Source organism: Lycorma delicatula, chromosome 11 (genome assembly GCF_047948215.1).
Source record: "Lycorma delicatula isolate Av1 chromosome 11, ASM4794821v1, whole genome shotgun sequence".
NCBI lineage: Eukaryota > Metazoa > Arthropoda > Insecta > Hemiptera > Fulgoridae > Lycorma > Lycorma delicatula.
The window spans coordinates 44,077,603-45,076,827 of NC_134465.1; the positions used below are offsets into that span (position 1 = coordinate 44,077,603).

General features: G+C 31.6%; 3 protein-coding genes across 5 annotated transcripts; 1 reads left to right on the top strand and 2 right to left on the bottom strand.

Annotated features, from left to right (window-relative positions):
• Window positions 1–9,784: 9,784 nt before the first annotated feature.
• LOC142332611 (uncharacterized) lies at window positions 9,785–653,078 on the bottom strand. 3 transcript variants are annotated; one of them, XM_075379149.1, is made up of 23 exons: window positions 652,650–653,078; window positions 484,881–484,940; window positions 361,031–361,097; window positions 295,140–295,317; window positions 280,591–280,801; window positions 272,879–274,463; window positions 265,506–265,932; window positions 238,340–243,670; window positions 92,452–92,615; window positions 79,602–79,757; window positions 62,621–62,713; window positions 52,969–53,202; window positions 51,104–51,184; window positions 47,873–48,022; window positions 46,225–46,489; window positions 42,986–43,192; window positions 39,700–39,804; window positions 35,378–35,562; window positions 27,249–27,365; window positions 24,536–24,787; window positions 23,204–23,489; window positions 20,090–20,227; window positions 9,785–11,721 (listed from the first exon to the last, which is right to left on the bottom strand). In XM_075379149.1, the coding sequence occupies exons 3-23, from the start codon at window positions 361,046–361,048 to the stop codon at window positions 11,594–11,596; spliced, it is 10,311 nt and encodes a 3,436-aa protein (XP_075235264.1). In that variant the 5' UTR covers window positions 361,049–361,097; window positions 484,881–484,940; window positions 652,650–653,078; the 3' UTR covers window positions 9,785–11,593. The 3 variants fall into 3 exon arrangements, 2 of the variants coding, with proteins under 2 accessions (XP_075235264.1, XP_075235263.1); XR_012758351.1 differs by lacking the exons at window positions 484,881–484,940; window positions 652,650–653,078 and adding exons at window positions 14,151–14,376; window positions 426,268–426,316 and having other exon boundaries at window positions 11,588–11,721; XM_075379148.1 differs by lacking the exons at window positions 484,881–484,940; window positions 652,650–653,078 and adding an exon at window positions 426,268–426,316.
• Window positions 653,079–715,945: 62,867 nt separating this feature from the next.
• betaCOP (coatomer subunit beta) lies at window positions 715,946–760,795 on the top strand. Its single transcript, XM_075378095.1, has 18 exons — window positions 715,946–716,091; window positions 717,003–717,099; window positions 720,470–720,699; window positions 725,905–726,074; window positions 726,209–726,416; window positions 726,621–726,758; window positions 728,448–728,640; window positions 728,808–728,956; window positions 733,531–733,671; window positions 737,210–737,344; window positions 739,721–739,863; window positions 742,791–742,993; window positions 745,558–745,727; window positions 748,043–748,337; window positions 751,492–751,653; window positions 751,790–751,935; window positions 755,864–756,106; window positions 760,269–760,795. Exons 2-18 carry the CDS (start codon window positions 717,009–717,011, stop codon window positions 760,338–760,340), a joined length of 2,889 nt encoding a protein of 962 aa, XP_075234210.1. The 5' UTR covers window positions 715,946–716,091; window positions 717,003–717,008; the 3' UTR covers window positions 760,341–760,795.
• A 21,849-nt stretch (window positions 760,796–782,644) lies between these two features.
• Window positions 782,645–873,376, bottom strand: LOC142332347 (uncharacterized). The gene is made up of 5 exons (XM_075378752.1): window positions 873,116–873,376; window positions 818,104–818,308; window positions 795,195–795,327; window positions 790,533–791,193; window positions 782,645–783,295 (listed from the first exon to the last, which is right to left on the bottom strand). Exons 2-5 carry the CDS (start codon window positions 818,267–818,269, stop codon window positions 783,125–783,127), a joined length of 1,131 nt encoding a protein of 376 aa, XP_075234867.1. The 5' UTR covers window positions 818,270–818,308; window positions 873,116–873,376; the 3' UTR covers window positions 782,645–783,124.
• Window positions 873,377–999,225: the final 125,849 nt, after the last annotated feature.

Genomic DNA, 999,225 nt, shown 5'->3' on the forward strand with positions numbered 1-999,225 from the left:
TCACATATTAAGGCATCCTGGAATAGTCGCTTTAATTTTGGAGGGACAGGTAGATGAGAATGATTGTACAGGTAGCCAACATTTAGAATATGTAAAACAAATTGTTAGGTATGCAATACGTACGGAGTACACCGAAATGAAATGATTGGCACTAGATAGGGAATCTTGGAGAGCTGCATCAAACCAGTCAAATTACTGAAGACAAAAAAATAGAGAAAAAATAAGTTTTCTAAGGCAGTTCAAGAACAAAATGTGTTGAACAGAGTCTTTTGCTAGATCATTGCTGGTTGCCAGGAGGCTCTGTGAATTCATAAACTTAGGCTAGAATAAGTGGAGTCAGCCATATTTTCAAGATATTCTCATAAAATTAGTGTTAAGAGAAATACTGCTAGTTAGAAAATGACGACAGACTGATATTAAATTACTTTTACTACATAACAAACCCCTCTTTTTTCACTGGATTCATCGTCTACTTCAGGTCAAAACACTTTGACCAATCACTTAATTCATTTTGAATATATTTTGTTTTCTCTAGCTACAGACAAATTTCACTACACTGTACATAAATCCCACTGAACTAGCATTGGTATTAATTTTTTTCTAAACAAAAATGTTTTTTGTTAAAAATATTAAATAATAACAATCTCAGTTTGTTTAGGTAAATACACATTTTGAAAATATTTTTAAATTTCTTTTTAAGGAGTATATACTGCATTTATGCTTGAGGGTTGATTGTGATACAGTTACTACTGCCATAGTTCTACAATAAATAATAAATACATTTACCAGTAAAATCATTGCACCAACTTGTTTTTGATGATTAATTCTCCACATAAACTCAAAGTTTTTGTGTGGGATTATTGAAAATTTTGTGTTATATGGAAAATACCAACCTGACCAGGATTTGAACCTGACACCTTCTGAAATGTTACTACTCTGCCACATTAGTATGTATTATAAGGTAAATTTGTTTAATTTAACAAAACAGCCAGAAAATACAATTTTATTTCTATATCAGGAATTACAATACGATTATTTTTCTTAAAGTTGTTTCACTGTAAGATTAATTGTCCCATCCTTCATTCTCATTCTTGACAAGATACTTACATGTACTGTAGGAAGTTGTACTGCAGAGTAATTACACGAATTGAAGGAGATGCATCAGTTATTGTACCAGTTCAATCTGTGGATCCGTGGTGTTACAATCTTATAATAATCAGAGAAGCTGCTACTTAAAAATTTCAATGGAAATGATAGTTTTGTGTTCACAGATTTTCCTGAGTATTCCATAAAACTTATAGTTGTTACACATAGTGGGTAAATTCAGCCAATTACTACTCAGACAACCAAGTACAATGCCATTATATATTGGTAACAAAATGCTTATTAAAGTTCTCATTTTGTTACTCATTTACAAGATTTCAAACTTAATTCACTGGTTGAATTCATTTGTAAATTTTTATACCAGTTCTTCATTGATTTTCCTTTATTTACTAAAGTTTAGAAACTTCAGTTGAATACAGGGTTGGGATAGATTGTTGGGTTTATGGGGAGGCATGAAGATTATCAAAACTAATACATCCAATAAAGTGATTGGCTTTTTGCCACTTCAATATCCTGAAACAGTACACTATCCCTTCTACTGTCTATTATACTACTAGCAATAGTTAACACTACTTCAGATACCTCAGGTAGAACTACAGCGTACCTATGTGGTGTACTGTTTCTTAACTTGAAAAGTAATAAATTATAAAATTTAGATAGAAAATTAGACATGTTTTTAAACTAAACAACTACATGTTGATTTTTTTTGTTTTTTTATATTATAAATCTTTAATTCATACTTTAGAAACCGTATTTCCCTCTCTATGAATCATGAGACCTTGCCGATGGTGAGTGATCAGAGATACAGGGTAGCTGGACCAAAGGTACAATCATATCAGAATGGTATCTGTTAAAAGCAGACTAAGGAATATTCCTGAAAGAGGGTAGAAGCTCTTTCGATAGCTCTTAAAGGCGTAAGTCAGGAAGACTTAAATGGTCACGTCAACATTCACTCAAACTTCTGAGTACCTTGCAGCTAAAAGCAATGAAAAACTACAGGGTTTTTTTTTCATAAAAATGTAGCTCCCTGCATTTTCATGTAACAAAGATGAAGGCATCTTCCTCGGTAAAATATTCTGCAGGTAAACTAGTCCCCTGTTCAGATCTCTGGGTGGGGATGGCTAAGGAAAGGGATACCAGAAAATTAAAAAAAATAACATTCTATGAGTCGGAGCGTGGAATGTTAGAAGTCTAAAAAAAGATTGTTAGGTTAGAAAATGTAAAGAAGAAAATGGGAAGGTTAAATTTAGATATAGTAGGAATTAGCGGAGTTCAATGGGAAGAGGAAAATGACTTTTGGTCAGGTGATTTTAGAATAATTAATTCAGCAAAAAATAAACGGCAAGCAGGAGTAGGTTTCATAATGAACAAGAAGATAGGGAAGAGAGTAGAGTACTTCAAAAAGCTTAGTGATAGAATTACTGTAATAAGAAAAAAATCAAAACCTAAGCTGACAACAATCATTAACATCTATATGCCTACAAGTGCCCATAATGATGATGAGGTAATGTGTATATGAAGAAATTGATGAGGCAATTAAACACATAAAAGGGGATGAAAATTTAATAATAGTTGAAGATTGAAATGCAAGCATCGGAAAAAAATAAGGACGGAAATATTTTGAGTGAATACAGCCTGGGAAAAAGAAATGAAAGAGGGAACCATCTCAGGAATTGAGTTTTGCACAAAGTATAATTTAGTAATTGCAACACCCAGTTTAAAAATCATAATAGAAATCATATATATATGGAAAAAGCCGGGCGATACTGCAAGGTATACGATAGATTATATCACAGTTAAGCAAAGATTTAGAAATCAACTCATCGACTGCAATGCATATATTCAGGTGCAGACATTGATAGCGACCATAATTTAGTGATGACGAAATGTAGATTGGGGTTTAAAAATGTGAAGAAAAGGTGTCAGATGAATTGGTGAAATTTAGAGAAGCTTGAGGAAAAGGAGGTAAAGAAAATTTTTAAGAAGGACATTACAAAAGGTCTGAGTAAAAAAGATAAGGTACAAAATATTGAAGAAGAATGGGAGAATCTTAAAAAGAAAATTCTGAAATCAACCAGAAGCGAGCTTAGGCGGAACAAAGAGAACTTGTAGAAAACCTTGGATATCAGAGGATATATTGCAGCAGATTGATGAGCATAGAAAGCATACGAATGCTAGTGATGAAAAAGGTAAAAGAACCTATCGACAATTACGAAGTACTAAAACAGGAAATGTAAATTAGCGAAAGAAGAGTGGATTAAAGAAAAGTGTTCAAAAGTGGAAAGAGAAATGATCATTGACAAAATAGATTGAGCATACAAGAAATTTAAGAAGAATTTTGTGGTACATAAGTTAAAATCTAATGTTATGTTAAATAAAGATGGTACACTGATTTATAACACTGATAAACATAATTTTTGTTTCCTAACATGCAGTACATGATTTTAATCTGTTTTTTGATGCTGAAAACAAATATGAACTCAGAATCTTTCAATATCCACCATTTTTGAGAAATTGTTAAATTCCAATTAAAGGATTTTTGCATTTTTCAACGTATAGTTAGCATTTCAAGCTCCTACATTGTGTTTTGTTAGCTCATTTTTTGTTTAACTTTGTTAACATAATTTGTAAGCTATAAATAAACAATACTAGACAAAGAATTAAATCATATCATAGTCACATATTATGAAATCATATCTAATACTGAAGAGTGAACCTTCAAGACAAGATTAATCATTAATCATGTCTGTGCAGGTCAAAACATGTAGCTAAAAACACAGCTGTGTTGTTTATATTAAGCACTGGATTTAGGAATGAATTAATTTTGTTCGTCTTATTGCTGTCTTAAGTTTGTTAACAGTGCAGTGTCATAATGCCTTGAAATTGTATAACTGATGTGGATACCTTTTATTATGTATGTGGTGAGTTTACTGTAAAATCAAATAGAACAAACATTACACCTTTAATAAAAAAAAGCATGTCATTTGTACTTTCAGTGTAAAATTGGTGATCAGTATAAGAGGTGGGATCCTCATATAGTATGCAGTAATTGTTTTGTATATTTAAGAAGATGGCTGACAGGTACAGGGAAGGCTTTGCCATTTGGTGTACCTATGGTTTGGCATGAACCAAAGGATCATGTAACCAACTGTTACTTTTAACAAGTGTGTCTGGAATTTCTAAAAAATCTAAACATACTGTAAAATATCCTTCTCTGCAATCTGCAGTCAGGCCTATACCTCACAGAGAAATTATTACAGTTACTGAGCCACCTGTGAATGTATGTTTCGAAAGCAGCGATGAAGAATCAGGCAGTATTGAAGAAGACAACAATAATTTTGATTTTGAATTATCTTCCAATAAGCCACATCTTATATCACAAGGCAAATTAAATGACTTGGTTAAAGATTTAAATATATAAAAAAATCAAGCTGACTGTTATGATCAAGACTGCAACGTTGAATTTACTTAAAACAAAAATTTCAGGCTTTCAAAGCCGACAAAAAGAACTTTCTTAGTACTTTATTGATGAAAATAATTTGGTTTATTCCAAAAATATTGATGAGCTTATGTTGCACTTAGGACAATTTCATAAACCTGAGGACTGGCACCTTTTCATAGATTCGTCTCAAGTATAGTTAAAAGTGGTTCTACTACATAACAGTAACAAATATCCTTCGATACCAATCGCTTGTGGTATTAATTTAAAAGAGACATACGATGTGATGAATGACATTCTTGAAAAAATAAATTATAAAAAACATAGTTGGAACATATGTGGTGATTTAAAAGTTATAGCTATTTTGTTTGGCTTGCAGTTAGGCTATACTAAGTACATGTGTTTTCTTTGTGAATGGGACAGTTGAGCTAGGGATAAACATTATGTTACCAAAGAGTGGAAGAAAGCCCTTAGTTGAAATCAAAAAAATATATTTACCCTCTCTCCACATCAAGCTAGGACTAATGAAAAATTCTGTAAAAACAATGAAGAAGGAAACGGGACTTTGTCAGTCCCGGATTTTTGTACATCAGGCAGAAATTTCCAAACGTAAGTGAAGGAAAAATTAAAGAAGGAATATTTGTTGGTCCTCAAATAAGAGAGTTGGTCAAAGATGGTATATTTACCTCGATGTTAAATAATGTAGAAAATGCATCATGGGCTTCATTTAAAGACATTTGCAAAACTTTTCTTGGCAAATAAAAATTTGAAAATTACCATGATATGGTTAATCAACTTCTTACTTCATACAGAGAGCTATGGGATGTAATATCTCTGAAATTACATTTCCTCCACTCACATCTGGATTTTTTCCCAGACAACCTTGGAGACGTGACAAACACGAGAACATTTCCACCGAGACATTTCGGTGATGGAAAGCCGCTATAAAGGGAAATGGAACACTAACAAGCTTACCGATTACTGTTGGACATTAATTTGGGATGTGCCTAAGGCTATTTATAAAAGAAAAGAATCAGCGGAATTATTCTAACACAGATACAGCCGTGTAAAATTGTAAATTTTACAGATTTTAACTATATTTTCCCTTAATTTTTTTTTTGAAGCGTAATTTATTTAAAACTAAGGGTGATAGAAAAATTGTATTTATATTTCTGTAATTATTCAAAAAAGCAATTCAAAATATTGACTCACACTTAAGAGAAACATTAAAAAATTTTTTTTGTCTATCAGTGTAATACGAAAGAAAAGGTTGATAGATGGGTGGAATATACAAGGAGGAAATGAATTAGAAACTGGTGTTATAGAAGAAGAGGATGAAAAGGGAGATACAATAGTGAGATTTGAATTTAATAGAGCATTAAAGGATTTGAATGGGAGAAAGACTCCTGCGATAGCCGGAATACCTGCAGAATTACTGTGCAGTACAAGTGAGGAAGTGATAAGATAGATTATACAAACTGGTGTGTAATATTTATAAATGAGGGGAAATTCTGTCAGACTTCAAAAAGAGTGTTATTGTCATGATACAAAAGAAAGCAGGAGTGGATAAATGTAAAGAATACAGAACAATTAGCTTAACTTCTTGTACATCAAACATTTTAACTAGAATTCTGTACAGAAAAATTCAGAGAGGAGTGCAAGAAGTGTTACAAAGATCAATTTGGTTTCAGGAAAACTATAGGGACAAGGAAAACAATTTTAGTGCTCAAATTAATAGTAGAAGAAAGATTAAAGGAAAACAAACTGACATACATGGCATTTATAGACTTAGAAAAGGCATTTGATAATATTCATTGGAATAAAATGTTCAGCATCTTAAAAAATGTAGGGTTCAAGTACAGAGATAGAAGAACAATTGCTAACATTTACTGGAACCAAACTGCTACAGTAATAATTGAAGAGCATAAAAAAGAAACAGAAATAAAAAAGGAGCCGGACAAGGATGTTCCCTATCCCTGTTACTTTTTAATCTTTATATAGAACTAGCAATTAATGATGTTAAAGAACTACTGCAAGAGTAACAGTACAAGATGAAAAGATAAAGAAGCTACAATTTGCTGATGATATAGCAATTTTAGCCGAGAGTAAAAAAGATTTGTAAGAAACAATGAATGGCTCGGTTGAAGTCCTATGCAAGAACTACCACATGAAAATAAACAACAAAATGAAAGTAATGAAATGTTGTAGAAACAAAATAGATGAACTGCTGAATATAAAAATAGGACAAGAAAAGATTATGGAGGTAAAGAATTTTGCTATTTAGTAAGTAGAATACCTAAAGATCAGGAATCAGGAATAATATAAAATATAAAATGCTGAATAGCACAGGCAAAATGAGCTTTCAGACAGAAATATAATTTGCTTACATCAAAAATTGATTTAAACGTCAGAAAAACATTTTTAAAAGTATATGTTTGGAGTGCAGCTTTATATGGAAGTGAAACTTGGACAATTGGAGTACCTGAGAAGAAAAGATTAGAAGCTTTTGAAATGCGATGCTATAGAAGAATGTTAAAAATCAGATGGTTAGATAAAGCAACACATGAAGAAGTGTTTTGGTAAATCGATGAAGAAGGAAGTATTTGGAAAAATATAGCTTAAAGAAGAGACAGACTTATAGGCCATATCTTAAGGCATCCTGGAATAATTCGCTTTGATATTAAGAGAGCCAGGTAAATGGGAAAAATTATGCAGGCAGGTAATGTTTGGAATATGTAAAACAAATTGTTAGGTATGTACAATGTAGGGGATATACCAGAATGAAACGACTGGCGCTAGTTAGGGAATTTTCGAGAGGTGCATCAAACCAGTCAAATCACTGAACAGAAAAAAATAATCATATTTCAGGGCAAAATCTACTTTAATGTTAAACTCATGGACAGATATGCATATTATGTATGTGTTTATAATGTATATTTTCTTATAAACAGTATATTTGTATATTTTATGTCAATTTGTACCATAGATATGCATATTATGTATGTGTTTATAATGTATATTTTCTTATAAACAGTATATTTGTATATTTTATGTCAATTTGTACCATGATAGATGAAGCTTGACAATCTCAGTCTAAACACAGCATGCAAAATTAAAAAAATCATTTTTTTATAACATCTCATCAATTCTACTACATTAAGACTGAACATAATTTTTATTAGATTACTTAATGAGATATAAAAACACTAATGCTTCAAAAATAGCAATAATTTGACAAAACTGCAGAAAGTGTATATGGTAATAAATAAGTAAAATTAAACATTTAGACCTGTGTTTGGTATGTTTAAATTCAAAATTCAAAAGAATTGCTTAAAAATTATGCCTTTTTTCTTTTCATACTAATGTTAACAAAAAAAAGTTAACGTGAAAAAAGTTAAAGTGATGTTTGTAAAAACAATTTAGTTTAACTTAATGTGTTTTATGCATTAATAACTGCAGATTCAGACACTCTCATTTTTAACACATAATTTTTTTGAGCAAGATACAATAGGGTGTTCAATTAAAAAGAGGCCCCATTATTCAGTAATTTATACTAAATGCATATATTGGTGTGAGATGAGTAAAATAATGTAGAAGATGTTGATCTGACTGGAGCTGGAGTAGAGATTGTTTATTGCCTGCACATTTAAGTACTGCCAGTCTTTGTCAAGCATTAGTTTTTGAACAAAACTGTGTAATCATGTGTTGTTGTTTGTTAAAATGCAGTTAACTGTTGAAGAACAAGTATTTGTGATGCTAAAAGGGTTTACTAGTCTAATGGTTCAATAACTTCATTAGAGGCAACATTGGCCTTTTTATCAAGTGTTCGATGAAGTGTTATATCTTAGTGTGAATGTTAATAGTCAGAACTACCAGACCTGGCCGCTGAAAATCTACACATTTTCTTTGAATCTACCCTCACAAAAAATAGGTTATGGTGTGCACAGTTTCAAGGGGACAATAATAGGACCCTTGTTTTTGAAAAAAAAAACTGGGGATACTGCCATCTATCAAGAAATTATCCAACAGTTCATAGCCTAACTGCACGAGGATGATCGTGAGACTGCTGATTGCAACAGGACAATGCCACTTGGCATACAGCACACTCTACTATGGAGATACTAGAGGATTTTTTCAGTGGAAGAATCATTTCTAAAGGATTGTGGACACCAAGATCCCCTGTTCTGACTAGTTCAGACTTCTTTCTGTGGGGTCACTTAAAAGACATTGTTTGTAGGAGAAATTCACACAACTTACAGGAATTGAAAACAAATGTTACAAATACCATCCACAAACAGACAGGATACAGCTAACAACAGTAGCCAGGAACATGATCAAATGTGTTGACAAGTCCATAGAGGTGGATGGACATAATTTTCAACACCTTCTGTAAATTATTATACGTTTGCCAATAAATTATTATTCATAGACAAAATTACATGATGGGCCCTCTTTGATGTTGAACACCCTTCAAAAAAACTTTCTTCAGAAAACACATACATCACCTCAAATGAAATGTTTGAACCACCTTCAATACTAAAGTTGTCTACTAAAGTTAGGTGTTTTTACACTACTTTTGAATTTGATACGGACACAATTTTAATTTTTTTGTAACCTTATGAACAACACCGACCAAAAGTCCAGACTGTCAAGAAAGCTTCCTGAATGATTTTCCTTGAGAACAAACAAGTAACTGATGAATATCAAGTAAATTGTTTATCATATAACATTGATGGATGACCACAAAATTTACGGTATGCTAAATTTTCTGTTACACAAAATCTAGGCACTAAATCAGAAGTAATCGATTTAGTAATACATTATTGTAAAAATTAGTAATAAAGGCATTCTAGAATTAGAAATAAGACTGAGTATTTTACAAGATAATATTTTAAAATGATATTGAAAAACGAATATGTTAGGATGTTTTAAGTTATTAAGCTTATTTAAAAAAAAATTAAGGATGCCTCTAACTTCTAATGAAATGTTCCACAATAAATATACTAAACTTGTGATGCTCATAATGCTGCAAAACAAAAGACATAGATGGAGAGACAAGTCACACGATCTAGGCACACTGATCTTGTCTAAAAGTCTGAGAAAAAAATATCTGGCTCGCCAGCAATGAATTTAGGTAAAAGTAAGTAACAGGGGTATTAATTAACTTGGGAAGTATTAGGATAAACATGACAATATATCTTAAACTAAACAACTAAATATAAGTAAAATAATTCATTTTCATAACAGAATTAATAAAATTTTATTAATAATACTGTAATTACAATAAAATACACTTAATATAATTATATAAACAAAGTAATAAAAATTAATATAATACAATAAATTCTTTTAAAGTAATGAGCAGTTTTGTATAATACTTCTTTTTTTTTATTATAATTTTAGTTAAAAAGAATTTGGAAGCCACCTTTAAAATCTACATCACTATTTATAAATTTCACTTGAAAATATATAATTGACCAAATCAAAGAAATTTATACGTTCATTTCACTAAATGGCATTTTGGTTATGCATATGTCTTTTTTGCTTTACAATTATTTTAAATATTTAAAAAAAAAACTTTCACAGGATAATACTTAAAACGATGTTGAAAAACAAATAGGTTACAATATTTTAAATTATTAATCTTATTAAAAAAAAATTAAGAATGCCTCTAACTTCTAAAACTTTTCCAGAATTTTTTCATGACTCTTAGGAATTTGCATGAATGATTTTGATCTTGGCTTTTTGCTGCTTTATAGTACAGCCTTAGCTGATCATTTATTCTAGCGTTTGAATAATCAAAACAAATAAATTTATTAAGAAAGAATAATAATATAATAAACATTACATATTACTTAACAACTAGCTCCTAAAAAAACTAAACTTTTAATGAAGACTGCAAATACAATTAAATGTAATATAACCTAAACAATAAACAGAGAACTATAATTTTTTTTATTTGACATGACTGTCAAATAGTTACTGTTACCATTTTTCTTCAAAAAAAAAGTTTCTGTTCTAAAAATTTGTCTTGGTCAAAATAGATGTGTTTAAATTCAATTGCAATTTATAATGACCGGCTAACATAATTGTAAAGATTTTCCAATAATTAAAAACATTTCTATTATCTGAGCTTATACTAAATAAAAATAAAACAAACAGAAAACTTTTTGTGATATTTTAATGAAGAATATGAAACAGATGAAAAGATAAATGAAAAAATGTTATAAATTTGAACCAGGAGGAATTGAATCCGAGAGTAGACCAACCGACAAGCTAACATGCTAACCACTAAATTAATCTTAACCAACTACCTCAGACAGATTATATCATATTGTTTAGGCAAACCCAATACATATATATAGATACATTGTACAAACTTTTTTAAAAAGATTAGAAACAGAATCTAGTTTTCTTGTAATTTTTTTCAAACGATCTTTCTTTGGACAGATCTAGAAAAAAATAATCTGTAAGTATTAATGAACAAAGAATCCTTCAATTGTCATTTTGTCACTTTTCATTGTCAATTTTCTTTTGTCATGCTTTCATAAATATTAAAATATAGTGAGGTTTATGACTAACAGTAAGTAATAATAGTTAAATATATTTAAAAAAGGGAAAAATAACAGTGGCGTCCAAAACATTTCATAATTAAAGATTTTACTTACAAAGTTTCCTAAAAGCTATAATTTTTAATGATAATAATTAATATTAGTAAAAAATGTAATGAGCAGAAATGTTACAAGTAAAACAAAAATTATAATGTATAAATAAATAAATACTAAACTAAAAATAAGAAAATAAACTAAATTATAAAAATAAAATAGCAATATCATAACTAGTTAGGCTCTAACTTATAATTAAGAAAGAGAAAAAAAAAATACAAACAAAAATAAACCAGAATTATCCATAAACAGATACAATACAGTTAGTTAATTAATTAGTTATTAACATATATATAAACATAATATTATAATTAACTATAGATAACGAGTATTTGGTGGCACTTATTGTTATATTATAATATAAATAATATATTGGTATCACTGGTTATGAATAAAATTGATCACGTTGTTGATATAACGGTAACGGATCTGCAGGTGATAGATCTTCATCGTTTTCTGCATCTTCTTCTTCTTTCTTTTTCAATTCTAGTGGCAAATTTTCTAATGCCTTCACTGTTAAAAAACAATAAAACAAATATACAGTAAGTAAAAAAATAATAATATAGTGGTGTTTAAAATAAATTAAATGTTTTAAATATTTTATATCGATAAAAGGAGCGGGTGAAATGAAATGCACATTGGAACATAATAGAACAAAATATCATAACATTCATAAGTATATTAATGTGTGTACGTAAGTAGGTTAAACAGGTTTTGAAACAGTCAGGCTTAATCTTACAACTATTATTAATAATAACTTTAATTTTATATGAGTTATTAAATTATGTTTCTGTATTTTGTGTTTGTGGTGTTCCGATATTGGTGTTTTGTGTTTTAGACAATGATTTATGTTGCATTGAATTAATAAAAAGTCCCTTTTACGAGTTTTATGTATAAGTAACCTTATACATAGGTTACATAGGTTGCCTAGGTTTCTTAGTTACTAAGTGAATTTGGCGGGCATTTTGTTACTTACTGCATTAATGAAGGAAGAATTGTTCCTTAAGAGTTAAATATTTCATGTTAAGTATTCGGTTGCTATGGTCTTGATCTGGTACTGATATTTATTAAGGCAATTATTTTAATTTTAATTATTTAATGTACCTTTATGTTTAATGGATATTTTTATGCTATACTTGAACACCTAAAATATTTTTATATTTATTTAACTGATGTTTTGGAAACATTTTGTGGTTGCTAGGGTTTATTTACGCTAATGTTGTTTACACTTGGTAATGACTTTTTGATGTTTATTCTATATTTAATTCGACTTATTATAGACTGATTTACATTGGAAGGATTATTTTATGTTATATTTTAGCACTGAGTGAGTTTTGTTTTGTGATTAATATTTGGAATATTGTAAGTCCAGGATCCTGGTGAAAACTAGGAAGGGAGGAAGGTTGGTCTGCTACTGATAGGCCATAAAACGTAGGCATGAACCTAATGGAAAATGAGTCAAATGTACAAGATAATGCTACCACATCTTGGATTATAGCTGATGCACCAGCACTGTAGAATAATTGAAATCAGGGTGATTTTGAACTAAAGTCATTAACTTTAGTTCAATGTACATATGAAAAGCAGCCACTACCTGAAAACAATTTACGACACCGATTCAATCGGTTCAAAGAAAAGGAATCTGTTCTCAAACAAAATATCACCCAGAAAGCAATCTGTATCAGAAAAAAAATGTCAAATGAACTAGATGATCTGCAATCAGAAGTACTATTAAATCCATGGTTCATAAAAGCCTCAAGTTACAATTTCCAAACAAAACCATTCTTAAAGTATCATGTAAAAGATTTCGTTTTATTGCATACAAAATTAGTTACTGCAAGAAACAGAACCATCTGATATAAATAGAACCATTAGAAAATAATTTCAATTCACAATTGAAATTTTAAGATAAAATTAATTTAAAAAGAAAAATCATTTTTAAATCATGTAATTTTTATGGCTGAAGCTATCTTCACCTTAATGGATAAGCTAATAAACATGATTCATGAATATGGAGATCTGAAACAGATATGTAATATTTGAGAAAGCATGCGATGCTACACTTGCAGTTAATGTTTAATTGTGATTTAATAAAAAAACCATGTAAATGGGTGTTTTTTCTTTGCTGAAAAAAAAATCTATTAATGAAATAAAAAGACTATTTATCTTGATATGTTAAATGACTATCGCTTTCCTCGACGGGATGAACTCAAAAATTGTATTAAATTTATTTTCAAGATGGTGTATCTAACACTTTAATTTATTTTTTGAGTAGGTTTTAATGAAAAATTTGCAGATAAGAGGTTAGGCCAAGAAGGCCTAACCCGTTATGATTTTTTTTTTGAGGTGATACATTAAAAATAATGTTTACTTGCAAAATTATGTAATCTGAATCACTTAATGGAAATTAACAAAGCAGTTGCAACCACAAGAGAACATATGTTACATCATGTAAAGGTAAAAACTGAATATCAATTGAACATTTGGCGAGTGATGAAGGGCATACATATTAAAATTATTGATTATGTGATTAAAAAATTTAAGGTGGAGAATTTGATAAATGAAATAATATAACTGTAAGTATTTTTATTTTCTTTTAATATGTGTTTTAAATCCCGCAATTCTCTCATGAGAACCCTGTATATGTTTGATGAAGGAGGTAAGTGATAAACTCATAAAATGCCCAGGTTAGAAGGATGATTTCAATGTTTTTTCTGGTACAGAATCATTAAGCATCTTTTTTATTTTTAAACCAATTAATATATTTCTTTTATTAAAAAAATAACAATATAAATATTAAAATGAGAATAAACTAATCAAATTTAAGAATTTTTTTTAATCAATGTACCATTACTTTTACACTAATACCAAATTTAAAAAAAACTAAGAAGACTAGATAAAAAATAAAAATAAAATAAGTAGAAAAAAATAAATGTACAAACCTTTTATAGTACAGGCAATGAAAATATATCATAATATTAAAATATACTGCATTTTTTATGATGGAGCAAGTAAAATTTTTAAAATATACAAATAAATATATATATATATATATATCTATGAAGTAAGTAAAATCAAACTCATGTACATATAATTACAAGAAGCACCAATATAAAATTCACTCAGCAGGACTGGTCACAGATACTGATGATGAAGTACATGGTGTGCCTACATTAAAAACAAACAAGCAAAAAAAAGCCATGCGGTAAAAACAAAACCAAACAAAAACAAACATAAAAAAAACAAATAATAATAAAAAAACAAATAGAAAAACTAAAATTAAAAACCTACCAAATAACTCTTATCAACAAACTCATCCTGACTGCAACTAACTAAAACTTGAATATCTGATATAACTGATAGAGAAATTAAAAGTAATCTTTGTTAAATAGCCATCTGGATATTTAAAATGATTATACTGCAGTAAGCAATTGTCATTCTTCATTTAAATACACAAATTCATTGGGAGAGAAATAAAATTTTACAACTCTTCATAATTGAAATTAAGTTATTAATATGAATGACACCATTTTTCCCATGCTTGAAAATGGTACTGTAAAATTTATTACAAATGTATGGCAGTGATATGGGAAAGAAATTATACATTCGGCTGATTTTTCTAGTTAAAAAAAATTTGTTAGAAAAATTTTATAAAAACGAGTTTAGTAACAGAATATTTTATAAAATATCTCCCTCCAAATTTTTAATTTTGATAAACATAACATACAAAGTTTAAAAAATATAAAATTGTTTTGTAAACTGTTAAAAATATATTTAAATTTAAGATGAAAATTATAAATCTTTAGACTTTGTTAACTACAGAATTTTTTGTAAATCAAGCACTTTATAGAGATAGCCAATAGAGACACTGAATACTTTCAAATAACTGGATATGATGTATAGTCCTATTCTGAATTGCTTAAGTAAATATCTATTTTTTTTTTACTTTTAAGGCCGCAAAGGACCACTTTAATCAGAATAATTCAAGTCTTTTTTGCCGATCTTTTGGCCTTTAAGTTCTTAGCTTTTACTTTCTCCCAATATTTAGTCATTCTTAATGATCTTGCAATATGATTCTCTTCTGAATAAACCCTTTTTGTATAATTAAAAGTTCTTACTTTAAAGTTGGTATTCATATTGTAAATAACAAATTTTAATTTTTCGGATTTATTATTAAGTAAATCTTCGTAAGTCAAATTTAATTCTTGCACGTCTTCTTTGATCCATAATGGCGAATTTTTAAAGACCAAAATCGATCGATAATTCTCTTAGTAATTCTATCCTTTGGTAATCTTAACAAGTGTACACAGAAAGAAATTAGCTTCTTTTTCATAGTATTAATTAAGGATTCCAAGTTTTCATACAGAAATCTATTAGGCGATAATCTGTACTGATTTTCGTGTTTATATTTTTTGTTTATGCAGGTTCTAAGAATCCTGCATTCAAGTTTAAGCAAAGGGTCAGTCCTATTTTTCTGATTTAATCTAAATAAAGTCTCGCTCGCGTAAGTAATTACTGGTTTAACCACAGTTTTTTAATGTCTAATTTTAGTGTTAATCGAGAGCGATTTTTTGTTGCAAGTATTTTTGGTTACTTGTAGCACTTTAAATAATTTATTACGTCTTTCAGTCCAATTTTGTTTTTTGTTACAATTACAAATAATGATCTCTCCAAGATATTTAAATTTTTCTACAAGTTCTACTTTGTTTCCATTAATATTCACAGAATTAAAAACTAAAGGATCTATAGCCATTATTTTAGTCTTTTCGTAAGAAATTTTAAGTCCAATTTTATTCGCAAGTTCTTCTATACTTGTTATTTGTATTCTGGTTTTTGCGATACTATTAGCTAATAAAGCTAAGTCGTCGCCAAATCCTAGGCGATTTAAATTTAAGTTATCTCTTTTGTATCCTATGTGAATATTTTTTAGATTAATTTTAAACCGTTCGCGCATCAGAAATTCTAGTGCACAATTAAATAATAAAGGTGAAAGTCCGTCACCTTGTGTCAGTCCGAATTTTATGTAAAAAGGTTTGGAAAATTTGCCACAAAACTTCACATATAAATATCTATTTATATGTAAGATTCTGATGTTTTTATTAATAAAAGACATGTTTAGAAAGTAAGTGTTACTACACAAACGCTGTGATCATCACTTAGCGCATGCATACTGTTTATTAGCTTTCTTTTTCTGTTTAGCCTCTGGAAGCACCATAAAGTATTACGTCAGAGAATGAACAGGATGATATGTATGAATGTAAACGAAGTGCAGTCTTGTACAGTCTTAGGTTGACTGATTCTGAGATGTGTGATTAATTGAAATCTGACCGCCAAAGAACACTGGTATCCATGATCTAATATTCAAATCCATATAAAAGTAGCTACCTTTATTAGGATTTGAACCTTAGAACTCTCGAGTTTGAAATAAGCTGATTTAAGATGACAAGTTCACCACTAGACCAACCCGGTAGTGCTGTTCAAGAGCTTTCCACATACGCCATTATGGACAATGAGGTGTGTGTTTAAAATCCATTTTAAGCATTTAAAGTTGTTGAAAATAATAAAAGGATCTAGTGATTGTGAGGTATAGTCTATTATCCTATTTTTAAACGCAAGAAATTAGACACTATTTGAAGTTCAGAGCCAGGTTAATGAGGTTTATAGTGAAAATGTAATGAGTGATGGAATGGTAAAAAAGCAAGTTAGTCAATTTCATCATCGCCATCATCATTAATGACAGAAAGCCATCCCATGCCGAGCCATATCACACACATTATTTGTCCTCTTTCACTGTTTCATCACTTATATTTTCAACATAAACCTCATTAATATCAGCTGATGAGTTTCAGCAGATATCATTATTTGCTTATAAAAACTGGATACCAAATCATATTTCACAATTGTCAGCTCCTTCAATTGTTTTCAACATTTCACAAGCTCATAACAAATTGCAAACACACATGTTGCTTTACAGGCAACATGTGTGTAAAGGAAGTACGTATTATTTCTTATGTGGAAGCAATGATCGCAGTGCTTTGACAATTGTACTTACTTCCCAAACACGTATTGTGTGTATGTATATCTCTATAATTTCAATCAGCTTGTTTGAATAAATTGTAGTAAAGTATTTTATATCATTTTGAAACGCTGTGTCACCTTGATTCTCAAACGTAACATAATTTGTTTATCTTTTATCATCACAAAGGATCACTTTAGTCATTCTTGTCTCTTCAATGGGACTGTTGAGCCTTGCTATCCTCCCAGTACTTTTTCATACGTTCTGATCTTTGTGGCCTTTGTAGTGTTGAAAATGTTCATGTTGTGAGTTTTTCTTATGAGTATGAAGCTAATGTTTTTGTTCTAGATTTTCTTGTTTAATCTTATCTTATCTGTTGTCTTCTGGTATAAGGCCGATTTCCTTCAGATCCTCTCATATCTCTGATACAGGATGCAGATGTATCTCTGATACATCTGCATCCTGTCTTGGTGTTAAGATCGTACTGTACTAGTTGATTCAGAAGTCTTAAATCTTGCATCCTCTTGATATGCCTAAGAATCCTAGTCTCCTCTTTTGTATGGTGATGGGTTCTAACTCTTTGTACACAACTCTGGTGGACACAATCCACCATTTCCTGCCTTTCCGGTACTTTTTATTGATGCAGGTTCTTCCAGTTCTTCTTTTGATTTTCTGGAGTCTGTCTGGCTTTGATTGTTTGTTCAGGTGAAAGAGTGTTTCTGCCGCATAAGTGGCTTCTGGTTTTATAACTGTGTTGTAGTGCTTTATTTCTGCACTTATTGATAGACATTTTTTATTATAAGTGTACCAGGTTAATTTTTGAGCTTTAGCTAGTTTGTTTCTTCCTATTTGGATCGAGGTTTTTTTTGTTTAGGTTGTTTGCTATTATTTCTCTGAAGTATTTATATCAGGTTATTTTGATTTTATTACTATTTATGTTTACTTCTTATAATAGTGTTGATTTTTGGGGCATAATTTCTGTCTTTTCGTAAGATATTTTGAGGCAAACTTTATTTGCAATGTTTTAAAGTTCTAATATCTGTGATTAGCTTTGTTGATGTCATTTGCTAGCTGTGCCAAGTTGTTGGTGAAACCAAAACAGTTTGTTTTGATTTTTCAGCCTATTTATACTTTTGAGAAGCATTTTTTTAAGTCATTCCCTTGTTATCATTTCTAGAGTGCAGTTGAATAATAGCAGTGAGAGGCCATCACCTTGGCACAGTCCTGTTTTTATCTCAAATTGTTCAAGATGTCTTTTGTTCAAGAATAATAATTTACAATTATTGATATATTATTATTAAACAAATAAGTATAATTATATTAAACAATAATTTGTTTAATATGTGTAGAAATAATTACTATTGTGTTTTATTATTTTGATTTGTTTATTGGGTCTTCACAGATAATGTTACAGGTACATGGGATGCGTTTACAATTAGTTTTGAGCTTGTAAATGCTGTGACCTTGACTACTCTAAATGGAAATAAATTCTATTTAGGACAAGTAACATGAAACTTTGCATAGTTTTAAGAAAAAACACAAAAAAGAACTTCACTCTATTGTTGAATCAATTTTTACAAATAATTTGATTGAAAAACAAGTTACATAAGAGCAAATATAATGTACAACATAAAAATGTTATAAATTCAAACCAAAAAATGTAAAAACTAGATACATTTGAAGAAATCAAAATGTATAAGCAGAAAAACAGCATTATAAATGAACAAATACAATTTAAATCACACACTTCTCTAAGCACTCAGAAATTGCAGTCTTTAATGTTTTCACAAATAAGTCTTATTTAGAAAGAAGGTTAGCATAGACTCAAGTTAAGTTCTTATAAATCTCATGTTAAATTAAAGTTTATTACTGTTTGTCTAAAAAATTTATTTATTTTTTATTTTCTGAAAATATTTTAATATACTTTTTGTCATAATGAGAGTGACATTTCATTATGAGGATGGATAATTTAATCTATCTGATGCTATATTTGATTATAAATGCAGAAGTAATAAAATAATAAAATTTTATTGCATCAATTTTTTTTTCTTTTCTAACATATGAAGTTAAAGTTTATTTATCTATAAGTATGCTTCTTTCACATATAGGATAAAATTTCTTACAGTATAGGTTCCTTTAATTTACCATATCTACCTCTAGCAAAGGACATGGAAAGAAAAAGGCAGAAATGATATATTAATTAAAAGAGCGATGACTGTAACCTAACAGATTAAAAATTATTACCACTGTACAATGGCAAAACCTAAAACATCTCTTAGCATACTGATATGACAGATTCATATGTAAAATTATGTCTATTACTCCTTCATACAGCATCACATGTCATCATCTGAGCCATATAGCTTCTGTAGAAATTGAGGATGTTTATAAGAACAGATAACTCCTGGCAGTGAATAATTTTTAATTTTATTTTTTAAAAATGCATTTTTAAAAAAAAAGATGTTCTTACTTTTGTTTTTAATATTTTCATTACTTCCTTAATTCATTTTAACAGATCAAAACTGTTTTACACATCCATAAAATTCAATATGAAATCTTTTGATCAAATCACGCAAGGCATGTTTATAAATAGATCAAACATTTATAATTTTATTGAAATATGTATACCATATAGTACTAGAAAAAATATAACTACTAAAAAAAACCACCAAATACAAACAAAAACTAACAGCAAACAAACAGTAAGATTAATTACAAAAAAAAACAAAAGCATAAAATTAAAAAAAAAAAAATTACGCAAATTTTGAAAAAAGTAAACAATTTAAATTAAAAAACCACATCAAATCAACAATAATTTCCCCCGCTTTATTTTTAATATATAAATATTAAAATGTGCTAACTTACCAGCCACAATTTTACTTTTTTCCATAACTTGTTGAGCTATTATTTGACTTAATTGTAATAAATGTTCTCTTTGACGCTTTTCTTCCGCAACTTTTTTCTTTAATGTTGAACTTTTCTCATCTTCTGTATCGTCATTTTCTAATAAAATATAAATTAGATTAACTAAAACACACCTTTATATGTACAAAAATATTTCTCAAATATTTTAAAATAAGAATATTAATATTACAAAAAGATAATATATTTTCCTCACTGATTCACTAATAATGCAATGTTACCCATTTTTCTATAGTTAAATTTTCACAATCCACAAATTATTTTACACAAAAGTTCAATAATTAATGAAACAAATGACTAAAGAAAAATTATTATTTATTTAATGAAAATGAAACTAATGCTACTTTTTAACATAATCCGCAGCAACGTTTGAGCACTTGTGCCATCTTTCTGTGAGCTTTCTTATCCCAGTACTAAAAAAATTGTCCACTTCTGTGTCTGAGCCATTTTTGTACGGCATTCTTCACCACTCATTGTTGTTGAACTCAATGCAATGTAAAAACTCTTTGAAAGGACAAAAAAATAATAATCTGAAAGTGCAAGGTTAGGACTGTAAGACAGATGTGGCAAAACCATACAACCTGACTTTTGAACAACAACCCATGTTTTTTGTGTGTTATGGTGGGAAGGTAATATCACACAAAAAAATTATAACTACTTTTGAGAGAAAATAGAGTGGTTCCTCCTTATTGTGGGTTTCATTTTTCATTTTCTACCATGTGACAATAGTACTCACTGTTGTTTATACATTATTCTTTAAAAAAATCACAATATACTGGGCTTTTATAGTACCAAAATATCATTAGCATCTCTTTATCTCCTAATTTTTTTAGGATTTGAAATTTTCCTGGCGGGTGAACTCTGATATTTATATTCCTTATGATGACATTTAAATTCCAAATCAAAATGATAAATCTTAGTTTCATTATGAAATATTATGCCACCTAAAAAAGTATTACTCTCCTTTAAAAACAGCTGTTTACAGATGTGAATTTGAGTGTTTTTATAATTTTGAATTGCGTGACTCGAGAACCACCATGAACATATTTTGCCATAAATTCAGCTTATCTGGATAATAAAATAGATATGCCGATGCTCATTTCAGCAATTTCCCAAATTTCAAGCATCTTCCTTACAGCTATGATAATTAACAAGATTTTGCAAAGCACCAATCATAACTTCCACCAGTGTTTCGCTACAATGAAAATCTGTCACACTTGTTCTATCCATTTAAACTGTTTGATCAACTTATAAAAATTTGCACACTTGATACACTTTTTAAAATACTGTTTTACATCTGTAAGTAAATTTTAAGTTGGCTTTACAACTTTAGAGAATAAAATCTTATCATAGCATAATGTTCTATCACAGTACACATTTCAAGTGCAGCTGTCATTTTGAAATAAATAAAAGAGGTTATAATATTGGAAATTCTTTTCAAACAACTGGCACTTTCTACTTCAGGGATGCCAACAAGTAAATCAAGAGGACTTTGAGTAAACTGAATTGTAGGACAAAATTGTCATTGTTGTGATCAATACTTATTTTTTCAGTATGAGGATAACATTTTTAGTGTTTAAAGACTCAATCAAGTAATGAACTGAGTGCATAGTCTAACTGAAGTTAGATATAGAAAGAGTTTTTGCATGACACCTTCGGTGTTTGAGGAAGGCGCAGGGATGGCACTTCTGCAAATTGGTTAATTTGATAGTTAAGGATGGTAAGTTATAGTAGTTGATTGTGGTTGGAAGACGGCATACGAAGGCGAATACATTGATAGAAATGTCTGCCAAGGCATCTGCATCAGTGGCATCCTGAAAGAGGCCAAACTGATGACAGTATTATGTTATCAAGTTTAGAGGGTCTGATGACCTTTAGTAAAGCCCATCAGGGCTAGAAACGAGGAGGTGATGTGGCGACCAGGATCGTCACAAGGCAGAAAGTGTTAGTGCTTAATCTGTTGAATAGTTTTCCGCTTTTGCCATCTGTCTCTTTAATTATTGAATGATCCTTGTATTATTTATAAACAACTGGATGGACATAATAATTAATGTGCTCTTTTTGATTTTATGGTTTAACTACATTAAATCACAAACACAGATAGTCAAAACCTATTATTAATCTTTAAAAGATTAATACTCCTTAATTAATCATTAAAAGATTAATAATCTTCAATTAATCTTTAAAAGTGAAATGATCTTTAAAAAAACGTTTATTTTATTCTTCTTTAAATTCTGACTTTCAGCTATTAGTACAAAATAAACAAAACCTACTACCAAACTCTTAACCTGGAGCAGTTAATTTGATGCAAACTTAAAAAGTTGAAATTTAAAGAACTGAATTTAAACATCCTTTTTTACTGCATTTATTGTAGTGCCACGCTCCATGACTTCTACAAATATGATCCCTTTTCTGCATCAGAAAACTGGTGTTCTAAAAGTAATTTTGGAATGCATCAAACATAAAACTAACAGCAACCCAACTTTTTGTCACAACTTTATGAAAAATGTTTTATGAAATTTTCAGAAATTAAAATGAAAGCTCTAATGGTAAGGTGCCGAATAGCATGAATGTTTTCATCAACTTTCACCACCAGCTCATTAGGCAGAACACTAGGTCAGCCACATTGTTTTTTTCATTTTGAACATTTGAGCAGCCATTTTTAAACGTAATACACCATTCCCTGCAAATCAAGTCCCTGCAAATTCACATCTTTCCCATAACATCAAATAGTTGCTGATAAATCTTAATCGGTTTATAGTTTTTTGCCAAAATAAATCTAATAACCGATCTATCTCACTTCACAACTGATTGTAAAAATCAATAGGAATGGCAGGGCAAGGCATTTTTCATACGCTACAAAAAATTCCATTTCCATGTGGCACGCACAAGCTTCTAGCTTATGTGGCGATATCATCGCAAAAAAAATTTACCTTCATTAGTTTGGAATGAAAATCTTGTATCAGTAAAAGAATAAATGAAATGGGCTCGCCAAATGAAATATACTACACTCTCTAAGAACAATATGTATAAATATTAAAACTATTACACACTAACCTTCTCCAGTAGCATCAGATGCAGTAACTGTTGTCTCAGAAAGCATTTTTCTAATTGCATCAGCTTTTTTTAATCTTCGTTCTTGTTCTTCCATTGATAATTCAGGAGTTGATTCAGGTATATATCTTTCAGGTATTAATATTTTACCAGGTGTACCTAATAAATTATCAATAGTCTCTGAAGAAAATTTTGTATCAACTCTACTTAATGTTGATCTAACAACATCTGGTGCATTTAAACGTGGTCTTAACGCTCTTTCCATGTCTAAATCATCACGCGAGCCTCCCTGAAAATAATATTATTATATTTATATTAAAAATAAAAAAATAACTATACGGTAAGTAAAAAATGAATAAAATCTGATTATAATCATATATATATATATATATATATTTATTAGAGAAGGTAGTCAGATTGTGCCGGAGGAGCTGTGTAATAAGTTCAAATGATTTTTGACTGGAAGTAGTAAAACTTAATTCCTGAAATTAGAACTGAATAAATAGTTTATTATACTAGATCTTACAAATACCAGGAGGTCTAACTATACCCAGTAGGGACCTTGCTACAATTTTCACTATTTATGCAACCCCAAGACAAAAAGAATGTTTAGGCAAAAAAAAATATATACCACCACCTCACTGAACTACTTCATTAAAGAAGTGATTGTCTTGGAAACTATTAGGAGAATAATATTATGGATTAATAAGAGTGTTTATTAACCCAATTCCCACACACTACCCAAAGGAAAACGAGAAAAAACAGAGGGGAAGACCTCTGCTTATGGTAGTTTATTATATTGTCCAGGACCAAGAATATATACCAAAAATGAATATATATTGACTAATATCATTATATGTAACTATGTATAAAAAACTAAGTAAGAACCAGGCAAAATGCACAATTTGATACACAAAATTCAATTGAACATAAGTCTGAAATAAAATTATATATTAAGAAGACCTAGATATTTATTGGCAGATGAGGTAAAAAATTAAGAAAAGCAGAAACAGAAAATGAGTAGGGTGGAAACTCAAAAAATTAGTAAGAGCAGTGGTAAGAACAGATAGACAGAATTCAGTTTAAGAAATAAGTGTTTAGCGGCACGTATATTAAATAAATATGATAAAAAAAATCAATACAAAAGCTGACATTAAAGACTAAAAATAAAGTATGAAGAAATAATCAAAGTACTGAACAAAAGTTAACAAAGTTATTGTTATGAAATAATTTATATTGTAACAAAAAAAAAAAAAAAAATGGTAATTACTTTTGCCATCTTAATGAGATATTAAGTTTAACAGAAATTAATATAAATAATAAAAAAAAACTTACAGCAGAATATGAAGTATCAATTCTAAGTACTGGACGACCACTAGAAACAGTATGGTGGCGACGTTTTTCTCTTGGCACTAATCTCCGCCCACCAACTTTACTAGCAGCAGCCATTTCTTCAACAATCTGTCTAGCGGCTTCACTCTGGTAAACAGGTGACAACTGAGGTGAACCTCCTTCACTGCTGACTAGGCTGGCAACACTGCCGAACAACTGTTCATGAGCTGATAACGATGATTTATCACCATCCATCTAAACGAAAAACAATTAATAAAGAAATAAATCTTTAACTCCGATTGGTAAATTAAAACATTAATAATATGTTAAACAGATCATGTCACAAATAACGGATATGCAACTCCATGAATAAAAATAAAAAACAACTGCCCCTGCATTTCCCAAGATGGGTGAAAGGAAACCGTGGTGAAGAAATGTTCAAAATAACATCACAAAATACAGAATTGATAATAAAACAAAAACTAAATTAAATGTGATTAGTCAGTATTTGTTTAAAATATAAAAAAAAATGAAATAAAATTACGTTAAATACATGAAAATGATGTTAAATATAAAAAATAACAAAATAATTCCTAATTTAGAAGGCACTGTGAAAATTATTCAAGCACAAATCATGTGATAAATTCACTGTTCAATGTGGATTGAACAGGAAGAAGAAAATTTGTCATTGTATTTTAAATAGATTGATGGAAAGATAATTTAGTAATTTATTAAAAACGGCAATAGAAGAGAAGGAAAATAAGATACTTTCTCATAACCAAAGTCTGGTAATTTTTTTCTAAGAAAGGGAAATTTTGTTTTGTGACACGAAGTTGGTAGCACTACTCAACCGGTATAGATACGACAGTGTGAGTTGATTCTCCTTGAGCTGTGTAGACTTTTGTGCCATTTCCAGTAGTGTTACAAACAGAATGTCTTTTACCATACAACAACGAGTTTTCATTCTTGAACAATATTTTGCTACGAAATCATACGCGATTGTAAAAGAATCATTTCAAATTAAATTTGTTGGTGTTTCTCTACCAGAAAAAATGTCAATTTCTAGGCTAGCAAACCGATTTCGAGAGATAGGTAGTGTTTGCGACAGAAAACGTAGCGGTCGACCAAGTCGCCTGACAAATGACATTTTAGAAAATGTGAAAACAAGATTGCTCAATTCTCCACGGAAAAGTTTATGAAAACTTTCCACGCAAGTCGGTTTGTCATATTCGAGTGTTCATAAAGCTGCTAAAAAATTGAAATTATATCCATATCGCGTACGATTAGTCCAAGAGCTTCAGCCTCCAGATTTAAACAAGCGATTGCAATATTGTCGTTGGTTTAGGTCTCTCGTAAACGATATCGGAATTGAATTTTTAAACACAATGTTCTTTAGTGATGAAGCTTGGTTCCATCTCAATGGTTATGTGAACAGTCAAAACTGTCAAATTTGGGCAGTTGAAAATCCTAACACTTTACAAGACAAATCTTTGCATCCTGAAAAAATTGGTGTTTGGTGTGCGATATCTCGTCATTGTATAGTCAGACCCATATTCTTCAAACAGACAGTAAATGGTGAAATATACAGGAATAATGTAGCCAATTTGTGTCCGTATTGGAACCTCAAGAACGGTATGCTGGTTTCAGCAAGACGGTGCTACATGCCACACGTCTAGAAACCGTGGATTTTCTGCAAGAGTTCTTTGATGAACGAATAATAAGCAAGGGCTTATGGCCTCCAAGCCAAACAATAAAATGTTAAACAGATCATGTCACGAATAACGAGATATGCAACTCCATGAATAAAAAAAAACCACTGCCCCTGCATTTCGCTAGATGGGTGAAAGGAAACCGTGGTAAAGCCACGGCTCACATTCCTGACTACTTTTTGTGGAGCTATATTAAGTCCGAGGCCTTCAAAAACAATCCTCACACTATTGATGAACTTAAGTCAATATTACAGACTTAATCACAAATATTTCCAATGTAACTCTTAAAAAGGTTTCTATTAATATGCTGAAAAGTCTGTGCGTGTATAACCGCAAGGGGTGGGCATTTTGAGCATATTCTTTAACAATTATGTAAGTAATAGCTTTTTATTAAATCTCTTTTGTAAGTAACAAATACATTTTTTTATTCCACCTAAATTTCCCTTTTTTAAATTACATTTAAAATTGGGTAACAGGACTAAAAATCACTCTGTACTTACTGATATAAAAGAACTGATATTATACAGACAGGAGGGTATTATACGCAGAATAAATTTAGTTATGATGATAAGCTTAACACTTTAATAATACATGGCTTCAAAGAAAAAACAATACATTTGATTTGTTGCAAATGAAATTAAAATTTGATTATATTAGGAGAATTTGTCATCTAATTAATAAAATACACAGAAATTTCAGTTTATGAATAACAGGCATACTATCATTATCATTAATATGAATTCAATCCATACAATCAGCAATTTTACATTGACCTAAGAAGCACAACACAATAGTTTATGGGTGATGATAACGCCCAGGCGTTTTTCGCCCATAAACAACAAAAAAGAAAAAAAACTATAGTTTTATCTATTTAAAATTAGATGGTCGTAATCCATCCAGTTCAATCAAAATTAAATTAATGAACTTGTTTATTTAATTATATCAAAACATTTTAATTGCTTTCAAAATGCTTAAATAATACTAATTAATATATTATTCAGATTCACCTTCATTTTTGCTTGTCTTGATACAATGTTTTTTATAACATTTACAGAGTCAGATCGTCCTGGTGCAGGAGGAGGGCTTTCACTAGGTTCTTCCATTACACGACTTAACATTGATCTCTATTAAAAAAAAAACAATAAATAACAATTGCAAACCATAAAAATCAGAATATCTATTTGTAGGTAAAAAATTTTAAAACTCAAAAATTAAATTTGAATGATTCATTTGCTCATGATTTTATTTGCACTTATGGTTCATTTAAGGCATAAATTTAGCCAGATAACTCCATTATCAGATGGGCAGAAACAGAGAATGAATATCTTAATTTTAATATTGTTATTATTATTTTTTTTTATATTTGATGTCTCTAACCAGTTCACATTCTGCAATAGGTAGCTAAAATGATTCCTGCAAGTTATATTTAGGAAGAAAAAAATTCATTTTTTTATCTCATTAACAAAAATCCAGTAAACTATTCATGAGATATCAGTTATTTAACAGAAAATCTTTTGTAACATAATTTTTATAGATAAATGTACAATGTAATTTTGGGTACCAAGCACAATATTCAAAATATGAAGCAACCTTATGGGAAAATGAGTAAGTTACAATAGTTGAAAGTGGCATCCATAATGAAATTCACACAACTGAATACGATGTTTCATGCTTACACATGTTTAATGTTTGTTGAGGAATTGCAGCGACACATCATTAAATTTTGCTCTATAATTCAAGAACAGTGCGAGGATGAGTTTTGTAAGCAGCATCCTTAAGGTATCCCCACAAGGAAAAGTCAGGACAGAATAAATCAGGAGATCGAGGGGTCCACAACCCCTTTGAAATCATTTATCTATGAAAACACTGATCCAAGAAAGTCATAATGTTGTTGGCTGTATGAACCATAGAATTGTCCTGTTGAAACCGCATGTACTCTAGCTAGTCTGCAAGTATAATGTTTTCAAATTGTTACACTATCTGTATATAGTGCTCACTGTTCATTGTCTCATGAAAGAATGTCATGATGTTTGCCCACATGACAATGCACACCAAACACCCACCTTTTGTCTGTGCAGCTGATTTGGATTTTCCATACATCAAATGTGTGAATTCTGTGCATTTATGTATCCATCAAGATGGAACCGTGACTTGTCAGAACTAGTCATCGAGTTCTTCCCCTTATGACATTACAGATGACATAAACCAATATAGAAAGGTACACATTTTCCAGTGACTGCAAGTAACAACTCATGAACAACATAAATTCTGTATGGATGCATATTCAATCACTTGCATGATGCTGTGTGGGCACTACTAACGATGAGATGAGACTGGCTAGACAGGTGTCAGACAAACTTCTTAGGAGGAACAGAATATGCAGCTTGCATGTCCATCAACTTTTTTGACATTAGCAATTTCAATCGACCACTTTTGGGTGCACATGCCACATTCTCTGACTCTTAGAACTTGTCATACAGGCACTTGATGGAAGATTTGTTTGGTGTATCCACATCATACTTTTCTGTGAAGGCACTTTGGGTGTGCGTATAACTATCATATCTAATGAACTAGGACACAATAAATATTCTCTGCTGCACTGAGTAACTCATTTTTCCTCAATTAAAACATGCAAAAAATAAATGAAACATTCTTCCATAGGCTGCATCATTTTTTGAACACTCTACTATTTATGTAATGAACTAATAGTTCAGTCTTTAGCAATTGTTTTTATTTTCATGTTATATAAAATTAAATAAGGTCTTTTGCTTTAATGACTTATTTGTCTTAATGCTGAATGACATAACTTGTTAAACACTTAATGACTTAACACTTGTTTTTAAACTAAGTGAATGAACTTATTTTAACTAGACAAAGCAATTTATACAATTGTTTTCTTTTAGATGTGTATAAATTCACTTCATAAATTTACAGAATCCTCCTCTTGATGAGAAAATTTTTTTGGCATTTACTCACTCAGGATATGTTAAAAAGAAAAAGAAAAAATAATTTATAAAATTGTAATGAACAAAGTTGAAAATACTTTGAAATAATTTGAACTTATAAGTATATGTTGAATTTAAAAAAGGAAGGTACTGTTTAGAACAAATCTTCAATTTCACAATAAATTTAAGTATCTTAAATCGATTTTAAGAAATCTAGTGATTCTGCTGACAAATCTTGATAAATGTGTTAGAAGAATTTGGAATATATGCAAACTGAAACTAAAAAAAAACAATTAATTGAAAGTGGATTATCAAAACCTTTAAAAATCAAAACCAGACATGTAGAGATGGCCTGTTACTAATACTCTTAAAATATAAGTTGAAAAAATAAATTAGATAATAGTATAAATAAAAATTGTCCATCAACAGCTTATCAACATCTGTGTCAAAGAACTTTCAGAGCACTGGGCAACAGCCTTCATCCATCTGCTACACAAAAAAGGAACAAGACAAACCCTAACAATTACACGGGAATGTAATTTTTCCTTTTCCTAGACATAACATACTAAATTCTTTAAGAATCATCCTCAACAGGATCAGTTCACAACTTGAGGACGAACTAGGAGAATACCAGGAGGTTTCAGACCCTGGTCAGATTATGAGTCTCACTCTAATAATGGAAAAGAAACAGACATGGTGATAGCATTTGTAGATTTCAAGAAAGCTTATGTCTGCATCCACAGAGAATCTCTACTAAAAATTCTAAGATACCTCAGGCTACATGCCAAATTAATAAACATGAGAAAACTGACCCTCACAAACACTAAGTTGAAGGTAATATTGACTGGTGAGCTCTCAAAACCATTTGAGATCAAAACAGAACTGTGCCAAGACAATAGGCTCTATAGCTATTAATCAACTGTGCACTAGAAATGGTAATGAGAGAATGGCTCAAAAATGTCCCCCAAAAGTAAAAAGAAGAAGTAAAATGGGGCAGAAATTATGCCCCAAAAAACCAACACAATTAAAGGAAGTACGTAAATAGTAATAAAATCAAAATAGCAACCCAATTTAAATACCTTTGAGAGATAATAACTAACAACCTAAATGAAAAAAACCTCAATCCAAATAAGAAGAAACAAAACTAGCTAAAGCTCAAAAATTAACCTGGTACAATTAAAATAAAAAATACCTATATTAATAAACGCAAAAATAAGGCAGTACAACACAGTTATAAAACCAACAGCCACTTATGCAGCAGAAACACACCTGAATGGACCAATCAAATACCAAGAAAAAAAAGTAGTGGTGAATCGTGTCTGACAAAGTTGTGAATAAAGAGTTAGAACCCACCGATGATATCATATGAAAGAGGAGTCTAAAATTCTTTGAACATATCATGAGGATGCAAGATTCAAGATTTCTGTAACAGCTAGTACAATATAATCTTGACTTGAAAAATACCAAGATAGGACACATACGGATCAGAGACATATGAAAGGATCTGAAGGAAATCAGCCTTACTTACACCAGAAGACACCACCGATAAGATAAAATTAAACAAGAAAATCAAGAACAAAAACACTCACTTTACACACACAAGAAAAAAACTTGCAACATTAACATTTTCAACACTAAAAAGGACACAAAGATCGGAACATACGAAAAAGTACTGGGAGGACCACAAGGTCTTAACACTCCCATTGAAGAGACTTGGATAATGGACTGACTAAAGTGATCCTATATGGCATAAAAGATAATAATAACAAAAAATAGAAAATTAGAATATCAGGCCAATAATCTTAAAGAAAAAAAATAAAATTAAAATCAATTGTTTAGCTTTCGCAGATGAACTTGCACTTGAAATCATATCAGAAAATTGGGAATCGGCAAGAATACAATTCAGCATTTTAGATGCAATAGGTAGTAAAACAGGATTAAAAGTATCATCAAGAAGACAAAAATAATAATAAACATTAAAAATACATACAAACAGGAATAGGAAAAGCTGAAATGGACAATGAATTCAGATATCTGGTTAAACATATAAAGAAAAATGGATTAGAAAAATCAGCAAAATATGATAGTTTCACGAACAGGAAAAGCAAGAAAAAAAATACTTATCAAAAAACCTGAAAATCACATATTATAAAATAGCAATAAAAACAGAGTTTATACACAAGGGAATAATTAAATAATTAAATTTAGGGACCACAATGAAATATAATAAAATAAGAAAAAATTCTGCACACAATGAAAAAGCAGGTTAAATAAGGAAATCTTTGATTTCTTCTGTAATAAGAAAACAGAAACAAAATGGATTAATGAAGTTAAAAGAATGTACATTTAAAAGTACAACAGACAAAAATATTAAAAAAAAAAAAAAAAAAAAAAAAAAAAAACACTTTTTCCAAAATTATGATTTTAGGGGATTCCCGGAACAACAGCACAGGAAAGAAAATCTGAAAATGAAGTGGTCAGAAGAATGCAAAGGACAACATGCAGAGAAAATGAAGAGAATTTACTCTCTTGAAAAGAGAGAACTGAAGAAGACTAATGGTGGTTCTAATTGGCCAAAATCATAAAGGAAAAATAATAATAGAACAAAAAATTAAATCCTTTTGATAAATATTTTTTAATTTAGATGTTTAGAATACATTTTAGAAAAATAAATTAATTGAAGCTATGAAAATAAAAGCAAATACTTTTTTAAATAGCTTTCAAGAAACCATTTAGAAGTTTCAAATGAATTCTTCCTTCACTTTGCGGCAACTGTTTTTTTGTGATTAACATACTGCAGATGAATTTTAATAAAATATATTAAAGGTCAAGAATTAAATAAGATAAGATTTGAAAAAATTTTATAAAAATTTAAAATACAATTTTAAAAAAATACATATGTACAATCTCTGCTACAAAACAGTTTGTAACAGAAAAATCAGTTTGTGTTGGAAAATCAGACTAAGAAAGTAAATACAGACTAAGAGGTAGATATTATTGGATCAAGTTACAAAAAATTTAAAGCAACTGACTGCAGATGTAGAGAAGTGGAAAACAAATTTGTTAAAAAAATAGCTAAGACAGAGTATAAAAAACTTTCCATCAAAGTAATATTACACAATTTCATAGTGATGTTTAAAGTATATTTTATATTTGAATCAAGTTTTTATTTTAGATAAAACATCAACAGTAAAATCCAGTTAAAAGAATAATTGCTGTACTTGATATCAACATACTCTTGAGTGCTGATATTCAATAAGTACTAATATTCACTAACTATACACTCACCGCCATGTAAAGGCGAACTTGGAGGAGCAATGATTACTACCCAACATACCATGCATCATGTTTATGCTACTAGAATCATTGTAATAAGGATAAAATCAAAACCTAAACCGACAACGATTGTTAACGTCTATATGCCTACAAGCGCCCATGATGATGATGAGGTAGAGTGTGTATACGAAGAGATTGATAAAGCAATTAAACACGTAAAAGGAGATGAAAATTTAATAATAGTTGGAGATTGGAATGCAAGCATTGGAAAAGGCAGGGAAGGAAATATAGTGGGTGAATACGGGCTGGGCAAAAGGAATGAAAGAGGGGACCGACTTATAGAGTTTTGCACGAAGTACAATTTAGTAATTGCCAACACCCAATTTAAAAATCATAATAGAAGAATATACACTTGGAAAAAGTAAGCCGATACTGCAAGGTATCAGATAGATTATATCATGGTTAAGCAAAGATTTAGAAATCAACTCGTTGACTGCAAAACTTACCCTGGAGCAGACATTGATGGCAACCATAATTTGGTGATAATGAAATGTAGATTGGGGTTTAAAAACCTGAAGAAAAGGTGTCAGATGAATCGGTGGAATTTAGAGAAACTTGAGGAAGAGGAGGTAAAGAAGATTTTTGAAGAGGACATCGCAAGAGGTCCGAGAAAAAAAGATAAGGTAGAAAATATGGAAGAAGAATGGGAGAATGTTAAAAAGGAAATTCTTAAATCAGCAGAAGCAAACTTAGGCGGAATAAAGAGAACTGGTAGAAAACCTTGGGTTTCAGACGATATATTGCAGCTGATGGATGAACGTAGAAAATATAAGAATGATAGTGATGAAGAAAGTAAAAGGAACTATCGGCAATTAAGAAATGCTATAAACAGGAAGTGCAAACTGGCAAAAGAAGAGTGGATTAAAGAAAAGTGTTCAGAAGTGGAAAGAGAAATGAACATTAGTAAAATAGACGGAGCATACAGGAAAGTTAAGGAAAATTTTGGGGTACATAAATTAAAATCTAATAATGTGTTAAACAAAGATGGTACACCAATATATAATACGAAAGGTAAAGTCGATAGATGGGTGAAATATATTGAACAGTTATACGGAGGAAATGAATTAGAAAATGGTGTTATAGAGGAAGAAGAGGAAGTTGAGGAGGATGAAATGGAGGAAACAATACTGAGATCTGAATTTAAGAGAGCATTAAAAGTTTTAAATTGCGGAATAGACGGAATACCTGTAGAATTACTGCGCAGTGCAGGTGAGGAAGCGATTGATAGATTATACAAACTGGTGTGTAATATTTATGAAAAAGGGGAATTTCCGACTTCAAAAAAAGTGTTATAGTCATGATACCAAAGAAAGCAGGGGCAGATAAATGTGAAGAATATAGAACAATTAGTTTAACTAGTCATGCATCAAAAATCTTAACTAGAATTCTATACAGAAGAATTGAGAGGAAAGTGGAAGAACTGTTAGGAAAAGACCAATTTGGTTTCAGGAAAAGTATAGGGACAAGGGAAGCAATTTTAGGCTTCAGATTAATAGTAGAAGGAAGATTAAAGAAAAACAAACCAACATACTTGGTGTTTATAGACCTAGAAAAGGCGTTCGACAACGTAGACTGGAATAAAATGTTCAGCATTTTAAAAAAAAATTAGGGTTCAAATACAGAGATAGAAGAACAATTGCTAACATGTACAGGAACCAAACAGCAACAGTAACAATTGAAGAACATAAGAAAGAAGCCGTAATAAGAAAGGGAGTCCAACAAGGATGTTCCTTATCTCCGTTCCTTTTTAATCTTTACATGGAACTAGCAGTTAATGATGTTAAAGAACAATTTAGATTCGGAGTAACAGTACAAGGTGAAAAGATAAAGATGCTACAATTTGCTGATGATATAGTAATTCTAGCCGAGAGTAAAAAGGATTTAGAAGAAACAATGAACGGCATAGATGAAGTCCTACGCAAGAACTATCGCATGAAAATAAACAAGAACAAAACAAAAGTAATGAAATGTAGTAGAAATAACAAAGATGGACCACTGAATGTGAAAATAGGAGGAGAAAAGATTATGGAGGTAGAAGAATTTTGTTATTTGGGAAGTAGAATTACTAAAGATGGACGAAGCAGGAGCGATATAAAATGCCGAATAGCACAAGCTAAACGAGCCTTCAGTAAGAAATATAATTTGTTTACATCAAAAATTAATTTAAATGTCAGGAAAAGATTTTTGAAAGTGTATGTTTGGAGTGTCGATTTATATGTAAGTGAAACTTGGACGATCGGAGTATCTGAGAAGAAAAGATTAGAAGCTTTTGAAATGTGGTGCTATAGGAGAATGTTAAAAATCAGATGGGTGGATAAAGTGACAAATGAAGAGGTATTGCGGCAAATAGATGAAGAAAGAAGCATTTGGAAAAATATAGTTAAAAGAAGAGACAGACTTATTAGGCCACATAAGGCATCCTGGTATAGTCGCTTTAATATTGGAAGGACAGGTAGAAGGAAAGAATTGTGTAGGCAGGCCATGTTTGGAATATGTAAAACAAATTGTTAGGGATGTAGGATGTAGAGGGTATACTGAAATGAAACGACTAGCACTAGATAGGGAATCTTGGAGAGCTGCATCAAACCAGTCAAATGACTGAAGACAAAAAAAAAAAAAAGTTTATGCTACTAAGAAATGACTAATCATGGTGTGCCAATGTTTCAGAGAACAATAGTATAGCAGTGACATGTAGACTGATCATCCGTGCTTGCCATTATGTGATGGTTCTTGTAACTGAGATAATAGCCTTAATTGATGATGAACAATAACAATTAATTCTAATATACGATTACTCCCGATTAAAAAAGAAAAATATTTAAATAAAAAAAGAAAGTATTTTTATTAATTAATACCTCATTTGAATCGCTTGAAGTTCCAGAATCATCATTAACATTAATTCTCTTAGGGTTAGTAGCTGAATTAGTAATCGGTATACCAATATTTCCACTACGATCTCTATCACGTTGTCTTCTCTCCGATTCTCTTTTAACTATCCTTACAGTCTTGATTTCTTGTGGTTTATCCTTTGGAATTATTCCTTAAAAGTAAAATAAATAGATAAATATATAAATTAAAACATTTAACAAACAAATCATGTATAAATCTTTTACAAGGAAATAATTTTAATTTACGTTCTATATTTTTTCTTCTTCAGTTGCTAATATGCAGTGAGGCATGCATTTTTATACAGAAAATATTAATTAACATTCACGCTATGGATGTAAAATTTTTAAAGGAAGCAAAATTATGTATCACACACAATTCGATAAAAAACATTGATTTTAGAATGTATCTCAAGTAATGGAACAAAATGATAGATAATAATTAAAAAAAAGACAAATTTTGGTTCCCAAAAATTCCTTTATATGAGGGTTACTTTTTTCAAGGTCTGATCAGTCACGAAATCAAAAACCACAATGAAAATAAAAAATTTTTTTTGTAACAAATACTTACATAGTTAAGCTATTTCTCTACAAAGTAGCCACTCCGATTTAGACATCTGTCGTAGCGTGGTACCAACTTACCAATACCCTCGTCATAGAATGGAGCCGCCTGTGTTTTCAGCCATGTTTCTACGCTGCTCTGCAGCTCGATGTCTATGCCAAAATGTTGTCCTCCTAGCCAGCGTTTCATGTGAGCAAAGAGGTGAAAATCAGATGGAGCTAAGTCCGGGCTGTGTGGTGGGTGATCAAACGCTTCCCAACAAAAACGCTGCTGGTGCTTCTTCGTTACAGCTGCAGTGTGCGGCTGAGCATTGTAATGGAGAAAGACAGTGTCTGGTGGCAACATTCCTCTCCGCTTATTCTTATTCACCCACCATACAGCCCGGACTTGGTTCCATCCAATTTTCATCTCTTTGCTCACATGAAATGCTGGCTAGGAGGACAACATTTTGCCACAGACATCAAGCTGCAGATCGGCATAAAAACATGGCTGAAAACACAGGTGGCTCCGTTCTATGAAGAGGTATTGGAAAGTTAGTAACACCCTACGGCAAATGTCTAAATCGGACTGGCGACTATATAGAGAAATAGTGTAACTGTGTAAGTACTTGTTACAAATAAAAAAAATTTTATTTTCACTGTGGTTTTAATTTCGTGACCGATCGGACCTTGAAAAAAAATTAACCCTCATATACAAACGGTATGATATTTACAAAACTCTACAGGGGCTTAACTACTTTATTACTTAACCTTCGGTCGAGTAATAAAAATTAACAAAATAAATTGAAAAAAATCACTATATACAAAAGTTACAACATATATACTTATAATTACTTCTCAACAAAGTCACCTCCCAAATTCAAGCAATGTCATATTGTAACAAATGCTTATCTACTCCGTCTTGAAAGTATAGTGCCGGCAAAGTATCCTTTTATTGACTCCACTGCGAATTCATCATTGCTTTTCCATTATTAAGTAGCCACCCTATTCTTCAATTTTGTGAACGAATGAAATCAGATGGTGCCAAATCAGGCCTGTAGTGGGGGGTAGTAAAAAATCTGCCATCTCAACTTACACTCTTAATGCTACTAGCAGTGTGAGGCTGTGCATTGCATGCAAAAACTATTCCCTTCATTATCATCCATTATTTTGTATCATTCTCCTAGGCTCTGACAACATTTCAGAATAAATGTCTGCAGTTATTTTTGTGCTTTGCTTAAGGAATATTATTCCAAAACACAGTAGCTGTAATTTTTTTGTTAGAATAGGTTAGTTTAAATTTTCTGGGTTTGCTTGGAAAGTGTGTGTACATCCATTGTTTGAACTGTTTTTCTGTCTCAATATTGATGAACTGAATCCATATCTTGTCCCTAGTAACAATACTATCAAGAAATTCCACAGTAATGTTATTAACAGCACTAAAGAAAAGTCATTGTCGCTCTCATTCTTACTGTTTTGTGGGCATTTGTAAGTTTGTTTTGATACCCAACATGCATAGTGCTTATGTAAACCCAATCTTTGTTCAACAATTATTTGAAAAGTTATTAATAGATTAGAATATATAATATAACAATTCATAAAAAACCAAATCACCCTTGGTCTCATAAAATTAATATTTATATAAACATGATGATTAATAAAGCAATTAAACACACACATAATAATAAAGAAAAGTTAATAAAATAAAACATCATAAAAAATTATGGGTTGAAAATGCATATGATACTACTTTAATTAATAAGATTTATAAAAAAACCACTATCAAAACAAAATAACTATCTTACTACCAACACATAATAAGACACAAAAGAATAAAAAAATATACGTAAAGTATTTATACACCAATAATATATCATTGAAAACATTACTAAAACTTATAATAAAGAAATATTTAAATCGGCATATAAACCTAATAACCACATAATAAAAAATTTAAATAACAAAAAATAATAATAAAATAAGCAATCTGTGTGGAATTTGTAAAATTAAATGTAATGATTGTGATGTTATTTATGTAGGAAAAACAAATAAGATTCTTTAAAAGTAGATTTCCTGAACATTGCAGAAATACTAAAATAATAAACTAGGTTTACCTAACATGACAGACCATGTAATTAAAAAAAAAAAAAAACATTGTATTTCTAGTATTATCGTAAATTTAGAAATATTATAAATTAATAAAGATGACATAAAATTAAACACATTAGAAAAATATTAATATAAAAATACAAACAAAATTTCAATTTGATAAACCATCAGACCATGTTTGATGGAGATGGTCTTATAAAAATGCAACAGAGCAGCATTTCTGACAAATGTAGTAATGTACTGCTTCTAAATAAAATTTGAATTTTTCTAAGTTTTCTTTGTTTATTTATCTTACACCATTTTGTTCAGAATTAAATTCTCTACAAATTTTGTTTAGAAGTTTAATGTCTTTATTACCCATTTAACAAAGTTATTGTATGTCAAACATAAAAATTAAGGTTTTTTACCTCAATTTATTGGTTTTCACCCCAGATTTCTCAAAAACTACTACAGATACTGTTCTGGGACCTATTTTATTAAATTTTTTAGGTCAGTTAGGTCAAAAACCATAAGAAATCATTCATTCTTCCACTTAATTAATGTCCAAAAAAGATTAGTACGACCCTCATTTCACCAGGGTAGCTGAAATCCGACGAGCAAAATCTTTCCTAGTGATAACTCACAAATGAAGCATTTTAGAAGACATGTTTGTATAAATTTTTTCCATTATTTTCATTAGAAGAATAGGTTACAAAAGTTACAAAAGAACTTCATGATACACTCTGTATAGACACAACCACTTGTTCATAAATTATGCCAACTCTTAAATTTTCCAGCAGTTAAACCAAAAACAATGAAATTCAGTATGTATTTCTATTTTGGAAAGATTTAGTTTTCAGTATTAGATGAACAACTAAGCACCCAATGGGAACATCTCAAAAATTTTGAATAAAAATGATGCAACAGTAACACATCTTTTTAAAAAGTATTGAAAAACAAGAATTTTAACATAAAACATTGGACTACAAATAACCAAAGTAATCGCTATTTAATGTTTTTCAGAACCTAGTTTTAAAAGTGATCTATAGTACCTCTTAAATAACCGCTCAACTGAGAAACACTAAAAAAACAAAATTCTTCTACCTCAAAACAATCTATCAATCATTATAATACAATGCTATACTCTTTCTATTTAAAATTTTTCAGTTATCTCTTCCATGGGGCCTTGTGGGTATGGTGGTCCCATACTGATAAATAGATTTTGAGATAGGAGCACTGAAAAAAATTTCATTTTTTTAATGTTTAACTATTGATCAATCATTTAAGAGGTAGTGGAGAACACCTTTGAAACTATCTCTGAAAAACCTTAAATGACCACCCATTTCGGTTAGAGTTGTCATAACATATTTTTGTTTTTTAATAACTTTTAAAATGGTATATCACAATCTTACATACATTTTCTATTTCAAATTTCTGAGTTTCTTTCATGGATGGTTTTATAAAATAGATAATTTCAAGAGAGCTGTATATGCTACACTTCATTTTTCTATAATTAACAATTGAGACATTATTTAAGTGTTACCATACTTTAATGAACATCTTTATGAATAAATTATACACATTTCATTGTAAGACTATCATTCATAAGAGAAAATATGTTTAAATAAAATACAAACTATGGTTTAAATAATGAATCGGCTTACCATAAAACCGCTTAACTCTGTCATCAGCTTCATTGATATTAATTGGTCGGCAGTATTGCGGCTGAGGAGGAGGTGGAGGTGGTACATCTTCTCTACTTGGCGTTTCTGAAAATTTATAAATATGAAGTAATATTTGAAAAGGCAGTAATATTTATAATTTCAATTTGATAGAGTGTTCTATAATTTTATGAAATGCTATGGCAAATTTCATGTTCTCCGAGACAATATCAATACAAAATATTAATTAAACAATAAATATATGGAAAAAAGGAATAAAATTTATCTATTCATGGAGAGTTGAGAATATGATGCTTTGACTGACACTTTATTCCATCACAAAAGAAATACATCACATAAAGGCAAATCATAAATCATGTATCATTAATTCTGCTTAACACGTACAACAAATGCATTAAATGTGTTTGACTATGTGTTGATATTGTGTTATATCAAATACAATACGATTAACGTTCAATAATTAATGTGAAAAACTGATGTAAAGAAAAAAATTCAAAACTCATGCATCATCCAGTAAAGTGATGTTGACGGTCCTCTGGGACTCTGAAGGTCCAATTTTTAGTGACTATTTAGAAGAACAACATAGCCATCAGCAGTGAGTACTATTCTAGCAAATAGTGAGACCTGCGATAAGGCGAAAACGTGAGGGTGCTCTCTCAAAAGATGTGATTCTCTTGTATGACGACCCCCACATCACTCAGAGAATGAGAGAAATACTCGAGAAGTTGGGTTGGGAGCTATAACCACATTCTCCTTACAGCCAAGACCTCATCCCACCCAATTTTCATTTGTGTGATCTACCGAAAGACTTTTTACATGACAGAATGTTTGATGACAACAACATGGTCAATAAAGCGATACACGAATGGTTCAAATAACAAGATAAAGAATTCTATGCTGTGGGAATCAGAAAACTCACAGAACGGTGAGACAAGTGTCTAAATTTTGCTGGAGACTATGTTGAAAAGTAGTGTAAGTTTCATTGTCATTGAATAAATTGTTATTTCTCTACATCAATTTGTCTTGTTAATTATTAAACGTTCCATCTAAAATGTTTTGTTACATATTTCTCATCAGAAAACAATCAATTGTTAGGAATTTGAAGTTCAATGCCTGTGCCCTCATTATTACTAAAGTTAAAACATATTTCAATGACTGGTGATGAATTTCTCTTGATGGTTGCTATGGCAACAAGATTATACACAGCATTACCTAACTTTTTTGCAATCCCTACTAAACATAATATTTTTTAAAAAATATTTATCATCTATTTCTTCTACAATCTTCACTGAGGATCGTGAAGACTGATCTACAATTACATTGAATAATTTCACAAAGTATACAATTTCAGAAACGTGCAAGAATGTTTCTTTAGAAAGTCTGTACCTGTTCTTTGCTAACTTTTAATTTCAAGAGGATTGCTATTTTATAGCAATTACACAAAGAAACACTGTATTTTATCAGTTATTATAATTTTTTTTCAACTTTATCGCTCTCCACATTAATTCCTATAAATACACTGCTTCTTCTTTAAATACCATGAATGATTACTTTTTTAAGTTTATAAAAAATCTACTAAATTATTATTATTACTATTAATTATATATTTGCTGTATATTCTATCATATAATTTTTAGGCATAAAAAATATCAAAAACTTTCAAATTTTGTAAAATACATTAAACCTTTAAACCTAAATAATCTGATGCAATTAAAGAAATTCTTATAACTGCACGCACGCGTACACACAAACACAATAAAACAGTCTTTATTTTACACACTCTACTTCTTAGTGCCTTACAGCTATCTGATTGATATTGATATTTGATTGAAAACTGCTTAGTAGATTGATATTTTTCAGTTAATAATTACAAAAGAATTTATTTATATATAATATATATTGAAGTAAAATCTATTTTACAGATAATTTAATAGGTATTTATTTTTAAGTCTATTTTATAAATTTTTTAAAGAGATTAAAATTAAAAAACTTTACACCTGAGTTAAAAAACATACTGTTCTTTAAATCACTGATTGGGTTTACGATAGAATAAAACTCAAATTTTACATATTTTACATATGCACAGTCATTGAACTCATCTGATAACTTAAGTAAAATGGTTCCCAATCACGTTGTATGAGGAATTCCCATCTCAAAATGACTGAAAGAACATCTCCTACCATTTCTTGGAATTTATATGTAACAACGTGAAGACAAATAGCCAGTCACATTCAGAGACCCTGAATGGGGGTTTCCACCCTCCAGTGTTAGTACAGGTAGCCCATAGATGGGTATCCGTCCACAAAGGGTTAAAATAAATTTTATTTATTTAATATTCATTGACTTTATGGTAAACACAAACAACTGTTATGTATAAAGTTACAATTTGGGAACTTCTCTAGAAAAAGTTGGCAACTGATTTTACTGACCTCATTAGTTATGCTTTTACTGTACTTTCAAGATGATTATTTTTTTATGAACCCCACACAAGCTTGAAACTTGAAGCGTGAGAATATGAAATGGGAATTTTGTATGTTTGTACAAGATTCAAACTATGAACTTCTGGATGAGAGGTTGAGATGTACAACTCGGCTAATGAAGATGGGCTCATTTTCATATAAGTTAACTATATTTTAAAATAGTGAAATTAGGTTTTTTACAAAATATTTTTAATAATTTATTTATGCGTATAATAAATTGTATTTTTTAATCCCAAAAGTAAAAATCAGGAAACCTAGATAATTAGTTGCTGTGTAATATGTTAATATAATGAATGAAATATGTACAAAATGTTAACCAATTTAATAATGTAGTAGAAAAAACCATACCAGCTACAGCAAAAATCTGTAATGTGTTTTACAGTTATATAGGATGGCCAAAGTAATGTTGGCATCAAACTGATTGCATGCAGAAATCTTTTAGTGTTAAATATACCTAAGTGATTCGGAAAAAATTCTTTAAAATATTTATACGGAGTGTTAATGCTTTATGTTAGTGAAATATGGATGATAGGTAAAACAGATCGAAAAAGAATTGGTGCATTTGAAGTAAGATGATACAAATAAGGTCATACATTCATGTTTTTGGTTAGTTTGGCTACAGAGTGGCATGTTGAAGATAAAAAATGTGAAGTAAAATGAAAAGATGTATTAATTAAGTTGAGATCAAAAGAAAAATTAACGAAGAAATGCATCAAACCAGTCAATTAAAGGAAAAAAAACACAAAATAAAAAAAAACCAATAAACTATATATTAAAAAGGTACATACCAGAATTAGTTGAGCTAATATTTGTAGGACTAACAGATTTACTATCTTCTGTATTAACATATAACGGTATAGGGGAAGCTGAATGTCTACCACATGGTGTCGTGGTAGGAGGTGATTCTAAACCGAGATCGCGAGTCACCTGAGAATCGAGATCAGTCTCTAGCCAACTACTAGCTGCTCTTTTCTTACCCAGTATTGGGCCAGCACCTGATTTAAAAAGATATTCATACCATAACTGATCATCAAAATGAAATGTAGTTTATTGATTATGCTAAAATTAAAAGTAATAATTCTTTAAAAAAAACAGCAAGTATATAAGTGGCGTATAACAAAAAAAAGTCCTATAAAAAAATTTTAATTTCCCCTTTATTTTCCATCAGTCTGTTATTCATTGTATTTTAAAGAAAATTTGTCTTTAGACTAGATTGAGAAATCATTATAATAATTGGTATACATATTACAGTTTCTTTTATAAATAAAAAAATTACAATATAATCATTTAAAAATTTCAAAGTAATGATCACATTTTAATTTTTTATACATTTTAATTTCAATAATCATTAGTTTTATAAAGATACTCTTTATTAGCTTCATAAGCCTTTCATTGTAAACAAAATGAGATTTACTTTTTGTAAATGGGTCAACAAATAATCAGCTTATTATAAAAGATAAAAAAAAATTATGTTGCCACCACTTAGATATTAGTAAAAATGTATAACCGTAACATTTTTTATTTACAGATACACATGTGTATCAAATGTAATGATTTCTCATTCCAATATTTCTAAAGAATAATATAAATTTTACTTTAAAAAATACAAAATGGCAAACAGAAGAGAAATGAAGGGGAAATTGCCATTTAATGGATAATATTTTGTTAATTTTGATATACGTAGAATCCAAAAATGAACAACCATGTACAATTTTTTTACACTTACATATATAAAATGATTAAACATGTTGTCCACTGTATAGCAATCAACAACTACCAACAAAAAGCATCCATAAATATATAAAATTATTAGCAAACTCAATACAAACTTACTGATTTTAAAAGAAAAAAAAAAGTTTTTGTCCAAATCAGTAGGTGCATTGAATTTGTTATTAATTTTATATATATATAAATTAAATACTGAAAATAATGGACGATATGTACCTGATGTTTCCAAAATGACAGCTTGAAAATAAAAAAAGATCAATTAACAGAATATAAAATAAATTAATACAATAATTACAAATAAGTATAGTAAGTACTAATTTTGCAAAAAATTAACTGCAGTTATATTTAATCAGGTCACAATTAATGCAATAATAAAATACAATATGTGAAATAAAGTATTCTTCTGAGTAATGAAGTTAAGTGTTTTAGATTATTCTCTTTAGATTAACTTACTGTAAGGTAGTTCTTACTGCAGAATTTAATATGCAGAATTTTGAAAAAGTATGAGAACCCTTAAAAACCGATTTTTACAATTAAACTTAAAAAAATAAAATTTAGCTAATCCTATCAAAAAACTACTGTACTTTTTGGTATGAGATCAACACATCCCCAAGCACCCAGGGAGCCCTATAGGGAGCAACTCAAAAATTCTAAACAGAAAAAATGTTGTTTTAGAGATTACAAAAATTCTGGCATAAAAAATTCAGGCTATATCAACCCCAATCAAACTGGTGATCATTTAATGTTTTCAGTAGTTTCAAAAGTGGTTTACAGAACCTCTAAAATAACTGCTCATCAAAAAAAATAAAATTTAGCAAATGCATCTTTTTAAAACAATCTATTTTTCAGTAAGAGATCACCCACACATTTTTTCAAGGGAGTAATAAAAATTGAATGGCTACCATTTCGGTTAGGATTGTCGTGGCCAGAAATGTTTTATGAAAACTTTCTGTTTTTTAATACTGTTTAAAATGATGCATCACAACCCTATTCATTCTATTTAAATTTTTGAATTGTTTTGCATGTTGAGTTGAAGTGTAGGGTTTCATACAAAAAAATTAATTTTTTGAGATACGAACAGCTGTTAATTTTCATTCCATTTGCGTTTCTCCATTTGAACAATTACACAAACCTGCAAAATTTGGGTTGTGGAATGTTTTTAAACTTTTGATAATTGATTCGTACATATTTTTTAGCATTGAATCTGAATGCAATTTTTCAACTTTTTACTAATTTTGAAATTTGCGATTTGCGAAAAATCCTGATGAGATGGAAACAAAGAAGGTTATTTTCAGATTCAGTGCTAAAAAACACATAAGAATCAATTATCAAAAACTAAAAAAACACAACCATCGCCGGCTTGTTTTATCTAAGAAACACTGTAGTATGCTTTAGAAACTAGATTTGAAAAACATCAATGTTTGCCATTTCGGTTGAGCTTTCATAGCCTGAAGTTTATGTCAAAATGTTTTGTTATTGAATCATTTTTTACCTTTTTTTTATTTTTGAACGTTTTTTTAAGTTTTGTCAATTTCATATAATAACCCTTATGTATTACATGTGATAACCTACAAATTAATCATACAGTTGGATGAATAAAATTAATAATAACAGTATTATAGCCAAAAAGCTGACAGCACAGTTGTAAGACTTTGCTGTCACACAGCTTCACAGTTGTAGGACTTTCCTACAGTTACTTTTTTACACTTTAAATATTATTCATTTATGTAATTTTACCACTCACCTGTGACATCACAAGGTAGCAGACAACTACAACATTTTTTGGGATGAGAGTGCAACTTTGCAAAACTTTTTTCCAAATATTGTTATTTTTTAATCATTAATAAATGTACCTAAGAAAAATATGACCTTAATAGGTGAAATCTTGAGATACTGAGGGTGACCTGGCTCTACAGCCTCACCCCCTTGACTTTTTAAGTTGAAAATTTAACAGTTAATTTGGGTTCCTAGATATCAAAACATCAAAATCTGGAGTAAACCGCATATGCCTGACTGGACCAATTACAATATTTTCCACAACAGAGCTATAGCTTAGCACTCCTGCAGCGCTATCTAAATTGGAAAATAAAAATTAAAAAGGAAGTTACTGGATGAATTCATTTTCATCAATAAAAACTAATTATTTAGAGGCTTTTTTTTTCAAAAAAGGAAAAAATTAAAATCTTCATAAAATGAAATATTTTGAATTAATAGTTTATAGATTAAAAAATTATATAATAATCATATTTCTTAAAAAAAAAGTAATCACTTCTTTAATTTTTTTTTTTTTTTCTTTTACCAGCAATTCCAGTAGGTCCAGGTCGTATTTGTTGACTTAAAGAATGACTTTTTTCAGTTAATTGACGAACTTGAAGGCTTAATTCTTGGCGCTGACGTTGCAAATCACCAACAAGTGTTTGAACACGACGTAATTCAGCTTCTAATGCTGCAGTTGTTGGACCTGTTGAAGAATCTGGTACGCGACGTGAAGTCTGTAACTTCTGTCGTAATATGACAAGTTCTTGTTCTAATCTTGCATTTTCGGCAACAGTTTCTTCTAATTTCTGCAAAAAAAAAAATAGATTACATAAAAAAATTTGCAAAGTATTACATAAATTTCCTTTATTGGAGAAAATTTATATTTATATAAATTATGGCTTTAAGAAAAATAATATAATTATTGATTAGAAAAAAAAAAGAAATAAACACTTAAGCATTAAACAATCTTATGAATAAAACAAGAAATTCAATTTTTAAAAGGTAAAAGTAAAACACTATTATTGTTTCATTAGTTTTCATAAAAGTTCTTTATCGCATTGAAGTTGAGGTTAATTGATTCCCTATATCACATGATGATCATCATTTCAAAATTTAGATGCGCTTATAGTTTTAGACATTTATTATTTTCTATTTGATTTGATAAAAAATAAAGCAGATTTAGAAAAGGGGTTAAAATCTTTTATACAAAAAGGAATGTTTTTTTTTTAAATAATGAATTGAATTTTAATTAACATTTTTAAATAAAAACTTGGTAAGATAAATATTATATTCTTCTTAAAAAATATTTTTAACATAAAAAGCATATTATACCCACAGTAAGCCTAGTAAATATAAAAATAATAACTTTTTAAAAACAGAAGTATTGGTACTCTAGAAGTGGATTCACCACGCTTATATGAAAAATATTCTGCATACATAATTGGTTAATAACCTAACCAAGCAAATTAATTAGTAAACTTATCTTTCAGCAAACTTTAAAATATTACAAAATGTTAAACAGGAAACTTTTTTCTGTTTAGCATACAACCTGAGGCATGCTTTTGCATGTATTTTAACGATGAATATGAGATGAATGAAATGATAAGTGAAAAATTGCCTGAATTTTTCTGGAAATCAAACCAGAGAACAAAGTATCTAAAAATCAGCATGCTAAACACCACATCATCTGGTCAGACTTTAATATCAATAAAAGTATATTACGTTAAATCATTGCAAACTGCTGTACACAATAGATCTGGTGATAGTTTTAGAGACTAATGTTTCATGTACCAACAGGTGAGAATCTTCAGAAAAATCACTACCATTACTGGGTCCTTCAATGTTTGCAAATTTAGATTCAATTTTAATAAAAAAAAATTGGCAATGATGTCACTAAAGCTTCCCAACAGATGACCTGAAAATCGATTCTAATCTCTTAACCTACCTTCTCCTTCAATATCTTGACTTTAAATGTTAATAACATAAATGACTCACCTTCCCACAAAAGCACACACAAAGAGAAAAACTATCCCTATTTTTTTCATCTCTCAATGCTTCGTGAACCCCAAAACAAAAAAAATTGAAAGTCATTCTTTGCATGATTACTGTACACTACCTGTTGTAATATACAAACTTTCCACGATATAAAAAGGGATGTACAACTAAAAAATATAAAAATAATGACTTACCTTTGAATTGTGAGCAAGAATAGAACGTACACGTGTTAATTCTCTTTCTAATAATCGTTGTTGCCTACGATATCGTTCTGCTTCAGCCGGATTACCATGAATACCTTGTAATTTATGTCTTAAACCACCGAGCGCTCGTTCTAACATTTCCTGATAAAAATTAAAATTAAATTAGTCATTTAAAATCTATATGAAAATAATGTTCATTTGACAGAATTTTAGAATAACAAAATTAAGTAAATAAATAAATAACGTCACGGCAGAATATTTTGTTCAAATTTGTTTTTACCACTGCATGTAAGTAATGAGTTGATACGATCAACTGTAAAGAATTTGTACAGTAACTCTAAAAAAACCCAAAGATTCTAGGAAATGATTGTAGACTTTGAAGTAAAATAAAGAAGGTTCATTTGATCTCAAAATTTCTAATTTAAGAAAAATAGGTTTCCTGAGAATTTTTTTTACACATTCATAACCCAATTCGAACATTGGTCGTTAGTCAACATTAACATGCTTGTTAGTCAAAGGAGTGGTGACACAAAGCCAAGTAAATGCATCATTATAAACATATTTAAAACCGTATCTAATGAAAATCGTAAGTACAGCTAGTTATTGTAAATCACATACTTTTGTCTAATAAACATGTTGATTTTGGTTGAGGCATTTCAATTTAATATTAAAAATACTTTGTTGTAGGTAGTATTAAAAACTAATAAGTTTAGTCAAAGTATAATAAACATAACAATGTTAAATGATGCAAAGTAATTTAAGAGTGAACACTGCTGCATAACAGTTCATTCCCCTTTCTGAACTACGTACCATATATTTCCACTACAACCACTAACTAAACTAACGTACACCCTGAGCCAAGCATAATGGACTACTGCGTATAAACCAAATATGCTTAGAACTACTATGATTTGTTTAATTTTTTAACTTTCCATCATTCTATTTTATCTTTTAATCTTTCAGTAACTTAAATATTTTTCCCTCTAAAGTTTAAAATTAAAAAAAAACTTTTCTTAGGAAGGGTGAACAAATAAAGTTTTATTTTCATTTCACTAATGAAATTGAGTAGAAAGTTTTGACTTTTACTTCAATAACCACTAGTGACGGATACAAGATGTTTTTATTAATGCTATGAAATTGATGCTCGGATTCATATTAATGAATAAGAGATTTATACAAATCACACTTGGCAAGGGCTAATCACCTGGTACAAAATTTATATATTTGATTGTTTCACTCCATTTTGTGTATTTGATCAGGATGGAAGATAACTTGTTATACATAATTAAGCACAATCATCTGACAAGTTTGTAATCACTGTTACGAAAGGATTTTTTACATTTATTATTGAATAAATTTTACTGGGATGGTATCAGTGCTCGCATCAAGGTATGCTCTCATGCTGTGTGAATCGTAATGAATAGAAGGTTTGTTTCATTAACTTAATTTAAAAAGAGCTGGCCGGCAACTATTTTTACTTTTACAAAAGTAATCGGTGAAAATAAGATAATTTAAAATGCTATGAAAGTGATTTTTCTGTTATATGAAAATACAGCTCCAATCTGAACATTAAAAACTTGTTTTTAAACATAAATATATCAAATATAGACGAATGTTTGAAATTATTAAGTAGATTAAAAAGTGGATGATCAGAAAGTAAGAAATATTTGGATAATTTAGAAATCCAGTTATTTTACATGTCCATAAATAAGAGAAGAGAAGAATTTGACAAAGTTAATACGGATGGGAAAAAATCAAGTTTGGAGCATAACCTATATACAAATTGTTTTCAGTGATAGAAAGACTGGGAGGCTTAAAAAATTATGATGGTAAGAAGTGATGAATATTGTATAAGAGATGCTAAGGACTAAAAAAAAAAATAATAGAGGTCATTCAGTTCAAACCTGTTATTGAAAGAATAGTATTATTTTATATTTTATTTTGAAGCCTTAAGAAGCTTGGATTTACAAGAAAGTCCCTCTCGTGTGCATCAGGTTTTTTGTAACAAAACAGAGGATAGAAACACAGTCCCTGGACATATCTATAGAGAGACTTATCCTCATCAAATCGCACTGTACCTAAAACACAGTATTTCAAAAAGGTGCCTAAATTCTTAACACGGATCTGATGACTATCTAATAAAATCCACAGAAAACCGCAAGCAAAGAAACAATAAATTAAAAAAGTAAGGGAAATGAGGAACAGTGGCACAGGGAGAGCAGGTTTTGGAAAGATAATGAAATAAGGCAAACAACTACGATTAAAGAAATATCTCAACTCCATCCAGTTAATGAATATACATCCTGCCCTAGTCCTTCAGGAGATCTTGATCAAGATGGAAACAAATTGTGTACACCAGTTATATATATAAATATATTCTACAATGTAATACTTTTCCTTCAGACATTAAAGAGCCACCACAGATGAAGTCAGCTTCCTTACTAAACATATTTGTTCATTACTCAGAATTCTAAGACATGAAGGAGTATCCAACGGAACATAAAACAAATTTGGCTAGTTAAACTTCAAGAAAAAATATATATTTTTTAAAATATAATATGTCCCTGTCAGGATTTGGGATTTTTTTGCAATATTTTCTTACAAGATTTTTTTTTTTCTTAGAATACAATTCTAGTGAACTTATAAATATAACTGGCAGATTTATATATATATATATATATGCCAATAAAAGATTATAGAAAAAATATATTTTTTGACATTGCAATTATACCACTTAAGAGCTTTCTGCTTTCTTTTTTTTACATTTTCTCCTTCTTACTTGGGGAAAAGTTTTTACTGTTAAAAAAAGACAAGTTTAAGAAAGTTTAGAAAAAAAATTTAGGAAGAAAATTGAATTCATTATTTATATAAAGTTAAATTATTCTACATACTGTATGAATATAATTTTTGTTTATCTGACAAAAAAATTAATTAAAATATAAATAGCACCAGATACAAACAATTTATAGTCATTTTATTACTAGGATATACTGTTACAGAAACTATTTTTTTCTAACAAAAAAAATAAAAAACAAAACATTAAAAAAGCACTTTATATGAGATGCAAAATTCCCAAGTTCTACGATATTTAAAAATAATATATTTAAACAAAACCCTATAAAAGGACAAAAGATAAAAATTTTAAATTGCTTCATTAAAATACAAACTTAATTAGAAGGGTATAAGTGCTGATGTAAATAAAAAGAAAGAAATTTCAATTACCTTATCTTGCTGCAAGCTGTACAATGTACCACTTTCTTCTTGCAATAACCTGTCTAATCTATATAACTGAGCAACTTTAGCCTGAAAATGAAACAAAAAAAAAATTAAACTTTATTTTACCATAAAAATATCTATTGTTTAATAAACAATTTAAAACAAAAGCTCACAAGCTTCCAAACAGATTAGATTTTACAAACAAAATTTAATGAATATGTAAACTGTAAAACTACATTACAATCTGTAAGATAAACACCAAATATATCCTACTAAATTAAATCTAGTAAGAACTTAACAAACTTTTAATGAAGTTTTACTTACACATAGATATTTTTAAATGTTAACAAAGAATAATAATTACTTGACTTGGGGCACATAGTTTATGAGACTGGAGGAAGGTACTCAAATTTTTGTTTCAAATGATAAATATAATTTTGATAATTTTATTTTAACAAGACTGACAACATTTTAGTTTTCCACTTGACAAAATAATCAGTAAAAAACAATCTCTGTCCCAAAAATCCTGTCTGAACCTGGTGGACACATAAATTCTAGCATCATGCAACATTTGTTTGGCCAGCATCTCATATAATAATGTCATAAAGATATTATATGAATGAATTAATTATAGTACTCATAATAATATTTAAGAATAAAACTTCTTTATTAACCCTTCTTCCACAGATCATGAACTTCAGCTCCATCCTCTACCGATTACAATGATAAAAAAAAATGTTGTGCATTAAATATCTATATATCGTTTACATATATATAAAAAAGAAGTTGATTTCTTTGAAATGCAAGATTAAGGACCCTATAGGTATATAAAAGAAATCTATTCAGCAAAAAGTTTCCATTTATTTTAAGGATGGTTATGTTTTTCATTTATACTCTCAATTAGCCAGTTGTACGGTCATTCTGCTACTCTGAAATTCAGTTATATCTAAGAGACGGTATGACCATTTTTAAAAATTCAAGCAGCATATTTTCTAACAGTACAAGGGCTAAATGTTTGCTTATAAAAGATACACTCTCGATGATCCAGTTGTCTGGTCATTCTCTTATTTTGAAATTCAGTTATATCAGTGGAACGGTATGATCAATTTAAAAAATTCAAACGGTGTATTTGCTAGCAGTTCAAGGGCTAACATTAAAATTATGTAACAGAAATAAGAAATTGAAATGAATAATATTAAAGTACAAGAAAAACAAATAGGAAAAATCTTTTAATTACAGTAATTTTTTGTAATATGCAGTAAATGTGAGGCATGCAAAAATGAATCGTGTCTTGAAAAAAATTTCAAGACTATAAAAAAAAAACACATTGACTGTACCTCATGGGTTGTGTGTGGAAGACAGTTACTATTATTTTGTAAAATTTTTGTGAATTTTATAACTAAAGTTAAAATTATGTATTTTTACATGATTACGATAAATAAATCAGTTTTCAAAAACTGAATTTCATTTTATGCCCCAAAGAGCGAAGTAAATCAATGCCTGGATATGAAGCCAGACTAAGCAGCTAGATGGAGCAATAAATGTAGAGCATAAGTTGTGGATCTATAAATGGAGCTAAAAAATCACTATAATAAGTTCATCGTGGAAAATGCTAATATTTATTTTTTAAGCTTTGTTTTTCACTATCAATTTTTAGTCCTTTTTACCTTAAGTAAATTACAGAAGTTCAAGGATTCTGTTATTTAAAGTACCGGTCCTTGCATATATTATTAATTCAAATAATATAAAGTTATATAAGATTAAAGAATAGTAAAAGATTAAACTGTAGTCAAATAAATAACAAAAGGGTAAAGTAAAACCAGGTAGGATAAGAGTATTTTAGCAAATACAAAATAAAACGTAATACTTACTTGTAACTGATTATGATCAGGGCTAAGGCGTTGCCAATCTCTCCTTTCTTCAGCTAATAATCGTTGTTCTTGAACTTTATGGTTAAATTCAAGACGTTCTCTTAATAAAGGACTACTGCCATTAAGACCATGAGCAGCACCATTTTGACCAGTAAATGGTGCACCGACTCTGCATAATGATCCAAGTTTCACCATGTTATCGACCAAATTTACAAGCGGTTTACCTTTTTCATACTGCAACATATAAAAGCAGAACTTTCTATAAATATTTTTAAAGGAATAACTTATAAATTGAACAATTTTTACTTACATTAGAAACCTATATGAGAGATGTTTATGTCAATCCAGGACTTTCGTTAGACTAGAGTGTAAATGGAGATTCCTGGGCATTCTGTTAGTTGTACATATAAGGTACAAGTGTCAGCTATTACCGCACAGCGTAGCACAGGCGTGAAACAATGTTAAACAACAACAGTCAGACGTAACGAAAATGGCGTCCAATTTAGTAAATGAATATGCGGAACAGCGCACTGTAATGAAATTTCTCATGAATGAAGGCGTAAAACCCGGTGAGATTTATTCGTGATTCCTCACACAGCAAGGGGATGAGACTCTCTTAGTTGCAGTAAAATGTTTTAACGGTTGTACATCAGTGAGTGATGATCCTGGTCGAGGTGGTTCAGAGTCACTAAAGTTATGGCTTCAGTTTTTTTGGGATAAAAATGGCATCATTCAAGTCAATTTTCTAACCTGTGGAGGCAATATTAACAATGACTACTACTGCAAAGTTTTTCAAGATGTGCACAATGTTCAGTGCAAAAATGGCCTGGTTCAATCACTAAAAGTGTTCTGTTTCTGCAGAAAAATGCATGACTGTATACAGCCCACTGCATGACGTACATGCTACAAGATCTTGGCTGGGAGTTAATGCCATACTCCCCATATGATCCAAACCTCACTCCCAGCAATTTTCACCTATTTGGGCCCTTGAAAATTTTCATGGAAGGCCAGCATTTCAGCAGCAACAATGAGGTGAAGAAGTCAGTTCTATATTGGTTTCAACATAAAAACATATCTTTCTTCACTGCGGGTATCCAGGGACTAGTAAAATGCTGGGATAAATGTAGGAGGAGATTACATCGGGAAACAAAAGTATTTTTTACTATCATAAGTTTGTTCTAAATTTATTAAAAATGAATAGTCTTGGATTGACGAACGCCCCTCATATATATATAAATCTTAGGCTAAAGTGTTTCATATTCAGTTAGTTGTAAACTGTTAAAAAAAAGATATTATTGTTCTTAAAAATAATCTAAATAAATGCTGGAGAGCACACAAATGTAACTCCTTTTTTAAATCTTATTTTGACAATATGCTACATATATTATGACAAAATGGATGAAGTGACAAAAGAAAAATGCCAGATAGATTCTTGCTAGTAACTGAACCTGAGACCAGCTGATCCAAAATGTTAACGACTAAACCAAACTATCAGCCATAGAAAACTACAGAGGCAGCTAAATATGAAGGTCACATATTATCTAATGTGAGTGGGCCAATAAGCTGACAAACAGATTGGAGGTGAAAGTCAGATAACACAATATTTTTGATACAATTTTTATGTAGCTTGTGATACAATTTCTCAGCTGTTATAGAGTCTCATGACTGAACTCTTCACCAAGCCTACAACTCTTGTCTAAATTTAAAAAAAATTGTAACTGAATTAATGACTTTAAACTTCACATTACTTTTAAGGAAGAAATGAAGTTGAAAAAAAAATGGTTAAATCAGAAGAAATTGTCAATCAAATTTATTGCCCAAGTTAGATGATTTTAGAAGACATTTCTAAGAATTGTAAGCAAATGTTTCAATGATTTACTTAGCATGGTACAACGATTTACTGAAAAATAAAATATAAAATAAATATCTGTGGCTGATGAAGAATAATTAATTATAATCATCACCCACGTATATGTTTTATAATTTATCAAAATTTTCAAAATAATGTCATTATCACATTCATTTCATCACTTTTAATATTATAGAAGATTTCAAAACTAAAAATACCTAAACTTACAGATTAAAATTAAAACTTTTAAATTAAAATATTTAAAAACAATTTGATAAATGACATGAAACATATTGACATTTTAACACTATGAAGTTTGTTGGTTCAACACTGCTAACATCACCGAACAGTAAGGAGAAATACATAGTGGGAGAATGCTATAGCTGGATAAGTCGGATTATTTATTTGTAACTACTGCCCCAATATAGAGACAATTAATTTGGCTGTACAACAGATCTACCACAATGCAGTTTAGCTGGAACGGTTAGATGGTTGGCCCAACCATTCAACTGAGCTGAGTAATGCATAGAGGCCTAGAATGATTAGAACTCACTAATAACCACCTGTTATCTACTCATGAATCTTAAAATCATCATCAATGTAAAATTTTTAAAATAATCAAATTATGAAATAAAAAAGTTCATCATAATTTCTTTATATTTATAATAAAAATTTTTCATACATCTAAGATGTATCCTTATTTGAAATACACGTTAAAAGAATAAAATATACGCTAAAATCAATTCGGTAGCGTAGAATTTTTTTAATTTAACAAATGAGTTAAAATTGTTTTAATTCCACGCGTTATGTACTTGAGATATGTGTTCAATGTAACTGATATTCCTACAATGATGTTCAGCATTTACACTGAATGTATCATGTAAACATTTTAATTTGATTTTTAGATGCTTTCCAACATTTTTTTTAATTCCCTGTGCTATGTTCTTTTCACCAAGTCTGTATTCTTCACATGCAATAACAGTTTGTAAAATTAATAATTATAATATTTTAAGTCATATTAGATGTACAGTTCAAATTTGGGAGCCGAGTAATTAGGACATACTAGTACAGGTGGTGATTTATTTTGTTTGAAAATCATGGAACAAAGGATTTGCATTAAATTTTGTGTTAAAAATGGAATAAAGTGTAGGGAAATGGCAAAAATGTTAGAGAAGGCTTTTAGCAAGGATGTTATGTCAACAGCACGAAATTCAAACTGTTTCGTGAATATGATAAAATGTTTTAATAAATCAACAATCAATGAAAACATTGACAAAACGTTGTAATTTATAATCTCACTGGAGAAGTTGCTGAAGATGTTTTTACGTTCCTGAAAATTTCTTATGGTTTGTGTGAAATAATTCTGACTGACATTTTATGTATGAAACGCGACTAACAGTAAAATTTGTTCTAAACTGTTCAATTATAAACAAAAGCAACATCGCAAAAACAATGTAGAACAATTTTTAGTTTATATCACTGAACTCAAAATTAATCAAACAGGTGATGAAACATGTACAGTTATGTTAATGAAACTAAAGTCCGATTATCCCAATGGAAGCTCCTGAAGAAGCAAGACACAAAAAACAGCATGCAGAGTTGGGTTAAATATTAAGGTATTTTTTACAAACTTTTCAAAGAAGAAATTAAAAGTATTAATTTCTATTGCATGGTATGATTGGGGGGGGGGGGGGAAATTGAATATTCTTTACATTTTGAGGTATGAGGAATATGAAAATACCACTCACTTAAAACGTAATTTCCTTATATATATATATATATAGAAGAGGAGGAATGGGAACCGATAGCTAGTGATCAACAAAGGCGCTTCACTGTAGAAGAACTACAGTGGGCGTCCAAGAAGATGAGCCTGCGGAAGAGCCTGGGCCCAGATAACATCCCTGGGTCCATCGTGAAGGTGTTGGTGGATAGGCACCCGTGGACGGTGTTAGACATGTTCAATGGGGCATTGTCCACGGGGGGTTTTCCCGGCTGTTGGAAGGAGGCCAGGTTGGTCCTCCTCCCGAAACCGGGAGCCGAAGAAACCAGGAAATACCGGCCGATCTGCCTCATCAACACGATGGGAAAGCTGTATGAGAGACTGATCGCTGAAAGACTGCGGTCGGAGGTCTTTCTCCAGACCAGTACTGCTTCGTTCGGGGAAGATCGACCGTCGACGCCGTCCGACGGGTGCTAGACTGGGCCAGAGTTCAGTCGGCATGCACGTGGCGACGAAGGAAGATCCCATAGATCATTTTCCTAGACATCAGGAATGCATTTAACAGCGTGCCATGGGGAGTGATCATGGGAATACTCCAGGAGAGAGGGATCAGCGACTACTTGCTCGCCGTAATAAATGACTACCTGCATGAGAGATCTCTGCGGGTACGCACAGAGGAAGGAGAAGATGACTTCAACATGTTTGGAGGCGTTCCGCAGGGGTCGGTGCTTGGGCCTCTTCTTTGGAACATCGCGTACGACGGCCTTCTGCGGGAAGAACTCCCGGAAGGATGCCAGTCGGTCGCGTACGCAGATGACCTCGCACTGATGGTATCGGGACGGACGGAGGAGGAGGAAGTAGAAGATAAAGCAAACTTGGCGTTGGCAGTCGTCAGCAGATGGCTGGGGGAGAGAGGACTACGACTGGCACCGCACAAGACGGCGGCTGTCCCGATCACCGGCAGAAGAAGACTGAGGGGAATGTCCTTCATGGTGGACGACGTACGGGTCCAGACGTCCGGTTGCGCTAAGTACCTGAGCGTGTGGATTGACAAGAATGGACTGTCTAACACCCACCTCAGAGAGGTCACGAAGGGGACCGAGCAGATACAAGACGCTCTACAAAAACTAACGGGCAACAAGAGCGGAACACGGGCGAGCAAGCGACGGCTGATCCTTTCAGTGGTTTCCTCCGTCTTGCTGTACGCGGTCCCGGCCTGGAAGGACGCACTTTCGAGAAAGAAGAACGTACGGATACTAGCCTCCCTTACCAGAAGAGAGGCGATACGCATAACATCGGCGTATCGCACCGTATCAGGATGCGCAGTGGCAGTCATCGCAGGGGTGCCTCCCATCGAGCTGCGGGCCACGCAGCTGGTCTCCACATACGAAGGAACGCCGAAGGCGGAAGCCCGGAGGCAGCTGATGGTCAACTGGCAGGAGATGTGGAGAACGGCTACGGCTGGGGCATGGACCAGGAGACTGATCCCGGACTTCGGACCGTGGGTCAGGCTGAGGCATGGGGAGGTAGATTACTTCCTCACGCAGTTCCTGTCTGGACACGGGGAGTTCGGGGTCTACCTACATCGGTTCAAGAGAAGACGGACACCGAGGTGCTTCTACTGCGGCCAGGATGACACGCCAGAGCACACCTTTTACGAGTGCGAAAGATGGGCTGTGGTCCGGCGTAGGCATGGCACAGATGGCCTCACTCCAGAAACAACTGTAGCTCACATGCTGAAAGGGAAGAGGGAATGGGAGGCGGTACAGAGCACGGTGGCTAGCATCCTGAAGACGAAGTAGGAACATGGAAGAGAGTGAGGAGAAGACTTCTAGGCGCGGGTAAACAGCAATGTCCCTAGCGAGTATACTGTGTGTTTCTTCTATTATATATTTTATTTTTGTGTTGTATTGTATTGTGAATTCATTGTCTCCATTGTCACTGTGGTTGGTACTCTACGGCCGGCTCGAGATGACAAGCACGATCGCTTTGACCGTGGCTAGAGATGACATCGCCAAAGAGACAACATGAAATTGGGTTTCATTTATTATGTATTTTCCTTGTATTGTATGATTGTGGTATTACTTTATTTTACTGATTGTGTTTCCGTTATTGCTAACGGCTACGAGGGCGCTCACAGCAAACGTGCACGCGGATTGCGGAAGGAGGAATAAGTTCAGACACCAACGTGATGGGCTGCAACTGAAGGGAGGGTTCTTCGCTATTGTCCTGATTGTGTTTTATTTTATTTCATTTTATTGAGTTGTTTTGTGTTTTGCTGCTGGTTGAGGAATGTAATCGCAGCCAACGTGATAGTGGTGGCTGACTGCGACGAGAGCTGCCGCAGCAGCGGGAAGTTACTGTGTTTACCGAATTTTATTTTATTGTAGTGTGTATTTCATTTCTTTTGTTTATGTTTTTGTGTTTATATTGTTGGCGGGATGGCATACACGATCACTGCGACCGTGTGTAGGAAGGCCACGACCAGCGGTGACGAAGCCGAAGAATGAGACGGATGGGAAGAGTAGACTTTTATTAATTATGTATTTTGTATGGGTGTGTTACTAGGCTTAACTGCGTTTTCCTGATGGCGGCTAAGTGGTGGTGTAAGTGAGAGTAAGTGTGTTTTATTACTTGTGTTGTGTCCTGCGTATGGGTGTGAAAAAAAAAATACAGGGGGCGAATCGTGGTCGCCGTGCAGAGCCAGGGAGGCAGCCTGGATGCAGAGGACGCTTTGGCTCCTTCATATGCAAGAATGAAGGTCAGTTGGGGTGCTCCGATGATGCATTTGGGACCCTCAGGTGTGAGAGGGGGGATGCGGCGGTTTGCCGGCTTCGCGCAAGGCGTAGCCGGCAACCTAGTTTAGGGACGGGAAGGGTAGCCTCTCAGTGGAGGAATGTAGTGGTCGTCCAGAAGGGAGGGCTACTGCATCTTGATGAAACTGAGAGGACCCCGATGGGACGCCAAAGAAAAGGCAAGCCAGGGGGGCAGTCGACTGCCACGACACTCCGACATTCCTGCGCATAGCCTAACGGCGGTGGCCGGGGATGTTGGGGTGTTTAAAAAAAAAAAAAAGACAACATAACCTCAAATTGAGGTTATGTTGTTTGTGTGGTGGTGTATTTTCATACATGCTTATGTGGTGAGTGCGTTGAATGCTGGTGTTTGTATAAGAGTCTACTCATTAATCGAACATATGTAGTGCACTGTACTTTGAAAATTGGTACATTTTTAATAGTAAAATAGTGAGGATGTTGGAAATGAAAAGTAGATTTTTTTTGCAGAGAGTAACTGCATAAGAGTTTTTTTCTTTTATTACAATGGTGTCTCACATTATGAATCCTAACTAAAACTTATTGTTTGTTGTATGTTGAACAAACAGTTTGCTTAGCAGTTTTATGCTATTTACTTAGGTAATCTGAAGAATTCAAATATGGGCAAAAGATTTTTAGATTTTGAACTGTGATAACGCTTCAACTCAGACTTCTTTATTAATTTATAACTATTATGTCAAAAATAACAAAATACTATACTACAGCTTTCTCTATATTCTCCAGACACAGCTCCCTCAATTTTATCTTGTTCCCACTGATTAAGAGACCAGTAAAAAAAAAAAAAACAATTGGTGATGATAGGTGATAAAGAAAAAAATTGCTAAGGCTATGGCAAAAAAAAAATCTTTCCACAAATGTTTTAAAAATTGCAAGAAATGCTGGAATAGGGGTTTTGCATCTCTGGACGACTATTCTGAACGGAAGAATATCAGTATAGAAGGTTAAGTAAATTCTTTTTGATAGAAATGAAAATTCTCGTTTTATCACATCACAAATAAATATATTTTTTCATCCTTTATGAAGGTATAATCTATAAAATGTTATTATAATAAAATCTGCCAATCTACATGGCAGAGTGGTAGCATTTCTGGGTTTCTTCTGGAGGTTCCAGGTTCAAGTCCCAGTCAGGCATAGCATTTTTCATAGAATACAAAATTTATTATCATTCATTGTAACTGTAATAGGCCTAGCCTGTTATTCTCATAGGAATTATTGGGAACGAGGATTTGAAGGCTTTACCAAATTTAGCCATTAGAGTTGTTCTGGAATAACTAGACTGGAAATTGAGTTCTGAGTTGGTCCATTCGCAGCTTGGGTAGTTTATGTCTTTGCCCCAGGATTCTGTATGTTACACACATGATTTTTGATTTTTCTTATTATTCCTTATTGTCACTTTTAGTTTCACAGTTACTATTTTATTTTTCCTTATTGATGCTACAAATTATTATTTTATATTTATAGAGTATAAAAAACAAAATCATATAAATCTTTCAAGGATTTATAAATCTGTTTGGGTTTACCTTAAAATTTTTATCTTTATTTTTATTTTGTAGCTATACATATACTATACAAAGAAATGTATGCTAAGTGAATAAAAGTTTGCTTGTTGAGGTTTTTGGAGATCTTGACATTTTATGACCCCCTTCTAAACAAAAATCCTTATTTTAGAATTGAAGACATCTGGAAATGCATATGTATATTGAATGCTTTCTGATAGTTCTCTCCAGACTGGATGGGCTGATTTTAATTAAATTTGGCATAATGATTTCTTACATGAGTATTAATGCCATTTAATGTATGTCACAATCAGTCCAAAGGGAATAGAAATATGAAGAAGGTTTATGAGTCTCCAAAATTTTATTAAAGGGCAGATAATTTTTTTTGCATAATTTAATGCCCCTTAGATAGTCAAAATGCTTTCTGATAGTGTTTAATCTTATTCAAACCCCAACAAAAAGGTGGAACAAAACCAATTTTTCTTTTTTGTCATTTCTGGGCTCTTGATTTATTAATTACATGATTTTATTACATTAATATGCCACTATGGTTATATATTTCGGCCATTTCATTCAAGGGTAAGGGTTTAATAAGGCAAATTAAAAAAAAAAATGTTTTTCTTTGGCTATCGTTTTGCCTGATATCTTCATACTGGATTAACATGAAATTTTGTATGTTGACTTCTAAATATGGATAAATGTTGCACATTTAATTTGGTTTATAACTGATGAAGAGATACAGATGAGATATGATTACTGTGAGACCTAGGTAATTCTTTATTTACACTCTTGCATTCTTTTAAGTGTTCCAATTAATTTTTCTTCTAAGTAGTAATCTGTTTAAGATGAATCTCTCAGTAATCTGAGTTGCATAAATGAAGGAATTGTTTACCAGCTTTTTTTATATATCTTTAGCACATCATAAAAAATATCTTTTACTTATACAGTTTTGAATGTAATTTTTATAGCAGTAAATGAAATACTTCATGACTAATTCTATTAATATAAATTCTTTTTATGTTTATCATAACTTTTATCCCAGAAAAGTATTTTAAAATGTATTTTATCAGATAAGACATAACATTCAACATTCCACCATCACTGAAAATACACTCCCAGTTGTGGTACAATTTTATTATGATAAATTGTATTATTATTGTACTGGAATTTGCTTCGAGTAATGATGGTTTTCATTAATTCTAAAAAATTATTTATTTTTTATGGACTGTAATTTTTGGAATTAATAAGTTGGCTTCTAAGAATGTTTAATACTTAAATTCAAAGATATTATCATACATTTTACTATGTTGACTATTTATGAAGTAGGTCATTTACTTTAACTACAGTTTCTGTAGTTTTAGCTAATATTTTTAATTTTATTTAAAAAAATTTATTGAATTTTTAACTAATACTGATTGCATTTTACTGGCAAGAATAAACTTATTTTGCCTATTTTAAGAGTACCTACAGAATGAAAAATGCTCTATATTTCCTTTAGTTTATGTTAATTGTATACATTTAAAACTCAGGACTGTTAATTTTAAATTCCATTTAATTATCAAAATATAAAACTCCACTCTATATAAAAAATAATAAAACATATTCTAATAAAACTTCACATTGGTATCCAACAACAAAAAGATTATCATAGCAAAATAAATTCATAAATATAATAACCTACTAATAAATATAGTATCTAATATGTATACTTAAACGGTATTAGAAATTATGAGATTAAAAAACAACCGTTTACCTGCTTTTCTAGGTCTAGCAAATGACGTTTTAAATCTTCCAGCTTCTGCAAATGTTCTAATCTCTTTGGTGTTTCAAGTTCTGCCAATCTTGCCTGCATAAAAAAAAAGAAGTTTACATTTTGTGACATTTAAGCTAGAATTATAATTATCCAGTTAAATTGTTTTGACTCCTATAAGGTTGTTCACTTGTGTATCAAACTGAAAAAAAACATAAAGTTTTATACAAAGCTATCTAAATCATAAAATAAATTAATAACTACATTAAATTATTAATTAACATCTATTGTCTATAAAATATGAGATATGTATATATATATATTTACAAGAATATTTATATATTAGAGTAAAATATGTATGAATGCAGGAAAAAAATCTTTATAAGCCGTGCAGTGAAATCACACAAGCATAAAAAAATCACCTGATATTCTAACAAATTTGTTATAGTTTGGGTTTTAAAAGAAAATGGATTGTTTATATCACATATATGGAAAATAGAAAAGGTTGGGTGTCTCATAAACACAGTACTAATAGACCACTTTCTTCCGATTTTTATTTAAGATCTAAATTAAAATAGAAAAAAAGTTTAAAATTAAAAAACAACATACACTGATACATATGTTTGTGTATGTGTGTGGGCGCGCGCGTACGAGACGAAAGAATTAATGCTAACCTTATATATATATATATATATATATATATATTTTTTTTTTTTTTTAACAGCAATTAATTTATTTATTGGGATAATTCTTAAACTAAAACATATTTGAATACACAATATCGTTGCTTTTCAAAAGCTTTGCAAATAAGAAAAAAAATTTTACTACTATTTTTAACTGGATTTATATCATTCTTAAAAAATGAAGTTGGTTAATGAATCAAAGTATGTAAGTTTAATTTAAAAAAAGAAAGAATTATATATCTTATCATTAATGCGTTTCATACGTTTTATGTTAAACTGATATGTGATCTGATAAGTTGATCGCGAAAATGTGAAATCCATAACAGTAGTTGAAAACTATAAAATCAGCTGATGTTAAGCTTAATCAAGAACTGTACCAACTAACACCCCTGCGACCAATGCTAACACAGCTTTCCTAACAATTTTTTTTTTTTTTTTTAATGAAATAGCGACAATACATATAACTAAATTATAAAAATATACTGTATTTAAAAAATAAAAAAGAGAAATACGGTGATATTTATTTACTTTCTGAATCCCGATATTTGGACTTTAAGAATATCGTAAAAATATGTGTTTCTTCAATTCTCTAGCAAGCGCTAGTGGTAAAGTAATTTAACGCACGTAATATGCGTGAAAATCACTGATCTCTATATAACGGAATAGAGGATCCCCTATATTGGAACTGGTAAAATTTGAAGGATAACCTAGCGCCAACAAACGAATGGCTAGAACTAAATAAACTGAAACGACTTAAGTAAAATAAACATACCTACCATTATAATTACAGTCGCGCAAGCGTAAAATGGTTTTATTTAGTTCCCAGCCCCCCAAAACCGCGATCGCGAATAGGTATCACCATTTTGTAAGTTCCCTTTCCTAAATTACCTTTCCTTTCAAGAAAGAAGAAAGAGGGAACGAGCCCAGCAGCCATCAGCCCAGCAGTCACAAGCCCAGCAGCCACCTGCCCTGCAGTCACCTGCCCAGCAGCCACTGACAGCACGGAAGAAGGAAGAAACCTGCACTTTCCCCCCTTCAGCCCTTCGGGGCCTCGGGAATTTTAAGGTTAACGGTATGTAACTTCGGTTACTACTAATTCGGAAAGTGCAGGCCAAAGAAGAATGAAGAGGTCATCGGAAGAAGAAGGAAGACTCTCTACTCGCCCCAACATCACGGACTGGAGTCCGGAACAGAGCCCAGCAGAGATGCGTCCTGGAAGGCAGCCATAACAGAAGTGGATGAAAAACTTCTAGACAACCTCTCCTTTTTAAAACTTACAAGTTAAGTAAAAATAAACTAGCAATTGCGACTCCTCCGGAGTAGGGGTCGCATTGCTCCCTCCATAAAGTTAGTGCCCCGTTGTGGCGTATTCCTGCTAGCCTATGAAGCGTTAGCACCGAAAGGACTTCAGTGGACGGTCTGAAGGGGAATTATGTCGGGAGGACAGGCATAAGCCTAGCCTTCCGCGGTCGGCCCATAAAATGGGTTCGATAACGCTGGTTCAACAACGGATTGGAATGCAATTAAATCCGTCTTAAAATCACAAAATAATAAACAAAACTTGAAAAAATAGACCCGCCATTTAAAATAACCCTTTTAAAAAAAAACACGCCCGATTAGTATCATCCAGCAGCAAGGGACTCTGTCCAGGTTCTGCGATAAGTAGGGAGAAATAAACTCCCGCCAACTTTGCATTCCATTCCAGTTCCCAGCCACTCATTCTATGGCGCTGGAGTACGCTTCAATATTGAACACTCTTTTACCTGCTTTGCCTCCGGGAATCACCGTCAGGTATTACTTCACAGGATATGTATGAGTGTAAGTGAAGTGTAGTCTTGTACAGTCTCAGTGCGATTATTCCTGAGATGTGTGGTTAATTGAAACCCAACCACCAAAGAACACCAGTATCCACGATCTAGTATTCAAATCCGTATAAAAGGTTTTGAACGTTGGAACTCTCGATTTTAAAATCAGCTGATTTGTGAAGACGTGTTCACCACTAGATCAACCTCGGTGGGTTTAATATTGAACACTTAATTGTATTTTAGCCACAAGGCTTTTCTATCCAGTTATATGGAGATCAGTGGTAAACACCAACATTCAAAAAAATTGTAATCTTAACCCTTAAATTTATTTAGGCGAAAAGTAAACAAAACATGCGTACTACTGATCTACATGCGTACCCATCAATTGTATTTTTATAAAACATGCCAGTACTGATAGCTTCACAAATTCACCCATACATAATATACGTAACTGTACGTTACGAAATTGTATACCAGTATTTAAAAGCTTATTAATATTTTGTTGTTCGAGAGAAGAACTTAATTAAAAATTTTTCTGTACTTATCCTATTATTGTAATTATTTTTTAAACCAGAGTAATGTATTTGTTTTGGAAATTGTTGGGGAAGTATCGTTTTTGAGATAAGTATGAAATTATTTAGTTAACGCCCGACTGTCACTGATTTATATATAGTGTATCACGAAGTTCTCCCGGGATTTTCATAATCTTTTCCACACATGAAAACAATAGGAAAAGTTCATATAAACATGTCCATTCGCGAGTTACAGCTAGAGAAAATTTTCGATCGGATTTAGCCACCCCCAGTGAAATGAAGTCGTACTGAAATTTATAAAATGTTAATTAAGGAGCGGAATTAATGATTTCTTATGGTTTTTGACCTGAAAAATTGAATAAAATAGATCCCAGAACTTTATATGTAGTAGCTTTTGAAAAATCTGGGATAAAAACTAATAAATTGTGGTAAAAAAAACAAACGTTTTTTATGTTTGATTACAATAACATTGTTAAAGAACACATAAAACTTTTAAATAAAACTTCTGTAGAGAATTTAACTCTGAACAAACAAAATGGCGTTAAGTAAAAAATTACACAAAATTGTAAAATAATAATTACTTATATAATTTTTTTTTTATTTATGGCAGAAATACAATAAATTATTTGAAAAATTATTATTTTAAAGTTGATAATAAAATAATAACAGCTGATCAACAATGCGCAATATTGTATTAATATTTAAATTATTCTGTGTGGTACACGTACATCGGATGCTGTGAACTGTGCAGTCGTTAGCGTAGGTTTTCTGTAAATTTTAGTTTGAACGTTGTCGATTTGCCATTGAAGTAATGTCGTACTTATTTACAACAGAGGAATATACTAATATGGAATTCATTTTGGGTGGTGTAATGGTATGGCTACAGCTGCTGCAACAGAATATGAAATACGTTTTCCGAATCGCTGGATTCCAAATCCTAAAACAATTACTGCTACTTTTCGCAATCTTCGGGAAACAGGGTCACTAAGTAGTACTTGTACCAGATACGAACGATCTGTCCAAGACGACGCTGTTATTGATGAAATTATTATCGATGCAGTCCAGGGTTCAGTACACGACGTCTTTCCAAGCGGAACGGAATTTCTCATTCGATGATTTGGAGGACACTTGACCAAAACAACTTATCGCAGACAGTCAGTACATCTACACCCAGAAGACGATCCTCTTTGTTTGGAATTCTGCAACTGGTGGAATATAAATCGACAAACACCCAGAAGACGATCCTCTTTGTTTGGAATTCTGCAACTGGTGGAATATAAATCGACAACTCTAAAAGTACGTTTTTTTTACAGACTAAATTTCACTCGAGATGGCGTCAACAACTTACGCAGTGGCATACACGGACAAAAGTAGATTCTCATGAAACGTTGAAAGACAATTTTCAACACCAATTTAGCGTCAACGTATGGTGCGGTATTCTTCACAGTAAGGTGTTTGGCTTTTCACATTATCTGCCATTTAAATGCTGAGGTTAACTGAACTTTCTTCAAGAAGATTTGCCGCAGCTGTTTGAAGATGTTCCTCTCGCGCCGAGATGCAAAGTATGATTCCTGTACGATGTCACGACTCCCCACTTCTCTTGTAGTATTTCCTTTCATCTAAATCATCATTTCCCTGAGAAACGGATAGGTTGTGGAAATCTATATTCCTGGACATCAAGATCGCCTGATCTAATTCCATTAGATTTTTTCGGCTGGGGATAAATGAAAAATATTGTAGACAAAACAAAAATGCATTCTCGTGACAAATTAATTGTCCGCATTATGGATAAGGCTGAGCAACTTCAGGACAGCCCGTACAGACGCGTGACAAGAAACGTGTTGAAAATGGCGGGTTCATTTTTGAACTTTTATTATAAACTGGTAGGTATTATAAACTGGCACTTAGGCCTAGTGTATTGTTTCTAAATAATATTAGAATTTTTCTATTTTTTTTGTTTCTAGTTTTATTCAATTTATCTTAAACCATTTTGTTCAGAATTAAATTCTCTACAAGTTGTGTTTAAAAGTTTTATGTGTTTATTACCCACTTAACAAAGCTATTCTACGTCAAACATAAAAAAATCAGATTTGGACACACATGACTTCCTTGTACGCCTATTAAATACATATACACATTTTTTTTTAAAATGAAAAGTATATAAAATTTCATTCCATTAAAACTTCTGGTTTTTCATTTTTTTATTTATTATTGAATAATTATTATTCATTGTACTTTTTTTTTACATTGAGAGTTTAATAATCATTAATAAATCAATATATTTAAATTAAAGAAAAGAAAAAGAAATGAAGTCTGATTCAAATCGATGTACCTTCCCCTAAGATCCAAACATTTCATTAATTAAAATTTTATTTGGCTGTAACTCTGGAACCAATGAAAATAAGTACTACTTGCATCGTTGAAAAGCTCTCAATGTGATCTTATTACTGCAGTGATTAAAAAGTCCTAAATCCAAAATTCCAACATCCTGCAGCTAATCATTTTTGAGTTATGCGAAATACATACATACATAAAGACGTCACACTGAAACTAGTCAAAATGGATTCAGGGTTGGTCAAAATGGATATTTTCGTTGAAATCTGTAAACCGACATTTTTTGCAATTACAATACTTCCTTTACTTTGTACATGGAAGTAAAAACTGTTTTTCACCCCAGTTTATTGGTTTTCACCCTCAAAAACTACTGCAGATATGGTTCTGGGACTTATTTTATTCGATTTTTCTGGTCAAAAATCATCAGAAATCACTATTTCTGCCCCTTAATTAATGTCCTAAAAATTTCAGTATGACCTCGTTTTACCAGGGTAGCTGAAATTCGAGCGAAATCTTTCACTAACTGTAACTCGCAAACAAAGCATTTTAAGACCTGTGTTGCTTATGTGAACTTTTTCTATTGTTTTCACAAGTAGAATAGGTTACGAAAGTCCTGAGAGATCTTTGTGATACATTCTCTGTAGTGATTTGAAAAAAAGTTCTTGATAAAAACAAATAAAAAACGAATAATAAAAACGAATCAAATAAAAAATTATATTTTCAGATAAAAGGTAAAAAATAAAAGCGATCATTTAATAAAGATAACTAATTAAAAATTTGTTTCAATATAAGAAGGGGGTATATTAGTATTAATTGTTTTAATTCAAATACTGTGTGTAGTTTGCATTCCGTTATCATAATTAAACAATACATTAAGAAACTAAATCTATCGGCTTTAGAGTTTATTAATGCTGGCTAAATAAAATTGCACAAGATAAAAAAATAATTTGCATAATTGTACTAATTCAGTTAGTAAATAAGAATAAATGATTTACATTACACCAAACAACAATATTTTTAAATAAAAAATAATTCACATTCGATAGATAAACTAAAAAAACTATGGATAACTAATATTAGTAAAATGAAAGTCAAACATTATAAGAGCAATGAAAAAGATGCAATAAAATTCAGTATCGAAAAATAACATGTAATTTCTTTATACAATATGAGTATTAGTTAAAATATGTGCAATAAAAACTGTTAAAAACCATTCTGAAAAAAAAATCATTATTAAAAAAAAAGGAAAACATTCAGCGGTTATAAAAAGTGCAGATCAATAAACTAAATTTATTCATTATCATAGCCAGAATATTAACAGTATGAAGAGATATAATATATACAGTCAGGTATACTTAACCTATATAATCTGAATAACATGTTCAGAGAGACAATTGAGGGAAATATGCTAAAATGTGGTGGAGAGGTTGTATGCCGAATCGAAATTTTCCTATTTTGTTAATATTATCATCATCTTTGATATTAATGCAGTATCCCATCTTTTAGAAACCATGTAATGCTATTGTTCAGGAACAGCTAACAATATCTGTACAACTAGAATAAAATTTAAAGAATTTACACATACACACACACACACACTCACACGGGCATGCACAAACACAAGCATATTAATGGTTGTAGATAATTTACAATACATCAAAATCACTCCCAAAAAGTAGTATAAATATTATCCAATATAATAAATATACCATTTACAAGTATATTAAGGAAACCCACCGGGTTGGTCTAGTGGTTAACGCGTCTTCCCAAATCAGCTGATTTGGAAGTCGAGAGTTACAGTGTTCAAGTCCTAGTAAAGCCAGTTATTTTTACATGGATTTGAATACTAGATCGTGGATACTGATGTTTTTTGGTGGTTGGGTTTACAATTAACCACACATCTCAGGAATGGTCGAACTGAGAATGTACAAAAAGAAAAAGAAAGTATATTAAGGAAAATTCAGAGCGAAATAGTTTCCCATTACCATCACTTACTAATCCAAATATTCTGTTGAACATCAGATGGTATTAAGCCTTCTTTTTCCTGTTTAGGCTCTGGTAATTACTGTTCAGATAATACTTCAGAGGATCAATGAGGATGATATGTATGAGTGTAAATGAAGTATAGTCTTGCACATTCTCAGTTTGACCATTCCTGAGATGTTTGGTTAATTGAAACCCAACCACCAAACAACACCGGTATCCACAATCTAGTATTCAAATTCGTGTAAAAATAACTGACTTTACTAGGACTTGAATGCTGGAACTCTCATCTTCCAAATCAGCTTTGGGAAGACGCGTTCACCACTAGACCAACCCGGTAGGTTAGATTGTATTAAGCCTGACAAATAATACCTTCACTCTGTTTACCATAACAACTGGTCATTTAATGACCATCATTCCTCTAACAGAAAGGAACTCTAGATAGTTCCGCTTGTAAACCAAAGAAACCCATTAGTTCCTGAGATATTATCAATATTGGGTATGAATTATTCTTTTACTGCTTGTATCTATTGAATATTTAGAAATATTTCAGGGGTAAACACAACTAGATAGTTTTAGCTAGGAATGGAACTAAATGCAAGTACAGTGAGAGATATATGTGCCTCCTTACCAATCGCATAATCTGAACAAAAGTCCCTTGCTGCTGTATCTTTCTTTTGAGAATGCTGCATTTCCAAGGTAAATAACCTATTAACATCAGAACGAAAGCAGGAGACTGCAGACTGAGACCTTGTGACTTGGTAGGTCAGGTGGGATGAATCCCCCACAGGTCGCTATGTATATTTCCTGTAGTATCTGATTTAGGCGCGATTGGATGGGTTTCCCCCAATCGGTATATCATACAGTTTCTCTCTGGGCATGGTGCCTTTCCGGTAAGTTTGGCTTGGTTTCGTTTGGTGGATTCAAGTCAATGCCTGGATTGTGGGACTGATGATACAGTGGAGACGTCCTAACATCTGCCCCTGATCTGCCCCTGAGCTGTTTGGAGACCTGAGATAATACATTCCTTTCTGGATCTCCGTATTAACTGGATAATCCACGAGAAGTAATCTATAGTGGCTGGTTTTCTTCACGCCCTTGCGGTGTGTAGGTCTGCAGAGGGAGTTTAATCGAGGTACTCGATCATGGTAGGATCCCGGGTGGCTAAGGTTCCGAATTAGGCATTGGATTGGTTGGAGGTAGGCGTATTGGCATCGTGCCACGGTTATATTGGTATTGTTTGTGATTCGATTTGGGGTTCCCGCTGGTGGAGGTGGCCCCGCCGCCGAGGTATAGAAGCCCGCGGGACCGGGGGCGGTCCTGATCGTGACATGGTAATGCCACACGAGACTCCATGATGGGACCGGGTGCGAGGTTTTTCCCCGGCTCCTGCGCGGACCGGAATGAAGTTACGTTCCCTTTATTAGGAAACCTAAATTGGTCGACTTATTTGGGTGTAGGTCTGAATTTCTATGTTGCGTAAGGCATAATTCTGATTTATATGAGTGTAGCACTGATTTACCTTTCAACTAGTTCGTTTTCTGAGGCATTCACAATCACGAACGATGCTGCCAAATCTGGACTAGGCGTGGGGTTCGCGCTTCCGCGGTTTCGGTCAGTTAATTTGAGGAAATCATGTTAGGTTGGATGTGAAGATGTCCATTTGAGGCCTATGTGAAGGCAAAATTTGATTTGTGTTTTACTGATGCAGATGTCTGCCGAGGCATTTACATCGGTGGCATCCTGACCGAGGCCTGACTGATGACTGTTAGATGTAATCAGTTAGAGGGTCTAAAGACGACCTTCGATAAAGCCCCTCAGGGCTCGGAACGCATCAAAGAACACTGGTATCCATGATCTAGTATTCAAATCCGTATAAAAGTAATTGCCTTTACTAGGATTTGAAACTCAGACTTTTAACTTCAAAATCAGCTGATTTTTGATGACAAGTTCACAATTAGACTGACCCGGTGGGTCACATAAAATGATATTAAATGACAGGATACTAAACATAGAAAAGTCAGAAAAGAGTTGCATAACTTTTTACTTCACTATGAAAATTATGTTATAAATACTAAGAGATATGTCCTAACATACTAATAGTTAGGAGGAAACTTAATTGGAACATTTAAACAATTTAAGTAAGGAAGTAAAGAATTATGTAAACTCTTTGAGAAAACTCTTGTGATGTGAGACCCATGGTGACTGTACCCCCCCCATTCCATTGACCAATTTAGAGCCAAAATTAAATGAGATCAATGACCAATATTCAAAAATCATTGTAAAAAATTTCATAGAAATCAGTGAATTCATCTTGAAGAAAAAGAGCAAACAAGAATTCCACCTCTCTTGAATGAAATCGTCCAAATTAATACACAATAATGTAATAGAATCATCTAATTAGTACGAGAATGTGACTTTTATTCCAGAAAGAACAATAAATAAATTATTTTTTTAACCTACCCTTTTATGGGGAGCTTGAATAAAACCAAACACCAACACCATAAATTATAAGAAAAAATTTACATCGTTTTTGAATAAAATTCTGAGATGTGGAAGTCGTAAGATTTATATCTTCTTGTGCTCTTTTAACAAAATTAAATTCCCCGTGTACAGAAACCATCAAGATAAATTTCATCCAATTTGGTCCATACAATCCAGAGATATCAAGCAAAAAACAGGCCAACATATATCTTTCCAGTATTTTTTAATGCTAAAATTGTCCTTGATGGTTAGAGGGATTTATGAAACATCAAGATCTATAAATACCTTGAAATGCAAAATTTGATCCAATTAACCTACTTTCCATTATACAATATACGTATAGTATACAGTATAATTATATAACCAATAAAGAAAATATAACCTCAAGATAAATCCAATTCATATGGCAAATGAAGATTACTTTAACACATGTTTATGTACGCATGTATAAACACGTATGTAGGCATTACCTAAGTTACGAAAAAGATTCTGGTTGAATGAAAAACAATAAATAGTAAATACAAATTTTTACTGACATACAACACAGTTTCTTTATTTTTTTAACCAAAAGTATATCAAAAAGTAGTATGGTATAATGCATCAGTAAAAACTCTTTATTTACTCAAACAGCTTTTCATACAATCAACAACTGTTTTCTTAAGGGGTGTTTTTAAAGCTTTTTACAAATGTGTAAAAAACATTTGAAGAATACTAAAAAAAAAAAAAGATTCTACATAAAAATCCAACATTCTATTAATATATATGCATAGGTGTACAAGCACCCTCAAAGTTTATTTAAAATGAGGATGTAAAATAAAATCACAACAGGAAATTTAATTTAATTTTCTGGCTTTTCTATTTCACTCAAATTGTTAACCGTATATTGGCACGTAAAGAGCACTAGGGAAATGAATAAAATAATAGTGTACCCTACATAAGGTAGTAAAAACATAAATAAATAATAAAGAAGTAACCAAGCAAAGAACCTTCTAAAACAAAAATACATCAAACTTTCTTTACAAAGAATAAAGAAGTTTAACGCACATGCACATATCAGTATGCGTGCCAACACACATACATTATATATGTACATATTATAAATATATATATATATTACACATACAAACACTCACAAACAGATACAGATATATAGAACAATTGACAGCATTCCAGAAATTCCAGTAAGAGATGGAATTTAATGTACATCAGTCTATCATGGTATACAATACATCTTCAACAAATTTATCTGTGTTATTAATCAAAACACATTTGACTAATCTGTAATATAACAATGGTTATAATGAATAAGTATATTAGAAATTATTATAATATTATGATTTTTTAATAAGGAATTTTTCATTAACATTTTAACCAGTGCTTACAGCCAAAGAAGAAATATACACGGCTGAAGTTTCCTCTTACAGAATACAGAAAAATATTCAGAAAAACTAATTTGCAATTACTGTACCTTCAAAGTGGTTCAATGCGCAATGCGAATAAAGGAGATTGTGTTTAAATAGGCTCTGTTGACTCACTCATAATTGTGTTATTTATTAACTATTTAGTTTCTTTTGATCAGCGATCTTAACAGTTCGGTTTTCTTTGTTCTTGTGGTGTTCTAGGGTCTTATATGAATATTAGTAGTAATATTAATATTTTTAGTTGCGTAGAAAGCATAACAGTCTATCTAAGCTAGCTTGGTGGAGTATTCCGCTTTGAAGGGTTTACATTTATTTAAGTTTTTCACTTTCCATCAAGTGAAGAATAAATAACGTCAGATACTGAAGGGAAGAGGTTGGGCAACTCCAGACTAAGGTAGACTTGATGACTCCTCTGCCTCCTCAGAAGAGGTGGTCATGCTGGGGACTTCTGGGGTGTTGCAATGCCCTATGTTAAAAATGATTGATTAGTTTAATAAAACAGTTGGATTGGTTGGCGGTTTGATTACTTTAATGAGAGCGTTTGAAAAAAAATTTGATTCTCTGATACAATTTCTTGTTAACCTGAAGAGTAGTGGTTCGAATAATCAGGTTTCTCATATTCAATAATACGAGCAAAATTGCTCTGGATTGTTAGTAGTTTCCTGTATTTACCTTACCTATGGTTAGGTAAGGTAAAGGAGGCAAAACCATTTTTTGATGCTCTGGCTGTAAGTTCTGAGAGCTTGGTCACCAAGCCACCTAAGGTTAGAGAGGTGGTTGTGCGGAGACTGTTCCTATCCCTCCTCCAGTTCTGCAGTAGGCACTGCCTCGGTGTAAACAGTATGCTGAAGTATTACAAGAAAAGTTGGAGGCTAGTTTGTCCTGAAAGCAGCCTGAGGTGTTGTTCATTAACCTAAAAGCAGGGGCAGCTACTAAGATTAAAAAAGAAATGAAGGACAAGTTTCAAGTCATCCTTAAACAAAAGAGGTTGAGCCTGAAAATGTGCAATATGAAAGAAAGAAATAAGGAATTAGCTGTCATTGCTGGCGACAAAGAGACCATGCAGGTCATCTCAGACTCACTCAGGGTCAGCAGTCATAACATGAAAGTCAACCCTAAACATAAGAGGCACCCACAGATTATTATGAACAGCATAGATCGATGATTATCTGAGGTGGAGTTAATGGCTTTTACCTGAGAGCAAAACACTCAGATGACTGAGGATACCTTCAAGTCTGAATGTCAACTATTGTTCAAATTGGGTAGGCAGAGGCTGAGCACTACCACAGAATTTTCAAGGTCAGTCCAACTCTTTTCCACAGCTTTGTCAACAAGGGCAAATTGTTTGTGGAATTTTCTTCATGTAGAGTCAAAGAGATTTTAGATGGCCAATGGTGCTTCAAGTGCTGCAGGTATGGTCACAGGGCTAAATTCTGTAATCATCTGCAATCTGTGCTCATTGTGGTGATGAGGGTCACAAGCGTGATGAGAGTCTGAAAAAGCCGGAGGCTCCAACTTGTGCTAATTCCAAGCGTATTCGGAAGGAATTCAAGCACTCTGTGGATAGTAAGGAATGTGGTTTTTATCAGAGGGCTGTCACTATGTATTTGAATTCTTTAGTGTTGAATGAAAAAATTTGGGCAGTTAAATGCACAGGGTGCTTACGTTGTTTAGATTAAGCTCAGTGACGTTGCTCTTTGTAGAGGGTTGGGTGTTGCTTTATTGCAACATCGATATATTGTGTCCGGATAACTGCCAGGAGTTTCTTCTTGGAAGCAATTCTATTGTGGTTCTAATAGCATGTCCATTGTTGTGTGCAGAAGGGAAATAGGTTGTGTCTTCATTCAACAGTTTTCTAATAATCAGTATATTGTTGTCCGTGTGGATGTTCAGAACTTGCATCTATATGTTGCAGGTTCATATTTTTAGTATAGAAACCCTGCTGGTCGTCATTTTGAGATCTCAGATAAAATCTTTAGATTCTACTAGTCCAATCCTTATTGGTGCGGATGTGAACACTAAGTCTCTACTACAGCATAGCAGTTACATCGATAATGGCTGTGAATTAGTAGAGGGTTTTTAGGAAGGACGACCAGGTTTGGTGTGATTTCAGTTATGTCTGGAAACTTGCACAGATTATTTGATGATTTACTACCTGATGACGACGAAGCTGAGGCGTACTATACCATCTGCGAGTGCGGCGTGAGGTTGCTCATTTTCGTGGGGGTGCTTTGTTCTTGGAGATTACTGCGGTTTAGGTAGGGGTAAGGTACTGGGCTTTGATGGAATAACAGTGGAACTCCTTGATCACTCGGTAGAGGTGAGCATGAAAATTATCACGCGTATTTTCAATAAATTGCTGTTTGGCGGATGCTTCCCGGTTTGTTGGAAGAAGGGAATTATTAAATTGTAACTTGAAGGTGGCAACAAGGATCCATTTGTTAGTTCGTCGTATAGGCCCTTGACATTGTTACCGGTTATTGTTTAGATGTTTGAAAAGGTTCTTTACCTTTGCATAAATGAGAGGTTAACCTCCTGTTGCTTATTGATGGAGAACCAGTATGGCTTTAGTCTCGGGAAAGATACTGAGGACGCCATACTCCGTGTGATGAGTATGGTGACGACCAACGAGATTGAATATATTCTGGGGATTTTCCTAGACATTTCAGGTTTATTTAAAAATTTATGGTGGCCTTCGGCCTTTTATAAAAAAAAAGAATGCATTGTGAATGAATTGCAAACATGCAAAGTTACTTCAGTGATCGGTATGTGCTGCTCCACGAGGGTAGCTGTCCAAGGCAGCCTGTTGGGTCCTTTGTTGTGAGTCGTTGAGTTTGATTCTCTTCTCCGAAAGAGGTTGCCCAGCAGGTGTCGCATTGTGGCTTATGCTGACGATTTGACACCAGCATCGACAGCATAAGCTTATGCTTCGACCACGAGAACATGCTGGTTGAAGGATACTTGCGGAGGGATGTTGAGCTCTGAGCCAGTCAGATTTGCAGGGTACTTGAGCTGTAAGGCCATCAACATAAGATAACCTTCAGTCCAGAGAAGACAACTATAATGCTCCTCAAAGGCCACTTGACAGTGAGGCGGCGGGTTTGTGTTCGATGGCAGGCCAGCACATAAAATACATTCAGGCTCAAAAATACCTCGGGGTGTTTCTCGATGAGAAAATGCAATTCAAGAAGCACCTTCAATTCATCGCTGGGAAGGCACTGCAGGCCTTCTTTAGTATTTGAGGAGTGGTCAGTCCTGATTGGAGTCTTAATTTTAAGACCATGAATATCCTGTATAAGAGTATTTGCGAGGAAATTATGCTATATGAGTCGCCTGTTTGGGAGGATAGGCTAAAATTTAAAAGCTATCGGGGCATATTGTTGAACCCTCAACAATATGCCATACTTATACTTTTAATGGTAGCGGGTGGTTACCGTAAAATTTCACGGAAGTCAATCTTGGTGATTGCGGGCGTTAAACCGATAGACTTCACTGCGTAAGAGCGGTAACAGCATTATATCGCTAAGAAGTTAGGTAAGTTAACTTCTGACAAAGTTCGAGAAATCAAACAATATGGTAATGCTTTGTGGCAAGCCAGATGGGATGAGACGAATGAGTCTGAGGACGAACGTTATATGCATGGTCTCTATCCTGATGTTAGTTTGCAGGACGCCTCTTGGGTACACCCGAATAAGTACGTGAATATCTTTCTGAACATGGCGCTACCCGGGATAGACTGCAGAGATTCGGCCTGGTGGACTCAGGAATGTATCTGCAATGCGAACAATTGGATGATGTACATCATGTTTTGTACGTTTGTTCCAAGTAAGAGTTGATGCGCACGGAGACTATTTGTCAGCTCAATATTATCGGGTCGGCGTTAGATCTCCGTGTCAATTGGCGAAACCAGGCCGAATGGATAATACTTGAAAACTTCATTCACTATTTGGCAAAAGAAAGGATTGCCAAAGGGATTTAGCGTGCCACTTGGGCTTTGCCGCCTTCTCTCTTTGTTTTCTAGTAGCTAAGTTTTTGTTTTTGGTTTGTTTTCTGTAGTTTCATTGTTGTTTTTGTTTTGCTTTATTGTATTGCGTGCTGAATTCACTTCTTTTACCTTCAGGTAGGTAGTGGATTTGTTTCTTTTTCTTATTTTGTTTACTCAGTCTTGTCTGAGACTAACGTCAGATTTTTTTTTTAGGAATAGTAGTACACCGATCGGAATGTCACATGTGAAATTCATATCGGTGGCATCCTGACTGAGGCAAGAACAAGGCTTAGAGATGCGTTTTGCCGACGTTTTGAAGATGACCTCCAGTACAGCCAATAAAAGCTAGGTACGGAGAGGGTGGTGTGGCGATCGAAACTTGTCACATGGTGGGTGTCTTCTTCCCTTATGGATTCTGGATGTACCTTTAAAGTGGCTTAATGGTCTTATGGGAGTTAGTGTCCAAGGCGAAGTGTGTTATATTAGTATCCCCCTCATTAATATCGCTCAAAAAATTAAGAATACATGACGGGCTTTAGTACAGATTGCACATTCATAAACATCCACAAACAGATGGATAACATTCACTTAGGAAGAATTTTATTTTAATGTTATTTTACTCATGTAGTAAAATTAAAGAAAACGAAATTCATAGATTAGGGTAAATTATTAACCAGAAAAAGTTTCATGCTTTCCCCAAATATAACTGACAATCTATTGTATCGGTATATACTCCTCAGTATTATAAACAGTTACACCAAGAAAAAGGTATACTGGTAGGTATATAAGAGCTATTATTATTTTATCGATTTTCCTAAACACTTCACAAGATCCTAATAGAACCTAAGAAAAAGAAAAACATGTGCTGATATACTTATCTACTTAAAATATTTTATGTGAAGAAATATTTAAAAAACAAAATTGAGTAATATTTTATTGTTCATCACAGCAATCCTCCAAATCTGGTCCCCCCAAAGTAATGATTAGCTTGTCACAATTTACAACTGTTTATTACATCCGTTGTAACCCTGATTATAATTTGGCAGTAGATCTTATTCATCCAGTAGTATTGATCCCTTCAGTTAATTACATTAACTAAACCCCAACAAGTAAAGTATATCAATATTTAAGATCCTCATATCTAGTTAAATAAATTTAATTTGGTTTTAATCAGGGACTGAATGGTTATCGGGTAGAAAACTTATCTCATTCATCTAATACATGCAATAAGTTTCGATTTAGTGTATAATTTGAATGGTAAAATTTTAAATCTTTCATGAAAAAAAGTAATTTTATATTAATATTTAATCAATTATATGTATATAAAAATATTGATAAGTTAATAAGAAAACTTATCGACTAAATATTAAAATAATAATTAAGTTAATCTAAAAACACAGTATAAACAGAAGAATTAAATAAAATATAAATCATTTAAAGAATAAAAACTTAACACCAAAAGAAAAAGATTACGATGAAAAAACATAATATTGATATAAAAGATATTAAAAAAAAGTGGAAAGCATCATTGCAGGTCAATCGATAATTGACAATCATTACAATAAAATACTTTATACTGTATAAATTATAATTATTATTAAAACCAATTAATTTTGCAAACAAACTGATCATTCAAATCAAGCAATAAATTTTAGCAATAAATGAATATTAAATAAAAGGGTTATTAAAAAGATTATAAATAATCAATCAATTAAATCAATCCAGTGGTAGAGGTTATCACTAGTCGTAATCTAACCTGCGCTTCAATTTCCATATGACAAGCTTCCATTGCTTTACAAAAACCAGCGCTTTGTCTACGAAGTTGTATCAAAAGAAGAACTAATTCTTCGTGCGTTCTACCAAGAAGTTCACCGGCAGACATATGTAAATTCCACTGACCTGGACCATCGACCTGTAAATTATTTTTATAAACAAAATAAATAAAAAAATAAAAATAAAGTACAACAGAAAAATAACATAAAAAATTAATATTCAAATGAAAAAAATATTTATTTAAAATAAAAAGAAATACAATAAAAAATAAATTACACATAATGACAGTGCAAATCGGTCTTTACTAAGGTCAAATGACATATAGATGGAATGTAATAACAAAAAGAGGTCTTTAAAAATTAAATAATAAAAATGGTTCAATGGTAGATTAAAATAAATTATGATATATGAAATTATATAATAATAATAATTACTTTTTGAACAAACAGATGAAAGAAAAAGTAATAATAGAGATGATGGAATGATTTTTGCAAATGATATAATGAACTGTAGTAGAAATGAAAAGATATGCAAAATCACTAAATGAGATGAGATTTCAAGAAATTTAGATTTAAAATTAATACAAAATGTTAATTTTTAAAAGCGACAGGGAGGTGAAGGAAATATCATATAAAATAAAAGCGTCAATAAAAGCATGGTGCAGTTTTTATAATTTTTACATACTGTTATCTCGCATAATTCAAAAATGATTAGCCGTAAGATATTGAAATTTTGGATTTAGGACTGTTGTAACATCTAACTGTGCACCTTCCATTTTGATTGCAAATCACTGAACCAGAAGTGTCTAATTATTTAATGAATTCATAATTACGATTAAGATAAGAACAATTGCTAACATGTACAGGAACCAAACAGCAAAACTAACAATTGAAGAACATAAGAAAGAAGCCATAATAAGAAAGGGAGTCCGACAAGGATGTTCCCTATCTCCGTTACTTTTTAATCTTTACATGGAACTAGCAGTTAATGATGTTAAAGAACAAATTAGATTCGGAGTAACATTACAAGGTGAAAAGATAAAGATGCTACGATTTGCTGATGATATAGTAATTCTAGCCGAGAGTAAAAAGGATTTAGAAGAAACAATGAACGGCATAGATGAAGTCCTACGCAAGAACTATCCCATGAAAATAAACAATAACAAAACAAAAGTAATGAAATGTAGTAGAAATAACAAAGATGGACCACTGAACGTGAAAATAGGAGGAGAAAAGATTATGGAGGTAGAAGAATTTTGTTATTTGGGAAGTAGAATTACTAAAGATGGACGAAGCAGGAGCGATATGTAAAACAATTTGTTAGGGATGTAGGATGTAGAGGGTATACTGAAATGAAACGACTAGCACTAGATAGGGAATCTTGGAGAGCTGCATCAAACCAGTCAAATGACTGAAGACAAAAAAAAATAATTTACGATTACAATTATAATGATAATAATTACCGTCAAAGTGTAATAACTTTCTGCAAGATTTCTAAATTTAATTTTTATTTTTAATCTTATTAACTCTTAAAGGTCATCTTGGTGCAAATTTGAACCATCTAAGAATTAAAACTTGAGTTATTTTATTCAAGATAAATAAAGTATATACATATACTTTACAACCTCATTAAACAAAAAATATATTTTAAAATACAGCAAATGTCTATAAATACTTATTCGAAAACATTGTTACAAAAACTGCACCACACTTTTATTTAACTAAATATCTTCATTACTTTTAATTTTAAAATTTAATAATTATTACATTAATTTATTTTTTTCTTTTCAGTGCATTTTTATATTTGTTAATATATTATATATATATATATATTTTTTTTAATTCTCAATTTGATTTAATTCTTATTTTTTTACTTTTAAGAGGGTTTTTCTAATTTTTTTCCTTTTTTAGTTAATGTTAATATTAGTTAAATAAAAGCTTTTTTAAAAAATAATTTTTTATATGTAATCAAATACATTTTTATAATTTTTTTGTATTTTTTTTTTAAATTAAAAAAAATGTAAAAATATTTATTTTTACACATCGAAGTTACATACGTGTACCAAATTTCAATCATTTTCATACGATAGTTCATGAGAAATGAAAATTTTCAACTAAATTCACGAATTTAGCGTAGGGATAGCGCGTGGGGGTGAATCATATAAAATTCTGACACCGTAGTATTGTATTGTCATCAAAGTTACACACGTGTACCAAATTTCATTGATTTTCATAAGATAGCTCAAAAGATATAGCAGTTGCAAGATTTGATTATTCCTAAAGCGAGTTAAATAAACGCTTTTAAAAAAAAGGAAGGGTAAAACAAAAAGAAAGTCAAGAAAACAATACAGAAAAGTGCATTTAATGAAAGAAGATGAAAAGTAACAGGTGGAATTGTATCAGAACAGGATGGAAGTGTGTGTCATGTAAAAAAATATGTATACATGCTTATTTTTTTAGTTAAATCAGTTTATTCTTTCCAGTTGAATGAAAATAATAATTTTATACCAAAATTTTAAGCACCTAATAGTAAATTATCATCAAGAGAAGAATTAGCATTTGCTTAATTCATTTATTTTAAGAGAAAACAGAAATTCAAAATTAATTTTTTGTAAAACTGTATCGATAAAAAAGTTCACATTTAAATTTTGTTTATTTAAAATTAGATGCAATTGTTATCCTCAAGATTGTTAGAATATTAAACATTTTACAGATATTCATTAAAGAAAAATAATCTTTTTTTTCTTTAATAAATATCTTAATTCACAAATCCACTCTGAGGGGGTAGGGCCTCGATGTGTAGCTTAAAACCTTTCCTGGGATAACACAAATATATCCTCAAAATTTGAAAGTAATCGGTTGGCTGGTTCTCACATGATACTGATGCAAACAAACTTTCGCATTTATATATATAAGATTTTTAAGTTGTGATTTTTTAACACGGCTCTAACTCCAATGTTTTCCTTTTTTATCCCCAAAACACAAATATAATTTTAGATAAATATTTATAAACAAAAAAAAAAAAAATAATAATAAAATACTACAATACCAAATAAATCAAAATGAAGAAAAATAATGTCAAAAAATTGAACTAACAAGTGCATAATAAATTGAATTGTGTACTATAAACAGTATGTTTGTTTACATAAACATTTATTCCATACTTATTTTTATAAAATTTCAAAAAACTTAAAATTAAAAAACAAAATGCAAAAAAGTAATAAGAATAATAAATGTTAATGTAAAAAAAAAATGTTCGTAGTACATAATGCAATTTATTATACGGTTAGATGAATTTTTCAGCCAGAGGGAAGCACTTCATTCAAAATAAAACAAACTGTGTTTCTGGATATAAACGACATCAAATATTAAGCTAATTATTTTGAAATGTTTTGTATAATAAACATTATTTTTAAAATTATAACAGCATTAACATAAACAAAAAAAATCAAAATAATTAGCTTAATATTTAAAACAAAAAAAAGTAGTAAAATATATTTTAGAAAAGCTTTGGTAAAACGTACTTTCAATAAAATTGTACATGCTGCGATCTAGCGTAGAGGCGCTTAATTCAAAATAAAAATACGAGTACGTATAACAAACCAATGCATCATCCTTTTTTATTGGAGAAATACTGCTTGTTTATTAAAAAGAATTCATTTTGACAAAGTAAAAATTCCTTTCAAATCCCAGTGGCTGATCAATCTACCAATCTTCTTATGTGAAAGATTAAAAAAAAAACCTTCAGTGTTTTACTAATATGAACTAGAATGTTCATATTAGAACATTCAACAAAATAAAATCCTGAGTCAAAATATTCAACCAATCCATTATTATTACAAAAAAATAATGCATGATTAACAAATTCATTAATAAATAAATGATAAAATATCAAAACATTTAATGTTAAATAAAATAGCAGAATGTCAAAAGAAACGCTACATTTATGGTTATATAAACAAATATTCAAAACTGATATGTAAATCAATGACAGTAGAAAAAACAGATTTAAAGACAAGTTAACAAGATACGTACACGATTTATTATCAAAATGCCACAACAGGATAATATGAAAAAAATAATAACAAAAGATAAGTGAAAGTAAACTGTCAATGGATTTGTTAAATTTCTATTCTTTTTCTTTTAAAAGAAACAACTAAAGAAGACATCTTTCTCTTTTTTTTGTTGTACAGATTACCTAGTTATAACTATACACAATAATTCACATTAAATGAAAATAAATAATGAGAAGGGTTTTAAGAAAGAAAATAGAAAAGAACATGAGAAAGATATCAAAAGAAAATTAAGATAATATAACAAAGTAGATAAATGATATAAAATAGCTTGATAGTCATCATGATTATAAAAGTACAACTAAGCCACAAAACAGTACCAATGAAACACGATGACAATGGGTAACAATAACGGTTAGATTTAAAAAAGTAATAATAATAAAAAAAAAAAAAAAGTGACCAATGGTCTGTGAAACTTCTACAGTAATATTGATGACCGTTTGATAGAAATACCGTAATGTATATAAAAGAAATTTGCTTAATAATCAGAAAGTTTAGCAGCATTGTACAGTGTATAATAGTATTTTAATCAGATGACAAGTCATTCCATTTTATTTTCTAGTCATATCTTCCTTTTTCTTTTTTAACAGTATACACTTGAATGAAATCTGATTAATATACATATCATATGTGATATGCATAATACTCTTGCCCTGTTATGGGCAAGAGAATTATAATGTTAGTAAGCATGGTAATTCTTAAATAATTTTTCAACAGTTAAATATAAAAAAATTAAGTTTACCCATTGTTTTTATTTTGAAATGATCTATTTTTAGGTATTCAAACACTATGTTCAGCACCCAGAAGACCCAAAGAACAATTAAAAAAATTTCAAGTGGAAAGGCTACAGTTGTAATTTTAACACTTTGACAACGGTACTGGTTACATATGTCCGTCCTATAAGAGAATTTAAGAGAAGGCATACTACTCTCTCCTAGATTTCTTTTCTTTGAAGCAGGTGTACATTTCTTCTAATCTTATTATTTAATTTTTTTATGTCATAATGAGTAATCTAAAAATTAAATTCTGATGTTAAAAGGATTAAATCCATACTAGAGTTGGATGATCAGTACCAAATTAGTTAAATATAAAATTCACAAATAGTTCTATAAATGACTAATAGACAGCAATAGAAGAGGTGAAAACTTAAAAATGCGGGTGCCCTGTCACACCCTAGAGGAATCATGAATACTGAACAATGCAGACTTGTAATGCACAAAAATTACATGTATTAAAAAAACAACCTTAAAGGGCATTAAAAAACAATAAATTCGATGTAATAAATTTTGGGCTAAGACAATCCTATCCAAAACGATAGCCATTAATATTCATCAAAACCAGTTTCGGAGGTGGTTTGCATTACCCTTAAATAATTGCACAACAATGGAACAATAAAAAAAAATTAAACAATCTTACCTTAAACAATCTATACATTTTACCTTAAACAATCTACTGTGCATTTCAAAATGAAATTTTAAAGTTATGTAATACGTATTAAGATTTACTTACATTGATAAATTACACATAAAATAAAAGAAAAACTCAGTTTTTCCTACAACTGTTCAACATGAGCACAATTAGTCACACAGAACAGATCCTGCCGATATGAGAGTTAATCCTATAATTTAATCAGTAAGTATGAAGTAATTGATGTGACTGCTACTTCAATCCTGTGTTTCAAGTCAGGTACATCAGTCAGTAACGTTGGCACATATACTTGACCCTTTCTAAACCCCCCAAAGAAAAAAATCTCACGTGTCAGATCACACTAAAAAATGGAGACCACGACAAACAAGCCCTGTCATCTGATCCCCAGTGACTGATCCAGCGCGGTCAGGGAGAATTTCATTTGACCAATCACTTATAACATTTTGGCAGTGAGAAGGCACACCATTCTTGTTGCCAAATAAAGTTCTGTGATTCGAATTTCAGTTGAGGAAAGAGCTGTAGTTGCAGTGTATCAAGATAGTGCATTCTATACACACTTGGTTCCTTGAAAAAGAATAGCCGGTAAACTTGCTGTCAGGATATAACACAAAAAACGTTCAATTTTAGGGAATCTTGTTCACATATGCCATGGGGGATCACAACAGAACTTCTAATGGAACGCATGTTGAATGGTAATTCTGAACATAGAACATAGAATGGTTTCTGTTGGAAGGCCGCCATCTTTGTTAGTAGCGCTTTGAAGTGGAAGGTACAGGAAACAGTTTATAAGCTTGTCCACAGCTAAAATTGTTTGAGTTACTCTTTCATTTCATGTATAATTAATCAATGTATGTGAAATTTGAGAAATATTACAGTTTTAAAATCCCGATATCGATTTTGAAACACACTGTATTTTGGGATATTCAACCTCTATTTAGGGTGTTCTGTCTTTTTCTTTCTTTTTCCTGTTTAGCCTCCGGTAACTACCGTTTAGATAATTCTTCAGAGGATGAATGAGGATGATATGTATGAGTGTAAATGAAGTGTAGTCTTATACATTCTCAGTTCGACCATTCCTAAGATGTGTGGTTAATTGAAACCCAACCACCAAAGAACACCGGTATCCACGATCTAGTATTCAAATTCGTGTAAAAATAACTGGCTTTACTAGGACTTGAACGCTGTAACTCTCGACTTTCAAATCAGCTGATTTGGGAAGACGCGTGAACCACTAGACCAAACCGGTGGATTAGGTGTTCTGTCTACCACTTTTGAAACTAACTGTGAAGATTTTAAAATGACAGTCATTTTATTAAGGTTTTATAAAATATCTGTTGAGAAAAAAATTTTGTTTTTCAATACCATTAAAAAAATGATGTATCAACAACCTTACCGTTTCAATTGAACATACTTTTAGCTTGTACCCTGTGAAATCTTTGGGATTGTTGTAACCACAATCATCTGATTTGATACATTGTGATTTTTCATTTTTTTGTAATCATCAATGATATGGTATTTCCATCAAATCCAAACAACCTGAACTGCTTTAAGCTGTCAATTAAAAATTCAACTGATTTTATAAATCAGGACAAAGCTTTATAAAAATTTGTAATTCAGTAGTTAAAAAACTACCATGAATGCGTAAGAGCCAAAGGATAATCCTTTGAATAATTTGTCTGATGGGCCTTTCTTATTTGTAACTATGAAAATTTACTTTTATCTCATCCAGTATAATTACATATAAACATAATTGTGATATGTCTCTTGATTGGTATAGCGTAGAAAATTAATTTTTCAATTTTAAAAAATCAAAAAATGATTAGAGATCCCTTATTTCACTTATACTCATACATGTATATTTTCTAATCAGTGCCTTTATTCCCATTTAAGTACATGATTATAGTTTAAGATCGTTTGTCCACTTAACTAATCCAGCTGGATAAGTTTTGCCAGAGCAAGACACTGCACAATATATAAATAATGTGTTGCTAGCACATTCCACGAGATCTACAATACCTCTCAAATTAATTGGAACTCTGAACACTGGGATTTTTGTTCTATTCTTGTAAAAGACAGTTGGCAACACTGCATCTCCTCTTACTAGATGTTTTTACTACATATAACCTCTCAGACAGTTAGTGCACATGTGAGTTTATTTTTTTGTGTGTTGTACGTTGTATTTCTGTCAAATATACCGTATTATAGTGGATTAGTTTTTTAAGGTTTCTTATTCATTTACCAAAGAAGATACAACTCGAAAATGTGGCAGAATTATTACTGAATCTCAGCATTCAAGTATGTTGTAAATGATGATTGCTGAAGAATGTAAGGTAGGTTTCAAAGGATTTTAAAGTAGTTTAAAATACTGGTTCTTTTTCTCCTGAAAGAGAAGAAAAATGTGGTCGTAAAAGAAAAATCACTCCTCAAACAGACCGTTTATTGATTAGAAAAAGCAAAATGAATTCTAGGTTATCTGCTGTAGATTTAAATATAGAAATGAGAAAAAGTGTTGTCGATGGAAAACAAGTCAGCCGGAGAGCACAAGAACCAATGAAAAAGCAACTACTTACTGCAATAATGCGCAATAAATGTCTACAGGGCTAAAATCTATAAAGACTATGTAGTAGAACAATGGAAAAAAGTTCCTCTTTAGATGAATCCATTTTGAAGAACAAGGACTAAATGTAAAGAATGCAAAAGTTTAAATGAGGTTACATCATCATAACCAACAAATACCAAAACATCCTCTAAAGAAAATGTTTTGGGAGTATGACTTTTCATGGACCAGAACCATCAGTTCTAGGAAAGGGCGATGATAACAACACGAAAGTGTTTTTCGCCCTGAAAACACAAAAAAAAAAGTTCTAGGAAGGAGAATATGAATTTTAATAAATATATATCTTTACACCAGAAAAGATAGAACTGAAAAGATTTTTTAAAGAGTTCTACTCTTTCAAAAATTGTTTCCAGCCGGTGACAGGAATTTTCATCAAGATCTAGCACCAAACAAATACATCCAAAAAATACAAAAACTTCTTCACAGAAAATGGTGTAAATGTTGTTCAATGTCTGGGCAATTCACCAGACTTGAATTCAATTGAGAATTTGTGGTTAATTTTTAAACAAAGACTTATCAAAGAAGACTGTACAACAAAAATTAGTGTGATTTCTTCAATAATCAAAATATGGTTTCATGACAATGAACTGAAAAAAACTAGTTGAATCAATGACTAAATATTGTTAGGAGGTAACAAAAGAATAAAGGAGAACACATCAACTATTAAAGTATAATTCTGTAGGTTTTATTGTTAATAAATTGGGTATTAAGAAGAATTGTTGTTTTTCATTCAGTGTTCCAATTAATTTTTGAGCAGTATCATACAATGTTTAAAAATCAATGATCATATAAATTTGTCTGATCGTTCCTTGTGTCAGAGATTTTAAGAAATTTTGCTACTTTTTTAATATTATTTTAATTATAGATTTTAATCTTAGGTCTATTATATTGTGATTTAATAATTTATGTTTAATGTATTGAGAAAAATATCCAGTTCAATTTTTATTCTGTTTGCTTTATTTCTGTAGACTTGCCTATTTAAATTATACTTCGTTCAAGAAATATGCCACAGCCTTTTTGGGCTATCTATTACACAGCTATCCCTTTCTATCTGGTTGCCCCATTTATCCCTGTTTCTAGACTGGTAAGGGACATATGACAGTAGTAGATATGTGTGTGTGTGTGTGTGTGTGTGTGTGTGTGTGTGTGTGTGTATATATATATATATATATAAAGCATTCTATCATATGAATGACAAGACAATGTCATACATTCCTTATTCTCATCAACAAATTATAGCCCCTCCCCCCCCAACTTACATTAGCATTAACAGTATAGTGTGAACATAACAAATCACTCAACTTCCTAGATCTCACCATTTCCAAAATAAATGATATTCAAACTACGTGGTTATCCATATATTATGATTTTAAAGCCTCTCATCAGCACTTAGAAGAGTGTCACATAATTAACATGTAATATTTAATTCAAAAATAAAATTAAAAATTTAGTCGAAAAGAAGTGCACATTTTTAATTTAAATTATTTTAAGATTTTTATTAAAATATAAGCCCTAAATATTTTCATTCTTGAATTATTAAAAAAAAATACCTAAAAAAATTTTCTGTAACTCACAAAGCTGGTCTAGTGGTACACTTGTCATAAATCAGCTGATTTTGAAGTTAAAGTTCTCAGGTTCAAATCCTAATAAAGCTATTTTACTTTTATTTGTATTTGAATACTAGAACGTGAATACCAGTGTTCATTGGTGGCTGGGTTTCAATTAACCACATGTCTCAGGAGTAGTCGACCTGAGTTTATTCAAGACTATAAAAATGGACTGCACTACCAAAGAGAAGATAAATTGTTCTGCAATAAAGGTATGGTTTAATGATCAAGAAATTAAAGAAATATATAAAAGAGATTATAGATTCAGTGCCTAAAAGAATTGAAATAGTTATTATAGAGTGAGGAGGACATATTAAATACTAAAAAGTACTACAATAAACACTGTAGATTCTTTATATGCAATAGATTTGATTAATTTTGGAAATACAGAGTGGTCCAAAAGTCGCAGTACAGCCTATTAATTCAGAAGTTGTGAAAAAAATGAAAATTTGGATCAAAATAGATTGAAATTTTACCAGGAATACAGTTCTGCAATCAGATTTCACATAATTGTTACGGTGTAAGAGTTATTGGCATCCAAAATTTTGAAAATCTTATTCTTTTGCAGGTGACATATGATGGCTTTGACAAAGGAAGAGTGAATTGAGGTGATCCTGATATCTAGTGAACAAAGCAGTACAGTTGTTGCAGTCCAGTTCGTTGTGATTTCGATAGGCGCCACCCAGAGATACCACCGATTTTGCATAACACTGTTGTACATGTCTCATATCCAAATTCAAGGAAACTGGAAATGTGTCCTACAGGCAACATAGTGGTCGTCCCAAATCTTCCAGTGATGAGACAACCTCTACAATGGTCTTAGCTGTCTTTGCAAGGCGCCCACAACGCGGCACTCGACGTCTTGCAAGTGAAATTGGTCTTAGTCGTTCCTCCATTCTGCGTATTCTTCATAGCAACAAATGGCACCCATTTAAGATGCAAATGCTGCAAAAACTTTCTGAAGATGACCCAGACAGATGTGTCGAGTTCTGTACATGGGCATTAAGTAAATATCAGAACAACCTACATTCCCACAGAGTATCTTATTCAGTGACGAGACAATGTTTTATGTCAGTGGTGAGGTGAACTGCTAGAATCACCGATATTGGTGTGATGAAATTCCCCACTGAATTGACCCATCCAATGTTGTTGGAGATGTTAAAATTATGATGTGGTGTGGGATAAGGGGTACTCATGTGGTTAGACCAATCTTTGTCTATGGAACCCTTCATTCTGTGCAGTACTTGGATGTGCTGAGAGACATTGTTTTTCCTTCCCTTTTAAATGAAGATGGAACATTCCCTTCATTTTTTCAACAAGATTTAATCTGCCATACTTTGGGATGTTCGTCAGTGGCTCGATGTGCATTGCCTGGGCAATGGATTGGTTGGTGTGGCCCAGTGGAATGGCTACCAAGATCACTCGACCTCACACCTATGGACTTTTATTTGTGGGGGCATTTGAAGCAACTTCTTTACGCAGAGAAGATTCGTGATGTTCACCATCTGCAACAAAGAATTATGCTGTGCTGCACACAAATCACACCAGAAGTGATTCTGTGAGTTCTGCTGACTGGATTAAGCGTCTGGAGATATGCATTCAACAAAACGGTTGACATATTGAACACATCATATAGCCCTCCAGTGTCAAATTTGGATGCCAGTAACTCCATGACATTTTGGGAAATCTGGTTGAAGAAACGAATTCCTGGTAAAATTTCAATCTGTTTTGATACGTCACATGATCCCTTTCCTGTTCAAAATAAATGGACAATGATTCAAAATGGCAGCCATTGTTGTGTTATGCCCCAAAAGTGGGTCCTCATACCTAATTTACATTGGTGTATCCAAATGATTCATTTGCTTTACAACTTCTGAAATAATAGGCTGTAATGCAACTTTTCGACCACTCTGTATAATCTTGTTCACATCAATTTGCACAATACTGTAATTAAACATTTTTTTTTTTTTTTTGTTAATCTGTTGTCTTCCATTCTTTTTAAGTGTCCATAAAAACCTAATATTCTTTTTTTTTTACTGAGTACATTAATTTCTAGTAAATTTCTCATCTGATCTTATACTACTTTGATTATTTTTACATTTGCGATTCTAAAATCTTTCTTAAAATTTTCCTTTTCTTTTATAACTATTTTTTCCATTCTCAATTCTTTAACTGTCATCATTGTTTCTGCAGCATACAAGTGTTGTGATTTGTTTATTGGTCACGTTATAGTGCCTAAATTCTGTATTAAAAGAAAGGGATTTTTTTTATTAGTTGATAAGCTAATTCCATCTTATTTACTTTCATTTCTGAATAGATCTTTCCAGGGGATTATAATTGTATTATTTCTCCTAGATATTTAAATTTTTCAACTTGTTTATTTATTATTACTGTTAATGAATAATTCTTCTGTACATTATATAAACTGAATGTGCTGTATAACATATTTTTTTATGAATGAAATATATTCATATAGTTTTTTGTAAGTAATTAATTTTTTAAAATGAAATAAGATAACAGAATGATAAATTAGTTTTTGTAAGGGCCACATTATAGGAAATAATAAACAAAAGTTTATTATCCTCATAAAAGAAAAAAATATAAAAGATCTAATGTTTAATTAATAAAAATGTATGGAAAATTTAATGATAGAGAAATTAATTTATACAAAAAATTCAACCGAAGATAAAATAATATATTAAAATAAATGAAGGATAAAAAATACAAAAATTATTAATAAGAAGAAAAAGAATACTGATGAAAAAATATATGAAAAGGAACATCAAAAGGATTTAATATAATAAATAGAAGCTAAAGGCAAAGATTACAACACCAGAAACATGTAGCGATATATAAAAATAAAGCATAAATTAAAATATTCTTTAGGGATCTACAAAATAATAAAGAATAACAGAAATAAAAAAAATTAACTATAAAAGATTAATAAGGTATTTATTTTAATTAAAACAAAAAACAAAAAAAAAAAAAAAATAGCATTTGATTCCACATATAATACTGTAAGAATCTAAGGGCTATAAAAAGCAAAAATTAAAATGTTATTTAAACTCAAATACTTTAATTAAATGTACTTGTTAAAATTTGTGCTCACCCTTTTATGTGATAGATCAGGGTCTGGTTGTCGAAGTATTGGTCCTGGTGGAGGAACGTACAGCGGGGATGGTGACAGAGGAGGTGGTTTGTCCACTACAGTTGGTGCGTTGTTCACTCTGGGTGGTAACGGATCTCGCCCAATCACAGATCCTGATCCGGACGCTAAAAAACAACACAAAATGAAATTATTAATAAATAACTGCACCAAATATATAAAGAAATAAAAAATAAATCCAACTGACATAAATAAATGTTTTATAATTGCTGAATTTTAAGACAAAAATACTGTGGGTCAATAATTATCATGAAAACCAATTAACAGTTCTGTGAACCTTTAAAGCAACACCATATTTTATTTGACAATATTATTATATACAGATAAGAAAAGTATGTTTTTTAAATACCTTTAAAAACAGAAATTCCTTAAAAATTTCAATTCCATAAAAAAAATACTATGTGAGGTTTCTTTTAAACTCCACAGAAAGTTCATATTATGTATGTTTTTTATAAAAAATGTTAACATTTTTTTTTGTAAAACTTTAACTTTCCAGCTGTTATAAACATAATTAAAACAACGAGGGTTAAAAGTAGAAACAAACTTAAAAGTGTAAACAAAGTAGTTTGTTTGTAAAAAGAAGCATTGTGCATCGGTTTGTTTGCTGTATGTGATCAAATTTTTATTTTGAATGAAGCACTTCTTACATGTAACTACCACCTAGTAGAAAAAAATTGAACTAACAACTGTGTAATAAACTGTACTATAAACAGTATGATTACATTAACATATATTATACATATTACTTTTTATAAGCTTTTATTCAATTTGCTTTAGTTATAATCAAATCTTGCAAATGGTATATCTTTTTATCTACCGTATGAAAATCAAAGAAATTCGATACGCATATGTAACTTCGATGACAATACAGCACTACGTTGTCGGAATTTGATATGACCCACCCCCACGCGCTACCCCTACGCTAAATTCATGCATTTAGTAGAAAATTTTCGTTTCTCATGAACTATCGTATGAAAATGAATTAAATTTGGTACACGTATGTAACTTCGATGTGTAAAAATAAAGATTTTTACTTTTTAGTCTTAATAAACAAACAAACAAACTTGAACAAACAATAATATTCAGATATAAATATTATTAAGAATATTTTTTTTGGATGTAAAAAGTTTATTGTTCATTAAGACTACAAAGTAAAAAATAAAAATAAAAAAATTACAAAAAAAAAATTTGATTACATATAAAAAATTATTTTTTTAAAAAAGCTTTTGTTTAACTAATATTAATATAGCATTAATAATAAAAGGAAACAAATTAGAAAACCCTCAAAAAGTAAAAAAAAAATTTAAACAAAAAAATATAATATATTAACAAATATAAAAATGCACTGAAAAGTAACAAATAAATTATATAAATATCTAATAAATAACCAATAAATAAAAAATAAATGTAATAATTATTAAATTTTAAAATTAAAAGTAATGAAAATATTTAGTTAAATAAAAGCGTGGCGCAGTTTTTATAACAATGTTTTCGAATTAAAATATATTTTTTGTTTAATGAGGTTGTTTAGTATATGTATATACTTTATTTATCTGTAATAAAATAACTCAAGTTTTAATTCTTTGATGGTTCAAATTTGCACAGAGATGACCTTTACGGGTTAATAAGATTAAAAATAAAAATTAAATTTAGAAATCTTGCAAAAATTATTAAATTTTGACGGTAATCTGAAAAATTATTAATTATTATCATTATTATAATTGTAATTGTAATTATGAATTCATTAAATAAAAATTCATAATTAATTAAAATGAACCTTTTAGCGGAAAGAGTGCGTTCAATTTGGCTAAGATTACAACCAGAATTTGAAGATGAACTTCATATATGTGAGAACATGTACAAAGAAAGCGAGTGGGTGCATTTTCCCAGATTGTTACTTGCAGCTAGTCAGTCTCAACTGGAGAGGTTCCAGCAGACCTTTCCGCCTCCTCGCGTCGTTATTGAAAATGAAAATGAAGATTAATTGTGTAAAAATAAATGTTGTGTTGTTTTAAATAAATTATAAAAACTGCACCACGCTTTTATTTAACTAAATATTTTCATTACTTTTAATTTTAAAATTTATTTATTAGATATTTATATAATTTATTTTTTTACTTTTCAGTGCATTTTTATATTTGTTAATATAGTTTTTTTGTTTAAAATTTTCAATTTGATTTAATTCTTATTTTTTACTTTTTAGAGAATTTTTCTAATTTGTTTCCTTTTTTTTATTAATGTTAATATTAATATTAGTTAAATAAAAGCTTTTTTAAAAAATAATTTTTTATATGTAATCAAATAAATTTTTGTAATTTTTTTTGTTTTTTTTGTATTTTTTTACATTTGTTTAAAAAAAACTATTGTACACATCATAAGTTTTTTTGAAATTTTATAAAAAAATAAATAACTATAGAATAAAATAAATGTTAACGTAAAGAACATATTGTTTATATGTACAATACAATTTACTATACAGTTGTTAATTTTTTGTCATTATTTTTCTTCATTTTCAATTTTTTGGTATTGTAATGATTTTATTTAATTTTTGTTTTTAAATATTTATCTAAAATTTATATTTGTTTTGGGGATAAATAAGGAAATATTGGAGTAAGAACTGCGTTAAGAAATCACAACTCAAGAAACAGCTAAAAATGTTTAGGATTTTAAAGCTTTCATTGTAAAAGTTTTTGCTGTTAGTACGCTAAATTAATGAATGTTATTTAGTTACTGTTTGCAAAAAAACATTCAACAAAATCATGTGTAACGAAACATAAAACTTATTATTACTATTCTTCGAACACTATATTTAGTTCATTTTATACTAAATTTAACAAACTGAACAGTATAATGAGATTTAATTTATTTTAAGAGTTAAACTAAAATATAATTGAAATTGTAAATGGTAACTGATTATGAAAGGTTTAGCAAGAGGCAAAAATAATCTTACTGTGTTAATTATGTAGTAAGCGCAAATTCCAAGGGCATTATCATTACTTACTGATGGCTACTGAACAAGTACTTCCACTATACCCCTGTGATTTTTTTTTTGTATTTTTAAAAATTTTATATACTAAATACCCCAAAGGAAAATGAAAAATTAGAGTTTATTGAAAATCACAATATAAGATTAAGTTTTTATTTAAATGTACAAAGAAAGGCATGATGAAATCCTGTAATAGTTGAATAATCTCAGAGATAAATGTTAGAGATGGAGGAGAAAAGTGAAAGAATAAAGTATCTTACTCACAATCAATGAAAAAAAATAGTCAGCAGATTATAAGATTAGAAGAAAATCACATTTTTTTTAGGAAAAAATATATTATTAGCAGTATCTTGGTTATAGAGACTTCCCTTCTGGCACATTTCTCCATTCCCTATCTAAGAAACATAGCAGCTTCCATTTGGTAACAGAAAATCTTATAGAAAATTATAACGTGTATGGCATCCACTTATAAACAAGGAACGTCATTGCAAATTTTCTTAAAAATCAAAACCCATGGGGTTGGTCATAAATATATTTTAAAACACAATGTATCAAAAGCTCAACAGAAAAATCACCCCGCCCTCCCCCTATTTTAGTTACTCAATAAAAAGTTTTTTTATATCTTCATGTATGTGAACCAAAATTTTATATCGGAATGATTCTCTTTTATTTAGATAATGTTTCAACTGCTTTTTTGACATTTTTATACAATTCTGTTTGTGCATGACTGTTATCAGTTCACCAGAAACTCAGCGACCACAGAAATTTAAAAAATTTATTTACTCATAGATGACTGAATATGCAGAACTGTGGCTTACATTCAAAAAATTTGCAATTCATCAATTTTGACTCGCTGATCAACATTATGAATCATTCGGTTAACAACTTTGATATTGAAATCTATCATCGATATGGAAGTACTATCTAAATGATTGAATGATCTGTTAATTGTAGATTGAAATCTGACCTTAATTTAAAATGATGCATCCACTCACAATTACTGTTTTAACTTAAAACAACTATCGTCATAATGTTGTTTAATTCTATGAAAATCTTCGCAAGCTTAAATTCTGAAAGAAGAAAACATATTGTTGCTTTAATCTCTTTTTTAATGTACGTAGATAGTAGTAGCACTCGTTATAAATTAATCTGGTTCACAATAGCAGAGGGTTAAACATTGAAATATTTCTCCAGCAAACACAAGACTTATGAGATTATGAATACTACACGGAAGTCAATGTTGCCAACCTCCTCATTGGGAAAACAAAAATTTTTTCCCCTACTTTTAACTCCCTTGAATATTATTTTACATTTAAAAACTTCAGGCTAATGTATTTCAATTTCTATTTCATTCTAAAAAAAACTATTAAGCTTAGTATATTAATAGAACTCACTACTATTTCCCTTCTAGTACGATTTTTCTCAAAAATATTTTACTTACTTATTAAAAGATTTTCAGTTTTTCAATTTATCTCACATGATTTTCAAGTAATTGAACTAGCAAAGTGAAATCCCATTTTAATTTAGTTCTAGGCATTTCATCTGACGAATTGTGGTTTTCGACGATAACATCCAAATTCATTTTTTGATTTTTATGAAATTTTGCATTGCAGATCCTTTTATTTGGCAGAACAACATATATGTAAACATTTTTTGTAAAGTTTTTTGTTTTAAAGTAGCAATATTTACTTTTCTTTGACAGCTGTAGCCATTACGAGGTAGTAAATAGATAAATAATCTTTTTATTCTGATACATAAAAATACATTATGTAGTTATATATAAAAAACTTTATGTATAAAAAAAGTGAATCACCCTAGCATTTGTCTGGATCAAGGGAAAGCATGGTAAAATATTGATGATAGTAGTGTTATAGAATATAAGATTAATTATATTGAAAAAAATTGATAAAATTTTAATCCAATTAATTGTTTAAAATATAAACACATGAAATAATATTGAGGTAATATGAAGAGATATGTATAACAAATAAATCACAATTCAGAAGACGTTAATATGAATTATTTGAGTATATATTTATCAATGAAGTCTCCCTTCCATTACTGATATAACTGAATTGTAATGACACCCACTATTATTAATCTGTCAACAGTAACACATTACATACTTCACTCTTTATATTCTACTCCATTTTTTAGCTGTTTTCCTCCAACTATATACTGTTGTGCCTTTTCCAGTACACAATTTAATACCGTAATCTTATGCAGGTTTTCAATAAAATTAAATTTCATACTGTTTTACCTTTACAAAATAAAAAAACACACACCATGACTAAAAGAGAAAAATTTGGGGATATAAAGGAAGTAATACTTCAACAGTTGTTAATGAGTCATGTATCATGATTTTCCATAAAATCATGATTATAACACTGTTTTTACAATAACATCAATCAGTGTATGCTTGTTTTTTTTTTATAATGAATTCATTATTTCATACAAAATGAGAGTGATCTACATCGTTTATAAAATTATTATTAATATTTACTTGTCAAAAGAATATAATATTCTTCAATAATGTGACCTTATGTTATTCATGTGTGAAATACTGTTTCAAATAAATATATATAAAAATTATTTTTAGATTCTTAAACTATTGTGGATTTAATAACATTAGATTTTTTTGTTTAAAACCCGATTATTTTTTTAAATACTTTTATTTACAGTTGCATCAACAATTAAAGTCATTAGTGACTTATCAGTGTAATGTAACTGTATCGGTAAATGTGCGGTCTTGTACAGTCTCAGGCTAATCATTCCTGATGTGTGGTTAATTGAAACCCAACCACCATAGAAGACTGGTATCGATGATCTAGTATTCAAATCCAAATAAAAGCAATTGCCTTTATTAGGATTTGATCCTGAGAACTTTGACTTCAAAATAAGTTGATTTGTGATGAGTTTACGACCAGACCGACCCGGTGGGTAAAACTGATTTTAATTGGGTTATTAAAAATATTTAATAAAAAGATCACGAATTAGTCTATAAATTGCATTCGATTACAAACTGATAGTTCTACAATAAACCTGGAACATACAAGTTAGTAGCATTCTGGAAAGTGAATAATGATGATTCCAAATAAAATGGTAATAACTAAAACCATTGGTTAAATAGACCAGTTCCTAAAGATCAATCAAGATCAAGTTAAATATTATATAAGATTCAGGTTTATTTATACTGTTATCATTTATAGGCGATTAATAACTGTTGCTGTTGATGCTACTTAAAATTAAACAAAAGCATCCATTATAATTCTCACAATACATACAAATAAATTAAGAAAAGGTGTAGGACGCATTACCATAAAAAGAAAAAACAGAATAGAGTTTACAACAAAAAATAAAATACATGGGGGTGTAAAAATTGATAACTAATTTAAAGAAAGAATAACTTGTTCCATTATATATATGTATATATTTTTTTTCAACAGATTATCAGCATGATTAAACAGAATTAAAAAACCAACCGATCTCCATAAAATACATTATTTGTATTAATAATATATAAGACCATTATTATTTTTAGAAAAGAACAAGATAAAAAATGTCTTTGAGACATTTGATACACAGTTGTTATGTTAATAACAACAGGATATAACAACAACATAATAACTATAACAATGATAAATAATAAAGTAATTTATTAGAACAATGAACAATAACAATAATCATAAAAATTATAATTAGATAAATTGATAATTATTATAATTGTAATTATATTTAATGTATTATATTACATTATTATTTTATTATAATAAACTTGACCCTGATGACATTATAATATATTTTATACTTCCTGAAATGTAAAAAATAAATAAATAAAATCTGTATTAAAAGCAATTATATAAAAATTCAAATAAAAATTGTAATTTAAATGTTAAAAAAATGGTGTCATTTAATGGATTTGAACGTAATAAATAATTTCTCTACACCAGAGATCACTAAGGTGGGGTACATGTACCACAGTGGGTATGCAAGGTGAATTTTATTACTACACACACACACACAAACACACACACACACACATATATATATATGTTATATGGAGTACAGCTAACGATTATTTTTGTTTTAGAGGTATGCGATCAAAAAGGTTTTGAGATTGCGCTGCTCTATACTGAATAGGGGCAATTATGTACATTCATTTGTTATTTAACATTGTCTTTCCCATCCCTTGGCCAAAACTGTGACAGATACACATACACACACACACACACACACTGAAGTTAAAAAACAAGTGTAAATGATGCTTTTTGTAACAGTAATAATGATCATAATATACTCAACTCCTTGGTGCGAAAAGAATGATTTGCTGAGATATATCCTATTTCCAGTAATAACAAAACATTTAATCTTTAGCGTATTAAAAATAGCATTCCAGATAGAGATTCAAAATCAGAATCTTTTTGATGTAAGGCAGACATACCACAATAGTACAAGATTGCATTTCCTAAAGGAAAGAAGTAGAAAAGTTCCAAAAAATCGTTTGTATTATAAATCAAATCTTAATTTTTTAATTATTTATCCTACCATACTAAACGGCATTTATATCTGTGTGCGTCCCCCTTAGCTTAGCACCGGAATGTACCGATCACTAGCGGAAAATCCCGATTCATTAATAACAATTTCTAGAGTTAAATTTCTAATTTAACTTTCGTTATATCAATTTTCATCATTCAAGAACAAATATCTTTACACAAGAGGTAATCAATTTTGGACACCTAATAATCCCACTTCCAGACGTCGCCCGCCCGAAGAGCCTAGCTACGTGCCGTAGGCACGCCCTGCAGCTAGTATTTTAAGTAAGTCGCTCCCTTAAAACTTTTATCCACAATCCTTAAAACTTACAATTTAATTTAATCAGCACATGCGTTTCCCTCCGGAGAATGGGGCGCATTGCTTCCTCAAAACAACTAGGGCCTCGTTTTGGCGTATTCCTGGTAGCCCATAAGGTGCTAGTACCGAAAGGACTTAAGCGGACGGTATGAAGGGGAATCACGCAGGGAGCACCAGGCTCAAAAAGCTTAGTCTCCCGCGGGGTCAGACCCAGTAATAAATTGAAAATGCTGGTCAAAACGGATGAGAACGCAAATCACCAAATCCGTCCATAAATAAAACTTAAAACCTATAACCGACATTAAAAAAAACCCTTGAAACACGCCCGATTACAGAATCATACAGCAGCAAGGGACAATGTCCAGGCTCTGCGATTCGTAGGGAGAAATGGTGATACTCCCGCCACACTTCCGTTCCGTTTCGTTCCCTTATAAATAGGACACCCTCTCTGTGTGTCCTATTAACTCCATCCATTTAAAAGCTCGCGCGCACAAACATATAATTTTTTTTCAATGTCTATTCCTCTAATAACCTATTTAATAAGTTTGTATTTCATAAATTATTAACAGATTAAAATTGTTTTACATTCCGGTATATAATATAAAACAAACTATTTTGAAGGTGAGCAACATATAAAAAGGTACACAAAGGTAAAACAGAGTAGGAATAAAGTAAATAGGAAAGAGAAAATAAACAGGAGAAAGTGAGAGGGAATACATTAGTAGTGACGCGAAATATGTAAACACATATGAGAGAGAGAAAAGAGAGAGAGAGAGAGAGAGAGAGAGAGAGAGAGAGAGAGAGAGAGAGAGAGAGAGAGAGAGAGAGAGAGAGAGAGAGAGAGAGAGAGAGAGAGAGAGAGAGAGAGAGAGAGAGAGAGAGAGAGAGAGAGAGAGAGAGAGAGAGAGTGTGTGTGTGTGTGTGTAAGTGTTTATGTATGTAAAAATGTGTAATTTAAACAAATTAGACTATTAATTTTATGATTTATCCGCATGCTTTTGTTTAAAGGTTCAATACATAACTTAATAATAAGTCTACTAAATTAAATCAGCAAATTTAATTATTTATTATTTTTAACCGAGGTAAACAAGATCTATAAAAAATCTGGCTATATTGTCATTTCACTTTTTTTTACTTTCCCGCCTAGATACCGCTATAGCTCTAGAAGGGAAAGTATTGTACGTACGCGGTTTTCACCGGATCTTACCGTTTTGACACCTAAGAAACACAAAATAACCGGATAGAAATTTTCCGGATGTTAATGTTTGTATGAACGTGTGCGTGTTCGGTGTTGTAGTACTTATATCTCCAGAACTACTGAACCGATTTTGATCAAAATTGGGCACTTCTATATATAAGGCATTGATGCAATTAAATTTTCACTTAAAAAAAGGTCAAGGAGGTGAGGTTGTATAGCAAGGTCACCCGAAGTATCTCGAGATTTCGCCTAATTAATGTCGTATTTTTCTTAAGCACATTTGTTAACGATTAAAAAATAATAATATTTGAAAAAACAAGTTTTTGCGAAATCGCAACCCTACCACAAAAATTCTCTAAACTACTGCTATGTTGTGACGTCACAGGTAGAATTAAATAACTGAATAATATTTAAAGTGTAAAAAAGTAGCTTGACCGTTAGGTATGTAAAGTACGTAAAAGTAAAGCAATACCGTTAGGTATTGCTTTAGAGGATAAGATGAATGATTTGTAACGTGTGTAAAAATGCCATGCCTGACCGGGATTCGAACCCGGTTACTTGTATTATAATTCTTTTACTTCGAATTTATAATATATTTTTTGTTAATGAACAAATGTTTTAAAAATAAAAGTTAAATATACCCTCTGACTAAATATTAGCCACGAGAAATAACTTATATTTATAAATGGAACTTTAATAATATAATATAAAATTTTCTATTCCGCATTTATATCAGAGTATTATATCTTTGCCGATGAGTTTGTAGGATTCATAACGTAATAAATTATTTTTTTAATAATTTCTGATTTTTTTTTTTTTTGTCTTCAGTCATTTGACTGGTTTGAGGCAGCTCTCCAAGATTTCCTATCTAGTGCTAGTCGTTTCATTTCGGTATACCCTCTACATCCTACATCCTTAACAATTTGTTTTACATATTCCAAACGTTGCCTGCCTACACAATTTTTTCCTTCTACCTGTCCCTCCATTATTAAAGCGACTATTCCAGGATGCCTTAATATGTAGCCTATAAGTCTGTCTCTTCTTTTAGCTATATTTTTCCAAATGCTTCTTTCTTCATCTATTTGCCGCAACACCTCTTCATTTGTCACTTTATCCACCCATCTGATTTTTAACATTCTCCTATAGCACCGCATTCCAAAAGCTTCTAATCTTTTCTTCTCAGATACTCCGATTGTCCAAGTTTCACTTCTATATAAAGTGACACTCCAAACATATACTTTCAAAAATCTTTTCCTGACATTTAAATTAATTTTTGATGTAAACAAATTATATTTCTTACAGAACGCTCGTTGAGCTTGTGCTATTCGGCATTTTATATCGCTCCTGCTTCGTCCATCTTTAGTAATTCTACTTCCCAAATAACAAAATTCTTCTACCTCCATAATCTTTTCTCCTCCTATTTTCACATTTAGTGGTCCATCTTTGTTATTTCTACATTTCATTACTTTTGTTTTGTTCTTGTTTATTTTCATGCGATAGTTCTTGCGTAGGACTTCATCTATGCCGTTCATTGTTTCTTCTAAATCCTTTTTATTCTCGGCTAGAATTACTATATCATCAGCAAATCGTAGCATCTTTATCTTTTCACCTTGTACTGTTACTCCGAATCTAAATTGTTCTTTAACATCATTAACTGCTAGTTCTATGTAAAGATTAAAAAGTAGCGGGGATAGGGAACATCCTTGTCTGACTCCCTTTCTTATTATGGATTCTTTCTTATTTCTTAAATTATTACTGTTGCTGTTTGGTTCCTGTAAATGTTAGCAATTGTTCTTCTATTTCTGTATTTGAACCCTAATTTTTTAAAAATGCTGAACATTTTATTCCAGTCTACGTTATCGAATGCCTTTTCTAGGTCTATGAACGCCAAGTATGTTGGTTTGTTTTTCTTTAATCTTCCTTCTACTATTAATCTGAGGCCTAAAATTGCTTCCCTTGTCCTTATACTTTTCCTGAAACCAAATTGGTCTTTTCCTAACACTTCTTCCATTTTCCTCTCAATTCTTCTGCATAGAATTCTAGTTAAGATTTTTGATGCACGACTAGTTAAACTAATTGTTCTGTATTCTTCACATTTATCTGCTCCTGCTTTCTTTGGTATCATGACTATAACACCTTTTTTTGAAGTCTGACGGAACTTCCCCTTTTTCATAAATATTACACACCAGTTTGTAAAAATCTATCAATTGCTTCCTCACCTGCAGTGCGCAGTAATTCTACAGGTAGTCCGCCTATTCCAGGAGCCTTTCTGCCATTCAAATCTTTTAATGCTCTCTTAAATTCAGTTCTCAGTATTGTTTCTCCCATTTCATCCTCTTCAACTTCCTCTTCTTCTTCTATAACACCATTTTCTAATTAATTTCCTCCGTATAACTCTTCAATATATTCCACCCACCTATCGACTGTACCTTTCGTATTATAAATCGGCGTACCATCTTTGTTTAACACATTATTGGATTTTAATTTATGTACCCCAAAATTTTAATTATTACCCATTATAAATACAATTTATAATTAATACTAATTTAAGTTTAAAATATATTAAGGAAAAAGTACATTGTAAATTCAGCTATGATCTAAACGTTTTTGATAATCGTTATAATGATTCAAAAAGAAAGGGAAATAATTTGGGAATTGATTCTAAAGCTTGAAATATGGAAAAAAGTTTATAAAGACATATATCCGAAAATTGCTATGTAAATAGTTTTTGATTGTAATTTTTGTTTACTATTAAATAATTATTCTGCACAACTCATATTTATATATTTATTGAAGATATACAAAAGATGATGGGGAAAAATTAAAAAAGGAATCACAACACGAAATTTCTCGAAAAATAAAATAATTGAGCACTCATAATATGGAATAAGAATCATTCCCTTCTTCGAAAATTGGTTAAAAAACCGGGGAAAGAGATACTCTATTTTAAACAGAATACGCAATACTTTTAAAAAATAAATAAAAACAACGAAAACAGGTAAAGTAAAATAAAAAATAATGAATTCAAAGTATAGACATACAACTGTAATAAGAAGTGGGATAAACGAACATTGTGTAAAACAATGTGACAAAACTAATTTTCGGAAACTAAATTAATAAGAAAAAAAAAAGTTAGAAATTAGTTGAAAAAACACAATTATAGTCATATATGTTATATATATATATATATATATATATATATACACATATACACAAGGAGCAAACAATGGAACGTAAATAACATACTAGGAAATTCCATACAAATTGCTACCGTAGACATAATGTACATGCAGACCTGTACACCTGAACCAGTTTTATATTCCTATAAAAATTCAATAAATTCTATGATCATTTTTTAAAAATAAATTTTAAAAGTACTAAAAAACATAAAAATAAGGCTTACTATAAAAATAATCAACTATAAAATAAAATATGTAAAGTATATCTTTTTCTAATTATTCTGTAAATTTCTAAATTTGTCCTAAATTAACAAACCAAAACTTATTTACCTTTCATTTTGTACGAACTAATAAATAGTTGAGATTTACAAAATAATTGATTTAATTACCGAATTAAATATTTAAAAATTTAATAATAGTGATTGAAAATGAAATTTATATTATTTGAAAAATAGACTGGATTCGACCCAGAACTTTCCGAATGACTAAACAGTTCAACCAGATCAGCGATATACATATACATGATATGAACGAAATTTAATTTAAAGAAAAAAGGTTATTTATTTTTAAAGATTAAAATATTTTAAATCTGTTAATACGAGACACAAATGACGTGGTTCAACGTAAGATAACAATTTTTAGTTTTCTAGCATCTATGATTGAAGAAGGAAACTGCAGGTAATTTTTTAGTCCTGTTACCCGATTGTTAATGTCTGGTAATTTTTTTCTAAGAAGGGAAATTTTGTTTTGTGACACGAAGTTGGTAGCGCTACTCAACCGGTATAGATACGGCAGTGTGAGTTGATTCTCCTTGAGCTGTGTAAACTTTTGTGCCGTTTCCGGTCGTGTTACGAACAGAATGTCTTTTACCATAGAACAACGAGTTTTCATTCTTGAACAATATTTTGCTACGAAATCGTAAGCGAGTGTAAAAGAATAATTTCAAATTAAATTTGTCGGTGTTCCTCCGCTAGAAAAATGTCAATTTCTAGGCTAACAAACAGATTTCAAGAGACAGGTAGTTTGCGACAGAAGACGTAACGGTCGACCAACTCGCTTGACAGATGACGTTTTAGAGAATGTGAAAACAAGATTGCTCAATTCTCCACGGAAAAGCTTACGAAAACTTTCCACGCAAGTCGGTTTGTCATATTCAAGTGTTCAGAAAGCTGCTAAAAAATTGAATTTGTATCCGTATCGCGTACGATTAGTCCAAGAGCTTTAGCTTCCAGATTTAAACAAGCGATTGCAAAATTGCCGTTGGTTTAGGTCTTTCGTAAACGATAACACAATCAAATTTTTAAATACAGTGTTCTTTAGTGATGAAGCTTGGATCCATTTCGACGGTTATGTGAACAGTCAACTGTCGAATTTGGGCGGTTGAAAATCCTAACGCTTTACAAGAAATCTTTGCATCCTGAAAAAATTGGTGTGTGGTGTGCGATATCTCGTCATCGTATAGTCGGACCCATATTCTTTGAACAGACAGTAAACGGTGAAGTATACAGGAATATTGTGCGCCAATTTGTGTCCCTCCTGGAACCTCAAGAACGGTATTGCAGGTTTCAGCAAGATGGGGCTACATGCCACACGTCTCAAGAAACCGTTGATTTTCTATAAAAGTTGTTTGATGATCGAATAATAAGCAAGGGTTTATGGCCTCCAAGGTCCCCAGACCTCACATCTCCTGAGTACTTTTTGTGGGGCCATATTAAGTCCGAGGCCTTCAAAAACAATCCTCACACTATTGATGAACTTAAAGTCAATATTTCCAATGCGACTTAAAATTTCTGCTAATATGCTGAAAAGAGTCCGTGCGTGTATAATCGCAAAGGGTGGGCATTTTGAGCATATTCTTTAACAATTATGTAAGTAATAGCTTTTTATTAAACCTCTTTGGTTAGTAAAAAATACATTTTTTTTCCACCTAAATTTCCCTTTCTTAAATTACATTTAAAATTGGCTAACAGGACTAAAAAATCACTCTGTATTATATAATTATTCAAATAATGGGGGTATTGTTTTTTTTTTATTTCTTGACGTTTCATGACCTAGGAACCCAAAAAAACAAAAAAAATTGGGGGGTAATGTTTCCACCACTGTGTAGCTTGTTTGATACTGGATTTTCGTCACCTAATTTTTCTGTTTTACGTTGAATATCATGAAAACTACGGAAAATCCAGTTGTGGGACCTGTTTTATTAGAATTTTCAGGACAAAAAACATAAGAAACGTTTACCCCTACTATACTGAAATTTCACCGGGGGAACTAAAATCCGCGCGAAATATTTTGCTAGCCGTAACTCGACAACAAAGCGTTTTCGGATAAACGAGGTGTGATAAAAAAATACGGTGAATGAATTTTTATAGCGGCAACTGCCGACGCTACATCCATATTCTGTAATTTGTCCAATTGCGTGATCAACTGAGACATGCAGGGACAAGTTGTAACACGTTCGAGCTTGCCAGTCAGCTGCCAGAGCAACTTGAGTGAGGTTGTGTATATCGTGACTATCGCGCAACATGAATTTTGAACAACGCATTAACATTAAGTTTTGTTTTAAGTTTAAAAGAGTTCCAAAGAAGCTCACGAAATGTTAGAATCGGTGTACGGCGAATCGGTAACTTTGAAGACTGTGTACAAGTGATATGACCGATTTAAAAACGGAAATGAGTGTGTTGAAGACGAGCAGCGTGCGGGACGTCCAGTAACCTCAAAAACAGTTAAAAATGTGCAAAAGGTGGAAACAATGGTTCGTTCAAACAGGCGAATGACTATTCGAGAGCTATCGGAAGACCTTAACATCTCGTACGGATCCGTTCAAAGCATTTTAACTTTTAACGACGTACGAAGAAAGCGACCAGAAAAATGGACCAATGGCTTCCTTCTTCACCACGACAACGCGCCGTGTCACACCTCGCTTCTCATTCGCGAGTTTTTGGCCGAAAAAAGTGTTCCTGTCTGTCCACATCCGCCATACTCACCGGATTTAGCACCATGCGACATTTGGCTCTTCCCAAAAATTAAAACTGTGCTTAAAGGAAAACGTTTTGACACCATTGCTGACATTGAGAGGGCCACGACCGAGCAGCTGAAAGCCCTTCCGAAAGACGCCTTCCAGAAATGCCTCCAGTCATGGAGTCAACGTCGGGATAAGTGCATTGCTAGCCAAGGACAGTACTTTGAAGGAGATTAAATCGAATTCTATGTAACCTTATTACTTTTTTTAATAAAAAATTATTCACCGTATTTTTTGATCACACCTCGTATGTTTGTATGAATTCTTTTCCTTACTTCGAACTTCAGAATCAGTTTCCAAATTACTTCCCTTTTCTCTTGAATCACCTCCATATATATATATATATATATGTAGAGCTTATGACACTCCCGGTAACGTAAGGATTCCAACGCGAGGTCATACATTTATATCGGTTCAGCCGTTGAGCTGCTACAGTGGAACATACATATACACCGTAAATACATTACACTCCTTTTTTGGGCAAGCGTGTAAATAGAAATTAGGATTGATTTTCTAATTCTTCGTAAAATTCCTTCTTTTCTTTTGAATAAATTAGAATTAGACATGATTAGAATAATCAAATTAAATAACCAGTTTACTTTTGTTACTGAAGTTAAATTAATTCTGTTGTATTACAAGAGATACATTTAAACCTGTATAATACTAAATATGTAATAATAATTTTGGTTATAACCAGTATTATAAACCAGGAAATCATAAATTAATAGATATATAGGAAAAAGTAAGAAACAAGAAATTTCTCGTTAATATCTCCAAAGGCAGTGTAACATTTTTTACCGGTATCAAATCAATAATAAATACGAGTAAGTGTAACTTTCAGTGTAATAAAACGAAAGCAAAAAGTTGTGAGAAAAACAATTTAAAGTTTAAAAACCGTTTAAAAACAAACAAAAGGAAATTATTATCATTAATTAACTCATTACAGAAAATAAACTTACAAAACAACAGAAAAAAAAGATTAACAAGTTATGATGAGATTATGTAACTAAATACTCTTTAGTATACGATGTAACTGAATTATGTAATTAATTCAAGTTAATTTAATCAATTATATTACAGGTTATTTAATAAATAAACCAGATACACTGGGAACATTACACATCATATACACTTTAATTGTAAAAAAAAATGTCCAATCATTATTCCTCATTGTAACTACATTCTCTCTCACTTTATAGGAACTATTTTATTTTAAAATAAATACAAAATAATTTTTTTTAATAACTTTCACTTTATTCTGGGTTTTACCCAGGATTAGGCCGATGACCTGTTCCGGCTTCACATCTCATCATCGGCCTTCCAATAATTGTCTTTCCCGACGATTGTCCATACCTCTTCGACGTTTCAAAGTTACGAAGCCTGTATAGACCTTTCGATAAAGATTACGACCATTTGTTTTCCCATTTATTAAAAAAATTTAACCAGAATTTTGCTGAAGAAATTCGGAAACGTAAAAGTAAAATTTATAATTATTTATTTCTTTGTAATATCAGTTTTAATCTTTCTTATATCCAAATTGTTTGGGGTAAAGTGATTCTAATTAAAAGTTACTTTCCCTGAGATTAATGATGTCCGTTATAGAAATTTGGTGAAAAAAGAGATCGGTATCAGTTGAGAATGGCATATTATTGATTGCACGAAGGTGGGCTTGGCATGGTGATATGAAATAGTATATTCGGCTCAATGAAAAATAAATACTGAGGAAAAGACTTCAACAGTTAAGGAAATAACTTCAACCGTTATTTTTATAGAAAAACCTGGTTTATTCCGTTTTTTCAAAAGTGTTTTATTTTTACACCTTAATTTCATTTTTATAATTTTTGATAAGGAACCAAGATTTAATAAAAATTTATTTGTATAAAAAAGCAGGCGATGAATCACATAACTTTTCCGGGTAGCCCGTGAAATTATACAACTGAATGAATTAAATATAGGTACATTTAAATCGATTTTGATTACATCTAAAACTTTTTAATTAATTTTTGAAGCCACGATTCTCAAAAGAATAAAGCAATAATCAAAATATTTAATATTAATATACTAGCATACAATTTCGGAAAATATTTTTTCCACTTTTTGAAAATCTAGAGCCTTATGCATCAGGGGGGGAATTTTTTTTAATTATTAAAATATTCCCTAAAATTTATTTTAAATAAATTAAAATTTCGATTTTTTTTCTAATTTAATTTGAGAGCTTTCCCTTCAGAATAGGGGTATTAGTTATTTTATTGACATTATTGTTTATTATATTGTATTATAAATAATAAATTTTGAGTATTAAAAATTTGAAATTGAGAGAAATTTTTTTTTTATTTTGTAGGCTTCCGTAATCAAGGGAAAGCATTCCGGTAAAATTCATTTAAAAAAAAATAATCTCAAGAGGGGATAATAAATTTAAAAATAAAATTTTTTTAAATCGTTCAAAAAATATAGATACGGTCATAATTTTAAATAAATAAAGTTGTAATTTCTTAGGAGGGTAAACGATTTTGGGCAAATCCTTTTTTCAAGTACTAAAGAGTTCAGGCTGTCAAAAAATAAGACATTATATTTTAAATGTAATGAATAAGTTGAGAAATGAATTTAAATTAAAAATAAATATAAAAAAAAAAATTTGTCACCCCAAATCAGTGGAATGTAAAAAAAAAAAATGTATGCTGGTTTGAAAGCCTATCAAAGTAGAAAATATAGATGCATCAAATTCCTGTTAACTCTTTTTGTATAGAAAGAGCTAAAAAAAGAAAAACATAAAAAATAATTTTGTATGGAGGGAGTAAATATTAAATAAATATTTTTGCTAATTTGTAATCTTAATAAAAAGACTTCAACTTTTGTAAGAAAATTTTTTTGCTAAAATACCCCGGAGAAGATTTGAAATTTTAATTCAGACAAAGCACTACCACCCCGTTTTCCAATTTTTTTCAAAAATATAATACATTTTTTCTCCTCGAAGGTAGTAGAAAATCGGTCAGCGGGGTCCAGAGTTATGAGACCAAAAACAGGTCAACATACATACATACTTCTTTTTCCTGTTTAGCCTCCGGTAATTACCTTTCAGATAATACTTCAGAGGACGAATGAGGATGATATGTATGAGTGTAAATGAAGTGTAGTCTTGTAAAGTCTCAGGTCGACCGTTCCTGAGTTGTGTGGTTAATTGAAACCCAACCACCAATGAACACCGGTATCCACGATTTAGTATTCAAATCCGTGTAAAAATATCTAGCTTTACTAAGACTTGAACGCTGGAACACTCGACTTCCAAATCACCTGATTTGGAAGAGGGGTTCACCACTAGACCAACCCGGCGGGTTACTTCGGTATGCCTAAGGATGCCTCTATCTCACGGTAAGTCGCATGCCGATCCTCTTCGATCGTGTTGCGCACAGCATGGATGTTGTTTTGGAACGACAACCGATTTTGATCGACTTTCACAAAATTCATCGCTTACGGAAGCACGACTGCGACGAAATTCTGCAAACAAATTGTAAATAGTCTTTTCTGATGGTGATTCATTACCAAAAATTGAACAAAGCGATTTGAGGAATTGCTGTTAAGTCCTTACTTCTTTCATTTAACTTTTTCTTGTTTAGCCTCCAGTAATTACCTTTCAGATCATACTTAAGAGGATGAATGACGATGACATGTATGAGTGTAAATAAAGTGTAGTCTTGTACAGTCTCAGTTCGATCATTCCTGAGATTTGTGGTTAATTGAAACCCAACCACCAAAGAACACCGGTATCAACGATCTAGTATTCAAATCCGTATAAAAGTAACTGCCTTTACTAGGACTTGAACGCTGGAACACTCGACTTCCAAAACAGCTGATTTGGGAAAACGCTTTCACCACTAGACCAACCCGGTGGGTCTCTCAATTATGTTTTTCTTTTTCCTGTTTAGCCCACGGTAACTACCGTTCAGATAATTCATCAGAGGATGAATGAGGATGATATGTATGAGTGTAAATGAGTATGAGTATGTGTATGAGTCTTGTACATTCTCAGTTCGACCATTCCTGAGATGTGTAGTTAATTGAAACCAAACCACCAAAGAACACCGGTATCCACGATCTAGTATTCAAATCCGTGTAAAAACCGCTGGCTTTACTAGGACTTGAACGCTGTAACCTCTCGACTTTCCAGATCAGCTGATTTGGGCAGACGCGTTCACCACTAGACCAACCCGATGGGTTTTCTCAATTATGTTGCCAAGAGTAATTCGTATGCTTAATAGGAGGTTCCCTACCGTACTCTCAACGAAAATTATATTGAATTCCAGTTGCTGATTGCAGATCGTGAAATTAAAACGCACACGAGCAAGTTCCACACCAGTAAATTTATCCATTTTTAACAACACTGGTGGCGGAATTCGGTACTAATCTAAATAAATTTTTATATGCTTTTAAAGTGTCAAGTTCTTTTTGAATCAACCTGTATTACAGAAAAAAAATAACAATTAAAAAAACTATAATGGTAAAGCTGATTTTTTTATACAAACGTCACAGTTGGTATACTTCGTTTTTAAAATAAGTGAAAAAAAATCAATAGAATGCTGTTATATCATTTGAATAAAATTTAAAATTGTATTAATTTTTAACGAAATAGAAAAAATAATTTAAATTGTAATTTAAAAATATAAATATAATTTAAATAACATCAAAGCTCTTTTTTTTTTAAAAAAAAAGTTAAGAAAACAAACAATTCAAGAGTTGACAATTTACGTTAATCTATTTTAAAAGGACTATATACACAACAACAAACCTTACAAGACGCCAGCTAACAATATACCAAGTGGCGCCGCGCTTTTTAAGTATTAATTTTTCTTTTCTTCTTATTCTGTAGTCTACTATGTCTAATGGCCACTAGTTGATAAGTACAACCAAAAAGAGTAATGTAAAGATAAAAATTAAAATATCACTTTACTACTTTAGTCTCGTTATTTTTTTTCTCTTTGTTGTCATCGTAATTTAATGACATTTATTATTCTAAAAAAAAACTGTATTATTTGTTTATTCTAAAAAAACGGTATTACTTGTTTAACATATAATTTTAACAAAAATAGGTAAACTCCTGTGTAATATAAACATAAATAATTACTTTATTACAGGTAGATGAAAAGAAAAGAAAAATTAGCAGTGTTGCCATATGATGAAAACAAAAATTACCTCCTCATTTAATTATGAAATAAAATTTTATTTTATTGAAATATTACCTAAAAACATAATTATGATATTAAGAAATATGTTATTAGATACAATAAAATTATTCGATAATATAGATTTGTGTTTTGTTTATTTATTAGAACAGTCAATAAGTATCGTGCACGAATGGGTAATTCTACATTAACCATCAGATAACTTGATGGATGACTTGTCGAATTTTTTCGTAGTACAAAAAAAAATATCAGAAAAAATGTAATTCCGACAAATGTATAAAACAACTAAGTATCCTGCATTCCTTTTATTGGCGTTAAAATCGAAAAAAGGCATGTTTTTCCAAAGATTTTCAGAAAATAAACATTTGTTCAGCTAAAAAACAACAGCGATAAAAATGTTATAATTTATATCTAACACAAAATAAAAATAAAATTAACAGATTCTTATTCCAATTTCAAAAAACGTCCCATTTTTCGGTATGAATCGACTATTAAAGGCTACTTTTTGAACTAGATGTAAAATACTAATGATTGTAATTTTGATTAGGTTTGTGAAATTAGCCTAAAGTTTTTTTTGTTTTTCAATGCCCTTTAAAATGATGTATCACAACCCAATCCTTTGTATTTAAAATTTCTTAGTTCTCTTCCCCAGGATGTTTGGGTATGGTGGCCCCATATAAAAAAAAAATCTTTTCCAGATAGGAGGAATTACTAAATTTCATTATATTAACATTATGTGTATGTTCATTTTGAAGAAAACGGTGTCGTTTATTTTCTTATTTTTACTTCCTTTTACGAAGTAAAGAAAGTATTGTAATCACGAAAAATTTCGGTTTTCAAATTTCAACAGAAATATCCATTTTGACTAGTTACGGCGTGACGTCTGTACGTACGTATGTGCTATATATCTAGCATAACTCAAAAACGATTAACCAAAGAATGTTGAAATTTTGGATTTAGGACTTTTGTAACATATAGTTGTGCACCTCCCCTTTTGATTGCAATCAACTGGATCAAAAGTGTCTAAAAAAGCCCAAAATCCTCAAAAATTTGAATTTTAGACTTTTTCATAACTGCACTAATAAGTCTTCATTGAGAGCTTTTTAACGATATTCTTAAAGTGGTACTTATTTTCATTGGTTCCAGAGTTATAGCCAAATAACATTTTAATTAATGAAATATTTGGATCGTACAAGGGGAAGGCACATCGGTTCGAATCCGACTTCATTTCCTTTTTTTTTTAATTTAAATATATTTACTTATTAATAATCATTAACCTTCGATTGAAAAAAATATATATGAAAAAAATCAAAATGATTAATGAAATAAAATTTGATGTACTTTTCATGTTAATTCAAAAATTTTTGCAGGGATTAATAAATCAATATATTTAATTAAAAAAAAAAAGTTATAAAAAAATATATATGAAGTCGGATTCGAACCGATGTATGGACGGTTCCGAAACGTTTTCACTTGCACCTCGTAAAATGCATATGCATTTATTTATACTTGAACGGCGTGAAACAAAATTAATATATAACGTAATATAAAATGCTGATACGGGGAAAAAAAAAATCTTATGCAATTTGATGTCAACCAAAATGCAATTGTGTAACTGTCCACTGTATTAAAGAATTGGAGGATCGTATCTCACTTTCAAATAAAATAAGTTTAAATGAAGTACAGCAAAAAAAATGTGTATATTTAATTTAATAGGCGTACAAGGAAGTCATGTGGTGTCCATATCAGGTTTATTCATTGTAACAAACAGACTTGTATCCTGTTATAATAATTGAGATGTAATTAGAGGGGTCAATAAAAATTAATCGATTTTTGTTTTTATTATTAAAAACGCGCCTTACATATGATACAAAAATATCTCTTTTGATAAATTTACGTGTTTTTTTTTACCTCCGGGACCACCGTTAAGTATTGCCTCAGAGAATGAAATGAATAATTTGTAGCGTGTGTCAAAATGTAATGCCTGACCTGGATTCAAACCCGGGACCTCCGGATGAAAGGCCGAGACGTTACCACTCGCGCCACGGAGGCCGGCAGTGATAAATTTACATAGAATTACAAAATACAACCACTAAAAAACGTTATAAAAAAGAAAATTTAAATAAATCTTTTTTTTCATAAATATAAAATTAACGTTTAGTTATTAAGTAAAAAGTCGTGCTATGAAATTAAAAAAAAGATTATTACTTTTACTTTGTTATTATTTTTTTGTACACAGATATAATAATAGGTTAGAAGTCACGAATAGGATTAGGTTATTACTAGTAAAAAGATATTAAAAAAATAAATACGGTCATCTTTGCGTTAAAAAAAAAAAAAAAAAAAAAAAAAAAAAAATACTTAGAACAAATATTAAAATTTATTATAATAATTTTCATTTAAAAAGTAAATACATAAACTATAAATGAATAGTTAACATGAAAAATTTTAAACTTTAATCAAACCATGAAATGTAAAACTACAGTATACGAGAGCTGTGTTTTAAGTTTTTATAAAAAAAAATGAAAGAAAAAAGAATTTCTGATACAAATAGTTTTAATGTTTCTAAAAATATTTACGATTTATACACATTTCCTTTGCTTTCGAACCAATTGTCAAAATATCTTTTCCACTCTGAAGTTGGTGCCTCAAAAACATGGTTTTAGAAGGATTCAACAGCTTTTTGAGATGATGAAAATCGCTGTCTCAGCATTTTTTGTTTGACATTCAGGTACAATAAATTAGGTGAATACTTGCAATGACACATTAATTCAAAATTTTTCCTCAATTTCTTTGACGTTCCGTGTGAGGGCTGGCATTGTCACGATAAAGAAAAATGCGAAATTTTCCTGATGATTTCATTGATGACTTCTGTTGTATACCGTTCAGCATTAATTGTTCTTCGATCCTCTAAAGTGACGGTTGCTGTATGTCTAATGTAACCAAAAAAAAACAAAAGATCATTTTCTTGAAAGTGCTTTGCAAACGAACCGATTTTCTTGTATTCGGTTCATCTTGGAACACCGAAAAAGTTGATTGTCGCTTAGTTTCCGGCTCGTACGAATATATCTAAGTTTCGTTTCCTATTACGATGTCGAATACGGATTTTTTATTTCCTCGGTCAAAGTTTTGGAACATTTCCTAACATCGATTGACACAAGACTGTTATTGAGCTTCGGTCAAATTATCCGGAATCCATCGGGAACAGATCTTTTTCGCAGCTAAAATGTTCATGCAAACTTGAGTGTACTTCGGTATACTTTCTTTTTCCTGTTTAGCCTCCGGTAACTACAATTTAGATAATTATTCAGAGGATGATATGTATGAGTGTAAATGAAGTGTAGTCTTATACAGTCTCAGTTCGACCATTCCTGAGATGTGTGGTTAATTGAAACCCAACCATTAAAGAACACCGGTATTCACGATTTAGTATTCAAATCCGTGTAAAAATATCTGACTTTACTAGGACTTGAACGCTGGAACTCTCGATTTCCAGATCAGCTGATTTGGAAACACCGGTTCACCACTAGACCAACCCGATGGGTTACTTCGGTATGCCAAAGGATACCTCTATCTCACGGTAAGTCGATCCTCTTCGATCATTTTGCGCAAAGTATCGATGTTTTTTTTGGAACGACAACCGATTTTGATCGACTTTTACAAAATTCATCGCTTACGAAAGCACGACTGCGACGAAATTCTGCAAACAAATTGTAAACAGTCTTTTCTGATGGTGATTCATTACCAAAAGTTGAACAAAGCGATTTGAGGAATTGCTGTTAAGTCCTTAATTCTTTCTTTTTTCTTTTTCTTGTTTAGCTTCCAGTAATTACCTTTCAGATAATACTTCAGAGAATGAATGAGGATGACATGTAAATGAAGTATAGTCTTGTCAGTCTCAGTTCGACCATTCCTGAGATTTGTGGTTAATTGAAACCCAATCATCAAAGAACACCGGTATCCACGATCTAGTATTCAAATCCGTGTGAAAGTCCGTGTTAAGTCCTTATTAAAATCGTAAAAAGGCACCTGACAAAAACCTTACGTGAAATTTCCATTTTTTCACAAAAAAATTGTTTTTTTTTAAACACTCACTGTAAAACTATTCCTCCGATATATAAGCTGCCACTGTTGTAGCAATAAAAAAAGTAAAAATTTATTAAACATGGTAGTCATATCTCGATAATGCCATCTAGTGGTCGTTTGTAAAAAACTTAAAAGGCGACCTCCGTATAATTTTTAAATAAAATAATCTGGAACCGTAATGTTAGTAGTTCTGTATTAAGATAATATATATATATATATATATATATATATATATATATATATTTTAATTACCAATATTAAAAAAATTGCTTTTTCATATAGAGTACTAAAAAATAAAAATCTGATATGGATGCATGACTTCCTTGAACGCCTATTAAATTACAAATACACATTCTAAAATAATGAAAAGCACATAAAATTTTATTTTATTAATAACTTCTGTTATTTTTTTATTATTATTATTGAAATATTATTTATCGAAAATATTTTTTTTACAATCAGAGGTTAATAATTATTAATAAATCAATATATTGAAATTAAAAAAAAAAAAAGTTAAGAAAAGGAAATGAAGTCCGATTCGAACCGATGTGCCTTCCCCTGTAAAATCCAAATATTTAATTAATTAAAATTTTATTTGGCTATAACTCTAGAACCAATTAAAATAAGTACCACTTATGATATATCGTTGAAAAAGCTCTCAATGAAGGCTTATTACTGCAGTTAAGAAAAACTCCAAATTTATTTCAATTTTGGGCTTTTCTGGACACTTTTATTTCAGTCGACTGCAATCAAAAGGGGAGGCTGCACAACTAGATGTTATAATAGTCCTAAATCCAACATTTCAACATTCCTAAAATTAATCGTTTTTGAGTTATGCGAGATGCATACGTACGTACACATATCACGTCAAAACTAGTCAAAATGGATTCAGGGATAGTCAAAATAGATATTTCTGTTGAAATCTAAAAACCTATATTTTTCGTGATTACAATATTTTTTTTTACTTCGTACATGGAAGTAAAAATGAATAATTTTTAAAATTTCGAAATTTTCAACTCAAAGCTAAATTAAAACTAATTTTTTTTTCTAATTTGACTCATCGTTTTCAAAATCAGTGAAACTAAAAAAAAATAATTGAAAAATTATTATTTAATTTTTATTGCATTTTTCAACCGTTTTTAAAAAGTAAAAAAAAAAAATATATATATATATATATAATTACGTGTAAAAAACACCACTACTAATGAAAAAAACATACAGTTTACATGAGATGCAAGACAGAAAACCAACAATTTTTCTGAAAATAACAAAGGAATACCGAAAAAAAAACTACTACGAGCGTGATGTAAGGTACAATAAAATTTGGAGAATCTAAATTCTAAATTAGTAAGAGATAGGAGTCAAAAAAAAAAAACATCATTTTAATTTTCAATAGAAATAAACGGCAGTTTATATCAAAATAACAAATTGCCGATTAATAAATCAATCGCTTTATTATCAAACAAGTCTGTTGAATCGAAGTTTGATTCATTGCTACACAAAAAGATAGTTGTAGTTTGGAGAAGGTTACAAAACGAAACGGATAACCAAAGTAACAGTCGATTTTAAACAATCGTATCAAATGACGGAACGTAAGAAAAACATATTTTCGTTAAAACCACTTTACAATTGGTAATTTATCTGTTTTATTAACGATGTATAAAATGAAAGAAAGCTTCTGATGTCGAACTCATTTTATTTTCAAATCGTCTCAGCGGAATTTATAATTTTTTGTTAAAAAGATATTTTATTAAATTCCACGTAAGTTAAGTAGAAGAAATTAATAATCAACTCCTGGACGCGGCATTTCATCTAAAATAATGAGAATGAGTCTCCCTCTCTCAGTCAGTCTGTCTGTCTGTCTGTGTATATGTTGTGTGTGCGCGCGCGCAGGAGGGAAGAGGGAGAGAGAGAGTATAACTTATCCAGAAAAAAAGGACGAATTAAGAGAGCCTTCTGCTTTTTTTAATAAAGTTGATTAACTGGTTGACAATTTCACCCAAAACGGTAATACTTGTTATAAAAGTTTTTCTCGCTAACTTTTCTTTTCTCGTTTATCCTATACATCTTAAATTCTATGTAATTATAGTAAAAAAAAAAAAAAATAATAAACATAAATTTGGAAATCACAGCATTCAGTGAGAGATACAAATTGATGACTCAAAAAAAAAAAGAGAAAATATTCATGCGAAATAAATTGGGTTTGGATAATTTAAATATAATATTTTCTTTAAAAATAAAAAAATAAAAACAATAAGTTATTTCAATCACCTGAAATAATAAAAAGGAAGAATACGTAGGTTCATAATGCATACGTGAAAAAACAGTCATTATCAGTAATCTTTCTTCTCATATATGAGAACTGCTGACCCGATTTATATCCCACTATAGCACACGGTCCTCTGCCATTTTTTTTCCTGTTTAGCCTCCGGTAACTACCGTTTAGATAATTCTTCAGACGATGATATGTATGAAGTGTAATCTTGTACTTTCTTAGATCGACCATTCCTGAGATGTGTGGTTAATTGAAACCCGACCACCAAAGAACACCGGTATCCACGATCTAGTATTCAAATCCGTGTAAAAATAACTGGCTTTACTAGGACTTGAACGCTGTAACTCTCGACTTCCAAATCAACTGATTTGGGAAGACGCCTTAACCACTAGACCAACCCGGTGGGTTGGGTCCTCTGCCATTGGAATCAATATACCTAACGTTTCTCCGGTCGCCTCTTCAATTTGATCAGCCATAATTTCGGCTATCTTCCGCGTAACTTGCTGCCTTCGATTTTTCCAAAATTATATGTAAATGAAAAAAAATTTATATCCATTTTAATTTCCCGTCTAGATAGCGCTATAGCTCTAGAAAGGAAAGTATTATAATCGGTCCAATTTGGGCATATGTAATTTTCACCCGATCTTGACGTTTTGACACCGAAAGAACACAAAAACCCCCAAAAAAATCGGCAAAAATTTTCCGGATATTAATTTTCGTATGTACGTGTATGCTCGATGTCGGCCTCTAAATCACATTATATGTCTAGAACTACTGCACCGATTTTAAACAACCTCGGTCTAATTCTATATTTGGGACACTGATGCCATTAACTTTTCAATTTAAAAGGTCAAGTGGGTGTGGCTGAAGAGGTTACCCTCAGCATCTCAAGATTTCCCCTGATTAAGGTATTATTTTTCATAGGCACATTTGTTAACGATTAAAAAACAAAAATATTTGCAAAATCGCACCCCTATCCCAAAAAATGTTTTTTAGACGTCTGCTATGTTGTGATGTCACAAGTGAGAAGTAGAATTAAATAAATGAATAATATCTTAAGTGTATAAATTTAAGTCTTTCTGGCCGCGTTTCGAGCTTTACTTGATGCGTAAAGCTTCGCGGTTACACCGGTCTTCCGACCGTACCAAGAAATTTGTTCTGTTTAACTTGTGAAATTACATTAGTTTAGTAACTGCCAACCATCGCCGCTAGTACCGCCACACCCGCGCAAATTAAATACGGTATTTAATATTTAGAAGAATTTTGTTATTTGGGAAGTAAAATTACTAAAGATGGACGAAGCAGGAGCGATATAAAATGCCGAATAGCACAAGCGAAACGAGCCTTCAGTAAGAAATATAATTTGTTTACATCAAAAATTAATTTAAATGTCAGGAAAAGATTTTTGAAGGTGTATGTTTGGAGTGTCGCTTTATATGGAAGTGAAACTTGGACAATCGGAGTATCTGAGAAGAAAAGATTAGAAGCTTTTGAAATGCGGTGCTATAGGAGAATGTTAAAAATCAGATGGGTGGATAAAGTGACAAATGAAGAGGTATTGCGGCAAATAGATGAAGAAACAAGCATTTGGAAAAATATAGTTAAAAGAAGAGACAGACTTATAGGCCACATACTAAGGCATCCTGGAATAGTTGCTTTAATATTGGAAGGACAGGTAGAAGGGAAAAATTGTGTAGGCGGCCACGTTTGGAGTATGTAAAACAAATTGTTGGGGATGTAGGATGTAGAGGGTATACTGAAATGAAACGACTAGCACTAGATAGGGAATCTTGGAGAGCTGCATCAAACCAGTCAAATGACTGAAGACAAAAAAAAAATATTTATAATAATTTTGAAATTATTATTTTATTTTTTTTACCGTTAATCTATTTTTTAAAAACTTCAAATATTTAAGAAAACCGGTCTAATTGAATCAATCAATTATAATATCCACAAAGTGTTTACTACCAGGCGATTTTCTCGTAAAATATATACAATACAAAAAAATAAGATTTAAACGAAAATTACCGAAATTAAAGGGGAGCACCTCATGGTGATCTTGTATTTGACCTTGAAGTTGACCTTGTTTCAAGGTTAACACGATTTTTTTCAAATGGAATGACCTATTTTTGACCCCACCCATGAAAAGAGCAGAAAATTTTACATCAGAATATGTGGTCACACATATGTTCTTGGACCTTATTTTGGTTATACGGCTAACCATCAGAGGAGATGTTATACGAATTACACGTTTTTGAAGGTCATACATTATTCTTGGAATATTTACATTCCAGTCCATTTATCTCGCAAATTACTGGTAAGAACATAAAAATGACTTTACAGTACCGTATGACACTCTGGTGGTTAACGGTATGACTTTAAAAAATATTCAAGTTCATATGTGTGACCATATATTTCAATGTAAAATTTTCGGTTGTTTTCATTGGTAGGGTCAAAAATAAGTTATTCCGTTTAAAAAATCGTGTTAACCTTGAAATAACGACCAAATTCAAGGTCACAATTAGGTGTCCTACAATTTAAGTTGCCTTTGTTTAAGTAATTTTTTTTGTATTGTGCGTATTTTACAAGCCTAGGAAGATTAAAAATGAAACACCATATATATGAAAATTGGTTGAAACCAATTTACAAGATACCGCTAAATGATGTTATTGTCATTTAATTGCGTGTAATTCAGTACTACTTTGTCTTTGTCTTTTGTAATAGAATAAAAATATTAAAAAAAACAATAAAAATAATTTTTTATTTAAACAAAACGTTTTTCTATTTTTAAAATTAAAAAAAATTAAAAACCTAACTGCTTAATGATAATTATGAAAAAAAATCATTGACGAAAACATGTTTAAACAAAAGAGAAAAATATACAATTTGTTATTACGAGCAACATCGGGTACATCGTCTCTCATATTTTCATATATGCTTGTGTGTGTGTGTGTTTGTGTCTGTGTGTGTATGTGTAACAACATGCTTTTATAACGGAGGGACCGGTCTAAAACCAAGATATTACACGGTGACGTCATATATACAACATACGAGACACCGACACTGCTTGCTTTATAATAAATTTTTGTATTGCTCTTTGTGTATGTTTTTTTTTTTTTTTTAATTCTACGATGCTGTTTCGTTGAAGTAGAATTCACTGCTTTTCTCTTTATATACCGACCTTTTCCTCTCCTCTTGTATGTTTAACAATTTAAACTTTTCATTAAAACAACCTGACGACCTACGGGTTATATCAGCAGTCTTGATTACAATTAAATAATATATGGGATACCGTTCGTGGTTTATACAAATATTACTAAAAAGCATGCATAAATTGTACATACGTTTATAAGTACGCGGGAGGTTTTTCTATAAGAAATAAACAGAAAACATGTTAATTTTTCAAAAAAATAAATCCAAAAATGTAAAATCGATAGAAAAAAATACTACTGTATATAAACCCAAATAATTTTGAAATATTAAAAGAGAAATAAATTGCGTGTTGTAAAGGATTAGTATTTCTCTATCCATATTGAACCTTTTTCAAAACCGGATAAAATTGATTATTTTAATGTCATGAGATCTTAGACATTGATTCTCTACCCACATTTTATTGTTTGGTTGAAAAATAGATGAACAAATAAAATAAAAAATTAGCCTGACTAACCACAAATATAATAAGCTAATGGTTCAGGTATACTTAACTACAAAAACAAAGGATACATGACTCTTAGAGTCAAAAAAAACTGTAATAGATATACCCGGAAATTTTCCTAAATCCCTAATATTAATCTTATTAAAAATTGACTGTTACAGAATAGTTTGCTTGCTAAGGTATGCGATGAAATAGACGAAAAGAAAAACCTTCTTCTTTTCCGTTCAGAAGTATGATGATAGTTATCGCGGAGGATTTTTAACCCGTTTACTAAAATTGCGGGACAATGAATAATATTTTTCCAGTATAAACAAAGGCCTATCACACCGCTTTTATTCAACTGTGCCCTTGAATTTATAATATAGGGATTGGAAAAAATTAAATAAAGATAACGTTAAAATAGGAAAAGATATCTCAGTAAATTGTCTAGGACGATTTAGCCCTACTAGCCTAACATATAGAAGAGGCCAGATACCAACTGTCAACACTGGAAGAGATTGCAGGAAAAACTGGTCTAAAAATTTCATACGAAAAAACCAAAATTATGGTGAGAGACCTACTATGCATAAGCAAAGTAAAAATAAACAATAATGACATAGAACTAGTAGAAAACTTTAAATATTTGGGGGAAAACATCACACACAACCTCCAAGAAAATCCAAAACTGGAATTAAATAATAAATAAACTCATCAAATCCACAATAAAAACACAAAACATCTATAAAAAAAAACGCATGTCCATAAACACAAAAATAAGACATTATAACTCAGTTATCCGACCAGAAATACTTTACAGATGCGAAACCATATTTGGACCGTACCAGACAAAGTTTACCGACAAACTGGAAAAGATTGAAAGACAGATTCTACGACGATGCATCGGGAAAAAACATTAAAAAAAACAGGATTTGGAGAATTATTCCAAACGAAGAGATTTATAAAACGATCATCCCGATAACTAATAAATTTAGAAAGAAGAGAATTTCCTTTCTAGGACGTATTTTCAGAATGGAAAAGACCAGACTTATCAGATGGATAATCGAACTTTTCTCTAACAACAAAAGCAGAACAAGAAAAGCAGACCGAACTGGTTATAAGAAGTACAGAAAGACATGGAGGAATTAGACGTAACCCGTGAAAACCTAAAAACGAAAACCGGAAACTATGAGAAATTAAAAAATAAAGAAACAAGATTCCTATTAAAACCCAAGAAAACAATAAGCCGGGTGTACTCTGAACAAGAAAGAGCAAGAAGATCTGAAACCCTTAGAAATTACTGGTAAAAAAGAAAAGCTGAAAAACAACAAATCAGCAAGGTAAGAAAGAACTTGCCAAAAAAAATGAACTAAAGTGATCCATTATGGTCTTAAAAGTAAAAAAAAAGGTCAATCACAATGTTTTTACAGAATATGAGAATATATTGTTGTTGGCTTACTTAGATGATGTATTTTCGCATTTAAACGACTTGAATGTCAATTTACAAGTAGGTGATAAAAAATGTAATAAATGACAAAGTTTACTCTTTCATTAAGAAGTTTTATATCTGGATTATTCGCGTTGAAAGCAAACATTTTGATATCTTTCCACTCGCTTTTGATGATATTGAGAAACATTTGGATGAAGAAGACACTAATATTCTTCAAGGTTTGGATAAAGATGTATTTGCGTAAGCTAAAAATTCAGTCGGCGGAATATTTCCTGGAAAATAAAAGTGTCGAAAAAACTGGTACTGTTCCCATTTGGTGAAAACGTTACTGTAGCTGCTAAGTTACTGGTTGAGATTACACGACCGGCTCATCGAGATGTCTGCCGATAAAACGTTACAACTATAATTCATATCTGAAGATTTAGATACGTTTTGACTTGCTTGTCAAAGTGAATATGGAAATTTAGTCATAGAAGCCAGAATCAAACAGAAAACCGCCGACTTATAAAGAAGTAGAAAATGCACTTAAAGAATTTAAAAATAATAAAGCAAGCGGAGAAGAGCAAACAGTTGTAGAAATTTGGAAAAATGCAGGAGAATCAGTTAAGAAATCATTGCATAATTCTCTGGGTAAATTTGGGAATCCGAAAAACTTCCAGAACATTGGACGACAGCTATTATACATTCTTTACACAAAAAAGGCGACAAGACAAATCCGGACAATTATCGTGGAATTTCGTTATTGGATTGTACGTATAAAATTTTATCTAGAATTATTTACAATAGAATTAACGATCAACTAGAAAGCGAGCTAGGTGATTACCAAGGTGGTTTTCGGCCTTGGCGCAGTTGTCCAGATCAAATTATTACTTTGAAATTACTTATAGATATTTATAATAGATGATTATTTCTTTTATTGATTTCAAAAAAGCGTGCGATTGCATACAGAGGCCTTCGATGTTAAAAGTTCTGAGAGATGTCGGATTGGATCCTAAATTGGTAAATATGATCGGTTTAACATTGACAAATACAAAATCTAAAGTGAAATTTCGTGGCGAATTTCCGAACCTTTTTACAAATCCGGACTGAGACAAGGCGACGAACTTTCGTCTTTATTATTTAATTGTGCACTAGAATTTCTGATGCGCGAACGGTTTAAAATTAATCAAAAAAATATTCACATAGGATACAAAAGAGATAACTTAAATTTAAATCGCCTAGGATTTTCCGACGACTTAGCTTTATTAGCTAATAGTATCGCAGAAGCCAGAATACAAATAACATGTAAAACTAACTTGCGAATAAAATTGGACTTAAAATTTCTTACGAAAAGACTAAAATGATGGCTATAGATCCTTTTGTTATTAATTCTGTGAATATTAATGGAAACAAAGTAGAACTTGTAGAAAAATTTAAATATCTTGGAGAGATCATTACTTGTAATTGTAACGAAAAACAAAATTGGACCGAAAGACTTAATAAATTATTTAAAGTGCTACAAGTAACCAAAAATACTTACAACAAAAAATCGCTCTCGATTAACACTAAAATTAGACATTACAAAACTGTGGTTTAACCAGTAATTACTTACGCGAGTGAGACTTTATTTAGATTAAATCAGAAAAACAGGACTGAACCTTTGTTTAAAGTTGAACGCAGGATTCTTAGAACCTTCATAAACAAAAAATATAAACACGAAAATCAGTATAGATGATTGCCTAATACATTTCTGTATTAGGAATCCTTAATTGATACTATGAAAAAGAAGCGAATTTCTTTCTGTGCACACTTGTTTTTTACCGCAGGATAGGATTACTAAGAGAATTATCGATCGATTTTGGTCTTTAAAAAATCCGCCATTATGGATAAAAGAAATTAAAGAAGACACGCAAGAATTAAATTTGACTTGCGAAGATTTACTTAATAAATCCGAAAATTTAAAATTTTTTATTAAAGATCCGAATACCAACTTTGACGTAAGAACTTTTAATAATACAAAAAAGGTTTATTCAGAAGAGGATCGTAAAGCAAGATCATTAAGAATTACTAAATATTGGGAGAAAGTAAAAGCTAAGAACTTAAAGGCTAAAAGTTCGGCAAGAAAGACTTGAATTATTCTGACTAAAGTGTCCTTTGCGGCCTTAAAAGTAAAAGAAAAAAAAAGACTTCTTTTGATGTCTTTTATATATCTTTCAATAGATACCAAACTCAAACATTACAAAACTGCAATCAGACCTGTAATATCATATGGAAGTGAAAAACTCTTCAAACTAAGATCTAACATTTCTTACTCAGCAGAGATTCAAACAAGAGAAAGATGGATTCTAAGAACATGCACAAACAAAAGACGACTTACTGACGGGAGAGAATGGAGACTCATACCAAACCAAGAGGTACATAAAGACGTAGAACCAGCTCTAGACTGCTTTAGAAAGAAGAGAATCTACTTCTTTGGATACATAATAAGAACAGAACCAAACAGGCTCGTCAGGAAACTGGTCGAGAAAAACTAGAAAATGTCCAAAACATCGACCAGGATAATCGAAATTAAACAAGATATGTAAGAACTAGAAATCACAATAGAAAATTTACGAAACAAAACTGACAATATAAAAATACTAAAAGAATCAAACTCAGATTTAAAATTAAAGTAAAGAAAACAACGAAGGTTTGTTCAGAAGAACTTAAAAAAGCAAGATCTGACAGAATGAAGAAGTAATGGGAAGCAATCAAGAAGAAAAAAAAGACGAACCAAAGTTCACTAAAGTGGTCCACTGTGACTTCAAATTCCTCAAAAAAAAAAAGACTTCTTTCTCATAAAATGATTTTATTATTGTTTACTTGTAAAGTTGTAGACTAATTTCGCGACTCCTAAGTTAAGAAATAGTAGATGAAGTAGTCAGACCCTAAGACGTAAAAAATATTTGTAAAAAAAAACCTGTACCCCATTTTTGACACGATCACCATACTTTCTTCCTTAATGTAACTTATATTCGCCAGGAAAGTAAAAAAGAAACACTCTATATTTAAAGTTACATGTTTATAACTGGAGACTGGATTATATGCATTTGCATATTCGCATATTAACCCCATTCTTACCGGTTATTGCATATTTTCCTAAAAATCTAGTGGTGCATATTTTCGTTATATTTACAATATTTTTCGGTAGGGTACTTAGTTTATAAATGAAATCTTACGTTGTAGACGGCCAAAACTATTAGCCTCACGGCCCTTTCAGCGCAGCTAGCAGCCGCGCGTCTATGGTTTGGGTAGGGTAATATTATTATGAGGCCAAATAAAATAGACTCACGCGAGACAAAGAGGGACGATACCGTTCTGCGTCGCGCACGCCTGCTGCAGCACTCCTCCCACTAGGCAATTAAATTACGCAAGTTATTGTTGACGCGCTAATTGCATTAGTTTAATTTTTTATTTGAGCAAAGTTTAATGTGTACCATTCCTCCCGAAAAAAAAAAGTGCCTCATTATAGATAACTGACTATCCTGGAATATTTACATACGACGGAAATGTTTTATACTGTCGAGTTTGCGAGAAAAATATTTCGTACATAAAAAGTTTCAAACAGACCAGCATGTCAAGACAAAGTTTGGCGTTGACTGAATCTATTCAGTTAATGAATAAAATCCGCCAAATCAACTCCGCATTGCCAAAGGTATTCCCGTGTAAACTTATAGAAAAATTTGAAAACATTCTGAACAATAAACGAGGCTTTGAACCTTTGTGCCAAATTCATAATTTTATTAATGGGACGGGTGAACTTTTGTCAGAAACAATAATTGTTAACATAGCACTCAAATTCAAATACTGCCCAATTACCTCGTGAATATGGAACGATCCTTTTCCACTTATAAATAAAAATATTTTGAGTGATCGAACTACTGAACATTTGGAGTAATACTTGAATGTTTACGTTTACAAAAGTAACAAAATGTTAAATAATTGTTAATTATCGAATTTATCGATATGCCATTCAACTAAAGACTTATTGTATGTTGATTTTGAAATAAAAAAATTAAAATTTACTATTTTTTTAATATGTAAATTTGCTTATTTGGCATTTTTCAAGCATATTTTAAGCATTCTTCATGCATATTTGCTTGCATATTTCAAGCGTTTTATGTTGCATATAATCCAGTCTCTATTTATAACTTTTTTTCTATATATGTACAGGCGAGTGAATTTCTGAGCGGTAATGTGAAGAAGCGCAATTGACACTTATGTAATGATGATTTAGATCCATTATTTTTTTCACATTTTGCGTAATGTAAAGAATAGATTATAAAATGATAAAGTAATGCATCACTGCATACACGTTTTGTTGTTTGTACGTGTAATACAATAAAAAATCTGATAACAAGTTTCCTAGCATTCTTACATAATAATATATGAAAAAAATTTAAAAAATTCATAAAATCTATATTTTTAAAATTTGATCGACTCTCCTACCCCCCAGTATTGCCCTCAAAGTATTTTTGGGGGCCACTTGCACTATTACTATGATAGGAAAACATAAAAAAAAATTCGGTTAAAAATATGCAATAAAAGAAAAAGTTGCTTTACAAATTTTGACGAAGGAGAAATTTAGAGGCTAAATTTTTTAAGTTATACTTCTTTTAGCGCGTTAGGAGAAACTGAGCACAGTGTATTTTCAGCAAGTTACAGAAGTTGCGCGCGCCGATGTAACACACCATGAAGATTTGGGCAGACCCAAGTGGATCAATTTGCACGTACTTGCATGTAATGTCTAATTCAGTCAATCGTTCGATACAATTAATGATTAACACGTGATGTAAAGATAACATATATTGAGTCGTAATAAATATTATACACTTATTATATTAATATACACAGACTTATGAAGAAACTGTGAATATTGTTGTTCATATTTATAAAACTTTATTCATATTGCAACGTATATATATTTTTTTCTTTTAATGAAAATTGTGTATCAAGATTTGAGGTTATATTTATATAAGTTATTTTTTATGAGTAAAATTATATTTTTTAATGACACAGAAAACAGCATACAAATAAATTCTGTATTTTGCACAAATAATTTTAAATTTACCAAAAACAAAATTTTTGATAAATACACTATTATAATATAAAACTATTTTTATGTCATACACCGCTGATAACCCTGGTGCCTACTCAATCGTCATCCGAAGAATTAATGAAACTAAACTAATCGAAATATATTCGATGAAATTTGTTTTATACGACAACGAATACTTCAAACTGTATTAAATAAATATTATTTAAGTATTATTTATTCAAACTTTTATTAATGGTATATATTGTCGTCTATCGATCTTTTGACTCGGTGCAAATTTGTTTGAATGCGAAAGAAGTATAACTTCTTACGTGTGTACATAAGTACAAAGAGTTTTTTTTATTCCCTTGCTTCCCGGAATTGTAATGTACTGAACATAATATGTACTGAGCTTAATATAACGTAGTATTACGTTTGCTAAATTTTGAGAAAATTGACCCCCAAAGAAACCATATACCCCCACCCCCTGGAGATATTGATCCCCAAACGTTTACGAACAAATTGCCCCATATACACTAGTCTGTGTACCAAATTTCATTTAAATCGATTTATCCAGTTAAAAGTTATTTAGATTCAAACAGCCAACACACGTACATACATTCACATATGTACCCATTTTATTGTTTTTTGGGGGTCTACCTCGATAATGAAACGTCGAGAAATGAAAATAAAAGACACACCCCATTTCTTGACTGATTAAGAGAAAATAAAAATTGTGCGCAATTTTTTTTTATCCTCCGGGACCGCCGTTAGGTATTCCTTCAGAGGATGAACTGAAATGAAAATTTTGTTATGTATAAAAATGTGCCATGTCTGACCAGGATTCGAACCCGGGACTATCCAGATGAAAGGCCGAGACGCTACAATTTGGCCGCGGAGGCCGGCGTATGTTTAAATTACAATAGTAATAACATTTGTTTGAGTAGTAAATATTTAAGCAGAAATAAATACAGTTTATTCTAAATATGGAAATTACTTTTTGATTATTTATTTATGTTTTAAACCTACTAATTCAAAATATTATTATATATGGATTCATTATATTGTAATACCATAAAAAATGCCTTAAGTTATTCAGTGATTAATAATAACATTAAAAAATGTTTACAAATGACGTATTATAATAATGATTAATAAATATATATTACTCATACATACTGTATAATTTATATATTTTAAATAACAGAGTTCTAACGTGGTCATTCATTTTTACAACTAATTCAATAGAGTTAACGTATTTTTATCCCGATAGACATTCAACGTATTCTCTATACGATTTGTTGTCAATGAAAAATGTTTATTAATAGAATACCTTCAATAAATTCCGAAAAAAGAGTTAAAACCTGGTTTCTCTGGTGAAGTTATACAGCTCTTGCTACCATGATCCCTCCAGTACCATGGTACTATCCGGTACCCATGATCACCGTATCTCTCCTCCTCTTGATCGATTGTAACCAAAAATTAGAAGGCATCAATGACCCATATTTAAAATTTATCGAAAAAAAAATTCAAAAAGATCAGTTAATCTATTCTGAAAATAACAAATAAATCGATAACAGATGAAAAAAAATAGGTTTATTATTTTCCGTAAATGAAATTGCCGAAATACATAACAAAATTGACATGCTAATGAGAAATGGAATCGTTGAATTAGTAAAAGAATGTGATTTTAAGTCCATATATTACAAAGAGGTCTTTTATTCCCCCCTTTAGAGGGGGGGGGGGTGTAGAAAAGAATTATACACGATCAAATTAGTATCTTAGCTATCCCTAAAAGGCATTAAATTATATTTTAAAAAATTTACCAACCCTTAAAGTAAAATTTTAAGATCGAAATCCATAAAAAAAAATATTTATCACTTTATTTAAATAGAATATTTTTTCGTTTATTTAATTTAATGATTCTAACTAAAGCACGCGCGCATATCGTATTTATTCTCACGGGTGCGGCGATACTAACGGCGACGGTCGATACTTAATAAACTCATGTGATTTCACAACTTATATGGACTAATTTTCGTTTGTAAGGTCGACAGACCGGTGTAGCCTCGACGCCTAACGCACCAGGTACCGAGTCGACAGGGCGATCGAGTTCGAGACCCGGCCAGACCGTGTTATTTTTTTACACTTTAGATATTATTCATTAATTTAATTAAACAGTTTACATGTGACGTCACAACATAGCAGACAACTAAAACAGCATTTTTTGGGGCGGGGATACGATTTTCTAACATTTTTTTTGCAAATATTGTTATTTTTAATTGTTAATAAATGTGTCTAAGAAAAATATGACCTTAATTAGTCAAAAATTTCGAATTACTGAGGGTGACCTTGCTCTACAGCCTCACCCTTGACCTTTTAAAGTTAAAAATTTAATAACATCAATGCCCCATATATAGAAGTAATCTAATCGAGTTTGGTCAAAATCGGTCTAGTAGTTCCGGAGATATAAGGTGATTTAGAGGCCGACACCGAACACAAATACGTACATAAGAACATTAACTACCGGAAAATTTCCATCCGGTTTTTTTGGGTTGAATAGGTGACAAAACGTCAAGATCCGGTGAAAACGGTATATCCCCAAATTATATCGCTTACAATACTTTTCCTTCTACAGCTATAGCGTTATTTAGACGGGAAAGCAAACGAATCCATGAAAGGCCGTACCTTCCTGGCCATTTAACCAGTTGTTATCAAAATTAAATGGCCCCCAATACCACCTATAGAGAAATTATAACTAAAATTAATCTAGTTTAATGTAAAATATTTATATCTACGAGGCTACTCGGAAATTAAGTTCCGGTCCTTGGGATTGTGCGAAGTAGGGGGAGTAGCGATTCTATCTTGACACAGTTAAATAACCCGGTCCAGTGCAATTATAGTAATATTATAGGAAATATCGCTCTCATGCTTGTTCCTGTAAAACTCTCGTTCGAAATGACTGCTCTCATAGAAAATCTCGCCGTCTGTGAAGTGCGTAACATCATCCGTTTCTTCAAGCCAAAAACTTCTGAAACTCATCGTGAACTTGGTGCAGTATATGGTGGGAAGGTATCATGAGTGTCGACGGTACGGTAAGACAATGAAGCCGTATGTTTCGGGAAGGTCAAACAAACATCCATGACAATGGAAGAAGTGGTTTACATTGAGAGTCGACACCCTCAATTGTCATAGATGAACTTGTTGCAAGTGTTGATGAGAAAATTCGAGAAAATCGTCAATTGACGATTACAAAATTATCAGATTTTTACCACTATTATATTAATTCGCTATAGGTCCTATGTACGTTTGAGATTCATGGTACGGAATCTTTTAGTTAAATTTCGAAGCAATTCCGCTTATCCAACCGCTCTGAAATTTTGAATACAGGTTTGCTGCTGATGACAACACATTTTAGCGAACATTTTCAAGTCGCTAAAATGCCCCTAAGTTGCTAAGTGAAAAAAAAAGCCCCTTAATCTTATGCAACTTTGTTTACATGCTTATTTTTTTAGTGAAAGTTAGCCTATCCTGTTTCGGTAAGTTTGTATCTATAATTCACGACCGAAGTTTTGGGAAAATTTAGTACTTTTTAACCAGATCCGAATTTTTGGACGAAAATCGCAGGTATATCGAAAACGATCGGTTCTAGCACATGAAAAATTTTTCCGAACTCCCACGGCCCGATCTGCTCCCAGTGGAACCATCGGATGATAATATTTTCAAGTTTCCCCGGGCGCCGTTCGATAATTGGGGAGGGGGGTGTGATGGGGTGTCACCCTAATATCTTGGAAACCGCTCGTTCGATTTTCACGATCAAACGGCGTATGTATCAGCACGTCGAGCGGTAACTGTTTAATGCATCAGGTACACACTCGATCAACCGGTTCTTGGTTATTCGAAAATTAAATCGTCTAGCCCTATGTTTTTGATTACACTCACCCACCGTAACACGTATCGATCTGATCTTTCGCTAAATGCGCTCAAACCTGTGCGCTAGCGCAGCTGTATAAACTTATGAAGACTAAAAAGTAGAAAATAAAAAATGTGAAAAATATTTTAAAACACCACTCTTAAATTAAACGCACTAAAAGATAGAAAATAATTTTAGGACGGTATTTCAGAATGGATTTGACATCATCAAGCTTTGATGGTGATATTTAAGATTATGTGAAAGTTATAGCTTAAAATTAAAAAATTGATGTTTTCCAATTTTTTCATATCCTTGATAAATGAATGGCCTAAAGAGGAGGATGCAAAGATTTATACTTTGACATGAGCACCCCACTCTTTAGGCCATATGAAAAAATTGGCAAAAACATCAAATTTTTAATCTGAAGCTATGACTTTCACATAATCTTACACGTCACTCTCAAAATTTGTCGTCAAATCCATTCTGAGATACCGTACTAAAATTATTTTTTACCTTTTAATGCGTTGAATTTAAGAATGGTGTTTTAAATTATTTTTACACATTTTTATTTCCATATATATAGTGAACAGTGCTGTATGAAATCGTGATCGATAAGTTAGGTTTCCAAAAATTTTCAGAGTTCAAGCTTCGCTTTTCATGACAACACTTGTCCGCATACTACATTACGCATTCAACGCCAAATCAACAGTTTCAAATGGGAATTATTTAACTATCCTCCTTGCAAACAACTCTATTTTGGTTCCCAGTGTATTACCTTTTCCCGAAAGTAAAAAATAGTGACCGACGCAGCGTTTTTAAAATTATGAAATATTGAAAAACGATGTTACTAGCCGCCTTAATTCACAGGAAGCAGAATTTTATGATGTAGGGTATTCAAAAACTTGACAAGTGTCTTAATTTGGACGGCAATTATGTCGAAAGGTAACTGAAAGATGCATGTAATAAATTGTCTTTCTTATCAATTGGTGTTTTACTTCCTTGTACGAAGTAAAGGAAGTAATGTGATCGCGAAAAATTTTGGTTTTCAGATTTCAACGGAAATACGTTTATAGACCTAGAAAAGGCATTCGATAACGTAGACTGGAATAAAATGTTCAGCATTTTAAAAAAATTAGGGTTCAAATACAGAGATAGAAGAACAATTGCTAACATGTACAGGAACCAAACAGCAACAGTAGCAATTGAAGAACATAAGAAAGAAGCCATAATAAGAAAGGGAGTCCGACAAGGATGTTCTCTATCTCCGTTACTTTTTAATCTTTACATGGAACTAGCAGTTAATAATGTTAAAGAACAATTTAGATTCGGAGTAACAGTACAAGGTGAAAAGATAAAGATGCTACGATTTGCTGATGATATAGTAATTCTAGCCGAGAATAAAAAGGATTTAGAAGAAACAATGAACGGCATAGATGAAGTCCTACGCAAGAACTATCGCATGAAAATAAACAAGAACAAAACAAAAGTAATGAAATGTAGTAGAAATAACAAAGATGGACCACTGAATGTGAAAATAGGAGGAGAAAAGATTATGGAGGTAGAAGAATTTTGTTATTTGGGAAGTAGAATTACTAAAGATGGACGAAGCAGGAGCGATATAAAATGCCGAATAGCACAGGCGAAACGAGCCTTCAGTAAGAAATATAATTTGTTTACATCAAAAATTAATTTAAATGTCAGGAAAAGATTTTTGAAAGTATATGTTTGGAGTGTCACTTAATATGGAAGTGAAACTTGTACGATCGGAGTATCTGAGAAGAAAAGATTAGAAGCTTTTGAAATGCGGTGCTATAGGAGAATGTTAAAAATCAGATGGGTGGATAAAGTGAGAAATGAAGAGGTATTGCGACAAATAGATGAAGAAACAAGCATTTGGAAAAATATAGTTAAAAGAAGAGACAGACTTATAGGCCACATACTAAGGTATCCTGGAATAGTCGCTTTAATATTGGAAGGACAGGTAGAAGGGAAAAATTGTGTAAGCAGGCCACGTTTGGAATATGTAAAACAAATTGTTAGGGATGTAGGATGTAGAGGGTATACTGAAATGAAATGACTAGCACTAGATAGGGAATCTTGGAGAGCTGCATCAAACCAGTCAAATGACTGAAGAAAAAAAAAAACAAAAAAAAAAAAAACGGAAATACCCATTTTGACTAGTTTCGGCGTGACGTCTGTACGTACGTATGTATCTCGCACGACTCAAAACCGGTTACCAGTAGAATATTAAAATTTTGGATTTAGGACTGTTGTAACATCTAGTTGTTGTGCACCTCCCCTTTTGATTGCAATCGACTGGACCAAAAGTGTCCAAAAAAGCCCAAAATCCAAGAAATTTGGATTTTGGACTTTTTTTTAACTGCAGTAATTAATCCTTATTCTGAGCTTTTCAACAATATATCATAAGTGATACTTATTTTCAATCATTTCAGAGTTATAGTAAAATAAAATTTTAATTAATAAAATATTTGGATCTTCCAAGGGAAAGGCAGATCTATTCGAATCCAACTTCATTTCCTTTTTTTTAAGTTTTTTATTTTATTTAAATATATTGATTTATTAATAATTATTACTTTCCATTTGTAAAAAAAAAATGCAATAAATAATAATTCAATAATAACAAAAAAAAATATGAGAAAAATATTCTTTATTAAAGAATTGGAGGATCGTATCTCACTTTCAAATGAGATAAGTTTAAATGAAGTGCAGTAAAAAATGTATATGTGTAATTTAATAGGCGTACAAGGAAGTCATATGATGTCCACATCAAATTTTTTTAATAAGTATCGGAAGTAACTTTCCAAATAGTCCTCGTACATAGTTGCATCGGTACCAGATCGCACTATTTAGTCTGTCTAATAACCCATCGTTTTCTCTATTCGGTAATAGAGGTACATTCGTTTTTTCTGCAATTGTTGAAATGAATTCAGAAATTCTATAAGGAAATTAATAAATAACTGTATTCAGAAAGTACATGATTGAAATTCTCGGTGATGTAAAACTTTTTTTATATTTTATAAAAGAAAAAACTATAAAGTATTTTATAAATATATAAAAATTTACTTCTTAGAAATTACATTATTAACTCAACGTATGGTAAGTATTATATATTCGTATATTAAACCTAGATACACTCGTTTACAAACAAAATTATAAACAAAAATGTAATAAATAAATAAATACCAAACGGTCGTAAATAAAATCGAATCAAAATGAAATATTAAAATCAGCTATAAGCAACATTTAAAGTATAACTGCGTATACAAACGAAGAAACCTAACAAAAACAATGAAAAAAGGGGTTGAAAAAGTAAAACAGATAAATCAAAAGAGAAGAAAGAACATTACGTATTTTATTTCAAAGAAATATTAGTTCGCTACATAAATAATAACAAGTTCATTGACCCAGCTATATGAATTTACTGATACAATTTCACCATTTTGTATTTTTGTGTAGGTGCATCTAAAAATACAACTTTATTAATTTTTTCTTTGTATTATTATCTATAAAAAAATTTAAAAATCGTAAATATCAACTACGAACCATTAATTCCTTTTCAATTTTCCTTACTTCCTAATTAAATATCCCTGAAAAATAACTTATATTCGTTATTGATAAATATTTTTAAAATCTTAGCTATATTCGATTAACTTTAAGAGCCAGTGTCTCTTGTTTAGCCTCCGGTAACTACCGTTTAGATAATTCTTCAGAGGATGAATGAGGATGATATGTATGAGTGTAAATGAAGTGTAGTCTTGTACATTCTCAGTTCGACCATTCCTGAGATGTGTGGTTAATTGAAAACCCAACCACCAAAGAACACCGGTATCCACGATCTAGTATTCAAATCCTTGTAAAAATAACTGGCTTTACTAGGACTTGAACGCTGTAACTCTCGACTTTCCAAATCAGCTGATTTGGGAAGACGCGTTAACCACTAGATCAACCCGATGGATTCAACTTTAAGAGCTTTCGTTCTTTTTTTTTTCTTTTTTTCTTTAGCCGGAGGCTAAACAGGGTAACTTTAAGAGCTACCCTGTTATAACTAAACTGTACGTTTGTAACAGACTATCTCAAAAATTACGCTTAAGTAATTACGCGTAACTTTACTTATTATTACAAATAAGTAAAGAATCTAAGAACGATTCAATTAATATTTGATGTTTTGATTTGGCAACGACTAAATCGAGTTATATACGAATCAATTAAATGGCGACTATATTTATAAAGTTATATCAGTGTAAATCATTCGTTCTCAAAGTGAACGACAGCGCCGTGTGAAGGCGTTGGAGCGGTTAGTAGGCCCACAGAAAATAAGGGGATTTCAATCGGTCTAAAAAGGCTATGGCTGATTAAAATAAAAATAAAAAATATGTTTTCTTGATATTTTCAACTAAAATTAAATACCTAGTACACTAGTACAAAAAATTAAAGGGATACGTTTTTTTTTTTATGATAACAAATGATTAATTCAAACTAAGAGTATTTTACGTTTTCAACCAGAGGCTTAGGAAAGAATAAAAAAAAATTAAAGCTTGAATACTTTATTTTTCACAGTATACATCATATTTCAAAATTTAACAAATAAAAAACAGTTAGAAAAAAAGTTTTAAAAATTTGAAAGATTTTCTTCATTTTTGATCGAGCGCATGGGGGAAACGAATTTTTATCAGTAACTGTATTAAAATTGTTTAAAGGCTTAAGATTTTAGCTTTAATTAATTTTTTTGTATATCTCTCTACGATTTTTCTGAAACGAAATATTCCACTTCAAAGAGAAAAGGCTACGTTTGTTTTTAATGCTGCATATCTCCCGATGTAAGCAACATATTAATACAAATAAATATGGAAATTAAACGGTTTTGATCTACCTGATGTAGATTTAATGACAAATTTTAAGGTCTTTAATGTAGCGTTATAGTTTTTGACTTTTATTTATTTCATGCCGAGGTATTGAAATTTTTAAAGATTGAGACTGCAACATGTATCACCCGCTCTCAGCTTAACCCAAGATCATTTCTGAAAGCAATTTTAATAAAAATACTAGGCATATCCATAAAGAAAGAGCCGTCGGCTTATGTTTAAATATTAGCAGGTCTGAGCACAATTTCACGCATGCAAGGCTATCTATCGGTTATTTACGAAGCCATTACAGTTATTGTTTTAAAAAAGTAGTCGTTTGCCTGCCGGTGATTGCAGATCGCAATGTCTGCGACAATCGTTTCTCCCACCGGTTTGAAGTGCGGACTGTGATTCGATTTTTGTACGAAAAAGGATTTTCAGCAGCTGAAATTCATCGGGAGTTTTGCCTAGTGTATGTACCTACAGTAATGAGGAAAGGAAAGGTTCCACAATGGTATCGAGACTTTAAAAATGGCCGAACAAATGTGCATGACGAAAAGCGGAGCGGCAGGCCCAGTATTCAGACCGACAAAATCGTTGAACAAGTGAACCGAAAACTGCGATGTGATTAGTGCTCTGGCTGATAAATTTCCGCATATTGGACGCACCTCTATCTACACGATTGTCACAGAAAAGGTGAGATATCACAAACTGTGTTCAAGCTGGGTACCGAAAATGCTCAAAAAAATAATGTGCAGTGGACGAGCGTTTTTGGACCGTTATCGAGAAGATGGAAATGATTTGTTTTCCCACACTGTTAAGGGCGACCGACGCAGAATCCAAACAACAATCGATGCAGTAGCGCCACTGAAGTTCCCCAAAACGGAAAACGTTTAAGCAATCTTTGCACTCGAGTCGAAAAATGTTGGCTACCGTTTTTTTGCAACGAAAAGGGCCTTCATTTTGGTTGATTTCATGGAACGTGGATCACCCCTCATGGAACGAGACTGCCCCACCAAAACTCGGTCTTTTTCAGCGCCGGGGTGTTGGAGTTCCCGTGCCTCATCACCAACGCCCACCCGCGCAAGCACGGACGAACAGTGGTTCCGCAGGGTGCATCACTCCCTCGCTCCTCACACTGCCTCGTGACGACTCTCAGAGATCTTCATAATGACGACACCCCCCTTAGTCCGGTGGCCCTCGATGTTACATACCGCAACCCGCCCGCCGGTGTCCCGGCCTCTCGCAGTTGTAACAGAGCTGTGGTGACCTGTCAGTCCCTGTACAGGTCGCTGAAGCGCACCCTACGGCCCAGCCGATAACATCTGCTCTCATTTTCCCAATCCGATTTTTTTGATCCTCCCTTCGTTGTAGTAATCGGTGCTGTTTTTAGTTTCTCGATAATCGGAACAGACGGACGTCACCCGGAAGTCGTCAGTCGCCCCAATAACAGTTGCTACAGCTTCGTGCATTTCACCTACTTTGTAGGTGAGTTGCTGTCTTACAAATTATTCACATCACCAAAAACGATTCGATTTTTATATTGAATAAGTTACTTTTCTAACAAATGTAGCAATATACTTTTTCTAAATAAAATCAAATTTTTCTACATTTTTTTTGGTTTATTCAACTTATCTTACACCATTTTGTTCATAATTAAATTCTATACAATTTTTTTTTTTAAAGTAACCGGTTTATTACCCATTTAATAAATTTACTGTACGTCAAACATAATTTTAAAAAAGAAACAGGAAATTTTTACCCCAATTTAATGGTTTTCACCCCACATCAAAAACAACTGCAGATTCGGTTCTCGGACCTATTTTATTCTACTTTTTAAGTTTAAACACCATAAGAGATTATTACTATTTCTGCCCCTTAATTAACGTCCTAAAAATTTCAGTACGAATTTATTTCATCCAGGTAGCTTGAAATCCGAGCGAAATCTTTCATTAACCGTAACTCGCAAACGAAGCATTTTATGAAATATGTTTATATGAACTTTATCCATTATTTTTACGAGTAGAATAGGTTATAAAAGTCCCGGGAGAACTTCGTGATACACTCTGTCTAAGAATAAATAACCAATGGCAGGAAAGTACTCCAACTTTTTTTTATTTCAATGTATATCATTGTATATACTCATTCTCATGAATGTACGAAATAATTACAGATCAATAGATAATTTATTTTATAAATGTAATGTCATATAACTTTTTTATTTGTAGTAAGATGAAGGAAGCATCCGCATTTCTTAAAGAAATATTTATAACGATTAAATTTTCAATTTATAGTAATTATGAATCGTGTTTTCATCTTGATTGTACTTCGTGTTTTATAATGACAGTTAAGTTTCTTCCCTCTCGCCGCAATCATTATTCCTCTCACTCACCCTTTCATACTCACTCTCAATCTCTCTCTCACTCTCTCTCACTTACTCTCTCTCTCACTCTCTCTCTCTCTCTCTCTCTCTCTCCTTCATCACCATACTACTGTTCATGGTTAAAAGAGTTCCGCTTATTATAAACGTCACGAAGTAACTATGTGTAGGATGAGACTTGGTGACAGGATAACGTATAACAATTAATTATATATACCTTATTGGAAATCGTTATTTATTTTTTTATAAATAAAGAAATCAAATTGTAAGAAACAAGAACGGGAAAACTAAGAATAATAAGCAAGGAATATTAGTTTCAAATATTGAAATAATTTATAATTATAATTTTTTTAAATTATAATAAAATTATAATTTTTTTTAAAGTTCTAAAATCATAATATTTTTTTAAGATAAAATGTTTAATATTAATTTTAATAGAGATATCTTGGTACTGGAATAAATTTTAAGATTATTTTCCTTACAAAAATAAAATTTTTAATTATTAAAAGCTTTTATTTAACTCGTTTTAGGAATAATCAAATCTTGCAACTGCTATATCTTTTGATCTATCGTATGAAAATCAATAGAATTTGGTACACGTATGTAACTTCGATGACAATACAGCACTACCGTGTCGGAATTTGAAATGACTCGCCCCCACACGCTACCCCTACGCTAAATTCACGCATTTAGTTGAAAATATTCACTTCTCATGAACTATTGTATGAAAATAATTGAAATTTGGTACACGTATGTAACTTCGATGTGTAAAAATAAATATTTAAACTTTTTTTTTAGTCTTAAAAAAATACAAAAACAAATTATAAAAATATATTTGATTACATATAAAAAATTATTTTTTAAAAAAGCTTTTATTTAACTAATATTAATATTAATAAAAAAGGAAACAAATTAGAAAAACCCTCTAAAAAATATAATATATTAACAAATATATATATATATATATATGTATATGTATGTATAAACTTTTGAACTGACGGTAGTTTTGGGGTCTGGGGGATGTGAAATGCGAAGATATGTCGAAATCTTCCGGAAGTCGAATCATAGTACCAATACAATAGTAACTTTCTTATGAAATCTACCTAATAGAACAGTTTAGTTAGTTGAGCGCATGGCCGTAGTTTTATTTCCTATCTTTCCGCTTGATAGCACCACTAAAAAACTTGAAAACTCCTCAACAGAAAGCCGTCTGTGTTTTGCAGTCTGCTAAACATGGATCTATTACTATAATTCGACATGCCTTCCGTATAAAGTTTAATTGTTATTCTCCAAGTGACAATAACACCGCTATAATCAATTCGAAACAACCGAAACAAGGGGATGAGTTTACGGGCTGAAGCAAGCGTAACAGGAATTGCTTATTTGGTTACGTTGAGTACAAGACTCTTTCCTCAACCGCAAGTTGTAACAAAGAATTTTTTGGCCACATGATGGTGCACCTTCTCATTTGCATAACTCTGTAAGGGATCGGTTGAATGACGTCTTTTACAACCTTTAAATCTATCGGAATGGTACCGATGATACAGCTTGTTTTCGTTTACCTCCAAGGTCACCTGATTTGACTTTATGAGATTTTTCCTTTAAGATTTTATAAAACGCCTACCAATTGATCTAACAGATTTGTAGCACAGAATTGAAGCACGTGGATGAATTCTCCTATCGGTTAGATGTGTGCACATGACGAAAGATTTTCAAATTGAATACTGGTAGGAGAAAATTGTAAGAGGTAAACATTCATATTATTATGATTAATTATTATAAGTGAAGGTTAACAGATATTAAATAGCTCTAAAACCTCGATATTCTTTTTTTATATACACTATATTATATAAATCATTGAGAGAGAGAGAGAGAGAGCGAGAGAGAGAATTTTTTTACTAAAAATTACTTTCCTTCTATGATATATTCTATGAAGAATAAAAAACTGGAATATGTAATAAACAAATTTCAAAATATTTTAATTACCACGCACGAAAATGTCACGTAATGTTCAGTCAGTAATACAATAGATTGATTAATGCATAATGTTGTAAGGTGTGATATGCACCCTCATGGTATCTGAAAATGAATACGAATAAAAACAGGGAGGAAGTTAAAATAACACAGGAAGTATTTCTTTTCTTTGGTTTTATAAAAACCACAAACACGAAGAAGATAGAACGGTAAGGAATCGCAAACTAAAACATCCCACCAATTCCTCCCAAATATATATATATATATATAAATATCATCAAGAAAATAAGTACAAGACACGATCGAATTAACGTCATAATTAATTCTGATTTTTTGACAATATAATCTTATATGAAGGAATAATTTGTATACGGTTTCATTCCGGTTATAAGAATACCGTTTTGTACAATAATTTAAGAAATTATGGAAGAAGAACTGACAAAAATGTTGCTCAAATATTGCAGAATTTTTTCATAAAGCTTAAAATTAAATCTTCCTCCACTACCAAATAATAATTAAATTTATTTTCAATATTATTTAACAGCTTATTTTTAACATTATATATTTATTTTTAAACTCTAAAAAATTTTTGTTTTAGTATAAAAATATTTTAGAAAAAGCACTATTAAAATTTAAAAATTAGCATCAAAAAAATAAAAACAACAGCAAATGGATTTGCTACAGATTTATTCTAACTATTACAATACGGATCCAATTAAAAACAACTTAACATTAATCGTTTTTTGATTCTAGGTTCAAAAGATCAAAATTAAATAAGAACTGACGAAATAATAAGTTTTAAAACTAAATGATTTTTATTTTTATTTAAAATATGGATCGGTATACAACAAAAATGACTGCTGTATGAAAAGAGACAAATGAAAAACAATGAATTTTGATAAATATAAAAGTAGAGAAAAATGATAGTCTAAAATATAGTTCCGCTATATTAGGTATAGCGGAACTGAGTAACAGATTCCTACCAATTAAGAAGAAAAGAGTAGAAAATATAATAATGGGAGGAATCCAGAAAGGGGCCAAAAGAAACCCTTATAGTAAAGTTAACAAGACCGTTTAAAAATGGTCTTTTGTAATACTGCCTACTGACACATAATAAACAGATGTTCTTCCGTGAGAAGAGTTATCTGACTCAGGTTAGGAATGCATGGGAACAAAAGGGCTCGGTCGATTGTTCTCACGCTCAACTGACGTCTGGTGCGGCAGGTAAACAAGGAAGGAGTATAAATACTTCGGGAAAAACCAGTTGAAGGCAGTTCTGTGAAATCAGTCTAGGCGAGACGTTACAATGTCAGTCTTCGAGATGTGAATCCGCGAGACGTCAGTCGACGAGGACAGTGAAGAAGCGAATTTCTAGTGAATTGAGTTCTCGACGAGATTAAGGTGACATTAGGAGTAATTCCAGTACATAAAAATAAGAAATGGTTCAATGAGTTACTGTAACACTAAAAGTGAAAGAAATAATGTACTAAATTTCATTCATAAACTATTAGAGTAGTTTTATTTGTAAATAGCAAAGGTATTTGCAGTAAAAGAACTTTATACTTGTCTCATCTACTGTACTATTGTTGTTAATATAAGACTAGTGGTTAAACGTGTTAAGACAAGCAGTCATATGGGACTGAATTCTGCTTTTCCATTCTATTTATCTACCTGCGAATAAATCCTGAGGATTACTTTAAATTCTGTTTTGTATGTAATTTCTATTTATTATTGATTTTTACGATTATTATTATTGTTATTATTATCGTAGTTGTGATGATTAGTATAATTTTTTGTTTGTTATTAACATTTAATATTATTATTGTTTACTGCTGTCATTATTGTCATTATTCTAATTAATATTGTGAGATTTTTCTTATTGCCTATTATTAATATTATGACTATTATTCTTGACGTGTTGAAACCCAGAAAACCGGTTGGATATTTTCCGGATGTAAACTTTCGTACGTACATGCGTGTGGTCGGCGTTTACCCCTAAATCACCTTATATCTCCGGAACTACTGAACCGATTTTAACCAAGATTGGTCAGATTACTTCTATATATGGGGCACTGATGCCATTCAATTTTCAACTTAATATATCAAGGAGGTGAGGCTGTAGAGCAAGGTCACCCTCAGTATCTCGAGATTCGGTTCATATTCAGAATATGAATATTAGTTAGTGAAAAGAAATATTTTTGCAAAAATTATACCCGCTAGGTGGGGCCGGCGTTGAGATAATTACGAAACAAAAAAAATATATACAAACAGACTTTTTTATTCTATTTTTTTTTGTTGTATTTTGTAATAAGAAAGGGAGTCCCTTTCTTATTACGGCTTCTTTCTTATGTTCTTCAATTGCTACTGTTGCTGTTTGGTTCCTGTACATGTTAGCAATTGTTCTTCTATCTCTGTATTTGAACCCTAATTTTTTTAAAATGCTGAACATTTTATTCCAGTCTACGTTATCGAATGCCTTTTCTAGGTCTATAAACACCAAGTATGTTGGCGTTTATAGACGCCAACTATAAATATATAGAATATATTTATTCTATATATATATATATATATATATATAAAAGGCACGTTCGTAAGTGTGTCCGCTAAAGATCAGAAAACTAATGGACTGATTTACGCGCGGGCAAAAGGGAAAAAGGGGAAAATGGAAAACGTGAAAAGAGAAAAGGGGAAATCGGAAAAGGGTAAAAAGGAAACTTGGAGTGGGATGAGGGAGAAGGGTGAAAGGGAGAAGTTGGAAAGGGAAAAGGGGAAAGAGAATAATTGAAAGGTAAAATTTGTGAAGTTCAGTTTTTTTAATTTTTTTATCAAATTTTCAATTGTGTTCATTTAAACTCTCTCTCCCACTCTCTCTCTTTGTCTCTCTCTCTCTCTCTCTCTCTCTCTCTCTATATATATATATATATATATATAAAGAAAAAAAATCATATTTATTCCACAGATATTTCAATTCCCTTACCAAAGAACAGTCATTTAAAATAAAAATAGATTCCTTCACAATAAAAAAGGAACATTAAATCTATTCCTTTATATATTTTTTTTTTCAGTATTTCTTAAACATTGAGCTACGAAAAATCCAAACGAAGTACAACGGACGTAAATTAACATTACTTCCTTCCATATCAATAATGCAAACTATACAACTATCTGTAATAAACAAAGAAAAAATGTTCAAAAGGGGAAAATGAAAAACGTGAAAAGAGAAAAGGGGAAAACGGGAAAGGGTAAAAAGGAAACTTGAAGAGGGGTGAGGGAGAAGGGGGAAAGGGAGAAGGGGAAGGAGAATAATTGAAAGGTTAAATTTGTGAAATTCAGTTTTTTACATTTTTTTATAAAATTTTCAATTGTGTTCATTTAAACTCTCTCTCTCTCTCTCTATATACATATATATATATATATATATATATATATATATATATATATATATATATAAAGAAAAAATATCATATTTATTCCACAGATATTTCAATTCCCTTACCAAAGAACCGTCATTTAAAATAAATATAGAATTCCTTCACAATAGAAAAGAAACATTAAGTCTGTTCCTTTATATAATTTTTTTTCAGTATTTCTTAAACATTGAGCTACGAAAAATGTATACGACTTGAAGTACAACGGACGTAAATTAATATTACTTCCTTCGATATCAATAATGCAAACTATACAACTAGCTGTAATAAAGAAAGAAAAAATTTTCATTTATATAATTGAATACCGACTGTATTTTGTGAGCTTAGCGTACCGTTGTAAAACGATATATTCGGCAAAGAATCACGAAATTATTTATTCTTAATCTTCCTTTGCGATCTTACATTAGACGCTCGTTATTCTTGATAATGGCTAGACGAGATTTTCAGAAGTGATTTCATTTCCAATTTTTTAATCAATAAATACATAGATTTCTACACTGAGCACTGTACACCTTCACAGTTTCATTCTTTTATTATATGTTGACGCGTTTCGGAACTACTCCGTTATCAAACTTACTGTACTTGTCTTCTAAGTACAATAAGCTAAGAAAGGTATTCAATATAGAAATTATAGTGTTCTTACCAGAAAAGATAATAGTAATTTTTATCTTAATAATAACAAATAGATGTTTAAACACAACAGATTTAAATACATATAAACTATTTTTTTGATATATGATATAAAGGGATTGATAAATAACGAAATATCAACAGTTTAGTTTTATATATATATAAAGGTATCACATTAAGCGTATTTTGAATAATAAATCCTTTAAATATGTCAGCTAAAATAGAAAAAAAAACAAACAAACTAAAAAAGATAATTTGGTTATAATAAGATACTATAAGGGTTTACAAAAATAACATTCAGTTATGTTTTTATCAATATTCTACTTAAACATATTTACAAGTATATTCAATGCGAAACCACCCACAGCGATCTTAGTTTGAATAGAATGGAAAGCTTATAGACAGATAAAGAGAATAAAAAAGAAATACGTAAAGAGAGAAAGAGATAAAAATAAAAGGGTAGAATGACGTTAACAAGAGCGCGCCTGCGCGCGCACACACACATACGAACAAAAATCTGCGGGGGCTGAATTATCAGAGGGTAGAACGATCATAGGGGTGAATCAACACGCATACACACGCAGCGTGATATGAGAGAAGGGTGGTAATACCTCTGTCGCTAACGCTAAGTAAAAGAGACGGAAGCGGGGGTGCATTTACGAAGATCACACTTGACTGTCGAATGACGCATACGTCTCCCGTTTGTACGTCGGTTCGTTTCTAACAGAATGAATATGGGTGGAGGAAGTGAAGAGAGGGTGAGGTTAGGCTAGTTTTGTATGTACTGCGTGCCGTAAAAGTCTAATTTACACCCTAACATCAAGTGAGCAGTCAAGTTTAAATATATCGATACAATATTATAGTTAAAAGATAACATTAATAATTGTAAAAAGATGATTTTCTTTTTTCTTTTTATTATAAGTATAACTCAAAACTTATCTGATCAGAGATATTTTTCAGTTTATTGTTCCACGTACGAATTTACTGATCAAACTTAATAGATATGAATAAATTTCATTTTACGATCTAATTATTATTAGAGTTTTTTTTTTTTTTAGAATCTTAATACTTCCTTTACTTCGTACACGGAAGTATTGTGATCGCGAAAAATTTTGGTTTTAAAATTTCAACAGGAATATATCTACTTTGACCATCCCGGAATCCATTTTGACTAATTTCGACGTGACATCTGTACGTACGTACGTACGTACTTATCTCGAATAACTGAAAAACTATTGGCCGTAGGATGTTGAAATTTTGGATTTAGGACTGCTGTAACATCTAGTTGTGCACCTGCCCTTTTGATTGCAATCGACTGGACCAAAAGTCTCCAAAAAGCCCAAAATCCAAAAACATTTCGATTTTGGAATTTTTCTTAACTGCAGTAATAAGTCCTCATTGAGAGCGTTTCAACGGGTGGTACTTATTTTCATCGGCTCCAGAATTATAGCAAAATAAAATTTTAATTAATTAAATATTTTGATCTTACAAGAGAAAGGCACATCGGTTTAAAACGACTACATCTCCTTTTTTTAACTTTTATTTTAATTTAAATATATTGATTTATAAATGATTAACCTCTGATTGTAAAAAACATTTTTACAATAAATAATAATTCAATAATAACATTAAAAAAAAAATATGAAAAAATATCGGAAGTTTTTTTTTGTCTTCAGTCATTTGACTGGTTTGATGCAGCTCTCCAAGATTCCTATCTAGTGCTAGTCGTTTCATTTCAGTATACCCTCTACATCCTACATCCCTAACAATTTGTTTTATATATTCCAAACGTGGCCTGCCTACACAATCTTTTCCTTCTACCTGTCCTTCCAATATTAAAGCGACTATTCCAGGATGCCTTAGTATGTGGCCTATAAGTCTGTCTTTTTTTTTTTAACTATATTTTTCCAAATGCTTATTTCTTCATCTATTTGCCGCAATACCTCTTCATTTGTCATTTTATCCATCCATCTGATTTTTAACATTCTCCTATAGCACCGCATTTCAAAAGCTTCTAATCTTTTCTTCTCAGATACTCCGATCGTCCAAGTTTCACTTCCATATAAAGCGACACTCCAAACATATACTTTCAAAAATCTTTTCCTGACATTTAAATTAATTTTTGATGTAAACAAATTATATTTCTGACTGAAGGCTCGTTTCATCTGTGCTATTCGGCATATGATATCGCTCCTGCTTCGTCCATCTTTAGTAATTCTACTTCCCAAATAACAAAATTCTTCTACCTCCATAATCTTTTCTCCTCCTATCTTCACATATTCAAAATATTTATATATTTTGAATTAAGTTTCTTGTGTATTAGGCGTGCATCGTGGATACCGGTGTTCTTTGGTGATTGAGTTTCAATTAACCACACAACTCAGGAATGGTCGACCTGAGACTGTACAAGACTACATTTTATTTACATTCATACATAACATCCTCTGAAGTAATACATTACGGTGGTTCCGGAGGCTAAACAGAAAAAACGTCCTGTATCAAAAATAACCCACAGTTGTGTAGGTCTTTCCCAGAACGCGGCTTTAACCGTGTGACGGAATAGTCCTACAACTTTGTTGTCAGTGTTTTTCATAACACACAATTTTTAATTTTTGCTATTTACTCACTTTATCCACCCATCTGATTTTTAACATTCTCCTATAGCGCCACATTTCAAAAGCTTCTTTGCTTCTCAGATACTCCGATTGTCCAAGTTTCACTTCCATATAAAGCGACACTCCAAACATACACTTTCAAAAATCTTTTCCTGACATTTAAATTAATTTTTGATGTAAATAAATTATATTTCTTACTGAAAGCTCGTTTCGCTTGTGCTATTCGGCATTTTATATAGCTCCTGCTTCGTCCATCTTTAGTAATTCTACTTCCCAAATAACAAAATTCTTCTACCTCCATAATCTTTTCTCCTCCTATTTTCACATTTAGTGGTCCATCTTTGTTATTTCTACTACATTTCATTACTTTTGTTTTCTTCTTGTTTATTTTCAGAAGTTATTAATGAAATAAAATGTTATGTACTTTTAAAAATGTACACGTGTAATTTAACAGGCATACAAGAAAAACCGACCGGGTTGGTCTAGTGCTGAGAACGCGTCTTCCCAAATCAGCTAATTTGGAAGTCGAGAGTTCCAGCGTTCAAGTCTTAGTAAAGCTAGATATTTTTACACGGATTTAAATACTAGATCGTGGATACCGGTGTTCTTTGGTGGTTGGGTTTCAATTAACCACACATCTCAGGAATGGTCGAACTGAGAATGTACAAGACTACACTTCATTTACACTAACACATATCATCCTCATTCATCCTCTGAAGTATTATCTGAAAGGTAATTACCGGAGGCTAAACAGGTAAAAGAAAAAGAAAGGCATACAAGGAAGTCATGTGATGTCCACAACAGATTTTGAAATTTAATTTGATTTAATTATAATATATCGATATGTACGTAAATTATGCCAAATTTAATGCAAACAAATAGGAAAACGTAAGGAAACAATATACTTGTATTGGTTCTTGATATGATTCTAAGAAAGATGACTTGTTTATTTCCCGAGTTATAATAATTGTTTATTTTTTCAATAAATAAAGATTATAAAAGTTAATATATGTCAGACGATTATATTAGTTAATTTATCGTTTAGCATTTGTATGCCGACATAATTATAATACTTTTTGAGAATAGGCTAAATTTTTATAACATTTTTTTTTACGGCAAAATACTTAATCATATATAAAGAAAGTAAAAACACCCCAAAATTATAAAAGTAATCCATAACACCATCCAGTAACATTAAATATATATATATATGAAAGCAATTTACTTCTGCGAGTGAAAACTAAAATGAATGTTTTCAATTTGGATAACAGGCACCGCAACTAGTTGACGTAGTCCAAGCTTGAAGATATATATACTTCTTTTTTTTTCTTCAGTCATTTGACTGGTTTGATGTAGCTCTCCAAGATTCCCTATCTAGTGCTAGTCGTTTCATTTCGGTATGCCTCCTACATCCTACATCCCTAACAAATAGTATAATAGTATAGTATAATATATATATTGTGCGTTCGGAATTGCTTTAAAATTATGTGGTGCATTCTGTTCTTTCTGCGTTAATTCAGTCGCCCTGTGGGTTTGCTGGGGATTGCTCAATAATAAAGCAAGACGTCAGTTGTTAATTTGTGACTGAACACGCTTAGTTTCATTTCATGTTGTTTCGTTTATCGGAATCAATAGTTGCGAGAAACGTAACGTTTCTTTAGATAGAGGAACGCATTTTTCTCGGTGAACACATCTTTCGTGAAGTTTACAAGTGTATATATCTAGTGAAGTAAAATGTTTTCTGAAAAGTTTCCAAATACTCGTGTTCCTCAACGCTATGCAGTTCAAACTCTTATCGTAAAATTACGGGCAGCAAGCTCTGTTGAAGATGCTGATCTAAGTGGAAAACCACCTAAATTAAACGAAATGAAGCGCCTTGATATTTCGTAAGTTAACACATCAGCAAGATATCGGATTTGTTACCGCACATAAAGCTGTAAAAAAAGAACCGAGACATTTTTCCTACAATATAACGTGTGTTCAACAACAAAAAGGTACAGATCATACCAAAAGACTAAATTATTGTCAACGGTTTAAACATTTTATCGATCAGAATTCCATAGGTGTTCTCGACATTACGTTTTTTTTTACAGATAAAGCACGGTTCCATGTGGGAGGGTATATTAATTCCCAAAATATACGACTGTGGTCGACAACTAACCCGCATGAATTACACGAACAATCTTTACACGAAGCAAAAATTGGAGCCTGGGTCGGTGCGAGTAGAACGCGTATTGTGGGTCCAATCATTTCTGAAAATATACAGTTAATAGTGATCGTTATTGTGCTGTTTTAACAAACTTTATTAATCAATTAAAAGAAGTGGAAAATAATCACGCAACATTTTTTATTTTCTGGACAATGTCAGTACATCTTACGGAAATTTCTATAACCTTTTTTCTATTTTTTTTTAACTAAGAAGATCTGAAATGTCGAAATTTGCAAAAACCTCGATTGTTAAGCTTTTTCTTTATGGTTATGTTCCTGCAACAACAACGAAGGAATATTTTGAAAAATAGAAAAAAATTATTTTTATCATTTAGTAAATTCCTGTTAAATCTAAATTACATCGGTTTTATCAAAAGAAAAATTGAGAAAAAAATAAGTTTACATTTGAAATTTCAAAATTTATTATCTACGATACTAATTTAAAATATCACCAATCTTTTTAGAAAAAGGAAGCGGCTCTTTGTTTGACCAAAATCTATTTATTTTTTAAAGTATATTATGACTTAGTGTTCAGTTAATCGACCGATTTGTATGATTCTGTTCTGCTTTAGTGGTTCCCGAGATAATTTTTCTGAATAGCTTAAAATAAAATTTTTTTAAACAAAAGTAGGCGGTATTTTTAAAAATAAAAATAAAAAATAAAACGAACTTTACAAATTAAAAATAATTTTTAAAACCGAAAAGTAAAATAAATAATTTATCAATTCTTTAAATTATTTTTTTTAAAACACCGCAAAATTATGGGCGGGGTATAATTTTCTGTATTGTTTTTAATATGTAAACAAATTAAAAATTAAAAAAGAAGAAGCAAAAATGAATAAATCAAAAAAAGTGACAATAAAAATAAATAAATTTAAAAAGATTGAAAAATTATTTTTTATGATCGTTTTTGTTTTTAAATTACAGCCTATTGAATTTTAAATAAGAAAAATACATGTTTTCCTACGCCTTTTAAATGGATGAATTTTCCTTTAAAATTTACAAAAAATTAAACAAAAATTATTTTTAAGTATTTTTATTTAATTAAAAATCTATCACGAACCAGAAAATCATATACTTAATTACATTTCCGCTTATCTGGTGGTAGGAGCACCTAAGTTCATGTTCAAAAATGACCTCTCAAATAAATAAAAGCTTGATAGATTTCATTTTTTAATAATAATTTTAATTTGTTTTTATTTTTAGGGAAAATTGATTCTGAAAGAATAAATATCAATTAATTATTTTTCGTTAAAAAATGGAGGAATCATCAGTAAATTCGTTTAAATATAGTACACCGGTTTAGTATGATGCATAGACAAATATGATACGTGAAATTTGGTACCTTTAATTTTGTACGAAACTTAAAATATGAAAAAAAGAAAGAATATTTTGAGAAATTTATAATTTAATTTTAAATATACAAAAGATACTTTTATTTTGTCATATAAAAATAAAAATAATATTTAACAAGTAAAGTTAGCCTATAGAAAGTTTATAGTGCAAAATAATTTTAGTTGCAAGATAACAGAGAAGGTAGTTAAATAGGTTAAAACTGTATCTGTGTGTGTGTGTGTGTGTTACATAACTTAATGCATTTTATATTAACTATAAGAGAAGTGGAAGAAGAGAACACTTTTAATAGTACGTTGCTATCACGTAGATAGGTAGGCAGTGCAGTACACAAAGCAACCTGTACAGTCTGGTTCATTGAAACAACCCTCTGTTCAGCTATAACATGCTATTATACGTGGTATACGATAGTACTATTTCTGTAGGCAACTATAATTTTACTAGCGAGCGTACTACTGTACAATGAAAGTGTACATACATATATACTTAGAGAAAAAGACAGAGACAAAGTGAGGGAGAGAGAGAGAGAGAGAGAGTGAGTGAGTGAGTTTTACTAAAAGATTGTTATAGTAGAAGAGAATATTCAATGAAGTTTGAATGGAAGGGGGTCTGAGAAAGAAGGACTTAAGGGGGCAACAACGCGGGCGATGAAATGCATAAGTAATATGCATTTTGTATTAATTTTCTCTCCTGCATTCTCTTAGAATAATATCTGCTCTAGTTTTATCAATCGCATTGTAATCTAAAACAGGTATATTTTATTATTAGTTTAAGTATATTAAAATTATTAGTGTACACGCGGTTTGATTGACCTTCGTTTAGAAAAAGAAAGAGAGAGAGAGATATGGGTGAGGGAAAAAGAATATGAATGGAAGCATTTAAGTATGATTTTTTTTTTTTTAATGATGAATTAATGAAATAAAAATAAAGCTGACAACACAGTTATAGGACTTTCCTGTCATGCAGCTGAATCTGCTTTCTGGGAAAGTCCTACAAGTGTGGGTTGTTTCTGATGCACGGCTTACACGCGCGCGCGCGCGCGCGCGCACACACACACACACACACACACACACACACACAGAGAGAGAGGGATAGAGTGAGAGTGAGTGAGTGAGAGAGAATTTAATTAAAAATATTTATAGTTTTATTTAAATATAATATTTTTTTGTTTATTTAATTCAATGATTCTAACTAAAGCGCGTACGCATACCGTGTTTAATTTGCGCGGATGTGGCGCTACAAGCAGTGACGGTCGCCACTAACTAAAATAATGTAATTTCATGACATAGAAAAAATTTTGCTTGTACGGACGGCAGACCGGTGTAGCCGCGAGGCTTAACGCACCGGGTACTGAGTCAACAGAGCTATCGATTTCGAGTTACGTTTTTACACTTTACATATTATTCATTTATTTAATTCTGTCACTCACCACTGGCATCACAACTTATTAGACGATTTCAACAACTGTACGTCAGCGCTACCAACCTTTGAAATATTAATTAAATTAAAGAAAATAAATAATTAATATTTAAAGTGTAAAAAAATACTTTGGTTGGCAATCCTGTGGAATTTAAAATTTTCAGGTCCAAGAGGACGAGGGAAAAAAGAATTTCCCACGAGGAAAGTGAGGAATTCAAAGATGACGCTAGCGCTCCTTGTGATGACAGGGGGTACTATTGACGCAGTATGACCACTTACCCACTAGTTCAGAACATTTTTTGGGGTTGGGGTACGATTTTGAAAAATTCTTTTTTATAAAATTGATATCTTCTAATTTTTAACAAATGTGCCTAAGAAACATATTTCCTTAATTAGGCGAAATTTCGAGATACTAAGGAAGACCTTGCTCTACAGCCTCACTCCCTTGACCTTTTAAGTTGAAAATTTAATGGCATCAATGCCTCATGAATAGAAAAAACTGATCAAAATCGGTAACTAATACACGCGTCATCTAACGGGTCCATTTTTTGCAGAGATATCTATTTCCATTTAAGTAACATATATTCTGAATATGAGCCAAATCGGATCATAAATACAGAGTGATTCAAAGAAACGGGAAATTTTGAAAGCTGTGTTGGTAGCCGTGGGCGATTGGTACCACTTGATAAGTGGCGCCAGCCTCTCCTAACCTAACCTAACCTAACCTGCCATTTAGTTGTAATTGATCCTTGGAGTGGTGCGCAACGTGCATTTGCTATCAAAGCGTTTTACAAAAACAATGACAGTGTGGAGGGAGCGCGTAGAGAATTTCGCCGTCATTTTAATTTGGGACGGCACGACCGTGTTCCATCAGCACGTGTAATTAAAACATGGATATCTCATTTTGAGGAAACTGGTTCGGCAATGAAAAAGAAACCTCCAGGCCGTGAGCGAACCGTCCGTGGACCACAGAATGTTCAAGCTTTACAAGATGCTGTCACACGAAGTCCACATCGGTCAATCCGTCGTCTCTCAGCATCTTTACAATTGCATAGTTCAAGTGTTCGAAGAATGTTAGTGAAGAACTTGCAATTCCATCCATACAAGTTGCAGATCGTCCAGGAACTGAAACCGAACGGTGCAGTTGTGCGAGCACAATTCTGTAATGTAATGATTCAGAAGATAAATGATAACGAAGAGTTTGTTCACGAACTGTGGATGTCAGACAAAGCCCATTTCCACTCAGTGGATTTGTTAACAAGCAAAATTTCAGATACTGGGCGCAAGAAAATCCTATGCAGCTACACCAGCGTCCGTTGCACAGCCAGAAAGTGACAATGTGGTGTGCTATGTCATCTTACGGTGTTATAGGCCCTTATTTTTTTGAGGATGACAACGGTCTTGCGATTACAGTGACGTCGGCTCGTTACGTAGCCGTGCTTGAAACCTTTGTTGTGGAACAACAAAAGAGATTTCCACCGATTCTTAACACAGCCTGGTTTCAACAAGACGGAGCAACGTCACATACTGCGCCAATATCGATGGCAGCTGTACGCCGATTGTTTGGACGAAAATGGTGACATTGGATTGTTTCACGAAATGATGACATTAGATGGCCTCCCAGATCGCCTGATCTCTCAACTTGCGATTACTTTTTGTGGGTTCACCTTAAAAGCAAAGTGTTCCACAGTAGACCTGCTACAACGGAAGAACTGAAGGCAAAGATCCGAGAAGCAATTGCGGAAATTCCAGTTGAGATGTTACGTCAAACCGTGAACAATTTAACGAAGAGACTTTGTGAGTGTTTACGTAGAAGAGGAGGTCACCTGCAAGATGTCATCTTTACAAAATAAACTAAAATGTATGTATCCTAAAATGACAACATTTGTACAATTACATGAAATAAAATTCATTTTCTAAAAAAAATTTTTCATTAACGTTATTTAATTTTTAAAATTTTCCGTTTCTTTGTATCACCCTGTAAAATTTTCTGATATATCTCGACCCCCAACGCCACGTAGCGGGTCCATTTTTTTGCAAAAATATTTTTTTTCACGTAACTAATATATATTCTAAATATCAGCCAAATCGGAACATAAAAAAAATTTTTCTAATTATCACGACCTCTGCGCCACCTAGAGGGTCAAAATTAATTCAGAAACCTTCCCTGGCATGCGTCCAACCATTCCCTAAAGTTTGAACGCTATCGAATGAACGGTTTAGGAAGGCATAAGAGACATACAAACAGACAAAAATTCATTTATATATATATATATATATAGATAAGTTATAAATTTCCCTGAAAACTTATAATGTGTGATCATTAAGAAAAACCATCTGTACAAAATATAGAAATATAATTCTCAAAATCAGTACAGTAAATAAATAAAGTTTTACATCATTGCGAGTAAAAAATTAATATATCTATTAAGATATAAAGGTATGAAAATCGTAAAACACGATTAAAAAACACCTTTACTTATACGTATAATATATTGGAATATATTAATAAAAAATTAATTAAATGTTATTTTTTAATTAATTAAACTTCAAATTGAAAAAAGTTAAAAATATTTTTAATTAGTCTTTGATAAAACTATTTCTACTTTAATAAAATGTTAATTAATAAAAAAAAAAAAAAAAAAAAAAAAAAAAAAAAAAAAAAAAAAAAAAAAAAAGTTTCAAATCGATTAAAGTTGGAAGAGTAACAGAATATCTGTTTTTAATATTAGGAAGAAGTTGTCTTTTACATCGTAAAACCTTTGATGACGGTTTTAAAACTATTTATTTTAGATACGGAATGTAATGTAATAACCATTTCATCAAGATAAAATCAAACTTTTTTGCACATGCACAGAACTATTTAGATATCCGATTTAATTAGACATTTATATTACCCTATGTAAATCAATAAATTCGAGAAACTATTTGTATATCTTTTTTAAAGTAGAAGAAATACGATTAAAAATAATTACGCTGCATTAAAGTAGGCCAAAATATATTGCTCTTAACACGAATAGTTTAAAATATAACGGAATTTACCGAGCTAATGTGTTTTGATAGTTATTAGTGGTACACAACACAAGCGCGTTCAAATACTAAGCGCAACAAAGACGGAAAGATAGTGTAACGTAAAGGATAGGGGTCCATATCTTGTCGTACGTTTGTACGTGACAGTAAAAAATATTTATACATGAACTGTTTTTTCTTTATCCTAGTTCTCTTACGAGTTTATTCGTTGGATAACAGATTTTTTTTTTTATAAACAATAATCATGTTTTAATTTATCTATTTTCTCTCCGTTAACGTTTTTACGCCTAATTACTATTTCCCAACTCCCTTTATTTGTTCTTGTGATAATAAAAAACGAATTTTGCTGAATTTTAACAAAAAAACTCCCAAGCCTGACTAGGATTCGAACTCAGAACATCATGTTTTAATACTGTAAAATCTATTCAGGGGTATCGCTCGCGCCCCCTCTGGCAATTATGATAAATTGATATAGAGGGGTAGACGGTACCTCTATAATATTTAAACTAGGGTTATTTGAAACCTGCCGTTTCTTTAAATTCATTTTATTAAATAAATAGATTGTTTTGGACATATGAATTGTGTTTAAGAATCCTAAATAAAATAGTAATCTTTGCGCAAAACAGTACTTCGATTAGCATTATTTTTTTTTTGTCTTCAGTCATTTGACTGGTTTGCTGCAGCTCTCCAAGATTCCCTATCTAGTGCTAATCGTTTCATTTCAGTATACCCTCTACATCCTACGTCCCTAACAATTTGTTTTACATATTCCAAACGTGGCCTGCCTACACAATTTTTCCCTTCTACCTGTCCTTCCAATATTAAAGCGACTATTCCAGGATGCCCTCATATTTTTTTTATTGGGGCGCAAGCCCCACAGTAATTACTAAAAAGATATTCAGACCTCAGAATAGAAGTGGTCTGAACAAGATCAACTGATACTAATCGGTCAAAAACGACCCGACCAAATTTTAACATTCATATCTAAATTTCAATAAAACTGATGTAGTTCAAAATTTTATACATATATAAATTTTATATATATATATATATATAGAAAATTATCCAAATTAATAGAAAACCTTCTAATGCAATTCATTAAGTCAACAACCAAACAAATAAAATAAGAAAAACAAAAGCAGAATTGAGGTCTCTTGAAGTTTGAGCCTCTCTGAGGTTTCTGCTTTTGTTTTTATTTATTTTATTTGTTTGGTCGTTGACCTAATGAATTGCATTAGAAAGTTTTCTATTAATTTGGATAATTTTCTAAGTTATTTAGTTTTTTTATATTTGTCCAACCAAAGAATATTTTAGTTATTATTTTATATATATATATAAAACACATCCCGTCAAGTATTTTTGATGATTTATTTAATATTTATACTAAACACTGTTCACGCTTTTTAAAAACAGAAAATTGTCTCCGAATTTATTTTCTAGTGATCATTCTTTCGTTTACAAAAAAAAAAATATTTAGGATAAGCATGACGTTATCTTAATGGAATTCTATGGGAAATTCCATCTTCAACTCTATGCAAAAACTTTAAAACACATTCTATCAAACTTAGACATTCGTGAGATGATTTTTCTTACTATATGAAATTTGATTTTTATAATTCAATATAAGACACTTTTTTCTATGCATAACTCTACGCATAAACATATTTATGTTGATTTATAAACTACAAAACAATAAAATGTATCGCAACATATTACTTCCTTGTTTGTAATCGCGAAAAATTTCGATTCTCAGATTTCAACGGAAATACCCATTTTGACCATCCATGAATTCATTTTGACTAGTTTCGGCGTGACGTCTGTACGTACGTACGTACTTATCTCGCATAACTCAAAAACTATTAGCCGTACAATTTTAAATTTAGGTCTATTGTAACGTCTAGTTGTACACATTCCCTTTTGATTGCAATCGACTGAATCAACAGTGTCCAAAAAAGCCGAAATCCAAAAAGATTTGGATTTTGGACTTTCTCTTAACTGAAATAATAATAAGCCTTCATTGAGAGCTTTTAACGATATATCGTAAGTGGTACTAATTTTCTTTGGTTCCAGAGTTATAGCCAAATAAAACTTTAATTAATGAAATATCGGTTCAATGAAATATTGGTAATAAAATATTCGGCATCGGTTCGAATCAGATTTCATCTCCTTTTCTTTTGTTCTAATTTTTTTTTAACTTTTTTTTCATTTAAATATATTGATTTATTAATAATTATCTCTCTTTTTCCTGTTTAGCCTCCGGTAACTACCGTTTTTAGATAATACTTCATAGGATGATATGTATGAGTGTAAATGAAGTGTAGTCTTGTACATTCTCAGTTCGACCATTCCTGAGATGTGTGGTTAATTGAAACCCAACCACCAAAGAACACCGGTATCCACGATCTAGTATTCAAATCCTTGTAAAAATAACTGGCTTTACTAGGACTTGAACGCTGTAACTCTCGACTTTCCAAATCAGCTGATTTGGGAAGACGCGTTAACCACTAGACCAACCCGGTGGTTTACTAATAATTATCAACCCGTATTGTAAAAAAAAAAATTACAATAAATAATAATTCAGTAACAATAAAAATATTTTTTTTTAAATATGAAAAAGAATCAGAAGTTATTACTGAAATAGAATTTTATGTACTTTTAGAAATGTGTATATGTAATTTAATAGGTATTATTACAAGTGTATATATAATAGATTTGATGAAACATCTGATTATTTAATAATAATGAAAAATTATAATTTAGAATCCTACTATTTTTCAATTTTCTAGTTTAATTTCTGTTTAATTTTATTTAATTATTCTGAAATTTCTGTTTAATTTTTTTGTATATTAAAGTTAACTACAGAGTGACAGAAAAATAGAACCTCTTCAGAAGAACAACATATACAGTGAGGCACGCACGCCCGATCTTTAATAAATTGCATAAACTTCTTATCTTTTATTTCATTACTCTTCTGTCGGACAATATTCTTCCAAGTCGGAATTGATTATCATTTCGTTTATTTGTTTTTTGTTGCCGATCATTTAATCGCTCTTAGGTTTGATATAATTCTTATTACTTAATTTGTGTACACGTTCTCTAGTTTTCAAATTTTCTCTCTTTTTATTTTCATCATCCTCTCTGAATCTTTTTATTCTTTTCTTGGTTATGTTTTCTTCCTATTTACATTTAGCATCTTCTCTTAATCATTTGATTCTTACTTCGGTTTTAACATTTTCTTCCTCTGTATATTTATCATGTTCTCTTAATTTTTTTATTCTTCCCTTATTCTTAACATTTTCTCTCTTTTCATATACATCTTCTTGTCGTTTTTTTTACATACATTTCTTCATGTTATCTTTCTTTTTCCTATATGATTGTTTCTTTTTCATTTTTGATTATTCACCAAATAATCCAATAATAAAAAATGAATATTTTACACCGTAAGGTCGAAATTAATATTTATAATCAGTTCACTAAACGGAATAGTTTAATTATTATTAACTTATACGACACACTAGAAATCTAAAACTTTTGTTAATCAGCAACTCATGAAGATACGAATAATACTGATTTAGTACGAATAGTACGATTAATAAAAGAACTTTTACTCTATCCTAATATTTCATATAAGATAGTTGAATTAATAATTGTATAAATATTTGATGTTAATAAAAACTAATATTTCAGTAATTGTGTAACTGTCCACTTTATTAAAGAATTTTATGATCGTATCTCACTTTCAAATGAAATAAATTTAAATTAAGTGCAGCAAAAAATTTGTATATGTAATTTAATAGGCGAACAAGAGCGTCATCACGTGGTGTCCACATCAAATTATTTTTTAAATTTAAATATATCGATTTATTAATAATTATTAACCTTCGACTGAAAAAAATATGAAAAAAATCAGAAATTTTTAGTGAAATAACATTTTATATACTCTTCATTTTAATTGTAATATTTTTATAGAGGTTAATAATTATTAATAAATCAATATATTTAAATCCTCATCAAAAATCTCAATTTTTAATCATTTTATTTCAGATTTGTTTTTACAAATATTAATTAATAGAAGCGTTTTCAATTCATTAAATGATGAATTAAAATTTTTGGTAGTTTTTAAAATTATAAGGCAGTTTTTACAATTTTTATTTTTTTGTCTAAGCCTGAATTTGAACATTTTAATGATTATTTACGATAAAACATTGTATGTATAGATATTTCATTAAAATCATTCCATCTGTTATTGAATCAACTGACAGACAGATAGGATCGGAAATACGTAAAAATAATTAAATTACTTTTGATTAAATCCCGCAAAACACAAAATTTTGGGGAAAGAATTTTCATGTAGAGAAAGATAATTCGTTTGTTTGTAATATTAATAATTAATCAAATTACAATATGTGACGGTACATTATTGTACAGTAACTTTTAAGCGCTTTCATACAGACACATTAATAGGTTTATATGCAGTCATGAACAAACATACGTTGCAGTCGAGGGAGAAAATTTAAAAAAGGATAAAAGAGAAGGAAGCGAATGCGAGTGACGATGAGAGATTGTATCCACCGTATGCGAAAAGACAAATGAATAAACAATAAGTAAATTAGAGCGAACAATTATTTGCTTTCAACTTTCAACGAACATAAACAGATTTCATTTGCCGGTTAAATTAGCAGTAAAATAATAACAGTACATTTAGTTTCAATACTGACCTTGTCACACACGGACGGTACCGTTTTTACCCAGTTAATTCAATAATTATAATAATATTAAAAAAAACAAACAGGTACCGCAAAATAACCTTTTGTATTATCATTGCAGAACTCATAGCTAGCTATTAAATCGACATATGAAAAAATAAACTTTGTATGCACATGAATAATACTGAGTGCCCTAATTTCTTTATAAAATAATTAGGCCGTACATATTATAACAATGAATGTGTGCGAGCTTGCGTACGTATAGAATACTTTTATGTTCGTGTGGGTCGCATTGAAATTAATGATGATAATGCGTAGCGCGCTCGCGCAAAACTACAGACACTAAAAGTAGTATAAAATAGCGTATAAATATATATTATTAAAATTTAAGTACTTCATATATATTTTTTTAAACGAGGGTCGTTTAAAAATTAAACAGAGAGATAACTAGAAAAATTACTGTTTATTGAATTACATTAAAATTAACAGTACTTTTAATCTCCGGTTACATTTATGAACATTTCCATCTTTGTGTAAGCTTTCTTATTCCAATAATTGTTCATCTAAGTGTATCGAGATAATCATTCTTGCATCGCTCATTGTTGCTGAACATGGTGACATGAAAAAACTCTTGAAATATCAAAAAAATAGAAAATCTGAGGGTACGAAATCGGGACTTTAAATTGGATATGACAAAACGTCCCGGTCAGACTTTTGAATATCTTCTCGTATTGTTAGAGTGGTACGGAGGATGGGCGTTATTAAGATAAACAATTACGTCTTTTTAAAACAAAATCATGAAGTTTCCTCCTTATTGCGCATTTCATTTATATTGTGGAATGTCACAATAGTATTTAATGTGGACTGTAATTTTACTTTCCCGTCTAGATAACGCTATAGTTCTAAAAGAAAGAGAGATTATGGTAATCGGTCCAATTTAGGCATATGCGGTTTTCACCGGATCTTGTCTTTTTGACACCTAAAGAACCCCAAAAACCAGATGGAAATTTTCCGGAAGTTAATGTTCGGTATCGGCCTCTAAATCACATAATATATCCAGAAAGACAGGACCGATTTTGACCAAATATATTCAGATTACTTCTACATATTGATGCCATTAAATTCTCAACTTGAAAGGTCAACAGAGTGAAGCTATAGTGCGGTCAACCTAAGTATTTCAAAATTTCGCCAAATTAAGGTCATATTTTTATTAGGCGCGTTTGTTAACGATTAAAAATGACAATATTTTGCAAAAAAGTTTTGCACCCCGATTCCTACAAATACTCTAAACCACTGCTACGTTGACGTCACAGGTAAGCGGTAGAATTAAATAGATGAATAATATTTAAAGTGTAAAAAAGTAACTCGGACGGGTCAGGTCTCGAACTCGATCTCCCGGTACCCGATGCGTTAAGCCTCGCGGTTATACCGGTTTGCCGATCGTACAAGCGAAATTAATTCTATATAACTTATGAAATTTCATTAGTTTAGTACGTGCCAATTGTCACTAGTACCGTTACATCCACCCGAATTAAATGCGGTAAACGCGCGCACTTTAATTAGAATAATTACATTAAATAAACCAAAAAATATTATATTTAAATGATATTTTTAATTAAATTGTGTGTAAATGTACGTTTGTAAGCCGTGCATCAGAAATAATTCACAGTCGTCAACCTTTTCTTCATCTCGTTATGTTATTTCCTTCTTGATTAAGATTTGATTTATAAATCAAACATTTTTATTTGACGAATAACTTGATGTATTTATTAACCAAGAGAAAATGAACTTTGTAAAAAAGATTTTAACTACTAAAAATAAAAACAAAAATAATAAATATTGCGTTCAAAACAAAAGACTATAAAAAACATAATTTTCGCATAAATTTAAAAATACAAAAGAAACAAAAAATAAAATAAAATAATGATAAAAGCTCCCGTTTCAAAACTAATTGCAATATCAAAAATCTTTCTTCAAACACTTTCTTCATATTTATATAACATTTACAGATATACTATTATTATAAATTATGGCATAAAATTGACATAATGTCATTGTATTTTAAATAAAACAACGTTGGAATAAAATAAAATTATGTGTTCAGAAAGCGTAAAATATAACTTAATGAAGAACCAAAGTGAAATCATGTCACTTCTATTTAATTTGGCAAACGTCGTTCTTCTTCGTAGATACAGTTTTATTTATCTAGCATATTAGATGCATATATATATACAAATTGTTTCGTAACATACAATTAACGAATCATAAAAGTGAACAACATAAGAATAGCACTAAAACAGTTAAAGTAAATAATAATTTTAGTGAAATTATTTTATGACATAAAATTGAATATAGAATTAAAAGAATAATTCTTTAATAAAATCCTTTATGATACAAAATATATATACAAAAGAAAACAATAACTTTCAATTATTATTTATATATATATATATATATATATATATATATGACTTACTGTCTTTTAAACCAGGTTGGTCATCATTCTTGGTCAATCATTATACTTTTCTTACCCACTTCGAAATGAAAAGAACTACAGAGTGTCCATAGTCTTTCAATGATTACAAAAAATTATTAAAGTTACAGTTCTGCAGTAAAAGAAAGAACAAATTATCAAGTTATTTTTTTATAATGGTTTGTTACAGGTAGTGGCAGAGTAGAGGGGACTGTGATCAATTTTTTTTATAAAATGGCGTCGATCCAGGAAAAAGCGCGATGTATGTTGTGGTAACACGAGGGGAAATTACAGATTACTGTGCATCGAAATTTTAGTAAGGAATACGGACGATCAGCAGTACTGATAGCTAGAGTATCGCTGAGTGGAAGTGTAGTCGACCTTCCGCGAACAGGGCGGCGTGAATGAAGAAAAAAGGTTGACGTTGCGCGACAAGTATTTCTAAATCTCTTCCAAATTTACCAATCGTGAATCTCGTGAACTAGGGATTCCCCGATCAACAGTACACAAAATTTTACATAAGAAACTAAGGTTGCACGCGTATAAAGTTTACATATTGCAACAAGTACAGCCAGATAATGACCATCGTCGTGCTGCCTTTGCGACCGAGATTTTGCAACGGATTGATAACAAGAACCTGCAGGTGTCTGTTTTTTAGACAAACCTTAGGGAACGTAAACAGGCATAAAATGAGAATATGGGGCTCAGTACTTTACCAGGGAATCCGTATTTTAGCAGGGATAAAGTTAGCGATTTCCCTAAAGTGCGGTTTGTTCACAACAGAATCACTGGTCCCTTCTTTTTCATTGAGCGATCAATAACAGCTAACATTTACCAGGATATGCTGCAAAACTTAGGATGGTTTTCCAGGAGGATGGCGCACCACCTTATTGAGGATTACTAGTTTGAGATTTTCTGAATGAATCATTTCATGGCAGACGGATTGGGCGCGACGGTCCCAGTTCCTCGCCACCACGATCACCAGACATAATTCCCTTAGACTTTTCCTTCTAGGGTTATGGTAAAGACAGAGTCTACGCAACACTCGTACCTGATCTGGACACAATGAGACGGATAATAACTGAAGATGTTACTAGTGTTACCGAAAAAATGTTGACGAACACAAGACGTGAAATTGTTATCGGTTAAACATTCTACAAGCAACAAAAGGCGGACATTTTAAAGTTTATTGACATGGTAAAAAAAGTTGATAATTTTTTTCTTTCTTTTGCCACAAACCCCCTAACTGTAACTGTAATAGTTTGTAATCATGGAAAGACTATATGGACACCCTGTACTATACATAGAAAAAATGTTAACCTGTCACAGAATTATATCCACCCACCTTAAAATAAAAAACCCCTTTTCATACTCCGTAAGGCGGAGGTAGATTTCACCGGTGGTAAGTAGGGGATAAAAAAGATTTCCAACTTAAAGTTAAGAAAAACTTCAAATTTACTCAATACGACAACGATTGCATGTGAAAAAAAGTTTCACATGTTTAACATACGACAGCCCCATCTTCTTATAATTCCAGCAACATTTTGGTCATCCTTTTCCGTAAGGGTTGGCCGTATCAAAAATTGTTTCAGACAAAAGCTTTAAGTAATGTTTAGAGGACACGACCACTTTAAACCGATTCAATACTGTGTCTATTAAGGGAGGTATGATTCTATTTTGTCTTCGAAACCCCATTTTATCCACCCCCTGAGCCAATGGTTGGTGATATAAAAAAACTTTACTTATATAAGTTTTAGGCCCATATCCAAAGAATATTAGAAACTTTAAACGAATTCGATTTTTTTTTACTTAATAAGAAAGTTATATCAACTTTTTCTGTTTTTTTTTTTTTTTTTTTTTTTAAAAGCCCTCCCATTTCCACCCCATGTCCGTTTTTGCCCATTAAAAAATTCGACTTCGATTTTGATCGTTATATTTTATGTATAAATTTGGAAATGATTGGCTGAAATTTCGGCAGTTATCGTGTTCACAAGAAAGTGAATACATATAAAGTGAATATATATAACCTTTTTACCTGAGAGTGGTTATCGGGTCTGGGGGATGTGAAATCCGAAGATATGTCGAAATTTTCCGGAAGTCGAATCATGGTATCCGTTATAACAGGTAGCTTTCTTAGGAAATTTATCTAAAATTTATTATATCACTTTTATTACTACATTTTCGTTTTTATTATTAAAAAATTGAACTTCCACATGACAAAAAAATAAATAATATTATGACATATATTCATAAATATGAATAAAGTTTAAAAGAGATCCCGTACAATAAATGTAGATAAACGATGAAAAGCGAGTGAAAAAGAGAATCAAACTGTAACAATGGGTAAATGAAATATAGCGAGAGGTGAAAATAACATTGCAGAAAAGGGGTGGCATTTGATTTTCACTGCAGCAATGGACGCGCTCTTCCATTATGAATGAGACAATGCTTTGCACTCGACCGAGATTTTGGTTCGTTATATTTTAGGTATCAATTTGAAAGTGTTTGACGCAAAATTACGGCAGTTATTGTGCCCACAAGAAAGTGAAATATATATATAAATATAAACTTTTCAGTTGAGGGTGGTTTTAGAGTCTGGTGATGTGAAATTTTCCGGAAGTCGAATCGTGATAACCATCACAATAGGTAGCTTTCTTATGAAATCTTCCTAAAAAAATACAGCAGTGTTTTAGTTCTACAGTAATAATTTTTAAGCTTTAACTAATCTAAAATTATTTTTTTTAAATTTTAATTTAACGTATCCATTTTTTTAGTGGGGCACTTAGTTTCACTGTTTAAAGGTTGTGTGTATATATATATATATATATATATATATATATATATATAGGGGTGTATCATAAGGTTCTCCTGGGACTTTCATAACTTATTCTACTCGTGAAAGTAATGGAAAAATTTCTAATAAACATATATCCTAATTCGTTTGAAATTTACGTTTAGTGAAAGATTTCGCTTGGATTTCAGATAAACCGGTGAAATTAGGGAGTACTAACATTTTTAGGACATTAATTAAGGGACAAAATTAGAGATTTTTTTATGGTTTTTGACCTGAAAAATTGAATAAAATAGGTCCCAGAACCGTATCTGCAGTAGGTATTGAAAAATCTGAGATTAAAACCAATAAATTGGGGTAAAAACCGTTTTTTTTAATGTATGACGTACAGTAACTTTGTTAAATGGGTAATAAACAGATACATATACATTCAATCTGAACCAAATTGGGTAAGATAAGTTGATTAAAACAAAAAAAAAATTAGTAAAATTCTCTGACCGAAGTGCATTACACGTACCAGTTTATAATAAGTGTTCAAAAATGAGTTTGCCATTTTCAACAAATTTCTTGGCACAGTTTTTTTGCTACTTTTAATTCTTCAGGGTTTTTCTTAAATTGCCCAGCCACATTTATCACGCGGATAATTAATTTCTCTAGAGGATATATCTCTGTTTTGTACGCAGCAGTTTTCATCCATACCAAGACGAAAAAAATTTAAAGGGGTTTGATCAGGCGATATTGGTGACCGAAAACGTCAACCTTAACGACCGATCCCTTTCTCAGGGAAATGATGATTTAAGCGAGTAATTTAATAAACACAAAAAATATATACTAAATGTTGGTAACAAAAAACGAAACGCTTTTTTGGTAAGAGATCATTATTTCTGAATTATTTGCCACGCGTTATTATGTTATTAATATTATTATACATATACATTTCATCGTAAATGTTTAAATTAATAAATATTTTAAATGTCGAGTCTCACATCTTTACGATATTTTTTTAAAGTAAACATGATTATAAATATGCATAATTGCCGGTGAGTCTCCAATGTTGGTGAATTAAATAAATATATAGCAATTTATTAAATATACCGGTAATTTTACGTAAAATAACAACTTGACTATAAGCAGTAGTTACCGAAGTTATTATTTGAATAGTCAAAGCATTACTGTTAATTAGTCGCGATTAGCGAGCGAAGAGAGTGTAGGTTATGTTCGGTTAGATTTTTCAAAACCTATCCCACCGAGCTGGTCTAGTGGTTATCTCGTCATTGTAAATCAGTTGATTTCGAAGTCGAGAGTTCTAAGGTTCAAATCCTTATATACGGATTTGAATACTATACTCGTGGATACCGATTTTCTTTGGCGGTTGGATTTCAATTAATCACACATCTCAGAAACGTTCGACCTAAGACTGTAGAAGACTACGCTTCATTTATATTCATGCATATCATCCTCTGAAATAATACTTACGGTAGTTCTGGAGGCTTAACAGAAGAGAGAGAGAGAGAGAGAGAGAGAGAGAGAGAGAGAGAGAGAGAGAGAGTGAGAGAGAGAGAGAGAGAGAGAGTGAGTGAGAAATTATCATAACCTGACGGCCTCCGTAAAGCGAGTGGTAGCATCTCGGCTTTTCATCGGAGGTCCCGGTTTCGAATCTCGGTCAGACATGACATTTTCATACGGTACAAAAATTGTCATCTTCTAAAGCAATACTTTAACGGTGGTCCAGGAGGTTAAAAAAAAGAAAACATAACCTAACCAAACTTCACTCGCTAACTTTGTCCAATTATCGTTAAATATACAAATTATATATGTTATCCTCCAACACTGGGAGCGATTAATCAAATTCACCGCATTTATAAAAAATATTTAATCAACTTTACCCTAAAATCTACATTTAATAACATAAATTTTCTGATTAAATCACAGTCGGATAATAATTTACTCGTAAATATATAAAGAAAAGCTATTTTTCACATATTAAAAGTATGCGCAGAAATATACAATACCTGAAAGGGCCTTTAAGCAATCTAAAAAAGAAGAAAAAATCATTTATTATTACTTCTTAAATAATTCTAATTTTAAGAGGAAAAAAACAAAATTGGGTGCGGAATAAAAACTATAAAGAGCTCGTATAAACAATCATTTATTTAAAATACGCAGTGCGTGTATAAAAATAGAAAGCCCCAGTAATATAGATAAAATTGTGTTAATTAATCTATAAATAGATCGTCTACTAATGTACAGTCAATGCATGCACACATATATTAATATCCTAGTAAAAAATGCTACACTGTCAAAATATTGGTATTTGGCAATCATTAACTTTCATTAGTAAGATTTAACAATAATTTATATATTATTACTTCAAAATAATTTTAAAAGTAAGTTATTAGAGTTATTTTAATAAAGAAAAAATTTAATAAATTTATTTCCAAATAGTAAAATAGAAAAAAAAATTTCAACTAATAGATTTCGAAATTTCTATTTATAGAACCAAAACTCAGTGACACAAATATCAACTTAAACATGTCATAGGAAATCAATAAATTATTGCCATTTCTATTTTCGGTTATTTTAACTATTCTTTATAAAATTTATTACCATGATCTTATTAATTTATTTATTTTCAAAGTAAAAACAGGCTTACTCTTACAGTCATAGATTAATTTTGTAATATATTAAAATCCCAAAACCGGTCCGGGATTCGAACCCAGAAACCTTCCAAATGAAAAGGAAAATACTACTACTTCGCCAATAAAATCAATATCAATATATTTAATATGACAGGAACAAAAACCAGATTTCTTTTTTTGTTTAATCTACTAATTAGTCTTTATTAATTAGTTAGTCTTTATTAATTATTAGTCTTTATTAATCTACTAAATAACAAAGATGGACCACTGAATGTGAAAAACATCAAATTTTTAATTTGAAGCTATACGACTTCCACATAATCTTACATATCATTATCAAAGCTTGTTGTCAAATCCATTCTGAGATACCATCCTAAAATTATTTTTTACCTTTAGTGCGTTTAATTTAACAGCGGTGTTTTAAAAATATTTTTACTTATTTATTATTTTTACTTATTTTTTACTTATTTTTTTACTTATTTATTTCAATTTAGATTCGGAGTAACAGTACAAGCTGAAAAGATAAAGATGCTACGATTTGCTGATGATATAGTAATTCTAGCCGAGAATAAAAAGGATTTAGAAGAAACAATAAACGGCATAGATGAAGTCCTACGCAAGAACTATCGCATGAAAATAAACAAGAAGAAAACAAACGTAATGAAATGTAGTTGAAATAACAAAGATGGACCACTGAATGTGAAAATAGGAGGAGAAAAGATTATGGAGGTAGAAGAATTTTGTTATTTGGGAAGGAGAATTACTAAAGATGGACGAAGCAGGAGCGATATAAAGTGCCGAATAGCACAAGCGAAACGAGCCTTCAGTAAGAAATATAATTTGTTTACATCAAAAATTAATTAAAATGTCAGGAAAAGATTTTTGAAAGTATATGTTTGGAGTGTCGCTTTATATGAAAGTGAAACTTGAACGATCGGAGTATCTGAGAAGAAAAGATTAGAAGCTTTTGAAACGCGATGCTATAGGTGAATGTTAAAAATCAGACGGGTGGATAAAGTGACAAATGAAGAGGTTTTGCGGCAAATAGATGAAGAAAGAAACATTTGGAAAAATATAGCTAAACGAAGGGACAGACTTATAGGCCACATATTATGGCATCCTGGAATAGTCGCTTTAATATTGGAAGGACAGGTAGAAGGAAAAATTGTGTAGGCAGGCCACGTTTGGAATATGTAAAACAAATTGTTAGGGATGTAGGATGTAGAGGGTATACTGAAATGAAACGACTAGCACTAGATAGGGAATCTTGGAGAGCTGCATCAAACCAGTCAAATGACTGAAGACAAAAAAAAAAAAAAAAAAAAAAACTAATTAGTATTAAAAAATAATATGAATTGATGAGTCAAGAATTTAAATTTAATTTAATCTCGGAATAGATATGGAAAATTTTTATTTCTCATGCATATTTGGGTCTCTCTAAGGCTCTAAGCCTTATTGGTAAGTGCCCATTCAATACAATGCAAATACAGAACAGAATACATTAGTAATTACATCAAAAAAGAAAGTTAAAATGTAATATTTACTTCTAGCAGATCCGGCAATGTTTCGCTATTGCTAGATTTGAGTGTACATATATATATAGGAAGAGAGAGAGAGAGTAAATGAGCACAATTGAAAGTTTGATATGGCTGGAAAATCATCACAATTAATAGCGACCCGCCAATGTTTCGCTATTGCTAGATTTGAGTGTGTATATATATGCAATATATATATATATATATATATATATACAGAGAGAGAGAGAGAGAGAGAGAGAGAGAGAGAGAGAGAGAGAGAGAGAGAGAGAGTAAATGAGCACAATTGAAAGTCTGATATGGTTGGAAAATCATCACAATTAATGGCGAACATTAGGAAAATATTCACAAATTTCACCTTTCAATTTATAAGTCAGAATGTAAATAAATCCGATTGTGAAAATAGCACTACCTATCGGGTTTTATTCAAACTACTCACTAAACACAGTACGCGGTTCAAACTACCCCTAACTTTCTTTCTACTGGTCAGATCGAGGATTTCAATAGCTTTAAACCTTCTACGGACAACGTGGACCATTTTTCAAAAACCCGCGCGTAAATCGATCCGATAATTTTTTAGTCTATAGCGGACAGACATACGAACAGTGCCTTTTATATATACATATATATATATATATATATATATATATATATAGAAGAAGAAGGTCTGTTTGTATATTTGTTTGTTTGATTCGTAAATATCTCGACACAGCCCCACCTAGCGGGTACAGTTTTTGCAAACATTTTTCTTTTCACGTAACTAATATATATTCTGAATATGAACCAAGGCGTACAATTATACGTACAATTTTTCGAAATATCTCGACCCCAGTGCTACCTAGGGGTCCAAACTAATTCAGAAACATTCGCGGGCGTGCGCACAACAACTTATCAAAGTTTCATCGCAATCGGATGAATAGTATAGGTACGCATACGGAACAAACATTCTTAGACCATTATTATTATTATACTAGCTGTACCCGCCACGCTTCGCTGTGGCACATTGTGGTTGCATGGATGAGAAATGAGAAACAAAACAAAGCAGACGTTTCATAGAAGTTTAATTTTGCAATACTTGTGGATATACAATAGACCTATCGACGTACAACACTCCCGCCTTCTCATTGTCAGTGGTACCAACATAACAATTACTACAAAATCGTCAGATTTATATGCCGGACCCTGTACAATTGCGGTAAAAAAGGTAAATTTCTGGGTAGTTAACCATTTATAGAGTGACCACACAAAGTTCCTTTCCAAGACATAATGTACAGGTTGGTAATACTGTACGTCATTTTTAAAAAATTGATCAGCCGCTTTACTTTGCTCAACAAAGTACAGGTTTGTTAGAAGTTGATGTTAGTTTATGAGAAATTTGATATTTTTGTACAGTTAAGTTAAAATGGTAGGACAAGTGAGTTTTCAGTTGTGTGCCATAGTGTACAAACTAAAATTTAAACTTAAGAGACATATATGTCTCTTAAGACAATCGAATATCAGTGCTCGATTTGGAACGATATGGACTTTCTCCAGTCGTTTGAATACATCTGATTTTCTTGAAGAATTCTGTTTATGATTTCCTCTTAGGTCTACCAGGAGAATTTTCTTAAAGCGAAACATTACCCGTTCAATACTTCACAAAAAAAATGTAAAAAGATCTCGGACTTAAACCCTTTAAGGTCATGTTAATGAGCTTTATAACTGGAACGTTGTTTTAAGGGAAACTTGTTGCAAAGCTCTTTTAAGATATTTTCCTATTTTTCAATCGCCAAAAAGAATTTCTTCTCCAGGATGTGTGCTAGTTATCCGAATAATAAATCTCAAAATGTGTTTTCAATTATCTTGGACCATTCACGTTTACTTCATAAAAAACCTGTGCGCGGAGGCATTAAAACCCTAGGTTGAGTGCAATTATTGCTTCTTGCAGCACATAAATTCATACCTGAGAGAATTCGGGATGCTAACATCATGTGGATTGTAGTACAGAACGGACGGGAGTGGCACGCGTTGTCGAGAATGTTGGTCTCAATTATCCCAGCAGGGATGAATTTCTCCTAAGATTTTCTCTAAGGGTTCGTAAGGAAAGATGAGCCTGCCCCAAGGAGAAGTAACAGATAAAAAAAATAAAATAAAATAATTGAGAGAGTTAAATTAATTAAGACAATAAAACTACTAGATTGTTTTGTACATTTTATACTAGCGCTTCTATATGGAATTTAACAAACTAAAAAGAGTGATATTTGACAACATAATATATATATATATATATATATACACACACACACACATATATGAGTATGTATTTAATAACATCATTCGATTAAAAAGAGAACAATTCGAAATAAATATAACAATACGGCTTATGGTAATGGGAGGGGAAGGAGAAATCAAGAAAAATTGTTTCAATTAAAAACATCATTTAGTAATAATAATATAATAACGATAAAAAAAAATATTCAATTAAAACTGTTGTAAAACAAAATTAACGACTCTTGACTTCTGTCGCAATGTAGTTATTTCAGTCGCTTAATTTATTTACAATTTAATAAAACATTAAATTGTTCTTAATTACTGCTTGTTAACTGCTTTTATAATAGTTTAAAAAAACATCTTCAACCTCAAAACGTCACTACTTAACAATTAATTTATCTTAAACTGAAATATAATTCTAATCTATAAAGCGTTTCATTTTCTAAGCGTCTTTAAATCTATAAATACTTACAAATAAAATTTTAAAACTTTGTGATTAAAGGTTTTAATAACGATAATTTTTAATTTAATCAAACCGACCACATTAAGGGCGATACCCCTAAAATAATGGGAAGGCGTAATAGAATCTTATAGGAAAAAATTAGGTATATAGATTTTGAAAAAGTATATACAGGACCACGACTTGTGATCAAAAAATAATAAAATATTTTTAATTCTGCGCGCAATATCTTTTTTAATGAATACATCTTTTTCTCACGCGATAGCAGCACTATCAGTAATGTACAGTATATAAATACTTTCAGCCATTATAGACCCGTATTTTTTCCCCGAACTAGCGGGTCTTTTGTAAAGTTATCAAGAAATTATGAGACAGAGACGATAACAAAATACCAAATTCCTTACCAACCATCCCAACCCCATTTTCCCACTGACTGAGATAGCTCTGGGACGCAAAGTCCCAGGATTACCTAACCAAAACTCATTTTCTTTCAAATTAAACGTAACAAAGTACAGGCCCCAAAATCGCCTCCGGTGTCCTCTCCTTACGAAAGGACGACCCCTTAAACAAAGGATTTCAGCCATTCCGGACAGAAAGGGAGCGCGTCGCGGAAGACAAGTTTATAAGCACATCGTTCCTCAGGGTCCCTACCGTTAAAACCCTACACTGGATCGGAACGCAGTCCAAACTTCACAAAATGAATCAACACCATCTTCTCTTTATAACCCGCCAATATAGTAGAATCATCCAGCAGTAAAGGACGTAAAGTGGTATACTGCGGTAGGTAGGAGGGTATTGCACCCTCCGACATCCTTGCGTTCCGTTCCACACCCGTAGTTCAAATTGGGCAACAGAGGAATTATGACATACTTGAATACAAATAACTGTTTATTTTGTCTGAAAATGACAGAACAAAGAATTTATATTAAATTCTGCATTTAAAATGGAATAAAGTGTAATGAAGCTGTAAAGATGTTAGAAAAGGTTTCAGGCATTTTTTGATGTCGACATCAAAGATTTACCAATGGTACGAACAGTTTCAAAAAGACCGTGAAGTCAACAAAACGGTTGGACGTTCTAACACAACGACTAACGTTATTAATTATACACAAAATAACGGGCAGTGTTACTTGTAGGGTAAAAAAAGTGTATTTGTAATTAGTAGCCTTTCATCCGGAAATTCCTGGGTTGGAATCCCAGTTAGGGGATAGCATTTCCATATTTCCACGCACAACCTTCGTGTATTTATGTGGTGTACTATAAATTAAATTTTTTTAAATACACATTTGATGGACTTTGTGTATTCATATGTAACTTTATAATTGGTTAAATGATAAAGTCAATGCCAACCATTAAATTCCTCGCTTTTTCAAGAAAGCCTTTTTTTTTGTCTTCAGTCATTTGACTGGTTTGGTGCAGCTGTCCAAGATTCCCTATCTAGTGCTAGTCATTTCATTTCAGTATACCCCCTAACATCCTACATCCCTACAATTAGGGATTGTTAGGGATCAAATTACAATTGTAATTGTTAGGGATCCTACATCCCTAACAATTTGTTTTACATATTCCAAACGTGGCCTGCCTACACAATTTTTCCCTTCTACCTGTCCTTCCAATATTAAAGCGACTATTTCAGGATGCCTTAGTATGTGGCCTATAAGTCTGTCTCTTCTTTTAACTATATTTTTCCAAATGCTTCTTTCTTCATCTATTTGCCGCAATAGCTCTTCATTTGTCACTTTATCCAACCATCTGATTTTTAACATTCTCCTGTAGCACCACATTTAAAAAGCTTCTAATCTTTTGTTCTCAGATACTCCGATTGTCCGAGCTTCACTTCCATATAAAGCGACACTCCAAACATATACTTTCAAACATTTTTTCCTGACATTTAAATTAATTTTTGATGTAAACAAATTATATTTCTGACTGAAGGCTCGTTTCGCTTGTGCTATTCGGCATTTCATATCGCTCCTGCTTCGTCCATTTTTTATAATTCTACTTTCCAAATAACAAAATTCTTCTACCTCCTTAATTTTTTCTCTTCCTATTTTTATATTCAGTGGTTCATCTACATTATTTTTACTACATTTCATTACTTTCGTTATATTCTTGTTTTTTTTTTTCAGTTGTAGTTCTTGCGTAGGAGTTCAGCCAATGCCGTTCAGTGTTTTGCTATTCCTGAAAATGACTCATTTGCAGTATTGGTTTGTAATCCATGTCTTCAATCAATACGACTATGACATTTAATAAATACAAAATTAACAGACGGAGAACCTTTGAGGGATTTTTTCAAACGGAAACTGAGGTTTGTGACAATGAAAAAAAGATAAGTGAAATTTTAGGATTAATTAAGAAAGAAAAAGATTTTATAAAAACCATTACACAAATGTTACTGGAAAAAATGAAAAAGATATACTATTATGCAAAAGAGATGGTTTTTGTTCGAGATAAAAAAAAAAAACTACTCGCAACCAAATTTTTACCCATGTTTCTTGGCATAACTGAGAAGGTCTGCAGAAACATTTCAACTCGAAAGAAATATATATACTCGTATATCTAGCACTGGAGATTTGCCCGGCTAAAGCACAAACTTTAATGAATTGAAATAATGAACTGCAAGTCTTTATCACTGTGTTAGCTAGGTGTGAACTGAATGATTCGAATCAATCGAATGAACAAAAATAATAATAGAATTAAATTTGCGTTAAATAGAATAATATTAAATAAATTTTTAAAATTTCTATTTAACAATAACGGGCTTCCCGTGGGAACTGCGTGTGAGGTTAGAATGGGAGATGATGCGAGCACCACGTGAGAGGCTAAACCGATCATCATTATCAATCGGTAACAAACGGAGTGGGGTCCTGTTTTGGGAGGTGAAATGGGGTGCTCTTATATCTCTGCAAACAATCACCCGATTTTTTAAAATTCAAACGGGATATTTGCTAATATAATACAAAATCACGATGGAACCAAACCAGAACAGAAATCAACTGATATACTCAGAAAAATGGAATGGCTTGCGCTAAGCTGAGATGAAATTATTTAAATGCAGACGGTGAGGGGGGGGGAGGAGAGAGTATGAATAGTAATTGTCCTATATTAAAGATCTCTGAATAATTTATTTAACAGCTCCCTGACTGTATTTAAATATTTTCGTTGAAGGTCAAAATTTTCTTATCGATGTAATACTTGGTGCGACTTAATCATTACACAAACTTAAATGTCTGCTGTTTCTACAATATGAGAAATACAGAGTGATTCAGGAGGATATACTTTGACAACTCATTCTAGAGGCTAAAAATAAGAAAAAAGTACATATAAACATAGGTCCGAAAACGCTTTGTTAGCGAGTTGTACACGGTGAAGGATTTCGCCCAAGTTTCAGTTCCTCCAGGTAAATTAAGGCTTTCTAAAATTCTGGGAAGGTCAATTAAGGGGCAAATTCAATTGTTTCTTATGGTTTTTGAGCTGAGAAATCGAAAAAAATAGGTCGTAGAACTGTATCTCTCTTTTATAGATGAAAATCACGTCGGCATAATCGGCATTAGTGAAGATCACGCGACATTTTTCAAAACAAAACTAAACAGAATTTCACTTTTTTAACAGAATTGATTTTTATGCACCATAAAATGAATGCAAAATTACACTTCTTAATAGTTTTCTGAAATTTTTATGTTAAGAATTCGACGTAATACTGCAAACACGATTGATCAGGGAAAGGCAATTTAATACATTACCACAATTAACTGACAACAATGAGTAGTATTTAAACAAATTGTGATGAAAAAAATCAGTGTTGCCAACTTGTTTTCCGTAGGTCTAAAATTATTGTACCTACTAAACACATGTGTTTTCTTTTTTTGTAACATTTTCTTCTAAGTTTTCGTCGGTTTTGTTGTTAATAAAATTCGACATATTTAAAATTTAATTCTTTTTTGTTGACATTATTTACATCAATCTTCTTATAATTAAATTCTCTACAATTTATGTTTAAAAAATGTATGATTTATTGCCAATTTAATAACGTTATTGTACGTCAAACGTAAAAAAATGTGTTTTTTGACCCTATTTTTGGCGTTTTACATGGGATATCATAGAAACTAAGAGAGATACAGTTTTGGGACCTATTTTTTCGATTTCCCAACTCAAAAAGCCATAAGAAACAATTGAATTTGCCCATTAATTGACCTTCCCAGAATTTCAAAAAGCCTTAATTTACCCGGAGGAACTGAAACTCGGGCGAAATCTTTCACCCTGTATAACTCGCTAATGAAGCGTTTTCGGACTTTTGTGTATATGAACTTTTTTCTTATTTTTAGCCTCTAGAAGGAGTTGTCAAAGTATTGCCTTATCCTCCTGAATCACCCTGAATATACAAATTAAGATTGAAACTTGATCGGTCACCCATTATTTTATTTAATTAAATATTGAATAACTATGTTTAGTCCTTTATTTCCGTAGTTTGTTTTCTTTTTTTGTTCGATTTTTTTTTCGGTTTTTTAGTTTTATCTATTTATTTGTTTATACTTTTTTAATTTTTTGTAAAAAATAATATTACTCTTGTGTTTTTAATTTGTTTGATTGTTTTTATTATAAAACTATTATTCGATTTGAAATCCATATGATTGGATATATGCACTGTAAATAGGCGAAAAAAATTCATCTATAATATTGACCGTTATTTTAATTTAAAATATGATATTTGATAAATTTATCGCTTAATTTATTTATTAAGAATTCCTTACTTCTGTGAGGCGACTGACGTAGAAAACGGATAGGAAAAAAGAAATAGAAGATTTTAAACGACAAGATGAAAAGTGGGTGTTCGGGGAAAGCGTAGACAAGAGGATTCATCTGGCAACAAGTGGAACAAGAGAAATAGTGGGAGAATATGAAAAGAAGGAAAAATTACTTTCACTCTTTTATGACCTTATTTAATTTATTGTTTTTTTTTCTGATTAAAATAAGTCAAACATAAAGAAAATAAATCGCGAAATTATTCAAACAAATTCAATCCGGAATTCAAGTATATACTTAATGATATCGCCACCTAAGCTTGAAAACTTGTGCGTGGTATATGTAAATGGAATTTTGTAGCGTATGAAAAAATATCACGCATAACCGGGATTCGAACCCGGGGACCTACGAATGAAAATCCGAGACGCTACCATTCCACCACGGAGATCAATATTACAAATTATTTTAAAATTAAAATAAAACACGGTTAAAAATACCTAAAATTATAATTTTTTGATAAACATAAACAAAAAAAAAATTTTTTTAATGTATTATTATTCCTCTTTCGATATAATTACATTTACTCTAAAACACCTCACTAATAAAAATTGATTAAAATTTAAAATGATCGATTTAAAAAAAGGATTATTAACCATGATAGGATTTTTATTTATACGCTGTAGGGTTTTTAAATATTAATAATTTTAAATTACGTAATACTAGCCGATCGGCCCGGCTTCGCCGGACCTCCCAGCCAGGCCTCGCCTCGCTCGGCGCTTTGGTTTTCCAGGTTTCCAAATTTCTTTTTTCAACTGGAAAATTTTTGACGTTATCAACTTCAAGCTAAGAGTTTAATGTTTTCAGAACAAATTTCATCCAATTCATATACGTTTTCTGATAACAGAAAATCCATTTCTTTTTTTTAATTTACCGACATGGGAGCTGCGCCCCCAAACCTAATCACATTTCCCGTTGCTCTGTTGTTTCAGTCGAGCGGGATTGGGCTGTGTATATTCGGTTGCTTTCCAATCTTGACTGTCTTTCGTCTTCAGTTACTGCCGCACGAACAGTTTTCATCATACGTGCTTTTTTTGTATTTCTCCCGATTGAAGAATGTCTTTTAGGCACGATATGATGTTTTGAAAAAACATCACAGAATTTAAAAGATTGCAGTTAAATACTTTACACACTTTAAATTAGTAACACACACACACACATGATAAACAAAAGCAGCTATTTATTTATGCTTTTAAACAGCTGTAAAAAATTGTAAATGAATGAATCGTAAAAATTACATATGCATGTGTGATAAATCAATTGAAACTTAGGAATAACTGTACGTTAAAACCTCAACCCTTTTCAAAATTAATCGATTCAAAAAATGTTAGCTAAAAATTAAATTTTTCTTGAAAATCAAAGTCATTTTGAAAATTAAATAAACTTTAAGGAAGAAATAAAGTGTTTTAAATTTCGTTGTAAAATTTCGTTATGTCGGAGGTCCAAAAAAATTAGCCTATGTTCACCGCAGGGCTTCAAAGTATAGGTGTGCAAAATTTTTGACAAATCTGTACAGTAGATCTCGAGTTAAGTTGGAACAGACAGACAAACAAACATTGATTTTTATATATATAGATTTAACGTACTATTAGGAAAAATACCAAAATGATCAATCAAAAAAAGATTTGGGTTCTGTTTGTCCCCTTGTTCAATACTTACCTCATATAACATTTTAAACATTTTTAGTGGGTACCATGGAACCTTCTTTTTTTTAAAATAAATTCTCATGTAGTCTGCATTAACTTGGATTTTCAATCTTGTCAACTAAAGTTTAAAAAAATGTTATTTTTACTACAGGTCCCATTCAGCGGGACCCTTATGTTTTGGGACAAAAAAAAATTACCGGAATAATTATTTACTTCAATCAGTCCGCCCAGTTTGGTGCAATATTAATCAACAAGACTATAAAGAATTATAGTTTAAAAAAGAAGGTGGGTACCCTCTTATCTTGTGGGTATCCTCTTGACCGATTGGGTAAAAAAACAGGCTAAAACTGGTATATATACATAGGGAGATGAACCCCTATGTATATCCCTATGAACCCCTTAATTGCACGGCAATCTCTCGGAAGGTGATTGATTCTACAATCAAAAATAAGAAAAAAATTCATATAAACATAGATCAGAAAATGGTTCGTTAGCGAGTTTTAACTCGCGAAACGTTTAGCCATCCTTTCTGCTCCATCTTTGAAATTAAACTGTACTAAAACTCTTTGGGTACAAATAGAAGGGTAAATTTGGTTCTTACTTACGGTTTTTGATCAAATAAACTGAATAAAAGTGGTCCCAGAACTCTATATCACTTAGCTATTAAGAAAAACTGGGTAAATAACGAAAACGTTTTGTCGGAAAATCAATTTTCTCAAAATTAAATTCACTGCAAAGTTAACTAGAAATATTTATTTGTTTATTGGTAAATTAACAAAATTATTTTATTCCAAACCTAAAAAAATAGGGTTCAAATACAGAGATAGAAGAACAATTACCAACATTTACAGGAACCAAACAGCAACAGTAATAATTGAAGAACAAAAGAAAGAAGCGGTAATAAGAAAGGGAGTCCGACAAGGATGTTCCCTATCATCGTTACTTTTTAATCTTTACATAGAACAAGCAGTTAATGATGTTAAAGAACAATTTTGATTCGGAGTAACAGTACAAGGTGAAAAGATAAAGATGCTACGATTTGCTGATGATATAGTAATTCTAGCTGCGAGTAGAAAGGATTCAGAAGGAATAATGAAACTCATGGATGAAGTCCTACGCAAAAACTACCGCATGAAAATAAACATGAACAAACCGAAAGTAATGAAATATAGTAGAAATAACAAAGATGGACCACTGAATGTAAAAATAGGAAGAGAAAAGATTACGGAGGTAGAAGAATTTTGTTATTTGGGAAGTAGAATTACTAAAGATGGACGAAGCAGGAGCGATATAAAATACCGAATAGCACAAGCGAAACGAGCCTTCAGTCAGAAATATAATTTGTTTACATCGAAAATTAATTTAAACGCCAGGAAAAGATTTTTGAAAGTATATGTTTGAAGCGTAGCTTTATATGGAAGTGAAACTTGGACGATCGGAGTACCTCAGAAGAAAAGATTAAACGCTTTTGAAATGCGGTGCTACAGGAGAATGTTAAAAATCAGACGGGTGGATAAAGTGACAAATGAAGAGGTGTTGCGGCAAACCGATGAAGAAAGAAGCATTTGGAAAAATATAGTTAAAAGAAGAGACAGGCTTATAGGCCACATATTAAAGCATCCTTGAATAATCGCTTTAATAATGGAGGGCAGGTAGAAGGAAAAAATCGTGTAGGCAGGCAACGTTTGGAATATATAAAACAAATTGTTAGGGATGTAGGATGTAGAGGGTATACTGAAATGAAACGACTAGCACTAGATAGGGAATCTTGGAGAGCTGTATCAAACCAGTCAAATGACTGAAGACAAAAAAAAGTATTTTATGCAGTTATACATCACAGATATAATACTACGTAGGAAGTGTAACAATAAAAAAAAATATTTGTAGATAATAAACCATGAATAATTTGCATGAGAAATAGAACAAATGAAAAAAAAAACAAATTAAAACTCATGTTCATATAAATAATGTACTCGTATATCGTACACAAAGATTTTGTTCACACAGTCAAATAACATATGTTACAGGATAATAAAAAAAATGCTATCAAACTGTTACAAAACAACGAAACATGTAGATAGGTAGGCAGGTATTTATAACAATATAACAAAAAATTCCTATGAATTACTTTACACAAGTAATCATTACTACTACTATTACTACAAACCGATTGTACATTATTTCCCACACATTAACTCACTCATTCAGTAAACTTATTCATTCATAAAGAAAAATCACACATTTACTTTCCCCGTAGTTATACATAATAACATAGAAATCGAATCTGTCAAAAAATTACCCATCTATTCGGATTTTTTTTATTTCTCAAAGTTTTTTAAACCTCCTCTGATGTTTTTGCTATAAACACTAAAATCCTCGTAATAAAATGATATATATATGTCGTTTCTCCAACTAGTTTTCCAGCCACTGCCGGGTCTGAGTGTCTGTGTATAACCAAATGCAGTTACTGTTTCTGGCTTGCCAAGCCTGACGCAGCTACAGTATAAGGCAAATATACCGGTAAACATGTAATCTAGACTCAGGTTGACCCCTTCTGAGACGTGTGGTTAATTGAGACACAATCGCCAAATAACAGCGGTATTCACAGTCTAGCATTCAAACCCAAATATAAAAGCTATTGCCTATACAAGGACTCGAACCTTACAACCCGCGAATACGAAAATCAACGTATTTTGCGATGACAACTTCAAAAAGTAGACTCAACCGGCTGAATTAATCAAGTTTACATATACCGGATGATTCAAAAAGTACTTCACAACTTTAAAAGGATACAAAATTTTATTGAGGTAACTTACAAATTCGATTGAGTTCTCATTTCATAGAAATACATATTAGATTTGTCATCAGCCAACATTCAATTTGATTCGATATAGTATCCGTTTTAAATGCTACATACGTCCCACATGAAGACGATTTCATTCCAAACTGTAACTAGCAAGTCGGGCGTTACCTCTACAGCTGCGGCGTTAATTCGAAGTCTTAGCTCGACAGGATCGACAGGCAAATAAACCCGATCTTTAATGAAACTCCACAAGAAAAAATCTAGCGGGGTCAAATCTAAGAAAGGAAGTGGCCGTACGATTGGGCCTTCGACCCACCGACCTGGGAATCGAATATCAAGAAAATCTCGGACTTCTACACGGTAGTGAAGGAGTTTCCCGACTTGCTGATAGTGACGGGATCCATCTTGGTCAACACCGTCTAATTAAGGAATTATAAAATTTTTAAGCATGTAAAGATAAACGATACCGTTTACAGTTAAGTGCTGGAAGAGGAACAACCAGTCTCGACGAACGTTTGGTGCCAAAAGTATATAGTATATCTACTAACAGGCTTACTGCCGAATTCTCCACGAAAATTACGTTGAACTGTAGTCGCTAACTACAAATCGTGAAACCAAAACGTAAAGCGAGCACATCCCGCAGGTGTAAATGTATCCATTTTTACAACACTGGTGGCCAAAGCTGTAATAATAAACTACGCGAGAAGCGTAACCTGATGTGTTTTGCTATGAAATGACTTCAAACGAATCTGTAAGTAATCTCAATAAAAGTTTATATGCTTTTAAAGTTGTGAAGTTCTTTTTTAATCACCCGGTACATGTATAATATATGTAAAAAATATCTAATATCTAATTTAAGACCTTATTCGGTTAAAAAAAATTTAATATATAGAATTTCAAAAATATTTTCTAGTTTGGTTAGCGACCCACCGGGTTCGTCTAGTGGTGAACGCGTCTTCCCAAATCAGCTGATTTGGAAGTCGAGAGTTCAAGTCCTAGTAAAGCCAGCTACTTTTTTACGGACTTGAATACTAGATCGTGGATACCGGTGTTCTTTGGTGGTTGGGTTTCAATTAACCACACACATCTCAGGAATGGTCGAACTGAGAATGTACAAGACTACACTCATACATATCATCCTCATTCATCCTCATTCATCCTCTGAAGTATTATCTAAACGGTAGTTACCGGAGGCTAAACAGGGAAAAGAAAGTTTGGTTAGCGAAAAACATATTTAACAAATTATTAATATAATAACTAACTGTTGCCCGCGGCTTCGCTCGCGTGAATTTTGGATGTGTATCTAAAATTAATTTTCAAACGAAATATTATTCTGGAAAAATTATCTTAATTTAAAGATTAAAATGTTGGTGAGCGAAATGGAAAATTCATCTATTAACGTTTGCGAGGATTTTGGTAACTAGTGAGCTCGATGACATTAAGTTCGTGAATTTTCGAAAATTTGTCACATCTCGTTCTTTATTAAGCGTCGTCAATTCCGTGCGTTTAAAATTTTTTAATATTAATTACTTTTAATATGAAATTAATCAAATACAGCTTTACAAATTTGTTTTAAAAAACAAAAATAATAATTATGAAAAATATTAAAAATGCTCTAAAGACCTTAAAACCGATAACGGAAAGACTAATAAAATAAATAAATTTAAATACCTAGGGGAAATAATTAAACCCTTTGGATAAGGAATCGAATAAAGTTAAAGTTAGAGCTAGTAAAATGGATTTTGCGTTTCGCTTAACAAAACATTTATACAATAAAAATAAATTTCCAGAAAAAACAAATATTATACATTATAATACAGTTGTTAGACCTGAATATTTGTAAGCCTCGGAACGTTTATGTATGAATAAGATAAGCGAAACTAAGGAGCTACAGGAAATAAAAATATTAAGGACAGTTAAAATAAGTGAAGGATTAGAAAAAAGGAAGAGTTTTATAAATTTAGAGACAAATTTTCAGATGTAATAAAGAAAAGAAAACTGATGTTTCTTTTTGGACATCTTTTCAAAATGGAAGAAAATAAAGTGGTTGATAGCGCTATAGAACTAGAAGTGAAAATATTGCAATCGTTCCGATTTGTGCATACGCGGTTTTCACCGGATCTTGACACCTAAGGAACCAAAAAACCGGATGGTAATTTTCCGAACGTTAATGTTCGTATGTATGTGTGTGTGTGTGTTCGGTGTCGGCCTGTAAATCATCTTTTTTTTTGTCTTCAGTAATTTGACTGGTTTGATGCAGCTCTACAAGATTCCCTATCTAGTGCTAGTCGTTTCATTTCAGTATACCCTCTACATCCTACATCCCTAACAATTTGTTTTACATATTCCAAACGTGGCCTGCCTACACAATATTTCTCTTCTACCTGTCCTTCAAATATTAAAGCGACTATTCCAGGTAGCCTTAGTATGTGGCCTATAAGTCTGTCTCTTCTTTTAACTATATTTTTCCAAATGCTTCTTTCTTCATCTATTTGCCGCAATACCACTTCATTTGTCACTTTATTCACCCATCTGATTTTTAACATTCTCCTATAGCACCGCATTTCAAAAGCTTCTAATCTTTTCTTCTCAGATACTCCGATCGTCCAAGTTTCACTTCCATATAAAGCGACACTCCAAACATACACTTTCAAAAATCTTTTTCTGACATTTAAATTCATTTTTGATGTAAACAAATTATATTTCTTACTGAAGGCTCGTTTAGCTTGTGCTATTCGGCATTTTATATCGCTCCTGCTTCGTCCATCTTTAGTAATTTTACTTCCCAAATAACAAAATTCTTCTACCTCCATAATCTTTTCTCCTCCTATTTTCACATTCAGTGGTCCATCTTTGTTATTTCTACTACATTTCATTACTTTTGTTTTGTTTTTGTTTATTTTCATGCGATAGTTCTTGCGTAGTACTTCATCCGTGCCGTTCATTGTTTCTTCTAAATCCTTTTTACTCTCGGCTAGAATTACTATATCATCAGCAAATCGTAGCATCTTTATCTTTCCACCTTGTACTGTTACTCCGAATCTAAATTGTTCTTTAACATCATTAACCGCTAGTTCCAAGTAAAGATTAAAAAGTAACGGAGATAGGGAACATCCTTGTCGGACTCCCTTTCTTATTAGGGCTTCTTTCTTATGTTCTTCAATTGTTATTGTTGCTGTTTGGTTCCTGTACATGTTAGCAATTGTTCTTCTATCTCTGTATTTGAACCCTAATTTTTTTAAAATGCTGAACATTGTATTCCAGTCTACGTTATCGAAAGCCTTTTCTAGGTCTATAAACGCCAAGTATGTTGGTTTGTTTTTCTTTAATCTTCCTTCTACTATTAATCTGAGGCCTAAAATTGCTTCCCTTGTCCTTATACTTTTCCTGAAACCAAATTGGTCTTCTCCTAACACTTCTTCCACTCTCCTCTCAATTCTTCTGTTTTAACTATTTTAACTATATTTTTCCAAATGCTTCTTTCTTCATCTATTTGCCGCAATACCTCTTCATTTGTCACTTTATCCAACCATCTGATTTTTAACAAATCACCTTATATCTCCTAAACTACTGGACCGATTTTTAACAAACTTCGTCAGATGACTTGTTCATATGAGGCATTGATCCTATTAGATTTTAAACTTAAAAGGTCAAAGGATTGATGATGTACAGCAAGATCGCCCTCATTATCGCGAGATTTCGAATAATTAAGGTCATATTTTTCTTACGTACATTTGTTAACGATAATAAAATAACAATTCGTACCACCACCCCAAAAAATGCTGCTGTACTCGTCTGGTATGTTGCGACATCACAGGTGAGTGGTAAAGTTAAATAAATATTTGAAGTGTGAAAAAGTAACTCGATCGCCCGTTTGACTTGGTTCCTAGAGCGGTAAGCCTCGCGGCTACACCGGTCTACCGACCGTAAAACGAAATTTGTTCTTTGTAAGTCATGAAATTACATCAGTTTATTTAGTACCGCCATACCCGCGCAAATTAAATACGGTATGCACGCGCGCTTTAGTTAAAATTACTCACAAAGAATGTAGCAAACCTTTAAGTACATGTTCTATTAGTGAAAATAAAGAACCTCACCGGGTTGATCTAGTGGTGAACTCGTCATCGCAAATCAGCTGAAGTAGAGAATTCTAAGTTTGAAATCCTAGTAAAGGCAGTTACTTTTATACGGATGTGAATACTAGATCGTGGATACCGTTATTTTTCGGTAGTTGGGTTTCAGTTAACCACACATCTCAGGAACGGTCGATCTGAGACTGTACAAGACCATTTCGTTTACATTCATACATATCATCCTCTGAAGTAATATTTTACGATAGTTCCAGAAGTTACACACAAAACGAAAGAAAAAATAAAGAAAAAAGTTCCAACAAACATAGGTTCAGAAACGCTTTGTTAGCGAGTATCGGCTGGGAGAAGTATTTTCGCCCAGCCGATACATTTTGCACCTTCGGTAGATTTAGGTCAGAGTGCAATTCTTGGAACTCTTGGAAAATTAAAAGGATAATTCAATTGTTAATTCACCGATTATACGTACTGAATTTTCCGTTTATTAATTTTTTTTCATGAATTAATACACCACAGAAGTCTGTACGAGTGAATATGTAAATGAAATTTTTTAGCGTATCCATGCCTGACCGGGATTCGAATCTGGGACCCCAGATGAAAGAGCGAGACGCTACTACTACTTCTAACAGAAGATTTATTTTTTAAGATTGGTATTTTTGAAAATATAAAAAGGTAAATTTTTGGGATTTACATTATCGACGGACCGTTTTTCTTTCGATAACTAGAGATATTAATAAATAAAAAACGAATTTATTTTTATATCATCAAATAAATAAATGTAAACTGTGTTTCAAAGGTATACTTTTTAACCCAATTTATTTACGTGAAAAAGAAGAAAAAAATTGATTTCTTAATATTACATTTATTATTATTATATAAAAAATAAAATAGGTTAGAAATTCAGATTTGTGTGTCGTTATGAAACAATCATAACATTAAAAAAAAAAAAAATTAAAAAAATTGGTCACTTTCTCTACCAACAATATCTCATGGTATATTATTTATACTTAATGTAAAAATAAGCTTTAATGCACGGTATAAATTTTTGTTCTAAATTTCATGGTCCATATCAAATCGTTTAAATCATACATATGATAAGAAATATATATATATATATATATATATATATATATATATATATGTACACATATATCCTTTGTTTTTGTAATTGTTATTTTCAGTTTAATTGGAACAGGGAGAAATATGTTAATGAAATATTTGGATTTTCACAAAAAAAAGTACATTATATAAATATATATATACACACACACACACACACATACTATGTGTGTATGGAGGGGGGGGGGGTCGCGCACAAAATTATATTTGCATTGAAGAATATAACAAATGTAACATTAAAACAAGTAATATATTACATAATTTATTATAAATGCTGATTTTCGTGGCAGAGTGGTAGTGTGCCGGCTTTACATCCGCAGATCCCGGGTTCGAATCCCGATTAGACTAGGCATTTTTCATACGCTACAAAATTCCCATTGCAAATCCCCACATATAAGCTTCTAAGCGTATATGGTGAATTATTCATAAAAAAACCCCAAAAAACAGAAAATAGTTCAATTGTATATTCTTTCAAAATAAATTTAAATAAAATTAATTTCGCTAATTAATAAAATGTTATAGTAAATGAGAAATAGTTTAAAATTAACTGTAACCATGCAGAAATAATATTATGGATAAGATGGAACTACTATTTAATTTTTTTTAAATTCTAACTTGTATTTTTAAAAGCTTTTATTTAACTCGCTTTAGGAATAATCAAATCTTGCAACTGCTATATATTTTGATCTATCGTATGAAAATCAATGAAATTTGGTACACGTATGTGTAACTTCGATGACAATACAGTACTACGGTGTCGGAATTTGATATGACCCACCCCCACGCACTACCCCTACGCTAAATTCATGCATTTAGTTGAAAGATTTCATTTCTCATAAACTATCGTATGAAAATTATTGAAATTTGGTACACGTATGTAACTTCGATGTGTAAAAATAAATATTTTTACTTTTTTTAGTCTTAAAAAAAATACAAAAAAATTACAAAAATATATTTGATTACATATAAAAATTATTTTTTAAAAAAACTTAAATTTAACTAATATTAATATTAACATTAATAAAAAAAGGAAACAAATTAGAAAAATCCTCTAAAAAGTAAAAAATAAGAATTAAATCAAATTGAGAATTTTAAACAAAAAAATATAATATATTAACAAATATAAAAATGCGCTGAAAAGTAAAAAATAAATTATATAAATATCTAATAAATAACCAATAAATAAATTTAATAATTATTAAATTTTAAAATTAAAAGTAATGAAAATATTTAGTTAAATAAAAGCGTGGCGCAGTTTTTATAATTTATTTAAAAATTTAATAAAATTTACGACTGTTGTAACATCTAGTTGTACATCTCCCCTTTTGACTTTAATTGACTGGACCAAGTGTCCAAAAAAAGCCGAAAAACAAAAACAAAATTGGATTTTGGAATTTTTCTTAACTGCAGTAATAAGCCCTCATCGAGAGCTTTTCAACGATCGGTTCCAGAGTTATAGCCAAATGAAATTTAAATTAATGAAATATTTGGATCTTACATGGGGAAGACACATCGGTTCAAATCCGACTTGATCTCGGTTTTTTCAAATTTCACTAAATTAAATTATACGTCAACATAATCAAATTACAATTAAATATCAGGCCAACGAACCATACGCACAAACTACAGACAAAAATAGATTTTTTAAATTTCGAAAGTACTGGAAGAAAAATTTAATTGGCATATTATTTACAATTTATTTAAATATAATTTTTTTTTAAAGAAGTATTTTTACTGTCTTCTTAAGCCGCAAAACTAAAAAAAACAAAAAAACATTTATACCAATTTATAAATTTTTTCGTTATAGCTTTTATACATCGCTATGGCTGAAAAAGTAAAAATAATTGAAATAGATTTTTTTTTTATTATTTAGACCAGACGTTTCCCATTTACTAATAAATATTAAGCAATTTAGGGGAGAAAATCATACAAATAAAATATAACCTAACTGATAAAAAAAACTGTTTTTTTTTTTTTTTTTTTTTTTTACTTTTAAGGCCGCAAAGAACCACTTTAGTCAGAATAATTCGACTTTTTTGACGATCTTTTGGCCTTTAAGTTCTTAGCTTTTACTTTCTCCCAATATTTAGTCATTCTTAATGATCTTGGTTTACGATCCTCTTCTGAATAAAACTTTTTTGTATAATTAAAAGTTCTTACTTTAAAGTTGGTATTCGGATCTTTAATAACAAATTTTAATTTTTTTCGGATTTATTAAGTAAATCATCGTAAGTCAAATTTAATTCTTACATATCTTCTTTAATTTCTTTGATCCATAATGGCGGATTTTTTAAGACCAAAATCGATCGATAATTCTTTTAGTAATCCTATCCTGCGTTAATCTTAACAAGTGTGCACAGAAACAAATTAGCTTCTTTTTCATAGTATCAATTAAGGATTCCAAGTTTTCGTGCAGAAATTTATTAGGCGATAATCTTTACTGATTTTCGTGTTTATATTTTTTGTTTATTCAGGGTCTAAGAATCCTGCGTTCAACTTTAAACAAAGGTTCAGTCCTATTTTTCTGATTTCATCTAAATAAAGTCTCGCTCGCGTTAAGTAATTACTGGTTTAATCACAGTTTTGTAATGTCTAATTTTAGTGTTAATCGAGAGCGATTTTTTGTTGTAAGTATTTTTGGTTACTTGTAGCACTTTAAATAATTTATTATGTCTTTCGGTGCAATTTTGTTTTTCGTTACGATTACAAGTAATGATCTCTCCAAGATATTTAAATTTTTCTACAAGTTCTACTTTGTTTCCATTAATATTCACAGAATTAAAAACTAAAGGATCTATAGCCATCATTTTAGTCTTTTCGTAAGAAATTTTAAGTCAAATTTTATTCGCAAGTTAGTTTTACATGTTATTTGTATTCTGGCTTTTGCGATACTATTAGCTAATAAAGCTAAGTCATCGGCAAATCTCTTTTGTATCCTATGTGAATATTTTTTGGATTAATTTTAAACCGTTCGCGCATCAGAAATTCTAGTGCACAATTAAATAATAAAGGCGAAAGTCCATCGCCTTGTCTCGGTCCGGATTTTTTGTAAAAAGGTTCAGAAGATTCGCCACGAAACTTCACTTTAGATTTTGTATTTGTCAATGTTAAACCGATCATATTTACCAATTTAGGATCCAATCCGAGATTTCTCAGAATTTTTAACATCGAAGGCCTATGTATGCAATCGTACGCTTTTTTGAAATCAATAAAAGAAATAATCATCTGTTTTTGCTTTCTATTATAAATATCTATTAGTAATTTCAAAGTAATAATAAACTGTTTTATATACATAAAAGTTTATATATATATATATATATATATATATATATATATATATATATAGCCTACGTGAAAGTTTTAATAAAACAGATATGTTAAATAACGAAATGAGTACAACACTCATAAAAGAAGCGTTAAAAACAATCGAATAGTACGAGGTGGATACGGAACAAAACAGTTTTGAATTATGAATGAGATCGACATAGGTTCTACTTGTACACTAGCAAAGAACATAACAAAGAACGACTGAAAGCGGTATCCTATTTGTATTACAATAGTTTTATTTGTTCCGATGACAACGTGAGTGGAATGTTATAGTATATTCTTCACCAATTGTTATTGGTAGTACAAATATATAAACAATATATCAACAGCCAATCACCGATTGCCAATAAGGTCATATGATTACTTATTCTTATAATGAACAAATGTAACGTTATACTGAATTCAGTAAATAAAAAGTCGAATTAACCGATCTACCTAAGTGTAACAATTCTAATTTATTACCCGGAAGGGATGACAATCAAAATTTCACAAAAAAAAATTTCCCCCCCGAAGATAGGAAAGGAAATACCGTTTAAAATTACAAAAACATTTCTATGAAAGAATTGTATAAATTTTTTTGTTCTTTTTTTATCCCTCAAAGGATTCTTAAGATTTAAATTGTATATATACAATTAAAATTTCCGATCTCCGTATAGCCGAGCGATAGCGTCTCAGCGTTTCAAACGAAATTTCGAATACCGGTCAGGCATGGCATTTTTCATACTCTAAAAAATTTCACTAAAGATAGACGAAGCAGGAGCGATATAAAATGCCGAATAGCACAAGCGAAACGAGCCTTCAGTAAGAAATATAATTTGTTTACATCAAAAATTAATTTAAATGTCAGGAAAAGATTTTTTTAAATATATGTTTGGAGTGTCGCTTTATATGGAAGTGAAACTTGGACGATCGGAGTATCTGAGAAGAAAAGATTAGAAGCTTTTGAAATGCGGTGCTATAGGAGAATGTTAAAAATCAGACGGGTGGATAAAGTGACAAATGAAGAGGTATTGCGACAAATAGATGAAGAAAGAAGCATTTGGAAAAATATAGTTAAAAGAAGAGACAGACTTATAGGCCACATACTAAGGCATCCTGGAATAGTCGCTTTAATATTGGAAGGACAGGTAGAAGGGAAAAATTGTGTAGGCAGGCCACGTTTGGAGTATGTAAAACAAATTCTTGGGGATGTAGGATGTAGAGGGTATACTGAAATGAAACGACTAGCACTAGATAGGGAATCTTGGAGAGCTGTATCAAACCAGTCAAATGACTGAAGACAAAAAAAAAAATTTCACTTACATATATCACGCACAAATATCAAGATTATACGGTGATCGTTAATGATAAATTCTTCCAAGATTCATTAAATCACACATTATCTACGCGTAATTTTTTACGAACAGTAAAACTTATATAAATCGAAAAAAATAGATATAAAATTTATACAAATCTACTGAGGACAAAATCTGTTTTAGTTTTGTATCCAACTCAAAAAAAAAAAAAAAAATACAAAAATGAAATATATCTTCGTAATATTTATAAATATTTAATTATAAATATAATACATAGATAGCGCTCGTTACAGAAAATAGTGTTCCATGAAATTGAAATAACTGTATAGTTATCTTTAACAATATGTACAGGCGACGCAACCAATCTTGATACTTGGTACCGCAGCAGCGACTGCCGCAATTAAAATAGTTCCACTAACCTTTTAACACAATATTTGCTTCATTACCTAACACCGAATAAGCCTTCGTAAGAGGTACTGCGGTGTTAGTATTGGGACGCAGAACCAGTGACGGCTCGCGTATAGGCACTGTGGAACTGCAGCACCCCCTATTTCCACTTGATATTATCGATAACATTTAAAATGAATCCTTTTTCCCTCTAATTCTTTATACTTATATATAATCCTTAAGCTTAATGTAAGTAGCCATCCCCCAGTTTATGAAAAAAATACAAAAAAAATCTTTGTATGGAGTGCGCTTCACAGTTCCAGCGGCCTGGTGTTTGGCTGTTGTGCGCATGCGCAAATAGGAAGCTGCACGGAAGGCTGCAAGGGAGAGAGAGCACTGTGGTTTCCGCAGTGCCCACCTTGGTGGGGAAGGTAGTTTTTTCTTCGCGTATGTTGTGCTTAAAAACTGTTGTGTACAATATCCTTGAATCTGATAAAAGTATAGAAATAGATTATAAACCATTCCTAGTAAAGTCAGTTATTTTTATACGGATTTGAATACTGGGTAATACTTTGGGTTTTAATTAACCACACATCTCAGGAATGGTCGAACTTGAGACTGTACAAGACTACATTTCATTTACATTCATACATATCATCCTCATTCATCCTCTGAAGTAATACCTGAAGGGTAATTCCCGGAGGTTAAGCAGGAAAAAGAAAGAAAAAGATTATTATCCTGCTTCCAGCTATTCTATTAGATCCACTTTTTTACGGTTGTTTTATTTTACAAAAAAACTTAAACCATGGCCTTGAAAAGACCCAAAAAAAATGTTTTTGGAGCAGCACTCCCACTAATTTTAGCTAAGAGCCGTCACTGTATAGAAGTAATCTGATTGAGTTTTATCATAATCGGTCCAGTAGTTCTGAAGATATAAGGTGATTTAGAGGCTAACACCGAACACACACACGCACATACACACACACGTACACGTACATATAAACATTAGCATCCGGAAAATTTCCATCCGGTTTTTTGGGGTTCCATAGGCATCGAAACGTGAAGATCCAGTGAAAACCGCATATGCCCAAATTGGACCGATTACAATACTTTCCCTTCTAGAGTTATAGCTCTGCTATAAACGGTACTTCGACGGGAAAGTAAAAATAATAATCAAGCTACTACTAACAACCTTAATGGATGACAAAATTGTTTTTCATAATTACATAACATTTTTTTTTCACTAGGAATTGTTTTTCTGCCCTTATACGTATTTAAAAGAAGGAATTAACTTAATATTTTATGAAGGGTTTTTTTAAGAGGTGATTCTAGACATAACGTGATCTGAACTTGTTTTTAAATAAAAGGAATAGTAAAAATATCCATAAAAATGATTTGCAAGATATTCACATGAGGTTAAAAAATGATCTCGCCAATATTACTACGAATGCTTGAAATCAATTCGATTCGATTAAATACCTTGAGTATTTAACTTAATATATAACTAATATTTATATTTTGTAAAAACGACAAAAATGTTCACAAAAAAATATTAAAATAAATAAAACAAAAAATTAATACGGTTGGTCGAAGCTCTACATTTGCGCAAAAATCTAGCAATCTAATAACGTGTATCTCAACAACTGAAAACCTGTTAATAATATTATTATAAATAATTCTAACTTATGTAGTTTATTTAATTTAATTACATAGTAACATCAAGCTTACGCTGTCTTACAGTTACTAAATAAATAATAAATTAATTTTGTAGCGTGTGATAAATGCCATGTACGACCGGGATTTGAACCGGGGACCTCCGGATGAAAGGCCGAGTCGCTACCACTCTGCTACAGAAATCGGCGTAGTTATTATAATAATTAATTAATTATAATAATAATAATAATTTAATCATTATAGTAATTCAGTAAATTACTTTTACGTTTATAGACCTAGAAAAGGCATTCGATAACTGGAATAAAATGTTCAGCATTTTAAAAAAATTAGGGTTCAAATACAGAAATAGAAGAAAAATTGCTAACATGTACAGGAACCAAACAGCAACAGTAATAATTGAAGAACATAAGAAAGAAGCCGTAATAAGAAAAGGAGTCCAACAAGGATGTTCCCTATCTCCGTTACTTTTTAATCTTTACATGGATCTAGCAGTTAATGATGTTAAAGAACAATTTAGATTCGGAGTAACAGTACAAGGTGAAAAGATAAAGATGCTACGATTTGCTGATGATATAGTAATTCTAGCCGAGAATAAAAAGGATTTAGAAGAAACAATGAACGGCATAGATGAAGTCCTACGCAAGAACTATCGCATGAAAATAAACAAGAAGAAAACAAAAGTGATGAAATGTAGTAGAAATAACAAAGATGGACCACTGAATGTGAAAATAGGAGGGGAAAAGATTATGGAGGTAGAAGAATTTTGTTATTTGGGAAGTAGAATTACTAAAGATGGACGAAGCAGGAGCGATATAAAATGCCGAATAGCACAAGTGAAACGAGCCTTCAGTAAGAAATATAATTTGTTTACATCAAAAATTAATTTAAATGTCAGGAAAAGATTTTTGAAAGTATATATTTGGAGCGTCGCTTTATATGAAAGTGAAACTTGGACGATCGGAGTATCTGAGAAGAAAAGATTAGAAGCTTTTGAAATGTGGTGGTGCTATAGGAGAATGTTAAAAATCAGACGGGTGAATAAAGTGAAAAATGAAGAGGTATGGCGGCAAATAGATGAAGAAAGAAGCATTTGGAAAAATATAGTTAAAAGAAGAGACAGACTTATAGGCCACATACTAAGGCATCCTGGAATAGTCGCTTTAATATTGGAAGGACAGGTAGAAGGAAAAAATTGTGTAGGCAGGCCACGTTTGGAATATGTAAAACAAATTGTTAGGGATGTAGGATGTAGAGGGTATATTGAAATGAAACGACTAGCACTAAATAGGGAATCTTGGAGAGCTGCATATGAACAAATAAGGTGTCATTTTATTCACAAAAAGACTTAAAATTTCATCTAGAAAAAAAATTCGAAAAAAAAACTAATATTATCAGAGCTTTAAATGATTAAAAATTTAAATGAGCGGCCTTTGAAATTTTTAAAGGTAAAATTTTCGATGTTATTTATTTTGTAGATGTTGGGTAAAAAAATTTCATTAAAATATTTCTATCCGTTCTTAAAATATAAGTTTTTATTGAAAAACAAAATGGTGGATAGTGAAATATTGGGGCGTTCGTCTACATGAATATATTGTTTACGTTGATATCCTGAATCTAAGGTTAAACCAACATCTACCGTAACATCCTGTACGATAATATACTGTATCATAACAGAAAAGGACACATTACTTTGTCTTAGACAAAATTTCCAAGAAAAACATATTAGGTACAAAGGTCAGTTCCTTTCTTTGAGAATAATGACATTTATTATTTAGCCAGTCGACGTGGTAAAACAGTAACAATTATAGGGGTGAATTTCAACAACATATTGAAAGAGTTTCGCATGATAAACAGTTAATTAAGATCGGGAAAGAAGGCAACAGGGGAAACTACAACACTACTCAATTTTTCTTTGTAACCCTGAATATTAACGCTTGTTATTTAGAACAACAACACTATTTCGGGAGAGATATCGTAAATAACGTCAGATCGCTTACAAGCATAACCGTTATGACGTTTAATATACATACAGGTTGTCCCATATAAAACGCAACCCAACCTTATATTGGTAGGTATTGAAATAATAAAAAGGCATGTGTAAAGAAAGGTAAATGTAATTTTTATTATTACCATCCATTACCTTACATTTAGAGTAAATGTTGGAAGTGGCCGCCATCTTCTTGAATACAAGCTTAAATTCTTTTTACAGCGTTTCTTGCAACTTTTTTTAAAGTTTGTGGCTGGATATTTACTAAAGCTTGTTCAATATTGACTTTTAATCGTTCAAGTGTTCGTGGTTTGTTGCTGTAGGCTTTTTCTTTGATGTAACCCCGTAGAAAAAAATCCGCCGCAGTCAAATCTGGAGATCTTGGTGGCCACAAGCCTAAACCGATAACACGATTGCCAAACAATTCCTCGACGAAATCAGAAGTTGAACCTGCGTAGTGCGATGTCGCACCGTCATGTTGTAGCCGGCAGTGTCTGTCTTCCTCTTCCTTGAATCCGATAAACTGAAATAAAATATCCTGATATCGTTCTGCATTAATGGTGTTCTCGAAAAAAAATAGGACCGATTATTTTCTTCCGCGATATCGCGCACCACACGCCCAACTTCTGCGGGTGTAATTGTTTTTCGTGATAAACGTGGGGATTTTCAGCGCTCCAAATTCTACTGTTTTGGCTGTTTACGTAGCCATCCAAATGAAAACGTGCTTCATCTGTGAAAAATAACGAATCCATAACATTAATTCCCTCACGCAGAAATCGACGGAACCGTTGACAATATTGTAGCCGTTTTTCTTTGTCGGGCTCAAGAAGTCGATGAACCGTTTTAATTCGATATGGTCGTAATTGTAATTGTTTGATCGTCCGATGAACGGTTGATTTAGACAAATTAATTTCAGCAGACAAACGTCTGATCGATTTATTTGGCGAGGCGAGTAATCGGCCTTTGAGTTCAGTGACTGTATCTGTATTCAACACTGACGCAGATCTTTTGTGTTCCTTGTTATTAACAGAACCGGTCACTCTAAATTTTGCGACTAACCTTAATACTGATGTTTTGTTAGGAGCCGGTTTATCTGGGTACTTAAGGCGAAACAAATCTTGCACTGCAACCGCTGATTTCGTACTGAAGTACGACTCGACAACGAAAACACGTTCATCTAACGAAAACACCATCTTGTCTCTAGCAATACACTGAACGTTATGATTGCATTGTTGTTACTATCGGTAGTGTTCTACTGCGTCGCCGCGATGTTAAGATGTTGGACGAGTCCATTTCAGTAACGAGTAGGGGAGTAAGCTTGACTTTTGAAATTTCATGAATGAGTGATTGATGGGTTGCGTTTTATATGGGACACTCTGTATATATATATATATATATATTTACCAAGAATTTAACTTCTACTCGTATTAACAGATCGTAATACAAAAGATTAATATATTATATCTGTTGGTGGGAATATTTTTTCCATAACATATTGTTCTATATACATAACGGAATTATAAGGCGCATTTAAATTAAGATACCGATCGCCATGGCGCTTGATAATCTCTGTCATTCATCCGGAAATTTCTAGATTCGAATCCCGGTCAGGCTTAACATTTTTCACACGAAAAAGATAATCTCGTTATCAGTTACAGTAATCACTCAAATACCTGTTGCTTTTTAATTAATAAATATATTTATATATATTTTTTTTAACTTTATTTAAGCGAAATTAAAAATTAAAACCAGTCGTGTTTTTAAGTTTTGAATGATTTGAAATAATTTTTTTTTTTTTTTTAATTTTATTTTAGATAAAATCTTTGGGTTCTAATTAAATAAATTATTTTCACCACTCCAATTATCATTTTTTCTTTACAAATCCGTGTCCCAAATTTAAAATTTTTAGAAAGTAGAAAAGAATCCTTTTTGCAAAAGTACAAAGAAAAATTAATAGTAATAGTAAATTTTTATAAACAGTAAAAAGTATTTTGCCAACTAGGTCTTAAGTTTTCAAACTGCATATTGCATTTCTATTGATTTTAATGAGTTAATACAGGGAGCGGTTACCGCTCTTTCTTCATTGAATTTTAAATTTACTTTGTTCTATTTATTTACTAAAACAAATTCTAAGCACGATATTTTAACCTGACTCGCTAACAAACAAACACAAATTCTTTGTTTTTTACTTGAAATGTGTTTACGGGTTATTCAAATATTATTCTTTTAAAAAGTCAAATTACTTAACATCATTTTTCATCATTAAATAAACTAGGACATCTAAATAAACCATAATTATGTGAAAAAATAGTTTGATTTTTAAAAGATAATACATAAATTCATAAATACGAAAACAAACCACCAATTATAATAAATTAACCGGTCAGGGCTCGCTTACATCGCCCGACCGTCTTGACAATGAGCTTCGCCCCCTTGACTCCGACGCATTCGTAATCCTCATGGTTGATGGAATATTAAATACAGAGCGTTTTATAATGTTCTTCAGAGTTTCGGAAATTCATTTAAAAATAACTATTTCACTGATAAGAATAAAACAAGTACTGTACGAAAGAGTACTTCAAATAGTTTTTCTACATATGCTAGGCAGTTAATAAACCATTTGCTCGCTAGGCATCAACAGTAGAGAAAATGGCTGCCACGGGAAGCGAGAAGTCGTTTTGTGTGTTAAAATTTCACTTGTCAATGTCAGCAATTTCTGTGCAACGTGCGTTTCGATTGATTACATAAGGAGCCACCAAGTGACAATTAAATTCGTGCACGGTATAAACAATTCGGTGAAACAGGTTGCTTGTGCAAGCGAAAATCAACTGGTCATCCATCACCCTCAGAAGTCGATGTCGAACGTGTGCGTGCAAGTTTCATTCGCAGCCCGTCAAAATTGACTGCGGCTACAGGCAGAGAATTAGGAATTCCGAAAACAACAGTGTAGAGAGTTCTCCGTAAACGTTTATTATGCAAACAGTACCGTCTTCAATTAATCCAGCGTCTTTCTGATGGAGATAAAACACGTAGGCTTGATTTTTGTTTACAGTTACAGGAAAAGATGTTGCTAGATGAAGGTTTTCTAAACAAGATAATTTTCAGCGATGAAGCTACTTTCCATATTAGCGGCAAAGACTAACGTGCGAGTTTGGGGAACTGAAAACCCACATTCTTATTGTGGAACACATTCGGGATTCTCTGAAAGTAAACGTTTTTTGTGAGATCTCTCGTGAGGTAGTGTATGGGGCGTTCTTTTTTATGGAAACGACAGTAACCGGCATGATATACACCTAGATAGGTTACAATTACGGCTTATGCCTCAGCTACTCAACGACTTCAATTTCCAGCAAGATGGTTGTCCTATCCGTTTTCATAACGAGGTTCGACATACCTTAACACAACATTATCTCGGCGCTGGATAGGACGGGCGTCTGAAGAAGACCAACACATTATGCTGTGGCCACCAAGATCACCAGACCTCACGCCATGTGATTTCTTTCTCTGGGGTTACGTGAAAGATAAGGTGTTTATCCCACCGATGCCACACGATATCGCTGAGCTAAAGGATCGCATAATCAATGCAATCAACTGTATCGAAAATGACATGTTAGAACGAGTTTGGCAAGAGCTAGACTTTCGTGTTGATGTGTGCCGTGTCACCAGAGGAGTACATATTGAACATTTATAGATTTAAAAAAAAAACTGTTTCCCTGAGTCCCTGCATCACCTCGTACAACTTTCATTTAGGTAAGTGAAATACTTTTTTTGTACTGAATTTTTGTAACTCCTAAGTACATTATGAAACGCCCTGTATTTTAGATATTCAATAGATAAAGCAAAATTAATCATTTTACTTCATTTTATTTCTGTTGCAATGGTGCCCAGAAATATAATAATGAAGTAAAAGGACACTTTTTACGTACAAGGAAGTAATGTAATCGCGAAAAATTTCGGTTTTCAGATTTCAACGGAAATATCCATTTTGACTACTTTTAGCGAGAATTCTGTACGTATGTACATACATATCTCGCATAACTAAAAAAACGATTAGCTGTAATATTTTGAAATATTACATATAGAACTTTTGTAATATCTAGTTGGCATCTCCCCTTTTGAATGCAATCGATTGAATCAAAAGTGTCCAACAAAGCACAAATTCCAAAAAATTTCGATTTTGGACTTTTTCTTAACTGCATTGAGAACTTTTCAACGATATGTCATAAGTGGTACTTATTTTCATAGGTTCCAGAGTTAGAGCCAAATAAAATTTTAATAATAAAACATTTGGATGTTACAAGGGAAGGCACATCGGTTCGAATCAGATTTCATTTCCTTTTTTTAACAGTTTTTTAATTTAAATATACTGATTTATTAATAATCATAAACCTCTGATCGTAACAATTTTTTTTTAATAAATAATAATTAAATAATAACTAAAAAAAAAAAAAAATATGAAAAAGAAATCAGAAGTTATTAGTGAAATAAAATTCTATGTACTTTTAAAAATGTGTATATGTAATTCAATATGGTGGTTCGAAGATGACGGACAAAACTTAAAAACCAACCCTAATGCAGATTTTATTTTAATACGTAGAATCCCATTTCATTCTGCCTCCGATATGCAGTATAAATCTGTTTACATACTTATATAGTACGGACAGATTTTTATTTTTTTATTTTTTAGTGTTCATAAGTGTATACTTTACAATATAAACGAACGAAAAATAGTTTCGGTCAATTTAATCGACAAAGTCACAAAATGAATAATTCTTTCACTAAGAAATTTGCATGTAAACGAGATTGCATAAGTTTAAGGGGCATTTTTTTTTAACTTTATTAAGGGGTTTTCTCACTTTAATAAGGGGAATTTTTTCACTAATTAACGCATCTTAGATACTTGAAAATGTTACTAAAATGTTGTCATCAGGAGCAAATCTGTGCACCTAAATCAAGTGCTTCAAAATTCGATTGAAAGTTTCCGTTATCATAAATCTAGCATACATCTTCCAAGAGCTAGTTAATACAGGATGTCCCATATAAAACGCAACCCAAGCTTATATTGGTAGGCATTGAAATAATAAAAAGGCATGTGTAAAATGTAAATGTAACTATTATTATTACCGTCCATTACCTTACATTTAGAGTAAATGTTGGAAGTGGCCGCCATCTTCTTGAATACAAGCTTCAATTCGTTTTATAGCGTTTCTTGTAACTTTTTTCAAAGTTTGTGGCTGGATATTTAATACAGCTTGTTCAATATTGACTTTCAATCGTTCAAGTGTTCGTGGTTTGTTGCTGTAGGCTTTTTCTTTGAGGTAACCCCGTAGAAAAAAATCCGCCGCAGTCAAATCTGGAGATCTTAGTGGCCACAAGGCTCAACCGGTAACACGATTTCCAAAGAATTCCTCGACGAAATCAGAAGTTGAACCTGCGTAGTGCGATGTCGCACCGTCATGTTGTAGCCAGCAGTGTCTGTCATTCTCTTCCGAGAGTGCGATGAACTGAAAGAAAATATCCTGATATCGTTCTGATTTAATGGTGTACTCGAAAAAAATAGGACCGATTATTTTCTTCCACGATATCGCGCACCACATGCCCGACTTCTGCGGGTGTAATTGTTTTTCGTGATAAACGTGGGGATTTTCAGCGCTCCAAATTCTACTATTTTGGCTGTTTACGTAGCCATCCAAATGAAACCGTGCTTCATCTGTGAAAAATAACGAATCCATAACATTAATTCCCTCACGCAGAAATCGACGGAACCGTTCACAATATTGTAGCCGTTTTTCTTTGTCGGGCTCAAGAAGTCGATGAACCGTTTTAATTCGATATGGTCGTAATTGTAATTGTTTGGTCGCCCGATGAACGGTTGATTTAGACAAATTAATTTCAGCAGACAAACGTCTGATTGATTTATTTGGCGAGGCGAGTAATCGGTCTTTGATTTCAGTGAATGTATCTGTATTCAACACTGACGCAGATCTTTTGTGTTCCTTGTTATTAACAGAACCGGTCTCTCTAAATTTTGCAACTAACCTTAATACTGATGTTTTGTTAGGAGCCGGTTTATCTGGGTACTTATGGCGAAACAAATCTTGCTCTGCAACCGCTGATTTCGTACTGAAGTACGACTCAACAATGAAAACACGTTCATCTAGCGAAAACACCATCTTGTCTCTAGCAATACACTGAACGTAATGATTGCGCTGTTGTTACTATCGGTAGTGTTCTACTGCGTCGCCGCGATGTTCAGATGTTGGACGAGTCCATTTCAGTAATGAGTAAGGGAGTAAGCTTGACTTTTGAAATTTCATGGATGAGTGATTGATGGGTTGCGTTTTATATGGGACACCCTGTATAAGAGTGGTAAAAAGTACAAAATACGGGACTGGGGGAAAACGAAGATAAATAGGGCATTTGTCCTCCACATGAACTTTGTTTATTCATTTTAATGTTATGAACCAGTCCCTTGAATTTGGTAAACGCCACCCGGGACACCCTGAATAAAAAATTGAATTTAAAGCTTGTATTTATACTAAAACTGATCAGGAATAGTAATCCATATAAATTTTCGGTTTACATACAAATATAAGAGTAATAATTTTTATTTCCTTGTACAAAGTAAAGGAGGTATTGTGATCGCGAAAAATTTCAGTTTTCAGATTTCAACGGAATTATCCATTTTGACAATCCCTGAATCCATTTTGAGTAGTTTCAACGCGACATCTGTACATATGTATGTACAACTTTGCATAACTCAAAAACGATTAGCCATAGAATGCTGAAATTTTGGATTTAGGAATGTTGTAACATCTAGTTGTACACCTCCCCTTTTGACTCCAATCGACTAGACCTAAATTGTCAAAAAAAAGCCCAAAATCAAAAACAAAATTGGATTTTGGACTTTTTCTTAACTGCAGTAATAAGCCCTCATCGAGAGCTTTTCAACGATATATCATAAGTGGTAAGGAAGTATTATTATCACGAAAAATTTTGGTTTTCACATTTTAACGGAAATATCCATTTTTACCATTCTGAATCCATTTTGACTAGTTTCGGCATGATGTCTGTACGTATAAAGTGCGTACCTATGTATAACTGGCATAACCCAAAAAGGATTAGCCGTAGGATGTTGAAATTTGGATTTAGGACTGTTGTAACATCTAGTTGGGCACCTCCCATTTTGATTGCAATCGACTAGACCAAAAGTGTTCATAAAAGCCCAAAATCAAAAAAATGTGGATATGGCTTTTTTTCATTACTGCAGTAATAAGCCCTCATCGAGAGCTTTTTAACGATATATCATAAGTGGTACTTATTTTCATCGGTTCTAGAGTTATAGCCAAATGAAATTTTAATTAATGAAATATTTGAATCTTACAAGGAGAAGGCACGTCGTTTCAAAAATAATTTTGTAAAAATAATTTTACAATAAATAATAATTTAATAATAACAATAAAAAGATATATATATATATATATATATATATATATGACAAAATAACAGAAGTTATTAATGAAATAAAATTTTTTTATACTTAAGAATGTATATATGTAAGTTAATTGGCAAGGAATTCATGTGGTGTCCACATCATTTTTTTTTTAAAGAAAGGAAAAAATAGCCGAAGCTAATATAATAAGAAACACGCATTATTTTCAAATGAAACCTTAAATAAAAATTTTAATATAATTCCCACGTTTATTATGGAGATCATCCTTAAAAAAAACCCGCAGACAAATCGGTTCTGTTTTATAATTGTTTTATCAATAAAACAGCTTTTTTATTATTAATAAAAATAAAAACTGCAACATCATTTTCTATTGTTTTTATTAAATAAAATACAATGTCTATTTATTGACCGCTATAAACATTTTGATTTCCATGCGAATTTTTTATTTTCTCTCAAAGAATAGATAATTTATTTAAGAAAGTTTACAATTTAAATATAAAATAATATTATGAAAAATGACAACGAAACAACATAATAAAATACAGTACATAATAAAATATCTTAAAAAAAAAAAAAAACTTCTGCTATATTTAATGTCTACATTAAGCAGCTTACTACATAGTTAAAGACTCACTCTTTAACTTTTATCTGTTTGACCTCTTTTCTTTTTTCTTCATTTTAATCCGTTTAAAATATTTTCATGGAAGAATAAACTGTATAGATATTCGTAAAAATAATGTTTTTTTTTTGTGTGTTTTTAAAGAAATTTCATCCTCAATTATGTTATTCGTATAAAAATTTTTGTATATATTACTGTTTACCGTTTACGTATTACGTGCGGTCAAATTTTAAAATAAACAACTCGGAAATTGACAATTATATTTTTTTTCTTTTTATAAAATATGCAAGCTTGTTAAATTTTATGTTTGTTTTTTACTTTTAAAATATTTCAGCCAGTTTATTAGGAAATTTTAAAAAAATAAAATAAAACTGGAAAAATTAACTTTTTTTAAAAGTGTAATAATGAAAGTTTTTCTTTGGCTGATCCACAAAACCCCAAAAAAGATCCTTTCAAAGTTTTATTAATTTTTTTACCAAATATCCTTTTACTTTCCCGCCTAGATAACGCTATAGCTCTAGAAGGAAAAGTATTGTAATCGGTTCAATTTGGGTATACGCGATTTTCACTGGATCATGAAGTTTTGACACCTAACGAACCCAAAAAAGAAAATATTAATGTTCGTCTGTATATCCGGTGTTAGCATCTAAATCATGTTATATCTACAGAACTAAAGGACCGATTTTGAACAAACCGAGTCAAATTAATTCAGTATGAGACACTGATGCTAACAAATTTTCAACTTAAAATTTCAAGAAGATGAAGCTCTCTCTTTTCCTGTTTAGCCTCCGGTAACTACCGTTTTAGATAATACTTCAGAGGATGAATGAGGATGATATGTATGAGTGTAAATGAAGTGTAGTCTTGTACATTCTCAGTTCGACCATTCCTGAGATGTGTGGTTAATTGAAACCCAACCCACCAAAGAATACCAGTATCCACGATCTAGTATTCAAATCCGTGTAAAAATAACTGGCTTTACTAGGAATTGAACGCTGTAATTCTCGACTTCCAAATCAGCTGATTTGGGAAGACGCGTTAAGGATGTGGCGGAACTAGCGGCGCTGATCGGCACAAACTGAAACAATTTTATTTTGCAAGTTACATAGAACAAATTTCGCTCATGCGGTCGGCAGACCGGTGTACCCGTAAGGCTTAACGCATTAAGTACAGAGTCAACCGGGAGATCGAGTTACATTTTTACACTTAAAATATTATTCATTTACTTAATTCTACCGCTCTCCTGCGAAGTCAAGACATAGCAGACGACTGCAACAGCATTTTTTAAGGTGGGAATGCGGATTTTGCAATAATCTTCTTTTTTTTGCAAATATTGGTATTTTTTAATCGTTAACAAATGTGCTCAATAAAAATATTACCTTAATCAGGTGAAATCTCGAGATGCTGTGGGTTAACTTGCTCTACAGCCTCATCCTCTTGATCTTTTAAGTTGAAAATATAATGGCATCAATGTCCCATATAAAGAAGAAGTAATTTGACCAAGTTTGGTCAAAATCGGTCCAGTAGTTCTGGTGATTTAAAGGCCGACACCGAACACACAGACGTACATACGAACATTAACATCCGGAAAATTTCCCATCCGGTTTTTTGGGTTCCTTAGGTGTGAAAACGTAAAGATCTGGTGAAAACCACGTATGCCCAAATTGAACCAATTATAGTACTTTCCTTCTAGAGCTATAGCGTTTTCTAGACGGGAAAGTAAAACCCAAATAAAAAATTTTAAATAAATCGATACCAGTACATTGTTAAAGAATAAAACTTAATTACAGGTATAAAAAATTTGGTCGATTAAATGAATTAGGTCGATTCGCAAACCTCCTCCTTTCTTGATATAATTTTAAAAACTAATATTAAAACTACTAACGAAGTAAAAAACAATGTTTAATTTATGCAAGAATATTTTATAATACGCACACGTGCGTCTTTCTCTCTCTCTCTCCAAGTTATGTGTATGAATAAAAAAAAGCACCAATTATTATCTATTTTTATAATAAACGTGACATTTAATAATAACGTGACTACGAATTAACTGATATGTGTGTGTGTATATATATATATATATATATAATAAAAATATCATTATCATTAAAATGTTTTAAATGCCAACTGATGGAATTTCTTTGATGCAATTTACGAATATAAAACTTATAATTTTTTTCATCAGATGTAATGATATTATATCTACATTGTATAAATAAACAAACAATAATAATCTTACAACAAAAAAACTCCCTGACTATTAATTTACTGCATATATCTTATAAAAATAATAATAAATTGTAATTCATAAAGTATTTTCAATAAAGAATATTAAACGTATGTTTAATGCTACTGTTCAAAATATATTTTTAAAAAAGAAATGAAACGACTTTCACCAGAAAATATAAAAATAATAACAGTAAAAAAATGAGTTATAAGCACATTAATGATAATAATAATAATAATAATAATAACAGTAATGATAATGTGAAATGTCATTGGGAATAGGTTAAAGAATTTATTAATAAATACGTATACATTTATATACATAAAGCAAGTATTAGAAAAATAGGTAATTTAAATGCATTAAACGAATGATATTTACAAAAAAAAAAAAGAAAGCGAGGGAAAATTGTACTTTTTCACTTCCTCGCATTTGAAGAGAACTAAAAATTGAACCGGTTCCCCTTTCAAAAAGCGATTAAAGTTGAAAAAATTATTATCTCTACTTAGAACTATTCTTGTATAATATCACAGATATTAAAACTTCAAAATGTTGCAAATAAAATACGCCTCAAAATCATCATTCGAAAAGACAGAAATTATGGCCCAAAAACACGATTGAAAAAAATAAACGGTAACAAAATTAAAATAGTAAACCAATTTAAATACGTCGAAATAAATAATCGAAAGGTAAAAACTTCGATCTACAAAAGAAGAAACAAACTAGCTAGAGCTCAAAAACTAACCTGGTATGCTTACAATAAAAAATTTCTATCGATAAACGCAAAAATACGACACCTACAACACAATTATAAAACCAGAAGCCATTTATGCGGCAGAAACACTCTTCCACTTGAACGAACGATCAAAGACAGACTAATATTTTTTCATAAACCTTCATTTTTAATGAGTTTAAGAAGTAAATATTTTATACTTCGTAAACACATGTAAAAGACGATATCAACAAATTGTTATAAAAAATTAATGAAAACAGATATTTTTATGCAACTTCGTAGATTTATTGTATCAATATTTAACCTTAGATTTGATTGATTTTGCAAATTTGTTGGTGTTTGTGGAATAAAATAAGTTTTTTTATTATTATGCTTTTAGTGAATATTTTCTTTATTTTTAATTTAATAAAAAAATAAATACCATCAGTAGAAAAATAACACAATTTTGTCCAGAAAAGTTCCCGAACAATTTTTTCAACGAGCAAAATTAAGATACTATGGATAAATAACTATTATTTTTTTATCTCCTCCCCGGGGTGGATCAACGTGAAGTATAAACATAGCCCGAGGGAATGTCCGTTACTCTAACGAGCCTACCCGCCATTACAGGCAGGCCCGTCGGTAGGATCTTAATTTCCTTGCCCGGCCTCTAATCCCAGTGCAAAGCCACCAGGTCCGACAAAGCGAATAAAGTATTAATTTATCCATTGTATACCATAAAGTACCCGCTTTCCAAGCTATTCTAAATCACAGCGCGATTTTGGTGCTTATTGTAAAATTCGCTAGCACCCGTCGTTTTGCTCGTAGAAAAAAATATCCGCGAGATTTTTTACGCGAAATTTCCTCAGATATCTATCACTGCTTTTTATTTTTACATGTAGCTAAAAATAAAGCTGCTAACCGGCAAAAAACAAAAAATATTTCCTTTATTTGTTATTGTTAATAAACAAATTAAATAGTTATTCGCTCAAATCCGTTGGGGCACACTTTTATTCTACATACTTTTCCAAACCCGTTCCAATAATTTATTTGCTGTAGTGAATTTTTCGAGGCTCTCTTGATTCGGCTAAGGCTCAGAAATAAGTGGGTGTAGAAGTTTTCCACTGCCTTCTTAATTAAGCCAAATATTATATTGCATATCAGCATTCCAAGAACATTAAAATTCCGGTGACACTCAACCCTAAAAGAAATACACTCTGGTCTCCATAAGGTATGTGTCCAAACAATTAACATCATTACTTTCAGAGAAAGAAAAGCGAAAAACGCAACTTTACCTTAAATATTTGCATCAAGAATAGGAAAAGTAGCGTGACGCAACAATGTATCCTTTTCTGTGGGAAACAATGAATTAAATTCACCGTTTCCATTTACGATAATTACAACTGAGGATTACATTTAAAAATCGATAAATTTTTTAACTTATCGAATCAACATTTCTCTTTTTATCAATTAAATGACCAATATATAAATGACAAATACGGGTTTTCCATAAATATACAAACTGTTTCCCGGGAGTTGTTGGCCAAGCTTAAGGGACTAATTCAGAACATGAAAATAAACAAAAAAAAAGGTCACTTGGACAACTACTTTACCTCGCTTTATTTGTCTTGTCCGCCATTCTTTTTTTTTTTTTTTTTTTAAATAAAAATCTATACAGTGATTCAGGAGGATAGCGTAATACTTTGACAACTCATTCTAGAGGCTAAAAATAAGAAAAACGTTCATATAAACATAAATCCGAAAACGCTTCGTTAACGAGTTATACAGAGTGAAAGATTACGCCCGAGTTTCAGTTCCTCCGGGTAAATTAAGGCTTTTTGAAATTCTGGGAAGGTCAATTAAGGAGCAAATTCAATTGTTTCTTCTGGTTTTTGAGCTGGGAAATCGAATAAAATAAGTCCCAGAACTGTATCTCTCTTAGTTTCTAAGATATCCCATGTAAAACGCCAAAAATAGGGTCAAAAAACACATTTTTTTACGTTTGACGTACAATAACGTTGTTAAATTGGTAATAAATCATACATTTTTTAAACATAAATTGTAGAGAATTTAATTATAAGAAGATTGATGTAAATAATGTCAACAGAAAACAAATAAAATTTTAAACATGTCGACTTTTATTAACAACAAAACCGACGAAAACTTAGAAGAAAATATTACAAAAAAAAGAAAACAGATGCGTCTAGTAGCTACAATAATTTTAGACCTACGGAAAACAAGTTGGCAACACTGAATTTTTTCATCACAATTTGTTTAAATACTACTCATTGTTGTCAGTTAATTGTCAAAAATTGTAAGTTCCCTATTCCATTTCCTTTCAAGAAAGAAGAAGAGGGAACGAGCCCAGCAGCCATCTGGAAAAAGCCATTGCTGGAAAAATTTCCAGCAACGATTTTCAGTGAACTTTTGGTATGGTATCATAGATGAACAATTAATTGGTCCTTTCATACTACAACATCGTGTCACAGGGAGAAATTATCTGGAATTTTTACGTAACGAATTTATTATATTGCTGGAAAATAACCCCTTAGCAAAACGAACTGAAATGTACTACCAACTTGATGGAGCTCCTACACATTTCACATTTCTTTTTTTGTAACATTTACTTCTAAGTTTTCATCGGTTTTGTTGTTAATAAAAGTCGACATGTTTAAAATTTTATTTCTTTTTTGTTGACATTATTTACATCAATCTTCTTATAATTAAATTCTCTATTTTTGGCGTTTTACATGGGATATCTTAGAAACTAAGAGAGATACAGTTCTAGGACTTATTTTTTCGATTTCCCAGCTCAAAAACCATAAGAAACAATTGAATTTGCCCCTTAATTGACCTTCCCAGAATTTCAGAAAGCCTTAATTTTACCCGCAGGAACTGAAACTCGGGCGAAATCTTTCACCCTGTATAACTCGCTAACGAAGCGTTTTTGGAGCTATGTTTATATGAACATTTTTCTTATTTTTAGCCTCTAGAATGAGTTGTCAAATTATTACCTTATCCTCCTGAATCATTCTGTATTTTAAAAATAGACAGATATTTTAATGAAATTTTGTGAACATATACTCAACATAAATATATTAGAAAATTACAAAATTATGGCTAATAATATATTTTTTAATCATTAATACTTCTGAAAATATAAATTTACTGGATTTATATTTAATTAAATAAAATGCTAATTCTTTTATTGTGAATTTTCAAAACCAATATTTAAATATTTTTAGAATTCAAAAGCCCATAAAAAGTTAAAGATATAAAAATTCGTGGGAAAGTAATTCATTTTTTAATCGACGGCAATAATTTAAATTTATTAAATACTATAACTGAGGATGAGAATATATTAAATAACGTAAAACTTTATGATTAAAAGAGAATGATTAAAAAGAAATTATGATTAAAAAGAGTCAAAATCATCAGTCAAACCGTAAATGTGTCACTCTTACAAGTTCAAAAAAAAAAAAAAAATATATATATATATATATAAATTGCACGTAAAAAACACGCACTTTTGAGTTAACCTTATCATAACGGTAATATATATATATATATATATATATATATATATAAAGACGCACGCACACGTTCGTAGCTTGCGTTTTGCCGCTCTATTGTTGTTATAAAAGAGCAGTCAGTAGCACGAGAAGTGATAGAAGGAAGTATATTGTTGACAAGTTGTCATTTAACACGAAATGGTTTCGGTAAGATTGACATATTTTCGATATACAAAGTACACTAATAATATTATAGTAGCAAAACCTCTTTTTAAGATGACATGTCATGATCAGACGTGACATTATTGATAGGAAGTTGATACTTAAACAGACAATAATAATAATAATAATATTTCTCTTAAAAAAATTTGAATTATTTAGTTTGCAATTTTCTTTCCAACTGAATTTATACTAAAAAGCATGATAAATGTTGAAATATTAGAAAAACGTTGACAAAAAAGTTGTAATACTTTCCTTACATAGATTAGTTTTTCTTATATAGTGGAAAAAATAATTATACATGAAAAAAGATACCTAAGATTTCTTTTTTAGGCATGGAAGTGAATAAAGATGAAATTCTAGTCATCGAAAAATTAAAAAAAAAAAAAAAATCGAATCTCAGAAACTACACGAGATATTCAAACGAGTATTTTTTTTTTTTAAATTCACCAACTCAACATACCTTAGAATGTTTCAATATGAACTCCATCGGTCGCTCTGCAATCATCCAGACGATAATCGACTTCTCCCCAGGTTCACTAGATCATCGAAGGCGTAACTCTGGCAGTGGTGATCCGGCATAATTAGGAAATAGCGATCTTAGCAACCCGAAAAAATTATCGAATTTGTCGAAGATTCCCAAAAAAATAAACGTGTGGTGCGGTTTGATGTTGGATCGTATAATCGGCCCATTTTTTTTCTCACAAGACTGCTATCACAGGGAATGTTTATTTAGACATCCTACAACTATAAGTTTTCCCGCAAGTCGATCAAATTGAACAAGAAAGTAACGATGTTTCAACAAGATGGTACGCCGCCGCACTTTAGCCTACGAGTTAGAAGTGTTCTCGATGAAAGATTCCCTAATCGTTAAATCGGTAGGGCCGGTCCTGTGCTTTGATCTCTGAGAAGCCCAAATTTGACACCCCTAGACGTTTTTCCAAATCAACTGATTTGGAAGTCCAGAGTTCCAGCGTTCAAGTCCTACTAAAGTCAGTTATTTTTATATGGATTTCAATACTAGATCGTTGATACCGGTGTTTTTTGGTGGTTGGGTTTCAATTAACCACACATCTCAGGAATGGTCGAACTGATAATGTACAAGATTTAAACTTCACTTACACTCATACATATCATCCTCATTCATCCTTTAAAGTAATATCTGAATGGTAACTCCTGAAGGTTAAACAGGAAAAAGAAAGACTTTTTGCTATGAGGATAAGTTAAAATATATATATTTACAATTTTGAGTTAACCTTATCATAACGGTTATATATATATATATATATATATATATATATATATAGACGCACGCATACGGTTATGGAACGACATATACGTATTGTAATTTTTTAACTTTATTATCTATATAAAATATGTTTTTATCATGGAATCAAACTTTTCGACTCTATAAAACCGCGATGAAGTCGAAAGTACTCTATACGACAAAATTACTCTAAAAAGCCTTAAAAAGTACTCTCTAAGCCTTAAGACGACTGTGCAACAAATGACTACTAGAAAATCTAGAAAATATAATTATAAGAAACATTTTAGGTCCTAAATTTCAAAATAATCAGGTAAAATTAATTCCAAAGAACAAACTTCATAATAAAATTGAAAAACTGGCAGACACGTTAAGTAAAAAAGGAAACGCATTTTACTCTCGTTTACTTGAAATGAAAAATAGTAGATCGACTAAACAAATTTTTTATTTCTTCCAGAGAAAAAAAAAATAAACGCAAACTGTTTGCACAAGTCCAAGAAGACTTAAAAAAGAACTAAAGAAATTATAAGAGAAAGAGAATGATTAAAAAGAATATTAAAAGATGAAAATAAGAGGTTCTAAAAAGCGCCAAAACGTAAGAATAACAGAGCTGAACTTTCTGAACAATAAAGGAAAGAAATATCAAAAAGAATGAAGAGATATTGGGCAGATAGAAAAAAAGGGAAAAAAAAGAAGAAACAACCGCAATTAAATTAATGATCTAACGTGTTCCAAAATGAACTATTTAGAAAAAAAATGTTTTAATACAGAAATGCACAAGTCTCAATTTACACGAATTTTTTAAACCCAGTAATATTTATGATAAAAAGATTTCAAAAAGTAATCAAAAAGTCATCCCTACCACAAATATCTGAATATTACAATTACCTAATTCTATTGTAATTTATAATTTTTTATTTCCTTGTACGAAGGAAGAATTGATCGTAAAAAATTTCGGTTTTTAGATTTCAACGGAAATATCTATTTTGACTAGTTTCGGTGTGACGTCCTTACGTACCTTGCCTAACCCAAAAACGATTAACCGTAGAATGTTGAAATTTTGGATTTAGGACTGTTATGACATCTAGTTGTGCACCTCCCCTTTTGATTGCAATCGACTTGACCAAAAATGGTACTTACGTATTAACGCCACCGCAGCTACAGCTTTATTTTAAAACAAAGTAGTCAATCGGATTTCGGTGGAAAATGAACAGCCTCTTTATTAATTTTAATAAATAGTTATTTATATTTATTTATTTTATAAATATAATTTAACCAAACTTAACCTTTCTTTTTTTTCCTGTTTAGCCTCCGGTAACTACCGTTCAATTAATTCTTCAGAGGATGATATGTATGAGTGTAAATGAAGAAGTAAGTCTTGTACATTCTCAGTTCGACCATTCCTGAGATGTGTGGTTAATTGAAACCCAACCACTAAAGAACACCAGTATCCACGATCTAGTATTCAAATCCGTGTAAAAATAACTGGCTTTACTACTAGGACTTGAACACTGTAACTCTCGACTTCCAAATCAGCTGATTTGGGAAGACGCGTTAACCATTAGACCAACCCGGTGGGTAATCAGATTTAACCTACGCTCGCTAAACTTAACTAATTAACACCGTAATTTTTTGAATATTTATTTAATAAATTCAATAATTATTGCAATTATTTATTATTTAAATAATCAAAACACTCCTGTTAATTAGTCAAGGTTAGCGAGCGAAGGTTAAGTTTGGTTAAATTATATTTATAAAATAAATAAATATAAAAAATAACCATTTATTAAAATTAATAAAGAGAAGTTTTGAATCTATGTTAAACTTTATATCGGCCCATTTTCCACCGAAATCCGATTGACTACTTCGTTTTTAAATAAATCTGTAGCTGCGGTGGCGTTAATACGTAAGTACCCCAAAAATGTCTGAAAAGCCCAAAATATTTTTTTTTTTTTATTTTGGACTTTTTCTTAACTGCAGTAATAAGCTCGCATTGAGAGCTTTTCAACGGTATAGCATAAGTGGTACTTACCTTTTAATAACTGGTGTAATATATGATTTACGAGTACTATAGTACCAATTTAATGAATATTTTAAAATACGGTGACAGAGTAACTAATTTTAATTAGTGTTTATATCTCCGAACTTCGTTAAAATAAGAATATGAAATCTGATCAAAAGACCATATATATGAGATCACTGATGTCAATAAATTATTACTTTTAAAAGTAATTTTTTATGAGTGAAGGAAGAATTCCCCCATTTTTATTTTGGGAAAATTATAAAACACTGCCGAATTTTTAATAAAAACCTCACTTTGTAAATTTTTACTAAATAACTTCTCAAAAGTTAGTTACATTAAAATTTTACTGGACAAAAATTAAAAATTCTATAAAAATAGTTCATTTTTGAAAATAATTAAAAATATAAATCATCTCAGTTTAAAATAGTCAATTTATGTCTGAGTTTGCACCCAATAACCAATTTTCTAAAAAAAATAGAAAAACACAACTTGATTTTTTCAATTTACTTACTGTTCAACAACTTTAAAAAGAAAACCGTAAATTTATTAGAAACTCGCAATCCGACAAAAACTATAATAACATTTTAATTTCATAGAGTACATAATTATTAGAATAACTTAGGTAAAGAACACTTCTCTAACTCTGCCTAACCTTTCAATAGATTGTAGCACTGCATTAGCATTAAATTCGTCTTTGTAATCAATAACTTACAAACAAGATCGAAAGTTATAGACCATTCAAAATCATAAATAAGAGTGAACTATTCGAAAACTAAAGTAATTTTAAAATTCTATCATGATTCCCGAAAAAAAATTCTTATTTTAAAATATTAAATGAAACTATATATGTAGATAAAATTAAAAATATTGAAAACGAAATGAAAATTGAAATTTTAAGGATTTTAAGAACTACAATTTTTTGCGCTTTCCTCAATATTTTTTACAAGTTACAATTCATATTTCAAAATTGTAAGTTAAAATGTAATCGGTGTAAAATATGGACCGTTGGAAGTCCTAAATAAACATCATTTTTAGATTTTTTTTTAATTTCATACATCGCAGATAATGCGTTTAGATTTTAACAAACATTTTTAACAGAAAATAGCGTCTCGGTCTTTTATCCGAGGGTCCCGAGTTCGAATCCCGGTCAGGTAAGACATTTTTCATACGCTACAAAATTCCAGTTCCACATCCCATGCACAAACTTAAAAGCTTATGAAGAGATATCAGCAATAGAAAAAAAAAATATCCACATATATATATATATATATATATATATATATAAATAACAAAATGTTATTTTATTGAAGGTTTCCTTTTTTGGGGGCCTTTAGAAGAAATTTTTTTTGTAGGACCTGTACAAAATATAACCTTTAAAATTAAAGTTTGTTTAATAACAATTACGCGGGAAAAAATAAACTAACCTCAAAGTCACATAAAATATATAACGTTTTTTCACTAAACGAAATTAATTTTTGATAAAATTTACGATAGATACTGTCAAAAATCTATACAGACTAGGGTCCTTCGGATTAAAGGCCGAGACGCTAAAACTCTGCCAAAATTATTTATTTAATAAAATTAATATCGATTTTCATAAATTCATCAGTAAAGAAATATTTTTATGTCGTGTAAACAAGATTAAAAAATTAAAAAAAAAAAAAAAATTTAACTGACCGTGCCAACAATTATGTCCACAAAATAAACCAACTTTTCCTCCCATCTCTTCACAAAAAACTAACAAAGCTTGATAGCACTCCGTGGTGGATAACTTATAAATAAACAAACAAGAAAAAGAGAAATGGTAACACGAGACTTAACGTAACAGATAACGAACACAAGACGCCAAAAGATACACGCCTTTCTGAGCTAACCCAAGCGCCACTGACCGTCCGTTGGAACTAACCAGACAGCATGTTTCTCTTCTCTCAATACAACTCTCAACATTATCCCCTCTCAAGTAACGTACGCTACCATGATTTTGCGCGCGCATCAATACAATCACACATATACCATTTAATATACATAACATACATTAGCGCTCCTACCGTTATAAACTCCTAACTATAAATGCATCTTTTAATAACAGCTATACACAGAACATTTGTTTCTAAATACCGACCTTTCATGTTTATTACATTATCAAAATTTACTGCTAAAACAAAACTTTAGAATTAAGATTTTATTAAGAAAAATTTATAAATCCAGATTTTACAAGTTATACTTAAAAATATTCAATTAAAATAGTATTGATTGCCCAATGTTTGGAACCATCCGACAAAACTTAGACCTGGGTTCAGATATGACATTTCTACTAAACCGAAAAGAAGGTATAAAACGTCTGTTGCGGTTCCTCTCCTACAGTGGAATGAATACAATTTAGTGGTTTTTATCTCGACCCACCGGGTTGATCTAGTGGTGAACGCGTCTTCCCAAATCAGCTGATTTGGAAGCCGAGAGTTCCAGCGTTCAAGTCCTAGTAAAGCCAGTTATTTTTACATGGATTTGAGTGCTAGATCGTGGATACCGGTGTTCTTTGGTGGTTGGGTTTCAATTAACCACACATCTCAGGAATGGTCGAACTGAGAATGTACAAGATTACACTTCATTTACACTCATACATATCATCCTCTGAAGTATTATCTAAACGGTAGTTACCGGAGGCTAAACAGGAAAAGAAAAGTGGTTTTTATATAATTTATTTATTTTAATTTGTATTTGTTGTTGTTACTTGTCTATGAGGATTTTCCCTATCCCCGTTACTTTTTAATCTTTACATGGAACTAGCAGTTAATGATGTTAAAGAATAATTTAGATCCGGAGTAACAGTACAAGGTGAAAAGATAAAGATGCTACGATTTTCTGATGATATAGTAATTCTAGCTGAGAGTAAAAAGGATTTAGAAGAAACAATGATTGGCATATATGAAGTCCTACGCAAGAACTACCGCATGAAAATAAACAAAAACAAAATGAAAGTAATGAAATGTAGTAGAAATAACAAGGATGGACCACTGAATGTGAAAATAGGAGGAGAAAAGATTATGGAGGTAGAAGAATTTTGTTATTTGGGAAGTAGAATTACTAAAGATGGACGAAGCAGGAGCGATATAAAATGCTGAATAGCACAAGCGAAACGAGCCTTCAGTAAGAAATATAATTTGTTTACATCAAAACTTAATTTAAATGTCAGGAAAAGATTTTTGAATGTATATGTTTGGAGCGTCGCTTTATATGGAAGTGAAACTTCCAAATAAAATATAGATGAAGAAAAAGATGGAGAAAATAGATGAAGAAAGAAACATTTGGAAAAATATAGCTAAACGAAGAGACAGACTTATAGGCCACATATTAAGGCATCCTGGAATAGTCGCTTTAATATTGGAAGGACAGGTAGAAGGAAAAATTGTGTAGGCAGGCCACGTTTGGAATACGTAAAACAAATTGTTAGGGATGTAGGATGTAGGGGGTATACCGAAATGAAACGACTAGCACTAGATAGGGAATCTTGGAGAGCTGCATCAAACTAATCAAATGACTGAAGACAAAAAAAAACTTGGCTATGTTCATTCTTTATTGTTCCTATTTCTTTATTGTTTATTTTTGTTGTTTTATGTAACACTACATGATAGCGTTACTTTAGTCGCTAATGACTGTAATTGTTGATGCGACTGTAAATAAAAGCATTAAAAAAAAAGAATAAATGAAAAAAAGTACAACTATTTTTTTTCATGAAAATTATTTTTATTAAATAAACATTACCCAAACAAATTACAAAATGATTTGATCGAAATAATAAATATCCATTCCTTCCGTAATCCCACAGGAGAGTTGGAATTAATCCGAATGTAATATAAAATTTACGAAAGCATTTTCTTTCAATCAAGTGTATTAAAATATAATTCAAGTAGGTTATGCTAAATTTCTGTATTTTTAAAATCATTTTGTATGAAAATTAGAATTAAAATTTAGCGAATTTATTTTATTTCTTTTGAATGAAATATTATTTTCTTACAAACAATTCCAGTTTTTCTGATAAACGAAGTTTTGTTTTATTTATTTAAATGACTGTTATTATTTCTAAATACGAGGGTTATTTTTTTTCAAGATCCGATCGGTCACGAAATTAAAACCACAGTGAAAATAAAAAATTGTTATTTGTAACAAGTACTTACATAGTTACGCTATTTCTCTACATAGTCGCCACTCAGATTTAGACATTTGTTATAGCGTGGTACCAACTTTCCAATACCCTCGTCATAAAACGGAGCCGCCTGTGTTTTCAGCCATGTTTCTAAGCTGGTCTGCAACTCGATGTCTATGCCAAAATGTTGTCCTCCTAGCCAGTGTTTCACTTCGTGAAACGCTGGCAACTTTGAAACGTAGACAACTTCAAAGTTGTCTTCCTGAAACGAAGACAACTTTGTGAAAAAGCCACAATTCAGAAAAAGCGGAGAGGAATGTTGTCATCAGGCATTGTCTTTCTCCATGACAATGCTCGGCCGCACACTGCAGCTGTAACAAAAAAGCTTCTGCAGCGTTTTCGTTGGGAAGCGTTTGATCACCCATCATACAGCCTGGACTTGGCTCCATCCGATTTTCACCTCTTTGCTCACATGAAACACTGGCTAGGAGGACAACATTTTGGCACAGACATCGAGCTGCAGAACAGCGTAGAAACATCGCTGAAAACACAGGCGGCTCCGTTCTATGACGAGGGTATTGGAAAGTTGGTACCACGCTACGACAAATGTCTAAATCGGAGTGGCGACTATATAGAGAAATAGCGTAACTATGTAAGTACTAATTACAAATAAAATTTTTTTTATTTTCACTGTGGTTTTAATTTCGTGACCGATCGGACCTTGATAAAAAAATAACCATTGTATAATATTAGATTAAATTGAAATAATAATCAAAATAAAATAAATAATTTAAATAAATAAAAATACACAAAACTAATATTTTCATTCAATAAAAATAAATCGTTCAATAATACTAAAAGTTTAAAAGTATAAAACGTGAACAAAGATAGGTACAACGGTTATACAAAAAGAATAAGGAGGAGAGACAAACAGCAATAATGCGATTCTTAGTAAATCGTCTCCCAACCATACCACTCTCACCCCCCTTTCGAGTCGCTCTCAACGCAACGGCACAGTACAAGAGCGGAATAAAAACAGGTTTTATTTTATATTGCGGTAGTCACAATGCACCAGCAAACACTGAAGCGAAACCTATAGTTAAAAAATAGCTAGGTTGGTAAACTTGTTTTCTTTTCTTTTTTCCTTCTCTCTCTTTCTTAAGTTCTCAATTCACAATCTTCTTCGGAAATAATAATTAGATTTTTTAACACGTCGAAACACTACAAGGATTTTGAACAACTAACTCATTAAAAAAAAAACTAAGATAACAGAGAAAGCAAGCCTACATTAAAATTTAATATTACGAATAAATATTATTCAAATTTAAAATGTTTTTAAAAATATTAAAAAGTCGAATGATTAGTAAATTTAGATATATTTTATGTTAAATTAGTTAGCTTATAATAATAATAATATGAGTACAGTTCCTTCTCGCTTCGCTTGCCGTCTTTGATTGTGGTTTTATCCTCCTGCAATTACAGTTACGCTCACTTACTTTTTCCGGTAAAATGACTCTATAGAAACAATAAATTAATATGGTTTTACATGTTAGACAGTATGAATTTATTCCGGAAAATGGAATAGAACGGTTGTTAAAAGTGTTGTACTCATAAAGCTTAGAAACAATTACTCATTAGCTTATTTTGAGGATATTTTTGGATAATCCGAACTTGTTTCTGAATAATATTTAGGTTATACTCGTATACAATGAAGGAGAATACACGAATACTGAAAATGTATTTAGAGAAATAATCTTAGAAAACTGTGGTTTCACTGTAAGAAATCTCCTTAACAAGGAGATTGGAACTTTTCATACGTTCTGTTTTTTCTCTTTGATGAATACAAAGTGTTTCAAAATGAATATCGGGGTTTTAACTTATGTAATATTTATTAAGTATTAGTTACATTGATAAATCATACATAAAATGAAAGAAAAACTCAAACCGTTTTTCCTATAAGTGTTCAATATAAGCACGATTCGTCAGACGCCACACATCCAGCTGATAGGAGAGTTTATCCTAATCACTGTTACTTAATAATTACTTTAATCATCAAATCTGGAATAATTGTAGCGACAGCTACTTCAATACTTTGTCTCAAGTCGGGTAAGTAAGCCGAAAACGGTGGTACATACATTTGATACCTTATAAACCCCAAAAGAAAAAAATCGGACGGGGTCAGATCGGACGAATGTGAAGGCCACGGCAAGCAAGCCCTGTCATCTAACCCACCGGCTAGGTCGTGGTGAACGCGTCTTCCCAAATCAGCTGATTTGGAAGTTGAGAGTTCCAGCGTTCAAGTCCTAGTAAAGCCAGCTATTTTTACACGGATTTGAATACTAGATCGTGGATACCGGTGTTCTTTAGTAGTTGGGTTTCAATTAACCACACATCTCAACATCTCAGGTATGGTCGAACTGATAATGTACAAGACTACACTTCATTTACACTCATACATTTAATCCTCTGAAGTATTATCTGAACGGTAGTTACCGGAGGTTAAACAGGAAAAAAAAGAAAAAAGGATTCTACTTGTAAAACTAAACAAAAAATATCCTTAGAAAAAATGGCAATTTATCCTTCGTTCTACCCTATCCGCCATTTTGAACGAAGAACGACTTTGGATTTTGAACTTTTTCTTAACTGCAGTAGTAAGCCCTCATTGAGAGCTTTTCAACGATATATGTATGATAAGCGGTACTTATTTTCATTGGTACCAGTTACACCCAAATAGAATTTTAATTAATGAAATATCTGGATCTTACAAGAGGAAGGCACAGCGGCCCGAATCCTACTTCATTCCCTTTTTTTTCACTTTTTTTTTTTAATTTTAATATATTGATTTATTAATAATTATTAACCTCTGATTGTAAAAAAGAAATTACAATAAATAATAATTGAATAATAACAATAAAAAAAAATAAAAAATATCAGAAGTTATTAATGAAATAAAATTTTATGTACTTTTAAAAATGTGTGTATGTAACTTAATAGGCGTACATGGAAGTCATCTGGTGTCCACAACAGATTTAAAAAAAATGAAAAGTACATAAAATTTTATTTCATCAATAACTTCTGATACTTTTTCCTTTTTTTATTATTATTATAGAATTATTATTAATATTTTTTTTTTTTTTTACAATGAGAGGTTAATAATAATTAATAAATCAATATATTTAAATTTAAAAAAAAGTTTAAAAAATGGAGATGAAATCTGATTCGAACCGATGTGCCTTCCTTCCTCTTGTAAGATCCAAATATTTCGTTAATAAAAATTTTATTTGGCTATAACTCTGGAACCGATGAAAATAAGTACCACTTAAGATATATCGTTGAAAATCTCTCAATGAAGACTTATTATTGCAGTTATGAAAAGGCCATATCCACATTTTTTTGATTTTGGGCTTTTATGAACACTTTTGGTCTAGTCGATTGCAATCAAAAGGGGAGGTGCACAACTAGATGTTACAATAGTCCTAAATCCAAATTTCAACATCCTACGGCTAATCCTTTTTGGATTATGCGAGTTATACATAGGTACGCACTTTATACGTACAGATATCATGCCGAAACTAGTCAAAATGGATTCAGAATGGTAAAAATGGATATTTCCGTTAAAATTCGAAAACCGACATTTTTCGTGATAATAATACTTCCTTTACTTCGTACAAGGAAGTAAAAATGATTTCAAAATTCTTTTACGTACTACATGGTCATTCACGGGAACCGGATGTTTTTAAAATAATCATAAAAAATTGAATATTTATTTAAAAAACGTTTTATTGGTAATGAAACACTTGTTAAATCAAAGCATTTGTTACTTACTCATGAACGAAAAATTTTGTCCGGCAACTGATGTCCATTTTTGGCAATACATTGTTGTAGCCATTCACGGTAATTGGGCTCAGTTCTTTGCAGCATGTCTACATCAATATGGGTGACGTGATGACGAATTGCGATCTTTAGGTCCTCCAATGTACGCGGTTTATTGCCATACACACGCGATTTCAGAAACCCCCACAGAAAAAAAATCACAACTACTCAAGTCGGGGGACCGAGGGGGCCAAGGAATGTCGCCGAATCTGGAAACGATCCGTCCCGGAAACAAGTTACGGAGAACAGCCATCGTTGCCCTCGTTATGTGCGCTGTAGCTCCATCCTGCTGGAATAACATATTTTGAAAATCGATTCCCCGGTTTCGTAACTCAGGGATGAAAAACGTATTGAACATCGCAATGTAACGATCAGCTGTTACATTTACGGCAGCGTCATTTTCTTAAAAAAAATACGGTCCAATAACACCGACTTTTCCTATTGCACACCAGACAGTCACCTTTGGGCTATGAAGTGGTCTCTCGTGAAGCCGATGTGGGTTTCTTTCTGCCCGATACCGGCAATTCTGTTTGTTGACGAAGCCATTCCGATGATTCTTCGTCACTCATTAACAATAACAAATTTTCATTTTCTTCAAAAACGGTAAGCATTCTCGACAAAATTGTAATCGCTGCGTGAAATCTTGCTCGTTTAACTGCTGCACGACGGCTATCTTGTAAGGATGGAAATGCAGGTCTGTATGCAGAATTCGTCTTACCGTACTTGTGCTCATTTGAAGCGCTGCTGAATGCCTCTGAATAGAGCGGCGTGGGCTTCTGAGAATGGCTTCCCTTACTCGTTCGATGTTCTCCGGAGTGCTAGTAGTTCGTCGGGGACCCGGTGGTTTTTTCTTCAATATTGAACCGCTTATTCGAAGGTTGTTTACCCGTCGCAATATTGTGTTACGAGAAGGGACACTTGCATTACGATGGATATTAAACTGACGGCGGAAATCTCGCTGAACAGCAGTTACGGATTCGTCATTTCGCACAAAACTGTCATACGCGTACAGGCGTTGGTCTAGCGTCCACGGCTCCATCTCAACGACTAAAATGTAAATGCTATGAACAAAGGAAACGTCAGACATCAGCCACGTGACCCTCCCACCACGAACGCCCGAGTACAACCCACTTCAAAAACATCCGGTTCCCGTGAATGACCCTGTAGATTAATCTACACGTACAAATTAAAGATACAAGAAAATACAAACTTGTTATTCCAGACAATCGTAGATCTCTATATCATTTTTTATTCTGTTTCTTATTGCACCAGCAAACACGTTTGTCATATTTCTTGCATACAACTTTTAAATAAAAATAAAGTTAAGAATTAAAAAATAAATAAATAGATATTTTTGAAAGTTTCAGAAAAAACCTACAAGAGATGAATATTAAAAATTAAAAAAAACACCAGTGTTAAAAAAACAATGCTGACAAACATTGCTATAATTAAAGAGCATACAGGCGAGAATTTTTGTATAGGATTTACATTTAGTATAAACTTTTTTCTAATTTTTTACATTTATTTAAATACTAGCAGACCCGGCAATGCTTCGCTATTGCTAGATTTGAGTATATATATATATATATATTAAATGAATACAATTGAAAAATTGGTAAAACATTAAAAAGATTAACATTACGGAACTTCATAAAATGTAACCTTTCACTTTATCTCTTTATCTCTTTTTCCCTATTTCCCTTCTTCCCTTTCAAATTTTGTCTCTTTTTACCTTTTCCCTTCTTCTCTTTTTCCCTATTTCCTTGTTCTTTTTTTCTTTTCCCCATTTCCCCTCTTTCCTTTCAAATCGGACCAGTAGCGTAAATCGGTCTAGTAGTTTTTTAGTCTATACGAACACTGCCTTTTATATCTATAGAAGAAGAAACTCTGTATATTTATTTCTTTGTTTCGTAAATATCTCGACATCGGCGCTACCTAGCGGGTATAGTTTTTGCAAAAATTTCTCGTTTCGTATAACTAATATGTACTCTGAATATGAGCCAGATCGGTCCGTAAATACAATTTTTCCAAATATCTCAACTTCAGTGACACTTAGCGGGTCCATTTTTTTGCAAAAATATTTCTTTTCACGTAACTAATATATATTCTAAATATGACCCAAATCTGACCATAAATGCAATTTTCTCCAAATATCTCAACCCCCAACGCCATCTAGCGGGTCCATTTTTTTGTAGAGGTATTTCATTCCATCTAAGTAACACATATTCTGAATATGAGCCAAATCGGACCGAAAATACAATTTTTCAAAATATCTCGACCACAGCGCCACCTAGCGTATCCAAAATAATTCAGAAACCTTCGCGGGCGTGCGCACAACTCTCCAAAATTTCATCGCAATCGGATGAACGGTTTAGGAAGGCATAAGATACAGACAAATATTCATTTATATGTATATATATACGAGGTGCGACAATAAAGTAATGAGACTGATTTTCCTTTGCAAGATGTGGCAACCCTGCAGCTTGCGTAGGCACACCATCTTTGACCTTGGTCTATAAGCTACTTCTAGTCCAAGCGGCACATTGATGCAACTGCTCAGTCGTGAGTTGTACTATAATAAGTGAACACGTGTTTGTGTCTCTCGTCACAGAAATGAAACCGCAAAATATTGCGCAACGGTATGCCATTTCTTTTTGCGCTAAATCGGGTGAAAACGCGACGACAACTTACGGTAAGCTTCAGAAGGCTTTTGGAGAGGAGGTTATGTCAAGAGCTCAAGTTTTTAGGTGGCATAACATTTTTAGTGAAGGCAGAACGAATGTTGAAGATGATCACCGCAGTGGATGACCATCAACCTCACGGACAGATGTCAATTTGACCAGGGTGCGTGAAATCGTACGATCTGATCGAAGATTATCCGTGAAAATGATCGCAGAAGAACTCAACATCGATCGAGAAACGGTTCGTCTAATATTAACTGAAGATCTTGGTACGAGAAAGATTTGTGCAAAAATGGTCCCCAAAAATCTCACACAACAGCGAGAAACACGGAAAAATGTGGCAGCCGATCTGTTAGAGCAAACGGAAATCAATCCAGATTTGTTGAGCCGTTTTATCAACTGGAAGGTTGGTTTTTTCAATACGATCCAGAGACAAAACGCCAAAGTTCGCAATGGTGCTCAAAGGGATCACCCAGACCAAAAAAAGCTCGCATGTCAAAGTCAAAAGTGAAATGCAGGCTTGTGTGCTTCTTCGATTCCAAGGGAATTGTTCATAAAGAGTGGGTGCCTCCTGGACAAACAGTTAACCGATATTTGTACAAAGAAATTTTAAAAGACTTCGTAAACGAGTTCTTCGTGTCCGTGCTGACATCGCTGATAATTGGATTCTGCATCACGATAATGCGCCATCCCATACTGCTCTGTCAGTACAGCAATTTTTAACCTCAAAACAAATTTCAATACTACCACAGCCACCTTATTCACCAGATATCGCTCCGTGCGACTTTTTTCTATTTCCAAAAGTCATCATGGTGGTCAAGGGACACCATTTTCAAACAACACAAGATGTCCAAAAAGCTGTGACGAGGGTCTTTGAGGATATTACAGAAGATGAGTTCCAGAAATAGTACCATCAATGGCAGAAGCGCTGGAATAAGTGTGTGCAATCAGAGGGGAACTACTTTGAAGGAGACAACACTAAACATGACTAAAACGGTAAGCAACATTTTTTTTCACATCAGTCTCATTACTTTATTGTCGCACCTCGTATATATATATATATATATATATATATATAGAGCCTATGTCATTCCCGATAACGTAAGGATTCCAACGCGGGATCATACATCTAAAACGGTTCAACCGTTGAGCTACCACGGTAGAACAAACATACATTCATTCACCCTAAATACATTAACACTCCTTTTTGGGCAGTTGTGTAAAAAAGGAAGAAATTCATTCTTTCTTTTCGTTCTGTTCTGCTAATCTTTTAATCTTTACGTAATTATTACTTTCAACAAACTCCATTATCCACTTAATTAAGACTATTTCAACTCTTCCGTTTTTACTGTTACACATTTTCTTCTTTTTTTGGACTTGATACCACCACATAAGCTTCAAGCTTATATGGGGATACTCGAAATATCACCACAAATATGGAATGAAGCTTAAATGGGATTTTACAGCATATGAAAAATGCCATGCCTAACCGGGATTCGAATTTGAGACCTTCGGATGAAAGGCCAAGACGCTACCACTCCGCCACGAAGATCGGTATTATACCTCTATTTCAAATTAACTAAACCCTGGATATCGCAATATATGTTCCACAAACCTAGTTCGTCACTTTACAAACTTATGGGGCAAATTACTCTTTTAGACCTTTTCACTTCGAATTTTATCCAACCGATTAACTTTTTCCTGTAATATCATATTTCAAAGATCTTGGATCTATTCTTTTCCTTTATGTTTTACCAGTTCATTGTATCCATATTTTGTTTTACTACATTACACCTGTATACTCCATTGAAATACTTTCAAAACGTCTATATAATTCTAAATCTATATTAATAGATTTCTATTTCTGCAATCCGTTTTACTTCCATCTATTCGTTATAATTTTATTATTATTCGTCAAAGTTTAGAAAGATCTGTTGACCCGGAGAATGGATATGAACTACTGTAGCTCTGACTATGCTATAGTGGTACAGAGCTTTCGGAAAGTCGCTATGCCGTATGCTTTAAAATTATGTGGTGCATTCTGATTTTTTTCGGCGTTAGGTTGGTTGCCCTGTGAGAAGATCGTTGGGCGTTGTTCAGTAATAAACCAAGATATCTGCTGTCGAGTCGTGATTCAATGTGCTTCGTTTGGTGTTGTTTTATTTACAGGAATCAATAGTTGCGAGAAACGTAATGATTATTTTGATAGAGGAATGCATTTTTCTTGTCAAACATGTCTTTCGTGAAGGTTACAAGTAGACCTTCACGAAAAAACCTTCAATTTAGAGAAGCACAAGTTTTCTGAAAAGTTATCAAATACTCCGGTTCCTCACCGCGTTGCAGTTGGAAATCTTATCGAAAAATTACGGGTAATATGATGTGTTGAAGATGCTGATCGAAGCGGAAGGCCAGCCAAACCAAATAACAAAAGCTGCTTGATATTTATGAAGCTACGACCGACAGTCTGTCAAAGTCAACGCGTAAGTTATTACAGCAACAACATATCGGATTTGCTACCGCACATAAAACTATAAGAAAAAAACTGAAACTTTTCCCCTACAAAGTACTGTTTGTTCAAGAAATGAAACCTATAGATCGTGCCAAAAGACTAAATTATTGTCAACGTTTTATAAACCAAAATTCCATGGTATCCTTGACATTACGTTTTTTATTCAGATGAAGCGTTTTTTATCTGGCTAGGTATACACGACTGTAGTCGACAATTAATCCCCTTAAATTTTTTTTTTTGCTTGATAATTTTGCTACGTAATCTTGAATCTTGTGCGTGGTAAATGGAGTTTTGTAGCGAATGAAAAATGCTAAGCCTGACCGGGATTCAAACCCTCTGGTGTGAGTAGAACGTGCATTAAAGGTCCAATCATTTTTGAAAATATAGCTAATAGTGATCGTCACTGTGTTGTTTTAACAAACTTCAATCAGTTAACAGATATGGGAATCGATCTCGTTTGGTTCCGACTAGATGAGAGGTAAAAGTACAAAGTAATAATTTAAAAACTTTCACCGTTACATTTCCATAATTCCAGCACACGGCAACTTTCCGAACATGCTGTATTATAAAGATCACACATTAAAACTATATTAGTTTTTTTTTATTTTATTATACGTGCTAGTATTATATGTATTGCGTACGACGTAATGTTTTTTATCTCATTTTGCTATAGTCTATTTACACAGTATGATTACAAAAGAAATATATACTTTATTATACAGAGTGTTTCTAAAATGGTGGGCTGGCTATACTTTTTCGGATTTACTTGTAAAATTAAACAAAAATATCCTTAGGAAAAATGGCAACTTCTCCTTCGTTCTCCCACTGTCCGTTATTTTTATATAAAAATTTATATCTCAAGTTCGAAGAGAGGAATCACATTAAGATTCGGTAAGCGTCTTGGGAAAAATATTTTAAAATTAGAAAAAAATCAGAACTTAAATACCTTTGCAACTTACAAAATGGCGGCCATGTTTATTTTTCAATCCGTTATATCTCCACAAATATTAGTTTTATCAAAAGATATGTTATTGCTAAAATATTAAGCCTTTTATTTTGAACAAAATTACATTTTATTTTTTAAGATCGGTTAACAAATAGCCGAGTTATAACAGAAAATTTATTTAATTTTGTGTCTGTTTTCATGTCCTCCATTTTATGTTCAATTCGATTAAATATTAATTGCTTTTATTTATTGTTAATTCTAGCATTGCAAATTAGTATCAAATTAAGTAATATTATCTCATAAAAAGAATTATAAAAAAAATTTATTTTCCTTAATATTCTATTGCTAAAATCCAATAAATTTTATACAACAATATTTCAACCATAAATTCTGATTTTTGACCTATAAATTTTGAGATTTTTGACTCTGAATATCAAAGTTAAAAGTTCCATAACCATGAACTTTTTTAATATTCCAAAAGTACACAGAGTTTTAGACTTTTGATTTTTGATAATAAAAAAAAATCAGAAATAAAATTTTCTATAATTTATTAATTGTGTTTTAAATTAATTCCATCATTTTTGTTTAAATTCATCCAACGCGAATAAAAATGGACGTAATTACCCGTAAAAGTTAAAAGAAATATGTAATTTAGTGGAGAATGCTTAAAAAAGTCTTTATTGTCAATTTAACTGACTGTAGAAAATTTTTTTTATTGAAATTAATCTAATAAGATTCTAAATTTCTAGATTCTAAGGTTTCTAAAAAGAAACCTTAACGAAAATTTCTAAATCATGAAACATTTTATTTTTTTCGATTTTGGTTAGCTAAATGCCTGCTTACTCCAATTTTTACTTAGTCAAATTTCTACTGTTAAAGTTTTCCCACATTTTTTTCATTTTACTTTCCCGTCTAGATAGCGCTATAGTAATAGAAGGGTATTGTAATCGATCCAGTTTCGACATATACCGTTTTAACCGGATCTTGACTCCTAAGAAATCAAAAAAACCGGATGGAAATTTTCCGGATGTTAATGCTAGTATAAACATGTGTCTGGTGTTCGCCTCTAAATCATCTTTTATCTCCATAACTTGCCAATACATGAGGACATTGAGGATACCAATCGTGGTCGCCTTCGATCTAGAAAGCCACCTATCAAAACAGCAATAGCTGCCACAGAGGACGGATTTAATCTAACTGACGCCTGGCGTCGAGAATGGACCTCAAAGCAAAATAACCAAATCCCATGTATTACTCAAAGGCCGCCGAGTTTTGACTTGCCACGAAGACATGGTCAACGCTAAACAGAATACGGACTCAACATGGTAGGTGCGCCTATTTCCTGTATATATTGGGTAAAATACCGACCCCCCTTTGTGAGTGTCTTGAAAATCAAACTGTCAGGCACATCACAGAAGTTTGCCCTAGGACAGCTTATGAAGGGAATACAGAAGATTTACTGATGGCGACTCCAGAATCAGTAGCATATTTTAGTTTGATAAATCTTTGTTTCTACTTGATTGTAATTGGTGTTATTTTTTGGTGCCATACGCTAAATAAATAAATAAATATGCCCGCGCTTTAGGCTTTAGTTAGAATCACTGAATTAAATAAACGAAAAAATATTTTATTTAAATAAAATACCGGCCTCGGTGGCGCGAGTGGTAGCGTCTCGGCTTTTCACCCGGAGGTCCTGGGTTCGAATCCCGGTCAGGCATGGCATATTTTCATACGCTACATTTCCATATCCCACGCACAGCTTATTATGTGGTGATATCATCAGACAAAAAAAAAAAATTAACTTTGTATGTGTGTGTGTAAGCACCTTTCTCACAGCTGCAGGGAAAGTCCTAAAACTATGTTTTCAGTTTATTTCTTCTTATTATTATTATTATATACCACTCTGTGTTAGAATAGCAGCAATTCTTCCTTTCACCCTGGGTTCGAATCCCAATCGATTTTAGAATTTTTTATACAACATCAAAATTAATCTCTCATTAGCGGTTGTAACTGAACGGATTAGCCGCACGGCTGATTGAAAATAAAATAAATATTAAAGTTTTAAAATATAATTGATTAATAGTATTTTTTTTTTTTTTTAATTTCACATCTACTTCTTTCTAAAACAATTTACGAAATTTTTGGACCAACTAGCAAGTTTATCAAATCATTTTAATTGTAATAATCATTATAAAAATTGAATAAATATTCCCCCAAAAGCAATTTATTGATTGAATAATAATTAACTATTACCATAATTCATGATATTTCTTTTATGAACGAAAAACGTAATTAAAGAAAAAACAAAAAAAAAAACAAGAAATTGTTAATGTTTGGAACATACTTGAATTGGCACGCGATCAAAGGACCACAAAAAAAAAACAATATACAACTGAAACTGCAAAGGTCAATGACCTCAATAAGAGTACTCGAGTGTACAAACCAATGTCATGTGACAAGGTGAACTGTGAGCAGTGAGCTAACTTCCCCCCTACCTTCATAAAGTAAAACATCAATCTTAAGAAACACTTTACTTATGGATTCTCAATTCTTTTTCTACTCATAGATAAATGCAGTAACATCCATAAATCTGTTGGAATGAAACATTCCTCTCTCACTTTATCATTCTCTCAGTCTTTTTCCCCTTTTTTCATGGTCATTCATTTTTTGTCCTTTTATCTATACCCACAAAAATAAATAAAAAAGATGTATCTGTATACATAAATCAAAATGTTTTGTGTGTGTGCGCGCGCGCGCATGTTTGTTAGTTTATCTGTAAATACCTATTGTAGCCGGCGGGAAGCCAGGCACATGTTGTTCTACCATTCTCGTATTTGTATTGTTCATATAAAAAACATTCCTACTTTTTTAAGTAATAATAAAATTAATTTTTTTATACTTCACCTATATGAAACATAGGTTTTACATACTAATATATTACCTAAAAATTATTTATTTTACTCCCAAATTGCTTTCAAAATATAAAAAAAGATAACTTTAAATATAAAAAAAATCGTAAAAAGTGGATTTATAATCAGCGGCGACACGTAGCTAAAATTAGTGAGGATGCTGCTCTACAAAGTTTTTTCTGGGCCTTTTCAATGCCATGGCTAAAGTTTTCTGTCCTTGAAGAAAAGAAAAGAACCGAAAATAAAAAGAATCGAATAGAATAGCTGTAAACAGGATAATGATCTAATTCTAAAGAAAAATGTTTACTTCCTTGTACAGAATGATTCAAAGAAACGGGAAATTTTGAAAGTTGTGTTGGTAGCCGTGGGCGATTGGTACCACTTGATAAGTGGCGCCAGCCTCTCTAACCTAACCTGCTATTTAGTTGTCATGGATCCTTGGAGTGGTGCGCAACGTGCATTTGCTATGAAAGCGTTTTACAAAAACAATGACGGTATGGAGGGAGCGCGTAGAGAATTTCGCCGTCATTTTAATTTGGGACGGCACGACCGTGTTCCATCAGCACATGCAATTAAAACATGGATATCTAATTTTGAGGAAACCGGTTCGGGAATGAAAAAGAAACCTCCAGGCGAACCATCCGTACACCACAGAATGTTCAAGCTTTACAAGATGCTGTCACACGAAGTCCACATCGGTCAATCCGTCGTCTCTCAGCATCTTTACAATAGCATAGTTCAAGTGTTTGAAGAATGTTAGTGAAGGACTTGCCAATTCCAGCCGTACAAGTTGCAGATCGTCCAGGAACTGAAACCGAACGATGTAGTTGTGCGAGCACAATTCTGTAATGTAATGTTTCAGAAGATAAATGATAACGAAGAGTTTGTTCAAGAACTGTGGGTATCAGACGAAGCGCATTTCCACCTCGGTGGATTTGTTAACAAGCAAAATTTCAGATAATGGGCGCAAGAAAATCCTATGCAGCTACACCAGCGTCCGTTGCACAGCCAGAAAGTGACAGTGTGGTGTGCTATGTCATCTTACGGTGTTATAGGCCCTTATTTTTTTGAGGATGACAACGGTCTTGCGATTACAGTGACGTCGGCTCGTTACGTAGCCGTGCTTGAAACCTTTGTTGTGGAACAACAAAAGAGATTTCCACCGATTATTAACACAGCCTGGTTTCAACAAGACGGAGCAACGTCACATACTGCGCCAATATCGATGGCAGCTGTACGCCGATTGTTTGGACAACGTGTCATTTATTAAATGGTGACATTAGATGGCCTCCCAGATCGCCTGATCCCTCAGCTTGCGATTACTTTTTGTGGGGTCACCTTAAAAGCAAAGCGTTCCGCAGTAGACCTGCTACAACGGAAGAACTGAAGGCAAAGATCCGAGAAGCAATTACGGAAATTCCAGTTGAGATGTTACGTCAAACCGTGAACAATTTAACGAAGAGACTTCGTGAGTGTTTACGTAGAAGAGGAGGTCACATGCAAGATGTCATCTTTAAAAAATAAACTAAAACGTATGTATCCTAAAATTTGTACAATTACATGAAATAAAATTCATTTTCTAAAAAAATTTTCATTAACGTTATTTAATTTTTAAAATTTCCCGTTTCTTTGAATCACTCTGTACTTCTTACAAGAAAGTAAAAATTGTCCCAAATTACCCTTTCACTAAAAAAGCTATCTTTTTATTTATTTTATATATTTTAATCGAGATTTTCTCATGTCTTCTTGAGAAAAGCTGACAGGACAACTAACCTGTCAGCTTTTTTAGAGCAGTGTTATCATATAGCATTTTAAAACAGGCGAGACACGATATTTAGTAGCGAATGCTATCTATACTGTACACATACATTTAAAATTTACTGTATATAATTTTTTTTTTACAGTTTATCCTCCGGGAATCACCGTTCAGGTATTACTTCAGAGGATGAATGAGGATGTTATGAATGAGTGTAAATGAAGTGTAGTCTTGTACAGTATCAGTTCGACTATTCCTGAGAAATCCAACCACCAAAGAAACCGGTATTCACGATCTAGTTTTCAAATTCGTATAAAGAAAACCAAATTTTAAAAAACAAATAAAAAAAGGAAAGACAAAAAACTTTTATAAAAAAAACGCCTATACGAGGATTTGAACGCTGGAACTATCGACTTCCAAATCATATGCATTCGGATGACGCGTTTACCACTACACTAACCCGCTACGTTGCTTCATACGGTTAAATTTTACGTATATAAATAAGTTGCTTTTTAATTTCATGTTATCTTTGCTTTCTATAACTAGAAGGTATTTTTCTACGGTTCGATAGTTTAAGTTCATTGTCTCAATTTATGTCCGTGACAATTCTTTATATGGAAATAAGTAAAGAAAGAACTAATTAATGCATGTTGTATCTTACGTGTTTTACATGCTTCACAGCATTAAGAAAGAACGGAACGGTGTACTGTAAATCAAGAAATTTTGGGAAGTCCCTTTATGGTAATAAGGTTTTGTACTTAAAAAATATAGTTCAGCTTAAATTTTGATGAAATCCCGGAACAGTGTTCCAGTATTTCCATTCGATATGTCGCGTGTTAAATTTATCAAATTACAATGAATTTTGTTTTGAGATATTACAGCTCTCTGTGACACTAATAGAATAAAATCAAAAAATAATTCTGTTAAGTTCAATTTCTAATTTTAAACTTTATCAACTACGAAGTCATTTTATTTCACAGATCAAACTGTTTTCTAAAGGGAAAGAATATTTTTTGTTCTAAATCTGTCAGTAATAAATGAAAACAATTATATTTTTGTTACTGTCTAAATATTATTTATAGGTCATCTCAATTTCATTTCTATAAATAAAAATGTGTTTTTGACTTGTAGTTATGTTATAAATTAAAATAAAACTTTATATCTTCTATAGAGAAGACAGGTGCGTTCCGGCAGCTCAAATTTTAGTAAATAAATACTATAAATATTAGGTTTGACCTAAGAAATATACATTTTGATATTTTATGATATTTCAGAGATGATTTAAGAACTTTTTTTTTTTTAAATCAAAAGAGTAAAAACTTATTTATAAATGAATCTATTTTCTTAAGCAAGACAGTTTTGGCTCATTAATTACCTAGAAATATTTTGTTTATAGACTGTGTTTTTATGCTTGTATGTTGTGAGTGTGTGTGTAACTTATTGTTTCCAATCCATTTAAGCTTAATTTAAAAAATGTATATATAGAATTGGCTACAAATAAATAAATGGAATCAAATATAAATAAGTGAAAAATAAGATTATTAACATTCGTAATTAATTTTTAAAACTAAAATCTTAATATACATAAAAGAAATAATTTATCTTTGCCCATGAACTTTATTTTCACAAATATATTACCGGTTGGGTATCTGCGCTTAAGTAGGTCCATTGCACCACTTCTATTGTGAAAATGTACAAAAAATTCTATTGTGTACCATGTACACTTCTATTCTTCTCTAATCCTATCTAAACTTCAAGAGCTTTACAACTCCATTTTTTTTTGGATCGTCTATAATAAATGGTCTTTTATGGGATCTCTTTTTAGCATTTTCTATTGATCATTCTTATACAGTTTTCATGATATCTCCCAGCCAATTAGCTTTTCTATTCTGGATTGTTTTGATTAAGCTTCCATTCTTGTTAACTCTCCTCATTATTTCTTCATGGTTCACTTCGTCATTCCATTTAATATTCAAACTCTTTCATACATTTATTTCAAATGCCTTCAACCATTATTTCTACCTTTCCTTAAAAATCCATATTTTTTACTCATTATAAATAACAAAACCTGTAAGTTTTAATTTAATTTCTGATTTAGCTAACTACATTATGGCAAAAAAGAGAAAAGAAATCATTTCGCCATTAAATTTATCTATAATTGACCAAGCAAAGGATTGCATGTTTTAATACAATCTTTTGATACTGTTTGTGTATTTGTGAAGCAATTACAGCCAAATGACATTACTGATTTTTATAAAATTTTGCAGTAGGTTCCTTGCTGTTAGGTAAAATGGTTTTTTAAATAAAATTTTCTGTTTTGAAATTACAGTGTGTATTTTTCTTAGACACAAATTGAAGGATATATTTAGCAGAAGCGAAGTGTCTGTCACCAAGCCACTAACGGTTAACAGACAAACCAGAAGTACAGTTAACATACAATACAGTCTTTTCACCATTCCTGATCTCACCCATTATTACTCCTTTTTTCATAGGCTACAAATGCAGTCTTGTGCAAATTAATGTGAACAAGAGGTAATTTTTAGTTAGTTATGTTGTATCACTGATTCTAGATGTACTACAGCTAGTTTCCCTCCATTACAACTATTGGCTGAAGATATATCAAACTGTTTTGTTTTGAGAGGTTATGTGTATCGCTTACTTATTTTATTTCGGTTTCTTCTACCGTAAGTGATTTTCTTGTGATTTCGTTACTAAATTTTAAAAAGCAGCAATATGGATTTAACACCTAAGAAAAGAAGCAACATAATAACAATCAATAAACATACTCATATGACTCAAAGCAGCAGAGTGCAACGTTGGTCTAAGTGTAGTTAAAAAGATAATTGGACAAAATCGTGAGATGGAAAAAATTTGACGAGAAGATCGCTGTGGAAGAAAATGCAAAACCACCTTAAAATATGATGCTATTTTATGTAAAATAAGTAATATTAATATCCTCAGAAAAATAGTTTTAAGTTACAAAAACAATTAGAATCAGCCGGTTTGAAAATTCACGATTCGACTATATGAAGAAGACTTCTGGAAAACGGTCACAAGGCACAAAGACCTATAAAAAAACAACTTCTTACAGGCGCCATGAAGAAGAAAAGGTTTCTTTGGGCCAAGAAACACAAAACCTGGAGTGCTTTGACATAAAGTACTTTTCTCTGATGTGTTGCACATACAAAGAAGCGATGATAAATGGGTTTAACCATAACACATCAAACAAGTTGTAAAACATTCTTTAAAGAAGATGTTTTGGGGACACTTCAGCTACTTTGAACCAAAAACTTTAGCACCCATCTCCGGAATAATGAATGATGAAAAGTATATACCGTTATTGGAAAACAGGGCTCTAACAGAACTTCAAAAACTTGCAGATTTACTTGGAGTTGAAACACTGTTTTTCAACAAGATCTGGTCCTCTGCCACTAATCAAAGAAAGTTAAACTTTTCATGTTTCAAAATGGGATTCAGTGTCTTGACTGGCCTGGAAATTCACCAAACCTAAACTCAATTGAAAATTTATGGACAATTGTGAAGAAAAGACTGAGAAAAATGGACTGCATTACCAAAAAGAATATGTTTTCTGCTGTGATACAGGTGTGGTTTCATGATCAAGAAATTAAAGAAATATATAAAGATCTTATATGCCTAAAAAAAGTATTGAAATGGTTATTAAAGAGTGAGGAAAACATATTAAATACTGTAATAAACACTGCACATTTTTTATATGTAATAAATTTGATTATTTTTGAAAATACTCGTATACTCTTGTTCACATTAATTTGCACAAGATTTGTAAAATCCTTCACTTTTCACATCTTACTCCATAATTAATCCAAACATTTGTCTGAACTGTTTTCCTATTACTGTAATGCATTATGCCTTTCATAATCAGTATTAAATATATAATATTACATTAGGTTTTAATAAATGATTTTTTATCGCTTTTGTTTCAAACATCTTACCTGTAAAACAAAATTGTATATATATGATATGTATAAATACAACAAAATACACTGCTGCATAGTGTCTATGAGAACAGAACTTTGTATATTGCTTTACAGAATTATTTTATCTACCATTAATAATTTCATATTTACATAAAAAAGCTACTGTTCGCATTATTAGTAGTTATGCTGAAAAAACATAGCAGCATTACTTGACAAGAGCTAAAAATATTTAACATGTAAAAAACCCTACTTACGTATATTTTAAAATTCTGTTTGCTTCTTGCTAAAAATTATCATTTTATATAATAAATAAATATAATGTTGTGTTTCTTACCTTGGATATTGGTTCTGAGTTGTGGGCAAGTGTTGTTTTCCTCGTTCGTAACACTGTTTTTGGTTGATATTACCGGTTGTTGATCTAGGTCTGCATGTGGTTGCTGAGGGGTTAATTGAGTTGCTGCCATGGTAGACATTGTTGGAGTTGTTATTGTAGTTATTACGGAGGCTGTTGTTATTGTTGTTGTTGGTGTGGCAGTTGTTGTAGTAGTAATTATATTGTTGCTGGCTACAGAAGGACCCTTGATTTGGGCCGCCAGGGATGGACAAAATCCCGGTCTTCCTGCACCTAGCATTCCTGCCGGTGCGCTCGACATTAGATCCCATTGTCTTAATTTCTCCCGATCTATCTCGAATGACGGTGGACGTGTCGGATACCAACCTATATCTAAAAAAGGCTGTGTTTGTTTTCTCGGTTGATCTCTTGACGGTATCGTTTTATCACCTTTTCTAAATATTTCATGTTCTTCATCCCAGACGTAGCCATCTATATATGTTTGACCACGTCTAGCTCTATCTGATTCGCTGCTATCACGAACTAATCTTTCATAATGGACATCATCATCTACATCTGTACTACTATTATTGTTATTATTACTATTATTGGCATTGCTACAAGATGTTGAAGGATTACCGGATGGTCTTGTTAAACCTCTAGGTCTACCCTCACGATAATCTTCCTCGTACTCTCTTTGATTTGATGCTCTACCAGAACTACGGTTAACAAAACTACCGTTTACATACATTACTTCTCTGTTTCCACTGCTAGAAGTAGGGAGCTGTTGTTGACTTTGTTGTTTTATAACATCTGGTTGCGGTTTTGATGTTGTCGTCATCATAGTATCTCTATCTAAATCATCTAGTGATCTTGTATGTCGTAAACTAACTCTACGTAAATTTTCTCGCCATAAAGCATCTTCTTCCCAAACATCTGGCGGTGGAGGTGGTGCTCTAGATTGTGTTGCGGTTGATGTTCTAGAACTGGAATTATTTGATAGATTTTGCATAGATGTATGTGACGGTCTTAAAGTTTGTTGATGTTGTTGTGAAGATGGACGAGTTGTATTTAATAATCTAGATATAGCATCTCCGGGCGACACCACTCGATTCTGTCTAACTTCAATATTGTTACTACCAGTACCATAAAATTCAGGTTCATCTAGAAGACCTTCCAGAGATCTACTTCTTCTTCTGGTCGTCGGCTGTTGTCTAGAACCGATAATATTTATAGCTGTATTTGCAGACGATGATGATAACGATTCACTTTTGTCTTTAATACCATGCGGATATATATTTCTATCGTTATTACCGTGATTATGACTGTGAAGATCTGGCGTTTGTGAACCACTTCTTCGTCCAGTCAATGAAGATGTTGATATTTTCCTTCTTTGTAAAGTATCAGCTTCGTACAAATTTCTTTCATCAAAATGACCGGTTTTTTCTACTAAAAATTGAGCCGATGTTGTTCTTAATTGATGGGCTAATGTAGCCGCTTCATCCATCATCATTTCTTCAGTATCTTGTTGTGATTGATGTATTTGATTCACTTTTCTACCGACATCGTTACGTTTATTTGAACATATGATTTCAGTGAATCCATCTCTTTGGTTATTTAATGTTGTAACGTTACGTGAAGATCGATTTGGATGATGTACACCGACATTTGGCGGTACGTTTGGACATTCACCGTTCTTTAAAAGATCTGAATAGTAATACGGTGCCCCAGTTTGTTCATTATTTTCTGTAATTTGTTGATTATCAATCGATCCAGTTGATACACCGTTTGATTCATCGTTACTTTGAATCGATGTAACATAAGTTGTAGATTCTGCTTGATTTTGTTGTTGGGTCATTTCTTCTAAAACCTCAGCAGAGGGAGGTGGTGGAAATAATGCTTGTAAATTTTCATATCGAACTTCCGGTTCATAACCGTACGGAGTCGAATTGTCATTATTGTCGTTAATATAAGACTGACCGATCGGTTGATCTTGTACTGAACGACTTCGCCTCATTTTTATTCTGTCGTCTTGCAAATTATACTTTTCATTTTGATAAATACGATAATTATAAAAATTTAACGGTGACGTGCACATAACATCATTACTACCGTTGAGATCTTCTAAATAATGATCAAAATCAATACTGACATCCTCTTCTAAATCCATCGCCAAACGGCTTCTACTTCCGATAGAATCTAAATCGCTTGAACCCCCGCCACCGCTTATGCTACATTTACCGATATTTGTACTGTGTGAAGAATGCAAAAAGGTATCGTGTAAACTATTTAATATATCGGCCGATACAGGACGACGTTTTAATAAACGATCCCTTCTCGTCGATTCGATCGATTCAGTTTCAGAACTTAACGTTTCATCTAAATGATTATTCGATGGAACGATACAAGATAAACGTTCCATTCTTTCGTGTATCGTTTGTAAATCGTTAGCGAGAACCGGTGTAGGATTCCATAATTGTTGATGACCGTCTTTCATTTTTTCACTTTTTAATTGGACCGGCGATGATTTTTTCATTTCTACAGAAGATTCCAGCGATGTTTCTAAATCATCCATCGGCGGCGGGCTTGTTGGAATGGGCGGTGGTGAAACGAGATCGCTATCCGATGAATCTTGTTGTTCAGAATTTAAACCGATTAATGTTCTTTCACCCATACTAGCACCTAAATAATACGATGCCGGTCTAAACGTATCCGATAAACTAAATCGAGGATGTCTGGGTGCATCTAAAGAATCTAAATCTTTTGACGCTTCATCATCCGCATCTGAACTATCTGATTTTATCGACGATTGTTTTTGATTATTCGATTGATCGGTCGATGAATTTAATATATCAGGTAAAACGACTCTAGGCGGCATAGGTGGAAGTTCTTCACCGTCGATATCGTTTCGTTTCGGTACGGTTTCTTCGGGAGTACTATTATTATCGTTATTTATTTTCCCAGTAGTAGACGACGATGAATTATCTTTTTCGTTAATTTTACCGGATCGTTTCTTCTCTTCTAAAGAACTAACTTCCATATACAACGGCTCAGGATTATTATTAGAATTGGCTCTGTATAAAAATTCATAATGTTGACCTTTTTTAGACGGATCGATCTCTATATAACATGCGGTATCGTTACTGCTGTGCGAAGAATTAAGTCTTTGTAGATCTTGTTTTGATAAAAACGATGTATTTGATTCCGGCGCTAAAAGCGATTGAATCATACCGTTTTCTGTCATTTCAACATAAGAACTTTCTTCTATAGATCTACCTCCGGTTACGTTTTCCATTATCAACGTTTGTGAAGCGGAATTACTTCTCGTATGAGAAAATACTTCTCCGTTATTCGGTGCTAAAACGGATTTTTTTGACGGGGTCATCGGCATATAATGCTCTTCGGTATGTTCGTTAGTCAACTTTAGATCGTTAACTAACGGTGTTAAATCTCGTTTCTTACGGTGATGATTGTTCGGTGAACTACAATGCGATTCTAAATCTTCATGAGTCACTAAAGACTCGGCCATACTTAACCTTACATAACCCGATGTAGTCGCTCCTTCTAAATCGTTCGGTTCGCAAGTAACGCTTGATTTTGATGTTTTTCTTTTACGATGTTCCGATGAAGTTTCACGTTTTCTTCCCAGATCGCGACAAGAACTAAAAAATGTATCGCGTTTACCTAAAACGGCGGCTACTTCTTCATCGCGATCTTCTTCATCGTCTTCGCTAACGATCATTTCAGGTCGACGTATTTTTGGTAATAACGTACCGCTGCTAGAATTACCTTCGGCGTCGCTAGATGTATCGTATAATAACGTTTCGGTATCGCTAAAAACGCAACGTTTATCGTACGTATCTTCATCGCGATAATCATCGGTTATAAAACTATCACCTTTACCGGTTTCAGATGATTTACGTTCAAAATCGGCTAATAAATCTCTGACCGATTTAGCATTTTTCTTACTTTCATCGTTAGTCGATAAAGATATATCATCGCTTTGACAGCTTAAATAACCGTGTACACTTTTTCTTCTTATTTTATTATGTTCGATATTTTTATTAATATTTATCGTATCGTCCGTAAAACTTTGTTCGCCTAATACCATTTTAATATCAGAATTTTTTAACAAAGAAACATGAGCTTCATTCGGTTTATAAACCGGTACAGATACTTTTAACGGTTCTTGCATCTTTAATTTATTATTAATATTTGTATTATTAGAATTGATTATAACATTATCTTTTTTATCGATAATAATTTCTTCATCTTTACCAGTTTCAAAAACTTTTATACGATCTTGTACGATATTTTGTGGAGGTATTTCGAATCGTTTTGTTGACGATGATGATGATGGTGGTGGTGATGGTGATAAAGGAACTGTTGTACTGCTTGTCTTATTTTCATTATCGATAACTACGTTAGAAGACGAAGAAGAATTTTCATCTTTATTTGACTTAATATATTGGTATGAAAATTCTTTAATTAATCTTGATTCATCTAATTTTGAACCCCAAATTTCAGCAGAATTATCATTAACATTACTGTTATTGCTATTATTATTATTAGTATTATTATTATTACTACTACTACTACTACTACTATTACTACTGGTAACTGATTTAATATTAGTTTTCATTGTTGCTGTAGACGGTGTTTGTACTGGATATACAGTTATATCATTATTAGGTAACCATTTTCTATCGAAACGAAACTTTAATAGATCTCTTACTTCTGGATCAGATGACTGAAAACTACTTCCACCTCCACCTCCACTGGTTTTTAATGTATCGTAACCAGAATCAGAATGTTTACTACTAAATAGTTGTTTATTATTACTATCCATATCACCATAAGAACCTGTTGATGATGATGCTTTTTTAATTAAATCATTATCATCAACCGTTGATGATTCATTATATAGTAAATTGAATGATGACGGTGATAATTTATCATCATTTTTATCTGTGTCATTAAACAATAAATCATTTTTTGTTTTCGAATGATTTGGATGATCTAATATAGAAGAAGTTTTTGAAATTTCATTTTGAAATTGTGTGTAATTATTTTTTATATTAGTATATTCAGAATCAGGTGGGATTTCATTAGATGATGGTGTTAGACATCTTTCATCATAACTTAAATGATCTTTACTAGTCTTTGTTTTATTTAAATTAATATTTTCGTAATCTCCACCGCCACTAGTACTCGTTAAAGAAGATTGTTGTTGCGATGATGTCTGTTGTTTCCCATCCCAACTATCCAAACGTGTTCTTCCGACTTGTGATGAGCGACGTACTCTCTTCCTGGATTCTCTCGTTTCTTCTACTTCTGTTCATACATGACAATAAAAAAATTTCTTTTTAATATGTTTTATTTATTTTTATTTTGAATTTTATTATTAATAATTTTTGTTAATTATATATAATTAACAAAAAAATTTAAAAAAATCATAAATGTGTTCCCATTTTAATTTAGTTTATAAAACAAAACTGAAAAACTTATTTCGTGAATGTAAATGTTATGAAAATTTAATGATAAAACATAGGAAATGATCAAAACACTATAAAATTATTGGAGAATACATATAATTCCCAAAAAATCAGCAGTATTACAACTGATATATCAATTTTGTGAAACTGGAAGTATATTGTAACGAAAGAGCCCAGGCCAGCTGTAAACTGTTATCTACTGAACTTCTTTGGGATATGAAAGAGTGAACCAGTTACCCAGAAAATTTATTAAAAATTTATGCTAACAGATTTGTCTATCAATAAAGTGACTGCTTTCAAATTTACAAAAGGATTAAAACTGGTGTAGTTCATGAACTGAAAGAACAAGACTGTAAAAAAATTTGGAGTATTATTGTTCATTTTGATCTATTAGGTATGAAGAAGGTTTTTAGATAATGGATCATGTACAGTGACATGGTTTGCTTTCATCCCGATGGTTATATGAACAGTTAAAATAACAAATATGAACTGATGAAAATCTGAACATTTTTCATTACAATCATTGCATATACATAAAATTAAATTGAAAGTAAGTACCGTTTCATAACTGTGTAAAACAAGAGAAGATTATTGTAATTTAATCCAACACTGAATTAAACTGTTAGACAAGAATTTTAGTTTCATCAAAATTGTGGTAACAGTCATATTACTAACAATGTAATAACATGTGAGAATTTTCTGGGGATCGGTTTATCTCAAAAGACTTTTGTTCATTAAGATGCCCAGATCTACACTAAGAAAATTTTCATTTGGGACATTTAATAACTGTAGTTTTTTCTAAAAATTTTGATATATCTAATTAAATTAGAATTAACAATGAAAGTGAAATATCTAATTCAAATGAACGAACATTATACAAAAAGTGGCTGCAAATGTCATGAAATGGTTAAGAACCACTATCCTAATTAGAGAAATTAATTTTGAAGATATATTATAGAATTAAATATACGTGTAATCTGACTTTTTTTTGTTGTTGATAATTTGAATTTTCTTACGTTGTTAAAAAATTTATTTAAAAAAAAATTCCTGTCAGTGTTTAATAACACTGTATTATATTAGACGTTTTAATCACTTTTCTTTGTATAGTTTTCGGAGTGAAACATTTCTTAATTAAAACAATCATTTAAGAATCTTTGACAAAGATATTTAAAGAAAAATTGAAGAAAAAGAAGATTTATGTATAAAATTTATTGATTTAGAAAAAAATTTAATCAATACAGTGAAATAAATATTATAATAAATATTTTACAATATTTTTATGAAGTTATTGTCCAAGACATTGGGTAAAAAGTGAAATTTACATGATTTATGACAGTAAAACATGGAGAATGGAGGAGCCAGAAAAAAAAATAATAGAAATGTTTGAATTGCAATGTCACAAAAGAATGTAAACAATTAGGTAGGTTCAAAGTGTACAAAATGGAAAGGTTTTTAAAGCCAAATTAGAGAAGATAGAAGATTATGTAGAAATCTTGTAAAAAGGTTTTTGGGGAACAAATTAAAAAATCCAGTTCGTGAATTTAGTTTTACAACGAAGTACAGAGAACAAAAAAAAATAGTAAAGGAAGACATCATTAGTATATGAAACAGATAACTAAGGATGTGAGTTGTAATAAATTTGCTGAGTTTAAAGAATTAAAGACAAAGAGAAAGTAATGGAAATGGACTCAAAATCAGTCAAATGACTAAAGACGAAATATCTCTAAAATAATGATGGCTAAAAGAGCACCCAAGTAAATTTATTTATCATCAAAATATGAAAATTGGACTATAAAGAAAAAGTTATGTAGAAGGAGCAACATGTTAAATGCTTTTATACTACTAGAATTATAGGTTCAATATGGCCATTGATAAATCCCTTTTCTTTAAGAGAATAAATATAAGGTATAAATACAGAAAAAGATATTAATATAACTATACATTTATTTATCTGTTTCAAACAGATTAGATTTTCTATCTATAGCAGTGCAAGTTGAAAAATATCAACAGAAAAAATTGAGATAAATCTATTAACATGTATGCCAGGTTTCCACCTGAAACTTTTTTTTATTATATATTTAGAGGGTTAAATTTAGTGTATTTAGAAGGCTTTCATAATGTAGTAGGGAAAAAATTTGAAAAAAAAAAAATCATTAATATTACATTTAAAAAATGTTTTTTATCTCCATGAAGAGAACAATTCACTGCATCAATTAGTCTAGAGCAGATTATATTTTTATTATAAATTCAGAGTAATAGAATATTAAAATTAATAAAAAGTACTGAAAAACATCAATGTTCTTTTAATTTCATTCTATCTTTCCATTCTTGTTGACAAAAGGGTGATAATATACAGAATATATTTTGTTTTGGCCATTGAAGAGATAGATCACTTCTGATTATTTCTCAATGCAAAGTAGAGTAGTTATACAAAAAGCACTAGCATAGTTTTTTTTTACAATACAACAGAACAGATCATCACAGCTGGTTACATGTTTGGACAGGACCCAACCTGCACTACAGCTGCTTTAATCACTGCCTCAATGTCATTTGCTTTTTAGTTATGCTAGTGAAAACAGGTAGTGATGATGTCATTGTGGTTGAAAACTGAACACTGAACAATTTTGCACATGATTTCATTTTTTAGAAAAAATGACTCTTGTACTTGGAGAGAGGATTTTTCATATCATACAGTAATAAATAAAATGGTACCGAGAGTTTGAATGAAAAAAATTTGGCTTTAAGGACGCTACAAGGTTAGGTTGACCATCTTCATCTGTGACTGAGGGAAACGTTGCTGCAGTATGAAAAATGCTTGAGACCAGACAGGCGTGTGACCTAACACCAAATAGAGATGTCCTTGGGCATTAATGCATCTGTAGTTCATGTTATTCTGTGAAATTACCTTCAAGTTAAAAAGTTTTATATCCTTTGGGTATCGCATAACTTGACCGACGATTATATGGCATGTCATGTTTCACAGTGCTATAAAATTCTGAAAAGGTTTGAAAATAGGAAATCAGCACTGCAATAAAACTGTTAAAGCCCCCTCCCTATAGTTCTGATTTGTGAAAAAAGGGGGATTGAAAGGGAGGCATTATACAAGCGATAATAGTTTCCTAACTGCTTGGGAGAATGAGTGAGATCTCCAGATCTCTGACAAAACATGGCAGCATGTCTTTGAAAACTGACTTTAAAGTGTGGAGAAATGTATAATTTGTAGTGGAAATTATTTTGAAAGATAAAAAAAATAGTCATATTGCTAAACTTTCCTAGTGCCCTTTATATTATAGAAAGCCAATCTAAAAATCAAATCTAATTACAGAGTGCAAAAAATAATTAAAACCTTACTTAAGTCACAATTAATGTAAATGAAAAATTAACCAAATTCAAATAGCTATTTTATATTTCATACACATTATTAATATATCAATAGAGAAACTAGTATTGAGATTTAAGTAAATCTATAAGATTAATTTTATTCTTAGATACTGGAAATTCATAAAAAATTTTCAGGTTGAGATATCGTAATATTTAGGGATGCCTTCCTATACCTGCAACTACAGTATGTAAATAAATGTACACTCACATTTTAAAATAGTCAGGCAGCACTTTCGACTCTCAGCTAAGACCAGTTTAACTTTATTCTAATCAAGGATGTTATAAAAATACTAATGACACTCTCATTTCTGTATTAACCAGAATTTCACTATGTATTTGGACAAATCAGGAGTACGGAATAGCTGATTTTTTTACCAATAAAAGCATATATAAATATATATTCCACTTATCAGTCTTGGATCTATTAAAAATTAGCACGACTTTGATTTTAACAATTGTTAAATATTAAGTTTATGAAGAAATAAAGAAACACTGGGAAATCTAATATGCATTGAAGATTTAAATGTTCCTCGACCAGACACACAGAACATAAGAACCACTATGATTTTTTACTAAGATATACTTTGTCTTTATTAAAATTACAAAAGGAAGGTTATTAATTTTATTATTATGTGTAAATAAGGTCTCAATTAAAAATAATATGACTCTACAGAGAAAATTAGTTTATTTTTTTAGATTATGCCAATAGTCCAATGATATTGCTGTGCATCATTTCTTATAATGCGAAGGGGCTTTAATACAAAAGATTTGATATTTGGTGTTTCACCTTCCTTCCAGATATGTAAGATCTGAGCTAATAATGTCAGATTCTACATTTTCAAAGATATAGAACTAAGTTATTAAATTTAGAAAAATAGGAGGACGCACAAAAGTTTTCAAAGTTATAACTCATTTCTTTTCTTAACATCAATCAACATTCTTTTTATCCTTACAAAATAATCAGAATTTAATACAGCAGTAACTTTTAAATCAACATAAATTTTCTTGGTTGGAACAGGAAAATATACATTATTTTAATGTGAAATTAATAATAAAAAAAAGCCAATCAAAGGGTATGTTGTTATTTTGGGATACTAGTAATGCAATAGCATACTTCATCTAGAATAGGATTATCATATTCCGGTAATAAAGAAGCATAGATAATAACTATTTTCTATTCTTTACACCCTCAACCCTTGTCACTATTTGATTTTTAACTTTTATTCAGTATTATAAATCTTATCATCAAGATGATTAGCAAGAGAAAAGTAATCTACCTACTTAATGGATAACTGAGATAATATAAAAAGAAATCAAAATTAAATGATCAGAATGAAATAAAAAAATTATGAAAAGATGCATGAAACCAGTCAAAAGATTATTAAAAAAAAATCTTTTTTAAAACTTTAGGATCTTTTCTTAAAAGTATACTTATTATCGACAAAATAATTAAATGCTATTTATCCGACTGCAGAATAGTTAGAAATACAAATGGGAACACATATTCAAACAAAATTATACAAAAATAATAATAATACTAAATAGTAAAATACATATTAAAAAAAAAAGCGTTGACATGCATTCTTCTGTTATTCCCATGCAGAAGTAGACAGGTAGAGAGAGAGAGAGATAGAAAGAGAGATAGTACGAGAGAAAAGCAATTAATTACAACCATATTCTTCATTTATTATTTAAAAAACAATATAAACTGAAGCATGAAGACTTAACAATTTCTTCTAAGTAGCTAATTTATTCAAAAATACCAAATTTTATACATCATGTCACTAATCGGCTCATCCAAAAATACATTACGAGTAAAATCTGAAGAGATATTTTTTTATTTTAAATAAAGAGTAGATGTTATTACATTCATAAATGAAGTTTTGCACCACCATTTCCAAATAGGATATGTATTATATACCATTTTAACCAACCAAATTATTACCGCCACATGCAGACCCGAGTATTTTCATTATTGTAATGTTATAAGATCACTATTTCTATAATATACACCACTGTATAAATAAAAATTACTTACAAATGAGGAGCAATCAAAAAGTTCCCAAAACTTTACTTTGGTTGTTTAATAATTAAAATAAATTATAGATAATGGTTTTCGTTACTTCTCTATTCATATATTTACATTTAGGATTATTATCATCTGGTTATTTTGTATAAAATGATTTATCAGGTAGTTCGTAGAGTAATGTCATATATTACCACGTTATGGCTGACAGTTTAAGTGATAAATATTCATTTTTTATGGTTTAAATGGATTTCAAAAGTATGATATCGCCACATAGACTTGAAGCTTGTATGTGGGATATGGAAATGTAGCATATGAAAAATGCCATGCCTGGCCGGGATTCGAACCCAGGACCTCTGGATGAAAGGCCGAGACGCTACCACTCACTTTTATTTTATTTAAAATAAAATACACTCTTATATTATTTTAAAATAAAAGTTAATTAAAAACACTAATTTTAAACACAAGTGAGATAATAATTCTTATTATGTAAGCTCTTTCAACTTAGAATCCTTTTATCTTATGTTGAAAAAAAATTGTCTAAATTCTTATGTAATGCAGCTTTCGATAAACCATTTTACCAGTAACACAACCTTCAGGAACTTTTAGAATACTCATCGCTTGTATACAAAAAATATTTATAAAATACAAATAACATATCTAATATCTATATTAGTTACATCAAACAATCAGGTTAGGTTACCACTACATATAAAACAATATACTGTTTAACCTGTACAAATAACGTAAATAAAAAGATAATATCGATCTTAGAAATAATTGGGTGGTTATAAGCGACCCAAAATGAAAAACGTTACTCTTATGATAGGATAGCCATTTTAAAGAATAATAAGCATAACATAACAGGTTTATAAGAAAAGGTAAATAGGGAATTAGTCTCCTGTTGCTTCGTTATAGCCAAATATACTGCTGTATATCAACAAATATGCTGCAATATTAAAAAAACTCTTACATTTTCTGATTCGTTAAAAATTTTGTTATCTAAAGAGAAAAATTTATAAAATACAAATAATTTAGATGAACTTTTATTTTTTATAAAATACTTTAAAGCCATTAAAATATTCCTGAAATTCAATCCTTTTCTTTCTTTTTCCTATTTAGCCTCTGGTAATTACCTTTCAGATAATACTTCAGAGGATGAATGAGGATGATATGTATGAGTATAAATGAAGTGTAGTCTTGTACATTCTCAGTTCGACTATTCCTGAGATGTGTGGTTAATTTAAACCCAACCACCAAAGAACACCGGTATACATAATCTAGTATTCAAATTAGTGTAAAAATAACTGACTATTAGGACTTGAACGCTGGAACTCTCGACTTTCAGATCAGCTGATTTGGGAAGACGCGTTCACCACTAGATCATAAGGAGATATTTTAACTCTGTTAATCATAAGAGCTAACCTCTGTATTGAAGAGGTTTACTATAACGTATAATTGTAAGATGAAGCTTGACTTTTAAGTCAAGTACCTCATCAGTAACAAGTCATAAAAATTGGATACATGACATGTTTTACAGCTTACCCTTTCTTTTATTAATTAATATGCAATGACCATAATAAAAACAATTAGAGCATTTTTCAGTTATTTGTATTGTTAAAAATACCTGATTTTTATAATATTTACAAAAACTGACTTGAGACATTTACTTAAAAAAATTCTTCAGAACAGATACTCTCGTTTTTTTTTTTTTATTATTATTTTAAAACAGTTTCAGACATGTTTTTAAAGAATTTTTTTAAGTGTTATTTCCATTTTTGAGGTACTTAGCAAAACTGATTACTCTCCTTGTATTAATAAAAAAGTTAAGAAAAACTGAATACTTTAATATATTCAAAATGAATAATAAACAGCTGGAAATTTATATAACTGTTTGTAGGTAATTTTTCGGAATTTCACAGCCAATTTTTACCTTTTTTTTTTCTCGATTCATTATACTTAACCTATTATTTGGTTGTACAGTTGCCCAGCGAATCTACGAGCTTATGACGTCACGTGCTGACATCTCATTAATATATTGTTTTCCAAAACATTATTTTTTCGCGTAATTATTATTTTTATTTCATTTTTCCACTTACGAACAATACGGGCGCCCAAACAATACATTTATGTTGTTGTGTGTTCAATTCTTTCCACTTGAGTTGATTGCATGTATAAAAATGCTTAATGCTTAACTTGTAAACAATAACAATTCCTTAACAGATGACTAATGCTCTGATTGGTATTATGTACAGGCCTATAAGAATTTATACATGCAGTTAGAAATTATGTCTTTCGTCACGAGTATATTTAGATCCATCATTTGTGGTACACAATATGTGTATAAAGAAATAAATTTTAGTCCAGTTTATATCGTGTTCAGTGAAGGTATTCGGATTGCATTTTTGTGCACTCATATTATTTAATAATTACTCATTATTTTTGCAAATTTTTGTAATATATATTTTTTGTTTTATTTTTGTTCGTGTGTTATTAGTGCGGTTTGTTATGGCAGAATTTAAATCCCTAGTTAAGAAAAAAAAAAAACTTAGGAGTCAAGCACGTGTAATTATCAAAAGCGTTTATGATTTTATGAAAAAAGAAGCTCTAAAAGTAAGTAAATTAACAACGACAAACATATAATTGGAATTTCAAAATGCGAAGAAAGAACTGATGCTGCTTGTGGGATATCAAAAGCACAGGTTCAAAAACTCAGAAGAGAAAAAAAAGACATGATTCTTCAATCAACATCCCAATCGTGTTCTTTCAACACGCCGAAAAAGTATAAACGATGTTCGAAACCTGTCAGTGGACTGGACAGTTTTAATTTAATTGTAGTTAAAAGAACAATTAATTAATTTCATTCAAAAAAGAATGAATTACCTACTTTAAAAAAAAGGCAAGCACTTCAGTCATCTAATTATTTTAAAGGCAGTGAATCAACTTCAGCTGTTATTTTGTAAAAGTTATCAAATGGCGTAAAACTGAAAATAACAGAAAACATTTTGAGAAATTCGATACAATGTGGAAAAGAACTGAATATTTGCAGGCAATGGCTGAATATAGACAAAACAATGCTACAATTGTTTACTTGGATGAAACGTACGTTTTAAGTTCGCATTATTCGACAAAGTCGTCATCTGATGGTACTGTTCTGGGATTTCATGGGCCGATTAATAAAGGTGACCGTTTAATAATAATTCATGCTGGAGGAGAAATCGGTTTTATTCCGTACGCATTACTAACTTGGAAAGCCAGTTCGAAAAGTGGCGACTATTATAACATGAATACAGACAATTTCATGTAATGGGTACATGAAAAATTGATTCCAAATCTTCCACCAATGTCAGTTGTTGATAACGCCCCTTATCACAATACAGGTATTGATAAAGCGCCAGATTCTAACTCCAGAAAAAAAGATATGACCAATTGGCTGGAGAAACCCCTTATTCCGTATAGTTAAAAAATACTGAAACCACAGTTATATGCATTAATAAAGTTACATAAAACTAAAGTAAAAAAATATATCACTTGGTTGAATTTTTGAAAAAACATGGGCATCATGTTTTTAGACTCCCACCGTACCATCCTGATTTGAATCCGATCGAAATGTATCCCTAAAAAGACATGTGAGGAGTCATAACACAATATTTTCTTTCACAAATGTTGAAAAATTAACTACCGAAAAAAATTAATCCCATAAATGAAGATGGTTGGAAACCCTATTGGGAAAAAGTAAAAAAATATTGAAAAAGAGTATGAAATACTGGAACCACTGAGAGATGAAAGACAGAACGTTATATTATACGTGTACAGTCTAATAGTGAAATTGACAGTGATAGTGATTCGTTTAGCGAAGATGGTAAACTTACTAGAAGTTTGAATTAGATGCATGAAGAAAGTTCAAGTAAGCTTTTGTTTATTATTAAAAATTAATAATTTAGTAGAAATAAAGGTTATAAAAGAATTAATTACGAATTGTTTATAATTAGTAAATTTAAACATGATAGTTATTACCGCGTACAATATGATAAAAAATAATACTTCGATTTGATAGCGGAGTTGATGTTTTCTGGCGAGTAGTATAGTCTGACACTTCATCTACACTCATACATATCATCCTCATTCATCCTCTGAAGAATTATCTAAACGGTAGTTACCGGAGGCTAAACAAGAAAAAGAAAGAAGTATAGTCTGCTCGTGACGTCACATGCTCGTATATTGGCTGGGCTTAGTATATATATTTTGTATATTGCCGGTAATTATAAGAGATTAGCAAGCGAAGCGAATATTTTATTTCGGTTATGTTGTTAATGTTCATAATCGTACGTTTATCAATATAACCTAACCAAGCAAAACCTATGCTCGTTCGCTAACCTCGTCTAATTAATTAATTCATAAAATTTCTTAGAAATTAAAATTTTTTTTGAGCTTTGAAATTCCGAAAAATACTTTTTTTTTTTTGGCTGTGCTAAATAATGCATTGTTTGCATTAGGGTTCTAACAGATTAAATAATTATTAAAAGAATAAGCTATAAAATGAACCACGAATTCAGTTTTTGTAACCTCTAGCAGACAAGATATGTTGCTTCAAATTAAGTTTTGAGTTAAGTTACAGAACAGCTCCTCATAACAACTGAAAATGTGGTATGTTTACCCTAAGTAAATTAATTATATAAATAATAAAAATAATAATTTAAAAATTAAATACCAGTAAAATGAAAGAGAGGTAAATAAAACTTGTTTTGTTTTCATTCATGATGATCAGAAATTGAAATTAATTATTTAAAATAAAAATGTATGCTGCATCAATAAAATTCAATACTGCAATCAGCATTTCAAGTTACTAATTTACTTTTTTTTTTTATTTATCTAAAATTTTAAATATTTGAAATGACAAACTAACAAATTCTATAAATACAAATTTTTAATCAAAATGTTTTCAATTGTAGCAACATTATCATGAGTGGTTGCAACAGTAATTGAAAATCTTTTGAAGTAAATTATTAAAAACATTATAAAATCTGATTTGGTTTGTCATTTCAAAAGTTTATAGTTTTAAATATATTAAATTGAAAATGAAAAAAAGTAAATTAATTATTAAAGGTAGTAATCGCATTACTGACCTAAGGAGGAATTTTTTAATTCTATTATTATGTTATATATTTCCTAAATATGAAATTACATCTTTAAATCTCATCATCATGAACTATTTTTCCCAGAGATGTTCATTCAACTTTGTAAACAAAGCTAAAAATTGTTAATATAAAGTCTGAACTGTGATGATAGCCCAAATGTAACCTTCCAAAAATTGCATCTAAAATTGTTTATCCAGCAGCTGAATCTTTCACTTTATAAAAAAACTTCTTTTTTTTAATCTTTTTTTTTCATTAAATTAAACAGGATTTTTTCTACTCTAAATAAACAGTACGCTCATACTTTCAATGATGTAAAGCATTAATATAACAGCATTTTCTTTGAAGTGCAAAGAAATGCTACTTTTCCATCATTATCCAATTACTATTACCTATATGTAACAAAATTGTAAAAAGGGTTAGTGATTGCACCTTCCTGTTAGAGTAAATCGTTCAAATTATATTTCAACGCTGAAAATTCCATTTTCTAAGTACCAGTTTGTTTTGCGTTTTAATTAATAACATTCTTCAGTGAACCAGAGATATAAAAATATAGGAAGGAATATTTACTACATGAACAAAAATGCAGGTGCTATTGGGCTGAAATCAACAACACAGCAGTACATAGAGAAAATCCAAAATATTATATAAATTGGTAAATCAGTTTATTGCATGAATTCATCTTGTAACTTTTTCTAATTGTATAATTATGCATTTTGAAGTTATAAATGTATCATCAGGGTGAAACTGTTGTGAAAAAATCCCTTTCGGCATGCCGGAAGGCGGAAGTAGATTTCACTGCTAAGTAGAGGATAAAAAAAATGTTCACCTTAAAGTTAAGAAAAACTTCAAATTTACTCAATGCAATGGTTGCATGTGAAAAAAAGTTTCACATGCTTAGCATACAACAAGTCCAATCTTCTTACAATTCCAGCAACATTTTGGTCATCCCTTGCCATAAGGGTTGGTCATATTAAAAATTGTTTCAGAGAAAAATTTTAGGTAATGTTTAGAGGATTAATAACCACTTTAAACCGATCCAATACTGTGCCTATTAGGGAGAAATGATTTTTTTGTCTTCGAAACCCCATTTTTTCTATCCCTGAGCCAATGGTTGGTGACATCAAAAAACTTTACATAGATAAGTATTAGGCCCATATCCAAAGAACAGTAAGAACTTTAAATTAATTCGATATTTTACTTAATAAAAAAGTTATAGCAATATTTTGTTTTTTTCAAAAAAGCCCCTCATTTCCACTCCCGTGGTCCGATTTTCGCCATTAACAAACTTTAATGAGATTTTGGGTTGTTATATTTTATGTATCAATTTGAAAGTGATTGGCGTAAAATTACGGCAGTTTTCATGTCCACAAGAAAGTGAAATATATATATAATGTATATGTATATATATATATATATATATATATATATATATATATATATAAACTTTTGAACTGATGGTGGTTTTGGGGTCTAGGAGATGTGAAACATGAAGATATGTCAAAATTTTCCAGAAGTCGAAACATGGTGCCATTACAATTGGCAGCTTTTTTATGAAATCTACCTAAAAGACCATTAAACTAAAAAGAATAAAAAAACTTGTTACTCTATTAATCTCTGTGACAGAGTAGTAGTATTTTTATTTTTCATCTGAAAAGATCTGCAATCAAATCCTGGTCAGGTTTGGCATTTACCATACCCAACAAATATTGAATCTTTTATGTACAACCCTTAAAAGCTTACATAGTGATTAAATCAGCAACAACAAAAAATGAGTACTACACTGGGTACTGTACACATATTGTGAAATACAGTCATGATTTTGTAGTTTATGTGATCATCATGGTGTTAAAACTCAATTCTGTATGTTTATTTACCTTATTTTGTATTATTATTTATGATGAATGCAAAGTAAAAAAAAAAAACAATTTTAACTAAATGATTAGATTATAAACTTGAAACATTTATACGTGGTTTGTAAACTGTAACCAGAAAGTTGCAAGATTGATTAAAAATATTTTTTAATACAAAAATAAACATTAGAAATACTTCTTACAGATAAAGTTGCTGTTAGTCTTCTATAGAGTATTCAAAAAGTGACACAACTTTATGGAAGAATGTTTCCTTCTTTTGTTGCAAGTTTAATTGAGAAAAATTGAGAAAAAATTGGTTACACAATGCAGCAGAGAATATTTATTGTCTCCCAATACATTAGATGTGCCAGTTATGCCCAGACCCAGAATACTTTTTTGTGAAAACACCAAACAAGTCCTCTATCAACAAGTACAAGTTCCCAGAGACAGGGGATATGGCAGATGCAACCAACAGTAGTCGACCGAAAGCACTAACACCATAAATGTTGATCGACATGCAAGTGGCATATTATATTATATCTGTTAGTCCAAAAAGTCTATGCAATGTCTATCTAGCGATCTGGTCTCTCTGTCGATAGTGCTCACATGGCATTGCGCAAGCGTTTAAAGATGCATCCGTACAGAATTCGTGTTGTTTATGAGTTGTTACCTGCAAACACTAGAAAACATGTAGATTTCTGTCAGCGGTTCATGTCACTGTAAAACCAAATGGGAATGAACTCAATGATCGGTTTTGGTCTGATGAGGCATAGTTCTACCTCAATGGATACGTGAATGCACAGAATTCATGCATTTAGTGTATAGAAAATCCACATCAGCTGCACAAGTGCCCTCTGCATAGACAAAAAATGGATGTTTAGCATGTAATTTCACATAGGCAAATCTTCATGAAATTCTTTCACGGCTCAGTTAACAGTGAGCGCTATATATAGAGGTGCAACAATTTGTAAACACTATACCTGCAGACCAGGTTAGAGTACATATAGTTTCAGCAGGACAATGCTACGGCTCATACACTATGACTTTATTGGATCAGTGTTTTCATGGACAAGTGATTTCAAAGGGGTTGTGGCCCCTTCGGTCTCCTGATTTAGCCCCTCTTGACTTTTTCTTGTAACTTAAGGATGCTGCTTACAAAAATCACCCTTACACCACTCCAGAATCGCAGAGTGAAACTGAATGATGTGTTGCTGCAATTCCTCAACAAACATTACAACATGTGTTTAAGAGCATGCAATGTTGCATTCAATTATGTGAATCGCATAATGGAGACCACTTTCAACAACTATTGTAACTTACTCATTTTCCCATAAGACTGCGTCACTTTTTGAACACTATGTATCAACATTATTTTCAGATCTTTATTTTTTGTATACATTTATTTATCTCATTTTTTTTTTCATTTTTCATGTTATGTTGTAAGAAATGATAAATTTAATGATGTAATTTAGATTAATAAAATTGTAATTGTGTTGAAATAAATATTAATATAAAAACTGTTCGCTTTTCATTTTAGAATTCTGCATAATACTAAAAGCTATTGCATTTTTCCAATATTTAACTTTTAATGAATTAGAAACGCTTGCAGAAGTTTTATTTGTAATATTAAAGTAATTTAGATAATAAATTAAATCTTTTTGTCCCACAATATATTTTTTATAATTTATCCAAATAAATCGTGGTAACATTAAAGTAGGATAAATGAGTTCTTGCTAATATAAAAATAAGTATTATTTTTATTATATCTAATAATAATAATGCTAAATGTAGTACAGTGTATATTACAAATGATAATAATAATAATTACAGAATGCAACAAGAGACATTATCAATTATAAATAATAACCTCATACGCCACCTGAGAACCATGTATAAATAATAAGAATGTTTCGTCCAACAATAACAACCAATTCCCATTTGCATAACCAATAATTATATTATTATAAACATACAGATTAATAAGTAAACAAAAATATTAAAGAAATAAGCAGTCATCAATGTTAAAATTAAATTACAGACATTGAAATTACCAGCAACCAGTACTTGTATAAACAGTAAATAACCTATTTTTACACAAATTTTTATTTTGGCTGAATGGAATGAAATAAAAAAAACCTTACACCACTTAGAAATATCTTATAAATAATAGTATATTTCAGAATTTAAACCAAAATTCAGTAGCCTTCCTTTATCTGGTATTAATAAAATACAGTCTTGTAAACTGATAATTCAGCCAGTCTTTGCTTGTATGAGTATATTTGTGTGTGAGTGAATGTGTGAGTAAGCACATGTATAAAAATCATTAAATATTTTTGTAGGTTTTACTTATAAACATTTTAGCATATATTAATTAAAAAGTTAAAATAAATAAATAAAAATTTTACTTATATTAATATACAATTTATATAGTTTTTTGTGTATCATTTCGGGAATGATAAGATGTAATACTCCACGGATAGAAAAGGAATTATCCAGTATTTGCCAGGATGGATCAAAGAAAACCATGGTAAAACTCTAATCAGAGCAGTGTCTCAAAATACAGATTAAAAAAACCACAGGTGGTCGTGTCCGTATTGACATAAAAAAATAATACTAAGACAGTATGAAAAGATAGTAAATAAATTTATACAAGAAAAAAAATTATTTAAAGGTATGAATGGGGAAATTATTAAACATTTATTATTTGTTCAGCTAAAATGAAGGAATCAGAAATCGGAAAAAAAAATTTTTTTAATTATTTATAAATTCGGTAGCAGATGTAGGTTCAGTAATAAAATATTTTAGTTTAAGTAATCTAATGGGAATAAGAAATAAATATTTTATTAATATTTGTGCATAATAATATATAATATAGAAAACAAGAGGAATGGGTGGCTATATCATGAATAAAAAAGGAACTGCCCCAACATTTGCCTGGATAGATCAAGGGAAACTATGATAAAACTGTGATTAACAAAAACACAGTTAATAATAAAATAGAATACTATAGATGTGATTAAGATCCATATAAATTATTTAAAATATAGACATGAAATAATATTAAAGTAAATAACATGAAGATAGTAAATAAATAAATAAAGTAACTACAAAACAATTTCCAATTCAGAAGGCATTAATGAAAATTGAGCCCGTATTTATTAGAGAATAAGAAAATTCAGAATTTTTGAAGTGTTTTAATTATTATCATTTAAAAACTGAACAAAAAAGGAAAATTGTTTCTGTAAAAGAAATTCTTTTAATTATATTTTTAATAAATTGATGGGAAAATTTTTTTAAATGATTCAATAATCTACAATAATGGCATTTCAATAATGGCAACAGAATTATAATTTAGCCATTTCTCATAATCCAAAGTACTGTGTTGAGTAATACAAAAACAGTTCCATTGTTTGATTTAAAGAGTGCATATTCATAAATATTAACTTACACAAGGATAAATTAAATTTTTTTAATTTTCTAAATATTGATCTACATGACTCATATTTACAGATGCCAAACATGATATAAAAACCAATTTTTATATTTGAAAACTTGTGACTTTCTAATGAAAAAGGAAGCCCCAAAAGATGATATACTTTTAGACAGGAATGTATATACAAAAGTATAATTAATATTTAACGATAATGAAAGCTTATTGTTTTATTAAGCTGCTTCAAAGTAAAAAATTATTTATTAATCAGCTTCTTTATAAAAATTATTAAAACATCTTTAAGCATGTCAAGGACCTTTGTCTTTAGTCAAACGCATTGTGCTTTGTTAAACAAAAATATTTTTTTTTTGTCTGGTTTAATAGAAGTGGATACTTTTTTTTTTAAATAAATGGTAATTTTAATTTAACCAAGATATCAAAATGATATAAATTTTTTTTTAATTTTAAACAGGAAATTTTTAATTAAATTAATTTCTTGTACTAATCAAATAATATGATCTGGAAATTATCAGCTATTGTAGAGATTTATAAACTACAACTAGATTATAGGAATTCTACTGTAATTGGAGATTAATGCATGATATACAGAACAGTGGAATGTCTATCTTGTAATTCTCTTGTAAATAGTTGCAAAAAACAATATATAGCAAACGGTAGAATAATCTGTTGTTATTATATAATAAACTTATAATAAAACTAATTAAATTATTCGTAATCTGTAACTCAAAATAATTTATCTACAACATTACAATAAATATTTCATATTATGATCATGCAATGCTGCCAACATTCCCATTGTTTTAAAAAATATATATATATATTTCTAAAAAAGAAAATTAATAGCAAAATATCACTAAAAAATTATGAATTATGTTAAAAAAACAAACAATTGTTAATAAAAAATTTCAAATTTGTTAAAAAAATTATTATAGTAAACGTCACTGTTTATTTACTTACACCAAGTGAAACTGCTATATAATTAGACAAGGTGGCAAAAATAAGAAGCAAATTGGTGGTTTGATGAACTTAACTAGTGTATGTAAATCTGGCAACTATAAAATTCTCATGATAAAATAGATCACTACAATATTTGTTGTATATTTCTTTCAGTACTATTCCATGATTTCTAATTTAATAATTTATTATGTAGTTTCTATTATTGTTTCTAGAAAATGTTTCATTCGTTATTTTACATATATAATTTTATTTTTTTCTGGACATTTTTTTAAAAAAAGAACCTCAAATCAAGATAAATAATCTCACATAAAGAAATTATTCAAAGCCCTCTTTAGGCAGCGGGTATCTACTATGTCCAAAATTGTTTAGATAATGATCATTATTATGAGTGGCTGTCTGTAAATTATGGTCATGGATGGGAAATGTGCATATATTAATCAATGATCTTACATCTCAAATATAATTTGCGTTAAATGACTTATTCTTCAAATAACTAAAGAATCACCCGAGATCAAGCAAAAAAATCATTAAGGTTTTATAGTAGCAATTATGAAACAATAAGTAAAATATCTGTGTTAAAACCTATATTTAAGTTAACACACTAACATAAAATACCTATATAACAATTTATATGTTACAATGTTTAAACATAAATTTGTAGACTATTGGAACTAATAATGCAATGATTTGTTTAAAAGGACAAAAATTAAGTAAAGAGAAAAAAAATTAAAAATTGTTTGTGTTTTAAGCTTTTTTCTTGTAATCATTGACCTATATTTCAAGAGAAATATTACAATTATTAGAAAACATAAACACAATATTATGAAATACACTAAACATTCTGTAGTCATGAAACACAATTATTAAAAAATAATAAAATGAAAGCCTGGAATTTTGAATGTTTTAAAGAGAAACAATGTATATATTTAATCACAGGTGAAGAGGTGAACTTTTATTTTAAAGATTACTGATATACATAAAATATCAATTGTTTTCTCCCCAGGAGAGCCACCATATGTGGTATGTTGGACATTTAGAAAACACGTTTAATAAAAATGTAGATGTTTTGTTATAATATTTATATTATTATCACATGTTAATATATTTTATATATAAACATGTATTAAGCCCAGAAATTACCATTTGGTTTGTCTCAGTGGCAGTAAAAAATTAGAAAGCATACTATTTATAAGTGTGAGTGGCTGTCTACAAATTTAATGACTACCTACTTGCACTTACAACATGATACATAAAGTACAGGACTCAATGAAAAATTCATCTAACAAAAATAAATAAATGATACTAACATATATATATATAACATATTGTCCAACAGCCATACCAAAGCGCCAATATTTTTAACAAAGATAATTACTTTATCTTTTTTAAAACATAAACAAAATACAATAGATCGTAAGCAAATTAACAAAACATACTCTAATACTCTGATAAACACAGTAACTGATGAGAATATAAATTAATTTGGAGCAATTGCATTACATATTATTATGGAAGACATTTTCAATGTATATAGAAGGAGCAAATAGAGATAGTAATGTGTCGGAAAATATGAAACAGCTTAACTACACTGTTGTTTATTAGAATAAAAACAAACTGTTGTTTCACTTCATTACAAACTGTTTTTTTCTGCCCAATAGTAATGCTACATAGCAAACATATTGAATCCCAAACAGAGTTGTCGGCTCACTCTAATGAACATTACATTACATTAATAAAAACAGATAAAGTGAATAAACTGCCATCTGTTGAAAACAGCAGGTTATTTGTTCAGTAAACTGTGTTTTATTAATATTAAATACTCTGTAAGCTAAGCTGGTAAGATCGAACAGTTTCATAAACCAAATAAATCTTTTTCATAAAAATACTGTAACATTAAAGTGCAGAGTAAAAGGGTCATAAAACTGTCAAATCTTGTAATAAAATGATAAATGGTATTAGCTGGTGTCAACTGAAACATCCTGCATTCTGCAGCCGATCTGTTGAGAAAAATATTAAAATAAAAAATTTTTTTAAATATAAAAACAAGCAGTTTAGCAATGCATTGAAAAAATGAGTCATGAACATTAGCAAACTAATAATTCAACTTGTTTTTCCCAACAGTTGTTTTTTTTTTCAATTTACAATTCATTTTTGTTTGGCAGAAACAATTGAAACACCCACCTCTACATTGAGTTACTGAATTAAATTCTGAAAATCACTTATAGAAACATAGATATATACAAAAGATATTAACCATAAAGGAAAATTCTATGCATGGCATATAAAAAAACAAAATCTGACAAACTTGATTATGAAAAATACAAATTGAGATGAAGTCGATTTAGTTCATTACAAAATGCACCTAATTTTACAAATAATACAGGATTAAGATCAAAAAATGGAAACACAAATAACTATTCTGGATACTGTAATTATGTTAGAAAGATCATGGATTGAGGTTTCTCCTCTGATTGAAAAAAATTGCTTTCAACGTGCAGATTTTTACCACAGGCTAGCGAAGTTACTTATGTCGCATGCGAAGAAGAATCTTTAGCAGAATGGGGCAATAGTCTGCAAAATCAATTGTTGTCAAATGCATTGTTTGAAGACTATCAAGAGGTTGACAAAGATTTAGAAATGCATGAAACTGTAACAGACGATGATGTAGTGGTTTCAGTTCTAGCAAAAATAGATGGGGACATAGGTAATGATAACAAAGGTAACGTTATCAACAATGATGAAGACATCAACCCACCAAATCTTCCAGAAGTTTTCCAGCAGTGAAAACTATTTGCCGGTTTCTCAGTTTTACAGGAATTGCTGACGAAGAAACAAAGAATATTTGTTTTAATTTAGAAAAGAACCTTCAAAAACTGTATTACCACACGAAATGTTCGAAACAAAGCAAAATAACTGACTTGCAGAAAATGTAATTTTTACAAGTTTTCTCTACCTTCTTTTACTCTACCATATTTATATTTATTACTGGATATTTTTTTTCTTTATATTATTTTATTACAGAAATAGATTATAATTATTATTATTTTATTGTGTTACAATACACGTGTAGATGGCATATTAAAGTAGTACCACTAAGCTACCTAAACATCGGTTATTGTGACTATTGGTTATAATGACCTAAAATCATCGTGATTTACAATCAATGAATGGAGGTGACAATACATGATATTTACTGTATTTGTATTATTCAATTAAGTATTTAAGGGGTTTCACATTATAACCTTTTTAAGTCAGGTGCCATTAAAAGGTTTCCACATAAAGCATAATGTTATCTCGGGATTCCCTCTAAAAGTCAGTACCAGTTTTTAAGATCCAAAAATAAACGGTAAGATTGTTTGGGGCCCATAAATATGAACTGTAGAGACCAATACTTAGAAAATTAAATGTGTTAATTAATGTGTGGGTCTATATTTATAAATATGCAATCTTTGCCAAAAAGAAAGATCATTTATACTTATTTATCTTTAAAATGCCAGATAACGGAAATGTTTTCGTATAATTGAACACAATACTTTACCTTTTTACACTTCCATTGCCATTTGTAGTAAATTGCCAAACAGACTGAAAAATCTTCCTACCAATTTATTTAATCTACAATGAAAAGATTTTCTTTTACAGAAACAATTTTACTCTCTTGATGAATTTTTAAACAGTACGGATTAAAAATAAAGATTTTTCTGTTTCCCACGTAATATATATATATAAAACATGTGCTAAAATAATTCTCAATAATATATTTTGAATTGTCAATTATTTTGTAGTAATTCTTTATAATTATTTATTTACTTATCATTATTTCGTTATAACATTATTTAATCAATTAATAAGGACTTTAATCACATTTTCTTTTTTTTTATTATATTGCCACATAAGCTTGGTGCTTGTGACTGGGATATGTAAAGGTAATTTTGTAGCTTATGAAAAATGCCATGCCTGATTGGGATCAAACCTGGGTCCTCCAGATGAAAGGCCAAGATGCTACCACTCCGCCACAGAGATCTATCTTTTATCTTGTAATTTGTTTTTGTATTTTTAATTTATCTTATAATGATATGATCAATATATGTATTATTATGTACTGATCAGACTAAAAGATTTATTTTTTTATATATTTTAACAGCAATGCCACCAGATACTCCATGGAAAGTAGCGTTAAAAATTAATTTTGAATGGTATTTGTAAGAAAATGTTTCATTAATTTAAAATTAAGTTGTTTAATAATTACTAATTTAAGAATATTATTTATTATGCTTTGTTTGTTAATAATGTTACCGATAAATTTTTTTAATAAATAAAATTTTATTATCATTGATAACATATTTTTTGCTATCTTACAAGAATAAAAAGGCTCCTCATAAATCTCATGATTTATATAAATTATTGATTATTGATTTAAATTATGATTTATATAAATAATTCATATAAATGCTTTAAGGTAAACATTTTTTTTAAAAATAATGATTTATAAAAATTATTTATTTAAATGTAGACAGCAATGCATATCATAATAAAGATAATTAATAGTAAAACAGAGAAAATTATTTTGTTTTTTTTATCCAAATAATTGGATAATAACACAACTCTTCTTGTTTGATATATTGTAAAAAAAAAAACTGGCTATATTCTAAGTATATAATGATCTATATGAGAAAAATGAATGGAAAAAAAATACTGTCAGCGCCAACTTTAATTTCTTCATATTTCTCTTATTATATGTTTCAGCAAACAGTACTGGATAATTATCATGTTATTTAGATATAAAGTAATTAGGTACATTTTTGTTAAATCCAACACTAATTAATTAAACTAACAGAAGTGCTATTTTTAAGTAATATAATTTATAATCTTACCTTCATCATCAGATGAATAACTTGTATAACGACTCTGATTAAGAATACTAGCAGATCTTCTTCCATCTTGCGATCGACTTCGACCGGATGAAGAACGTATATTATGATCATCCGAATGTTTTTTACGAGATGGTCGAAATTCAGGCATAGTGTTAGAATTCCACGGTTCATTATCGGGTGTTGTTGACGATAATCTATCCCATGTTTGTGATGTTTTTAATTGATTTATAATTGAACTTTGTGCTAAATGTTGTGTACCGACTGGTGTTGTATCACAATTCGATAAATCTCTTAAAACTTGTTGTTTGTAATAATTTAATTCATTTTGTGCTATACCACGTGTCGATGAACATGAATTTTTACGTGTTAAAGGTGATTGAAGCATTCTTTGTTTCCATTCAAGTAACCGCTTCATCGATTCTTCTCTCTATAAAAATAAAAAAAATAATTAAATGTTTATATAAATATTGTTTAAATTAAAATAATTTTAATTTTATTTAATCAGACCTTTTATAGTACAATATGTATAATAGAATATCAATAATAATTTGAGTCCTAGTTATCCAAATTTTCATGCAGACTGAGATTATCGAGAAAAAATTAAATTGATTAACATTTACATATTTATTGATATTCCGCTGAATACAGTAAATAATAAGTACAATAAAATATTATTTATAATACGATTAAAACACTGGTTTAGTTGTGGGTAAATTCAGTCAAGATAAAAAAATGCAATAAAACAAAAAACTATCCTAGATAAATGTTTTATTCTGATTAGTATACGATAAGATTATATAGATAACGTAAGAAATGGATAGATGTGCTACAACAGCAAAAAAAATACTGCACCAGTATTTTCATGGATGAACCAAGGGATTGTATGCGTAACTTCTGCAGTTAAGCTGGGGACATTATGCAACTTCGGCTACTGAGAGTTTTCTCCTCATTAGACTACAGGTAAGAGTAAAATTAAGTGAAACATCAAAACATGTAAGTATGCTAGTGAATAATTATGTAATAAATTATTCTACTCTTGTGATTATTTCACCCCTATCCCCTTAATGTGAGTTTGAATAAAACCAAACACCATCACAAATTATTTTAGCTATCTAACAAGTATTAAATTATATGAACAAATTTACCTATCCTTTGGGTAAAATTTTGAGATGTGGGACCGATATCTTCCCTGTCCCTTGACCAATTGGGACTAAAGTTAAACAGTATTAAAGCTGTATATAGAAATCATTGTGCCAAATTTCATCCATGCAGATACAGAAAAGGATGGAGAAAGTAAGACAGATAGATAGAGTGAGAAATGAGAAGTAAAGAGCAGGATTAAATCAGAAAGAACATTTATGTGGGAAGTACACAAAAGAAAAGGAAACCAGTTCGAATACATGATTAGAAGCAGTGAAATCTTGACAACTGCATCAAAAGGTTCAGTAGAAGGAGAAAGGAAGCAAGGAAGAAGAAGGATGTAGTTAATAGATGAGAGGAACATTGAAACTAAAAGTGGATGAAGTAGAAAGCTTGTGGCAGAAATGAAGGGAGACTCAGTGGAGTAACGAACTGCTCCCAGGCAGATCACCAGATGATGAGGAAATTTCATCTAAATTGATCTGTCTAGTCTGGAGATAACTTACAAAAAAACAAGCCAATATATACATATGTTTGTACATACATCATTAGTGTATTTTTCAATACTAAGATTTTATTATTTGGTAGGATAGGGTCATGAAATGTCAACAACTACAAAAACTCCAACATACAAAATTTGACTTGATAGTGTTCTTTTCTTAATTTCTTGTATAGTATATTGTCTACCTCTACAGTGTAGCTATATATTTGACAAAGTAAAAAAAGGTAAGATACTATAAGTAAAAAAGTAACAATTTAGGTGTTACTGGTAGTTCTTTGAGAACTGTTCTTAAGATACAGAAAGTCCAGATTCTTTTTTTAATTAGATTTTTAAAAAAAAAATCCAACTCCCAAGTTAAAAATGTGTTTCTCCAGTTATTTTAACTGTTATTTATTATAAGGACAAACAAATTTATTTAAAATTCTAAAAAATATTGTTTACAAAATTAGTACACAACATTTAATTTTTTTGTTCCATTAAATTTTTTTCAACCTGAAAATGAACACATCAAGATGCTTCAGAGTGGATTGCTACTTTAACAAATGCTACTCTTTTTGTTTTAACATACAGAATGTGCCACTACATTATTTATATTATGAAGATGTTTGAAAGGCACTCTGACACAAGTGGTTGCAATTTAATTTGAGTCTAAAAGTATTTTTATGCATTCTGTTTAACTACCTGTATCTGCCATGTACATTCCCTTTTTTGTGAATTTACATATATTATAATGTATTCTTCGCATGAATATTTTTCAAACTACAAGGCTATTTTTTTTTTAATTTTATAAAATATTCTATTTTATTACATTCTTAACTCAAAAGAATCCAACAGAGTTACACAAAGAAAGGGAATTTATGTGTGCTTTAACATATCGTTGAATTTTTTTTTTTATAAGCAATCACTTTTAATAATCCTATAAAAAAAATTAAAAACTGCAACCCATTAGAAAAATGTTTGTGAATTTATCACACTATAAAGAAGGTAGTATTTGAAAAATACATCATAGTAGGAAAGATACTAGAAACATTCTGCTAAATGTCTAAATGTGAAATTGCAGATTAAAATTCTTTGCTCTTGTACATACTGAAACCATAACATGGGTTATAATGAAGTTTATGTAAATAAATAACCTAGTAATCACTACTAATTGGAAAACTCTTCGAATTACATTGTAAAACAAGTGATATTAAGAGTTAGGAAAGCCCCCTTGTAAAATTGTATTATTATATATTAAAATATAATTATAAAATACTTCATACCTCAACAACACTAACAAATCATAAAAACTTACTATTGAAATATAGAATTAGTTACAGCTACATAATGTGTGCTTCACAATATTTATGGTGTGCATAACCAGTCAAACAAAATCACAATTCATTGTTTGGTTAAAAACTTCACAGACAATATTTTCTATTTGATGTAGATACACCAACTCACAAAAGAAATGTAACGAGTGACGAGAATATTACTGCTCTAAGTGTAAGTGTTCGAGAAAATCAAAATTTATCGGTTTCACATCGTTCAAGCCTTGGAGTTGGACCTTTCTTCAACAACAGCAACACGGTGAATTCTGCATCAAGATTTTGGTCTATACCCATATAAGATTAAACTAACTCAAGGATTGATGCCATGGAACCATAATTGTGTAGATGATCTGTTAATTGGACTTTAAAACATCTCAAAATGGATCCAAATTTTCATCAAAAAATCATCTTTTCAGATGAGGTTCTTTTTGGCTTAAAGGCTTTTTTTAAACAAGCAAAACTGCCAAATTTGGGATGATGCCAATCAATAAATGATGCAATAGCGACCATTACATCTCAAAAAAATCACTGTTTGGTGCGGATTATGAGCTGGTGGCATTACAGGGTCATTTTTTTTTTAATGAAGAAGGAGATATGTTATTATAGTGAGTGCACTACTGAGCTACGATGTGATTTTTTGTTAGGAAATTTAAAAAATGTTGATTTGAATGAGATGTTTCAACACAATGGTTCTACATGTCACACAACTCCTGAAATAATTCAGTTATTGCATCAACAGTTCAATGATTTGATAATTTTATTAAATGGTAATAACAATTGGCCACCAAAATCATATGACTTGACGCCTTTAAACTTTTTTGTCTGGGTTATGTTACGTCGCAATTCTATAGCAATAAACCACCAATCATCAATGATTTGAAAGCAAATATTTGACTCGTTATTAGTGGAATCCAACCTGTCTTGTGCAAAAGAATCATGCAAAATTTTATTGATAGACTTGGTTATGATAAGTAAAGTCATGGAAGCCATGAGAATAACATTATATTTGAACATAATGTAATGTTATATAAGCTTCAAAATAAATTTAAAATTGGCTGATATTACACATATTTTTTTTATTGCAATTTTACTTTTTGCACTGAAAATCGAAGACTATAAATAAAATGCTTTAAAAAAAATATTTTTCACAAAAAAAAATAAAAACATAAATAAATATGAATTATATTGGTGTAAGGAAAATATTTGGTGATAAGTGGCAACAAAACGGGAACCAAACACCAACAGAAATAATTTAAGAACATAAGAAAGAAGCCGTAATAAGAAAGGGAGTCCAACAAGGATGTTCTCTATCCCAGTTACTTTTTAATCTTTACATAGAACTAGCAGTTAATGATGTTAAAGAATAATTTAGATTCAGAGTAACAGTACGAGGTGAAAAGATAAAGATGCTACGATTTGCTGATGATATAGTAATTCTAGCTGAGAGTAAAAAGGATTTAGAAGAAACAATGATTGGCATATATGAAGTCCTACGCAAGAACTACCGCATGAAAATAAACAAAAGCAAAATGAAAGTAATGAAATGTAGTAGAAATAACAAGGATGGACCACTGAATGTGAAAATAGGAGGAGAAAAGATTATGGAGGTAGAAGAATTTTGTTATTTGGGAAGTAGAATTACTAAAGATGGACGAAGCAGGAGCGATATAAAGTGCTGAATAACACAAGCGAAACGAGCCTTCAGTAAGAAATATAATTTGTTTACATCAAAACTTAATTTAAATGTCAGGAAAAGATTTTTGAATGTATATGTTTGGAGCGTCGCTTTATATGGAAGTGAAACTTGGACGATCGGAGTATCTGAGAAGAAAAGATTAGAAGCTTTTGAAATGTGGTGCTATAGGAAAATGTTAAAAATCAGATGGGTGGATAAAGTGACAAATGAAGAGGTATTGCGGCAATTAGATGAAGAAAGAAGCATTTGGAAAAATATAGTTAAAAGAAGAGACAGACTTATAGGCCACATACTAAGACATCTTGGAATAGTCGCTTCAATATTGGAAGGATAGGTAGAAGGAAAAAATTGTGTAGGCAGGCCACATTTGCAATATGTAAAGCAAATTGTTAGGGATGTAGGATGTAGAGGGTATACTGAAATGAAACGACTAGCACTAGATAGTGAATCTTGGAGAGCTGCATCAAACCAGTCAAATGACTGAAGACAAAAAAAAAAGAATGTCAAACAAAAAATGCTGAGATAGCGATTTTCATCATCTCAAAAAGCTGTTGAATCCTTCTAAAACCATGGTTTTGAGGCACCAACTTCAGAATGGAAAAGATATTTTGACAAACATGTTTGCATAAGCAAACTTGTGCATACAAGTCATGATGATGCAATCAACATGTATGCATAAGAGGACCGCAATTTAATAGAAATGAATATTATGAAATACTGTGCACAGAAACAGTCTTAACTGACTCTGGACTAAAAGTGGATGAATTCTTTATAATTTTAATTTTTAAAACTTAAATTCTTTTAACAGTAAAATTCATTGGATAAAGGATGCTTTTATCACTATGAAAATGATTACGAAATGCAAAGAGTTCAGGTAGTAATAATTATATATAAGTTTAATAATACTAATACTTGATACTGATAATACTTGATACTTTGATCTAGTAACATTTTTATGTTTTTTGGATTATTTTTTCCTAAGGTAAAATACCTATATTGCTTCTTTGCCAGGTAAACATATAATTTAGAGATCTTTAAAGTAAAATAAAATGGTTAATCTAGAAAAATTCTGCAATTTTTTTTTTAAATCTATTGGATCATAAATTAAATTAATTGTTTAAATGGTCAAAGATCTTGCTTTGTTCTATGAAAATGCCCTATCAGTCAAAATTAAAAATGAAAATGCCGTCATATCAGGTAACATTCATAAAATTTATATCTATAAACAAATGGGGAAGATGTTTTGCAAAATCTGAAAAAAATGGATCGTGAGTAAGAGGTTTTGTTTACAAAACTTCTCGTTTTCTCTTTCTCATTAAGTAATTTTAAAACTATCTATCTTGACCAGCCCAGGAGAAATGTAATAAGATTTTACAATATAATGGAACGGAATGCAAAAGTGGCAGGAGTTTCACCATTTTTCCCTACGAATCGCACAGCCTGGACAATGTCCCTTGCTGCTGTATGATTCTGTAATCGGGCACGTTTCAAGGGCTTTCTTTTAATGTCGGTTATAGGTGTTAAAATACAATAGAACACTTGTAAAACAGGAAATTACTCACATTCACCTACCTGCGTTTAAAAACAGATTTCTACCAGTTAGCTATCCGATTTATTTTCAAAAACTCAGAGGAGAAAAACAAACATAGATTGTGGATTTTGAGTATGGATTTAAAAATATGGAAAAAAAAATTAAATGTTAGCATCACAGAAAAGTCAAAATCATACAGCTGAGATTAGAACAAAAAAAAACAAAAATGTGATGAAAATCTATTATCTGGAAATGTTGCAAACCGGCTCTCTGTTAGTTATAAATAGATTCCAAACCAGTAGTTATAAATAGATTCTGATAAATTCATTTCCTAGTAGGACAGAGTACTACTGTACTGACATCTGCAAGTTTGATCATTTCTTAACAATGAGCTTCCACGATGGATTGACCCTAATGGGCCTGCTGATTTGGCATTTCCCCACTGGCCACCAAGATTACCTGATCTCACTCCTGTGGGGATTTGTAAAAGGCTCCATTTATGTGCATTTTCATCCAAAAAATGTCAACAAATTGAAAAACTGATAACAGTGGTATTGTCTGCAGTAACACTAGACATTATCGCTTGAATATGGGATGTGATCACTTGGAATATATTTGTTAAAAATGGATCATTTACAGTTTTTCTTAACTAATTAGAAAAATTATATACCTTGTCCAACTCAGGAAAAATGTAATAAGATTTCACTGCTAACTTGTAATAAGATACATAAACTAACTACTATGTAGATGCATGTTGTGCACGTTTAGGGAGCCATATTGACCATTAATGAAAATTGTAAGAAAAATTCTACATTCAAACAAATATTTCATAATCCACTGTAAGTTTATATGTTAATTTGTTTAAAAAATAAAGCCTTTTGAAATCAGATGAATCTTTTTGCTATCCACTGTAGATAACAAATATTTTTGTCCATGACAATGGATAAACTTAAATTTGTAAACTAGCAGTACTCATCACCGAATATAGTTGATAAAATGAGTGAAAATGTTTTGAAGTTAGATATTAAAAATATTTTATTAATAAAATTTGATCCAGTTCATAATCTCAAAAGTTTATATTTTTAAGTAATAAATAAGTTACCAAGCTTTCATATAGAAATCAATTTCTATAAACATAGTTTTCATATTAGAAAGACTATAATTAGAAATAAAAAATAAATAAATAAAACATACCTGTTGTGATTTATTAGTACCATCTTTAGAACTCTCTGAACTATTTCTTCTTTTATAAGACTGCCTATAACTTCTATCAGATACATCATCATCATCAATAATATGCTGACGCGGTAATCTAGCACTGGCAGAACGTGTAAACTGATTATTACTACAACTATTAGATAACATATTATTACGTGATTCAACATATTCACTCCAACGTCTTTCCTGTTGTTGTATAAACTCAGATTGATTTCTCATAGTAACACTATTTGGTGCCGGTTCATTATTTGCATTATTTGTACTATTACACGAATCATATGTAATATTTTGTGTTGTTTTTATAAGAGGTAATGTTGGTAATTGTTGTTGACGTAACGATGGTGTTGTAGCTCTTGATGAATTTGATACGTTTTGATTCGTTTGAAAATTATTCGGATTAATGTATGATGATGATTGACGCATTTTTCTAGCATAACTTTCTTCAGACCAATAATTATAACCGTATGAATCGATACTGTTTATTAAATTACCATCAAAATTACCATGATGTAAAATATCTAAACTTGATTTTGGTCTTCTCGGTTGTTGAGATTGAGGTTGTTGATGCTGTGATATAACATTACCGGTATTATTTCCACCTGCGACAAGATTATGTTGTTCGTGATGATTATTACTAAGAAACATATGATTACTAGAATTACCGCTGCTACTTTGTGGTGTCGGTGAATTATAATAACGTCTATTGTCATACTCTAAAAAATCAGCGCTATGAGGTCGTGGAGGAAATCTACGCTGCTTTTCATTCATAGAATTAACCGTTAGATGATGATCATCGACTCTACGCCTCCTGTATTGTATTTCTTGATTTGTATAGGGTATTGTGTTTGTATTTATTATATTATGATGGTTATTTTGATGTTGGATAATTATATCTGGATTATTTTGATATATATCTTCATAATCTGAATTTTTTAATTTTGACTGGATTATTTTACCGCATTTTTGTTGCTGCGCTATAGAATTACACGGTGTTGCTGTATTTGAACGACCGTACGTATCGGGTGTTCTACGTTCATTATTACAACTGTTATTGCAATATTGTACATTATTAATTAATGTATTATTTGGATGTATTATAAGCTGAGGTGGTGGGGGGTGATGCGAATGTTGAGAGTGTTGAGCGTTATAATAATATGGCCGTTCATTTCTTACATTATAGTCTTGTGGTTGTTGTACGATCATTCTAGATAATCTACCACCACCACCGCTAGAACAATCTTCTGAATTATTTCTTTCCGGTGATCTTTCTGTTGAAGAACTATCATTATTTAAACGTCTTGGTTTTGGCGGTGCATTAGCATATAACGGTTGATAACCACCAACTGTTAATTGATTATTATTACTATTATTATTCCAATTATTATTACTAGGTGTTGTACAACCAGTATTTTCATTATTACTACCACCACTTATATTTGTTTGATTTGATATCGGTTGTCGTAATGTCGTTCCCCCACCATGAAAACCAGAATCACTATCTTCCGTACTTGGGTTACGATGTGAAGAACCTGTCGATGCACCAGATCTGTGTTCTTCCCAACTGAAACATAAAATATTATAAAAATTGTAACCATTGTATTAAAATATCATCATAATTTATGTTATATTTTTCTAACAGTGCTTTAAGTACAAACACATTTTTTTAAATAAAAAAAGGAAAATAATTGTTGAGGGCAGCATTCATTTCTAAAATCCATAATCTCCTTATAAATTATATTCCTTTCTAGCAGCGTAATAGTCACACTATTACAAGAGTTCATGATTTGATAGTGACACTGTTCAAATATCTTAATAAAGTGACATTGCTATCTTAAAAAGTACCCTGGAATCCCTACACCCTTAGTCTGAGGTTTGGGAAATGCTGTGTAAATAAGTGAGTGGTATTTATATTTATCTTCATAAAGATAGATAAAGGAACAGATGACATATCATCTGAATTATTACGTTGTTTGTTGTCTTCCACAAAAATAGTGAAATTTTCATCATACCAAACAGAGAAGGAGCAAAAAACGTGAAAATTATTGTACCAACCATTTTTAATGAGTCATATATAAAAACTTTTTACTGGAATGGTTTTCAGGTGAATAGAATGTGTGATGGAAGGTGTATTAGATGATTAGTTTAATTTCAAAAACAGTATTGGTGCAAGGAATACTCATTCTGATTCTAATACTAATTTTAGAGTTTAGACTTAAAGATAGAAAAAACATGACATTTTTAGATTTGGAAAAGCATTAATATTTCATGTATATTATGTTTCATAAAACAACCAGATACAGTAAAAATCTGAGAGAACATTTAAATTTTTTTTTTAATGTTAAATACTAATTCCATGGTATATCCACATCTTCAAGTAGTTATCAATTTATGAATTACTAGAATTATCCTACTTCTCTACATTGTCAGTGAATAATAATAATGTCTAGTGTCATATTCTAAAAATATGTTAATAGACGTGCTAGTTACTGATTCATGAATTACAAATCGTTATATTTTATAATATAGTCGCATACTGGTACCAATTAAGAATTTAAACTACATTAATATGCTAATTTTGATCTGGCTTTATTTAAGCATATTTATGTTGAATAATTATAATTATACAGAAGAGTAAAAAGCAAAAAAATAGTAGAAATACTGACTACAAATCTTGAATATTGTAGATATGAGTATAAATTTTAGAGTTTAACAAAGTCAAAAAAAAAATTTTTTAAATAGAAATGAAGATATTTTGTTTCGTTGGTGTTGAATACTTTTCAAATTTAATTTTCAATTTTCAATTTATTTAAAAATAAAAAAATAAGTCTCTCTATTTTAAAAAAGTTGAAAACAAGAAATATGTTTTTAATTTTGTTGTGATCTGAGAACATTACTCCTGAATCACGATTAAAAATTCAGAGGAAACAATTCTATTTCAATAAGAAAACAAACAAAATTTTTTGAGCATCGTTTTTGTGTTCTGAGATTAAAAGGGCCATTAAAAAACTTCAGCAGAGTTATTTAAATATAATGAATGAAAAACTGAAATTAGCAATCGCTTTGAGTAAAGAGTAAGTCGACATTCATTTTTTTCCTCAAGACATTAATTGTTCCAATATTGATTATTCTAGTATTGAATATTAATTTTTTTGTTATGCTCCCCAACCTCAATTATTAAACTAAACGTAATTATATTTTACTAATTCATCAAGCATCATTTATGTAACACATTTATTGACTGAAAACAGTATATGAGCTCTCTCTCTTTTCTGTTTAGCCTCTGGAACCACCGTAAGGTACTACTCCAGAAGATGAATAAAGATGATTTGAATGAATTTAAATGACGTATAGTCTTGTATAGTTTCAGGTTGACCATTCCAGAGATGTGTGGTTAATGGAAACCCAATCACCAAAGAACACTGGTATCCACGATCTAGTATTCAAATCCGTATAAAAGTCCTATCTTTACTAGGATTTGAAACTTAGAACTCTTGACTTCCAAATCAGCTGATTTGCAATGACAAGTTAAACACTAGACCAGTCCAATGGGCTAGGCAATATATGACCTAATATGTAAACAGTTAAAAACTATAAACCAAATCTACACGATTTACAATAAATTTACGTTTAATTACATAATCCTTGTCATTGTATTTCAGTTGATCAGAGAACTTCCGGGAAATATATTTAAAGCAAATGAATTAACATGAAATATAAGTGTGAATGTGTATGTGCATGAGTTTATTTTTTTAAAATTTTTCACAAATCACTTACATAATAATGAACATTACGAACATTAATAGAATTGTTTTGCATACTACTTACAACGAAGTAAAATGGTATTTTAAAAAGGAGAAACATTAATTCAGTTTTTAAGTGTACCAAATACATTTTTGTAAGGATCTAAATCAGAATTTTTCCAAATTTAATTTATTTATAGTTTCAAACTAACATCAACTAAATTCTGTGAATGAAAACTAGGAATTCATCAAAATACCACTGTAGATTGGAAGAATTACCAATAAGTAAACTATTAATGATACTACATTTTTGGAAACCAGTTTAGAGTTCGAGACAATGAATTGATTTTTGCCAAAGTAAGTAGAACAAAACCAAGTTTTTGAGGGATGTGCCAAGAAATACATGGCTATTTTATGTTTGCCACTGAAATAACAGTGCAAGAAACTTTATTGACTATAATTTTTCATTAAATCACAACAGATTTAAAGCTGATTATCCATCATCTTATATTAGTAGGCTATTTACAATGAAATTAGGAATCTTAACAACAATTATAAACACAACACTATTAACCATTTTGAAAATTTTGTAAATACCACAACAAAGACTGATATCCAAACAGTTGAAAAAATTTGGGGATTAGTGAAAACTAAATTTTTTTACATTTTAATGATTTTATAAATGTAACAATGATATCACAAGAAGTCTATTCATGGGAATTATCATCACATGAACTTGCTTGGGCAAGTTCATGTGGTGATATAAAGTAATGAAAGGTACCCAGAAACTATTCCAGAGTATTTCTGAAGAATAGCTACGCTATGATTTGTGAGTGTTCCTCTATTCACTCGATTCATGATTCTTAATTTTTTTATCGAGATATTATTGAAATTTTTATTTGATGTCATCTCAATGTAACTTTTTAGTACATTATTATATTATTACCTTCCATGTGCTACAAAATTTGTAAGAGTGTATATATACATATGGTATGATTTATGAATATAATAATCTATATATTGAACATGGGAAAGAAGAGATGTGTGATACTTATTGTTATGAGTGAGTTACCACAGTTAATGCCACATTTCACTAGGTTGTATTGCTTATTACTTTATATTCAATAAATTATTTAAAAGATTATTCCAGTGTCATCGTTGATTTTGGTTTCTTACAAATTCATTATCATCATCATCATCATAGATAAATATTATTTTAATATTATCCAGCCAGCTTTTTGGTATTGTGTGTAAATAAATAAATATTTTAATGCCGACCTCCAGGATGGAGTGGTAAGATTTCTTCCCCTTTCATTTCGTAGGTTTTGAATCCTAGTCAGGTTTAGCATATTTCATGTTCTACAAAAATTATTTTTTTAATCAGGGCCTAAGGCGATTAGCCTGCATAAACAATTTCTTAAAAAAAGAAAATAAATAATTAATTATTGGTTATCTTTTTTTTATTCATTTTTTATATTTTTAATTTAACCTAATGGGAAGAGCATTACAGAAAATTACGGTATGACGAAGAAAGCAAATGTGATATTTCTACATAGATACATTGTCATGGTTGTCTTTTGTCAGTTGATTATAATAACAGTGGATGAAATGATTACACCAATACCAAAATAGGAAAGTAGACAGATTAGTCCATATAATTATGGAATTGTTGATGTGTGGTGAATTTTTATTAACTCTTTGATTGTTAAAATTGTACAATGTGTTGAAAAAAGCATAAAATTCAACCCTCTTGGAAGGTATTTAAGATGTTTAATTTGTTTAAAAAGAACAACAAGAGAAATTGTAATATCTATGAAAGAATCGATTTGTTGAATACTGTATGCAAACTGCATGCTTCCATAATCAATGAATGCTCAAAAATTATCATGGACTAACTGGAAAGGAGCAGTTGGGTTTCAGAAGAAGTAGATCTTGTACTGATGCGGTTTTCATGCTGAAACAGTTAATTGAGAGAAAACAATTTAATCAGTATTTAAGTAGGATTAACCCATCCTGCTTTCATAGACTTTGGGAAAGTCTTTGATAATATTGACAGAGAAATGTTATGGGAAAAAATAATGAATCAAAAATATTTTCCTCGCCACTAATATCATTTGTGAAGAGTATTTATGGTGGATGGCTCCATAGTTTTTATTCAGGTAGATAACTGGTTGACAGTAATTCTTAACCAATAAAGGTAAAGAATTATAATGTGTCTCTGATGCTTTTTAGTAGCTATATAGATACGATTTTGGAAAAGTGGAAAAAGAAAGTGAATACAGGAGTGCGAGTGGTAGATTACAGATAGAATTCCTTCTCGTAGACAGATGATAAAATAGTATTTGAGGAAAACGAGATGATCAGCAGAGAGTAACTTTTAACTTATAAAACATTTGCTGTAAATATAAGATGAAAATATAAATTTTGACATCGAAGAAATTGACCTTTATCAGTAAGTTTCCAATTAGGGCAAAGATCGTTATAAACACTACTGAAACAAGTTTCACATTTTAATCACTTTGATGTGATGTGCTGATTTTCAAAATAAAGGTATTTTAAATAACCCCAACAAGCTTAATGATATGTATAACAGAATGGAATGAATAGTGGGATATTTATGTATCTCTCTACTAATCACAGTACATGGACAAAAGACCTTTGCTGCTCTATCATTCTTTTATCGAGTGGATTATTATTTATTTAATGGTAGTTATTTTTATTTTGTTTTATTTATGGACAGAATTATTTGCTGCGTTCCGATCCTTTAGACCAGGAAGAAATTATCTGACTCGTGCTAACGTTGGGAGACTAGCCGCATATGAGCTTTGTTCTCCCAGCATGATTCCTTGAAGTTCTTTTGGTGCTAGAGCCTTCCAGCTTAGCAGGAATACACCTTTAGGGAGCACTAGTGTTTGGAAGATGCAATGCACTCTTCTTTCCAGAGGGAGTCACATGTGCTGAAACAAGACGGAAGGAAGGAAACAAGGATGAAATTCTTCAAATTACTTGCTAAACCTATACTGTTATTTGGTAGTAAGACTTAGATCACAATGAAGGGAGAAATTTCTTTAATATAGTTGACAGAAATGAGATTCTTGAGTTTGAATGCTGGATACATTAGGTTGGACAGAAAGAGGAATGAGTTAGGATACGTCCTCTGCTATAATCTATTAAGGAATACAAATCCAACTGGTATAACCATACTGATAGAATGTCCAAAGAATACCTGCCAAATAAAATTCTGAAATATAGGAAGAAGATGTACAGGACCTCTGAAAAAATGGGTGCCAGATCAGGCTACAGAATCTACCTGTGAAGTGGAGAAGAAAAAAGAAGATAATTTAATCATTAATAGTCATTTATCAGTGATTATTTCTATTTAAATATATTATTTTTACCTATATTTACTATAAAAATATTGTTAAATCAATGAGTAAGAAAGAAATTTTTTTGTGTTTATATGTGTATGCTTTCACTAAATGTTAATGTAAATAAATAAACTTATGAAAACCCTAACAAAAAAAACAAAAAAACAACAAAAAACAAGATTTAAGTTTATTTATAAATGCTAATATATAAATTTGTTTATTTATTTATAAAGTTGTGAAATTTATATTTCCATATAACATTATTATAAATAATTCAATTAGAAAAATAAGTATTGAGGAGAGGCTTAACAGAACTTAACCTTACTGTTTAGCAACAGTAAATTTAGTTTACTCAATTGGGATGATATATCTCATCCACCGTAAAGCCAGATTATAAATTAACAAATTACCATAAATTAACAAACCCATTCAGAAATAAATTTCAAATGAATGCTCAATCGTAGAAATCATTTTCTAGAATTAGCATGATAAGAGTTTTCCAAATAACTAAATACTGAGAATATTATTACTCTTTCATGTTACTAGTATAAAAGAGCAAATATTATTAAACCTTATTTACCTGTTACTCTCTTGTAATATTGAAGCTAAACTAAGTGCATTCATCCACTGTGACATACTTTGATGTGAATCAGCGGCAAAGTAATACGTTCTCATATTAGCATGTTCTGCTTTAAAACTGAACTTGCGATAAACTCTATCTTCGGATGAACATGGGGAAATGCGATAAGATGGTAGTAATATTGAACCCAGTAATTTCTCTTCTTCTGGACCTAAACAATTAAAAATAATTAACTTGAGAATTTTGAATAAACAAAGTAAATATGTCTATACCTAGTAAGTATATCTGTACTTAAAAAAGCGCGCGCGCGCGCACACACACACACAAACACACACATATATTTCTAAAACAATTTAATTAGGAAACAAAACAGTACTATTTATTGCTAATTTAATAACACCCTAATTGCAAGATTACATAAAACACTGATAAATTAAAAAGAGAATATAGTATAGAAGTAGCTAAAAGGAAGGAGATCTCTTGGAAAGATGGAAGAACAATAAGAAATGAACTATCGATAAAGAAGATTGAAAAATTAAGTGATTACAGAAAAAAAGTAAAATTTATATAAAATTAGCTGCTTAATCTCAAAAAAAAAATCTAAGCTAAACTTGTCAATATAGCTCAATAAAAGCTAATACTTCAACATAGCCTAAAAGTTAGGGCATTAAAGAAGGAACTGATTAAAAAAAAAATATTATTTTTTCTTCATTCTTACTACATTATTAATTCAAAATTTACATTGAAGATATGATATATACTACAAAATAGATATGAAGAAATAAGTGTAGGAGAACAAAAACTAATATATATAAGGTTTGCTGGGGTTTGTTTTTTGAGTGGTGGGAAAACACTTTCGCGTTATCATTTTCCAGCTCAAACATAATTTAATAAGTAAAAATATAAAAAACAAAACAATTAAGACATCACTAAAACTCAAAACTAATATCATGTTAATCTTACAACTAATATCACAGTCAGAATCTAACAATAAAATAAATTTATTTAAAACAAAAAACTAAAATATAAAAAAATTTAACAAAATCCAAAAGAGGTGTGAAGGTCCCTTCACGGATAACAAAGATTAACATTTAAAAAAAACTACAACTAATCTACAAACACTAAATATAAGTAAGTATTGCATTTTATTAAATGTACTTATTCTCCATAGGAATAAAAGTACCTGATTTACCACTTAACTGTCATTCCAGCTGATGGCATACATGCATTTTAAAGATCCTTAACAGCTCTAGAGGAAGGAATGAAAAGTGTGCAATGATAATAAATACAGGAAGAACTAAAGTAACGGAAATAAAAAGAATGACTTAATAGTAAGGACAGGTAAAAGAACAGAAAAAGTAAAAAATTACAGATATTTGGGTTCTATGGGAAGAGAGGACTGAAAGACCACAACAGAAATAAAAGGAAGGATAGCAATAGCAAAGGAAGCCATCAGTAAGAAGAAGAAATTATTATGTAATAAAATTCTGGAGCTTCGAACAGAAATAGATGGAGACAGTGCCATAAGAGACATGGCACAGGCACAACATCAGATGATGACGATGATGATTATGAATGATGATTAAAAAGCGATATAAAAGATGTAAATTCATATGTTAAATCATAAAAAAAATTGCACAAATACAACTATGTGCCAACATTCTACCCTAATCTACCATAAGGATTATAAGATGTGGTTAAAAGAGCCTCAAATGGCAATATTTTAAATATTTGTACAAAAAAAAAATAATCTCTTTTTTATTAATTTTACTTCTGCCTCCTTTGCTCTTCTGATAATATCCAATTTAGAGAAAAATAAAAAATAAAGATTATTAAAATTATGAATGATAATTTTTCAGATTAATGGAAAACTTTCTTTTAAATGTAATTTGAAGATAATTATCAGCACTTTTTTTAGTTAAATATTTGGCACTGTTTTATTTGTATCAATTTTTAAAATGGTTAGGAGAACTTTTAAATACGAGTATGTAATTGAATAATATATTCTATGCATATACTTAACATTTTTTTTTTGTAAATTTAATGTGTTTACAATTGTAATAGTCGATACATAAATATGTATAATCAATCAATGAGTAATATACTCAAAACAAATAAATTACTCTAATCTATTTTACAATTAAGAAATTCTTCAAAAGCATGTTCATCATTTTCCTAGCAGTACAAATTTAATTATATTTAATGGTAATTATTGAATACTTGAAAAAATACTATTGTACAATTTTATTACCACAAACATTGATAATATTTTTATCATGTTAAATGGTTATATTTAATATTAAATTAAAGTTAGCTGAATTTCTAGTCTATTAAACATTAACATGATTATTTACAAAAAATAGATGAAATATGTTCTTATAATTATGTAGTATGCATGTAAATTAGGAACCATAATCGAAAAGGTTGTCTGGGATCTGACATACATTCCGTTCTGTAAGTGATATCTTCATTCTGTTCATCATGGACACTCATTATGTAGTGAATATCAAACACTACCTTCAAAGAGCTCTGATTTATGCCTCCTTTACCTTATAACCTTTATCACGGCCACAGGAAAAATCAAGACAGGCAATGAAAAACAACAGATTATTTTTGTCAAAAAACTATATATTTGTAAATATATAGTTTATATTTATGGATGAAGACAAGGCAGGGATGGATGAAAACTGCAGTAGAGTAACGGACCTTCTTTCTTTTTTTTCTGTTTAGCCTCTGGAACCACCATAAGGTATTACTTTAAGATGATATTATGAATTTAAATGAAGTTTAGTGTTGTACAGTTTCAGGTTGACTATTCCTGAGACGTGTGGTTAATTAAAACCCAACCACCAATGAATACCGGTATCCACGATATAATATTCAAATCTGTATAAAAGTAACTGCCTTTACTAGGATTTGAACCTTAGAACTCTCGTCTTCCAAATCAGCTGATTTGGAAAGACTCGTTCACCACTAGACCAACCCCGTGGGTTAAAATCAAGAGGTCTATTGGTAATTATTAATTCTATTCCTACCTCTTTTTATCGATTCATCACAAACATACTAATGGTTGGTCAGTAAAACCTGCTGTGGTTTAGACCAACCCTGTGGGGGTTAACATAACAGACCTGCTGTCAATTATGCCCACCAGATAATGATGAAGTTACCTCTACATAGTTGGGGATAAATAGATAGAAAATATTTACCATCAAATATAAGTTCAAAGGAGCCTAACGATCTTGAATTCTATGAATTTATCTAAACAATCAGTCTCACATTTCAGGAAAGAAAATAAAAACTTGGATTTATTTCTTTATAAACGTTTTGGCCGGGAACTTGGATTTTGACCTAAAAGAAATTTTTGACTGGAAACATGACCTCAAGACAAATTAATATACAATAAGTAACTGAATAACAGAAAAACAAGCTATTTTAAAACATTTAATTTAACCTGATATAAAACAAGGAAATATCATTAAAATAAATCCAATTTTAGACAAATATAGTTAAACAAACATGAAGTGAATTATATAAAAAAAAAAAAACTATTATTGGAATTTTCATTGAAGGTTCTCTTTTAATTAATAAATAAATTCCCAGAATTAAGCGAGGTAATTTATTTATTTAATACCTATTATAAATAGATTACATTGCAACCATATATGAAATTAAGAAATATGTATGAAATAACTTCACATAGTAATAATACAGTATTATAGTTAAATATTATTTTATAATTCCTTATTTTAACACAGACAAAGGAAATCATCAACTTTTAACAGGAAATTAAAAGTGGATACTTGGAACCTTTTAAACTCTTTCAATAATTGAATTAGGACACATTACCCATTAAATCAATTTGCCTCTAAAATGAAAAAAGAAATAAGTAAACGAGGAAGGAATGAAATATAATTTGATTTCAATGAAAAAAAATTATAAAAAGTAAGTTCCTTTTATCTTATAATACTTTGATCCTTTCTATTAACTCTCTTTTCATATTCAATTATTTTTATGTTATTTACTCTATTATTATATCTTTTCAATTCCTTTTTTTTTTAAGAAAAATACTTAAAACTTAATTGGCAATTAAGACTTCAGATAACTTAATTTATTAAAACAAACTAAATTATTTGACTTTATTATGGTTATTTATTCATTCTTTAAATTTTTAATTAATTTAAACATTATTTTACTTAGTTTTTAATGAGATTTTAAGAAAATTGATAAAAAGACTTTTCTTTTTGATTTTTAATGGATGAAGAATTTAATAGTTCAATATTGAATGAATACTGAAAAAAATCAAGCAACGCTTTCCTGGCTGTGCTGGTCAAGTCATACAATATTTTGCACAGCTTTATCACTCCAAAATCTTCTTTTTTTTGTATTTTAAATCCGAGGTCTATAATTATATAAAAAAATTGAAGACATTTCTTGATAGCTCTATCTATGAAGTATAAACTTTTAAAAAATCTTTAAAAAATATTTAAAAGTAAGGAAATAGAGTAAAAAAAAACATATATTTCGATTTTAAAAAGTTACGGATGATTTTTTGAAAAACTTTTTTTGGACTATTTACGTATGGATTGTAGGTAACAAGTTTGTTTCAATAAAACTTTTTCTAAAATACCTCTGGTGAAAATTGAGATTGGTTTTGTCGCAATATCCCCCACCCCCTATTTAATTTTTAAAAAACTTATATGACCAATGCCCCATACATAAAAATATTTGAGCATAATTTAAAGAAAAAATCAGAATGGTCAATCATAAAATATAAGATCAAAAACAATGTGACATACATACGTATGCACATATATATATATATCTTTTAAATCCGAGGTCTATAATTATATAAAAAAATTGAAGACATTTCTTGATAGCTCTATCTATGAAGTATAAACTTTTAAAAAATCTTTAAAAAATATTTAAAAGTAAGGAAATAGAGTAAAAAAAAACATATATTTCGATTTTAAAAAGTTACGGATGATTTTTTGAAAAACTTTTTTTGGACTATTTACGTATGGATTGTAGGTAACAAGTTTGTTTCAATAAAACTTTTTCTAAAATACCTCTGGTGAAAATTGAGATTGGTTTTGTCGCAATATCCCCCACCCCCTATTTAATTTTTAAAAAACTTATATGACCAATGCCCCATACATAAAAATATTTGAGCATAATTTAAAGAAAAAATCAGAATGGTCAATCATAAAATATAAGATCAAAAACAATGTGACATACATACGTATGCACATATATATATATATCTTTTTTGGTCTAGAACTCTAAATGAACTAGTTGGATCCTAAAATGTAAAAATTTGCAAAAACCCAATACCTCACTTTTGAGATGGTCACCATACTTTCCCATTTAATATAGAAATGAGAAAAAAAGGATTAAGCATAGCAAACTATATTTAACCTTTTTACACTTTTCCAGTAGTGGAAAAGTTCACTTACAGATCTACTTCATGAAAAGGGTGATAAAATGGATATTAATTATTACAGAGGAATATCCCTTTTACCAATGCCATAAAATTTTGTTTCAAAATTTATTAACCTTTATTAATAGGACCAATATGATAACGAATTGGGAGAATATCAAGGAGGTTTTAGGAATGGCAAGTCATAATCTAGTATTCAAATCCGTATACTAGATCGTGGATGCCGGTGTTCTTTGGTGGTTGGGTTTCACTTAACCACATGTTTCAGAAATGGTTGACCTGAAACTGTAAAACACTACATTTCACTTACACTCATACATATCATCCTCTGAATTAATACCTGACAGTGATTTGCAGAGGCTAAACAGGAAAAAATAAATAAAATAGGTCATGAGCAGAACAAATATTGAATTTAAAATTAATCATTAGAGATAGAATGATCACAAACAAAAATCTTATAATTGTTTTGGTAGACTTTAAGAAAGCTTATGACTCTATCATCATTATTAAATTAATTAATAAGTTTACGTGTAAGACACCATCATAGGATAACAACATAAACACACACATACACACACCTGTTCTGTTATGACTGAAGCACTTATCAAGTCATTCTTTAATACACATACATCGTTTATAATTATGTATAACACATCATGTTACTATGCCAGTCTCATTATGAAAAGAAAGGAGGTGGGTTAAAGTTGGGCAAAAAAATACAAAAATACGAGATAATAGAGAAGAGAAAATACTTCAGTTTTTATTAATATATATATTTATATATATTTTATTAATTAATTTAATTAAATTAAAAAAAGTTCCAATTTAGTAAAAAAAATATAAGCAAAAGAAATAATTAAAAATAATAAAATATATATAAAAATATAACACGAAGAGATAAATCAAAATCATGAAATAATTTATACACCCTAAAAACTGACTTGTGCAATAATTTTCTTCATTCATCAGGTCAGTTAGAAAATGCCCAGCAGTGCACACTATGGTATATGTGTCAACCATTTTGTTATATCTGAGAACAACTGAATGATGTATTGGCTTGAATAAAAAAACAATAAACAGTTCGGTCAAAACAACTACATGCATCATTACTTTTAAAGGTAGATGCTTCAAAGAACATATAAATTTATAAATTTCTTATAAGATTTTATGAAAATAACTACTGCTTTTATGGATCAATAACAAGAATATTCATAATACAAAAATAAAATTTTTAACTACATAAAGAATAAATAAAAAGAAAACAAAATCCACGGTAACAGGTGGAAAAGTGGAAAAGATTGGAGTCAGAATGGAAGATGAAGTATTATAGCAGGTGGAGAAATTTAAATACTTGGGCAAAATTATAAATGTAGACCTAACTTGTATCACAGAAGTTAAAATGAGAATAACTAGGAGTAAAGAAGTATTTATTTAATAGAAGAAAACTGTTGGGTGGAAAATGTAAAAAAATTGGTTAGTGGAAAAAAAGGAAGAGGAAGAAAAAGATTTCAAATGCGGGATGGGATCATAAAAAATGGAAAGTACAAAAAGACAAAGAGATTGGCGCAAGATTGAATAAAGTGGAGAATAGACATTAGAAGACCTACCCTGATGGCAGAACATGAATGAAAATGAATGTGTAAAGATAAACAGATTGAGGAAATTTGCAAAAAGAAATAACCTGTTTTTTTTTTTTTTTTTTTTTTTTTTTTTATTTAATAAATGACTTGGATTCATTTAAAAAGATAAAATGAACAAATCTTAGAAATACATAATTACTTCCCTTGTAAGGCAAAAGTAAAGAAATATATATACATATACACAAAACCAATCATTCATTCTCTTTTCTTCTTTTTATTTTATATTTATCAAATACATTTCATTCAATTTAAATTTCATATAAACTTAACGTTAACGATAAAAATAAATTTTTATGTAAATGAATATATATGTATATGTAAGCACATATGAAAGAGTATTTCTCAAGTATAAGGAGCAGTAAAGTCATTGAGAGTAAGAAGAAAAGAAAGGATGAAAAAAATAAAAGAAAGTGGTTGTAGAGCAAGCATTAAAGACTAAAGAGAAGATAGAGGATGAAGGAAGGACAAAGTGCCGTTGTAAAGTACTATAGTAAGATTAAAAAATGACCCAATTATGTCTCCTTGAGAAGCAATGCAGATGAAGTGGTTGTTCTTGTGAATAGAACTAAAAGAAGATGCTATGAGCAGTAACGTAAAAGTAGTAAAAGTAATATTATATAAGAACAATGATGATGATGATGATAGAAAAAAAAACAGTGTATTAGTGAATGTATGGGGTATGAGTGTTAGCGGAAGTGAGAGAGAGGGAAAGAAAGAGAGAGGAGGATAAGATTGTGAATGTAAGTAACGTATCAAGATGAAACTTTGTAACTAGAAATACTTCTTTTTCAATATATACATTAGAAAAGTAAATAAAATAATTATTACATCAAGAAGAGTAACAATAGTTGTAACAAAAAACTAAATAGCTACCTTCCATTTTAAAAACAAAATCAAAACCTGCTATAATTTTAGTTAACTTAAAACATGGAATAACTTATAACAATGATTTCATGAAAATATATGTTTTAAAATTAAAATATTTAAAAAAACACAAAGTAATAAATGAAAATCATTCAATAAAGAAGGACTACATTTTTCTTTCTTTCTTTTTTATTTTTGTTAAAATAAAATTATGCATTACATCCTGATCAAACAGGATAAAATTCATAAATTGACTATCGTGGTATTATAAATCATTGCCGATATAAATCATCCACAATATGTTTAATTTCCATTTAAATATATTTGTTGTACTACAGCACAGAAATTGTACTTTTTGTCTTACAAAGTTGAAGTCTAATAGATTGAGACCCTATTTATATAATTAAATATTAACACATATTTAAAAAAAAAATCCCTCTTTAAATAATTGAAAATTTAATTCCAGGAGTAATAAATCCTACATTGAGATTATATAATATACTTGTCTTATAATTCAACATAATTATATGATATATAAAAATATCAGTTACAGTATGTTTGCTATTCTTTACTGATAATTAAAACAAATTATTCCAGTATTTGCTTGGAAATATCAAGGGTTACAGAAAACCTTGATCAGCATTACAAAGTAAAAAATAAATAAATAAATAAAAAGTGATTATAATTCATATTAATGCACAAAAATAATAATATAATTATGTAAAGATAATAAATAAATAAAATCACTACAGAAATAAAAAATAAAATTAAAAATGTATAAAAACTCACGATGAAAAAACCTTAAAAACATGAAATTATATTTTTACCTTATAATCCTCTGTGAAATTTTTTTATTAATTTTAAGACATTAGAAGAATTTAAGATTTTGATTAACCATCGTGCGTGACTGTGATTATAACTAAAGCTTATCTATGTAGTATATGGGTAATGCACAATGATCAATCAAAATCTTAAAAGCAACATCACAATGTCACAGAGGATTATAAGGTAAAAATACAGTTATTTAATTATTTCATATTTTTAAGGTTTTTTCATAAGTTTTTTGAAATACTTAATTTTATTTTTTATTTATTACTTTTTAAAGATTAGTAATCCTGTACCCAACAGTGGGAGGACGTTCACAGGCTGATGATGATGAAAGTATAGTATACTTGACCGGTGCAAATTATTTAATAATCCACACAATAATGTAGCCTTGCTGGAGTTAGAAGCATTCAAAAGCCATTTTGAAGTATCTACTGCAGCACCCCGCGGCGGCTTATAACCATGAGAAAGACTATTTTTTTATAAATTATAACCTTTTGAAAACTGTTTTAATATGTTGAAAAAGAGAATAAGACAATTCAGAACAAAACAATACAGTTTCATCTTGTTGCAATTGAAATCATTTCAATAAAATTTATTATTATAAGATGTCCCAAGATTTATTCTTAGAATTAGTTTTAAATCACTTATCTATTAAATAATCACAAATTGAGTTTATTTAATGAGCTGAATTCAATATTTTTGGGGTGTTATAAAATTTATAAAGGCATTAATTAAAAAATAATATCAGAGTACCTCATAAAAATAAATTCCATTAAAAACAGTAATTCCATCAAGAAATAGATTGAATCATAATTTCAAAAATATTTTAAATGTGTATGTCCAGTTTTTATAAAATTAATAATAATAATAATAATATATATTATTTTATAAAAGTGTAATTAAAATCATTTTGTTATAATGAAACACACATACATACATACACACAGAGTGTTCATAAAATATGGGAATCCTTGAATTAAACCATTAAACACAAAAAAATTAAATTTAGCAGATGCTTGTATCTTAGAATGATCTCGTTTTTTGGTATGAGACCATTACACTCACGCAAGTTCCCATGGGAGGATTATCCCATGGGGATTAGTTAATCCTCAACTAAAAATCTTTAAATAGAATGAATAAGGTTATGACAGATAATTTTAAAGGAGATTGGAAAACAAACACTTGATGTAAAGAACAGTTAAAATCAATCCTAACCGAAATGGTGGCCATACAATATTATTAACATTAGTTTCAAAAATGTTCAAAAATACACTCAAATAGCAGTATCCTACCAAAGAATAAATCATTTTGAAGTAGGGCTATCTGGAAAGTTTTATTTGTTTAGTATTCTAATGTTAACAGTTTTTTAAAAGGTACTGTAGGACGCTTTTGAAACTACCTGGGAAAAAAGTGCTGCCATTTGCATCAAATTTTTTTTTTCAAATGATGCATCACAATTCTATGTTTTCCATTTACAATTTTTGACTTGCCCTCCATGGGAGCACTTGGGGGCTCAGGGTGTGATAAATTCACACCAAAAAAAATATATGAGAGATTATCTCCAAAGACTGTTTCATTGTAAAAAAAAATTATTCTGAAAACTTTATAAATATTTTTTATTTCTCTTAAACCACATACCTTATACTACTTCTCTATATATAATTGCCACATGAACTAAGACGTTTATTGATGCGATACATCAGCTTCAATATGCCTTTGTCGTATTCTTCTGCTGCCTCTATTTAGCCACTGATTAACATCCCAACCCTGTAGGGAGAAGACACCGACCTTGTTACTGGTCGCCACACCACCCCCTCCATTCCAAAACCTGAGGGACTTTACTGGACCCTCTAACTGATTACATCTCACAGTCATCAGCCAGGCCTCGATCGGGATGCCACCGATGTAAATGCCTCGGCAGACATTTGCATCAGTAAAATACTAGTCAAATTTCGCCTTCACGTAGGCCTCAAACGGACATCTTCACATCCAACCTAACATGATTCCCTCAAGCTAACTGAACGAAACCGTGGAATCGCGAACCCCGCGCCTAATAAAGATCTGACAACACCGTTCGTGACTGTGAATACCTCAGAAAACGAACGAGTTTTAAGTTAAATCAATGCTACACTCATGCCAATCAAAATTATGTCTTACGTAACACAAAGATTCAGACCTATATCCAATTAAGTGCCACTGATTAACAGAATTTTTAAGTTCATTACCCGCGAATTACTTGCCACCCAAAAATTCTTCTAAATTCCCATGCAAATGGTAATCAGAAGGAAAAAGTCCGGACTATACGGTGGATGATCGTAAATTTTCTATCCAAATGTTCTCAGTAAATCACGTGTCGGACTTGCAGCATGTGGGCGTGCATTATCGTACAGGAGGACGACACCGTCGGTCAGCCGCCCACTTCTCCGATTTTGAATGGCGCACCGTAACTAACGCAGAGTAGGTTTCTGCATTGATAGTCGTTTTACGTGGCATGAAATCAATCATCACTATGCCAAACCAATCCCAAAAGACTGTGGCCATCAGTTTGCATCCTAATGGCTGTGGCTTGACCTTTGTCGGTCTGGTTGGTGATTGAGGATGATGACATTCACTTGACTGCCGTTTTCTCTCTGGCGTGTAATATGAAATCCAAGTTTCAATCGCCAGTAACAATTGAATTAAGGAACTCATCACCTATTTCTGTGTAGCGCAACAAAACTTCCAAAGCAGATCCCATTCGGATTTTTTTGTGAAGTTCTGTTAAGAGGTGCGGCATCCAACGTGCACAAACCTTCTGAAGCCTAAATGGTCATGAACAATGTGAACAATAACAGTTCTTGAAATATCAGGAAAAAGAAGGGCCAGGTTGGAAATCGTTGAGCGACGACCTTTTCTGATTTCATCATCGACGCATCTCAACAAGTCCTCGGTGATTATCGAGGGCCTCCCCGAACGCTCTTCATCGTGCACATTAATTCAGTTATTTTTAAACCTTTCACGCCATTTTCGGACGTTTCTTTCATTCATTCATTATATTTTCACCGTACACAGCAACAAACTGCCTATGAATTTCAGCCGGTTTAACGTTTTCATGGTTTAAAAAATGTATTACACAGTTAAAAAATGTATTAATAATACATTTAAAAAATGTATTTCACAGTCGGCGGCAACATCGGATTTCCTATTCATTTTACAACGTAATAACTAATACGTAATCAAAGATACTACAACGCGACAATTTACAGACAACAATGCAGGATGTACATTACTAGCGTCGCTATGAACGACTTAGTTTTTGCCAACCTTAAGGAGAGAAATTTCCCAGCGGTCTTTACTTTACAAATATCCCTCGTATTATTTTAAGATAAATGTCATCTTTTCATATTCAGTAGTTTGAAACGGTCTATTTAACACCATAATTTACGAATATGTTCGTGTGTGTGTGTGTATATATATATATATATATATATATATATATATATATATATATATATATATATTTAAACATAGATTTTATTTTAATACTTTCACTTCTGTTCTTCTATTCACTTTTGTACTTGTTCTTTAGACAGATGAATTTGATTAACATATTCTGGTTTATTGAATTTAGTACGTATTACATAGCTAATAAAGTAGTAAATGAAACACTCTCACTGCGAAATACAATTTATGATACTGGAGTATGGCCAGAAGATTTTGTTAAAACAATAATAATACTGATACCAAATAAGGTCCAAACCAAAAATGTAAAGAACATAGAACTTATTAGCTTAATATCACATACTGCAAAAATAATGCTGAGATTTATAAACAGAAGTTGATTACAAAAATAGAGGAGAATACTAGGAAATAACAGTTTGGATTCAGTAAAGGAAAAGGGAAAAGAGAAGCTGTAGGACTGATCAGATTGATTGAAGAGAGATATTTTCAAAGAGGAAGAGGATTGAACGGAAAGGATTTTGAATTGACAGGAATGTTTTACAGATATGGAAAACACATTTGACAGAGTACAGTGGGAAAAGTTATTTGAAATTCTGAAAGAAAAGAAAGCTGATTGGAAGGATAGGAAACTGACTGATCAGAGAATTGTATATAAAGCAAAATGCAGCTGTGAAAATAAATGAGAATCTCACAAATTAGTTAGAATTAGGCAGAGGAGTGTGGCAAGGCTGCTGTTTATCACCAACACTGTTCACCCTTTATGTCAGGAAATTTTGAAAGAAATATTTAATATTGGACAGCCAAAAAGGAGTAAGCATAAGTGAAGAAATATAAATTATGTCAGACTTGCTGACAATCTGTTGACTGTAGGTCAACACTCTCAGACATTATAAGGAATGACACAAGCATTGGAAGTAAGGGTGAGGAAAGTCACAAAAGGGAAGATATGGATGTTATAAGAGCAGAAGAATAAATTGAACAAGTAAAACGATACAGATATCTTGGGGGAGTACTAACTGAAGACTAGAGGAGTAAAGAAGAGATTAAGATGAGAATTGCATTGGCAAAGGGGGGCTTTTTTTAGAAAGAAAAACCTCTCTTCAGTAACACAGATCTGAACCTGAAGAAGAAACTGGTAAAATTCTAAGTTTGGAGTATATTTTTATATGATAGTGAAATATGGAGACTGAGGAAAAAGGAAAAAAATAAGATAAAGGCTTTTGAGGTGTGGGTTTGGAGAAAATAAGATGGATGGACAGAATAAGTAATGTAGAAGTATTAAGAAGAATAAATGAAGATAGAACAATATTGGTGACTATCGGAACGAGGAGAGGAAACTGGATCGGACATAAGATTAGGGGAAAAGGAACAATAAATCCGTTTTCGAAGATTCTATTGAAGGTGAAAAAAAAATGGGAAGGAAAATGCTGAAGTTAATAAAGGACATAAAAGGTAGTGAATTCTGTGATGAGACAAAAAGAAAAGCATGGGAGAGAAACAGATGGAGACAACAGTGGTGTCAGGGATCTGCCAACAAGCAGAGTATCACATCATGATGATGATATAGATATCTACATTACATACTGTTATTGAATAACAAATGGATACATAACCTTCAGGTCCCAATAAAGTAGAATCAATATTCTGGAGACTTCCAAATTGTAATAAAATTAGCTTAATTATTAATTTTCTTATTAATATCATATCATTACAAGTAATGATAAGTGCTGAATTGCTGAAGAATTTGATTAACCATGATTATTTGAATCATGAGTGTGATTTATTATAAAAATCTAAACATGCCATAGCTATATGCTTCAAAGAATCTTTCAGTTTCCTGATGAACTGAGGGAATTTAACATGTAATTGAGAAGTAGATGTAAGGAAAGGAAATTACATATGATAGATTTTTAACAAGAATAGTAAAAGTTGTAAGACAAAAGAACTATCTTAACAAACAGATAACAAAATATGAAATAGTTGACCAAAAAAAGGCATACCCATTCTCAGAAACAACAAGCACATCACAACAGGCTCATTTAGGAAATTGATGAGTGAAGTGGTTTCAAATTGCCAACTATATTGTTGTAAATATGCATGCCAAGCATTCCGAATACAAATGATTTCAATCCTAAAAGAGAGAATCTTTTTTATTTACCAATAGGTCTAGTTATATATAAATCATCATTAATTTCAGAAAAATCAATTCTGGTTAGTTCCTCTGGTACTCTAGTACTTTATATTCATTACATATAAAAGTTTCAACAATAGTGTTAAGCAATAAATAAATTATACCAAAAATAGTTATTAGAGTTAAACAATAAAAAAAAAGAAAATACCTTTATAATAGAAGAGACAGTATTCAGATAAAACAAACCATCTTTTCTTCCATAACATAAGACCATCACTACCTTGCTTGTGTAGCCAGCCCTGCATCGTTACTGGTGCTGAGAGAGGTCTTTTTATTGTCGGGGACCGCAACTGACCCCTCTTTGTTGGGGTCCCATATCCAGCACTCTATAAACATAAATAAAAATAAAATTTATTTATTAATTAAAGATAGTAAAGTAACAAAAATTGTATTAATTATTAGGTCGGAGTTAATTTATCGAATTAAAAAAAAAATTTTAAATATAATCAACCAATACTAATCCAATAATTTAAATTAAAAAATTTGTGCAACCTCAAGCAGATCTTATAGAATGCTTATTTCTTTAATAAATGAAACAATAAATAAATATAAACAACAATATTAGAATAAATAATGATAATATAAGTCTACTAACAAATACGTAGAATTTTTACGAAAGGTTATAGTATCGTTTTTAAAATAACAAAGTAAAACTTTTATAGAAGATACAAAAAAATCAAGAAAATACGTATTGATAACTTCACCAACATAGAAATATACAAAATTAAACTGCAGTGGCTGCTCTAAACAATACAACAAATCAGTTGTAATTTCATTCATGGATACAAAGAAAAATAAATAAATATTTTATTGTGATCAGTGTACAATCATTCTGTACGTAGAACATAACAGAAATTGATAATATTCTAATCATGGGAAAAGAACAGGAAACAATCTCAGCATTTATCTAGTAGATCATTGGAAACAATACTAAAACCTTGATCAGACTGTTACAAAATATATAAGAGACGTTCAATAATTAACGAGACAAATTGATGTAGGGAAAAACAATTTATTCAGAGATAATGAAACTTAAACTACTTTTCAACATAGCCTCCAGCAACATTTAGACACTTGTCCCACTGTTCTATTAACTTCCTGATTCCCGCAGCATAGAAGTGTTTACCTTGCTATTTGAACCATTCATGTACTGCTTTTTTGACCGCTTCGTTTTATGATGGTACAGAAAAATGCTAAACATATGAAGTAACAATGCAATAAATAAAAACTAAAATATAATTTATGACAGAAAGTGAAAAAGTAAAGGAAAATTTTATTTCATTTCCCAAATCTTGTCTCGCAACATTAAATGTTCTGCTACAAATTAAAACCTCCTATAATTTCTTTATTGGAAGTATTGTTTCACTATTAAATATTTGTGATTATGTTTAAATGTCAATTTATAATGACTATTCTTTTCTCCAGTTGCATCGATGAAGAGCAGTGATATATTTTCTTAATTTAAAAGGCACAAAATCAGCAGAGATCATTTGTAAACTGCAGCGTCAACTGGAAGATAGTTGTTTAAATAGAAGGAAGATCTATAAATGGATTGATTGCTTTACAGAAGCTAGGATTTTTTTTTTCAATGTACAATGGAAACGTAGGTTTTTCAACTTGTGAGAAAAATGACAGTAGTGAAAACTACTGAAAGCGCCTGCAATCACATTGAAAACAAAAACTGAATCCAAATGGCTTTGTAAACTTTCAAAAGATGCAATTTTTATTTAAACTAACACAACATTATTTAACTAGTAAAATAATACTTTGCTGTCAAGATCTGGCTTTGAGCTATTGGACCACCATAGTCCTGATCCTGTTCCGAAGGATTTTAATCTTTTTACCCCACTAAAATAAGGGTTATAAAGGAATCATTTCTGTGTTAATCATGGAAGCAATGTAAAATTAACTACACAAGACTGAAAAGCTTCTTCAGAGAAGGTTTTCAGACACTTAATAAAAACAGAGTAAGTGCAAAGAACTAGAAGGGGATTATGTTAAAAAATAAGCATATTTAAATTTAATTTGATTATTGGCCGATAAATTTTTTTTTTTTAAACTTCTCAACTTTTTGACTTATCTTTATAAAAGGCATTAATTGTTAAAATAATTTCAGAAAGAATTATTTATACATGATAAATGAAGATAAGAAAACACTGAATTTTTAAAATTTATATTAATATCATTATTTCATAATTATTATTTAAAGACCGTCAACAAAGTAATAATCATTCTGCAGAAGAAAAATGTTTAATTTTAATTTAATTAAATGGTATGCAAATCCTTAAATGAGTCAGTAATTTAAAAATGACTGAAGAAGCATAATTAAGCTCTTTTTTGCTGAGGTATAATGATGGATACAGAAAAATAATTTGCATAGAAGTAAATACCATTATCTTTTCTATTTTTTCAAATAAATGACTACTTATAAATAGAAAAATTACATGAAGAAGCAGAAAAGACTGGACTAGAGATTTGTAATGAAAAAATAGAAAGAGTGATTCAAGTTAAAAAAAATACCTGACATAGATGTAAATACCAAATGTGATAAGATCAAAAGAATCAAGAAGTTCCAATATCTAGAAGAATTCTAAAACAGCAAGAAAGTTCTTAATGGCATACTGACTGTATCATAACATAACCGCAAGAAATGTATTTTAATGAACGACAAGATCAGACACTAAACCATAGTAATCAAACCAGACAGCCTGTATACAGTAGAATGCATATCCCTGAACAATAAATGTCTGCTAGAAGAATTGGAAAACTCACTGGGTTGGTCTAGAGGTGAACTCGACATCGCAAATTGGCTGAATTGAAGTCAATTCAGCTAGGTTCAAATCCTAACCTTTACTAGGTTCAAATCCTAGTAAAGGCTTTTACACAAACATAAGGGTACTTTTATACAAATTGGAATATTAGATCACCGATACGTGTCTCTTTGGTGATTGGGTTTCAGTTAACCACACATCTCAAAGATGGTTGACCTGACACTATACAAGACTCTACTTCATTTAGATTCATACATATAATTTTCATTCATCCTCTGAAGGATGGTAACACCTTACAGCAGTTCCAGAGGTTAAACACAAAAGAGAGAAAAAGAAAAGAATTAGATGAAAATCTTAGACCTAAAAAGAGAACAGAAACATATTTTGAAATCCAATGAACTATACCAGGTAAGAGAAAAATCTAAAACCACTTTTAGGAAAAGAAAACTATGTTTTTATGGTCATATCAAGAGAATCCCGAAGGAGAGGCTAGCAAAAATAATCCTAAAATTTGTAGAAAAACACAAAAAACTGGTACAATGAGAGCATGAAAAATACAACATATAACTGAAAGTGATCAACAACAAATAACAGAATAGGGGACTGGACTAGAGCACCAAAAAATTCCAAGACGCACAAAGAAAAAGAGAACAGACCTGAACACTGAGTCAGAAGAGCGAAAAAAATGCCCAATCAGAAACGACGTGGAAGTTCTGGGAGGAGAAGAAAAAGAATAAGCCAATTCTTAGCACAGGGCATAACGAACAAGAGAAAATATATTCTTTTTTTTTTTTTGTAAATAAAAACCATTAATAAGTAAGAATCTTGAATTTACACATATACGTATTAAATGAACAAAAGAAATATTGATCAATATATACTAATTGATCTTACATTAAATGGTTTTATATATTCTTGAAGAAAGGTGTCATTAACAATACTGCCACCTGTGACTACTTTCCTAAAGGAGTCATATACTTTCACTCATCTCCTTCATAAAAAAAGGTTGTAAGTATAAAAATAAAGTAATAGGTTTACAAAAAAACATCATCTGGAAGCACAATTTAAGTATTTTGAAATAATCGATAAAAAATCTATTTACTATTGATAATGCATTATCAATTAGCAAAAAATAATGGCTTCATTTGATGAAATATTTAAATCAATAATCTAAATATAATTATAAAATCAATAATATTTTGATAAAATTAAATATAATGATGAAAATATTTTAGTTTTTTAAATCCTTTTTTATTTTATTTTGAAAATTCTATTCAAAACAGCTAAATTTTCTATTCAGGAGCCAACTTGGCTGGCTGATAGCATTTTGGCATTATTTAAAATTTACAAAACTAAATCAAAGTATGATCTTTATTAGTAAAACCAAATCATTTATTAAATGGAATTTAAAGTTTTCTTTGCAGTAAAATAGTTTTTACCAACCTTAATATAATAGAAATTTTTTCTTTTATAGTTCCTTGTATGCAGTATGTTTATATTTAGTTATTTAGACTATATTTTAGAGCATGTATGAACTGAATTTTATTTTAAATAGTTTATAATATATTTATAGGTAATTAAATAGGTTTAGTAAAGGTGGATTTGTTACTTTTTAAGAAAAAATGAATATTTTAAATAATTAATATAGGGTTTAACCACACTTATTGTAATAAATTGTATGTTTGTCATCGATCAAGAATTTTTATGTTTTTCCTTCATTCATCCAGATAAACGGTGGAGCAATTCCCTTATTTTATCCATGGGCCGGCACATTTATTTATTCCTGATGTGATCTTTATTGTTATACAGATCAGAATAAAAAAATGATTATTTATTGATATTATATCAAATATTAAGATTATTGAAATTTTAAAATAAATCCTTCATTAAAAAACTAAAATAAAAAATTGGAAATTTAAAGATTAAATTTATTTTCTAGAATTATTTTTGTTTTAAATTAATACGACGAATCTTTGGCACCACATTCATAAATATGTGCTCAAATAATTTTTACCAACATCTTTCTGAATTATTTTGTAGTAATTTTTATATTTATTGTCTTCATACATTTACCTTAACATTATTTCATGCATTAATATTTTTTTTTAGAAATATGGTTTTTTAAGAATTTTATAATTAATTATGTATTCTGTGGTGCTGATCTAATCAAGGTTTTCAACAGTTTCCTTTGATCTATTTAGGTAAATTTTGAGGCATTTCCTTTTCTTTATCCGTGGAATAAATTATCTACCAATCAGAATAAACCATTTAATTATTTACTCTTAAAAATTAAACAGTATCTTAATATTTTTAACTATTACATTTAATATTTATTATTTCTGAGTAGTAATACATACTATTATTTAAGATATGTTAACTATCTAATTAAAAATAAAAATTACATAAATAAAAGAATTAATAAGAGATTAATTAATAAATAAATAATGAAAATCTATTAATAAATAATACAGAGTAATTTTTAATCTGTAATGAAATGAAAATAATAATTATACGTATAAATATTATGTAAGCAAAGGTATAGTGTTTGTTTCCATAGAGAAGGGAGCTAAAATTACTAAAAAAAAGTGCTTATGTAATACGTGAACTTAAAAAAATTAAGCAATAGTTAAGCCAAAAATCTAATAACTATACTAATTAAAATATACAACTGTAATTACATTTTTTAAACATCCTAATCTGCTTTATATAACATTTAATCATATGCAATGTACATTTTATTTAAGCAACGAAATACATTTTGAAAGGTTAAATCAAAATAAATACATATAGCACATTTAAAATTTTCAGCCTTGTTACAGTTAAATCATTAAAATAAACTTGTTTTAATTTTTCACTTCGTTTATTAATAATGTTACTTTCTGTCTTGAAATATATATATATATATATGGGTATGTGTGTATGTGTGTGTGTGTGTGTGTGTGTGTGTGTGTGTGTGTGTGTGTGTGTGTGTGTTATTTAAATAATTTAACTGATTACACACTTAACGATTGTAAAAATGCTACTTTATTTCAAAATATTTTGAGTCAATTTTTCTGATCACACTGAAAATATTTAAGATATACAATTCTAAACATAAAACGTAATTATAATTAATTGCATAATTTAAATCAAAACTATCAGAATTCAGAAACAAATTTTTGATTACTTAATGTTCAGTGTTATATTACTTAAAAAAAAACCTGTGAATTAAAATAAAAAGAAGAAAAGAACTGCTTAAAAATTATACATATTAAATTTATTATCAAAGATGAGCTAAGGCTGTCTGAAATAAGAAAATATACAATCATTTTTTATTTGAAGTTTTCCAATTTAAACTTGAAATCTTCTTGAGTTTTCATTTGAAAATTCTTAATTCTTTATACTGAATATTAATGACAATCTTTGTCGGGTACGATTCATTAGCATGGTGTAATAAGAAACTTACTATGCAATCACCAATTTCCACTACAAAATGAAAACAAGTGATCAAAATCATTACATTTAATCACCAAGTAAGATTTAAACATTTACTAAAAATAAATAGGTTGACATGAAAACTACTTTTTGCAAAATTTTGTTAAAAAAGATTACATGATAAAAAAATTATGTCTGGCTTAACCATTTAATATTTCAAATAATATTTTTTTTGAGATGGAAGAAATCCTGGGTAAGATATTACAACAGTGAAGAAACTTATATCTCCTTTTAAACAATGTTTTTACAACATCTGGGATGTATCATAGAGTATCATCTTTGAAGTTGAAGAGTTTGATGTAACGATAAAATAAAAACAGACGAAGTCAAGTGTAATAAATCAGTTCTCATAAAATTAAACAAAGCTGGGAACAATCTTCCTGTTTGCAGTTAACCTTTATTATTGTTTAACCTCAGGATGGGTGTGTTCTTACTGGCTTTCTTCTACACAATGACAATAAAGCAAATGAATTATAAATTAGCATACGACCTATAAAAAGAAACGAACCTATGAACTTTAAAATAACATTTCTCTACGGTGTCATGCCGCTCATTAAACTCAGATTGCATTTCACAAATCTTCAAGCTACCATTAAATTGGTATCATCACTTGCACACCCCGGTAGCAGCATCAGATACTGTCTATTATTTGTGTTACTGTCTATTTTTCTGCTACTATGTTGCTACAGGCTCTAGAGCAAAATTTAGGAGCAGTTTACGTGGTAACAACCCAAACAGCTAATTAAAGTCCAGTACACATTCAGCATGCCCATCTGAGAGATATATAAATTAACTTATTATGCTTCCAGTAAACTTTGTTGAAACCACGGTTTTTTACTCGGGGTGGAACAGTCTGTACAAAGTCTATAACCATGGCCAATCATAAATATAGTGTAATCATATGGCTCCAATTGACAATGTGGCAAGCAGATCTTTTCTTAAATGACCAACATAGGTGATGAGCAACCAACCATAAGGATCTGGGTCAGCTTGGACCTCTTGCTATGCAGCTTGGGAGTTCTGGTCTAACCTATAACGGTTCAAATTAGAACTGCGACATCAGGTTTAAACATCCGATTTGGATAGAGTAGAGATAGCTTTGATTTTGAAAACGTAACCTTCTTTTCTGCTCTGAATGATAGAACTAAAATTATCCCCACAATTTGAAATCTTAACTGGTCAACACACTGGATATTTTAATATTGTTTTTCCATCACTAACAACTACACAAACTAGAAACTCTGAAAGATGTTTGTATACAGCTTCACTGCTGTTCATATAGCTGAACTGTTGTTGATTTCCTGTGTAATATTTATGAAAAAGGGGAATTTCCATCAGACTTCAAAAAAAGTGTTATAGTAATGATACCAAAGAAAGCTGGGGCAGATAAATGTGAAGAATACAGAACAATTAGTTTAACTAGTCACGCATCAAAAATCTTAACTAGAATTCTATACAGAAGAATTGAGGGGAGAGTGGAGGAAGTGTTAGGAGAAGACCAATTTGGTTTCAGGAAAAGTATAGGGACAAGGGAAGCAATTTTAGGCCTCAGATTAATAGTAGAAGGAAGATTAAAGAAAAACAAACCGACATACTTGGCGTTTATAGACCTAGAAAAGGCATTTGATAACGTAGACTGGAATAAAATGTTCAGCATTTTAAAAACATTAGGCTTCAAATACAGAGATAGAAGAACAATTGCTAACATTTACAGGAACCAAACAGCAAAAATAACAATTGAAGAACATAAGAAAGAAGCCGTAATAAGAAAGGGAGTCCGACAAGGATATTCCCTATCTCCGTTACTTTTTAATCTTTACATGGAACTAGCAGTTAATGATGTTAAAGAACAATTTAGATTCGGAGTAACAGTACAACGTGAAAAGATAAAGATGCTACGATTTGCTGATGATATAGTAATTCTAGCCGAAAGTAAAAAGGATTTAGAAGAAACAATGAACGGCAAAGATGAAGTCCTACGCAAGAACTATCGCATGAAAATAAACAAGAAGAAAACAAAAGTAATGAAATGTAGTAGAAATAACAAAGATAGGAGGAGAAAAGATTATGGAGGTAGAAGAATTTTGTTATTTGGGGAGTAGAATTACTAAAGATGGACGAAGTAGGACGATATAAAATGCCAAATAGCACAAGCTAAACGAGCCTTCAGTAAGAAATATAATTTGTTTACATCAAAAATTAATTTAAATGTCAGGAAAAGATTTTTGAAAGTGTATGTTTGGAGTGTCGCTTTATATGGAAGTGGAACTTGGACAATTGGAGTATCTGAGAAGAAAAGATTAGAAGCTTTTGAAATGTGGTGCTATAGGAGAATGTTAAAAATCAGATGGGTTGGTAAAGTGACAAATGAAGAGGTATTGCAGCAAATAGATGAAGAAATAAGCATTTGGAAAAATATAGTTAAAAGAAGAAACAGACTTATAGGCCACATACTAAGGCATCCTGGAATAGTCGCATTAATATTGGAAGGACAGGTAGAAGAAAAAAATTGTGTAGGCAGGCCACGTTTGGAATATGTAAAACAAATTGTTAGGGATGTAGGACGTAGAGGGTATACTGAAATGAAACGACTAGCACTAGATAGGGAATCTTGGAGAGCTGCATCAAACCAGTCAAATGACTGAAGACAAAAAAAAAAAAAGTTGATTTCCAAAGTTTTTTCCCCTGCAACACAATGCTGAAATCGGGGTAGGGCCATTAATGATTATATCAATGGCATTAAAAATTAAAAAAAAACAAAACTAATTTAAAAAAATTATATAATAAAGCTCATAAACTTTAACTATGCACTGTATAAATAAAGAAATAATTTATTTAGATTAGTATGTTACATCCATTAAGTCAGGAACATGTACATGTGGTGTAACTAAGAAATAAAATGTTATTGGTCAACAGACATATGGTAACAAGCGTATGAATATATGTAGATAATAATGTGAACAGATATCATGATTAAAATTAATGAAGAAATTTTAATTAGTAATAATTAAAGGGCTTGGTCAATTCCAAGCCCATCACTACTCAACTCCCTTTTTCAAACCGATAAATTGCATTCCTGTTACTACTAGCAATAAGAAAGGTTCAATATCCCCATCCCTTCTGCTTCCTGCTGTGTTTATACCTTTTTGAGGATTAATTCCTCATTTAGTTGTCATTAGTAAGAGTGCATGTAGCAGCTGTAGTGCATTGATCATATAAGTTATGAAAAGTGTGAAGGGTAAATCAATCTTAGTAGGTGGTGATTAAAAATTCAGATTCCACAAACATCTGATGGATGGAATTCAATGATGGGCATGCAGCATAAAGATTTGTAAGAGTATCTTAAAAACTGATATTAAAAATAAAATTGTTGAAAATTTTCAAGAACACACTCATGCACGTTTGGAAAAAAATATTAACAGACAAAAGATAACAATTTCTATGAAAAAGACATTTCATGTTGACTGTCAAAACTCTTACAGAGAGAATTAAAAATAATGGAGATGTAGAAACATTATTAAATAGAGGCGTTGAATTAATCATGCAAGTAATGAAGTGGTCCAACACACGGTGTTCATGAGTGATCAGTTTTTGCAGTACAGGAAAGCATGCAGGAGAAAATTTAGCATACTTATCCCAGAGAACATCATTGGGACTATGCTATAGATCAAATGATTGTGGCACACATTGTCCACGATCCTGATCAAACCAAGTTGGTGGAATATGCCGGCCTCCGTGGTGCAAGTGGTAGCATCTCGGACTTTCATCCAGATGTCCTGGATTTGAACCCCAGTCAGGCATGGCATTTTTACATGCTACAAATCATTCATCTCACCCTCTGAAGCAATACCTAACAGTGGTTGTGAAGGTTAAAAAAAAAAGAAAAACAGTTGGCGGAAGATGTGAGTAAATAACTACCTCTGAGTCTCTCTTAGGGCAGGTCCCCAGCCCCAAGAGGTCAAAGTTAAAAAAAAATTTTTTCATTGGGATCACAGGATCCCAATAAGTTATTCAAGGCATGGGGCAAAGACTGGAGATAAGACACACGGGGAGCTGTGGTAATACTGTAAGGTGGACCTGGTATCTCATGTATTCATGTGTTAAATGAATTTTGGAAACGTTAAATAATAAAATTATTATCGATTATATTTCATTTAGCATATTTTTTTTGGGGTAAAACTGTGTCTATTAGTTACAGTTTTATTATCATCTATTAGTTTTATAATAGCAAATAATTTAGTAGATATAGAAAGAAACTTTTAAAATGTTTGCTGCAAGTAATAATTTATAACAATGAAAACGTTTTGATGATTGGATGCGATTGGTGATATCAACAAGCAGTCGTATAAAATTATAGACATTTTCAAGAAAGTTTATTATGCTATTCTTTCAAAATAATAAACAAAATACAAAAAATTGTACAAAAAAAAACTAGTAATAAGCTTAGTGACCAATAATACAACACACACTAATCACACAACAGAAAATGTTGTTGTGATTAGTGTGTTATGAACAATACATATTGTTCATAGCTTGAACAATATGAAATCTAGAAATAAACTAAAATGTGACAAAAACAAAATATTAAATGAACAAACATAATATAGATATAATATACAGTACGTTCATAAAGTCACATGTGGCCTGAATCAGACACAAATTCTATATTTGTAAATTTGTTGTTACATGGTGAGTCAGGCAGGTACTTTGCTTGTACTGCACTGACAAGATTAAAATAAATAGATCAACTTGTCACATCTACATCTGTGTCAGTAGTTTCATAGCAGCACAATAAGCATTCTATTCTCCCAGCATATATTTATTGTACAATGTTATTTCATCTCTAGATCTAATTCTGTATTCCTGAATGTTTTTATGATTAATTTTCCTGATAGTGCAGCACTAAATTAAACTGACTATTTTCTGTTTAGTGTCCAGATTTTTAAAAATAGGAAATGTACTTTATCGTAATCATAGTGGTTGTTTGTCAATTTTCAGGATGACAGCTTGTATGACACTCATCTATTTCTTTTACATTTACCTGAAAAGTCACTTTCAATTGGAACTATTCACAAAGCTACAAAAAAAAAACTAAAGTTACGAACCAATAAATTCGAGTAGTGCAAGATCTACAAGAATCTGAATTCAATGCTGTAAAAGGTTCAACCGTTTCATTTGAGATGGGTGTGTTTTTTGTACAATTTTTTTTTTGAAAATGTGATTTCATCTTTCTGGCCAAAGCAATAGAAAATGGAGTTCTGAGAATCTTCACTTTTATAACGAAAAGCCACTTTGACGCACAATTTCTTGACAAAAAGTGGTTAGACCCAATTTTTTTTTACAGGACATGTTACAGAAGTAAATAAAAATATTTTAGCCTCATTTGAAACTGCCAGTTATAGCAAGATATAAGGGGGCAGATTTAATTATGGGGTTGTAAGGTAAATTTTTCTACTAATGTTTAATTAAATAAATTATGCAGCAGTTATCTGCACAGTGTGCACAATGTGGAATTTGTGGGGAGAATCAACAAGCAATATCCCTTTCCTCTACCAATGAGAATTTCTTTAAAGACGGACAGGTTTACTTCTTTACAAGGTAAGGCTCTCCACCCCTGCATCACTCTATACTTGCAGATTTCAACTTGGGACTGAGATGTACTCATGACTAATGACACATATGATTATTTGATACAAAAAATTATTTCCTTCTTATTTTTTGAAATCGATTCAGGAACTATAAGCAAATTTCCTGTCAGGCTTGTTTCTAATTTCAGGTCAAAGGTTTTAAAACCCATCTCGCACAGATTTTGAAAATCTAAGGTGAGTTTTTTAGACTTAGAGTAGTAAGACAGATTTAAAGAGTTGAGGAAAGAATCTAAGAAATATTTGGAGTGTACTTCCATATGATATGAAAATTGACTGTAAAAAAAGGTAAAAACGAAAGTCTAGAGATATTTGAATAATGGACATGAAGGAGACTGGAAAAAAATATATATTGGCAGACCGAATTTGTTTTCTCTAACCAATTTACCACCTGCTGCCAGGTCTGGGTGTGTGTGTGTGTGTGTGTGTGTACAGATTAGCAATTGCAATCAATGTTAATGGCTTGTCAAGCCTGACATAGCTGCAGATATAATGTTAGGAAAGCTAATTAGCTAGGATATATCATTAGGTAGATGGATTGATTAAAATAATACTAGAAGCTACATAGAGCACAGGACAGAAAAGAATAAAGATTACATATGAACTAAAAGTAAACAGTTGCTATCAAAATCTCCAAAGTTTTACTGTGAATATAACAGAATGGTGATAAACAAGATGCAAGGGACAAAGACTCTGGATTTTTTTTATACTGAGCAAAAACACCAAAAATTATTTCTGAAAATTTTCCCAATTAATTACATTACAACTAAACCTTTTCTTGTTGTTCATGCCAAATTTTGACAAATAGTTTTCAACTTTTCAGTTATTTCCAAGTAATAGCTATTTCAATTTAGAATGGTTATTTTAAAAAATTACAAAGAAAATTATTAAGATTGTAATAACACTGACTAAGAATATCCTTATATGGTAAGATTAATCATTTTAACAAAAATAAATAAATAAAAAAAAGAACTGTTAAAGCTATTAAAAATTAACCTACTTCTATTTATAAAATAATAAATGATTATCTAAAAGGGAATTTTATCTATCAAACACATTAAACAAATTTTGAGTAGTTACTTCATATTACAAATCTTTAATCTGTTTTATCGGATTCTGCTTCAAACTGGTCATTGTTTGTCAAAGTTTAGAGAGTGTAAACATATAGATGCGCAGTAGTACTACTTAAGAATGTCTGAAATATTGTTAGCACTGCTAATAATACATTGGAAGGTATAGTTACTGTGACAGGATATTGTACATACCAGTTCAAATCCATCCCAACTTACGCATCAATTGCTCTTTCTAAACTTCAATGCAAATAATTCTGTGATTGTAAACTACATTTATTGTAGATGTTTGTAATGTACATAATTACGTGCATGTTTTTGTGATAATTACATTTAAAAGAACTGATAAAATTAATCTGTATTACGAAAGTTGTATTTATTACACCATAATTGCAGTACTACTATAGTTCCGTAACTATAATGGTTGTAGTTGACCAGACGTAAGCCATCAAAAGTGAGATAGTTATCTGAAGAATAACTAGTATCCCATATCAGGATTATTACGGAATATGAGGAAGAAAGTAGTTTCCCATTGCCTTCTTCACCGAGTCAAATATACAGTTGCATACTAGCACATCAAGCTGATCGAAAGGGATGTAATGTTCAGTATTACAAAAGATACCTTCACTACAGGGACTGATTGTATAATGCACATCATTAATTTCAGAGAAAGCATCTTTTATATTATTTTCATTGCTTTATCCCATAAAATAAGCTACTATGTAAAATTGTGTGACTAAGTTAAGGAAAATATTTCATTAATGTAAAAGATTTATATATTTTTGGACTCGGATGACCTCAAAATACTGAAATGTTGAAAAATTCCTGGGTGTGGTCATTTTTACTTTCAGATTAAAGTATAAAAATGTTTTGAACAATGTGAAAAATATAAGTATTTGTAGAAAATAAAACTATTGGAGTAAAAAAGAAAAAAAACAAATTCACAAGTTTAAACACACATGTTATAGTGTACCTATATATTTTATTTTTCGTTATTACCTTAAGGGAATATAAATCTTTCCTTGGTCAGTGAGATCTTTTAATTAAAAACAGTGAGTAGGGGTGAAACACACACACACACACACACCAAATACAGTAGTCAACTTAGTTGATGTGGGATGTAGTTAACGGTCGATACTCTAATCTTATTAGTATAACTTATAACCAGATGTTACAACGTGTAACCAAGTTATCCTAACCTATAAATAATGTTCATCGGTTTTATTATTTTTTTTCCTTTTTATATAATTTATTATAGTACTAATTATTATTTTTAAATTTACTAATATAAGAATCACTATTTTTGGTAAACTAGCCGGCTTCGCATGGACACTACACGATTTTATAAAACAGTTCCTTATAGGCATGATAAATGTAATCGTTATTAAACAATGTTACAGTACCTAAGCAGTTCAAAATATAACAACTATTAGATTTTATTGTAATTGTATAATATACAGCGTACTTCACGAAGAAATAGAAATAATCTATAATGGTGAAAATACAGAAAAAATGTCATACAAATATATTATATTTGGAAAAGCTTTGTTTTCGAGTCATCGCCTATTGAAAATTTGTATCTTCATAATTCTCAGTGATGATATGAATTTAAATATATTATTTATTTTTTTTTAACGACAAACTGAACTAAATTAAGGCGTAATAAAAGAAAAAGAATTTTTAAACTTACAAATGTTTAATAGTAGTCTTGGCAACCATCATCAATGACTGGTGCTGCTGTTTTCAATTTTTCATTGGTTGATGGTACTATTTAGCGGGTTTTATAAATTAGGTAGACACGTATAAATAAAAATATATACGAGGTGCTACCGAAAAGTTCGGGAAATTTTACCATAAAAATAAAATAGCTTACCATAACTTATAATTTCCACTGTCTCCTTCAAAGTAATCCCCTTTGGCATTGACACAGTGATCCCAGCGTTTTTCCCATGATTCCATGCATCCCTGGAAGTCTGCAGGTGTAAGTGTTCGAAGCACGTTCTACGTTTCTTCCTGAATCTCCACAATCGTGTTAAAACGACGGCCTTTCAATTGAAATTTTATTTTCGGAAAGAGAAAAAAGTCGCACGGGGCAAGGTCAGGTGAATAGGGTGTGTGGGGAATCACTACCCGTCTTTTTGGAAGCCAAGAAATTTCAAACGGCTAGCGATATGTGCGCGGGCGCGTTGTCATGGTGCAGAACCCAGTTGTTGATACCCCACAGATCTGAACTTTTGCTTTCACGTAACCGCTTCAAAACTTCATAATAGAACATCCCATTGACATTTTGACCAAGAGGAACAAATTCCTTATGGATAATGCCTTTGATGTCGAAGAAAACAATCATCATGGACTTCACGTTGCTGTGAACTTTACGTGCTTTTTTTGGCCGCGGTGAACTTGGCGACGACTGCTGCTTAGTTTCAGGTTCATACCCGTACACCCACGTCTCATTACCGGTTATGATGTTGGAGATGAAGTTAGGGTCATCTCTTGCTGAATTTTTCAATTCAGTACAGACAGTTACGCGATTTTATTTCTGGTCGCTGTTCAACAGTCTCGGTACGAATTTTGCAGCAATGCGTCTCATGTTCAAATTGTCCGACAAGATGCGTTGCACGGACCCATATGACATTTGTACGATTGGACAAACATCATGGATTGTTTGTCTACGATCTGCAACAATAACCTCTCGCACTTTCGCGATGTTTTCCGGTGTTGCGCTTGTTGATGGTCTCCTGAACGCTCATCGTCATCCACTGTCGTTCATCCATCTTTGAATCGTTTGTACCACAAAAAAGATTTACTTTTACTCATAGGATTGTCACCAAATGCTTCTACAAGCATGCAATGGGTTTTCTACACCGGTTTTTTAAGCATGAAGCAAAATTTGATGCAGGTTATTTGCTCTTTAAAATCTGCCATTTAGAAATTCGCCGAAGCAGAAAAACACAAAGTTACACAACTGCGCAAAAGTCAACAATGCAGCCTCTCACCGTCACAGCTGTTGGAACACTGATTCACAAAGAGTACTGTTAGCCACATCTAGCAGCAGCAGGTCGTACCAGCAATGGTTCGCGCGCGAAATTCAAATTCCCCGAAATTTTGGGGTAGAACCTCGTATATATACTACTTTTCCGTCTAGATAACGCTACAGCTCTAGAAGGGAAAGAATTGAAATTGGTCCAGTTTGGGAATATGAGGTTTTCACCAGTCTTAAAGCTAAAGAATGAAGAAGTATTGTACAGGTTTATCATAAAAGAATGGTGCAGTTTTGAAAATGGTTTATATTAAAACAGAATTACTTAAGTTTATGTTTTTTATTTTTCAAATTTTTTACATAATTAATAAATTTCAATATATGCGTCCTTAGTCCCTCGACAAATGTCCAAACGATACTCAACTTCTCTCCAAACATTAATTTACATTTCTTCGTTAATGGTTGTCACTGCTTCATTAATCCTGTTTTTTAAGCGGTTTAGGTCGCGATTTTTTTGTGTATAAACAACGCTTTTGATGTACCCCCACAAGAAAAAATCAGGTCTGGACTCCTTGGAGGCCAAAGTACGGGTCCTTGCCGGCCTATCCATCGATCTCCAAATTTTTCGTTCAAAGCGTCCGTGACCGATGCATTGAAGTGCGGGGGAGCACCATCTCGTTGGAAATGAAATCGATGAATGTTTTCAAGTTCATCCGGCTGAAGAAAGCAATAATCGGTTAACATATCAAGATACACGACTCCATTAATTGTTTTTTTCAGCAAAGAAGAAAGGCCCTATTACACGATTTTTCATCACACCACACCAAACATTAACTTTATTCGAATCGCGTTGTTTCTCAATAATTGCGTGCGGGTTTTCAGAGCTCCATATTCGTGAATTGTTAAAACTTTGTGAACTGTTGATTTTGGAATACCTAATTCGACGCTTCGACGGGGGATGGACTTCCCAGGACTTCTAATTGCCGATCGTCTAATTAGTTCAACCGTTTCGTCTGGTACACTTGGTCTGTCGGTCGATTTCTGTTTCTTAACCGATCCGGTTTCTTCGAATCGTTTGAACCAACGTGTTATGTTATTTTTGTGTGGTGGATCTCTTCCGAATTCACGTCGAAACGCACGTTGAACTAAAATTACGGATTTTAATTCAGCCATCAATAAAAACACTTTGCTTTATCTTTATCCGAGAACATAGAAACTCACTAAACTCACCGCAACAACAATACAAGAACTGATGTTGTGGTTACAACTGCTGATAAACAAACTTTTGGGTTGGAGGCTTTCAGGGATACCAATATACCATCTAGAAATTTCCCTACAATCTTCCTATGAATTACTAAAACCGCACTATTCTTTTATGATAACTCTGTACATTAGGAAACATTCATGGACCCGATTACCAAGAAGGAATTTATAAAATAAAAAGTGAAATAGAAATTTATAAAAATGCAGAAAAAATAAAAGACACTGCCGGAGAAGAAATTACAATTTTATGAATATTTATACAGAACGGGCGAAAAAAATTCACGTACAAATATTTAGTAGAACTATTAAAACTAGCCGGTTTAAAAAGGTAGAAAACGATGTTAAACTTTAAAAATCTCCAAAAATTCCTTTTTAATTAGAGACTGATTTAGAAAACTAATTAAAGAATCTAAAATTTCCAGAGAGGAAAGGAGGATCCTTAGTGGTCCGGACGAACTTAATAAAAGGAAATTTAAAAGGATAATTTTTATTATTTTATTTAATTGGAACTATGAAGAAAAATTGTATAATTTAACGGAAAAATGATTCGGCCAGCTTAAATTGTTAGAAAATATATAAATGCGCTAAATATAATTTTAGTTATGTATCGATTTTTTTTTTACAATCTAAATTACTAAGCGTAAAAGTACAAAAATTTTTTAAAAAGGAAAAAAATAAGTATAGGGGGAAAAGCTTAAGATACGCGAAGATACTTGATGTAAAATCAATTATCATTATTGCAATAACAAGGAAGCAATAAAAAAAATCAGTCACGCTCTTTTCTTTTGCTAATACAAAAATAATAATAATACATTTTGCTATGACCTTAACGTAATTTTTGTTTAGAAAAAAAAATCGTGTCAAAACTACCTTCCAGTTTTTTAATAATAATAGAAACTATAATACTAAAAAAATCTGAACTCTCACCAGTACTAAAACAGCTTCCACCTATTTATCTATATATCCATCCTAGTAAAATACTACTACAAGTATACATATATATTCACGCTATCATTGCAGATATTCCTGTTGGCATAACGCCAAATAAAACTTAAACAAGCATAGACTATATTAGTTTCTATGTCTCACAATAAATAGATAATGCAAAACCCTAAAAACAACCAACACTCAAAACTTCTCTATGTTTTAACATAAAATTTATTTTATTATTAGCAAATTGTTTAATTATTTATTTAAAAAAATAATCTATACTATTATATAAAGAGGAAAAGGGTTTTTGTTTGTAGGAAACAACCAAAAAAACTACTCGATCAATCGCAACCAAATTTTTATTCATGTTTCTTGGCATAACCGAGAAGGTTTTTAAATATATTTAATCTTGAAAAACAGTTTATATACAGTTTTCCGGTTGAAGTGCAAACTTTAATGAATTGAATTAATGAACTGTGAATCTTTATCGTTGTATGAGCTGGGTTTGAACTGAATGATTCAAATCAACCGAAGTTTCCGTGGCACGAGTGGTGACGTCACGGCCTTTCATCGGCAGGTCCCGGGTTCGAATCCCGGTCAGACATGGCATTTTTACACGCTACAAACCATTCATCTCATCCAATGAACCAATTCCTAACAGTGGTCCCGGAGGTTAAAGAGAAAAAAATTAATCGAATGAATAATATTACAAAAATAATACAATTAAATTTACGTTTAATAAAATAATATTAAATAAACTTAAAAAAATTCTGTTTAACAATAATGGGCTTCCCGTGGGGACTGCGTGTGAGGCTACAATGGTGAGAAAAATGGAATGGGTGCAGTAGGGTGGTCTTATAATATGTCTGCAAACAATTGTCCGATTTTCAAAATTCAAACGGGGTATTTGTTAATAAATCAAAGGTTAACGTTTGCATGCATCAGGTACACTCTCGATCTAACAGGTTATTCGGAAATGTATATATGTTAAGGTAAAACCCGGAATACCGGTATATATTAAGTTTTACCGGTAAATTCTTGAAAACCGGAAAAAATCTTGAAAACACATTTAATTCGGACTTTTACCAAATAGTTTTGGTCATTATTGACATTTAGGAATGGAATGGAATGCAAAGTTGGCAGGAGTCTATTACTCCCTACTTTATCACAGAACCTGGACAGAGTCCCTTGCTGCTGGATCATTCTAATCGGGCTTGTTTTTTAAAAGGGTTATTTTTTTAATCTCGGATCTAATTTTTCAAGTTTTGTCTATTATTATTTTAGTGAATTTAAGACGGATTTAATTGCATTCCAATCCGTTGTTAAACCAGCGTTATCGAACCCATTTCATGGGCCGACCGCGGAAGGCTAGGCTTATAAAGCCTGTCCTCCCGACGTAATTCCCCTTCAGACCGTCCACTGAAGTCCTTTCGGTGCTAACTCTTTAATAGGCTAGCAGGAATACGCCACAACGGGGCACTAGCTATAAGGAGGGAGCAATGCGTCCCCTTTTCCGGAGGAGTCGCAATTGCTGGGATATTTTGTCTTACTGTAAGTTTTTTTTAAAATTTAGACCGCGTTTTTGTTTTATGCGCGACTTACCGTGTTTGACGTCTTCAAACTATATAACTCGCGAAAACTTTTCACTCGCGACCCCGGAAACGCGTCTGACGCACTATTCCGTTTATGGCTCATGCGATATGGAGGCCCCTAAGCCTGGTTTGTCGATTTTCGGCTACCGCACCGCACCATCACGGTGGTTCGTCCAGTACGGCGTGAGGCCGCTTCCTTACAACTGTCGGAGTTGGGTCCTCTCGGCAGATGTCCCGAAGATGACTGTGTTCGGACACAGCCGCTCTCCCGAACAGTCTGCGCGCCTGCGCCACCCCCACCTCGGACACGGATTGAAATCTCGCATCAGATCGGAGAGTGGCGTTCCTGACGAACCACGGAGCTCCAAAGATCGTCCGCAACGCGATGTTTTGGACGGCCTCGATCTTCTTTTGAAGCGAGGAGCTCAACACTGCCCCCCATGCCGGGTAAGCATATGTTAGAATCAGCAGTACGTACAGCCGAAAAATGAGGAGCTTAGTTGCCAGTGGGTACGGGCTGGCACTGTTCAGCACTGGGTATAGCGAGGCTCTGGCGGCCTTAGCCCTCCGGGTCGCATAATTTACATGTTCGCTGAAGGTAAGCCGCCTGTCCAACACCACCCCCAGGTACTTAACTGTTTTCTCAAAAGGGATTTTCTCCCCTGAGATTTCCAGCTCTCTGGTCGGTTTTCGTGTTTTGCATGTGAACATCACGGCCACCGATTTTTCACCGTTGACCCTGATTCTCCACATGTCGAGCCACGGTTCCACTAAGTCCAGCTGCCTTTGGAGCCTCCGGACCGCGTAATCCACATTTGCGGATTCGTAGAAATATGCCGTGTCGTCTGCGTAAAGGGCCGTTTTGACCCCTTCCGACAGCGGCATATCGTTCACGTACAAAGTGTACAAGAACGGGGAAAGTACTGCTCCTTGGGGAACCCCAGCGGCTATTTCTCTGGTAGAGGAAATCGTTTCCCCTACGCGCACGACAAAATGTCGGTCTAGCAGATATGACCGCATCAGTCTGACATAGCGGCACGGGATCGCCGATCGCGCTAGCTTATAAAGCAGCCCGCTATGCCAAACTTTGTCAAAGGCCTTGGCCACATCCAGAAAAACGGCTGCAGTCACCCGTTTCCTGTTCAGGCCTCCGACAAGGTCGTCTATTATTTTTACCAGTTGGAGGGTGGTTGAGTGACCCTCCCTGAACCCAAATTGCTCGGGCCGCACTTCTCCCTCCATGTATCGCCTCAGTTTTTCGAGAAAAATCCTCTCGAACAACTTAGACAATACCGGTAACAGGGAGATTGGCCTATAATTCCGTGGGAAAAGTAAACTTTTCCCCGGTTTGGGTAAACATACGACTTTGGCCGTTTTCCAACAATTCGGGAAATATCCAACGTACAAAATGGACGTGAATATCACCGAAATTGCTGTAATCACGGAGGCCGGTATGTTCCGGAATGCACGGACGCTGATCCCGTCGACACCCGGGGCCTTGTCGGGGCTTGTGGCCTTAATGGCTGCGGAAACTTCCGCTTCAGTGACTTGGTCAATCTCTAGAGGGGCGTCCTCCACCTGTGAGAAATAATCTACAAGAAAGGATTCCACCTCGGTTGTGTGCTCGTCGTTCGGGGGGGGGGTGGGAGGGGGGTTTGGAGTGAACTGCTCCTCCAAGGTATCGGCGAATACCTCGGCCCTCTCCGCCTCCGAGTATGCAAGAAAACCTCGCTGCCCCACAACCGGATGGCGAGGCTTCTTCCCTTCTCGCAGTCTCCTGTTCAACCTGAACACCGAGGAGTATTGACATTTACTGTAGACTGTTGATAAAATTTTACAATTCTGTAACGAAATCACTTCTAAATAGGAAAGAGCATGAATTTAAAAATGCTGTTCTCAATTTCGGGATTTCAGTTCAAAAATTGAATTAAAATTAATCATTTTCAAACGTGAGAATAATCAATTAATAGTTAACTCTTAAATACACAGTCTGGGTCTAACACCCAGATTGTTTTTTAACCCAATTTATTTTCAATTTTTGCAATGGGAAAAAAGTTTTGAATCCCAACTGAACGTTTTTCATTAAATACAGTCTTTTTATTCGTTCAAAACGTTCTAAAACTTAACATATAAAGATATAAAGAATCTAAAAAAATATAACTAAAAATTCTGTTTTTTTTTAAATTTAGCCTTCCAGTTTTCTGTTTATCGTAAAATTAGTCTTTCCTTTTTTTACAAAACATCATGATTAAAAAAACATGCTGCTAAGAAAATTTGATTGAATTTTATTTAATATTTTTAAGAATAATTTTTACACAAAAAAGTTAATGGATTATTCTTAATGGTAATTGTATTCTACAGGCTTTATCCTTTGAAAACGATTTACTCTTTCAAATCATTATTTCATATTTATTCTTCATTTTATACGTTGATTTTATAATCTTTTGAATGTTTTATTGTAATATTTTAATTACAACTAATGTTTTGAATCTTTTGAAAAAACCTGTTTCATTTTACACCCGCAGTGCATTGAAATTCCTAAATTGAGAAGAGCATTTTTAAATCATATTTTTGAGTGATTTCATTACAGAATTGTCAACTTTTACCAACAGTCTATGGTAAATGTCAATAATGACCAAAACTATCTGGTAAAAGTCCGAAATAAATGTGTTTTCAAGATTTTTTCGGACTTTTACCAAGTGACTTGGTAAATGTTAGAATTTACCGGTAAAATTTAAGATTTACCGGTATTCGGGGTTTTACCGTAACATATACATATATAAAGTCTGTCTGTTTGTTTGTTACCGCATCACTCGAGAACCGACAGAATGACTGCATTAAAATTTGCAGCATAAATTCGTGTTATCCCAGAGAAGGTTTTACCCATCGACCACGGCCCTACCTCCCTTGAAGGTTAAGATATTAAAGATATTCATTAGTTCTTCACTCACAAGGAAGGAATGAAGTTGTCCTTGAAGTTGCATGTTGAAGATATTCACTAAGGAAAAGAAAGATTAATCCTTTTACTTCATTATTATATCTCTGTCACCACGGCAAAGAAATATATTATGAATTTTTCATCGTCAAAGGTGTCTGTGTACTTTAGTTACCGTATTTTCTATTTTTCTGTCTTTTGCAATTTAGTTTCTTTTTCAGGTTTCTATAAAGCCTGAATACTATAATTACTATTTATCAGTTTTATTCCCACAACCGTGAGGATAACGTACAGTGTGGGTATCCAGGAGGTGGACCCTCTATGTAGACGGGAATAGCGGCCGAAATAAGCTCTGCGGCCATAGGATAGTCCCCTTGGTCCCGGGAGGCCCCGAGAAGCCCCTGGGTTGGCTTTGGGATTCGCCTTGTCTGACCTGAGCCCAGAGGATCCAGATTCAGGCTAAACGGTGCGGCTAGTTAAAAAAATAAAACAATCTTTAAGAGATCTTAATTTTTATTTGACTTCTCCGAGAGGAAAGTGTTTTTTAGCTACAAAATAAAATTATTATATCTATTTATTTTAAAACTAAAGGAAAATAAAAAAATTGTAAAATCCACTCCGATTTTTTTTGTGTTTTTTACATAGAAAAAAACAGTAATCAAACATAACATGAAAACAAGACAGTTAACACCTTGATACAAGAATTATTAAGATCTGTTAATCTGAATTGCATGTCATGTACAGATAGGTACAAAAAAGACATTGGTTATTTGGGACCTAATAAAAGGAAAATAAATTTAAATGGAAATACTCAGTACTGAAGAATCCAGGCCCTGAGATACATCGGAGGATAAAATATCACCAAAACGCTTTCGTTCCGATTGGGACAGTTGCGTCTGTGTAAAAATTCGATGTGATAAAAATTCAAATTGTGTATACCGTAACAGTTGAGCGTAGAATGTAGATGGAGTCATCATGAGAATATTCCCTTTTGGGACTTGGTGAAGTACGAGAAGCTGTTCGTCCGATGAGTTCGTTGTGAACAGGGGATTGTAGTTTTTGCATGTATAATGTATTTTACGTATTTCCAAAAGAGGAAATCCATCGGCATCAAACTGGAACTTCGCTGTGGCCGAACGATGGGTCATCATGAGAATATTCCGTTTTGGGACATGGTAAATTACGAGAAGCTGTTCGTCCGATGAGTTCGTTGTGAACAGGGGATTGGATTTTTTGCATGTATAATGTATTTTACGTATTTCCAAAAGAGGAAATCCATCGGCATCAAACTGGAACTTCGCTGTAGCCGAACGATGGGTCATCATGAGAATATTCCGTTTTGGGACATGGTAAATTACGAGAAGCTGTTCGTCCGATGAGTTCGTTGTGAACAAGGGATTGGATTTTTTCCATTTATAATGTATTTTACGTATTTCCAAAAGAGAAAATCCATCGGCATCAAACTGGAACTTCGCTGTGGCCGAACGATGGGAATTTCTCTGCCTATCCAACCATTTGGGAATCTATCGTTGAGCTAAGCCCTTACAAATTCTCATTAAAACCCTAGTTAAGGGAATCCATCAAGTAGGAAAATTAGGCCCTCTATATTTCCAATCTACGGAAACAAAACGTTATCCAAGTATACTAAGTCCCTAACACTCTCCTCATAGAAAACAAATTGGCCCAAAAATTCGATTATCCAGATTCCACACCAGTTAGTTATTCACTTTCAAATATTTGGAGACGAAATCCAACGAATCGATTGAATTTTCTGAGCCCTACATTCGATAATTTTGGTTATTCACGACTACATGAACGTGAAACATTATTTAACCACAAACTTAAATGGGCCGCAGGCAGTTTTATCAGCAGAAATGATGACTAACGTGGTCGTTAAATCCAACATGATCGTTATAAACTGAATTGTTGTAAGTTATCTTTAGGTTTAATTTTAAGGAGTAGTTACAGATTATAACCAAGTTTCAATCGCTGGCGAATAAGAACATGAAAGTAACGCCTTCCGGTGAGTATCTTTTCAAAACGCTTCCGGTTTCCGAAAACTGTTCATACAACTTACTTCTACTTTTGTCACTCGGAGAATTTCTCCAAGATTGATTCACATGTAATTTATTTATACGATAGTTATTGATTTTATTTCTGGAAATCCGTACCTACACTTTGCTTTCTCTTGCGACAACGTCACGGTATAGAAGTCCGGGCTTATAACAGCTCAGCCTGTGCAACAGGACAGCTGTTATCTGATTGAGAACGTGTAAGCTACTGGCTTAATTATTATCGCTTCAAGATTTTAATAAGATACTATAACGTGCTGCAAAATAAAAACTATATTCGTTCCTGAAATCCCGAAGTTGTTTTTCGGACAGTATATTAATCAAATACAGATTGACATGGACTGCAGGACCTACGCCGAGCTCAAGAGAATGGCTTACCGAAGAGACATACGGAAAGCTATTACTAGCCAATTAGCAGTAATTCCCACATATACTCTCGTCATTGTGGAGTAAGTTCACTCATTTATTTCATAATAAGCTAACATTTTTTCATATATTATTTTCCAAGATTATTCTTTTTGTCATACAGGATTCGTTACATTTCGTTCAACCGACATAACGCCCTTTCTTTTTCTGTTTAGCCTCCGGAACCACAGTAAGGTATTACGTCAGAGGCTGATATGTATGAATGCAAATGAAGTATAGTCTTGTACAGTTTTAGGTTGACCATTCCTGAGATGTATGGTTAATTGAAACCCAACCACCAAAGAACACAGGTATCCACGATCTAGTATTCAAATCCGAATAAAAGTAACTGCCTTTACTAGGATTTGAACCTTAGAACTCTCGACTTCCAAGTCAGCTGATTTGCGATGACGAGTTCACCACTAGACCAACCCGGTGGGTTTATATAATCCCCTTTGGTTTCCAGTTATTCCAAAAATTAAAAGTTGATCGAATTGTCCCCGAGTCGATAGGAAAATACAAAAGTAAAAATATAAATGAACTTCTTAGAACTGAAGGTTTCCAACATAGCCTAGAGAAATAGAAAATGCGTACAGCGATTTTTTTTTATCAAGAGAGAAGCTACATTGAAGGAGATAAAGGTTAAATAATTTTTACTTTAACAGGAATTTAAGGGCAAATAAATTTTTGTTCCATTTATTTTATTTTTATTGTTCCGAATGTTTTAGTCATAGTACATGCTACTGACTCGCCCCCTCCTATTTTACTCTTTATCCTGAATACGGGATATATTCTCTCTCTCTTTCTCACTTTCTCTTTCTCTCTCTCTCTCACACACTCACTTTACCTCCCTCACTCCCTCTCACTCACACTCTCTCGCTCTCTCTCTCTCTCTCTCTCTCTCTCTCTCTCTCTCTCTCTCTCTCTCTCTCTCTCTCTCTCTGTGTGTGTGTGTGTGTGTGTGTGTGTGTGTGTGTGTGTGTGTGTGTGTGTGTGTGTGTGTCTGTGTACTCTATCTCTATCAGTGGAATTATTGGTCTCCAATATTTTCCCAAATTCTCCAATTTTTTTAGTGGGTATATGCATAACTATTATTATTATTATTATTGCCGCCCTGTTTCGGTATTTCAGATATTAATTAAAACAATTAATTAAATGGCTGAAATTTAATTAAGAATTTCATATTGAATTTCATCTAATGGTAAATTGAAAACAAAAAGAGACAGACTATTTGTTCGTAATGATTCAGTGGTTATGTATGAACGATGCAATTATTGAACAATTACAAACATATGAATTCATCGTAGTATAATGTATTCATTTTTATAATTATAACGTGTGGTTTTAAATTATAAAAATATCAAACTACCCCTCGAAATTAAACAAAAATATAAGATTAATTAATTAGAACATATATATATTTTTTTTTTTAATTTATAATCGCATCAACAATTAAAAACAATAACGATCGGAGTATAAATGTATATTTACCGGTAAACGAGTAGTTTTGAACAGATTCGGGCCAACCGTTCCTGAAATGTCTGGTTAATTGAACCCCAAACTCCACAGAACATGGTATCGAAGATCTAGTATTCAAATCCTAATAAAAGCAACTACTTTTACTAGGATTTGAACCTTAGAACTCTCGACTTCGAAATTAGCTGATTTACGATGACAAATTTTAACATTAGACTATTTAACATTAGTTAATTAGAATATTATTGCGCGTTAAAGAATATTTACTTTATATAAAAGAAGTTTTGATTTTCCCTTTGGAAAAACAATTTGTTGTTTTTTTACCCGTTATTTTATTTAATCCAAAATACATATGAAGATTAATTTTAAGTTAGAGTATTTTACACCTTTTTTTAACAAAAATATTTTGTTATTTCTAAAATTTTGACATTTCTTTCTATGTATAAAACGAAGTACGTTTACACTATGTCTTTTATAAAAATCTTGGAAAAAGTTAATTTCCATAAAAATTTCAAAAATGCCAAGAAAGTTTTCATTTCTTTCTAAAAAGAAATAAAGTCTAAAGCATAGTAATTTTTGAAGATATATCTGTTTCTCAAAAATAAAAAGGAAATGAAGGATGAGAGAGAAACTTCTCTATTACGGGTTCCGCATACGGAACCCGTAACTACAGAAAAAATATACGAAAAGCTTTATTAAATCTTAAGAACGAAATAAATATTAAATAATTTCATAATTATAGTAATCCAATAAGCAATTGTTTATTTTTGTGGAATTGATAAATATTTTTATTTTTTATTTACCAAGTTTGAAATAACATTAAATTCGCAAGTTTGGCCGATAGAAAATAAATTTAATAAATAAAATTGATTTTTACGTTTTTTTATGATTAATATTATAAAAATGTTAACGTATAATATAATAGTAAATATGCAAATAAATCAATTAATGTAAACGGTACATAATAATATAATATATAGATTACGTCAGGAATGTGTAAAATATAAAAACTTTTCCAGCATTTGTCTGGAAGGTTCAAGGAAAACTTGGTAAAACTTTGATCAGAACAGCATCACAAAATACAGAATTAAATATAATATTAAAATTTTACATAATTTAAGTCTACATTAATTATTTAAATTATAAAGACGCGAAATAATAATAAAATAGATACATTAAGATACCAACAAATTATTCACAATTCAGAAATAAAATTAATCAAAATTATTTGAGCCCATGTTTATGTACCTACTGTAAACCTTTTTTTTGTTTTCAATGTTTGACTGGTTTTATGCAGCTCTCCAAGATTCCCTATCTAGTACTAGTCGTTTCATTTCGGTATACCCCTTACATCCTACATCCCTAACAATTTGTTTTACACATTCCAAACGTTGCCTGCCTACGTAATTTTTTCCTTCTACCTGTCCCTTCAATATTAAAACGACTATTCCAGGATACCTTAATATGTGGCCTATAAGTCTGTCTCTTCTTTTAGCTATATTTTTCCAAATGCTTCTTTCTTCATCTATTTGCCGCAATACCTCTTCATTTGTCACTTTTCCACCCATCTGATTTTTAACATTCTCCTATAGCACCACATTTCAAAAGCTTCTAATCTTTTCTTCTCAGATACTCCGATCGTCAAAGTTTCATTCCATATAAAGCGACGCTCCAAACATACACTTTCAAAAATCTTTTCCTGACATTTAAATTAATTTTTGATGTAAACAAATTATATTTCTTACTGAAGGCTCGTTTAGCTTGTGCTATTTGGCATTTTATATCGCTCCTGCTTCGTCCATCTTTAGTAATTCTACTTCCCAAATAACAAAATTCTTCTACCTCCATAATCTTTTCTCCTCCTATTTTCACATTCAGAGGTCCATCTTTGTTATTTCTACTACATTTCATTACTTTTGTTTTGTTCTTGTTTATTTTCATGCGATAGTTCTTGCGTAGGACTTCATCTATGCCGTTCATTGTTTCTTCTAAATCCTTTTTACTCTCAGCTAGAATTACTATATCATCAGCAAATCGTAGCATCTTTATCTTTTCACCTCGCACTGTTTCTCCGAATCTAAATTGTTCTTTAACATCATTTGCTAGATCCATGTAAAGATTAAAAAGTAACGGAGATAGGGAATATCCTTGTCGGACTCCCTTTCTTATTACGGCTTCTTTCTTATGTTCTTCAATTGTTATTGTTGCTGTTTGGTTCCTGTAAATGTTAGCAATTGTTCTTCTATCTCTGTATTTGAAGCCTAATGTTTTTAAAATGCTGAACATTTATTCCAGTCTACGTTATCGAATGCCTTTTCTAGGTCTATAAACGCCAAGTATGTTGGTTTGTTTTTCTTTAATCTTCCTTCTACTATTAATCTGAGGCCTAAAATTGCTTCCCTTGTCCCTATACTTTTCTTGAAACCAAATTGGTCTTCTCCTAACACTTCTTCCACTCTCCTCTCAATTCTTCTCTATAGAATTCTAGTTAAGATTTTTGATGCATGACTACTGAAAACAGGATGCAGAAAATGTAGGGTTTTTACAAAAGTTTTAAATAATATTATGTAAAAGTTAATCCTCAAAGTAATATGTTTTCCTTTTGCTTAACTGTGTATGCTTTACGAAAAAAAAACAGAAATTTTGGCCACCGATTCTCTCTGCACAAATTAAGTTAAAATTAATGAGAATAAAATTAGATTAATTCAGCAGTTTAAATGTTTAAGAAAAATCATCGACTGCAGATTAAAAGAAAGATCCGCTTTCAAAACATAATTTCCTAAATTACCTGGCAGACCTAAAATAAAAAAATGCTTTTCAATCCGCTCCAAAATTCACCAATACAAAAATCGTTTTCCCAGAGGCACTGTACGCCCGTGAAAATATTTCCCAAATTAAAAATGAAACTAAGACCGATCGACTAATTAAAACAGAACGCACGATCATCAGAAAATGTTTAAACAAAAATTAACAGAAGAATGGAGTCTGGAGAATTGATATTAACGAAACCGTATACAAAGAAATCGACCCGATGAAGAAGAGAAGGATTTTTCATTTTTTATACATCTAAATCGAAATTCCTGATGACTGAATTCTGAAAAAAATAGGTTCTCAGGAATTTTGAAAAGAAAAGTAGTGGAAAATACGGTAGGGAAATTAAGAAAGAACTCGAAGAAATTGGACTGAGAGTCGAGGACCCTTTCGATAATTCAAAAATAAACAACATTCAAAGCACACAGATTCTTTACTGAAAAGACGCACAGTGGAAGTTACAAACGAAATGCGGAAAAAATAATCAGACCGTCTTAAAGAGTACTGACAGAACCGGAAGTTTAAGGCGAACGCTTCGAAAAAAACTGGAAATTGGTTCACTTGGACTTTTGGAAATCGGTACCAACAAAATTGGTAGTAAGATTTTTTTAAATGCTTCGATAACTTATTAAAAATAGCTACGGAAACATAATAAGGCTCTCGTTCTCGTAAGTCGAACTGGGGTGCCGGGTAACATGAACATAGTTAAGTTGCCTGGTTTGGTAAAAAATATATATCCTTAATAAAGGATTTTAGAAATAAAATCTAAATAATTGATAAGACTTGTAAGTAAACCGGCCGTAGAAAATAAGCCAGTATATCATTAAAACTTGTTAAACGTAGAGATTACGTCACAGTTACAGAAACGGATATTAAATGTAAATAATTTATAACTAACTTGTAGGCCTGTTAACCGACTTCCGAAATTTTCAAATAGAAAATCGATTCCGTCATGAAATATAAGCCTACTGTAATAGAAATGTATGTAGGTTAAAAAATAAAATCAATTGTTCACTTTTTTCTTTTACTATAACAAAAAAAAATTAGAAAAAAAATGAAACTGGATTTACAAAAGCAAAAATAATACTTTACACATTAAAAAAAAAAAAAAAAAAAATATGTATCAAATTAAAGGCAACTATCACAATTCGAAACCTATTTCAAGAGGTCGAAATTATACAAGTGATATATTTATTCTCTATTTTGATTATAAAACATGCAACCCTAGCAAAAACTATATAAAAAACGCAAAAATCAGAAACTTGTTTTTTGATAAAAATTATTAGACACAGATGAACGATTTTAAATAACTATTATTGGCCGGCCTCCATGGTGGCACGAGTAACCGAGCGTCTCGGCTTTTCATCCCGGGTCCCGGGTTTGAATCCTGGTCAGATATGGCACTTTCATAAGCTACATCATCTTCTCATCCTTTGAAGCAGTTGGTTTACTGGCATTACTCCCGTCAACACCTCATTTGGTCGCCCTAAAACATAAGACCGAATGTCTCTGCCACGAAATGACACTGTCTCAAACAGTTTAAGCGACCAATATCTTATTTAGCTCCTAGAACTAACCTAATAGCGTGAAAGGTATATGTTTGGTAAATACACCATTAGCTTTTTGTGTCCAGCCGTTCACTTGTCCTAGATTAAACTAAATTGGTAGGCACACCCCTCTATATTACAATATATGACCGTTATAAATATAAAATTTTACATCGTCAACTTAATTCTACCGTTGCCACGCCTAGGTCGCCAGCAAGTTCCTATCCACCATTTATAGCCACTTAGAACTACTGGTCGATGGCCGACCATATTTCAAGAGGGTAGGTTCCTACAGCAACGCGGTAAGAGTCATTCCCTTAGGTAAACTACTGATGCCGGTTGAACATCAAAACTGCATCAAAGAACTCCCACACGGTCCGACAATCGTCTCACGCCACATTCGGAAAATCCTAAATCGGATTAAAATCCAAGCAAATAAAGAGCTGATGTTTTAACCGCTTCTGATCTATCAGTGATTGATAAAGTAAGCTTATAATTGGTTAAACATCTGTATCGTAATGAAAATCTGTTTCATAATGATATAGGTTCTATCGCGTAATTGAAACGTTATATACAGACGTAGAAAAAGATTACTCCCATGTACAGACATGCGAGTACATTTTAATTCTTGACAGCCTTAACTTGTACTCAATAATATCCATATAAATATTTCTACATATAAAAGAGAATCTCCTGAATGACTGACTCATAATCAACGTACAGCCAAAACTATTACACAGAGTGATTTTTTAGTCCTGCTACCCAATTTTAAATGTAATTTAAGAAAGGGAAATTTAGGTGGAATAAAAAAATGTATTTGTTACTTACAAAATAAATTTAATAAAAAGCTATTACTTACATAATTGTTAAAGAATATGCTCAAAATGTCCACCCCTTGCGGTTATACACGCACGGACTCTTTTCAGCATATTAACAGAAACCTTTTTAAGAGTTGCATTCGAAATATTCGTGATTAAGTCTATAACATTGACTTAAAGTTCATTGGATTGTTTTGAAGGCCTCGGACTATATTTAGCCCTACAAAAAGTAGTCAGGAGATGTGAGGTCTGGGGACCTTGGAGGTCGTAAGCCCTTGCTTATTATTCGATCATCAAAGAACTCTTGCAGAAAATCCATGGTTTCTCGAGACGTGTGCCATGTAGTGCCGTCTTGCTGAAACCAGCAACACCGTTCTTGAGGTTCCAGGAGGACACAAATTGGTGCACAATATTCCTGAATACTTCACCATTTACTGTCTGTCGAAGAATATGGGTCCGACTATACCATGACGAGATATCGCACACCACACACCAATTTTTTCAGGATGGAAAGATTTCTCTTGTAAAGCTTTAGGATTTTCAACCGTCCAAATTCGACAGTTTTGACTGTTCACGTAACCGTCGAGATGGATCCAAGCTTCATCACTAAACAACACTGTGTTTAAAAATTCGATTCCGTTATCGTTTACGAGAGATCTAAACCAACGGCAATATTGCAATCGCTTGTTTAAATCAGGAGGCTCTTGGACTAATCGTACGCGATACGGATACAATTTAAATTTTTTAGCGGCTTTCTGAACACTCGAATATGACAAACCGACTTGCGTGGAAAGTTTTCGTAAACTTTCTCGTGGAGAATTGAGCAATCTTGTTTTCACATTCTCTTAAACGTCATCTGTCAAGCGAGTTGGTCGACCGCTACGTTTTCTGCGGCAAACACTACCTGTCTCTCGAAATTGGTTTGCTAGCCTAGAAATTGACATTTTTTTCTGGCAGAGGAACACCAAAAAAATTAATTTGAAATGATTATTTTACACTCGCGTACGATTTCGTAGCAAAATATTGTTGAAGAATGAAAACTCGTTGTTCTATGGTAAAAGACATTCTGTTCGTAACACGTCCGGAAACGGCACAAAAGTTTACACAGCTCAAGGAGAATCAACTCACACTGCCGTATCTATACCGGTTGAGTAGCGCTACCACCTTCGTGTTACAAAACAAAATTTCTCTTTCTAAGAAAAAAATGACCAGACATTAACAATTGGGTAACAGGACTAAAAAATCATCCTGTAGGTAGAGACTTGAAATTTTCAGGGTACTTTCGTATCTTTAAGTAGGCATGCACTAAGAAAGGATTTTGGGAAATTTTGATTTTAAGTGGTTCAAATTAATAATCGATAGTATTTTCATTATCGATTTATTTGCGTCGAATATATTTGTGTTTTAAGATCAATCGATATTGAATGAATGGATTACGGTGGTAAAATCTATTAATAATTTAATTTAAATTTATTATTAATGTTGTTATTACAAATTTATGGACTGGCTATGCGAGAGAGCCATTTTGATTTCAAAAAATGAAACAGCAACTAAAATAAAACAAATATTATTAGAATCATTTCAAGCAGAAATGATTGAATACAGATCCGTTATTTCAGTATTGGAAGTAGATCAAGCAGTTAGTTACCCGGTTGGATTTTTCAATCCTCTCAATCCACCTGGGTTTCCACCACACGTGCTAACTTTGAAAGTTGGTACTCCAATTATGTTATTGAGGAATCTTTGCCCACCTAAGTTACGCAGTGGTAAAAGACTGTGTACAATCGCCGTTCAAAAAAAAATTTATTGAAGCTAAAATTATCACTGGGTGTCCCAAAGGAGAATCGGTGCTCATTCCTCGCATACCAATGGATACCATCGGACGTTTGAATTTAAGAGAATGCAGTTTCCTGTTAAAGTATGTTTTGCAATGACAATAAATAAATCGCAAGGTCAAACGTTACGAGTTGTTGAGATTGATGTTAGAGAAGATTGTTTTTCACACGGGCAATTTTATGTGGCATGCTCCAGAATCAGCAACCCTTCAGGTTTATTTATTTTGGGGCCAGAAGGAAAAACATCTAATGCAGTTTACAAAGAAGTTGAAGAATAATTTTATTTTTATTTTATACTTAAAATATTTATATTAATTTTTTTTATTTTGTTATTAGTTATTAAATGTTTTTTTTATTTTTATTATTTATATTATTTGTTATTTAAATATTTATCAAAATAAATTCTGTAAATAAAATGAGATTAAGAAGTTTTTAGTATTTATTAGTAGATTTTTAAAATCACTGGGCCTGTGAGGGCTCGGTTGGAAAAAAGGGTAGACTTTTTTTTTGGAGCCCGCAAGTAACTATGATGATGGATGATGATTATGAGTGATAAGAACAGAAGTTACATTATCTATTTCTGACATTATCTTTTAACATAATAAGCAAAAGCATCACTCCAAAATATTCAGTAAATATGTTTAAAACTAAAGTATCGCCTGGGCGAGGCCGCGACGAGTAACCTGCTAGTATATATATATATATAAATATTTTTATTTTTTTTATCCTCCGGGAGCACCATTATGTATTGCTTAAGGATTTTATTTTTTGAAAAATTAAAAAAAAAAATCCCGTAAACAATGTATTCTATCGCTGATTTAAATCAATAACCCCAATATTTTCTCATCCGTAGAAAAAATACGGTATGCAACTATCTATAATGGCTGCTAATGCACTGACAATGTTTACGATAATCGCTGAGGCTCGTGTCGTAACTTACTTCGCAGTCGTCCATTAATAGCTATCATCATAGGCGCATTGCATAATTTACTATTTTGTTACTTGTAATTTATAAACAATTTATTTTAAAATTATTAACTTTTGCTACGTAAAATCAAACCAAATTTTATAACTGAACTTTTTTAATTTAGTTCACAACATTTGCAGTCATCTTTGCGACTATTTACAGTTTTCATTTACTGTTGTTGATATTCTTCTACTGTCGTCAACCGAATATTTAAAAAAAAAAATTATATTTCGGTTTCTTATTAGAAAAGTTGATATTTTAAAATTAATATTTAAATTATTTGCTCGCTGACGACCAACATCCGGCAAATTATAGGAAAAAATTATTTTGAAGTTTTATATATGAGGGTCTTTGGCAAAGATACTGGTCTCACAAAGATAGCATAAGTTTTTTCAGGAATTTATTTTTTAACATAGATCCTTGCAATTTAATACATTTAGACCGTCGACTTTAAAATTGTTTAATACCCTCAATATAATGCGATTTTTCCAATTCTACAAAATAAGCGGTCATCTCAGTTTTATTTTCCCGTTGTAGCACCCAATAGCAAGATTAAGATAATTTATACACTTATTACGAGGTAAAGGTACTATTGTCATCGCGAAAAATTTCGGTTTTCAGTATTAAACGAAAATATCCATTTTGACCATCCCTGAATCCATTTTGACTAGTTTCAGTGTGACGTCTGTACGTACGTATCTATCTAGTATAACTGAAAAACAATTAGACGGAGGATGTTAAAATTTTGGATTTAGGACTGCTGTTACATCTAGTTGTGTACCTCCCGTTTTGATTGCAATCGACTGGACTAAAATTATCCAAAAATGCCGAAAAAAAAAAAAATTGGTTTTGGACCTTTTCTTAACTGCAGTAATAAGCTCTCATTGCGAGCTTTTCAACGATATATCATAAGTGGTACTTATTTTCACATTTTTTGAAAGGCTGATGTACGCTGATTTTGGGGACATCGGTTCGAATCAGACTTCATCTCCTTTTTTTATTTATTATATTTTTTTAAATTTAAATATATTGATGTATTAATAATTAACCACCGATTTTTAAAAAAATTACGACAAAAAAAAAGAAAAAGTATCAGAAGTTACGTTTGACGTACAATAACGTTGTTAAATTGGCAATAAATCATACATTTTTTAAACATAAATTGTAGAGAATTTAATTATAAGATTATTGATGTAAATAATGTCAACAGAAAACAAATAAAATTTTAAACATGTCGACTTTTATTAACAACAAAACCGATGAAAACTTAGAAGAAAATGTTACAAAAAAAAGAAAACAGATGTGTCTAGTAGGTACAATAATTTTAGACCTACGGAAAACAAGTTGGCAATACTGAATTTTTTCTTCACAATTCGTTTAAATACTACTCATTGTTGTCAGTTAATTGTGGTAATGTGTTAAATAACCTTTCGCTGATAAATCGTGTTTGCAGTATTACGTCGAATTCTTATCGTAAAAATTTCAGAAAACTGTTAAAAAGTGTAATTTTGTATTCATTTTACAGTGCATAAAAAGATTGCTGGAAAATATTCCCTTAGCAAAACGAATTGAAATGTATTACCAACTTGATGGAGCTCCTACAAATTTCACTGATGAAGTAAGGCAATGTCTTGATGAAAAGTTTGCTGGTAAATGGATAGGACGTGGAGGGCCGGTTAATTGGCCACCGAGATCCCCAGACCTCACTCCGTTGGATTATTGTTTGTGGGGATGGTAGAAAAATGAGGTTTACAAGGAAAAAGTAGACACACGCGATGAACTGATCGCTCGAATTCTCAACGCTGCAGCTATAATCAAGGAACGCAAAGATACCGTTAGACTGGCAACACAAAATCTAGTACAACGCGTTGAAAAGTGCATTGAACACAACGGTGGCATTTTTGAAAGTTATTAAACCACATGAAATACTTCTACTTGTAAGCAGCATTTATCATTATCATAAAAAACAGTAAGTATTCTTTTTTCCTACAAATATTTTCTATTGCACATAACGAAAAAGTTTTTTCAATCTGTTACAAATTAATCTGTTTTGTTGTTAATAAAAGTCGACATGTTTAAAATTTTATTTGTTTTCTGTTGACATTATTTACATCAATCTTCTTATAATTAAATTCTCTACAATTTCCGTTTAAAAAATGTATGATTTATTGCTAATTTAACAAACTTATTGTACGTCAAACGTAAAAAAAATGTGTTTTTTGACCCAACTTTTGGCGTTTTACATGGGATATCTTAGAAACTAAGAGAGATACAGTTCTGGGACCTATTTTTTCGATTTCCCAACTCAAAAAACCATAGAAACAATGGAATTTGCCCCTTAATTGACCTTCCCAGAATTTCAGAAAACATTAATTTACCCGGAGGAACTGAAACTCGGGCGAAATCTTTCACTCTGTATAACTCGCCAACGAAGCGTTTTCGGACCTATGTTTATATGAACTTTTTTCTTATTTTTAGCCTCTAGAATGAGTTGTCAAATTATTGCTCTATCCTCCTGAATCACTCTGTATTATTATAACATTTCTTGATTCCTAAGAACTAAACTACGGTATACAATTAAAAAAAGACAAGTTGACGCGTGGTGCAGTAGAGGGCGTGGTCGTAGGAGGACAGAAAAAGGAGAGCTGGTTATTTTCAACGGTGTGAGATCACTTAAGACTCGCTTCTTTGCTACACATTTAATTAGCCTATAAATCTCAAAGAAATTATCGTTTATTTTTCTTAAGCTAATAGGTTAACGGAGGACGTGAAAAGTAAGATTGCTTTAAGCCTTCGGAGAAATGAATTAGAATTATAGAAGCGGTGGGATGAAGGAGAAACAAGAAAGATTGATTTGCGTAGGAGGGAAGTGAACGATCGACAGTTTCCCTCTAGATATTTTATAAAATAGTGTTTCCATAGTAAACATAATGGTTTGTGTTGGTGTTTGTGTTTGCAAGCGCATGAGTGTGGAATCTGCGAAAGATGCGGCGTAATGTACACAGATATAACCGGCAAATCACAAGGGAATACGATGGGTAGGTGTTCTGAATATCGTTTAGATATTTTACTTTACATCTCTACTTTTTTTATAAGTTTATAGAAACGGATTACGTACACAGACACACATATAAAAAAACTCATGCTATTATAATAAATAATCTTTTTTATAAAATATTTTGAGTTTATAAATAAAATATCGGTATGAATGAAAAAAAAAAGTATATATATATATAAAAATATTTATTTATGTATTTATGCGATAGTATATTTAAAAATAAAATGTGTTGGTAAAAAGTGAAAAATATTTATCAGTCTATCTCTTTTAGTTCGTTTCATTGTTAATTCACCCTGCATAGAACTCGTAAAAATACTAACCGTTTTTATTTGTTATCAAACATGTCGCTTTCCCTTCATATCAAATACACACACACACACACAGAGAGAGAGAGTGAGAGAGAGACCCTCCACGCACACACACATGCATACTTTTTTATTTTAGTAAAAAAAAATTAAATAACATTTAAATATAACATATTTTACTTTGCCGTTTAGATAGCGCTATAGCTCTAGAAATGAAAGTATAGCGATCAATTGTGTATTGTGTCAATTTGGGCATATGCGGTTTTCACCGGATCTTGACGTTTTAACACCTACGAAACCCATAAAACAAAAACCGGATGGAAATTTTCAGGACGTTAATGTTCGTGTGTGTGTGTGTTCGGTGACGATCTCTAAATCACTTTACATCTCTAGAACTACTGGACCGATTTTGACCAAACTCGGTCTGATTACTTCTATATATGAGGCATTGATGTCATTAAATTTGTACTTTAAAGGTCAAGGAAGTGAAGCTGTAGAACAAGGTTACCCTTAGTATCTCCAAATTTTCTTTGGCAAATTTGTTAACGATTAAAAAATAACAAAATTTGCAAAAAAATTGTTTTTGAAAATCGCGCCCCCACTCCAAAAAATAATATAAACTACTGCTATGTTGTGACGTCAGAAAGCTAATTTCTAATTTTATGAAAAAAATAATTTTCTGAATGGGCATTATTTATAATCATATTGTACATGATGTTAAATAATAATTTTTTTTTTTTTTATTTAATATGAAACGTTATATTTTAATGTTTAATTAAAATATTTTTATTTGATCTTCTCATTCTATATTTAATCGAGATTTATCATTAATTATATTATTGGTAATTTTATTTTTGTAAATTCGTATTAGGTTAAAAAATAATTAAAATATGGTAGCTAATGTTTTTATTCTTTTCAAATTTCAGTGAAATTTTTCGCCAACCTCCGAGATTGAGTAGTTAGCATTTCGTTTGGAGGTACCGAGTTGGAATCCCCTCCGGTCAGGAATGGCATCTTTTCATACGCCACCGATTTCCATCGGGCTAATGATTATAGCTGCTGAAACAAGCTCTTTCATAACAAAACAAACAAAATTTCACCGATGAAACCCTTAGATTTTTTATTGCTTTTTTTTGAAAAGTTTTATTAAACTTAAAATCAATCGACAAAATAATAACGCATGTAATACAGTATGCCCATTTCTTACGAGTTTACTTTTTACATTACGCAACGAATTATTTTTATGTATTTAATAATTATATGCATATATTATTAGAATTCAAAATTAAATACTCGTGCAACAATGTAAAAAGTAACGTAAAAATAAAGAATACAACAATAAAACTAAAATGACGTAACTAGTAATATTAAATCAATTGAAATAAAAAAAAATAATTATAAATTCAATTTCTAAGAACAACGGATGTTATATAAAAAAAAAAACTTGTCAAGACAAGCTTGGCATTGTAAATGTTAAACAAACGACAAGAAACACGTGACACACACACACAAATACATTTATAAATGTATAGAAAAAATGAAAATGTTACAAGAAATCCATATTAATCATATACGCAGTGAAAACATTCAGTAATATTCTTTCATAAAAAATAACTAAAGTTTCTATAAATTTTATATTCAGGAAAAAAAAAATTATTTTTTTTCTCATATCCGGCCGACTAATCTTCAAATTATACTCTTTCTTGCTCCAATAATTCAAGGAATTTGATTGATTACCTTTTCGTCTATGGTACTACACACGTTGCCAGTATCACATCAGCAGGCAAATTCTATACCGAATATAACTTTTTCTTTTTCTTTTTCCTGTTTAGCCTCCGGTAACTACCGTTTAGATAAGAGGATGAAATAGGATGATATGTATGAGTGTGAATGAAGTGTAGTCTTGTACATTCTCAGTTCGACCATACCTGAGATGTGTGGTTAATTGAAACCCAACCACCAAAGAACACCGGTATCCACGATCTAGTATTCAAGTCCGTGTAAAAATAGCTGGCTTTACTAGGATTTGAACGCTGGAACTCTCGACTTCCAAATCAGCTGATTTGGGAAGACTCGTTCACCACTAGACCAACCCGGTGGGTATACCGAATATAATTGTCGCAATGAATCTTGAAGCTAGGACTACGACGGCTAGTACATTGCCTATTATCCAAACTGAAAACATTTAGCTTAGTTTTCACGCGCAGAAACAAATCGTTTTCATTTATTATAGATATTTCCGTCTTTCAATTAGGTTTTTGGAGGGTGTAGTGTACTCCCTTCGCAGAGACTGTCTGTAGGCTAATAATTGTAAGATGAAAAAAAGATAATTTATTTAAATTTTGAAAATTCTTCGTCTTCTTTTTAAACCACCTGAGTCATGGCTGGGCTAAGTTCGCTGTCGTGAGGTGTCCTTCCTACTTCTTTTTTATTCTTGCTTGACTCTGTATTTTTTAGATTGTAAATATTTATAACTGTAATATTAGAAAGACGTGTGAGCCCTGAGAAGGACATCACAGTGGAGAGTGCAGGTCTTTTCGTTCTCTCCGTCAGACGACTGCTGGATTTCTTCTCCAATCTTCGTTTTTATCTTCCAGCGGTCTTCTTTACCTTCTTCTTTCATAGGATAAAGGATTGCGGGAGGGGACAATTAATATTAAATAAGCTTGTTATTTAATATTAGGCAGCAGAACTTCAACAGAAAATACCAGCAAGATTCTCTTCTAGATACATTTGTATCTTGGATGGGGTTGAGGGAACCACGACTGATGTTCCTAGTCCTCGGCAGTATATATATATACCTCCCAGGCAAGGGCTTACCTGTAGGAAAAGAAGTCGACCTACCGATTTCTTCATTCAAGTATAATGATTTCTGCTGTCCGAACCTTCTACACTGTTCTAGAAAGAATTTCTTTGTTATTGTTTCTTCTGGATTTTTCTTTTTCAATCTATTTGTCGATTTACGTTCTTGCAATCTTTTTCTGTCTCTCTCTTATGTTGGCACTAACTTATTAGAAGCTTCTCTACTCGTTACAATATTTTTATCAATAAAAATTAGTTACAAAAAAAAAAAATACAGTATCTCATAGATATGATATTATCAAACTGGCAAGAAATAATACTATGAATCAACCAAAAAACTATTACGACTTGATTTTAAATTAATCAATTTTTTTTTTCAAGAAATATTCTATAATCGTTTCTGTTAAAATTAATTTAAAAAAAAATGTTCAATTATTTTCGCAAACGGAGGATGACGTAAAGTAACCTTATACATTGAATTTTTTGTCTTGTATCTAAGAGTACTTTAGTCAAACAGTTAATAATAGAAGCTGATAATTTTTTGCCGGTTTTTATTCCCTCCACTAAATGTAATAAATATTATAATCTTGAAGTGCGCTGCGCAAGCGTACTGCCGGGTTAACTGTCTGCAATAACTCGATTGTTTGTCAACGGATTTTTACAAATGAGGTGTGTCATTTTGCTCAAAATAAAATGCTTAATAAATTTTGTAATAAAAAAAAAAATTTGATCACACAAATAATTACAAAGATATTGAAGATTAAAAAAGTAAGCTGGTGAGCATTTTGAAATTTCGAAGGTGACGTTTGCAAAATTTATTTTGTATAATAAAACATTAGTCTTAGATTTGCAAAATTTAATTAAAGTAGGTTTACCCGTTCCTGAGAAATAATTTTTTTGTTGAAAATCACAAAATGGCGTCTAGAAGGAAAACAAAGCAAAATAGGATTTATGACGATACGAACCTTTTTGCTTATTTTGATGTCCTGAATCAGTACCTAAAGTTCGGGGATACGTCACGGAACACTCTGTATATCTCCGTTGAAAAAAAAATAATAATAATTTGCCATTTACTGTTTAATCTTCTGGTGCAGTAAATGGTATGTAATTATTATTGTTTTTTTTTTCATTTCAAGAAAAAAGGTGGTTTAGGCTTAAGAAACTTTTAATCACTGAATCTGAAGTTTAAAATAAAATTCGATAATGCAGCAGATGAATCTCCCTTACGAATTTATCTAAGTAGAATTCTACACAGCTATAACTCATAACTTTTACTCAAAAGTTTTTACTGTCATATCTTCAGCGATCTAAGAGACATTGTTGAATATACCAAATAGACTGTTACGTAGAACACCACTAATTTAATAAATTAGTTTTAGATAATAAATTATTACTTAGGAATTAACTAAAATTAAATTGTATGACGAATTATACCACCATCAATAAATATGCTCTAGTCAATATGTAACCAAAAAATTTGTTAAAATGTTCTAAATGACAAAATTTAAATTTGGTCATTTAGTACAATTTTAGTATTTTAGTTTTTATTACAATTTTAAATTTGTTTTTTTTTAAATTTGTTAAATGACCAAATTTTTAGTCAATATATACTAAAAAATTTCATCTTCTCATTAAGATAAAAAAATTTAACTCATATTTTATTAAATTATAAAAAATTAAAAACTGAAAAAAATAATTCCTTAACTAAGCATTTTATTATCAGCAAAACTAATCTCAAATCAAATTCAAGAGACTGATACAATCTCTATCCGAAAGTATTTTTACAATATTTTAATGTCACTCTTCTACAATAAAAAAAAATATATAAATTACGAACTTTAATCTGTTCCATTTTGTGTTGAAGAAAAATAATTTATAATAACGGGCTACGTCCTCATTAAGAAATTCCAAATAAATCGACAAAGCGGGCTGGTTTTAAAACCTAGAGCATAAATCAATTTTTTCTTGATCTTTATATTCTATTGTGGTGATATTTTTATCAGGGCAAATAGAGAATTATGAACCGGTTCCATGAAAACACAATATTATTAATTAAAAACTTTATCATTTTATAACCGTATTTTTTTTTCTCTCGCTGCTGACTAAAAACACTTTTATAATGCATCATCTACTAAAGAAATGGGTACATATAACGACTATGTTGTAAATAAAACCATCTGAGGAATAAGTGAAACTTTTCTTTTTTTTTTGTCTTCAGTCATTTGACTGGTTTGATGCAGCTCTCCAAAATTCCTTATCTAGTACTAGTCGTTTCATTTCAGTATACCCCCTACATTCTACATCCCTAACAATTTGTTTTACATATTGCAAACGAGGCCTGCCTACACAATTTTTTCCTTCAACCAGTCCTTCCAATATTAAAGCGACTATTCCAGGATGCCTTAGTATGTGGCCTATAAGTCTCTATGGTCTATAAGTCTATGGTCTCTTCTTTTAACTATATATTTCCAAATGCTTCTTTCTTCATCTATTTGTCGCAACACCTCTTTATTTGTTGCTTTATCCACCCGTCTGATTTTTAACATTCTCCTATAACACCACATTTCAAAAGCTTCTAATCTTTTCTCAGGTACTCCGATTGTCCAAGCTTCACTTCCATATAAAGCGACACTCCAAAGTGAAACTAAACAGATTTATTTTCTATGAGAGTAATGACGGTTCATTATTTAACCTATCCTGGTGATGAACAGATATAGCAGTATGAATAAATGGACAATATCAATTGAATTTCAGTGAGTTTGGCACACTGATATTCAACAAAATATTTAAATATGTGAAGAAGGAGACGAGAAACGACTTTATTCTTTTTACTTCATATAGTAAAGCCAGTATGGTTGTAAATTTTTAAAATGAAACGTTCGACACCAAAAAATATAAAACCAACCATAAAAATCCTGTCTAATCTCTCCCGCCTAATCTCAGAAGGAAAATCGTGAAAAAATTTCATAAAAAATATTTTTGACCTATCACAATCTATAAATTAACAAAGACGATAATTTGTATAAATAATATATTTCCACTTATCAAACATTTTTTTAATGTGTTATCCAAGCGCTTTCAGAGTCATTTGTTCATCATCAGGGATTATTTAAAACTATGAATTTTTATCCGTGCATATAATGTTGTATGTATGATTATAATTAAAATTATAATGAAATTAAAATTGTTATTTTCATAACAGTGGGTCATCAATAATTAAAATAAGTTGTACGTTAAGTAAAATAAAAACGTCATGTCAGTAGAATACTGATAGCAGTCGTAAACATCCTACGGACATGACTTTTTATTTTACTTAACATATAATTTATTTTAAATTATTGATGACGCACTGTTATAAAAATAACAATTTTAATTACATTATAATTTTAATTATAATCATAAATATAACATTATATGCACGGAAACAAATTCAAAGTTTTAAATAATCCCTGATGATGGAGAAATGACTCTGAGAGCGCTTAGATAATTTTTTTTTTTTGTCTTCAGTCATTTGACTGGTTTGATGCAGCTCTCCAAGATTCCCTATCTAGTGCTAGTCGTTTCATTTCAGTATACCCTCTACATCCTACATCCCCAACAATTTGTTTTACATACTCCAAACGTGGCCTGCCTACACAATTTTTCCCTTCTACCTGTCCTTCCAATATTAAAGCGACTATTCCAGGATGCCTTAGTATGTGGCCTATAAGTCTGTCTCTTCTTTTAACTATATTTTTCCAAATGCTTCTTTCTTCATCTATTTGCCGCAATACCTCTTCATTTGTCACTTTATCTACCCATCTGATTTTTAACATTCTCCTATAGCACCACATTTCAAAAGCTTCTAATCTTTTCTTCTCAGATACTCCGATCGTCCAAGTTTCACTTCCATATAAAGCGACACTTCAAACATACACTTTCAAAAATCTTTTCCTGACATTTAAATTAATTTTTGATGTAAACAAATTATATTTCTTACTGAAGGCTCGTTTAGCTTGTGCTATTCGGCATTTTATATCGCTCCTGCTTCGTCCATCTTTAGTAATTTTACTTCCCAAATAACAAAATTCTTCTACCTCCATAATCTTTTCTCCTCCTATTTTCACATTCAGCGGTCCATCTTTGTTATTTCTACTACATTTCATTACTTTTGTTTTGTTCTTGTTTATTTTCATGCGATAGTTCTTGCGTAGGACTTCATCTATGCCGTTCATTGTTTCTTCTAAATCCTTTTTACTCTCGGCTAGAATTACTATATCATCAGCAAATAGTAGCATCTTTATATTTTCACCTTGTACTGTTACTCCGAATCTAAATTGTTCTTTAACATCATTAACTGCTAGTTCCATGTAAAGATTAAAAAGTAACGGAGATAGGGAACATCCTTGTCGGACTCCCTTTCTTATTACGGCTTCTTTCTTATGTTCTTCAATTGTTATTGTTGCTGTTTGGTTCCTGTACATGTTAGCAATTGTTCTTCTATCTCTGTATTTGAACCCTAATTTTTTTAAAATGCTGAACATTTTATTCCAGTCTACGTTATCAAAAGCCTTTTCTAGGTCTATAAACGCCAAGTATGTTGGTTTGTTTTTCTTTAATCTTTCTTCTACTGTTAATCTGAGGCCTAAAATTGCTTCCCTTGTCCCTATACTTTTCCTGAAACCAAATTGGTCTTCTCCTAACACTTCTTCCACTCTCCTCTCAATTCTTCTGTATAGAATTCTAGTTAAGATTTTTGATGCATGACTAGTTAAACTAATTGTTCTGTATTCTTCACATTTATCTGTTCCTGCTTTCTTTGGTATCATTACTATAACACTTTTTTTGAAGTCTGATGGAAATTCCCCATTTTCATAAATATTACACACCAGTTTGTATAATCTATCAATCGCTTCCTCACCTGCACTGCGCAGTAATTCTACAGGTATTCCGTCTATTCCAGGAGCCTTTCTGCCATTTAAATCTTTTAATGCTCTCTTAAATTCAGATAATACATTAAAAAAATTGTTGTTACGTGGACATATATTGTTATACAAATTAGATCATTACCAACGGTGCTAGATATTAAGGTAATAATTCCATTTTAGGATACATAAGACTAAAACTAAAAAGAAAAAAAAATGAAAACTATAATAAAGAAGATTTTGGATTTACATAGTTTGCCATTTAATTTGTTGTTGTATTATTAATTATTAGTTATAGTTTATTATTATCAATATTATACCGCTTTTTAAAGTTCGTTATTGTTCGCATTATGGATCTAAATTGCAATAAAATTATTCATACAGCGCGTTTTACCTTTTTCTATTGTTAACACGATTTTCAGGTCATCGTAAATTCGAATGCTTATAACTCGATAACAAAGTAAAAATGACAAAACTTCTATTACAATACTTCCTTGTATTTTACTTTCCATGTATTTACCTTTTACTCGTATTTCAATACAAGTACATTCTTTTACGAAGTACAAGGAAATATTGTAATGGGAAAAAATTTCGATTTTCAAATTTCAACGGAAATATCCATTTTGACCATCCTTGAATCCATCCATGTTGACTAGTTTCGGGGTGACGTCTGTACGTACAAATGTATCTCGCATAACTCAAAACGATTAACCGTAGAATTTTGAAATTTTGGATTTAGGATTGTTACAACATTTAGTTGTACATGTTTTCATTGCAATCGACTGGACTAAAAGTTTCCAAAAAAGCCTAAAATCATCAATAAGCTCTCATTTAGAGCTTTTGAATGATATATCATAAGCGGTACTTATTTTAATTGCTTCCAGAGTTATAACCAAATAACATTTTAGTTAATGATATATTTGGATCTTATAAACGGAAGGCACATCGGTTCGAATCCGACTTCATTTCCTTTCTTTTTTAACTTTTATTTTTTTAATTTAAATATATTGATTTATTAATAATTATAAACCTCTGATTATAAAAAAAAGCTTTAGCAATAAATAACAATTCAATAACAAGAAAAAAAATCAGAAGGTTTAGTGAAATAAAATTTCATGTACTTGTAAAAATGCTTATATGTAATTTAATAGGCGTAGAAGGAAGTAATATGGTGTCCACATCAGATGTTTTATATTTAATGTATTTAAAATAACATTATTATATGTATTTATTTATTAAATAGTTAATATGGATTTAATCATATTTATGTTTTATATTATATAATTTATATTTTTAAATTTACAATTTCTTTTATACGCGTGGTCTACATAATGAATTATTATATACCGATTAGAAAAAAAAATTATTAATTTATTTTCTTGCAATGTCTACTGATGATTATTATTAAACAAGCCAGCAAAACTGTATTCTACGTTTACATTTAAAATAAATGTAGCTATTTAACATACTTATATTCGTATATATTGTAAGGGTTTCTTCCAGAAAGAAGAAAGAAAGTGAAAATAAATCTAAAAGGAAATCTTGTCTTTTAGAATAACGAGTCCGTTTAATAACTTGTCCTCTGTAATACAGACAATAGCATCTCCAAAAATCCTTTTCGACTAGAAGGATTACCGGACCGGTAAAAGGACTTATAAAGAAGGGTAGAAGACGCGGACAATAAAAACTATTGCGCTTGAACAATCAAAATACTGGGTCTGGTAATCTTTCTACAGGGCCTGGTAGTATAAATACTGCGGGGATCAGCGGATATAGTCAGTAGTTTTACGGATTAAGTCAGAATTTCAGCGGATATAGTCAGTAGTTTTGTAAGTCCGAGTTTGGTGCAGCGTGCGATAAAAGCGATAACAGTACGTGTTTTTCGTAACAACGAGTGAAGAGCGCGTCATCACGAGCATTCTATTTTGGACAGTGGTTGAATGTTGTTCTGTGAGTTATTAGTAAACAGTATTCCACTCATTCATAAAGTGTAACATAGAACTCTATTGTAAATAGAAAAAGAAATTATATTTGCCGAAAACTGAATTGTATGTACTTTATACTTTTGTTGTATTATTTTGCTGTTAATACAGTTTTTATTAGTCATTATAAGAGTTTTTAGTAAATCGTACTGTATTCGTGTTAATAATTTAATTGCAGTTAAATGAATTTTGTTTTTTTATTTGAATTACTATTTTGTATGTTATATTTATTTATTTATTTTTTTTTTTTTTTGCTTGATGATATCGCCACATAACCTTGAAACTTGTGCGTGGGTTATAGAAATGTAGTGTATGGGAAATGTCGTGCCTGACCGGGATTCGAACCCAGAACCAGTTATTTATTTATTATTTACTTCATTTCATATATTTTGAAGGTAATAAATTATATTTATAAAAAAATTTATGTTTGTTAACCTCTTAATATCCTTGTAGAACGACGAACACGATACTATATAACAGAAGGCAAAGAGTTCTAAAAAAGTACTACGTTAATAAAATATAATTAATTCTGGTTTACACTAATGTACTAGCGCGTGAATGAATTTATAAACTCAATAAAATATCTGAAATAACTAAGCAGTGACATTACAACGTTATATTGTGTAGTCTTATGATGCGAATGTATTTACGTACGGATTGGGATGAGGGGTTAACAATATCTCTATAATTTAATGACATGACACAATGTATTCGGTGTAAATACGCGTTTGTCAAATTCAAATTCAGTAACAGAATACGTGACGATGTGGGGAAGGATTTAAATTTAAACAAGAGTCAAGATAGTAGTACATGGAATGAGTGGTATATGACCCCGTGACCCCGCTGTATTTGAACATATCGATTGGTTGTGGTCCAGCAACAAGAGCCAGTAACATCGGCAGGAAGTTTTATCTTTTCCCCTCCCACCAATTTCACTACTTCAAACACCCACGTATCTAAACTTCGATTCTAAAATCTCTACTGCTCTAAATCAAATATTCTATTACATTCGTATTCTTTACTAGTACACGCAATGTAAATTAATTTTCAATAAATTTCATCTATCAGTAATACCTTAGTTACAATCTGCAACTTTATTACGACAGATTTATTTGTGAAAAATGTATTTATTTTTGCAAAAAACTATTCTATTACTACTAATTTTTCGGTCGTCCTCCGATATCCTCATTCTGGTCTTTCGAACGTCATTACTCTGATGATTTATTTTAGATTTATTGCTGCACGTATTTTTTTTTTTTGTCTTCAGTCATTTGACTGGTTTGATGCAGCTCTCCAAGATTCCCTATCTAGTGCTAGTCGTTTCATTTCAGTATACCCTCTACATCCTACATCCCCAACAATTTGTTTTACATACTCCAAACGTGGCCTGCCTACACAAATTTTTCCTTCTACCTGTCCTTCTAATATTAAAGCGACTATTCCAGGATGCCTTAGTATGTGGCCTATAAGTCTGTCTCTTCTTTTAACTATATTTTTCCAAATGCTACTTTCTTCATCTATTTGCCGCAATACCTCTTCATTTGTCACTTTATCCACCCATCTGATTTTTAACATTCTCCTATAGCACCGCATTTCAAAAGCTTCTAATCTTTTCTTCTCAGATACTCCGATTGTCCAAGTTTCACTTCCATATAAAGCGACAATCCAAACATACACTTTCAAAAATCTTTTCCTGACATTTAAATTAATTTTTGATGTAAACAAATTATATTTCTTACTGAAGGCTAGTTTAGCTTGTGCTATTCGGCATTTTATATCGCTCCTGCTTCGTCCATCTTTAGTAATTTTACTTCCCAAATAACAAAATTCTTCTACCTCCATAATCTTTTCTCCTCCTATTTTCACATTCAGCGGTCCATCTTTGTTATTTCTACTACATTTCATTACTTTTGTTTTCTTCTTGTTTATTTTCATGAGATAGTTCTTGCGTAGGACTTCATCTATGCCGTTCATTGTTTCTTCTAAATCCTTTTTACTCTCGGCTAGAATTACTATATCATCAGCAAATCTTAGCATCTTTATCTTTTCACCTTGTACTGTTACTCCGAATCTAAATTGTTCTTTAGCATCATTAACTGCTAGTTCCATGTAAAGATTATAAAGTAACGGAGATAGGGAACATCCTTGTCGGACTCCCTTTCTTATTAGGGCTTCTTTCTTATGTTCTTCAATTGTTATTGTTGCTGTTTGGTTCCTGTACATTTAGCAATTGTTCTTCTATCTCTGTATTTGAACCCTAATTTTTTTAAAATGCTGAACATTTTATTCCAGTCTACGTTATCGAAAGCCTTTTCTAGGTCTATAAACGCCAAGTATGTTGGTTTGTTTTTCTTTAATCTTCCTTCTACTATTAATCTGAGGCCTAAAATTGCTTCCCTTGTCCCTATACTTTTCCTGAAACCAAATTGGTCTTCTCCTAACACTTCCTCCACTCTCCTCTCAATTCTTCTGTATAGAATTCTAGTTAAGATTTTTGATGCATGACTAGTTAAACTAATTGTTCTGTATTCTTCACATTTATCTGCCCCTGCTTTCTTTGGTATCATAACTATAACACTTTTTTTGAAGTCTGATGGAAATTCCCCATTTTCATAAATATTACACACCAGTTTGTATAATCTATCAATCGCTTCCTCACCTGCACTGCGCAGTAATTCTACAGGTATTCCTTCTATTCCAGGAGCCTTTCTGCCATTTAAATCTTTTAATGCTCTCTTAAATTCAGATCTCAGTATTGTTTCTCCCATGTCATCCTCCTCAACTTCCTCTTCTTCCTCTATAACACCATTTTCTAATTCATTTCCTGCACGTATAAAAGACTATATTAACGAAATTTATAACTCAAGTTCATATTCTTTCTTGTATGTTTAACTTTAATATCTTCACCATCAAGAGGTTGGTGCAGTTATGATAGTTACCCCAGACTTTACTACGAAATTACATCATCGTACTACAGGCATAGTTCTCTCTAAGCTGCTCAGGTGCGTGGCCGCTTGGTAGTATTGCAATAAATAGCACAGAGAAATTTAATCCTTGCGCATCTACAATCAGTTATTCTACGTAAATTTGTAAGGTATACGCGATGACACGTTTAGTTGAGACTACGGAGTAGCGAACACCGGGAGTTTATAACTACTATTCACAATAAAAGCATTCTATTCATCGCACAAAAAATTATAATGTTTTTGAGCGATGCTGTCAGTGTTATGCTCGGGAAGATTAACGGGGTAGCAACACATTTAACTGAACAACACTGTGTAGCACGTAGGGAAGATTTAGGATTAAATGATGTACGGAAAAATGTAACTATTATTAGGATGTCGAACTGTGTATACATGTTTCACCATCTAGCATCAAAAATAAAATTTTGAAGAATTAGCTCAAGTGTTAGAACATGATGTTATATCATTTAAACCGTTAAATGAAGTCACACGGTCATCCAGGTATTTTGCAGTCGGTGCTTTAGTAAAAAATTACGATGTATTAATTGAGTATTGTAAAAATCAGATAGCAGAATGCGACGACCTTGTTTTAAATATTATGAAAAAATTATAATTCACAATATCGGGAAAAAATATTTGCTCTTAAAGATGTATAAACAAGCTTACTTCATCGTGCAAATATCTACAAAAAAGTGATTTAACAATTATTGACGCTCACAGGTACGTAAAAATTGCAATTAAATAAACTAATAACTCGATATTTGGAGCACGAAATCTTTTGCAGTGACAATGTAAGAGAAATATTTAATGTATGTTCAATTAGAGAGCAGATTTTCAGATGAAGAATTAAAAGATCGGCAAACATTTGATAATGAAATTATTATAAATTCAAGAAACAACTTTGATATCGGGAAGCAAAATACAATACAGCTTTCTAAAAAACAAAATTCAGAATTTATGGCAAATACAAATTTTGATGTAGATAAAATATGGAACGAATATTCAGAATTGAAATTTACAATTCTGGAGTAAACTAAATTTCGACTGTTCAAGACTTTTAGCGTTACGTTTAGACGTATGTCAAAATTAACTTTGAATTATCTAACGTTTCCTTTCTACATAATATTAATTGTATAAGTTAATGGCAATAAATCACATTTTTTAAACGTAAATTGTAGAGAATTTAATTATAAGAATATTGATGTAAATAATGTCAACTGAAAACAAATAAAATTTTAAACATGTCGACTTTTATTAACAACAAAACCGATGAAAACTTAGAAGAAAATGTTACAAAAAAAGAAAACAGATGTGTCTAGTAGGTACAATAATTTTAGACCTAAGGAAAACAAGTTGGCAACACTGAATTATTTCGTCACAATTCGTTTAAATACTACTCATTGTTGTCAGTTAATTGTTGGTAATGTGTTAAATAACCTTTCGCTGATAAATCGTGTTTGCAGTATTACGTCGAATTCTTACCGTAAAAATTTCAGAAAACTGTTAAAAAGTGTAATTTTGTATTCATTTTACAGTGCATAAAAATATTGCTGGAAAATATCCCCTTAGCAAAACGAATTGAAATGTATTACCAACTTGGTGGAGCTCCTACAAATTTCACTGATGAAGTAAGGCAATATCTTGAAGAAAAGTTTGCTGGTAAATGGATAGGACATGGAGGGCCGGTTAATTGGCCACCGAGATCCCCAGACCTCACTCCGTTGGATTATTGTTTGTGGGGATGGTTGAAAAATGAGGTTTACAAGGAAAAAGTAGACACACGCGATGAACTGATCGCTCGCATTCTCAACGCTGCAGCTATAATCAAGGAACACAAAGATACTGTTGGATTGGCAACACAAAATCTAGTACAACGCGTTGAAAAGTGCATTGAACACAACGGTGGCATTTTTGAAAGTTATTAAACCATATGAAATACTACTTGTAAGCCGCATTTTATCATTATCATAAAAAAAACAGTAAGTGTTCTTTCTTCCTCCAAATATTTTCTATTGTACATAACGAAAAAGTTTTTTCAATCTGTTACAAATTAATCTGTTTTGTTGTTAATAAAAGTCGACATGTTTAAAATATTATTTGTTTTCTGTTGACATTATTTACATCAATCTTTTTATAATTAAATTCTCTACTATTTATGTTTAAAAAATGTACGATTTATTGCCAATTTAACAACGTTTTTGTACATCAAACGTAAAAAAATGTGTTTTTGACTCTATTTTTGGCGTTTTACATGGGATATCTTAGAAACTAAGAGAGATGCAGTTCTAGGACTTATTTTTTTCGATTTCCCAGCTCAATAACCATAAGAAACAATTGAGTTTGTCCCTTAATTGACCTTCCCAGAATTTCAGAAAGCCTTAATTTACCCGTAGAAACTGAAACTCGGGCGATATCTTTCACCCTGTACAACTCGCTAACCAGGCGTTTTCGGACCTATGTTTATATGAATTTTTTTCTTATTTTTAGCCTCTAGAATGAGTTGTCAAAGTACTGTCCTATCCTCCTGAATCATTCTGTATATAAAAAAAAGGAGTTGATTTCTTTTAAATGTAAGATTAAGGACGCCATAGGAATACAAAAAAATCTAGTTCGGCATAAAATTTCTATTTATTGCAAGGGTGGTTTTTATGTTTTTCTTTTGTACTCTCGATTATCCTGTTATTATATTATTCCAAAATGTAGTTATATCAACGAGACGGTATGACCAATTTTAAAAATTCAAACGTCTTATTTTTTATCATTTTGAGTGTTAACGTTTGCATAAAAAAATATGTACGCTGGATCATTCGGTTATCCGTTATATTTCCGAAATTTGCTAATATCTCCGGAAAGGTACGACCAATTTAAAAAATTCAAACAACGTATTTGACAGCAGTACAAGGTCTAACGTTAAAATTATGAAATTGAAATAAGAAATCGAAATGAAAAATTAAAATGCCGGAAAAATAAATAGTAAACATTTTTTAAAAACAGTAATTTTTCGTAAGACGCAATAAATTTGAGGCACGCAAAAATGAGTCGTGTCTTGAAAAAATTTTTAAGACTACAAAAAGAAAACTTTCAAGACTACAAAAATAAAACGCACACATTTGGCTGTACCTCATGGGTTATGTGAAAAACAATTACAATTATTTTGTAAAATTTTGGTGAATTTTATAACTAAATTTTAAAGTTATGTAATTTTACACGATTACAATAAATAAATCTGTTTTCAAAAACTAAGAGCATTTCATAATGTTCTTTTTCAGTTTCGAAAATTCATTAACAAAAAACTATTTTACTCATACGAATAAAACAAGTACTGTACGAAAGAGTACTTCAAATAGTTTTTTCACATATTCTAGGCAGTTAGTAAACCATTTGCTCGCTAGGGCTCGACAGTAGAGAAAATGGCTGCCACGGGAAGCGAGAAGTCGTTTTGAGTGTTAGAATTTCACTTGTCAAAGTCAATAATTTCTGTGCAACGTGCGTTTCGGTTGAAATTTCATAAGGAGCCACCAAGTGACAATTCAGTTCGTGCATGGTATAAACAATTCGGTGAAACTGGTTGCTTGTGCAAGAAAAAATCAACCTCAGAAGTGAATGTCGGACTTGTGCGTGCAAGTTTCATTCGCAGCCCGTCAAAATCGACTGCGGCTCAGACAGAGAATTAGGAATTCCGAAAACAATAGTGTGGAGAGTTCTCCGTAAACGTTTATTATGCAAACCGTACAGTCTTCAATTAATCCAGCGTCTTTCTGATGGAGATAAAAAACGTAGGTTCGATTTTTGTTTACAGTTACAGGAAAAGATGTTGTTAGATAAAGGTTTTGTAAACAAGATAATTTTCAGCGATGAAGCTACATTCCATATTAGCGGCAAAGTAAACCGTCATAACATGCGAGTTTGAGGAACTGAAAACCTACATTTTTATGTGGAACACATTCGGGATTCTCCGAAAGTAAACGTTTTTTTTGCGATCTCTCGTGAGGCAGTGTATGGGCCGTTCTTTTTTATGGAAACGACAGTAACCGGCATGATATACCTGGATGTGATACAATTATGGCTTATGCTTCAGCTACTCAACCACTTCATTTTCCAGCAAGATAGTTGTCCTGCCCGTTTTCATAACGAAAAGTACCTTAACGCAACGTTAACTCGGGACTGGATAGAACGTGCTTCTGAAGAAGACCAACACATTATGCTGCGGCCACCAAGATCACCAGACTTCACACCATGTTATTTCTTTCTCTGGGGTTACGTGAAAGATAAGGTGTTTCCCAACAATGCCGCACGATATCGATGAGCTAAAGGATCGCATAATCAGTGCAATCAACTCTATCGAAAATGACATGTTAGAACGAGTTTGGCAAGAGCTAGACTTTCGTGTTGATGTGTGCCGTGTCACCAGAGGAGCACATATTGAACATTTATAGATTTTAACAAAAAACTGTTTGAGTTCCTGCATCACCTCGTACAACTTTCATTTAAATAAGTGAAATACTTTTTTTTACTGAATGTTTGTAACTCCTAAGAACATTATGAAACGCCCTGTATATATATATATATATATATATATCTTCTTAGATTAAACCAAATAAAGGATCAAAACTGTTATATAATTCAATTAGAACTTTTTAATTAATCTTCAATTTTTACATTAATTTTTCCCAAATCATATACAATCGAATGTTATTTCCAAATCTAATAAACACAAATGATTTAAATAATTTATAAATTATTCCATATATAGAATGTACAAGAAAAATACCATTTTTTAAAGGTAAAAATTAATAAATTAACAAAAAACACCATGAAAATAAAAACACAAAATCATGAAATTTAAAAGCAAAAAAGTCAAACAAAGTTTAAATAACGAAGAAAAGAAACGTAACCCCATTTAATAATAATTATTATTCTTATGAAAAATAAACAAACTGATAATATTTCTTTACCGTAACAACAGTAATAATAACGAACAGAAAAGAAAGAATCATAAAATATAATAGTAAAATAGAAAATAATTTTCCCAGATGAGTAAAAAGGGAGAAATTTGAAGAAAAACAAGAAAAAAAACGAGTTACAATTTAACTACAGAAAAGGAGTGAGATGCTAATGTGCCCTAGGCGCTTATATCATTTGAAACTGCTATAAAAATTTTCATTTCTCACGTACTTTATATTTGTTCATTTATATTACACGGTGACTTCGTTTCATTCAACTTATTTTAAGTAATGTAGGCTATCTACGGATACGCACTCGTATAAAACTGAAACTGTTATTATCTCAAAGCCAACATTATAAATGTAAAATATTCTACATTATTCTAAGTAAATAATTGTATTATATACGGTAAAGTTTAATTATTAGATATTTCATTAAGATAAAAATTTAACTAAACTCCTAATATTCTGGATTACTTTTTTTAATATAAATTATTGCCGTCCGTGTATAATGTAACTGAGCGAGAATGAGGTAACAAACACGCATGCTTTATTGGTAGAAAGATGAATGATTCATCATTTCCTATTATGACTGGTCCCCCACCATCCAGTTACTTGCCGTCAGTCACCGCCCTCATATTTTATTCTCGTATGTTTTATTATAAGAATAACTTCCCGTAATAAATTTCGTACTCTCGTTAAAATTCTTCAAACGAACAAAATCAATTTAAATTCACCTACGAAGCTATTTGTATATTTAATCGGTTATTATAATGTAATTATTTTTACTTTCCCGATTAGATAGCACTATAGCAGAGCTATAACTTTAGAAGGAAAAGTACTGTGATCGGTCCAATTTGGGCATATGAGGTTTTCATCGGATATTGACGTTTTGACACCTAAGAAACTCAAAAAAACCGGATAGAAATTTTTCTGATGTTAATGTTCGTAAGTATATGAGTGTGTTCGGTATTGGCCTCTAAATCACCTTACATATCCAGAACTACTGGACCTATTTTGACCAAAACTTGGTCAGATTACTTCTATATATGACATTGATGCCATTAAATTTTCAACTTAAAAGGTCAAAGGGGTGAGACTGTAGAGCAAGGTCACCTTCAGTATTTTTAAATTTCGCCTGATTACGGTCGTATTTTTCTTAGGCATATTTGTTAACAAATACAAAAAAAAACAGTATTTGCAAAAAAATTTGTTTTTTCAAAATCCCATCCTTAACCTAAAAAATGCTCTAAACTAGTGGCTAAGTGGGCATACTGTGTCAATAGTACCTCCTGTCACCACAAGCAGCGCTAGTTTCACAATCAGTCATCTTGGAATTTCCCTATTGTAAATTTCCTTATCCTCTTCCTCTTGGATGGGAAATTTGAAATTCGACAGGATTGTTGACCAAATTATTTTTTATACTTTAAATATTAATTATTAATTTTATCACAAAATAATCAAAAAATGATAAATTATGATTGTAATACAATAAAATCGGTAAGATTTTAAACAAAAATTAATATTCAATATTCTGTCAATCAGCGGTCACACTAAAGAGAGTTTATCTAGTTATACATTTCTCACCGTTATTTTTTATTCGATATAACGTGTATAAAATTTTATTTTCATGTTTTACATAAAAATTCAGTTTTTTTCTCTCTCTACATCCTCGAGCCGGACATCCAATTAAGTATATTCGGCTCGGGGACGTGTCCTTGCGACTCTAAAGTGGGCCTCCCCATTCACCGGTTATCAACCCGGCACAGCAGGTCAGCCCCCCGGTTCCAGATCTTTTAATTTAATTGCCAGCCTCTAATCTCCGACGGAAGAAACCAGGCCCGGCAATGCCGTTCTCAGCCCCCCGCCGGAGACCGGGTTTCAGTCTTTTCTTTTGCCAGCCTCAAACCGACGGAACAGGAGCTGAAGCGTATCCGGGAACCCATACCGCCGGCCGGGTCTCGGTCTTTTCATTAATTCGCACCTAACGGACCCCAGGAGTCCCCGCTCCTTCACGGGAATCCACACACCAGGGGATGTGAGCCCTCAGGAACGGGGTTTTCCGCCCTGCCCTGCTATAAACTAAAACCCTCAGTATTCCAGTCATCTTGCATCACCTTATTTTATTCTGAGAACAAATATTGCAAGATTATGAAAGTTCCCGGACATACCCAAGAGCCACTCCAAGAGCTGCTCCGTTAGGGTACGTATCAGTCCTGCATTTATACGATGTTTCTCCCATCGCATGCACACGAAAATTCGTGTGTTTGGGATCGTCAACCGCATCGCAATAACAGCAGATGGGTGACTCTTTCCTGCCAAACCTATGCAGGTATTGTTCAAACAAACCATGTCCCGATATGAGTTGCGTTGTGTGGTAATCTAATTCGCCATGAGAGCGATCTAGCGAAGCAACCAGGTCCGGGATATTCTCGGAGCTGGAAAAAATACATTTTTCAGTACGTTAACTTCATGTATACAAACTAACATTTATTTCGTATTTAGTTTTTTTTCAGTTAGTAAGCCTGCAAAATGAAAAAAAAAAAAACATTTTATATTCATAGAATTACCCGAACGTTTACGTTCATAATTAAGTATAATATTTATTTTTTTTTAGATATTTATTATTTGTATCTCATAAATAGAGTCATTAAAACAGTGATCATAAAAATAGGTTTTTCTAGTATTATTCAAGTATGTTGATAATAATAAATTCTTCTCTCTATATTTAACATTGAGTTATGACGGAGGGTTGGACGGATAAGCAACGTGCGTATAATAGCGATAATTTAAAAGCTAATTAACAGTTGTTTTGACGCCACTTCTATAATCATTAGAATGATTGAGTTGTAAACTAATGCTATTAAAATCTGAGCGTAAATTTTTAAATACAAAAACTATTACAGTATTGAACAATAGACCTTCTGATAAATAAATGTACGTGACCCCTAAACACATATACGCTAGGATATTATGTTACGAAATCTAAAACCGGACAACCGTTGTTACAACGTTTTATTTAGCGTGTCAAACATCGCTATTTAGATGACACTTCGTAAGTTTTCTTACAAATACAGAGTTATCATAAAAGAATGGTGCGGTTTCAGTAATTCATAAGATTGTAGGGAAATTTCTAGATGTTATATTGGTATCCCTGAAAGCCTCCAACCCAAAAAAGTTTGTTTATCAGCAGTTGTAACCACAACATCAGTTCTTGTATTGTTGTTGCGGTGAGTTTAGTGAGTTACTATGTTCTCGGATAAAGACAAAGCAAAGTGTGTTTTATTGATGGATGAATTAAAATCCGTAATTTTAGAACAACGTGCGTTTCGACGTGAATTCGGAAGAGATCCGCCACACAAAAATAACATAACACGCTGGTTCAAACGATTCGAAGAAACCGGATCGGTTAAGGAACAGAAATCAACCCGCAGACAAAGTGTACCAGACGAAACGATTGAAGTAATTAGACAATCGGCAATTAGAAGTCCTGGGAAGTCCATCCCCCGTCGAAGCGTCGAATTACGTATTACAAAATCAACAGTTCACAAAGTTTTACATAAAAAACTGAAATTACACGCTTATAAAATCCAGATACTGCAGGAATTGAAACCCGATGTTGGTGTAAAACGTTACAATTTCGCTGTTGAAATGTCGGACAGAAAAAGTGAAAACGAATCATTTTTAGACGATATAATTTTTACAGACGAAGCTACATTCCATGTGAATGGATGTGTTAACAGACACGATTCACGAATATGGGGCTCTGAAAATCCACACGCAATTATTGAGAAACAACGCGATTCGCCTAAAGTTAATGTTTGGTGTGGTGCGATGAAAAATCGTGTAATATGGCATTTCCTCTTTGCTAAAAAAACAATTAATGGAGTTTTGTATCTTGACATGTTAACCGATTATTGCTTTCCTCAGCCGGATGAACTCGAAAACATTCATCGACTTCATTTACAACAAGATGGTGCTCCCCCGCACTTCAATGCGTTGGTCACGGACGCTTTGAACGAAAAATTTTGAGATCGATGGATAGGCCGGCAAGGACCCGTACTTTAGCCTCCAAAGAGTCCAGACCTAACACCTTGCGATTTTTTCTTGTCGGGGTACATCAAAAGCGTTGTTTATACACAAAAAATTCGCGACCTAAACCACTTAAAAAACAGGATTAATGAAGCGATGACAACCATTAACGAAGAAATGTTAACTAATGTTTGGAGAGAAGTTGAGTATCGTTTGGACATTTGTCGAGCGACTAAGGGCGCACATATTGAAATTTATTAATTGTGTAAAAAAATGTTTGAGACGACAAATTTGAAAAATAAAAAAACAAACTGTAAGTAATTCTGTTTTAATTTAAACCATGTTCAAAACCGCACCATTCTTTTATGATAACCCTGCAGATTCACATAAAGTTCAATGCAAGCAAAAACTGATATTAAGCTTCCTAATCGTATGACTTTTTGGGATCGATTTTTATAAAAGTTACTTTATTTACAATACGTAATGAATGATAAATCATATTTCCAATTTTTCAAATATGTGAATAAACAGAACTTTCGATATAAAATGACAGATTACCCTAATGAAATCCATTAAGAACCACTGAACAATACGAAGTATTGTTAAAAAATGATGAGAATACTATGATGGTGACAATAGAACAATATGTCTCCCGATTACAAAAAAAATATTTGTAAATTTAAGTGGGGGAGAAACCTAATCCAGATATCATCAGGATTGGGCGACCAGCTTAATGATTAATATCTAGTTAAACGTTGTTTTAGATCATTTTATTTCAAGACACAGCTTTATTCTTTAGCCCGTTTGATCGAAAATGAATCGGTATTTCTTAGTATGCAAATTTTTTCGTATAAAGCTCTTTGAAGAACATGATACTCAGTGAACTATCTCATGAAATTTTGAAAAAAATAATTCCTAAGTTATCGTAATTTCCTGTATTACGTCGTATAAATTATCAAAAGACTCGACTTGAAATTTTAATCGAAATAGTAGCCACTCATTACAGGGAGTAGTATTTAGAACGTAAAATGATTTTAATGTACAGTTAAATTAACTGTTAATTACTAGTAAAAAGTTCTTTGTTAAATGTATTGAAAAAAAAGTTATATTTTAAAAAGTCGTTTCTTTTATTTGTACATCCAATATAATTATCTTTTAACCTTTATTTTATACCGTTAATTATTGAACTCTTTTAATTTGTTGTTTATTATTTATTTATTTACCGCTCAGTAAATAAATACAATTACTTTTTGTTTAATTTGCTTTTTTCAACTGATCAGATTAAATAATTTATATAATTTAAGCTGATTAAAAAAGTCGTTACTATAATCTTTTGCATAAATAGTAGTATAATAATTACATTAAATAATAGTTCAGTTAAATAATAATTGAACAAATTAATAACACAAAAATTCTACGGTTTACGCTACAAAAAAAAATAAGAAAAAGAGTAAAGAAACAGTTCGCTTATCTTGGAAAACACAGATACAAAAATGAAAATAAAAGTAAACAATTTTCTTCTTGTATAAAATCAGATCAAGTAAAAGGAAAATACATGGAATGACAAAAATAGATAACGCGGTAAACAGTACGGTATTGCGGATTGCATAAACTTAAAGTAAATTTTGCTCTTTCAATCTAAATAAAAAAAAATATTTTTCTATTTGTATTCAAAATATTCAGTTCTTGACTATACAAATAATGGGAAAAAAAAAATTACTTATTTATTTTGTATTATTCAAAACATTGCTTTAGATATGAATTTTAATATTTTATTCTGTGTTGTAATTTTTACACGTAAATTACAAATTATTTGATTTAAGCAGTTTTCGTAAAATATGGAATCGTAGATTATAAAAAAATTTGTACATAATTAAAATGTGATCGAAGTAAATTAATTATTCATTATTTTTAATTTCCTAATATTATTATAATTTTTTTTCTTCACTACGTCTGAAACTTAAGAAGAAGTTTGTCTGAGGATAATGTAAAAACAGTAGCGTATGAAAAATACCATGCTTGATCAGGAATCGAACCGGGGACCTTCGGATGAAAGGCCGAAACACTCCGCCACGGAGATAGGAATTATTTAATCTTATTACATTAGTACATTTATTTGTTAAAATTTTTATTAAAAGTAAAAAGAAGTGTATTATTTTATAAAACTTGTTTAATTTAGTTTATAAAACTGTATCTACGAATCGGTTTGTTTTTCTTTCAAGTTTCTTGCTGAGGAAAACTTAATTCATACTTCTTCCGTTTTGTATAGACAAAAGGTTAAAAAATAAAATTTTTAAATATTTCACATTTTTATAATTGTTTTTTGTTTGGTAATATAAACCAACGATTTACCAATTCTTTTTTAATACCCCAGTATAATGCAATTTTTCCCACTATGAAAAATAATGTATTCAATAAGTTGAAACTAATTTGGATACACAATAATTTTTTAATATTAAATAAAATTATTGAATACCTACACATTTGGCCATCTCTGTAGGTATTCAATTCGATGAATTGAACACAAATATTTTTATATTCGCGATTTCGCTCCCTAATGGTACTGGAGAAAGGATCGACCAAAATTTTAGGTATCAGGAGTATTCAAAATATCGATGTTTCATTATCATCTTAGTCCAGAAAAATATTAAAAAAAGTATTAGAAATTTTCAGATGTATATAGGTAGGAAATGTATATTGGGCTGATCTTTTTTTAAAAAAAAAGGGGAGGAGGACAAACGGAACACGATTTAACATTTTTAGATATATTTTTAATATATGTTATTAAAAATATCATAAGGTAGCTGTGAACTTAGGCAGAACAAAGAGAACTGGTAGAAAACCTTAGATTTCAGACGATATATTGCAGCTGATGGATGAACGTAGAAAATATAAGAATGCTAGTTATGAAGAAAGTAAGGAACTATAGACAATTAAGAAATACTATAAACAGGAAGTACTATAAACAGGTTGTTTATCGAAAAGAGTGGATTAAAGAAAAGTGTTCAGAAGTGGAAAGAAAAATGAATATTGGTAAAATAGACCGAGCATAAAGAAAAGTGAAGGAAAATTTTGGGGTACATAAATTAAACTCTAATAATGTGTTAAACAAAGATGGTACACCGATTTATAATACGAAAGGTAAAGTGGATAGATGGGTGGAATATATTGAAGAGTTATACGGAGGAAATGAATTAGAAAATGGTGTTATAGAGGAAGAAGAAGAAGTTGAGGAGGATGAAATGGGAGAAACAATACTGAGATCTGAATTTAAGAGAGCATTAAAAGATTTAAATGGCAGGAAGGATCCTGGAATAGACGGAATATCTCTAGAATTACTGTGCAGTGCAGGTGAGGAAGCGATTGATAGATTATACTAACTGGTGTATAATATTTATGAAAAAGGGGAAGTTCCGTCAGACTTCAAAATGATTGTTATAGTCATGATACCAAAGAAAGCAAGAACAGATAAATGTGAAGAATACAGAACAATTAGCTTAACTAGCCATGCATCAAAAATCATAACTAGAATTCTGTACAGAAGAATTGAAAGGAGAGTAGAAGTGTTAGGAAAAGAACAGTTTGATTTCAGGAAAAGTATAGGGACAAGGGAAGCAATTGTAGACCTCTGATTAATAGTAGAAGAAGATTAAAAAAAAACAAACCAACATACTTGGCATTTATAGACCTGGAAAAGGCATTCGATAACGTAGACTGGAATAAAATAATCAGCATTTTAAAAAAAATTAGAATTCAAATACAGAGACAGGAGAACGATTGCTAACATTTACAGGAACCAAACAGCAACAGTGATAATTGAACAACATAAGAAAGAAGCCGTAATAAGAAAGGGAGTCCGACAAGGATGTTCCCTATCACCGTTACTTTTTAATTTTTACATAGAACTTGCAGTTAATGATGTTAAAGAACAATTTACATCCGGAGTAATCAGTACAAGGTGAAAAGATAAAGATGCTACAATTTGCTGATGATATAGTAATTCTAGCTGAGAGTAAACAGGATTTAGAAGAAACAATGAACGGCATGGATGAAGTCCTACAAAGAACTATCGCATGAAAAATAAACAAGAACAAAACGAAAGAAATAAAATGTTGTAGAAATAACGAAGATGGACCAATGAATGTGAAAATAAGAAGAGAAAAGATTACGGAGGTAGAAGAATTTTGTTATTTGGGAAGTAGAATTACTAAAGATAGACGAAGCAGGAGCAATATAAAATGCCGAATAGCACAGGCGAAACGAGCTTTCAGTCAGAAATATAATTTGTTTACATCAAAAATTAATTTAAATGTCAGGAAAAGATTTTTGAAAGTGTATGTTTGGAGCGTCGCTTATTATGGAAGTGAAACTTAGACGATCGGAGTACTGGACAGAAAAGATTAGAAACTTTTGAAATGCGGTGCTATCGGAGTATTTTAAAAATCAGATGACTGGATAAAGTGACAAATGAAGAGGTGTTGCGGAAAATAGATGAAGAAAGAAGCATTTATAAAAATATAGTTAAAAGAAGAGACAGACGTATATGACACATATTAAGGCATCCTGGAATAGTCGCTTTAATATTGGAGGGACAGGTAGAAGGAAAAAATTGTGTAGGCAGACAACGTTTGGAATATGTAAAACAAATTGTAAGGGATGTAGGATGTAGGGGGTATACCGAAATGAAACGTATAGCACTAGATAGGAAATCTTGAAGAGGTGCATCAAACCAGTTAAATGACTGAAGACAAAAAAAAAGGTAGCTGTCGAGTTAGGAACAAAATTTTTAATTAATAATTTCGAATTTTTTTCTAAATTATACATTTAATACTGCATAATTTTTAAGATACAAGTTTAACTTTTTATTCAAATTTTTTGCTAAAGATTTTGTTATTTTTCACAATAGAACAATAAATATTGCATAATTAGGTCTATAATATTAAATACCTTATTGTGTATTTGAAAAAAATTATTTGTCAAGGGTAAAGCTATAAAGGTTTTTATAGCTAATGTGTAAACACATTAAAAAAAATGATATTTTTTCTTAAAATGCTTTAAAAAAATTCAATATTGACTAGTGGCATTTAATAAATTTTTAAATTTACGTCTCGTAAAAAGTTTTGTAAAAAATGTGTATGTGTACGACAATACAAAAGTGGACGTACAAATTAATAATTTATTGATAGTTTGCTTTTGAATGTAAATGGATTACAAAGAAAATATTGGTAAAGCACAGGAAGAAGCGAAAATTCGAGAATGTGTAAGAAAGAAATGTAGCCTCTCGCCTGCGTTATTCATTCTATATACGGTTTGTCCCAAAAAGAAGTATACGATTCTGATTTGGTATCACTCGCCCATTCCCCCACCGATTCTGTTGAAACTTAACAGACCTTTTAATGAAAATTCTAAAAATATTCTGTGAAAATTTCAAACTTCTAAGATTCACAGAAACAAAATGGCGGCTTTCAAATAAAAACATCCATTTCAGATAAATTACAATTTTTATACATTACCGAACAGATTTTTATATTCTTTTTTCTGTTTAGCCTCCGGTAATTACCGTTCAGATAATATTTCAGAGGATGAATGAGGATGATATATATGAGTGTAAGTGAAGCGTAGTCTTGTACGGTCTCAGTTCGACCACTCCTGAGATGTGTGGTTAATTGAAACCCAACCACCACCAAAGAACACCGGTACCCACGATCTAGTATTCAAATCTGTGTAAAAATAACTGGCTTTACTAGGACTTGAACGCTGGAACTCTCGACTTCCAAATCAGCTGATTTGGGAAGACGCGTTCACCACTTTGGTAATAGGTATTACCAAGCTGGAAAAATTATTAAAAACATATGATAATTAGAATTAGAATAATTAAAAACAGTTAGATAATTAGTCATGGTTATGATTGATTACTAACTGGTTTTATTAAATTTGAACAGCTGTTCAATAATACATCATCTGCTAAAGACGTAATTAACGTTGTTTAACTTCGGTGTTCTACGGAAACTTGGCTTTAAGCGTTGGTGTTTTTCCTTATTTCAGACCTTTTAATTTCCAGAATATTACTCTCTAGAATTATCCCAACTTTGATATAAGCAGTTTACATAAAAAAATAACTTTTTTTACCTTAAATTTAACCAATAAAATTTAAGAAATATTGTGTAAAAAAAAGGTTTTTTCAGTTAAATATCAAAAAAAAGATTAATCTGAAATAATTACAACCGTAAACACTGATGAATACAATACACAAAACGGAGTGTGCAAAAACAACAGGTTGTTTATAAAAACTTGAAATATAATTACTTAAATCTGAATACCGAAATTATTATTTTTTGGTCTTAAAATAAAATATTATAATAATATATTATACTTAAATACTTCGTATGGATTCATATTAAGAATGAAATAAATTTTACAAAATACAAAATACATGTAATAAGATGAGAGGTCACTGACCTTTTTGAGCGTTGCCATGGTGAAGGCGGCAGGGCTGGCCAAGGGTGAGGTTACCGGCGGATCCAACCTATAAAATATAAAACAGTATTAGAAGAAAATTAACAAAAAGTCTCTTTTTTCCTTAAAATCTCATACATAAATATTACACATATAAATACGTAAATAAAGTATTTATGAGAAATGAAAATTCGATTCTCTTGTAGGAAATGTTTTTCTTCACTTCTGAACTTTTATTATCAAACTAAATTCTCTGAAAAATATTACAAAGTTAATGTACTCTAAAAATATAACTGATTTGGACACCACATGAATTCCTTGTTTACCTATTAAATATACACATTTTTTACTGTTCATTTAAACTTAATTCATTTGAAAGTGAGATTCGATCCTCGTATTCTTTAATAAAAAGTTACACAATTATTGAAGTATTAGTTTTAACATGAAATATTTATACAATTATTAATTCAACAATCTTACATGAAATATTAGCAGAGAGTAAAAGTCCCGTTATTATTTGTATTACTAGATCAGTATTATTCGTATCTTCATGAGTTGCTGATTAACAAAAGTTTCAGATTTCTGGTGTGTAGTATAAATAAAAATTAATAATAATTAAACTTTTCCGTTTAGTGAACAAATGTATATTGGTTACAAATGTTAATTTCGACCTTACAGAGTGAAATATTCAGTTTTTATTATTGGATTATTTTGGGAATCAAAAATGAAGAAGAAACAATCATACAATAAAAAGAAAGATAAGATGAAGAAATATATCTCAAAAAAAAACGAAAAGAAGATGAAAATGAAGAGGAAAAAAAGGTTAAGAACAAGGGAAGAAGAAAAAATTTAAGACAAGATGATAAATATAAAGAGGATGAAAATGTTAAAACCAAAATAAGAACAAAAACATTAAGAGAAAATGATAAATATACAGAGGAAGAAAACGTTAAGACCTTTTTTTTTCTTGTCTTCAGTCATTTGACTGGTTTGATGCAGCTCTCCAAGATTCCCTATCTAGTGCTAGTCGTTTCATTTCAGTATACCCTCTACATCCCACATCCCTAACAAGTTGTTTTACACATTCCAAACGTGGCCTGCCTACACAATTTTTCCTTCTACCTGTCCCTCCAATATTAAAGCGACTATTCCAGGATGACTTAATATGTGGCCTATAAGTCTGTCTCTTCTTTTAGCTATATTTTTTCAAATGCTTCTTTTCTTCATCTATTTTCCGCAACACCTCTTCATTTGTCACTTTATCCACCCATCTGATTTTTAACATTCAACTATAGCACCGCATTTCAAAAGCTTCTAATCTTTTCTTCTCAGATACTCCGATCGTCCAAGTTTCACTTCCATATGAAGCGACGCTCCAAACATATACTTTCAAAAATCTTTTCCTGACATTTAAATTAATTTTTGATGTAAACAAATTATATTTCTGACTGAAGGCTCGTTTCCCCTGTGCTATTCGGCATTTTATATCGCTCCTGCTTCGTCCATCTTTAGTAATTCTACTTCCCAAATAACAAAATTCTTCTACCTCCATAATCTTTTCTCCTCCTATTTTCACATTCAGCGGTCCATCTTTGTTATTTCTACTACATTTCATTACTTTTGTTTTGTTCTTTTTTATTTTCATGCGATAGTTCTTGCGTAGGACTTCATCTATGCTGTTCATTGTTTCGTCTAAATCCTTTTTACTCTCGGCTAGAATTACTATATCATCAGCAAATCGTAGCATCTTTATCTTTTCATCTTGTACTGTTACTCCGAATCTAAATTGTTCTTTAACATCATTAACCGCTAGTTCCATGTAAAGATTAAAAAGTAACGGAGATAGGGAACATCCTTGTCGGACTCCCTTTCTTATTACGGCTTCTTTCTTATGCTCTTCAATTGTTACTGTTGATGTTTGGTTCCTGTACATGTTAGCAATTGTTCTTCTATCTCTGTATTTGAATTCTAATTTTTTTTAAATGCTGACCATTTTATTCCAGTCTATGTTATCGAACGCCTTTTCTAGGTCTATAAACGCCAATTATGTTGGTTTGTTTTTCTTTAATCTTCCTTCTACTATTAATCTGAGGCCTAAAATTGCTTCCCTTGTCCCTATACTTTTCCTGAAACCAAATTGGTCTTCTCCTAACACTTCTTCCACTCTCCTCTCAATTCTTCTGTATAGAATTCTAGTTAAGATTTTTGATGCATGACTAGTTAAACTAATTGTTCTGTATTCTTCACATTTATCTGCCCCTCCTTTCTTTGGTATCATGACTATAACACTTTTTTTGAAGTTTGACGGAACTTCCCCTTTTTATAAATATTACACACCAGTTTGTATAATCTATCAATCGCTTCCTCACTTGCACTGCGCAGTAATTCTACAGGTATTCCGTCTATTCCAGGAGCCTTTCTGCCATTTAAATCTTTTAATGCTCTCTTAAATTCAGATCTCAGTATTGTTTCTCCCATTTCATCCTCCTCAACTTCCTCTTCTTCCTCTATAACACCATTTTCTAATTCGTTTCCTCCGTATAACTCTTCAATATATTCCACCCATGTATCGACTTTACCTTTCGTATTATATATTGGTGTACCATCTTTGTAATTTCAGAATAATTAAATAAAATTAAACTAGAAAATCCAAAAATAATACGATTCTAAACTATAATTTTGAATTAATATTAAATAACCAGATGTTTCACCAAATCTATTACATATATACATATGCAATAATTCCTATTAAATTGCATATACACATTTTTGAAAGTACGTAAAATTTTATTTCACGAATAACTTCTTTTTTTTTCACATTTTTTTTTATTGTTATTATTAAATTTATTTTATTTATTATAAGAATTTTTTACAATCACGGGTTAGTAATTATTAATTAATCAATATAATTAAATTGAAAAAAAAAGTTAAAAAAAGGAGATGAAATCTGATTCGAACAAATGTGTGCCTTCCCTCTAAGAACCAAATATGTCATTAATAAAATTTTATTTGGCTATAACTCTTAAACTAATAAAAATAAGTTCCACTTATGATCGTTGGAAAGCTCTCAATGAGGGCGTTTTGCTGCAGTTAGAAAAAGTCCAAAATTCAATTTCTTTTGGATTTTGGGCTTAGGTGCACAACTAGATGTTACAACAATCCTAAATCTAAAATTTCAACATCCTACAGCTAATCGTTTTTGAGTTATGCGAGATACATACGTATGTACAGACGTCACGCCGAAACTAGTCAAAATGATCCAAGGAAGATCAACATGAATATTTACGTTGAAATCCGTTGAAAACCGAAATTTTTCGCGATCACAATACTTCGTTTACTTCATACAAGGAAATAATTATCTAATAAATACTTGTACGTATTTTAAAATTCTTGTATTATGATCTTACGCAATTTCATTTTTAAATTTTTGTTTGAGTTATAATCGTTAGAGCGTTTACAATCGGACAGTACACTTTCTGTACCAAGATGCTACAATATACAGGTTGAAAGCCTCGTAAATATATACATACGTATTATAAATGTCCTGCTAGATTTAAAAGTATGTATTTTTATTGTTGTTTGAATTCAATTAACGGCAGTGTGATTACACAAATAGTTAAATGTAAACAAGAGATTTTGATCAAATTTATCCTAATGCAGTTAAAGAGGTTTGTGATCGATAGGAATTAGTAATGTATCGATGTAAAAATTACGGTTACGCTTAGAGTTGCAAGTAGAGGAAATTTTAATTAATCCATAGTCTCATCGTAAATTAAGTCTCCTATGTTCTCTCATTGTAATACTCTAACGTCACGCTTCTTCGTATCCATTACATATCAACACAAATATCAGAAATATCATGGTAATGTTTAATTTAGTATAATTTGAATCAGTGGAAACGGACCAATAAAATTGCCAACTCGATCTCCCAATTTTATGCCAGCGGACGTTTTCCTTTAGTTTTGGATGAAATGGTTAGGGTATTACCCTCCTATTGGCACACACGAAAAATTGTTACATCATATAATAGAAGTTGTAGCTACTATTAGGAATAACAATGATATTATTAGACTTGCCCGGCTAACATCTTCCTTTTCCTCTTTATCCTCCGCTAATTACCTATCAGATAATACTTCAGAGGATGATATATGTATGAGTGTAAATGAAGTGCAGTCTTGTACAGTCTCAGTTCGAACCATTTCTGAGATATGCGGTTAAATTGAATCCAAACCACCAAAGAACACCGCCATCCAAGATCTAGTATTCAAATCCGTGTAAAAATAACTGACTCTACTAGGACTTGAACGCTGGAACTCTACACTTCGATATCAGCTGATTTGGGAAGACGCGTTCACCACTAGACCAACCCGGTAGATTTGCCCGGCTAACATGGATTCGCCTAGCTCAACTTTACATTGGACAGAATGGCGGCCGGATTGAGTGAATACTTAACACTTCTTTCTTTCTTTTTCTGTTTAGTCTCCGTAATCACTATAAGGTATTAATTCAGAGGATGATATGTAAGAATGTAAATGAAATGCAGTCTTGCAAAGTCGCAGGTCGACCGTTCCTGAGATGTGCGGTTAACTGAAACCCTACCACCAAAGAACACCGGTATCCACGATCTAGTATTCAAAGCCGTATAACTGCCTTTACCAGGATTTGAATCTTAGAACTCTCGACTTTGAAATCAGTTAATCTGCGATGACGAGTTCACCACTAGATCAACCCGATGGGTAAAATTCTTAACGCTGAGCAGCTGTTTGTAGCTTTATCAATTAACCATTTTGATATTTATATTAAAAAAAAACAAACGTATGTGATTTTTATATTCTTAAATCTATCTTTTATTCATTTTTTCTGTTACTGATAAGTTGTCTACATGTTTTCATATACATTATGTTGTTCAAATATTGATGAAAATTGTTCTGTTTAAAATCGTATAACTTTTCCGATCCAGTTTGCATGTTTTGTTTCTAATTAAAGTTGAACTTCTCAAATTTGTGTTTAATTTTAATAGACGTTATTCACATCAATTTTCTCAGAAATTAATTTCCTACAAAGTTAAGCATTATTTGTTTATTGATAAATTAACAAAGTTATTTTTTTTCAAATCTAATAAAATGTATTTTTCGACAAGACTTTTTCGTGTTTTACCCCATTTTTATTAAAACCTAAGTAAGATAGACATCTAGGATTACTTTTATTCAATTTCTTAGATAAAACCGTTGAGCCCGGACCTGCTTTAATATGAAAAAGTCCCAAGGGAGACACAGGGAGAATTATTCACCACTACACTTTTCCACTAAATTCGTACAGATAATCTTGATCAACATTACGGACAACGCGTGCGAAGTCCGTTCGGTTCTCAGAATACTCCCCACGATATTATCTAGGAAAAGTACTGAATTTCCTCCTGCATTCTTGCCTATACTGAGCGAACCGATCGCGTGTTTCACGATGTCCTCCTCACCGCAATAGTCGCTTTCCGCAGAGGTTCTCAACATCCGCGCGCACAGCTATGCTTTGAAACATCCGTGATCTGTAAAGAATTGAGTCAATCCATGCACCACATTAGATGTTTAACACATTACTTGTGTTCCAATTCTAGTAGAAAAAGCAATTATTTTTAAAAAGAAAATTAAATGGAATTAAAAATTTTAAACCAAGTACTGGGAGGTTTCGAAATTTTAACTGTATCATGAAATTCGGCTACTTGAAATACAAGAAGAAAAATTATCAGTGAAGGTTCCAGCACCAAAAAAATACAATCAAAAATTTTATCACTTTTTGAAAGATTATTTATTTCTTAAAAATTATTCTTTCTGATCATTTTTCATAAATTCTGACTCTTTTATTAACAAATTTCTATTAATTAAATTTTTATAATTAATTATTAATTTATTAAATTGAACGTATGTTGCGAATAGTTTTTTAATTTCTATAAAATACATATATTTTTTTACCAGCTGATTTTCGAAGTCAAAAGTTCTAAGGTTTGATTCCTTATAAAGCCATTTTTATTGTATGGATTTGAATACTAGACTGTGGATACCGATTTTCTTTGGTAGTTGTGTTTCAATTAATCACATATTTCAGGAGTAGTCGACCTGAATCTGTTCAAGATTACATGATTACCGGTAAAATTACACTTACAGTGCACCCTTAATTCAGACCCGGTAACCCGGTAGCGATGAGTACAGTCGGTAATGTATATACACACACACCCTTAAACCCGCTAGTAGCTGAATAAATGGTTGGAGAAAAAAATAAAAAAAATATTTATTTTTTTATATTTTCATATTTTTATTAAATGTGAATTTAATTTGAATTATATGTCTAGCTTTATTAATTTTCAAATTATCAGGATTTTTGATTATTCGAATTCCGCCTTTATAAAGACCGATCCGGAAAATCGGTGTTCTGCTGTATTTGGTGTGCGTGTATGTGTGTGTATGCGCGTGCACGAAGGGTACTTTACAATACTCTTTATATTATTGTAAACCTAATTAATCATATAATTAATTTATTTTAATAAGTCTTTTGGCCTTTTTTAGAAAAAATGTTATTTTACTGTACGCTGACTGATGAGCTGATTAGATTATTGTGTTACTTAACAAAGTTCATTTTATTTTATTTTTATCAGTATATATATATATATATTATTATTATTTTATGACTAGATTATTAGTTTACTGAATGGCAGACGCCCTGGAAAGGTCATCAGTCTATATACTGTTAAGATTTAAGTATTATAATTTATGTTTTTTATCTACATTTAATATAGACAATATTCTATTTATTTATTTAGCTTTAAAAACCGTTATGTGATCTAGGTAGCGTTAACATATTCTGATATTTATTAAATATCAGGATTTCATATTTCTTATTTTCTATTCATTCATATTTTCTAATAAATGAATTAGAAAATGGTGTTATAGAGGAAGAAGAGGAAGTTGAGGAGGATGAAATGGGAGAAACAATACTGAGAACTGAATTTAAGAGAGCATTAAAAGATTTAAATGGCAGAAAGGCTCCTGGAATAGACGGAATACCTGTAGAATTACTGCGCAGTGCAGGTGAGGAAGCGACTGATAGATTATACAAACTGTTGTGTAATATTTATGAAAAAGGGGAAGTTCCGTCAGACTTCAAAAAAGTGTTATAGTAATGATACCAAAGAAAGCAGGGGCAGATAAACGTGAAGAATACAGAACAATTAGTTTAACTAGTCACGCATCAAAAATCTTAACTAGAATTCTATACAGAAGAATTGAGAGGAGAGTGGAAGAAGTGTTAGGAGAAGACCAATTTGGTTTCAGGAAAAGTATAGGGACAAGGGAAGCAATTTTAGGCCTCAGATTAGTAGTAGAAGGAAGATTAAAGAAAAACAAACCAACATACTTGGCGTTTATAGACCTAAAAAAAGGCATTCGATAACGTAGACTGGAATAAAATGTTCAGCATTTAAAAAAAATTAGTGTTCTAATACAGAGATAAAAGAACAATTGCTAACATGTACAGGAACCAAACATCAACAGTAACAATTGAAGAGCATAAGAAAGAAGCCCTAATACGAAAAGGAGTCCGACAAGGATGTTCCCTATCTCCGTTACTTTTTAATCTTTACATGGAACTAGCGGTTAATGATGTTAAAGAACAATTTAGATTCGAAGTAACAGTACAAGATGAAAAGATAAAGATGCTACGATTTGCTGATGATATAGTAATTCTAGCCGAGAGTAAAAAGGATTTAGAAGAAACAATGAACGGCGTGGATGAAGTCCTACGCAAGAACTATCGCATGAAAATAAACAAGAAGAAAACAAAAGTAATGAAATGTAGTAGAAATAACAAAGATGGACCGCTGAATGTGAAAATAGGAGGAGAAAAGATTATGGAGGTAGAAGAATTTTGTTATTTGGGAAGTAGAATTACTACAGATGGACGAAGCAGGAGCGATATAAAATGCCAAATAGCACAAGCTAAACGAGCCTTCAGTAAGAAATATAATTTGTTTACATCAAAAATTAATTTAAATGTCAGGAAAAGATTTTTGAAAGTGTATGTTTGGAGCGTCGCTTTATATGGAACTGAAACTTGGACGATCGGAGTATCTGAGAAGAAAAGATTAGAAGCTTTTGAAATGCGGTGCTATAGGAGAATGTTAAAAATCAGATGGGTGGAAAAGTGACAAATGAAGAGGTATTGCGGCAAATAGATGAAGAAAGAAGCATTTGTAAAAATATAGTTAAAAGAAGAGACAGACTTATAGGTTACACCCTAAGGCCTCCTGGAATAGTCGCTTTAATATTGGAAGGACAGGTAGAAGGGAAAAATTGTGTAGTCAGGCCACGTTTGGAATATGTAAAACAAATTGTTAGGGATGTAGGATGTAGAGGGTATACTGAAATGAAACGACTAGCACTAGATAGGGAATCTTGGAGAGCTGCATCAAACCAGTCAAATGACTGAACTCAACTAATTACGATCAACGATTCCGTTTTTAATAGATAATTTTAATTTTAACTTAAATAAATAATTGATTTTCATCGTAAAACTAAGTTTATAAAATCATACGTAAATGCGAAAGTTTGTCATTTTGGTTTGCAACAGCATCAAATGAGAACCGACCAACCGATTCCTTTCAAATTTTCAGGATGCATTCGTATTATCCAAGGAAACGTTTTAACCCGTAGATCGATATCCTAACCCTTTTGAGATTAAGATAATAAAGATATTTTAATCATTAAAGAAATAAAAAATAATCCTTTTACTTCATTATATTTTTTTTACCATGGCAATAAAAATATAATGAAGTAAAAAGATTATTTTTTTTCTTTAATAAATATATGTAAATTATTTAATTTTCTTACAACCATGAGAATAACGAACGCGTAAGGGGATCAGGAGACGAGTCCCCTGGCTAGAGGGCCAGGGGAACCAAGCGAGCTCTGACCAGATAGGTCGTTAAAAAAATGAGGAATGTTACCCTATTTAAATTTAATATTTTTAAGGTAAATTGGTTCTTAAATGTTGCACGGTCATTAGTGCAAACGGGTCAAGGGTACAGGGATTATGACGTCATTAAAAAATATTTTATGACGTAGAATTTATTTAATTTTGTAATCATAAAATTAATTTTAGTAAAGATAAAGCAACATTTTGATTAGATCTCTCTTTCTCTCGCTTTCTCACTCAGCTCGCCCTGGAAATTAGTAAATTAATTTCTCACGAGCGGTCCAATTTGAAATTTATATCCTACTTCTTTGTCTGCAACCAATGAGGTTGACCTTACGACAGTAAAAAAGTTAACCGATAAAAAAAAAAACTTATATCCGTTTAAAAGTGAAGTTTTTATATTATTTTAAATATAATGACTTTTTTTTTTTAAAGTAAGGAAAAAATAATATGTTGTAAAAAATTATGTTTGAGCACATCAAATATAACTAATAAAATGAACATATCAATAAAATAATCATCCTGTTATGTGCTTTAATAATCAATAATCAACTTGTACACCCACTACTTGCAAAACTATTCTTATCCAACAATTATTGATAATTTAAATAACATATATTTAATTAATTTTTACTTTAAAAAAAAAAAAATTGTCCAAAAATATTTTTGGCTTATTTATGCTCCTAATATGTGTAATTTGTACAAGTAACGATAGGATTTATCTAAAACATATTATGAATTTAATTAATTGTGTCAGATGAAAAAACTTCTACAGTTAAAATGTATAATGATAATCGTAAATTCGCGCAACCCAATTGACAACATGTTGTGTTTTAGAAAGCTTTTTTTATTATTATTATTTTTCTGTTTAATTAATTTACAATGTAACTTGTAATTAACTTTTATAAAAGTATTACTTACAAGTTTATAATAAGTACTGGAATATCCCCCAAGATTTTCAATGCATGCATCAACGCGTTTTCTTACACTGTATGCTATCTTTTCCAAGTGTAGCAGTAATGATATTTGATATACAGACTTCAATATTTTGTTAAGTTCAAGTGTAAGCGGGTTATTTGAGTGCACATTATCGGTAATTAAGTATTAACGCCACCGTAGCTACAGCTTTATTTAAAATTGAGTATTTATTTTATTGAGTCTCTTTATTAATTTTAAGAAATGGTTATTTATAATTATTTATTTTATAAATATAATTTAACCAAACTTAACCTACGCTCGCTAACCTTGACTAATTAAAACCGTAATTTTTTGAGTATTTATTTAACAAATTAAGTAATTATTGTAATTTTTTATTATTTAAATAGTCTCCTGTTAATTAATCAAGGTTAGCGAGCGTAGGTTATTTTTGGTTAAATTATATTTATATATAAATAACCATTTATTAAAATTAATAAAGAGACTGTTTTGAATCTATGTTCAACTCTATATCGGCCCATTTTTCACCGAAATCCGATTAACTTTACTTGTTTTTAAATAAAACTGTAGCTGCGGTGGCGTTAATACCTAAGTACTACATTATCTTTCAAAAAAGCCTCACAAATAAAAATCGGCAGGACTAAGGTCCGATGAACGAGAAGGCCGTAAACCACGAGAAATTATCCGGTCATCGAAAAAATTGCATACTACTGTTCGTCGTGTGTGCAGTTGTAACAAGAAATCACGTTCATCAGTATATAGCAAAGCTATAAACTGGAAGATTATTTCTCGATACCGTTCGGCTGCGATTGTCTCCGAAAAAAAAATAGGCTTGACAATTCTCCGACGAGATACACCATTCCATACCCCAATTTTTTGCAAATGTAATGACTGTTCATGGAACACATGTGGGTTCTCTGAAGACCATATACTGTTAACACATTTTTTTTTCTGTTTAGCCTCAGGAACCACCAAAAGGTATTAATTCAGAGGATGAATGAGAATGATATGTATGAATGTAAATGAAGTGTAGTCCAATAAAGTCGCAGGTTAACCGAACATTCCTGAGATGTGTGATTAATTGAAACCCAACCATAAAAAGAACACCGGTATCTACGATATAGTATTCAAAGTCATATAAAAGTAACTGCCATTAACAGGATTGGATTTTAACCGTAGAACTCTCGCCTGTGAAGTAAGGTGATTTGCGATGATGAGTTCAACACTACACCAACCCGGTGAGTTTAAACAAATTGTTTGGTGCCACGCCCACTGTTCCCCGGAGGCGTGACCTAGCAGTACTACCATACACTATTTTGTCACACAAAAAATTACCCCCTAATTAAAATATAAAATAATGTTTTTTACAAATTTAATTGTCTTCCTACAAAGCAGAAAAGTTTGAGTTGCACGACTTTACTATCACTCTCTTTCAACACACACACACACACTCTCTCTCTCTCTCTCTCTCTATATATATATATATATATATATATATATATATATATATATATATACAGCTTTGTAAATAATCATTCAGCAGAGAGAAAGAGTTTTAAATTAAAACTCAAACAAATCAATATCTCTTTGTGAAAAAAATATTAACAAATTTAATTTCTTAAACACAATTAGAAACTAGCAGATAATTAAAAAAATAATAAAACATAAATAACAGACTAGCCATCTGGGCTGGTCAAGTGGTAAACTCGTCGTCACAGATTACTTGTTTAAAAACTGATTTTCGAAGTCGAGGGTTCTAAGGTTCAAACCCTAGAAAAAGTTCGTCGCTTTTATACGGATTTGAATATTAGATAGTGGATACCGGAATACTATGGTGGCTTCCTTTTTCCTGTTTACCCTCCGGTAATTATCGTTTAGATAATACTTCAATGGATGATATGTAAGAGTGTAAATGAAGTGTAGTCTTGTACAGTCTCAGTTCGACTATTCCTGAGATGTGTGGTTAATTGAAACCCAACCATCAAAGAACACCGGTATCCACGATCTAGTAATCAAATCCGTGTAAAAATAACTGACTTTACTAGGACTTGAACGCTGGAACTCTCGACTTCAAAATCAGCTGATTTGAGAAGACGCATTTACCACTAGACCAACCCGGTGGGTAATACTGTGGTGGCTGGGTTAATTGAATCCAGCCGCCAAAGTATTCGGCCGGAGTTTGTATAAGATTACACCTCAATTACATGTCATAAATATCATCCTCATCTCACTGGGCCATGAGATGCTCGTGGGCTTTCTCAGTAGGCCATAACGGTTGCTTATTGTTCATCAGTTAAACAGATTTCAACGTACACATTAGGAATAATAAAATAAAAACTCATTATTAAATATCTTTAAATAAAGCAACAGATTAAAGAAAAAATAACAAATAAAAATAAATAATATATTTTTTATTTGTATCCCATTTACGTTTATTATTTTTTTATATTTATAAAATAAATGTTAACAAAAATACAATTGTTTTATTACGACTGTAGACATTAAATGGATAAAAATGATTTAGTAATAGAATTTAAAATCGATACATATGGACAAAGGCAGTTTTATTTCGTTTATTTTAATGGAAAAGTAAAATTTTGAAACCAAGTGTATATTTACAGATAACGTTTCCAAGTGTTAAATAAACAATTTGAAAGAAAATAATTTATTATCTTCCTATTTAGGGTTGTTAAATTAGTAGCATTATTGAACATTCTTAATGACATAATTCGATTCTTAAAGAAAAATTAAATTTGAAAATAAATAAGAAGGAAAGCAAGGTAATGAGTAATTAAATATCGACATAGGGGAACACAATAAAGGCATGTTTTTTGTTTTTTAAGTAGCATTTTTTGTAAAACATAAAAAGCCGAATTTTTTTTGAAAACATTTATATTCAGCTGAAAGTCTGGATCTCAATCTACAATTCTACATAATTTCCGTCTACATTAAGACACGTGTCGTATCATGTGAGTAGCTTTGTATTCCTTTACTAGATCGTGAATACTGGTGTTCTTTGGTGGTTGGGTTTCAATTAACCACACATCTCAGGAATGGTCGAACTGAGAATATACAAGACTACACTTCATTTACACTCATACATATCATCCTCATTCATCCTCTGAAGAATTATCTAAACGGTAGTTACCAGAGGCTAAACAGGAAAAAGAAAGGAAAGCTCTGTATTCCTAACCCACCGAGTTGATCTAGTGGTGAACGCGTCTTCCCAAATCATCTGATTTGGAAGTCGAGAGTTCCAGCTTTCAAGCCTTAGTAAAGGCAGTTACTTTTATACGGATTTGAATACTACATCGTAGATACCGATGTTCTTTGGTGGTTGGGTTCCAATTAACCACACATCTAGGAACGGTTGAACTGAGACTGTAAAAGACTACACTTCATTTACATTCGTACATATCATCCTCTGAAGTAATACCTAAACGGTAATTCCCGGAGGCTAAACAGAAAAAAGAAAGAAAGCTCTGTATTGCTGTACGCTTCTGTATCAACGGAAGTGGTAATGGTTTTGGCGGGAATTCCGCCTCTGCAGCAACTAGCCAAACAACGTGCTCTAAGATATAACAGCGAATCAAGAGAGGAAATACAGGCTGTTTTAATGCGCCATTGGCAACGCAGATGGGATGTGTCCACCAATGGCAGGTTGAAACATCGGCTGATACCCCGAATCGCGGTGCGGGTCGGGAGAAAGTTTGGTGAGACCAACTTCTAGCTCACCCAGTTCTTAATAGAGCAAAGGGTCATTAGGAGGTACCTGTGCGGCCGGAGGTAGGCGAAAGTTCCCAACTGCCCTTATTGTGGGGATTCTGACACACCCGAGCACGTGGTATTCCAGTGCCAAAGTGAGAGGTGCAGCGGCGAGGGTGTGTCACGAACACGGGGGCGATCGAAGTAGAGTCCACATTAGAGACCATGCTTGCAAGTGCGGAGGCTTTTCACACGATAGCATAGTTTGTGTTGAGGATAGTAAAAGAGAAAGAAAGGTTAGCGAGCGGGTAAGAGACAGCCTCGGCTGGAGTCGTCGTCTGTCTGTGGGAACGTGTTACACTCGCGGGCGGCGGCGATAAAGGTGGGGGACGTTTTAGCTATTAACACCGAGAACCGGCAGAGGTTTCCCATTGGGTTACCCCTGTTAGAGGCAGGCACAAAAAACCAAAATCCGGTTGCGGAGGTGGGGTGGCTGGGAACAGCATAGCTGGACCTGACTGCCCACCCTCGTAATTAGAGGCGAAGGCACTTCCCTAATCTGTTATTTGCTGTGTTCCAGCTTCATAGAAATCTGCCACCTGAGACGATAACAGTTTCTGAACGGCTATTTTGATCTTTTCATCGTCGTAGTGGCGTTGACCGCCGAGGTTGTGATTTAAATTTAGGAACAAGTGGTAGTCACTGGACACCAGGTTAAGACTATTCGGGGATAATCGATCTATTCCTAGCCAAAAAAATCCGGAAGAGGCTGCAGAGCCTCGCGATGAGTGCATAGCAGCTGGAATGTCACACCACGACTAAGGGAAGATCCTTGTATAAATTTATACAGTATCTGGGGAGATGGTATGCCTCAAGCTCGTTTTTAAGGGCAACGGGTGCCCAGCTGATCACTAACCATGTAAATTTAAACCAATAACTGTTTCGGTTCCGCCAGACGGCTGATGAGCTGTGCGTCTGTGGGGAGGTCCAGTCAAATGAACACCTGATGTTTGAGTGTCCTGCTCTTGGTGGGGAGGGGGCAGAGACCGGGCCACCCTGAAACTTAGAGGTCAAGGGGAAAATTGGCCACTACAAGCGGCGAGTCAATGTAGTGAGAGCCGCATTGTCCGATCGTGTGGGAGTTCCTTGAACGGTTGCTTTGTTACCGACATCAGTCGGTAAGGGGAAAAGACTCCTACCGCACTGCTGTGGGAAGCTAACCTATAGAGATATATATATGCCTGACCACCAGCCAGTTAAAGCTCCAAGCGCTTTAATATGGTGAACAGGTATTTGATGGTATTCAGCGACCTAGGTATGGCAGCGAATTGCTGTCTAAACGTAACGAATTTTAATGTATGGACGTCATATATATTTTTAGTAGTTGACGGGGTGCGCCTATCCATTTTAGCAAATATATGACAAGTGAGCGGTTGGGATACGTAAGCCGGTGGTGTATGGCATCGCGCTAAGTCCGCTCAAACTGTTCGGTGAGCTCTAAAAGTTATTTAGGATACTGGTCGCTACACTGTTTCGAGGCTCAGTAGCTGTTTGTGGCACAGACATTCGGTGGTATGCTTCAGGGCGACCGAATGGTGTGGTGGCGGGAGAAATGCCAAGCAAACCAAAAATTTCTAGCCAAATGACGCGATAAGTCATAAAATTTATCCTAAGACAAAAAACAACAAGCAACGATCCCTGTCTAGAGTACATGATTTTCCGGACTGACACTGTTTGCTTGAATTTCACTTTTTCGGTAGACGATGAGCGTCTCCATTTCAAGGACTGTTGTTTTGATTCCGGTGTAATGTGAGACACCCACATTTCATCATCATTAACAATTCGGTTTAAAAACGGATCGACTTTATTGCTGTAACTATTGAGAAAATTCAAAGCGTTTGTTTCTGTGCAACTCAATTAACATTTTTTATTCCCAGCATGAACACCCCTTCCGATAATTTAACCGTACCGATACAACTTCATAGAGAACAATTCGTAAAATTAAAGGAAATTCATTACGTAACGATGAAATCGTTAACCATTTATTCTTCTGGTCATTTCCATTAACTCTCTGCACCGGAGAACCGGAGAGACGGTCACCCACTCCGTACCATATCGTCTACGTTTGTACGCCCCTATTTAAAAACCCTAATCCGTTTTTTTCACCAGTCCATTGATTATAGCGTTATCCCCGTATACTTTATTGATCTTTTGATGAATTGCAGCGGTGACGTATCTCTTGCTTTTAAAAAACTAATTACACCATGTATTTCACAATCGGCGACACTGTCTATAGTTATAGGCATTTTAAACGCGGCCAGGAAATTGTAAAAAATGATTAACAATCATGTAACGGCGTCTGAAACATGTGAATGGATGTAGTTACTCAGTTCACATGCGCTAACCGCGATAACCGCATTGTAGCAGACATATATTAAAACGGTACTTACTTAAATAACATATGTCGTATATCAGAAGTTAGAGAATTTTTTTATCTAGAGAGTAAAATTACAAAGGATGAACGAAGTAATGGAGAAATAAGGCGACTGTAACCAATAAGGAGAATCTTCATGCAAAAAAGAGTACTAAATATAGATCAAAATATTGAAAAGATATTGTGTGAAGTATACCAAAACATCACAATAGAGAAACTTGGTATCGTACATAAGTCAAGAAGTTAAGACCTTTGAAATGCAGTGTTACACAAAGATCTGGAAAATTAGTTAACTTGATAAAATACAGAATGGATAGGTCTTAAGATGTGTAGGAGAGTGTAAGATGTTATAGCAAAATCTTATTAAGAGATAAACTAGGACGGTCGAATCTTATATTAAGATACTATCAAATTTGATTTATTTGCTATAAGAAAGATGCGAGTAACAAACATGCGAAAGACAAACATTGTATAATAAAATACAAATCACTGAGGATGTAAGACGTGTTAATTATTTTCAGGTTAAAAGATTAGCAAAGAACACAATTAAATGAGGAGTAACATCAAATCGGTGAAGCGGCTCACGACATAAAAAAAAAACTAAAAATCTATATTACAAAATGTATATTATTATTAAAATGTCGATTACCAGAAATAGGCTGGAACTTAACAAAAATAATAATTTAAATAAATAATTGATAAAAGCCTACTACTGTAAATATTTAAACATTTTTATACCATTCTAAAATTGACGTTAAACAGAACACGTACTAAGAATTTACACAGTTTTTTCCAAGAAAAAGTCATTTCTCGCTCAACAGTTATCGATTAGAGATGCACAGTATAAGAAATAGTGGGAGAATAGGAATCCAAAATATGCACAGTGTCACTATACAACTGTTACTACAAATAGTTTTAACCTACTGGAAAAAAGAGAAGACAAGATAATTTATAGACTGTTTAAGAGAACCATTTGAAAAATGTTTCTCCTTCTTTTTACACTGTAAAAGAAAAATTACGCAAATTATAATCTGGAAATAATAATAATAATAATAAAATTAAATATCTTTTTTTTTACTTCGTATAACCAAAATTTTAATCCGCTTCATAAAATTCATTTATAGAAAAATTAAATAAGAAATATGCAAATAAACATTCGAAATACCATTCTTAAATTAAACGCATTAAAAGGTAAAAAATAATTTTAGGACGGTATCTCAGAATGGATTTGACATCATCAAGCATTGATATGTAAGATTATATGAAAGTCATAGCTTCAAATTAAAAATTTGATGTAGCACCCCACTTTTTGGGCCATTCATCACGCACATGAAAAAATTGGCAAAAACATCAAATTTTTAATTTGAAGCAATTACTTTCATATAATCTTACACATCACCATCAAAGCTTGTTGTCAAATCAATTCTGAGATAACATCTTAAATTTTTTTTTAATATTTAGACTGTTTAATTTAAGTGGTGTTAAAAAAAAATTTACAATTTTTTTTTTAACTTATTTTCTACTTTTTAGTTCATTTAATACAAAAATGGTTTTTAAAAGGTTTTTTAATATATTTTTTATTTAGTATTTTTTAGTCTTAATAAGTTTATACTTTACATCTGTACTAGCTCACAGGTTTGAGCGTATTTATCGAAAGATCGGATCGGTAAATTTTACGGTGGGTGATCAAAACATAGGGCTAAACGATTTAATTTTCGGATAACCAAGATCCGGTCGATCAAAAATGTACCCGATGCGTTAAAAAGTTAGTTCTCGACCTGCTGATACATACGCCGTTTGAATCGTGAAAATCAGACAAGCGGTTGCCGAGATATTACGGTGGTAACCCTTCGCACCCTCTCCCAAAATTCCGAACGGCGCCCCGTGGGCACTTGAAAATATTTTCATTGACGGGTACCACCGGATGAGATATCATCGAGGGAGTCGAAAAAATGTTTCAGAGCCCTAAGACCGGACCGTTTTCAAGATATTTACGATTTTCGTTCAAAAATTCGGATCTGGTTAAAAAGTACTAAATTTTCCTAAAATGTCGGTCGACAATGTACAGAATTTCTAGTAGCAATTGTATATAAAACTATTAACATGTTATCATTTCGGTTGTTATAGTAGGTAGAGTCTTACGTTTTGGTAAAATTGTGCGTGCGAATTTTAAATCCAAACTTACCGAAACAGGCTAGGTTATATTTCACTAAGAAAATATGCATGTAAAAGAGGTTGCGTAAGTTTAAGGAGAATTTTTTCACTTAGCAATTTAGGGGCATCTTAGCGACTTGAAAATCTTGAAAATGTTGTTGCAAAATTTCAGAGCGAATGGACAAGTGCTCCAAAATTCGAATGAAAGGTTCCGTACCATGAATCTCACATACGTAGTCCAAGAGCGAGTTAAAATAAGAGTGGTAATAAAAAATAATTTTATCTTCAAACTGAATTTCATTGAATATTCATTCCGTTTCTTTTATATTTTTATTAGATGTTATATTAATCCAGTAAAGTAATAAATGAAATTTGTTCTGTTACGAATTTTAATTTCCTGTTATATTTTTATTATACTTGATTATAATAAACTAAGTACTACGTCTCATATATGGTAGCACGTTTGTTCAATTCGTTTTTAGAGATAAAAAAACATATAAACCAACCGTGGAATTAAATGTACGGTGCTTTTCATCCAAACGACATTAAATAAAATTAAACAAAGAAATTCAACAAGAATTAATTTTTATCACATGAGAAAAAGAAATGCTTTTTATATTAAGGTTATTTATTATACATGGCTACCTAAATATTTCATATTTTTTAATTTTCTTTAATATTATCTTTTGCAACTAAATAAATCACTTTTATACATAAAACCGAAAGTTTGTTTGTCTGTTTATTTTGGCATCACGCTAACCGACCGATCCTTTTCAAATTGGCTCGATACATTCGTGTTATCCTAGGAGATGTTTTGAGCAATAGGCTCTAGCCCCTTTGGGGTTGAAATTATGAATTAAAGAAAAAAAAGATAATCCTTTTACTTCATTATAATATTTCTGCCACCATGGTTGAATATTATACAAATATAATGAAGTAAAATGACTAATTCTTTATTCTTTAACGAAGAATATCTTTCTTTCTTTTTCCTGTTTAGCCTCCGGTAACTACCGTTTAGATAATACTTCAGAGGATGAATGAGGATGATATGTATGAGTGTAAATGAAGTGTAGTCTTGTACATTCTTAGTTCGACCAATCCTGAGATGTGTGGTTACTTGAAACTCAACCACCAAAAGAACACCGGTATCCACGATCTAGCATTCAAATCCATGTAAAAATAACTGGCTTTACTAGAACTTGAACGCTGTAACTCTCGGCTTCCAAATCAGCTGATTTGGGAAGACGCGTTCACCATTAGACCAACCCGGTGGGTTTAACGAACCTATCTGTAAATTCTTTAATATTCTCATAACAACAAGTATACCGAACTGATCGTGGGTTCAGGGGGCTGTACACCCTGGTCAGATTAACCGAATAGACTATTTTATTATAAATATACAGATAAATATATTATAATGATGCAGAGCTTAAAATAATTGAATCGAGAAAACTTTGCGACGTAATGAATTGCATAACTTGACCGGCGTAGCCGACAAAGTTAAACAGTTCTTTACCGGCTTTTTTTTAATGTTCCGATCAGAAAAAAAAGATTTATTTATTTATTTCTCTAAAGAACAATTTATTCATTTTTGTTAATGAAATATAAATATTAAATTAAGTGTTTAAAAAAATTTATCCCCGGAAACCATGTATCTTTATATTACAAAACGTAATTAAGTTGGCGAATCAAAAAACACTGCAATAAAAATAACTTTGTAAAATACGATTTACTCTCTTTTTAAGAAGGTTTACTATTCATTGAATAATAGAAGCACCTGGATAAATTTAAGCTTAAAACTATTCTCAGATATTAGTAAAAACAGTGGTAAAAAAATGAATCAGATTGCCCCAGTGTTTTCAAAGTTTTAAACGAATATAGATATATAATTTCAAATATTCAAGAGCACATATATATAATAAATATAAATCCTAGCCATTCAGGACCCCGACCCCTTGTACCTCCGGGGCCCAGGTGTACCTCAGAGCTGATTACGGGGCCTTCAAGGGACACGGAACCTACCCCAGGACCGCAGAGCTCGTTATGCTCACTATTCCTGTCAAGCCAAAGAGCTCTGCCCTCTGTTCCCCTCCAGGGTTCGTTACCCTGATGGTTACCTGATGGTCTCAGGTTTCATAGAAACCTGAGAGAGAAATTAAATTAAAAATGAAAGAATAGTGATAACTCTCTCTTTTTTCTTTTTTTTTTTGTTTAACCTCCGGAACCACCGTCAGGTATTACTTCAGAGGATATATATCAATGTAATTAAAGTGTAGCCTTGTACAGTCTCAGGTCGACCGTTCCTGAAAGGTGTGGTTAATTAAAACTCAACCACCAAAGAACGCCGGTATCCACGATCTAGCATTCAAATCCGTATCAAAGAATAGTTGTAACTGTGGTAACTCTGGACACCTCGCGATTCCGGTCTGCGCCGGTCAAGTCCGGGAGGAGTGGATGCTCCGGCGTACCCCGGAAACCATGTCTCATCCCCTTTCGATTATTGGGCGGGGACTCCTTCCGCAGCCGCTGTGGAGGAGGGAAGTTAAAACCGTAGTCCCGGTGGGAGATCCCTTCGATTGTTCCCTATTTGAGGTATCGCGAGAGAAGACCGGAGTCCTGGTGAGGGGACCACATCGGAGGTCTCCTTATTTGAGGCTTGGCAAGAAAATACAGAGTCCCGGTTGACTCGGTGGAGCCTTGGGAACGGCATAACTGGGCTCAGGATTATTGCCCAGGTAGTTTGAGGTAATGGCAACCCCCCCGGAGCTTAGTTTTTGCATGAGTGCGGGTCGGCTCTGGGGGGCTGGACAAATAAAGAAGATAAAAAATAAAAAAACAAATAACTATGATAACTAAAGTACACGCACATTTTACGGCGAAAAATTCATAACTTATTTCATTTGTCCAACGAACAGACAATTCTATCAACCACGTGGTTCTCACGTGATGCCAGAACACAAGCTGACGGACAGACAAAAAAACTTTTGATTTTATATTTAAAATATAAGTTATTTATATATTTAGTTACACAAGATAATAGTGAAAAAAATTTAAAAGATTGAATTATTTAGGTAGCCGTGTATAATAAATAACCTTAATACTGAAAAGCATTCCTTTTTACTCATGTAGTAAAAAATCAATTCTTTACATGTTTATTTAATGTCGTTTAATTCGATAAGCACTGTATATTTAATTCCACGGTTGGTTGATATATTTTTTTATCTCTCCTAAAAACGAATTAAATAAACGTACTAACATGTACGAGTCATAATACTTAGTTCATTTTAATCGGATATAATCTAAATGTAACAGGAAATTAAAATTCCTGAGAGAACAAATTTCATTACAGCATTATTTCATCGGATTGTTATTAAATCTATTAAAAATATTTAAAAAAGGAATGAATATTAGATGAAATTGTGTTTGAAGAAAAAAAGATATTTTAATTTATTTTTTATAATTGAATTTTATTAAGTGCATCAAGATTTTGGTTATACAAAATAAAAAAAGAAATTTAATTTTATTATTATTATTCCCAGATTATAATGTGGTAATTTGTCTTTTCCAGTGTAAAAAGAAGGCGAAACATTTTTCAAATGGTTCACGTAAAGTTAAAAATTATCCCGTAATCCCTTTTAATTTATTGCCGATACTTTCTTTCTTACATATTATCATGGTTAAATTTTTTTTTTCTTCAGTCATTCGACTGGTTTGATGCAGCTCTCCAAGATTCCTTATCTAGTGCTAGTCGTTTCATTTCAGTATACCCTCTACATCCTACATCCCTAACAATTTGTTTTACATATTCCAAACGTGGCCTGCCTACACAATTTATTCCTTCTACCTGTCCTTCCAATATTAAAGCGACTATTCCAGGATGCCTTAGTATGTGGCCTATAAGTCTGTCTCTTCTTTTAATTATATTTTTCCAAATGCTTCTTTCTTCATCTATTTGCCGCAATACGTCTTCATTTGTCACTTTATCCACCCGTCTGATTTTTAACATTCTCCTATAGCACCGCATTTCAAAAGCTTCTAATCTTTTCTTCTCAGGTACACAGGATTGTCCAAGTCTCACTTCCATATAAAGCGACACTCCAAACATATACTTTCAAAAATCCTTTCCTGACATTTTAATTAATTTTTGATGTAAACAAATTATATTTCTTACTGAAGGCTCGTTTCGCTTGTGGTATTCGGCATTTTATATCGCTCCTGCTTCGTCCATCTTTAGTAATTCTACTTCCCAAATAACAAAATTCTTCTACCTCCATAATCTTTTCTCCTCCTATTTTCACATTCAGTGGTCCATCTTTGTTATTTCTACTACATTTCATTGCTTTCGTTTTGTTCTTGTTTATTTTCATGCGATAGTTCTTGCGTAGGACTTCATCTATGCCGTTCATTGTTTCTTCTAAATCCTTTTTATTCTCGGCTAGAATTACTATATGATCAGCAAATCGTAGCATCTTTATCTTTTCACCTTGTACTGCTACTCCGAATCTAAATTGTTCTTTACTACGATTAAGAAAATAATAAATACCAGAAATTTTCACGGAAACTCTACCCAAAGGTTTTTTTTTTACTGCGATTATCTACGGTAACGTGCTTTCATTACTTATATTAAAAGTAATTTTTTCATTTTACTCTTAAATTTTAAATTGATTTAACTGTTTATAGTTTGTATAATTCTGTGTAAAGCACACCTTATATAATGAAGGGAGAAATGAAGGGTTTTGAAAAAAAAGTTCTAACAAAATCGTCACGAAAATCCACATTTCTATATTAAATAACAGCCGACTGATGGTACACATGCTTGTTTCATCGCAAACATCTAGACTGATCGTCTCCATTACATTTTACGCAATATTTTGGGTATGCAAAAGCTTTTCGCCTGTTGAATGCCGGGTTTTGTTAACAATCGACAAAAAATGGATTCCACTGAACAGTATTTGAAAGAGTTTAGACTTATTTAAATGCGATCTGCTAAATTTCTTCCACAATTATGAAAGTATATGAAATATGGATTTACCATTACACAACATAGACCAAACACTAGGTGAAAATAGTTGAAAGTGTGCCAATGAAATCAAAAATGGTTCCATCTGCAAGAAACGTCACGGCTATGGGTTTTTTTGGGGAGGGGGGTGATTCTCGTGGTTTTATACTTAAAGATCACTTGTAAAAAGACAGGGTCATCATCGGGAAATATTATGCTTCATTACAGGACTGATTGAAGGGTGCTATTCACGCTAAATGACCGCTTCTGGCCAAGACTAAATCCCTCTTTCACTATAATAATGCGCCTGCTTTGGGTTGTTCCTGAAAACCTACACGACTTACCCTAAAAATTGCTTCCAATATCCACCGTATTTGGCCCCAAACTTGAAGGGATAACTTCCTGCGAGAAGATTCAGTTAAAATGATGCGGTCAAAGCTGAAATAACCGCTTATTTTGTAGATTTGTACAAATCGTGTGGTACTGAATATATTAAAAAACTAGAAAGTGTTTCTAAATGTATCGAATTACAAGGAGGATTATGTTGAAAGATAAAAATTTGTAAAAATCTTGTGTTTCTTTGTTAGACCTAGTACTTTCCGAACAACCCTTGTAAGATCAAAATTACAATAATTTTTTTAACTCTGTAAATTTTATGTAATTATATTCGTGTCTATTCATGCAAATTACATTGCGATTTTAACAATTCGGCTTCGATTGATTTTTATCCTAACCCAGGCATTAAAGTTAGAAATTCTTTGTTGAGTGTTATGTTCCCACAAATGATGTACGAGTTAGTAGATCTGTTGGAATTATTGTAATACAGTATAATTTGTCTGTTGTATCCTTTTAAAACTTACTTATAAAACTGGTTTTTTCACGTTAGTATAATATCATAATCTCGTACTAAGCTTTCACTTATTTATTTTTTCTTATCGTGTTACGTTACATAATAATTTAATATTTTTATTAATAATAAATTTAATGCATTTTTTAAAATTTTATTTATATATATTTATTTTTTCATATTCCTTTATTTCTTGGTAATATATAGTTAAGAAATGCTTGTTTGTCTTGTGTGTCTTTTTATCATGATTATGTTTATTTACATATTTAGTCGTGCTTAATGATTTATAATAAATCGTATTTTATTTTAGATGTTTTTAATCACATCCACATCGTGATTAAATTAACATCTTCTTAGAATATCTAATTAATATCTTAAATAATAGGTCACAGTTTATTCTATTATTTATAGATACATCTTCTTCAATTATATTTTATCCGATCCGGTTCTTTTGTTTTAATTACTATTTTTTTCTTTTATCTATTTTAAACTATTCGTTGAATCTTTTTATTTTTGTTCACTTCATGCTTGATTGAAAAAATAAATAGTTAGTATGATCTTTTACTACATCCGGCATTTTGTGGTCTTACGTGGTTTTTTTTTAAATATCTTTCATTAACAATCATATATAGTTGTTTCTTTGACCTTTAAAAACTTTTATTTCGTTGAACACAAACAAAAAACAAAAAAAAAACTGACGTGGACACCACATGACTTCCTTGTACGCCTACTAAATTACATATACATATTTTTTGCTGCACTTCATTTAAACTTATTTCATTTGAAAGTTAGGTACGAGCCTCCAACTCTTTAATAAAGAGGACAGTTACGCAGTGGACGTTCCCCTAATATCCAAATATTTCATTATTAAAATTTTATTTGGCTATAACTCTGGAGCTAATCGAACTAAGTATCACTTATACAGGGTCATTCACGAGAACCAGATGTTTTTGAAGTGGGTTGTACTCGGGCGTTCGTGATGGGAGGGGCACGTGGCTGGTGTCTGACGTTTCCTTTGTTCATAGAATTTACATTTTAGTCGTTGAGATGGAGCCTTGGACGCTAGACCAACGCCTGTACGCGTTTGACAGTTTTGTGCGAAATGACGAATCCGTAACTGCTGTTCAGCGAGATTTCCGCCGTCAGTTTAATATCCATCGTAATGCAAGTGTCCCTTCTCGTAACACAATATTGCGACGGGTAAACAACCTTCGAACAAGCAGTTCAATATTGAAGAAAAAACCACCGGGTCTCCGACGAACTGCTAGCACTCCGGAGAACATCGAATGAATAAGGGAACCCATTGTCAGAAGCCCACGCCGCTCTATTCAGAGGCATTCAGCAGCGCTTCAAATGAGCACAAGTACGGTAAGACGAATTCTGCATACAGACTTCCATTTCCATCCTTACAAGATAGCCGTCGTGCAGCAGTTAAACGAGTAAGCTTTCACGCAGAGATTACAATTTTGTCGACAAATGCTTACCGTTTTTGAAGAAAATGAAAATTTATTATTGTTAATGAGTGACGAAGCCCGTTTTTATCTGAATGGCTTTGTCAACAAACAGAATTGCCGGTATTGGGCAGAAAGAAACCCACATCGGCTTCACGAGACACCACTTCATAGCCCAATTGAGCTATGAAGTGCAATAGGAATTATTGGTGTGCAGTAGGAAAAGTCGGCGTTATTGGACCATATTTTTTGAAGAAAATGACGCTGCCATAACTGTAACAGCTGATCGTTACATTGCGATGTTGAATTGCGATGTTACATTGCGACGTTTTTCATCCCTGAGTTACGAAACCGGGGAATCGATTTTCAAAATGTGTTATTCCAGCAGGATGGAGCTACAGCGCACACAGCGAGGGCAACGATGGTTGATCTCCGTAACTTGTTTCCGGGACGGATCGTTTCCAGATTCGGCGACATTCCTTGGCCCCCTCGGTCCCCCGACTAGAACAGTTGTGATTTTTTTCTGTGCGGGTTTCTGAAATCGCGTGTGTACGGCAATAAACCGCATACATTGGAGGACCTAAAGATGGCAATTCGTCATCACGTCACCCAGATTGATGTAGACATGCTGCAAAGAATTGAGGCCAGTTACCGTGAAAGGCTACAACAATGTATTGCCCAAAATAGACATCACTTGCCGGACATAATTTTTCGTTCATGAGTAAGTAACAAATGCTTTGATTTAACAAGTGTTTCATTACCAATAATACTTTTTTAAAGTAAATATTCAATTTTTTATGATTATTTCAAAAACATCCGGTCCCCGTTTATATATATATATATCGTTGAAAAGCTCTCAATGAGGGCTTATTACTGCAGTAAAGAAAAAGTCCAAAATCCAAATTTTTGGGGATTTTGGGCTTCTCTGGACACGTTCAGTCGATTGTAATCAAAAGGGGAGGTGCAAAACTAGATGTTACAACAGTCCTAAATTCAAAGTTTCAACGTTCTACGGCTAATCATTTTTGAGTTATCACAACACTTCCGTTACTTCGTACAAGGAAGTAAAAATGGTATATAAATCGACAAGGCCAAGTTTATATTCTTGGAAGACAGCAGCAATCTTGATTTGTTTGGCTATATACATCAGTACAGTCTGGGCTTAGTCCTACTGAACAAAGCGACAAGATTATCAATCGATTCTAAACAAGAAATGTTGTTCGTTTAAAATAGGTAACTGTAAATTTTGGATCAGAAGGCCAATGAAGAGAGGCGACGACAGGCTGAGCAGATGCGAATCTATAGAGTTCGATGACGGGTGATCAAGGGAGACCAGCTTCTGGGGGTCTCCCCCTTGGGGACGCCTTCCGGTCATACGGATTCGGATAGTAGAGTGCCTGGGTGATCATCCAGGGGCTGTACATACCATATGGCTTAGATCCGGCCACTGCATGATATGAAGGAAGGGTTTTAGCGGGTGACAGCCCCGCACTGCCGTCAGTGCGGGCCTGACGGCGGATGGGAGAGCTTTTTCCTCCCCCTACGGAAACAAAAAAAAAATATTTTTAAGTAAATAAAACAATTTATAATGCCGGCCTCCGTGGCGCGAGTGGTAGCGTCTCGGCCTTTCACCCGGAGGTCCCGGGTTCGAATTCCGGTCAGGCATGGCATGTTCACATACGCTACAAATCATTCATCTCATCCTCTGAAGCACGCCAAACAGTGAATCCGGAGGTTAAAAAAAAAAACAATTTGTGGTACATGAAATTCTTTTTGAACAGCTGGTATTTCAACGTCAAGGATGCCAACTTGAACGACAGATAATTTTAATTTATTATAATTGTTTAAAATAATTGTTTCGATATTATCATTTGTCTCTTTAACTATTAAACGGTCCCCTTAAGATAAGATATTTATCTGAATACAGAAAATGTATTTAACCATGTGTAATATTTTTGAAAAAGGGGAATTTCCATCAGACTTCAAAAAAAGTGTTATAGTCATGATACCAAAGAAATCACGGGCAGGTAAATGTGAAGAATACAGATCAATTAGTTTAACTAGTCATGCATCAAAAATCTTAACTAGAATTCTATACAGAAGAATTGAGAGGAGAGTGGAAGAAGTGTTAGGAGAAGACCAGTTTGGTTTCAGGAAAAGTATAGGGACAAGGGAAGCAATTTTAGGCCTCAGATTAACAGTAGAAGGAAGATTAAAGAAAAACAAACCAACATACTTGGCTTTTATAGACCTAGAAAAGGCATTCGATAACGTAGACTGGAATAAAATGTTCAGCATTTTAAAAAAATTAGGGCTCAAATACAGAGATAGAAGAACAATTCCTAACGTGTACAGGAACCAAACAGCAACAGTAACAATTGAAGAACATAAGAAAGAAGCCGTAATAAGAAAGGGAGTCCGACAAGGATGTTCCCTATCACCGTTACTTTTTAATCTTTACATGGAACTAGCAGTTAATGATGTTAAAGAACAATTTAGATTCGGAGTAACAGTACAAGGTGAAAAGATAAAGATGCTACGATTTGCTGATGATATAGTAATTCTAGCCGAGAATAAAAAGGATTTAGAAGAAACAATGAACGGCATAGATGAAGTCCTACGCAAGAACTACGCATGAAAATAAACAAGAACAAAACGAAAGCAATGAAATGTAGTAGAAATAACAAAGATGGACCACTGAATGTGAAAATAGGAGGAGAAAAGATTATGGAGGTAGAAGAATATTGTTATTTGGGAAGTAGAATTACTAAAGATGGACGAAGCAGGAGCGATATAAAATGCCGAATAGCACAAGCGAAACGAGCCTTCAGTCATAAATATAATTTGTTTACATCAAAAATTAATTTAAATATCAGGAAAAGATTTCTGAAAGTATACGCTTGGAGCGTCGCTTGATATGGAAGTGAAACTTGGACGATCGGAGTATCTGAGAAGAAAAGATTAGAAGCTTTTGAAATGCGGTGCTATAGTTGAATGTTAAAAATCAGATGGGTGGATAAAGTGACAAATGAAGAGAGGTATTGCGGCAAACAGATGAAGAAAAGAAGCATTTGAAAAAATATAGCTAAAAGAAGAGACAGACTTATAGGCCACATATTAAGGCATCCTGGAATAGTCGCTTTAATATTGGAGGGACAGGTAGAAGGAAAAAATTGTGTAGGCAGGCCACGTTTGGAATATGTAAAACAAATTGTTAGGGATGTAGGGGGTATACCGAAATGAAATAACTAGAACTAGATAGGAAATCTTGGAGAACTGCATCAAACCAGTCAAATGACTGAAGACAAAAAAAAAATATCGTAGTAAAAAATGGAAAAAATACAATTAATCGAGAAAGAACAGGTTTCAGATAATAAGGAATTATAAGATAAAAATATAAATTAATGTTTTGATGTCAGAGATAAAATAATTAAAAAAAAAAAAAATAAGTGGAGGTAGAATTAAAAACTAAAAAACATGGATAAAAAACGCTGTAAAGAAAAAGAATAAACATTTTTGAAATATTGCATTACATAATAACTTAAAGATTAAATCTCCTGAAAAAATTAAGCAAAGAGTTGTATAACTTTAAAGATAATTAAACTAATTATTTTTCTCTTTGAATAATATTTTTAAGTAAAAGACTTTTGATAATTCATCTCTACTGCCTTGACATTTTAACTAAAATTTACTGACATTAACAAAAAAAGTAGCATTAATGACCATGATGATTCAGAAGTAATCGTAAGAAATTTCATAAAAAAATTGTTAATCCATACTGAAAATATCAAGGAAAACTAGAAGTCATGAAAAAAAAGAATATGAAATTTTTCAAATACGCAAACTGGTATATTAATATAAGTGAATCATCAATTCAGTCCAAGAATGTAATTTTGAGTCCAAAATCGACAAAAAAATAAATTTTTTACTCTAATTCCTTTAAGGGAGTTCAGATATGACAATCAGGAAATACGAAATGTATTGTCAGAAGTATCACGGCTCTTTCGGGGATTCATAAGGTCCATAATCTGTTTCGCCTCTTGATTACTTCCAAACTTAAAAGGCGTAAAAGTTCACTATCCAGAAATCATTGTTCCAAATTTTACACAAATCAATCCATACAATCTGATGATAAAAAGCAAAAAATAGGTCAGTATATATCAGAAATTATTCAGTGTTAATTGTGTTTTTTGGTTAGAGGGTGTTACGTCAAGATATGAAAAAACTCGAAGATCAAAACTTCACCCGATAAGTATACTTTTATTAATACAGGGCGTTTCATAATGTTCTTAATAGTTACAAAAATTCAGTACAAAAAAAGTATTTCAATTACCTAAATGAAAGTTATACGAGGTGATCCAGGGAACTCTATAAATGTTCAATATGTGCCTCCCTGGTGACACGGCACACATCAACACGAAAGTCTAGCTCTTGCCAATATCGTTCTAACGTGTCATTTTCGATAGAGTTGATTGCATTGATTATGCGATCCTTTAGCTCAGCGATATCGTGCGGTGCAATTATCTTTCACGTAACCCCAGAGAATGAAATCACATGGCGTGAAGTCAGGTGATCTTGGTGGCCGCAGCAAAATGTGTTGGTCTTCCTCAGACGGACGTCCTATCCAGCGCCGAGGTAATGTTGTGTTAAGGTACTGTCGAACCTCGTTATGAAAACGGGCAGGACAACCATCTTGCTGGAAAATGAAGTCGTTGAGTAGCTGAGGCATAAGCCATAATTGTAATATATCAAGGTATATTATGCCGGTTACTGCCGTTTCCATAAAAAAAACGGCCCATACGCTGCCTCAAGAGAGATCGCACAAAAAAGTCTACTTTGGGAGAATCCCGAATGTGTTCCACATAAGCGTGTGGGTTTTCAGTTCCCCAAACTCGCACGTTATGACGGTTTACTATGCTCCTAATATGGAAAGTATCTTCATCGCTGAAAATTATCTTGTTTAGAAAACCTTCATCTAACAACATCTTTTCCTGTAACTGTAAACAAAAATCGAGCCTATGTGTTTTATCTCCATGAGAAAGACGCTGGATTAACTGAAAACGGTACGGTTTACATAATAAACGTTTACGGAGAATTCTCCACACCGTTGTTTTCGGAATTCCTAATTCTCTGCCTGCAGCCGCAGTCGATTTTGACGGGCTGCGAATGAAACTTGCACGCACACGTTCGACATTGAGTTCTGAGGTTGATGGACGACCAGTTGATTTTCGCTCGCACAAGCAACCAGTTTCACTGAATTGTTTATACCGTGCACGAATTGAATTGGTAGCTCCTTATGAAATTTCAACCGAAACGCTCGTTCCACAGAAATTACTGACTTTGAAAAGTGAAATTCTAACACACAAAACGACTTCTCGGTTCCCGTGGCAGCCATTTTCTTTACTGTTGATGCCTAGCGAGCAAATGGTTTATTAACTGCCTAGCATATGTAGAAAAACTATTTGAAGTACTCTTTCGTACAGTACTTGTTTTATTCTTATGAGTGAAATAGTTTTTTTTAAATAAATTTTCGAAACTCCGAAGAACATTATGAAACGCCCTATATAGTACGCATTAACCTAACTATATAGGTTTGTTATACAAAAATTCAAAATTAATATCTTTTAAGACGTGCTAAAAAAACAGAGAAGTTTATGATGAAATAATCTAAAAAAAAATATTTTTTTTGTTATATTAAGGATATTCGCTTCAATAAATATATGTTTATAAGAAAAAGCATGTTACAGAGAAAAAAAAACTATGAACAAAGATAAATATTGTAATATTTAAACCAAGTTTTAACAGGTGAAAGATATATTAGGTACATTGACGTTAATGGAATAGAGTAGAATGGAAAGAAATGAAAAAGTGAAAAAAAAATAAGACAAATAAATGATGAAAAAACAAACGTAACTAAATTTTCATGGTTTAACCTAGTGAAATATTTGTTTATACAACAATGCAGTGGGATTAAAAACAGGTGAAAAAGGAAAGATAGAAAAAATTTGAGTGAGTAAGAATGAGAGAAGGCAGGGAATGAGATGATTGATAAATAAAAATAAAAATAAATTTATTTATGAAGTTAAATAATAATCTATTGACAAACCGTTATGATGAAATAAAAGAGGAATGAAAATTATTGTTTCGCGTGATTTTAGACGAAGTTATTCTCTTTATCAATAAATAAATTTTACCTAATTACCAAATTTATAATAATCTTATATCATAGATATAATGATTTATAGTTACTGAAATCCGTTATAATAATAATAATAATAATAATAATAATAAAAATAAAAAAATGGTAAAATACTGCATGACATTACCGGCTAAAGATTTTATGAAAGTAATGAAAAAATGCTTCTAATTTTGGGTCTGGAATTTAAAATATAGGAATCAAAGTTACTTTAACAGTTATGTGATGATGAAAAAAATATTCTCCCGGTATTTTCATATACTCTTCTATTCGTGAAAATAATAGTAAAAGCTCTAACCTTAACTCGTTTGAGAGTTCAGGTTAGTGAAAGATTTCACCCGGATTTCAGATATCCCGGTGAAATAAGGTCGTACTGAAATTTTTAGGACGTTAATTAAGGAGCAAAATTAGTGACTTCTTATGGTTATTGACCTGAAAAATTGACTAAAGTAGTTTCTAGACCTATATTTCCAGTACGATGGTAAGCTTCTCCACTTCTCTTGTACTAGTCACTTAAATCATTATTTCCCTGAGAAACGGAACGGTCGTGAAGGTCCACATTCCTGGCCGCCAAAATCGCCTGATATAACACCTTAAGATATTTGTTTCTGCTGATGGATGGAAAATATTGTATACAAAACAAAAATACATTGTCATGAGGAATTGATTGTCCGAATTATGGATGCGGCTGAGCAACTTAAGGACATCCCTGAAGAACTAAAAAGAGTAAAAAATGGTAGTACACGAAATGTGTTGAAAATGGTAGGCTTTTTTTAACATATATTATAAACTGGTGCGTACTTTTGTCTAGTATATTGTTTGTAAATGAAATTCGGATTTTTCTAACTTTTCTTTGTTTCATTCGAGTTATCTTAGATCATTTTATTTAGAATTAAATTTTCTACTAGTTTTTTTGAAAACTTTCATCTGTTTATTACCCGTTTTACAAGTTATTGTACGTCAAACATTAAAAATAAAATTTTCCCCCAATTTATTGGATTTCATCACAGATTTCTCAAAACCTACTGCAGATCTGAGAACTATTTTATTTGCTAATCCTATATTTATCGCTAATTCTGCTTCTTGATTAACATCCTAAAAATTTCATTACGACCTTATTTCACCGGAGTAGCTGAAATCCGAAAGAAATCTTTTTCTAGCCGTAACCCGCAAATGAACCATTTTAGTACATTTATTTATACGAAATTTTTCCATTATTTTCACGAGTAGAATAGGTTGTGAATGTTAAGGGAGAACTTCGTGATACACTCTGTATATCTCAATTTAAGTAATATAATTTAGAAAAACAACTTATCTGTATATAAGGAAGAATAGATAAAATTAGATATATGATTTTTTCCTTTAATTTTCACAAATAGAATAGGTTATGAAAATCCTGGGAGAACTTCGTGATTCGTTTATATATATATATATATATACGAGGTGCGACAATAAAGTAATGAGACTGATTTTTCTTTGCAAAATGTGGCAACCCTGCAGCTTGCGTAGGCACACCATCTTTGATCTTGGTCTATAAGCAAGCTACTTCTAGTCCAAGCGGCACATTGATGCAACTGCTCAGTCGTGAGTTGTGCTGTAATAAGTGAACACGTGTTTGTGTCTCTCGTCACAGAAATGAAACCGCAAAGTATTGCGCAACGGTATGCCATTTCCTTTTGCGTTAAATTGGGTGAAAACGCGACGACAACTTATGGTAAGCTTCAGAAGGCTTTTGGAGAGGAGGTTATGTCAAGAGCTCGAGTTTTTCGGTGGCGTAAAATTTTTAGTGAAGGCAGAACGAATGTTGAAGATGAAGACCGCAGTGGACGACCATCAACCTCACGGACAGATGTCAACTTGACCAGGGTGCGTGAAATCGTACGATGATCGAAGATTATCCGTGAAAATGATCGCAGAAGAACTCAACATCGATCAAGAAACGGTTCGTCTAATATTAACTGAAGATCTTGGTATGAGAAAGATTTGTGCAAAAATGGTCCCCAAAAATCTCACACAACAACAGCGAGAAACACGGAAAAATGTGGCAGCCGATCTGTTAGAGCAAACGGAAATCGATCCAGAATTGTTGAGCCGTGTTATCACTGGTGATGAAGGTTGGTTTTTTTCAATAAGATCCAGAGACAAAATGCCAAAGTTCGCAATGGTGGTCAAAGGGATCACCCAGACCAAAAAAAGCTCGCATATCAAAGTCAAAAGTGAAACGCATGCTTGTGTGCTTCTTCGATTCCAATGGAATTGTTCATAAAGAGCGGGTGCCTCCTGGAGAAACAGTTAACCGATATTTCTACAAAGAAATTTTAGAAAGACTTTGTAAACGAGTTCTTCGTGTCCGTGCCAACATTGCTGATAATTTGATTCTGCATCACGATAATGCGCCATCCCATACTGCCCTGTCAGTACAGCAATTTTTAACCTCAAAACAAATTTCAGTACTACCACAGCCACCTTATTCACCAGATATCGCTCCGTGCGACTTTTTTCTAGTTCCAAAAGTCAAAATGGCGGTCAAGGGATATCATTTTCAAACAACACAAGATGTCCAAAAAGCTGTGACGAGGGTCTTGGAGGATATTACAGAAGATGAGTTCCAGAAATGTTACCATCAATGGCAGAAGCGCTGTAATAAGTGTGTACAATCAGAGGGGAAATACTTTGAAGGAGACAACACTAAACATGACTAAAACGGTAAGCAACATTTTTTTCATATCAGTCTCATTACTTTATTGTGGCACCTCGTATATATTATATATATATATATATATATATATATATATATATATATATATATATAACATATATTTTTTAGAGATAAGGAATAAATTTTAAGAAAGATTTTCTAAAAATATTCATATATAGGTTTAAGCATAACAAATTTGCTAAAATAACATTTTCTCCAAAGTTCAAATCTCTTTTAATAAAAGCTAAAATAATAAAAAAACAATTAAACAAAAAAACAAACTTTCCTGTATTTAGGTCCGGGATCTGCAATTCAAAAACAACAAAAAAATTGTAATTATTTCTTGATGGCAATGTATATGAAGTCTAAACTTTCAAAAAAATGTTTGAAAAATATTTAAACCGAAGTGAGGTTAAGAATAAGAACAAAAAACAAACATTTCAGTTTTACGAGGTGGTTGTGGTGGTGAGGGGGTATTATTAAGAAAATACTTTTTTGGATTATTTATATATGCATTGTAGATAACAAATTCGCTTTGATAAAGTTTTCTGTAATACCCCTCTGAAAAAAATCGAAATCGTGGTTTTCCGCAATATTCCCCCCACTTAACGAATTTTGAAAAAAATACAATCAATGTCCCATACATACATATATATATATATATATATATATATATATATATATATATATATATATATATATTATATATATATATAATACAATAATACAATAAATACAATAATACAAATAATACAATAAAATATATATATATATATATATATATATATTATATTGGGCCAAATGCGAAGAAAACTGGTTTGGTCATCCTGAGATATAAGACTAAAAGCAGTGTGTCACACAAACGTACTAACATATGCGCACATTTTTTTTTTTTTTTTAAATCTAGGTAAACTAGGAAGAACCCACCCGGTCGGTCTAGTGGTAAAGGCGTTTTCCCACATCACCTGATTTGGAAGTCGAGAGTTCCAGCGTTCAAGTCCTAGTAATGTCAGTTATTTTTACATGGATTTCAATACTAGATCGTGGATACCGGTGTTCTTTGATGGTTGGGTTTCAATTAACCACACATCTCAGAAGTGGTCGAACTGGGACTGTACAAGACTACACTCATTCATCTCCTCTCTGAAGTATTAGCTGAACGGTAATTACCAGAGGCTAAACAGGAAAAAGAAAAGGTAAACTAGGAAGACCCTAAAACGTAAAGATTTGAAAAAATTCTATAACCCATTACTGATATGATCTCCATACTTTCCCCATTAATATTTTAACTATATTCCCCAGAAAGTAAAATGAAATATTTCAGTAAGGTTAAAAAGAAACATTTAAAAATTAGGAAAATTTTTAAATTCTAGTAAAACAAAATAACAAGAATAAATAATGATTGAAAAATATTATAACATCATTATGTTATTTTTTCTCAACAAGAATGGGTACAAATTCAATAGAGTAAAAAGGTTTAAAGGAGAGAGTTATTTTTATCCTACTGTATCATGATATTTGTTTATTCCTATCCCTGTTAACACCAGAATGAATGAACCGAGTTTTTTTGAAATAGGTATTCTATGTATATAATTTAATCGTCATTGATTATAGTAATTTGATAAAAAACATAAAAATTTGATAGATAATTTTTTTATACTGCATTTATTTATAATCAAGTTTCCCAAATAACGATAATATAAGTAAACTGTACAGAGTAATAATGACGTGGAATAGAGGTATCCAGTGATATCTCCAAAGACAATACAATAAAAGTTTGAACAAATATAATGAAAAGTAAAACCGATAAAACATAAACTAATAATGCATACAAACTTTACATAAATAAAAATGTAATGAAACAGAGAAAAAAAGTATAAATTATCAACAAAACAGTTAAACTGTCAATTGAAAAATGAAAAAATAACAAGAGAAAAATAAAGAGAAAAAATAATTAAAAAAATCAAATGTCAGAGGCAGACAAAAAATTTGATACAAATCAGAAAATAAACGTTGTTGAAACTTAATAAACTAGAGAGCAAGCAAGCGAGAGAGAGAGAGAGTGAGAGAGAGACAGTGAGAGAGAGATGTGCGCGCGCGCGTGTGTGTGTAAAATAAAGCTTCATCACACAAATACAGAGTGATTCAAAAAGAATGTAAAAAATGTTTAGAACACGTTCTACTGATGAATATAAATAAGAAAAGTTCATATGTAAAAATACATTCGGATTAGAAAGAGCTTTGTTTACGAATGTTGGCCGGCTAATAATTGCGCCCTGACATTACTTACATTATCTACACTATACATATTTAGTATTTAATGTAAAAATAAGCTTTAATTCATGGAATAGATTAAAACATGTCAGTACCAGTTTTCGAAATTTAGCTTCAGTTTTTTTTTTTTTAGTATAATTTTTTAAACATAGGTTCAGAAACGTATCGTTAGCGAATGTGGGCTGGCCAAAGATTTCGTTGTGATTTCTACGCCTTCGGTAAAATTATGCCAAATTGTAATTATTGGGACCCAAATTGTAGGGGTAAATTTGGTTGTTTTATATGAAATTTATCTAAAAAAAAGAAAAAAAAGCGAACAACACAGTTGTAGGAGTTTCCCGCCACGCAGGTATTTCTGGCTTACATTCACAATTTAAAATATTTACCATTTTATTTAAATATAATATATTTTTTTGTTTATTTAATTCAATAATTCTAACGCGCGCAAACCGTATTTCAATCGCACGGTGTGGCCGTATAGGGACCACTTTTAATATTATTCATTTACTTAATTTTACCACTTACTTGTGACGTTACAACATATAAGTCGACTACATCAACTGTACGTCACTGCTACACTAGCGCTACTTGTGGTTAGAAGGGGTACTAATGACACAGTATACCCATCTAGCTGCTAGTTTATTTATAATTTTGTTTTTTGTTTTTGAGGGGGTGCTTGGATTTTGCAAAAAAAATGTTTCTTGAGAATATTATTTTTTAATTGTTAACAAATGTACCTAAGAGGAATAAGACCTTAATTAGGCGAAATCTCGAGATACTGAGGGTGACCTTGGTCTACAACCTCACCACCATGATGTTTGTAAGTTGATAATTTTATAGCATCAATACAGAAGTAATCTGTCAAGTATTTCTGCTGGTGTAAGGTGATTTAGAGGCCAAGACCGAAAACTCAACACACACACACACACACACACACACACACGTACATACAAAGATCCGGAAAATTTACGTCCGGTATTTTGGGTTTCTTATTTGTCAAAATGTAAAAATCCGGTGCAAAATGCATACGCCGAAATTGGACTGATTACAATCCTTTCTAGAGCTATAGATCTGCTGTAGAGCTATCTAGACGGGTAAGTAGATATACAACATGATCTCTAGAGGAATTTTTTCAATATAAAATGAAAAAGAAATATCGATATCGGTTCATTTTATGAAGGCATGGATGGCTTTAAATACTTTTTTAAAAAAATAAGAGTCGAATCTAGAACTTCCTAGTTTTAAAAGTAGGTTAACAACTTATTTAATCTTGACAGATATACGAGTATTAAAGATAATTTAATTAAGGATGACCGTGAGAACATTTTTTTTACTATTTTTACTATCTCTTTTTTCTTTTACTAATTTTTTACATCCTCTAATAGTTAACACGTAGAAATTTTAGTAGGCAACGTAATAAATAACATGGAATAGGTAACAGTTAAAACTTCATAAAGGGTTAAAATTTTAACCGACATTCATTAACTTACATACGTTTTTACATTTCTTAAATTTTCATTCATTAATTTCTGGTTATGGTCAACCATATATTACTTTTTTTTTTGAAATTACGTTTCTTCTTCTGAAGGGTGCAGACAAATTATCAACCAGTCGAAACCCCCACATTAAATATAAAGGCTGTGTAATCAGCCGAGTAAGGGTTCATAAGTACCTAGGTGTTTTGTTTGATAATAAGTTGCTTTTTAGCAACCACATTAAGCAAGTTGCGGCGGACGCTGTCTCTGTGATGCACAAACTTAGAAGGATTGCTCGGAAAGATTACGGGCTGTCGGGTCGCCAAATGTACTTGGTGTACCGAGGTGTCTTCGAGAGTATGATCGCATACGCGGCGCCAGTCTGGGCGCATAGGTTGGATAGAAATAGAGCACTGCTTCAAAATTAAAGGAGTGCCCAGCGCAGAGCCTTAATAGTATGCACTGGTGTTTTTAAAACAACCTCCTACGAGGCTACCACCGTATTGGGAAAGGCTCTCCCAATCGATTTAGTGGTGAAAGTTCGAGCAGCCATGTGGAAGTTGAGAAGAGGTCGGGAAGCCGAGGTATTTGGGATGCGGTTTCGAGCCGGGCTAAAACCGGAGCGGAACGACTATCACAATGCACCGGGTCCAAATTTCATTCAGTTGCCCATTTCCCGCCTGTGGAAGAGGCTATGGAGCCTCGCGATGGATGCATGGCAGCATGAATGGCACACCACGAATAAGGGAAGAGATCCCTGTATAGATTTATACAGGATCTGGGGGATGGTATGCCTCGAATTCATTTTTAAGGGCGTGGGGTGCCCAAGTCCTCACCAACCATGTGAATTTGATGCAATATCTGTTTAGGTTTCGTCTAGCGGCTGATGAGTTGTGTGTCTGCGGGGAGGTCCAGTCGAACGAACATCTGATGTTCGACTGCGCTGCTCTTGGGGAGGCCAGAGACCGGGCCACCCTGGAACTTAGAGGTCAGGGGGAAAACTGGCCGCTCATAAACGGCGAGTCGATGTGGCGAGAGCCGCATTGTCGGACCGTGTGGAGGTTCCTCGATGAGGTTGCGATGTTCAACCGTCATCGTTAGATTTGAAATTTAAATGGGATTTATTGATTCCTTTAGCGGAGCTGTGGGAAGTCCTTATCCGAAATAATGGCTGGCCACCAGCCAGTAAAAGCTCCAAGCGCTTTAAATGGTGGACAGGCACTAGCCGGCTGACAGCGACCGAGGCGTGGCGGCTTAAATTGCCGTCTTTTTAACTTGTAACTTCTTTAGTTTTAATTTGTAACAATTTGATTCGCGCCTCCCCGATCTAGTTTTAATTTGACAAGTGAGCGGTAGGGACACGTAAACGGGTGCTATACGGCACCCAGCTTAACCGCTCACGCAAGATAGGAGCTCACTAGGAGCATTAGGAATAACGAGGTCGCAAATCTGTTTTGAGGCACAGTAGCCGTTTTTTGGCACGGAACATTTGGTCTATGTTCTAGGGCGACCGAATGGGGTGGTGGCGGGAGAGATGCCAGCTAACCAAATGCCTGATCAGGGACTCAAACCCAGAACCTCCGTTTGAAATGTACCACTCCACCACGAAGATCGGTATGGATAAATAAAATAAATAATTTAAATATTGTTAATTTTTAATCGATTTCAAGATAGAGAAGGCTTTTTAATTTCATCTGAATTATTTTGTAACAATTTTTAAGAACTTTAGATCTTATTTACGAGCAAACTTCAATGTTATTTTTTTAAATCTCAAATATACAGGAAGTATTTTTACTGGTCTCGTAGCAATAAGTTTCTTGAAAATAACATTAAATAGAAGATTTTTAAAACAAAAAGTTTTATCTACTTACTATGTAGAGAATTTGAATTCATCATTATTTATTATTACATATAATAATTCTTAAACACTTAACTAACATAGTAATAAAAATAATTATAATTCATTTTCATATAAAACTTAAAGAAAATTAAATTAATCAGAAAAATAATAATAATATAATCTCCCGCATTCCAAACCGGCTAGATCATGCGCTATAAATAACTACTTGTTATTTGTCTACATTCCTTTTCTCTTATATGTATCAAAATACAACTTTATCGTTTTTACACTTCTTATGAACGGTTGTTTGTTTTTTAGTTTGCAGTATTACCAATATTGAAATAAAAAATAATAATAAATTTTATATACGTAATAAATAAAAATATGACAAAAACCGTACTAAAAATTGAGAAAATTAATACTATTCTGTTTTTATAATGTACTTATTAGGTGTTGGCATCAAATTACAGTAGGTAAGTAAAAAAAGAAAAGAACTATTTTTCTAAATTATATTTTTAATAATATAAAATATTATGTTATTTTTTAATAATAAAAATAAATTTCATCATAATAATTGACAAAGTAATAAAATTGGATTAGTCCGATATCCAAGGGGGAGCCGTGGAGATAAAATTGGTGTACTTTTTGAAAAGGTAAAAAATAAATAATACCTTTAAATTTCTTTATTAATTCTCTATTTCTTAGCTTCATTCTTTTATTATATGATGACGCGTTTCGGAATAACTCCTTTGTCAAACCTTATTATACTGGTACTTGTAAATCTCCGTTAGTCTTTATATAATATTTAGTCAACGCCCCACCCTATTTTTGACGTCATATCTTCCTTGGCCTTATTCTTGTTTATTTGTTATTAACGTTTATATTTATCTTTTAATTTGATTTATCTAAAAGATAAGTATTAATAACAAATAAACAAGAAGAGTAGATAAGGTATTAAGTTAAATAAAAGGAGGGGCGTTGACTAAACATTTTATAAAGACTAACAGAAATATAAAAGTACCAGTAAAATAAGTTTGGACAAAGCAGTTATTCCGAAACGCGTCAATATATAATAAAAGAATGAAGATAAGAAAAGGAAAAAATACGCAACATAAAAATCATAGCATTTTTAGCAGAAAATATAATATTAATTTTATCTTAATAATAATAACTTTAAAACTAACCGACTGGCGTAAGAAATGATCCAACATTTGATTTTGTCAAAAAATATTTATTTGAATTACAATACAGAAATGTAAAATACAACATGTTTACTATATACATTATATTCTGCTTATTACATGTTCAATATGACCATCATCACGTCTAGCAACTTCTTCAACACGAACTCCTATGTTGTTAATAACTTTTTCTTTTTCCTGTTTAGCCACCAGTAATTATCGTTCAGATAATACATCAGAGGTATGAGTGTAGTCTTGTACAGTCTCAGTTCGATCATCGTTGAGATTTGTAGTTAATTGAAACCCAACCACCAAAGAACACAGGTATCCACGATCTAGTCTTCAAATCCGTGTAAAAATAACTGACTTTACTAGGACTTGAACACTGGAACGCTCGATTTCCAAATCAGCTGATTTGGGAAGTCGTGTTCATCACTAGATCAACTCGGTGGATGTTGTTAATAACTATACGACACATATCCTCGGTTATCTTGTTGCACCCCTCGATGATCATCACTCAGTTCCATCAATGTACGAGAATATTTAGGGGAAAATTTTTCCTTTAGAAATCCCGAAAGAAAATAATTACACGGATTCAAATCGGGGTATTCGGGGACCAGTTCTGTCCATACGCAAAACGAATAGGAAATCGGTTTGAAATGATATTTGGGTTAAAAGTTTCATGCAGAAAGTCTAAAACAACATTAACTGTTTGTGATCTGGCTCCACCCTGCATGAACCATACAATTTTTAATCAAAACCCGTTTGCAAGAAGCTGAGGAACAAGATTATTATGTAGCATGTTTAGATAACGTTCACTGGTTCACTGTCTGTTCAAAAAGATAGGTCCTATTACCCCGTGACTAGAAATGACGACCCATACCGTAATTATTGGAGCGTGATGCACCCTTCCATGAAGCACGTGTGGATTTTCGGAAGCCCAAAAACGAAAAAACCAAACATTGTTCAAAAATACACGTCTTGGTTCTCAGCCCATTAAGCTAATGTCATTCTTTGATTTTTGTTGTAACCGTTAATTTAGGCAACATTGTTATTTTGTACGGACACTAATGGAAATTAGTTTTTAAAATTCGCTACACAGATCACCTAGAAATCCCAAGCTGTGCTGTTGCTTTTTTGTTGATTTTCCCGGGCTCCACAGCAATGCTGCTCTAACAGCTTCTAAATTCTATGGAGAACGAACATCGGGAGGCCGTTCGCGTTTACTCTTAAATACTGAACCGTCACTATTAAATTTTTTGTATTGTTTTAAATGAGGGCGACCACCAAGATTGAAAATGTTCACGAAACGTTTTTGTGTAAGCACTATACTTTTCGTTTCATTATAAAACAGCACAGATTTTACGCGTTGTTCGACACTCAGTATTCTTTTGTCCGCTATTTTGTAACTATACAGAAACCAGGAAAGAAAAGAGACAAATATTCATGATCTGCTATCACTTCTGACAAAATAAAACACATTAATAAATAACTTAAACAATTATTGCCGAAACAAATCTTGGATCATTTCGCACCACCTTATAAAAAATGCAAGAACAGTAAATATTTTTTTTTCTTTTACAATCAAATAAAAATTATGAGATGGTGGTCTTTTTGTTTTTTTTTTCTGACGCCGATAAGGGAATTTCCCAACCACCCTTCAATTTCTGTTTGAAGTTGTCGGCAACTTCTATAAATGGAGCCCCGAATTAAAAGTTTATCTAGGGCCCGGTGGAAATTAATCCGGTATTATTAAGTATAGTTTTGTTTTATTGTTTTTTGTTTTTTTTTTTCTCTCCGGTTTCAAAAATTCAAAGGGATAAAGAAGAATAGGATATTTTTTCGACTTTTTTTAAATTGCGTTTATTATAATTACTTTTTTTTTTTAATTGGTTCCCGTCTGTAGAACAACGATAAACAGTTTTGTTAAATGGCACTTAACCCACCGAATGATCTAATGGTAAACGCGTCTTCCCAATTCAGCTGATTTAGAAGTCGAGAGTTCCAGCATTCAAGTCCAAGTAAAGGCATTTTACTTATATACGGATTTGAATACTAGATCGTGGATATCGGTGTTCATTGGTGGCTGGGTTTCAATCAACCACACATCTCCTAAACGGTCGAACTGAGATTGTACAAGACTACAGTTCATTTACATTCATACATATCATCCTCTGAAATAATACCTGAACGGTAATTCCCGGACGCTAAACAGGAAAAAATGGCACCTCTCCTCTTTTGTAGCCTGTATTTTTACTTTCTTTTATTTAACTCATAAAGTTTTTTTGTTCATGTTTATCCTCAAATCTTGCATCCTTAATTTAACATACTTGGACATTGCCCATTGATGAAATTTTGCACAGTTACTAAGATTGGAGGACAATACAATATTACATCGTTACTTTTTCAACCCCCCACCCCCACCACCCGTAAGGGGATAAATTAAGGGTGCGGGTGTAAAAAGAATTCGTTGTAAAACTGCAAACACGATTGATCAGCGAAAGGTTATTTAACACATTACCACAATTAACTGACAATGAGTGGAATTTAAAAAAATTGTGATGAAAAAAATCAGTGTTGCCAACTTGTTTTCCGTAGGTCTAAAATTATTATATCTACTAGACACATGTTTTCTTTTTTTGTAACATTTTCTTCTAAGTTTTCGTCGGATTTGTTGTTAATAAAAGTCGACATATTTAAAATTTTATTTGTTTTCTGTTGACATTATTTACATCAATCTTCTTATAATTAAATTCTTTACTATTTATGGTTAAATAATATATGATTTATTGTCAATTTAACAAGGTTATTGTACGTCAAACGTAAAAAAAAAGGGTTTTTGACCATATTTTTGGCGTTTTACACGGGATATCTTAGAAACTAAGAGAGATACAGTTCTGGGACCTATTTTTTTCGATTTCCCAGCTCAAAAACCATAAGAAACAATTTAAATTGCCCCTTAATTGACCTTCTCAGAATTTCAGAAAGCCTTAATTTACACGGAGGAACTGAAACTCGGGTAAAATCTTACACTCCTGAATCACTCTGTATATATATATATATATATATATATATATATATGTAACATATATAAGGTAAATATATAAGGTATATATATATATATATATATATATATATATATACATATACATTTGTCGTTATTTATTGTTTCGGTCTAAAGTAAAAGAAAAATATTATTAAATTTGATATTTAAAAATTAGAGATAAAATATTTAATTTAATAGAATGAAATAATATTAAAAATGCTTATTGTATATAAAAAAAAACAAAAAAAAACACATTTTATATTTAAATGCTAGAAAATAAGAAGGTGGTATTTAATAATTAAAGATCCATCACTCTGTATTTAAATAAGAGCGCGCGCGCGCGCTCAATGAAGTGGTATTTAAAAATTAAATGTCCGATGTTTATTCTAATATAAACTAGGTGAGGGATTTAAATGGACTTTTATTTAAAATCAATAAGAGATATTTAATAATTAAAAATAATATATTTTTTCTTTTTAACGTAAAATATCTAACTTTAATAATTAAAAATAACGTACAGTTTTTATTTTTTACATAAAATACCTGTCAAACCGAATGAATTATACAATTTTAATTTTGAAAATGGGTAAAACCTCGTAATTACAAAATGATATATTTCATTCTTTTTTTAGACTATCTATTGTTATAGATAAATTTTATAAGAAAGCTACCTATTGTAATGGGTACCATGATTCGACTTCCGGAGAATTTCAACACATCTTCTCGTTGCACGCAGACCCCAAAGCCACCGTCAGCTCAAAGGATGTTATATATATATATTTTTTTTCTTTTCACATTCTTGTGGACACGATAACTGCCGTAATTTTGCGCCAGTCACTTTGAAATTGTTCTTTAAATATAATTCCCCGAAAATCTCGGTCGAGTTCGTTAACGGTCATAATCAGACCATGGGAACGGAAATGGGTAGGGGACTTTTTCGAAAAACATAAAATATCTCTATAACTTTCTCATTAAGTAAAATATCGAGTTTGTTTAAAGTTCCGACTATTTTTTGAATTTTTTTTTGTCTTCAGTCATTTGACTGGTTTGATGCAGCTCTCCAAGATTAGCAATCTAGTGCTAGTCGTTTCATTTCGGTATCCCCCTACATCCTACATACCTAACAATTTGTTTTACATATTCCAAATGGTGGCTGCCTACACAATTTTTACCTTCTACCTGTCCCTCCAATATTAAAGCGGCTATTCCAGGATGCCTTAATATGTGGCATTATATCTCTTCTTTTAGCTATATTTTTCCAAATGCTTTTTTTTTTCATCTATTTGCCGCAATACCTCTTCATTTGTCACTTTATCCACCCGTCTGATTTTTAACATTCTCCTATAGCACCGCATTTCATAAGCTTCTAATTTTTCTTCTCAGGTACTCCGTTCGTCCAAGTTTCACGTCCATATAAAGCGACACTCCAAACTTTCAAAAATCTTTTTCTGACATTTAAATTAATTTTTTATGTAAACAAATTATATTTCTGACTGAAAGCTCGTTTCGCTTGTGCTATTCGGCATTTTATATCGCTCCTGCTTCGTCCATCTTTAGTAATTCTACTTCCCAAATAACAAAATTCTTCTATCTCCATAATCTTTTCTCCTCCTATTTTAACATTCAGTGGTCTTTTTTGTTATTTCTAATACATTTCATTACTTTCGTTTTGTTCTTGTTTATTTTCATGTGGTAGTTCTTGCGTAGGACTTCATGCATGTAGTGCATTGTTCTTTCTAAATCCTTTTTACTCGCAACTAGAATTACTATATCATCAGCAAATCGTAGCATCTTTATCTTTTTACCTTGTACTGTTACTCCAGATCTAAATTGTTTTTTAACACCATTAACTGCTAGTTCTATGTAAAGATCCTGTTTAGCCTCTGGTAACTACCGTTCAGATAATACTTTAGAGGACGAATGAGGATGATATGTATGAGTGTAAATGAAGTGTAGTCTTGTACATTCTCAAATCGACCATTCCTAAGATGTGTGGTTAATTGAAATCCAACCACCAAAGAACCACGGTATTCACGATCTAGTATTCAAATCCCTGTAAAAATAACTGGTTTTACTAGGACTTGAACGTTGGAACTCTCGATTTCCAAATCAGCTGATTTTGGAGGACGTATTCAGCAATAGACCAACCCGGTGGGTTTAGCCATTGGATCATCTAAGTATTACTTTACGATGGTTAGCTGTATTTGTATAATTTGTATTGTGTTTTGTACTGACTATTTAATGATCACATGTAAGAGTCTATATTGTGTTTTTAACTTAAGATCTGTACTTGTAGTATGATATGGCGTATGACTGTGTGTGTGAGCGATCTCCCTCTACCTGATGGAAAACGTTATTATCTATTCCAGGGAAGGTGGATAGCCAGGAGTGGAGGTTTAGTCGGTAGTGCGCAGGTATACATACGCTCTTTCTGTAACCTAGCGGGATCTGTTAGCGATCCCTACACTGCTTCGGCGTCTGTAAAATGGATTCCCCACCTCTACAAAAAAAAAGTATTACTTTACGAAAGATAAATTATAAAATGTTACGTTGACGTTGTTCGTTTTTATAAATATAATGAATTATCAGAATAGTTTCGAACGTTCAACTCATCCAAATATTACATTGTAAGGGTTTGATCGTCATTTTTGTAGTTTAAAATTACATTAATAATTTGTATCAAATAATCTTCGTTAGAAATTGATGATTATCTGGAATAGTCTAATGTACGCGAGGAAATTAAGCGATTCGGTTTATAATACAAACATCGGCTAAGTAATCGTGTGAACTACCTAGCACCGAATTTCCGAAACAATAGTAAAGATGTCCGGCGACCCGGACATCATTACGTGCTGGACCTTGGGAATCTGAATGACTGGAGCTGGGACGACATCCCTTAAGTGATGAATGAGCATCCACTCTATGCCTGATAAAGGGGATAAATTCCTCTGATAAACAAATTAAGTGACTATTATTTTTATTTATTTATTTCTTTTGTAATATTATTTGATTTTTTGTTTTTGTTAGGATTTTACGGACTTTTGTACCTTTTATGAAGAGAATTTATAAAAATGAACTATTGTCGAATATACAGGGTGCGGCATACAAACCTGACGATTTTTGAAGGATAATAATTAAACTGTGTTTCGTACTATTAAAACATTTAATATATCAAATTAAAGATCAATTTTTGCTATTTATAGTGAATTTTTGCTAATATAGTGAATGTGAAAATAGGAGGAGAAAAGATTATGGAGGTAGAAGAATTTTGTTATTTGGGAAGTAAAATTACTAAAGATGGACGAAGCAGGAGCGATATAAAATGCCGAATAGCACAAGCTAAACGAGCCTTCAGTAAGAAATATAATTTTTTTACATCAAAAATTAATTTAAATGTCGGGAAAAGATTTTTGAAAGTGTATGTTTGGAGTGTCGCTTTATATGGAAGTGAAACTTGGACGATCGGAGTATCTGAGAAGAAAAGATTAGAAGCTTTTGAAATGTGGTGCTATAGGAGAATGTTAAAAATCAGATGGGTGGATAAAGTGACAAATGAAGAGGTATTGCGGCAAATAGATGAAGAAAGAAGCATTTGGAAAAATATAGTTAAAAGAAGAGACAGACTTATAGGCCACATACTAAGGCATCCTGGAATAGTCGCTTTAATATTGGAAGGACAGGTAGAAGGGAAAAATTGTGTAGGCAGGCCACGTTTGGAGTATGTAAAACAAATTGTTGGGGATGTAGGATGTAGAGGGTATACTGGGATGAAACGGCTGGCACTAGATAGGGAATCTTGGAGAGCTGCATCAAACCAGTCAAATGACTGAAGACAAAAAAAAAAAAGAAAAGTGAATTACTTACATAAATTTTTTTTATTTGAATGTTATGTTGTCTAAATGTTTACCATTACTCCTCACACACTCGTTTTAACCTTATTCTAAAATTTGACATTGCTCGCTCAATCATCACTTGTGGAACCGCTTCAATTTCTCGTTGAATGGCCTCCTTGAGTTCTGCAATCGACTGTGGTCGACTACTGAAGACTTTATGTTTGAGATACCCCCACAGAAAAAAATCACAAACAGCCAGATCAGGGGAACGCGCTGGCCAAGGAATGTCGCCAAATCGGGAACTCAAACGTCCATGAAAGGTTTCTCGCAGATCATCCATTAAGATTCTCGCCGTATGGGCGGTGGCACCATCCTGTTGAAACCAAATTTCATGTCCTTGAATGTCATTCGGTTTTGATCGCAGAAATTCATTCGAAATGTTTACGTATCGATGAGATGTTACTGTTACTCTGCGAATTAACTCAAAAAACTGTGGACCTATTATACCGAACTTTGAAACCGCACACCACGTGCGTATTGACTGTATTGACTGTGAAGTGATTTTCCAAGAATTTGCCGTGGATTATGCAATAACGGTAATTTTGTTTGTTCACAAATCCTGACAGATGAAAATGCGCCTCGTCACTTAAAAGAATAACGCCTCCTGGTGGACACTTTCGAGGATTACCTCGCAAGCTGCTTTGCGAGACGCCCGATCATTTGCTGCACTAACATCATCTTATACGGATGGATATTCAGGTCGCCATGAAGAATTCGTCGTACACTTCGATCAGAAATGGTTAGCGCAGCAGCGTGCCTCGCTGCTGAACGTCGTGGAGACCGCGTAACAGCTAACCTTACAGCGTTAATGTTTTCAGGCGTTCTCATAGACCGTTTTCGTCCTGTTGGTTTCATTTTTAAAGCAGACGATGTGTACCTGAAATTCTTCACCCACAACAATATCGTATTCCTACTAGGAACAGACGCGTGTCTATTTAAATTGAAATGTCTGCGAAATAAACGCTTTGTTACAATAACCGAGTCGTTATTTTTAAAATAGGCTTCAATCACAAACGCTCGTTGTTCAGCCGACCACGACATACAGGCTACTGAAATAGCATGAATTGACCTGTCGATGTACAACACTCCCGCCTTCTCATAAACAGTGGTGCCAACATAAAAAATTACTACAAAATTATATACTGTCTTATACATTATATATATATATATATACATTATATATTTATATCGTATTTGAACTATTGTATGACTTTACTGAAGGGATTCATTGGATATTCAACATTAATTCTAAACAGTTTTTGCATTAGTATTTAAAAAAAAAGTGTATGGATCAGTCTAAATAAAAACCTGTCATTGTCTAACCCTTTTCCGGGTGTTTTATTTTCGTTTTTTAAAATTTCCCTTTTGTCAAAAAAATCAGTAAAAAAATAAATAAAAAGAACATAATTAAGGCAGTAAGGGTAAAAATTATTTTGAACTTTGCCTTTCGGGAAGATTAATATTCTCAGCTCTAATTAAAATGATAGGAAGTCTCAACATTGTTTTTAAAAATACCTATCTAAAAAAATCCTTATCAAATCTAATTTATAAAAAAAAATATTTACATAAAATACTTAAATAAAATTTTATAGAATTGTTTAAAACATATTTTTTTCTATATTTATAAAATAAAAAATTTATTTTATGGTAATTTGAATAATTAAATAAGTGTAGGTGTATTAAAATTCTAGAGGTATCATAATTTGATACAGTGCGTTGTATTAACTCAAGCAAAAACATTAAGCTGTAAAGAAAATCTACTATTTTTGTGTCGTCATAGAAACAGACTGACGTCATTAATCTCTCTTGGAAACTTATGCGTAACTACAATCAATTCACAGTTCATAAAACAATTCAGCAGTATAATATTTTTTTAATTAATTTTATGATTTAAAAAAAGAGTAAAATAATTTTTAGAACCACTTAGGATTTTAAAAATAAATAAATTTTAAATATTACTACTTTAAAAATGGTTAACTTTAAAATAATTTTTCATTTTTCATTTCAAGATGAATAAAATTACGACACGGTTACCAAAATTAATTTCTTTTGCCTCAGAAATGATCGATTCGAACATCTGAAGGTAACATTCCAAATTGTAATTGAATTTTGAGCAATTTTTTGATACCGTATAATCTCCTATTTATAATTGGTTTTTAAATATTAAATAATTCATACTAAATTTTACTTACAATTATAGGTAATTTTCTTATATTTTTCTCCCGGAAATAATTAATATTTTTCATCAAGAAATATTGTGTTTTATTATTTTCATAAATTTATAGTTAATGTTTAATATACGTCATACATATTAAAAAATTAAATTATAAATATACGCCGGCCACCGTGGCGCGAGTGGTAGCGACTCGACCTTTCATCCGGAGGTCCCGGGTTCAAATCCCCCGGTCAGTCATAGTATTTTTACACGCTTAAAAAAATTTCATTCATCTCATCCTCTGAAGTAATACCTAACGGTGGTTCCGGAGGTTAAAAATATATATATATATATACAGAGTGTATCAAGACGTTCTCCCAGGACTTATATAACCTATTCTACTCCAGAAAAGAATAACAAAACGTTTGTAAAAACATGTATTTTAAAATGCTTATTTGCGAGTTACGGGTAGTTAAAGATTTTGCTCGGATTTTAGCTACCATGGTGAAATGAGTCGTACTGAAATTTTTAGGACGTTATTTAAGGAAGAGAATAAACCATTTCTTAATGGTTTTTGAGATTAAAAATCGAATATAATAGATCCGAGAACCGTATCTACGTTTTGAGAAATGTTGGGTAAAAACCAATAAATTTGGATTAATAACATAATATTTTATGTTTGACGTAACTTAGTTAAATTTGTAATAAAAACATAAAAATTTTTAACTAAATGGTAGAAGAAAAGTTGAATAAAATAAAGAAATATTAGAAAAATTCGAATTTTATTTAGAAGCAGTGCATTACTTCATTTATCAGAAAAGTACCTATTTAATGTAAAAAAAAAAACAAAACTCTTTTTGGTGACGTGAAAATTTTGTAAAAACAAAATTTATTGTTATAAATAAAAAAAAACCAGTAAATTACACAATTGTAAAATACAAATTACTTAGATAATAATTTTTTTTTATTAATAACCTAAATATAATAAATTATTGTTTGGAGTGTCGCTTTATATGGAAGTGAAACTTGGACAATCGGAGTATCTGAGAAGAAAAGATTAGAAGCTTTTGAAATGTGGTGCTATAGGAGAATGTTAAAAATCAGATGGGTGGATAAAGTGACAAATGAAGAGGTATTGCGGCAAATAGATGAAGAAAGTAGCATTTGGAAAAATATAGTTAAAAGAAGAGACAGACTTATAGGCCACATACTAAGGCATCCTGGAATAGTCGCTTTAATATTGGAAGGACAGGTAGAAGGGAAAAATTGTGTAGACAGGCCACGTTTGGAGTATGTAAAACAAATTGTTGGGGATGTAGGATGTAGAGGGTATACTGAAATGAAACGACTAGCACTAGATAGGGAATCTTGGAGAGCTGCATCAAACCAGTCAAATGACTGAAGACAAAAAAAAAAAAATTAATTATTTGAAAAGTTAGAAATTTTAAATATTTAAAAGTTTTAATTGTTTATTACCCAATTAACAAAGTGATTGAATGTTAAACATACAAACAGGTTTTTTATTCCAATTTATTTGTTTTCACCCCAAATTTCTCAAAGACTACTGCTGTTACGGTTCTGCAACCTATTTTATTCGATTTTTCAACTGGGAATCGTCGATAAAACGCAAAGAATCGAACCATCTTTGAAACAGCTCAATATGGGCGATGAAAAATGGATCGATTGCGACAATAATGACGGAACAGAACATAATGGATGCGAAGTGAAGCTCTATAAACAGTAGGAAAGTCAGAACTGACCCCCAAGAAAAAAGATGTGTTTTTGGTATGTGTGTAATGGGATTGTAAAATAATTGTTCACTATAAGAAGTTTCTGCCGGGACAACGATTGATTTTAGCTTCTACAATCAACAACTACAAACATTATGTCAAATGATCGAGATAAAGTGACTAGAATTGAACGATTGGAAAGGTATCGTTTTCCATCGCAACAATGTCACATACACTTGATCCTTTATAAACCCCCAAAGAAAAAAAATCGCACGGAGTCAGATCGAGTGAACGCGGAAGCCAATGTAAACAAGCCCTGCCATTTGGTCCGCGGCGACCGATCCAGCGGTCGGGAAGAATTTCATTCGACCGATCACGAACAGCGTTATGCCAGCTAGGAGGATCTTGTGTCAAATAACGTTCTGCGGTTCGTATTGCAGTTGAGGAAAGAGCCACGATTGTAGCATATAGCTCATTCCAGACGCACTTGCTTCCGCGAAAAAGAACGTCCCGTAAAGCTGCGTCGGGATGCGGCACAAAAAACATTCAATTCGGGACTCTCGTTCACACCACAATATTTCTTGAGGATTTTCTGATCCCCAGATACCCACATTATCAGTGTTTACTTTTTCAATAACATGAAATGTTGATTCATCACTGAATACGACACGATAAAGAAAGTCTTCATCGTCCCGGTGCATCATTTCACTTGCGAAACTAGCATGCAAACATAATTTTTTAGGCTTTAGAGCTTGTAACATCTGTAAAATTGTAAGCGTCTTCTTAAAAAATCTATACAAACGTCACTGAAATTGCAAATTCACGGCATGTTTTTTCTATGAAATGAGACGTCAACCGAATCTGTAAGTTATCTCAATAAATTTTTATGTGCTTTTAAAGTTGTAAAGCCCTTTCTGAATCACCCGGATTATTAAATACTAATCAGAATGAAATATTTATTTAATTCTAAATTCGAGAAGGCGACAAAATTTTTTTTTTAAGTTATATTGTCACAATCAAAGAACAATTTAGATTCGGAGTAACAGTACAAGGTGAAAAGATAAAGATGTTACGATTTGCTGATGTAATTCTAGCTGCGAGTAAAAAGGATTCAGAAGGAATAATGAACGGCATGGATGAAGTCCTACGCAAGAACTACTATATGAAAATAAAGAAGAACAAAACGAAAGTAATGAAATGTAGTAGAAATAACAAAAAAGACCACTGAATGTTAAAATAGGAGGAGAAAAGATTATGGAGGTAGAAGAATTTTGTTATTTGGGAAGTAGAATTACTAAAGATGGACGAAGCAGGAACGATATAAAATGCCGAATAGCATAGGCAAAACGAGCCTTCAGTCAGAAATATAATTTTTTTACATCAAAAATTAATTTAAATATCAGGAAAAGATTTTTGAAAGTATAGGTTTGGAGTGTCGCTTTATATGGAAGTGGAACTTGGACGATCGGAGTACCTGAGAATAAAAGATTAAACGTTGTTGAAATGGAGTGCTATAGAAGAATGTTAAAAATCAGACGGGTGGATAAAGTGACAAATGAAGAGGTGTAGCGTCAAATAGATGAAGAAAGAAGCATTTGGAAAAAATATAGTTAAAAGAAGAGACAGACTTATAAGCCACATATTAAGGCATTCTGGAATAGTCGCTTTAATATTGATGTTGACAGGTAGAAGGAAAAAATTGTGTAGGCAGGCAACGTTCGGAATATTTAAAATAAATTGTTAGGGATGTAGGATGTAGGGGGTATACCGAAATGAAACGACTAGCACTAGATAGCGAATCTTGGAGAGCTGCATCAAACCAGTCAAATGACTGAAGACAAAAAAAAAAAATCACAATCAATTGCGCACATTTTGAAACTGTTGGTAATAATTGATTTTGTTCATCGTGCAGATTTCTTTTATTTTGAAACATTTTACATAATTTTTTTCTTATAAAACTCGTACACAATATTTAATTATTAAAAATTTTCACACGGAATCATGTTTAAAAAAAAAACATAAAAAATGCTTACGTTAATACTTTACAACACCAATCAAATAAGCATACGAGTATATACCATCATAAGAACTTGATTTTCTGCAGCAAATAATTAAAAATCTAGTAAAATTCAATCCCACAGGTGTGTCAATCTTCCAAAAAGCAATTAATCATTACTTTAAAATATTCCTTGTAAAAAAAAATTAATTAGAGGAAATAAAAAAATTGTAATAAATTCCGGTATAATAATTTTTGGGAGAGTGATTCCCTTCTGAGAATAATTTTAAAAATTTCGCGTAATTCAAATAGTGTAAAATAAAAAAATCAGTTGTTATTTTTAGAAATTATTAAAAAGTAGTATAAAAATTTAGATGTAGAAAAGTGTTTTTCAACTATAATAAAGAAATTTAAAAATCTAAACCTAAATGTAAATAATTATATCATTAAGTGTTCTTAATATATAAAAAAAATTTATTTCAACATTTCAACTACTTGGCCAATGGACACTAACAAGAAAAGAAACAAGATATAACCTTCAACAATATCGTCATGCTTTAATCATGAAGGATATAAAGACTGTTTCGAATCGTTTTAAAGAAATACGTCCGTTAATTTTACATTCAACGACGTGATCATGTAATGGTTATTGTAATACAATATATATACACTTTGTTTTCAACCTATACGTGTCTTGTACAATTGAATATATTACGTGAGATAAATAAATGTCATTATATTAATTTTAATTCATACGCTCCATTCTTCTATTCTTAAGGTTAAAGCAGCATTTAACATCAGTAAAATTTTTTGATAAATTAATCATCAAACAAATTTTTAGGAATGTTTCAAAATTTTCCTATAAGAAGAATGGAAAAAATAAGTTTAGAATTCTGAAAAGAAGAAGGTATCTTTTTACTTTCCCTATACATAATTAAAATAACAAAATTAAACCGAATTATTATAGTTTCACTAATATATACACCGGAGATCCTAAAAATAATTTCACGAGTTTAAATTAAATTTATTTATTACGTTTAGAATTACACATCTACGTGTTTTGTTATATGAAAGTTCCTTTCAGGTCATGGCGCATTTCGCAACAGTCTGACTCAATTTATTTTGACTGACTCGGGTCAGCGTCCTTAATGATTAATATAGAATGACGCAAATCATGTGCTGTATGTCTGTTCAAAATATGAGTTTAGGCGGTCATAAGTGATCAGGGAATTTGAGAGTACGGTTGGTTCAAGTGTAAATCTGAAGGTTAACTAGAAAGTTAGAGATGAATGGCGCATTGTTGAAAGATTTTTAAGGGTTATGACGCTCGAAAGGATTGAAAAGGGTGTTTAGTGTAGAATAGTAGTTTTGGTTGCTAGGGACCTGTTTTGTTGCTTTTCCGTCAGAGTAGACGCTTCGGAAATCGTGTCCGATTGTTGTTTGGTAAGTTCGGGTTGATTTATAAGTAATTTTAGGTATTTTGGTGTATTAGGATAAAATTGCGACGTTTTGAACAAGTTTTGAGGGTATGAAATTAATATTTACTTAATACGCAAAGAAAAAACAATATTTTTTTGTATATTTCTCAATTTCTTTTTCATTTTTCAATTTGTAAACTCCATCTTCATATTTTGGTTCATACATCTTTCTTAAAATTCTTTTTTTAAACTTTTGCTATTTCTTGTTCTAAAAAAATTAGAGGTATTCTGCCCCATACAGTACTTCTGGTTGGACTACAGTTTCATAGTGCCTCAATATGTAGTTTTATGACTGAATTTTGTTCGTGAGATGATAGGAGGTTTCCATTTTTCGAGCTTTATTCAACACATTTATATTATTTTTTTTTAATTATACGAGGTGTGTCAGAAAAGTAATGAGATTGGTAACAGTGCGAGCGATCTGGCAACGCTGTGTCTACCGGTCTGTGCTAGACCGGTTTGTTCATCCCTTCCACATGCTCAGTACGAGTTTCAACTCCGTTCAGCCAACACATTATTTTTGACAGCGCCATCAGTGAAGTTGTGTTTTTATTGTGCGTTACGAAAATGCAGCATCGGAATTAAGTGCAATCACTTAGACGTAACGAGCGACGTTGTGCAATCAAGTTTTGTGTTAAACTTGAGGAATCCGCGAACGTGACCTTTGAAAAGTTGAAACAGCCCTATGGAGAACATTGCTTATCAACAGCACAAGTTTTCCGCCGGCACAAATCATTTTTGGAAGGCCGAGAACACGTTGAAGATGAATCTCGCTCAGGGAGACCTTCAACTTTAAAATCTGACGAAAACGTTGAGCGTGTGAGGGTTCTTGTGAGATCAGACCGTCGTTTAATAATAAGGACGATGAGTGAACAGTTAAATTTAAACACTTTCACCGTACATCAAAAATTTTGATAAACGATTTAGACATTCGAAAAGTTTGTGCGAATTTGTTGTCAAAAAACCTCACAACGGAACAGAAGGATAATCGAAGAAACGTGTGCGTTGATCTTCTTGAAAGGATCGAAAATGACCAAGAATTCTTGAATCGTGTGATCACAGGTGATGAATCCTGGATATCTGAGTACGATCCTGAAACAAAGCGAAGAGTGGAATAGTTCGTCATCTCCTCGACTGAAAAAATGTCGAATGAGCAAATCAAAGATCAAAACCGTGCCGATTTGCTTTTTTGACAGTACGGGTATCGTGCATAAAGAATTTATTCCTTCAGGACAAATTGTCAACCAAGTGTTTTACAAAGGTGTCCTTGAAAGGCTCAGAAAAATAGTGATTCGCATGAGACTAGACGTGGGGCTGTCTTACACGGCCATTTCCATCACGGAAATTTTTGACCTCAAAACGCATTCCTACGGTTCCTCAACCCCCCTATTCACCTGATTTGAGTCCTTGTGACTTTTTCCTTTTCCCGAAATTGAAACGTGTCTTAAAAGGACGTAATTTTGGAAATTTGGACAACATTCAAAAGATTGTGATCGACTAGTTAAAAGCCCTACCAATTGAAGGCTTCCAGCGCTGCAAACAGTTGTGGGAACAATGACTCCGCCGGTCTATAGCTGCCCAAGGGAACTACTTTGAAGGGGATAATATTGTTGTTTGAAAAAATAAAAACTTTGTTAAGTAAAAAGTCAGTTTCATTACTTTTCTCACACACCTCGTATTCGGTGTTATAAATTCTTCGAAATATTTAAGTTTTAGTTTCGTAATAAAACAAAAACAGTTATGTACATTTTTATTGGTTATCAGTTTTTGATTTAGGTGAATTTAAAAAATATCTTTTGTTAATCGATGGATTTCAACACGAATGTAAATAATGTCTTTCGAGACGTTTACATCGGTGCCATCTTGACAGAGGCTCTATCGATTATTGAAATATGTAATCAGGTACTGAGGACGTAGAAGATGGACTTTACTAGAAGTGAAGTCCATCATAGCTGGGAACGAAAGGGTTGGTGTGGCGACCGGGATCGTCACAAGGCATGTGTCTTCCCCTACGGGTTCAGAATAGATGATAGATGATAGAAGTTCTTTAAAACAAACATTAATCTATTTATTTGTGAAAACCGAAATTACTTTCTTGCCACCATCATTAGGTCGTTTTGAGGTAGAAGCATTTACTAAATTTTATTTTTCTTCGTTTAGCGGTTGAAAAATTATTTAAGAATTTTTAACTATACGAAAATTCGATATGTGTATAGTGAAACCCCAGTTTATGACAACGAGGTTTAAATTTAATTTGAGTACGCATACTCTGTAAAATACATCGGAGTTCTATTTGTTTTATAATAACCATGAATTAATTAAAATAAAAACGAAAAGGGAACGCTAAACAAATAATAAGTAAGTGAATTATGAATTGTAAAAAAGAAAGAGGGACGATGTGGTATCACGTGTTAAGCGAACGGAGGGGATGCTTGTAGGCGGTGATGTAGTACAACCGACGAATATCTGACAATTAAATTGCTATTGAATTTTGTCCTTTGTTTTTTTTCATATAACTTGGTAGTAATATTGTCATTTTTCCTTTATTTAAAAATAAAATTCTATTAGTAAATTTTTGATTACACATCCGGTGTTTGAGAAATGCCAATGTAAATGTACAAAAGTATTTTCTTTTCAATATTTTGCTTACGTGAAGTGTGTGTGTGTGTGTGTGTGTGTTTTTTACGTTACAAAGGAATTCTATGAATTACGATAGAACAATATTTCATTTTCAAGTATCGCGTGACAGACTCAGCCAGACTGCTTCTGTTACACTAAAAACACTGTGCAATCTTAAACTGAAAATTGCCTCCATTAAATTGAAATACCAATTCGGCCCATTCAAGATCTTATTATTTTAAAATTATTATCTAATAATTTACTTTAATATATATATCGAATTGTAAATTATAAATGCTCCCTCTAATTTATACCACCCACACACACATTTGCTTTTTATCTTCAGTCCTAAATTTGATTGATTTGTATAATATAAATAAAATTGGATATAACGTATATTTGTATATATATATATATATAAAACAAATTTTTTGTTTAATATCATTTTAAGATAAAAATGATTATTTAATTTTCTGTCTATTACCATAGCCAATCTCCGTGGTGGAGTGGTACATCACGGTCTTTATCCGGAGGTTCCGTGTTCGAATCCCGGTAAAACATAGAATTTTTCATATGCCATATACTTCTATTTCCATATTTTACGGACAGGCTTCAAGCTTATGTGGCGAAATTATTAAGCCAAACAAATCATATGTAATTAATTAGCTTAAAGGTTAAAAATAAAATTTTTGATTTTGATTGATATAGAGGAAGATCATTTCCAGATGTTGGAAAAAATCTGATGTGGACACGACATAACATAATTGTACGCCTACTAAATTACATTCACTTTTTTTTTTTTTTTAATGAAAAGTGCATAAAATTTTAATTCATTAATAACTTCTGATATTTATTCATATTTCTTTTTATTGTTATTGAATTATTATTTATCGTAAAACTTTGTTTACAATCAGAGATTAATAATTATTAATAAATGAATATATTTAAATTTAAAAAAAAGTTAAAAAAAAAAAGAAAAGGAGAGGAAGTCTGATTCGAACCGATGTGCGGTTGTAAAATCCAATATTTCATTAATTAAAATTTTATTTGGCGTAACTCTGGAACCAATAAAAATAAATACCACTAATGATATATAGTTGAAATGCTCTCAATGAGAGATTATTATTGCATTAAGGAAAATTTCAAAATCCAGATTTTTTTTTAGATTTTGAGATTTTTTGGACACTTTTGGTTCAGTCGATTGCAATCAAAAGAGGAGGTGTACAACTAGATGTTACAACAGTCTTAAATCCAAAATATCCACATCCTACGGCTAATCGTTTTTTGAGTTATCCAAGATACATTCGTACGGTACGTACAGGCGTCACGCCGAAACTAGTCAAAATGGATTCAGGGATTGGTCAACATGGATTCCGTTGAAAATTGAAAATTTCCGTTGAAATTTGAAAACTGAAATTTTTTTACAACAGTTCAGTAATAATTAATATAATTATAATTCATTAATAATACTGTTTTTCTTTTCGTTCCAACCACTAATAATTACGTTTACATAGTTTTGTCTTCCTATTTTTTCCCAAAAAGTTTTCATTCTTTGGTCTGCTGTTGTAGCCTTTTTTCCGTCCATCTATTCAGGTTTATTCCTTTCTTTTTGTTTCTCTCTGGAAACTTAGATTCTCGATTCACTTTTCTATATTTATCTCTGGCAATACACAAATTCTTAGGAATGTTTAATGTTTTTATATCTGTTTCTATTTGTTTAAACCGGTTGGTCTTCATGGTTCTGTTGATGTAGAAATTAAATATTTGTTCTTTCAATCTTTAGTTGTTCTATCTGAGTAAAAGTCCATAAATAAAACTGTAATCTTATTTTCCGGATTAAGTTTCCTATATATATATATATATATATATATATATATATATATATTTGTTAATTTCTATTTCAAATTTCAATATGTAAACTCCATCTTCATATTTTGATCCAAAAATCTTTCTTAAAATTCTTTTTTCTACCTTTGCTATTTCTTGTTCTGAAAAACTTGCAGACATTCTGTCTCATACAGTACTTCCGGTTGGACCACAGTTTTATCAGTTTGGAGTTTTATGACAGGGAATTTAGGTAGATTTCATAAGAAAGCTACCGATTGTAATGGGTACGATGAATCGACTTTCGGAACATTTGTACATATCTTCGCGTTTCATATCCCCCAGATGCCAAAAACCACCATCAGCTGAAACGTTTATGTATACATTTATATATATATATATATATTTCACTTTCTTGTGGACTCGATAACTGCCGTAATTTTGCGCCAATTACTTTCAAATTATTCCTTAATAATAACTCATCTCAAAATCTCGATCGAGTTCGTTAATGGGCAAAATCGAACGATGGGGGTGGAAATGGGTGGTGGGCTTTTTCCAAAAAATAAAATATCGCTATAATTTTCTTATTAAGTAAAATATCGAATTCGTTTAAAGTTCCTACTATTCTTTGAATAAGAACCTAAAACCTATCTAAGTAATGATTTTTGATATCACCAACCTCTGGCCCAGTGGGTGGAAGAAATAGGATTTCGAGGACAAAAATCATACCGCCTTTAATAGGCACAGTATCGAATCGGTTTAAAGTGGTTGTTAGTCCTTTAAACATTTCCTAAAACGTTTATCAGAAACAATTTTTGATATGACCAACCCTTACAAGGGATAACCAAAATATTGCTGAAAGATGGGGTTTGTCGTATGCTCAACATGTGAAACTTTTTCATATGCAACCATTGTTGTATTGAGTAAATTTAAAGTTTTTCTTAACTTTAAATTAGAAATCTTTTTTATCCCCTACTTAGCACCGGTGAAATCTACCTCCGCCTTCCGGCGTGCCAAAAGGGGGTTTTTCATTTATGTTATTAATAAATTTATTTAAAATAACTTTTCCAAAGTAATATTGAATTTTCCATTTTCCTGACTCAGAAAGAAGTATTATTCTTCTTGTCTGTACAGGTAATTTACACAATTATTATCTACATAAAATATCACTAAATTATTCATGAAAATGGAATCGAATATGAAATTCATATATATGTATATATTTCCCCATTTACTGACGAGTATGAGAACAATGGATGATAAGGAAACAGTATCGTTAGGTATTATTGTTGTTAGGATACAACAAAAGATATGTAATGATAATAACTCTCGCGCCGTTATAATTTATTGGTAATAAAGCACTACAGTATCTAACTGTAAATACTGACGCGAAATACCAATTTACATTAATATGTATATAACACTGAAATATTGCAGTTCACTTACATTAAAGTAGTAATGTATATAATCTTTTTTTATATTATTTTATACATTTAAATTTGTACGTTAAATGTATAAATGTTTAGTAGGGCGCACTTTTATTCAAAATGATAGCAGAACCGTTACTGTTCGATGTTCCGGTGTTATTTCCGCTTCCTTTAACTTTATGCCGTGTGCATTAAACTATATACGTATATACATATATATATATATGTGTGTGTGTGTGTACACACATGTAATCGATTACATTTGTTATTTTTATATTTGTATGTACGTACATGCATATAATGAAAAATTTTCAGTGTTTCAGAAAAGAAATATCATTTTTCATTTTTGTTTGCTTTTTTATTTTTACAAACTAGCATAAATAAATCTTTTACTATTGCAGTTTCTACATGATGTATTGAATTTTATTTACACCAATAAAAATCTATAAAACAAATTAATCACCAATGCCAGGGAAGTATTATTATATTTCCCTGGCATTGCTTATTTATTTTTATATAATGAAAAAATAAAGATACGTGAAAAAAAGTTTTAAAAATTCTAATAAAATTAAATTCAAGATAAAATAAAGTTTTTACATTCAAAAACATCGATATTTCTAAACTTCTATCGACTCCCCCGCCCCAAAATAATCCTCTCAACGTATTTTTATTATTTTTTTTTTTTTTTTATTGGTACTACACTACTATGCTTACGAAGACATTGAAAAAAACGGTTAAAAAAATATGCAATAAATAAAAATTTAGCTTTTTTCGATTTTTGGGAAGGGTAGAATTTGGGGAAAATTTTTTTTTTTAATTGTAAGATAAGCATCTACACATGTAGTAAGCTTAATATAAAGTATCTCAGGAATGGTCGAACTGAGAGTGTACAAGACTACACTTCATTTACACTCATACATATCATTTTCATTCATCCTCTGAAGAATTATCTAAACGGTAGTTACCGGAGGCTAAACAGGAAAAAGAAAGGAAAGATCAAAAAAGAAAGGGTTGTTTGTACTGTGACCCTCAGGTATGAGAGGGGGACGCGGCGGTTTTCCGGCTGCGCGCAAGGCGTAGCCGGCAACCTAGGGTAGGGACGGGAAGGGTAGCCTCTCAGCGGAGGGGTGTAGTGGTCGTCCAGAAGGGAGGGCCGCTACATCTCGATGAAACTGGGAGGACCCCGTTGGGAAGCCAAGGGTAAGACAAAACAGGGGGCCAGTCGACTGCCACCACACTCCGACATTCCTGCGCAAAGCCTAACGGTAAAGGCCGGAGATGTTGGGGATGTTTAACAAGGTATAAAGAAGAAGGGTTGTTTGTAAAATTTTTAAAAAATTGACCCCAAAGACACAACTTATCCTCACCTCTGGAGTAATGATTCCAAACTTTTACCAAAATATTGTCCCGTACACACTAGTCTCTGTGTCAGATTTAATCAAAATCGTTTCATCCAGTCAAGAGTGGTTAAGCTTTGAACACGCCAATACACGTACATAATACGTAAGTACAAACATAATTCCCCCAGAACATTCTTTTGTTTTTTAGGGGTCCCTGAATCATGAAAAAACCAAACCTCATTTTTTTAATGATAACTTAGTTATCTTCTTGCAGCATACCTTTAGAGATATGATATCAGTAAAGTATAAACGACATAGATTGTCGTTACAATACTCGCTACATACATACGACATAAGTTGTCGCAATGTTACATTCTCAAAAACCTCCCCCCAATAAATGAGTCTACGTAAAATTTAGATTAATCTTTTTTTAAATATAGTTATGTATCCGATAATTATATACAACGTTGGATAACCATATTTAATTGAAATCCAAAACAGTAATGAAAAGCAGACAGCAAAAAGTTCATAGATTTAATAAAAATGAATTGGTCGATTTAGTCTGGAACACTTGATCTTTTGCACGGTAAAATATTTGATAACACTTTAATCCCAACTTCAAAATCGATGTTATAATATAGTAATAATACACCGCAATACAGAAAGCAAAAGACCCAAAAAGAAAAATAATAAAACTCAGTTCCAGAAAGAAATATAAAGAATTGCGAAAAAGAAATTAATGTATGTAAAAAAGAAAACTTTTTAAGATAAATATATGGGCACAAAATAGAAAGGAATGATTACACCAAACCAGTGAAATTGTTGATAACAGAAAAAAATGTCGATAAATCTGTGCGAGTTATGTTTTTTACAAGTGCTCCTTTTTTGCTTCGTCTAGTAGAACTGTTGACCGCAAGACCACCAGTCGTCGGGTTATTATCTTGTAAACCAGCCCGCAAGGGTATACCCACCGGGTTGGTCTAGTGATGAACGCGTCTTCCCAAATCAGGTGATTTGGAAGTCGAGAGTTCCAGCGTTCAAATCCTAGTAAAGCCAGCTATTTTTACACGGACTTGAATACTAGGTCGTGGATACCGGTGTTCTTTGGTGGTTGGGTTTCAATTAACCACACATCTCAGGTATGGTCGAACTGAGAATGTACAAGACTATACACTTCATTCACACTCATACATATCATCCTCATTCATCCTCTGAAGTATTATCTAAACGGTAATTACCGGAGGCTACACAGGAAAAAGAAAGAAAGCCCCCAAGGGTATGCGTCTATAACCTCATTCAGTTTTCGCCGGCAACGTGCCTTGTGTCGTTGATGGCCCGACGGAGCCGCCTTTTGCCAATCTGGCGTCCGCGTCCGTACGATTCCTGGCACGTTGCGCCGCTCGTCTCAGCCGAAGACACTCTGGGTATCCCGCAATTTCCTATATCCACCAGTACACTGGTCGCTTCGGGTGCTTCGGCCTCCCGTGGGGGACGAAGGCGTCGTATGCAGAAGCGATCAGCCAAATGATAAAGCAACCACGGCATCAGCGCCAGCAATCCCCCAGGGTCTACCGCCCTTGAAGAAAGATTTTCTATGAATGTCTTTTCTTCGATTTTATTGACGTTGTATTTTTTCACCAGCCGTGAGGGGTACGGGTGCTCCCATGCGCCGTCTAGGATTCTAAACGAGATTTATTGGTTGTTCGGTATCGGTGTAGTCGTGAAGGACTCTCCAGCCCTGGACGAACGTAACCGACTCTTCGTAGGCAAGAGAAATATCGGGAATGGTCACCGAATATCGTGGACGACGCAACGTCGTCGTGTTCCCTATATTGAGAACCACGAGTCCAGGACATACTTCCCTCTGGAGTCTTTTTTTTCCTGTTTAGCCTCCGGTAACTACCGTTTAGATAATACTTCAGAGAATGAATGAGGATTATACTTTGGTGGCTTCCTTTTACCTTTTTAGCCTCCGGTAATCATTGTTTAGATAATACTTCAGTGAATGATATGGAAGAGTGTAAATGAACTGTAGTCTTGTATACTCTCAGTTCAACCATTCCTGAGATGTGTGGTTAATTGAACCCAACCACCAAAGAACACCGGTATCCACAATCTAGTATCCCTCTGGATTCTGTATGCGCCATACCCCACTCTACTCCCCTGGAGTTGAAGTCTCCAGCTACCACCATCCCACCAACGACAGCGAGGATAATATCTTCTAGTGCGTCAAAATTCCGGTGGAACAGCTATTTGGTCATTCCGGGTGAGGTAACAACTAAAAATTGTCACCCCGCCGCAGAAAACCGAAACGGACCCCTTGCGCCTGCGCTGTGCCTCCGAACCTGGGCTCTGCTGCAATCCGAGATCCTACTTACTACGGACCCCTCTTCAGATATTATATAGACTATAATATACTTAGACCAAGTAAAAAATTCATCAATAATGATGGTTAAATACTTATGCTGCTTAGATTTATGAGCTACAACAGTGGTTTACTATACAGTAGCCTAACAAAAGCTTATAGTTAAAAGTAATAATAATAACAACAGTAATAATAATAATAATAGTATTAACTTACCATGACCACAGATGCCAAAAACAAGTAAACATGATGAATAATAAACCAACCGCAAATTTCACTTCTATGTTATTTAAATTAATAACAGTTATTTTATAATATATATATATATATATATATATATATATATATATATATATATATATTGTAACAATAACACTTGTTAAAACACTATAATTAATCGATTTTTAAACACTATTCCGTTAATAAAACAAACATTTATTATTTAATTAACAATTCAATTAAATTCACAATATGTCAATATCTTTCGTTAATTATAATCACAATACATAATAACAACACTTTTTTGATAAATATATGCTATATATTTTAATATTTCATAATTAACAAATTTAATACACTTTAACTGAAAAAGAAAATAAAAAGTATATTAAGGGGAAAAAGTTAATCAACATCAGGTCAATTTGATATATATGAATTAGTAAATGAGTTAACAACAAAACATACCATAATCTATATGTATGAATTTGAACGTAATATTCAAACTAATTACTTTTCATTTATTTATTATTATTATTTTTTTTTTTAATTTGGTAAAGGGATTTATTCATAATTATTTCCTTACGTAACCTAAAACGTGAATCCAAAAAAAAGGAAGATAATTTAAATAAATCACATATTAGTCAATTAAATATTAACACATAAATACTTTTAATTATTTTTTTATTTAAACTTTAAATAAATAAAAAAATGTAACTTACTAATTGATTTAATGTTACAAGTGTAATATTAAAATATAGTTAATTTTTAATTAATTGGGCTGATAATGATTCAATTAACAAATATTAAAAAGTTTAAAAAAAATTTTAATAATTGGAAGTATAGTAGTCCTATGGTAAGATAAATTAAAAAAAACCTGATGTGGACACCACATGACTGTCTTGTACGCCTATTAAATTACATATACACCTTTTTTTTTAAAATGATAAGTACATAAAATTTTATTTCATTAATAATTTCTCATTTTTTTCATATATATATATATATATTTTGTTGTATTACTGAATAATTATTTATTGTAAAAGTTTTCCTACAATCAGAGGTTTTATTAATAAATCAATAAATATAATTAAAAAAAGTAAATAAAAATAGGAGATGAAGTCGGATTCGAACCGATGTTCCTTCCCCTTGTACGATCCAAATATTTCTTAATTAAAATTCTATTTGGCTATAACTCTGAAACCAATAAAAATAAGTACCACGTATAAGATATCGTTGAAAAGCTCTAAATGAGAACTTATTACTGCAGTTAAGAAAAAGTCCAAAATCCAAATTTCTTTGGATCTTTGGCTTTTTTTTTGGATACTTTTGGTTCAATCGATTGCAATCAAAAGAGGAGGTGCGCAACTAGATGTAACAATAGTCTTAAATCAAAATTTTCAACATCCTACAGCTAATCGGTTTTGAGTTATGCGAGATACATATGTAAGTACAGACGTCACGCCGAAACTAGTCAAAATGGATTCAGGGATGGTCCAAATGGATATTTCCGCTGAATTCTGAAAACTAAAATTTTTCGCGATCAAGATACTTTACTTCGTACAAGGAAGTAAAAATCTGATGCGGACACTATATGACTTCCTTGTACGCCTATTAAATTACATATACACATTTTTTTTAAATGAAAAGTTCATAAAATTTTATTTCATTAATAAATTCTGATATTTTTTCATATATATTTTTTTTATTGTTATTACTGAATTATTATTTATTGTAAAAGTTTTTTTTTTACAATGAGAGGTTAGTAACTGCATTAAGAAAAAGTCAAAATCCATTTTTTTTTCATTTTGGGCTTTTTTGGACACTTTTGGTAGAATAGATTGCAATAAAAATGGGAGGTGCACAACTAGATGTTATAACAGTTCTAAATCCAAAATTTGAACATCCTACGGCTAATAGTTTTTGAGTTACGCGAGATACATACGTACGTACAAACGTCACGCCGAAACTAGTCGAAATGGATTTAGGGATGGTCCAAATGGATATTTCCTTTGAATTCTGAAAACTAAAATTTTTCGCGATCACAATACTTCCTTTACTTCGTACAAGGAAGTAAAAAGAAAAAAAAAGATGCTTGTTCTATTTTTTAATAGCATGTAATAAAATTTAGTACGTAAAGAAAAAAGCTGAAAACACAGTTGTAGGACTTTCCCTTCACGCAGTTTTTCTGATGTACAGCTTACACACATACACACACAAATTAATTAAAAATATTTATCATTTTATTTAAATATAATATGTTTTGTTTATTTAATTCAATGATTCTAACTAATGCGCGCGCGCATATCGTATTTCATTCGCGTGAATGAAATACATACAGTACTAGCGGCCACTTTAAATACATTTATACTATACTTATATATATTATACTTATATTTATACTATACTTTATATATTATTCATTTATTTAATTCTACCGCTCATCAGAGACGTCACATAGCACCTACGACATAGCAGACGACTACAGCAACTGTATGTCATTGCTACACTAGCGCTCCTTTTGGTAAGAGGGGGAACTATTGACGTAGTTCACCGATGTAGCCGCTACTTTATTTACAGCACTTTCTGGAGTGTGGGTTCGATTTCTGCAAAAATTGTTTTTGGAAATATTATTATTCTTTAATTAACAAATATGCCCAAGAAAAATAAGACTGTAATTAGATGAAATCTCGCGATATTGAGGGTGACCTTACTCTACAGGCTTACTCCTTTGACCTTTTAAGTTGAAAATTTAATGGCATCAATGTGCCATATATAAAAATAATTTGAACAAGTTTGATCAAAATCGGTCCAGTAATTCTGGAGATATGATACTTTTTGGCGAGCCGAACACACACGTGTGCATAGAAATAGTAACATCCGGAAAATTTCCAACTGGTTTTTGGGTTCCTTAAGTGTAAAAACGTCAAGATCCTGTGAAAACCCCAGATGCTCAAATCGGACCGATTACAATACTTTTCCTTATATATTTTCTTATATATTCCTGCTATAGCGATAAAAGAAAGTAAAAATTAAAAAAAATACATTTTTATGTTTTTTTGAGAAATAAAATCATTTGTGGGGATACTTAAAAATTAAAAAAAGTAATAGAAAATTGACAAGGTGAAAAAATAAAGATGCTACGATTTGCTGATGATATAGTAATTCTAGCCGAGAGTAAAAAGGATTTAGAAGAAACAATGAACGGCATAGATGAAGTCCTACGGAAGAACTATCGCATGAAAATAAACAAGAAAAAAACAAAAGTAATGAAATGTAGTAGAAAAAACAAAGATGGACCACTGAATGTGAAAATAGGAGGAGAAAAGATTATGGAGGTAGAAGAATTTTGTTATGTGGGAAGTAGAATTACTAAAGATGGACGAAGCAGGAGCGATATAAAATGCCGAATAGCACAAGCTAAACGAGCCTTCAGTAAGAAATATAATTTGTTTACATCAAAAATTAATTTAAATGTCAGGAAAAGATTTTTGAAAGTGTATGTTTGGAGCGTCGCTTTATATGGAAGTGAAACTTGGACGATGGGAGTATCTGAGAAGAAAAGATTAGAAGCTTTTGAAATGCGGTGCTATAGGAGAATGTTAAAAATCAGATGGGTGGAAAAGTGACAAATGAAGAGGTATTGCGGCAAATAGATGAAGAAAGAAGCATTTGGAAAAATATAGTTAAAAGAAGAGACAGACTTATAGGTTACATCCTAAGGCCTCCTGGAATAGTCGCTTTAATATTGGAAGGACAGGTAGAAGGAAAAAATTGTGTAGTCAGGCCACGTTTGGAATATGTAAAACAAATTGTTAGGGATGTAGGATGTAGAGGGTATACTGAAATGAAACGACTAGCACTAAATAGGGAATCTTAAATAAATAAACTTTGTTTGAAAGAATATTAATTTTAGTACATCAGAAATTTTAGATAGTAGTAAATAAATCAGCCCCAATTTATATCATATTTGGTTAAAACAATTTGATAAAATAATTACATTTTAAAAATATTAAAAAGTAATTTTTTTATAACTCATCGTTAAATTTAGGAGTGTGAAACCGTCCCTTAACAATTTTCGGGTTTAATTCTTGTTAAAAAAAAATTATGCAATTTTCTATTTCCAATTTTTTCCACAGAAACTTACAAAGAAGTGTGCCATTTGTAGCGTAGCGATATTTTCACCGCTAAAGGTGGTGGTTACCGATCACTACCTCTTCTCTAATCACCTACTAATGACATCCACCTATCACGAAAACGAGAAAACCATTTGAATACACGCAAACGAGATATAACTTCATCGTCAATAACTTTATAATTCTAAACGTTTCAATGGCACTTTTTCCAAGCAAAAAACAACATTTTTTGTTCGTACGTTGTTCCATTTTTTTGCAAATCCGTTAGCAATTACAAAAATACTTTCACGAAAATTTATATATAGAACACGAACCGATAATTACAATTGGATGAGATTTGGCTCTATTGTTTACAACACGCTTCTATCCGCAAGTTACAACCTCTTGCAGGAAACTTCACCATTAGTTCTGTTTTTACAGCCTCAGTTAATATATATATATATATATATATATATATATATATATATATATATATATATATAGGGTCAGTCTCATTGACAATTTAATTATGGATTTATCAACAAATTAATGTCTAAAGCTATTATAAAATTTAAATAAAATCAGCGGTAATAGATTTATTCAAATCGATCCAGCGGTTTTTAAATGAGTTTTAAGTATAGATTGGTACATATAAACAATTATATATATATATACACACAACACACCAGCAAAAATTAACTACCCATAAATATCAAAGCAAACACCACCCATTTTACTCTACCTTTTATAAACATGACGTGTTTTAATCATTTTAATCATAGTGAACTGCATTATACGTTATGTTATTCTATATAAAACGATATTAAAAAAAAAGTAGCTTATGTTACTGCAATTTTCAGATTTATTACTGCATTGAAATAGTTTTATGTCGAATAAAATGTGAAACCGTGCTTTAATAGATTATAAATCATAAAAATAACTATCTTATAAGAATTTTAATTATTAAATACCTTACGTATAATAAATTTTTAACAACAATATTATTATATATTGGTTTATTGTTTAAAGAAATTATAATATTGTTAATTCAAGGTAAATATTTTATATTACTTAAAAGTGTCCCACTTTTGCTTTACACTGATTATACGAAAAAGGTAAATAGATTTAACCTATAAAAAAATAATTCAGCTATAAAATAAGAAATAACCTGTTGTAAAAATCTCTAAGTTTCCTACACTTTATGTGAACGTAAACCGAAAGAAAGATTTATAAAGCATAGATAGAAAAATAAAAGGGTTAAAAATGAATGATAATAAAATATACTGTTTATACACACACACACACACACACACACACACACACACACACATATATATAATTTACGAGAAAAAAAATTAATAAAACAAGAACGATTAAAAACACAACTAGAAATAAAAATACTATTTTTTTTTTTTTTTAATTAATAGATAGTATGTACGTAAGATGTTATAAAGTTGATAACAGACAAAACCATTCCCGAAATAATAATCTTCCCTTAGTTCATTTATTAAGAATACTAAAGAAAGAATTGGTAACCCATTAGATCAGTGTTTGTTAAACAGTCCACAAAATATTTTATTGTTTATACGACCGTTTCTAAAATACATCTAATCTTGACATTTTTTATGCATTATAATATAAAAATGAACTTATCTCTTGTTTTAATTTGAAGCAGTATATACGTTACCGTAAAAGACCGATATATGAGAAAAAGTCAAACGTCGATATTCTCCGGTAAATGTCGAGACATAACAAATACGTCGATGAAACAAAAAAAAAAAATTGTTTATTCGGATCTTCGCAGATATATGTCGAACAAGTAATATTCGACTGCGGTTGAGCCTTACTGGTCGTCATTCTTTCGGGAAAGAGTCTTTTAGACATATACTAAGCTGCGTGAGGCTTTAGATTATTTAAGTTCTGCCTCTGTCATGGAATACAGGCTTGTTCAAGTCTAGTGGGTTGTCTGATCGCCAGGGTTGGCGGATTATTGCGGTTTCCATTCTGTTCGGCTTTGCTTCAGTTTTCCTGGTGTATGGTGACGCAGCGGGGCGGCATGTTCCCGAATGATGCCGAAAGATTGGTAGGGGGAATGGCGCTAACAGGGGGTGGATTTTAAACGGTGTTGACTTGATCGATCCGGATCGGTTTGACTGGAACCCGATATAACCACATACGGACGCGTTTTGTAATATACGAACAGATTTTTTTACCTCCTCCTACGTAAAACCACAAAAAAAGAGATAATGTCGACAAATACAGATAACCACTGTTGGGAGTCGAAACGATAACTAGAAATTAAAAATCTGATGTAGACACCACGTGACTTGCTTGTACGCCTACTAAATTATTACACATGCACATATTTTTAAAATGATTAGTGCATAAAATTTTATTTCATTAATAACTTCTGATATTTTTTCATACTTTTTTGTTGTTATTATTGAACTATTATTTATCGTAAATTTATTTTACAATCAAAGTTAATAATTATTAATATATCAATATATTTAAATTAAAAAAAAAGGAAATGAAGTCGGATTCGAACCGATGTGCATTCCACTTGTAAGATCCAAACATTTCATTAATTAAAATTTTATTTGGCTATAACTATGGAACCAATGAAAATAATACCAATATTAATATATATTAGTGGTGTTATTAAAGCTCTCAATGAGGACTTATTACCGCGGTTAAGAAACAGTCCAAAATACAAATATTTGTTTGGATTTTGGGCTTTTTTGAACACTTTTGGTTCAGTCAATTGTAATTAAAAGGAGAGGTACACAACTAGATGTTACAACAGTCCTAAATCCAAAATTTGAACATCCTATAGCTAATCATTTTGAGTTATACGAGATACATACGTACGTACATTCGTCACGACGAAACTAGTCAAAATAGATTCAGGGGTGGTCAAAATTGATATTTCCGTTGAAATTTGAAAACCAAAATTTTTCGCGATCATAATACTTCCTTTACTTCGTACAAGGAAGCAAAAAAAGTCACTCACTAGATACCAATCTCTATGGTCTTTCTTTTTCCTGTTTAGCCTCCGGTAATTACCTTTCAGATAATACTTCAGAGGATGATATGTATGAAGTGTAATCTTGTACCTTCTCAGTTCGACCATTCCTGAGATGTGTGGTTAATTGAAAACCCAACCACCATCAAAAGAACACCGGTATCCACGATCTAGTATTCAAATCCGTGTAAAAATAACTGACTTTAATAGAACTCGAACGCTGGAACTCTCGACTTCCAGATCAGCTGATTTGGGAAGACGCGTTCACCAGTAGACCAACCCGGTGAGTTACCAATCTCTAAGGTAAATAGATTACGAGAAACCCTCGTAAAAAAATTGAAGTTTAAATTTAAGCCAAATATAACGTACGTTTTCTTCGCTCACTATCTCGTCTAATTAATGTAAAATATACAAAGAATATATGTTATTCTCAAACAACATTGCAGACGTTTAATGAAATTCACCGCATTTATATAAAAGTTTAATCATATATTCAGCATTTTATAAATTGATAGAGTCGATCAGAATATACAGAATATATTAACTGTACGAATGTACGATAATGATACAAATAAATGTTGAGATGGTTTGTCCTTCGTTCAATTTTTTTTATAAAAATATTTTTGTTCAACTTTTACCATCAGTGTATGCTGAATGTAGTGAATTTGATTAATCGCCAAAATGATAAGTTATGTATTACTTACGTTTACCCTAGTAAATCGATTGATAAAACAATACAAATAAAAAAAAAAAAGACAATTCGAAAGAAACACCAGAATATACGAATGCGTTGATCAAAATTGTAAGAAATATTTGACTCAAAACTATTTCGAATATGAGAATAAATGTTACAAATAAAAGGTTTAACTACGGGTTCGCCTATCTCTATATAATTATTTCTGAGATTTTTATGGAACATTTTGAAAATATTATAATTCGTGATTCATGATGTACTGAATACATATCGAGGGCTTTTATGGATAAGATATGTGGAAGATATATTAGTCATATAATCCAGTTATAAATAATGAACATTTAATCACTCTTTGAATAAACTCAATAATTATAAATGATAACTAAATATTTATTTATGAAATGACAGAGAACAGAAAAATACATTTTTTTGATAATGAAATTGAAATAAACAAAAACAACATTACAGAAACAACTGTTTATAGAAACCCCACAATGAATATCACGGCAATACATGTAAATTCTAATCATCCACGGTCACAAAAAAACATTTTAATTTTTTTTTTTTGTCTTCAGTCATTTCACTGGCTTGATGCAGCTCTCCAAGATTCCCTATCTAGTGCTAGTCGTTTCATTTCAGTATACCCTCTACATCCTACATCCCTAACAATTTGTTATACATATTCCAAACGTGGCCTGCCTACACAATTTTTCCCTTCTACCTGTCCTTCCAATATTAAAGCGACTATTCCAGGATGCCTTAGTATGTGGCCTATAAGTCTGTCTCTTCTTTTAACTATATTTTTCCAAATGCTTCTTTCTTCATCTATTTGCCGCAATACCTCTTCATTTGTCACTTTATCCACCCATCTGATTTTTAACATTCTCCTATAGCACCGCATTTCAAAAGCTTCTAACCTTTTCTTCTAAGATACTCCGATTGTCCAAGTTTCACTTCCATATAAAGCGACACTCCAAACATACACTTTCAAAAATCTTCTCCTGACATTTAAATTAATTTTTGATGTAAACAAATTATATTTTTTACTGAAGGCTCGTTTAGCTTATGCTATTCGGCATTTTATATCGCTCCTGCTTCGTCCATCTTTAGTAATTCTACTTCCCAAATAACAAAATTCTTCTACCTCCATAATCTTTTCTCCTCCTATTTTCACATTCAGTGGTCCATCTTTGTTATTTCTAATACATTTCATTAATTTTGTTTTGTTCTTGTTCATTTTCATGCGATAGTTCTTGCGTAGGACTTCATCTATGCCGTTCATTGTTTCTTCTAAATCCTTTTTACTCTCGGCTAGAATTACTATATCATCAGCAAATCGTAGCATCTTTATCTTTTCACCTTGTACTGTTACTCCGAATCTAAATTGTTCTTTAACATCATTAACTGCTAGTTCCATAAAGATTAAAAAGTAACGGAGATAGGGAACATCCTTGTCGGACTCCCTTTCTTATTACGGCTTCTTTCTTATGTTCTTCAATTGTTACTGTTGCTGTTTGGTTCCTGTACATGTTAGCAATTGTTCTTCTATCTCTGTATTTGAACCCTAATTTTTTAAAAATGCTGAACATTTTATTCCAGTCTACGTTATCGAATGCCTTTTCTAGGTCTATAAACGCCAAGTATGTTGGTTTGTTTTTCTTTAATCTTCTTTCTACTATTGCTTCCCTTGTCCCTATACTTTTCCTGAAACCAAATTGGTCTTCTCCTAACACTTCCTCCACTCTCCTCTCAATTCTTCTGTATAGAATTCTAGTTAAGATTTTTGATGCATGACTAGTTAAACTAATTGTTCTGTATTCTTCACATTTATCTGCCCCTGCTTTATTTGGTATCATTACTATAACACTTTTTTTGAAGTCTGACGGAAATTCCCCTTTTTCATAAATATTACACATCAGTTTGTATAATCTATCAATCGCTTCCTCATCTGCACTGCGCAGTAATTCTACAGGTATTCCGTCTATTCCAGAAGCCTTTCTGCCATTTAAATCTTTTAATGCTCTCTTAAATTCAGATCTCAGTATTGTTTCTCCCATTTCATCCTCCTCAACTTCCTCTTCTTCCTCTATAACACCATTTTCTAATTCATTTCCTCCATATAACTCTTCAATATATTCCACCCATCTATCGACTTTACCTTTCGTATTATATATAGGTGTACCATCCTTGTTTAACACATTATTAGATTTTAATTTATGTACCCCAAAATTTTCCTTAACTTTCCTGTATGCTCCGTCTATTTTACCAATGTTCATTTCTCTTTCCACTTCTGAACACTTTTCTTTAATCCACTCTTCTTTCGCCAGTTTGCACTTCCTGTTTATAGCATTTCTTAATTGCCGATAGTTCCTTTTACTTTCTTCATCACTAGCATTCTTATATTTTCTACGTTCATCCATCAGCTGCAATATATCGTCTGAAACCCAAGGTTTTCTACCAGTTCTCTTTATTCCGCCTAAGTTCGCTTCTGCTGATTTAAGAATTTCCTTTTTAACATTATCCCATTCTTCTTCTACATTTTCTACCTTATCTTTTTTACTCAGACCTCTTGCGATGTCCTCCTCAAAAATCTTCTTTACTTCCTCTTCCTCAAGCTTCTCTAAATTCCACCGATTCCTCTGACACCTTTTCTTCAGGTTTTTAAACCCCAATCTACATTTCATTATCACCAAATTATGGTCGCTATCAATGTCTGCTCCAGGGTAAGTTTTGCAGTCCACGAGTTGATTTCTAAATCTTTGCTTAACCATGATATAATCTATCTGATACCTTCCAGTATCGCCTGGCTTTTTCCAAGTGTATATTCTTCTATTATGATTTTTAAAGTGGGTGTTGGCAATTACTAAATTATACTTCGTGCAAAACCCTATAAGTCGGTCCCCTCTTTCATTCCTTTTGCCCAGCCCGTATTCACCCACTATATTTCCTTCCTTGCCTTTTCCAATGCTTGCATTCCAATCTCCAACTATTATTAAATTTTCATCTCCTTTTACGTGTTTAATTGCTTCATCAATCTCTTGATAAAAGTTTACGATATTATATCTATATATATATATAAATGAATGTTTTTTGTGTGTCCCGTATGGGTTCCTATACCATTCATCTGAATACGATAAAATTTTTTGGGGAGTCGTTGTGCGCATGTCCGCGAATATTTCTTAATTAGTTTGAACCCGCCATGTGGCTCTGGGGTCAAAATATTTCGAAAAATTTATTTATGGTCAGATTTGGCTCATATTTGTCCAAAACGTCAAAATATTGGTGGACACACAATTAATCATATGTAACATATAGCGCGGGCGAAGCCGCGACGAGGATGCTAGGATAATATAAATTTTTAACCAAAATAACATTTTAAAAGATATGTTAAAATATTACTCAGTTATTTTTGAACCAAAATAAAAAAATATAGTTACGTAAAAACTGTTTGAAACAAAGTCAGTATTACACGGTATACAAAGAAACAAAATACCTGGATTAACTTTCTGTTTCGCGCACAGACGACAGTTACATTTAGTTAATTATTAGCATATATAAAAAAAAAGGGAGTTATACAGTGTTAAAATCCCTAACACTTATATTTATGCGAAAGGGGATGCGTTCAGCGTATATAATGAACGGAGGGGGCTAAGAGCTAATTACTGAAGTTTCTTTTTTTTAATTATTTGACTAAACGAAAAAAGCCGGCAAAGAGTTATATAACAGTTCCGATTTTCCAGTTGACAGATTTTATTTCAATTAAACTTAAAAATATTAATGACTTTATTATACAATATTTAGTTTACAGTTACGGAAAATATCAAAACTTTTTAGTAGAAACGATTGAGCCTGCAGTATTCAAATGATGTTATTATTATCAAAATTAAATTGTATTTAATTGATAAAAAAAAAATTGGTTCCCATTAGACTCCCTTTTTCGACAGCTACCTCATACAGCATTTTTAATAACAACCACGAAATGGATAAAGTATCAGAAGGTACAAAAAACTTTTAAAATATTTAAATCGGTTTCCCTTTTTTAAAGATTTTCCTTGACACGATCTATATCCTCTCCTACTAAAGGGCATTTTTTGTATATGGGTTTGTGTGTATGTGTGTGTGTGTGTGTCCTCCTTTCCTTAGCATCGGAATGTACCGATCACTAGGAGAAAATCCCGATTCGTTAGTACGTACATGTCTCCTGATAGTCTGGTGTTATATTATTATACATCGATATATCGTATATATATCGATATATATATTTTTAGTTATGTGATTGTTTTTGTTCATAAAATAATGAACTATAACTAAAAAGGAAGCACCGGAATGTACCGATCACTAGCGGAAAATCCCGATTCGTTAGTATGAATTTCAAGAGTTAAATTTCTAATTTAACTTTCGTTATATCAATTTTCATCATTTAAAAAAAAAAATATTTTTACAGAAAAGGTAATCAATTTTTGACACCTAATAATACTATTCTGAAACGCCGCCTGCCCGGAGGGCCTGTCTACGGCACGTCTCTACAGCTAGTTATATATATAAAGAACGTTTGTGTGTATGTTTGTCTAATAAAAATCTACACTAATTGGTTATTAAATGGCGTCAGTGACAAGATACGGCCTAAAATATCACGAACGATGCCAGCCGACAAACTTAAGAAAATCACGAAAAATTATTGTAAAAGTCAAAAAATGTGTAAATGCTTACGTGAAATGAAATATACTCGTGTATATATATATAGCAGTTTGACAACTACAGTTTTCTAGATGTTTAAATAATTTTATATAATTTTTATTTTAATAATGCTAAAATAAGATGAACCTCAATTATTTTAATGCACTTTAAATAGTAATTAAAATATGATTAATATAACTGGTGATTGTTGATTCTCAATCCGGTACTAGCAAGAAATTCATTAATTATTCCGATCGTGATGAAATTTTGCGCAATTACAGTTCCAAAGCAAGAGAAAAATTATCTACATTTCCCATTTTGTAAAATCTACCTCTCTCCTTTTTCATTCGCTAAGTGTAGCCTCTAACCAACCTCAAATTTTGCGATTAATTTTTAAAAAATATAGGAAGAGAATAGCCATTACTATTGAGATCAATGATTATTCATTCATTCATACTGTTCTACCATTAGGTCAGGTCCTGTCAAGGCTACTGCTACCCTTTTACATAATCCCTTCCATCATTTAAAATCTCTTCCATCCTTCCGTTCCCCAAGCTTTCTATCGCATCCACTAATAAATATCTTCTTCTCATTCAATGTCCTACCTGGTTCCTTTTCCTATAATCAATCAGGTTTAGCGTTTTCTTGTTCTCTCCGATTCTTCTTAATACTTCTTCATTCGTTACACGGTCTTGCCATCTGATATTTATCATTCTGAGCCATACCCGCATTTCAAAAGCTTCAATTAGTTTTCTGTCTGCTTTACTCATCATTCACATTTCAGCTCCATAGAACATCACACTCCAATTAAATCATTCCATTAATCGCCTCCTTAACTCTAAGTTTAATTTTCCACACAGCAGGTTTCTCTCGTTATTAAATGCCTGCTTACTTCTTGATATTTCTGGTTTTAATTTCTACTGTGCAAGTCAGGTCATCGGTTATAAAGCCCCCTAGTATTGAAATTGCTTCGCCTGCTCTAAAACATCATTTCCTATCTTAATCTTATTGAAAAATGATTTTCGAATAGTAGGACGAATAGAAAATGGAAAATAATAATATTTGGAAAATAATTATGTTGAAAATTTAATAATTTTTAAAATTTTGCATTGGAACTTTTGACTCCGTATCCTTCAAACCTATCGAAATTCCACCGAAGAAGAGTATGATCAAACAGCTCCTGAAGCCAAAAATAGCCATCTTGCGTCGGAAACACCTAAACAACGAAGGCTTTGTCTACAGCAGCAGCGTATCAGAACTTCTACGTCAAGGGCAAGGAAATCCTGGCAGGAACGTGAGTAACTGTACTCTGCCCAAAGCCGAGGAACGCCGGGTAACCGAAGTACAATAATACTAGATATAGTTGGATTTTCAATTCTGAAAATTAAAGTTTTTAAAAAATGTATATTTTATGTCCGGTTCCTATCAGCTCTGTTTGTTTCTTGGGGCTTAAAAATTTATTTATGGGCGTAATTATTCACTAAGTAGATCCAGTTAGGTGCAATGTTATTCAATAACGGTAAAAAAAATTATAACTCTCTAAAAATAAATATTATTATTGTTTGTTGTTGCCATTATTGTCATTATTCTAATTATTATTGTCCCTTCTTCTTCTTAATATTATTATTACTACTTTCGTCATTATTATTATTATTATTGATTTGTCTTGATTTACTTACGTTCTTTAGGAAATAAATTGTAATTATATAAACAATTTCAATTGTCAATCTCTCAATATCCTGATCGAGCAGCGAACACGCGAAATGTTTATTTTTAGGAAATTTCTGTGACTTTTTTGTATTTATTGGACTCAGGGAAATCTTGAAAGGTATATGATATTCCCAAAACCCCGCTACCCAAAATTTTGGCCGATCGCTATAACTTCTCTTTATATGATGCTTCAGCCGTAATAGACGTTTAGATGAGAAATTAAAATTTATAAATTTCCCAGTTTTATTTACTTCTTTAATTTTCGTAAAAGTATATTAATACTAACATCAGCAATTAAATTAAAAGTTTTTTTTTGTAGTATAATTTACTGAAGTTAAAATAAAAATTAATACTTGTTTGTTGCCCTATATATTTATATAACTAGTACAATATATATCGATTTTGTATAATTAATCTATTTCATTCAATACATCGATACGTCTGATGATATTACAATATTATTTGTTTTCATTTGTACTTTATAATAGTATATTTCGCTAAGTTACTAAATGACAAAGCAAAATGATTTAATCATAATTTAACCATTGACACCTTAAATATATGAATTTATTACGAATAAATTTATAACAGTTACCAGGGTACTAGATTAGTTATAAAAAGCAAAAAATTTTAATTTTAACAAAAAAAATCCAGAATTATTAATTTTTAATTTTAATTTATTCTAAATTAAAAACTTAGGAAATTTATTATAAAATTCATATTTATATTACGTATATAATTTGAAATCAAATCATTTTAGCATAAAATATATATGAATAAATCTGTAAAATCAAGATTATTTTACCATAAAATTTTGTCTTATAAAAAAAATGTAGTTTTCAATTAAAAACTAAATGAAAATGTATAAATTACTTCTTGTAATAAATTACTATTATTGTTTCAAATATTACTTTGTCAACCAAATGTGTATGATGCTTCGTTGAATTTACTTTTTGAATAAAAAAAAAAAATAACGATCGTTAATATGTAATGTTGTAAAGGAAACGCGACAGACAAAAGGAGTCACGTATAAGCTTACTACTCTACCTTCAAAGTGTATTTATTTACTCCTCCCGGTTACTCTTCTATCATCAACACATTTAAAAATTGTTCTCTGCACTTAGTACTGAGGAATAAATCTGAAACTTTGAGCTTATTGCATACCTTTAAAAGTTAAAAAAAACAAAGAAATTTTAAAATTGATTTATGAAATACACCTATTTTTTTTTAACTTTAATTAAAGATTTTTCTACATTATACTAAATTTTAGTCAATAATATCTATCTAACCGTTACGAGTTATTAAGGGGCGGGATTTCTTGTTTTAAAATTATTTTCTAATTATTGAGTACACCATTGGATAGTTCTTCTTTTATGAAAGGAAAACCGTAAGTTAAAATACCAAATAATATTTATTATTTTTTTTTTTTTTATGAAAAAATTTCAACTTCATTGAATAATTTATTTAAAAAAAGATTAATCTAAAGGAAAGAAATCACTTTTTTGAAAAAGAATATTCTATGACAGCGTTAAAAAAATTTTATTGGCTTTAACCTTTTTTTTTAATTTTTTTAAAAATACATGTTCAACAAAAAGAAAACCACAACAAAGTTTATTACTTTAAAGTAACCAGAACTCATTATTCAAAATTAAAATTTAAGATAGAATTTATTGGCTTTATACAATAATTTTCAAAATTCATTGAAATATGAAATCCGCAAAAAATTATCGCAAATCCGCAATATCGCAATCCGAGAAATATCGCAAAAAATCCGACTTTCTTCAGAGGTAATTGTGAAAAAAAATTATTACCTACAACGCGTAAATAAATTATTCAAAAACATGTTTTTTTTTTTAATCTAAACTCGCCATTTAAAATTATTTCGCTCTATTTACCAACGGTTTAAATATTCTTCAAAAAAATTTTGATAGTTTATACTTCATACATAGAGCTATCAAGGAATCTATACAATTTTTTAAAATTACAGACCCGGACCAAAAATGCTTACTTAAGTAAATTTTTTAAGTTTAACTTTAATATAAATATTTTTAGAAAAATGTTTCTTAAACCCTCCTCTAAAAAGTTCTAGGACTTTCCCATAACGCGGCTTACAAACGTATGCACAAACAATTTTTTAGCAAATCAGTGCTACAGTAGCGTTCCTTGTGGTGACAGGAAGTACTATTAACACAGTATACCCACTTAGCCACTAGTTTAGAGCATTTTTTAGGATGCGTGAGCGATTTTGCAAACTTTTTTTGCAAATAATATTATTTTTAATTGTTAATAAATGTGTATAAACAAATAAGACGATAATTTGGCAAAATTTCGAAATACTGAAGGTGACCTTGTTCTACTCAGACTCACCCCCTTGACCTTTTTAAGTTGAAAATTTAACGGAATCAATGCTCCATATATAAAAATAATAAAAAATGATTTTATCTAAAAATTAATACAATAAATTACCTAGAGCAGCTAGCAGCTATATTTTATCAAATAAATAAATTTTGTTTGAAAAAATATTGATTTTCGTACATCAGAAATGTCAGACAGTAGTAAATAAATCAGCCCTTTATTTATATCATATCTGATAAAACAATTTGATAAAAAAATTACGTTTTAGAATATTAAAAGCTAATCTTTTTTATGACTCGACGTTATAATTGGGAATATAAAACCGTCCCTTAACAATTTTCGGGTTTAATTCTTGTTTAAAATATATTATATAGAATTTCCTCTTTTTTTCACAGAAGCTTACAAAGAAGCTTGGCATTTGTAGCGCGACGATGTTTTCACGGCTAAAGCTGGTTACCGATCTCTCCTTTTTCACTAATCATCATCTAATGACATCCACCTATCACGAAAACGAGAAAACCACTTGAATACACGCAAACGAAGTATAACTTTATCGTCAATGCCTGCTTTATAATTCCAAACGTTTTTATGACCCTTTCCAAGCAAAACAAAATTGTTTTTTGTTCGTACGTTGTTCCATTTTTTGAAAATCCGATAAAAGTTACAAAAATACCTTCACAAAAATCAATATATAGAACACGAACCGCTAATTACAACTTGATATGATCTGTTTATGTTGTTTACAAGGTGCTTCTCTCGACAATTTCCTTCTCCAGGAAATTGCGCCACTGGTTATGTTTTTATAGCCTCATTCCTGGAACGTATTGGACAGTGTGCAACCTGAAAGAGTAAATTTTAAATCTACTTTTTATTTCATCAAAAAATATTTTTACACCAATAAAGAATGGCCTGACTGACCAGGATTCGAACCCGGGATCTCCGAATCAAAGACCGAGACGCTAATATATTTTTTTTCTTTTTTTGTTATCTTAATTTTTTCTTCCTCGTACGAAGTAAATGAAGTACAGTGATCATGAAAAATTTCGGTTTTCATATTTCAACGGAAATATCAATTTTGATCATTCCTGAATCCATTTTGACTAGTTTCGTCTGTACTTACGTATGTATCTCGCATAAATCAAAAACGATTAGCCGTAGGATGTTGAAATTTTGGATTTAGAACTGTTGTAACATTTAGTTGTGCACCTTCTCTTTTGACTGCTATCGTCTGAACTAAAAGTGTTCAAAAAAGCCCAAAATCCAAAAAAAGTGGATTTTGAATTTCTTAACTGAATTAAAAGGCCTGATTGAGAGCTTTTCAACGATATATGAGAAGTGGTACTTATTTTCATTGGTTCCAGAGTTATAGCCAAATAAAATTTTAATTAATGAAAAATTTGGATTTTAGGGGAAGGCACATCGGTTCGAACAGACATCATCTCCTTTTTTTCTTAACTTTCTAACTTTTTTTTTAATTTAAATATATTGATTTATTAACAATTATTAAGTTCTCATTGTAAACAAATTTTTACGATGAATAATAATTCAATAATAACAAAAATAAAATAAAATATTATGAAAAAATATCTAACTTTTTAATGAAATAAAATTTTATGTACTACCCATTTAAAAAAAAAAGTGTAAATATATAAAAGACGTACAAGGAAGTCATGTGTTGTCCACATTAGATTTTTATTATTAATACCCCAGCAAGTCATGAAATACTTCCAGCTTGTTTTTTTAATTCAAAACCTTTTTGATAATAATATTGAAATTATAATTTCTAAAAGTAAAACAAGGTTATATAAGATTCTTTAATACTATTTTCTGTAAATATATACCAAGAAGAATTTTTGAAAAGTTAATAAAAGTAACTAAATAAGATTTGAAAATAATATTTATAGATTTTTTATTTAATTTAATCTTTTCAGCTTCTTTGGAATGAAAAATATTTTATTATGATTTACAGGAAAGAGTTGATTTTTTTTTAAAATGCCCGAAAGATAAATAATAAACTTAGGAAAAAAAATTAACTGCAAAATAACCATAAAATTAAAATAAAAAAAATATAGTTTTTTTAATTATAAAATTTTTATAATTGATTTTTCTTTTACTATGAAAATATTGTTTGTAAACATTTACACTTACAAAAAAGGGAATATAAATGAATCGATTATTTCTTTTAACTTTACACAATCTATCACAGTTTTTTACTTATGATTAAAATGAATGGAAAGCTAATTACTGAAGAACTTTCACTGAAATTAATGATTTATTTTCACACCGATCCTTATAGTTAACAAAGGTACATCGTTTATAGACTTAAATATCACCTATATTCCGGTAGAATATCCAATCATCGATTCAAATGAACGATAAATTACTTTATTCCAAATTTTCATTAAAAAGCCTGGCATATGATGCTTGTTGTTTTTAAAAGTAGTTATATCAATTTTAGAAGCGATCGATGTCTGATGTCAGGTCGTTTAGAATTATTTCCTAAATTTCTCCCCCCCCCCCACACCCATAAAGATGACTCCCTAAAGATCCCCCTCGTCGACTAGACCGCTTTTTTTCTTGTGAGAATATCTCAAGGAAAAAAATTATATCCAATTTTACAACAAATGTAAAAGAAACTATCAAAGAGAAATATTGGGGATGAGTTCGAATATAAATTTTAAAAAATATAGGAAATGTTATTTAAACTGTAATTAAACTTTAAGAAATTGTTTTTAATTTACGATTTTCAGAATGGATAACATTTTTATTATTTTATTTTTTGTTACTAATATCTATCTATATATATATATATATATATATATATATATATATATATATATACATAGCAAAAGAACTACTCTATAACTATTTTCTAAAAAAAAACCTATTTGTGCTATTCAACATAAAAAAAAAATTAATCATAAAACACTTAAATTTTATTATGCCAAATGAAAATTATCAGAAAGTTTGGAAACATTTTTGACAGAGTTTTTAAAAAAGTTTATAATTAAGTTTTAGCTTATTAATCATGATTATTATTATAAGCTAATTAAAAAAGTTCATCACAAGTTTAGTACGATATAAATATTATAATTTAAAAATTAGAAAGAAAATAAAAATATAAACTTATGATTAGAGTCTTGAGAATTAACTTCGGTAAATTTTTTACTTCTCTTAAATGCAAAATAAGCTTTATATAAATAATTCTGAATACCACATTTGTTTTTATATAAAAATTAGACTTTCTAAGAAGAAAAGATTTATAGATACAAATGAATTTATGAAATCTAATTTTTAATTAATTTATAGCATAATAAAGATAATTATATACAAAAAAAAAATAAATATATTTGTTAATAAATCATCACATTTATAAAGAAAAAATATTTGTTACTTTTTAATGGGTGTAACTCATTATTAGAATAAAATTCGTAACTTTATGTGGATATAATTTATAGAAATTTTGCAGTATGTGAAAACATACGTCTAACTTTGATTTTTTCCCGGAAAATTGTAAATAATTTTTTTTTTTAAATTCTGATAAGAAAAATATCACGTTGTTGTATTTAAGATTTCAATAAGTTAAAAAAAGGTTGGTTTATAATTTTTCTGTGTTTTATCTTTTATAATAAAAAAAGGAATTTTATTAAAATATAACTCTACGAGTATATATAGATATATATAGTTTTTAATTTTAATGTTTTATACATATATATATATAATAAATAACTAATATTTATATTTAAACAAAAAATAATTATTAAAATGATCAAAGCACCTTAATATTAAAAAACAAAACACACTTCATTTCACACAATGTTCCGAAAAATCACCGATACGGTAACGCGTAAAACTCGACCGGTAAAAATAATAAAAGTCCGATATACATTCGCGCGAGTACATCATCATCAGGCGTAGAAGACGCCTCATGAAGTACTACTGTTTAGTTTGCTGTATGGAGCTAACTGGTGCTCATCCAGACGCCGGATCGAAGACGCCCAATGTTACCAACATTACGTCTCAAACAATGAAATTCCCATATTTAAAAAAAATTCCCGATACTTAAATGTTATAAAGTTTTAATCTTATACCATTTCAATCGGCTAAATATTTTTTTTTTTTATTAGAAAGGTTTAGTAAATTAAAAAGTATAAAAAACATATAAAATTTGTTTAAAAATTTTTAATTTAGAAAGTTATATCTTTAAAACTTATTGAAGGTAATTTTCTATTTTGGAAATAAAGAAACGCTTCAATAATAATTATAAGATTGAAAATTACAAAAGTGTTACGCGTACGTGTGTAAAAATAATTTTTAAAGATTGCGTAGTTTATATAAAACAAAATTTCTCTTAAAAATTAATGAACAGCCATACTTAATCAAGTCCTTTAATTTAAACATAACATAATTATAACTAATTGTTAAAAGAATAGAAAAAAAAATTACATATAATTACTATAATCTAGTATGAAATAATGTACATAAAAGTTGCTAATTCTGAAGTTTATTAAGAAAAACCTTTTAAATTTCAAAATGGCATTAGTCAAAATTCGAAGCGAAGTTTACAAAATTATTGTTAACTACAAAAAAATTCTCTTTTTTATACTATTCCATCTATAACGCGTTGCAACAGCCTAGCTATAAACAGAAAATATAGCGTTTGGCCAAAATTCGCAAATATGCTCTTTCAAGAGTTCTTCAAAAAAACAAAGGCATAAAAATATCTGGAAGATGTATTCACGAAAACAAACAAGAACAAAACAAAAGTAATGAAATGTAGTAGAAATAACAAAGATGGACCACTGAATGTGAAAATAGGAGGAGAAAAGATTATGGAGGTAGAAGAATTTTGTTATTTGGGAAGTAGAATTACTAAAGATGGACGAAGCAGGAGCGATATAAAATGCCGAATAGCACAAGCTAAACGAGCCTTCAGTAAGAAATATAATTTGTTTACATCAAAAATTAATTTAAATGTCAGGAAAAGATTTTTGAAAGTGTATGTTTGGAGTGTCGTTTTATATGGAAGTGAAACTTGGACGATCGGAGTATCTGAGAAGAAAAGATTAGAAGCTTTTGAAATGTGGTGCTATTGGAGAATGTTAAAAATCAGATGGGTGGATAAAGTGACAAATGAAGAGGTATTGCGGCAAATAGATGAAGAAAGAAGCATTTGGAAAAATATAGTTAAAAGAAGAGACAGACTTATAGGCCACATACTGAGGCATCCTGGAATAGTCGCTTTAATATTGGAAGGACAGGTAGAAGGGAAAAATTGTGTAGGCAGGCCACGTTTGGAATATGTAAAACAAATTGTTAGGGATGTAGGATGTAGAGGGTATACTGAACTGAAACGACTAGCACTAGATAGGGAATCTTGGAAAGCTGCATCAAACCAGTCAAATGACTGAAGACAAAAAAAAAACAGTAAGTACAAAACCAACTTACTCAACATAATTAAAAATAAAGTAAATCAGGCAATATTATTTGTAACAAAATAATTATATTAAAAAAGAAAAAACATATAAATGTTTAAATAAATTGTAGATGACTGCTTGGTCATTTGACTCCGGTAATTAAAGATAGAAATAAGAAAAGTTAATAAAGAAATTAATAATACAAAAAATCAATAATTAAACGCTTTGATTAATGAATATTTATATTTCCGGGCGTAGCATACAGCGGCTGGTATTTAAACTACAAGCTCGCTTTAAACCTCTGAATACTATTTAAATTTCTTCTAAGTTATTTAAACGTTAAAGACCTTTAATGTTAATTCATAAAAACTTAAAACTTCTGCAATAAAATAATACACACTACTCTGCGAGAATATATATCCTTATATTCATGTAGAGAATATTTATTTTCTAATGAAAAGGAATACCAGTTAAAATAGAGAAATTTCGTTTTAGTCTTAAAGAGCCAGTTAACAGTTTAGACCAATATTTACAAAACTTATCTTTTTTTTTTTTCTCTTCAGTCATTTGACTGGTTTGATGCAGCTCTCCAAGATTCCCATTCTAGTGCTAGTCGTTTCATTTCAGTATACCCTCTACATCCTACATCCCTAACAATTTGTTTTACATATTTCAAACGTGGCCTGCCTACACAAGTTTTTCCTTCTACCTGTCCTTCCAATATTAAAGCGACTATTCCAGGATGCCTTAGTATGTGGCCTATAAGTCTGTCTCTTCTTTTAACTACATTTTTCCAAATGCTTCTTTCTTCATCTATTTGTCGCAATACCTCTTCATTTGTCACTTTATCCACCCATCTGATTTTTAACATTCTCCTATTTATTTTCATGTTGAATATTTTTATAAATTATATTTTTTAAATATTTCTTTTAGAATCATTAGTCAATTATAGCTGTCGCAATGATTCTTGGACTACGACGGCTAGAACGGCGCCTATTATCCAAAGTAAAAACATTCAGTTTAGGTTTCACGCGTAAAAGAGATCGCTTTCTTGTAAATACAACTTTTTATTTTATGTTATTGAATGGTATTATGGATTACTTTTAAATATTATTTAATTCTGCCGTTTATCTACATATATATATATATATATATATATATATATATATAAATGAATGTTTGTCTGTCTGTATGTCTCTTATGCATTCCTAAACCGTTCATCCGATAGCGATGAAACTTTGGTAAGTTGTTGTACGCACGCCCGCAAAAGTTTCTGAATTAGTTTGGACCCGCTAGGCGTCACAATATTTCGAAAAATTGTATTTATGGTCCGATTTGCCTCATATTCAGCATACATGTTACTTATAGGAAAAGAATTATCTCTGCAAAAAATAAACCCGCTAGATGGCGCTGGGGTTGAGATATTTAGAAAAATTATATTTATGGACCGATTTGGTTCAGTTCATATTCAGAATAAGAATATTAGTTACGTGAGTAGAATGAAATATTTTTGCAAAAACTATAACCGGTAGGTGGGGCCGGTGTCGAGATATTTATGAAACAAACGAACAAATATACAAACACACTTTTTTATTCTATAAATATATATATATATATATGTTTACTTATATACTGCAGCTTATTACTGCAGTTAAGAAAAAGTACAAAATCCAATTTTTGTTTTTTTGGATTTTGGGCTTTTTTGACACTTTTGGTCCAATCGATTGTTATCAAAAGGGGAGGTGCACAACTAGATGTTACAACAGTCCTAAATCCAAAATTTCAACATCCTACAGCTAATCATTTTCGAATTATGCGAGATACATACGTACGTACAGACGTCACGCCGAAACTAGTCAAAATGGACTCAAAGATGGTCAAAATGGATATTTCCGTTGAAAAATGAAAACCGAAATTTTTCGCGATCACAATACTTCCTTTACTTCATACAAAAAAGTAAAAATTATTGTTGATTTACTAGCACAAATATTGTTTTCAGTTATTGAAATATTGTATTTCTGGGTCAAGCGATTTTAAGGCACGCAATTTATTTTTAAAAAAAGTAAAAAGTAAAAGTCATCTATTCGTGGTTGGGGGGGGGGAGTGGGGGGATGAGTGAATAAAAAAATAAAACTTTTGGTAATTTGTGATCTCGATAAAAATATCTTCAAGTTTTATAAGAAAATGTTTTTACTAAAGGGTCCCAGTAAAGATTTGCAATTTTATTGCAAATAAAATTGCAAATCCCCTTTATCTAATTTTTGTAAAAATTTAATACAATCTTTTCTTCCAAAGAAAATGTTTGACGAAATTGGTCAACGGGGTCTGGAGTAATAAGACCAAATACAGGCTGACATACATACATAGATACGCACAAACGTCCGTCTGACAAAAATAGATATTTTGGAATGGGGAGCATTGATATAAACAGTTTTTTTCGCAGATTTACAATTTATTTTAAACATTTTTTTTTTGGAAAAAAAATATTTTTTTAATATCTTTTTAAGAAATCAAACTTAAAAAAGACCGATTAAATTTTTTTTTTTTTGCCAATCAATGTTATGTTTTATAGTAGCATATATCGCTATAACAGGGAAAATAAAAAAATAAAATGAATTCTTTACTAATTAAACTCTGCACCTAAACTGATCCATAAAAAGAAATTTTCTAACAGAAAAAAAATTGTTAAAGTTTCTCTAATAGAATTCGTATATGAGTGGACTTAAAATATACATACAAAAAGACAATCGTACAGTATCTTGAGAGGTTCTTCGTTACCCGAAGGTACTTTCTTGTTTTTTTGTAAACTAGTGTCTGTTAAAAAAAAAACTCATTCTAACTTTCTTAATGTGTTTACTTTGTAACTAAACTACATTAGAAATGGATTTAAAAGTTTTATATGTCACAAGTAAGATGCTTTCTTATTTCTTTTCTTTTGTTAATTACCAATTTTGAGCATGCATAATTATACTAAACAAAAAAATTAAAAAAGAAAGATTAAATACGTGCTCTTAAAAAAATCTAAAAAACTGAATTGCTCAATAAACATAAATAGAAGATTTAATTTACTAATCATCTGGCACCATTGGTTTAATATAATTGTATGAATTAAATTTCCACTTACCAAAAATTTAAAAAGTGTAAATCCTAGTACTTTCGGAGCTGTTACTCCATCTTCAGGGATGTTAATTTAAATTCAAATCAATAATGGTTTTTAAAATTCAACTGTTATGTTTATAATTAAATAAAAGAGTTTAATTTTAAAAACGGAAGTTAATTTTAATTGATTTGAATTTAAATTAACATCCCTAAAAATCCCTGAAGATGGTACAACAGCTCCAAAAGTACTAGGATTTACCTTTTTAAATTGCTGGTAAGTGGAAATTTAATTTATACAATAAATAGAAGATAATTTTGTTTTCAAGAAAATAATATGTATAAAGATGTCTATTTTCGTAAGACCACAATGAAAAGCATGGGGCGCACTTTTATATATATATATAGATAGATAGATAGAGAGAGTTTAAATGAACACAATTGAAAATTTGATAAAAAAAAAAATTAAAAAACTGAACTTCACAAATTTTACCTTTCACTTATTTTCCTTCCCTTTTTCAGTCCAACTTCTCCCTTTCACCCTTCACCATCCCCCCCTCTTCCAGTTTCCTTTTTACCCTTTCTCGTTTTCCCATTTTCTCTTTCCACCTTTCCCCTTTTCCCCGTTTTCAATTTTCTCTTTTCCCCGCGCTAAAATCAGTCCATTAGTTTTTTGGTCTTTAGCGGACACACATAAGAACATGCCTTTATATATATATATATATATATATAAAATAAAAAAGTCTGTTTGTATATTTGTTTCGTAAATATCTCGACACCGGCCCCACCTAGCGGGTATAGTTTTGCCAAAAATATTTCTTTTCACGTAACTAATATTCTTATTCTAAATATGAACCAAATCGGTCCATAAATACAATTTTTCGAAATATCTCAACGCCAGCGCCACCTTGCGGGTCCAACCTGTCAGAAACCTTCCCTGGCATGCGTCCAACCATTCCCCAAAGTTTGATCACTATCGGATGAACGGTTTAGGAAGGCATAAGAGACATACAGATAGACAAACATTCATTTATATATATATAGATAATGAAATATCTATATAGCGTATATATGTCAAAGTTTTGGAAAATATTTAGTACTTTTTAACCGGATTTCAGACAAAATTCGAAAATCTCGTAAATGGTCGGTCCTAGCGTTCTGAAAATTTTTTTCGACCGCCCCCAGCAATACCCCATCCACTCCCAGTGGTACCCGTCGGATAATATTTTCAAGTGCCCCCGGGGCACCGTTCGGAAATTGGGGGTGCGGGTGTGATGGAGTTCCACCGTTATATCTCGGCAATCGCTCGTCCGATTTTCACGATTCGAACGGGCATATGTATCAAGAAGTCGAGCGCTAACTGTTTAACGCATTAGATACACTCTTGATTAACTGGATCTTGGTTATCCAGAAATTAAATCATTTAGCCCTATATTTTGATTGCACTCAAGTACCGTGAAACGTACCGATCCGATGTTTCGTTAAATACGCTCAAACCTGTGCGCTAGCGCAACTGTAAAGTATAAACTGATCTATACTGAATAGTAGAAAATAAAAAATATATAAAAAAACTTTTTAAAAACTATTCTTAAATTAAACAAACTAAAAAGTAAAAAATAATTTTAGGACGGTGTCTCAGAATGGATTTGACAACAAGCTTTGATGGTGACACGTAAGATTATGTGAAAGTCATAGATTCAGATTAAAAATTTAATGTTTTTGTCAATCTTTTCGAATGCGTAATAAATAGCCTAAAGAGTGGGGTGCAAACACGCATTAGAAAAAATTGGCAAACACATCAAATTTTTAATTTGAAGCTATGACTTTTACATAATCTTACATATCACCATCAAAGCTTGTTGTCAAATCCATTCTTAGATACCGTCCTAAAATTATTTTTTTACCTTTTAGTGCGTTTAACTTAATAATGGTGTTTTAAAAATATTTATACATTTTTTAAATTTATTTATGTGATTGTTTTTCTTTATAAAATAATGAACTATAACTAAAAAGTAGGCACCGGAATGTACCGATCACTAGCGGAAAATCCCGAATCGTTAGTATCAATTTCTAGAGTAAAATTTTCAAATTTAATTTTAGTTACATCAATTTTCATCATTCAAAAATAAATGTTTTTACACAAGATGTAATCAATTTTGAACATCTAATAATTCTATTCCGAGACGCTACCCGCCCGGAGGGCGTCGCGCGAAGGCGTACCGTAGGAACGCCCTGCAGCTAGTTAATGATCATAATCGCGAGAACAGACGCATAAAAATGTTGAAAATCTGGCCCGCAATTATCGGTACTGTCCATTCCATTATGTATGAAATTACCAAATTAATTCACCTGAAACGTATTCCAGGTGGGTTCCGATGAGGGGCGGATCCAGCATCTGAATTTGGGGGGACCATTAGGAACAAGGAGTCACATTTTTCTACTCCCTTGTAATTGGGTTTGGTATATAATATTTCATACACTTTTATCGGATTCAATATATTCTCAACTATTTTTAAATAGGAAAATAGTTTTTTTGGTTCGGCAAAACCAAAAAAGCGCTTAAGTTTCTTCAATTTTATTTCGATTTATAGAGAAATTTAGCTGTAATTAATTGGATGTGACCCTCATGGGGATTCTAGAAGCTAAATTAACTTTTAGCTCGGACTGTAAAGTCCTAACAATTGCCATCCAAACAATCAAAAATATATAATAATATGATGGGATAAAAAATAACATGAAGATTTTAATTAAGTTGATTATTTTTATTTCAATAATTATAATTAATCTATTACAATCTAAACACACATTTTATTTCAGACAATAATTTATTTACAAAATAAATCCGTCTCGGTAATTACGCATTTAGAATACCGATCGATAAAGCGATTTATATCAATTTGCATATCGTTATGAATATGCATTAGAGCAAGTGACGTCAGCCTTTCTTAATTACCTATTAAGGAAAAGATATATTCACATTAATTACAGACTGGTTATTTTAATTTTGATTGTTTGCATGGCAGTTTTGATTAAAGTTACTACTATACAGTCTGAGCTTACAGTTAATTTAGTTTCGGAGTTCCCATGAGGGTCACTTCGAATAACTTACAGATTAATATTTATAAATCGAAATAAAATTGAAGAAAAAATGATTATTTTAACAACACAGAATTGGTAAAATGTTTCAGTACTTTTCAACAGGGTTTTCAAAATGGACCTTTGAAGGGCCATGGCCTCCATGGGCCCCCTTGGATCCATCACTGGTTCCGAGTCGACTGACTCAAAATTACAAAGAACCGGCGGTTTTTATCGGAGGTAATAATTCGTTAGGTCGTATAATAAATCATAATGAAACTTGGATTCATCAAGTTGAATTGGAATCCAGACGTGAAGAGTACGGAAAAAAGTTCATCCGCTAAGAAAAAACACAGAACCCACGTTTCAGCGGGTAAAGTATTTTGGAATTTTAAAAGCCCAATTTATTAGGATTATTTGGAAGAAAAATATACAACTATTGTAGCTTGCTAGAAAATAACGTATAATAAGGAGGATTGAGAGAGTATCAGATTTTAGGAAAACCATCTCCTGATTCTTTCTCAAAAGGCGTAATTCTTCTATATGATAATCTCGCTTCCATACCGTTTGAAAGACACGGGATGGTATCCAAAGATCTAACCCACCGGGTTGGTCTAGTGGCTAACGCCTCTTCCCAAATCAGCTGATTTGGAAGTCGAGAGTTACAGCGTTCAAGTCCTAGTAAAGCCAGTTATTTTTACACGGATTTGAATACTAGATCGTGGATACCGGTGTTCTTTGGTGGTTGGGTTTTCAATTAACCACACATCTCAGGAACGGTCGAACTGAGAATGTACAAGACTACACTTCATTTACACTCATGCATATCATCCTCATTCATCCTCTGAAGTATTATCTAAACGGTAGTTACCGGAGGCTAAACAGCAAAAGAAAGAAAAAAAAAGGTATCCAAAGATCGATTCAGAAGATGCCGCATTCATCTTATATTTCCGATCTCCCAATATAAAACTTTTTTATTATTCGGTCCTCTCAAAACAGTTTTTACGCGGTTCTGGTTTCGGCAAAAATGAACGGTTGAAGAATACGGTACAAAAATAGTTTTAGATACCGAGGTAAACAATTCTTTACTGCTGGAATAAGAAAGCTAGGACAAGTACCTAAATAAATCGGGAAGTATGTTGAAAAATAGCATTAGTTTAATTGCTTACGATTAAATAATTTTCTACGGTCATTTATCGTTTAATTATTAAACTATTCTTGTATTTGCTCTTTACTATTCTCAAGGTATCTACAGATATATTTTAACATGTTTTTTTTACAAATTAGCTGAGATAAAAATACGGTCTTGTCAGCTAATGTCCATATATTTAATTTTGATTAATTAATTACAAAAATCTATATATTACCGAAAAAATTAACTAACGTTAACCATATTTATAGACATTTATCAAGTTTTATAAATAAATAATGATTTTACGATAAATTTACTCTTGTACAAAAGATATCGAAGATAATGTTAAATTTACAGAGAATATGTCTTCAGTCGAGATCATTATACACTAATTGATTAGAGTCTAATCAAGCTCTCACACCACATCACATGTTGAATTGCACACTTTTTATCAACCGTAGCATTTTTTATTTTATAGATTTTTTCAAAAATGTAATCTAGATATATAAAAAATCAATGTTTGTAAGTCTGTCTGCTCCAACTTAACTCGAGATCTACCGGACAGATTTGTCTAAAATTTTGCATACCTACACTTTGAAGACCTGCGGTGAACAATTTTTTTCGACCTCCGACATATAGAAATTTTACAACGAAATTTAAAACACTTTATTTCTTCCTTAAAGCTTATTTAATTTTCAAAATTACTGATTTTCAAGAAAAATTTAATTTTTAGCTAACATTTTTTTGAATTGATTAATTTTGAAAAGGGCTGAGGTTTTAACGTACAGTTATTTCTAAGTTTCAATTGATTTAGCGTACATGCATATGTAATTTTTACGATTCATTCATTTAAAATTTTTTACAGCCGTTTAAAAAGATAAATAAATAGCTGCTTTTGTTTATCATGTGTGTAAAGTATTTAACTGCAATCTTTTAAATTCTGTGATCTTTTTTCAAAACATCATACCATGCCTAAAAGACATTCTTCAATCGGGAGAAATACAAAAAAAGCACGTATGTGTGACTGAATTTCTTTCTTTTTCCTGTTTACCCTCCGGTAACTACCGTTTAGATAATTCTTCAGAGGATGAATGAGGATGATATGTATGAGTGTAAATGAAGTGTAGTCTTGTACAGTCTCAGTTCGACCATTCCTGAGATGTGTGGTTAATTGAAACCCAACCACCAAAGAACACCGGTATCCACGATCTAGTATTCAAATCCGTGTAAAAATAACTTGGCATTACTAGGACTTGAACGCTGGAACTCTCGACTTCCAAATCAGCTGATTTGGGAAGACGCGTTCACCACTAGACCAACCCGGTGGGTTATGTGTGACTGACTGCACCTGCCTCCGGTTACTTCACTAATAAATATAAAATAAAAAGATTGACCACCACGGGAAACGCAAGTAACCATATAGCGCGAGCGAAGCTGAGACTGGGAGCTAGTATTCTATATAAAATTTCTTTCAGTTGAAACCGAACTTTTAGCTTTAATATGGAACTAAATTTATTTATTTAATAATGTAAATACTGGCGAAGTAAACGAAATCTAACGATTTAACGTAGATTTTATATCCTCAATTGTAGATCTACAGGTTACTTTAGCGATTTCAACCGCCTAATGTTTAGAACGTTTTACTTAATTTTACGTCATCACAATAAATAATATTCCTTAAAATATTATTGGATGGTTTAAGTAAATAAATCTTTGTAATATGATACAGAATTCGTTTCAACGTTAAAGGTTTACTAGAATGATATCCACGGAGTAACAGTTTTCATTACGACTGTGATCAGCTACAAAGTTTAATCTTGAATTACATCAGGATGTTAATACTACCATTAAATCGCATAATTTCCTTTCTTTAATCTGTTTTGAAGCTGATTGCACACACTCAGTTCTTTAAATGGACTCATTTACTATCGTTTGATTGGATGGTCCATAACCTACGACGTATCGTAGAATCCTCATTTACATTATTTTTAAATTCCCAAAAAAATTATTTAAATATATAAAATTCTATCGTTTTTCATATACAAAGTGTCCCGAGAGATTTTAACCAAGTTTAATTGAGGTCATAAATAAAGAAAAACGTTAACATGAATAAATACCTTATCTTGCTTCAGTTTTCCTCTGTCCGACATTTAGTTTTTCAATAAAAATTTTTTTCTTAAGAACAAATAAAAATAATAAATAAACTAAGTAATAATAATTATTATTATTAGTAAATAAAGACAGGCGCAAAATTTGTCAGACTGCACAATTTTTTCGATTACATCTCAGCTGTTTATTGACAAATGTTTTTTTTTTTTTACTCAATAACAATTATAATTACAATCGGCTCTCCTGCGGAGCCATAAGTAAATTTCCTGACAAAAGCAAGTGATAAGAAGGTCATAAAGGAACCCCCAAAATAAATAATACACAATCAATAGTTGCAAGCAAACAAAGTCAAATATGAAATTTCAAGCTCAGTCATAAATCACAAACCATTAATTTCAGCACCATATAGTCCACAAAACAAACATTAATAACGAATAAAAAAGGAAAAAGAAAGAGAAGTAACAAGAAATTAGATACGACACCACTAAACTTGCCGGTGTTAGATTCCGAACTGTTACGCAGCCCCTAAGTCGAGTACATGGGCTCGTTTCAACCGCCGGACGTCTCTGCTGTTATCGAGTAGATTAATTGTAAAGTGGTTTACATGATTCTCAAGCCTCTGCAGGTATTTGACATTGCGCTGTTGTGCAATCTCACGAACCGATGGGAGCTCCAGATAATCCTGAATCTCATCATTCCGCGTGAACCACGGAGCTGCGGCAATTACCTTCGCTACTTTGTTCTGAAATCGTTGTATAATTTCCACATTACTAGTACTAGCCGTTCCCCACAATTCTAGACCGTAAATCCAGATTGGGCGCAGGATAGCCTTGTAAATTAAGATCTTGTTGGATAAAGTGAGGCCTGAGTTCCTCCGTAGCAGCCAATGAAGTTCCCTGTACCTTGCATTTAGCTGTTTCCTCTTCATCCTCACGTGACACTTCCAAGTCAAACGTCAATCCAGGTGAAGTCCCAGATACCGCACAGACTCCGTTTGCGGGATCAAAACACCATCAAAGTACACACCGGGACAGTCACCTCTCCGCATGGCAAATGTGACCTGCCTCGACTTACCTTGATTAACCTTAAGCTTCCACCTTTTCTGCCACACGCACACACGACCCAGCGACATTTGTAGGTTCTGCGAGGCTAGGCCAGGGTTTTCGTTAACGGCCAGGATAGCATTGTCATCAGCGAACATGGCGACGATGCAATCATCCAGGACCTGAATGTCCGCAACGAATATGGAATACAAATTTGAATAAATAAGATGTCAATTTATTAACAGTAAAAGATTTAACATTTTATATAATAAAATGTAATTAAAAAATAATTCACACGAAGCTATTATTGATTAAAGAATTTAAATGACTGGCTGCAATTTTGGAATTTGCAATCCTACCTATTTTATAGGAAATATTGACGTATATATACACCAAATTTCATTAAAATAACTCAGATTTCTTCGTTAGACATAAATATATTTTTAATTAAAAAAAAAACAAAAAAACAAAATGTCGGCCAGAGGAAAAATGAAGCGAAATTTGTCTGCCTGAACTTTTTTGTTAATTATTTTTTGCTCTCAATCAGCCCCTTAAACTTGGGCAATATCTCCGCAAACAAAATGTATAATTAATGATTACACCATAATTTTACACTTGAATAAAATATAACGGTCAGACAGGTAGATCATACAAATTAAAATCATTATCCTGACTGAGTGCAATTAGTCTCATAACGTACTATCACGTTACGGGATATAACTTCAAATTTTGTTAGTTTATTTATTTTTTTTAATTACACTGCTAATAATACACTGTAGAGGATAATGGACCTTAACATGATGTCATATATAACTCGTATTAAGTACCTTTATAAGACATCTGTACTCTTGGCCGGTACAGTAGTCTATCCCATCTTACGCGTTAATACAATTTTCTCGACTGTGACCAAACAAACCACAATATATCGGTTGCCTATCATTAAACCTTGTCTGTCAATAACCCTAATTAAAATGGCGTTCATTTAATGATTTTAACAACTAGTTTCAAAAGCAAACAATACGTCTTAAATAACAACTAAATAGTAAAACACTAATGAAAAAAAAAAAATAAGATTTAAAAAATGTTCCTCTCAGTGGCATCTCGCAAAGAGGCACTGTGAAACTGCAGCACCTCCTATTTTCACTTTATATTATCGATATCATTTTATATAAATCCTTTTTTCTTTATATTGTACAATATATAATCCTTAAACTTAATGTCTGCAGCCGTCCCTCCAGTATATGAAAAAGCAAAAAAAGTCTTCTATGAAACTGTGCGCTTCACAGTTCCAGCGGCGTGGTGTTTGGTGTTGTGCTCATGCGCACATAGGAATCTGCATACGAGGCTACGAGGGAGATGGAGCACTGTCCTTTCCGCAGTGCCGACCCTGGCGTGCTGGTGGAAGATAGTTTTTTTTTTACTCCGCGTGTGTACGGAACGTTCCATGTTTGTTCCTTTTTCTAGTTTAGTCGGTGGAAGGAATACGAAAGCGGTTTAGTTGTTTTTCAAGTAGCGATCAGAAGATGGCAGTACGTTTTTTACATTAACATTTGTTATATTTATTATTTATTTTTACATTTTGTTAAACAATACTATTGCAGATATAAGTTTTTTGAAATTTTTTATAAAAATTAATAAGTATAGAAGTACCATACTTCTTGATAAGAAACGATGTATATATTTAATATGTAACTGTATTAAACCTTTTACTTCATTGTATTTCCGTTGACAGAAATATAATTAAGTAAAATTACGAACCTTTTTTTCTTTAATCAATACCTGTAAAATTCTTAATGTAATAATAATAATGAGGATACGAACGCGTCGAGGGTCCAGGGGGTCGGGCGAGCGAAGCGAGTCCTGATCGGCTAGTATATATATATATATATATATATATATATATATTTATATAAATATTTTTTTTTTTAAATAATTAATAAATATCCTTCTAACAAACTTTTCCTGAAAAATTGCACATGTTTAATCATTTCCAACATATTTTACGTTTCACTTAGCACTTGAATGTTCAAGATTCAATTACATGCACTTAGTGATGGATCCCTGAGCAAGCATTATATTTACATTTTAAACGTTCGTAATGATTCTTTTTTTCCGTTATAGAATTCAGCGAAAAAATTATTTTTTGATACTCAATATCATATATGCTCGTTAATCAATTTTTCTATAATGTTATTTACATAATATTTTTCGATATTTATCGAATACGAAGTAATTAAACAGTTTACTGTTCACTGAAACAGATTACCCACTTTATGGAATAACCAACCAGTGCTGCAAATATTCTAACAAGAAGTCTACTTATTTTTCAGCTTGATATAATAAATTTTACTTTTATTGCAAAGCGGGTGAGAATAAATATATAAAATTTATCTTTACCTATAATACAATTATATATTTTACAAAACTGTATTTTTTTCTAACAGGTCCCTTTTTACTTTTATGAAGAATTTTATTGTTTTTATTAAATGTGTTAATCAGAGCACCGGGTGGGATTACACAATTTAATTTACATTTAAATACCGCTTGATACATTAATAAAGTATATGCTTAGGATATTAAAAAGGATGACGACTTTGCCTCATAAATATCTGATTAATAACTCTTTAGAGCTGCCTAAGCTTTATATAGTAATATGTGGGCAAATAATTTGTGTTTAAAGTAGTTTTATTTTTATTTGTTTTAACTGTTAAAAATAAATTTTTCCAAAAAATTCTGCATCTCTTTTTTTCGCGCTTGATCGCCTGAAGACCAAGTGAAGAAATATTTTGCATTAATTTCTCTTTCTTCTGAGCGTTTATTTTCTTGGTCTTCAACTTTATACTTCTTTATACTTCATTCGCTATACAGGATTATCATAAAAGAATGGTGCGGTTTCAGTAATTCATAGGAAGATTGTAGGGAAATTTCTAGATGTTATATTGGTATCCCTGAAAGCCTCCAACCCAAAAGTTTGTTTATCAGCAGTTGTAACCACAACAATACGTTGTATTGTTGTTGCGATGAGTTTAGTGAGTTACTATGTTCTCGGATAAAGACAAAGCAAAGTGTGTTTTATTGATGGCCAAATTAAAATCCGTAATTTTAGTTCAACGTGCGTTTCGACGTGAATTCGGAAGAGATCCACCGCACAAAAATAACGTAACACGTCAGTTCAAACGATTGGAAGAAACTGGATCGGTTAAGAAACAGAAATCGACCGGCAGACCAAGTGTACCAGACGAAACGGTTGAACTAATTAGACAATCGGCAATTAGAAGTCCTGGGAAGTCCATCCCCAGTCGAAGCGTCGAATTAGGTATTCCACAATCAACAGTTTACAAAGTTTTAACAATTCACGAATATGGGGCTCTGAAAACCCACACGCAATTATTGAGAAACAACGCGATTCGCCTAAAGTTAATGTTTGGTGTGGTGTGATGAAAAATCGTGTAATAGGGCCTTTCTTCTTTGATGCAAAAACAATTAATGGAGTTGTGTATCTTGACATGTTAACCGATTATTGCTTTCCTCAGCCGGATGAACTTGAAAATATTCATTGACTTCATTTCCAACAAGATAGTGCTCCCCCGCACTCCAGTGCATTAGTCACGGATGCTTTGAACGAAAAATTTTGAGATCGATGGATAGGCCGGCAAGGACCCGTACTTTGGCCTCCAAGGAGTCAAGACCTGATTTTTTCTTGTGGGGGTAAATCAAAAGCGTTGTTTATACACAAAAAATTCGCGACCTAAACCGCTTAAAAAACATGATTAATGAAGCAATGACAACCATTAACGAAGAAATGTAAACTAATGTTTGGAGAGAAGTTGAGTATCGTTTGGACATTTGTCGAGCGACCGACTAAGGGCGCATATATTGAAATTTATTAATTATGTAAAAAAAAGTTTGAGACGACAAATTTGAAAAATAAAAAACATAAACTTAAGTAATTCTGTTTTAATATAAACCATGTTCAAAACTGCACCATTCTTTTATGATAAACCTGTACAATACTTCTTCATTCTTTAGCTTTATTTTTGTTTTCTCTCTTCTGAGCAGATATTGTTGGTTTTTAAATATGTTTAAAAATTTATTTGGTGAACTTGCTGTCATTAATACTTTTTACGGCGGTCGAAGAATTTGTTTTTTTTTTCTGATGGAATCTCAAATTTTCTCAGTTTCATTGTATATACGTAAATATGTTCATACTTTTTCAGTTGTAGGTTTTTACGATTTTTCTCAAGGTTTTTGTATTGCATTTATTTCACATTGTTTCAAACTGGTGACGTATTCCGATGCGTACAAGCCTTTTACTAAGAATTGAAAAAGCCTTTTATTAAGAATTGATTTGTTCAGTATTTAAAAAAAAAAGGAATTTTTCTCCCAGAAAATTTTGTACATTTTATTTTAACATAAAATGAGAAACTGTTAATAAAATTGTAATGAAAAAGAATTGTTTGTTGTTTTTTTTTTGTATAGAGAATTCAAGGAACATCATAAATTTCACGTTTAATTACTTTCAATTTTGTTTTTGTTATTATCAATCAGATTTGACAAAAAAATTTATATAAACCGGGACGACTTAAAACCGTGACGATTTGAATAATCTTTGTTTCTAATACTTTAACTGAAATTTGAGTATAGTTTTAAGCTTCAATCTATCAAAAGAATTTCCTCATTATTATATGAGCCGGGAAAAGCTTTAACGGAAAGCATGTTAACTTTTATATTGAAATTTGACTAACTCATTTTGATTCACGTCCTGTAAATGATTTCCAGAGATAAAAAAAATAATAAATTAATAAAAAAAGAAGGAAAAAATAATTGAATTTTATTTTGATATTTTATGTAGAAAAATTTGTTCTTAAAACATCAGGTATTTGAAAAAAAAAATATTATTGTAGCATTTCATAATATGGCGATTTACATAACTTTTCGATGAGACTGCTATCTGTGAACTGAATATAAAATTAAATTATTTGGTTTGGGGAAAAGTTTTTTGTATTGCTCCGATAGATGGCTTTAGAATCGTATAACTGATAATCAAATCTATTAACACATACTGGAATATCAGTAAGTATTTTCAAAAAGCTGATAACAAAGTTGGACACCGATTATTTATTCTCATAAACTAAAAAGAGTTTTAAAAAATTTTATCGGTTCCCCCACCTCCAATATTGCCAAAAGTTCTTTTTTTTAAGCCACTTGTACTACTACTGTGCTTTGGAAGATATATAAAGACATATGGTCTTCATTTACACTCATACATATCATCCTCATTCATCCTCTGAAGAATTATCTAAACGGTGGTTACCGGAGGCTAAACAGAAAAGAGAGGGAAGACATATAAAGAAAATCGGTTAAAAGATATTTAATAAATAAAAAGATAGTTTTTCGATTTTTGGGGAAGAGGGAATTTGGGGAATTTTTTTTTTTAAATAGTAAGATAAACATGTACGCATTACTAAACTTAATATACACAGGCGGTTATATTTGGTAAAAGTTTCAGAAAATTTTACCAACAAATTGGTCCATGTACGAGTACATAAGTCTCAGTACCAAATTTCATCGAAATCGGTTAACCCAGTTAAGGCTGCTTGAAGATTATCGAGAGAATATTTGAAAACTTCAACTGTAATCCCAAAACAGTAAAAAAATAAAAAGAAATTAAAAAAATAAATAATAGAAATGGGCTTTAAAAAGGAAGATGTGATTGAAACAATAACTTTTACACGTTAAGGGTTTCCAGGAGATAGAGAAGAAAAATTTCTTCTGGTGAAAGAAAGAATACTGGAAAATGAGAAGAGGAAATCGTAAAGTTATTTTATGAGATCCAGAGATGATCAAAATGTACAATAGAAGATAAAAGAACAGTAAATTTTACTGTGGTAAAATACACAAGTGTTCAAAAAGTGACGCAATCTTACGGAAAAATGATTCCTTCTTTTGTTGCAATTTAACTGAGAAAAAATGGGTAACCCAAGGCTGCAAAGAATATTTATTGTCTCCCAGTACATTAGATGTGACAGTTATGCCCAGACCTAGAATGTATTTCATAGAAAAGTACGGTGTAAATGCACCAAACAAGTCCTCCATCAAGCTGCTGTACAACAAATTCCAAGAAACAGGAGATGTGGTAGATGCAACCAAAAGTGCTAACACCAGAAAAGTTGATCGACATGCAAATTGCATAGTCTGTTAGTCCCAAGAAATTTGTGAGACGCCTATCTGATCTCTCCGTCGGGGGTGCCCACACGGTATCGTGCAACTGTTTAAAGGTGGGAAAGGTACAGAATTCGTGTTGCTCACGAGTTGCTTTCCTGCAGACAGTGGAAATCGTGTAGCTTTCTGTAAATGGTTCATGTCACTGTAACACCAGATGGGGATGAACTCGATGATCGGTTTTGGTCTGATGAGGCGTGGTTCTACCACAATGGATACGTAAGTGCATAGAATTCACGCATTTGGTGTACGTAAAATCCACATCAGCTGCACAAGCTTTCTTTGAAAGGTGAAAAAAGTAGGTGTTTGGTATGCAACAATGCAACATCACGTAGGCGAATTTTTATGACATTCTTTCACGGCACAGTGAACAGTGAACGCTACATACGATGGTGCAACAATTTGCAAAGACTATACCTACAGACCGGCTTGAGTACACAGCAGGACAATGCTATACGGCCAACAACACTATGAATTTTTTGGATCAGTATTTACATGGACAAGTAATTTCGAAGGGGTTATGATCCCCTCGGTCTCCTGATCTATTCCCTCTTGACTTTTTCTTGTGTCTATACCTTAAGGATGCTGCTTACAAAATTCATCCCCATACCGTTCCCGAATTGTAGAGCGAAATTGAAAGATGTGTCGCTGCAATTCGTTAAAAAACGTTACAATATATGTTTAAGAACTTGTAACATCGTATTTAATTATGCAAATTGCATAATGGAGGCCCCTTTCTACATTTTCCCATAAGTTTGTGTCAATTTTTTGAACACTCTTTATATAGCTAAATAATTAACATGTCTAACCTGCGACTGTTTCATGTAATTTTTACAAATTCTTAAGATATTAAAGGACGATAAACAGGTTTATACGTGTATATTTTACATTAAATTTACTTAAGATTGTAATTTTATTATAAAAATTCGTTAATAAAATCATGTAATACAATTAAGTCTCAAATATTTAATATTAATAATTAACTTATCCGTAAAACTCTCTTTCGCTCTCTCCCTCGCACGCGCGGACACACACACACACACACAAACAGTGAGTGTAAAACTTTCTTTATTACAAATGAACTTAAACATCAGTAATTAAACATACAATCGAATTAGAGATTATTTGTACTATACATAAAATCAAATCAAATTGTAAATAGATTAAATCAATATTAAGCTATGAAAAAAAAAAATAATCAACACGAACAGAGTTATTATTTCAATTAAAAAATAACAATAATAAAAACTACCAAGGTGTAAAATAATATACCTTGGTAGTTAACATAACAATAACATGAACATTTTCCGCTAAAAATCAAATCAATTCCAAATTATAAGGCAACGTATGCAAGTAATTACAACAAAGAAATCTATTACATGCAAAACATTACAATAATTTTCACGGATAAAAACATACAAAAACACACACACAGCCAGAGAGAGAGAGGGGGAGGGAGAGAGAGAGAGTGAGAGAAAGAGACAAACAAAATATTAAAAAGTAATTGAAGGTTTTACCGCATTCTGTTTAAATAAAACTAATGAAAAACAATGTGCGAGTTAAAACAAAAAATGAAAAAAACAACGCGTGTTATAAAAGCATACAAATTACAATTATTAAACTTTTGTCTTTCTCTCTTTGTAAAGTAATAATATTTTATTGTTTTAGTTAAATAACTTCGCTGAATTAATTTCATTTCTATTTTAAATTATGAACTAATTTTTATCGTAATACAACTTTCGTTTAATAATAATAATTTAAGAGATAAATAAATGTAGAAATGATTATTATTTATTCAATGAGAATAAAAACTAATCCTGATTTCCACCGTAACCCTCGACCACATTTAGACACTTACCTCATTTTTGGGACACTTACCTCATGAAATGGGAGAAACAATACTGAGATCTGAATTTAAGAGAGCATTAAAAGATTTAAATGGCAGAAAGGCTCCTGGAATAGACGGAATACCTGTAGAATTACTGCGCAGTGCAGGTAAGGAAGCGATTGATAGATTATACAAACTGGTGTGTAATATTTATGAAAATGGGGAATTTCCATCAGACTTCAAAAAAAGTGTTATAGTTATGATACCAAAGAAAGCAGGGGCAGATAAATGTGAAGAATACAGAACAATTAGTTTAACTAGTCATGCATCAAAAATCTTAACTAGAATTTTATACAGAAGAATTGAGAGGAGAGTGGAAGAAGTGTTAGGAGAAGACCAATTTGGTTTCAGGAAAAGTATAGGGACAAGGGAAGCAATAGTAGAAGGAAGATTAAAGAAAAACAAACCAACATACTTGGCGTTTATAGACCTAGAAAAGGCTTTCGATAACGTAGACTGGAATAAAATGTTCAGCATTTTAAAAAAATTAGGGTTCAAATACAGAGATAGAAGAACAATTGCTAACATGTACAGGAACCAAACAGCAACAGAAACAATTGAAGAACATAAGAAAGAAGCCGTAATAAGAAAGGGAGTCCGACAAGGATGTTCCCTATCTACGTTACTTTTTAATCTTTACATGGAACTAGCAGTTAATGATGTTAAAGAACAATTTAGATTCGGAGTAACAGTACAAGGTGAAAAGATAAAGATGCTACGATTTGCTGATGATATAGTAATTCTAGCCGAGAGTAAAAAGGATTTAGAAGAAACAATGAACGGCATAGATGAAGTCCTACGCAAGAACTATCGCATGAAAATAAACAAGAACAAAACAAAAGTAATGAAATGTAGTAGAAATAACAAAGATGGACCGCTGAATGTGAAAATAGGAGGAGAAAAGATTATGGAGGTAGAAGAATTTTGTTATTTGGGAAGTAAAATTACTAAAGATGGACGAAGCAGGAGCGATATAAAATGCCGAATAGCACAAGCCAAACGAGCCTTCAGTAAGAAATATAATTTGTTTACATCAAAAATGAATTTAAATGTCAGGAAAAGATTTTTGAAAGTGTATGTTTGGAGTGTCGCTTTATATGGAAGTGAAACTTGGACAATCGGAGTATCTGAGAAGAAAAGATTAGAAGCTTTTGAAATGTGGTGCTATAGGAGAATGTTAAAAATCAGATGGGTGGATAAAGTGACAAATGAAGAGGTATTGCGGCAAATAGACGAAGAAAGAAGCATTTGGAAAAATATAGTTAAAAGAAGAGACAGACTTATAGGCCACATACTAAGGCATCCAGGAATAGTCGCTTTAATATTGGAAGGACAGGTAGAAGGGAAAAATTGTGTAGGCAGGCCACGTTTGGAGTATGTAAAACAAATTGTTGGGGATGTAGGATGTAGAGGGTATACTGAAATGAAACGACTAGCACTAGATAGGGAATCTTGGAGAGCTGCATCAAACCAGTCAAATGACTGAAGACAAAAAAAAAAAAAAAAAAAAAACCTCATTTTTCTGTAAGCTTTCTTATTATAGATGCTCCCCTCAATGTCTATGTTACTTTTCACCCTCTAACTGTTGCCCAATTCCGTCCAACGTAAAACCTCTTTGAGAGAACAAAACAAAAAAAAAAAAATTTGATGTTTGAGATCAAGAATGTAAAGTGGACGCGACAACACCTCTTGACCCAATTTTTTATTAGCGTTCCGTGTATTTTGAGGTCGAAGACGACCTCCGGTTAAACTAGGGCTAGGTATGGAGGGGTTGGTGTGGCGACGGGGATCGTCACAAGGCTGGTGTCTTAGCCTACACGGGTCAGGATTTGAATCTCAATATCGCCACCATTTCCCTCCAGGTATACCTAAGTAAGTTTCAAAATATTTGAAAATGCACGATGAAGCACGAAAGAAGTGATTTCATTAACAAATTCATTTATGATACTTTACAAGGTACAAGGAACTTTCTTGAAAAAACAAAAGTTCTTTTATTAAAAAAAAAATTGTACTTATAAGATCTTCGTGGCCATATGTGCTCTGATCTATCTACGACAAATTTACGCAGTAAATTTTTTTTAGTGAAATATTGGCGGTGAATGCTGTTGCTCCATCTTGTAGGAACTAAGCTCAGTAATTTCTTCCACACTTAATTGGCCGAAGAAAAAATAAATTATTTCACTGCAATAATGTTGTGAGTTTACTGTTTTTTTTAGAAAAATTGAATGATTATCCGTTTACGTGATATAGCACACAAAAATATAATTTTTTTGTCGTGTTATAGTTTTCAAAGATTCATGAATATTATTTGCCGATTACATCCGATTGTAGTGGTTGTTGATACGGTCCGATAAATAAAAAAAAAAATGTTACATAGAGAGTCTTCTTTTTCATTTATAAAATCCTAAAACAACTGGCCATAATCAATACTTTCAGGGAAATCAGTATGGTGTAAGTAATGCAATACAGTTATTTTTAATAATTGTAATTCTGAACAATGTTGGTATTATTTTAAATGTTTAATCGGTTCTCTATGGGTAATACTTCTTGAGATTTTTGCTTGGTGTGCCAGTTTTTAATAAATATTTTTTTAATTTTAGTTAAGCGATCAGAAAAATTATCCAAGTTACATAGTTTGAAATTCTGATGTTTTTATTCAGATGCATAATTACATTTCTGTATTTAAGTACGGAATTCTTTAAAGTACGTTCATTAGTGATTTATACTAAAGTGAAAAAGTTTAAATAGAACAATAAATGATGTCACTTGTAAAACAATAAAAAATTTGACTACTGGTTTTATTTAGATTTTCTAGTATTAATTCAATCAAAAATAAATTAATTGATTCTGTAAGAGTACAAATTAGATGATCTGGAATGATTAAATTAAAAGCACTTATCGTTAAAAAAATAAATAACAATCAATCTTAACTATGAAAAATTACAACAGTGGTAGATATAAATAATAGAACAGGTCAAAAGAACGAAACAAAAAGGAAGATGCAACATTAAATATTGTAAAAAGAGAAAATCAAATTATAATAATTTATACAGCTAAAATTTATTAAGTGAAACTAATTTAAAAAACGTTGATCTAAGACAATAAATAAATTATAAGTACACTATTTTTGCTTACAGCTAAATTCTCGTTTAATAACACAAACATTTTAAGAATAAATCGATGGAGGCGAAAACCTACACAAAAAAAGTGTATTTATTTTACGGTTAATTAAAGTTCGATGCACCCATCTAACCCTACACAGTTTCATATTTTCTCAATTCTAATTTACTTACAAATAATAATATTTTCATACGATAATATCAAAATAGTATGTTAACACGTTCTTCCCTACACCGTAAATTTAATTTAATAGTTGCGTAGAAGATTAGCAAAACGTAAGTAGAATTAAATTCAATTAACGGTAACAGTATGTTTTCCAGTTATTCAAACATAAAAGAAGTAACCCAATCCGGCTTGGTCTAGTGATGAACGCGTCTTCCCAAATCAGCTGATTTGGAAGTCGAGAGTTCCAGCGTTCAAATTCTAGTATATTTTACACGGATTTGATTACTATATAGTGGATACCGGTGCTCTTTGGTGTGGTTGGGTTTCAATTAATCAACACATCTCAGGAATGGTCGAACTGAGAATGTACAAGACCTACACTCATACATATCCTCATTCGTCCTTTGAAGTATTACCTGAAAGGTAATTACCGGAGGCTAAAACAGGAAAAAAAAAGAAATGATAATAAATATAGATTTCCAACAAAGAAGGCTTGGAAAATAAAGCCTCTTAGAACACGTATTGTAAAAATTGTATACTGGAAACGGTTTCAGTCACACGCTATTTGGATGGTATAGTATTTTAATATTTAAAATTACTTACATATAAAATAATATAACGTTTAAATTATAATTTTAAATTTAAAAAAATTATATTTATATAAACATTTAAAGTAGAATGGTTATAATTTCAAGGACAAATGAAATACAGATTTAAAAAATAATTATTTATAATTTGTATAAAGAAAATAGAATACCTGTATTCAACTAAAATAACAGAAACAAATGAGACAAAGGAAATATATTATCCTTAATGCTTTGTACTCTGTATTTTAAAGAAATTATAAAAAAAAGGTGAAAGAAACATAACAATTCACAGAACAAATAAAGATATTAACAGATAATACTGTTAATTTAGATAAAACTATAAATAATGTAAAAGAAATATTCAATTATACAGATCCAGTGATAAGAGAAAAATTTAAGTACCTTTATGGAGAAATGAAATTTAAGGGTATCAATATAATCGGCTGAGCTACCACCGATCTGTGTGGCAGAGTGGTAGTGTCTCGGCCTTTTATTGGGAGGTCCCGGGTTTGAATCCAGGTCAGGCATAGTATTTTTCATATGGTATAAATTTCAATTTTCATATTCCCATGTAGAAGCTTCTTTATCTTCTGCAGAATCTTCTTTATAAACTTCTGCAGAGAATTAATTCATCGGTAAAAATAAAAAAAAAAAGCTGACAACCCAGTTGTAGGACTTTCTCATCACTCTGCTATTTATAAATAAAATATAATTAATATATTAATGACATATTGATAAAATCCCACCTTATAACTACAAGATAATAATATCGGCTTAAGGTTAGAACCGCAAATTACAAATCTGGTATTACTTTTAAAAAAAAGCTTCTATTTCAACAACTTTAAACATTAGAATCGTATTCAGCGCCATTAAAAATGTATAAATTCATACCTCACACGACCATATATGTTACTTTTTGTATGAAACAGAAAGTGAAAGTTAAAGTTGAATTTTATAAAAAATCTTTTTTTAACGATAATTACAATAAAACAAAGAAAGAAAAAAATTCGGCCGCTTCGTGGGGTTTGGGGTTCCCAATTTAGTAAAGATTAATTTAAATACGTAATTAGACAACAAAAAAAACCGCAATGAAAATTCACCATCATAGCGATCACAGCAAAGCTTCAAAATTTAGAGCATTTTTTGGTGTGGGGGTGCGATTTTGCAAAGATTTTTATTTTGCAAATTGTTAACAAATGAGCCTAAGAAAAATACGATTTTAGTTAGGCGAAATCTCTAAATACTGAGGGTGACCTTATTCTACAGCCTCAAACCCTTGAAATTTTAATTTTAAAATTTAATACTCAATGTACCATATGCAGAAGTAATCTGACCAAGTTTGGGCAAAATCTGTCCAGTATTTCTGGAGATACTCGTATAAGATGATTTAGAGGCCAACATCGAACATACACAATACATACGAACATTACCGAAACGAAAAATACGAACCGGAAAATTTCCATCCGATTTTTTGGGTTCCTCAGGTGTCAAAACGTCAAGCTCCATGAAAACCGCATATGCCCAAATTGGACCGATTACAATACTTTCCCAGAACTAGAGCTATGGCATAGGCTAGACGAGAAAGTAAAAATATGATTACCCGTGTTAATCAGAATACTCATTAAGATATCCTTGCGTAAAAAATATTCAAGCTAATTGCTCCCAAAATGTAAAACAATCATAAGCAAAATCAGTTTAAAATCGTATCAGTTTTCCGATTCAGTTTATTTGTGTAATGAGAATTTTATGCTGTTTCCTAGAACGAAATGGCCTACAGAAATATATTGAGTAAAACATGAAAGATTGAGGTATCTAATGCGTTACTATTAAGAGAATCTGATGCAAATGTTATAATTTATGTCATACTTAGGTCATATCAGCAATGGAATAAAAACCATCGGCGTGGTTTTCCATTGGTAGATAAATAAAAATCCATCTACCACCGGCACCTACCTTTCAACCCTAGCTAAGAAAAATATTACTTATAGGCACTGTGGAACTGCAGAACCTCTTATTTATACTTGATATTATCGATAACATTTAATATACTGAGTTCTTTTTTCTTTAATTATTTCTACAATTCTAAAGCTTAACGTCAATAACCATCCCCCAATTTATGAAAAAGATACAAAAATCTATGTATGGAACTGTGTGATTCACAGTTCCAGAGACGTGGTGTTTGGCTGTTGGGCGCATCCGTACGTAGGAAGCTGCACGAGAGACTGCGAGGGAGAGAGAGCACTGTCGCTTCCGCAGTGCCGACCCTGGCTGGTGGATGGTAGTTTTTGTTTTATTCCGCGTGTAGAGAGAAAATTATTGAACTTTTTGCGCAAATTAAAACAAGAAGAATGCGTTTAATTTTTAAATGAATAGATGAATCTTCAACTGTTACAATTTAGGTTAAAAGAAAGTAAGAAATGTTTGATTTTGTTCTTTTAAGATTTTTTGGGGTCGACTTTTAAAATTTAAATACTACTTCTCCATCTCTTTTTTAAATTCCGATATTTTGAAATTGATTACACTATAAAAATATTTGAGATGTAAATAACTATTGGCAATTTGGTCCCGACTTATAAAATCTGAAATTAAAATAAGTGAAAAATACTATCTTTTACCTTTGTAAAAAAAAATCCGTTTTGGCATGCCGGGAGGTAGATTTCACCGGTGCTAAGTAGAGATAAAAAAATGTTCACCTTAAAATTAACTTCAAATTTACTCAATACAATGGTTGCATGTGAAAAAAAGTTTCACATGTTAGCTTACACAAGCTCATTTTACAATTCCAGCAAAAGTTTGGTCATCCCAAGCCGTAAGGATTGGTCATATCAAAAATTGTTTCAGACGTAATCAAAAGTTATATCTAAAGTTTCACACGTTTAGAATACGACAAACCCCATCTTACAATTCCAACAAAATTTTGGTCATCCTTGTCGGAAGGGTTGGCATATCAGAATTTGCTTCAGACAAAGGTTTTAGGTAATGTTTAAAGGACTAACAACCGCTTTAAATCGATTCAATACTTTGCCTATTAAGGGAGGTATGATTTCTTTTTGTTTTCGAAACCCCATTTTCTCCACCCCCTGGGCTAATGTTTGGTAATATCAAAAAACCTTACTTAGATAAATGTTAGGCCCTTATCCAACGAATAGTAGGAACTTTAAAAAATTCGATGTTTTACTAATGAAAAAGTTAGACCAATATTTTGTTTTTTTTTCCGAAAAATCTCCCACATTTCCATTCCCATGGTCCGATTTTGGCCGTTAACAAAGTCGACCAGATTTTGGGGCGAGTTATTTTTAAGGAACAATTTGAAAATGATTAGCTCAAAATTAAGGCAGTTATCGTGTCCACAAGAAAATTAACCCTGCTACTCTTCAAGATCTGCGAAATCGAATTGTTACACCAGTGAATTCAATAACCAGTGACCAGTTACCAATAAAAATAATTTCGGACCAATAAAAATAATTAACTCTTATTTATAAATTTCGATTTTTACATCCTTATACGAAGTAAAGAAGTGTTGTGATCGAGAAAATTTTCTGTTTTTAGATTTCAACGGAAATTTGCATTTGATTATCCCTGAATCCATTTTGACTATTTTCGGCGTGACGTATGTACATACGTATGTGCGTATGTATCTCGGATAACTCAAAAACTATTAGATGTAGATTGTAGAAATTTTGGATTTAGGACTGTTGTAACATGTAATTGTGCACCTCGCCTTTTAATTGCAATCGATTTGACCAGAAGGGTCCAAAAAAGCCCAAAATCCAAAACGTTTGGATTTTGGAGTTTTTCTTAACTTTATTAATAAGCCATCATTGAGAAGTTTTCAATAATTAATATGATTAATTATTGAAAATAAGTGGTACTTATTTTCATTGGTTTCAGAGTTATAGCCAAATAAAATTTTAATTAATGAAATATTTGGCTCTTACAAGGGAAACGCACATCGGTTCGAATACGACTTCATTTCCTTTTATTTTTTATTTTTTAAATGAAAAGTACGTAAAATTTTATTTCACTAAAAACTTCTGATTTTTTTTATACTTATTATTTATTGTAAAACTTTTTTTACAGTCTGAGGTTCATAATTATTAATAAATTAATAGAATTAATTTTTTTTTTAAAGTTTAAAAAAGAAAAGATTTCACCGGTGCTAAGGAGGGGATAAAAAAATTCCATTTTTAAGTTAAGAAAACATCAAATTTACTCAATACGATAATGGTTGCATGTGAAAAAAAGTTTCACACGTTTAGAATACGACAAGCTCCATCTTACGATTCCATCAAAATTTTGGTCATCCCTTGCCGGAAGGATTGGCATATCAAAAATTGCTTCAGACAAAAGTTTTAGGTAATGTTTAGAGGATTAACAAGCATTTTAAATGGATGCGATACTGTGCCTATTAAGGAAGATATGTTTTTTTTTTGTCTTCAAAACCCTATTTTTTCCACTCCTTGAGTCAATGGTTGGTGATATATCAAAAAAATCTACTTACGTAAGTTTTATGCGCTTATCCATAGAATCGTAGGAACTTTAAACGAATTCGATATTTTAATTAATAAATAAGTTATAGCAATATTTTTTTTTTCGAAAAAGCAATCCCATTTCAACCCCCATGGTCCGATTTTGGCCGTTAACGAACTCAACCGAGATTTTGGGACGAGTTATTTTTAAGGAAAAATTTGAAAGTGACTCTCGCAAAATTACGGCAGTTATCGTGTCCACAAGAAAGTGAAATCTATATATATATACATATAAACTTTTTACCTGGTAGTAGTTTTGGGGTCTAAGGTATGTTAAACGCGAAGATATGTCGAAATTTTCCGGAAGTCGAATCATGGTATCCGTTATAATAGGTATATTTCTTAAGAAATCTACCTAAAATTTATTATATCACTTTTATTACTACTTTTTCGTTATTATTATAAAAAAATTCAACTTCTACAAGACATAAAAATGAATTATATTAAGACATATATTATTATATATGAATAATGTTTAAAAGAGATCCCGTACAATAAATGTAGATAAACGATGATAAGTGAGTGAAAAAGAGGATCAAAGTGTAACAATGGGTAAATGAAATATCGCGAGAGGTGAAAATGACATTGCAGAAAAGGGGGTGACATTTGATTTTCATTGCAGCAACGGACGCGCTCTTCCATTATGAATGAGACACTGCTTTGCACTTTGTGACGCTGCTAAACCCTTTAAATGAACCTACGTTATCTATTCATCTCAACTTTTACTTTGACAATCAAAATTATTATTTCTCTTTATTTTTTTTTTCATTTAACAAACCGTATTATTATATATTAATTTATTTATTATCACAGACACGACTTTAATTTTTAAATAATTCTTTTTTATTAAATTATTATTTTTTTTAAATCTACGACTGTCGTTAAATAATTAAAGAAACAAATGGTGACAAACGATTCAATAAAATAAATTGAAACTATCCGTTGGTAACCCTGTAGTAGAAAACATCGGCTTTTCAAAAGAATTTTCATTATTTTTAACTACTTTTGTATATTTCAAAATGTGTACCTTGGTGGATCGGCGTGATGTGATAAGATTTTTATTTTCTGAAGGTGTAAAAACGGCCGAAATTTATTGGCGTATGTTAAAAAAATATGGTAAAGAGTGAATAAATCTATTTATATAGATCTAACATTTTAAATCAGGTAGAACAAGTTTCGTCCAATTTTCACTGAAGTGGAAGGCCATACAAGTTTTCGACCGACGCTTTCCAAAATCGCTTGAATGATGTTATTTGTGATGTATGCGTCAATCGTGATGACGCATACGATTTGTATTGTAATCGAGAAAAATTTACGTTTTCATATTTCAACGGAAATATCCATTTTGACCATCACTGAATCCATTTCGACTAGTTTCGGTGTGACATCTGTACGTATGTATCTTAACTGAACAACAATTAACCGAAGGATGTTGAATTTTTATATTTAGGACTGTTGTGTAACATCTAATTGTATACCTCCGCTTTTGATTGCAATCGACTGAATCAAAAGTGTCCAAAAAAAGGTCAAAATCCCTAAAAAGATAAGGATTTTTGATTTTTTAATTGCAGTAATAAGCCCTTATTGAGAGCTTTTCAACGATATATCATAAGTGATACTTATTTTCATTGGTACCAGAGTTACAGCCAAAGAACATTTTAATTAATGAAATATTTGGATGTTACAAGGAGAAGACACATCGGTTCGAATCCGACTTCATCTCCTTTTTTTTTAAATTAATTTATATTGATTTGTTAATAATTATTAACCTCTGACTGTAAAGCTTTTTTTTAATAATAATTCAATAATAACAATAAAAAAAAATATCAGAAAATATCAGATGTTATTTAGGATTAGTATTGGATAAATCCCTTACATGGGGATTACATATACAGGACTTGAGTGATAGATGCAAAAGAGCCCTAAACATTATAAAATGTTTATCGAACTTAAATTGGGGCTCAGACAAAGAGACATTATTGAAATTGTATAAAGCATTGGTTCAATCTAAACTAGACTACGGATGTATTGTATATTCATCCGCTAGAAAGTCGCACTTAAGAAAGTTAGACGTAGTACATAATAGCGGAATAAGATATGCAACAGACGCTTTCCGCTCAAGTCCGGCGGCTAGTCTGATGTCTGAAGCCGGAATAATGCCACTACATTATAGAAGAGAGATCCTTTTTTTAAGATATGCAGCAAATGTATGGGCTTTCCCTGCTCATATAAATTCCAGACCAGCCGGAATTAGGTATCACGAATTAAGAAGAAAATATGAAATTGCTATACCAGAGACACTAGCGATCTCTACTAGAAAAATACCGCTATGGCTCTTGCCAGCGGTTAATACAAGTTTAGATCTCTCTCAAGGAGAAACAAAAAAGAAACCAGCAGTGATCATCCAGCAGGAATTTTTGGCAACCGTCAGTAGTTACGAAGAACATATTAGAATTTATACTGACGGTTCTAAAACCGAACATGGTGTTGGATGCTCGATATATGTAAATGAAGAAGCCCACTTTTGGAGACTGCCAGATGTGGCCAGTGTCTACACGGCAGAACTCACTGCAATTCAGTAAGCTCTTCGCTACACTGAACACTATTGCGAAGAGAGAGTGCTAATATGTTCCGATTCATTAAGTGCACTCGTCGCAATTCGGAACAAGAACATTAAGGATGTCCTAATTGCAAACATCCTGTCCATTTTATACGTACTAAAACAACGAGGACAGCGATGCGTATGGACTCCGGGGCATGCTGGTATTACAGGTAATGAAATCGCAGACGAAGCTGCCAGAAAGGCAACAGTCTGATGATTTGGATGCATTTCCTGTAAGAGTGGCAGATGTTAAAAGCCGTCTAACGAACATAGTAAGAAGCAAGTGGAACGCTGAATGGAGGAGTTTAAATACAAAACTAAACACTCAGTTAAAACTTCTCCTTATAAATGGAAAAGCGACTTTAAGTTGACTCGCCGTGAACAAGTAGCGGTGACCAGACTTAGAATCGGTCACTCGCGATTAACAAATTTATATTTGTTAACCGGCGAAGTGAGACCAATGTGCGGTGTTTGTAATAAAACACTGACAATCAAGCATCTAATAGAAGAGTGTACCATATATGAGGACCTCAGAAAGAGGTTCCGTCTTAGAAATAATATTAGTGCTGATCTGGATAATGGAAACGAAGAAAATATAGTTGCATTTTTACACCCCAGTGGACTTCTTAAAAGTCTATAAAATGAATGTTTAAAGCTGCGACAAAAGAAACTCTAAGCGGTAGTTTATATATATATATAAAGAAAAAATGGTATTGATAAGTTTAATTTTAATTTTAAATGCATGCATATATATATAAGGGAGTCTCGGAACGTGGCACGTATAGTGACGGGAGGTAGCCCTCTTGCCTAGGCCATTTTGGCTCACCTGCATTCAAGAGCAGTGAGTCGAGGTGTGTCCGATGATGACATGGGGGACCCTCAAGGGTGGATTGAGGGCGCGAGGCTGTGGGTGTACGCTGTGCATGCCTATAGCCTGTTTATAAGAAGGATTCAACTGCCACGGCACCCTGGCGCGATTGATATACTGCTCAACGGCGGTTCTGGTCGCCCCGAGGGTGCTTAAACAAACTATAAATGAGACTCGTAGAAAAAAGAAAGAAAGATGTGGTATGATAAGTTTTAATTTTAATTTTAATTTAATGGTCTTTTGAGAACCTATCTCAAATTTTAATATTGGGGCCTTTACACCCAATAAGTGTTTGTGATTGTCCTCGTCTTTATGTCTTAAATGTTTTGTGTAATTTGTGCTTTTAAATAAAATGTAAGGGCCCTTTACACCCTTACATATGACGATCCAGATGGTGATAGTTGTTTCTTTTAAAGATTATGACGAGGGCTAATGACCTTAGCAGTCGATGCCCGTAATAAATATTAAAAAAAAAAAAAGAAGCGTACAAGGAAGTCACATCACATTTTTTTTAAATAACTGAAATTTGTAGAGCGAGTATCCGCACCTTTCATTTCATGAAACTGAATTAACTGAAATAACCTGAATTAACTGAAATGCGTTGAACGTGGGTTTCGAGACGATCCACTTAAAATCAAAAGACATCTAAATTCACGTTTGTATTTAACTTAAACGACGATTTTTAGCGGAAGATCACATAATAATTTGTGATAAAACTTGGATTCAACAGTTTGAACCCGAATCAAAACCTCAATAGTTTTTAATGGAAACGTCCGAGTTTCTCCCCCCCCCCCCCCAGGAAAAAGTTCAAATCTTACGCGTCTGCCGAAAAGTGGTGCTATAGGTGTTTTCAGACCATAAAGAATTAGTTTATTGTGATTAATTGGGAAAACAACGTACAATTAACTTTTTTTGTCTTTTTAATGATTCATTCTCCGTATAAGCTAGAAGCTTGTAGATTGGAATATGAAATGAACAATTTGTAGTGTTTGAAAAATTCCATGCCTTACCGGTATTCGAACCCGGTACTACGAGTATTGCTAAGATATGCTAGAAAATAAATCAAAACCCGCATTAAGAAGGAAACGTTCCGATGCCCTATTAAAAGCCCTATTAAAAGGGCCCTATTAAAAGATGCCCTATTAAAAGGCGTAATTCGTTTGCACGATAACGTCCCTCTATATCACCTAAAAGACACCTATAAAACGTTTGATAGGGAGGTGTTGCGCATCCTTCTTACAACAGAAACATCAGATTTTTTATTTATTTGGTCGTCACGATCAATTTCGTTGTATTTATTCTAAAACCTTTCTTAGAACTCTTCACCTACAAAAAATAGTAATTTCTTTATTTTTTTTTTTACAGCCGATTTCCTAAGTCTTTCTTTTGTTTCGTAAAAATCAAATCTATCCATGTTTATTTTTTTGCCTTGTTAACGTTTCTTGTCGAAATAAAAAAATAATAAAAGATTTCCGATCTCCGTGGTGTAATAGTAACACACTCGGCCTTTCATCCGGAGGTCCCGGGTTCGAATCCCGGTTAAGCATGGCCTTTTCCATTAAAAAACAATATATGAAATTTCTCGCGTCAGAAATTATTACTATTATTGTCTTTTAAGATGCGTTCTTATTTTCGTTGTAACATTCGTTACTTTTATTTAATAAAAATATTTTTTAAATATTTTTATCCATTATTATACAGAGGCGGTATATACAGATTATTATACCCGAGCGATTCAGAAAAGATTTCACAATTTTAAAGCATATAAAATTTTATTGAGAAAACTTACAAATTCGATTGAGGTCTCATTTCATAGACAAATACATCACGTTTGTCACCCAACATTCACTTTGATTCCGTATGGATTTCATTTGTATTGCGACTTATATCTCACCTGAAGACGATTACATTCCAGAATGTAGCCATCAAGTCGGGCGTTATCTCTGTATCTCCGATGTTAAATCGAAGTCTTAACTCAACAAGATCGGCAGGCAAAGGTAGTAAATAAATCCGATCTTTAATGAAACCCCCACAAGAAAAAATCTAGCAAGATCAAATCTGGGGAGCGAGGCGTCCATACGATTGGACCTTCGACCGATTCACAGACCTGGGAATCGAGTATCAAGAAAATCTCGGACTTCTAGGCGGTAATGATTTGGTGTCCCGTCTTGCTGATAATAATGTCGTCCATCTTGGTCATCATTGTTTAACTGAGGAATTAGACATTTTTAAGCACGTCAAGATAAACGATATCATTTACAGCAACCTCCTGAAAAAAGAACGGCCCGTACTGTCTTCGTTTGCTTAGGACACAAAAAATATTTACCGTAGGACTATCACGAATGTGCTGCAAAATTTCATGAAGGTTTTTTTCTACCCAATATTCTGCAGTTATGGGTATTCACCTCGCAACCGATGCGAAACGTTTACATCATTAAAAATTACATCGTCTAAAAATGTATCGTTGTGTGCAATTTCTATCAACCATTTCTACACAAAACTGCAGCCGAACAACTTTGTTGTAATTTGTAACGTGTTGAACAACGTAATTTATATGGTTTCAAGTGCAATAGTTAACGTAATGCATGCCAAACAGTCGTTTGTGGAATGCCAGTCTCACATGACGCACGTCGAGTTGATTTCTAAGGAATACGTGGGAATCTTTCTCCGAGTTGTTCCACAGTAGCTTCAAGGACACTTGGGGTTCCTGATGATTTTGTATGTTTAACAGAATAACAGGTCTGAACGAAGGTTTGGTGCCAAACGTAAATTGTACGCCTAGTAGGAGGCTTCCTACCGTACTCTACGGAAAATACGTTGAACTGCAGTTGCTTGACCGCAAATCTTAAAACCAAAACACACAGGGAGCACTTGTAAATGTGTCCAGTTTTTACAACACTGGTGCCAGCGTTGGTGGCCGAATTCGGTACTAATAAACTACGTGTATCAAATCTTGATGTGTTTTGCTGAAAAATTATACCGCAACCGAATCTGTAAATTATTTAAATAAATTTAAATGCTTTTTAATTTGTATTATTATTTTGAATCACCAAGATAGAGTAGTATACAATAAATTCTTTACAACAGGTATGCAAACACTGTTATTTTACCGTATATATCCTAGCCTAGTCATCTCTATAGCTTTAATATGTTTAAAGAAATTTAGATACAGAAGGAAATAGTCAAAAATTTTTTTCATTCAAGGTAATGATTTTCGTTATACAATCTGTGTCTGTAATGAACATAGTGAAGTGTAAATCATATGACTTATATCTATTATATTCCGTTAAGTTTACAATTCCGAAGTATCATAATATGTATAACAACAGGAAACCACTTCACACCTCGAGTTTCATAATAAATTTGGCATGTATGCTATTTTTAGTATGATCATTTTATTTTGCTTTCAAAAATGAAAATAATTTTTTTTTCAAAATATTTAAAAATAACCGTTCCAAAGTAAATTAGTTAAAAAAAAAATACAAAATCGGTGCTTATGGAATAACCGTTGATTAAAAAAAATATTTGAGAAGCATAACGAGATAGGTAACTTATTAAAAAATTAGAGAAAATATATTTTTACTATTTTATCCTTGCGACTTAAACACCAGTAAAATCTAATTTTTATTTTTTAAATAGTAAAAAAAAAACTTTTCTATCTTTCTTGATTATTATTTCAGTAATGAAATTAAATTTCGGAAGTAATTAGAAAACTAATTAGAATTAACAAATTACCAGAATGAACTTTAAGAGAAGTTGTAAGTGAATCAACTTAAATAGAGAAGTTTTATGTAAAACAGTTAATTTCCATTTTGACCAACTTTCCGATTAGATAGGAAGAAAATTGGTTCTTCAGACCTTCCTGTTTTATTCTTTTATGATCTTTAAGCATTCAAAGTCACATTTTAAAATTCAAAAAATTAGTTTAACTTTTTTATACTTCGACTGCCATTTTAACCACCTTCATGATGAGATAACAAAAAAAAACGAACGATACTTTCTTATTTTTGATGCTGTATTGAAAATGTACGTCCAAATTTTGAAATTTCAAGGAAATTGCAGGGATGGAAATAGGTGTCCAATAACGAACGAATTTCAGTTAATTAAAAATATTAAAAAATAAAATAAAGTTACCCTCATTTTTTACCTTATTATGGGTAAATAATTAATTAATTCATACTGTTCTGCCATCAGGCACGTCCTGTCATGGCTGCTGCTCTCCACCTAGTTCTATCCTTTGTTTTAGCATATTTTCACTTTTCCATAATCCCATCCATCATTTCAAATTTTCCCTTCCATTCCCTTTTCTTCCATTCACCAGCCTTTCCATAGCATCCACCAATAAAAACACCTTCTCAAACGATGTCTTAGCACAGTGGTTCCCAAACTTTTCCATGCCGTGGCGCCCCTTTTCAGTTAAAAGTTTTCCATGACGTCCTACCCTAAGTAAAAGTATGACTACTCGTACGAGATAAAAATAAATAAAACTCGTGTATCTTCGTTATTTTTTTACTTTATTAACATTAAAGTAATTATAAATTTCTTGGTTCAATTAATTATGAAGCTTTTACAATATTTCGCGGCACCCATGTGAAGAGGCTGCGGCTCCCTGGGGGGCCGCGGTGCACAATTTCTGAATTATAGTCCTAGCCAGTCCTTTTCCTATAATCACTCACGTTTAGAATTTTCCTGATCTCTTCGATTATCCTTAATACTTCATCATTCGTTACATAGTCTATAATTTATATTATAAATTAAAATATAATTATTTTTATTAAGTTTTAAAGTCATTGGTAATGAAATGAAGTGACTAATATACTCGTAAGACTATTATCGAACGTTTTAATCCTCCTTTCTATAAAAAAAACGGGTTATAAAAAATTCTGGAAGAAATATATGCACGTATTTTATTGTCTGTATTCTGATTAAGATCCCCGAAATGATTCGAAAAAAAATTCTTCTAATACGGCTAAAAAAAATAGGGCACTGATTGCATGATGTTTTGGAGAAAATTAAAAAAACTGGAACGTGTAATTTTCGCCTTTCTTTAATTTTTTACCTGCTTCAAAAAAGGAGTTTATTTATACAACCCGTTATTTTTTTTTATGTTTGTTCACATCTTCTGCCTAATAAATCGATTGAAATAAATCTTGTTCCAAACGACGCAGTTGCTTTTCGCGGTGGTACCATGATATTGAAAACATTTTTCAGACACAAAATATCGGTCTGAAAATTGATAAAAAACACTTTTTGCCGTCCGGCAGGTAGGTAGGGACAGTGGAAATTCTGTTTTATATGTTTGCGTCACATTACATGATGTTATATGGTCTTCTTTAGAGGAAGTAATGTAAGTTTTTGCACAACATATAGCATCGTTGATAAAATCGTCAGAAATAGAGATATGTCGTCTTAAATCTTTCAAATCCAATATACATTATATATAATATACAGAATCGGTAGGGACAGCGGGAATTTTATAATTTAACTAGTTCCCCGTTGCAGCTTCGCCCGCGCAATATGCGTTTCCCGTAGCGATTAATCTTTTTATTTTATGTTTATTAGTCAAGTAATCGAAAGCAAGTGCAGCCGGTCACAAATAAGTAACGGTGAGAGTGGCTGCAGGGGTTGAACCACAGCGCCGTATACCTTCGCACCCTTAAAAAAAATCGGTATCATTGTTCAAAAGGTTTTTTATCTTTCTTCATCCTCTTTCAAGGTAGAATTTCAAAACATCTAGAAATTGATAACAGAACCATAACAGAATCAAAACGGAACTAAATTGTTTTAATGAACCTTTTTCTCTCTTTGCAATTGTACAGTACTCTAAATAAGGCATAATTAACTCATTAATATTTATAAACCAAAGGAGTTATTTGAAAAAAAGTATATTTAGGGAAAAACCGGGAAAGTAATGAAACCGTTTATGTTTTATATAACATTATTCAATATCTAGATGTAATAAATTACATAATTTCATAACGTTTTCTCCTTTTTTTAATGAAATTAGTATAAGATATAATTTTCATCAATTTAAAAAATAATTAACCGAAATTTTTATGATAATGATGAAACTGTAACATCTGATGACACAAAATTATCACAAAATTAAATTCCTTTTAATATCTGATTAACTAATTTATTAATTTATATTATAAAAAAAATAAATAATAATAATAATACTTACCAATTTTGAGTAGAGGGGGATACGCTACCCCCACCCAGGCCCCCCTCACGTCCGCCCTGCCTGTTAAAACAAAAGAAAAAAACATATTAATAATTTTATTATTATATTAAATTAGTTAAATACCGCCAGTAATTGGTTAACAATAATGTTAAAATATTTAATTGAATAAAAGTACTTTGTCAGAACTGCCCTATGTAAAGAGTGTCCAAATACTCTTCCTTAAATATTACCTAACTTATTACATTTTTAAAAACTTTTCAAACTTTTTTACCGGATTTTATCCTGATAATAATGTAATTACAAATAAAAATAAAGTAATATTATTTGTTACGCCGTTTAAAAAAAAAAATGATCTGGATACTACAACTTCGTTGTACGCCTATTAAATTACATATACATATTTTAAAGTGAAAAGTACATAAATTTCATTAATAATTTCTAATATTATTTCATACATTTTTTTAAAATTATTATTGAATTACTACTATTTTTACTATAATTTTTTTTATAATCAGACGTTAATAATTATTAATAAATCAATATATTTCAATTAAAAAAGAAGGTTAAAAAAAGGAAATTAATTATATATTAAAAAAATAATTATTCTGATTTAAACCGAGTCTTTCCCTTGTAAGAACTAAATATTTCATTAATTAAAATTCTATTTGGCTATAACTCTGGAACCAATGAAAATAAGTACCACTTACGGTATATAGTTGAAAAGCTGTCAATGAGGGCTTACTACTGCAGTAAAGAAATAGTCCAAAAACCAAATTTTTTTAAATTTCAGGCTTTTATGGACACTTTTGGTTCAGTCGATTGCAATAAAAACGGGAGGTGCACAACTAGATGTTACAATAATCCTAAATCCAAAATTTCAACATCCTACGGCTAATCGTAAAATTATAGTAAAAGAATTTTTAATAATAATTCAATAATAACAATAAAAATAAAAAAAATATCAGAAGTTAATGAAATAAAATTTTATGTACTTTTGAAAATGTGTATATGTAATTTAATAGGCGTACAAGGAAGTCATGTGATGTCCACATCAGATTTTTTTCTATGCATTAAAGTTGTTTAAGTTATTTTTAACTTAACTACTAATTCTGAGACTGACAACACAACCGTTGTCCTAAAATTGCGGGTTGTTTCTGATGCACGGCTTACAAACACAACTTAATTTAAAGTATTTATCATTTTATTTTGATATAATACTTTTTCGTTTCTTTAATTCAATAATTTTTACTAAAGCGCGCGCGTAAACCGTATTTAATTCGTGAGTGTGGCGGCGACGGTCTGCAATTATTATCGTAATTTCGCAACTTATATAGAACAAATTTCGCTCGTATGGTCGGCAGACCGGTGTAACCGCGAGGCTTAACACACCAGGTACCGAGTCGACTGGGTAATCAAGTTCGAGACCCGACCAGATCGAATTACTTTTTTACACTTTAAATATTATTCATTCATTTAAGTCTACCGTTATGTGACATCATAACATAGCAGAAGACTACAACAGCATTTTTGGGGTGAGGCTGCGATTGTGCAAAAACGTTTTTTTGCAAGTATTGTTATTTTTTAATCAATAACAAATGTTCCTAAGAAAAATATGACCTTAATTAGGCGAAATCTCGAGATACTGAGGGTGACTACTTTTCAGCCTCACCCCCGAGACCTTTTAAGTTGAAAATATAATGGCATTATTCCTTCATATATAGAAGTAATTTGAACAAATCTTGTCAAAATCGGTCCAGTAGTTCTGTAGATATAAGGTGATTTAAAGGTCAACACCGAACTCACACACGTACATACGATCATTAACATCCAGAAAATTTTTATCCAGTTTTTTTGAGTTCCTTACATCGCATACGACCAAACTGGACCGATTACAATATTTTCCCTTCCAGAACTTCTATAGCGCTATCTAGACGGTAAAGTAATAAAAAAGTGTTACTTTTTAATTTTAGAAAGGTTTTTAATTTTGTTTTACAAACTACTTTATCAACAAATCGACTTTATATTACTCGCTTAGGAATGATTGATAGACGCCTAAGTTGGGCGTTGTTATGTTAATAAATGATAACAATTTACTTTGTAAAACAGATTAACGAACACACACACACACACACACACACACACACATATAGATTATAATTTAGAGTTTTTCCTGGATTAAACGCAATACATTAAAAAACGAACTGCATAAAAAATAGCATTAAATAAAATTTCAAAGTTTTTACATTAGAGTTTTAGATATTAGAGCAATTGGTATATAATCGATTTACGAGCGGAGATAAATAATAGAAAGGTATGATTGGGTACGGAGTGGGAACGTAAAATGCAAAGGCCATGACCCTGAATGATCTTTAAAATTAAAAGAGATTAGTAACCTTATCGTAGTGAACTACTTTCTCTCACATTATTTATTTTTTACCGCACTATGCATGTATTAATTCCAACAAAGGTATAAAATAAATATATATAGTATTTCAAAACTAAAAAGCAGTTTGTATATATATATACTAGCAACCCCGTCGCTACTACGCCGGCGCTATATCGTTACTTTCGTTTCCTGTCACAATCACAGGATGTTCAACCGGTCAGGGCTCTGCCCCTGGGCACCCCTCTGTGATCATTAATCTCATACTTATGAGAATAACAATGATAAATCGAAATTAAAGCCTGTTCAATTTACAGAAACTATCAGTGTATTATAATTTCTTTAGAGTAACAGTTTGGAGAGTAAAAACCCACCGATTGGTTTTTAGATTTCTCGTCGCGGCTTCGCTCGCGAAGTACATCATTAGAATTATAAAAATAAATTACCATCACGATTTTACCAAATCTCATAAAGATTGATTTAATATCTATAGAAAAAACGGCAAAAATATAAAAAAAAAATGTTTTTATTACGCCTTAAAATATTAAACTTTAAAAAAAAAATTAAAATAGTTTATAGACATCATTCTAAAAAGTATTTGTAAGCCAAAATCGATTGAATATCTCGTTCAGTATAATCGGAAATGAAGAAAGTTTAATAACGTTAGAAATTTTTTTTAATTTTCTTCTCCAGTTTCAATGTACATGTAAAATTATTTCGAAATCTGTTTTTAGATATTAACATGAAGATTATTCATATAAAAAATTCAAGTTTATATGAAGATATAAAAAACGAAGATTTTTACGGAGAAACTTTAAAAAAATAGTAAATTACATTGTTTCATTTTAACCCTTTAAACTCGGAATTTAAAAAACTCCTTTCCTAGGGTGCACTTACATCGTAAGATGAACCTGTATACACATTTTCATTTATTTATCTTCAGTAATTTTTGCTGGGGGTTGATTATGAATCAATTACAACAGGTTATAGATATATGAAGAACTGAGAGGAGAATGGAAGAAGTATTAAGAGAGAACCGGTTTGGTTTCAGGAAAAGTATAGGGACAAGGGAAGCAATTTTAGCGCTCAGATTAATAATAGAAAGAAGAGTAAAGAAAAACAAATTCAACATACTTGACATTTATAGACTTAGACTTAGGTATTCGATAACGTAGGCTGGAATAAACAGTTCAGCATTTTAAAAAATTTAGGGTTCAAGTACAGAGATAGAAGAACAATTGCAAATATTTACAAGAACCAAACAGGAACAGTAATAATTAAATAATATAAGAAAGAACCCCTAATAAAAACGGGAATCCGACAAGAATGTTCCATATCCCCGTTACTTACTAATCTTTACATAAAACTAACAGTTAATGACGTTAAAGAACAATTTAGATCCAGAAAAACAGTACAAGGTGAAAAGATAAAGATACTACGATTTGCTGATGATTGTAATTCTAGTCAAAAGTAAAAAAGATTTAGAAGAAACAATGAACGGCATGGATGAAGTCTTACGAAAGAACTACGGCATGAAAATAAACAAGAACAAAACGAAAGTAATGAAATCTAGTATAAATAATGTAGATCAACCACTGAATCAGACTTGGACGATCGGAGTACCTGAGAAGAGAAGATTAGAAGCTTTTGAAATGCGGTGCTATAGGAGATTAACGTTCTCCTAAAGTGACAAATGAAGAGGTGTTGCGGCAAATAGATGAAGAAAGAAGCATTTGGAGAATATAGTTAAAAAAAAATACAGACTTATACGCCACATATTAAGGTATCTTGGAATAGTCGCTTTGATATTGGAGTTGAGGAAAATTGTGCAGGCAAGCAACGTTTGGAATATGTAAAAAAAATCGTTAGGGATGTAGGATGTAGGGGGTATACCGAAACGAAACGAGTGGCACTAGATAAGGAATCTTGGAGAGCTGCATCAAACCAATCAAAGGAGTGAAGACCAAATATATATATAGGCATCCCTGTCGCGGCTTCGCCGGCGCTGTATGGTTACTTCCATTTCCCGTTCGCGGTCATGGAATATTTAGCCGGTCATGGCTCTTTTTCCCGTCTAGCTTTAGGTTTCTGCTCCTTCGATCACGCTGTGTTCATTAAATTCATCCTTATCTGAATAATCATGGTAAATAAAAATAAAAATTTGTTTAATTTATAAAGAAAATATTAGTGTATTGTAATTTTTTTCATGAACAACAGTTTGGTTTAGTAAGGCGATTCGCTATGAGTCATAAGACAAGCAAAAAAAAAAAAATATTCCAGACTTATTTGGAGGGATAATGAGGAGTGAAATGGTTTCCCGTCTCTTTATATCAGAATAATAATAATAGTATTTTAAAAAAATTAGGGTTTAAATACAGAGATAGAAGAACAATTGCTAACATGTACGGAAACCAAACAGCAACAATAACAATTGAAGAACATAAGAAAGAAGCCCTAATAAGAAAAGGAGTCCGACAAGGATGTTCCCTATCTCCGTTACTTTTTAATCTTTACATGGAACTAACAGTTAATGATGTTAAAGAACAATTTAGATTCGGAGTAACAGTACAAGGTGAAAAGATAAAGATGCTACGATTTGCTGATGATATAGTAATTCTAGCCGAGAGTAAAAAGGATTTAGAAGAAACAATGAACGGCATAGATGAAGTCCTACGCAAGAACTATCGCATGAAAATAAACAAGAACAAAACAAAAGTAATGAAATGTAGTAGAAATAACAAAGATGGACCGCTGAATGTGAAAATAGGAGGAGAAAAGATTATGGAGGTAGAAGAATTTTGGAAGAATTTGGGAAGTAGAATTACTAAAGATGGACGAAGCAGGAGCGATATAAAATGCCGAATAGCACAAGCTAAACGAGCCTTCAGTAAGAAATATAATTTGTTTACATCAAAAATTAATTTAAATGTCAGGAAAAGATTTTTGAAAGTATATGTTTGGAGTGTCGCTTTATATGGAAGTGAAACTTGGACGATCGGAGTATCTGAGAAGAAAAGATTAGAACCTTTTGAAATGCGGTGCTATAGGAGAATGTTAAAAATCAGATGGGTGGATAAAGTGACAAATGAAGAGGTATTGCGGCAAATAGATGAAGAAAGAAGCATTTGGAAAAATATAGTTAAAAGAAGAGACAGTCTTATAGGCCACATACTAAGGCATCCTGGAATAGTCGCTTTAATATTGGAAGGACAGGTAGAAGGGAAAAATTGTGTAGGCAGGCCACGTTTGGAATATGTAAAACAAATTGTTAGGTATGTAGGATGTAGAGGGTATACTGAAATGAAACGACTAGCACTAGATAGGGAATCTTGGAGAGCTGCATCAAACCAGTCAAATGACTGAAGACAAAAAAAAAAAAAAAAAAATAATAGTTTATATTGATCATTATTCTGTAAAAATATTTTCAAATAGTGGATACGGGCAATATAATTTTTGACTTTATAAAACTGTTCCAATTAAGTTATCCGGAAAACGGAATCGTGATAGAAATTTTCTCTACAAAATAAAAGAAAAATCATTAAAATCGATTCATTTAGTAAAATACATAAAAGAAAAACTATGAATAAAATGAAAAAAAAAAATTTCTACTTTTATCGAATTCGATTTGAAATAAAATTAAATAACAGAAGTAAAAATATAAATTAAAAATAAAATAATATTTTGTACTAGAGTGAATTATTATATTAATACCTTGACTAATGTATTATAATGACGTCATATTCTGTAAATGTTATCTAATACATTACGCTTAAGTAATATATGAACGATTCCACGAAAATTATTGTATTAATTAATAACTTATGTGTAAATGATAAAATAAACAAAGATAATTTCAGAATAGTAGATATGCATAATTCAAGGGAAAACACAATGAATTGTATACAACAAGAAGTAATACTGTATAATGGTTCCGAATTAGCATTATTATTAAGATAACAAGATGAAAAATAGAAGAGATAAGAATTTAAATTGTATTTGTTGTAATAATATTTAAAATCTACTCTAGAACAAATCTATTATTTACAGTGAAAGAGATAAAATTTCTTGAAGAAAATTGAAAATATAAATGTATAGAATATATTTTATTACAAATTTATTTTTTTTAAATTTGCTAGATATCATTCTAAGTAAAACACTCTTTCATTCCAAGTTTTTAAAGTTTAAAAACTTTATTAAAAAGTCTTAAGTTAACTTATTAGTTTTTTTTTTTAATTTTTAATAATTTTACAATAAAATTTCATCTTAACTCAACCCCAATCCCTCGAGAAAAAAAAATCATAGGTAACCTTTATTTTTTTTGACTACATTTTCCGTGGAATTTTTTTTAGATTCTTTCATTTAACATTGTAAACGTTGAAAAATCAAAAAAATTTCTGGAAGGTGATTTTAGTGGTGGAGAAGCAGAACAAATTAAAAATTATATAGATTAACAATTTTTAAAATTTTTATAACGTCAACTAACATTATTTTTCCACTATTTAAGAAAATAACCATAGCCAGGAAATTATTAAAAAAAATTTTGTCAGCTTTTTTAACTGGAATAAGCTATCTGTAATCTAGTCCGTAAAGGTAATTTTATTAATTTTGTATTATATTTAATTATATTTTAATTTAATAACAAATATTAAAAAAAAAAATATTTTTTTAAATATAAAATCCACGAAGTCGAGTAGTGGAAAAATTTAATCTGTATATAAATGTACTTTGTTTTTTTATTTAATTTTATTAATAAACATTTTGTAAGAAATTAGATAAACGGTTCTCGCTCCAGTAAATTTTTTTTTATAGTAATAAACTTTATTTTGATTATTAAAAATGAAGAAAATGTTTTAGAATTTTCAATTATTTAAAAGAAAATATAATTTTATGAAAATTTTAATTGTAGATCAGTGTTGAAATTTCTGGAACTCCCCATTATACAATTAGCAGTACTAACAATACTTCAAACAATCCAAGTAAAACTTCTGCGCATCAATCTATTTAAAGTTTGATGAGTAATACAGTACTCAAGGTCTGCTAATATCTTTAACTGAAAAGTATTTACTGGTGGGCCTTCTCATCTTAACTAAAAAATAATTTTTTTTTAGGTGTACCTCAGAACTATATAAAAAGATAAATAAATAAAACAATTAATTTTAACACTTAGAATATATTTTAGCAAAAACTTTCTAGAGATGAAAATTAAACAGATAATGATTGTATAACTTTCTCTCAGAATACTTTAGAAAGTATAAAAATTTGAACATTATTGAAAATTTTATTGCAAGTATATGTTGAACATTATGGAGTATATGTTTGGAGTGACGCTTTATATGGAAGTAAAACTTGGACAATCGGCGCATCTGAGAAAAAAAGATTAGAAGCTTTTGAAACGTGGTGCTATAGGAGAATGTTAAAAATCAGACGGGTGGATAAAGTGACAAATGAAGGAAGAGGTATTGCGGCAAATAGATGAAGAAAGAAGCATTTGGAAAAATATAGTTAAAAGAAGAGACAGACTTATAAGCCACATACTAAGGCATCCTGGAATAGTCGCTTTAATATTGGAAGGAAAAAATTGTGTAGGCAGGTCACGTTTGGAATATGTAAAACAAATTGTTAGGGATGTAGGATGTAGAGGGTATACTGAAATGAAACGACTAGCACTAGATAGGGAATCTTGGAGAGCTGCATCAAACCAGTCAAATGACTGAAGACAAAAAAAAAATTGCAAGCATCGACGTCGATCATTCCATTACTCATGGTAAGATAAATAGTACTATGGATTTATCTTCAAACGTGTTCAAAATACCCATCTTACAGTCCTTGATCAAATTTGTTAATCTGGACCTCTCAAGGACATTTTACGCGGCATTAAGTTTGGCAACAATGAGCAACTCTTTTACTCTGTACACTAAAATCAATAGACTGTAAAATTAACATCATTACTTTCAGAAATAGTTGGGTATTTTTTTTTAATAAAATATAATTAAAAATATATTATATATATCTTTCTGTCAAAAAATTATTAACCTATTTTCAAACAGAAGAACAAAAGTAAAAATAAATTAGTTAATAATATAATAATAATAATAACAAAAGTAAAAGGTAATCACAATTTTAATTTTTTTTTTATTTGAGATACACAAAAAACTTTGAAAACATAATATTTGCTTTTTAATCTACGAAAAACTTTATACAATCTAAGAAAAAAACAAATATATTCAAATTACATTTTTAAACTTCTTTTAAAGTTAAAAGGTAACATTAATTTATGTACTATAAAATGCGGTACCAAAAGTCATATAGAAATGCATATTATCGACTTAATCTTATGTGCGTGTTATAAGAATATGATACAAGAAATTTAAAGGGAAGGTGAACGGAATGAAAAACTGAAATAAAGAAAAAAAGCAGACGGATATATATAACGAATAAGGGAACGGAGTAAAGGGGGGGATTATATGCAATTCTGTTTGGCAAAAGAACTAGATCCGTGTCTCCTTTTCAAGTGAGAGCCAAATTGGCAAATAACGTAAGACGAAGAGTAAATTTAAAAGAAAAAAGAAAGAAAGACACACGACGAATAGGTTGTATGTATGTTACGTACTTTAGCAAAAGGAGTATTACTACTAAAAATAAAAAGGAATTGTCGAAGTAAAGGCGCAATTCCACAGTAAACTTATTTCTAGTCTTACATGGAAGTCTAATGTGTGTGTGTATGTGTGTGTGTGTGTGTTTGATGAAACAAGAGAAAAGATAAACTTAATGGGTTTTGTTCTATGAAGTATTTTCTTCGTTTATGATGAAGAAAAAATATAAAACAAACAATGTTTTCTTTTCCTTAATATTCAGTACAAGAATTGTCAAAGGTTATCAAAAGTAAGAATATAAAGTAGCTATATATATATATATATATATATATATATATAAATGCATATATTATACGGTAAGCTAAAACGAAAAATAAGTTTCCCTTGCATGTAGTTTTAAATAAGGTAAAATTCTGTAAAAGTTGGGAAATTTTGTTTTGGTAATTGATAGTAATTACCTCATAGTATTACTATTCAAGTAGTGTTCAAGTTGTTTTAATATACAGGGTTATCATAAAAGAATGGTGCGATTTCAGTAATTCATAGAAAGATTGTAGGGAAATTTCTAGATGTTATATTGATATCCCTGAAAGCCTCCACCCAAAAGTTTGTTTATCAGCAGTTGTAACCGCAACTTCAGTTCTTGTATTGTTGTTGCGGTGAGTTTAGCGAGTTACTATGTTCTCGGATGAAGACAAATCAAAGTGTGTTTTATTGATGGCTGAATTAAAATCCATAATTTTAGTTCAACGTGCGTTTCGACGTGAATTCGGAAGAGATCCACCACACAAAAATAACATAACACGCTGGTTCAAACGATTCGAAGAAACCGGATCGGTTAAGAAACAGAAATCAACCGGCAGACCAAGTGTACCGGACGAAACGGTTGAACTAATTAGACGATCGGCAATTAGAAGTCCTGGGAAGTCCATCCCCCTTCGAAACGTCGAATTAGGTATTCCAAAATCAACAGTTCACAAAGTTATACATAAAAAACTGAAATTACACGCTTATAAAATCCAGATACTGCAGGAATTGAAACCCGATGATGGTGTAAAACGTTACAATTTCGCTGTTGAAATGTCGGACATAATAAGTGAAAACGAATCATTTTTAGACGTTAAAATTTTTACAGACGAAGCTACATTCCATGTGAAAGGATGCGTTAACAGATACAATTCACGAATATGGGGCTCTGAATACCCACACGCAATTATTGAGAAACAACGCGGTTCGCCTAAAGTTAATGTTTGGTGTGGTGTGATGAAAAATCGTATAATAGGGCCTTTCTTCTTTGCTGAAAAAACAATTAATGGAGTTGTGTATCTTGACATGTTAACCGATTATTGCTTTCCTCAGCCGGATGAACTCGAAAACACTCATCGACTTCATTTCCAACAAGATGGTGCTCCCCCGCACTTCAATGCGTTGGTCACGGACGCTTTGAACGAAAAATTTGGAGATCGATGGATAGGCCGGCAAGGACGCATACTTTGGCCTCCAAGGAGTCCAGAGCTGACACCTTGCGATTTTTTCTTGTGGAGGTACATCAAAAGCGTTGTTTATACACAAAAAATTCGCGACCTAAACCGCTTAAAAAACAGGGTTAATGAAGCAATAACAACCATTATGGAAGAAATGTTAACTAATGTTTGAAGAGAAGTTGAGTATCGTTTGGACATTTGTCGAGCGACTAAGGGCGCACATATGAAATTTATTAATTATGTAAAAAAAATGTTTGAGACGACAAATTTGAAAAATAAAAAACATAAACTGTAAGTAATTCTGTTTTAATTTAAACTATGTTCAAAACCGCACCATTCTTTTATGATAACCCTGTATGATATTGAGAATCTCTTTTAAGTAAATAAAATAAAGATTCATTATGCTTTAGTGTTGGTAGACGTACAATAAAGATACTCCTGGTATCCATAAAGAATTTCATCTACAACAACAATAATGAATTTCCTAATATACCAATATAGACTGATCTCCTAACATTTTCATAAGCTGAACATAAAATTTGAAAACCCTAAAGGCGTTGCAGATCCTCCATAATTAGTTAAGCCTAAAACTACTACTTCCGCTTTGGAGAACAAGATATTTTTAAATATATTAGTAAATATCCCTAAAACGTCATCCAAAGAGACTTCCGTTGAAATAAGACTAAAAAAGATGACAACGCAATTGTAGGACTTTCCCGTCACGCGGCTAAAAACCACGTTCCGAGAAAGTCCTACTACTGTGGGTTGTTTCTGATGCACAGCTTACACACACATACACACAACTTAATTTAAAATATTTATCATTTTATTGAATATAATTTTTTTTTCGTTTATTTAATTTAAAGATTCTAACTAAAGCGCGCGCGCATAACGTATTTAATTAACTGGTGTGGCGTTACTAGCGGCGAAGGCCGGCATTAACTAAACTAATATAATTTCACAACTTGCATAAAATAAATTTCGCTCGTATGGTCAGCAGACTGGTTTAGCCGAAAGGCTTAACGCAGCGGTTACCGAGTAGACCAGGCGATCTAATTTGAGACTCACCCAGGCCGAGTTACTTTTATACACTTTAAATATTATTAATTTAATTCTACATTTCAACTGTGACGTCACAACCTAGCAGACGATTACAACAGCATTTTTTTTGGGAGGGGGTGCGATTTTGCAAAAATCCTTTTTTTCAAATATTGTTATTTTTTAATTGTTAACAAATTTGCCTAAGAAAAACATGAATATAATTAGGCGAAATCTAGAGATGCTGAGGGTGATCTTGCTCTACAGCCTCACCCCTTTAACCTTTTAAGTTGAAAATGTAATGGCATCAATTACCCCCCCCCTCCCCACCCACTCATATATAGAAGTAATTTGACCAAATTTAATCAAAATCGGTCCAGTAGTTCTGAAGTTACAAGGTGATTTAGAGGCCAAAAATGAGCAAACACACATACATACGAACAGTAACATCCGCAAAATTATCATCCGGTTTTTTAGGTTCCTTAGGTGTCAAAACCTCAAGATCCGGTGAAAACTCCATATGCCCAAACAGAACCGATTACTATACTTTCCCTTCTAGAACTATAGTTCTGTTATAGCGCTATTTAAACGCGAAAGTACATAAGAAAAGCAGATTTTTAAAAAAATCCTAAAACCAAAGTAGGTGAAAATGAATGTAAATTCACAAGTAATCTTTACAAATACAATGAAGTAATTGACAGAATGTCACACTGCATTACAATAAGATGATCAATATTCTTCGTCCACTTTATGAGAATGAATGATAACAGGCTCACTAAACAAATCTCCAACCACATTTACAACGAAAAAGAACAGAAATCAATGCATCTCGGTTATTTGAAAAGATCTTAAAGAAATGAAAATATCTGAAGACAGAGAACAACGTTCAGAAATTTGTTACAAGTTTAAGAATTTCCAAGAGAAGGAAAAAATCAATAATGAACTATTGGAAGATAAGTAAAGAAAAGCCCCAGAGGAAGAAATATAATGTAGAATGTTGATTCACGAGTTCCTCAGTCGACGTAATTCAAATAAATAAAAAATTGCTCATCAAAAGTAGCTTAGTAAGGAAACTCCGTGGTCCAAAGGTAACAGAAGGAGGATACAATATGAAATCTAACAAAGAGATTTATTAATATCAAGAACACCGAGAAACAGCTATAAGTAAAAGAAGGTTGATATTCCTTAGGACATATGATCAGTATCGAACCAACCAGATTGAATAAATAGATTTTTGAGAAACTGTTGAAAATGAAAAATAAATCAAATCATCTAAAACAGATAGAAGAATATCTTCAAAGGATAGGCTTGAAAGAAGAGGACTGTTGTGATCAAGATAAATTCCGAGTCATAATTTAAGATATAAAAGTTCTTGTGTCAGAAAAAAGACTGGAAGAAAATATACAGATGAGGAAAAAAAAGGTTGTCATGATGAAAAAAATGAGAAAAGCATGGAAGAAGAGAAAATAAACTAGAAATAAATGACATTTTTGTGGTCCTAAGTTATTCTTTACCAATAAAAAAAGAAATGAAAAAAATAAATAAATCTCCAAAAGTTTTCTTGTTATCTAATTAAAATTAAACTTTCAGAGAATGCAATTACACAAAAAAAGAACAAGTAAATATGTTTACGTATCAAAACTCTTTAAAATTCTTCCCCTTATCATACATAATCTTTTTGCTTATCGTTTGTTCTTTTTCCTGTTAAATTTTGTATGTAGATTTTGCCTAAATTAATAATTTTATTACGATTAATAAATATTTTTATTTATTAACTCTTTTCAGTGACAATTGAAAAATTAATTAAACCTTTTTATTTATTAATATTCTATTTACATCTTTTTTCGTCCTTATACGAGGTCTGTTCAAGAAATACGTAGACTGTTTGAATTGCTCGGGTCCAGTTAGTTCCAGTCAAATCCGCTTGGCGTCACCATGTTTGTACAGATCAGCAGATTACAACGCAGTTTTTGATTGCAAATATCATTATTGACTGTTTAGCTACACGGCTGTTTGTGAAGTATGTTTTTTCGTTTGGCGGATTTTAGAATGAGTGACTTGAACGAGCAAAGAGTTGCTGTAAAATTTTGTGTTACACTCGGAAAATTTGCGAGTGGAAACTTTTGATATGCTCAAGATGGCTTACGGCGACGTTGCTATGAAGCGTGCGACATGTTTTAAGTGGCATGGACCTTTTAAAGATGGTCGTCCGTCGATTGAAGACGAAGAGCGTCCTGGACGTCCTTCCACGTCAACTGACGACTCATACGTAGACAAAATCAACACCCTCGTTCAGGCAAATCGACGTCTGACCATCAGAGATCTTACGTAAGAGTGTGGGATATCATTTGGATCATGTTACGAGATTTCGAGATCATTTTACGAGAGTGGCGGACTGGTTTTTTCATCACGACAACGCTCCAGCCCATTCAATCCTCAAAACTCGTGAGTTTTACGCCAAACACTCGATCACTGTTCTTTCCCACCCAACCTACTCATCTGACATCGCTCCTTGTGACTTCTTCTTGTTACCCAAACTAAAAAGACCTTTGAAAGGAAGAAGATTTGAGACGATTTTCGACATTGAGGCAAATGCGACGAAAGAACATCACAAAAGAAGCGTTCCATGACTGTTTCCAAAAGTGGAAATACCGTTGGGATAAGTGTGTACGTTGGGGAAGAGAGTACTTTGAAGGGGACCCAGGGGAGACAAGTAACTTCAAAATAAAGTACATTTTGTTTTATGACGTTAGTCTACGTATTTTTTGAACAGACCTCGTAACTTATTTTTGTACAAATTAAAGATGCTATTTTATTCTACGCGACCATCTAAAAGTACGTTTCTTTCAGGTGAAATATAACCAGATGTTTTCTACGTTCTTCGAAATTATGTAGGGAGTTCCTTTAGGGTTCTGTTTTGGGAACCGTTATACGCCATCTTTACCGCACCTCTTAGCAGATTCTCGCAGTCGATGCCAGCCCAAATGTACCATCAAATAGTCTACAATCTGAGTTGGATTTAATCAACTGCTGGTTGAGTACATGAAGAATACGCGTAAAACAAGAAAAATCGAACCATGTGACATTCACGGTGAAGAGAAGTGACTTTTCACGGGTCCACCGTGATGGAGTTGTAATTCCGCAAACAGAGAGTGTGAAATACCTAGGTCTATCTATCCCTTGCATCGTCGGACTAACGTGAAAAGTTCATATAAGAGAGAGAGAGAGAGACAACGAATTGAGAAGTTCTAGGAAATACTCTGGTTATCTGGCAGACGTTTTCGTTTGTCCTTGTCTAATAAGCTACTGGTATACTCAACAATTGTAAACCCTATCTGGCCTGTGGGATCGAACTATGAGGCACCCCGAGCAGAAGCAATCTCGAAATCTTTCAATGATTTCAGAATAAGCTAGCGAAATGTATAACAAAGGCACCTTAGTTTACAAGAAACAATGAGATCCAGAATTATTTAGGATTACGGATCGTGCGGGAGGAAATACAATGTTTCAGTTCAAAGTACGAACTTTGGCTTAATTACACGCAAATTACTTGGTAGTGAACTTACTAAACAATGGGCATACACTTTCTAGACGTAAGTGTCCATATAGTGTATTAATGTATCTATGGTAACCTCGAATGTCACTATTGTGCATTTATCTATTCGACTTTTAAATTTTACATTTGTTTCATATACTTCTCTTTTTTCGTTCAACGTGTTTTTTTTTGTTTTTTTTTACTTCTAGTTATTATATCATATTTTTCTTTCTATTTTTCTAATGATGGTTGTGTGTCATTCATAATTGCTAATTATTTTTCATTAGCATAAAAGTTTTTACTATACTAGTGGATAGTTTTGAGGAATATCGCTGAGGATTCTTTATCATGTGATTTGGGATGTGATTCAATTTACTAAAAACATAACCGATTGTAAATTAAGTTACGAAACAATAAGAAAACAAATTGTAAGTTATTTTCCTGCGAAAATTTAATTTAGAAAAGAAAGATAACGGAAAAAGTGAGATTGTTTTTTATTTATTGAATTTATATTTTATTATAAGTTATGGTAAATAAAATTTAACCATCAAATCAGCATTTTCCTTATTTTGTATGCTTCTCATATGAAAATATTGCAGCATGAACGAATATATTGTTTCTTATTTACTCCGTCAAATAAATTTACAAATATTTTTTACTGGTTTATCCATTTCTTCTTTATAAATTTATTATGTTTATCATATCCCGTGTCTTTATTTGTGTAATATCACATGTTTTATTCTACACTATACATTTTTTTTTAAAGATTATATTTACTTACTTTTATACTTCATACTGATGCTTTACGCTATCTTGTAGAATAAAAGTGAACTACCACCTCACTTTTGAAACTACGAATTTCAAATAAAGATTACGTAAAATATTTATATGAAATAATTGTTTTAAAAATTCATTAAATTAAAATTTAAAAAATGTGTAACCAATTTTTTTTTGTCTTCAGTCATTTGACTGGTTTGATGTAGCTCTCCAAGATTCCCTATTTAGTGCTAGTCGTTTCATTTCGGTATACCCCCTAAATCCTACATACCTAACAATTTCTTTTAGATATTCCAAACGTTGCCTGCTTGCACAATTTTTTCCTTATACCTGTTCCTCCAATATTAAAGCGACTATTCCAGGATACTTTAATATGTGACCTATAAGTCTGTCTCTTCTTTTAGCTATATTTTTCCAAATGCTTCTTTCTTCATCTATTTGCCGCAACACCTCTTAATTTGTCACTTTATCCACCCATCTGATTTTTAACATTCTCCTACAGCACTGCATTTCAAAAGCTTCTGATCTTTTCTTGATATACGACAATACGACAGACCCGATGTCGTATTTCGTGACAAACGAGGCACGGTTTCACTTATCCGGCCATGTTAATTCGCAGAAACCAGGTATTGAATGGCAAGGAATCCTCACTAGATACTCGAGTGTCCACTTCACGATGATAAAATTGGCGTTTTATGTGCCATTTCCGATAATAAGGACCAATATTTTTTGACCGGACTGTCAATACACGAGTTTACCACACAATTTTCAAAGAATTCTATACGCAATTAACTGATAATGAAAAATAATGCAGCTTCTTCTAACAAGACGGAGCAACGTATTATACATCAAACTTTTCGCTCAATCGCGTTCATGCAGCTTTTAAAAATGAACTAGCTATCAATAATGTACGGCGGCTTCTACGTTCCTCAGAGTTGTCTACTTGCGATTTTTTCCTTTGGGGCTACTTAAAGGAGAGAGTTTACATCTAATCTCCACAATATTTATGAACTAAAGGTAAACATTCAGCAAAAAATCAACGGAATTGACAAGAATTTTTTTACGTCAGACGACTCTCAATATGATCAGTCGAGCACAAAAGTGCATCGATGCCCAGGGTGGTCATTTTGAACATCTTTTTTAACAATAAAGTAAATAAATACAACATTTAAATTACGTTTTATTTTTTTCTTATTTAATTTATCGGTACCAGTCATAAAATTTCATTTCAAAATATCCTACCGACTTTGTAGCGGTTACCTTTTTATGGCTCCGGTTTTATGTTTCTCACCCCGTATTTCTAATTAAAAAAACTAAAATTGAATAAGGTAACACATTTTTTTTTGTTATTAATGCTGTAAATTTTGTATATTTAAATCGTGGGTTCCAAAAAAATTAATAAATACCAGAAGTTAATTGTTGACTGTAGATTCTTACTTGGCACAGATGTCTAAAAGTCTAAATCTAAAGGATTACCAATTACATTTGAATCTTATTATTTTTCAAAAATCAATTTTATTTTATTTTTAGAAGCTTAATAGCAAAAATCAGTCCCTAGATTTAGTATCAGGTGTCAACAGTTGAAACGTTATGGGTAAACTCTTTACTTTTTTTTTAGTATTATCAATTTTTTTTTTATATTTACCACATTTTAAACAGTTTAATACTCTCGAGATGTATTTTTTACTGTACGGATAAAAAAAATTCCTTTTATGTATAAAATAGTCTCGTGAAATTTATACTAATAAAGGAAGCAGAAAGTTAAGACCCGCATTGGATTTCAGTAACACAGTATTAAGTTTATTCCGTATTTATTTAGAGTGTATTTACAAAATGTTACAATGCAGTAAAATCTAATTTAAGCTAATGTAATAAATTCCATGCAGAGCAAAAGCAGAATTATAAGTATATATTAAAATAAGTTAAATACTGTGAAAGTATTAACGTGATTTTATATTTATTACTCAAATTTCAATTTAATTTCACTGAATACAATTCTAATAAACATATATGTGTTATTAAAAATAAATTTTACGGTATAAGGAATATAGTTGATTATTATGGTATATTTCTGTTCGTGCTTTTTCGCAAAAGAGAAAGATGTAAAAGAAGACTATTAATGGAGAGAAATACTTACAACTAATAGATAGCGTTTTTTTTTTTTCTTTCCGTAGCGGAGTAAAAAGCTCTGCCAGCCGTCGTCAGGCCCGCACTGACGGCAGTGCGGGGCTCTCACCCGCTAAAAAACCTCCTCTTCTACCATGCAGAAGCCGGATCTAAGCCATATGGCATGTACAGCCCCTGGATGATCACCCAGGCACTCCACTATCCGAATCCGTATGACCGGAAGGCGTCCCCAGGGGGCGATCGACGAGCGACGACTCCGAGGAGCCCCCGGCGCCCACCCCCAGAAGCTGGCCTCCCTTGATCACCCGTCATCCAACTCCAAGCCTCCATAGATTCGCATCAACTCATCCTGCCGTCGCCTCTCTTCATTGGCATTCTCTCGTATCATTGATGCGATCGTAGCCGAGACACAGTCCCACTTGTTGCTATCGCTGAGCATTACCTCGATTATATTGTTGGCTCCCTCCACACCCTCTTTTTTTCTGTTTAGCCTCCGGTAACTACCGTTTAGATAATACTTCAGAGGATGGATCAGGATGACATGTATGAGTGTAAATGAAGTGTAGTCTTGTACATTCTCAGTTTGACCATTCCTGAGATGTGTGGTTAACTGAAACCCAACCACCAAAGAACACCGGTATCCATGATACACCTCCACACCCTCCACACCCTGACCCTCGAGCACTACGCGGAAGTAGCGCCATCTAGGGCAAAAAAATACTACATGCTCTGCTGTATCCAGTCCGCCGCAATTGTGACAGCGACTTATATGGCATCTGCCCATCCTGTACAGGTACCCTCGAAAACATCCATGTCCAGACAGGAACTGGGTGAATTCGTAGCCTGTATTACCGTGCTTTCGCTCCACCCAGTTCCTGACTTCTCGTATTAGCCCATAGGTCCACCTATGGGTAATAGATAGCGTTACGTGATATCCATATTTCTCGTATGTATTGATTATAATAAAAAAATAAACTGTAATATTTATAAACGTAAAAAGGATTTTAAAAATAAATAAAAGAAAATAAATAGTTTTAAAATATCGGAACAAACTTTATTAAATAAAAAAATCAAATCTAAAATTAAAAAATATATATATTTAGAGGGCTGCTTCTATAAAACCCATCTCCGCTACAGTGGGAAAAACTATAAAATTAGTGTATGTGGTAGAAAAATAATATTGATAATGTTAAAAATTATTATTATACTTATTGCATGTGTGGGTAAATTATTGCTATACGAGGGTCGCCTTTTAAGTTTTTATAAAAAAAATTTGTGGGCATAAATAGTTTTATTGTTTCTTAAAGCCTTTAAGATTTATATACTTTTGCATGCGTTCAAACAAATTCTCGAAACATTTTTTCCAATATGAAGTTGAGGTATCTGCTAGGAAATAACTGTTCCTTTTCCGTAAATTTATGACAAATGTTTTAAATTTTGTCGGTTGATTTTCTGATAGCCGGTGAGCTATTATCGTCCTTTTTCAAAAAGTAATTCTATATCTGCAAAGAAATCGAAGTAACTACTTAAAACTAGCTTTAAATTAATCAGTACCGATATTTAATTCATAGGCGTTTTCCAGGGCTTTCATGCGACACATATCTGTTGAGATCGTATTCTGCCGAGGTATTTGCATAGGTGGCATCCTGACAGAGGACAAACTGATAACACTGTTGTGTTATCATGTTTAGAGGGTCTAAAATACGACCTCCGGTAAAGCCAATCAGGGCTTGGAACGGAGAGGGTAGTGTAGCGAACGGGATCGTCACAAGGCGGGTATCTTCCTATACGTGGTCAGATGTTGAAACCGCATATTCAAAACTGACGTTACTTTCCGCATAAGCGGTGAAATTTTTTCTTCTATTTCTCGATATTGTGCGTTTTTCCACCAAAATGATGGATGGTTAAGAGAGATTTGTTCTCTTTCTTTCAATACAGGACTTTACTATATCAATTTTTTTCCTTAGCAAAATTTCCATGTTCCTTTGCTTTAGCAATAACACATAACGTTTTGCAACATTGAAAGAACGCCGTATCTTTCTTCACTCGTTTTGTTGTTTAATTGTATGTGGAACTTTTATTTACTGAAAGGTCGTTGTTACAATAAAAACTAAACATAAAATGACTACAAAATGATAAAAATGTATTATAAATATTGTAATATACATTACAATTCAGAAAAACATTTTTGGGTAAGTAAAACAAAATTTATAAAAATATTGCATAAAAATTATTTTAAAAACCTGATACGGACACCACATGACTTCTTTGTACGCATATTAAATTACATATATACATTTTAGTTTTAAATAAAATGTACATAAAATTTTAGTTCATAAATAACTTCTGATATTTTTTCTTTTTTTTGTTATTGAATTATTATTTATCGTAATTTTTTTTTTTTAAATGGAAGGTTAATAATTATTAAAAAATCAATATATTTAAATTTAAAAAAAAAAAAGATTTAAAGGAAATGAAATCTGATTCGAACCAATATGCCTTCCCGTTGTAAGATCCAAATATTTCAAAAATTAAAATTTTATTTGGCTATAACTCTGAAACCAATGAAAATAAGTACCACTTATAAATTGTAAGGAATCGTTGAAAAGCTGTCAATGAGGGTTTATAACTGCAGTTAAGAAAAAGGCTCTTTTGGACACTTTTAGTCCAGTCGATTGCACTCAAAAAGGGAGGTGCACAACTAGATGTTACAACAATCCTAAATCCAAAATTTTAACATGCTACGGCTAATCGTTTTTGAGTTATGCAAGATACATACATACCTACGTACGGAAGTCACGGCGAAACTAGTAAAAATGGATTGAGAGATGGTCAAAATGGATATTTCCGTTGAAATTTAAAAACCGATATTTTTTGCGATATTAATACTTCATTTATTTCGTACAAGGAAGTAAAAATAAATATAAAAAATGTTACTTTTCAATAGACTTTATATTTCTTTGATATGTTACATAAGGAAAAGCTTTACGAAAACTGACTGCCAGAAAAAAGGTATATTTATATACTGAAGAATGGATAAAAATACCGTTTTACACCCTAACTTTTTATCTTTAAAAAAAAAAAAGAAAAGAAATATTTTCTGCCACAAATCACTATTAAACAAGCAGTAAACTACCATTTCATTTCTATTATACATATTTCTTTTTCCCTAGGTCAAATAAATAGTGTACACATATAAGGGGTTTAGGGATCAAAAAATTCTATTTCTTTTCCATATTGCTGCACCCTATTCCATTATAAGTAAACTGAATGGATACAGACTCATTCATTCTCATGTTTCATTCCGTAAATAAAACATAGTTAACCTCTTAACTATTTCATTATTAACTACTATTATAAAATATATTTGTACTTCAAATTATTAAATTATTTACTTTTTAATTTATGGTTTTTATATACATCAATGTGTAATGCTACGTGTAAAAATCTGACGTGGGCACCACATTACTTCCTTGTACGCCTATTAAATTACATATACACATTTTTTTTAAATTAATTTTTTTTTGTCGTCATTTGACTGGTTTGATGTAACTCCCTGCTAGATTCCCTGCAAGTCGTTTAATTTCGGCATACCCCCTACATCCTACATCCCTAAAATTTCTTTTACATATTCCAAACGTTGCCTGCCTACACAATTTTTTCCTTCTACCTGTAGGATGCTATAATATGTGGCCTATAAGTCTGTCTCTTCTTTTAACTATATTTTTCCAAATGCTTTCTTCATCGATTTGCCGCAACATCTCTTCATTTGTTGCTTTATCCACCCATTTCATTTTTAACATTCTCCTATAGCACCACATTTCAAAAGTTTGTAATCTTTTCAATACATTAGTAAATTGCGAATATTATGAAGGACTTTCTACATCGCGTCAAGACTCCTGTACCTAAAATGTAACAGCAATGTCTTGATTGTCATGGAAGACATCTTCAAGAAGTGAAACCTTCCTTCCTTTCCTTTTTCCTGTTTAGCCTCCGAGAATTACCGTCAGGTATTACTTCAGAGGATGATATGTATGAGTGCAAGTGAAGTGTAGTTTTGTACAGTCTCAGGTCGACCATTTCTGAGATGTGTGGTTAATTGAAAGCTAACCACCTAAGAACACCGTTATCCACGATCAATTATTCAAATCTTTATAAAAGAAATTGCCTTTACTAGGATTTGAACGTTGGAACTCTCGACTTCCAAATGAGCTGATTTACCAAGATGATTTACCACTAGACCAACCCGGTGGGTAGGATGTGAGACCTATTTTGTGGATATAATACAATTGTTCTAATTCATTGTATTTATTGTTGTATAATAAATTTGTTAACCTATTTTCAAATTGTGTACTGTTAAATAAAACACTCTGTATTTTGTTCTTTATTTTTTAGTTAAAAAAACTAAAGATACTATATTGGGAGAAAATGTAAATTTTGAAAGAAAAAGAAAGATTTTTCATTATTTTGGTTTTAACAAAAGAAAATTGTTATTTAGGCTGGATTCAGCAATACGAGAAAAAAAATTAATCTATTAACATCAGTAAAACATAGTTAATTGAATGACATATTAAAATGTATAATCAGAATTTAAATGTAAAGAAAATTCAAAATTTTTTTACCTATATTTACAGAACTGATAAAAGTTCAGAATATATAAAATAATATAAATTAATGGAAAAAAAAATGTACTGCTTTAAGAAGGAGATTACCTGATCAGTTGGTCAAGATCAACCACCTTATATGTAATGTAAGCTTATAACGTGTTATGAGAAGTTCTATGATTCGTGGGAAAGTCTTAATTTTTATTACACATTTTATAAAAATATATACATTTATAAAAAAATATAATACATATTAATAAAATGAATAATAATAATACATAAAAATAATTATCAATAAAAAAAGTGGTGCATTATAGTATTAAATTTATCCACTTATCATGCAAATATTACACAAATCAATTTTAAAAAAAACCTGACCGACCTTATTTCTTTTTATGAGTAAACAGATTTAGGAGAAATAATGAATGACGTGGATGAAGTCCTTCGCAAGAACTACCAAATGAAAACAAACAAGAAAAAACGAAAGTAATGAAATGTAATAGAAATGAAGTAGATGGACCAACGAATATAAAAATAGGATGAGAAAAGACTGTGGAGGTAGAAGTATTTTGTTATAAAGGAAGCAGAATTACTGATGGACGAAGCAGGAACGATATAAAATGTCGAGTAGCACTAGTGAAACGAGCTTTCAGTCAGAAATATAATTTTCTTATATCAAAAATTAATTTAAACATCAGGAAAGCATTTTTGAAAGTTTATGTTTGGAGCGTAGCTTTATATGGAAGTGAAACTCGGACGATCGGAGTACCTGAGAAGAGAAGATTAAAAACTTTTGAAATGCGGTGCTATAGGATAATGTTAAAAATCATATGGTTAGATAAACCGACAAATGAAGTGTTATGGTAAATCGATGAAGAAAGAAACATTAGGAAAAATATAGCTAAAAGAAGAGACAGACTTATAGGTTACATCTTAAGGCATCGGAATAGTCGCTTTGATATTGCTATTTACGAGGGTAAGTCAATTATTATCCGCAATTTAGTTATATTTTTGTTTATGTTGGTAGTTCGGGTTGCGTAGAAGACGCATGCGTGGTTTAATTGTTGTTATATCTGTGCAGGTTTGATGCTGCTAGGTTAGTTACATTATCGCTGCCCTGCCGTTAACGATGGCTGCTCCGCTTTCTAATCGCACCAAAGAACAGCAACGTTCAGTGATCCGTTTTTTATGGTCGGAAGGTGTATCAGGGGCCGAAATTCATCGAAGACTTTCGGTACAGTACAGGAACAGTGTGTTGCCGCAACGGTGTGTCTACAAATGGATTGAAAAATTCAAAAATGGTGTTACGCACCACGAAGGAGTCGAACGATCGTTTACCGCCACAAATGAAAAAAAAAAACATTGAGGATGCCCGTGACATGGTTTCTTAGACAGACGAGTAACTATTGATGAAGAGGCACATCGTCTGCAAATTAGTCTCGGTTCTGCCTACGAAATCATCCACAACAGACTTGGGTTTCATAAAGTTTGTGTAAGATGGGTCCCAAAACAACTCACACAGTCGCATAAACAAACACGCTTGGACATCTGCTAAAAACATTTGGATCGCTACGGTAACGAACGGGACATCTTCTTAGACAAAATCATCACTGGTGACGAAACATGGATCCATTATTACGAGCTGGAGAGTAAACGGCAGAGTGTGGAATGGAAACATCCAAATTCGCCCTGCGAAAAAAAAGTTCAAGACCCAACCGTCCGCAGGAAGACTGATGCTTACGGTTTTTTGGGACTCACAAGGCCCAGTACTGGAACATTATGAGGAAAGGGGCACGACAATAAACAGTGCGTTTACTGCCACGCTGAAGCCTGAAATTCGAAGCAAACGCCGAGGACTGCTGCCGAAAGGTGTTGTGTTGTTGCACGACATGCCCGTCCACATACTGCTGCCCACACTGCTGAAACGCTCCAAAAACTCATCTTTGAAGTACCGGCTCATGCTCCGTATAATCCTGATCTTGCCCCTTCTGACTACCACTTGTTTGGTCCACTCAAAGAGGCATTAAGGGGCCGTTGATTTACTTCGGACGAAACAGTGAAAGAAGCGGTGCATTCCTGGCTCGCAGCTCAACCGAAAACCTCTTTTATGAAGCCATCATGCAGTTTGTGCAACGATGGACCAAGTGCGTTGGAACCAAGTGAAATGGAAGGGAACTATGTTGAAAAATGATGTACATGTAAGTTTCCTATTTGTATTGCAATAAAATTTATAACTACATTGCGGATAATAATTGACTTACCCTCGTAAATGCAATACAAAAACTTAATTGTTAGAATCAACCGTTAGTATTGCCAACTTATCGAAATCATTTTAAACAAATTTAGATAAAATTAATTTTTTAATTATCTTTAAAGATGTCTAATAAATTGTTTTGTTGAAGTGTTTTTTTATTGATTTTTCATTATTTATTTTTAATTTTCAGAACGCAGTACGTAAAGCGTGAAGTATAATACATCAAAATTAAGGTTACGTTACTCTGAAAGTAATGATATTTATTTATTTTATTTAAGGTTTCATTTGTAGAACAGAATATTTCGTGCATTTTAATGGGTTGATTGTGGAAACCACTTCATTCCTCAATTTTCTGAATAATCCTGGCGCAGGATGTTTGTCATCGATAGAATGCCGATACTAGTTTCAAGACTGATTTCTATCACACGTCAGGTCACCCTGCAACCCATTTTGGTTATAATAGCTTACACATAAATACATTACTCATTTAGTATTAAGCAATTTTTTTTATTTTTTACATTTAAAAATACCACTCCTATGTAAACTTGCATTTGCAAAATTGTCGATAAACAAAAAACCGTTGATTTTTTAAAAAAAAGAAGAAAACTCAGACAAGATCTCTAGCAAACTTTGACATGGAATGCTTGTTGTGCTTGGAAATTACTATCCATTTATCTTGAGCACCTTCTGCTGTTAAATCGTTATAATACGGCATATAAAATACCCTACCGTCAACAAAACGTCAAACACAGCCTTAATTTTAATTAGCTTTTCTTTTACGAGTAAAGAAGAAAAATAATAAAGTAGTGAAAAAAGAAGACAAAGAAGTAAACCAGAATTATAACATAAAATGTAAAAGAGGAACCCAAGGTATACACTAGAGAAAACTAAGTCGAAGAAAGAGCAAAAGATAAAGAAAGAAAAAAAAATACCATAATTTCTTTCATTGGTTAAAATACTTGAGAGAAATTTAATTAAAATGCATAAAGGTAATTAAAAAGTAACATGTTAAAACGAAAAGAAAAGAAAACAAACGTTTAGTAAAAGAGTAAAAAAAGAAAATACATTATGGACAAGTACAAAGAAAACGAAAGTGATAAAATATAACATAAATTAACAAAAATATGAATGAAACATGTCCGTGAGAAAAACACTATAAAAAAGACAAATAAACAAATTACAATTAATGAGATTTTAATTGCTTAATTATAAACTAATAGGTGTAAAAATTATTTACTGTTACGATTAATTAATTAATAATACTATACTATTTAAGGGAAATAATGCTTTAATTAGTTAATTTAGTTGTGAGAGAATTGTTTAGTAAATCAAGATTTAAATTGAATTAAAAACGCTCATTACATTGTAATGTAGCTAAAAAGAACAAATAAGTTAGGGTGCACAACAGTTCTCTACAACAGTTATAAGCGAAAACTGTGATTCAGTTGGTTAAAAGCAGCAAGTGAATAGTGGTACTAGTGAATGTTTTGACGCATGACCACCAGAGCGAGACAAGTTCGCATGCCACTTAACCTAACAAAACCACTTCTCTAATGTTTTTCCTTCCGTTTTTATTTATTATTATTGTTATATATATATTTTTTTTTTTCAATTCAACAGTTTCATTAACAATTATAATTTTTTATGTTTGTAGGAGTAAGAAATTAAGTACGTAATTTATATAGAATGTGCAAAATATTTTAATTAGTAAAATATCACTGAATATGTATATATATATTTTTTTAAATAATTTCTATTATTTAAATTCTTAAATAATATAACCCATTTCATTCGTGCAATTATAAATTCATATTTTATTTATATTCTAAAATACAATAAGCTATTGATAATGTAAATTCATTAAAAAAAAGCACAATCAACTTTTCCAAAACTTTTCCCGTATATTCATATAAATAAATAAAATTAATAGTTATGTTTTGCCCATATTCTAAATATTTTTTTTTTTACAGTCAGCTGTGGACCACGAAAAGATTTCTGTTTGATATTTTCAGTTTTTCTCAATGTTCTTTTTCCCTCTTTTTTTTGTTCTTTGGGGGTTTGCTTATTGAAAACCTTTAAATTCGTTAACTTTCTTTTCAAAACATATTAGGTAGTCTAAAAATCACTGAGCATTTTGCGCACGAGATAACGTTAGCGTATTTTGGTAAAAATCGAGGAAGACCGGCTTCATGACATCGCCAACAACGTAAACATCCTTCACCAAACACTGTTAAACCGTTTTGAAAAAGCTGGTTAAGAAAAAAGCTCAAAATTTGGGTGCCGTATGATTTGACAAAGAAAAATTTACTCCATCGAATTTCTTTCTGCTAATCTCTACTGAAACGTGACAAAATCGAGACGTTTCTGAAGCGGTTCATCGCGAGTGATGAAAAGCTGATAACCTTTGAGAAAAATATGCGAAAAAATCTTAGTCGAAACGAGGAGAAGCTCCACGATCTGTGGCAAAACCCTGACTACCACCTAGGAAGGTTATGCTGAGCGTTTTGGGCGAACAGAAGGGCATCACTATCACGAGCAGCTGCCATCAGACAGAACGATAAAATCAGACCTGTACTGTCGAACCCACCGGGTTGGTCTAGTGGTGAACGCGTCTTTCCAAATCAGCTGATTTGGAAGTCGAGAGTTCCAGCGTTCAAGTCCTAGTAAAGCCAGATATTTTTACACGGATTTGAATACTAGATCGTGGATACCGGTGTTCTTTGGTGGTTGAGTTTCAATTAACCATACATCTCACGATTGGTGGAACTGAGAATGTACAAGACCACACTTCATTTACACTCATACATATCATCCTCATTCATCCTCTGAAGTATTATCTAAAACGGAAATTGCCGGAGTATAACAGGAAAAAGAAAGACCTGTACTGTCGATAATTAGTGTGATTACATCTAGCAATTCAAAAGAAACCACCTAAACTCGTCAATAGAAAGGGTGTCGTATACCACGCTGACAACGCCAGATCTCATACATCTTTAACATCCCGTCAGAAATTGAGAGAACTTGACCGGGATATTTTAATGCATCCACCCTATAGCCTAGACCTGGCACAGTCAAACTATTCCGGGAGTTCTACAGAACTCCCGGAATGGTATTAAATTAGTTTCAAAAGAGGCCTGTGAAAAACACGCGTCACAGTTTTTTTACCGGAAACAATAGTAGTTCTACAGCAACGGGATTATGGCATTTCCGGAAAAATGGTATAAAGCCATCGAAAAATTGGTAGGTGCATACAGTCTCACAATGTTATCTTCCATTAACCATAAATGTATTCTCAATTTTGACTTCCAAAGGTTCAATACTTTTTAGACAATCTAATATTAAGTTTTGTTAAATTCCGATTTAATATACATATTTTAGTTTCCTGGTATCATAGCTCTACTAGAACTATGCTGCAAGAAGGAAAGTATTGCAATCGGTCAAAAAATGGGGTATATGATTTTCTTTTGCATTTCTCGATATTTTGTGACCCAGGGACAGCCAAAAAACAAAAATAAAGTGCGGGTAATATCCTAATGTCCGTACTGGCGTGTATGAAGCTTAATAACTTTTGACTGGATGAACCGATTTTGCTGAAATTTTGTATAAGAAGTCGTGTATTTGGAGCAATTTGTTGGTAGAATTTTGGGGTCAATATATAGAGGAAGTGGTGTAAGCAGTTTTTCGTGTTAATTTCCTCAAAATTTTGCAAACATAACCCCACTTTAAGCTTAGTACATCCGTGTATGCTTATCTTACCATCTTTTTTAAAAATATTTTTTCCCCAAAATTTGAAAAAAAACCATCTTTTTATTATTGCGTATTTTTCAGAGAATTTTTGTTATGTCTCCTAGGCATAGTAGTAGTGCAAGGGACAGAAAAAATAATTTGGGAACGGGGCGGGGAAGCCGATCAAAGTAAAAAAAATTATCTAACCTTTAATTTTATGACAATCTACTAAGTCGAAATTTAAAAAAAAAAACACGTTAAAAAGGTATTATTTTGTGTATATTTTAGTATTATATTAAAGTGAATTTTATTATTTAAAAATTATAATTTTACATTATAATTTTTTTTTTAATTGTAAAATTATATTTTAATTTAGATGTTGATGAGCTTAAAAATAAAATTCAGTTGTATGAAAAAACTCTTAGTAACAAATAAAACGATGATAAACTTTGTTAAAAATAATATATAAAATCTATAGAATGAGCAGATAAAAATTAGAAAACTTTTACGAAAATCCATCCACACAGTATCTTTTAGACAGCAAGAAAAATACGTATGTATAATTCGAATTGCGAATAGTAAAAGCTTTAAAAATAACTTAAAAGGTAAATTATTAACAAATATAAACGACTTAAGCAAATAATTTTGAAATAAGAATATGTCTTTTTAATTTGTTTTCTTTTTCCTTTTAATAAAATTCCTCTAAGTATGAATCAGCCAAGGTCATTGTAAAAAAACGTTAAATAAATGGTAAATAAACAAAAAAACTGGTACTGACTAGTAAAAATGTATGCGAAGAATAAAATTTATTGCAAAGTATTGTAGTAAAAAATGAGAATAAAAAGATAGAATGAGATGAAAACCGGTGGTTAGGAAGAAAGATAGAGAGGATTGATGGTAAATGAGAGAGGTAGGAATAAAAAGAAAAGAGATGATGTCGCTTTTTAGTTGAAGAGATGTTTTCAGTCGGAATGCAGTTAAGCTAGATAACCTTAGTAGTCAGCTTGGGCTCACTAGCACAGCAAGCGCTAGCTGGATCGAAAGGACCATCTTTCCACTATCCAGTCATTCAACAACAACAACAACACAACAAACTGCAACCGGTCAAGGCGGGGCGTTGACCACTTACAGCTTATTACAACTAAACTAAATAAGTACAACAGCAGATCGACATTTTCAAACAAAATGAATTCGACATCGCTATTTTATTGTGTTATTGTTACCTTTGGTATTAGTAGATGGATGTATAAGACTGGATGAAGAGAAAGACGTGGTAATAAACGAAACGGGACGTGCGTTATGAAAAGCGTGAATACTCGCTCACACGGTTAAGCTGCACATTCCTTATAATAGTAAGCGCTTCATTAATCTTCAGTCAAAGAACACACAATAAAGCCTCGGTAAAAGCAATACTGAACCAGAATTTTTTATACCTTTCTCAAAGTAAAATTTTAAGTCATGTGAATTATTAATATAATTCTAAAAATATAAATTTTGATTTATATAATATATTAATAGAAACAGAAATTTAGATGTATCGAATATTGAATTTTATTTTTGTAGTGTTCAAAAAGTGACACAACATTATGGGAAAATGAGTAAGTTATATCAATACATGAAAGTGGTCTCCATTATGCGATTCACATAATTAAATACGACGTTGCATGTTCTTAAACACATGTTGTAACTTGATTAAGGAATTGCAGCGACACATCGTTAAGTTTCGCTCTGTAATTCGGGAACAGTATGAGGATGAGTTTTGTAAGCGTCATCGTTAAGGTATTCCCACAACAAAAGGTCAGGAGAAAATAAATAAGGAGACCGAGGAAGCCACTACCCCTTCGAAATCAACTGTCCATGAAAATGAAAATACTGATCCAAGAAACTCATAATATTGTTGGCTCCATGAATCGTAGCATTGTTCTACTGAAACCATGTGTACTCTAACCGATTTGCAGGTATAGTGATAATTTGTCATAAAAAAAAAAAAATATTCCACAGTATATTTTTAGATTAGATTATCCCGAGGGGGGTGTTGTTGTTGGATATGCTGATGACATTGCTATCCTAGTAGAAGACAGAGAAGTTAATAACCTAGAGGATAAAGCAAATCAGGCGTTACGAATAATTGATGAATGGCTGGTAGGAAGCATGCTACAGATATCCCCTAACAAATCCTGTTGTTTGGTGTTTTCAGGTAGAAGACCTATTAGAAACCTCAATATAAACATTAGAGGAGAGAGAATTAAGGAGGTCAAAGAAGCAAAGTATTTAGGGGTTCTTTTGGATAAAAGCCTAAGATTTAGCAAACACGTAGAGATGATTTGTAACAAGGTCACCCCTTTGATTAAGGCATTGAGGACTCTTTTCCAGAACCATGGTACACCGAAAATGGTAATAAGGAGACTGATAACTGCGGCTACCACGTCAGCAATTTTATATGCGGCCCCGATATGGGGAGATACAATGAATATTCAGAGAAACAAAACAAAATTAAAAAGAGTACACAGGCTTGCTTTACTGCGTGTAGCCGCGGGATACAGAACAGTGTCATACGACGCGTTGTGTATACTAACGAAGGTTCTACCCATTGATTTACAAATTAAACAAAGAACATTTAGATATAGGGGTATGTCCAAAGATGAGATTGAACGGCTAATTGATCAAGAGTGGCAGGATACATGGACACACTCTAGAGTTGGGGATTGGACCAGGCGACTAATCCCCAACATAAATATGTGGACTAGTAATAGAATAGGTAATGTTGATTTTTATACGACACAACTGTTGACGGGGCATGGCTCGTTCGGCCATTATCTGTTTAGAATTGGAAAAAGACCTACCCCACAATGTGTGTACTGCCCAGAGACTGACGATGCGGAACACACTGTGTTTGTATGCCCAAGATGGGCTCCAAATAGAAGAGAAATTTCGGACAACGGACTTACACCTGAAAACCTCTTAAATTGGATGGTCTATAGTGACGATAACTGGGATTGGTTCCGTAGGTTTGCCGGGGAAATCTTACGCACCAAGGAAGAAGAGGACAGAAGAAGGGGTTTGTGAAATTAGGGTAGGGAGGACAGTCCCTCCGTGGAGGGCCCGTACGCCGTGGTGTGCGGGTTCCTGAGAAGGGGGGGAACTCCTGGGGAGTGTGGGACAAATAAAAGATCGAGTCCCGGTTGGCGGTGCCGCTCCTGCGGGTGCCTCGGTGCTTAGTGGGGGCGGTACCGCTGATTAGAGGCAAAGACATAATGACCGAGACCCGGTTCCCTGCTGAGGGGATGGGAGGTGGCGTAGCCATACCCCGTCTCCGAGGCGGGGGATTAGAGGCAGGCGAATAAAATAAAATAAAATTAAAGATCCGAGACCGGGGGAGCTAACCTGCCGTGCCGGGTGTACAACCGGTGGGCGGGGGACACTCCCTTAGAGTAAAAGGACACTCTCCCCGACTGAGTATACTTAAATGGATATCCGGTCGGGGAGAGTAGGGGAAGAAAAAAAAAAAAAAAGGTATAGTGATAATAGATTGTTGCACCGTATTTAGCGATCACTGTACCGTGAAAGAATATCATGAAGATTCGCCTACGGGACATTGCATATCAAACACCCACTTTTTGGAGCCGATATTGATTTTCCGTACAGCAAGTGCGTGAATTCTGTGCAATCACGTATCATTCAAATTGGAACCGTGACTCATCAGACCGAAACCGGTCATCGAATTCTTTCCCGTCTGGCGTTACTGATGACATGAACTCCTGACAGAAAGATATGCGTTTTTCAGTGTCTGTAGGTAACAACTCGTGAACAACAAGAATTCCGTATTGATTCATCTTTAAAGCACGATGCCGTGCGGGTACTACCGATGAAGAGACTAGACCGCCTAGATCGGCATCGTACAGATTTCTTGGGACTAACACGAAATGAAAGCTTGCACTTCTATCTACTTTTCTGGTGTTAGCACCTTTGGTCAACCACTTTTGGCTGGATCTGCCACACTCCCTTCTTCTTGGAACTAATCGTAAAGCCGCTTGAAGGAGAACTTTTTTGGTGCATCCACACCGTAATTTTTTGTGAAGGCATCCTGGCTCTGAGCATAATTGGTACGTCTAATGTACTGGGACACAATGAATAAGTTTCTGCTACATTGTGTAACGCAATTTTCCTCGATTAAACATACAACAAAAGAAGGAAACATTCTTTCATAAGGTTGCGTCACTTTTGAACTCTCTTTATCAAACTAGTTGGTTCCTAAAACGTAATGATTTGCTAAAATAAAACCGCTAGCCCATTTTTGAGACGATCAACTTACTTTCCTTTTTTAATATAGCTATTCTAACTGTATAAACCGGGAAATTAAAGGGGACTAACCAAGTGCACAGTACGTGACAACCAGGTAAAATTTATTTACCAACCGGGTTGGTCTAGTGGTGAACGCACCTTCGCAAATCAGCTGATTTCGAAGTCGAGAGTTTCAATGTTTAAATCCTATTATAATCACTTTCTTTTATACGGATCTGAATACTAGATTGCGTATAACGGTGTTCTTTGGTGGTTGGCTTTCAATTAACCACAAATCTCAGAAATGATCGACCTGAGACTGTACAAAAGTATACTTCATTTACACTCATGCATATCATCCTCTGAAGTAATACCTGATGGTGATTCCCGGAAGCTAACCAGGAAAAAAAGGTAAAATTTATTGAGTAATCGTAATAATAATTTGTTAATTTACACCGTACTTCCGTCATTTTTTTAATGATTATGATTCGTATGTAATAAATTACACGACGACACGCATTCAAAATTCATTTCTTTGGGATGGACAGAGAGGAGAATTGTGGATAAATAAAAAATTATCTAAATTTGTTGGCAACAATATTTTTTGCCGATCTCCATGGCTGAGTAGGTCGCATCTCGACATTTTGTACGGAGCTCCCGGGTTCTAATCCCGGTCAGACATGGTATCTTTTCATACGCTACCAATCTCCATCGGACTAATGACTATAGCTGTTGATGCCTGCTTTTTCATAAATAAAAAAAATAATAATATATATATATATATATATATATGCAGAGTCATTCACGGTAACCGGATGTTTTTGAAGTGGGTTGTACTCGGGCGTTCGTGGTGGGAGGGGTACGTGGCTAGTGTCTGAAGTTTCCTTTGTTCATAGCATTTACATTTTAGTCGTTGAGATGGAGCCATGGACGCTAGACCAACGCCTGTACGCGTATGACAGTTTCGTACGAAATGACGAATCCGTAACTGCTGTTCAGCGAGATTTCCGCCGTCAGTTTAATATCCATCGTAATGTAAGTGTCCCTTCTCGTAACACAATATTGCGGTGGGTAAACAACCTTCGAACAAGCGGTTCAATATTGAAGAAAAAACCACAGGGTCCCCGACAAACTGCTAGCACTCCGGGGAACATCGAACGAGTAAGGGAAGCCATTGTCAGAAGCCCACACCGCTCTATTCAGAGGCATTCAGCAGCGCTTCAAATGAGCACAAGTACGGTAAGACGAATTCTGCATACAGATCTGCATTTCTATCCTTACAAGATAGCCGTCGTGCAGCAGTTAAACGAGCAAGATTTCACGCAGCGATTACAATTTTGTCGACAAATGCTTACCGTTTTTGAAGAAAATGAAAATTTGTTATTGTTAATGAGTGACGAAGCTTATTTTCATCTGAATGGCTTCGTCAACAAACAGAATTGCCGGTATTGGGGAGAAAGAAACCCGCATCATCTTCACTAGAGACCACTTCATAGCCCAAAAGTGACTGTCTGGTGTGCTATAGGAAAGGTCGGTGTTATTGAACCATATTTATTGAAGAAAATGACGCTGCCGTAACTGTAACAGCTGATCGTTACATTTCGATGTTGAATACGTTTTTCATCCCTGAGTTACGAAACCGGGGAATCGATTTTCAAAATGTGTTATTCCAGCAGGATGGAGCTACACCGCACACAGCGAAGGCAACGATGGCTGTTCTCCGTAACTTGTTTCCGGGACGGATCGTTTCCAGATTCGGCGACATTCCTTGGCCCCCTCGGTCCCCCGACTTCAGTAGTTGTGATTTTTTTCTGTGGGGGTTTCTGAAATCGCGTGTGTACGGCAATAAACCGCGTACATTGGAGGACCTAAAGATCGCAATTCATCATCACGTTACCTAGATTGATGTAGACATGCTGAAAAGAATTGAGGCCAGTTATCGTGAAAGGCTACAACAATGTGTTGCCCAAAATGGACATCACTTACCGGACATAATTTTTCGTACATGAGTAAGTAACAAATGCTTTGATTTAACAAGTGTTTCATTACCAATAAAACTTTTTTAAAGTAAATATTCAATTTTTTTATGATTATTTAAATAACATCCGGTTCTCGTGAATGATTCTGTATATATACATACGATTTTCTGTGTTTCGTCTGTTTTGCTTCAATAAAAAACGATTTCTAAAAGTTCCTACGTTCTTTTTTATTGGCTGAATTTGTATTACTTTTCTAAAAATTAAATTCTCTACAAGTTTTATTACTAAATCTTCCGCGTTTATTAGTTGTTAAAGCTATTGTACTAAAAACCTAAAAAAATATTAGAAATATAATTCTGAGATCTATTTTATCCTTTTTCCAGTTCAAATTACACGAGAAACCACCAACTTTACTTCTTAATTTTGGTTCCAAAAATTACTGTAGGGCTTTTTTTTTATTAAAAGAGCTGAAATCCTGGCGAAATCTTTCGCCAGCCGTAATTCGAAAACAAATTGTTTCCAGACCTATGTTTATCTGAACTTTTTTCATCATTTTCACTATTAGAATATGTCCTATTAGAACATGTCACTATTAGAATATATATATATATATATATATATATTCGGCTTAATAAAAAATTCAATGGTAAACCACGTAAAGCATATACTTTCGTTATTATTTGTGAGAATGACTTGGAAATGATTTGTATTTGATTTCAAACAAAATATTTTTAATATATATTTTAATTTAATTTTTTATAAAACGAACAAATTGTTTCCCCGAATTCTACCTTATGTAATACTAAAAGCAATGAAAATAAATTGGCTATATTTAAAGGTTAATTTAAAAAGCAAGAACATATACCATAATTGACAGATTGTAGCCTACATTATAGGCAAAGTTTATATTAACTGGTTACTAAACATTAACATAAGACCGGTTTTTATGCAATTATTATTTTGCTGCAACGTATATAATTAGATCAATATTTAAATTCAAATATATATATATATAAATATATATACCGGTAGGTATGTATGACCTGAGCGACTCATGTATGAACTTTAATTTTTTTCTCTAGCCCACACCCAAATTAATAAAGTGTCGACCTATAGATTGAAAGTTATGATAGTTTTATTTTTTAACAATTTTGTAATTTTTTATTTTTACGTGTTTGTTATGATATAACTTAAGAACCACTGATGCGATTTATTTATAATTTTTATTACTGAGATTTTTATTATTATCAGTAAACAAAATTACCAATTGGAACAAAAGGGATGCCTCTAGAGCGCTGTTTTCGGAGGTATAATGGCGTGCTCTTATAATATCTCTTGCAAACAATTCTCCGATTTTCAACATTTAAACGGGGTATTTGCAACCAACACAGACACTACTACCGTTACTGTATGTGCGATTGGCTGCATCTGTCTCCGGTTACTTGACTAAAAAACATAAAAAAAAAAGATTGACCGGTACGGGAAACGGCAAGTATCCATATAGTGTTGGCGAAGCTGAGACGGGAAACTAGTATTCGTATATAAAAAATAGAACAATACAATAATGCAGTACGGAGCAATAATTTTGTTAACAATATAAAAAATACATTCAAATCTATATATATAAAAAAATGAATGTTTGTCTGTCTGTATGTCTCTTATGCCTACCTAAACCGTTCATCCGATAGCGATGAAAATTTGGGGAATGGTTGAACGCATGCCAGGGAAGGTTTCTGAATTAGTTTAGACCCGCTAGGTGGCGCTGGCGTCGAGATATTTCGAAAAATTGTATTTATGGTCCGATTTGCCTCATATTCAGAATACATTTTACTTACACGGAAAGAATTATCTTTGCAAAAAATGAACCCGCTAGATGGCGCTGGGGTTGAGATATTTAGAAAAATTATATTTATGGACCGATTTGGTTCATATTCAGAATATGAATATTAGTTACGTGAAAAGTAATATTTTTGCAAAAACTATACCCGCTAGGTGGGGCCGGTGTCGAGATAGTTACGAAACAAAAAAACAAATATACAAACAGACTTTTTTATTATATATATATATATATATATATATATATATAAAAGGCATGCTCGTATGTGTGTCCACTAAAGACCAAAAAACTAATGGACCGATTTACGCGCGGGCAAAAGGGAAAACGGGGAAAAGGTGGAAAGAGAAAAGGGAAAAACGGGAAAGGATAAAAAGGAAACTGGGAGAGGATTGAGGGAGAAGGGTGAAAGGGAGAAGTTGGAAAGGGAAAAGGGGAAGGAAAATAAGTTAAAGATAAAATTTGTGAAGTTCAGGTTTTAATTTTTTTATCAAATTTAAATTGTGTTCATTTATACTCTCTCTCTCTCTCTCTCTCTCTCTCTCTCTCTCTCTCCCACTCTTCGGCAATAGCGAAGCATTGCCGGGTCTGCTAGTTATCTATAATTATGAAAGATATACCTTATAAGTTACCTGGAAGAATTAACTTATAACGGTATATTTGAGTTAAGAATTTCTTCCTTCTTTGAAATATTAAAAATAAGTTGAAAATAAAATAATAAAGTACGGGTAAAAAGAGTTGAAAAGAATATTACAGTTTAATATAACAGTAGTAAGAAACAATTTTTAAAAAATAATCAAAACACCAAAACAAAAGTTAAAAAAGTAAATAATGCATAATTATAAAAATACAGAAATAACTAAATAAGAAGGGAAAATAATACGTAGAACTTTTTTGTAGCGTAGTATAGTTAAAAAAAAAAACTGAAGTTAATAATCTAGCTACACATCTGTATACTGTTATTATATATGTATAATGGTAATTAAATTCAACCGCAAAATAAAACAAAAAGTATTCAGGAAAAGATTATTGAGGTGAAGAAATGAAGAAGTTATAGAAAGATAGACGGGAATACTACTGCAAAATAATGATAATAATAATAATGAGAGTATTGCTTAAGTGTATCTGAATTGTACAGGAGGAATAGATGAGTCTTGAACCGACCAGATCATTGGCATTTAACATGCTTCGGTTGATTACAGTTTACCACCATACCATTACAATTTATAGTAAGTATTCTTGTATAAAACGTCTACTTCCAACACTATAAAACCTTGCATGCTTCACTAGTTATTTCAATTGTGGTTAATTTTTTTTTTAAATATAAAAAAAACAGAAATAGATTATTCTACTACTGTATTTTATAATAGACTAGACGTAGAATTAAAAAATAAAAGCCGGCAAGAATGTCGCTGACTTTCCCAGCCTCTGAATAGAACTTAAAAATTTAACTCCTCCCACTTTTCAGTTTAAAATTAATTTCAATCGATCTTAAAAAAAAAAAAACAATCTATTTCAAGAGAAAGTTTAATAAATAATGTTACACTACATTCATTTTTTTAAACCATTAAAATGTTCAGAAAATGCAGAGAGGTAGTTTTTACTCTAAGTACTGATTACTTATTTAATAATAATCAGAAATCTGTTGAATAATGTCTTGGTTGTTTAATAGCATTACTTTCCTGGCGCGAGTATAATTTTAAAATAATACATTTTGAATATTTAAGTAGATTACATTCATTTATTAAAGAACACTTCCTAATTTATTTGTAGAACAATAAAAAATGGAGGAGGACATTTTAAGATCACGTCGACGTCTTCGTCTGTGACCGAAGGAAACATTGCTGGTCTATGAAAAACGTTTGAGACTGACAAGCCACCAAATGGAGATGTCCTCCGGTATTAATACACCAACAGTTCGTGCTGTTCTGCTAGATCACCTTCAAGTTAGAAAGCTTCATTTTTTTGGGTGTCACGTATATTGGCCGGCGATCAGATGGCAAGTCGTGTTTCATGGTGTCACGAAACGCTGAAAAAAGGTAATCTCTCTATGTGAAGAGTGTTATGAGAGTTAATTAAAATTTGGTGTACTATTATAACGTCCCGACCAAGGCTAAGAACAAAGTGTGGGTGTTTGAAAATTCAGATCGGTGAAGAAAGAATGTAGCCTTATTTTTTAATGCGACAAGAATTTTAGAGCGAGTTTTGTTGAAAACTTGGAAAATAGATACATAAGTCGTATACCGAGAATGCAAAAATTTGTCATACGTTCAAGAAGCTGCGCTAAAACTCAAGGATGAACGCACGATTTCTTTACCGCGATAACGCTCCAGCGTAAAATTCCAAAGTTTTCTCCGAGTAATAACCCAGCACCGAAATAAAACTGTTCCCTAAAATCCTGTTGTCGCTCCATGTGACTTCGGATTGTTCTCTCAGATGCAGAACAAAAAACTGAAAGGGAGTCTTTTTAGGAGAAATGATGCATGTCATTTTACAAGGGCTTGGGATGATGAGGACACCCAAATCTCCAACTAAAGAGGGTACTTTGAAGACTGGTTTCAAAGAAAGGAAAAAAAAGTGAAATGTGTGGTGAACATTTTTTTGGAAAACTATAAAAATAAAATCGTATGCAAAACTTTCTTATATATATATAAAGATCTCTCTCTATAGAGAGATTTCACTCTCTCTCTCTCTATAGAGAGAGAGAGAGAGAGAGAGTGAAAACAAAGGGGAAAACTTGTAAAAAATGAAAAATGAATCAATGTTTAATATTTGAGGAATATAACAGTACGATGAACAGTACGGCAACACTGTGTACTGTGTACTAGCTTAATAATAACAAAAAAAGAAAACAAAAAATACCAGCACCACTATAATGACTAAACGTGCGTGATCATGTGTAGACGTGCGTGTCGAGCAGAAGATAATAATAAAAATTTTTGGACAGTTAAAATGAAATATATTCAGAACTTTGTTGCATTATAAATAAATTATATTACGAAAGGAATTGCATTTTATCAAGGTAAGCAACTTTTATAATACATTCTTGAAAATACTTAGAATATTTACATGTAATTATCATGAATTATATATATATATAAAATGATTATTAATACATAATTTTCTATATTTTCTTTAATCTTTTTTTATTCTTATAACTTGATTAAATAGAGAAGTAACAAAATTCAAATAAATCTTATATTTTTCAATTAAATTCAACTTACTAGTAATGTTGATATATCCAAAAAAATTTGATAAATATATAACTTATAATTTCTGAGCTTCAGCAAATTAATTTAAAAATTGTGACTTTTAAAAATTGTGGCAGTAATACGACCACATTGAGAGCTTTTCAACGATATATCACATAAATGGTACTTCTTTTCATTGGTTTCACAGTTATAGCCAAATAAGATTTTAATAAATTAAAAATTTGGATATTATAAGATGAAGGCACATCCGTTCGAATCCGACTTCATTTCCTTTTTTTAACTTTTTTTTATATTAAAATATATTGATTTTTTTTAATAATTATTAACCTGTGATTGTAAAAAAAGTTATACAATAAATAATAATTCAATAACAAAAAAAAATTATGAAAAAAAAAATTAAATTTAATAGGTGTACAAGCGCAAGTTATATTGTACGTCCACATCAGATTTTTTGTAAGATAATTTTAATTGGATTTTCCAGATAGTGTATAAGTATTAATAACCGAAGGGACGGCAACGTTTATTAAAATGTTGAAAGCGTTAATACCTATGCTTTTATTTCATTCATCTAATAAAAATTTAATGAATATTGAAAAAATACCTGATTAATTTCTGCTTAAAAACGTTAAATCATAACGACGTTTTTTTAATGAAATTTTTTTTTCATTTCCAATATATTATTATTACACAGCATGAAAATTTCCTATAAAATAATAACCGATGTAAAAACGTATAAGGATGATGTGAATTTAAATTACAATCTTATTAGATTATAACATGCAAACAAATTAAGAAATTTATCTTAGTAAATTGCATCTGTAATTTTATACTATATATATATATATATCATCATGAAATAAAATCGTTAAATTTTTTTAAATAAAAAATTCCAATGGAATCTTTGTTTCATTTATATATATATATATAAAGACATACATAATTTGTATAATAAAAACTAAACGGTTACATTTCTTTCCATGGGAAAAACTACAGGATTTCATTATACACAGATTATAATTAGAAAAAAAAAGTATTCTAACAAGTATTTAATAATAGATTACTACGACAGAAATGAAAACAACTAATTGGAGTAATAAGAATCCGTGTTAATTAATTTAAATATAAACATGTGTAATAATATTAAGGTAAATATATGAAAATATTAAAATATAAAATAATAATTACAAAAAAATTCACAATTCTAAAGGCGGATTAGGGTTTACCCATCTACGGAAGTAACGTCTTTTCTTTCTTTTTCCTGTTTAGCCTCCGGTAACTACCGTTTAGATAATACTTCAGAGGATGAATGAGGATGATATATATGAGTGTAAATGAAGTGTAGTCTTGTACATTCTCAGTTTGACCATTCCTGAAATGTGTGTGGTTAATTGAAACCCAACCACCAAAGAACACCGGTATCCACGATCTAGTATTCAAATCCGTGTAAAAATAGCTGGCTTTACTAGGACTTGAACGCTGGAACTCTCAACTTCCAAATCAGCTGATTTGGGAAGACGCGTTCACCACTAGACCAACCCGGTGGGTACGGAAGTAACATCTGGATTAAATTAACACAAGCATATCTTATTTAAGAATAATATATAAGTTTTTATATAACAAAAATAATAAAAAATAACAATAAAAATTAGATTTATGTAATTCTATATTAATTTCATAATAACATTACAGCAGTGTTTCTCTACCTGGTGTTCGACGTGTTATGAAACGACGGTCGCAAAATTAGCCTACAACTTTACAAATAAACAATAATGAAATCACTTTTTGAGAAAAAAAAACAATTATTATAAACATTTTACTTACATTTATAAGTACACCTGCAAAAAAAAAACAATTTAAAAAAAAAATTAAATATTGATTCATTAATAATTATTAACCTCAGATTGTAAAAACAAAACATGTATATATGTAATTTAATAGGCGTACAAGAAAGTCATGGGATGTCCACATCAGATTTTTTTACAAAGGTTTCTCGTAATTTATTTACCTTAGAAATTTGTATTAGATTATTTTTTTTTTAATTTCTAGTTATCGTTTATCGATCGGATCAATAAACGATAACAATTATTATAAACAATAACTAGATAAATGATAACTCGTATCGTATCTATCCCCACCAGAAGTTATATGTATTTGTCGACATATACCGGCGAAGGTCCAAAATAAGCAAATACTTCGGTCTTTTACCGACGTATATGGTATGTGTCGACATTCACCGGAGAATATCGCCATTAGCCAGATATCGGTCTTTCACGATAATCTGCTCCTAGTATAGGCAGTTACTTTTATACGTAATTGAATACTAGATCGTGGATACCGGTGTTCTGTGGTGGTTGGCTTTCAATTAACAAACATCTCAGAAATGGTCGACCTTCTTTCGTTTTCCTGTTTAGCCTCCGGTAACTACCGTTTAGATAATTCTTCAGAGGATGAATGAGGATGATATGTATGAGTGTAAATGAAGTGTAGTCTTGTACATTCTCAAGAAATGGTCGACCTGAGACTACAAGACTACACTTCACGTAAACTCATACATATCATCGTCATTCATGTTCGGGAATACCTGACGGTAATTCCCGGAGGCTAAACAGGAAAAACGAGGTCTTTCACGGTAAGATAAATATATATATATATATATACACACATTAATCATTTTGTTTAATTTTTTTGTTGTATATGTAAGTACCGGCTTGATTTTTGTATTAAGTTTTTAAAAAAATTATACCATTACTAGGTATTTTTTTAAAAAATAAAAGGTATTTTATACCTAAACTAATCGAAGTAAATTACTGTACAGTTTATATAACACGAATGAAAATTAATGTAAAATTCAACGTAAGTGGTTATTTGATAATATTAGATTATTCTGTATTATGAGATACGTGCTTTCATTGCTGGTAGATCATTATGGAATGTGTCAGATGATTCTATTACACGTTTGAAACCGTGTATGGATTTGCTCAACTCGTTCGTCCGCGATAATATATTTAATAAAAGCATGCACAAAAGTTATATAACTGTTTCGTTTTATACATATATACTTATTTGATAAATAGAAAAAATTCAAAGACAATTCACAAAATATTATTTAAAATTAAATAAATTATCATTTCGATTGCCAAATATTTATCATTTGTGACGGTTCAGAATTAATAAAAAATGAACATTAAATTTTTTTAAATAAAAGTAATAACTAAATACGATAAAAAAAGTATATATATTATATATATATATATATATATATATATATATATATATATATTCATAAGGAAACAATAATAGAAAGAAGGAACCGTTCAGAGATAACTGAAATAAATTGGAAAACCACTAAACACTAACAAAAGACAAACATATCTAATAAAAGACATAAAAATGAAAAAAAACATGACCCTCAAGAAAAAACAATGTTCTTTAATGTAGGATAATCAAAGAGGGTACGGGTGACAATTTTGTATACAGAATGATTCAGGAGGATAAGGCAATAATTTGACAACTCATTCTAAAGGCTAAAAATAAGAAAAAAGTTCATATAAACGTAGGTCCGAAAACCTTTCGTTAGCGAGTTTTACAGGATGAAAGATTTCGCCCGAGTTTCAGTTCCTCCGGGTAAATTAAGGCTTTCTGAAATTCTGGGAAAGTCAATTAAGGGACAAATTCAATTGTTTCTTATGGTTTTTGAGCTGGGAAATCGAAAAAAATAAGCCCCAGAACTGTATTTCTCTTAGTTTCTAAAATATCCCATGTAAAACGCCAAAAAAAGGGTAAAAAACACATTTTTTTTACGTTTGACGTACAATAACGTTATTAAATTGGCAATAAATCATACATTTTTTAAACAGAAATTGTAGAGAATTTAATTTATAAATTCTTACAGCGTTGCCAGATCGCTCGCAGTGTTACTAATCTCACAAGTTTTCTCACACACCTCGTAGTTCATAATGGAATTATAATGTTTAATATCATGATATGCACGATAAAATGATTTCACTGTATAACAATTTTTTTTTTCAATTATAATTAATATTACTAAAAATTTCTTTGGAAAATTAATATTTTTTCTGTAAAAGAAAATTTTTAATTGTATTTTAAATATATCAGTAAGAAACTTTTTCTTTTTCTTTAACGGTTTGGTAATTTATTAAACTATAATAAGATTCTTTCTAGGAAACCGAAATATTGTGTGGATTTATACGAAAACAGTTCCATTATCTAAGTGGATAACACTTTTTTTATATGAATTAGAAAAAAAAAACAATTTTTAATTACCATTATCAATTCGAAAAAAAAAGAACCGTAATTTTTTATGAACATTTAATTAGAATGTACGAGGATAGAATAACTGAAAAAAATATTTGAATATTTCAGCTCTACACCCAAAAAAATTAAAAAATTTATAAAAGAAGTTAAAAAATACATAGAAAAAAAGGGCATTAAAAGAGTAAGTATTATGGAAAGAAATACTTTTAAAGAAAAGAAAAAAAAAATTAAGGTTTTCCACATTTCCCGACGGTAGAAAAAAAAAAGACCAAGAGGACTTGATCAAAAACAATTTAATGAAAGAATATTGAGAGAAGAGAAAAGAAAATCAGAAGAAATAACAAACTTATTTCATAAATTCCAAAGTTGGTCAAAATCGGCAACAGGAAAAGAAAAATGTAAATTTTTTAAACCTGAATATTAAAAATTTTATTATTAAAGGGACACCAACGGGTGGTTTAAACGTTCATGTCAAATATTTTTATTACGTATTCGACAATCATGAGATTTACGTTTGTATTATTATGCAAATCAAAATGACAAATGAAAAAAAACAATCTTATAATACGTTAACCAGATTTAAATTGAAGAAGAGGAAGGCAAAATTCTTTTATTAAATATAACATACATATACCATCTTTATAAATAAATTACATAAAATAAATTTATTAGAAACATCTTTTTTCCTAATTAAAATAATACGGATAAGTATTAAAATATTATAATGTATAAGTATTATTATTTGCCAAAGTAGGCAATTTTAAGTATCTTGGGGAGGTGCACCAATTGTGCTGGAAAAAAAGAAGTAATTAAAAGTAGGATTCGTAAAATGGAAACAGCTTACAGGCTACAACAGATGTTTACAATAAGAAATTCTTAAGCTTTATAGATAAACTACGACACTACAAAAATTTACCCAGAAGCTTTAATGTAAATCAGTGTTTAGGAAAGTTTAATGTAATAAATCTTTTAAAAGAAGAAACTTAAGGAAAATTTTTGTACCCAAAAAAACAGTGGAAGGTTAGAGGCTAAAATCTAACAAAGAGATTTACCAAGAAATAAAAGATTTGGAAACGGATATACAAAAAGAAAAATGAAGATTTTTGACCATATTTATAAAATGAGTGACAATGGACTGACAAAACAATTATTTAACTGTTATAAAGATAGAAAATCAAAAATTGGGTGGCACCGGGAAGTCAACCAAGACCTAGGACTAAATAAAGATTAGAAAAAAAATAATAGAATAGAGTTTCAAAATAAATAAAAGCAAAAACCAAGCATCAGCTCCAAAAAATTTACAGAAGAACGTACATTCTGTATGTTCTGAACGTGTTATTTATTATTAGTGTTTCAGAAAATGATTTCTTTTTTAAATATATAAATATCTATATGTTATTACAACACGACCTGAAAAAAATCTGATGCCGAGACCGCATGACTTCCTTGTACGCCTATTAAATTACATATACTCATTTTTTTAAAAATGAAAAGTACGTAAAATTTTATTAACTTCTGCTTTTCTTTCATTTTTTTTGTTATTGAATTATTATTTATTGTAAAAAAAAATGTTTAAAATCAGAGGTTAATAATTATTAATAAATCAATATATTTAAATTTTTAAAAATGAAATGAAGTCGGATTCGAACCGATGTGCCTTCCACTTGTAAGACCCCAATTATTTCATTAATTAAGCTTTTATTTGGCTATAACTCCGGAACCAATGAAAATAATACCACTAATGATATATCATTGAAAACCTCTCAATGAGAACTTATTATAGTAGTTAAGAAAAAGTCCAAAATCTAGCTGTTTAATTTTGGACATTTTTGGTCAAGTCGATTGCAATCAAAACAAGGGATGTACAACTAGATGTTACAACAGTCCTAAATCCAAAATTTCAACATCCTACGGCTTTTGAGTTATCAGAGATAAATTCATACGGTACGTACAGACGTCACGCTGAAATTAGTCAAAATGGATTCAGGGATTGTCAAAATGAATTTTTCCGTTGAAATCTGATGATCGATATTTTTCATCATCAGAATACTTCCTTTACTTCGTACAACGAAGTAAAAAACCTACTTCTTTCATAAAATATCGAATTAAATACTTTTATCTTTATTTAACCAATCGTTTAATTATTACTAGACATTACAAAAAATTCAACAAAAATTGTTTAAGAACAAAAGAAAACAAAAACTTCGATTTTGTTGAAAAAAAAATGACAAGAAATTATTCATATATTTCAATACGTATATTAGGTTATAAAGACACTAACGCCTCTTTTCCATTAAGAAGAACCATTGTATATCCCCTTCAAAGTAGGGGATGTAGAATGCTTAAGAGTTCCGAAAACACCTGTTGCACAAACCATTTTTTCATATATTAAAATAACTTTATTCTACAACCATAAGTGTAGTGTTAATAAATACAGTAAATTCTTATAAATAAACTAATTCATTTTAATAATATTATTCCACCATTTATTTTAAACAAATTTGATTAAAGTTATCGCTAATAAATTTCTGTAGCCTATCTTTTAGTTCCACAAGTAGTATATTTTCAATCGGATATTTAAATGGAAAAGTAAGAAAATCGTTTGATAATAAGCACATGATGGAGGTTGTTAAAAAATTCCTATAATAAGTCAATCGAAGCAATGTTCTTAAAGTTCTATGGTAAAAGAACCTTCCTTCACTTCATAGTTAAATAAAACAAATAAATAATCAATAAAAACAGTCAAATAATCAAGTGATACCAAGTCGGTAGATCATATAACAATGTAGAAATTGAAAAGAACAACACAACTTGTAATTTTAAACAAAAAAGTAAAGAAGTAAAAAAAAAAAATGTCATTCAATTCCTCTTAATCGAGCACGTGGAGATGTTTCAACTTTCAGACATCCCCGTGTTATCAAGCAGATTGATCGCTAGTTGGTTGATGTGACTTTCTACACGTTGTTGGTATTTAACACTGCGCTGTCTCAGAAGCTGACGAACCATCGGAAGCTACAGATATTCATGAATTTCATCGTACCGTGTGAAACGTTGTGCCTTTGCAATTGTTTTATCGTTACCTTGTTTTGGTCGTTACCCTGTATGATATTTACGTTACTTTTGCTTACTGTCCCCCAGAAATCCACGCTATAATTCCAGATTAACAGTAGGATAGCTTTCTATATCAAAACTTTATTGGGACAATATGAGATGTGAGTTTCTCCACAGTACTTCGCGTTCAGTTGTTTTCTTTACAATCTGAAGTAAATAAAGAAATTGAATAAAGAGAAAATAAAATGAAAACTACTAACGAAATAGATGATGGCAATTTTTTTCTTCTTCTCCGCCGGGCCAAATCCTGCAGTTAAGTATTACACAGCCCACGAGATTGTCCTTTACTATAATGGGCCTCCACGTCTCGGTCGCCTCATTTTGCGCCCGCCTCAAACCCCCAGAGTAGAATCCACCAGGCCCGGCAAGTAGATGATGGTAATTGATTATAGAATGTTTAACGGTGAGCTAAAAATAAGCTTAACGCATTAGAAATAACGTAAGCATTGTTTCACGTAATCGAACATCACTAATTAATGATTCTCGAGGAGTAATTCCAATATATGATAATACTTTTTACACATTTTTTTTTGTAATAAGGTCTTAAATTAAAAAACTATATAAAACTGTATTTCTGTAATGAGAATTGTATGCTGTTGGCTAGAAAGAAACAGCCTAGAGAAAAATATTGAGTAAAATATGAAAGATCGAGGTATCCAACGCGTTGCTATTAAGAGAATCTTATGAAAATGTAATGATTTATGTCATACTTAGGTCATATCAGCAATGAAATAAAAACGATCAGCGTGGTTTTCCACTGTTAGATAATAAAAATCCACCTACCACCAGCACCTACCCGTCAACTATACCTAAGAAAAATATTAATTACCGGAATTGCAAAAAAAAATTAGGCACACATTTCATTCCGCCTAATAATGAAGAACATTACCGTAAAATTTCATAATTTGAAAACACATCTGGATGTAAGTCATTCGCAAACACATACAGAGCTATATCAAAAGGAGTTAAAACAGGACCCCAATTCACCTGATTAGATTACGTAATCAGATTTATAAACTATTAATTTACGAGGTGTGTGTGAAAAATAATGAGATTGGTAACACTGAGAGCGATATAACCTGTGTCTACCGGTCTGTACTAGATCGGTTTGTTCATCCCTTCCACATGCTCAGTACGAGTTTCAACTCCGTTCAGCCAATAGATTATTTTTGACAGCGCCATCAGAGTAGTTGTGTGTTACGAAAATGGAGCATGGGAATTTAAAGCGACGTTGTGCAATCAAGTTTTGTGTTAAACTTGGAGAATCCGCGAGTATGACCTTTGAAAAGTTGAAACAGGCCTACGGGGAACATTGCTTATCAAGAGCACAAGTTTTCCGCTGGCACAAATCATTTTTGGAAGGCCGAGAACACGTTGAAGATCAACCTCGCTCAGCGAGACCTTCAACTTCAAAATCTGACGAAAACGTTGAGCGTGTGAGGGTTCTTGTGAGATCAGACCGTCGTTTAACAATAAGGATGATGAGCGAACAGATAAATTTAAACACTTTCATCGTACATCAAATTTTGACAGACGATTTGGACACGCGAAAGGTTTGTGCTAAATTGGTGCCGAAAAACCTCACAACGGAACTGAAGAACAATCGAAGAAACGTGTGCGTTGATCTTCTTGAAAGGATCGAAAATGACCAAGAATTCTTGAATCGTGTGATCACAGGTGATGAATCCTGGATATTTGAGTACGATCCTGAAACAAAGCGGCAGAGCGAAGAGTGGTACACTCCGTCATTTCCTCGACCGAAAAATTGTCGAATGAGCAAATCAAAGATCAAAACCATGCTGATTTGCTTTTTTGACATTAGGGGTACCGTGCATAAACATTTTGTTCCTCCAGGACAAAGTGTCAACCAAGTGTTTTACAAAGGTGTCCTTGAAAGGTTCAGGAAAAGAGGAATTCGCGTGAGACCAGACATTGCAGACAAGTAGATGCTTCATCATGACAATGCCTCCTGTCACACGGCCGTTTCCATCAGGGAATTTTTGACCTCAAAACGCATTCCTACGGTTCTTTTCATTTTTCCGTTTCCCGAAATTGAAACATGTCTTAAAAGGACGTCATTTTGGAACTCTGGAGAACATTCAAAAGACTGTGACCGACCAGTTAAAAGCTCTACTAGTTGTAGCCTTCCAGCGCTGCTACCAGAAGTGTGAACAACGACTCCGCCAGTGTATAGATGCCCAAAAGAACTTCTTTGAAGGGGATAATATTGTTGTTTGAAAAAAATAAAAAACTTTGGTAAGTAAAATGTCAGTCTCATTACTTTTCTCGCGCACCTGTTGTAATAAATTATTATTATAGATTAACATAAGTACAGTGAAGATTATCCAAACATCAATGCAAATTATCCGAACTGATCTTTGGAAGACCGAATACAGATAATCAGAAATCCGAATAAATTTTAAAAAAAATTATATTTGCAGGAGATATTATAATGTTTATTGGGTATCACACTTAATAAAATGACGAAAATATAAAATAATAAATGTATTTCGGTGAAATTGAAAAGATACTTAAGAACTTAGTGGTAAACGAATTACAAAAAGAATCGATTAAAAAATTTATTAAAATCAAAGAAAGATAAAAAACATATTTTTTGTTTAAGCACAGCTTTATTTAGTGTATTAATTTTTTATTTAATTATCCATAGTAAATGTAAATAACCCGGATAGTTGAACATCCGATAATCGGTGTTTCACTGTATATTATTTATAAAGACGAATGATAATAAAATAGAGAGATATGGCCGTTATCTCCAAAGAAATTAATAATCTTTTTCCTATTAGAAACATGTCATTATATATTTTGTTGACCTAAGCAGTTTTCGACTGGTATTCTGTATAAAATTTAGTCGACTGCTAACATTATGTTAATAAAACAACATGCAGTGATTGCATTTTTAATCATCTATAATGTTACTCCTACATAATAATATTCATTAAAGCATAAACATCATCAACAGCGAAAAAAACTGTCGATGGAAGCATAATAAAATCAAATCGATGAATCGATTAAAAAGATTATCGAAAAATTAGAAAATACTACTAGGTAAGGTCGGATTATCGAAATAAGGCAATAAATTATCGTTAATAAGATTTCGTTAATTCGAACTCGGTTAAGTGAAGGCAACTAATAAATCCAGCATTGTAAAATTATAAAATTGTAATCGATTGGACTATGGAAATAACGCAACGTCCCGTTATCGATCTAACATTTAATTATCGAAAGATTTCTACTTAGCGGGGGAATTACGGATGATGTCAAAAGAAAATAAAAAGGAAAAAACGTATCGAAAAACTTTAACTTGGTACAAAGAAAAAAATTAAAGATTCCTGTCTTTTACATTAACGACATAAAGTAGAATTTAACGTGATATAGATTCCTCAGAAAAATACAGTGATCGTAAAGTCACGTAATCTAGACTTTCTGCTTTGTAGGAATGACAGTTAAATTTAAAAAGATATTTTAATTAAGGTAATTCCTTGTGTGGCAGAATAGTGTATGGTGGTAGCACTGCTAGATCACGCTTCCGGACAACAGTGGGCGTGGCACCAAGCAGTTTGTTTAGTCCTGCTCACTGGGCTGGTCTAGTAGTTAACTCGTTATCGGACATCAACTGATTTCCAAGTCGAGAGTTCTAAGGTTCAAATCCTAGTAAAGGTAGTTACTTTTATACGGATCTGAATGCTAGAACGTGGATACCGATGTTCTTTGGTGGTCAGGTTTCGATTAACAACACATCTCAGGAATGACCTGAGACTGTACAAGATTACACTTTATTTACATTCATACATATCATCATCTGAAGTAATACCTTACGGTAGTTCTAGAGGCTAAACAGAAAAAGAAAGTTTGTTTAGTCCGAGCAGCTATGTCTTTTACGCAAGAACAACGCATCTTTATTGCTTTGAGTTACATCGAAATCGTACACGAAGGGTAAAGAATTTTTAAATGCTTTTCTACATGCTAATGTGCCAAACAAATCCATTATAGTCGTTTATTTAATCGTTTACGGGATACAGGTAATGTGCATGATCGTAAGCGTATCGATCGTCCAAGTCCAACAGAAAACGATATATGAAACAGTTCTTCGTTCTCCAAAAAAAGTCTCTTCGAAAACTTTCTAACCGGATTATACTATCTTACGGAAGTGTTCGTAAGGCTACTAGTTTTAAAATTACATCCGTACCCCATTAACGTTAAGTCATCGGCTCCAACAACCAGATAAGTAGGAACAAATGCTGTATTTTCGGTCGTTTAGAAGTTTCATTCGAAATAACATATCTGTCGTAGACAAGGTTTTTTCAGCGATGAAGCTTGGTTTCATCTCTTAGCGGATATGTTAAAAGTCAATGTTACAGAATATGATCTTCAAAGAACCCATATATGTTCCAGGAACAGCTATTATCTTTGCAAAAAAATGGGGTGTGGTGTGGTGTAACTCGTCGGAGAATTGTCGGGCCTATCTTTTTTTTTGGGAAACCGTCACAGCTGAACAGTATCAAGAAGTAATCGTAAAATAAAGCATAAGTGAAGTGATAAGGTAACAACTTCGAATGGTATACCGATCACCTCGGCGCAATTTCTTCGGGTCTTAATAATCTGTAAAGTAGATGACAACAAAGTTGTTTTACTTTCCAGGCACTGGTTATTTATTCTTATGACAAAATAATAACGCACGAAAAAATTTAAAAAAATCATATTTCTTAACTTTTTTTGCTGTCCATCCCAAAATCAATTGAAAAAACTTTTTGATTTGTCTGTTTTTCCTACGATAAATGGAAGATTAGTACAGGCAATTTGTGTCATCAAAATAGGCTGTTTTTGAAAATCCTTATCTACCGATTGATCTTTTGTCCATGCGTTAGGGATGATGAGGGAAGCTTAACTCCAGATTTTTAACATTCCCCTCCCATAGATTTTTGAAAAACTCAAAAAGTTTTTGAAATGCGTTTTTCTTTGAATCTATGCATTTTAGAGAAAAGTTTTTCAAACAAAAAATGTAGAGGACATTCTCCTCTACAATTAATGTGTTTGAAGTTATGCCGTATAATTTGAAATTGAAATACTAGGGGGCGCTGAAGTTATAAAAAACGTTGTAAACGACTAGACCGGTTTCGAACACGTGCCCAATTCACAACATTTTCACACTTTCACAAGCTACAGCTCCAAAACGATAAGTCGTACAAGAAAATCGTTTAAATAAAAGTTGTCTGTTTTTTTGAGATTAACAACTTTTCCAGTACAGACGAAAAACAATTTTTTCCGATGAAAAAACCGAAAAAACACGTTTTTTTACAACTTCAGCGCCACCTAGTATTTCAATTTCAAATTATACGGCATAACTTTAAAGACATTAATTGTAGAGGAGAATATCCTCTACATTTTTTGTTTGAAAAACTTTTCTTTAAAATGCATAGATTCAGAGAAAAATGTATTTCAAAGACTTTTTGAGTTTTTCAAAAATCTTATGGGAGGGGATGTTAAAAATCTGGAGTTAAGCTTCCCTCATCGCCTCTAACATATGGAAAAAACATCAATCGGTAGGTAAGGATTTTCAAATAAAAATACAAATTGATTGTACTGAGTTCCAAGTAACCAGTAAAAAGTTATTTATGATTTACTTTTTTTGTGGTGGGGAGGTGGTAAGTTATGATGAAATTTGATTGTAATATTATTATAAAAAGTCTAAATAAAAAAAATAAAACTTATTAAAAAGTGTTATATATAAACTTTATACGATATTTTATAAACTCCTCCACCCAAAATACTGCTCTTAAAGTACTTTTTTAGGTCCCTTGCACTACTACTACGCCTAGGAAGATATACATAAAAAAAATTCGGTTAAAAATATGCAATAAATAAAAAATATAATTTTTTCAATTTTTGAGGAAGATCCCACCCACAAATATTATATTGAAGTATTATTCTCCAATAATACTTAAAAATAAACCAAAAAAACTAAAAAAGTCGATAGTTTTAAACTTTTATCGGCTTTTCCGCCCCCCAATATTCCTCCTTAAGTATTTTTTTTTTCGATCACTATGCTTAGGAACGAATAAAAAAAATTGGATTACAGAATATGTAATAAAGAAAAAAATAACTTTTTTGGGGAAAAGGGAATTTATTTTAAAATGATAAAACAAGCAAGCACGCGAGTACTGAACTTAATATAAAGCGGGATTATGTTTACAAAAGTTTGGGAAAATTGACTCAAAAAATTATCTACCACCCTTCTGATCCGAAAATTTTACCCGCAGTTTGTCGGTAAAATTTAAATTTGTCGTCAAACTTAAAATTGAACCGGCTCGTGTGAACAGGGCAGCCGAGACTCTGTACAAAATCTGTTCATCCAATCAAAAGTTATTGAGCTTTAAACAGCCAAAACTCGTACATATATGGGACATTCTTTTACAAACCGAACACCTTTCTGACCGACACATTTTTGATTTAGCTAAAACTTTTTTTACGTGTTCTATACGACAAAAAAAGATATACCTATTCGAGGATTTTTTTTTCTTTTCATTTTTTTGGAAAATAGAAAAGATTGAGAATTTAAGAATTTGGTGATTTTTGGCTTGTAGTATATTTTTTAAAAATTCATAACTCTGGTTCTATTTGAGCTACAGATTTCATTTTTTTTTTTTTCATTTTAAAGGTAAAAGAACGAGCTTTAATAAAAAAGAACTTGAAAAAAAAATTATCTATAAATTGAAATTGTTATAAACAATTAAAATGTTTAAATCGATTTTAACAATTCCCCAAACGTATTTTTTTTTTTTTTTTGTCTTCAGTCATTTGACTGGTTTGATGCAGCTCTCCAAGATTCCCTATCTACTGCTAGTCGTTTCATTTCAGTATACCCTCTACATCCTACATCCCCAACAATTTGTTTTACATACTCCAAACGTGGCCTGCCTACACAATTTTTCCCTTCTACCTGTCCTTCCAATATTAAAGCGACTATTCCAGGATGCCTTAGTATGTGGCCTATAAGTCTGTCTCTTCTTTTAACTATATTCTTCCAAATGCTTCTTTCTTCATCTATTTGCCGCAATACCTCTTCATTTGTCACTTTATCCACCCATCTGATTTTTAACATTCTCCTATAGCACCACATTTCAAAAGCTTCTAATCTTTTCTTCTCAGATACTCCGATTGTCCAAGTTTCACTTCCATATAAAGCGACACTCCAAACATACACTTTCAAAAATCTTTTCCTGACATTTAAATTCATTTTTGATGTAAACAAATTATATTTCTTACTGAAGGCTCGTTTAGCTTGTGCTATTCGGCATTTTATATCGCTCCTGCTTCGTCCATCTTTAGTAATTTTACTTCCCAAATAACAAAATTCTTCTACCTCCATAATCTTTTCTCCTCCTATTTTCACATTCAGGGGTCCATCTTTGTTATTTCTACTACATTTCATTACTTTTGTTTTGTTCTTGTTTATTTTCATGCGATAGTTCTTGCGTAGGACTTCATTTATGCCGTTCATTGTTTCTTCTAAATCCTTTTTACTCTCGGCTAGAATTACTATATCATCAGCAAATCGTAGCATCTTTATCTTTTCACCTTGTACTGTTACTCCGAATCTAAATTGTTCTTTAATATCATTAACTGCTAGTTCCATGTAAAGATTAAAAAGTAACGGAGATAGGGAACATCCTTGTCGGACTCCCTTTCTTATTAGGGCTTCTTTCTTATGTTCTTCAATTGTTATTGTTGCTGTTTGGTTCCTGTACATGTTAGCAATTGTTCTTCTATCTCTGTATTTGAACCCTAATTTTTTTAAAATGCTGAACATTTTATTCCAATCTACGTTATCGAAAGCCTTTTCTAGGTCTATAAACGCCAAGTATGTTGGTTTGTTTTTCTTTAATCTTCCTTCTACTATTAATCTGAGGCCTAAAATTGCTTCCCTTGTCCCTATACTTTTCCTGAAACCAAATTGGTCTTCTCCTAACACTTCTTCCACTCTCCTCTCAATTCTTCTGTATAAAATTCTAGTTAAGATTTTTGATGCATGACTAGTTAAACTAATTGTTCTGTATTCTTCACATTTATCTGCCCCTGCTTTCTTTGGTATCATAACTATAACACTTTTTTTGAAGTCTGACGGAAATTCCCCTTTTTCATAAATATTACACACCAGTTTGTATAATCTATCAATCGCTTCCTCACCTGCACTGCGCAGTAATTCTACAGGTATTCCGTCTATTCCAGGAGCCTTTCTGCCATTTAAATCTTTTAATGCTCTCTTAAATTCAGATCTCAGTATTGTTTCTCCCATTTCATCCTCCTCAACTTCCTCTTCTTCCTCTATAACACCATTTTCTAATTCATTTCCTCCGTATAACTCTTCAATATATTCCACCCATCTATCGACTTTACCTTTCGTATTATATATTGGTGTACCATCTTTGTTTAACACATTATTAGATTTTAATTTATGTACCCCAAAATTTTCCTTAACTTTCCTGTATGCTCCGTCAATTTTACCAATGTTCATTTCTCTTTCCACTTCTGAACACTTTTCTTTAATCCACTCTTCTTTCGCCAGTTTGCATTTCCTATTTATAGCATTTCTTAATTGCCGATAGTTCCTTTTACTTTCTTCATCATTAGCATTCTTATATTTTCTACGTTCATCCATCAGCTGCAATATATCGTCTGAAACCCAAGGTTTTCTACCAGTTCTCTTTATTCCGCCTAAGTTTGCTTCAGCTGATTTAAGAATTTCCTTTTTAACATTCTCCCATTCTTCTTCTACATTTTCTACCATATCTTTTTTACTCAGACCTCTTGCGATGTCCTCCTCAAAAATCTTCTTTACCTCCTCTTCCTCAAGCTTCTCTAAATTCCACCGATTCATCTGACAACTTTTCTTCAGGTTTTTAAACCCCAATCTACATTTCATTATCACCAAATTATGGTCGCTATCAATGTCTGCTCCAGGGTAAGTTTTGCAGTCAACGAGTTGATTTCTAAATCTTTGCTTAACCATGATATAATCTATCTGATACCTTCCAGTATCGCCTGGCTTTTTCCAAGTGTATATTCTTCTATTATGATTTTTAAATTGGGTGTTGGCAATTACTAAATTATACTTCGTGCAAAATTCTATAAGTCGGTCCCCTCTTTCATTCCTTTTGCCCAGCCCATATTCACCCACGTTTGGTTTTTAATATTCACCCAAACGTATTAAGTTTTTAATATTTCTGTCGTGTTCTCTGTCAAATTTCCTTTCGAAAACGCTTTTTTTATCGATGGGGAAATAATTACTACTATATGAAAAAAAATTAATTAATCTAGCGCGGTTCGTCACATCGGCGCGCGGGTCACAGCGCATGCTACTGAGTCGCACGAGGAGTACTGACAGAGCGGAAACGGCCAATACGCAGCTTGAAGAATTCGAAGATTCGAAGAACGCGCTAGATTAATTAATTTTTTTCATATAGTAAAAATTATTTCCCCTTGATACGTGGTTGGGGGAGGGGGGCAATTGTTAAAAATCGATTTAAACATTTTAATTATTTACAACAATTTCAATTTATAAATTTTTTTTTGAAGTACTTTTTTATTAAAGTTCGTTCTTTTACCTTTAAAATGAAAAAAAAAAAAATGAAATCTGTAGCTCAAATAGAACCAGAGATATGAATTTTTTTTAAATATACTACAAGCCAAAAATCACCAAATTCTTAAATTTTCAATCTTTTCTATTTTCCAAAAAAATGAAAAGAAAAAAATCCTCGAATAGGTATATCTTTTTTTGTTGTATAGAACACGTAAAAAAAGTTTTAGCTAAATCAAAAATGTGTTGGTCAATTTTCGACCAAATCTGTACGGTTTGTAAAAGAATGTCCCATATACGAAAATTACTTCCACTTTTTTTTTTATTTTGGGATCCCTAGGTAATGAAAAGTCTAGAAATGAAAAAAAAGCCACACCCCATATTTTGGCTGATTACCACCATTTCCTGCTTGCAATATAGCTCTAGATCTATGACACCAGGAAAGTAAAAATATTTTTTAGTAATTCGATGAAATAATTAGGTTTATATAAATAATTTTTTTTTGTCTTCAGTCATTTGACTGGTTTGATGCAGCTCTCCAAGATTCCCTATCTAGTGCTAGTTTTCATTTCAGTATATCCTCTACATCCTACATCCCCAACAGTTTGTTTTACATATTCCAAACGTGGCCTGCCTACACAATTTTTCCCTTCTACCTGTCCTTCCAATATTAAAGCGACTATTCCAGGATGCCTTAGTATGTGGCCTATAAGTCTGTCTCTTCTTTTAACTATATTTTTCCAAATGCTTCTTTCTTCATCTATTTGCCGCAATTCCTCTTCATTTGTCACTTTATCCACCCATCTGATTTTTTCAAAAATTTTTACACTTTCAAAAATCTTATCCTGACATTTAAATTAATTTTTGATGTAAACAAATTATATTTCTTGCTGAAGGCTCGTTTAGCTTGTGCTATTCGGCATTTTATATCGCTCCTGCTTCGTCCATCTTCAGTAATTCTACTTCCCAAATAAAAAAATTCTTCTACCTCCATAATCTTTTCTCCTCCTATTTTCACATTCATTGGTCCATCTTTGTTATTTCTACTACATTTCATTACTTTTGTTTTGTTCTTGTTTAAAATAATATAAATATATATATATTTATATATAATATAAATATATAAATAAACAGAGTATAAATTCTAAATACGTATAAATGAAAATAAAATAAGATATTGATCTAAAACCGGGGATTATATCATAATTGGATCGAAACTATTAGGAGATATAAATATAATATATTATAAGAGTGCCAATAAATCTAAGTTAATAGAATAATCTATAACTATATATTTTGACGTTGGTAAGTAAAAAAAAAACCGATATGACAGTGTATCCCAGGGGACTTATAACGAATTCCTCCCTATCTAGTGTTACAAGGTCAACCTATTTTGAAGGACGTTATCTAAAGTAATTCGATTCTTTTTTTTTCTTTTTTATATATTTATAAATTAGTGATATTTTTATAAATTTACTATTTATATAACATAAGATTAATAGCGAAATTTTGAAGTATACTGTTACAAGGTTACTCCGAAATATAAAATAACTCCGAAATACTAAACACATTTTACATCAACCCTAATCAAGTTAAATGATTATATTTGTAACTTTTATTGAAAATATTATATTTCGTCCTATAAAAAAACATCTTTGTAAATAATACTGAAACAAAACAAACGCCCACACATATACAAACAATATATATATACATATACATTTTTTTTTTTTTTATTACTTTTAAGACCATAATGGATCACTTTAGTTCATTTTTTTTTTGGGGAAGTTCTTTCTTTTCTTGCTGATTTGTTGTTTTTCAGCTTTTCTTTTTTGCCAGTAATTTCTAAGGGTTTCAGATCTTCTTGCCCTTTCAGAGTACACCCAGCTTATTGTTTTCTTGGGTTTTGATAGGAATCTTTTTCTTATTTTTTAATTTCTCATAGTTTCCGGTTTTCGTTTTTAGGTTTTCACGGGTTACGTCTAAATCCTCCATGTCTTTCTGTACTTCGTATAACCAGTTCGGTCTGCTTTTCTTGTTCCAGAAAAGTTCGATTATCCGTCTGATAAGTCTGGTCTCTTCCGTTCTGAAAATATGTCCTAGAAAGGAAATTCTCATCTTTCTAAATTTATTAGTTATCGGGATGATCGTTTTGTAAATCTTTTCGTTTGGAATAATTCTCCAAATCCCGTCTTTTTTAATGTTTTTCCCGATGCATCGTCGTAGAATCTGTCTTTCAATCTTTTCCATTTGTCGGTAAACCTTGTCTGGTACGGTCCAAATATGGTTTCGCATCCGTAAAGTATTTCTGGTTGGATAACTGAGTTATAACGTCTTATTTTTCTGTTTGTGGACATGCATTTTTTGTTATAGATGTTTTGTGTTTTTATTGTGGCTTTGATGAGTTTATTTATTCTTTCATTCCAGTTTGGATTTTCTAGGAGGTTGTGCGTAATGTTTTCCCCCAAATATTTAAAGTTTTCTACTAGTTCTATGTCATTATTGTTTATTTTTACTTTGCTTATGCATAGTGGGTCTCTCACCATAATTTTGGTTTTTTCGTATGAAATTTTTAGACCGATTTTTCCTGCAATCTCTTCCAGTGTTGACAGTTGGTATCTGGCCTCTTCTATATTTTGGGATAGTAGGGCTAAATCGTCCGCAAAGCCTAGGCGATTTACTGAGATACCTTTTTCAATTTTAACGTTGTCTTTATTTATTTTTTTCCAATCCCGTATTATAAATTCAAGGGCACAGTTGAATAAAAGCGGTGACAGTCCATCTCCTTGTCTCAGTCCTGTCGTCAGATGTCGAATGGATCAGATATTTCTCCCCTGAATTTAACCTTGGATTTGGTATCCGTTAGTGTTAGTCCGATGATTTTGACTAGTTTTGGGTGAAGCCCTAAATTTCTTAGGATTTTTAGCAGGAATTCTCGATGTACACAATCATATGCTTTCTTGAAATCAATAAAAGTCACTACCAGTTGTTTATTCCTTAGTATATATATATATATATATATTTGTGTGTGTGTGTGTGTGTGTGTGTGTGTGTGTGTGTGTGTGTGTGTGGGCCCACCAATGAGATGGAATTCCATGAATTTTCCCACATGTAGCGATTACGCCAAATTAAATTAGCTTATAAAAGTATTGTTAATTACGTAAAAATTTCAGTAATATTAGAATATTTATTTTTAGAAAATTAATTTTTTCCATCTTCGGGAATAGTATTCAGAAGATAAATTACACCCTAAATATCAACTTAAGAAAAAATTAAACGGCCGAAAAAAAGGATACAGAAATAATTTTTTTTATAAATAGTTTTTTAATTCTATTTTTTTTCTTCTGTTATTGGTAAGTTTTCTATTTGTTTTTTATTTATATTATGTAGAAGAAAATTGTTCTGTTTAAAATCGTATCACTTTTCCGATCAAGTTAGTGTGTTTTGTTTCTGATTAAAGCTGAACTTCTCAAATTTGTGTTTAATTTTAATAGAAATCATTTACATAATTTTTTTCAGAATTTAATTCTCTACCTAGCTAACTAAACATTTTTATAGTTTTATCGGTAAATTAAATAAAACCTGAAAAAGTGTATTTTTCGACAAAACCTTTTTTGTGTTTTACCGCGTTTTTCTTAAAACCTAACTAAGACAGAGGTCTGGGACTGATTTAAAATTTTTTAAATCAAAAATCATAAGAAAGCACAAAATTTACCACCCCGATTTTTACCTCAAGAATTTTAATTTCACTGAGGGAGCAGAAAGTAGAGTAAATATTTCACAAGCTGCTAACAGCTTGTTTTCAGCAGTGCTGCTAACAGCACTGGTCAGTTTTCTGACCAGTGTTTAAACGAACTTTTTTCCATATTTTTATCTATAGAATCATCTTCCAAGAGACTGCCCTGTAATTTGGAATCACCATACGACAGAAAATTTAAATAAAGAAGTTAAAACAAATTTTTCTCTGTTACATCGGTAATAATGAAAACTATGGTTCCGGAACCTGTTTTATTCAATTTTTCAGATCAAAAATCATAAGAAACCATCAAGATCATCCCTTAATTTGGGTTCCTAGAATTTCAGTATGGTATTATTTCACTGTTTGACCAGGAATCAGGGCTAGCTGTAACTCGCTAACTGAGCGTTTCCGGACCCATGATTATGTGAACTTTTTTTTTTTTATTTTCGCAAGTAAAATCTGCTCAGAAACCGTCAGTAACACTACGTGAATCACCCTGTGTTTTATTATATATATATATATATATAATAAAACAAGATTAAATTAGATTTCTCTAAATAAATAGAATTAAACGGCATTTTAAGATATATATATATATATAAATACAGGATGTCATTTAAAATAATTTTAATAACAGGATGTACTTATATTAATTTCTCTAGTTATATGTTACACTACATATACAAAGTTTATATATACACTTTGTGTATACATTTAACATTTTTGCAGTTGCGAAACCAGTTTTCAAGAAAGATTTCTTTATAGTATGTAGCCTATTCCAAAGAGCTGCCTTGCATAACTAACCAAACTGCTTAAGGTATATCAGCCTTTATATATATATATACACGTAAATTATAATTGTTATGCAAACTAAGAAATTAAAACTATTAAAACCTACGATAAGTTGACCCGGTAAAACGATGTCTTTGACAACAAAGTATTTAGCATTTGTTATTTTTTATATATAAATTTTTCCGTTGACGTGGAACGTCATTAAAATCACACCGAATAATACCGGAACAGAAATTTGTAGCGTAAGGAAAAAAAAGTCTATTCATGGAGACCTATACACGGTCAGCTCGCCGATACGAATTTGAGTTTGCGTCACTGATGAGCGGTTGGTGGGGGGGTGGGGAGCACAGATCGTTCAAAACTGGCACTCTCGCTCATTTCCATTCAGTGTAGCTCACCACTTGACGTAACAACGCGGTGATTCGTGTGTTTGTGTTTAGAATTTGTCGAGATAGATCGGTTTAAATAATAATAATAAGTGTATTTTGGACAATATTTACGTGTAAAAAATTAAAATAAACGTGTAAAAAAGTATAAAAATTCAATATGTCAGCATCAGCCCCGAAAATTCCAGCCGGAAATATAAATTACACATATCGTTGGAAACGGGATGTTATGGGCAAAGCACAGATACCCCGATGTCCGGTGCCGAGCGAGCGAAACTGTTTCCAAAGCGTCACAAAGCCGGCACGGTGCGCTCAGTGAACAACGCCGACGGCGCGAGCACCTCTATCCCTGCTTATTATGCCTTATGTCTCTTGCTCCTAATATCGCAGACCGATGTTGAACAAAACTGTCGTCGAATATTAGTCGAAATAAATATCACGTACCATTTAGTATGTATCTGTTTTATGTAAAAATTAAATCTAGTACGCAGTCAATGACTCGTTTTTATTTCAATCCGGTAACTGAAAGCGATTCGCTAACATACGGACAGATAATTTATATATAGAGTTGGCCAAATGAAGGAACTAAAATTTTCCATCGCAGACTTTCAAAAAATACGATGGTGGCTCTCCCATTGGTCGGTCTGTAGCTCGGAGGAACTTAATCCAAGGTTTCACGTAAAACCAACGGCCTTGCGTCCCGACACAGCCCCACCAGAATTTTTTTTAACTGACTATCAGATGATTTTTTAAGTTAAGAATGGAATTTAGAATTAATCGTAGATAAAATAGGCTGATAATTTGGACAATTATATTACTATAGAAAATGAAAAGATCACACCTTCACCTTTTTGATTATACGACCATATAACTTAACAGGCGAATAAACTACGTGAAGTATATTAAATAATTACAAGTCCGTTTTTCAGAAACAAGTACGAGGTGTGTAAGAAACGTAATGAGCTTGGTAACACTGCGAGCGATCTGGCAACCCTGTGTCTACCGGTCTGTACTAGACCGGTTTGTTCATCCCTTTCACATGCTCAGTACGAGTTTCAACTCCGTTCAGATATTGATATTTTGAAAAATTATATTTATGGACCGATTTGGTTCATATTCAGAATACGAATATTAGTTACGTGAAAAGAAATATTTTTTCAAAAACTATATCCGCTAGGTGGGGCCGGTGTCGAGATATTTACGAAACAAACAAACATATACGCAAACAGACTTTTTTATTCTATATATATATATATATATATGTATATATATATATATATATATATATATATATATGTACATATTTATATATAAAAGGCAATGTTTGTATGTGTGTCCGCTAAAGACCAAAAACCTAATGACCGATTTACGCGCGGGTAAAATGGAAAAATGGAAAACGGGGAAAGGGGGAAAAGGTGGAAAGAGGAAAGGGGAAAACGGGAAAGGGTAAAAAGGAAACTGGGAGAGGGTGGAGGGAGAAATTGGAAAGGGAAAAGGGGTAGGAAAATAAGTGAAAGATAAAATTTGTGAAGTTCAGTTTTTAATTTTTTTATCAAATTGTTAATTGTGTTCATTTAAACTCTCTCTCTATCTCTCTCTCTCTCTCTCTATATATATATATATATATATATATATAGCAATTGCGAAGCATTTCCGGTTCTGCTAGTTATAAAATAAAAATAAGAATTGGTTAATTTTAAATAGAATAAATAATAGTAAATTAGTATATGAAGTTAAAAATAAATAAATCATAATTCAGCCGTAATATAAAATTACTTAAGCAAATAATTATCTACGCGTTGGACGGGATATAGAAAATTTTGGGGTATTTTATTTATTTTAAGGAAATATATATCAAAATCCTTTCACGTAAGCCGAAGATGTTTTTATGAAAATAGAAAATATAACTTAAAATTATAAAAATATGTTTTCTTTTTTAAAAAAATATTTCAATTGTTTAATTAGATTACAAAATAAATAAAAATTAAATTATTAATGTTATCTTTTCCCTCCAGAAACTATTTTTTTCAGTTTACATTAACTGTTATATATTGATAGAAGGATTTTAAAAAGTATAAAATTTAATAAAGAGTTACTGCTACATATTCACACACACGTAAGCGCACACGAGTGAGAAAGATAAAGAAACAGAAATGTTTTTAAAGAAACAATCTCTCACGCGATAGAATATGTGAAAGATTGAATAAAGATAAGGGGAAAAATTTTCAGTGAAAATAGATATATATTTCATCTGTCATTCAAATCAGGAATAGCAATATATTTTCTACGATAGTGCGGTATCGGATAAGAATTGCTAGATGCCATTCAGCCGCAAAGAGAAGATGTGAAAATTGTGATGAAGAGAATAAATAGATGCTCTGTTGAATATAACCAATGAACAAAGAGAAATCGAATATTATTTTTTTCCACGAATGTTATATGTAAAGAAGGAAGAACTGCTTTTAAAATAAAATTAAATCCTCCTGCTGGATTCTTTATAATATTTAAATTTTTAAGGTCCTAAAAAACAGAAAATAATGTTGGTTACAAAATACGTATAAATAAAAATATTTTGGTATTTTTATTTAAAAAATTTGTTATATCATAACATATATTTGTTATATATTATTAGGTGTAATATTATTTTTCTTTTTATAAACCACGAATTCTTTCAATACGCCGCAGGGAAGCCGACGTTTTCGGAATTCGACGTGTGGTCAATCGGGGTCTTAATTTTAAGACTGTGAGCATCTTATATAAGAGTGTCTGCGAGGCAGTTATGCTATATGCGGCTCCTATTTGTGCGTATAGTCTAAAATTTAAAAGCTATCGGGTTATTCTGTTACGGGCTCAACGCTTTACATTGATTGCGTCTGAGAGACAACAGCGTTATGTTGCTAAGTCAGGTGAATTGACTTCGGAGAAAATAAAGGAGTTAGATATCAGCACGGTGTCGCCCTGTGGCAGGCCAGATGGGATGAGACAAGAGTGTGGACGTTATATGCATGATTTTTCCATAATGTTGTTGATTTGCGGGACGCCTGTTGGGCACGCAATTTCTTTCTGGGCATGGCGCTTTTCGTAACAGATATCAGATTTTTCGGCCTGGCTTATTATTGGACAATGTTTATCACGATATATATGAATGTGTTAGGTATAACTTAATGCGGACGGAGACCATTTGTCGGTTTGATATTATTAGGTCGACACTTGATCTCCGTGTTAATCGAAAAAGCCGGACCTAATGGGTAATCGTAGAAAGTTTTATTACGTATTTTGCGAAAGAAAGGATCGCTGAAGGGGGGGTGATGTTCGGCTTGGACTTTCCTTCTTTGCGTTTATGTTTGGTTTTATTGTTATGTTGTTTTATGGTTTGCTAAATTGCTGCTGTTTTTGATTATGTTTGGTTATAGATTTTTTGTTTGTTTTTCCTTAGTTATATTTTATGATTCGTTGTGTTTCGAACTCATTTATACCTTTCGGGTAATAGAGTTCGGTTCCTTCGTTCTTAGAAAGTCATTCAGTCCTGTTTGAGACTTAGCTGGATGTGTTTAGTTTGGAGTTTATGTTAAGTAGTACACAGATGAGAATGTCGCTTGCGGCACACGCATCGGCGGAATCCTGGCTGAAGCTTGACTGACAGATGTCATTGCCGAGGTACTGAAGGTGACCTACGGTAAGGCCCATAAAGCCTAGGTACAGAAGGGAAGGCGTAGTGACTGAAAACGATAAGGAGGGTGTCTTCCCTTATGAGGGCAGGATTTACCCAAATTTTTTCGTCAAGATTAATTTTTACATTTTTGGCCGAATTCGATTAAAAGATGAACGAGGTTCTTAATTTCTCCTGTATGTATTTTTATTTTCCCAGCTGTAGTTTTAGTGTTACTGCTGCAACTAAGTTACAAAAGGAAAGTATAGAATCGGAAAAATATTGGGTACCAAGGTTTTTGCCAAATTTCGACGTTTCAAGAAACCTTAGTTCGTAAAACAAAAAAAAATGCTAACAGAAATTTTCGGAAGATGTATTTACAGGTACTCCTGTACCTGTACTACGTACGTATGTACATGTGTTAGCCTATATATTGATGGACTGGATCGACAAAAATGTTTTGAAAGTAGCTAAAAGCATTCTATGTATAAAGCAATGGTGGTATTAAAGTTTGGGGAAAATTACAAAAATGGGAGACATAGTTTACGATAATTTGAATGTTTGACTTTTAGTATAGTGGTTTTAGAAAACTGAGCTTTGATAAGATGAATTGGTAATATATCGATTATTTTGGAACATTAGTTTTTAAGATTGAAAATCGTACAGTATGTTATATTATTGTAGACAACAAGGGGACTTTTCTTAAGAAAAAAGGAGACCCCAATAAGGAAAAGGGGACTCGAATTAAGGATTTTAAAAAGTGTTGATTTTCTTAAGTTCTAATACTTTATTATTTTTCAAGTCATTACTGTTAACAAAAATGTTATATGAGGAGATGTCGAGCAAATTTGACCCAAATGCTTAAATATATAAATATACTTAAATACCAAAATAAAAAGTAATAAAGTATATAAATATACACCAAATGTATATTTTTAATAAAGCATAATTATTAAGGTGAAAACGTCATTTGATCAGAGGGATAAAATCAAAACCAAATTTTTCCTTCCCGTCTAGCGCTATAACTGTAGAAGGGAAAGTATTGTAATCGGAATATGAGAATTTCACCAGATCTTGTTGTTTTAACACCTAAGTAAACCAAAAAACCGGATGCAAATTTTCCGGATGTTAATAAACGTATGTACGTGTGTGTCCCCTGTTTCCTTTATATTACCTTATATTTCCAGAACTACTGGACCGATTTTGACCGAACTTGATCAGATTACTTCTAAATATATGGGGCATTGATGCCATTAAATGTTCAATTTAAAAGGTCAAGGATGTAAAGCTGTAGAGCAAGGTCACCCTCAGTATCTCGAAGATTCGCCTGATTAAGGTTATGTTTTTCTTAGGCACATTTGTTAACGATTAAAGAATAACAATATTTAAAAAAATAATTTTTTTTTGCAAAATCGCACTCCAAATAATATTGCTGTAATCGTCTGCTATGTTGTGACGTCACAGGTGAATGGTAGAATTAAATAAATAAATAACATTTAAAATGTAAAAAAGTATTCGGTCTGGTCGAGTCTCAAACTCGATCACCCGGTCTACTCGGTATCTAGTGCGTTAGGCACCGTGGTTACACCAGTTTGCCGACCGTACAAGCGAAATTTGTTATAAGAAAGTTGCGAAATTACCTTATTTTAGTTAGTGCTGACCGTCCCCGTTTGTACCACCACACTCGCGCGAATTAAATACGGTATGTGCGCGCGCTTTAGTTAGAATTCTTGAATTAAATAAACGAAAAAATATTGTACTTAAATAAAATGCTAAATATTTTTAATTAAGTTGAATGTGTAAGCCATGTATGAGAAACAACCCACAGTTGTAAGACTTTCAGATTTTTTTTATTTTATTAATATACAGAGTTATCATAAAAGAATGGTGCTGTTTCAGTAATTCATAGGAAGATTGTAGGGAAATTTCTAGATGTTATATTGGTATCCCTGAAAGCCTCCAACCCAAAAGTTTGTTTATCAGCAGTTGTAACCACAACGTCAGTTCTTGTATTGTTGTTGCGGTGAGTTTAGCGAGTTACTATGTTCTCGGATAAAGACAAAGCAAAGTGTGTTTTATTGATGGCCAAATTAAAATCCGTAATTTTAGTTCAACGTGCGTTTCGACGTGAATTCGGAAGAGATCCACCGCACAAAAATAACATAACACGTTGGTTCAAACATGTTCAAAGAAACCGGATCGGTTAAGAAACAAAAATCAACCGCCAGACCAAGTGTACCAGACGAAACGGTTGAACTAATTAGACGATCGGCAATTAGAAGTCTTGGGAAGTCCATCCCCCGTCAAAGCGTCGAATTAGGCATTCCAAAATCAACAGTTCACAAAGTTTTACATAAAAAACTGAAATTACACGCTTATAAAATCCAGATACTGCAGGAAATGAAACCCGATGTTGGTGTAAAACGTTACAATTTCGCTGTTGAAATGTTGGACAAAATAAGTGAAAACGAATCATTTTTAGGTGATATAATTTTTACAGACGAAGCTACATTCCATGTGAATGGATGTGTTAACAGACACAATTCTCGAATACGGGGCTCTGAAAACCCACACGCAATTATTGAGAAACAACGCGAATCGCCTAAAGTTAATGTTTGGTGTGGTGCGATGAAAAATCGTGTAGTAGGGCCTTTCTTCTTTGCTGAAAAAAACAATTAATGGAGTTGCGTATCTTGACATGTTAACCGATTATTGCTTTCCTCAGCCGGATGAAATCGAAAACATTCATCGACTTCATTTCCAACAAGATAGTGCTCCCCCGCACTTCAATGCATCGGTCACGGACGCTTTGAACGAAAAATTTGGAGATCGATGGATAGGCCACAAGGACCCGTACTTTGGCCTCCAAGGAGTCCAGACCTGATTTTTTCTTGTGGGGGTACATCAAAACCGTTGTTTATACACAAAAAATTCGCGACCTAAACCGCTTAAAAAACAGGATTAATGAAGCAATGACAACCATTATAGAAGAAATGTTAACTAATGTTTGGAGAGAAGTTGAGTATCGTTTGGACATTTGTCGAGCGACTAAGGGCGCACATATTGAAATTTATTAATTATGTAAAAAAATGTTTGACGACAAATTTGAAAAATAAAAAACATTAACTGTAATTCTGTTTTAATTTAAACCATGTTCAAAACCGCACCATTTTTTTATGATAACCCTGTATTATACAAATCAATTTTTATTTTATACACAGCAGAAATTATTTATCAACAGTCTTTTAGTTTAATAACTAAAATAAAATGTTAATTTTGAAGAATTTTTTAAAATCGTGGCAACATAACTTAACATCATGACCTCCCTCATTAAAATCGTTTTTAGTTGATTTATATTAGTATATTTTTTAAAAGAAAAAATAATAATTGCAAACAAATTAAATGAAGAGTAATCATAGTTAAGTAGAAAGTGTTGTTATGAGGGATCTACTTTTTATATAAAGAGAATGTACATAATTAAATTGCTAAAAGGAAAGGATTTATTAGATCTTGTATTTTTCGTATTGAAAGTAAACTACTGTTTACTCGGGCGTAATTGGTATATTTAGTATGATATTCATTTATAAAAACTACTTAAGTCAAAAATAACTTATATGAATTTTGCATGTTCATATGTAAAGGGGGGAGAGAGTGAGTATATAAGACGGGTAAGGTCGGACGGTTGACTGGATATAAATATGAACAAGCTTCTATAGTATAACGGAATTTGGAATTCCAAGCATCCAGGCATGTACCGAGTGTAAATTGTATAGAGTTTCAAGCTACAAGGCGAATCTTATTGGAACCAGTCGTACTCTTCCATTATTTATACAGTTCGATGCTTCCGTCTGTCGTCGAACTAAACTCGACTGCTAAACGTAAAATGCAATCTCTATTATAATATTATTCCTAAAGCAACAACTATACCTAATTCTTCTCCCTTGACTGCATTTTCTATTTCTTCATTATAATTATTACTAATACTATTATTCTTGTCTCATCGCAAATAAAATTTCTTTTAACCATCGACTGGAAAAATACTTCGTTTCATTATAATTATTTAACAAAACAACATTTCTTTAGTCATTTAGATATATGCAGGGTCATTACTGACAATACGGAAATAATAAATTTTACTCTAATTTAAAGCTAAACATCACATCAGCAGTTTTATATATGTTTAAGAATTAATTATTATTTAAACTGTAAAAGAAGGAAGAAGGAAGATTAGAAAAACGATTAGAAGGAAGAATAAAGAACAGTTTATGGACGATCTGCGCTGTGCTCCCCCCCCCCCCCACAAAACCAGACAAGCCGCTCTTCAGTAACACAAACTCAAAGTCGTATCGGCGAGCTGGCCGTGTAAGTTATAAAATAATACCACATTTACGTCTCTGAGACTAATAGTTAAGGAGTTATTAAAGCAGGATATAGACCTTTCCGTTAAAATCGAAAAGACCTTTTCCTTACGCTACAAATTTTTATTCCGGTACCCGTATGTTTCGGTGTGATTTTCGATTAAAAGGAAGATTAAAGAAAAACAAACCATCATACTTGGCATTACTTAGCACCGGTGAAATTTACTTCCACTTTCCGGCGTGCCAAAAGGAATTTTTTTTTGAGATGACTCATCGACTGCTTTGGTTATTTTGCCCTATGAGAATAAAAATTTGTAGCGGATGAAAAATACCATGTTTGACCGGAATTCAACCAAGGGACCTCCAGATGAAAGACTGAGACGCTACCACTCCGCCACGGAGATCGGCAAAAATTATCAAGGTCAGACGAATAAAATTTGTTAAATTTCTAAAATTTTCCATGTATCTATCAGTACTGTCTGTATTCCATTTTCCATAATAAGCTGAATTACCGCAAAATATGTTCGAGGTGGGTTCTGAGACGATCGTCTCAAAACTACAAATACATCTGAATTCGCTGTTGTATGGAGAAGTTACACGACGGATATTAGTAAAAAAATATGCTATTTAAATCCATAATAATGATAAGTCAAGAAATTCTGATTTATAATTTTGAATCAGAAACAAATCCTCGGAGTACGGAATGAAAACATCAGAGTTTGCCCACCAGGATAAAGTTCAAAATCTACACCTCAACAAGTAAAGTTATGCTAACGGTGTTTTGCAATTATAAATGCCTAATTTATTGCGATTATTTCAAAGAAAAATGCGCAATCAATAGCAAGAACTATTGTAACACGCTAGAAAAAAAATTGAAACCCACAATAAGGAGGTTACCCACAATAAGGTGCGGTACAAGAATGGTTCAGACAACGAGGTGTGTAATTTTTTACTACTGGAGTAAGAAAGATGGGACGACAAGGACCTAAATATAGAAGGGATTATGTTTAAAATTCGCCCTAATTTAATTATCACCAAATAAATTATTGTTTTCTTTAATTATTATTGACTGACCCTCAAATGAATCAATATGTCGCTGTTTTATACCTCAGTACTTCGATATATAAATGTACACACCGTTCTATGGATCACCCAACGTTCTATAGATAAATCAGAAACGTATGGTGGATTTGAAATATGCTTGATAATAAAACGTATTTTCCTACTTAACACTGGTTTTAATTGAAATCGTTCAAATACCTTAAAAAAAGCTGGCAAAACAGTTGTCGTTCTGGTAAAGTCCTACAACTGAAGATTGTTTCTGATGCACGGCTTATACACAATATTTAATTGTCATTTTATTGAAATACATTATTTTTCGTTTATTTAATTCGATGATACTAAAGCGCGCGCGCGCATACCGCATTTAATTCGCACGGGTGTGGCGGTACTAGCGGCGACGGTAGGCACTAACACTAATGTAATTTCACAAGAACAAACTTTGGTTGTTCGGTCGACAGGCTGATGTAGGCACGAGGCCACATCAGCCTGTCATTTATCGGAATGAATAGTTGCGAGAAACCTAATGTTTTTGCGTTAGTATAGTGGACGGTTAGTTAGGTTGGATGGTTAGTGGGTGACGGGTGGGTGGTTAGTAGGCGCTGGGTGGTTAGACAGTGGGCGAGTTTTGGATGGATTTTGTAGATCCCCAAACTATTCTAACTGCACTTATCTCTTCATCATCATTTGTTGCAGGCACGTTGACAGGATTTCTGGGCACAGGAATCTCCATTTAAAATCAGTTATTCAGTTATATTTTTCTCGAGTAGCAGCATGTCAGATAGACTTTCTTCATTTAAAATCCATCTTCAATTCAACATCTTCGGGATCCGAAGATGAGAAACAGGCTACATTAGCCTGTTTTCAGATGGTACCGAGTCGATCGGGCGATCAAGTTCGAGACCCGGCCAGAGCGAGTAACTTTTTTACACTTTAAATATTATTCATTTATTTAATTCTACCGCTCACCACAACATAGTAGACGACTGAAACAACATTTTTTCGGATGGAGGTGCGATTTAACAAAAAACTTTTGTTTGCAATATTATTTTTTTTAATCGTTAACAAATGCGCTAAGAAGATATGATCTTAATTATGCGAAGACCATACATAGAAGTAATCTGACCAAGTTTGATCAAAACTGTCTAGTAGTTCTGGAGATATAAGGTAATTTAGAAGCCTACACCGAACACACACTTGTACATATGAACATTAACATTCGGAAAAATTCCATCCAGTTTTTTGGGTTCGTAATGTGTTAAAACATCAAGATCCGTTGAAAATCACATACACCCAAACTGGATCTATTATAATACTTTCCCTTCTAGAGATACAGCTCTGCTTTAACGCTACCTAGACAGGAAAGTAAAAATATCCACTAAATTTAAAGCACGTATACATCATTATTTTTCCATTTCGTAAATGAACTTTTTTGTAAATTTTCGCTAAAATACATGGGTGCAACCAATGTTTTTTTTTTTTAACTAGAACGATTACTTTAACACTGTTAAGTACGATTCATTAATAAAATCGATAATCCTTTGTCCAGTTATTTCCAGTTTTGGTTAACGCTATTTAATCTTTGTCATCTTTTCATTTACGGCTCGTAAATGAAACCTTTAAAAACTGGATAAATGAATCCTTGAAGCAATTTCGTACACATAGAAGATTTGTTCCAAAAATAAACGGTTCCCAGTTAATGCACGAGTACTCAAATTTATTATTTTTATATATATATATATATATATATATATATATTTTGTTAATTATGACGTTTCCAATAAAACCATTAATGGATTAAATTTTAGATAAAAACAATTTGAAAAATATTTTTCAATAATTTTTTTTCTTAAAAGGGAGTATGCTAATCTCGGGTATTCAACTTAACTAGATAATTTTAAAGTGGATTCTGAGGTGGGTAGAGAAGGTAATAATAAAAATAATTGGTAAACTAGTAAAAATAAGACCAAATTTACGTACACGTGTTTCAAGGGAACGATCAAATTACTCGATAATATTTTTTACAACCTCATAATAAAGGATTCTCATAACTATTAAAAGATAAACCTTTTTTTATCATACCTTTTTACGTTATACTCGATACCTCCACTACTTTTATTTATTTAACTTAAAAGAACACACTATAGCAGTGAGAAAGAATCTTTAAAGGATTAAGAATTTATTTCTGAAAAGATATCCGGTTTTAATGAAAGAACCGCTTTACCCTTAGGCTCACCTTTAATGAACTTAACTGGATAACGAATATACAATGCATGAACACACACGAATATATTATACCTATACACATGCACACGCATACACACAAATACAAATACAGGTCTACCTGTTATATTCATCAACTATACATATAGACATAATTTTTTTTTTTTAATACAAAAAAACGTTTCTTTCTTCTTTAAAATATTCTTTTTCCCTCATTACGACAAGATTTTTATTTTTTTTAATCATTTCAATTTTTTTAGTATCATGTTACTCTTTTGTATATAATTTTTATTTTTACTGTAATAAATATTTTCACTAATATAATATATAGCAATTCGTATAATAAATATTACTGCATATTATTTTTAATAAATAAAAAATTTCCGGATATTTTAAATTCGAAAATATCGTATTTATAAATAATTTTTATTTAACTCTTTAAACCCCATATTTTTTCCTATAGCCCGGAAAAATTCTCTTTTCGTCATCTTATTAATATGATGATAAGCTATGAATCTTTTGGTTAAACGTGTGTAATACAATGTTCTGACGTGCTACAAAACGTTCATATAAAAAGAGTACCGTTCATTTGGTACCGGTTCTCTTTGTACTCGGTTATGTAGAGTTGTTCATCCTCTGGTTACAAAATTAAACACTGGGAGCAGCACTACAGGCTACTTTCCAAACGCATTACTTTTAAGGTTATGTACGTTTGTTAGATATCTCTCTTATAGTTTATATCGTGCTTGTTATTGTGATTTAAAATTAATTCTGGAAAATTCGACGTAGTTTATCGGAAAGTAGCGACAATGAATTAAGTATTTTTGATATTAATATCGATCCAAATTTTAATATAGCAGGGCACAAAGCATCTTCTGAGTCGAGTGATTATGAAGACGTGATTTTAAATGAAGGACGTGCCACGGATCCCGAAGATGTTGAAATTGAAGATGGATTTTAAATGAAAAAAGTCTATCTGACATGCTGCTACTTGAGAAAAATGTAACTGAATAACTGATTTTAAATGGAGATTCCTGTGGCCAGAAATCCTGTCAACGTGCCTGCAACAAATGATGATGAAGAGATAAGTGCAGTTAGAATAGTTTGGGGATTTATAAAATCCATCCAAAAATCGCCCACTGTCTAACCACCCAGCGCCTACTAATCACCCACAAACCATCCACCTTTTGCTCACTAACCTTCCACTATCCACACGCAAAAACATTAGGTTTCTCGCAACTATTCATTCCGATAAATGAAACGAAACAAGTTCAATCACAACTCAACAAGTGACGGTTTATTATTGAGCAACGCCTAAAGATTCCACAGGGCAACCGACCTTACGCCGAAAAAACAAAATACACCACATAATTCTAAACATACTGCACATCCGAACGCTCTGTATTTTAATATGACTTCTCTTCTATCTCGTATTTCTGTGCTTATAAATTCTCCTTGTATCGTTTTTTAAAACATTAATTGATTCCTGCATAATGATTTTAGTGCAATTTTATTATAAATTAAGTACTAAAATAAAATTCGATTAATTAAAAGACAAAAACATGAAACAGCTCGTAAGCATGCGCAAACAACTAAAAACAGTAAAGTAAATTTTTATTAATACATACAACACAATTAACTAAATTAATACGCGAGATGAAATAATTTCTTGAAAATAAAATGCTATCATAATGGAAGGTAAAGAAAGATGTTTGGAGATAAACAACACATGATCTTCGAAATTTAATTTCATGAGAATTGATCGTACAATTTTATTAATATTAATTAGAAGATTATGAAAGTTATTTCGTTGTTGTTACTCGTATATTCAGCAGTATGATCAGAATAAAGTAATTAGATTTTTACTACGTTCTATATTGATAAATTGTCATCATTATTATTATTATTTTTATAATCGTAAAACTTTCTCTTAATTAGAGTCTAAATTCATGAAGTTATAATTAATGTTTTTTATTTGTTTTGTTTACATCAGTTTTTTCAGAATTAAATTCTTTAAATAATTTGTTAAAAAATTTTATTTAATAAATAACAAAGTTATTTTCCATCAAACGTAAAAAATCTTGTTTTTTGACTTCAATCTTTTCAGTTTTATGTGACTCATAAAAAGAAAAATTATAAAATTAGTCCTGAATAATTAGTTTTTAATTTAATTTTAAGGCCAAATACATACACATGCACTATTTTTTTTTCTTTACTATAATCAATGATCAAAAATTTAAGTATAGCATTATTTGACTTTTGTCTAAAAATCTGGATGAAATTTTTCAGTAGCTGTATCTTAAAACCAAAATTAATCTATATAATTTTCAAAGTCCTTTAGATTTGTCCCTGATTTTACTATTTTTGAAATGTTTAATTTTATCAATGTTTTCTTGTTACCTTTTAAGGGCGCAATAGAAAATTATTGAGCAAAATCTATTGAGCCTTGTCAAACAACTTTTTTTTTTTTCAAAAGGATCTCTGATAATTTGTTTTGCAGTTTTACTTTTTAAAATATTTCTGTCAATGTTTATTTTTATACCGAGTGATATAAAAAAGACTTCACAACCTTAATAGGATATTAAAATTTATTTAAATAACCTACATATTCGGTTGAGGTCTTATTTCACAGAAAAATAACCAAACATTCACTTTGGTTCGATATGGCATCCATTTGTAATGCAACGTATATGAAGTCGATTTCATTCCAGACTGTAGCCAGAAAGTCGGATGTTAAATCGAAGTCTTAGCTCAACTAGATCGACAAGCAAAGGTAGTAAATAAACCCGATCTTTAATTAAACCATACAAGAAAAAAATTTAGCGGGGTCAAATCTAGAGAGCGAGTTGGCTACGAGATTGGACTTTCACGACCAATCCACCGACCTGGGAATCGAATATCACGAAAATCTCGGATTTCTAGGTGGTAATGAGGTGGTACCCCGTCCTACTGATAGTAATAGCATCCATCTTGGTCATCATGATCTAACTGAGGAATTAGAAAATTTTTAAGCAAGTTCAGATAAACGATACCATTTACGGTTGCCTCGTGGATGAAGAACGAGCCGTACAGTCTTTGTTTGCTTAGGGCACAAAAAAATTGACCTTAAGGCTATCATAAATATGCTGCAAAGGGTTTTCGCTGTTCATATTCGACAGTTACGGGTATTCATCTTGGCACTGATGTGAAACGTTGACTCGTCACTAAAAATTACATCGTCTAAAAATGTACCTTCGTCTGAATTTCTATCCATCATTTCTATTAAAAAAAACTGCAGCCGAGCAACTCTGTCGTCATCTGTAATATGTTGAACCACTGTTAATTTGTAAGGCTTCAAGTGCAATCATTTGCGTAATAGGCGCCAAACAGCAGTTTGTGGAATACCAATTTCACTTGATCCACGTCGAATTAATTTCATCGAACTAGGTGAAAAACTTTCCACAGCAGCTTCAGGGACGCGTGAAAACCCAGATAATTTTCTGCGTTTAACATAACAACCTGTCTCGACGAAGATTTGGTACAGAGAGTAAATTTTACATCTACTAGGAGGCTCCCTACCATACTTCACGAAAATTACGTTGAAATGTAGTTGCTAACAACAAATTTTAAAATAACACACAGCAAGCACGTTCCGCACCAGTAAATATATCCATTTTTAACAACACTGGTGACAGCACTACGGTGGCCACCCACCGGGTTGGTCTAGTGGTGAGCGCGTCTTCCCAAATCAGCTGTTTTGGAAGTCGAGAGTTCCAGCGTTCAAGTCCTAGTAAAGTCAGTTATTTTTACATGGATTTGAATACTAGATCGTGATACCGGTGTTCTTTGGTGGTTGGGTTTCAATTAACCACACATCTCAGGAATAGTCGAACTGAGAATGTACAGACTACACTTCATTTACTCATACACATCATCCTTATTCACCCTCTAAAGCATTATCTGAACAATAATTACCGAAGGCTAAGCTGGGAAAAAAAAAGATAGCACCCTGGTGGTTGAATTCATTACTAATGAACTACGGGGGTCAAAACTTCATATGTTTTACTGGTACTATGAAATGAGACTTCAACCTAATTTTTAAGTTATTTAAATATATTTTTATGTGTTTTTAAATTTGTGAAGTCCTTTTTGAATCGTCCAGATTATAAGTTTTAAATTCTTCAAGTGCTTTTGCAGTTTTATTAAAACAAAAATTAATTTTATTCAAGAATTACTCGTAAACTATTTATAACTGCTTAAATATGTACAAATATTTATAAATACAATAAATTTAAAATATTAATAATTTTATTAAAGTACGTAAAACATTTTTGAAACTTCAATTATTCTAAAATTTACATATTTTAAGGATAAATCCACATTATCAAAATAATATAGATTTTTTTGTTGTAATTATGGTTGTATCTAAAATGAAAACGTATATATATATATATATATATATATATATGTAAATGCACAGTTTATTGTCGCAATGTTGCATTTTGAACAACAATAAATATTATTAAAACGGATGTCATTGAGGAAGGTCACAGAAGCAATTGAAAACGTTATGACGTTAGTAAAAAAAAGATTCGTTTTATGGTAAATTTGTCTCGGTTTGTCAGTTAATAATGAATAGTTTTATATAATACTTACCATTTATTGACAAGGTCGAAACATAAAAGATCTAGTTTAAAAAGTTTGCAACAAAACTAGCGATCTTCCTTTCGTATCAAACAAAAATAACAACTTTATCAGCATCTTTTTTTTTCTTTTTGTTATTTACACGCTCAATATAATTTTAGAAAAAAGATTAGAGCAAATATGATTTTAGTGCTATTTTTAAAAAAAAACTAATTACTTTAAAAAATTCTACAACTAAAAAAAAATCACATACAATCGATCTATAAAAATTAAGTCGATGTGTTATTCTTATTCTTTTACAAAAGTTTTAAAAGAAAACTATTAGATAGAAATATGGTGTAACATATAAATAAAACCAACAGTTCATTATTTATCTTTATATGTAAGTTTTTTAAAAATAAAAAATTACATTGAAAAATTACAACAAAGAATTGTAAAACTTTACAATTCCCCCTTTTTTTAAAAAAATAAGGGGTCGTAGTCCCCTTATGTCAAAAAATTTTTAATTAATAAGATCCAGCTGACCCAAGAATTAAAACTAGCTGACCACGTATTACGTCGGCAATTCGTTTCTTGGGCCATCGAAAAACAAGAAAAAAATGAGAATTTTCTTAACAAAATAACCTTCACCAACGAAGCCCATTTCCAGCTCAATGGCTACAAGCAGAATTGCCGCATTTGGGTTGAAGAGAATCCAAGAGTTATCTTAAAGCAACCATTACATCCACAAAAAGTTACGGTTTTGGTTTGTGGTCCAGAGGAATCATCGGACCATATTTTTTTGAAAACGAAAATGGAAATGCGATTACGGTCAATGGAAATCGCTACAGGGAGATGATCCGAAGCTTTTTGTGGCGGAAAAATTGATGATTTAGACGTAGAGAATATCTGGTTTCAACAGAATGGTGCCACTTGTCACACAGCAAGAGAAACAATGGATCTTTTGAAAGAAAAGTTCGAAAATCACATTATTTTTTGTAGAGGAGTAAAGCCACCAAGATCGTGCGATTTGACACTTTTAGATTTTTTTTTTTTTTTTTTTTTTTTTTTTTTTTTTGTAACCCACCGGGTTGGTCTAGTGGTTAACGCGTCTTCCCAAATCAGCTGATTTGGAAGTCGAGAGTTACAGCGTTCAAGTCCTAGTAAAGCCAGATATTTTTACATGGATTTGAATACTAGATCGTGGATACCGGTGTTCTTTGGTGGTTGGGTTTCAATTAACCACACATCTCAGGAATGGTCGAACTGAGAATGTACAAGACTACACTTCATTTACACTCATACATATCATCCTCATTCATCCTCTGAAGTATTATCTAAAACGGTAGTTACCGGAGGCTAAACAGGAAAAAGAAAGAAGAAGAAGAAGAAGATTTTTTTTTTGTGGGGTTTTTTGAAATCGAAAGTGTACAGCAATAATCCCACAACAGGTCAGGAGGAGCTTAAAACCAACATTATCGAGCAGATATCAACCATTGACAACAGTTTATTGAAAAACGTGATTGATAATTTTGGTAAAAGATTGCGAGCCTGCCGAGCTTTTGGGGGGGGGGGGTCACTTGACCGACATAATTTTTCATTTTTAACCGGAACCTAGTTGTAATAAACTGAAATAAAAATATTTTTAATATCTGAAAAAAAGTCCTTTTTTTTATTAAAATTAAAATAATACCTCAATTTTGGACACTCCTTATAATCAAGACGAGCCGCGGATATTACGCGATGAAATTACGGCCGGATCGGCTCTGCTGGGAAGTGTACATTGTACATCCCTAACAATTTGTTTTACATATTCCAAACGTGGTCTGCCTACACAATTTTTCCCTTCTACCTGTCCTTCCAATATTAAAGCGACTATACCAGGATGCCTTAGTATGTGGCCTATAAGTCTGTCTCTTCTTTTAACTATATTTTTCCAAATGCTTCTTTCTTCATCTATTTGCCGCAATACCTCTTCATTTGTTAGTTTATCCATCCATTTGATTTTTAACATTCTCCTATAGCACCACATTTCAAAAACTTCTAATCTTTTCTTCTCAGATACTCCGATCGTCCAAGTTTCACTTCCATATAAAGCGACACTCCAAACATACACTTTCAAAAATCTTTTCCTGACATTTAAATTAATTTTTGATGTAAACAAATTATATTTCTTACTGAAGGCTCGTTTAGCTTGTGCTATTCGGCATTTTATATCGCTCCTGCTTCGTCCATCTTTAGTAATTCTACTTCCCAAATAACAAAATTCTTCTACCTCCATAATCTTTTCTCCTCCTATTTTCACATTCAGTGGTCCATCTTTGTAATTTCTACTACATTTCATTACTTTTGTTTTGTTCTTGTTTATTTTCATGCGATAGTTCTTGCGTAGGACTTCATCTATGCCGTTCATTGTTTCTTCTAAATCCTTTTTACTCTCGGCTAGAATTACTATATCATCAGCAAATCGTAGCATCTTTATTTTTTCACCTTGTACTGTTACATATTACTGATATTTCAGTTACATATAACTGATGTTTCATATTACCATTAATTACTCTGTTAAATCTTATGTACATTTAGTAATTATTTTAAGAGAATCGCGCGTTAAATATCGTTTATGTTATAGTTTTTAGGGACAATATCGGTTAAAATAATGACAGCTTAATTATAATTTTTTTTTAAAATCATTCAAGGGTTATTATTTAAAAATAAACATATCAACTATATTATACATGACAACTACTCAAACTTAGCTGGTGTAATTTTCAATCGGTTTTAAATTAAAATAGTGCCAAGTAAACAAACTATGTATGAAACGACTATTATATACATGTATATGGGTGTTTAATATAACACAATGAATGTTGTATGTTGTAATCGGTTAACACACGAGATATTGTTATTGCAACTATGTATATATATATATATATATATATATATATATATATATATATAAAACAACCAACCTTGAAAAGTCAGTTGCTAATTACGCTGTCATTTTTTTCTTCTTCGTCTTATTCTTTATTAAAAAAAAAAGAAAAAAGTAAAAGATGACACTTAAAGCGATGTAAAATCACACTCTACTATACCTTTTCGCAGTTAATATAAAACTAGAATAAACTAGTTTATATATATATATATATTACTGTCCTTTGCGTAAATATAAATACTAACTAGCCACTAAAACAAAGGTAATTTACGTCAGGCTTAAATTTTTATGAAATTATTATCTTTTTTATGTTTTTTATTGGAAGAGAAAGTACAGATAGTTTTAAGAAAACAAAATTCCGATAAACATTCGTATAAAAGGAAAGTATGAGAATTATCAAGGCTTATTTCATTTAACAGATATTTTATTTTTTACCATATACAGAAAGTAAAAATATTAAATCGTAATTATTGATTAAAAATAATAATAAAAATTTGCAATGACAAACTGAAAAAATTCTGCAATAAAATTTCTGTTTAAATAAGTTTTTCAAAACTTTCCATTTTTTTTTTTTTGTAATCATCTTTAGGAAACCGGGGCAGTTATTTTTACAGTTCACACAGTGAACAGTAAGATAACCAGATACAAAAAGAAATGAATTTCATATCGAAACAATCCCAAACTTATAAATAATTATTCTACAATAAAATACAAATTAAGATAGATCTTCATTATTCGGGGGAAAAAAAAGAAATTTAAAAAGTTAATTAACCCTGATACAAAAGGTACTAAAAAAAATTATTATTCTAAAATAAAATTTATTCATCCAATACTGTACAATTAACGAAATTAAAAAAAATCAAATAAAAAAAAGAAAGACAAAAAAAATTAAAAAAAAAAAACCTATCAGACTCAACTGAATTGAACAGTAAAAAACCTTATTATAAATAAGAATAAACCAAAATCTGATTCTAGATACAGTTTCCAGTACATCTACTTTGTTACGACTTATCTCAATTTATGAGAGTGACGGGCGATATGTACATAATTAAGAGCAAAATTCAAAAAATTAATTTAAAAAAATTACTATTAAATCCAAATTCAAAATTAATCAAATTAAAAAATCAAAAAACAAAAATTAATGTAACCCATAATAACCTTTTTATAACTGCATCTTGACTTAACATAAATCTTTAAAAAGAAAAAGAAAATAAATTTTCATTACAGTCAACGACAGAGATATACAAGAAAAAAAAAAGTACAAAAAATCGTGGAATATCATTTAAATTACAGGTTCCTCTAAAAAGATTTAAAAATTTCCAGATCTATTAAATTTCAATTATAAAAAATATACTACCTTAGAAAGAACGTAATCGAAAACGGGTTGGGTATTAAAATATTTTTTTTTTTTTTTGAATTTTTTTCTATGAAATGATTAGAAGTTATTGAATCAAACGTTAAAATATTAAACGTTTAAGATACCTTTAAAATTCCGTCCCGTTTGACCGATGTAAAATAATATACAAACGGAGAACTTTATTTTAATTTTATTATTTAAGAAACACGGTGTTATTTTTTGGGATTATTTATTCGCGTAATAAGTTGTTTTACGACGGCTGCACTATTACCAGATTTTTTTTTTTTAAATTTAATTTTTTTGTTATTGTCTTCGTATGTGGAAATGAATGTGATCAATCTTTTGATCTGTATTTTATCGTTTTTATTTTTGTTTATTTTATATAAGAATATAGATACGAATACGCTATATCTTCTATATATATATATATATATATATATATATATATATACGCACGCCCGCGAAGGTTTCTGAATAATTTTGAACTTGCTAGGTGGCGTTGGAGGTCGAGATAATTCGAAAAATTGTATTTATGGTTCGATTTGTCTCATACTCAGAATATACTCATATATTAGTTACGTGAAAAGAAATATCTTTGCAAAACCTATACCCGCAAGATGGCGCCGGTGTCGAGAAAGTTTAAAGCTATTGAAATCCTCGATCTGACAAATAGAAAGAAAGGTAGGGGTATTTTGAGCCGACTACTGTGTTTAGTGAGTAGTTTGAATTACATCCGATAGGTAGCGCTGTTTTGCCGATTGGATTTATTTACATTCTCAGTTTTATAAAGTGAAAGGTTAAATTTTGTGAAGTTACGTAATGTTCAGTTTTTTAATGTTTTATCAAACTTACAACTGTGTTCATTTTAATCAATTTATATATATATAAGATAACAATAAAAAATAACCAGTAAACACAGTAATAGAAATCTAAAAAACTAATACTAAAAGTCGACTTTCGCGGATCCCGCGTTATCAGTCGGTATAAAATTCAAACATTATATCAATAAAAAAATAAAAATTAAAAGTTTATAAAATATAAATCAAAACGACATAACTTGAACAACATAACTCGATATCATCTGAAATCATAATAATTTCAGTTTTAATTTTCAGTTATTTTTTTTTATTAACATTTCAGTTGGCATCGAGTAATGTTGTTCAAGTTTTTTCGTTATTTGGGTTCATGTTTTCTAAAGTTTTAGTTATTATTTATTTATTTTTTGTTTTTGTTTGATGTATATTTGTACCGATTGGCGATGTGGGATCCGCGAAAGTCGACTTTTGTTACTAGTTTTTTTTTTCTTTCTGTTACTGTGTTTACTGTTTATTTTATGTTGTTTTGAGGTTATTTGGCACAGTGCTCAGTATGTTGATGTATTATTTGTATTTTCAAAAGTTATACATATATAATTTAGAAATTCATTAATTATCAAATCATATTTATTTCATCACCAGCACAAAGAAAAAAAAAAATCAGAAAATTTTACTACAATTAGTACAGGCAATTTGTCATCAAAATAGGCTTTCTTTCTTTTTCCTGTTTAGCCTCCGGTAACTATCGTTTAGATAATACTTCAGAGGATGAATTAGGATGATATGTATGAATGTGAATAAAGTGTCTTGTACATTCTCAGTTCGACCATACCTGAGATGTGTGGTTAATTGAAATCCAACCACCAAAGAACACCGGTATCCACGATCTAGTAATCAAGTCCGTGTAAAAATAGCTGGCTTTACTAGGACTTGAACGCTGGAACTCTCGACTTCCAAATCAACTGATTTGGGAAGACGCATTAACCACTAGACCAACCCGGTGGGTTCATCAAAATAGGCTGTATTTGAAAATCCTTACCTACCGATTGATCTTTTGTCCATGCGTTAGGGGCGATGAGGGAAGCTTAACTCCAGATTTTTAACATCCCCCTCCAATAGATTTTTGAAAAACTCAAAAAGTTTTTGAAATGCGTTTTCTCTGAATCTATGCATTTTAGAGAAAAGTTTTACAAACAAAAAATGTAGAGGACATTCTCCTCTACAATTAATGTCTGTATAGTTATGCCGTATAATTTTAAATTGAAATACTAGGTGGCGGTGTAAACGTTGTAAACAAGTAGACCGGTTTCGAACACGTGCCCAAGTCCAACATTTTCACACTTTCACAAACTACAGCTCCAAAACGGTACGTCGTATAAGAAAATTATTTAAATAAAAGTTGTCTGTTTTTTTGAGATTAACAACTTTTCCAAATGCAATACAGACGAAAACCAAATTTTTCCGGTGAAAAAACCGAAAAAGCAAAAAAGCACGTTTTTTACAACTTCAGCGCCACCTAGTATTTCAATTTCAAATTATACGGCATAACTTTAAAGACATTAATTGTAGAGAAGAATGTCCTCTACATTTGTTGTTTGTAAAACTTTTCTCTAAAATGCATAGATTCAGAGAAAAACGCATTTCAAAAACCTTTTGAGTATTTCGAGTTTTTCAAAAATCTATGGGAGGGGGATGTTAAAAAAAATTTGGAGTTAAGCTTCCCTCATCACCCCTAACATATGGAAAAAACATCAATCGGTAGGTAAGGATTTTCAAATAAAAATAAATTTATACAATTTAATAACTTACAAGAGTAATAATAAAATAAAAGTAATAAACATTTTGTGTAAAAAATTAGGGCTTTACCAGTTTAGGGTTTACTACTCCGAATTTTTGAATCGATATGCAAGAGCATTTTACAAAATAAATTTTCAAGATATATTTGCATTATGTGTAAATAGTTGTATTTACTGTATTTATCCAGTAATGAAAATTAATTAACCTAAAAATTATTAATTTAATTTTTTTTTGCTTGATGATAATCGCCACATAAGCTTGAAACTTATGCGTGGGATATTGAAATAGAATTTTGTAGCGTATGAAAGATTCCATGTCTGACCGGGATTCAAACCCGGTTGACCTCATTTAAATAACTAAGATGAATTAAAATAAAACGCTAATTTAAAACTTTAACAATTAATTTACTTAATTTTCAAAACAAATCAATAAAATAAAATTTAATGAAATAAAATGATTAAAATGGACATACAAGAAACGTATACAATCATAAATAAATACATGAACTAACAACAACAGAATTTATAATTTAGAAAAAAAAACCAGTTACATTATACCGTATTTATAAAATGTAACTTATATAGAAAATATTTATTGTGCCGTAATATTACTAACAGATGTAGAAAGAATTTATTTACTACATATATAAATTTATGTAGGTTAAACTACAGTAAACGTATTGCAATTTGAGTTTTACAAAGACAACATGAATTAAATTCTATGTATTGTAAATAAACGACATTTTATTTTACTTCTATTTAATGATTACAAGAAAAATACAGATTTTTATAAGCACTTTAGATCATTATGGTAATTGATATTCATTTTCATTATTTTATTAATAAAATTAACATTTTATAACATAAATAAATAAATAGATTTACTAAAAATGGTAATCGATCGTTAATTTTACGCTATTTCAATATAAAAAAAAAAAAATAGAAACTTTTGTATTAAAATATCTCTTTCGTAATAATTAACATAGTATCGCTAATTACTTTTTTCTGATTCTTTTTTTAATAAAAAGAAAACCACTGAATCGGTTTTACAAAAATGTTTTTAAAAGGTCACCTAACTAATGAAGAGACGTGGAAAGAGAGGAAGAAAACAAAAATCAGCAGAAGATTTTTACGTAATGTCAGAAAAATAAAATAGGAAAATAAAAAGGAATAGTTTTATAAAATTTATGGGTTAAATTATTTTAATTATAAAATTGATATTAAGTATTTATTCCTAATAATTAACTTCACCTATATATTATGATACCTAAGGGGGTAGTAATTTAGTAGGAATGAATTGTAAATTCAGATAAATGATTTAACCATTAAGCTTATAATGCATCTACTAAACAGTTCGCTGCAGCTATTATCCCATAGCATCACACTGGATATACACATCCCTTTTACGTTCAAAATGAAGCTAATAGCATCTCATTTACATTAATAGAAGTTAAAATAAGGAGAGAAGGGATTAAGCGTATGGAAAAAATTGACAACATAGTTGTAGGACTTTTCCGTCGTGGGTTGTTTCTGACACACACACACACACACACACACACAAAACACACGTAACTTAATTTAAAATGTTTATCATTTTATTTAAATATTATTTTTTTTTAATTTATTAATTCAATGATTCTAAATAATGTGCGCGCGCATACCGTATTTAATTTGCGCGGGTGCGGAGATACCAGCGGCGACGGTCGATACTAAATAAACTAATGTAATTTTACAAGTTACGTAGAAAAAAATTCGTTTGTACGATCGACACACTGGTGTAGCCGCGAAACTTAACACACCAGGTACCGAATCGATTGTCCGATCGAATTCGAAACCTGCCCAGCCGACTTTTTTACATTTTACATATTATTCATTTATTTAATTCTACCGCTCACCTGTGACGTCACAATATAGTACACGACTACAAAGCATTTTTGAGGTAGGGGTGCGAATGTGCAAAATTTTTTTTGTTGCGTATATTGTTATTTAATATCGTTAACAAATGCGTCTAAGAAACATTTGACCTTAATTAGGTGAAATCTCAAGATAGTGAGGGTGACTTTGTTTTCTACAGACTCACCCCGTCGACCTTGAAAGTTGAAATTTTAATGGCATCAATGCCCAATATGTAGAAGTAATTTGACCGAATTTGGTCAAAATCGGTCCAGTAGTTCTGAAGATGTAAGATGATTTACAGGACAACAGTGGTGTTCGCTGTTGTGTACGTGTGTTTGTTACACACGTACATACGAACATTAACATCTGAAAAATTTCTATCCGGTTTTTTGGGTTTCTTAGGTGTCAAAACGTCAAGATCCGGTGAAAGCCTATTTTTATGACAAATTGCCTGTACTAGAGGGAGTCCCAATAGATATATATTGTATTTCAGACGTAAACATAATAAAGATTTAATAATGATGAAAAATTTATTAGTTTTTTAAGGCACTTCAGAGCAAAACAATTCGGTGTGATTTTTTTACAAATTAAATATGAATTTGATTATCCCAAGAGAACTTATCATCTAATAAAATACCCAAAAATTTCGCTATCCGGACAAAAAGAATATTACAGTTATCATTAATGGGAATTCTATCATAATTAAATCGCAATAGGTTCCCTCCCGCTAAAATCTAGTATTCAAGTTTGAAAAATGGAGAAATTAAAGCATTTCTTAAATTCGTTTCAAGTATTACTTGAGTATGCTTCTGTGGTTATCCGGTTTTTTTTTGTCTCATTTGACTGGTCCAGATTCCCTATCTAGTGCTAATCGTTTCATTTCGGTATACCCTCTACATCCTACATCCCTAACAATTTGTTTAACATATTCCATATGTGGCCTGCCTACATAATGTTTTCCTTCTACCTGTCCCTCCAATATTAATTCTATTCCAGGATGCCTTAATATGTGGCCTATAAGTCTGTATCTTCTCGTATCTATATTTTTCCAAATGCTTCTTTCTTCATCTATTTGCCGCAGCACCTCTTCATTTGTCACATTATCCACCCGTCTGATTTTTAACATTTTCCTATAGCACCGCATTTCAAAAGTTTCTAATCGTTGCTTCTAAGATACTCCGTTCGTCCAAGTTTCACATCCATATAAAGCTACACTCCAAACTTTCAAAAATCTTTTCCTGACATTTAAATTAATTTTTTATGTAAACAAATTATATTTCTGACTGAAGGCTTGTTTCGTTTGTGGTATTCGGCATTTTATATCGCTCCTGCTTCGTCCTTCTTTAGTAATTCTACTTCCCAAATAACAAAATTCTTCTACCTCCACAATCTATTCTTCTCTTATTTTCACATTCAGTGGTCCATCTTTGTTATTTCTACTACATTTCATTACTTATGTTTTGTACTTGTTTATTTTCATGCGGTATTTCTTGCGTAGAACTTCTTCCATGCCGGTTATTGTTCCTTCTAAATCTTTTTTACTCTTAGCTAGAATTACTATATCATCAGCAAATCGTAGCATCTTTATCTTTTCACCTTGTACTGTTACTCCGAATCTAAATTGTTCTTTAACATCATTAACTGCTAGTTCCATGTAAAGATTAAAATGTAACGGGGGTACGGAATATCCTGATCGGACTCCCTTTCTTATTACGGCTTCTTTCGTCTGTTCTTCAGTTATTACTGTTGCTGTTTGGTTCCTGTAAATGTTAACAATTGTTCTTCTATCTCTGTATTTGAACCCTATTTTTTTTTAAATGCTGAACATTTTTTTCCAATCTACGTTATCGAATGCTTTTTCTAGGTCTATAAATGCCAAGCATGTTGGTTTTAACTATTTAAAAAAATAGTTAACAGATACCTAAAACATTATCCTACATCATCAAATAAATAATTAAAATCAAATGAACTTTTACTTGGAAATTTATTTTTGAAACATTTAGGTTAGATACTTGTAATATGACTATTTATCATGGAAAAGGAGGTACAGTATTTTCAACGAGAATTTTCAAAATGAAAAAAAAATATTTTAAAAAATATTTCTACATTTTTTTTAATAATTAGATGCTTACATAATATTTCAATCCACGTATTATAAAAACCAAATATCTTTTGCTATAAAAATAAATAAAAGGTTAAATCTGTTGTAATGGTATGCAGCCAGTAGTGCTTTAAACATCTGCATTCCTTTTATGTTGTACATAGCGGGTCGGGGTCGGATTGGTGTGGAATGCCGAGAGATGAGATAAAATTTTGCATATTATAAAGGAGAGAGAGAGAGAGAAATAAATAGTGAAGCAATCACTAGGACTGTTATAACGTAAAAACAGTAACATAACGTAAAGTTATGTTAACTTGTTTATAAATTTATTACAACAATATATAACGTATAAAATCTGAACATTTTTAAAAAAATGAGAAGTTATACACCCCAGTTGTTCGTCTCTAGTTACAGCGCGACTCGATACGGTTTTAGCTTGGCTTGGCTTGGGTTTGCATGAATAGTAAGTAAAATGAAGCCGAGTCAGAGCCAGTCCACGACATTCACGAGTCAAGATCGAATTGAATCTAGCATACCAACATATATACGTGATACATGGTGGTGTGTGTGTGTGTGTGTATAATCGTGCGCGCACGCGAGAAAGTTTAAAAAAAGATAGAAAATGACCGACCAACTGGTTGTCCTTCACTCCCACATAACAAACCAGTTCTCTTTATACATACTATATATATATATATATATATATATAAGATTTGTACTCAAGTGACTGACTGCATAGTACTCGGCTCGAAAGAAATGGTACAATCACCGCGCGTTCGGCACCCTTAAAGTACAATTAGATATTATTATTATTATTATTACATTAATTTCTACACTCTTCATTGTGCACAATTTTATCTGTAGTAAATAGAAATTGGAAAATTTATGATAAAAATTAAATTAATAGCTCATTTGTTATTAAATTTAAAAAAAAAGATTTGTTTTACTATGAATTTGAATTAACAAAGTGGAAATAAAAAATAAGTATACTAATGTACTTTAAGAGGAAGTATTTTTTAAAACTACACTTTTTTCCCCCTACATCCCCGAGCCGGACATCCAATCAAGTATACTCGGCTCGGGAACGTGTCCTTTTCGGATCTTTTAATTTTTTTTTCTTTTCCCTGTTTAGCCTCTGGTAACTACCGTTTAGATAATTCTTCAGAGGATGAATGAGGATGACATGTATGACTATAAATGAAGGGTAATCTTGTACATTCTCAGTTCGACCATTCCTAAGATGTGTGGTTAATTGAAACCCAACCACCAAAAAACACCGGTATCCACGTAAATCCATGTAAAAATAACTGGCTTTACTAGGACTTTAACGCAGGAACTCTCGACTTCCAAATCAGCTGATTTGGGAAGACGTGTTAACCACTAGACCAACCCGGTGGGTCGGATCTTTTAATTGCCTGCCTCTAATCTCCGACGGAAAAAACCAGGCCGGGCTATGCCGATCCCAGCCCCGCCGGAGACCGGGTCTCGGTCTTTCCTTTTGCCAGCCTCAAACCGACGGTGCAGAAGACGAAGCGTATCCAGGAACCCACACCGTAGGCTGGGTCTCGGTCTTTTCATTAATTTACACCTAACAGACCCCAGGAGACCCGCTCCATCACGGTAACCCACACACCAGAGCATGTGAGCCCTCAGGAACGGTGCTCTCCGCCCAGCCTTGCTATAAACTAAAACCCTCAGTATCCCAGTCGTCTTGCATCCTCTTCTATTACACTGAGAACTGCTCTTGTAAATATTGAAAAAATATGCCAGTTTCCGGACATAGCCAAGAGTCACTCCGACAGCTACACCGTTCGGGTACGCATCAGTCCTGCATTTAAACGATGTTCCTCTCATCGTCTGCACATAAAATTACATAACTGTTAATTCACTTATATTCCCTTCATTAATTGGAAACTATTGAACAAAATCTCAATCAAGTACAATATAGTTACATCTAGATAAATCGTAATATATTCATTTTTGGATGGTTTTACTTGACGAAAATGGCAAAATAATGTTGTTGAATCTTTTATTTTACATAATATAATAATTTATGAAATTGTAGAATTCATGTCTCAATAAATTTATATTCCGTGTGTCCCACGAAGAAGTAATTGTAATCTTTTGATTTGGTATCACTCGTCCATTCCCCCACCAATTCTATTGAAACTTAACAGACCTTTTAATGAAAATTCGAAAAATGTTGTGTGAAAATTTATACCTTCTAGGATTTGTAGAAACAAAATGGCGGCTTTCAAATAAAAACATTAATTTCAGATAAACCACATTTTTTACGCATTACAAAATAGCTGGTAAAATGTTACCAGAATAAGTATATATATATATATATATATATATATATATATATATATATATATATATATATATATATATATATATATAGAGAGAGAGAGAGAGAGAGAGAGAGAGAGAGAGTTTAATTGAACACGATTGAAAATTTGATAAAAAAAATTAAAAAAATGAACTTCACAAATTTTACCTTTCACCCCTCTCCCAGTTTCCTTTTTACCCTTTTCCATTTTCCCATTTTCGCTTTCCACCCTTTCTCCTTTTCCCGTTTTCCATTTTCCCCTTTTTCCCTTTTGCCCGCGCGTAAATCGGTCCATTAGATTTTGGTCTTTAGCGGACACACATACGAACATGCCTTTTATATATATATATATATATATATATATATATATATAGAATAAAAAAGTATATTTGTTTATATATTTGTATATTTGTCTGTTTGTTTATTTGTTTCGTAAATATCTCGACACCGGCCCTACCTAGCGGGTATAGTTTTTGCAAAACTATTTTTTTTCACGTAACTAATATTCATATTCTGAATATGAACCAAATCGGTCCATAAATATAATTTTTCGAAATATATCGACGCCAGCGCCACCTAGCGGGTCCAAACTAATTCAGAAACCTTCCCTAGCATGCGTCCAACCATTCTTCAAAGTTTCATCGCTATCGGATGAACGGTTTAGGAAGGCATAAGAGACATACAGACAGACAAACATTCATATATATATATATATATAAATGAATGTTTGTATATATATGAACGCATATATATATATATATATATATATATATATATATATATATAAAGAAAATTAAGTTTCAAAACAAATAATTCAAGCTGATTTATTGAATTCGCTTTATTGAATTATCGCTGACTTTATTGAATTTTGAAGCAAGATTCCGGATTCGAATCCCTGTCAGGCACAATATTTTTCATACGCTATAAAATGTTCATTCTACATACCGACGCACAAAGCCCAAGTTTGAGTGATATATTAATCGCTAATAAAAAAAAAGAAAGGATAAACCCTTTTGGATACCAAAAATGCTGTCATTAACTGAAAAGATAAATTTTTGTTCGTAACTGATGAAGCCAGGATTTAAAAGAAAAAAATGTTATTGTTCTAGTTATAAGATAAGCATTTTTTCTAAGGACACCAGACGCCACTGCCTGAACACTACCGAGAATATTTAGAATTTAGTTTTTGTTTACATTAAACAAGCACTTTTCTGACGAAATGTAGTAATGTACTGTTTCTAAATAAAATTCTAATTTTTCTAAGTTTTATTCAACTTATCTTGTACAATTCCGTTCAGTATTAAAATTTCTACAAGGTTTGTTTAAACGTTTCATCTGTTTATTACTCATTTAATAGTATTATTGTACTTCAAGTATAATAAACACGGTTTTCCATTCCAATTTTTTTTTTAACCCCGAATTTTTCAAAACCTATTGAAGATACAGTTTTGAGACCCACTTTATTCGATTTTTCAGGTCAAAAACCACGAGAAATCATTAATGTTGCCCCTTAATTAACTCCCTCAGAATTTTAATATCGGCTCATTTCACCATGGTAGCTGAAATCCAAGCGAAGTTTTTCACTAGCCGTAACTCGCAAACGAAGCATTTTAGAACGTATGTTATATGAATTTTTTCCATTAATTTCACAAGTAGGTCATAAAAGTCTCGGGAGAACTTCGTGATACACTATGTATATCTACATAAAACAATTTTTCTCAAAATAGGTATCGCTTAAACTAAAGAATATGTCATCTAGTAAAAGATTAAAAAGATTAAAGATGAGGTATAAAAACTGAAATATGTCGATAATTATGGATACAAAAAAATATTGAAATATATTAAACTACCATTAACTTAACCCCAAATAAAAAATAAATTTGACATCATATGTTTAACCGGATTTGAACTAGGGTTTATCATAATCACAGAAAAATTCACGCGCTATGTATGTTACACACTCCAAGAATACATGAAGCGGTAACAGAAATAATGATAAACGAACAAAGCGTACGAAAACTGTACAATATGAATGAAAAACATTATAAATCAATAAATGTTATTTTATTCATATTAAGTAATGTATATATGACGTGACATTTGTTCATTCTAATAAAATCTAATGCTTTCCATCTTACTTTACGGTATACAAGTCTGGGAAAGAGCTCTGCGTGCCGACAAGAACAGAAGAGCCCTTGAAGGAATTCAACGGCGCATGGGCTTAAGAGTGATATGCGCATATTCTTCAGTCTCCACCGAGGCAGTACTCGTAATTGCAGGAGTTCCTCCGCTTAAACAACTGGCGGAGATGCGAGTGAGTATAGCATGTGGACAACCTTCTAAAGAAGCATATGAAGAGATGCTGCGTAATCGGCAACATCGTTGGGATGTAGCCAACACGGGACGATGGACACATCGTTTGATACCTTTGATCCGACCGTGGATAGAAAGGAAGTTCGGGGACATAAATTACTGGATAACGCAATTTTTTACAGGGCATGGGTCGTTCAAGTCCTATTTATGTGCGAGACTAAGGGTAGATAACAACAACTGTCCTTACTGTGGGGCTTATGATTCCCCTGAACATGTAGTATTTGAATGTAACCGTTGGACTGAAAGCAGGCAATCCTGTGTAAGACGTATAGGGCCATTATCTACGGAGAATGTGGTGGATAAAATGCTACTTAACGAGGATAACTTTAACGTGATCTCGTCGTTTATAACCGCAGTTATAAAGAAGAAAGATGAGGAAGCTCGTCAAGAAGAAACCGCTCGCTGATGACGGCTTGTATGTGGAATTTCCACCTACGAAATAAAGAGCTAACCGGTGAACTGACCTGCCGTGCCGGACATACAGCCGGCGGGCGGGGAGGCGAGCTAGAGTAAAGGACACTCCTCTGGCGCGAGTCAAACTTGATTGTAGATCCGTTCCAGAGGAGTAGGTGGAAATATAAAAAATAAAAAATAAAAAAAAAATAAATAAATAAATAAAATCTAATGCTGTATATAGGGAGTGTCACTGAGAATTCCCTTTTGGGAGAGGGGAGAGGATGAGAAAGTGTAACTTATAGAGAATATATGATATCAGAAACGAGTATTTCCGACAAGCGACCGGAATTTCCGACTAATTTTATCTAGTTAGAATGAAAAGTACGACCAATTTACCTTTATATTTAGCTTATACTGAAAACAACGCTCACTAAAAGTAATAATAATAATATACACTCGTGTTTTGCTGATGTAATTAAACGTGTAGATAAAACATCTATTGAAAATTATTCATTGAACGGCCCATTATTTAGTATGAATTGTTAACAAACAAAAGAACTGTACACATTTTACTGGAGTAATTTTCCATCATCTTTTCCGTTTTCACTGCAATTAAATAACTTCGTTGATCTATCCTGTAATGGATAAATAATCCATTAAAATAAGCTGTTATATATATTTTTTACTTTTAAGGCCGCAAAGGACAACTTTACTCAGAATAATTCAAGTCTTTTTGCCGATCTTTTGGCCTTTAAGTTCTTAACTTTTACTTTCTCCCAATGTTTAATCATTCTTAATGATCTTGCTTTACGATCCTCTTCTGAATAAACCTTTTTTGTATAATTAAAAGTTCTTACTGTAAAGTTGGTATTCGAATCTTTAATAACAAATTTTAATTTTTCGGATTAAAATTGTGTTATATTTTATTTATCTATTTTTATTTTGGAAGAGCGGGCGTCAACAGTTATGGTCACATTAGCCCAGTGGAAACTGGTAGCGTATGAAAGATACTATGCCTAACCGGGATTCGAACCCAGTACCTCAACACGAAATGCCAAAACGCTACCTACTCAGCTACAGAGTCGGCTTTTTTTAGATTTTGTTAACATACAAAAGATAAAAAGAAAAACTGTATACTAATGAATAAAATATAAAATTTTAACAACCGCCTTAAAAATTATTTTTTTTTTTTTAATTTTACAAATAGAGAATTTCATAACTGGGTGAATATCAAGGTGTATGTATTTATGAAAAACAGATCTTGTGCAAAGAAAATCTTTAATCTCAAAAATATTATGAAATATTGTAAATATCAAAATAGAAGGTATGTTATAACTTTTATTGATTTTTAAAAAGCATACTATTTGGTAGATAGAACATCACTTTTTTAAAATTAACAGAATTAGGTTTAGATAACAAAATGGCAAACGTAATCAAAGCAAAGTAAAATTAACTAACATGTATTCTAAAATAAAATTTCTGGAACAATTATGTGATCCTTTTCCCGGCGTAAGACAAACAGATGGACTTTCTCCACTACTTTTTTAGGTGTGGTCTTGAAAATTTAAATAGAAAATGAAACAAAAAATTAGACAAAAATAGTGGAATAAGACCGGAAACTAAAGAACTAAAGATTAACTGTTTAGCTTTCGCTACGAATATAGCATTATTAGCTAAAAATTGGAAAGAAGTTGAACAACAAATTAAAGAATTAAAAAAAATAAGTTGCTAAAATGGGACTAAAAATGACAAATGATAAAAACTGCCCGAATTTAATTACTATAAATAATAATAAAATAGGGAAAGTGGATAATTCAAATATCTTTGAGAACGGATCGGTTGAAATTCTTTAGATAAAAAAGTATTAACTGTTAAAGCTAATAAAATGGAATTAGCTTTCTAGCTAACGAAAAACACATAAAAAAAAAATAGTCTTTATTATGGAACTCGAAATTTCAACACTATAAAACTGTGAAAAAGCCGGTAGCATTCTACAAGGCAAAAACCCTAAGATTGTGCATCAAAGGTCTACTAGAAATCTAAAAAAAGAAAGAAAAGAAAATAATAAAAAAAATTTTAGGTCCTAAATTTCTAAATATCAGGTAAAATTAATTCCAAATAACAAACTTTATACTAAAATTGAAAAACTATCAGACACGTTACAGAAAAGACGAATTGTAATTTACTCCCGTTTATTTAGAACGAATAACAATAGAACGAAAGGCAAATGATTCACATAAATTCAAGAAGAGCTAAAACGACTGAATATAACTGAAGAAATTATAAAAGAAACAAAAATTTTAAAAAGAATATTAAAAGATGAAAATAAAAGGTTCCGAGAAGCACCAAAACGCAAGAAAAAAGCTGAACTTTTTGAAGCATGTACGAAAGAGATATCAATAAGAATGAAGAGGTACTGGACAATACAAAAACAGCAAAAAGAAACAACCGCAAATAAATAAATGATCTAAAATGTTCCAAGGTGAACTATTCAGAGAAAAAAAAGAAATAAAGAGATTTCCATTCAACGTTATGGAAAAACCCTTCAAATTAATTTAAAATCTAATGGTGTTTTTTTTTTACGATAAAATAAGAATTAAAATAAATAAAAAATATAAAATTTCAAATTATTTTTGTATTATAATAAATTTTAAACAAGGATATCATCCTGCTTCTCGAAAAATATTTAGAAAATAATTTTAAAGGTTTTATCCCTTAATAAGTAGAGGATGTGTAACTATTACTCCTGTATATTTTTCAAAAAATTAAGAAAACTAACTTTGGTTACAAAATTTTAAAATTTTGTGGAGAATAAAATTAACAAATAAACAACTGGAATTAAATGCTGGTCGGAATTGAGGAAAATATCTCATTCAGATAACAAGAATCAATTTTTGGAAAAGGATTAAAAAAATAATTAGCTACATTAACGTGGTAGCGTTATTGTAGCTAATTGTAGCGAATTGTCCTTGAAAATATATCATTTGACAACAGAGTGAAACATACATGTTAACCATACAGCGTACTTGCGTGCCTTCATTGTCTGTTTTTACACGACTGCCCAAAAAGGATTGTAATATACAGAGTGTCCCGTATAAAAGCAACCCAACCTTATATTGGTAGGTATTGAAATAATAAAAAGGCATGTGTAAATGTAAATGTAATTTTTATTATTACCATCCATTACCTTACATTTAGAGTAAATGTTGGAAGTGGCCGCCATCTTCTTGAATACAAGCTTCAATTCTTTTTACAGCGTTTCTTGCAACTTTTTTCAAAGTTTTTGGCAGGGTATTTAATACAGCTTGTTCAATATCGACTTTCAATTGTTCAAGTGTTCGTGGTTTGTTTGTTACTATAGGCTTTTTCTTTGAGGTAACCCCGTAAAAAAAAATCCGCCGCAGTCAAATCTGGAGATCTTGGTGGCCACAAGCCTCGACCGATAACACGATTACCGAAGAATTCCTCGACGAAATCAGAAGTTGAACCTGCGTAGTGCGATGTCGCACCTTCATGTTGTAGCCAGCAGTGTCTGTCTTCCTCTTATTTTAACTATATTTTTCCAACTACTTGCTTTCTTCATCTATTTACCGCAATACCTATTCATTTGCCACTTTATCCACCCATCTGATTTTTAACATTCTCCTATAGCACCGCATTTCAAAAGCTTCTAATCTTTTCTTCTCAGATACTCCGATTGTCCAAGTTTCACTTCCATATAAAGCGACACTCCAAACATATACTTTCAAAAATCTTTTCCTGACATTTAAATTAATTTTTGATGTAAACAAATTATATTTCTTACTGAAGGCTCGTTTCGCTTGTGCTATTCGGCATTTTATATCGCTCCTGCTTCGTCCATCTTTAGTAATTGTACTTCCCAAATTACAAAATTCTTCTACCTCCGTAATCTTTTCTCCTCCTATTTTCACATTCAGTGGTCCATCTTTGTTATTTCTACTACATTTCATTACTTTTGTTTTGTTCTTGTTTATTTTCATCCGATAGTTCTTGCGTAGGACTTCATCTATACCGTTCATTGTTTCTTCTAAATCCTTTTTACTCTCGGCTAAAATTACTATATCGTCAGCAAATCGTAGCAACTTTATCTTTTCACCTTGTACTGTTACTCCGCATCATTCTTCAATTGTTACTGTTGCTGTTTGGTTCCTGTACATGTTACCAATTGTTCTTCTATCTCTGTATTTGAACCCTAATTTTTTTAAATGCTGAACATTTTATTCCAGTCTACGTTATCGAATGCCTTTTCTAGGTCTATAAACGCCAAGTATGTTGGTTTGTTTTTCTTTAGTCTTCCTTCTACTATTAATCTGAGGCCTATAATTGCTTCCCTTGTCCCTATACTTTTGCTGAAACCAAATTGGTCTTCTCCTAACACTTCTTCCACTCTCCTCTCAATTCTTCTGTATAGAATTCTAGTTAAGTACTGAATCCATTTAGTGAAAACGTTGTTGCATGCTCCTAAGTTACCGGTTGATATTCACGAGCTCATCGAAATGTCTGCCGATAAAACGTTAAATCTGAATATTTAGATACGTTCTGGCATGTTCGTTGAAGTGAATATGGAAAGTTTAGTCACAGAAGCATTAAAATAATCCTTTTCACCGGGACTTAACTGTGTGAAAAGGGTTTTTCGTCTACGGTTGCGCTAAAAATTAAATATAGGAATCGTCTTTTATCACATGAAATTAATTTACTTTTGTATGTTTCTAATACCGATCCACATGTGGAGAAACATTTAAATGAAAAACAAATGCAACATTCTCATTTATATTTTTTTTACACGTGTATTTAAATGAAATGTAAATGTTCGTAATAAATTATTTTTTCCTTATAAAATGATTTCGTTATTGTTTATGTGTAAAGTTTTAGACTAATTTCGCGCCCTTGCTTTCATATCACCACGACCAACAGGTTGATAAAGGCTGGCATAGAGTCTACTCGTTAATCGAACGTATGCAGTGTGAAAATCAGTGCGTTTTTGACTGCGAAATATTTAAGTCATCGGAAAAGAAAAGTCAGTCTTCTTACCCAGAACTGCGCAAGTTTTATTTTTTAATTTTTGAATGAACTAATTCGTACTGGAATAATACATAATCACTGAAATTCAGAGGAACACCATTTTATATTGTATAACATGATATCGTCCTCCAATCATTAACTTGATGCATAAGACGTCGATTTTCAAGGGATAATAATAACAATAAAGTCAACAGAAATGTATACATAATATTTGGATGTCGTAATACAAAGTGTTCATAATAACTGATTGTGGTTTATTAGAATAACATTTTTGTATAAAAGAGAACACGACCATGAAATTTACATATGACATACCCAAATACAATTATGTATCGGCCTAAATATAGAATTTTTTTTCATTATTTTATAATTTTTATTATTCTTTTCCTTGGATATGTGTTCAAAATAATATTACAATTTAGTATTATTACAGCATTTGTATAATTTCGGTTTAAATAAAAAGGTAACCCTTTTGTCAACCATAATAATACAATTGTGTCAAGTATCTTTTGTTCTAAATTGTCGTACTTATAAAACAGAATCGAAAAAAAAAGAAATAATTTTTTTCATTGTGTGTGGTCTAATTTAGGTTGGGGGGAAATTGGTGGTGATGTCTTCACGTACGACATATCACTATTCTTACTCTTTCTTTCCTACTTTAATATTTTCTTTCTTTGTTACAATTTTCTTGTAGAATTATAGTAAAAAATAAATATTTTATACCTTTAATGTGAATTATTTATGTAAATAATAAAGTAATATAGGTTAGTTCATTTTTTTAAATTTTTTTATTGGTTATAGATCTATAGTTGCTGCAGCAGCATAACTATAAAAGTATAGAAATAGACCAAAATTTTACGTATCAAGAATTTTGAAAATTTCAAAATTTACAACATTGTACATATGACAGACGTAAGTACGTGTGTTGGCTTGTCTTTTAAATAACATCTCCGGATTGATTCAACAAACATAAATTCTTCGAAAACGGCTAAAAATTCTTTATATACAGAGTAAGTGTCTCACGAAGAAACAGATAAATTTTCAAAGCATATTCTACTGGTGAAAATACTGATAAAAGTTCATATAAACATAGGTCTGAAAACGCTTTGTTTCCAGACGTATTTTTGTGTGAACCTTTTTCATTATTTTCACTAGTCCTGAAAGTTTTTGGTTTTTTCGGGGGACAATCTGTGTGAGATACTAAAGGTATTAAAATTTCGTCAAAATTTTAAAAACTGGGAATAGTTGATGTACATTTTGCCAATTAGAATTTTTTTGGTTTTCTTTTTTTATTATAATCGTAGAACATTGTGCATTATTGCAATGAAAGTACTTTTTAAAGCCTAAGTTATAAAAAATATCTAGTTAAAAATCTGTCACATTCTGTTTTTAATACACTTCAAAATTCTTACGTTTGTATTTAGCTTTTGTCAACTTTATTCATACCATTATACTCTTAATCAAATTTTCTACAAGTTTTGTTTAAAACCTTTACGTGTTTATTACACGTTTAACAAAGTTATTTTATGCCAAACATAAAATAACGTGTTTATCGACAACAGTATTTTATCTTGTACCCTAGGTTTCTCAAAAATACAACAGTCAGATTTTATATAAACCCCTAATTTTACCAGTTATTTTGGATCCCAAGAATTACTACCAATATCTGATTAATATCTCCGAACCCGCAGTAACAGCAAGAAATCTTTCGGTAATCGACACTGGTTAACGAAGCGTTTCTGAACCTATGTATTTGGATTTTCATCTGTATAATAGTCCTGAAAATTTCTTACATTCTTAGTGAATCAATCTACATATAAAGTTTTATGATTACACGTTCACCAGTAGTAAAGATATTAAATAAAATAGACGTTAACATACATATATTAATAAAGGAATCTTTATTAGGAATTCTTTTTCTATATTTGAATTCAGATGCCCTCAAATCGATGATATATATATATATATACAAAGGTTCTTGCGCAAGAAGACCGGCTTTTCGTTATTTTATTTTGTATAATTATTTTTTTCACTCGCTACTATGACTCACTCCAAAAGCACGTATAAAAATTACATCAATATAAATTAAACGTAACCTCAATTTGAGGTTATTTTGTACGATTTCGAACTTAAAATTAACGTAACTCAAGAATGACTCAACCAATATTCATCAAATTTTAAAAAGCATAACTTCAGATACTTCAGTACAAAATATCAAAATTTCAGTGATATTGATCAAGTAGTTTTGCAGATTTTCTAGCCACAAATTTAATATAGTAATACACATATACTATTATAAAAAGAGGAAGGAGGTTTTCGTTTGTTCAGGATAAACAAAAAAAACTCCACGCTCAACCGCAACCAAGTAATACCCATGCTTCTTGGCATAACTGAAAAAGATTTTTAAATACAAGGGTTATTTTTTTTTCAAGGCCCGATCGGTTACAAAATTAAAACCACAGTGAAAATAAAAAAATTTATTTGTAACAAGTACTTAACATAGTTACGCTATTTCCCTACATAGTCGCCACTCCGATTTAGACATTCGTCGCAGCGTGTAACAACTTTCCAATACCCTTGTCATAGAACGGAGCCGCTTGGTGTTTTCAGCCATGTTTCTACGCTAGTCTGCAGCTCAATGTCTGTGCCAAAATGTTGTCCTCCTAGACAGCGTTTCATGAGATCAAAGAGGTGCATATAGGATGGAGTTAAGTCCGGGCTGTACAGTGGGTGATCAAACAGTTCCCAACGAAAACGCTGCAGGAGCTTCTTTGTTACAGCTGCAGTGTGCAGCCGACGATTGTCATGGAAAAAGACAGTGCCTGATGACAACATTCCTCTCCGCTTATTCTTATTCACCCACCATACAGCCCGGAACTGGTTCCATCTCCCGGAATTACTCTCACCTTATGATTGGGTAAAAAACAAAGAATACGATTGGTTGGAATTTTGTATCTGGTAATGATAAGAATTACTCTCACCTTATGATTGGTTAAAAAACAAGGAATACGACTGGTTGGAATTTCGTGCCTGATAATGTAAAGAATTACCTCACCTTATAATTGGTTAGAAAACAACGAATACGATTGGTTGGAATTTCGTGCCTGATAATGATAAGAATTACTGTCACCTTATGATTGGGTAAAAAGCAAAGAATACGATTGGTTGGAATTTTGTGCCTGATAATGATAAGAAATGCTGCTGTTTTTGGAAGTGCAATGGGGTGCTCTCATAATAACTCGCAAACAATCGTCCGATTTACAAAATTCAAACGGAATGTTTGTTAGTAACTAGAAGGCTAACCTTTGCACGCACCGGGAACACTCTCGATCTAATAGATCACGGTTGTTCGGAATATATATATATATAATTTGTCTGTTTGTTTGTTTGTTATCACATTACGCGGGAACCGACCGACCGATTACTTTCAATTTTACAAGATACATTCGTGTTATCCCAGTAAATGTTTTAAGCCATTGACTGAGGCCCTAGCTATTTTGAAGGTTAAGATATTAAAAATATTTATTTTTACTTCGCCCCACGGAGGGTGAAGGCGTAAATTAAAGATATTCAATAAGAAAAAATAGATTAATCCTTTTACTTCGTTATTACATTTCTGCCACCACGGCAATAAAATAAGTTATGAATTTTTCGTCGTCAAAGGTGTATGAACTTCAATTACCGTAGTTACTATTATTCTATCTTTTGTAATTTAGTTTCTTTTTCAGATCTCTATAACGTCTGAATACTACAATTATTATTTATCAATATTATTCTCACAACGGTAAAAATAACGTAAGTACTAGGGTCTAGTAGGTGGAGCCCTCTGGGTTGATGTGAATGGTGACCGAAGCGAGCTCCGCGGGTGTCCAGGTCTTCGGTACCACTGACAAATTGGTAACGGCGAGAGAAACGAGCTCTACGACAGTGGTGTCGTAGAGCTCGTTTCCAAAGGCTCCAAAGGCCTCTTGCCTTCGGAGGGTTGGCTCTGAGATTGCTTAGGCTTACCTGGGTCCCGAGAATCCAGGTTCTGGCTAGACGGGTCGGCTATATACATGTCGACCCGTAAAAAAAAGAAAAAATGACCCATAAAAAAAGGAATGATTTCCTTGAAAGAAAGGAAAAATAGGGATGATTCTGTGAATAATTTTAAATGAATGATATTTTCGTACTCGTCATACCTTAAAACGTAAAGAAAACTCGATAAACGAAATTTTACCTTACGAAAAACGTAAAATTTAATTTAAAATTATAATTTAAAAATAGTTTTCGTAACATTTTCCAATATATGATATTATTTAAACAGATAAATAAAGTTAAAAACGTAAACCGGATATTATAAATATTCCTAAATAATTTCTATTAGAAAACTGAAAAAAAAAAACTTCTTTTTGCTTACATAAAATATTAATCTCATTTACTGGTTAATTAATTAATACCTTTTTTTTAAATAATTTATATATTAAATGTAATTAAGAATTAATTAGAAATTTACAACAAAAAAATTTAATAATGAATTTTTGTTGTTAGTTAAAAACCGTGAGAATACGTTTAGTAAAAATCTAAAGCATGTTTTGTTTATGTATTTGTTACATTAATATATTAAATACCTTAAATTTATTTTTTTTTTAAATGGGTGGAATGTTAGAAATTCAGTTAATTCTTTTTATTTTTTTTTTTTTTTAGTAACAAGTAGAGAGAAGGAAGGAAGATTTGTTTTTTTATATTCAGGTATTTATTATTATTACTAAGTTGATGAATACGAGACGTAGTTAAATACAAAGATTTTTTTTGATTTTTTTTATTTTAAACTCTAATTGTTATGAAGGTATGTAAATGAAATGTACGTAAAAATAAAGGAATTAAAAATATTATGGAAACCAGGGTAAAGAAAAATGTAATATTATCTGTATAAGTATACCCACATAAAGCAATACTGATTTGTTTTTGATTGCTTTATTTGTTTTTCAATTTAATTTTTCTAAGATAAAATTTCTAAGATGTGAGTGTAATAAATAACATTAAAAAATATATAACTGAGCTAAAGTTAACAAATTAATCAAAATTAATTAATCAAAATTATTATACCACTATCCTTTAGTATATACTAAACACTATAAAAAATACAAAAAAAAAAGTTACAAAAATATATTTGATTACATATAAAAAATTATTTTTTAAAAAAGCTTTTATTTAACTAATATTAATATTAACATTAATAAAAAAGGAAACAAATTAGAAAACCCCTCAAAAAGTAAAAAATAAGAATTAAATCAAATTGAGAATTTTAAACAAAAAAAAAAAAAAAAAAATATATATATAACAAATATAAAAATGCACTGAAAAGTAAAAAATATATTATATAAATATCTAATAAATAACCCCACCCGAAAAAAAATCCTCTAAACTATGTTGTGACATCACAGGTGAGAACGATAGAATTAAATATATGAATAATATTTAAAGTGTACAAAAATTACTCGAAATAGCCGAGTCTCGAACTTGATCGCCCGGTCGACTCGGTACCTAGTGCGTTAAGCCTCACGGCTATACCGATCTGCCGACCGTATGAGCGAAATTTTTTCTATGTAAGTTGTGAAATTACATTAGTTTAGTTAATTCCGACCTTCGCTAGTACCGCCACACCTGCCTGAATTAAATACTGTATGCGCGCGCACTTTAGTTAGAATCATTGAATTAAATAAACGAAAAAAAAATTATATTTAAATAAAATTATAAATATTTTTAATTAAGTCATGCATTAGAAAACAGTTTCATAAACAATAAAAAAGAACCCGTCACGCGGCTACAGTAGCTGAAGCCGCGTTCCAGGACAGTCCAACAACAACTTTATTGTTAGATTTATTTTTTTAAATAATTATTTCGTAATTTTTTGTTTCTGATTAATAACGATAAGTTTTTCGGCGGAGTTAATTAATATACTCCTTCATGGTAATACGAATATAAAGCATCTGCCTCCAGTCAAAGGTCATCGGTGTTTTGTTCAACCCCCTTGGCGTGAAGCAGAAATAAATTTGTGGCGTCAGTTTTCATTCTGTGAGCAAACAATAAACATGAGAAAAAGAAATGACATGGAGTTCATCGATTTATTAAATAACTTGCGTTTTGGCGAAATTGCAACCGGTCTGTCGGAAATACTTTGCGAAAGAAGGGGGGTACCTTTAACAGATGAATTTGCAGACTAAAATACTGTAAGAGTATTCCCTTAAATAATTTCATATATATAATCGTTGTATGACTGATATGATATCAAAAACAGAGTATATATATATATATATATATATATATATATGTATATATATATATATATATACACATATATATATATATATATATATATATATATATACACATATATATATATATGTGTATATGTATATATATATATATATATACACATATATATATATATATATATATATATATACACATATATATATATATATATATATATATATATATATATATATTGATGAATCACGAGAAACTGTAACATATGGGAAACTGTAACATTCCAATACTAGAATACTGTAACATATAATATTCCCCCCCCCCCCGCGGGGGGGTGGGGAAATATTATTCCAGTAGACGTCAATAAACCCACCGGGTTGGTCTAGTGGTTAACGCGTCTTCCCAAATCAGCTGATTTGGAAGTCGAGAGTTACAGCGTTCAAGTCCTAGTAAAGCCAGATATTTTTACACGGATTTGAATACTAGATCGTGGATACCGGTGTTCTTTGGTGGTTGGGTTTCAATTAACCACACATCTCAGGAATGGTCGAACTGAGAATGTACAAGACTACACTTCATTTACACTCATACATATCACCCTAATTCATCCTCTGAAGAATTATCTAAACGGTAATTACCGGAGGCTAAACAGGAAAAAGAAAGAAAGAAAGTAGACGTCAATAACTGTGGTGGCCTGTTACACAATGTAAATTTGTCAAAGTGTTCAAGAGTTATGTTAAGGAGTAACATATATATAGATGTCTGATGGTTTACTTATTTAGGTAACATTGGAATTGTAAATAAATTGAAACGGCCAGCCCTACGAAGGGAACGATCGGAAAGGGGTGAGTTACCAGAAGTTGTGTTAATAAAATTCGATGACGAAACAATAGGTAAATAATGAAAGTTTAAGGTGGCCGTGTACCTATTACACTAGTAATTATAACGTTTCAAGCTACTAAAAGAATTTAATCAATACTAATCCAGTCAGTGATGATTCCATCACTAATATGGATACGATGCACAGATTCACAAAATTCAGAGATTCATAAAAATTTTATTTACTCGATGTCTACCTGGATAAAAAGTTAATTAATTAAGACTGAAGCAATTAAAAATCATTTAAATTTAAATCGTTTTTTTTTATTTTATCTCTATAAAGAAACAAATAATTTATATTAAAAAATAATTACGTTATTACAATTAATTTTCCCATTGGTTGGTGTTTTCTCAAAATTGTTAAAGAGAAGTGTTACCTTTTATTGTAATCTACATATATATAAAAGTCAATGTTTGTTTGTCTGTCTGTTCCAACTTAACTCTTGATCTACCTGACAAATTTGTCTAAAATTTTGCACACCTACACTTTGAAGCCCTGCGGTGAACATAGGCTAATTTTTTTAAGACCTCTAACATAACGAAATTTTACAACGAAATTTAAAACACTTTATTTCTTCCTTAAAGCTTATTTAATTTTCAAAATGACTTTGATTTTCAAGAAAAATTTAATTTTTAGCTAACATTTTTTTGAATTGATTAATTTTGTAAAGGGCTGAAGTTTTAGTTTAACGTACAGTTATTCCTAAGTTTCAATTGATTTAGCGCACATGCATATGTAATTTTTACGATTCATTCATTTACAATTTTTTACAGCCGTTTAAAAACATAAATAAATAGCTGCTTTTGTTTATCATGTGTGTAAAGTATTTAACTGCAATCTTTTAAATTCTGTGATCTTTTTTCAAAACATCATACCGTGCCTAAAAGACATTCTTCGATCGGGAGAAATACAAAAAAAGCACGTATGATAAAAACTATTCATGCGGCAGAGACTGAAGACGAAAGACAGTCAAGATTGGAAAGCGACCGAATACACACAGCCCAATACCGTTCTACTGAAACAACTGAGCAACGGGAAATGCGTTTAGAAAGCGACCGAATACGCACAGATCAATCCCGCTCGACTGAAACAACTGAGCAACAGGAAATGCCGAAATGCCACGGTTACTGTATATGTGACTAACTGCACCTGCCTCGGGTTACTTGACTAATACATATAATAAAATAAAAAGATTGGCCACCACGAGAAACGCAAGTAATCATATAGCGCGAGCGAAGCTGCGATTGGGAGATAGTATTTAATAAATGTTCTGTAAAATTTAGGTTTACATCCAGACTCGATAAGTTTACAATTTTTATATTAAACTGCGTGCTTCTCTGTATAAAGTAAAATATTAATTTTCAGCTAGGTGTGAAATAATATCAGTCTAGTTACCCGTTCTAAATTTTATTCTACCATCACTGAAATTAAAAACCATTAACTTCGTCTTTTTTTTTATTTTTTTTTTTTTTATAAACAATTCTAAATTTACATCAAATAAAAAATATTTATATATAACAATGATAATAAGATTTAATGTATTTTGACTATTTATTTGCCATTATAAGCGAATAACCTAAAGCAAAGTTACCGCAAAATGTTACCAACAATAAATGTTATTCTTGTAACTTATTTTAACACATTTTGACATATGAAAACAATGAAATGATGCCAGATTGATATCTTGCCAATATTTTTTTTTTTTTTTAATTTTTGTATTACTTGGCAAAGAAAAGCATTTAACTTAGTATAATTATTTATATGATTAACGACGTCATAAGTACAGTAACAACACAACAAACACACGCAATTACTCATAATATTACTTTCTTCATTAGCGAATATAAAGGAATACAACTCTCCTAATTAATGATGTACTAGATTACTTGTTTAATTGTAACGGACTATACAATGAATCATTATTATCTTTATTTACTCCTGCAACTCTCAACGCGAATGGGTAAACTGTACTATTTGTCACGTAATAAACTGTAAAAAGTTTTCTTTCTTTTCCTTCATTATTTACGTCACTTTAAACAGGGGTTCTTTTTAAATCTTCTTAAATACTTGTTTTAATTTTATTACTGACCAGTTATAATAATTTTTTTTTTTTTTTTTTTTTTGTTTTAACTGATTATGAGTGATTACAATCCCTGAATCCGTTATAAATGATTTTAAATAAAAAAACATACATCTACATTGCGTTATTTTAAATTTGTATTGTGTTATATAGCTTCAGAACTAAAAGAAAAAAGTATCAGATTTACATTATTTTTTAATGAAAGAGCGGGAATTAACAACTACAATCATAGACCCGGAAGAAATTGATAGAATATGAAAAGATACCTGACCGGGATTCAAACCCGGAAACTCCGCACAAAATTCCCAGACGCTACTTACTCACTCACGGAGATCGGCTAGATCTACATTTATTAATATTAAAAATAGAGATTTTGATTCGAATTACGAACAAATATTTTTAAAAACCCAAAAATAAATACGTAAGATTCGTTAAAAAAAATTAAATTCTTTAATTAAATGCGCATTCTGTGGTAAAGTATTTATCACCGCTTGATATAAAGGAATCTAAATTTAAAATAAATATGAATACAAAAAAGGTGGCAACATAGTTATTTCTGACACACAAACAACTTAATTAAAAATATTTATAATTTTATTTAAATATAATATCTTTTTGTTTATTTAATTCAATGATTCTAACTAAAGCGCGCGCGCATACCGTATTTAATCCGCCCGGGTGTGGCGGTACTAGGGGCGACGGTCAGCAATAACTAAACTAATGTAACTTCACAAATTGCGTAGAACAAATTTCGTTTAGGTCGGCAGACCGGTGTAGCCGCGAGACATAACTCACCGGGTACCGAGTAAACCTGGCGATCAAATTCGAGACCTGGCCAGACCGACTTATTTTTTTACACTTTAAATATTAATCATTTAATCTAACGTTTACCTGTGACGTCACAACATAGCAGTAGTTTAGGGGATTATTTGGGGTGGAGATGCGATTTTGTAATTTTTTTTTCAAATATTATTTTTTAATCGTTAAAAAAATGTGCCTAAGAAAAATATGACCTTAATCAGGCGAAATCTCGAGATACTGAGAGTGACCTTGTTCTACAGCCCTTCTGACCTTTAAAATTAAAAATTAACAAAGTTTAGTTAAAATGGATCCAGTAGTTCTGGAGGTAAAATGTAACTTAAAGGTCAACACCAAATAGACACACACATATACATAGGAACATTAACATCCGAAAAATTTGCATTTGGTTTTTTTAGTTTTTGGGATTCCTTAGGTGTCAAAACGTCATGATCCGGTAAATATGCCCAAATTAAACCGGTTAAAATACTTTCCCTTTACAGCTACAACGCTATCTAGACGGGAAAATAAAAAATTAATGAACAAAAGATTCTATTCGTATTTATATTCATACTGAATAATAAAATACAATTTCTTTTAGGCAAGAAAAGTTTGCCGGCCTCCATGGTAGCATTTCGGTCTTTCACCCGGAGGTCCCGGGTTCGAATCCCCGATCAAGAATGGCATTTTCACAAGCTACAAAATTGTCATTTCGTCTCATCTTCTGAAACAACACCTAATGTTGTTCCCGGAGGCTAAAAAAAAGTACGGAAAATGTTAGTTGAAAGTTATAGGCTGGATAACATTAAAATCTACACCTATTTAAACTTTTTACTTGGACTGACCATTACTTTTTGTTTAACTCCCCTTATATATATTTATATAAGATAAGAATCATTTCAAGAAAAAAAAAATCAATAATTATCAAACTTCCAGTTTTATACATAAATATCAGAATGCGCATGTATTTTTAACTATATTAAAAACCTAAACCAAACGTTTTGGCCTACCTGAATTATTTTTTAACCAATATATTTATTAAGATTTTTGGATGACTTCAGTTATAAACTTATTTATTTTGATGGTGGTAACACTTTACTTTGATGTTTCTTTTTTCTTGGTAATAATTATATAAAGTTAATCATTCTCGATTAGATGTAACGACATTGGTACAGATAAAAACCTAACCTTACAGTTTAAAAATAAAGCCCTCTCTCTAATCAATAAAAAATATCATTCTATTGATTTACAACAAGCGTGCAAAATTAATTGTAAACATATTTTTTATTGCGTACGTAAGGGAATTATTAATATACATTACTGTATATTAATAATAATAATTAAAGCTAAATAAATATCAATGATTCCCCGTAACTTGATGCAATGAAAAAATAAATAAAACGTAACTATTATAATTATTTCTTAGAATTTCTTTCTTTTAAGGATATTATATTTTTATGATAAACTATGATAAAGGTATATATAATCATGTTGTAAACGAGTAGACCGGTTTCGAACAAGTGCCCAATTCACAACATTTTCACACTTTCACAACCTACAGCTCCAAAACAGTAAGTCGTACAAGAAAATAGTTTAAATAAAAGTTTTTCTTTTTTTTTGAGATTAACAACTTTTCCAAATGCAATACAGACGTAAAACAATTTTTTCCGGAGAAAAAACCGAAAAAACACGTTTTTGACAACTTCAGCGCCACCTAGTATTTCAATTTCAAATTATACGGCGTAACTTCAAAAACATTAATTGTAGAGGAGAATGTCCTCTACATTTTATGTTTGATAAACCTTTCTCTAGAATGCATAGATTCAGAGAAAAACGCATTTAGTTTTTCAAAAAGCTATGGGAGGGGATGTTAAAAATCTGGAATTAAGTTTCTCTCATCACCCCTAAGATATGGAAGAAACATTAATCGGTAGGTAAGGATTTTCAAATAAAAATACAAATTGACTGTACTATATAACGATATACCAATTAATAAAATGTAAGTTAACAAACAAATTTAGGTACAACCAATCGCTGTAATGAACAGGGTAAAGTTAAGAGTGCCAAAAAAGCTTGCTTGTTATCATCGCCCGTATTAACACTTATAGAGCTAAATATCGTGTGCACTTAGGTGGGCATAGCATACAGATATGAAACCCACCGGGTTGGTCTATTGGTAGAACGCGTCTTCCCACATCAGCTGATTTGGAAGTCGAGAGTTCCAGCGTTCAAGTCCTAGTAAAGCCAGTTATTTTTACACGGATTTGAATACTAGATCGTGGATACCGATGTTCTTCGGTGGTTGGATTTCAATTAACCACACATCTCAGGAACGGTCGAACTGAGACTATACACTTCATTTGCACTCATAGATATCATCCTCTGAAGCAATATCTGATCGGTAATTCCCGGAGGATAAACAGGAAAAAGAAAGAAAAGCATACTGATATGAGGTAATAGTACATATTCGGCTCAATTAAATAGGGGATACCAATTCACTCCAAAGTTACTGAAGATAAAACCTTATATGGGATGTATTTTATTCTTTAGAATGGCTACGTAATATTTTTTTTTAAATGATTTATTTTATGTCGGCACCATTAATGATTATGGTATGTAATAAATAATACATCCAATTGAAATAATCGGAAGTTAATAAATATAAAAATGTATCTATAAAAACTAATTATTACTACTGTTCTTATTACTACTATGTTCTTTTGCTGCTTATTTTTTGAATTTTTTATTTCAAGTTAGGCGATTTCGCTGAGATAACTGCATCATCAGAACGTATAAAATTATATGTCAGATAGAAATCATACCTTAACAAATAAAAATACTATGATTATCATTTAGAACAAAATGTTGTATCAGATCGTATATACAAGATATTAATAAACTATAAGAATTCTTAAATAACTAATCAAATGTTAAATATAGTAAAATGAAATTTTACTATAATGAAATTTAGTAGAACCCACCTATCTCATAATGATCTATATTTTCAGTATGATATCATGACATCAAAAGTCAACTCAAAACATTTAAATAGAAAAAAAAATGGAACGGAGACATATTATTTTAAAGGACGGTAAGATAAAAAACCATTTACGTAAAAAATTCAGATTATAACTGTAATAAAAATGGCGAGTTTTTTTAATATTATTCACAGCTAAATCCACAAATTGTCTACAATAAATTCTAAATAACTTTTAAACGATGAAACACTAAAGCAAAAAAAAACATTTAGCAAACGCTCTTGTCTCAAGACGGTATATTTTTTCGGTGTGAGATCACTATTTTGGCATACACTATTTCACTTTCAAAACTAGATGTGAAAAATATTAAAAAAAACCCCAATCTAGTTAAGGTTACTGTACCCGAAGTTTTTTAGGTAATTTTTTGGGGGTTTCAATGAGCTAAAAAATTATCTCAGAATCTTAACTTTTCCATTTAAAATTTTTGAGTCACGCTCCCCAAGGATTTTTGGATACGTGATGGTCTTAACCGAAAAATAGAATTAATTTCGAGATAAAAAAATCTGTTAAATTTTGTTTTTCCGTAAAATTAATTAAGGATTCCCGCAGTTTATTAACACTATATAAAATTTAAAATAATATTCAACCAGGTGATTCAAAAATGACTTCGCAACTTTAAAAGCATATATATATTTATTTAAATAACTTACAAATTCGGTTGATATCTCATTTCATAACAAAACACATCAAATTTTGATTCCCGTAGTTTTTTAGTACCGAATTCGGCTACCAGGGTTATTAAAAATGGATACATTTACATGTGCGTAACGCGCTCGCTGTGTGTTTTAGTTTCACGATTTGCAGTCAATAACAATAGTTCAACGTAATTTTCGTAGAGAGTAAAGTAGGGAGCCTCCTAATAGGCGTCCAATTTACTCTTGGCACCAAACCTTCGTCGAGACAGGTTTTTTGTTAAACATATAAAATCACCACGCCAACGCGTCCCTGAAACTGTTGTAGAACACAGAGAAAGTTTTGCTCTTGATCCGAAGAAATCAAATCGACGTGCGTTACGTGAGACTGGCATTCCACAAACGACTGTTTGGCGCGTTTTACGTAAACGATTATTCTTGAATTCGAACGAAATAACTGTGGTTCAACACATTACAATTGACAAAAAAGTTGCTCGGTTACGGTTTTGTGTAGAAATAATGGATAGAATTGTAGAAAACGATCCATTTTTAGAAAATGTTATTTTTAGTAACGAGTCGACGTTTCATATCAATGACCAGGTGAACACCCATAACTGCCGAATTTGGGATAGCGAAAACTCTTATGAATCTTTACAGCACATACCTGATAGTCCTAAAATCAATTTTTTTTGTACTCTAAGAAAACAAAGATTATCCGGCCCGTTCTTCTTCCAGGAGGCAATCGTAAATCGTATCGTTTATCTCGACATGCTTTTCTAATTCCTGAATTAGATGATGTTGACCAACATGAGTACCATTACTATTAGCAAGACAGACACCACCTCACTACCACCTAGAAGTCAAAGAGTTTCATGATATTCGATTCCCAGGTCGGTAGATCGGTAGTGAACGTCCAATTGCACGGTCATTTCGCTCCCCAGATTTGACCCCGCTAGATTCTTCTTGTGGGATTTCGTCTTTATGTAACACCTTGCCTGTCCATTATGTTGAGCTAAGAATTCGAGTTAACGCCCGACTTATTGGCTAAAATCTAGAAAGAAATCGACTTCAGGTAGGATGTATGTTGCAATAAAAATGGAAACCACATCGAGCCAAGGAGAAAGTATGATGACAAACGTAATATATTTTTCTACGAAATGAAATCTCAACCGAATCTAGTTATTTCAATAGAGTTTTATATGTTTTTAAATTTGTGAAGTCATATTTGTATCACGTATATCAGCGACGGAGATGGTAAACATATCTTTTTTTTTAATTTTTAAAAAGTATTTTTTTAATCTAGCACATATAATCTTATCCGTTCTGATGAAAAAGATATCTCAGCGAAAGCGTTTTACTTGAGAAAAAATTCAGTAAGTTATATGGAATTAATTTTTATACACAATTATATTTTGCAGATGAATTATAATTTTGCTTAAATATTTAAAAGAAGAATTACTAAAATGATAAAAAATACTAGCAGTTTATTATAAAAATCAAATTATATTTTCCTTCAGTTGTGACGAAATTATTAAGAAGTTGATAGAAATAATATTTTAAGTTACATTATCAGTGCTCATCGTTGGGTAACGAAGATGCTATTTTCAAAGTAATTTTAATAATTTATAAACCAAGAAAATTTAATAAAAAACAAGATATTTTTACTTTTAAATAAATAGCAGATTGTAGTATTCAATTTGTATCGCCAAGACTGTTATTAATAACAGTCTATGCGAAAGATGCCAAAAATATTAAAAAAACTATATGCGACTTGCTGTATTAAACGTGCTGAATCTCATGACCTTGCACTATGCACCAAAATCAACAAATTGACATCGTTACATGCATCCTTTGTTTTCAAGGACATCTGGAAAAGTTTAGTAATTTTCCCAGAATAACATGAACTTTAATACGTTACATATTAAATTAATAAAATACGATGAATTTTATAACATAAACTAAAACTTTCGATTTTCATTTATAAGGTATCAAATTTTTTTATCGATAATTAACTATTGATAATAAAAATAAAAAAATGTAATACAAAAACAGATTATAACAGACTACTTAAACCCGAAACTCTTTATGAATTGAAATGTTTAAACGGTAAACAATAGATAGAAAAAAAGAGAGAAGAATTTTTTTTAATTTTAGGACCCACAAAAATCAAAATGAAACCTAGAGTAGAGAATAAAAATATTTAAAAAAAAAATAAAAATTTTCCGATTCGATAAAAAAGAAAAAGAAAATATTTTTATTAAAAACAAAAAAATATTTTTACGGGTTTTTGAATCGATTCATCCACCTCAAGATCGATTCATCACCATCGATTCATCCATTCTCATCGGTCACAGTTCCTGATCGACCTCCTCTGGAAGGTTAATCCACAATATTCGCTTTACTGGCTTCTGACGCTCGAAATGTTTTGCCCGTTTACTTAAAATACTTTGATAGAAAGTTTCATCACCATAAATGATTTTTAGAAATCAATGATCGTATACTTTTTCCACCGTTAAAAAATTCAATCATTGCACGTTATTTTAGACACGTTTACATAAAAGGGGTACTTGACTGCGTAACGATGGTTACTGATATAAACTGAGAGGGCGCGGTTCTACCATCTTTTAAATGTTAGTACTAGGGATATGAAACTATAATGTGATCCGCAATTGTCATTTTGTGTGATATATGTTGTTTTCCTATTACGTGCCAGTGTGCATATATATTTTGTATTAAAACGGAGTAATGATTTACTTGCATCCATCTGTACAGGGTCCGGCATATAAACCTGACGATTTTTGAGGGTTAATAATTAAACTGTGTTTCGTACTATTAAAACATTTAATATATCAAATTAAAGATCAATTTTTGCAATTTATAGTGAATTACTTACATAGATTTTTTTTTTAATATAATGTCGTCCAAATGTTTTCCATTACTCCTCACACACTCACTTAACCTCATTCTAAAATTTGACATTGTTCACCCAATCATCAAGTGTGGAACCGCTTCAATTTCTCGTTGAATGGCCTCCTTGATTTCTGCAATTCACTGTGGTCGACTACTGAAGACTTTATGTTTGAGATACTCCCACAGAAAAAAATTACAAACAGCCAAATCAGGTGAACGCGCTGGACAAGGAATGTCGCCAAATTGTCCAGGAAAAATTTCTCGCAGAACATCCATTGCGATTCTCGCCGTATGGGCGGTGGCCTGCTGAAACCAAATTTTACGTCCTTGAAAGTCATTCGGTTTCGGTCGCAGAAATTCATTCGAAATTTTTACGTATCGATGAGATGTTACTGTTACTCTGAGATTTAACTCCTCAAAAAAATACGGGCCGATTATGCCGAACTTTGAAACCGCACACCACACTGTAACATATCGACTGTGAAGGGGTTTTTCAAGAATTTGTCGTGGATTATGCGAAGCCCAATAACGGTAATTTTGTTTATTCACAAATCCTGACAGATGAAAATGCGCCTCGTCACTTAAAAGAATAATGGCATCCCGGTGAACATTTTCGAGGATGACCTCGCAAGCTGCTTTTCGAGACGCCCGATCATTTGCATTAAGTTGCTGCACTAACATAATCTTATACGGATGGAATTTCAGGTCGGCATGAAGAATTCGTCGTACACTTCGATCAGAAATGGTTAGCGCAGCAGTATGTCTCGCTGCTGAACGTCGTGGAGACCGCGTAACAGCTAACCTTACAGCGTTAATGTTTTCAGGCGTTCTCACAGTCCGTTTTCGTACTGTCGGTTTCATTTTGAAAGCAGACGATGTGTTCCTGAAATTCTTCACCCACAACAATATCGTATTCCTACTAGGAATAGATGCGTGTCGATTTAAATTGAATGTCTGCGATATAAACGATGTGTTACAATAACCGAGTCGTTATTTTTAAAATAGGCTTCAATCACAAACGCTCGTTGTTCAACCGACCACGACATACTGGCTACTGAAATAGCATGAATAGACCTGTCGATGTACAACACTCCCTCCTTATCATTGACAGTGGTGCCAACATAACAATTACTACAAAATCGTCAGATTTATATACCGGACTCTGTATAAACTTTATATCTTTTTTTCATAAAGAATTTCTAAAGCATTACAATAACCAACTCATTATGTCCGTTCAAGAAAAGAATGAATTTATTAAAAAAATTGTGTGTATATTACAAAAAAAAAAAATTATTTTATGTGATGTTATATAATACAAATTACTTCTATAAATAAATAAAAAATGGGATAGTTTACCAAGATAAAAAAAAATTACATCCAAAGTTCACCGACGCGAATTTCAACAGTTTGATGAAATTTGTATAATGACGAATTTCATCAAATTATGATGATAAATCTGGCAACACTGTTTTCCATACGACCAATGCTTCTTTCTAAGCTTTGCTAACACTATAGTAGGTTTTTGATGAGTAAATTGAACGTCCATGTTTATAAGTAATTAATTATCATAAGGACAATTTATCCACGTTTTATTAAAGTATTTATATTTTTTAAACTAGTTAATTAAATAATAATAAATTCAAAATATAAAGACCTTGTAAAAGTATTATATCGGAATATTATTATTTATTTTTTTATATAACTTTAAAAAAATATATATATATATATATATATATTTCCAAGGTTATTGAATGAGATAATTACAATGTCTCGGTCATTGTACTTAGGTGATCGGCTACTGGCTTATAGAAGCCATATCAATCCGACATCAAGATACAAGTCGATACGGTTGTATCAGATTACGTCAGGTTAAATCTACTTTAATATATATAAAAAAGAGAATCCATTATTTTTTATTATTATGTTTTTTTTAAGAAAAAAAAATTAAATATAAAATGTAATAATAGTAGCAATAAGCCGTAACTTTTCGGTACGCCCTTTGATCAGTCGTGCTTAGCTAGTAGCAGCCTATTCGTTTATATTCTATTATTATTTATTTTAACAAAATTTTATTAAAAATATAAATTAGTTTTTGTTTTTTTTTTGTTTTGAAGTAAAGGTAGATAGAATTAATTTTTTATGTATTAATAATAAAAATTAAATAGAAAAAAGAAACATGACGAAAATGACTTCCACATAAAAAATTAAATGTTAAACCACAACATGCTTTGACATCTTTTTTGTCTTTTTAACAACGACGGAAAATATCATAAGAAATATATTTTAAACTAAAAGCTTAAACCAATTAACAGTAAACAGTTCGTTAGATTGTCGCTTTTCACAATATGTTACAAACTTTCTTATAGTTATGATTCATTTAATAAATTCTGATCATATTATATTGCTTTCTCTGAAAGTACTGCGATGAATAAACTATATCACTTGTAGGTACAAATATCAACAACATTCTTTGGACTTAATATATATATATATTATTAAGAACTATTTACAGCGTGTTTTAAAACGCAACCCAGCAAAATATTGTTTTTTTTGGGGGTTTTTTTCAACCTAGGGGTTGGTCTAGGGTTAACGCGTCTTCCCAAATCAGCTGATTTGGAAGTCGAGAGTTACAGCGTTCAAGTCCTAGTAAACCCAGATATTTTTACATGGATTTGAATACTAGATCGTGGATACCGGTGTTCTTTGGTGGTGGTTGGGTTTCAATTAACCACACATCTCAGGAATGGTCGAACTGAGAATGTACAAGACTAAACACTTCATTTACACTCATACATATCATCCTCTGAAGAATTATCTAAACGGTAGTTACCGGAGGCTAAACAGGAAAAAGAAAATGCAAAATATTTTTCAGAAAAGTTAATACAATAATTTCGGATTAAGAGGTTGGCAGCATTGTCTATTGTTTTATAATCGGCTGACATAATTTCTATTTATTTTTTGTAGAGTTAGTTACTTTTTTGGTTATATGTGTATTTTTATTAAGAAGAAAGCGGTTTAGACACAAAAGAAAGGATTTTTTATTGTGTTGGAAAAAATATTTAACAACTGAATCTTTTATTTTGTGTCTAGAAGTTTTCGATTGTAGTTTCCGGGCAAGAACGTAATAAATAAATCTTCAATTCGTCCTTTTATAAACAAATATAAAGAGACCGGCTCTGTTTGTGATCAGAGACATAGCCGTAAACGTTCAATATTTAATGACAAACATTGGAAGATGGTAGGGTAAGCTTTTTAAACTCACCTAATAAATCATTACGAAAACTTGTGCAACTAAGAGGAATGTCTCTGTTTAGTGCCTTTAAAGCTAGCCGGCTACTTAATTTAAACCCATACCGAATTTACGTATCGCATGAATTACATCCGGTTGATTATACTGCTCTTACTTACTGTCTGTCTAATCGGGAGAGCATTAAATTGTTGTTTAATGTATTTTTTACAGATGTGCCTCGGTTTCGTTCGAGTGGTTAATATTCAGGTATTTGGTTTGAGTGGTTATTCAGGTTAACCTCATCCACTCCCAATGGTTTCAGGTCGGATGAAAATATTTTCAAGTGCCCCCGGGGCACTCGGAAATTGGGGAGGTGTGATGGAGTACCACAGTAATATCTCGGCAACCGCTCGTCCGATTTTCGCGATTCAAACGCCGTATGTATCAACATGTCGAGCGGTAACTGTTTAACGCATCGGGTACACTCTTGATTGACCGGATCTTGATTATCCGGAAATTTAATCTTTAGCCCTACGTTTTGATTGCACTCGCCCGCCGTAAAACTTACCGATCCGATTTTTTGCTAAATACGCTCAAACATGTGCGCTGGCGCAGCTGTAAAGTAGAAACTTGTGAAGATTAAAAAGTAGCAAATAAAAAATGTATAAAAAACTTTTTAAAACCCACTCTAATATTAAATGCACTAAAAAATAGAAAATAAAAAATAATTTTAGGACGGTATCTCAGAATGGATCTGACAACATTTGATGGTAATAAGTACGATTATGTCAAAGTCATAGCTTCAAATTAAAAACTTGAACCTAAAATTATTTTTTACGTTATAGTGCGTTTAATTTAAAAATGACGTTTCTTAAAAAAAATTTACATAATTTTTATTTATGTGATTGTTTTTTCTTCATAATATAATGAACTATAACTAAAAATTAGCCACCGGAATGTACCGATCACTAACGGAGAATCACGATTCGTTAATATAAATTTCTAGAGTTTAATTTCTAATTTAATTTTCGTTACATCAATTTTCATCATTCAAAAAAAAAAATTTACACAAGAGGTAATCAATTTTGGACACGTAATAATTCCATTCCGAGACGCAGCCCGCTCGGAAGGCTTAGCTACGGAAGCGTGCCGTAGACACGCCCTGCAGCTAGTAAATAAATAAAATAGATCAAAGTATAAGACAAAAAGACAACAGATAATAAAAAGGAAGAGAAGGTGTGAAATGATAAGAAAAGGAAGAAGAGAAGACTCCTTTAAAATAAATAATACTGATTTATATGATAACAAAAAATATTAGATTTAGCCTTCACATTTGTAATAAAATATTATTTAAAATGATAAAATTAACCAAGAATATCTATTATCAGATACATTACGGATAAAATAATTCATGTAAATTTTATCCAGTACTTTTACAAAGGTAATTTTATTTAAATTATGAGTAATAAAAATTGTTCCTTGTAAATATAAACATTAAAGAATCATATAAATCTAATTTATTAGACATGATAAGAAATTTGTGTACGTTGTATCATTGTTAAAAGTCATAGCAGCAGCGAGTAATAAATAAATAATATCAGCAATAAAACTTCTAGCTTTTGATAAGAAATTTGTTGGCTCCTACAAAATACCAGTGATTACATTAAGTGATGTATATATATATATATATATATATATATATATATATATATACATATATACGCATATATGCGTCGTGTGTATATATATATATACACACTTTTTGATCAGCATTTTTTATCGTATGGTGTATAAATATTTGTTATTTTTTAATAAAAATACAAATAAATGTTTTAAATATGGTTTTACCATACATTTATCAAAGGAATTTTCTACATGTTTCTCTACATCAACAGGGAATTAAAAGGTATTCACAATTACGTTTCGTCAGTCTTACACGCAAAAAAAAACATATAATATCACACCACAATATTACATATTACAGTATATATTTACAAAACACACTCATAATTGCCTTGTTATCCGCTCTAAGTTTTGGCCTGAACTGATTCAAATTGAGATTGAACAACAGAAGAATTGAGAGGAGAGTGGAGGAAGTGTTAGGAGAAGACCAATTTGGTTTCAGGAAAACTATAGGAACAAGGGAAGCAATTTTAGGCCTCAGATTAATAGTATAAGGAAGATTAAAGAAAAACAAACCAATATACTTGGCGTTTATAGACCTAGAAAAGCCATTCGATAACGTAGACTGGAATAAAATGTTCAGTATTTAAAAAAAATTAGGGTTCAAATACAGAGATAGAAGAACAATTGCTAACATTTACAGGAATCAAACAGCAACAGTAATAATTGAAAAACATAAGAAAGAAGCCGTAATAAGAAAGGGAGTCCGACAAGAATGTTCCCTATCTCCGTTACTTTTTAATCTTTACTTAGAACTAGCAGTTAATGATGTTAAAGAACAATTTAGATTCGGAATAATAGTACAAGGTGAAAAGATAAAGATGCTACGATTTGCTGATGATATAGTAATTCTAGCCGAGAGTAAAAAGGATTTAGAAGAAACAATGAACGGCATAGTAGAAGTCCTACGCAAGAACTATCGGATGAAAATAAACAAGAAGAAAACAAAAGTAATGAAATGTAGTAGAAATAACAAAGATGGACCACTGAATGTGAAAATAGGAGAAAAGATTATGGAGGTAGAAGAATTTTGTTATTTGGGAAGTAGAATTACTAAAGACGGACGAAGCAGGAGCGATATAAAATGCTGAATAGCACAAGCTAAACGAGCCTTCAGTAAGAAATATAATTTGTTTACCTCAAAAATTAACTTAAATGTCAGGAAAAGATTTTTGAAAGTGTATGTTTGGAGTGTCGCTTCATATGAAAGTGAAACTAGGACAATCGGAGTATCTGAGAAGAAAAGATTAGAAGCTTTTGAAATGCGGTGCTATTGGAGAATGTCAAAAATCAGATGGGTGGATAAAGTGACAAATGAAGAGGTATTGCGGCAAATAGATGAAGAAAAAGTATTTGGAAAAATATAATTAAAAGAAGAGACAGACTTATAGGCCACATACTAAGGCATCCTGGAATAGTCGCTTTAATATTGGAAGGACAGGTTGAAGGAAAAAATTGTGTAGGCAGGCCACGTTTGGAGTATGTAAAACAAATTGTTGGGGATGTAGGAGGTAGAGGATATACTGAAATGAAACAACTAGCACTAGATAGGGAATCTTGGAGAGCTGCACCAAACCAGTCAAATGACTGAAGACAAAAAAAAAGTATATATTTACAAAAAGCACTCATAATTGCCGTGTTATCCGCTCTTAACTTTTGGCCTGAACTGATTAAAATTTTATTAATATTTTTATTTCATTGCCAACGTAGAAAAAATCTTATTAGATTCAAATTTTATTTGTTCATTAATGAGTTTTGAGCCAAGCGATTTTTTGTTTTTATTTATCTGTAAATTTTTCCACGCATTCAAATTACGCACGTCATATTTTGAACATGGGAAATGAATATAGTGCAACCGATAAAATTATGAAAATAATAAAATCTTTTAATATGAATGCGTGGAAAATTTTTACAAAGTTTATGAAAACAATAAATCGCTTGATTCAAACTTGAACAAATAAAATTTGAATCTGATTTTTTTCTGCACTGGTAATAAAAGATTAATAGAATTTTAATCTGTTCAGGCCTAGACTTAGACCGGGTAACAAGGGGATCTCCTCGCGTGCTTTTTGTAAATATATACTTTAATATATAATATTGTGGTGTGATGATATGTGTTTTTAAAAGCTTTTATTTAACTCGCTTTAGGAATAATCAAATCTTGCAACTGTTATATATTTTGATCTATCGTATGAAAATCAATGAAATTTGGTACATATATGTAATACGTGTAATACTTCGATGACAATACAACACTACGGTGTCGGAATTTGATATGACCCATCCCCACGCCCCACGCGATACGGCTACACTAAATTTATGCATTTAGTTGAAAATTTTCATTTCTCATGAACTATCGTATGAAAATGATTGAAATTTGGTACACGTATGTAACTTCGATGTGTAAAAATAAATATTTTTACTTTTTTTAGCCTTAAAAAAAATTCAAAAAAAAAACAAAAAAATTACAAAAACATACTTGATTACATATAAAAAATTATTTTTTTAAAAAGCTTTTAATTAACTAATATTAATATTAACATTAATAAAAAAAGGAAACCGATTAGGAAAACCCTCTAAAAAGTAAAAAATAAGAATTAAATCAAATTGAGAATTTTAAACAAAAAAATATAATATATTAACAAATATAAAAATGCACTGAAAAGTAAAAAATAAATTATATAAATATTTAATAAATAAACAGTAAATAAATGTAATAATTATTAAATTTTAAAATTAAAAGTAATGAAAATATTTAGTTAAATAAAATCGTGAATCTATCTAGAATGACTAATCAAAATTCTTCGATCAAAAATGTGGTGTTCTGATCTAAGAATGGAACCGCTTCCAACGATACTTTGATTCGTTTCCCGTTGCTTATATTATTACTGCCCTTATTTTTATTTCTTACCCTTCATCTGCCTTTTCTTTGATAGATTCAATGGATTCTGATAAGATATCCTCTATATTAATACTAAGAATAAGGGGACCTTTGGGCATGTCCTTGACATTAATATTTTTATACTTTGTAAAAAGGGAATATCTGCCTATGAACGTTTCTGAGTATTATATTTTAAGCCCAGTAGTTGTAAATATATCAAACTATAAATTATACGCTAGTCGGTTAAAACTACAGTTGCATTTTGGCAACTGCGTCAAGTTTTGTATTAAAAAACCGATTAAATAAAATATGTGGTATATTACAAACTTCAGATTTATGTTGAGGTTTGATATTTTTAATGTTCTATATAATTCAAGTTATTTACTTTTATTTTGCCCATATTTTATCCTTCTTTCATGGTAGGGAAAAGTATTATTTACCTTAATTTCTGTGTTACATTAATTAAAACTGAATTTAAATTGAACAAATAAACGTAATAAATACATTTTCAAAGCCAAGATCGGTATACTGGATAAATCCAATTATAAAATTATTCCTTCCCTCTGACTACGTCATCTTCCTGATCTTTTTTTTTTGAAAAGAAATAATAACTTATAATTAAATATAACTGACAGAACCAAATAGCATAAACATCATGAATAAATAAGATGAAAAGAAACATTAATGAGGAACACGCCTTATAGAAAAGGCGTGGTATTTAGTCTTAATTCATTTTGTAGGATGTTTAATATATCATAATTATAATTTATTTATAAATTAATAACTAATAATTACTCTTTAAATTAATATTCTAGGAATTTTTTAATATATACTGGCGGAATTAATTAAATTTTTTTCGGCTTTTTTACTAATATAGAAATCTTAGGGTAAATTATTTTTCTTCGAAAATTGTTCTTTTATTTAATTTTTTATTTCTCTTAATTTTTTTTATAATTTAATTTTGTTTTAATTTTTACAAAAAAAAATTACTTGAAAAAAAAATCAAACTTATTGAATAGAACGATGAGAATAATTTTTTTTTTAAATTAAATCTTTACTCTTCCCTGAGAAAAAAATTACATTATATGATTTGAAGGAAAGAAAGCCCAACAACAATTAACTCCTATATTCCGTTTTATTTTAGCTAACACGCTACAGACCAGCCCACCGGGCTAGTCTAGTGGTTAACTCGTCATCGCAAAACAATAATTTCGAAGTCAAGAGTAGTAAAGTTCAAATCCTATTAAAGGCAGTTACTTTTAACGGGTTTGAATAACTAGATCGTTGATACCGGTGTTCTTTGGTGACCGGGTTTCAATTAACCACACATCTTAGGAACGGTCGGCCTTTTTCTTTTCTTCTTTCTTTTTCCTGTTTAGCCTCCGGTAACTATCGTTTATATAATTCTTCAGAGGATGAATGAGGATGACATGTATGAGTGTAAATGAAGTGTAGTCTTGTACATTCTCAGTTCGACTATTCCTGAGATGTATGGTTAATTTGAAAACCCAACCACCAAAGAACACCGGTATCCACGATCTAGTATTCAAATCCGTGTAAAAATAACTGGCTTTACTATTACTTGAACGCTGTAACTCTCGACTTCCAAATCAGCTGATTTGGGAAGACGCGTTAACCACTAGACCAACCCGGTGTCAGGAACGGTCGACCTCAGACTGTATAACACTACACTTCATTTACATTCATACATGTAATCCTGTGAAGTAATACCTTACGGTGGTTCCGGAGGCTAAACAGAAAAAAGAAAAAGAAACACGCTATAACACTCGTTGATGGATGACAATGAAATGATTTTTTTTGGTAAAATTAGAGAAAAAATTGCATATCGACCGGGACTCGAACCCAGTACCCCCAGGTAAAACTCAGAGACTCTGCCACGTAGATGAGGCTAATGAATAGAATTAATCGAAACAATTTTTTCGTCCTTTTTGCATAAGTGTAAATTTAGTTCGGTTTAAACCTTTAAAAAATTTTATTTTCCTGAATTGTTGGAAAAAAGTTCATTTAAGAAATATTTAAAAAAAGTGTACAATTTTTTAATTTTCCTTTCCTGACATTATAGCTCTAGAGCTGCTAAAAGAAGGAAAGTATGATAATACGAAACGAGAGTTTGAGTTTTCTTTTGAATTTCTCGATAAAAAGTAAAGATCCAAGAAAAAAGGTGGAAGAGGTGGTAATGTACGTGTGTTGTGTTTCATAACTTTTTGACTGGATAAACCGATATCGATAAAATTTTGTACCGAGTCTTGTGTTTAGGAAATAATTTGTTTTTAAAATTTTTGAATCAATATCTCCAAGAAGCGAGGGGATTTTGGAGGTCAATTTTCGCAGACTTTTTTAAACTTAACCCCACATTATATTAAGTTCAAAACATGCGTGCAGGCTTATCTTACAATTTTTAAAAAAAATTCCCCCTTTCCTACAATACTGCGAAGTTATTTATTGTGCCCTTTGTCTGATTTTTTTTTTTTTTTTGTTATAATATTCTGGTATGATTCGTAACAACGAACCTTTCAAAAGAAAGTTAAAGGTTTTCACATCCCGATAAAAAAATGTTTAGTGTCTTTATAGTACGTAGAATTCATATAACTAAATGAAAAATGTTATTTTGTTAAGATAATTTTTAGAGAATATTATTGTAAAAAATTAATTTTTTGATGATTTTTTTTTTAGAAAATATTATCTTTAAATAAGGGAAATTTAATGAAACACGTACATAATTAAATAATGAGTACAGTTTTTATATACGGGAAAAAGAGAAATAGAACAAATAAATAAAGGAAATAAAACAAAAGAGTATAGAATAAATGTAGCACATGAATGAATTCAAGTATATAATTTATGTGTGTATGTGTGTACGGTTTTTAAAACAAACAGAGAAATGTAGACAAAGAAAGAAGATGATGAGAGAGATAGAGCCGTTTTAAGTAATCTCTCTCTTTCCTTGAAGCCATTAGTGAAGTTAGTGACGACTGTTACAACTCTACAATATTATACATTATATATAATGCTTGTATTGTATTACGTTTACGCATCTTGAATGAGAATTAAAAGAGAGAAGGCGACAAAAAACAAAATAATATGAAGACGAAGTAAATATAATATGTTACGGTCGTAAATATATTACAATATATTCTTTGAAATTTTCAATAGCTTGTAAAATAATCTTTTATTAAATACAAAATTCTTTTCATATGTAAAAATTAAAATACTTGCGGTATAACATTGTATTCACCCACGTACCACGCGCACTATTTTGTCCGGAATGACGATTGCAAAGATAACCAGGCGTCGTACACGGATTTTAAGTTTTCTCATTAATGATGTGATTATTAAACTTATACAAAATTTTTAAAACGGTGGGCTAGCACAAGTTCGGAGTGACGAATCACATTAATATTTGATAAACGTCTTGGAAATATAATTTTAAAATTAGCAAAAAATCAGGACTTAAATACCTTCTCACATTACAAAATGGCGGCCATGCTTATTTTTCAAACCTTTATATCTCCATAAATAATAGTTTTATAAAAATTTATGTTATTTACGAAAATATTAAGCCTTTTATTTTGGAAAAAAACAAGACATTTTATTTGTTTAAATCGGTTAACAAATAGTCGGGTTATGGCAGAAAAGTGATGTAATTTTGTTTCATAATAATTATTATTTTACGAAAGGTAAAGTCGATAGATGGGTGGAATATATTGAAGAGTTATACGGAGGAAATGAATTACAAAATGGTGTTATAGACGAAGAAGAGGAAGTTGAGGAAGATGAAATGGGAGAAACAATACTGAGATCTGAATTTAAGAGAGCATTAAAAGATTTAAATGGCAGAAAGGCTCCTGGAATAGACGGAATACCTGTAGAATTACTGCGCAGTGCAGGTGAGGAAGCGATTGATAGATTATACAAACTGGTGTGTAATATTTATGAAAAAGGGGAATTTGCGTCAGACTTCAAAAAAAGTGTTATAGTCATGATACCAAAGAAAGCAGGGGCAGATAAATGTGAAGAATACAGAACAATTAGTTTGACTAGTCATGCATCAAAAATCTTAACTAGAATTCTATACAGAAGAATTGAGAGGAGAGTGGAAGAAGTGTTAGGAGAAGACGAATTTGGTTTCAGGAAAAGTATAGGGACAAGGGAAGCAATTTTAGGCCACAGATTAATAGTAGAAGGAAGATTAAAGAAAAACAAACCAATATACTTGGCGTTTATAAACCTAGAAAAGGCATTCGATAACGTAGACTGGAATAAAATGTTCAGCATTTAAAAAAAATTATGGTTCAAATACAGAGATAGAAGAACAATTGCTAACATGTACAGGAACCAAACAGCAACAGTAACAATTGAAGAACATAAGAAAGAAGCCGTAATAAGAAAGGGAGTCCGACAAGGATGTTCCCTATCTCCGTTACTTTTTAATCTTTACATGGAACTAGCAGTTAATGATGTTAAAGAACAATTTAGATTCGGAGTAACAGTACAAGGTGAAAAGATAAAGATGCTACGATTTGCTGATGATGTAGTAATTCTAGCCGAGAGTAAAAAGGATTTAGAAGAAACAATGAACGGCATAGATGAAGTCCTACGCAAGAACTATCGCGTGAAAATAAACAAGAGCAAAACAAAAGTTATGAAATGTAGTAGAAATAACAAAGATGGACCGCTGAATGTGAAAATAGGAGGAGAAAAGATTATGAAGGTAGAAGAATTACGAATTAATTAATATCAAAAAAGACAAATCAAAATATAAAGACTTCGATGTTTTACGCTGTATTTTACTACATGTTCAATTTGACTTGACAGTTAAAAACGATGAATGATTTATATAATATTTTGCTCATTATTCTATTGTTTTTATTATTATTATTATTTTATGTGTACACTTGGATAAATATTGAACTGGAATTCTCATCCACCGGGTTGGTTTAGTGGTGAACGCGTCTACCCAAATCAGCTGATTTGGAAGTCGAGAGTTCCAGCGTTCAAATCCTAGTAAAGCCAGTTATTTTTACACGGATTTGATTACTAGATTGTGGATACCGATGTTCTTTGGTTGTTGGGTTCCAATTAACCACACATCTCAGGAATGGTTGACCTGAGACTAAACAAGACTATATATTTCATTTACACTCATACATATCATCCTCTGAAGTATTATCAGAACGGTAGTTACCGGACGCCAAACAGGAAAAAGAAAAAACTGGAATTCTCATATTTAGTTTAAAAGAAAACAATTCGATCTAAAATCTGAATAATTTTACTGGTTTGTAAGAAATCTTAGTTGTTTTTAAAAAAAAATTTTTTAATCTAAAAGTCGATTTTAAAAATCCGTTTGGACCTATACGATTCAATTATGGAAGACAATCAGTTTTTCAAATATTGAAAATTTTACAAAGATATCAGTTAAAATAAATGAAAAGTGATTTAAGTTCGGTTTATATTCTATGAAAAAATTGTACTACGCTTAGTTCGTATCAAATTCATTATTAAGCTAAGATTGTCGAGTCTAATGTGAAAAAAAGGTAAATATGAAGGCAGAAGTTTTTATTTGTCGTCCATCTAAAGAAGAACAGAGAATTTTATATGATTTGATATTAAGTTTGACGCCAAGGGTCACAGAATAGTTGTACAATTTTTAAATCAAATCTAAGTTTCTACACCGTCGTTCTTTCCTGTGTACCCTTGCTCATGTCCTCCATGGAGGGTGGGCCTCATGAATTTTAGTTTTGGCCTGACTGCATGTAGTGGGCAATCAGCACCATCTGTCGTCTTTCAGCGGATGTTTCGGTGTGTTCTCTCCGGGACGAAGCCGGACGCGGTTGTGTGTACTGATGGATCGAGGCAGGGCGATGCAGTTGGGTGTACTTTTGTTGTCAGTGGGAGAACTTGTATGTTTGGTCTCCCCGGTATTGCGAGTGTGTTTGCCGCTGAACTGTATGCTATGGATGGGGCTCTGGACATCATTAACCCTGAGTATGGAAGGGTTCTTGTTTGCAGTGACTCGTGTAGTGCTCTCCATGCCTTGAAGGGTTTTTATTCTGAACATCCTATCGTCGTTGAAATTTGTAGCGCAGTCGCTGAGTTGAATAGTCGCGGCGCAGAGTTGGGTTTTTGCTGGGTGCCTGGCCACGTGGAGATTCCGGGTGGTGAACGTGCGGATTCTGCTGCCAAGGAAGCGTGTAACCGGCCTCCTTTCGCCACCCGAGTTGCTACTTCTGATTTCGTTGGCTGTGTAAAACAATTTTTAAAAACAAGGTGGCAAGGTGATTGGACGGCTGCCGTTGATGATAAACTCCGTCAGATTGGGGATTCTATGTTACCATGGAACTCCTCATACAGAGGGCCCCGGCGTGAGGAGGTGGTTCTCTGTCGATTGCGGGTGGGGCACGCGAGAGTCGCACGCGAGTACCTGTTTACGGGAGGACAACCACCTCTATGCGCGGGATGCGGCTGCCGCGTACTCGTGGACTGCATATGTTATGCGGCATTGCGTCGTAAATTTGGATTACCTAGTAACATCCGTGGTGTCTTGCGTGATGATGAGGAGGTTTTAAACCGGATGTTTGTGTTTTTGCGTGGTGTAGGGTTGACGCAGAAAATTTAATACTGTTGCTTATATTTTTTGATGCTTTTAGTTTTTTAATAAGTTTATTTTTTTTATTATATTTTTTTTTTCTCTGAATGTTTGATATTTTTATCCGATTGGGAGCCTTTTGCACTCCTTGTCGGAATTTGTTGAATTTTATAAGTTATTTTTTAATATTTTGGGGACTGACTGTGATATTGGTTGTGGGATTTTTGTGATATTAGTTGTAAGTTTTATCTCCTTTTTTAATTTTAAGTTTTATTTCGTTTTTAACATAGTAGTTAGTTTTAAGTTACATGTTAGTATTTTTTGTTATCCGAGAATGGGCCTTTTACACCCATTCCGGATTTGATTTCCTGTGATAGTAGTTTTAAGTTTTAATTACTTTTATTTATTTATCGATTCTCCGGGCGATGATAACGATCATTCGTTTTTCGCCCAAAAAAAAAAAAAAAATCTAAGTTATCTCTTTTTGGATGATAAACTGATATGACTTTAATCTCTTGTTTATGATATTATATTAAAATAAATATTTATCTAAAAATACTACTGACATGGACGAGTTTTTATTACTTTCTCCCGTCAAGATAGCGCTGTAGTAAAGCTATAGTTCTAGAAGGAAAAGTATTGTAATCGGTCCAATTTGGGCATATGCAATTTTCATCGAATCTTCACGTTTTTGCACCTAAGGAACCCAAAAACCAGATCGAAATTCTCCGGATGTTAATATTCCTATTTACATGTATGTTTTAGGTGTCGACCTCTATAACACCTTATATCTCCAGGTCTACTGGACCGATTTTGACCAAACTTAGATTACTTCTATATATGGAGCTTTGATGCCATTAAATTTTCAACTTAAAAGATCAAGGGGATGAGGCTGTAGAACAAGGTCCACCCTCAGTATCTCGAGATTTCGCATAATCAAGGTCATATTTTTCTTAAGCACATTTGTTAACGATTAAAAAATAATAATATTTGCAAAAAAATTTTGCAATATCGCACCCCCAAAAAAATGCTGTTGTAGTCGTATCTATATTGTGGCGTCATAGGGGGGCGGTATAATTAAATAATTTAATAATATTTTAAGTAGAGAAAAGTAAGGCCGGGTTTCAAACTCGATCGTCTGGTCGACTTGGTACCTGGTACGTTAAGCCTCGCGGCTACACCGGTCTGCCGACCGTACTAGCCAAATTTTTTCTAATTAAGTTGTTAAATTTCATTAGTTTAGCTAGTTCCTACCATCGTCAATAGTACCGCCACATCCGGGCGAATTAAATACAGTATGCACGAGCGCTTTAGTTAAAATCTTTAAATTAAATAAACGAAAAAATATTATATTTAAATAAAATGATAATATTTTTAATTAAGTTGTGTGTGTGACGTGCATCAGAAACAACCCACAGCTCTGTAGGACTTGACGGGAAAGCTATTTTTTTAATTCCTTAGAAGTCCATACATCATAATTAAAGCTCGGTTTTCCAATAGTTTTCATAAATAATTGTAACAAATTTCAATTTCAGTTTTCTTAGGTATAAGTAATTTTACAATTAATTAAGTTAGGTTTTAGGATTTATACTAACATATTTTTACTAACAGAGCTCCATTATATTTACTTTCATTAAAACTTCGAGAGTGAAAGATATACGCTAGAATACCAATTATTTTGGCTACTTGAACGTTGTAATGGGTTAAACGAAACGAATAAAATTATTTATAACGGGAACGATTTCATATTATTTTTTTTAAACCATTAATAATGCGAAACATAAATGTTTAATCGACCGAACATTTTTCTTATAGATATCTTATCCATTACATTATAACGTAAGCGAAATTAAACATAAAGATATGGAACAAACGTAATAATTTTATTCCCGCGCGCACACTACTCTATTTCATTAACGTAGCTTTATCTAAATTGTTAGATCCTAAATACCTCTTTGGGAAGGTACAAAATATTATTATATAAGAACATTTAATGCTTTTAAAATACCAGCTTAAACTGAGGAATTAACATACGGTAACAGTTAACATTTATGTTTCCGACGTTAACCGAATGGTTTTAATGTTTTTACAATGAATTACGCTAAAACATTCCTGCAAGTTAATATTACTGGTATTATATATTCTACATTGTATTAGTAGTAATTTGCATATATTACTCCATCATTTAATTACGGAAAAATAAAACTTCTACGTACCAATAAATAAGAGAAATTTATTTTTGTTTGTATAACATTATACGCTAAAAAAAAATAAATAATTCTTATTTTTCAAAAAACAACCAAAAATTAAAAGTAGATATTTCAAAAAATGTAAAACGGTGTGTTTTTTTCAATTTTTAATTACGAATTTTAGAACCCGGAGTAAAAAAAATTTCACCAATTTACCAACCCTTAATTTATCACCAAAAAAATAAACTGATGATTTTATTGACAATTAATAAAATAAAAGTTATTTATTTCATATTTAAAATATGTCTAATTCTAAAAATTTTATAACTAAATAATAAATATACCTATATTTATAAAAAAAAAAAAAAAAACAGTACAAAGAAATAAAATAATGAAAAACCTATTTCTTGATAAAAATAAGGAAAAACTGGACAGAAATGAATTGAGGAAAATCGAAGACTTTTTCAGATGCGAATTTAATTTTTTTGTTCTTACGCATTAATAAACAAAATTTATGAAAATGAAAAATACCTGAAGATTTAAATACGTGTAGATATCAAACAAAGTAGAAGAAGATAACTGTGAACACTATGGAGTAATCAATTTAACAATTTATCCATCGAAAAAAATTACTATGATATTTCAGAGGCGAATAAAATGTATATTTTAGATGAAAAACCGGTTCAATTTTACAAACAGCTTGGGTACAAGAGAGGCCGATTCGAGTACTAAGATTAATTTTAGTAGCAAGACTTAAAAAGAATGACATTTTATTATCTATTTGATAATTTTAAGTAGAATAAAATTTTAAACAAAATTTTGATTTGTACAGAAAGAGAATAACTAATTATAATTTTTTTATAAATGTAGTATATGAAGAAAGATGGGACTTAAAGATTAAGAAACAAGTAACACAAGAATATAGTTTGGGCTTCTTGAGGTTCAATCTATACTCTTATACAGGTTCATTCACGGGAACCGGATGTTTTTGAAGTGGGTTGTACTCGGGCGTTCGTGGTGGGAGGGGTACGTGGCTAGTGTCTGAAGTTTCCTTTGTTCATAGCATTTACATTTTAGTAGTTGAGATGGAGCCGTGGACACTAGACCAACGCCTGTACGCGTATGACAGTTTTGTGCGAAATGACGAATCCGTAACTGCTGTTCAGCGAGATTTCCGCCGTCAGTTTAATATCCATCGTAATGCAAGTGTCCCTTCTCGTAACACAATATTGCGACGGGTAAACAACCTTCGAACAAGTGGTAAGCCATTGTCAGAAGCCCACGCCGCTCTATTCAGAGGCATTCATCAGCGCTTCAAATGAGTACAAGTACGGTAAGACGAATTCTGGATACAGACCTGCATTTCCATCCTTACAAGATAGCCGTCGTGCAGCAGTTAAACGAGCAAGATTTCACGCAGCGATTACAATTTTGTCGACAAATGCTTACCGTTTTTGAAGAAAATGAAAATTTGTTATTGTTAATGAGTGACGAAGCCCGTTTTCATCTGAATGGTTTCGTTAACAAACAGAATTGCCGGTATTGGGCAGAAAGAAACCCGCATCATCTTCACTAGAGACCACTTCATAGCCAAAAGTGACTGTCTGGTATGCTATAGGAAAGGTCGGTGTTATTGGACCATATTTATTGAAGAAAATGACGCTGCCGTAACTGTAACAGCTGATCGTTACGTTGCGATGTTGAATACGTTTTTCATCCCTGAGTTACGAAACCGGATAATCGACTTTCAAAATGTGTTATTCCAGCAGGATGGAGCTACAGCGCACAGAGCGAGGGCAACGACGGCTGTTCTCCGTAACTTGTTTCCGGGACAGATCGTTTCCAGATTCGGCGACATTCCTTGGCCCCCTCGGTCCCCCGACTTGAGTAGTCGTCATTTTTTTTTCTGTGGGGGTTTCTGAAATCGCGTGTGTACGGCAATAAACCGCGTACATTGGAGGACCTAAAAATCGCAATTCGTCATCACGTCACCCAGATTGATGTAGACATGCTGCAAAGAATTGAGGACAGTTACCGTGAAAGGCTACAACAATGTATTGCCTAAAATGGACATCACTTGCCGGACATAATTTTTCGTTCATGAGTAAGTAACAAATACTTTGATTTAACAAGTGTTTCATTACCAATAAAACTTTTTTAAAGTATATATTTATGATTATTTTAAAAACATCCGGTTCCCGTGAATGAGCCTGTATAAAAAAGGAAAAAAGTTTTTGTTTGTTCGGGATAAACAAAAAAATTACTCGATCAATCGCAACCAAATTTTTTACCCATGTTTCTTGGCATAATTAAGAAGGTTTCACAAATATTTCATATCGAAACTAGTGGAGATTTGCCGGTTGAAGCACAAACTTTAATGAATTGAATTAATGATCTGTGAATCTCTACCACTGTGCGAAGTGGGTTTGAAGTGAATGATTCGATTCAAAGACTAGAAGTGATGAGGTATTGGTTTGCTTGGCATTTCTCCCGGCACCACCCCATACGGTCGCCCTAAAGCATAAGACCGAATTTCTGTGCCACAAACGACTACTGAGCCTCAAAAAGTTTAGCGACCAGTGTCCTAACTAGCCTCCTAGAGCTAACCTAAAAACGTGAGCGGAATAAGCGTGTTACTATACACCACTCGCTTGTGTATCCCACCGCCCACTTGTGATATATCACTAAAATGGGTAGGCGCACCCCGTCAACTACTAAAACATATATGACTATCAACAATTAAATTTATCTCGTCAAAAACAGGAATTTGCTGCCACGCTTAGGCCGCTGAATGACAGCAAGTATCTAACCACCATTAAAGCCCTTAAAGCCTTAATCTGGCTGGTAGCCAGCCATATCATTCGGTTAGCTTCCTACAGTACCCCGGTAGGAGTCTTTTCCCGTAGGTAAACTACTGATTCGGTTGAACAAAGCAACCGCATCAAGGAACTCCCACACGGTCTGACAATGCGGCTCTCGTCATATTAACTAGCCGCTTTTGAGTGGCTAATTTTCCTCTTGATCTCTAAGTTCCACGATGGCCTGAGTTTTGCTCCCCCCCCCCCCAAGAGCTGGGTAGTCGAACATCATGTGTTTATTCGACTGGATCTCCCTGTAGACCCACAGCTCATCAGCTGTCAGGCGGAATCGAAACAAATATTGTTTTAAATTTACATGGTTGGATGGTTGGAGAGCACTCGGATTCCCGTTGCCCTTAAAAACGAAGGAGATGCATACCATCCCCCCCCCCCCAAATCCTGTATAAACTTATACAAGGATCTTTCATTAGTCGTGGTGTGCCATTCTTGCTGCCATGCTTCCATCGCATGGTGAGGTATGCGAGCACCTTGTGGATCGATCATCACCATAAACCGGTAACAAACGGGGTGCCTCTGGGGTGCTATTTTGGGAGGTGCAATGGAGTGCTGTTATATCTCTGCAAACAACTGTCCGATTTTCAAAACGAAGTATATTTAAGTAGATTGAAAGTTAACTTTCGCAAGCATAAGCATGAAGTACACTTTCGATCTAACACATCACGATTATTCGGAAATATTATTATATTTTCGCAACCAATCTTCCTATTTTCAAAGTTCAAACGGGATATTTGTATATACACAAAGTTGGTCTGTCTGTTACCGTATCACACAAGAACCAATCGACCGATTCCTTTAACATTTTCAGGATACATTTGTGTTATCCTAGGAAAGATTTTCCGAGGCCCTTTGAGGTTAAGATATTAAAAATATTCATTATTTCTTCATCTGTAAGGAGGGTGAAGTTGTGAAGATATTCATTAAGGAAAAAATAGATTAATCCTTTTACTTCATTATTATATTACTGCCACCACGCAAAGAAATAAGTTATGAATTTTTCGTCGTCAAAGGTGCGTGTACTTTACTTACCGTAGTTAATATTATACTATTTTTTGTAATTAGATTTTATCTTTTTCAAATTTCTGTAAAGTCTGAATACTTTAATTGTTATTTCAGTAATATTCTGATAATCATGAGGATAAGGAACAGTGCGTTGATCCAAGGGGGATCCCTCTGGGTAGAAGGGAACGGCTTCGGTCGCCATTCTCGTCTATCCAGAGGTAGACAGAAATGGCAAAAAAAAATTGACCTGTTAAAATGTATGGTTTTTCAACTGGTCGTGCACCAATTCATGTAAGTAGAATAAATGTGTTGGTTAGTGTTAAAAATATTATTTTATTAATTGGGTTAAATGATCTTGTTTGAAATTTTCTTTTTATTGAGAATGGTAATGCTATGATAATTATAATTGATATTATTAATACTACTCCTCCCAATTTTCTTGGAATTGATCGAAGGATTGCATATGCAAATAGAAAATATCATTCTGGTTGTTTATGGGGGAGGGGGGAGTTCTTTGGTTGTGAAGTATGGGTGAAATGGGATTTTATCAATATTATTTTTTATACCCAAAGGGTTTGATGACCCTGATTCATGTAAAAAAACTAGATGTATTATTACTATCTAATAAAATATTATAATTATATTATATATATTATATATATTATATATAATAAAATATTACTACTTTTTTTTTTTGTCATCAGTCATTTGACTGGTTTGATGCAGCTCTCCAAGATTCCCTATCTAGTGCTAGTCGTTTCATTTCAGTATACCCTCTACATCCTACATCCCCAAAAATTTGTAAATAAAAGGTATGATAAAGTGAAATGTAAAAAATCGGTTTAATATTGTGTTATCTACTGCAAAATCCCCCCAATACGCATTGTACAATTATTTCTTCTATGTATGGGATGACTGAGATTAAGTTTGTAATTACTGTTGCCCCTCAGAATGATATTTGTCCTCATGGTAAGACATATCCTATAAATGCAGTAGCCGTTAATGTCAATTTAATAATCGATCCTGATGTTCATATTTTTTTTTAATTTAAAGAATCCGTAGTATATTCCTACTTTTTATTTTTTTATTTTTTGCATTAATTTTCGGTTTATTTTCTCTGTAGGTGTCCAGGGCGCCGGTCCACTTGGCAAACACGGGAATTCCGAGAAAAATGAGTTCTACGGCCCTGGGGTAGGTCCCGTGGCTCCGGGAAGTCTCCTGAGTCGACCTAGGCCCCCAAGAGTCCATGTGTGGCTAGACGGGCCGCTATATAATAGAACCTTCTATAAACGAACTTTAGGAAACCTTTGAAAGTGAAGTAACTACTCGTAAATAGAAAATAAATCAGTTAAGATTTGTCGATGACATCTTTCCTTTATTAGAAATCGAAACTAAAGTTACAAAACAACATTGAACTGTATAGATTTATTTTTATACACCTGTTTTTTCATATTTTTAGAATATATAAAAATAAACACAAACTTTAAATATTGAAGATAAATTGGTTTAAAATTAATGATGACCGATTAATATTTTTATGTCGTAAAAATATTTTGTATTCGATAAATAAACCTAATGAATATAATAATCTCTTACCTCGTATTATTTGGAAAGCATAATAAGCCAAGGTTATAATAATACTGTGTATAAAACCAATATAAAGTTATAGTTTTGATTTCAATAAGCAAGGAACAACAATAAAATTGTTATTTAACAAATGAGATATAACTTTTTTCTTTTTTAATTCATTAACTACAATTAATGGAGCAAGCAACGACCTACAAAAATAGGCACTTTTTATTTATATTTTAAACGTACAACTGTTAAAATAAAACAAACAAAAAACTGTTGTGATTAATAAAGATTAATTATAAATAGCACTATTGACTTTAATAATAAATAATATATACTTTATTGTCATATATATATATATATATATGTACGTATATAAACGCGAAAGTTACTGAATCTGTCTGTTTGCAAGAGAGTCAAGTGAGAACCAACCGATCGATTCCTTTTAAAATTTCAGGATAAATTCGTGACATCCCAGGGAAGGTATTAAACCAAGGATCGAAGCCGCCCTAGCCCCTTTGGGGATGAATTTTTTCCTCTTGAACGACGTCCTAATACTGTTTTTTGGTCATCAATTCGTGGTGTTTGTCGGGTAACACTAAGAACCGAGCAAAATATAGTTTTTCCCTGTAAAGAACACGTGACCAGCTCGAACTCTATTTTTAAGATGGGGAGCCGAGTATTCTGAAGCCTCCATACTTCAGATCATTCAAAGTTTCTAGTTCTGTGTTGACCAGAAATTTGTTCTGAAAAAATCACAATATACTTATAGTTTTTATTAATTAAATAGGCTTTAAATGTTATTTATCAGTATTATTCTCACAAGCATGAGGATAATGAATACAGTGGAAGTCCAGAAGGCGGAGCTCACGTGATGTCACTATGACATATATATATATATATATATATATATATATACTAGCATCTCCGTCGCGGCTTCGCCCGCTAAATATGTTTGCTTGCCTTTCCCGTCGCAGTCAATTTCTTTTTTTATTTTATGTTTTTTAGTTAAGTAACCCAGAGGTTGATGCAGCCAGTCGTGTCACATATACAATAATAATGACAGGGGCTGTGTTGGTAGAGTCATTGTCGCACTTCTTAAAATGTTAAAACCCGAACACGGTTTTTTAGATATTTTGTCGCAGACGTTCAACACGCTGTTCTCGAGATTCTTGTCTACGAATTTCTGCTGTTCTGATTCGTTGAGCTGCGTTTCTTGCTGCAATTTGTTCTTCCGATTCATGAGCTCTCTTAACACGCATGCGTCGTGTATCTTTGCTACACGCATTGTTAAGGATAAAGAGCACAGTGGAAGTCCAGAAGGCGGAACTCCCGTGATGTCACTATGACATATATATATATATATATATATATATATATATATATATATATATATGTCGGAGAATAAAGTACAGTGGAGTATCTTCCGACAAAACGATGAGAATATTCTTTAGAATATCGGTATTTTTAGTAGTTTTAAGAAATGTACTATTACTTGTAATATTTTGTAAAATAAGGTTTAAATTGTTTTATTGCGGTAGGCTTAGGCCTAGGTAGGCACATGGTTGTCAACGTAGTCGGGATCCCAGGACGATAGGGGTATCATAAAATTAATAAGGAAAAGGAAATATGCAGTAGGTATATTATTTGAGAATATGGTAAAAGGGTAGTCTTGCTTGGGAACCCAGATCGAACAGACGTCCTGGTGGTCGCGAATTCGTTATTTCCCTGAGCCTCGGTCTATCGCAAGTTGTTTTAATATTATTTGAATTCTAAATTGAATTAATCTTATATTGTAATTCGTGTGCTACTGAGTTATTGATAAGTGATAATTATCATTTGTAATTATTTCATTGTACGAGTTATCTACTCATTTTTATTAATTGAACTTTATTGTAATCTTATATATTCTCCACTTGTAATGGTGGGAATGAGTGAAGCACAAAACGTTGAATCCCTGACAGATCTCTTCGCCTCTCCGACATATATATATATGTCACTACCTCGTTTTTTTAGCAAATAATATTCAAGAAGCCAAAACACAAATCATGAGCCTTCAAAACCTAGCACAAAAGATAGGGCTTCATATCTCTTTCGAAAAGACTGAACTAATGGCCATAGATCCTCTGGTAATAGGGTATATTACGGTAAACAATCAGATAATTAAAATAGTAAAACAATTTAAATAGCTAGGGGAAATAATAACTTTTAATTTAAATGAAAAAGTGACATGGCAAAACAGGACAAATAAAATGATTAAATCCCAAAAATTAACTCGGTCAACATATAACAAAAAATGCCTTTCTGCTAAAACAAAACTTAAACATTATAAAACTATAGTTCAGCCAGAAGTCACCTACGGAAGCGAGACCCTTTTCAAAATCACTCAGAAAAACCGAATCGATAAAATTCTGAAAATAGAGAGGAGAATTGTCAGAAAGTGTATCGATAAAAAACACCAAAAAGAAGGCCGATGGTGGATTGTGCCAAATGAGGTGGTGTATCGAGAAATAGAGCCTGTTACTGATACTATGCGGAAAAAAAGAATCTCTTTCTTTGATCATCTCATAAGGACACCGGAAACAAGACTGTCAAGAAATATCGTTGAAAAGCTCTGGTTCCAAAAGCTAGAAGTAATGGATCGAAGAAATTATAGACGATATGAAAGAATTGGGAATTTCCCTGACTGACCTACAGAATAAAACTGGAAAAATTACAAAGCTAAAAGAGAAAAACATTAGATTTAAACAAAAGACAAACAAACAACGAAGAGGGTGTTTACAGATGAAGAAAAGAAAGCAAGATCTGAACGGATGAAGAAATACTGGGTAGCTCGGAAGAGTAAAATAACACGTTTTTCTCAGAAAAGATCCAACTAAAATTGACTTAAGTGGTCCCATGTTGGCCGTAAAAGCATAATAATAATAATAATAATATATATATATATATATATATATATATATATATATATATACACGAAGTCCCCTCCTGGAACTTTCGTAACCTATTTTTACTCGTGAAAATAATGGAAAAAAGTTCGTACAAACATATTTCCTAAAATCCTTTGTTTGTGCGAGTTACGGTTAGTGAAAGATTTCGCTTGGATTTCAGCTACCTCAGTAAAATGAAGTGGTACTGAAATTTTTCGGACGTTAATTAGGGATAAGAATTTGTGATTTCTTGTGATTTTTTACCCGAAAAATCGAACAAAAATTCTCCTTAAAGAAAGTGTTAGAAGATTTCAGAATATTAGATCGTGGATACCGGTGTTCTTTGGTGTTTTTTGTTTCAATTATATCACCATAAATCTCAGTAATGGTCGACCTGAGACTGTGCAAAACTGCATTTCATTTACATCATCCTCATTCATTCTCTGAAGTAATATCTTATGCCTTTTATTGTTTCGCCACCGGAACGACAACATTTAAGCGGCCAGGTATTACGAACGATCCATACAGCTGATTCGGTTTTGAAAATTTCCTTTCACCGTTTCGTAAGGACTTACTTCTATCCTTGTACGCTCACTGTGTAAGTTTTTGACGCCCTATCGAGTGAAATTTGCCTTGTCTGTACACAAAACATACTTGTAGAATTGTCGGTTTGTAAATCTCAAAATGAAGCGGATCGTCACCGGGGTTGAACTAGCTGTTTATGATAAGGATGAAACTTGTTTTAAGTGACCTTCAAACCGTCGAATGCGATAATCCGATCCCCATAAAAAGATGTGTACTGACAACTGGACTGCACTGAACTGCATCGATAATAATTTCATCAATAACAGCGTCCTGTTGGACAGATCGTTCGTAGTCGGTACGAAAACTAGGTAGAGAACCTGGTGAGAAGTAGCGCTAATTGTTTTGGGATCTGGAATTCTGCGATTCGGAAAACGTATTTCATATTCAACTGCAGCAACTGTAGCATTATCATTACACCACCCAAAATAAATACCATATTAGTATATTCCTCTATTGTAAATAAGTACGGGATTACTTCAACGGCAAACCAAATGACGTTCAAACTAAAATTCACAGAAAACCTTCGTTAACGATAGCACAGTTCACAGTACTCGATAATGTACCTTACAGAATGATTTAACCATTAATAAAGTGCTGTGCATTGTTGGTCAGCTGTTATTACTGAAGACTTTGAAATAATAATTTTTCAAATAATTTATTGTATTTGTCATTAATAAATACCTAAGCAATTTTTATTTTACAATTGTTGCGTAATTATCAGTTTTTTTAAAATAATTTTTAAAGGTAATTTTGAATAGTAAATTTTGTTTTTACAAATTTTTCACATTACCAGAAAAGAATCTGTTTTTTTTTGTTTTGTTTTTTTTTTTACATTAAATAAGTAATTTTCTGAGAAAAGGAGTTATGCACTGTTCAGTAAATTCGAATTTTTTTCAAACTTTTCTATCTTGTATTCAAATTATCTTATACCATTTTGTTCAGAATTAAATTCTCTACAAGACTTGTTTAAAAGTTTTATCCATTAATTATCCGTGTAACAAAATTATAGTGCGTCAAATACTAAAAAAAAACGTTTTTTTGACATTATTTTATTGGTTTTTAGCGCAGGTTTCTCATCAATTACTCAAGTTACAGTTCTGGGACCTATTTTATTCAATTTTGCCGATCAAAAACCATAAGAAATCACTAATTCTGTCTTTTAATTAACGTACTAAAAATTAAAAATTTCAGTACGACATCATTTCACCGGGGTAGCTGAAATTCAAACGAAATTTTTCATTAGCCGTAATTCACAATCGAATCATTTTTAAGACATTTGTTTATATGGACTTTTTCTACTATTTTCACGAGTAGAATAGGTTAAGAAAGTCTCAGGAAAACTTCGTGCTACACCTGTGTGTGTGTATATATATATATATATATATATATATATATATATATATTTTTTTTTTTTTTTTTGTCTTCAGTTATTTGACTGGTTTGATGCAGCTCTCCAATATTCTCTATCTAATGCTAGTCGTTTCATTTCAGTATACTCTCTACATCCTACATCCCTAACAATTTTTTTCACATATTCCAAACGTGGCCTGCCTACACAATTTTTCCCTTCTACCTGTCCTTCCAATATTAAAGCGACTATTCCAGGATGCCTTAGTATATGGCCTATAAGTCTGTCTCTTCTTTTAACTATATTTTTCCAAATGCTTCTTTCTTCATCTATTTGCCGCAATACCTCTTCATTTGTCACTTTATCCACCCGTCTGATTTTTAACATTCTCCTATAGCACCGCATTTCAAAAGCTTCTAATCTTTTCTTCTCAGATACTCCGATTGTCCAAGTTTCACTTCCATATAAAGCGACACTCCAAACATACACTTTCAAAAATCTTTTCCTGACATTTAAATTAATTTTTGATGTAAACAAATTATATTTCTTACTGAAGGCTCGTTTAGCTTGTGATATTCGGCATTTTATATCGCTCTTGCTTCGTCCATCTTTAGTAATTCTATTTCCCAAATAACAAAATTCTTCTACCTCCACAATCTATTCTTCTCTTATTTTCACATTCAGTGGTCCATCTTTGTTATTTCTACTACATTTCATTACTTTCGTTTAGTTATTGTTTATTTTCACGCGATAGTTCTTGCGTAGGACTTCATCTATGCCGTTCATTGTTTCTTCTAAATCCTTTTTACTCTCGGCTAGAATTACTATATCATCAGCAAATCGTAGCATCTTTATCTTTTCACCTTGTACTGTTACTCCGAATCTAAATTGTTCTTTAACATCATTAACTGCTAGTTCCATGTAAAGATTAAAAAGTAACGGAAATAGGGAACATCCTTGTCGGACTCCCTTTCTTATTACGGCTTCTTTCTTATGTTCTTCAATTCTTACTGTTGCTGTTTGGTTCCTCTACATGTTAGCAATTGTTCTTCTATCTCTGTATTTGAACCATAATTTTTTTTAAATGCTGAACATTTTTTCCAGTCTACGTTATCGAATGCCTTTTCTAGGTCTATAAACGCAAAGTATGTTGGTTTGTTTTTCTTTAATCTTCCTTCTACTATTAATTTTTATTTATTAGTACTAAAAAACTATGTGGATAAAAGAAATTTAACACGCCAATAAGTAAAGAAAAATTTCATAGCCGTTTTAATAAAATTTATATAAGATTAAAAAAAACTTTATATACACGACTGTTCTTATGTTATATTTTTTCATAACTACCACAGATTTCAATTAAAATACTACTGCATTTAGAAGGCAACATTTATTAAAGATTCATTTTTATATAATTAATAAATAAATATGTAAATTATTAAAAGATAAAAAAAAAATTATATAAAAGGAGATTCCATTCATGTTTAAAGATAAGTAAAAAAAAAAAAAAAAAAAAAAAAAAAAAAACACATGACTACTGTATACGTAAATGGACTTTTTCCTTTTAAATAAAAAAAAAACATAACAGAATCTCCGATAATTTAAGATGAAAAGGAAAATTCTCATGTCCAAACGATCTCGCTTTAAAAATTATGGAATTTAAGTAATTTTAACCTTCAAAAGAAAAAATTAAACTAAATAAATATAAATGGAATATTCAAACAGAGGGAAAATGAAATTCCTAAATAAATTTATACATAAAAAGAAATATACGTAAGCACTCGAACAATCGATGTAAATAAAACATAACAAAAAATTTTATAAAATTAAAATAAAAACCTTAGCACAAATAAGTTTTTTTTTTTTTGCTTTCTGGGCAATAGTTGTATAGTTGCTGTAACAGCTAAGGTATGAGGGAAATAACAAAAAAAAAAGAATTGTTAGATTTTTGCAAATCTCGACGTTTCATGAATTTTATTACAAAACAACCAGAAAGGTTTATGGAAAATTTCGGAAGTATGAATGTACGTACATCTGTATATATAGTCCTGTATTTTGATAAATACTTCCTCACAGCCTGGAAATTAAACCTTTGAATATAATCAAAATGGAAGGTCTAATATTTACTGCCATTTTTAAATTTTAATTTTTCGTTGGAACATCACAAACTTCAAATTCGTTACAACGGTATTAAATATGACTTGTTTTTTGTAAAAAACAAAGCAAAATGTTTATTTGGTTGTATTTACGATGAACTAGACAACGAGTAATATTATAATGAGTGGTACAGTCGATTTTAGTTCATGTATACGATTAGATTAATAGGTAATATAAACGAAGGATTACAAAAATTACTATATTAAATAAAATTTTTATTCGTCATGTAAAAAATTCATTTATGTAATAGACTGAAGTATTATTTTGTAATTTGTAATATTTTATAATATTTACAACACACATATACTCTTATATAGCAAAAATACTTTTTTTTAAATATGGTAATAAAGTAATTATATTAAAAAAAATTACCAAATCAAATAATACATAGTGTTTCTAAAAATAGCAATAATAAATAAACTATTTTGTAATATATAACTAAACTAGCAGACCCGGCAATGCTTCGCTATTTTTAGAGAGAGAGAGAGAGAGAGAGAGAGAGAGAGAGAGAGAGAGAGTTTAAATGAACACAATTGAAAATTTGATAAAAAATTTAAAAAACTGAACTTCAGAAATTTTACCTTTCACTTATTCTCCTTCCCCTTTTACCTTTCCAACTTCTCCCTTTCACCGTTCTTCCAGTTTCCTTTTTACCCTTTCCCGTTTTCCCCTTTTATCTTTCCACCTTTTCCCCGTTTTCCCCTTTTTCCCTTTTGCTCGTACGTAAATCGGTCCATTAGTTTTTTGGTATTTAGCGGACACACATACAAACATGCCTTTTATATATATATATATATATATATATATAGAATAAAAAAGTCTGTTTGTATATTTGTTTGTTTCGTAAATATCTCGACACCGGCCCTACCTAGCGGGTATAGTTATTGCAAAAATATTTCTTTTCACGTAACTAATATTCATATTCTGAATATGAACCAAATCGGTCCATAAATATATTTTTTCTAAATATCTCAACCCTAGCGCCATCTAGCGGGTTCATTTTTTGCAGAGATAATTCTTTCCACGTAAGTAACATGTATTCTGAATATGAAACAAATCGGACTATAAATACAATTTTTCGAAATATCAACCCCAGCGCCACCTAGCGGGTTAAAATTAAACCAGAAACCTTCCCTAGCATGCGTCTAATCATTCCCCAAAGTTTCATAGCTATCAGATGAACGGTTTAGGAAGGCATAAGAGACATACAGACAGACAAACATTCATATATATATATATATATAGAAATTAATTAATATTGTTGAAAAAACACCATGTAAAAAAATTCTTTATCGGTTTATACATATATATAAATATTATGTGAAGATATATATATATTAGGTAGAAGAATTTTGTTATTTGGGAAGTAGAATTACTAAAGATGGACGAAGCAGGAGCGATATAAAATGCCGAATAGCACAACCTAAACGAGCCTTCAGTAAGAAATATAATTTGGTAACATTAAAAATTAATTTACACATCAGGAAAGATTTTTGAAAGTATATGTTTGGAGTGTCGCTTTATATGGAAGTGAAACTTGGACGATCGGAGTATCTGAGGAGAAAAGATTACAAGCTTTTGAAATGTGGTGCTATAGGAGAATGTTAAAAATCATATGGTTGGATAAAGTGACAAATGAAGAAGAGTTACGGCAAATCGATGAAGAAAGAAGCATTTGGAAAAATATAGCTAAAAGAAGAGGAAGACTTATAGGCCACATACTAAGGCATCCTGGAATAGTCGCTTTAATATTGGAAGGACAGATAGAAGGGAAAAATTGTGTAAGCAGGCCACGTTTGGAATATGTAAAACAAATTGTTAGGGATGTAGAGGGTATACTGAAATGAAACGACTAGCACTAGATAGGGAATCTTGGAGAGCTGCATCAAACCAGTCAAATGACTGAAGACAAAAAAAAAATGTGAAGATATTGTACACTTACCACTATCGTTCAAATTTTTATGTAGGAGTAAATAAACATAAGTTTATTCCATTTAACGGCCAGTTTGCTACTTTGTTTTTCCATTAAAAAAGTACTGCAGGTAAGACTTGTACAATAACGAAAACGTCTATCTACAGTTAGTAGACTAGACTAGTAGACTGTTAGATGATAATATTACAGTAGTGGGAATACAACAAATAAGAGATTTTGTATGAGACCCCTCTATTTATGATTCCAGACTTAAACTTACCGTAATCTATATAATATTATGAACTGGCGCCAGTCGGATTCCCCTACCTACATATACTTATTATTGTTTGATAACTTTGAAGTATTATATATAATTAAGGTTAGAGCCTGTTGTAAAAAAAGTACAATTTAAAAACAATAATAAAAATGAAATACAATTTTAGTTCTATTAATGTTTTAAGTTTTGGTAGAGGTTTTATTATTATATTTAAACTAATTTAAATGATGAAATTATGAGTTTATTTGCTTGTACTTTTCTTATTAACATAATAAAAGTATATTATAAAGAATTTTCGTTTAGTATCGCGTGAACAATATAATAAAAATAGAAAGGAGTAATCTGGTAATAACGGTTGATTGAAACAATAAAATAAAATCCAGTAGTTAAACGTTAAACGTCGTAAATATCTGTAGGTAAGAGTAACATAAATTATTGTTGAATTCTAATTTTAAAATAAACTAAAACAGTAATAACAATAATAATACTGAATAATTATGGGTTACGTAATATAACGTTAGCGGGGAAGGAGAAAATTCCTAAAATAATCATAATTGAATAACTCTTTCACGATAAGTGGAATACCCGTGCTTCGCAAGGGTCTTAATAATTCAAATGAAATAGATTAAGAAATAATGAAAGAAGATAATCTATAACATTATATAAAGAAGAAGAGGGTTTTTCTTTGTCCGGGATAAAAAAAAAACTACTCGATGAATTACAACCAAACATGTTTCTTGGAATAACTGAGAAGGTTTTACGATAGAAGCGGAAATTTGCCGTTTGAAGCACAACTTTAATGAATTAATATTAATGATTATTTTTCTGTTTAGCCTTCAGAATCACTGTAAGTTATTACTTCAGAGGATGAATGAGGATGATATGTATGAATGTAAATGAAGTGTGGTCTTGCATAGTCCCTGGTCGAACGTTCCTGAGATGTATGGTTAATTGAAATCCGACCACTAAAGAACCCCAGTATCCAAGATATAGCATTCAAATCCGTATAAAATAAGTGCCTTTACTACGATTTAAACCTTAGAACTCTCGACTTCGAAATCAGCTGATTTGCCATGACGAGTTAACTACTAGACCAACCCGGTGGGTTGAATATTAATGAACTGTCAACTGTGGCCTCTATCACTGTGTGAGCTGAGGTGGGTTTGAAGTTAATGATTCGAATCAATTGAATGATTTTTTTTTTTTTTTTGTCTTCAGTCATTTGACTGGTTTGATGCAGCTCTCCAAGATTCCCTATCTAGTGCTAGTCATCTCATTTCAGTATACCCTCTACATCCTACATCCCCAACAATTTGTTTTACATACTCCAAACGTGGCCTGCCTACACAATTTTTCCCTTCTACCTGTCCTTCCAATATTAAAGCGACTATTCCAGAATGCCTTAGTATGTGGCCTATAAGTCTCTCTCTTCTTTTAACTATATTTTTTCCAAATGCTACTTTCTTCATCTTTTTGCCGCAATACCTCTTCATTTGTCACTTTATCCACCCATCTGATTTTTAACATTCTCCTATAGCACCGCATTTCAAAAGCTTCTAATCTTTTCTTCTCAGATACTCCGATTCTCCAAGCTTCACTTCCATATAAAGCGACACACCAAATATATACTTTCAACAATTTTTTCCTGACATTTAAATTAATTTTTGATGTAAACAAATTATATTTCTTATTGAAGGCTCGTTTAGCTTGTGCTATTCGGCATTTTATATCGCTCCTGCTTCGTCCATCTTTAGTAATTCTACTTCCCAAATAACAAAATTCTTCTACCTGCATAATCTTTTCTCCTCCTATTTTCACATTCAGTGGTCCATCTTTGTTATTTCTACTACATTTCATTACTTTTGTTTTGTTCTTGTTTATTTTCATGCGATAGTTCTTGCGTAGGACTTCATCTATGCCGTTCATTGTTTCTTCTAAATCCTTTTTACTCTCGGCTAGAATTACTATATCATCAGCAAATCGTAGCATCTTTATCTTTTCAGCTTGTACTGTTACTCCGAATCTAAATTGTTCTTTAACATTATTAACTGCTAGTTCCATGTAAAGATTAAAAAGTAACGGCGATAGGGAACATCCTTGTCGGACTCCCTTTCTTATTAGGGCTTCTTTCTTATGTTCTTCAATTGTTATTGTTGCTGAATTGAATGATAATATTACAAAAATAATATAATTAAATTTGCGTTAAATAAAATAAAATCAAATAAATTAAAAAATTTTTTATATAAAAATAATGGGTTTCCCGTGGGTACTTCATGTAAGGCTAGGGTGTGAGGTGATGCGAGCACCTCGTGCGATAGTAGACCAATCATTACCATCAACCGATAAAAATCGGGGTCCCCCTGAGGTGCTTTTTTGGGAGGTGCAATAAGATGTTCTTATATCTCTGTAAAAAATCGTCCGATCTTCACAATTTAAATGGAGTATTTCTTAGTAAGTTGAAGACTAACTATGGTATTCATCAGATTATTCGGAAATTTATGATTATATATAAAGTTTGTCTGTTTGTTTGTTACGGTATCACGCGAGAACCAACCGACCGATTAGTTTCAAACTTGCAGGATACGTTCGTGTTATCCCAGGGAAAGGTTTTTAGCTATCGACCGAGGCCCTGGCTCCCTTGAAAATTAAGATATTAAGATTATTCATTATTCTTCGCCTCCAAAGAGGGTGAAGTCGTGAATTAAGGATATTAATCATTCATTTACAAAAAAGTAGATTAATCCTTTTACTTTGTTATTATATTTCTGCCACCACGGCAAGGAAATAAGTTATGAATTTTTCGTCGTCAAAGGTGTTCGTAACTTAGCTACTGTAGTTATTACTATTCTATCTTTTGTAATTTACTTTCTTTTTCAGGTTTCTGTAAAGCCTGAATACTATAATTATTATTTATCAGTATTATTTTCACAATCATAGAGTGCGGATTTTCAGGAGGTGGAGCCCTGCGGGTAGATGGGAATGGCGACCGAAGCAAACTCAGCGAGTATCCAGGGCGCCGGCCCTCCTGGAAAACTGGAAATGGCGAGCGAAGCGAGCTCTGTAGTCGTGGAGTAAGCCCCTTGACCTTGAACAGCACTGAGTTGGCTCCAGGATTCGCCTCGGCTGACCTTTAACCTAAAGGTGCAGGTTCTGGCCAGCTAGTATACTTTATGTAAGTAAAACTTTAAAATTATATTAATTTTTTTTTTAATTCGCCAAGGCGATTTCTGAAAATTTCAGTTATTTTAACCGGTAACACTAAAAAAAAACAATCGGTTATTACTATTTTTAAATTATTTGGAATTCATTTAGGGCATAAGAGATTATTATCAAAAATATATCTTAGGATTAAAAAATTGTGCAGTGTATAACGGCGAAATATAAACGTAAAAGATTTTCTAATACTGAATCGTACAAAGAAAAGAAACTTAAATTAGTTAAACAAAACTTGAAATAAGGAGATTTAAAGATCGATTAAGTAAAGAAAAAGCATTTAGGGAATTACTAATTAGGGACTACTTGTAAACATTGTTATGGAATTGCACAACTGGACAATCGGAGTATCTGAGAAGAAAAGATTACAAGCTTTTGAAATGTGGTGCTATAGGAGAATGTTAAAAATCAGATGGATGGATAAAGTGACAAATGAAGAGGTATTGCGACAAATAGATGAAAAAAAGCATTTGGAAAAATATAGTTAAAAGAAGAGACAGACTTATAGGCCACACATACTAAGGCATCCTGGAATAGTCGCTTTAATATTGGAAGGACAGGTAGAAGGGAAAAATTGTGTAGGCAGGCCACGTTTGGAATATGTAAAACAAATTTTTAGGGATGTAGGATGTAGAGGGTATACTGAAATGAAACGACTAGCACTAGATAGGGAATCTTGGAGAGCTGCATCAAACCAGTCAAATGACTGAAGACAAAAAAAAAAAAAAAAAGTTTTATGATTTTTATAATTCTTTTATTAGAAAACAACTCTCGATTAAGTAAGGACCGAGCGATATTTGACGTAAAAAAAAACATTATTTCAAATAAATTAATAAATTGTTATCTTTCACAAACTTTCCTATTATTATACCGACGTAGACAGCTAAATTACGCAGCCAGCTTTCTCTGAGAGTAATGATGATAATAATACAATCAATCCAGCGGTGAACAGAATAAAGGTATCGCATATAAAATCGTAGTTAATTTTATTAATTAATTGAAAATAATAGGTAAAGTATAATAACTTTTAAAAAACAAAGAATAGAGTATATAAATCTAAGAATAAAAAAATTTTTAATTTAGATATTAACGCAGAAAATAAACGAAGAGAATTGAGAAATTCTGATGAAAAAAAAACGAGTGCAAAAATCTCTCTTTCTTAGTGGAATCTTATATAACCTAACAGGGAAATCCCTGCCAAGTTTCAAGTTTCTAACCCTTTAAAAATACATAAAGGAATCCATTCAACCGTTAAAAAAAAAAGTTACAATAAATCACTGAATAAGAAATCAATACGAATTAAAGATTCTCTTCTTAAAGCTTCTCTTCAATGTCTTTTAATGTATAGCTTAGTGAGATTAATGTATCCACCTTTATAATCCCTTTTCAATATTACATTTCACAACTCGTTTTAAAGAACAATATATAAAAAAAGAATCTTTAAACCGATCTCTGTGGCGGAATAGTAGCGTCTCGGCTTTTCATATGGAAGTCCCGGGTTCGAATCCCGGTTACGCATAGCATTCTTCAAACGCTAAAAAAATTTCCATTTCATATTCCCATGTGAATATGTAAATGAAATGTAAATTAATCATAAAAAAAAAAAAATTAATATTTCAGTTAAATTTCAAGTTGCTATCTCAAACCTTATAATATATATTAATTCTTCAGAAATCGCTTCTTACCGCTATTATGGATTAATAAAAAAGATATTCTGGTACTTATGCGGGATCATTTAAAAATTAAAGAGACAAATGACTATAGAAAAATGATTATTTATTTAATGACAATGAAACTAACGCTACTTTTCAGCGTAATTTCCGGAAACATTTAGACACTTGCCCTCATTTTTCTACGAACTTTCGTATTCCAGCGATAGAGAATTGTTGGTACTTACGTATTAACGCCACCGCAGCTACAACTTTATTTAAAAACAAAGTAGTCAATCGGATTTCAGTGGAAAATGAACAGTCTCTTTATTAATTTTAATAAATGGTTATTTATTTCATAAATATAATTTAACCAAACTTAACCTACGCTCGCTAACAGGAGTGTTTTGATTATTTAAATAATAAATAATTGCAATAATTACTGAATTTATTAAATAAATACTCAAAAAATTACGGTGTTAATTAGTCAAGGTTAGCGAGCGAAGGGAGCGTAGGTTAAGTTCGGTTAAATTATATTTATAAAATAAATATTTATTTATTTATGTTAAACTCTATATCGGCCCATTTTCCACCGAAATCCGATTGACTACTTTGTTTTTAAATAAAGCTGTATCTGCGGTGGCGTTAATACGTAAGTACCGAATTGTTTATCTAGGTATCTGGGCAATTCTTGATTAATTCATTGTTGCTATGTAAAATGTCTTTCAGAAGACCAAACAAAAAAATCGGGTGGGACAGTGTCGAGGCGCACGGCCGTTGGTTTAACGTGAAACGTTACAGATCTTGAATGAGTTCCTCCGAGCTACAGACCGACCAAATGCAGCCACCAAAGTATTTTTTTTTTATCAAAACTGAAAGTCTCCGATGGAAAATTTTAGTTTCTTCATTTGGCCAACTCTACAGATAAATTGGTCGCTCTGTATGTCAGCTAGTCACTTTTAGTGTATCGGATTGAAATAAAAACGAGACATTGCGTACTAAAATTTAATTTTAACATAAAACAGAAACTAAATGGTACATGATATTTATTTCGAAAATAAAATTCGTCGACAATTTTGTTCAACATCGGTCTGTGATATTAGAAGTAAGATACAGAAGGCATAATAAGCAACGGTTGAGCTCGCGCCGTCGGCGTCGTTCACTGAGCACGCCGTGCCGGCTTTGCGACGCTCCCGAAAGAGTTTCGCTCGCTCGGCACCGGACATCGAAGTACCTGGGCGTGGCCCATAACCTCTTTCCAACGATATACGTAATTTATATTTCCGGCTGGCTTTTCCGCGGACTGAGGCTGACATATTGAATTTTTATATTTTTTGCGCGTTTACTTTAATTTTGTATACGTAAATATTGAGAAAAATGCACTTATTATTATTTAAATCGACCTATCATGACAAACTAAACATAAACACACGAATCACCACGCTATTACGTTTAAGTCGTGAGCTACACTGAACGGAAATGAGCGAGAGCGCCAGTTTTGGCCGATCTGCGCTGTGCCCCCTCCCTGCTAACCAACTCATCAGTCATGCAACTCAAAGTCGTATCAGGGAGCTAATCGTGTAAATTATAAAATGACACCGCATTTACGTTTCTGAGACTAATAAGGAGTTATTAAGGCAAGACGATATAGACTTATTTGTTACGCTATAAATTTCTGTTCTGGTACCCGCATGTTTCGGTATGATTTTAAAGGCGTTTCACGTCAAAATCTGATAGTGCGAGATCGGAACTGTTTGGTGAATGCGGAAATACCCCTCGACCCGCCTTTTTAATTATTTCTGCGTCTTTTAAACGTTAATAGGGGTAGAATTGTCGTGCAGATGTGCAACTTCTGAGAAAGAACAGGAAGTTTCCTCCATAATGTGAGATTTTCCGTACCACAAACAATAGTACTCGCTACTGATTATAGAATTGAGAGAAGAGTGGAAGAACTGTCAGGAAATTACCAATTTGGTTTCAGGAAAAGTATAGGAACAAGGGAAGCAATTTTAGCGGTCAGATTATAGTAGAAGGAAGATTAAAGAAAAGCAAGCCAACATACTTGGCATTTATAGAGCTAGAAAAGGCATTCGATAATGTAGACTGGAATAACATGTTCAGCATTTAAAAAAATTTAGGGTTCAAGTATAGACATAGAAGAACAATCGCTAACATTTACAGGAACCCAACCGCAACAGTAATAATCGAAGAGCATAAGAAAAAGCACAAATACAAACAGGAGTCAGACAAGGATGTTCCCTATCTCCGTTACTTTTTAATCTTTACATACAACTGGCAGTTAATGATGTTAAAGAACAGTTTAGATTCGTAGTAACGGTGGAAGGTGAAAAGATAAAGATGCTACGATTTCCTAATGATATGGTAATTCCAACCGAGAGTAAAAAAGACTCAGAAGAAACAGTGAATGGCATGGATGAAGTCCTACACAAGAACTGCCGCATGAAAATAAACAAGAACAAAATAAAAGTAGTGAAATGTAGTAGAAATAACGAAGATGGAACGCTGAATGTGAAAATAGGAGGAAAAAAGATTATGGAGGTAGAAGAATTTTGTTATTTGGGAAGTAGAATTACTAAAGATGGACGAAGCAGGAGCGATATAAAATGACGAATAGCACAGGCAAAATGAACTTTCAAACAGAAATATAATTTGCTAACATTAAAAATTAATTTACACATCAGGAAAGATTTTTGAAAGTATATGTTTGGAGCATAGCTTTATATGGATGTGAAACTTGAACGATCGGAGTACCTGAGAAGAAAAGATTACAAGCTTTTGAAATGCGGTGCTATAGGAGAATGTTAAAAATCATACGGGTGGATAAAGTAACAAATATTGCGGCAAATAGATGAAGAAAGAAGCATTTGGGAAAATATATTTAAAAGAAGAGACAGACTTATAGGCCACATACTAAGGCATCCTGGAATAGTCGCTTTAATATTGGAAGGACAGGTAGAAGGGAAAAATTGTGTAGGCAGGCCACGTTTGGAATATGTAAAACAAATTGTTAGGGATGTAGGATGTAGAGGGTATACTGAAATGAAACGACTAGCACTAGATAGGGAATCTTGGAGAGCTGCATCAAACCAGTCAAATGACTGAAGACAAAAAAATATATATAGATTTTAATATATAGTTTAAAAAATTAACGGTTCGTTAACAAATGAAAAACCAAAATTTTATATTTGTTAGTACTTTACTACCTTATGTGTGGTAAGATTTTTTAAGCTCTAATTTTGGAATTAAGTCGATATGGTAATTAACATAAAAGTAGAATAATATCATTTAGTAAATTAAAATGAAAAAAGTTATAAAACTTCTTTTTTTTTTACTTAAGAAAATAAGGGAAAAGTTGTAACTCACAGTATTGTCAAACATCAATTTAATCAAGAAAATAAATAAAACATGATATGTTTGATGTAATTTTAAATTAAATTTTCGTCTTCTGTAATACATCTTTGAAATTTTAAATTGCATTTAAAAATCTTAATTTTTTTTTATACTGTACTATTTGTTGAAAAAGAAATTAGCCAAAAATGTTCACCCTCATCCTAGAAAACTACAACATTATCTAAAATTACGCCTTTTTTTTTTTTTAATGTAATGTAACCACTTAGAGATTATTTTCTAAAACATAGTGACATTTTTAAAAACAGCGACATAAAAAAACTTCAGATTTTGTAAGAAAAATTTATTTTGTTAAGGTGCCCAGTAAAGATCTGAAATTTTATTTCGGTCAAAACGATCCCCATTTCTTTATCCAATTTTTGAAAATATTTAACACATTTTCCCTTATAAGGTAGTGTACCTGTCTACCAAATTTGAATAAAATTGGTTAACAAGGTCCCATAATTGTAAGGTCAAATACAGACCACCGTACACGCACAAACGTCAATCAGATAAAAATAGATTTTTTGGCTTGGGAGCATTGAAATAAAAAATATTTTTCTCGATTATTTACAATTTATTTAAATCTATTTTCAGCGTGGAATTTTTCAAACGCTACAAAATTCCAATTCCATATTACACGTACAAGTTTCAATTATATGTGGCGATATAACAAAAAAAAAAAAAAAAAAAAAAAAAAAACTTAAAACTTAACAAAAGATCTATTGTTTAGATTATTTTTTAAGCGTCTATATACTTTCCCATTATAAGTAGCAGCATAAATCATCGTTATAGCCGACAAAGTAAAAATAGTATTTTGATACAGTATCAAATTTTTTTTAAATATTGAACCAAAGATAAATTATAATTGAAATACCTACAAAAATATATATTATATAAATATTATTATATAAATAATATTATTATTATATTAACTGGATTGAGGCAAGGAGACGGCCTCTCACCACTCCTTTTTAACTGCGCCCTTGAATTTGTCATGAGAAAATGGTATGAAATAAATCCCAAAAATATAAAAATGGGTACTAAGAAAAACTCCATCACACTAAATTGCCTAGGATTTGCAGATGACCTCGCTCTTTTAGCAAATAATATTCAAGAAGCCAAAACACAAATCATGAGCCTTCAAAACCTAGCACAAAAGATAGGGCTTCATATCTCTTTCGAAAAAACTGAACTAATGGCCATAGATCCTCTGGTAATAGAGCACATTACAGTAAACAATCAGAAAATTAAAATAGTAAGACAATTTAAATATCTAGGGGAAATAATAACTTATAATTTAAATGAAAAAGTGACATGGCAAAACAGGACAAATAAAATGATTAAATCCCAAAAATTAACTTGGTCAACATATAACAAAAAATGCCTTTAGACTAAAACAAAACTTAAACATTATAAAACTGTAGTACAGCCAGAAGTCACCTACGGAAGCGAGACCCTTTTCAAAATCACTCAGAAAAACCGAATCGATAAAATTCTGAAAATAGAGAGGAGAATTGTCAGAACGTGTATCAATAAAAAACACCAAAAAGAAGGCCAATGGTGGGTTGTGCCAAATGAGGTGGTGTATCGAGAAATAGAGCCTGTTACTGATACTATGCGGAAAAAAAGAATCTCTTTCTTCGGTCATCTCATAAGGACACCGCAAACAAGACTGTCAAGAAATATCATTGAAAAGCTCTGGTTCCAAAAGCTAGAAGTAGGATGGATCAAAGAAATTAGAGAAGATATGAAAGAATTGGGAATTTCCCTGACTGACCTACAGAATAAAACTGGAAAAATTACAAAGCTAAAAGATAAAAGCATTAGATTTAAACAAAAGACAGACAAACGACAAAATACAACGAAGAGGGTGTTTACGGATGAAGAAAAGAAAGCAAGATCTGAACGGATGAAGAAATACTGGGCAGCTCGAAAGAGTAAAATAACACGCTTTTCTCAGAAAAGATCCAACTAAAATTGACTTAAGTGGTCCCATGTTGGCCGTAAAAGCATAATAATAATAATAATAATAAATATCATATGTTATTTATATTATATAAATACAATTGAAATTCCGAATCTATTCAAAATTCCGAATAATTCATCTTATTCTAAATATACTATTAAAGACAGTTTATCTACAAATATTTACTTGAAAACTTGTTTAAAATCCACTTTGCTGACATGAAAGAACGGTAATTTTTTACTTTTCACCTACATTGTTCGGTATTCGAGATCGGCATTTATCACTTATAAAATAAATAATTTCTAATAACTAACAGTAAATTTAACCAGTGTTGTGTTAAGACTTTGATTAATTAATAAATAAATAACAATACAGGCTTGTTGAATCTTTTTTTTTTTTACATTTCGTGCGGAAGTCCCAGGTTCGAATCCCAGTCAATCACGGCATTTTTTATACGTTACAATTTTGTAACGGGCTGATGGACCATCTGTTGATACCAGCTCTTTCAAAATAAAAACAAAAATTTCTCTAAATAATACAACCTTGAATAAATAAACACTTCTTTAATCCATCTAAGAAAATATCGTTAATAAAAAATTACAGGAATCGGTTCAAGATTTATTTACTGAGAAAGTCCGACTAAAGAACGAATGATATCTTGCTAAGTAATGAATCAAACGGTTATATTTAAATTACCATTTACATATATCGATGTTCATAAAAACTTGGGATTCAATTAACAGAAATTCGGTAAAGTAATCTCTCTTTTTCCTGTTTAGCCTCCGGTAACTACCGTTTAGATAATACTTCAGAGGATGAATGAGGATGATATGTATGAATGTAAAAGAAGTCTAGTCTTGTACATTCTCAGTTCGACCATTCCTGAGATGTGTGGTTAATTGAAACCCAACCAATAAAGAACACCAGTATCCACGATCTAGTATTCAAATCCGTGTAAAAATAACTGGATTTACTAGGACTTGAACGCTGGAACTCTCGACTTCCAAATCAGCTGATTTGGGAAAACGCGTTCACCACTAGACCAACCCGGTGGGTCGGTAAATTAATCTAGAAATTGAAAACCAAACTGGTTAAACTTTCCTTAACGCTTAAAATTTAATCCCTCGCTTCTATAGATATAAAGTCGAATATTGATATTAACAGTTATGTCCTAATCTATTTGTTTATTTATTTATTTTAAATCGAAAAATAAACTAAAAAAAGACAGCAGACAAAGGGTTACTAATTTTTCTCGCCTTTACTCATTACAGATTTTTATTTAAAATATACCAAACGGTTTTTAAATTTAGTAACATTACTATGCAGTATTTAGAGTAAAGCTATGAAAACGATAAAAATTTTCAGTAAAAAAAAAAAAATGTAGGTCCGATTTTAAGTCCTTGAACAAATAATCTTAAAAATTAAACAGAATAAAATTATGATTAAGAGAACTATCAAACTTCTTAATAAAACATTTTGGGTCCCAAACTATCCTTTGACCAAATAACGTTTTCCCACAAAAATTCAAATTCAAATTTATTCCGATAATAATTTTACAAATAATTATAGGAAGGTATAATTATTGGTATTTGGTCTACGTACTCCATTTTCTAGAATACCTAGTGCAACATAAAACCTCCACTGCCAAAGGTATTAATATATAAATTGAGTTTTAAAATGTAGCCTAAATTAAATCTGATTATTCTAAAGTTTGTCGTATGGAGTCTAGTTCAAATTACTAATTGTTACATATAAGGCAGTGTGCGGTTTGATTCATCAACAATAGTACAAAACCTTTGCGTCTTCCCAAATCAGCTGATTTGGAAATCGAGAGTTCCAGCGTCAAGTCCTAGTAAAGCCAGATATTTTTACACGGATTTGAATACTAGATCGTGGATACCGGTGTTCTTTGGTAGTTGGGTTTCAATTAACCACACATCTCAGGAATGGTCGAACTTATAATGTACAAGACTATACTTCATTTACACTCATACATATCATCCTCTGACGAATTATCTTAACGGTAGTTACCGGAGGCTAAACAGGAAAAGAGAGTACAAAACCTTATATTGCAAATTTTGAACACCGTCTTAATTTTATTCATTTTAATTTAGAAAACAAAACACTACTGTCCTACATACTGGTGACCCATTTCTTCACCTCTTAATTGAAGATATTTTCAACAGTTGTACACTTTATACAATTACGTTATAAATTTTAGGTTCTAAATAGACAAACGATTTTCGAAACCGTTCTTTAAATACACCGGGAATTGTGTATTTTTTGCATCCATACTTCTTGTATCGTATATCGTATATGTTTATTTATTTCATGATCTTAACAACTGTTAAAAATAATCGAAAGTGTACCTGATGCGAGCAAAAGTTAGCCGTCAACCTACTAACAAATACCCCGTTTGAATTTTGAAAATCAGACGATTGTTTGCAAAAATATTATAATAGCAACCTCCTCCCCAAAACACCACCGCAGGGGTACACCGTTGATTGTGATGATCGGTCTAGCCTCGCCCGAAGTCCTCACTTATGCGTGTGATGACACGCAGTCACCACGAGAAACCAACTAATATTAAACAGACATTTTTTTTAAATTTATTTAATATTATTTTATCTTATTAAATTTAATTCTACTATTTTTGCAATATTATTCATTCGATGGATTCGAAACATTCAGTTCGAACCCAGTTCACACAGTGATAGACTCACAGTTCACCGTTCATTAATAAAATTTGGTTGCGATCGATTGAGTAGGTTTTTCTTTATTCTGAACAAACAAAAATCCTCTTCCTCTTTATATAATAGTACTGATCAACATTATAAATTTCAGGTTTTATTTTTACAAAAAACACTTAAATATTTTACCCTATATCCTTATGAAAAAAAAAAACAAAAAGTATATACTTGACACCTTAGAAATTTTATTATTTTTAGAACTATTATATTAAATATTACCCCCTACACAGTGGATACAGTGAATAATTTACTACAAAAAGTAGTATATTAATTTATTATTTTATATTATCATTCACAACCGTTCTTTGACTACGACTCAGTAAAGCAACTACACGAGATATTAATAATATTCTCTTTCTCTTAGAGTAATGCTGCTAATTATACACCCGATCCCTATAGTGAACAGAATTTGTAACACGTAAAAATCACAATTAATTTTATTAATGAAAAAAAATCTACGGACATGGCACGATAATTTCCAACAGTATATTCATTTGAATTAAGAAGCAAGTGACACCTCTTCATTTCTTACTTTGTTTTTTACTAATCCCGGCATGTAACTATTAGTATGCTCGAGGACGGCTGCACCTTTTTTTTTATGACCGGTGTTAGATTTTATTTAAATGATTACGATTATGATATCCAATCAGCATATATATTTTAACGGATGAAAAGTATACAAATCTGTTCCTAAATTAATAGTACAGTATTTAATTTTTAAAGAAAGTTATTAACAAAAAATAAATAAAATCGATATCTGAAACATTCAAAAGTTAAATTTTATTCATAAATCAAAAAGAAATTAATAAATAATTAATAAAATTTTGAAAGAAATAATAAAATTGCTGTCTATTACATAATTTTATTTATTGCAAATGATTTTCAAAATGGAGTAAAAAGTATGAGTTTAACATAAGTAAACAGATAAAATGGAAGAAAAACCAGTAACAAAAACAATTATTCATTCGGTAATAAAACTGAAATTAAAGTTGTAAAAGTACATAGACAATACAAACACTGGTTTTTCAGGCACAAAAAAACAATACAAGCAATCTCGTACAAATATTTGCCTACCATCCCATAACTTTTGTAATATTGCTTCACGAAAGACTCGAGAAGTATTAAAACAAAAACCAAACCAAAAAATAAATATACAAAAAAACTTTTAAAGAAATAATTACATTTTTTTAAATGTTCATAATATATACAGAGTGTATCACGAAGTTCTCCCAGGATTTTCATAACCTACTCTACTTTATGAAATAAATTGAAAAAGTTCATATAAACATGTGTCATAAAATGCTTTGTTTGCCTGTTACGGCTAGTGAAAATTTCGCTCGGATTTCAGCTACCCCAGTGAAATGAGATCGTACTGAAATTTTTAGGAGTTTAATTAAGGAAAGAATTAATGATTTGTTATGATTTTTAACCTGAAAAATCGAATAAAATAGATTTCAGAACCGTATCTGCAGTAGTAGGTTTTGAGAAATCTGGGGTGTGAAAATCATTTGTGTTTGACGTACAATACCTTTGTTAAACGGGTAATAAACGCATAAAACTTTCAAACATAATGAAAAATTCTGAACAAAATGGCGGAAGATAAATTGAATAAAACTGTAAAGATCTAATTTTATTTAGAAATAGTATACTAGATCAAAGTGCCAGTTTATAAAACCTACCAGTTTATAATAAATGTTCAAAAATGAGCCCGCCATTTTCAACATTTATTGGCTCGCTTCTGTACGGATTATTCTTAAGTTCTCAGCCGTATGCATAATGCGAACATTAATTCCTCATGAGAATGTATTTTTGTTTTGAATATATATTGAACTGCAACGATAATAATTTCATCAATAACCGCGTCGTGTTGGACAGACAGTTCGTAGCTGGTACGAATAATAGATGGGAATTTTCATTTTCCCTAAGATTGCGAAAAGTCGCGGTAATTGTTTTGGGATCTGGAATACTGCGATTCGGAAAACGTATTTCATATTTTACTATACAGCAGCTGTAGCATTACCATTGCACATGCCCAAAATGAATACCGTATCAGCGTATTTTTTTAAGTACGGCATTATTTCAATGGTACACCGATAACATTCAAACTAAAATTCACAGAAAATCTTCGCTAACGACAGTATAATTTACAGTACCCGATATACTTAATGTACCTTCCAGAATGATTTAAACACTAATCTATATTAGTGTTTAAATCATTACTATATGATTAGTGTTTGAATCATTACTACACGCGCAATACTATTATGGGGCATTGTTATTTTATGGTCAACTTTGAAATAATTTTTCAAATAATAGACTGTATTTTTGTAATTAATAAAAAAGAAATTAACATGTAAGTAATTCGTATTTATTTTACAACTGTTGGGTTTGAGGAGGACATCGCAAGAGGTCTGAGAAAAAAAGATAAGGTAGAAAATGTAGAAGAAGAATGGGAGAATGTTAAAAAGGAAATTCTTAAATCAGCAGAAGCAAACTTAGGCGGAATAATGAGAACTGGTAGAAAACCTTGGGTTTCAGACGATATATTGCAGCTGATGGATGAACGTAGAAAATATAAGAATGCTAATGATGAAGAAAGTAAAAGGATCTATCGGCAATTAAGAAATGCTATAAATAGGAAGTGCAAACTGGCGAAAGAAGAGTGGATTAAAGAAAAGTGTTCAGAAGTGGAAAGAGAAATGAACATTGGTAAAATAGACGGAGCATACAGGAAAGTTAAGGTAAATTTTGGGGTACATAAATTAAAATCTAATAATGTGTTAAACAAAGATGGTACACCAATATATAATACGAAAGGTAAAGTCGATAGATGGGTGGAATATATTGAAGAGTTATACGGAGGAAATGAATTAGAAAATGGTGTTATAGAGGAAGAAGAGGAAGTAGAGGAGGATGAAATGGGAGAAACAATACTGAGATCTGAATTTAAGAGAGCATTAAAAGATTTAAATGGCAGAAAGGCTCCTGGAATAGACGGAATACCTGTAGAATTACTGCGCAGTGCAGGTGAGGAAGCGATTGATAGATTATACAAACTGGTGTGTAATATTTATGAAAAAGGGGAATTTCCGTCAGACTTCAAAAAAAGTGTTATAGTCATGATACCTAAGAAAGCAGGGGCAGATAAATGTGAAGAATGCAGAACATTAGTTTAACTAGTCATGCATCAAAAATCTAGTTTAACTAGAATTCTATACAGAAGAATTGAGAGGAGAGTGGAAGGAGTGTTAGGAGAAGACTGATTTGGTTTCAGGAAAAGTATAGGGACAAGGGAAGCAATTGAGGGCTCAGATTAATAGTAGAAGGAAGATTAAAGAAAAACAAACCAATATACTTGGCGTTTATAGACCTAGAAAAGGCTTTCGATAACGTAGATTGGAATATAATGTTCAGCGTTTTAAAAAAATTAGGGTTCAAATACAGAGATAGAAGAACAATTGCTAACATGTAGAGGAACCAAACAGCAACAATAACAATTGAAGAACATAAGAAAGAAGCCCTAATAAGAAAGGGAGTCCGACAAGGATGTTCCCTATCTCCGTTACTTTTTAATCTATACATGGAACTAGCAGTTAATGATGTGAAAGAACAATTTAGATTCGGAGTAACAGTACAAGGTGAAAAGATAAAGATGCTACGATTTGCTGATGATATAGTAATTCTAGCCGAGAGTAAAAAGGATTTAGAAGAAACAATGAACGGCATAGATGAAGTCCTACGCAAAAACTATCGCATGAAAATAAACAAGAACAAAACAAAAGTAATGAAATGTAGTAGCAATAACAAAGATGGACCGCTGAATGTGAAAATAGGAGGAGAAAAGATTATAGAGGTAGAAGAATTTTGTTATTTGGGAAGTAAAATTACTAAAGATGGACGAAGCAGGAGCGATATAAAATGCCGAATAGCACAAGCTAAACGAGCCTTCAGTAAGAAATATAATTTGTTTACATCAAAAATGAATTTAAATGTCAGGAAAAGATTTTTGAAAGTGTATGTTTGGAGTGTCGCTTTATATGGAAGTGAAACTTGGACGATCGGAGTATCTGAGAAGAAAAGATTAGAAGCTTTTGAAATGCGGTGCTATAGGAGAATGTTAAAAATCAGATGGGTGGATAAAGTGACAAATGAAGAGGTATTGCGGCAAATAGATGAAGAAAGAAGCATTTGGAAAAATATAGTTAAAAGAAGAGACAGACTTATAGGCCACATATTAAGGCATCCTGGAATAGTCGCTTTAATATTGGAAGGACAGGTAGAAGGAAAAAATTGTGTAGGCAGGCCACGTTTGGAATATGTAAAACAAATTGTTAGGGATTTAGGATGTAGAGGGTATACTGAAATGAAACGACTAGCACTAGATAGGGAATCTTGGAGAGCTGCATCAAACCAGTCAAATGACTGAAGACAAAAAAAATAATAAAATAGAATTTCCAAGAAAATTCTCTAAAAGCGTACATTGTGATAAAAGTTACGAACGTATTAAACAAAGCAGGAATAGAAATATCGGATTTAAAAAACGGGAATTAATAATAAAAGGTATAGTAAAAATAAAAATGAATTTTGTAAAGGAGATTTTATAAACGAAGAAGCTGAACTTCAGAACAAAAATGTTTCTAGTAATAACAGAAGAAGAATTCAGAATAAAAGATAATGAGAGATTTAAAAAGTACTGGTAGGAAATGAAGAAAAAGTTGGTTAGACAAATTTTTTTTTACCCACTGGGTTGGTCTAATGGTGAACGTATCTTCCCAAATCAGCTGATTTGGAAGTCCAGCGTTCAAGTCCTAGTAAAGTCAGTTATTTTAACACGAATTTGAATACTAGATCGTAGATACCGGTGTTCTTTTAGTGGTTGGGTTTCAATTAACCACACATCTAAGAAATGGTCGAACTGAGACTGTACAAAACTACAATCATACATATCATCCTCTGAAGAATTATGTGAAAGGTAATTACTGGAGGCTAAACAGGAAAAAACCTGGTCCATTATTTACTGAAACGGAAGAACAAAAACTATAGGTGAAGGTAAAAAAAAACCAGGATATTATGGGATAATGACGAATAATTCATTAATTAAAAAAAATAATAAATGAATGTATGGGGGTCGACTAAAAAGGCGACGGCTCTACATGTTACACATTAGATTAATGAAATTTCAATTTGAAGTTTATACATCATAAATCTTAAAGAAAGAAATAAAAAAATCAAGACATTAAAAAAAGACAGCGTCAGTGTACATCTAAGTCATACCCGTACCGCATAATTCATGACTTTCCTATCGAAAAAAAAGTTCACAGTTGTAAAGTTTGACGGGAAAGCCGCGTGACTTTCCCGTCACGCGGCTAAACCTGCGTTCCGGGAAAGTTCTACAACCATAGGTTGTTTCTATTGTACGGCTTACACACACAACTTAGTTTTAAATATTTATAATTTTATTTAAATTAATATTTTTTCGTTTATTTAATACAATATTTCTAATTAAAGCGCACGCACATACCGTATGTAATTCTCGTGGGAGTGGCGATAATAACGTCGACGGTCACTACTAATTAAACTAATGTAATTTCATAACTTACATAGAATAAATTTCGCTTGTACGGTCGGCAGCTGGTGTAGCCGCGAGATTTAACGCACCAAGTACCAACTCGATCAGGCGATCGAATTTGAGACCCCACCAAACCGAGTTTTTTACACTTTAAATATTCACTTATTTGATTCTACTGCTCACCTGTGACGTCATAACATAGTAGTAGTTAAGAGCATTTTTAATGGTGGCATTTTTAATATTGTTATTTTTTAACTGTTGACAAATGCGTCTAAAAAAAAAACGTCGTTAATACGCGAAATTTCGAGATACTGAGGGTGACCTTGTTCAACATCCTTATCCCCTTGACCTTTTGAAAATTTAATAGCGTCAATGCTATATATAAAAGTAATCTGACCGAGTTTGATCAAGAGATCGGTCCAGTAGTTCTGGAGATATAAGGTGATTTGGAGGCCGACATTGAACACATATACGTTAACATACGAACATTAACATCCTAAAAAGTTCCATCCGGTTTTTTGGGTTCCTTAGATAACTAAACGTCAAGATCCGGAGAAAACCACATATGTCCGAATCTGACATATTACAATACTTTCCCTTCTAGAGCTGTAATTATTCTATAGAGCTATCTGGACGGGAAAGTATAAACAGGTTGTATGAAATGATGAATAAAAAAAATGGACCTTTATTATTGTTTCAACAAGAATATTATTTACAAAAAAAACATTACACGGTGTAATATAGAGGTAGAAGTTTTAAAACAACAGTTTCACAAACCGTACATTCCGGTAAATTTTGATTCCCACGCACCACTGAACGGTTATTAATTAGGAAGAATTAGAATTAAGAAATATTATGCGGTAAGAGTTAATTATTTAAGATTTAATTAAATTTAAGTATTAAAAAGAATTCATTCTTGGCTGTCGCTCTAATATGTTAAGCTAATTTATATTTGTTACCTGTAACTGAAAGTTAATTTTTTTTTTAATATAAAATACTTGTATATAGCAGTTAATGATGTTAAAGAACAATTTAGATTCGGAGTAACAGTACAGGTGAAAAGATAAGATACGTTTTGCTGATGATATAGTAATTCTAGCCGAGAGTAAAAAGGATTTAGAAGAAACAATGAACGGCATGAACGGCTTGTGTAGTCCTACACAAGAACTACCGCATGAAAATAAACAAGAACAAAACGAAAGTAATGAAATGTAGTAGAAATAACAAAGATGGAACATTGAACGTGAAAATAGGAGGAGAAAAGATTATGGAGGTAGAAGTATTTTGTTATTTGGGAAGTAGAATTACTAAAGATCGACGAAGCAGGAGCTATATAAAATGCCGAATAGCACAGACGAAACAAGCCTTCAGTCAGAAATATAATTTGTTTACAAAAAATTAATTTAAATGTCAGGAAAAGATTTTTAAAAGTATACGTTTGGAGTGTCGCTTTATATGGAAGTGAAACTTGGACGATCGGAGTATCTGAGAAGAAAAGATTAGAAGCTTTTGAAATGCGCTGCTAAAGGAGAATGTTAAAAATCAGATGGTTGGATAAAGTGACAAATAGATGAAGAAAGAAGCATTTGGAAAAATATAGCTAAAAGAAGAGACAGACTTATAGGCCACATATTAAAGTATCCCGGAATAGTCGCTTTAATATTGGACGGACAGGTAGAATGAAAAAATTGTGTAGGCAGGCAACGTTTGGAATATGTAAAACAAATTTTTAGGGATGTAGGATGTAGGGGGTATACCGAAATGAAACGACTAGCACTAGATAGGAAATCTTGGAGAGCTGCATCAAACCAGTCAAATGACTGAAGACAAAAAGAAATAAAAAATAATTATAGAAAGACCATAGACATCATCTGGCCGAACGAGTGTCGGCCACTATAAAAAACAATATTTTTAAATACATTATTTTTAAACACATTAATTTTATTCTCGATAATATATATATATATAAGGGTTATTCAAAATGATGGAAACAAAAAAAATTCAAACTTTAAATCAGTAGTTTTATCTATTTGAATCATAATTTTCAACAAGAAAAATTATAAACTGAAATATAAATTGTAGTAGCGTAATTTCCGTACCATTTTATTTAGCCGTAATAATACGAGTAAAATCATATGTAACAGATTATATAAATAATACGACACACATAAAAATATTGATTCGTAAAATGATACGGTTCGTATCATGATGTGCAATACGATACGGACATGATAAAAAGACACAAGTTGGAAGTAAAAAATTTAAAACATATATTTACTTCCCATTTGCTGTGTTATTCCTAGATAATTTAACTATAAATGATACAGAACATGTTATTTGTTTAAATTAGTAGATAATTAAATTAAAATATCTGTGGACGCCCACATTCTTGATTTGCAGATTTAAAAAAAACTCCAATCGAACAGAAATTATACAAATGTAAAAGCGGTTAAATATACGACGATAAAAAACCTGAAAAAAATTCACTTTAATATATTTACAACGAAAAAATTATATAGACCGGAAATACAAAAGAATAATATTTGAAATACTACATATCAAAAACTAACTGTAAACAGAATTGTTTATAAATACTAAAAATAATGTATACAATACAAAATAACAGCGTTTTAAAATAATGTAAACTATATTAGATGAACACGTACGTTCTGTATGTGTATTTTAATTTTTAAATGACAAATATTAAAAGGCAACGTACCTTTAATGAAGGGTTAAGTATGCGTTTATCCAATAAAATAAATCAAGAGATGTAATCCTATTAATTTGCGATATAATTTTATATAAAACACATAAAAACAAATAAATTTTCACAATCACTATTATTTACAAACACCAGATTTATACACATAACACTAGAAAGATTATATTACATAAATATATTAACATTTAAAATATATTTCACACAAATTTCACATCACTGTATTACTAATAAAAATAATAATAAATAAACATAAACTAAAAAAAAAAAAATAACTGAATGAAAAGAACGATTTGACTTTAACAATATTAAGAAGAATTAATAAAAGTTAATATTAAAGAAATTAAGATTAGATGTTACATAAAACAAATCACATTGGAAGCTGAGCAAGTTAAACTTATTCACAAGCGTGGACTGTACAGAGTATACTGGTAGTGGAAATGCTAGGTAAGAAGAACTGGTCTGTAAGTTCTCCCTCCTCCCGTATACCCCTTCACCCATCAAAGCCGTTGTGTGTTCATACCTAGCTTCTATCCCCACCACACAACTACCGCACCGCAACTAACATATAACATACAACTCCGTCAGAGTGGCAAAGTAGCCGAGCAGCACCTATAAAGTCTGTGTCACAAGCGTACAAATTATGGTTTTTTTTTTACGGCAACAGCATAAAACTAAGTACGGTTCACATGTATGTTTATAAAATACTTTTTATAAAATGTAATATACACAAATAAAGTTTTTTTTTTCTTTTATTATAAATAATTAAAGAATTTAACTGTAAATTATTTTTAATTAAATAAAAAAACTCATTTTTTTTATTAATTAGAAAAAAACCGGTTTCACATCCAATCTTCGGATAATCAAAGTATTGACAGAAATAAAAAAACTTAATATATTAATTTGATTTATTATTTGTATTTTTTAAGTCGATAAAAAGTATCTTTATAAATTAAAGAAAGATTATATTATTAAATATTTTAATAATAAAATATTATTTATTTTTGTTACATTAAAACGTTATAAAATGCTAAAATGTTTGTCGGTTGCACATCTAAAAATATTTTACTAGGAGTTAATACTAGACAGAATAAATGACCGTAAAACGAACCATTCAATCCCCACCAAAATACAAATTACAGCTGTAAAATATTTTTTTCTGTCTTCAGTCATTTGACAGGTTTGATGCAGCTTTTCAAAATTCCCTAGTCGTTTTCCCTAGCTAGTCGTTTCATTTCGGTATACCCCCTACATCCTACATCCCTAAAAATTTGTTTTACATATTCCAAAAGTTGCCTGCCTACACAATTTTTTCATTCTACCTGTCCGTCCAATATTAAAGCGACTATTCCAGGATGCCTTAATATGTGGCCTATAAGTCTGTCTCTTCTTTTAGCTATATTTTTCCAAATGCTTCTTTCTTCATCTATTTCCCGTATCACTTTTTCATTTGTTATAGTTTTGACAAAATTTATTTGTGAAAACGGTCACTTTCGTGGCCGGAAATTTCGCGTGGTTTCCATTTATAGGTTACGCGATATAGAGCCTCCTAAGCCTGGTTTGTCATTTTTTGACTCTCGTACCGCCTGTTCACGGTGGTTCGTTTAATACGGCATGAGGCCGTTTTCTTATACCCTGTGGAGTAGGGTCCTCTCGGCGGATGTCCTGGAGATGGCCGTGTTCGGACACGCCGGTCTCCCGAACAGTCTGCGTGCCTGCGCCGCTCCCACCTCGGATACAGTGAGTAGTCCCGCATCGTAGCGAAGAGTGACGTTTTTGACGAACTACGGTGCTCCAAATATCGTCCGCAACGCTATGTTTTGGACGGAATCTAATTTGTTTTGAAGCGTGGAGTTCAACAAAGCTTCCCATGTCGGGTAAGCATATGTTAGAATCGGCAGGACGTATAGCCGAAAAATGAGCAATTTGGTCGCCAGTGGATATGGGCTGGAACTGTTCAGTAATGGGTATAGTGAGGCCCTGACGGCCTTTGCCCTTTGGGTCACATATTTAACATGTTCGAGTATATATATATATATATATATATAGATTAAATGAACACGATTGAAAGTTTGATAAAACATAAAAAGTTGAGCATTACGGAACTTCACAAAATTTAGCCTTTCACTTTAACACTTTTCCCCGTTTCTCTTTTCCTTTTTCCCTCCACCCCCCCCCCCCCCGTTTTCATCATCACCTTTTCTTTTTCCCTTTTCTCATTTTTCCCGCGCGTTAATCGGTCCAGTAGTTTTTTAGTTTATAGCAGACATATACAACTATTGGTTTTTATATATATAAGCCAATGGTCGTATTTTTTTCATCGAACACTGAAATTTTTACGATAAGAATTCGACGTAATACTGCAAACACGATTGATCATCGAAAACTTATTTAACACATTACCACAATTAACTGACAATAATGAGTAGTATTTAAACAAATTGTGATGAAAAAATATCAGTGTTGCCAATTTGTTTTTCGTAGGTCTAAAATTATTGTAGCTACTAGACACATCTGTTTTTTTTTTTTTTTTGTAACATTTTCTTCTAAGTTTTCGTCGGTTTTGTTGTTAATAAGAGTCGACATGTTTAAAATTTTGTTGACATTATTTACATCAATCTTCTTATAATTAAATTCTCTACAATTTATGTTTAAAAAATGTATGATTTATTGCCAATTTAACAACGTTATTGTACTTCAAACGTAAAATAATGTGTTTTTTTACCCTATTTTTGGCATTTTACACGGGATATCTTAAAAACTAAGAGAGATACAGTTCTGGGACCTATTTTTTTCGATTTCCCAGCTCAAAAACCATAAGAAACAATTGAATTTGCCCCTTAATTGACCTTCTCAGAATTTCAGAAAGCCTTAATTTATCCGGAGGAACTGAAACTCGGGCGAAATCTTTCACTCTGTTTAACTCGCTAATTAAGCGTTTTCGGACCTATGTTTATATGAACTTTTTTCTTATTTTTAGCCTCTAGAATGAGTTGTCAAAATATTGCCTTATCCTCCTGAATCACTCTATATATAGTTTCGGAGAAGTAATTCATCACTTGATTGATTTGTTACACGTTGTACTAATTTTTTTTCTAATCTAACCTTTTAATTTCAACATTTTTGTTATTCTTCTTATAATTCTTTAATATTTGGATTAAATATTCAAACTTTTGTCTCATCTTACATTTTTTATCTTCTCTGCTGCCTTCCATTACTAAATTACAAACTCTGCCTGCTTTTATTATATTATGAACTACAGACCACAAAGTGTTTTTGGTATGAATTTACTATATTAAACCTTTTGTCTCATCTTCGTTATTATTATTATTTCTTCATTTTCATTTATTTATTTTTTTTTTTTTTTTAATTTTTATGGTAGAATCATGTTATTATAAAAAGAAATATAAATGTAAGAATAATATATTTTACGATAATTTTCAAAATTATGGACAAGTGATGTAAAATTTAATTTAATTAAAAAAATAAAAGTATCAATTAAGCATTTTCTTTTTCACTTTGTACTTACATGCAAGAACAACTTAAAATATGAATCGATAAATTTTTTTCAACTACTTTTAAAATGTTAATTTCATCGTTATTACACGACTACCGAAAAAAAGAATATAATATATTTAGGGTGTATGTACGTATGTTTGTCCCACAGTAGCAGCTGAACCGATTTAGATTAATGACCCCTTGTTGGAATCCTTACGTTACCGGGAGGGTCATTGGTTACATAAATAAATAAATATATATATATATATATATATATACATTGGTGATTCAAAAGGAAAAGGAAAAAAGATCGAACAAACATACGTTCGAAACGCTTTGTTATCGAGTTACGGCTAGCGAAAAGTTTTCGCGCGGATTTGAGTTCCCACGGTGAAATTTTAGTATATTACGAGAAAAACATGGTTGTTTTGTTATATTTTTTGACCTGAAAAAATTAAATAAAACCAGTCCTAGAATTGTATTTCTTGTAATTTTCACGATATCAACGGAAAACAGCAATATTCGGTAACTTGGACTTAAAATATTTTTTTTGAAGCATTAATTATTAAGATTGACAATACAAGAACATTTAGTGTTAAAGAAGAAGACAACATGGTAATTTTAAAAAAAGTGACAAAAAAGTTATTACATGTGTACATCCCTGGCATTGGTTATTTACTATTCCTACATAATTAAAAAGTAATAATATATGAAAAAAGTTCAAAAAACCTATACATTTACTTTTTTCTCCACCCCAAAATCACCTACCAAGGAATTTTTTTATTTCCCTTCGTTTACTATGTTAAATAGAAGAATTTTTTTAAGAGATTCCATTAAAAATTGTACAACCAATCAAGTTATTTAAAATTTCTTTTTTTTTTTTGAAGGAAGGTTAATTAAGATGAAATTTTATTGCAATATAATACCACAATATTATGATATTGCAATATTAAAAGTTTAAATATACTAAAAAAAGTTTTAAAAAATCTATAAACTTCGATCGGCTTTTCCCACTCATAATAATGCCCTAAATTATATTTTCTGGCCACTTGAAAATATTACTATACTTAGGAAGACATTAAAAAAATCGTTTAAAAAATATATTACAAATATAAAAATAGCTTTTTTCAGTTTTTGGGGAAAGGGGTAGAATTTAAGGGCATTTTTTTTTTTTTTAGATGGTAAAATAAGAGTGTACGTTAATATAAAGTAATGTTATGTGCAAAACTTTTAGAAAATAGAAACCAAGGAAATTATCTACCTCACGTCCTGGCGATATTGGCCTTAAAGTTTACCAATAAATTATCACTTAAGCGTGAGTATCTATGCCAAATTTCATAAAAATCGGTTGGATGAAATACATACACACGCACATACGAGCATTACCCTCTGTTTTTGTTTTTTTTTTGGGGGGGGATCCTTGGTTCATGAAACGTTGAGAAATTAAAAAAAACAAAATTCACCAGTTTTGAATTGATTACCTTAGTTTCTTTATAGAAACACAGTCCTAGAGCTATGATGCCAGGAAAGTAAAAGGGGGGGAGGCTTCTATGGATCTTAAAGTTTTTATAAATTCTCCTTTTTTCCGTTTTTTAATTCGTAAGTGTTACTGAACAAATTGTAACGAAGTAAATGACGAGGAAAAAGCTCAAATGTTTTTACTAAATATGTACATTTTTTTTAGCATTTATATACTAAATACCCACAAATACTAAATCGAAAGTAAAATTTAGTGAAGAACTTTCTGAACCATTTGAGATGAAAACCGAAATGGACTGTCACCGGTATTATGAAATAGGAATCTAGAAAAATTTGAAATTATGAAATGGGCGCTCTAAAAATGGGAATGAGGGAATGGTTCAAAAATACCCGCAAAAGTAAAATTAGGCAGAAAAAATCAAAACAAACCGTTTTGGTTTCGCCGACGACTTGGCACTGACATCAAAAGACATCGACGAAGTTAAATCACAGCTATTATAACTCCAAAACATTGCAAATAAATCCGCCTCAAAATATCATTCAAAAAGAAAGAAATTATACCCCAAAAACCAACACGATTAAAAGAAGTAAATGTAAACGGTAATAAAATCAAAATATTAACCCAATTTAAATAGCTCGGAGAAATAACAAACAACCTAAATCTCGATCCAAATAAGAAGAAACAAACTAGCTAAATCTCGAAAATTAACCTGGTACACTTAGAAATAACAAGTGCCTATCAATAAACGAGAAAATAAGACACTACAACACAGTTTTAAAATCGGAAGCCACTTACACACCAGAAACAGTCTTCCATCTGAATGAACAATCAAAGAAACTCGAAAAAAACAATTGAAAGAACCTGTATCGATAAAAAGTATCAGAAAGACGGGCAGTGGTGAATTGTCTAAGAGAAGACTTTGGAAGTAACATGAGGATGCAAGATTCCTTCCGAAACAGCTAATACAGTCTCGACTTGAAAACACCAAGACAGGATGCAGATGGATCAGAGAAATAAGATAGGATCTGAAGGAAATCGATCTTACACCAGAAGACACAACAGATAAGATAAAATTAAACAAGACCAAAAACTCTCACAAGAAAAAACTCGCAACATGAAACTTTTTCAACACTAGAAAGGACACAAATGTATGAAAAAATACTGGGAAAGCACGAACAGTCCCATCGAAGACACTTGGGTAATGGACTGGCTAAAGTGATCCTATGCGATCATAAAAGATAATAATTTTTTTTTTTTGCGGAGGGAGATGGAAATGCATTTACGCACTCGAGTGTCGGGCTCCCGCTGATGGTATTATCCAATCACTATCAGCAGACTACCGACTAAAACCACCCCCCTTTCTACCGCGACTCGACCCGAAACCGTTTAACACATTACTTCCGGTCGAGTCCTCCTTTTATTTCTTTCTTTTCCCTGTTTAGCCTCCGGTAACTACCGTTTAGATAATACTTCAGAGGATGAATGAGGATGATATGTATGAGTGTGAATGAAGTGTAGTCTTGTACATTCTCAGTTCGACCATTCCTGAGATGTGTGGTTAATTGAAACCCAACCACCAAAGAACACCGGTATCCACGATATAGTATTCAAGTCCGTGTAAAAATAACTGGCTTTACTAGGACTTGAACGCTGTAACTCTCGACTTCCAAATCAGCTGATTTGGGAAGACGCGTTAACCACTAGACCAACCCGGTGGGTTACGGTCGAACCCTTCTATACTGATTAGGTGTTATCTTATTTTCAGGACTATCCAGGTCAACCTTTTTGATCCTGAGAATGTTGCCGACGAATCGCGCTACACTTTCCCAGTTGCTCAGGTCACGGAGCATCATCGCAACCACGTTGTGGGAGATCCGCCTCTAGTGTCCCTTGATCAGCCGCCCACCGAGCCCATTTGAAAAAGGTGTGCTCAGCGTCGTCCCGTACACCGGGGCAATAGAAGCAGTCGGGGGACGGCGCTTTCTCTGTGACATGGAGGTAAGCGCGGAAGTACCCGTGACCAGTTAAAAATTGGGTCATATAGTACTCCACCTCTCCATGCCGTCCACCGTCAGACCAGAGGGATAAGCATTGCGGTCCATCATCCTCTAGTCTCGTGGTTCCAGGTCTCTTGCCATGCGAGGAACGTGCGAATGCGTTCCTCGTTGGCAATGGTCTCCCGATCTTCGTCTGCCCGACACCACCTGTAGATCACCTGGCTCTCCCTTGCCAAATTAGCAATGGATATGACATCGGCGACCCTAAGAACTTCAGGCTCGGAGACCGTCCGATACGCGGAAGCGACTCGCAAGGCTGTGGTGCGTTGCACCTGCGCGAGCCGCTTCCGGTTTCTTGCAACTCTTAATGCCTGGGCGCACACTTCCGACCCGTATAACAGGATGGAATGCACCGTGGAAATCAACAATCGCCGTCTGCTGGCCTTCGGTCCCCCGACATTCGCCATGAGCCGGCTGAGAGCAGTTACGACCCTCGCAGCTTTGTCGACGGCTCTACGTAGCTGCTCAGCAAAGCTGATTTTCCCGTCAATCATCATACCGAGGAACTTTGCGGCCGGCTTGGTCTTGACAACCTCTACCCCGACCCGCAGGATGAGAAGGGTATCGTACGCTTCTTCGTACCACGATCTTCGTTTTGCTGAGGGCTAGAGATAATCCATGGTCGTCCAACCAGGCACCGACTCTGTGCATGGCTCGACTGAGCCTCAGTTGGGCGCGCTCCACGTCGCGGTCTGCGAATAATAATAATACTAAATACAGTGTAATTTTATTTTAATTTTTAAAACGTCTTTCGGTCAAGCGAGTCAATTGATATTCAACATTTTTAAATATTAAATTTTTATCTTTCACTTATACTTCTAATACTGCAATTTTAATTTTAAGGTAAAAAATGTAATTCGATCAAGAGAGTCAAATCGGACCCAAATTTTTATGTTTATCGCAATTGAATTCTAAGAGTTGTAATATAATTAAATCATTAATATTTTAAAATCTTATTAAAAGTCTGTCATTGGTAAAATCGAGAAAGTTGTTGAACTCGGCCGAATTTTTTTAAACGTTCCTTCCTCCAATTTACTATAAATAAAATCATATTATAATTATTTTTCGGTAAATTAAAAAAAAAAATCTATTTTAATCCTGTACGTTTATGAGCAGAAATTTTTTGTTTTAAAAAAAGTTTAATTTTTAAAAAAAGTCGATTTATTTGACCGGTCCTAGTTACATTAAAAAGAAGAAAAAACTGAATTTTTTTATATTCGTTTATAAAATAATACATTATTACAAATTTGTCTCTATATCAGCAAATTTATCCTATCATACAATAAAATCATTCGTGCATCCCATAATCCCGTTATATAATACAATATAATTTATAGTTCAACATTTATGCTATATTTGGAACCCATCAATTGTAAATTAAATATCTTACTTTTAAACAATAATTAGATAATTTGATGTAATTTTACGCCTCAAAAGTTCTTTTGCTAACAGTCCTGTCATCGTTTTGATTTCTGCTTTTCACAAATCATCAGATTCTGTTTTCAGCCTATCATCATAAAATTACCTCCGTGAAAATTTAACCCACCCGATGATTTCGCGTAGGAGTTTATATCGACACCGGTTAACTGTTTTATTATAGTTCTTTTTTCTTTGATGTTGATGAACTCTGCTTCAAATCTAATTAAAAGTCTTTTTTATACTGATTAATTTTAAATTTACTTTTAAATATTCGTAATATATCTTTTTCCTTTACATTATGCATGAGTCTAATGTATTCAATTATGATTTAATAATAAACTCAGCAGTGCACCTTTATAGACAAAAGAGTCGGAACATCTAAAGGTGGACCAAAGAAATTTAATTAATTTATGATCGATTGTTATTTATTTATTATATATACATTTTTATTCCATCTCTGGTAATATATTTATATATAACACACAAAATATTTTATTTTATATAATTACTAGTGGACCCGAAAACGACTTCGCTATTGCTAGAACATTTACCACAGTTAAAAAATTCACCAATCTCATTACTATATAAACCATGAAAAAAAGCTGACAACAAAGTTGTAGGACTTTCCCATCACGCGGTTTTTTCTGATGCACGGCTTACACACGCGCGCGTGCGCCTCCGTAGCTAGGCTCTTCGGGCAAGTTGCCATGGCGGGCAGCGTCTCGGAAAGGATTATTAGGTGTCCAAAATTGATTACTTCTTGTGTAACATTTTTTTTTTTGAATGATGAAAATTGATATAACGAATGTTAAATTAGAAATTTAACTCTAGAAATTCGTACTAACGAATCGGGATTTTCCGCTAGTGATCGGTACATTCCGGTGCTTACTTTTTGGTTATAGTTCATTATTTTATGAACAGAAACAATCACATAAATAAATATTTTTTTTTTTTTAAATACCACTCTTAAATTAAACGCACTAAAAAGTAAATAATAATTTTAGGACGGTATCTCAGAATGGATTTGAAAATTTGATGGTGAAATGTAAGATTATGTGAAAGTCATAGCTTCAAATTAAAAGTTTAAGGTTTTTGCCGATTTTCTCATATTCGTGATGAATGGCCTAAAGAGTAGGACACGCATAAGAAAAACTTGGCAAAAACATCATATTTTCAATTTAAAGCTATGACTTTTACATAATCTTACATATCACCATCAAAGCTTGTTGTCAAATCCATTCTGAGACACCATCCTAAAATTATTTTTTACCTTTTAGTGCGTTAATAGTGGTGTTTAAAAAATGTTTTTAGATATTTTTTATTTTCTACTTTTCACTCTTCATAAGTTTATACTTCACAGCTGCGCTAGCGCACAGATTTGTGCGTAGTTAGCGAAAGATCGGATCGGTACGTTCTACGGTAGGTGAGAGCGATTAAAGCACAGAGCTAAACGATTTAATCATAGGATAACCAAGATCCGTTCGATCAAGAGTGTACCCGATGCGTTGAACCGTTAACGCTCGACCTGATGATACATACGCCGTTTTAATTGTGAAAATCGGACGAGCGGTTGCCGAGATATTACGGTGGCACCCCATCGCACCCGCTCACAAATTTCCGAACGGTGCCCCGGTGGCAATTAAAAATATTACCATCCGACGGGTACCACTGGTAGCGATTGGTATATTGTCATGGAGGGGGCGAAGAGATTTTTCAAAGCGCTCGGACTGACCGTTTTCGAGATATTTGTGATTTTCGTCCAAAAGTTCGGATCCGGTTAAAAAGTACTTAATTTTTCAAAACTTTCGATGTGTATTTCGCATATATATCGATATATAATAATTTAACAAGTATACACGTGACCACCACGAGACATGTACAAACGAATCGGGATTTTCCGTTAGTGATCGGTAAATTCCGGTGCTAAGCTAAGGAGGACGCACACAGACACACATACAAATTCCGTTTAGTACGGTAGAATAATACTTTTTTCGTTTATTTAATTCAATTATTCTAACTAAATGACGCGCGCATTCCTTATTTAATTCGCGCGGATGAGGTAGTACTAGCGGCCACTTTAAATAATTTTTTACATCTTAAATATTATTCATTTATTTAATTCTACCGCTCACCTGTGACGTCACAACATACCGGACGACTATAACAGCTGTACTTCAGTGCTACACTAGCGCTCCTTGTGGTGAAATAAGGTACTATTGACGCAGTGTACCCACTTAGCCACTAGTTTATTTAGAGCATTTTATTTTTATTATTTATTTTTTTTTTGAGATTGGCTGCCGGATCATCCGATAAAGAGGCTCCCGGCCTGGTTTATCATTACTCGACTTTGCTGCGTCCCGCCATTCACAATGGTTCGTCTAACACTGCGTGAGGCTTCTTCCTTACGCCCTGCGATGTAGGATCCTCTCGCCAGATGTCTCTGAGATGCCGGTGCTCGGACACGGCGGCCCTCTCAAATAGTTTGAGCGCCTGTTCTACGCCCACTTTCGGTACGGTTTTTTATGCCTGCATCTTAGCAAGTATGACGTTTCTGACGAATCACGGTGACCCAAAAATCTTCCTCAACGCGATGTTTTGGACGGCCTGATAATAATCAGTTTTTATTTTTATGCAATATAGCGCTCTGTTCGTCCGTTAAAATTGGGAAATGCATTCACGCTATTTCGATAATACAGTACATTAATAATTAAACTATTGACTTAAATTACTCAAAGCAATACTCCTACTGTTACTTCCACTAATAATAATAAAAATAGATCTTAGTTATTACACTGAAACGTAAAACTTTGTTAGATAATAGACGTGTAGTATTAAATGAGCATTAAGAGTTAATTTACCTAATTTATATAGACCAAATTTCAGAATATAGTATTAGGATAAGTTATTACAAACTAAGTTTGGCTGAGTTTAGTGGATACCAACCGGCCTGCTTCAAAATTCGGAGCACCATTAGGTTAAGTTATTCTCATAAAGGACGATATTAATGATAAGTGATGTTACTAAGTTCACAGCACTGAAAATAACAATATGCGGCTAGAGTGGGATTATAATGAGTAAAATAACCCTTTGAGTACGTGCAAAACTTTAGCAATTTATTATTCTTATGTGTAAAATTCGTCTACGTCTTATATACACTATAATGTAGAGGTACCGTAATGTAAATTATACGTATTCCCTTAATGTTACACTATTAGTTATTCATAATTTAATTCATTAGATTGTCCACAAGTATTTTAATTTTTATATAGCCTGATGTCATTCTGATATTTGCAAAGTATTTTAAATTTAAAATTAGCAAAAATATTATCTGTAAAGGTTAAAGTTAAAAAATAATACTCCTTCACCATAATAGTGTACATGCGTTTCTCTGCATTTATCATCGTAGTTTAATTAAGACACAGATTTCTCATAAATAGTTCGTTTCTTTTAAATTTGAACAAGATTTTTTTGGTAAATTTTCATTTTAAATAAAACTAGATAATTTTATATAAAACATTACACAAAAAAATAATAATACACATTTTAATTTTTACTTTCCCGTCAGAGTTATAGCTCCAGAAGTGAAAGTACTGTAATCGATCCAATTTGGGCATAAGCGATTTTCACCGGATCTTGACGTTTTGACACCTAAGAAACCCAAAAACTAGATCGAAATTTTCCGGATGTTCGTGTGTTCGGTTTCTAAATTACCTTTTATCTCCAGAACTGCAGGACCGATTTTGACCAAGTCAGATTACTTCTATATATAGGGCATTGATGCCATTAAATTTCCAACTTAAAAGGTCAAGGAGGTGAGGCTGTAGAGCAAGGACACCCTAAGTATTTCGACATGTCCCCTAATTAAGGTAATATGTTTCTTAAACACATTTTTTAACGATTAAAAAATAACATTTGCAAAAAAGGTTTTTGCAAAATCAAACCCCACCCCAAAAAATTCTCTAGTGGTTAAGTAGGGATATTCTGTCAATAGTACCTCCTGTCACCACAAGGAGCGCTAGTGTCGTAATCAGCCATCTTAGAATTTTCCTTTTTCCCTGTGGTAAATTCCCTTTTCACTCGTCCTCTTGGACCGGAATATTTGAAATTCCACAGGGTTGCCGACCAAATTATTTTTTATACTTTAAATATTAAATATTTATTTAATTTTATTCTGTTAATATTTCTAAGGTTGGTAGCACTGATGTACAGCTGTTTTAGTCGTTTGTTATGTTGTGACGTAGCAGGTGAGCTGTAGAATTAAATAAATGAATAATATTTAAAGTGTAAAAAAGTAACTAGGTCTGGCAGGGTCTCGAAATCGATCGCCTGGTCGATTAGTTATATGGTACGTTAAGTCTCGCGGCTACACAGTTATGCCCACGGTACAAGCAAAAATTATTCTATGTAAGTTGTGAAATTACATTAATTTAATTATTTCCGACCGCGCGAATTAAATTCGGTATGCGCGTGCGCTTTAGTTAGAATCATTGATTAAATACACGAAAAAATATTATATTTAAATAAAATTATATATATTTTAAATTAGGTTGTGTGTGTAAGCCGTCCATCAGAAACAACCCACCATTTGTAGAACTTTCCCCTTTGTAGGACTTTCTCTCAGGCTGTGGGACTTTCTCGGAACGCGGCTAGTCCTAAAATTCTGTTGTCAGCTTTTTTTTATTTTTATTTAGTAAACAAACTATAATTTGTTTTAGGGTTTTTAAATAATATTAAAACAAATTTGGTCTAGTTAACGAAGGAAATAATTATTCTGATAATGAAAAATAAATTTTTAATCCCAAAAAATCGAGGAAGCTGAATAGGATCTTAAAATTCTTAAGTCGGTTTCTCTTTAGTCCATGCGTCTACATTAATACAAGATACACTTGATTTTCAATTTAAAAAATTAAAGTTTCAAAAAACGATATTTCAAGAACAGGTCTCATTCAAGCTTTAAATGTCTATTTATAGTAGCAGTTATTAATTTCAATAAGTTGGTTCAGTCTGGGAAAATTTTATTCTAAGATGTTAAAAAGATAATAATTTACAAAAAAAAAAAAATGATTATCGTTATGCTCTCAAAAATTAGGCCAAACCTGGACCCATCGGGTTGGTCTAATGGTTAACGCGTCTTCCCAAATCAGCTGTATTGGAAAGTCGAGAGTTACAGCGTTCAAGTTCTAGTAAAGCCAGTTATTTTTACACGGATTTGAATACTAGATCGTGGATACCGGTGTTCTTTGGTGGTTGGATTTCAATTAACCACACATCTCAGGAATGGTCGAACTGAGAATGTACAAGTCTACACTTCATTTACACTCATACATATCATCCTCATTCATCCTCTGAAGAATTATCTAAACGGTAGTTAAAAAAAGAAAAAAAGAAAAAAAATAGAAGGCCAAACCTGAGCTGAGTTATACCAGATGATTCAAAAACAACTTCACATCTTCAAAAAATTTATTTAGATAACTTACAGATTTGGTTGAGGTCTCATAGAAAAACATATCAAGTTTTGACTCACGCAGTTCATTAGTACCGAATTCGGCCATCAGAGCTGTCACCAGTGTTGTTAAAGATGGATACATTTTGGTGAGGAACGTGCTTCCTGTGTGCCTTTTTGGTTTCACGATTTGCAGTCATCAATTGCTGTCAATGTAATTTTTTCAGAGTACGGTAGGGAGTCTCCTAGTAGGCGTACAAGTTACTCTTGGTACCAACCCTTCGTTGAGACAGGTTGCTCTCTTACATACAAAAATATCAGGAAATCGATGCGTCCGTGAAGTTGTTGTTAGAAAAACTCGTAGAAAGCTTTGCACGTAGTCTGAAAAAATCAACTCTATGTGCGCCACGTGGTATTCCAGAAATGACTGTTTGGCACGTATTACGTAAACGATTACTCTTGAAGTCATACAAACTAAACGTGATTCAACACATTATAGATGACGAAAAAGTTTCTCGGCTGCAGTTTTGTGTAGAAATGATGAATAGAATTGCAAACGACGATGCATTTTTAGATGATATAATTTTTTAGTGATGAGTCAACGTTTCACATCAGTGATCAGGTGAACACCCATAACTGCCGAACACAAGATAGCGAAAACTCATAAAATTTTGCAGCGGATTCGTGGCCAATATTTTTGTGCCCTAAGCAAACAAAGACTGTACGGCCCGTTCTTCTTCCGGGAAGCAACCGTAAATGGTATCGTTTATCTGGAAACGGTTCAAAATATTCTAATTCCTCAGTTAGACGATGTCCAACCAAGTTGAACAAGAAGGCAGCTATTACTATCAGCAAGTCGGGGCACCAGCTCACTACATTCTAGACGTCTGAAATTTGTTTGATACTCGATTCCCAGGTCGATGGATCGATAGTGAAGGTCCAATCGCATGGCCGCCTCGCTCCTTAGATTTGATCCCGCTAAATGTTTCTTGTGGAATTTTATTAAAGTTTAAATTTATGTAACATCTTTCCCTGCCGGTCTTGTTCAGCTAAGACTTTACTCCCGTTAAAGCCCATCAGGGAGATGAACGGGGGGGGGGCGACCGGAATCGTCACAAGGTGGGCGTCTTCCCCTACGGGAGTTGGGATGAGCTGACTTCAAATTAACGCCGCAGCTGCAGAGGTAACGCCCGACTTTCTGGCTACAGTTTGAAATGAAATCGACTTCAGGTGGGATGTGTAAGTTGTATTGCAAATGGAAACCATATCGAACCAAAGTGAATATTGGGTGACAAATTTGTCATGTGTTTCTATGAAATAAGACCTCAACGGAATCTGTGAGTTATCTCAATAATTTTTAATACGGTTTTAAAGTTAAGAATTCCTTTTTTAATCACCCGGATATTTAACCGAATATTTTTACTAAATTTTTAACTTTTTTTGGTCAACGAGTTTTTGAGATATGAAGCAAAAACTATTTAGAAATAATGCTGAACATTCCGCTACTCCTGAACCTAACCGTCTTTAACCGATGGAATTTTAATTAATTTATATACTTTCATCGAATTAAAATTCAATTTTTTTATGCCTACACAAAAATTCAAAATAGCGAAATTGACTCTTTTTTTTAAATTTTGTCTAAGATTTAATGCCACCCATCCCTCTTATATCAGAGTCATTTTCGAAGAATTTATGTTGACCCAGTACTGATTTCCCGTTAAAGCCCAACAGAGCAAGGAACGTGTGGGGGGTGTAACGACCAGAACGTCACTAGGCGGGTATCTTCCCCTACGGGGTTGGGATGACCCAGTACTGAGATGTTATTAAAAATACCGGTCGAACATAAATACTTCCACATATATATATATATATATATATATATATATATATATATATATATATATATATATATATATATATATATATATATATATATAAACGTTTTTTTTTTGAGAATCTTCTTGAAACATCGATATTTACAATAAAAAAATCCAATACCCATAATTTAGCCGATCTCTGAACATTCCCTTTTTAGCTATGCTGTTGCACAGCAGTAGAACTAATGCCAGGAACATAAAAAGTAAAAACAGAATATCTTTCTTCTTACATCAGAAGGTTTTTAACCTCCCCTCCCAGTATAATTTACATCATTGAATAATAAATGCAACATCAAAAAACCTGTATTTAATAATGACGTGTTATAATAAAATTTTCGTATTTGCAAATTTATATGTATTATATATGTACATTAATATGCATACTTGATTTTTTACACCAGCAGATGTTTACTTTTGTTAAATCATCGATAATATATTTTTTTTAAAAATGACGACATACATTGCGAAAGACAGTGTTTGACCGCTTGGGCATATGGCCAATTATAGTTAGTCATAGGTTGTATGATTTCCAATTATTCAACACGTCAATTGTTAGTGTGTATGTGTGTGTGTGTTTGTGTGTCGAATGTATGCGTGTAATAAACACATCGGTCAATCATCTCACATTCACATGAATGCAATAATATACAACAATGTTAAGTGTTGTTTCCAACAAACATATGGTGTTATAATGAGAAAAGCTAGGAATGAGGATGGAATTTCAGTGTTAAGCACCCGACTAGACACACCCAGCTATCCTATACAACGCACACAGCACACCCGCTATGAGTCTTTCTTATTTCGTCCTTCCACAAGACACGCACGTACTAAACCGGTATCCTATTTTATTTTATTCAGAACTGTGACAATTATTAAAAATTTTAAAATAATTTAATCGATCCCTGAATCCGTAATATTTATAATAATTTTAGAAAAAAGGACGTGTATACATTAAATTATATTAATTTTAGCTTATATTATAGCAGTAAAAAATTATTTCCTTTTTGTACTAAAAGAAAAAAAGGTTTAAGGAAAGATGCAGTAGATTTACATTTATTAATATAAAAAGGTTCTGATTTGATTACGAAAATGAATTTTTATAACCTTACAAATCGTATGAACATTAAAATCCCAGCTTTATAACTATATTAAAGAACCAAATAGAAAAAACTCAAAAATAATTTTAAAGAAATATTAAATTCTATAATTTAATGCACATTTTGATTGTTAAATATTCATTATCAGTAGTTATAAATTAATGCTGTGGCGGAATAGTAGCCTCTAGGCCTATCATCCGGAGATCGCGGGTTCGAATCCCGGTCATGTAAACTGATTTTGTTCAAGCCAAAAAACAGGCTAACACACATTCATACGTAAACGTACGAACAACCTTCCGGAAATGTTCAATGTTAAAATTGCTGTTTTTTCGTTTGACTGGTCATGATAAAAGAATATCTACAAAATCCACAAAACACAAATTTGGCCCTATTAGTACACTTGCTTTATAATCAAAACATGTACACTTATAACCATTGACAGCTATATAGAATAATTGTGTAGTCGGGAAAATATAATAAAACTGAGACTTAAACAATTGAATAGACAAAAAAGAGAAGCTTGCATGAAAAAAATATCGGGTGGGGTTGTGTCGGGGCGCACGACCGTTGTTTTGACAGGAAACGTTACAGACCGTGGATGAAGTTCCTCCGAGCTTTAGAGCGACCAAGAGTTAAATAGGAGAGCCACCAAAGTATTTTTTGAACGTAACTAAAAGTCTACAATGGAAAATTTTAGTTCCTTCATTTGGCCAACTATACAGATAAATTGGTCGGTCTGTATGTCAGTGAATCACTTTTAGTATATCGGATTGAAATAAAAACGATATATTGACTGCGTACTAAATTTAATTTTGATATAAAATAGACATTAAATGGTACATGATATTTTTTTCGACTAATATTCAACGACAATTTTGTTCAACATCGTTCTGCGATATGAGAAGTAACACATATAAGGCATAATAAGAAACGGTAGAGGTGTTGTTGGCGTCGTTCACTGAGCACGCTGTGCCAGCTTTGCGGCGCTCCCGAAACAGTCTCGCTGGCTCGGCACCGAATATCGGGATACCTGTGCGTGACCCATAACCTCCCCTTTCCTACGATATCCGTAATTTATATTTCCGACTAGCTTTTGCACGAGTTGAGGCTGACGTATTGAATTTTTATACTTTTTTACCCGTTTACTTTAATTTATTACACGTAAATATCATCAAAAATACACTTATTTTTAATACACTTATTACTTAAATCGATCTATCTTGACAAACTCGAAACAGAAACACGCGAATCACCGCACTATCACATTTAAGTCATGAGCTAAATTGAATGGAAATGAGCGAGAGCGCCAGTTTTGGCTGATCTGCGCTGTGCCCCCCTTACTGACAACTCGATCGCCAGCGAAGCAAACTCAAAGTCGTATCGGCGAGCTGACCGTTTAAGTTATAAAATGACACCGCATTTACGTCTCAAAGACTAATAGTTAGGAAATTATTAAGGTACGACGATATAGACCTTTTCGTTACACTACAAATCTCTGTTCTGGTACCCGTATGTTTCGGTGAGATTTTAAAGACGTTTCACGTCAAATGGAAAATAGTCTTCTCAACAGGATGTACAGGAGGCGCAACCAACCTGTGATGCTTGGTGCCATTGCAGTTACAGCCGCAATTTGAATCATTCTACTATCCTTTTGGCATAACATTTGCTTCAATTACTTAACAGCGAATGGGGCTTCGTAAGATGTATTGCGGTGTTAGTAATGGATCGCAGAACCAATTTTTTTGAAATTTTAAACATCTCAATATATAGCTAATATTTTGAACATTATTACATTTTTAAATTTAATCTAATTATATACAGGATCCGGCATATAAACCTGACGATTTTTCAGGGATAATAATTAACCTGTGTTTCGTACTATTAAAATATTTGATATATCAAGTTAAAGATCAATTTTTGCAATTTATAGTGAATTACTTACATAGATTTTTTTTTTGTTTGAATATTATGTTGTCCAAATGTTTTCCATTACTCCTCAAACACTCACTTAACCTCATTCTAAAATTTGACCTTGCTCGCTCAATCATCACTTGTGGAACCGCTTCAATATCTCGTTGAATGGCCTCCTTGAGTTCTGCAATTGACTGTGGTCGATTACTGAAGACTTTATATTTGAGATACCCCCACAGAAAAAAATCACAAACAGCCAGATCAGGTGAACACGCTGACCAAGGAATGTCGCCAAATCGGGAAATCAAACGTCCAGGAAAGGATTCTCGCAGAACATCCATTGCGATTCTCGTCGTAGGGCGGTGGCACCAACCTGTTGAAATCAAATTTCACGTCCTTGAAAGTCATTCAGTTTCGGTCGCAGAAATTCGTTCGATATGTTTACGTATCGATGACATGTTACTGTTACTCTGCGATTTAACTCCTCAAAAAAATACGGGCCGATTATGCCGAACTTTGAAACCGCACACGACACTGTAACATATTGACTGTGAAGTGGTTTTCCAAGAATTTTCCGTGGATTATGCTAAGTCCAATAACGGTAATTTTGTTTATTCACAAATCCTGACAGATGAAAATGCGTCTCGTCACTTAAAAGAATAATGGCATCCCGGTGAACATTTTCGAGGATGACCTCGCAAGCTGCTTTGCGAGACGCCCGATCATTTGCATTAAGTTGCTGCACTGACATCATCTTATAAGGATGGAATTTCAGGTCGGCATGAAGAATTCGTCGTAGACTTCGATCAGAAATGGCTAGCGCAGCAGCGTGTCTTGCTGCTGAACGTCGTGGAGACCGCGTAACAGCTAACCTTACAGCGTTAATGTTTTCAGGCGTTCTCACAGTCCGTTTTCGTCCTTTTGGTTTCATTTTTAAAGCAGATGATGTGTTCCTAAAATTCTTCACCCACAGCAATATCGTATTCCTACTAGGAACACACGCGTGTCGATTTAAATTGAATATACCGATATACCGGCTACTGAAATAGCATGAATAGACCTGTCGATGTATAACACTCCCGCCTTCACATTGACATTGGTGCCAACATAACAATTACTACAAAATCGTCAGATTTATATGCCGCATCCTGTATATGTTACGTTAAATTAAATTGCAAACAATTAGCAAGACATTAAGAAACAATATAGCTATATATTGTTCTTGATATGATTCTAAGAAAGATGACTAATTTCCTTAGTTTTAATACTTGGCTTGACCGTGTTCATTTTTACGATAAATAAAATCATTATAGAATATAAACTATTTTTATACGTATGTCTTCTTTCTTTTTCCTGTTTAGCCTCCGGTAACTACCATTTAGATAATTCTTCAGAGGATGAATAAGGATGATATGTATGAGTGCAAATGAAGTGCAGTCTTGTTCATTCTCAGTTCGACCGTTCCTGAGATGTGTGGTTAATTGAAACCCAACCATCAAAGAACACCGGTATCCAAGATCTAATATTCAAATCCGTGTAAAAATAACTGGCTTTACTAGGACTTGAACTCTGGAACTCTCGATTTCCAAATCAGCTGATCTGGGAAGACGCGTTCACCACTAGACTAACCCGGTGGTTTTTATACGTATGTCAGATACAATAAACCTCCCAATATCGGACACGGCTCGCGAACAACAAACTGTCCGTTATTTAGAGGCGTCCGCTATTTAGAAAAATTTGAATATACTACTATTATGTTTAGTTATTGTATAGAAAAAAAATCGCTTTGAATAGAAGAGGATTGTGTATTTATTTCATGCAAATTAAAATTAAAAAATATATATATAGTTGCTAATTAATATGACTGTAAATACAAGTTTTTTTATTGTTTTTCTGAAAATAAAACAACACTGTCCTCTAAGTTCATATTTGAATGAAAAAAAAGAAAATATTTTACTAATGAAATCGACCGTTAAAATAAGAGAATAAAATTAACTACTTATACAGAATTTCCTTCTACTCAGACACCAAATTTTTCATCTACAGTATCAGCATCACCGCAAAAAAACCAGAGATTATCGAATGAAATTAGTTGTTTTACTTGCTGTGGAGGCGCCTGTGGAGGCGGGATTGGGATGATTAGGTGTTAAAATTGATTACCTCCTGTGTAAAAATATTTTTTTTTGAATGATGAAAATTGATTTAAATTAGAAATTTAACTCTAGAAATTGATACTAACGAGAGAGAGAGTATACTATATAAAACGTGAAGTTAACAGTGTAAGAAATAATTGTATTTGTTCACTTATATCATGAAGTAAGCAAAACAGATTAACATTATAACAATCCCCAGTTTTATTTAAAAAGAAATTCTTAATGATATTTGTACAATTTAACCGATGGTTTTTAACCGTATATGAAGGGGAAAAGTGTGAAATACTCCCACCAAAAGAATGCTCTACCCATTTGATCTGTTATCTCCTACGCTTGCACGCTTAAAGTTATGTATTTTCAGAAGGGAATTTTATTTTCCTGACATCTTAGCTCTATTGCTATGGTGCAAGAAGAAAAACACGGTAATCAGTCATGAAATGGGGTATGGTTTTTTTTTTGCTTTTACTCGACGTTTTATGACCCGGGTATCCCAAAAAACAAAAAAGTGGGGTGGGATAATGTTTGTATCTAGATACGTGCATACGTGTATTGGCGTGTTTGAAGCTTAATAACTTTTAACTGGATAAACAATTTTTCTTAAATTGTCTCAAAAGTACCCCTTTCCAAAAAATCAAAAAGCTATCTTTTTTTCATATTGCATATTTTTTAACAGAATTTTTTACATTTTCTCCTAGTAGTGCAAGTGATCCCAAAAAAATACTTTGAGGGCAATACTGGAGGTGGGGTAGAACCAATCAAAGTTTAAAAATATTGATTTTTTTAATTTTTAAAACTTTTTTGGTTTATTTAAACTTTTAATAATAATATTACAATAACATTTTATCGTAATTTTTCCCACTTCCCAAAAAAAGATAAATCTTAGGTTTGTTTGTGGTACCACAATCAATTAACTCATTTTGTATATCATTTTTCTTTTTTTTAATTTTTCCTTCATTAATCCGTCTAATAGACAAACATAAATTGTTAAATTTAGTTTTAAAAAAAACGGACGGGATTTACAGAATTATTGTTAAATATATGCTACTACTTCAAATAAATAATAGGCTGCAGATTACATTAATTTATTTAAATTAATTATAATAAAGTTTTTTATTTAATTCTAAAAATTACTGAACTAATGCTGTTAAGTTACATTTGGTTAAGGTTACCACGTGGTTGTCGTGTCATCGCTTATGCTGACGACGTGCTGCTACTGATTGAAGGGGATTCGCGTAACGAGGTAGAATTCCGAGCTGCTTGTGCGTGTGAGACACTTCGACTGTTAAGTCTCCAACATAAGATGATTTTCAGCCCGGAGAAAACCACAATGATGTTGCTTAAGGGCCGATTGGCTGCTTCTCGAAGAATCCGGGTTCGGATGTTGGTATCCCCATTCGGCACGTTACGACTCAAAAATACCTGGCTGTTATCCTTGATCAGAATTTTCGCTTCAAGGAACATCTACAGTATGTAGCAATAAAGGTCGCTGATGCTTTTTATGGAATCCGTATTCATTCATCCCGATTGGGGGTTGAATTACCGTACCTTGCGTATCCTTTACAAAGGTGTCAGCGAAGCTATTATGCTGTATGTTGCGCCTGTCTTGGCTCACCGCTTGGCTTTTAGGTATTGTGCGGACATTTTGCTGCGGGTCCAGCGACTCCTCTTGCTGGCTGTTGTAGGATGTTATTGAACAGTCTCGCAGTAGGCAGTCTGTGTTATAGCCGGAGTCAAACCAATAAATATCTTGGCTAATGAGCGTAAGGAATGCTATATTTCAAAGGTAAATAACCTATTGACGTCAGAACGAAAGCAGGAGATTGAAGATCGGGGCCTTGCGTCTTTGCAGGTCAGGTGGAATGAATCCCCCGTAGGTCGCTATACCCATGGTATATTTCCTATAGTGTCTAATTTAGGTGCGATTAAATGAGTCTCCCCAAATCGATATATCACACAGTTTCTCTCCGGGCATGGTGCCTTTTGGGCGAGTTTGGTGGATTCAAGTCAATGCCCGGATTGCGGGACTGATGATACAGTGGACCAGGTCCCTTACGTCTGTTCCCGATACGACGTCGAAAGTTCATGAGCTGTTAGAGAACTTGAGAGTATACATTCCTTTCTGGATCTCCGTACCAACTGAATGATCCGCGAGGAATGGTCTATAGTCTATAGTTTTCTTCGCGCCCTTGCGATGTGTAGGTCTGCAGAGGGAGTTTGATCGAGGTCCTCGGTCGTGGTAGGATCCCAGGTGGCTTAGGGTTTCGGCTTAGGCATTGAATTGTTTGGAGGTAGGCGCGTTGGCATCATGCCACGGTTATAGTGGTATTGTTTGTAATTCGATTTGGGGGTCCCCGCTGGTGGGATATGGTATCCCGTGCGACCGGCAGCATGGCTTCCCTCCGCCGTTGGCGGTCCTGATGTTGACTTGGTAATGCCACGCCAGACACACCATGATGGGACCGGGTGATGGTATGAGGTGTTTGTCCCCGGCTCCTGTGCGGACCGTAATGAGGTTGCGTTCCCCTTGTTAGATGACCTAAACTGGTCGACAAATTTGGGTGTAGGTCTGAATATCTATGTTACGTAAGACATAATTTTGATTGGTATGAGTGTAACACTGATTTAACTTTAAACTCGTTCGTTTTCTGCGGCATTTAAAGTCACGAACGGTGCTGTCAAATCTGTACTAGCCGCGGGATACGCGCTTCCGCGGTTTCGGTTAGTTAGTTTGAGGGAATCATGTTAACTTGGATGTAAAGATGTCCGTTTGAGGCCTACGTGAAGTCGAAATTTGACATGTATTATTTTCTAATGCAAATATCTGCCGAGACATTTACATCGGTGGCATGCCGACCGAGACCGTGCTGATGACTGTGAGATGTAATCAGTTAGAGGGTCTAAAGACAACCTCCGGTAAAGCCCCTCAGGGCTTGGAACGGAGAGGGTGGTGTGGTGACCGGTAACGTCACAAGATGTGTGTCTTCCCCCTTCGAGGTTGGGATGTTAAGTTATATTTAGTTGTAAAGAAAAAATGATCATTTATAAAATGTCAGTAAGTATACGTTAAAAATAACCTTTCTCAAGCAGGGTGTTTTTGTATAACCTCACTCCAGGGTGCTTTAAGAATTCACAGTTGTCAATAACAAATGATTAAGTAATAGCCATGTGTCGAAGCAAAACATATGGACCGTATAAAAGTCTTAGAAACAACAAATAGAAGGTTAAAAATAGAAATTCTCAGAAGAATATTGATAATTAAATACTAAAATAAAATTTTAAATAAAGAAAATTATTAGATATTTGTCATAACAAAATCACTTATTGATATTAAATAACCGGATAAAGGCTTAAACGAATTTACATATTTTGTTTTGTTAAAAATTAACCGTTTTCAAAATAGTTAAATTTTTTATAACTCCTAGATTAGAAGATATTCTATATGATCATGTTTAAAAAAAGAAGATTTTTGAGCTATACGCGAAAACTTCAATTTTGAATGATTTTGAATAAAATTCGAAATTTTTATCCGATTTCCATATGAAATTCGACGTAAAGAAGCTAATTACATCAGTATGTTACACAAAATTTATTCGGATATATGCACATTTGCAATGTTAAAAAGAAGAAAAAATAAAATATTAGGGGTATTTATGTATGTATGTTTCACCGTAGCAGTTCAACGGCTGAACCGATTTAGATATATATGACCTCGCCCTTGGGTAATCCTTACGTTATCGGCAGTGTCATAGGTTATAAATATAAATATATATATATGTACACGCACGTGATTAAAAAAGAAAAGGAAGTCAGCTGATTCTAGAACTTAAAATAAGGAAAAAAGTTCATAAAAACACATATTCGAAAACGCTTTATTATCGAGTTACGGCTAAAAAAACTTTTACGCTAATTTCAGTTCCACCGGGGAAATTGCAGTATATTAGAGGTAAACTTGATAGTCACTTATATGTTTTTGACCTGAAAATCGAATAAAACAAGTTGTAGAACTGTATTTCTCGTAGTTTTCATAATATCCACCGTAAAAAAGGAAAATTCGGTGAAGGGAAACCTTTTTTTTAGGTTTGAAATACAATAACTGTTAAATGACTAATAAATGTGTAAATTTTATAATCAAAACGTGTAGAAAATTATATTCTGAGAAAATTAATCTAATAATGTTTATGAAAAACAATTAAAAAAATCATATTTTATTAAATAAAAAACTTAACAACAAAATCTTGTGAATTTAAAAAAATTCATAACAGCTGTTTTTAGTAAAATTAAATTAGACCTTTGAAATACTAAAATATATTTAATTTACTTTTAAAAAATACTGACTATAGTTTATACTCTAATAATTTATTGTACGACTGCCCATGTATGTTTGTTCCATTGTAGCAGCACAACGGCTGAACCGATTTAGATGTACAACCCCGTTTTTAATCCTTACGTTACTGGGGTTGTCATAGGCTATATAAATATATACGAGGTGCGACAATAAAGTAATGAGACTGATGTGAAAAAAAAATGTTGCTTACCGTTTTAGTCATGTTTAGTGTTGTCTCCTTCAAAGTAGTTCCCCTTTGATTGCACACACTTATTCCAGCGCTTCTGCCATTGATGGTAACATTTCTGGAACTCATCTTCTGTAATATCCTCCAAGACCCTCGTCACAGCTTTTTGGACATCTGTGTTGTTTGAAAATGGTGTCCCTTGACCGCCATTTTGACTCTTGGAAATAGAAAAAAGTCGCACGGAGCGATATCTGGTGAATAAGATGGCTGTGGTAGTACTGAAATTTGTTTTGAGGTTAAAAAATGCTGTACTGACAGAGCAGTATGGGATGGCACATTATCGTGATGCAGAATCCAATTATCAGCAATGTTGGAACGGACACGAAGAACTCTATGAAGTCTTCTAAAATTTCTTTGTAGAAATATCGGTTAACTGTTTGTCTAGGAGGCACCCACTTTTTATGAACAATTCCCTTGGAATCGAAGAAGCACACAAGCATGCATTTCACTTTTGACTTTGACACCCGAGCTTTTTTTGGTCTGGGTGATCCCTTTGAGCACCATTGCAAACTTTAGCGTTTTGTCTCTGGATCGTATTGAAAAAACCAACCTTCATCACCAGTGATAACACGGCTCAACAAATCTGGATTGATCCGTTTGCTCTAACAGATCGGCTGCCACATTTTTCCGTGTTTCTCGCTGTTGTTGTGTAAGATTTTTGGGGACCATTTTTGCACAAATCTTTCTCGTACCAAGATCTTCAGTTAATATTAGACGAACCGTTTCTCGATCGATGTTGAGTTCTTCTGCGATCATTTTCACGGATAATCTTCGATCAGATCGTACGATTTCACGCACCCTGGTCAAGTTGACATCTGTCCGTGAGGTTGATGGTCGTCCACTGTGATCTTCATCTTCAACATTCGTTCTGCCTTCACTAAAAATTTTATGCCGCCGAAAAACTTGAGCTCTTGATGTAACCTCCTCTCCAAAAGCCTTCTGAAGCTTACCGTAAGTTGTCGTAGCGTTTTCACCCGATTTAACGCAAAAATAAATGGCATTTCTATTTGCCATTTACCATTTACCGTTGCGCAATATTTTGCGGTTTCATTTCTGTGACGAGAGACACAAACACGTGTTCACTTTTTACAGCACAACTCACGACTGAGCAGTTGCATCAATGTGCCGCTTGGACTAGAAGTAGCTTATAGACCAAGGTCAAAGGTGGTGTGCCTACGCAAGCTGCAGGGTTGCCATATCTTGCAAAGAAAAATCAGTCTCATTACTTTATTGTCGCACCTCGTAAATATATGTTTAAATACATTTAAAAAAGACTTTATACTATAATAGTGTCATCTGCACGTTGTTTAATAATTAAAAAGCAATATTTTTTACCATTGTTTTTTTTTTTAATAATTCTATTAATGTTTTATTTGTCAGTCGTGTTTTTTTAATTTTTCAAAAAAGTTATTTATGTATATATATAACTTTTGAGTCTGTTTTTAAATCATGTCCGACCACGTTTAGCCAGTTCCCATTCATAATTTAGAACGCATAATGGTCTGACAATATATCCTACTCTTTTATTGGGGTGAGGGTAGAGGGTTGAAATCGCATGCTGGGTCAGGTGCATGAAAATTTGTTTGTGTGCGTGTATATGTCTGTTTAATGTGTTCAGTGAAGCGTATCGTTTTCCATTCCCCTACAGGCTTATAATATTCCCTCTCCTAATTTAACTACAAAACAAAAAAATATGTAACACGATTATATACGTGTGTGTCTAGAAGCGTGTGAACGTTTTTTTTTTGTCTTGCTACATAAGATTACAGATTTTTCGGTTATGTTAATTTTTTTTTTATGAACATTGTTTATAAAAATCTCTCTCCTCAAAAGGTCTTGAATAGGTCTATTTAATTCATTAAAACCTTTCAATAAAAAGATGGATACCTCTTTTAACGCCTGTATAAATTTTCACATGGTAAATTAGCTTGTATAATTTTATGAAACTAGCAAATGCTATTTGTTGCTATAATAATAAATTTTGGTTAAATTACAGATTTACCGTACGAATAAATATTCCTTTTTATATAAAATGTGGGGTGCTGCAGTACCCCACTCTTTAAGCCATTTATCATGCGCATGAAAAAACTGGCAAAAACATAAAATTTTTAATTTAAAGCTATGACTTTCACATAATCTTAAATATCACCATCAAAGCTTGATGATGTCAAATCCATTCGGAGATTTTTTTTTGTCTTCAGTCATTCGACTGGTTTGATGCAGCTCTCCAAGATTCCCTATCTAGTGCTAGTCGTTTCATTTCAGTATACCCTCTACATCCTACATCCCTAACAATTTGTTTTACATATTCCAAACGTGGCCTGCCTACACAATTTTTTCCTTCTACCTGTCCTTCCAATATTAAAGCGACTATTCCAGGATGCCTTAGTATGTGGCCTATAAGTCTGTCTCTTCTTTTAACTATATTTTTCCAAATGCTTCTTTCTTCATCTATTTGCAGCAATACCTCTTCATTTATCACTTTATCCACCCATCTGATTTTTAACATTCTCCTATAGCACCGCATTTCAAAAGCTTCTAATCTTTTCTTCTCAGATACACCGATTATCCAAGCTTCACTTCCATATAAAGCTACACACCAAACATATACTTTCAAAAATTTTTTCCTGACATTTAAATTAATTTTTGATGTAAACAAATCTGATTGAAGGCTCGTTTCGCTTGTGCTATTCGGCATTTTATATCGCTCCTGCTTTGTCCATCTTTAGTAATTCTACTTCCCAAATAACAAAATTCTTCTACCTCCATAATCTTTTCTCCTCCTATTTTCACATTCAGTGGTCCATCTTTGTTATTTCTACTCCATTTCATTACTTTTGTTTTGTTCTTGTTTATTTTCATGCGATAGTTCTTGCGTAGGACTTCATCTATGCCGTTCATTGTTTCTTCTAAATCCTTTTTACTCTCGGCTAGAATTACTATATCGTCAGCAAATCGTAGCATCTTTATATTTTCACCTTGTACTGTTACTCCGAATCTAAATTGTTCTTTAACATCATTAACTGCTAGTTCCATGTAAAGATTAAAAAGTAACGGAGATAGGGAACATCCTTGTCGGACTCCCTTTCTTATTATGGCTTCTTTCTTATGTTCTTCAATTGTTACTGTTGCTGTTTGGTTCCTGTACATGTTGCAATTGTTCTTCTATCTCTGTATTTGAACCCTAATTTTTTTAAAATGCTGAACATTTTATTCCAGTCTACGTTATCGAATGCCTTTTCTAGGTCTATAAACGCCAAGTATATTGGTTTGTTTTTCTTTAATCTTCCTTCTACTATTAATCTGAGGCCTAAAATTGCTTCCCTTGTCCCTATACTTTTCCTGAAACCAAATTGGTCTTCTCCTAACACTTCTTCCACTCTCCTCTCAATTCTTCTGTATAGAATTCTAGTTAAGATTTTTGATGCATGACTAGTTAAACTAATTGTTCTGTATTCTTCACATTTATCTGACCCTGCTTTCTTTGGTATCATGACTATAACACTTTTTTTGAAGTCTGACGGAAATTCCCCTTTTTCATAAATATTACACACCAGTTTGTATAATCTATCAATCGCTTCCTCACCTGCACTGCGCAGTAATTCTACAGGTATTCCGTCTATTCCAGGAGCCTTTCTGCCATTTAAATCTTTTAATCATTTAAATCTTTTAATCATTCAGAGATACCGTCCTAAAATTATGTTTTACCTTTTAGTGCGTTTAATCAAAGAGTGGTGTTTTAAAAATATTTTTATATTTTTTTTTATTTATTTACGTGATTGTTTTTCTTCATAAAATAATGAACCATATAACCAAAAAGTAGGCACCGGAATGTACCGATCACTAGCGGAAAATTCCGATTCATTACTATCAATTTCTAGAGTTAAAATTTGTAATTTAAATCAATTTTCATCGTTCAAAAAAAAAATATTTTTACATAAGAGGTCTTAGACACCTAATAATCCCGATCCCGCTCGGAGGTCCTACGCAGCTAGTAAAACTACTAATTTCGTTCGATAATCTCTGTCCACAGGCTTAGTATAATATTATTTGACCTTTAAAAGAAGAAAAATTTGGGCTTCAATTTACTTCGATGCGTAAAAATTTGAGAAATCCTTTAAATTTGTAAAAAAATGTCTTCGATGTGGTTTCTGAGACAGTCGACTCAAAATCACAAATATCCCCGGGATATTTTTTAGCAGAATGTAATGTTTTTATAGATAGCATAATAATTTCGTACCTAACTCACAGGGTTGTTCTAGTGGTTAACTCGTCATCGCAAATCAGCTGATTTCGAAGTGGAAATCGGTTACTTTTATACGGATTTGATACTAGATCGTGGATATCGGTGTTCATTGGTGGTTGGATTTCAATTAACGATACATCTTAGGAACAGCCGACCTCTCTCTCTTTTTCTGTTTAGGCTCCGGAATCGCCGTAATACATTACTTCAGAGGATGAATGAGGATGATGTGCATAAATGTAAACGAAGTGTTGTCGTGTACAGTCTTCGAGATGTGTGGTTAATTGAAATCTAATTACCAAAGAATACCGGTATCCACGATTTAGTATTCAAATCGTATAAAGTAAATTTACTAGGATTTGAATCTTAGAACTCTCGACAAACTAGATATACTACACTTCATTTGAATTCATACAAATCACCTCCATTTTTTACGGTGATTCCGGAGACTAAAAAAAAATAACTGGTAACTAGGGTTCATCTTTTTGAACCGGATTCCAAATATCAGAGTACAGAATAGAAAAACCGAATTCACCGCCAATACAAAATTCAAATAGTAATAGTATTTTGGTAATATAAAGGCCTAATTTATTATTGAGATTATTTGGAAAAATAAACTACAACAAAAATGAATATTACTGGGACGTGGTAAAAAATAAATTGAAACCAGTAATAAGGAGAAAAAGTCCTGATTCTCTCTCTCAAAAAGTTATTCTTATGAGTGATAATGCCCGTTGCATACCGTTCAAAAGATACGGAAACATATTCATACGAGGTGTGTGAGAAAAGTAATGAGACTGCCTTTTTAATTACCACAGTTTTTATTTTTTTCAAACAATAATATTATCCCCTTCAAAGTAGTTCCCTTTGGCAGCTATACACCGGCAGAGTCATTGTTCCCACTCCTGGTAGCAGCGCTGGAAGGCTTCAACTGGTAGGAGGGCTTTTAACCGGCCGGTCACAGTCTTTTGAATGTTCTCCAGAGTTCCAAAATGATGTCCTTTTAAGACACGTTTCAATTTCGGGAAAAGGAAAAAGTCACAAGGACTCAAATCAGGTGAATAAGGAGGTTGAGGAACAGTAGGAATGCGTTTTGAGGTAAAAAATTCCCTGATGGAAATGGCCGTGTGACATGGGGCATTCTCATGATGAAGCATCCACTTGTCTGCAATGTCTGGTCTCACGCGAATCGTTTTTTTCCTGAGCCTTTCAAGGACACCTTTGTAAAACACTTGGTCGACAGTTTGTCCTGGAGGAACAAATTCTTTATGTACGATACCCCTACTGTCAAAAAAGCAAATCGGCATGGTTTTGATCTTTGATTTGCTCATTCGACATTTTTTTCGGTCGAGGAGATGACGGAGTGTTCCAGTCTTCGCTTTGCGACTTTGTTTCAGGATCGTACTCAAATATCCAGGACTCATCGCCTGTGATCACACGATTGAAGAATTCTTGGTCGTTGTCAATCCTCTCAAGATCAACGCACACGTTTCTTCGATAGTCCTCTGTTCCGTTGTGAGATTTTTCGGCACCAATTTCGCACAAACCTTTTGCATGTCCAAATCGTCTGTCATCAAAATTTGATGTACAGTGAAAGCGTTTAAATTTCAACTGTTCACTCATCATCCTTATTGTTAAACGACAGTCTGATCTCACAAGAACTCTCACACGCTCAACGTTTTCGACAGATTTTGAAGTTGAAGGTCTCCCTGAGCGAGGTTGATCTTCAACGTGTTCTCGGCCTTCCAAAAATGATTTGTGCCAGCGGAAAACTTGTGCTCTTGATAAGCAATGTTCCCCATAGGCCTGTTTTAAGTTTTTAAAGGTTGTTTAACACAAAACTTGATTGCATAAGGTCGCTCTAAATTCCGATGCTCCATTTTCGTAACACACAACAAAAACACAACTTCACTGATGCCGCTGTCAAAAATAATGTGTTGGCTGAACGTTGTTGAAACTCGTACTGAGCATGTGGAAGGGATGAACAAACAGATCTAGCAGAGACCGGTAGACACAACGTTGCCAGATCGCTCGCAGTGTCCAAAAAAATACTGACTGATTACTCTAATCATAATTTATATCAACTAAATTTATTACCCGTTGATTTTTTTAATATAAAATTTATAAAAATCAAGAAATAAAAAAAAAGTGAGGAAAATTTAATAAAATATGTTATGATTAAATATACTTTTAAAATATGTTTTGATTTTTAAATAATGATTAGATTTTTTTCTTATAACGCCAGAAAGTAAAGGTAAATTTACAGGAAGACGACTTCCAGGACATTAAAATACATTATTTTTAAATTCATAGTTAATACTTAAATTTAAAAGAAATGAATTTTAAAAAAAAGAAGACTAAATAAGAAAAGAAAACGTGTGAAAAAAAAAGTTTTATTAAATAAAAAAAAAGAACCGAAGATATAAGACAAATGAGAAGTTCACCCTACTTTTAAAGAAGGAGAAGAAGAAATAAAGTATGATATATAAAAGCAAAAAGAAAGAGAAACGGGAAAAATAAATAGAAATAGAAAAGTGTATTCCAGTTTCAAGTAAAAGGTTAAGAAGAAAGAACTTTCATACGTTCTATAATGTTGAAAATACTTTTGTATTGTATTTTCAGTTCTTCAATTTTATTAAGTACTGTTCTATACAGTGCTCATTTTCACTTCTAACTGTGAATGATACATCTTTATTGTTATTAATTTAATTTTCATTCTTGTTTTTACAATTATTAAGAAAGGAATTTAACATTACTAAAGTAATAGTTGTTTCATTACACTGTCAAAGAGATTTCTCTTCATTAGAAGTGGAAATTTAAGAGCGTTGTAAATGTTATTTTGTTGTTAAGATTTAGATTTTATTTTAAATAAAACTGGAATTTATTATAATTTAAAAACAAATATTTAATAAATATCAGCAAAAAAGTTACATAATTTTCACAGATTTTTTCTTCGTAGAATTATTTTTCAAGTAGGTTCTTTAATATTATTTGCTTAGTAATTCAGTTGATAGATTGGAAAATCGCTTTAATACATCACCTGAACAAAAAAGGAAATAAAAAAAAATCTATATACGAATTTCACTGTTGTCAGTACCATACAAAGTTTTGTCACAAAATATTGTTAAATAAATTATAACCGACAAGGAAATCGGAGAACATCAAGGTGGATTTAGACCTGAAAGAAGTTGTGCAAAGAAAATCTTCAATCTAAAACAAATTTTACTGTACCAAAAAATTAATTACAATTTTTATCGATTTTAAGGAAACCTTCGGACTCCATCAGCAGAAAATCTGTACTTAAAATCCTTGAAGAATTGAAGATAGATCCGAAGACAATAAATATTATTAAAAAAAACATTAAAAAACAACAAAATCAAAAATGAAATTCTTAGGGGAATTATCAAAATCGTAGAAATTAAAATTAGGATTTAGAAGAAACAATGAACGGCATAGATGAAGTCCTACGCAAGAACTATCGCATGAAAATAAACAAAAGTAATGAAATGTAGTAGAAATAACAAAGATGGACCACTGAATGTGAAAATAGGAGGAGAAAAGATTATGGAGGTAGAAGAATTTTGTTATTTGGGAAGTAGAATTACTAAAGATGGACGAAGCAGAAGCGATATAAAATGCCGAATAGCACAAGTGAAACGAGTCTTCAGTAAGAAATATAATTTGTTTACATCAGAAATTAATTTAAATGTCAGGAAAAGATTTTTGAAAGTATTTGTTTGGAGTGTCGCTTTATATGGAAGTGAAACTTGGACGATCGGAGTATCTGAGAAGAAAAGATTAAAAGCTTTTGAAATGCGGTGTTATAGGAGATGTTAAAAATCAGACGGGTGGATAAAGTGACAAATGAAGAGGTATTGCGGCAAATAGATGAAGAAAGAAGCATTTGGAAAAATATAGTTAAAAGAAGAGACAGACTTATAGGCCATATACTAAGGCATCCTGGAATAGTGGCTTTAATATTGGAAGGACAGGTAGAAGGAAAAAATTGTGTAGGCAGGCCACGTTTGGAATATGTAAAACAAATTGTTAGGGATGTAGGATATAGAGGGTATAATACTAAAATGAAACGACTAGCACTAGATAGGGAATCTTGATGAGCTGCATCAAACCAGTCAAATGAATGAAGACAAAAAAAAAAAGAAAAAAAGAAATTAAAACTTGAGTAAGGCAAGACGATGGTATGTCTCAGATCCTCTTTACTTGTCCCCTTGAAAGAGTTATAAGATGGGACAAAGAACTTAAAAAGTTAAACGTACACGAAAACATTAATATTAGCGCTAAGGCTAAATTCATAAAAGCAAACATTCTGGCTTTCGCAGACGATATTGTAATTTTTGCAAGATATATAGACGAAGATAAAATCAAAATCCAAAAACTAAGCGAATGCGCAAGTAAAATCGGTCTTCAAATTTCAAGTGAAAAAACTAACTGGTTTTCCGATAACAAAGAGAACCGAAGTCAAACCCTTAAAATTTTCGACAACAAAGAAATAAGTAGATTTCAAAAATTGAAATATTTGGAAAAAAATCATAACATCGAAATAATGGGATGAAGAATAGACTAAGAAAAATGGAAAGTGCGTATCATCTCCTGAATAATATTAACGGTAAAAAATCCTTGTCATATATGTCCAAATTGCTATAAAAATGTAGTACTACCAGAAGCACTGTATGGGGCAGTTTTTTCAGAACAAGAAATAGCAAAAGTAAAAAAAAAGAATTTAAAAAAATTTATTGACCAAAATATGAAGATGGAATTTACAAATTGAAAAATTAAAAAGAAATTTACAAACATACAGAAAAAAAAGGGTGCTTAGATTACATAAAATTACAGAAATAAAAGGGAAAATAACATTACATTTTTATGGATATTTATACAGAATGAACAAGAAAAGATTGAAAAAAAAAACAAATAATAATTTCTATATAAACAGGGCCGCAAATACCGACCGGTTTAAAGAAATAGAAACAGATATAAAAACATTAAACATTTCTAAGAATCTGTGTAATGACAGGTATATTTAAAAAAGTGATCTGAGAATCTGTTTTCAGAGAACTTTAAACTTTTAAAAAAAGTTGAAAGAAGATAGATCGACGGAATAAAGGCGGCAACAACAAAGCAAAAGAATGAAAATCTTTCGGGAAAAGAAAAAGAAGTGAAAATTATGCAAACGTGATCGGTAGTGGTTGGAACGAAAAAAAAAAATACAATAGAGAGTGTAAATTTGATAACATGAAAATGTTTATTAAAAAAGATTTGGGTCCGATTCGACCCTTTTGATCAAATTACTTTTTTACCTTCAAAATTATGCAGTATTAAAAGTAAAATTTTGAAAAAAATCAAAATTATTAGTAGAAATATTGTCCCGGTTCACCCTCTTTGTCTAATAAATTATCGTCAAAATTATGTTGTACTTTGAGAACAAAATTTAAATCTAAAATCTAACAGCCAAAAAAAAATTAATTTCTTATGTGTTTAAATATACGTATAAACAACACATACTACTACTAACAAATATTAAAAATTAGAAAATATTATTCCCAAAAACAAAAAAACATTGCTTTTTAGTATAGGATAATTACTGATGTAGGATAATTAAGGAGCGTGCGGGTGACAATTTTTTATATGATATAATTTTATCAAGTTTTTTTTAATCTATTTAAACATATATGTACCTATGACACTCCCGGTAACGTAAATATTCCAACTCGTGGTCTTACATCTAAATCGGATCAGCCGTTGAGCTGCTACGATGGTACATACATATAGATATACACCCTAAATATATTACACTCGTTTTTGGGAAAAAATATTTTAACAACACATACAGTTTTATAAATGTCATTAACGTAAATGAAAATATATATCACATTAATAAATTAAAATCGGAAGATTGGTTGCAAAGATATAACAATATTTCTGAATAACCGTGAACTATTACATCAAAATTATACCTGATGCATACAAAAGTTAGCCCTCAACCTTTTAACAAGTACCCCGTTTGAATTTTGAAAATCGGACGATTGTTTGCAGAGATATTATTATAAGAGCATCCCATTGCACCTCCCAAAACGACGCCTCAGGGGTACCCCGTTTGTTACCGCCCAAGAGAGATGCGTCCTGAAGGGCAGCCATAGCAGAAGCGGATGAAGAGCTTCTACACAACCTCTCCTTTTTAAAACTTACAAGTAGAGTAAAATAAACCAGCAATTGCGACTCCTCCGGAGTAGGGGTCGCATTGCTCCCTCCTTACAGTTAGTGCCCCCTTGTGGCGTATTCCTGCTAGCCTATTAAGCGTTAGCACCGAAAGGACTTCAGTGGACGGTCTGAAGGGGAATCACGTCGGGAGGACAGGCTTCATAAGCCTAGCCTTCCGCGGTCGGCCCATAAAATGGGTTCGATAACGCTGGTTCAACAACGGATTGGAATGCAACTAAATCCTTCTTAAAATCACTAAATAATAAACAAAACTTAAAAAAATTAGATCCGCCATTTAAAATAACCCTTTAAAAAAACAAGCCCGATTAGATTCATCAAGGGACTCTGTCCAGGTTCTGCGATAAGTAGGGAGCAATAAACTCCCGCCAACTTTGCATTCCATTCCATTCCGTTTGTTACCTTTCTTTCTTTCTTTCTTTCTTTCCTGTTTAGCCTCCGGTAACTACCGTTCAGATAATACTTCAGAGGAAGAATGAGGATGATATGTATGAGTGTAAATGAAGTGTAGTCTTGTACATTCTCAGTTCGACCATTCCTGAGATGTGTGGTTAATTGAAACCCAACCACCAAAGAACCGGTATCCACGATCTAGTATTCAAATCCGTGTAAAAATAGCTGGCTTTACTAGGATTTGAACGCTGGAACTCTCGACTTCCAAATCAGCTGATTTGGGAAGACGCGTTCACCACTAGACCAACCCGGTGGGTCATTCCGTTTGTTACCGGGTGATAGTGATTATCGGTCCAGCCTTGCACAAGGTGCTCGCATCACCTTATTACTCTAGCCTCATACGCAGTTCCCATGGGAAGCCCATTATTATTATTATTAAACATAATTTTTTTTAAATTTATTTAATATTATTTTATTCTATTTAACGTAAATTTCATTTTATTATTTTTATGATATTATCCAATTGATTCGAATCATTCAGTTCAAATCCAGCTCAATTACACAGTGAAACGGGTCACAGTTCATTAAATCAACTCATTAAAGTTTGTGCTTCACCGGCAAATTTCCATTACTATATACAGATATTTATATCTATTACAGATATTTATATAGCCTATGACACTCCCGGTAACGTAAGGTTCCCAATGCAGAATCATACACCTAAATACACAGTAGCAGCTGCTGAGCTGCTAATCTGGAGTAAACATTCATATATACTCTCTAACTACATTATACTCCTTTAGGTAGTACAATATTCTACCCCTGCTAAACAAAGAGTCAGAAAATAAAAATAACGAAAACTACCCGTTCTTTTTTTTAATTTTATCCAAAATTTAATGACATAAATGCTCTTTGTATAGAAGTATTTTTTAAATATTTGCGAAGAATTTATATTGAGTCAATCCGAATATATTGTCGCGAAAAAAAACCAGTACTTATGACTAATAACCTTTCTTTTTCTTGTTTACCCTCTGGTAATTACCGTTTCAGATAATACTTCAGAGGATGAATGAGTGTAAATGAAATGTAGTCTTGTGCAATCTCAGTTCGACCATTTCTGAGATGTATGGTTAATTGAAACGTAACCACCAAAGAACACCGGTATCCACAATCTAGTATTCAAATTCGTGTAAAAATAACTTACTTTACTAGGACTTGAACTCTTGATTTCCAAATCAGCTAATTTGAGAAGGCGCGTTCACCGCTAGACCAACCCAGCAGGTTTATGACTAATAACCTACGGCCACAGAAATGTATTTTTTGAAAAATAAAAAAAATATTCCTTAAAAAATGCGGAATATTTTTTACGAAAAAATTTTCCGTAAAATTTTTCAGTAAAAATTTACGGAATTTACGGGGTGAAAAATACGGTATGCAATTCTCTACATTGGGCATTAATGCCCTTTTGCGAAGTTTACAAAACTCGTCAAGGCTCGTGTTGTAACTTACTTCTTACTTAGCTTACTTATAAGCGCATTATATAATACATTACTTTATAACAAAGTGTTTGTATAACCGTTAAATAATTAAGCACTGACAACCAAAAAATTTTTGTATAAAGCAGTTAATGATTACGTTTCCTTATTTACTACAAAAGATTAAAATGTAATAAGGGTCTATACGGGAAAAAATTGTTGCACTATTATAAAATATTCTGGTCTACCCGTTATACGAGTAAAAACGGGGTGAGTTCATTTTTTTAACCGTAAAACACGGTGAAGCATAGTTTAGAATATTTATTACTATTATAAACGACCGTGAGAATGTCAACCGGTGTAGTAACCGGAACAAAATCATCATAAACAGGCAAGACATGTAACTTATGTCAAGCAAGTTGTAATATTATGCATAATTCATACGCGTATAATACAATAACAATTTAGAGTACATATGGTGGTTACGTCACCATAACATTCGTACGTAATAATCGCACAAATATGTGACTTGTTAATATATGCAACTGCAATATCTGCAACTAATCATCTTGTTAACCTAATTAATTCCCAGTCAAACACACACAAATATAGAGAATTAAACAAACAAGCAATGCGAAATCCATATGCGTATATAATTCCACATGTTCGTATGTGTGATGTATACAGAGTGTGTCACGAAGTTCTCCTGAGACTTTCTAATCGTAAAAAAAAGAAAAAAAGTAAATATAAACATATGTACTAAAATGCTATGTTTGCGAGTTACGGCTAGTGAAAGATTTGGCTGCTCCGATTTCAGCTGTCCCGGTGAAATGAAGTCGTACTGACATTTTTAGGGTTTAATTAAGGGACAGAATTAGTGATTTCTAGTTTTTAACTTGATTTCTGGTTTTTAACCTGAAAAAATCGAATAAAATATATCCCAAACCGTATCTACGGTATATTTTCAGAAATTTGGGGTGAAAAGCAATAAATTGGGGTAAAAAAACCCTGTTTTTTTTTTAATATTTGACATACAATAATTTTCTTAAATGGATAATCTATATATATAAAAATGAATGTTTGTCTGTCTGTATGTCTCTTATACCTTCCTAAACCGTTCATCCGATAGCGATGAAACTTTGGGGAATGGTTGGGTGCATGCCAGGGAAGGTTATTGAATTAGTTTGGACCCACTAGGTGGCGCAGGGGTCGAGATATTTTGAAAAATTGTATTAATGGTTCAATTTGGCTCATATTCAGAATACATATTAGTTACGTGAAAATATATATTTTTGCAAAAAATGGATGCGCTAGATGGTGCTGAGGTCAAGATATTTCAAAAAATTGTATTTATGGTCCAATTTGTTTCATATTCAGAATATGTGTTACTTACATGAAAAGAAATACCTCTGTAAAAAATGGACCCGCTAGATGGCGCTGAAATTAAGATAATTGGAAAAATTGCATTTATGGTCTGATTTAGCTCATATTCAGAATATATATTAGTTACATGAAAAGAAAAACTTTTGCAAAAACTATACCTGTTAGGTGGCGCTGGTGTCGAGATATTTATGAAACAAAAAAGAAATAAACAATTGACTTTCTTCTTCTATATATATAAGGCAATGTTCATATATGTGTCTGTTATAGACTAAAAAACTATTGCACTGATTTACAAACAGGGGAATAAGGTAAAAGGGGAAATGACAAATAAGAAAAGGGAAATAGGGAAAGGAGGAAAGGAAACATAGTAAAAAGGGAAGTAGGGAAAAAGGGAAATAGGGAAAAGAAATAAAGTGAAAGGTTAAATTTTGTTAAGTTCTGTAATGTTCATTTTTTTTATGTTTATCAAACTTTCAACTTTATTCATTTAATCTAGATAAATATACTTAAATCTAGCCATAGCAAAGAATTTCTGGGTCTGCTAGTAAACATATAAAACTTTTAAACAAAACTAGTAGTTAAGAAATACAAAATTTATAAAACAATATTTTAGTTGAGTATATTCAATAATAATTTACACACGTAAAATGAAATAATTATGTAAAAAACAAAGGGACATCTCGGAAGGTGTCGGGTTAGACAGGCTCACGGCTGAGCGCTTTCGGGGTCTCCTGAGCATCTGGAGGTCGATTTGGTGCGATGAAACCGTGGGCACTCCGTTTGTAGTGCCCGATGGCACCTCTTGGTGTTACATCAAAGAAAGATAGTCTCCGTTTGGTCAGTACTGTGTTTTGACAGTATTGTTGGGTGTTTCTTGTAATTTTATTGCATTTCATGTGATGTGTGTGTGTGTTTTGTTGTTCCTTGATCTGTTTGGTGTTTTTGAACATGGTTGTTGATCTTTTTGGCTTAATTTGTTTTCTGTGTGTGACTTTTGAGTTTTGTTTTGTGGTGAGGGCGTGTTTGTTTGGGTGTTCTCTGTGGTCTCTTGCGGTGACTGTGTGTGTGTGTATGGGCATTTTCCCCCTTCCTGAAGTAATGCCATACAAGCAGTTTCCAGGAGGGATGAAGGCTTAGTCAGTAGTGCGTAGAAACATATATGCACTTAATAACATCTTGCGGAATCTGTTAGCAAGCCCAACACTGCCTTGGTACCTTTAAATGGTGTTCCACCATCTCTTTAACAAAAGAGAAAAAAAGAAAAAGTTAGCATGCAGGCATGAACTGAGCTTAACATAAAATGGCATTATGTTTGCAAAATTTTGAGAATATTGACCACAGAAAACTATCTACCCTCAATCCCTAAAGATATTGATCCCAAAATCCTACCAACAAATTGCCTCATGTACACAATTGACTGTACAAAATTTCATCAAAATCTAGTCTAAAGTTATTCAGCTTCAAACATGTCAACATATATACATATGAATATTACCCGAACTTTTTTTTTGTTTTTGCATCATGAAACGATGAGAAATCCTAAAAACCCCATACACCATTTTTTGATTGATTAACACACTTTCCTTCCTCTAGTATAGCTCTAGTATGCCAGAAAAGAAAAATTGAATTAAAATATTCCTGAGAAATTAAAATAAAAACAGTTCAATTCATGTAAATGTATATGTATGTATATATATATATATAATTTTTTAATCAAGATTTAAACATTTTTTTATGCTGAGAACCTCAAAACACCAAGAGATTTATAGGAATAATTTATTTTTACTAAAAACAATAAATTCAATCCATTTCTTGATTAACATGATAAAACACTATCACTATAAAATTAAAATAATTTTTTTCAAAATCTGAAGGAGATTCGAGAAGATTAAATGAATGGACAAGCTGATAAATGAATGCATAATGAAAAGAATGATTAATAAATTGTTAAAACAATGGTTTTGTTTTAAAACGAAAATGCTTTAAAAAGTAGAAAATAATTCTTCAGTGATTATAAGATAATCAAAATAATTTTCAACATTTATAAAAAGAAAACCATTGTGCGCTCATAAAATATTACTTTGTCTAATCATTTTAATTTATATTCACATTTTTACCTTTATTAATTTTCATTAATTTAAATGTCAGGAAAAGAATTTTGAAAGTATATGTTTGGAGCATCGCTTTATATGGAAGTGAAACTTGGACGATCGGAGTATCTGAGAAGAAAAGATTATAAGTTTTTGAAATGTGGTGCTATAGGAGAATGTTAAAAATCAGATAGGTGGATAAAGTGACAAATGAAGAGGTATTGCGATAAATAGATGAAGAAAGAAGCATTTGGAAAAATATAGTTAAAAGAAGAGACAGACTTATAGGCCACATACTAAGGCATCCTGGAATAGTCGCTTTAATATTGGAGGGACAGGTAAAAGGAAAAAATTGTAGGTAGGCAACGTTTGGAATATGTAAAAGAAATTGTTAGGTATGTACGATGTAGGGAGTATATCGAAATGAAACGACTAGCACTAGATAGGGAATCTTGGAGAGCTGCATCAAACCAGTCAAATGACTGAAGACAAAAAAAAGATTAATTTTCACAGAACACCTATTTGAATTCTTCACTAATATTTTATGGACGCACAATGGTTTTCTTTTTACAGTTGTTGTAAATTACTTTGCTTACCTTATAATCACTGAAAAATTATTTTCTACTTTTTAGAGCAATTTCATTTTAAATGAAAACCATTGTTTTAACAATTTTTTTAAAAATTTATTTATTTTTTTACTTTTTAGTCTTCCACCTGCACTAAAATTCACAAAATTAAAAAAAAAAATTCAAAATCATAAAATTCATTTACTTACGATAACAAATTGGTTCGCCATCGTAACAAAATCAGATATTTACAGTAACAAATCAGTAACAATAGATTACAATAACAAATCCATTTTGTTATCATAAGAAAATTGTTTTGCTGCCTGAAACATGTGATTTGTTATCCAAATGTAAACAAAGAAATATGTTTTCATAATGTCTGCCATATTGGATTTAGAACAATATTAAATATGATATATTGTATTGTCATCAGAACCAAAGCTATGTGCAAAATTTCGGCTTGATTGGATAATGGGAAGTGTGTACAACTTCAATTACTAAATTTGATCTATAAAGGATTTAAAACGTAAGAAAACTGTTGAAAAATGAAGCTTAATTGGAACAGAAACGTTTATGGAAAGAGAAGGACTAATTAAAACAGTGTTAAAAGGATCAGTAGAAGGTTCAAAGAAGAAAATTAAAAGATGAATGGCTGACTATAGATGACCTCAAAGGATAAGGAAGCTATTAGAATCCTAAAAGTTTAGCCAGGAATAGAGAAACTAGAAAGGGACATGATGCAAGGTACCTGCCTCAGAAGAGAAGGCAGATAATCCTATGACGATGATTGTAATATACTATAATAGATGGAACTGTAGTAATTTGTAGTAAATATTTATTTTTACACATAAATTAAAATGTATGTGTCATCAGTTAAAACTCATCAACCACTAGGCCGATGTAAATGTATTTATTTAACTTTAAGAAGGGTTTTAAGGGTAAATTAATGTACCTTTATAATTGATTGAGCAGTGTGGTTTAAATCACAAGAGAATACCATATTTTATAGTATTATTTTTCATACAATAATATCTTGAATACTTAAATAGTTACAACTGATTTCTGTTCAATAAATTTAGAGAATAAAATGAAATACATTTTTTTTTAATTTATCAAAATTGGGGATCCTTTTCTTTAAATAAAATAGAACAATTTATTTTTTTTGCAATTTGTAAGGAGATGAAGACATCTTTTTTTTTTTTAATGAACTCATTGCAATATGAAAACAAACTGCTTATAACTTAACGAAAGACATATTTTATAATGAGGAAATGTTTTATATATTTTCTGTTTTACTCTTAAAAAAAAAATGTTACATTACTTTAAGAAAGAAAGTGCTAAAATTTTGTTCTCATCAAAAGATCCACCAGACAATGAGAATTATCAATAAATAACAGGAAGGCTGCCTACCTACACGCAAAATTCGTCACAAAGTTTCATTATCTTAAGTTAAGCCATTCCTAAGATTAAAGCAAAATATTTGTTAATGCATATACTTTCATCAAAGCAGTATGAAATATCAAAATCCACATTCTTTTAATCTGATGCAATACATTTTCTTTTGTGTTATATATTAAATAAAATAATGTAATTAATAAAATAACCTGGTCAAAATTATATATATACTTTTTTTTTTTTAACCTCCAGATCTACCGTTAGGCATTCATCAGTGGATGAAGATGAATGATTTGTAGCATATGTGAAAATGCCGTGCCTGAACAGGATTTGAACCCGGGACCTCCGGATGAAAGGCCAAGACGCTACCACTCGTGCCACGGAGGCCGGCATATATATATTAGTATATTTAGAAAGCTTATTGAAATCTTTGAAAGGCTAGGCTGGCCAGATGTAATGGCCACTATATTGAAGTTAAACAACTAGTAATGAGTTAACTCCTGTTAGGGCTTTCACATTTTTTACCTATTGTTTTATTGCTCACCTTTCTCATTAATATATATATGTATTAACAATAAATTTCTCTTTTAATAAATTTTTCTTTCTTCTCAAGTATTTGGATCTCTCAATCGGCTTTTGCACTTTTATTATTGATCTATCTATCTCCTTACACAATATTTCTTTTATCTAGTTTAAGTTCTCTATACCCTATTAAATTTACCTATTTTAAGTTTATAACTTAAAATGTAAGTAAAAAATTGCTTATCATTCATCTCAACATTTGATGTAATCATTTTTTCCTGATTTCTTGAAAGTGAAATTGGACAAGGTAAATATTTAGTAGACTTCTCATATTACTGGTTTCATTACCTTCTAAATATTCCAATAACTGACAAAACCTCAACAAAATATTTGAATTTTGATAATTTGTATAGAAGTATTGTTTCACCACATATAATTCTACAAAAAAAAAATTGGCAACTTATTGAATGACTTTTTTCAGCTATGGTGCTCAAAAAGTGGTATTGTAAAATTGTAAAACATTCTACAAAATTGTAAAATAAAATAACCTTAAAAGGTCTTAAACAATTTTGAGCAAGAATAACTAATATAATTAAAATACCTTATGATCGTTCCAGAGGCTAAACAGAAAAAATAAAAAATAAAAATATTTATATATAATTCTTAATCTTACACTATTATTTTAAATGTTGCGATTGGAAAACTAAAAAAAAGATTTTCTCAATTTTTTTTAAATTTGGAAGCCCATATATCAAGAGGTATCCCTTTTTATTTTATTGAGTATGATAATTACTAAAATAATATTTAAGCATCAAAATTCCAAAATTTTTTATAAAAGGTTTTTTTATTTTAAAAGCTTTCTTAGTCTGTGAAAAAAAATTAGGAAAAATTTATTTATAAAGAAATGAACTGTAAAAAAAATAGTTTAAAAGAGAATTGTTAAAAAGATAAACTTTTGTTATAAAAGTAATGAAAAAACCGCTTTTTTTTTTTGGTCAAAAATATAACATACATGCCAAAGCTACTTTAACTTTAATAGCTCTTTAAAAGCAAAATAGAAAAAAAATTTTTGAGACTTAGAACTGAAAGAAGAGTTAGGGCCCGCTCAAAAAAAAAAAAAAACAAAAAAAACAGAATATATTTTTTTAGAGGTGGGAAATAATTTTAAGAAAATTTTTCTAGATTAAACTTAACAAATTTGCTTAAGTTAAGTTTTGTCTAAATCTAACTTCCCTTCAGTAAAGGCTAAAATAAGAAAAAGAATATATCTTCAAAAACTTTTTTCTTAAGATTTTCTCTAATTTAAAAAAAATTGTAGATATTTCTTAATAATTCTATATATATATATAAACTTTCAAATAATTTTTGAAAAATATTTAAACTGAAGAAAGATCGAGAAAAAGAACTAAAAATATATATTTCAATTTTAAGAGACAGGGATGGATTTTCTGAATTTTTTTTTTAAATTATTTATATATGCATTGTAGGAAAGAAATCTGATAAAATTTTCTTTAAAATGCCTCTGAAAAAATCAAAATTGATATTTTTGCAATATCCCCCACTCCCTTAACGAATTTTGAAAAAAAATTAATATTAACAATGCCACTTATATAGAAATATTTCAGCAAAATTTGAAGAAAATTGATTTGGTCAATCCTAAGATAAAAGGCTAAAATAAATGTGATGACAGATACATACACACACAGATTTTTTTTGTCTAGATGAACTAGTTACATCCTAAAACATATAGATTTGTAAAAACTCATGATCATCATACTTTCCCTTTAACATAGCTAATCAAACTATATTTGCCAGGAAAGTAAAACTTATTATAATATTAAGAAATAAAATTTTTTTTAAATGTATAAACAAGGAGACCTTACCTGTTATTAGACGGTAATCGTATTACATCAAAACGTACTGGTAACAGTTTATTATATGAACAATCATTCTTATAATTGAAGACTTCAACTTCACTCTCTTCTTCAGAGTCATTATCATCATTTCTGTTATCATTGTTACTAATATCATTACGTTGTAAACAATGTTCCAAACAACACGAGAAAAGTCTCTTCATTATGTTAATTGTCTTCTTTTCTTTTTTTCAATAAGAGTAACAAATAAAAATTAAGTAGACAGTAATGTTTAAGCAAAATATAAGAAATTTACTAATACTTTTTTGTATTAAGATATAATTTCAAATACTTAATTGTATATGGTGGTTGGTTGACAATTATTTTAAAACCAGATTTCTAAGAATGGAGGGTTTTTACTAATCTTAAATTTTTTTATTAAGTACAGATACCTAAGTATATGAGCTGTGTCAATTAAATAAAGACTGTTTTTACCTCTTAGAGAAAGCGATGAGAATTGATTGTGAGCTCTTTAGCAGAGATCTTCAACATGTTTAAACCTAAATGAAAAGCATCAACACTGTTGACTCTTCACATGATTGTGAGTCATCATTTAGTGCAGTTCTGTTTTCTGTTGTGTGCCAGAATAATGCTAAGTTAAAAAGTTTAAAAATATTCGATTTGAAATTTTTAGTAAAAAAACACAAAACTTCAATGGAATGTTTTCACATATATATCAATACTTAAGGGAAAGACTGCATGTCTTGTGGCATATATGTTGTGAGCGGCATGAAAGACTCAGAGAAGGACATCAGAATGAGGAAGAAAATGAATACTTAGGATGACCTTTTCGCTTCAAGAACCAAAGAAAATGTAGATAAAATCAGCCAGATCATTCAAGATTACTTACTCACTGTCCAAATTATAGCTCAAACCATGAACATTGGTTTTTGTTCTCAACATGAAAAATGTTTGTGCCAAGGATGGTCCCTAAAGTTCTCTCATCAGAACAAAATGAACAGCATAAGGAAATTTGCGCTGACATGCTTCAGCAACTTGGCCGACCCTAACCTTTTAAAAAAATCATTTGTGACAAAATGTGAATCTTCCAGTAAGTACAATCTTGAAACAAAATGACGGTGCCTGAAATTGCATAAACGTTTTATATTCTTTTGTTGAATAAAACCTTATCAAAGAAAGTCAAAATTCAATTTTATGTTCTATTTTATGTCAAGGGCATAATTTTACAAGAATGGGTTCCAGAAGATACAAAATTGAACCAATATTATTTTAAGAAACTTTTGACAAAGTTGAAAGAAACCATCAGAAAAAAAATAATCAAAACTGAAAAAATGATTTCATTCTTCATCATGTCAATGCTTCCATTTGTACAGTAATTTCTGTGAAGCAGTCTCTGGTCAGCAAAGATATTACTGAACTGGAATATCCTCCATATTCACCAGGTTTGTCATCATTTGACTTTTTTCCCCTAATGTGAAATTAGTTCTTAAAGAGAACATTTTTACTCAGTTAATGCAGTAAAGAAAAAACACTGTATGTTTTAAAATGACTAACAGAAATTGATCTGCTACTCGCCTTTGATCTGTGAAAAACAAAAATGCCTTAATGTGCAAATGTGAATGGGGGCTTTATTGAAGAAACAAGTATTAGAAATGTAATAAATAAATAAAATATATATTATTTTATATATGTATATATATAACTCATCTTTATATATGTATATATATAACTCATCTTTATATATATATTTAAATTCTATTAAATAAATCACCTAGTACAAAATATTGAGATAAAATATATCTTATTTTAATTTTTTCATGAAAGTTCTTTCGTGGCAAAATAATTCATTAAATTATTTCAATCATGACTGAGAATGTGGGACTCTGTGAAAGTACTTTCATGAAAAATTAATTTAAGATAAGTCTTATCTCAATATTCTGTACTAGGTGGTTTATTTAATAGAATTTAACTGTAATTTAACAGTACAGAGGAATAATATGAATCTTAAACATTAATTTGTGAAAAAATATATATATGTATATATATATATATATATATATATATATATATATATATGCAGTAGTAAATTTGTTGTTTATATATATATGAAATACAGATATATATATATATACACACACTGAAATACAGTAACAGAAAAACCTAAAAAAACTAATAAGTCAACTTTCACGGATCCCGTATTGTCAGTCATGTGGTCAATTTTGTAGTTACATGGAGTCAGTTCTGTAATTACATCAAACACTTAATAAAAACTTAAAAATTTAGAAAAAATAAACACATTAATAATCAAAAAATTTGTAATAATGACACAACTTCATTACCAATAATGGCATCTATTGATATTAGTTTTTTAGGTCTTTCTGTTACTGTGTTTCGGTGGTTAAGTTGTATTAACTATTTTAATATTTTAAGTTGTATTAAATTGTTAACAAGTATTAACAACATATACTTCAAAAAAATAGTACTTTGTAAAAATAGTATATATACTATTTTTTATATATGTATATATATATATATATAAAGATGAGTTATTTTATCAATCTCATTATTTAATGTATACTTTTCATATTTCTCTTACTGCAAAATGAAACTTTGCAGTAAGATTAAATATATATAATTTAACTATATTAATGAATAGTATATATATATATATATATAATATATATATATACTATTTTTTTCTTTATGACAGTCAGGAATGATAATAATAATTCGAAAAATAAACTTTTCTAAAGACAAACTGAACCAAATTTTATGAAACTTATACATGTATAGTAAGTATGATTTTATGATTTAAAAACATTTTTTTCCAAACATTTATAGTTTTGTTATTTGTATTTTTTGTTTACTCGACATTTTTTAGAGAACATAATCATATGAGCAGCAAAGGATTAGTGAATATAAGTAAAAAAAATGGAGAACGAGAAATATTCAGTAATAAGAAACATGAAGTCTTAACAAAAGGAAATAGTATATAATGATTAAAGATTTTTTAAAGGATTGGGGCGGATTATGTGTATTGGACAGAGGAAAAGAGAATGCCAAAAATTATTTTTAAAGAGAGACTCTTTGAAAGTTAAAAGTGAAGAAGAAGATCAAGTAGGAGCTAGGAAAAGATGTAACAAAATAAACTTAAAACATGTTTTTAAACATATATATATATATATATATATATATATATATATATATATATATATATATACGTTTGGAAGGAAATTTTTTATTTAGTATTCAATCAATGATTCTGGATATAATAAACTAACCTAATAAATAAGTAATTATTTTTATTTATTCTGATTGGTACATAATAATACATTATACAGATCACATCAGATATGAGTAAACATGCTACTTCATGAGTAAAAAAAGAAACTGCCCAAGCATTTGCCTGGATGAATCAAGGGAAACTATGGTAAACTTTGGTAGCATCACAAAATACATAATTAATTATAAAACAAAATATAGATATGATTAAAATTCATATTAATTATTTAAAATAATATTAAGGTAAATTCATGAAGATACTAAAAATTAACTACAAAATAAATTACAATTCAGGAAGCATTAATGAAAATTGCTATGCATGTGCTCACATTGAACAGAATGCAGAAAATTCAGTTTTTTTTAAATTGTTTAATTAGTACTAAATTAATTAAGTAATTTTTGTAAAAATTACTTCAAAACATTTTTAGTGTTCTTGTGTTTTCAGTAGCTGTTTGTACTGTTTTCTCACTGCTTCAGCTGATGCAAAAGGTAATGTATTAAAAATGAAGTTATAAAATATGTTATAAATGAAGTATTAAAAATATGTTATAAATATAAATATGAACTGTTCATGTAATATAATTGTTGATATTTGTATGTTTATACATTACAAAACATTGAAGTGTGTTAAGATCCTTGTTTTGCATTTGTAGAATATTAAGGTTATTGTCATTGCTGGTAGATTAGTGATTTGCATCTAAGAGCTGGTTAACAAAAAGTCTTTTAAGTATTCATCATGTCTTTATTTAAAATTGCATCCCTTCATAGGTCAAATGGGATAAAATTTACTTCACTTAATATGCTCTATATAAGTTTAAAGTTCAAATAAATATCACTGCTGACTGTCACGGACAGGAAAATAGCAAATATATCTGATATTTAATGGTTCTGAATTTTAATGTTTAAAAACATGTAACACATCAATACTACGGGCAAGAGTATTGTTTTTAAAAAGTATGATTTACCAAAAAAAAGAATAACTGCTACCAATATGTTAGTACTGTCTTTTACTTTTCCTAATATATTATATTATTTACGCAATGAAACAAGAAAAAAATTAATTCATAAAAAATTGTAACAGATTAGTTTAAAATTGAACATAATAATATGTTTTCCTTATAATAAAATATAAACAGAAATTCTGTCTGAAAGGTGTATAGAATTTCTTAGGAAAAAACCTAGCAAAATTTGAAAAAACAATTTTAAGAAATATCTATGGCCCAAAGATCAAAATTTACTAAAATTTTGAAAAACAGACTGCACAATGAGAAAAAAACACTCAAATTTTATAGGGAGATATCGTAGAATGGATGAAACTATATTAACAAACAAATACGTAACAGTTTCACAAAAAAACGAAAAACCAAAATAAACTGCTTCACAGAAATTGAAAAAATCTGAAGTTATTATATATTTCCTAAGAAATCATTTTTGAGACAATTTTTCAGAAAACTGGTAAATGAATCTAAATTTCCAGAGCAACAGAAAAGGAAAAAAAGTGCATCAACCAAAAAAATGAGAGAAAAGTTTAAAGTGAAGGAATGAAAGACCTTTAGAAAAAAAAGAACTGCATGCGTGACCCTTAGGAGGTCTGAATGCAAAAAAAATTTAATTAAATAATATTTAAAAAGCTAATTAAAAATTTACATTTAAAAAATTGTTTCTTTGTTCCTTTTTTAAATTTTATTCTTGAATTAAATATAACATAAAAACTGAAAAAAAGATATTTTCTAAAATCTGATTAACGTAAGAAATCTTATAATGTGAGATAAGAGGACTAAAAACTATAATTTTATGCTTATATAATTTTAAGCTGCTCACATCTAATTTATTTTTTAATGAGTTCTGTAGGTGTCAGAAAAATAAACACTTTTAGCTCTGCTAAATTCTATTATAGAATGGCTTTTCTAAACAAATGTAAAAAACTAAAACACACACACATTTACTTAACATTATATACTCCAAAATTATTTTTGATAATAGAAAACTTTTTATTGTTAAACTACATAAACACTAAATAAAAACTTCCAGCGCTTTAGTGCGACAAAAACCACCAACTTAACACTGTAACATTAGTTCTAACTAAACAAACCAGTGCAGTAATAGTGATTATAATAATTTAAAAAGTTCCTCTTTGAAACGGATGTTATGTAAAGCATGTGGACCATATGATGAACAGTTCCCCTTTATACCAAACTAATTTCACACCCCCACTACCATTACCACACCCCCAACCATCCTCATCATTTCTCTTTACTTTTCACTAACATTGACACTGTTATTTACATACACATGTGCTAGCATGTATATGGCTTTTGTTTGTAGAATATATATATATATATATATAAAAGATGAAGGATGATAGCTTATTAAGTTACGGCTGACCGAGGCCAAGCCCTATTTGTTTAGTTTAGTCACAGCATAAATGAAATGCATACACTGAATAATACGTTTTATATTATTATTACTACTATTATATACATATACATATAAAACACATACATATGAAATGGCTTACAATAATATAATAACAATAATACTCTTTGTAATAAATATGCACAGTGTGTGTGTACTCATTTCCTGAACATTTAAAATGACCTAACATTACAATCGATATATAATGTAACATAATTATCATGGGAGTGATCCACAGAATTATAGCCCCACCCAGTATAATTTATTTATTTAATTTTAAATTTTAAATAAATTTGTATTTGAATTACTACAATCAGTTTGTAATAAATTGATAATAAAATAAGTGAATGCAGTTATCTCATCATTTTTTTTTTGAAAGAAAAAGTAAACAAGTAGGATTTAAAAAACCAGCATGGGTTGCATAATTTTTCCGACATTGCTTTTGATAGATGTTTATTTCAAATAAACCATAGGATTTAAAGAAAATATGCCATAGGATTTAAAAATATCATTGACTTAATTATCAAGTTGTAATATATATGTAATTGTGTTAAAATATAACACAATAATTTATATAATTGTGAAAATGATGAAAATTTGTAATAACAATATTTTGAATATGATTTCACTCCCTTTTCAAATGATGTTTTTACCTTATATTATGCAGTATTAAAAATATAATTAAGGAAAAATAAAAAAATTCTTAGTAAACATTTTTGGTTCCATCAATTTTCTCTATCAAATGACATTTTTTTTTTTTATATACTCCCCCAAGACGACCAGCCCACGCTAAAAAGTTTAACACAGTCGTCTCAGGGTTTCATGGCAGCGCAGTTTGCCCTCCCTCACTCTTTCTCTTTTTTCCTGTTTATCCTCCGGTAACTACCGTTTAGATAATTCTTCAGAGGATGAATGAGGATGATATGTATGAGTGTAAATGAAGTGTAGTCTTGTACATTCTCAGTTCGACCATTCCTGAGATGTGTGGTTAATTGAAACCCAACCACCAAAGAACACCGGTATCCACGATCTAATATTCAAATTCATGTAAAAATAACTGGCTTTACTAGGACTTGAACGCTGTAACTCTCGACTTTCCAAATCAGCTGATTTGGGAAGATGTGTTAACCACTAGACCAACCCGATGGGTAGTCTGCCCTCCCTAGCTCATCCGAACTCGGACATCCCATTGGGGTTTCCCGTACCTCCTTGAAAACATACTAATCACCTCTTCCGGTGATCAGAATTTTTCTCCGCAGGAGAGCACCCTTCCAGTCCCTATTGTACCTGATCAAGACACACATTTCGTTTGCCCTTCACAGTTACGCATCCCCCCATGCACACCTCGAGGGTCCCCCATGCCATATCGGGGAGCTCCGACCCACCCACTCTTGCGCGTGAGTAGGCCCGAACACCCTAGGCATAGAGGCTGCCTCCCTGGCCCCTACAGGCATCAAGATGGACTTGTACCTGTCCTCGAACCCCCACGTATTCCCATAACCCCTCATTACTTGTTGCACCATGTCTCCCTCGGTGTCAGTGGTAGAGCACCGCACACAATATCCCCCCCACTCCATGTCCATCGATATATCCAGCAGCACAATCCAACAACAACATGAGGAAAGACACATAATACAATCATAAATTCCTAACCTATTAAAGTACATTAACAACTACAAAAATAAAACACATTTCGACGCCTCTTTCGACATCGAGGGCCGTGTACACGTCAAGGGGGTTCCTCCTCCCTCTTCGCTATTAATACGAGATGAGCCATTCTCTCTACCTCCCTCCATCCATTCTCACTCTGGAGCATGTGTCTGACGATGTTATCTGGTGTTACGGCCCGGAATCTGACGTCTCTCATTCTCCCACCTGACACAGTCGAACCAGGTGTGTTCAGCTGTGTCAGATGTCGCACAGTACCTGCAACCCGCCATTCTATCAAATGACATTTATATCATTAAAACTATACTGTATTTACAGTATAATTACACAAAAAAGATTTTAATAAAAACTTTTGGTAACATTAGATCCTAGCTGCTACCTCATGTAATATTTTAATAACAACCATAATTTTAAAAACGGATAAAATATCAGAAATTTTAAATTCAAAAAAAATTTTAATTCTTAATTGGCTCCTATGGTTTTTAAAAGTTCCCTTGTCGTCTACATTAATAATCTTGAAAATAAAGTTAATAACTTTAATCTTGAAAATTAAAGTTTACAAAATTTATATTTTAAGTATGTATCCTTTTTATCCCCTTGTTTTTTGTGACTTAAAATTGTATTCATTGTAGTAACTACTAACATAAATAAGTCAGCCCAATTTGATGCAATGTTATTCAACAAGGATAAAAAAAATTATGATTTATAAAAAAAAAAAAAAAAAAAAAAAAAAAAAAACCAAACAAAAAACAAAATGATGTCTCCTCCAATGGAATAAAAAATCGGCTAGAAACTAGGATATATTTAGTCAAATTTCAAATTTTTTGGTCAACGGATTTTTTTGAGATATGAGGAAAAGATTGTCTATAAGTAATATTGAACATCCTCCACCAATAAATCCATATGACTTAAGAATTTTGAATCTTAAATAACTTAATAGGAATTTTAATCATTCTAAAGCTCAATTTTCTATACCATTACACAAAAATTAAAAATAAAGTAAACTACCATCCCTTTCATTTGGGGGAACTGCCTCTACCCATTGTATTAAAAAACCTTGATACCAAATTTTAGCCAATCTCTATACTTTCTCTTTATTACTATGCTGCTGAAGTATCATAGACTATGCAGTTCTGGTTTAGTCTAAGCAGCATTATTTATAATCTGAGGGTTTCATAATACCTGGCATATCTATGGATTAATGTGATTAAAGCTATGTTTAGGAACTGGTTTCTATAGATCACTGACATTAAGAACAGTGAGAACAATTTATTATATGTCTTACCATCTTTTATAAGCAATCAATATCTCTTTAAATAAAAAAAGGAATAAAATTTTAAAAAAATATTTTTAAAAATTCTCTCATTGTTGATCTTCATAAAATAATTTCAATTCACTTAAATAAGTAAATAAATAAAATAAATAAATCATTTTCATTATGAAAGAAAATGAAAAAGAGAATTATATGATTATTTAAAAATTAATAACTTAATTTCAAAATTATGTGAAACAAGATATTCTTTTTTGAAGAACATGCTGCATAAATAGCTCCAAATTTTCTTCTGTTAATGTTACTTTGAACTGATTTATTAGAATCTTTTTAAAAATTAAAAAAAAGTAAGTTTGCTACATTCCACAGAAATATTTTCAAGAATTTCTCATGATTGTATTTATTTTCTGTATTAAAACTCTGCTAGCTCGTGTCAGTGTTCTTTTAATGTTTGTATTACTTCATTCACTCTGTAATTTTCCTAATTAAAAAACAAAATTCTGTAGCTTTTGATGTATTGTTACCATATCTTAAAAATTAATTCCTCATTAACTTCCCTTACACTGCATTTCATTACCTTTGCTTCACTCTTGTTTTCAGACTGAAGTTGTCTTCTAATAATAAATCCATGTCATTCAATATTTCTGAGAAGTCATTTAATAAATGGCTTCTCTTGTGCCCAAGTTCTGACTTCAGTCAGAGCATGAAAATGAACTAGTTTCTGAAACTGAAACAATCAGTCACTGAATTTGAAATGGTTAGATGAAGCCTGAACCAGCTTTTTTTCTAATACACCTATTTACCTGTAAACCTACATTACATATTTTTATGTTAACCTTTTTTTAACTTTAGCAAATTATTTTCTAACTGGTGTTAAAGGAGTAGATGGGCGTTCCCACCCATCAATTTGGGTAGTACTCCCCACCACACTTTTATGATGAACAGGTTTCCTACACCTTTTTCCGATCTTCCTTCTTACTCCTTTGAAGTAGGTTTCCAATGGTCAATGGCTTTGATGATGGTTGGGGAGAAATTCCCAACTATGGGACAGGCAGAAGAACCTAGGTGGTGGGACTCCAAATTTTAGTCTCAGAGCAAGATCAGAGGCTTTAAGATGGCAGCTCCATCACTGGATTACCCTACAAGGCATTGGTAGCGCCTTCAGGGTACTAAGAATTACTCGCAAATTTCAAAAGGAAAATAAACCAGAGAGGATTATGGATAAACATAAATCTGGTGCGAAAAAGAATAATGGTTTTGGATTAAAGGACAGACTTATTTTGGGGACGTGGAATGTTAGAGGCTTGAATAACAAAGAAGTTGGAAGAAGGAATTGGTTCATCAACTGAGGGAATGCAAGGTGAACATTGCAGTTGTAACAGAAACAAAGAATAAGTTCAAGGGCACAAAGGATCTGGAGGGTTATACATTGATATATAGTGGCGTTGAGCAAGGGAAAAGAGCTTGTTGTGGTGTTGCAATGCTTGTGGATACGAAGTGGAAGAAACATATTCAAAGTTATACCTTTATTAATGAAAGAATAATCACTGTATGCTTGAAAATAGATTGAGGTTACCTGACAGTAACTGGCATATAAGCGCCTGAAGAGAGGAAGAAGGAGGAAAAGGAAGAATATTATGAACACCTTCAAATTCAGGTGAATAAATATCATTCAGATTTTTTGATAATAGTGGGAGACCTGAATGCTAGAGTAGGTAACCAACAAGTTCCAAATGTCTGAGGATGTTTTGGTGAGCCTTGCTTGAATGAAAATGAGAAACAGCTAAGAGATTTTACAATATACAATGAACTGAAGATCACTAATACATTTTTTAGGAAAAAGATATATGTAAATAAACGTGGTGACAAGCGACTATAGATCCTTAATTGATTATGTCATCGCCAATAAGAAAATAGCTCCACAGGTATGTGACACTAGGGTGTATAGAGGAAGTGATATTAATAATGATGATTACCTGGTTATTTCTGAGATAGAGCTACTGGCAAGGCGGAGGAGAAGATTGGCAGCGAGGACAGATATTCCAAATGAGATCTTAAAAGTGTGTTTGCTCCAGGAAGAAAGTATTCGTTTTATGTATCAGCAAAGGTTAACACAACTGCTTGCAGAAAACCCAACAATGAATGATCTAGATGAAGAATGGAAAAATTTAAGGAATGCAGTGAGGGAGATAGCCTATGAAACAGTAAGGAAAACCAAAAAATATAGATTTAAGAAGGGTTTGAAGTTGTGGGACAAGATACAAGAGGCAATAGGAGGTAAAAGGAAGGTGTATAAAGTTATGATACAAAATCCTTCAGACAGCACATGAGAACAGTATAGAATTAAAAGAAATTATGCTAAAATCATAGTGAGAAGAACTCATCAGAAATCGTGGGACAGGTTGATATCTATGGTGGAGAAGGATGTACATGGTAGATAAACAATTGGCTATAAACTCATGAAACAGCTAAATAGCTCAGAGAAAGATACAGTGAGACTGGATATTGTGGGTAAGGAAGAATGGATAGAACATTACAAAGACTTGTGGTATGAGAGATCTATAATAGAAGACTCACTGAATAAAGATTTGATATTGATTTGATAGAAATGAAAGAATTGGAAAATGTTTTGAAAACAACAAAAAACAGAAAGGCAGTAGTAGTAGATGGTATTAACTGTGTACTCTTGAAGTGTGGAGGTAATTATTTAAGCTGCGCCTTTTACACTTACTTAATATGTGTTGGATGAGTTCAAAAATCCCTAAGGAGTGGAAGATAGCCAAGGTGATATCTCTTTTTAAGGGAAGGAATAGAAGTTTGGTGAAAAATTACAGAGTGATAATTTTGTTGTGCACCTGCTATAAATTATACAGCAGTATTGTCAATCATAGACTGCAAAGTATTTTGGAGGTAGTTTTAATGAAGGATCAGGTGGGTTTTCGGAGAAGCTGGTCGTGCATGGACGGTGTTTTTTCTCTTCAACAGATCATTGCAGAAAGAGTAGAGTTTAATTTGGAGACACATCTCTCCTTTGTAGACTATGAGAGGGCCTTCAATAGGGTACTCAGAGGAAAATTATGGTACATCGATGAAAAGAGCGATTCCACAACATTTAATAAATGTGTTTAAAAGTATGTATGCAAAGACATCAGTAGTAATCATCTGTGACAGGAGGATTACTGAGGAGGTTGTGATAAATAGAGGTGTACAGAAGGTTTGTCCTATTTCACCCTCTCTGTTTAAGACAATATATATATATATATATAATATATATAGATGAAGTGTGTAGAGAATGGAAAAGTGTAGTGAGCTAAGGGATACAAATAAACCCTGATGTATCCATCAATAACATCTTATTTGTAGATGATCAGGTAATCCTTCAAAGAACGGAATATGGTTTGCAGTGGACTGTGTTCTATCTGATTGGTTTAAGCTCTCAATATAATATGAAGATATCCCTGACAAAGACAAAAGTCATGAAATTTCTGGGAAAGTTTCCTGTTAGATCAAAAATCATTCTAAGAGATAAAATTCTTGAACAGGTGTCTCATTTTAATTACCTAGGCTGTCATATTACTTACGAGAATGATAGAGATTGCGATAAGAAGATCTCTAGATTTCAAGCCATTTGTGGAACAATAAGGAGAACACTACACAGGAAGGTGCTGAATGAGACTCAAATGAAGTTTTATATAATGATGGCTGTTCCTACTCCGTTGTATGACTTTGAGGGTTGGTTCTTTAAAAGAGACAGCTCAGTAAAATTCAGGCAGCGGAAATGAGATATCTGTGTTTCGTAAAGGGGTGCAATAGACAAGATCGTTTTAGATGAATATCAGAAGAGAGTTAAATGTTCTACCCTTGTGCAACACAATAGTAGAGAACAGAGAGAAGTGGAAGAACCGTTAATAGGATGGTAAACGGAAGGTTACCCAAGGAACGATAAAAAAAGGACGATAAAAAAAGCACTGGTAATCCAGGTAAGTGTGGTAAGTGTGGGACGATAAAAAAAGCACTGGTAATCCTTTGAAACTGGAACAGGTGAATTGCCTATACTGTGATGGAAGAAGAGGAAGAAGAAGATTTTCTAACTGAATCATCTGTTGTAGTAACTTCAAGATCTGAACTGTATGACTTTTCTTTTGTTCATGTTTTAATTTAACACCGTTTTCTTTTACACTATTTGTATCCCATCTCTTTGATCTTATTTCTTTCTTAAATTTCTTAAACTTTATTTTAAAAAGGGTTATAAAGTTGTAACATACTGAATATTGAAAACTATATGATTTATAGCACCAGGTTTCTTTCATCTGAATATGGCTCTAAAAGATTGACAAGTAATATTTTAGAAATTTTTTTCAAAACGCCCAGTAGATGAAAAAAGAACACATAATATCTTAATTGAGGTAACAGTAAGATATCTTGATTCCTGGCAAGAATCTGATATTTTTACCTATAATTTTTGTCCATCTCATGTTAATTGTTAAAATGTATGAAAAAGCATATTTGATATCATAAAAATAAAAATGGGAAATTATTTTAAAGACTGTAAATTAAAACTGAATCATATTTCTTTTTTGTCCTTATTTTTTTCACAATTTCAAACTATTTTAACAAAGAATTTCTAGCAACCAATTTAACTCCACTTACAGCTGAAGTTGCGGTAATGCAACGTAATTTGTTTTGCATTATTATTACATGAAATAATATTTGTTTACTGTTTGTAAGTAGCCTGCTTTAATAGCAATCGTGCATATAATTAAATAATAGCAAAATGTTTTTGTTGGTAATAAGTATTTATGTTATTTTTCACTAAATTTAATCATTCTTTACTTCTGAGATGACCTATTAATAATTTATATAAGAATAAACTCTGATGTACAATATTATTTCATCTGATTACTACATACTCAAAGATAGCAATAGTTTTTCTATGTAAACTTATCTTATCGTCAATTATTTATTATTTCTATATCTAGACAGAAAAGAATTAATGTTGCACTTGTGCAACTTCAGTAGCAATGAATATTCAGAATGGCTCATTGTTATTGACATGTTTATTCATCACATAAACACAGTGCAGCCTTACATTGATCTTCTGAATAAAAACTTCGGCAATACAGTGTTTCTGTTCACTACCTTTCAACAAACGAACAGATGATAATGTATTTTGGTCACCATTCTTGTAAAACATTTATGAAAGGAAGACCTGCATGCTTTGGCTACAAGGTGTAGTGTTCATTTTCTTCACAAGGATAACTTTTTAACTTTTCTCTTTATGAAGAAAAAGAAGCAGAAGAAGATTTTATCCTTGGATTAAGTACTTCAGTTGTTCAAAATTTATTGTGTGTTGTAGACAATCTTGGAAAGCACAGCATTTATTTTGACAGATTTTTAGTTTGTATAAATTGTTAAATTTACTGAAGAAGGAAGGCTTTTTTGCAACTGGAACAGTTTATGAAAAGAGATTTCAAAACTGCCCTTTGGAAGATTCTCATTCTTTGTGTAAGGAACTTGTAAGATGTACGATTATCAATTTGACACCACCAATTCAATTTTTTTACAAAATAGAATGACAACTCTCCTGTTATTCTAATTACAAATTTTCAATTCTCTGAACCTCTGAATAATATCAAAAGATATTCTAAAAAGAATGAAAATTACAATCCAACAGCCAGATCTCATCAAAATGTTTTATTGATTACCGTAAAAAGTAAACTTGATATTTTCATTGTATATTGTGAAATAAATTGTAAACATTTCATTTATACTTTATCCAAATTTCTGTGTTGTTTCGTTTTTATTTAGAGTCATAAAAATATTAAGCTAAATCAGTTTGTATTAATTAATACATTCTTTCCTGTTGAAGTTGTGTTTCCGCAACATTACATAAAACAACAAATAAACATACCTGAGGGTCAAAAATCACGTATATGATTCAGAAGCATCTATAAACCTAAAAAATCATTTTACAACCAGTGCATCAAAGGGTGGCAAAATATGGATTAAAAGTTTGTCAGTAGTATAATATTGTTTCTGTAAAAGAGGATTCTTTTTATTATATTATAAGTATATTGGTGGGAAGATCTTTTAAATGGTTAAGTAATTTATTACAATGGCAACTGAACATAATAAAACAGTTTCTTATAAGTCAATACTATGTTGAGCTGCATGAAAATAATGCAGTTGCCTGGTCTGAATAAAGGTGGATATTGTTATTTTACTTTCCCAGCTATCGCAATATAAGCTGCTACAGCAGATTATAACATGAAACTAGGTGAAAAAAAATCTAACCCACCGGGTTGGTCTAGTGGTTAACGCGTCTTCCCAAATCAGCTGATTTGGAAGTCGAGAGTTACAGCGTTCAAGTCCTAGTAAAGCCAGATATTTTTACATGGATTTGAATACTAGATCGTGGATACAGGTGTTCTTTGGTGGTTGGGTTTCAATTAACCACACATCTCAGGTACGGTCGAACTGAGAATGTACAAGACTACACTTCATTTACACTCATACATATCATCCTCATTCATCCTCTGAAGAATTATCTAAACGGTAGTTACCGGAGGCTAGACAGGAAAAAGAAAGGTGAAAAAAATCTAAAAAATTGTTTTTTTTTTTTTTTTTTAAGTTTTATTCCTTAAGGACAAATTTTTCTAAATTTCTTCTAATTACATTAAATTTATATAGACATCAGTTACCAAGGAGAATTAGTGGTTTTAAGAAGTACTCTGACTTAAAGAAATTAAAAAAGCTGGGTCCAAAAGTTATAAATAACTATCCATTATTATTAAACAATTACATATATATATATATATATATATATATATATATATATATATATATATATACATTTAAACTTGATAAACAACTATAAAAAAATATTCCTTTTATGTCTTAAAAAAAATTAATTTTTTGAAATTGTCTTAAATTAAAAAAAAAACTTAATAAAATGTATAAAAAATTTTATTTTTAGCAAATTCATATAAATGAAAATGTTAAAAAATCAATTTTTTTTTGAAAAGGAGAAAGTAAAGAAAGTTAATAAAAACTATAAACTTAATAAAAACTATACTAATAGACATTTAAGATAATTCAAAATTATTTAATTCAATGTATCACGAAGATGTTCAAGATATTTCCCTTGATTACTTGTGCAAAACCTAATAGAACATCGACAACAATTAATTGATTGTTGCCAGTATATAACTGATTAGTTGTTGACATTATTAGTTTGATACTAATAATGTCATAGTTGTTCTTAAATGCTCAAATGTATTCAAGATTCTGCACAAAGTTATGTTTTTAAATAAATAAATAAAAATAAACAAATAGATACTATCTCTAAAGTTAAATTTATGGGAAATCTTTCCAAACCTTTCAAAATTAAAACTGAAGTTAGACAAGAAGGTGGACTATCTCCACTTCTTTTCAATTATGCTTTAAAATAAGTTATTAGAAAATTGAAAAAGTTTGAAGAAGAACATAGTGTCAATAAATATAAAATAACTGAGAAGAACTAAAGAATCTATAGGCTGCCTAGCTTTTGCAGATGATTCAGTTACAATAGTATATATTTAGAAATGGATAAAGTGAGATTAGAATTAAAAAAAAAAAATGGCAGGAAAAGTAAGTCTACAGATTTCATGTGAAAAAACAGAATATATGTCTGATGATAAAAGTGCACCAGAAGTATTCAAAACAAGTTATGGAAATATTAAAAAACTGATAACTTTATACATAAAAATAAATATCACTCTCAGAAACAAAAAAGAGAGTAATGATAAGAGAAGAAAATTGAAAAAACTTATTTGAAAGTTAGGAGTTTATGTAACAAAAAAAGTAACCAAAAAATGTTACATTAAGACTATATAATGGTCAAAAACCTGTCTGTGTTATACAGCACAGTACTTTAGTGCTAGATACTCTCTTTTCTCTGTTTAACCTCTGGAACCACCGCAAGGTATTACTAAAGAGGTTGAATATATATGAAGTGTCTTGTACAATCACAGGTCAACCGTTCTTGAAATGTGTGGTTAATTGAAACCCAACCACCTAAGAATATTGTTAGCCATTATCTAATATTCAAATCCATATGAAAGTAACTGCTTTTACTATAGATTTGAACCTTAGAACAGATGACTTTGAAATCAGCTGATTTGCGATGACGAATTCACCACTAGACCAACCCGGTGGGTTTTGATACTAGGTACTAGGTGTGCTTGTGTGAACTGTAAATTTTATTGTGTTGAGTTCTTTCAGTGGAATCAAACTTCAATTAGAACTGTGAATCATACTTCTAAAAGCAGATAATTAATGTGAGGTTGGGTCATTTGAGGTATTGTGAATGAAAATATCTATCATTATGGTTTTTATAGGTTTTTAAACTGATTTTGTCAGTTGTTTTTTTGAGATGGTGAGGTCAAGAAAGCCTAGGTCTTAGAAAGGTCTAAGATAAGTACATACAATGTGGATTGTTTCTATTAATATTTTCTAGATTACAAAAAAAATTATTAACAAAATAACATAGTGGAAATAATTTGAAAATATTGGTGAAATAATGAAATTGTTGGTAATGAACTATAGCAAAGTAATAACATTTATAAAATAGTTAATTTTTTTATATTTTTTAAGGAAGTATTGTGATCGCAAAACATTTCAGTTTTCAGATTTCAATGGAAATATCCATTTTTAACATAACTTACCTGAATCCATTTTAGCTATTTTTGGAATGACATCTGTACGTACGTAAGAGTTCTATTTTCTAATCAAATCGAATCATTTTTTTAATACACCAGCACTTTGGGTAGTTTTTATTTAATTTATGTTAATTTTAAAATTAATAACATAAAAAAAATCAAATTATAAAAAACAACTTACGCTGATTTATAATTACTATTTTTTTAAATCGATAATGACATTGTGAGTTTCGTCTTTTTTATATTTATTTAATTTTCTTTGTGTTTTTACGCGAGGAAGCAACATAATTCAGTAGTAAAAAGTTCATTTATTACGTTTTCCAACCTGATAAACGCGGTGTGGTGATGTACGTGTCAGATTCAGTGATTGACTACCGGAGTGTATTTTGTTATTTGTTGTGAGCGAATTCTGTGTAACATTTTAGTACGTATTTCTATATTTATTTAATAACTTTTAGGTTGTTATTTTGTGCTAACTTTTAATTACCATGAAAAAAGTATACGTACATAAATACATAGAGTTTCATGTAGTATGTAACCTAACTTGTCGGAATTTTTATAATTTATTTTAGTAAACTGTATTTTGGTTTGAGTAGCATTATTTATTGAATCATCGATATCTTAGATTTCTTTTACCCAACTTTCCTATTATTCTGTGATTATTTCTGTAATTACTTCTAATTACAGATTTTTCACAAACTGGGTATATGTATTGCTTAGAGTTAACTTGTAAAATAATTTTCTAATTACTGTTAAATATTTAGGACTGTCATTAAATTCTATAATATATTTATTATAAAACTCGCGCTTGTGTGTGTATGATATGTATATATGTGATGTTAACGTTTTATGAAATGATACAATAAATTTGTATAATATATTTTGTTTCATGGTATGATTAACCATTCTTCTATTAAATTACAATTTTTAGTTGTATTTTTTGTATTCTGCAATTTTTTTGTATTCTGCGTGTTTACTATCCAATATTCACATTATGTGTATTTACTGAATAATTTCTACTACTTCCCAAAAGATAAGTACTAATCTGTTCAGAATGTTCATTTTATTGTAATGTTTTTCTATTTTTATATCTTGGAATGAATTCAATTATTATACTTTACTTAACTTTTGCGGTCAGATTTGAGTACTTTATGATTGTGTAGGCAAGCAGGATTGAAATGGTTGTTTTAATATGATTTTGGTTGTAATTTTTAACCCTAATTCATATTTTATGCCATCCCAACCTAATCTGTTTTCCCAAATGAAGTGGTTTATTGCTTGTTTTCCATTTTTTTACTTATTACATTAAATTTCTACATTGAAACTTTTTTTTAGGTCAAAATGACATTGGTCGAGCAACCTTGTTATACTTTAATAAACTTCCCTTCGGATTCAGAACAGCCAAATGAAATGCAGCTGAAAATGGATCTTGGTAAGTGAATTAAAAATTGATTTTGATATAATAGATCTATAATAATTTATGTTAATTTACATAATCAAATTGTGTCTTTACTTGAAACTTACACCAGACTTTTAATGCATGTGGCTTAGCAGTATCATATAGAGTAATGATGTTATAAAAAATCATAGTATTTGATACTGCATTAATTTGACTTGGTAATTTTTTATTTTAGAGGAAAGAATATTCAAATTTCTAAAGGGCCATTTATCTGAATTTTATCTTTAATCCAATGTGATAAGTTTATATACAAGGATTATTTAATAATTATAGATAAATGATTAGAAAAATAATTAGTTATTTATGCAATGAAACTAAAGCTACTTTTCAACATAATCCTCAGCTACATTTAGGAATCTTTGTGTGAGAACTCTTATTCCAGAATTGTTCTCGGCGGTGTACGAGCCATTCTTTTTCTGCATTCTCATCACATTGTTGCCAAATTCTGTATCACATAAAAATTTGGTTTGCATTAATGAATAGTAAATATTATTTTGTATGTAAATGTTTTGAAAAATAATGTGTATTTCTCAATGAGGTGGCTGCTTTAAATTATGGTATTAAATAATATGCATCAGCATATAAAATTTTATGGTTCTTACGTATTAACGCCACCGCAGCTACAGCTTTATTTAAAAACAAAGTAGTCAATCGGATTTTGGTGGAAAATGAACAGTTTCCTTATTAATTTTAATAAATGGTTATTTATATTTATTTTTTTTATAAATATAGTTTAACCAAACTTTAACCTACGCTCGCTTCACTCGCTAACCTTGACTAATTAACACCATAATTTTTAGAGTATTTTTGTAATAAATTCAGTAATTATTGCAATTATTTATTATTTAAATAATCAAAACACTCCTGTTAATTAGTCAAGGTTAGCGAGCGAAGCGAGCGTAGGTTAAGTTTGGTTAAATTATATTTATAAAATAAATAAATATAATAACCATTTATTAAAATTAATAAAGAGACTGTTTTGAATCTATGTTTTTAACTTTATATCCGCCTATTTTCCACCGACATCCGATTGACTACTTTGTTTTTAAATAAAGCTGTAGCTGCGGTGGCGTTAATACATAAGTACCAATTTTATTCCCGTATTTTTATATTTATTTGTACAATGTATGTACTTAATTGAGTTGGGCAATTTAAAAAATTAATGAACAGGAAATTTTTTCATTTATATGATTTTTTATAAATGAACAAATTTTATATTTATAAACATTTAAATTACCACAAAACTGTCCTATTATTTAAAAAAAAAAACATTTTTCTGGTATAAGGAAGGCTTTCTATAATTGAATGTAGCAGTATACTCCAGTGACAATCATAAGCTTAACAAAGTGGCAGTATGCTGAATGTCATGAATTCTCTTCACTGGCTTCTTTCATTGCCATTGCATTTTTGAATGTGTAGACAAATTTTATGTCTTATACCTTACCGTGTGGAGTTAAAATAATTCAGCTGTATGTAGTTTTTTTACTCTGCTATCTGTTGTTTTTATTGTGTAGCCAGCAGCTCAAAAGTTCAAACCGTTAGTGTAAGTAGGATGTATAATGGAATAGGACAATCTAGGAAGATCACCAAGGTCAATTTGTGTAAAAGGATTTCACATAGAAAGGGTGTCCGGTCTACACTTGATGACTTATTGCTACTAAATGCTTTACAGTAAGGTGTGAGTAATTGCGTCTTTTTCTCCACTATAGTAGTATTGCCGATATTAATTGTATTTAAATCTATACTGGGACCTCGTTTGGTATGTGGGTATCGCTTTCTTTTTTCTTCAAATCAGTGGGTATTTGCAGAGAATTATAAATATAATCTAACCAAACTTAATCTTTGCTCGCTAATCAATATTTTTATATTCAGGGTCCATCTGCATTATTTCTACTACATTTCATTACTTTCGTTTTGTTCTTGTTTATTTTCATGCGGTAGTTCTTATGTAGGACTTCATCCATGCTGTTCACTGTTCTAAATCTTTTTTACTTTTAGCAAGAATTACTATTTCATCAGCAAATCGTAACATCTTTATCTTTTCATCTTGCCCTGTTACTCTGGATCTAAATTGTTCTTTAACATTATTAATTGCAAATTCTATATAAAGATGTTCAGCAAGTATGTTCAGCATTATAAAATTCTGAACAATTTATTCCAGTTATCAAATAAATGCCTTTTGTAAGTCTATAAATGCCAAGTATGTTGGTTTATTTTTTTTAAGCTTCCTTCTACTATTAATCTGAGGGCTAAAATTGCTGTTTATAACATTTCAAATGTTTCCAAATAATTTTCCTGGTTTAATACAAAATTGTATGTTCATTGTTAATGAAAATTACTTATTTTAAATGCATTCAAAATTGCACAGCCACGTAATACTATTGCACACAAATGTAGTATGATGACTAAGCAGACATCCAGTGTGCCTGATGACTCAACTCTTTTTTTGTTTTCTCCGACCAGTTTTCCAGCTTTTGCTGGGTCTGAGTGAGTGAGTGCACATGCGCGCGCGTGTGTGTGTATAAGCAAATGGAATTACTGCTGCAGGTGTAGTGCAATGTAAGTGTATGTGTACCGGTAAACATGTAGTCTGGAACAAACTCATGTTGACGACTCCTGAAGTGTGTGGTTAATGGAAACCCAACCACCAAACTATAACACTATTATCCACAGTATCCACTGACTAGCATTGAAATTCTTATAAAAGCAACTGCCTTTACTTGGACTTGAACCTTAGAAAACTCTCAACTTTGAAAATCAGCTGATTTTATGATAAGTTTAACCACCAGACTAACTTAAAGGTTGAACAGTAAGTTATGAGACTCTCTTTGTCTGTTTAACCTCCAGAACTACTGGAAGGTATCACTTCAGATGATGAATGAGGATGGTATGAATGTAAATGAATTGTAGTCTTGTGCAGTCTCGGATTGACTATTCCTGAGTTGTGTGGTTAATTGAAACTTACCTAAGAACAGTTGTATCAATGATTTAGAATTCAAATCTGCATAAAAGTAACTGCCTTTACTAAGATTTGAACCTGGACTTTAGAACTCTTGACTTCGAAATCAGCTGATTGATTTGCGATGACAAGTTCACCACTGGATCAACCAGATGGGTTAAGTTATTAGAATAGTCATTAGCTTCTATAATATATGGTCTACTCAATACTTATCTGTCTTTGTCCCTCAAATGTTTTTTTTACTTCCCTTTCAGTCAGTAATTTAATAAATGTTCTCTTTTGAATCGTGTAAAGATCTCTTTTTTTATCATCCTTTCTCTTTGCATCATCTTCTATGTTTGCTTCTCTTCTCTTATTAAATTTTTTTTCTTTTCGTTTTTCTAGAAAAAGGTGATATAAAGACTAAGATTGAAGCATTGAAGAAAACCATTCATATGATTGCAAATGGTGAAAGATTGCCAAATCTTCTTATGATTATTATTAGATTTGTGCTTCCTCTTCAAGATCATACTATTAAAAAATTACTGTTAATATTCTGGGAAATTGTACCTAAAACGTCACCAGATGGAAAATTGTTACAAGAAATGATATTAGTTTGCGATGCTTATCGTAAGGTAAGTAAATCATTTTATTTATTGTTATTTTATTATAATAGATTATCTTGAAATTAGCAATAAAATAATGTTAATTTTTCTGAAAATTGCTCAATTTTAAAGCTTATCAAAGTTCAGTTATTTGGGTTCAGAAAAAAAGACAGTATTGAACATTGCAATATAAGATCAAAAGTATTATCTCCCTTTATATAAAAATGAAGGTCCTAGTAGGTTTGTGTTAGAGTTTCATTCTATATTTTATCGACCTACTTAATCTTCATCATTTTTGTGCAACATTGTGTTTCAAAGGCCTTTTATATTTTTTTCTTTCTGCTTTTGTTATCATCCTTGTTTTATTAGCATAAAGTGGCGCCGTACTCCACACAAGTGTATCTTTGTGATTCTTAGATTTGTATTTGATAGTAACAGGCTATATCACTTACTATATGTAATCTTAACTTATGATACCAGGTATCATTACCTACTTAGTTACAGACTGGTACTGTTCTCTTCTTTTTTTCTCTTTTTGTGGCATGTTTCTAAATATCATCAGTCTCCAAGGTAATAATTACGCTTTTTAACAGAGAATCATACTTGTAAATGATCTTTCAAAGCCTGCTACTCTTCTTTCAGTCACTGCTTAACGGCATTAAGGAGTTTCTGCCATCCACTTTTTGATCTCTACCACCATATGTTGTCCATTTTTATAATTTTTCCTAGATAGGAAAATTCTGTTATATATGTTCCTCTATTTTAATATTTAATTCCTCATTCATTATCGTGTGTTTTGGTTTTGTCACACTTCATTATCTTTGTTTTACTGTTTATTAAATTGAATTGATTTCCTAATATTAAATTCATGTTGTTCTGTATTTATCCACTTATATTTGGTTTCTGTCCAAAAACTGATCAGAGAATCTTAAAATTTGAGGATGATATTGTTCTTTTAACAGAAAATAAAATCGAGTTAAAAGAAATACTTAAGAGCGTGAATTCATTGGTTGAGGTAGAATTGTGCCAATCTGCCTTTAATTATCCTTTTTCTATCCTTTCCAAATTTCCTACCTACGTAACAGAACTGATTTAAATAGTGTGTATCATCAGGGTTATCTATTAAAACAGGTGTAAATATTTACTGGAATTTTTTTCTGTAATACTTTCTTTGGCCATCAGTTTCTGTATTATTTTTGTTTATTTCTGATTTCTTGTGCTTTTTTCTAATTAAACATATTCAATTCCTTTAAAAATTTATTGGTTCCATTCTTATTCTTGTATGTTTATGTCATCATGTGGTATTCTGCTTGTTTGCAGGTCCCTGGCACTATCGTCTCCATCTCTTTCTGCCCCATGCATTTTTTTCGTCTCATTAAAACCTTTAGCCTCTTCCTTCCTCTTCTTTTTTCACTTTCAACGGAGTCTCCAAGAACTGTATTTATTATCCCTTTTTCTCCAATTATAAGCTTGATCCAGTTTCCTTTCTTCCTTCTGATGGTTGCCAGTATTGTTCTTTCTTCATTTATTCTTCTATGTTACTTACTCTCTCTACCCATTTTATATTTTCCATCCTTCTCTAGATTCATATCTCAAAAACTTCTATCTTTTCCTTTCTCCTTGATCTCTCATGTTTCAGAACTGTAAAAAAGTATACTCCATACATAGCGTTTTACCAGTCTCTCTCAGGTTCAGATCCAAGTTGCTGCGGAGTATATTTTTCTTCCAAAAAAAAGTTTTCCTTTGCCATTGCAGTTATTTTCTTGATCCCTTCTTTACTTTTCCAGTCTTCAATTACTCCTGTCTCGAGATATCTTATTTTGTACTTGCCTGATTTTTTTTCTTCTGCTATTACAACATCTTTATCTGCCCTTTCATTTACCTTAACTTTTGTATTCCTCATCTTTATTTTCATCCCTTATTCCTTCATCCCTGCTTCCAATAAAATTTCTTGTAATGTCTGAGTGTCAGCTGCAGTCAATAGATTGTCAGAAAATCTGATACAATTTATATTTATTTCATTTATGCTTACTCCTTTTTGCCCATCCAATATTTCTTACAGCATTTTGTTGATGTAAAGGATGAACAGTGTTGGAAACAGCAGCCTTGCCTCACTCCTTTGACTAATTCTAATCAATTTGTGAGATTCTCGTTTATTTTCACAGCTGCTTTTTGCATCATATACACTTTTCTGATCAGTTTCCTATCCTTCCAATCCATGCTCTTTTCTTTCAAAACCTCAAATAACTTTTTCCATTATACTCTATCAAATACCTTTAACATAACATATGCTCAATCCTCTTCCTCTTTCAAAATATTTCTCTCCATTCATTCTGACCAATCCTACAGTTTCTATTGTTCCTTTTCGTTTTCTACATTCAAATTGTTCTTCCCCAGCATTCTTCTCTATTTTTGTAATCAACTTTCTATTTATAACTCTCGGCATTATTTTTGCAGCATGTATATTAAGCTGATAGTTGTATGTTCTTTACATTTTTTGGTTCCAACTTTTTATGTATCACTATCGTTATTGTTTTAACAAAATCTTCTGGCCATACCTCAGTATTTATAAATTGTATTGTATATTGACTTCAATATACAATACAATTTATTTCAAATACATTTGTATTTCATCTATTCCTTCATCTTCTAAACATTTAAAGAGGTCTATTGAAAGTTCATTTACTCCTGTTCTTCATGTCTTTAGCAGCTTGTATAATTTGAGATCTCAAAATTGGTGGGTCTTTCTCCTCTTCCATAATTTCTTCTTCCATCTCAGCTTCCTGTGTTTCCCACTTCCTTCTGTTTACATACTAGTCCTCTATATAGTCTTCCCATCATTTTTTTATCTCATCTTCTTTATAAATGCTTTTACTACCTTCTCAATTTCTCTCATTTTATAAGTAGGATTTTTTCTATCCTGTGTGATGTTTTTTACCTTCTTATACAACATGTCATACGTTTCCTTTTCTAAATCTTCTATGTCTTTAGGTTCTTCTTTTAGCCACCTTTCCCTAGCTTTATGTGTTTCTTTAATTCGTTACTCAATCTTTGATAGATTGCTCTGCTGCTTTCTTTATTTTATTTTCTTCTTTCTTCCACTTTCATGTCATTTCTTGTGTTAATCAAGGCTTCTTTGCCCAGATGCCTTTGCAGAAACTTATTCCTTTCTCTGCAGATTCCCTCATCGATGATTCTATCCTTGACCACATTTTCTGTGCTGGTTCATTTTCCCTTTTACCTTGAGTCAGCCTTTTGCCTTTATTAGCATTTCACCCACTTATATTCTCCCTATGTCCTCTAGTCCCTCTATATTCCATTTTTTATCCTTCATTGCACGTTGAGTTCTTTTTAATCTTATTTTCATTTCAGTCATTAACAGAATCTGATTATCTAATTTGTCGGCTACTGGAACACCATTTGCCTTCTTAACAGAATTCCTCTATCTTATTTTCAACGAAAAAATGATATATCTGAAAAAAAAGATCTATTAGTTTATCCTGTCCAAATATATCTTCATTTATGATTCTTAAAAAACTTAGTTGAAATTCAACCACAGCCTGTCTCCTCTCATTTTGTTTCCAATCCAAACTTGCCCACTGTCTTTCCAACTTCACCTCCCACCACTGCATTCCAGTCCCCCATAATTATTTTACACCAATCTTGTTCATTTTCTAATAAATTCTCATGTTATTATATATCTTTTTAATATCTTCATCCTTATACTCCAATATTGGCATGTATACCTGAACTATTACTGGATCTTTTGGCAGCATCCAATCCTTAAAGCCATTACTCTATCATCCAGATAAATTACTTTTTGTACTATTCTTGATACATTACTTTTTATAGCTACTGTAACTCCGTTTTTTCCTCTTTCAATTCCTGAGTAACATAAGGTAACTTCACCACTTAACTCTCCTCTTCCCTCCTATCTAACCTAGCTTATCTGTATTTTATCCATTTTATTTATTTTTATCTCTAAGTTTTCCAACTTACCTGATGACAATAATGTTCTCACATTCAATGTACCTGTTCTCACTGCTTTGTCTTTTCTGTGACATTTCTCCTGCTTCCGCTGGAGATCCAAATGGAGGTTATTTTACCTCCGGAATATGTAACAAAAGAAGACTTAACCGTGGTCCCTGACTAGGAATAAGTAATACAATGAGTGGTTTTCTGTTGTTTTCTGCATCCTAATGGTGTTAACTTTTGATAGAAGTTTCTTCCACCTTTGAGCAGAACACAATAGAGTGCCCCAAACCCCTACTGCTCATCCGCCTTCCGAAAAAGCCGTTGGGATTTGTAGGGGCAGAGTAACTTATCTTGGGAGCTGTTCAGTCCCTTCATTCATTAATCACTTTTAATATTTATAAATATATACAATCATTGCCCCCTCTACTTGCTGGGAGGTGAATTTCAGGATTTTCTCTTCATGAAATCTAAGACGTAATTGGCATTTCTTTAATTGTTTAGTACTACTTTTAGAGAGGATGTTTTTATATATATATTTAAAAGTAATTTTGTATGTCTGGTTATATGTATGCTAACCAATAAACAACCAAACAAAATTTGATGGTCTGTTAAATCTTAGAAGACTAAAATATAAGTAGATTTATTTAAGTTAATAGTTCATTCTGTCCCTGGTTATTTTAAGATGTAGATTTATTTTTGACAAGGTGGATTATTTTAACATACATAATATTAATTTTTTTTTTTTTTTGAGTAACAACAAATACCCTGGTGATAGTCATCATTTTACTGTCTTGGTAATTGTTTTAAATTATTAATTTTTCTAAATTATATAAATGTATACATAATTATTCAGCTGCAATTATTTATTTAGTTATGTTTTTATTTTAAATTAAATTTTATTTAAAAGATTTTTCTTGTGTAATATTATGTGATGTCTGTTCTCTGGAATAATTGGTACTTGCTGAATGTAAAATAGTCCTGTTTTGGAATCTCTGGGTGGTGACTACTCAAGAGATCTTAAGGAATTTAAGAATCATGATTAAAATATTCTGGGTATTTAATAAATATTAAAATTATACTATAAAAGGTGATAAAAACTAAAATATAGATGAGAATGTCATCAAGGATCTAGAATGTAACAAATTTACTAAGGTAAGAAGAAGGCAAAATATAAAAGTAACAGAGAAATGCATCTAATAAGTCTAATCACTAATAATAATAATAAAATATATAATAATTTTTCTATTCTGTTTTTTCTAGGATTTGCAGCATCCAAATGAATTTCTTCGTGGCTCAACGTTAAGGTTCTTATGTAAGTTAAAAGAACCAGAATTATTAGAACCTTTAATGCCAGCTATACGTGCTTGTCTTGAACATAGACATTCTTATGTTCGTAGAAATGCTGTACTTGCTATTTTTACCATTTACAGGTTAGTTTTATTGTAAATTTAGTTTTAATCTTAAGATTTTTGAAATTGTAAGGTTAATTTTAATTTTAAAAAATTATACTTATTTTGTACTAGTTTTGAGTTGATAATTTTTTTTTTGTTTTTTTCCACCCCAGAAACTTTGAGTTTTTGATTCCTGATGCACCAGAGTTAATTGCAAATTTTTTGGAAGGTGAACAAGATATGTCTTGTAAACGAAATGCATTCCTTATGTTGTTGCATGCCGATCAGGATAGAGCTTTAACATACTTAGCATCCTGTCTTGATCAAGTCACTTCGTTTGGTGATATACTTCAGCTTGTTATTGTCGAATTAATTTATAAGGTAAGTCTAAATTTTGTTTTACTAATAACAAGTATGTTTTTGATAATAACATGATTCCCTAATGTATGTGCTTCCTGTTTATTTTTTTATCTTCGGGGTGACTTATTGTACCAAGAATATGCATAATTTATAGAATAAATCATTATCAAAAATTAAAAAAATTAACTGAAATTGAATTTACATGAAATTTTTTTTTTTGTATAGGTTTGCCATGCTAATCCAACAGAAAGATCACGATTTATTAGGTGTATTTACAATTTATTGAACTCAAACAGTCCAGCTGTCCGTTATGAAGCTGCCGGAACTTTAGTTACATTATCGAGTGCTCCTACAGCAATTAAGGTAAGAAATTGTTTTTTTAAATTAAAAAGAAATGAATAAATTGAACGACTTCAAGAAAAAAAATGAACTGTCAATATCAACATTTAAAAATATTACTAAACTTTTTCGGCAACGACAACATTAATTTGCCGTTGATATGATACAACAATATAATATTTTTATTGGCATAAATAAAAATCATAAAGTGTAATTTCTTCAGTCTACCACTATCATATGTTTTTGAGCTGCACCTACCACTACTTCTGTATGGATACAATTTACTTTATCTTTTGACTGAATGCTACTGACATCTCCGTAACATTTTAAATTAAATATCTATCTGTATATCAATAGATTATATGTATTGGTTTTGACATCATTCTTTCACATGCTATACAGTTTGTACACATTCATGTGTATGTAAGTGGGCAGTACAAGTTGTGTGTAAACTTTAAAAAGAATATGTTTTAGCTTAAAATTAATATTTTGTTTCAATAGTTATTTTTCTTTTTAATTTCAATTTTATTACAACTGACATAATGGAAGAGTAAAAAGTTGAAGTGTGGCTGTTTTTGTGGTGTTTGCCTACTAGTTTATCCAGATAAATAAATAACTTTGTCGGATAATAATTCTTATATAATATCCTAATAAATAAAAGTAAAGAACTATATTACATTTTCCTAAATATTTGTGAGGTATAGTGATGGTGCACCTTAAACAGTCTATAATTTATTAAATGTTATTGTTTCTAAAAATTCAGTACTCATGGGGTGAAAAATGACCAACAGAGAAAAATTTTAAATACTTGAAAAGTAGATAAAACATTTTATTATATTTTGACATTAAATTTTCATATATCTCTTAATAGTGTCATGAAACGTTAAAATATTACTTCTAGGAAATTTATGAAAAGGGTACTTCTAATATATATATATATATATATATATATATATTTTTTTTTTTTTCAAATAATTCATTAACATTTTGACCATTCTATTAATAAAATTTAATATTATATGAAATATAAACCACCAAAACACAGTAATTAGATAGGTTAAACGTACCACATTAATTTCTAATAAATAAAGAGGTCTGTTATTTTCATTTTCTTTTTGAAAATAACCCCTCAACCATTTTATAAATACTTGACTTTCGGATTTAAAAGCTGAGCCCTGACCAGGCTTTGTTTATTCTGCCACTCTTACCCATAACACAACAGCAATATTTTTTTGTGATGATAAAAAATATATCGTAAAAGTTTGCAGTACTGATTCGATTCGTTACTCTGTAAATCAAGTCAAGCAATGAGAGAGGGAGCACTTCAAGCGAGTCTACATAGGAAGCTTACGAGTGGTTGCTAAGTAATGGAGAGGAGAAAGATAAACCCTTCAGCTGTGGTTAACCCTACACCTTGAATTAAGAGACAGTGCGAGCAGGAAAGAGAATTTGTGTGGGGCAAGTTAGGATAAAAGTATGGTAGTTAAAATAATTGACAAATTTGTTGAGGATTCAGCCTATCAATCACGGTCCTACCTAGTTAAATCTTTGTTTTGCTGAACGTTACTTTTTGAATTATTTTATCTTTATATTGTTTTATCATATTAAGTTACAAAGAATGGTTAGTCAGGTGTTCCTTGTGCATCCAAATCAAATTTAATATTTTTTTAATGTATTCGTTATTTCACTATTCTTTAATTATTTTTGTTTTAGGCTGCTGCGTCATGCTATATCGACTTAATTGTTAAAGAGAGCGATAACAATGTTAAATTAATTGTGTTAGATAGATTAATTGCTCTGAAAGAGCATCCAGCTCATGAACGTGTTCTACAGGATCTTGTCATGGATATATTGCGTGTTTTGGCTAGTCCTGATCTGGAAGTTAGGAAGAAAACACTTAATCTTGGTTAGTAAAAAAAAATAGTTGTCCATTTGTTTTTTGTTATATTTTTGTCTTACTATTCTAATATGTTTGAGTAGTATGTTGTTTTCAGTTTTATAAGTTTAAAACATTTTCTTTTATTATTTGGTAATATAAATACATTAATTTTATTTTTAAACTGTTTGTTATAGCGATGGAATTGGTTTCCTCACGTAATATTGAAGAAATGGTACTCGTTTTAAAGAAAGAAGTCGCTAAAACACATAATGTCGGTGAACATGAAGATACTGGAAAGTACAGACAGTTGCTTGTGAGAACTTTACATTCATGCTGTATTAAGGTAAAATAAATAACTAATATCATTTATTTTTATTTAATAACTAAATTTTTACCATAGAATCCTATCAATTTATTATTTAAACTAACTAAATTTCCTTTTGCTTCTCTGGTTTTAAATTCTTAGCTAATTTAAGATGGAACTTTTTGGTTAAAATTTCAAAAACACTATTTTTTAGTTTTTTCAAATTTTATTTGTTCCAATTCTCCCTTGAGTTTTTATGTTAATAAATTATTTGTTAAATAATTCAAAAAAGTTAAGTTTTACAGAAACGAAAAAGGGTAGTTAGTGGAGCTCCTGTTTGAAATTTCAAAATTATTTTTTGTATTAGTTACAAAAAATGTTCTCTTAACGCTTTGATCCTGCTAGGTTAACTTTTTACGATTGCAGGAGGAAGACAAGATCCTTTATTTAATGTTATAGGTAAGAGAATAATATGTATTGGTCAGGGTTAACCCTTCAATAGAGGATTTGTACAGAAATATGTGCAACTTTCAGAGAAAAAATTATAATATTTGTATTTGTTAAGTTTTAAGTTGGATTTCTTTATCAATCTTTCTTTTTTACCATTAAAATAAAATTGCCATCATTTGAATGAACTACATATTTCAAACCATTAAAAGAAAAGTTTTTATGAAAGACTTTCAGCTTTCCTTCTGTTGTAGCATAATAGAGTATCAAAAGTAATAAGTTAAACTAAATATAGTAGTTTATGAAAGTTGTAAAAACAACTTGAGTACACCCAGCAAAGGCCTGCTTGCTAGGTTTTCAATGTCATGAAAATGATTGATTTTACTACGAGGAATAAATTTTAATTTTAAACATATTGCCAGTAGATAACATCACACAAATATCACAATGATAAGCTAAAACAAATTGAAATCAGTGTGTTCATTGACAGTTAATTTAAAAATGAGTATACAGGATTGCTCTTTGTAAATTGATAGAACCCAAATACAAGAATGCTATTTAAAAAATTTAAGAAAACTCTGCATTTTGCAAGGCTTATAAACAAGACTCTAATGGAGGTAATTAGTTGTATATTTATAATATATTTAATTTTTTTAATGAAATAAAAATAACATCTCGTCTAAGCTACTCGTGCACAAAATTTTGAAGTTATGTTGTAACGTTGAAATTTACAAATCTTAAGAAGTTTTTTGCACATTATTATCTTATAGATGGTTTTTATAATTTTTATTAATAAAATTTTATATTTAATCTCTCAACTCCGAGGAGACATAGACTCGGATCACTATGTAGTCAAAATTAAAATTAAATTTACTCCCCAAAGAAAGTAACAAAACCAAGCCCCTAAAACTAAAAGAAAAGTGGAAGGAACCTACCCAACTAACCAAAAATGAATATTAACAAAAAGCAATCAAAAAAAAAAAAAAATCACGGATAAAGTAGTAGATCTAGTCAACAACCTTAAACAAATTGCTGAAGAATTAGCCCCTGTAAAATCTCATAAAAAAACATCAGTGGTGGAACAGCGAATGTGACGAAGAAGTGGAAGAAAGACAAAGCATAGTTATTTCACCAATCCCAAAAATCAAAAGCATCCTTCCAAAATCTAGTAAAACAAAGAAAAGAAACTACCTAAACCCTAAAGAAAATAAAAAGACAACACCATAAAGATGCACTGAAATCAGTAGAAGAAGAATTCAATAAAACACAGTCGAGAGACAAAAATTTCAAAAATGAACTCCCAACTCTGTTAATAAAGACTGAAAATGGTGAATTGGGTCATAAGACAACGCAGAAATTCTGGGTTAATATTTCAACAAACTCTTAAATTGCAAAGAACTGACAGAACTCCAAAACTTCAACATCAACACTCCAATAACAATACTACCAGAAAACATCAACCCTGTCACAATAGAAGAAGTCTATGAAGCACTGGGTGAGATGAATTACAATGCAGCAGCAGAAGATCAGACTTTTGTAGAGATCTGGAAACGTGCAGGAAGATCAGCAAAAATTTCCCTTCATCAACATCTGGATCGAAGAACTACCAGAACACTGGATGACAGCCCTCATCCATCTGCTACAAAACAGACAAAAAAGGGACAAAACAGACCCTAACAATTACAAGGGAATCTCACTCCTAGGCACAAAATTCTTTCAAGAATCATCTTCAACAGGATTAGTTTACAACTTGAGAAAGAACTAGGAGAATACCAGGGAGGTTTCAGACCCTGGAGGAGCTGTCCAGACCAGATTGTGAGTCTCAGGCTAATAATGGATTACAACAGGAAAAGAAACAGACATAGTTGTAACATTTGTAGATTTCAAGAAAGCTTATGACTGCATCCATGGAGAATCCCTACTAAAAATTTTAAGACACCTTGGACTACATACCAGACTAAAAAAAAAGATAAAATTGACCCTTACAAACACTAAGTTGCAGGTAAATTTCAGAGGCAATCTCTCTGAACCATTTGAGATTAAAATAGGACTGCGCCAAGGTGATGGGTTCTCACTGCTATTATTGAACTGCGCTCTAGAAATGATAATAAGAGAACGGCTCAAAAAATTCTCCCAGAAAGTAAAAATAGGCTGAAAAATCAAACTGTTTTGTTTTCACCAACGAGTGGACTGCTAACAAATGACATCAACAAAGCTAAATCACAGATATTAGAACTTCAAAATATTACAAATAAAATTGGTCTCAAAATTAATTAAAAAAGACAGAGATTATGCCTAAAAAACTAACACGATTAAAAGAAATAAACATAAATGGTAGTAAAATCAAAGTTGTTACCCAATTTAATTACCTCTGAGAAGTAATAACAAACAACCTAATTGAAAAAAACCTCAATCCAAATAAGAAGAAGCAAACATTTTTGAAGCTCAAAAATTAACCTGGTACACTTACAATAAAAAATTCCTATCAGTAAACACAAAATTAAGATACTGCAACACAGTTATAAAACCAGAAGTCACTTATGTAGCAGAAACACTCTTCTGCGTGAGTAAACAATCAAGACAAGACAGATAGACTCCAGAAAATCAAAAGAAGAATTGGAAGAACCTGCATCAATAAAAAGCACCAGAAATATGGGCAGTGAGAGATTGTGCGTACAGTCGTGTACAAAGAGTTAGAACTACTCATCACTGATATCATGCATAAGAGGAGACTAGGATTCTTTGGATATATCATGAGGATGCAAGATTTAAGACTTCTGAAACAGCTATAGTATAGTGCGATCTCAACGAAAAACACCAAGACATGATGCAGATTAGAGAAATAAGAGAGGATCTGAAGGAAATTGTCCTTATACCAAAAGACACTACAGATAAGATAAAATTAAACAAGAAAATCAAGAACAAAAACACTCACAAGAAACTCAACACAGACATTTTCAGCACCAGAAAGGGCACAAACGCATGAAAAAGTACTGGGAGGGACCACAAGGCACTAACAGTCCCATAGAAGAGACTTGGATAATGGATTGGCTAAAGTGATCCCATGCGGTCATAAAAGATAATAGTATTAATATATAAAATACTTTACAAGGAACATAAATTGTTATACAATATCTTTATTGTTTTCTTTTCTTTGGGTTTAAAAATTCCTTGTATGTAGTTAAGATTGTACAAGTTTAACGTTATTGTTAAATCAACCTTTTTTTTTTTTTTTTGTTATCCTTTCATATAAAAAATATTTTGTAAACAATTGTATGAATTAGATGTGAATTTCCTTAATTTAAGGGGTCACTTGTAAATTAATAAAATTGACTGTACTTTGAAAATTGTGTTATACATTTTTAAGAATATTTTCCATTTAAATCTTGTTGCTCTTCTAATTCCTTTTACCCAGTTTTCTATTAGGCAGGCTGCATCAAAAACAATTTTCATGTAATTTTATATTTCAATAACTCTTCCTGTAAACATCAATAAAAATCCTCCTATGTCCTCTATTACATTGTGTGTACAGCTATTAATGTTTTCACTGGTTTTTTCTACAGCATTAGGACATCTCATTTTTTTATTTCATATAATCTGTTAGCTACTGTTGTATTTTTCATCGTCATTTCATGCTCATTGCAACTTAGTATTTCTTGTTAAATTCTTTCATTTAGATTTCCCATTCCAATAATTTGCCTAACTATGTCAGTTCTCATTCTGTCTTTCTTTGTCTATCATTTGAGGCTTTCAATTTTTGTTTAATCTTTGTTGGCTGTGTGTGTGTGTCTGCATCAAACAGTTAAACTAAAATTATGCCAATTTTCAAACTCATTCTTCCAAATATCTCTACCTCCCTCACTGGATGTTTGGAACTTCGTACTAAATTCATCTCCTCTGCGTCTGTCTTGAGAATAATTCTTAACATTTTTAATTACCTTTTGAATCATAATTATGGTATTGTTTTTCCTCTGTTCATTCTTTTCCAGTTTTTTCAAATTCCACATTTCAGATATTAACTAACTGGAGACTTAACGGTTTCTGTCCTGTAAAGCTCACTCATAGGGGGTTTCTTTTATGTTTACCTTGTTTGAATTATTAATGATGTAATTCCTACAATATAATGACAAACAAGATAATTTTTATATTTGTATTTTTTTTTTTAGTTTCCAGATGTAGCAGCAACTGTTATTCCAGTTTTAATGGAATTCCTTTCGGATACAAATGAAATGGCAGCATCTGATGTTCTTATATTTGTTCGTGAAGCAATACAAAAATTTGAACCACTCCGTTCACAAATAATTGAGGTATATATTATGTAATTTAACTGAAAATGTTTTTAATTAGTATAAATTATACTAATTAAAAACATTTTATTATATAAATTTTTTTGTGTGACTAATTATTTTATTTCTCATTATTTTATCTTGCATTAGATAGCTTTACTTAATTTTTTTAAATATCACAAATGTTGCTGTTTTTAGGTCATTAGTATTTTTCTTTATCTCCTTCCTTATTCATGATAAAGGTGTAACAATAATTTTTCATTATATAAATTAATGAATAATTATTTAATTAGTCTGTAATCAGCATCTAAAATATAAATGTAATTAGAATTTTATTATAAGAACAAAAAAGGTATTGAAAATTTGTATTGTTTATTTTCATATTATACCTGCAGTTACCAAGCCGTTTTATCAGTTTTTTCATTATTGTATTTTGTTATATCAATGTTTTAATTAATGTATTGGAGATCATTTTGTTCTCTAATACCTCTAAAAATATTTACTTTCATCTTTTGAAGGTACTGCAAATGTAGAGATACCATTAATAATTAGTTACCACAATCAAATCAGATTTATACACCTTTTAAAGCATAAAGGTATAACAGTAATGTTTCATAATATAAATTAATGAATAATTATTTAACTAGCCTATAAACACCATTTAAAATATAAATATAAATTGAATTTTATTATAAGAACAAATGGTATTAAAAAGTTTTATTATCTATTTTCACAATGATAAAATGGATTATTTCTGTTATATACTACTTGAAAATATGTAGAAAAATATGCAGTTTAATTTTTCTTTTGTGGAAGTACACTCTGGTAATTAGTAATTGATGCTTATAACAAATGAGAAAGAGAAAATATGAGGTGGATGTATGATTAATATGCTTAGCACTAGTGATGTGTCAGAAGATATCAAACAGTTTGACTACACTGTTGTTTCTCACAAAAAAACTTAACTGATTTTTCCACTTCGGTACAAACTGTTTTTTCCTGGGAAATACTGCATAGCAAACGCATGGAATTACCAGAGTTGTCAGCTCACTCTAATGAAAAGTTAGAGTTAAGGTATGAAAAACAGGTAAAGTGAATTAACTGTTTTCCCCTTTTGCTGAGAACAGATCATTTAACCAGTGAACTGTTTTATCAATATTAAATACATTGTGGGCTAACTTTGCTAAGATTAAACAGTTTCAAAACCAAATAAATCTTGTGTGAAAATACTGTAATAATAAACTGCAGAATAAGTCATAAAACTGTTAAATCTTGTGATAAAATGTTAAATGATATTTGCCGGCACAACCGAAACTACCTGGAACCAATGTGTTGAGAAAAATATTAAAATGAAACTGTAATTTTTAAATGCAAAAAACAAGCAGTTTAGCAATCTGATAGAAAAAATTAATCTTGTATATTAACAGATTAATAATTCAGCCTGTTTTTTCCCAAAATTTTTAGAAACAGTTGCTTTTTTTTAACGAACAGTTCATTTTTGTTTGTTTAGAGGAAATAACAGAAATGCCCATCTCTACTTAAGCACTATTACAAACTACTCTCTTGTACATCTACATCGACATCCACTATTTAAGTGCACATATTTTGTTCTGAACTTAACTTGTTGAAAAAAAATCATTACATCAGAAGAATCTTTTTCTCTAAAATTTATTTTTATCATTTTTTAAATTATAAAAATTAAAGTTTTGAGTTATATTTTTTTGTAATATTTAGCATCTGTTGTACCTAATATTAAAATTGATCATTATTTTTAAGATTTATTTATACTTATAAAAATTTGTAAAATATTTAATTATAAGGGGCATTCATGTCAACCCAGAACTATTAATTTTTAATACATGTAGAACATACTTATCATAGTAAGAAATACTTTTATTTCCTGATGTAATCTCCTGCTACATTTATACATTTATCCCTGCGTTTCACTAATGCCTGGATACCCGCAGCGTAGAAAGATTCATTATTATGTCAAAATCAGACTGCTTCACCTCATCATTGCTGTTAAAATGCTAGCCTTCCAGAAACAACCTCAAGGGCCCGAACAGGTGAAAATCGCCTGGTGGTGAGGTCTGGACTGTGGCGATGGGGGGCAATAACTTCCAACCAATATTGTGTAGCATGAATGTCATGTGGTAGGGTGTATGCAGTCGTGCATTATGTGTAGAAACAGAACGCCTTTAATGATTGCACCAGGCCATTTTTTCTTGAGAGCAACTTCAGATGGCCATGAATGATTTTCTTTACAGTTCCCATAGGCGCATTTATTGGTTCTGCAATTTGCTGATAAGTTATTTATAGATTATTAATGATCAGTTCTTCCACTTGCTGAATGTTCATGGGAATGACTGCAGTAGGCTCTAAACCACTTGAACTGGATTCGTCACTTGCTTATGTGTGGCCTTCTTTAAAATGTTTTCACCATTCAAATGTTTTACTGCAACTAAGTCTCATAATGTACTGTATAAGGAGTCGCAAATAAATTTTACCAGGTTTTACACCTTCATTCACTAGAACATTTTTACAATGGGCTGTTCCGTAATTTCTATTCACTGCATTGGACGCCATGTTCTTTATGACTGACTGTTGTTGTTTAACATTGCTTCACGCCAGTGCATCATGTGGTAACAGCTGACACTTGTACCTTATGTGTACAACCAGCAGAATGTGCAGGAATCTCCATTTACACTCCAGTATAACAAAAGTCCCAGATTGACGTGAACGCCCCTCATAAGTTTCTTCTTCTTTCATTATGGTTTACTTAATGACCACATAATATTTCATTACCATCTCATTGCTGTTTCCTTATTTTTCAGTACTCTTACATCTTTTGCTATGTGTTTTTTTTTCTTTTTCTCAGACCACTTTGTTTCTGTTTCTCTTATACATCTTTTTCTTTTTACTACACATATTAATTATGTTTGTTAATTACTTTTACTTTTCTTTTTTTTTTTTTTAATTTCCATTCACTAGGATTGTTTGTCATTAATGTAATCAGAACGTAGTAACTTTACGTACTATGACAACTGGTTTATTAAACTTGGCTTTACTGTTGAAAATCTTTTTTAAAATTCATTTTCCCAGGTTTTTTCCACATATAATGAAAGTATCAGGTAGAAAGAGATAAAGTTCACTGTTTTACTTAGAATCTATTTATTTCTTGTGTTTTTAATGAGTGCCATAGTTCCCCTTCCATTTAGATTACATTACTTAAGTCAGAACATAAAATATTAACAGAAGAGGTAGCCCTGTGATCGATGCTTGATATTGCTGTTAAAAAATAATCGTGACAGATTTATTGGTATTGACACATTCAAACTGATAGAATGAAAATGTAATATTGCCTCTCATTGGCATTAATGAGAAGTAAATTATTGTGGTAGAAAATGTTATTAGTGGCACTCAGGTGAAATTTGTTACGTGATAATTACTTATCATTGACCGGGCATAAAAATAGGTTTTTTACGTTTGATATAAAGTAGTTTAATAAAAAATGATTCATTAAATACGTTAATAAATTTTTTATTTTGTTTTTATTTAGTGTCTTCTAGATGCTTTTCCCACAATTAAATCGGTTAAAGTACACAGAGCAGCTTTATGGATACTTGGTGAGTATACAACTACACCGGATGATGTACAGTCTGTTATGAATCAGATTAGACAAGCTCTCGGAGAGGTAATTTTATGGAATTATTAATTTAATTTTAGTTTATAAACTTAAACTGTTATCATATGAAACCGTGCAGAAGATTTAAATATGAATTCAGCATGTATGAATAATATCTTAGTAATTGAGACCGAGTCATCTGTCATTCTCATATGCACATCCAATTATTATTTTATGCATATATGTAAGCTGTCACTTGTCTGACACAGTAGCATGCCAATGATAAGTAATTAAAAATTTTGTTGTCTTTGTTATTGATGTTTAATAACGATAACATCATTCGTAATGCTCCCCACCATTATTCAGTCCAGCGAAAGAAAGTATTTGTATCTATATTTTCATGTTACTCTCTGTGGTATGATAAAGTTTTTTAGTTCACTTTTATAACAGTTTTATTCAGTGTTATTTTCATTAATTGTAATTTACCCTATGTTTTTGTGCCAATTGGGTTTTAACAATAAGTGAAACATAACCTGGCAAAACCCTTAAGTAGCTCCAAAAAAAATAATCAGCAACATATATATACTCTAAAGAAAATAATCCTGAAACTGCAGTCAGAGACACTGCTCAGAAAGCATCTACGGCAGGAGGTGTTAGTGAAAGAATTTTAATATAACAAAAAACACAAAATTGGTGCTAAACATGTTAGCACTAAAAAGACTCAAAAGCATGTGAAAACAATTTTAAAAATGATTGGAACAATTTTATTAAGACTGGTATCAGAAAAAATTAATTTTATTTTAATAATGAGCTTTAAGACCGAACAAAATATTAAATGCCGTGCACACCAGTCACAGTTCTTGTTTCATGCCCAGGAAAAATAATTTTTTATTGATTGAACATGAAGATAATACTTTATACCGTAGGGGATATTTAAAAGGAATGTAGCAACCTTGTGAAGAGGTTAAGACAATTTATTATATAGATGAAACTTGGGTTAATGCAGGGCATGTATGGGAAAAGATATGGTTGGATAAGAAATAGAGAGTAAAAGTTGCTTTTATGAAAGTTTTGTCAAGTGGAGTGAAAACCCCGGCTGGAAAAAGTAAATGATTAATAGGAAATGAAAGCGGGTATTTAAACAGTTTATAAGCATTTGAATCTAGATATTCCCAAAAGCATCATGATGAAAATTTTATGCAATGGTTTAAAAAAAATTGTTGCTGAAGGATCCATCATATTAATGGATAATATTCCATACCATTGCCTGAAAACTGAAAAAAATTCCAAACACTTAGACCGAAAATCGGAAATTGCTGAATGGTTGAAATCAAAGAAAGTCTTGTACACCAAAAACATGTTAAAGTAGAACTTTTTTTAAAAATAGTAAAATCAGTTATAAAAACGTATTCATTAAAAAGTAGATGAAATTGTAAAATCAAAAAATTATATCATTTTGGATCTTCCTCCATATCGTTGCAATTTTAATCTGATAGAATTGATATGGGCACAAGTCAAAGGATACATTGGGAGAAATAACACAACATTTTAAGTTAAATGATGTAAAAAATTTATTGATGAAAGGTATTAATAGAGTAGATGTAAGTACTTGGAAAAATTGTTTTCAACATGTTATTAAAGAATAACATGTGAAAAATTTGGGTAAGTATAACATTAAAGAAAGTATGGAAAGCAGATAGTTTATATGAAAATATTAATGAAGATATTGTGATAAATTTGTACACACAGCAGCGTAAAAGGTATTGAAGAAATAAATTGAGATAACAAATATCTTTTTCGGTTTTACTTGAAGAAATTATTTTAACATAGCGGTAATATACTTTCTCAAAAATTTTTATTTTTAAGATAAATATATCATCACAGTTTTTTAATTTTTGTATCACAAGTTACTTTTACATCATTTTTATGTTACATGTAAAGAGAAGTATTTTTTCTCAGATTAATTGCGCTAAATTAAATTAAAATCATCGAACTGTTTTGTTTTGGTTTGATGCAAGGTTTTGTGAGAGTTTACTATACTTTCCTCTTTGCTTGAAGATTAATGTAACATTAGTTAATTATTATTATTATTAGTAATAATTAGTTATTTTTTTTTACTACCCCTTCTCTTTGATCTTTTCCTGCTAGGTGTCTTTTGCTGTTATTTTCTTAACTGGTCTGTTTAGAAAGCTACAAAAGTGTCTAAATGTATATTAGTTGCTGTTTAACTCCTGCTAGATTGTTGTTAAATTTTTGAAGACCTAAGGATCACATCCTTAGTTTTTATAATTTATTGGAATAATTAAAGGCAATAAAGAAGCATATATAGAATGGGTGTATTAAAAAAAATGCCAATTGATACGTTACAGATTTACAGTTTATTATTTATATAGTTCTGTGTTTATCTTAAATATTAATTATTGTATTAAAATTTTTATAATTTAGATACCAATTGTTGAAGATGAATTGAAAAAAGCAAACAGTGATAAAACGGAAGACAGTGATGCCATTATGGGAACAGGGACTGTTGCTAAATTGGTTACAAGTGATGGAACATATGCTACACAATCTGCATTTAATACAACTTTGTAAGAATTTAATTTATTGTAATAATTTTTTTTTATGTGTTCATTTATAACTAAAAAAAAGTTCAAAACGTAACAACATATTTCAAATCTGCCCAACATGAATTGTTGTTTGAGGTTTCTCAACTAAATGTTATGGTTTGGATATGTGAATCTTCTTGTGTCAAATAACTGATCTCGGTAAAAGTTTATCAGTTCAGAATGATAACATGTCAAATTGATTGTGCCCTTGTTAGTTTATTTCTCATGAAGAGTTTTGTTCTTTACTTTTTCAGATCATGTAGCTTTGGAACTGGTTATGTACGGCGTCAGTTTTAAAACGCTGTTACAAAATCATTTTATATGTCATCTAAGTCTGTTATTTTGTTTTATATTCACAAAGGAATCAGTTTTATTACACAATTTGAACGACGTTTATACGATGTAAAATGTTTTATTTAGACTAGAAAGAATATGACCATTTTTTTCTCAGAAATGTGCTTGTGTGTGTGTGTGTGTGTGCATGTGTGTGTGTGTGACTTATGTATTATAATTGCAGATTACAGATTTATTTATTATTTACAAAAATAGCTTATCTTACTAGCAACATATTGATGTATTGAAACACATAATAAATTATGATATACGGCACACAAAAAAAAAGGAATTTGTGGTCATAAATACGTCACTTTTACTTGAGGTCTATAAATATCTTTTCTGACAAATGATATGTGTAAACATGTAACACATATAGATTCATAATGAGTTAGAGTATACATTAAAAAGGTTTTTATTGTCAATCTGAATAGCCTTTTGAGTGGTGGGAATTTTTATAAAACGTAGTTTTCGGAATCTACTTTCATTTATACTATCATATGTTACTAATCTGTGAATTATGACACGGGTTTTTCATCATATTTTGCCCAATTTTCAACCGATTTGCTTGAAAGTATTATTTTTAAAATCGGCAAACTATGTTTCATAAACTCAAAGCAAAAAAAAAAAATTTCACTAATAAAAAACGCGGTAGAAATGCGCAAAACAATTCTGCAATTAAATTATCATAATTTTTGTACCGTTTCAATTTTTTTGTTGTTACAGGCATAAAAAATATCCAATCGTAATGGTTTTTTTTTTGTCAGAATCTGTTAAATCTCTTTAATATAGTGTAATTTTTTGAAATTTTTTTCACAAGAGGGTACCATAAGACTATGAAGGGATGCAATCAGATACCAACATATTTTCGCGGAGTGCTAATCAACCGCAGATCATTGTGATGGGAAAAGGTTAAGAGGCAAAACTGTAAAACTTCATGAAGTTTGCAAACTTAGAGACCAGATTGACAATATGAACGAACATTCATCACTGTAAAAGTTTCGGTAATTACATATCATCTGGATTAAAACTACTATAAACGGTTACATGGGTTACTTGCACCGTAGCTGCTACATGTAGATTAATTACTTCTGGACAATATTAGCTGGCAAATGAATATTATTATATTGATTATTGTGTTTCATAATTATCTCTGAGCATTATTTGGATTTTAATTGTTGATCATTAGGTTTAATTTCCAAAATTATTTAATTGATCTTTACTTGTAGGGTTCAAGTTCCTAATGAGTGTAGTTCAAGATGAGTTTACTTGGCAGTAGTTTAACTGGAAGCACTGACCTTAACCTCACTTAGTAAATGTAATCTCACTTGAATGAAAATATAATCCGATAGGAGATTGATCTGCTAAAAAAATACATTTTCTATAACTTCAAACTTTTTTTACAGTAAATAAAAAAGTATTGTCATTAAAATTTTATATAAAATATACAGTTTTATTTAGATTACTGGTGACAGATTGGTTAATATATCTATGGAATGAAAATAACTTGGTCCAAATGCAAGCAATGTGTCTTAGATTGACGTGTAAATAAAACTAAATTTTTTTAACATTATTTCTGATTATTTTCTATGGTTAGTGAAATATATTATGCACATTTCCATTAATGGGCTTCTGGATTTAATTTGTGTTTGATAATATGATGTAAATTAAAAAAACTTCCAAAATAATTTGTACTTTACTTTCTCTAAAAAAAATTCTACATTCAGTGAGGTGATTTCCGTACCAGTGATTGGTATTTTGTTTATGGATCATAAAAAAAGTCTTGTCCCCTGCAACTGTATTGTTCACAAAGATTTTGTCCTGACCAGCCCAGCCATAGTGATATCATTTATGTTTATTTTTTATCTACTGAGAATATTTCTAGAACTACTCTATGTGGTGTTGATCAACATGATGCATTTTGAGATTATTATGGAGAATGCTGTATTAATTTATTAATATTATCACACTGATTCATCAGTATTTATTCATAAATCACTTTAAACATACTCTATGTTTTTGTCTTTTTTCCCAGTAGAAGTTTGCTCCCTATAAATATCATTATCGGCATTAATATAACCCTCTTGAAAATATTTACATTGTTTGTATTCGTTTTCTCATAACGTTTCACTGTATGCATTTTCATACATTATCTCTTTTGAATGCAATTTTTGAAGAAAATAAAGTATCAGAAATTTTTTATAGTTTAATAATAGAAATTTTGAGCTGAGGTGGTATCACTTGCACATTACAGAGAAAAGATAGAACTACTATACTGTGCATATTAATTGGGAGAAGCTATTTTTTTCTCAAAATTGTTATATGATTGCTAGTTATGTCTGAAAGTTTCCAAGTGATCTTATATACAAATTTCCACCTTGATTTAATAATAGTCTTATTTTAAAGAAAGATTAATGATCTTTGAAATTTCCAAAGTTTTCTCTTTGATTTTATTAGTATTTTGAAAAACAATAAAAGTTTTTTCCTTTTGGTTGTTATGAAGTCTGATAACCTCTTTAAAGTTAGAAAATGTATTAAATAATTGAAATAGTTTTATTTATATTTATTTTTTATAGTGTATCAAAAAAGAATGAAAACCGACCACCTTTGCGCAGTTACTTAATGGAAGGTGATTTCTTTATCGGAGCAGCACTAGGTACAACATTAGCAAAATTAGCCTTACGTTATAGTAATTTGTTACATGATACTGTAAGACAGAATCAGTTTACATCGGAAGCTATGTTAATTATTACTTCTATCTTAAATTTAGGAAGATCTGGTAAGATTTTTTCATTACACTATTTTGTTATTCTTGATTTTTCATTAACTAATTATTTTATTTATACACTTGTCTGTAGTTGAACTTGTTTTATTAACTCATTGACAATCATTTTATGCCGTTGACTTTTATCCCAGCTGCATGTAAAGACATTGGCAGAAAATACACATTCCCTTCAAGTAAAAGATAGTAAAGAAAAAAGTGAAACAATAAAACTTTAGCAAACATTGCTTGTGAATATTTGTTGATGTTATGAATTTATTTAAAAATCATTCTGTAAATAATGGGTTTTTTGTTTTACATGCAGTTATATAGTAAGTGACTAAGAAAGCAAAGCAGCTTTGTTGTGCTATGGGTCATCCAGAAAGTAAGAACCGTTTGCACATCACATGCGCACAGCTTCACTCACAGCAGTGGGTCTAGGCCAGTTGGTCTCAATTTCAATTATTGCCAAATTATTGCAATTATATTCTGCCACTGCTATAAGAATTTTTGTAGCTATACTGTGGCATAGAGTAATTTTGCTTGTGTTTATAATGATTAAAAAAATTGAGAATTTCTCCAACTGCGAGGTATGATCATTTATTCATTTTTTTAATACATAAATTGTCCTGTGGAAATTCATCTTCAAATTTCTGCATATATGATAATGTAATGAATGAAGGAAACATAGGTCGGTCTGGTCTTTTGACTTGTGGAGTGAGTTTCTTCATGACAATGCATGTCGATGTACGGCAAAAAAAACTTGTGAAATTTCCTAAGGTTTTGGATGGGTTGTTTTTTATCATTTGCTATACAGTCCAGATCTTACTCCAAGCGATTTCTAACTTTTTACAAAATTGAAAGACTTTCTTGATAGGAACCACAATGAAAATGACAATGTCAAGACAACTGTTCATGAGTAGCATAATGGATTGGTGGCAGATTTCTTTGATGACGGTATACAAAAACTTATACCATGATTTAACAAATGCTTGTACGTAGGAGGTGGTTATGTGGAAAATTAGCTGAAAAATGTAAATGATGATGCATATATTAACCCTTTTAGTGCTAACCATTTTTATGGTTACTTTACAAAAATTACAGGGGGGTTGTTTTTATATGAAATACATATTTAAACAATAATAATCATATCTTGAGTTAATTTTAAGATTTAACTTTCAGCTGTATGTTAATTTATTCTGAGTAGACCAAAGAATACACATATTTTGCTGAACGCATCTATTTTCAAAGAAAAATTTATAAGAAATGAAAAATATTCTACTTAGGGAAAAGTTGGTTTTTTTTTTACCATTTTCAGTCCCTTCAGAGTGGTAAAAAAAAATATTTAGTGTCAAGTAGCCCACTAGAAAGAAAAATACGTATTTTTAAAAAAAATTTTAAATCCTAATTGAAACACTTGATTAACGGTCTGAAGCGCAGAGATTTTGGAAATGTTCTAAAATTCATATGAATGCACTATTTAATTGAGTTCTATTGCCCTGTCTTACCTCTGAATAAATGATATATTGTCCATAAAAAAATTACGATAAAAAACAAAACGCACAGTTAAAATAAACAGAACACAAATGACAGCACGACTAAACAAACAAGCAAGGCTGCCAACACAATAGATTAGCCAACATGGGATTTAATTATGTTTTATTTAACTAAACTGCGTATATATGCTTGTGAAATTAGATTTATCTTTTACAAAAAAAATATTTTTTACAACATAAGGCTGTATTTCTAAAGTCAGTTTGTATTTTTAATGTAAAAAAGAAGAGCATTTTTGAAATGTCGTTCAAACAGACACTCAATTTTCACAAAATTTACAGACTTCCATTTGATTGGATGTTGGTACTAAGGATTAAAGTTAAAATAAATATATTAAATTTGTTATTAAACTAAAACAAATTTTGCTTTCTGGACGACCCTAATACATTGGTATAAGTGCATTTGGCACTGTTTTGATGTTATTCCAAGAATATTGTTAATTATCAAACAAAATTAAACAGTATCATTTGCTATCAAATTAATAAAATATTTATTAAGCATAATCTAAAGTAGTATTGTTTATTCTCTTCGCTAAACTTGACAATTACGTCACTAGTTTTCAGTATGTTCTAACATGTCGAAAACTTATTACTTCAATTTTAAATTATAATATGTGTTTGAAAAGATTTGTTTATAAATTTAAGATTTATTTTACTTGAAGTTTTTATATAAAAAATACAGAATGAAGGAAGAAATTAATAGACACAAATCCTTAAAATTTGTGAAGAATATATTTCTATAGATTGGTATTCCTACATTTATTTTTATCATGCTTTCACCATTTTTAATTTAATTTTTTTTTAGCTTAGTACTTGGAAATCTCGTACTGTATAATTATATTAAAACATGTATTATTTATAATTATAGGACAAAAGATTGTGGTAAGATGAAATGACAAGTCTCCTGAAAGTGATAGTGTCAGCCATGTGTATTAGATTATGTTGCTTACTCATAAAGGATAAATACGATTATTAATTTTTTTATTTTTATTTTAACACATTTTTAAAATTCTTTTGTTTTATTTTTAGGATTACCAGAAAAAGCTATTACAAATGATGATCAAGATAGGTTATTCCTTTGTTTGAGAGTATTGTCCGAACAGGTACCAGAAGTAACAAAAATCTTTACACAAAATTGCAGACAGGCATTATCTGCTATGTTAACGGCTAAAGCTGAAGAAGATGCTTCATCTCAAAAGGTATGAATTGTTATTATTTAATTTTTATAGCACTTACTTCACATTCAAGACTGTTGCAATCTAAGAAAAGATCATTTCCTTACATGATTTTGTGTGTTTAAAGTCATTCACGATGTTTCTTAATTATCATTTGCCAACTGCACCAGGCACAGGCATATATTTTCTTCCTATCCCCAGTGGTTTATACACATTTAATAACTATAATGTTCATATTAATACAGTCAAACTTTTATCAAATATTAATTCTCTTGTATAAAATGTATAAGTTGGATAATTCTTTCAATATTCATCCTTCGTATAAAAATTCCCTTATGCCTGCACTAGTGATAAGATCCAAAAACTATTATGAATAGTAGGAAACTATATATAGGATTATATAGGCTGTTTTTACATTTGAGGGCGGTTCAGAAAGTAACCTAACCTCTGTTTGGCTACAAATAAAAAACCTGTGTAGATTAAAATATGTTATACATAATTAAAACTGCAGCTTTTAACTATTTTTCAAGATAGTCACCATTTAAATTCAAACATTTGTCATAGAATTCACTAATTTACAAATACCTTCACAAAATTCATGTGCTTGGATATATAGTCACCCTTTCATGGCATTTTGAAGTTCATCGTCGTCATCAAAGTGTTGTGATGCAAGCCATTTCTTCGTGTGAGTGAAAAGATGAAAATCACTTGGCGCCAAATCCAGGTTGTAAGGGGATGATCAAAAATGTTCCAATGTGGAATTGATGCAGAAGTTATTGTTGAGTGTTCAAACACTATGAAGATGACCATTGTCATGCAAAAAACAATACCAGATGATAGCATAGTGTGGCATTTATTCTGAATGCCTTGCCAAAGTTTCACAGTAGACTGCTGCAGTAATCGTCATACCACGTTCTATAAAATCGACTAGAAATTCCTTGGTATCCCAAAAAACTTCCTCAACCTTGTCAACCTTCCTCGTTGATAACATTTGGTAGGCTTACTTTGGCTTGCATGGACAACTGGTATGGTCCTGGGCCATCAATTCCTGTTACATTTCGTCTTTCATGTAGGCCATGCAAGTTTCATCCCCACCCACAATTCTCTTCAATAAGCTTCCTTCTACATCATAGCGTGAAAGGAAGTCTAAGACAGAGCCCATTCATTTGATTCAATGGAGCTATGTGAGTGTTTTTGTAATCCAGCGAGAACAGAACTTCTGGTAGCCTAATTTACCGGTGGCAGTCTCATACAAAATCGTACGAGAAATTGTTTGGAAAGTTTAGAGATGGTGAATCTTCTGTTTTCATGCACTTTTTTGACAATTTCACTTATAAGATCATTATTCACAAAAGAAGAAGGCCTACTACTCTTCTCTTCTTCATGGATGTTTGTCTTTCCAATGCTGCACCACACCATCATTCATTACGTTTGGGCCATACAGAATTATCTGCTGCCGCAACATTTTGCACCAAAAGAAATCTTACGAGAGAATGCACCTTGTATTTTATGGAATTTTATATTGCAGTGCTCATATTTTTAGATTATAACAAGTGAACAAGCTAAAGTATGTGGCTCATACTGACAAGCTGGAAGCGCACTGATTCAGAGAATACACTGATGTGTCAATGACAGCGCCACTAACACTACCACTAGCAACAAAGATTACTTTCCGAACTGCCCTTGTATATATCTGTAATAAAGTTTAATTGATAAATTAAAATCAGCTAAATAATACAAGATTATTTAACATCAAATTACAATAATAATGTAATTTTGTCAATTTATTATTTTTTTTACAGACTTACCAACATATTTAAACAATTTATTATTAATTAAGTGATTTATTTTGTTTTGTTACCTAACATTGTTTTACCGTTATAATTTAATTGTATCAAAAGAATTTTCCTATATATTTGGAAATAAATAATTAAAGTTACCATTCAATGAAATAATCACTTATCATAAAATATTAAAAGCACTTTGCACTGATTTATTATTAAATTTTTTTCCAAATGTAAAATTAATAAACTACGTTAAAAATAAAATGTTAAGAGATTTTTTACATTGCCACTGTTGTCTGTACTAGTTCCTTTCTTATGGCTTCAGCTTTAAGCAGTTTATAATTTTCAAACGTACTGTTTGGTGGTTCATACTTGTGATTGGTTTAATGACTGCTGTGTGACCTCGGATGTATATTTTATAAATTTATTACATTATAAAAGAAAGAAAAAGATATTCAGTAAAAGAAGTATCTAACGATACTAATAAAGGTTTTTAATTTTTTTTCTACACAGTATCTATTGTTGATTGAAAAATGTATATTTTTATTAATTTAGGCTAAGGAGAAACCAGGTCACAAAGTACAAGCCGATGATCCGATATCATTTTTACAATTGTCTGCGTTGAGAGGTTCTGAATTTGGTGCGGCAGAGAATGTTTTTGAATTGAGTCTTAATCAAGCAGTTATTGGAGGTGGTAGCGGTACGTCTGGTGCTCCACCACCATTGGCGTCGACCAAACTTAATAAAGTTACACAACTTACTGGTTTCTCTGATCCAGTTTACGCTGAAGCTTACGTTCATGTTAATCAATATGACATTGTACTCGATGTTCTTATTGTTAACCAAACAGGTAATCACTGTATTTTATTAAATTATTTTATTTAGAAATTCTTTCATAAAAGATTTGCTAGTGAACAGTTTTTTTAATGCCATAAATTAAATTAGATTTTTTAATTAAACTTTGAAATCATTTCTAGTTTGTTTATTACTATCTATTGCTTTAGATGTTAAATTATATGGGATCGCTAAAAAAATATCGAATTTTTGAAGATACAAAAAAATGTTTTCAGATCACCATCTGAACCCATAAATGTAATATTTATATTTAATAAATAAAGATTTTAACTCATATTTTATGAATGTTTTATTGATGTGTAATCTTTACTAAAAAGAATAGTCACTTATTCTTTAAAAATAACTACATCACAACTGTATTGTTTTTGTGTAACTCGACACAATACTTCGACTTATGAGAAAGGGCTCATTATGCTTTCGTTGCCATTTTTAATAAATTATCAAACTGCTTGAAAAATCTTTCCGCCGATTAGATATAATAAAAAGATTTTTTTTTTTTTACAGATAGTATTACTTATTCCATAAAAGAATTAAAAAAATGATTTTTCTCGTTTTTGAATGTGTTCATAAATATTTGCTCAAAATAATTTTCAATATCACTTTTTGGATTGTTAATTACTTTATGGTAATATTTTCTTTACATTTAATGTATTTACCTTAACAGTATTTCATGTGTTTGTATTTAAATAATAGGAACTTTAAATGCATCTGTTTAATTTATTTTTATACTTATAATCTTATAATGACATGATGCATAATATATCTTGCTGCCCAGAATAAAATATTTATAAACCAGAAAAGATGATGTTTATTCATATTGCTACAATTGTGTCTTCAAACGTACAAATTATGATTTGAGAATGTGGATAATTTCTTTTAGGTGCTCAGCCAACCATCTTGTTCAGTAGGGTTAAATGAAGTTAGCATTCAATACTTTTTTTTTGGAGCTGTTTGTTGTGACCATACAGTTTTGATCTATTTTCACATTCCTTCTCTTAGTCTACAATCAGAAGAAACATGCTGGGCTACAGTTTAAGTAGGTTGTTTTTTTCACCAATGATAATTAATGAAGTTGAGGGTTTTTTTTATCATAGTTATCCCTCTTGTAGCCAATTCAACTGCTACAATATTGTGTACTAGATCTCTCTGTGAGGATATCCATTATATTACATTATAGTTATTTTTTTTTAACTACCTAAAAAATTATATATGATAACTGGTGAATAATATGAATTTGTTAATTTTTATGTTGTTATTATCATAACTTTTTCATAAGTTTAATTCTTTTCAGTTGTATATACTTCATTACCATAAACATAAAGTTATATAGGTGATCCTAATGAGTAACAAGTATTCCATACCAAGCTTATTTGAGAAGGTGATGAACAAAGCGGTCACCTATCGCTTATTCATTAAGCTAAATCAATTATTTCACATGAGAATGCTGAGTTTCCAAAGTATAGGTTATAGTAAGCCCTTTATTCCTTTCACGATAGAAATTTCTGTGCAGTGTACATACATCATTACTGTCAGATGAAACAACGAATTCAATTAATTAATTAATTCTTCATTAATTCTTCTTATATCTTCGTGCTTTAATTGCATTTTACAGTCATGAAAATGACAGGGACAAAAGCGTAAAGTGGCAGATTTCCTAGATTATTGTTTACATGCTGCATAAAACACAAATATATCTGATGTGTGCTTACATTCAGTCATCTAAACTCTGCAATTATTCTAGGTAGTGTTGTTTACTGTTATGTTTTTATTTTCTCTTCTAGGTAGCACTATAGCTGTAGAAGGGAAAGTATTGCAATCAGTTCAATTTTGGTATATACAGTTTTTACTGGATCTTGACATTTTGACTCTTAAGGAACCCAAAAAAGAAATACCAAATTGAAATATTCCGATATTTATGTGGTGTGTTCGGTGTTGGCCAATAAATCACCTTTTTTCACCGGAACTACCGTTTCAATTTTTACCAAATTGGTCAGATTACTTCTATATATGGAACATTGATGCCATTAAATGTTCAACTTAAAAGGTTAAGGGGGTGAGGCTGTAGAGCAAGGTCACACTCAATATCTCTAGGTTTTGCCTAATTAATATCATATTTTTCTTAGATACATTTGTTTAACGATTAAAAAATATCAATATTTGCAAAAAAATGTTTTTTGCACAATCGCACACCACACCAAAATGCTCTAAACTAAGGCTAAGTGTGCAAACTGCATCAATAGTACTCCCTGTCACCACAAGAAGCGCTAATGTCACAGTCTGCCATCTTGGAATTTCCTTTTTGCCATGTGGGAAATTCCCCCTCCCATGGCCCTTTTGGACCAGGAAATTTAAAATTCCACAGGGTTGCCAACCAAATTATTTTTTACGTTCTAAATATTATTTTTTAATTTTATTTATTTAATATTTCAAAGGTTGGTAGTACTGACGGTATTGTAATCATCTGCAATGTTGTGACATCACAGATGAGCGATAGAATTAAGTAAATAAATAATAATAATAATAATAATAATAAAATAATAATAGCAAAAAAGTAAGTCTGGCTGGGTCTCAAACTTGATCGTCTGGTTTAATTGGTACGTTAAGCCTTGCGGCTGTAGCAGTTTGCTGATCTTACACGCAAAATTTGTTCTATGCAAGTCATGAAATTACATTAGTTTAGTTACTGCCGACTGACACCACTAGTACTGTCCGTCCCACCCATGCGAATTTGATATAGTATGTATGCATGCTTTAGTAGTCATTGAATTAAATAAACAAAAAAATAAAATGATAAATATTTTAATTTAAATTGTGTGTGTAAGACATGCATCAAACAACCTGCAGTTGTAGGACTTTCCCAGAACGCAACTAAAAAGCCATATTATGGGACAGTCCTAAGCTGACAACACAAGTTGTTGTCTACATCAAGTTAAAATCATTTTCTTGTGTTTTTGTTAAGAAATTATGAAAAATTTCTGGCTCAAAATCAGATTTTTGATTTTTGGATTAAGAGTTGTTTGTTCTACCAAGATGATTTGGTTGTGATGTTTATCTCAGAAGTCTATATGTTTTATAAGTGAAAAAAAAAATTGTTAATGTTTCATAATCTGTATGTTTATTATTTATTTACAGTGATTTTTTTATTTCAGGTGATACATTACAAAACTGTACACTTGAGTTGGCAACATTAGGTGATCTAAAATTAGTTGAAAAGCCACAGCCATGTGTTTTAGCTCCACATGATTTTTGCAATATAAAAGCTAACGTTAAAGTTGCATCAACTGAAAACGGAATTATATTTGGTAATATTGGTGAGTATATTATTTTTCAACTTTATTTTATTAATTGTCAGGGATAATTATTCAGAATTGTTTAATATATTATTCACTTATCCTGTGATTTTTACATTTTTTAATAAAGTGTTTTGTTTTATTTTTTTACTGGTAGTGTATGATGTAAGTGGTGCAGCATCAGATCGCAATGTTGTTGTTTTAAATGACATTCATATTGACATAATGGATTACATTGTACCAGCATCATGTACTGACACAGAATTTCGTCAGATGTGGGCTGAATTTGAATGGGAAAATAAGGTAAGATTACCTTAAATAAGGTAGATATTATTTGATTATATTACACTGTTTTGTTAATTAGAATAGTATTTTTTTTTATTGATGTAGCTAAGGTTTATTTTTCAAAACATTAAGAAAATTCTGTATAAACGGAATCTTGGAAACAGAATTATGTTTCCCTAAAAAAATCTGAAAATATTAATTTAAAAACAAGATGTTTTATTCATAATTTTGAACAAAATATTTTTCTATTGTTCACTTTACATTGCTTTGTTTGTATGAGTTCTTAATTTGGTGTGTACTCAAATTTTTATAAAAAAATTAATTTTAACTGGTGAGTTCATTCCCTTAAAACATGTACATAGATAGTATGATTTTAAGAATTATTTGTTTATAGCTGCAGTGACATAAAACGAATATTTATAAGTAAAAAGAAAAAAGTTCAAAGAAAGTATAAATATTACGTGAATTGTCTCCTAACAATAAAAGAAATTGCAATAGGATTAATTTAATTGGAATCTAAAACCTGGGATTAACCTGTTACTGAAAAATAATTTTTTTATTAGCTAATAAATATTTCTGTCAACTTATGTTTCAAAAACACTCAAGCTTCCCTTAAGAACACCTTGACTCATCCTTATTACAGTAATACACAAAACATAGGCCAGGTTTTAAAACATAGGCCAACATAAAACTAGGCCAGGTTTCTTATAAATCTAAGATACCTGTGAAAGTACTAAACATGGAATGAAGAAAGAAAGAAATCGGTAAGAAAAAATTAATTTTATGGATGAGTGTTTGTTGTAGTTTACATCAAACTGGTGGAGGTGCAGTTATACAGTTATGGAACATGCAAATAAAAAATTAAGTATAATGAGTTTACTTGAGTTAGTTCATTGATGACATGAACTGAATCATCTCATGAACAGTATGCGATTTTCTTGAAAATATCTCATGTTTAATAACCCCCCAAAAGAAGAAATCCATTGAGGCAAGATCAGGAGATCTTGACGGCTTTTCAATTGATCCTCATCAACCCATCCATGTCCTGGGAAATTCTTGGTTGAGCAAGTTGCACATGCTTAAGGCAGCATGGTGGGCAGAAGCCCTGTCTTGCTGAAAGAACTACTCAATATATTTTTATCATATATGTAGTATAATAATATTCAGAATGTTAAGATATGTTTGTTCGTTTATACAGTTGCAATGAGAATGACAGGTCTGACAATTTGTTTTCATGAAAAACCTGTAACCTCCAGTTCAATACAATTGTCATGAGAGAGAATTATTGTTGAATAAGACTCAGTTGTGTCTATTAATGGCATTTGAGAGTTTAAAGTTTGCCTCGTTGGACCAAAAAAATTTTTGAATAGTTCTATATCACCTTGCTTTAACATTTAACCTTACAGAATTGGAAACAACAGTCCAGATCATTCTCTAATAATCCGTGCATTAATCTTGGCCAATACATTTCCATATCCAATTGTATCGGACGATTTGTTCAATGCACAACTCACTAGACTTTTTTTTCAGGCTTTGAATAAATACCTGATTAATTATTATTTTAGTCTAAGGAGTGTTAAAAGTGACCAGGCCACTCTCGCATATTACAGATGGATCCTGTCCAATCAAATTTATCAGATATTCTATAAATGGTTAGCTTAAATCACCTATGTCCCAATGCGGCCCAGTTGTTCCTTTTCCTTTCTTTTTCCAATTTAGCCTCCGGTAACTACCGTTCAGATAATACTCTTCAGATGATATGTATGAGTGTAAATGAAGTGTAGTCTTGTACAGTCTCAGTTTGACCATTCCTGAGATGTGTGGTTGATTGAAACCCAACCACCAAAGAACACCAGTATCCACGATCTAGTATTCCTTTTTTTTTAAATAAGTTGTTTTTGATTTTACGTAGATACTTTTTTATGCTTTAAAAATCTAATAAAAATTCTAGTATATTTTATACAAGTAATTGAACATCTATGTGTATTGGCTATGAATGCTTAAAGGCCTAATAGAGTTTTCATGAATATTTTTTATATTAAACTATTTGCAACATTCATAGATTACTCTTATAGTGTTAAGTTTTACTTTTCTGTCTGTGTAGCAGATGTAGCTATATAGAAGGGTAAGTGTGGTGATTAGTTAAGATTGGGGATATCCGGTTTTCACCAGATCTTGACGAAGTGACCTCTAGGGACTCCAGAAAACCAAAAAATGCCATTGAAATTTCCACAACATAATGTATGTATGTATGTCTGTTGGTGTGTAAATCGCCTGAACTACTTGACCGATTTTCACCAAGCTTGGCTATAATATTTCTATAATAGGGGCATTGATGCTATTAAATTTTCAACTCAAAAGATCAAGGGGGTTACAGGTGGTATGAATGATGAAATTGACTCAGATTTTGCATAATTAAGGTTTTTTTTTGTGAGTAAACAACTTTAGTAAAAATAAATTTTTGCTAAAATTCACACCCACCCCTAAAAATGGCTTTAATTTTGAAGAGTTGTAGAAGGCAGTATGAGGGGTGATTTTCATTACATTTTTTTTTAAATATTTTTTTGAACAATTATAAAAAAATAAATATCTTTGTGTATAACATTTTTTTGGTAAATTGCACCTCCACTCCAAAAAATGGTAATAATTTTGAAACGTAGAAGGCAGTACAGTGAGTCTTTTTCATTGCAGTTTTTTCTAATAGCATCTTGTTGGGTCCACAAATTTGTTCCCCATCAAAGCGGGGGTCTTAATCCAACCACAATCCTCCCTACACACCCCCACATCCCACTTAGCAGCCAGATTGCTGCTTTAGTCATCTGCTCTGTTGTGATGTCACAGGTGAGTGGTAGAATCAAATAAATGAATAATATTTAAAGTGGCCGCTAGTACGTCCATACATGTGCAAATGAAATACGACATGCCCGCATACTTTAGTTAGAATCATTGAATTTAATAAACAAAAAATATTCTATTTAAATAAATGATAAATATTTTTAATTAAGTTGTGTGCGTGTAAGCCGTGCATCAGAAAAAATCCGCATGATGGAAAAGTCCTATCACTGTGTTGTCAGTTTTTTTAACTTATGACACACTAAAGATACACTATAAAAGATTTTTTTTTTTTTTAAATAATGTGATTTAAAAATAATAAAACATGCTTTAAATAAAAATGATAAACAAAATATAAATAAATTTAGTTAGATTTGGGGAATTTGATAGAACACCTTTATAGAGTATTATATTAAAAAATAAAAACTTTTTCATTTTTGAAAACTATTATTTTAATACACTGAAAACTATATAATAAAATTATAATAGGCGACCGGCCCTTTATACCTCTTGTCTATGCGGTATGCGGCTAACTTGTATTTTATTGGCCTGGTAACAATTTTGGGTTGGATATAGCCATAGTCTTTTCAGAATTCTCTGTCTTCCAGTACTCTTTTAAAGTCCTTTTGTTAGTTAAATTATAATTGCAGAAAAAACCATTAAACTCACTGTTACAAACAACATAAAAAATGTAAATGATATGGAATATATTATTTGAAATAATGGACAGCTGACAGAGTTATTCCTTGATAAGTTAACTAAAGTAATATAAATATATATTTACATACTAATTCATGAATACCCTTCCTAAATGTGAACATTTCCCTTCACGGGTATATGTACCCCATCAGGTATATATATACGTTGGTTGTATATTTCCTGATATATATATACACACACACACACACACACATACACCTGTGGTGTGGGTGGGCAGATAAACAGCTAGTTGTATTCTTTTTTTTTTTTTTTACTTGTATATGTATGTAAAATGTTAATTTTTATCAAAATGGATCATCAGTATATATTAATTTAATTGTTCTGGATTAGAATAGTTTAATTTAATATGTAACGTATTATCTCTGTGTTATTCCGTTAATAATTACTTTTTCAGGTTTCTGTTAATACAAACCTGACCGACCTTCGTGCATACTTACAACATTTAGTGAGCAGTACAAATATGAAATGTTTAACACCAGAGAAAGCTTTATCAGGACAATGTGGTTTTATGGCTGCAAATATGTACGCTAGATCGATTTTTGGTGAAGATGCTTTAGCTAATCTTAGCATCGAAAAACCATTCAATAAGCCTGAGGCACCTGTCACTGGTCATATACGTATTCGAGCTAAGAGTCAGGTACGTTTAATTTTTAAAAATTATTTTTATTTTATTTTCAGTTAGAATAATTCTCTTGATTACTTCAGTCTTTAATTTGAAATCATAAACGAATAATTAAAATAATTTGAATGGAAAATAAGTAGGATTTTATTTAACCATCTCTGAATTTTTGGAAAATATTCTTCTTTCTTAAAATTTACTATTAATTAATTTGTAAATATCCCAAACTTATACGTATACATTACCGATGAAAAAAGAAACATTTTTTTTTTGCTACTTTTTTCTCTCTACATTCTCTTGAGAAATGTACAACTGCTATTGATGTGAAACCTCTTTAAAATCACACCGAAACATACAGGTGCCAGAAGTGAAATTAGTAGCATAAAAAAAGATCTATATTGTCCTACCTTAATAACTTCCTAACTATTAATCTCAGAGATGTAAATGCAGTATCATTTTATAACTTTACATGGTCAGCTCGCTAATAACGACTTTGAGTTTGGCACTGGTGAGCAGGTTGACAGGGAGGGGCACAGTGCAGATCGGCCAAAACTGGCACTCTTGTTCATTTCCATTCAACATAGCTCATGACATAGACATGATAGCACGTGATTCGTGTGCTTGTGTTAAGAGTTTGTTGAGATAAATCGATTTAAGTAATAATAAGTGTATTTTGGACAATATTTATATGTAAAAAATTAAAGTAAACATGTTAAAAAGTATAAAAATTCAATATGTCAGCCTCAGCCAAAAGCTAGGCGGAAAGATAAATTACACAAATCCTTGGAAAGTGGAGGTTATGGCCATGCACAGGTACCCCAGTACCAATGCAGATCAAGCAAGACTGTTTCGGGAGCATCACAAAGCTGGCGTGGTGCACTCAGTGAACAACACAGATGGCACGAGCACCCCTCTGCTACTTATGCCTTATGTCTCTTACTTCTCATATCATAACCAGTGATGAACAAAATTGTCATCAAATATTAGTCAAAATGCAAGGTCTCTAAATAAAGTAATGGGACTGGTTCAGAAAAACTTTTTATTTACAATTCAATTATACATGGACTCTATCACCTTCAAAATAGTTCCCTTGGGAAGTCATGCAATTCTTCAAACGGTTTTCCCACTCTTCAGAGTAGCATTGGAACACAGAAACCAGAATATCCTTTAGGTGGTTGGTTGCATTTTTTTTTTATGTTACTACTGTTCCAAAATGGTGTCCTTTGAGGTGTTTTTTAGTTGGTAACAGGAAAAAGTCACAGGGACTCAGGTCAGGTGAATAAAGTGGTTGAGGAACTACAGGAATTTTATTTTTGCCAAAAACTCATTAATTGAGAGTGCAGTATGACAAGGTGCATTGTCATGATGCAGCATCCAGTTGTCTTTAATGGCTGGTCTCACACGGGCAACTCTTTTTTGCAGTCTTTCAAGAATTTCTCCGGAAACATATTGATATACAGTTTGTCCTGCAGGCAAAAATATCAACAAAACAAATTAGTAGCATGGTTTTGATTTTTGATTTGCTCATTTTTGCTTTTTTGGGACATAATGAGTTTAAGTGTGCCACTCCTTGCTCTGGTATTTCATTTATGGGTCATACTCAAATATCCAAGATTCATCACCAGTAATAATAATTTTTTAGAAAATCAGGATAAGATTCAATTCGCCCAAGAAGATTGCGGCACACTTTCACTCTTGTTTTTCTGTTAAACAGTGAGGTATTTTGAGACCAATTTTGCACAAACTTTTTTCTTGTCCAATTCATTTGTCAAAATTTGATGGACTGTGGTATGGTTCAAATTCAGTTTTGCAATCATTCTGACAGTTAATTACTGGTCGTACTGTATCAAGTCTCTGATTTGCTCATCATTGTTATCACTTTTTGACGTCAATGGTGTTCCAGAGTGTGGATCATCTATAACTGATTCCCAACCATCTGAAAATGCTTTAAAGCACCTAAAAACTTGGGCTCGTGACAGAGCGTCATCTCCGTACTCCTTTTCAATTTTGAAAAAGTTTCAGTAGCATTTTCACAGAGTTTAACACAAAACTTGATTGCACAACGTTGCTCATAATTAGTATCGCTCATTTTTGTAACGTACGACAAAAATTTGTTTCATGAAAAGTTTTTTTTACGTCTAACGTGGCAACAATAGAGTAAAATTATTAATCCTAATATAATAAATCAGCTGTTCTTATAACCATATGTTTACTAGTAACTTTACAGTGTTGCCACTTTGGCTGCCAAAAAAACCTAGTCTCATTACTTTATTTACAGCCCTAGCCCTTGTAAATATCATGTAATATTTAGTGTCTGTTTTATCTTGAAATTAAATTTTTATACACAGTCAATGTCTCATTTTTATTTCAATCCAATATACTAAAAGTGATTTGCTGACATGCAGACCAACCAATTTATCTGTAGAGTTGGGCAAATGAAGGAACTAAAATTTTCCATTGGAGACTCAGTTTTGTTCAAAAAAAAATACAGTGGTGGCTCTCTTATTTAACTCTACATGTAAGTTGGTCTGTTTATAGCTTGGAGGAACTTCTTCCTGGTCTGTAACGTTTCATGTTAAACCAATCCCACACAGCCCCGACACCCCCCCCCCCAATACCTGATTTCTTTCAATGTTTTTGGTGTTGAATATAGGAACATTTTGTTTTTTTGGAGAATCCCTCTTCCAAGTTTAATTTCAACCTCATTCTTATACTGCAGTAAATCAGTTTCGCTAGTAATTATGTCATCAACTTTGGTATAAAATAAAAAAATTTTATAATGCAAATTTAATTTTATTTTGTTAATTTACTTCTGTTACATTCCTTCCAGAATTTTCAACTTTGTGCTTGTAAATTTGTTCTACAACTTTAATAGTGATCGTGTTAATAGAGCTAATATAATTCTTTCACCGAGAATTACTGCACTTTATTGGCTTTAAAATGATCTATTTTCACTATCGATAGGTTGCAACTAACAGGTGGAAACAGAAAGAATAAAATAATATTACCAGCTTTCTATAACTAGGTTCTGTAAGTTTATTGAACTGTGTTAGTAAACGTGGCCGATTCATCGCATTCATATCTAGGTTTTATTTCTTCTTGTTAAAGCTCTAATAACACTTGAAATTATTGAACATATAATTAATGAAACAAACAAATAGTATACCCAAACCGAACTTGCTCATTCTAATTTACAACGATGGAAACCGATTGAGATAGATGAACTGTTTAAATTTTTGAATTCACCATTATTTTCTGAAACGATGACTGGAGACTGATGTATGAACATTCTTAGTGTGCTTCATTTTGCCATTAATAAAGATCAATCACCTGGGCTTGCGTTTTTTTCAAAATTCAAGAATTATTAGATAAATTGAAACAAATTTCTCAGATGTGTTTTATCCTTTTCAAATCACAGAGTAATTGATGATTCCTTAATTTTATTCAAAGAAAGACTTAATTTTATTTATGTTTATAATAAAAATTGTGTTTTAAAATTTGTTTACAAAATTAAAAAGTTTTAAATTTTAAATGAATTAAAATAATATTCATTCCTAGTGATTGTGAAGTGATAAATCATGCGGAGAATGACTACTTAAAGATGAGTAACTTTAATAAACTAGTCTGAGCATGAACTAGGATTTACAGTATCTTAGTCCTGAAAACATTAAATACTAGTTCACGGCAGTGGAAACACACCGTGTACTAGCATTTAAAACAAATAATACTAGAATAGTATTTTTTCGTATAATTTCTATATATTTAATGGTATGTTTTGTTCACTGGAACAAAAAGATCACTGTACTGTGATATGTCAAATCATTGCAATGATAACAAAACATTATTAAAGATATAACATGTGATGAAAGGTTTACAGGTAGGATGTTAAAAGTGAAGTTCAATCTTTGTAATGGGTTGGGAAAAACGGCTCATTTAGTCTAAACATCAAGATCATGAACGATGACAATCTGTGTTTTAACAGTAAAAATACCATGTGCTTGAAAAATTTCAAAATTGATTTTAGTATAAAAATGTTTTATTGCATCTTCTGAATTAGGATAGGAATACATGCTGTTCAATTTAGCTGGTGATCTTTGATTTATTTTATTATTTTAAATCTGTATGGTTTTTTTTTTATAAAGTAACTTTAATGTTTTCTTGTTTTTTTTTTATTGTCTAGGGAATGGCTTTAAGTCTTGGTGATAAAATTAATTCAACACAGAAGCGAAATCAAAAAACAAGTGGTGCATAATGTTATAAACAAAATTATAAGTTAAAAAAAATCCCAAACAAGTACTGCTTGATCGAAAAAGGCTCTGTTAATTAACTATTAAAACTTTAAATGGCTATCACCTGAAATAATTTTATATAAAATATTCATAAAATGTATTTTTTCAACTGTATTATGAATGTATGTTATTCTAAAAATAGAGTTCTGTGTTTTTTAAATTAAAAAAAAAACATATGTATTCAGGTAATAAGGTATTTAAATCTTTTTGATAGTAATTACACTAAGAAAATATGCTGTAAGGTGGTTTATTTGAATAAGTAGCTGTACACACTGACTAAGTCTATGATAGTTTTCTTTATATTATTTATTGTTTATTATTATTATAGTAAATATATTTTATATATGTTTAAAACTATTATTATTATATTATTATATTATGATAGTTTGTAAAATAAATGATTCATGATGGATAATGATTTGTTTTGTTTATTATATTGTTTTTTACTTCCTTGTAAGAAGTAAAGGAAGTACTGTGATGACAAAAAATTTTGGTCTTCAGATTTCATTTCCTTTTTTCTTTTTTTTAACTTTTTTTACTTCCTTCCAAGTAATGCGATCGTGAAACACTTCGGTTTTCATATTTCAACAGAAAAATCCATTTTGACCATCTCTGAATAATTTTGACTAGTTTTGGCGTGACATCTGTACGTATGTATATATCCTGCATAACTCAAAAACAATTAGCCGAAGGATGTAGAAATTTTGGATTTAGCAATCTTGCAACATTTAATTGTGCACCTCCCTTTTTGATTGTAGTTGAAATTAAAATTAAAATTTTAATTAATGAAAATATTTAATTAAGGAAGGCACATCGGTTCGAAACACACTTCATCTCCTTTTGTTTTTTTTTTATTTATTTTTTTTAACTTCTTTTTTTTTTTAATTTAAATATATTGATTTAAGAATTATTAACCTGTGATTGTAAAAAAATTGTTAGTGAAATAAAATTAGAAGTAAAATAAAATAAAAGTAATAGATTTAGTGAAACGCTGATTATTTAATATTGAAAATTATAATTTAAATCTTATTATTTTTGGATTTTTTCTGGTTAAGCAAGGAATGCACCGCTTCTTTCACTGTTTCGTTCGAGGTAAATCGACAGCCCCTTAATGCCTCTTTGAGTGGGCCAAACAAATGTTAGTCAGAAGGGGCAAGATCAGGACTATACAGAGGAAGAGCCAGTACTTCAAAGTTGAGTTTCTGGAGTGTTTCAGCAATGTGGGCAGCAGTATGTGGACGGACATTGTCGTGCAACAACACAACACCTTTCGACAGCAGTCCTCGGTGTTTGCATCGAATTGCAGGCTTCAGCTTGGCAGTAAGCATCACTGTAACATACACTGTTTATTGTCATGCCCTTTTCCTCATAATTTTCCAGTACTGGGCCTTGCGAGTCCCAAAAAACCATAAGCGTCAGTTTACCTGCGGATGGTTGCATCTTGAACTTTTTTTTGCAGAGCGAATTTGGATGTTTCCATTCCATACTCTGTCGTTTACTCTCCGGCTCGTAATGTTGGATCCATGTTTCGTCACCAGTGATGATTATATCTAAGAAGATATCCCATTCATTACCATAGCGATCCAAATGTTTTTGGCAGCTGTCCAAGTGTGTTTGTTTATGCAACTGTGAGTTGTTTTGGGACCTATTGCACAGACTTTTTATGAAACCCAAGTCTGTTGTGGATGATTTTGTAGGCAGAACCGTGACTAATTTGCAGATGATGTGCCACTTCATCAATAGTTACTCGTCTATCTAAGAAATCCATGTCACGTGCACTCTCAATCATTTCCTCATTTGTGGTGGTAAATGGTCGTCCGGCTCCTTCATTGTGCGTAACACTTGTGCGACCATTTTTGAATCTTTCAATCCATTCGTTGACACTCCATTGCGGCAACCCACACTCTTCCTGTACTGCACCGAAAGTCTTCGATGAATTTCGGTCCCTGATACACCTTCCAACCACAAAAAATGGATCACTGAAAATTACTCTTCTTTGGTGCAAACAAAAAGCGGAGCAGCCATGGTTAACGGCAGGGCAGCGATAATGGAACTAACCTAGTAGCATCAAACCTACACAGACATAACAATTAAACCACGCATACGTCATCTACGCAACACGACAGTATTATCAACATAAACAATAATATAACTAATAATTGACTTACCCTCGAAGAAAAGAAAAATAATAACATGAGGTAAGAGCTCTTATTGATTCTGTACTTTGGTGGATTGTGCTGAATTTTATTTATGTTTTTGGAGTTAATTAGTAAAGAGGAAGATAAGACAAAAAAAGATTTTATTTTACATACACAAACACACACACACATATATATATATATATATAAACAAACATAAAACAAATTGTATTATGTACAATACTGTCATCTGCACGCTCTTTAATTATATTAAAGTGCAATATTTTTTTGGAAATTGTGTTTTTTAATTTTTAATATTTATCTCTTGTTACAATTATGTATTCTGTTATTTTTTGTAATCGTGGTCGCATTCCTGATAGATAACAGACAGTCTACTAATGTTGATTTTACATTTGATTCACCCTAATAAAATTTTAGGCAATTAAAAAAAATTCTTGTAAAAAACTGAATATACCTTTCTGAGATTGTTTTTAATTTTCAGGTCAAATATTATACATAACCATTTTCCTTGATATTCCATATCGCCTAAATTTCAATATAGTAACATTTTACCTTTGGTGTAAAAATCAGGATAAAATATTTCATGAGTTTTATCTAAAATATGAAGCATTTTCAAACATATATTCAAATAAAATTTCTGCTCAGCTGAAAACAGATCCAACCTACATTATTTTGATTAAACAGGGTTTTACTGTTTATAAATTTATACACAAAAACAATTGATGTCTGTTTTATGACAGTAATGTTCTTGACATCACCAAGTTAAAAGAAATAATAATACAAAATAAATAAAAAGAAGTTTGTCCTTCATTACTCCCGATCATTTGTACAGATTAGAAAATAGTCTACTCAAACACACAGTTAAATAAATGAATAAATAGAATAGTAAATAGGGTTCAAGGCTGACATCAATAGAAGCATAATAATAATAAAAGTCAGAAGGATCTGAACAAGGTCCTTCTGCTTTACATAACAGCTGGACTGGCTATGATGCTACCTGCTTACTCACAATTGATTTTTGTTTATTTGGTCATAACTTCAGTAACTTTTGATATTATTAACTGATAATAAGCATAAAAAATAAATAAATTAGATGATTTGTAGTAAAAGCTTAACATAAAACATAACAAGTTCAGCAATAAAAACATTATAAAATAATTTCTTCAACTTTGTATTTGTGATCTATAAGTATATAAATAATAATTTTATTATTTCAGAATTATTAATAAAACCGCGTTAATAAAAGTAGCAGCATATAATATGAGTGTGTTAGAAATGTCACTCTTAATTTGTTGTAATGTCAAATCGTAATAACATAAATCATCAGTAAATATGTCATCAACTTGTCATATTTATTGGGATAATTATGTTGTTATTCTACAGTCCAAAAAGATCAGTGAATATTGTCCCTTTTTTATTTAGTCATCATTTAACAAAGATGCTCTCAACATTTATAATAGCATCTATTGAAATCATTTTCAATTCCAAGTTATACAAAATAATTAAAGCATTTTTATTAGCAATGGTGAATCGTTAAAGAAAATTTTATTGCATAATATGAACAATGTGGCCTGCATTTAAATCCAAATATCTTACCAGTAAGAAATAAAAAAAATTGGATTCATTTCTAGTTCTTTTCTTAATTAATGAATGTGAAATAACTGAATTAATAACTTACAATGCCAATTTTCCTGTTAACAAATTAAAAAAAAATGAATCCAACTTTTTAAAAAATTCTCACATAAATCAACTTCGACATAATATAGTCTCTGTAGTTTAAAAAATAGAAATTCCTTCAAAACAGATATGCTTGTGTATGTTTATAGTCATCATAGTATGACTATAAACATACTATAGCATAGTATGTTTATAGTAAAAGTTTAGTACAGTTGTGCAAAGATTTCAGGAATTAATGATTTTTAAAATAATTGTTATTTTCAATAGTTCATTTTTATTTTAATAAAGAAATAAACTGGACAAAATTTTTCATCTACTCATTAATTTTTCCATAAATGTGTGTTATATATGGAGAACAAAGATTTTTTAAAATATTTTACTAAAAGGTAGAACATTGCTCTCAATGTAAATATCAGGTGTACTTCAGTGTTCAAAAACTGACACGACCTTATGGAAGAATGTTTCCTTCTTTTGTTGCATGTTTAACTGAAGAAAAACAAGTTACACAATGCAGCAGAAAATATTCATTGTCTTCTAATATATTAGATGTGCCAGTTATGCCCAGACAAAGAATGTTTTCACAGAAAAGTATGGTATGGACGCACCAAACAAGTTTTCCTTCAAGCATCTATATGGCAAGTTCCAAGAGATATGAAATGCGGCAGATGCAGCCAAAAGTGGTTGACTAAGAGCGCTAATACCAGAAAAATTGATCAACATGCAAGCTGCATATTCTGTTTGTCCCAAGAAGTCACAAGGTGTGGTATTTATGTTCTGCACAAGGATATACCTTTTCAGCTTTTCTCTTTATCAAGGAAAAGAAGCATAAGAAGATTCTAACCTTAAATTATGTGCTTCAGTTGTTCAAAACTTATTGCAAATTGTAGACAGTCCTGCAAAGCACAGCATTTATTTTGATAAATCTTTTGGTTCATATAGATTGTTAACTCTACTGAAGAGGCCTTTTTTGCAACTGGAACAGTTAATGAAAATCAAAACTGCTCTTTGGAAGATTCTCATTCTTTATGTAAGAAACCTCGTGGGATATAAAATTATCAATTTGACATCACCAATTTAATTTTTATTACAAAATGGAATGGTACTCTAATTAAAAACTAAGTACTCTAAGTTTTGAACAACTGAAGCACCTAATTTAAGGTTAGAATCTTCTTATGCTTCTTTTCCTTGATAAAGAGAAAAGCTGAAAAGGTATCCTTGTGAAGAACATAAAATGGTCCTGTTACTCTAATTACAAATTTTCAGTACACTGAACTTCTGAATGTCAAAAGGTATTCAAGGTGAAAAAAATGAAAATTTCAATCCAACAAGCAATTCAATCGCTATACAGGTGGGGGTTGATTCACTGGGCAATGGTATCAGCAACTATCAAATAACAATGAAAGGAAAAAATGGATGTGGCTCTTGTTTTCAAACTTTCTTGATGTAAATTCATGGAAGCTTTATCTATATATTCACAAAGATGTTGAGCAACTGAAATCTCTACAACTTATAGTTCTCATTATTACCATCAAAGGCAAAACACAGAAGAAACTGCTATTCCACAAATGCAGAGTCTTGGACGATTAACAGTGTTTTCAATTGCAACAACTCAGTGATACTTGTTTGACAGGCATTTTCCTGAAAAAAAATGCAAAGAATAGAGGAATCCACTGCTGATAATGTAAAAGTACAATGGTATTTTCATGTTATAATTGTAAAGTTGGACCTCAGCTAAAATGTTTTATTGATTACCATAAAATATAAACTTGATATATTCATTACATATTGAAATAAACTATAAACATTTCATTTATGCTTTATCCTAATTTCTGTCCTGTTGAGTTTTTTTTTAGATGATAAATCAGTTTGTGTTAATTTACACATCCTTTCCTGCTTAAGTTGCATTTTTGCAACATTTCATAAATTGATAAATAAACATACATGAGGGCAGTATAATCAAAAATTAAAAATGGCAAAAGCTACCTCCCTTATTTTTTATTTTATCCAAAATTTAATTCTATCATGCCCTAAATATATATAATGAAATTTTTTTTTGAAAAATTTATGTTGAGCTTGTCTGAATATATTATCTACATACTTATATCATCTGGAAATCTTTTGTGTTTTTTTAATAAGGTCGTTAACTGCAAAAATCATTATACCTAATATTTTAGGCTACCACTATATTTTTCTTTTATAGCTAAATTGCTGCAGCAACAATAAAACTGTAGCCATAAGAGTAAAAATAAAAATTTTTATTCTGGTTAGAAGGTGATATGATTTATGATGATGATGATGATTCTAACTTCAAGATTATGTTAGGTAATACAAGATTGTTATGATAATAGTTACCAGTATCATACAAGTATACAATATTGTCATATATCTACTTAAAATTATCTTAGGCCATTACCTTACAATAACAGAAAATTTAAACTGATTTTGATTAATCATTTACAGATAATAAAATTTTAATAAAGTCACAATATTTTATTTTGAAAACGTCATAGATTTTTTTATGCAAGTTACTTAAATATTTGGTATAATATATTTAAAAGAACTTTATGATAATCCAAATAATGAATAAAAGTCATATGTTTATAAAGAACATAAAATTGTAAAGTAATTTTTTACAATATCTCAGAAAGGTAGAAGAATACTAGGAACAAACTGAGAAATGATGAGAATTCATTAAAAAAATTCCATACATATGCTACTAATTACAAACAAAATTATGCTCAAAGATCATTTACATCAATTTTAAATTAAAATCTAAAATTAAAAAGTCACTTCAATTGTTAAAAAAACCATCAGTAGAAACTGAGGGAAACAAGAAAAAAAAATATAATAAATATTAATTGGCAAATAAATAATACTAATGAATCATGTATTTTTAAATTATGTTTTTAGAAAAATAGTAAAACAGCTGAGAACACAATTGTTTCTGATGCATGGCTTACCACATACAACTTAATTTAAATTTATAATATTATTTAAATGTAATATTTTTCATTTATTAATTTAATGATTTTAACTAAAGAGCGCATGCACACAACATTTAATTCGTGTGGGTGTGGTGATACTAGCGACAACGATCAGCACTAACTAAACTAATATAACTTCACAATTTATACAGAACAAATTCTGCTTGCACAATTGGCAGACTGGTATAGCTGTGAGGCTTAACGGACCGAGTACCGTGTCGACCAGGCAATTGAATTCAAGACCCAGCCAGCCAGCATTACTTTTTTACTTATTAAATATTATTCATTTATTTAATTCTACTGCTTACCTGTGACATCACAACAGATGACTACAATAGCATTTTTTGGGGTGGGGATGATTTTTCAAAATTTTTTTGCATATAGTTAATTTTTATTTTTTAACAAATGTCCCTAAAAATAGTGTGACATTAATTAGTTAAAACCTCAGGATACTGAGAGTAACCTAGCGCTTCACTTTCACCTCCTTGATCTTTTAAGTTGAAAATTTAATGGCATCAATTTTGACCAAGTTTGGTCAAAATCAGTCCAGTAGTTCTGAAAATATAAAGTGATTTATAGGGTAACATTGAACACACATACATACGAACATTAACATCCAGAAAATTTCCATCCGATTTTCTGGGTTACTTAGGTGTCAAAATGTCAAGATCCGATGAAAACCGCATATGCCCAAACTGGATTGATTACAATACTTTTCCTTCTAGAGCTACAGTGCTATATAGATAGGAAAGCATTAGTTGCATATGTATATAACTAATTACAAAAAAATTACGCTCAAAGACCATTTACAAAAATTTTTTAGTTAAAATCTAAAGCTAAAAAGCCACTTCAATTGTTAAACAACCATCAGTAGAAACTGAGAAAAAAGTTATAATAAATATTATTTGGCAAATAAATAATACTAATGAATTCATATATTTTTAGAAAAAGAGTAAAATTAATATTAACTGTTGTCATTTTACGAAATCCCAAAAGTGAATGTTTAACTTAAAAATAACCGATAAAAAACCTACACTTCAGGTTTTCCAGTGCAACCTAATGCATATTGCTTATATAGTTCGTATAGATAAAATTTTATTCCAGGAGATAAAGATAAAATATATATTAGTTCGATCAGAGATATTTCTACCCCTTAAAAAAATTTAAAGGTTTGGTAACCGTTAAAGTTAAAACATTGAAAACTTTTACACAAGAATATTTATTAAATTAAAAAAGCTATTTTATATCTGTTCCATATATTCCTTGAAAAACAAAGTTTCTACATCATTATCAATAAAATAAATTTTCAAACTATCAACTTCCTGATTACCTAACACATTTAAAAAATTATCCTTCTAATTTCATATATTTACATCCAATGTTGGGTTACAGTGGAATTTCTTTGGTCTTCTATACTTATTACAAGTATAACGCAACTTTACGACAGTTTCAATTTTTCTTTTACCTTTGCTTTATATATCCTAAATTATATTTGTTGTTTTTACACATAATTTCAATAGATTAATTTTATTTTTAAAATTTTTAGGGGCAGAAACCAATTTCCTACAGGTAATGTAAAAGTTGTTTTTTTTAAATATTTTTTATTTTGTTGCTACATTCAATTTCTGATCATGTTTTTCTCCATTCCTGTTTCTTTATTATTTTAAAAAGGTTGGCTTTAATGTATTTGCTTATTTTTTTATAAATTCTTTTCCATACACTCCCAATAATCTACTAGTACAAACCAACTCAGCTGTAAATTTAAATAAAATTCATATCTCTACGATAAACCTTCTGATCAAGTGACACCAAGTTTGTTTTGTTTACAATCACATTAAAAAGCCACCATCGTTATTAGCAGGATGAAAATATTCAATGGTACATACATAACTATGAATGTGCATACCTTTTTTGTGTGTGTATACACAGAATTTCTGAAAAGTTCCTGAACTAAATTCAATAAAAATACAGATTTAAAGATAGACAAATTTACTCATAACAGCCCTCTGCATAGAACTCTTCTCTAGTTATACATTCGTTGCAGAGCTGGTAGAACCCGTAAAACGTGCTGGAGAAATCACTTTGTAGGATCGTCTTCAACTGCTCAGTGCAAGCCCATTGGATGGCCAGAATGTCATCGAAAAAACGGCCTTTCATCTTCAACTTGAGTAAATAATGCAGTTGGGATAAGATGGTGATTTGATTTGCAGCATAATGTGTTAAAACTGTTGACATGTGTGCCGAGTCACACGTGGCATTTTGATTGGTATGAGTGTAGCACTGATTTAACTTAAACTTGTTCATTTTCTGAGGCATTCACAGTCACAAACGGTGTTGTCAAATCTTTACTAGGCGCAGGGTTCACACTTCCGGTCAGTTAGTTTGAGGGAATCATGTTAGGTTGGATGTGAAGATGTCCGTTTGAGGCTTACATTAAGGCAAAATTTGATTTGTATTTTACTGATGCAAATATCTGCCAAGGCATTTACATCGGTGGCATCCCGACTGAGGCCTGGCTGATGACTGTGAGATGTCATCAGTTAGAGGGTCTAAAAACAACTTCTGGTAAAGCCTCTCAGGGCTTGGAACGGAGGGGGTGGTGTGGCGACCGATAACGTCACAAGGTGGGTGGATGTCTTCCCCCTACAGGGCTGGGATGTGCCGAAGCATTGTCGTGCAACAGAGTTAAACTGCCTGAATCCCGGTAACTAAGCCAGATTCGATGAATGCGATGCATCAGGCTTTTCATTACTTCCAAATAGAATTTAGAATTCACGTTTGACCAGTTGTGCACGCACTTTTGCAACGTTTTCGTCGTGAACAGCTGTTGACGGCCTCCCGCTTCATTCTTCGTCATCCAACAACTCTCTACCGTCTTTAAACCACCATGTGTGTTTTGTAGTACGAGATGCAGCTTATCACCGAATGCTTGTTGCATCATAGAATAAGTTTCAACAAAAGATTTATGAAGTCAAACACAAAATTTTATCATGCTTCTCTGTTCCAGAGAGATGTCGCAAGTTCGCACAAGGTTACATGAACACAACATAACAGCCAAATATAACTCGACTGGAGAGACGAAACGTGACAAAATTTTGTAAACATACTTGTCAGACATCGTACTACATAGTTCCTTGGTTGTCCGAAAGATGGCGCTACTTGTATTGACTACAGAAATTTAGTTCAGGAACTCTTCAGACATACTATGTATATATATTTTATTTAAAAATCAATTCTTTTAACAATCATACTCCTCCATACTATTTGCAAATGTATTTATTTTATTAGATCAACCTAAGTACAGAATAAATGAATAAAGTAGGATGATTTACCTTATTCCACCATATATGCAAGAGGACTTTTGTGATTTACTCGCAATATCAGCAGCATTTCAATTCACATATTCATCTCAAATTACATTAAAAAGTCCACAAAATATAATAACATATTCATTTATTTAAAATTTAAAACCTTTAAACTTTTTACTTTAAGAATACTTTTTTTATTCAGTTAATTTAAAAATATGAAAAATTAATTAAAATTATCAAAAGTTAAATTAAAATTAAATTGTAAAAATATGACAACAAAGCATAAAACCAAATGATTTGAATTTTTTATTATATTATACTAGAACAGTAAAGCAAGTTCAGTTAAATATACAAAAATTCATATTTGCTTTACTTAAAATTATTTTTATTTGAATTTCTAATTTTAATTTGATTTTATGCTTTGACGTCATATTTTTACAACGTAAATATTTTTTTAAATTTAATTTTAATTTAACTTTTCATGTTAATTAATTTTTCATATTTAAATTTTTTTTTTTTAATTTAAGTTTTAATTTAACTTAATAAAAGTTTAAATTCTTAAAATAAAAATAAATAAAATGATTAAAGGTTTTAAATTTTAAATAAAATTTATAAATGAATGATATGTTATTATATTTTGTAAAGTTTGTAATGTAATTTCAGATGAATATATGAATATGAAATACTGCTGATGATGCGAGTAAATTGTGAAAGTGCTCCTGCATATATGGTGGAATAAGGTAAGTCATCCTACTTTATTCATTTATTCTGTGCATAAATTGATCTAATAAAATAATGTGTGTGTGTGTGTGTGTATATATATATATATATATATATATATATCAAACTGTTTTTATTACCTTTATGAAATAATTTTAAATCCAACAATAACACCAGTTACTTTTAGTTTCACAGATGCATTGATGTTTTTTGTTCATTTGGTTTAATTTTTTAACAAAATTTTCAAAATAATAAATATTAAAAATGACAAAAATGTCACTTACGACTATGAAAAAAAAACTTGTAAAATTCTCTTTTAGCTTTCATTTCTATATTACCCATAAAAAGATTAGGTAGAAACCAACAGCAAGTTACAGATTACTGTTCTATAAAAATCATTATTAAATAGAAAAGTAAACATAATTAAATATAAATTCAATATGGACCAATCCTTTAAAATCGCAATTCTTTCCTTCATGGGAATCAATTTTTTTCATAATCTTCTCTCTATGCAGATATGCTGCCTAACGTATATGTTGTCAAACACATTTTATCTTTTTTTTACTGAATAAAATATTGAATATAATTTCACACAGGGAAAAATAATGAATTTTTATCACTTATTAATATTTAGAAAGCATAGATATAAATGTGTGCTGGGCACTGCTAACAATATAGCAGAGAGGTTAATGTATTTCAACAGGATGTTATAGATAATAAGAAATCAGTCACCAGTCTATCCCTTCCTAACATGCATTTTGACTGAGCTTTCTAAACCATGATGAGTAATACATTATTTTAATAAAATAAAAAAAAAAATAAATTCTGTAAATAGGACATCATCACAAAGAAATTAGGATATACCATACCTTAATTTCTAACTTAAAAAAAAAATTTAATGTGACACATGACTTCCTTGTAATTAAATATACATACATATTTTTGCTTCACTTCATTTAAACTTATTTCATTTGTAAGTGAGGTTAGATCCTCCAATTCTTTGATAAAAGTGGACAGTTGCACAATTGCAAAAATATTAGTTATTAACATGAAATATTTATACAATTATTAATTCAACAATCTTACCTGAAATATTACGTTAGACTAAAAGTCTCTTGATTACTCTTTAAACTATTTACCAAATAATCCAATAATAAAAACTAATTATTCTCTAACATAAGGTCACAATTAATATTTGTAACTGGTATACATGAGTTCACTAAACAGAATAGTTTTATTAATATCTTTTATACGAAACACCAGAAATCTTGCGCATTACGCACAAGTGAAAAAAATTTTCAACATTCACTTTTAATTGAATACAATTCAAAAATGTATTTTATTTTTGTATCAAATAATTAAATAAAATGAGTTTTTTAAAAATAAATATACAATTTTTATAAATAATGTAATAATAAACAATAAAAAAAAGGCGTGGACAGTTGTGGATGGTAGAGGCTGAAAAAAAATAATAACTTATGCATATATTTTTCAGAATAAATGGCAATAGCATAACATTACGAGAATCAGGAAATTTTTACTAAATTGGTCAGTAAAAGTCAGGAAAAATGAATTTTAAAATTAGGTGTGATCTCTGGTTTTAATTATGTATATACAGTATATAGAAAGGTGGACATTATAAAAAAATTAACTGTACCACATTTTCCTTAGGTAGGCATCATGCATTTTATATTTAAAAAGTAAATAGATGATATCCTGTTTTCAGAAATAAAATAAAGTTTAATTTTTTCCCCCCATTATTTACTGACAAGAACCGGGTAGCTTTCTCTTAGAGAATATGAATTAGACAGCTACTTGAAATGTTACTATAACATGCCAGCTGTTTAAGCTTCACTGTTTCCTTGTCACCTGAATAAATTTACATCCAAAACTGTTATAAAATTTTTTATAAACATTCGTAAAAGAATCATTCAAATTGGCTCTGAGTTTCTTGAGATTTTAAATGGACATTTTGTAATTAACAGTAAAATACACATATAGTTATTTTCATCTAAAAAATGTAAAACCTTGGCCGGTCGGCTAGAAATGGATAAACATACTTGTTTAGTATAGTAGTATTTATCTTTTATATAAACAGTATATCGTTCACTTAATATGTTATATTATTTGCTTTTTCTTGTACATATTTTGATGTACAGTTGATTGATTTCTAGATGATTACAGTTCATATTATATGTATGTGTGTAGTAGAAATAATTATGGTTACTGTTGGATTACATAACATGTAAAAATTTAACTCTGTAGTAGTATAAGGTCTTTTACATTTACAGAATAACACTTGTGAATTTCATAACAAAAACAGGCTATCTAATGATACAACATATCAACTGAATGAATGAGTGAGATATGACATGTCACTTCATCAGTCTGATGTTTATCATTTTGTTTTACTTTGGAGAGGAGTAACAGTCATTACTTACCGTCTTTTATTAATAAAACTATATATCCTTGACTTTATCAACATGTTTTACATGTGTCTTTTTTTTTGTATAACTATTTTTAAGTAGTACTTAAGACCAGATGATTCTGTTTACATAAATGATTAGCTTGTAACAGTGTTAAATTATAGTTAATAGTGACTGTAATAGATATTATGTTTGTGAATTTTTCTTCCACCATGACATTTTTACTGTTTAGTGTGTATGTCATATAAAATTTTATATGTCTTCTTGATGTAGTTTAGGCTTTTAACTTTACGTTTAACAAACTTAACCTGCCAGCACATGCGACTCCCTCCAGAAAGGGAAGCTCATTGCATCCTTTAAATACTAGGCACATTCCTGCTAGGCCAGAAGGCTCTAACACCGAAAGGATTTCAGAGGATAGACTGAAATGGAATCACACCATGAGCCAGGAGAACATAGCTCATACATAGCTAGTCTCCCATGGTTAGCGTCGATCAACAATTTCTCCGTAGTTTAAAGGATCAGAATGCAGCAAATTATTTCATCCATAAATAGAACAAAATAAATATAACTGCCACTAAATAAGTAATTACCTGCCTGATAAAAGAAAGACACAACAGCAAGGGACTTTTGTCCAGGTTCTGCGATTAGTAGGGAGATACAAATTCTCGCGCTATCCTTACGTTCCATTCCATTCCAACAAACTTATTTACTTTTACTTTTTAACAAAGTAAAACAAGGATTAGTTTTACTATATTCTGCTGTTACTGGGTAAACAACTTAAAACTGATCTGAGCCAACTTGAACTGCATTTATATGAGTATTTACCTTTAACACTGCTGTTACTAGATCCACTATTGTTTACTGTTATCAGTTGTAAACTGTTCATGCTTCAGAGCAGTTTAGTTTTGTTCTTTGCAGGTTTTGTTTTTTCTAAAATTACCCTATTCAGTCGAGGAAAGGGTTGCTATAGTAGAAAATTAAATGAATTCTGTATCCTTTTAAGAAACACATCAGATATTTGTGTAAAAATTTCTGAATACCAGTACCCAGAAGAGTAGTATAGACAATTTGATTAAAAAAATTGGCATACAATGGAGTCTGTTTTAAATGCAAAATGAGCCTGATTTAGGCGACCTTCCTTTAGGATACCGCAAGTCATTCCTGATACTCAAAGAAGAATTTCTGCTGGCCTGAAAAAAATTTATATATAAGTTATCACAGCAAAGTGTTGTTACATATCATGCAGTAAAATTCTTCAGTGTTTGAAATTCAAACCGTGTTGTGTAATAACTTAAGAAGTCTGAGCTTCACAAAAACACGTCGATGTACAGTTACACTATTTCACGTAGACAAGGCATGGTTTCATTAATTTAAGCATGTTAATTTGCACAACACCAGGTTTTGGATGACTTAAAATCGTCACCAGATAGTTGAATGTCCATTTCACGATAAGAAAACCAATATAGGTGTGCTTTTTCTGTTATTTTGTTTTACTTTGAGAGATTGTAACAGTCATTAATTATTATCTTTTATTAATTAAGCTATATATCCTTGACTTTGAAAACACTTTCTTCTACGTGTGTCTTTGAAGGCTAAAACAATCTGAAAAAATGTTTTTGATAGGGTTCAAATTTAAGTTGTAAACCAGTTTAAATATCTGTGTATTAACTTTACACTTAAACTGTCACAGAATCATGTAGTAGGATTAATGTTTTTTGATAGATTGTTAATACCGAAATACAATTTTCAAACAATTCTATACTCAGTTAACAGATTATGAAAAACAGTACAACTTCTTCTTCTTCTAAGATGGAACATGTTACACATAAAACGATTCGCTATCATGCATTCATATGGTTTTTATAGAAGAACAAACAGTCAGCAGAGAGTGGTGACCTCTGCATTCCCAGATTTGTCTAGTTGCAATTCTTTCCTTTGGGCTATTTGAAGGATAGAGTCTATAAATTGAATTCTCACGCTATTGATGGACTGAAAATGGATATTCAACAGGAAATTGATGACACTGACAACAACATTTTGCATCAGGTTAATTCTCAATATGTTCATTGGAGCACAGAAGTCCTTTGCTACACAGGACGCTCACTTTGAACACTTTTGTAAAAATATGGTATACAAAATTAAATTTTTATTTATGTTTTCATTTCATTCATAAAATGTTTCATGTTGTAACTGGGTTTAGTCTGTAGTGGTGTTTAGTGTTGCAGTCTTCATTTATTAGACCTAGTTCTTATGCTTTTAATTGTAGGTTTTTTTTAAATTTAGTGTTCAGGTAAAAATTTATGAACATTCTCAGTTATGTATGTACACTAGGTGCAGAGTTAATAAATAAAACTTTATATTTGGAGGAATATTGAAAATTTTGTTAGTAATAAATAAATAATAAAACAAAGAAATATAAAAAAAAAATCTTAGATATATTTTATTACTATACTGTTTATCTACAGCTAGTATCACATTATCACATTACATTACCAATTCACATCACATTTATTTATAAATGTAAGTAGATTAATTTAAAAAAAGAACTACCATTATAAATGGTATATAAATTACTTCTGTAATATATATGTTACATATTATACGTATATTTATTTTTTTAATTTTTATACAATGATGTTTAGTTTAAAAATAAATAAAAATATAACATGGTCTCTGTTGTATGTTTTACAATATTTATAACATTTTCATAATACATTGTAAACTTCAAATATCCTGATTTCTTGATAATTGAAATTACTTTTTCTCAAAAATTTAAAAATAACAATATTTTGTTCTTTTTCTTTAAAGTACTGTTACACACCTACTTACCAACTCTTATACTATGTAAAAGACATTAATAATTTTAATTTGTTTTTGTTAGTGGAATCTAGTAGTAAATTTGTATAAACTGAAAATTACAGTTTTTAAATTACGAGGAAGATTAAAAGAATCTGAAAAACTGTTTTTAATGGACTAGAATTTAAGTCATAAACCAGTTTAAATATCTCTGTTAACTTTACACTTAAACCGTCAATTGTTATGTATGTTTTTTAACACTTCTCATGTTAAAAAACATATGTTGTGCTCAGTAGCATGTGAAAGAAAATTATGGGAAGAAATGATCTGTCATTTTTATCTAAGATGAAATTCTGTTGAGCACATGTAAGGTGTGCCAACATTCGGGACTGATGTTATGAGATGTATGAAGGCAGAGTAACTTTAAAACATGTGACAATAGATACCAAAATAATAATAGGAGCAATGAGATATATACCAAAATATATTTTATATTTAGAGACTGTTTACCAGAAGAAAAGCTGCTGCATTGATTTCAGAAGATTCAATAACAAAATGAATCGACCAGTATAAGGTTCGGAAAGGATTTGAAAAATATAATTTTTGGAAAGGTAACTTTTGAAAGCAGGTAAAACAAACTGGTCAGTTGTTAAGCACGATTAAGAAACAAATTGGGCAGAAATGGATAGTAACTATAAACCTCAAGAAAGAAATAATTTTATAGCTGATATAATAGTGATTTTCATAGTATGATATTTAAAATGAATGCTCAGTTTTGCCAGCAAATATAAGACCAAAAAGAAAGGGTGACTCACAGTTATTTTTGTTAAGTAATGAGAGAAGGAAAATATTCATTTTATGGTATATGCTTTGGGGATTTAGAAAAAGTTGATCAGGCAATTTTATTTTAAGCGAGAGATAAGTTATTTATTTCTTGAATGGGGATAAACAGAGTAACTAATTGGGTAACAATTACAGCTACCTTGCTTGGTTTTTATGTTAAGAAATGAATTCTGTAATATGTAAACAATACCAAGCCCAATCAGGAGTCAAACACAGAAATCTTTGGATGAAAGACACATTACTAATCCCTCAAAGGTTAGAAATTTACGTGGAAATTAATTAGAGAATTTACATTTATATATTGTAAACAGTAATATTTAAGATGATATAAATATATATAAAATACTGAAATCTAGACATTTTTGTAATATGAACTAATTCTCGTTTTATAAAATTTGTAACATTTTTGAAGAAAAAATGAACTAGAACATAAAAAGTCATTCTAGATTAATCAGAATTTTTCCCAGACAAGTATAATTCTATTTAATCTAGATCATAAAATTTCTATTGTATTTTATAAATTAACAGATTATACAAATAAGTTTTTAATCATATCACTTTCAAGTATATTTAATGTGGATAAATGAAGTTTTAGATTTAATTTTATTTTAATTAGTTTTAAAATACGTAATTCTGATTAAACTGAAATTTCAATAAAAATATTGTTTAAAAAAAAAATGATTTATTTAATTGTCAACAATAATGCATTACTTTTATAAAAAAGTAATGTAAAGTAATAAGTATATTTTTTATCATAAAAAATATAAAAGATACGTTACGTTAATTTTATTTTCTTTTAATGTTGTAGAGGTGTATTAATATGGTATATTTTACGATATTTGATATATGATAACTGGTATCTTTCTTGTATCAATTATTATTTTAATACTTCAGATAAAAAAAAAAATTGTAACTGGTATTTCAAAAACAATACTATTTTTAGAAAATATGTTATGCCCATTTAAATTCTACTTTATTTGGTATTTAAAGGTTTTTACATTGCAATCCAAGACTGAAATAACCTACCGTATCGGTGCAGTAATGCTACTTAAGTATTTATTCCTTTGTGTTGTATAAACTATGTTATTTTTAAAATATAAACACATATTTATTGTAGAAAGATAGCTCACTACAATAAATAAATTAAAACATTGGAATTTAAGTTTTAAATTTTCCTGGTATGCAGTCAACAATACCATTTCTGAGAATTAAAATACATGAAACTGTAATTTTAAAGAATAAAATGGGGTTTTAAACCTACCATCTCGGATAAGAATAAAATGGGTTAAAACCTACCATCTCAGATAACTCATTTCAGATAAATTATTAATGATGTTAAAGAGTATTTAACTTGCTATACAAAAAATTTCTTTGAAAGTTTTCCTCACAGATTAAAATCACTATTGATTTTGAAAAATGTTTATTGTACAGGTATTAGTTTTATAAGTATGGGATTTCATTTAGTTTAGTGACAAAGCTTGATTTCACTAGGACAATAAAAAATGGAGTGATAAATATGCTTAGATATTTCACAAATTATATATGCATAAAATTGGTATTTAAACTGCTACCACTAAAGTAACGAGTCTTTTATTTTTTCTATAAAACATAAGATTAGGAAATCATCATGGCTTAAGCTAAAATTATTGGTTTTAACAAGATGACGCTATTTGTTATACCAATAATAAAATAATTGCAGTGTTGCAATAATACTTTTTGTCAATCGCATGATCTCTTAAAGATTTGTGGCCACCAATATTTTATCTTTTACCTTAAGATGTTTTCTTTGGAGAATTTTATAAAAATTATTATAGTTTTCCAGAAAAACCTTAAATTAAAAACCAAAACATGTTAGATCTTATTTCATCACAGTTACATGAAATCACTTTAAACATTATTATAAAATTAAGAATATATAGTTTTAATATTCTCATAATTTGATCTTTACATTGTGAATAAATAATTCTCTATATGTTATCAAAATTAAGATAATAAATATCCTTTTTAAATATCATACAAGTATACTTATTTTTAAACACTACCATTACTATTATGTTTTTACAAACATATAGTTAAATTTTAACAAATTTTATTTAATTGTATTTACAAACAAAACATTAAGTTTTTCATATTAAAAAAATAATTTATCCAAAAAAATAACAGTTCTCAGACGTCATAGCAAACATTGCAAAATACACCTCCATAACTATACTATGCTTTATATAAAATATTTTAACTAATTATTTTATCAGTGTAGCAATTAATTTTTTTTGGTTTTAAAACAGAAATCATGTTTTTTTAAAAATATAGTTAAAAAGAATTTTTTGTGAAAAATTATTTTCATAGTTTAAGGATAACTATGGTATAGAAAGGAATCTTACAAGCTTATCCCCATACTTAAAAGAAGTTAAATATAAAAATTTGGGATGAGATAACCAAAAATCCAGGGATAAAAAACTTGAAATACTATAATTATGATAACATCAGCATAATTATTAGAAAATTAATAAATAGTAATTTTTGAAAGATGAGGGAATTTTGTTTAAAAAATAAGATTAGGGACAATATCTATACATTCTGGAAGAGAAAAAGTCACATTCTAAAATCACCAGGCATGGTGGTACTGCCTGGTAATGAGGGAGTCTTATTCAATAAAAAAACCCTCTTTTACCTACATTTTTGACAGGCTAAGACCACTTTCACATTACTTTTGTTGGGTGTGTTTTCTGTTCCTTACTTAAAGCAACTTTCCTATTCCATCAACCTTCCTAGACATCTTACATCTCAGGACCTGTTTCACATAAATCAACACAAGGTCTCATCTCTTCATCCGTCAGCAGATACTTCCCCGAATGCTGAAGACAGTGCCCTTCACTCTGGGGTAATATGAACACAGCCATAAAACAAAGGGCGTGAGAGAAGCAATATATTAATGCATCTTAAATTACAGTTATTAATTTGGTTAAAGAAAGACATGTAAAAGGTAAAAACAATAAAGAAAAACATAAATTGAATGAAATAGGTTTTTTTAAATAATTATGAAATATTGCCATAAGAGACCAATAAAAAAAATACTTTTTTATAAATTTGAATATTAAATAAATTTATCACAATAGCTTTGATTAATAAATAATCATAATAATACATACATAATAAGAGATAAATATCTCTAAATATTACAAAAATTATATTAATTTATAAAATTATTTTCAATTCACAGATTTTTTAATAGATCTCTCTTTTTTATTTTTACATTTTTTAAAAAAATGGTTTATGTTAATACAGGTTTATATATAATTAAACAATTTTTATTACTAATAAATAACATATTTTTTTTATAGTTAAATAAGATTTTCAAAAAATGTGAAATAAATTACTTAATTTTATTAAGATATGCAAATTTACTATATTTTCATTATTTATAATTAATTAATTTTTTTTTCAATATAAATATATAATTTCTTAACTTTTCCTTCATTAACTTATAAATAAATTGTACTATTGATTACAAAAACATTTACCCTTTATTAAAATTTAAAAAATAAATAAAAATTTCAATATATTCATTTCTACTTTTCCCCTCTAATGAACATGAAATTTATTTGTTTCTAATCATTTATTATAACATATGCATTGAGAGTTTTGAAATTAAAATTATAAAATAAATTATAGGTTATTCCAATTGTAAATTATATTTTAAAAATTGTTTTACCTAATTATTTAATATTATATATATATATATATATATATATATATATATTTTTTTTTTTTTTTTTTTAACAAATAACCGTTTACATAATACTGTATAAGATATTTTAAAAACAATTTACACAGTTTGTCTAGAAAGTTATGTATTAAAAACATATTTGAAACTAATTTCCATACCACATTTTTAGAAGCTGTCAGAAATTTGTCTACTATTGTTATAAAAAAAAGTCAAATAAATTATATATCTAGTCAGTTGTTCATTTTCATTTGGTATGTTTATAATTTATAAATCCACTAATATGGTATACAGCTGATTATGAGATAAGTTGTATTCACCTTTCACGCAATATTACATCAGTTAATGATGATGAATTTTTGGGTTATGAACCGTAGCACAGCATGGTTTTTTGTTTAATGTAGGGCTAATTAGCATCTAAATTTTGATGGATATTTCAACTCACAGATGATAATAATAGGAAACCATTTCACTTCTCATGTTCCTGAGTTAGCTTGTCGTATGATGTGGGTTTTCCAAAAGATGGATTTCTTATTTCTTACATATCAGTCACTTACAAGTACTGTGTAATAATAATAGTATGTTTATATATAAAAATATATAGTTGAAATTTATATATTCAATAATAAAAATAAATATTTTATTTAATAATTGGTTGGTTTTGTTTATAACCTTCCTCACAAACTGTGTGTAATGAGTAGAATCTTTGATATGGTAAGGGGTACAATGTTTTTTTAACCACACAAAAAATATTTAAGTCATTTAAAAAGACATACATTTAAGTAACTATTATTATTAGTATAAAAAAAAGTTTTTAGTACTTGACACTAAACAATCATAACCCTAATTGTTGTTGGACAAAAATAATAATAGTTTTATAATCTAAATTCTATATAATAATAGAAAGTAATTGACATTTGAGACTGCATAGAGATATAGTTGTCTGTTTACAATGTAGTAGAGTGAGACACAATGGAGTTATATAACTTAAAAAGTTATATGTGAGAAGGACTGATTCAATAATAACTTGACACATTTTATTTTTGATTAATTTTAATTTTTTGACACATTCTTATGAAAAATATTTTAAGGACAGTAAATTTTGTTAACCGTTAAAATAATATTACAGGGGCTTTTACAATAATATTACAGGGGCAGGGGGTTTTTATTGTTTTAACTTGATTATTTGATAATACAACATTGGTGCATCAACATAATAATGAGTTCTCGGACAACAAAAACCAACAATCATATTTATCACTTCTGCTATTTTCATTCACAAATGTCAATCACATTCTTACATTACATAATTTATAGTAACATAATATATTTTGTACAGTAAGCAAAAAAATTACTTATTTTTGAATGAATAGTGATTTTCTACTTTTATTTTTTATTTTTTTGCAATTTTAATTATTTTTTTATCCTTCAAAAAAATTATCTAATACTGTGTTGCTATTTAATTATTTTAATGATTTATCTTTTTAAATAATGTTTCATTTAAAAAAAAATCCATTAAGACATAAATCTAAATTTAAAAAAAAAAATTAATATTTTATTTATTTATGTATTTTAAATAAATGTAATTAATTTTTTTTTAAATGTACAAAAATATTATTTAAAGAAAATTGTTTCACAAGGATTATTTATATTGAATTTTTATAATCTTCAATCATTTTTTTAATCATTTTTTAATCGTTATAAACATATTTTTTTTGCAATTTTGTTGTTTTATAAATAACTTAGAAATTGAATGTCTAATTATAGTAATAATAATAATAATTATCATAAATTAAAACTAATTAAGTTTATATCACAGTTGGACTGCACCGATTCCCTCTCGAAGTTAAAAAAAAAATTAATAAAAACTAAATTAATTATAAATAAAAGTTCAAGAAAATTTATTATTGTCATTTAGGTCTATATCACCAATAAATTGTTTTTATTTTTTATAATCACCATTGTGTCTTTAGTTTTTTATACTATTGGAGATCACATAACAATTTCTTAAATTATCATGCAACTCAACCGAAGCACCGTAGTAAAAAAAAATACACAAAATAGTAATTTTTTTTAAAACGCACAATTATTTAACAGAAGGTTTCTTTTAACGTTTTCTTAATGGTGCATGTTGTCTTAAATTCACTGTAAAGTTAACTGATGGTCTTACATTTGGATGTACCAATCCTTTTTCGTAGAAATAAGGATTCACAATACCAACTCTACTAAATACTGATCTATTATTATTGTTATCTTGCTTTTGTTGTGAATCTTCTTTCTGCAAAAAAAAAAATTAAATAGTATACTTACGAATATGAAACAAATGATTTTTGATTGTAATTTGTCTGAAATCAAGTAGTTTATTAATCTAATAATACTGTTAATAAAGTTATAACTGATTAAACAAAATAATACTATTTCTAATTCAAGCGCAAGTATTTGGTTGAAGTAAGATAACTGTTGCCGGATTTTCAAACTTATATCTATAATATTTTATGACAAAATAAGATCAGAATGGCACATTGTCCTTGCAATTTATGTACTGCAGTATAATTTACATAAATGCAATGAACTAATAATCTGACTGTTTTAAAGTATTTATGAATGAAAAAATTAAATTCTTAGAGAAATATAATAATGATGGAATTAACATAATAATATCCAAGTATATAAATAATTTAATATTAATGTCTACCGTTAGTTTATTAATAACCGTTTTGATGTTAAATTAATAGTATCAACTTAGATAGCTGCTGTAAAACATTTTTTGTACAGTAAATTTTCATTTCTTCTCTCCCACTTATATATTTATTGAAACATCAAAAACAGCCTGATGCTCGATAATAATAGTTACTATGATAGATGATAATGTGGTCGTTTGGATTTGAACCCAGAACCATTTAGATGAAATAAAAAGATTCCACTATTCTGCCACAAAGATAGAAAAGTTACTAACAATATAAGGTTTTGTGTATGCATATATCACTTAATACAAACACCTCATGTAATACAGAAATTCTTGGAATTTACTCCAGATAAATCTTGAACTAAGTTATGATATAATGATAATATATTTTTGTATCTAAAGTATAATTATTAAAAAAAGAAGACAAAGAATATTTAAATACATTCCCAAATTACACTTTATCCCATAATAGAAGACAAAGGGCTAACATAAATTTCAATTTATTTTCTTTAAATTAAATATACATATGATGTACATTTAAATAGATATGACTGAATAACATAACAATGTAGCAACAATTGGTGGCCAGTGGGTGTTATTAAGTGCAATGGTTATTGTAACTGGCACCAAAAGGATTTATTACAATATCATTAATCCATTTACACAATTAATTTGTTATTCATAACTACAATTTATACTTGTAGAAACTTCAAGAAGAAATTCTGAAGAGAGAAGTATATTCAAATCGAACGCTAATTTGTTGTTTTAAAAATTTTATCTTTTCATTTCAAGTAATTTATAATTTTCTTTAATTTGAATATATATGTTTCCCATACTTAAATGCACTTGGTTTAAAAAAAATCTAATATGTATAAAATAAAAATAAGTTTATATTATAACGATTAGTACATAATTTGAATAAACCCTTAAAAGTGAATGCAATATAATCTATAACATTAAAAATATTAATCTGATATATATTGTCATTATTAGTTTTTTTAATTTGGATTATATCTTAATTTTTTAATCAGATTTCATGGTTTTTTTTTTTTAATTATTTACAGTTTTCTGTCATAATGAAACATTAAGAAAATAAATATACAGAGTGCACCAGAAGGTGATGACAGAAGAAATTGATTCAGGACATCAACATAGACAAATAAGTTCAAAACATAAACCTATTTATTTTGTAGAGCATATAGTTAAAATATAGAACGACAGATTTCATTAAAATATTTTAATCTATTTTTAAGAAATACATTTTTATTGAAAAAATACAAAATATCAGACAGAGGAATCAGGAGCAAAGCATTTATCCTCGTGAACCTTTTTGTTTGTTTTGATGTCTCGAATAAAAAAAAAAAAAAAAGTCAATAATCCCTTAAGTATGGCCTACATCTTCCAGGACACCTGTATGTGTGTGTGTGTGTGTGTATATATATATAATATATACATAACTTTCGGAAAAGTCAAATAATTCATCAATATACTGCTGACTATTGTGCCAATTAAACTCAAAAAACAACAACCTAATCCCCAAACACAGTAAGAGAAAACAAAAAAAAAACTAATACCAATAGTCGACTTTCACAGGATCCCACATCATCAGTCGATACGTAATTCTACAATTACCTCAATAAATAACAAAAACAAAAAAAAGAAATAAAAATTTAGAATTTTAGAAACATAAACCCTAATAACCACAATCAACTCTTCATTCCAGAACAGATTAAGATATATATATATATATATATATATATATATATATATATATAAAATGCTCAATGAAAAACTTACAGACAAAACATAACATACCCTACTGTATTAAAGATTATAATCCCGTATAAAAATAACACAACACAATATCATTTCTTATAGTTAGCAAAAACTAAACCCCCAAATTACACTTTATCTCAAAATAGAACATAAGAATCAAATTCATAGATGTTATTTTATCTGAAACAAAACAGAAATCGCATCTTCAAAATGAAGCAATCTTGAGGACTGAGGCTTTAAAAAGCAGGGCACAATCCTGAGGATGAGGTTGTAACTTGTTGAGAAAAGACTTATGTACAACATAAACAAAGCAGATGAAATTTAGTGTAGAGGTTTGAGTTGTAAATCTCTTTTGTGATGGTATTTTCATGTCTAACGTCGGATTTTTAAAAAAAGGACCAGTGTGTGAATTTCATTTTGTTTTTCACTCAGAAAAAATGCTAATGAAACGTTTGAAAACAAGTAGATGGGGATGAAGCTATATCTCGTTTGCATGTGTTTAAGTGGTTTGTTTGTTTTTTTGTTGGTTGGGTGTCATTAGAAGATGATGGTAAAGGAGGGAGGCTGATAACCTGCTGTAGTGATGAAAAAATCATTCGCATACATGATTTACTGAATGTTCTCTACTGTATGTAAATTACTGCTGTTGTCTACCAAGATGTTCTGAAACATTTATTGGACTAGACTGAATTTACCACATGAGTCTGCATTTTCATAAAACTAAGGAATGGTTCCTCTCTCTTTTTCTGTTTAGCCTCCAGAACCACCTTAAGGTATTACTTCAGAGGATGATATGTATGAATGTAAATTAAGTGTAAAGGAATGGTTCCTGCTTCATGACAACACGCCAGCTCACACAGTCATCACTGTGTGCCAGTTTTTGGCCAAACTACATTTTACAGTGCTGGATCACTCTTTATACCCACAAGTGTGGCCACTGCATACTATTTTCTATTCTCTTTAAGTCAAGATAACCATGAAGGTGGAGCGATACAGGTCTACAGAGGTCATAGAAGAAAGTGTTGTAAGCATCCTAGAGGCAATTACAAAAGAAGATTTCTCTAGGGTTTTTGATGACCTTTGTATAACAAATTTAAACATTGTATTGTGTTGAAGGAAGACTATATAGATCCTTAAATATGAATCCTTTTTTTCCAGATTTTTATTGCTGTTATATAGCCTCAGCCCTGGAACGTCTTGTACAGAATATATATAACACACAGTTTCTTTACACATTTAGTGTTCCATACACACAATATTTCTTCTGTATTACACGCATGTCAAATGACATGTGTGGAATACATGACACACACATGACACATCTCACACATGACACATTTTTGAAGAACACTACACAATCCAGATATCCAGCATTCGTAACAGTTATATAACCATACTTAAGGTAATAAAATACCTTACTGAATTCCATCCTAGCAATAAAACATAATTATTTTATTAAAATTAATTTTTTTCACAAACTCCTTTTTTCGGTTCGTGCGGTTTTGTTTTTTCAGATCATTACTTTTACTGAAGAAATTTTTATAAAAAATTATTTCCAAAGAACAGCTCACTGTGAAAGAATTTAATAGAGTTAACAGAAAGAGCATTAAATGAAAGCAATCAATTTTTATTTATTCAATTTAGTTTAGTTAATTTATCAATTAAGTTCAACTTAACAAAATTTAATAGAAAATTTACAGACAAATTGAATTTCATAAAAATGACACGCTAAACAAACCAACACAATACAGAACAAACACTATTTGACTACGTATTGAAACAAGCTTTTTTAACCAGTTTTAAGCCAAGCATTATGTGAGGCACCACTGAGAAAAGAAGTACTTCATTGTTTTGAAAAGATCTTGTGAAAGCATATTTCCAAATAAGTTGTATGTTCAAGATAAAGATAATTTAACCAGACATTATTTTAGAATAGATGAGTTCCTTTTTACTTGCTTGAATGAGGTAAAGGAAGTATTGTGATTGTGAAAAATGTTGGTTTTCATATGTCAATGAAAATACCCATTTTGACCATCCTTGAATCCATTCTGACTAGTATTGGCATCAGGTCTGTGTGTACGTACATATGTATATATGTATCTCGCATAACTCAAAAACTACTAGCCGTAGTATGTTGAAATTTTGGATTTAGGACTGTTGTAACATCTAATTGTGCACCTCCCCTTTTGATTGCAATCGACTGAACCAAAAGTGTCCAAAAATCTCAAAATTCAAAAACATTTGGACTTTTTGTTAACTGCAGTAATAAGCCCTCTTTGAGAGCTTTTCAACAATGGTATCATAAGTGGTACTCTTAATCTTTTTATTCTTTCCTCAGTGTTAACGTTTTCTTCTTTATATTTATAATCTCATCTTAATTTTTTTATTCTTTCTTTGGTTTTAACATTTTCTTGCTCTTCTTATTTATCTACTTGCCATTTTTTTGAGATACATTTCTTCATCTCATCTTTCTTTTTCCTACATCATTGTTTCTTTTTCATTTTAATTATTCACCAAATAATCCAATAATAAAAACTGAATATTTTACACCGTAATATAGAAATTAACATTTGTAACCAGTATAAAGTAATTCACTAAACGGAATAGTTTAATTATTAACTTTAACCTTTAACGTTTAACTTTTATTTATACGACACACCAGAAATCTGCAACTTTTGTTAATCAGCATCTCAAGAAGATGTGAATAATACCGATTTAGTAATAAGAGTAATAAAGGGACTTTTACTCTATCCTAATATTTCATGTAAGATTTTTGAATTAATAATTAAATAAATATTTGATGTTAATAAAAACTAATATTTCAGCAATTGCATAAATGTCCACTAAAGAATTGAATGATCGTATCTCACTTTCAAATGAAATAAATTTAAATGAAGTGCATCAAATTTGTGTATATACAATTTAATAGGCATACAAGGAAGTCATGTAGTATTCACATCACAGTTTTATATTCCACAGTCAAATTAATTTGTGGTTAATTGTAATAAAATGTTACATTTTTTTTCATTAAAATTTATAATCTTTTAATGAATTTGCATTGATGTGATCTATAAAATGTATTCAACAGTATTGGTAAATAATTTAGAGAAATGTTACTGTGCTTTAAATATTTTTTTAATACTAATGAATGCTACATGATACCAGTATTCAAGGATTGAATTATCATTAACTAATCTGCCATGTCAAAGTTTAAAAATAATTTTCAGTTTTATTATAATTAAGTTAATTTTAAGCTCCACGAAAATACTAAAACCGTTTATCAATATTTACAGTCGCCACACAATCTTATTAATATGAAATACCTTTATATTATATTACCTTTTCATTTTTATTTGCATAGATTGAATTAGTTTTACATATTGTTCATGAATTTTTTTTCTGAAACCATATACAGATTGTATTGTTAATCATTTTCTACTTTATCATATGATCTACATTCCTCATTTCTCTCTTACATATGGCCACCCACCAAAAGAATTGAGATCAGACAAGTTTCATAGCCAGTCTAAGAAACAGATATTATTACCACCACTCATGAACTTCTTTGCTGCTTTTGAAGACTGACAGGATGGTCTTGCTGGAACACCTAATTTTTTCACTTCACAAGAGGCAGATTTCTGTTCTTGAAAATCACCAAGTATTTTTTTTTTCATTATTATGGATCTTCAATAGAAAAAACATACCTAAAACATTTTTTTTTTACTGGATACTTCACTGACTGAATGATGTGTTTGCGTGAGATTCTCCACCTGTCCTTCCTTAGAATAAAATGCAAACGTTTCCTTTCCATGCTGAAATCTGTTTCATCAAAGATCACTTTTGATAAATTGTCAAAAATCCAATTTATACATCTTTTAGCTTGTTGTAGTCTCTTTTTCTTCATGTTGTTTGTTAAGAGCTCCTTTTTCTATGGATGTTGTATTTTCTAATCTTTTAGTAGAATTGAATCTTAAATGTTAATACCAAAGCAACTATTTTCCTTTAACGATCTGAATTTGATTTTTTAAGTATCAACTTTAAATAATCTAGCTGGCAAGAAATAACTCTTGCAGTAGCCGTCCTTTTTCTACTACTTTCTCTTTCTTTATAACTTAACTGAACTGGTCTCTTTTTTCAGATGGTTAATGGAACAGGTAGTGTTTAAACTCTTAACGTAGTGCATTGCAGTTTGATGTGACATTAAAAAATATTCAGGTAGCTATGATTTTAATTTATTTATTAACTTTAAATAACAGTGCATATGTAACCTCACACTAGATTATAAAAGAAAAACAACTATGACCTTAGTTGTAACCAAAAAAAAGATAATAACAAAAAAAAATTGTTTCCAAAGAGTTGACAGATCAATTTAACTGATATTTTTCTCTACAATGGAATATTTTCATTTATTTGCACAACTGTACATATAAAATATTAATCCATAAAAACTGTTAAGTGATCAGCATGCATTATAAAAAGAAAGTATAGATATTTTGGTATATAGAATGTAATATATTGAAAACATATAGTGACCATAAACACATTTAATAGATTCTATTTTACAATACAAGTTATAAAAACCACGTGTATCTGAGCTAACTTACACTTGTAATCAATTTTGACAAAATATAACTGGGAAAGCTTAGTGTTGTGTCATTAGATGCAGTGTTGATGTTTGGATTAATTTTGAAGAATCTTTATTCATGATGTAATAACAATGTATCCTTATGTGTGATTTAAATTGTGTTTGTTTATTTAGTATGTTGTTTTTATATATTTATATTTTCAGTAAATTGTAGTTTGGTTTTATGTCACGTTTTTATAATTTTTAACTTATAATATAGTATCCTGTAATCAATTTAGAAACTGTTCTAATTATAATTAAAAAACGGATAACAAATATTATAAATGGAATTTATAATAATTATTATATATAAAATCAAACAAGGAAAAAATCTTACTTTTTGATTATAGAATTTTATATTTTAAATCTATTTTGCACATAAATAAGCACATCGGCATCCCATAAAAAATAAAAAAATAAATAACTTACATTTGAATGATAATTGTTTCTTCTTGAAGTCAAATTGTTTCTGTGATGTTTTTCTCCACTATGTCTAACTCTTTCTACTTTTTCAATATTTTCAGGTAATTTTCTATGTCGAACATCAATAAATGAATTTAATTCACTACTGTTCATCATTTCTTCTGTTATTAATTTATTTTTATCATTATCATTACTTAATTTTTTTTCATCTGAATTTGGAATGTCACGATTTAAATTTTCAGAACTATGTTTTAATCTCAAAAACATTAGTAAATTTCTTATTGGGTCATTGACATCATAATTATTACTAACACTATTGTTATTATTATTATCACTGAAATCAGAAGCTTGATTTTTATTCTCATCTTTTTTATCTTCTGACTGTTCATTATTTTCATTTCTTGAAAATATTAAATTTGAAAATAAATCTTTTTCATTATTGTATGCTAAAGTAGGATCTTTTTGTTCCTTATTATTACTATTATTATTATCATTATTGTTGTTACTACCCATTAAAAATTCCTGTAAATTTTTATTATCATATTGTTGTGTTTTTTTAAAATTATATCTATGATGAAAATTTGTGAATAAATTTTTCATGATGCCTGTTTTATCTGCTGTCATATCCGGGTGTAGTTGCCAACTCTTGTCATTATCACTTCTTTTTCTGAAAAAAAAAAAAATTGTAAATACAAAGTACATATACAAATTTAAACTGTTACCACTCTCAGAATAAGGCACTAATTCATTTTCAATAAAAATAATCCACAATTTTGTTTTTAATAAATTTTGCTTACATAGATCACAGAAAAGAAAGGGTAGTGAAATATGATATATAGGAAGGTGAACATGGTATAAATAGAAAGGGAATGGTAAAATAAGAGAAATTAAGGATAAGGATGGTAAAATACTTCATGACAAGAAAGAAATAAGAAAAAGATGAAAGGAATTTGTGGAGGATCTGTATGTGAGAGAAATCTGAGGAACTAACACAGAAAAGGATTGGGAAGTATTTGAAGAAGATAAAGGGCTTTTGATATTAAAATGTGAAGTACAGAAAGTAATTAAAGAAATGAAGAATTAAAAAATTGACTGGAGTATGTGAACTTTCCATAGAATTTTATAAATACTCAAATGTGGAAGGAGTAGAAGAAATAGCTAAACATTGTAATGGGCTAGTACACCATATGGAAGAATGGCCTGAAGACTTTGTGAAAACAGTATCGATATCATTACTGTTTTCACAAAGTCTTTAAACTGGCACTGAAAATATTCAGAACACAGAATAACTTCAATAATCCTGCTGCTAAAATAAAATATTGTGAAGAATCTTAAATTGGAGGTAGCTAAGAGTAAAATACAGGAGAGGAACAATTTGACTTCAGAATAGGGAAAAGAACAAAGATGCCATAGGGCTACTAAGTATGGTTGCAGAAACGTATTTAGAGATAGAGAGAAAAAGAGAATGAGAAATGAGGGTGTTTCATGGCATTTGGTAGTAAAATGGAAAAAATAAGAGAAGTTCTTACAGACAAAAAAGTATAAAGGAAAGACAGAAGGTTAAAAAGTTATGCATAAGACAAATGACATCGTTCTAAGTATGTAGAATGCAGACTGGGAGGATCTAGGTTAAGTTGTTAGGCACGGATACCTAACAACCTCTCTGACAATGTTCAACATTTACATTGAAGATATGATAAAGAATACATTAGAAAAGAAGAAGTATGAAAAATAAGATGCATAAAGTTTGGAAATGGTATGGTAATTCCAGCTGATGGTGCACACGTATTTCAAAGATTTTTACAGCCCTGGAGGGAGGAACAAAAACGTATGAAATGAACATAAATATAGAAAAACTAATGGAGTTAAACAACAAAAAGAATTTAGTCAAATGAAGGAAGAATAAAAAAAGAGTAAGAAATTAGATATTTTAGGATTATGGTGACAAGAGAACTAGAAGAGTGCAAAGGAAATAAGAGGAAGGATAATAAATGCAAATGATTTCTTCATTAAGAAGAATCAATTACTGTGAAATAAAAGTTTGGACTTAAAGAGTTAAGGTTGAGGTTAGCTGAATAATACAAATGAAATGTCTTGTTACATGGAAATGAAATTTGGATGATGAGAGAGAGGGACTGGATTGATGCTTTTGAAATGTGATATGAAGAATGTAAGATGAACAGATAAAGTGAGGAATGAAACAGTAATGAACAGGATTAAAAAATAAAGAGCACTTATGCGGAAAGTAGACGAAAGAAAAGGAAACCAAGCAAGTATACTGAAGAAAACAAGAAAAAACTGGCTAGGACATATTATAAAGAGGGAGGGAGTGGAATCTTGACAACTGTGTTGGAAGGGTCAGCAGAAGGAGAAAAGAGATGAGGAATGAAGTTAGTAATTAGATGACGTAAAGATTGGAACTACAAGGTGATGAAGGAGGAGACTTGGGACAGAAACGATTTTTGATGGTAGGAACGTTTTGGGACTTACCACCAAGCAACACTAGATAATGACTGATCACAAGGTGGATTTTTGGATAAAATTTTAATTTAAAAAAAAAATAAAATATAAAGCTATAAATCACGACTTTTAGTACAAACCGAATGGATGTTGTGATTTATACATAATGACATTCAAAATAAAAAAAGGTTCAAGCAAATCCTTTAATTTGAATAAAACATGAAAAAGTTTTCATTAAACTTTGGAGTAATTTATTTGTGGAATTATTCGTACTGGGCAATATTTTACACCTCAAACGATATCGGGAGAACTGTACGTATAATACGCAATTACATAGCAAAACAAATTACCTACCAACAAAATAATATTTATTATAACAATCAGTTGTTTATATAAAGTCTAAATTTATTCAGATTTACATTCTTAGATGATTAAATTAATTTTAAAAATCAGTATTATATTACTTAACCAAATTTATAAAGGAAAATCACTTAATTCTATTATGAAATTTTGAAGGTAGGATGGTAAACCATCCTCTGAATTTTAATATTTCAGTTTTTTAAATGATCTAAACATGTGTATATAATTTATTTTTCATAGATGTACTGATAATTTTATTTATAACTTTTGAGTTAACAGTACTCGTACACGATGGAATTAATAGAATGATGATAAATGATATCATAATGGCAGTACACAGTTCAAAGTAGTTTTACGTATTAGCTTTTCAAAGTACTGTAATGACATGTATTTTTATAAAGTTTTATTCGATGTAACGAAAAAAGAAAGCCTTCGTTTATAAATCAAGCGTATGTATGAGAACATTTTACTAATGTCTAGTTTTAATTAATTTTTTATATTTTTCTTTCAAATATCTGGCTAAACTAACCATGCCTTCATTAATGAAAATCTTAATATGGAATCCGATTTTACCTAAACGATTCTTACAATCAGCGAATTGTTACTGTGTATTTAATATTAATGGGGATACGCAAACAGAACAATATGCTACAAAAATTTCTATGGCTTTTGATATTATATCATGTCTTGTGATGTATCGCGCCGTTTGCTAGCACTATGTAACCTGTCTTCCATTTTCTAGCATTGCTACCGCGTGAACATACTTCTAATTAACGATCACCAAATATTAATTTTAATAAAAAGATTTGATAATATATATGAATATGAAACCAAAAATGTATATATTTAAATATCAATTGCTTTTATTTAACGATAAAATCAAGTGTAACCAAGCGTCTGAAAACGAAACTAATCGCTTCTAGTTGATATAGATGCCATTGAAATGAAATAAATGATACAATGCATTGTTTGTTATTAAAAATTTTTGTATCTGTAAAAATTTCTTATAATATAAGTTAAATATAAGTTAGAATTTTTTGTTAAAAACAAATAACTGTTTTTAACACATCTATTATAGGATCAGTATCGTACACTTTGGAAGTTTGTTAAAAAGTAACATACTTTATTAATAACTGAACAATTTATAATACATCCTTTTTTTTACACCACATATAAATCTTTTCTTAGTTTCCATCTCCTTTCTGTACTTTTTAAGTCACTTTTTTCTGTTTAGCCTCCGGAACCATTGTAAGTTATAACTTCAGAGGATGATATGTATAAATGTAAATGAAATGTTGTAGTTTTGTACAGTCTCAGGTCAACTGTTCCTGATATGTGTGGTTAATTGAAACCCACCCATCAAAGAACACTTGTATCCATGATCTAGTATTCAAATTCATATAAAAATAACTACCTTTACTAGAATTTGAACCTTAGAACTCTCGACTTTGAAATCAACTGATTTGCAACATGTTCATCACTAAACCAGCTGAGTGGGTTACTTTTTACATTTGCTGTAGTTTATTTTTGTAGATAAAACAGGATGATTTTTTGGGAATTTTATTATCTCTTATTCTAAAAATGTGGTATATGAAAGCCAAATTCCTCTCCTGAACTATTTATATAATATTCTCTGATATAATATTTTGTGGAGGGAGAGTTTAGTGTGTACTAAGTGTGACATCCTTTACAGGAATAAATATCTTTCTTAAAAAATTTTTTTGTGTCCTTTGGATTTCCTTTAAAAGGTGTATGTTGATTCAACCATTCTGCAGCATACAATGCGTCATAATTAATTCTGTAATTTTATATTTATTATAAAAAGAAACAATATTTTAAAATATTTACCTTATTTGAGAATTATCTGGCGTCTCTGTTGTTATTGGCTTGCAGTACTGTTCAAGTGTGTGGTAACTACACCCATTATGACAGCATTCTTCAACAATACCTCTCTTGTAACGCCTTTCTGTTACATAACTATCTGTGAACAATAATTAAACATAAATTTAAATTTTACAAATTTTTAAGTAATCAATTCATTAAGAATAAATCGCCTAACAAAGCGTTATAAACTCAAAGTCAAATATAAAAACAAAGATCAAATTTTAAATCAAGAATATTTTTAAAGGAACTTAATAAAATTAATTCCAAATTTCATAATAAATAATAGATATTCAAGAAAGGGCTTCCCCCAATGTTTGTTTTGTTTTTAGGTGGATTTCATTTAAATCTTTAAATAATAACAATTTAAATTATTTAAATATATTTATTTAAATAATAAATAATTACTGAATTTATTAAATAAATACTCAAAAAATCACGGTTTTAATTAGTCAAGGTTAGGGAGCGAAGCTAGCATAGGTTAAGTTTGGTTAAATTATATTTATAAAATAAATAAGTATAAATAACCATTTATTAAAATTAATAAAGAGACTCAATAAAATAAATACTCAATTTTAAATAAAGTGTAGCTGCGGTGGCGTTAATACGTAAGTACCTATATTTTATTCCTCTGTCGTACTTTGTTCCAAAACTATGATCGTTTGAAACTCCATCATTATTTTTACAGACATACTGTGTGTATAAACATACTCTTTCTGCTACATAGGCTGTATTCAACCGATGATGTAAGTTAAACAATCTAACTGGACATTTAGGATTAGATCTTGAGTAAGATTTTTGTAAATATTTTTCGAGTATTTTGTTATTTTACAATTTATTTTGATAATTGTCTTAGCATTGCTATTTTATTTATGTTTGGAAGTAGGCGATGACAAACAATGTGTTGGACAAGATAATTGATCATGCTGGTTTTTATGTATGTGGTTAGATTCAACTACAAAACATCAAGATATAGGTCGATGAATAACCAAATGCCTTTTACTAAACTTAAACGTAACTTTCTCAGACTGATTGTCTTATCATGCTCTTATGTTTGATAAGATGCTATGAAATGTTAAGTGATTATGTCATGTAACTGTATAAATATGCTGTGAATTATATGTGTCTTAAATTGTAGAAACAAGAGGTAGTGCGACTATGTTTACGTTATTGTAAGTTTATTTATATTAAAATTTTTTAATTGTAATATTACAGTTTTTATATTATGTTGCTAGTGCTGGTTATTAAGGGGAAGCAGAAAGCATGCCCACCTTGTCGACTGGATTTTTATCTTAATTAGTTTTTAAAACTAATACTGAAGCATTTGCATAAAAAATATTGAGCACCCAGCACACTTCATTATACGTGACAAGAGCCGAATTATTTTTTAAATGTTTACAGGATAAACAGAAATATATCTTTTATTTAGGATATAATTTATTTGATTATAAAAATAAATATTTCTAAAACACCACTATAAATTTATGGCCAATTTATATGTTATAATAAAATGTAACTGTTAACTTTTTATACTTTATAATCTAATCTAACAATAACACATAACCTTGAACCGATTGAAACATTATAATTTTTAAGGCCTAATTTATTTTATTATAACAAACCAAAGATAATAAGGGACTGATAATTTAAAATATTTGGCAAATTTACAAGAAATAAAATTATAATATATTAAAATGTTTTCAAATATTTTCTATTGTTTAAAATATCCTGTGAAGTAATAATTGAAATATCATAATGATATTAATAACTAAGTTAATTTAAATTAGTTGTAATTACATAATCATCAAATTAACTTTTTATAATAATATTAATTAAAGTTTGAAATTACTCTTTTGATGGCATGTTATTTCATCGACCTTATTTAGGCAAAAATTATAAGATAATATGTACAAAGTCCTGCTAGTATAATCTATTTATTTTCCAATCAAAATGAAAAAAAAAAAACAAATACATTAATTGTTATATCTTTTGCCAACATTCATTTCATTGGTTTTGTTTTATTCTATATCTGTTCTGCCGGGTGTAGAAAAAAGATATCAAGAGTTTTAAAGCTATTTAATATTTCTTAGCTTACAATAATGAACCGCAAATAAAATTAAAGAGTAACTCTTTCAGTTTTCCCTACAAGTGTTCAATGCAAGCACCTTTCGTCATGAGGCAGACATCCAACCACGTTCCTTAAATTTAACTGGCATGTCTGGAGTAATGGAAGCGACTGCTCTTTTGATCCTTGCCTTAATTCAGATAGACTATAAATCTACATTAGGTACAAACAAATCTTTCTCGATAAAAACTCTCCTTACTTGTATTACTGATTTAATCTTTCATCATATGGTGTTCTGTCTGTTGACAGGTCCCTAGCACCATTGTCATCTTCATCTGTTTCTGTTCTGTGCTTTTCTCTGCAGTTAATATGAATTTGATTTCTCTGAGAGTAAAGGTGTTCATTATATATAGCTAGTTCATGCAGTGAACGGGTTGAAAGTATCACTTTTACTTAGGGCTGAATATCTCCTGGAATTTTGGAGAACTTGTGCTGTTGTGTTAATGTAAATATTTGGTTCAATGAAGATAACAGTTGGAAATCATTTGCTGTCAAGTTTGGCACGGGATGTTTGTTATTCCTAACCGACTGGCTATGCTGTTTCATGTTCAGTTATGTACAACCATTACAGTTATGACATCTAACATGTATATTTTCAAAGACTTAAAATACAAATAAATAATCTCATAACATTACTGTAATCTAACATTGTATATATTTTATGCTAATTATGCCATATTAAATAATAAATTTATCATAAAGCAGTAGTATCTCAGCCTTTCATCTGTAAGATTCTGGGTTCAAATCGCAGACAAGTAAGGCATTCTTTCATACTCTATAAAAAATCATGCTTCAGTAAAAAACTGTAATCGGATGTGAATCTGTTAATATCGGAGGAAATAAATAAAACACATGAAAAATTATTAGTATATATGCAGAATTTATTTTAATAATTACTTATTACATAAGCTCGAAATTTGTGCTGTGGGAATAGGAGATGGAAATTTTATGACATAGGAAAAGTACTGTGCCTGACTGGGGATTCTAACCTGAGACTTCCAGAAGAAAGATTGGCGTGCTACCACTTGGCATTAATTTTGCTACCAGATTGGAGTTAATACTGATAATTTTATTTTTGTAATTTCATTATGTATCATTTAAAATTTTTGCATAATATTTTAATAACGATATACAACATTTATCATCCACTATTATTAATACCACTCTGGTAATTCTTTTTTTTTAACCTTACATCAAAGATTGATTTACAATTCAGGAAAACATTTAAAAAAATACTTTCGGTGGTGTATAGTACTCTACATCAGAGAAACACTGATAACAGAAGAAAAATCATAATCGGAAGGAATAGTAAGGTTTAGAAATGTAGTACAGGTTGATTCAAAGAAACGGGAAATTAAAAAAATTAAATAACGTTAATGAAAAATTTTTTTTAGAAAATGAATTTTATTTCATGTAATTGTACAAATGTTGCCATTTTAGGATACATACATTTTAGTTTATTTTTTAAAGATGACATCTTCCAGATGGCCTCCTCTTCTACGTAAACACTCACGAAGTCTCTTCGTTAAATTGTTCACGGTTTGGCGTAACATCTCAACTGGAATTTCCGCAATTGCTTCTCGGATCTTTGCCTTCAGTTCTTCCGTTGTAGCAGGTCTACTGCGGAACACTTTGCTTTTAAGGTGACCCCACAAAAAGTAATCGCAAGCTGAGAGATCAGGCGATCTGGGAGGCCATCTAATGTCACAATTTCATGAAATGACAAGTTGTCCAAACAATCGGTGTACAGCTGCCATTGATATTCATGCAGTATGTGACGTTGCTCCGTCTTGTTGAAACCAGGCTGTGTTAAGAATCGGTGGAAATCTCTTTTGTTGTACACAACAAAGGTTTCAAGCACGGCTATGTAATGAGCCGACGTCACTGTAATCGCAAGATTGTTGTCATCCTCAAAAAAATAAGGGCTTATAACACTGTAAAATGACATAGCACACCACACGGTCACTTTCTGGCTGTGCAACGGACGCTGGTGTAGCTGTGTAGGATTTTCTTGTGCCCAGTGTATGAAATTTTGCTTGTTAACAAATCCACTGAGGTGGAAATGCGCTTCGTCTGACATCCACAGTTCGTGAACAAACTCTTTGTTATCTTCTGAAGCATTACATTACAGAATTGTGCTCGCAACAACTGCACCGTTCGGTTTAAGTTCCTGGACGATCTGCAACTTGTATGGATTGTATTGCAAGTCCTTCACTAACATTCTTCGAACACTTGAACTATGCGATTGTAAAGGTGCTGAGAGACGACGGATTGACCGATGTGGACTTCATGTGACAGCATCTTGTAAAGCTTGAACATTCTGTGGTGTATGGACGGTTCACTCATGGCCTGGAGGTTTCTTTTTCATTGCCGAACCAGTTTCCTCAAAATTAGATATCCGTGTTTTAATTGCATGTGCTGATGGAACACGGTCTTGCCGTCCCAGATTAAAATGACAGTGAAATTCTCTACGCGCTCCCTCCACACTGTCATTGTTTTTGTAAAACGCTTTGATAGCAGATGCACGTTGCGCACCACTCCAAGGATCCATAACAACTAAATGGCAGGTTAGGTTAGAGAGGCTAGCACAACTTATCAAGTGGTACCAATCGCCCACGGCTACCAACACAACTTTCAGAATTTCCCATTTCTTTGAATCACCCTGTATTATAGAAGAATATTGAAAAATAGATGGATCGATCAATTTAAAAAAAAGTTTTAAGATGAAATGGTGCAGAAAGAAGTCCGCAGATGATTCTTACTAGATGAATAACTGGGCGGGGTTGGTCAGGTACGGGAATGAAGGATCAGTTCATTTAACTCACCAAGTTGGTCTAGTGGTGAACTTGTTATTGCAAATCAGCTGATTTTTGAAGTTGAGAGTTCTAAGGTTCAAATCGTAGAAGGCAGTTTCTTTTATACAGATTTGAATACCAGATCATGGATACTGGTGTTCTTTAGTGGTTGGGTTTCAATTAACCACACATCTCAGGAATTGACCTGAGACTGAACAAGACTACACTTCATTTACACTGATACATATCATCCTCATTCATCCTCTGAAGTAACACCTGAACGATGATTCCCGGAGGCTAAACAGGATAAAGTAAGTAAAGGACAGAAGAATCTAAAGAAAAAATTAAAGATAATATTTAAAGCCAATAATTAAAGGATTCATAGGATTTAATAAATATACTACAACTAAAAATGTAATGCAAAAGAAGGGAATGAGATGTGCATCAAACCAGTCTCAGTTGATAAAAAAAACACAAATTAAAAAAAAATTATTTAGGGATGAAACACACATCAATATTTGTAAATTAACATTGTACCTCATTGGTTCTCAATTGGCATAGTTGGTTAACACATTGGATCAGGTAATCTTGGGTTCAGTTTCTGACTAAAATCTTAACTTATTTATCCTATTACTTTGTTCTCTGTAAACATTTTCAGGACTGGTGTCACTTATGTGACTGCAGTAAACAGACTACTGTAGCATCGACTCGTTTAAAACTTTTATCATTTGAGTACAATGATCATGTTAACATGACTAATGTAATTCTTTCACTGACAAGTACTTATTGGCATTAAAATGATCTATTTTCACTGTCGGTAGATTGCAGTTTACAGTTGAAAACAGAGAGAATAAAATCATGATACCAGAGTTCTAAAACTAGGTTCTGTAAGTTTTGTTGAAGTCTATAAACATGGCCGATTTGTAACGAGGGTTTATTTCTTCTTGTTAAAGCTGTAATAATGCCCAAAATAATTGAAAATATAGTGAATGAAACAAATAAATAGTATTCCCAAGCCTCTGAACAAACTTATCTTGCTCATTTAAATTTACAGCGTTGGAAATCGATCGACGTAGATCTGTTTACATTTGTGAATTTGACCATGCTTATGCCAAGAAATAAGAAAACTTCTATAAAAGAGTACTACTGGTCAACAGACAAGCTATTTACAATCCCCAATATTTTTAAAAATGATGGCTAGAGACAGATTTTGAACATTCTTATTATGCTTCCTTTTGCCATTAATAAAGATCAAGTACTCAGCTTCCATCTTTTCAAGATTCAAGAATTATTAGATAAATTGAAAAAAATTTCAGAAATTTGTTTTATCCTTTTCAAATTACAGTATTTCTTAGTTTTGTTCAAAGAATGAATTAATTTTGTTTATGTTTATAATAAAAATTGTGTTTTAAAATTTATTTACAAAAAAAAAAGTTTTAAATGAATTAAAATAATTTTCATTCATAATGATTGTGAAGTGATAAATCATACAGAGAGTAACTACATCATAAAGATGTGTAACTTTAACAAAATAACCTAGTCTGAGCATGAACTTGAATTTACAGTATTATATGTTAGTCTCAAAAAGGGTAACTGTATCTTTAAAATATGTATAACTGACATAATTGGATATCAGAGGCTTTCAGCCTGACACAGTTGAGAAAGGTGTATGAATTATTTATTTAACTGTGTACAAATAAAGGAAGAGATGTCCTGATTCGCTTTTTTTATTTTTGGACCACCATTAGGGATTGATTCAGAGGATGAGATGAATTATTTGTAGCGTGTGTGAAAATGCCATGCCTGACCGGGATTTGAACCTGGGACCTCCAGATGAAAGGCCGAGGTGCTCCCACTTGCGCCACGGAGGCCGTTAATCTGTTTATATTGGATTTGTTTTAATGTTATCATCTAGCCTTACTCTTCAGTGAACAGATCGAATTAATGTTTTTTTTTGTTTTTTTTAAATTTTATATCTCCATTGGTCCATTTGTAAGTTTTTGCAGATAACTTAGTGAAAAAGGTTTTAATTAAATCATTTATTTTGTCATCACTATTGTTTAAAATAGGATTATTATAACTAAATGATATCTAAAGTATTTTCATGTGAAAATTCAAAAACATTTTCTAGAAAATTTAGGGCAAAAGAGTTATATATACTATATTAACATACTGCTGGAGCAATAGTTCATATTCTGTAACATTTTGTTTTTGTAGTTTCTCTTAATTCCTTTTATTATTTTTATCAAAACGCAGTAAAAATGTACATATTCCTGCATTATAGAGAGCCTAAATTCGTGCTTAACAACAGTCTTACATAATTTTTCTGAATTTTTGAACATATGTTCAGTAGGTTTCTTGTAACTAGTTTGTTTTCTTCATATGTTAAAATTAAAAAAAAAAATCAAAGAAAAAAAGTCTTTTCTTTTACTATTAAAAAAAAAAAAAAAAAAAAAAAATGGAACTAGAAACTGGAAAACTAATTCTTGTTTTTAGTCTTTAAATTTTTTTCAGTTTATTTCTGTTTTAGGAGTTTTAAGTAGTTGGCAGTTGATTATATTTAATATGAAATCAATTTTTGTGAGTCAAAATTTAAAGAATTTTGTTTTTAGTAGTACTTTACATATTTTAAGTTTTAATTACAAAAAAAAATTATATATATATATATTATATGTTTTTATTTTATATTATATTATATTTATATATATATATATATCGCTTTAGTTGGTTTAGAAGACGGTGAAAAGGTAGTTTAAAACTTATTAAAAGCCAGGTTCTGTCTGTTAATTGAATCCTGAACCTTCTTTCTAGCATCAACGTATCAATAAAGCCACACCGAGGTATTATTTATAAATCACCAGATATGTAAATCGACTCGTGGGATTTTCACAACCTAAGTAATGTTCGCTTTTCTTAACAGTTAATATGTAACTATAATTCAAAGTAACAATCAATTGCAGTACACTAATATTACAAATAGATAAGTCATGATCTGAAGTGAATTTAAATTAAAAAAAAAAAAATAGAACTTCTAATAAAAAAATCATTAATTTTTTAATAGTGTACATTGTAAAATAATTATTATCACTTACATATGTAAATGGCTACATTAGTTAAAATAAATATATATTTAGAAATATTATCAATATTAATAATGGGCCAAATGATATAAAATTTACTTAATGTTTAAATATGTGTCTAGCATCATGTAACGAATATTTTATAATGAGGGCTTCTGAGATAACTATAGACTACATTTCACTGATGATGATCCAGTTTTGTACAGATAGCAGTTTTAAACTTCCTTTCATCACTTTTACAATGCACACATACACACACATGCACATGCTTGAGAAAGAGGGAGAGAGAGAGTGAGAAAGAGGAAGCTTACTAAAAAAAGGCTTCCTATTAAAAAAGCATAATTATCACATTCAAATTCATGAAACTAACCTGTATGTTTTTACATATATATATAAAATGACTGAAAAACATTCATTCATTTTTACAAATGTGCAAGTAAATACACAGTTGTTATTTATAAAGAATAACTTTAATTAGAAAAATGTTATTACTGTATTATTCTTAAACATAAGTTATCAATATTTCTTCCTTTAGACAGCAACTCAAGCAATTTTTCTTATAAGAGTTCAATGTGAGTACTATTTGTTACACAGCACACATCCAACCGATGGTAGAGCTCATCACGTTCCCTAATCAGCAAGTCTGGAGTAATTGATGTGACAGCTGCTTCAATCCTGTGTCTTAAGTCGGGTCGGTCAGCCGGTAACTGTGGTACATACACTTGATCCTTTATAAAATCAAAAATAAAAAATCGCTCAGGGTCAGATCAGGCGAACGTGGAGGCCACAGCAAACAAGTCTTGTCATCTTGTCCTTGGGGACCGATCCAGCGGTAGGGGAGAATTTCATTCAATCGATCACGTACAGCATTATGCCTGCGAGGAGGCACACCATCTTGTTTCCAAATCAAGTTCTGTGATTAGTATTGCAGTTAAGAAAAGAACCATAGTTGTAGCATATCCAAGATAGCTCTTCCAGATACACTTGGTTCCGTTAAAAAAGAACGACCCGTCGACGTAACGACATAAAAAACATTCAGTTCTGGGGAGTATCGTTCACATTACAATATTTAGTGACGATTTTCTGATCTCCAGATAGCAATTATGAGTGTTTACCTTTACATTAATATGGAATGTTGATTCTCCAATGAATACGACACAATAAGTAAAGTCTTCATTGTCACAATGCACGATTTCATTTGGGGTTGTTGTATTTGCTACTAGCGCTTTCAAACGGAAGGTACAGGAAATAGTATATGACCTAGTGCACAGCTAAAACCATTCGAATTGCTCTTTCATTTCACGTATAATTAATAAGTGTACATAAATATTACATAGCTTTAAAACCTTGATATTCATTTTTAAACACCTTGCATAGATGTTTAAAACTTTTTAATAATGCTTTCAAGTCATTTTTGTGGCCACAATCAGTTACTGCTAATGATGAGTTTTCATCTTGGTATTAATTGATATTACTATTTAGAGTTAAATATTTATTTAAATTGTTTTTTTTTTTTTCTGTTGGCCTCCAGAACTACCTTCAGAGGATGAATGAGGATGATATATACGTGTGAGTGTAAATGAAGTGAAATGTTGTACAGTCTCAGGTCAACCATTCCTGAGATGTGTGGTTAATTGAAACCCAACCACCAAAGAACACTGGTATCCACGATCTAGTATTCAAATATGTATAAAAGTAACTGCATTTACTAGGATTTAAATTTTGTCCGTTCATTTAGTATATTTTTGTGCGTTTACACTTATTATAAAACTACCGGAAGAGACATCATTTGACAGAATAAGAAACGCAGCACCAGTAGCTGAAGATGACTGCAAGAATGACTAAAATTAAATTTTTATTATTTTTGTTGGAGATAGCATCACTGTCGTATTAGTGGTGGGAGGCATTCAGACGAGCGAGCGGTGATTTGCATATTAACCATGATCCGGGTTGCCGGCTCTGCATGATGCAGTTAAATAGATATTCGTCGTTAATCATTATCAATACATCATACTTTTTTATAACAGTGCGTTTATTCCCTTTACCTCGTAATTACAAACCCGGCAGGATTGAAACAGTACCTATTACACATAATTAACGATAGTCCACTTTTATCTTTTTATTCAATACTTTTTTGATAATTAACTGCAGCTGTTATGATCGAGAGAGTTGCTTAGCCTCTTAGATGTTTCTTATGACGATATTTTCAGTTATTTGGCAAGATTAATGCTAAATCTTGTCAGAATACTCTTGTTTGCTTGCAGAAATATTTCTTCAAATTGTTTTGACAATTTTGCTTGTTGAATCTTACTATTTTTATCTCTTTTAAATGTACCATCTACCGGCATAAATATAAAATAATCCTAAATTATAATGTTTTATTGGTATTTAAATAACTGTTTGGTATCAATCTGTAACATTTAAAAAAATTTCTTTCTAATGGTTACATTTCTTTTCTCCTGCACTTAAATTCATTAGAATACATAACATTATTATCTTTAATCGAGTTTACATCTGATTAATCATTTTCTTGAACGTAATTGGTGTTTGTGTTAAGAGATTTTTCTTCACCGGTTTCTTAAAGTAATAAAACTTATAAATATTTGATATAAAGTAGTGCAAGAAGCATTATTAGTAGTAATTTTAGCGAAGGCATAACTAGTAGGACAAAATACACATATTATATGTACGTTTTGGTACGCTTATTATTCTGATATGTAACTTTATATTTGATCAAAAATAAAAAAAGGCACTAAAAATCACATCATTCTTATTGTTTTAGCTTCATTTTTTTTTTTTTTTTTAGGAAGCCTGGCATAGGATGCTTGTAATATTAGAGAACAAACAGCTCATTTTAAAGATTGATTTGTATATCGCATACATGTGCAAGTAAGTATGAACTGATATCTTTGACCTTAGATTAATAGGTCAAAGATATTATTATTATTATATGTAGGCTTATGATGATAAATTTTAATGGAACACAAGTGTGTTGCGATGCTTTATCCTTCTACATATCGTAGAACCTGAAGAGTTGTTCCTTGCCACTGTGGATCTTTGTAATTAAATAGTGAGTATTTATGTTTATGTTGTTTTTAAGATTAAATCGAGTTTAGGATTGCGTTACAGTTGTTTTACTGGGGGTTATTTCCTGGGAGATTTGTAAAACATTTTTTCATCCTTCTGAATAGATTCCCTTTCAATCCATCCTCTGATCTTTCGGTGCTAGTGCCTTTTGATGATCGACAACAACTGATGGATTGTTAATTTCTCATATCTGTTTTTCTAATTGCTCTCTCTGGTGATTATTATGTAACCAAAATTTTGAAAACCTTTCTTAGAAAACCAAAGAAAGCTATTTATTATAAGGCAGTGTTACAAAAAATGAATTTATAAGTAATTTTTCAAAGAACATTGTTTACTTACGATGCAATAATGAATTGTAGATGGACTGATTTTAAAATAAATTCCTAAGTTTGTAATTTATTACGATAAAAGAAATGGAACAAGTAGGTTTGTGGAGGTCGATAGAATATTATTTGGTTATAAAATTGTCTTACTGACTAAATCCAAGCTCTAAAGGAATGCAGTGTGTTAATAATGCAGCGGGGAAGTGAATTTGTATTAGTAATATTTTACTAGTACTTTCTTTGTAGTGGGAGCTGCTGCTGCTAAGATTAATAGACTGAAATGCTCCACTGATATGCAGTTAATCAAAAGTTAAGAAATTTTTATAACATGAATAGTACTAGTTTATTACCACACTTACATTCCTTAACTTTCATATTGCAATTACACGGTGCTCCGTACAGAAGGTCATAGGTCATGGAGAGATATGCCAAATGACATTATAGTAATAAAAACACTGAGCAGTTTTTAATCCAAAATTGTTTTTATCCTTTTTCTTCCTAATTATCTCTGCGTTTAGTTTTAAATCTAATTTTAATTTTTGACTCATTTTATTATACGTCACCGTGAAATAATAAAAGAAAAATTCCTAATAAAGTCTGATATTGCTATTTACTGTGAGGGCTGAAGGTAGATTGCACTATCCTGGAGTTAGGTGTTCAATCATGTAGTTTAGATTACCATTAGAGAAAAATCTATACCAAATTCTACTTTCCCGCCTAGCGCTATAGCATTAGAAGGGAAGTATTGTAATCGGTCCAGTTTGGGTTTATGCGGTTTACACTGGATCTTACGTTTTGACAACTAAGGAATCCAAAAAACAAAAATGTTGTATGGAAATGTTCCCATGTGTGTGTTCGGTGTTTCATATCTTATATCTGCAGAACTATCCGACCGATTTTGATCAAACTCTGTCAGATTACTTATATGTATGGGGCATTGATACCATTAAATTTTTAACTTAAGAGGTCAAGCGTTAAGAGGTGGGTTAAGGCTATAGAGCAAGGTCACATCCTGATTATCTCGAGATTTCGCTTAATTAAACTCATATTTTTCTTACGCACATATGTTAACCCACCGGGTTGGTCTAGTGGTTAGTGGGAAGACAAGACGCGTTAACCACTAGACCAACCCGGTGGGAAAAGTTACTTCCTGTTTTTCCAATGTAGAACTTATTAAAGTTTGTGTATAGATTTAAAGCGAGTTTTTTTTCTGATAATGTGCATATTGTTTTGTGTATTTTTATGTACTACTTCGTTTAATCTATTTCGTTTGAATTTGTGGGCGTTTGTTTTTTCTATTGTAAATGAGTGTTATGTAGGTATTGGTTTGCTTTTGTATTTTTTGGTTAAATATTTTATTATATTGTATTTTTGTGTGAAAGTAGATTGTCATGTAATATTACGAAGCGTGATTCTAAAAGGTGTATCCTCTTGTTTTTTTTTCATCTTAAATTAAGTGAATAGTTGGCGATATAAATAAAATTTCAATCGATAATTATTGTTATGTGCTGAAATTTAAAAAAAAATATATGAATTTGACACGTTTATTATTTATTTTTCGATTGATTTATCACAAAATCTGATAGGGAATCCTGACAGTGATAAAATGGAATTTTGTAGCGTATGAAATGTGCCATTATTAATACTAAGGATTAGGAAATATTCTATGTATATATATCTGATGTTATTTTTCTTGTTATTTGAAAATAATTTTTTGTTTATTTAAAATTCTATTCAGACTTTAAACGATAATGTAATTAATTCTGTTCACGTGTCTAAGGCCTAACTTTTACGCACGGTTCAATGTACAAGGTTTTCTTTTTATTTTTTATTATTATTTTGTTGTTTATTTATATTAATTTTAGTAAATACGCCTATCAGTTATTATATCTTCGGCCTGATGTTATTTTATTATTTATTATTAGATCTTTGAACTTGATCTAATCTGGTTAATTGTAGGTTCCATATTAGATATCTTTATTTCTTTTTTCTGTTTAGCCTCTGGAAACACCGTAAGGTATTACGTGTGAGGATATGTATAAGAATGTAAGTGAAGTGTAGTCTTGTTCAGTCTCAGGTCGACCGTTACTAGATCGTGGATACCGGTGTTCTTTGGTGGTTGGGTTTCAATTACACTCATTTACATATTACATTTCATTTACACTCATACATATCATCCTCATTCATCCTCCGAAGTATTATCTGAACGGTAGTTACCGGAGGCTAAACAGGAAAAGACAGGTCGACCGTTACAAAAATGTATGGTTAATTTAAACCCATCCACCAAATACTTGATCGTTGATACCGGTGTTCTTTGGTGTTTGGATTTCAATTAACCTCACGTTTCAGGAACGATCGGCCTAAATCTGTACACGATTACACTTCAACCCACCGGGTTGGTCTAGTGGTGTACTCGTCATCGCAAATCAGCCGATTTCGAAGTCGAGAGTTCTAATGTTCAAATTCTAGTAAAAGCAGTTACTTTTATACGGATTTAAATACTAGATTGTGGATACCGGTGTTCTTTGGTGTTTGGATTTCAATTAACTTCACGTTTCAGGAACGATCGGCCTTTCTTTCTTTCCTGTTTAGCCTCCGGTGACTACCGTTTAGATAATTCTTAAGAGGATGAATGAGGATGATATGTATGAGTGTAGTCTTATACATTCTCAGTTCGACCATTCCTGAGATGTGTGGTTAATTGAAACCCAACCACCAAAGAACACCGGTATCCACGATCTAGTATTCAAATCCGTGTAAAAATAACTGGCTTTACTAGGACTTGAACGCTGGAACTCTCGACTTCCAAATCAGATGATTTGGGAAGACGCGTTAACCACTAGACCAACCCGGTGGGTCAGGAACGATCGGCCTGAATTTGTACAAGATTACACTTCAACCCACCGGGTTGATCTAGTGGTGAACGCGTATTCGCAAATAAGCTGATTTAGAAGTCGAGAGTTCTAAGGTTTAAATCATAGTAAAGGAAGTTACTTTTATACGGATTTGAATAATAGATCGTGGATACCGGTGTTCTTTGGTGGTCGGGTTTCAATTAACCACACATGTCAGGAATGGTCGACCTGAGAATGTGTAAGACTACATTTCATTTACATTCATACATATCCTCATTCATCCACTTAAGTAATTAATACGTTACGGTGGTTCCGGAGGATTAGCAGACAAACAAAGAACCACCAAAGAACACCGGTATCCACGATCTAGTATTCAAATCCATATAAAATTAACTGTCTTTACTAGGATTTAAACCTTAGAACTCTCGACTACGAAATCCAATCTGCTTTCAGGTAATCACGTCTTAAGCATATTTTTAACCGATGTCGTTGCCGATGAATTATGTAATCATAAAGTGTTGGAAGGGTTTATTAACTCTTCAACAGCATAGAGATACAGGTATTATCCGAGATCTCTGGTAAAAATTTTTAGATTAACTTTTTTTTAGACTTTAAAAACCGAATTGAAATAAAGCTACTCTATTTAAGAGCTTTATAACATGTTTATTATTATAAAATAAATCGATAAAAAAGTTTCTATCGATAAAAAAAAAAGGCAATGAATTGCTTAACTTTCCCGGCTAAGTATACGATTCAGTTTTGAAAATTGAAATTTTGAAGGGCAAGTTGCTCAACAAAATAAAGCGTAACCAAAATTTTTAATATTTTTTTAATATTAGCGTTCCAGTTTTGGAAAATTTAGGGGTTCGTGAATCAGGGGACTTTTTTTTAATGATTTAAATAATCACTGAAATTGATATTAAATCGATATTTTTTTTTTAAATTCGGAGTACTCACATCAGGGAAGGGGTATAATGTTATTTTAATGACTTTATTGTTTAAAAAAATACGTTTTGAGCATTAAAAATTTGAAACTGCGAAACATTTTTTTTTTCGTTTTGGGGACTCTCATATTCAAGAAAAAACATTCGGGTAAAATTAATCTTTAAGAAAATAATTTCGAAGTGGTGATAATAAATTAAAAAAATAACTTTGTAAAATTGTTTAAAAAATACAAAGATACAACAGTAATTATAGATAAATAAACTTATAATTTTCTATGAAGGGGTAAAAATTATTGGCTAATTTTTAATCTACTTCGAAAAAGGAGGTTATGTTTTCGACCCGTACATATATATTATTATGCTTTTACGGCCAACATGGGACCACTTAAGTCAATTTTAGTTGGATCTTTTCTGAGAAAAGCGTGTTATTTTACTCTTTCGAGCTGCCCAGTATTTCTTCATCCGTTCAGATCTTGCTTTCTTTTCTTCATCTGTAAACAACCTCTTCGTTGTATTTTGTCGTTTGTCTTTTGTTTAAATCTAATGTTTTTGTCTTTTAGCTTTATAATTTTTCCAGTTTTATTCTGTTGGTCAGTCAGGGAAATTCCCAATTCTTTCATATCTTCTCTAATTTCTTTGATCCATCCTATTTCTAGCTTTTGGAACCGGAGCTTTTCAACGATATTTCTTGACAGTCTTGTTTCCGGTGTCCTTATGAGATGACCAAAGAAAGAGATTCTTTTTTTCCGCATAGTATCAGTAACAGGCTCTATTTCTCGATAGACCACCTCATTCGGCACAATCCACCATCGGCCTTATTTTTGGTGTTTTTTATTGATACACGTTCTGACAATTCTCCTCTCTATTTTCAGAATTTTTTCAATTCGGTTTTTCTGAGTGATTATGAAAAAGGGTATCGCTTCCGTAGGTGACTTCTGGCTGAACTACAGTTTTATAATGTTTAAGTTTTGTTTTAGTCGAAAGGCAATTTTGTTATATGTTGACCAAGTTAATTTTTGGGATTTAATCATTTTATTTGTCCTGTTTTACCATGTCACTTTTTCATATATATATATGTTTTTTATCTTTGTTTGCGCGTAACGTTTCCCTCGTTAATCCGATTGAAATAAAGCTTGTTACAATCAAAGCAGCTGCTTTTCGCTGGTGTACCGTGATGTTGAAAAAATCAGTTTGAAAATTGATAAAAAAATTTTTTCTCCGACAGTTAGGGACACTGAGAATCCTGGATGTTCCATATGTATGCGTCACATTAGGTGATGTTATATGGTCTTCTGTAGGGTAGATAATGTGAGGGTCTACACAAGATATATAGCACCGTTAATAAAATCATCAAAAAACGAGGTAAATCGTTTTAAACCTCTCATATCCGATATAAATTATATATAATATACAGAATCTGTAGGGGCAGTGGGAATTCTATATACGCGCATCGCATTATTTGGTTTTCAACGTCGGTTTCATTTTTTAAAAACTTTCTTAGTTAAAGATTAAAGGATATAAAAAATTAAAATTTTTACTCGGGTCAATGCAACGGGTAAGTTGCGAGATGAAATAATTTATCTGGAAACTGATTCTTCAACTTTAAATAAGGAAAAAGATTCATACAGAAAAAGATTTCATATGTATGAAATTGTTTTATTATCGAGTTATGCCTAGCGAAAACTTTTGCGTTGATTCCAGTTCTGTCGGTAAAATTTTAGTATATTAGGGATAAGCTTAATGGTTTCCTATGTTTTTTGATCTGAAAAATCGAATAAAACAACTGCCAGAACTGTATTTTCCGCAGTTCTCATTATTCAACCCAAAAAACTCAAACCGCTAAAAAATCTTTTTGCCCGTCCCAATCCAAAGGTCCTGTGGTAATATGTAATCTTACATATTATTATCGATATGAAGTATTGGTTATTCAGCGAGTTGGGAAGGGTGTATAGAAATGGATGTTTGTGTAACACGGGTGGCTGGGGTCGTTTGAGCGTTTAAGTTGCCATCATAGGCATGTTTGACATTTTGTTTGGTGTTAATTGTTTTGCGGTGTTGTTCGTTTAATTTTCTTTTATTGTAGGGCATTTTTCTCAAAATCTATAATTTTTCAACTCGGTGGCATTTGCATCGCTGGCATTGTTACAGAGACCAACATGATGACCTCGTCTTGTAGATCAGTCTGGGATCTAAAAGATGACCACGGGTAAAGCCGATCAGGGCTAGGTACGGAGGGGGTCACCCACCGGTTTGGTCTAGTGGTGAACGCGTCTTCCCAAATCAGTTGATTTGGAAGTCGAGGGTTCCAGCGTTCAAGTCAGTTTATTTTTACACGGATTTGAATACTAGATGTGGATACCGGTGTTCTTTGGTGGTTGGCTTTCAATTAACCACACATCTCAGGAATGGTGGAAGTGAAACACTTTATTTGCACTCATACATATCATCCTCTGAAGTATTATCTGAAAGGTAATTACCGGAGGCTAAACAGGAAAAAAAAAATGGTACGGAGGGGGTGGTGTGGCTTCTGGAATCGTCACACGGCGGCATCTTTTCCTTCGGTGTAAACGGTTACCATTTCGGTGAGCGTTGTCATCGTCCGATGATTCTCTCCTTATTTCATCCCCCTGAATCGGTAGGCAATATGGTCATTTCATATTGAAAAATAGATCGTTTCAAGGTTTTTTTTTTTTTTTTTTAGTCTTCGGGAGACCATCTTTACGTATTGCTTCAGAGGATGACATTGATGGCGATTTTTGTTGCGCGTGAAAATGCCACGCCTGACCCGGTTTCGAACCTGAGACCTCCGGATGAAATTCTGAGACGCTACCAGTCGTGCTACAAAGGCCGACAGGGTTTTTCATTTTAATTATTTTTATTTTTCAACGTAGATAAAGTTGTGATTATCATTTTACGTTAATTGAACGAATCGATAGAGAATAAATTATCCGCGACGCATATTAAGATAATTCGCCTTGATCTCACCCTTTGGGGGCCTTACCTAGAATCGGTTAATAATATTAAAAAAGAAACGCATTATAAAATAATAATTATAAATACGCAAAAAAAGAAGAATTAACAAAAAAGGCAATTATTTAATAATGAAATTGTACGACTTTTTTCCCCTTTATGCTATAAATGCGTACAATGCCGTTGTCTGTTCTCTTGAGTCGAATCCTTTGTTGTATGAAGGTCGTAATATGCTTTAGCTTACGGCTGTCACTCATTTTGTTCGTTGTAAATTCTTTGAATTAATTTTTAATAGCCGCATATAACGTATTTGCGGTTGTAATTTTAAAAACATCAATTTCTCGTTCACGCCATTCCGGCTCGTCTCGTTTTGTCTGGATATAATCGTAAATAAAAGTACGTATTTGTTGAAAATTTAATGGTTTCTGAGAACTTGACCTTTGTAGTACTAAATTTACTTATCTTTAAATATTACGTTTATTTATTTATTTATTTATGGCGAATGTTTATTTGATACAAATAGGTTTGAGACAGCCTCCCCCCCTCCCTACAGTAACCTCATCTGTTTATAATGACGGGAGTCTTTTGTTTCCTGCATTTGCATCTTTGAAACTATATAAAACATCTTTTTAGAGATTATTTTATAGATCTTAATTTATTGTTACGACTGAACCGCTAAGAAAAAACATTAGCATACTCGTCAGTGTTTTTAGAGCCGTTTTTAAACAATTTATGGTATTGAGTTAATAAAAAAATATTGAACTCCAGAAATTTCCTTTTAAATAAAAAAAATAAATTAAAAATAGTAAATTAACAATAAAAACATTTAACATTTTCAAAATGGGTATTTTACTGAATTTTATAATTTTTGTTCAATTCCTGTAAATAATTTACAAACATATTCCGAAATCGTTTTATATGTAACGATTTATATGTAATTAATTTAAATTTTTATTATTTTCAAGGTTTTATATTTATAAATGTACTAGCATAGAAAAAAAATATTCCTAAAAAATAAAAATATGCATTTCATCAAAAAAAGTATTTTTGTCTAATAAAACAATACGAGAAAGTTCCATTGTCATTTGTGATAAATTAGCTATTGAAATTATTTCCAATTATTTTATTATTTTTTTTATTTATTTAATCGTATCAACAGTTAAAGTCATTAGCGACTACTAGTGTAACTGTACCGGTGAATTAGTCTTGAACAAATTCAGGCCGACCATTCCTGAGACGTAAATGACATTCAGACCATTCGTGATCGTGGCTTAGTTGAAACCCGACTATCAAAGAACAGCGGTATCCACGATCTAATATTGAAATCTAATTAAAAGTAACTTCCTTTAGTAGGATTTGAACATGAAAACTCTCGACTTCGAAATCAGTTGATTTTGAAGTCAAATCCTAGTAAAGGTATTACTGTTACACGGATTTGAATACTAGATCGTGAATACCGGTGTTCTTTGGTGGTCGGGTTTCAATTAACTACACATTTCAGGAATGGTCGACCTGAGGCTTTACAAGGTTACACTTCATTTAAATTCATACATATCATCCTCTAAAGTAATACCTTACGGTGGTTCCTAAGGCTAAACAGGAAAAGAGAGATCATCCGGTGGGTATACAAATTTTTATTAAATTACTTTAAAAAAAAAATACTTTTTTTTAAAAAACCAATAAAACTTGGTTAATTTAAAAAAATAAAATAATCAAATAAACTGGAATGTTTGTATGTGTACTTAAATACATATTCAAATAAATTAATGACTTCCAAAATTATTATTTAATCCTGTTCTGGCTTTATAAGTATTTAATTAATTTTTTTTTGTTATTTCTACAGTTTCTTAACTACTGAGATCGTTATAAATTTTTCAGGCTCTATCTAGGAATTGAAACCAGGACCTTCGGTATAACAAGCGACCACATTACCTTCTTTAGGCACTGTTTAGGGTACCCCACACATATAAAAAAATTTACAAAAACATGAAATTTTTAATCTGAACCTATGACTTTCACATAATCTTACATACCACCATCAAAAGCTTGTCAAATCCTTTCTGAAATACCGTCCTAAAATTATTTTTTACCTTTTAGTGAGTTTACCTTTTAGTGAGTGGTTTTTAAAAAGTTTTTTTGTATATTTTTTATTTTCTACTTTTTAGTATTTTTCTAGCTGAGAGTAAAAAGGATTTAGAAGAAACAATGAATGGCATGGATGAAGTCCTACGCATAAACTACCGCATGAAAATAAACAAGAACAAAACAAAAGTAATGAAATGTAATAGAAATAACAAATATGGACCACTGAATGTGAAAATAGGAGGAGAAAAGATTATGGAGGTAGAAGAATTTTGTTATTTCGGAAGTAGAATTATTAAAGATGGACGAAGCAAGAGCGATATAAAATGCCGAATAGCACAGGCGAAACGAGCCTTCAGTCAGAAATATAATTTGTTTACATCAAAAATTAATTTAAATGTCAGGAAAAGATTTTTGAAAGTATATGTTTGGAATGTCGCTTTATATGGAAGTGAAACTTGAACGATCGGAGTATCTGAGAAGAAAAGATTAAAAGCTTTTGAAATGCGGTGTTATAGGAGATGTTAAAAATCAGACGGGTGGATAAGGTGACAAATGAAGAGGTGTTGCGGCAAATAGATGAAGAAAGAAGCATTTGGAAAAATATATTTAAAAGAAGAGACAGACTTATAGGCCACATATTAAGGCATCCTGGAATAGTCGCTTTAATATTGGAGGGACAGGTAGAAGGAAAAAATTGTGTAGGCAGGCCACGTTTGGAATATGTAAAGCAAATTGTTAGGGATCTAGGATGTAGGAGGTATACCGAAATGAAACTACTAGCACTAGATAGGGAATCTTGGAGAGCTGCATCAAACCAGTCAAATGACTGAAAACAAAAAAAACTTTTAGTATTCATAAGTTTATACTTTGCAGCTGCGCTGGCGCATAGGTTTGAGCAATCTTTCGAAGTTTTCATGCCTCCAATTTTCAATACAGCATACTAAACTAAAGGCAGCTGTAAAAGTTCATATATCTTTAAATATTATTTTATATACTAATATACATTTCAAATATCACACGAATATTAGATCTCTAGTCTCACATTTTAAAATATCTCGTGCATTTATACGCTGAAGTAGTCAGTAATGTCTACAATGGATACACCAAAGGAAATTCTGGGTTTCCATACTCCAGCCATAATTTAATAAAAGTTACGGGACATTTTTTTCACTTGCGTGCGGTCGTGTGTTCAAGTTCTGTCGGCAGCAAAATTACTTTTTTAATTTTTTTTTTGTTGCAGCTTGTAAGGTGATTTTGATCTTAGTTTGTAATCTACGCGGGGCAAATGCGCACTTCTCATTTACGATCGAAGAGGAGTAATGACTTTTATTTACTAGCTCATTATCACGAATCATCGAACATAAATATCGAATGTAACGGTTGTATGAAATTTGAATTATTGCTTCGGTCGTAGAAAAAATACTTTCGTTTTATTTAATTGATTAAAACGATAATATCATATTCACGGATAATTCTTTCACTAAGAAAATGTATGTAAACGAAAATATATAAATTCAAGGGGCATGTTTTATACTAATTAACGCATCTTAGCGACTTGAAAATGTTGCTAAAATGTGTTGTCATCAGGAGTAAATCAATATGCAAAATTTCAGAGCGAATGGATAAGCGGAAGTGCTTCAAAATTCGACTGAAAGGTTCCGTACCATGAATATCCCTTATTTATTCCAACAGCGAATTAATATAAGAGTGATTAAAAAAAAAATTAACATCAATATGCGGAATAAAAATGGTATCCTTCTAAATTGCGAAAAAATTCTAATTTTTTATGTTAACATGGTTTGGAGTTAGGAAAATTTAACCAAGTTTCGTTAAACCTCCTCTCTCTGTTAAAAAATTCATCAGAATTAAGCAAATATGTTTTACACAAATATTTAACTAAAAGACAATTTTTCGAAAAAAAAACAAATTTTTAAAATATTATTATTAGTATCGAAAGGTTAATAAAAAGAAATAAATTAATCTTTAGATATTTTCATTGAGATATGAAAAGTTCTACCTTCATACCTTCTCGCCTTCGCGTGGATTATTTAGATTATTTAATAGAAAACATTACTTCATTAATCAAAGTAATCTTAACAAAATCTCTAGTTTTACGTCAACCAGTTCCTTAAATGTTATACTAAATAGAGGCCAACACACAAACATTACTGTAGGCGGATGTTTCGCCATGTGATTTTCAAGGTCTTTTGAATCAGAATGTCCTCGTATATATTTATTTGTTGGTATTTCATTTTTGACACGCTATTAATCCTTACCTTTTATTTTATCCTACAATGATAAGGAATGTTAACAAATAAAACATTGAAATCAACTATTGTAATTTTCAAGTTATGTAACTACAAAATATTCTAATATAAAACGATCCTTTTTGTATCTATAATAATTAATCTCGATCAACCAGTATTTATTAAAATTAGTTTTTAATACAGTTAACTCCAAATAGCATGACGACATCTTCCTCGCTTCTTTAATATTTAAAAGTAAATGTAATAACGATTTAAAAGCAGTGATTTAAAAGTAACGTTTATTACAATAATTGCAAATAAATCGTACTGTTTTTTAATTATGTTTATAATCGATTTTATACTTACCGTCTGGTGAAAAGTAAAAATTATAACCCCTGTCTTTACAGACTAAAGCGAGTACATCTGCTAAGTGATCTCCGCACGCTCTGGCAGGTTCGTTGGAAGAATAGCCGTAGATGGTGTTGAGGAATTCAGTTGCGATAAAGAAAATTGTTAACAAGTAGCTCTCCATTTTTCTTGCTTATTTTTATCTTTTTGTTTTACTTTAAATCTGGAAAATAAATTATAATATTTATTATTGATTTTTATATTAAATACCTATATTAAAATAGTTATATAATAAAAGGTGAAATTGTTAACAAAAAACTAATTTTGAAATTGTTATCAAAAAACTAATTTTTAACAATTTCAAATGAAAGAAATTAATTCTCATCTAAATCTGTATATTAATTTTTATTGTATATTCAGAACTTATTAATTTTTATATTTCTACCAAAATTCATTAGTTTCGATGATTATTTGTCGAGGAAATTTTTCTTGTGATCCGTTATGTGTTACCATATAAATAAACAAAAATAAAATTATTAAATGAAAAACTACATTAGTTACATATACATAAACTACAGAGTGATTTTTTTTAGTCCTGTTACCCAATTTTAAATGTAATTTAAGAAAGGGAAATTTAGGTGGAATAAAAAAATGTATTTCTTACTTACAAAAGAGATTTAATAAAAAGCTATTACTTACATAATTGTTAAAGAATATGCTCAAAATGCCCACCACTTGCGGTTATACAAGCACGGACTCTTTTCAGCGTATTAGCAGAAACCTTTTTAAGAGTTGCATTGGAAATATTCGTGAGTCTGTAATATTGACTTTAAGTTCATCAATAGTGTAAGGATTGTTTTTGAAGGCCTCGGACTTAATATGGCCTCACAAAAAGTAGCCAGGAGATGTGAGGTCTGGGGACCTTGGAGGCGATAAGCCGTTGCTTATTATTCGATCATCAAAGAACTCTTGCGGAAAATCCACGGTTTCTCGAGACGTGTGCCATGTAGCGTCGTCTTGCTGAAACCAGCAATACCGTTCTTGAGGTTCCAGGAGGGACACAAATTGGCGCACAATATTCCTGTATACTTCACCGTTTACTGTCTGTTCGAAGATTATGGGTCCGACTATACGATGATTAGATATCGCACATCACACACCAATTTTTTCAGGATGCGAAGATTTGTGTTGTAAACTGTTAGGAAATTCTACCGCCCAAATTCGACAGTTTTGACTGTTTGACTAAGGTCTTGGACTAATCGTTCGGGATACGGTTACAATTTTAATTTTTTAGCGGCTTCCTGAACACTTGAATATGACAAACCGACTTGCCTGGAAAGTTTTTGTAAACTTTTCCGAGGAGAATTCAGCAATCTTCTTTTCACATTCTCTAAAACGTCATCTGTCAAGCGAGTTGGTCGACCGCTACGTTTTCTGTCGTAATTACTACCTGTTTCTCGAAATCGGTTTACTAGCCTAGAAATTGACATTTTTTCTGGCGGAGGAACACCAACAAATTTAATTTTTAATGATTACACTCGCGTACGGTTTCGTAGCTAAATATTGTTCAAGAATGAACTACTCGTTGTTCTATGGTAAAAGACATTCTGTTCGTAACAAGACCGGAAACGGCACAGAAGTTTACACAGCTCAAAGAGAATCAACTCACACTGCCGTATGTATACCGGTTGAGTAGCACTACCAACTTCGTGTCACAAAACAAAATTTCCCTTTCTTAGAAAAAAATTACCTGACATTAATAATTGGGTAACAGGACTAAAAAATCACTCTGTATTTTAAAATATTACTTTCCCGTTTAGATAGCGCTGTAGCTCTAGAAGGGAAAGTATTGTAATCGGTCCAATTTGGGCATGTGCGGTTTTCACCGAATCTTGACGTTTTGACATCTTTAAGAACACAAAAAAACAGATGGAAATTGGACCAGATTGGAAACCGGATGTTAATGTTTGTATGTACGTGTATTCGGTATAGACCTCTAAATCACCTTTATCATCTTCAGAACTATTGGACTAATTTTAAGCAAACGCGGTCAAATTACTTCTATATATGTGGCATTGATGCCATTTAATTTTCAATTTAAAAAGTCAAGGAGGTGAGGCTGTGGAGTAAGGTTACTCTCACTATCTCGAGATTTTGCCTTATTAAGGTCGTATTTTTCTTAGGCACATTTGATAACGATTAAAAAATAACAATATTTGAAAAAAAAAGTTTTGCAAAATCGCGCCTCCACCCCAAAAAAATGCTCTTAACTACTACTATGTTGTGACGTCACAGGTAAGCGGTAGAATTAAGTAACCATATTTAAAATGTCAAAAAGTAACTCGGTTTTGCTGGGTCTCGAACTAGATCGTCCGTTTGACTCGGTACATGATACGTTAAGTCTCGCGGCTACACCGGTCTGCCTACTGTACAAGCGAAATTTGTTCTATATAACCTGTGAAATTACACTAGTTTAGTTAGTGTCGACCATCGCCACTAGTACCGCCACACTGCGCGAATTGAATACGGTATGCGCGCGCGCGCGCTTTAGTTAAAATCATCCAATTAAATAAACGAAAAAAAAATTTTTTTAAATCATAAAGATTTTTAATTAAGTTGTGTGTATAAACCGTGCATCAGAAACAACCCACAGTCATAAGACTTTCCCGGAACGCGACTTTAGCCGCGTGATAGGAATTTCCTACAGCTGTGTTGTCCACTTTATTTATTTTTATTCGTTTCGGTCAATTATGGACCACGTTTCCTAGCATTCCTGTCATTTCTTTCCTTCGTTAAAGAGACTTTTTAAGGCTATTATTGGTCTTTTTCCTTAATTCTTTTTTTCCTGTATTTAGAAGCTTCTTCTTCGTAGAAAAGGGAAGATTTTCTTGAAAATTCTATTATAACTGCCCTTCTGGTCAGTGCGAGCTAACTTGTTTTCACGTATTATTTAGTTACATTTTTGATGAAGTAATTTTTTTTTTGGGGACGCAGTTTTTACGTATTAAATTTTTTACTTCACAGGACTAAATATTTTCCTTAAAAAAATCTTCTTTTTTTATTTCTTTTAAAAGGTTCAAAGAAAGATTAAACGGGCAAATCACAATATTGAAGACCTTAATTTTGAATTTACAGAATAGATTTTTCTTGTACGTGTTTGTTTTGGTCGATCGGCCGATTCCATTTTGTTCACCAGACTTTTTAGGGTTATTTTTTTTTGGACGTTCCATTCTGTAGTTTCTCCGAGGCATTTAGCCTTTTTACTTTTTCTATTTTTTCATAACTTTTTTTTTGTATGAGATATGTGGGCATCGACTGCTGTGGTCATTTAGATCAAATGGAAATTTGTAGCGTATGAAAAATGCCTTGCCTGTCCGGGATTCGAACTCAGAACCACCGGATGAAAGGCTGAGACGCTACCACTCGCGCCACGGTGACCGGAAATGTATTTGTCATACACTGTGTTTTTCCAACATATATTTGTTTTCCTGTTCTTTCTATTGGTTTATTGTAATATTTTCTCGTTTTGTTGCTACTTTGGAGTCTTCCTACAAGATTCCTTCCTACAAGATCATTTGTGAAGGCAAGATAATTAGTTTAATAACCATGCGGCGTTTTGCTCTGCCGATTTTGAAGGAATAGGTGTTTTAGTTTTCATAAATTTTCTTTCTCCACTCGTGAATAACTTTTTTTAAGACTCGATTGGAAAGTATTGGTGAAACCAGTCATTCCTATTTTCGTTGAAAAGGATTAGAAATTTCGCCTAAAGATTTAACTGTAGAAATAATATTTGTTGGTGTTTCTTTGATTATATTTCTGATTACACGACTGCCCATAAAGGAGTTTTAATATATTTAGGAGGTGTGTATATGTGTTTGTTCTACCATAGCAGCTCAACAACCGAACGCGAACGGATTTAGATGTATGACACCGCGTTAAAAACCGTGAGTTATCGGGAATGTCATAAGTTATATATGTAGCCTTTCTTTTTTCTTTTAGGCTCTGGAACCAACGTAAGATATTACTTAAGAGGATGATGTGTATGAGTGTACTCTTGTATTGTCTCAGATGAATCGTTTCTGAGATGTGTGGGTAATTGAAACCCAATCACTAAAAAATACCGGTATCCACGATCTAGTTTTCAAATCCGTATTAAAGTTTTTACTAGGATTTGAACCTTAGAACTCTCGACTTCGAAATCAGTTGATTTACGATGACGAGTTCTTTACTATACCAACCCGGTGGGTTATATGTATGTAGTAGTGGAGATTTTCCGGTTGAAGTATAAACTGTAACGAAATTAATAAACTGTGAACTGTGAGCGTTTATCTTTGTGCGAGTTGGGTTTGAAGTGAATGATTCGATTGAATAATATTACAAAAATAATAGAATTAAATTTAATTTAAATAAATTGAAATAATATTAAATAAATTAAAAAATATTTCCGTTTAACAATGATGGGCTTCCCGTGGGAACTGAATGTGAGGCTAGACTGGTGAGACGATGCGAGTACCTCGTGTCAGGCTAGACCGATTGTCGCCATCAACCGGTAATAAACTTTAAATAAATAAGGGAGTTCCCTTATAATATCTCTGCAACCAATCGCCCGATTTTCAAAATTCAAACTGGATATTTGTTGTGACACCACTGTCCAAAAACACATACACAGTATGTATGTATGTATATGTTTTTTTCCACCATAGCAGCTCTACGTCAGAACCGATTTAGATGTACGACCCCGCGTTGGAATCCTTATATTACCGGGATTGTCATAGGATATATATATGTTCAAATAAATTAAAAAAATTAAAAAAAAAAATTTACTACATACAAATTTATGTATGTAAAAATGAATGTTTGTCTCTCTGTATGTGTCTTATGCCTTCCTAAACTGTTCATCCGATTGCGATGAAACTTTGTTGAGTTGTTGTGCGAACGCCCGCGAAGGTTTCTGAATTAGTTTGTACCCGCTAGGTGGCGTTGGGGTCTAGATATTTGAAAAAATTGCATTTATGGTCCGATTTGGTTCATATTCAGATTGTATATTAGTTACGTGAAAAGAAATATCTTTGCAAAAAATGGACTCGCTAGGTGGCGCTGGGGTTGAGATATTTACGAAATATACAAACAGACTTTTTTATTCTATGTATATATATATATATATATATATATATATATATATATATATATATATATATAGACAAAAGGCATGTTCGTATGTGTGTCCACTGTAGACTAAAAAACAACTGGACCGATTTTGCGCGGGAAAAAGGGTACAGGGAAAGGGAGAAAGGAAAAATTGGAAAGTATTCTTAATATATAATGTATAAATAAAAATGTAAATGTTCGTTTGTTAAAAATCTTTTAAATCTCGAAAGTTCTTCATCGATTGCTTTGAAATTTTGATACAACGTTGCATTCGAATTCGCGCGTGTTTTTATATACCTACTATTTATATACCTAAAATGTCACACCTGTGATAGGTAAAAACATGCCTTTTTTTTTAAAATCAGCTCTATCTGTTGGACGAAAAAGCAACACACACTAAATTAAATATTTTACGATTTCATTTCAATGTTTCCGATATGTGTTGTCCGCTGTAGACTAAAAAACTAATGGACCGATTTACGCGTGGGGGGAAAAAGGGAGAAAGGGAAAAATCGAAAAAGTTAAAAGGGAAGAAAGGGAAAATGGGAAAAAGAAGAAAACGGGAAAGGGAAATAAGAGAAAGAGAAATGGAGGAAGGAATGGGAAAATGGGTGGAAGGGAAAGGGAATATAGTAAAAATGAAAATCGGAAAAGGTAAAGGGAAAAAGGGAAAGGTTAAATTTTACGAAGTTCCATAATGTTCATTTTGTTAATGTTTTACCAAACTTTCAATTATATTCATTTAATATAATCAAATCTAGCAATAGCGAAGCATTGCCGGGTCTGCTAGTACTTTATACAAAATTGTCACCCGCACGCTCTTTAACTGTCCTATATTAAAGAACAGCGGTTTTTGGCAGTCGTTTTTAAATTTTTTAATATTTATCTCTTATTCTATCATCCGTTTTCAGTTCTTGTATTACTTAAAAAGGATTGAAAATAAAAAAAAAAAATTTTTCCAATAAGCCCTTGAAGCAATCTTTGAAATCTATTTTTTGAAGTCTGTAGTAAATTTTAAATGAGTGCACGAGATACGAGTTACATAATTTGTATGAATGCACTGCATTTGAAAACTAAGTTTCAGATTGTATTGTGTGTGAGCGTAGTGGAATATTTTTTTCATTTCAGGGCAATTTTTTCTTCTTTTTTGTCTTGGTTCAATTTAAAAAAAAATGTTTATGTAATTATGTTTATGACCTATTTAATTTTACATTAATTTGATGGATAATAAAGATATTATCGTTATCTATTCGTATTTAATTCTATTTTATGTAGATGCACACATATTTTGTTCATTATGCGTTTGTAATTTTGTTTATTTACGCCGATCTAGTTAATAATGAATTAAATTAGCCGTGTTATATTTATATTTAGCTTCTTTATATTTTTATTTATTATATTTATTGATATTAATAGCTATGTAATTTTATCAAAATGCATTCAAATTTTTTGATATGAAATATTATGGTTTTTTTTTTGTTTTTTATTACGTACTTTTCTTTTGAGGATAATGGCCTTTATTTTTTATCTTCCTTGTTTTATTATTAAATGCATGTTTGCGATAATTTATGTAAATATTTTTGTTTTATAACGTAAATATTTCAATTAAATCGGTTGGTTTTTTTTGGCTGATGATTTATAAAATACACATTAAGAGAAGAATCTATTTATAAATTTTAATTCTAATAAATTTTATAATGATTAAAAATGGTTAATTTTTAATAACCGAAGAAAACATAAAAAGTATTATAAAAAAATTTAATTTCATTTTATTTAAAAAATAAATTTATCTAATGATAATGACTACTTAGTAATCGAAATGTGCATCTATATTTAGATCGTAAATAGTATTTTTTACATACGATTTTTTTCCAATTTATTTCAATTATTGTTCAGCATATTTATTTTTTTTTTATTTTTAGGAAATGTTAATTTTATGTTAAAAATTTTTTCTATTCTGAAAATTATTACATTAGTTTTTTGTTTCTGCAAGTACAGAGTGATTCAAAGAAACGGGAAGTTTTTAAAGTTGTGTTGGCAGCCGTGGGCGATTGGTACCACTTGATAAGTGGCGCTAGCCTCTCTAACCTAACCTGCCATTTAATTGTCATGGATCCTTGGAGTGGTGCGCAACATGCATTTGCTATCAAAGCATTTTACAAAAACAATGACAGTGTGGAGGGAGCGCGCAGAGAATTTCGCCGTCATTTTACTGGGACGGTACACCCGTGTTCCATCAGCACATGCAATTAAAACATGGATGGATATCTAATTTTGAGGAAACCGGTTCGGCAATGAAAAAGAAACCTCCAGGCCGTGAGCGAACCGTCCGTACACCACAGAATGTTCAAGCTTTACAAGATGCTGTCACACGTGGTCCACATCGGTCAATCCGTCGTCTCTCAGCATCTTTACAATTGCATAGTTCAAGTGTTCGAAGAATGTTAGTGAAGGACTTACAATTCCATCCGTACAAGTTGCAGATCGTCCAGGAACTTAAACCGAACGGTGCAGTTGTTGCGAGCACAATTCTGTAATGTAATGCTTCAGAAGATAACGAAGAGTTTGTTCACGAACTGTGGATGTCAGACGAAGCGCATTTTCACCTCGGTGGATTTGTTAACAAGCAAAATTTCAGATACCGGGCACAAGAAAATCCTACGCAGCTACACCAGCGTCCGTTGCACAGCCAGAAAGTGACCGTGTGGTGTGCTATGTTATCTTACGGTGTTATAGGCCCTTATTTTTTTGAGGATGACAACGGTCTTGCGATTACAGTGACGTCGGCTCGTTACGTAGCCGTGCTTGAAACCTTTGTTGTGGAACAACAAAAGAGATTTCCACCTGGTTTCAACACAGCCTGGTTTCAACAAGACGGAGCAACGTCACATACTGCATGAATATCAATGGGAGCTGTACACCGATTGTTTAGACAACGTGTCATTTCACGAAATGGTGACATTAGATGGCCTCCCAGATCGCCTGATCTCTCAGCTTGCGATTACTTTTTGTGGGGTCACCTTAAAAGCAAAGTGTTCCGCAGTAGACCCGCTAAAACGGAAGAACTGAAGGCAAAGATCCGAGAAGCAATTGCGGAAATTCCAGTTGAGATGTTACGTCAAACCATGAACAATTTAACGAAGAGACTTCGTGAGTGTTTACGTAGAAGAAGAGGTCACCTGGAAGATGTCATCTTTACAAAATAAACTAAAATGTATGTATCCTAAAATGGCAACATTTGTACAATTACATGAAATAAAATTCATTTTCTAAAAAAAAATTTTCATTAACGTTAATTAATTTTTAAAATTTCCCGTTTCTTTGAATCACTTTGTATTTTATAAAATTCATCTTAGCATGAATTTTTTTGTAGAGAATGCCCTGATACAAAAAAAAATACATTTTTCTGAAATGTATACGGAGTATTCGCCAAAATGAGCAAAAAAGTTCATATCGATATTATTCCTATTTTGCTTAGTTTCCCTTCTGGACGCAATTTTCGGCAAAAAAACAATTTCTCAGGAAAGGGTAAACCTACTTTAATTAAATTTGTCAAATCTAAGACTAGTGTATTGTCCTATAAAATAAAACATTTTGAAAACGATACATTCAAAAATTTCAAAATGGTGGTCTTGTTACTTTTATAATCTTCAGTTCCTTTTTAATTATTTATTTAATCAAATTTTTCTTATCGCAAAATTTATTAGGGAATTTATTTTTTACAAAATGATATCTCATTTGTAAAAATCCGTTGACAAATAGTCGAGTTGTTGCAGACCCGGCAGTAAGCATGCGTATCATAATGCAAGCTAATAATTATTATTAATTTCCTATTTTTATTTATTATAAATAATTTTTATTACATTTAGTGGAAGAAATAAAAACAAGCAAAAATTTCTCAAATAATTACAAAGCTATTGCAGATAAAAAAATTGAGATGGCCTCCATTTTGAAATCGTAGCTCTATAATAGAAGGGCTCTATAATAGAGCCCTCTATAATAGATAGCTCTGTAATTCTAGAAGGGAAAAAGTATTGTAATCTGTCCAATTCGGGCATATGAGGTTATTTCCGGAATTTGCCGTTTTGACATCTAAGGAACTCAAAAAACCGGTTTGAAATTTTCCGGATGTTCGTATGTACGTGTGTTCGGTGTTGGCCTACATATCACCTTATATGTAGAACTACTGGACCGATTTTAACCAAACTTGGTCAGATTACTTCTTTATACGGGGCGTTGATACCATTAGATTTTCAACTTAAACGTTCAAGGAGATGCGGTTGTAGAGCAATTTACAAAAAAAAAGTTTTTACAAAATCGCAGCCCACCACAAGAATGCTGTTGTATTCCTTTGCTATTTTGTGACGTCACAGGTGAGTGTTAGTCAAATAAATGCGTAATAAAATGTACTCTGTCTGGTCGGGTCTCGAACTCGATCGTCCAGTCGACTCGATACCCGGTGCGTTAAGCATCGCGGCTTCTCTTTTTTCTGTTTAGCCTCCGGTAACTACCGTTTAGATAATTCTTCAGAGGATGAATGAGGATGATATGTACGAGTGTAAATGAAGTTTAGTCTTTGTACATTCTCAGTTCGACCAATCCTGAGATGTGTGGTTAATTGAAACCCAACCACCAAAGAACACCGGTATCCACGATCTAGTATTCAAATCCGTGTAAAAATAACTGGCTTTACTAGGACTTGAACGCTGTAACTGTCGACTTCCAAATCAGCTGATTTGGGAAGACGCGTTAACCACTAGACCAACTCGGTGGGTTAAGCATCGCGGCTACACTGGTGTATCGACCGTACCATCGAGATTTGTTCTATGTAAGTCGTGACGTCACAGGTGAGCGTTAGTTAAATAAATGAGTAATAAAATGTAAAAAAGTAACCCGGTCTGGCCGGGTCTCGAACTCGATCGCCCGGTCGACTCGGTACCCGGTGGGTTAAGGATCGCGGCTACACCGGTGTGTCAACCGTACAATCCACATTTGTTCTATGTAAGTCGTGAAATTACGTTAATTTATTTAGTACCCAACGTCGCCGTCATTATTTCCACATCCGCGCGAATTAAATACGGTATGCGCGCACGGTTTAGTTATATATATCTTCGTATTATATTAACGAAAGAATATTATGTTTCAATAAATTGATATATTTATATTTTTAATTAAGTTGGTGTATAAACCGTGTAGAAACAACTGTGTTAATTTTTTTTTTTTAACTGTTAAAATTTTAATTTTCTGAAATTAAGATGTAGTGATAGGTCACATGGATATACAATTGATGAATACATTTAAACGATCGGTTGTAAAATTTCGTTGTAGGCTCGCTAGCAATTGCCGGATTTTTTTTCAGGCGTTAAAGAATTCAAATGAAAAATTCATCGCGAAATTAGTGAATTTTTTTTATCTCAATCGTTTGGTGGAAAAAACTGGAATTTAATTTAAGTTTAAAAAAAAATGTAATTGATTTTCAGGATATAGTGATCAGAATTTAGAAAGTTGTAATGCAGTTAAATTCTGTTTAATTAAAAATATAGATTTATAGAAAATATTTTTTTTTAAATGTACAAATAAATAAAAAAATATTTAATTTTTAACTACTTCTTTTATTCATTCATCCGTTATTTTATTTAAATAAAATAAAAATGAATGAATTAACAGTATAATATTTTATGAATGTTTAACTGATATACACGAATGTGTATTTTAATGATCGACTGCTTTGTCGAGAGGTTTACTCATAGTTGGTGGGGGGGGAGGTGTTAATTTAACATTATACTTGTTTTGTTAAATTGCCTTAATAGTTTTTAATTAATCGTTAAATAACTTATGACTTTATTAGAACTGTATATTTTGTTGAATAAATAATTATATATATATATATACTAAACAAACAAAAAAACACAAAATATAACATCGTAGTTAATTGGCTGAACGATTTTGTTCATTTAGCTCTAATTTATATAACAGAACAACTGTACGTTTAGTGCACATAAAGAAACATTTGCTATCTGTTACATGTACTAATAATAATTACATACACATTATATATGTGTGTTAATATGTCATATATTTATAAAATACAAAAATAATATCCTAGTTGTTTATTATAAATACACCATTATATTAATGAAACAATAGGCTAGCCTAGTTTAGAGTCCGTTTCTTGGTAAACTCCTTTTCGGTTAAAATATTTTTTTTAACTGTCAGCTTTAGTTACCATTTTTTTAATCGGTTTGGTCTAGACGAATGCTTTATTTACTCCCTCGCACAATTTCTCCTTTATCTTACGCATTTATATAATCCTTCGTTAACAGACGCGCTTTGGTATAAAAATAGTTCGACTTCAAAAAGAGGTCGGTGGAAGATTTTCTTAATTTCTTCTTGTTTATAAAGAAATCATTTATTTAAATTATTATTAATTTCCCAGTTACAGCTTTATTGCTTTTGCAGCAGCGTAGCTGTAAATGGAAAAAAGTATCGTTCGGCCAAAATTTTGGGTAGCGGGTTATGCAAATATTGAAGCTTCAAGATCGATTAATAATAAATTAATACGATTATATTAAACATCCATAAATATTATACTGTTAATTCATTCATTTTTATTTCATTAAAGTATAAATAAAGGATGAACTAATAATACAGGTCATTTAAAAGTAAAAAAAAATTACAAAGTAAATTTAGTAGAAATTTCCGGAAGATGTATTTATGTGTGTATTTGTGTGTATTTGAGGCTCTTATAAAGGGGATGTTCCTTGCCTAATAACTCCTTCCCTGACCAATATTTTCCAAAATCCTCTCGGATCTATCCGATCCGAGACTAATACCTTCCATAGACCCCTCGATCCCCCTCCCAATTTTTTGGGGGGCACTTTTGGTCGGATACATATTCGACCCTCCCGACCCCCGAATTTTTCTGAGGACAGATTCCAGATCATACATTTTCCGACCCCCCCTCAACTCCCCCCCGCATACCACCACCCAAACCCCCACAGAAGGACTGTGGTCCATATTAAGGACCTCGACGTAGACACAACCGAATAGGAGGTGAGAGAAGCGGTTTCCAGAGTTGTCGGCGCGGGGAAGACATTCCAGGTCACCTCCCTCAGGAAAGCATATGGTGACACTAAAAACGCCACCGTCATCACGACACATAGAGGCGCCACAAAGCTGGTGGCATCAAGACTACGAGTTGGCTGGGTCCATTGTAGGACCTATATTCGTGTAGAAGGAGAGCGCTGCTACCGTTGTTGGGGCACCGGACATGGTAGCAGAGACTGTAACGGCCCGGACAGAACCAATCCCTGTTATAACTCCGGTGGCGCTGGACACCGTATCCGGGAATGCAGAGAGGCATCCAAATGTCTTGATTGCCGTAGCCTAAACCACCGCACCGGGGGCACTGAATGCGGACTGAAGCGCGATGCCTAAAGTCTTACTAATCAATAACCATCGAAGCCTCCTATCCCATGACTTGGTGGAGGAGACAGCTAATACTGGAGAGTACAACTTTGTTGTTGCCACCGAGCCTAACGTATACTCTTTCTAATTTGTTTCCTTTTTTCATTAAAAAATAATTGTTTATATGTAATCAAATATATTTTTTTTGTATTTTTTATTATTTTATCTACGGAATAACGTATCTATCCGTTCCTAACGTGATCTATGTAATGTATTAATAATATTCATCGATCATAATCAAATATTTATTTATGTACATAAATTTTATATTTATGGTTACCCTACAATTAACTCCCGATAGGCTGATTAAAATAAATATGTTGCCATAACAACTTGGCGCATGCGCAGTATAAAACTCTTTATACGGACGTCTATCGGTCCTTTTTGTCTCATGTCGGTAAAGTAGTGGTCGATGAAACAATAAAGCTATTTTTGGTTGCCCCCTTCGTCTGGAAGTTTAGTGATTAAGTTGATAATGTGAGCGCTAGTAGACATCGTTGCCGGGCGGTTGATGGTACGTTTCTTAACCTCCATCTTTTGTGTAAATATATTGTTGGAAAGGAATGTCGTCAGGGTATTCGTATATTATAGTAGTTTATATTATCCCGTATAATTCAGTTTAATAGGTCATTTAGTAATAGATCTTTATTTTCCCATATAATCTTAAATGTTAATTGCATAATATGACATATTTATTTCTATTTGTACAATGTCGACAGTGCATTAATGAGGGACGCTAATTGGTGTGAAAATGTTTTTTTTTTAATATATATATATATATATATATAATATGAACTACATTTCTTTAAATGGTAAGTCATGTCTGGCTGTATAATATAGTATTAAGTCTGTATGTACACAGCTCATTAAATTTGTTTGTTTTGTTAATAGTATTAATAATATATGTACTAGTAATGTATATCGAATAAAGAAATGTATGATTTTATCTTTAAAGACTGTAGTTTGTATTTTTATCATTGTATTATTATATTAAACGATCAATATTCGTGATTGATAAATGCTGCTCTTCAATATATCACGACATATTCAATTTGTTTTAAATATTTTTTTACTTATTTTATTAAATCATTTTATAAATATTTTTATAAATCAGTATTTTCTTATTCTTTTTTCACTCTTCTGAATGAATGTAAAATAAAGTCGGCAACGAAGTTGTAATATTTTTATGGTATTGGTTATTTTTTTTTTTTGTCTTCAGTCATTTGACTGGTTTGATGCAGCTCTCCAAGATTCCCTATCTAGTGCTAGTCGTTTCATTTCAGTATACACTCTACATCCTACATCCCTAACAATTTGTTTTACATATTCCAAACGTGGCCTGCCTACACAATTTTTTCCTTCTACCTGTCCTTCCAATATTAAAGCGACTATTCCAGGATGTCTTATTATGTGGCCTATAAGTCTGTCTCTTCTTTTAACTATATTTTTCCAAATGTTTCTTTCTTCATCTATTTGCCGCAATACCTCTTCATTTGTCACTTTATCCACCCGTCTGATTTTTAACATCTCCTATAACACCGCATTTCAAAAGCTTTTAATCTTTTCTTCTCAGATACTCCGATCGTCCAAGTTTCACATCCATATAAAGCGACGCTCCAAACAAATACTTTCAAAAATCTTTTCCTGACATTTAAATTAATTTTTGATGTAAACAAATTATATTTCTTACTGAAGGCTCGTTTCGGTTGTGCTATTCGGCATTTTATATCGCTCCTGCTTCGTCCATCTTTAGTAATTCTACTTCCCAAATAACAAAATTCTTCTACCTCCATAATCTTTTCTCCTCCTATTTTCACATTCAGTGGTCCATCTTTGTTATTTCTACTACATTTCATTACTTTTGTTTTCTTCTTGTTTATTTTCATGCGGTAGTTCTTGCGTAGGACTTCATCTATGCCATTCATTGTTTCTTCTAAATCCTTTTTACTCTCGGCTAGAATTACTATATCGTCAGAAAATCGTAGCATCTTTATCTTTTCACCTTGTACTGTTACTCCGGATCTAAATTGTTCTTTAACATCATTAACTGCTAGTTCCATGTAAAGATTAAAAAGCAACGGAGATAGGCAACATCCTTGTCGGACTCCCTTTCTTATTACGGCTTCTTTCTTATGTTCTTCAATTATTACTGTTGCCGTTTGGTTCCTGTACATGTTAGCAATTGTTCTTCAATCTCTGTATTTGAACCCTAATTTTTTTAAAATGCTGAACATTTTATTCCAGTCTACGTTATCGAATGCCTTTTCTAGGTCTATAAACGCCAAGTATGTCGGTTTGTTTTTCTTTAATCTTCCTTCTACTATTAATCTGAGGCCTAAAATTGTTTCCCTTGTCCCTATACGTTCCCTGAAACCAAGTCGGTCTTCTCCTAACACTTCTTCCACTCTCCTCTCAATTCTTCTGTATAGAATTCTAGTTAAGATCTTTGATGCAGGACTAGTTAAACTAATTGTTCTGTATTCTTCACATTTATCTGCCCCTGCTTTCTTTGGCATCATAACTATAACACTTTTTTTGAAGTCTGACGGAAATTCCCCTTTTTCATAAATATTACACACCAGTTTGTATAATCTATCAATCGCTTCCTCACCCGCACTGCGCAGTAATTCTACAGGTATTCCGTCTATTCCAGGAGCCTTTCTGCCATTTAAATCTTTTAATGCTCTCTTAAATTCAGATCTCATTATTGTTTCTCCCATTTCATCCTCCTCATCTTCCTCTTCTTCCTCTATAACACTATTTTCTAACTCATTTCCTTCGTATAACTCTTCAATATATTCCACCCATCTATCAACTTTAACTGTCGTATTATATATTGGTGTACCATCTTTTTTAACACATTATTAGATTTTAATTTATGTACCCCAAAATTTTCCTTAACTTTCCTGTATGATCCGTCTATTTTACCAATGTTCATCGGTTATTTATTCTTATATAATTATACATCGAACAAAAGATTCTGAATATATCGGTTAATTGTTCTTCTGGTTTGATTCCATCGTGATTTTTTATTATACTAGGAAATACCCTGTTTAAATTTTGAAAATCGGACGATTGTTTTTAGTGATATAAGAGCACCCCATTGCACTTCCCGAAACAGCGCTCCACCGGCACTCCGTTTGCTATCGCTTGATGATGATGTTCGGATCACGAGGTACTCGCATCATCTGACCAGTATACAGTCATACGTGGTCCACGGGAAGCCCATTGTTATTAAATAGACATTTTTTTAATTTATGTGATATTATTTTATTTTATTTAACGTAAATTTAATTGTATTATTTTTGTGATATTATTCATTCGATTGATTCGAATCATTAGGTTCAAACCCAGCTCAAACAGTGATAGATACTCACAGTTCATTATTAATTCAATTCATTAATGTTTGTGCTTCAACCGGTAAATCACTACTATATATATTTACATAGCCTATGACACTCCCAGTAATGTAAGGATTCCAGCGCGGAGGTCATACATTTAAATCGGCTCAGCCGTTCAACTGCGTGGTGGAATACGCACGCGTGGTGGAATGTATGTTTATACATACACCCCAAATACATTACACTCCTTTTTGGTCAGTTTTTGAACAGTTATTAATACAGTGAATTTTTCGTAATTACTTTTAAGTTTGGTCAGTAAAAATATTTATCAATTTCAAGTGCTCTCAACTCAAGTATTTTTGGAATGGAATGGAACGCAAAGTTGGCGGGAGTTTCACGAATTCTCCCTTCGAATCGCAGAGCCTGGACAGTTTCCCTTGCTGCTGTATGATTCTGTAATCGGGCGTGTTTAAGGTTTTATTTTAATGGCGGGTCTAAGTTTTAATGTTTTATTATATTTAATGGACGGATTTGTGAATAGCGTTCCGTATCCGATTGGACCAGCGTTCTCAAACCCATTTCTGGGTCCGACCGCGGGAGACTAAGCTTTTAAAACCTGTGCTCCCGACGTAATTCCTCTTCAGACCGTCCACTGAAGTCCTTTCGGTACCAACGCTTTACAGGCCAGCAGGAATACGCCACAACGGAGCACTAATTGTTTGGAGGGAGCAATGCGCCCCTTTCTCCGGAGGGAGACGCAATTGCTGATTTAATTAAATTAATTGTAAGTATAAAGGTATTTTAAGGAATGGATAGTGAGAAGATCTTCATCCACTTCTTTAATGGCTGCCCTTCATGAGTATTTTTAAAACAATTCATTGCAATTACTGAAACTGTATACTTCATAAGGTATTATTTTATAGGAATTTTTCAGATATACAATTGAATTTTATTATTATTTTTAAACTTATGCATATTTAAATAGATCTAAGTTTCAGTTATTTAAATTAAAAAAATCATTCTGTCGCTTTACATATAGAAAGTTACGAACGGTAAGATAATTTTAAGTTGAAGTTTTTTTTATCTGTTTTCAGTAAAATATTACATCAAATCTCAATAGGCTTAGAGTTCTATTTCATTTCATCATCGGCTCTGGCCAGTATTCTGCCGAAATTTTACGAGACAGTGTCGTTAATTTAAATAAAACAATAATTTAATTCCAATTACAATCATTTATCTAAACGATACGGTAATGAAATGCAACCAAATTTTCCTTTTATTATTATTACTAGCTGCAGGGCGTATTTACGGTGCGCCTCCGCAGGTAGGCCCTCCGGGCCCTGGCGGGCGGCGCCTCAGAATGCTATAATTAGGTATCCAAAATTGATAACCTCTTGCGCAAAAATGGTTTTTTTTTCTTTGAATGATGAAAATTGATCAGGAAGAGCGAAAAAAGGGTTCGTTCACTTAAGCACCCTTCTTTATTAGGAGATAAGTTTATGTAAGTTAAATAATCTGCCGGCCTCCGTGGCGCGTGTGGTAGTGTCTCGGCCTTTCATCCGAAGGTACCGGGTTCGAATTTCAGTCAGGCATGGCATTTTCACACGCTACTTGTCATTGATTTCATCCTCTGAAGTAATACCTAACGGTAGTCTCGGAGGAAGTTAATGTATATGGATAATCGATAGTATCGATTTATTCGTATCGTAAATAGTTGTGTTAGAAGATCTGCAACGATATTGAATGAATGAATTACGATAATAAAATTTATTAATTTATTTTATAATTCTTATTACTGTTGTTATTTTACTGTTTATATACGTTTAAGCAAATTGTTGGGGATGTAGGATGTAGAGGGTATACTGAAATGAAACGACTAGCACTAGATAGGGAATCTTGGAGAGCTGCATCAAACCAGTCAAATGACTGAAGACAAAAAAAAAAAAAAATACGTTTAAGAAAAAATCTTACGATTTTTTGACGGGCAGTATGTTCGTTTATGTAAGCATGTTTTCAGCTAAGACGGACGCACACCCAGACAGATATACAAATATCCTTTAGTAGGGTAGGATTAAATCCCTTTTACAGAACGGGAAAAGTTTCCTTTATTCAAAATTGAAATATATATACATCTTACCAGTTTTACGTTGTTAAAAGTTTTTACCTTCTTTATTTTTGGATTGTTAATAAACTGTTTGTCCAATGTACGAATGTGTGAAAAATCGGTCTAAAATTTCATATATATATATATATATATATACATTCATAAGTAGTTTAGAATTTATTTTATTTTTTTTTTTCTAAAGGTTAAATTACCAACGTATCGGAACTGATAATTACGAAAAATAATTTTTTTTTATTCGTTCCTCCGGTCGGGTTGTATAATGTTTTCCGTAAAACTAGTTTTAAATTGTGTTTTTTATTTTTTTGCTTGATAATATTGCCTCATAAGCTTGAAGCTTGTGCATGGCATATGGAAGTAATTTTTTAGCGTACGAAAAATGCCATGCCTGACCGGGATTCGAAACTCGGACCTCCGGATGATAGGGAGAGACGCTACCAGTCGCGCCACCTCAAGGTTATTTCTAATAGAGGTACTAATAAAGAATTTAAACTTTTAGATAACTTTTTAAATTATTAAAGATAGAAAAATAAAACTGTAACAACTCTTCCTACGTCGAATCGATCTAATAATAATGATCGCTAAAAACCGATCGTTACAATCAACTTGTAACAAACGGGGTGCTCCTGGGACCCTTGTTTTGGGAGATGAAATAGGGTGTTCTTATAATATCTCTGCAAACAATCGTCCGATTTGTCACTCTCGATCTAAAAGATTCACGGTTATTCGAAAATGTATATTTATATAAAGTTTGTCTGTTTGTTTGTTATCGCATCATGCGAGTACCGACCGATCGATTACTTTGAAATTTGCAAGCCATCGACCGAGGCCCTATTTCCGGTGAAGGTTAAGGTTTTAAAAATATTCATTATTTCTTCACCCTCAAGTAGAGTGAAGTTGTAAATTAAACATATTCGTTAAGGAAAAAATAGATTAATTATTTTACTTCATTATCATGTTCTGCCACCACGGCAGAAAAATAAGTTTGAAATTTTCGTCGTCAAAGGTGTGTGTACTTAAATTACCATACTTACTATTATTCTGTTTTTTGTAATTTAGTTTCTTTTTCAGGTTTATATAATGTTAAAATACTACAATTATTATTTATCAGTATTATTGTCACAATATGAGGGTAACGAAAGGTATGCGGTGACCGAAGTAAGCTCCGTGGGTTTACAGGGGCCAGTCATCCTGTCAAACCCACTGGGTTGGTCTAGTGGTTAACGCGTCTTCCCAAATCAGCAGATTTGGAAGTCGAGTCGTTCAAGTCCTAGTAAAGCCAGTTATTTTTACGTGGATTTGAATACTAGATCGTGGATACCGGTGTTCTTTGGTGGTTGGGTTTCAATTAACCACACATCTCAGGAATGTTCGAACTGAGAATGTACAAGACTACACATTTCATTTACACTCATACATATCATCCTCATTCATCCTCTGAAGAATTATCTAAACGGTAGTTACCGGAGGCTAAACAGGAAAGAAAGAAGAAGTCCTACTGTCAAATTGGGAACGGCGAGCTGTGCGGCCATGGGGTAGGCTCCTTGATCCCGAAAGGTACCGATAAGCATCTGAATTGGTTGTAGGATTTGCCTGGGCTGATCTAAACCCCGTGGGTTCTGGCTAGACGGACCGACTAGTAATAAATAAAATTAAAATTTACTAAATCAAAAATTTTAATTAATTATTACGTACATACATAGAGTTTTACCTTTTGATTTGATATTTAATGTAAAGATTTAATACACATATATACTATTCATTTTTTAAAAATCTTTTATAGACCTGTTAAGAATCTAAGAATAAATATTCAAGTTATATAAATATAACAACTATAATAATAGAAGTAATAAATAAGGTCATTTTAACTTTCTATACCAAAGGTCATTCCATCTAAATAAGACCTTTAACAGTTTTATTGTACGAATAATATTATTGTTCAAAACTAAAGAAGTTATTTTTATTTAATAAGATATCAGGATGCGATGTGGTTGCACAGATTTTATTTAAAAAAAATAAAATTAATATGAATTAATTAAAAGTTTTTTAAAAAACGGAAAAAGGGGAATTTCCGTCAGACTTCAAAAAAAGTGTTATAGTAATGATACCAAAGAAATCAGGGGCAGATAAATGTGAAGAATACAGAACAATTAGTTTAACTAGTCATGCATCAAAAATCTTAACTAGAATTCTATACAGAAGAATTGAGAGGAGAGTGGAGGAAGTGTTAGGAGAAGACCAATTTGGTTTCAGGAAAAGTATAGGGACAAGGGAAGCAATTTTAGGCCTCAGATTAATAGTAGAAGGAAGATTAAAAAAAAACAAACCAACATACTTGGCGTTTATAGACCTAGAAAAGGCATTCGATAACGTAGACTGGAATAAAATGTTCAGCATTTTAAAAAAATTAGGGTTCAAATACAGAGATAGAAGAACAATTGCTAACATGTACAGGAACCAAACAGCAACAGTAGCAATTGAAGAACATAAGAAAGAAGCCCTAATAAGAAAGGGAGTCCGACAAGGATGTTCCCTATCTCCGTTACTTTTTAATCTTTACATGGAACTAGCAGTTAATGATGTTAAAGAACAATTTAGATTCGGAGTAACAGTACAAGGTGGAAAGATAAAGATGCTACGATTTGCTGATGATATAGTAATTCTAGCCGAGAGTAAAAAGGATTTAGAAGAAACAATGAACGGCATAGATGAAGTCCTACGCAAGAACTATCGCATGAAAATAAACAAAAACAAAACAAAAGTAATGAAATGTAGTAGAAATAACAAAGATGGACCGCTGAATGTGAAAATAGGAGGAGAAAAGATTATGGAGGTAGAAGAATTTTGTTATTTGGGAAGTAAAATTACTAAAGATGGACGAAGCAGGAGCGATATAAAATGCCGAATAGCACAAGCTAAACGAGCCTTCAGTAAGAAATATAAGTTGTTTACATCAAAAATTAATTTAAATGTCAGGAAAAGATTTTTGAAAGTGTATGTTTGGAGTGTCGCTTTATATGGAAGTGAAACTTCCATATAAAGAGTTATAGGCCACATACTAAGGCATCCTGGAATAGTCGCTTTAATTTTGGAAGGACAGGTAGAAGGGAAAAATTGTGTAGGCAGGCCACGTTTGGAATATGTAAAACAAATTGTTAGGGATGTAGGATGTAGAGGGTATACTGAAATGAAACGACTAGCACTAGATAGGGAATCTTGGAGAGCTGCATCAAACCAGTCAAATGACTGAAGACAAAAAAAAAAAAAATCGAATTTTCTCTTAAATAAAAGTAGGAATAAGCAACAATAAGAACAACATGCGTAACAATATATAAATAAAGAATTTGATACTTTTTAATTTTACGCTCAGTATATATTTTCACATAAAAATTACTTAAAGCATATTGTATAATAATTGATGAATAAAACATTAGAGAAAAAAAAATCAAGCTGCTTTCTACCGGTCATTTAAAACATTCTCGGTATTAACATATTTTATATATTTCAAATGTAAGCATTATCGCTTATAAATATAATCTAACCAAACTTACCTTACACTCGATTCGCTCGGTAACCTTGACTAATTGTCAATAATGTTTTGAATATTTAAATAATAAATAATTGCAGTAATTAGTGAATTTATTATTTAATCAAAACATTACTGTTAATTAGTCAAGGTTACCTTGCGAAGCAGTTAGGTTAAATTTGGTTAGATTATAATTATATGCAGTAATGCTTATATTTTTAATACGGAAAATATGAAAATTGAATTATGAATATGAAAATAATATATAGAAATTTATATTTAAACACTTTTTCAAAAAAAAATTATTCGTTATTCATCATTTTTCAAAAATCCAAATTTGTCAGGTGGCAAAGTTTTTCAATGAAGCCGAAGATATTAATGTAAAAATCGGAATGTAGACTTTTTTTTAAACAAAAAGGAACATGTTTCAACATTTTTCAAAAATCGTTTTTGGCGGTGACAAGGGGTGGACAAAAGTTTTATAGGATAAAGCCAACAACTAGAAATTGGTTGTCAATACGAAACTCGTCACCAAATAGTCCAGTCAATAAGGATTTTTTTCACTAAAAAATTAGTAGAGTGTAGGGAAGTATATGGGATTGTAGATTATTGTAAGTACTTGTTTATATGCGACTGGACAAAATTTTAAAGTAGTAGGATAAAAAGAATAAAAATAGTAAAAAAGTTATTTTTGCAATAAATATTGGCTTCGCCAAAAATCGGCCATTTTTTTTTTTTTTTTTTTTTTAGATTTTTTGCAGAAACTAATACTACAAAATAATAATACAAAATTCAACGTTTAAGTACTTAAATTATACGTACTGCAAATGCTTATAACTTTTTATTTAGAACGATTTCGCCTAGGGAAATCGTAGGGGTCTACAAAGTTGAAAAACCGATTTTCACCACCTTTGAACGGCCTCCGTTTTGTCCCAGTCGCATATACACAAGTTATACTTACCCTAATCTACGACCCCATGTACTTCCTTAAACTCTACTAATTTTCTTCAAAGATCAACCTTTTTTCCCCTCTGTCTGGACTAAAAATAAATAGACCAATCTGCTAATATGCCTACTAAACCATCAACTTTTAAATTATGATAGAATCTTTAAAAAATTTAATGTTTCGTTTGAAAACTTAATTCTAAATCTAAGTAAACGAAGACGCAGGTATCAGTTACTAATAAAAAGTTGATTACAAAGTTGTTATACTTTTATGGTATCGATTATTTATTCTTATATTGTGGAAAAATGGTGATTATACACGAAAAAAATTTAAAAATTCAAAAAATAGATAATTTTTACTTTTTTCTACTCCGCACCTCTAAAATCTCCTCAATAATAATATTATTAAAAGTTTAATTAAACTAAAAAGAGTTTTAAAAAAGTCAAAAAAATTATATTTTTAAAACTTTGATCAGCTCTTCTACCCCTAATATTGCCCCCAAATTATTTTGTTAGGGGTCGTTTGCATTACTATTGCCTACGAAAACGTAAAAAAAAATTCCGTTTAAAAATATACAACCAATAAAAATTCTTTTTCGTTTTTGCGAGAAGCAGGAGAATTTTGGGTAATTTTTTTTCTAAATGCTAAGGTAAGCATGTACTGAGCTTAACATAAAGTGGTTTGCAAAATTTTGAGAAAACTGGCCCCAAAAAAGAAACTATCTACCTCCACTCACCAGGAGATATTGATCCCAAACTTTTACAAAAAAAAAAAAATACGCCTATTTCATGTATAAGTGGGGTAAAACACCGACGCCCCTTTGTGAGTTTGGTGAAAATCAAACTGTTACAGAAGTTTGCCCTAGGACAGTTTATGAAGGGAATTCTGAAGATTTCCTGACGGCGACTCTAGAATCAGTAGCTTATATTAATTTCTTAAATCTTTGTTTGTAATTTTTGAGTGTAATTTGGTATTCTGTTTTGGGGCCATACACTTAATAAATAAATACAAAAAAAATTCTTCCATTTATACGAGTCTCTACAAAATATCATGAAAATCAGTTTAACTAGTCAAAGTTATTATATTAAGCTTCAAACAGCCAACACCCAAACATATTTACGTACGAAATTACCCATTACTTTTTGAGGGGGGGGGGTTCATTGGTCATGAAACGTCAAGAAATGAAAAAAGAAAAACCCATACCTCATTTTTTTCTGATTAGTACATTTTCCTTACAGAATAACTCTAGACCTATGATGCTAAGAAAATTAATATAATATAAGAAAAAATTCAGTTTTACTTTCAGTTACGTTTTAATTTTACGTTCAGTTTTACATTCTTAAGTTGTTAAAACTTAACCCACAGGGTTGAGTGGTGAACGCGTCTTCCCAAATCAGCTGATTTGGAAGTCGAGAGTTCCAGCGTTCAATTCCTAGTAAAGCCAGTTATTTTTACGCGGACTTGAATACTAGATCGTGGATTTCGGTGTTCTTTGGTGGTTGGGTTTCAATTAAACACACATCTCAGAAATGGTCGAACTGAGAATGTACAAGACTACACTTCATTTACACTCATACATATCATCCTCTGAAGTATTATCTGAACGGTAGTTACCGGTGGCTAAACAGGAAAAAGAAAGAAAGAAAGAAAGTTGTTAACTTAATCGGCTTAAAAATGCTAATTTTCTTATTCGGTCAAATTTTTCTTTAAAGTCAGTTTGTTTTTTAATTTAACATATAGGTTGTTATAAAATATTCAGTTTCTATTTATTTTAATTACATCAAATTTCTTAAAATTACATTTTTATAAATTTTTAGCTTGAATTTTTTGATCAAAGTAAATTTACACTTATCTTAAAATAAAGAATAATTTTCGTATTCGGATATTTTCGTTTTACTGCATTTTTCTCGAATACAACTGGAGATACAGTCTGGGACAGATTTTTTAAACAAACTTTTATGTAATATTGCATATAGTACTATTAATTTTTTTTTAATAATTTCAGTCCTTACGAGTTTTTGTATAGCATTATTTGACCTGATTTTTACATCGAAAAACCTGGACGAAATATTTAGCTAGTCATAACTTGAAAACAAAACGACGTATGTTTAAAATCATCTTTTTGACGTTATTTTAACGAGGAAAATACGCTTATAAAGAACGGAAGAAACTTCGAACAATACTCTTTACATTAAATGTAATGTAAATAATAAATTCCAAATTCTAAAACGTTAAATTAATTATTAATTTTCATTTTTGTAAAGTTTGTGATATAAAATATCAAAATCAGAACGTTCATAGACGAGGCAGAATAAAATTACAATAGTTATTTTCAATAATAAATAACAAAAGCCATTTTACATGACAGGTTTTGTTAGGGAAAGTGAGGAGCGAAGTACTTTCTCAACGCCTTTATTAAAAGTTCCGTATACATTGTTGAAAATCAATACACCAGCTGACTAAAATTTAGATGATATTCAGTACAACAATCGATACTTTCACTTAATACAAATTCCACAAATATTTGAAACAAATGTAAGGAAATACTCTAGTTAGTTATTGGCGGCTGTGTCCTTCAATTTACTAAATATACTTAACGATGTACATCCCAGTATATTATAAAATTTAATAAAAATATTAATATTAAATTGTTTGTATTTTTTCATTTTACGTCCCCCACTTTTTTCGCATTTTTTTTCACAAGAAAATTACGTAATATAATAATTGTTTGTTAATTATTTTTGGCCCTTAACCGACGGTTCGTTTTTATGTTTTTTTTTTCAAACCTTATCTTAAGAAAATCAGATTTTAATGATTGTAACTTTACTACTTCTGAGTTGAAAAAGAATTTAAAAAAAAACACTTGAAAAAGTATTCATTTATTATTTTCTTTGTTATCCTCTAGCGCGACTTATTTTTTTGTTTTAAAAGAACCATTATTATTTTTTAATAGTTTATTGTCTTTATAACTGGGATGAAGTTTCTTTAAATTCGACCAAAATAATTTTTTTTTTCTTTTTGTTGTATGTGTTCTTATATAATTATTAGTAAAACAAAATACCAGTAAAGCATTATGTATATTTATATAGTAATATTTCCCCGTCCCGGCTCTGCCCGCGCTCGAATGGCTCGAAAGAGCCATCTAGCGAGAGGGCTCTGCCTCTTGGACTCGCATTCATTAAACTCACGCTTCTGTTAATAATAATAATATTAATAATAAATAAAAATTAAATCTTGTTAATTTATATAATATATCGATGTATTGTAATTTCTTCAGAGCAATAGTTTGGTCACTGCAGGACCAAACTTTGAGAGTGATTTAAGAGTGTGGGTTTCAAAACAGACGGTTTCCATCTTAAAAATATTTGTTATAATCGGTTACCCGTACTTCGTACGGGGTAGAAATGTATTTTGCCCGGTTCTTAGCATTCGCAGACAAACTAGGGGATAACTTTTGTTTCTCAATTTTTTTTTAATTTTATGTTTTTTGGTCAGGTAACCGGAGGCTGGTACAGCCAGTCGTATCGCATATACAGTAAGACAGTGGCTGTGTTCATTGAGCCACCGCGCCGTGTACAGTTACACCCCGTAAACAATCGAAATAAAACCCGTAAATGGTTTTTAGTTATTTATTTGAACAGTATTTGCAATCTCAAATCTAGAGCGGAAATGGGTGAGGAAAATTTGCAATCATTGTTTAAATTTTGTTTACCTTTCTTCATTCCTTTAAAGATCGAATTTCGAAAAATCTATAAACTGATTTTTAAGATATTTAGATGAAAATTACACACACCAAAAAATCAAGTTGATAACATTCATTTGTTACCGAGAAATTAAAAAAAAAAAAAATAGTAAATTTAATTTTTACTCCATTTTAACCCTTTAAATTTGGAATTTCAGAGAACATGTATACGAATTTTCACCGATTTATCCTCAGTAGTTTTTGTTGGGCGTTCATGAATCAGCCAGTCAGGACATGTTCTTATATATATATATATAACGGTTATTTAAAAGGCAATCGAAATCAAACATAAGACATCTCTGCTGTGTAATGTAATGTTTACCTCTCCGTTTCAAAAATAGCGATGCTATTTTTCTAAGACAGGATTATTTGATGTAATAGTGGGGAAATGTTTTTTATCGTTAATCCAAGAAAATAATATTTCTTTGTTTTTTATTCCTGATGTCACTCACCATCTTCAGTATATTTATTAGAGGCTACACATTAGATACTTAATTTTTCATATTTTCTCAATCTTAACGTTTATCTTCGAAACTGTTTTTTTTTTAATCATTAAATAGATTGTTCTCTCCGCAGAATTATATTTAATGTTAATGCTTGAATTTATTACTTTTCTTTTGGGTAATTAATTTAAAAAAAAATTATTTGAATAGAGAAAAAAGATCGGGTGATTAAATGATAGTATAATAACTTGCTCGATAGTTATCGGTCAACGATGACCCGTTTCGCTAGGAAACTGTGTTCGGGTTATTATTACAACATAATTTCAGGCACTATTTAACCTTTTACAGTTTTGTATTTTAATTATCTTTTAGTTATTTATATCTTCTTATAGAACGCAATTTTTTTAAATTTTGATAGAAAATGAACGAGGTCTACTATTCATAGGATTACTAATATATAAAAGTAAACGTCAACAGATGTAATTAAATGTAAAAAAGACAGAATTTCTTAAGAAATATTTTAATATATTTGAATTCACGGCATGGTATTAGTTGTTTTTATTATAATTTAATTAATAATGAAACAGGCGTACGCATGTTTGTATATAACATATTATGTTTTATTAATTTCGAAATAATATGCTGCCGATCATGCGGCCGGATAAATAAACACCGTGTTAATGACATCGAAGTTCTATCGTATTTACGTGTAATACGATACTGCTATAGATGTACCGTAAATGCCAGACTAAATTTTAATACCGTGCATTATATGTAAGTTATATATAGAGTGTCTTTGGTCTACGGTCGGCCAAGTACATACTATACGTGTGACGATATGATAGTAGAGGCAGTAATAGTATGCGAGCACGTGACCTTGTCGTGGTTGATATGTGGCGGGCGCCACATGATTTGAATACATAATGATATTATTGAATAATAAAATAGTAGTCGGTCTCTCTTAGTGATGAGCATCGAACTAACTGACTGGTAGTTTTATTGTCGCAGTATTATAAGCTACATCGGAGCAACTGGTAGCTATTTCAACACACCTACTTGTCTTGCATCTCCTTGTTTCTCCTAATCTCTCTCCCTCACACACACACATACTCTCAATCTCACACACACACACACACACACACACACACACACACACACACACACACACACACACACACACACACACACACACACACACACACACACACACACACACACACATACACACACACACACACACACAGAGAGAGAGAGAGAGAGAGAGAGAGAGAGAGAGAGAGAGAGAGAGAGAGAGAGAGAGAGAGAGAGAGAGAGAGAGAGAGAGAGAGAGAGAGAGAGAGGGGGAGAGAGAGAGAGAGAGAGAGAGAGAGAGAGAGAGAGAGAGAGAGAAACTGTAACATTAAACTTGTAATATTATTATATGTATATTACCGTTATACTTTATACTTTATACCACACTATATTATACCTTTTACCCTATTTTATTACAAAAGAAACAATATTTATTTGTTAATTAAACTACCGTTATCATTTCCTCCTTTTTTTTTAAATGGATTGCTTACTTTTTACATTTTTTTTCACGAAATTACCTGTTTTTTTTTAAGTAATATTTTATTATTTTCATTCAACGGAAAAAATTAACTTCAGGTAAATTTGTTATTAAAGTTTTATAATATTTGTTATCTTATTAATATTTATAAAAGGCATATGTGTGTGCGCGCGCGCGCGTCAATGGATTATGATTATGTTCAATGGATTATAAGTCACCATTAAAAGGGATTTTTCCTTTCTAATTCCTTGTCGGATGAAAATGAAAGGAAATAACGTTTTTTAAAACCACAGTATGTATTTCTCAATGAAGTTTTGATTTAATACAGAACTTTGCGAGGAATATTTATACAATAATCGAAGTATAATTACATACGTGTAACATTATTTATTAATTTTGTATTAGTTTACTTACGATTTTATTGTAGAGAAAAAAGGTGACGCAACCTTATGGAAGAATGTTTTATTCTTCTGTTGCATGTTTAATTGAGGAAAACTCAGGAAAAACGGGTTATACAATGCAGCAGAGAATATTCATCGTCTTCCGATACATTAGATGTACCAGTTATGCCATGACCTAGAATTCCCTTCATAGAAAAATACGGTGTAGATACACCAATTAAGTCCTTCATCATGCGAAGTTTCAAGAGACAAGGAATTTGGTAGATACAGCAAAAAATGGCAGATCGAAAGCGCTAACACTAGAAAAGTTGATCGATGTGCAAGCATTCCGTTTTCTCCCAAGAAGTACGTGCGACTCCTATCTAACCTGTCTGGTCTTTCCATCGGTAGTGACCGCACGCTATCGCACAAGCGTTTAAAGATGTATCCGTACAGAATTCCTGTCGTTCGCTAGTTGTTATCTGCAGACACTGGAAAATGTGTAGTTTTCTTTCAGCGGTTCACGGCATCTGTAACGTCAGATGGTGAAGAACTCGATGACTGGCTTTGGTCTGTCGAGGCACGGTTCCAACTCGACGGATACATGATTGCACAGAATTCACGCGTTTGGTGTACGGAAAATCCACATCAGCCGCACGAGTTTTTTCTGCACGGACCAAAAGCGGGTGTTTGGTGTGCGATATTACGTAGCTGAATCTTCATGATATTTTTTTACAGCACTGTGAACTGTGAGCGCTACATACAATGTGCAAAAATTTGTAAATACTGTACCTGCAGATCGGCTAGAGTACGCAAGGTTTCAGCAGGATAATGTTACGACTCGTACGTTCGACAAAACTATGACTTTCTTGGGTCAGTGTTTTTTGGACAGGTGATTTCTAAGTGGTTGTGGTCCTCTGATTTATCTTCTGACTTTTTCTTTTTGTGGAGAACCTTAAGGATGCCGCTTAAAAAACTCATCTTTACATCATTTCTGAATTGCAGAGCGAAATTGAACGATTGTCGCTGCAATTCCTCAAAAAAAATTACATGTGTTTAAGAATGTAACGTCGTATTCAGTTATGTGAATCGCATAATGGAGGCTATTTTTCAACAACTGTTACAACTTACTCACTTTCCCATAAGGTTGCGTTACTTTTTAACAGCTGTAGTAATATTATTTATTTTTTAGAATTTAAAAAAAAAAAAAAACACCCCACTAAAATTCGTATTCCCTCATCTTTGGGTAACTTCTGAACCTGAATTGGAATTTTTATTCAAGGTTCGGTTTTAAATTCAGTTTTTTTATTTATTCAACCAAAAGTAAGTTTATTATAACAGCAGGTTTATTATAAACAATATAGGTTGTTAATTTACAACAACTGCTAATCGATGTTAATGAATTTTGTTACGTGTGAATAATTCCATTTCCGATCGGGGACTCGAAGTTGGAACTTCTGGATGAAAGGGAGAGGTGGCATGTAAGGATAAAATAGAGGTTGATGAAAGGGAGACGTGGGATTTTGCAGAGATTAGCATAGTAGATAATAATAAAAAAACAAATTATGAAAATACATTTCAGGTTTTCCCCTTTAAACCCACCGGGTTGGTCTAGTGGTTAACGCGTCTTCCCAAATCAGCTGATTTGGAAGGAGAGTTACAGCGTTCAAGTCCTAGTAAAGCCAGTTATTTTTACACGGACTTGAATACTAGATCGTGGATACCGGTGTTCTTTGGTGGTTGGGTTTCAATTAACCACACATCTCAGGAATGGTCGAACTGAGAATGTACAAGACTACACTTCATTTACACTCATCGATATCATCCTCATTCATCCTCTGAAGAATTATCTAAACGGTAGTTACCGGAGGCTAAACAGGAAAACGAATGAAAGAAAAGGTTTTCCCCTTTAAACCGTTTTAAAAAAGGGTAAAATTTAGATAACGTATGGATTTCATAATTCCAGTTATTATAGAAATTAGTTTTCTATAAAATGACATTCTAATACTATCTGAAAAAAATATTCCATTTAAAATCTCCCGATTTCCGTAACAGATTGGTTGTGTCTTGTCTTTTATCCGATGGTCTCGGGTTTGAATCCCGGTCAGGCATGTTGTTTTTCATAAGCTGAAAAATTCCATTCCGTTTTACCGTGAATTAATTAAAAAATTATGTATACCTAAGTGTATAGAAAATAGTAATATAAGATACAGTAAACCCTTTTTTTTTTCTAATAGGATTTTTTAAAAGGGGTTGATCATCAATAAGACGCAAGGATAAACTCTGGACCGTGTAGGAATCTACGTACATGAACCGATTTTTACCCGTTGATGATTTTTAACGTTGCCCCTTTCCATGCGCAAAGTCATTTAAAGACGTGAAAGTGGAGATTATACCAAAGGGTCGACGCACAGCTATTGTTGCCCGGAAGGATGTTTTATGAACTGCACGTAGATTATGTATCTACATATTAAAATTATAACTTAATTTATTTATTAATGCTGTGGAACAGTACGGGTCCTCTAGTTATAGATTAACGGATTCCTGTTTTATTATTTAAAAGCGTTTGATACATTTAAATCGGTAATAATGAACTATTGAGGTAACAAGTCTGTATATTATATAAAAGGAAAAGCTGATGATTAAAATAACAATAGGTTTTGAAATTCATTGTAATAAAAGAATCTTTAAAAAGTAATATATTTCAAGAGTCTTTTAATATTATAAGAATTAGGAGAAGATGTAGGTTTATAGGTCATTGTATTATATTAAGAGACCACGGGTTGTTAATTTAATATTACTATAAGTAAGTTTAAAGGGTAAATATGAAAGGAATGATAAACGATTCGAATACGCACAGTTAACAATCGATTATGAAAGATATATTGAAACGTTGTAAAATTTAATTTTTGTTAAAATAGACGAATAAAAAACAACAAAGCCAACAATTGCGAGTTTTTTCTGATGCACGACTTACATACACAACTTAATTAAAAATATTTATCGTTTTATTTAAATGTTATAATATTTTCTGGTTTATTTAATTCAATGATTCTAACTAAAGTGGGCGCGCATACCGTATTTAATTCGCGCAGATATGGCGGTACTAGCGGCGACGGTTCACCTCTACACCAATCCGGGTGGGTTAAATAATAATTTAAATTGGTGTTAAAAAGCAGTTGAGAGATTCAACGTAATTAATCAACAAACTTTATAGAAAAATATTTATATATTCATACCCTGATATAAGTATAATAGGAAATAATTAATGATGTATTGAAAGGGGAAAAAATTGACAATACAGTTGTAGGAATTTCCAGCCACGCACTAAACTAGTGTAATTTCACAACTTACTTAGAACAAATTTCGCTCGTACGGTCAGACCGGTATAGTCACGAGGCTTAACGAACCAGGTTCCGAGTCGACCGGAAGATCGAGTTCGACACCCGGCCATACCGAGTTATCTTTTTACAGTTTAAATATGATTCATTTATTTAAATCTACCGCTCACTTGTGACGTCACAACATAGCAGTAATTTTTGGAGGTGGGGATGCGACTTTGCGAAATGTTTTTTTTGCAAATATTGTTATTTTTTAATCATTAACAAATTCGTCTAAGAACAATTAGGCGAAATCTCGACATGCTGAGCGTAACCTTGCTCTGCAGTCTCACTCCCTTGAACTTTTTAAGTTGAGAATTTAATGGCATTAGTATACCATATATAGAAGTTACTTGACCGAGTTTGGCCAAAATCGGTCCAGTAGTTCTGGAGGTATAAAGTGATTTACAGGCCAATACCGAACACAGGCACATAGGAGAATTTTCTTTTGGTTTTTGGGTTCCTTATGTGTGTAAACGTCAAGTATCATATGTTCAAATCGGACCGATTGCAATACTTTTCCTGTTAGTACTATAGCGCTATCTAGACGGGGAAGTAAAAATATATATGTATTGATAAATTATCCGAAAAAGAAAAGGGAATAATGCATTATTATTATTTTTTTTTTTTTGTGGTAAAATGCCAGTGTTAGAAACATATGTTTAGTTAAAAGGCATGCATCTACACTAAGGTCAAAACATCTTGTCGCCTGGAACAAAAACAGGCTAGCTGTATTTGTAACGCTCAAGTGCTGTTATTCCTTCGCCGATTATCCGCTAGTAACACATCGGGTTGGTCTGTAGTGAACGCGTCTTCCCAAATCAGCTGATTTGGAAGTCGAGAGTTCCAGCGTTCAAATCCTAGTAAATTTAGTTACTTTTATTCTGATTAGTTACTAGATCGTGGATACCGCTGTTCTTTAGTGATTGGGTTTCAGTTAACCACACATCTCAGGAATGGTCGAACTGAGACTGTACAAGACTACACTTCATTTACACGAATACATATCATCTTCATTCATCCTCTGAAGTATTATCTGAAATGTAGTTACCGGAGGCTAAACAGTAAAAGAAAGAAAGAATGATTATCCGCTAGTACTAGATTAATAAACGTAATGGATTTATCGTAAATCTACATAAATCTTATCGTACAGTACGTAGGCCTATTTTATGATAGTTATGTAAATCATAATATTTTCCCACCAAAGTTTTCTATCACCTCTACGTTTTTTAAAGTTTAATATAATACTCGTAGAATATCATCGCGTGTGGGTATTTCAGTTGTTGTTTGCCTGATAGTTGGAGTTAAGAACAATCACATTAAAAAATTTTCTTTTTTTTGCTATTTTTAATTGACATTATTTTATTAGCCAATAAGATTTAATTTTGATAGTTGGGCATTATTTCCAATTTAATTAAATAAAAAAATAATTTTTAAATATAAATTAATGTCAATATATTTTTAATGACAATTAATGAGATAAATTTCAAAATTAAAATTTTTTCTTCACGTGTTTTTTTATAGGTGTTATAAAACTACCAATAAAAAAATACTTCAGTCCACCATACTAACACTAACAGTTAATCTTTAGATTGAATTTTAAATTTTTAAATATTTCACATATATATATATATATATATATATATATATATATATATATATACAGTATGATATTTAAGTATGGTACAGTTTTATACTACATATCTGAGAGGTATTTGGTTGCAGAAAGAAATGTAGTTCTACATAGAAAAGGTCTGTATGACGGTGGGTTTATAATTTTTGCCGGCCATGTTGTATCAAACTTAATTTTTTTAAAATAGAAAGGTTGACATATGACACATTATTTCGACTTAAAATTTTACAAAAAATGAAACCCGTTTCTTTGTTAATATCTTCATTATCATGTTATAACCATTCAAAGCAGCGATAACGGGAAAAATCGTGTTAACTAATAAAACGCGCATACATAAACAATTTAATTTATTTATTTTTTTGTTTAACCTCCAGGACCGTCATTAGGTATTGCTTCAGAGGATGAGATGAATGATTTGTAGCATGTGTGCAAATGCCATGCCTGACCGGGATTCGAACCCGAGACCTCCGGATGAAAGGCTCAGACGCTACTACTCGCACCACGGAGGCTGGCATGAACAATTTTACTGCATTTTACATTAATAAGGCATATATTAACGTACTTTAAACAGTGCTATAATGTTGATAATAATAAACAATAATAATTAACAACACAACAACAAATTAAACGGCGTTATATCAACCGATATTATTTACTTTAAATGTTACAATATTCATTTTAAATAAATGTTTTCGGTCGTTAATTACCAATGAAATAAATTTTTAAAGCTACTCTTCTACAATAAATGTTCAAAACGCTTCTCCTATAGCTTGGTAGTGTGTTAACCTCAATTAATATCCGTTTATAATTTGTATCGTGTCTCGTTGTACACAGATTTGTCAACTATTCTTTTTTACAATTAGTACAGTCAATTTGTATTTTTATTTGAAAATCCTTACCTACCGATTAATGTTTTTTTCCATATGTTAGGGGTGATGAGGGAAGCTTAACTCCAGATTTTTAACATCCCCCCTCCCATAGATTTTTGAAAAACTCATAAAGTTTTTGAAATGCTTTTTTCTCTGAATCTATGCATTTTAGAGAAAAATTTTTCAAAAAAAAAATGTAGAGAACATTCCCCTCTACAAATTAATGTCTTTAAAGTTATGCCGTATAATTTGAAATTGAAATACTAGGTGGCGCTGAAGTTGTAAAAAACGTGCTATTTCGGTTTTATCACCGGGAAAAATTGTTTTTCGTCTGTATTGCATTTGGAAAAGTTGTTAATCTCAAAAAAAACAGACAAATTTTATTTAAACAATTTTCTTGTACGACTTAACGTTTTGGAGCTGTAGCTTGTGAAAGTGTGAAAATGTGAATTGGGCACGTGTTCGAAACCGGTCTTCGTTTACAACGTTTTATACAACTTCAGCGCCACCTAGTATTTCAATTTCAAATTATACGGCATAATTTCAAACATATTAATTGTAGAGGAGAATGACCTCTACATTTTTTGTTTGAAAAACTTTTCTCTAAAATGCATAGATTCAGAGAAAAACGCATTTCAAAAACTTTTTGAATATTTCGAGTTTTTCAAAAATCTATGGGAAGGGGATGTTAAAAATCTGGAGTTAAGCTTCCCTCATCACCCCTAACGCATGGACAAAAGATCAATCGGTAGGTAAGGATTTTCAAATACAGCCTATTTTGATGACAAATTGCCTTTACTAAATGTCTGCGGGTTTTGTCTTGTAAACGTTATGTGTCTGGTACCCCCAAATAAAGTAATATAGAGGAGACAGTTGAAAGTTGTTAATCTCAAAAAAAACAGACAAATTTTATTTAAACAATTTTCTTGTACGACTTAACGTTTTGGAGCTGTAGCTTGTGAAAGTGTGAAAATGTAAATTGGGCACGTGTTCGAAACCGGTCTTCGTTTACAACGTTTTATACAACTTCAGCGCCACCTAGTATTTCAATTTCAAATTATACGGCATAATTTCAAACATATTAATTGTAGAGGAGAATGACCTCTACATTTTTTGTTTGAAAAACTTTTCTCTAAAATGCATAGATTCAGAGAAAAACGCATTTCAAAAACTTTTTGAGTATTTCGAGTTTTTCAAAAATCTATGGGAAGGGGATGTTAAAAATCTGGAGTTAAGCTTCCCTCATCACCCCTAACGCATGGACAAAAGATCAATCGGTAGGTAAGGATTTTCAAATACAGCCTATTTTGATGACAAATTGCCTTTACTAAATGTCTGCGGGTTTTGTCTTGTAAACGTTATGTGTCTGGTACCCCCAAATAAAGTAATATATAGGAGACAGGTTTGGGACCTGACTGGCCATTTTACGGGCCCTCTACGACCTATCTGGCGATTTGGAAATTGTTCGTTTAAAATTTGCTGTGGCTTTAGATAACGAGGTGGTGCCCTATTATTAGTTTATTATTATCATCCATATTATAGGGCTATTTAAAGTTCGTTATTGTATGCATTATGAATGTAAAATGCAATAAAATTGTCGGTTCAGCGCGTTTTACCTCCTTTTTGTTAACACGATTTATCGGTGATTGCAAATTTTTATGGTTATAACTCGATAACGAAGGTGTTAACAGGAAAACGGGTTTCAAAATTTTTTTTCTTGTAATATTTTAAATCGAAATCATCTAACACCTTCCTATTTAAAATATTTAAGTTTGATTCAATATGGCGGATTCAAGTTGGCTGACGAAAGTTAAAACCCCACTGTAATGGAGATTTTTTTAACTATGTAGAACCCCATTTCTTTCTGCCTGCAAATACCTCCCAAATATTTAGTATAAAAGTATAAAGCTGTTTCCATACTTAAACGTGGACCCTGTGTATATATTATTTTTAATTTTTACTTATTTAAAATAAAATGTTTGATTTTATTGTTATAAAATTTTTTTTTATTGTTTTTATTAAAATAATGAACCATTCATATACTAAATTATATAAACAATTGTGGCTTAAAAGCTTTTTAAAGCGCATTACATTTTCATATAAGATCCACATACCGAGCGTCTATTTGAATCGGTCAAGAGGTATGAAAACGCTTTCCGTGCTACTTATCTTCCCACTACTATGCGTCATACACCCCTATTGCATGTAATCATGTATTATTTTTTCCCCTCTTTAGTTAATATATATTTTTCCATATTTAAAATATTATGTAATCAATCTAAAAATATATTTTACAAGTTATCGTATTAGATATTAAAAAAAAAAAGAAATAGTTAATTACTATAAATAAATGATTTTACGACATTAAAAATTACATTTTAAATATATTTATGCGAAATTTATATGAAAAAAGATAATTGAGATCTATGGTGGGGGGAACAAATAGCGATCATTTTAGTAGTGGGAGTAGAGATAAAATACACGTGGTGGAGGGGATTTATATCGTCTAGAATTACTCCATATAATATCTTCACCGATATTAACACATGTGTAGTATGTGATTGATATGGGAATCGATCTTTTTCTTTTTGAAAGAGAAAGACCTTTTCAGTCGTAAATAAAATGCAGTGGTATTACAGTGTAATTTATAATTGTAGTGATATTATAATTTAGTAAACTTATGATACTACCTTAAGGAAAAATAATGATAATTGTAATAATATATATATATTATACATAATAAGATTCCAAAGGTGAAAAATAAATATGCTTACTGAAAGAGGGTATTATTAAATGATTTACGGTGGAAATTAGTGAAAATCTTTTTCTCCATTTAATCAAACTTAATTTTTAAATATATAATTGAAAATATCATAGTTTTGAAATTAAAATTTAATAAATAAAAGTTAATATATTATTACAAAGTAAAAAATATTAAAAAAGAATGAATTACATTATAATTGAAAGAAGGCGTGGCTTAACTATTTAATTAGACTTTTAAACCTTTCTTGATTTTCGATTGGTTGTCGAAGATAATAGTTAGCACCCTCTAGATTCTCAGAAACCAATCGTAAATTTTCTGCAATTTTAAAAAATTTCCCTATTTGATTTATTTTTTACATGAATAAAACTTAGTTTTCGTGCAGTGGAATGCGATGTGAAAATTATTTGATTACTGAAAAATATCAATTTTAACCGGGATTCGAAAACAGAATCTTCCGGATGAAAAGCAGTGGCGCTTGTTTTAATTCAGATTTACATAATCTATATATATATATATATATATATATATATGTTTAAGTACATTATAAAAACAGGGCGTATTGAACAATTAATAGAAAATATTTTATAAGCGTTAAAGGATTTTTAAAATCATGATAATAATTATTTTAACTTTTAAAATCGCGTATTCGTAAATTTTTTTTTATCTACAGACGATTTTTAGTATAATAACGATAGAAGTTTCCTATCAATAATTATTATTAAGGCGATTGTTAAACTGTTATCATGCCTGTAGCCTGTTATTAATATTATTAAATTGAAAACACCTCCTTTTTTCAGACAGACTGTCTACATACTTAATAATACGAGAATAATTTTATTATGTAATTCATACGTAACGTAATTGGTGAATAATATATTCATCCAATATATTGGCGGTAACGTCAATTTAAATAAAAGGTTTCGTAAGAGAAAAAAAAACAATAATGATAAGTCATTTTATTACTATTAATATTGTTGAACTGTAGACCTCGAGTGCAGTCATTGAATAAATAATTTATCATGGCAGAAATAATTTTATATTGTTCTCGGTATTACTTTTAAATTGTTTAAAATAAAATCGCTATTTATAATTATTTTATTAAAAAGTAATAAATTACTTTCAATATCAATACGTTTTAGTTTTTATAAGTAAATTTAAAGTATCTGGCTGAACATTGAAATTTCTTGATAATTTTTACGAAATTGTTTTTCTCTACTGTTTAAGAAACGTGCATAAGATCGTAAGAAATTGCAACAACTTTTAAAAATTATTCTGAGGGTAGTTTCACTTCATAACATTAATTTACATGTAATATTTATCAATATTTTCATTGAAATCTTCGTTATGTAATTAAAAAAAACTGACAAAATATTGCTTGAGTTTACCGGCTATTAATAATAAAAATTAAAAGGGTTTGAGCCAAAATAATAAAAAAGTATATTTTTAGAGGCGGGGAAAAGATTTTAAGAAAGGTTTTTCTAATAATATTCATATATAGGTAGAAATTCGCTTAAGTAAAGCTTTATCTAAATCTAACAGCCCATTTAATAGAAGCTAAAGTAAGAAAATAAAATTTTGAAAAACGTTTTTTTCATTTTAGGTTCGGGGTGTATCATTTAAAAAAAAATTATACACGTTTCTTGATAACTATACATTAAGTATAAAGTTTCAAAAAGTTTTTGAAAAATATTTAAACTTAAGGGAGATAGAGTGAGAGAATAAAAAAAATACATTTCACTTTTCGATGGTGGGGGGGTTAATTTTTTGAAAAAAATTCTTTTTTGAAAATTATTTATATATATGTATTGTAGTTCACTAATTTTCTTTAGTAATGGTTTCTAAAAAATACAAGAAATACATATCCTAATTCATCCTCTGAAGTTTTATCTGAAAGGTAATTACTGAAGGCTAAACAGGAAAGAAAATTGGTCCTAGATCTATAATTTGAATTTGTGTCTTCTTGAAAAAACTCATGCCGACTATGTCTTAGACGTGTGGTTCATTGAAACCCAACCGCCAAAGAACACCGGTATCCGCGATCTGGTATTCAAATCCATATAAAAGTAACTACTTTTATTAGGATTTGAAACTGAGAATTCTCAACTTCGAAATCAACTAATTTACGACGGGTTCACTGCTAGACACCTCGGTGGGTTCAATAATTTAAATTGATTTTATAAAGCAGTTGACTGATGCAATGTAATTCACCAACAAACTTTATGAAAAAATATTTATCTATTACTACCCCAACATACATATAATAGGAAATAATTAATGATATATCGAAAAGAAAAAAAACTGACAATACAGTTGTAGGAACTTCCTGTTACGCGGCACTACCTTTTTTTAAACAACCTGGGGGCGATCGGTAATCGCCAGGAGACGTTGCCTCGGCCACACCCATGTGTTGTGGCGTTGGAACACCCTCCTGGCTTTAGACCCTTGCTGGTCCACACATTGGAGCCCCTCCTGAATCATCAAAGCATCCCGACTTCCTCTTCTGGATCACGCGGCGGCACTACCTAAACTAATGTAATTTCACAACTTACATACAACAAATTTTACTTCTATGGTCGGCAGACCGGTGTTAGCCGCGAGACTTAACGCATCAGGTACCGATTGGACCGGGCGATCGAGTTCGAGACCCGACCAGACCGAGTTACTTTTTTTACACTTAAAATATTATTCATTTATTTAATTCTACCGCTCAAATGCGACGTCACAACATAGCAGTAGTTAAGAGAATTTTTTGGTGTAGGGATGGGATTTTTTTTTAAAAATTGTTTTTTTTTGCAGATATTGTTATTTTTTAATCGTTAACAAATTTGCCTAACAAAAATATGACCTTAATTTTGCGAAATCTCGAGATACTGAGGTTGACTTTGGTCTGCAACCTCACCCCGTTGACCTTTTAAGTAGAAAATTTAATGGTATCAATGCCCCATATATAGACGTAATCTGACCGAGTTTGGTCAAAATCGGTCAAGTAGTTCAGGAGATATAAGGTTATGTAGAGGATGACACTGAACACGTACATACGAACATCCGAAAAATTTCCATCCGGTTTTTTGGGTTCCTTAGGTGTCAAAACGTCAAAATCCGATGAAAACCCCATATGCCCAAATTGGATCGATTATAATACTTTACCTTCTACAGGTAGGTATAAGTGTATTTAGAGAGGAAAGTAAGAAAAAATTAGGTTTAATAGAATATTTTGAGGTTAATTCAATGATATAAAACAGAATAAATGACAAATCGCATTTTACAGATAAAATTATTGCAGAAAGAAAAAACTAAATAAATAGATCGATGCGAATAAAATTCTGATTTTAAATCGTAAACAAACCTATAAATCATGGCACAGATAAAGTTTTGTAAAAGAATATTAGCAAATAATATAGGCTATGTTATAAAGTTCCGCGTTTTGATACTTACTTAGCGTGACATTGTATTTTTTTATTTGTATTTGTATGCATTGTGTGTACGCATACTAATATATATTCACACAATTAGATTGGCTTGCACACATACAAACACACCCATATTATTGCTGTTATTATTATTATTTAAAGAATAACTTATATTTTAACCACAGAGATAAAATAACATTCCAAAAAAATGTGTCTGTGTGTGTGCGCGCGTGTGTATGTATTATATACAATGAACTGTGATACCTTGACGTCATAATAGCACGTGTTAAACTAATGATAATTAATTAATTAATTATTAATTTATGTAGTGTGAAGAAATGAGATGTTACTATGAAAATAAATATGCATTTTTTTTTTTAATATATGTGACAAACATTTCGTTATTTTTTGTTGTTTTTAGTGTTAACAATTTTTTATTTGATATCATATAAAATAAATTATGATCCTTAGAATGAGATGTGTAGAATAAATATACTTATATTATAGATTACATATTTCCATTAATAAGGTGTAACTAGTATTATTGTATCGGACTGTACTACGTAACTCTTAGTTATTATGGTTTACTTCCAGTTAGGTGCATGGAACTCAGTCCCGTACAATAACAGTTTGGCCGACGATATAAAATTAAATTATTCTACTTTAATCATTTCTTTTCTTACTAAAATAAATTTATTTAAGTATTTTTAAATATAATGTTTTTTATGGTTTATTATGAAAATACGGTTTCTTTTTACGTGTAAAAATTCTATTAAAATACAGGAAAAACGGAAAGGATTGATTCCGGGGTTACCAAATATCTGATTTTTTAAATTTATTTAGGACTTTAAGCAGCTGTACCCCTTATTTATTTAGCGAGTGCTCGTTATGTAAGATTCGTTCGGCCAGTATGTGTTGTTACTTGAAAACATAAAGCTATAGGATGATTGCTGGAAAAAATGTTAAAAGGAAATTTTAAACGAAAATTATAAATCGCTAGAAGTAAAAATAAAAGGATGGGTAAAGTTGTTTTAAATATTTAAAAAGGAAGTCGTAAGAATGCAATAACAAACAGATTGGATAAGTAGAAAAAGTGAGAAAATTACTGACACTATGAATATATCTCCGGATTGAACCGCGGAATTGGTTTATCAAACGCTTTGTATTACTATATGGATGTGATTTCTTTTGTAACCTACAGAAAGAATGGTGAAGATGATGAAAATTTTAAGAAATGAAATGTATAAATAAAATAACAAATGAAGAAGTATTGAATGAAATTAATAAAAGAAAGGAGAATTTTGTGAATACGATAAGAAACTGTAAAATATTTCGTTCGGTGAAGGATGGCCAAAGCATAAATGGAAATAAATAGAGAAAATAAAGAAAAAAATAATCAGGGATGTTTACAGACCAAAAGGATTGGATGATAATGCTCAAGGAAGAGAAAAATGGCGAATATATTTAGGTAAAACCTGCTAAAATGTACCAAACAAAAAAATAAAATGAACAGTCACAGAAAAAATATTAAATATTAACCAAATGACAAAATATACGTCTTTATCTTTGCACGGTTATAACACTATATCTGATTTTCGAATCTGTCGGACAAAAGTACTTCGAACCTAGCCGATTTAAGTAAATTGTTATTCCAATAAATAAACTACCAAATCCACCCCCCCCAAAAAAAAACAAGGGGTCTGATTGGGGATATTTTATTATTTTTTCAGTTTTTTAAACTTTAATTTTAAGTTTGAGAATCCAGCTGTATTTAGTACTAATATAGACGATATGGGAACTTTTTAAAAAAAATTGTTATTCCATTTGCTACCATTGTTATTCCAACCGCTAACAAGAAGAAGACGCTGGGCTCGTAAGATAATGTCCCTATAACTTTGGTGTTGTAAACGATGAGCCCAGACGGGCGCAGCGTACAACATAATGGCCTTACAGACGCCTTTATAAAGAATCCGCATGGTACGGAAATTCAACCCCCAATCGGGATGGACCACTCTTCGGACGCCGAAGAAAGCATCAATTGCCTTCTTCGCCACATACTGAAGGTGCTCCTTGAAGAGAAGCCTCTCGTCAAGGATAACACCCAGATATTTCTGAAAAGTGACATACCTAATAGACCGACCGTCCATCACAACCCGCGGATGGCGAGTTGCAGCTAAACGGCCCTTCAAAAACATCATAGTGGTAGATTAACATCTACATCTCGATTCCCCCCCGAGGGGAGAAGAACCCACCTCGTAGCGTGTCCGGTCGCTACACCACCCCCCCTCCGTTCCTAGCCAGTAGTGGCTTTAACGGAGGAAGATTAACATCTACAGCCAGGAATGCCCTGTCATCTGCAAACAATGCAACTGTGACGTCCTCAGGTGTCTGAAGGTCCGCAGTGATGATTGAAAATAAAAGCCATTTCTGTTTTAAGAAATGTTTTCAGTTTTGCCATGTAGTTGACAAATAAACCGAACGGGACACAAATCTTATTAATGAAACTTATAAGTTTTTTTTCAATTGTACTTCAACTACATTATAGTTGCGATGATAAAGTCATTTGGTCAAGGAGTGACTTCCGAGACTGGAAGAACAGTTTACTAAAAATTTTGACTTCTTCCATTATAGTTTTAGTACATCATAATTTTTAAGGTAAAATCGTAATTTGATCGTTGGAGATGAAATCGGAACCTAATTTTTATACTGAACGTTTATTTTTTTTTTGCAATTTTACTTAATTATGTAATTTTATTCTATGGCGTATTTTAAAATAATCTGTTTCTAGCGCGAAGACGGGACAATTATGCTACCGTTTGACGAAATTTTTTTAAATATTTAACAAGTAAAGTTTTTAGTAAAAAAAAAAAAAAATTAAATCTATGTACTTACATTAAAAATTCAGCGTACTACTTCTATGAATATGAAGTACTTTAATAAAGTATTTGTTTTTGTGATTTATATTTATTTAAGTTATTATCATTAAAATATATTTGTTAGTAAACGTATGTATTGTCATTTTATTGGACTTACACAGTTCATTAAAAATTATTAATTGTTATTTATGTATATATATATATATATATATATATATATATATTTATTGTATTAAGTTTATCTTATACTTACATATAAATTAAAGTGTGTGTGTCTGTGTCTGTGTGTGTGTGTGTGTGTGTGTGACGATTAAAGAAATATTTTTATTATAATTAAAAAATTAATTTTATAATCAAATAAAGAATTTTTCTTTTAAAAAAAAACAAACAATTTTTAAGTTCGACGTACTTATATCTTAGAATAATAATCACGTAATTAATTATAAGCTATACGAATTTTTGGTTATTATCGTAAGAGAGGAAATATGTACAAATTATTTGTTTACCAATCTTATCGTAATGAGGTAAGATATAAATATATTAATTTTTTCTAATTAAAACACAAAATTCGGTGTCAAAAATAATTTTTTTTTTTTTTTAAGTTTGTAGTACAATTGTTATGGTAAATGACTGCGAAAGATTTAATAACAAAATTTGTAGATAATTTAATTCTATAAAAACTTAATGTAAATATATTCGATAAAATATAAATAAAAACTTTAAAACTCGGTTTATTGAAGCAAAACAGATGTAAAACAATTGAAAATCGTATTATTTTTTCTTTACTTGCTAAACACATCTCTCTTTTCCTGTTTAGCCTCCGGTAACTACCGTTAAGATAATTTTCTTCCGAGGATGAATGAGAAGATGATATGTAAATGAAGTGTAGTCTTGTACATTCTCAATTCGACCATTCCTGAGATGTGTGGTTAATTGGAAAACCCAACCCCATCAAAGAACAGCGGTATACAAGATCTAATATTCAAATCCGTGTAAAAATATCTGGCTTTACTAGGACTCGAACGCTGGAACTCTCGACTTCCAAATCAACTGATTTGGGAAGACGCGTTCACCACTAGACCGACCCGGTGGCTTTGTTTAACACATCTAAAACACATGTATAACACTCGCATCTACATAAGTTATAAATGTGTTGTGGTTCGTTATGTGTAAACTATCATATCATGTTATAGCCCAATTCTCGTATTTATTGTAAGTCCTAGGATTTTTAACCGTTAATCCAAGTATAGTTTTCATTGAGCGCTCTTTTTTTTTTTTTTAAATAACTGAATTGTGTGCTTTTTCATCAAATAGGAGTAACGAATTTCTTAACATAAAGGAAATTCTTCGATCTAAATAATACAAAATTTCTGGTACTTAACAATTATTTTGAGTAAAATTTACAGTTGATGTCTAAATTCCAAAAAAAACATATGACTGCTTTGTCCTATCAACGTAGTGAAACTGTTTGAAATTTTAATTATTATTTTTGTGTTATATAAGTTAGTTTCAGTAATTACACCCATCGTAAGCGTCAAGATTCTATGCCAGGCTTACTAAGGAAAATTAGGAGTGAAGTAGTTTCCCGTTTCCTTATTTTGTAGTGACTTAATATTCTTCTACTTATCGGATGTTAAATTAATTAAAATAATATTGATGTTTATTTTTTTCCTTCATTTTGCTTTTCGTTACGGGGTTTGTTTGTATAATGAACATCATTACTTACAGGAAAAAACAATTACGATTTCTTTTTTTTACGTGTTTTCTATTCCTCAAGAGTTCCTGAGAAATGATAGGATATAATAATACGGTCACATGGATAAGTTTTCTCCACGTAATTGGGGTACTAATTAATACATCAATGTATGAACAACTAGGTTAATTCTATGTAAGACGTAGTGCAGTTAAATTACATTTTTAATTGATACAAATTAATGTAAATAACAAATGAAGAAGTGATGCCGGTTTGTTTATCAAGAAATTCTTCAAGGCAGTTTTTTTTGTTATAATTAAAAAAAAAAATATTTTAATCTATAGGTCCATCATGTGCATATGATAATTTTGCGAGGCCGCGATCATATTGTATCACGTGGTTTTCTCGTTAAGCGAATTTGTTATGAAGTCTTTCTAAAGTCATTTAATTTCTTGATTTTTCCTTTTTTTTTCAATTTTTAAATTCGGTTTGTTATAGATTTATTTTTAGTATATGTTATGTACGGAAATAAACTGTTGATTCAACTATTCTAGAATGTATGGTCTTGTCATATAAAATTGTTAAAGAAAATGTTATGTCATTAGTTAATTTGTCGAATAAAAAAAAAATTGAACGGAGGAAGATACAGTTTATATAATTTAAAGTTGTACATTTATATTTACTAGTGCATTTAAATAATATACGATGCACTTTTACGTAACATGCACTCATCAATTATTGACTCCGCGAAGAGAGAAAGCTATAAAGTAATTTTAACGTATTGTTATAATTTTGTTTCTTACTTTTTCGATTACCAAAATCGATTGTAGAAAGAATCTAATATCAGTGTATTTATTACTTTTTTGTCTGTGAAGGTTCTAGGTTAGTTTCTTTAAGGTTATGTTTACCTTATTTATCACAGACTGAAACAATTTTTTTTTTCAAAAATCAATCTCTAACTTCTAAAAATTGATTTTTTTTTGTTCTTTTCCTTTATCTCCCTTCGGTTTAAATATTTTTCAAACAATTTTTGAAAGTTTATATTTCATATATAAGCTGAAATTTCAACCTTTATTTAAAACTAGTCGGCTCGTCTAGCCAAAACCTGGGATGTCAGGGCTAAGGTCAGCTCAGGCGAATCCCGGAGGAAATTCAGGGGGCTTCTCGGGTTAAGGGACCTACACCCCATGGTCGCAGAGCTTCCTTCGGTCTCTATTTCCATCTACCTAGAGGGCTCTACCTCCTGTACCCCCGCACTGTTCCTTACCTTCATAACTGTGAGAATAATACTGATAAATAATAATTATAGTATTCAGGTTTTTATAGAAACCTGAAAAAGAAACTAAATTACAAAAGACAGAATAATAGTAAGTATGGTAACTAAAGTACACACACCTTTGACGACGAAAAATTCATAACATATTTCTTTGTCGTGGTTGACAGAAATAAACAGAAGTAAAATAAATAAGTGCAAGTGCATTTGTGCAGATGAACTATTTTCTTATGTATAAATGTTTTATTGTTGGAATTCATTGGAAACCTTTCGTAATTGTTTCTTGTAATTCTATTTGCTTATCCTTCGTGGAACCGATTGTAAATAAACGCAATGCGGTACGGGAAAAAAAAAATTCAACTAAAATGCAATTTTAATGTAGAGGGGCTAATTTTAACTATAACTTATTTTAAGTTTTTAATTTATAACGGGTACTTATGTATTAACGCCACCGCAGCTACAGCTTTATTTTTTTTTTAAATTTAACCAAACTTAACCTACGCTCGCTAACCTTGACTAATTAATACCGTAATTTTTTGGGTATTTATTTAATTACAATTACAATTATTTATTATTTAAATAATCAAATTGCAATAATTACTGAATTTATTAAATAAATACTCAAAAAATTACGGTGTTAATTATTAGTCAAGGTTAGCGAGCGTTGGTTAAGTTTGGTTAAATTATATTTATAAAATAAATAAATATAAATAACCATTTATATTCTGTTTTGAATCTGTTTCGGCCCATTTTCCACCGAAATCCGATTGACTACTTTGTTTTTAAATAAAGCTGTAGCTGCGGTGGCGTTAATACGTAAGTACCACCTGATTTAACAGATCGATGTTGAGTTATTAGATCTATCTCTGTTTAGATATGAAAATATATTGTGGGGTCATTAATTCTCAAATTTATTTAGAAATAAGAGTTAAAATTTAAATTCTACGGAAATTCCATGAAAATTCAGCGGCATCGTTTTACTTATTTTTTATTTAAATTTTTTTTTATCTTCGGTTAGTTGAGTATAAAAGGTCATAAATTTTTACCTGTGTAAAACTGTGGCTGTGTTTTCACTGAAATGTACTAGTCTTTGTTTAGTTTTATTTTTACCGTGAGCTATTATTATGCGATATTTGGCAAATAAACAAATTGAGCCGTTGATTTAAAATCTACTTATAAATGCACAAATATATATTTAATTTTAACCTTTAAAATTTGTCCCGTTAAGAATATCAAGCGACCGTGAATGAAAATAATGTTATTTATTTATTTTTTTAATTACTGTTCCTTGGTGCGTCTTCCTCCATTCCTCTTCATTAAAAAGGAAGAATAGATTATTTCATAATTAGTTCAAGATTCTAATGTTATTTTTAAAGATAAAATTATATTTTATTTTTTTAAGTTCTGGATAAGGAGAAGGGCGTTAATGAATGATTCAAATTATAAATTAATTAGGTGGAGGGTTTTTAATAAAATGCCATTTTATACCCACAAATTTTACTTGGTATCTGGAAATTATTATCAGATCTTTTTAGTTAAAACTTTTATTTTTTTATTTACCCTTTGGGACAATCGTTAGGTATTACTTCAGAGGATGATACGAATGAAAATTTTTGTAACGTGTGAAAATGCCACGCCTGACCGGGATTCGAACCCGGGACCTCCGGATGAAAGGCCGAGACTCGAAAATAAAAATAATATTAAAATAAAAACTTTTTTTTTAATTAATACTATACATACATATATTTTGCAATTATATAAGTAACACCGTTGTAGTAGAAACTCAGAACAATGTTTTAAGAAATTTATCTCCTGAAATCTTCATTGATATGACCAAAAAAATTGTATTTAAATGATTTATCATTCGTTCTAAATTAATCAGTACGTGTTTTTATGTCATTAAAACATTTGAGGTTAGTTTTCAGTTCCCGAAATATTATATACATATACGTATGTACATTCGTGCGTAATTTAATACACATGCGTGCTCGCTTTTCTTAATTATTTAGAATATTGCATTTCTGTGTAGTCCTTGAAGTTTTGCCTTATTTATGTATAATTTGTTACTAACGCTAGTAATTAAATCAGCTAGTTCGTGAATAGAATATTACTATAATTGACGTATTACCAAATCCAACTTCAAGTAATTAATATATATATATATATATATATAAATTACGTTTTATATCTCAAAATTACATTAATAGAGTTAAAAAATATAAATAAATTAAAACAATACACGTTTCGTAGTTCTTAAACCGCATCGTCAGGTTCAAATAAACAGTAAAGAAGTATGTTTTTTATGGGTCAGCGTTATAATGTTATTTAAAGATTTTTTCTTTTCTGGCATCGTAGCTCTACAGCTATGCCGTAAGAAGGAAAGTATGTTAATCAGTCAAGAAATGGGGTAAGGCTTTTGCATTTCTAAACGTTACATAATCCAGGGACCCCAAAAAACAAAGTGTAGGGGGAGATGTAGTGTTCGTATGTACATACAGGTACGCCTGTTTGAAGCTTAATAACTTGACTGGATAAACCAATTTTGATGAGATTTGGCACAGAGAATCGAATATAATGAGGCAATTTTTCGATAAAATTTTGCGCTCACTATCTCCAGCAGGGTAGATAATTTTTTAGGTTCGATTTTTTTCAATATTTTACATAACAAACATAACCCTACTTTATATTCAACTTATTTTACCATTTTAAATATAATTTTGTCTCCCAAGTTCTCTACCTTCCCCGAAAATCAAAAATGACTTTACTTTTTAATGCATATTTTTTAATCGAATTTTTATGTATTCCTAAGCGTAGTAGTAGTGCAAGTAGAATAAAAAATAAATACCTGCTGGAAATATTGGTGGGGCGGAGAGATGATCAAATTTAAAAATATCGATTTTTAAACTTTTTCACGTGTTATTTTTCTATTAATTTATGTAAGAATAAACAACAAAACCCAGGAAAGTATTACAATTTTATTGTCAACTTTTTATCTCTTAAAACAATTTAAAACATGTGAAAATACTTTGTTGTACATCTTATAATGAGTAAACTTCGACAATTACTACTGTGAAACGTGTAATTTTAAATTTGTTTATAATAAGAATTTTTATTATTTTGACATGTTCGTAAATATAAGCTCTGTTTATTATGATTTATTTACCATTTAAGCTGAAGAAGCTTTTGTGTCGTGAAAATGTAAAGTGGAAGATATCTTTAGCGTATAAAAATGATGTTACCTTGCCGAAATAGTATTATTTCAATTTTGAATGTATTTGATTATGCCTTATACATTTCAATTTTAACATTTAACTTTAATTTTTACATTAAAAATCTGAAACACACACACACACACAGAGAGAGAGAGAGAGAGACAACTGTGCTTTGTGTCATCCGAATGCTATTTGCTTAGCCACCAAGGAAATCTCATATCTTAACGTGCAATGAATAATATTGTGAAAATATAATAATATTTATAAGATAGAAAATAGTTAATTATGTTATTGAAAACTAAAATTAACTATTTTCGATTCACCTATTACTAGTCTCCTAGACAAATAGCCCCATATTTTGAAAATAATTTTACATTAGACAATGATAAAGTGCAGACAAAATATTACATTGCCTTCGCTATATTGATAATATCATATTTTTATATAAAGGAAACATAAGGAAATTTCATGTATTTTTTTGTTGTTGTCAAAGCATCCTTATGTTTATATGAACATTAAAAATCATAAAATAAGAAAATCTGACAGGTAAGTTAAAATATTTAACCAAATTAGAATGCGGTTTTATAGAATATATCCACATCATTACAAAATAAAGCAAAGTATACTAATTATAAGTAGTCAAATATAGTTGTTATAGCTTTCTTACTTAATTTTTATTGACTTATCAGCAGTATCATTTAATTATCTCAGATGCAGAGTAATCAGAAGTATAATATGATAGTAATATAATATTTCTGTTGTAGGCAGCTTTGATTTATCTTTTAGGTTTTTAAGGTTAATTGTGTTATTGAAAACTAAAATTAGAAAATTATAGTCTCAATAAATTTTATAAATTTTGAAATTAATTTCAATAATTTCAAGTGATGTCGTATAAATAAAGTCTAACAACTCCTCGATGTTTATCTTTGTCATAATTTTGTTGTCGGGCTCTAATTAACAACACGTCCTGCAGTTGTCACTTACATATAGTTGTCTATACTGACCCAGTATTAAGAAAGGGGTGAACTGTATATATAAAAAGTGGAGTTAAATTTATGTAAAAAAATATAATAAATTGTATAAAATACTGTAAATGATTTTGTGATTTTTTGAAGATAATTTTTTAAACAATTAATGCCTTTTTTTTTGTCTAACGTTTCTAATTTTCTTTGAATTTCCCGTCTAGATGGCGCTATACCATTAGAAGGAAAAGTATTGTAATCGGTCCAATTTGGGTATATGCGGTTTTCAGCCGGATCTTGACGTTTTGACACCTAAGGAACCCAAAAAACCGGATGGGAATTTTCCAGATTTTACTGTTCGTATGTAGGTTCATGTGTTCGGTGTCGGCCTTTGAATCAACTTACGTCTTCAGTATTACCCCACCGATTTTGAAAAAAACTCGATCAGATTACTTCTATATATGGTCATCCATGCCGTTAAATTTTCAACTTAAAAAATCAAGGAGGTGAGGCTACAGAGAAAGGTCACTCTCAATATCTCGAGATTTCGCATAATTAAGGTTATATTTTTCTTAGGCGCATTTGTTAACGATTAAAATATAACAATATTTGAAAAAAAAAAACTTTGAAAAATTGCACCCCATCCCAGAAAAAGCTGTTAAATCCCAGAAAAATTTGCAAAAAAATTGAAAACAAATTGTAGTCGTCTGTTATGTTGTGGCGTCACAGGTGAGGGGTAGAATGAATTAATAATATTTAAAGTGTAAAAAGTTACTCGGTCTTGTTGGATCTCCAACTCGATCGCCCGGTCAACTCGGTACCTGGTACATTAAGCCTCGTGGCTACACCGGTCTGCCGACCGTACAGACGAAATTTGTTCTAGTATGAAAATTAAAAAGAAAAGGTGTGTGAAATTTCATTAGTTAGTGCCGACCGTCGCCGCTAGTACCGCCATACCAGCGCGAATTAAATACGGTATATGCGCGCGCTTTATTTAGAATCATTGAATTAAATTAACGGAAAAAAAATTATATTTAAATAAAATGATAAATATTTTAAATTAGCTTGTTTGTGTAAGCCGTGCATCAGAAAGAACTGTGTTGTCAACTTTTTGTTTTGAGTTTCGATACTCATACCCAAATCTCACTGGACATGATGATATCATCATCAAATGCAGCCGGATATCCATCTTGATTGACAAAAAACTAAAAGGGAATTTAGTAAGGACGCTTTTACGAATAAAGAATTTCGTTCCGAACCGGGATTCGAACCCAGAACCTTACGGATAAAAGTTGAAGATGTTCTATAAGTTGAAAGTTGAATCATGCAATTTATTTAACAGATAAATTGGTTTCATTTTATAGATCGGTGTAATTATATTTGGTAATATTTTGATGTTCGATTAATGTATGTTCTTTGTAATTTAATGTAACAGTTTGGTTTTCACACATAAAGAAATATAATTTTTCTATCTTATTAAAAGTGATTTATGATTTTAACTATTCTTAACATTATTTTCGTTTTCATTTGTTCATTTTTTTTTTTTTAACAAGCCTAAGGTTTCCTTTGAAGAACTGAAGAACATAAGAAGCCGTAATAAGAAAGGGAGTCCGACAAGGATGTTCCCTAATCCCGTTACTTTTTAATCTTTACATGGAACTAGCAGTTAATGATGTTAAAGAACAATTTAGATTCGGAGTAACAGTACAATGTGAAAAGATAAAGATGCTACGATTTGCTGATGATATAGTAATTCTAGCCGAGAGTAAAAAAGATTTAGAAGAAACAATGAATGGCATAGATGAAGTCCGACGCAAGAACTGTCGCATGAAAATAAACAAGAATAAAACAAAAGTAATGAAATGTATTAGAAATAACAAAGATTGACCACTGAATGTGCAAATATCAGGAGAAAAGATTATGGAGGTAGAAGAATTTTGTTATTTGGGAAGTAGAATTACTAAAGATGGACGAAGCAGGAGCGATATAAAATGCCGAATAGCACAAGTGAAACGAGTCTTCAATCAGAAATATAATTTGTTTACATCAAATATTAATTTAAATGTCAGGAAAAGATTGTTTGGAGTATCGCTTTATATGGAAGTGAAACTTGGAGGATCGGAGTATCTGAGAAGAAAAGATTAGAAGCTGTTGAAATACAGTGCTATAGGAGAATGTTAAAAATCAGATGGGTGGATAAAGTGACAAATGAAGAGGTATTGCGGCAAATAGATGAAGAAAGAAGCATTTGGAAAAATATAGCTAAACGAAGAGACAGACTTATAGGCCACTTATTAAGGCATCCTTGAATCGCTTTATTATTGGAGGGACAGGTAGAAGGAAAAAATTGTGTGTGCAAGCAACGTTTGGAATATTTAAAACAAATTGTTAGAGATGTAGGATGTAGGGGGTATACCGAAATGAAACGACTAGCACTAGATAGGGAATCTTGGAGAGCTGCATCAAACCAGTCAAATGACTGAAGACAAAAAAAAAAGAAAAAAAAAGTTTCCTTTAATCAAAAGTCATAAAACTTTTACAGTTTCATATATTAAACCTTTCGGCTACATTTAACGAAATAAAAATATTAAAATTTATTCAGTCATTTATAAAGCTTTTGTTTAACTGATATTTTAATAAATAATAAAAAAAGAAGTAGTTTATATTTGTGTAATTTAAACAGCTTCTTAGTATGAAAATTAAAAAGAGATCTTAAATTGATTATTAATATCACTATTAATGACGGAGTTAATTCGTTGGGGTTTAATCGACGGTACTTATCATTAATGATAGATGGCTTAAGATTGGGGAAAATCAATCTTCGTACGTAATTAATGAATTCTTATCCTACTACAATGAGGGGGTTTAATTCTGTATTAAAAATTATCTATTTCTATAGACTAGCTACATTAAAACGGATTAAAAAAAAATTGGGTTTTCTATTTATTTTTTATGACTTTTAATGTATTATTATTATTATTTTTTTTACAAGGTGCATCGATTTCGATAATTCTTTTTTGTAGTGGGATTTTCTGTGGTGGTACCGTATTATTTTCCAGATAATTGAAGTGGAAAATTAAAAATAATTTTTAAGCGAAAAATTGTATTCTACATTTAGATATTTTGTGGGTTTTTCTATGTATAGAATATATACATAGATTTTAAAGTTAATATTTATATTTAACATTACTTAATATTTTAACGTTATAATATAATGATATACTCCGGCAGATATTTGTATTTTTTTGTAAAAATTGGTTGGAAAATCTCAAAATCAACTAATTGTAAAGTAATAAATTCAAAACCAATTAGCAAAAATTCATTTGATATTTTCTTTTTTAATTTTAAATGTAAAAAAAAAAAAAAATCAAGTATTTTTAAATTTTAGATCGCTTTAAACGCATGTTCGTAGGTTTTCTAAATTAAAATTAAAAATAATACGCAATTTTTTTTCCTTTTATATATTTCAAATTTTTATATATTTTTAAAATAATAAAAAAATATATATTCTTTTAATTATTTTTAAATTCTAACGTTGTGAAATGAACGCTTGAAGGTTAATAATTATTATTATTTTAATATTAATAGTTAATTTTTGTTTTACATTGAATTTGAATAATTCCTTAAATTTAATTAATACGTATATTATTTGAAATTAAACATATTTATTGTTAAATAAATTTTATAGATTTAAAATTGGGAATTGGTAGCGTATGAAAAGATGCCATGTCTTCGAACCCGGGATTTCCGCATGGAAATACCGAGACGCTACCTACTCAGCCTCAGAGGTCGGTTAATTTTTTTTTATATTAACGTTATACATTATTAAAATTATTTTATTAAAACCTTAAATGTAGTAAATTGATCGGTTGTTCTATGTGTAATTCCATTGAAATGAGTTTAATTTTATGTAAATTTATGTAACAAATTAAACTAAAACCGTTTTATTAGTAATTTAAATTTAAATTGATATTTAAATAAATGAATTAAAAAAAAATTGAGCAACAATTTTTTTTTTTATGTAGTTAAAGAAAACGATTTCTTTAATTAATTTTGTTTTATAAAATTTATTTTTTTTAAACTAATTTTTTCATATTAGGGATGAAAAAATAAATAATTTTTTTATAAATTATTGATTGGTATTTGGAAAGAAGACATACGATGTAAATGAAAAATCCCGCCAAATTATATTTTTAGTAATTATAAAAAATAATCTTATGGATAAAAATGAGCGTAAAAAGAAATCTTTAAAAATAAATTAAATATAACTATTATTATAATTTTCATTTAATACCTTTAAAAAATTTAAGTACGATGAAAAGACGCAGTGATAATGTTGAAAAATACCGCTGATGTTTAAGTTGATTAACGTCTTCGTCGTTTGTCTTTCTCTTTTTTTCTTAATTAAAAAAAAAAGAACACAGAATAAAGACGCGTTATAAAAAGAAGTGATAATGAACAATTACTGCAAGCCAGATGTATCGACGGTAATGTGTACATACGATACGTTACGAAACGAGCACGACGCCGCCTCGGTGTCGACTGAAGAGGTTTAATGACAGTAATCGCGTATAGTATATCGCTCGGGTCGCTAGTTTTGCTAAGACACCAAACCGCTCTGGTGGTAATTTGTATAAATTATTTATGTACTCTATTGCATATTATCTTATATGTTGTTTGTTGTTCCTCTTTGCATGCTAGACGACTCGACTAGTTTATTCCTAATAATAATAATAATATTATATAGGAGGGGGAGAAATCATATTAATCTATTATATTATTATTTCATTAAAAAAAACTGATTCTATCCGTCTGTCTCTACGTACTAATTTAAGAATCAGTAGGAAAAAATATTACATTTGATTTTATTACACTCGGCGTATTTTTCTCTTGTTAATTTTAATAGATTTATAATTAATTAATAGACGATAAAAAAATAAATTATCTACCGAAAAACTATAAAGTATAATTCAATTTTTTACCGTATTTAAAATTTTAGTTTACTTTTAACCCTCCGTCAGAAAAAAAAAACACCGGATTATTCATACATCTGTCAAAGATAGTATAAAATCTATATCTACACTATTATATAAAGATTAAAAATTTTTTTGTTTTTCGGGATAAACAAAAAACAAAACTCCATCAATCGCAACCAAATTTTTACCCGTGTTTCTTGGCATAACTGAGATGGTTTGTTAGATACAATAAATCTCGAAAATTCTCGAAGAATCGGCCGATCGATTGCTTTAAAATTTGAAGGATACATTTGTGTTATCCCAGGGAAGGTTTTTAAGCTATCGACCGAGGTCCTAGATCCATGGAAGGTTAAGGTATTAAAAATATTCATTATTTCATGGCCCCCAAGGAAGATGAAGTCGTAATTAAAGATATTAAATAAGGAAAAATGTATTAATCTTTTTATTTTCATTATTATAATTCTGCCTCCACGGCAAAGAAACAAGTTATGAATTTTTCTTCGTCAAAGTTGTGTTTACTTTAGTTACCTCACGTACTATTATTGTGTCTTTTATAATTTAATTTCTTTTCAGGTTTCTATAAAGCCTGAATACTTTCATTGTTATTTATCAGTATTACTATCACAATCATGAGGATAACGAACAGTGCGGGGTCCAGGGGATGGAACCGTCTGGGTAGACGGGAGTGGTGACCGAATCGAGCTCTGTGGCCCTGTGGTAGGCGTTGTGGCGGTGGAAGGCTCCAAGAAGCCCCTGAGTTGACTCTGGAATTCGCCTGAGCCGACCTGAACGCTAAGAGTTCTGGCTAGTCGAACCGGCTATTTACTGTATAAAACAGATTATCTTAAAATAAAGGAAAACTCAAAGATTTAAAAAAAAAAGACATTTCACATTGATGTATGCATCTTTGTAAATGCGACAAATATTAAGAAGTTATTGTATATGCGTGTTAGTATGTCACGGTCAATTATTATTACATGGTGATAATACAATTTCGAACTTGAACAAAATAAATAGGTGGTATGGAGATAATAAAATCAGTATATTTTGCTATGTAAAGGGTTTTTAAAATTGAGTTAAAAAAAATTTCTGGTAGCGGCGTTGATTTAAAAAAAAAAAAAATTCAAGCTTTAAGTGGTTGCATTAGTTGATAACAAATTATCATGGAACGCTACAGATCTCAACAACGTTTACAAGTCATTTATATCCGAAATATGGAATCTGTTACAGTTACGTATTATACGCTTCGCGATATTTATGGCATTTTAGCTTCATATTCGGTCAAGTAAGCGCACAATTCATCGATTGGTTAAACAATTCGAAGAGAATTTTCTGTACTTCATGTTGAAATGTCCGGAACTTCTTGTTCGCTCGGTTGGGGTGAGTGCGGGAGTTGTCAAACGAATTTTTAATAAATTGTTGTTTGGTTCCAATACTTCCCTGTGTATTGGAAGAAGGGTATTGTAAAATAGTTGTTTAAAGGTAGTGACAAGGATCCTGCTGTTACTTCTTCGTATAGGTTCTTGACGTTGCTTCCGGTTATTGGTAAGGTCTTTGAGAAAGTTCTGTATCAACGTATAAATGAGAGGTTAACCTTGCAAAGATTATTGATGGAGAATCTGTACGGGTTACGTCCCGGAAAGGGTAATGAGGACGACCATTGAGACGAAATATGTCCTGTAATAAATATACGAGGTGCGACAATAAAGTAATGAGACTGACTTTTCTTTGCAAGATGTGGCAACCCTGCAGCTTGCCTAGGCACACCATCTTTAGCCTTGGTCTACAAGCTTCTTCTAGTCCAAGCGGCACATTGATGCAACTGCTCAGTCGTGAGTTGTGCTGTAATAAGTGAACACGTGTTTGCGTCTCTCGTCACAGAAATGAAACCGCAAAATATTGCGCAACGGTATGCCATTTCTTTTTGTGTTAAATCGGGTGTAAACGCGACGACAACATACGGTAAGCTTCAGAAGGCTTTTGGAGAGGAGGTTATGTCAAGAGCTCAAGTTTTTCGGTGGCATAAAATTTTTAGTGAAGGCAGAACGAATGTTGAAGATGAAGACCGCAGTGGACGACCATCAACCTCACGGACAGATGTCAACTTGACCAGGGTGCGTGAAATCGTACGATCTGATCGAAGATTATCCGTGAAAATGATCGCAGAAGAACTCCACATCGATCGAGAAACGGTTCGTCTAATATTAACTGAAGATCTTGGTACGAGAAAGATTTGTGCAAAAATGGTCCCCAAAAATCTCACACAACAACAGCGTGAAACATGGAAAAATGTGGCAGCCGATCTGTTAGAGCAAACGGAAATCAATCCAGATTTGTTGAGCAGTGTTATCACCGGTGATGAAGGTTGATTTTTTCAATACGATCCAGAGACAAAACGCCAAAGTTCGCAATGGTGCTCAAAAGGATCACCCAGATCAAAAAAAGCTCGCATGTCAAAGTCAAAAGTGAAATGCATGCTTGTGTGCTTCTTCGATTTTAAGGGAATTGTTCATAAAGAGCGGGTGCCTCCTGGACAAACAGTTAACCGATATTTCTACAAAGAAATTTTAGTAAGACTTTGTAAACGAGTTCTTCGTGTCCGTGCCAACATCGATGATAATTGGATTCTGCATCATGATAACGGGCCATCCCATACTGCTCTATCAGTACAGCAGTTTGTAACCTCAAAACAAATTTCAGTACTACCACAGCCACCTTATTCACCAGATATCGCTCCGTGCGACTTTTTTCTATTTCCAAGAGTCAAAATGGCGGTGAAGGGACACCATTTTCAAGCAACACAAGATGTCCAAAAAGCTGTGACGAGGGACACAAACACGTGTTCACCTATTACAGCACAACTCACGACTGAGCAGTTGCATCAATGTGCCGCTTGGACTAGAAGTAGCTTATAGACCAAGGTCAAAGATTTTGTGCCTAGGCAAGCTGCAGGGTTGCCACATCTTGCAAAGAAAAATCAGTCTCATTACTTTATTGTCGCACCTTCTACGTGATTAATCGCTTTAATGATGATTTCTTCGCGAGGGAAGACGTATAAAAATTTAGTAAATCCAGTGATTTTGTATTTTTGTGAGTTTAAAATCATTGTAGTCTGGATTAAATTTTATGCCTGTTCTCTAAAATATAGAGGCAGTAGAGGTTCACTCTTACAACTTATACTATTCACCACCGAAAATAGTCTAAAGAATGAGAATAATTTTCAAAATTTCTAACGAGGATGGAAATAGGTTTTAAGCTTCATTGAAAACCCTATAAAGTTGCGGCAATATCTTTGCCAGATATACTCTTATTTTAATAGAAAAATTTAATTAAAAAATATGTAATTAATATTGAAATCGGTTCAAAGAATAGTAATAGTAATAAGCCAAATTTTATTTCTAATGAATAGTATATATTTTAAGGCGATCCCCGGCTCGCTTGTTTATTTGTGGAAATAGTTCAACGTATTTTTTATAGCGTGTATGGTCACTAATTTTGTGTTATTGTACTTAAACAACTGAATTTTTATTGGCGATATTACGTTGTGAATTGATGTGGAATGTTTTCTAAATTTGTATGCTAGCCACATATTTTTCTTTTCACAATGAGTTTAGTTTACATTAAAATCGTTTTGTATAAAACGTAACAATTCCTTTCAATAAAAAAAACATTCTTTGTTAGAGTTTTACTCGATTACATTAAATTCATATATTTTTAGGTTAATACGCGTACATTTAGGTTTGTAATTGTACCTGTATCTCAAGAACGGCTGTACCGATTTTCACGTACAGGTATTATTAAATTAAGCTAGTGATTAACGGATATTTTAATTAACCACACATTTCAGGATCGGTCGACTTGAAACTGTACAAGACTACATTTCATTTACATTTATACATATCATCCTCTGAAGTAATATCTTACGGTGGTTCCGGAAGCTAAACAGAAAAAGAGCAGAGTGATTAGTAAATATGTGAACAATTTTAAGGAAACAAATGGAGGCGCACTTAAGTCGGATACAAAACATTAAGTTAACTGAATGAAACCTATCATTCCGGTTACTGAGTAAAAGTGTTTAACTAACGGATTTCAAAAATCTATACTATTGTATAAAGAGGAAGAAGGTTTTTTTTTGTTAAGGATAAACAAAAAACTACCCGATCTATCGCTACTAAATTTTTATCCACGGTTCTTGACGTGACTAAGAAGGTTTCTGGATATAACTATATCCACCCACCGGGTTGGTCTAGTGGTTAACGCGTCTTCCCAAATCAGCTGATTTGGAAGTCGAGAGTTACAGCGTTCAAGTCCTAGTAAAGCCTGATATTTTTACATGGATTTGAATACTAGATCGTGGATACCGGTGTTCTTTGGTGGTTGGGTTTCAATTAACCACACATTTCAGGAGTGGTCGAACTAAGAATGTACAAGACTAACACTTCATTTACACTCATACATATCATCCTCTGAAGAATTATCTAAACGGTAGTTACCGGAGGTTAAACAGGAAAAAGAAAGGATATAACTATATCCAGTTTTTCATCTTTCGAGATGGAATCATCTCGAAAAATTTCTATAATATAAGATGGTAGTATATATATACGAGGTGCGACAATATAGTAATGAGACTGATTTTTCTTTGCAAGATGTGGCAACCCTGCAGCTTGCGTAAGCACACCATCTTTGACCTTGATCTATAAGCTAATTCTAGTCCAAGCGGCACATTGATGCAACTGCTCAGTTGTGAGTTGTGCTGTAATAAGTGAACACGTGTTTGTGTCTCTCGTCACAGAAATGAAACCAATAAAAAATTACAATAAATAAGTTCAATAATAACAATAAAAAAAAATAATATTTTTTAATTCAGAAGTCATAACTGAATTAAATTTTTTTTGTATTTTTCATTTAAAAAAAAATGTGTATATGTAATTTAATAGGCGTACAGGGAAGTTATGTGGTATCCACGTCATCTTTTTTTATCTAACTTAAATAACTTTAAAAACCTATATTAAACTTTTTTTAATTTTATTTAATTTTTCATTTTTTTTCATTTATTTTGAGCTATTAATTTTATTTTTACCAATATTTAACATTTTTTGTAGTACCATATAATTTATGTACCAGAAAAATTCAGTGCAACCTCATTTGTCGATGAATCAGGGCGAAAAAGTTTGATAACCGCGTGACTAAATCTTTGTTTTTAAATAGATAGATAGACAATTTACAAACAGATCATTGGGTGATCATTAATTATACAGATCACGTTATCCAAACGGTTTGTTTTTCAGCGGATAATATAAAGGAAAGAAATTTCAAGGAAAACTTGGAAAAGCTTAGTGAAAACGTGATCAGTAACAAAGTACATAATTATAAGAAAAAAATAAACAAATAGAATAATTAGTCGTAATTCATATTATTAAAAAAATATATATTTATTATTTTGTGTTATGCGTATATTGATGTAACTGCGAAGATAATAAAATCAGTAAACAAATTAATAGCAAATATAAAGGCATAAATCCTTAATATTTGGGTTACGCATTTAAATGTGACTAAAAATAAATAAAAAAAGTGTGACTTTTATGTTTCCTGTTCAAGTGTTCCTGTTTTTTCGTTAATGAATTAATCCTAAATTTATAACATTTTTATTGTTAGTGTTCGAAGTTGTTATGCAATTAATTAAATTTATTATTTTTGTTGAAAATAGTGGTATGATTATTCAAATTTAGTTGTCAAAAATTGTTGCTTGGATGAAGGATTTTCATTTTTTTATGATTTAGAAAATCCATATGTAAATGATAAGTTTTTCTAAAAACTTATCATTTGTTGTAATAAAATTATAATTACAATAATATAAAAATTTATTATTATTAGGATTATTCTTTTTAATGTAATTTTAATTATTTTTAAAAAATTATTTAATCTTTTGCTTGCAGGCCAATTGTTCTTATTTTGTATCAAAAAGGTTCATTTTCCTTATCACTGGATTGTGAAATGTAGAAAAGTTCATTACTACACCTACAAACTGTAAATAATAAATAACTCTTAGAATTGTAGTACAGAATGATTCAAAGAAACGGGAAATTTTAAAAATTAAATAACGTTAATGAAAAATTTTTTTTAGAAAATGAATTTTATTTCATGTAATTGTACAAATGTTGCCATTTTAGGATACATACATTTTAGTTTATTTTGTAAAGATGACATCTTGCAGGTGACCTCCTCTTCTACGTAAACACTCACGAAGTCTCTTCGTTAAATTGTTCACGGTTTGACGTAACATCTCAACTGGAATTTCTGCAATTGCTTCTCGGATCTTTGCCTTCAGTTCTTCCGTTGTAGCAGGTCTACTGCGGAACACTTTGCTTTTAAGGTGACCCAACAAAAAGTAATCGCAGCCTGAGAGATCAGGCGATCTGGGAGGCCATCTAATGTCACCGTTTCGTGAAATGACACGTTATCCAAAACATCGGCGTACAGCTGCCATCGATATTCGTGCAGTATGTGACGTTGCTCCGTCTTGTTGAAACCAGGCTGTGTTGAAACCAGGTGGAAATCTCTTTTGTTGTTCCACAACAAAGGTTTCAAGCACGGCTACGTAACGAGCCGACGTCACTGTAATCGCAAGACCGTTGTCATCCTCAAAAAAATAAGGGCCTATAACACCGTAAGATGACATAGCACACCACATGGTCACTTTCTGGCTGTGCGACGGACGCTGGTGTAGCTGCGTAGGATTTTCTTGTGCCCGGTATCTGAAATTTTGCTTGTTAACAAATCCACCGAGGTGGAAATGCGCTTCGTCTGACATCCACAGTTCGTGAACAAACTCTTCGTTATCTTCTGAAGCATTACATTACAGAATTTTGCTCGCACAATTGCATCGTTCGGTTTCAGTTCCTGGACGATCTGCAACTTGTACGGATGGTATTGCAAGTCCTTCGCTAACATTCTTCGAACACTTGAACTATGCAATTGTAAAGATGCTGAGAGACGACGGATTGACCGATGTGGACCTCGTGTGACAGCATCTTGTAAAGCTTGAACATTCTGTGGTGTACGGACGGTTCGCTCACGGCCTGGAGATTTCTTTTTCATTGCCGAACCGTTTTCCTCAAAATTAGATGTCCGTGTTTTAATTGCATGTGCTGATGGAACACGGTCGTGACGTCCCAGATTAAAATGACGGCGAAATTCTCTACGCGCCCCCTCCACACTGTCATTGTTTTTGTAAAACGCTTTGATAGCAAATGCACGTTGCGCACCACTCCAAGGATCCATGACAGGTTAGGTTAGAGAGGCTGGCGCCACTTATCAAGTGGTAGCAATCGCCCACGGCTACCAATACAACTTTCAAAATTTCCCGTTTCTTTGAATCATCTGTATATCTATCGCTACTGCGGAAACGTAGCTATAAAGGGAAGGTATACCCATCGGTCAAATTTTGGGTATCGGACTTTTGCAAATGTCGACGTTTCAAATTGCTATTAGTCCAAAAAATCACAAAAATGTTATAGAAATTTTCGAAACATGTGTAATTACGTACGTACATGCGTGGTTTGTTTCTATTTTGTATTTTGATTTATATTTTTGGACTGGGTCGACAAATTCTTCGAAATTGGCTTCAAAAATCTCCATGTATGGGACATTAAATTTTACGTATCAATGACATTAAATTTTAAACAAAATTAATAAAGGGGAAGTTTCCGCTATTTCCAATTTTTAACTGCTTAGCTAGTCGTAAGAAATTGAGATATAGTACGATGAAAGTAGTTAAGTTATCTAAGGCTGCAAAGTTTTAATTCGATCAGTTTTACAGTCAGGGATATTCAACATCCCATCTAATCAGTTTTATATTCACATGTGAAAAAAATGTGTTAAAATCTTAACTAGAATTCTATACAGAAGAATTGAGAGGAGAGTGGAGGAAGTGTTAGGAGAAGACCAATTTGGTTTCAGGAAAAGTATAGGGACAAGGGAAGCAATTTTAGGCCTCAAGATTAATAGTAGAAGGAAGATTAAAGAAAAACAAACCAACATACTTGGCGTTTATAGACCTAGAAAAGGCATTCGATAACGTAGACTGGAATAAAATGTTCAGCATTTAAAAAAAGTTAGGGTTCAAATACAGAGATAGAAGAATAATTGCTAACATGTACAGGAACCAAACAGCAACAGTAACAATTGAAGAACATAAGAAAGAAGCCGTAATAAGAAAGGGAGTCCGACAAGGATGTTTTCTAAATTTTTCGGTAACAAAGCCATATTCATAAATAAAAATACAGACTTTATTTTTTGTTTACCTAATTTTCATGCAAATATCTAAAAATTATTTCTTAGATTTTTGGAAGTTCGGAGTTTAAAGGATTAAAATTGATTTTTGAATTGTTTTTTAAAACTGGCTATTTTTTGAATTTTTCAGTAAGAAATGTAGATATTTACTTCATTTTTAATGTGTTTTACCTTTATGTGAATATCTTAAAACTAATTCTGAATTTTTTAAAATTGGACCTCGAAACGGGTGAAGAAAGGCCTTTTTAGATGATTGAAAAATTTCCCCGTTACCGACTATACTATACGAAATATTCAGTAGATTTGGGATTGAAAAAATACTCTTCAGATAAATATCCAAACAACATTTTCTATTTTTTTTGTAATTTCGACTTTTTAAGGGGTGCTACGATGTACGGCGCGGCGGTTCAACAAACATAGCCACTGCCACTGTTATTGTCTGTGCGATGCGACTGGCGATACCTGCTTCCCGATTACTTAACTAAGAAACATAAAATAAAAAAAAATTGACCGCGACGAGAAAAACAAGTAACTGTAGGGCGCGGGCGAAACCGCGACGGAGATGCTAGTGTGTGTATAATTTATATATAAAAGTTTGGAATATTTAGTAACTTTCATCGTACTAAGATTTACGGCCAGTACGTAAAGTCAAAAATGGTACAAAGTTCCCTTCAAACCGAAATTTTTTAATTTTTATTTAAATTTAATGCCGTAATGTAATGTATGGTATGTGTGGTTATTTTTAAAAGCTTTTATTTAACTCGCTTTAGGAATAATCAAATCTTGCAACTGCTATATCTTTTGATCTATCGTATGAAAATCAATGAAATTTGGTACACGTATGTAACTTCGATGTGTAAAAATAAATATTTTTACTTTTTTTTTAGTCTTAAAAAAAATACAAAAAAACAAAAAAAAATACAATAATATATTTGATTACATATAAAAAGCTTTTATTTAACTAATATTAGTATTAACATTAATAAAAAAAAGGAAACAAATTAGAAAAACCCTCTACAAAGTAAAAAATCAGAATTAAAAAATCAAATTGAGAATTTTAAACAAAAAAAATATAATATATTAACAAATATAAAAATGCACTGAAAAGTAAAAAATAAATTATATTAATATCAAATAAATAACCGACAACTAAATGTAATAATTATTAAATTTTAAAATTAAAAGTAATGAAAATATTTAGTTAAATAAAAGCGTGGCGCAGTTTTTACAATTTACGATAAATGTCTTTAATTCATGTTGCGATTATATAGAGAAGTAGAATAAGATAAGAAGTTTCAGAGAAAAAAAATTATTAATTTTTTACATACACACACACATGAGAAGTTATCTCTAAAGACCGCACACACACACACACACACACACACACACGCACGCACGCACGCACGCACGCACGCACGCACGCACACACACACACACACACACACACACACACACACACACACACACACACACACACAGAGAGAGAGAGAGAGAGAGAGAGAGAGAGAGAGAGAGAGAGAGAGAGAGAGAGAGAGAGAGAGAGAGAGAGAGAGAGAGAGAGAGAGAGAGAGAGAGAGAGAGAGAGAGAGAGAGAGAGAGAGAGAGAGAGAGAGAGAGAGAGAGAGAGAGAGAGAGAGAGAGAGAGAGAGAGGGGGGGGGGAACGTTTTGATACCCAAATTAAGCAGTTGGTTAAAGTCGGTGGTTACTTTTTTTTAGATTTGTATTACAACTTTGTTAAATACTACAAATAAATTCGGAAGATTTAATAACAAAACTTGTAGAGAATTTAATTCTGAGAAATTTAATATAAATAGTAGCACAATTTATATTTATATAATAGCTATTATTTTTATTTAATATAAATAACAGTACAAAAGTAAACAAAAACTATTTAAAAATCTGTTTTTTATTGAAGCAAAACAGACGAATAATAGACAGTAAATCGTATTAGTACCTCATAAACGTTATTTTTAACCCTCGATTAAAAAAAAAGTTATAAAATTATATTTTAATTTAATTTTTTTAGTTGATTAGAAAAAGCAAATAAATAAAGTTGTAAGTTAATAGTAATAATTTCTATTTCCTTGTACGTAGTAAAGACAGTATTGTGATCGCGAAAAATTTAAGTTTTAAATTTCAACGGAAATGTCCATTTTGACCATCCCTGAATCCATTTTGACTAGTAGACGTCATCCCTGAATCCATTTTGACTAGTAGACGTCACGCTGTACGTACGTACATATGTTATCAAAAAAAAAAAAAATGGATTTTGAACTTTTTCTTAACTGAAGTAATAAGCCCTCATGAGAGCTTTTCAAAGATATATCATAAGTGGTACTTATTTTCATCGGTTCCAGAGTTATAGCCAAATAAAATTTTAATTAATAAAATATTTGGATCTTACAAGGGGAAGGCACATCGGTTTAAATCAGACTTCATTTCCTTTTTTTTTTTTTAATTTTTTTTCAATTTAAATATATTAGTTTATTAATAATTATTAACTTTGGATTGTAAAAAAAAAATTACGATAAATAATTTAATAATAACAGTAAAAAAACAAAATATGAAAAAATATCAAAAGTTATTAGTGAAATATAATCTTATGTATTTTTAAAAATGTGTATATGTAATTTAATAGGTGTACAAGGATGTCATGTGGTATCCTCATCAGGTTTTTATTTGTACCATTAGAGTAGTTTAAAATTTAAGGTTTTTGCTAATGTGGGAAAGTTTAACAAAATCGTTGTCATATTATTTTTTTTGTTGGTTTTATTCGTTCTAACTAATATATTCATAATAAATCACGAGCACTGTACGTCTATTGTGTGTCTGCGCGCGCGCGTGTTTGTATCGAAGTTGCAGTGAACCGAACGCCTACATTACTGAACAGTTGTGAAGTAAATTACTAGAATGCGAGTCGCTGCCACTGAAATTAGATTCACCACTCCAACCATGGCCTTGTCGCTACTATTTTCTTCGTTGTGCAGGCGTATATTTAAATAACATATTTTTATACAGTTACTAATATTAGGCATATTGTTTTCTTTTTCGCTGCAAGAGTTGTATCCTGATCTATTTATTTTACAATTTTTTTCCAATTTAATTTTATAATTTTTTTATAACTTAAAACTATAATATTAATCTTTTGGGTTTGAAATGATTTAACTAATTTAAGATAATAATTAAATTGGAATTCGTATCAGAAATTATAAAAGAATTTAATTTTGTATCGTTTGATATTCACCGATAATGATGGAGGATAGATTATTTAAATTTGTTACAAATTTTTGTATACAGATTAACATTTTTTATTATTATTTTTTTCTTAAATATGCGTACTTTATTTTAGGCCACAACAAACATTTATATTAATTCTTCCAGAATAAATCTTAAATTCTAAAATCTAAAACTTTAAATAGAGTATTCCATATATATTGATAAATGTATTCTGTTTTTCAAATCGTAAAATTTTTTAAATTTATTTTTACTCCCTCAATTTAGCGTTCATTTCCTGCCAGAGACGAGTGATTTTTATTTCATATATCTGCTACAGCTTGCTGTTGCATAGTTATAAGGGGAAAGATTAGAAAAGAGATCGCAAACAAATATATCGAGGATTTTCCAATAAAGATGTTACAATCTTTACCGATGATCGATAATACTCTTTTCTCTGTATCGATGTTTCACTCTTTTACTCCAAAAAAAGTTATAGACATTTTTGGAAGATGTACCTACAAATGTATTTGCTTGTATTTTGATTAACATCTCGGACCGATTCGATATAATTCTTTTCGAAATGGCTCTGAATATTTGTGTATTGATTGCATTACATTTTTGGAAAAAAACAAATAGGGGAAGGGATAATTTTGTCTTTTTAATTTTTTACTTTTTATATTGTTGTAAAAAATTTACTTTCAGTACCATGAATTAAATTACTTAAAATTCCCAAGTTTTAAATCAATCGGTTTTAGGAAAGGGGTTATAACATTATTTCTAAATAACTTTTATCTGTATCTCGAAAATCCATCGATCAAAAAAACTTGAATTTACCATATATATATATATATATATCCCAGCCTGAAAATTACAGCGAAAGATCGGATCGGTACGTTTTACGGTGGGTGAGTGCAATCAAAACATAAAGCTGAACGTTTTGATTTCCGGATAACCAAGGTCCGGCTGATCAAGAGTGTACCCGATGTACCCGTTATACAGTTTGCGCTTGACCTGCTGATACATACGCCGTTTAAGTCGTGATAATTGGACCAGCGGTTGCCGAGATATTACGCTGGAACTCTATCGCACCCCCTCTTCAATCACCCTACGGCGCTCGGGTGCACTTGAAAATATTATCTTCCTACGGGTATCACTGGGAGCGCATCGGGTTGTCGTCGAGGGGGTTGAAAAAAAATTTCAGAGCTGTAGGACCGACCATTTTTGAGATATTTTTGATTTTCTTCCGAAAATTCGGATCTGGTTAAAAAGTACTAAATTTTCCCAAAACTTCGATATACGAGGTGCGACAATAAAGTAATGAGACTGATTTTTCTTTGCAAGATGTGGCAACCCTGCAGCTTGCTTAGGCACACCATCTTTGACCTTGGTCTCTAAGCTACTTCTAGTCCAAGCGGCACATTGATGCAACTGCTCAGTCGTGAGTTGTGCTGTAATAAGAGAACACGTGTTTACGTCTCTCGTCACAGAAATGAAACCGCAAAATATTGCGCAACGGTATGCCATTTCTTTTTACGTTAAATCGGGTGAAAACGCGACGACAACTTACGGTAAACTTCAGAAAGCTTTTGGAGAGGAGGTTATCAAGAGCTCAAGTTTTTCGGTGGCATAAAATTTTTAGTAAAGGCAGAACGAATGTTGAAGATGAAGACCGCAGTGGACGACCATCAAGCTCACGGACAGATGTCAACTTGACCAGGGTGCGTGAAATCGTACGATCTGATCGAAGATTATCCGTGAAAATGATGGCAGAAGAACTCAATATCGATCGAGAAACGGTTCGTCTAATATTAACTGAAGATCTTCGTATGAGAAAGATTTGTGCAAAAATGGTCCCCAAAAATCTCACACAACAACAGCTAGAAACACGGAAAAATGAGGCAGCCGATCTGTTAGAGCAAACGGAAATCAATCCAGATTTGTTGAGCCGTGTTATCACCGGTGATGAAGGTTGATTTTTTCAATACGATCCAGAGACAAAACGCCTAAGTTCGCAATGGTGCTCAAAGGGATCACCCAGACCAAAAAAACCTCGCATGTCAAAGTCAAAATTGAAATGCATGCTTGTGCGCTTCTTCGATTCTAAGGGAATTGTTCATAAAGAGTGGGTGCCTCCTGGACAAACAGTTAACCGATATTTCTACAAAGAAATTTTAGAAAGACTTCGTAAACGAGTTCTTCGTGTCCGTGCCAACATCGCTAATTGGATTCTGCATCACGATAATGCGCCATCCCATACTGCTCTGTCAGTACAGCAATTTTTAACGTCAAAACAAATTTCAGTACTATCACAGCCACCTTATTCACCAGATATCGCTCTGTGCGACTTTCTTCTATTTCCAATAGTCAAAATGGCGGTCAAGGTACACCATTTTTAAACAACACAAGATGTCCATAAAGTTTTGAAGAGGGTCTTGGAGAATATTACAGAAGATGAGTTCCAAAAATGTTACCATCAATGGCAGAAGCGCTGGAATAAGTGTGTACAATCAGAGGGGAACTACTTTGATGGAGACAACACTAAACATGACTAAAACGGTAAGTAACATTTTTTTTCACATCAGTCTCATACTTTATTGTCACACCTCGTATATACGGTAGTATATACCTGACCACCACAAACATATATTAACGAATCGGGATTTTCCGCTAGTAATCGGTAGATTCCGGTGCTAAGCTAAGGGGAACACACACACATACAAATGCCGTTTAGTTGAGTAGGATATATATATATGTAAATGAAAATAATTAATTATGTAATTTCCTTCTATATATTACATTCTTTATCGTAACCACCAATTTTTTTTGACCGTAAATTTAGCGTAACTAAAGAACGATTCAACCAATCTTCATCAAAATTGCACATGTACAACGTCAAACAAAATATTCTCTCTCTCTCTCTCTCTCTCTATATATATATATATATATATATATATGCTTTGTATAAAATTTTTTTGGCTCGAAAATCTCAAAACCAGATCAATTTCATCGAAATTTAAATATGCTGTAGTAGTAGTGCATTTGAAGTTGTACATGTGAAAATTTTATGAAGATTGGTTGATATGTTCTGTAGTTCGCTCAATTTAATGTCGAAAAAAAATTTGAGGTTATGTTGACTGTTTAGTGGTGTATTTTTCATACGCGCTTATGCAGTGAGTCATAGTGGTGAGCGAGTTGTAACTTTATGCTTGACTGTAGGTTCTACCGGTTAAAAACGTAATGAAAAGTCTTCTTTTTTTGTGCAGAATTGCGTAAGTTTTTTTTTTAAACTGTAGTCGAAAAAGGAAAAAATTTAAATAAAAATTGAGAAAGTTTTTTTTTATAAATAAAAAAAAAATCTCATTGATATATGTTTTCGTAATTTTGCCGGCGGTTTACCTCTCTTTTTAGTAGATAAAAGAAGCAAATTAAAGTTTAATAAAATATGATAAAATATAACGGCTGGAAAGATCAGACTCTGAAATGAAAGCAAATAAAATGTAACTAGCCTATCGACTAACTTTGTTATAAAAAATATTTATAACAAAAAACACTCTTTCTTTTAACGCTAAATTTAGACACTAAAACAAAACCGTTAAATCAACATGCCTATCTGATGCAAAAGCGATATGACAATCAAAAGATTGAGAGTGGAAAAAATTAAAAAAATAAAGTAGAATTTTAAGTTCTGATTATATCGGGTTGTATCCGTATTTTTTTGTGATTGAATATTGCGTATACGCTATAAATTAATTTTTAAACTTTACCGTATATTTGAAAACTGGACCGGTAATTTTTACGGTTTTTTATAACTTTATGTATGTTATTTTCTTATGTTTGAGATGGTATCTACTCCAGAAAATGAACATTTTGACATTTTAGACCAGTTACAATCTGTTAGCGATAGTGATAACGATAATTACGATATGTTTGAAAACATATCGTTGTTGTTATTACCTTTTTCTTTTTCCTGTTTAGCCTCCGGTAATTACCGTTTAGGTTATTCTTCAGAGGATGAATGAGGATGATATGTATGAGTGTAAATGAAGTATAGTCTTGTACATTCTCAGTTCGACCATTCCTGAGATGTGCGGTTAATTGAAACCCAGCCACCAAAGAACACCGGTATCCATGATCTAGTATTCAAATCCGTGTAAAAATAACTGGCTTTACTAGGACTTGAACGCTGGAACTCTCGATTTTCAAATCAGCGGATTTGGGAAGTTGCGTTCACCACTAGACCAACCCGGTGGGTTTGTTGTTATTACCTAACTATGATGAAGATTACGCGAATGAGGTCGGTGCAAGTGATGCAGGTAGGCTTGTTCAAAGAATGGGTAAATTACCATCGGATAATATATTTTGTAGGCCCTCTAGTTTTACTGGAGAATGAGGTATAAATGTTATTCCTGATCCAAATGACATATTTAGTATTTTTAAACTTTTTATAATTGCAGAATGTGTTGATATAATTACAAAGCAAACAAACGTATATGCAGAAAATATTTGTAAAATAAAGTTCAGAAACAGTTTTCCCGATTTCAAAGGTTTAATACAGCAAATAGAAACGAAATATTTTTATTAATTGCAGTCTACATTTGGCATGAAATTATTTGGAAGCCGGAAATTGATAAATATTTTACAAAAAACTATTATTTGCAACCCCAGGTTTTTCAGCTGTTAGGGCACACAAACGTTTGAAATATTTATCTAGATTTTTACATTTTACAAATAATGTTCCACCTTAAAAAACCAAAATATTACATACGATAAAACCTGTCTTAGAATATGTAAATTGAAATTCTGTTCTGTTTTTACACCAGATAGGAAAGTAGCTGTCGAAAGCCTTTTTTACGAAAAGGTCGGTTGAGTTTTGTCCAGTTACAAGAATCAAACGAGCTAGATTTGGAATCAAAACTTACATTTTGTTTGAGTCAAAATCAGATTACATTTATAATCTATTTGTATATACCGGAAGTGAAACAGAACTAATCTATAACGCAAATTATGGACATGCAACAAATGTATTTACTTTGATGCATGATTTGGTTCAAAAGGGATATTGTGTGTATTCCGATAATTTCTATTGTAGTTCAGATGACACGATTATCTATTGTTTTGAAAGATGACACTGAACTGATGGAAACAGTAAGGTGTAATAGAAAAGGTTTCCTCTAAGGATTTTGTAAAACAAAAATTGAAGAAAAATGAAATGATTGCATTGAATGTAAAGTCCGGTCAAACAGTGCCATTGATGTGGTTTGATTAAAGGTATATACTGTGTTTGTCAACTCAACACGAAGTTCTTCCAGTTCAGTTAAGAAGGAAAGGGTAACATGTCATTATTCCTTCAATTTATATTTATATAATCAATTTATTTGTGGGGGGGGGGGGGTTGATAAAATTGATAAAATTGATCTGATGCTTGGAGCATACCCTCTTGAACGAAAAAAACATAAAATTTGGTACAAAAAGGAATTCAAACACCTCCTAAATACGTGCATATTCAATACACATATTTTGGACCAAAAATGTGGAGGACGGTATACCCATCTACAGTTTAGAGCGGCTTTAGTAGAAGCAGTTGTTGAAAAACATTTTGTATTCAAACCGATAAAAGAAGGATTCACTAAAAGAGGATTCTCTGAGGTTGAAGGAAAGGAACTTTCCAGAGTACGTACTACGAGGGTTATTTTTTTTCAAGATCCGATCGGTCACGAAATTAAAACCACAGTGAAAATAAAAAATTTTTTATTTGTAACTAATACTTATATAGTTACGCTATTTCTCTACATAGTCGCCACTCCGATTTAGAAATTTGTCGTAGCGTGGTACCAAGTTTCCTATTCCCTTGTCATAGAACGGAGCCGCCTGTGTTTTAGGCCATGTTTCTACGCTGGTCACAGTTTGTGGTACTGAAGTCTCTCACTCACAATGGTGTAGAGAGCTGACTTTGAAATTTCACGAAACGAATCACTCGATACAGAAATTGTGAACCGACGATTTTCTCGAATCGCTTCATCCACTCGCTTAACGAGATCGTAGGTTGACACTCGCTTCCTTCCCTGACCGCCTGCATCATAAACATCTGCACGTCCTGCTTTAAAGTTCCTGCACCATTGTCGCACTTTGCTATCGCTCATTGAAGTTTCACCGTACAAATTACTTATTCGTCGATGAATTTCAGCCGCATTACACCCCTCAGCCTGAAGAAATCGTATTACCGCACGCACTTCATACTTGGCGGGAGATGCTATTGTTGTAGACATGTTTACGTGTACAGAACTAAACGAAGTGACGCGGCGTGATTGAAGGCCATACTAGAGACGCTGCGCAACACATATGCGCAAAGGTTCATCCGATTTTTGCGCGGGTTTTTATTTTGCGACTGATCGGACCTTGAAAAAAATAACCCTAGTACATTCGGAAAGAGAGCAAATGCTTCAAGATGTGTAGTGTGTTCACAGAATGAAAATCGTAAAGACTCAAGATACATAGTATACTTACTCAGTATACGGAGTAAGATGTTGGGCTGTGTGTGGCTCCATGTTTTAAAATATTTCATTCACTAAATAACTATTAAAAACAATCGCAATAAAATAAAACTTTTAGTAGTAAAGACAATAATTTCAATTAACGTGTAAAATATAATTTTGTGATATTATTGGCAATATCAAAACATCATTAATCATTAACATGTTCAAGGTAGGTTAGGTAACAGGGTTTTTGGAAACATAATAAAATATGTTTTACATGACAAATTACTATTTATTATATGTATACTAAGCCATCATTAGTCAAAATAAAGTTTATAATTAAAAAAGAAAAATCACGGTAGCATTTTTTAAGGGAAAACACAAAACAGGTATGGGGTAAAAAAAATTATCTTTCTAAATTAAAAACTAAAAATAATTTGAAAAAATTGAAAATATATTTAAAGAAATAAAAAATATTTTGAGAAATTCTTTGAGAAATAAAATATTTCATCTGTTTTCAGGACAGAAGGGCTGATAATTTTCTAAAAAAGACAGAAACGAAGTTAAGTCAAAGAATGATAGAGGAATGAAACAAAATACGAAGTAAAATTGTTTTTTAAAGCGAGCCATAGATGGTCGAAACGAAAAAAAGTAGTTCTATTTAATAATTTAACTGGTAATGTATAATTGTTTGTTAACGTTAGTGTACTTATGTGGTAACTAAATTAAAAATTACTTTATAATCTTTGTTGAAAACTCGAAATAAAATATAATTTTCAAGAAAGGATTTTAATACGTCCCCATTGACAATTTAAAAACATGTTCGCTTGTTCATTATATTACGTAATACATAATATATATATATATATATGTATCAACCAGTATTTAGTTAACTTTATTTCTAATTTCGTTTTCTTTATTTTTGTTTTAATATTATCATTATTATTATTATTAAGGTTTTTGTAATAATAGAATTGCATGTCACTAATCACAGGATGTTATTTCTAGCTCTGGCCTAAACGCAATATATATAGATGTGTTTATTTATCTATCTATTTTTTCCATACCGTGTTTACCTGTATACTGAATTATGTAATTGCGTCAATATATAGCACGTATAATACTTGATTTTTTTCATAAAACGTAGAAAACGGAGAGGAACTCAATACGATACGACCTAAATCTAATTTTTATCGTAATGTATGTTCAAGGATAAATTTTCACCAAATGTACTTAACTGAAAAATATACTTTTTTAATTATTTCTTCTGTCTGTCAATTTGTACGTTTATTCCTATTTAACTAAAAAGGTGGAAGACATATTTCATTTATTTGCCGGTCATAATTCCTTAGTATTGGATAATTTTAGCAGTATAATAATAATAAATATATAAAAATATGCAAATCGGATTTTCAAAATACTTTTATGCGAAAATTTAATAAGATCAGTCAAAAAAATATTCTGTTATAAATATAAAACTTATATTTTATGAATATTCAACCCTTAAGGATTCTAAGTAGATATCTCCCTTTTTGTCAGTATTTTTTCTATATAATATTTTTTAACTTCTATCTAGCTATGTTTATAGTTTGTTTCGATACTTGATATTCAATAAAATATTTATATTTTAAATTCCACATTCGATTCGATAATAATTATTTCCATACCAGTTTCTATTTATAAATTGTACGTCTCCCCCTTTTCGGGCAATCAAATTTTTTTATGCAGACCACTAAAAATGAGGTTTACAGATATATTTGTGTTTCTGTTTGTTGTTGTATAGTTAAAGTAAAGTAAACGATATAGTTATAGCATCCTACTCTACGTGTTAGAGGCGGGCGCAAAGTGAGATCCGACCGGCGAGCCGAGACGTGGAGGCCCGTTAGAGTAAAGGACTCTACTCTGGGCTGTGCAATACTTTGGTTATGCAGGATCCGGCCCTGGGGAGAAGAATAAAAAACGATAGTTATAGAACTTTTTCGTCACGCGGGAAATTTGAATATTTATAATTTTATTTATAAATAAAATTTGATTAATATATTCATCACATATTGAAAAATTCTCATGTTTAATTACAAGATAATAATATTGACTTGAGGTTAAAACCGCAAATTTCAAATCTGGCATTACTAAAAAAAAATCTTCTATTTCATAAACTTAAAATATTAAAATCGTTTTCAGCGCCCTTGAAAATGTATAAATTGATACCTCACCTCATGTATGTTATTTTTTGCGCGAACCCCAAAGTGGTTGTCAAAGTTCAATTTTATAAAAAAATCTTTTTCTAACTATGACTACAATAAAAAAGGGAAAGAAAAAAAATTCGGCCGTTTCGTGGGGTTTGGGTCTCTTAAGTTAGTGAAGAATTTAGGTGCCGTCATGTTCCTAGACATAAGAAACGGGTTCAATGAAATACCGTGGGAGACCGTATATCCAGAACTCCGAGACCGGCAGATACCGCTTTTACTTAAGGAGAATAGTCCAGTAATACTTCGAGGAGATATATGTGATCAGATCCACTGAAGAAGGTTAGATAAAGTTACCGGTCGAGAGGGGTGTTCCACAAGGATCAGTGTTTGAGCCCCGTCCTGTGAAACATAAGATTCGACGGAATATTAAGGCAGGACTATCCGGAGAAGGTCACGCCGGTCGCATTTGCAGACGATCTATCACTGGTATTAGTGACACAAGCGAAACTAATGACCGTGGGAGAAGGAGCGGTCCATCAGGCGAAGAGGTCCCCGAATTGACTGCTTCTGGCTGATGACAAAGTAAAGATACTAGTTATGATAGGGAGTCGGAGGTTGAGTCCCATTTAATTCCGGGTGGGGGACATAACTGTGTACTCAAGCCCAACGGCAAAATATCTGAGGGTGTGGGTGGACTTTCACAGGTTCTTCACAAAACATTTAGATGAAATGACCAGGAATGGCGAGAGGGTTGTCCAGGCGTTGATGCGGTTGATGACTAATCAGGGCGGTCTCCAAACTGCCTAGAGGATGCTACTGGCTGGAATATACGGCTCGACGGTGCTTTACGGGATGAATGCCTAGGTATGCGCTCTGGATTGAGCCCGCAACAGCAAAAGATTACTAATTCAGCAGAGAAGACTCAATTCAAGGATTATCGCCGGATACAGGACGAAAAGTGTCGGCAGTAATAGCCGGGATGCCCCCAATAGATCTGCTGGCGAAAATGAGACTTTCCATCGCAAAGGGATGTGGCAGGAAAACGGCTGTTGTGTTCAGATCCTGGAATAAAAGATGGAAGGAGGCAGCTACAGGAAGATGAACACAAAGGCTCATCCGCGATGTAAGGAGCTGGGTGTAGAGGAAACATGGGAATATCAGTCATGAGTTCACCCAGTTCCTCTTACGACATGAATGCTAACCCACCGGGTTGGTCTAGTGGTTAACGCGTCTTCCCAAATCAGCTGATTTGGAATTTGAGAGTTCCAGCATTCAAGTCCTAGTAAAAGCCAGTTAATTTTTACACGGATTTGAATACTAGATCGTGGATACCGGTGTTCTTTGGTGGTTGGTTGGTTTCAAATAGCCACACATCTCAGGAATGGTCGAACTGAGAATGTACAAACTACACTTCATTTATACTCATACATATCATCCTCATTCATCCTCTGAAGAATTATCTAAAAGGTAGTTACCGGAGACTAAACAGGAAAAAGAAAGAAAAAAGGACATGGATGCTTTCGAAACTATTTACATAGACTGAACAGGAGCAATACAGGGACCTGCCATGACTGTGGTACCGTGATACCTGTGATCATGTAATATTCTCGTGAATAAGATAAAGGGGCCTTAGGACCGATATACTAGAGCAAGGTCCAGTAATTGCAGATAACATCATCAGTGTAGTCGAGACAGGATTTCCTGGAGTAGAATAGCGACTGCCGTAACTACCATAATTAGATCGAAGGTAGCAGAAGAAGAACGAAGAAGGTAAGCCGGAGGAAGGCAGACAATCCCGAGACAGATTAACCGTTGTCGGATGGTTGTAGTCGGCCAGCCGTGATGGGTGGGCTACGGGGTCTATCCGGAGTCGTTGTCCGTCAATGGTCCCTAGGGGACGCCGCCTGGGCTATCCCAAGTTGGCAATAAGAGCGCGCGGGTGATCGCGGAGGGCTTGTGTGCATACCATACGGGTTAGGTATGCGCGATTAGAGGGGGAGACTTTTTAGCGGGTTAGAGCCCCGTACTTCCCGTCAGAGGGGGCCTGACGGTGGCTGGCTGAGCTTTTTCCTCCCCCTACGGAAAAAAAAAATTGAGTAAAGATAATTTATACGCGTAATTAATCGACGATAGAAGAAACCTCGATGAAAAATAACCATTAATAGCGATCGCAACAAAGCTTCAAAGTTAGAGCATTTTTTTAGGTGGGGGTGCGATTTTGCAAAAGTTTCTTTTGCAAATTGTTAACAAATGTGCCCAAGAAAAATATGACCTTAGTTAGGCGAAATTTTGAGATAGTGAGGGTAACCTACAGCCTCAAACCTTTGACCCTTGAAGTTAAAAATGTAATGGCTCAGTCTCCCATATAAAGAAGTAATGTGACAAAGTTTAATCAAAATCGGTCAAGCAGTTCCGGAGATACTCGTATAAGATGATTTAGAGACCAATACCGAACATACACCATATACGAACATTCTAGAGCTGTAGCTCAGCTATAGCGCTATCTAGACGGGAACGTAAAATCTTTTCAAAGTTTATACTTCATATATAGAGCTATCAAGAAATGTGAACAAATTTTTTTTTTTAAATTATAAACCCCGGACCTAAAATGCAGAATTTTTTATTTTTATTTTATTTTCCTTATTTTAGCCTTTTTTGAAGGGGTCGTTAGATATAGAGATAACTTTATGTAAGGAAATTTGTTAAGTTTAAACCTATACATTAATACTCTCACAATTTTTTGAAAAAATTTATTCTCCATCTCTAAAAAACTATGTTGTGTTTTTTTTTTGTTTAAACTGTTTTAATTGTTATTATTAATACTTTGCCAGCTTTTTTCTATATTAATGTATTTGTTTCTATGACAGACGTTTCGGTCACCCGGTATTTATTTACTATTATTTAAATATCATGATATACTGTGCGATATTAAAAGGTAAAGGTGTAAGCAAAACATGATTATCCTGTATTTATAATACCTATTCATCATCTATATTTACAATTGTCTTTTAAAATAGTATATTAGATACAGAGAGAGAGAGAGAGAGAGAGAGAGAGAGTGAGAGAGATAGTGAGAGAGCGAGAGAGAGAGGGAGAGCGCGCGCACACACGTACACATGTGTGTGTTAGTACATGGGAATTAAAATATATGATAATCAGTAATACGCTGATTTATGTATTTTTACTGTATTCCCATGGTAATTTATGTATCAGTTCGATTCCATGGATAAAGGTGTTTTACGGAAATGTAAAATGTTATTAGATATAATAGGAAATATAAAGGTAAAAATTACTGTTGACGATTGTTAAACTCGTGAGGCAAAATGTGTGTGTGTGTTCTGTTGTAGTGTACGGCCTTCATATAAAATAATGATGACATTTCAGTGTTAACAATAATTATCCGCTTTGTATATTGCTTCTTAATGTATTTAAAAATCATTTCATATTTCTTTTAATGGAATAATTAACAATTAATTGTTATCTAAATCGGTAAAGTAAAATTATTTAAGTTTATTTGATATATATATTTATATAAAACTTTTTCCCATAGTCATTTATAATTTTGTATACTATAGCAACATGGCGAAAGTATTGCTTTGAATAGAAAAATTAATAAATAAAATCAAATGTCCATCTGATGGATATTTTATTTACCTGCGGTATTTAAATGAAAATAAATAAAATAAAAATTGTATTTAATAATAGAAAATTTGTTTTTTTTTTTGTTTTTTTTTGTCTTCAGTCATTTGACTGGTTTAATGCAGCTCTCCAAGATTCCCTATCTAGTGCTAGTCGTTTCATTTCAGTATACCCTCTACATCCTACATCCCTAACAATTTGTTAGAAAATTTGTACTGTAATTATTAAATACTGTATTAAGATTATAGTTCTTTGTAAACATGTATTACGTTTAAAAATTAAAATAATACAGTAATTTCATTATTATGTATAACTAGCAGACCCGGCAATGCTTCGCTATTGCTCTCTCTCTCTCTATATATATATATATTTAGAGAGAGAGAGAGAGAGAGAGTTTAAATAAACACAATTGAAAATTTGATAAAAAAATTAAAAACCGAACTTCACAAATTTTACCTTTCACTTATTCTCCTTCCCCTTTTCCCTTTCCAATTTCTCCCTTTCACCCTTCTCCCTCATCCCAGTTTCCTTTTTACCCTTTCCCGTTTTCCACTTTTCTCTTTCCACCTTTTCCCCGTTTTTCATTTTCCCCTTTTTCCCTTTTGCTCGCACGTAAATCGGTCCATTAGTTTTTTGGTCTTTAGCGGACACACATACAAACATGCCTTTTATATATATATATATATATATATATATAGAATAAAAAAGTCTGTTTGTGTATTTGTTTGTTTGTTTCGTAAATATCTCGACACCGGCTCCACCTAGCGGGTATAGTTTTTGAAAAAATATTTCTTTTTACGTAACTAATATTCATATTCTGAATATGAACCAAATCGGTCCATAAATATAATTTTTGTTAATATCTCAACCCCAGCGCCATCTAGCGGGATGGCACAAGATTGTGCACAAAAATTCTGTTGTGGATACCACATGACTTCCTCGTACGTATATTAAATTACATATACATATTTCTTAAGTACATAAACGGTTATTTCACTAATAACTTTGGATTTTTTTCATGTTTTTTTTTATGGTTATTGAATTATTAGTTACTGTAAAGATTTTTTAAATTAATAATTATTAATAAATCAATATATTTAAATTAAAAAAAAGTTTAAAAAAAACGAAAAGGAAAAAAGGAAGAAAATGTTGCAAACATAAAAAGAATAAAAAGGAAAAGCCGTCCACCGTGGCGCGAATGGTAGCGTCTCGGCCTTTCATTCGGAGGTCCCGGGTTCGAATCCCGGTCAGGCATGGTATTTTCACACGCGCTACAATCATTTATCACATCCTCTGAAGCAATATACCTAACTGTGGTCCTGGAGGTTAAAAAAAAAAATAGTTAAAGGAAAATATATAATAAAAAAAATCAACCTTTTTGTTAATAGTCGTTGGTAAAATTCGGAAAAGAGCAGATATTAAATCTTTGAATCAACGTGATTTTTAAATTTTAAATTCATTTAGAAGTGAGAATAAAAGAAAAGTGAATTTAATTTCTTTGTAGAAAACAAACTAGTCCAAAAATAATAATAATAAAAAAATAAAAAAAATAGCGTGCCAGAAGCACAGGTGTGATAAAGTAACGTTAACACAGTAATTATTTGCTTTGTGGAATATTTCCTTACTACAAAACAAAAAGTTATACAAATTATAAATATTTTGAATTTATAAAACTGTATCTTTCTTTTTCCTGTTTAGCCTCCGGTAACTACCGTTTAGATAATTCTTCAGAGGATGAATGAGGATGATATGTATGAGTGTAAATGAAGTGTAGTCTTGTACATTCTCAGTTCGACCGTACCTGAGATGTGTGTTAATTGAAACCCAACCACCAAAGTTTAATTTTATAATTGATTTATTTAAAGTCTTTTAATCTGACCTAAACATAAATAATATATTTTACAACCTTGGTTATCTGTTTTACAATTATCAATCTTTGATTTTCTCTACAGTTTTTATCCTCGCATCCTTTTATCTTCAAATAAATTAAAAATGTGGACATCCATATATATATATTACATCAGTCTAGTTCGTCTCTAACTTCTGTCTTCTCCTGTTTGTGTCTTTATTTCGTGTATTTCTATCATCCAAGGTTTAAAAATTCTTAAATAAATCATCACATTTCCTTTTCCATTTGGATTTTCCTATCTCCCAGAATTTCACTAATATAAAATCGCTATACTTTACGAAAGTCTGATTAAAAAATTGCAAAAATTGTCGTACAAGTGTTGCAAACGAAGAGATGGCCGGACAACCGTCACGGTTATATCAGACTAAAAAATTGAGCTCGTATCTTTTTTGTTTCTGTTAGACAAACCAGTGACTACCGATGAAATAGCAAACAGTCTAAACATAGACGATGATTCATTCATAGTTTTGCCTATGAATCATCCACAATAGGCTTATGGAAGTTAAGTTTATGCAAGTTGGATCTCATTATAATACTTCATAAACAAATGCGCTTGAACATCTTTCAACAAAATTTGGTCCGCTATGATAAAGGAGGTGACGCTTTTTTTGGATAGAATCATGACCATTGATGAAACATGGCTTAACCGTTTCGAGTTGAAAACTAAACGGAACAGTACGGAATAGAAAAATCCACGGAAAAGTTCAAAAGTCAACAGTCAAAGAATGTTAACATTCTTTGGGACTCTGCCCCGTACTGGAGAATCAACAGTAGTAGTATATTTAGCTAGGAGGATATACCTCTCAAGTAAGAATACTTTTCTTACTTAGACCCTTCCAGTAAGAAATCAGGGATCGTGATTCCTTATTTCAGAAATTACTATATCGAAAAATACGGGGTACTGGGGTACGAAATTCCCAGTTTTTTACCAGTCACGGGTGTTTCAAGGCATACCTATACGTGCTGGTGCTAAGACCCTTCACGGAATGTTATTATTGCAGGGAGGAGGATACCACAGAACACACATTTTTTATGTTCAATCGGTTTCTGTAGACTAGATACACATGTCGGGGAAAATTCGGCTTTCTTACCCCAGAGAACATTATTGGAAGTATACTGAAGATCGAACGATTGCGGAATGCTTTGGGTTTGATCATCCGAACAAAGATGGCGGAACAAGTTTAGGGGTGAATAATCCCTTTGAGTCTTCCTTAGGGCTATGTTCATATTTAGGATATAAAATAATACAGCAGAAATTTGTTGAGTTTGAGGCATTTGGCCAGCAAAATGAAGAGTGAAGGTCTTAAGACATATTGGTATTGTGATAATATCGTAAGGTGGGCCTGGCATTCGGTGTTTTTCAGAAGGGAAGAGATTTAGTAAGAATGAGTCCCTCACTACCATGAGGTTCGTGACCAAATGGTGCCTATAAAAGGTTTCCCTTCCGACGATAAAACAAAAACCGTACTGGAACATTATCATGAAAGGGAGGGACGGAATCAATAGTACTAGTTTTAATAAAATGTTCATTGAAAAGCTTAAGCCAAGAAGCAAATGTCAAGAACTGTCGAAGGGCATCGGTTTTAATGGATGATAGAGCCCGTCTGCATTCTACTCCCCAAAGAGTTCTCCTAGAAAAGCAGAATTAAGAATGTATTTTGCTCACCTTTAAAGTTTTCATTTTGCTCGTAATAAAGCATTCGCTAAAGTAATAGCATAATCGTTTTGGTAATCGTACCTGATGCAGCATCCAGTTGTCTTTGATGGCTGGTCTCATGCGAGCAAGTCTTTTCCGAAGTCTTTCAAGTATCCCCATGGATACTTTTTTTAAATTTAAAGCTTGTTATTGATTTTTCAGAAGGCCCTTCAATCATACAATTATAAATTGATCTCTTATTTATAAAAATCCTATACAAAATTTTGGAAATTATTTTTGACTCGTATTAAGTCGTTTTTTAGGTAACGTTCAATTGATACATGTTGCCATTGGTTGTCGCCTAACATTTCTTGATGTTTGGTGCTACGGCAGCGACAGCTGCTGTATGAATCATTCTACTCTCCCTTTAGCCATGAACTATTTGGTTCATTATCTAAAATCGAATGGGCCTTTGATATACTGTGGTTTTAGTATTGGATCGCAGAACACGATTTTTTGAAATTTTAATCACCTCAATGTATAGCTAATATCTTGAACATTATTACATTTTTAAGTTTAATTTTTTTTTATAAATTTGTATATTATACGAGGTGCGACAATAAAGTAATGAGACTGATGTGAAAAAAAATGTTGCTTATCGTTTTAGTCATGTTTAGTGTTGTCTCCTTCAAAGTAGTTCCCCTCTGATTGCACACACTTATTCCAGCGCTTCTGCCATTGATTGTAACATTTCTGGAACTCATCTTCTGTAATATCCTCCAAGACCCTCGTCAAAGCTTTTCGGACATTTTGTGTTGTTTGAAAATGGTGTCCCTTGACCGCCATTTTGACTCTTGGAAATAGAAAAAGGTCGCACGGAGCGATATCTGGTGAATAAGGTTGCTGTGGTAGTACTGAAATTTGTTTTGACGTTAAAAATTGCTGTACTGACAGAGCAGTATGGGATGGCGCATTATCGTGATGAAGAATCCAATTATCAGCGATGTTGGCACGGACACGAAGAACTCGTTTACGAAGTCTTTCTAAAATTTCTTTGTAGAAATATCGGTTAACTGTTTGTCCAGGAGGCACCCACTCTTTATGAACAATTCCCTTGGAATCGAAGAAGCACTCAAGCATGCGTTTCACTTTTTACTTTGATATGTGAGCTTTTTTCGTCTGGGTGATCCCTTTGAGCACCATTGCGAACTTAGGCGTTTTGTCTCTGGATCGTATTGAAAAAACCAACCTTCATCACCAGTGATAACACGGCTCAACAAATCTGGACTGATTTCCGTTTGCTCTAACAGTTCGGCTGCCACATTTTTCCGTGTTTCTCGCTGTTGTTGTGTGAGATTTTTGGGGACCATTTTTGCACAAATCTTTCTCATACGAAGATCTTCAGTTAATATTAGAAGAACCGTTTCTCGATCGATATTGAGTTCTTCTGCGATCATTTTCACGGAAAATCTTCGATCAGATCGTACGATTTCACGCACCCTGGTCAAGTTGACATCTGTCCGTGAGGTTGATGGTCGTCCACTGCGGTCTTCATCTTCAATATTCGTCCTGCCTTCACTAAAAATTTTATGCCACCGAAAAACTTGAGCTCTTGACATAACTTCCTCTCCAAAATCCTTCTGAAGCTTACCGTAAGTTGTCGTCCCGTTTTCACCCGATTTAACGTAAAAAGAAATGGCATACCGTTGCGCAATATTTTGCGGTTTCATTTCTGTGACGAGAGACGCAAACACGTGTTCACTTATTACAGCACAACTCACGACTGAGCAGTTGCATCAATGTGCCGCTTGGACTAGAAGTAGCTTATAGACCAAGGTCAAAGATGGTGTGCCTACGAAAACTGCAGGGTTACCACATCGTGCAAAGAAAAATCAGTCTCATTACTTTATTGTCGCACCTCGTATATATATATTTCAAATTTAATTGCAAACAATATAGCCATATTGTTTCTTGATATGATTTTAAGAAAGTGATTCATTTTCCGAGTTATAATAATACTTGGCTTGTCCAAGTTTATTTTTACGGTAAATATAATCACGGTAGAATTAGATCATAAACTATATCAGACGATTATATTGTTAGTCAATTTATCATTCTGCGCGTGAAAATGCGCAGTAACATATCGCTTTCTTATAAATACAATTTATTATTTTTCGTTAGTAATTCTGCTGTTTTTATAAATGATTTAATATTACGTCTTAAAATGAAATGTGATTATATATTTATAAATGATATAAAAATGTTTTATTCCCAACAAGTATTATCATTATAATACTTGTATTTTATAACATTTATAAATATACAATCACATTTCATTTTAAGGCGAAATATTTAATCATTTCTAAAGTAATAATAAAGTAATAAAGCAGAATTACTAACATAAAAAAGGATTGGAATGCTATTAAATCCGTCCTTAAAACATAAAATAACACAAAACTTAAAATTTAGACCCGCAATTTAAAATAAACCCTTAAATACGCCCGATTATAGAATCATCCAGCAGCAAAGAACACTGTCCAGGTTCTGCGATTCGTAGGGAGAATTTGTGAAACTCCCGTCACCTTTGCATTCCATTCCATTCCTAACGTAAAATAATAAAGTGTATTAATAAGAAAGAGATTTGCTTCCGTGCGTGAAAACTAAATTAAATGTTTTCTGTTTGGTTAACAGGCACCTATATTGTTTCTGCTAGGAAAGAAAAATTAAAAACATACGAGGTCTCTAAATAAAATGATGAGAGGGTTCAGAAAAACTTTTTATTTACAATATAATTATACGTGAACTTTTATAATCCTCGAAATAGTTCCCTTGGGAAGCCACGCAACGCTTCAAACGGTTTTCTCACTCTTTATAACAGTGATCGAACTCAGAAACCGCAGTATCCTTCACATGGTCGGTTACACTTTTTTAAATGTTTTTCTACTGTTCCGAAATGGTATCCTTTGAGATGTTTTTTTTTTTTAAGTCGGGAACAGGAAAAAGTCGCAGTGACTGAAGTCAGGTGAATAAGATGGTTGAGAAGCTATAGGATGTTTTTTTTTTAGGGAGTGCAGTGTGACAAGCTGCATTGTCATGATGCAGCATCCAGTTGTCTTTGATGGCTGGTCTCACACGGGCAACTCTTTTCCGCAGTCTTTCAAGAATTTTTCGGTAAACATATTGATTTACAGTCTGTCCTGTTGGCAAAAACTCCGTATGGACAATGCCATTACTATCGAAGAAACAAATTACCGTGGTTTTGATTTGCTAATTTTTGCTTTTTCTGGACGTGGTGAGTTTGAAGTGTACCATTCCTTGCTCTGGGGTATTTTTTCTGTGTCGTACACAAATATCCAAGATTCATCACCAGTAACAACACTTTTTTTTTAGAAAATCAGGATCTATTTCAATTCATCCTAGAAGATCGCGGCACACTTCCTCCCTGTTGTTTTTCTGTTCAACAGTGAGGTTTTTTGGAACCAGTTTTGCAAAAACAATTTTCATGTCCAATCTGTTTGTCAAAATTTGATGGACTGTGGTACGGTTCAAATTCAATTGTTCAGCAATCATTGACAGTTAATCGCCAGTCGTACCGTACCAAGTCTCTGATTCGATCAGCGTTGTCGTTACTTTTTCACGTTAACGATCTTCCAGAACGTAGTTCGGTCCGCAACTGTTTCCCGGCTATCCAAAAATGTTTTAAACCACCTAAAAAACTTGGGCTCGTGACGGATCGTCATATCCATTCACCCTTTTCAATTTTGAAAAAGTTCAGTAACGTTCTCACCGATTTAACGCAAGACTTGATTACACATCGTTGCTCGTAATTAATATCACTCATTTTTGTAACACAACAAAAATTCGTTTTACGAAAAGTTTGTCTACGTCTCACGTGGCAACAATAGACTAAAAATATTAATAACTAATATAAATCAGCTGTTTATATAACCATATGTTTATTAGTAATTTTACAGTGTTGCCACTTCGGCTGCCAAAAACTAGTCTCATTACTTTATTTATAGATCTCGTATTTATGAAAATTAAAAATTGCTTTGTATTTTTATTATTTCTTTCGCTCCCTGTAAAAAATCTCTCTCCGCCTTTTAGAACACAGATAAAAAAATACAGTAATAACTTTTATGTTTTTAAATTAGCATAATGTTGTTCATGAAACAGCATATAAATGTTTTATTTCTTAACCTTTTATGTCTTTCATTTATGCAGTGATCGTTTTACACAATTTTATTACTATTACTTGTCTGTCTATCTCTCTCTTTTTCTCCCTTTCATAAATATATATTTTAATATCTCTTCATTCATAATTTATATCTCTGTACGGTTTACATATGTTTATATATCTTCTATTTTTTGCGTTTATTCGTTTTATATTTCCGTTCCATTTATGTTTTTGTTGTATTGCAAAAATAAAATTTGTCGTAAACTTATCTTTTGATTTGCTTTTTATAATTATTTTCTTACTTTATTTATTTATAAGTTGTTTTATTAGTATATCGGTTATGTAAAATTAAACGTACTGTTTTTACTTCTTTCTGAAACTTTAACTAGCCGTATATTTATATTCTTTTTATTTCACTTTCTAAATATAATTTTAAATAAAATATTGCTTTCTTATAATTTTAAACATCGTATATTAATAAAGTCTGTTCAGGTTTTCTTTATGCGGTTTTTAAAATCTGTCTCGTTTTGAAAATTATATTTTTTTGATTTATTATAAAAGATTTTTTCAGTATTTTATTTTATTAATAATATATATTCAAATAGCTAATTTTTTAAAATCAGTTTTGTCATAGATTAGTCACGAACACACTCTTTTTTCTTAGTATAAATTTTTAAGCTTGTAATATATTTATTTTATTATTTTGTATAAAATTATATTTATTACTGTCTACTTTTTTTTTATACTGTACTTCTTTTTAATTGTTGAATAATAAACCTTCATATTCGTTTAAACTACTAGCAGACCCGGAAATGCTTCGCTATTGCTAGATTTGAGTGTATATATATATATATATACATTAAAAAAAACAATTGAAAATTTATAAAACATTAACAAAATGAACATTACGGAACTTCACAAAATTTAACCTTTCCCATTTACCCTTACTCCGTTTTCTGTTCCCCCTTTTCCTTTTTCCCACCTTTCTTTTTCTCTTTTCCTTTTCCTCATTTCCCTTTTTACCATATTCCCTTTATCTCCTCCCTTTCCCTTAATTCCCTTTCCTCCGTCCACTTCCCTTTTCCCCGTTTATTTTTTCTGCTTTTCCCTTTCCATTTCCTTTTTCCCGTTTCCCCTTCTTTCTTTTTTACAATTTTCCCTTCTTCCATTTTACCCTTTTCGATTTTTCCCTTTCACCCTTTTCCCCGCGCGTAAATCGGTCCTGTAGTTTTTTAGGCTTCAGCGGACACACATTGGAAACATTGAAATGGAATCGTAAAATATTTAATATAGCATGTGTTGCTTTTACGTCCAACAGACAGCGCTGTTTTGAAAAAAAAACATGTTTTTACCTGTCACAAGTGTGATATCTTAGGTATATAAATAGTAGGTATATTTTCCGTTTGTACTTTGAGCCAGCTAGTGGTGCTCTCTAGTTTATACAGAGTGATTTTTTAGTCCTGTTACCCAATTTTAAATGCAATTTAAGAAAGGGAAATTTAGGTGGAATAAAAAAAATGTATTTGTTACTTACAAAAGAGATTTAATAAAAAGCTATTACTTATATAATTGTTAAAGAATATGCTCAAAATGCCCACCCCTTGCGGTTATACACGCACGGACTCTTTTCAGAATATTAGCAGAAACCTTTTTAAGAGTTGCATTGGAAAAATTCGCGATTAACTGTGTAATATTGACTTTAAGTTCATCAATAGTGTGAGGATTATTTTTGAAGGCCTCGGACTTAATATAGCCCCGCAAAAAGTAGTCAGGAGATGTGACGTCTGGGGACCTTGGAGGCTATAAGCCCTTGCTTATTATTCGATCATCAAAGAACTCTTGCAGAAAATCCACGTATGTATATTCCTGTATACTTCACCATTTACTGTCTGTTCGAAGAATACGGGTCCGACTATACGATGACGAGATATCGCACACCACACACCACTTTTTTCAGGATGCAAATATTTGTCTTGTAAAGCGTTAGGATTTTCAACCGCCCGAATTCGACAGTTTTGACTGTTCACATAACCGTCGAAATGGATCAAAGCTTCATCACTAAACAACACTGTGTTTAAAAATTCGATTCCGTTATCGTTTACGAGAGATCTAAACCAACGGCAATATTGCAATCGCTTGTTTAAATCAGGAGGCTGTTGGACTAATCGTACGCGATACGGATACAATTTCAATTTTTTAGCGGCTTTCTGAACACTCGAATATGACAAACCGACTTGCGTGGAAAGTTTTCGTAAACTTTTCCGTGGAGAATTGAGCAATCTTGTTTTCACATTCTCTAAAACGTCATCTGTCAAGCGAGTTGGTCGAACACTACGTTTTCTGTCGCAAACACTACCTGTTTCTCGAAATCGGTTTGCTAGCCTAGAAATTGACATTTTTTTCTGGCGGAGGAACACCAACAAATTTAATTTGAAATGATTATTTTACACTCGCGTACGATTTCGTAGCAAAATATTGTTGAAGAATGAACAACTCGTTGTTCTATGGTAAAAGACATTCTGTTCGTAACAAGGACCGAAAACGGCACAAAAGTTTACACAGCTCAAGGAGAATCAACTCGCACTGCCGTATCTATACCGGTTGAGTAGCGCTACCAACTTCGTGTCAAACAAAATTTCCCTTTATTAGAAAAAAATTACCAAACATTAACAACTGGGTAACAGGATTAAAAAATCACTCTGTACTACCTATCGGGAAAAAATGTATTAACTTTTTGTAAAGAATGAAAACGGTGGTGGGGGTTTTTGGCCGAAATAAAATTAAATTTTTTTTATTACAGGGGTACTTTAACAAAAAATTTTTCTACGCAAGTTATGTTTTTTTTTCGAGATCACAAATTATAACAAAAAATTATTTAATATTCACCCCTTTCCCAAAAAAATGACTTTATATAGTTTCCTTTATTAGTTAATCTCGTCTCTAAAAATGAGTTAATGAAAGTTTTTTATTTACATTTTCAGCATTGTTAGCCTTCAAAATGCTTATAACATTTTTAATGAATTGGCCTGATGATTTCGGATACCAATCCCGTCTTATTCAGAAAATGTAAATGTCAATTTTAAAATGCGTGGTTAAATTTTATCAATTTTATTTATTTTTTATCTTAAATTACGTTGAAATAAATAAAAAGATCTCACACCAATGTTCTGTGGAAAAAAATTGTTTAATTTAAAAAGAAACCTTATTTTAAATTTACTCCTAAGAATATTATGAAACACCCTGTATATATTTTTTTCTTTATAATACTAAAGTTAATTAGTTCAATTCAGTTAAAGATGATGGTAAGTTAAATCAGTTCCGTTAAAGATGTATTAAAGATTAATTCAGTTCTGTTAAAAATGTAACTTAAAATATGAATCTAAATAAAATAATAACGTATAATACTACTTAAAATATAGATATTGTACATGTACATAATAATTAACCTCAACAATGTGAAATAATTACTAACAATATAATATTAAAGTAAATGAAATGTATCTTCTTCTTTCTTTCCTGTCTAGCCTCCGGTAACTACCGTTTAGATAATTCTTCAGAGGATGAATGAGGATGATATGTATGAGTGTAAATGAAGTGTAGTCTTGTACATTCTCAGTTCGACTATTCCTGAGATGTGTGGTTAATTGAAACCCAACCACCAAAGAATACCGTTATCCACGATCTAGTATTCAAATTCGTGTAAAAATAACTGGCTTTATTAGGACTTGAACGCTGGAACTCTCGACTTCCAAATCAGCTGATTTGGGAAGACGCGTTCACCACTAGACCAACCCGATGGGTAAATGAAATGTATCTAAATCTGTTATAAATTACTTATAATAAAAATACAATTGAACACATTAACAAGGAATTTATTAAAAGTATTAATGATCCAGCGGCAAAGTTCTGAATACTGAAAGGCGCATTTAGGCACAGTTATTCGAACAAAAGTCGCCATTTTGTCTCTATAAATCCTAGAAGGTTTGCAAATTTTCAGAGAGGATTTGTAGAACCTTCTTTAAAGGTCTGTATTAGTTTTAATTGAACGGGTGGTGGGAGTGGGCGAGTGATACCAAGTAAAGAGAGTATAACCTCTTCGTAGGATACATTATATATTCTGTTTTTTGGCTCTACCTCTTAATTTTTATTATTAATAGCCGCGAAAGTCAAGCAATCCTTTTAAAATTTTAATATATGTGTGTGTGTGTGTGTGTGTGTGTGTGTGTGTGTGTGTGTGAGTTGTGTGCGCGTGCGCTCAGTGTATAAATAGGTAAACTTTAAAATAAATATAAATTAAATCAATAAATTGTATACTTGAGTCAGGAAATTAAAATTGAATCAACAAATATTATGAGATAAGTTTCCAAGACAAATACCAAATGAAAAAAGTAATATTAGATTACCAAATAATCTATATAAATAAAAATGTAAACGTTTGTTTGGTCAAAATCTTTAATCTCCGCAAGTTCTTCACCGCTTCATTGAAATTTTGACGTAACGGTACATTCGAATACGCGCGTGTTTTTATATACTTACTATTTATATACCTAAGATGTCACACCTGTGACAGGTAAAAGCATGTTTTTTTTAAAAATCAGCACTGTCTGTTGGACGTAAAAGCAACACACGCTATCTATACTAAATATTTTACGATTCCATTTCATTGTTTCCGATATGTGTGTTCGCTATAGACTAAAAAACTACTGGAACGATTTACGCACGGGGATAAAGGGAGAAAGTGAAAAATCTAAAAAGGTAAAAGGGAAGTAGGTAAAAAAGTAAGAAGGGAAAAAGAAAAAGAAACAAGGGAAAAGGGAGAAAAGGAAATGAAAAGGTAAAAGGGGAGAAAAAAGAAAAGGTGGGAAAGAGGAAAGGGAAACCGGAATTAAGGGAAAGATAAATGGGGAAGGAAAGAGGAAAAGGTGGAAGAAAGGGGAAAGGAAAAGGGGAAATGGAGGAGAGGGAAGAATAAAATTTAGGAAAGGGAATATGGTAAAAAGGAAGGGAAAAAGAGTAATTTTGTGAAGTTCCGTAATGTTCATTTTGTTAATTTTTTATCAAACTTTCAATTGTGTTCATTTATTCTATATATATATATATAAACACACGGTTATCATAAAAGAATGGTGCGGTTTCAGTAATTCATACGAAGATTGTAGGGAAATTTCTAGATGTTATATTGGGATCCCTGAAAGCCTCCAACCCAAAAGTTTGTTTATCAGCAGTTGTAACCACAACGTCAGTTCTTGTACTGTTGTTGCGGTGAGTTTAGCGAGTTACTATGTTCTCGGATAAAGAAAAAGCAAAGTGTGTTTTATTGATGGCTGCATTAAAATCCGTAATTTTAGTTCAACGTGCGTTTCGACGTGAATTTGGAAGAGATCCGCCACACAAAAATAACATAACACGTCGGTTCAAACGATTCGAAGAAACCGAATCGGTTAAGAAACAGAAATCGACCGGCAGACCAAGTGTACCAGACGAAACGGTTGAACTAATTAGACGATCGGCAATTAGAAGTCCTGGGAAGTCCATCCCCCGTCGAAGCGTAGAATTAGGTATTCCAAAATCAACAGTTCTCAAAGTTTTACATAAAAAACTGAAATTACACGATTATAAAATCCAGATACTGCAGGAATTGAAACCCGATGTTGGTGTAAAACGTTACAATTTCGCTGTTGAAATGTTGGACAGAATAAGTGAAAACGAATCATTTTTAGACGATAATTTTTTTCAGACGAAGCTACATTCCATGTGAATGGATGTGTTAACAGACACAATTCACGAATATGGGGCTCTGAAAACCCACACGCAATTATTGAGAAACAACGCGATTCGCCTAAAGTTAATGTTTGGCGTGGTGTGATGAAAAATCGTGTAATAAGGCCTTTCTTCTTTGTTAAAAAAACGATTAATGTAGTTGTGTAGCTTGACATGTTAACCGATTATTGCTTTCCTCAGCCGGATGAACAAGAAACCATTAATTAACTTCAATTCCAATAAGATGGTGCTCCCCCGCACTTCAATGCGTCGGTCGCGGACGCTTTGAACGAAAAATTTGGAGACCGATGGATAGGCCGGCAAGGACCCGTACTTTGGCCTCCAAGGAGTTCAGACCTGACACCTTGCGATTTTTTCTAAACCTAAACCGCTTAAAAAACAGGATTAATGAAGCAATGACAAGCATTAACGAAGAAATGTTAACTAATGTTTGGAGAGAAGTTGAGTATCGTTTGAACATTTGTCGAGCGATTAAGGACGCACATATTGAAATTTATTAATTATGTAAAACAATGTTTGAGACGACAAATTTGAAAAATAAAAAACATAAACTGTAAGTAATTCTGTTTTAATTTAAACCAAAACTGCACCATTCTTTTATGATAACTCTGTATGTATATATATATATATATATATATATATACACAAAGATAAACTTTTTCAATTCAGCAATAAATTAATAAAAAAAAGGTGAACAAAAAATCTTGAATCATAACCAAAAATAAAACGAAATATAGTTAATATAAATTATTGTATAAAATTATAGAATGAAATGTAAACAAACACATTAGGTCAAGGATAAGCAGTAAATAAATTTTAATAATTACTATTACTTACTTCTTATAAATAAATTTCAGAAAAACTAAGAAAGCATTATATTTTATTATTAAGCGTGAATATCTGATCTGCACATTAATTACAATTAATTAATTACCGATTAGCAATATACAAGTGTAATAAAATGCGCATTTTAATTAAAAGAAAACATTACAATTATTTATTAAATTGAATAATCATTTCAAATCCACTAAAAAATATAAAAAAGTATCGGTCGTAAAAATTATCGGAAAGATATGAAAATAAAATTTACATCGCGTGACAAAAGACAATCGATATAATTTATTACACAAATATACAGGACAACATGAATTCTTTCGTCTTGAAATACATTAAAAAAAATTATTCCTGTATTTAAACCCGAGGGTCTCATCGATTAGAAATTACTATAACTGGAATCGTAATTGATTAATTAAATTACAGGTAATACATTAAATAAAAATAATAACTATGTTTATATCTAAAAATATCCGATTTTTATTACACTTTACAAAGTGTAAACAAAAAAAAAACTATCTTAAAAAAATAAAAATTAATTTTTTTTCTTTGGTCATTAATTATTATTTATGTATTATACTAGCAGACCCGGCAGTGCTTCTCTATTACTAGATTTGAGTATATATAGAGGGTTATTTTTTTTCAAGGTCCGATCGGTCGCGAAATAAAAACCCGCGCAAAAATCGGATGAACCTTTGCACATATGTGTTGCGCAGCGTCACTAGTATGGACTTCAATCACGCCGCGTCACTTCGTTTAGTTCGGAACACGTAAACATGTCTACAACAATAGCATCTACCGCCAAGTGTGAAGGGCGTGCGGTAATTCGATTTCTTCAAGCTGAGGGGTGTAATGCGGTTGAAATTCATCGACGAATAAGTAATGTGTACGGTGAAACTTCAATGAGTGACAGCAAAGTACGACAATGGTGCAGGAACTTTAAAACAGGTCGTACAGATGTTAAATGATGCAGGCGGTCAGGGAAGGAAGCGAGTGTCAACCGATGATCTCGTTGAGCGAATGGATGAGGCGATTCGAGAAAATCGTCGGTTCACAATTTCTGTATTGAGCGATTCATTTCCTGAAATTTCAAGATCAGCTCTCTACACCGTTGCGAGTGAGAGACTTCAGTACTGCAAACTGTGTGCGTGATGGGATCCCAAGATGATGTCCGACCATCACAAAACAATGAGAATGGACGCCTCCCCAACATTTCTCCAGCGCTACCACAATGATTTTTTGAACAAAATTGTCACAGGGGACGAGACATGGGTCCATTTCAAAACTAAAGAAACAAAAGAACAATCCAAAAAAGCGGATGCATTCTCATGAAAACACAGGCGGCTTCGTTCTATGACGAGGGAAAGTTGGTACCACGCTACGACAAATGTCTAAATCGGAGTGGCAACTATGTAGAGAAATAGCGTAACTATGTAAGTACTTGTTACAAATAAAATATTGTTTATTTTCACTGTGGTTTTAATTTCGTGACCCATCGGACCTTGAAAAAAAAATAACCCTCGTATTGGAAAGTTGGTACCACGCTAAGACAAATGTCTAAATCGGAGTGGCAGCTATGTAGAGAAATAGCGTAACTATGTAAGTACTTGTTACAAATAAAAAATTGTTTATTATCACTGCGGTTTTAATTTCGTGACCGATCGAACCTTGAAAAAAAATAACCCTCGTATATAGATTAAATGAACACAATTGAAAGTTTGATAAAAAATTAACAAAATGAACATTGCGGAAAAAATTTAACCTTTCCCTTTTCCCCTTTTTCTTTTTACGATATTCCCTTTCGTACATTTTCTCCTTCCCTTTTCTTCCCCACTTATCTTTCCCTTAATTCCGTTTTCCCTTTCCTCTTTCCCACCTTATCTTTTTTTCTCCTCTTCCCTTTTAATTTCCTTTTCCCCGTTTTCCCTTTTTTCTTTTTCCGTTTTCCCCTTCTTCCCTTTTTACCTACTTCGTTTTACCTTTCTCACTTTTTCCTTTTTTCCCCGCGCGTAAAGTGTAGTAACACTTTGTAAAGTATAGACACTTTACAAAGTGTAAAGTGTCGACTTTATTAAGTCGATTTTTCGACCACGAAGCGGATATTAATTATACTTTTATCGAACAATGAATAAACATGCTGAGTTTGCTTCACGATTTAATCGAAATGATATTTCTTAAATCTTTACCAACTAATATAATTATCGTATTTTATGTATTAAAATACATCGATAGGACGATATACTCTTAACCATTATGATCGAAACTCAAAACTATTTCACTGGTTCTCAGATCAATGAAATATTTTAAATAGTGGTAATATTTTTCTTGGAACAACCTAGCAAAAAAATGAATGTATAACGATCGGCCAAAATTTTGTGTACGGCGGTTTTTGCAAATGACGACGTTTTAACAGCTTACTCTAGCCCCAAAAAAAAACAAAACAATTATAGAAATTTCCGAAATCCGTACGCGTGAACGTACATGTGTTGGCATGTGTAATATTTTGTTAATATCTCCGAACTGGCTCCACATAAATTATTAAAAAATCGTCCAAAAAAATCCTATATGTATGAAACTGAAAAACTATACACTATTTTGTATGTATGAAATCTTATATGTTTTGTGACATTGAATGAATAATGAAATTTACAAAATTTAAAAAAAAAGAGGGGGTAGTTTGAAATTTTTGGAATTTTGTATAGCGGTTGTAAAAATCGATCTTTAGTACGATGAACTTATTTATTAAATTTAGAACTCTGAGTATATTCAATATTATTTATATACAATTTTTGCCTTTTCCTCAAAAAATCTTCGACGAAAAAAGGTTAAAATTTGATAAAAATAATTGGCAGTGTACATATCCCAGCTTTGACCTAATTTTCAAACCTATCGACCAAGGGATCATCATGATACCAATATTTTTCTTTCAAAGATTATAATTTTTTTAATCAAATTGAATAATATAAGTTAATTGGGGTGACGTAGTGAACTAATGATTGTTACTGCAAACAATAAAATTTTAAATCCCCCCCCCCCCCCAAAAAAATAAGGGTGATTAACGGGACCGTACTTATATCAAATTTTTTTTTAACTTTGAGTGAAAATCTGACCGAATTTAGAATTAATACAGACAACGTTAGAACGTAAAACAACGAGAGAATACAGATGAGTTAAGTATTTTAGATAAATTTTTATTTATTTATTTTTTTAATAATTTATGATAATCTATTTTTAAAATGATGACGTTATTAAAAATTCTATACGAAATACTATCGATCAATGGTATAACATGGAACCCAAATTTTTTTACTAGCTGTTTGTTTTTTTTTTACCAATATTATTATAAATACATCCCAACCCCGTAGGGGAAGACACCTGTGACGCTTCCGGCGCCCCCCACTCCCTTGTTCACAGCCATGATGGGCTTTAACGGGGAAAACTATAAATACAATATTATTTTTATGACAAAAAAAGTCATTTCGGCTAGACGGTCTAACGGAAACAACATGAAAAAATGTCAAAATCTACGCGTCAGCCGGTGAAATGAACACCGGGAGTATAAATGACAGAGCTATTGTGACTGGTAGAAAAAATGTATAATCAACAGCGAATACTATTGTGAGACGTTAAATAATAAATTAATAATTAATTAATAAATGAGAGTTAAATCCGCAGTAAGGAGGGATCAACCCGGTTCTTTTTCTCAAAAGGAGTAATTTTTCTGCACTATAAAACCCATCCCCCACATCACTCAAAAAACACGGGGACCTATTCAAAAGTCGGAATGTGAAGTGTTGCCGCATTGATCTTACGGTCCAGATCTCGCACTACCAGATTTCACTTTTGTTCGATCCTCTCAAATAACATTTACTAACATGACACTAAGTTCGGCAAGAATAATCGGATCTATCCTTCTTCCATTCTATCACCCCTAACCAATCGCAGTCTTCTCTCCTCCCTCTCACTCTCTCGCTCTCTCTCTCTCACTCTCTCTCTGTGTGTGTGTGAGCGCGCGTCCTAAGCCTTTCCTGACTAAAGCGACACACATACAAAGATACCTTTTTCGTTCCCGCGGTCTCTGAAACCCTTCCTTGATACACACGTGTATCTAGAAGAAAATCAGTAATTGTTGTTTCTTGCTTCTAGTCGTATAGGACACACACAAATTTTAAACTCCCATTAAATACATAATTTTTTATTTAAATTTTATTGATTTTATATTGTGATTATTTCTGACGGTGAATTTTATGAAGACATATTAGTTATTAACAAATTATTAAGTACAAGATACATGTTATTAATTATTAATTAGTTGTAATTCATCTCAATTAAACTCTTACTTCAAATGAAAAAAAAAGTTGGCAAAGTATTTATTTTCCCGTATGACGGTCAAGTATAGCTTTTATAAAATAAAATATAAATTTTATGTAAGTAAAGAAAATAATTGCTTCTCATCTTGGGTCCGGAATGAAATATAGGTGCCAAAGCTATTTTAATTTTAATAGCTCTTTAACTGATGAAGACAAATAAAAAACATGTTAAGCCTACAAATTAAAAGAATTAGAAAGAAGAATATATATATATATTAGAAATGGGGGATAAATTTTAAGAAAACTTTTTCGAAACATATTCATATATAGAGGTTAAGTTTAACAAAAAAAATTTAAAATAAAGTTTTCTCTATATCTGTACCCTGTTTAATAAGATTGAAAAAATAAAAATAAAATTTTCAAAAACCTCTCTTTTTTCAAAAAAACTGTGTATTTTTTTTTTGAGAAAAAATGTACCCATTTCGTGATAACTCTCTTTTTCAAAAAAACTGTGTACTTTTTTTTGAGGAAAAATGTACCCATTTCGTGATAACTCCATACATGAAGTATAAACTTTCAATAAATTTGTGAACGATATTTACACTGAAGGGAGATAAAGAAAAAGAACAAAAAACATATTTGAATTCAATCGAAATTAAGTTTTTCACAATTTCCCTCCCGCCCCACCGATTCAAGAATTTTTGAAAAAAATGATTACGATTAACACCCCATATGCAGAAATATTTAAACCACATTTAAAGAAAATCAATTCCGTCAAATTTGATGTAAGACCAACAGCAGTGCAAGCTCATACGTATAAGTTTATATTATAAGTATCTACAGGGTCATTCACGGGAACCTGATGTTTTTAAAATAATCATAAAAAATTGAATATTTACTTTCAAAAAAATTTATTGGTACTGAAACTCTTGTTAAATCAAAGCGTTTGTTACTTACTCATGAACGAAAAATTATGTCCGGCAAGTGGTGTCCATTTTGGGCAATACATTGTTGTAGCCTTTCACGGTAACTGGCCTCAATTCTTTGCAGCATGTCTACATCAATCTGGGTAACGTGATGACGAATCGCGATCTTTAGGTCCTCCAATGTACGCGGTTTTTTGCCGTACACACGCGATTTCAGAAACCCCCACAGAAAAAAATCATAACTACTCAAGTCGGGGAACCGAGGGGGCCAAGGAATGTCTCCAAATCTGGAAACGATCCGTCCCAGAAACAAGTTACGGAGAACAGCCATCGTTGCCCACGCTGTGTGCGCTGTAGCTCCATCCTGCTGGAATAACACATTTTGAAAATCGATTCCCCGGTTTCGTAACTCGGGGATGAAAAACGTATTCAACATCGCAATGTAACGATCAGCTGTTACAGTTACGGCAGCGTCATTTTCTTCAAAAAAATATGGTCCAATAACACCAACCTTTCCTATTGCACACCAGACCGTCACCTTTGGGCTATGAAGTGGTCTCTCGTGAAGCCGATGTGGGTTTCTTTCTGCCCAATACCGGCGATTCTGTTTGTTGACGAAGCCATTCGGATGAAAATGGGCTTCGTCACTCATTAACAATAACAAATTTTCATTTTCTTCAAAAACGGTAAGCATTTGTCGACAAAATTGTAATAGCTGCGTGAAATCTTGCTCGTTTAACTGCTGCACGACGGCTATCTTATAAGGATGGAAATGCAGGTCTGTATGCAGAATTCGTCTTACCGTACTTGTGCTCATTTGAAGCGCTGCTGAATGCCTCTAAATAGAGCGGCGTGGGCTTCTGACAATGGCTTCCTTTACTCGTTCGATGTTCTCCGGAGTGTTAGCAGTTCGTCGGGGAGACCCGGTGGTTTTTTCTTCAATACTGAATCGCTTGTTCGAAGGTAGTTTACCCATCGCAATATAGTGTTACGAGAAGGGACACTTGCATTACGATGGATATTAAACTGACGGCGGAAATCTCGCCGAACAGCAGTTACGGATTCGTCATTTCGCACAAAACTGTCATACGCGTACAGGCGTTGGTCTAGCGTCCACTGCTCCATCTCAACGACTAAAATGTAAATGCTATGAACAAAGGAAACGTCAGACACCAGCCACGTGCCCCTCCCACCACGAACGCCCGAGTACAATCCACTTCAAAAACATCCGGTTCCCGAGAATGACCCTGTACATATACACATATATATATATATTTTTTTGGTTTAAATCAGCGACCGCAAAAAGTAAAAAAAAAATATAATGTATATTTCGCGACCCCCCCCCCCAAAAACCCAATGAAACTTAGTTAAAACTATTCATCTGCGACCGTTTGATAAACTATAAAATGAAATATGAGAAATGAAAAAAATCACGTCTTATCCAAACAGAAATCAGACGGTTATCGGGGGGAAAGTGTTAACGCTGCTAATGGAATTTCGAGATGAATTAATAATATATTTTCAGGATAAACAAACGCCATTCTTAATTTTTATGCAGAATAATGAGTATACTTTGCTATTGACTAGCTTAGCCGATGTATTTTCGAATTTAAACGACTTGAATGTGAATTTGCAAGGACGTGTAAAAATTTTATTAATGACAAAGTTCATACTTTCAATAAGAAGCTTTCAAAGCAAAAATTTTGATATATTTCCACTAACTTACCAACCATATTGAGAAAAGATTTGTATGAAGAAGATACTATTGTACACCATAGATTAAATAGCACGAAGATACGTTTGCGTGAGCTAATAATTCAATCAACGGAGTATTTCTCGGAAGATAAATATATTTCTCGAAGAGATGGGTTCTGAATTCGTTCAATGAAAACGTTGTTGTAGCTGCTAAGTTACTGCTTGAGGTTCAAGACCGGCTTGTTGAAATGTCTGTCGGTAAAACGTTACATTTGAAGATGTAGATACGTTTTTGCTTGCTCATCGAAGTGAATACGGAAATTTAGTAACAGAAACGTTAAAAATATTTAATCTCTTTCGCCACGTCTTACCTCTCCGAAAAAGGTTTTTCGTCTACGGTTGGCCTAAAAACAAAATATAGGAATCGACTTTATGCACTTGAAAAGAATATGCTTTTGTGTGTTTCTAAAAAAGATCCACACGTGAAGAAACTTTTAAATGAAAAACAAACGCAATCATCTCATTAATTAATTTTCTTTAAACGTGTACTTATAAATGTAAGTAAAATGTTTATAATAAATTGTTTCCTTCTCGTAAATTTCATTATTTGTTACGTGTAAAGTTATAGGCTAATTTCACGACCCCCTTTTATTTCACTGAAACCCCCGTAAGCGTCGCGATCCCCCCACGTTGAGAAAGTCTAGATGAACTAGATGATGATAAACCCACCGGGTTGGTCTAGTGGTGAATGCGTCTTCCCAAATCAGCTGATTTGAAAGTCGAGAGTTCCAGCGTTCAAATCCTCGTAAAGCCATTTATTTTTACACGGATTTGAATACTAGATCGTGGATACCGGTCTTCTTTGGTGGATGGGTTTCAATTAACCACACATCTCAGAGACTGTACAAGACTACACTTCATTTAAAATCATACAAATCATCCTCATAAGTATTATCTGAAAGGTAATTACCGGAGGCTAAACAGGAAAAAAGTAAAAAAATTATGAACTAGATGAGCCGATCTCCGTGGCGCGAGTGGTAGCGTCTCGGCCTTTCATACGGAGCTCCCGGGTTCGCATCCCGGTCAAGCATGGCATTTTCACACACCCTACAAATCATTCATCTCACCTCTGAAGCAATACCTAACGGTGGATCCGGAGGTTAAGAAAAAAGATGAACTAGATTAATCCTAAAATATAAAAAATTTACAAAAAAAAACTCGATACTCATTGTTTAATATAGCTAGACAAACGAAATTAAAGGAGAAATAGACAACTTGTAAGGGAAATGAATGAGTAGATTTAATAATTAAATTAATGTTAATAGTAAAATATTTTGCGCTTTAATGAAAATACATATTTTTTTTTTAATTATTGGCTTTGTCGTTTCCCAATATGTAAATTTCATATAAAACCTTTTTTTTTGAAGTCGTTTAAAATGTTGTTCAAACTAAAGGAATAGGTTTTTATGTTTAATTCGTCTTATACGGACTCGTAAAAGAAGCATTTAAGATCAGACTTTAATACATCCCTTATCCTTTAATAATCAAATTAATCATCCTTTAATAATTAAATTAATGTTAATAGTAAAATATTTTGCGCTTTAATGAAAATACATATTTTTTTTTTAATTATTGGCTTTGTCGTTTCCCAATATGTAAATTTCATATAAAATGTTTTTTTTTTTTTTTTTTAAAAAAAGCTAAAAATTGGAATCTAAATAGAAATTATTAGAGAGAAGAAAACAACATAAATTTGAAGGACGGAATATTTCTCACATAAATCTATCAATCAACTGACACTCAGGCTATAGCTGTTCCTTTTAGGTTATCTTATATCTACATTAAATATAAAATTTTTACTTTAGCTACAATAACAAGATTAAGGTCACAAAAAATATCTAAAATAAAATTCTTCACGCTTTGATGCATCGATAATATTTAATTATTTTAGAAAAATACCAATAAAAACAAGAACATAAAAAAATATAACATAGCATTTCCTAGAAAAAAAAATTATTAATTTATCTATTTTAAAAGAACAGACAAATTAATCATATATATTGTTGCAATCATTATTAAATAACAGCATATAAATTCTTATCAATAAAACCCTTTCTTTTTTTTTGGAAGTCGTTTAAAATGTTGTTCAAAATAAAGGAATAGGTTTTTATGTTTAATTCGTCTTATACGGACTCGTAAAAGAAGCATTTAAGATCAGACTTTAATACATCCCAGTACGTAGAATTAATCGTTAGAAGTTTTCTTCTCAAATTTCTTCCACTCCTCCATAACTGGATAGGAATATATTAATATAAATATTGGAAGTTTGTTAACTTCCAAAGAACGCTTCATTTAAATAAAAAGTAAGAATTATTTTTTAAATAAATTATTTTAAGCTTCAAATAATGGGCAGGCAGGACTAGGTTTCATAATGAACAAGAAGATAGGAAAGAGAGTAGAGTATTTCAAAATGCATAACGATAGAATCATTGTAATAACGATAAAATCAAAACCTAAACCGACAACGATTGTTAACGTCTATATGCCTACAAGCGCCCATGATGATGATGAGGTAGAGTGTGTATACGAAGAGATTGATGAAGCAACTAAACACGTAAAAGGAGATGAAGATTTAATAATAGTTGGAGATTGGAATGCAAGCATTGGAAAAGGCAAGGAAGGAAATATAGTGGGTGAATACGGGCTGGGCAAAAGGAATGAAAGAGGGGACAGACTTATAGAGTTTTGCACGAAGTATAATTTAGTAATTGCCGACACCCAATTTAAAAATCATAATAGAATAATATACACTTGGAAAAAGCCAGGCGATACTGCAAGGTATCAAATAGATTATATCACGGTTAAGCAAAGATTTAGAAATCAACTAGTTGACTGCAAAACTTACCTTGGAGCAGACATTGATAGCGACCATAATTTGGTGATAATGAAATGTAGATTGGGGTTTAAAAACCTGAAGAAAAGGTGACACATGAATCGGTGGAATTTAGAGAAGCTTGAGGAAGAAGAGGTAAATAAAATTTTTGAGGAGGACATCGCAAGAGGTCTGAGTAAAAAAGATAAGGTAGAAAATGTAGAAGAAGAATGGGAGAATGTTAAAAAGGAAATTCTTAGATCAGCAGAAGCAAACTTAGGCGGAATCAAGAGAACTGGTAGAAAACCTTGGGTTTCAGAAGATATATTGCAGCTGATGGATGAACGTAGAAAATATAAGAATGCTAGTGATGAAGAAAGTAAAAGGAACTGTCGGCAATTAAGAAATGCTATAAACAGGAAGTGCAAACTGGCGAAAGAAGAGTGGATTAAAGAAAAGTGTTCAGAAGTGGAAAGAGAAATGAACATTGGTAAAATAGACTGAGCATACAGGAAAGTTAAGGAAAAGTTTGGGGTACATAAATTAAAATCTAATAATGTGTTAAACAAAGATGGTACACCAATATATAATACGAAAGGTAAAGTCGATAGATGGGTGGAATATATTGAAGAGTTATACGGAGGAAATGAATTAGAAAATGGTGTTATAGAGGAAGAAGAGGAAGTTGAGGAGGATGAAATGGGAGAAACAATACTGAGATCTGAATTTAAGAGAGCAGTAAAAGATTTAACTGGCAGAAAGGCTCTTGAAATAGACGGAATACCTGTAGAATTACTGCGCAGTGCAGGTGAGGAAGCAATTGATAGATTATACAAACTGGTGTGCAATATTTATGAAAAAGGGGAATTTCCGTCAGACTTCAAAAAAAGTGTTATAGTCATGATACCAAAGAAAGCAGGGGCAGATAAATGTGAAGAATACAGAACAATTAGTTTAACTAGTCATGCATCAAAAATCTAGTTTAACTAGAATTCTATACAGAAGAATTGAGATGAGAGTGGAAGGAGTGTTAGGAGAAGACTGATTTGGTTTCAGGAAAAGTATAGGGACAAGGGAAGCAATTGAGGGCTCAGATTAATAGTAGAAGGAAGATTAAAGAAAAACAAACCAACTTACTTGGCGTTTATAGACCTAGAAAAGGCATTCCATAACGTAGACTGGAATAAAATGTTCAGCATTTTAAAAAAATTAGGGTTCAAATACAGAGATAGAAGAACAATTGCTAACATGTACAGGAACCAAACAGCAACAGTAACAATTGAAAAACATAAGAAAGAAGCCGTAATAAGAAAGGGAGTCCGACAAGGATGTTCCCTATCTCCGTTACTTTTTAATCTTTACATGGAACTAGCAGTTAATGATGTTAAAGAACAATTTAGATTCGGAGTAACAGTACAAGGTGAAAAGATAAAGGTGCTACGATTTGCTGATGATATAGTAATTCTAGCCGAGAGTAAAAAGGATGAAGATGAAGAACTATTCACAGATGAAGAACTATCGCATGAAAATATGCAAGAACAAAACAAAAGTAATGAAATGTAGTAGAAATAACAATGATGGACCACTGAATGTGAAAATAGGAGGAGAAAAGATTATAGCGGTAGAAGAATTTTGTTATTTTGGAAGTAGAATTACTAAAGATGGACGAAGCAGGAGCGATAAAAAATGCCGAATAGCACAAGCGAAACGAGCCTTCAGTAAGAAATATAATTTGTTTACATCAAAAATTAATTTAAATGTCTGGAAAAGATTTTTGAAAGTATATGTTTGGAATGTCGCTTTATATGGAAGTGAAACTTGGACGATCGGAGTATCTGAGAAGAAAAGATTAGAAGCTTTTGAAATGCGGTGTTATAGGAGAATGTTAAAAATCAGATGGATGGATAAAGTGACAAATGAAGAGGTATTGCGACAAATAGATGAAGAAAGAAGCATTTGGAAAATATAGTTAAAAGAAGAGACAGACTTATAGGCCACATACTAAGGCATCCTGGAATAGTCGCTTTAATATTGGAAGGACAGGTAGAAGGAAAAAATTGTGTAGGTAGGCCACGTTTGGAATATGTAAAACAAATTGTTAGAATGTAGGATGTAGAGGGTATACTGAAATGAAACGACTAGCACTAGATAGGGAATCTTGGAGAGCTGCATCAAACCAGTCAAATGACTGAAGACAAAAAAAAAATTTATAATTTTATACGAATAAAATTTTTATAAAATAATTAAATACGTATATACAGAATGATTTAAGAAGACTATAAAACATTTTCAGGGCGTATTTTGTAAGTGAAAATAAAGAAAAAGGTTCATATAAGCACACGAAAACGTTTCGTTAGCGGGTAAACATATCGCGTCTGATTTCTGCGTTTCGTTAAAATTAAGCCAGATTGTAATTTTTGTGACCAAAATTAAGGGATAAATTTAATGGTTTCGTTTGAAATTAAACCTTAAAAATTGAAAAAATAAGTTCCCCGAACCGTATTTTTAATATTTTTTTTGAAAATGTACGGTACAAAAAACTGGGGTGAAAAATCGAATAAGACTGTGTGGGGGGGTACGACCGCTGTTTATCATGAAGCATTACAGACGTTGCATGAAGTTCCGTCGAGCTACACACCGACCAAAAGTTAAAATGGGAGAGCCAGCATCGTATTTTTTTTTAACAGAACTGAAAGTCTCCGTGGAAAATTTTAATTCCTTCATTCGGCCAACTCTACAGATAAATTGATCGGTACTATGTAAGCGAGTCACTTTTAATGTATTAGAATGAAATAAAAAGGAGATATTGACCGCGTACTAAATCTAATTTTTATCATAAAACAGACACTAAATGGTACATCATATTTATTTCGACTAATATTCGACGACAATTTTGTTCAACATTGGTCTACGATATGAGAAGTAAGAGACATAAGGCTTAATAAGCAGCGGTAGAGGTGTCGTTCACTGAGCTCGCCGTCTCAGCTTTTTTGACGCTCCCGAAACAGTCTCGCAACGGACATCGAGGTACCTGTGCGTGGCCTATAACCTCCCCTTTCCGAGATAAGTGTAATTTATATTTCCAGCTGGCATTTGTGCTGAGCCTGACATATTGCATTTTTATACTTTTTTACATGATTATTTTAATTCTTTACACGTAAATATTGTCCATAATATACTTATTATTACTTAAATCGATCTATCTCGACGTACTCTAAACCTAAACACGCGAATCACCGCGCTATCACATCTAAGTCGTGACCTACACTGAATGAAAATGAGCGAGAGTTTTAGCCGATGGGCGCTGTGTCCCCTCCCCGCCAATCCGTTCACCGGTGACGCAAACTCAAAGTCGTATCGGCGAGGTGACCGTGTAAATTATAAAATGACATCACATTTACGTCTCCGAGACTAATATTTAGGAAGTTATTAAGGCAGGAGATATAGACCTTTTCGTTAAGCCCACCGGGTTGGTCTAGTGGTGAACGCGTCTTCCCAAATCAGCTGATTTGGAAGTCGAGAGTTCCAGAGTTCAAGTCCTAGTAAAGTCAGTTATTTTTTATACGGATTTGAATACTAAATCGTGGATACCGGTGTTCTTTGGTGGTTGAGTTTCAATTAACCACACATCTCAGGAACGGCCGAACTGAGAATGTACAAGACTACACTTCATTTACACTCATACATATCATCCTCATTCATCCTCTGAAGAATTATCTAAACGGTAGTTACCAGAGGCTAAACAGGAAAAGAAAGACTTTTTTGTTACGCTACAACTTTCTGTTCTAGTACTCGTATGTTTCGGTGTGATTTTAAAGACGTTTCACATCAAAAACCTTTTCACAGAAATACGACGTGTCGAAAAAGATTAACATTTTGAATGCCTCTGTAACTAATTTCCATATTCACTTCGACGAGCGAGCCAAAACATAATTAAATCTTCGCATGTGAGTTGTAGTTGTTACATTTTATCGGCAGACATTTCCATGAGCCGGTCGTAAATCTCAACCGGTAAATTAGCAGTCGCAAAAACGTTTACATTAAACAGATCCAGTACCCATCCGTACTAGAAAACATTTTTATCTTCTGGGATATACTCCACCAACTGAATTTATTTTACGTTCTTACATGACGTTCCCACAGCGAATATTATGCTGGAAAACCAAATTAAAATCAGTACGTACACATCAAGTCGGAACCTGTCAATCGCTCATCTTTGTACACTTCATACGTACATGTTCATACTCGTAGCTATCGACGCAGCTACTTAATTTTAACTAGGTTTCATTCGATTGTGGTTGAAGGGTGGTCGTAAAATATTGATTATATATATTTTTGTTACTTTTTAGGGGATGTGGGATGTATTTTGTAAAAAGGATGAGAATCAGAGGATTAGGAAAACAGTACATATATTTAGATTTAAAAATATCTTTAAAATATTTAATAGTACATAATAATCCTTCAAATTAACTGCCATAGGTTATAATAGTTAATTTTAACTGTTAGGCAGAATAGTTAATATAATTCTTTACATTTTCATTTTATAACTATATCCAGTACTAACGATGTAGAGATATCTGCCAGAGACAAATATAGAGAAAACAAAGAAAATATAACAAATAATAATCAAGTGATTTTTGTTTCATAAATAAATTTGCAAATTCCTAGAATATATATATATATAGGTCATTAAATACGTTTTCAGTATACTCAGCTATGCGTAGTAGAAAATAGATAAGCAATAGAATTAGTGAGCGTATGTAAATTTCAATTTATTTTTAACTGTATTTATTTACAATTTGTACTTGACATTCATAAGTGACAGTTGATAGATTTTAAAGAAGAAATGAAATATATTTCATTTCGCATATAGCATAAAAATAACATACGATATATAAAAAACTTACTCCTTCAAACGCTACGATATAAATAAAAATGAGTAAAACATTTACCACTCTAAGCATATAGCCAGCAAATGAATTTCACAAAATATTTATTTATTTATTCAAAATTTACCGCTTGTTATATCACTAAAAATGATTTATCCAAAATTGATTTCCTAAAAAAAAAATTTTATACGTTGAAATTTAAGAAAAAAAATATCATAGGCAATATATGATGATACTCTGACATGAAATATTTTATTATAATTTATATTTCCGTCTAAAATATAATATTCATTTTGGCAGTTCTTCAAACATTTATCATTATTTAAAAAACATAAAAACTGAGTCATTAGATTACAGTTTGGCAACTGAAAATATGAATCGTGCACTCCAAATTTACGAATTTTAATTCTAATATTTTTACGACGTTTACGAAAGATCAACTTTAATTTTTTTCCTGGCAATCTGAATATTTGTTGGTTTTAAAATAATTCATATGAATATTTTAATTTATTTGATTATACAGTTATACCGTAAAGTTTTACGGTACACTATATAAAACATACTAATCGGGTCTCATTTTGAATGATGGGGATTTTTGTAGAATTTGACGTTTGTTGACCCTTCTCTAACAAAAAAAAAAAAAAACAAGGTTTTACCATTGAAAGATTCTAGAAAGATTGATTTATTTTTAACCTTTTATCAAACACATAAGAAATTATAAACAATGCAATATATAATGATACAGTAAAATACTATTTTTATCTTTTGTTTATTTTTTAACCGACTTCAAAAAAGGAGGAGGTTATTAGTTATGCAATATCTACGATTTTAGTAAACCAATTTTGATGTTTTTTTAATCGAAAGAGTATATATTCGGAATTGTCCCACATAAATTTTAATCAAATCCGTTGATAATCTTAAGAAAAATACAAAAAACCGAACGGCTCGACACCCTTAGCCGCTGACCGCTCGCACCAGTACCTCGTTGCTCTCTTCCCGTATGACAAACATATTAATAAGAGTGTATATTATCGTTGTTCAATCTCTGTGGAATTTCTTTCTCTATTTTTCTTCCTTAAACAATCATTTCTTTTTTTGTCTTCTAACTCCGTATAAATATTAAACCTACATTTAATATTTATATAAAATGATGAAAAAGTGTATTATCCCTAATTGAAAAATTATAATATAAATATTTACATTTACATTATGCAATAATAAATTTTAATTTTGCAATATTAAATAATTAGTCATCCTTCCAACCTACTTAATTCTGTATGTAGCAATTTAAATATAATTTTGTAATAAATAATATTTTATAACTATTATAAACTTTTTTTTTAACCGGATACTTGCAAACCTACTCCAAATGTCTACTCGCAATAATAAAACTCATAAATTGGATAGTTTACGCAACCTCATCATCTCTATCACAATTTTCTTTTCATGTAGTCTATTTAATAATTTATTTGGATTCAAATCAGACAAGGCGATACCCTCTAAAGTTTTGACTCGCAATAAATCTGTATTTTGGCAAAATGTTTCATTCCGAGGTCTATCACTGCCATGTCAAGAGTTGTACTCTTCAGGAATGATTCCTGAAAGAGGTCAGTAGCTCTTTCAGTAGCTATTAAGGACGTAGTTCAGGAAGACTTAAACTGCCATATCAACATCATTTAATCTTCTGAGTACTGCTCAGCTGAAAGCAATGGAAAACTACAGCTGTTTTTTCCCCAAGAAAATTTAGCTCTCTGCATTTTCATGTAATAAAAATGGAGGCGCCTTTCTTGGTAAAATATTTTGAAGGTAAATTGGTCCGCCGTTTGGATCTCCGGGTGGGGACTATTAAGGAAGTTACTAAAAATTAAAACATAACATTCTAAGAGTCGGAGCGTGAAATGTTAGAAATATAAAAAAGGTTGGTAGATTAGAAAATTTAAAGAGAGAAATAGGAAAGTTAAATGTCGCTGCACTAGGAATTAGCGAGGTTCGGTGAGAAGAGGAAAACGAATATTGGTCACGTGATTTTAGAATAATTAACTCAGCGTCAAATAAAGAGCAAGCAGCAGTAGGTTTTGTAATGAACAAGATAGGAAAGAGAGGAGAGTATTTCAAAAAGCTTAAAGATAGAATTATTGTAATCATGATGAATTCAACCCTAAACCGACAACAACTGTTAACGTCTATATGCCTACAAGTGCCAATGATGATGAAGATGAAGTAGGGTGTGTGTACGAAGAAACTGACGAAGCAATTAAACGTTAAAGGGGATGAAAATTTAATAATAGCTGAAGATTAGAAAGCAAGCATCGGAAAAGGCAAGGAAGGAAATATTGTGGGTGAATACGGGCTGGGAAAAAGAAATGAAAGAGGGGACAGACTTACTGAGTTTTGCAGGAAGTATAATTTAGTAATTGCCAACACCCAGTTTAAAAATCATAATAGAAGAATATACACATGAAAAAACCAAGCGATACTGCAAGATATCAGATAGATTATATCATGATGGTTGAGCAAAGATTTAGAAATCAACTCGTCGACTGCAAAACTTACCCTGGAGCAGATATTGATAGCGACCATAATTTAGTGATAAAAAGATGATAAAAAACCTGAACAAAAGGTGTCAGATAAATCGGTGGAATTTAGAGAAGCTTGAAGAAGATGAGGTAAAGAAGATTTTTGAGGAGGATATCACAAGAGATCCGAGTAAAGAAGATAAGATAGAAAATATAGAAGAAGAATGGGAGAATATTACAAAAGAAGTTCTATTATCAACAATGAGAACTGGTAAAAAAACCTTGGATATTAGAGGATATATTGCTGCAGGATGAGCATAGAAAGTATAAGAATGCTAGTGATGAAAAGGGTAAAAAAAACACCTATCGACAATTAAAAAATACTATAAACAATAAGTGCAAATTAGCGAAAGAATAGTGGATTAAAGAAAATTAATCCACTAATCAAAAAGTTAAAGTAATTTGTCAAAAGCAGAATGATAAATCATTGATAAAATAAACGGAGCGTACAGGATAGTTAAGGAGAATTTTGTGGTACATAAATTAAAATCTAATAATGTGTTAAATAAAGATGATATAACGATTTATAATACGAAAGAAAAGGTTGATAGACGGGTGGAATATATTGATGAGTTTTACGGAGGAAATGAATTAGAAACTGATGTTATAGAGGAAGATGACGAAGTCGAATAGGATGAAAAGAGAGATGTAATACTGAGATCTGAATTTAATACAGCATTAAAGGTGTGAATGGGAGAAACGCTCGTGCAATATACAGGAAACCTGCAGAATTACATATGTAATTCATTTATTTGTAATACATATTACATTTACAGAAATAGTACAATTATTATGATTAATCATTGTTTAATAAACGAATTCGGGCCGGTAAGAGTTTTGTAACAAATTTTTCTATTTTTGCTTATTATATGGAACGCTTAAACATTGTTTATTATCTATTGTTATATATCTAATAACTATTACACATATTTTTTTTAACAAAATTCTATATTAATAACAAATTTTGATAATAAAAATGTCTTGCCTTTTTTGATATCAGTATGAATTTGTTACAAACAGTTTTATTTATATTACAGTAATTTTTGTTTTTTGAACGGAAGAAATATCTTTTTTTTGCTTTTTTGCAATTGTACCAGGTAGAGACCGAACTCACCTTTTAAGTTTAACTCAGTCCCCACCCTGCAAGAGGTCACCACCACCTCTGAACAAACATGCAGAGGGACGAACAGGGATCAGACAACCTCTACTCACTCTCGTCCGGCTCCTTATCACGAAAAATGGCCTCCACCACGGCAGCTATCCACGCAAATTCTTCGTGAATGAGCAGTATACAACATGCTCGAAAATGGATGGTTTTGTCCACCTACTATACGTACTAACATAACATATCGACTTACTAGTCGATATCTTAGTAATCACGCTTTCAGCCACCAACTCCTCGACTACTGGGCGCCGTACATCATACCAACGCCCACACCAGAACACCATGTGTTCCGGGGAGTCGACGACTGCACAATAGCTACATAGGGGGGAAGCTCTTTTCCCAATCCTATGCAGGTAACCAAAGCACCACGGGCGCCAAAGCACCCGTGACCACTTAGAAACTGGGTGAGTTCGTACGACAGGTTTCTGGACTTCTTCCCTTACCAGGTCTTGAGGTCTGGGATGAGGATCTCGTCCATCCATCTGTCTGCGACGCCTGCCACATCTCTTGCCACTACTCGATAAGCAAATCGCGACCGATACTTCGTAAAGTACCCCGTTGTCTCATCACCCTCTCCTCTACCATGAAACTCAGGGGCGACACCCCGAAGAAATATCTGCGAGACTCTTACCGTACGGTTGACAAATTCATTGTAATTTTTCTGGATAATATTTACAATATTTATTTAAAATTAAATAAATTTTATTTAACATAAGGGACCCGAAGCCATACAGGCCGTGGTACGAGACTATTTGTCTAACCGTACGGCTCTGTTTAAAGATGCGCACCTAGTTGTGAAAAAATCCGTCACCAGGGGAAGCCCGCAGGGTTCCGTTCTCGGTCCCCTGCTGTGGAACCTGGTGTTCGATGGATTTCTGGGGTTGACATTCCCAGAAGGAGTCACGGCCCAGGCTGTCGCCGATGACTGTCTCCTTTTAGTTCGTGGAAATTCACGACCACAGCTGGAAAGTAGAGCGCAGGCGGCCCTGTCAACCGCCGAAGGCTGGATGGACATGCAAAATTTAAAGATTTCTGTGCCCAAGACGAAGTTTATGCTTCTAAAGGGCGCAGACAAATTATCATGCAGTCGAAACCCCCACATTAAATATAAAGGCTGTGTAATCAGCCGAGTAAGGGTTCATAAGTACCTAGGTGTTTTGTTTGATGATAAGTTGCTTTTTAGCAACCACATCAAACAAGTTGCGGCGTACGCTGTCTCTGTGATGTACAAACTTAGAAGGATTGCTCGAAAAGACTACGGGCTGTCTGGTCGCCAAATGTACTTAGTGTACCGAGGTGTCTTCGAGAGTATGATCGCATACGCGGCGCCAGTTTGGGCGCATAGGTTGGATAGAAATAGAGCACTGCTTCTAAATTTAAGGAGTGCCCAGCGCAGAGCCTTAATTGTATGCACTGGTGTTTTTAAAACAACCTCCTATGAAGCTACTACCGTATTGGGAAAGGCTCTCCCAATCGATTTAGTGGTGAAAGTTCGAGCAGCCATGTGGAAGTTGCGAAGAGGTCGGGAAACCGAGGTATTTGGGATGCGGTTTCGGGCCGGGCTAGAACCGGAACGGAACGGTGATCACAATGCACCGGGTCTAAATTTCGAACAGTTGCCCATTTCCCGCCTGCGGAAGAGGCTTTGGGGCCTCGCGATGGAGGCATGGCAGCATGAATGGTACACCACGTCTAAGGGAAGATCTCTGTATAGATTTATACAGGATCTGGGGGGATGGTATGCCTCAAGTTCATTTTTAAGGGCGGCGGGTGCCCAAGTGCTCACCAACCACGTGAATTTGATGCAATATCTGTTCAGGTTTCGCCTAGCGGCTGATGAGTTGTGCGTCTGTGGGGAGGTCCAGTCAAACGAACACCTAATGTTCGACTGCCCTGCTCTTGGGGGGGCCAGAGACCGGGCCACCCTGGAACTTAGAGATCAGGGGGAAAACTGGCCGCTCATAAACGGCGAGTCAATGTGGCGTGAGCCGCATTGTCGGACCGTGTGGGAGTTCCTCGATGAGGTTGCGATGTTCAACCGTCATCGGTAGTTTAAGTTTAATTTTATGGGGATTTATTGATTCCTGTGGCGTGTCGGTGGAAAACCTTCCTGGAAATAATGGCTGCCATCAGCCAATAAAGCTCCAAGCGCTTAAATGGTGGACAGACACTAGCTGGCAAACAGCGACCGAGGCGTGGCGGTTTAAATTACCGTCTTTTTTATTTTGTAACTTTTATAGTTTTAATTGTAACAAGGGGTGCGCCTCCCCGATTTAGTTTTAATGTGACAAGTGAGCGGTAGGGACACATAGGCGGGTGCTGTACGGCGCCCAACTTAACCGCTCACGCAAGATAGGAGCTCATTAGGAGCAATTAGGATAACGAGGTCGCAAATCTGTTTCGAGGCTCAGTAGCCGTTTATTGGCACAGTACATTTGGTCTATGCTCTAGGGCGACCGAATGGGGTGGTGGCGGGAGAAATGCCAGCTAACCAAATTAACATAAGGGACAGCGCTGAGAAAGTTGTATATTCCCGTTGGCTTTGTTTGAAAGAATTTTTATCTTAATTTACTTTTCTAATCTATTTCAGTAACAGTGGAGCATACAACTGTATTTGTATGTTACAGACTAATTAATAATTGTTATGTTTACTTTCTTTTGTTATATTTTCTTTATGTTTATATTTTTACGAAGAAAACATTAATAACAGAAAAGGCTTACGTAATAATAATTTACTTAAACTAAGAAAGGATCATTAATAAATAAAATGATAAGTAAATATAAAATTTAAAGATAAACTCATTTAAATAGATCTCACTATTTCATTTATCGTACAACAAATTGCGCTTAGAAATTTTATCATAGACACGCACTGGTGTATCGCATATAGGGTTACATATCTGTATATTTATCAAATAAAACAACCGCTCGAGTGTATTCTTCGGTTTGTCTCATTTTTTTTCATTATTGCTTTTACAATAAAATTCGTGCTGCGACCAAAAGGTCAAAAGGGGATTAGAATGTCGAGGTCTCTGATAATATTACCTCTTTCCCTTCGGATATTTTTACTTTTGTTTTTATTTATTAACGCGTGCGACCATACATACACACATATTTTTTTTTTGCTAGTAATCTTAAGCGAATATTTTCTACATCATCCATAGGAAGCGGGCAATGATATTTCTGAACTTTCCTAAAATTCGTGTAAATGTTTTTAAACGCTTCTTCCACGAAGTAATAAAGTAAAAAATTGTTTTAACTAATAATATTTTATAATAAAAAATAAAAACGTTTTATTAAACCAATTTATAAAAAATAATCATACACCATTCTGTTATGTGGAAAAAACCTTTTTATAATTTAAAATGTCATATTGTTCTTCTGGGATTATATTTTTAAAACTTTTCCATTTAAGCCTAATTTAGAAGAAAAAAATGCATAAGAAACCTGCTATAATTATACAGAGTGATTCACGAAGAATATGACATACTCAGGACACATTCTACGGATAAAAATTAAAAAAAAAGTTCATATATATAAACATAGGTTTGGAAAAGTTGTCATTGGAAAAATGTAGGTGTATCGCCTTCACTGGAAGAAGAGTACTGGATCCTATTACTATTTTCATCGATGGTAAAGTTATAGAAGAGGTGCATAGTTTGAAATACTTAGGAGTTACCTTCCAGAGGAATTGTAGATACACTGACATATAAGTAACATATGTAGGAAGACTGAAGCAGTGGTAAAGAGTCTTAACATTATAATGGCAACGCAGAATGGCCCTAGAGCATCAAAACGCAGATTGTTGATGTCAACGATAGTATCCTCGTTGATGTATGCTGTTCCCGTATGGAGTCACGCTATAGATATCAGGCGTAACAAGGAGAAGTTAGCGAGGGTGCATAGGAGAGGGCTCCTAGGTGTGGTGGCCGCGTATAGGACAGTGTCCTATGAAGCCCTTTGTGTTCTCGCCGGAGTACTGCCGATAGACCTCATCGCGAGATATAGAGTCGAAAGATCGAAGGGCAGAGCAGATCAAGAGGCCAAAGATGAAGTCAATACTACCTGGCAGGAGAGGTGGACTACTAACGGTGTGGGTCGCTAGACAAGACAACTCATCCCGGAGATCGAACCATAGATAAGAAGAGTTTTTGGCGAGATGGATCACTTTTTAACGCAATTTTTCACCGGGCATGGCTCATTTAATAATTACTTAAATAAAGTAGGAAGGAGAACAGAGGCGATCTGCATGTATTGCGAAGAGATCGACGATGCAGAACATACTTTCTTCATATGTGAAAGATGCGCCACCCTCAGATTTGACATGGCGATCGACGGGATGACTCCCGAAGCTATAGTACCTTTTATGACTAGTCGGGAATCCAACTGGAAGAAAATAACGTGTTACACCAGACAGATCTTATCGCAGAAAAACATCGACGAAAGGGTTTTTGATTTAGGTTAGGGAAGGGAGGACAGCCTCAGCGGGGAGGGCCGGCATGCCGTGGTGTGTCGGTTCCAATGAGCCGCTGGGGACTCCTGGGGATATAGTTTAGGGAATAATAGAATAATAAAACACAAGATATAGAGAAAAGACCTCGACACCACGTCACGACACTCCAGGTATATCGTGGTGTCTGAAAGGGGCATATAAAATAAAAGATTACTCTCAAAAAGAGCTACCGGTAGGCCGACCTGCCATGCCAGTATATAGCTGGTAGGCAGGAAGGCCTATTTGAGTATAAAGACACTCCCCTGGGTGGCGTAATACCAACAAGTCGGTCCGGCCCAGGGGAGCTGAGAGAGAAAAAAAAAGGTTTGGAAAAGCTTCATTAGCGATTGATAGCTGGTGAAAGATTGTGGTAAAATTAAGCCAAACTGTAATTATTGAAACCCAAATTAAGGGATAAATTTAGTGGCTTTATGAGAATTCTGACCTAAAAATTTAAAAAAAAAAATAGTTTTCAGAATTATATATTTATTATTTTTTGAGAAATTTAGGGTAAAATAAAAAATAACGGGGTCAAAAAACACTGTAATTTATGTTTGAAGTAAAATAACTTTGTTAAATCAGTAAAACTCATAAAAGGTTTAAACAAAAACTTGTAAAGAATTTCATTTTGAGTAAAATTGTTGAATAAAGTCCACAAAAACGAAATATAAATGTAAGAATATCGAAGCTTATTAAAACATATCAAAATGTGGCAGATTTAATTAGATATTAAACGAAATAAAATTTTCAATATTTTGTTCCGAAGCGTCTCTGAACCTTTATACAGATTTTCTTGCTTATTTTTACCAGTAGAACAATTCTTAAAAGTTTGCTACATTCTTCGTGAATCAGCAGTGTACAACATGCTCGAAAATGGGCGGTTTTATCCATCTACTATACGTACTAACATAAAATATCGACTTACTAGTCGATATCTTGATAATCACGTTTTCAGCCACCAACTTGCCGAACTTCTCGACTATTGGGCGCCCACACCAGAACACCACGTGCTCCGGGGAGTCGACGACTACACAATACCTACATAGGAGGGGAAGCTCTTTTCCCAATCCTATGCAGGTAAGCGCCAAAGCACCCGTTGGCATTCAGAAAGTTAATTTATGTCCACTTAAGGCATGATTTGTTTATGCAGTATTTTTTTATACAACTCAATCCGATTTGAAGAAAAATAATAAGCAAAGAAACAAGTTATGAATTTTCCTTCGTCAAACTTGTGTTTACTTTTGTTACCTCACATACTACAGGGCTATCGTAAAAGAATGGTGCGGTTTTGAACATGGTTTAAATTAAAACAGAGTTACTTACAGTTTATGTTTTTTATTTTTCAAATTTGTCGTCTCAAACATTTTTTTTACATAATTAATAAATTTCAATATGTGCGCACTTAGTCGCTCGACAAATGTCCAAACGATACTCAACTTCTCTCCAAACATTAGTTAACATTTCTTCGTTAATGTTTGTCATTATTGCTTCATTAATCCTGTTTTTTTTAAGCGGTTTAGGTCGCGAATTTTTTGTGTATAAACAACGCTTTTGATGTACCTCCACAAGAAAAAATTGCAAGGTGTCAGGTCTGAACTCCTTGGAGGCCAAAGTATCCTATCTAGATCAACCCGGTGGGTACAGTTAGCAGTACTGCTTTATGCAAAGGCAGCCTTGCCAATCAGTCATCGTAAATAGTGGAACGACCAACAGCGTCCTTTTTCCATAAAAATGTTTTACAAAACGAACGATAGTTTGGAAGGTGTATAGAGGGAATCTGAAGTTTAAAAAAACTACAAAATAATTCACGATTTAGAAAAGTTAATAGAAATTTTTGAGCAAATATTTGTTACGTATACGTTTAATGAAAATACAGAAAATTCAGCTTGTTTTCCTTAATCCTTTACTAATTATTATTTAAAAATTCACCGATACGTAATATTGTTTGTACAAAAGAAAATATTTTATATTTTAAATAGATTGATTTGTGGGAACATCTTTTAAGAAGTTCGGTAATTTACTAAAAATGGCTCAAAATCATAATACAGCTCTTTCTTGTACATAAAAGTAACGAGTTCGGTTAGACAAATATAGTTCTGTTATCTAAGCCACCGGATTGGTCTAGTGGTGAACGCCTTCCCAAATCAGCTGATTTGGAAGTCGAGAGTTCCAGCGTTCAAGTCCTAGTAAAGCCAGCTTTTTTTACACGGATTTGAATACTAGATCGTGGATACCGGTGTTCTTTGGTGGTTGGGTTTCAATTAACCACAAATCTCAGATATGGTCGAACTGAGAATGTACAAGACTACACTTCATTCACACTCACACATATCATCCTCATTCATCCTCTGAAGTATTATCTAAACGGTAGTTACCGGAGGCTAAACAGGAAAAACGAAGTTCTGTTATCTGGTTTCACATTAATATTTTTAATTTCCCGATAGCGCTGCAGCTTTAGAAGGAAAATTATTGTAATCGGTCCAATTTGGGCATAAGCGGTTTTCACCGGATCTAGACGTTTTCAGAACTAAGAAATCCAAAAAACCGGATGGAAATTTTCCGGTAGTTAATGTTCATATGTACGTGCGTATGTGTTCGCTCTTACACATCCATACATTTCCAGAACTACTGGACCGATTTGGTCCAAAATTGGTCATATTACTTCTATATATGAGGCAACGATGACATTAAATTTTCACCTAAAAACATCAACGGGATGAGGCTGTAAAGCAAGATCACCCCCAGTAACTCGAGATTTCGCGTAATTAAGAACATATCTTTCTTAGGCGTAGCAGACGACTATGTCAGCTGTACGTTAGTGCTGCCAGCCTTTGAAATATTAACTAAAAATACTTTGGTTTGCAACCAAAGTATTTTTAATAAATTAAAAATTAACAATATTTGCAAAATCGTACTCCCACCCTCAAAAAAATGCTCTAAACTGGTAGCTAAGTGAGCATAACCTGTCACCACAAGGAACACTAGTGACACATCATGGAATTACCCTTTTTCCCCTGTGAAAAAATTCCTTTTCGCGCCATCCTATCTGACGGGAAATTTGAAATTTCACAGGGTTGGAAACCAAAGTATTCTTTGCACTTTAAATAATAATTATTTATTTTATTTAGTTAATATTTCAAAGGCTGGTAGCACTAACATAAAGCTGACATAGTCGTCTGCTACGTTGAAACGTCTCAGGTAAGCGTTAAAATTAAATAAATTAATAATATTTAAAGTGAATTAGTGTACGTCGGTCTGGCCGAGTCTCGAACTCGATCGCCCGGTCGACTCGGTACCTAGTGCGTTAAGCCTCGCGGTTACAACGGTCTAACACAATCGAAATTTGTTTTACGTAAGTTGTGATATTACATTAGTTTAGTTAGTGCCTACCGTCGCCACTAGTACCACCACACGCGCACGCGAATTAAATACGATATGCGTGCGTGCTTTATTTACAATCATCGAATTAAATGAACGTTAAAATATATATTTTAAAATGATAAATATTTAAAATTAAGTTTTGTGTGTAAGTCATTCATAAGAATCAATCCGCAGTTGTAAGACTTTATCGGAAGCCGCGTGAATTGAAAGTCATTCACTGGGGGTTCTGATGCACCGCATACACATATAACTTATTTTAAAATATTTATTATTTTATTTAGATATAACAGCTTTTCATTTTAGAGATAATTTCCTAACTCATTAATTGAAATGAAAACTAAAAATCACAACCTTTAACAGGGCTTTAAAATTTATTTAAGGGGTGGAAACCCCTTTCTTTAATTAGAATTCTAAGACAGGGATGGGTCTTTAATATTTTTGGTTCAGAGCCAATATTTCAAACCTGTACCGGTTCGAGGTACGCAATCCAATATAAAGGATATTTTACGTTGCAATTTTAAATACAATTTACGTTGCTTTTATAGGTTTGTATTTCAGTCCTAAGCAAAGAAAAGAGCGTAACTAATCATTATACTCGTACGTATACTACTTTTATGTTAAGGTAACCGAGCCCGTTTACCCCCCCACTCTAAAGTTAGAGGCAGGCAAATTAAGAAGATCCAGAACCGGCGGGGCCGACCTGCCACTCCGGACCTACTGCCGGCATGCGGGAGACCCGTTAGAGTCGCAAGGACACGCCCCTGGACTGAGTTATGCTTGACTGCAGATCCGGTCCTGAGGGTAGGAAAAAAAGTTATGGGAGATTTTATCAATTTTCCTTAACATTCTTTTGCGATCATATTTAAATCCTTTGTCGCGTAATAATTTATTTATTAAGTTTTGTAACTTATTGAAAAGGTTTAATTTAAGAAGAAAAATGAGATACGCCCGTTTGACTAAGGAAATTCTTAAACTGTTTAGTATTTACTGAATTCAATTATATAGCATTTACTACTCGTTCTACAATTTATTTATTTATTTATTATAAATAAATAAAGGTGTTTTACATGGGATATCTTAGAAACTAAGAGAGATACAGTTCTGGTCTCTATTTTTTTTCGATTTCCCAGCTCAAAAACCATAATAAACAATTGAATTTGCCCCTTAAATGACCTTCCCAGAATTTCAGAAAGCCTTAATTTACCCAGAGGAATTGAAACTCGGGCGAAATCTTTCACCCTCTATAACTCGCTAACGAAGCGTTTTCGGACCTATGTTTATATGAACTTTTTTCTTATTTTTAGCCTCTAGAATGAGTTGTCAAAATATTGTCCTATCCTCCAGAAATACCTCTGTGTGTGTGTGTGTGTGTGTGTGTGTGTGTGTGTGTGTGTGTGTGTGTGTGTGTGTGTGTGTGTTTGGGTGTAGGTGTATATATATATATATATACTTTCTTACTATCACTTTCTTTTGGACACGATAACTGACGTAATTTTACGCCATCACTTGCAAATCACTATAACTTCAACCCGGTGGGTTGAAGTTATAGAGCTGGAGGTATAATAGTGTACGTGCAAAATGACATTCATTCCAGTTAAGGTCGATGAGGCTAGTTTGTTATCGGTTGACGGTATTAGTTTATCTTTGTATGTTGATAATTATGTTTGTAATATTTTTTTTTCTTTTTATAGATATCATTGGTCGACAACGGAAATATTTATTAATGAGTTACGTAATTTCTTAAATATTCTCCAAATTCTACTGTTTTGGCTGTTTAAATCCATCCAAATGAAACCGTCCTTCATCTGTGAAAAATAACGAATCCATAACATTAATTCCCTCGCGCAGAAATCGACGGAACCGTTGACAATATTGTAGCCGTTTTTCTTTGTCAGGCTCAAGAAGTCGAAGAAGCGTTTGAATGCGATAAGGTCGTAACTGTAATCGTTTGGTCGCCCGATGAACAGTCGATTTAGACAAATTAATTTTAAGTAGACAAACGTCTGATCGATTTATTTGGCGAGGCGAGTAATCGGTCTTTGATTTCAGTGACTGTATCTGTATTCAACACTGACGCAGATCTTTTGTGTTCCTTGTTATTAACAGAACCGGTCTATCTAAATTTTTCAACTAACCTTATAATACTGATGTTTTGTTAGGAGCCGGTTTATCTGGGTACTTAAGGCAAAACAAATCTTGCACTGCAACCGCTGATTTCGTACTGAAATACGACTCGACAATGAAAACACGTTCATCTAACGAAAACACCATCTTGTCTCTAGCAATACACTGAACGTTATGATTGCATTGTTGTTACTATCGGTAGTGTTCTACTGCGTCGCCGCGATGTTCAGATGTTGGACGAGTACATTTCAGTAACGAGTAGGGAAGTAAGCTTGACTTTTGAAATTTCATGGATGAGTGATTTATGGGTTGCGTTTTATACGGGACACCCTGTATTTTGCAACGTAACTTTATAGTTTATCCACAGAGATTTACTAGATATTGTATACTGAACCTATCATTACCAATTTTGCATCAAAACCTTTGTCATATTTAAAGAAGTTATGTAGTTACTGAATTCTTTAAATATGACAAAGGTTTTGATGCCAAATTGTTAATGATAGCTTCAGTATATAATATCTAGTAAATCTCTGCGGATGAACTATGAAGTCACGTTGCAAAATAGAGCTGAGGTCGCATCCCATGCTTTTCATTGCGGTCTTACGAAAATAGACAAATTTATACATATTATTTTCTATTTATGTTTACTGGGTTTTATATTTTTTTAAATCAAGTTATAATTTTTTTATTTTATATTTTTTAGTACGATGTTTAAATATTTAAATACTACCTAGATCGACGCAAGATTTTATTGTGATCGTTATAGAACATCTTGAAAATTTGAATAAAAAACGGGAGTTTGCGATATCTCGTACAGGGTGTTCGAAGCGTTACGTTAGTTGATCGACTACATCGATGTTCATCCTAATAATCTTTTCTTTCTTTTTCCTGTTTAGCCTCCTGTAACTACCGTTTAGATAATTCTTCAGAGGATGAATGAGGACGATACGTATGAGTGTAAATGAAATGTAGTCTTGTACATTCTCAGTTCGACCATTCCTGAGATGTGTGGTTAATTGAAACCCAACCACCAAAGAACACCGGTTTCCACGATCCCAACAACCTACAGCGCAAGCATATTACTCCTCTCCACCTTCTGCGCATGAGCAAGTGGTAACCTTGGAACGAAAGTGAGCTAAGAAATCATGTAAAAAAAAATTTAAATACTGTACTGAAAAGGAATAAATAATTTTCCTACTACGCGACTCAATTTAATCTTTGAAATTTACTTTTTAAAATTAGCGAAAAATTTATACGAATTACGAATGAGCGAGATACAGATTACGAAATTTATTTGAGTTAAGGCTTCAGAATAATTTCAAAGATTATATTGGGGGCATAGTGGAATACTTATCTTCCTTTTCAACAATTTTTTTCTTTTTAGATTAGGTTTAATGTATTTTTTTTTTTTTTTTTAGTAATTTAACTTCTTCAATGGGAGGCTTAGAAAAGAGAATGGTTAGTGACAGGGCTTTCACAGTTTGTGTATAGCATGGTAAAGAGTTTAAAGTAATATTAGTGTATATATAAATATATACAGTATTGCTTTTTTTTTTAAGCCCGCAAAAGACCACTTTAGTCAGAATAATTCAAGTCTTTTTGGCCTTTAAGTTCTTAGCTTTTACTTTCTCCCAATATTTAGTCATTCTTAATGATCTTGCTTTACGTCCTCTTCTGAATAAACCCTTTTTGTATAATTAAAAGTTTTTACTTTAAAATTGGTATTCGGATCTTTAATAACAAATTTTAATTTTTCGGATTTATTAAGTAAATCTTCGTAAGTCAAATTTAATTCTTGCACGTTTTCTTTAATTTCTTTGATCCATAATGGCGGATTTTTTAAAGACCAAAATCGATCGCTAATTCTCTTAGTAATCCTATCCTGCGGTAATCTTAACAAGTGTGCACAGAAAGAAATTCGCTTCATTTTCATAGTATCAATTAAGGATTCCAAGTTTTCGTACAGAAATTTATTAGGCGATAATCTGTACTGATTTTCGCGTTTATATTTTTTGTTTATGCAGGTTCTAAGAATCCTGCGTTCAACTTTAAGCAAAAGTTCAGTCCTATTTTTCTGATTTAATCTAAACATAGTCTCGTTCGCGTAAGTAATTACTGGTTTAACCACAGTTTTGTAACGTATAATTTTAGTGTTAATCGAGAGCGATTTTTCGTTGTAAGTATTTTTGGTTACTTGTAGTACTCTAAATAATTTATTAAGACTTTCGGTCCAATTTTGTTGTTCGTTACGATTACAAGTAATGATCTCTCCAAGATATTTAAATTTTTCTACAAGTTCTACTTTGTTTCCATTAATATTCACAGAATTAATAACTAAAGGATCTATAGCCATCATTTTAGTCTTTTCGTAAGTAATTTTATATAGCATTGCTTTTATATTGCAACTCGTTAACAAGCCAAACATAAACTGTAAAAGTCCTCTCACTCACTTCTCTTTTGTGGGACTTTATATATATATAAAAAATATATATATATATATATATATATAAAAACTATATATATATATATATATATATATATATATATATATTACAATGAAAAGTTTTTTTATTCACTTTGAATACGGACGGTGATCGGTATGAAAGGTCGTTCTCGGTGATTGCGGGTGATATCAGCGCTCGGCTGCTTTTTCATTAAAATTAAGTCAGTGACCAGAGAGATAACAGAAAAAATGGCGCAGTTTGCAACGTGTTAAAAAGAAAATTTCGTCTAATTTGTTTACAACTGTATACATAAATGAAACCGATAACGATCAACTTGTGACTTACGATAAAACACTGTCTCAGTAGAAAGGTAATGTATGTTCTGTACCCCTACCAAGACACAGCCGCCGATCTAAATTCCCCTTTTTTCTCAAACAATCACCACCTAGTATTTTCCTTTTTTGCTTCGAAGTATTTTCAACCCGACCTAAACTAATTGTGAATCATCTTTTTTAACCTAATTATACTTTAAACGTTCAATATTTCACAGGTTTGTAGTAAAGGATCAACCGTTCACCGTATTTTGTATAATGCTAAATTCGAATGCGAATGCCAATAAGATTTATTTCGATGAAAAAGCAATTTAAATAGTTCGCGTACTTCACAGTATCGAATATAATATACATTAAAAAAAAAATGGAAAATACATAGAGGTTAATAAATAAATATCTCGCATACTTAAGATGCAGGCGAAGGACTGTATGTTGAGGTTGGTCATCGTGGGCGTTGAACCAGGAGGCGGCGAACGACACACTCCAGAACTTAGAGGTATTCGTCGTGATTGATGTAAACCGGGGGACGACAGACGACGAAGAGTTAGGCAACGTGAAACGGTGTCGTCAGGAGAAAAATCGGCGGAGCCAAACGGAAGTTGTACGTTATAAGGTGTTGATATTGAGGAAAATCGGATAAAATATGTCTTATCATAAACGATCGTTATTACGCGCACCCGTAATTTAAATAATAACGTAATAAGGTACGGTTGCGTTTCCACACCAAAATGTAATTACGTATATACATATTTATTTTTGTCTTTTTCATGATTTCAGAAGTGAAATCTCTTCTCAAGGCTTACCATAAAATATTCCATAAAAGAGTCTTGTAAAGATCTGATTAGACAGTAAAGTCAATGTGAAATCAGTTGCTTTTTAATCGTAGCCGTGTCGTTAACAATAAAAGGTTAAACCCAACACCCTCATCAAACTCATGAATGTTACCTCTAATCTCGATAGAACTACAAGATATTGAGCGATTACACACGAAACAATTTCTTACAAATACAATTTATTATTCTTAAATAATTTATACAACGTAGTAATTCAGATTAAATTATAAATACATACAATTAGAAACTTTAATTTACTAAAATCTTTATAACTACTGTTAAATTAACAGAAGATAACGGTAGAAAAATTTACAAATCATACAGTACTTTCTGCAAGCATTATTTATGTTTATTGATTATAAAAGAACTATCCTACACTTATGAATGGGTCAATCCATTTGACGTGACCCCAGGATGGTTGCTTGATCAATTAAAAACAAATTGAAATTTACCCACTCGTTTCCAACATGTCTCAGGACCTTAAAAGTATTTTATTTTTTAATGTTTTATTTAAGCAGTTTACCTGTGACCGGCATTTTTGTTACGGTACGCACACCTATTTTTGTGATTGTAATGGTTTACGGAAAAAAATCATAACTATAAAACTATTGGACCTGTAAGGATGAAACAAAAAAATATTAATATTTAATATTAATTAATATTAAATATTAATATATAATTTATTCATATTTTCTCAAGGCGGTTTATTTGCCTATCTCTTTTCTTTCTATGAGAAGATTACCAATAAAGTTGAACATGGAAAACTGTGAAATTTCACTTTTGGTAATTTTTTTCAAGAGACAGGGATGGCAAAAACAGTTTGAATTATTTTTTCTATGTAGATATACGTTAGTAGTTTTACCATAAATAATATTAATGGTGATATACTTACCCCCAAACGTTTATGAATTTTTGAAAAATATTTTTTTTTTTTAATTCAAATTTTGGCTTCAAATAACTCTGATGGGTCTGATGATAAAAATCTCAAATTTTCACAACTTACAGTGTTTTTTGTAGACATTTATGGCAAATAAAAAAGTCTCTTCGTATTGTATTAATAAAAAAGTTACAAAATCTCAAAAATCATGAAAAACCTGTTAAAAGCGATATTTTGACTTACTAAATAAGTGGTGCAAGGGGTTTTCTTGTCTTCTTAGCACTTTTTCATATTTTTATACTTATTATTATAGTTGAAATAGACTTGTTTGAGGTGAAAAGATAAAGATGCTAAGATTTGCTGATGATATAGTAATTCTAGCCAAGAATAAAAAGGATTTAGAAGAAACAATGAACGGCATAGATGAAGTCCTACGGAAGAACTCTCGCATGAAAATAAACAAGAAGAAAACAAAGGTAATGAAATGTAGAAATAACAAAGATGGACCACTGAATGTGAAAATAGGAGGAGAAAAGATTATGGAGGTAGAAGAATTTTGTTATTTGGGAAGTAGAATTACTAAAGATGGACGAAGCAGGAGCGATATAAAATGCCGAATAGCACAAGCGAATCGATCCTTCAGTAACAAATATAATTTGTTTACATCATAACTTAATTTAAATGTCAGGAAAAGATTTTTGAAAGTATATGTTTGGAGTGTCGCTTTATATGGAAGTGAAACTTGGACGATCGGAGTATCTGAGAAGAAAAGATTAGAATCTTTTGAAATGCGGTGCTATAGGAGAATGTTAAAAATCAGATGGGTGGATAAAGTGACAAATGAAGAGGTATTGCGACAAATAGATGAAGAAAGAAGCATTTGGAAAAATATAGTTAAAAGAAGAGACAGACTTATAGGCCACACATACTAAGGCATCCTGGAATAGTCGCTTTAATATTGGAAGAACAGGTAGAAGGAAAAAATTGTGTAGGCAGGCCACGTTTGGAATATGTAAAACAAATTGTTAGGGATGTAGGATGTAGAGGATATACTGAAATGAAACGACTAGCACTAGATAGGGAATCTTGGAGAGATGCATCAAACCAGTCAAATGACTGAAGACAAAAAAAAAAAAAGACTTGTTTGAAGTATTCAACTGCAGTGTTCATGTCATAACAGGCGCTGAAATCATTTCAAGTAGTTAAGAATATTCAGGTTGCAACATGCTCATTTATGCTTGTTGCGTCATTTAGCTTTGCAGTTAAGACTGGTCAGTCTGAAATTAGTCAATGACCAGTTTACATCTTTATCGAGTGTCTCAAATTTTATCCTGTATTTAGAAGTATTTATTAAATAAATAAGTTTTATTTAATAATATTATATTTGCAAATTTTAAAATAAGTTACATTTTTACTTTTTTTTCAAGTAATTTACATACAAAAATGGAAGAACAATGTTCGATAGGAATTTATATGAAGGAAGAGTGTCATAAAATCGTACAGTGCCAAATGAACTCATTAAAATTTGTGAATTTAGTGATGAAAACCAACAACAACTTATTTTTTACGTGTTAATTCAGGTGTCAGTAGTGTTTGTAAAAATCATGTAAAAACGTTTTTGTCAAAATTCAGTCACCTCTATGGACAGTAGTTATGTTGTGACCATGTGAAAACTCATAAAAAAACAGTTAAGAAAAACAAATATCATAAGAGCAAGCTCTTAAAGAACACAGTATTCCAAATTTAAATCTAGTTCCTGGAAAGTCTCTTTATGTTAACTGTTTCAAAAGGTTTTTTCTCAGCAGAATAAAGAACTATATGAATGCGAAGATCAAGACGTTGCCCTACTTCACAATATTGAAGAATTGAATGCTGCTTGTAGCATTTTGGATGTATCACCTCCAACAAAATTGGTAAAATTAAGCACGGATCAAAGGCCATCAGCATTAAAATTTAAAATGAATAAGATATCTGAAAAATTAAAAAGAATCTTGAATTGTTTTCACTCAAAAGTTTCGCTCCTTGGAGACTCATAGTGTCTCGGAGTATCTGTGTAGGGTAGTCCGGTCGTACCTTTCAGGATATATGATTGATATGCCAGTTCCAGAACGGACTGGTCGAACGTGGTCTTGATAGGGAAGTACCACAAAGGTCGGCCCTTGGACCAACCCTCTGGAACCTGGCATACGTCGGCGTGTTCCGGGTTACCCATCCCCCGGGAGTCACGCTTTATGCATACGGTGATGAATTGGCATTGCTGATTGATGTCCTCACACGCAGGGAGGCTGTCACTAAGTAAGTTACCGACTGTGGATTATATGGGGGTATACTCTGGAACTTCTAGTCAAATTTTCAAGAAAAATTGAACAACTCATTCCACTGTACACTGTACGTGATAATCAAAATAAAAAATCTGATGGGAAAACCACGTAACTTACTAGTATTCCTATTAAATTGCATATACACATTTTTTTGCTGCACTTCATTTAAATTCATTTCTCTGAAAGTATGATACGATCCTCCAATTGTTTAAAAAGTGGACAGTTACACAATTGAATTGCAGTGAACACAACAATGCATCACATTTTTTTTGGCCATGTCAGTATCAGCATTTTATATTAATTGATATATTAATTTTGTTTCACGCCGCTCAAGTAGTCATGTGGTGTAATGACGTGTCGGATCCGTAACTATACACACATCGGTTCGAATCCCACTTCATATACATATATTAATTTAAACTATTTTTTTTTTTTTTTTTAATTTAAATATATTGATTTAATTATTAACCCCTAAAAAAATGTTTCAATTAAAATGAAAAGTACATAAAACTTTATTTCACTAATCACTCCTGATTTTATTTTTCAATCAGAGGTTAATAATTTATTAATAAATCAATATATTTAAATTAAAAAAAAGGGAAATGAATTAGAACCAATGTGCCTTCCCCTAGTAAGATCCAATTATTTCATTAATTAAAATTTTATTTGGCTATAATTCGGGAACCAATGAAAATAAGTACCACTTATGATACATCGTTGAAAAGCTCTCAATGACAGCTTATTACTGTAGTTAAGAAAAAGTCAAAAATCCAATTTTTTTGGATTTTGAGCTTTTTTGAGCATTTTTGGTTCAGTCGATTGCAATCAAAAGGGGAGGTGCACAACTAGATGTTATAACAGTCCTAAATCGAAATTTTCTACATTCTACAGCTAATCGTTTTTAAGTTATGTTATATATACATACAAATGTCACGTCGAAACTAGTCAAAATGGATTCAGGAATGTCAAAATGGATATTTCCGTTTAAAAAACGAAAACCGGAATTTTTTACGATAACAATATTTCCTTTACTTCGTACAAGGAAGTAAAAAAATTCACGTAAAATCATCCCTTCCAAGATAATGAGCAAAACAAATAACATAACAATACACAATAACAATATAAAAATATATTATCGCGCTCTAATCTTAATGCCCATTGTTTTCGTATTCCATGGATCTGAAAAAAATGAATACGAAAAAACTGGGAATCTAATATATCGACTTATTACCATTTATTAAAGTATCTACGTCACAACAAACGTCGAAGTAAAATTATCAGTATTTAAATAATAAACAGTACAATTATTTAATCAATTTATAAAGCTCTGATCAAACTAAGCAAATAAAATATTGTTAAAAAACTAGTTAGGCTATCTGTTTTTCCCAGATTAAGCTAGAATTTGAAAAATTAAATTCATAAATAGTGAGCGAAGCGGTTTACTTTTTTCTTTTTTTGCTACATGAATCAATTCACCATAGAGAGAAGCTTGCACGTGGGAATATGGAAATGTGATTTTACAGCGTATGAAAAATACCAAACCAAACCTGGATTCGAACCCGGGACTTTTCCGTATGAAAGGCCAAGACGCTGCCACTCCGCCATGGAGATCGGTATTTCGCCAATGATTTTGAGTTAAGGGCGGCGTTGAAATTGAAAACGTAATGAAATATTAACGCTAGGATATTTCATATCAGCTTCCTTATAAATTAAAAAAATAATTTAATTAATCGCTTACGAAAGGACTAAAAAACATTTTCTCCTCATCAATATAACAGTTTTTTAAATATAAACAATGAGGGTGATACGAGAGATATATCCCTCACCATTTTATAGCAAAGAAATAATTCTCAAGTTTCTCCCCACCATAAAATACACTCCCTACTATAATTTTCATTACATTCAACATACGGGATAGAAAAGAAACGCTGAACATTAAGTACTGCGGGAATAACAATTCAGAATCATTATTTATTTTAATTTACCAATAAATATTAAAACTAATTAAGAATAACTATATTTGGACTATATTTGAATAACTATATCTTGACATGAGCTTAAATACAACGTCATAAGTTCTTTTCCTGTAGCCGGTAGTTTTTTCACAACCGGGTGCCTCGAAAATTAAACGTAGCAACAATAAACGAATGTGTAACATCTTTCTTCACGATAGCCCTACCTTACGGCTATCGTTGAGCTCCAGAGAGGAAAAATTATAAGAACACGAAAATATAAGTAAAAAACTTTTTTAGGGAAAAATTGTAAGAATAAAAATATTTTTCTTAAATTATAATTTAAGAAAGGAGCGTGGGGAGCATGAACTATCGTAAGAGCATACGCGGGCAGCGGGGTGAATCCACACGTTGTAACATACATTTATTAAAAAAAATTATAATCATATATTCAGAATGATCTACGAAGATTGAATTAAACTTTAACGACTTTTTCTACTGGTGAAAATAAAGAATAAAGTTCTTATAAAAATAGATTGGGAAACGCTTCGTTACCTAGTATCGGCTGGCGAAAAATTTCGCTCTCATTAAAGATTACGCCTTCGGTAAAATTTAACTGTAATTCTTCGAACCCAAATTACGGGGTAAATTTAGTGATTTCTAAATTAAATCTGACCTGGAAAATTGAAAAAAGCCCCACAACTGTATTTTTAATCTTTTTTCTGAAATCTGGGGTAAAACAAAATATATCGATCGAAAAACACACTATTTTATTTTTGGCGGAAAATAAATTTGTTAAAAATAAGTAATACGTAGTAATAAGTAATTCTTCTAAGAAGAATTGAGAGGAGAGTGGAAGAAGTATTAGGAGAAGACCAATTTGGTTTCAGGAAAAGTATAGGGACATGGGAAGCAATTTTAGGCCTCAAATTAATAGTAGAAGGAAGATTAAAGAAAAAAAAACCAACATACTTGGCATTTATAGACCTAGAAAAGGCATTGGATAACGTAGACTGGAATAAAATGTTCAGCATTTTTAAAAAATTAGGGTTCATATACAGATATAGAAGAACAATTGCTAACATTTGCAGGAACCAAACAGCAACAGTAATAATTGAAGAACACAAAAAAAAGCCGTAATAAGAAAGGGAGACCGACAAGGATGTTCCCTATCCCCGTTACGTTTTAATCTTTACATGGAACTAGCAGTTAATGATGTTAAAGAACAATTTAGATTCGGAATAACAGTGCAAGGTGAAAAGATAAAGATGCTACGATTTGCTGATGATATAGTAATTCTAGCCGAGAGTAAAAAGGATTTAGAAGAAACAATGAACAAAATGGATGAAGTCCTACGCAAGAACTACAGAATGAAAATAGACAAGAACAAAACGAAAGTAATGAAATGTAGTAGAAATAACAAAGATGGACCACTGAAGGTGAAAATAGGAGGAGAAAAGATTACGGAGATACAAGAATTTTGTTATTTGGGAAGTAGAATTATTAAAGATGGACGAAGCAGGAGCGATATAAAATGCCGAATAGCACAGGCAAAACGAGCCTTCAGTCAGAAATATAATTTGTTTACATCAAAAATTAATTTAAATGTAAGGAAAAGATTTTTGAAAATATACGCTTGGAGTGTCGCTTTATATGGATGTGAAACTTGGACGATCGGAGTATCTGAGAAGCAAAGATAAGAAACTTTTGAAATGCGGTGCTATAGGAGAATGTTAAAAATGAAATGAGTGGATAGACAAACGAAGAGGTGTTGCGGCAAATAAATGAAGAAAGAAGCATTTGGAAAAATATAGCTAAAAGAAGATAGACTTGTAGGCCAAATATAAGTCATCCTGGAATAGTCGTTTTAATATTGGAGGGACAGGTAGAAGGAGAAAATTGTGTAGGCAGGCAACGTTTGGAATGTGTAAAACAAATTGTTAGGGATGTAGGATGTAGGGGGTATACCGAAATGAAACGACTAGCACTAGATAGGGAATCTTGGAGAGCTGCATAAAACCAGTCAAATGACTGAAGACAAAAAAAAAATTGGTAATAAACAAATAAAATTTTTAAACAATACTTGTACTGAATTTGATTCTGAGTAAAATTATACGAATAAAGTCCACAGATGCTCTAAATACAAAAGTAACAATTTCAAAATTTATTAAAAACAAAATATACATAACAATATGTGGCCGATTTTAACTAGATATTAAAATTAACAAAGTTTTCAATATTACAAAATCAAAGAATCAAATTTGGTAGAAAAATAATCAAAATTAAAAATCAAATAGAACAACACATTAATAAAACAATTTATAGACAACTTTAAAGCTAATTAAAAATTAATTTTATCTAAATCTGATTGAAATAATTTATTTCATAAGTTGGCAATACTAAGCAGTACCAGAAGAAGAAAGAACAAGTTCATGTGAATACATTTATTATCACGCTTCATGTTTCTTCTGTAAGCAGTTTTTTTTTTTTCAATAAAAATTTATATCTTTAAGAACCGGATTGAGTTATTTAAAAAAAAAATAGTGGCGTATCTGAGCCGACAATATTTTCTACAAAATAAATAAGTTTGAAAATTTTACTTTAAAAATTTCGAAAACCGTAACCATTTAAACATTTTAATTATAAGTAGTTCCGAAAATATTATTTTTATCAAATTATATTTTATAAATAAAATATTAAATATTATATTGTGCGTAAAACGACACCCCATTCATCAAACCGGTAGATAAAAAGCTGAATCCCCCGTACATGTGGGGGTCGCCTTGACGTAAAGAGGCCGGGGACACTCCGCTCCCGTATCTGATGGCGTTCGCAAGTAGTAAGTATAAGGGGTATGTACTGTCCCTGGTTAGTTTATGATGTAAGTTTGCTGTACTGATATTATGATGTAATTTTTTTTTGCGTATATATTTGAGTATTTTGCTTTTGATGTATATTATGTCTTTCTGAACTTGGGCTAATTCCCTTTTTCTTGGGGCCTTATTGTAGTATGTAGTATTTTGTATCTTCTCCATTCTGTGAGGTTTTGCTGTTCGGCTGTAGATTTTTTTTCTGTTTGTCCGATGTATGCATTTTTAGTGTTGTGTTGTTGCATTGATCGTGTAATATTAATGAATGTCTCTTCTCAGGCGTTTTTTTATGTTCTTTCTGGGTTTTTTTTTAATGATTTTTCTATGTTTATATTGTTGTGAGACATGTTTTCTTGAGTTTCTCTTCTCTTGTACTTGTATATATTGTGTGAAACTTTTTTCTTTGTATGTAGTTTCATAATCTCTTTTCTGTATCTTGATGTATGGTGATGTATCTTGTTTGCTGTAACTGATGTGTTTCTGTTGATTTTCCTATTATGATGCGATTGCACTATGACGTATGAGTTTGTGAGTGGGCGTATAACCCCCCCTTCCAGAAGGAATGCTTCGTTTTAGCATTCCTAGTAGTAATGCACCGCCACCCCTGGTAATAGTGGCGGTTTAGTCGGTAGTGCGCAGGTTTACATACGCATATTAATAACATCTTGCGGCACATGTTAGCGAACCCGACACTACTTAGGCGTCCGTAAATGGAATTCCCCACCTCTTTAACGAAAAATAAATAAAAAGCTGAAATATAAATGAAATTGTTATATTAGGTCGTAAAATTTATGCAGTCTATTTTATTCCTTTTTTCACGCATAATTTTTGTTTATTCTGATGTTCTGAATTAACCCGTAAAATTTTAGCCAAGATCTCCTGGAACACTCTGTATATACATAATTTCCATTTATTATAATTTTATTGTTTTTTAAATTAAAAGGTTAAGATATTTATTAAGACAGCTACGAATTGAACCGTCTATTAAAACAATAGGTTTCTGTTAATAAACAATAAAATGATAATAGTTAGCCTATATAAATAAGCTAAAGATAAAAAAGGAAAACAATAAAATAAATAAAAGTAAATATTTTTAAATTTTGTAAATAACGATGTTTATATATTAAAAAAAAAAAACAGTTATATTTTATATAATATAAAAATAATAATTTTTCTTATCAATGTATGTTTACCGATATAAAATAATATTTTTAAAACTGACCCTTTTCCCTACTTAAATATGAAATTTCTTTTCAAAAATACAAATATTTTAGTATCTAACAATAGAAATAGATAAGATAAAAAAGCGTAAATCAGTAAATATATATATATATATATGTAAATAATATATGATATTTATCCCAAAAGTACGTGTATTGAATTTTTTATTTAATTATCTATCGAACTTACCTGAAATTACATGTTACTTCCTTCGAATTTGAAGTAAGACACAGCGATTCCACCGTTTCTTCCACTGTTCAGAAGTAATTTTCCTCAAGTGTGTGTAGCTCATTGGTTAGAGGTTTTTTTTATGTTTTCCATCGACCCGAAATGATGACCCTTAAACTTAGGGAAGAAGTAGAAATCGAATGGAACTAGATTTAGGCTGTAGGGAGGCTGTGGAAGTAGAGGAATGTTTTTCTTCACCAGAAATTCTCAAACTGAAAGCGAAGTGTGAGCTGACGCGTTATGGTGGTGCAGCAACCAATCATGTGGAATGTCCCTTAGGATTCGCTGGATCCGTTCTCAAAGTCTTTCTAATATATCATTGTAAAAGGCGCGATTAGCTGCCCGTCCTTCACGTACAAATTCTTTGTGCACAACGCACATTTCGCACCACTTCCAAATTTTCATAGTTTGTTGACGAGATTGGTCTTCCAGGACGAGAGTCGTCTTCAACACTTTCTCGGCCCTCTTTGAAAGTTTTGTGCCAGTTAAAACCGTAGTTCTCAATAGAGTGGCATCTCCATAAGCTTTGGTTTCTGTGGGGGACTTATTAAGTTACACTCAACACTTATACTAGTCCGTTTAATCAGAACCTGGACCGTGAGGCTCTGGTCAGGCAAATCGAAGCCCAAAGACAACTCAGAAGGTCCACGGGGACAAAAAGCCTACCCCATGGCCGCAGAAATCGCTTCGATCGTTATTCCCGATTTGCTAGGGAGGACCGGCGTTGGACACCGCAGAGTTCGCTTCGGTCACCATTCCTATCTACCCGGTGGGCTCCACCACCTGGACCTCCGCACTGTACATTATCCTCACGGTTGGAGAATAATATTGATAAATAGTAATTACAGCAATAAGGTTATATACAAACCTAAAAAAGGAACTAAATTACAAGACAGAATAATAGTAGCTACGGTAACTAAAGGAAGCACATCTTTGACGACGAAAAATTCATAACTTATTTCTTTGCCATGGTGACAGAAAATGAAGTGAAAGGATTAATCTCTTTTTTCCGTAATGAATATCTTTAATTCACAACTGCACCCTCCTTGGGGGCGAAAAAATAATCAACATTTACAGTACCTTAACTTTCAAGGAAACTAGAGCCTCGGTTGTTGACTTTCAACCTTCCCTGGGATAACCAGAATGTATCCTGAAAATTTGTAAGTAATCGCTCGGTCGGCTCTCGCGTGATGCGATATAAAAAAAACCGATAAACTTTATATATTTCCGAATAACGTGATCGAGAGTGTCCGTTATGCGTACAAAAGTTAGACCTACTAACAAATACCCAGTTTGAATTTTGAAAATCGGACGATTGTTTAAAAAGAAATTATAAAGGTACTTCATTGTTGCACCTCCCAAAACAGCATCCCAGGGGTATCCGGGAATATTACCGGTCGATGATGATCGGGTTTAGCTGCCCACGAGGTGCTCGTATACCTAACCGCTCTAACCCTACACGTACTCCCCACGGGAAACCCATTATAGTTAAATAGAATTTATTAATACTATTTTATTTAACGTAAATTTAATTCTATTATATCTCTGATATTATTCATTCGATTGATTCTAATCTTTCAGTTCAAACTCAGGTCATACAATGACAAGAGAGACACACACACACACACACACACAGTTCACAGTTCATTAATTCAATTTATTAAAGTTTGCGCTTCAACCGAAAAATCTCTACTACTACATATATGTTTTTTAGAGATTTATCGAGATGAAATATATCTAAGAACCTTCTCATTTATGCCAAGAAGCATAGGTAAATATTTGGTTACGATTTATCGAGAAGTTTTTACTTTTATCCCAACAAACAAAAATCCTCTGCCTCTTTATATATATATATATATATATATATATATATATATATATATATTTTTTTTTTTTTTTTTTTTTAAATTGAAATAGCTATCACTAGAAAAATAACTTCAAGACTACTGGTTCAATAAACGTCCCAAATTGGAAAGAAGAAAAAAGAAAATGACAAAATATTAGTAACTGGTTTATTGAAAAAAGCTATTTTAAGAATTCTATCTTGTTCTTTAAATGAGGTTAAATATAGTAAAAAAAGGATACTTTTTTCGTTTCTAAAGACAACTTTCAATAACGAAAAATAATTACGTAAATTAAAAGAAAGATAAGTTCAAATAAGAAAATCTTAAATATTTTTGCCTTATATTTTATCTATTTTTTTTTTTTGCCTTCATTCATTTGACTGGTTTGATGCAGCTCTCCAAGATTCCCTACCTAGTGCTAGTCGTTTCATTTCAGTATACCCCCTATATCCTACATTTCTAACAATTTTTTTTAGATATTCCAAACGTTGCCTGCCTACAAAATGTTTTCCTTCTACCTGTCCATCCAATATTAAAGCGACTATTCCAGGATGTCTTAATAAGTGGCCTATAAGTCTGTCTCTTCTGTAAACCAAAATTTTCCAACTGCTTCTTTCTTCATCTATTTGCCGCAACACCTCTTCATTTGTCAGTTAATCCACCCATTTGATTTTTAACATTCTCCTATAGCACCACATTTCAAAAACTTCTAATCTTTTCTTCTCAGATACTCCGATCGTCCAAGTTTCACATCCATATAAAGCGACGCTCCAAAGATGTACTTTCAAAAAACCTTTCCTCACATTAAAATTAATTTTTGAAGTAAACAAATTATATTTCTGACTGAAGGCTCGTTTCGCCTGTGCTATTCGGCATTTTATATCTCTCCTGCTTCGTTCATCTTTAGTAATTCTACTTCCCAAATAACAAAATTCTTCAACCTCCATAATCTTTTCTCCTCCTATTTTCACATTCAGTGGTTCATCTTTGTTATTTCTACTACTACATTTCATTACTTTCGTTTTGTTCTTGTTTATTTTCATGCGATAGTTCTTGCGTAGGACTTCATCTATACCGTTCATTGTTTCTTCTAAATCCTTTTTACTCTCGGCTAGAATTACTATATCATCACAAATCGTAGCATCTTTATCTTTTCACCTTGTACTGTTTACTCAAAATCTAAATTGTTCTTTAACATCATTAACGGCTAGTTTCATATAAAGATTAAAAAGTAACGAGGATAGCGAACATCCTTGTCTGACAACCTTTCTTATTACGGCTTCTTTCTTATGTTGTTCGATTATTACTGTTGCTGTTTCGTTCCTGTACATGTTAGCAATTGTTATTCTATCTCTGTATTTGAACCCTAATTTTTTTAAAATGCTGTACATTTTATTCCAGTCTACGTTATCGAAAGCCTTTAATACATAATGCCTACATTATTTAACGCCTATTGGCGTAAAAAACATTGTAAAAAACTCCCATTAACGTTTTTCTAAAGCAATATATAATTTTAAAAAAAATATATACAAAGTAATTTTTTGGGGAGTGCGTGAATAATAAATAAAAATTGCTGGTAATTACAGATCTCGATAAAAATGTTTCAACTTTAAAGATTTCAAATTTTATTTTAAGCAAAACACCCTCGCACCTTTTTCCAATTTTTGCAACAATTTAATATATATTCTTTCCCTCAGAAAGTAGTTTTTATCTATCACATTTGAAGAAATGGGTCAACGAGGAAGTCGGATTCGAACCGATGAGTCTACTTGCAAAATTCAAATATTTCATTAATTGAAATTCGATTTGTCTATAACTCTGGAACCAATGAAAATCAGTACCCCCACTTATAATATATCGTTGAAAGCTCTCAATGAGGGCTTCTTAATGAAAAAATTCCATTATCCAAATTTTTTGGATTTTGAGCTTTTTTAGACACTTTTGATCCAGTCGATTGCAATCAAAAGGGAAGGTGCACAACTAGATTGCACAACAGTCCTAAATACAAAATTTCAACATTCTACGGCTAATCGTTTTTGAGTTATGAGTTATATACGTAAGTACAGACGTCACGGCGAAACTAGTCAAAATGGATTCAGGTATGGTCAAAATGGATATTTCCGTTGAAAACCGAAATTTTTAAGCGATCGTAATACTTTTCTTCGTACAAGGAAGCAAAAATAACCGTTATTACGTTCTGCAAAACATAAATAATAATGCAATCATTTGATTACATCTGATAAGAAAATCTAAAGAAAAATGAATTTTTTCGTAAACAATATGCAAGAAATTCCGAGGAGAATTCTAGGGAAGAAATAAAAATCAGTACAAAAGTCAAATTCTATTAATAAAACTGCTGAAATAAGTAAAAAATAAACTGCTGACACTACAAGAAAAGGAAATTATGAAAACTTCTGGTGACTAACTGTCTAGGCCCACACGACATAATAAATGACTGGGGGTCAAAAAAGCCACATCAATTACGATAAAAATTGTTTTAAAAAAAATTCAATAATATGTATTGGTTTAAAACAGTAAGAAAAACTAAAACAGTTATCAATAAATTTTTCAAAATGCGACTGAAATATATTGCAAGTTTTATTTAATGTCCCGTAAACAGAATAAAAGCTTTAATATACAAAGGTTATCGTTATAATATTAAAGTTTATCAGTATCGTTCAAAGCAAATAACATCCTCAGTTCGTGATATCTTTAGGATTGACTACAAACTAATACGATTAGACCATTACATAGTTTTGTTTGTGTAGCAAATGTTCGCATATCTCATAAAGTTTTTTATGAAAACTTAATAAACGAACTTACATTAAACTTGATGAGAATCTAGTCATAAGGTAATAACTATAAGCACAGCGTTGAAATTGATCTCAGAATATAAGGGTATTTTAATCGATTATGTAAGATACAACAGTCAACAGTGTTTATCTGTTGACTGAATACAACACGTAACAAGAGCGATTTTCACGATTCAAATGATTCGACTACAACATGTGATGGCTTTACATATAAAATAAATTTTAAAAATTAAAAAAAACCTTTGTCTTCAGTCATTAGACTGGTTTGATGCAACTCTCCAAGATTCCCTATCTAGTGCTAGTCGTTTCATTTCGGTATACCCTCTACATCCTACATCCCTAACAATTTGTTTTACATATTCCAAACGTGGTCTGCCTACACAATTGTTTTCCTTCTACCTGTCCCTCAAATATTAAAGCTTCTATTCCAGGAAGCATTAATATGTGGCTAATAAGTCTGTCTCTTCTTTTAATTATATTTTTCAAATCTTTCTTCATCTATTTGCCGCAACCCTTTTTACTTGTCACTTTATCCACTCATCTGATTTTTAACATTCTCCTGTAGCACCGCATTTCTAAAGCTTCTAATCTTTTAAAAAATCTTTTCCTGACTTTTAAATTAATTTTTGATGTAAACAAATTATATTTCTGACTAAAGGCTCGTTACGTCTGTGCTATTCGGCATTTTATATCGCTACTGCTTCGTCCATCTTTTGTATTCTACTTTCCAAATAATAAAATTCTTCTACCTCCATAATCTTTTCTTCTCCTATTTTCACATTCAGTGGTCCATCTTTGTTATTTCTGCTACATTTCATTACTTTCGTTTTGTTCTTCTCAGCTAGAATTACGATAGCATCAGTAAATCGTATCATCATTATCTTTTCACCTTGTACTGTTACTCCGAATCTAAATTGTTCTTTAACATCATTAACTGTTAGTTCTATGTAAAGATTAAAAAAGTAACGGGGATAGGGAACATCCTTGTCGGACTCCCTTTCTTATTACGGCTTCTTTCTTATGTTCTTCAATTATTACTGTTGCTGTTTGGTTATTGTAAATGTTATTAATTTTTCTTCTATCTCTGTATTTGAACCCTAATTTTTTTAAAATCTAGAACATTTTATTCCATTCTACGTTATCGAAAGCCTTTAATACCTACGTTATTTAACGCCTACTGACGTAAAAAACTCCCATTAACTTTTTTCTAAAGCAATATATAGTTAAAAAAATAAAAATATCCAAAGTAATAATTTGGGGAGTGCGTGAATATTAAATAAAAGTTGTTGGCAATTACAGATCTCGATAAATACGGTTCAACTTTAAAGATTTCAAATTTTATTTTAAGCAAAACACACTCGCACCTTTTTCCAATTTTTGCAAAAATTTAGTATATATTCTTTCCCTCAGAAAGTAGTTTTTATCTATCACATTTGAAGAAAGTGGGTCAACGAGTCCAGAGTTATAAGACCAAATACAGGCTAACATAAATAATAATATTGGTACCTTAATAATAATAAATATTGGTTCCTGTAAATGTTAGCAATTGTTCTTCTTTCTCTGTATTTGAACCCTAATTTTTTTTTTTTTTTTTTTTTTTCAATAAATAATCGATTTCTTACAATACGAAATTCAGTCGTTACTACACGGTTATAAAACCTGAAAGGCTTTACGCGGCAGAAAGTTTAACAATTATTAAGAAAGATTGGAGAATATTTAGTAGAAGGAAATAAACATTTTTAGAAAAACATTAGGCCGGAACCGTGAAAAATAATAAAAATCTTTTAAGACTAAACGAGAAAATTTGAAAGCATAATCGACACGATTAAATAGCAGAGAATAACGTTTTACGGTCGTTTAAAGAAAATGAATGAAGAAGATTTTCAGCTTCTTTGATAAACTCGAAAGTAAAAATAATCGGCTAATAGAGATAGGAAAGAATCAGATCAGAATATGGGAGAAGAAATTTTAGAAAAGAAAATTTTCAAGAAAAATGCACGCGAGTTTAAAGGATTTAAAGCGGCTAAAGCCGAAAGAAGGAACGAGAGGAGAATCTCACAGCACATAAAAAGATTTAAAAAAATGATGACCGACATATGACAGAAGATAAAAGCCTCAAAGGACAGACAGATAAAGTTTGTTCGCGTGGCCCATAGGATGGCCAATTCGAAAAAAAATATTGTGCGATAAAAATATATTGTAAACATCTATTCTTAACTATAAAATAAATGACATGCAAATTTTATTTCTATGTAAAATAATGTATACTGCGATTGAAAGAAAATGTCACGTCTATTTATATTTGTAACTAACTAAACCCATTTTTAAAAAAATGAATAACGAAAAAAAATTTAGTTAAATCTTATTATAATAAAATGAAATAATTTACACCAATCAATTAGATCTCAATCAAATATTATTGACGTGTAAAAGGAATACTTTAAAAAAACAGCAAAAGAATGCGTCAAATTGAAAAGACGCAATCATTAGCATAACAAGACATTTTTAATTTACCATAATATCTTAGTATTTAAATTCGTTTCCTTTTTTTTTAAGTAAACACATGTTTGTAAAAACAATTTATAAAGAATTCTCAGGTTAAAAAAAGCTGACAACACAGTTGTATGACAACCCGACGCTTGTAAGCCCTAACAACTGTGGGTTATTTCTGATTCAAGGCTTACGCACACAATTTAAATATTTATAATTTTATTTGAATATAATATTTTTTCGTTTATTTAATTTTATTATTCTAAGCTAAGAGAGGTAAAGAGAGCTAAGAGAGGTAATGATGCAGAGTGTAATTTTTTAGTCCTGTTACCCAATTGTTAATGTCAGGTAATTTTTTTCTAAGAAAGGGAAATTTTGTTTTGTGACACGAAGTTGGTAGCGCTACTCAACCGTTATAGATACGGCAGTGTGAGTTGATTCTCCTTGAGCTATATAAAATTTTGTGCCGTTTCCGGTCGAACAGAATGTCTTTTATCATAGAACAACGAGTTTTCATTCTTGAACAATATTTTGCTACGAAATCGTACGCGAGTGTAAAAGAATCATTTCCAATTAAATTTGTTGGTGTTCCTCCGCCAGAAAAAATGCCAATTCTAACTGATTAAAAACGTGCAATCACAAAAACAACCGTTATATTTATCAGTAATCTTACTAATATACTTATTAACAAACTTGAGTATTATATTAAATAAATTTTTCCTTCTGAATCGAAACTGATTATATAAAGTTTTGTTTCATAACTTAAAATGTACCTTAATCTGTAAAACGTACACAGCACCAACCGATTTGTTTCGCCTATGTTAACTGGTCCGTATCAATCGGTCTTATAACTGACATATTAATCAACTGAACAGACACTAGTCAAAGTTGCTTTCATTGAAATTAATGATGATTTACCAGATTTATTATTAACCGGTATTAAGAATAGTCAATTTGATACTTTTTTATTACCGCAACGCCATTTTTTTTTATTCAAATGTTTTGTCAAAAAACAGCGTATTAAACAAAATATTTCAAAAACCACCCTTAAATTAAAACGTACTAAAAGGTAAAAAATAATTTATAGAACGGTATCTCAGAATGGATTTGACAGCCAGCTTTGATGATGATATGTAAGATTATGTGAAAATCATTGCTTCAAATTAAAAATTTGATGGCCACTATTTAGGTCATTCATCACGTATATGAAAAAATTTGCAAAAACATCAAATTTTTAATTTGAAGTTACGACTTTTACATAACATATCACCATTAAAACTTATTGTCAAATCCATTCTAAGATACCGTCCTAAAATTAATTTTTACCTTTAGGTGCGTTTAATTTTAGTAATTTAACAATTTTTTTTACACGTTTTTTATTTTTTATTTTTTAGTCTTCCTAAATTTATACTTCACAGTTGCGCTAGCAAACAGGTTTGAGCGATTTTTCCAAGTTTTCATGCTTACAATTTCCAATACCGCAGAGAAGAGTATAGGCAGCTTTAAAAGTTTATATATCTTAAAATATTACTGTATATACCCATATACACTTCAAACATCATAAGCAGCACATACCTTAGGTCTATAGTCTTGCATATTAAAATCTCTCGTGCACTCATACACTGAATCAGTCATTAATGTCACTCAATACACAAAAGGAAATTCCGGATTTCCAAATCCAGCCATAATTTAACAAAAGTTTGACAATTTTTTTTTCACCGTTGTGGGGTCGCGCGTTAAAGTTCTGTCGGGAACAAAATTACTTTTTAGATTTTTTGCAATTTTAAGGTGATTTTGATCTTAATGTGTAATCTACACGGGGAAAATGCGCACTTCTCACTTACGATCGAAGAGGAGTAATAACTTTTATTTACTAGCTCATAAGTATCATGAATCATCAGACATAAATATTCAATATAACGGTCATAAGAAATTTGAGTTTTTGCGTTAGCCGTAGATAGTTTCATTCAATGTAATCAATTGAAATGACAATATCACAGACATGAATAATTCTTTCACTACAAAATATGCATGTAAACGAGGTTGCATAAATTCAAGGGGCATTTTTTTTCACTTTATTTAAGATACATTTTTTTCACTAATTAAAGTATCTTAGCATCTTGAAAATGTTGCTAAAATGTGTTGCCATCAAGAGCAAACATGCATGAAAAATTTCAGAACGATTGGATAACCGGAAGTACTTCAAAATTCGACTGAAAGGTTCCATACCGCGAATCTCACATACATATTCCATCTCGCATATATAGTCCAAGAACAAGTTAATGTAAGAGTAGTAAAAATATGTTTCTTTAGATTATGTTGACTCCGTTTACTGTCGAAAAGTACGTATACCATAACCTATCCTAACCTTATTTTTTAACCTCGGGACCAACGTTAGGTATTACTTCAGAGGATGAGATGAATGATTTGTAGCGTGCGTGAAAATTCCATGCGTGACCGGGATTCGAACCCGGGACCTCCAGATGAAAGGTCGATAGGCTAGACTACCACTCGCGCAACAGAGGTCGGCACCCTGACGTAACCTCTTTTTTTTCTGTTTTAGCCTCCGGAACCACCGTAAGGTATTACTTCAGAGGATGATATGTATGAATGTCAGTGAAGTGTATCTTGTACAGTCTCAGGTAGAAACACTTCTCAAAAGTGTTATATGATTAATTGAAACCCGACCACCAAAGAACACACGTATCCACGATCTAGTATTGAAATCCGTAAAAAACACCTTTACTAGGATTTGAATCTTAGAACTCTCGACTTCGAAATCAGCTGATTTGTGTGACGAATTTCACCGAAGACTAACCCGGTGATATAGTCGTCCGCAATGTTGTAAAGTCACAGGTGAACGGTAGAATTAAATAAATGAATAATATTTAAAGTGTAAAAAAAAAATATATTTAAAGTGGCCGCCAGGACCGCCACACCCGCGCGAATGAAATACGGTATGCGCGAACGTTTTAATTAAAATCACTGAATTAAATAAACAAAAAATATTATACAGAGTTATCATAAAAGAATGGTGCGGTTTCAGTAATTCATACGAAGATTGTAGGGAAATTCCTAGATGTTATATTGGTATCCCTGAAAGCCTCCAACCCAAAATTTTGTTTATCAGCAGTTGTAACCACAACGTCAGTTCTTGTATTGTTGTTGCGGTGAGTTTAGCGAGTTACTATGTTCTCGGATAAAGACAAAGAAAAGTGTGTTTTATTGATGGCTGAATTAAAATCCGTAATTTTAGTTCAACGTGCGTTTCGACGTGAATTCGGAAGAGATCCACCACACAAAAATAACATAACACGTCGGTTCAAACGATTTGAAGAAACCGAATCGGTTAAGAAACAGAAATCGACCGGCAGACCAAGTGTACCAGACGAAACGGTTGAACTAATTAGACGATCGGCAATTAGAAGTCCTGGGAAGTCCATCCCCCGTCGAAGCGTCGAATTAGGTATTCCAAAATCAACAGTTCACAAAGTGTTACGTAAAAAACTGAAATTACACGCTTATAAAATCCAGATACTGCAGGAATTGAAACCCGATATTGGTGAAAAACGTTACAATTTCGCTATTGAAATGTTGGACAGAATAAGTGAAAACGAATCGTTTTTAGACGATATAATTTTTACAGACGAAGCTACATTCCATGTGAATGGGTGTGTAAACAGACACAATTCACGAATATGGGGCTCTGAAAACCCACACGCAATTATTGAGAAACAACGCGATTCGCCTAAAGTTAATGTTTGGTGTGGTGTGATGAAAAATCGTGTAATAGGGTCTTTCTTCTTTGCTAAAAAAAATAATTAATGGATTTGTGTATCTTGACATGTTAACCGATTATTGCTTTCCTCAGCCGGATGAACTCGAAAACATTCATCGACATCATTTCCAACAAGATGGTGCTCCCACACACACCTCAATGCATTGGTCACGGACGCTTTGAACGAAAAATTTGGAGATCGATGGATAGGCCGGGAAGGACTCATACTTTGGCCTCCAAGGAGTCTAGACCTGAAACCTTGCGATTTTTTCTTGTGGGGGTACATCAAAAGCGTTGTTTATACAAAAAAAAATTCGCGACCTAAACCGCTTAAAAAACAGGATTAATGAAGCAATGACAACCATTAACGAAGAAATGTTAACTAATGTTTGGAGAGAAGTTGAGTATCGTTTGGAGATTTGTCAAACGACTATGGGACGCACATATTGAAATTTATTAATTATATAAAAAAATGTTTGAGACGACAAATTTGAAAAATAAAAAACATAAACTGTGAGTAATTCTGTTTTAATTTAAACAATGTTCAAAACCGCACCATTCTTTTACGATAACTCTGTATTTAAATAAAATTATAAATATTTTAAATCAAATTGTGTGTGTGTGTAAATTGAGCATTGGAAAATGCTGCGTAGCGGGAAAGTCCTACAACTGGGTTGTCAGCTTTTTTTTATTTTTATTAAAAAATGTATTTTTTCCACCTTAAATAAACATTATTATTCATTTTCCCATGAAATCTGAAGTTGTACAAAAAAAAAGTCAAAAAAAGGCGCCGTCTTATAACTAACAATTAGCATCAATTTCATTAATGAATTTGTCACTTTTAAGGCGAAACATTATTTGCATTTTAATAGGTTTGACATGTTAATTTGCAAAGGTGTAGGTATACGGCTTACTGAAGAAATCAATTGGAAAATACTTTACGCCTTACTTTTCCTAAGTGAGGCGTAAATGTAAGTTAGATTTACATGTAAATTAATGTAATAAAAATTTGGAAAGCCGTGGTGATTTGAATAGCCTTTGACAACTCTACCGAGCGATCCAAATGGGGCATCGGGAGTCTTCGCGAAAAAAAAAGTAATAAAAATTGAATAACATAATCGTATAAGTAGAAATCTAATGTGGATACATGATTTCCTTGTACGTCTTTTAAATTCCATATACAAATTTTTTGCTGCACTTCATTAAAACTTAATACATAAGAAAGTGAGATACGATTCTCAAATTCTTTTATAAAGTGGACTGTTACACAATTGCATTGAGGTGGACACCACATTACATCACTTTTTTTGTGGTGTCTGTATCAACATTTTATATTAGTTGTAACATTAATTTTGTTTTACGTCGCTAAAGTAGTTATGTGGTGTAAGTGAGAAACGTGTCGGATCCATAACCATGCCTACATCGGTTCGAATCCGACTTTTATATACATAATCTTTTTTTAATTTTTTTTTTTTATTTAAATATATTGATTTATTAATAGAGACCGAATTATATGCATGAAAAATGCTTAAAATAGGCATGTAAAGTGTCAAAAACATGCAACTTTAAATAATAATAAAAATAATCATTTTTCTTTTTTTGTTTCAAAATCAGCATACAGTAAATAAATAGTTGAAAAACGTATCAATAAATTTGATAATTAACAATTATTTAACATTTTGTTAATTTTGTAAACATAAACAATCAAAATTACTGTTTTGCGGCTGGTAAGTGCTTTCTGAGAGCCGTGCAACTAATAGGTTTGGCCGGCTAAAACCTAAGATTTAATTTATTCACAAGGTACCCTACCGAAAAATAATGTAAATATAGCGAAAATATGCACCATCACTAGATTTTAATGAAAATATGCAATAACCGGTGAGAATGGGCTTAATATGCGAATGCATATGCAAATGCATATAATCCAGTTAATAAGTATTAACCTCTATAAAAATTTTTGAATTAAAATGAAAAGTACATAAAATTTTATTTCACGAATAACTTCTGATTTTTTCCGTTTTTTTTTTAATCAGAGGTTAATCATTATTAATAAAACAACGTTTAAATTAAAAAAAAAAGTTAAAAAAAAGGAAATGAATTCGGATTCGAACCGATGAGTCTTCTTGTAAAATTCAAATATTTCATTAATTACAATTTGATTTGTCTATAACTCTGGAACCAATGAAAATCAGTACTCCCACTTATAATATATCTCTGAAAGCTCTCAATGAGGGCTTCTTAATGAAAAAATTCCAAAATCCAAATTTTTTGAATTTTGAGCTTTTTTTCAGACACTTTTGGTCCAGTCGATTGCAATCAAAAGGGAAGGTGCACAACTAGATTGCACAACAGTCCTAAATACAAAATTTCAACATTCTACGGCTAATCGTTTTTGAGTTATGAGTTATATACGTACGTACAGACGTCACGCCGAAACTAGTCAAAATGGATTCAGGTATTGTCAAAATGGATATTTCCGTTGAAAACCGAAATTTTTAAGCGATCGTAATATTTTACATCGTACAAGGAAGCAAAAATAACCGTTATTACGTTCTGCAAAACATAAATAATAAATAATGCAATCATTTGATTACATCTGATAAGAAAATCTAAAGAAAAATGAATTTTTTCGTAAACAATATGCAAGAAATTCCGAGGAGAATTCTAGGGAAGAAATAAAAATCAGTACAAAAGTCAAATTCTATTAATAAAACTGCTGAAATAAGTAAAAAATAAACTGCTGACACTACAAGAAAAGGAAATTATGAAAACTTCTGGTGACTAACCGTCTAGGCCCACACGACATAATAAATGACTGGGGGTCAAAAAAGCCACATCAATTACGATAAAAATTGTTTTAAAAAAATTCAATAATATGTATTGGTTTAAAACAGTAAGAAAAACTAAAACAGTTATCAATAAATTTTTCAAAATGCGACTGAAATATATTGCAAGTTTTATTTAATGTCCCGTAAACAGAATAAAAGCTTTAATATACAAAGGTTATCGTTTATAATATTAAAGTTTATCAGTATCGTTCAAAGCAAATAACATCCTCAGTTCTTGATATCTTTAGGATTGACTACAAACTAATACGATTAGACCATTACATAGTTTTGTTTGTGTAGCAAATGTTCGCATATCTCATAAAGTATTTTATGAAAACTTAATAAACAAACTAACATTAAATTTGATGAGAATCTAGTCATAAGGTAATAACTATACGCACAGCGTTGAAATTGATCTCAGAATATAAGGGTATTTTAATCGATTATGTAAGATACAACAGTCAACAGTGTAATCTACAATGAATAACAACACGTAACAAGAGCGATTTTCACGATTCAAATGATTCGACTAAAACATGTGATGGATTTATATATAAAATAAATTTTAAAAATTAAAAAAACTTTTGTGTTCAGTCACTTGACTGGTTTGATGCAACTCTCCAAGATTCCCTATCTAGTGCTAATCGTTTCATTTCGGTATACCCCGTACATTCTACATCCCTAACAATTTGTTTTACATATTCCAAACGTGGTCTTCCAACATAATTTTTTTCCTTCTACCTGTCCCTCAAATATTAAAGCCACTATTCCAGGAAGCATTAATATGTGGCCCAATAAGTCTGTCTCTTCTATTAATTATATTTTTCAAATCTTTCTTCATCTATTTGCCGCAACACATTTTATTTGTCACTTTATCCATCCATCTGATTTTTAACATTCTCCTATAGCACGGTATTTCAAAAGCTTCTAATCTTTTCAAAAATCTTTTCCTGACGTTTAAATTAATTTTTGTTGTAAACAAATTATATTTCTGACTGAAGGCTCGTTTTGCCAGTGCTATTCGGCATTTTATATCGCTCCTGCTTCGTCCATTTTTAGTAATTCTACTTCCCAAATAACAAAATTCTTCTACTTCCATAATCTTTTCTTCTCCTATTTTCACATTCATGGTTCATCTTTGTTATTTCTGCTACATTTCATTACTTTCGTTTTGTTCTTGTTTATTTTCATGCGGTAGTTCTTGCATAGGACTTCATCCATGCCGTTCATCGTTTCTTCCAAATCCTTTTTACCCTCAGCTAGAATTACGATATCATCAGCAAATCGTATCATCTTTATCTTTTCACCTTTCACTGTTACCCGGAATCTAAATTGTTCTTTAACATCATTAATTGCTAGTTCCATGTAAAGATGAAAAAGTAACGGAGATAGGCAACATCCTTGTCGGACTCCCTTTCTTATTACGGCTTCTTTCTTATGTTCTTCAATTGTTACTGTTGCTGTTTGGTTCCTGTACAAGTTAGCAATTGTTCTTCTATCTCTGTATTTGAACCCTAATTTTTTCAAAATACTGAACATTTTATTCCAGTCTACGTTATCGAATGCGTTTTCTAGGTCTATAAACGCCAAGTATGTTGGTTTGTTTTTCTTTAATCTTCCTTCTACTATTAATCTGAGGCCTAAAATTGCTTCCCTTGTCCCTAAACCTTTCCTGAAACCAAATTGGTCTTCTCCTAACACTTCCTACACTTTCCTCTCAATTCTTCTGTATAGAATTCTAGTTAAGATTTTTGATGCATGACTAGTTAAACTAATTGTTCTGTATTCTTCACATTTATCTTCCCCTGCTTTCTTTGGTATCATTACTATAACACTTTTTTTGAAGTCTGACGGAAATTCCCCTTTTTCATAAATATTACACACCAGTTTGTATAATCTATCAATCGCTTCCTCACCTGCACTGCGCAGTAATTCTACAGGTATTCCGTCTATTCCAGGAGCCTTTCTGCCATTTAAATCTTTTAATGCTCTCTTAAATTCAGATCTCAGTATTGTTTCTCCCATTTTGTTCCTCCTCAACTTCCTCTTCTTCCTCTATAACACCATTTTCTAATTCATTTCCTCAGTATAACTCTTCAATATATTCCACCCATGTATCAACTTTACCTTTCGTATTATATATTGGTGTACCATCTTTGTTTAACACATTATTAGATTTTAATTTATGTACCCCAAACTTTTCCTTAACTTTCCTGTATTCTCAGTCTATTTTACCAATGTTCATATCTCTTTCCACTTCTGAACACTTTTCTTTAATCCACTCTTCTTTCGCCAGTTTGCACTTCCTGTTTATAGCATTTCTTAATTGCCGATAGTTCCTTTTACTTTCTTCATCACTATCATTCTTATATTTTCTACGTTCATCCATCAGCTGCAATATATCGTCTGAAACCCAAGGTTTTCTACCAGTTCTCTTTATTCCGCCTAAGTTTGCTTCTGCTGATTTAAGAATTTCCTTTTTATCATTCTCCCATTCTTCTTCTACATTTTCTACCTTATCTTTTTTTCTCAGACCTCTTGCGATGTCCTCCTCAAAAATCTTCTTTACCTCCTCTTCCTCAAGCTTCTCTAAATTCCACCGATTCATCTGACACCTTTTCTTCAGGTTTTTAAACCCCAATCTACATTTCATTATCACCAAATTATGGTCGCTATCAATGTCTGCTCCAGGGTAAGTTTTGCAGTCAACGAGTTGATTTCTAAATCTTTGCTTAGCCATGATATAATCTATCTGATACCTTGCAGTATCGCCTGGCTTTTTCCAAGTGTATATTCTTCTATTATGATTTTTAAATTGGGTGTCGGCAATTACTAAATTATACTACGTGCAAAACCCTATAATTCGGTCCCCTCTTTCTTCCTTTTGCCCAGCCCGTATTCACCCACTATATTTCCTTCCTTGGCTTTTCCAATGCTTGCATTTCAATCTCCAACTATTATTAAATGTTCATCTCCTTTTACGTGTTTAGCTGCTTCATCAATCTCTTCGTATACACACTCTACCTCATCATCATCATGGGCGCTTGTAGGCATATAGACGTTAACAATCGTTGTCGGTTTAGGTTTTGATTTTATCCTTATTACAATGATTTTATCACTATGCGTCTTGAAATACTCCACTCTCCTCCCTATCTTCTTGTTCATCACGAAACCTACTCCTGCCTGCCCATTATTTGACGCTGAATTAATTACTAAGTAACCTGACCAAAAGTCGCCTTCCTCTTCCCACCGAACCTCACTAATTCCTACTATATCCACATTCACCCTATCCATTTCCCTTTTTAAATTTTCTAGCCTACCAACCTTATTTAAGCTTCTAACATTCCACGCTCCGACTCGTAGAATGTTATTTTTTAGTTTTCTGGTGACCCCTTCCTTAATAGTCCCCACCCGGAGATCCAAACGGGGGACAACTATGGCATAATAACATTACGTTACTCTTTTTTTTTTTTTAATTATTAAACTTGTTCAGTAAAACAAAAACAAAAAAACCTTAAATTAATTGTTTCTACGAAATAACGTAGTTTTAAGAAAATAATTTCTATGTTATAAATTTATAATACTCGTATTTATTTTTATGATTTAATTAGAACAATATTATCGGAAAAATGTCTTTGTTAATCATTTTATTGATAAATAATAAAAAAAATTACGAAATAAGCAATATGAACATGTATGTAGATTATGATTCAAACATCAAATATTCAATTGTCGGAAAATTACTATTATTTTTTTTATAAATAATTTATTAAATAATTATTATTGATATTATGTTATTTTTTGCAAATATATATATGTGTGTGTGTGTGTGTGTGTGTGTGTGTGTGTGTGTGTGTGTGTGAGTGTATTGTAATTAATAATAAACAATTTTATATCATTTATCCGTTTTTTTATTGTTTCCTTATTAATTAATTCTTTTATTAATAAAGGATGAGAAATAATTTGCTTAAATAAATGAGTCTTTTAAAATAATTTTCAATTAATTACTTCCGGATAATAATACTGTGAGAAAATCGAATTGATATTGACAATATAATAATATATAATTCTTGAAATCGTTGTAGAGAATTAGTTTAAACTGAAACACGTGCGTGTATTTCCTGTTTTTTTCGTGGTTTTTTTTTGTATATGTGAAAAATGAGTATAATTGTATTACATTATTAACACGAAAATGCTGAAGATACATTTTTGATTCCAGAAAAGTAAAATATACAAACATGAGATTTGTCTCTTTTGTAGAAAAAAAAATTTCACAAAGGGAAAGAAAAGAATCGTACGATCGTATGGTATTACAATTTATCTTAAAATCTAAATCGGTGATTTAAATGTTGATAACTTAAAAAAGCTTTAGGAACTTTGAAATTTTCCAATCATTAAAAAAATTCGGGTAATATTATTTTTCTGATTTTTTTTTTTTTTCTTCAGTCACTTGACTGGTTTGATGCAGCTCTCCAAGATTCCCTATCTAGTGCTAGTCGTTTCATTTCAGTATACCCTCTACATCCTACATCCCAAACAATTTGTTTTACATATTCCAAACGTGGCCTGCCTACACAATTTTTTCCTTCTACCTGTCCTTCCAATATTAAAGCGACTATTCCAGGATGCCTTAGTATGTGGCCTATAAGTCTGTCTCTTCTTTTAACTATATTTTTCCATATGCTTCTTTCTTCATCTATTTGCCGCAATACCTCTTCATTTGTCACTTTATCCACCCGTCTGATTTTTAACATTCTCATATAGCACCGCATTTCAAAAGCTTCTACTCTTTTCTTCTCAGATACTCCGATCGTCCAAGTTTCACTTCCATATAAAGCGACACTACAAACATACACTTTCAAAAATCTTTTCCTGACATTTAAATTAATTTTTGATGTAAACAAATTATATTTCGTACTGAAGGCTCGTTTAGCTTGTGCTATTCGGCATTTTATATCGCTCCTGCTTTGTCCATCTTTAGTAATTCTTCTTCCCAAATAACATAATTCTTCTACCTCCATAATCTTTTCTCCTCCTATTTTCACATTCAGTGGTCCATCTTTGTTATCTCTACTACATTTCATTACTTTTGTTTTCTTCTTGTTTATTTTCATGCGGTAGTTCTTGCGTAGGACTTCATCTATGCCATTCATTGTTTCTTCTAAATCCTTTTTACTCTCGGCTAGAATTACTATATCGTCAGAAAATCGTAGCATCTTTATCTTTTCACCTTGTACTGTTACTCCGGATCTAAATTGTTCTTTAACATCATTAACTGCTAGTTCCATGTAAAGATTAAAAAGCAACGGAGATAGGCAACATCCTTGTCGGACTCCCTTTCTTATTACGGCTTCTTTCGTATGTTCTTCAATTGTTACTGTTGCTGTTTGATTCCTATACATGTTAGCAATTGTTCTTCTATCTCTGTATTTGAACCCTAATTTTTTTTAAATGGTGAACATTTTATTCCAGTCTACGTTATGGAATGCCTTTTATAGGTCTATAAACGCCAAGTATGTTGGTTTGTTTTTCTTTAATCTTCCTTCTACTATTAATCTGAGGCCTAAAATTGCTTCCGTTGTCCCTATACTTTTCCTGAAACCAAATTGGTCTTCTCCTGACACTTTCTCCACTCTCCTCTCAATTCTTCTGTATAGAATTCTAGTTGAAATTTTTGATGCATGACTAGTTAAACTAATTGTTCTGTATTCTTCACATTTATCTTCCCCTGCTTTCTTTGGTATCATTACTATAACACTTTTTTTGAAGTCTGACGGAAATTCCCCTTTTTCATAAATATTACACACCAGTTTGTATAATCTATCAATCGCTTCCTCACCTGCACTGCGCAGTAATTCTACAGGTATTCCGTCTATTCGAGGAGCCTTTCTGCCATTTAAATCTTTTAATGCTCTCTTAAATTCAGATCTCAGTATTGTTTCTCCCATTTCATCCTCCTAAACTTCCTCTATAACACCATTTTCTAATTCATTTCCTCCGTATAACTCTGCAATATATTCCACCCATCTATCGACTTTACCTTTCGTATTATATATTTCGTAAAATTCGGGTAATATTATTTTTCTGATGACCTCCGAAAATTTAATTTAAATTTATAATTATTTTGTTAATATCAAATAAATTTAAAGAAAATTCTTCACTTTTCATTATATTATAATCTAACAATACCACCTTACGGCTGAAAAAAACTTAATACCCCATATTAAATCTTTAATTTTCTAATTCTTAAAAATCAATTTGGGCAATCTTCAAAACACGTTTTTCCCATTCTTTCCACCCCGTAGACGACCGCCTTATGACGGTGCCAGTCACCGATGGGTTTTACCGGAGGTCATATTTTAGATCTTCTAAACCTGATAACACATCACAGACTTCAGTTTGGCCTCTGTCAGGATGCCACCGATTCAAATGCCTCGGAAGACGTTTTCATTGGCTTCGTATGGCTTCTTCCGACTAGAACCACCTACCGTAACATACGGCCTTAAATTATCAAATGAACTGATTCGCGAAAGCACGATCCCCATGCCTTGCTCTAACACCGAAACTCATGCTATATCTAACTTCAATTAGACTGTGCAGTCAGATCATTATTTGATTGAGTCTTTAAACACCAAAAGTACTATCTTCATACCAACAAAACAAAGTGTTGATCGCAACAACGACAATTTTGTCCTACAATTCGATCTACTCAAATTCCTCTTGATTTACGGAAAAATCAAGAAACGAATTCACAAATTTCATAAGCCTCTAAGGAAAACATACCCTATCTCTCTCTCTCGCTCACTCTCTCTCTCTCGCTCTCTCTCTCTCTCTCTCTCTCTCTCTCGCTCTCTCTCTCTCTCTCTCTCTCTCTCTCTCTCTACTCTGCTGTGCTTCGGTAGCGAGGTCGATGCCTATACCCTCCCACATCACAGCTCAATCACAGGGTTTTACACACATCCGGTCTCATCCTAACAGCGAATATCTCAGCTAACAACTGATTCAAATGCCAATGCCAAAACGCCTATCTTCGCGAAGTAAGCATACAAGCGGGACCTTAGCTAATCCGAGTTGCTAAGCTATCTATGCATCTACAACAGCATCATACTCTCCCAGCTATCCTCCGCAGAGCTAAGAATCAAAGGAAGCTAGCAACTATACATTCCCTTCCCTTTCAATTTTTCCATTAACTTGCATATCAAAACCGGAATTGATTCTCGCAAGATCTCTTAACTATTTTGGTACGTTCAGGTTCGTACTTGGGGAAGATATGTAAGATATAGTTCACATCATCGATGGCCCTACCTTCCGGACACAAACCTGATTAACCAAACCAAATCTGGTTAATCTACTTCGAAAAGCATCATGTCCAGAAAGAAACTACATATTATGACGATTTGGAAAAATTCACCTAACAACCTGCACACTTCAAACATCAGGAAAAATATCAAGCACGTAACGTCCGTAGGACGATTTAGTCCACTTGACCAGTCCACCTTCTTGCTCAATCGCAAGAATGATTGGTTGAATTCCACAAATATCAAGGACCGCCTGATGAAAAGAGTTTTATAGGCACCAGTAACAGATGATAAAAGGAAACGCTGGGTTCTTAATAAAATTTTCCTAACATCTGTACCTCAATCGGTAAGTCCAGGCAGGTACAACATACAGCATTATACTTCGCATGCACCCTTATATAGAACGCCAATGGTTCCGAAATTAAGCCCCAAATGGGAGTGAGGTATAGTTTTCCCAATTACCGTTCGTTTTTTTTCTTCAAATAACAGCTATTTAAATCATGAATGATTATTTGTTAATTTAAAAAACTGAATGTTATATTTAATGATTAATAATAAATGTTTTGGTTTAAATAATTACGAAGCTTTTACAATATTTCGCGGCGCCCCTATGAAAAGGCCGCAGCTCCTCGAGACGCCGCGGGCGCAAATTTGGGCTCCTCGAGGCATAGTTTGGGAATCACTGATTTAGCGTTTGTCCACTGATGTAATTATAATATTTGTTGAGAATAGGCCGACATTTTTATAACATTTAAAAACATACCGTAACACTCGTTTTTATGGCAAAGTACTAAATTATTTATGAAATATAAATAGCAGAATTATGGAATACTTAAACGTAATCCGTAAAAACATCCAGAAACACAAAATAATAATTTGTATTTACATGAAAGCGATTTGCTTCTGAGCGTAAAAAGTAAGCTGAATGTTTTCAAGTTTGAATAAAGGCTCCATAACAGCCGTCATAGTCCAAGCATCAAGATGTATTGCGGCACATATGCATACGTACATACGAAGATTACCTTCCTGTATTTTTGGGGTCCCTGGGTCGTGAAACATCGAGAAATTAAAAAAAAACAAACCCCATTTTTTGACTCATTACCATACTTTCCATCAGCAGCGTAGCTCTACAGCTATAAATCGATAATATTTAGGAAAAGAATTTCGATGAAAAATTCTCACAATATACAGACAACATATTTACAATATTGAACAAAAATTTTTAATATTCTTGTAGAATCGTAATCTCCACAAAACAAAAATAAGGGAAAATATTAACAAATAAAAATATCTAACTCTAAACAACAAACAAATCATAGTTCAAAAGAGTTCAAAATATAAACACACTTTATATTATATGGCTAACACAAGTCCGTTATCTATAGCGATAAAGGCCCACCCGTTTCTTAACAGAAATACAAATAATAGAAAAAAGAATATAAGATCGATTTCATCATCTAAAAATTACATACAAACCGGACTCGTCTGAATACAGTTAAAAATAATCTAACAAAATAATAATAATATGCACGTGCCAACAATTTTAGTAAATTTCAGTCAAGATAAAAAAATGAAACCTACTCAGAATTTTTATTCCAAAATACTCAGATGATACTTGGTCTAAGTATACGTATTTCTCTATGAAAAACTCCTAGCCCCAAAAGAGTAAAACAGGATAAAAATTTTAATATTTCCTAATATTAATACACGTTCTGAACCTGAATAGTTGTATCGGCGAAATAATATGTGAATATAATATACTGATTCTTTTTAATTCCTTGTACGAAGTAAAGTATTTCGATGGCGAAAAATTTTGGTTTTCAACGGAAACATCCATTTTGACCTTCCCTGAATCCATTTTGACTAGTTTCAGCGTGACGTCTATATGTATGTATAACGTAACTTAAAAACGATTAGCCGTAGAATGTAGAAATTTTTTATGTAGGACTATTATAACATCTAGTTGTGCACCTCCCCTTTTGATTGCAATCGACTGAGCCAAAAATGTCCAAAAAAGCCAAAAATCAAAAAAAATTGGCTTTTGAACTTTTTCTTCATTACAGTAATAAGCCATCATTGAGAGCTTTTCAACGGTTTATCATACGTGGTACTTATTTTCACTGGTTCCAGACTTATAGACAAATGAAATTTTAATTAATGAAATATTTGGATTTTACAAGGCACATTGGTACGAATCAGACTTCATCTCCTTTTCTATATTTTTTTTTTTTTTAATTTAAAAATATTTATTTATTAATAATAATTATTAACCTCAGATTGTAAAAAAGGTTTTTCGATAACTACGTAATAATTCCCATGTGTTCAATTTAAAGTGATTGTTGAAATTTTTTTTTCACTTGTGCGTAATGTGCTTCTTAGAACTAGTAAAGATTCAGGTTTCATTTCCTCCTTTAAATTTTATTAAAAGGAGCAATTTTTAATTTTATGAAAAGAAGTACTACTAAATTTTAAAAATAAAAATGTTCACTTTTTTTTACTCTCTTTCTTTCTTTTTCCTGTTTAGCCTCCGGTAACTACCGTTTAGATAATTCTTCAGAGGATGAATGAGGATGATATGTATGAGTGTAAATGAAGTGTAGTCTTGTACATTCTTAGTTCGACCGTTCCTGAGATGTGTGGTTAATTGAAACCCAACCACCAAAGAACACCGGTATATCCACGATCTAGTATTCAAATCCGTGTAAAAATAACTGGCTTTACTAGGACTTGAACGCTGTAACTCTCGACTTCCAAATCAGCTGATTTGGGAAGACGCGTTAACCACTAGACCAACCCGGTGGATTTTTTTTACTCTATAAATTTTCAATTTTTTTCTTACTCTTATTACATAAATTTGTCTAATGCTCTATTTTTTTTTTTTTAATGTAAATATACTGATTTATTAATAATTATTAACATCTTATTGTAAAAAAAATTCAATAAACAATAAAAAAAATCATAAATTATCAGTGAAATAAAATTTTATGTACTTTTCATTTTTTTTAAAAATGCGCATATGTAATTTAATAGTCGTATAAGGAGTCATGTGGTGTCCTCATCAGATTTTTTTATTACAAACACGGGTTAATAAATCAATATATCTAAATTTAAAAAAAAAGTAGATGAAGTCTGATTCGAACCGATATGCCTTTCCTTGTAAGATCCAAATATTTCATCAATTATAATTTTATTTGGCTATAATGCTGGTATCGATAAAAGGTAAGTACCACCACTTTTTACACATCGTTGAAAAGCTCTCGATGAGGGCTTATTACTGCAGTTAAGAAAAAGTCCAAAATCCAAATATTTTGGATTTTAGGCTTTTTTGGACACTTTTGGTCCAGTCGATCGGAATCAAATGGGAAGGTGCACAACTAGATGGCAAGACAGTCCTAAATCCAAAATTTCAACATCCTACAGCTAATCGTTTTTTAGTTATGCGATAAAAAAAAGAGATGAAGTCTGACTCGAACAAATGTGCCTTGTAAGATCCAAATATTTCATTAATTAAAATTTAAGTTGTCTATAACTCTGGAACCAGGGAAAATAAGTACCACTTATGATTTACCGTTGAAAAGCTCTTGATGAAGGCTTATACTGTAGCGAAGAAAAAGTCCAAAACCCAATTTTTTTTGGATTTTGGGCTTTTTTGGACATTTTTGGTTCAGTCGATTTCAATCAAAAGGGAAGGTATACAACTAGATTACAACAGTTCTAAATACAAACATAAATTTCAACATCCTACAGTTAATCGTCTTTGAGCTATGCGAAATCCATACGTACAAAGGTCACGCCGAAACTAGTCAAAATGGATTCATCAGGGATGGTCAAAATGAATATTTCCCTTGAAATCTGAAAAACTAAATTTTACGTGATCATAATACTTCCTTTACGACGTACAAAGACGTAAACAAATATTAATCGTGCATTCATAAACAAAATGACATCTCATTTGTATAAATACAAAAACCAAGTTAAAGAACAAAATACATTTCTAGTCAATATTTCCGTTGGAATCTGAAAACCGAAATTTTTCACGAACATGATACTTCCTTTACTTCATACAAGGAAGTAAAAGATCAAAAGTAAATTGGAAAAGTTTTTTTTTTTTTTGTCTTCAGTCATTTGACTGGTTTGATGCAGCTCTCCAAGATTCCCTATCTAGTGCTAGTCGTATCATTTCAGTATACCCTCTACATCCTACATCCCTAACAATTTGTTTTACATATTCCAAACGTGGCCTGCCTACACAATTTTTCCCTTCTACCTGTCCTTCCAAAATTAAAGCGACTATTCCAGGATGCCTTAGTATGTGGCCTATAAGTCTGTCTCTTCTTTTAACTATATTTTTCCAAATGCTTTTTTCTTCATCTATTTGCCGCAATACCTCCTCATTTGTCACTTTATCCACCCATCTGATTTTTAACATTATCCTATAGCACCACATTTCGAAAGCTTCTAACCTTTTCTTCTCAGATACTCCAATTGTCCAAGTTTCACTTCCATATAAAGCGACACTCCAAACATACACTTTCAAAAATCTTTTCCTGACATTTAAATTAATTTTTGATGTAAACAACTTATATTTCTTACTGAAGGCTCGTTTAGCTTGTGCTATTCGGCATTTTATATCGCTCCTGCTTCGTCCATCTTTAGTAATTCTACTTCCCAAATAACAAAATTCTTCTACCTCCATAATCTTTTCTCCTCCTATTTTCACATTCAGTGGTCCATCTTTGTTATTTCTACTACATTTCATTACTTTTGTTTTGTTCTTGTTTATTTTCATGCGATAGTTCTTGCGTAGGACTTCATCTATGCCGTTCATTGTTTCTTCTAAATCCTTTTTATTCTCGGCTAGAATTACTATATCATCAGCAAATCGTAGCATCTTTATCTTTTCACCTTGTACTGTTACACCGACTCTAAATTGTTCTTTAACATCATTAACTGCTAGTTCCATGTAAAGATTAAAAAGTAACGGAGATAGAGAACATCCTTGTCGGACTCCCTTTCTTATTATGGCTTCTTTCTAATGTTCTTCAATTGCTACTGTTGCTGTTTGGTTCCTGTACATGTTAGCAATTGTTCTTCTATCTCTGTATTTGAACCCTAACTTTTTTAAAATGCTGAACATTTTATTCCAGTCTACGTTATCGAATGCCTTTTCTAGGTCTATGAACGCCTAGTATGTTGGTTTGTTTTTCTTTAATCTTCCTTCTACTATTAATCTGAGGCCTAAAATTGCTTCCCTTGTCCCTATACTTTTCCTGAAACCAAATTGGTCTTCTCCTAACACTTCCTCCACTCTCCTCTCAATTCTTCTGTATAGAATTCTAGTTAAGATTTTTGATGCATGACTAGTTAAACTAATTGTTCTGTATTCTTCACATTTATCTGCCCCTGATTTCTTTGGTATCATTACCATAACACTTTTTTTGAAGTCTGACGGAAATTCCCCTTTTTCATAAATATTACACACCAGTTTGTATAATCTATCAATCGCCTCCTCCCCTGCACTGCGCAGTAATTCTACAGGTATTCCATCTATTCCAGGAGCCTTTCTGCCATTTAAATCTTTTAATGCTCTCTTAAATTCAGATCTCAGTATTGTTTCTCCCATTTCATCCTCCTCAACTTCCTCTTCTTTCTCTATACTTGGAAAAGTAATTACTTGGAAAAGTAAATTGGAAAAACTACCGCTTCCTATATATATATATAAAAATATACACACGAGTATATATAACACAGGGATTTACCCTCAACTACAGAAACTTATCGTCCAAAAAATGATAGTTCATCAGGATTTTTATATCGCTGGTTGATTTTAATATCCGATGAGAACTTTAAATTTTATTTACATTGAAAAAACTAACATTTTTACATAATTGTATGTTTATTATATAGAAAGATTCTAAATTGTACGGCAATCTCTAAGGAGATTATTCTACAGCCAAAAGTATAAAAAAAAAAGTTCATATAATCACAGGTTTTTTTATACATCTGCAGTTTCCCCGCCACCACAGAGCCGGACACGCAATTAAGCATAAAGTCAGCTCCGGTGGGGGAGGGTCCTTCGCCTCAAACTACCTTGGAAGGACCTGCCAACCCCACCAAGCTACCCGGGACTCGGTCTTTTTACATGCCATGCCTTAAATGAGAAGTTCCCACTGAGATTCCTGTCTTGACGTCTCTCCTCTAGTATAATCATAGGTTAGAAAACGGTTCGTTAACGAGTTTCGGCTTGCGAAACATTAAGCCCTGCTTTATGCTTCTTCTGCGAAATTTAACCGTACTTAAATTCTTGAGGTACAAATCGAGGAGTAAATTTGGTGCTTGTAATGGTTATGATGTAGAGTTTGAATAAAAGTAAATACGATTACATGTCTATTTTACGTCTGTTTTGCTTCAATAAAAAACCCTTTTCTAAAAGTTTCTATTAACTTTATATTGGCTGTATTTGCATTAATTTTCTCGTAATTAAATTCTCTACCAGTTTTGATACTGAGTCTATCGTATTTGTTACTCATTTAACGAAGCTATTGTTCTAGAAACCTAAAAAAAAAAATTAATTTTCGACACCGAATTAGTGTTTTAATTCGATATTTTAAAAACTACGAGAGTTACAGTTCTGGGATCTGTTGTATACTATTTCCCAGCACAGATTACATAATAAACCATCAACTTTACTCGTTAATTTGGATCCTAAATATTACAGTAGGGCTTCTTTTTATTAGAAGAGCTGAAATCCGGGCGAAATATTTTGCTAGCCGTAACTCAAAAATAAAACGTTTTCAGACCGATGTTAATATGAACTTTTCATTATTTTCACCAGTAAAATATGTCCTGAAAGTTTCTCCGTTTCTTGGTAAGACACCTGTATACAGCCATTTTCGATAAATTTATGTTTAGCCAGTCCGGAATTCTTAATTAAAATTCACGTAAACGCCCGTAATTACATACATTTCCGGAAGTTTCCATAATTTTTTTTTTTTTGAGGTTTTGAACTTTTACATTTGCAAGTATCGATACTAAAATTTTCAACCGATTCCTAAAAACTTTCCCTTTATAGCTATTCTTTTGTATGTAGCAGCATAGCTGAAGTCGGGCAAATAAAAAATATAAAACTTGGCTTGAAAATAACTCCGTGGCAGAGAGGTAGCGTTTCGGTCTTTCATCCGGGAAGTCCCGGATTCAAATCCCGGTCAGGCATGTATTTTTCACACTCTACAAAATTTCATTCCGATAACCAACGCACAAGTTTCATACTTATGTGGTGATATCAAGCGAAAAATAAACTTTAACAATACTGGAGAAAAACTTAGATTTCGGCTTAATATTACCGATAAATTTCGGTATTACCGATAAATCTTTCACTACAGATATTTTATAAAACATAACAATTCTTAGAGATGCTTACTAAGCCTAGTACAAAGTACTACTACATCATCGCTACGTGCATTCTAAGAGAAAGAAACGATGACAAAGAAAAAAATATAAAAAATGTAAATAAAGATTTTTTTTTCTTTTTGTAGTACGCAATACTTTAATAAACAGGAAGAATATTTTAAAAAGTATAAATAAATTTACTAAAAAAAAATGAACGCATTAAATCTGATTTTTAATAAATTATACAAATATAGCATTAAATAGTTAATTTATGTAATTTTTCTTGATGAAATTAATTCATCAGAAAATCTTGAAACTTGTGCGTGGCAATATGAAAATGGAAAAGTACCGTATGAAAAATGGCATGCCTAACCGAGATTCGAACTCGGACCACCGGATGAAAGACTGAGACGCTACCACTCCACCACGGAGTTTGGAGTGAATAATTTATTTATAAAAGAGTCATATTTTTTTTTGCTTTGGCCTTATCCAATTTCATTTGTGATCGGCCCTCCGATTTATTTTACTTTAAAATTAGGAGATTAAAAATTATGACGAAGGTGCTTTCCGCCGGTTGCTAAATGACGCCAGCCTGTTTTCTGAAAGACTGGAAACATTATCGTTGATTCAACTGGGTTCTTCCGCTGCCTCTTCTTCTGCACCCTCCCGCGTAAGGTCAAAACCCGATCGCAACGTCTATTTCGGATATCTCCCGTGTATCGTCTAAAAATATTTTATTTCCCTCCAGCCCTTAAAATGTCAACCTTCCAGGTCGGTCTAGTGGCGAATTATCATCGCAAATCAGCTGATTTCAAAATCAATAGTTTTAAAGTTCAAACCCTAGCGAAGGATGTTACTTTTATACAAATTTGAATACTACATCGTGAATACCGGTGTTCTCTGGCGGCTGGGTTTCAATTAACCACACATCTCAGGAACGGGCGATCTCTTTTTCTCTTTTGTATTTAGCCTCCGGAACTACTGTAAGGTATTAATTCGGAGACTGATATGTATGAATGTACATGAAGAGTAGTCTTGTATAGTCTCAGGTCGACCGTTCCTGAGATGTGTTGTTAATTGAAACCCAACCACCAAAGAACACCGGTATCCACGATCTAGTATTCAAATCCGTATACAAGAGGAACGGTCGACCTGAGACTAAACAAGACTATACTTCATTTACATTCGTACATATCATCTTCTGAAGTAATACCTTACAGTGGATACGGAGGCTAAACAATAAAAAAAGGAAGCTCTTAAATTGTCTCCTACGTGACATTACACGATTTAGTCGCTCCCCCCTCTTGTTGTTTTCTGCATGATGGTTTCCTACCTAAAAAATTGATCTTTTGGAGATAAGATCATTTGCTAAATTTCATTTTTGCATATCTAATTATATAAAAGTTATTAACGGCTGCGATACACTGGTAACAATTCGTACATAGATATATATATACGAATTTCTCTTTACTTATAGTTTGTATAGTTTTATTCTTACACAATTTTATTTCTTATAAATGTTTTTTTTTTTGTGTTTATGTTTTGCAGTTTATTTTAATAACCATTGATCACCTTTTTCTTTGTATTATTATCATATAATAGTAAAGAAATATAATTTTAAATTTCTCGGAAATCTAAACAAAAATAATCATTTAATTAAAAATAATAATACAAGTAATAAAATTATAATTAACACATTTTTATTCATCAACCGTAATTTTTATGCCTGAGAAAAAAAAATCAATCAATTTCTTAATTAAGACTAATGAAATGTGCCGTCCTAAAAAGGAAATTTTATTTATATTTACTTTTAACTAGTAAAAACTGACATTAAAGGAAAGTATTGAAAATTAAATTTAAAAACAACCGAACTAAGTTAAAATTTCCCGTTCAAACAATCATTAACAAATTCTATTGATTTGTTAGATATGTAGGTCAAGCCTAATTATCTGCATACATACCAAATCCATTTAAAATATCTAAATTTTTAAAAAACGTATTTTCTTTGTGAAGATGCTTAATTCACAAAAATTCAAAAAAAATTATTAAAATTTTTTTTTTTGTTTTCCGTAGTGGGAGGAAAAAGCTCTGCCAGCCGCCATCAGGTTCGCATTGACGGCAGTGCGGGCTCTCACCCGCTAAAAACCTTACCTCTTATCATACAGGGGCCGGATCTAAACCATATGGTAAGTACACAGCCCCTACATGATCACCCAGGCACTCTACTATCCAAATCTAGATGGCCGAAAGGCGTCCCAAGGAGGCGATCGACGAACTACGACCCCCCGAGAGCCCCTTCGCGCACCCCCAGAATCTAGCCCCCCTTGATTACCGTCATCTAACTCCACGTCTTTATCGATCTACACAGCCTTTCGTCGCCGCTTCTCATTGGCCTTCTCTCCTATTATTGTTGCGGTCGTAATCGAGACACATTCCCATTTGTCGCTATTGCTGAGCATCACCTCGATTACACTGTTGGCCCCCTGCACATCTAGATCCTCGAGTACTACTCTTAAGTCACGCCGTCTAGGGTAAAAGAACACCACATGCTCTGCTGTATCCAGCCCGCCGCAATTATAACAGCGACTTGTACTGAATCTGTCCATCCTGTACAGATAGTCCCCGAAAACATCCATTTCCAGACAGGAACTGGGTGAATTCGTAGCCTGTGTTACCATGCTTTCGCTCCACCCAGTTACTAACATCGCTTAGGAGCCCATAGGTCCACCTTCTCGGCCCATGGGACCGAATCCCGCCATCTGTCACGCCAAGCCGTGTAGAGATAATCAGTTGCTTTCTTTCTGTCCCGTCCGGCCACTATTGAAGCTCTTATTTTTGCTTGTAAGTCTATCGGCGGCATCCCAGCTAAAACCGATGCTGCCTACGCGCTTATAGTACGAAACCTCGCGCTGATAAGTATATTTAGCCTACGTTGTTGCATAATCAAACACCTCACGTTCCTGGCCCTCGACAACGCTCCCAGCCACATAGGAATTCCATATAACACTACCGAAGAGTGCACACTAGTCTACAGCTTCCTCTTCCCCGTCTGAGGACCGCCCTCATTCCTCATGATTTTGCTGAGTGCCTCCACCACATTTTCGCCTTTTCTCACCGCCTCCTCAAAATGTATAGTAAAATGTATAGAGGCGAAATCTCGAGATATTGAAGGTAAGCTTGCTCAACAGCTTCACCCCCTGGACTTATTACGTTGAAAATTTAAAGTTATGAATGCCTCATATGTAGAAATATCTGACCAAGTTTGGTCAAAATTGGTCAGAACACACACACATTTAAATACTAATATTAATATCCTGAAAATTTCCATTGGGTTTTTTGGGTTCCTTAGATGTCAAAACCTAACCCACCGGGTTGCTCTAGTGGTTAACGCGTCTTCCCAAATCAGCTGATTTGGAAGTCGAGAGTTACAGCGTTCAAGTCCTAGTAAAGCCAGTTAGTTTTACACGGATTTGAATACTAGATCGTGAATACCGGTGTTCTTTGGTGGTTGGGTTTCAATTAACCCAACCCATTAGTGAGGAATTTTTAATTTCTTGGTCCAAGAGGACGAGGAAAAAGGGAATTAATTTTCCACAGAAAAAAGCAAAAATTCCAAGATACGGACTGCGACACTAGCGACCCTTGAGGTGACAGAAGCTACTACTGACACAGTATACCCACTCAGTCTCTAGTTTAGAGCATTTTTTTTTTTGGAATGGGGGTGCGATTTTGCAAAACTTTTTGGAAAATATATTTGTTTTTGAATTGTTAATAAATGTACATAAGAATAATATAACTTTAATTAGGCGAAATCTCGAGATATTGAAGGTAACCTTGCTCTATAGCCTCACCCCTGGACCTATTACGTTGAAAATTTAATGCAATGAATGCCTCATATGTAGAAATAATCTAAGTTTGGTCAAAATCGGTCCAGCAGTTCTGAAAATGAAGGCGATTTAGAGACCGAACACACCCACATGTACATACTAACATTAATATCCTGAAAATTTCCATCGGGTGTTTTGGGTTCCTTAGGTGTCAAAACCTTAAGATCCAGAGAAAACCGGATATGCCCAAACCGGATATGCCCAAACTGGACTGATACAATACTCTCCCTTCTAAAGCTATAGCTCTGATATATATGTGGTAGTAAAATGTTACATTTTGATAAGTTTTGTTTTTATGAACTTCAAAATTATTACGTTTGTATTTAGTTTCTCTGGCCTTTATTCAAATCATTTTACTCAAAATCTCTACAATTCTTTTTCAAAAATTTTAGCGTTTATTCGCCGTTTAACAAGAATTAATTTACGTCAAACATAAAATAATGTATTTTTCGTTCCCGATCTTTTTTTGTCTTTTACCCTAAATTTCTCAAAAACTACTAAAAATACACTTCTGGGAACTATTTTTTTTTTTTTAAGTTTTTCAAATCGGATTTCATCAAAAACTACTATATTATTTCAGCCTCTTAATTTTAGTTCTAAGAATTACAGTCTGGCTTAGTTTTATTGAAGCCCTCAGGACGAAATCTTTTGCCAGCTGATGCTAACGAAGCGATTCCATATCTATGTTTTTTTTATGAATTGTCTTCTTTACTTTTACCAGTAGATCATGTCCTGAAAGAGTAGAACATTCTTCGTGAATCACTTTATCTTAGAATCACGTATATATTTTATTCATGAGACTTAAATATATGATTTTTATTTTAAAATACCAAAGACGCAGAAAAGGAAGAGCCATTATTTCATGTAAAGCAATACATTTCTTTAATTGAATACAATATTCGATAAAATTAAAATCAGCATATGAATTCCTTCGATTTTTTTCAAAAGATAAAAATTACTAAAGATTAAAAACAAATATGAATACTGTAATCTAAAACGATATGAATATGTTAAAATACTGTTATTACATTTATTTAAAAAATATATATATAATAATAAAATTAACATTGAAGGTGGGATAAATATAACATACAGAAGAGGGGGAAGAATAAATTAGTAAAACAATTCTCTAATAACTCTTTGATAATAGGAGAGAAAAACAAAAAAATAATTGACCCGTATATCTATATATAAGTGAACTATGATAAAAACACAATAGTAATATTGAAACAGATTTGAACTTTCGATAAATTCGATAAAAAAATGTATCTAAAACAATATAACAAATTTTTCCCACACAGTTCATGTTATCACACGTAACCTGTAACGATAATCATAATAATAATAGTAAGCCGACTGGAATATAGCCTAACACCCTTAAGCCTACACAGAATCGACGGATGTATACACAAATAAATAACAGATGTAAAGTTTATAGTGCACAGGAGTCATTCAAACAGAATAATTAATTATATACAAATCATACTGTTCGGGTGTGGTGGTTACGAAATATTCTAAAAATACATTAAATATCTGAACGAAGGTCTAAATTAAAATATTTAATCTCTTTAAGTCTTTTATTTTTAAAATAAAATATATATTAAGCAATAATTGTACTATACCACAAACTGAATAACAAGTATTTTTAAACTTTCTTTTCAGTGCATAACGTAGAAAAAGTGTGTTATCAATTGAAAAACCGAATAATTCTTTGAATCTTCTATATAAATTATCTTCTGCTAATTATTACGTTCTGCTAAGCAGAAGTACTAATAAAATTAGGAGGTATAAGCGAAAAGGTGATCTCTACAAATCAATTAATCGGACAAGTATAATTAAATTAACAATACAAGAAACGTTTATACGACCGTATAAAACAGGTAATCTAAAAAGTAATAACACTTTCGCTCACAAAATACCGTTGGCTTCCCAAATCTTAAGATATATGAAACTAAGCCTACCGGATTGGTATAGGGATTTAGACTCGTCATCGCAAATCAGTTGATTTCGAATTTTACGGTTCAAATCCTAGTAAAGGTATTACTTTTATACGGATTTGAATACTAGATAGTGAATACCGGTGTTCTTTGGTGGTCGGGTTTCAGTTAACTACATATTTCAGGAATGGTCGACCTGAGGCTGTACAAGGCTACACTTCATTTACATTCATATACATATCAACCTCTGAAGTAATACCTTACGGTGATTCCGAAGGCTAAACAGAAAAAAGAGAGACCAATCCGGTGGGTATACAAATTTTTATTAAATTACTTTTTAAAAAAATACTTTGTTTTAAAACCAATAAAAATTGGTTAATTAAAAAAATAAAAATAAAATAATCAGTTAAACTTGAATGTTTATATGTACTTAAATACATATTCAAATAAATAAATGTCATCCAAAATTATTATTTAATCCTGTTCTGGCTTTATAAGTATTTAATTAATTTTTTTTTGGGGGTTATTTCACCCGTTTCTTAACTACTGAGATCGAACGAACCTCTCTTTCTCTTTTCTTTTTAGCCTCCGGAACCACTGTAAGGTATTACTTCACAGGCTGATATGTACGAAACTAAATAAAGAGTAATCTTGTACAGTCTCTGGTCGACCGTTCCATAACCAACTGGGTTGGTCTAGTGGTGAACGCGTCTTCCCAAATCAGCTGATTTGGAAATCGAGAGTTCCAGCGTTCAGGTCCTAGAAAGCCAGTTATATTTATACGGATTTGAATACTAGATCGTAGATAACGATGTTCTTTGGCGATTGGGTTTTAATTTACCACACACCTCAGGAATGGACGAACTGAGAATGTACAAGACTACACTTCATTTACACTCATACATATCATCCTCATTCATCCTCTGAAGAATTATCTAAACGGTAGTTACCGGAGACTAAACAGGAAAAAGAGAGAGGTGTCAAAACCTGAAGATCCAGAGAAAACCGGTTATGCCAAGTATAATAAATGTATAGTAATGTATGTAAGTGTACAAACTGTACAAAACCGCACTTCATTTTTTTTTTTTATCCTCGAGTCAGAGAAATGCCATTTATGCACACCCCCACAAGACTTGTAGTGTAGGACTCGCAGAGGTTCCGCTAAGATGTTACTAATTAGCGTATGTATGACTGCACCATACCGACTAAAACTCCTCTCTTACTGATCCTCTCCCCCCTCCCCCCAAAGGGCCGGACACGCATTTTAAGCATAGGCTCGGCCCGAGGTGTGTCAAAGCTGGAAGATTTAGGAATCCTACAGCTTCATCACCGCCGCCCACCCGCGAAAGCACGGACAGAGGACGACTCCACTGCCGTATGGGACACAGAATTTCAGGGCTAGACTGCAACAATATTTTTTTTCACATGAAATTTCAATGACGAAATACTCAAACATATTTCCCCGAATTTATTGGGCTAAAACAAAAAAAAAATCTGATGTAGGCACCATGTATAACTTCCTTGTACGCTAATTAAACTACATATACACATTTTTAAAACTACATAAAACTTTATTTCACTAATAACTTCTGATATTTTGTCATATATATAGATATTATTATTATTGAATTATTATTTATCGTTTTTGTTTTTAAACAAAGGTTAATAATTATTAATAAACTAATATATTTAAATTAAAATAAATTAATATATTTAAAATTAATCAGATCCGATGTGCCTTCCCCTTGTAAGATCCAAATATTTCATTAATTAAAATTTTATTTGGCTATAACGCAACAACCAATGAAAATAACTGCCTCTTATGATATATCGTTGAAAAGGTCTCAATGAGGGCTTACTGCAGTTAAGAAAAAGTCAAAAATTCAAATTATTTTGAGTTTTGGACTTTTTTGGACACTTTAGTTCAGTTGATTGCAATCAAATGGGGAGATGCATGATATATACAATATACGTATATACATGATATACCGTTGAAAAGCTCTCGATGAAGACTTATTACTATAGTGAAGAAAAAGTTCAAAACCCAATTTTTTTGGATTTTTGGTTCAGTCGATTGCAATCAAAAGGGAAGATGTATCACTAGATGTTACAACAGTCCTAAATCAAAAATTTCAAAAAAACCTACGTCTAATCGTTTTTCAGTTATGCGAGATACGTACGTACAGAAATCATGCCGAAACTAGTCAAAATGGATTCAGGGATGGTCAAAATGAATATTTCCGTTGAAATTTGAAAACCGAAATTTTTCGCGATCACAATACTTCCTTAACTTCGTAAAAATAAGTAAAAATTACCCTGAAGAGGAGTTTAGTAGAAAGGAAAGAGATTAGAAAACTTTCTAAAAAGAGACGATCGATTCACAACGGAGTCAGTAAAACGACAAAAGCCATTCCAGCCATTTATAGCTCTTCTACGATAATCATCTATTTCAAGTATATTTACCCGGATGGAAAAAAATAACGCTTACCGATGACTTTCCGTCGAACAGTTGAAATAATTCATATAAAAGCTTGTTTTTCTCCCATTACACGAAAAATCTACCGAAGTACAGGATACGGATTACTTAAAAAACAACGTACACTAAATCACAAAATTTTATGTCAGTTGTAAGTATCTAATTGAAATTTAAAATGTACACCACTGTTGAGGAGAAGCTTTTCCGTTGTACATTTTGTCGAATAGGAGCCACCCTTTTTTTTTTGTTTTTCAATGAATAACAAACAAATTAAGAAGAACGCAATAAAAATATAAATAAATGTAAACAAACGTGATTTTTTTCCTATCTATTGTTGCATCTTTCTGTGAAATAGAATATATTTATAACAAAGGTGAATGAATGCGATCCAAGATTACACACGATGATGTTAATGTTCTAATTAATAAATAAATAAATAAGATCCTTTCTCAAAAGAAACTATATAAAATTACGGATAAGCGTACGATGTTAGAAAGAAATAAACGGAGAAATCAACGTATCCTATTATAAGACCATGTACTCATATTTCATAAAATAACTCGCATATCATAAAAAAAAAGTAAAATGAGAATCAGCACGCGCAGAATTAGCAATTTCCAAGAAAACTGTCTGCTCGTGCAACAAACAGATAAAGACTTAAGGTCTATCGTATTTAACTTTTGCATAGATAGTCTGTACGGTCATGTAAAAAGAAAAAGAATACGATCATTGATATGAAATGATAAACAAAGCATCATAAAAACATGAATAGAAAAAAATGTATGCATTTATGAAGAAAATACATTCACTTGGTCAAAATCATTTCTACGTGTATTTTACATATGAATTGAATAGTCTACTACTATTGTTTAATAAATTTAACCGATCGTTTTCAAGTTATCAACAACTTATTAGTTATTAATTACTTCAATCAGCAATGGTAATTTTTTTTTTTTGTCTTCAGTTATTTGACTGGTTTGATGCAGCTCTCCAAGATTCCCTATCTAGTGCTAGTCGTTTCATTTCAGTATACCCTCTACATCCTACATCCCTAACAATTTGTTTTACATATTCCAAACGTGTCCTGCCTACACAATTTTTCCCTTCTACCTGTCCTTCCAATATTAAAGCGACTATTCCAGGATGTCTTAGTATGTGGCCTATAAGTCTGTCTCTTCTTTTAACTATATTTTTCCAAATGCTTCTTTCTTCATCTATTTGCCGCAATACCTCTTCATTTGTCACTTTATCCACCCATCTGATTTTTAACATTCTCCTATAGCACCGCATTTCAAAAGCTTCTAATCTTTTCTTCTCAGATACTCCGATTGTCCAAGTTTCACTTCCATATAAAGCGACAATCCAAACATACACTTTCAAAAATCTTTTCCTGACATTTAAATTAATTTTTGATGTAAACAAATTATATTTCTTACTGAAGGCTAGTTTAGCTTGTGCTATTCGGCATTTTATATCGCTCCTGCTTCGTCCATCTTTAGTAATTTTACTTCCCAAATAACAAAATTCTTCTACCTCCATAATCTTTTCTCCTCCTATTTTCACATTCAGCGGTCCATCTTTGTTATTTCTACTACATTTCATTACTTTTGTTTTGTTCTTGTTTATTTTCATGAGATAGTTCTTGCGTAGGACTTCATCTATGCCGTTCATTGTTTCTTCTAAATCCTTTTTACTTTCGGCTAGAATTACTATATCATCAGCAAATGGTAGCATCTTTATCTTTTCACCTTGTACTGTTATTCCGAATCTAAATTGTTCTTTAACATCATTAACTGCTAGTTCCATGTAAAGATTAAAAAGTAACGGATAGGGAACATCCTTGTCGGACTCCCTTTCTTATTACGGCTTCTTTCTTATGTTCTTCGATTATTACTGTTGCTGTTTGGTTCCTGTACATGTTAGCAATTGTTATTCTATCTCTGTATTTGAACCCTAATTTTTTTAAAATGCTTAACATTTTATTCCAGTCTACGTTATCGAATGCCTTTTCTAGGTCTATAAATGCCAAGTATGTTGGTTTGTTTTTCTTTAATCTTCATTCTACTATTAATCTGAGGCCTAAAATTGCTTCCGTTGTCCCTATACTTTTCCTGAAACCAAATTGGTCTTCTCCTTTTTAAATGGTAATTTAAAAAGAAATAATACGGTAAAATATCTGTAAATTTCTTTTGATAAATTGAAAAAGAAATTGAATATAAAAATGAAAACGACCCGTTATTATAAGATAAATGAAATTATATTTGTAAAGAAAAATACGATTAAATATTTTTCATATTAGCTCACCGTCTTAGCTTCGCCCGCACTTATGGTTACTTGTTTCCCGTAACAGCGGTCAATCTTTTTATTTTATATTTTTTAATCAAGTAACCGGAGGCAAATGCAGCCAATCACACAAACAGTAACTTTGGCAGTGGCTGTCTTAGTTGAGCCGCAATGCCATATAAATTTCGCACCCGTTAAAAAAAATCGGAATTAAAGAAAATCGAAAATTTCAAAAAAATATTTATCTTAAGAGTATTTGTAAACCCAATAGTTCGTTTAGTATAGTCGGGAATGGGGAAATCTATAATCACTAATCAAATTTTTTTTTTTTTGCCTTTCTTCACCATCTTTCAAGGTCGAATTTCAAAAAGCTAGAAATTGGTTTATTCACGAGAAGATTACATTCACCAAAAATCAAATTGTTTTCTTCATTTGTAACCGAGAAATTAAAAAATTACCACGGTTGCAAAAATCCATTCTAACCCTTGAAACTCGGAATTTCAAAAAATTTAGAAATCGGTTTATAGATATTCAAATGATGATTACATATGCAAGAAAATCTTCATTCGTTACCGATAAACTAAAAAAAAGTAGTAAATTTCATTGTTACTTCATTTTACCGCTTACTCGGAATTTCTGATTACCTTAAATTTCTTCTTGCAGCATAGCTCTACAGCTACGATGTCAGGAAAGTAGTAAATAAATACATATATACGAGTATCTATAAAAATAAAAATGTAAATGTTCGTTTGTTCAAAATCTTAAATTTCCGAAAGTTCTTCACCGATTACTTCGAAATTTTGGCACAACGTTGCATTCGAATACACACGTGTTTTTATATACTGTTAAGTCTTTAGAGCTAAGATGGACTGTATTAATTGTTGATGAACTAATAAGACAATGTTCTACTAAATAATCGAATTTAATTCGTAAAAATACTAAATAAGTCTCATTAGACGATGAAATACATGACCGCGCCAGACGGGATTCTTAACTCGAATGAATGTATGAACTGGCAAGCAGGCCAGCGCTAATACAGAGTGATTTTCTAGTCGTGTTATCCAATTGTTAATGTCTGATAATTTTTTTCTAAGAAAGGGAAATTTTGTTTTGTAACACGAAGTTTATAGCACTACTCACCGGCAGTGTGAGTTGATTTTCCTTAAGCTATGTAAACTTTTGTGCCGTTTCCGGTCGTGTTACGAACAGAATGTCTGTGACCATAGAACAACCAGTTTTCATTCTTGAACAATATTTTGCCACGAAATCGTATGCTAGTGTAAAAGAATCATTTCGGATTAAATTTGTTGGTGTTCCTCCGCCAGAAAAAAAATGTCAATTTCTAGACTAGCAACCCGATTTCGAGAGACAGGTAGTGTTTGCGACAGAAAACGTAGCGGTCGACCAACTCGCTTGACAGATGACGTTTTAGAGAATGTGAAAACAAGATTGCTCAATTCTCCACGTAAAAGTTTACGAAAACTTTCCACGCAAGTCGGTTTGTCATATTCGAGTGTTCAGGAAGCCGCTAAAAAATTGAAATTGTATCCGTAACGCGTACGATTAGTCCAAGATCTTCAGCCTCCAGATTTAAACAAGCGATTGCAATATTGCCGTAGGTTTTAGTCTCTTGTAAATGATAACGGAATCGAATTTTTAAACACGGTGTTCTTTAGTGATGAAGCTTGGATCCATCTCGACGGTTATGTGAACAGTCAAAACCGTCGAATTTGGGCGGTTGAAAATCCTAACGCTTTACAAGATAAATCTTTGCATCCTGAAAAATTGGTGTGTGGTGTGCGATATCTCGTCATCGTTTAGTCTGACCGTATTCTTCGAACAGACAGTAAACGGTGAAGTATACAGGAATATTGTGCGCCAATTTGTGTCCCTCCTGGAACCTCAAGAACGGTATTGCTGGTTTCAGCAAGACGGCGCTACATGCCACACGTCTCGAGAAACCGTGGATTTTCTGTAAGAGTTCTTTGATGATCGAATAATAAGCGAGGGCTTATGGCCTCCAAGGTCCCCAGACCTCACATCTTGTGACTACTGTTTGTGGGGCTATATTAAGTCCGAGGCCTTCAAAAACAATCCTCACACTATTGATGAACTTAAGGTCAATATTACAGACTTAATCACGAATATTTCCAATGCGACTCTTAAAAAGGTTTCTACTAATATGCTAAAAAGAGTCCGTGCGTGTAAGAGTCCGTGCAAGGGGTGGGCATTTTGAGCATATTATTTAACAATTATGTAAGTAAGCTTTTTATTAAATCTCTTTTGTGAGTAACAAATACATTTTTTTATTTCATCTAAATTTCCCTTTCTTAAATTACATTTAAAATTGGGTAACAGGACTAAAAAATCACTCTGTACTACTTGTCTACCAAGGTTGAAGAAAATCGGTAAACGGGATTCAGTGTATCGGACCAAATACAGGCCAACACATACGTATATACTCACAAAAGCCCGTCTGACAAAAATGGACTTTTTAATGTCGCCTTAAGGTACAAAACCAAAAAAAGAATAATTTTTTTTTTACCGATTTATATACTTCTGCGTTACAGCTGTAGCACTGTAGAAAAAGTAATATATGTATATTCTACAGTAGGATGTAATTATTTTCATGCCTTGCAAAATGCGTTTCATTAATATCAAGTTACACTTATTCTAGTAATTAGAATTTTGAATTGAATTTATAATTCAGCATAAAATAGAATATTTCCGGTATTAATTTGAAATTGGACTCTTTTATCGATTTCTGAATACTTTGTAAAGAGATAGAAAAATTTAAATAGTATAAATTAATAATGACGAATCATGAATTTTTACTTAAAATCATAAAATAGGTACAAGGAAAATAATATTAAAAAATATGGAAGCCGTTAAATCATTTTTTAACAGTTAAACAAAGAAAAATAAAATGTAGCAAATGCTCCGAACTCAAAACGATGTATTTTTCATTAATTGTTTTGATTAAATTTTTCTTCTCTTTAACTCTCCTCATATTTAATTTTTCATTCATTCTATCCTTAATTTTTCTCCAGGACCATATTTCAAATTCTTCCGCCTTTCTTTTTTTTTCTATTTTTTTATTAGACCCTTTCTTCAGTCTTCACACCATCTTATTATATAATAACTGGTTCTTTCTATTAAACGATTCCTTAAACCTTGATGTTGTTCTTTTATTTCCTTTTTGGTCAGTGTATTAAAAGAATAATTTCGATTTAATTTGATGATGAACGGATGATTCAGAAGTAAAAACTATACAATAATGTAACTATTATAATGTCGTCAATGTAGGTTGTATTATATAGAGTGGTTCAGGAGGAAAGGGAGACAGATTGGAAACCGATTCTAGAGCTTGAAATAAGGAAAAAGATTCATGCAAAGTTATATCCAAAAACACTTTGATGTTCAGTTACGGCTAGAGAAAAATTTTGCTTGTATTTCAGTCCCCCGATGAAAGAAGGTCATACTGAAATTTTTAAGGTGTTATATAAAGGGTAAACATGATATCTCTTATGTTTTTTTAACCTAAAAAAATCGAATAAAACAGGTTTCAGAACTATATCTCCCGTAGTTTTCATGATAACCAACTTAAAACAGAAAAATTTGATCGAAAAACATTTTAGGTTTGAAGTACAATAACTTTCTTAAATGACTAATAAATGCGTAAATTTTATTTTAGAAATTTTATTCTGAGAAAATTGATGTAATAAAGTGTATGAAGAACAAAATATCAAATTTTATTATAAAAATACAGAAGAATTGCGAGGAGAGTGGAAGAAGTGTTAGGAGAAGACCAATTTGGTTTCAGGAAAAGTATAGGGACAAGGGAAGCAATTGTAGGCCTCAGATTAATAGTAGAAGGAAGATTAAAGAAAAACAAACCAACATACTTGGCATTTATAGAGCTAGAAAAGGCATTCGATAACGTAGACTGGAATAAAATGAAATCCGAGGTATACAAGCAAAATGTAGACACGCGATAAAGTAATCGCTCGCATTCTCAGTGCTGCTACTCTCATCAAGGAACGCAAATATATCATTAGGTTAGCGACAGAAAATGTAAGGAGACGAGTTGAAAAGTGCATTGATATAAATCGTGGAATTTTTGAACATTTTTTGTAAATTAATGCAGTACAAACTACACTCACTATTTAAAAAAAATATATATTTAAATTTTCAAAGATATGAAATAACTGTTACACGTTAATTACATTTTTTGTTAGATTTTATTTTTACGCGGCTGCCAAAAAAGGAGTGTAATGTATTTAGGAGGTATGTATGTTTGTTCCACCGCAGCAGCTCAACGGCTGAACCGATTTAGATATTTAACCTCGCGTTGGAAACCTTACGTTACCGGGATTGTCTTAGGATATACATATAACATGTTTTAATAAATATAAAAAGTTATACTATATAACAAATTATCACCTGCACGCTTTTTTAATTATCCAACAATAAAGAGCAAGATGTATCTTAACTATGTTTTCTTTGGTAGCCATGTTTATTAATTGTTAATATTATCTCTTTTTAATGATAAAAAATGATTTTTTAGAAATTTTTTTATACAATTAATTATTATTACAGTAATTTTCTCACAATTAAATTTTCTAAAATAAAATTTACGCATTAATTGGTAATTTAACGAAGTTATTGTACTTCAAAGTTAAAACGTATTTCATCAAACTTTTCTGTTTTATGTTAGATATCATAAAATATACGGGAGTTACAGTTCTGGAATCAATTTTATTCGATTTTTCAGGCCAAAAAACTTAAGAAAACATTAAGTTTACCCGTTATATAACGCCTTAATAATTTCAGTATGAACTCATTTTACAGGGTAACTGAAATCCGGGCGAAATATTTCGCTAGCCGTAACTCAATAACAAAGCGTTTTCGGACATAGTTTAGTATGAACGTTCTTCTTTATTTTAAACTTTACAATCAGTTTCCGTATTATTTTCATTTCTTTTTGAATCGCTCAAATAAGTAACGACAAAAAAAAATTAATTTCTATTAAAAAACAATGTATTAAAAATAAATAAGTAATATGTATGTTTCTTTGTAGTTGTCGGTTTCAAATTAAATTTCAATAAGTTGTGGGTTGTTTTTTGTCATCGATTTAAAAATCTGATGTGGATATCACATGACTTCCTTGTACGCATATTAAATTACGTATACGCATTTTTAAATGCACATGCAATTTTTTTAATTAAAAACTTCTGATATTTTTCCATATTTTTTTTTGTTGTTATTGAATTATTATACATGGTAAATTTTGTTTTACAATGAGAGGTTAATAATCTTTAATAAATCAATATATTTAAATTAAAAAAAAAAAAAAGTTAAAAAAAAATTCGGGTAATATTATTTTTCTGATTTTTTTTTTGTTGTCTTCGGTCATTTGACTGGTTTGATGCAGCTCTCCAAGATTCCCTATCTAGTGCTAGTCATTTCATTTCAGTATACCCTCTACATCCTACATCCCTAACAATTTGTTTTACATATTCCAAACGTGGCCTGCCTACACAATTTTTTCCTTCTACCTGTCCTTCCAATATTAAAGCGACTATTCCAGGATGCCTTAGTATGTGGCTTATAAGTCTGTCTCTTCTTTTAACTATATTTTTCCAAATGCTTCTTTCTTCATCTATTTGCCGCAATACCTCTTCATTTGTCACTTTATCCACCCATCTGATTTTTAACATTCTCCTATAGCACCGCATTTCAAAAGCTTCTAATCTTTTCTTCTCAGATACTCCGATCGTCCAAGTTTCACTTCCATATAAAGCGACACTCCAAACCATATACTTTCAAAAATCTTTTCCTGACATTTAAATTAATTTTTGATGTAAACAAATTATATTTCTTACTGAAGGCTCGTTTCGCTTGTGCTATTCGGCATTTTATATCGCTCCTGCTTTAAATCAATATAATTAAATTAAAAAAGAAAGTTAAAAAAGGAGATGAATTTGATTTGAATCGATGTGCCTTCCCCTTGTAAAATCCAAATATTTCATTAATTAAAATTTCATTTGGCTATAACTCTGAAACTAATGAAAATAAGTTCCACTTATGATATATCGTTAAAAAGCTCTCTATGAGGGATTATTACTGCAGTTAAGAAAAAGTCCAAAATTCAAATTTTATTTGGATTTTAAGCTTTTTTAGGCACTTTTGGTTCAGTCGATTGCAAGCAAAATGGTAGGTTTACAACCAGATGTTACAACAGTCCTAAATCCAAAATTTCAATATCCTACGGCTAATCGTTTTTTAGTTATGCGGGAGACGTGCAGACGTCACGCCGAAACTATTCAAAATGGATTTAGGGATGATCAAATTGGATATTTCCATTGAAATTTGAAAACCGAAATTTTTCGCAATCACAATACTTCCTTTACTTCGTACAAGGAAAAAGTAACAATTTATAAAATTGAATTTTTATTATTTTTTTTTTAAACTGCTTCCTGGTTTTTTTTTTATTTATTTATTCGTTGTTCGTATTATATTTGTTTTATATTATAAACAAAAAATATTTTATTTTTTTATTAATTTATGATTAAATTAATAAAAAACAATTTGTTAAATAATCTGCTTCTGTGTTATATGATATATATATAATTAATATTTAAATAAGCTTATTATACTCTTATTTACTATATTTAAATAAGTTTAACAAATAAAAAAGAAAAATATCTATTTATATCAATATATATTGATATATTTATATCAATTATA

What these genes read in the sequence shown, in the direction of transcription:
- LOC142332611 (XM_075379148.1), bottom strand. Translation starts at nt 426,299, where the DNA reads ATGTTTACTTGTTTTTGGCATCTGTGGTCATG. An exon ending in ACTCAGAACCAATATCCAAG is followed by an intron (nt 92,616 to 238,339) that starts GTAAGAAACACA and finishes GTTGTTTTTTAG; the next exon opens with CGTCCGGATCAGGATCTGTG. An exon ending in CTTCAAGCGATTCAAATGAG is followed by an intron (nt 27,366 to 35,377) that starts GTATTAATTAAT and finishes TTTTTTTAATAG; the next exon opens with AGATCAATGTTAAGTCGTGT.
- LOC142332347 (XM_075378752.1), bottom strand. Translation starts at nt 818,269, where the DNA reads ATGGAGAGCTACTTGTTAACAATTTTCTTTATCGCAACTGAATTCCTC. An exon ending in CCAGATAATTCTCAAATAAG is followed by an intron (nt 791,194 to 795,194) that starts GTAAATATTTTA and finishes TTTTTTTTTCAG; the next exon opens with AAAAAGAAGTGATAATGACA. An exon ending in GAAACAATTATCATTCAAAT is followed by an intron (nt 783,296 to 790,532) that starts GTAAGTTATTTA and finishes TTTTTTTTGCAG; the next exon opens with AAAGAAGATTCACAACAAAA.
- betaCOP (XM_075378095.1), top strand. Translation starts at nt 717,009, where the DNA reads ATGACATTGGTCGAGCAACCTTGTTATACTTTAATAAACTTCCCTTCG. An exon ending in TACATTCATGCTGTATTAAG is followed by an intron (nt 728,957 to 733,530) that starts GTAAAATAAATA and finishes TTTTTTTTTTAG; the next exon opens with TTTCCAGATGTAGCAGCAAC. An exon ending in TTAGACAAGCTCTCGGAGAG is followed by an intron (nt 737,345 to 739,720) that starts GTAATTTTATGG and finishes TTTATAATTTAG; the next exon opens with ATACCAATTGTTGAAGATGA.